The sequence below is a fragment of the Typopeltis vanoorti genome, chromosome 20 (assembly GCF_054136105.1).
Source record: "Typopeltis vanoorti isolate ZY-2024b chromosome 20, IOZ_Tvanoo_1.0, whole genome shotgun sequence".
In the NCBI taxonomy this organism is placed as follows: domain Eukaryota; kingdom Metazoa; phylum Arthropoda; class Arachnida; order Uropygi; family Thelyphonidae; genus Typopeltis; species Typopeltis vanoorti.
This window is the reverse complement of record NC_143568.1, coordinates 48,338,097-49,313,271: the sequence shown is the minus strand read 5'-3', so window position 1 is coordinate 49,313,271 and position 975,175 is coordinate 48,338,097. Positions and strand designations below refer to the sequence as shown.

At 36.1% G+C, this 975,175-nt stretch overlaps 3 protein-coding genes and 1 non-coding gene across 5 annotated transcripts; all 4 read right to left on the bottom strand.

Annotated features, from left to right (window-relative positions):
- Positions 1–4,395: 4,395 nt before the first annotated feature.
- LOC150095419 (pikachurin-like) lies at positions 4,396–501,894 on the bottom strand. The gene is made up of 14 exons (XM_090409767.1): positions 501,488–501,894; positions 384,388–384,504; positions 329,353–329,922; positions 274,651–274,852; positions 214,484–214,628; positions 190,629–190,818; positions 167,225–167,350; positions 156,378–156,615; positions 129,731–129,959; positions 102,376–102,556; positions 74,554–74,632; positions 62,081–62,311; positions 21,856–21,959; positions 4,396–4,927 (listed from the first exon to the last, which is right to left on the bottom strand). The coding sequence occupies exons 1-14, from the start codon at positions 501,651–501,653 to the stop codon at positions 4,779–4,781; spliced, it is 2,727 nt and encodes a 908-aa protein (XP_090265893.1). The 5' UTR covers positions 501,654–501,894; the 3' UTR covers positions 4,396–4,778.
- Positions 501,895–676,218: 174,324 nt separating this feature from the next.
- On the bottom strand, positions 676,219–894,398 carry LOC150095417 (ferric reductase 1-like). 2 transcript variants are annotated; one of them, XM_090410756.1, is made up of 17 exons: positions 894,098–894,398; positions 888,446–888,830; positions 844,102–844,330; positions 814,735–814,871; positions 814,049–814,140; positions 810,701–810,803; positions 800,264–800,464; positions 785,084–785,194; positions 761,049–761,232; positions 754,848–754,952; positions 750,932–751,047; positions 742,308–742,391; positions 728,997–729,053; positions 728,754–728,853; positions 721,008–721,148; positions 700,302–700,387; positions 676,219–686,774 (listed from the first exon to the last, which is right to left on the bottom strand). In XM_090410756.1, exons 3-17 carry the CDS (start codon positions 844,316–844,318, stop codon positions 686,685–686,687), a joined length of 1,824 nt encoding a protein of 607 aa, XP_090266882.1. In that variant the 5' UTR covers positions 844,319–844,330; positions 888,446–888,830; positions 894,098–894,398; the 3' UTR covers positions 676,219–686,684. The 2 variants fall into 2 exon arrangements, with proteins under 2 accessions (XP_090266882.1, XP_090266881.1); XM_090410755.1 differs by lacking the exon at positions 888,446–888,830.
- LOC150095418 (signal recognition particle RNA) lies at positions 687,297–687,592 on the bottom strand. The gene has a single exon (XR_016550107.1).
- Positions 894,399–933,868: 39,470 nt separating the features above from the next.
- Positions 933,869–945,317, bottom strand: LOC150095416 (elongin-C-like). Its single transcript, XM_090410812.1, has 2 exons — positions 945,234–945,317; positions 933,869–934,309 (listed from the first exon to the last, which is right to left on the bottom strand). The coding sequence occupies exons 1-2, from the start codon at positions 945,246–945,248 to the stop codon at positions 933,920–933,922; spliced, it is 405 nt and encodes a 134-aa protein (XP_090266938.1). The 5' UTR covers positions 945,249–945,317; the 3' UTR covers positions 933,869–933,919.
- Between the last annotated feature and the right edge of the window lie 29,858 nt (positions 945,318–975,175).

The following is a 975,175-nucleotide window of genomic DNA, read 5'->3' as shown; positions in this document are numbered from 1 at the left end:
CGAGGTTGATGTTGGGGAATAGTGCAGCAGAGTGAAGGAGAAGAGTAGTGATAATGAATGAGGTGATAGAAGGAATGTGTAAGAAGAGAGGCCTGGAATATGATAACAGAAGGATGCAGGCATTTGGAGAGAACGTTGTTTTCTGGGCAAGTAAGTGTGCTAGGGCTGGGCAACTCGAGTTGCAGGGCAGATTATAGCAGAGGTGGTCTTATGTGGGGATAGTGGCTTGAGAAATGAGAGGGTGGAGTATGCAAGAAGTAACAATAGCTATATGAATACTGGAAGTCTGCTGATTCTCTGTATACAAATGCCAAGAGCATTAGGAATAAAGGAAATGAGTTAGTGGTATTGATTGACTCTTTGCAAAGATTGTTAGTATCAGTGAAAGTTGGTTAACTAAGGAGGATGTTTTGACAGGGATAGAAAGGGAAGGTAAATGTGGTGTTGGAGTGTTACTCATGAGTTGAATTGTCTTTTCACAGTAGAGAATCAGAGCAGAAATGACACTGTCAGCTTTGAGAATATATGGTGCAAAATAGAAACTCAGAGGACAACGTATTTAGTGGAAATATAGATGGTGATTTGCAGGAAATTTCTAGGCAAATTAGTCTGCCAAGTAGGAGACTTCAACTATAGCAATATAAACTTCACAACATACAGTACTAAGAGAATTGAATTTTTGGACAACTGTCTTAGGCAGCATGTGGCGGATGGAACATGAGAAACAAGAGCTTTGGACTTGGTCATAGCATCAGAGGATCTGACTGTAGCTGAAATATTATACTTACCCCAGTTTGTGAGAGTAATCCTCCAAGGACTACATGGAGTTCATCCTCCCTGTGGTTTTTGAAGGATGAACAGGCAGGTAGAAATATGAAGGCAGAAGGAATTTATGTGGAATTATAAGACAGGTAACTATCATAGACTTTGAAATCAGATTGGAGCAGTACAATGGATGAAAGAATTTGAAGGAAGAGAGGTCAATAGTGTATGAGAAATACTTAAGAAAAAATTGTTTATGGCAGTGGCAGATTGTATACCATCTGTTAAGAATATAAAGCAATAAACGGACAACTAGAGACATGAAATAGGGATTATAGAAAGAACATAAAGAGAGAAATGGAGAAAAGTTGCATGAGGAATATAAGACTTAGGCTAGGGAGGAGACTAGTGTTATAATTCAATGAGAATCCTAAGAAATATTTTTTGCTATGTAGTCATCAGAAGGAAAAATGAATAACCTGCTGGATGAAAATTGGTAAGAACTCATCTACAGAATTGGCATATGAGAGTAATATTATTTATGCAGGTGTTACATGAAAAGTAGCACCTACCATGTCAAGAGGTTTTTAAGTTGCAACATGTGGATTGGTAACTGGCTTTCTGATAGATATCAGAGTTGTATATGGGGGAGTAGGAAGGTTCATAAGTAGAGTTCTGCAGTGTTCAGTACTCTGGCCATTGCTCTTCAATCTTTATTATTCATTGTATTGTCACTGGACTATAGGGAGATATTCGGTACTTCACAGATGATGCAAATTTTGGGAGGGTTACTAGTAATAGTGCTGATGAGGATTTGAATAAGATAGAGAAGTGGGCAAATGAATGGGAATATCAGTTTAATGCAAATAAAAGCAATGTTTTGAAATTTGAGATCCATAGATGGATGCTTCTTGCTCACTTAGTGGAGTTATACTGTATTGGAAGAAGTGGAAGAAGTAAGGGATCTTGGGATGATTGTAGATAGAAATCTGAAGTCGAGATGACATATGGAGAGGTTGTGAAAACAACTCAGAGAATTGCTGAAGTATTGAGGAGAACACTAACCACAACAGTTAAAAGGATCATGGGTCCATTGTATAGAGCTTTGATCAGGCTACATCTGGATATCTGTGCTCAGATCTAATCACTAGGATTTGAAGAGGATGAAATGAAATAACTTTGCAGAGATGGATAATGAAAATTATATCAGGACTGTGTTAGATAACTTTGATGAAATGAAATAACTTATTTAAATGAAATAACTTTGCAGAGATGGATAATGAAAATTATATCAGGACTGTGTTAGATAAGGGGATGGACTAAATGTATGCAAACTACAGAGTTTGTCGGATAGAAGATAAATGGGAGGGAATATGATTGAGACACTTAAATGGAAAAATGAGAGGAAAGAATAAGGAGACGGGGGGGGGGGGGCATTCCTAAAAGTTGCCAAAAGAAGTAGTAAGAAATGTTTTTTTTTGTATGGAGAACAGAATGCATTGCCTGAGATGGTGGAAGGAGTCCAATCATCAGAAGTGATGTGTGATGACTGTTAATGAATGAATATAAATTTCATTTAATTACCCTTACCCTAGTATTGATCTCCCACAGTGAGTCTTATGACACCACGGACGTCAAGAAAATAATAATAAACACTTACTGCATTTAAGCAGATATGGAATGTTATGTACTATTAGCTTTAGCAGGTTTATAGTTTCTTTTGCTGCAATAATGATGGCTTAATGAATGGGCTCTTTATCTGATATTTAAAATAAACTTGTGTGGATATATAAATAAACAACAGCTTATTTACAGTACTGAGAAGTGTTGGTACATAATTTCATTTTGTCACAAAAAAAACACTTTTGTATGAAAATTAACAATCTTAATTAACAGCCTTACTAAATTTTAACTGTTTAAGTGTCAATAAATGATAAGTAAGGAAATAAACTAGGAACATAGGGTGCATATTTATTCACACACTTTCTTTGTGTAACTGCTCCAGCAGTAGCTTATAACAATTTCACAAAATTCTCTACTGCACCTTACATTTATATCCTCTTGTAACTCTTATCTTCTTAGTGAATTACACTTGAAATATTCACTTCAAACAAAATTTCAATGAAGGATTTAATTTATCTGAAAATTTAACATATTTCAGCCACACTTTTAGAGATATCCTCATACCCATATCACTGATAATTCAAGGAAATTTTGTACATTTAGACATTGTATAGTCCATTCACTATGTGAATAATGTTAGGAATGATTTGAATGTTTAGGATGAAATAAATTGTACAACATATATTATATAGATTTAAAATCTGTGAAACCAATTAAACTGATATGATTCATGATTTAGAAACACTGTATTAGTTAAAAAGCAACTTGCTTTTATATATATAGATATATAATATATTGATAACACTACATATTAGGATTTTGGGAAATTTACACAACAGTATTAAAACTACTTTTGCATAGTTGTGTATAATGTTTGGGCAGTTACATTCAGTCAGATTTACACTCTGTGCTTGACATACACTTTACTTAAACTGTCTATTGTGCATGTACATACCTACATATGCACTTTTTATATGTATCGTTTTCTGGTGTTTAAACTTAACATACATTCTACTGCTAGACTAGAACTTCAAAGAAATTGTTGATGAGGGAAGAAGTAGAACTCAGTTGCACCATAATGTTCACTTATGATTTTTTTTTTTGTGATTTCACTTTTAGAGTTAGGTCATCTAAGACAAAATATAGTCAAAAAATGTCCATTGTACATTTTGAAATATTTTCAAATATTCTTCATTTGTTACAATATCTTTTCTAAAATTAATCATGGTCATTTTTGATTTGCCAGTTTTTTTTTTTTTTTTTTCTGTGTGTGTGTGTGTGTGTATACACATATATATTTGTGTAAAAGTTATACAAGTATTTGTATAGGAATGCTTTTATTACAACAAACTCTACATACAACCTGAATTACCACGACTCTCCAAGTCAAACTTTGATTTGAGTACCAAAATGTGTAAAACATTGGGAATTTGCTAGTAGAGTGCTCGGGTGGATAACAGCACAGTTTGCATTTAAGACTAGGAAAAGCATTTTTAATCAAATGAAAGTAAGAACATCAGAAATGAGTTAGCAAAAAAAAAGAAGTAGTAGTAATGGTTTCTGTCTCTCTTACTCCTCCCCTCTATCTTCCACTGTCCTCTACCTCCTGTTATCTCTGAAGCAACCTTATAATGTATTACAGATGAAAATATTTTAACAACAGTAAAATTATTGAGGTAGAAAATATGAGAGAAGTTTTCAGATTGTATGTGCAATATTTCAGCTTTTCTTTCTTTTTTTTTTTTTAACTATTTGAGCCTCGTTAATTAATTACTGCTATATATATTTAACATTTCCCAGAAATGAAAAGTAAACACTGAAAAGTTGCAAGCATGATGAGAGGGAGTAGGAGAAACAAAAAAAAGAAGTAAAAAAAAAGCCATGTTTAAGCTAGAGTGGCAAACAGTAAAATCATGCCAATATAGTCTGCTGTTATGTTTCTTCTCTTAATCACTTTTATGTTTTTAACTCTCCCTTTCTGACGGGTGCACAAAAAAAAATATCATTCTTGCATACCAAAGCTGCACTTTGCTTCATGGCAGGAAAGGGAATGACGGAATAAAGCAGGAAGAAGCACCAACTGAACATTTATTAACCTAGTGCGTCATCTTTTAGAAATGCATGAACTGATGTGATCACACAGAAGGCACTAACACAACATGTAGGGGAAGATAACAAAATTGAAGCCTGTAGAAAAGTTCTTCCATGGCACATGTGAAAATACAAACTACAACGATCTGATGCAGCTCAGGCTGTTCTAACAGTAAATATCATAGTGAACACCACCAAGTTTGTGCCTCAGCTGTGTACCAACAGTTTGTACATGGTTCTGCAGCTTGTACTGAGATCAGTACTATAGAAAACAGGTTCCTGACAGTTCGGATACACAATGTCTACAGGCATGGCTGAATATTGATCCCTGTTGATGCATGTGTGATTAGACGGATGTGATAGTCCGTTGAGAGAGTCACATTGGCCAGACAGCCCACTAGTCCTGTATGATATTTATTTAAACTCAGATGTACAATGTCTTCCATTCCACCTGTAAATAACAAAAATTATTAGTACATTTAAAATCAGTGGTATTATTAAACAAACATTCTGTCAAAATATTAGAAAGGTAATTAAATGAAATTTATATTCATTCATTAATTTATATTTATTAACAGAAAGTAAAGGGTGCAGGTGGAAAAACTAGATGTTTCTAAGGTATAGCAGTGAGAAGAAAAGTAATGTTGGCGATAAAATAGTGAATTTTTAGCAAACTATTTATGTGGTCCTTACAAGTTCTCTTTAGTGAAAATCAGCTATAAATGTTTCTGCACTGCTTGACAAAATTAACAGAATAAGATTCTTTTTCATTATTATTAACATCTGACTGCTGTGGTGTCAAAGGACTCGTTGTAGGAGGTCTATACTCTCTCTCTCATGCAAAAAGATCATTGAATTGTGTCTTAAACCCATTCACAATCTGAAGCAATGCATTCCACTCACCTATACAGCTTCCAGAGATAGTCTCTGTCTACAAAAAAAATCTCCACATTAACCTGGTAACAACCTCTCACTAACTTTGTCTCAATCATATTCCTTATCTTTCTTCTATTATTGGAAAGTTGCATTCTTTCAATCTTTTCTCATATCTGACATTCTATAGAACTGACACTGACTTAATAAACCTTCTCTTGACCTTCTTTGATATATTGCCTTGAAAAGCAGGCAACCAAATCTGTGTGCAGTAGTCCATATTTGGCATAATCAAAGCCTTATGCAAAGGAACCATAACCTCTTTGCTGCTGCATGTCAATGTTTTCCTCATTCTTGTCATAATCTGTTATGATGTTCTTATAATTTTAGCAGTGCTTCTCCTAAACTTCAAGTTTCTGTCCACCATGACTCCCAGAGCTCTCATCTCTTTCACTGCCTTCAAAATTTTCCCATTAATTGTATACTCTGCATCCCAACCTTGACTACCAAATTTCAAGACCTTGCACTTCACAACATTAAACTGATAACTCCACTCACTTGCCTATTTGCATAGTCTATTGAGATTCTCCTGCAAGGCCAGCACATCCCCAGGTGAGTCAGTCCCAATGTGCTTAACATACAAGTTAAACAGTAATGTCCCCAAAATGGATCGCTGTGGCACTACTAGTGATCTTTCTCTTTTAGGATACACTCTTTCATGCACAACCTGCTATCTAATCTCATCTGTTTCAATTTAGCTACCAGCTTATCATGTGGCACTCTATCAAAGGTCTTTGAAAAATCCAAGTAATCTAGTGAATTTGTCACCTTGTTGTAATATGTAAACAGAATGCTAAAGCGTGCCCCTCCTCAAACAAACCCATGCTAATCATCATCCCATTTCTGAATTCTAGTTTTCACCAACTTCTCTAATGCCTTAACAACAACTCCAGATACATAGATTGGCTTATAAATTGTGGCCTTGTCTTATCTACACGCTTTGTGAAGTGGAACAATTTTTCCCATCTTCCATTCCTTTGGGACTTGTCCTGTTGCTAGACCCATGTGAAACAAATGTGCCAAAGGTGCCATAAATCCCTAGAGCATTCCTTCAAGACACACGGTGATATGTTGTCAAGTCCTACTGCTTTATTAACATGAAGTTTATTTAATTCCTCATATACTTCCTGTTCATTCACTATCAGTCCTTCCTCCACCAATACCCTCTGCACTCCAGCTTCTCATGATGTCACCTTCACCAGAATGAAATACACTGATAAACTGCTCACTGAATACTTCAACTATATCCTCTGCATCAGTTAATAATCTATCAGTGTCGTCAATTAGCATCATTCTTCCACAGTCATTTTTTATTATACTTGCCACATATCGAAAGACCTCAATAGGATTTTTCTTAGCTTGATTGGCTAATTTCCTGAGATCTACTGCACTTTTGCTGCTGTTACGAACCAAGTCATCTTCCTGGCCTCTTCTTTGTCATGCAATTGATTTTTACCAACATTCATGTTGTGTTGACCCCACAGAGCCTTCTTCTTTCGGATTTCATGCTTAATTTCCTCATTCATCCATTTTACTCCTGCTATTAAATAGCTCTTGATGAATGCCCATGCAGCCTCTGTTTCCTTTCCATGCTATAGCTCCCAGTTGTCACTTAAGCCTTTTTATAATCACCAGCTTTGTAGTTCAACATATATCCCTTCTTCACAGTCGTTCTCTTGAAATAAACATTATATCACTTGGTGGTCACTCTCACCAACCCGGGAAGGGGAGGGGAAGATTAGACACTCCATTCATAATCACGTTCTTTGATGATATAACCAGATCTAAGACTCTTTCTTAATCCTTGTATAACCCTCCATTACATATTATCTAAGATTGTTGTCCCTTAGGAATCCGACAAAATTCATTCTCATTTCCTGACACTATAACTGAAATCACTTATAATGATCACCTTTGCTTGCTCACTATGCCAAGTTGCCTATGCATTTTTCTGTCTTCACTTCCACATTCCTTGGCCTGCAGCAACACTCAATCAAATATTTTATTCTATCAACTTTCACCTCACGCCATACTGCTTCAAAACCACTACCTCTGTTTTTTCCCCTTGGATTTCAACTTTTTTGCGGTATACTTTCCTTGCTATCATTAGCGGCACTCCTCCTTATCTGCATGAAAAACATCATTCTCATCCAACCATTTTCAAGCATACAAACTCGATCAGTGCAACAATTTCATCTCCCTTATTTTTGATGCTCCTGGCATTCAAAATAAGCATAACAATTCATTTCTTGTTATTAGACTCACAAGAATAAAGAATAATAATTTTTATTATTTCAAATATTTTGGGCTCAGAAATTAATGGGCCATCATCAGTATAAAGTAAAGCTAGAACAAAGAACATTTATCTTATTTACAGAGCTGAGCCATGCGCCAGAGTGCTGCCATATGGGGTGGTTACAAAATCAAATGAGATTATGATTAAAACTAAAATTAAATTATTAGACATACAAAAATTAACAAAGCTAAAGATAATTGAATGACACAGCATTATATATAAAATAAAAAAAATAAAAAAAAAAGATGTGAACACACATTGTTTGTCATTGCTATTTATAAGAATGAGACTCTTCCAAATCTTGGGAACAGATAGGCACTCATTCTGATTTAAGATTGGGTGGTGTAGAAGTGTTTCAGCACTATCTTTAAATAGCTTCTCAAACCTAAACTAGCACTAATCTAAAAGATGAGTATTAGATGAAAGGATATTGTAATCAGTATTCACCACATGCTGAGCAAGGCCAGATTTTTCAGATTTATTGCTGGTGATAATAAGATAGGTATTATTATTATTATTATTACACCCTCCATGGAGTCGGCAGACACATTGTGGGAGATTAATTCAACTGACAACATATTTATCAAACTGAATCTTAAAATCCTTAACACTCCCTTCATTAAAAACATATTCTGGTAATGCATTCCATTCACTCACAATTCTTCATGTAAAAAATGTACTCCTCGCATCCTTCTTCACCACACTTTTACATAACTTCTAGGGATGGCCTCTGGTTCTTCCCCCTCTTGCCTTCTACTCGTTTTATAATCCCCTATGAATTAATCTGATAAAATCCTCTCACTAACTTAAATGTCTGTATCTATCATATCAGCTCTTTTCCTTTTATCCACCAAATTCTGCAATCCACATTTCCTTCAACTTCTCTCTATAGCCAACATTCCAGAGACCTGATATTGTCTCTGGATCCTCTCCAATGTTTCCCATTGCAATAAAATCCAGGTGACCAGATCTGTGCACAATAGTCCAAGTGTGGTCTGACTAGTACTTTATACAGTGGCACAACCACCTCCTTATCCCTACATGTTAGTGTGCTTCTTATCATAGCACTACAATGTACAGTCTTTGCAACATGCTCTCTAAATTTCAGTCTACTGTCAACCATCACTCCCAAATCGCATCCTCTTATTGCAGTAGAGTACTATCAGTATAGCACACAGCCTTATATTTCTGCACTCCAAAACACAACACCTTGCACTTATTAATATTAAAACTACAATCCCACTCCTTTGTCCAAGTCAAAAATCTATTCAAATCTTCCTGAAGGGAATTAACAGAGCAGTGTTACTTATTATTCTCCCCAACTTTGCATCATCATCATTAGCAAACAGCTGAAGATCCCCAGTCAGTCCACATGATATATTATTTACAAACAAGTTAAACATTAGGAGGCCCAAGAACAGAACCATGAGGCATTGTGTGTGATGGAGCACCAGTGTGTTCCATCACACACACACACAACTTGCTGGTATTGTTCATAGAGCTAATCAGCAATCCATCTAACCAGTAGACTACTTTTCCCATTCTCTGCAGCTTGTACACCAACTTATAGTGTGGTAATCTATCAAATGCTTTTGCAAAGTTCAAAAATATCACTGTATATGATTCTCCCTTATCTAACACACTCATTACCTTATAAAGTGCAAGTAAATTGTTAAAACAAGATCTATTACAAATCGATGCTGATATTCACATCATAAAGAATACTATGTCCATCAACCCAAGCACCTTGACTACAACTGCAGTTATACAGACTGTCTAAAATTAGAAACGTGTGTCCTAGGAGCTATGCTTGATACTGTTTTGCCTTATTTTCACTCCTTGGGAATCTTATCCACTGCAAGATTTTCATTAAATAACCAGGTCAAGGGCATGAATTTCTTAAAAATATGTGGTGATATGTCATCCATCTTCCTAGTTGGAAGAAATGCCAATTAGATCTAGGTGATAGATGACTTTCATGCCCAGTGAAATGAAACACCACTAATGCTATATTTGGCCTCTAGAGCAGGAGTTCTGGACTTCACCCCCCCTTCTCTATGCAGTGTGAATGATACCCTTCAAGGGTATGACTTAGATATCCAGAACTGCATCTGGATATCTAAGTCATACCCTTAGAGATCTAGAACTGCATCCATTTCAAGGGTATCACAGTTAAAACAGGTAATGCAGGCTGGCCGCCAGATGGGCCCAAACCAGTTATTAACGAGTCAGGAGGCTTCCTGGTCAACTGGCACATACTCTTCCAGGTCGTGCCTGGTGAGGGAGTCCAAGTAGTGGTATGTGAGAAGAACTGTCAAGGCCATGGAACGGCAAGAGAACTGGTCGCTCTCTGTATGGGTGTCGTGTTCATGAGTCTATCTCCTCTACTGCATGTCCCCACTCTTGCCTTTCAAGTGATAACAAACTAAAAATGAAACAGACAAACAATGATGGCAACACTGCAAACATAATAAATCTCCCTCAGCAGTTAGTTTATCCAAACAATTCAAATCAAGCACAATATTCCAAATTTACTAAGATCCCTACCAAAAAAATCTTTTCTGCATCTATGGCATAAATTCCAACATAAACGACATTCATCACCACTTGCAGACATCAAAACCAGACCTACTCAGAAATCCAAATTACAACTACATCAACCACAGTTCACCTTCAATGCCTAAGTTATATTCTTCATGAATCATTTTGTTATAAAGTTGGCACCTGTGCCTTTGTATGTTCTAACGTTGCCTGCTAGAGAATGCCAAATCTAGAATCTCCCACTTTCCTACTCTGCCTGAAGGTTTCCTTGCCCCAATTAGTAACACACTACCTGCTGCATTTACTGGTTTCTAAACTCTGAAAGCCACGAAGACCTCTCCATGAAACTTGCATATCTACAATCTAGCAAAGTCATCATCCTAGGTGATTGAATATCCACAACTCCAACTGGCTCCCGTTTTCCTACACTACAGATCAAGGTGGACATGATGCAGAGGTTTTTGCCATAAGCAACAATCTAACGCAAATCATGCAGCTATCTACTCGAATTCCAGATAATCCTCATTCTTAACTAGTTCTCCTTCCAGATACTGTAGAAGTTACCTCTCCTCTCGGCAGCTTAGATCACGATCTAGTGCAAGTTTGTAGTCTCACAGAATGCCCCTCCTCTACCCACACCCAACCTCATGTCCTCTAGCACTACAACAGTACAAAGTGGGATGATCTCTGGAACTACTATTCTTTCCCATGGCATAACATTGCTTCCACTCTTCTGACTCAGACACCTGCACCAAGCCTGATTCAACAGAATATGCATGAAAGCAGTCAAAGAAAAAAAACTCAGCTTACTGCAGGTGCCTTGCATCAAGAACCCAAGCTTCACACTCAGCCTATACAGAAGCACATAATAAATGTAAATCACTTATTAGCAAATCTAAATCCAACTTCATAAAAGCCACTAGCAGAAAACTTGTCTCTTGTCCAGATGGTAGCCGTGCCTTCTGATGCCTCAAAAGCCATCGGATGCAACTTCTGCTCACCTCTCCCATCCAGATGGTACCACTGTTACAGCACAAAAAGAAACTGCTGACCTCCTTAGCATCACTTTTACTCTAACTCCTGCATAGATGATGAAGGCAAAATCACCTCCTTCCATACCAGCAATTGAGCACCATGAAAGACATAAGAAGAGTATTAAACAACCAGAACACTATTAAGTTGTATGGTCCTGACGGCATCTCTCCTATTGTACTCAAACTTTATACTCCAGAGTTAACCTGTCCTGTATCATCTCTTCAATCTTCTATACTTCGCTGGAAAATATCCCATCTCATGGAAACTAATATGCAACCTATTCCAAAAAAAAGGGAGACCAAAGTCTACCATCCAACTATGGACCAGTTGCCATCACTTCAGTCCTCTCCAATTATAATGGAGAAAGTTATCAATGGTCAACTTTTTCAATACCTACAAGCTCACCAGTATGGATTACATCCAATCCAGATCAAGCTGATATCTTAGCCTACATCATGCACCACAAACATGTGTCATGGAAAGGTTTGGAGAAACATGCACTGTTGTCCCTTGATATTTCCAAGGCTTTCGATCATGTTTGGCATCAAGGTCTGCTTTGCCAACTTTCTTCAGTATACCTGCCACCCTCTGTAACTCAATAGTAGCCAGCTTTCCTCTCTGGTCATTCACTGCATGTCATGGTGGACACTCTCTTTGAGCTTTGCCACCAGTGCAGGAGTACCTCAAGTCTCCATTCTCTCACCTACCCTCTTTCTCTTATACATAAATGATCTACTTTCAATCACTGCAAATCCTATGCATGAAAGCAGTCAAACATAATAAATCTCCTTCAACAATCAGTTTATCCAAACAATTCAAATCAAGCACAATATTCCAAATTTACTATGATCCTACCAAAAAAAAAAAAATCTTTTCTGCATCCATGGCATACATTCCAACATAAACGACATTCATCCCCACTTGCAGACATCAAAACCAGACCTCCTCAGAAACTCAAATGGCAACCACATCAACCACAATTCACATTCAATGCCCAAGTTATATTCTTCATGAATCATTTCGCTACAAAGTTGACACCTGTGCCAACGATAGCATTCTCCACCATCCTGCTTCTTTCACAAACCATAGTTCCCAGACATCAAGATCATCTGCAACCAGTGTCTTAAACATTGATCTCCATACCATCCTTCAGTAGGGCAAGGATAACCTAGTCTCCTTCAATGCTGCCAAAATGCAATCCTATCTCTTCTCTTGCAAATGGAATCTCAGCTCACCTTCCATCATACTCAGTAATATACACATCACCAGATAGGATGAACTCTCTATCTCCTTGGATGACATTTACCTCCCAACCTCTCTTGGCACAAACACATGACATCAATAGCTTCCTCAGCTTCTAAAAAACTAGGCATTCTTTTCTGTTCAAGAAGCTATTTGGTGGGCAACAATGGGATGCAAAGTACACTTGGTGGGGAAATTTTGTAGGAAGTTGAGGGAAGTTCAGAGGTCACATTGCACAAGTTGGCATCACATCGGATAATGACAATGATGCTGGGGACCTTAACGTGCAAAAATAGGTTCTGATTCCATTGTATAAGACCTTGATCAGGACTCATATGGATTTTTGAGCATAGATGATAGATGATAAGCGCCTCCGCAGTGCAATTGGAAGAATGACGGTACATTGCGCCCTTCGATTAGAAAAGGCCTAAGTTCGATTCTCGTCATGACGAGAGGAATCTTTATATGGACTTTTTCAATTGAAGGTGAGTTAGCCAATCTCATACAGAGGTAGCAGGGTTTTTTCTCCTGGAAACTCGAGTTTTCATCCCACATACAGACAAATCGGCCCTTCAGAACACACGCAATTTACAGACAAAAAATACTAGTGGTGGTGTGGGCAGTAGATGGCATTGATGTAGGTGATTGGTAGTAGAGATAAAGTACTTAAAATAAAAGAGCCAATAGGCTTCACTTCGGTGATGTAACATTATTTAAATTAAGGAGATATTAAATCCCACATTATTTCAAAGCCAAATAAGAAACTCAAAGATAGGAATCAAAGAGTTTCATGCCGAATATAGCAAACTATAAAAGTTTCGGCGAATTGTAGCGTAAGCTAAAGCACATAGTTCAACACTAGGGCAACTCATTGCAAAGGCGGGGAAAGTTCTGATCACTATTCTTAGTATTTCCTATAATGTAAAACACATCTCCTAGGAGATGTATGATGTTATACATTATGGTGGAAGGTCACTAACCAGACCAGTTTCAACCTTTGTATAGGTGAAGCAGGCTCTAAAAATTAGGCAATTCCGAAAGATCACCCATCACAGCGTTGTTCCACTCAGTGACAGGCTCACCCCATCACCGAGAAGAACTTCTCAGCATAGGCTCTACCCAGTGGCAGGCTCACCCCCACCACCAAGTAGAGCTATAATCTCAGCAGTGGCCCCACTCAGAGACAAGCAAAAACCTATCCCCAAGCAGACCCTCTCAGAATCCAAGCCCAACCTGCACCGGTTTCAACCCTCTTTGGGGTTTCATCAGTGAGTAGGTAGACCAGGTAATACTGAGATTATAGCGAAAATAACTTTCTTTGCTATACGAGTTGTCAAAAAGGTGCACTCATAAAAGAGCCAATAGGTTTCACTTCGGCGATGTAACATTATTTAAATTAAGGGGATATTAAATCCCACATTATTTCAAAGCCGAATAAGAAACTCAAAGATAGGAATCAAAGAGTTTCGTGCCAAATATAGCAAACTATAAAAGTTTCAGCAAATTGTAGCGTAAGCTAAACACATAGTTCAACACTAGGGCAACTCGTTGCAAAGGTGGAGAAAGTTCTGATCACTATTCTTAGTATTTCCCATAATGTAAAGCACATCTCCTAGGAGATGTATGATGGCTCATCTAATGTAAAACACTTACATTAGATGAGCCATTATGGCTCATCTAATGTAAAAGTTTTACATTATGGGAAATACTAAGAATTGTGATCAGAATTTTCTCCACCTTTGCAATGAGTTGCCCTAGTGTTGAACTATGTGCTTTGGCTTATGCTACAATTCGCAGAAACTTTCATAGTTTGCTATGTTCGGCATGAAACTCTTTGATTCCTATCTTTGAGTTTCTTATTCGGCTTGGAAATAATGTGGGATTTAATATCCCCTTAATTTAAATAGTGGAGGTCCTCCTGCGATGAGTCTTCAGACTCCTTGGAGGTGTCACGAATAATAATAATAATTTGGTTCCCCTAGTTTTCATGGTGATGAGGATATATTAGAAAATGTCCAGAGAAGACTAAGGTTGTAATTAGTCTTTGGGATGTGGGATATGAAGTCAGATTGAGGGAATGCAGTTTGCAAAGCCTTGTGAATAGGAGGAAGAGAGGGAATATGATTAAGACATTTAAGTTGGTAAAAAGTTGTTACTGGGTTAATGTGGAAGATATTTTTTTTGGAATGGGGAAAGGGGATAGAACAAGGGCCATCCCTGGAAACTGTATGAGGAGGACATGAGCCGAGGCATAAAGAGCAGGTTCTTTGCATGGAGAGTGGTTGGTGAATGGAATGTGTTGCCTGATATTGTAGTGAATGGAGATACATTGAATGAGTTTAAAACATGGTTTGATGGGCTTTGTGTGCAACAGTGTGTGCCTTCTGCAATGTGTCATTTGACCTCCATGGAGGTCTGGTGTTAATGATATTAATTAATCTACTGCCTCAAGACATTTATTCAACCTTTTGGAGAGTAGATGAATGTATACTTATCTACTCTCCAAGAAGGAACTGCAAAATTAATATTGGAGGATAGTACAATGTATCAAGAGATGTGGGATATGAAGTATTTGTATTCCAGTGAGAATTTTACATGCTCAATTGGGAAGCAAGTCACATAGGCTCCATGAAGCGAGATGGAATCTATAGTAAAGTTCTCTCTTTGGAAGTATCTTTGGAACTGCTCAGTTAAATGTACTCTTATTGTCACAGTGATTATCTTCATGTCCACTTCAGCAAATGAAGGGAAGATGCTTTTCATGAAACACGCTTGCTAAAAGAAGATATGTGGTGGTGATTTTTCCCTATCAGTTGTTTCTGACCCTAGGTAACTTTGTAGGCATTGCTCACAAGTGTTCTTGGGGAAATTTTTTACAGGGTAGTTCACCATTGCTTTTCCCAAATCCCCAATTTTATCTGGGCTCAGGACTGGCATATGGCTGGGACATATTCATGACTGTAATCTATGTATGTTCATGGGGGATGATTTGCCTGTTCTGGGGGGATGAAAAACCTGAGAGTTTCTGGATGACCTCCTATATGAGACTGGCTAACTCATCTTCCATAAAAAGAGACCAAATAAAGGTTCCTCTTGTCAACAACAGGAATCGAACTCAGGTCTTTCTGACCAAAGGGCTTTGTCTATACTGACTGAGCTGCAGAGGCTCAGAAGAAAATATATGTAGGCATAATAGTCAAGTTAGGACTTTTCTTCTTCTTTTCTCCACTCATGGCAGGTTGAGTTCCTCAAAGATGAATTTTTTGCCATTTCTTTCTGTCTGCTGTCTTTTTATGAAGTACTATTGTGGAGTTTAAGTGGGTTGTTTCTTTAATGTTGTCAATCCATTTCTTTCTTGGTCTTTCTCTGCTGGAACTGTCCTTCAATTCTACCATTTAATAATATGTTTGGTAGTCTTTCTGGGTTCATTCTTGAAACATGTCCAAACCAGCTTAGTTGGCTCTTTTTTAGTGCTGTAATTATTGTTTCTTTAAAGTTAAGTTCTTCTCTGACTTTTTCATTTGTTTTTCTTTCTGTCCAGTTTATTAATTTTTCTTAGGCATTTCATTTCAAAAGCATTGAGTTTATCTGTTTCTTTTTTGCTTAAGATCCAGCATTCTGAGCCATAGAGTACTGTGGGAAATATCATTGTTTTATACATCTTTCATTTGAGTTCTTTGCTTAATCTTTTATTGTTCCATATTTTTATGGAAAAGTCTGCCCATTGTTATCCATCCATTATTGATTCTGTGTTTGATGGTTTCGAAACAGTCTAGTTCTTCAGTGATCATTGATCCTAGGTAATTGAACTGCTTTACTTGTTCTATATTATTGTTTCCTATTTTCATTTGGATTGCTTCCCTTTTTCTTCCTATTACCATTAGTTTTGTTTTACTAAAATTGATTTTCATATCATTTGTTACTTGTTTGATGCAGCTTGATCAGGATATTTTCTAATTTTTTTAGGCTGTCTGCAGTAATAACTATGTCATCAGCATACTTAAAATGTGTTATATTTCTTCCATTTATAGTTATGCCTTCACACATCTGTAGTTCTTCGTCTACTGCTTCTTTTAGGTATAGGTTGAATAAATATGGTGACAATGGAGAGCCTTACATAACTCTTTTTGAATTGCTATTTGATCTGTTTCTACGTTTTTGTAATTCACTATTCCTTGTGTTTCTGAATAGTAATTCTTGATACAGTTTAATAGGTATTTGTCGAACCCTCTGTTTTCTAGAATTTTAATGAGTTTGTTTATTGAGTCAAAAGCTTGTTTGAAGTCGATAAAACAACAGAGTTTTTTTTATTTTTGTCTCTCATAAGATCTGCTAATCTGTTTAATGTTAAAATTTCATCTATTGTGCTTCTGCTATTTCTAAATCCCACTTGCTCTTCTTCCATCTGTTCTTCATAGGATTGTTTAACTCTGTTTTGAAGAATCCTGATGAATATTTTATAGCAATGGCTTAGAAGGGTGATAGGTCTATAGTTAGTGCAGGATATGACATCTCCTTTTTTTTTGTGGATGGGTATGATCTGGCCTGTTCTCCATTCTGTTGGTAAATTTTTTTTCTTTAGTATTTTGTTGAACAGTTCCCTTAGGTAATTTATTATGCTTTCTCCCCCTTTTTCTAGAAGTTCTTTTTGAATGTTGTCTATGCCTGGTGCTTTATTATTTTTTATTTGTTTGGTTACTCTATATATTTCTTCATTTAGTATGTCTTTTGTGGCAGAAGTTTCTTCTGGGTTGAAGACATCTTGATCTATGTTTTCTTCAGCTGCAAATGTTTCTTTAAAATGATTAGTCCATATTTCTTTTATTGTTTCACGGGGCTACTTGTTATGGTTCCATTTTTTTGCAATATTGAAACTGGGTTGGGTGAGTATGTTCTAGTTATCTCTTTAACTATTTTGTAAATGGTCTTGAGGACCTGAAAACCAAATCACAACAAGTGACACCAAACTGGACAGAATTGTTCGGACTCTCCTGGGACAGACAGAAGTGGAAAGAGTTCATTCGGCCTCATCGTCATCCATATAGATAATAGAAGAGAGAAGAAGAAGAAGAAATGGTCTTGGTTTTTTGTATGCTTCTTCACATATTCCTGCTTTTTCTTCTAAATGTGATTTTTGCTAATCTGCATTTTTTGTCTTCTTTTTTCAAATTGTTGTATACCATTCTATTTTCTTTATTATCTTCTTTTGAGAGGTAGTTTTGGATATTATTTTTTTTCTCCCATAAGTCCAAAATCTCTGGTGTAAGCCAATCTTTATATTTACTCTTGTCTGGTAGCCCAGGTGTTTTGTTGCTGTTTCTTTAATAATTTCTTTACCTTTTTTCCAAGACTCCGAGACTGTATCTAAAGCAGGATTATTTAATTTTTCTTTAATGTTCTCTGATAGTTAGATCTTGTCAAGCTATCATTGAGTTTTGAGATGTCTGTCTTCTTTTGTTTTTGGTGGTTTATTCTCTTCCTTTTGAAACTGATTTTTAGTTTGGCTGATAGTAGTTCATGGACTGTATCTATGTCAATCTTTTTTAATGTTTTGACATTTTGGAAGGAATGTTTCCATTTCTTATTAATGATTATATTATTATTATTATTATTTCGGGCGACTCCAGGAGTCCTTAGACTCATCGAGGGAGGCCCTAAACATCATGTCCACACAACTATGCGATTACATTCTCATAGTATCTATCATACCTTGCCTTGAACTCGTTCACCGTCATAGCACCCACAACAGACTCTGGCAGCTTATTCCACTCATTTACCACTCTAAAAGTAAAGAACCCAGCCCTAACACCCCTGCTAACCACACTCTTGCCCAGCTTCCATAGGTGTCCCCTAGTTCTCCCACCACCACCAGTCCTGATCTCAAAAATATCCTCTGAATTAATCCTATAGAATTCCTTTAACAATTTGAATGTCTCAATCATATCTCCCCTCCTCCGCCTATCAACTAGTTTCTGCAACCCACAAATCTTCAACCTGTTCTCATATGGTTCATTCCATAGACCTGTTATCATCTTAGTCACTCGCCTCTGGATTCTCTCCACCTCCTCCCCATCAAGAAGGAACCTAGGTGACCAAATCTGGGCACAGTAGTCGAGATGAGGTCTTATCAAGGCTTGGTACAGAGGTACAATAACTTGCTTGTCTCTGCTCGTCAAGGTATTTTTCAACAACCAAGTGAGTTGATGAGCTGATTTAGCTACTTTTGCAATGTGCCCCCTAAACTTCATCTCCCTATCCACCAACACTCCCAAGTCCCTGGCCTCATCAATCTCTTGGAGTACAGTTCCACCAATGTGGTATACTGCTGCTAATCTTTTCACCCCAAAATGCATAACCTTACATTTTGTCACATTAAATTGCCATCCATTCTCCTTAGCCCAGAACTCCAATCTATCTAAGTCATCCTGCAAGACTTTGACATCTTCTGCATTCACTATTGCCCTACCCAACTTTGCATCATCAGCAAACAAATGAATAGTTCCACTTAGATCCTTCCCTATATCGTTAATGAACAGATTAAACAGCAGTGGTCCAAGAACAGAACCCTGCGGCACACCACTAGTCACAGGCCGTCTTTTGGACTCTACTCCTGAATAAACTACTCTTTGATATCTCTCCATCAACCAACCACGTATCCATCTCACCAACCCTATATCCATTCCAAATTATATAGTCTATACAATTTTTGATTTCATTGTTTGGTGATGTCAGGTGTATTTGTGTTGTGGCCTGTGGTAGAATAAGGTATTTGTGATTAACAGTTGATTTATTTTGCAAAAATTAATTTTTGCAAAATAAATCTCCTCTCTCATTCATCTCTCCACGACCAAATTTGCCCATTACTTCTGCTTTATCTTCAGAGTACTGATTGATCTTTGCATTAAAATCTCCCATAATAATCAGGATATTTCCTGTACTTGTTCGCCTGATTTCTTCTTGAAGTTGTTCAAGAAATTGGCTATATTCTTCCTCTTCATATGACTGGTCTAGGGCATAAACTTCTATTCTTTTTATATATATTCCTTTTTCTTTTGCTTTGAATCTTACTGAGATAATTCTAGAGGAAATTGATCTTACATCAACTATTGAATTTAGGAGCTATTTTTTAATGATTAGTGCTACACCTTCTCTGTGATGGTTATCTTTCCTTCCTGAGAAAAATATGCTTGCATTTTTTATGTTGATTTTTCCCTTGCCTGTTCAGTGGATCGCTGCAACTCCCACCATTTCTCTCTATCAGTTTTAATTTGCCAGGTTTGTACAACATTCTAATTATTGTGATATAAGCAACTGAGCGGTAAGACAGATTGAAGGAATGAATGAGTAGAAATAAAGAGGACAGTGATGGAATAAATGCTACAAAGGAAATTACCATATAGTCAAGTTAAACTATAGAACTTTTAGCTGAATACTATATTCATTTTTTTGTATGGCATTTCATGCTACCTCGTGTAATTTTTAGAAATAGCTATATAGTTTTCTTTTGCGGGTAATAAGAATGTAGATATATAAAATATTAGAAATTATTTGCTAATTATACAAAAACGCTCAGATATTCTTAGAAAGATAAAGAGAATGAATGACTACTTTTGTAATTGTATCTCTTGTACCTATATAAATGTTTTTGTTTTTTTAATACTTTTAGCTTAATTCTTAAATTCAAATGTTGATATTTGAAATCAATGCACCATCACTGGCATCAGTCTGAAATATTCTAACCGACCAATAAACAAAATAAAAAATCATAACTATTTAGTTAACTTACTCTCCCATGACTGATTTTTAACCATATACCATAACCATATACTCTCAAAACCATTAGTGCCATTGTGCTTCAAATCCTCCACTCTGAGAGGACATCACTCATCATACATAATACTCCACCACTATGTTTGCCCTCCTATCCTGCTGAAAATTGTCATACCCTCTTAATTCTATTCCTGTCAGTATATCATCTTCCGTCAGCCATGTCTCACTGATCTCAAATAATCTTTGGATAGGCTAAGGTTATCAGTGCCACCAATTCATCACCTTTATTCTGGATTACCCTTCTCCCAAGTGACTCTATTCATACAAGAAACCACCCCTGCTGCCACCCACCCTGATAACTGTAGTTTTACTGCACCAACACTCACTTACTCAGAGAACTATGTTCTCTCCAGATGCCTATGTCCTTCCTCATTCAAATGTAGGTTGTTTCTCAAGTACAATTCTCTTCCATTCTCAAATGTGCTCCAGTGCTCCACTTAATGCAAGCCTCTTGTTTGACTCATTTCGACTATCATACCATTCATTATTGATGCTCTTCTCCTCAGCTATGCATTATCATACCTGGATAACACACTATTTTTGTCCTCTCTCTCTCTCTCTGTTCTGCTGTACAACCTCAAGAATTAATCTCAGATCTGGCACCTGATTCATACTGCCTCTCTGGTCATTTATACCCACCATCCCATCACAATCATCTCATCCACCTCACTTATTGCATAGGATACTAGGCAATAGAAGAATGAGGAGTAAAAATATAAGAATCATGTATGTAAGCAAGAGTTGATTTTTTTTTTTTTTTTTTTTTTTTTTTGTTCATGGAGTGAATGAGTAGAATGCATTGCTGCAATGAGATGGTAAGTGCACCAATGCTAAATGTGTTCTAGGAAAGGTGCATGTATATTGTGATTCTATGGAGGACTGGAAAAAGGTACTAATACCAATACTGTCTGGTACAGTGCTTGAGGATATCAACCAAAAAATTGTTAAAATGTGTTGTTTCATTATTGAGAATGTTTTTGTTCTTATTTTCAAGATTTTAGCATTATTCTTCTGCTGATTTTCATAATCAAAATTATCATAACTGATATTTAATTTAGTTAGTATGTTCTGAAGAGATGTAATGAATGTAGTTAAGACGATGCACAAAATAAACATTTAACATTCTGTTTTGATATTAAGTTTACTATTTATTTGTAGTCCATAACTTTTTCTGCCTTACATGTTATACTGTGTTAAACCCACTATGAACAGTTAACAATGAATGTTAATTCAAACCTTGAAAAAACAACAGAGACCTGTTTATAAATTTGCATATCAATATCACATTACCAGATTAATTTAATTTAAACACATTTGATTATAAGTGATTAAGTGCAAAAGTTCTCATTTAGAATTTCCTTCCAAGTTTTCTTCATAGAGGAAAGTTTTTAGTTATGCCATTCCAGCTGTTAAACATTTTAAGATGTTTTCATTAAAAGAGTATTAAAATACTTTCATTTGAAATGCTGACCTTCATATACAAATCCAATAAAAAATCTTACCTAAATATAAACCATTGTTGATATTTAACTGGTTTAATGTTCCAGGAGATACTCCTGTCATTGTTACTCCATTATCAACAGTTAATGATGATTCTTGTTCAATCCTAAAATAAATGTCAGAACTATTTTCAAATTTGCATTTGAAAGAATTTAAAGATGCAATTTATCATCACTGGTTTTAAAATAAAACTGTCTATATTAACTGCATATAATACACCTTCTGGCCACTGAATTAGAAATCTTTATGCAGATGTACATAATTGTCACTTACGCAGCATATGTACAAAACACTTGGTCATGTGCATCACCATGTTCTTGGTAACTATTTAAGAATGCTGCTTGTCAATAGTGTTGATCACAATGGGAAAAACAAAGTATCTTTCGGAGTTTGATAAAGGGCTTATCAAACAGTGGGTGCCTCTGGCTGGAGCCACGATTTTGAAAACAGCAGAACCTACTGTTTCTCAAAAGGTGAGATATCTTGAGGTGTAACTGTGGTCCTAAGATAGTCTGTTGGGAACAATATCAGCATTGTCTGAGAAGGCTTGTATGTTCTGTACAAATGTTAGGCAGAGAATTTGGCAGGAGCCCCCATGAAGTAATGAATTCAGCTTGGCTTGTAAACACAATTCAAGGTTCTGGAGATAGTGTCATGATGTGGGACATGTTCTGTTGGCATAGAATGGTCCCCTGATGTTGCCGGAAGGTTGGGTGCCCTCCAAGAAATATCTGAATCTTGTTGCCAATCAAGTCCATCCTGCAATGTTGACTTTTGATCTAGTAAGTGATGGTTGTTTCATGGATAACAATGCCACTGTCTATTGTGCAAGAATTGTTCAGCAGGGGTTCAAAGAGCATGACACATATTAGAAAAACAGATCTGGGAACAAAGTCCTCTTTCCATCAAATCTGAGCCAATTAACGGACTGCCTGGTATGTTTCAGGCAGAGATGCAATCCAACACCTCATGGAATCTATGCCAAACTGCATATGTGCTGTAATTCAGGCTAAAGGAGGTTCAACATGGTATTAAATAAGTTTCTAATTCAGTGGTTGGTATGTGTAGTAATCAACATGAAATGCTATTTACATTGATACATGACCCATCACGACTGAACAGTGAAAAAAGATGGAAGGAATCTCTATAGAATGAAGAGTAATTTGGATTTGAGTCAAGCTTCAGTTGTGTGAATAATGTTATATACCGGGAATGAAATTAAGAGGAAGTGTTTTGATTTGGAGATTGCTTCACATGATTTTCAATTGATCATAAGTACTTGGAATCCTGCTGGACATCACACCATAATTGTTCACTATTATGCTATGTGCTTTGTGAATGGTCTACTGGAAGAGTTGCTTTTAAGTCAAATGCTGTACAACTGGAATATGCAAGAATTATAGACAAAACCATCACATAAGGAGAATATGAATAGCTTTAATCAAACATTATTATTATTAACAGACCTTCATGAAGTAAGTACTCATTGCAGATGGTACTCATTCCTACTCACCCACTAACATGTCATTTGTACCCTAAATTCATTCATATTCTCACATTGTCATAACATCCTTCACTCTGTGGCAGTACGTTTTTGGACAGTACACAATGGTACGACATACCACTTTATTAAGTGATGTATGATATGATACATTTAGAAATTTGTAATATTCATTTACACATTGACCTAATATGCAAGTAAGTTATCTGTTAAAATATTTGCTATATAATTTTTTTATTACAATTATTGTATACATTTTACTTATTTTTTATATATTTGTACAATAAAGTTAATTTGCTATTCTTATTCCAAAAATGTTATCATACCATGAAGTAAAAATATCAGTAAATATATATATTTATAGTTTATTTTCATATCCTTTTAAGTTTCAATTTTTCTTGCTAGAGAAGAATTAGTACTAGCATGTATTATTTTACAAATAAACTGCTATCTGGTAATGTATTTATTCCACTCATTCATCACCTTGAGGTAAAAAATCGACTCCTTGCTCATTAAATTCTTCTACAACTTCCAGGAACAGTCTTTTGTTCTTTCTATCTCCCTCCATTCTCTGAATAATCCTTTCTGTATTAAGTTGACAGATATTTAAGCTCACCAACTTAAATATCTGTCATGTCACTTCATCTCCACTTTAGCTACCAAACTTTGCAATTTACAATTCCTCAGACTCTCCTTTGTAACCACCATTGAGAGTCTTGTTAGCACCTTGGTTTTATGTCATTTCCAATCATGAGACATTATCCTACAGCATGTTATTCTGTGGATAGGCTAAGTGTTAAATAATCCAAATACACCAATCTATAAGATCAAACATTATATTGTATAAGCCTCTTATACAAAGGGTGGTGATCCAACACTGGATGCTGATAATTATCTGCTTCTTAGAGATATTTTTATTATTAGAGATATTCACAAACAACCATACCTCCATGGGATATGAACCTACAGCCCCCATTTATTGGAGAGTGAAGATTTTATTCACTTGGCCAGATTTGTGTGGAATAGTCTAGATGTGGTGTGATGTTTGATATGTCAGTGTGAGATATCAATCTCGGATATTGAAATATCAATATCCGACGTTGCTCCAGGAATGGGGGAATGAATGTAGGAAGACAAGTAGTGTGATAGGAGAGAATGAAAAAAATATATATGTAAATGAGAAAATAATAGTTGATAGTGTGGAAGGTGTGAGTGACTGTGAAAGTTTAGGAGATGGTTTTGTTTGGGAGAGTGAATTTAGATTAAGAGTGACTGACCTGCAGAGGGAGATAGATGAGCTGAAAGAGGAGGTGGAATGTCTTGTGAATGAGAGCAGAAGTATGAAAGATAAGATTAGGAGAATGGAAGAGATAAATGCAAATTAATACCGAACTGTTTTAAAATCAAAAACAAGTTCCACTCGGCCAAAGCCCAACGCATCTATAAACGAGCGAGTGTAGCGCTTTTACGCGAACAAATTAACACCACTCGCCGGGAATTAGCACAAGCAAATACAACCATCAGCGCATTACGAGAATCACTGCATAATATTCTAAATACGGAACTTTGGCAGATCTTAGAGAACATCACCGACGCAACGGCAAAAAAAGAATTCGACAGAGTCAAAAACCGGCACCAAAAGAAGTTCGAAAATCTACAACAACGGAACACCATACAACGACCGCAATTACAACAAGACCTCGTCGTTGTGAATCTATCGTCACTCACCTTAAGCAAAGAAGCCACAACTGCTTTAAGTCGAGGGCACAACTTTGCCATAACTCCCAAGCAAGTTCCAAAAGCCGAAATAAGGGCGTCCATCGAACGAGGAATTTACGACCTGCCTCCAACAATAGCTAACAACATACGTTTAGATGTGGCCAACATCCTAATCAAGTCCAAGCCTCCAAAAAGTAATATCCCACATAAGGAATTCATGGCTATAAAAGAGCTACACAACAACAGCCAGATTACCATAACAAAAGCAGACAAAGGAAATGCAACCGTGGTGATGGACACAACTGAATATGAAAACAAAATGCACACACTATTACAAGATCAGTCAACATACAAAATTATAGATCGCAATCCCACCAACACACAAAAGAATAAGGCACGAAAATTATTAAAAAAAGTCACTTCCTGGCCCAAAGACACAGTTAACAAACTCAAACCCTTCCATGTTAGAACACCGAGGATCTATGGATCACCAAAAATTCACAAACCAGGCACACCCCTACGCCCAATTGTGGACAGTATAAATAGTCCCACATACAAACTGGCTAGACATTTAGCAAAGCTACTAGCCACTCTCACTAACAATTCTCCCTCCTTTATCAAAAATTCAGCACACCTAAAAAGCATCTTACAACACCTCACCCTAAAAAGCTCAGACTTAATAGTAAGCTTTGACATCACTTCACTATTCACAAATGTACCACTAATAGAAACCCTCAATCTACTGAAGTCACACTTCCCCCCTGATATATTTGAACTATTCAAATTCACAATACATGCAGGATATTTCACATGGAAAGGGAAAATATACAAACAAATTGATGGGACAGCCATGGGCTCCCCCCTTTCTCCCCCCCTAGCCAACTTTTACATAGAACACCTGGAAAAACAAGCAATCAATACAGCCACTTTCAAACCAACACTTTGGCTACGCTATGTTGATGATGTGCTTGCCATTTGGCCACATGGCCCTGAGACATTGAAAACATTCCTAGCACATTTAAATAGCCAACACCCAAAAATCCACTTTACTATGGAACCGGAAGCCAACAACTGTCTGCCCTTCCTGGATACACTCATTACACGTCTCCCAGATGGTTCCTTATCATTTTCAGTTTTCAGAAAACCCACACATACAGGCAGATACTTACACAAACAATCACACCATCATCCTTCTCAACAATATGGCATTTTAAAAACGCTAACCCATAGAGCGAGAGCAATCTGTTCAAATGACAAGGCTCTTACTGCTGAACTGACTCACTTACGCCACACCTTCTTGGCCAACGGCTACAATCCACAAAAAATAAACAAAATACTAAACACTCCTAAGAAACCCCTCCCACCATCCACCACAGAGAACTACAACAAAACAGTCACCATCCCTTACATTAAAGGCACATCCGAAAAGATCTCAAGAATTCTCATTAAACATAAACTACGCACTACATTCAGACCATGTAGCAAATTAGCCACCCTCATCCGCTCACCCAAGGACAGCATTCCTCCTTTATCACATCCAGGAGTCTACCAAGTACCCTGCTCATGCAATCAAGCCTACTACGGTCAAACAGGAAGAACTGTGAATATCCGCATCAGCGAACATAAACGATACGTCCGGAAATATCATGATGGGAAGTCGGGCCTAGCAGACCATGCTCTGGATACCCCTGCACACAGGATCAACTGGAAAAACACAAAAGTACTACACAGAAACCCATATAAATCAGAGAGATTGTTCTTATAGGCGACAGAAGCCCTAAAACACACCCCAAATCTCAACAAATATGGCTGTATTAACTTGCCGAAGATCTGGGAGACAGTCATATTAAGGAAAAACTAGCACTTTTCTAGGACTCTAGCAATATATGATAGCGTTTTTTTTTTTTTTTTTTTTTTTTCAGATAGAGGGCGCCAAAATCAGGACTAGTCTTTGTGTTGCTGCTACAATTTTGTTAATGTACACCATGTTGTTTTAGTCTCGCGTATTGTGACAAACAGTGTTTTTGTGCTCTGAAGATGCTGGTTATAATACCAGCGAAATATCAGCATCAAGTGAATAAATTAATTATTTACTTAGTTTCTGTGTTCTATTATACCGTTAAAATAATAAACAACGAGATAAATGCAAGGTGAATCAGAGTAGGGGAGAGAGAGAATTTTGGGAGTGTTAGAAGAGGAGAGAAAGGAAATAGTAAAAGAGAGGGAATGAGTGAGAGGTATGGGAATGCTAGCAGATGAAAGGATGGAAACAGTAGGAGAGATGGAATGAGAGAGATATGGAAGTGCTAGAAGAGGAGAGAATGGAAACGGTAGGAGAGATGGAATGAGAGAGAGGTATGGGAATGCTAGAAGACGAGAGGATGGAAACAGTAGTAGGAGAGAGAGGTATGGGAATGCTAGAAGAGAGAATAGCAGTAGAGGAGAGGGAATGAGAGAGACCTGTGGGAATGAAAGAAGAGGAGAGAATGGAAACAATAGGAGAGAGGGAATGGTAAGAGGTATAATGTATGGCAACTCAATGATCCGTGGTGTTCAAGATAGGATGTGTGAGGAGTGTTTGCCAGGAGCAACAATAGAAAGGGTAGCTATGGCAATTAAGAGAGGTGAAAGGGTGGATGAGATGATTGTGATGGTAGGAACAAATGACTTGAGTGGTAATGTAAGTCGGGCAGCGAGAGATATGAGATTTTTGCTTCAGGCTGTACAGAAGAAGACAGAGAGAGGAAAAATAGTGTGCGTGTTGCCTAGGTATGATAATGACGAACTGAGCAGAAGGGCAGCAATATTGAATGACATAATAGCTAGAATGTGTGACAAGAGAGGACTGGTATATGTGGATGCTTGGAGTGTGTTTGTGGAAAGAGAGGAATTGTATGCGAGAAACCATTTACATTTGAATGAGGAAGGACATAGGCATCTGGAGAGATTGCTGTTCTCTTGTGGGAATGGATACTTGGGAGAAGGGAGACGACATCAGGTAACACTGAGCCCAGTGGAGTCTAAAAGGGATAATGCTGGGTATAGAAACAATGGCATTTATATGCTTTATACTAATGCCAGAAGTATCCGGAATAAGGGAGAGGAATTGGTGGCACAGATAGCATCAGCCTGGCCAAAGATTATTGGGATCACTGAGACATGGTTGACAGAAGAGGATATAATAACAGGAATAGAAGTCGCTGGGTACAGCATTTTTTGGCAGGATAGGAGGGGAAAGCGTGGTGGTGGGGTACTGCTTATGATAAGTGACGACCTATGGAAGAGATATAAGGAGATAGGTGAAGAGAAGATGCATGAAGAATATAAGACACAGGCCAGAAGAGTGACTAGTGTGGTAAGGAAAGCGAAACTGGAATATGAGAGGAGATTGGCCCTAAGATCCAAAGAAAATCCTAGGGAATTTTTTAGCTATGTGGCCAGTAAGAGGAGAAATGACTGGAAGAATGATATTGTGGGATAAAAATGGGAATAGAGTGACTGATGCAGAGGACATAGTGGAATTGTTCAATGAACACTTTATTAGAGTATTTCATCCTAGAGGAGTCAGTTTTAATGCTAGAGGGATAGGGCAGGTTCGAGGTTTAGAGGTACAGGAGGAGAGTGTGTTTCAGATTCTGAGTACTCTGGATGTCAGTAAAGCTTTGGGACTGGATGGTATTTCACCATGAGTTTTGAGAGAATGTGCTAGGGAACTGACAGTGCCTTTAACTTAGCAGATCAATGAAACTCTGGCTGCAGGAAAGGTGTCTAGGGAATGGAAGGAAGGTAAGATAGTGTCATTGCATAAGGGTGGTAGCAGATTGGAAGTGTCTAATTATAGGCCAGTTTGTGTGTCATCAGTAGTTGTTAAGATCTTGGAGAAAGTAGTGAGGGACCGTATACAGCATTGGGCAGATGAGGGTAATGTTATCTGTGAGAGTCGACATGGATTTGTGAAAGGGCGTTCTTGTTTTAGCAATATGCTAGCCTTTTATAATAAAGTTACAAGAACATTAGATGAGGGAAAGGCATATACTGCAATTTTCTTAGACTTAGCAAAGGCATTTGACAGGGTGCCACAAGATAAGCTGATATTTAAGTTGCAGTACATGGGTATGGATGTCAGATTGGTCAACTGTATTCAGGATTGGCTCTCTGATAGGTATCAGAGAGTTGTGTATGGTGGAGCAGTTTCAAGGAGGCAGAGGGTTACAAGTGGGGTCCCGCAGTGCTCAGTACTAGGACCTATATTGTTTAACCTTTATATCAGTGACATTGCCAGTGGAGTGCAAGGGGATATTCAGTTGTTTGCAGATGATGTGAAGCTGGGAAGGATTATTAGTAATAGTGCAGATGTGGTAGCCCTGCAAGAGGATTTGAATAAGCTAGATAGATGTGAGCGAGTTGTTATGAAGGAGATAAAAGAGTTGGTAATGATCAGATGTATAAGAAATATAAAATATAGGCTAGAAAAGTGACAAAGTATTGTTAAAAAAAATTAAAAAATTAAAAAAAAAAAGGAATTAGCCAATCAGTCCAAAGAAAATACAAGGAATTTCTGTTATGTGGCAAAAGAAAGAAACTATAGAACACTGGTAAATAGTTATAATAGTTGGATGACTATGGCAAAGGATGTAGTAAAATATATGTATATTTTTTTTTTACATTGCCCTCACATATGAAAGGTCAGAAAGTGTGAACAGGTGTAGCAGATGGTAGATTTTTGAGAAGGCCTAGATGCTAAACACGATCAAATGCCTTAGAAATATCAAGAGAGACCACACGAGCTTCAAATTTTTTCATAGTCACTATCCAAAGATCGGTAAAGTTAGTGAGGAGTCCTCTGTAGAATGGTGGAATCAATATTGGTGGTGATGATTATTAATTGATGAGTCTCTAGGTAGTGAAGAAGCTGGTTGTTGATGACCTCCATCACTTTTGAGAGTACTGAGGTTTTGTTAAATTGTGATTAATAAAGTTCTTAAGAGAATTTATTCTTTCATATTTAACAAGCAATGACCCTATAAAGGAAAATTGCTTGCATCAAAGTGTGTAAATTATATATGTGAACAAAATTAGGATATTTTAAACAAAGAGAAGATAATTGTGAAAATGTATAAGAAAAGGTTGTTATCTCATTATATAAATAGGATACTTGAGCTAGTTGAATTTGGCTGTGAATTTTCTAGGAAAAGAACGTTAATGTATAATTGAAATAGTATAAAATTCCTAAAATTTAGATAGACAAAGCATAGCTAAATGACTCACATCATTTTGTTAGAGATGGCCAAAGCACAGGATTAAAAGAAGTTGCTGCAAGCATATTGTGTGCACATGGCACACGATGAATAAGCAAAAAAGGAAGAAAACCGCCACCAAAAGACACCACGTTGAGCACTGTCTATGCATCGAGGGGGTGGGGGAGAAGGTTATGGAAGGTGCCGATAGGGTGATGTGATTTTAGTTCTTTTCTTCGGTGTGTGGATGGAGGTATGGTTCCAGAATGGGAGAGGGAATCTCTGCCCCGATTCACGAGCAGAAGAGAACGGAAAGCGGCACGTATCTATAGGAAAGGTTATGTATCATGAACCAGAGGAGAATAACATTATTCTGGAAAAGACAAGGTAGTCTGTGAAAAAACTCAGAGTCTATGTAGAATGCTTCACGTTGAAGGAATTACTTTAGCCCAAGTATCTCCCTAGAAAAAAAAGGCATGACCTACAGGAAACGAGTAGGCCTATACATGATCGAGAAATTCCAGATACTTTCCCTAGCAAGAAGAAATCATTTCGAGGATCCAGAGAGTAAAGAAAGGAACAAGCGTAGGAACCCACTGTAAAATGGTATCGTGAAATTTTCGTGTTAATTAATGTGAATGAATGATATGTAATTCAAGATCTGAGGACTTAAACAGAGATAGAATAGGACTGTAGCATGTTATAAACTGTGAAAGGAAATGAGTGTAAATTTAAGAGTGTTATACTAAGTATGTGTGTCTATAAGGAGCTAATTCATGTTAACTAGATTTTATTAGAGAGGAATTTGAAGAATTTATGTGTGATATAGTTTGGAGCAGCAAAGTTGTCAACCCTATATGAGTTACATGATTTAATGCTCACATTTGCTGATAATATTTGCACAATATTTTGAAGTATTGAATTGAATTTTACCAAATTTCCATGCACTGTATAAATGTTAGTATGTTGAATAAACCTTTTGCTTCTTTTAATTCAGTTGTCTGTATGCACTATCCGATGCACCACTTATTAAATATACGAACCTAGGCGGGAGATTTACGTAGTGAATTTATGGTCGTGATTGCAAAGTTGTTAGTCATTGAGGTATATCTGAGTATCCTCTTCTTGTTTAAGATTTCCTCTTTTAAACTAATTGTCCTAAGTGGCACAGCGTTAAGAAATAAATGTCTTAGGACCTTAAGAGCAGAAGACCCTCAGAAGCTTTGTTGCATTTGGATTTTGGCTCAACCCCCCCGAGGGAATTCCTTTGCACTTAGACAGTACCACGTGACACAATAGGCTGAACATAATGTACAGAGCATAATTAACAAAGTAATTAACGAAAAAGGAACACAACAGTTTATCGTACTATAGGCTTATACTATAGGCTTACGTACTATAGGCTTACGCTGCATAATAAAATAGTTCCTTAAATTTTTTACGTTGTCACATCGTGTGGTACTTTGTATATAATTACTACGGGGACTACGCACCTATGGTGCCCAAGATTTTCTTCTGTTTGGGCTTGTTCTTGTAGCTATATGGATTGCAGATGGGTTCTCCACATTCTTGGAATGATTATCCATCATTTTTGTTCAGGTTTGGATAATATTTCAGCATTTCACAAGCTTCTTTGAATTGTCTTTCAAGAAAATACACAACACTTCATAAACAAAATTAGAAACACACTTAATGACGAAGATTTATTAGTCAGCTTCGACATAACTGCCCTTTTCACTAATGTCCCAATCAATGATACTATTTTTCTCATATAGAACATATTTCCACCTGACATCGCCACCCTCTTTCTTTGCCCACGTACTCCACTCCAGGTACTTCATGTGGCAAAATAATTTTTACCTACAAAAAGAAGGTGTTGCCATGGGCTCACCACTTCCCCCCAATAGCTAACTTTTATATGGAAGACTTAGAGCAACGTGCTCTAGATTCGGCCAGCCTAAGTCTGACTCAGATTTGTTGTTGATATTTTTGCTATTTGGCCCCACGGCCACAAAACATTAAATACATTCCTAAGCCACCTGAACAAATGTATCCAATTCACCCTCAAATTTAAAAACAACAACTCTCTTCCTTTTCTAGACACACACTCATCACACATCCTTCTTCTCTCATGCTGTCTCTCCTTCACAGTCTACCCAAAACCCACACACACACAGGCCAATACATATTAAAAATATTTATATTATATATAAAAATTATTTACCACCATTCAAAACAAAAACTAGTAGTCATCAGCACCCTCAAACACAGAGCCCTAACAATTTGCTCCAATGAACAAGCTCTGAACCAAGAATTTGAAATCATTAACCAAACATTTATAAAAAATGGCTACAATAAAAAAACAGCTCACAAGCTCCTCCATAAAAATGCCACTTAAAACAAAAAAGATTACAAGAATGCTATAGCCATACTCTACATTAGGGGCACTTCAGAAAAAAAATAGATAGAACACTATTTAAATTAAGGATATATCAAATCCCACATTGTTTTAAAACCGAATAAGGAACTCAAAGATCGGAATCAAAGAGTTTTACTGAAATACAACATTGACTACCTTCAAACCCCAGCAAAATTAAGAAATTTACTTAGCTCTTCCAAAGATTCTCTTCCATATCTGGCCCACCCAGGAGTTTACAAAATTCAATGTATCTGTAACCTACCTTACATAGGGGAAACAGGATGCACCATCCCAATCAGAAAAGATGAACACAAACTACACATTAAATATCTACACTATGGTAAAAACAGGCCTATCAGACCATGCACTCCAAACATGCCATAGAATTGACTGGAAAGGCACCAAGTCCCTACACAGCACCAAACCCTGGTTTGAAAGAAAATTCAAAGAAGCTTGTGAAATGCTGAAACATTATCCAAACCTGAACAAAAATAAAAATGTTTAATGTAGTTCTGTTATGTTATTTTTATATTTTTAGTTAAATTTTTTTTTTTAATGAAACTTTCATAGTTTCTATGAAACTATGAAATAGTTTCATAGAAATCATCCAGCATAGTCATCCAGCAATAATGCTGGATCTAATATCCACTTGATTTTCATAATTTCTGCATCGCCAAATTCAGACCTTTTTGCTCTTTATTTTAGTAAATTATTTTTTAATTTTTTTAATTATTTGTTTTATTTTATTTTTTCCTCAACAGGTCAGGCTAGGTTAAATGATTAACAAGCATTTAAATTCATCTTACTTTTGTATAGTGCAGTGTCATGTAGCTTGTATCTATGTATTTTTCCTGTTTATGACCTCAATACAGAGGTCATAAATGTTGAATGTTACTTTCCTAATGTTAAGTAAAGTAATTATTCCGTATAAGTTCCCCATAAATTCTTCATTATGAAGGGCAACTGAAAGAAGTCCTTAGACTCTTCGAGGAAGGCCCTAAACATCATGTCAAGAATTATCCAACGTTTGCACAGTATTTATCATACTTTGCTTGAATTCATTCACAGTCATGGTATCCACCAGGAGCGCTCCAAGAGTATTTGCCGCCTGGGCGCAAACTTTTATCAGCCGCCCCTTAAAAAAAATAACTAAAAGAAATTGCATGTAGCATTTACTACAATAAATAAAATATCAATGTCATTGGCTTTTTTACTCAAGGATTCTTAGGGCATTGTAGATATATGTTTACCAATAAATATGTGTAGCATAAAGGAAGAGAAATTTACACATACCTTTTTCTGGGTGTTGTGGCTTTTCTTCTTTTTGCAATGTCCAAACTACTGTGTGTGTGTGGGGGGGGGGGGAACTATGCAATGTGAGAGAATTAAATAGAAATGGAAAAAAAATGGGTTTTTGAATAATATATATATACATATATATTATATTATTAGGGATGGGCGGAGTGTTTTTTTATATTTATATAGGGTGGGAAAAGGCGAAGGGGTTGAAAAACAGCAACAGATTTTTAGAGGGGAGAAGGGGATTGACGGGGTGCAGTCCTTTTCGACTATGCTTGGTTGTCATCTGAACACATGGAGGAAGTGGATGCTATGTCAGGTCGGGTAGGTGCTTCTGCTTTTTGAAGTGTTTGTGACCTCAATTTTATGTTGTGAAGCTTCCAAACCTCGGAGATCATGTAGGGCCTGTGGATGTTGATAGAGTTCGTGTCACATTTTATGGCTATTGTTTCCGATATTCTAAGCATTGTTTCACTGTCTTGTCTGTCTACTATGATGGCCTTGTCGATCAGTGGGGGTATGTTTTTGTTCAAGGCGTGAAAGGTATTTCCGTTTTTCCTGTGTTTTGCATTTGATTTTTCTTTTTGATGTTGCGTTTTTTAGTGTTTAAATGTTCTGAAATAGGGATATTACAATTGCGGAAGTGTTCTTGTAGGGTTGCCCATAAAGACCTGATGGTGGAACCTGTGTAGGTGATATCACAGTCTTTTTGGCAGGGAAATTTATACACTACGTTGTGGTGTTCAAATATTTCTTTTTGTGTGTGAGATTTAGTGGGTTTTAGGAGATTTGACAATTTTTGGTTTGTGGTGAATACCAGTTTGTAGTCAGTATGTTTGAAGATGTATTTATAGGTTTATATTTGTATGTGTTTTGGGTGTATGGTAGTTTGATAATTTTTTGTGTTGGGAAGTTTGTTATGGTACTTGGATTGTTTTGGCGGTTTTTGGCCATCTTGTTTGAGTAATTTATTAGTTGTGTAGGATAGTCGCGATTTTTGAAGATCTGTGTTAGTTTTTTTATTTCTGTGTTTAGATTACTCTGATTGGTTGAAAATTTGTATGCATTTATGAATTGTGATAAGATGACCAATTTTTTAACAGAATATGGATGGTATGAGTGGAAATGGAGGTAGTTTCCGATATGCGAGGATTTGTGGTATACTTTCGTGGCTATTTTGTTGTATGTTCTGATTAATGTCAAGTTTAAGAAATTGATGGATTTGTTCTCTTTGGTTTCTATGGTGAATTTTAGTCTGTTGCTGTAACTGTTTAGGGACACTTTTAAGGTGGTGATGTGTGTAGGATTTCCAATGCACACAATATCGTCCAAGTATCTGCCATAAAAGGTGATGCTGGGGGGGGGAGGGGAAGTAGGAGTGATTCTATGTGTGCTAGGAAGGAATAATTCAGCTAGTTGTCTGCTGATGTTTTGGCCCATTAGGAGTCCAAAGATTTGAATGTACATGTTGTTGTTGAACTTGAAGAAGTTTGCCAAGATTATTAGTTTTATTAAGTTAATAATGTCATTGGGCGTTAGTTTAGTACGAGAGTGTAGGGTGTGGTCTTCTGTGAGTAGTGTGTGTACGATGTCTAAAGTTCTGGGGACGTCCACGTTGGTGTATAAAGAGGCTGCATCCAATGAAGTGAGGACGTCTTCCTGGGATAGGGTTAGTTTTTTTATTTTTTTGAAAAGGTCATCGGTGTTTTTTATCATCAAGTTAGAAGTTGAAATTAATGGTTTGAGAAGTTTCGCAACGAATTTTGATAAAGGTGCTGTGGTGGTATTTTTGTAGGAGACTGTTGGCCTCATCGGGTACCCATCTTTGGGGTTTTTATTTGTCCGAACATACAAGGGGTGTGTGTGGTGCGGGAGGTTGTGTTTTTCATTGTGGTTTTGTCTATTTTGTTTTCATTTCTTAGGGTGTGTAGGGTACTGTTGATTTGTTTAATGAGGTCAGGGTGGGGTCAATTTGGATTTTTTGGTAAGTGTGTTGGTCGGTTAAGATAGCTGTTATTTTGTTATGGTAATCGGTTTAGTTTGTGATGACTACTGTATCCCCTTTGTCAGCTTTATTGATAATGATGTTCGCATTCCTTTTTAGGGATAATAGGGCTTTTTTGTGAGTTGGGGGTGATGTTTGGTTTTATTATTATTTTACTGTTTATGATGTTGTTAATTTTGTGGAATATTGTTTCTTTGTTAGGGTCATACTCTAATTTTGCTTGAATTTTGGTAATGATGTCTCTGTTTTGTATGTATTTTGGGGATACGCTAAAGTTTAGTCCTTTGCTCAGGATGGCGATTTCGTCGGGTGTGGGGTTGTGGTGCGATAGATTGATGATGGAATTGTTTTTTGTGGGTTTTAAGACAGTAATATCCGAAGGGTTGGAAGCAGCGTGATTGTTGTATTGGGTGTTTGTTAGTGCATACCATTTCTTTGCGTGTCGAGCTTCTAATAATAGCATGTAGTCGTTGATGTGAGATTGGGTAATATCCCAAAAGACTGCCCATTTGTTTGGGGTCAGTAGCGTTTTCAGTTGGTTTTTTGTTTTGTGAATGTATGAATATGCTTGTTGCTTCTTTTTAAATCTGTTGTTTATGGCTTGTTTTATGAGAGCACGGGATGCGATGTCCAAACTACTGTGTGTGTGTGTGGGGGGGGGTTAGGCAATATATATATTATGTATATATCATACATCATATCATATATATCATGTATATAATATATATCAAAAAACCCGGGTTTTTCCATTTCTATTTAATTCTCCCACATTGCCTACCCCCCCCCACCCCACACACAGTAGTTTGGACATCACAGAAAGAAGAAAAGCCACAACACCCAGAAAAAAGGTATGTGTAAATTTCTCTTCCTTTATGCTACATATATTTATTGGTAAATATACATCTACAATGCCCTAAGAATCCGTGAGTAAAAAAGCCAATGACATTTAAACAGGGGCACTCCTAAACAGAAGCAGGCAAAATAGCTGTAAATATAATAGTTTGTTAAGATGAGTAACATGGGAGTTTTCCCAGAAATAATATCCATAAAATATCAATGTTGCCGCCTGGGTGTGGTGCACCCTTTGCACGCTCGGGTTGGTGTGGCCCTGGTACCCACAACAGATTCTGGCAACCTATTCCACTCATTCATTACTCTCCAAGCAAAAAAACTATTATAGTTCTAATACCCTTGCTAACTGCACTCTTACTCAGTTTCCATGGATGACCGCTAGGTTCTCCCACCACCACCACTCCTGTTCTGAAAAATTTCCTCTGAATTAATCTTGTAAAAACCCCTCAGATTTGTATGTCTCAATCATATCACCTCTTTTCCACCTATCAACCAGATTCTGTAACATAAATCTTCAATCTGTTCTAGTAAGGTTCATTCCCTAGACCTGCTACCATCTTGGTCACTTGCCTCTGGATCCTCTCCACCTCCTACTCATCACCAAGAAACCCTGGTGCCCAGATCTATGTGCAGTAGTCAAGATGGGGGTCTTATCAAGGCTCGATAAAGAGGAACAATAACCTGCTTGTCTCTGATCGTCAAAGTATTCTTCAATAACCAAGTGATCTGATGAGCTGCTTTTGCCACTTTTGCCATGTGCCCCCCTGAACTTTAACTCCCTATCCACTAACACTCGTTTCTATACTCAGTCTCTGACTTCGTCCTGGAGTACAGTTCTACCAATGTGGTATACAGCTGATAATCTTTTCACCCCAGAATGCATAACCTTACACTTTGCCACATTAAACTGACATCAATTCTACCCAAATCATCCTGCAAAATTTTAACATCATCTGTATTAACTATTGCTCTATCCAACTTTGCATCATCGGAAAATAACCGAACAGTACTTCTCAGATCCTTTCCTATATTATTAATGTACAAATTAAACAGTAGCAGTTCTAGAACAGAACCCTGAAGCATGCCACTAGTCACAGGTCTTCATTTGGACTCTACTCCACAACTCAGAGCACGCTGACCATGTGTGCGATGTACACAGGCGCCAGGATAGTAAAGGTGCCAAAGAGGAGGAAATATTTAAAAAAAAAAAACGTTTTTAAAGTGATTTTTTTATTGGAAGGGGGAGATAGGGGTGCCAACTAAGTTTTGTACACAGGCACCGGACACTACTGGCGTGCCCCTGCTCACAACCCTATATCCATCCTCATGTGCTACAGTTTACTGATTAGAATTCCATGTGGTATCCTGCCAAAGGCCTTTTCAAAGTCCAGCAGTCACTGTAAACCCGTTAACCTTATCCAATTCAGCTATCACTGTATTATAAAATGTGAGCAAGTTACTAAGGCATAACCATGCTTTTCCCCATACAGTATCCCATTTCCATCTACCCATTCCTATATTTTGCTCTTCACCCAATTTCTCCCATACTTCGACATCTCCTGATATGTTGATCGGTCAGTAATTTTCTACAATTTTCTACTGTCTTGGAGCCTCCTTTATGCATTGTAACTATTTTCCCCTCCTTCCACCACTTGTGACTAACCCAGAGCTGAGACTTAGATTAAACGATATGATCAAGGGCACTGACAATTCCCTCACCACCTCGTAAAACTCGAGCTGGTATACCATCCAATCCCAAAGCTGTATTCACATTAAGGTTCTGTAATTTGCTATGCACCTCCATTTCATTTACCTCAGTTCCCATATAAGCCTTTGGCTTTCTTGTTCCTGCAATATCATCACCTGGATGATGTACTCTTGCAAAGTGTTTGCTTTAGCTCTACTATTTCAACTGATTGAGTTACCTCCCTACCATCAGCATTCATTAAAATTATTCTGCCATATGCATTCTTTCTTTTACTTGCAGCATATCGAAAGAACTGTTTCAGATTATCTTTAGCCTGCATTGCTAACTTCCTTTCATACTCTGCTTTTGCCTTTTTTACCACACTAGTTACCTTTCTAGCCTGTGCCGCTTACTGTTCATGTGCTTGCTGGTCACCTTTCTCCTTAAATTTCCTCCACAATTGTTTCTTTTTTTGCAGCTCCAACTTAATGATGATATTCATCCATTTAAATCCCACTTGATTTACTCTCCTGACTCTAGGTATGCAGTTTGCCATTACCTCCCTCAAACACTCCTTTACCATTTCCCATGCACTATCAATCCTTGCAGTTTTACATGCCATGGCACCAATCCAAGCAATCTCTGAAAAATGAATACTCTCCTAAATTTCCTAATGAAAACATAATTATCTTGATAGTATAAACATCCAAAAATATTCTTAACTAGTAAAATTTTCTAGCATTGCTTTGCTTCCCTAGCTTAATCCTTTATCTATTTTAACAGTAGCAAATTCTTATAACAAACATTCCAACAAAATACCATCTTTATTCTGACATAAGAATCCTGAAGAACAGCAATACACAATTCATGTATTTATATCCTTTATATCTCCAGCCAAAAGGCGGCAGGTTCAAATCCCAGCATGAGCATGGATTTGCAATTGTCTGTGAAAATACTAGTGGTGCGCTGGGCAGTAGATGATGAGATTTGTTGTAGTTGGTGGATTGAGTGGTGGAGATGGAGAGTTGTAGAGTAGATGTCCTCCCTCAATGAGTCTTTGGACTCCTTGGAGGTGTCATATAATAATATATAACTTCAGAAAAGGATGCCAATTTGAAATGCATAATAAATTTTTTGAAATATATCTAAATTAAATTGCCAGCCTGGTTGATCAAGTGGTTAATCTGCTTTCCAACCGGCTTTAGGTGGAGGACCACTTCCCTGCTTACTTGGAGGTCTGAAGTTGTCTGAAAAATTTACTGTTTGGTCTCTATAGCAGGTTTCCAGATTTTGTCTATTTAAAATAAACAAATTTTGTCTATTTTTAAAATAAATTTAAAAAATGCAAGAAAAATATATAAAATTAAGAAAAAATCCTTAGTGTAATGTACTATAGATTTACAACTGTTTGTGGGTGGCAGTCACTTCATATAAACTTTTGGAACCTTTGGAACCCATTTTGTGAAGGCAGAATAATTTTAATAGTTTTCTTCTGATTTACCTGAAATTATTGTCTTGAAATACTATATTTCTTTCTTTCTTCCTAATTGAATTTGTTTTTTGCTAACTGTAAAAACATCTATTGCAAAGAAGTGAATCAAATATGTTTGCAAGAAAGCAGGAGGGTGGGTGAAATTTAGATGCACTTTACATGACTGACATTAATAATTAATGATATTGTTGCTACTGCTATTACAATACTGCTAGAATTTCGGGTAAATTCAAAAACAAATCACCAGGCATTGTCCACTTTGACTACTGCTTGGACTCAGGTGTATAGTGGTGGATCCAAGTTTCATCTACAGTCAAGAATTGACGCAAAAAATCCTGCAAATTGCGATTAAACACCACCAAACACTGCGTTGAAATATCTTTTTGCATTAAGTTGAACACATTTTTTTGGAAAAAATCACCTTTATTTCTCAACATAGTCTCCTTCAAGGTCTATGCATTTGGTCCAGTGAGTTTCCAATATTTTCAACCCATCTAAAAAGTAGAATTTGTCAAATTGTGCAAAATAATCATTGACAGCCTTGATGACATCCTCATTTGAAGAAAATTTTTTCCCACCGAGTCAAATTTTTTAAGTTTGAGAACAAGAAGTCACATGGGGCCAAGTCCAGAGAATACAGTGGATGTGGAACTATTTCGAACCTCAATTTGTGCAGTTTCGCCATTGCAATGGCTGATGTGCAGGACAGTGCATTATCTTAATGAAAGAGCACTTTTTCTTCAGTTCTTCTTTTAAACGGTCCAACAATGACACATAATAGATTTCCTGTTATTGTCTTACCCTTTTCCAAATAGTCTGTCATGATAATTCCTTGGGAATTCTAAAAAACAGCCATCACCTTCTCAGCTGACAAAACGGTCTTCGCTTTTTTCGGTGCTCTTTCACCAGGCATTGTCCACTTTGACTACACTTCTTGGACTCAGGTGTGTAGTGGTGGATCCAAGTTTCATCTACAGTCACGAATTGACGCAAAAAATTCCTGCAAATTGCGATTAACCACCACCAAACACTGCGTTGAAATATCTTTTCGCATGCGTTTTTGATTGACAGTCAACAATTGCTACATCCATCGCACACACAGCTTTTTCAAGTGCAATTTTTCGTGCAAGATATTATACACCTGTTCAATTGAGATGCATACAATCTCAGCAATTTCATGCACTTTCACTCGATGGTCTTCCATAACGATACCATGGATTTTGTCAATCATTTCCTTTGTAGTAACCTAAGTCGGATGTTCTGGAGCACACTTTATCTTCGATGGACTTACGATCACGTTTAAACTCATTTATCCAAAAATAAATAGTTTTTAATGCTGGTGCAGAATCCCCATTAACTGCATGTAACTCGGCTTTGATCTGCATGGCCATCCACTTCTTCAAATAAAAGTGTTTTATCACTGTACGAAACACTGTATGAAACTTTTTATGAAAAATGCGAACACAGTCATTTTAAATGCTTGCCAAATAATGAGAACTATGCTTCGCACGTGACTAAAATTTTGCCAGGCGTCATGAAAAAAATGATACGTGCCGGCATTGGTATGAACGAACGAACTGTGTTGCTGTGTATTGGAAATTTACCAAACTTTTCAAACAACCCTCGTATATCTATGATACTGTATTAATTTATCATACTGAGTATTTTGCAGGCTCTATAGCCCACTTCCTCAAGATAAAAGATTAAATGAAGAATATCCTTAAAAGCTTCTGGTAAAATGCTATATTTAGAGACTTCATATATATTATGTCTAATGTGAGCATCAGTGTTGATCTGGCTGATATTTTCCTTTTATATCCCATCATGTTAATTTAAAGTGTTTTGTGAGAGCAGATCATGGGTAGGCAAGTACAGACTCTTGGTTGTGATTGCATTGTATGAATAAGTCGTTACCGTCACTTCTTTGAACTTCTGGATGTCTAATATATACGAGACGTAAGACATTTTGGTTTGTTGCAAAATAGCATTATGTTTCTCTCTGGAAAACCAAACCAGATTTATGTGAAGCTTTGGTGATTGCAAAATGGTAGATACTTTGTTGAAATAAATAAATCACTGAGACCTCCAAGCAGAGCCAGCGCTAGGGTCTTTGCTGCCCACATGCAATGTCTATCTAAGCTCCCCCTGTAACGATCAGGACATGTGTGGTTCTTTTACGATAATAAAAATTTAAATTATTTGAAATTTCTTAAATAAATTTTGACAGAACAACCACACATTGGTTCGCTAAATGTAATGAACCGGGGGTGTTGACTACACAGGATAATTGTTAAAAACCCGAATATTCAAAAAATTCTCAAAAGTTAAAGCAAATTTTGATAAAGCCACTTTACTTTAATCGGTGAATATAATGATACAGGGATTATAGCCTTCTCACCGACCTGAATTGCTAACAAAATTAAAATGAATTTTAATTAAAGTTAAAATTTATTTGAACTAAAGTTTAAAAAATTCTTGCATTTTACAAGTTACTAAATTCTTAGTAACTTGTAAAATTTTTTAATAATTTTTATAAGTGGAACTATCTTGTAGGAAAATAAAAGAAACTCAAGATAGATGAGAAAATAAGAAAAGAATTCAGAAATAATTAGAACATTTAATATAAGTATTCAAAAAATAACATCTTTACAGAATAACAGAAAATAAATTAAATTACATAAATATACTTGAAATTTTTTAAATTAAAATTTTAGGATTTTTGATTTCATATTCACAAAATTAGAAATAATGGTCTTAACGTCTAATTCCGCACATATATAATTTTCAATAGCCATTAACGCCAAACTAACAAGCTTTTTTTTTGCGACATACTTGTTCTTAAGTAGGTTTTAAATTAAAACCTATTTTTAATCAATTTCAACTTGGAAAAGGAACGTTCACCACTCGCTACACTAACAGGTAAGGTTAATAGTATTCTTAAAGCAATTGAAAAGTTAGGGAAAGATAAATTATTGGACACAATAAAATTAAGATTATCGAAAGGGTTTTGAATATTTAAATTATCCTTCCGAAAAATATCCCGGGAAGCACATAACTCGTCATATAGTTCTATTGCATTTATGTCTTATTGTCACTGTCCTTCAAGAGAATCTCTAAATCGTCACAATTTTTTCATAAATCTTCGTTATTAATTTGTAGTAATCTATACAAGAAATTGAAATTATCATAATATGTTTTTAGTTGTTCAAAACGTTCTATTAACGAACACATTGCAACGTCTAGAAGTATATAAAACACATTTGCTCTAAATTTATCTTCTGGCAAGTGTGGCGTTTCGTCATGATGCTCGTGGTCAAGTTGTCGTGTCTTCTCTCGTTGTCGGACTTCCGTACCAGTTTTAAATTCTTGTTCTCCGTCCACCTCTTCACTCAGTTCTTTTGCCGTTTTAGAACTTCTTTAAAATTTGTATCTGATCGATACTCTTGTAAGATTATTTTTAAGTTTTCAATAGATTCTAAAGCAAGTGTAATGTTCATATTTTTGTCTTGAAGCATTTTACTCACAGGGTTTATTCTGTTAAGTAAATCACGCCCAGTTATAAGAGAGCAAATAAATTTGGTCTTTTATTTTAGCACATAATGTTTGTGCTTCATGCTGGGTTTCTTTATTAAAATTTCAAAAAGTGCATCGTAAATTTCTCGTAACTGATATCGTAGAGGACGGATTGCATTAATTTTACTGTCCCATCGCATATCTGAATTTGCTATTATTCAAGAAATTGTATATTTCTTGAATAATAGCAAAGAAACTAATTGTATCTGCATTCACTTTGGCTGCATCGTTAATGATTAAATTTAGAATATGAGCAGCACATAGCATGTAAAAAGCTCGAGGATTTTTGTTCAAAAGCAAATTTTGGAGCCCATATTTTTTCCCTTTCAAATTTGCCCCATTGTCATAACCCTTGACCTCGCATGTCTTCAATGGGAATGTTCCATTTTTCCAGTTGTTCCATTATTGTTGCACATAAACCACGTCCTGTGGAATCTGATATATCTGCAAATCCTAAAAAGCTTTCCCTGATCTTGACAATTCCATTGTCACAGGAAACAAAGTGAATAATAATGGTAATTTGTTCTGTTTTACTTACATCAGGAACAAATGTTTTGTACAAAAATTCGTTTCTGCACATAAAAACTGTTCACCATTTCATTTTAGATGGACTGCAGTGGACACAACATTTTGCAGCGAGAGCACGCAAGCATTTAGCCTGCTCTCGTCTCGCTGCAAAATTGTAAACAGTCGGCTGATCAAAGAGGCAGCAATATACAATTTTTTAAAATTTTTATTTGATGTATCTGACCTTATTTATTTTAATATTGATCATTCTAAGAATTTTTTGTTTTCATGATAAAAATTTTGTTTCTTAAAAATGAACTTATGAACGGTGCCCCAGCGGCAGCGCCCCCTTCATAGCTGTGCCCGCATGCCCGCTTCCGCCGGCCCTGCCTCCAAGTCTCTAGCAGTTCCCAAATCCAGTACTCTAGGCACTAAATAGTATATACATGATAACCCACATTATGTGATACCTAACAATAAGAGGGCATGTATCACCACACATGTGGAATGCTGCTTTTTTTTGTTTCATAGAGGGGATCAAATAATTGTCCAAATTAGGAATATTTTAATATGCTGGTGTATATTGTAACGTAGCTTGTTTCTTCATGTTTGTACATGTGATCCAGATGACAATCTTCATATGAACACTGAGATGTTGAGTAAATAAACATTTAACATAAAACTTTATGTTAAATTTTTTATGTGGCCATGAAGGAAATGATCTAGCCATATTCCTGTGCTGATACTGTGGCATGTAGGTATCTTTCTGTGTTCATTTGGTTTCTGTATACTGAACATGTGTTTGTTTTGGCTGCTGGAGATTAATATGTTCAAAAATACAATTCTGTTGTCTTCTATTTTGAATTGGAAACTGTTTCTAGAATACATATTCTAAGTAGGAAGTAAATTCAGCAAACTGTTTCTTGGATCCTAGCTCCAGTGATCAGATATCATCAACATATTAATATTATCATCCGAGAAGTCAAGTGAGTCAAGGACTCATCGAGGAAGGCTATATATCACCCAAACCAGCTGTCATATCTTCTCTTAAACTCATTCACACTAGATGCACTTGCCACTTCAAAAGGCAAACTGTTCCACTCACTCACTGCTCTCTGAAAGAAAAGTTTAGCTCTCACCCCTTTCTTAACTGTAAACAAACAACTTTCATGGATGCTCCCATCTCTCTCTTTCTCCTCCTTCCACCATATAACGAAACATTTAATCAGCAATATCTTATAACATCCATTAAGACCTCTCTCATATCACCCCCCCCCCTCTTTCTCCTGTTACACAGTCTGTAATCCACATACTCAATCTGTTTTCATAACTATATTCTATAATCCTGATATAATCTTTAACTCTTTTTTTTGCACCATTTCCACATCTTTATGCTCTTGGAATTCAGCAGACCAAATCTGCATACAGTGGCCGAGGTACAGTCTTATCAAGGCCTTTTAAAGAAGAAAAATAACTTCCTTAATCTTACATGGCAAAGTTCATTTTGGCATCGCAATTATCCATGAGTTGTATTTGCAATTTTGGTTCTGTTATCTTTGAACTTCAAATTCCTATCCAGCATAATATCGAGATCCCCAGCCTCATCAGTTTCTTGTAGCATAACCCTGCTTATGTAATACATCATTGGAAATCTCATCATGCCAAAGTGCATAACTTTACACTTACTAACATTGAAATAATAGCCATTATTATTTGTAGCATATTATTTGTAGTTTCTTGTAGCATAACCCTGCTAATATAATTCATAATTGGAAATCTCATCATGCCAAAGTGCATAACTTTACACTTATTGTTGGAAGTTTTTTCTCACTTGGTTAGACTACAATAAATTTAGTTTCCTCCTTTATCCAAGTGTAAGCAAACTGCCTGAAGTATCTTCAGGACTGAGGCAACTCGTGGTAAAAGTGGACCAAGCTCTCATCACTACTTGTCTTAATATCTCCCATAATGCACAGCATATCTCCTTGTGGACATGTATAATGCTATGCATTAAGGGAAGGGCCACTACCCAGACTGGTTTTTGACCTTTATTGAGGTCTCGACACTGACGAGACCTCAATAAAGGTCTCGTGTACCGAAACCGGTACACGTGGACCTTTACCACGAGTTGCCTCAGTCCTGAAGATACTTCAGGTGCAAACTTTGTTTGCTTACACTTGGATAAAGGATTAAACTAAATTTATTATAAACTTTACAATTACTAACATAGAAATAATAGCCATTATTATTTGCCTAAATTTTGAGCCTATTCAAATCATTCTGTGAGTGCTGGATATCAATGGCATCCCTGATTGTCCTGCCAGTCTTTGCACCATCAGCAAACAAAGTGAACATCTCCTGTTTGCTCCTTCCTAATGTAATTAATGTGTAAATTGAAAAACAATGGTCTAAGGACTGATCTCTGGGGTACAGCAATAGTCTTAAGCTTTTCATGAACCACTGAGGTTCTTCAGCTGTGGACTTCACAACCGTGACTGTCTCGAGGATATGGTGGTTGTCCCTATGTCCGGGGCCAGTTTGTCTATTCTGGGGGAACGACCCCGTATGAGACTGACTAACTCACCTTTAGTCAAAAGAGAACCCACGTCTTTCTGACCAAAGGGCTTCGTCTATACTGACTGAGCTACAGAGGCTGGGGGTACACCACTGGTCACCTTAAATCTGGCAGATTCACATTCATCATATACAACTTTTTGATACCTATCTGTCAACCATTCACTTATCCAAGTCCAAAGTTTATATTCCAAACCCACATTGTCCAGTTTATGCAACAGTTTACACATGTTTTATAATGTTGCTATAAAACATGAGCAAATTGCTACAACATGACCTCCCATTAGTAAACCCATGGCATTCCTTAGTGAGTATAGCTTGTCTGTCAACACATTTCTGTCTGTGAGTTCTTACTAACTTCTCTAAAATATACACCACCATTACTGACTGGTCAGTAGTTAGACATACTGGTTTATGCACCACCTTTGTGCAATGGAACTATCATGCCTTCCCTGAGCGAAGACTAAAGTTATACAAACATGTCACAGGCTTTGTCAATTCGACTGAACATTCCTTTAGCATATGTGTTGATATTCTATCTGTCCAAGTTGCTGAATTCTCATCCAGGTTATGCAACAGCTCTTCGACCTCATTATCATGCACCTCAATCTCTTTACCCACTGTTGTTGTTGTAGTGCCGTGCACCATGTTATGTATATCTGGTTGATGTCTCTTAGCAAAGTGAGCACTCATTAATTGAACAATCTCATTGGATGATAAAAGAGTGCCCTCTACATTCATTCAGTAAAGTTATTCTTCTACATCCATTCTTTCTTTATCTTGAGATATAATGATGATTGCTTTTAGCCTGAAAAGCTAATTTCTTTTCATACTCCGATTTAGCTTTCCACACAATATTTGTAACTTTCCTGGCCTATGCGTTATATATTTCATAACTCCTCTCACTGTTATTCTCACAATATTCCTTCCACATCATCTTATGGATCTCTTGCTTAATAAAGTTGCACACACATTTCACTCTCACCCTATTTGTTTTTTGAACTCTAGGGATACACACAGACAGGGGCAGCTCGTGCATAGGCACTGCAGAACTGCAGCACCCCCAATTTTTCTTGATATATAAATATATTTATTAATTTATTTATATTTGCTTGTGATATTTAATTTTATCATCAACAATCCTATACAATTCTCTTATTTTGTATCAAAAATAATAAAAATTCATCTTGTAGTACTTAGGAGGGCGAAGGACTCTAGCGGCACTGTGTTTACCACAGTGTCATATTGCTACGCACACAAGCATATGCACGTCATAGTGAGATGCCAGCTGTTAATGTAATGTGGCACTTTTTTAAATAACGAAACCTGTAGTGTGTTCATAATTAGAAGAAACACACGTATAAACCACAGTGAAAATTATTTAATTGTAAATATTTCATCCTAAGTATCTTAGGACATCATCAGTACAGTATTTAAACAAAATTAGGAATAGCATACAGTTAGGGCGCATGATTACAATAGAATCTCATGAAAACGTGCATAACGTGCTAAAGTAGTACAAAAAAAAAAAAAAACACGTTAATTATTTAACACAATTTTGTATGATAATTTCCCATACTTTAGGAATAGTAAGAACGTCGTTGCGGTTTAGGTTTGGTCTGTATAGTAGGGCTTCAGAACTTTCTTTGTATAAACGTTCATGTTTAAATAAAGATCTATGTAAAAGTTTAGCCTTTTCCCAATGGATCCTATGGTTTGGATTTTCAATTCCGTGTTGAGAGAGGCCAGATTTCTGCGGTTTAAGAAGACAAATGTGGTCTTGATGTTCCGAGATGCGTTTCTGAACAGACCTACCTGTCTGTCCAAAGTAAGATAATTTGCATGAGCATGGAATCTCATAAACACCAGGTAACATCAAGGGTGAGAATTTGTCCTTAGGAGAAGGTAATAAGTTGTAAATTTGGTTGATAGGTTTGTAAGTAGTGGCAAAATTGTATTTCTTCATAATTTTAGAAAGACGTTCTGAGATGCCTTTAACGTAAGGTATGGGAATCCTATGCACTTCTTCCTGTCTGGTTTGATGTATGCAGAAGTGACTGATGATTTTTTGAGTTGTTTTGGGATTATATCCATTTAGGATGGCTGTATTTTTGATAACTTCTAATTCCTGGTTTAAAGATTCTTCAGAGGAGCAGAATTTGTGTGCTCTGGAAACTGGTGATTTAATAATTCCAGATTTCTGAGATGGATGATGAGCAGAAGAATTGTGAATGTAGCGACCTGAGAATGTAGGCTTGCAAAAGACGGACGTGGCGATGGAACCGTCTTCTTTTCTTTTGATGTGTAAATAAACGCATCTCGGAACATCAAGACCACATTTGTCTTCTTAAACCGCAGAAATCTGGCCTCTCTCAACACAGAATTGAAAATCCAAACCATAGGATCCATTGGGAAAAGGCATTGGGAAAAGGCAGTGTCTCAAAAAAAGAAGGATAACCAGTGGCATTCCCCAGGGTTCTGTTCTTGGGCCCCTGCTGTTTAACTTGTTTGTACACGATATATCATGTGGACTGACTGGGTATCTTCAGTTATTTGCTGATGATGCAAAGTTGGGAAGAATTATAAGTAGCACTGCTGATGCTGAATCCCTTCAGGAAGATTTAAATAGACTTTTTACTTGGACAAAAGAGTGGGGTTGTAGTTTTAATATCAATAAGTGTAAGGTGTTGCATTTTGGAGTGCAGAAATATAAGGCCATGTACTATATCGATGGTGCCATACTGCAGGAAGTGGATGAGATTAGAGACGTGATGGTTGACAGTAGACTGAAGTTTAGAGGACACATTACTAGTGTTGCAAAGGTTGCACATCGTAGTTCTACTATCATAAGAAGTACTCTAACATTCAAGTATAAAGAAGTGGTTGTGTCACTGTATAAGGCACTGGTCAGACCACACTTGGACTATTGTGCTCAGATCTGGTTTTCAATGTGATTTGGAGATATTGGAGAAGGTCCAGAGATGAGTGGCTAAGACAATATCAGGAGTTTGGAATGCTGGCTATGGAGAGAGGTTGAAGAGATGTGGACTGCAGAGTTTGGTGAATAGGAGGAAGAGAGGTGATATGATAGAGACGTTTAAGTTAGTGAGAGGATTTTATCAGATTAATCCAGAGGGGATTATGAAAATAGTAGAGGGTGAGATGGGAAGAACCAGAGGTCATTCCTGGAAGTTATGTAAAAGTGTGGTGAAGAAGGATGCGAGGAGTAGATTTTTTACATGGAGAATTGTCAGTGAATGGAATGCATTACCAGAATGTGTTGTTAATGCAAGGAATGTTAAGAACTTTAATATGATACATATGTTGTCAGTTGAATGAACCTCCCATGATGAGTCTGTCAACTCCATGGAGGGTGTAATAATAATATTTTATCCTATTAGCCTCCAGTTCACACCAGATATTATTAAACTCACTGCCACACATGTGACATTATTACCATTATTGCTTTCATGTGTTTCTACTCTAAACTGGACTCATATTGAATGTGTTGAAATTTTTCTCACATGGCCAAGATCCAGGGAGCAGTTTACAGAATTTGCCTCCTACTTTTATATTTTAATTTATATCCACGAATCAGTTCGATCTTGAAATAGGAGATAACAGAACATTCACTCCCTTTTTTTTCCTTTTTTTTTTGACATGTTAATTTCCATTCAGGTCATTAATCTCCATCTTAAGGGATGCTTAAGATGCATAAGTTAGAGTTATAACTGGGAGGAGACCTTCACATATTCCTTTTATGGAATACAAGAACCAGTCGGGAACTTCTGACCTAATGTCCAATCCTCACCTTTTCGTGAGGATTGGACATTAGGTCAGATCAGATCCAGATAAATACCCTGTTAGGTAATTGCCTGGATACAGAACAAATGAGGATAAGCTACCAATTGGGGATTTAGCTGAACACACTGTATTCTTATTGGCTTAAACCACATTGCAAAATGATGATACAACATGATAGAATTACATACTGCCTGGAGCTTCACCCTGTTAAACAAGGTCTTCATTGCTTTCGTCAGGAAACCTGGGCAAACAGTGCAAAGTCAGCTGCTGGAAGAAATCCTGGAACACATCCCAGTTCAACATTAACAGAGTTCAAGATTGGTACTATCAATGGAAAAGAAATGAAACTAGCAGAGAATTGGATAAGTACCAGATCGACATAATAGGCATGACAAGAAGACAAAAGCAGGCGAGATCTTTTTAAGCAACAAATACCAAATGTTATATTCAGGCAATAATAATCAGGGAAAAGGAGTAGCTATAGTATTCAACATTAAATATGAGGCTAATCATTCTTGAATGGCAAGCAATATCAAGTAGAGTGATGTGGGCAAATATCAGATAGGGGAACTGACATGTTTTACTAAGGAAGAAATGGAGGAATATTTTGAGGCATTAGAGAAAGCAGCTTATGCAATGAAAAAAGAAAAGTTGTTCCTTGTTGCCGATCTAAATAGCAGAGTAGGAAATTATTACCAAACATATAGAAATGTTTTGGGAAAATTTGGGAAGAAGAGCAAAGCTATAATAATAATGGTAAGTACTTGCTGAATTTCTGTTCAGATTAGTTATTACTAATACCATATTCCAACATAAAAAAAATGCGCAAATTCACATGGAGGAAATAAGATAGGTCTTATTGACTATGTTATTGTTGACAGTGATGTTTTTCCCCACTGATTTAGTACACAAGAGTATACAGAGGCTTTGAAATAGGAAATGATCATTATTTAGTGTTGAGCAGGATCAAATTGAATTTTGTATTGAAAAGAAGAGTGTATAAGAAATTTTTAGAATGAATCAAAGTTGAACACCTTTCAGAGTGTTCTATGCTAAAATACACAAACATCATTCAAGAAAAAATGAAAGAGTTTGAAAACACAAACCAAATCTTAGAGATTTGGTGACAAATGCTTAAGAAAACACTGATTGATTCAGCCAAAGAGGTATGGGATGAGATTGTCTGTAAGAACAGAAAAATCAGAACCCCATGGTGGACTCAGGAGGTTAAAGAGGAAGTCAAGAAAAAGAAGAAAACATATTAAAAGGTTCTGGTAAATAAGTCAGCTTACTGAATAAGCTGACTTACTTATTCTTAGAGAATGCAGAGAAAAATGTCAGAAAATGATGTAAAACTAATTAAACAAAAGTCATGGGAAGACTGGTAAGAACATAGAAAATAAATATCAGGAAGGTGGCAAAATATTATGGAGGCTATTCAAAAAGCTTAGAAATGGAGAAAAGAGTACTGTAAAAGGAGTCAGAGATGATAAAGGTGACATGAAAACTGAAGATAAAGATATTCTAGTTCTCTGGGGTACACTCAACAGGAATGCAGGCAGGAATAAATATATCCATACTTCAGGTAGAAAAAGCCATCATAAACCTTAAATGTGGAAAGGCAGCTGGAGTAGATGAAATCTGACCAGAAATGATCAAATATGGAGGTATAAAAGTTTTATAGTGGCTGCACTGCATAATTCAGAGGGTCAAATTCCAGATGTGTTGAGCTCTCATGGTACCAATCTATAAAAAGGTAAATAAAACTGAATACGAGAATTATAGAGATATTTTTCTACTGTGTTACTAGTAAGATTTATATAAGTATACTTCAGAAATGTTAAGAAAAATTGTGGAGGGGAAACTTGGTGAAGAATATAATAAATTTAGTTTAATCCTTTATCCAAGTGTAAGCAAACAAAGTTTGCACCTGAAGTATCTTCAGGACTCAGGCAACTCGTGGTAAAGGTGGACCAAGCTCTCATCACTCCTTGTCTTAGTATCTCCCGTAATGCAAAGCACATCTCCTTGCGAACATGTATAATGCTATGCATTAAGGGTAGGGCCACTACCCAGACCAGTTTCGACCTTTATTGAATGTTCAAGTACATGTCAAACTCCAAAAACTCAGTGTTGTTTCCCTCAGTAATAGGCTCAACCTACCACTGAGAACTCTGAGCGTTGGCTCTACCCCACCACTGAGCAGAGCCGCTCATTTGCTCATATGTATCTGAGGGGTAACAGCAACAGCCGTGCCTCAGTTAACTTCATGGGCTACAGCATTGACATTCATACCCCCCCCCCCCCCCCCAGGACCTGGGTGACAGCAACAGCCGAGCCTCAGTTAAAACTTCATGGGCTACAGCATTGCAATTCATCACCCAAGCTTCCAACCAGTTTTGACCTTTATTGAGGTCTCATCAGTGGGAGCCAGACCTCACCTTATTATTAAATTACTCTGGATTTAGAGAAAGATGTTGGAAGTTTTTTCCACTTGGTTAGACTATAATAAATTTTGTTTAATCCTTTATCCAAGTGTAAGCAAACAAAGTTTGCACCTAAAAGTATCTTCAGGTATATATAGGTAATGTATATATATAGGTAAATATGACTTCTCCATTGCTTCCACTTTAGTATCACCAACTCTGGGTCTGGCTCCCACTGATGAGACCTCAGTAAAGGTTGAAACCAGTCTGGGTAGTGGCCCTTCCCTTAATGCATAGCATTATATATGTCTGCGAGGAGATGTGCTTTGTATTATGGGAGATGCTAAGACAAGGAGTGATGAGAGATTGGTCCACCTTTACCACGAGTTGCCTCAGTCCTGAAGATACTTCACGCGCAAACTTTGTTTGCTTACACTTGGAAGGATTAAACTAAATTTATTATATGTTGAATTTGATTTAAACGGTATTGAATTGAACACAGATTGATAAGAAAATAACTAATTTATTAACTTAAAAGCTAATATTTCGCTGGTATTATATCCAGCATCTTCAGAGCACACAAACAAAGTTTGTTACAAATGCGAGACAACCACAATCCAGTGTAACTAGTATAAGTAATTGCAGCGTGCAACACAAGACTAACAAGGTGCCATCTAAGTTAAAAAAAAAAAAAAAAAAAAAATAGTAGTCCAAAGTTTGAAAAATTAAAATAAAAATAAATAAAAAACATTAATTTGGTCTCAGGATGACTACCTCCCAAATCTCTAGCAGATCCATACAGCTACCTGTTAAGACTTGGAGTATGTTTTAAGGCCCCCGTTGACTCCAGGAACAACCCCTCTGACCCATAGAAGCTTCTGTGCAGCACCTTTGCCCTTTTCCAACTGATCCCGTATGCCGGGGCACCCAAAGCATGGCCTGCCAGACCCGACATGCCATAGCGAATGTGTCGGATATATTTTTTGTGTTCACTGAGACAGATGTCCACAGTTCTTCCTGTCTGTCTGTCCGTAGTAAGCTTGATGACAGGAACAGAGCACTTCATAGACTCCTGGATGTGATAAAGGAATGAATCTGTCCTTAGGTGAATGGATGAGAGTTGCCAATTTCACATAAGGTTTAAATACGGTGCACAGTTGGTGTTTGTTAAGCACCTAGATATCTTTTCAGATGTGCCTTTAATGTATGGGATGGTGATAGTTGTAGTCTTCTGTGGTAGATAGTGGGGGGATTATCTACTACAGAAGACTATAGCAAAACTATCACCATCCCATACATTAAAGGCACATCTGAAAAGATATCTAGGGTATTTAACAAACACCAACTGTGCACCGTATTTAAACCTTATGTGAAATTGGCAACTCTCATCCGTTCACCTAAGGACAGATTCACTCCTTTATCACATCCAGGAGTCTATGAAGTGCCCTGTTCATGTCATCGAGCCTACTACAGACAGACAGGAAGAAATGTGGACATCTGCCTCAGTGAACACAAAAAATATATCAGGCACTTTCGCTATGGCTGGTTGGGTCTGGCAGACCATGCTTGTTGGAAAAGGGCAAAGTGCTGCACAGAAGCTTCTACAGGTCAATGGGGCCTTAAAACATACTCCAAGCCTTAACAGGTATGGCTGTATGGATCTGCCAGAGATTTGGGAGACAGTCTTCCTGAGACCAAATTAATATTTTTTATTTATTTTTATTCTATTTTTTCAAACTTTGGACTACTACTTTCTCAAAACTTTGAGCTACTGTTTTTTTTTTTTTTTTTTTTTAAACTTAGATGGTGCCTTATTAGGACTTTTGTCTTGTGTTGCAGGCTGCAATTACTTATACTAGCCCCACTGTTACACCGGATTGTGGTTATCTCGCATTTGTAACAAACTTTGTGTGCTCTGAAGATGCTGGATATAATACCAGCGAAATATTAGCTTTTAAGTTAATAAATTAGTTATTTTCTTATCAATCTGTGTTTGATTCAATAATAAACTTATCCATGTGTTTAAATTTATTATAGACTAACCAAGGTGAAAAAACTTCTAATATTGGTGAAGCTGGATTCAGGCAATATAGATTGTCAGGATCAGATTTAAGACAAATAATTGAGAAATCATGGGAATTTAACAAGGATTTGTATTTAAGTTTCATAGAGCTAGAAAAGGCATATGACAAGCTGCAAAGCTCTTCAAAGCACAACAGTTATACTGAATAGTGTAAATGGGACATTATATCAAGCAATACATAGTCTATTTAATCTGTTAGTCAGTAAAGTCAGCAGTAGAATTGAAGAGGATACAGGAAGATGGTTTGATGTTAAATCAGGTACACAACAGAAGTGCACATTATCTCCACTGTTCTTCATTATCTATATGGATCACATTATAAAGAAAAGTCGTATTAAACAGCTAAGATTAATATAGCCAACTTTGATATCAAAGTTGGCTATATTAATCTTAGCTCTTTACTTTATGCAGATGATGCTATACTTCTAAATAAATCCACTACAAGTCTGCAAGATTACCTTGAGTAAACTGAATAACTGTTGTAATAAATTTGGTATGAAAATCAGCAATAAAAAGACAGCAATGAAAATAGGCAGAAACATTGAAAACATCCACTGTATCCTGAATGAAGAACCATATAACAAGTAAATTATTTCAGCTATTTAGACACAATTTTTAGTGAAGATGGCAAATTAAATATTCAAATAGGCAACAAACAGAATTAGTAAAGCTGGGATGTAGAAAGTAACTGAATAAATTTATATGGAATAAGAAAGAAATTAGGCAAAACACTAAATTAGTTCTATACAAGGCAGTGTTCAAACCAATTTGAACTTATAGATCTGAGAGCTGGATTAGAAATAAAACACTTAATCAAAGACTGGAGACCACAGATATTACAGTTCTGAGAAAGCTGAGGGGAACAAACAGAGAGTATTAATGTCAGTATTATATTAAAAATCAGGATATTAGGATTGAACTTGCCATTGTTATTATTATTATTATGTGACACCTCCAGGCAGTCCAAAGACTCATCGAGGGAGAGTGTGCCAACAGCATCAAACGACTGCAATCCCTTCCAACTACTAACCGCACTCAAACTTGCTTAACTTTTTGCTGAGCCATTAGTAGCAGAGGCTCTATCAATCGACCAACCTTTGCTGGCAAAGGTTGGTGATTGGTAGTATTTAACAATATTGTTTTGTCAGCTACATCTTGACTACTGTGTACAGATTTGGTCAACTGGGATGAGAAAGTGGTGGAAAGTATTCAGAGATGAGTAACCATGTTAGTGACAGGTTTGTGGGATGCTCCCTGTGAGGAGATGTTGAAGGTGTGCGGGTTGTAAAGTTTAGTTGATAGGTAGAAAAGGGGGGGCATGATAGAAACTTTTTTAAGTTTCTTCTCTTATTATATATTATATGTTATACTCTACTATTTTTTTTAAAAATTTCCTTTGCATTATACTTACCTATAAGTATGATCAGTGGAGGCTCGTGACTTGAAATCATGGGGGTGCTGCAACTTTTGAAATATACATACACACTGTAAGTACAGTGTATACATGTTTGGATAAAATATCAAAATTATGGTAAAAATTTAAAAAAAAATGAAACAGGAAAAAATATTGTTTATTATTGATAAAATTATACAGTTTGGTATAATTCAAAATTACTTAAAAATAAAATATATTCTTCTTGTTTTGTTTCATGAAAAAATATTGTTTATTATCAATAAAATTATACAGTTTAGTATAATTCAAAATTACTTAAAAATAAAATCATTCCTTTTTAATTGCAATTAAAGGATTTAATTGTAATGTCCAAATATTTAAAGAGACGGAGTAAACATGATAAGCACTACGAACACTCTACTACTTGGGCAAACTGCATATAAACAACAGTGGAACTGCACGACAGACAGTGCCACATTATGCTAACAACTCGCATCTCACTATGATGTGCATATGCTTGCGTGCGTAGCAATATGACACTATGGTAAACACAGGGCTGCTAGTGTCCTTTGCCTTCCTAAGTGCTACATGATGGATTTTTATTATTTTTTATACAAAATAAGAGAATTGTATAGGATTGTTGATGATAAAATTAAATATTACAAGCAAATATAAATAAATTAATAAATTATTTATATATCGAGAAAAATTGGGGGTGCTGCAGTTCTGCAGTGCCTATGCAAGAGTATGATACAAAGAAAATTTTTCAATAGAATTTTACAAACAGATTTTTCAAAATTAGTTTGTACAATTATGCATCCAAGATTAACTGTGGCTAATATCATTAAAATATTGAAATATGATGGTGAAAAGAAACGAGAAGTCATGACTTATTTTTCACGGTATTAACAACACCACAAACACTTTTATCAACAAAGATGTTTTATTAACGCTAATATTTCGCTGATTTTCAACTCAGCATCATCAGAGCACAACACACATGTAAACGCGACAGTGAGTGAGTGAAACAATATCATTGCACAAGACAAAAGATCTAAAGTCCTATTTTTGGCACCCTCTAATGGGGGGGGGGGGGAAACCAGCAGTTATCCAGGAGATTTTCTTAGGATAACCGTCTCCCAAATTTTTGGCAAATTAATGAAACCATATTTGTTAAGGTTGGGAGAATTCTTCAAAGCCATTGCTGACTCAAAAAATAATCTTTCAGATCTATAACGACTCCTAAATAGCACATTCGTTTTCCTCCATCTAATCCTGTGTGAAGGAGTGTCCAAAGCGTGGTCTGCCAGTCCCGACTTGCCATAGTAATAGTAGCGAATGTATCTTTCATGTTCTTCCAGGCGGATGTTCACTAATCTTCCTGTTTGCCCATAATAGGCCAAGTCACAGTCACATGGAACTTCATACACTCCTGGGTGTGCTAAAGGGTGAAGTTTATCCTTTGGTGAGTGGATCAGAGTTGCCAGCTTGACATGAGGTTTGATGGTGGTGCGAAGGCCATGTTTCAACAATACTTTGGCTATCTTTTCCGATGTACCTCTGATATAGGGAATAGAAATGATGATGTTGTATTCTTGTGTATTAGGGGAGGGCAGAGTAATGGGCCTATGTAGTATTTTATCTATTTTGTAAGGATTGTAGCTGTTGGCTAAGAACGTATGGCGCAGGTACTGGAGTTCAGTGGTCAGAGCTGTATCGTTAGAACAAATGGCTCTGGCTCTGTGTGTAAGTGTTTTTAAAATGCTGTACTGTTGGACTGGATGATGATGTGATTGTTTATGTAGGTATCTTCCTGTGTGTGTAGGCTTTCTGTAAATAGAAAAAGATAGTGATCCATCTGAAAGGCGGGTGACTAATGTGTCAAGAAATGGTAAACAGTTATTTGATTCTTTTTCTACTGTGAAGTGAATTTTAGGGTGTTGGCTGTTTAGGTAGGTGACAAAAGCATCCAAAGTGTCTTGTCCATGGGGCCAGATGGCAAACACATCATCTACATAGTGCAACCACACTTGTGGTAAGTACTTTGTTTACAGAGTGTTCCATGTAAAAATTTGCTAACGGGGTAGAGAGGGGGGGGGAACCCATAGCAGTACCATTAATCTGTTTGTAGAATCCCCCCCCCCCATGTAAAGTAACCTGCATTCATGGTAAATTGAAATAATTCAAAAATATCTGGGGGAAATTTAGACTTGATTAAATCAAGAGTGTCTATAAGTGGTACATTGGTAAATAGGGAGGTGATATCGAAACTAACCATTATGTCTGAATTTATTAGGATTAGATTTTTAACCAGTGTTTTGAAATGGATTGAATTTTTTACAAAAGTAGAGGAGTTGCCAGTAAGAGGGGCAAGCGACTTAGCTAAATGCCGGGCCAGTTTATATGTGGGACTATCTATGCTATCAACTATGGGGCGTAGGGGAATATTAGTTTTGTGGATTTTTGGTAATCCATAAATACGGGGTGTTTTAACATGAATTGGTTTTATTTTCCTGATGATTTCTTTGGGCCATGATGTCACTTTTTTCAGTAATTTTCGGACTTTTTTCTTTTGCGACATTGTAGGGTCTCGATGTATAATTTGATATGTGGAACTGTCACATATGAGATCTTGCATTTTTCTGTTATACTCTTCTTTATTCATGATAACTGTTGCATTTCCTTTATCGGCTTTTGTAATAATAATATTTTTATTATTATATAATTTTTTAGGGCAGTTATTTGCTTACGTGGCATATTGCTTTTTGGAGGCTTAGCCTTGTTTATAATACTTGCTATGTCTAGTCGCACGTTATTGGCCATTGCTGGCAGAAGATCGTGGATACCCCGTTCTACTTTCATCATAATTTCGAGTTTAGGAATTTGTTTGGGCTCGACGGCAAAGTTATGTCCTAAACTGAGCTCTACACAGCTCTACAACAAGAACTAATAAACGTGTTAAATCCTGAAATATGGACTGTCCTACAGCAGATCTCCGAAGTTGCAGTAAAAAAAAAAAAAAAAAAAAAAAGAATTCACAAAAGTAAAAAGCAAACACCTAAAGAAATGTGAACTACTACAACAGCGGCAACATACGAAGTCCCGACCGCAACTTCGACAAGACCATGTGGTCGTAAACCTATCGTCGGAAACACTCACTGAAGAAGCCAAGAATGCTCTCAGTTTAGGACATAACTTTGCCATTGTGCCCAAACAAATTCCTAAACTCGAAATTATGATTAAAGTAGAACGGGGTGTCCACGATCTTCCGCCAGCAATGGCCAATAACATGCGACTAGACATAGCAAGTATTATAAACAAGGCTAAGCCTCCAAAAAGCAATATGCCACGTAAGCAAATAACTGCCCTAAAAAATTATATAATAATAAAAATATTATTATTGCAAAAGCCGATAAAGGAAATGCAACAGTTATCATGAATAAAGAAGAGTATAACAGAAAAATGCAAGATCTCATATGTGACAGTTCCACATATCAAATTATACATCGAGATCCTACGATGTCGCAAAAGAAAAAAGTCCGAAAATTACTGAAAAAAGTGACATCATGGCCCAAAGAAATCATCAGGAAAATAAAACCAATTCATGTTAAAACACCCCGTATTTATGGATTACCAAAAATCCACAAAACTAATATTCACCTACGCCCCATAGTTGATAGCATAGATAGTCCCACATATAAACTGGCCCAGCATTTAGCTAAGTCGCTTGCCCCTCTTACTGGCAACTCCTCTACTTTTGTAAAAAATTCAATCCATTTCAAAACACTGGTTAAAAATCTAATCCTAATAAATTCAGACATAATGGTTAGTTTCGATGTCACCTCCCTATTTACCAATGTACCACTTATAGACGCTTGATTTAATCAAGTCTAAATTTCCCCCAGATATTTTTGAATTATTTCAATTTACCATGAATGCAGGTTACTTTACATGGGGGGGGGGGAATTCTACAAACAGATTAATGGTACTGCTATGGGTTCCCCCCTCTCTCCCCCGTTAGCAAATTTTTACATGGAACACTCTGAAAACAAAGTACTTACCACAAGTGTGGTTGCACTATGTAGATGATGTGTTTGCCATCTGGCCCCATGGACAAGACACTTTGGATGCTTTTGTCACCTACCTAAACAGCCAACACCCTAAAATTCACTTCACAGTAGAAAAAGAATCAAATAACTGTTTACCATTTCTTGACACATTAGTCTCCCGCCTTTCAGATGGATCACTATCTTTTTCTATTTACAGAAAGCCTACACACACAGGAAGATACCTACATAAACAATCACATCATCATCCAGTCCAACAGTACAGCATTTTAAAAACACTTTAAAAACACACAGAGCCAGAGCCATTTGTTCTAACGATACAGCTCTGACCACTGAACTCCAGTACCTGCGCCATACGTTCTTAGCCAACGGCTACAATCCTTACAAAATAGATAAAATACTACATTGGCCCATTACTCTGCCCTCCCCTAATACACAAGAATACAACATCACCATTTCTATTCCCTATATCAGAGGTACATCGGAAAAGATAGCCAAAGTATTGTTGAAACATGGCCTTCGCACCACCTTCAAACCTCATGTCAAGCTGGCAACTCTGATCCGCTCACCAAAGGATAAACTTCACCCTTTAGCACACCCAGGAGTGTATGAAGTTCCATGTGAATGTGACTTGGCCTATTATGGGCAAACAGGAAGATCAGTGAACATCCGCCTGGAAGAACATGAAAGATACATTCGCTACTATTACTATGGCAAGTCGGGACTGGCAGACCACGCTTTGGACACTCCTTCACACAGGATTAGATGGAGGAAAACGAATGTGCTATTTAGGAGTCGTTATAGATCTGAAAGATTATTTTTTGAGTCAGCAATGGCTTTGAAGAATTCTTCCTGGATAACTGCTGGTTTTTTTTTTTTTTTTTTTTTTTTTTTTTTCCCATTAGAGGGTGCCAAAAATAGGACTTTAGATCTTTTGTCTTGTGCAATTATATTGTTTCACTCACTCACTGTCGCGTTTACATGTGTGTTGTGCTCTGATGATGCTGAGTTGAAAATCAGCGAAATATTAGTGTTAATAAAACATCTTTGTTGATAAAAGTGTTTGTGGTGTTGTTAATACCGTGAAAAATAAGTCATGAATAACCATCAACGCCTAAGCTTTTCTGTTAGAAATGAGAAGTATTTGGAGAAGCAGACTATGATAGCATCTTGCTGGAAGTGTATTATCTCTAAACTAGCATCCCATTTTTCTTGCATGCAATTAACAGTCATTGAGCAAGCATACTTTTATACTTTGTTATACCAAACGGTTTGAATATTTCTGCAAAACAGGTATAATTTTTGCAATATAATATGTGTGTGTGTGTGTGTGTGATAAAAAACATTGAAATATTTTATTTTTATGATACTTCTTCAGAATAAGTTATTAATAAGGTATAATTGCTGTCAGCTTTGGAAAACAACTCATAAAGCTATGCTTCTTATTATATTGCATAGCATTACATCACATGCATGGTAAATTTCTTTCTTAGCGAAAGTTGTTATTATATATCATTTCATATTGAGTAGAACTAATCTTGTTTCAGTATTTAAAAAAAAAAATTGTAAACATTTGAGTTACACATTACCTGATGGCCCGTACTATATGCCATTTCCCATCATCCATCCTTGAGGTATTATATACAACAACTGCTTCCCCTGATCCTAAATTATACTGCAGATGAAGGAAACCTTCTTTTAAACCAATAGAAAAGAAATCACTTGAAGGGGTCATGTCTCTTTTTCCTGACCACAGGATGAGGCCACCAGGTGCAAAAGAACGGAACCTTAGTTTTACATCAACTTTGTTACCTCGAATTCTGAAATACAGTAATTAAATAAACTAATTAAAATGCTATTAGTATAGGGCAGATATTTATCTCTGACAGACAAGATGGAAACAAAAGCATACGACATATGTCACATGATTTACATCACCAGAAGTGTTATTATTGGTTTCTTATCTTCATGAAGGTGTTTGTTTTTTGATGCTAGAAATGGTCTGTGAATTTTTTAAAAATGTTTTCTTTTTATCTTAGTTTTTAGTACTAGCATTTCCAGTATAGCATTTGTGATAGTACTGTGTGTGTTTTTGTGTCTGAAGGGATGATATGTTGATTTCAGTCATTATGTTTATGAGTGTTTGTTTTTTTGTGAATTTTCAGCATCAAGGCAGTGAGTGTTATTGTTCCCCCCCCCTTCTTTTTTTTGTACTAGTGCCTGTTTTACTGCTATGGATGCTTCCAAGGCCACAGGCCAAAAGTGTCTGATAATGAATTGGGATTCTTTGTTACAGCATTTCTTGTACTGGTATAATTGCTGTGGTCTTTCTTGTTCAGAAAGGTAATAAGTCCATTTCACTGGCTTCAAAAGGTTACTAACTTTTGAGAGCCACAAGTCAGAGATATCTGATAGTGTAGTGGTGGTTTTTGGTATCAGCAGCATTTCTGGCAGTATCACAAATACTGATACCAAAGCTATTTTCATAATCTTGCTTTTATAAATAGATGTGGTATTACTGGTGATGTTATTCCAGCATGTTTGATTTTTTGTTTGTGCCGCTATTATTATTATATAATTTTTATTATTGTTATATGTTTTATATCATTTGTGATGTGGTGTTTTTTATTGTTATTATTAATTATTATTATCATTAAAAATAAAAATTAAAATTATTTTTTGAAGCTTAATATTCTTATTGATGTGTGTGTTCAGTGACATTAGCCATGTGATGCATGTCATCATGTAGTTTTGCTGATGTTCTGTACTGATTGATACCTTCAAAACAAATATTTATTTAACTAGTAAATCTTTAAAGTAACAATTCTAAATATTTATTAGATGCAAGTTTTGGGATCCTTCCCTGAAAAGATCCTGAAAAAAATATAAAAAATACAGATTCAAGTAATATGCTGGTCTGGTTGGCTATGTCTTAACTTATCTGCTCCCCAACTAACAGACTGCCAGTTGAATCCTGCCAGTGGCATGGATGTTGGTGATTGTCTTTAGGTGGTAGATGAACTTCATTGCCTGGTGTTATAAATGTTGTTTCCTTAATTTATTAAGATTTATTAATATTAGAGGACATTCCTCTCTGGTTCCCCTTTATATGCCCAATCGATACTCAAACTACCTATCAATTCTGTGGTCGTCACTAAGATTACTCATGTGTGCGAATTCGATAAACAAAGAAACTGCCCCTGGATCGAGCAAATTCCTTTATTGAAAACCTGGAGCTGTCTCCTCGTTGGGTTCTGGAAAATTTGTTTGTTAATGCTGCACCATCCAGAACCCTTAAATCAGAAAAAGCTTCTTAATCAAGGAGTGAACTCTCAGAGTGACACACAGTTATACAATTTATATAATAACAGTTTCCAAGTTAGCTAAATCCCTTATTTTAAACTCTCATTGCAGTCGCGGTCTTCCCCAATTAATTAGTTCCGCTCAGGTTCTACTTGATGAGTGGTGCATTGGATTCATACATCAGGCAATTTGTTAGGTAAAAGAAAAAGGGTTTATTCATCAAACCCTTTTTGTCAATTTGTAAATTTTGTCAACTTGTAAATTTATATAACAATACAAATTTACAAGACTTGTCATATGACTAAAGTAAATCTTCCTCCTAAGTTAACAGACTTAACTATATAATACTTCAGTATTCCTAGTTGAATTCTACCACGAGACAATATTAATTCTGAATCAATTCACTGATTTCTAACAATCGGATCTACAATTTCTCTCAATGTTTAACTTATCAAACTTCAAGCATTACTAAACTATAACATACTATATACAAATTATCACCACACTCTATCAGAATTCACTCTCAGAGATAAAACACTCTGGTATCAGGCTAAGCCCTAAAGTCCTGTTTCATATTAGAAATATATACATGTTAGCACAAGAATAATGGAGAGGATCCATAGACGAGTGACCAAGATGGTGGCAGGTCTATGGAATGACCCTTATGAGAACAGATTGAAGATTTGTGGGTTGCAAAAATTGGTTGATAGGCGGAAAAGGGGTGATATGATTGAGACATTCAAATTACTGAAGGGTTTCTATAAGATTAATCCAGAAGATATTTTTGGGAATAGGGCTGGTTAGTGGGAGGACTAGGGGCCATACATGGAAGCTGAGCAAAAATGAGGTTAACAGGGGTGTTAGAGCTAGGTTCTTTACTTGGAGAGTGGTAAATGAGTGGAATAAGCTGCCAGAGTTTGTTGTGGGTGCTATGACCATGATTGAGTTTAAGGCAAGGTATGATAGATACTGTGTTAAAGACGAATAGTTGTTCTTGACATGATGTTAGGGCCTCTCTTGATGAATCTGTTGACTCATTGGAGTTGCCCATAATAATAATAATAATGTTTAATTTACCAAATATTTTGGTCTGAATATTACAGACCATCTTCAGTGGCTACATAGGAATAGTTTTAAAAAACAAAGTGGAATATGAACAATTGATCATTCATACATAGAACGTGCCGTGTGATGTCATATCGCTAAGTATTAGAAGAGTAAACATTTTAAAAAACATAATTAAAGATATTAATTCAGAAATTCATATAATGATCTTAAATAACATTATACTGATTAAAAAGAAAAAAAATTTAATGAGTTATCCTGATTAAACTTTCCCAAAATTTTTGATATAGATATATAGTCATTATGATTCAAGTTAGGACGTTGAAGTAAGGCCTCTACACTTTCTTTAAATAAACGTTCAAATTTGTAGCGACATTCGTAATGTCGCTACAAATTTGAGTAGCGACATTCTTGGACCAAAGGATGTTGTGGTTTGTTTCTAATCCATGCTGAGCTAATCAGATTTCTCAAGTTTGTTTTGTTGAATTGATGACTGATGCTCTTGAATTCTTTTTTCTATGGAATGTCCAGTTTGTCCAAAGTAAGAAAGATTACAATTACAAGGAATTTGATACACACCAGGTAGAGACAAGGTTGAGCGTTTATCTTTAGATGAAGGAAACTGGGTGGATAATTTGTTAATAGGTTTATAAGTGGCTGTTAGATCATATTTCTTTAGAATTCTTGAAATTGGTTCTGAAATCCCGGAAATGTAAGGAATTGGAACTCGACGTATTGAATCTTGGTTGTTCTGTGTTGGTTTGTAAGAATTGAAAAGATGTTGTGTACTCTTTCGGAGAAGCCATTTAGTTTCATGTGATGTTTGATAGTTGAAAGTTCCTTCTGTAATAAATGGGAAGTTGAACAGTTAGTTTTTGCTCGTCGGAGTCAACGTTTTGTGACTCCTATTTTTTTGACAAGGGTGATGAGCAGATTCTTTGAGAATATAATGACCTGTGAAAGTTGGTTTTCTAAACTGTTGTTGTAAGAATACCAGAAAGTGAACGGATGAGAAGGACATCTAAAAAGGATAACTTATTGTCTTTTTCAATTTCCATGGTAAACTTTATACGAGGATGTAAGGAATTGATACTGCTTAAAAAGGAAGGTAAGGAGTCTCTGTCGTGAGGCCATATAACAAAGATGTTGTCTATATATCTAACCCAAAAGGATGGTTGAGGGAATATAGATGAGAACAGGACTTTTTCTAGATGTTCTAAATAAAAGTTTGCAAGAGCAGGAGAGAGTGGACTTCCCATGGCTGTTCCTTCCACTTGGTTGTAAAATTTATTTTGACATAAGAAATATCCAGAGTGCATTACAAAATCAAACTCATTACTCAACTCTTCTGATTTCTTAAATAAATTAAAAAACTTCTCTTTACAACCTACAGATCTTATGGTTGCCTTTGATATAGAATCTTTATATATGAATGTACCTCTCAAAGAGACTTTGGAATTACTAGCTGACATCTTCCCACAAGATATTATAAAACTATTTGATTTCGTATATTTAAGTAACTTAATGGGTGCACCTTTTTGGACAACTCGTATAGCAGAGTATATAAGTTCTTTTCGCTATACCCTTTGGTATTAATAATTTGGTCTAGTTACTCACTGATGAAGCCTCAATAAAGGCTGAAACCGGTCTGGATAGTGACTTCCCTACCATAATGTCATAACAGCATACATTTCCTAGGAAATGGGTTTTTACATTATGGTAAAATACCAAAGACTAGTGATCAGAACTTTCTCCACCTTTGCAACGAGTTGCCCTTGTTTGTACTATGTTCTAGGACTACTTGCATTCAGCTCACGCTAGTATTCGCCGATACTTTTTTAGTTTTTTATACTATATTCAGCATGAAACTCTCTGATTCCAATCTTTGAGTTTCTTATTTGGTTTTAAAACAATGTGGGATCTAACATCCCCTTAATTTAATTAAAGAATAAAACTGATTTTGTGCATTGATTTATTACTGTGGATGAGACTTGCATTTACCATTACACACCAGAATCCAAACAGCAGTCAAAACAGTGGGCAGAAGCCCACTGTTTTGACTGCTGTTTGGATTCTGGAGTGGGCAGAAGCCCACTGTTTTGACTTGTTGTTCAGCGCCAAAGGAGACAAAGTCGGTTACATTCAGCAGGAAAGGTCATGGCATCGATGTTTTGGGATGCTAAAGGCATTTTATTTATTAATTATCTTGAAAAGGGTAAAACAATAACTGGTGAATATTATTCTGATCTTTCAACCAGACTAGACAAAAAAATTTGTGAGAAAAGACCTGGTTTGCAAGAGAAAAAATCATCTTTTTTGGCAAAAAATCAAGTGTTTTGGCAATGGAAAAATTAAGGGATCTGCACTATGAATTGTTGGAACATCCACCCTATTCCCTAGATTTGGCTCCCTCTCCCTCTGACTTCTATCTCTTCCCAAAACTAAAACTCTTCCTTTTTTCTTCGAATCAAGAGGTGATTGCATCTGTAGAGGGATATTTTGCAGATCTTACTGAGAACCACAACAGGGATGGGATAATGGCACTGGAGCATCGCTGGAATAAATGTATTAGTCTTAAGGGGAATTATGTTGAAAAATAAAAATAATTTTGAAATTATTAATTCGTTTTTTCATTAATGCCGAGAACTTTTCAGACCACCCTTGTAATTTCTTGTATATTATATTTCTACCTTTGTTGGTTGTATTCCTTCTGTTATTATCATTATCCCCATTTTATTATTTTTTTCTCTGTGTCTTATCTGAAAATACAATCCCTTTACATTCTCTCCCATTTTCTCTGTCATCCAGGTCTCAATGTTATAATTTTTGGCAAAGTCAAACTGACCAATGTCCAGAACTCTTCACCATTATTCTTGATCCTTTGGGCAGTAGTATACACGAATTGCAATATTCCCTGGTCCAGAGGTACCCATGCATCTTTTATTATTGTTATCATTGCATCCTTCATGGAATCAGCAGACCCATCGAGAGAGAGAGCTGAGTGACTACATTCAACATCATTCCAGCTCTCACTAACCACAAAAGTGTCCCCCCCCCCCACACACACACATGCTCACCTCTTTCCACCATAATAGCCTTAGTTTCTCCTGATTCTACACATCACTTCTTGCTTTAAGCTACACTTTCTCTGACTGCTATCCAATTAAAAATACATTTAAATGCAGTCCAACAAAATTAGTTCTTTTGTCTATATTAGTTGTTTTGTCCATCAATTTCACTCTGTACATCTATGAAATGTTTACCTTTCCTCTGATACAATCAGTTTACTAGAGTGAATCTTCTCAGTTCACTTTTATCAGAGGTCAACTTTGAGAGCTGGAACCAGTGGCAGACGGAACCGGGTGTCAGCTAGCCCGATGGCAAGTGAGCCCCTTAAACATTAGACAATATGGTAAAAATGTTAATGACCTTTTAGTAGCTTGAAAATATAATAGAAGTTCCAATATTATTACTGTATACAACTAAAATCTAAGTTGCATTACTATTTTAATAAAAAAATTTTAATGAAATCATTTTTCGAGGATACTTTATATTTAAGAATATAATAACTCTGAAAAAATAATTCTGATTCAGGTTATGTGAGGTCGACATATACGTTATATAGGCTCGGATCTTTAATATTGTGACTGTGCAATGAAGCTTAGCTGGGAATCCCAGCCTGGGATCATGACGTACAGCCAGAGTCGACTTTGTACCGAGCTATTGCATACATTGCAAAGACAGCAAATTTTTTCATTGCATCGGCCTTAGTTTGAGTGTGCTTCATCAGCTCTTCACCTCTTGCTTGCTGTGTTTTATAAATGGTATGTATTTAATTAACATATTATATTTTATAAAATTAATATTTTATATATACACTCTGGCCCTATGCCCTTTTATGTAAATATAATGTATTTTCTTTCATTTTATAAAAATACTAGATAATAAATATATTTAAGCTGCAGTCTCAAATAATAATATATACACATAATGCAAGTTCAATAAATAATGATACCTTTTATTTACTCTACAGTTAAAATTACTGTGATTGTTAAAATTGTTGTTGATAATAGATGCATCTATAAAGTATATTTCTATTGATGTGTTCTTGTGCCGTAATTGTAATTGTAGATGTTCAATTTTCCCAACGTGGATTATTTTTAATTAAGTTTAATTTCAGGTATATTACCCCTACTGGGATGGAAAAGAAAAAGCATAAATCTGGATCACTGAAATGCAAAGAGCAACAAGAAGCAGAAAGGCAGGAATCAGCCAAGCGATGGCGGTCTATTACAGATTTTATAATACCACCACCATCCACATCAATGTACGGTTCTACAACAAATAATCAAGAAGAAAGAAACAATACTCATGGTGATGATGCAATGACTTGTGAGTTACAACAGCAGGAAAGAGCTACTTTGAATGTAGAGACAAATACAATATCATCCTTTACCCACCAACCCAGGTCCAGTACTTCTTCTGGCTTCATTGTTCTGGTATCTTTACTACCTGTAGTTGCAACATCTGAACACATAACTTCAACTATTTACAGGGAATCAGATATACCTTCAAGGCATAAATGACTTGGTTTCTGAAGCACATCCTAGAAATGAATCTACACAAGAAAATGAAAGATCAACTGCTGGAATCTTCCAATATCCATCACGAGCAGCAAATCTGAAACAGTTTTTTTGCTGAACATCTATTTCAGCCACTTGATGATCTGCCATTTGATGCTCGTTTGTATGAGAGGAAAATTATGAATGACTCAGTCCCAAGAAAATGGCTAACATATAACAAAGAAAATAGGTGCTTATATTGCTCATACTGTTTGGCTTTTGAGTCTCCCAACACTTGTAATCCATCACCCTTTGTATGTGGCTTAGGTGATTACAGGCGTATTAGCCAGAGCTTGGCTTTGCATGAATCGACAACAACACATGTCAGAAATGTTCAGTAATTTATCAGTGTGTTTAATGATGGCACCTTAGATAATTTTTTTTTGCATCTTCACTAATTAAAAAGAAAGAAGTGTTGAAACAGAGGAGTATTGTCATGAGGATTATAGACATAATAAAAATGTTAGGCAAGCAAGCAATTCCTTTTTGAGGTCACAGAAATAAATTGACCTACACTCTGGATAATGAGATTCTGAAGCTACAGTGCAGTTGATTGCCAAATGTGACCCCATTATGGCAGCTCACGTTTCTACAGGACAAAATCGTTTGATTCTTTCTACAGAAAGAATCAAACGATTAGAACAACAAGGAAAGACTCAAAGTAAAGGCCATGGTGGAATTGTTACATACCTCATTAAAACAACTATTAACATGTTAATCCAAATTATGGAGAATATGATAAAAGAAAGAATTAGTCTTGAGGTTTCTCAAGCAAAATATTATTCTATTTAAGTTGATTCAACACAAGATAATTCATCCATCAATCAGTTTAGCATTATTATTCAGTATGTGCTTAAAGGTGTTATCTGTGAGTGATTACTTTCAGTTGTGCCAAGTAATGATGGTACAGGACAGGGACTTTTTGATCTATGACTGAAACATTACAGCATCTTAAAATTGATCCCAAAAAATGTTTATCTGATAGTACAGATGGAGTTGCAAGCTACCATGGCCAGCATAATGGTTTACAAAGTAAAATTACTGATGTAGCTGATCGACATGTTCATATATGGTGCTATGCAGTGGCAGACTCAGGATTTAATCTTGGGGGGGGGGGGGAGCACTCAAGATTTAATCCTGGGAGAGGGCCGAGTCGAGTAGACGATACGATTTGAGAATACACACTATGCATTGCATACGACCTATGACTGAGCATCTGCAGTGATCGCCAAAAATGATACCCGTGATCTGGCCCTGCTCAGACAAATGAAGTAGTGTCGGCCCAAGCACTACTTGATTCGCCTTGCATTCACAGCGGCCATGATTCCAGAGAGCTATAGGGTATTCCCACCTTATGTGATCGCTAATTCATAAGTAGTATAGAAATAGAAGACACAATAATTAAAAAAAATGAATTTTAATTAGGAAAAGATATTTGGAAATTTTTCTAGTGTTTTTTCCCTTTTTTGGGGGGGGGAGTCAGGGCCCCTTGGCCCATCCACTGTGCCACCCACGGGTGCTATGCCTATGTCTTGAATTTGGTGATAACTGAAACAACAAAATGTTGCGTGCTTGCAGTTTCTTTTTTCAATTTGCTCCAGAATTTAGCAACTTTTGTGAAAACATCATACATGAGAATGGCTGTATGGATAGAAGTTGTTGGAAAACACCTAGGACAAGAAAAAATGAAACGATTAAAGCTAATTGGTGAGACAAGATGGTCAGAGAATCCAATGCAGCAACAACTATATTTGGACATTTTGATGATGCCGCTATCAATACTTTTGTAAATCTATCGACATGCTTATCAATGATACAAGATTCAGATAAGTCTGATGCAAAAACAAAACAAGAAGCAAATGTTTTACATCGAAGTCTTCTAAAGTTTGAAACAATTTTGACAGCATTTACTTACCTGTATATATTTGAAACTATAGCCCCGTTATCAAGTTATTTACAAACAAGTGGTTTAGATATGTTTATTGCATGGAGTTTAATAGATTCAGCTATAACAAAGTTGAAGGAACAGACAAGAACATTTGATAATGTACACAGCAAGGCATTGGAATTTGTAAATAAATGTACTGACAAGATTTCACAGCTGAATATGGATGAAAATCAAACATTAGAAATTGACTCTTTGGAAAGAGCATTGCCAGTTAAGAGGCAGAGGAAGAAGAAAAGAATGGCAGATGAGCTTATGATGAGGGAAATTCCTCAGATTCTCTAGCTGATTTTTGAGTAAATGTGTTTAACCTAATAATGGATCGCATTGTCCAGTCACTAGATTGATGCTTTGTACAACGCAAAAAGTTGTATAAAGATTTATCCTGCTTGGACCCAGCAAAGGTTAAAACTATTGCAGAGAAGGGCCTTGAAGATGAAGCATTGGAAGGTATTATTAAGCTGTCTCCACAAATGAGCAAAGATCAAGTAATATCGGAATTGTTTTCTTTTGCTTTGAACTTTGATGTATTAAAGTTATTGCTTAATGATGGTGAGAATATGGATTCCAGTTGCAACAAGTGTAAAATTTGTAGCACTTGTCCATCTTGTGTACTAAAAATTCTGGCATCCAACAGACTTCATGACAAGGCATATGATAACTAACCTTTATGAACTTTAGAAAGTCGTCATCATCATCATCATCAAATTCCTGCCATGTACCCTCAAGGGGGTGTACAGGATATGATAGTACTACATGAAAAAAATTACATCATTACTTCCTATCTACAATTTTCCTCCAAATCAGTCTGTTACTTGTCAAGACTCCAACATTATCAGATCTTATATTTCTATCATCTAAGGCACTTTGTACCGTATCAATCCACCTATATCTTGGTTTTCCTCTGGGTCGTTTTGCTGCCAACCTGGCAGAGAACACTTGTTTTATATCAGTTACTGAAGTCCAATGTGAGAGGACATTTTCAAAGCTAAAGATCATAAGACAAGGCTAAGAAATTCACTGTCTGAGGAGAACTTGGAATCATACATGTTGCTATCCATTGAAAAGGAATTGTTAGATGAATTGGATGCAGAAGCAATTATTGACAGATTTGCACACTTATCTAGTGAATTCAAACGATTGCTCTTAATATAGTGAACTACATGAAATATGCTTTTGAACTACCTGTTAATGTGTAAAATGTTCAGTACAAGCAAACTATTTAAAACTATCCATCATTTATTTAAAATTAAAAAAAAAAAAGAATTTAAAAATTCATTTATAACAATCTGTATTTACATTTAGTATAATATTTAATATAATATGTAATCATATATTATACATATTTGTACTCTGTAATTACTAAAAAATATAAATTTATTTCGCAAAAATTTTAATTGTACCTTTTTTCCACTTATGTATTTTTGAAAATTTTATTTATTTCTTATAAAAATTAAATGATAGCCTTATAATTGTGGCTGGGCCCCCTTTCTCTCCTGGCAACCAATATTTTTAGACCCAGTCTGCCACTGGCTGGAACAGTTCACTTTTGTCATGTTATAACAACAATAACTCAAAACCTTCTTCACTTATTTTTTTGAGACCACTTGTTCACAATAACATCCTTTGACACAGTTATGAAACCTAAGACACTCAACTTTTGTGTATCCTCTGTTACATACTGTCTAAGGTGGCCCTCAAAATTCATTTTGAGGGTCAATCTTAGGCAGAAATTCATTTTCCTTCTTCCTAGATGTTCCATTCTGTAATATTGCAATATATATATATCCCCTTGGGTCCAGAGGTACCTATGCATCTTTTATTATTGTTATCATCGTATCCTTCATGAAGTCATCGAGAGAGAGAGTGACTACATTCAGCATCATTCCAGCTCTCCCTAACCACAAAAGTGATCATAAATAATTACCTGCCTCTTATTCACTAAGGCAATTTTCCTATACATTTTCTTGTTACCATCTTCTATGTTTCTACGTCCATAGCAACATTCCATTAGATATCTCATTCTGTCCACTTTACACATCACCTTTCACATTTTCAGGCATAAAGCAATGTTCCACTAATATCTCATCCTCCACTCAGGCCTGCAGTAACATCTTGCTAAATATCTCACCCACTTAAAACCACACCATGCTATTTTCCTCTTGAATATCTAAGTGCAGCAAAAACAATTCTTCTGCTATAACCAATAGCACCTCTCCACTTTCTTCTTGCCCTCTCTGTTCTCAAGAAAAATACCATACCCCCTTCATCTCTCTATTTTTATTAATATATTCTCATCCAAGCAAGTTTTAATTGTACCAGTAATTTTCCCCAGACATACAACTGAGTATCCTCATTACTAACATCCATATTTAACATTTCATAGTTAACACTCATAACACCACAGTAACTCATATATGGATCTATAACCAGTCCTCCCTATGATATCTCTCAGGTGCAGTGTTTCCATATCTGGCCTTGGCCTTTTCCTTTTATCATCAACTCTTGTATTTTTCTCTAAACAAACTGTTTTCCTTGGAGATCCCAGGCCAACCCTTCTAATGTTGACTGCTTACACACATTCACTACTACTTTACTTCTGGCATCCACTTTATGCTTCATCTTCTTGTTACCCTCTATTCATCTTGCATAATGTTATTTAATTCTCATACCACTCTCCTCTCCATTTACAAATACTTCTTCAGTCTTGCCTATCTCACTCTCCCATACCTTCACATTATGTACCACTTGACCATGTTTCCTGAATAGTAGGAAACCATATCGACTGTTCATCTCAGTCAGTAATTAGTTAATAACTAGCATGAGCAACGACTAATTGCTGGTAACATACAAATATATTTTTGAAGATAAAGATTGCAGATTTTAAAACTGAGGTTTGTGTAACTCAAAAGGAGGTCTAACCATTGTCTTATTCATGAGAATCTGCATGCCAGTAGGAACAGGTGTGTTGATAGCAAATAAGGTAGAAATTGTGTGTGTGTGTGTGTGTGTGTGTGTGTGTGTGTGTGTGTGTGTGTGTGTGTGTGTGTGTGTATGTACAGTTTTTTTAGTTAACATTTACAGTTGTAGAAAAAAGGACATTCAAAAAGCATTGTTTGGGTCATACCTTTTTACAATTTCTTCTCCTACATAATGAAGATAACTTGCACCAGAAAACATAGGTTCTGCAATCATCTCTGTTACTTCTGTAATTAGAAACAAAAGTGTACATTAGCTGAAACAGAGAAAGGGAATATTTAGATTCTTGAGGAATTCAGAAAAATAGCACAGATTTAATAAGCATTGATAGATTTTTTAGAATAATTTATTCCACCATGATATCGTAGACATAGATATCAGTGTAACAGACTTCAGATTAGCTGCAGTAGTGGTGTATCAGAAACAAATGAATGCCAGAAGAGAGAAATGAGTAGCATGATCAAAGATGAGGAAGACAAACATGGTAGGGGGATAGATATAACATTAGGGAGTGTAGTAGAATTGGAGGATGGTGATGATTGGGTAGGTGAATGTAGAGTGCTAGTAGGTTGCTTGGGGAGAGATAGAAGTACTGAGAGAAGATGAATGTATGAGTTCAGAGTCAGAAGCATGAAAGAAGAGATTAGGAGAGTGGTAAGCCTAATGTGAAACAAACAAGAGTAGGAGTGAGAGAGTTATTTGAACCACAGAGGGAGAAAGAATAGGAGAACCAGAAGAAAAGAGAGGGGGGGGGGGATGAGATGGTACAGGAGAAGGAATGGAGCGACGACAGGAAGGCAGGTAAGTGAGAGTACAGGGAGAGAAAGTGAGGGGTGCAGGTAAGCAAGGATGAATGGAGGCAGTGAGAGGTCTGATGTATGGAGAATCAATGATTTATGGAGTGCAAAAGAGACTGCTAAAGGAGTGCTTACCTGGTGGAATGATAGAGTGTAGCAATTAAGGGAGGTAAAAGTGTGGATGAGATGATGGTGGGTACAAATGACCCAAGAGTAGCATGAATTGAGTGTGGAGAGATCTCAAGTTAATCCTTGAGATTGCACAACAGAAGAGCGTGAGAGGAAAGATGGTGAGCATGTTACCCAGATATGATAATGCAGAGTTGAAGAGAAGAGCATCTGTAATGAAAGGCATCATAATGAGAATATATCAAAATGTGGCTTGGATAATGTGGATGACTGTAGTGCATTTGAGGATAAAAGAGAGCTCTATGCTAGAGATGGATTTGAACAAGAAGGAATATAGGCATCCTGAGAGAGAATTACCTACTAAGGCAATTAATGAGAAATCATTAGCCTCTGTTTTCGAGTAGCCTATTCATGAAGATACTCACACGTTCAAACTTTGTTTGCTTACACTTGGATAAAGGATTAAACAAGAATATAATTTCTTGGCAAGTTTAATTTATAACCAAGTGAAAAACTTTCTATACAATATTTAGTGGGATGTTCTATAATGGGATAGGAAACACAGAGGGTGAAGAGCAGGAGATGTTGAGGCACTTGAGCTTGGCATTTGCAAAATGATGATCATTATGGGAGATTTTAACTACAGCACTGGGAAGAGGGAAACAGCTTTTTTTAAAAAATCTGATCTACACATGAAAGGCCACAAGACCTACAGCACATAATGTACTGCGTGTGGGCAAGAGGAATAGAAGAAAGGAGGAATCTGTTCACATTTTGCTTGAAAAACTGAGGGATGTAATCTTTGAGGAAGGCAGAGTGGGGAAAATGTTCCAAAGGACAGAAGTAGATGCAATGAAAGAGGAGGCAGTGAAGTTGGCTCAGTTAGTTTCAAGATGGACTGTAACAGAGTGTTGGTTAGTAGTAGCTCTTGTTTTAATGATTTTGGAGGAATAATAGTGGCCAATTCAGTAGAGCACTGTCCATGAAAGTATTTGTAGAAGAGGCACAAGGCAGAAACTGAACATCCCTAAGAGAGGGATTGAAGTAGGTATGAGGGAGAAGGATCATTAATTAGAAGCAACATTAATATAGTAGTAAGGGAATGGAATTCTTGAAGGATAAATGCCTTAGGCAACATGTAGAAGGACTACAAGGTTCAAGAGTTTTGAATTTGGTCTTAGCATTAGAGGATCCAATTGTAACAGAGATGTCAACCCTGCACTTGGTTGGAGAAAGAGAGAATGTAGATTTGATGTTTTAAGGATACTTGTGGCATAAAGACTGAATAATATAAGCACGTAAACATAAGAAAGATATTTAATTAACCAAATATTGTGGTCTGGAAATAGCAGACCATCTTCAGTGGTACTACAAGAACAGTTTTAAAAAAAATACAAGGTGGAATGCTAACAATAGATATACATCATTTAAAAATAGAACATGCCGCATTATTTATGTTATTTAATATTAAATAACATAAAATTAATATGAATTAATGAGTTATCCTGATCAGACTTTCCCAGATTTTTTATGTAGACATACAGTCATTCCGATTCGGGTTAGGATGATGGAGTAAGGCCGCTACACTTTCTTTGAATAAACGTTCAAATTTATAACGGGATCTATGTAAGAGGCGAGTTTTTGACCAAAAGATGTTGTGGTTAGTTTCAATCCCATGCTGAGCCAATCCAGATTTTTCAGGTTTGTTGTGATGAATGGAGGATTGATGTGCTTGGATTCTTTTTTCAAGAGAACGTTAATTAAATATCTTTCTTGTGTTTACGTTGTGTTTGAAAGACTTAAAACTCATTTTGCAAGGCCTCCTAGATTTTATGCTCTTCCTAAAATACATAAGATTGACTTTCCTCTTCGTCCAATAGTAGATTGTATTGATTCTCCTACTTACCGTATAGCCAAATATTTAGCTAAATTATTGAAATCTCACATGGGCAACTCTAGTTCCTTTCTAAAAAACTCCTCAGATTTTTTAGAAAAATTGAAAAATGTCTCATTGCAACCTACAGATCTTATGGTGAGCTTTGATATAGAATCTTTATATACAAATGTACCTCTCAAGGAGACTTTAAAATTACTTGCTGACATCTTTCCAGAAGACATTATAAAACTATTCGATTTTGTAATACACTCTGGATATTTCTTATGTCAAAACAAATTTTACAGCCAAGTAGAAGGAACGGCCATGGGAAATCCTCTCTCTCCTGCTTTAGCCAACTTTTATTTAGAACATCTAGAAAAAGTCCTCTTCTCATCTATTTTCCCTCAACCATCCTTTTGGGTAAGATATATAGATGACATCTTTACTGTATGGCTGCACAACAAAGACTCCTTACCTTCTTTTTTAAACAGTATCAATTCCTTACATCATCGTATAAAGTTTGCTATGGAAATGGAAGAAAACAACCAGTTATCTTTTTTAGATGTTCTCCTCATCCGGTCACCTTCAAATACTCTTACAACTACAGTTTACAGGAAACCAATGTTCACAGGTATTTATATATTCTTAAAGAATCAGCCCATCATCCTTGTCAAAAAACAGGAATCATAAAATGTCTAATCAGAAGAGCCAAAACTAATTGTTCTACTTCTAATTTTCTACTATCCAACAACACATGAAACTCAATGGCTTTTCCGAAAAGAGTACTCAACATCTTCTTGATTCTTATAATCCACCACAAAACAACAAAGATTCAATACGTCGAGTTCCAATTCCATACATCTCCAGGATTTCAGAACCTACCGCAAGAATTCTGAAGAAATATGAGTTAACAGCTACGTATTCACCTATTAACAAATTATCTTCCCATTTTCCTTCTCCTAAAGAAAAATGCTCAACTATGTCTCTTCCTGGAGTTTATCAAATTCCCTGCAACTGTGATCTCTACTATTTTGGACAAACTAGACATTCTCTTGAAAAAAGAATCCAAGCACATCAATCCTCCATTCATCACAACAAACCTGAAAAATCTGGATTGGCTCAGCACGGGACTGAACTAACCACAACATCTTTTGGTCAAAAACTCGCCTCTTACATAGATCCCATTATAAATTTGAACGTTTATTCAAAGAAAGCGTAGCGGCCTTACTCCATCGTCCTAACCTGAATCGGAATGACTGAATATCTATATCAAAAATCTGGGAAAGTCTAATCAGGATAACTCATTAATTCATATTAATTTTATGTTATTTAATATTATTAATTAATATCTTTATTTCAATCATGTCTCTGCTTAAAAATATTCCCTTTAATACTTAGTGATATAACATCACGTGGCTTGTTCTATTTTTAAATGATCTATTGTTAATATTCCACCTTGTATTTTTTTTTTAAAGTGTTCTTGTAGTGCCACTGAAGATGGTCTGCTATTTCCAGACCGAAATATTTAGTTAATTAAATATCTTTCTTGTGTTTACGGGCTTATATTATTCAGAGAATGCAGATGTATCAAGGAGAAAGGAATTTATGTGGAATTATAAGGCAGGTGTGTGTCAAGTCTGCCTTTTCCCTAGTTGTCAAGACTGAGTGGTTAATATCACAGATTCGGATCCAAGATATTACTATAAGTTAAGAGATCGAGTGAGAGACAAAGAAAATTCAAAAAATCTTTTTTTTTTATACAAATAATTATTATTAATGTAGATTTATGGTACTGCCTTAATAACGTGTATAAAATGTTTGTTTTGCAAGCACTATATACAACTTTGGGTTATAAAAATGTAGCTCCTAAAGAGAAAAAGGGCCCCACAAACTTAACACAGTTAAAGAATACTAACATCAGGCAAGAATTTTTCTCTTCAAAATCGCAGAATTTGATGAGAATACACAAACTTTGAACTTATAAGACATAGTTTCTTCTACTCTTAATAATAGTCATTAAAATATAAATTACTCATACCTGTTTTTCTCATAGCTCATACTTGTTTTTCTTCTAAAACAAGAAAATAATTTGTGTGCAACTTTTCTTAAAAATGAGCACATTTCTTTCATATCTTCTCTGCAATCTCAGTTCCTTTCCAATTTCCTTCAAATATGAAGATAATTTTAAAGTTCCCTTTTTCCTTCTTCCTTATCCTTAAATACAAAAGGAATTCATATCTTTTGGGTTTACAATGCTTAACTAGAATATGTTTGCTGAACATAGTATCAAAAGGAACTGTCTGTAGTTTTGGAAGAAACTATATATCACTTTTATCTATGCAACAACTTTGCTTCATATAAAAGAAATTCATCCATTAATTTTGGATAACAGTCTGTTTCCATCATAATGCTCTTTTCCACTTTTTTGGCATAAGAATTCCTTGAGACTCTTTTTCTTCCCAAAAAACTTCCAACTTTTTTGAACATCATCGCTCTTCTAATCAACACAACAGCTGTTGTATTATTCTCTCTCACTCACTAATTCAACTTCCTCTTTGGAAGTACAATCCTCATGCAAGCACACTACTGCCTGATGTGGTAAGCAACATGGCAGTGAATTAAAAGTCATTTCTTGTAAACAAGGCTGCAGTTCTTCAACACTGTGAAAACGTTGTCAGAAAGTTCAATATTCAGGTTTATGTTACAGAAATAAAAAATTAAATTGGAAATGATTCCTTTTTGCAAATAAATATCACAATCATACAGTTTTTGAGGTTGTAAGCATACAAATGTATCTTATATAAATATTTCTAAATTACAATAAAGAATACCTTTTTTTCCCCCTATGCATTTAGGAAATGTTTACATACATGATAAAAGTTATCCTTTCCTTTTTATCATCATCATCAAATTCTTGACATGTACCCTCAAGTGATGTACAGGATATGATAGTACTACATGAAAAATTTACATCATTACTAACTTCCTATCTACAATTTTCCTCCAAATCAGTCTGTTACTTGTCAAGACTCCAACATTATCAGATCTTATATTTCTATCGTCTAAGGCACTTTGTACCGTATCAATCCACCTATATCTTGGTCTTCCTCTGGGTCGTTTTGCTGCCAACCTGGCAGAGAACACTTGTTTTGCTAATCTTTCCTCACACATTCTATTTAAGTGACCATACCACCTGAGATTAGTTCTGCTATTGCATTCCTGGATGCTGACAATGTAAAGTTCTTTCCTGATATCCTCGTTTTTAATATGATATTGCCATTGATGCCATCTGTTCACACCTCTAATCTTTCTCAGGACTCTAATATCTGCGGTCTCTAGTCTTTGGTCAAGTGTTACTTCTGACCCAGCTTTCAGATCCGTACGTTAAAACTGGTTTGAACACTGTCGTGTATACTGCTAATTTAGTGTTCTGACTAATTTCTCTCTTATTCCATATGAATTTATTCAGTTGACTTCCTACCATACCAGCTTTGTTGATTCTGTTGTCTATTTCCATATTTAACTTATCATCTTCACTAAAAATCGTGCCTAAGTAGATGAAATGTTTTACTTGTTCAATAAGTTCTCCATTCACAATGCAGTTGACATTTTCAATGTTTCTGCCTATTTTCATTGTCTTTGTCTTTTTATTGCTGTCCTTCATACCATATCTATTACAACAGTCATTCAATTTAGTCAGGGAATCTCGCAAACTTGTAGCAGATTTATTTAAAAGTATAACATCGTCCGCATAAAGCAAAGAGCTGACATTAACATCTCCAATTCTGATATCATGTTTAATACCACTTTCCTTCATAATATGATCCATATAGATAATGAATAACAAAGGTGATAATGTACATCTTTGTCTCCCACCAGATTTAACATTAAACCATCTTCCTGTACTTCCTTCAATTCTAACTGCTGACTTACAACGCAAATAAAGACTAAGTATTGCTTGATATAATGTTCCATTGACACCATATAACTGTAGCGTATTGACCAGCTTCTCTCTTGGCAGCTTGTCATATGCCTTTTCTAGATCGACAAAACTCAAATACAAATCTTTGTTATATTCCCATGATTTTTCAACCATTTGGCGTAAGGTAAAGATCTGATCCTGATAGCCACTATTTGGCCTGAATCCAACTTGTTCTTCAACAAGCTTTTCTTCCACAATTCTTCTCAACCGTTTCTCAAGTATACTTACATAGATCTTGCCAGGAACAGTCAGTAGGGAAATACCTCTGTAATTCTCACATTCAGTTTTATTTACCTTTTTATATATGGGTACTATCAGAGCTCAATTCCAATAATCGGGAATTCGTCCCTCTGTCCAGGTCATCTGAACTATGCAGTGCAGCCACTGTAAGACTTTTAAACCACCATACTTCAGCATTTCTGGTAGAATATCATCTACTCCTGCTGCCTTTCCACATTTTCTACTTCAAATATGGAAGTGTATTCCTGACTGTATGCCGGTTGAGTGCTTTTTACCACTGTGCTATTACGCACAGTGGTAAAAACTCTGCTTATTACTGCTTGTTTCATGTAGCAATTTTTCGAAGTATTTTTCAAGGATATCTTTTTCTCCCATTTTCATGTCACCTTCATCATCTCTAACTCCTTTTACAGCACTCTTTCCTTCATTTCTAAGCTTCTTCAACAACCTCCAGAATATCTTACCACCTTCTTGATATATGTTTTCTATGTTCTTGCCAAAGTCCTCCCATGACTTTTGTTTAGCTAGTTTTACACAGTGTTTCACTTTCTTACATTTGTCTCTGTATTCTCTATGAGCAAAAGCTGACTTATTTGTCAGGAACTTTTGATATGCTTTCTTCTTTTCCTTCACTGCCTCTTTAACTTCCTGTGTTCTGGTTTTCTGATTTCTGATCATGGAGTTCTGATTTTTCTATCTTTGCAGACTACCTCACCACGTGCCTCTCTGCCATGTGGCTGAATCCATCAGAGTTTTCTTCAAAGCTGTCCACTTAATCTCCAAGGTTTGGTTCCTGTTCTCAAACTCTTTCATTTTTTCTTCAATAATCTTTGTGTATTTTAGTCTACAGTTCACATCCGAGAGCTGCATAACTTTTATTTGCTTTAAAACTTTCTTACGTGTTCTTCTTTTCAATATGAAATTCAATTTTATCCTGCTCAAGACTAAATAGTGATCACTTCCAATTTCAAATCCTCTGTACACTCTGGTGTTTTGCACAAGGGAGAAAACATCACTATCAACAATAACATAGTCAATGAGACTTTTCTTATTCCTTGCTTCTTCTCTCCATGTGAATTTGTGCATATTTTTATGTTGGAACATGGTGTTAGTAATAACCAGTCCATGTCTTGAGGCAGAAATCCAACAGGGAATTGTCATTATTATTAGCTTTGCTCTTTTCTCCAAATTTTCCCAAAATATTTTTGTGTGTCTGACAATCATTTCCTACTCTGCTATTTTGATCTCCAACAAGGACCAACTTTTCCTTTTTCATTGTGCCATTTGCTTTTTCTAAAGCATTAAAAAATTCCTCCACTTCTACCTTAGTAGAACCTTCTGTGGGACCATAGGCACAAATAAGTCTCATTGTCCAATCTCCCATTCTGATATTAGCCCACATCACTGTACTTGAGACTGCCCGCCATTCAAGAAGATAAGCCTTGTATTTTGTGTTGAATACTATTACTACTCCTTCTTTTCCTTGTTTGTCATTTCCTGAATATAACATATTGTATTTATTGCTCAGAAAGATCTCACCATTCTTTGTCTTTTTTGTTTCAGTCACCCCTATTATGTCGATCTGGTACTTATCTAATTCTTCAGTTAGCTCCATTTCTTTGTCATTCAGGCTTCTTATGTTGATAGTACTGATCTCTAACTCTGGTGATGTTGAGTTTGGGGTGTGCTTTCAGATTTGTTCCAGTAGCTGACTTTTCGCTCTAGTTCCCTGGCAAAAACAACATGGGCCTTGTTTAACCAGGTGACGCTCCAGCCAGCATGAAATTTTATCATGTTGTATCGTCATTTTGTATATTGGTTTAAGCAAATAAGAATACAATTTGGTCAGGTAAATCTCAAATTGCCAGCCCAACCTCATTCGTTCAGTATCCAAGTAGATACCCAACAGGGTGCACCACGAGAAGATGAGGATTAGACATTAGGTCAGAAGCCCAGGTCAGTTCTCTGCATTCCTTTAAAGGCTATGTGGAGGTCTCCTCTCAGTTATACAGCTTTAACCCTTAAGCACCCCTTTCCTTTTTATTTATTTATTTAATCAAAATCGACTACTGCTAAAAAAAAAAAGAGTAAGATTCGAGGTTTAGTGGTGCAGGAGGAGAGTGTGTTCTAAATACTGAGTACTCTGGATGTCAGTAAAGCTGTGGGACTGAATGGTATTTCACCACCACGAGTTTTGAGAGAATGTGCTAGGGAACTGACAGTGCCTTTAACCTGGCTTTTCAATGAAAGTCTGGCTGTGGGAAAGGTGCCCATGGAACGGAATGAAGGTAAGATAGTGCCATTGCATAAGTGCAGTAGCAGACTGGAAGTGTCTAATTATAGGTCAGTTTGTGTGTCATCAGTAGTTAGTAAGATCTTGGAGAAAGTAGTGAGGGACCATATACAACGTTGGGCAGATGAGGGTAATGTTATCTGTGAGAGTCAACATGGATTTGTGAAGGGGTGCTCTTGTTTTAGCAATATGCTAGCCTTTTATAATAAAGTTACAAGAGCATTAGATGAGGGGAAAGGCATATACTGCCAATTTCCTAGACTTAGCAAAGGCATTTGACAGGGTACTACATGATAAGCTGATATTCAAGTTGCAGCACATGGGTCTGGATGTCAGATTTGTCAACGGTCAACTGGATTCAGGATTGGCTGTCTGATAGGTATCAGAGAGTTGTGTATGGTGGAGCAATATCAGAGAGGCAGAAGTTTACAAGTGGGGTTCCGCAGGGCTCAGTACCGGGACCTATATTGTTTAACCTTTATATCAATGACATTGTCCGTGGATTGCAAGGGGATATTCAGTTGTTTGCGGATGATGCGAAGCTGGGAAGGGTTATTAGTAATAGTGCGGATGTGGTAGCCCTGCAAGAGGATTTGAATAAGCTAAATAAATAGGCAAATGAATTGGGGTGTCAGTTTAATGCAGCAAAATGTAAGGTCTTGAGGTTTGGGACACATCGATGGGATGCTGCATACTCTATGGGAGGAGTTAAACTGGAGAAAGTAGGGGAGACAAGGGATCTGGGGTTGATGATTGATAGAAACCTGAAATTTAGGGGACATATTGCAAAGGTAGTGAAGGTAACACAGATGATTGCTGCAATAATGAGAAATACACTGACCTGCAGAGATAAAATGGTTATCATTCCGTTGTATAAGACTCTGATCAGACCACACTTAGACTACTGTTCTCAGATCTGGTCCCCAGGATTTGAAGGGGATAAATTAATTGTGGAAAGGGTACAGAGGCGGATAACAAAGATGGTTTCAGGACTGTACAATGTTAGTTATGAGGATTGGCTGATGGAATGTGGACTGCAGAGTTTGGTGGATAGAAGAAGGAGAGGTGATATGATTGAGACTTTTAAACTGTTGAGAGGTGGTTACAGGGTTGACACTGGGGAGTTCTTTTGCTTGGTTGAACAGCGGGAAGGAGTGATGACAAGGTGCCATCCCTGGAAGTTACGAAAGGAAACTGTGAGAAAGAGGTGAGGTGTGGTTTCTTTGCATGGAGGGTGGTTGAACCATGGAATGCATTGCCTGATGGAGTGTTGGGAGCGAGAACGGTCAATGCGTTTAAGGAGTGGTATGATAGACTTTGTGTTTCCTAGGAGGGGCCTCCCTTGATGAGTCTTTTGACTCCATGGAAGCTTGAATAATAATAATAATAATCTGATATCACTAAATAGCAGATATCCTACAGATGATTATAATAATCTCAGAAATCAGCTTGGGACAATTTCATGGATGGAGGAATTGAAAAAGCAAAATATTATCAGTGCAAGGGAACTAATGAAGTATTTATTAGCAGCAGTGGCAAGTTGTATTCCTTGAATGAAAAAGAGAACATCCTTTAGTGTCAAGTAGATGGCTAACAATAACAAATGGGAACTTCAGATGAAAAAGGGGTTAGGAAAATGAATAAATGAGAGGGGGTAGAGCGCAATTGCATAAAGACTCAGGCTAGGAAAGTGACCAGCATGGTAAAGAAACGAAAATACGAATATTAGGAGATAAGCCTTGAGATCAAAGGAAAATTCCAAGGAATTCTTTTGTTTGTGGCTTTTAGGAACAGAAATGACTCTGGAAGAATGACTGTTGCAGAAGACATAGTGCAGTTGTTTAATGGTTACTTTATTGAAATATTTCATCCTAGAAAAAGCAGGTTCTATTATAGAGTAGCTGGTCTCAAAAGTATGTCTGAGAGAAGCAATGATAAGAAGAGTGACTAAGGCTGTGGAGAGGAGAGGAAATGCAGAGGAGTTGATTGTGCTGGTCAGAACAAATGATTTATGATGAAGTTTGGGATCCGTCAATAGGATCTACATACTTTGTTCGAGGAAATGTACTAGAGGAAGTGGAGGAGGCAAGAGACCCTGGGATGTTGATTTATAGAAACTTGAAATTTATTGCAGGGGTGTGGAGTTGGTCCATAAAACCTTCAACTCTGACTCTTCAATTTATGGTACCTTTGACTCTGACTCCTATATTTATATATTAATATAGGAAATATATAATAAATATACTAATTATTTATTTCCTATATCGACTGAAAGCACTCAACATAAAGGCATTTCGTCAATGCCAACGTGGGCTACTTTTTAGAACTCTAACCTTTTTAAGTTTGAGCCTAAAGGCTATAACTATGCTATTGTGGCTTTTTAATTGTATTTATTAAAGAAAAATTACAATGATTCAGTAATTTTATGCAAAAATTAAATTTTAAACAAAAGACAAAGCTTAGAAAATGAAAACATTGGTCAACTGAGGTTATATTTTAATCAAAAGACTATAAATAATAAAGTAATAGGAATATAGGATATAAAATAAAGAAATTTTAAAAGAAAATAAGGAACATCTTTCTCTATGACTTCTCTTCCTTTTTGAGATTAAAGTGTTATTTGGATATGAAACATTACATTAAATGAAATAAAAATTATATATTGTAGAAGATTGAAAAATTGTTCCCTACAACATTTTTAAAGAAACTTAGCATCTAGTTGCAGAATAGATGTGAAATCAAAAATGAAATCCAAAATTTACTGACAAATTGTTCTTAGAAACAGAATTGCTTCCGTAAGATCCTCCCTCATGGAAGCCCTTAAATCTGATTTGACTATTTTCAATGCCAAAGCAGCTTTTCAACACTGACATGGGCGCATAAACAAGGATCATCATCATCACGAACCATGAGCTCACTGCCCGTTGGTGCCCGATGCCTCCTCACTATTTTCTTCCACCTTTCTTTGTCCAGTGCACAGTGTCACATTTTCTGTATACACTCATTCCACACCAGTCAGCATAAGCAAGGATGGCTTCTTCTATAGTCAGTTTTGATGAGCAGTCATACTTTTTCACTTCTTTTAATCCTTTTAAAAAAAATAAAGTAATGCTGAAATTACTTTATTTTGAACATTTTTTTGAACATTCCATTTTGTCCAAGTAGGCTTCAAAATCTAATTCTTCATTTGAACTCGAAGAGGAGATGATCCTGAGTTACCGATGCTTCTAGCTTCATCCAGTAGTTCAGGTGTTTCAGGTAGTACTTGTAACCCTTTCATGTGAAATGCTACTTCATAGAGTGCCTGTTTTCCTGTAGTAATTTGGTCATTGCTCAACAAAATATGGTTCATTGGATCAATGTAAATAGCAGCTAACAGGATTTAATTATCTAGCAAGAGATCCTCTGTTTTCTTCATTGAAGATACAATGCTATCAGCAATTAATTGTCCAGTTTTGTTCAGGTAATACATCAAGCTCTTCCACTACAAAAATTTAAAAGGTGTTAAATCCTCACATTGCAACTTCTTGGTTTCAGTAAAAGGGTGAGAAAGTATACTTTCTAACTCTGTAACTTGCACCCACTGGCTTTCAGTTAGTGAAACATTTATGTTGTCCATATCTTCAAGAAAGCCTTTTAGCACAAGTGCTTCCCCAGCATGTTGCCTGATCCAAATGGTTCCTTTTCCAGCACATCTCTGCAGATTAACATCTGTTTTAGGGGCCCTAGCTGCAACAGCTACTTGCCATAACTTGCAAATGACAGTAGCTGTATGATGATCTTTCAATCCATCTCTTATTGAAGGTTGCAAAGTATGAATAGCTAATTACAGTTCAGCATATGCTGAACTGTAATTAGCTTAGATGGTTCTTCAGTGATATTATCTAAAATTGCAGTGCTCTCTTCTGTTTGTGAATTACTTGCAGAAATGTTATCTTCACCTTCTAATATTTGTGTGATTTCTTTGTCAAATTTATTCATTTTCTCAATTGTACTTAACGTATTTGAAGTATTATCTGTTACAATACATAGAACTTGCTCCTTTTTAATTTCTAATTTCTCTAAAACCTCTTCCACTAACTTTTGAAGATGTTGTCCCTGGGTGTCCCTTACTCCCAATGTCTGAGTTATCATTTTATTGTTTTCATCAACAAATCAAACAATTGACTCTGTGACATGTACATTTTAATAAAGACAAAACATCCTTTCAAACTTTTTCAAAGTTCTCTTTCTTACATTTCATCATCATCATCAAATTCCTGATATATACCCTCAGGGAGTGTGATAGTACTACATGAAAAATTTACATCATTACTAACTTCCTATCTACAATTTTCCTCCAAATCAGTCTGTTAAATGTCAAGACTCCAATATTATCAGGTCTTATATTTCTGTCTTCTAAGGCACTTTTTATTGTATCAATCCACCTATATCTTGGTCTTCCTCTGGGTCTTTTTCCTCCCAACCTGGCAGAGAACACTTGTTTTGCTAATCTTTCCTCTCCTATTCTGCTTAAGTGATCATACCACCTGAGATTAGCTCTGCTAATGCATTCCTGGATGCTGACAATGTCAAGTTCTTTCCTAATATCCTCGTTTTTAATATGATACTGCCATTGATGCCATCTGTTCATGCCTATAATCTTTCTCAGGACTCTCATATCTGTGGTCTCTAGTCTTTGGTCAAGTGTTTTACTTCTGACCCAACTCTCAGATCCATAAGTTAAAACTGGTTTGAACAATGAGGTGACAAAATCAGATGTAATAGTCGAGTTACTGAGTGATCACTTTTCAAAAGTCTATCACCCAAGTGAGGATATCTCTATACCTACAGCAATACCTAATGTGAGAATTGAAGCTAAAGAATCAGAGGTATTAAATATATTGCAAAACTTAAATGCAAACACTGCGGTAGGCTTAGATGGAATATCAACTCGGGTGTTGCGTGAATGTGCAAATGAATTGTCAACCCCTCTCACCTGGATATTTAACTTAAGTTTGAACTCTGGTATGGTCCCTAGGGAGTGGAAGTTAGGCAAAGTGGTTCCTTTGCATAAGGGTGGCTCTAAAACTGCAGTATTGAATTACAGACCAATCACCATCTCAGGAGTAGTGGTAAAAGTATTGGAAAAGTTGGTTAAAGACAAAATTCAAGAATGGGTGGATCAGGATATGATACTCTATAGAGGCCAACATGGTTTTGTTAAAGGTAGATCCTGCCTTAGCAATCTATTAACTATTCATAATAGAATAACATCTGAGTTGGACAAAGGAACTGGCTACACAGTGGTACTTCTGGATTTTGCTAAGGCTTTTGACAGGATACCCCATAGAACACTGTTACGCAAATTGGAGCAGATGGGAATGGATATTAAATTGGTGATATGGATAGGAGAATGGCTCAGGGAGAGATACCATAAGGTGGTGTATGGAGGAGCCGAGTCCAGAATGAGGCAGGTGACCAGTGGTGTGCCTCAGGGCTCTGTGCTTGGGCCAATGTTGTTTAATTTGTATATAAATGATATAGGAAACGGCTTAAAGGGAGATATTCAGTTGTTTGTTGATGATGCAAAGTTGTGTAGTGCAATAAAAAATCAAGCTGATGTTGAAAGTTTGCAGGAGGATTTAAATAAGCTGGTAAAATGGGCAAAAGAAAATGGATGTCAGTTCAATGTGGAAAAGTGTAAAGTCATGCATTTTGGGATTAAAAGATTACCAGCTGTGTACTACATCGATGGAAAGGTACTCCAAGAGAGTGATGAGGCTAGGGACTTAGGGGTATTGGTAGATAGGGAGATGAAGTTCAGAGGACACATTGCTAAGGTGTCCAAGATTGCACATAGGATTACTTGGTTGTTGAGGAACACACTGACATCCAGAGATAAAGAGGTTATTATTCCCCTTTATAAAGCATTGATACTTCCACATTTGGATTACTGTGCTCAGGTCTGGTCACCTGGATTCCTTGGAGATGAGGAGGCTGTGGAGAGGGTTCAGAGAAGAGTGACCAAGTTGGTGAGTGATATAAAAAATGCTCCCTACATTGATAGATTGAGAGCTTGTGGATTGCAGAGATTGGTTGATAGGCAAAGAAGAGGGGATATGATAGAAACATTCAAATTACTAAAAGGTTTTTATAGGATTGATGCAGGGGAAATGTTTCAGCTGTGTGATAGTGATGGAAGAACAAGAGGTCATCTCTGGAAATTAAAGAAGAGTGTGGTTAACAAAGGTGTCAGAACAAGGTTTTTTGCCTGGAGGGTGGTGAATGAGTGGAATTCATTGCCTGACTTAGTTGTGAGCTCTTCGTCTGTAAATGAATTCAAGAAGAGATATGACAGATATTGTTTTGCTAGTTTGGGTCTCCCGCGATGAGTCTACTGACTCCATGGAGATACCCGTAATAATAATAATAATAATTTTTTCTTGAATAATATTTGTGTATTTTAGTCTACAGTTCACATCTGAGAACTGCTCAACTTTTATTCTCTCTAAAACTTTCTTACATATTCTTCTTTTCAATATGAAATTCAGTTTATCCTGCTCAAGACTAAATGGTGATCACTTCCAATTTCAAATCCTCTGTACACTCTGGTGTCCTTCACCAGTGGGAAAACATCGCTATCAACAATAACATAGTCAATGAGACTTTTCTTATTCCTTGCCTCTTCTCTCCATGTGAATTTGTGCACATTTGTATTATTATTATTATTTAGGCCTCTAAGAAGTCAAAAGACTCATCAATGGAGGTCCTTCCTAGGAAACACAAGTCTATCGAGACTCGTTGAGGGAGGTCCCTCTTAGGAAACACGAAGGCTATCATTTCACTCCTTAAATGCATTGACCGTTCTCGCTTTCACCACTCCATCAGGCAATGCATTCCATGATTCAACCACCCTCCATGCAAAGAAACCACTCCTCACCCTCTTTCTCACAGTTTCCTTTCATAACTTCCAGGGATGGCCCCTTATAATGACTCCTTCCCGTTGCTCAACAAAGCAAAAGAAATCCCCAGTGTCAACCCTGTAACCACCTTTCAATAGTTTAAAAGTCTGAATCATATCACCTCTCCTTCTTCTATCCACTAAATGCTGCAGTCCACATTCCCTCAGCCAATCCTCATAACTAACATTGTACAGTCCTGAAACTGTCTTTGTTATCCACCTCTGTACCCTTTCCACAGTTTATTTATCCCCTTCAAATCTTTGGGATCAAATCTGAGAACAATAGTCTAAGTGTGGTCTGATCAGGGTCTTATACAACGGAAAGATAACTCTTTTATCTCTGCAGGTCAGCGTCTTGCTCATTATTGCAGCAATCATCTGTGTTACCTTCACTACCTTTGCAATATGTCCCCTAAATTTCAGGTTTCTATCAATCATCAACCCCAGATCTCTTGTCTCCCCTACTTCCTCCAGTGTGTTAGTAATAACCAGTCTATGTCCTGAGCAGAAATCCAACAGATATTTGCCATTATTATTTGTTCTTTTCTCCAAATTTTCCCAAAATATTTTTCTATGTCTTACAGTCATTTCCTATTCTGTTATTTAGATCCTCAACAAGGACCAACATTTCCTTTTTCATTGTGTCAGTTGATTTCTCTAAAGTCTCAAAAAATTCCTCCACTTCTACCTTAGTAGAACTTTCTGTGGGACCATAGGCACAAATAAGTCTCATTGTCCAGTTTCCCATTCTCACATTTGCCCACATCACTCTACTTGAGACTATCATTCAAGAAGATTAGCCTCGTATTTTGTGTTGAATACTATGGCTACTCCTTCTTTTCCTTGATTGTCATTGCCTGAATATAACATTTCATATTTATTCCTCAGAAAGATCTCACCAGTTTTTGTCTTTTTTTGTTTCAGTCACCCCTATTATGTCAATCTGGTACTTATCCAATTCCTCAGCTAGCTCCATTTCTTTGCCATTCAGGCTTCTTATGTTGATAGTACCAATCTTGAACTCTAGTGATGTCGAGTTGGGGTAAGTTTTAGGATTTGTTCCAGTAGCTGACTTTTCGCTGTTTGCTGTGGTTCCCTGGCAAAAACAATGGGGGGGGCCTTGTTTAACCAGGCAATGCCCCAGCCGGCATGAAATTCTGTCATGTTGTACCATCATTTGAAATTTTGGTTTAAGCCAATAAGAATACAATTTGGTCGAATAAATCCCAAATTGCCAGTCCATTCTTGTCCGTTCAGTATCCAGGTAGATACCTAACAGAGTGCACTATGAGAAGGTGACGATTGGACATTAGGATAGAAGCTCTGGTCAGTTCTCTGCATTACTTTGAAGGCTATGTGGAGGTCTCCTCTCAGTTTAGTTTTGACCCTTAACCTCCCTACCGGCTAGGACGTCTATAGACGTCTAGATAAATCTGGATACGATTCAATACACCTGTTGAAAGAACATGGATAAGAAGTGCAATTCGGCCAGCATGTCCATTAGAAGGTGTGATAATCCCTCACGCTGAAGAGAGCACTTAATCAGATTATCTCAGGCTCATAGCTGTGTCTCAGTTACCTATAACAAGAAATGCACTTCCTTGTTCTATGCTGGGTAACTGAATTTTAGTTATATTGGATAAACTAAAAATATAGAAATTATTTTTATTTTCTCTTTTTATTGTAAAATACAATTTTAATGCCTGGACAAAATAAAGATCCTTGCCTAATTTCTTCACTTAAATATTGCGTTACATTCCAGAACCAATTTAGTTTTTAATTTTTTTGCTAATTTTTTTCTAATTGCTTACTCCACAAACCATTTTCTTTGCTCTCGAAGAAATTAATTCCCAATAATTATTTGAAATATTATTTAACAAAACCAGCTGCCGACGTTTGATATTATATTATATTTTTGTTCAAAATCATGATTCGAATTATACTTCCCAGATTTCCTGAAGGACATGCTTGAGCGACTTTGCTTTATAAAGAATAATGAAATTCTTTAAACATATCACTAATTTTTTTTCTTTATATTGTATTCTACTATTCTTTTCACTTTCACCTTCTTGGTTTCCCTGTATAATTGGTCATTACAAAATAAAATTAACGGTTATGATTGGTTATGAACGGTTAAATTGATATGTATATATTTTCTGCTAGTTCAGATATTATGCTCCAAATTTATAATAAGCAATACTTTTGCTTATATATGTATATATTTAAATTACAAAGTTTCAGCTTTGTAATTTAAATTTCCACTATAAAAGTTCGACAGAATCAACAATATTTTTGTCATATTTCTTTTTCTCATGTGGGAGGAAAATGGTAAAATGCCACTCTTGTAATTGTATCCGATGTTCTAATGGCAAAAATAGTAAGAAAAAAAAATCATTTGTACTTTCTTTTCAAAAACACAAAGAGAGAACATTGTAAATTCACCCAATGAAAAAGAAAATACTCCATATTTTTCTTGTGCTATCTGATTTTTTTCTTGTAGTACAAAGAAGAAATCACTGTGCATAAGATGGTAGAATACAAGAGGGCAGAAATCTATAGATTGATTACATTATAGCTGATAGAGAATTCATGCCAGAAAAATTATTTATGTAAGAGTTCTAACATCAGCAGATATAACGATATTTTCTTCTAGTTTAGATAGGTGACATTATTGAAGTAGCTAAATCTTTGCTACTATTTACACTAAAATGAATGGGCATGTTTCCCAAGTGATTTACGTTCAAAACAGTTGTCTTGCGAACGATTTATAAAATAAATTCTCTGAAATATATGCAAATTGAATAAGTCTTCAATATAACCTTCCTGCCCTCCCCAGAAAATAAGATTATGTGAAGTATATGCTCCTTTTCTTTTAAAATAATTCAAGTCCTCTTTTTCAAGATAATTATATGAAATAATTTATAATTTTTCGATAATAAAAATGAAACTGATCGTTATAAATTAAGAACTTATTTCAGCATAAATACTGTATCAACCTGTAAAAGAAATGTCTATATTTTCTTCTATGTTATATGTCTACTAATCAACAATTGAAAACAAAACACGACATTCTTGATGTATCTCGGACTATAGCTTGAGGCACTTTAGTATCCCTTCTAGCTAAGGGTTCTCAATTTTCTTCCTCAATAGCACTGAGAGTAATCTAAGCCTTTACCTTTCCCACCAGCTAAGAGGATTACTACAATTATTTCTAAGACGTAGATTACTTCAGATATAGCACCCAGAAGCATAAGTAAAAATATTTAGATTATTTTAAGAAAAAGAAACTAAAATAATACTACTGAACTTTCTTTTGTGTGGTATGCATATACCACAATATTATGAGGTGAAATATAAACAATTTTATGAGGTGAAAATATAGCATAGTATTTCTAAAATTTCAAATCATTTCAGCAGACAGTAGAACAGCTGGTTTTAGATTGCAAAGAAATAGTGCAGAATTAGAAGCTTCAGGGTACAACAATCTTATTGCCTTATTTCTTTTGTCGAAACGGTAAAAGAAGTAATAGATTTTGAATACTGTCTAGAAACGTTTTCTAACCTGTAGAAATTTAGAGTGGTTATGTAATTGAATTCCAGGAGAGGATGGGGAGGGGGTAAGCATTAGCAAATATTCAAAATGAGCATAAATGCTGAATTATTCTGTATATGATATCCTTCATATTATATTTTCAACATATCTACGGTGGTAACGCATTGGATATTATAGTAATGTGCATCCTACAAAAAAAAAAAAAAAAGGCTAAAAATCCCTGCTAAAACATCATTGGATATAAATTCTCGATACCAAAAAGATTCACAATCGGAAACCGAGTTATGCAATATAACATTGTTTGTTGTTCATAAAACAAAAAAAAAATCGTTTCTAGAACTGATGTGATAATCCATATAACGGTATTTTGCTAGGAAAGAAAGCAAAAGGTCATATTTATTTCAATAAATATTATTTAAAAATATAAATACGTTACATAATATGTTCCATGCAAACATCTGAAAAATTCGCGAAAAAAGTTGTTTCTATATTGGAACAACCAGTGCAACTGTTCCGTTGCAGTGATTTGAAGAATAAATTTAAAATACAGCAGAATTTGCTACTACTAAATAGATTCATTGCAAAAGCTGATCGATGGTCATTTCAGGATTGATTATTTTCGCACATGTGAAATTCGTTTCAAATTTTGCGAAGAAACACAATAAATCATTTTAGAGGCAAAAAAGTCAAATATTTTAGGACAGTAAAGAAAATTCCAAATAAAACAGTGTGTGTAAAGACAGGTGACACAAACTGTTAGTCAGACACTAACAGTTAATCCACGAATGGCTCTAAAATAACCATAAAGGGATTAACGGTGGAGGGAGGTAATGGCATGATGAAAGGGACAATGTCGATGAAGTTTTGATCCATGCAGAATGCTATGGTGGGGTGGATATTTCATCCACCTCAGCCGGTAGGGAGGTTAAGCATCCTTTCTTACATTTGGTCTCTTCAATTATCAGTCTCCTTATACTTTCTCATTCCGGAGAAACTCCAAATTTTCTAGCCATTTCTCCATGTAAGCCTAATAAGGCTGGTTGTGAAAAAAAGGATCGAGATGCACTATTCTTCACTGATATTTCAATGATGTGGTTTTTAAACTTCTCTGGCATCATTGTTATGGTACTTTGTTAGGTGTAAAGAATCTTGGTAGTGTGTCTTGCCTCTAGTAGATTTCTGATCTTTCTTTAGCCCTGAAGTAGAGGGAATGTTTTTATTGCTATCTTTCTCATTCACAGCCTCTAACACTTTAAGATGAAAATGCTGCAAGCATCTTTTTAAATTTGATGCTTTTGTAGGTGCATTTTTATCAGAACCACAAAAACTACTAATTTTTGCATCATATGCTTTTTTACAAATCATCATCATCTATAATACATTGATACACACAATATTTCCCATCTGTTGCTATTGTAGTGTTCAAAAACAGAGGACTTTGTTGACACTTTTTTTTTTTTTTTTTTTCCCACTGCCAATTTTTTCATGTGGTGTTGCTTTTGCTAATATAATATATAAATGATCATAAAATATGTTTCATTTTGAAATTTGCAAGGAACTTGAACTTAAAATATATCCTGAAAATATAACCTGAAAAAAAAAAATAGTTTGATCAAATTATTATCCGTGAAATAGAAATTTTTTTTGAAAATCGCTTCCGACCCCAAGCCAAGAATCGCTTCTGACTCCACAACTCTGGTTTAGGGAACATATTGCAAAGATGGTGAAGGTCAGCCAGAGGACTGCTGCAATACTGAGAAGGACACTGACCAGCAGAGAAAGAAAGAAAGAAAAGTGTGGATTCCTCTGTATAAAGCCTGATCAGGCCATATCTGGATTACTGTGCCCAGATTTGGTTGCTCACTGGGATTTGAAGAGGATTAATTAACCTTAGAGAGGGTACAAAGACAGAATACCAAAATGATATTAGAACTGTACAATGTTTGTTGTGGAGATAGACTGAGGGCATGAAGACTGCAAAGTTGGTGGTTAAAAGATGAAGAAGATGTGATATAATTGAGAGATTTACAGTTGAAAGGTAAAGGGTTGAGGGACGACACTCCAGTTTTTTCATATGGTAGAATAAGAGAAAGAGCAAGGACAAGTGGCCATCCCTGGAAGTTACAAATGACTTTATCATCTGTGGTAAATTTTGTTTCTTTCAAGTGTTAAGTTTCAAGTTTTAAATATTCTGGGAATAGGAAATAGTCAGATGGGACCTTGGATTTGTGAGCAGGACCATTTGTGAGAAAAATGCTATGGGAAAACAGAGCCTCTGCTCAGTTTTCCCATAGCATTTTCCCTTCAGTATCTCCTTCAGTTCCTTCAGGGCTGTTGAATAAACTGCTGCTGTAACAGTTCCACCTTTTTATTTTTGAGGTACTTGGTAAGGATTACACTATCCATATCCCAAAAGACAATGACAAGAAATCCTTCCCTGCTGTTTCGGTTCAAAACTTCTTTGGTTGTGGAGAACCTTTGTGTCTCCACTCCAATGACTGTTGTTTGGTCTCTGGCTCATAGTGATGAAGCCATGTTTCATCAACAGTCACAATACAAGCTAAAATTTTGCACTTGATTTCTCAAAATGACCCAAAATCCCTTGAGATGACTGCACACATTTTTTTTTTTCTCTCTCTCTCTCTTTTGGTCAGCATTCAAACATTTGGGGACCCACTTTGCTGAGAGCTTCTGCATGTTCAGATGTTAGTGGATAATGACCCCAACTCGTTCCCTGGATATCCCCCAGAGTCTTTGCAATGTTTTGTCTGGTATTCATTTATCATCAAGGAGCATGCACTGCATCAGTGTTTCAGGTGTGATCGCTGTGGAAGGTCTTTCTGACCTGGTGGTATCTGTTGTCTCAGGTTACCCAGTTTTAAACCCTGGTCACCGATCTGGCAACTGTTGGATATGCTAGGGCACAGTCCCCTAAAGTCGCACACAAAGTTTGATAAATCTCAGTTGTACACGTTTCTTGCAGCACAAAAAACTTGATGACAGCCCCCACCTCTGTGTCTTTGAATTTCTTCAAAACCTCTATCATGTCTTCTTAAATATCCTAAAAGAAAAGAAGACATGTCAGAAGTTTTAACCCATGTTTCACCAAATTATTACAATCTGATGAAACATGGGGTTTAAAGGGCTGTATGATATGTTCTTTCTTGTGGTCATATCAGTTGCTTTAATATAATTTTTGTTCTAGGTATTTATCAGAATTTTTCAGCCCCTCCATATTAAAAAAAACTCCCTAGGGTTTTTTTTGGCTTGATTAGCTAACTGCTGTTCATACTGCACATTTGCTAACCAATCACCCTCCTTGTCTGTTCTTTGTACTCCTAATGCAACTGATTATTACCACATCTTATGTTGCCTCCATAATGCCTTCTTCCTCTGCATGTCATGCTTAATCTCTTCATTCATACCATTTCACATCTACTTTATTTAACCTTCTGACCCTTGGAACACACAAGGGAAAAATACAGGAATGGATTGATGAAAATGGGATACTGTACAGAGGACAGCATGGCTTTGTGAAGGGTAGATCATGCCTCAGTAACTTGCTCAAGTTTTATAACAAGGTGACGGCTGAACTGGATAAGGGAAATGGGTTTACAGTGATACTGCTGGACCTGGCAAAGGCGTTTGACAGGATACCACATGGAATTCTAATCCGTAAACTACAACATATGGGAATGGATATAGGGTTGGTGAGATGGATAGCTGGGTGGTTGATGGAGAGATATCAAAGAGTAGTTTATTCAGGAGTAGAGTCCAAAAAACGGCCTGTGACTAGTGGTGTGCCACAGGGTTCTGTTCTTGGACCACTGCTGTTTAATCTGTTCATTAACGATATAGGGAATGGTCTAAGTGGGACAGTTCATTTGTTCGCTGATGATGCAAAGTTGGGTAGGGCGATAGTGAATGCAGAAGATGTCAAAGTCTTGCAAGATGACTTAGATAGATTGGAGTTCTGGACTAAGGAGAATGGATGTCAATTTAATGTGACAAAATGTAAGGTTATGCATTTCGGAGTGAAAAGATTAGCAGCAGTATACCACATTGGTGGAACTGTACTCCAAGAGATTGATGAGGCCAGGGACTTGGGAGTGTTGGTGGATAGGGAGATGAAGTTTAGGGGGCACATTGCGAAAGTAGCTAAATCAGCTCATCAACTCACTTGGTTGTTGAAAAATACCTTGACGAGCAGAGAAAAACAAGTTATTGTACCTCTGTACCGAGCCCTGATAAGACCTCATCTCGACTACTGTGCCCAGATTTGGTCACCTCTGTTCCTTCTTGATGGGGAGGAGGTTGAGAGGATCCAGAGGCGAGTGACTAAGATGATAGCAGGTCTATGGAATGAACCATATGAGAACAGGTTGAAGATTTGTGGGTTGCAGAAACTAGTTGATAGGCGAAAAAGGGGAGATATGATTGAGACATTCAAATTGCTAAAAGGATTCTATAGGATTAATTCAGATGATATTTTTGAGATCAGGACTGGTGGTTGGAGAACTAGGGGACACCCATGGAAGCTGGGCAAGAGCGTGGTTAGCAGGGGTGTTAGAGCTGGGTTCTTTACTTTTAGAGTGGTAAATGAGTGGAATAAGCTGCCAGAGTCTGTTGTGGGTGCTATGACAGTGAGCGAGTTCAAGGCAAGGTATGATAGATACTGTGAGAATGTTGAACAGCTGTGTGAACATGATGTTTAGGGCCTCCCTCAATGAGTCTAAGGACTCCTGGAGTAGCCCGTGGTAATAATAATAATAATAATTTAAACATTGCTTCTGCTAGATGGTTCTTAAATAGCACCTAAGCAGCACTGATCTCCTTTCCACCCGACTCCCCATTCCATGCTATGGCTGCAAGCTGTCCCCTGAACTTCTCATAATCACCAGCCTTGTAGTTCCACATATATGCTTTCCTAACAGAAGTCCTCATTTATCAGTAACTCACTTATCTGGTAATCACTTCATGATTACTTTCACCAACTGGAGAGAGAGAGATTTGAAATCTCATTTATAATGATATCCTCTGATGAGGTGATCAAATCCAACATTCCTGGGTACTCAAGTGCTCTCTGTTACATACTGCCTGAGGTTGTTATCCCTCAAAAACTCAAGAAATTCATCTTCTTTACTTCTGTTTGCTATCTCATCATCCCAGTCTTCTTCTTTTCAGCCTTTTTCTGTCCACTGCTAGATAAAGGCCTCCTCCAGTTCTTTCCACCTTTCTCTGTTCTTGGCAATGGTTGACCAATCTATATTAGTCAACCATTACCAAGCACAACCATTGCCAATCATCCCACTCTATAGTGCCATAATTAAAATCACACCCATAATGATCACTTTTTTTCTGTTTGCTTGAATTTGCTTATACATTTCATAGTCATTACCCTTCACATTGCCAGGTCTATAGCAATATCCAACTAAGTATTTCATTCTATTCACCATTATCTCACACCATACTACCTCAAAATCACTGTCATTATTACCCCCTCCCCACATCTCTGCATTGTATGGTAGAGATGCAAGAGAAGGCGGTTCTATCAATCAACAGCTCCACATCCCTTTTTTACCCTTTTTATCTTCATTAAAAACATCATACCTTACGTCTCTATTCAAGTGCCTTCACAGAAAAATTTTGTAAAAATGATAGAACATTGTGCTCTTTGACTGGAAAAAACCTGCATTTGATTCTTGTCATGATATGAATTTTTTTGATTGAAGGTGAGTTTGAATGATCTCATATGGATAAGATAGCAGTGTTTTTCCTCCTTGATGCTAACATTTTTCATCCTACATACAGGCAAACAGCCAGAGATATTACACAATTTACAGAGAAAAAATACTGTTGGTGGATGTAGATGGAAGATTAACTAGTGAAAACAATTAGGTTGTGTGAGATAGTGTCCTTTGACTCCTTGAAGTGTCGCATAATAATAATGTATTGTTTACACATTTTCATTGTCTTTTGGCATTACCTTTGCTTTTTAAAATTTCATTACAGTAATGACTGCTTTTCCTTTCAATTTTTAACTGACCCGAGGATATTTTTTCTACTTTTTATACAGCTTTATGTAGTTTATTATGGCTTCACAGGTTTGACACTGTCTCCTTGAAGAAATATATTTCAGTGTTCTATTGCAGTATTTCATATATTAATGAATTTGCAGTAAATCTTATCAACATGGGTTTCACATTTTATCCGTTTCCAGAAAATAGTATTTAATTCATATTTTAATTCTGTGATACTCTGTAATTTATTCTAGGGTATTGGACATTGCCATCTTCATTATCTTTAGGTGCTAATTGCAAATTAATTTTGATGGCTATTGGAAAGTGACCTGTGATTGGGTGATTTAACACTGCTGTCTGAATTTGATTTGCACTCTAGATCCTAACTATTCCATGATGTGCAGCCCTCAACTTCTTTTGTTGTAATATTTATGTATTGTTCAAGTCCATCCAAAAATGCAGAAATGGAAAATGGCAATTTTTCATTTCTGGTCCTTTGATTTTTTCAGTAAGTCCAGCTATGGTACAAAAGGAAAAAAAAAAAATCTTTTTGGTAGATACATATTCCACAGTATACTACTACTACTATGTATGTCAATTAGTCCAGTTTCTCTGGACTAATTGACTCATTTGCATCTGAGTGCTGGTCAACACAGGAATGTTAACTGCTGTGAGATAAAGGCTTTTTTTTGCTTCTTCCAGTAACTCTTTCATATTTCCTTTCATTCCACATTGTCACCTTTCATATTATTCATACTGCCAATACAACCAGTTCTCTCACTTTCCCTCACTGTATTCTAACAGTGTTACCACTAACATCCTGATCACTGCACTTGGACAACACAAGTTTTGTCACACTTGCATCAGGTACATCTCTTATTATAAAATAACCATGTGATACTCTTTCCATGCTTTCTAATTCTCATTTGGTCATATTCTTTTCTCTTTCCTTTAGCCTCTGCTTTCTTTCTCTTCTCTGCAGATATAGATTCTTTGGAGATCTTCAGTAGTGTGATATAAAGACACAACTTATATTAAGAACATTACCCAGCTATTTAATTTATACTTTGTGTTCAGAAAATGGATCTCTCAAATGTAATATATTTTTCTCCTAATTTTTTTGTTTTTGTGTAGCACAATATGCTTCTATACATGCCAATGAGGTTTTAGAATAATTGCGGTGCAGAAATAATTCTAACAAAAAGCAGGCTTTCAGCTGCAGTTGTCCTCCTTTTGCATAAGGTCATGTTAACTTGATTTTTTCAAATTTTTTTTTACTTATTATTTTTTGGACATGAATCCCACCCCAAGAAATATTGTAAACCTATGGTGCATAAGGGCATGGATGGGCTAAAGTTTAGATAATCCAGAAGCCCTGTTGTATAGACAAATGGAACTTTTTTCCCCAAGTCATTTATTTAATCCTCCATAATGTCCACAGTGTAACCACATTACACTGTAGACATTGTTCTTTACATTACACTGAACTGCCTATAACTTAAATAAAGGGAAATGCAAAAAGTAACTCAAAAATGGATGAAGCTGATATTTAAATAATATCCCAGAGATGGAAAGAGATCTTCAAGAAGACTAAATAGACAGTTGGAAGATGAGATGGCTGGAACTCAATGGATAGAAAAAGCTCAAAATAGGATAGAATGGACAGCAGTTGACAGAAAATGGCTGATGATGATGATGATGACTGTCATAAGATCTTATAAATCCCTGATATGTATAAGATGAAATATGATATTTCTCTGTTTCTGAAGAGTAGAACATCTTACTTTAAGAATGTTGTAATGAGTTTTGCTCTGTTAGAATCTGTAATGCCATCCCATAGCCAGAAGACATATATTGTCAGAATGAGCATATTTGCATGCAGCACTGAGCAGTCACCTCATTACCTCAAACATACTTAGGCATATGTTGAATGGATTAAACTTCCTAAATGAGAGCAAAAGGATTATGGTATTACAAGCAGTCTGTCCTTAGTGTAATGTCATTATATTGAATCGTAATACAATTTTTTAAATCTGTAGTAAAAAAGGTATAAGCAGTAAGATTGAGAATTCCAAACAAGGTGAAATTATATGGACATAAACGAAGTTTATATGACATACAATTAAACACAACTCACCATTTTCACAATTGTTTCCAGCAAAGCCCAACAGACAGTGGCATGTATAGAAGCCTAATTTAGGTTCACAACTACCTCCATTTTGACATGGTTTATCTACACAGGAATGCTGACAGTTGGCAACATTAACTCCAGAAAGAGCATCCTCTAACATTTTAAGGGGTTTATTGTTAATAATAACCTAAGTAAAACAAAAACAAAGTTCTTAATCTCGCAAATAAAATAATTAGATTTTTTAAAATTTTTTTTTTATTGTTCTTTCAAATATTTACATATGTACAATGATCATCTATTCAGTATATTATTTTACAAGGTTCAGCACTTTGTGCTACATATAATGAGATTTAAATAGTAATGATGATAACAGTTTTTTTTTTATAAAACAATCATAATAATAATTTACAATTATATTGTTCAGAGTTACATAAGTTGTATAATATTACATGTTGTGGTTTACTATTTTTTTTTTTTCAAGTTTGAAAAGGTGTGATTATACAACAGTATTTACACATATGCAATCTGAATATTATGTGTCCTTATTTTCACAAACATACGGTGTAAACTCATGATTTACTTTTAAAATAATTTTTTTTTTTTTTACATTGCATGCATTTGTTACAGTTATTATATACATTACATTCATTTGTTTACATATGATACATTACTTACATTTGTTTACATGTGATATTTACATTACGTACATTGGTTTACATATAATACATACATTGGTTTTCTTGCGATACGTACATTACATGCATTTGGTTACATATGATACATCTTAGATGAGAACTAATTTTTTTTCCTTTCATCCTCGAAGCTTAAATGTAAGCTTATCTGAGGATGACACCAGTTGGTTATTATGGGTTGTTTTTTTTTTTTTGCTGTGTTAGGATGCTACGGAATCTATGATTGAGAAATTCACACGCGCGCACTCACACGCACCCACACCCACCCACAAACACACACAATAAATTGGAATGTACTGATGCGTCGCTGAACTGGAAGCCTGAGCGAATATATTGTGTTTCATTAAGTTTGTATGGTATTTTGGGTGCGTATTTCTTGTTCGTAGTATGTCCTTAGAGCTCTTTTCAGGTTATTGTAGTTTGTAAGGTTTCTGTATTCAAAAGGTAATTTGTTTATCATGTCTGGGATGTAGAAGTTTCGCGTGGCCTTTCGATAGTGATTATTGTATTTATATGTGATATAATTAGTAGTCTGAGGTCTTGTTATACGGTATGTATTTCTAACTGTCCTGTAGTTGGCATCGAAATAATGTTTTAGCAAGGCTGCATAGTGACATAAATGTTTTGCTGTCAGTATTCTGTGTTCTGCCATTGCAATGTTTATAAGGTCGTGATTTTCTCTTTGTTCCCAAAAGATCAGTTTTGTCATTTTGTACTGTAGCGACATTAATCTATTTAATTTGTAGGGTGCACAGAAAGCATACGTTGTTATAGCGTATCTTAGTATATTTTGGAATAGTGCTTTGTATATTAGTGTTTTTAGTTATAATTTTCATATAAATAATAGTTGCATTTTGTTATTCTAGAGAAAAGAATTTCAAACTCAAAGTAGTTCATCAGATCAGCCACTGCATCTTTAGGACATAGATGCAGTGAGTAGGGTGTTCTCAACTTATTTTGCATTTTCTGCAGAGGGGGCTGGACCCATTACTTTTCTCCACCAAAAATTTACTTCTTGTTTTGGTTTCACTTTTCAGACCCAACAAATTTCATTTTTATCTATGACATCCTTATCTTGTTCAAGCCTCTCAACTAGATGGAAGCCTATTCTTAAATCTATATGACTTGATCAAAAATATTTAGATGAACTGAGTACTTAATATTTTCTTCAATGCACTATGTATATTCTACCATTGGCAGTTGGATTTTTAAAAACAGCACCCATGCATTATCATAAATAAAGCAGCACAAAAATATCATCAAAAATAGAGTTCTGTATTGAACTATTTCCAGTGGATAAACTGTGAAAATAGTTTCATGTATGTAAAAAAAAATAAATAAATAAAAAAACTATGGACTATGAAGATGAATGAAAACCATTAAAATATTAGGGTGTGTGAGATGTAAGATTATAGGCTGGAGCATTTGAACAAAGAATTTGAATAAACGCATGCACGCAAAAAAGTTGGAAATGTTAAAAATAAAAATGAGATGAAAGAACTTATGCAGGAAGTGGTGGTAATGTAGAGTGAAATGAGGTGTGTGTGGAAGATGAAATTAATTGTTTTAAGAAACAGTAGGCAGATGTGACTGAAAGGGAGGAGGTTTGTCAAATAACCCATTTTAGCCCACCTATGGTGCTGATGTAGTATAGATTTACAACCTTTTGTGAGTGGGACTCACAAAAAAAAAAAAAAAAAAAAATTAATTATTATCAGGAGTCAAAAGACTCATTGCAGGAGGTCCTTCCTAGGAAATACAAGTCTATCAAGACTCATCGTGGGAGGTCCCTCCTAGGAAACACAAAGTCTATCATACCACTCCATACATTAATTGACCCTTCTCGCTCTCACCACTCTATCAGGCAATACATTCCACGGTTCAACCAACCTCCATGCAAAGAAGCCACTCCTCACCCTCTTGCTCACAGTTTCCTTTTGTAACTTCCAGGGATGGCCCCCTTGTAATGACTCCTTCCCATTGTTCAACCAAGCGAAAGAACTCCGCAGTGTCAACCCTGTAACCACCTCTCAACAGAAAAGTCTTAATCATATCACCTCTCTTTCTTCTATCCACCAACCTCTGCAGTCCACACCCCATCAGCTGATCCTCATAACTAACATCGTACAATCCTGAAACTGTCTTTGTTATCCGCCTCTGTACCTTTTCCACAGTTTAATTTATCCCCTTCAAATCCTGTGGATCAAATCTGAGAACAATAGTCTAAGTGTGGTCTGATCAGGGTCTTATACAACAGAATGATAACTCTTTTATCTCTGCAGGTCAGCGTCCTTCTCATTATTGCAGCAATCCTTTGTGTTACCTTCACCACCATTGCAATATGTCCCTTAAATTTCAGGTTTCTATCAATCATCAACCCCAGATCTCTTGTCTCCCCTACTTCCTCCAGTTTAACTCCTCCCATAGAGTATGCAGCATCCCAAACCTCAAGACCTTACATTTTGCTGCATTAAACTGAAACTTCCATTCGTTTGCCCATCTGTCCGGCTTATTCAAATCCTCTTGCATGACTACCACATCTGCACTATTATTAATAACCCTTCCCAGCTTCACATCATCTGCAAACAACTGAATATCCCCCTGCAATCCACTGACAATGTCATTCATATAAAGGTTAAACAATACAGTTCCAAGTACTGAGCCCTGTGGGACCCCACTTGTAACTCTCTGCCTCCTTGAAACTGCCCCATCATACACAACTCTCTGATACCTATCGGATAGCTAATCCTGAATCCAGTTGACCAACCTGACATCCAAACCGATGTGCTGCAACTTAAATATCAGCTAATCATGTGGGACCCTGTCAAATACCTTCGCTAAATCAAAGAAAATGGCAGTATTTGCCTTCCCCTCATCTACTGCTCTTGTAACTTTATTATAAAAGGCTAGCATATTACTAAACAAAGAGTGCCCCCTAACAAATCCATGTTGTCTCTCACAGATAACATTATCCTCATCTGCCCAATGTTGTATATGGTCCCTAACTAATTTCTCCAAGATCTTAACAACTACTGATGACACACAAACTGGCCTATAATTAGACACTTCCAGTCTGCCCTTATGCAATGGCACTATCTTACCTTCCTTCCATTCCCTGGGCACCTTTCCCATAGCCAGACTTTCATTGAAAAGCCAGGTCAAAGGAGCTGCCAGTTCCTTGGCACATTCTCTCAAAACTCGTGGTGAAATACCATTCAGTCCCACAGCTTTATTGACATCCAGAGTACTCAGTATTTGGAACAAATTCTCCTCCTGCACCTCTAAACCTCGAACCTGCCCTATCCCTCTAGTATTAAAATTTACTCCTCAAGGATGAAATACGCCAATAAAGTGTTCATTGAACAATTCTACAATTCCTCTACATCAGTCACTCTATTCCCATTTTTATCCCACAATGTCATTCTTCCACAATCATTTCTCTTCCTACTGGCCACATAGCTAAAAAATTCCATAGGATTTTCTTTGGATCTTAGGGGAAATCTCTTCTCATATTCCAGTTTCGCCTTCCTTACCATACTAGTCACTCTCCTGGCCTGTGTCTTATATTCTTCATGCATCTGCTCTTCACCTGTCTCCTTATATCTCTTCCATAGCCTCTTTTTTGCATGTAACTCCTGTTTAATATTGTTTGTCATCCACTTTACTCCAAATTGTGTCCTCTTCTTCACTCGTGGAATACAGCTCACCATTGCTGCTAACAAATATTCCTTCACAATTTCCCAAGCACTAATAATATTCCGGACTTCCAATTCCTCCCTCCATGAAACTTCCCCAAGTTGACATCTAAGACTATTATAATCACCTGCTTTATAATATCATATATGTTCCCATCTCTTTGATACTCCTGCATGTCTATTCATTTTCCATGTCAAAACCACATGGTCACTCTCTCCAACTGGTGGGAGAGATGTCATCTCAGTTATTATCAGGTCTTCTGATGCTATAACCAAATCCAAAACTCTTGAACCTCTTGTTCCCTCTATTACATGTTGCCCAAGATTTTGTCCCTCAAGAATTCTAGAAATTCCATTCCCTTATTGCTACATGCATCTTTCTCTCCCGAATTTATACTGCTGTAGTTAAAATCTCCCATAACAATCATTCTTCTTGTACTTTCCAAGCTCAACTGTCTAAACATCTCCTGGTCCCCACCCTCTGTGCTCCTTGGTTTGTAGCAACACCCCACTAAATATCTCGTCTTGCCTATCTCTACTTCACACCATATGCTTTCAAAATCATTAGTGTCACAGCCTTCCAAAGCCTCCACTCTTAGAGGACATAAGTTGTTACTTATCATAAGCAGTACTCCACCACCATGCTTTCCCTTTCTATCCTGCCAAGGCAGAGAGTCATTATTGCAGATTATTGTGATCAAATGCATGATAATAAGAAACAGTGCTATTGGCAGGATGGTCTTGAAGAGAGTTGGATCAGTCATATCTGGAGGAGTATGGAAGTATAGTGATGGGAAGGGAAGGTTGGCAAAGACAAATGATGAGAGCTTAGTCCACCTTTACCACAAGTTGCCTCAGTCCTGAAGATACTTAAGGCACAAACTTTGTTTGCTTATGGATAAAGGATTAAACTAAATTTATTATGGTCTAACCAAGTGGAAAAAACTTCCAACAGCTTTCTCTAAATCCAGAGTAATTTAATAATAAGGTGAGACATCTTTTGGCAACTCGTATAGGTAAATATGACCTCCATTACTTCCACCTTAGTATCACCACCCCTGGATCATTCTGGCTCCCACTGACGAGACCTCAATAAAGATCAAAACTGGTCTGGGTAGTGGCCCTTCCCTTAATGCATAGCATTATACATGTCTGCAAGGAGATGTGCTTTGCATTATGGATGATATTAAGACAAGTGATGAAAGCTTAGTCCACCTTTACCACGAGTTGCCTCAGTCCTGAAGATACTTCAGGCACAAACTTTGTCTGCTTACACTTGGATAAAGGATTAAACTAAATTTATTAAAGTAGCAGACCATGGGATAGTACAGGTGAATAATGCTATTAGCATGGTTTATGGGACTTCACATGGATTGTAATGTTTGTATACTAATGCAAGGAGTAACAGAAATGAAAAAGATATACAGGCATTAATAGAAATAGAGAGATAGGAAGGAAAAGATAATAATTAGAGGAAGAATAATTACAGAAGTGATACTGATGAATTGTGATGGTAACAAAGTGCCAAAGGCTATAGGCGAATTATTTGTTAAGTACTATGTGTATATCCTACTTGTATAAATGATGCTGTGCTGTGTTAGAAATGAACACAGCAAAGGTATGTGAAGTATTGAGTTGCAGTTGTTAATAAGGCTGTAGAAATATGGACATATCACCACATCTGTTTTAGGGAATGTGCAAAAGTGTTGGCTTTGCCCTTGATTTAATTATGAGATGAGAATCTTGCAGCAGGGGAGGCTCCTCAAGAAATGGAAGAGGAATAAAATAGTACAACTATATGAGAATTTTTAAATAATTTTCACAGTTTATATAGAAGCTAATGACTTCGCATTGCTTGCCTTAGTATCCCATGATGCAAAGCACATATCCTTACAGACATGTATAATGCTATGCATTATGGGAAGTGACAAAAATTCAAAAACTCCAGTATATTACATCCATTGTTTGAAAAAAAATTCTATATATTTTTTGTTGCATGTGTAAGCTATAAAAGTTATTTAAATGTCTGGTCAAATTCAAAATGTCTATTTAAATGTCACACCTTATTATTAAAATTCTATGGATTAGAGATAGTTATTGAAAGTTTTTCCACTTGGTTATACTATAAATTGAAGATGCCAAGAATTAAGGATTAAACCAAGAATATAATTTCTTGTATAATTCTCTCTTGTATTTCTTGTATTTCTCTCTAATTTATAATATAACCAAATGGAAAAACTTCCAACAAGTATCTCTTATCCAAAGAATTTTAATAATAAAGAGTGAATCTTTTGGTTACTCATACATGAAAATATGACTTCTGCATTACTTCAACCTTGATATCACCTCTGGGTCTGGCTCTCACTGATGAGACCTCAATAAAGGTCGAAACCAGTCTGGGTAGTGACACTTCCCATAATGCATAGCATTATACATGTCTGTAAGGATATGTGCTTTGCATCATGGGATACTAAGGCAAGCAATGCAAAGTCATTAGCTTCTATATACCAGTTGCCCAGTCCTGAAAATACTTCAGGCATAAACTTTGTTTGCTTACATTTGGATAAAAGATTAAAAAGAATATAATTTCTTGTCATCTTTAATTTACACATATTCCATTAAAATTATTTGTTTATTATATGAGAATGGTGCCAGAAAATATGTTTCTATCACAGACCAGTCTGTATATTTGAAGTTGTACCTAATGTATTGGAGAAAAAACAGTTAGGAATAGAATATAAAATTGGATTGATTGATATACAGTTTTCTACTTGATATGATTAGTATTAGTTTGTAAAAGGCAGGTCTTGTTTTTGCACTCTACCTGCATTTTATGATAAAGTTAACAAGTGCAATCAGATAAAAGGCACTCATATACTGTGATGTACTTGAATTTTGCAAAGGCATCTGATAGATTATTGTAGGATAAACTGGTTAGCAAGCGGGAGGAAGGTAGGGATAAATAATAAGATGAACAGATGGCTGCCTGAATGATACCAGCAAGGATGTAGGAATGTATCCAGTTGCTTACAAGGGTTTCTGCTCATGAGCCCTACTGTTTAACTTATTTGTTGATGATATTTCATACAAACTGACATGAGACATTCAGTTATTTGCTGAGATGCAAAGTTCAGGAGAGATATAAGGAGTGATGCTGATATTGAATCCATTTAGGGAAATTTAAATCAGTGGTTGCCAATAATGGATTCTCAATCTGCAGCCAACTTCACCTATCGGATTTTTCCATTGCTTTTATCCATTCCTTTAGACCAGGGATCGGTAAATCGATGTAGCTATCCAAGGGGTCGATAAATGTCTAGGGATCAAAAGGGGGTCAATAAACACCTAAAACGATTTTGAGTAACACCTAGTAATATGCAATGCCAACTGGCTACTATTCATTAAACACATCCTTCTCATTAACTATTCCAAGTAAATCAATAAAATGTAAGTAAACTTTTAATGTTCTTTATAAATTTCTTTAAGTATTTTCTTTAAATTTCTTTAAATATTTCTTATCGAGAAGTAGTAATGAAGTAAAAGAGTGAAGGAATTATTATTTTTAAATTGAGAAATTATTATTGATAACATTTATTCATTTATTTAACATGATGGGGGTCGATGAGGGATCAAGGATTCCATGAAAAGGGTCAATGGTCTAAAAAGTTTGCCAACCCCTGTTTAAACAGAAGCAATGGAAAGATCTAGAGAAGCTAGTGTTCATTCTTGACATTTCTAAAGCATTCAACTGGGTTTAACCTGTAGTCCTTATAAAGCTACCAGCCTATCATTTGCCCTCAGGCAATTCATAGAGTCAACAGTTTCTTTCTGGATACTTGCTATGTATCATGGCAAATGACTTCTTTTCAGATTATTATTACTATTATTTCGGGCAACTCCAGGGAGTCATTGGACTCATCGAGGGAGGCCCCAAATCATATTCATCACAACTATTTGACATTCATACAGTATCTATCATACCTCGCCTTAAACTCATTCACTGTCACAGCATCCACCACAGACTCAGGGAGCGCATTCCACTCATTCACCACTCTAAAAGTAAAGAACCCAGCTCTAACACCTTTACTAACCACACTTTTGCCCAGTTTCCATGGATGTCCCCTAGTCCTCCCACAACCAGCCCTGTTCTCAAAAATATCTTCTGAATTAATTTTATAGAAACCCTTCAGTAAATTGAATGTCTCAATCATATCTCCCCTCCTCCGCCTATCAACCAATTTTTGCAACCCACAAATCCTCAACCTGTTCTCATACGGTTCATTCCACAGACCTGCTATCATCTTGGTCACTCGCCTCTGGATCCTCTCCACCTCCTCCCCATCAAGAAGAAACCTAGGTGACCAAATCTGAGCTCAGTAGTCTAGATGGGGTCTTATCAAGGCTCGATACAGAGGAACAATAACCTGCTTGTCTCTGCTTGTCAACATATTCTTCAGCAACCAAGTGATTTGATGAGCTGTTTTGGTCACTTTTGCAATGTGTCCCCTAAATTTCAATTCCTTATCTACCAACACTCCTAAATCTCGTGCCTCATCAATTTCCTGGAGCACGGTTCCACCAATGCAGTAAACTGCCGCCAATCTTTTCACCCCAAAATGCATAACCTTACATTTTGCCACATTAAACTGACATCCATTCTCCTTAGCCCAGACCTCCAATCTATCCAAATCATCCTGCAAAATTTTGACGTCATCTGCATTCACTATTGCCCTACCCAACTTCGCATCATCCGCAAACAAATGAACTGTTCCTCTCAGATCATTTCCTATATCATTTATGAACGAATTAAACAGCAGTGGTCCAAGAACAGATCCTTGTGGCACACCACTAGTCACAGGCCGTCTTGTGGACTCTACTCCTGAGTAAACCACTCTCTGATATCTCTCTGTCAACCACCCTCCTATCCATCTCAATTTTCCCTATTTCCCTAACTATATCTGAGTACTACCTCATGTTTCTGTACTTTCACTTATACTCTTCCTTCTACATATTACAAAGTTCGGCCATAAATACTGTTACAATTTCTGCACACCATCGCACTGCCCACAGAATTCTGTGAACCCAGTTCCATTAGTGGTACTGTGCATAGTCAACATTTGCGTTTTTATTTCTCTTTCTCTACTGAGAGAGTTGTCTAGCTGTATGGGTTAACATACAGTTGGAAGATTATGAGAACTGTGTAGCTATAATAGTACTTCACAAGGTGCAGCCACCTGTTATTTTTAACATACTAAAAACACTCAGGATCAGTAGGATGTTTATGTATATGGCTACCAAAGAACAGGCCAACTGCATTGTATTAGGATACAAGGTGTTGTGTCCTAATACAATGCAGACACAACACCTTGTGAGCGCTGGGAAGGCATGCCTCCACCATAATCCTGTGAGAATGCAGAAAGTGATGGCATGAGAGATGAACATTTATGGTGTTACACGTACTAACTGATGACCTGGGGGATGCGAGCCTATCATCATTCTACTGAACACTTCCTAATACCACAACTTATGTGGTAGAGAGTGATAAAATCAAAGGTAGTTCTCTGGCAGTACGAACAATAGACACAGAGATATCCTCTTTACAGATAAGATTTTTACCATTGAAGAGTCATTTAACCACTAAACCACTCAGGTATATGTCCTAAATGATCACACTGCATATGCTATAACACCCAGGATTCAGAGAGGTCATCACCCTGCATCAGTGATGGTTTGGTGGGATGATGTATCGGTATCTAAATTGCATTTCTGAGAGAAAGCAGTTAAAACTTTCACCAAAGTGCATCAAGATGCTGTACTGGAACCTGTGGTAGGGCCACTGAACATCACCTAGTTTCATGGTAGGCAATGGACCTTCCAACAGGACTCAGCCCCTGCACATGAGGCGAGGAAAACACAACAGTGACTGGAAGTGAATGTGCCTGACCACATATCACCATCTGATTGGTCCATCTGGGAGTCCCAATCTGAATCTGTTGGACTTCAAAATGTGGTCAGCTTGAGAGAGTAGCCTGCAAGAAATGACACTTGTGCATTGCTAGCCTGAAGGTAGATTTGAAGCGATCATTGGCAATGTTTCCATTGGGTATTGTGCATGTTGCCATTGATATGTGGCCTCACAGACTTCAGGCACACATGAAAGCAACAGGGGGACATTTTTTTTTCCTCTTTTTATTTGACAAAATGTATAGTGTTCAAATGATCCAAGCTTTAAAATTTTGCATAAGCAATGTTTTAAACAGTGATTTCCTTAACATTCTTCAATGGGTAAGAATAATATACTGAACTTCAATTCTACAAAAACACAGTTCTGTCCTGTTTCTTGTAAGAAAGATTGAATTTCAACTCCTTCTGTTTGAACTTTTGATAATATTCAGATCTTGAGTCAGGATCATATTTTGCTTATTAAATTGATTCACACTATCCTTTCCTGACACAAACACATTACATCCATAGCTTCCCAGCTTCCAAAAACTTGAAGTATAAATCCCAAATTTGGCAAACCTTAGAACACTGTTCTCACAATTTTGGAGTAATTCATCAAAAACCTTAGAAGAAGCCAATCTGCTTAATAGATGCTTCCCTGAAGATTTCCTTCACTCACTTCCTTATAAATGCTATGTTTCTGCATTATGCATTTTCATAGGTAGTTCATATGCACTGCTCCATCGAATCCACCACTTTCCTCTAAACATGAAAAAACATAAGCGTTTGCAGTTCACTATCAACTTTCATTTCATTCTGCAGGCATCCTCATGGAGTCAAAGACTCTTCATGACAGACTCCTCCAAATACTATATTTACTTAAATATAACTCACACTTTTTCTCAAAAAATTAAAGTTAAAAAAGTTAAAATCGTCATGTGAGATATATGCAGGGATTTTCGGAAACTAAAGCTTTTCAGGAAAAAACTAAATCAACATTTATAATTAAATCCTCAATATTCATTGTAATGTATAATTCCTCACATTGTTTATGAAAGGAACGCATTTAAATTTTAATTATCAGTTATTTACGTGATTGGCTGCTCACCTTCACCATGTGATATATTTGAATCTTTAGCAACAATGCTTCTGCAATTAAAATTAAAACAAACAGTCATCTACCAAAATAAAGTCATCTTCGCTTCCATCCAGGGCATTAGAGATGGCAGTTTTTATAAAAACTCTTGACAATTATTTCTGGAGAAATCATCCACTACGTATAGAAACTAAACCTCACCTCATTTACTGCTCCACAACTGCGCAAGCCAAGACTGAGTAGAAGTCAATGTCCTCACTCCCATATTTCTTCTACTGGTTACTTCCATCTCTATGCATATGATTGGTGTGATATTAACAAAAGATCACGTGACTCAATGACAAAGACAAGCTGACGACTGTTGAGTTGAAATGCCGATTCTCTTCAACCGAATTCCAAAATATCTGAAACTGCCATAACAACATTTATTATCTATTTCTTAAAGTTTTAAACTTTTTTCGTGTGCGAGGCATATCGGAAACGTTTTAATTTCTTTTTCATTAAGTAAAATCAAGGATGCGAGATATACGTGAGGGCGAGTTATATGCAAGTAAACACAGTAATACTTATCATACCTCCTTGAACTCATTCACCAACAAAGCACTAACAATTACTCATTCACCACCTTCCAAGCAAAAAACCTGGTCCTAACACCCTTGTTAACCAAACTCTTATACAATTTCCATGGGCACCCCTTGTACTCTCTTTCTGTCATGTACTAAGGAAAGTCTTTGGTAAAACTCTTTAATAACTTATATGCTTCTACCATGTCTCTTTTTAGTTGCCTGCTGCCTAGTTTTTGAAGCCCACAGGCCTTCAATTTAGCATTCTCGTTGGGAGCATTCCAGTGAACTAGCCATAATCTTCGTGACTCATCTCTAGATCCTCTCCACCACTTCATAATCCCCATGGAATCAAGGTGACCAGATCTACATACACCAGTCCAGGTGTGGCTTCATAAAATCCTATAAACAGAATAATAACCTCCTAATCTCTGCCTGTCGATGTTTTTCAGCAGCCATGTAATCTGATGTACAGTTTTTGCCAACTTTGCAATATATCCTCTAAACCTCAATTCCCTGTCTACAATAACCGCCAAATCCAACTTTGTGATGAAGAGGTCATAGTTCGTGATTTCTTTATCCCACAGTCTTACACTTGACCATGATAAACTGCCAACCATTTACTTTGCCCATTCTGCCAGTCTAGAAACTAAAAAGGAAGGTATATAAATAATATGTTTGTTCCAGGATAAACTGGATGTGACAGTCAACCCAGGAGAGAAAGTTGATCTTCAAAGGAAACTGGAATATTATCAAAAATGAGAGGAGATGAGGTAGGCTTTTACTTGCAGGTAATGAGACAGGCTTGAGTTTTTTTGGCACTGAAATTTACTAAGTTGTCTTCATCTCATTTGAGGATATTGAAGAAGTCAGCATTCAAGTCATTGGTTATGGAAGATCTTGAGATTAGGGTACAGGGTTTATTATTATTATTATTCAGGCCTCCATGGAGTCAAAAGACTCATCGTGGGCGGTCCTTTCTAAGAAACACAAGTCTATCAAGACTCAACGAGGGAGGTTCCTCCTATGAAACACAAAGTCTATCATACCACTCCTTAAACGTATTGACTGTTCTTGCTCCCACCACTCCATCAGGCAATGCATTCCATGGTTCAACCACCCTCCATGAAAAGAAACCACTCCTAACCCTCCTTCTCACAGTTTCCTTTCATAACTTCCAGGGATGGCCCCTTGTAATGATTCCTTTTCTCATATTCCAGTTTTGCCTTCCTCACCATACTAGTCACTCTGCTAGCCTGTGTCTTATATTCTTCATGCATCTTCTCTTCACCTGTCTCCTTATATCTCTTCCATAGCCTCTTTTTTGCATGTAACTCCTGTTTAATATTGTTTGTCATCCACTTTACTCCAAATTGTGTCCTCTTCTTCACTCGTGGAATACAGCTCACCATTGCTGCTAACAAATATTCCTTCACAATTTCCCAAGCACTAATAATATCCTGGACTTCCAATTCCTCCCTCCATGAAACTTCCCCAAGTTGACATCTAAGACTATTATAATCACCTGCTTTATAATATCACATACGTTCCCGTCTCTTTGATACTCCTGCATGTCTATTCATTTTCCATGTCAAAACCACATGGTCACTCTCTCCAACTGGTGGGAGAGATGTCATCTCGTTATTATTAACTCTTCTGATACTATGACCAAATCCAAAACTCTTGAACCTCCTGTTCTCTCTATTACATGTTGCCTAAGACATTTGTCCCTCAAGAATTCTAGAAATTCCATTCCCTTATTGTTACATGCATCTTCCTTTCCCCAATCTATACTGCTGTAGTTAAAATCTCCCATAACGATCGTTCTTCTTGCACTTGCCACACTCAACTATCTCAACATCTCCTGGTCCCCACCCTCTGTGCTCCTTGGTCTGCAGCAACATCCCACTAAATATCCTGTCTTGCCTACCTCCACCTCACACCATATGCTTTCAAAATCATTAGTGTCACAGCCTTCCAAAGCCTTCACTCTTAGAGGACATAGGTCGTCACTTATCGTAAGCAGTACCCAACCACCACGCTTTCCTATCCTGCAGAAAAATGCTGTACCCAGCAACTTCTATTCCTGTTAATATATCCTCTTCTGTCATCCCAATAATCTTTGGCCAGGCTGATGCTATCAGTGCCGCCAATTCCTCTCCCTTATTCTGAATACTCCTGGCATTGGTATAAAGCATAAAAATACCATTGTTTCTATACCCGGCATTATCCCCTCTAGACTCCACTGGGCTCAGCATTACCTTATGTCGTCCCCCTTCTCCCAAGTACCCATTCCCACAAGAGCCAACCCCTGCTACCATCCACACTGGGACACACTGACTCGTTCAGAACAGCAATCTCTCCAGATGCCTACGTCCTTCCTCATTCAAATGCAGATGGTTTCTCGCATACAATTGCTCTCTGCTCTCAAACGCATTCCAAGCATCCATATATTCTAATCCTCTCTTCTGACACATTCTTGCTATTATGCCATTCAATATCACCACTCTTCTGCTCAGCTCGACATTCTCATACCTAGGCAACACACACACACTATCTTTCCTCTCTGTGTCTTCTTTCATAAAGCCTCACGCAAGAATCTCATATCTCTCGCTGCCCTATTTACACCACCACTCAAGTCATTTGTTCCCACAATCATCTCATCCACCCTTTCACCTCTCTTAATTACATTAGCACACTTTCTATCATTCCTCCTGGCAAACACTCCTCACGCATCATATCTTGAACACCACCATTGAGTCCCCATACATTACACCTCTTACCACCATATTCCTCGATTGCTCACATGGATCTCTCACTCTCTCTCTTGTAACATTTTCTCTCTGTGCTCCCCTACTTACCTGCCTTCCTGACATCACTCTATCTCTAGTCCCTGTGCTCCCTTGCATTCCTCGCATTCCATCTCTCCTGCTGTTTCCATTCTTTCCTTTTCTATCATTCCTATATCTGACACTCATTCCCTCTCTTCCACTTATCCTATTCTCACCTCTTTTATCATTCATGCAACTCTCTCACATTCCCTCTCTTCTATCACTCTCATAACTCTCTCTCATTCCCTCTCTTATACTGTTCCTATTCCCTCTTCTTCTGCCATTCCCATAACTCTCTCTCACTCCTCTGATTCGCCTCACATTCGTCTCTTCCATTCGCTTAATTTCATCTTTCACACTTCTCATCTCATTCCCCAGACATTCCACCTGCTCTTTCAGCTCTCTCTGTAAGTCAGCCATTCTTGTTTGCCATTCATCCTCCCAATTGAGACTATCTCCTAAAACTTCAGAATCATTCAACTTTTCCATACACCCCACTCTTATTATTTTATTTATACTTCTCTCGCCCTCTATCATACCCGTCATCATTCTACGTGGAGAATCTCCTGTCTCTGACTCAATGAGGTCAGTTATGGTCATTTCTAAATCACCAAGTTCCTCCCATTGCCTGCATTTTGCATATATATGTTTTCACCCTTCTTTCTCCTGCCATATATAGAATCGCTGGGACCCATACATTCCGCAAGTCCTGCATGCTACCGCACAAAATGGAGTCCTTAAATTGGGGGGGGGGGGACTTGGCGATACACCATTTGTAATTTTAACTGCTGCTGCTGCCGCTGCCATTATTTAAAATAGTGTCGCTAATTAGTGTAAAAAATAATAAATGCTAAATAAGTACAAACAATTTCAAACAGAACATTTAAGTACACTAGATATAAATAAATAAATAAAATGAAATAACTAAATAATGAAAACTTATCCTTCGTCTTGTCTTCCACCGTTATGCATTCGATTCCGACCCCGTCTTCTCGGTAACCAAAATACACAATATCGCGACAACTAACTTCAAAAAAAACAATCACTGATGGACACTCGTATTCCAGAAAACAACTTAACACTACAAAAATGTAGAAAAAACGAACTATTCACCAATTAATAAGCACTTTCTTCAGTACAGCTCAAATTCCTCACCATGTGCTACGGGACTCTCTTCCCTCTGAATAAGGAGTTCTGTCTTTGTTTATTGAAGAGTACTGCCATCAACAAAACTATGAATAGAATTTGAAGTCAGAAAGGAGGTCACTAATGTAAAAGAGGAAGCATGTGGGTGAGAGCACAGAACTCTGGGGAACTCCAGCATTGATGGGGGAAATCTGATGAGAGGAAGCCATCCACCATGACACATAATGGACAGCCAGTGAGGAAGCTGGCAATCCATAAGATGGCTGTTTGTTAAGGCCTCAGTGCCAGACATGATCAAATGCCTTTGAAATAGCAAGCGCAATAACGAGTTTCTCCAAATTTACTATAAATCATTTCCTGTATCATCGATGTACCAATGTACCAAAGAACCCTGCAGTACTTGACTAGTTACTTGCCTTCTCCCTGACTCAGCTCTCCCATACACCATTATGTCCATCAGCCATCCTCTTATCCATATCACCAGCTTCATATCCATCCTTATATGCTTCAATTTATACAACAGAGTGTTTGTCCATTGTGTAAGATTGCAAAGTCTAGCCATAACACTAAGAAGTCATTTCCTTTATCCAACTTTATCTGTCACTTTATTGAAATATAGTAAGCAGATTACCAAGACCTATCCTTCACACAACCATGTTGCTCTAGTAAAAGGAAACAAACAAAGAAGCAAACAAAATGCTTACAGTATTGTAAAGCCTTAATGCAAACACACCCATGAATTAGATGGCATATTAGCCTGTGTATTGTGAGATTATGCAAGGGACCAAGCTGTTTAATTCGAGCCTTTGTTCAGAAGGTGCCAAGGGAAAACAGCAAAATAATACCTAAAGGAGGCTCTAAGATCCAAGTTTCATGTTATAGGCCAATCAGTATCTTGGGAATGGTGATTATAGTATTTCGAAGTTAGTTAAAGACAGAATTCAGGACTGGATGAACAGGAATATAAAGCATCATATTCCTGAGATACTGATTGGCCTATAATTTGAAACTTTGGTCTTAGAGCTTCCTTTATGTATTCGAACTATTTTGCTCTTTGCCTTTGGCACCTTCTGAACAAAGGCTCAAATTAAACAGCTTGGTCCCTTGCACAATTTCATAATACACAGGCTGAAATGCGATCTAATTCATGGATGTGTTTGCATTAAGGGTTTTACAATACTGTAAGCATTTTGTTTGCTTCTTTGTCTGTTTCCTTTTGCTTGCCACATAGCAAAAGAACTCTGTGGGATTTCTTTTGGCCTTGTCATTTTTTATTTTCATAATTAACTCAAGCTTTCATTATCATACAGTTCATCCTACTTGCTTGTGCCTTGTAGTGTTTATGGGCTTGCTTATCACCTTTTTCTTTATATTCCTTTCACAACTTTTTCTGTACCTCCTACTTAATGATGCTATCATCCATATAATTCTTACCTGATTTATCTTCCTAACTCTGGGAACAGTTTGATACCGCTTTCTTTAAATACTTCATATACTTCTTTCCTCATGCACTGCTAATATATCTTCATCCCCTCCAAATTGTTATGCCATGGCACTTCTCTAAACTGACTCCTCAGTTTGCCATAGTCACCTACTTTTTAATTCCATATAATATCCCTTACTAACAAAAAAAAATTCTGCAGGTCTGGCAATCTCCCAGGTCAAGACTACATGATTGCTTTCCCCAAATGAAAGAAGCATAGCTATATTGGTTATTGATAAGTTCTCTGAAGCTATGACCAGATCCCACACTCTCAAACCTTACATCCTGTCCATTACATATTGTTTCATATAATTATCTCTTATGAGCTATGTAAATTCCATTTCCTTCTCTCCATCTGACCATTCCTCCTTTTAATGTGGGCTTTTTCAGTTGAAGGTGAGTTAGCCGATCTCATATGGTGGTAGCAGGGTTTTTTCTCCCAGAAACTAATATTTTCATCCCACATACGGACAAATCGGCCTTCAGAACACATGCAATTTACAGACAAAAAGTACTGTTGTTGATGATGATTGGTGATAGATGGCATTGATGGTAGTAGTGTTGTAGTTGGGGATGATGAGATGTATTCAAGTAATAATGGATTCCTTTTTTCTCCCTGACTACTTAATCTTTATATGGTTGATATACAGAGTTTCTATAAAGTCCTTCTTGTGCAGTTTGAATTTTTAATAACCTCACTTCTATATAGGATATAAACATTCTGCAAAATGCAACAAAGAGGAAATTTCTTGAAGATTTAAATAAAATTATTATTGATTCATTTGTTCCAGTTTCTTTCTTTTATTTTTCAAGTAAAAATTTTTAAATGATGTTTTTCTCCATAGAGGGAAAATTCCGACCTTCAACAAAGTCTTGCTCTCTCTAAACAATCCTTGTGCTAGGATAACAAATGTTATTAATGCTATAACTCAAACATAACTGCAAAACTTGTTTGGAGCACACTTCAGAATTGTGCTATATATACTTCTAAATATATACTGGAGTGAGTATTGCTGCATTACGTTCATATCTTCCCTAACTACATAAAATGCCAGCTATGACTCTAGGTGGTAGATGTTATCATCTGGTGAAACATCACAGCTCTGCTTATTGGAGATGTGGTGGGCACTGCTATGTTTCATCTCAATAGTAGGGTCTCCAGTTTCAGCACCACTTCTCCCCTCCTTTTCATCTAACATGCCATGTAGATGATGGTCTTTCTGGGCATACTCAACACACTGCTATTAATGAATTAAGGAGCCAGCACACCTCCATTTGATTGGTATTGATTGGCTGATTGGTATTGCATGTGCTGGAGGCTTCCCAATCAGCTGATGATCTTGCCAAGTCATGTCTGGCAGGAGCAATGTGGAAGGGATACTGCAAAGCCATACTAGAATTGGAGACTAATTGTTCCCTGTATGGAAATTATGCACAATCTCTTTGCCTCAGCTGCATGCCCTGCTCTTAAGTTTCCTGCACCAACTCTGCCATGAAAGATAACTAAACAAATGTAAAAAAAAAAAAAAAAACCTCCCACAAAAAATATGAGAAATGCAATAAAAAAAATTGAAAAAAATCCAATAAAAAGCAAAATAACACCAGAATTTCATAAAATAAAAAATACTTCTACATTCATTTTGCCAACATCTGGGGAATCCATATGAACATTAATGATACACACTACCACTTAACAGGTGTGAAAGCCTTTGGTAAAAAGGGAGGAATGTGCTCTTTTGTCATATCTGACATTCCATGAGAAAGATTACCAAACCTGGAATCCCCAATTTTCGATCTTAACTGGAACAGGATTTTCTTACCTCCCTTTATACTTTCATTTGCTGCATTACCACTTTCTTAATTCAGAACCATACTGTCCTCTGAATGCTTATTTCTAAAAGTTGATTTCATGGGGTCTTCTTACCCAAATTATGAGATTATCTTCTTAGGAGACTTTAACATTCATAACACAAACTGGCTTCCCTTCTCAAACTTCACACATCAAATGAAAAAGGAAGCAGAATCATTTGTTATCAGTCATGATTTAACACAAATGATTAGCTTACTATCCAGAATACCAGACACTTCTCATTAGTTTTCCAACCCTCTCACTTTTTTTTTAACCAGTTTTCCCTCAATACATGTAGAGGTTTGTTCTCCTCTTGGATACTCTAATCAAATCTTATCCACTTCTACTTTTCTTCAGATCTTTCTACTCCCAGCCAATCTCAGACTTGTATCCCATGCCACTACAACAGTGCCAAATGGGATGACTTTCAGGATTTCTCCACTTCTTTTCTGTTTACAGAAACAGTAACCTTTTTCAGATTATTGTTTCTGTCCTCCTGATCCAAACATCTGCTCTGACCAAATAACAGAAATAATCCTTGCAGGAATGAAGACGTTCATTCTCCACTTCACTGCAAACCCTCTGCTTCTACCCAAGCCATATTATCTTTAAAAATATGTTTTACAGTACACAATTTTGTAGGCTAGATACAAGAAGAGTTTTTTTTTTTTTTTAGCATACTGCAGAAGAAAGAACAAGTGGCACATGTCTGGAAGGTTATAGTCAGCAAGGAAGTAAGGAAAAGACTTTTCCTGTGGTAATTGGCAATCAGTGTAAGGCACAGCTAAAGGGAATAGAATAAACTCAAATTAATTTAAGGAGAGGTAATGATAGGCACTGTTGAACTAGAGTATGACTAGAGCTTATGAATTCTGGGACAGCATTTAGTCACTCAAAAACAATAATGATAATTGATGAAAGAATCCATAGCTCATTTGGTACAGACAGTGCTCTTTAGTTGAAAAGATGTGAATTTGAATCCTATTTAGGACATGAAGGACCTTTATACAGGTTTTTCACCTAAAGGTTTTAGTTTCATATGAAGGAAGGATTTTTCCTCCTGGAAACTTGGGGTTTTTATCCTGAACCACCATGCCCCAGACAAAAAATAAAATACAATTACTACTCATCACTTCTCTTTCACAATTTTCAGGAATTCTCATTTATTCCCTTTTGAAAGAGCTTCCCCACTGTCCATCTAAATACCTTATACATCCTCAATCATATTATCCTTCCTCTTATCTGCCTAAACTCTGCAGATATCATCCATTTTAATCGATCCACCATAGTCAATGTATGACAGCTCTGACGTCACTGTTACCAGTCGTTGTACATTCTCTAAATTATCTTCATATTCTCAAATTTTATGGGTTACCAGATCTATTCAGAGTGGTGGTCAACATGCAATCTGATACCTTTATTAAAGGAATGGCCACTTTATATAAAGGATCCTTATCTCTGCTGGTCAATATCTACTATTATTCCAAGATCCCTGCCTCCTTCACTTCTTTCAGTATATCTGCACCAAGAGAATATCTACAAATGAATGTATCTCTCCCTCTACCTCTCACTGCATTCATTTTATATCACTGATGTAAAGATTGAATCATAAAGGTCTCATATTCTGTATCCGGAGAGTTCATCGAAAAGGCAATTCATCAAACGACAATTTGTTGAAAATGCAATTCATAGAAAAAACAGTTCACCGAAAATTTTAAATTTTTGAAAATGTTATAAGAAAATTGATCCATTTAGAACAAGAACTGAACCGTGCAGAGTGAGATAGTAATGCTACTTTAATAGGGAAAAATTATTGAATAATATGATTTCTTATAGTCTTTCTTGTCCGATAACTGTTTCATGTCTGTTCATGGAACTGATTTGCCTGTTTCTGGGAGAAAAAGCCCAGCCATCTCCATATTATGCCTGCTAACTTACCTTTAGATGAACAGGACTGATAAAAATTACGTGCGTCGTAAATGGGATCCCAACTACCCAGGTCTTTCTAACTAAACAGCTTCGTTTATACCGACTGAACTATGCAGGCTCCATTATTATTATTATTGTTGCTAGTAGTAATATGTGACTTCAATACAGCAATTATTATGGGATGAATTTTACTCAGATTCGCTATTTGAAACTGTTACAAGAAAATGTCGAACCGTTCCAGTTTTCAGTTCAGCTATATTCGGGGCGACAAAGAAATAACGTGTCCAAATTATGTACTGTATTACAAAATCTTTCTGACTTAACAGAATTAGTAGAAGTTGCCAGTACAAGAAGCTGTCTGCATGGTTCAGTTTTTGTTCTAAATGGATTACTTTTATCATAACATTATCGAAAATTTAAAAATTTCGGTGAATTGTTTTTCGATGAATTGCATTTTCAACAAATTGTCATTAAACAAATTGCCTATTCAATGAATTTTCATGTAACCCTCATATTCACCACTATAGAATAATCTAATTGCACCCTTCTTCTACCATGGTACTGCTCTCCCATATATAACTCTTTGATATCTATCAATCAGAGGTAGCCAGTTATCTAAACCCATTCATTTATTATTACATGGGAACCTCCATGTAGTCCAAAGGCTAATCATGGGAGGCCCACGCTAACCATTATTTATACAATCGCTATCATATCTCTTTAAATTTATGACCATCTCCGGCAATCCATTCTATTCATTCATCACTGTCCAAGCAAAATATCTAGTCTTCACATCCTTGTTAACTACAGTTTTATACAACTTCCAGGGATGACCCCTTGTTTTCTCTTATCCTATCATGCACTGGAACATTTTTTTCAGCAGTTATCCCACAAAACACTGTTAGTAACTTACAGGGAGCACTCCTTAGGCTAGTCATTTTGATCACTCACTTCCAAATCCTCTCCAACTCTTTAATATATTATTATACTATATGTTATTTGTTACTATATATTAACAAATAGTATGTTTCAGGATGTTATAGTAATAACAGTATTTACGACAATAGTGTAATATTTGTCTGACTACTGTACAGCATGTTTTTCATGTTCATGGACTTTTTTTTTTAATGAGAATGCTGTATAAACATCAAATGGAATTAGCCAGAATTAAAAGAAGAAGAAGAAGAAAAAAAAAGTGAAACTCCAATACAGTAAAGTCTCCTAAATATTCTAGAAAAATAATCTATTAGAATTGTTTAAACTGAACTTTTGACTGAATTATATTTATACAGAAATGGGTTGATAACAGCATGGATTTGTTAAACGAAGATCATGTTTTACTAACTTACTTATGTACTATAACAAGGTAGCAAATATCTTGAACTGGGGAGATTCATATACAGTGGTGTAGTTGGATTTTGCAAAACCTTTTGATAGACTGCCACACAACATGCTGTTAAATAAATTGAAACAGATCAGATTGGATAACATACTTCTGAGTTGGATCAGTGACTGGCTGTCAGATAGGTATCAGAAAGTTGTATATGGGGCTGCAGTATCCCGAAAGAGGAAAGTCACTAGTAGTGTCCTGTGGGTCAGTTTTGAGACTGTTGTTGTTGTTCAATTTGTATGTTAATGATATTGGGATGGATTTAACTAGTGTTATGCAGCTGTTTGCAGATGATGCAAAATTGGGAAGAACAATGCAGAGTCAAGCAGATGTTACAGGAGGACTTGAACAGATTGCATGAATGGGCAGGTAAGTGGAATGATCATTTCAATGTCGCAAAAGTGTAAGGTTTTGTAAAGTGTAAGTGTAAGGTAAACAACAATGAGATGCAAAGTTTCCTTGGTGGGGAAACTTTAAAGGAAGTAGAGGAGATAAGAGATCTGGACCTCAAATTCAGGGACCACATTGCACAAGTTGTGAAAATTTCATATCAGATAATGGCAATGATGCAGAAGACCCAGACAAGCAGAAATAAAAAGGTTATGATGCTATTGTATAGGGCCTTGATCAGGCCTCATATGGAATTATTGTGCACAGATTTGGTCATCGGGTTTTCATGGTGATGAGGATATGTTGTAAAGGGTCTCGAGAGAAGATTCACAAAGGTTGGAATGAATGTGAGTAAAGGGAGGGGGGGATATGATCGAGACATATAAGCTAGTCAGGGGTTGTTATCAGGTTGACATGGAAGAGATTTTTCATAGAATGGGAGAGGGGAGTAGAACAAGAGGCCATTGTTGGAAACTGTAAAGGAACTGGAAAAGAGGTTGTGAGTAGATGAGTGAGGAGTAGGTTCTTTGCATGGAGAGTGGTTGGTGAGTGGAGTGCATTACCTGAGAGTGTTGTGAATGTAGACGCATTGAATAAGTTTAAGGCACAGTTGGATGAGCATTATGTGCAATAGTGTATATCTCCAACGATGAGTCTCTGACTCCATGGAGGTCAGATGTTAATAATAATAATTTCAACTGAAATTATTAGGTTTCAGGGCATTCATTTACTTCTCAGAAAATCAGCAATATTATCAGTATACCAATATAAAAGGAGACTCACATAATTATAACTGCAAATGAACATTTAAAAAAAAAAAGGAAATTTCATCGGCTTTATTTTTAAAGTTAAAGCCAAAATCCTTCTGAAGTACTATGTAAGATTGAAATACACTTTGAAAAAGTAGTGAAAAGAAAAGAATTACAATTCACTTGAACTACTGTGCTCAAATTTATTCGTTCCATTTTCATTTGTGTTGTGGATACATTAAAAAGGATTCAGAGACAAGTGACCAAGACAATATCAGGGCATTTAGTGAGGGAGTTTTATTGGATTAATACAGAGGGGGTTATAAAAAAGATAGAAGGTGAGAAGGGAAGAGGCCATCCCTGGAAATTGTGTAAAGGTGAACAAGCATTTATGGTTAGGGGCTAATTTACAATTTGTTACACTTTAATGGAATAATTTACAGGACAGAGAGAAATAATTCAACAACAGTTTAATTAATATTTCATCTCAGTTACAAAGACCCTTCAGGAATACAATGTTAAAATTGTAATAACACACAAGAAACAATGAGTGGAAGAAATTAGATTATAATAATAATAATAAAACCAAGTAACAGAATTAGTAGGTGTTATGATTATTAATAAAGAATGCAAATTACAAATGCCAAGAAGTTTATTCTCGGTTTCATCCTTGATCCAAGTCTAAGCAAACAAAGTGTGCATGTGAAGTTATTTCAAGACTGGGATACTTGTATATAGAGGCTAATGACTTCATATCAGTTGCCTTAGCATCCCATAATGCAACCACATATCCTTACAGACATGCATAATGCTGTGCATTATGGGAAGGACTACAACCGAGATCGGTTTCAACCTTTATTGAGGTCTCATCAGTAGGAGCCAGACCCAGAAGTGATACCAAGGTTGAAGTAATGCAGAAAACATTTCCATATACAAGTAGCTAAAAGGTGCCACCTTATTACTAAAATAGAGATAGATGTTGAAAGTTTTTCCACTTGGTTATACTATAAATTACAGATGCCAAGAAGTTATATTCTTGGTTTCATCCTTTGTTGAAATACTCTAATCCATATTTTAGTAATAAGGTGTGATACCTTTTGGTTACTTGTATATGGAAATATGACTTCTGCATTACTTCAACCTTGGTATCACTTCTGGGTTTGGCTCCCACTGATGAGACCTCAATAAAGGTCAAAACCAGTCTGGGTAGTGACCCTTCTCATAATGCATAGCATTATACATATCCGTAAGGGTATGTGCATTGCATTATGGGATGCTAAGGCAGTCAATGCAAAGTCATTAGCCTCTATATAGAAGAAACCCAGTCATGAAAATACTTCAGGCACAAACTTTATTTGATACTTATACTTCGATAAGGGATGAAATCAAGAATATATAACTTGTAATATTTATATTCTTGATTTCATATATTATATTCAAGTAAATAGCATATTTAATTGAATATAACTCGCACTTTTTTCCTCCAAAATTAAAGTTAAAAAATCATAGTGAAAGATGTATGTGGGGATTTTTGGAAACTAAAGTTTTACACGAAAAAACCAAATTGACATTTATAATTAAATTCTCAGTATTCATTATAATTTATAATTGCTCACATTATTTATAAAATGAATGAATTTAAATTTTAATTATCAACGTTATTTACATGATAGGCCATTCATCTTCATCACGTGATATATTTGAATCTTTTGCGATAATGCTTGTTTTGTAATTAAATTAATTATTTCTGGCAAAATCATGTCCCAAGCTCTCAGAATCCATGAGGGTGAGTTATATTCGAGTAAATATGGTACTTATTTTTAGAGTAGTCTATAGACCTGGTAATGTGGAAGGCAGTGAGAAGGAAATGTTTAGACAAATTGATCTGCTAATAAGAAAAGATTGATTATTATGGACAATTTCAATTATGGTAATATAGACTGGAATGAAAAGACCACATCAGGAACCAAAGAGAAACTATTTCTTGAGTTTTTAAGTGATAACTACTTTAAGCAGTATGTAACAGAGACCACACAGAGCTCGAGGGTCTTGGATTTGATTATCTCATCAGAAGATATTGTTGTAAATGATGTGTCACATTTTTCACCAGTTAGTGAAAATGACCATGAAGTGATCATTTGGGTGATGGCCAGCCATATCAGGGCTTTTGTGAGAAAGAGTTATATATGGAACTATAAGGCAGGTGATTATGGCAAACTCAGTAGGCAGCTTACAGCGATATCATGGAATGAGGAATTGCATGGGAAGGAAATCAGTGCTGCTTGGTCTCTGCTCAGGAATTATCTGGCAGAGGCAATGACTGAGTGTATTCTAAAGATCAGGAGATTAAATAAGGTAGGTGTAAAATGGATGACTGAAGAGGAAAGCAACGATGGGATGCAGGTATAGGATTGATGGACATATTTTGGTGTACAGAGAGGATTGATTTGGTTTCTGATCTCTGGAATATGAAATATGAGGACAGATTGAGAGAATGCAAATTACAGAGCCTAGTGGATAGAAGAAAGAAGGGAGATATGATCGAAGCATATAAGTTGGTAAGGGGTAATTACCAGATTAGCATGGATGAGATTTTTCATAGAATATCTGGAGACAGGGGGAGAATGTGAAGCCATCCCTAGAAGCTGTATAAGATGGATGTGAATAAGGGGAATGAGGAGTAGATTTTTTGCATGGAGAATGGTGGGTGATTGGAATGCATTGCCTGAGAGTGTGGTAAGTGCAGGGACAGTGAATGCATTTAAAGTCGAGGTACAGGTGAGCTGTGCATATGAGAGTGAGACCTCTCATGATGAGTCTTTTGACTCTATGGAGATCTGTAATAATAATAATAATGTTCCACATTCTGTTCCATGTAATTTTGCTGTCAATTTCTCACCAAAATAAAACTGGTATTGATGTTTTCATCACCAGTAAATTCTCTATGAAGCATTACATGCATATTAGAGAATATATATTCTTAAATGTGGCAAAATAGATTAATTCTTCAAAAGAGGAGCATCTAAAAAAGGAGCATTCTAATGAAATCAAATACACATCTCTCTTGGGGGAGGAGCATCTAACAACAACCTTGAAAAATTTCTGAAATATTGAAGTTCTACCAATAATAAGTACCAATAAATTCCCTTCCCCTGTGAGAGAGAGAGAGAGAGACGGATTGCTTGGTATTTCCTGCATGATTGTTTACTTCATTTGAATGCTCATTATTAAACATTCAAATCAAATCAGTCAAAACCATGAAGTAGTTTTCATTGTGGTAATACAATTGTTACTTAATAGTTTTCATTGCGATTATGCAATTTTTACTTCATAGTTTTCATTGTGATTATACAATTTTTACTTCATAGTTTTCATTGTGGTTATTACTAAAATTATTGCTAAGAAAATTTATTTCTAAAAAAGAATTTGGAGAGTCACAGTTATTATGTGTAAGACCAAACAGAATACATATACTACTGCAATGTTCTTAATTGAAACTATTATTATCTGAGAATATCTTGTTATAAACAGATACTGAAAATATTATAAAAATAATTAGCCGAGAGAGGGAGAGAGAGATACGGTGACAAAAACAAGTAACTAACCTTCTGAATGCATCCATTAAAAGATGTTACAATTCCTGACTTCTTTGCAATATCATATATATCATGAATACCACCTATGTAAAGATTTAATGGAAGAGAAAGCTGTGTAAAAGCACCTGGTGACATGCCTTCCACTCGAAGCTGCTTATCCACTTCAAGAATGCCATCTCTGCCAGTTCGACTTATGAACACTGTGTGCCACTCATCCAGTGAAACTGGTTCTACACTTCTGTAATTTTGATACATAAATATATATCCATCACAACAACATGCCACATAATCAAATTATAAGGGATATCAAAAGACAACAAATCTTAATATTAAAAACTTCAAAATTTATATTTCAAAAGTTTGCAATATGATGGTCTGTTATCACAGTAGTTTACTTTTTCTACCCTAGTCTGATTATTATCATCCACGTATCTCCACATGTGGAAAAGCTTATCACAGAAAGCTCATGCCAACTATGCTATGCTTTTCAATCAATGCACATTAGGAACTCACTGTCTCCACATTCACTACAATCCTCTGGCAATGCATCCGACTCAGCTATAACTCTTCATGTAAAAAAATTCCTTCTTAGTCCAATACAGTATAATAAGTGATGCTTTATTTTCAAAGAAATGATGATAATAAGGATTTATTTATTTAATCAATGCAGAGTAACCCAAACAAAATTTAAAAAATATATTAAAATTTACTAAAATGAACTTGACATTTTGACTTGATATAAAATTTCCATACCTCTTGTCCTTCTCTCTTTCCTGCCATTTTGTGACAAATCCTCTCTTTATTAATCTGATGAGTTTCACTTATCAATTCACATTGTCTCTATTATATTGCCTACCTTTCTCTTCTATGTCAAATCTTCCAAAATACATTCCCTTAGTCTACTTTCCTAGAATCATCATATTAACTTAGCTACTCATCATTACAGCCTTTCCTGTCTGGCCTCAAAATCCAAGTGACTAAATTTGTATTCTATACAGTCTGGATTGATATGATCTGCCCAGTCTTGACAAGTACAGATTACTATAACAAGCACTGCAGGAATCTGCTGTGTTTGGAATGAAAACTTTAGGATGGCATTACAAACTTTTTTATTTTTTACTTTTTTTGTAATATAGTTCTGCCATAAGAATACATAGTGTTCCATCTATATTCTAAATTATAAAAGATACTGTGCTTTGTGACTTGATCATGTGGAAAGATGAATTGGTACTTCTACTTGTCTTTCTACATTGCGAACATACTTAAATATTCCTAAATAGGTACAGGGGAGTGAGGCAAGTCTAAGTCCACGTCGTGCTCCCTGGGACCTTCCGTAGGGTACACTCCCTACAAGGATGCTAACGGACCTCTGTGAAGAACAACGGACAAATCAGTGGAAGAGGATTCGTATCCCAAAAGTGAAATGTGTGGAAGAATCTTCAGAGGAGCAGACCTCTATAAACAACCTGGGCTGGCCCCTACCTATGATTACAAGGAAAAATAAAGGATTCAATCCTCTGACAAAGGGAAGCAGCTTTGTCAGTATTGACACAAAGTTGAAGTCTCATAATGACGGTAAAGCTTGTGATTAGAAAATTGCAGATGGCAATACAGTTTATTGTGTACGTCTGTAATACTGCAGAGCAGAAAGCAAATGGAGAAACTACTGCTCTATTCTCTCTCCAGACTAACCACCATGGCGAGCAAATCTACACAAATGGTCCTGAGTTACCAGCGTCCCTTAAATGGGACAGGGGTGTGAAGAATCCCCGGGCTCAACATGGTGTGCTCAGTAAAACCAGGAACCTGGAATGTCAGAACCCTGTATGAAGCAGGTAAGCTAAGAAATGCTATCCAAGAAATGAAAAGACTCGAAATTGGAATTTTAGGAATGAGTGAAGTTAGATGGCCAGGATCAGGCAAAACTCAAGTCAATGACATGACAATGTATCACTCTGGAAGTTGTGAAAACAACCATCAAAAGAGTTGGAATAATAATAAACAAAGATATCAATAAGTCACTGTCAAGCTGCATCCCTTACTCAGATAGGATGATGTTATTAAAACTGAAAGGACAACCACTAGATGTTAATATCTTATACAGGTCTATGCCCCTACTGCTGACAAGAGTGATACCTTGATTGAAGAATTTTATGATCAATTAAAAGAACTAATTAAAAACACAAAAAAGCATGATATTAACATAGTCATGGGTGATTTTAATGCTAAAGTTGGGAAAGGTAGAAGTGGAGATGTAGTTGGCGAACATGGACTGGGCACAAGAAATGAGAGAGATGACCATCTTTTTCAATTCTGCCAGGAAGAGGAGCTAATAATCATAAACACATGGTTTAAGCTACCATCTCGGAGATTGTATACTTGGTGATCACCACAGGATAATAATGGGAATATAGTCAGAAACCAAATTGATTACTTGCTAATTAATCAACAATTTCGAAGTTCTATAAAGAGTACAAAAACCTATCCTAGTGCAGATATTACTTCTGATCATAACCTACTGGTGGCAGAGTTACGACTTAGACTGAAAGCTATACTTAAGAAACATCAACAAAAAAGGTTTGATTTGGGAAAATTAAAAAACACAGAGATAAGAAGCAAATTGAGTCAGGATCTGAATCAAGAGCTAGCACTTATCAAGAATGATGACATCATGAGAGTTGATGAATCGGACAAATTGAAATCTGTCTTCATAGAGAAATGTACCAATACCTTATGTCCTAATAGAGCAGTAAAAAAGAAAGATTGGATGACTGATGAAATTCTTTCTCTCGTGGATCAACGCAGATCATATAAAAATCATAATCCAACAAAATATACAGAGGTTCAGAAAATTATTAAACACAAGATCAAAAAAGCAAAAGAAATCTGGATGAATGAAAAATGTAAAGAAATAGAAATTCTACAGGAAAAGCATGACAATTTTAATCTACACAAAAAGATGAAAGAGACCTCAGGTATATGTAAGAAAAAACAATTCTGTATCCTTCGAAACAAAAAGGGAGAAATTATATCCAAAAAGGATGACAAAATACAAGAATGGGTGAAATATATAGAAGAACTCTTTACTGATAACAGACAGAACCCAGAAAATACTTATGAACATATGGAAGGTCCATGCATTCTAAGATCAGAGGTAGAATGTGCACTAAACTCAGCTAAAAATGGTAAAACCCTAGGACCAGATAGAATACCAGCAGAAATAGTAAAGTTACTAGAAGGTGACAACATTAACATATTAGTAAAGCTATTTAATAAGATCTACGATACAGGCATAATCCCTCAAGACTGGTTACAGTTGACCTTCATCATGCTACTTAAAAAAGTAAATGCGAAAACTTGTAATGACTATAGAATGATCAACCTAATGAGTCACGTTCTCAAAATGTTTCTGAAAATAATTCAAAAAAGAATATGCAGAAAATGTGAAGACACCATCAGTGATACCCAATTCGGCTTTAGAAATGGCTTGGGAACAAGAGAGGCCCTTTTCTGTTCTCAGATCTTATTTCAAAAAGGTATTGACCAAAACAAGGAAATATTCATTTGCTTCATCGACTTCGAGAAAGCATTTGACAAAGTCCAACATGCTAAAATGATTGTACTATTAAAAAGAATTGGATTAGATGGTAAAGACATCAGGATCATTGAAAACTTATATTGGAACCAAAAGGCATCTGTTCAAGTTGATGACATTATTACAGACTCCGTTAACATCAAATGAGGAGTAAGGCAAGGATATGTGCTGTCACCTCTTCTTTTTAACATCTACTCAGAAGCCATATTTCAAAAAGTCTTGGAAGGAAGAAAGGAAGGGATTAGTGTAAATGGTGAAATCATCAGTAACATCTGATATGCCGATGATACAGCTCTTCTGGCTGACAATATTCAGGATCTTCAAAATCTTTTGGAACTAATAAATGAAGAGAGTAAAAAGAAATGGGATTAAAAATAAATATCACCAAAATAAGTAAGAAACCAATTCTTAATTTAGCACTTTCTTTAAATAGGAAACAAATAGAAAGAGTGGCAAAGTTTAAATATCTCGGATGCTGGTTAAATGAAGATTGTAATACAGAAATGGAAATAAAAGTTAGAATTGAAATGGCAAGAAAAAATTTTCTCTTGATGAAATCAACACTGTGTAACTGCAGTTTAAACTTAGAGAGCACGCATGGTTAAATGCTATGTATGGTCTGTACTGCTATATGGTGCAGAAACTTGGACCTTAAAAACAACATCAATAAAAAGACTTGAAGCCTTCGAGATGTGGTTATACAGACGAATGGTAAAAATCCCATGGACAGCAAAAACGTCCAATCAGGATGTACTGGAACAAATGGGGAAATCAAGTGAACTTTTAGATACCATAAAAAGAAGGAAAACTGCATATCTTGGTCACCTACTTCGTAATGAAAAATATAAGATACTTCAATTGATTATAAAAGGGAAGATAAATGGAAGAAGAGGACAAGGAAGACGAAGAAAATCTTGGCTGTGGCAGACATCAGACAGTGGACTGGTATGAATTCTGAGAGACTGCTCAGAGTAGCTGAGAATCGCTCAAAATTTGCCAAGGTGGTCGCTGACCTCCAATAGTAGATGGCACTCAAAGAAGAAATAGGTCCAACATACTTCACATGTTGGACCCATTATATGTCAGAAGGATATCTTTAATATCTTCAAATAATTTACAAGAACAGTTGGCCACGATTGATACAGTGAGCAATTGAAAATAGACTATATGATCCAATTTTAATGTTTATTACAAGTTAAAAGTGGTCTGAAAACATCAAGTAGTGTAGCATACCACTTGTTACCTTCCATTTTTGTAACACTACCTCTTCATATTTATCAGATATGTATCTACAGACATCTATTTAATCCACAGATTTACTATGCATTCATCATTATCATTTTTCAGAATGTACCACCATGGAATATGCAAAGGAAACTATGATGAACAACATCTCTAATCCATAATAGTTCTTCTATAATAAACTGTTATTGAAATTTGAATGGAGTAGAAAAATGTGACATCCCACATTAGAAATGTGGGATGTCACATTTCCCACCAGCTGGTGAAATGACCATGAGGTGATTATCTGGGTGGTGGCCAGGCATATGAAGACTTGTTAGGAAAGGATATATGTGAAACTAAACGCTTGTGGTGATTATTATTATTATTGTTCCGGGAAACTCCAAGGAGTCGACAGACTCATCGAGGGAGGCCCTAACATCATGTCAAGAACAACTATTCAACATTCACACAGTATCTATCATACCTTGCCTTGAACTCATTCACGGTCGTAGCACCCACAACAGACTCTGGAAGCTTATTCCACTCATTTACCACTCTCCAAGTAAAGAACCTAGCTCTAACACCCTTGTCAACCACGCTCTTGCCCAGCTTCCATGCATGGCCCCTAGTCCTCCCACCACCAGTCATATTTTCAAAAATATCTTCTGGATCAATCCTATAAAAACCCTTCAGTAATTTGAATGTCTCAATCATATCACCCCTCCTTCGCCTATTGTCCAATTTCTGCAACCCACAAATCTTCAACCTATTCTCATAAGGTTCATTCCACAGACCTGCTATCATCTTGGTCACTCGTCTCTGGACCCTCTCCACTTCCTCCCCATCACGAAGAAACCCTGGTGCCCATAGCTGGGCACAGAAGTCCAGATGGGGTCTTATCAAGGCTCATTATCAAGGCTTATTATGAGATGGCTTGGAACTATTGCATGGAATGAGGAGTTAAGCCGAAGGGAGAATGCTGCTTGGGAACTGACCAAGAGATATTGAACAACATCAGTGTGTGAATGTATTCCAAAGATCAAAAGGCTAAATCAGGTAAGGTGTCAAATGGATGAATGAAGAATTAAGCATGAAATTTGGAAGAAGAGGATCATGTGGAGACAGCACAAGATGTTAATCTTGTGCTGCCTCCAGTAATAGTAACAATCAATTGCATGAGGTGTATAAAGAGCAAAACAGAAAGGTGATTCACTTGGTAAGGACAGCAAGATTGCAGTATGATGAGAAATTAGCAAATTAGGCCAAGAAAAATCCTATGAAGTAGAAGGAAGAATGATTATGGTAAGATATTAATAGATGAAGGTTGTGGACTAATAACTGACACAGAGAACATAGTTGAGGTATTCGGTGGACAATTTATAAGGGTGTTTCATCCTCATCTGGATGAAATCATGAGAAGCTCAAGTGTAGAGGAAATATGAGAAGATGGCTTGATTGTGAGTGAGTGAGCAGGAAGTATATGAGGGATTAAATAAGTTTAATGACAACAGCACAGGTCAAAAGGGAGTGGAAAGAAGGTAAAATTGTTCCACTGCATAAAGGCGATAAAGGTGATAAAGCTGTGGCTACAAATCATAACCAATCTGTATATCTGGAGTTGTGGTTAAGGTATTGGTGAGATCAGTGAGAACTAACAGAAACTGGTTGATAATAGCAGTATTCTCTGTGATTATCAGTATAGGTTTGTTAAAGGGAGATCATGTTTTATTGACTTAGTACTATAACAAAGTGACAAATGTATTGGACAAGGGAGATGCAAAATACAGTAGTATAATTAGATTTTGCAAAACTTTTGATAGACTGCCACATGATAATCTGCTAAATAAATTCAAATAGATGAGATTGGATAACATAACTGTGAGTTGGATCAGTGACTGGCTGTCAGATAGGTATCAGAAAGCTGTATATGGGGGTGCAATATCCTGAAATAGAGGAAAGTCACTAGTGGTATGGCTGTGGCTCTGTATCAGCCACAGCCGTATACAGCTGTACACAGCCACAGAGATCTGTATCAGGGCCATTATTGTTCAGCTTGTATCTTAATAACATAAAGATAGGTTTAACTGGTGATATGCAACTATTTGAAGATTATGCAAAATTGGGGTAAACAATTAAGAGTCAAGCAGATATTGTAGCTTTACAGAAGGAATTGAATAGATTGTATGAATGGGCAGGTAAGTGGAACTGTCAGATGAATGTTGCGAATGCGATTTGCAAGGTTCTGAAATTTGGTAAGCAAAGATGGGATGCAAAGTATATACTTGGTGGGGAAACTTTGAAGGAGGTAGAGGAGATGAGAGATCTGAGAGTGGTGATGGAAAAGGACCTGAAGTTCAGGGATAACATCGCACAAGTTGTGAAGTCACCACACTGGATAATGGCAACAATGATGCAGAGGACCTTGGCATGGAGAAATAAAGAAGTTATGATTCCATTGATAAGGCTTTGATCATGTTTAATATGGATTATTGTGCACAGATTTGGTCACCTGGTTATCATAGTGATAAGGATAAGTTAGAATGGGTGCAGATTCACAAAGGTGGTAATTGGGCTTTGGAATGTGGGATGTGAAGACAGATTGAGGGAATGTAATTTGCAAAGTCTTGTGGATAGCAGAAGGAAAGAAAATATTTTTCATAGAATGGGAGAAGAAAGGTAGAAGAAGAGGCCATTCCTGTAAACTATATAAGGAGGTGAGGGGGGGGTGTGCAAAGGAATGAGGAGCAGGTTCTTTGAATGGAGAATGTGTAGGGAGTGGAATGCATTGCCTGAATATATTGTGAAGATAAACACAATGAATGAGTTTAAGGCATAGTTTGATGAGCTTTGTGTATGATAGTGTGTACCTCCCACAATAAGTCTCTGACTCCATGAAGGTCTAATGTTAATAATCATGTTTTTCCTTAGATTTTACCTTCCATTCAAAATTCTTTGCTTCTACATTTTGCAGCATCCCACTTAGCATATATTCTTTTGTTCAACCAAAGTGACTGACATTAGAAGTGGTTTTGGAGACAATTATTAGTAATGGAACTAACATAGTACTTCTTCAGGAGGATTGGATTATGTTCCTGCAGTGAGCAAATGAATAGAGCCACCTTCAGTGTCTCAAAGTACTTAGGAATTCATTTATGCACTTAGGAATCCACTAAGAGAGGGCTTTTCAGCCTTCTTACACCAAGGGCATAAAAATCATTTACCACCTAAGGACTTTCACAAACATCCTTGCCACAATAGAATTCAGACCTATGCACTATTGGCCAAAGCAGAGATGCTCAACATTCAGCCAACTAATGCAATGTAAGTGGTATGTAACTTGTATTTGTTAAGCACTGCATCTTTACCCCCCCCCCTTAATGAGAGTAGTCTGAAAAGTTCTCGGCCTAACAATGAAAAAACGAATTTATAATTTCAAAATTATTTTTATTTTCAACATAATCTCCCTTAAGACTAATACGTTTATTCTAGCGATGCTCCAGCACCATTATCCTGTCCCTGTAGTGGTTGTCAGTAAGATCTGCAAAATACTCCTCTACAGCTTCAAAAACCTCTTGATTCGAAGAAAAAATCTGACTAGCGAGGAAGAGTTTTAGTTTTGGGAAGAGATAGAAATCAGAGGGAGCCATATCTGGGGAATAGGGTGGATGTTCCAACAATTCATAGTGCAGATCCCTTAATTTTCCCATTGCCAAAACACTTTTGTGGGCAGATGCATTGTCCTGATGAAAGATGATTTTTTTTTTCTGCAAACCGTGTCTTTTGTCATGAATTTTTTCATCTAGTCTGGTTAAAAGATCAGAATAATATTCCCCCAGTTATTGTTTTGTCTTTTTCAAGATAATTAATAAACAAAATACCTTTATCATCCCAAAACACCGATGTCATGACCTTTCCTGCTGATGGAACTGACTTTTTTGGCGTTGAACAACCGGCTTCTGTCCACTGTTTGGATTATGGTGTGTAATGGTGAATCCAAGTCTCATCTATAGTAATAAATCAATGCACAAAATCAATTTTATTCTTGTTAAAACGCTCCAAGCATTGCTCAGAGATTTTCATGCGAGTGCATTTTTGATCTGCTGTGAGCGAGCGCAGCACCCATCTTGAGCAAACTTTTTCATATGCGATTCTTCATGCAAAATATATCCTACACATTCTTTTAAAATGCCTGTAGGCTCAGCAATTTCACGCACTTTGACTCGCCGGTCATCCAATACCATATCATGCACTTGATCAGTGATTTCTGTTGTTGTTATACTTTTTGGACGTCCTTCAGATGGATCACCTTCAAGGCTGGTATGGCCATGTTTAAACTTGGCAGACCTTTCTTAATTGTCGAAAATGAAGGAGAAGAGTGTCAATAAACTTTTGTGAACTTCAAATGAATTTCTTTTGGGGTTAAACCTTTTTTTACAAAGAATTTTATAACCACACAATACTCAATTTTATCCATTTCAAGTGGTCTTTTGCTTCAGACAGCTGTATAAAACAAACTACTTGATAGAATGACTTGCAATTTCACTTGGATGCTTATGACAGATGTACCAACTTAGAAAAAAAAAACTTGCCGATAATGTTGCCATCAATGGTCAAGGCCGAGAACTTTTCAGACCACCCATGTATGCCTTAAATACATGAAATTACTGCTGCTTTTGAATAGAAGAGTGTATAGCTTCCTTTTTTTTCCCCTTTTTTTTTGTAGGTTGGTTAGTTATATAAATAACTAATTCATCCCTTTTCACTCATTTAGAAGTTACAAGAGACTATCTTTAATGGCATTACAGATTTTCAAAATATAATATCAGCATTTTGAAAGTATATGTTGGAGAATATATTTTTCCATAGTACTTGATATAATATGCCTTTCCAAAAGTTTCAGAGCTTCTAGCTCTGTTTATTTCCATAATTTTCTAAAAAATTGTCTTTTAAAGCAAAGATGGCAATTGGCAATATTGGCACAATGGAAACAAATGATGGCAAGAAAGAGGTGTGAATAAAGATATGGTGGTTCTGAAGGAATGGTGTCAACTGTATTGGTGAATCTCAAGTGATAGTAGAATGTCTGATGAGAAAGAAATAATGAGAGAGGAAGTGGAAGGTATGAAAAATGAGTTGATTCATATAAACAGAAAGACTAGGAGACCTGAAAGGCTAACTGATCTGAGGCAAATAACAGTAGGTTAGAAAGTAGGTAGAGAGAAAGTTATGGGAATGTGAAAAGGAGAGGGAGAATGAGATATATTGTGGCAAAGAAAGTCAAGAAAGTACAGGAGCAGGGATATATATATATATATATATATATATATATATATATATATATAGAGAGAGAGAGAGAGAGAGAGAGAGAGAGAGAGATGAGAGTAAGGCAGATAAGAGAGAGAACAAGGAGGTAGAATGGAAGAGAGAGAGAAATAGATGCAATTGAGCAAGGAATATATAGATCTGTGAAAGAAGTGATGTATAGGGATTCAATGATTCATAGTGCACAGAACAGAATGTTAGAGGAGTGCTTGAATACAGTTACAACAGATTGTGGCTATGATAATAAAGTGAAATGAGAATGTGGATGAGAGGTTGTGATGGTTGGCATGAATGATGTGAGAGGTAGCATGAATTTGATGGCAAGAGATCTGTTGCAAAAAAGCATGTGAGGGAAGATAGCATACTGTGCAGATATGATAATGCAGAAACTGAAGAGGAGAGCAATAATAATGAATGACATGATAGAGAGCATGTAATGAAAGGGAGATCTGCAAGCTCTCTTTTGTTATATTCTTGCTATTATGTCATTTGTCTCTTCTATCTGCAAATATGTGGATGCTCCAAGCATTCCCATATTTGAAGATACAAGGAAGTGCTGAAAAGTTGATAATCACCATGTAACTTATACATTATTCTGCATATTCCCCATGAAGAGTTATACACTTCTTACAACACTGCTGCAGATATGACTTTATCATTTGTGGTAAATTTTGTTCCTTTCAAGTGTTTTTTTAAATATTCTGGGAATAGGAAATAGTCAGATAGGGCCAGGTCTGGTGAATAGGATGGGTGAGGCAGACATTGAAAGCCCAAGTTATGTATTGTCTGTTGGGTTTCGTGGGCAGGTGCGTTGTCCTGCAAAAGCAACACGCCTCTGCTCAGTTTCCTGCAGTGTTTTTCCCTCAGTATCTCTTTCAATTCCTTCAGAGCTGTTAAATAAACTGCTGCTGTAATGGTTTCACCTTTTTTGAGGTACTTGGTAAGAATTACACCATCCATATCCCAAATGACAATGGCAAGAACCCTTCCCTGCTGACTTTTGGGTTCAGAACCTCTTTGGCCATGAAGAATCTTTGTGCCTCCATTCCAATGACTGTTGTTTGGTCTCTGGGTCACAGTGATGAAGCCATATTTCATCAACAGTCACAATACTAGCCAAAAAATAAATGCCTGATTTCTCAAAATTACCCAAAATCCCTTGGGATGACAGCACACATTCTCTATTTTGATCGGCACTGAAACATTTGTGGGGACCCACTTTGCTGAGAGCCTCTGCATGTCCAGATGTTGGTAGACATGCATTCACATTCCTGCCCCCAGGTCAGGAAGATCTTTCTGACCTGGGGCATCTGTTGTGTCAGGATGCCTAGTTTTAAACTTAGCTACCCATCTGGTAGCTGTTGGATATGCTAGGGCACAGTCCCCTAAAGTCTTACACAAAGTTTGGTGAATCTCAGTTGTGGACTTTTCTTGCAGCACAAAAAACTCGACAACAGCCCACTTCTCTGTGTCTTTGAATTTCTTCAAATTCTCTGACAACATGTCTTCTTATATATCCTAAAAGAAAAAGAACAAATTATTGCAATTTGATGAAACATGGGTGGGGGAGTTTAAAGGGTTTTAAGATATGTTCTTATTTGTGGTTAAATCAGTTGCTTTAATATCCTTTTTTGTTCTAGGTGTTTATCAGAACTTTTCAGCCCCCCCCCCCTGCCAGAAGAGACTGTATGTAAAAAATGGACTGCATCTGAACATGGAGGCATATACAGGCAACTGAAGAGGTTGTTGTTGTCTGGCAAGTGAGAGTTATAAGTAGGACTTGAGTTGTCGAAGGAGATGTTAGCAGGAGATAGACTTTTATGGGAATAGTTGCTTAGGAAATGGGAGAATGTGTAGAAATATATAATAATAGGTATAGAAATAGTGACAATGCATTGCTGTTTCTTTATACAAATATCAGGAATATCAGGAACAATGGGGATGGCACTGATAGACTCAACTCATTCAAAGATTATAGTAATCAGTGAAACCTGGTTGATGGAAGATGATGTCCTGATGGGATTAGAAGTAGAAGGGCATATTTCAGCAGGAGAATTAGTAAATATAGTAAATGGGGTGGGAGTATTACTTATGATAAGTGATGAGTTGTGTCATCTTAGAATAGAGAATTTAGAAGAAAATGACAGTAATCATTTTGAGAGTATAAAGTGTGAGGTAAAGGTGGGAGGACAGGATATTCAATCTAATGTTGCTGTAAGCCAAGGAAAACAGAGGGTGATGAGCAGTAAATGTTATTATGATTATTATGTTTAGTCATAATAATAATAATAAGTCATAAAATAATAAGATAAGTTTGGCAAGTAAAAAGTGAATGATCATTATGAGAAATTTTAACTTTAGTAGCAGTATATATTTCACAGAGGACATAACATATGGTGGAATGGAATTTCAGGAATTCTTTAATGACAAATGTCTCAGGCTACAATATAGCAGAGTGAAAATGAGGATCAAACATTTTGGATTTGATTGTAATTGAGATATCATCCTTGTACCCAGTTAGTGAGATTAATCATGTAGTCTTGACTTCAAGGATTAAGAGACATGCAGAAGTATCAAGAGGAAAGAAATTTATGTGAATTATAAGTCAGGTAACTATAATAACCTTAGAAATCAGATAGGTGTAGTGGCATGGGCAGTAGTGAGATATATCAGCAATTCACGAGAACTAGTTAAGAAATGTTTGTCAGCAGCAATGGCAAATTGCATTCTTGAAGTGAAAAAAATAACAAGATTTGATATAAAGTTAATTACTAATGAAATCAAACAGGAGCTACAAAGGAAGAAGTGGTTATAAAAAAAAATATAAAGAGAAGAGTGGAGAGAGCAGTTGCATGAAGAATATAGAACTTAAGTCAGGAACTATAGAACTAGTCACAAGGAAGACAACAAATGGAACACAAGAAGAGACTAGTACTGCAATCCAAGGAGAATTCTTTCCTTATATGGACAGTAGGATGGAGGTTGGGTGACCAATGCAGGTGACATAAGCTGTTCAGTGAATATTTTATTTGAATGATTCATCCCAGAAAATCAGGTTTTATTCTTTTAGGGGAACGGGAAGAGTTCAAGGCGTAAAAGTGTGAGAAGAATGTATTTCGAACAGTAAGTTGGAAGTTTTTCCGCTTGGTTATACTATAAATTAAAGATGCCAAGAAATTATATTCTTGGTTTAATCCTTTATCCAAGTGTAAGCAAACAAAGTTTGTGCTTGTCAGGAGTGGGAACTCATATATATATATAGAGGCTAATGACCCCTTATTATTATTATTATTCAGGCCTCCATGAAGTCAAAAGACTCATCGTGGGAGGTCCCTCCTAGGAAACACAAAGTCTATCACACCACTCCTTAAACACATTGACTGTTCTCGATCCCACTACTCCATCAGGCAATGCATTCCATGATTCATATACGAGTTGCCCACTCCTGAAGTTACTTCAGGCACAGAATTTATTTGCTTACACTTGGATAAAGGATTAAACCAAGAATATAATTTCTTGGCATCTTTAATTTATTGAACAGTAAGTAATCAGAAGATCATAAGAGAGTGGGACTGGATGGGATTTTGCCATGTGTTTTAAGAAAATGTGCAAAGGAACTGACAGTTCCATTGACATGTCTATTCAGTGAAAGTTTAATTACTGGAGAAAGTGTTTTAATGGAGTTAAGAAACATAAGATGGTACCATTGCATAATCATTGTTGTTGAATGAAAGTGTCAAACTATAGATCAGTCCGTATTTCTTCTGTATTTGTTAAAATTTTGGAAAAATTAGTAAGAAATTGTATACAAAATTGAGCAAATTAAGGTAAAATTATCTCTAAGGTTCAACATGGATTTGTTACCGGGTGCTCTTGTTTCTGTAATCTGCTTACCTTTTATAGTAAAGTAACAAGAACAGTTGATGAGAGAAAGGTATATATCTGCCATTTTGTTTGACTGTGCAGAGGCATTTGACAGAGTGCTACATGATTAGCTGATATTTAAGTTGCAACATGTGGTACTCATGTTTGCAGTCTATAATATTGTCTGATGTCATATTATTATTATTATTACCACCCCAAGACCTCATGGAGTCAAAGACTCATCTGGAAGGTCCTTTTATCACACACACACACACACACACACACACACACACACACACACACACACACACACACACACACACACACACGCACACACACGCACACACACGCACACACACACACAGCTCATCATACCATGTTTTAAACACATTCAAACTCTTTGCAGACACCACATTCTCAGGCAAGGCATTCCAATCATTCACAACTCTGCACGAAAAAAACCTGCCTCTCACTCCCCTACTCACACCCTCTTTATACAGTTTCCAGGGATGACCTCTGGTTCTCCCCTGATCTCCCACTATTCTCTGTAAAACTTCTCCAGCATTGATCCTATTACAATCCCTTACCAACTTGTAGGTCTCTATCATATCTCCCCTCTTCCTCCTGTCCACCAGACTCTGCAAATTACATCTTCTCAATCTTTCCTCATACTCGACATTCCAGAGGTCAGAAACTACCTTAGTCAGTCTCCTTTCGACCCTTTCCAACATCTCTTCATCCTTCTGAAAACCTGGTGACCAAATCTGGGCACGATAGTCCATGTGTGGCCTAATCAAAGCCTTATACAACGGAACATGAATCTCCCTACTTCTACACGTCAGTGTCCTCCGCATCATTCCCAGAAGCCTTTGTGTTGTCTTCACAATTTTGATGATGTATCCCCTAAATTTTAGATCCTTATCCACTGTCACCCCAGATCTCTTATTTCCTCTACCTCCAACAATATATTCCCACCAAGCATAAATTCTGCATCCCATCTTTGTTTTCCAAATTTTAAAACCTTACATTTTGAAACATTGAATTCACATCCCCATTTCCGTGCCCAATCACTCAATCTATCCAAGTCTTTCCTATAAGGCCAGTGATACGGCATATCATTGTTGTAAAAGCAGTTTAATTATAATTAGACTCAAACTTGGAATCTTCTAATTGCAGGCTTGTACCTTGTCATAGACATAAGCAATATTTTAGTGCCTCCATAGTACAATTGAAAACAATGGGGCATGCACTCTTCAATTTGAAAATCCTTTGATTAGATTCTCATCATGATGAGAGAAATCTTTATATTGGCTTTTATAACTGAAGGCAAATTAGGGTCCTCATATAGAGGTAATAGGAATTCTTGTAGAAAGGCTTATACGTTGGTTATACATGATTACTAAATAACTTAAGGAATTCACAATATATACTAGAATATAAATTAAACTTTAATATATATTTCCAATACTTTGGCAACATCACGTTGCCATCTTTATGGGAACTTAAGATAAAGACATGTGCACGCAGACACTACAAACAGCAAATGAGGAACAAAGCGAGGAAGCTACTGTTTTTCCTAAAGTCCTGATGGTGTCCCCCTAGCAGGCTATATTAGGTATTCTTGGCCATTGGGCTGAAGTTCTCCTGATGTATGTCTCCCAAATTTGGGGCAGTCTAATGCATCCAAATTTGTTGAGATTTGGCATGTTTCTTGGGGCCGAGGCTTTCCACCGTATTCTGTGGCGTGTATCCAGAGCATGGTCTGCAAGCCCAGAGTGGTTGTTCTGGTGAAATCGGATGTAGTCCTTGTGTTCTGAGATTCTGATATTTGCTGTCCTGCCTGTTTGGCCAAAGTAGGACAATTTACAGCTGAAAGGGACCTGGTCTACACCAGGTAGGTCTAGGGGAAGTGGTTGGTCTTTAGTGGAGTGGATAAGGGATGCCAATTTTCTATATGGGTCTGTAACAAGAGGTCAAGTCATGTTTTTTTTAGGATTTTTGCAATTTTTTCCAAGGTGCCCCAGATGTAGGGAATGGTGATAGATTTAGAGTAATCTTTGTTGTGAATGGGGGGGGGGGGGGGTTGTGGTTTACTGGTTTTAATATTTTTTGGATTTTCTGGGGGGGGGGGGTAGCCATTGGCTGAGAAAGTGTTAAGGATGTGATTTAGTTCAGTGGATAGGGCATTGTCATTTGAACAGATTAGTTTAGCCCAGTTGTATAGTAGTGTCTTAATAACTCCACATTGTTGTGATGGGGGGGGGGAATTGTTGGTGAATGTATCTGCCTGTATGGGTGGGTTTTCTATAAACTGAGAAAACTATCAAAGTCGAAATAAAGTTCAATTCTATTGTGGAAATATGAAATTTCACATTTGATGCATGCACATATAAATATTTTGTATCAGAGAATATACGCAAAAGTATCGCTCACTTTAAAATTGGAGAAGGATATATAAACTAGCAGAAAATATATACATATCAATTTAAATAATAACCGTTTATTTCATTTTGTAAAGACCGATTATACAGGGAACCAACAAGGTGAAAGTGCAAAGAACAGTAGATTACGATATTTTGAAAAAACCTTAGTGATATGACATGACAAAATTAGCACAAAAATATTAAACATTGGTTCTCCAAGGTAACGGCAATATTTAAGTGAAGAAAGTATGCAAGGATTTATATTTTGTCCTGGAATTATAAACTGTACAATAAAAAGAGAAAATAAAAATAATTTCTATATTTTTAGCCTCTCTAATATAACTAACAGTCAAATTGCCCAGCATAAAACAAAGAACTGCTTTCCTTGTTATAGAGAACTGAGACTCAGCTTCGTGAGATAATCTGTTTAAGTGTTCTCTACGGTGTGAAGGATTATTGCACCTTCTAAAGGACAGAATAGTCAAACTGCACTTCTTATCCATGTTCTTTAAACAGGTGTATTGAATCGTATCCAGATTTAGCTGGACGTATATATACATCCTGGCCGGTTGGAGGGTTAAGCATGTTAAGAAGGAGAGGAGTGTATCAGAGTCATGTGGCCAAATAGCGAACACATCATCAACGTAGCAAAGCCATATGGTAGGTTTTTGTGGGGCAGAGTTTAAGGCTTTCTCTTCAAAAAGTCTCCATAAAGAAGTTGGCCAAGGGTGGGGAAAGTGGTGAACCCATGGCTGTCCCCTCTATCTGTTTGTAGAATTTTCCCTGCCAAACGAAATAGGGCTGAGATATCAGGAGGAAATTTAGCTTGGATTAGCTCTAAGATTTCCTTGAGTGGGACATTTGTGAATAAGGAGGAGACGTCAAAGCTGACCATTATGTCAGTATGTTGGAGTGTAACGGTTTCTACACTGGCTTTGAAGTGGGCTGAGTTTTTTATGTGTGATGGTGTGTTGCCAGTATAATGTGTGAGCGCTTTGGCTAAATGTTTAGCTAATTTGTACATTGGGGAATCAATGAAATCCACTATGGGACGTAACAGCACATTTTGTTTATGTATCTTTGGGAGCCCATATATAAGGGGGGGGGGTCTAGAATTAAATGGTTTTAGTTTGTTAATAACTTCCACAGGCCAAGAAGTGACCTTCTTAAGGAGCCTATGGAGGTTTCTAATTTGTGAGTTGGTGGGAATTGTATTCAATAGGGAGATAAGTAGCCCAATCTAATAACAAAGCATTACGCCTACCTGTGTAGTCAGTTTGGTTGAGTACCACGGTGGCATTCCCCTTATCCGCTATGGTGATTACTGTTTCTTTGTTTTTCTTCATTTCCTGTAGAGCCTTATATTCACTATTGGATATGTTGGTTTTTGGTGTTCTTGCTTTGGTGAGAACACAGGCTACATCCACTCTAATATTGTTAGCGATGTGGTTTGGAAGGTGGTGGATCCCACATTCAATCTGGATCATTATTTCCTCAGCCAGTATTTTTCTAGGAGCAATGCCGAAATTGTGGCCACGTGAAAGAGCGTTGAGTGCTTCAGGCTTCAAAATAACTGAAGAAAGGTTGACTACAGTGATGGTTGATAGTTTTGGTTTGGAAGGTGAGTTCTTTTTTAATTTATCAAATTTGTTGATATGTCGGCTCCGTATTTTCTCAAATTCTTTATCTGCCGCAGTGCACGAGACATCATGTAGAATTAACCAAAGTTCGTGATTTAGCGTGGTGGAAAGCTCTTCCTCTAGCACCAGAATAGCTTTGTTTGCATCAGCATTCTCCTAGCTGACGCAAACAAAGCTATTCTGGCACTAAAGTTATTTAGTAAAGAGGTAATAGGGTTCACCCCCTCCTCCCAAAACTTGGATTTTTTTCCCCTACTACAAAACAGGCAAACCAGAGGAGAACATATGCAAATAACACACAGAAATAGGACATGGTATAGATAGATTATGGATCATGTAGTGTAGAATAACTTTCAGTGATGAGTACTGGGATATCACAAAGACACATGTAATAATAATAATAATTGCTCACTATTTATTGTATTTTGCAAATCTGAAAGAGTGAAGACTGTTTTAAATTAATTTTAAACAAAATAAATTTGCTTTAAACATACTAAAACTACTTCAGAGAACTTTGAAATGTCACAAACAGCAATCATTATGAAAATTTGGCATCCAAAGAAAGACAGGCAAGTGAGGTTATGATGATCTTTTCATCGGAGTGTGAAGGAGATGGACAAAAGAATTTTGTTCCTACAATTCAAACTCTTAACTAACAGTTGCAGCAATTTTTTTTTCACTTGCTCAGACAGGAAGTTATATATGATAAGAAATTATATTCTTATTTTAGTTCTTTAACCAACTGTGAGCAAACAAATGTGGTGTGTGTGTGTGTGTGTGTGTGTGTGTGTGTGTGGTATCTTCACAACTGGGCTACTTGTGTATAGAAGCTGGTGATTTCACATCATATTATTACCTCAGTATCGCATAATACCCCTCTTTTGGATATGTATTTTTGTAGAAAGATTTTTCACTCAGTTATAAATTAAATTAAACCTCCCAAGAAATTAAATTCTTGTTTAATCCTTTAACCAAGTGTGAGAAAACAAAGTTTGTGTATGAAATATCTTCACGTTTGCTTATACTTGGATAAAGGATTAAACAAGAATTTAATTATTTGGGAAGTTATTTAAGTTAAGGGATATTACATCCCATATTGTTTCATAGCCGAATAAGAAACTCAAAGAGTTTCGTGCCGAATACAGGAACTATATAAAGTTCGGCGAGTCCAAGCGTAAGCAAATACCTGGATAGTCCATATGGTAGTGCAACATGGGGAAACTCATAGTAAGGGTGGAGCAAGCTCCAATCACTGTTCTTGGTATTTACTCATAATGTGTAAATTATGATGTGTAATTTATACATTATGAGTAAATACCAAGAACAGTGATTGGAGCTTGCTCCACCCTTACTATGAGTTTCCCCATGTTGCACTACCATATGGACTATCCAGGTATTTGCTTACGCACATTATGAGTAAATACCAAGAACAGTGATCGGAGCTTGCCCCACCCTTACTATGAGTTGCCCCATGTTGCACTACCATATGGATTATCCAGGTATTTGCTTACGCTTGGACTTGCCAAATTTTATATAGTTCCTATATTCGGCATGAAACTCTTTGAGTTTCTTATTCGGATATGAAACAATATGGGATGTAATATCTCTTAACTTAAATAATTTCACGTCACCGAATTGAAGCCTTTGGCTCTTCATATAATTAGTAATTTCTTGGGAAGTTTAATTTGACATGTGTTTTGCTATGTATGATGGAAAGAATTACAGTCACAGACTTTTGTTTGTCACACTTGGGTTAAGAACTGAAACAAGAATATAAGCTGTTGTCAACTATAACTTACTTTCTCATCAAGTGAAAAAATCTTGCTATAACTATCTCTCATCCAAAATATTTTAATAATACGATGACACACTGTTTTGGTACTTGATATATTGTTGTAAACTTGATTTGGTTCTTCCTCTGTGTAGCTCCAATTATTTTAATGGATTTTTTTTAAAAGTTGTTTGGGGGGGAGGGGGAAGATGTTTACCCAAAGAGCTGGTTTCTTCCAGCATGCATTATTATTATTATTATTACGTGACACCTCCAAGAAATCCAAAGACTCATCAACGATAAGAGGGCACCTACTCTACAACTTTCCATCTCAACCACTCAATTCAGCATTCTAGCAAACTGCAACTACCATCATCATTTACACCAACAGCATTAGCTGTCCACCACAACTAGTATTTTCACAGACAGTCGCAAACATCCATGCCCATGGTGAGATTCAAACCCACAGCCTTTTGGGAGAGTGGATACTCTAACCACTCGGCCAACCAGGCTGGGCTTAGTAACTTTCTAGGTATATATCTCTCAATGATTTAAAGTTGTTCAAGGGATACTTACCCAGAATGCAAAATAGTTTCTGCTAGCTAGTCATTCACTGGCTTGGGATTGGCTCCTGCATAGTTATGGGCTTGATCGTCCACTATTTTAGTCTAGTTTCAGCATGTGGTGGGTTTTCACCTGCTCTTAAGTAAGAATAGGTTCAGCATGTAACAGATTTTGCTTTATACTGCTTAAAGATAAGACTTAATACAGTGATGGGTCTTGCCTATGGCTGTGTAGTGCTGTTACTTGGCACAGTACTGTCAGGCTGTACATGGATCATGGAATGATTCAGGTTTAGGAGTATGTGAGAGTGATCTTTTTAGATCACTCAGTTTTTTCGAAACTCTCAAACACATTGAAGAAAATTATTAAAGATCAGAACATCTAGGTAGTGATCCTTCCCATAATGCATTGCAATATACACATTTTGTACATTATTGGATACTGAGGTAATTTCATATGAATTCATCAGCCTCTTTATACAAGTGGCTTAGATGTAAGGATACTTTGTGTGTAAAATTTTTTTTGCTTCTCTTTTATTTTAAAGGATAAAATAAATAAAATAAAGAATGAAATGTATGATCAAATTAGCCAAGCAAATAAGAAAAGAGTGATCATTATGGGCAATTTTAATTATGGCAATATACACTGGAATGATGAGATAGCAACTGGAAGTAAAGAAAATGAGTTTCTTGAGTTTTTGAGGGATAACTACCTCAGACAGTATGTAACAGAGGGCATATGAGGATTGAGGGTCTTAGATTTGGTCATCTCATCAGAGATTTAACACCTCATTTAATTATAAATGAGGTATTAAATCACCCACCAATTAGTGACAGTGACCATGAGTTGATTACCTGGGTGGTTGCCAGCAGTGTGAGGACCTCTGTGAGAAAGGGTATACGTGAAATTACAAAGGGGGGGGGGTGATTATGAAGAGCTCAGGAGACAGCTTGTGGGTGTAGCATGGAACGAGTTAGTTGGAAAAGAGATCAAGCAGCTTGGGGATGGGGGGTATTTACAAACTATCTAGTAGAAGCAATGTCTAGATGTATTCCAAGGGTTAGAAGTTAAATAAGGTAGGTGTGAAATGGATCGATGAAGAGATTAAGCATGCGATACAGAGAAAAAAGGCATTATGGAGGCAGCATAAGAGAAGTGGTAATAACCAATTCCATAAGGATTACAAAGACCAGGCAAGGCAGGTGACTTGGTTGGTAAGAGTAGCAAAAGTGAGGTATGAACAGCAGTTAGCTAATGAAGCCAAAAAGAATCCTAAGGAGTTCTTTCAATATGTAGCCAGCATAAGAAAGAATGATTATGGAAGGATGACATTGATTGGAGAAAATGGTATACAGACAGCTGTTAAAGAAGATGTGGTGGAGATATTTAATGATCAGTTCATAAAGGTATTTCAATCTTGTGAATGTGACTTCATGGAGAGATTGAGAGAGTAGTTGATGATAGGGAGGAGAGACTGACTGTAAGTGAGCAACAGGTGTATGGGGAGTTGAGCAAACTAGATGATAATAAGGCTGTTGGACTTAATAATATATCACCACGTATTCTGAAGGAATGTGCCAGGGAGTTGACACCAGCCTTGACATTTTTTTTTAATACGAGTCTTGCACTGGTTCCTAAGGAGTGGAAGGAGGGCAAGATTGTGCCACTTCATAAAGGAGGTGATCGAACTCAAGCATCAAACTATAGGCCTATCTGTGTGTCAGGTGTTGTGGTTAAGTTGTTGGAGAAGCTTGTGAGAACTAGGATGCAGAATTGGGTTGACAACAATGGTATTATCTTTGATGGACAGCATGGATTTGCAAAAGTGAGGTCATGTTTTAGTAATCTACTTACTTATTACAATAAGGTGACTGCTTCCTTGGACAGAGGAGAAGGGTTGGATATTAGATTAGTGCATTGGATTGGAGACTGGCTATCTGATAGGTATCAAGAGGTTGTGTATGGGGGAGCAATATCCAGGAAAAGGAAACTCACTAGTGGTGTGCCTCAGGGGGTCTGTTTTAGGGCCATTACTGTTTAACTTGTATATTAATGATATTGGTGAAGATTTGGATGGAGATATTCAGTTGTTTGCAGATGATGCAAAGTTGGGACAAACCATGAAGAGTAGAGAAGATGTTGTGGCCTTACAAGAAGACTTGAATAAATTGAGTGATTGGGCATGGGAATGGGGATGTGAGTTATTATTATTATTTAGCAAAGTTATTTAGTAAATTATTATTATTATTAAGATAATAATAATAATTATTATTAACTCCAGAGAGTCAGAGACTCATCAAGAAAGGCCACATACTACACACACCAGCTATCATATTTATTCTTGAATTCATTCACACTGCTTGCACTCATAACATCCAAAGGCAATCCATTACAATCATGCACCACTATCTGAGAGAAAAATCTGGCCCTCATACTCTTCTCGGCTGCCTTTATTCTCATCTTCCAAGGATGCCCTCTCATCCTTTCCCCACCCTCCATAAACTGAAAAATTCCATCAGTTGAAATCCTGTATGACCCTTTCAAAAGTTTGTAAGTCTCAATCATATCACCCCTCTTTCTTCTGTTTGCTAGTGTCTGCAGTCTACAGTTATCTTTTGAGTTGTATTTGCAATCTTTGCCACATGGCCCCTGAACTTCAACTTCCTATATATTAACACTCAAAGATCATTAGCCTCATCAGTTTCTTCTAGCCTAATCCCACCAATATAATATGACATTGGATATCTAATCCTGATGAAGTGAATGACATTTACTGACATTGAACTGACACCCATTTTCCCATGCGCACAATTCCAGCCTATTCAAATCATTCTGCAAGTACTGCATATCAGCAGCATTCCTGATTATCCTACCTATCTTTGCATCATCAGGAATGTCGCTTGTCAAATCCTTTCCAATATCATTAATGTACATATCGAATAACAGTTGACCAAGCACTGATCCTTGTGGTACACCACTTATTACCTTAAATCTTGCAGACTCAGATCCCCCCCGTATGTCACTTTTTGATATCTGTCAGTCAGCCATCCTCTTATTCATGCTAATATTGTATAACCCAAACCCATTTTCTCCAATTTATGCAACAGTTTTCAATGCTATATTCTGTCAAAAGCCTTAGCAAAATCCAAAAGTATCATGGTGTATCCATTCCCCTTGTCTAGTTCAATGATAACATTTTTATAGAATGTGAGCAAGTTGCTAAAACATGACCTTCCCTCAGTAAACCTATATTGTTCACTGAAAAAGTAGAGATTCACTGTCAACCCATTTCTGAATGCAGGCCCTAACCAATTTTTCCAAAATCTTCACCACCACTCCTGAGATACTGATTGGTAGATAGTTGGATACATCGGCCTTTGCACCACCCTTGTGTAATGGAATTACGATACATTCCTTCCATTCCTGCTGAATCTTCCCTGTTCTGCGACTCATTAAACATCCTGGCCAGTTCAGCTGAACACGCTTTCAGCACATGTGCTGATATACCACAGTCTCTATTGCTGAATTCTTATTCAATTTGTGCAAGAGTTCTAATACCTTGACCTCATGCACCTGTGTTTCTTCATTTAGTGATGAGGTAACAGTGAGCTCAATGTTGCATTCACCAGGTTGATAGCTTTTAAAAATGGGTACTCATTAATTGAACAACCTCTTCTACATCTGTAACCCTAATGCCATCTGGATTTAGAAGAGTTATTCTTTCATATTCATTCTTTCTTTTACTTGCAGCATATCGATAGAATTCTTGTGGGTTGTCTTTAGCATGCAGAGCCAGTTTCTTTTCATACTCAGACTTTGCTTTCCATACAACAGTTGTGACTATTCTAGCCTGCTGCTTGTAACGTTACGGACGTCATCCTTATTCAAACTGTATTCCCTCCACATTGTCCTTTTCTTACGAATCTCTTGCTTAATAGATTACACATCCATTTGACTCCTACTCTATTTATTCTTCGAACTCTCAGGACACATTCTGATATCGCATCATTTAAGTATTGTTTAAATGCTTCCCATGCACTGTCAATATTCTTTCCATCCAGCAACAGATCCCATTCCACTGAACTCAGTATACTCCTCAGTTGGTCATAATTTCCTGCTTTGTAATTCAGCATTTAACCTTTTCTGAATGAAACATTCAAAAACTTAGTCACTTCCTAAGTGAGTACCGCATAATCACTGTCAGCAACTGGAGGCAGAATAGTTACGTCTTTAACTGAAATGCCCTCTGACACTATCAAATTGATGGCTTCAAACTCACTGCCACATGAAATATTGTTAGTAGTATTACTACAATCATAGGTCTCAACTCTAACTGGATTTAAGTCATCTGATATCATTAGCGCTATGCCCCTTCCTCTCTATCCTTCCTAAAAATATTGTACCCATGACACTCGATACCAGTTAGTAGGTCTGATTCTGATAGCCAGGTCTCACTAATACCTACAATCTGAGGGCACAACATATTGACTAAGGCAGTGAACTATTCCTTTCTTTCTGATACTCCTAGCATTCGTGTACAGACATAATAATCTACCTGTTTGTTATTTTGTATTGTCTTGTCTGCAGTCTGTCTGACACAGTTGCAGATTTCTATTATTCTCTAATGCCTTACACATGTAGATGTCTTTGCACACATATGATTGGTCCGAACAGGATGAACACAAACCCGAAATCGTTCTCGCCTCGTCAACATTTCCATGATAAAGCCCATTCCCGTCATTAACACAGATATATAACATTGTCACTGTTACACTCACATTCACACCATTCCTCCCTTTATAATTTAGTTTCCCTAACTCTCTGTGTTAGGTCTCATACCAGTTATTAGTTTTTCTAGACTCCTGATACCAAATGCATTCAGGCGTAGGCCATTCCTCTTATACAAATCCAATCTTCTCTCAAACTCACTCCACACATCTAATAACTCACATCCATTCCTTCTACATAGTCTACGCATCGAATCGTTTGCCATCGTAGCCCTTCTTTTTAATTCATTTTTATCATAGCTAGTGTCTGCAGCCTACAAATTCTCAATCTGTCTTCATAATTAGTATTGCACAATCCTGATATCATTTTTAACCCTCTCCTTCGTACTCTCTCCAATATATCAGAATCACAACGGAAACCCAGAGACCAGACCTGCACACAATAGCCCAAGTGAGGTCTTATGCTTGGTGAGGATATAGTTTCGGAGGTGGAGGAAGTAGACTTTGGGTCTCTTAGTGGGTAAGTATAATAAAATTTTAAATGTAATAATTTTTGGGGTTGATAGTGGATAAGGATCTGAAATTTATCGGACACATAGCCAAAATTGTGAAGACAACACAAAGGCTTCTGGGAATGATGTGGAGGACACTGACATGTAGAAGTAGGGAGATTCTTGTTCTGTTGTATAAGGCCTTGATTAGGCCACACATGGACTATTGTGCCCAAATTTGGTCACCTGGTTTTCAGAAGGACGAAAAGATGTTGGAAAGGGTCCAGAGGCAACTGACTAGGGTAGTTTCTAACCTCTGGAATGTTGAGTATGAGGAAAGATTAAGATGCAATTTGCAGAGTCTGGTCTCTGGGTTGACAGGAGAAAGAGGGAAGATATGTTAGAGACCTACAAGTTAGTAAGGGGTTGTTATAGGATCAATGTTGGAGAGGTTCTACAGAAAATAGTAAGAGATTGAGGAGAACCAGAGGTCATACTTGGAAACTGTATGAAGAGGGTGTGAGAGGCAGCTTTTTTTCATGCAGAGTTGTGAACGAATGGTATGCCTTGCCTGAGAGTGTGGTGTCTGCAGAGAATTTGAGTGTGTTTAAAGCATGATATGAGCTGTGTATATGATAAAAGGACCTCCCAGATGAGTCTTTGACTCCATGGGGTCTTGGGTAATAATAATAATAAATTCTTTGTAAAGTATAATTTAGTATTCTCAACTAACAGGATTACTTGGTAATCCTTTGTTTAAAAAGGGATGTTTATTCAAATTGAGTAGAAGACTGAAAAACCAATTGCAATATTTGTTTTTCTGTCAGTCTGTATGAACACCAACTAGGTTAGAACAACTTCAGGTATCTAGGCCATAGCCATCCTAGACTTTGGTCTCTTAGTGGGTAAGTATAATAAAATTTTAAATGTAATCATTTTTGAACATTTTAAACTTATGTATTCTATAAACTTTATATTTGTTGCAAAATAGTATTAGTTTCCTAATTAACAGAAACAATTTCATATGATTCTTACCTTATTACAGATGCTCCTGTTCCAAGATCAAATCTAAAGTCTACGTAGCTGTTAACAAGGTTGATAGAAAGAAAGTCACCAGTGCCATCCATTTTATAGCCATTATAGAAGAGAACTCCATCAGGTTTATGTGGTTTAAAAACTATTAAGATTTCTAGAAAAGATAAAACTGAGTTTCCTAAACCTGGATATTGAAGGTAAGAAGATCCATTGAAGGAAGGAACTATGACTTCAAGTGCTAGAAAAAAATAATAATGAATAAAAATACATTACATGTGTATGTGATATTGACAAAAAACATACCTGGATATTCCTAAAAAAGGACAGATGATAACCATTTTTCATAAACTTCAGATTTAGTTTATTATTATTATTATTATATGACACCTCCAGGGAGTCCAAAGACTGATCGAGAGAGAGCACCTACTCTACAACTCTGTCTACTCTACAGCTCATTCTAACCACAACTACACCAATGCCATCTATCACCCACCACCACCACCACTAGTATTTCCGCAGACAATCACAAACATCCATGCCCATAGCGGGATTTCAAAGATATTAATTACTACTGAACTTATGCTAGGCCCAAAAATATCATAAAATTGAAAATGTTGTGGAAAGTGAAGAACAAAGAATTGCAAAGGGATGAATTTATATATATTTAAAACATAAATTAGTAAAAATATAATACAAAAAAAAAGTTTCAATATTGGAAAAAATTGCCACATAAGCAGAACACAAAAAAAATCCAGTAAAGCATTTTATTCCCTTATAGGGAATAAGCCAGGCTGTTTAGCCCTAACTTTTTTGGGGACTCAGGGGAGGAAGTTCAGTTTCCACTGGTAGTAAATCAGTGATAGCTGACCAACGACTATAACTAATTATAAACAACATTCGGTAAAGAGATAGCAAACAGCACAATAAATATATTGTATTATAATATTTATATTATTTGCATTATATATTTATTTTATAAACATATAACACAAATTTGTATTATATATTTATTGTATTATCTGCCAAAGATGGCAGATAATATAATAAATATATTGTATTAAGGTTAGGGACCATGAGATGGTTCCTAACCTTAATACAATATATTTATTTTGTCTGAAGTAGTGTGGGTTCTATGGTTGATTTTCTCGAGTTTAACCTGAATTTCTGGAAGAAAAAACCTGTTTGCACAAGGCAGAGATCAAATAACTCAGGAACTGGTCGAAGACAAGGTCAGAAAAAGTTCCTCTAGTGGGTGACTAGGTTTAAACTGAGAATGGCTTTCTTCGGTCACCCTATTGCAATGGGTGCAGATGCCACATTCACAGGGCTACACATGCCCTATAAGCAGAAAACATAATACAAAAATCAAATTACATAATAACAACATATGTTGGAAAATATTATTACTTAATAGCATCAGAATTTTCGGCCATATTTTGTGATCATTCTCAACAAATAGGAAAAGGAGATAAAACAAATAGAATTCCAGTTAAATTAAAATGTGCATTGCAATGCATCATATTAATTGCAAGTGAAAAGTGCCATCTATAAACTATTATAATTCACAGAAACAACATCAACAAAAAAAATTAACAAAAAATTAATGACTTAGGGAAAAAACGAGGAGAATTACTAAAGATAATTGCCAGCCTGCTGGTCGAGTGGTTAGTGTATCTGCTCTCCAGCCAAAATGCTGCGAATCCCACCATGGACCTGGATGTTTGTGATTGTCTGTGGAAATACCAGTGGTGGATGGTGTAGTTGCAGTCAGTTGGTGGAGACAGAGTTGTAAAGCAGGTGCCCTTCCTCGATGAGCCTATGGATTCCCTGGAGGTGTCAAATAATCATCATCATTACTCAAGGGGTGTACAGGATATGACAGTACTACATGAAAAAATTACATCATTACTAACTTCCTATCTACAATTTTCCTCCAAATCAGTCTGTTACTTGTCGACTCCAACACTATCAGATCTTATATTTCTATCGTCTAAGGCACTTTGTACCGTATCAATCCACCTATATCTTGGTCTTCCTCTGGGTCGTTTTCCTGCCAACCTGGCAGAGAACACTTGTTTTGCTAATCTTTCCTCTCCCATTCTATTTAAGTGGCCATACCACCTGAGATTAGCTCTGCTAATGCATTCCTGGATGCTGACAATGTCAAGTTCTTTCCTAATATCCTCATTTTTAATATGATATTGCCATTGATGCCATCTGTTCACGCCTATAATCTTTCTCAGGACTCTTATATCTGCGGGTCTAGTCTTTGGTCAAGTGTTTTACTTCTGACCCAGCTCTCAGATCCATAAGTTAAAACTGGTTTGAACACTGACTTGTATACAGCTAATTTAGTGTTCCGGCTAATTTCTCTCTTATTCCATATGAATTTATTCAATTGACTTCCCACCATACCAGCTTTGCTGATTCTCTATTTCTATATTTAATTTACCATCTTCAGTAAAAATTGTGCCTAAGTAGCTGAAATGTTTTACTTGTTCCACAGGTTCTCCATTCACAACACAGTTGACATTTTCAATGATTCTGCCTATTTTCATTGTCTTTGTCTTTTTATTGCTGACCTTCATACCATATCTATTACAACAGCTATTCAATTTAGTCAGAGAATCTTGCAGACTTGTAGCGGATTTATTTAGAAGTATAACATCATCCGCATAAAGCAAAGAGCTGACATTAACATCTCCAATTTTGATATCAGGTTTAATACCACTTTCCTTCATAATGTGATCCATATAGATAATGAATAACAGAGGGGATAATGTAGGTCCTTGTCTCACACCAGATTTAACATTAAACCATCTTCCTGTACTTCCTTCAATTCTAACTGCTGACTTACAACTCAAATAAAGACTAAGTATTGCTTGATATAATGCCCCATTGACACCATATAACTGCAGCATATTGAATAGCTTCTGTCTTGGCACCTTGTCATATGCCTTTTCCAAATCGACAAAACTTAAATACAGATCTTTATTATATTCCCATGCTTTCTCGACTATTTGTCGTAAAGTGAAGATCTGATCCTGACAGCCTCTATTTGGCCTGAATCCAGCTTGTTCTTCACCAAGCTTTTCTTCCACAATTCTTCTCAACTGTTTCTCAAGTATACTGGCATAGATCTTGCCAGGAACACTCAGTAGGGAAATACCTCTGTAATTCTCACATTCAGTTTTATTTCCCTTTTTATATATGGGTACTATGAGAGTTCTACTCCAATCATCGGGAATTCGTCCCTCTGTCCAGGCTTTCTGAACTATGCAGTGCAGCCACTGTAAGACTTTTATACCACCATACTTCAGCATTTCTGGTCGAATATCATCTACTCCTGCTGCCTTTCCACATTTCAAACCTTTGATGACTTTTTCTACTTCAAGTATGGATATGTATTCCTGACTGCATGCCTGGTTAATGTTTTTTATCACTGTGCTGTCATCACTGCTTGTTTCATTTAGCAGTTTTTCAAAGTAATTACTCCATACTTCAAGGATATCTTTTTCTCCTGTTTTCATGTCACCTTTATCATCTCTAACTCCTTTTACAGCACTCTTTCCTCCATTCCTAAGTTTCTTCAACAACCTGCAGAATATTTTGCCACCTTCTTGATATTTATTTTCTATATTCTTGCCAAAGTCCTCCCATGACTTTTGTTTAGCTAGTTTTACACACTGTTTAGCTTTCTTACATTTGCCTCTGTATTCTGTAAGAGTAAAAGCTGACTTATTTGCCAGGAACTTTTGATATGCTTTCTTCTTTTCCTTCACTGCCTCTTTAACTTCCTGTGTCCACCAGGGAGTTCTGATTTTTTTTATCCTTGCACACAACCTCACCACATGCCTCTCTGGCAGAATCAGCCAATGTTTTCTTCAGAGTTTGCCACTGAATCTCCAAGGTTTGATTCCTGTTCTCAAACTCTTTCATTTTCTTTTCAATAATCTTTCTGTATTTTAGTCTACAGTTCACATCTGAGAGCTGCTCAACTTTTATTCGCTTTAAAACTTTCTTACATGTTATTCTTTTCAATATGAAATTCAATTTTATCCTACTCAAGACTAAATAGTGATCACTTCCAATTTCAAATCCTCTGTACACTCTGGTGTCCTGCACCAGGGAGAAGACATCACTATCAACAATAACATAGTCAATGAGACTTTTCTTATGCCTAGCCTCTTCTCTCCATGTGAATTTGTGCACATTTTTATGTTGGAACATGGTGTTAGTAATAACCAGTCCCTGTCCTGAGCAGAAATCCAACAGATATTTGCCATTATTATTAGCTTTGCTCTTTTGTCAAATAATAATAATAATAATAATAATAATATAATAATAATAATCTCCCAAACTTGGGAAGCCTCATATTCATTTTTGTTAAGATTTGATACTTTGAAAATAGGGCTATTTTCGAAGTATTTTAGTGATGATATTTTCTTGCGCTGCCAGTAGAGCAGATTTTCTTTCTAAACTCATCATTTGTTAGGTGTGAGCGGTATATTCTAAAGTTTTCTACAGTACTTCATCTAAGCTTATTCTTATCTGCCTTAAGCAATGTTCAAGATAAATTCATTATTTGTTATGTGTGATGTGTGTGTGTGGTATCTTCAAAAGTTTTCTACAGCACTTCATCTAGAAGGCCAAGATCTTATTCTTATCTGCCTTTAGCAATGTCTCTCACATCCTTATAGTCAGATAGAGTTAACAAGAATGCCAACAAGTTAGTCTTGTAGTTATTATTATTCCCAGACCTCCACCCCCATGGAATCATCATGGTAGATAACTATATCACATACACACAGACATACCATGTCTTAAATACATTCAAATTCTCTGCAGACACCACACTCTAGGGATGCATTCCAATCATTAACCACTCTCCACACAAAAAACTTGCTTCTCACTTCCTTCTGGAGGGGAATTTCAAGAAGAATGCATCTTCCTTTTGCATCCTAAACTTTTTCTATGGGACTGAGATCTAGAAGAGCATGCTGGCCACTCGATTTGATTAATATCCTTGGTCTCCAGAAGTATCTCCACTGCTCATGCATGATGTGGATTGCCATTGTCACCCATAAAAAGGAATTCTTTGCCTACAGTGCCATGGAACAATTGAACATGATGTTGAAGAACTTCATTGCAATATAGTTCATCAGTCATAGTCCCTTTTTCCAGCACTTGTAGCTCAGTGTGTCCATTAAGAAGAATGGCTCCCCACACCATCATCCCAGCACTGCCATATCTATCCCTTTCAAGAACATTCTCACGATGGTAAGAAGTATCTTTTCATGGATCAAGTGTCATCTAGAATCGGAGGAAAGACTAAAATGACTCTAAAGAGTCATTTGAGTCCATTGGTGTACATTAGCCCACTGGTGTCTTGTCCAATTTTTATGGATATAACACCACTGATAATGTGCTCTACAATGAGAGCTGTGGATAAAGGAATGCAGACTACAGGCCTTCGGGCATAATAGGCCTACTTGTCACAGATGCATTGCCACAGTTTGTCGAGATATCTGCATACTTGTGTGTGAATGGAGCCAACTTGCAAGCTGACCTGCCATGGTGCATAGATTACGTTTTGCTGTTATAACCAAAAATCTGTCTTCATGCTCCATTGAAGAGTGAAAAAGACTTCTTAACAAATGTCTAGAACACATTCCATTGGTTTGAAATGCTGACCAGAGTCTGAATACAATGTGATGTGAGATTCCAAACTCTGGCAATATCAGTAATTCTCTGGCCTTCTTCAAGCTTTCCAATAATTGTTTCCTACACGAAATCGTCTATATAATGTCTTTGAGACATTACATTTCATCTGAATTTGCAGTTGTAATCCTCAGAAATAGTGTTCATCCTTAGGTTTGGACACCAGTGTAGTTCTTCCCAACTTTGTATCATATGCAAACAACTGAATATCCCTATTCAAATCTTCCCCAATATCATTAACATACAGGTTAAACAGTAATAGCCCAAAAACAGAAGAACACCACTATTGACTTTCTTCTGGGATATTGCCCCCCCATACACAATTTGCTGATACCTATCAGATATCAATTAGTGCATTAGATCTCCTATCTAATGCACTGATCTAATATCTAACCCCATCCTCTCTAGTTTGACTATCAACTTGTCATGTGGTAATCTATCAAAAGCCATTCCAAAATCTAAGTATCCTATGTGTATTCATCTCCCCCTCATCAAATTCTGCTCTCACTTTATTGTAATAAGTAAGCAGATTATCAAAACATGACCTCCCCTTAGCAAATCTGTGTTGTCCTCCAAAGATAATACCACGGTTGTCAACCTGGTCCTCACTAACCTCTCCAACACTCTAACTACAATACTTGACACACACACACACACACACACACACATTGGCCTATAATTTAAAGCATGGGTTCTGTCATCTCCCTTATGAAGCAGTACAATCTTACCTTTCTTCCGCTCTCTTGGAACTAGACCAAATATAAGACTCATATTAAATAAGTATGCCAAGGCTCCCTGGCACATTTGATCAAAATATGTGGTGATATATCCCACAGCTTTATTAACTTCAAGTTTACTCAATTCTATATATACCTCTTGTTCACTCACAGTCAGTCTCTACTCATACAACTCCACTACTCTCAAATGCTGTATGCTGTCACATTCACAAGGATGTAAGATCTTTATGAACTGCTCACTTACTACTCATGACTTATTTTTAACGGTATTAACACAACCAAATGAACTGTTTTATAAAAATGTTTTTTTAACTTGCTTATATTTCAGCAAATTTCAAATCAGCATAATCAGAGCACAACACAGCATGTATATGTGACAGTGAGTAAGTGAAACAATACAATTGTAACTGACTTTAGATCTTTTGTCCATTACAATTGTATTGTTTCACTTACTCACTGTTGCATATACATGCTGTGTTGTGCTCTGATGATGCTGATTTGAAATTCAAAAATATAAGCAAGTTCATAAAACATCCTTTTATGAAATAGTTCACTTGGTGTTGTTAATACTATCAACACCTAAGCTTATCTGTTAGATTGCTCTCTTAATATCTCATATCCTCCACAGCAGTTAGCCTTATACCATTTTTTTTTTTTTTTTTTTTTTGCTGGCTACATATCAAAAGAACTTCCTAGGTATTTTTTTTTTTCATTAGCTAAGTGCTGCTTATACTGTACTTTTTCTACTACTCTTACCAACCAAGTCACCCTTCTTGCCTGTTCTTTGTACTCTGCATGGAACTGATTATTACCATTCATCTTATGTTACTTCCGTAATGCCTTCTTCTTCCATTTCATGCTTAATCTCTTCATTCTTCCATTTCACACCTACCTTATTTAATTAGACTTTACTTCTACTAGATAGTTTTTGAATATTATCCAAGCAGCACTGACCTTCTTTCTACCCAATTCCTTATTCTATGCTACAGCTGTAAGCTGTCTTCTGAACTTCTCATAATCACCAGCCTTGTAATTCCATATATATCCTTTCCTGATATAAGTTGCCATGTGACAACTTTTCTGAGGAAAGGGAATATGTGTGGAACTGCAAAGCTGGTGATTACTTCATAGTCACTCTCACCACCTGTAAGAAGATTTGATACCTCATTTATAATGACATCCTCAGATGAGATGATCAAATCCAAGGTCCCTGAAAATGGATCAAGAAATTCATTTTTTTTACTTCTGATTGCTATCTCATCATCCCAATCTATATTGCCATAATTAAAATCATCCATAATAATCACCATTAATTAGACTTCAATTCTACCAAGCAGCACTGATCTTCTTTCCACCCAATTCCTTATTCTATGCTACAGCTGTAAGCTGTCTTCTGAACTTCTCATAATCACCAGTTGTAATTCCATATATATCCTTTCCTGATATAAGTTGCCAGCCATGATGAGTGCCAGCCTGGTTGGCCAAGTGGTTAGCGTATCTGCTCTCCAGTCAAAAGGACTGTGGGTTCAAATCCTGCCGTGGGCATGGATGTTTATGATTGTCTGTGAAAAATACTAGTGTGGGTGGTAGATGTAGTTGGTGGATTGAGTGGTGGAGACAGAGAGATGTAGAGTAGGTGTCCTCCCTCGATGAGTCTTCGGACTCCCTGGAGGTGTCACATAATAATAATAATAACCCTTTTCCTATTTTCTTGGCTAATTTGCTTATACATTTCATAGTCACTCTCCTCCACATTACCAGGTCTATAGCAACATCCAACTAAGTATTTCATTCTATTCACCTCTATCTCACACCATACTCCCTCAAAACCACTGCCACTATTTCACCCTCCCCCTTGCATCTCTATTATCAACAACACTCACCTCCCTTTTTACCATTTCCATCTTCATGGAAAACATCAAACCTTCCATCTCTATTCCTCTCAGGATGTCTCACTTATTCCAACAGTTTTTGGGTGAACAAACTTAAATAATGCATCAATTTCATTTCCATTGTTCTGATATATCTGGCATTCATATACAAACATAACAGTTCATTTCTGGACCTATAACAAGTTTCAGTGGTAACCACTTATTAGATGTGATTTCTCCACGTCTTCCTGTAGTTAGCTGTATTTTATTGTCCTTCCATAGGAGCTGTAACTGGTGAAGGGCAACCGTTGCTTTAGCGAGGCATGTTTTTATATGATGTTTATACAGCCATATCTGTATTGTACACTTCCCAAGTAAATGAATATTTCTACTTTTTCCAATTTTTCATCATTAACTGAAATTTTCATAGGCTTTTTTATCCACTGACATTGTTTTTGATTTGTGAATACTGAAATAAATTTTGGGTGAAATTATTATTATCCTTTCAAATCTATTTGCCAGTAAAAACAGTGATTATAATAAAAAGGGAAAAAATGTTATCACTATCATTTCAAACTGTTTTGCCAATCAAAACATAAATATAACAGAAAAAAATATTTTGTGAAGTAGTTCTCAAATCTTGCTATAGTCTAACAATGAAAGTACTCTTTTGGACTTTTTATGTAGGCCAATGAGCATTAGGAAAAGTGGACTCTTAACTGTTCACATCCAATACACACACAAACACACAATAAATACAACTGAATTTGTCCAGATAGGAATTTTGGAGTGTTTATGTTTTTTTTTTTTCATTGTTTTTTGAAAAAAGTTATTCTGATGTCTATAATATGTTATTATTGACACCATGTCTATAATAACTAACATGTCTATAATGAGGATGTCATTATCATTTTCATTCTTTATTTTTATTTTGGTCGTTCAACACAGTCAGTCCTCAACTTGTGATGGGGGTTCCATTCCAACAGTGCCGCCATTAGTTGAAGAAGTTTTAAGTCAGAAATCACTATATGAACCATAAGGATATGTTCACAGTTCACTTGCCTGAATGCTAAAATGTGTAGATCTGTTTTGTTACATTCTCTGACTAATTTTACTCTTTGTTTATAGTGAAATAATATAATGTAAAAATTATAACATAAAATTACTGTATACAGTGCAATACTGTAATAAATAACAAAACATGAGTGTACAGTTCTCTTATGGACTTACCAACAAAATGATTAGCTGAAACACATGGAGCAAAAATAATTCTTTAATGTGTCTGATTCATTGGAGGAGATAGGAGGGACTAGGTAATCAACAACAAATTCTTCAATAAAGAAATTGCAACAAAGCATTCTGAGGATGCTTCACCAAATGAATAGCTTGTAGAAGGTCTTACCCTCAAATTCAGGGGATGAGGTGATGGCAGGAGTGGAACTTCTTTAAATATTTGCACATGGTGTCCAACTTAGTTTGCACAGATTTCCTTTTTTTTTTTCTGTATAAATTTCTCTGTAGCAAGTAATTGCAACTAACATCATTCTGTCTAATTTGCTAATTATCCTCATCTTGGGATCTATTTCCTCAAACAACAACAATTTGCCTTATTAACAGGCCTTTGCCAATTTTCTCATTGTAAGCTTTTTTTTTTATTTTTGAAAACTTGGCTTCCTCTCCTTGTTCTGTTTTCTCTCTCTCTCTCTCTCTCTCTCTTCTTCTTCTTTTGCAACTTTTTGTGCTTCTATAAGATCTTCAACTTGAGAGCATTTCTTCCAAAGCTTCCAACAAATGCTCTATATCTTCATTGTTAACCATCAACTCTTTAGCTAGTAGCACTATCTTTTCATTGGTCTTTTGTGAGACTTCGTTTTTGTCAAATCCTGTGAATATATATTTTCAGCAGCTTCTTCCAACCATCATTCATACACTCTACTGTCGCCACACTTCGTGCAGCATCTTAAAGATATTATATTCCTTCCAAAAATCTCTGAGGGTTTCCTCATCCTCAGTAACAGCAATAGCCAATTTAAGTATTTCTTAAATAATATGCCTTGAAGACAGCAATAACACCCTGGTTTATGGGTTGCAGAAGAGAGGTGGTATTCAGAGATTATGTTAATGGGATGGGTAAATATGAGTGGCTGTAAGTTTCATACATTGTACATTGAGGACTGAGTATTTTTTACATCCTTTAAAATCCAGTCAAACCTGCACTGTCAACAATTTAATACTATGGAACTTTTCCTTATACTTAATTGTTAGTGCCCTCATTAATGTTGCAGTCATCCCCCTGAACATAAATTCCTCTTATTTCCTTTAACTTAAAGTCAGTTTGACTGTGTCTAATATTTCTAGGTCCTCCTTTCACATATATGCCAAACTAAAGGCTACTACAAATGCTTTTTTTTTTTTACATTAATAACTATTCCATGAGCAACTTCTTTTATCTAAGTGATGAAATAAGTTCTCTTTCTTAATTTTAATCCTGTTCAAGTAATTTTGAATTAATACGTACCTGTTTCACACTGGTTTCCAACAAATCCCAAAGGACACAGGCACACTCCATGATCAGGACTGGTTGCAACACACTGGCCACCATTTAAGCATGCCATTTTGCTGCATACATCTGCACTACATTCCTCTGAAAAATTCATACTTTTATGTGAGCCTGTTTTACTGCTCTTGAAAGTGATACACACACACACACATTCACCAACATAAAACTAATAATATCATATTCAGAAATATACAAAATCACTGTGGTAAGTTTGTCTGCTTGGATACAATGTATATCACTCGACAAAAAATTGTATTCTTGTTTTAATCTTATATGAAAGTGTAGCCATAAGTGTGAAGTAACTTCACATGACAGAGAAAAAAAAAAGAAGGGACATGACAGAAACTTATAAGTTATCAATAGGATTCTATATTGACAAAAAGAAAATTTTTCAATACATGATAAATAGAGAGAGAGAGAGAGAGAACTAGAGAAGAGAACAAGAGAACCCATAGAAGTTATGTAATTGTGTGGTTAGATTTTTTATTTGGAGAGTAGTAAATGATTGAAATGGATTGCCAGAATTAGTTGTGAGTGCCCTGACAAATGAATGAGTTTAGGGAGAGGTATGATAGGTATTGTGTGGCTGTGGCAGTTCGCTGTAGTTGGTGGATTAAGTGGCAGAGACAGAGAGTTGTATAGCACTTCGATGAGTCTTTTGACTCCTTGGAGGTGTCACGTAATAATAATAATAATAAAAATTAGTGTGGGTCTCTCTTGATAAGTTTTCTGACTCCATGGAGAATAACATTATAATAATAATACTTGACAAGAAATTATATTTGACCATCCTGGGTAGCGGCTCTTCCAATAATGTTTTCACATTATGTGATACTAAGGCATTTGGTGGGAAGCTAACTTCTATATACAAGTAGACTAGTTATTTATGAAATTACTTCATGCTTATGGTTATGATCCTGTACAATCCTATATGAGTATAGGATTAAAACAAGAATATAATTTCCTGTCAAGTATAACATATATTGTAACCAAGCAGAAAACATTCCACAACTCTTCTCTATATATGGAAAATGTATGATTTCTGTATCGATTTAGTCATTGCATCTTCTTTTCTTGGCTCCCTCTCATGAGGCCTCAATAAAGGTTGAAACCAGTCTGGATAGTAACTCTTCCCATGCAGTTTATTACACTAATAATACATTATTATTAGTGTAATATTATTATTAATATTACAGTTTTATTAATAATAAAACATATTTAAAAATTTTTATGATTAATGTACTGTCTGCTTATTTTAAGTTGTATTTCAAAAATAATTTAAAATATTAGCTTTATTTCTAGCAGATTTTATTTTTGTGAATGTTTGCTTGTTTTTAAGTATTTGCATATATATAGTATTTATAAAAAAATCTGTGTACTTATATTGTATTTCCTTACTTAATTTGGCATTACTGCGTAACAGAACAATGGAGTGGTTTATCGTGAAGGATTTTGTTCCAACATGTGAGAGATGTATTCATCACAAAGGGTAAAATTTGTAGAAGGAAAGCAAGACTGGTGAGTGAATGTGTAGGAAGTATTTTGAAAGTGAGTGCAAGAAGTGTGGAGAGAGTAAAAAGCATAACAGCAAAGTGGGAAATGATAATATGGAAAAATGGTGAAGTGCCGGCAAGATTGTAAGTGCAGTACAATGGTGGAAGCAAGTGAAGGTGAACACTATGTGAGTGACAGCATGAAAGAAACAGTGGAAGATAAGGAGAATGACAAGGTGATAATTAGAGAGAGAGAGAGAGAGAGAGAGAGATTGCAATTATATGGAGTCCTTCACAGATGAATTCAAATGTGAAACAAATCTTGAGCTTGAAGGATTGGAGAAATGTCCAATAAGCAGTTGTGCAGGAAAGAAAAAGAAAGAAGAGGTGTAGAGGAAAAGAAAGCAGAGTACAGAAAGTAAAAAGAAGAGAAAGAATACAGTTTTGTATAGTGATTCCATGATAAGAGGAGTGCATTGTGAGAGCATGATGAAATCTCATTTCTCAGGTGCAAAGATTAAGGATTTTAGTGAGGATTTAAGTATGCAGATTGGGAAAGTGAAGGAGATAATTGTTTTGGTAGTACAAATGGATGGACAGATGACACTAACAAGCAGAGATAAAACCTCTTTATAAGGCCTTGATACATCCACATGTGGATTACTGTGCTCACTGGTCACCTGAGTTTCTTGGAGATGAGGAAATAGTGGTGAGGATCCACAGGCAAATGAGTAGGATAGTGAGTGCTTGGTGATGATAGACTGAGAGTTGTGGATTGTAAAAGTTGGTTAATAGGTGTAAAAGAGGGAATGTGATAGAAACATTTAAGTTACTAAAATAGTTTTACAGAACTGATGCAGAGGAAATATTTCAACACTTAACTAGAGAGGGCAGAACATGAGTCATCCCCATAGAAATTGAGTAAGTCATGACAAGGGGCCATTCTTGGAAGTTACGAAAGGAAACTGTGAGAAAGAGGGTTAGGAGTGATTTCTTTGCACAGAGAGTGGTTGAACCATGGAATTAATTGCCTGATGGAGTAGTGAGAGCGAGAACGGTCAATGCATTTAAGGAGTGGTATGATAGGCTTTGTGTTTCCTAGGAGGGACCTCCCTTGATGAGTCTTGATAGACATGTTTCTTAGAAAGGACCTCCCACGATGAGTCTTTTGACTCCATGGAGGCCTGAATAATAATAATAATAATAATAAAAGTGTGGTTAACAAGGGTATGAGGACTAGATTTTTCTTTTGGTAAATGATTGTAATGGGTTGCCAGAGTCAGCTGTGAGTGCTTCATCTGGAGTTCAAAAAAGGTGCAATAGATATTGTGTGGATAGTTTGGTTCTCTTTCACCCCTAGTCTTCTCCATTACATGCTGTCTCAAGGAATTATATCCTAGCATCTGTATAAATTACATTTTCTTTCTTCCCCATAGCCATTTCTCCTTTCAACCTATGTCCCCCATGGTAGAAGCCTCTCATAATTTTTACCTGCACTCACTGTGCTAATTCAAAAAGAGCACAGGATTAGTTGATAAAGTATATTGATGGTTGTAGGCTCAAGGAGATTCTATGTATACTCATGACAGAAACATATGGAATTAAGGGATAGGAGCTTTTGGTTAGTTGGTTTGGACAACTTGAACTTGGTTAAAGTTGGCCAAACGTTTTGGAGTTAGTGAGATGTAATTAAATTCAAGAAGGACAGTGGGCACAGGAGAGAGGGATGACTTTTGCTAATGATAACAGAATAATTCAGGCCAAAAAGAATAGATTCAGGAGAAGGGTGGACATGCAGAAGGCTATGCATTTCAAGTTATCTGGTGTGAGGATGAAAAAAGACCAATAGGATGAAATATTTAGTTGGTTACTACTATGGGCCAGGCAGGAATTGGACCATAGTAGTAACCAACCAAGGAGTACAGTGAACAATGTGAATGGAATATATCTGCAAATTAGCACAGCAAGTGCATAGTGAGTAATTAATGCAGATGACTTTGGGAGTGGAAGACAGAATGATCACATGGAGGAAAGAAAATAAGATGTTTATAGCTGTTATGAGATAATTACTTGAGATGGCATGTAATAGAGGAATTCGGTTCAAGAGTGCTGTATCTAGCAATAACAGTAGAAGTTTTGTCACCCAAGCTAATCACAATATCTCTTATTGGAGTGAGTGATCATGCAATCTTGACTAGGAGGTTGCCAAATGTGGAATTTTCAGTTAAGAAGGGGGTATATACAAAACTACAGAACAGGCTAATATAACAAGCTGAGGGGGATAGCTTGAAGCAGTGCCAAAAAAGAATAAGAATTAGCAAGGCAGAGATACCAGGAATATATGGGACATGGTCAAGAGGTATTTGAAGTAAGCAGTGTGAGACTTTATACCCAGAGACTGGATAAATCAGGTAGGTGTTAGATAAATGGATAAGCAACATTATTAATCAGGAGCCTCCAAAAAAAAAAAAAAAAAGTAATACAAAAAAGAAGTAAAATAAATCAGTTCGTAAATAATACAAACAAAGGCAAGAAGGGTAACCAACATGGTAAGGAAGATAAAATCAGATTGTGAAATGGCACTAGCTGAGCATACCAAAGAAAATCCCAAAGCTCTTTCACTGTATAGTAAGTGAAAGGAAAAACAATTATAGAAAAATAACTTTAATGAGTGCTGATGGTAGGAAGGTAACAGAAGTGGATGAGTAGATGGATTACTGAGTGATCACTCTGCAAAAGTGTACCATCCAGGTGGAGATATTGCAGCACCATATGTCACAGGAACTGATGTGAGAACAGAGATAGATGAATTTGAGGTGCTTAGGATACTTCTTTTTATTATTATTATTAAGAGAGACTTCCAGGGAGTCAAGGACTCATCAAGGGAGGCTGCATGCTTTTCGCACCAGCTGTCATACTTGTTCTTGAATTCATTCACTACTTGCACACACAACATCAAATGACAATCCATTCCAGTCATGCACACTCTATGAAAGAAAAATCTAGCCCTCACCCACTTCTTACTGGCATTCGTTTTCAACTTCCAAGGAATGCCCTCTCATCCTTTCATTGCCCTCCAGAAAATGAAAAATTCCATCCACTGAAATCCTGTATGACCTTTTCAGATCTTCGTACGTCTCAATTATATCACCCTCTTTCTCCTCTTTGCTATTCTCAATTTGTAGACTCATCTTCATAATCAGTATTCCACAATCCTGATTATCAAGGTTTGTTTCAGCATTGCAAATATTCTCTGAGCTGTAATTGTAATCTTTGCTATATGGCCCTTGAACTTCAACTTACTGACAAACAACTAAAACTCCAAGACCCCTAGCCTGATCAGTTTCTTCTCACATAATCCTACCAATATAATACAACATTGGATATCTAATCACACTGAAGTGTATAACTTTACTGGCATTGAACTGGTAGCCATTTTCAAATGCCCATAGTTACAGTTTATTCAAATCATTCTGCAAGTACTGCATTCTGATGTCCTGCCAATCTTTGCATCATCATCAGCAAATAGCTGTATGTCACCTGTCAAATCCTTGCCAATGTCATTAATGTATAGACTGAATAAGAATGGACAAAAGATCCTTGATCATTGTGGTACACCACTGGTTACCTTAAATCTTACAGACTCACCCCCCCCCCCCTCCCAGTTAGTTATAGTTATAATGCATGTGATTAAGGGATATCAGCCCATGTATTTATGAGATTGTGCAAAGGAATTGCCAGTTTCTCTGCCCAAGCTGTTTAATTTAAGTCTCAGCTCTGATAAAGTTCAAAGATAGTGGGAAAAAGGGCAAATAAGGCAAAAGAGTTCATTGCTATATAATGGAGACTCCAAGACAGAGGTAACAAATTATGTACTATTCATATCTCATGAGTGATGCCTGATATATTAAAGAAGTTTTGTTAAAGGCAAAGTTCAGGAATACGCAAGAATGGGAATATATTATGGGAGGGGGGGTAATTTATTCACATTTTATAATAAAGTGACAGTTCAGTCGAATAACAGAAATGGCTACAAAAATTATACTGCTACTTTGCAAAGACGTTTTTGACAGGATACCATATGGAATGCTACTCTATAAATTGGAGGAAATAGGGATGGATATGAAGGTTGTGATATGGATAAGTGAGTGGCTAACAGTCCGTGCAGTTAGCCTAGTGGCTATGTGCTTTGCAACCATACGCCTGGGGAAGGAGTGTCCTAAGTTCGATTCCTGGATGACATGAGGAGCTTAAGGATCTTCCTCAGCCATAGCCAAGTTAGCCAGTCTTGGGCATGGACAGCAGGATTTCTCCCCCCAGTTTATCTGGAGTTTTTCATCCCACTAGTAGGCAAAGTGGCCTTGTGAACACACGGATACAGTCATGAATCACTCCTCTGAATCAGTTTGAATCCTGAATTTGAACTCTGAATCAGAATGAATCAGTTTGCCACTCCTCTGCTGCATCCATTAGGGGGATGCAGCAGAGGAGTGGTAAACTGGCTGCATTAATTCACCAGTAACCCCTCATTAGGAGGGAACTCAACCTGTCCTTGATGGATGAGAAGGATAGGATAGGACAGGTTGAGTTCCCTCAACCTGTCCTATCAAATACAAATTAAATAGCAGCAATCCAAGTACAGGACCTGAATCACAATTATAGTTATCCACTCTACTGGATTCAACCTCCCCCCACCTTTATTAGGATTGCTGCTATTTAATTTGTATATAAATGAAATAGGAAATAATTTAAGGTGAAATACCCAGTTTTTCTGATGATACAAAGCTGGGGAGAACAGTGGCTAAATAAAGATGATACAGAGAGCCTGTAAGATGTCAATACACTGGCAGTATCTGCAGGCCCTGTACTTAGGTCACTGCAATTTAATTTGTATATAAATGTTGTAGGAAATAGTTTAAGTAGAAATATTTACTAGTTTTTTGCTGAGAATGCAAGATAATACAGGATCTCTGTATTATCTTGCCTCTGCAAGATAATACAGAAATCCTGTAAGATGATATAGACTGGTGGTATAGACAAAGGCCAGCAGTTGCCAGTTTAATCAAGCAAAGTGCAAGGTTAATGATGAAATGATTACAAACTGTGTACTGCACAGATACAAGCAAAATGTAGGGATGAAGTTATGGGTTTGGTGTGATTGTGACATGGAGTTGAAGTTTAGAAGGCATGTTGCAAAAATGACCAAGGGTTACTGACGTTGGCAAGCATTGATAAGGAGGTTATTATCCCTTTTAATAAAAATGCATCAGGAGCACTTTGCACAGACCTGCTCATGTTGAAAGTTTTATAACTTGGTTATACTATAAATTAAAGATGCCAAGAAATTATATTCTTAATATAATCTTTTATCGAAGTGTAAGCAAACAGAGTTTGCACATGAAGTAACTTCACAACTGGGCAGCTTGTGTATAGAGACTAATGACTTCACATCACTTGCCTTAGTATCCCAAGAAATCAAAGCACATATGTGCTTTGCATTATGCTTCCCTCAGTATTCCATATTACTTGCATTATGGGATACTAAGGCAAGTGATGTAAAGTTACTAGTCTCTATATACAAGTTGCCCAGTCGGGAAGTTACTTCACGCACAAACTTTGTTTGCTTAAACTTTGATAAAGGATTAAACCAATAATATAATTTCTTGGCATCTTTAATTTATAAAAACTTTATAGAAAATTTATATAACCAAGTGGAAAAACTTTAAACATCTATCTCTAATCCAGAATATTTTAGTAGTAAGGTGTGACACCTTTTGGCTACTTGTATATGGATTCAAATATGACTTCGGCATTACTTCAAACTTGGTATAACTTCTGGGTCTGGCTCCCACTGATAAGACCTCAATTAAGATTGAAACTAATCTGGGTTGTGGTTCTTCCCATAATGCATAGCATTATACATGTCTGTAAGGATGTGTGCTTTGCATTATGGGATACTAAGGCAAGTAAAAGTCATTAGCTTCTATATAAGAGTTGCCCAGTCATGAAGTTACTTCATGTGCAAAGTTTGTTTGCTTACACTTGGATAAAAAATTAAGCCAAGAATTGCTAACCTGGTTGGCCGAGTGGTTAGCGTATCCACTCTCCAACCAAAAGGCTGCAGGTTCGAATCCCGCCATGGGCATGGATGTTTATTTGTGAAAATACTATTGGTGGTTGGTGGTAGATGGTGTTAGTGTAGATGATGAAGGTAGTTGCAGCTGGTGGAGACAGAGAGTTTAGAGAAGGTACCCTCCCTCAATGAGTCTTTGAACTCCCTGGAGGTGTTATGTAATAATAATAATAATAATATAATTTCTTGGCATCTTTAATTTACTGATCTGCTCAGTTGGAGTTATAAGAACTCCAACTGAGCAGATGAAGAAGTGGTACAGAGGATCCAAAGTTGAGTGACCAAGATTGTGTCAAGTCTTTGGAATGCTTCTCATGAAGATCGATGGCATGTGTGGGTTGTAAATCTGGATGTTAGATGTTAAAGAGGAGATGTTGTAGAATCATCCAAGTTATTAAAAGGCTTTTATAGGATTGACACAGAAGGCATTATACACTAAATAACAGGAAGGGAGAGAACCAAGGGTCACCCCTGGAAATTGCATATGAGTGTGGTTAGCAAAAGCATGAGAACTAGATATTGTGCTTAGATAGTTATAGGGTGGAATGGTTACTGAGTTGAAGGAGAAGTGGGACAGGCACTGTGTGAATAATGATTACTGTGGACACAATGAATCTTTGATGTCTTGGAGATGCCTGAGAAAATAATAATAATAGTATAAATATTTTAAAAAAGTAAGAGTATTTTTAAACTTTTTGCTTACAACAAAGTACTTGGCTATTTTTCTGACAATGTATATAAAATGAAATTAAACTGATATTCATTATAAATGCTTTGCTTTTTTTGCAGAAAAGTAACCATATCAATATAAAGTTTTTTTTATTATACTGCTTTGTTCTCCCAAAAAATAATCAAGTATAATTCATTTGATTCATAGAAAAATTCCTCAGCAGATCTCTTTATGATATCTACAAAGAGAAAGCAGAAAGTGGTCTTTTAGTAGAGAAACCATAGTAGAGACTGCTTTGGGATAACTTTGTAGAGATACCAAAACAGTTACACCAAATTGTACTCATTGAAATACATTACAAAATATAGAATGAGATTTTTAATTTAAAAAAAATTAAAACTATACCAAGAATAGCTCTGCAAGCCTCTTCTAATCTTTTGTCAAAAAGCCATCACACGAATCCTTAACAACTGGGATTCTAACAAGTCCAGATGATATCCCCACTCCCAGCTGTGCATGAAATATATTTCAGAATTAATGTCCATCCTATATTATCCTTATCATTTTTACACTCATCTGGCATCTTTCTGACAGCATGGAAACAAGCCTATATTTAGCCAATTTCAAAGAAGGGAGATAAAAGTCAGCCATCAAGTCATTGTCATCATCTCAGTCTTTCAAAAATAATGGGATAGGTCAATGAACAGCCAACTTTTTCACCACAGGGAAGCTCATCAATTAGCAACCATCGGTTAATAGTGAATATGGATTCCACTACTCTCATTCCACAGAGATCTCCAAGCCAATATTACCCACTTCAGAAGTTGTGAGAGAGTTTGGAGACATATTCAGATGACTATAACATTCTTGACATGAAGGAACTCATGGGGAAACAGTGTTAGATCTGATTATAGTGACAGAGGGGATTTGAATTAAAGATGTAACTATTCTGCCTCTGGGTGGTGATAGTGATACTCACTCACTTGGGAAGTGGCTAAGTTTATGAACATTCCATTCAGAAAAGGTTACATGCTGAACTACAAAGCAGGAAAATAATTTCCTGCTTTGTAGTTCAGCATGACCACCTGAGGCGTATGCTGGGTTCTGCACTATGGTATCAGTTGTTGGATGGGAAGGATATCCTAAAAATACCTAAATGATGGGATATCAGAATGTGTCCCTACAGTTCGAAGAATAAATGGAATACGAGTGAAATGGATGTGTAATCTAATTAAACAAGAGATTTATAAGAAAAAAGATATGGAAGGAATACTGTATGCATAAAGATGATGTCAGTTATGATGATTATAAGCAGTAGGACAGAAGAGTCACAACTATGGTATGGAAAGCTATGAAAAGAAACTGGCTCTGCAACTTAAGGACAACTCAGAAGAATTCTATCGTTATGCTGCAAGTAAAAGAAAGAATGAATTTGAAAGAATGCTGATGGTATGCAGGTGACTGATGCAGAAGTGATTGTTCAACTAATGAGTAGCCATTTTGCTAAAAGCTATCAACCTGGTATAATACAACATTGAACTCACCACTACCTCTTTACTGTATGAGGAAACTCATGTGTATGAGAAGGAAGTACTAGAACTGTTGCACAAAACAGAATAAAAATGCTGCAATAGGAACTGATGGGATATCAGCACAGATGCTAAACAAGCATTCAGCTGAACTGGTTATTCCTTTAACCAAGCTATATAATTTGAGTCTCAGAACAGGGAAAATTCCACAGGAGCTGAAAGAATGTATGGTAATTCCATTGCACAAGGGTGATGCAAAGACTGATGTATATAACTATCAACCAATAAGTATATCGGGAGTGGTAGGGAAGATTTTGGAAAAGATTTAGGACTCACATTCAGAAATTGGTTGACAGAGAATTCTATTTTGCAATGAACAGCATGAGTTTACTAAGTGAAGGTCATGTTTTAGCAACTTGCTCATATTCTATAATAAGGTTACCATTGAATTAGACAATGGGAAATGGATACATCATGATACTTTTCAATTTTGCTAAGGCTTTTGACAGAATACAGCATGGAAGACTGTTGCATAAATTGGAGAATATGGGTTTGAATTATAAAATATTAGTATGGATAAGAGGACGGTTGACTGACAGATACCAAAAAGTGGTATATGGGGGGTGTGAGTCTGCGAGATTTAAGGTAACTAGTGGTGTACCACAAGGATCAGTTTTTGGTCTACTGTTGGATGTTATTTCCACTTGGTAAGACTATAATAAATTTAGTTTAATCCTTTATCCAAGTGTAAGCAAACAAAGTTTGCACCTGAAGTATCTTCAGGACTGAGGCAACTCGTGGTAAAGGTGGACGAAGCTCTCATCACTCCTAGTCTTAGTATCTCCCATAATGCAAAGCACATCTCCTTATGGACATGTATAATGCTATGCATTAAGGGAACAGCCATTACCCAGACCTGTTTTGACTTTTATTGAGGTCTCGTCAATGGGAGCCAGACCCAGAGGTGGTGATACTAAGGCAGAAGCAGTGGAGAAGTCATATTTACCTATACAAGTTGCCAAAAGGTGTAATACCTTATTATTAAATTACTCTGGATTTAGCAAAACCTTAGTAATGTTTGCGCTTCAGGTGCAAACTTTGTTTGCTTACACTTGGATAAAGGATTAAACTAAATTTATTATAGTCTCACCAAGTGGGAAAAAACTTCCAGCATCTTTCTCTAAATCCAGAGTAATTTAATAATAAGGTAGTATACCTTTTGGCAATACGTATAGGTAAATATGACTTCTCCATTGCTTCTGCCTTACTATCACCACCTTTGGGTCTGGCTCCCACTGACGAGACCTAAATAAAGGTCAAAACCAGTCTGGGTAGTGACCCTTCCCTTAATGCATAGCATTATACATGTCCACAAGAAGATTTGCATTATGGGAGATACTAAGACTAGGAGTGATGAGAGCGTGGTCCACCTTTACCATGAGTTGCCTCAGTCCTGAAGATATTTCGTTTGCTTACACTTGGATAAAGGATTAAACTAAATTTATTAATTGGTCTAATGTTATTCAATCTGTACATTAATGACATTCAGAAGAATTTGACTGCCAACATATAGCTATTTGCTGATGATGTAAAGATAGGTAGAGTAATCAGTAACGTGGCTGATATTCAGTACTTGCAGAATGATTTGAATAGGCTGGAATTGTGAGCATGGGAAAATGGATATCAGTAATCACACCAGAGATTAGATATCACTGGATATCTAATCTCTGGCATAATTTGATATCCAATGTTGTATTAGGGGTGCTTAAGGGTCAAAGCTGTATAACTGAGAGGAGACCTCCACATAGCCTTTAAAGGAATGCAGAGAACCGACCAGGGCTTCTGACCAAATGTCCAATCCTCACCTTCTCGTGATGCACCCTGTTGAGTATCTACCTGGATACTGAACGAACGAGGATGGGCTGGAGATTTGGGATTTAGCTGACCAAATTGTAATTCTTATTGACTTAAACCAAATTACAAAATGATGGTACAACATGACAAAATTTCATGCCGGCTGGGGCGTCGCCTAGTTAAACAAGGCCCCCGTTGTTTTCACCAGAGAACCAGGGTGAACAGCGAAAAGTCAGCTACTGGAACAAATCTGAAAAAACACCCTAACTCAACATCACCAGAGGTAAAGATCTGTACTATCAACATAAGAAGCCTGAATGGCAAAGAAATAGAGCTAGCTGAGGAATTAGATAAGTACAAGATCGACATTATAGGGGTGACTGAAACAAAAAAGACAAAAACTGGTGAGATCTTTCTCAGCAATAAATACAAAATGTTATATTCAGGCAATGACAATCAAGGAAAAGAAGGAGTAGCCATTGTATTCAACACTAAATATGAGGCTAATCTTCTTGAATGGCAGGCAGTCTCAAGTAGAGTGATGTGGGCAAATATGAGAATGGGGAACTGGACAATGAGACTTATTTGTGCCTATGGTCCCACAGAAGGTTCTACTAAGGCAGAAGTGGAGGAATTTTATGAGGCTTTAGAGAAAGCATCTGACACAATGAAAAAGGAAAAGTTGGTCCTTGTTGGGGATCTAAATAGCAGAGTAGCAAATGATTGTCAGACATACAAAAATATTATTATTATTATTCCATGGAGTCAAAAGACTCATCGTGGGAGGTCCTGCCTAAGAAACACAAAGTCTATCAAGACTCGTCGAGGGGAGGTCCCCCCTAAGAAACACAAAGTCTATCATACCACTCCTTAAACTCATTGACCATTCTCGCTCTCACCACTCCATCAGGCAATGCATTCCATGGTTCAACCACCCTCCATGCATAGAAACAACTGCGCACCCTTGCTCACAGTTTCGTGTCATAATTTCCAGGGATGACCTCTTGTCATCACTCCTTCCCGCTGTTCAACCAAGTGAAAGAACTCCCCGGTGTCAACCCTGTAACCACCTCTTAACAGTTTAAAAGTCTCAATCATATCACCTCTCCTCCTTCTATCCATCAAATTCTGCGGTCCACATTCCCTCAGCCGATCCTCATAACTATTATTGTACAGTCCTGAAACCATCTTTGTTATCTGCCTTTGTAACCTTTCCACAGTTAATTTATCCCCTTCAAATCCTGGGGACCAAATCTGAGAACAATATTAGGAAAATTTGGAGAAAAGAGCAAAGCTAATAATAATGGCAAATATTTATTGGATTTCTGCTCAGGACATGGACTGGTTATTACTAAAACCATGTTCCAACATAAAAATGTGCACAAATTCACATGGAGAGAAGAGGCAAGAAATAAGAAAAGTCTCATTGACTATGTTATCGTTGATAGTGATGTTTTCTCCCTTGTGCAAGAAACCAGAGTGTACAGAGGATTTGAAATTGCAAGTGATCACTATTTAGTCTCTTGAGCAGGATAAAATTGAATTTCATATTGAAAAAAATAACATGTAAGAAAGTTTTAAAGCGAATAAAAGTTGAGCAGCTCTCAGGTATGAACTGTAGACTAAAATACACGAAGATTATTGAAGAAAAAATGAAAGGGTTTGAGAAGAGGAACCAAACTTGAGAGATTCAGTGGCAAGCCTTGAAGAAAACCTTGATTGATTCAGCCAGAGAGAAATGTGGTGAGGTTGTCTGCAAGTGTAGAAAAATCAGAACTCCATGGTGGACATAGGAAGTTAAAGAGGCAGTGAAGGAAAAGAAGAAAGCATATCTAAAGTTCCTGGCAAATAAGTCAGCTTGTGCTCTTAGAGAATACAGAGACAAATGTAAGAAAGCTAAATACTGTGTAAAACTGGCTAAACAAAAGTCATCGGAGGACTTTGGCAAGAACATAGAAAATGAATATCAAGAAGGTGGCAAAGTATTTTGGAGGTTGTTGAAGAAGCTTAGAAATGGAAGTAAGAGTACTGTAAAAGGAGTTAAAGATGATAAAGGTGAAATGAAAAACGGGAGAAAAAGATATCCTTGAAGTATGGAGTGATTATTTCAAAAAATTGCTAAATGAAACAAGCAGTGATAGCACAGTGGCAAAAAACACTCAACAGGCATACAGTCAGGAATACATATCCATACTTGAAGTAGAAAAAGCCATCAAAGGCTTAAAATGTGGAAAGGCAGCAGGAGTAGATGATATTCAACCAGAAATGCTGAAGTATGGTGGTATAAAAGTCTTGCAGTGGCTGCACTGCATAGTTCAGAAGGCCTGGAGAGAGGGATGAATTCCCGATGATTGGAGTAGAGCTCTCATAGTACCCATATATAAAAAGAGAAATAAAACTGAATGTGAGAATTACAGAGGTATTTCCCTACTGAGTGTTCCTGGCAATATCTATGCAAGTATACTTGAGAAACGGTTGAGAAGAATTGTGGAAGAAAAGCTTGGTGAAGAACAAGCTGGATTCAGGCCAAATAGAGGCTGTCAGGATCAGATCTTGCTTTAATAAGAAGATTTCTAAATAATAAAGTGTCATTTTTAATTCATTCAACATATGACAGATGTTGAATGTAGGAAGATGATGTCATAAGCATGGGTCATTGTTACAGGATTTAGCATACTTAGTCTCATAGCTAATTTATCAATATATAGACTCTTATGTATGCCATCCAAGTTGATTTAATATCAGATCTTGGTTTTTATTACACTTGGTTGGACATCGTATCATTTCATTACCCTCCTTAAATTTATGTACATAAGTATTAAATTCTATGTATGGTATTTTTGCGAGTTGCCAATTAACTTGATGGTTTTCGATAGTAGAGTGAAATGGCAATCCAGATTAATATGCCTGTTTTTTTTTTGTTTTTTTTTGACAAATTTCTCCAGAATGTCCCATCTGTCCAATGTAACAAACATCACGGTTACATTATTTTATAAACTCCTGGTCTCTTCATAGATTGATGGGATTAATTTGGTGATCTTAACATCATGGAGACTTTTTGTAGTCTTGTATGACTTTTGCTATTTGTCTGTGACATTTTTGATATAAGGTAAAGAAACTGCACTGTTGTAGTTCGGACTGTTGTCTTGGAGTGGGTTTATTCAAGATGTTATTAATAGGGGGACACTAGTGTTGCTAGTGAACGTGGCAGTCGTGTTGAGTTATCCTAGAAAACGTGTTTTTAAATTAAAGTATAGTGTGGGTTTTTGTCTCAAATTGTGCTGCTGTTGTGCTTCGGTTGGATACAAGTGTCCTTCAGTGGTGTTATTGTTTGAAACTCTGTTGTATATATTGTGTTTTCGCTGCTCTTTGTTTCACTACTTCAGCATCTAAAGATGGCGTCCAACAAGAGATGTATGTTGGAAGTTTATTTTGCACTTGGTTAAACTATAACTCTGGGTCTGCCTCCCACTGACAAGACCTCAATAAAGGTCGAAACTGTTCTGGGTACTGGCCCTTCCCTTAATGCTAGCAGTATACATGTCTGCAAGGAGTGATGACAGCTTGGTCCACTTTTGCTCCAAGTTGCCAAGGGATGTACCATCTTACTTCAGTCCTGAAGATATTTTAAGGTGCAAACTTTGTTTGCTTACACTTGGATAAAGGATTAAACAAAACTTATTAAAGAGATGTATGTCAGAGGCTCGGAGGACTTCTATATGTAAGTCTGGCTCTGCGTTGAATTTTTCGCAATGGATGCGTTACGGAGACTGCTATATGTATGCGCTGAAGAATATGAATGATCTGTAGACTGTTTGGCTAAATGAGAAGAATGAAAACATCAACATATGTGAGAAGTGTCGGGATAGGCTGGAGCGATTAGGAATGGAAGCAGACGTAATGCATCCATTGCGTTGACCGTAGCGGAAGAACTTCGGCAGAAGTTTGTGAAAATGAAAAGTGACCTTCATCTTCTGCAAGAGGAATTGGAAGTGAATTAATAATAAATGATATGATTGCAAGAATGTGCAAAAAACGAGGTCTGGAATTTGTTGATGTCCGGAGTGTGTTTGAAGGCAAAAGACAGCTGTATGCAAGAGATGGGTTGCATCTGAATGAATAAGGAGGTTCTGGAAATTAAAACTGAGTTAAATGTACTGAATAGAGAAATTAGGACTATGGAGATTACTTTACTGAGGTAACTAGAACAGGATTAAGTATGGGAGAGTCTTTGGTGATTGATGAAATAACAGAATGAAAGCATAAGAGGTCTAGAAGAAAAGAGATGTCGTGAGAGTGAGGGAGTAAGTAAAAGAGCGTTGAGTAATAAAACTGGTAGAGTCATGCTGAATAGCGTAGAAAATGAGGCCATGAGTGATGCTTGTTTGGACTTGAATGAAGTTATGAGTGGTAAAATATATGGTGATTCTATGATTAAGGGTATGGAGAGTGGTATGCCTGAGGAGTGCTCGGCTGGTCGAACAACAGAGAGCGCGGCTTTAGCAATCAAGAGAGGGCATGATGCAGAAAAGATGATAGCTATGGTGGGTACAAATAACCTGCGTGGTAGTATAAATAAGGTAGCAAAAGATTTAAGAACATTGTTAGATATCGTGAAGAAGAAAAGTGTCAATGGGAGGATGGTGTGTGTGCTGCTTCGTTTTGACAATTATGAGTTAAGTAGATGAGCGATGATAATGAATGATATGATTGCAAGAATGTGCAAAAAACGAGGTCTGGAATTTGTTGATGTCTGGAGTGTGTTTGAAGGTAAAAGACAGCTGTATGCAAGACATGGGTTGCATCTGAACATGGAAGGTCATAAGTGCTTGAAGAAGTTACTGTTTTCTGAACAAGTTGAAGTAATTGGGGAACTAAAATTGAAAAGGTTGAGTGTAAGAGGGAGAAACTTAAGCAGTGATTGTATATTTGTTGATCCTTATTCGTGGAATAAATTGCAGAATAGAGTGGATAAAAATTGGCATGGGACTAATGAATGATATTGAAATTAGTGACATGTATATCAGTTCTAAAGCTGGTACAAGAACTAAAGGGAATCTGCAATTTTTGTATACTAATGCAAGAAGCATTTGAAATAAGAGGGAAGAAATTTTGGCAGTAGTCAGTGCAATCTCACCAAAAGTTGTAGGCATTAGTGAAACTTGGCTGTCAGAAGAAGAAGATGTGGTCACTGGTGTTGTGTCCTAAATAAGCTATGAAATGTTTATTATAAAATATTCAGGTCATAACCTTAAATACAACTAAGGCAGAGAATAGGGAACGTTGGCAATAGGATAAGTGTAAGCTGTTTACAAGTACAAAACACTTAAAATTTAGGAATTTCATGAATTTGTATAATAAGCTTTTATATTTTATATATAATCTGTATTAAGTGTGAACCAGTTATAGAGATCCATGTAAGCTGGCAAATCCATTTGATAAAACCAGTCTCTAGTACTAAAGTAGCAAGGCCTATGAGTCAGGGTTCAAGGGTCACATTTGCCGTCCTGCATTATGGAAAAGAAGGGAGGGAGAGAAGTATTGGAAAAGGAAACCTAAGCGTCTTCCAAGAAAGGAAGGCAGACACATGTACGAAAAAAAATAGAGGGAGCTAAAGTGATCGACATTAGCACACGTGACCGCGTTGGCACGAATCGCGAAGTTCGAGATTTGCCGAGAGGAAAGAGTTAAACAAAAAGGCCTTGCAAGCACGATTCCAGATCTTTTTTCCTGGATTCCTGGTTCCTGATCTCTCGGAGAGTAGTCGCGCTCGTCGTCGTCGGGAGAAGTTCCTGGCTTATCGCGGAAGGCATTTGGATCGTCTGTCGTAGCGTTGGTATTGGGCCAAGCTATATTCATGCACTGGATAGCTGAGCGACGTCATGCGACGGACAAACCAAATTGATGCTGTTCCAATCAAGGCGATGTCACCTTGCCAACCCCCCCGGTTTCTCATGGAGATTCTACTCGCACAGATCTATGGAAGATATCCTCTAAAGCGACTATATTGAAGGCCTTGATGACCAGACAAGGCAGGAACAAGCTTTAAGAATTCAAGGACAGACATGGTAATGTAGACTTTTGAAATAATAATTCCAGTTATAGAAGAGTGTGAATTCCTTGTGAGGACATTTGTATTGGACTGAACTTAAGGGACTGTAAGAGTAGCCTACAACTAGGCATAGGTCCAAAACAGTGTTAAGATTTGTTAGCCCACGAGGCCGAGTAGATATCTGATTATGTTAAACTTAATGTGTAAATTGTGCTATTGTGTTAACTGATGGCCACGTGTATCAGAATGGCATGATGATGACCTATGAATTTTATACTTTATGATTGAATTAGTGTTATTTGCAATTTAGTATGTGTGATTAGTACAAATTAATTAGAGCCTTTGAACTAAATTGAGTGCTACCATATTAACCTGCTTGAATTGTATTATTATATATCACCTTAAAGCTCATTAAATTGTTTCATTCATGTACTTGCCTGATCTGCTTATGTTATATGAATTCAAAACTACTGCTCATAAAATCATCAATGAACTAAGTGGGATAAGATTAATCTTGATCAAATTATCATTGTCTCTCTGAAGGGGTCACCCTGAGCAAGAATCCTTTCTATCCCAGGTATTAGCTGGTGCAGCAAAAGAAATAAATGTGTTAATACTTATAGGGTGAACTCCATCAGATTGTTGTGTGATAAATTGACGTTTAGAGCATAGAGAGGCCAATAAGACTGCAGAGATCCTAAGAAATATATTAATTTGATAAGAGACAAAAGAGTTACGTACATGTGTGAGAGAGAAAGGAAAAGTAAGTAAAGATTAGTGGTGAGCTTGCTATAAGTATGAGGATAGGATATAAGGAATGTTATAACACTGGAATTGAATGTCATGGGTACAGTATTTTCAGGGAGGATAGAAAAGATAGAACGGGGGGGAGTACTATTCATGATAGCTGATGAGTTGCAGCCAAAGAAAGTAGTATATCAAGATGATAGACATGTGAATGATAGTTCATTTGAGGTGGTCTGGTGTGAAATAGTGACCAACGCAACCAAATATACAGTTGGTTGCTGCTATAGGCCAGGGGGTACAGGGGATGATATTGAATTCATGCATCAGCAAATTAGTGCAATGAGTACAGGGTTAGTGATTATTATGGGTGATTTTAATTATGGTGATATCAATTGGAAGGAGGAAATATCACGTGGCAAAAAGGAAATGGAATTCATACATCTTCTATGAGATAATTACTTGAAACAGCACATAACTGAAGGGACACGTCATGTGAGAGGGTTGGACCTGGTCACTAATTCAGAGGATATATGCATAAGTAAGGTGTCCTCGTTACCTCCAATTGTTGAGAGCGATCATATGGTATTGACTTGGGAGGGTGCAAAATTTGTGGATTTCTCTCTTAAGAAGGGGTATATACGGAACTGCAGGAGGCAATTATAACAAGCTTCGGAGTGAACTTGCAGCCATCCCATGGCAGAGCATATTGCAGGGGAAAGATGTTAGCAGTGCATGGGATAAAATCAGCAGGTATCTGAGGAAGACAATGTCAGATTGTGTCCCCATAGTCAGGAAGACAAACAAGGTAGGCTTTAGATGGATGAGTACAACTATCAAGCTTGATCTGCAAAAAAAAAATGTTATTGAGAATTTACAAGGAGTAAAGCGATCAGTACACCCATGAGCAGTACAAGGCTCAAGCAAGGAAGGTTAAGCAAGGAAGTAAGAAAAGCTAAATCAGATTATGAGAAGACCATAGCCAAGGAGATCAAAGGTAATCCCAAAGAGTTCTTCTGCAATGTGGCAAGTAAAAGGAAGAATGACTTCGGAAGGATAACTTTAGTGGGTGCTGATGGTATTGAGGTGACCAATTCAGATGTAATAGTAGAGTTACTGAGTGATCACTTTTTAAAAGTCTATAACCCAATGATATCTCTGTACCTGTAGCCATAACTAATGTGAGAATTGAAGTTCAGAAATCAGAGGTACTTAGTATATTGCAAAATTTAAATGCAAGCACTGCTGTAGGTTTAGATGGAATATCAACTCGGGTATTGCGTGAATGTGCAAAGGAATTGTCAATGCCTCTTACTTGGTTATTTAACTTAAGTTTGAACTCTGGCATGATTCCTAGGGAGTGGAAGGAAGGGAAAGTAGTTCCTTTGCAGACCAATTACAGTTTTCATTATTACAGACCACTCACCATCTCTGGAGTGGTGGTAAAATATTGGAAAAGTTGGTTAAAGAAAAAGTTCAAGAATGGTGGATCAGGATATGATACTCTATAGGGGCCAACATGGTTTTGTTAAAGATCGATCCTGCCTTAGCAATTTATTAACTTTTTATAATAGAATGACATCTGAGTTGGACAAAGGAAATGGCTACACAGTGGTACTTCTGGATTTTGCTAAAGTTTTTGGCAGGATACCCCATGGAATACTGTTTGGAGCAGATAGGGATGGTTAGTAAACTGGTGATATGGATAGCAGAATGGCTCAGGGAGAGATACTAGAATATGGTGTATGGAGGAGCAGAGTCCAGGATGAGGCAAGTGACCAATGGCATGCCTCAGAGCTCTGTGCTTGGGCCATTGTTGTTTAATTTGTACATAAATGATATAGTCATATAAAGTCATTTAGGCACTCCACTAGTGGAGTGCCTCAGGGGTCTGATTTGGGGGCATTACTGTTTAACTTGTATATTAACGATATAGGTGAAGATTTGGATGGAGATATTCAATAGTTTACAGATGATTCAAAGTTGGGATGAACCATATAGAGTAGTGAAGATGTTGTGGCCTTACAAGAAGACTTGAATAAATTGAGTGATTGGGCATGGAAATGGAGATATGAGTTCAATGTTACAAAATGTAAGGTTTTAAAATTTGGAAAACAAAGATGGGATGCAGAATTTATGCTTGGTGAGGATATATTGTTGGAGGTGGAAGAAATAAGAGATCTGGGGGTGATAGTGGATAACGATCTGAAATTTAGGGGACACATAGCCAAAATTCTGAAGACAACACAAAGGCTTCTAGGAATGATGCTGAGGACATTGACATGTGAAAGTAGGGAGATTCTTGTTCCGTTGTATAAGGCTTTGATTAGACCACACATGGACTATTGTGCCCAGATTTGGTCACCTGGTTTTCGGAAGGATGAAGAGATGTTGGAAATGGTCCAAAGGCGATTGACTAAGGTAGTTTTTGACCTCTGGAATGTCGAGTATGAGGAAAGATTGAGAAGATGCAACTTACAGAGTCTGGTGGAAAGGAGGAAGAAGAGAGATATGATAGAGAGCTACAAGTTATTAAGGGGTTGTTATAGGATCAATGCTGGAGAGGTTCTACAGAAAATAGTGGGAGATTTGGGGAGAACCAGAGGTCATCCCTGGAAACTGTATAAAGAGGGAGGTTTTTTTCGTGCAGAGTTGTGAATGATTCGAATGCCTTGCCTGAGAGTGTGCTATCTGCAAGGAGTTTGAATGTGTTCAAGGCACAGTATGATGAGCTGTGTGTGTGATAAAAGGACCTCCCAGATGAGTCTTTGACTCCATGAGGTCTTGGGGTAATAATAAATAATAATAGGAAATGGCTTAAAGGGAGATATTCAATTGTTTGCTGATGATGGAAAGTTGGGTAGCACCATAAAAAATCAGGCGGATGTTGAGTGTTTGCAGGATGATTTAAATAAGCTGGCTAAATGGGCAAAAGGAAATGGATGTCGGTTCAATGTGGAAAAGTGTAATGTTATGCATTTTGGGATTAAAAGATTACCAGCTGTGTACTACATTGATGGAACGGTACTCCAAGAGATTGATGAAGCTAATGACTTGAGGGTGTTGATGGATAGGGAGATGAAGTTCAGAGGACACATTGCTAAGGTGTCCAAGATTGCACATAGGATTACTTGGTTATTGAGGAACAGACTAACATCCAGAGATAAAGAGGTTATTATTCCCCTTTACAAAGTGTTGATGCTTCTGCATTTGGATTACTGTGCTCAGGTCACCTGGATTCCTTGGAGATAAGGAGGTCAGGGACGAATGCTGGTCTTGAAATTCATGCTTGCTCTTGTTATCATTTAGGGAGTGAGAAGTGTGATTGAAGTCTGATTAGCGGAATAATGAATTACTGATCATTTAAAATTATATATTTAGAAATTTATGTACAGGTAACCCTCGTATAATGCGGATGTTAGGTTCCACAGAAATGCCGCGTTATATAAATCGCGTTATACGAGACTTAGATCACATAGAAAAAGTAGAGTTAGGTTCTGAAATCATTTTTTTTTTAAATTATATAAACAATGACATATCCAACAAAAACAATATTTTTATTTAATTCAGGTAATTCCTGTAAGTTAAGAAAACAAACTATGAGACAAATACGTAGTATAAAATTAAAAAATTATAAATTGTACATAAATTTCATTGCACATAATGCATTAATGTTTTAGACACAATAAAATAAAGCGCATATTTTAATCGTCATCACTGTCTTCAGAAATTTTCAACAAAAATGTTCAGATGGGGGTAGAACAAGAAGCCATCCCTGGAAACTATATAAGGAGAGTGTGAGCAAGGAAGTAAGTTCTTTGCATGGAGAAGTTCTGCTGCCTGAGAGTGCAGTGAATTCAGACACAATGAATGAGTTTAAAGTATGGTTTGATGAACTTTGTGTGTAACAGCATGTATTTCCCACAACGAGTCTTTAGACTCCATGGAGGTCTGGCATCAATAATAATAGTCCAGCATTCATAAACAAAATTACTAATTAATTTTTTGGATCTATAACCAGCAGCCTGACTTATGTCATCTCTCAGCGATACCTGTTCTCACACACACAAACAGATTACTGTTTCAAGTATTCATATTTCCCTGTCTACCATGAATGTTCTGATTTTCATTTCATTCCAGTTGTTTCACATTGCTCTTCTCTTCCTGTCCGTTCACAACTTACCTTCATTCCCATCTTTCTTGGTCTCCTGCTCTTTCTTATCTCTGTTTACTTTGTCATATCTCTCATTCATCTTTAACTCTCTTTCTCCCAACATTAACTTCTCAGATATGACTCACTCAATTTCAGTCTATTACTGATACAGTTCCATTTCCCTCATATTCATTATATACATTCACAAACCATACTCCTCCCTTCTTTACACCACATTTCAGTTGATAATGATGATACTGTTTGAATGGAAGGACCTGGATTAAAATCCCACCCAGAATGCAAAGAACCTTTATAAGGGCTTGACAACTACAGGTAAGTTAGCAGAGAGCTTCACACAGAGGTGGAAGAGATGTTTGCCCCAGAAACTCAGGTTTTTTTGTCCCACAAAACAGGTTAACAAACAGAATACCACTGGTCTCATAGCATCAGTCACTTTCACCATAATTTCAAAAACCCAACTCTTCTCTTCACACTACTCTGCTAACATACCTTTGCTTACTGTCTCAACTTGTCACTCCTATACATGGAAAGTACACTAATCACTTTTCCTACTGTACTGTTATCTTTCATTTTCCACAATAACCTTCTAATATTTTTTTTTTAAATTTCTCTTTTGTGCTGTTATCTGTACCTTCCTTTTTTCCCTATTACTCATGTAACTGAGAAATTAATGTATTTTAATAGTTAGTTTAGAGAAACAGTCTGTTACTTACCAATATCTACACCTTCTAAAGCATTTCCTTTGCTTTTTGACCTAAAGTCATATACATGTCTATTAATTACTAATTGTCGTATGCACCCCTCAAAACTTTTATCTGACTGAGTTCTTTCTGACACCAGTGTAATATTAGGAGATCCTCCAAGGTATAAATTAAGCCTGAATGTAATTCTGGAAAACAGGCCCTAAGGGTAATGAGAAATATCAAATGTCTAGGATATAAAACTAATAAATGAGTATAACTTTTTAACAAATTGTAACAGATAATAATAATTTAACAAGAATGATGACTACTACCAAGAAGATATTAATTTTTAAATTATGGAGCACCCAATTCTAATCATGTTTGAAACAAATTCTGTTAATCTGCCTGAGCAGTGGTGTAACTATTGTTCTGCAAAATCCTGTAGTGCTGTATGGTAGGGGTGGGATAAGAGCATAATGTGTCAATTAAAGACACTCATGTGGCTATCTAAAGCTTTCAAGAGATCTGCTGAAAGCTTGTAGAAGAGAAAGCAGAAACAATAGCTATACCACTGTGTCTTAAAAATTTGTTATTTAAACAATAAACATTCAAAAAGAAATTTTGATTAGCAACTTTTTTTGTCTGAAGGGCAACACTGATTTTAATATAATTATTGATTACTGTATTATGTTTTTAATACTTTATAAATTCATAAATTTAAAGACATAGTCAGTCATTAAGAAATATTTGAATACTTAATAATAAGTGGTCTTCAAATATCTGATACTACAACATTTCAGTTATCCATCTTAAAAAAGATAAGCAAGATGAAAATGTATAATGTGCATAAATGTATATAACAGGAAAAAAAAAAAACTATTTCATTTAACTTCCTTTTCATTTCATTTAAAAACAAAAGTATATCTGCAATATGAAATTATTTTTAAAGTGGAGCAGCTGACTTTGTTCCCATTTTCTACAGTCTCTACATTTTTCTAGAGTGAAACGAGTGTTTTTATTGCATGATATATTTCTTTCTCCTCTGTTAACAAGTACTAATTTAGTTTATTTTCATTTAATCTGCCATTTCAGTTTCATTTAAAAGTAATCATCTTTTATTGTCTCTTTTACACGGTCCATGTTTTACAGAGAGCTCCAGATTACTACACAACATTTACTTGCTATTATTATTATTATCATTCAGGAATGCCATGGAGTCAGAAGCCTCATTGCGGAAGGACCATCCTAGACAACACAAAGTCTATCATACCACTCCTTGAACTCATTCATCATTCATGCTCTCACCACCCTATCAGGCAATGCATCACATGGTTCAAACCATCCTCCATGCAAAAAACCGCTCATCATTCTCTTGCTCACAACTTCTTTTGCAACTATGTCAGCCCTGTAACTGCCTCTTAACAGTTTAAATGTCTCTCTTTCTATACACCAAAGAATATGGTCCATATTCCCTCAGTCTTTCCCCATAACTAACATTGCTTAGTTAGTTATGGGGAAATACTGATACTATTTTTGTTATCTGCTTCTGTACACTTTTAAAGGTTAATTTATCCCCTACAAATCCTGGAGACCAAATCTGAGTATAACAGTCATGTGGTCTGATCAGAGCTTTATACAATGGAATCATAACTCTTTTATTTCTGCTGGTCAATGTCCTTCTCAGTATTGCATCAATCCAACAGGATTGATGCAATACTGAGAAGGACATTGACCAGCACTTTTGCAATAGATCTTCACCACTTTTGCAATAGATCCCCTGAACTTGAAGTCTGTATCAATCACCACTCCCTTGCCTCCCCCACTTCCCCCAGTACAGTTCCTCCAACAGATTAGGCAGTCTCCCAGTGATGTATCCCAATCTTCAAGAATACATTTATTTGAATTAAACTGATATTCTATTAATTTGTCCATCTGTCCAACTTATTCAAATCCTCCTGAAGGGTTACCATAACTGCAGTATTACTAATAATCCTTATCAACTTCACATCACCTGCAAATGCCGGTCTGGTTGGCTGAGTGATTAATGTACCCACTCTGTAACCAACAGGCGTTCGAATCCACGGATGGGCATGGATGTTTGTGATTGTCCTCAGGTGTTAGATCCCCTAAACTTGAAGTTTTTATCAATTGGTGATTTTCAGATGAACTTCATCACTTGGTGTGAGACCACTATCCCACTAACTGGAGGCCTGAAGTGATGATGCGAAGCTGGGAAAAGTTAGTAGCAATAGTGCAGATGTGGAAGCCCTGCAAGAGGATTTGAATAAGCTAGATAGATGGGCAAATGAATGGGGGTTGTCAGTTTAATGCAGCAAAATGTAAGGTCTCGAGCTTTGGGACACATCAATGGGATGCTGCATACTCTATGGGAGGAGCTAAACTGGAGGAAGTAGGGGAGACAAGAGATCTGGGGTTGATGATTGATAGAAACCTGAAATTTAGGGGACATATTGAAAGGTAGTGAAGGTAACACAGAGGATTCCTGCAATAATGAGAACGACACTGACCTGCAGAGATAAAAGGGTTATCATTCCGTTGTATAAGACTCTGATCAGATCACACTTAGACTATTGTTCTCATATCTGGTCCCCAGGATTTGAAGGGGATAAATTAACTGTGGAAAGGGTACAGAGGCAGATAATAAAGATGGTTTTAGGACTGTACAATGTTAGTTATGAGGATCAGCTGAAGGAGTGTGGACTGCAGAGTTTGGTGGATAGAAGAAGGAGAGGTGATATGATTGAGACTTTTAAACTGGGGAGTTCTTTCACTTGGTTGAACAGCGGAAAGGAGTCATGACAAGGGGCCATCCCTGGAAGTTATGAAAGGAAACTGTGAGAAAGAGGGTGGGGCATGGTTTCTTTGCATGGAGGGTGGTTGAACCATGGAATGCATTGCCTGATGGAGTGGTGAGAGTGAGAACGGTCAATGCATTTAAGGAGTGGTATGATAGACTTTGTGTTTCCTAGGAGGGACCTCCCTCAATGAGTCTTGATATACTTGTGTTTCTTAGAAAGGATCTCCCACGATGAGTCTTTTGACTCCATGGAGGCCTGAATAATAATAATAATAATATAGAAGAAGTAAAACATTTCAGCTACCTAGGCACAATTTTTAGTGAAGATTATTATTATTACAGGTATCTCCATGGAATCAGTATATTCATCGCAGGAGACCCAAACTATCAAAACAATATCTATCATATCTCTTCTTGAATTCATTTACAGACAAAGAACTCGCAACTAAGTCAGGCAATGCATTCCACTCATTCACCACCTTCCAGGCAAAAAACATTGTTCTCCCACCCTTGTTAACCACACTTTTCCTTAATTTCCAAGGTTGACCTCTTGTTTTTCCATCACTATCACACGGCTGAAACATTTCCCATGCATCAATCTTATAAAAGCCTTTAGTAATTTAAATGTTTCTATCATATCCCCTCTTCTCCGTCTATCAACCAACCTCTCAATCTATCAATGTAGGGAGCATTTTTTACATCACTTACCAACTTAGCCACTCTCCTCTGAACCCTCTCCACAATCTCCTCATCTCCAAGGAATCCAGGTGACCTGAACACAGTAATCCAAGTGTGTAAGTATCGACACCTTATAAAGGGGAATAATAACCTCTTTATCTCTGGATGTTAGTCTGTTCCTCAATAACCAAGTAATCCTATGTGCAATCTTGGACACCTTAGCAATGTGTCCTCTGAACTTCATCTCCCTATCCATCAACACCCTCAAGTCATTAGCTTCATCAATCTCTTGGAGTACCGTTCCATCAATGTAGTACACAGCTGGTAATCTTTTAATCCCAAAATGCATAACATTACACTTTTCCACATTGAACCGACATCCATTTCCTTTTGCCCATTTAGCCAGCTTATTTAAATCATCCTGCAAACACTCAACATCAGCCTGATTTTTTATGGTGCTACCCAACTTTGCATCATGCAAACAACTGAATATCTCCCTTTAAGCCATTTCCTATATCGTTTATGTACAAATTAAACAACAATGGCCCAAGCACAGAGCCCTGAGGCACACCACTGGTCACCTGCCTCATCCTGGACTCTGCTCCTCCATACACCACCTTCTGCTATCTCTCACTGAGCCATTCTCCTATCCATATCACCAGTTTAGTATCCCTATCTGCTCCAATTTGTGCAACCGTATTCCATGGGGTATCCTGTCATAAGCCTTAGAAAAATCCAGAAGTACCACTGTGTAGACATTTCCTTTGTCCAACTCAGATGTCATTCTATTATAAAAAGTTAATAAATTGCTAAGATCAATTTATTAACTTTTATAAATTTATTAGCTCAGGATTGACCTTTTACAAAACCATGTCGGCCCCTATACAATATCATATCCTGATCCACGGAAATTCTTGAATTTTGTCTTTAACCAACTTTTACAATACTTTTACCACCACTCCTGAGATGGTGATTGGTCTTTAATTAACTGCCACAGTTTTAGAGCCACCTTTATGCAAAGGAACTGCTTTGCCTTCCTTCCACTCCCTAGGGACCATACCAGAGTTCAAACTTACTTTAAATAACCAAGTAAGAGGCATTGATAATTCCTTTGCACATTCACGCAACACCCGAGCTGATATTCCATCTAAACCTACAGTTGTGTTTGCATTTAACTTTTGCAATATACTAAGTACCTCTGATTTCTTAACTTTAATTCTCGCATTAGTTATTGCTACAGGTACAAAGATATCCTCACTTGGGTGATAGACTTTTTGTAAAGTGATCACTCAGTAACTCTACTATTACATCTGAATTGGTCACCTCAATACCATCAGCACCCATTAAAGTTATCCTTCTGAAGTCATTCTTCCTTTTACCTGCCACATAGCGGAACAACTCTTTGGGATTACCCTTGATCTCCTTAAATCTGATTTAGCTTTTCTTACTATGCTGGTAACCTTCCTAGCTTGAGCCTTGTACTGCTCATGGGTGTACTGATCACCTTTCTCCTTGTAAATTCTCCATAACATTTTCTTTTTTTGCAGATCAAGCTTGATACTACTACTCATCCATCTAACACCTACCTTGTTTGTCTTCCTGACCATGGGGATACATTCTGATATTGCCTTCCTCAGATACCTGCTGATTTTATCCCATGCACTGCTAACATTTTCCCCCTGTAATATGTTCTGCCATGGGATGGCTGTAAGCTCACTCTGAAGCTTGTTATAATTACCTAACTTGTAGTTCCGTATATACCCTTTCTTAAGAGAAAAATCCACAAATTAGTAGTAATTTATTTATTTATTAGTATTAAGTTTATTTATTAGTAGTAAATTATTAGTAAAGATAGTAAATTAAATATGGAAATACATCAACAACACTGGCATGGTAGGAAGTCAACTAAATAAATTTATATGGAATAAGAGAGAAATTACTCAAAACACTAAATTAGGTGTATACAAAAGAAAATAGTGTTCAAACCAATTTTAAATTATGGATCTGAGAGCTAGGTTAGAAATAAAACACTTGACCAAAGACTAGAGACCACAGATATGAGAGTCCTGAGAAAGATTAGGGGCATGAACAGATGGCATCAGTGGCAATATCATATTAAGAAACAAGGATATTAGGAACAAACTTGACTTTGTTAGCAGAGCTAATCTCAGGTGGTATGATCACTTAAACAGAATGGGAGCAGAAAGATTGGCAAAACAAGTGTTCTTTGCCAGGATGGTGGGAAAAAGACCTAGAGGAAGACCAGGATGTAGGTGGATTGATACAGTAAAAAGTGCCTTAGAAGACAGAAATATAAGATCTGATAATGTTGGAGTCATGGCAGGTAGCACATTGATTTAACCACGCTACTGGCCAGGACGCATATATACATCCAAGTTATCATGGATGTGAAGTGCATATTAAAATTTTAATTACTTTGATATTACATTGAAATATATGATGGATACGAAGTGTATGAGGATGCGTATTTGATCCATAACGGCCGGTAAGGTGGTTAAAGGAAAATTGTAGATAGGCAGTTAGTAATGATGTAAGTTTTTCATGTAATACTATCATATCCTGTACATCCCCTTCAGGGTACATATCAGGAATTTGATGGTGATGATTATGATATACTAATGCATGAAGAGGACACTTTTAGATGTGTAAACATTGCATCAAATTCGCGTTAATAGCCCGGATGTGTATTCAAAATACATACACCTTTGAGTCCTTTGATCAGATGTACAGATGGCACAGCAGGTCAAATTCTTAGCATTCCAGTGGTTTTAAACCATCCAGAAGGCGAGGCAGGGTTAGCGCTGAGACAATAGCACATATAAATCAGTATCTGTTGATTGGTTATTGTGTCAACCAATCCAAATGAATGTTGTCATTTGTCATGAGTTGTTGTTTTTGTTTTCCAAGTTTCATCTGTTTTGCATGCATGAAGTGTGAACTGACATAGTAGGCAAGTTTATATAATATACACAAGTTGTTAATATATAATTTTCCATAAATTTATAACTTTTTTTGTCCATATTTACAATGGGAAACAATGTTCACAATCTGATGAACACCTGTTTTCTGCCAGAACTTTTGCAGATTGTATGACTGCAGTCGAGGGAGGTAAGCCTCATTTTCCTCTTCCAAATTTACTGAGCAAGCACAAAGATGCAAAAACTGAGTATATGAGACATGTCTCTATTTCACAATACAATTCAGTAGAATGGTTAACTGGATGTGAAGTGCAATCAAGACTTTTTTGTTGGCCGTGTTTATTATTCTTCAGAGAGAAAGGTGTTTAGAATAAGAATGGATATTCCGACCTTAATCATTTAACAGCAGCAGTGCAAAATCATGAGCGCTTCCAAACACGTGTTCAGTTATTTTAAATCTTAAGATGTTTGGAAAACAAAGAATGGAAACTTTGTTGACAAACAAAGAAAAATTGACCAATTATATATTTGGTTTAATCCTTTATCCAAGTGTATGCAAACAAAGTTTGTGCCTGAAGTATTTCCAGAACTGGGGTAACTCGTTGTAAAGGTGGTATAAGTTCTCATCACTTGCCTTAATATCTCCCATAATGCAAAGCACATCTCCTTGCAGACATATATAATGCTATGCATTAAGGGAAGGGCCACTATCCAGACTGGTTTCGACCTTTATTGAGGTCTCATCAGTGGGAGCCAGACCCAGAGGTAGTGATAATAAGCTGGAAGTAATAGAGAAGTCATATTTACCTATACCAGTTGCCAAAAGGTGTCACACCTTATTATTAAAATTATCTGGATTAGAGATAAGTCAATGGAAGTTTTTTCACTTGGCTATGCTATCAATTATATATTTGGTTTAATCCTTTATCCAAGTGTAAGCAAACAAAGTTTGCACCTGAAGTATTTTCAGGACTGGGGCAACTCATGGCAAAGGTGGTATAAGTTTTCATCACTTGCCTTAGTATCTCCCATAACAAAGTGATGGTGGAGACAGAGCTGTAGAGCAGGTGCCCTCCCTCGATGAGTCAAATAATAATAATAACTTATATCATCTTTACCACGAGTTGCCCCAGTCCCGAAAATACTTCAGTCGCAAACTTTGTTTGCTTACACTTGGATAAAGGATTAAACCAAAATATATAATTGGCAGCATAGCCAAGTGAAAAAAACTTTCATCAAAGAAAAATTGAAGTTACCATATTTTTTGCCTTATAACCTTGAAAATTAGGGTGCGTCCCATAAGCCGAATGCGTCTTATAGACTGACATGGTTTTTTTTTTTTTTTGTATGTACTTGTATGTGTGGTTACAATGCATTATCGCTAATGGTCACTAGTCATTATCATTATCATGCGTATCAAGGATTTAGGCCTAGCATGGCCTGTTCCGGCGTAGTAATCAATACATTATTATATTTCATTTTTTTTAAAACCCATGAATTCTACGATGCACAGACATAGCTATATGATTTCTAAGCACAGTGTGATTAAGTGTGCAAAAAATAATGGCAATAGGACAGCAGAGTGGCACTTTGGGCCTCTGCCTGCAGAAAAAAAAAACAGTACGAACTTGGAGGAAACAAGAGCAGCAATTAATAGAAGCAAATCCTAAAAAAAAAAAAAAAAATAAAAAAATAAATAAAAAAAAAAATCTCTGCAGAAAATCAGAAAAATGGCACAGAAATTGAAAATGAATTAAAGACTTGGATAATGGATCAAAGAAGATAGGGTTGGCGTATGTCTACAAAAATGATTATTCAACGAGCAAAATTATTAGCAACAGAAAGAAATATCATCGATTTTACAGGGTCATAATCATGGTGCTTTAGCTTTATGAAGAGAAATGATTTATGCATGTGTGCAAAAATGAAAATATCACAAAAAATGCCAAATGAATTTGAAAATAAATAATTGAGTTTCACAGAGTCATCATAAATGCTAGAAAACAAGACAATTTTGAACCTTCAAAGATGGCTAAAATGATTGAAATGCCTCTGACTTTTGATGTGCCCACAAATAAGACTGCTGACTTCAGAGGTAAAAAAAATATTATTGTTAAAACTTCTGTTAACGAAAAAACAAACTATATACTGTTATTTTGTCATGCTGTGTGGATGGAACAAAATTGCCACCTTTTTTAATTTTTAAAAGAAAAACTTCCTAGAGGAGTTTATATTCATATTCATCCAAAAGTATGGATGGGTCAGGAAGGGATGAAGTTATCGATTAAAGAAGTTTCTCCTGGATGTCCTAGCAGTTTACATCAGAAACCTGCTTTGTTAGTATGGGATCAGTTCAGATACCATAAAATTGAAGCTGTTAAGAAAGAACTTTGCAAAATGAACAAAAAAATTGCTGTAATCACAGGAGGTCTCTCCTCTGCGCTTCAACCATTAGATGTATCAATAAACAAACCATTTAAAGGATTTATACAAAATGGGTTGATTGGATGCAATCTTCAAATTTTGAGGAAACATGTACAGGTAGGAGAAAGAAAGCGACAATTTTGCCAGTGTGCACATGGATAAAAAGTTCATGGAATGAAGTGAAACCAGATATTATAAAATCTTTTCAAAAGTGTGGCATTAGTAATTCTCTTGATGGTACCTCTGATGACTTATCATTTCAAGACAGCGATTACTCTGTTTCTGTTGAAGAATCAAGTTCAGAAAATTTTGAGAGTGAAGATAAATAAAGATTTGAAAATAAGATTAATGAAATTTATAAAAATTATTTTTTTTATATTATTATATATATGTATATATTATTATATGTTAGATTTTTTAATGATTTGATGCTTTTTAAGAATAATTGTTTTTTTTATCCAATAAACAGATAATACTTCTATTAAAATTTTTTAAAAAAAATTAATATTTACATTGAATACTGGACACATAATTCTTGCATCTTATACTATGAGGAATTTTTTTTCCCAAAAAATTCAACATTTAAAATGTGATACGTCCAATACAATAGTGCAAATTAAAGATGCCAAGAAATTACATTCTTGGTTTAATCGACCAACCTTTGCCAGAAAAGGTTGGCTAATTGGTAGAACCTCTGCTACATGGCTCATGAAAAAAGTAAGCAAGTTTGAGCGCGGTTAGTAGTTGGAAGGGGTTCAATCATTCGATGTTATTAGCATACTCTCCCTCGATGAGGCTTTGGACTCCCATAATAATAATAGTGATTTCAAGGCACTTCTTCCACAGTTCAAAATGATATCATTAGCACTATATGGTTAAAGATGTTATATGGCATGTTAGTTGCACCTCTTATAGTAGAATTTTATTTCTAAAATTAGCATTTGTTAAGTGTCTGGATGATATTGAATATCTGAAATGCAATTCAAACTGATTTCAAGAGTGAGTAGCTAGACCCTATATATATATATATATATATATATATATATATTAGGGTTACCAAGTAATTTTATAAACTTGGTTATTTACTCCTAATCCCAAGTAAGCAAACAGTTAAGTTTGTGCCTGAAACATAGTTCAAGTCTAAAGGTGGTGCAACACCAGGGCAACTCATTGTAAAGGTGGGTAAAGTTCTGATCACTATTCTTAGTATTTTCCATAATGTAATGCTCATCTCACTAAGAGATGTATATACTGCAATACATTATGGGTGGGGTCACTACCCAGACCGGTTTCAACCTTTTTTGAGGTCTCCTCAGTGAGTAGCTAGACCCTAAATACCAAGGTTTTAGTAATACAGGTTGCTAAAAGGTGTTTTTATTTTGAATAATCTCTGGAGGAGATACAGATGTAAATAAATTTTTTACCTCAGGAATAATGTATATTAGGGTTACCAAGTAATTTTATAAACTTGGTTATTTACTCCTAATCCCAAGTAAGCAAACAGTTAAGTTTGCGCCTGAAACGCAGTTCAAGTCTAAAGGTGGTGCAACACTAGGGCAACTCATTGTAAAGGCAGGTAAAGCTCTGATCACTCATCTTAGTATTTTCCATAATGTAAAGCACATCTTGCTAAGAGATGTATACTACAATACATTATGGGTGGGGTCACTACCCAGACTGGTTTCAACCCTTTTTTTTTTTTTTTTTTTTTTGAGGTCTCCTCAGTGAGTAGCTAGACCCTAAATACCAAGGTTTTAGTAATACAGAGCCTTATCAACTTTACCTATGCAGGTTGCTAAAAGGTGTTTTTATTTTGAATAATCTCTGGAGGAGATATAGAGGTAAATAAGTTTTTTTACCTTGGGAATAATGTATATTAGGGTTACCAAGTAATTTTATAAACTTGGTTATTTACTCCTAATGATAAAGCTCTGTATTACTAAAACCTTGGTGTTTAGGGTCTAGCTACTCACTGAGGAGACCTCAAAAGAGGTTGAAACCGGTCTGGGTAGTGACCCCACCCATAATGTATTGCAGTATACATCTCTTAGTGAGATGTGCTTTACATTATGGAAAATACTAAGAATAGTGATCAGAGCTTTACCACCTTTACAATGAGTTGCTCTGGTTTATAAATCTCTTTCCCTCTCCTCGTAAGTTTTTTTTTTATTTTTAATTGTCATCATCACGCATAAGGCTCGTGTTGTTTACATTTTATTGTATTTACATTATATTTCCCGTTTTATTGACATATTAACATTTTATATTTTTATTCTATGTCTTTATATTTCATATACTTATTAATGTTTGATTTAAGTGTTAAATGTTTAAGTATTGTCATTTGTGTTTAAGTGTTGTTATTAGAATTCTATTTATTTGACGTATGTATAAACATTTATGTTATCTACATTAATAAATCAAATTCAAATTCAAATAAATATTTAACTGTTTTATTTTAAAATACATAAGTTAACGAATAAAATTTATTTCTCTTAACCTTTAATTCTACAAAATTTATTGTGTCCTGGTTTTTTTGTTTTCAAAAAATGGGATCTCTACACATATCACAAATGTTAATTATTAATAATTTGATTGCAAGTATTTCCACTCCCACTTATTCTTTCCTTTACATTTCCTGTTCTCAGATAGCTTGTAAACAGGGGGTGTAGTCGGGCCTTATTTAAAACTATCAAATTTTTAAATTTCAAAATGTTTAAATTCATTATAATAAATTATAATAATGAGACTTATAATGCATTTCATTCTTTCGTTCAAAAAATAGCAGCTTGCCGCTCTTGTCATTTTCGTTTCAGAAAACAAGGCAATCTCTGTGCAATATCGCCTTCGCAATAATAATTATTATTATTATTACTGCAACGTACTTTGTGCTCTGGATTTTTGTTTCCAAGGTGGAGCCCCTGCTTATAAATGATGGTTCGCTTATTTACACCTTTGAGTAATATTAAATGTTATTATTCCTGACACTTCCAAGGAGTCCGAAGACTCATCACGGGAGGACAGCTACAACTGTCTCAACCACTACACTGAACCTCTACTACGAATCGTCTCCATCAATGCCATCTACAACCCACCTCCACCACCACCACAACTGGTATTCTATGTCTGTAAATTGCGTGTGTCCTGAAGGTCCGATTTGTCTGTAGGCGGGATGAAAAACCAGAGTTTCGGGGGAAAAAATCCTGCTATATACCAACCAAATAGAGTGTTCTCCTTTATTATTGTTTTCTGATATATCTTAAAGCAAACACATTGTTTATTTGGTTGATAAACTGAAGTATTCAAAAATTACCATCATCATCATCATACCTATCAAGGATTTAGGCCTAGAGTGGCATGTTCCGGCCTTAGAAGTCATCGTTGAATCTTTTAAGAGGATGTCCTGGTTTTCTTTTTCCTAATGGCTTAAGGCTTGTTTTGGTAATCTTTCTGTTTTCGTTCTTTGAACATGTTCCATCCATTTATGTTTATATTTTTTAATTTTTTCTATTACTGATTCCTAGTTTAATTCTTTCATAATTTCTTAATTTCTTTTGTGATCAAATAGAGTATACTTTGCAGTTTTTCTCATAAACTTTCATTTCAGCTGTTATTAATATTTGTCTTTTTGTTTTATTGTCCAGATTTCACTTCCATACATTAGGACTGGTAGGGTCTAATGTATTGTATAATTTTAGTCTGGTTTGTTTTTGAACTAGGTTTGGTTTAAATATAGAGTTAATTACACCTGTTATTTTTAAATATTTTGCAATTTTTAGGTTTATATCTTTTTCATTTTCATATTTAATCATACAACCTATGTAATTAAATGAATTCATCTGTTCTAAAATCTTGTTATCTGTTACCATTTTAGTTCTTACTGGATCTTGTCCTTTAAAGGCCATAGTTTTTGATTTTTCTGTTGATATTATCATACCATAATCTTTGGCTATCCTATTTAGATTTAAAATAGCTTTCTGTAAGTTATCTTCAGAATTTGTAATTATTATTTGGTCATTGGCAAAAAGGAGAGTGTTTAAGTTCCATAATAGGAGCAAGTTTAATACCTTGATGGAAAATTTTATTCCATTTTATTATTATTTCATTCAGGTAAATATTAAAAAGAGTTGCTAAGAGGGGACATCCCTGTCGGACTCCTTGGTTTATCTCTCTCGTATATGATAGCTCATGATTTAATCTTATTTGTATTTGATTATTTTCATATTTACTTATGATAGCTTTTAGGATATTATTTGGTATTTGTCTTTCTTTTAATATGTTAAATAAAATGCTTCTTTTAACTATGTCAAATGCTTTTTCAAAGTCAATAAATGTAATATGTGTTTCTAAATTGTATTCTCTTCTTTTCTCTGTGATTAATTTTAGGCAAAAGGCTGGGTCTATACATGTTCGTCCTTTTCAAAATCCATTCTGTACTTCTAAAATAAAGTTTTCAGAATATTTTATTAGTTTGTTATTTAAAATTCTGCTATATATTTTGCAACAGGAATTTAGTATACTTATTATTATTATTACCCCAAGACCTCATGGAGTCAAAGACTGATCTGGGAGATCCTTTTATCACACACACATCTCATCATGCCATGTCTTAAACACACTCAAACTCCTTGCAGACACCACACTCTTAGGCAAGGCATTCCAATCATTCACAACTCTGCACGAAAAAAAACCTGCCTCTCACTCCCCTACTCACACCCTCTTTATACAGTTTCCAGGGATGAAATCTGGTTCTTCGCTGATCTCCCACTATTCTCTGTAGAACTTGTCCACCATTGATCTTATAACAACCCCTTACCAACTTGTAGGTCTCTATCATATCTTCCCTCTTCCTCCTTTCCACCAGACTCTGCAATTTACATCTTCTCAATCTTTCCTAATACTCAACATTCCAGAGGTCAGAAACTACCTTAGTCGCCTTTGGACCCTTTTCAACATCTCTTCATCCTTCTGAAAACCCAGTGACCAAAACTTATTCCTTTATAGTTTTTAGCATCATCTCTACTACCTTTTTTAAAGATAGGAATCACAATTGCTTTTTTCCATTCTATTGGGGTTTACAGTTGAATAGATTTTATTTAAAATTTAAAAATAATAGGAGCCTTTTTTTGAACCTTGTTCCTGCATATTTATATAGTTCTGAATCTAGTTTATCTTCTCCAAGTGATTTTCCATTTCTTGTTTCTTTCAGGCTGATTTCAAATTCTTCTTTAGTTATTTCCTTTTCATTTTAATTAAATTTTTGCCAGTTTTTTTAAATATTTCTCTCTCCATAATTCTGTATAGAAATTCTTCTAATTTCAATTTGGTGTTTAATTTTATGTTTACTTCAGTATCTGTACTTAAATGTTTCAAAATCTTAGGTACATTGGCTCTTATTATATATAAATCATGTTCTAAATTAGAAACAAATTTGTTCCATGATTCTCTTTTAGCAATGGCTCTTATTCTTTTATATTCTATTTCATCTTCTAATCTTTTACTGCTTAACCATTTATAATAGGCTTCTTTTTTATTTTTGATTATTTCTTTGATTGTATCATACCATATCTTCAGTTTTTTCTTTTCCTTGAATTTTTTGTTCTTTGCTGCTGTATTTAGTATCATTTTTATATTAAGCCATTCTATTTCTTCATTTTGTTTTATTTCATCTAAATATTGGTTAATTCTTGGTTCATACAGCCATTGTATATTTGTGTCATTTAATAATCTAGTTTTATAAACAAATGTTTTAAACATTTTTTGGAGTGCTTAAGGGTCAAAGCTGTATGACTGAGAGGAGACCTCCACATAGCCTTTAAAGGAATGTGGAGAACCGACCAGGGCTTCTGACCTAATGTCCAAATCTCACCTTCTTCTGGTGCACCCTGTTGGGTATCTACTTGGATACTGAACGAACGAGGATGGGCTGCCAATTTGGGATTTAGCTGACAAAATTGTATTCTTATTGGTTAAATCAAAATAAAAAATGATGACACAACATGACAAAATTTCGTGCCGGCTGGAGCGTCGTCCGGTTAAATAAGGTTACCATTGTTTTTGCCAGGGAACCAGGGTGAACAGCGAAAAGTCAGCTACTGGAACAAATCTGAAAACACACACCAACTCAACATCACCAGAGTTAAAGATCAGTACTATCAACATAAGAAGCCTGAATGGCAAAGAAATGGAGCTAGCTGAGGAATTAGATAAGTACAAGATCGACATTATAGGGGTAACTGAAACAAAAAAGACAAAAACTGGTGAGATCTTTCTGAGCAATGAATACAAAATGTTATATTCAGGCAATGACAATCAAGGAAAAGAAGGAGTAGCCATAGTATTCAACACAAAATACAAGGCTAATCTTCTTGAATGGCAGTCAGTCTCAAGTAGAGTAATGTGGGCAAATATGAGAATGGGGAACTGGACAATGAGACTTATTTGTGCCTATGGTCCCACAGAAGGTTCTACTAAGGCAGAAGTGGAGGAATTTTATGAGGATTTAGAGAAAGCATCTGACACAATGAAAAAGGAAAAGTTGGTCCTTGTTGGGGATCTAAATATCTGAGTAGGAAATGATTGTGAGACATACAAAAATATTTTGGGAAAAATATTTTGTATGTCTTTTGGAGAAAAGAGCAAAGTTAATAATAATGGCAAATATCTGTTGGATTTCTGCTCAGGACATGGACTGGTTATTACTAACACCATATTCCAACATAAAAATGTGCACAAATTCACATGGAGAGAAGAGGCAAAGAATAAGAAAAGTCTCATTAACTATGTTATTGTTGATAGTGATGTTTTCTCCGTGGTGCAGGACACCAGAGTGTACAGAGGATTTGAAATTGCAAGTGATCACTATTTAGTCTTGAGTAGGATAAAATTGAATTTCATATTGAAAAGAATGATATGTAAGAAAGTTTTAAAGCAAATAAAAGTTGAGCAGCTCTCAGATGTGAACTGTAGACTAAAATACACAAAGATTATTGAAGAAAAAATGAAAGAGTTTGAGAACAGGAATCAAACCATGGAGATTCAGCGGCAAGCCTTGAAGAAAGCCCTGATTGATTCAGCTAGAGAGGCATGTGGTGAAGTTGTCTGCAAGGATAAAAATATCAGAACTCCATGGTGGACACAGGAAGTTAAAGAGGCAGTGAAGGAAAAGAAGAAAGCATGTCAAAAGTTCCTGACAAATAAGTCAGCTTTTGCTCTTAGAGAATACAGAGACAAATGTAAGAAAGCTAAACAGTGTGTAAAACTAGCTAACAAAAGTCATGGGAAGACTTTGGCAAGAATATAGAAAATAAATATCAAGAAGGTGGCAAAATATTCTGCAGGTTGTTGAAGAAACTTAGGAATGGAGGAAAGAGTGCTGTAAAAGGAGTTAGAGATGATAAAGGTGACATGAAAATGGGAGAAAAAGATATCCTTGAAGAATGGAGTAATTACTTTTAAAAACTGCTAAATGAAACAAGCAGTGATGACAGCACAGTGGTAAAAAACACTGACCAGACATGCAGTCAGGAATACATATCCATACTTGAAGTAGAAAAAGCCATCAAAGGCTTGAAATGTGGAAAGGCAGCAGGAGTAGATGATATTTGACCAGAAATGCTGAAGTATGGTGGCATAAAAGTCTTACAGTTGCTGCACTGCATAGTTCAGAAAGCCTGGACAGAGGGATGAATTCCCAATGATTGGAGTAGAGCTCTCATAGTACCCATATATAAAAACGGAAATAAAAGTGAATGTGAGAATTACAGAGGTATTTCCCTACTGAGTGTTCCTGGCAAGATCTATGCCAGTATACTTGAGAAACAGTTGAGAAGAATTGTGGAAGAAAAGCTTGGTGAAGAACAAGCTGGATTCAGGCCAAATAGAGGCTGTCAAGATCAGATCTTCACTTTACGACAAATAGTCGAGAAAGCATGGGAATATAACAAAGAGATCTGTATTTAAGTTTTGTCGATCTGGAAAAGGCATATGACAAGGTGCCAAGAGAGAAGCTATTCAATACGTTACAGTTATATGGTGTCAATGGGGCATTATATCAAGCAATACTTAGTCTTTATTTGAGTTGTAAGTCAGCAGTTAGAATTGAAGTACAGGAAGATGGTTTAATGATAAATCTGGTGTGAGACAAGGATGTACATTATCTATATGGATCACATTATGAAGGAAAGTAGTATTAAACATGATATCAAAATTGGAGATGATAATCTCAGCACTTTGCTTTATGCAGATGATGTTATACTTCTAAATAAATCCGCTACAAGTCTGCAAGATTCTCTGACTAAACTGAATAACTGTTGTAATAGATATGGTATGAAGGTCAGAAAAAGACATTTGAAAATTGAAAATGTCAACTGTGTTGTGAATGGAGAACCTGTGGAACAAGTAAAACATTTCAGCTACTTAGGCACGATTTTTAGTGAAGATGGTAAATTAAATATAGATATAGACAACAGAATCAGCAAAGCTTGGTCAATTGAATAAATTCATATGAAATAAGAGAGAAATTAGTCGGAACACTAAATTAGCTGTATACAAGACAGTGTTTGTTCAAACCAGTTTTAACTTATGGATCTGAGAGGTGGGTCAGAAGTAAAACACTTGACCAAAGACTAGAGACCGCAGATATGAGAGACCTGAGAAAGATTATAGGCATGAACAAATGGCATCAATGGCAATATCTTATTAAAAACGAGGATATTAGGAAAGAACTTGACATTGTCAACATCCAGGAATGCTTTATCAGAGCTAATACATTCCTGGATGTTGTCACTTAAACAGAATAGGCGAAGAAAGATTAGCAAAAACATGTGTTCTCTGCCAGGTTGGCAGGAAAACGACCCAGAGGAAGACCAAGATATAGGTGGATTGATACGGTACAAAGTGCCTTAGACGATAGAAATGATGATGATGTTTTAAATTTTCTTTCTGTTCTTGTTATTTGTTGCCATTTAGGTGATAATCTTAATTTTATTTTTACAAAGAAGTGGTCACTACTTATTTCATATCCTCTGTGAACGCTAACATCTAAAGAGAACTTTGATGTCTTTTCATTTAAGATAAAATAATCTAATATTGATTTCCATCCTCTTGCTGCCTAAGCATATTTATGTATGTCTTTATGTTTACAAAGAATTCATTATTTTTAGGTTATTATAAACTACAAAGTCGATCAATTTTTTACCATTCCTGTTTAGAGTATGTTCTCCATATATTCCTATATTATTATTAAATTTCGTGTTTCCGGTTCTTGCATTTAAGTCTCCTGCTAATATTATATAATCATTTTTATGTATTTTATTATATATATTTTGTAACTGATTATAAAATTCAATATTATCCTGTTCTCTTCCTTCCTCTGGGGCATATAAACCGATTATTGTTAAATAACCTCTATCTATTTTTATTCTGGCTTTATTATTATTTCATTCCATAATTTATAATGTTTTAACTGTTTTGAAAGGGAGTTATGAATCCAAATCATAACCTGCTTGTGCTCTTTGGTCTCTGTCAACTCCACTATATATTACATTAAAATTTTCGGTTCTCATGGTTTCTTTTAATTTCTTTTTTGTTTCAGTGATTACTGCTATTTGAAAATGTCTTTCAATTAATATTTGGTCTAATTCTATTTCTTTATATGCTATTCCTCTTACGTTCCAGTTTGCTATATGTATTATATTTTATCGTTTCCATTTTCGTTTTACCTTTTCCATTCCAGGGTCGTTTTCCATAGATTCATTCTGATTACCTTTTTCTGTCAGCTTAAAAGTAGAATAATGTTCTTCATGTCAGGTGACTAGCCTGACGACGGATAGTCCAATGGCAGGGCTGCTAACTTAAGGCTTCTGAACTAGCCTTCTTCCAAATTTAAACCCATAGGCGGAATAGGGTATACTAAAGGGGAAAGAGTAGATTATAGTAGGATAGAGTAGAATTATGGTAGAGATTTATAGAGGGGACACACATATATAAGGCCAGAAATGAAAAGACCCCATGGCCCTCGAGTACTCTAATATAATAAGGGTCATAAAATAAGAAGCATTGGCTGATAAGGCCTTATAGGAAAGATTAAAGTGAGTGGATCTTCCTCAAAGTAGAGGATAGATCCAGCTAGGGGACCATGGGAGTGCCACTTCCATAACAATCAAGGTGATTGCTCCTTATGGTCTTTCTTTCTTGGTCTTTCAAAAATTTCTTGGTCTCAAAAATTATCATACAGTTAATTGCATTGGACCAATTAAGATGAGCACTGATGTGCTATGTACTCTTAAATCATTCATGCATCAATAAAAATGCATTCATACAGTCAAATTGACATAAATTTTGTAGTGTGGGTTGCATAAGCCACATGACAGCACATGCAACTGAAACGGGCATGCAACGCCACTGGTGCCACCAATTAATCTCCTTTATTCTGGATACTCCTGGCATTTGTATAAAGAAACATCAACACATTGATAGTGTTTCTATAACTTTGTTATTCCCTCCAAATTCCACTGGATTCTATATTACACTTGTGTTTCTCCCAATTGACTATTTCCACAAGAGGCCACTTATGCCACCATCCACCCTGATAATTCTAGTTTCCCTGCACTAACACTCTCACTTGTTCAGAGAACAACATTCTCTCCATATGCCTACACCAGTCCTCATTCAAATGCAAATTATCTTTTGCATATAGTTCTTTTCTGTCCTCAAATGCACCCTAGGCATCCACATAATCCAAGCTTCTGTTTCGACACATTCTGGCTATCATATCATTCTTCATTGAACTCTTCTCCTGAGCTCTGCATTATTATACCTGGGTAACACACTCACTGTCTTCTTCCATACAACTCGAGCATGAACATCAGATTTCACACCACCTAATTTGCACTGCTTCTCAAATCATTTGTAACCACCATCAGAATTTATCTCATCCACTCTTTCATCTTGCTTAATTGTCATAGTCACAGTGGCTGTTATTTCTACAGGCATACAATCCTCTAACATTCTATCTTGCATTCCATGGATCATTGAATTTTCATATATGACACCTCTTACCACTCTGTTCCTTCCTTGCTCACCTGCATCCATAGATTTCCTCACTCTCCTTCCTCTGACACTTTTTCTCCTTGTTTTTCCACTTACCTGCTTTCCTGTCATTTCTCCATCCCTATTCCAGAATGGTCTTGATTTCCTCCCATTCCCTCTCTTCCACTGGTTCTCCCATTCTCTTCCCTTCTATCATCCCTATAACTGTGTGTATCTCTCTCACTCCTATTCTCATTCACATGCTGCTCATCTCTCTTTCAGCATTCATTTCTGATGTAACACTGCTAAAATCCATTATGCTGATTTCTATATCACTGAGTTCTTCCCATTTTCTATATTTTAAGCAGGCATGCATTCCTCAGTCTCTCACTTGCCACATTTATAACTGCTGGGATGCAAACATGTTGCAAGTACTGCATACCACAAAATCCCGTCATATGTTGTGTAAAATGTAGTACTTAAATGGTGGAGGACTTGGTGGTAATGTATCGGCAAACACAATTGTGGCTGCCATAATTATTCAAACACTGCACAAAGAATACTAACATACTATACCAAAATATTACATTAAAGTACAAATTCAACAAGTGCTAACTATCTACAGACTATATGTACTATCTAGATCAGACTCCCCTTAAATTGAAAGCAAAAACCTGAAAACATTATAATGAAAACATCTTTTTTTTTCACTTCTACCTCATAAAACATCCAACTATAACCCCACCTCTGGTGGGCTCCAACCTTAAATAACATTTTTTGACCATTTAATAAACTATTATTATTATTATTATTATTTTTAATATCTGACATCTCCATGGAGCCTCTGTAGCTCAATTGGTATAGACAAAGCCCTTTGCTCTGAAAGACCTGGGTTCGATTCCTGTCCATGATGTGAGGAACCTTTATCTGATCTTTTTCAACTAAAGCCAGTCTCATATGGAGGTAAAGGGTTTTTTCGCCTGGAAACTCTGGTTTTTTTGTCCCTGAGAACAGGAAATCTCGCCCCATGAGCACACACAAATTTACAGCCATGAATACTTATGACAATATGTGGAAGAGATAGGGTCCTCACCACATGTCATTATGCCTGTAGTCACATCATTAGTCGCATTATGGTAGTCAACCTCCTAGATAGGAAACAGCAACATGAATGGGGATGGGACATCTCCATAGATTCCAAAGACTCATCATGGAGACTACTCTATGCTACACAATACTACATCAGCCACTATCTTCATTACATCTACCAACTTACCACATAGCATTTTATCTGCTAATATGTGCACGCGCGCGCGTGCTGTGGTGATTTGTCTGTTTACAGGATGAAAAACTCTACCACTTTGTATGAGGTCAGCTGCCTCAAATGCAGTCCATATATAAGGATTTCTCACAACATGATGAGAATCAAACTCTGGTCTTTTCCAATCAAAGAGTGAATAACCTGCTGTTCTTCCAACTAATACTATGGAGACACTAAAAAGATACTTTCATCAAGTGAGGCTAAATTATGAGAAGTACATCAAGTGTGTACTTCTCATAATCTTAGCATAACTCAAAAATCATCTTTCAAGTACCATGTGCTAACTGGTTATGCTATTGTGGAACCTCCATTGGGGGTAACACAATTAAGTACTCATGGTACAGTTTTTTTATGAGAAATTTTTTTTCAAGGCAAAGTTTTGCAGAAGAGGTTTATGAGAAGTTTTAGAAGTTTCTTAGCTTCTCTTTCTTCTTCTTCTTCAGAAACTTTTTCTGAGAAAATACCCTTGACTGAAATTCTGAAAAATTCAGTCAAAGAGAGTTTTCTAAACGGGTTCATTCCTGATTGTTTTTTTTTTTTTTTAATAAAAGTAATTTAATTCAAAATTCACTATACTTTGATACCCAGTTAATTTTATTATTATTATTATGATGATCCAGACCTCCATAGAGACAAAAGACTCATCATGGGAAGCCCCTCCTAGAAAACACAAAGTCTATCATACCACTCCTTGAACTCATTGACCATTTATGCTCTCACCACTCTATCAGGCTATGCATTCCGCAGTTCAACCACCCTCCATGCAAAGAAACCACTCCTCACCCTCTTGCTCACAGCTTCCTTTCGCAACTTCCAGGGATGGCCTCTTGTCCTCGCTCCTTCCTCCTGTTCCACCAAGCAAAAGAACTCATCAGTGTCAACCTAACTACTTCTCAAGAGTTTAAAAGTCTTGATCATATCACCTCTCCTTCTTCTATCTACCAAACTCTGCAGTCCACATCCTCTCAGTCTATCCTCATATGTATGAGCAGGCAACAGTATGGAACTATCAGTTCAATGTTGCAAAGTATAAGATTTTAAAATTTGGTAAGCAACGATGAGATGCAAATTATACACTAAAGTGGACAAGGACTTGAAATTCAGGGGCCACATTACACAAGTTCTGAAGTCATCACATCAGATAATGGCAATGATGCAGAAGACCTTGACCTACAGAAATAAAGAGGTTATGATTCCATTGTATAATGCCTCATAAGGATTATTGTGCACAGATTTGGTCACTGGGTTTTCATGATGATGATGAGGAAATGTTAGAAAAGAGAAGATTCACTAAGGTGATCAGTGGAATGTGGAGCATGAAGACAGATTGAAAGAATGTAAATAAACCTCGTGAACAGGAGGAGGAAGGGGGAATATGATCGAGACATATAAGTTAGTCAGAGGTTGTTATAAGGTTAACATGGAAGAAATTTTTCATTGTATGGCAGAGGAGGGGTAGAACAAGAGGCCATTCCTGGAAAACTGTATAACAAGGGTGTGAGCAGAAGAGTGAGTAGAAGATTCTTTGCATGGAGAGTAGTTGGTGAGTGGAATGCATTTCCTGAGGGTGTTGTGAATGTAGACACAATAAATAGTTTAATGAATAGTTGGATGAACTTTGTGTGTACTTCCCATGTTGAGTCTGTGATTCCATGGAGGTCAGATGCAATAATAATAATTTAATGTCTTTAACTGTCTTATGGGTTGAAGCTATGATTATGAGTTATTAGTAATAGTTATTTTGGGATAGGAAGAGGTAAAGTTGGGAATTATTTTCTCAGGCACCTAAATGGAGTCAAAAACTCAATGTGCATCTGTACTAATCATTATTCATATAATGCCTACCATACTTCTCCTTGAACTCATTCATCAACAAAGCACTCATAACCACTTCTGGCAACCCATTCCACCTGCTGCTGAAGTGCTATAAATGCCAGGAAGACTTAACAGGGGAAGAAAATCATATAACATGCAGGATCTGCCTAAGAAACATGCACTTTCTTTGTTCTATATTATTGGAAGCTACGTGGCAATGCAAAGCATGACAGGAAGTGCCTGTACTGTAGGGGAGAAAAAGCAGTGCAGCCAACAATAGCAGGGGAAATGCAGGACAAGGAGTCAATAACACAAATGCAGGTGAGTCCATTTGTTCAAGAACTATTTGAAAACCAGACTGAACACATTACAAAAAATATTTAACCAATACAAGGAATTTATCAAGTTTAATAATAATTCTGTAGAAGTATTGCTGACAGTCAGAGAAATTAAAAACATGAAAGTGCTGATGGAAAAACATCATAAATTAATTAAATAAACAATAGAATGACGGGGTGCTTAAGGGTCAAAGCTGTATAACTGAGAGGAGACCTCCACATAGCCTTTAAAGGAATGTGGAGAACCGAACAGGGCTTCTGACCTAATGTCCAATCCTCACCTTCTCGTGGTGCACCCTGTTGGGTATCTACCTGGATACTGAACGAATGAGGATGGGCTGCCAATTTGAGATTTAGCCAACCAAATTGTATTCTTATTGGCTTAAACCAATAAGATTATATATCTGAATTTTAAATGAAAAAATTGACTAATTTTGATTTCCAAATGTCTGTGTTATGATCACTTGGGCAGCATTGTGCTGATGCTTTATTTAGTTTAAACAAACAAAAAACACTAATTTTACCTTTGAGCGCCCTTGAACTTGTTTTCCATTATTTAACTGCATCCATGCATCCCACCTGTCTCTATAGATTGTCAATGTATTCCATGAATGGAGGACAACAGGTTGGTCACTTTGCAATGTTCCTTCACCCATGCCACAGTCAAATCTGTAAAATATTACAAATAACACCTGTTATTATATTATTTAGAAATGTAATACAAATTTACCATAATACATATGAACAAGCAAATATTTTTGTTTGCTTTTTCATATATATTATTGCAGTATATATGAAACATACATATATGTTACATAGGCAAAGTGGATATTAGATCCAACATTATTTCAAAGCCGAATGTTTGTGTTGTGGAGAAGGCCTAGATGAGTCTTTGACTCATCTAGGCCTTCTGATCTTGGGACCTTAGGATAATGATGATAATAAAGCTTGTTCATTCACTTGTCCCACAGATAGTCCATAGGCATATGGCCTATCTGTGGGACCACCATAGGGAATATCTCCTCTAATGGCAAGTGAAATTATTGGAATTGTTATTATCCCCCCCCCACACACACCCCAACCAGCCTATACATACACCATATCTTTACCCTACATCTAAGGTACAAAAGGATAAACTGGGCTCCATCCTAAATTAGCACAGAATTATACAAACCACTGAACAAAGTTTCCACCTGCCTGAGACAAATTAAAGATTTTCAGGATTCTCTCCTTCCTAGGATCCCCTGCCAGTGAGGAACTCAGTATGAGGAACCAAAAAGTGGAATAGCGCAATATGCCTTAGAGGAAGAAAGCCCATCTTCTTCACAAATCCCAGTTTAAATCAGAGAAACTGCTCCTGGAAGCAGCACAAGAACCTGGTTAACTGCAATAGTGTGTAATAGATTTTGGTGCACTACCCTATCTTCTCATCGACATTAATAACAGAAATTACCATGTAGAGTGCCACTGTTGACTTCCATGGACATGACTGTCTCCTTATTCTGGAGGTTATTTCATTACCTGTCATCACTGACCGTGTACTGCTAAAATGCCTCTGATAATGCTAGCTTGAGCTGGTAAAATTTCAATTTGTAAATGGATGATGTTTAGACAGTTGAGCTTGGCAAGTGCAAGAAGAATGATAGTTATGGGAGATTTTAACTACAGCAGTATAAATTGGGGACAGGAAGATGCATATAGCAATATGGGAATGGAATTTCTAGAATTCTTGAGGGACAAATATCTTAGGCAATATGTAATAGAGGGAACAAGAGGATCAAGAATTTTGGATTTGGTCATTGCATCAGAAGAGTTGATTGTAACTGAGATGATATCTCTTCCCCCAGTTGGAGAGAATGACCATGTGGTTTTGACTTGGAAGATGAATAGACATGCAGGAGTATCAAAGAGATGGGAACATATGTGGAATTATAAGGCAGGTGATTATAATTGTCTTAGACATCAACTTGGGAAAGTTTCATGGGGGGAGGAATTGGAAGGCCAGGATATCATTAGTGCTTGGGGAATTGTGAAGGAATATTTGTTAGCAGCAATAGTAAGCTGTATTCCATAAGTGAAGAAGAGGACACAATTTGGTGTAAAGTGGGTGACCAACAATATTAAACAGGAGTTGCATGTGAAAAAGAGGCTATGGAAGAGGAAGAAAGCCCATCTTCTTCACAAATCCCAGTTTAAATCAGAGAAAAAAAAGTTTAAAAAGAGATAAGGAGACAGGTGAAGAGCAGATGCATGAAGAATATAAGACACAGGCCAGGAGAATGATAGTATGGTAAGGAAGGCAAAACTGGAATATGAGAAGAGATTGGCCCTACGATCCAAAGAAAATCCTAGGGAATTTTTTGGCTATGTGGCCAGTAGGAGGAGAAATGATTGTGGAAGAATGACATTGTGGGATAAAAATGGGAATAGAGTGACTGATGCAGAGCAATTGTGGAATTGTTCAATGAACACTTTATTGGTGTATTTCATCCTGGAGGAGTAAATTTTAATACTAGAGGGATAGGGAAGGTTCAAGGTTTATAGGTGCAGGAGGAGAACGTGTTCCAAATACTGAGTACTCTAGATGTCAGTAAAACTGTGGGACTGGATGGTATTTCACCACGAGTTTTGAGAGAATGTGCTAAGGAACTAACAGCTCCTTATACCTGGCTTTTCAATGAAAGTCTGGTTATGGGAAAGGTGCCCAGGGAATGGAAGGAAGGTAAGATAGTGCCATTGCATAAGGGCAGTAGCAGACTGGAAGTATCTAATTATAGGCCAGTTTCTGTGTCATCAGTAGTTGTTAAGATCTTGGAGAAATTAGTTAGAGACCATATACAATATTGGGCAGGTGAGGATAATGTTATCTATGAGAGTCAACATGGATTTGTGAGGGGGCACTCTTATTTTAGTAATATGCTAGCCTTTTATAATAAAGTTACAAGAGCAGTAGATGAAGAAAAGGCATATACTGCCATTTTCTTGGATTTAGCGAAGGCATTTGACAGGGTGCCACAGATAAGCTGATATTTAAGTTGCAGCACATGGGTTTGGATATCAGGTTGGTCAACTGGATTCAGGATTGGCTGTCCAATAGGTATCAGAGAGTTGTGTCTGGATGGGCAGTTTCAAGGAGGCAGAGGTTTACAAGTGGGGTCCCACAGGGCTCAGTACTGGGACCTATATCGTTCAACATTTATATCAATGACATTGTCATTGTCAGAGGAGGATATTCAGTTGTTTGCAGATGATGTGAAGTTGGGAAGGGTTATTATTAATAGTGCAGATGTGGTAGCCCTGCAAGAGGATTTAAATAAGCTAGATAGATGGGAAAATGAATGGGGGTTGTCAGTTTAATGCAGCAAAATGTAAGGTCTCGAGGTTTGGGAAACATCGATGGGATGCTGCACACTCTATGGGAGGAGTTATATTGGAGGAAGTAGGGAGACAAGAGATCTGGGGTTGATGACTGATAAAAACCTGAAATTTAGGGGACATTTTGCAAAGGTGGTGAAAGTAACACAGAGGATTGCTGCAATTATGAGAAAGACACTGACCTGCAGAGATAAAAGGGTTATCATTCCGTTGTATAAGTCTCTGATCAGACCACACTTAGACTATTGTTCTCAGATTTGGTCCCCAGGATTTGAAGGGGATAAATTAACTGTGGAAAGGTTACAGAGGCGGATAACAAAGACAGTTTCAGGACTGTACAATGTTAGTTATGAGGATCAGCTGAGGGAATGTGGACTGCAGAGTTTGGTGGATAGAAGAAGGAGAGGTGATATGATTGAGACTTTTAAACTGTTGAGAGGTGGTTACAGGGTTGACACTGAGGAGTTCTTTCACTTGGTTGAACAGCAGGAAGGAGTGATGACAAGGGGCCATCCATGGAAGTTACAAAAGGAAACTGTAAGCAAGAGGGTGAGGAGTGGTTTCTTTGCATAGAGGGTGGTTGAACCATGGAATGCATTGCCTGATAGAGTGGTGAGAGCAAGAACAGTCAATGAGTTTAAGGAGTGGTATGACAGACTTTGTGTTTCCTAGGAGGAACCACCCATGATGAGTCTTGATAGACTTGTGTTTTCTAGGAAGGACCTCCTGCGATGAGTCTTTTTACTCCTTGGAGGCCTAAATAATAATAATAATAATAATTAATTTTAGTAAGTAAATTACTTATCTGTATTCCAGTTTCCACATAGTTTTTTGTTCCAGAAACTTTGATAAGAATCATAGCAGAAAGTTTGTCCTATGTGCTACAAAATATCTTATAATCTGTCATATTTTATAATCATGCACTATCTGCATACGCAATCCCTTTCCATGCAGCCATCACTCAATACAAAAATCCACTTCTCACTTTCCTACATAACTTCCAGAGATGCATGTCTTCATTCCTTTATACTGCTCTTCCTCCTCCTATCTATCAAACTCTGTATATATTTCCTTAATTTATTCTAATAAACAATATTTAAAAGACATTATAATCTTTGTCATCTGCTTTTGTACCCTTCTGAGGTTTTCTCATTCTGTTGAAATCCAAATGACCAGATCACCAGTTGTGGTCAAGGGCATGTGCAACACTATTATTATTAATAGACTTTCATGGAATTATTATTATTATTAACAGACCTCCAAATTCCTTTTGGGGGTCTCATTCCAAGAGAAAGTTTTCATATAACAAGTGTGTTATAAAATTTTAAACGTTCACATTCTTAGCATTTACAATACACTCTGGCAATGCATTTGACTCACCCATTGACTGCTCTCAATGTAAAAAATCTACTTCCTTCTCACTACACAATTTCTAGAAATATCCTTGTTCTTTTTCCTCTCTTCTGCATGTCAAGAGGATATTGACACACAGAAATTATTAATACATAATAATCTTTCTGTATTATTATTATTGTGAAACTTCGGTCAAGAGAACCAGAAGGAACTTTCTGAATCATTTAACTATAGCTTCACAAACAACATCACACAACTCAGAAAAGATATGTTTCTCATTAGGCCCAATACAAAACTATTAGCCCAAAGTCAACAGCAAACTATGTACTTTCCTCCTGTATCCAAATCGGAACCGAAAGAAGCTCTCTCATAACTAAAGCAAAAGACGAGCCCAGAATTGACAAAATCACATTCACAGATCTCTTAACACATTTTGAACAACTAAATCCGGTACTTTTAAACTTGGGAATATGATATTCAGCACTGGTGCTACACAAATAAAAACCACGATAGTTACATCTATTTACAAACAAGGAAAAAAGAAATGACTTTCAGAACAACATACTATAGCTAATTTGCATGTCATCTCTCAAGTTCTTGAAAAACTAATACACACAAGCCTTCAAAACTACTTACAGAAATATAACATCATCTCACAAAAGCCATGCTATTAGAAGGCATTAGAAATGAACTAAATAATGCTCTTGATAAAAACAAATTTGTCCTCATACTTACTGACTTAACAAGCATTTACCATACTCGACTATAAAATACTGCCTCACCAAACTGCACTCAGTCAAAATAAGAGGGACACTGCATACCTGGTTTAGGAATTATCTCATAACAGAATGCATATGACAAAATGAAAAAATGTGAAAAAATACGCACACATCACAACCCGGGAATGCAGATACAGCACAGAGTTCCAGAGGAGCAATATTATCATCCACGCTATTCAATAAATGACATTCAAAACTTGGCCATACAAAGTCAATTATTATTATTATTATTATTGACAGAGGGCGGTGTGTAGGCATACAAATGGGCACACGGTGATATCGCTGCTCCTGTTTTTTATAGTTTTAAAGTGGATCCAACTCCTGGTTTTAGTTTGAAGTTCCCAAGTAACTCTACTTGTCATGCCAAAGAGAGTGATATAAAATTCACCAAAACCGGCTAAGAAGAAACCAAATTTTGAAGTGTTGAAAAGTGAACAGAGAGGACCGCGGTCTACAACGAGCGAAGAACAAAGGACGTCACCATGTTTACGATCACGCCACAGTTGCTCAAGGGAAGAAAGGTGAGTCATGAAATGTATCGATTGCCTGGAGGATTTATCATCCGACAAATATTAGCTAATATTTGTCCGACAATACTGCTAATATTAGCACCCAACTTATTTTCATAAATAAGCATTCTATGCATAAGATACACACTAAAAAATATAAACTGTATATATTAAACTGTATATTTAACACACACTAATATAATATAAACTGTACGAAATGTAGTAGGATTCTACACTTAAAATGTGCTGGCTTTTCAGAAACAACCTGGCAAAGTAAATCCAATGCAACACGCATGGAATGGAAATGCCTACTCTGCAGGAAAAACAAAGAAACACACCTAAGGCAGCCATCTACGATGCAGCCGATTATACTGGAGGAAAAATCAGATGATGAACTGAACAGATAAAAAACGCAGGTGAGTCCTATAATTTCAACTCTATAAATATACTAATAGAAAATGGTCTAGAGACTATAAAAGCCAGCTTAGTAGATCTTGTGCAAGCACTCTTTAACAAACAGAATGAACAAATAACAAAAAAATCTCGTGAATATTGGTCAAACATAATAATTTAGCAGTGATAGAAGTGTTGCAAATGGTAAAAGACATTAAAATCAGCATTAACGCACTAAATGACAGGCAACACAATTTGATGAAAGAGACATCTGAACTCCATCAAGAAGCTCATTCTCTGATAAAACTACAATGTGAAAGTTTAAATCAGCAACAACATAAAGATCTTGTCATAAATGGTCTTCCTGAAACTGCACCTATAGAAAACCTCAGGCCATGCAATTGATATCCCCCTCCAGCTTAACAACATTCAGACCATAAATCAGATTCCTAGGAAGAGCAAAAAGCAAGGCTTTCCATGACCTGCACCAGTCATGGTTCATCTTACAAGCAAGTCCACAAGAGACAATCTCATAAAAGCCAGCAGACAGAAAAAACCAGCTGCCAAGGACTTGAATGCATTACAAGACAATATACTTATCTTCCTATCCAAATATTTAACACCATTCAACCAGAATCTGTTGTAATAAGCAAGAAAAGCAAAAACAAAAAAATTACCAATTTTCGTGGATCAAAGATGCCGAGATATTTTTGAGGAAGTCACAAACTTCAAAGCCGGTACAAATTAAAAACTCAGAAGACATAGAAAGGCTGCCACAGTGAAAAAAAAGCCTCCTAATTAGTTCAAAAAGAAGACCACTATAAAAATGAATGTGAACCATCAATACAGATGCAATAACACCAGAATATATCAGCAATAATTTCACTTTGATCGGACCTTTCAGATCAGTCATTTGATCTTCCAAACATCAGCCTACTTCCAACACAGCAATCAAATCAATAAAAAATATATATATATATCTAACCAGTGTCATCCTCAGATATGCTTATTAAAAAGCTTCGAGGATGCAAGCAGAAACATTACATCTCAACCAAGATCAACAGAGGGGAAAAAAAAAAAAAAAAAAATTATTACATTGAAGTGCTGTAGTTACAGCACTTAAATACATTAAAAGCAAAAATTGTAAAATATATATAACTTATTGTTATCCTATAAATGCTGTTAAAAAAATTATTATTTAATTAATTAATCCTTTGATGTAAAGATTTCTTAGAATAATAATAACATAATAATAAAATATATAGGAATTAAAGAGTAAAAAAAAATATAAAAAAATATTATAAAAATATATTAAAAGCAAAAATTGTAAAATATAACATATTGTTATACTATAAATGCTGTTAAAAATGTAATCTTATTCAATTGCAAACTATAAATTACCATCTATAGTAACTGTTATTAACAAATAAAAAGGAAAATTTGTATGAAATTCATTGTAAAAAAAAAAAAAAAACTAGAACATGTTTTGCAAATACATAATATGCAATCATAATTTTAATAATAAAAATCATTGAATTAAAAAAAATACTATTATTATTATATGTATGTAATTTTTAGAATTTTTAAATTTTGTAATTTCTATAATTTTATGTAATTATTATATGTATGCAAGACAATAAAGTGTTAAAAAAATTATTATGTAACACCTCCAGGGAGTCCAAAGACTCATCGAGGGAGGGCACCTACTCTACAACGCTCTGTCTCCACCAACCACAACTACCTTCTTCATCTACACCAATGCCATCTACCACTGACAACTACCACTAGTATTTTCACAATCGCAAACATCCATGTTCACAGTGGGATTCGAACCTGCAGCCTTTTGGCTGGAGAGCAGATATGGTAACCACTCGGCCAACCAGGTCAGCACTTATATCAATATGCAGATGATACAGCACTACTAACAGTCCACACAGACATTAACACTGCTCTCTCCAAAGCACAACATGACCTAAACCAAATAGCCACTTACTTCTACCACAATTCAATGATAGTAGATAACATTAAAATGCAAATGCTAATCATAAAGAAATGAAGAATCATGCATCCTACACCACTAATGATATATAGTCACACATACCACTGCACTATTTATGGCAAGACTGTGTATAATTTGGTTTGTTAATGAGTTGTATTATTATTATATGACATCTCCAAAGAGTCCAAAGCTCATTGAGGGAGGGCACCTACTTCTCCAACTCTCTGCTTCCACCACGATTACCAACCATACTGAACCACCACTATCATCATCTACACCCGTGGTCGCCAAAGTGGTCGATATAACATTGTTAGGGGTCGATTCGGGCTCAGGGGTCAATAGAAAAATATAAGACATCATTGTATGGGTAATATTTAATTCGGTTAACTTGGATTACCTCCATCCTGAATGACAACGCAATTAAGAGTGAATCGCGGGAACAGTGACATGAATAGGACCTGTAAGATGGAGCAAGGTCATGAAAATAGTTTGAATAAACGAATAAACAGAACCAATAAACGGATGTCCATGGTTCCCGCCCATGGTACATCCTATATACAGGGTGTTCGGGATAAATTTGACAGTTTCGTAAGGAAAAAGAAAATCTTCTTTGTATCTATTAAATTTAATGAATTGACAAAAAAAACATTACAGGCAGAGTTAATTACAATACTATCAACAAGATTTACTCAAAATAACCACCATTAGCATCGATCACAGCTTCAATTCTGCTTCGGAACCTCGAACAAGCTGATGCTACAGTCTCCCTGGGAAGGGCCGCAAAAACTGTTTTAATTTTATCCATTAACTGGGCTTTTGTATTACTGGAGGTGCGATTGGTGTCTTTTTCAACTGCGCCCCATACAAAATAATCCATGGGGTTAAGGTCTGGGGAGTTTGGAGGCCAAACATTTGGACTGGTGAAGTCGTAGAAATTTTCAGACAACCATTTTTGACTTTTCCCAGAGGTGTGGCAAGGGGCCGAATCCTGCTGCCATACATACGGCCTACCATTGGCTACCCTTGTTATCCAGGGCTTGACTACAGTTAGCAACTCCACGAACAAAGCCTGAATTCCAATGCCAGGGTTCTTCAACACCTGTTCCTGCAGATTTGCGAGGAATTCTGCTGTACGAACGCAATCAGATCGTCTGCTAGGGATCTTTCTTCTTGCTACATCCTCGTAGTCACCATTGCAAGTCTCTAGTTCATGCCTGATTGTTTTTACTGTATTCAGGGAGCATTGGGCAGCAGTCGTAATATCCTTATTTTGATGGCGGGCACGAATCATCATGATACAAGTTATTCTCTTCCATGATTCAGGTGGGTTCCAGCTATCCATCCTTTCTGACATCTTGTATATGAATGAAGAAGGGTCCAAACTTTTAAATGAAGAGAAGTGTGTGTTAATACATGTAACTTACGGAAAAATATAATTAATTATAAATATGTCAAATTTATCCCGAACACCCTGTATATACCTATAGGAAGATTGTATTATTATTATTTTGTTATCTAAATTAAATTTTATATTTTATATATTATTTATCCCTCCTATCAAATATGTAATGTTAATAAGGACGTCAAAAACAAAAATGTATACCTTTGATGTTAAGCCAATATAATAATATATACCATATTATACATACAAGAAACACTGTAACTATAAAATGAACAATCTAAAAACTCACATAATTTTTGCTTGTCCTGTCATAATTACGTAATAGTAAAACGTCTCGATAAAAAGTCAAGAAACTCTTGAAGGGGTCGACGGTCAAAGAAGTTTGGTGACCCCTGATCTACACCAATGCCATCTACTGCCCAACACCACCACCACTAGTATGTTTTTGATCAGCTAACTCACCTTCAACTGAAAAAGCCCATATAAAGATTTTTCTCATCACAAAGAGAATCGAACTCAGGCTTTTTACAATCAAAGGGTGCAACATACCATCGTTCTTCCAATTGCACTAGGGAGGCACTTAAAATTAATGCCAGCAGCACCCCTGGTTTCAGGTGATATATTAAATTATATATCATGTTCAGGTGGTATATTAAATTATATACTGTATATTTATAAAGTGAAGGTGAATCAACTGGTTTCATACTGAGTTGGAGAGTTTTATTACATTATTTTTTAATAATAAATAATGTTTTTATGACATTATATTTTCATATATTACATAGTAATATATGAAAATTACCTGGCTGGGTAAAAGAACACAATTTACAGTCTAGCCCAGAGTCAGCAACCAGCAGATGGCAGATTGCGTTGGCTCTCACTCAATTCTGTAGGCACCGCTGTAGCATGTGGAAGTTGTAAAAGTATTTATTGCAAGACTAGATTAGAATACCTTTAATAACAAACTATGCACTACTGCTGCAAAACTCTTCCAAGCGAAGATGATGCCAACCAACATAAAAAACTCACATATCATGAAATTTGTGAAACAATACTAAGGTACGGTATAACAGTCTGTGCAAACAGCAAAATCACATATCAAATTTAGGAAAGCTGCACTGAAGAATTGTTTCAATGGTGCTTTGGAGACCCAATACACCCAGATAATAACTAAACCTCTAATGGCAAAACACAAAATCCAGAGCATAAAGAATCGAAGACACTACATACTATCAGTAAGACACTATTGCAATAACGTCTACTATAATAACAGAGAAATGTATCACATAACAAGGCCAAACACAACCCTCTATGCAACCGGGAGCTATAATAATTTGTATACCGTGATAGGGCATCTTATACCCACATTAATCAATAATTTGCCATATAATGTTAAACATCTGAACAGTTACAGAACATTAAAATGCAAACTGTGGATATATATCAGTGCACTTAGTATTGCAAAAGTTGCCATGTGTATCACATAAAATGCAGTAACCAACACTAACAACAAAAATGTAAGTTAATCATTACTCCCACTGTATTCAGAAAAGCCAACTCTAGTTTCAAAGTCAGTGGGATTAATGTACCTCATCATCCTTTTACTGCTAATATTTGCAACCAACTTATTTTCATAAATAAGCATTCTATGCATAAGACACACACACACACACACACACACACACACACACACACACACACACACACACACACACACTAAAAAATACTTATTGAAACAGCATTCTTAATCTTTGTAATATATGAATATTACAATGTAAAATTAAACAATGTAACAACATTACTATGTAATATATAAATAACTCCGCCATGGGATCCTTAGGGGTCTCATGCCAGTCCCAAGCCTGGATAAAGGAGGAGGGTTGGTCAGATGAGTGTCGATGCTCTGACCATAAAGAAAAAAACACGATTGTTATCTGATGCCTATACAATCAACAGCTACAACATGCCGGCTCGGGCATCGCCTGGATAAACAAGGCCCGCAATACCAATCGAGCGATCGGGGTTGGATCGAAAAGTGGAATACCGAAAGGAAACAGAAACTGAAACGAACTGTTATCAGTAGGAACGTGGAATGTGTGGACACTCTGGATGTCAGGAAAATTAGAACTACTTCGTGAGGAAATGAAGAGATATTGGTGGGATATACTAGGATTGGCAGAGATGAGATGATATCATCTGGAGAGATCAATGGATGTGAAGTAATATGATCAGACATGACACCATGCACGAAGCAGGAGTTGGCTTCCTTCTTAGCAAAAGAGCTTGAGAGGCACTGTTAGGCTACAAACCAGTTAATGAACGAATCATGGTAGCAAGATTTCAGGCAAAGCCATTCAACATATCAATAGTCCAGATATATGCACCCACATCTGACAACACAGATGAGGATATTGACTTATTCTACAAAGATCTGACAGAGACAATAGAAACAATACCAAAGCAAGATGTGCTAATTATTGAAGGCGATTGGAATGCCAAGGTTGGAATAGATAATGATGATTGGGAAAGAGGCATGGGAAAATATGGTTTCAGAGAAAGAAATGAACGAGGTGAAAAATTATTAGAATTTACTGTGGATTACGAGATGATGATCTGTAACACAAGATTCTAACAAAAGGAGTGTAGAAAATGGATGTGGCAATCAAATGATGGGAAAACCAAAAACATGACTGATATGATTATGATTAAAAGAAGATGGATAACATCAGTACAGCAATGTCGAACTTTTCAAGAAGCGGATATAGACTCGGACCATAGTTTAGTGATTGCAAACATTAAGTTGAAATTAAAAAATAAATATAAACCCCAATATCAGAATAGAAGAGATACAGCATGAATAAATGAAGCAGAAATAGGAAGAAGGTACAGAACAGTGTTAGAAGAGGAAACTTAAAAGTGTGGAGAAAGAAAAAAACTCAAATTTAAGAGTGAAAAGAGTAATGAAGGCGATAGAAGATGCAGTTGAAGAAAATGAATACCAGAAGAAGAGAAGATCAAGAAGAAATGGATTACACAAGAAATACTGAAGTTAGTACAGGAGAAAAGAATGTTAAAGATAAGAAGGGATACATCAGAACAAATAGAAGAAAGTGTAATGAGGTGAAAAAAGCAGTCAGAATGGATAAGATGAAATGGTTAGAAGCCAAATGCAACAATATAGAACAGTACTATGGAGAACATAAAACAAGGGAGGTATACAAAATGATCAGAACCATTAATAGAAAGTGGAAACCAAAACAGACCACAATTAAAGATGAAAAAGGCAAAGTATTGATGAATAAAGAAAAAATTGTACAGCGGTGGACAAGATACTGTAGTGAGTTATATGAAGAAAAACTAGATTCAGATAGTGCTGGGAAACTGACTGAAGAACTGAAGCAGATATCACTACCAGGTAATGAGCATGATATGGACATTTTAAGAGGAGAGGTAGAAAAAGCAATAGGACGGCTAAAACACAAAAAGAGTCCTGGTAACGATAACATTACTGGAGAAATGATTAAATATGGTGGTGAAAGTATGGTTACAGAAATGCACCAACTATGTAATATGGTATGGAAAGAAGGGAAAATGCCAGGAGTGGGTTAAATCAATATTAGTAACATTATACAAGAAAGGAAATAAGCTAGAATGTAAAAATCATAGAACAATTGCCTTGATAAGTCACCTTGGTAAAGTGATGATGATCATATTGACAGAAAGATTGAGAACACAATTAGAAGCATACCTTGCAGACAAGCAAGCAGGATTTAGGAAGGATAGAACTACAATTCAACATATTTTGACAATGAGGTTAATAGCAGAGAAAGCTATGAGAAAAAACAAAAACATATATACTTGCTTTGTTGATTTTCAGAAAGCATTTGACAGTAATATAATAAATTTAGTTTAATCCTTTATCCAAGTGTGGGCAAACAAAGTTTGCACCTGAAAGTATCTTCAGGACTGGGGTAATCTGGTACAACACCAGGCAACTCGTTGCAAAGGTGGAGCAAGCTAACATCACTCCTATCTCAGTATCTCCCATAATGCAAAACACATCTTCTTGCGGATATGTATAATGTTATGCATCAAGGGAAGGGCCACTACCCAGACTAGTTTCGACCTTTATTGAGGTCTCTTCAGTGGGAGCCAGGCCCAAGTGGAGATACCAGGCAGAAGCATTAGCAAGGTCATCTCTACCTATAGGAGTTGCCAAACGGTGTGCCACCTTTTTATTAAATTACTCTGGATTTAGAGAAAGATGTTGAAAGTTTATTTTTCACTTGGTTAGACTATAATAAAAATAGTTTAATCCTTTATCCAATAAATAAATAAACTTTCAGCATTTGACAGTATTGACCAGAAAGTAACAGTAGCAGTTCTGGAATCCTATGGAATTGATAAAAAACTAATAGCTATATTAAATGATGTTTATCAGAATGCAGTTGAATAGGTGATGATTTGGGGAAATGGTTTAAAACAAGCAGAGGTACTAGACAGGGAGACCCAATATCACCAAGCATTTTCATTGCACATTTAGAAAGAGCAATGGACAAATTGAAGGAAGATGGCAAAGGAATATCTGTACACGGAATGAGAATTAACAATCTGAGATTTGCAGATGACATTGTTATTATTGAAGAAGACGAAAGAGAACTACAAAAAACACTGAAACTGTTAAATGAGGAAGGGAAGAGATTTGGATTTGTTATGAACTTGGAAAAAACAAAGACAATGGTATTTGGTGAGAAGAACATGAAACAAAAGATACAAGTGGATGGAACTGATATAGAAAATGTAGAACAATTCACATATTTGGGAAGTAAACTGACATATGACTTGGACTGTAAAAAAAAGAAATAAAGATCAGGATTGCAAAGGGAAGAACAAATCTGAAGGCCATGGATAACATCTGGAAAAGTAAAGTGATCAGCCTGCAAACAAAACTAAGAGTACTGGAAACATGCATCTTCAGCAGTGTACTGTACAGATCTGAAACGTGGGTAATAAATAAGAATCAAGAAAAAGAATTTTGACATTTGAAAGAACTTGTTACAGGAAGATTCTATGAATAGGATGGGTACAGAAAATCACCAATGAAGAGCTCTATCAGAAGATACAACCAAAACAGAATTTAATGCAGAAGATTATAAAATGGAAACTGCAATTATTTGGACACATCTGTAGAATGAGTGAGGACCGGAAGATAAAGACATTTGTGTTTGGTATTTGGATGGTTTAAACAGAAGAGGTAGACCATACAGAGAATGGATAGACTATATAAAAGATTGGTGTGGAATGGGTGTACAAAAACTGCGACACTGTGCACTGGACAAAGAAAGGCGAAAGAAGATAGTGAAACAGGCATCAAACATCAACGGGCAGTGAGCCCATGGTTCATGATGATGATGATGAATATATAAATATTATTATGTAAAATGTAGTGATATAATAACAGTATGATGTAACATATGAAAATATAATAACAGTGATGATATTACTATGTAATATATGAAAATATAATGTAATAAAAATGTTATTATTATAAAAATATTAATATATAAAAATACTATTGGGGACCCTGTAATCTCTACAGAGTGTGTCCCCTAGGTGGTGGATAGGGGAGCCACCAGATATGGTGGAGTAGTCTGAATATATTGAATAAGGACTCGTGGACCAACAGGGCCATAAGGGACAATCATCTTGATTGCAAGGGAAATGGCACACCCATGGTCCCCTAGCTGGATCTATCCTCTTCTTCTACTACTTTGAGAAAGATCAGCTCCCTTTAACCTTTCCTATAAGGCCTTATCAGCCAACTCTTCTTATTTTATGACACTTATGCTGTTAGAGTACTCAAGGACTATAGGGTCTTTCCATTTCTGGTCTATATTTATGTTCCCTGGTTGGTTGATTGGTAGAGCCTCTACTACTAATGGCTCGCAAAAAAGTTAAGCAAGTTTGAGACCAGTTAGTACTTGGAAAGGATCAACTGTTCGATGCTGTTGGCACACGCTCCCTCGATGAGTCTTTGGACTCCCTGGAGGTGTCACATAATAATAATAATAAATCTCTTTTCTCTTCAACATACTCTATTCCTCCTACGGATTTAAATTTGGAAGAAGGCAAGTTCAGAAACCTTTAGGTAGCAGCCCTACCACTGGACTATCAATTGCCAGGCTAGTAACCTGACATGGAGAATACTAAATGACCTTTAAGCCAACAGAGAAAGGTATTCAAAATGAATTTATGGAAAATGACCTGGAAAGACAAAGGTAAAACAAAAATGGAAACGACAAAATATAATACACATGGCAAACTGGAATGCAAGAGGAATAGCATATAAAGAAATAGAAATAGATTTATATTAAACAAAAGAAATTTTCAAATAGCAGTAATCACTAAAGCAAAAAAGAAATAAAAAGGAACCATGAGAACTGAAAATTTTAATGTAATATATAGTGGAGTCAACAAAGATCAAAGAGCACATACAGATGTTATGATTTGGATTTATAATTCCCTTTCAAAACAATTAACATATAAACTATGAATGAATGAATAATAGAAGCTAGAATAAAAATATACAGAGGTTATTTAACAATAATCAGTTTATATCAACCCATAAAAAGAAACAAAATATGATAATATTGAATTTTATAATCAATTACAAAATATATATAAGAAAAAATATAAAAATGATTGTATATTAGCAGAAGACTAAAATACAAGAATTGGAAAAACTAAAATTAATAATAATATAGGAATACATGGAGAACATATTTTAAACAGGAATTGTGAAAAATTGCTTGACTTTGTAGTTTATAATAATTTTAAAATAATGAATTTTTTCTATAAACATAAAGACATACATAAATATACTTGGGCAGCAAGAGGATGGAAATCAATATATTAGATTAATTTATCTTAAATGAAAAGACATCAAAGTTTTCTACAGATGTTAGAGTCCACAGAGGATATGAAATAAGTAGTGATCATTTCCTCGTTAAAATAAAATTAAGATTACCATAACAATGGCTACAAATAACAAGAACAGAAGGAAAATTTAAAGCATTCTTATATAAAACTAGAATATTAAATGACACAAATATAAAATGGCTATGTGAACAAAGACTTAACCAATATTTTGATAAAATAAAATGAAGTGAAGAAATAGAATGGCTTAACATAAAAAGATACTAAATACAGTAGCAAATGAAAGCTTAGGAAAGACAAAAATAATTCAATAAAAAGAAAACTGCAGATATGGGATGAAACAATCAAAGAATAATTAAAATGAAAAATGAAGCATATCATAAATAGTTATTATTATTATTATTCAGGCCTCCATGGAGTCAATATATCATACCACTCCTTGAACTCATTCACTGTTCTTGCTCTTACCACTCTATCAGTCAATGCATTCCACGGTTCAACCATCCTCCAAAGAAACCACTCCTCACTCTCTTGTTCATAACTTTCTTTCGTAACTACTAGAGATGGCTCCTTTGTCATCACTCCTTCCTGCTATTTCACAGCAAACAACTCCCCAGTGTCAACCCTGTAACTGCCTCTCAAAAGTTTAAAATCTCTATCTACCAAACTCTGCAGTCCACATTCCCTCAGCCGAACTTCATAACTAACAATGTACGGTCCTGTCTCTGTACTCTTTCCACAGTTAATTTATCCCCTTCAAATCCTGGGGACCAAATTTGAGAACAATAATCCAAGTGTGGTGTGATCAGAGTCTTATACAATGCAATGATAACTCATTTATCTCTGCATGTCAGTATCCTTCTCATTATTGAAGAAATCCTCTGAGTTACCTTCACCAGCTTTGCAATATGTTCCCTGAATTTCAAGTTTCTATTAATCATCACCTCCAGATCTCTTGTCTCCCCTGCTTCCTCCAATCAAGTATGCAGCCTCCCATCGATGTATTCTCTTCAAGACTTTACATTTTGCTGCATTAAGCTGACCCCCCCCCCCATTCATTTTCCAATCTGTCTAGTTCATTCAAATCCTCTTGCAAGGCTACCACATCTGCACTATTACTAATAACCCTTCCCAGCTTGACATCATCTGTAAACAACTGAATATCCTTTTGCAATCCATTCACAATGTCATTGATATAAAGGTTACACAATATCATGTCCCAGTACTGAGCCCTGTGGGACCCCACTTGTAACCTTCTCCCTCCTTGATATTTCCCCACCATATACAATTGTCTGATACCTATCAGACAACCAATCCTGAATCCAGTTGACTAACCTGACATCTAAACCCATGTGCTGGAACTTAGATATCAGCTTATCATGTGGCACTCTGTCAAATGCCTTTGCAAAATCCAGAAAATATGCAAAGTCCAGTATATGCCTTTGCAAAATCCAGTATATGCCTTTCCCCCAACCGCTGTTGTCACTTTATTATAAAAGTCAATCATATTACTAAATCAAGAGCGCCCCTTAACAGATCCATGTTGACTCTCACAGATAACATTATTCTCATCTGCTCAATGCTGTATATGGTCCCTCACTAATTTCCTCCAAGATCTTAACAGCTACTGATGAAACATAAACTGGCCTATAATTAAACAATTCCAGTCTGCTACCGCCCTCATGCAATGGCATTGTCTTACCCTCCTTCCATTCCTTGGGTACCTTTCCCATAGCCAGATTTTCATTGAAAAGTCAGTTCAACAGAGCTGTCGGTTTTTTAGCACATTCTCTCAAAATCCATGGTGAAATACCATCTAGTCCCACTACTTTACTGACATCCAGAGTACTCAGTATTTAGAACACACTGTCCTATTACATCTCTAAACCTCGAACCTGTCCTATCTCTCTAGTATTAAAACCTGCTTCTCCAGGATGACATACACCAATAAAGTGTTCATTGAACAACTCCAGTATGTCCTCTGCATCAGTAACTCTATTCCCATTTTTATACCATAATGTCATTCTTCCACAATTATTTCTCCTCCTATTGGCGACATAACTAAAAAATTCCCAAGTTTTTTTTTATTTTTATTTTTTTTTAGGGCCAATCTTCCAATATTCCAGTTTTGCCTTACCATATTAGTCACTCTCCTGGCCTGAGTCTTATATTTTTCATGTATCTGCTCTCCACCTCTCAACTTATATCTCTTCCATAACTCTTTTTCACCTGCAGTTCCTGTTTGATATTGTTTGTCATCCACTTTATATCAAATTGTGTCCTCTTCTTCACTTGTGGAATACAGCTTACTATTATTGATTACTGTGGATTACTGCTGACAAATATTCTATCACAATTTCCCAAGCACTAATGATATCTCGGCCTTCCAATTCCGCCCTCCATGAAACCATCCAAGTTGATATCTAAGACAATTATAATTACCTGCCTAATAATTCCACATACATTCCCTTTTCTTTAATACTCCTGCATGTCTGTTCATTTTCCAAGTCAAAACCACATGGTAATTCTCTCCAACTGGGAGAAGAGATATCATCTCAGTTACAATCACCTCTTCTGATGCTATGACCAAATCCAAAATTCTTGATCCTGTTGTTCCCTCTATTACATGTTATCTAAGACATTTGTTCCTCAAGAATTCTAGAAATTCCATTCCATTATTACTACATGCATTTTCCTCTTCCCAATTTATACTGGTGTAGTTAAAATCTTCCATAACAATCATTCTTCTTGCACTTGCCAAGCTCAACTGCCTAAACATCTCTTGCTCCTCATTCTCTGTGCTCCTTGGTTTATAGCAACACTCCACTAAATATCCTGTCTTGCCCACCTTAACCTCACACCATATGCTTTCAAAACCATTAGTGTCACTGCCTTCCAAACCACCCACTTGTAGAGGACATAAGCAGTACTCCACCACCAGGTTTTCCCCTTCTATCCTTTTGAAAAATCCTGTACCCTGCTACTTCTATTCCTGTTATTATATCATCTTCTGTCAACCATGTCTCAGAGATTCCAATAATCTTTGGCCAGGTTGATGCTATTAGCACCACCAATTCATCTCTTTATCCTGGATACTCCTGGCATTAGTATAAAGCATAAAAATATCACTGTTTCTATACCTATCATTATCCCCTTCAGACTGCACTGGACTCAGTGTTACCTGATGTCTTTCCCCCTTATCCCAAGCACCCATTCCCACAAGAGGCCACCCCTGCTACCATCCACCCTGGGAATTCTAGTTTCCCTGCATTGACATACTAACTCTTTCAGAAAACAGCAATCTCTCCAGATGCCTATATCCTTCCTTATTGAAATGCAAGCAGTCTCTCACATACAGTTACTTTCTGTCCTCAAATGCCCTCCAAGCATCCATGTATTCCAATCCTCTCTGACACATTCTACCTATCATTACAGCTCTTCTACTCAGCTCGTCATTATCATACCTGGCCAACACACACTATCTTTCCTCTCTGTGAAAGCAGTAAGCAAAATATTAGAAGATAGCAATATATTAGAAATAGAGTATGAAAAAATAAGAGCCATAGCTACAAGCAAATTCATAAAAAGACACAGAATCATGGAACAAATTAGTTTCTAATTTAGAACATGATTTATATAAAATAAGACCCAATGTATATAAGATTTTGAAACATTTAAGTACAGATACTGAAGTAAACATAAAATTAAACACCAAATTGAAATTAGAAGAATTTTTAAATTTCTATACAGAATTGTGGAGAGAAAAATATTTTAAAAAACTAAAAAAAATTTAATTAAAATGAAAAGGAAATAACTAAAGAAGAATTAGAAATCAGCCTGAAAGAAACAAGAAATGGAAAATCACCAGGAGATGATAAATTATGTTTAGAATTATATAAATATGCAGGAATAAGGTTTAAAGAAAGATTTATTATTTTTAAATAAAATCTATTCAACAAGTAACCATCTAACAGAATGGAAAAGAGCAATAGTGATTCCTATTTTTAAAAAAGGTAATAGAGATTACCCTAAAAACTATAGAGGTATAAGTATTCTAAATTCCTGTTATATAGCAGAATTTTAAAATAAAATATTCTGAAAACTTTATTTTAGGAGTGCAAAATGAATTTAGAAAAGGAAGACCCAGCCTTTTGCCTAAAACTGATAGTAGAGAAAAGCAGAGAATACAATTTACAAACACATATTACACTTATTGACTTTGAAAAAGAATTTGATAAAGTTAGAAGTATTTTATTTAACATATTAAAAGAAAGATAAATACCAAATAATATTCTAAAAGCTATCATAAGTATGTGTAAATAATCAAATACAAATAAGATTAAATTATGAACTATCATATCCGAGAGAGATAAATCAAGAAGTCCGACAAGGATGTCCCCTTTCAGCAACTCCTTTTAATATTGATGAGGGTGGTCTGAAAGGTTCTCGGCCTAACAATGAAAAAACTAGGATGGATGTTCCAACAATTCATAATGCAGATCCCTTAATTTTTCCATTGCCAAAACACTTTTATGGGCAGGTGCATTGTCCTGATGAAAGATGATTTTTTTCTTCTGCAAACCGGGTCTTTTCTCAAGAATTTTTTCGTTAATCTGGTAAAAAGACTGGAATAATATTCTCTGGTTATTGTTTTACCCTTTTCAAGATAATTAATAAACAAAATGCCTTTGGCATCCCAAAACTCTGATATCATGACCTTTCCTGCTGATGGAACCTACTTTGTCATCTTTGGTGCTGAACAACCGACTTCTGTCCACTGTTTTGACTGCTGTTTGGATTCTGGTGTGTAACGGTGAATCCAAGTCTCGTCCATAATAATAAATCGACACACGAAATCAGTTTTATTCTTCTTAAAATGCTCCAAGCACTATTCAGAGATTTCCATGCAAGTGCGTTTTTGATCTGCTGTGACAAAGCGCAGCACTCATCTTGCGCAAAGCTTTTTCATTTGCAATTCTTCATGAAAAATATATCCTACATGCTCTTTTGAAATGCCCATAGTCTCAACAATTTCACACACTTTGACTTGCCGTCATCCAATACCATATCATGCACTTGATCAGTGATTTCTGGCGTTACACTTTTTGGACATCCTTCACGTGGATCATCTTCAAGGCTGGTATGGCCACGTTTAAAACTCGGCAGCCCATTTCTTAATTGTCGAAAACGAAGGAGAAGAGTTTCCATAAACTTTTATGAACTTTGAATGAATTTCTTTGGGCTTTAAACCTTCTTTTACAAAGAATATTAAAACCGCATGATATTCAATTTTATCCATTTCAAGGGATACAGACAACACTTCTGCTTCAGACAGCTGTAAAAAACAAACTACTTGATAGAATGACTTGCAATTTCACATGGATTCTTATGGCAGATGTACCAACTCAGGAAAAAAAACTCCTGCCGATAGTGTTGCCATCTATGGTCGAGGTCCAGAACTTTTCAGACCACCCTCATATTTAAATGAAGTAATAATAAAATGGAATAAAAATTCCCATGCAGTGCGTTTTTGGGATTAAGGGATTAAACTTTATCCTACTGAAACACTCTCCTTTTTTGCTGATGATTAAATAATAATTACAAATTCTGAACATCATTATTATTTTTATTATGTGACAACTCCAGGGAGTCCAAGGACTCATTGAGTGAGGGCACCTACTCTATGATTCTCTGTATCCACCAACTACAACGAACTGCAATTACCATCATCATCTACATCAATGCCTTCTACCACGCACCACCACTAGTATTTTCACAATCACAAACCCAAGTTCACAAATGACATCCCTGCCCACGGTGGGATTTGACCCTACAGCCTTTTTGGCTGGAGAGCAGATACGCTAATCACTTGGCCAGCCGGGCCGGCATAACTTACAGAAAGATATTTTAAATTTAAATGAAACAGCTAAAGATTATGGAATGATAACATCAACAGAAAAATAAAAAACGATTTCATTTAAAGGACAAGATCCAATAACAATAAATACTAATAGATAACAAGATTTTAGAACAGGTGAATTCATTTCACTATCTAGCATATACGATTACATATGAGAATGAAAAAGATATAAACCTAAAAATTAAGAAATAATTAAAAATAACGGTTGTATTAACTCTGTATTTAAACCTAATCTAGTTCAAAAACAAACTTAAAATTATATAATACATTAGCCCTACCAATCCTATTGTATGGAAGTGAAATCTGGACAATAAACAAAAAGACGAACAAAGATTAATAAAAGCTGAAATGAATTTTATGAGATGAGAAAAACTGTAAAATATACTCTATTCGATCATAAAAGAAATGAAGAAATTATGAAACTAAACCAGGAATCGGTAATAGAAAAAATAAAGAAATATAAACATAAATGGAATACCTTGAAAGAATGAAAACAAAAAAGATTACCAAACAAGTATTAAATTACAAATCTATTGTTGGTTCTTCTCTCATCCAACCTTATATTTGATAGCAGTTGGTTGACCCCACATTCAAATATAAAGAAAATTTTTTATTATACTGTGCCACTCTGTGTTTGAAATCACACAATTATTGTGAAGGAATCAAGTATAAAATAGCACAACAGCAATGTGAATTTACTACATGCCGAAAATTTCTTACTTATACATAGGGTTTCCCCGCAAGATTCGTATTTTAATGAGCAGTGCAATGAAACTGAGATTAGGCAAGCAGAAGAATCAAGTTAAACAAGATATTTAATTCTCTCACAAAATTATTCTTACATAAGAAACAAGAACTCTATTAAGATCAATACAATTAGAAAATAATTTATACATTCAATAAAGTATTAAGATTCTAATAGGCTTCATTTCGGCGATGTAAAACATTATTTAAATTAAAGGGATATTAAATCCCACATTGTTTTAAAACCGAAAAAGAAACTCAAAGATCGGAATCAAAGAGTTTCATGCCGAATTAGTAACTATAAACGTATCGGCAACTACTAGCCTAAGCTAAAGCACATAGTTCAAGTACGTACTTGAACTATGTGCTTTGTTTGTACTACGTACTTGAACTACGTGCTTTAGCTTAGGCTAGTAGTCACCGATACGTTTTATACAACGGAACAAGAATCTCCCTACTTCTACACGTCAGTATCCTCTGCATCATTCCCAGAAGCCTTTGTGTTGTCTTCACAATTTTGGCGATGTGTCCCCTAAATTTTAGATCCTTATCCACAATCACCCCCCAGATCTCTTATTTCCTCTACCTCCAACAATATATTCTCACCAAGCATAAATTCTGCATCCCATCTTTGTTTACCAAATTTTAAAACCTTACATTTTGCAACATGGAACTCACATCCCCATTTCCGTGTCCAATCACTCAATTTATTCAAGTCTTCTTGCAAGGCCACAACATCTTCACTGCTCTTTATGGTTCGTCCCAACTTTGCATCATCTGCAAACAACTGAATATCTCCATCCAAATTTTCGCCAATATCATTAATATACAAGTTAAACAGTAATGGCCCTAAAACAGACCCCTGAGGCACTCCACTAGTGACTTTCCTTTTCCTGGATATCGCACCCCCCATACACAACTTGTTGATACCTATCAGATAGCCAGTCTCCAATCCAATGCACTAATCTAATATCCAACACCATCTGCTCTAGTTTGACTGTCAACTTATCATGAGGTACTCTATCAAAAGCCTTTGCGAAATCCAAGTATATTACTGTGCATCCTTCTCCTCTGTCCAAGGAAGCAGTTACTTTATTGTAATAAGTAAGTAGATTACTAAAACATGACCTCCCTTTAGCAAATCCATGCTGTCCATTCCATCAAAGACGATCATTGTTGTCAACCCAACTCTGGATCCTAGTTCTCACAGACTTCTCCAACAACTTAACCACAACACCCGACACACAGATAGGCCTATAGTTTGATGCTTGAGTTCGATCGCCCCCTTTACGAAGTGGCACAATCTTGCTCTCCTTCCACTCCTTAGGAACTTGGCCAAGTGCAAGACTCGTATTAAAAACATATGTCAAGGCAGGGGTCAACTCCCTGGCACATTCCTTCAGAATATGCGGTGATATATTATCAAGTCCCACAGCCTTATTTACATCTAGTTTACTCAACTCCCCAAACATCTCTTGCTCACTTACAGTCAGTCTCTCCTCCCCATCATCAACTGATCTCAATCTCTCCATGACGTCATATTCACAAGATTGAAAGATCTTTATGAACTGCTCATTAAGTATCTCGACCACACATTCTGCATCAGCTGTCTTTATACTATTTCTCCAATCAATGTCATCCTTCCATAATCATTCTTTATTTTGCTGGCTACATATCGAAAGAACTCCTTAGGATTCTTTTTGGCTTTGTTAGCTAACTGCTGTTCATACCTCTCTTTTGCTACTCTCACCAACCAAGGCACCCTCCTTGCCTGGTCTTTGTAGACCTCATGAAATTGGTTATTTCCACTTCTCTTATGCTGCCTCCACAATGCCCTTTTTCTCTGTATCGCATGCTTAATCTCTTTATTCATCCATCTCACACCTACCTTATTTAACCTTCTCACCCTTGGACATTGCATCTACTAGACAGTTTTTGAAAATCCCCCAAGCTGCATTGATCTCTTTTCCAGCTAACTCCTCATTCCACGCTACACCCGCAAGCTGTCTCCTGAGCTCTTCATGATCACCCCCCCCCCCGTAGTTCCACATATACCCTTTTCTCACAGGGGTCTTCGCACTGCTGGCAACCACCCATGTAATCACCTCATGGTCACCCTCACCAATTGGTGGATGATTTGACACCTCATTTATAATTACATCCTCTGATGAGCCTCGTGTGCCCTCTGTTACATACTGTCTGAGGTAGTTATCCCTCAAATACTCAAGAAACTCATTTTCTTTATTTTCAGTTGCTATCTCATCATTCTAGTCTATATTGCCATAATTAAGATCACCCATAATGATCACCCTTTTCTTATTTGCTTGGCTAATTTGACTATACATTTGACTATCACCACCATCCACATTACCTGGTCTATAACAACATCCCACCAAGTATTTGATTCCATTCACCTTTATATCATACCATACTGCCTCAAAACCACTGGCACTATTTCCCTCTTGTATCTCCACTTTATATGGACATAACTCTTTCTCTATCATCAATAGCACTCCCCTCCCTTTTTACCCCCTCTGTCCTCACGAAACGCATCATACCCTTCCATCTCTATTCCTGTCAAGATGTCGTCCTCTTCCAACCATGTCTCACTTATTCCGACAATCTTTGGGTGAAGCCTTTGTGTTGTCTTCACAATTTTGGCGATGTGTCCCCTAAATTTTAGATCCTTATCCACAATCACCCCCTAGATCTCTTATTTCTTCTACCTCCAACAATATATTCTCACCAAGCATAAATTCTGCATCCCATCTTTGTTTACCAAATTTTAAAACCTTACATTTTGCAACATGGAACTCACATCCCCATTTCCGTGTCCAATCACTCAATTTATTCAAGTCTTCTTGCAAGGCCACAAGACGCAAATTTTAGACGCAATTAGTGCAACCATTTCATCTGCCTTGTTTCTTATACTATTAGCATTGGTATACAAACACAACAGCTCATTTCTGGATCTACAGCTAGTTCCACTGATACCACTCACTCGATGTGATCTCTCCATGCTAGACTTGGGCCATAACCCTTTTCAATTCCAACTGTTTCCTCTTGATCCCTGGTCATCCTATTCCTTTCCTGCCTACACATGCTCTCACCTCCTCTTGGAGCATCCACCTTTCTCATGCTGTGTACCCCTGTCCACCCTGAACCTCCCCGTTTCTCTGCTCCTCTTGCAGTTATGTTAATGTTATTATAATAATATAATAACATTATGATATATAATGTATGTATATAATAAATATGTACAACATATGTAAAATGATGTAATATATATATATATAAAATATTATTCACAATTCAATTATAGTAAACAAAACGAGAATGCTAATAATAAAGAATTAGAATTATGCACGCAGAAAACACAGAACGTTACTGGTTTGATGGGTGAAGCATATATGCTTTTCATACTCCTCTTTGTCTGAGAGGGAAGTTCTTTGAGTGGAGAGTTATTGAGCTTTAAGCTCGCCCTGGAAGGGCTGTGTTAAGCTGAGCATAGAATTTGACTTGGGACTTTTGTATTTGTAGAATTCTGTTTCACTGTAGTCTGAAGCTTGCTTGATCGGCGGGTTTTGATGATAGCTTGTCTTGTTGAAGAACTTTTCTGCTAGATCATGAAGGAGGGATGTGATGTAGAGAATGTTGACTTCCCTGTGAATCTGGGAGTTTCTAATGAACCATGGGGCATCCAGAATCATTCTCAGACATTTATTCTGTATCCTCTGCAGTTTTTGAATGTTTGTATCCGAGGTATGGCTCCATACAGGAGATACGTAAGTGATGACTGGGCGTATTATCATCCTGTATATATGAGTAGTTTGTTTCGAGTATCCAGTTTGCTTCTTCTGTTGATCATGGGGTAGAGTTGCGCAATGTTTACTTTGGATGTCTTCGAGCTTATGTGTTTTATATGACTGGTGAATTGGAGTTTTTTGTCTAGCATCACGCCGAGATATTTGACTTCAGTCTACCATGAAATCTTGACTCCTAGCAGGTGTATGTCCTCCTTAGTCTGGACCTTCTTTTTGGAGAACAGTATGGCTGAACTCTTCCGAGGGTTCGCTTGGATCCTCCAGTCCATCAGCCACTTCTCCAGTGTATGAATACTGCTTTGGAGTCTTCCGATAGCCAGTTTGGGGCTGAGAGATCTTGCTAATAAAGCAGTATCACTGCATATAATGCAGTGATTTGAGGTATGTGTCAATTATTTTTATTGGATTAATTGGTGTATTGAATTTGATGAGTCTGTAGAGAAGAACCTTATGCCACACCTTATCAAAAGCCTTCGCAGCATCTATAAAGACCGCAGCTGTGTGGAGATTCCAGTTGAAACCTTTTGTGATAAATTCGACCAGTCAGTGTATTTGTTGTACAGTGGTATGGTTTTTTTCTGGATCCGAACTGCTCGTTTGGAATAATACCTAATTTATCCATTGCTGATTGAAGTCTTGTAAGGATGACTTTTTCCGCAACCTTTCCAAGGCTGGATAGAAGACTGATAGGTCTGTAGCTTTCGGGGAGTTGAGAGTTCTTTCCAATCTTTTTGATTGGCATGATATCCACCATCTTCCAAGTTATGGGAAAATGCTTGAATCTGAGGATGGCATTGATTATGTTGACTAGATGTGCAATGGCTTTTCTGGGGAGCAGTTTGATTATTCTGTTTGTGATTCCATCTGGACCTGGAGCCTTGTTGTTGTTCAAATGGGTTATGATATTTGTAACTTCTGCTGGAGAAGTGGGTCTGATAGGTTCTGAGTTATCCTTTTGTTGTCTTAAGACCTGCTTGACTCAGCGGCGAATCTTGTAGATAAGATTGATGTTCAGATTTTCATAAGAGGGGGTTACATTGAGTTTCCAAGCTGTCAACTAGAGCTTTGTCAGTGTGGGCTATTCCCTTCTTGGTGTGAATTGGGGGTATAAGTTGCCTTTTAGTGCAGAGGGTTCTCAAGAATTTCCAGATGGAGTTGTCCTCTGGGTTTAGATTATTCAGTTTGGTTTCCCAATCTAGGTTTCAATGTTTTTGCAGAGCTTCACGGACTTGTCTATTTAAATTATTCAGAGCTGTTTTATCTTGTGGGGCTCTTGTATTATGGTACCTCTTTCTGGCTTTGTTTTTTAATCTGATTAGGTCCATGATTTCTTCGGAGATCCGACTGATCAGCTGAAAGACTGTAGTTTGGGTGACTGACTTTATTGCTTTTTTTATTTGACTGGTTAGGTTGTTTACAACAAAGTCTATCTCCTCTTTATTGTGAATATCAGGGGCTGGGCCGATGTGCTCTGAGAATTTTAGAGAGTTTGTCCCAAGGTATAAATGAGTGCGGTGGAGTGAGTTGCTTGAGTGTACCGAGCTTAAGTAGGATGGAGTTGTGGTCGGAAGACAGTTCATTTAGTGTTTCCAGTTGATACTGGTATCTAATGTTGCTGAGGATGACTATGTCAAGTACATCTGGGCTTCCAGCTGGGCTGTGATGAGTGGGCTCTGTAGGTCCAGCTATAACTATTGAGTTTTGGGTTGAGTAATAGTATAGGATACGACTTTTGTCATTGACTGTGGAGCTGAACCAAGCTGTATGCTTGGCATTAAAGTCTCCAGCCATAATAATGGAGTCAGTAGAGCCAAGAATGGAATCCAAATCAGCTGCAAACAGTGGAATGTCGGGTGGGTTGTATGCGGCATAGATTTTGATGCTGCTGGTATTGTTAGTATGAACTTCAATACTTGTTATCTCAAGGTTCTTGTTTGTGGGTTGGTCAGAACGTTGTGGCTTAAATAATTTTTGATGTATACGGCTGAGCCTCCTCCACCAGCGGTAAGTCTGTCTGTTTTGTACATCGTGAAGCCCCGTAATTTAGGGCTATTAGCTGGCCTAAGGTGCGTTTCATTAACTAAGACTATATCAGGATTGTATCTGTGAGTGAACTCTTGAGGTTCAAAGATTTTCTTTAACAGACCATTAGCATTCCATGCTATTATTGTGAATGAGTTTGGTTTGAATTTTTTATACATTGTATAGTGCTGCCAGTATGGATTGGGTTTCTAAATAGAATCTTTTTCTGGAAGATGGTGAGGAGCTTGCTTTGCTGAATTCCTGCAGCATGGTGGCAAGAGAATCAGTTAGAACTGATATTAAGTTGGAGTTTGCTTGCTCACGTGATGAAGGAACCTGAGTTCGAGCCGCCTCTGTATATGTTTTGGTCATGGATGAAGATCGTGTGCCTTCCTGTGCTGCTGAAGGTGAGGTATTTCAAACAGGAGGGCAACCTGTTTGGTTGTTTATGGTGTCATTACGTGGAGGAGCAGAGTTCACTCTTGCTGACCCATGATTTTTTGGGTGGAAAAGGCACCCCTTGTAGTTTTCAGGGTGAAGTCCTCTACAATTGGCACAACAAGCTGATGTAGTCCTTGGCTTGGTGCAGGAGCTGGTGTCCTTCAACACATTTTAGACATCTGTAGGCTGCTGTGCACAAATTTTGGGCATGCCCAAATTTTTGGCATCTATGGTATTGGCCTGCTGATGCCCTTTTCCTTAGAGGCTCAGTAGTAATTTTGAGCCTGCAGATACCTGTCACTTTGTATATCCTTTTCTGGGTGTTGCTGATTTCTACTAAAGGCATTTTCCTTTTGTCAGATCTCAGCATTCTGCTAACTTTGATTGGGGTAAGTCCTTGACTGATGAGGTCGGCAGTGACCTCATCTGTTGTGATGCCCTCGGAAACTCCTCTGAGGACCACTTTAAGATTTTTCTTGCTTACTAGTGCGAAGGTGTGGAAGGGCAATTTGGAATTATCCAGCATTTTTGTCATTTTGCGATAATCTGAGACAGTAGTGGGATGAATCTTAACTCCCCCATCTTTGCTTCTGGCCCTGGAGAAGTTGATGTTTTGTTCATCAATGGTCCTTGAAACTGATTTCCACTTTTCTTTGTCTCGGAGAATCAGCAGTGGGACTTTTTCTTTTTTGTCTTCTGAAGCTTGTGGTGTTAGATCTTCTTCCATATGGTCTTCAGAGGTCCTCCGTCTTTTGATTGCCTGTGCACCCTGGAAGTTGATCTGTTGAAGGTTCTTGGGCAATGTGAATTCGCCTTCTGTATCCTCATTCTCTCCTTCTTGATCATTGACCTGGGCGTATATGTTTATAAATCCCGGGAATTCTTTATCAAACCTTTTTAATATCTTCTTGAACAGGTCAAGCAACTGCTCTTTGCCTTGAACAATATCGTCCGTGATGTTCATACTAGGATAAAGAGCGCCTTGGTAGATATACCTCTTGTTCGGTTATGCCTGTTTTGGCAATCCTGTAGGCTAATAGCCTACTATTAGGTCCTGTAGACTCATGCGGGAGTCTACTATCTAAGTAAAGCAAGTTTGTAATGCATGCCCTACTAAAAGGGAAAAGGAGTGTCAAGAACTCACATGGTCACAGAGTGAAAACATGCCTCCCTAAAATACCATAAATCCACGACTGGTCCTCGTTTCGGGTGGGACCTACACGGCCTTTAGACCTCATGCATTTTTCATGCAGATGGGGAGACAGTAGGAATCATACTGTGTCAGCACCAGTGCAATGTGAGATTCCTGAAAAACCTTGTATGAAATCTAATCAGGCTCAATCTAAAATAATATGTCTGTTCTCGTCAAAAGTCCAAGCGAAAACTTTTGCCTCTAGAATTCTGCACCCTAGACCACTAACAATATATAGTCACACATACCATTGCATTCACCATGGAAGCTGCCACTGTTCCAAAATCCCACCCATAACACATGCTAAATACCTCGGTTTCGCATTGACAACACCTTTAATGGACTAAACACATAGAATACCTTTATAATAATATATGCACTGCAAAATTCTTCAAGAAAAAGATATGATGCCAACCAAAGTAAAAAAATCATATATCATGGAATTTGGGGTGAAACAATACTAAGGTATGGTATAACTGTCTAAGGAAACACAGCAAACAGTCACTTCTCAAATTTAGAAAAACTTCACTGAATACTTGTTGCAACGGTGCTTCAGAGACCCAATGCACGTCAGGAAATAATGAACCCCTAATGGCAAAACACAAACTCTTGAGTATCAAGAATCTAAGACACTACATAATGTTACTAAGACACTATTTCAACAACGCTTTCTGCAATAACAGAGAAACGTACTGCATAACCAGACCAAACATAACCCTCACAACCAGGTGTCATAGAAATATGTATGGAGAAGCCACAAGGGAGCATCTTATACCCACATTACTCAACAACATGCTATATAAGGTAAAACATCTGAACAGTTACAGAACATTAAAAGCTGAACTATGGAAATTGTATGAGCACACTTAGAGCTGCAACAGTTACCATACATTTCACATAAAACATATTAACCAGTAACAAACGCTAAGAAAAATAAAAAAAAAAAGTTTAATTAAACATTAATCCCACTGGCTTCAGAAAAGCTAACTCAAGCTTCGAAGTCAGTGGATTACTCTGCCTCATCCATTTACTGTGAATATTAGCATCGAACTCATCTTCATAAATATATCATTTCCATTCCATAAATCACATTACCCTATTATGCATGTAATCTAATCTAAAATTATTATTGGAGCAAAGTGGAGGGAAAGCATATTCATTAATATATCATTTCCATTCCTTTACTTTAAGTAAGATACACACACATACTCAAACATATTTAATTACTCAAATAATTTTCTTAGTCTTTTATAAACCTTATTTTAAATAAACCAAAAAATGAAAGAGCCTGTGTAGCTCAGTGGATGTGGCGTTTGCATACCACAGCGCTTGGCCTCACGAAGGAAGACTTGGTTTCGAGTCTAGTCGGCAACTAGAGGAAATTTTTCTAAGCCTTTTTTCGACCGGTTCCCGAGTTAGTCGATCTTTGCACGGGCAAGTGGGTTTTTCCTGCCGGAAACTCGGGTTTTTCGTCCCGGAAACTCAAGAAAATCGACCGTAGAACCCACATTATTTTCAGTCATTAAATATATTGTGTTAGGGACCACGAGATGGCGGCACATTTGAGCCATCTCTCTTCACTGTGTACTGCTTAATTACTGATAGCCTTGGACTATCTATCTCTGATTGGTACCAGTGGAGATTGAACTGCCCACTCAGTCTCCAAAAGTTAGATAGGGCTAAATGGCCTCGCCTACTCCCCGTATACGGGAATAAAAAGGCATTAGCTGATTTAGCTGATAGCAAAAAAATGAAACGTTTATTGAATAAAACATAATCAAATTAATACTAATATTAAAATTACTAAATGTAATAATATTATTTGGTAAAATATTACTATTACTTATAATTACTAATAATTACTATTACTATATATAGTGTAATAATGTTATTATATAATATATCAATATTTTTATGCATTATGCCTGTCTGGTTGGCCAAATGGTTAGTGTATCTGCTCTCCAGCCAAAAGGCTGTGGGTTCGAATCTCGTCATCCTGGGCATGGATGTTTGTGATTGTCTGTCAAAACACTAGTAGTGGTGGTAGCCAGCAGATAATGTTGATGTAGTTGCCGTTTGTTGTGGGTGGTGGATTGAGTGGATAGAGTTGTAGAGTAGGCGCCCTCCCTCGATGAGTCTTTGGACTCCTTGGAGGTATCAAGTAATAATAATGTAATAATTCCTAAGTAATATATGAAAATAGGATGTAATAAAACATTAATATTACTAAAAATGTTTAAATAATGACTTTACTTTGTATTGTATGAAATAGTAGAATATATATTTTTTAATTGTAAATGTAAATACAGTGTATAATCACACTTTTTCAAATTTTGAAGAAAAAAATGTGAACTGCAATGTATGTTATTAACTTATGTAACCGTGAATTATATATGACAAATTATCACTGTGATTATTATTTTTAATAATAGTAATACATAGATGATTATACCAATTGGATGTTATGCAAATTATAAAGATAGTATTTAAACTTTGTACTGAACCACAAGTAGTAAAATCTAGTATTGTCGTCAAAAAAATGTATTGATTTTACTTACTGTAAAAGAAAAGTACTCAGCAATGAAACTTTTTTATCAAGATATTTAAAAAAAAGTGTAACTACTCTGGAAGACCAATAAGATTATTATTGATATTGCTATTAAAATTATTATAGCTATTCATTTATATATATCAATTATACCTATTGTAAAAAAAAATGTCTGTATTACAGTGTTAATTTTGTTTATATACCTTTGTGAACATGTAATTTCTTTGAAAGCGAATATTAAAAAAAAAATTGAAATATAAATACAAATGATAAAATGCAGATAAAAATTATGTATATTTATTATCATTATTATTATTAGTGCACCCTCCGTGGAGGCGGCAGATTTGCTGTGGGAGGCTCATTCAACTGACAACATATTTATCATACCCAATCTTAAAATCCTTAATGCTCCTTGCATTAATAACACATTCTGGTAATGCATTCCATTCACTAACAATTCTCGATATAAAAAATATACTCCTCACCCTCCTCTTCACCACACTCTTACATAACTTCCAGGGATGTCTAATAAAATTCTCTCACTAACTTAAATGTCTCTATCACATCATCCCTTTTCCTCCTCTCCACTAAACTCTGCAATCCACATTTTTTCAACCTCTCTCCATAGTCAGCAGTCCAAAATCCTGATATTATCTTAGTCACTTGCCTCTGAACCCTCTCCAGTGTCTCCACATCACAACGAAAACCAGGTGACCAGAGTTGAGCACAATAGTCCAAATGTGGTCTGACCAGTGCCACAATCACTTCCTTATCCCTACATGTTAATAGTACTTCTTATCATAGCAGCACTATGATATACAGCCTTTTTGCAACACTAACAATATGACCTCTAAACATCAGTCTACTGTCAACCTTCACTCCCAAATTTCTAATCTCATCCATTTCCTACATTATGGCACTGTGGATATACTACACAATCTTATATTTCTGCAGTCCAAAATGCAACACCTTGCACTTATTTTATATTAAAACTACAATCCCACTCCTTTGTTTAAGTCAAAATTCTATTCAAATTCTCCCAAAAGAAATTAACATCAGTGTTACTTATAATTCTTCTCAACTTTGCATCATCAGCATCACATCAACAACTGAAGATCGCAGTCAGTCGACATGATATATTCTTTACAAACAAATTAATCCATCATACACAACTTGCTGGTATAGTTCAGAGAGCCAATCTTCAATCCATCTAACCAATATACTATCTGTTCCCATTGTGTAATAGCTTGTACACCAACTTATCATGTGATAATCTATCAAACGCTTTTGCAAAGTCCAAGAAGCACTGTATATGATTCTCCCTTATCTAACACACCCATTACCTTATCATAAAATGATTAGGTAATGGGTGTGTTTTACAGTGTAGTTTTCAACTACACTGTAAAATGTTATGTCTGTTTCAAGAGTAGGAAGACCAGCTTCAGATGTACAAGTGCCTCTCCTCATATAGCTCTAAAATGAACTCAGAGATGGCATAAAACCCACTTAAAATTGGTTCAAGAGTAGAGGTATTAGGAAAGGATGTGAAAGGGCGAGTAGCATACTATGGTAATAGCCAGTTTTCTCTTGGTAAATGGGTTGGAGTTATACTAGATGAAGCAAAAAGCAAGAACAATGGTACAGTGCAAGCAAGAGTTATTTCCAGCGTGCAGAAAACTGTGGGATATTGTGCATCCAGTTCAATTGAGTCATAGAAACCGATAGGCCTCAAGTTAAAGAAACAACTCCTTCACCAGGCTGTACTGAAAATATTGCAACTCCTTCTGAAGGTAAAAGGAGAAAACATTCTCCTCCAAGTCAAAATGAAAAAGAACAAGACAAAAAGGCAACAGAAAAAGGAAGAGAGCCTAGTATTTCATCATCTTCTCAGTCCCCACTCTCCACTTCAATTGAGGTTCTGACAAAACCTCAACTGAAGCTGAGGTATCTATGTAACAATGTCAATTTCTTCAGTGGGAACAGCAGCAGCTGCACTAGAAGATAAAGTGCTCTCCTCCAGAAAGATCAAGAAATTAAAACATTAAAAAGTGAAATAAAGGATTTGAAAGAGAAATTATTAACATTACAAATTAAACGTTTCTGAAGACAAAATAAAATTAAAATAATTTGAGAAAACAAGGATTCAGTTACAAAAACTGTTGGAATTTAAAAGTAGAATAACAGAATCATGCAGAACTTCATGCTCAAGCCTGAAAGGAAGCCAAAAGAAACTTTAGAAGAGAAAGAGAGACATGCCAATGAAATGTCTGATTTGGAAGAAGCAGTTGAAATAGCAACTTTGGAAAAGAAATAACTGAAGAAAAGTGTGAAACTCTTGAAGCTGAACTGGAACAAATGAAGGAGAAAATGGAAGTATTGCAATTAGACTTGGAAATTATAAAAACTGAAATTACTGAGAAAGGTACTGAGGGTACAGCTACAAGTTATCAGTTGAAACAGTTTTAGCAACAGAATGAAAGACTGAAAGAAGCTTTAGTGAAGTTAAGAGATTTATCAGCACATGAGTAGCAGGAACAACATAGACTATAAAAAGAATTTCATTGCCAGACATCAAAGATAGTCACACTAAGGAAAAATTAAGTTCATTAGTAGAAGACTATGAACAACAGTTTGGTGAGCTACAGGAACAGGTTGATGCTGCATGGTGCTAAAGAAATGGTTGAACAGCTGACAGAACAACATTTAACTTTAGAATAAAGAGTTAGAAAACTGCAAGAAACTGTTGATGATTTGGAAAGATTGCAAGATGTGAATGGTTGCTATAAGCCAAGGAGCACAGAGGATGAGGAGCAGAAGATGTTTAGGCCGTTGAGCTTGGCAAGTGCAAGAAGAATGATTGTTATGGGAGATTTTAACTACAGCAGTATAAATTGGGAAGAGGAAAATGCATGTAGTAATAATGGAAAGGAATTTCTAAAATTCTTGAGGGACAAATGTCTTAGATGACATGTAATAGAGGAAACAAGAGGTTCAAGAATTTTGGATTTGGTCAAAGCATCAGAAGAGCTGATTATAACTGAGATGACATCTCTTCCCCCAGTTGGAGAGAGTGACCATGTGGTTTTGACTTGGAAGATGAAGATACATGCAGGAGTATCAAAGAAAAGGGAATGTATGTGGAATTATAAAGCAGGTAATTATAACAGTCTTAGATATCAACTTGGGGCAGTTTCATGGGGGCAGAATTGGAAGGCCAAGATATCATTAGTGCTTGGGAAATTGTGATGGAATATTTGTCAGCAGCAATAGTAAGCTGTATTCCATAAGTGAAGAAGAGGACACAATTTGGTGTAAAGTGGATGACCAATAATATTAAACAGGAACTGCAGGTGAAAAAGAGGTTATGGAAGAGATATAAGGAGAGAGGTGGAGTCTTCTATTCTTCATGCAGATGCATGAAGAATAGAAGACTCAGGCCAGGAGATTAGTATGGTAAGGAAAGCGAAACTGGAATATGATAAGAGATTGGCACTAAGATCAAAAAAAAAAAAAAAAACTAGGGAATTTTTTAGCTATGTGGCCAATAGGAGGAGAAATGATTGTGGGTAAAAATGGGAATAGAGTAACTGATCCAGAGGACATAGTGGAGTTGTTCAATGAACACTTTATTGGAGTATTTCATTCTGGAGAAGTAGGTTTTAATACTAGAGGAATAGATCAGGTTCAAGGTTTAGAGGTGCAAGAGGACAGTGTGTTCGAAATACTGAGTACTCTGGATGTCAGTAAAGCTGTGGGACTGGATGGTATTTCGCCACGGGTTTTGAGAGAATGTGCTAAATAACTGACAGCTCTGTTGACCTGGCTTTTCAATGAAAGTGTGGCTATGGGAAAGGTACCCAAGGAATGGAGGGAGGGTAAGACAGTGCCATTGCATGAGGGTGGTAGCAGACTGGAAGTGTTTAATTATAGGCCAGTTTGTGTTTCATCAGTAGCTGTTAAGATCTTGGAGAAATTAACGAGGGACCATATACAGCATTGAGCAGATGAGAATAACGTTATCTGTGAGAGTCAACATGGATCTGTTAAGGGACGCTCTTGATTTAGTGATATGATTGCCTTTTATAATAAAGTGACAACAGCGGTTGGGGGAAAGGCATATACTGGATTTTGCAAAGGCATATACTGGACTTTGCATATTTTCTGGATTTTGCAAAGGCATTTGACAGAGTGCCACATGATAAGCTGATATCTAAGTTCCAGCACATGGGTTTAGATGTCAGGTTAGTCAACTGGATTCAGGATTGGCTGTGTGATATGTATCAGAGCGTTGTGTATGGTGGGGCAATATCAAGGAGGGAGAAGGTTACAAGTGGTGTCACACAGGACTCAGAACTGGGACATGTATTGTTTAAACTTTATATCAATGACATTGTCAGTTGATTGCAGGGGGATATTCAGTTATTTGCAGATGATGTTGAAGCTGGGAAGGGTTATTAGTAATAGTGCAGATGAGGCAACTCTGCAAGAGGATATTGATATAAACTAGACAGATTGGGAAATGAATGGGGGTATTGGTTTAATGCAGCAAAGTTTTGAAGACGCTACATCAATGGGAGGCTGCATACTTGATTGGAGGAGCTATACCGGAGGAAGTAGGGGGAGACAAGAGATCATGATTGATAGAAACCTGAAATTTAGGGAACATATTGCAAAGGTGATGAAGGTAACTCAGAGGATTTCATGAATAATGAGAAGGACACTGACCTGCAGAGAGAAAAGAGTTATCGTTCCATTGTATAAGACCCTGATCAGGCCACACTTGGACTATTGTTCTCAAATTTGATCCCTCAGGATTTGAAGGGGATAAATTAACTGTGGAGATGGTACATAGGCAGATAACAAAGATGGTTTCAGGGCTGTGCATTGTTAGTTATGAGGATCGGCTGAGGGAATGTGGACTAGATAGAAGAAGAAGAGGTGATATGATTGAGAGGCAGTTAAAGGGTTGACAATTAGGAGTTGTGTCGCTTGGTGGAACAGCAGGAAGGACTGATGACAAGGGGCCATTCCTGGAAGTTATGAAATGAAGCTGTGAGTAAGAGGGTGAGGAGTGGTTTCTTTGTATAGAGGATAGTTGAACTGTGGAATGCATTGCCTAATAGAGTGGTGAGAGCACAAATGGTCAATGAGTTCAAGGAGTGGCATAACAGACTTTGTGTTTCCTAAAAAGGACCTCCCACAATGAGTCTTTTGACTCTGTGGAAGCCTGAATAATAATAAAGAATGCTATGTCCATTAACCCAATCCTGTATTCTATTCCTAACCAATCTATCCAACACCTTGACTAGACTGGTCTACAACTGGAAACGTTTGTCCTAGAACCATGCTTGTGAAGTGATACTATTTGGCCTTCTTTCCAGTCTTAGGAACCTTACCCACTGCAAGACTTTCATTAAATAACCAGGTCAAGGGCATAGCCAACTGTAGAGCACCTTCCTTAAGAATACATGTCATCCAATCTCACAGCCTTATTAACATTTAACCCAACTAATACCTGACACACCTCTGATTCTTTCGCTTCCAATTCTACTAATAATTGCCTCTCTTCTGTATATTGCACCACATCATTTACACTCATACGATATATGCTAATAAATTGCTTGTTCAATAATTCCACTATATCCTTTGCAACTGTTATTCTGATGCCATGACAATCCACCAGTGTCAATCTACCATAATTATTCTTTCTCATGCTTGCCAAATAGCAGAAAAATTCTCTTAAGTTAACCTTGGGGCCTGACCAGCCGATTTCCTCTCCTACTGCACCTTTTCTTTCTTAACTATACTCATCACCTTTCCAGCAAGCACATTATACCCTTCATGGATCCAATCACCACCAACTATCTTGTACCTCCTTCATAGCATTTTCTTTTCCAGCACAAGTTACTTGATTTCACTTTTCCTCCATTCTGTTTACTTGCTTAATCCTTGGTATGTAGTTATACATTTCTTGTGTCCATTACTGCCTTGTGAATTTCCTTGCACTTTCAACATCTTTCCTACTCAGCTCATCTACCCAACATACTGATGCTAACTGACTACAGAGCTTCCTATAATCACCTGCTTTATACATTCACATATATCCATTTTTGGCAGTAACCCTTTCTTGTTTCAACACTTCCCAAACAAGCACCTCATGATCAATCACCAACCAGTGGCAGTGTCAATACCTCATTAACAACTACATCTTGTGAGGTTATCACTAAATCTAAAACATTAAGCCTCTAGTTGCTTCAGTCATGTGCTTAAGATATTTATCTCTCAGAAATTCAAAAAACTCGCTCTCCTTGTTCCCGTACACTATCTCCTCCTTCCATTCTATATTCCTATAATTAAAATCTCCCATCACCTTCTTTTTACATGCCCAACTAATTTACCTAAACATTTCACAATCAGTATTCTCTGAATTCCCTGGCCTAGCACAGTATCCTATCAGATATACTAACCTGTTTGTTTCAACAGAGTATGGAAGTTGCACTATCAACTTCCATACACTGTGGACACAATTGCTCTGCAATCATTAAAGCACTCCCCCTCCTCTTTTCACATTTCTGTCCTTTCAGACACATCCTACTCAGACAACCAAGTTTCACTTATGCCAATTATCTTTGGGCATACTGACTCAATCAATGCAACAAACTGAGCTCTCTTGTTTCAAATACTCCTTACATTTATGTACAAACATAAATCCACATGTTTTTGAGGCCATTCTATCAGCACCAACATTCCCCTATTCTAGCTGCTATACCACACCTCTCTTTGGTTTGACCACTCCTGTTTTGCCTCATCCTGAGTGATTTCCATTCTTACCTGCCTCATCCCTTTATTCATTCCATTACCTTTTGCTGCTGCAACCACATCTCCGATCTCATATCCATCTTCCTTTGTCATACAATCTGCCTGGTTGTGCTATCTTGTTTCACAATTAGTTCTTGGCATTTACTACATTAACTTCTTGACTCTGTCACTTCTCAGAAAACACTTTGGTGTTGGGCATTGGAAAGGCCCAACATCAAACCCATTCAAATACAATCCATCAACTTTAAACCATTCCAACTTTCCTTCAAATTCACTCCACAGATTTACAAATTTAACCCCCTTTGCCACACACAACTCAGCCATCTTTCTATTCATTATCTCTGCTCTCCTTCTCAATCCACTGTTGTCATATCTGAGCAACATGCCAATGATTTTTCCAACAATGCTATTTTTCTTTAGCTGCCTCAACAACTTCCTCAATTCTCTATCAACATTCTTTTTCCCCCCAACTAAGTCATTTGTGCCCACTATTATACCTCATTTTGATGCCCGGTCTTTCCTTTTTCTGACGTATCAGTTATTTGCTTCATTGTTCCACCAGGAAAGCATGTTTTTTGCACTTTATTAGTCATCACACTTCTAATGATCAAGTCCCCATACAATGATATATGACTATCCTTTGACTCTTTCTTCATAATACTAACTTTCTCCTTCTCATTCTAATCAGCCAATCTTTTCTTTAGATGTTTAATATCCTCTTCCAGATGTTTCATTTTGCTTTTCATTTTCACTAAGTCTTGCCTAAATGGGCCCGACACTTGCTCCAATTTCTAATTGCTCTAATCTATCAAGACACTTTTCACATGTAAATGCTTTCCTTCTTCTCATTCACCCAAAAGTCCACAAATTTTTCACATTGTTCGATGCATACATATAGCATTTTCGCAATGCATCCACTGCAAAAAATCCTTTGTACCAAAGCCTTCTGTGCTGCTGATATGCATTATATAAAATTATTCCATAATCAATATCATTAAAATGAAATGGATCTCTCTTAGCACATGAAATGAATCACTATAAATATGTGGGAAAAAAAATTTAAAATACATTGTTATCATTAATATTTATGCATATTTATATAACATTATTTACTCATGTCCTGAATATATATGTAATGAACAGAAAATGTAATAGTAATACTTCAATTGTATATTAATAACTATTATGTATATATGATGAGAATATACTTTGTCATTATTTAAAAAAATATTCTAATAAACTTCTATGGAGTCAACAGACTTATTGTGGGAGGTCTCATTCAGTGAGCAACAGATTTTATCACATTGATCATTTACTTACCCACAGTCCTAGCATTCACAGAATATTGCAACAATGTATTCTGCTTATCCATCATTCTGAATGTAAAAAATCTACTTCTCCCCAGTTCATCACATCTTTACATAACCCACAGTGATGGCCTTTCGTTGTAATGTATAATTCACTCTATATAAATCTCATAAAACACCCTTACTACTTTAAAAGTATCTATCCCATCATACTTATTTTCTCTATCCAATGAACTCAGCAATTTAAATTTTCTCAGCTTTCCTCCTTAATCACATTCTAATCTTGATATTGCCAAAGTTACCTGACTCCGAATTGTCTACAGAGATTCTGTCACAATGGAAACTAAGTGATGAAATTGCACATCTTATTAAGACTTTGTACACTGCCACAACCATCTCTTCACCACTTCTCTGCTTGTTAGCATCATCCTTATCATGACAACAATGCTATTAAAAAAATTAAATATTAAAAATATGTGACAATGCTGCATGGTTCATCCTCGGCAATGCTCAGAAGTGGAAAGATTTTTGTTATATGACAAACTAAAAAGTGCCATTTTAGTTAGAAAATTCAGGAGAAATCTGCAAACATTGGAGTGATTTTACAAGTATTCATCAAAAAAGCATATATTGACATCCAATATATGCTTTTGGATCCAATCCCAGATAGTGGAATAAAACAGTGTAGTCATTTCACAATTTGGCCCATTAATATCATGACATTCTGTCAAGAAGGGCATATGTGGAACTACAAGGCAGGTGATTGTGACAAGCTTAGGGGGAAGCTTAAATCTGTGCCATGCATAAATAATGCAAGGGAAGGATGCTAGCAGTGCATGGAAGATAGTTAAGAGTCATCTAGAGGAAGCAATATCAAATTGTATACCTATGGTAAGGAAGGTTAATCAGGTAGGAGTTAGATGGATGAGTAATATCATTAAGCATGAGCTGTAAAAGAAGAAAATTCTGTGGAGGGTATACAAGGAGAAAGGTGACCAGAGACTCATGAACAGTACGAGGCTCAGACAAGAAAAATAACCACAGCATGGCAAGGAAGGCAAAATCAGATTATGAGAAGAATCTAGCCGAGCAGACCAAAGGCAATCCCAAAGAGATCTTTTGTTGTGTGGCAAGCAAGAGAAAGAATGCCTATGGAAAATTAACCTTAATGAGTGATGATGGTCATGAGGTGGCAAAAGCAGATAAAATAGTTGAATTACTGAGTGACCATTTTGCAAGGGTATATCATCCAAGTGAGGCTACTGCTGTAACATATGTGATAGACACTAATGTGGGAGCAGAGTGGATGAGTTGGAGGTTCTTAGGATATTGAGGAATCTCAATATAAATACAGCTGTGAGATTAAATGGGATATCAGCTTGGGTTTTGCAAGAATGTGCAAGGGAACTGACAATGTCTCTGACTAGGCTCATTAAGTCTCAGCTCTGGTAGTTTCAAGGGAGTGGAAAGAGGGCAAAATAATTCCAGTGTATAAAGGAGGTTCTAAGACTGCAGTAGCAAACTATAGACCAATCAGTATCTCAGGATTGGTAGTAAAAGTGCTGAAAAAATTAGTCAGTAGGAGAATTCAAGAATGGATGGATATATGTGTATGAGGGGCAACATGGCTTTGTTGAAGGGTGAGTCATGGCTTAGTATTTTACTAACTTTTCATAATAGAGTAACAGCTGAGTTGGATAAAGGAAATGGCTAAACGATGATTCTGCTGGATTTTGCAAAGGCATTTGACAGAATATCACATGGAACTCTGTTACACAAATTAGAACAAATGGGGGATGGATATGACACTAGTTATATAGATAAGAGGATGGCTGCTGGATAGTTATATAGATAAGAGGATAACAGATATCAAAGTGGTATATGGAGGAGCAAAATCAATGTGAAAAAAGGGGACTAGTGGTGTTCAATGCTGGAACCACTACTGCATAATTTGTACATAAATGATATAGGAAATAACCTGAAAGGAGATATTCAGTTGTTTGCTGATGATACGAATTTGGGTATGGTAATAGTTCATCAAGTTGACGTAGAGCTTGCAAGGCAATTTAAATGGGCTCTCAGTATGGGCAAAAGATAATGGGTATCAGTTAAATGTGAAAAAATGTAAGGTTATGCATTTTGGGATAAATAGATTACAAGCTATGTACCACATTGATGGATGTACTCCAGGAAATAGATGAAGCTAGAGATTTAGGGGTGATGGTAGACAGAGAGTTAAAGTTAAGAAGATATATTGCTAAGGTTGCTCAGGTAGCCCATAAGATTATTTGGCTATTGAAGAGAGCACACTAACAAGTAGAAGAAGTTGTTATTCCTCTTTATAAGGCCTTTGTAAAAATATTTATGTAGCTCCAAAAAAGTCTAAATATTTTTACATAAATTTTAGCAAGGTCAAGCCCAGTAAGAATTGTAACTTGTACATAGACGTTTGTTTAAATGTAAATAATCGCAATGGGAATTGTATATGCTCTCTACCAACTATAAGGGAATATTCTAGAAGGTGTAGTATTAAGGCAATACCTGCCACTAGTAAACAGTATATTTTTAGCTCTTTGTAAAGATGTCAAATTTTGTGTGTGTTCTACATGGAAATGCTCAAGGTCAGTTCTAGGTGGACCAACAAAAGCTTCAAACGAATGTCCGCTGCCAGAACGAATAGGATTTAGGGAATGTTAGAGAAAAACAAAGGAAGGGTCAGTCTGAGAAATGGATCAAGGGATTTCACCGAAATGTTCGAGGGTCACATATCTCTGTGCAAGGATTCGTAAGTGACTGAATAAAAGGCATTGGCGAAAAGATCGCATCATCGGTTCCAGAAATTTTCGTCAGTGATCCAGAGGTCGTAGGTCAGTCGTCAAGAAGTCATTGGTAGTTATCCATCAGATGTTCGTCATTGGGAACGCGACTTCAGGAGAAATCATGCCAGTGATCTAAAAGAAAGATGATGAGGAGGCGATCTGCCAGGCAAAGCAGATATTTGATGATGAATTGACAAGTCTTCGCCGGGAGCTGTTAACCAGAGGAAAGAAATTGCTCCGTTGGTCCAACGCGCATGCAAGCATTCCACAAGCCGATAATCTTCGTCCGAAGAGCAGCGAGTATAGCATCCCAAAAGCATCAGTAAATCTATCGCCGGCGTAAAGAGGGAGAGAAAAACCTGACACGGAAGAAAAAAAGGAACAGAAGTCCAGTTTGAAGCCAAGTGCACAGTGGGTAGCAGCTATAAAGTGAGTTGACCCGTTTGTTAAATTTTCTTGAGCTTTTAAGAGAACTTTTATTAGCAGGATGTAAAGCAGAGGCTGATCTAAATAGTCATATTTAACAGTTGAAGATTATAATAAAGTAATTAATTGTCAGGAATTTATAGTTGAAATAAGTCATAGTGTAACTGTTTGCTGAATTGTTGAAACTTGCCTATAGAATATTCCCAGCATAGAAAGGAAGGAGCAATTGTGTGTAAAAGATATTGTCTATATGTTCGATGAATGAGAGTTAACAATTAAGTATTAAGCACCATTGCTCAGTATAAATGATTTATGTTATATTAAGAAAATTAGTTAAATATGTGATATGATTTGTGTGAGTAAAATGCAGGAACTTAACTAATTTATTTATGCAGATTTGAATTGAGATGTTTTTTCCTATTATTGCAAATGCAGTGTAAAAATGTCTTATGTGAATTAAAATTTTGTTGTTTAAATATTAAGTGTCACCTGATTCTTAATTATTTGATACACTGTTCCGAAAAAATATTAGAGCCTATTAGCAGGAACCCAAGAGAAAGGATAGTAAAGAATGGATAGTAGACCACGACTGCAGATACTAGTTAAATTAGAGATATTCTGAGGATAAATAGAAAACTACTGGACGCATGTTACACTTCTTGTTAATAGAAAACGAACATCAGTGGTGCAGCTTTTAAACAAATAAATTTTCTGGTGTTCGAAGAATAAGAAGGCAAGTGTGGAAGGCAGTTTAGCGTAAGGAGATATGTACAAGATTAAAGAGTGATAAGGAAAGCGAATTAATGCATAAAAAAAGGGAGAGATATATAATAATTGAATAAAGATAATAAAGAGAACACTCCCTCTTTCTCCAGAAGGTAGAATAGTAGGATAATAGGATACAGTATGATAATAAAGACATTTTTTTCTCCTAAACATTACACCTTGATACATTCATCTGGATTATTGTGCTCAGGTCTGGTCTCCTGGGTTTCTGTAAATGAAAAGAAGTTACAGAAAAATTACAAAGAGAGAGAGAGAAAGTGGGATGGAGAGCAATTGCATGAAAAATATGGTATGGTGCAAAAAAAAAAACATTACTGAACTTCAACACCCCCTTCAGTACAAGTGCTATGAGATATGCCGTTCGACTGCATGCATGTTAATAGAAGAGCAATTGCAGTCTGCACCATTACATTTAGCTGTAGCAATGGTGTTGAGGTTGGAAGAAAACACTTTTATTGTTGAGCATTATATTCATTCGCACGGAGTTTATAGAGCATATGTTCCAAGCTTATGACATGCTTGTGAGCAGTTTGGTCATTGTTTCTGTAAGCATGCCTCATGCAATAGTGTCATCATTGCCTTAATCAAGAGGTTAAGATGTACTGGGAATGTTCTGCCATAATGCAAATGGCATTCAGGGAGACCATGAACTGTTAACACAAATGAGAAGTGTGCTGGAGCAAGTGTTACAGTCTCTGAAACGCAGTCAACACTGAACATCAGTAAAAACTTGGGATACCGAAGCGTTCACTACAGAGAATCCTTAAGGAGCTGAGTGCCTTTTCTTATGTCATTCATATGGGTCAGTGTTTAACAGCAATGGATTATGTTGCATGGTGGGAATACTGGGCATGTGTGTTGACCAATGTCTAAAAAATCTGTCCTTCCTCCATAATGTCTGGTTCTCGGATGAAGTACATTTCCATCTAAGCAGTGATGCAAACAAATGATACTACAGCTTTTTGGTTTCTCAAGACCTGAATTTGTCCAACAGAAACATTTCACAGCGAGAAGGTTAATTCTTGCATGGTGTGTAGTTTCCGGCCATGGCATAATTGGGTTCCTACTTCATTTGAAGAGGGTGGTGTAGCTGTGACCTTGAATAGCAAATGTTACATTGAGAATGTGTTGGTTCCATTCGCCCAGGATTTTCATAGGATGTGTTGTGCAAAAATCATTTTATTTTGTGCACAAGTATTCCAACAGGACAGAGCAACCTGCCATACATCACGTGGTTCTAGGGCATATTTATCAGAACACTTCCCTCGGAGGCTCATTTCGTGGTTCAGAGAATTCCCATACCATTCACATTCTCCTGAGCTCATATCACTTGATGCCTTTGTTTGGGGTATGTTGAAAGAATGGGTATTCCACCATGCCCCGCTTCAAACATTGATGAACTAAGGGATTTTTTACATGATATTTCCAGCAGATGTTCTAACTCTTATACTCCAAGATGACAGAGAACTTTTGCAGGCACTACAAAACCTGTCTTGAAAGACAAGGTGTCATTCAAGCATGTACTCTACCGTCACTAATGCCTTTATTTATTCTAATAATGAAACAACTTTAAATCATTTAACTTTTTAATATATAAACAGAATATACACCGATAGTTGTGAATGTACATATCATCATGTGTAAACATATATTTCTTTGTTAATAAATCCACTGCTCCGTAACATATATCATTGTAGTTATTCAGTACTGTTTTTTTTTTTTTTTCTGCCATACTGTATGACTTCACAAACAAACCACAGTATAACGGCATGGTTATCGGCATGAGAATAAAACCTTTATCACCAACTTAGTGGTTCATAAAAGCAACAGTGCATGTTGTTTCTTTCCTACAAGATAGAATGTAGTTCAGAAATGAAACATACTGAAATTAGATGGCTGTCATATGGCAAAGTTCTTGTCATACTGTTTAAAATTACAAGAAGAGTTCGCCATAATTTCACACAATGACAAATTTCTATTATTATAGAATCACATGTATGCCACAGTTAATAACCTTTTTTATTATATAAATATATTTCATCTTACGTATCATAAGACATCATCAATACAATTATCGAACAACAATAGGAAGTGAATTCCAAAAATAGCAGCATACACTTTCAAATCGGAATCCCTCTACATATACAGTCACATGTTCATGGATTAAACCTAATGGGCTGAAATTAAAACTAATTAAATTTAAATTAAAATATAACAGATAAGTTTATTTAATCCAATTGAGGATAACAATTTCCCAAACTTTTGGAATAGCAAGACAGTCATTCCAATTAAGATTAGGCCTATGAAGTAAGGCTTCAGCACTTTTTTTATATAAGCGTTCATGTTTATGTATGAGTCTACATATCAGTTTAGCGTTTTGCCATACTGTGGTTAGCATTTTCGATTCCATGTTGTGCAAGGTCAGATTTGTGAGGTTTGATAAGACGGATGTGGTCTTGATGTTCAGAGATATGTTTATTTATAGATCTTCCTGTTTGTCCATAGTAAGACAAGTCACATGAATATGGTACTTCATATATGCCAGGCAGCATCATTGGTGAGAGTTGTCTTTCATAGAATTTAGCAAGTTGTGAATATGGTTCAGGGATTTATAGGTAGCAATGATTTGAAAATTTTTCATAATTTTTGCCACTTGTTCAGAGATGCCTTTAATATATGGTATAGGAGTTGTAGGGGCTTCTTCTTGTCTGAGACGATTTGTAGGAGGGTGGTTAATTATTTTTTGGGTTAGTGGATTATATCCATTTCGTAAGGCTGTTTCTTTGATAATTTCTAGTTCTTGTTTTAGAGATTCTTCAGAAGAACAAATCTTGTGTGCCCTGCATACTAAAGATTTTATGATCCCATATTTTTGAGATGGATGGTGAGCTAATGTATTGGACATAATGACCTGAAAAAGTTGGTTTTCTGTAGAAAGAAGTGGCCTGCTTGGCTAGATTCTTCTCATAATCTGATTTTTCCTTCCTTGCTATGCTTTTCACCTTTCTTGTCTGAGCCTTGCACTGTTCATGAGTTTGCTGGCATCTTTCTCTTTATATACCTTCCACAGCATTTTCTTGTGTGCTCTGCTTAATGATATTACTCATCCATCCAACTCCTACTTGATTAACCCTCCTTACCCAAGGTATACAATTTAATACTGCTTCCTCTAGATGACGCTTAACTATATCCCATGCACTACTAACATCCTTCCTTACCCTGCAGTGTTTTATGCCATGGTAGAGATTTAATCTTCTTCCTAAGCATGTCATAATCACCTGCCTTGTAGTTCCACAAATGTCTCTTCTTGATAGAATATTCCTCATGGTCACGTTCACCAATTGGAAGCAATGTTGTCAACTTGGTTATGGATAACTCTTCTGATCCTATGACCAGGTTCAATACTCTCCCACCCACCCCCTAGTCCCCTCCATCACATGGTGCCTTAAGTAATTATCTCTCAGCAGGTGTGTAAATTCTATTTCCGTTCTGCCATGTGATCTTTCTTCTTTCCAGGACTTCAACTATGGAGATCCCCCCCCCATAATAATCATGCGACCTGTACTCATTGTACTAATTTGACAATGCATGTATTCTAGATCATCTGTAGAAATCTCTGGCCTATAGCAACCAACTATATATTTTGTCTTATTGGTCTTAATCGCACACCAGATTGCTTCAAATGAACGGCCACCCTCCTGCCTGTCTCCCATTCTTTTTGGTTGCAATTCATTTGCTATCATCAACAGTACTCCCCCCCCCCATCCTATCTTCTCTAGCTTCCCTGAAAATACTAAACCCTTCACATTCAATCAATCCCTGTAACTACATCTGCTGTCAGCCAAGTCTCGCTAATGCCTGTAACTTTTGGCGAGGTTGCACTAATCAATGCCAAAAACTCGTCCCTCTTGTTGACACTTCTGGCATTAGTATATAAAAATGGCAACATCCCTTTATTCCCCCCCACCTTTACTTTCTGAATTGACTAACCTATTCAATATTTTAGCTCGAGAGACTAAATCCTCACTTGGTCATTCTCACACTCACTCGCTTCATGGTTACCTTCACTGAACAAAGCTCTTTCCAGACCTCTAACACCATTCAGATGTAGTCAATCTGCATTTGTACAAATCCTTCTTTCTGTCAAACAGAAACCACAGATCCACAAATTCTACATCATTTCTTTTGCACAGTTTACGTACAGACTCATTGGCTATCAATGCCCTCCTCCTCAGTTGGCCTCCATCATAGCGTGATTAGGAGATTTACAGTCTTCACCTTCTTGCTCTTCAGTTTTGCCTCTTCTAGCAACTCCTTTACATCCTCCCTCATAGAATACTTCTTGTCTCTCAAATCATTGGTGCCAACTAAGACAATCATTTCCTTCGATTTACTTTTTTGCATCCGGATGATGTGACTAATATCATGAATTTTGGCATCAAAAAGCCCTGTGTCTTTGTATGAGACTGGCTAACTTGCCTTCTGATGTTGTAATCGTAAACGCATCCAGTGCAAGTCTCGAGGATTCTCTAACTAACTATCTCTAACTGAATAATAGTTGTAATGAATTTGGAATAAAAATCAGCCCATAAAAAAAGACCAAAACTATGAAAAGAGGTTGGAACATAGCAGCTGGATTTTCAATGGAGAACCTACAGAACAAGTAAAATATTTCAGTTATTTAGTCACGGTTTTTAGTGAAGATGCCAAATTATATATGGAAATAGAAAACAGAATAAGTAAAACTGGTATTGTTGAGAGCAAGTTCAAGAAATTTATATGGAATAAGAGAAATTAGCCAAAAGAGTAAACTAGCAGTATACAAGACAGTGTTCAAACCAGTTTTAAGTTTTGGATCTGAGAGTTGGGTTAGACATAAAACAATTGATCAAAGATTGGAGACAACAGATATGAGAGTTATGGGTAAAATTTAATGGAGTGAACAGATGGCATCAGTAGCAGAATGATATTAAAAATGAAGACATTAGGAAGGAGTTTAATATTGTTATTGTTTGAGAATGTGTGAGCAGCACTAATCTAAAGTAGCATGGCCACTTAAACAGAACAGAAGAGGAAAGGTTAGGAAAACAGGTATTTGATGCCAAGATAGCAAAATAAAAAGACCAAGAACCAAGATCCAGGTGGATGGATTCAGTCAGAGGTGTCTTAGAAGATTGAAATGTTACATACGACAATATTAGAGTGCTGATAAGTAATAGACTAATTTAGAGGGAAAATTGTTGCCAGTAGATTAGTAATAATGTAAACTTAATCATGCAGCACTGTCATAGTAGCCTGTACTTCTCTTGAGGGTACATATTTAGGCAAGTAATGATTATGGTGATGGCAATCTCTAGAAAATAACAAATTAGTGAAATATTAATCTGGAAACAGAAAACAAAACTTAACTTACTTAGAAAATAAATCTATCTTTCAGATCTAGAATGGTACCTGGAATGAAGAGAAAGCTCAGCCATCCTAAAAATACATTCTGAAGATCAACTCTAATAGAATGTCAGAAGGATTTCGCTGAGTTAAGAAGACCAATATTGAGGATAGGAAACTGGTGGAAAGCATTCACTGATTCCTGATGTTTGTGATGGAGTTAGGAAAAGGAGAAGAAATTGTTCAACTCGTACATTAATGATATTATTATTATTATTATCTGAGACCTCTAGGGAGTCAAGGACTCATCGAGGGAGGCTGTAAATTAACTTCATTTACATTAGATGCACTCACCACCCCTAAGGGCAAATTATTCCACTCACTCACTGCTCTCTGGGAGAAAAACCTAGCTCTTATTCCTTTCTTGACTGAGAACAACCTTAACTTCCATGGATGCCCCCGTGTTCTCTTCCCACCTTCCATATAACGAAAAATTTCATCATTTGAAATGCTATTTCAAAGGTTTATAGACCTCTATCATATCACCCCTCTTTCTCCTGTTAACCAGAGTCTGCAATCTACATACTCACAATCTGTCCTCATAATCTAAATCCCATAATCCAGATATAATCTTTGTAACTCTTCTTTGCACCCTTTCCACAGCTTCTTTATCCCCTTGGAACCTGGGAGACCAAATTTGCACACAGTAATCCAGGTGTGGTCTTATCAAAGCCTTATAAAGGGGCAAAATTACTTCCTTATCACATGTCAAGGTTCGCTTCAACATAGCAATTATCCTCTGAGTTGTATTTGCAACTTTTGCTATGTGACCTTTGAACTTTAAATTCTTATCCACCAATACACCAAAATCCCTTGCCTCTTCAGGTTCTTGTGGCATAACCCCGCTAATATAATATGCCGCTGGAACTCTAAACATGCCAAAGTGCATAACTTTACACTTACTAACATTAAACTGATAGCCATTTTCATTTGCCCAGATTTCCAGTCTATTCAAATCATTTTGTAATTGCTGAATATCAGTAGCATCCCTGATTGCTCTGCCTATCTTCGCATCATCAGATGTGAAGATGGGCAGTTGCACATCTGATGATAGACCCTACTTGATGTCATTAATGTATAGATTGAAAAATAATGGCCCAAGGACTGAACCCTGAGGTATACCACTGGTTACCTTAAATCTGGCAGATTCACACCCACTGTATACCCTTTTTGATATCTGTCTGTCAACCATCCCCTGATCCAAGTCAATAGACTATATTCCAATCCCATATTCTCCAGTTTACTCAACAGCCCGTTATGTAATATCCTATCAAATGCCTTAGAAAAATCCAATATTATCATAGTGTATCCATTCCCTTTATCCAACTCGGCCGTAACATTGTTATAAAATATGAGCAAATTGCTAAAACATGACCTTTCTCTAGTAAACCTATTGTTACACCTGATATCTTGAGAATATAGTATTCTCAGTTATCATGGTGTAACATGAAAAATAAATAACATAAATAAAAACCCCTGCATAAGAAGGATAATTTAATTAATAAAATATTCTTGCATCCAGTATAAATTGAGTAAAATGTAAAGGTCTATTGTTTAGTTAAGATAACAAAAGAAAAGAATGTATTAAGATGTATTATGACTAAACAAGGAATTTGTATTAAATAAGTAGCTAACTAAGAATTAATATAGTAATGTGATTAAGAATGAAAGAGTTAAGTGCATAAGTATAAAAGAATGAGCCATGAAATACGTTATGTAAGAGGCTACAGATTAAGCATTAAGTAGAATTCTGAGAAAAGGTTTAAAAGGGGGTTAAGATAGAGGCTAACAAGAGAAATAACGGAATATCGCTTAGGGCCTATACCCGGATAGAAACTTCGTTATGAGTTGCCGATCAAAATGACGTATGGCGACCAAATGCTACCCAATTGGTAGACAGATGGAAAACAAGTAGGAGGCGGGAAAAAGAAGTAAGAAAGAGCGCCGTTAGGGGAGCAGCTATAAAAGGGTTGGTAACCCCCCCCCCCTGTGACTTTTTTCAAGGAGTAGGCTCTCTTGGGTTTTGGGGAAGACGTTTAGATAGTCAAGGAGACTTGAGGCCTTTTTGCCTTTTGCCAGAGGAGAAGAAACGTTTGGATAGTCGCGGTGGTTTTAGTTTGGTTTCTAGTGGATTTCACGGTGTTCCTGAGTGGAGAGATATGGCTTATATCCTCATGCCACAACAAGGAATCGAAGGTGAGCGGGAAAGCTATTCCCGTATTCCTATGTAGAAATCGAAATATACCATAGAGTCATAGGAAGTTGTGAAAATATCGATGTCCTCGTTTCGAATAATACAGCCGACGGCGCAGATGTTTATATAGCCCTGAATTGCAAGAAGTTATGCAAGCAAGTTCGTTCAGTAGAAGGTAAAGGCCCGTAAGTGAAGCTAAAGAAAGGTATTGTGAATTTTGTCTTATGTTAACTAGAAGTTGTTTGTGATAGGTACCATTGTCATAATACGGAACTGTTAAAGTGATTAGGGAGAAATTATAATAGGACTTTAGAATTTGATAGAGAGTGTTAAAAGTAAGCTAGCTAGTGTTGATAATTTGTGAATAATTAATTATCCTAAGAATCTTGAGTGCCTACTACATTGTAAAAGGAAAGTTAATGACATCGTTGTGTGTTAATGAAGTAAATGGTCTTGTTAATATTGAGTTAGATTAGTGTGAATTGAGTAATCAAGTAGCCTGAGGAATTTGAATGCCTAGTGTGATGTGTAGAGAATCGGAATTGTCATAAGTATGTGCTAGAGTAGTTAATGATTTTGTTAGTGTACTTGAAGTTGAATAATCTAATAATGTGTGGTGATCTAATTTTTCCATGTTAAGTGAATTCATGTTTTGTATGAAATTTTGTGGCAGCATGATCGTAGTAACCTTTGTCGAATCATAGCCCAACTACTTGTATTAAGCTAATTTTAATGTGTAAGTAATTTAGTTGAGTATTTTGATATGTACCATGTTTAGAGAAATAATAAACCTTTTGTTTAATGATAAAAAAAAGTTGTCTGATATTGCTAATCCACTGCACCGCTTAGAAACATTCGAGCCTAACCACGCGGGGAATTAATGTTAAGAAACGGGAAGTTTAGGGAATTAATGATGAGCAACAAGAAATAGTATCACGACTGCAATAGATACACTTTCAGATATTTGAGTTCCTTTTCTCTGTTTATGTATAAAATATCTTAAACTAAATATCCCAAAGGGTGCAGTTAAAATACAAATACTAGGGATACTACGGGGAACAATAGCTCAGATATTAGTAGAAACTTTGGTGATGTTTTGAAAGTAGAAGTTAGGAGAATATAGACAAAGGAAGTTTGTAAGACAAAAAAAAAAAAAATCGTAACCAAGGGACATAACACTATGCTGTTCTGTGCAGAGTATAGAATGCTTGTCTACCCATTTCTGTATGCGAGTTCTTACCAACTTCTCTAAAATCTTCACTAACACACCAGAGATACTAATAGGTTGGTAGTTAGACCCCATCAGTTTTTTCACCACCCTTGTGCAATGGAACTATCATACATTCCTTCCATTCCTGTGGTATCATTTCTGAGCTGAGACTCAAGTTATACAAATGTGTGAAAGGCCTAGCCAATTCAGCTGAACATTCCTTTAGCAGATGGGCTGATATTCCATCTGTCTCTATTGGCAAATTCTTATCCAGGTTATGTAAGAGCTCTTCAACCTCATTTTCATGAACCTCTAACTTTTCATCCAACGCACTGAGATAGAGCAGCACTGTGTACCATGCTACATACACCTGGTTGATATATCTTAGCAAAGTGAGCACTCATTTACTGAACAATCTCCTTAGCTTCTGACACTCGTGTACCATCCGCATTCAATAAAGTTATTCTTCCACATTCATTCTTTCTTTTGCTTGGGGCATAATGATAAAATTCTTTTGGATTGATTTTAAGCTTGCATGGCCAATTTCTTTTCATATCCGTTTTAGCTTTTCTCACAATACTCGTTACTTTGCTGGCCTGAGCTTTATATATTTCATAACTCCTCTCACTCTTATTCTCATGATATTCTTTCCACATCTTTTTCTTGTGGATCTCTTGCTTAATAAGGCTGCACACCCATTTCACTCGCAACCTATTTATTCTTCTAACACTAGGAATATATTGAGATACCACCTCATTCAAGCACTTTTTTCAAAGATTCCCATGCATTGCTGACATTTTTTCCATTCAGTAACTGATACCATGGGACCAAAGATAGTATCCTTCTAAGTTGATTTCCAAAGATAATTTTCTGCGTTGCAGTTCAGCATGTAACCTGTTTTAATCGGAGCTTCAATACAAGTAGATACTTCCCAAGAAAGAATCGCATGATCACTGTCACCAATTGGTGGTAAATTAGCCATATTCATGACAGAGATCCCTTCTGATGCTATGAGCAAATCCAACACTCTTTGACCTCGAGTTCCTTCTTTCACATGCTGCTTGAGAAAGTTATCTCGCAACAATTTGATAAATTCCTGTTCTTTCTTTCTTATCATGAGATTTCTCTTCCACCCAATCAATGTTTGGAAAATTAAAGTCACCCATAATGATCATTCACTTGGTACCCATAAGGCTAAATTGGCGATGCATTTCTTTGTCCCCTACAATTGAGCTGCCAGGTCTGTAGCAATACCCCACCATATATTTCATTCTGGTAACCTCCACTTCACCAGATAGACTCAAACTCATCGCTACATGGGACATTGTTACCATCATTGTTTTCTTGTATTTCTACCCTAACCGGACTTAAGTCATCTGATATCATTAGTAGCACTCCTCCTCCTCTCCTATCTCTTCTGTCATTCCTAAAAATAGTATATCTGTTACACTCAATCCCTTACCATATCTGATTCTGATAGCCAGGTTTCACTAATGCCAACAATTTTAGGCCACATCGTATTCAATAAAGCAACAAACTCAAACCCTTTGTTTTTAATGCTCGTGGCATTTGTGTACAGACATAACAAATTATGATCTAGCCTATTCTTATAATTAGATATGCAATCTATTTGGTCTTGTTCTAGAATTTTCACTTTTCCTTCCCTAGACACACTTAAAAGGTCCAAACCCAAAGCATACTTTTCCACTCCTTCACCACATACATAACCATGTTCAAAGGCATTCATATTTTTATCACGTTTGTATACCATAGCTGAACTTTCACACACATTTTTCCTATTCATCCCTTGATGATCTAGTTTCTCTGACTCTCTGCATTGGGTTCATACCAAGAAGTAATTTCTCCAGGTTTCAGATGCCAAATGAATTCAAGTGCAGGCCATCATTCTTATACAAATCTTTTCTGCAATCAAACACACTCCACACATCTAAAAACTCACATCCATATCTTCTACATAGCCTGCATGTGAAATCATTCGCTATCATCGTCCTCCTTAACTCAGTCTTATCATATCTAGGTAGTAATCCTACAATTTTTTCTCTCTCAGATTTCTTTCTCGCTTCTTCCAACAGACATTTCATATCTTCTCTCAGACTATGTTTGTCACCACTTAAATTATTAGTACCTACCAGCACTACCATTTCTTTTACATTTCTTTTTTGGTTTTCAATTACGTTTGTCATATTTTTAATTTTTGCTCCCGGGAAACTAGAAGTGATGACTCCCTCAGCAAGCGCAATTTTTAAAATTGAGTCACCATACCATATTACCTGTTTTTTCTTAGATATTAACTGACTTACCTTGTTGTTATTAATATTTTGGTTTCCATGTTCAGTATTTTCCTGCCTGTTTTTGTTCTCATTATTAAAGTTTGTTTGAATTAGAAGTTGTTTGAATGACACAAAGTTGGGAGAAGCTATGAGGAAAGAAACAGTTGTTGTGGCTTTATAAGAGGATTCAAAGAGATTGGCTGTGTGAACTCATGGGGCTTCTATTTCAGTTGCAAAGCATAAGGCAAGGACAGGATAGGATGGGATGGAATGTGATGTGATGGGATAGGATTGAGGTCTCATCAGTGGGAGACAGACCCAGCTCCCACTGATGAGACCTCAGTAAAGGTCAAAACCACTCTGGGTAGTGGCCCTTCCCATAATACATAGCATTATACACACCTGAAAGGATGTTGCTTTGCATTATGGGATACTAAGGCAATTGATGTGAAGTTACAAGCCTCAATATACAAGTAGCCTAGTTGTGAAGATACTTCACATGCATACTTTGTGTGCTTACATTTATTTTATTATTATTATTATTCGGCCTCCATGGAGTCAAAAGACTCATCATGGGAGGTCCTTCCTAAGAACATAAAGTCTGTCAAGACTCATCGATGGGAGGTCCCCCCCTAAGAAACACAAAATCTATCATACCACGCCTTAAACTCATTGACCGTTCTCGCCCTCACCACTCCATCAGGCAATGCATTCCACGGTTCAAACACCCTCCATGCAAAGAAACCACTCCTCACCTTCTTGCTCACAGTTTCCTTTCATAACTTCCAGGGATGGCCTCTTGTCATCACTCCTTCCTGCTGTTCAACCAAGTGAAAGAACTCCCTAGTGTCAACCCTGTAACCACCTCTCAACAGTTTAAAAGTCTCAATCATATCACCTCTCCTTCTTCTATCCACCAAACTCTGCAGTCCACATTCCCTCAGCCGATCCTCATAACTATCTTTGTACAGTCCTGAAACCATCTTTGTCATCCGTCTTTGTATCCTTTCCACAGTTAATTTATCCCCTTCAAATCCTGGGGACCAAATCTGAGAACAATAGTCCAAGTGTGGTTTGATTAGAGACTTATAAAACGGAATGATAACCCTCTTATCTCTGCAGGTCAGTGTCCTTCTCATAATTGCAGCAATCCTCTGTGTTACCTTCACCACCTTTGCAATATGTCCCGTAAACTTCAGGTTTCTATCAATCATCAACCCCAGATCTCTTGCCTCCCCCACTTCCTCCAGTATAACTCCTCCCATAGAGTGTGCAGCATCCCATCGATGTTTCCCAAACCTCAAGCCCTTACATTTTTCTGCATTAAACTGACATCCCCATTCATTTGCCCATCTATCTAGCTTATTCAAATCCTCTTGCAGGGTTACCACATCTGCACTATTACTAATAATCCTTCCCAGCTTCGCATCATCCGCAAACAACTGAATATCCCCTTGCAATGTCATTGATATAAAGGTTAAACAATATAGGTCCTAGTACTTTGTTTAATACTTTATCCAGTAAGCACTCTTGTTTAATCCTTTATCCAAATGTGCTTACATTTGGATAAAGGATTAAATAAGAGGATAATTTATTAACACCTTTAATTTAACTACTAACAAAAAAAAAACAATTTAAGATGATCATGACATATGACCTAAACTGCCATGCGAAGCTTAACATTAACATGCAATACAGAAGCTTAACATGCAATACAGAAAAAAAAAGGCATTGTGGAGACAGCATAAGAGAAGTGGAAGTAACCAATTTCATGAGGTCTACAAAGACCAGGCAAGGAGGGTGACTTGGTTGGTGAGAGTAGCTAAAGAGAGGAATTAACAGCAGTTAGCTAATGAAGCCAAAAAGAATCCTAGGGAGTTCTTTCGATATGTAGCCAGCAAAAGAAAGAATGATTATGGAAGGATGACATTGATTGGAGGAAATGGTATAAAGACAGCTGTTGCAGAATGTGTGGTGGAGATACTTAATGAGCAGTTCATAAAGATCTTTCAATCTTGTGAATGTGACTTCATGGAGAGATTAAGAGCAGTTGATGATGGGGAGGAGAGACTGACTGTAAGTGAGCAAGAGGTGTTTGGGGAGTTGAGTAAACTAGATGTAAATAAGGCTGTGGGACTTGATAATATATCACCGCATATTCTGAAGGAATGTGCCAGAGTGTTGACACCTGCCTTGACATATTTTTTTAATACGAGTCTTGCACTTGGTCAAGTCCCTAAAGAGTGGAAGGAGGGCAAGATTGTGCCACTTCATAAAGGAGGTGATCGAACTCAAGCATCAAACTATAGGCCTATCTGTGTGTCAGGTGTTGTGGTTAAGTTGTTGGAGAAGCTTGTGAGAACTAGGATCCAGAGTTGGGTTGACAACAATGGTATAATCTTTGATGGACAGCATGGATTTGCTAAAGGGAGGTCGTGTTTTAGTAATCTACTTACTTATTACAATAAAGTGACTGCTTCCTTGGACAGAGGAGAAGGATACACAGTAATATACTTGGATTTCGCAAAGGCTTTTGATAGAGTACCTCATGATAAGTTGGCAGTCAAACTAGAGCAGATGGGGTTGGATATTAGATTAGTGCATTGGATTGGAGACTGGCTATCTGATAGGTATCAACAAGTTGTGTATGGGGGTGCAATATCCAGGAAAAGGAAAGTCACTAGTGGAGTGCCTCAGGGGTCTGTTTTAGGGCCATTACTATTTAACTTATATATTAATGATATTGGTGAAGATTTGGATGGAGATATTCAGTTGTTTGCAGATGATGCAAAGTTGGGACGAACCATAAAGAGTAGTGAAGATGTTGTGGCCTTGCAAGAAGACTTGAATAAATTGAGTGATTGGGCAAGCAAATGGGGATGTGAGTTCAATGTTGCAAAATGTAAAGTTTTAAAATTTGGAAAACAAAGATGGGATGCAGAATTTATGCTTGGTGAGAATATATTGTTGGAAGTAGAGGAAATAAGAGATCTGGGGGTGATAGTGGATAAGGATCTAAAATTTAGGGGACACATCGCCAAAATTGTGAAGACAACACAAAGACTTCTGGGAATGATGCGGAGGACACTGACATGTAGAAGTAGGGAGATACTTGTTCCAATGTATAAGGCTTTGATTAGGCCACACTTGGACTATTGTGCCCAGATTTGGTCACCGGGTTTTCAGAAGGATGAAGAGATGTTGGAAAGGGTCCAAAGGCGACTGACTAAGGTAGTTTCTGACCTCTGGAATGTTGAGTATGAGGAAAGATTGAAAAGATGTAATTTGCAGAGTCTCGTGGAGAGAAGGAAGAGGGGAGATATGATAGAGACCTACAAGTTGGTAAGGGGTTGTTATAGGATCAATGGTGGAGAAGTTCTACAGAGAATAGTGGGAGATCAGGGGAGAACCAGAGGTCATCCCTGGAAACTGTATAAGGAGGGTGTGAGTAAGGGAGTGAGAGGCAGGTTTTTTTCTTGCAGAGTTGTGAGTGATTGGAATGCCTTGCCTGAGAGCGTGGTGTCTGCAAGTAGTTTGAATGTGTTTAAGACACGGTATGATGAGATGTGTGTGTAAGATAAAAGGACCTCCTAGATGAGTCTTTGACTCCATGAGGTCTTGTTTAATAATAATAATAATAATAATAATAATTATAGAACTAAATCCTGGACAGAAGACTGGAAGATCAGGACCATATGGAAAACATATAGAAAATTCAATAAGACTAGTTCTAGTTTTTTTTCCCTTTTATTGCATTATGTGTGTTTTGTTTACTGCCTTATTACCATTCATTGCAACTTTAATGCTAAGAATAATTAGATTTAGATTATTTTAAACTGATCTTTAACTTTTTCTCTTTTTGTCATTTTTCTTTTCACTCTTATGAAATTCTCATTACATGAATAAAAAAAAAAAGTTTGAATTGCTGTTAATTCTACAGATCACTCTAAAGCTAACCTGAATTCAATAAAACCTTTATTAAGCACAATGGCAATAAAGTCTCCTTGAAGATCCAGCTTTTCTCCACTGTACAAAAGAATACCATCATTTACTTCAGGGCGAAATTCCAAAGTTAATTGTAAAAACTTGTGTGCATCTCTCAAGATGGGAAGGGCTAAATAAGACCCTTGCTGGAATCTTGGATATCTGGCTTCCAGGGCTGAAAATTGGAACTTACTTTAGGATAAATAAACATCCCAGGATAATTATATCTCTAAGCAAAAAAAACAAATTATAAATATGCAATAAATAATATTTTATGATATCATTATACATAATCAAAACAATACTTTTTTTTATTATACAAGGTAAGCAATAAAACATATACAAATATTAATACCATATATTTGAAATATTAAAAGAGTCCCTTTTCCCCCCCCCTCCGATTGATGATTTTTCCCCATTTGAATTTAAAAAATTCAAACTCACCCTCCTTTTTTGCCCTTCTTGTTCTCACAAGAAATTTTAAAAAATTTGCTTTAACTATGCCAAGAAAAAATCACGAAAGCTATATTGGCTAAACTTACAGGTTAGCCAACATATTATTATTATTATTATTACATGACACCTCCAGGGAGTCCAAAGACTCATCGAAGGAGGGCACCTACTCTTCAACTCTCTGTCTCCACACTCAATCCACCAACTACAATAAACCGCAACTACACCAACGGCATCTACCGTCAACCACCACAACCACTAGTATTTTTTACAGACAATCAGAAACATCCATGGCCACGGCAGGATTCGAACCCGCAGCCTTTAGGCTGGAGAGCGGATAGGCTAACCAACCAGGCCAGCTAATATCATTGGAGAAAGGTGAGAAGAATAGGACATAGTTTGCTCATGTGCACGTGACACATTAAAGAGTTGGATGGAACTGTATACAAGTAAGAAGTTGCATTTAAATGGATTTGGCATTAGAGAACTAAAGACTGTTGATGGAAGGGAGTGCAATGAATAATGCAAACAAGAAATGATGTGAAAGAGCAGGCAAGAGACTGCTTATGAGTGGAGAAAGGAGCAGAAGTGTAAAAGAAGAGGAATGCAAGATGGATAAGGAAATAGGGGTGAATCTAGGCATGCAGAGAAACACAGTATAAAGAGTGTATACTGGAATCAGTAGCGAATGTGTGTGTGGGGGGGAGAGTAGAACTAGTTATAGGCCTAAAAATAAATTTCTGTGTTTATTTATGAATGCCAGGGATATCGGAATTAAAGAAAACAAAATGGTTGCACTGATTGGTTGGACAAGGATAACGTCCTGATAGGGATAGAAATGGAAGGCTACAATGTTTTTCATGATGAGAGGAAAGGATGGAGGGTAGCCGGTATTGATAGTAGGGGAATTATGTCTACACTTGGTAGAGAAGTGAGGGGGAGATAGTGAAGGAATTTCTGAGAGCAATATGGTATAAGGGAGGGGGAAGAATCTGATAGGAAGAGATATTTAGCAGGATGTTGCTATAGGCAAAGAATGTGGAAAGTAGCAACAAAGAGTAGGAAAATGGGCTTAGTGAACAAGTGAAGGACAATCATTATGGGTAATTTTAATTATGGTAATACAGACTGGAATGAAATGATGGCATATGGGAATAAGAAAAACTAATTTGAGTTATTCAGGGGCAGCTATCTCAGGCAGCATGTAACAGAGGACTGGGTTGTGTTTTTAAAAATCATTCTGCTTTTTTTTAAAAAATGCTTTGGTTATTCCAACCCTGATTTATGTGTGGAATTTGATTATCGCTTCGTTACCACCTTCTGGAGTGACAAATCACAGCATTACAGCCATGCCTACAAGTATTACGTGAGCATGAAGCATTCTTTTAACTGAGAGCATGGGTGAATATATTTGTAATAAATTAGAATATTATTATTATGTGACACCTCCAAGGTGTCACATAATAATAATGTGAAATGATGCTCAGTCATACAACCTATAAATTAGAATATTATTATTATTATTATGTGACACCTCCAAGGTGTCACATAATATGTGGAGAAAGGAGCAGAAGTGTGAAATGATGCTCAGTCATACAACCTATGACTGAGCATCTGCAATGATGGCTAATTAATAAGTAGTATAGAAATAGAGGACACAACACAACATAAATAAAAAAAATGAATTTTAATTAGAAAAAAGATTTTTGAAAAATTTTCTAGTTTTTTTTTTCCGTTTTCTTTGGGGGCCAGTTCCCCCCCCACACACACACCTCTGGGTGAGCCACTGTCATCGTCTCCTCTACTGCTAATTCTCCCACTACACAAAACTATCATGAACGCCATCTACCGCCCAATGCAACCAACAACAGCATTTTTTGTCTATAACTGCCTGTGTTCTGATGGCCGATTCCCTATGCGCATGGCTGAAAAACTAGTTTCCTGAAGAAAAACTCGCTACCTTCATATGATATCGGCTACCTCATATTCAATTGAAAAAGATTCATATAAAGATTCCTCTCGTCACCATGAGAATCCAACTTGCGCCTTTTCCAATCGAAGAGCAAAATGTACCGCCGTACTTCCAATTGCCGTATGGAGGCGCTTCATATTATTATTATTATTATTATTAGACACCCCCAGGGAGTCCACAAACTCATCGAGGGAGGATACCTGCTTTACAACTTCCTGTCTCCGCCATATCATTAACATTATTTTTTATTGATTATTTTAGCTTAGAATTAGACTACAGAATCTGTTTATATGAAGATATATATTTACTAAAATAAAGAGCCAAAAGGCTTCAGTTCGGCGATGCAAAATTATAAAAATCAAGTGGATATTAGATTAGATCCAACATTATTTCAAAGCTGAATGTAGAACCTATGGAAGTTTCGTAAAAGTAAGTTGACCAGAGAGCTGAATATATGGACGCCTGGACAGCGTTCACATTTGACATCCGTAGACGCCGTATGGTCACTGCCGTACCTCACATGGTTTTGGCAATGATGTCTTCTGCTAGAATAAGTGGTAGGGTCGCAGATTCCCTTTCCACACAAAGTTTATAGGACAATCACAAACATCCATGCCCACGGTGGGATTCGAACCCGCAGCCTCTTGGCTGAAGAGCGGACACGCTAACCACTCGGCCAGCTAGGCCGACAGCGTTCTTGTTTTCTAAATGGTCCGCGCTAGGGCAACTCGTAAATGCCGGCGGCCCGTAAGCTCTCTGGTCAACTTATTTTTACGAAACTTTCATAGTTTCTATATTCGGCTTTGAAATAATGCTGGATCTAATCTAACATCCACTTGATTTTTATAATGAAGATATATATATATATATATATATATATATATATATACATATACATAAAACTGAGGATTCCTCGGTGTATGGAAAAATATTTTAAGGTTTCCGCCATTGTAAAAAAAAAAAAATGTCTGTGTCTGGGAATCACTGATCTATAGAAAAGGCATAATATGGAAATAGTGCCTACGGGAAAGTAACTGAATGGAGTGCGTAAGAGAGGGGTCACCTATTAAGTGGATCATCGTCTTCTTCTCTTATATCAAAAATTCTTAGGGAATTTTGATATAAGATATTGGGTGAACTACCTCAAATGTGAGAACGACAATTAAAAGTCGGTCGTATCTCAGACTTATAAAGTGTTGGGAGTTGAGCAGAAGAGAAGCTTTGAGTGAAAAAGAACACTAAGTTTTTTATAAGCTAAGGAGTCTATTGATATAATATGTTTGTGCCAAGTTATGCTGCATGTGATAGTCAGCCCAAGAAGGGAAAACTGATCTTGAAAGGATATCGGAACATTATCAAAAGTAAGTGGGAGTGAAGATTTTTCTTGTGGGTAATAAGATAGAACTAAGTTTTAATAGCATTAAAATTCATTCAGTTGTCTTCACTCCACTTCGGAATGGTTAGGGGATCAGTATTTCAGTTTGGTTGTGGAAATTCATGAGATTTCATTTGAGTACTGCAGGGTTTCTCAAACGAAGAAGAGGAATGGACAGTACTGTAATAAACAAACCTATGATAGGATTTGAAGTTACAGAGAGAGAGAGAAGGTTGTTGATGTATAGAAGGGAGAATGTGATGTATAGGAGAGAGAACTGAAACCTGGAGGTACTCCAGCATTGATAAAGAAATCTGATGCGAGGAAGTTATCCGCCATGATACGAAACGAACGACTAGTGAAAGAGCCGGTAATCTGGTCATAAAGGGCAGGAGAGAGAGCATAAGATGGTAACTTGTTCAGAATGCCCGAATGCCACATAATTTTGCCTAAATTGTATGTAAGGCAAAAATAGTTCTTTGAAAATATTATTTCCTAAAAATCTGATTGATATCAATTTGATTTATTTTCAGAATAACAAGTAAACAGGAAATAAAATCATCAAAATTAAGAACAGCAACTAAAAGTTGTTCTGAAGGTAATTTCAAAACACTCCATAACAGGTGGAAATTTTTCTTAAAAGAATTTATTCCATATTGCTTTGATTTATATTACATCAAAATTTCCGATTTTTGCTAGTTATGCAGTTTATTTGTAATAATGACTGCGGTAAAGGAAATATTAATAAAAATTCAAGAAAATGTCTGCAAATAGCTTCCCAAACTATTCTTGTATTACTAATAAAAACTGATTGTTTTCATATCATTGGAGCGAATTAACGAGTTTTCGAAAAATGGATGAAAAGGACAACTTATGCTTTTTAAGTATCAAGAATTTTTTTTTTTTTTTTTTTTTTCCCTCCCAGAATAACGAATGACTATATGATCATTAACCTTTCTGGTTGCTTTACCTAAGATCTCTAAGTCTCTCTAACCAGCCATGTCTAGGGCGGGACTTTTCTCTTGTTCGTTATTCACAAATGCGCGTGCACTTTGAGTGATTTATTGGAATGAGGCGGTTGTCGAAATGAGACGCTCCGCTATTTGGCCCATTACTTTTATTGTCTTTGTCGACTCAGTGGGTGATGTGAGTCCTGAAATTCTATTCGTGGCAGAAGCATCAGTAGTTTCAGCTAGTATTTTACTTCTGCAAGGATGCCAAATGGTCGGAAATTTAACAAAGTATCTGACTCAGTCTGATCTCCGAGGACAAGCTTTCGGGGCTGCTATGCGCATAAAAGTGATCCGGCTAAGGAGAGATTTTAAACTCCTTCCATCCCGTGACGAAAATTTTGTGTGTATGTGTTAGATGGGGGGGATCCCCCACGATCTTCTTAACATGAAAAACACTTTACTAGGTACTAAAGTTGCATAGCTTGAACTGATTTCAGAATTTTCGCATATCATGGATTACTTATTCCATTTATCATCTTTGCTCTTTCTCATTTATCTTCTGATTAATGAATAGAAGCTTCCATAGCTCAGTTATAAGTGCGTAATGATCACGACTGCTCTTCATTATAGAGGCTCCCCCCCCACCACCACCACCACCACCAAGAAATGCGAGTTAGGTAGACTGATACAGAGATGGAAGACTTTTTTTTTTTTCTCCCGATAACATTTGTTCTTCCTCCCTCTAGTACGCAAATTCCCCGCGAGCACTCCCCCTCCTTAGAATATGCAATGGTGGAACGACAAGATGGTTGCATTAAATGCCTGTGAACCCCATAACCAGAAGACGCAATCCATCATAGGATGGAAGCGATGAAGAACATTCTTGCTTAAGGGAAACTCTGGACAAAGATTCAATAAAAATAAATTTGAAAAATAAAAATAAATAAATTACTGAATGTTAGATCTTTCTTTTTAGATCTTTCTCTGCACTAGGCAATTGCTGTATAATTATGTGACGTATTATATTTCCAACTGGATGCTGAAAACGTTTTATGTAGTTATTTTTACTACCTAATTTTTATTACTGTAAATTTCACTGAAATGGTGCTGCTATCTGACCAGAAAATTGCAAACATTGCTTCGGTATCATAAGATCGTATCATAACTTCAGTTTTCCTTGCACCAGATATGAACGTTCTGGCTCGAATTTCTGACAAAAACATTTTTTTCGAATGAGCATGTACTCATAAAAATAGTCTTCTTCTTCTTCTTCACGCATTAGATGTAGTATCTGTTGCGACCAAGATTTCATCTTCTTTAATAGTATCTTTTAATCTTTTTCTAGGTATTCCTGTTTCTTCTCTTATTCTTTGGTTTCCAACTATAGACTTGTTTTATTATTCTATCTTCACTTCTTCTTCATGTGTTCAATCCATTTTATTCTTCGTTATTTTTTTCATTATTATTCTTTATTATTATTATTTATTGCGTGTATTTCACATTGTTTTCTTATATCTGTATTTTTATTTTATCTAATCTAGTTTTATTTACTATATTTTCTTAATATATTCATTCCACCTGTGTTTAACATTTGTCTTGTTTTCCTAGTGTTCTTGTTTCTGCATTATATGTCATAATAGGCCTGATTACTGCTTTATAAATTCTGGTTTTTCTCTCTATTCTAAGATGTTCATTTTTCCATATTGTTTCGTTCAAGCATCCTGATATTCTTGCAGCTTTTGCAACTTGTTCTCTGACTTCTATGTGGCCTTCCTTCCCAGTTCAGCTATATACCAAAATAGTTGTAATTCGTTTTAAATAACGAATAAAAATAGTAATAAATAAATTAAACGTTTCGATGTAATTCATAGTAATATGTGCGCCGTAAGCAGATTCACTTCTTTAATAAGTTCATTAATATGTCCGCCTTTCGAAATCCGTGATTTTTCAATGTGAGGATACGTATTTAAATCATTATAAAAATTACACTTTTATATCTTCCTTTTTTTTTTTTTTTCTTCTGGTTTTCCCTCTTGCTATTGAGCACAAAAGTTTTCGATTCAAATTAAAACCCGAAAATGTGTCGCTATATACTCGCAGAGCATGTATTCGTAATTTCACTGCAATCGTTTGCGCACATGCTATATTAGAGTGCTATCACAAGGTAATTTGGAACCATTCTCGTAATGAAAATTCCTCTTAGTCCATCTTCGATAAAGGGTATAAACCCACACTAGAGAGCTGTATGGACCAGGCACAAAGTCTTGGGCATTCAATCTGACTCGAATCATCGATTGCCTTCGGGGGAAAAAAAGGGGGGGATTATATAATTTCGGTTGCACATTTACAAATTATATGTGCAGCTTCGAGCTTAAACAAAGCACTATGTGGCGTTTGCACACCACGAAGGAAGACCTTGGTTTGGAATCTAGTCGGCGACTAGAATAAATTTTTCGAAGCCATTTTTCGACCGGTTCCCTGGTTAGTCGATCTCTGGCACGGGCAAGAGGGTTTTTTCTCCCAGAAACTCGGGTTTTTCGTCCCGTAAACTCAAGAAAGTCGACCGCAGAACCCACATTATTTCAGACATTAAATACGAGTGTTAGGGTTAGGGACCACGAGATGGCGGCACTTGTTGAGCCGTCTCTGTTCGCTGCACTTAATTAGTGATAGCATTGGGCCAGCTATCTCTGATTGAGTACCAGTGGAGATTGAACTACCCACTCGGTCTCCAAAAGTTAGATAGGGATAAAACGACCTCGCCTACTCCCTATATACGGGAATAAAAAGGCGTTAGATGATTTTTTTTTTTTTTACAAATACACACTTTGAGAGGACTAAAGTGACCATTTTTTAATAGTACAATTTGGTTTCTTATCCAGTTGTATATTAAATTATGTTCTGTATATTTATAAGATAATTCGCGTAAGGCTTTCCTTACTCAGCAAGAACTCAACTGGTTTCATGCCGAGTTGAGGAGTTTTTCTTCCAGTAAAACAGGCCAACCAGCTAAAAGAACTCAATTTACATTCTAGCCCAGAGTCGGGAACTCACGGATCTTAAGTTGCATTGGCTCTTTGGAGAGACTTTTGAGAAATTTTTACGGCTCTTCAGAGATTAGTTTGATTCTTTTTTAATGAAAAGAATTGGAGGACAGCCTGTTCTTATTTTTTTATTATTATTTTCTGTTTTTATTAAATAAAACTTTTATTTCAAGGTAAACATGCAAAATTAATTTAAATCAGAAATATCACAGCTTTTTATTATTATTATTACTATTATTGTTATTATTATTATTGCGGATTTTGTTATTATGCGTGTCAAAATATTCGATTGAATGAATGCCATTTTGATTAAAATGGCTTTTCAGCTACAACGAAGCTTTTCGATCTCTGCCCTAGCCGAATGGTTAGCGAATCCGCTCTCCAACTAACAGACTGCGGATTCGAATCCCGCAGTGGAAATGAATGTTTGCGATTGTCTTTAGGCGGAAGATGAATTTCATTAATCGTGTGAGACCAGCAATGAAATTCATCTCCGCGCTTATTGGATAACTGAAGTGACTTGAAAAAGTTCCATGTTTAGTCTCTAGAGTTGGGTTTCCTGGCTATGGAAAATTAAATAAAACCTAAAATAAAATAGAAAAAAAAAAAACACTCTTAGCCCCCCCCCTCCGACGGTACGAATGTACTGTAGGTTTACAATAAACCTTTCTTGAGTCTAAGATTTAGCTACATTTTGTATGCAAATTTTAGCAGCTACGAAATTTTGCAACGAAACGGAAGACATCAATTGCTGACAGGTGTTTGAAAAAGATTTGCGAGTTTGAAAATGTAAACGCTTATTAATCCAAGACCATTATCTATCTTTTATCAAATAATACACTTTAAAAGTACAGGTAAACCTCGTTTAACGCGATAAATCAATCCATCAATTAATGCAGGCTAAGCGAAATCGCGTTAAGCAAATACAATAAACAATAGGAATAATTATAATTCATCCATCAGTTAGCGTAAATTTGGGGGGAAAATATAGTATAAGTTATATTAGAGGACAAAATCACCAAAGTTAATAAAAATTAATTGCTTAAATTTTTATTTAATGTCTAAACATTTAATTGAGCTACTTTTTTTACAGAAAAAAAAATAAGTAAAGATGTTTGAATCATGCTCGACTTTTTCATCTTGTCATGCAATTTGCGATAGTCGGCGATTGCTTTATCAAGATTTCGGCCAACTTAGTTTCATATCAGAATCTTCGTTTCATTTCAGCATCAAACAAAATTTCCTTAGCATACTCAATCTTACTTAGTGTGTGTGTGTGTGTGTGTGTGTGTGTGTGTGTGTGTGTGTGTGTGTGTGTGTGTGTGTGTGTGTGTGTGTGTGTGTGTGTGTGAGAGAGAGAGAGATAAGCATACTTATCATACACACAATGTGATTGAAAACTAGCTCAAGTTCTTGTGCAGTTACCTTCTTAGTAGTAACATTCTCTTGTTGTTCGCAATCCTTATCTTCTTCTTCTTCATATGCACGCTGTTCTTCTAGTTGAAGGAGATCATTCTCGCTTAACTGTTCTGAATGGGAATCGAGCAAAATTCTCACATCTTCATTATCCAGTTCATTAAATCCAAGTTCTTTTCAAATTGTGCCGATTTCGTCAATAATGTTAGATCTTGGATTTTGCGCACAGTAAACTAACATAGGCTAGAGTTTAAAGTCGCCTTCTGCACTGCTTCCTAATAAAAGCGTAAGACGCTTTTCAGATACTTTGTATCCTGGTTGAGATACTTCAGTTTCAGCTAGGAAAGTTTTTGTTGGCATAAACTCAATTTCGTCGACGTTGAAAATTTGGCGATAGTCATAATGTCAAACTATCCTATACTCGCAGTCAAGTTTTCACATTCTTTTGGAAATTTAGTCTCTTTGAATGAGGAAAATACTGAGAGCTTTTGCCTGAATATTCCCTGTACTAAGAAGTATTCTTTTTTGGTTATAATCCTTAATCCAGAGTGAAAGAAGACGCTCCATCTCGATCATTAAATGGCTTCTATTTCGGGTGATCTGCATGCTTAAAGAAGCAGTAGCAACTTTTCCTTGTTCTTTGTATGCTCTCTTATTTAATACAGTCCAAACTGTATAATCGCTCTATCCCAGGTCTCGCACAATCACTGTATTACTAGCGAGACTCATGTCTCTTAATGACTTCCAGCTTTTCCGTTTGCTGCAGATTGGCTACAAAAAATTTCGCGTAACGTAAAAAAATCACGTTAACTGATTAATATCACTCGCTTAAAGCGGGAAATAGTACTATTTTACTCAATCGTGCATATCGAATTCGCGTTAAGCGAGGTTTTCCTGTATATTGCGCAACTTGTTGTTGTTGTTTGGTATTACGATAGATCAATCATGAATCATAGCATATGGATTTCCCATATATTTCTGGTCGGTTTGTCCTGTTTTTGAGGTGAAGAATGCTAACTACCACATCCACACTGATAACTCATCTTCAGTTGAGTAAACTTATAAAAATTGCTCTCGTCCTAGAGGGAATTCCAATCTTATAAATTTGCAACAAAGAGGCAGGGGATGGTTCTTTTGAGCACATTAGGAAGACGCTTTGAACATTATAGTACCTCTAACAATTTTTCACGAGATACGAAACCATTTCAGCGTGTCTGTTTCTTGGAAGGATGTGAGATTCGAATACCTTCTAGAGATTAAAAACAAAAAAATGAGACGAAATAAACAAATATCTAGGTACTCAGATTATCTAGATTCTGATTTCGATTGAAAATTTAGCGAATGTTGCAAAAATCAAGTTTTCACTATTCTCGTTTTGGCTACAAAGATATTTCTCCCCTTGCATTCTTGGAACAAGTGAATAGAACTGTAATAGCAGATTAAATTACGAAGGGGCCAAATCTGAATACGAAAATACAGATTGCATTCAATTGTATCTTACCATGGCAGCAAAGCTATTTTATTTCTATCTCACTGCTATGTATTTATTCATTTTATTTAATGAGTTAATTTTTATTATATACATGTGGACAAAAATATTTGGACACCTTACTTGTCACATTTCGGTTCCTACCCCATGCATATATTGAGAGAATGTCTGCGTAAGTCGGTAATAAAAGTTAGAATGTGCTGCATGTTTTGCACTGTAATCGATGTCAAGATGTCACGTTCAGCTGAGCTGACAAACTTCCAATGTGGGTATTAGTTGGGTGTCACATCAGTGGTTTTTTCTGTCCGTGACATTGATACCCGTCTCGGTATACCGAACTCCAGCGTTAATTATGTCATTTGTAGATGGAAAGTTGATGGCGCTATCACAATAGGAAAAAGCTCTGGGAGCCACCGATACTCACTCACTGAGATCGACGAGCTCTGTCTCGGAATGTTAACATCCCGCACGTCATCAGCGGTGGACCTCGCAGTCAACCTGGAAAATGCTGCAGGGACAATGGCAGCACTAGAATTGTCCGCAGAGAGTTATTACTATTATTACTATTACTATTATTACGGGCAACTCCAGGGAGTCATTGGACTCATCGAGGGAGGCCCCAAATCATATTCATCAACTATTTGACATTCATACAGTACCTATCATACCTCGCCTTAAACTCATTCACTGTCACAGCATCCACCACAGACTCAGGGAACGCATTCCACTCATTCACTACTCTAAAAGTAAAGAACCCAGCTCTAACACCTTTACTAACCACACTTTTGCCCAGTTTCCATGGATGTCCCCTAGTCCTCCCAAAACCAGCCCTGTTCTCAAAAATATCTTCTGAATTAATTTTATAGAAACCCTTCAGTAATTTAAATGTCTCAATCATATCTCCCCTCCTCCGCCTATCAACCAATTTTTGCAACCCACAAATCCTCAACCTGTTCTCATACGGTTCATTCCACAGACCTGCTATCATCTTGGTCACTCGCCTCTGTCATCTGGGTCACTCGCCTCTGGATCCTCTCCACCTCCTCCCCATCAAGAAGAAACCTAAGTGACCAAATCTGAGCTCAGTAGTCTAGATGGGGTCTTATCAAGGCTCGATACAGAGGAACAATAACCTGCTTGTCATCGTATTCTTCAGCAACCAAGTGATTTGATGAGCTGTTTTGGTCACTTTTGCAACGTGTCCCCTAAATTTCAATTCCTTATCTACCAACACTCCTAAATCTCGTGCCTCATCAATTTCCTGGAGCACGGTTCCACAAATGCAGTAAACTGCCGCCAATCTTTTCACCCCAAAATGCATAACCTTACATTTTGCCACATTAAACTGACATCCATTCTCCTTAGCCCAGACCTCCAATCTATCCAAATCATCCTGCAAAATTTTGACGTCATCTGCATTCACTATTGCCCTACCCAACTTCGCATCATCCGCAAACAAATGAACTGTTCCTCTCAGATCATTTCCTATATCATTTATGAACAAATTAAACAGCAGTGGTCCAAGAACAGATCCTTGTGGCACACCACTAGTCACAGGCCGTCTTGTGGACTCTACTCCCGAGTAAACCACTCTCTGATATCTCTCCGTCAACCACCCTCCTATCCATCTCACCAACCCTATGTCCATTCCCATATGCTGCAATTTACTGATTAGAATTCCATGTGGAATCCTGTCAAAGGCCTTGACAAGGTCCAGTAGAATCACCGTAAACCCATTACCCTTATCCAGTTCAGCCGTCACTGTGTTATAATACGTGAGCAAGTTACTGAGGCATGACCTACCCTTCACAAAACCATGCTGTCCCCGATACAGTATCCCATTTTCTTCTATCCAATCTTGTATTTTCCTCTTGACTATTTTCTCTAAGACCTTGACAATGATTCCTGATATGCTAATCGGTCGGTAATTTACAACAGCAGTCTTGGAACCACCTTTATGCAGTGGAACTATTTTCCCCTCTTTCCACCCGCTCGGGACTAACCCAGACTCGAGACTCAAATTAAACAAAATGGTCAAGGGTACTGACAATTCTTTAGCTGCTTCTCGTACAACATGAGCTGGTATACCATCCAATCCCACAGATGTATTGACATTGAGGTTATGCAATAGACTACTCACCTCCACTTCATTAACCACAATTCCCGTATAATCTACTGGTTTATTCGTTTCTGCAATGTCACCACCTGGATGATATACTTTTGCAAAGTGCTCACTCAGTAACTCAACTATCTCAACTGATTCAGTTACCTCCCTACCATCGGCATTCTTTAAAATCAATCTGCCATGTACATTTTTCCTTTTACTTGCTACATATCTAAAAAACTGTTTAGGATTCTCTTTAGCCTGCATGGCCAATGTTCTTTCGTAATCCTTTTTTGCTTTTCTTACCACACTCGTCACCCTTCTGGCCTGTGCTTTATACCGTTCATGTGCCTGCCGGTCACCCTTCTCCTTAAATTCCCTCCATAGTTGTTTCTTTTTTTGCAACTCAAGCTTAATGGTGTTATTCATCCATTTAACCCTTACTTGATTTATTATTCGGACTCTAGGTATACAGTCAGCCATTGCTTCATGCAAGCACTTCTTAACTACCTCCCATGCACTATCAACTTCTAGTCCTTGCAGTTGTACATGCCATGGCACTGAACCAATCAAACTCCTAAGCTTGTCATACTTTCCCGCCCGATAATTCCACATGTACCCTGTCTTAATTGAAAATTCTACACCTTTAGCCACCTCCCAAGTTAAGACCCTATGATCACTCTCACCGATTGGTGGCAATGTGGTCATATTTGTTACAGCCAAATCCTCAGATGTAATTACTAGGTCAAGCACTCTCTGACCCCTAGTATTTTCCATTACATGCTGTCGCAGATAGTTATCCCTTAATAACTGCATAAAATCCAGTTCCTTCCTCCCGTGTGTCCTCTCCTCACTCCAATCAATGCGACCATAGTTGAAATCTCCCATAATAATCACCCTCCTTCCACCCATTTCTTCTATTTGCTTGTGCATACTGTCACCACCATCTTTTCCATCACCTGGTCTATAGCAGCACCCAATTGTATATTTAGTTCTGCTAGCCACAATCTCACACCAAATGGCCTCAAATGTGCTCTTTTCTCTATCCTGCAATTCAACTTCTATTCTCCTTGGCTGGAGCTCATCAGCTATCATCAACAATACTCCTCCCCCCATTTTATTCTCTCTGTCATTCCTGAACACACTATACCCATCACATTCAATCCCACTAGTTATATCATCTACAGTCAGCCATGTTTCACTAATACCTATAACCTGTGGTCTGGAAGTGCCAACCATGGCCAAAAACTCTTCCTTCTTGTACCTAATACTCCTAGTATTAGTGTACATGAATTTAAGACCCCCATTAGCCCCAACCCTACCTTGATGCCTTATATTAACTATCCCACTCAGATTTGTTGTCCTTATTTGCTCTGGCATATTATATTCATTCTTACATTCAACTGCCTCCATAAGGACTGTATCTCTACTCCCCCCCCTTAACAAATCTAGTTTCCCTGAATTTGCACATCCACTACATTCAGCAACACTTTCTCAAGTCTTCTTACACCGTAACCATTCAAATGCAAGCCATCCATCTTATATAGATCCTTTCGCCCATCAAACTCACTCCACACATCCACAAATTCCACACCACTCGTCATACATAACCCACGCATAAAGTCATTTGCAATTATAGCCCTCCTTTTAAACATTTCACTGTCATACCGTGGCAAAAGACTAATCATTCTAACTCTCTCACTCTTTTCTTTTGCTACCTCAAACAATTCATTCAGGTCTTCTATCATTTCCATTTTATCTCCTTTCAAATCATTCGTACCTGCCACAACAATCATTTCTTTCACCCTTTCCTTTTGCTCTCTAATAGACGCAGTTACGTCCTTTATGGTCGCACCAGGTTGGTACGATTTTGTCAAATCCTCTACTAACACACCTCGTACTAACGAGTCTCCATACAGCACTCTATCCTTCATTTTGTTCATGTTCACATTCATACGTCTATTTTTCCTGTCATACCTTTTATTATTGGTTGGTTCATTCAGTCTACTTTTGTTCATGCACTCTAGCTGCTGTTTTGCTCTTTCTATCGCACTATTCAACAACGCGATCTCACTCAATGCATCTATCTCATCTTTTTTGTTCTCTGAGAAACCATTTATACTATCATTCACACTTTCTACATTCACACTCTCACAATTTTCATGTACAACCTTGCCGTTTCTTGTCATATCCCTATTTCCTTCATTCTGAAGGTTGACAAAAATATCACACTCACGATCCGAAATACACTTCAATTCCGCATTCTCCCTACATTTTCTACACACATTCAATCCTTTATTATCATCTAACCACACTCCGCAAAGCGTACATTTCACAGCTAGTACACTGACTCATTTCTTTTATGCTACCGTTCTTTGATAACGATGGTGAACCTTCATTACTGGCCGCCATTTTCCTTCGCACAGGTGCCATTACTTATCTGTGACGTGTTTTGTCAAATTATACCCTAATCTTTAATAATTATTCAATTAATAAATAAGAGGAAAAAAAGTACAAACATCAGAACATTTAAGTACTAAATATAATTGTATATGAGTTGTGTGCCTTAGTACCACGGTAGGGCTGCTATAAACAAGCCATATATCTTCACCGCCCCCTCAATGCAAACAAATTTTTGCCGATTTTTTCACACCGTTCCTGAACCGTGTATGATTGGAAAAGCGTTCTGTGGAGCGATGAATCACGCGTCCAAGTGTTTCACTCTGATAGGCGTGTTTAGATCTGGATATTATCCTGGGAACTGTTCCGGCAGGACTGTATCATTCCAACTGTGAAGTTTTTCCGTTGTATGGGGCTAGGTTCATTGGTGGACGTGCAAAAAAACCATGACATCTGATGACTACCTAGACATCTTGGACAACTTCATGCTTCCGACGGTGTGGAAATCCTTCGGCAGTGACCCTGACATGATTCAGTACGATAGTGCCCTATGCATATTGCACTGGGTATCGGAGACTGGTTTCCACAAAACAACGTTCAAGTATTGGACTGGCCGGCTCAGAGTCGAACATCAGCATCAGCAATGGGGGGGGGGGAGTTTTGTGCGAGGAATAGAAGACTGTTCCTGTTGCTGATGAAGCAACAGGAACAGTCTTTTATTAAAGTGTCTGATTGGTTTCATGCTTGAAACCAATCAGAAATTGGTTTCAAGCATGCTCCGAAGGGTAGTTGCTGTCATTCAGGCCAAAGGTCTCCCACTCGGTACTACAAATGTAATTAAAACGCTTTTTTTTTACATCCAGGTGTCCAAATACTTTGGTCAATATAGTGTGTGTGTGTGTGTGTGTGTGTGTGTGTTTCTTCAATAAAAGGCATGAAATTTTAATTTGAAATGAATACATAAATGTTAAGTTCTTCATATAGAATAAATCGTTTGACTCCAAATAAATATATTTATAGTTTTATTACGCATAATGCTATATATACATTGTCGTGTTCAAGATGTCCCCCACCAAAAATCGAAACTGCACTGGAATATCCAAAAAGTGATTCTGAAGATATTTAGGAAAGAATTATTGTAGAAACTTTAAAAATACTGATAAATTCTAATTTGTTTTATACTGCAAGTTCTCACGTTTTTGCTCTTTTCGGAAATAACCGTTTGTGCGTTAAACCTAGTTGCATAAAATTCGACCAGAAAGCGAATTCAGGTGTTTGACAAACTTCAATTTTCAGAAACCGAAACTAAACCTATTTCTTTAACCATACTACTGAATGCAGCAGCATTCAAAATTCCAATTGAAATATTTTAATTAAGTAGATCTGATGACATCGACTACGCAGCTCCATACAATATACAGTACATATTTTTATCACATTGAGCGTGTGTGAGGCGGAGATTTCAGTAATCTAAATAACATTACTATCAATCAAAGCATTAGTTTATGAATGAAGTTCAAATGAAATCTAAAATCATTGTTGTCGTTTTAGTTGTGCAGTACATTGAAAAGGGATTCTGAAGGCCTAAATCGGCTATCGAAAATGCCTTGATGCGGGGGGGGGAAAGCATGGTAATATATTTCTAGTTGACTCGATGTCCTGCTCTGATAGCTACTTCGGGAGCTTTTCTATAAATGTTTTCTTTGCGGTGGTATACACCTTTATGGTGTTGCTTTCTTTCCTTCTTTCTTTTTTTTTCTTTTCTTTTTTTTTTTCCGGTGGTCCAATAGCTTTATTCAGCTTTATGGGGTGAAATGCATTCTAGATATTTATCTCAGGATCGCCATGATTTTGGTTTTTCCCTCTTTTTATGTGAATCCCACCCAAGAAGGTGCGTATACCTATCGCACATTGGTACCTTGGGTGGGTCGGGATTCCGGAAATCTGACTCTAGAGATGAACATGAAACTTTTCAAGCAACTTCGAACGTCCAATAAGCTAGACGGTGGTCTCATTCCAGAAGATGAAATTTATCTTCCTCGATATGAACTGGAGAATTATTTTTAACGCGTCTGTTCAGAGTTCAGATACGGTTCTTGCGAGGGTGATATTTAATCAATTAATTAATTTAATTCATGTTGTATAATTTATTCATGAAAATTTAGAAATCACAGAATTGGTTTCTACTTCAAAGAAATCTCCACGTTTTGAGTGAAATACATTGATTATATATTACTATTTGGCTCGAGAACTAAAATAACTTCTTAGTAACATTTTCCCCATTCAAAAGTTTTAGTCACCAAATTAAATTAAAATTAAACATCCTTTTAAATTAAAAATGTGAATTAAAACACCATTTAGAAATAGCGAACGTCTAAGGCTATTCTGGAATAATATTTTTCAATTTATGCAGTTTTATCTCCTAGAAGCTCGGTCTCGCCTCCTCAGAATACTGTGCAATCGATATTCAAGAAAAACTATATTTAGTGATAAATATTTCTGTACTCACTCTCTCTCACCATTATTAGCGAAATACGGGTTTTTCCAAGAAAAATTGAGGAAACCAATTAAGAAACATTCTAATAGGAATCAATATACCTACTCGTCCTAAATCAAGTTATATAAAGAATAATTCAAGAAACATTCAAGAAAAATTACAACTCCGCTAAAAAATGTAGTAGTGTGTGTGTGGGGGGGGGGGAGCTGACTACACTAATCAGATCACCGAAAATTCCCTTTCCTCATCCATTCGAGTACCACTGGTACTTCTACAAGATTTAGGGCACATGCGGAAGTCATGCATAAACCACATGGACCGATCCTTCGAGATCAGAAAGCCGAACACCAAGAAAGATACGCAAAAGAGAAGAAAAATTCGATTTATCTAAGCATACCATCCCAGTAAAATATCGAGCTGGTTGAAAAGCGCTTTTTTTTTCATGATTATTTATTTATTTATTTTTTGTTAAGAAGCTTCGTTTGAACGCCTAGTCTTTTAGCTCTTTCAATGGAAACTTAAAAGACTATGTTAGCTCTCCTGGTGTGTATAACTGTAAAAGAATGCGAAGTGAGATTTAGATGTGTCAGATGTCTACCTTGCAAATGTACACCACAATGGAAATATACCCACTGGACTCCAATTACGTGAAATTAGTAAAACTGAATTAGTAATTCACTTTTACTAAATTTTAGCGTTATATTTTTTCTTTAGGAAGTGAGAGGAACGAAAGCACACGAGAGGAGGATATAAGATAGTATTGTTATATAAAATTGTACTTCTCAAAGCAACTGGAAAATAATGCATACTGTGCATTATTCTGATGATTGTGATCATTAAAAATTACATCGAAGTAATGATGATGTGTTGACAAAGTAAACATATCGAATAAGAAAATTTTCAGTGAAATACATCAGAGGAATTCATAAACAATCTGAAATTAATTTTTTAGACGCGTGAAATTAAAAGACGGATAGTAGTAATTCATGCTACATTAACTAAAGTAAAATAATCATGATTTGCTTATTTTTGCTAAATTGTCGAAGTTTAAAATAGTCATTTCAAACCGGCTCGAAATATTCGGTCTGTGTTTAAGTGAGTAATGATCAGTGGCGGCTCGTGGCTTGAAATCGTGGGGGTGCTGCAATTTTCGAAATATACATACACACTGTAAGTACAGTGTGGATAAAATATCAAAATTACGTAAAAATTAAAAAAAAATTAAACATAAAAAAATTGTTTATTATCGATAAAATTATACAGTTTGGTATAATTCAAAATTACTTAAAAATAAAATATATTCTTCTTGTTTTGTTTCATGAAAAAATATTGTTTATTATCGATAAAATTATACAGTTTAGTATAATTCAAAATTACTTAAAATTACTATAACAAATGTTATGTCTTTAATTGTAATGTCCAAATATTTAAAGAGACGGAGTAAACACGATAAGCACTATGAACACTCTACTACTTGCGCAAACTGCATATAAACAACAGTGGAACTGCGCGACGGACAGTGCCGCATTACGCTAATAGCTCGCATCTCACTATGACGTGCAATGCTTGCGCGCGTAGCAATATGACACTGTGGTAAACACAGTGCTGCTAGCGTCCTTCGCCCTCCTGAGTGCTACAAGATGGATTTTTATTATTTTTTTATACAAAATAAGAGAATTGTATAGGATTGTTGATGATACAATCAAATATTACAAGCAAATATAAATAAATTAATAAATATATTTATATATCGAGAAAAATTGGGGGTGCTGCAGTTCCGTAGTGCCTATGCACGAGCCGCCCCTGGTAATGATGATTATTAAAAGGTACTATTTGTGATTTCTGTGAAGGAAATTTGAGCATGCTATTCTCTAAGACCAGTGATACTTCAAACTAAGAAAATCTCTTGATATCACAAAACCATATGTTATCAAGAGATCATACGGAGCACCACCCAGTGATCCAAATGCTGCGAAACTTTCAGGGATACATTATTCGTTATGCGGAAGCAATATCTGAGGGGGGAAGTAGTTCCAATATTCACCACCAGGAGGCGCTATATACCGTACCGAATGTAGATGTACTGATTTTTCTGTGTGTGTAAGAAGAAAACCGACACAATCATGAAAGACACATTTTTATTCATTTCCATTATGCATTCACGGGCTGTATAGTTCAATGTGCTGACCTTCCCAGTATGCCACAAATTGCATCCTTTGCCTGCATCTGATAGATGGGTACAGATAATGTAATTACAGTATTACATCCCCTAGGGACTGTGTTTTTACATTATGAGAAAATATCAAGGATAGTGAGGGAGTTTGCTCCACCTTTGATACAAGTTGCCTTGGTGTGGTACTACCAAGTGGTTACTTACACTTGGATTTGCCGATAGTTTTTCGGTATGAAACTTATAGATCTTAGTCCTAGTTCTTAGAGTTTCGCTTACTGGCAGATAAACATCAAAGGATTTGTATCCCCTTCATTATCTTGTGTGTTGTTTCTGACATATCCTATGTGCTCCTTCTGTCTCGTTTCGAAGCTTCTAGAGGTCAGACCAACGTAACTAACATACCAGGAGCAAGGTATATTATATACTCCAGAGTACTTGTAGAATGGATGAGGGTCTTTCGGTGATCTTAAAAATCTCCGAATAGTATTGACCGGCTTGAATGCTACTCTAATATTGTATGGTTTTAGAAGGATAGCCACTTTTTTGGAAATGCTGCTGACAAATGGAATAGTTATAGTACTGATGTATTGGGTGTCATCACATTGTCTTTGTGGTATATCCGAAAAGAGAATCTTGTTGCAGAGTCTTTTTGGATAACCATTTAAGGATAGCTCTCTGGATATTGTAGTTAATTCTTTTTGTATGTCATCTTGGTCTGTTGTGTAATGTATAGTTCTTTTCTTAAGCATATGGATAATGCTAAGTTTCTGGAATATATGATGTGACGAGTTGAAATGGAGGTAACGTCCAGTATTCGTAGGTTTTCTATACACAGACAGGTTGATACTGTTATTGATTTGTTTCTTTATTAGGATGTCTAGGAATGGAAGTTTTTCATCTTTTTCAATTTCTAATGTGAATTTGATGGTATGGTGGAAACTATTGATTTGGTTGAGATAATCCAGTAGGTCTTCTTTCGTATGATTCCAAATGATAAAGCTGTCATCAACATATCTGTACCAAGTTTTCGGTTTTGGGGTAATTTGAGATAAGATTTTATCCTCTAGGTCTTCCATGAATAAGTTAGCACAAGAAGGAGAGAGGGGGCTACCCATGGCTAATCCGGTAAGTTGTTTGTAGACTGTTTTTTGCCAAATGAAATAGTTTGAAGTTAAACAATAATTGAACAAAGTAGTGATGTTTCTTGGGAACAAGTTGTCTAAGATGTTGATGACTTCCGCAACTGGAATGTATGTAAATAGAGATGTGACGTCAAGGCTTGCTAGTATATCATCTTCAGAGATAGTGATGTTTTTTTAATTGTTCAATAAAATGTTGCGAGTTTTTAATATAAGTATCCGAGTTGTGAATGTGTTGTTGTAAAATCTTGGCTAGATATTTAGACAGTTGGTAAGTAGGAGAATAGATTCCATCAACTATTGGATGCAATGGTGTGCCTTCTTTATGTATTTTATGAACGCCATACAATCTTGGAGTCAACGGGTGCATGGATTTTAGCTTTCTTATTAAGCCTAGGCCAGTTAGTCATTCCACGTAATAGTTCATTGGTGTCGTTATGGTTTTTTTTGCGTAGGATCTGTACTGAGAACGTCATAGACAGACGTGTCTGATAATAGATTTTTAATTTTTTCTTCATAATCTTTTGTATTTAAGATAACAGTATTGTTGCCTTTGTCAGCTTTAAGTATGATGATATCTTTATTATTCTTTAATTTGAGTAAAGTTCTTCTTTCCATTTGGTTAGAGTTGGTGTTAGGTCTTGACGGAGCGGAAAGGATTATGCTGCTTTTTAATCTTAAGTCATTAGCTATTGGGTGTGGTAGGAATGCGATGGCTTTTTCTAAGTTGCAGATGAACTCTATTATAGGAATGGCAGTGGGTTTTAAGGCAAAATTGAATCCTTTTTTGAGAATTGAGATCTCAGGTTTTGTTAAAATGCGTTTAGATAGGTTTATTATCACTTGGTTATCTGGTATGGACGGTTTAGAGTTAATGTGATTATCATACAGCAAATTGAATTTATCAATTTGCGTCTTTTTGCTGTAACTAAAGGTTTTGGCATAACTGTTGCTAATCATATTGTCTAAAAGTTGCCAGGTCTCTACTTCAAGGTTATTAGAGATGTCTATGAACAAGTCATAGCATTGTGAGTCTATTTGGCTGAGCAAGATTCTCGTATGGCAAATTCTTTCTCGGAGAAGGACAAATGAAGTTTGGTGGTAAATAATATTAGCTTTTTTTTTGTTTTAAAATGTTGTTTGAGACGAAGAAATTTTGGGATAACGTTATTGTCTCGACATCTTTTTAAAAAAGTCAGATAGTTTAAACACCTAGCCTTTTTGCATTTTAAACCTTCAAGATTGCGTACCTTTCGTTTAGTGATCTCGTCGATCCTGTTCATAGTGTGATTTTCTTGACTCACTTGACTAACATTCAAAAAAAGTGTTATAGTTATTAGTTTTTGTTACTCAATCTTTTATTGGAAGACAAGTGCTGCCACAGTTACAATAACTTCGTTGATGGCTTTTCTACAGAAATCGATAGATTCAAGAACAATTAAGAACTGGCTTTTATAAATGGATCAGGGCAGATTTCCTGTATGTAAAATATTATATCTAATCATATCTTTATGTGAAAATTTATTAACACCTATTACGAAGTTTTAAAGGACTCTTCCCTCGGATTTGGTTTTTTGTAAACGCTTACAACTTATTATGCTACTAAAAGGATCCGAATTGCACCCCGCATTTTTCCGAGGCCAAAACTGCGTAAAATGATAAGCAGTTCAAGAAGCGACAGGTCACGTGCCAAGGTTATTTTTCAGATAAGACAGTAAAGGCTGTCTATATGTATATTTATTCAAATATCTTTCTATTTGTTTTTTGGTATAAGGTTTACCTTTATGTATATTAGATTATGTAATTTTATTAAAGTATATAGTTTACCTAATATTACGTAGTGAGTGAGAAACTATTATTCGAATAAGCACAGATCTCGGGTTAATATGCCTTAAGCCAGGGATTCTCAACTTATGGTACGCGTACCACTGGTGGTACGTGAGCCACTGCCTTACTGGTACATCTAATATCTTGAATTAAATATAGTGGTACGCCACTGGAAAAGGTTGAGAACCCCCGCCTTAAGCAATTAATTATAACGATGATTATTTGTAATCTTTTTACAAATATATAAGCATTCATTATTCAAATCAGAAGACGCCAGATTCTTACAAATCGATCGGCCTGGCTTGTTCCGCTTCCTTTATATTATTAACACCCCCACCCCCACTACTTCCATGGCTGACACACTGATAATCGTATGATGGAAAAGGCAATCTTTAGCTTTACTAGTTTTTCTTATTCAATGGTTTATCTCTCTAACTGATCAATGAGCAGAACTTAAGCTTCCCTTTATCGATTTTCTGTTTGTGTGCGTGTTACATGCCATGCATCCTTTTATGATATTCAGCTTTGCGGGGAACTTGAAAACTTTGCTGCATTCATTTTAATACATTTTACTCTGTTCGTCCTTTTGGACTTCATTGCTGTTCATCTTTAACACCGACTGGGTCGCTTTTCCTTCTCCTTCCTCTCCACAAACTATCATTTTTATATACTTTTCGTGTTTTAAACAAAAGTTCTACCATTCTTTGGCTAATGTAGATATGCCATAAAGATCATGATAAGCTCTCTCAAAAGACCGCATATATCAATTAGAAAACAAAAACATCAGAATAATTAAAAATTGAACTCTGAATTTGGAATTCTACTGGATGTAAACAATTAGGTGCTTCCTAAGCCTAATATATATTTGATCATATTATGCAATGAATTAATTTTTGTTATTTGTCAATCCTAGATTTGACTTATGTGAATCCAATGCGCGAAAGACTGTAAACCTATAGTACAGTTAGTATTATGGTTTGGCAGGAGATTGGATTATCCAGTATCTCTGCTCTAGAAAACAAACAAGGTAGTTTTAGAAGCGACTTCGCGTCTCCATTCCCAGCGATGGGATTCCAACCCACCGCCTGTCAGATGGAGCGCGGACTCGTTATCCAGTAGCTTGGCTTTGATGAAAGATTACTTTTTTCGTTGTTCTTATGACTGCGTTTTTATTGGCAAAACTATTCTATAAGACTATGAAAGGATAATAACTTTTTTTTTTTTTTTTGAATGGATGGCATTTAATGTAATTTGGTGTTTACGTCACTTAAAATTTAATTTGGAAATTTTTAATTTCCAAATAAAAAAATTTCCAAGTGGAAATTTTTAATTTCAAAACAAAATGCTGACTTCAGTATATGTGTCACAGATTAAAGTGAATCATAAGAAAAAAAAATGTATGAAATACCGTACATGCGTTTCAAATGCTTATAAAGTATATTAGATATAAAGTTGATTAGATATTTTTCTAAATTATTTTCGTTTGATTTTTCCTTGAGTGTCACCTCCCATAACTGCAAAAAAAATTTAGGTTCTAATGGATGGATGGATTTATTCGAGTGTGTTTATAAATATGGTTAAACCATATACATTTCCCTTCAATATGGCAATATCTCAAACCTCTGTAGAATGCGTAAATCAAAATCACACATCAATCATAATAATGAAAATCTTTACGTTTTAGTTTATGTTTATTATGTTTATGTTTATTATGTTTATGTTTATGTTTATCAATGTTTATTTCTCACAATTACAAACAGTTTATTTCTTTGCAGTTAATTTCTCAAGGAATAAACGCTTATTCCCCTCAGTAATTGCTTTAATAATATGTTGTAGGGTAATATTTACTTACTCTTCTTCGATGCAACTAATATTTAAAGCATCTTGGTTTATGATAATTATTATTCGGAGATCGAGTTTAGGTGTCAATGCAGCAATATATTCGAAAACACGAATTCTCGACATTTAAATCTTGGACACGTTACTTGTAAATATTGTAGTCTCTCTACTTAATATAGCTAATTTTGAAATATTGATATGGTTAAGTGTGTTATTTCATACGAAGAATCTCTGAATATTTATCTTACCAAAATGGAAATATATTAAAAGGAGAAAAATCATTTATCATCTTTAAGCCTCTGTCAACATGTCACTTTACTAAAGTGAAAATGACGTTGTTCTTGTCAGTGTTGAAAGAGCTTTTGTTACTTTAAGAGAACGAAAATCCAGAGGTGTCTAGCTAAATAGAAGGTGCAAGGGATTCACGAAACGGTATCTTTAGGGGGTGGTTACGATTTTAGTTTACTAGTAATATGGTTAGACACTGGTATGAAAAAATGATCGCCAATCGGACGAGTCGCTCATGCAAAAATAGTTGACTTCAGATTGTCAAGTATATGTCAGATTGGTTGACCAAATGGACAGCGTTTCTGCTTTCTAACCCCACAGACTGTGGATTCGAATCCTCCTGCGGCATGGATGTTTTGTGAAACCCTTTAGGTGGTAGATAATTTTCATCCCTATTGTGAAACCACCATTATCCTTATTACCGACTTGGGTTAGGTTGATTTGAATTATGGCCAAAGCAATTAAGTCTACGAGGACAGCATATTATGTGTATGTATTAATTGTGTGTGTCCTTCTGGACAGTGGGCCTGTTTGTGAGGATGAAAAACACGAGTTTTAGCCAGGAAAATCCCTGTTATCCCCCGAATGATATCAGCTAACTCGTCTTCAACAGAAAAGTCCTGTTCTTTTCTTCCTAGACGGAATTCAAATTCAGGCCGTTGATAACCACAGGGCGTCGTCGACATCGACTGAGCGATGAGGTTCCTTTATTAGGGGCCTAAAGTGGTTTGATGACCAGACATGGGACTTTGAATGAGATTCATTCCAGATGATGTAACTCTGATACCCACCCCTCCTCAACGCTTTATCATAAATACTAATATACTGTTGGTTTATTACTTTTCGTGAGGGGAATTCTCAAAAAAAAAAAAAAAATCAGAGATTACAAACAGATGATTAAGGCTAATTGCATCATATATCTGCAATCATTCCTCTGTTCAGTGGCAGTTCGATGACTTGTGGGGAGGATAAACATTAAATAATGAAAGACAAAATTGAATTTTGAAACCGATAAACAATTTCGCGTAAAGGTTACCACATAACTATATGTGTATGTACTTTTTTACAAATGAAACAAAGTGGCGCAACCTTACTAATGAAGATTGCGCCACTAGTTTCTTCTATTTTCGAAAAGTTCGGTTTCTTTTTGGACAGAGGGTGTATTTTCTAGAAAAAGTATTAAATTTCAGAAATACACGAGCATATTACATTTCACTGTTCAGTTCTCTATACCTCCCTTACTATTGTGTGGCATTGATCTGCAATTTTTTCCCCTCTAGATAGTTTTGGGTTTCGCATTCTTAAAGTATTAGTATTTAAAAAAAAAGGACGAGAGATTTCCTTTTGCTACCAGATTTAGATCTGGAGAACTAAGCAATTAGCTTTAAGTCATCTTATTTATTAATTATTATTATTTTTTTTTTTTATGAATGACGTGAGATCAATTTATTAGCTTTTTATTATGGATTGAGCTTCCATTTCTGCTTGTTTTTAGATATTAGTTTCGATAAAAGAAAAAAAAAGAGAACAGTAATTCATTATCAAATATGCATCCTCTATTGCAGCTGTTCGCATTTTTCTCCATATTGTCTTTTCACACAAGGTAAGCTGGAGGCCTGAAGTGGTAAACTGGAGGCCTGAACAGGCATGGTACTTTGTACCATGCCTGTTCTTTACAAGAGCAAAATACTTGGATTATCTCATCATGATATCCACGGTAATAGTTTTTCAGTTTTAGAATTTTATTCCCGGGTTTACTATGCATCGTTCCTGCTCCCCTATAAACACTTCACATTTTTTCAGGGCGCAAATCCATACTAAAGTACAACTACCCTCTTTAAAAAGAATAAAAATAATCGATTATCTATTCAAACATTTAAATATTTAGTTTTTTTTTTTTTTTTTGAAAAAATAATCTACAGCCGAAATATCATCTATTAAAAAAATCACTTGCGAAATTGCTATAAACTTATGATGTAGAATGAAATAAAATCTACTAATAAATTTTCACATTAAGCCATGGCAGGGTATAATAAGTTCTTATAACTATATTATCGTTCGAGGTTTTTTTTTTTAATGAAAATCTCACCTAATAAAGGTTAAGAACTTCGTGTATATGAATACTGCGGGTTGAATGCGTGAAAAACTTTGCTTTAAATATCAAATATAATACTTTTTTTCAAGCCAATTCATCCTCTTATGAACGTGGTAGTTTCACACAGACATGGGTTTGGAACATGGGTATTCAAAATACGCATGCTCCAGTGGATGACGAACTCGCATCTTGTCGGTTGCAAAGCAGGTCTCAGAAAGCATACGTTGACTGAGTTAAATAACACGTTTAGGAATACTACTTTACTGAATCGAGTGAACATAATAAAACGATAATATACTACAGAAAATTCCTCCATAAAGGGGAAAAAAAAAAAAAAAATATATATATATATATATATATATATATATATATATATATATATCCGTGCTAATCCGAGATTTATATTAATATTTCGATATATAAAATAATTTCTGGTAAATTCCACAGTACCTTCAGCTACGCTACTTCTCATGATAATTTCTGCTGAAGGAAAGATTGCGAATTTCATGTCTGTATATTTTAAAAATGGAAATCGTCGCAAGAAAGCAGATAATATCGCTGTGTAAGTTGAAAATGGACAGGAGAAACAGCCACACTTGACTATAATTAGCATAAAAGGGACATGGATATTAAAATAACTGCATGAACCATTAACTGCCAGGTCTGTTAAAAGAAAGTTCTCAACAAACTAACACGACAAGCTTCACTGACGATAACGCTACAATATTGGCAGTAATTACAGCACGTCATTAGGAAGCTTTGTTTGTATTTTAATTCGGTACACAAATTGTGTTGTTATTGTGAATATAATGAAACTGCCGTTATATTTTGTGGCAAACACAATTATGACTAACAGAATTAGTTGAGCAACGAAGTGCATTCTCTACACTTGCCCGCTACGCTCATAATGTTGTCAAGTGCTTACATTACGCCTCAAGAAAGCAAGATGTCTGGAAAAGGGATTGACGATATGAAGATTATTGCTGTTGTCTTGTAATAGAGACCATAAACAGAACAATAATAAGAAGAACATTAGTTGAATCAAAATAATTCTTACATTATATTGGTTATTTGCTACATGCTAAAATAAAAGAATCTTCATAGGATTCTTTTATGCTGTCCGGCTTATATTTGAATCGATCAATTATCTCCCTTTTTTTTTTCATCGCCATTTGGAGGTGGTTTCGATTTCTGTGTCAACCACGAAAACTATTACTACAACCAGAATAACAGTTGGAGTTCTATGACACATTATACTATTATAATTCTTTCACAGTTGTTTAACAGATTACTGTGAAAGAATCTTGAACCTGTGTTAATGCACTGATTCAACACTGTCCGCCGCATAGGAGAGTTCCCTAGCAGTTAATATTTCCCCTTCCCCCGATTAGTGCTTTATATTCAGCGCATGATACAAAGTCAGGAGGCTCATATTGGCCAATACGGCGCGATCTTCTGAAATCAATACAATACTGTTGGTCGTGATGTAAGCTTTGTGTGTAAATTACGCGTATTCTGCTAGCAAGCTTGCCTGGTTGCGAGACCAAAAAAACCTGAGTTCCTGAAAGGAAAAGACTCCTGCTTCCATACGAGACAACTAATTCACCTTAGGTTGAAAAGTCTTGTTAAAAATTCTTCGCGTCCTGGATGGGATTCGAAACCTAGGTCTTTCCAACCAAAATGGAATCGTCGAAACCGGAGGATCCGCAGATGAGTAACATTGTCATATAAAATTCAGCATATCAAAAAAGTATTATTTCTTAGCCAAAGGTTTGAAAATTGCAGTGATAACACACGAAACTATTCAAGTAGTGCTCAGACCTGGAATGATTTAACGAGTTTCTAGAATACTGTACTTTGTAAAATAAAGTAACAGAAAAGCCAATATCAAATGGAGGAATAAAACTAATTAAATAAAACTAAATTTATTCGATCATCTTAAAAGACGATCGAATAAATTATATTATTGGTTTGTGTGTTGGGTGCAGTTCCATTAACCTTTCAGGTTTATGAAAATTCACTAGCGCATTTATTGAAAATAAAAATAAACAATCTTCATTAAACTGTTAATGGCATATTAGAGTCGGAAGAATTATTCGGTACATATTTGAGTATTTGAGAATTATTCGGTACAAATATGCATCGACTAATCATCTACTGTACGTAATAACAAACTAAGCTACATTCCTAACTTAATCGGCTTATTAAACAGAGGCCTCTTGTGTCAGAAATCAACAGTCAATGAAAAATTAATTAACTGTTACTTTTTCCCTTTAATTTCAATTAACAGTGAAGGAAAGTTTCCTTTACTTGTGATTTTACAAGTTTTATGTGAAAAATTTGAGCAGAACATTTTAAATTGTTAAAGGCAACAGTTTAAGAGAAGTTAAAATATTTGTGGTTTCTCTTCTTCTCACAGAAATTCTTTGCACATCCCTTAGCAGTCATTCACCAACATAACTGTATACCGTAGAAACTAAAACCAATAACTGTTCTCTTCCTTGATATCCGCATCACTCAACATCACACAAGACGATAAAGATGCCTAATACCGCAAGCTCCAAACATTAGAAGGCCTTAAAAGCCGAAGAAACCGTAATGGTGATACATGAAACCATCCTCAAACAAACTCCACTTTCCCTCAAAATAACTATAAAAGGCGAAGAATTACGTCCTTCCAAAACTACCATTAATAAATTCAAGACAAATTACCATCCGCTATTTCCATAACCTTTAAAAATAACTGAAAATATTAAAATTTTCGTTTAATCGTTTTTAATATGGATTTTAGTATTGGAACTATTAACAAACAACATTGATTATCACACCAGATCCAAATGAGAGCTGTCTTTTCATGGGGATGTATGGGAATATACGCATCTATCATAAATTATTCAAGAGAGGTATAAACAACTTTTCCTTATTTTCAAGAGTGAATATTTAATATAAGGATGTCTCAAAAATCCAAACGTGGAAATTATCTCTTGAGTAAAATTTGAAAAATGGTTTGACACTTGACATTATCACTAGACGTGTTAGCTTTAATTATAAAATAATATAATCAAATAAGGAAATGACTGCAGACAATCATAAAAATATATTTCATAATAGCATTCGTGTTTGGTGATTCCATTCCTTGACGACAGTAGATGCAACAGATGAACCTCGAGACCGTTTCTGCTGTCAGAACAATTTCTTTTGTCTAATTGAAATGACAATTTTAAATAGCGATCCTTAATTAGAATTTTCATTAAATTCTATCAGTCCAGAAAATAATTATTATAATTTCAATTCGATTTGACAATAAAAATGGAATTATAACATTCTGGTTTATCAACAAAAATTACTGCTCCGCAGCACAATAATAATAATAAACATAAGGCTTACTAAGCGCTAATAAACTTTCACGATTATAAGATGTGTTTGAAATCGTCCGCAGTTAAAATTTGGAGTAGTGATATTTTCGTACTTCTATGAGAATTGTGATGTTTGACATATTTACATTATTTAATGAACTATCGAGTGGTGATACTCTTGCAGAGTTGTAGTCCATATCTAAGTCCGTGTTACTTAGCATTTCAAAAAGCTCTCGAACATGCTTGTTCGTATTTATTGCACTGACATGTTCAGCCACAGTACAGTACAGTACATGCAAACTACTTTGTGTTTTTTCTAAACCCGCTAATACTAATGCTCCTTCAGTGTGGTTTCAGTTGGTATTTAATATTTTCGGCACACATTTCACAACACTATTTGAAGCGTTCCTTTATCTCCACAAATAGTCCGATTGAAAACAAAAATTGAAGTCATTCAACAGTTTTTTGTAAACATTCCAAATACTAATTTAATAAAATTCGTCCAGCCAGAGTCGTGAAATTACTTGTGTAACTGTAACGATAGTGGGAAAAAAATCGTATAATTGCTTATATTTCAATTTGGAAAACAACCTAAAATAGACAACAGTATTGAGTTCATAAGAGTTTTTTTTTTTTTAATACGAAAACATAAACGTAAACATAAATGGTTATCCTTCTTCAAATGAATTTTATAAGTTCGTTTAGGGAACTTCAATCCAAAATTCTTTCATTCCAAATGGATGAATTTCTGCATTTATAAAAGTATCCCCCATTAAAAAAGTAGGACGGTTGACATTACTCTTCTGCATCATTTTCTGTTCATGCGTGCATACTTGCACGCACACAAAGAAATGAATTTTTAAGTGATGTCGGCATTTCCTTGCAGGTAATGGTATAAGCAATAGTGAAAACAATCAGCAATTGCTAAAAGAACGAATAGCTTTAAATTACCATTTCCAAATTCGCTGTTTAGTTCAGAATGCTCATAGGTAAAACTCCATTTACTACCAAATCCTTTCGTGGAAGCCGAACTACTTATATGGTCCAAGTTCTCTAAAGGCATCTGGAAATGACAGTACGGTAGAAAACTGCTGCCTTCTAGTGGTCTTTAAACTATATTCTGTATTGTCTGAGTTCTACGGTTCCTTATGTTGTTAAAAATTGGAGTTTTTTTTAAAAAAAAAACTTCAGAAAAACTCTGCTTTGCTTGCTAAAGATCAACTACCTCAGGAACCGGTTGAAAAAAGGCCTACAAAAAGTTCATGTAGTAAGTGACAAGAATCGAACTTGGAAAGGGCCTTCTTCTAGTGGATTAGCACTATGAAAGTAAAATAAAAAAATAAAATTAAAATAAATAAACAGTATTTCCAGATGGCTATACCTCATTAGAACAGGCTACCATATTAACCACCAATATTAACACCACTAATATGGTGTTCTGGGGAATGAAGCAATCTCAGAACACCCCATGTTTCTTCACTGCTGGCAGATTCTACATGGACCGTATTGTCATAAACGTATATACCACGCTAGCAGTTGGTTTCAAGCTGCCATATCCTTTCCTCCTTCCTGATGGCGCAGTGAATAGCTACTTACCATCTCTTAGCAATTACTGCTGACCACACCAACTAACCAGGCAGTACACGTCTGTTAAATTAAAGGTTTTGTCGTGTGCTAACGCATAGCTCTTTACCGATTCCACCCCGACTGTATATGAGTTAAACGACTCCCATCCAAAAAGTTGTAAATCCATAGTACGTAGGTCGCGTTATTTTTTTATTTTTTACATAACCCGGAACCTTTCTTAGAAATTAAACACAGAACTTTGTCAATTCACCTCAGGCTTCAAATAAGTGGAGCGGTGATCTCACAGACGGAATGTTTCGCCCGGTGTCAGAATTCAGAAACATCCATGTCAGCGGCGAACCAGGCTGGCAAACTTAACTGGACAACAATGCTATTGTCCAGATAAATATCCCACGACTTACTTGGCAGATGGGGGGAGTTTTAAATACTGTGGTAGAAGACGGTATTTATCCATCACTATTACGCTGTTGGTTTTGGTAAAATATTTTAAAATAATTTCTGGATTGGACACTTCCGCATTCATTTCTTTCTACAAGTCTTGTGTTTATTACTATTATCTCAAAAAAAAAAAAAAAGTCATCCACCTTATATGCAGAATATTTCTTTTCTTATGAGTAGATTTTAAAACAATAGATAAGCCACAATTTTTTTTTTGGTTTGTTTTTCTTTTAGCCGACGCCATTTTGTCGGCACGATGTGGTATTATGATCTCCAATCGAATCATGCTTCGTCGAAATAAAATAAAAAAAGACATTATTTTTTCTGCATTACTCTCAAACATTTTCTTTCCTACAGCGCATAACAACCCATCCTATTTCACTCCGTCCTTCATTAATCTTGTTGGGTCCAAGTGCCTGTCACAGTCATATAACTTGAATTTTCTAATTATTTCCACATCTGGCTGGTAAATCCTCATTTTTCAAAGGTAATCTCATCCAGGAGATTTTTCAACCTATCATACATTAGTACGGTGGATATTGCAGAAAGAAGAAGAACGAAGAAATGCGTTAACATTGGATTTGAAAACTTGTAGATTGCACTCTTTAGAAAACACGTAAGAACGAAAACTATTCCAAGAGACAACGGAAGGAATGAACGAAGAGGAAGAACAATTTGTTCTGTAAGTTTCGATTTGAATTATCGGGAAAAATAGGATATCTTATTTCTCTTTAATTTTCCATATTTGCATAAAAAAAACTGTAATGCAACTTGTGCAATGTTATTCCAACATAAACTCGAAAGACGATTAACAGCGGTATTCGGAATTACCAACATACGGCATACGAGAACTACGTCAGTAGACAGAGGGTATTAATGGTCATCATTTCACACTCACAATGAACGAAGTAGTTTGCAGAACACTTTAAATGGTCCTCATTCCTTAGTCATTGTCAAGTTTTTCATTTTAAAGCAGGTCTGTCACAACTGGACATTTCACGTCCTGTAGTTGCAATGGTTTGATTATTTACCGCAGCCACGAATTTGGCAATAATTAATAGGATATCCATTCATAAAGTAAATAAGAATAGAAAAAAAGAATGTGAAATATTGAATTAAAATGTGTTAAAATGAACTGTTCTTGAATGATTTTTGATTATAATATCAAATGAAAGATGAAATGTGCAAGAATGAAAGTAATACGCACAGTTTTATGGAAATTCCTTAAACACAATGTTTTGCATTCTTGTGCTTCCATTTACTAACTTCATTTGTGCATTTTAATTTTAAAAAATCTAACCGGGCAGGAACAGTTCTCAAGCGAATTAGATATAAACTTACCCAACATTTTACTTAGACCAGAAAATTATGGAAAGTTCACCAATGTTGTTAGACGGTCTGCTACCAGGCATATCCCAAGAGGTTGTAGAGCGCTATATTCCAGATTTTACAGAACATAACGTGGAAATTATTAGATTTACTGGCTGTAAAATAATAAGGGATTTTTATCCCCTTAATTTAATTAACTTCGCCAGAAAATATAGCCGTTTGGCTTTTCATCTTAATTATAATATAATATATATGGGCACACCACTCTGGCATTCGTATAGTAAAGGTATGTAAGTTCTTTTCGCTTAAACTTTGATATCATCCAGGTCTACCTATTCATTGATGAGACCTCAAAAAAAGGTTGAAACCGGTCTGGGTAGTGACCTCTCCTCATAATGTAAAGCAGTATTACATCTCCTAGGAGCTGTGTTTTCACATTATGAGAAAATATCAAGGATAGCGAGGGAGCTTGCTCCACCTTTGCATCGAGATGCCTTGGGGGTTGTACTACCAAGTGGTCACTTACGCTTGGATTCGCCGATAGTTCTTCGGCATGAAACTCGTAGATCGTAGTTTTCGATCTTAGAGTGTCGCATACTGGCTGTAAAATAATAAGGGATTTTTATCCCCTTAATTTAATAACGTGGAAATATATGAAAGATATTGTGACATATATGATAAAGATCTACGATCCACTTTCATCAGAAACAATTGACGCAGGAAAGGAACTTATAGCAGCACTGTCTGGATAAAGAAGTCGACAATGGGCAGAGAAAATTAAAAGCTTAGATATCAAACAAAATAGCAGGAAAGCCTGGCTGTTACTGAAAAAAATTATCTAGTGACCCCACAACAGCAGCAACCGAAGTTAATATAAATGCAAACAAAATTGGAACTCAGCTATCTCTGAATGGTAAACCGAGTACCGAAGGAAAAATACCTAAAGATTACATTAAAAAAGTTAGGGATTCAGAAAATAATCTGCTCAAAGCACCATTTATTAAGGCGGAACCTAGAAAATGCCATAAAAGCCTTACAACCAGGAAAAGCCGCGGTATAGATGATATTAGAAACAAGACCCTAAGGAATCTGGAAGAAAAGGCAATGATGAACGGCATCCTTTGTATGCACATGTTGCAGTACATAGGAGGCTAAGATCAAGGAAAAGTTTTACTCACTCATTGGAACTGGTTGGTTGATTCCATAAAAGCTACAAGGTCAACAATGTGGCAATAACAATCTCCAGAGGCTCTGAACTTAAACGAGTCTCTTCCTTCCGGCTTACATCTAGGCTAGCACAGATGGAAGACATTGAATAGACTTCGTTCCGGAATGAACATATCAAAACAGCATATGGTCAGATGGGGCTACACAGAGAATGACAGATTCATGTGGTGAAATACACCAGGATCATCTTCTGCAGTGCTGCCTAATAAGCATTAATAATACATGTACCCGAGAAGATTTAATGCAGTAATGAAACAGCTTTAAAGTATATTAGTCACTGGATATGTGAAATTTGACACTATATTTTTGCGTAATATTTTATGCAAGTAGCATTTTTTGTTACTCTTGTTTTTTTTTAATGTCTATTCTTTTAAACATATGCTTTTAATCATTTATAATAAATGCTCTTACGTTTTCATTAGTTCGCACACGAAATAAAAATTTGTGCATTTTGCAAAGATCTCAAACAGGACAGCGCTACACATAGCTGCCCTGCCTGAGATATACAAGGTGACCAAAATTAAAGTATTCCTGTTTAAGGCCTTGTAGAATTCTCTGTAAACTTTGCAAGAATACATTGTGCGTCTTACGGAACTATATCTGAGAGAGAGAGAGAGAGAGAGACGAAAAAGTAGTTTCGAAATTCGCTACCAGGTGGCACTGTGCAATGTACCGAATGTAGGTGTAGTAATTTTTTTGTGTGTAAGAAGGAGAAAAGCGAGACAAACAAACATACATAACACACCTTTTATTCCCTTCCATTATGCATTCACGGGCGGTACTGTTCCCCTTCCTGGTATGTCACAAACTTCACCCTTTGCAGGCGGGAAGATTGGGACTGATGTTGCGCAGATGCTGCATTATGCCGTCTTTCAGCATTGGAAATCAGGATGATCCCGAAATACCTGTCTTTGAGAAACACCAGAGCCAGAAGTCACGGAGAGGAGGGGCGTTATATCAGGTGAACGAGGCGGCCATGCAGTGGGAAACGCAAGGCTGATCACTCTGGTTTTTCCTCCTGTACGGATCGACCGATGTCCTGCATTAAAATGGCTGAATCCTTGCAAAGCCTGCTGTAGTTATGGCACAATAAAACTGTTTACCATATCATGATATATCTCTTGGCAGTAACTAATCAGGTAACAGGACCGACTGGCGAATGTCCTCAAAGAAGAAGAATGGTCTAATGATAAACAAAACTGCGAACCCGCACCAGACAGTAACTGTGAATGCAAAGGAATTTGTTGGATTGCATGCAGGTTTTGCTTAGCCCATACCTGACAATTGTGGGGTATTCACAGCTCCGTTCAGGTGAAAATGAACCTCAAACTTCCCACAATATCATCCACGGCTATGAAGCGTCCAACTCCACCTCGAGCAAGACATGTTAAAGCGAATAGCGGTCGACTTTCAAAATCCTGCCGGCGTAACTCCTATGTCTGGGTATCTTGAATGGGTAGAAATACAGAATCTTCCGTAGAATTTTCCAGACAGTTGTATAAGGCACACCCATGTGTGCTTTATACTACTGTCTGCAGCACGTGTACTGCAGGCAACAACGTCATGACCTGCTCCACAACGGCAGTAGCAACTTCATCACTTGTTGTGAATGAAGTTGGATGAAATTAGTTTGCGACGATCCCGTTTCTCCAAAACGACTAATCATTCTTCGCGGAGCACATGGAGAAAGTGAACCTCGTTGACTTTGTTCAGGCGACGAAATTCGCAGAGTGCAGCAACAGCATTGCAATTGTGTAGGTAGTACAGCTTCACGAGCAAAGTACGTTTGGGTAATGTTAGTGCCATCACAGTGGATGGTATTAACAACCTGAATGAAGAGAAAAATACCATGTCCATCTTTTTTAAACTCTCCTGGCACCTGACGAGTTGCGTGATATGTAAATTCCATGCATTTGGTGTTTACAGTGTCCCTGGTGGTGAATGTTGTAACTACTTTTTTTGCTCTTAGATAGCGCTTTCGCATGACGAACAATACATACCTGCAAAGTTTCGCAGCATTTGGATCACTGGATGGTGCTTCACAAGGCCTTAAACAGGGATACAAAAATATATTTCAATTATGCAATTTTTAGCTGTTCTGCCCGACTTGTGAGTACGTGCGATGGAAAACATGCCATATTCTAAAATGCCTTTTTTTAAATAAAATGGCAGGATGAAAAGGAAAACTGATGACAGACGGAGTTATGTCTATTCTTGGCAGCAATACTCGGATTACCTTCTTCCCACGTTGTCACAGATTACCTTCAAAACCGGATGATGTTCCTACATACTTTTAACGATAAGCCTACTTTCATTCATTAGTATGTCGACCAAGTTGATATTCCTTAGTAACATGACAAAGCACCGACTTCAAGAGAGAATTCGCAAAGAGGCATTACGATGAAACGTTTCTCACCATGACCACGATAACGTCCTTCTGTATAAACACCGCCCTCGCTTATATCACTGTAATTAATTGACATTTACTGTCCATCCATGTCGGAACCTACTCACTACTGAAATTATTGACAGCTTATGATTTGAAGCTCTTATGGGAAAAATACACTGCATTGAACTGAACTTCCTGCAAAGTTTGGATTAAAACGTTTATAATTTTGTGAACACTTAGGCCGCTTTGGCTTTCAAATAAATCATAGTCATCTAAGCGAATCTCTTGTAACAGAAACAAAGTTCTAAAAGTACATATCAGATATATACACCTATGTTGAAATTAGTATTGAGACAGTACTGTATTTCAGAGAAACCTAAATTGCACACTCCTCAATATCATGTGAACCCTCCTTTGGCCCTTACCACATTTTACAACTTTATAGGCTTTTCACTATTGTGATAATACGTCAGTTATTTTGGACTTTTTTTCCCCTTGAACATGACCACCAATTTATATATTGTGTTAAACACATGGCTGGTCCACACAACTTTCCATCACAAACATATTCTGTTGAACTGAGATGACTTTGAAAGTCATCTCAGTATGTGGAAAGTCAGTCAAAGCTTTCCACATACTTTTCTCAAACCTGGTGCAATTGGACCTGAGATATTAGATGGTATATTGTTGTGTAAAAAGAAGTTGTTCCCTAAAACTTCCAAGCTGCATTGCATTGTCGAAAAGTGTTACACATGAACTTCCTGCAAACTTCCTACCATGCGAGTTCATCTTCCAAGCACTACAACCAAAGATCAGTATCCATTTTATATATATATATATATATATATATATTACACTTGTGGATGGACAATTACACTCTGGATGGACAATTACACTTGTCCATCCAGGGCTTTTACTCTAGTCTTCAAGCAGCGACTTTTTTTTTACTAATCTGAACTCCTAGCTGATCGTTTCCACATTTAGGAGTTCATCACTCACCGCCCTTTAGTTTTCCTTAGCGTTAGCTTCTTGTGAATAGTCAATGCGGTAGAATCACATTTCCACTGGACGATGATGTTTCCTACAGGTGACTCTCGGCAATTAAATATTTTGGAGGAATAGTTGATACGCTTTCCTTCCAACCAGTAGAATGCATGTTCGAATCCCCTCGTAGGCATAGATGTTTGTAACTGTCTTTAAATGGGGGGGGGGGGAATGAATGTTATTGCTCTGTGTGAGACCGCTTGTTCATCGGAGGCCTGAAGCGGCTTGAAAATCCTATGTTTGGATTCTATAATATATATATAACCAGGAGTAATATTTTACTGTTTTATTTCTGAATTTTAATCACACGGATATATCGATATTGGAACATAAGGCTGAGCTATTATTAATAGTTCCGGATAGTTGAATAAATACAGATATATGTATATCAGAATATAAAACAGATGTCTTCCTTAAAACTGCAACTACTATATAAATAGTAATTAAGGTACTATCATCGATCATCATAAAATTCCTGACATATATCCTCAGGGGGTGTACAGGATAATATGATAGTACTACATGAAAAGTTACATCATTACTAACTTCCTATCAACAATTTTCCTCCAGATTAGCCTGTTATCTATCAAAACTCCATTATTTGATTATTATATTTCTGTATTCTAAGGCACTTTACTGTATCAATCTGCCTACATTTTGGTCGTCCTCTGGGTCTTTTTCCTGCCAACCTGGCAAAGAACATTTGTTTTGCTACACCTGAGATTAGCTCTGTTAACACATTCCTGGATGCTAACAACGTCAAGTTCTTTTCTAATATCCTCATTTTTAATATGATATTGTCATTGATGCCATCTGTTAAGCCTCTTAATCATCTTCCTCAGAACTCTCATATCTGTGGTCTCCAGTCTTGGAGCAAGTGTTTTATTTCTAATCCAGCTATCAGATTCGTAAGTTAAAACTGGTTGGAGCACTGTCCGTATACAGCTAGCTTAGTGATTAGACTAATTTCTCTCTTATTCCATATAAATTTATTTAGCTGACTTCCCACCATACCAGCTTTGCTAATTCTGCTGTCTATTTCCAAATTTAATTTGTCATCCTCACTAAATATTGTGCCTAAATAGCTGAAATGTTTTATTTGTTCTATAGGTTCTCCATTCAGGATGCAGTTGATGTTTTCAATGCCTATTTTAGCTGTCTTTGCCTTTTTAATGCTGATTTTCATAACAGTTAGGTACTAGTTTATTAAAATATTATATTTATACCAACTTAATAAACAAAGCTACTCAGAGATAGTCTGGCAATGAAAAAAAAAAAAACCTGCTTGCAGTTACAAGTCAACTTCAGTGTGAAATCTGAATTGGATACTACTGCACAAAATACTGTATGAGCAGAGACCAAATCATCTCAGTGATGGTGTTGTTGAATGATTGTAATTTTACGTAGAGAGAAGACAAAATTCGAATAATAAAATTCATTTTTATCATACGCTCAGCGTACGATTAAAAAAAAAAAAAAGAGAGAAAAGAAAAAATATACCTTTACTTTTCAGAAGAGGAAGGATATCAGGATTTTAATCACATTTAAAAGAAAATACCGAAAAACAACTTCATGACGAATCAATATAGAAAATAAATGAAGCGATGCAGGTTATAACTCGGCATACGAAATTCTTCTGATCTCAATAATATATTTTCTTTCTTTGCTTGTTCTTAGTTCGGTAAGGAAAAGAATCCCTACTGAGCCTTTTATGTATTTATGTATTTTAATCCACAATGAACGAAGAGGTGCACATAATTTGCATAGCATGCATTATGCACAAGGCGGTAATTAATGATAAATTCCACATTTAATTCAAACCACGAAGGGAATGCGCGTTACTTACATTTTGAATAAGTGAAATGGTATAAAGATATTCCAAGAAATTACTTTTAGTACTCAGTACATGTTCTAAGATCAAATGCCTGAATTATTAAATAACGAATGTCATAATTAAATATACTTTTAGTACATTTCCATTAATTCAGACTTTTTTAGCGTCAGTATAAAATATGGCGTTCGTGTAAAAATGGAATACATGTAAATATTGCATGCAGCTGATAAAATTATTAATATTCGTATGAAATAGTGATAATCTTTTCCCTTTCTGTAAATTTCAGAATGTTTATTAAACTGTTCGCCTGCACAGATTGTTTTATTTGTTTTAAAAGCGATAGTGTAATAATTTCCAACTGCGCATGTGCTATTACGTAACTACTGAATAAATGACAACAATAAAAAAAGAACTGAATATATCGCACATACAAAAGCTATTCTTTGGTTTTGGTATTTATTAATTTAAATAATATCAATGCATTAGCAGCAGATAAAGAAAGAAAAACAAAAAAGGATGACAGTAGATGATTTGAAAGCTTAATTCTCTAAAGGAATGTCATGTCATCGATAAATTTCATTAAGATACATTGGTAAAATGAAGACCGCAAAAAAAGGGAGATTTTTTCTCTTTCTTTCTTTCTTACTTACTTACCATTCGCAATTTAAACATTTCTCGAGGCATAACGCTCTGTAGAATGCCACATAAGATAAAAACTCATACTGTAACCTTTACTAAATCAACTTAATCTTCTTAAATGAATGAAGAGAATCACTGCCATTAAAATAGCCTCAGAAATACATAAACATGTGCAATTGTAATATCGAGAACAGACTTTCAATCCGGTGACTAATTACTTCCCCCCCCCCTTTTTTTTTTGCAGTCATAAAACACTACAGAGTGAAAAAGACAATATCATCCATTCTTCTTCTTTCATTGATAAGAAAATGGGATATCATGCTTATTCCCCCTCCCCCGCGACATGAACACAAATCATAGTAAAACCGGAACTAAAATGATTTGTTATTTCGCTTTGAAAAAAAACAAAAAAAGTAATTTCCTGGATTGGGCGCAATATTTTATGACGGATGATACGTTTAAATCATCCATTTCTCTTGAATAACAGTGTTAGAATCTTTTCAACTGAAATGTCAGTTTCAGCGATTGTTTTCCTATATAAGAAATAAATAATTTACTGATTGCATCTTTTGGATAATCGTTCTGACCGTAGAATAAAAATGTCTGCATTAAATAATTCTGATATTATGCAGAAAACTATACTATCGAGAAAATTTATGAATACAGTATAGAACAAGTACAATAATGAAGATAACTTGAATGCAGTACTTGCAATAGTAATAATATTTTTTGCGTATATTTATTTACGCAAAATTATTGCGTAAATAATTACATTTATTATTTACGCAATTAAATACGCAATTTATTATTCACGTAGAAATTTTTATATTTATGTATATGAATGTGCTTTTATACGCATTTTACATTAATATATTTGGTTAGAAAATTAAACAATATAAAAAATAATATGGTATCGTATATTCTGAATTTTTATAACGAACATAACAGATTTTAGACTGTCTCTAAAAATGTATAAAAAATATGTTAGTTCAAGATGAATTTTCGGAGAGAATATTGCCGATTATCGATAGTGAATGCAAATAGAGAAGCTGAAATTTCCAATATGAGTGACTCATACTTATATCCGTGCATCCTTTATCATGTACAATGCATTCGCAATGCATTTATTTGATGATGGTTTGATTCCCATTATCTAGCATAGATAATAAATGGATAAGCGAATGAAGAACGTTGTTTTTTTTGTTTTTTTTTACAGTAAATTTTGTAACTAAAGAAACGTATTTTTACAGTGTAATTTTATATCTTAAAAGGAGTTTAATAAAACATGAATATCGGATTGAAACATATTGGCCCTTAAGGATATGCTTTTTATTAAGGTTTCTTATCATAGTTTAAATAGTAATATTTTGAATTAATATTCTCAGTAGTATGTTAGCTCATCATCAACATAATTTATTAAAAATGTTTAGGTATATTTTCTTTTACGGTCGAACCATGAACTTACTCCAAAATATTTGGTATTGTTGAAGAGCTTAGAATTTGGGAAGTATGTAGCAGATTCAATTCAAAAAAAAAAAAAGCATGTTGTTCACATTTTCGACATTTCTGAGAATTGTGTCGGAAATAGGACAGATACTTCACGGAGTAACTGCGCAAGCAAACCATTGCTCCAAATGTGTCTCAGATATGTCGAGAAACAAACTGTTCCTGTATAATGAGAAAATATGAGTGCTGTTTCACTTTATAAAATTAAAAAGCGAAACAAATTCAAAAGTTTTTATTGCAATTTTACTGCAGAGAAACATGTATTTATATGTTTCTCTGTGTTTTCAGTTCGTTAAATAATCCTGCATTTTTTTTAAATTGAGTAATGCCATAAAAACTGCGTTAACCTTAAAATGCCAGAGAGAGAGAGAGAGAGAGCTATTAAAAATATAATTACAGACTGAATAATAATGGAAAAATCTGCAAATGCGGCTGGAAACAGACGAGCAGAGAGTCAAAAGGTTATCTGGTTTGTAATTACAGTTTTTTTTTCCTTCTTGCGAGTTTGGAAACGATAGCTACAAAAGTAATATAGTTAATAGCTGTACGGAATAATTAGCATGATGAGAAAAAATAATATGCACTTGTGATAAATAGAGTTGCCAAGCCGGTTTATAACCCAGTTTGAGTTAAATCCTTATAATACACTAGCATCACAATTGGCAACATTAGTGACCTTGAATCTGCTAGTGCTACTTGAGATCGAAATGTCTGTCCATAATGGAATCTATTGCTAGCTGGAGTGTGAAGTATCAAACAGTGACGTCACAGGTTCTATTTTTTCGACGTCTCTGATAAATGTTGCCGTTGTTCGGAGTTACAGCTGAAGCAACCTAGACTCTCAAAGCCAGTATATTATGTCTGCTGACGGCGTGTGTATATTGACCTCATAGTGTTTGCGGGGACCGTAATTCCAATGAACCGGCAGTAGTTCACTGCGTCTAATTATTTCTTTTCTGATTAAACTAAGAGTAGAAGTGGGGTAATAAGAAGCACTGAAAATACATTTTAAAGTAACTAGATACTTTGATAAGCATTATTTCTAGTGAGATTCGTAGCTTTCTCTATATAAATGTTTCATTCAGAGATATTTGCTAAATTTAAGAGCACCCTCGCGATTGGCCTAGTGGCTTTGCGCCTCGCAATCATATGCCTGCGAAAGGAGTATCCTGGGTTCGATTCCCGTCGCCGAAAAGAGAAACTTGGGGATCTTTCTCAGACACAACGAAGTTAGCCGGTCTTGGGCGTGGACAGCAGAATTTTTCTCTCCAGTTTATCTGGGATTTTTCCTCCCGCAAGCAGGTAAACCGGCCCTGTGAACACACGAGATACAGTCATAGATATATCGGGAAGCATAGGGCTAGTCACCTTATCCTCGGGACGGGTACCACTTACAAGAGCTCAAGTCAGCTCTGTAACAGGCAGTAAGCCATATAGGAGGGAGAAAAAGAAATTTAAGAGCAATTTTGCAAGTGATAAGTAATTAATTCTCTGAATGCTAAGTAATATTTGTGCGATATGAAAATACACACAAAATTATATTTTTTTGGTGAGATAAATGTGCGATTTATTGCGTTCAAGAGTAATACTAATTATTTTCACTTTATATGTCTACCAAAAAGTCGACTTATTTTTTTTTAAGTACCCGAAACGGAAAACTTAATTTAGTGGGGATTTATTTGGCATTTGGGTAATAAGGAAAAGTTTTTCTACGTTTAGCGAAAGAGCATTTTTATTCCAATAAAAACGAGGTCGATCTCTATCCTCTTTGTTCCCTAGATCTAGCTTCCAGCATATTTTTCCCTCTTTTTCTAACTCAAGCTGAACCGAAGGTTTGTTGGTCAGGTTACAGCCGAAGCAACTAAGGCTATGAAGTCGGAGTGGCGTGTCTGTTAATTTCGTGTGTTCGTATGGCCGATTTTGTGGAATAAAATTTCCAAGAGGAAAAATCCTTCCACATCCGTATGAGACCGACTTATTCATCTTCATCAAAGGAAAGAAAATTGATGACATCATCATTAAAAAAAAAACATCCTGATACGAGAATTAAGGTATTTATATCTACTTCGTTTTTTTTTTTTTTTTTTTTTTTTTGTTGTTGTGCCTGAACGAATACTATTTAGGTAAAGATTGTCTATTTCTAAAATTTTAATAGACAAAAAATACAAAGCGAACTGATAAGCTAACATTTCTATGGAAAATAGGCGACAATGCATTTAAAAGATTATGCTTACGAGCATTTTATGCTGAAAAAATTATTTATTTATAATTCATTATATTTTTTTAAAAAACATAAATATGATAAATACTTATGAAACTAAAAGTAGCATTACTATAGGCAGCAGTAAGTAAGAAGCGATAATATTGTTGAAGAATGAATAAGATATTTACTCTGCTAAAAAAATTAACGATTTTTTAATAGAAAAAAATGACTAAGATTTTTTTTTCTATTATGATATTCCTTTATACTAACATATTCTTGGAATGATCACGTGCCGTGAAAAAGAGCAAAAACTTCAACCTTTTTTTTTTTCCCAAATAAACGACACTCTTCGTCATGTTTGTTATGCAGTATCTGCTAAAAGATCAAAAAGAGCGCAATTGGAGAGGAAAAAAATCAAGAAAAATATCTGATAAAGGAGAGCCATGCATACAGTAAACTATTTTTTAAATCATATTTTTGTATGCGAACTTTTGGAGATGTTCCCATTACGCAACCTGACTTCAATCGAAAACACAAAAAATCTTACATTCCTCTAGTCTAAATCTCTGTTTACAAAGTTCCTTCGTTTTCATTTAAAAACAAAGAGAATGTTTTTTTTTTATCAACAAACACATGAAAAGAACATTCACTGAACTTCAGCATTTCAACGAGGCACTAAAGACAAATAAGTTGTCTATTTTAATTTATACTTTCGGAGTGAAAAGAAATACGATTACGTATAAAAACAGGAAAAAATGTATATAGAAAATACACATTTTAAAAAAAGGCGTGCAAATTTTTAAAAATTTATAGATGAAAAATTTATTTGAGAGCTTTTTTCTGATGAACAATTTTTAAGAAAATTTGCATATTAAAACGTGCAAGTCAATTCAGAGCAGAAAATAAGCATAAAGTTGAATATATGCTCTTTTTAGCTATTATTAGCTTTGTGTATATGTTTTGATGACGATTTGTTTGTGAGCAAACAGATCAAAGACTCGGAAAGAAAAATTTCCTTATTCGTAAAGTCTTCAGATACGCTGAATCAAAACGAATTACGGACTTCGTCATTCAATTTCTTTTTTTTTTTTCTGTCTCTTACTTCAGTGAAATTCCCCTGCTTCCTAATTATCTTCTCTTTCATCGCTTTTATTATTTTTATTTTTTTTCAAAAAGGCGGCCACCGTTTCGATTAAATTGCTGGTTATGTGAACACTCTAAGGAAACAGAAAACAATGTTTTGAATTATGGAGTTGATCTTTAGAAAAAATTTTAATGTACGTTTCACAGAATTATTCTCTTCAGTATATTAAAATAGCCTTTGGGATGTCATTCATGGAAGAAGCTCAAGCTTCTCTCATTCCCTTATTACCATCTAGTTTAAGAGAAAAAGAAAGACTAACTGTATACCAATGCTATGCAGAAATATTTCATTTATATTCGATTGAGCAACAACAACAACAAAAAAAAAATACCCTAAAATAACATAAAGTGATACTGTTCTTTATAGTAAGCATTCCGAGGCCTTGAAATTGATGGTTGTTGTCATTGACATATTTGTATAAACACTGATAAAACTTTTCACCAAGTACCTTTTCGCAACTAAAACTTTGTACACCAATGCACTGCGGAACTAAGGAACAAAAGTTGTATGACATATAATTCAACATGTTTTCGAAATATAGATATTTTACAGATATAACAGTATGTAGATATCAAAGCATACCCCCAAGAACTTATAATCTTAATTCTTTTTCCAAGTGTAGGCAAATAAAGTTTCTATATGAAATATCTTCACATGGCTACTTATATATAGAGGCTGATGACTTCACATCAATTGCCCCAGTATCCCATAATTCAAGGGCAAACCTCCTTTCAGAAGTGCATAATGTATGTATTAAGAAAGGGGTCGCTACCCAAACCGGCTTCGACCTTTAGTAAGGTCTCATCAGTTGGAGCCAAACCAGAATACACTAAGGTTGAACCAATGCAGATAACCTCCGTATTGATTACATTTTTTACATGCTTTTTTCGGTTCCTAAAACTGAGGGGTAGGTTATAAACAAGCGCAGTTTTCAATTCGAGTTCTTGGAAAATTAATTCTTTTTCCTTTCAGATTTAACAAAGACTAGTTCGTCCGTGAAAGTTAGTGATCTTGTAGCTCTCCACGTGTCTTGGAAATTTCTAGCAGCTCACATCGCAAAAATAAATTCTTTTAGATATGACAGCGGGATGAAGTTATCTTCTCAAAGAGCGTCGGCTTCTATTAATCATTTTGGGTCTACCTGATCGTGTCAGTGTCATCAGCGGATCTTTATTTCTTCAGAAGTTTGGGAAAAAAAAATCTAATTTGCTTTGCAATGCACGTGCAATTATTCCAAATTAATAATGCAAGATTAGTTTAATGACGGAGTGAAAAGTGTGATTGAAGTCTGATTAGCGGAATAATGAATTACTGACCATTTAAAACTATATATTTAGAAATTTATGTACATTTAATCATACAAATACAACATCTATTTTACAAATGATATTCTATCTTTTTCAATTTAGCTACTTGAATACAAATTCTACCCTACGGTTCTTCTTTATGAACTGGTCAATAACATCGTCATAAAAGGTTGGCTGTATCTTAATTTTCCCAAGCAACACGCACACTTGTAAAGGCTGGCTGAAGCTCACAGGCTAGAGCTACGTTGACTGCATATGGCCTGTGTTTAAGCAACAGAGTTAGACGACGTGAAATGGTTATGCGCGCGCATGAAATCACAGTGCTGCTGCGAGGACCAGGAAGCTCCTACAACCGAGCAAGCCAAGGTAGCTTTGACTAGACGAGCAAGCATCGGCCTTCGATACACAACGCAAAGCTCAATTATTGCCGCGCAAGCTTAAGACGTCTTCTGTTTACAAAAATAAAAGCCTAAATGGAATGCTTATAAATGCATGCATTTATTCACAAATAAATATTACTTCTTTCTGAATTAATGAGCTTGCGCAGCAAGCATAGCAAGCATGAAGAATTTGCCCCTGGTAGGATATTTTGATCTGAAAATAACAGATCATCATCAGTGGAGAGTGACTACTTCAAAAATAATAAACAATTGATTTAAAATAAAGAGCCAATAGACCTATTGGCTCTTTATTTTAAATAATTTATGGGTGCACCTTTTTGAGAACTCGTATAGCAGAGTATATAAGTTCTTTTCGCTATACCCTTAGTATTATATTTGGTCTAGCTACTCACTGGCGAGATCTCAATAAAGATCGAACCCGTCTGGGTAGTGACCTCCCACCATAATGTATAATATCATACATCTCCTAGGACCTAGGAGATGGGTTTTACATTATGTAAAATACTAAGAATAGCGATCAGAACTTTCCCCACCTTTGCTACGAGTTGCCCTAGTCTGTACTACGTACTTGAACTACGTGCTTTAGCTTACGCTAGTAGTCGCCGATACTTTTATAGTTACTATATTCGGCATGAACCTCTTTGATTCCGATCTTTGAGTTTCTTATTCGGTTTTAAAATAATGTGGGATTTAATTTAATTTATCCTCTTAATTTAAATAAACAATTGATTTTACATTCATAGTGCAAAGATCGAACTAGAAATATATAATACTACTAAAATTAGTGCCCTATATAAATATTCCTTATCTCTAGTTCCTACCCAACATTGAACGCAAACGCTCTCTCTCTCTCTCTCTCTCTCTCTCTCTCTCTCTCTCTCTCTCTCAAGAAAAGAATCTAACAAACTATGTTTCGAAGTTGCAATTGTATCTCGTAGCTTAACTCCTTCCGTCCAATTTGTCTACTTCTGAATTTAATGCCTTAAAATCCTTGAAATGGATTAGTCATTTGACCATTAGCAATAAAGGAAGAGCAGTAATCATCATGGATTTCGTTGAATGCAATAGCCAGCGAAGTGGCATTTTTCTTAAGTAAGAGTAGTTACCAAGAGATCGACCCCACTCTCTCAGAAAACTAAAATCAAGAAACTAAATTTATTTCTGGATGAAGTCGTCAGCTACAACAATGATACCATACATAAATTGAGAATATATTTCGATGAAAAATTCGCTTCTGTGGTCTCCCACAATATTCCTTTGATATGTTTCAATATAACCAAGACGTAAATTGCATGCGTTCTCCTATCATATTGCGAAGTTCCTTTCAAGTCTCTTCAGTATTCATAAAATACTGAGTCATGTCATGATATTATGAATCGCTATTTACAAAATATTTCGTTGGCCGAAAGTCTTCAGTTAATATCACAAGATTTTCCTTGATATATTAAAGATATCTGATTTTGTTATGCACTCGAAATACTTCAGCTGGAAAAACAAAATCTAAAGGCATATGGAGGACACCGCCATGTGGCGCTTCCTCACCTCACTCTTGGCCCATTACATCTAAAAGTCTTCTTATGCTTCTCCATACGCTTCCAGTCTTCATTTTAGACATTCATGTTTAAAGCAAACTTTTGCGATCTGCTCACATAATTCAACCTAGCACAATTCAACACCCTGCAATCCCTTATTGAATTCACCATGGAACAATAATTAGTCTCCCTTAATTAATATTATGCTCTCCCAGTCTCCCTCGGACATTCTATCCAGTTTTTTGGATATATCTAGTCGATGTATCCAAAACATTCTGCATATTACTCTTCTTAGAAAACAGCCATATTCAAAACTGTACTCCACAGAGCTCACGTCATTTGCTCCAATGCCTATGACCTACAACAAAAAATGGACACCGTCAAAAGGATCGTGTCACTGCTATACAAAAAAAAAAAAGGTCAAAATCAGTAGTAATGTCCTATTATGATTTATAGCTTGCGGACTGACGTCATGAATGTGATGCGAGTTCTAAGTCCATTGTATTGTTGGTTTTACGTTCTAAACTCGCCACTCTTCCCTGGTGATGATCTGTTATTTTCAAATCGAAATAACGAATGTATTTTTGGTAATTATTACTAATTTTGTTTTATTTGTATCAAATTATTAATCTATACCCATAAATGTCTCTAAAACTAAAACGCATTAAACTTTTTCCATTGATCCAATCTTCAGCAGACAGGATCGAAATGATCCTCTCTGCTGAAGATTGGATCAATGGAAAAATAATGAAAATTGGATCAATGAACTTAATAACTTTCGAGCGACTTGGTATCCTTTATGTGGTACAAAATCTTTATATTACATAGTGTCATCCCTTTTTTTCTGGAAATGAATGTGTCCTAGACTTTTGGTAGGACAGTGTATATAGCGACAACAGGAAATAAAGGGGGGGTGTATTCCTATATAATGATTATACTTGCTAGATTTCTTTCATGAAACTGCTCCTATAATGCAAGCTCAAGATGAGAATATTGAAAGAAAGAAAAACGCGAAAGAAATTGACACGTAATTTTTGTTCTTTCGAACTACTGTTAAAGATATAAATCACTACTATGCAGTGTTAACTATAACAGCAAAGAAATGTTAATTGTTTCACATTAGGTATAATAAATAGGTCGCCCCTTATCACTAGATTTTATATAATTCACAGTAAAAGCAACATACATTTTTATCTGACGTTATTGTCCAAAAATGAATAAAACCGAACGTATTAATGAAAATTGAAACTGAATAACTATTAAATTTTTAACATAAAACGTCAAGTTGATTAGCCACAGCTAACTATACTTTTATTTATTTTGCTTTGTAGTTTTAGAATAAACATAACTAGCCATTACTACGTCACGGTCCCTCTCCCCCCCCCCCTCTTAAATTACTCGACGGATTTTGATGAGTTTTGATATATTTTAATCCTATTATCCCGCACAAGCTGAAGTTTAATACAATAAATGGTCAATTTAATATTAGGTATAGCCATCGTCCAAGAAATCTACCTTTCCATCAGAGACAGTGTCACGTGTCAATTCCGCGCTATATAAAGCAAAGCAGGTGTGCTGGAATTGTGTATGTGTGTTACGCACCACTGAACACACGAACATTCAATTCGATACCATAATCGACGAATTCAGGTAACTTTGAGCCCAGTATCGCGAAACTACCGCCCTACTGGAATGTACATTCACAACGGTTCCCTAGACTAGAGCACACTGCGCATGGCGCAGCAATGAGAAAGGCATTGACTTTCAAGGGCCTAAAATTAGAAATATAATTGTTATTCTAAGTAAAGCAACTATTAAAATAAACCCAGAACTGCTATGAATGAAATCATTTAATTTTTATTCACTGAAGTCAAAAAAAAGTGACGAATCTGAACGTGTTTGTCAAATAAATTAATTTAAATATTAAAACATTTGCTTCCGAGATTTTTCCAAAGCAGAATCGCAGCAGTTTATCATTTGAAAGTGAAACCTTCAAATGATGTGATACGTCACTTTTGATTTAAGTAACCTTTAGGGCAGATGGCGCTTCTTGAAGCTCTGTTATCCGCTATTAATTCTTGGAGTAGTTTAATCACGAAAACAATTCTTCGTTATTTAAAAAAAAATTGTATTGTTTCTTCACACATGGAAGAAAATGCTACATTTGTAAACTTTTTTTGTCTTAGCCTTATCTTCTTTACTTTATCATCCAATTCTGATAAAACAAACTAATTTCATTTCTGGGTGCCTAATACGGTAGGTGAGATGGAGATACGATGTGCAGTTCCAAAGGAATGGGGGGGGGGGCGACGTTTACCATTAAATGTGTGAACTAGTCAACAAGTTACATGTTGATTCTTTATCAAAAAAGCAGTTGCCCATTGTTAACTATAATTGTATGTTTTAGTTAACAAACATAATTAGAATATGAATGATAACTTTCACTTCGCCTGTTCGTCTCCCTTTGATTTATAAGTTATTTGGAAAATTTTATAAATGTGTTTTGAGAAGTTAAATAGTAATTATTCATATGGTAGAATATCATTTTGTGTGAGTAATTATCGGTTTATGATAATCGTTGATAAAAACCAAAATTCTGTTGAAAAACAAGTATAGTAATCCTCTCCCCCCAACTAACTATGCTTCGCTTTACAATCTGCTCATACGACAATTTTCAATTATGATCGACGTCCATTTATACAACTCTGTATTTGCTCATACAATGGTTTTAGCGACGTTACGCGACCGTGAATCAACCAATGTGCAATGAACATTATTACTTACGACATTGTTGCTAAGTTTTTTATTTTTATTTTTGTGTGTGGGTGCTTGCCGTGATATTAACTATTTATAATTATTTGTTGTTAGTAATGGCAGATAAAATGCAAAGTGCTGTTGCTTTCAGTGGGAAAAAAAAGAACACGTATAAACCTATTACATTAAGACATTAAGGTTCAATTTATTAAATGTATTGACGATGGTGTATCGAACACTGAGATAGGCCGCAGGACAAACTTACCTCGCACTGCGGTTGTTGCAGTTGTTTAAAACAAGATAAAGTTCTGAAAAGTGCTACACTAGTTAAAAATACAGTTATCGGGAAAGGTGCAGTCTTATTGCAGAATCGGTAAAACTTTTAATGGTGTCGATTGATGACCAAATTGGGCCAAGATATTCAGGACAACTTTTTTGTCTGCGAAATTTTTCTAAATTTTTCGTTTGCGTAAATAAAGCGTTTATTTATCATTTACGCACATATAATGACTGCTTTAAAATGTGCTAAACCATTATACGCGTCTTATAAGTGACGGGGAAAAACAAAAGACAAGTGATTGCAATACGACGAAATTTGCTATATGCCGGTGGCCTGGAATATAGTGTCGTATTAACAGGACATGTCTGTATTCGCCTAGAACACTTGATTGTTTGCTCTGCATTCTTAATTGTAAAGATATTGTAGCGCAATCGGTTTCACTGTGTAATTTAAAAATTCGACGTTTTTTTTTCCGAGTCAGTTCGTCGATTCTTTGCATAGATTAAAAAAAAATATGTCAACTGCAAATACGCAGGTTACTTCTATCGCTTAAATTAGAAATTAGCGGCTTATAATTGTAAATAGATATTTATTTGGTATAAATTTTAAAAGGTTATATCCATTTAATATATTTCACTAATTCTAGAATCAGAGCTGAAAAAAAATAGTTGCAAAGATAATGGTAATTTTTTTAGTTCATTAATTAACATAGTGAAGAGTTTGTTTAGTTGCAGTTTATCAAACTATTTATCAATTGACTTACTAAGGAAAGTATCCTTGCATATTATTCACTTATCGTTTAAAGTAAGCTTTGTAAGAATTTAAATGTTTTAATTAGCAGGCGACGAATATCACATTCAAATACTATGCAAGCGAATATCATTTATGAAAATTACAGCGAAACCGTATTAACTGTAAATACAGGCAAATCCTTAAAGTAGAATAAAGATTTTATTTAATTTAAGCTTTTAAAAATAAAAGCTATGATATCAAGACTAGCTATTCTTTACATTTAAGAAATCTTTAAATTTAATTTGGTTTGAATTTACTTAGAGAGTTTTTTTTAAACTCTACTAACTTTAAAATTCTTTAAATGAAATGCTTTTTTTTAAAAAAAATTAGTACAACAGAGTACATTAAAATAATGCCTTTTGGTGTTTGAAAGTGATAACAATATGCAAACACATTACTGTTCTGTGCAGCAAACTGTATAAAACTTAGTGGCCAGAGCATTCCTCGAAAATAACTGTGCTGTCATAGTGAATAAAGTAGAAGTACTTGCAGTACCCGCTTTATTTACTAATAGGGCAAAAATTCGTCCAAAGAAATAGGTCTCATCTTATCTTCCTTATAACGCGCTAAGCTCGATGGCTTTTCACTGCCATAACTTGGTTTCGTATAAATCAAGTTAATGGTTTGGTATGGAGTTAATCACATCTCCACAGTCTTTCTTGTGAGAGACAATTCATTTGCTTTGCGTCTTCAGCTGAAGCTCTTCTAAAAGGTTCCTCACCTCCCAGTCAGGGATTCGAACCATCTTTCCAACTGAAGGGCATCGTTGATATAGACGGAAGCACTTCAAAAGCATTCTGTTTCAAAGTCCAAGAGTAATTTATAATTTAATTATAATTTATAATTACAATGGGAAGATTAATAATTTAATTGAATGAAAAATATAATTAATAATTGCAAATATCCTTCATTCTGCATTTGCATCTTTCCTATATTCGTAAGCATATGAGTCAAAAAACCAACAATATTAAAAAATTAGTGAAATAATTCTGATATTAGTCAGTCTTTCATAATTTCTTTCGTTTCTTTGTGACAACCAAGCCGTGACTTAAAGCAACTGTACCTTCCTTTTAACTAATTATTTTATCATTACTAAAACTATCCATCTTCAATCAAATTTTCAACAACTAAAGCACCAGTTTTCAATTGCACAGTGCTACGACAGAACATCTGCAACCATTATATTTAGTTATTTATTTATTTAAAATGTGAAGATTTTAATTTAAACAAACTATGCACTAAATATTTCATTGAAGTTGTTTTTACGAATGAATATTTTATTTCAGCTATATTTATAACGTATTATCTGAAGTATTTTCACCGTTCAAGAACAATTCAGATGATCAAAAATGAATCTTCAGTACTGAAGAGAAAATTTAAATCAATCTGTGATAGTGCCTTTTACAATTCTAATTTTTAATCTCTTAATTTTAGAGTTAATAACTGTATCCTATCCGATCAAATCAACTATCTCTCTGATTCCAATTTTTTTCCCTTTAGTTCGGATGAGTTTCTTGTCAAAAGGCGGTGTGTTTGGTGTTCCATCGACATGACAAAGACTAATATAATTAATCTTTAACTTTCTGAACTGTGGACAGAAATCGAACAATTGCGTTAATTCGCTATGTAAGAGATAAAAGAAAGAATTCATACAAAAACCATCTCTCTCTCACTCACATACACACGTTATTTTAAGTTAATTACATACTTTTTTCCGTACCTGTGAGCATGATTACCAGCGACTATGACACAACTTTAATCACACCGACTAATAAAAGGTTCTTCTAAAGTAAATTTCCATTTAAATGAAGCTTTTTCATTGCTAACACTTGCACTGTAATTACCTTACCTTGTTCGCAATAAACACCGCTTCTCCCAAGAGGACATCTGCATCGCACGCTATCTAACGTTGCGCGAGGCACACAAATTCCTCCCGACTCACACTTGAGAAGGTCGCAAGAGTGAAACACCTGATGAATCGACGGGGTCGTCACAACTACTGTATTCATCGGCTGGAACATATCTCCCGGCAGAGAATCGGGATGTGGAGTTGTTTTGGAGAGGATGTTTTCCGCAGCCGCTACGGACGACAAAGAGCGTCCACCAGCAGCATTTTGTCTGGAATCGGGATCATGCTCGTAAAATAGCGCTTTATGTAACCGTTTCTTCGTCTGGTGAACTCGGGATCCCTCTACGTGGCTTGTGTCTAATTCTAGCAATCCGTTGGAGATGCCGTTCATATGGGTTTCCTTGTGGTAGGCTAGTGCTTCCGGATAAAACTGTTCCGCTCCGTCACTATGAAAAGATTCTAGAAGGTCTTGAATGTCAGATGTGTTGGTCCTCGTTCCATTTTCGTCTTCTGAAGTTTGTACAGCTGTGGAATTCAATAAATTCTTCTTCTCGTCTAGTTTGGCATTATCTGAAATAAAAAAGCAAATTATCAAAAATATTGCCAAAGTTTTGTAACCTGAAAACAAACACATTCCTATAAACATATTCTTCAAACCTCTTCTAGTGGATGGTTTGTATCAGCATAGGCACGAGATTCTTTTATTATAATAAGAATGCTACAGTAAGAAGAACGTCACATCATTATGATTATCAGAGCTGGGAGAACGTTGACATGATGTATTATGGCAATTACCAACATACTTGTCACCGTAATCCGTTGCTAGCGAACAGCCAACCAACAAGCTACAGATAAAAGGATTTGGGAAGATTAGTACCCTAATTGCCAGAGCTCTGCCATTCTCATCCATATATTTTGGGGACACACGGGTAATCAGTTTAGCTTTACAAAGATGCATGGTATTAAATCTCGTACTCTTTCAGAGTTCAAATTAACGCTGGTGATTTTAAAAGAATTTTTGTAGGTGAAAGAGAGAAGAGAAAGTTGATTTTTACGCCCAACAACGAAGGAATCACTCCAGATTTTTATTTTTAAGCGCTAAGATGCACAGTAACCGTTGACTAGATGAGCATCATCACATTACTCGCCTTTTGTGATTATGCAGGACATTCATTCATCGCTAATATAAGAAGTTTCAAAAAATCTTATTATGATTCAGAAAGTTCAGTTGATTTAATGTTTAATAAGGAAGTGGCTGAGTTGCGCGAAAGGTACTGAAATAAACAAAACTAAACAAACAAAAAAAGTGACACATCAGCTGACCATCGCTAAAAATTAAGTTTCTTAGCACCATTTCTTTCTTCAAAAATTTCTTTGATTTTAACATATGGTCAAATAAAATCTGAACTGTCCAAACTCTTTTTGCTCTTGACATTGATGGGGTTCCGGCAGTGAAGCAAATAGACATAACCGACCTCTAAAAGGATGCTCGGGAGAGTGCTTTCACCTCTGGAAACAGCTCACAGTTTATACAACCGGTAAATTATAAACGTGTATATCGGTGATAGGAATTTCAGTCATAACATGAAGATTTTATGATTGCATAAATGTAGGTGAGAATTGCTAGAAAGAAAACATTTCTTAATGAACTTCTCCGATCTCAAAACCACTCAACACTCGAATGAGCAAGGAAGAAAACCTTGAAATATTCCATTCAAGAAGTTGAACGGGAATCAAACCGTTACCCTCTTTTTAGGGATGAAGCGAAAGAATATTCGCATATTATAATAAACGAAGCGGATAAAACCTCGTAACTAAATCTAAGATGTAGCTTGATTAATTCGCACCTGGTTTAGTACTTTTTTCTTCTTCCTCTTTTTTTTTTTTTTTTTGACACACTTCTTCGAGAGATCTTTTAGATAATTAAATGACAAAATCATATCTTACAACCATCATAATTACAACCATTACAACAATTATATAATGATGCAATGATTTTTTACATAGAAAAGTGTTCCTTAAAATATTCATGAATCTGCTTGCAACGGTATCAGAGTTAGAATGCAATTCCAATGAAGTGCACAAAATGATAAGCGAAATTAGTACATAAATGACGAAATAATACAATTTTATCTTGGAATTATTAAAACTAAAATAAAAATTGATTTATAAGAAACCTTATAGTTCGCTTCTTGTACACAGACTTGCAGTAATTCCATGTTCCCTGATTTCCTAAACACTAATATAAACATTGATAAGTAAGAATTTCTTGTTCCCCATACATTATCTTTTAGTTTTTTAATTGAGCCTTATAAAATTTTCATGGAAAAATGCCCAATTTAATTTTAATACCATTTACTCACTGTAGCAGTTATGAATCAGAAATCTTATGACAATAATTTCAATTTATAATGAAACTGTGATTCATAACTCGCCAGAATGATTTATAGTCACATTTTTTCATCAAGCAAATTAATAATTCTAAGGCAGCAAGTCAAGTCAAGTCGCAGAATATCTTGGCTTTGCTATAAAGAATACGAAGAGTATGAAGCGTATGTATTGTTTAGCTATCCTTAAGACCAATTGTGTCAATGTAAGACGCACTCAACTCATGACTCAAAGTCGCAAGTTTTAGCAGGGAAACTGTCAATAAATAATTGCTCCTTCAATTTTTTTTTTTTTTACTAAAACGATTTGTCTTATAACAAAAATACATCCCCCGTGAATAATATTATTGCTATTGGGGGAAAATCAATATACGTAACCCCTTTTAGGAAACAGTACTGTCGTGTAATACAACATACTGTTTCCCAGACGGAAACATGTAAATCGAATGAGGGAATTACAGTGTTTCAATATAATCATTTTAAACCCTTAATTCCTCTATCACATCTAATTCCACCATTATGACCCGATTTTTAAAAATATCTGCATGTAATATATTGAGAAGAAACTGATCGGTCATAACCTTTCACACGCATGCGTGGCCAAAAGACAGAAAATTTCGAAATATATGTATGTGTTCTAATAAAGATTACAAAAAGCGTTTCATATTATTATTATTATTCGTGACACCTCCAAGGAGTCCGAGGACTCATCGCGGGAGGACATCCACTATACAACTGTCTACACCTCTACTACCAATCATCTCCATCAACGCCATCTACCGCCCACCACAACTAGTATTTTTTGTCTGTAAATTGCGTGTGTTCTGAACGGTTGTTTTACAAAGAAGAATAAATTAACGCATTTGCGAATAATAAGATAAAATGTAATGCTTCTATGAGTGGAATTAATATTAGACTTCAAGGAGCTGGGCGTATAGTAAAAATTAATTAAACTCATCTTTTACATGCAGATATCATCATAGAAATGTGCTTTCTGTGGAAAGTATATGGGTTTTCTGCGTAATTGAAGGTGAAGCAAAAATTCTTACGTTCAAGTAGCGGCCATACCAAATCAAGCTACTTTATTTATTAATGTTAATCGTGTGGTTAACATTAATAAATAAAATTAATAGATGGTGCGGCTATAATAAGATATATGAAACTTAATGAGCAAAACAGTATTTACATAAATACTGTATTGTCGATTCTGATAATAATGCAATAAATGAGCATTAAAATTAAAATAGGATATTAAAAGTACTTGTAATTATAACTATGAAAATGTTAAAAGGATGTTTATTGTCTTTTCTAGTACTTTCATAGTAAATACAGAATCTATGTCATGCCAGTTGATACGAACATGTTAAAACCTGTCCCTATTTTGAATGCTCGATGAAGCATTCTTATTCAAGACCAGCGATTCTATTTCTGCAAGTTAAGATCAAAATAACAACACAATAAACTGGATGCCATAAAATGACGACATTCTTTATCATCATAAAGAATGTCGTCATCATATACACTCTTAAAGTTTTTGTGGAAAAAATACTGGCTTGCGAAAAATAAAAGCACGTCCATCTTACACGCACAGGAATAGCCTGCATGCTTATATGTCTGCTTCTTTAAAACCGGGAAAGATTAGGTTGGCACGAGACTTAAGGCGCCGCCCGGTCGTCAAAGCGAACATCGTCATCTCAGTGGCGATTAACATACGAGACGGAGTTGAGGAAAGAGCGTTCCGGACCATGAGTAGACAGACGACCCAAGAAGCGAAACTGAAGACAGAAATGAAGGAAATTTGAGTCTTGTAGTTCCGGAATAATGCCCGTACGTGCAACTCAAGAGCCTCGCCCGGATAATGGGGGCACTAAAGTGGAAATAAGTGGCATTAAATTTACACTTAAAACGTCATCTGGTGGAGACAGAGGAAAACATAAAACATTAAGTACTTGCTAGTTAGAAGCACTTGACTAAAATCCTTTTATGCAGCAAACGACAAAAGTTGGGCAAATTAAACAATAAAAAAGACGACCTCTAATCGGTGACAAATAGCTGCTTTTTTTGACTTGTTGTCTCGTTAACCTAATGCTGAAACATTACAAAAAATGGCTTTTCTGCAGACGATTAAGATTATCTCCATAGTAGTTTATACGTATACTCCGCTAAACATATTTCTTCTTCTTGTCAAACGCTATGCTATACGAAATCAGGGTTACCTAAACATAATTCAGATAGCATTTTATTTCAGAAAATAAAAAGGATACAATATATTTTTATACTAAACATAACAACAACAGCAATAAAAATGTTATTGTCATGCATTGCACGGACTTAACATAGTGACTGTAACTAATTTACTATTCCTTTATCGCGTCCATTTCTTTGTGGCAAAAGCTTTCTCTCGTTCTCTTTCCTAGCTAGTCTTCTAAATTTTGTATGTATGTGTGCGCGCCTGCACGTCACTCATATCGAGGAAAAAACTTACATTTCACACTCGGCCATACTGTAGTTTGAAATATTTGAAAAAAAAAAAAAAATTCGACTTTTAAAGGACCAACTACAGAAAATTTGTCTCCTGATTAAATGCCAGTCGACTAGTCTAAAGTAAAGTATCTTCCACTTTACCATGAAGACTTCATTGCATGCAACTAAACAAGTCTGGTCTCGGGGCGTTTCATCAATTGTGATGAAACTATGTACTACGAAATCACTGTTTATTCTATATTGCCTTTAAGATCGTTCATACCCATCTAGAATCTATCCGCCCTCCTCCCTATACGTATATTAGGCCCTAGTGTCCTGTTTCGTTCGTATTAGGTATGGCCTATTACAATTCGAAACCCCGACCGCCTCGAGGATAAGGTGGTTATCCCTATGCCTCCAGGTGTGTCCTATGTCTGTAGATGAGTGTGTTCATGGGGCCGGTTTGCCTGTTCTGGGGGATGAGAAACCCGGGTGAACAAACTTCCTACCTCCGTATGAAACCAGCTAACTCACCTTTAGTCGAAAGAGACCAGATAAAGGTTCCTCGTGTCTTGGACGGGAATTAAACACAGGTCTTTCCGACCAAAGGGCTTCGTCTATACCGACTGATCTACGGAGGCTCGCAGCATCTCTCCTAATTGTATGGAAAACAAGCCTCTATTCAATCCATTCCAAAGAAAGGAGATAAAATTAGCCACTAAGCCATCATCTAAATTGTCTTAAGTTCTCTCTAAAATAATGGAGATGATCATCAAGCAGCTTCCTCGGCATCTGTAAGCTCACCAACTAATTAATGACTCAATACAGATTATGCCATACTCGATTAACAGCAAATTTTGTAGCCGGCATTACTAACTTTTAGTCATAAGCAATGGAGAAAGTTTTGAAAAACTCATATGGTTGCTTTTAACATTTCTAGGGCATTTGATCGGGTTTGGCAGAAAGACGTACTTACGAACTACTATCTTAGGCTTCGACTTTCAGCATTTGCAATTGAGTACTCTAGTCTGGTTCGTTTACTTCGTGTATGACAGATAGTTTCTTCGAATTTTCCCACTAATGTCGAAGTTCCCTTACGATCCTTTACTTCACTCACTCACAACATTGAACAGCTGATGGTAGTAATTCCTTCAAGGAATTACTACCATCAGCTGTTCAATGTTGATTTGCTTTGTTTGGAATTAGGAATTCCAAACAAAGTAAATCAACCTTGAACCTTCAATTTGGATTTAGGATTTGCTTTGTTTGGAATTAATGTCGTGAGAGGTATGACATCTGGTAATTGAATGAGTTCTTCTGACTGTCTTGTCCGTTCTGCACAATACAAAAAAATGCGAATTTCTGGGGAGGAAAAAACCTTTCCACTTAAGTATGAGAACGTTAACTCTCCTTGAGTCGAAAACCCTCCACTGTTTTTTCAAGAAAAATACGAACAGATTCCTTCTTTCTCTTTAGCCCGTTTAGTTGTTTGCATACGCCACTCGTGTGCTGCAAGTTTTGCTGCAACCTCTTGTGTGAATGATATATTGCATATCATGCACATGTTTATATGTATATAACCATATACTCCTTTCCCCGTCTCTCTAGTTCTTAACATTAAGCAAAATAAGTTTCCTGTTTTTTTTTTTTTTTTAATCTTCTTTGTTCTAAGTCTCTGCTGTTAAAGTAAGCATATTTATCTTATATAACCTCTTCTTAATTTACTTAATTCTTTATCTCAGTTAATTCCTTGTTAACCTTCCCAATTTTCCATTGAACACGCTTTTCTCCCAATAATTCAATTTCTCCATTTTTATTAATTTTACTTCTTATATTTCTTTTTTTAGTTGTTCCCACCATATTTTTATTAATTAATTTTAGATATATGATATTTAATAGTATAGTTGATTTAATATCTGCATTTCGCATGTCTGTTTTTTTTCCCCATTCCTGCACAATATTAACATGAATATTAGCATTAACAAGAGTTGGATTTTAACTCTTGTTAAAATCCGCGCTGCATCACACCCTGTGTATTGCTGAGGCATTTTGCTCATAAAGCTCTGCAAACCTCACAACACACACACACACACACACACACACACACACACACACACACACACACACACACACACACAGAGAGAGAGAGAGAGAGAGAGAGAGAGAGAGAGAGAGAGAGAGAGAGAGAGATCGTAGTATTCCGATATTGGGTTGTTATATTAAAATAATGTTGGATTTCTTGAGCAAAGTGATTTAAGTGTTAACAAGTGTTGATATACTTCTGGACTAAACACGTTCATTTTTAAGTGCATTTAGCCAAATACATAAGTGCAGATTCGTTTTGTTTATCGGTCCACACAAATATTATTCATTGGTTCTGGTTGGATGGGTTTTTATATGAATTCAGTATTTCGCATGCTTACAAAACTTTATCGACGCTGGCAATTTAGTTGCAATAATTTTATAAAATTATACAAAGCAATTAACTCTTCTAGTTAAATGAAATTTAATAAAATTTGGTATTTGGGATGTGCACAATACAACTACACTCAATCCAGGTTTGGTTTTAATCGAATTATTTGGTTATTGGCAAAACGATTCGAAATAAGTCAGACTCATACTCGGACGGAAGGTTAATGGATAGGAATTTGACGAAATTTGGTGTTTAGAAAGTTATATTAAAATTCTTTTCCAGCTTTAACTATTTTAAAGGTAAAATTAGGTAATATAAATGGATATGTCTACAATTATATGCGGTCCAATTGTTGTGATGATGAACGAAATGAAGTCATTATACGAGAATGCTATTGCCAAACCCCACCTTTTTTACGATGGTGTACAATAATTTCCACGCTGGTTTCCAAGAATTCGATTAAGCATTTTATTATAACAACGCAAAACTATTAACAGGATTATTTTTGGGATTCAATAAAAGGACACAGCTTTAGGTGACTGCCTTTAACGAGACGCCGTCTGCGAAAGGAATCTCAAAGCGAATCCGTGCAGAGCTGGACAGGAAATCATTTCATCTTGAAGCGCGAGCCATTCTCTTTCCTGCTTGGATGCCCGAGGGCTGCATCTTGTTGGTACATGGGATACACTGAATGCACGTGCATGATATTTGTGCTTCTCGCTCGGCTATCTTGTTGGCCGGAGGTGATATTTTGCGGAGATGCTGAGCGCCAGTAGCATTTCCTCCGTGACATCACTGTGCAGCGCGTGCTGATAATGCATCCTCGTCGAACACACTGTAGGAAGGGAAACCGTTATGTTCGGTCAATAGAGCGTCCACGAGGCCCTTTACAGGCAAAGATAAGGTGACACCTGGCGGCTTGGAAAAGAAAGTGAACTTCAACATAACCAAGATAGAAGCTGTTCTGTTTGCTTTGCGATAACGCGTGGACCGCCGGGAATACAGAGGATTAATGGACACGAACATGCTCGGCTACCCTTCTCTCTCTCTAGCAATGTTTGTTTGCTTTTCGGTGAGATTGCATCGCTCACCTGTCTAACAGCCAGGAAGAAGCACGATTGCAGAAGCAATGCTTAAGCTCTGGACGGTGACTGCTCCATGCCATTTTATCCAAAACTGCATACCTCACCACACAAAAAGAGGAAGTAATATTGCACCTGTCTGTCAAGGAATATCACGTTGTTAATATGACGCGCGCAGAAAGTTAATCGCTAGAATAACCACTTTAGCATAACTCTATTTTGATCGCTTCTACAGTTATTCCTGTATAAATAATATGGATTTTCTTCCATTGTGGATACCCTCTGTATAGATGAAATGGAGATTATCTCGAGGAAGAGGAGCATGAAGTCTCAGAGGTGTCAAGTGCTACTCCTCTGAAACGTTTCGTCCATGCAACTGGAAGAGATTCCATCTTTCAATAAACACGAAGAATCTGTTTTATTGTGAACTTGTTTATCAGAACCAAATATTAGGAACATGGTTAAATTATTTCAGCTTACGAGAGATAATTACAAATCAAAAATACGCGAGTTGAATTTTTAGTCGTTCCGAATTAAGTTGCGAGTCACAACGCGGAAGATGTGATCAGTGACGTCAGCAAGTGAAAGAAGCGGTCATCTTTCCGTAAAGCACAAAACTTAATAGAAACATCTTCCTTATTAATATGACACCTTTAGGTCTATGCGCTACATTTCGACATCAGGTATCAAAGATTACCCTCCTGTTTGGCGTCAACAAGAATAACCGCACGAGTGCTTAAGTTAAAGAGTAATCGAAGTTCGAAATGGTGATTCTCTTAAAAATGTGGTAAGAAGTGTGTAGTGGCATTTTATGGGCAAACCATATAGAGGAAAGTTGATACCTAAAAAAGTGTGCAATAAAACGAAAAATATATATACGTTTATTTATACGTTCGTTATAATGTGGCCATCTAATACTTATTAACGTTTGCGTCCGTTACTACAAAAAACGAAACATGTAAATCATTATTTCACTCCTACAGAAGCGAACCACGGAACAGAACCTCAGAAAAGTTCCCCCAGCAACACAATTTCTTTACAGAGAGCGCTCTTCGCTGCAAATAAAAAGAGGATATGTTCAGAGGATATCCGAGCAGTGGTGCTTCTGACCGTTAGTGGCCTTCAACAATTGATGCTGCTACAATAATGGACTGTATTACAACGTGCATTAATACATACTGAAAATGTTACAATTTATTACTTGACACTTTGAATCTCTTTGGAAGACATAAGTGCTACGTGGCCATGGTTTATTCTCGAAGAAGCGACATGCCGCTCGCTTCTATTTGACATGCGGTCGTCTTTGTCTATATTTTCGAGATACGGACTACTGCGTTGTGACAATCTAAAGCGACACGATATGGTTCATTAATATCGGTTCAACAGCTCTTTTGGAACCATAAAGACTCAACAGCGTTAAAAGAAGGCTAAAGACAACGAACTTTTCAAAATTTTAATGGCAGTTCTCATGCTGTACTATTGTCTTCATCCTTCTCATGAATATAAGAATTTTAAAAAAATGACTATTCCATATAAAAAGGTTTAAATAAAACCCCTTTAAATGTAGAATTTCGCCTCTGCATCTCTGGTGTTTGGTAATTTAATATTAACTTACAAAAATATTTTGGACCAGTAAAAAGTTTTAAATTCGCGTTTGTTATAACGGAACTTTATTATGGATGAATATTTCATTCTTTAAATTTCCTTGTGCTGTATTTATGGACTATAAATTAGTTTTAGATAGCACGTGTTCGACTTTGGTTAAATTATACGAAGTTAAGATGAGCTCAACTTCATGAATTAGTCAACAACAAACAAAACACAGATGTTGTGAAGTAGCCAATTTATTGGGTCTCACTTTTCTTTTGTGTTGGGAACGAGATAATTCACAAGTGCAGTTAATTGGTAAACTTACACATTAAATTAGAGGAAGCACATATATTTATATATATATAAAAAAAAAAAGAAATAATCACTCAACTGAAACAACATATTCTGTTGATTGCGAAAAAGCTGATGAAAAAGAATATACAAGTTTAGATTTCTGCTATTGGAATAAGCAAGTGAACGCTGTTCTTTAATAGCCAAATTCCCAATACGTAACTTCTCTCCTTTCAACCAACGTAGACCAAACCGTTGTGTATTTAAAATATATTTCAGTGTGACGATGAATGCATGTGGCGTTTCCGGACTCCTTGTCTCTCCCTCCTAATGTGAAATGACCTTTTCCTCTAGAAAGGAAGAGGTTTCGTCGTGTTACGCCTATGACGTGACGCCTATTACGACTACAGTTGATAGATTGCGTGCTGTTTGACGTCATCATGACGTCCCATCATCCTTCAAGCTGCCGCCCCCCGCTGGAAATGAGTCTTCCCCCATTGTTACAGTTGCACAGAGAGTAGTCGAAGGATAAATTGATTTTTTTCCCTCGACATCTTCAAGACAATAACAGTGTCTGGTGAAAGAAGGGTTAGGGTGGATATCTGTCGCACGAGGTTTTCGTAGATAAATGGTTAAAAGTGTCGGCCGACTTTCCTTTAGTTTGGTAGCAAACAGTTGGAAAAGAAAGGATCTTTTATGTCTAGCTGGAGATGAAAACAAATATAATTTGACAAGTGGGATAAGTGGGTAGGAGAAAAAAAAGTTCATTTTCATTTGATTGTTCACAGCTTAAGATATATTCTTAAGGAGTTGAAAAGATGAATTGAACTATCTTGTACCGAGGAATTATGGTAAATAGAGCTTACGCGATATGTTTTATTCTAACACAATTGCTCTACTTCTATTGGGGTTATCAAAGCAGAATCAGGAACATGCATTAAGATAAAACGCAAAGAAAACCGATGTACCATTTTTTAATCTGAGCGTCAGATCAAAAAAAAAAAAAGAATGTCAGTCCATTAAAGCAAGTGAAATCACCCCATCTAATTAGTAGATATACTCAAAAAAAGTATCCGAATCGATGTGACTGTGCAAAGAATTTATTTTGGCAAGTCGATTCTGCAGCGACACACTTGTCCATTCTTTCGGCCACTCTTAGAAACATTTATCGAAATCTATTTTCAGAATGTCCAAAAGTATCTTCGTATAATGGATCTTAACGTCGTCGTCATCAAATGTATGACCTTTCAAAAATATTGTTGAACTTCAAGACAAGTTGCAACTAGAATGCGCTTCATCAACGTTTAGTTTGGTTGATTTGACTTATGGCTGAAGGAACCAAAGCTATGAGACCGGCGTATTAGGTTTGTTCTTTTGACTTATTTGCCAGTTTTGTACGATGAAACACCCGAGATAAGATATGAAAATTCATCTTCAGTAGAAAAATCTTGAAAAGGTTTCTGGCGTCCTAGACGGTCAACTACAAATCTTTCCAGCCAAACAGCATCGTCGTTGCTGACTTTATGGAGGCTTCCGTTTCAGACCAGATGGTAACTGTTGAGTCACGAGTCTATAGAATTTGCAGCCGCTGTTACTATTTTGCGTAAAGTTGACTGTCGATCTAAATTGCACTTTTTTCATAGTTCATTTTTTCTTGAGATTGACGGTCAACAGCGCGAACTATTTTCAACCAAGGTCCTTCTAAACAGAACCACTTATGTACTCTTATAGACTTGTGTGCATTCTGTAGTAGCAGCTCAGTATGTTATTTTCAGTAAATCCTATCCCCCCGTTTTTATGTATTTATTTTTTTCAGTTTAAGAACAAAATTTAATACAAGTCTATTACTCCTGTTTTCTGATGCAAAAATAGTTACGAAACAAAATACTGTATGTTAACTTTATTGCTTACCCTGTGTCATTATCTTTGAAATGGATCTTGCATTGCGACTGTATGTAATCATATATTTATCTGCGTGCATGTGTTAAAAATATTAATAAGAATTATTATAAACTTAATCAATATTTAAAAGTATAAATGAAATAATATGGTTGAGAAATCACTACTCCTAAATTTTGTAAGAACGTCTGTGATTCGTACAGCGATGTCCTTTGGTTGCGAAGATTGGGTTCGATGCTGGTCTAGGATGCAAGAAACCGTTAGTAGAAATTTTCTGCTGAAAGTGAGTTATCCTATTTCATATAATGAAACCAAATACAGAAGAATTCATGCAACTGACATACAAACATGGCAGAGTATGCAAACGGGATTAACTGTCTGATATGAATATTAATTAGGTTTCAATGATGCAAGTTACTTGGCTGTCAGGCTAGGGCCTAACATGGAAGAATGAGAAAAAGATACACACACACACACAAAATAATAAAATTATCTTTTTCTTCTCGTTGTATACTGCTAAAATTAAATAATCTTAACAATAACGCTAAGGGTGTCCTTTTCCTAATACAATGAACATTCTCAGTTATTCAAAGAATTTTGTTGAAATAAATCGAAAGTTTACGAGCTAGACGTAAAAAAAATAAAATAAAATAAATAATCAGTTTTGCTTAATTTTGCTATTACAAATAACCTCATCGATACTTGAATTGAAAAACGGGACTGATTTAATTGGAGATCCTAAATTCTCACTTTTATTAAATTCCATCGCACCAGTGTACATTTGTATTTTTTTTTTCAAAATTTATGAAATTATACAGTTTTTGTAATTTGAGGCTATTGCTAAACATTGATATACCCAACTGAATCGTATCAATTGTAAATAATCAGGAAGATTGGCCGAATGGAATTTAGCATTTTAAATATTTACTATGCTTTAAGTGATTGAGAATTTCAAATGTTAACAGAAACACAAGACGAAAGCAACATCTGATGCGCGCGCACCAAACATTTCTACTATTCACACAATATTTCGGTCCATATTTGACACAAGTTGTCATGGTAACGGTGGAATCCGTACGTCTGTCAACAATGCATGTTTGCATCTCTCTCTCATCCATATACCTATGGTCCGTGTTTGTGCGTGGACGTTTCGTTCAAAGTCAAAGCCTTGCGGTTAGTAAGTTATTGCTGCAGATCAAAGGCCAATAAACTAATGGTAGTTAGAAATTAAACTCGCAGAAACACTTCAAAATCTTGAACTTTGAGCTCGGTATTAGGTAGCTGCATTATGGATAGAAAGACAAAAGGGAAGGATTACAGAGCAAGCACAGGAGACCATAGCAACTGAAGTGTTTGAAGATCTCTTACATTTCATACAGAAAAATGGAGACTAAAGCAATTAAGTATTTCCTGGGTGTCATCCCAGGATAATTAAGCGCTAGCGAATTTTATTTTATTTTATTTGTTATTTCCTGCGGATCTGAACGTTTGCAGCAAAAAATAATTTTCGACCTTGATATCAAAGATGAAACTAATTATTAATCCCCGCGTTGATCACTACTTTTTCTTTTTCTGTGAAATATTCACAGTTCTTCCCTCTTCTGGATTAAGTAAGAAAAATCAGAACGACAAATAAAAACGAGACTTCAGTATATAAAGATTTATTGCAAGCAATTTAAAAGTTATTCTTTACGAAATGAAGCAAAATATTTCTAAATTAAAAGACAAAATAGAAAATTGAAACAGATGACAGTCTTTGTCATCGTACTGTTCTAATCTTATAAAATGCTAATCGCCTTGTGTTCTTAGAATATCTGAATTCGTCCTTTATCCAGCATCTATTAGAAGAAAACTAATAATTCAAAACAAAAATGGAAATGAAATCAAACGGATATGAAAATCTCAGAAAGAACCCTGTGTTAGGAGGTACGTAAGATGAAACCGTATCTCTCACCGTAAAACTTTATTATCTTTCTCTCTCTCTCAGTGAGAAATTGGATTTTAAATCCAAACCGTTTGCTCAATACTATTTGCTGAGATTACTCAATTTCCATCAGTAAGAACTTTTTTTGAATTCTAAAGAAAGAACTCATGCATTTAATTCATCGATTCTTTCTAGAATTCGAAATCTAAAATTGGAATCCTTTTGGAGACGAAATTTTTACGATTTCCTTTTCAATCTATACACGGTATTATCTTGTTGGGCTCCGTTTCATTAATTATTTCAGACAGAGAAGTACGCAAATTTTGATATCCACCCGTGCATAAAAATATTCGTTTTTTATGCATTGGATGAAATGCGGACTGCGAGTGTGCTGTAATCAGGTTTATAAAGAACTCATCCATTTAACGCACTTGACAATAAGCAAAGGCGCCCAAAATTTCATCACTACGAGAATCGATTTAAAGTATGAAGTGGTTAGGTATCTTAAAAATACCGAAAGTATTTCTACTTATAATATAGTGATATATTGCGTCTATAATCATACGTTCTTAGAATATATCGAGTTTCCACTATGCGCTTACAAGCGTAAAGGGCAACGGAACGGCTTGACATTCACGAAGTGCTGACGCTGCATAACTTAAAAATAAAGGATTTCTGGAGAATTTGTACATTCACACTATATCAGTACTTTACTAGAGTTCCAATAACCTCATACAAGAGATCTGTTTCGTACCTGGCGTTTCTCTTCAGATTTTTAGAAACAAGTAGGAACATGATATTTGCAAGCATCACACACCAAGAGTTTTATAAAAGATCATAGCTAGGAAAGAGCATAGTTGAAGTATGTGCAGCATCATTCCGGTTTTTTTAAGGGAAAGATACTTAATACTAAAATAGCTAAACCACATTACGTATATTATATTCTTGGTGTCTCTCTCTCTCTCTCTCTCTCTGTGTGTGTGTGTGTGTGTGTGTGTGTGTGTGTGTGTGTGTGTGTGTGTGTGTGTGTGTGTGTGTGTGTGTGCGCGCGCGCGCGCGCGTATTCCATATTATAATTACACATTAAGAAAAAAAGATTATTATCTAGGTTCTTGAAGACTGAATTACAAACATACAGCAATGTAATAACCTCACAAATAGTATAAACTGAAACACGATCTTCATTAAATTAGCTACATACCAATTTTCACTATATTACCAAGATTCGCTAAATTCTCTACGTGCCAATTTTTGACAATCTTTTGATAAACACATTGAAATTGGTTCATATGAATAACCTTTGATTCCTTTATATTAATATATTTTGAATTCATATATTTACTAATGAATAAATTTTCCATCTCTTCCTGAGGTTGGCTGAATTTTCTGTGTATTATTGCCTAATTATCCAGAATGGCTTCAACAGTAAATGGAATTAATGCTGAAAAAAAAAATTTTAAATTTCGATAATCATGCTTTTATTCCTCCAACCGCTACAGTATCGGAAACGATAATGTATGGAAAAAAAAAAAAAAAAAAACTTTATTTTCTTCATTTCAGAAACACCAACCTTATGTCTTAGGTTTTATCAATTTCTCTTTAATGCGTTTTTGGATTTAAGGAAAAAAGTGTTGGATATTAGACTGGGATACACATCTTGAGAAAAACACATTAAATTGATTCCGATTTCCTGCACAACCAGATCGTAAGAAGCTGTCAGGATGAAAAGTGGGACCCACGACGTCCAGGGGCCGAGAGTCATACAAGAAAAAAACGTGATGTTAATTACGACACTGATCGTTGACAACGACAGATGGCCCCAGAGAGTCTCCCGTCATCTAACAGGCTGTATAATGGAGCAGTAAGAGACTTCCTAGCGTCAACGAGCAAGTACTGGAGACATAAGATATTAAATTTCTAATGACGGTAATAAAGGGAAGCAACCGTTTACGAAAAATGACGGGAAAATAACAAAAAAGTTCCATTTCTGTGTTTCAGATTTCGATATATATGATGCATTCTGCACGGTGAAAGAGAGGATGCAATCGCCATATATGTGCGCTCTCTTCATTTGGAGAAAATATTTTAGAAACTAGCGAAAGAAAAGAATAAACTGTAGATATACGCAACAGAAATTATTGAAGAGCATGAAGAAGTCCTCCGGCACATTTTGCTTCAAGTTTTGTTATAGCGAGAGAACATGCAATAAAATAGTATGGGGAAGGGTGACTTACTTATCCAACTCCATCAAACTACTTAGATGTTTATCATTCCATTCACTTATAAACAGTCAAAAGCTAACGGACATAAAAAGACAATAAAAACAACAGTCTGAAAGAATTATAATGTGAAGCGTTTTCCAATAGCATTCTTGCAAGGAAGGTGACGTCATTTATTATCACACCGTTTGGAAACAAGATGGTTTTCGTTTATGTACCGCAAACAGTTTATTATTGCAATTTGTAGGATATTACAAATCCATCTAATTCCTCTTTCGCTGTTTAAATCAAAATTAAAATAAATCGAGAAATTTTAGTAAACATTCCATATGGCAAATTTCATTAAAATCCTTTCTACCAAAGCGCGGATTTTTTAATTCTAATTATTTAGAATTAAGGCAAAAGTAGTTAAGGTTATGAAGTCAGTCGATTATATTCGTAAATTGCAAGTGCTGTTATGGCCATTGGCTTATTCTGCGGGATGAAAAACCCTAAGTTTCCGAATGGGGAAAAAACCTTTCGTGTCCGTAGGAGACCGGCCAGCTCATCTTCACCAAAGCGGTGTTATTGCATTCATACTAATAGATGGGTTAAAGGAATGTAACAGGTATGTACTAGTATTTGTAAGAAAACATGCTTAAAAGAACACATTTTTATAACTTTTTGTTGAATCTTAATAAATGAACTTAAAATAGGGCTTCAATAAGAGGTGATGTTTCCTAATTCTGTATGCCAGGATATGAACTCTCTCTCTCTCTCTCCTTAAGCTTCTTCCTGAAGGGAACTCGACTCGAATCACGTGAAAAAAAAAAGCCTAGAAAAAGCTTCTTTTTTTTTTTTTTTTTTTAAGATTCAGATCTAACGTCATGGATGCTGATACATTTAGATAAACAGGCAACTTTTTTCGAACAAAATTGTTTTCAGTCTTAGAAATTGAAATTCAAAACTATAGAATAAGGAATTAGTCGGAGACGAAAATGAAATGACTCATTTCGTGATAGTATGTGCATGAAATAGCATTCATTATCACAAAAATTAAACCGTTTAGCCTTGTGTAAATAGTTTAATTACTGTTATTCGTAACAAAATTTTGATTTCGTTTCGGATCATTTGGTCAAATTTTGTTAATTCAAACTAAAACTAAGATGATTCGAAACATTTTCGGGTTTCGAATCATTCTGCCAAATTTTGCTGCTGAAATGGTCTAAATCAGGAGTCGGCAACCGGCAGCCCAAACTTGCATTTTTGGCAGCCCATAAAAGGTTGACCATACTTATATGGCATGTGCCCGCATGTTAAAGTATTCAGTGATGTATTCAGTATGATGAATTCATCAGTTTTGCAAAGAAGACGATAGTCGCATTTGGAAGCACATACATATGCGAACAAGTATTTTCTGTGATGAGGTTTAGAAAAATAAATTTTCTTCTCGACTGACTGATGAATATTTGCATGCTTAGATTCGAATTTGTACCTCAGGTTATAAAGTGGATCTAGATAATTTGGCTAAGGGAAAACAATCACAAAAGTCACATTAAGCAGATAGACACACACACATCGTGATGCATAAACTATATTACTTTGTTTTACGTGATAATAATTTTTCATTGAGTTTCATTTTCATGCTTGTTTCATATCTGCACTATAAATATTCTGTGTTTTTTAAAATTGATATAATAAAAATTTATAATTTAAGTATTTTTTCACTCACTATTTTCTCTTAAGTAAACGTTTGCGGCCCGATTATTAAAAATAAAAGTTGAATGTTGCCGACCCCTGGTCTAAATGAATGCAAAATCGAAATGGCATAACCGAGTTTCAGATTACGGACTCCATATAGTATATTTAAATAAAATCTCTCCCGGTAGATCAGACGGACAGAAAACATTCTATGGGATGCTTATGCATTTTGCGAAAGACAACTAAAAAAATAAAAATGAATGGAAAATTACATAAATCCGGTTTCGTTTAATGTAACTTACTTTCATGTTTATCTTCTTAACCCGGATTATGTATACTGCTTTAATAATACCCAATTAGTATTATTATATCTGTTCCTAATAGGTTTCTCTTTTCATTGCGAAATAGGCCACATCAACTCGAATTCCACATCGTTTTACGACATTTATCAAATATTAATTATTAGATAAATGTTTATTTATAAATTGTAAACTATTTAGGGAGTAAATTCAATCACAAAATTCTCAACATACAAATCATTTCGATATCGATAGACAGTGATAATAATCTATCACAGAAATAGCGGAAAAGGCGTAAGTAATGATGTTGGTACCTTCATGAAGCATTCTGAAGAAAGATGGCATCCGCTCTTTTGTTCGAATCGTATCGTCACACGAGGAAGGAGTTTCATCCGCAAACTGATCTGAGAACAGGCAGTTGATAGGCGAATGCGCATTTAATGGACAGAATGAGAGTCAGTGAATGATGAACTTCCAGGACTCCATGAAACGTGAAGTAATACTAACAACGATCAAAACAGCAGCCAAAAGCTCGGCAATTTGGATTCTACTTATGCATAGTTTTTGTTTTGTTTTGTTTGACAAAAAGGTGTCAGGCTTCCGTATTCCTTCAGAAATATTCGTTCTGCTTTCATGTATTAAGTCAGATTATTCGGTATATGTTTCGGATATCAGCAATCTGAGATCGATGTGATGTTTCCATGACAACAGGATTTCTGCTTGCATTCGTCAATAAAATGAAGCAAGACTGATGATATTTCAGTATGCTACTAAAGTGAAACACTAAGCGAACTCCAGTTATATATTATATGATAAGTCCATTCACGAAAGCCAGTAAACTTGTAGCACATTTAGTGTCGGAGTGGGAGGCTAGATCGAGAATCCCAATCTAGAGACCAAAAGGAACCTTTTAAACGTCACTTCAGTAAGCAGGGGGACAGTCTAGAAATAATGTAATACATTTGTCAGACTGTTTATCTACATAATTTTATTTTTTTAAAGAAGCAAAAAATGCTTATTGGACTCAAATGATCTTACTTTTCTGTAAGATATCGAACATTTACTGTAAATATTCAATTTGAGTACCATTTAATTAACTATTTACCCGTTAATTAATTTATTTTTTGCTATAAGATGCAGTCATTGCTGCTAGAATATTCCGATAAGCACACGATTAAAAAGTTAAATACTTTTTTTTTTTACTAATTTCTCCATTCATTTTCTAGATACCTTCTGATAATTACTAGCTAAGTAACTTCACCAATAACATCGTACCCATTTTGGGTACGATGTTATTGATAAAGTTAATTTGCAAAAACACTAACGTTTCTCCTAAAATGTCATTTAATAAGGATATAAAGAAATTTCTATATAAATTAAGAGTCCAATCATCATCATAACAAACAAGAAGAATAGCGGGGGAAGGGAGGGAGGGAGGGGAACAATGGCAGATAAACGAGACACCAAATAGACAGATATCGCCTAAGCAGTCAAAGAAGAAGAAGCACAGAAATTCATCATATCGATTACAAAAGGCTGCGATCTCAAATAAGGTTGAATTAATGCTTTTCCCAAGAATAAAGCAAATAAGCTTTATGATAATTCAAAATCGAGATGATTTAAAAATTTAACTGGCTATGCAAACCTGGAGATGAATTATAGGTGTCTGTATGGATATTAAAGTATTCCCATTGGTTTACATGCATTCTTTGTCTACCCCCCCCCCATCCGATATGATTCACGTCTAGTTCTCGGTATCTGAAATTTGTTTACAAGCGTTACAAGTTACGGAGTAGAGCCACTTAAGCTGTGATTACAGCGAAGTCACCCTGCCACTTCACCCATTAAAGTGCGGGTTTGTAACCTTCATTTGCATAAGGCAGGGAGTTTATTGTGCTTCGAAGTCAGAGGTGGAAAACGTGCATGAAAAAAACATGAAGCACAGCGAATGAATCTGAAGAAGATCTTACTTCAAATGCAGGGTGAAAGGACAATAGACTGAGGAAGAGAGAGTTTAATTTCGATCGGAGGAATTTATTTTCATCGAGCAATGGATGAAATTCAAAATTAACTGTTTACTAAATTATACGAAATATATTTGTTACCCTAGTGGTTTAGCGTATCCACTCTCCAACCAAGAAGCTGCTGGTTCGAATCCTATCGTGAACATGGACGTTTGTAATTGTCTTTTATTACGAGTAGGTGGGATATGAATTTCATCTCCCTGTGTGAGGTCATCACTCTGCTTATGGGAGTCCTGAAGTGGCTTGAAAAAGTTTCGTGTCTGGTTAGGTTATGCCGTGAACTGACATTATTACCCTCACTAAAGATTTTATCCGCTTAGACTGACAGAAATCTTAGGCGTTAAAATTCCTTAACTACATTTAGGTAATAGGGGTTTGGTGAGAATGAGATATCATTAGTCTTCTTCTTCTTCCTAACATGGATTATAGGCCATGTGGCCTGTTCCGGCGTCATGCCATCTCTTTCTTGGTCTTCCGATTCTTCGTTTTCCACTTATTTTGTATCTGTATAATATTTTTGGCAGTGTCTGCTGTTGTCCATTCGATTTAAATGTTCTAGCCATTTTTGTTTATACTGTCTTATATAGTAATTAATTGGTTTTATTTTTAGAGATTGTAAGATTTCTTCATTTGTTTTGTGGTCCCACTTGGTATATCCAGCTCTTTTTCTGAGGAACTTCATTTCTGCTGTTTCAATTCGTTTTTCATCTTTCCTTTTCATGGTCCATGTTTCGCTTCCGTATAGTAGAGTTGGTTTTGACAAGATATTATATAGTCTGATTCTAGTGTGTTTTTGTACCAGGGATGGCTTAAATATATTATTTATTATGCCATTTACTTTGACAAAGTTTGATATTTTAGTGTCTATGTCTTTTTCTTCTTCGTATGATAGATCACATCCCAAGTAGCTTAAAGTGTTTACTTGTTCTAGTATTTTATTATCTATCACTATTTTACTTCTTATTGGGTTTTCTCCTTTGAAGATATCATTAGTGGGAGACGGAATTCATTGATCCGCATTCTATAGTGATACGAATCTAAAGTAAGTGCATTATTTATCAGCACTGCTACTTAAAATTGCTTTAAGAGGACAAGAGCACATATTAACACTAATCATAAATGTTGAAATTTTTTATTATTGAGAGTAATAAACTAGTAAAAAAGTTTATTCGAAAAGTGAATTTTGCTTGTTCAAGTATTAGAAAATTATTCCCAAATAAACTTAACTTTTTTTTTTCCAGAACGCGTTATAAGCGAAATTCTCGTAGCTTTTTTATGATAAATGTTTTCAGTAAGCAGCAGCAATGCACTGAATCATGCATGAATTGTCCATACTCAATCTCTTCATCAGTTATCGAAGTAATTCTCAACCCCCCCACTTTGTTTTTAACTAATGACATTCGGAAATTCTCATGGCATGTTCGCAATCCCTCCTCCTCTTCCCATCCTTCCATAAAAGGAAAAACATCCTCCATCCATATAAAGAGAAGCTACTCGATCTCCAAAAAGTGAATAGCAAACAATACTAATACTGTATTTATTGGAATTACCAGAGGTAACCAAAGTTTGGCTACCTGCGCAGGGAACTCCGCTGATAAGATTCTTCGTTCAAGAAACATTCTGACTTTGATGTTTCCAGAAGAAAGGCGCATGTTGCATCATCTTATCACTACAGAGGTCATGCAACTGAATAAACATTAATGTAATTTCACTTGATAGGAATATCCAACCCTTTATCCTCACCCACGGTGCAAATAAATAAAAATAAAATATAATATAAAAGTAAATAACTAAAACAAAATTTAAGTAAATAAATAAATAAAATAAATAATTTAATTAAATAAAAATTAAAAGCACGATAAGTTTAGAACCTTTCTTGGGGTGAGATTCGCAAAAACAGAATAAAACTACCCCGGATAACAACAATAGCTTCAAACATGCCAACATCCCACCAGCATCGTGTAAGAGTCTCTACATAAAATGATCAACGTGTTATTTCTTACAAATTATTATTATTAATGAATTAAGAACGTTTCTATCTTCTTCAGTAGGTATTTGAGTTAGTTAAAAACATAAAAGCGCTTCCGTTTCTTTTTCTTTCTTTCCCTTCTTTTCAATCCCATATTTCAATAATACTATCGCTTTGGTTATGAAGGAAAAATCTCTCTCTCTACTCCTGAGAGACTTTCCCGATACACTAATGTGTCACGACACTCATTTTGAGAACGACTGAGTTATCGTGCAACGTAGTGGGGGAGAAAAAGCGAATTATAAACAAGAACCTTCCTGTTTTTTTTTTTTTTTTTTTTTTTTTTTTTAATGCAGCGGTACGATGATTGGTTGGTGTGAAATTATGTGGACTTTGCATTAAGGGATTACATTCTTGTCATTTGCATGTGGATTATTAACGGTATTGAAAGGAAATTTGTGACAGAAATTGCTACGAAGGAAAGAAAAAAAACATTCTTTGCTACACAGACTATTTTTTTTAATTATCTATCCACAGGGAAAGATCAAAAGCTGAAATTAATATTCTTAAATAATCGGTAGTAGAATATTAATACATAATAAACCGTTACATTGCCACTTCGCGAAGATATAGGGTTCTCAAGTAACTGCATATGTTCGCTTCAACATCAGGATTTAAAATAAAAAAAGTTCAAAATCCTGAGAATCTGAATGAAGAAATCGTACCAATGAATTTTAATTATTAGTAAATCGGTATTTAGATATTAATTATTTGAAGAGTTGAAAGAAGGTTCATTTAAAGGTATAAATCTACTTTCAATTCGCAAAGTTAGGTATGTAATATCAACAAAGCTCAGTTCAGTCTTTTATGAAGTAGAATATTTTAGTAAGCAGGCAGAAACTTTGAAAGTTACTCCCTTTGCGCAAAGTGGTAAATAAAACATGAGCTGAACTTTGTTTACTTTTCCGATAGGAAATAAACGGAAGTTCTTGGAATAAAAAAGGGTAAAAATAATTTCAGTAGGTCACTGAAACTTTATCTAAAACTTTACTGATTCTTAACTTCTTAATGTCGTTCTAATAATCAAAAACATGTGGTGTGAAACGATTCGTAGGTATCAGACCAGACAGACAACTCGAAATGCTATTTAGCGAGTTTAAATAAACTTTTTTTTTTTTTTTTTTTTTTTTTTTTTGCACATATTCTGAGCATCGTTTTCTCTCAGCTCGCCCCAAGACGAATTTTTACTTTTATCACATCATTTGCCTAATGATGCAGCTGCAAAATATCATTTGCAGCTGACTCATTAGGCGGGTATTCTGCTGTTATTTACGCGTGCATTTAACACTTTAATTCAACTTAAATATTATTAAACTATATTTAATGTAACGATTAATACTGGAACCTCCATCTCTCTCTCTCTCTCTCTCTCTCTCTCTCTCTATCTTTATGAAATCAGATCGCCGCATGCACAACTGCTACCATCGTCTGTAAGAGTAAAGAGTCCTTATTACTGTTTGTATGGGTAATCTGATGTCATATTTCCTTGAGATTCATTTTGCCTGCTTCATTGACTAATCTTTGACATCTGAAGTGTACCTCATCTCTAACAATCTGCCTTTGCCCACCGCCCTTTCATTCACACCACATCAATTAGTCTGAGTACTGCTTTTTGAACATAACTATATAGTACCCAATTATTGTTCCTTTCTAGAACTTCTGTAGTTTTACTCTATGCTACCAGCCCATACTCACACGTTTCTTCCCCGACATTATTTTCGTTTACACACTCCACAACCTCCGTGGACAATTGCTAATTATTAAATTGGAAGAGTATGATGCTCCCGAGTAAGCTAAGCACTTCGCCTGGTTGGCCGAGTGCTTAGCGTATCCGCTCTCCAACTAACAGGTTGGGGGTTTAAATCCCACCATGGGCATGGATGCTTGTCTATAGGAGAAAGATGAATTTCATCACCTGGTGTGAGACCACCATCCCCACTTATTGGAGATCTGAAGTGGCTGAAAAAGTTCCATGATTGCTCTCTAGAGCAGTGTTTCCACACCAAGTAAAAATAAATAAAAAGTACAAAAAATTGATAAAAATGAAAAAAAAATCCTTAACCCCCCATGGTACAAATGTGCTATATGTTTCTTAATAACCTTTCGAGGTGGGAACACCAAAAAAAAAAAAAAAACGCCTGTCATAACACAACTGCAACGGTAATTTTATTACAGTGAGCACACTGAGTGGAAAAAAGTAATTCCCTATGGACAAAATGCATCGTGCCATGTAACAAGTCACGTGTTTGTAGCCGGTATAAATTGGAGGAATACGATGCTCCCAAGTCAGTGCAACTGTGTCCGGGTGAAATGGATGCGAGAAGGGAACTGACAGAGTTTGAAACACGCGTTGTGATAGGATGCCATGTTGCAGGCCATTCTAGGTCAATTCTGGTCGGCAAATTGGGCCATTCTAGGTCAACAATCACTAATACCATACTGAGATGGAAGCGCAGGGAAAGGGCTACCCGCAGTGGACGACCCATCACACTCGCCGAATGGTGACTATTGGGTTCTACGAAGAATAATATGTAAAACAGCCATTCGTCGCTGGCACGTTGAACGCGGAGTTCCGAGCATCGACTTGAACACGGATATGCACATAAACATTCAGAACCGAGGTTCACAACATGGGTTTACATGGTAGGACCGTAATATGTAAACAAGTACCCGAACCAACATCTTCTTGAGTAATGCAAAGCGCATGTACAGTGGAAGCCTCGAACTGTGTTAGGGAGCAACGAATCACGATACACCCTCTACCGAGCATATGGGGGGGGGGGGGGGTATGGCGAATGTCCGATGAGCATCTCTTAGTAGAATGCCCAACTATGAAATCGAATTCCAAGAGGTAGCTGAATATTCTGGACAATGCAATGCCTTCTACTTGTGGCGTTTCTACGGAACTGACCATTGTCTCTTTCAGCAAGACAATAACACCGTGTCATAAAGCTGCTGCTGTAACTGCGTGACTTGTGGACATGAACGTCACCACACTCGACTGTCCTCCACAAAGCCCTGATCTCAACCCTATTGAACATCATTGATATGAACTGGGGCGTCGGGTGAGGTCAAGGGACGTCCGTCACAAACAGTCAGGGCCTCGTTACATGCCTAAAGGAAAAATGATCCAAAATTCCCATTGGTTGCTATCGTACGCTTATGAAAAGTATGCCCTGTAGGATTGCTGCAGTCATCGCAGCGAAAGGACACTCTACATCTTATTAAGGTGGGCACCATGGCTGTTTGTTCCTCACACTATGGTGTTCTTTGATTTCTTTCCAAGCAGAGTACTTCTACGGTTCATGATTTTGACGAACATAATAATAAAGTTATATTAAAAAAATATAATATTAAAGTTAAAATAACGAGGGATGCATTATTCCCTTAAACATAATAATAAAGTTGTTCAAAAGTACAATGGATTCTTTAAGTGACCACAGGTTTATTTAAGTATACATTACAGGACACCACCAGTCATAAAATAGTTTGATTTAATGTTTAGATATAACAGCAAAGCAACCGCGTTTGTTTGCTTACAGCATATTAGTGAATGTTAACATTCGCGCCTTTGTAAGCGCAGTTGCGGGATCGATTTTCATTGGTGATGTAAGTAAAAAATTATTTTAAATAAAAAGGATTTTTCAAGTAAAGATGAGTTGGCGAATCTCATACTGTGAGCAACAGGATTTTTCCTTTTGGACACAGACAGACAGACTAAGAACATACAGAGAAATTCACTGAAAAACCTTATGGTATATGATGGATCCTCAAGAGGATTGAGTGCAAAATAGCTTTTTCTAGAAGGTTACTTACTAGAGAACTTCGATATGGAAACTGAAAAAAATCGGGAACCTGATCTAATCTATCCCTTAACATTGGAAATTTGAACTAAAGAGTCATAAAACATCGGAATATTGCAATAGGAAGGTGGCCAACAAATGAGCCACCTCTATATTCTGTCTATTACTGATGTGTGTTCTGCGACTGGTTTAATGAGAAAACAAAACAAAATCGAAGTTTCCTTCAAACCTTTTGACTCAGTCCGCCGGAAGTGAGTCTATGATTATAATCTGTAGCTACAGGATTATTTCTCACATAACAGCCTGCAGAACGGTGTCTGATGGTTCGCAAACATCGACATGGAGTCGATGCGCGCAGGCCGCACCTTATACCTAATGTAGAGCACGCGTACAACACACAGACCAAATTGGAAGTCGGGCATAAATGGTTCACACGCCAACTAGATATTCGCTAATTACACATGTATATTACCCATTACCAGGTAGTGCACACAAAGTACTTAATTAGCCTTTCAAATATCCAAAATGAAAAGACTTGGGGATAATCTAATTTTGCAGTTGTCAACTTTTTTAACGTGTTAATCATACCCGGAGACTACTAATGAACGTTGACACATTTTCTAGCTTATATGCTGAACTGGATACGCCTAGCTTTAACTAGCTTTTTTTTTTTGCTGCTCTAATTAGTAGCTAACACGTCAGTTTAATGTGATTGTACTACCCATTATGTACTTTAATATTTATTCAACTGCATATCGTTAACTATCAGTGATTAAAGGCGAGTGTTTCTAAAGATGATTTGGAATATGTTTTGTCTTGAGATTTTAAATTAACCTTATCTTTGCAATCGGTTTTGGAGATGAATCATACAGGTCTTATCCCCCACAAAAATAAAATAAAATTAAAATAAAAATAAATTTAATTTAATTTTAAAAAAATTACAGAATCATATTCTTTTATCTCCGAAAATGTAACTATAACTTTTAAGCGGATTATTCTAGTGGGATTCATTTTAAAATATTAATGATTTTACCAATTTAAAGTAACTATTTTAATATTGCATTTGGTATTTACAATTCAACGAAGTCCTTAATTCAGCAAAGAATACGATGTGTGAAAATGCCTTACAGAAAAGAGAAACAGAGAACGAGAGAATACGATGCAGATTTTTAATTGCAGAAAATATTTAAAAAAAAAAACAACAAAGAAACAGTCATACATGCTGATATCAGTCTTCTTACAAGGAGTCTTGAAGACAGTCTTAAGACATTGGTATTGGTTGGAATTATGTCCGTGTTTGAAAGACGTATACTGGATATATTAGGTCTTGTTGTCTGCGTCTGCTCTTTTGACCAGTCTGCAGAAAAGAAGAAGACGTTCCGGAAGAAATGTAGACAAGGAGAAACACTATTCGCACTGTCAATAAAGAGTGCAAATAGTGTAGAGACAAAGAGTCCCTCTCGTGAAACCATAAGACGCTGGTAAATTGTTAAGTATGAAAACGACGTTAAGCCTTATTCTTCAAGCAGGGGGATTTTATTTAATATTTCAGCAAAGAAAATAAGCTGTCTCAAAGTACTGTAATTTGATATTCTAAAACTCATAGTACGTTTTTCACATACGATCAACTGAAAAGGAGACAAACTTTTGCAAAACGTGAAAAATCTATGAGGTGGAGTGAAAATTCTCACCTGTGCCTTGCTAACAGGTTAGAACTCTTGTTGATTTGTCTTGTCAAACAGGTTAACCAAATCAGTATTGTTCGCAGATCACAGAATCAGTTATAGGTTTACTGACAGTACCATAGATAATATGCAGGTATTTGTTAATTTTCCTGCAGCCGGTATTATCGTGGTGTATGTTCGGTTTGCACGAAAAATAGTATACCCTCATAATTACTTAAGTGGTAATATTACAGTGTTAGAACGCGAGATGATACAATATACGTTAATATTCCTATTTCTTAAGCAAACAACAGTGTTCATTTCGTCTCCAAAAATGCCTAAGGAACATCTCAGAGACCTTTCGAAGCTTAAGATTTTTTTTTATGCAGTGGTGATGGAACCTACTTATTTTTCAGTGTTAAAAGTAAATGAAGATATGGATTTTGAATTTTAACAACCGATTTTGATAAGAATGATTTTTCACATATGAATTATTAAAATCAATTCAAAACTTAAAAATGATAAAACAAAGTATTGACTGTTATAGTTTATCAAAAGCTCTCAGACAAGTATTTCAGCATAGCAGGAAAGCATTTCCTGCTATGCTGGTCACATAAAATGAACTCGATGCAGTGGGTTGCTTACCATTGCTCCAGATAATTGACTACAGTATTACCGCTAAGATTATCTTTTGACAGTCTTGCCGACGGTGCATTTGCCTGACAGTGCGCACTTACTACTTGATGTCTGTCAAAGAGTAGTGCTTTCTGTCGACTATGAAGTTCACTCCAGATGACAACAAAAACAGCGCCATCTGCGAAAAGTGATGAATGATCAATCATCTATTCCATACAAAAGGGAAATTCATCTCGGATAAAAATTTGAGCGCTACTTATGACCCAAGATATTTATCAAATATGCCAACTTATATGAATAGATAAAATCTAAATGGTCTCAGACAAAAAAAAAAAAAAAAATCTGTGGATCATACGCCGAGGACCATACTTTTTTCTTACTCATGTACATAAAGATAATGAAAATAAGGGGGAAATAGTAATGACATTGTATGATGTCTAATGATTTAGAATTATGAAAAGGAAAGTGAGGAAGCTTTTATTCGCGTGAGTGCGTGTGCCGATATAAGCTTAAAAGTAATTTTAAGTCATGGTAATGACTTAAAATTATTTTTAAAATCATGACAAATATATTTATACCAGTTAATAACCTACTACCAATATACAGTATTTGTCATGATTCATGACCATGACTTAAAATTGTTTTTAAGCCTATACGGCGCAACTCATATTGCAATTAGTATACAAAGACCAACAGCCAACTATGTATTCTTTTTTTTGTAGACTTCATAAAAATATAAAGCGCCACTTTTGTAGACTTCATAAAGAACTTTATGAAGTCTACAAAAGAGGCTTTATATTATAAATTAAAGATATTAAAGCTACCAGGAAGTTATATTATATACTTGGTTTAATCCATTTTCCAAGTTTATAAAATGTAATTTCTTGGTGTCTTTAATATCTTTAATTTATAACCAAGGGAAAAAAAAAACTTTCAACGGAACCGAGGCTTTATTATTGCCATACAATATAAGGAACATTGTATCTTAATAGTTCCGGTGCATTTGCTATACAACTTTGAATTAATTCGGTCATCAGTTCATCGGAAAACAGAGCGAATAATTCATATACGTTGATGTCATATGCTATAACAGCAACTGAATATTTGCAGTTACCATAAATGCCTTAGAGTTTAGAATAACACCGAAGCCTCAGATTTATAATTTCGTATCAACTCCTGTCATTTTGTATAATTGAGGTATTAAAAGTTAGCCCAAAATTGAAACGGATCACAAAGTTCAGTGCAAATCTGAAATACCAAATTTCATCCAGGCAGAGCAGCTTTGCCATACTCGTGCACGTACAGGAGACGGAGGGATAAAGCTATGCTAACAGGTGCTTATACACGGTTGTGAAATTGGCTTATTAGCACCTAAACAGGCAAGCTTGTTAGTAGCCTCTAGGTAGGAGCGAACGATACGAGATTAGAGAAAAGGCCTTGTCCTTGTGGAACAAGGCAATACTAGGTGATTGATACTTTTCACCGCCTCGTGTAACGCCACAGCCTAGAGGATGAAATAGGCAAAACTATGTTGGGAACGTTTTGTCCTATTAAATCCTTAAAGGAATGAAAATATTCCATGTCACTTCTTTAAAAATTCCGAAACTTGTCCTACAATTTAACTTTTCATTGTTACCAGGCTTGCTGATAATATCTTTAGCAGTGACATGAATTTCATCGCCTGGTGTGGCTACTAACCTGCTTATCAGAGGCCAGATGAGACGCGGAGGCGGGGTTCCATGTTTGGCCTCTAGAAACAGAGTTGCTAGATTATCTAAACCTTAGTCCACTCAAGGTACTAATGTACAATAGGTTTACAACATTTCAAGAGTGAGGTGAGCCTAAAAAAAATATTTACTTGTGCGACATTATTCGTTCTAATGTAATTAAATTGTTGTTCACGGAAAAAAAAAAAACTCGACATTCAATAAGTGATTTTAAACTTTGGTAAATCGAGGATGCTGTAACAAAATTTGCTTATGATTATCTTCAGAATATTTCATTTATCTAAATTATTCGAATTTACGATTAGGTTTTATAACAACCAATGCATGAAATAAAGCCACGGCATAAAGAGATAAAACCCTAATAAATAAATAAATAATGGCGCCATGAATAACTTATACATCATATTCAATGCACTGCGCATTGCTAATAATTTAATAAACGTTTGAAAATATTGAAATATTTACGATACCGTGGCTTTTTTCTCCAATGTAAAGTAGTTTCTTACATTTCGGGGTTTTCCTAACTTGCAAATTCAAGCATGAGGCAATGGAATTAAACGCTCTTCAAATGGTGTGAGCTGAAGTCATTACTTGGACGTAATTTCTAGTTCTCTTTGTCACAGAGTAGTCGGGAAAAACACTGCTGTGACAGATGGTACTCAAAGCATTTTTCTATTAAGACTGAAGCAGCTAAATGGCTTAGTATTGATACAATTACATAATCGCTTGGGATGAACGAATTTAAAAAAAAAATTCTATAAAAATTAAGCCTCTATTAAGTTCTAACTGGTCAGAGAAAATGTTGATTATGTCATAAATGGGAATGTTTAACTATGAACTACTACATGAAAACTAGTTGCCTGCTAAGAAAAGTAATAAAAGATAAAGTAATATTAGTGTACTGTTTGTGTTATATTATCTGATCAACTCCAATGAGGCTAATTTCATATAATCAATGATATTTTTTTTTTAATTATAATTTTCTAGTATGATAAAAAATAAATTCTCTTTTCATTTCTCAGTCCTTTGGAACTCGGCAAGCAGCCGGTCTTCACCAATCGCTGCAGATGCGCACACTTTTGTGGCATGCCAGACAAGAAGCAAACGGCATTACGACAGACAACGGCTGCCATCTCTTGTTCCTAAGACATTTGGCATTTATTATATTCATTTATACCAGTTAATAAAATAAAGTGGGGTAAATATGATGTGGGGCAAATATAAAGCCTCCTTTAAACCTGTGTTTCTTCCGGGAGGATAGAAAATTTATTTGCTTTCTCCAAAGATTTCTTCTATAGACTTTGCCTCATGAATTATCTCCAGGATCATGCATCTTATTATATAATCTGCTGTATTATAAAACTTTACTAGCCAACACACACACCTGCCTAGCCATAAAAACTAGGACATTGTATTATGTTAAAGAAAGAATTCTTGTTCATGGCTGGATGAGACAGTAGTGTAGCTAGAGCTATTGCCTCCCCTCTCAATACACACCAAAAAAACTACAAAAAGTCAAAACGACGTATTGGGAAATAAATTAAAACACTATGTTTATATTTGAAGTAAAACTTTAATTTCAACATTCCAATGTTATTTTTCTTGCTTTTCTGTTAGCAAAATCGTCGACGATTGGCGAAGTCTATTTCATAATAATGTAGGTAATTAATTCTTAATCAATTTTATTTAGAAAAACTCCTCTCACAACTAGAAACACTTACAGCAATTGTGAGGAAAAATCGCAGTAGTATTACAATATTTGGAAATGAGTTCTCGAGACTGTATTTAGAATTAACTGCAAAAGTTCAAAACGGTTCAAAGTGTCGCCCGGGGCGGACCTCCCCCTCCGCCCCTCCCTAGCTACGCCTCTGGGATGAGAGGTTAATTAAAATCCGTGTATACGATTACTTAATTTAACAATGTGTTTGTGTAAATTATCTATGTAAAAACAATAACTACACCTTTAAAAAATATAAAGGATGTGAGATCGAATGTCAAAGTCAACTTATTAATGGGAGGTTAATCTTGGGTTAGCGTATCGGTTGCCTCACTAATGATTACTCAGACCAACAAAGGTTCGTCGATTGGTAGAGCCTCTGCTACTCACCCAAAATGTTAAGCAAGTTTGAGCGCGGATAGTAGTTGGAAGGAGACAATCGTTCGATGCTGTTGGCACACTCTTCCTCGATTAGTCTTTGGACTCCCTGGAGGTGTCACATAATTATTATAATAATATAGCTTACTGTTCTTTTTTGTTTGTTTAATAAATGACGCGGTTTGGGACTGTGGGATTGGTTTCCCATCGGTCCTTGTTTTTATCACAAACATAAAACCGACCTCAAACACATTTGACAGTTATTACATATTCAGTTATAAATATAAATTTCAGTAGTGAGAACTAGATGGATCGAAAATAATAATAAATCAAATCAACGGATTTCGATAAACTTAATAGTTGATTCGTCGTCGTCCGGTAGCATCCTCTAGCAAGAGGGTTGCAGCAGATGAGCAGATCTTCTCCATTTCTCTCTGTCTGTCGCTTCCATCATTCTTAAACCAGTCCATTCCACGATGTCATTAAACCACTCTCTAGTTGGTCTTCCACGTCTTCCTTCTCCTCAACTTTCCCTTAGTAGCAGTTGATTACTATTTATTAATCAAGTCAACAGCTTTACAAAAGACAGTTGAGTGTTTCACTGTCTTGTTTTTGTTTTTTTTTCTTACGTGTTCTGGTAAAAATATTTTCAGAAATTCGGCATATTTATTGACGGAAATATGTTGCTGAAAGACTGCTGTAGCACAGTTTGATGTGTATCGGTTCCTCCTCCTATGAAGAGATACGATAAAAGTATCAAGATATTTTTTAGAACCGTAGATTTGTAGAAGCATTATACCTAGGGCCAGAATTTCTATCCGTGTCTTAATCCTTTAGCTTACCCAAGCATAAGCAAACAAGTTTTCGCATGAATTATCTTCAAGAGCAGGCTATTTGTATATAGAGTCTGTTGACTGCACACGAATTGCCTCAGTATCCGATAATGAAAGCACACTGAATTTCGGGCATGTATTTAAGACTAGAATATAATTTCTTGTTCAGTATAATGTAATTTCTAACTAAGAACTCTCTACATATTTGCATGTGTACAGAATGTTTTATATTGTTGTCATGTTTACATCTTTATCTCTCTCTCTCTCTCTCCATATGTGTGTACTCCCATATGTTGAAAATATGTGAGCATCAAAATGATTTAACAATTATACATTATTTTCATATTACACGAACACTAAGTGGTGAAATCACCACAGAGAAATTATAAGATATATATTTAAAACATATTTTAAAAAAATAAGTCTTCTAACGTGTTTTTATTTCCAGAAAGGAGTAGCCAGACATCTTTTTAGTTCTAACTTTTAGAAACCGGTGGGCAGTCGGTCTTCACCCTAAGCGATCGCTGATAGCTGCACTCTGATAATATTAATGCATCGGGAAGAGTGTAGCAAACAAATGTCGCCATCTTGCGATCCTAAACTCTAACTTGTATTATTGTTCAAATTAGTGCGACTTTTACAGTAGATTTTTCTGAGTTATGGGATTAAAAACCCCAAGTTTCCTGAAAAAAATCTATTTGTGTGCTGAGAAGTCTAGCATCATTATGGAACTAAAATCGTTGCTACAAGGATACACAAGAACCAAAATATAGTAATCTCAAATATGAACGCTTCACTTGGATCGTGATACAATATAAATTTCAACACTATATATTATAAAACATTTATAGATATAATGGTTAAATATCCATTATTCTCATATTATTATCAGGTTATATTGAAATGATAGTTTTAATGCCACAGTCAAGAATTGCTGACGACTCTCAATAATAATCAAATGAGCATATTCTCAAGTGGTTTGCTAAATGCCATGCTATATGACAACGAAGCGCAATAAATGGATTAATATAAATAAGCAATTGATTGGATCGAGCAAAGCACAAACTGCATTAAGAAACCATATAACAGCTTGAAGACACATACATCCGTGTTCATTTAAGCGTCTCCTCCCTCCACTTGTACGAAATGGATTACAGCAACCTTCTTCTTCTTCGGTACGCCACCGAATCTTTCGAAGTTCTTTATTTGTTCTGGTTTCGTGAATCTCGTGCGAGTTCTAATCGATATTGGGATAAGTGAAGCTCCTGGCAACATTTTTTTTGTTATCAGAGAAGGGAAGTAGCAAAGCAGCATGGGATACAATTCTTTACTATCTTCCAATATTACACGTGATGGTTGCTAAATTTATGTTTTCGTATTTTAAAATGTTAATTTCTTCATTGTCGAGCAATCGATTCTAAGACACACATATACAGTAGATAAAGAAATTAGTTATGATTCTAAAGGTCTTCCCGAATGAGCTCTTTCTTTCCTTTTTTGAACAGTATTAAATATTGAGAAAGAGACGTTATGTCTTTATGAAGTAGACTTATTAAAAGATTGGCTTTTATAGAAGACTCTGATTGAAGGTAGATTTAGTAAAGGCTTGTAAATGATAATTAAAAACCTCTATTATTTGCACAGAAATACTTAGCATTATATTATTTCACTAATTATGCAGTTAAAACGGACATCACTTTTAAAATAGTCAATGTTTCAAAATCTGGTATATCAAAAGTCTCATGAAATTTTAATTATTATTATTTTTTACTTCGTGTTATCGTTGAGCATATTCTACATTGGATAGTCATATGAATTTCGGGTGCGGAAGGATAAAAGCCTAATTTAGCGTTCTGTGAGTGATGTCCATTTAAAAAGTATTAATTAAGAATGCAGGAACCGTTCTTCTGAGGTGAGGTGAAACTCAATTTTTTATTTTACACGGTATATGTACATCCTTGAAATGTGAACATTTTTGAAAGACAGCACCGTGTTCCTTAACATTTATAGATAACAGACAACATCAGTGAATTTGACAAGATTTGGCGCAGCTCGTGAAATGCAGTACATCCCATTCGTTATCATCGCTTGCACATTTATTTCTCCTGCTAAATCATCTATAGATGGTGCTTCCCATCCCATTTTCACCTATGTGCGCACGCGTACTACACCTCTGTGTTTGAAATATAACGCTCTAGGGATACGCCACTAATTGATTCTGAGGGGAACCACTCTTTGCACCGGAAACTTTTTCAGTTGAAGTATGTCGAGGAAAACTCAATAACTGCTTATCAAAATCAAAAACTTCAATTACTGCAAAACAATTCTAGTTTCTTTGCCATCGTTTCTCACAATCAAAATGGTTGGGTTCTGTTATGTAACAACACAAAATTGAAAAATAAGGTCAGCACTTCACAGAAAGAAAATTTTTTACTAAACTACAAGCTTATCAGCCCAATAATGCATCGAACATATTGAAATCAGTGTCGCCGAATACGAACACTTAAAAACTATTCTTCACAAGACTCTTTTTCTCACTTTTCTCCCTTTTCTGCATTAAATAATTATTCTTGATAAAGGGGGCGCCTTATCTTTATTTTGTGGTATACCGATAATGAAATTCCACTGTGCCAATAGGAATTTTTGCTAATATTTACATGCCATTCTATCTCAAATCCTAGCATCCATTCCAATAAAAAATGGCTTTTCTTTAAGGTTCAATAACTTCGAGCTTGTGGATGACAACTCCGTGTAGTATCCTTAATCCACCCACACGCACGACACTCCAACTTCGATAATCCCAGGCCGAAAGAAAATCTCACATCTCCGCATCCTTCGAGAAGCAACAATGGCACATCTGGATCTGAAAGTGGTGATTGACAAGGGGAGAATTCCTTTCTTAGGGAGACAAAGATATCGATTTGTCTACTGATTGATTGCAGTGCCTGCCACACACAAACGCCGATACAAAATTGCGAAATAAAATAAACTTCTCTAGTGTTTGCTGCGGTTCAGTACAGTTATTCACAGACTTGATCCGAGCCATTTTCTCCTCCCTGTGTGGTTATTTTCACCGAACTGCCGGCAATTGGATTGTTCCGAAATTTGAATTCCATCCGTTTGGAAATTGGATCCATTTATAATCATATCAACCTTTGAAATTATCGTTCAAATAGCAAATATATGTTATTTTCTAAGGAACTAAAAATCAATACACAGTCTGTGCGATAAACAGCCATCCAGCCAATATTCAAATATTTCATCTTCTGGGAGGTTGTACTTAAACTCGCCTTTCTAATGTAAGAATAGTAATCTGATATATGTAACTGTCAGTAAATTGCCTGGATTTTAAAGTCAGTTTATCTATCTGTGAGGAAGAAATCCAGACTAACAGAAATATATCACTGAGATTGCATCCTACTGAGTCGATTAAGAAAAATATTTTTAAATTCTCCGATCAAATTACAAGCTTCGTTCTTCGCTCTCAGCAAAACCTGTTTCGGAATACCAGGCCATATATTCTATCTCCTCGAAATACTTTGAAGTTCTATTAGCAACTCGCACAAAAAATGAACGTTCTTAAATTGAATTACACCCTGAAAGCACTGCTTTCCTTTTTATTGTATCTCATCTAAGGATATTGCCATAATCAAATAAGATATTTCTTTATTTTCAGGAATGCAAGCGGCTCATTTGTTCAGGTCCAACGAACAATCCTTGAATAATAATGAATTAATTTCGTGGTGGAGAATTTATTCATGGTCACTTTTCAATTTAACAGACAAACGATGTTATCCAACTAATCTATTGCCTACGTCTATTCGTTCCCTCTCTGTCCTATTAATTCTAATTTTCAACTCCATTTTGCTATGTTCTGCATTATAGAAATATATTACATTTCCTTGTTTGTTTTATCTTCTCATTTATATTTAATTAAATTTAACTCAATTAAATGTATAGAATATTTATTTTTCTTGTACCTTAATATTTTATTCTCAGGACAAAGTTTTACTTAAGCACATGCTTAAGTAAATACTTCAACATACTTATATACTCGTGAGTATAAACATAAATATTGTACTTATGTATATCATACTTATACTTGCATGGATATACAATACCCATAGAAGCCTCAAAATTATTCTCTGTTTGATCAGAAGTATTCGAGTGGTCCCTAATATTTATGACCAAATACTTATATATTTTTTACTCAAATACTTTTTAACTTAAAAAACTTAAAATGAGTCTTAAACTATCGCCACTGGTTTTAGGAAGTTTGTACAATGATTTCTTCACTATCAGTGTGGAATTAAATTCAAATCACTGATTTGAGTTTAATAGTTCAAACATGTAACGTTTTGAAACCACTTCAAACCTCCGGTCTGAAGTGGTTTCAAACCGCTTTGTAGGGTTATGATCTCGTTCTGGACGACAAAAATCATCTCCCACATAAAGACATTCACAGACATCTATAACAGTGGGATTCGAATCTGCAGCCTCTTGGTTGGAGAGAGGACACGCTATCCACTCGGCCAACCAGGCCGCATCTGCCATCTAATTCATTGTTGAAAAGCATACTATGGTGTTTTATTCTGGGGATTTGTGGGGGGGGGGGGGTGAAACCCGGAATAACTCTAAAAAAGAAACAGCGCTTAGGTTGAGGCAAACAAAAAAGAAAAGTTAGCCAAAGCAACAACTGGATCTGAACCTTAATATTTTTCAGTAAACTATAGCACTGTACTGAAGAATTATTGTTAGTCTTTGACAAGGATGTCTTCATACCATTTTCATTCATTATCACAGTGAACGCACTGATTTGGCAGTGAATATTCTGCAAAATAAAATATCCATCTAAATCATTATGCGTGGGAAATCACACTTTGCATAGAGAAATCTTTTGTAGCTAATTTTCAGTTAAATAATTTCGTTGTATTATTAACAGCAATGCAAGAGAGTGAAATAAATCTATTCTCATTGTATATTTTGTTCTCATTCACTTTAGAACTATTATTTACGAAGTGCGTAGGTAAATCATGTCTAGGGAATAAACAACGTAGTGAGGAGAAGGAATAAGTTATAATGCCAGCAAGATTAGCATGGGGAAAATACAATAAACGAATACTTAGATGTATAATTCCTCTTTCCTTAGGGAAATAATTCTCATTTCCTCAAATCAGTTCGATTTCTAGAGCAGTCTGGACCAAGGTGGTGATTTAATTCTAATGATATCTCGTCGTTCCTTCCCATCGGAATGGAATTGCCTCCCGTGCCGCTCACTATCTCATTATATACACGTCCGAGCATCTTACTAATACTCTGCTTAAGCCTTAACCTCATTTCCATTAAATCTTTACGAGTAGGAGAATGCTTAGCTACCCATACCGCGGTTCTCTCTCTCTCTCTCTCACACACTATAAATGTAGTACTATACTTTAGCAATGCAATTATCAAATGACTCATCGTATAGCAAAATAAACAGAGTCACACAAATGTACTGCAACCGCTTCAATCTGTTTTCCTCATTACGCTTTCAAATTAAACGTTCGTTTATTGTGAGAATTTCTCTGGTGATACACCTGCACGATGAGAATAATTAAGTGACATAGGATAAAATCTACTGTTTTTTGACAACAGCAATGTTATGCGTTTCATGCTAGTAAACATTAGAATATAATTCAATGGAAGAAACATAACAAAGAATAAGGATAATGGTGGGAACAAGTAAACTAGTATAGGCATATCAAACTATCTGGACAGCGTGTAGACACCTAAAGAGTATTAATGATGTCGAAACAAACAAGAAAACATTCTTTCCAAATATGAAAGGGCAACAATATTCGCTCCTTCCACTAGTTGAATCCCGTAGGCATAAGACGTGAACAAAACCCTCAGGGGAGAGGATTTCACTTTCAAGCAAGACCCTCAATTCTATTCCCATCATATTCAAACTCTGTCACTGGAAGATTTTTAAGCTCACGGGCATGATAACGAACGTGAGATTTACGGCCAGCATTTATAGTTGGTTTCGAGAAGGAAATGATAAGGGAGACGCGAAGAAGGTCAAGGCGATGGACGATTATCCGGTCATATTTCATGACGCTTGACGTGATCGGATGGAAGTGAAATATGAAGACCGTCCATCAACTATGACATCGTCATCACCTCCCTCGTTCTAAAGTATAAACGAAAATTAGTTGTGCTGGCCTCTGGGGAAGAACCACGTGCACACTGAAAGGATGGCTAACGAGACAGGAAGTAAGAAAAATCAAACAGGTGAAAGGGTATTTACTTACATCCGTTTATATTAACACTCGGTAGCAAAACAAGTAACAGTTTCTATTCATCAAAAGACCTTGTCAGAGCGGAAAAGGTAACATGAATTCATATTACTCAAGATGGAGTCAAAAGAATAAGAATTATCGCCGGAGATGCTAACTGAAATAGCTCATAAATAAGTTACAAGAGGTCATCATATCTCAGAAATAATGAAATTATATCTTAAAATTAAAACTGATATTAACAACAAAAAATATTATTATTTATTTTTTATTTATTTATTTTTTGCACATATACAAGAATAGGCTGAAAAGTAACATGTTTTGAATAAAATAAGAATATGTAAGATACGTAAATTTCATATACTGATATTAGAAGATAATTGGTTATTTGCACTGCACTCGTTTCTATTGAATGATTTTACTGATTCAGACTATTTTTCTAACGTTGATTAACAATTTTTTGCAAGACTATTATTATTGAACAGATAACTCCATGGAGTGGAGTCCCAACTATTCACACAATATTAATCGTATCTTTTTTGAACTCATTGACTCTGTCAATGAGTTCAAAAAACAGACGAAGCACTCATAACAGCTCTGGAGACCCACCCGTTCCACTCATTTATCACTCTCCAAGCGAAAAATTGAGTCCTTACACCTTTCCCAACCAATTTTATACTCAACTTCCAGGGATGACCCACTTGTTTTGCTCTACTTGCAGCTGAACATGGACTATAGCTGGACGTGGAAAGTTTCTCCCACCGAACTTGGAAATTTCATGTACACCTGATGCAAAGGATCTATTTCAGCACTTCACTATAAGATCTAGCATTATTTTAGATATGGAATCAGCACTAAAACACTTAAATTTTGCAGACTCAAATGTTTAGTATTTCACAAGACAACAGAGCATTGCTTTACACCCTATCATTGTATGTAGTACAAAAGCAGTTTATCAAATTTTGCTCAGTTTTATTACATTTAAAATAACCGTTATATGTATGGATTTGTAACTGAAATTAAAACATGCCATCTTTGTTCAATAAAAAAAAAACGGCTTAATGTCTAATTTTCCGATATCTATATTTTTATAGAGATCTTAAAGCCCCCCTTCCCCCCCAAAAAAAACATCTATTTTTTATGACATTCACTGATTTCGGCTTCATCATTATGCCATCAACGATTGGAATGATAATAAACACCATTCTTTCACCCATGGAGGGATATTTAAAAAATTATCTTTGTGAAAATACAAATTTAGTGCTGCAGTGCATTTAAGTAATTTTACTCGCTTTTTATTTTGAATAAAATTACTTGAATGCAAGATTAAAAACCGAGAAATTTTAACATTCACCTTCATATCAGTTTCATCTGTTGCATCTTTAGTAAATCCAACCACCGAGCAACACTTGCTAACTTCTAGTTCATACGTAGATGGTATAATTTTTTTTTATCTGCTGGCATTGAAATTTCCTTACGCTGCACTTCAATTTATAAGCTCTGATTTCTAAGTTTTAGCTTGCCCTGCTATTGATATGTAAATTTAGTCCTGCTTGTCTTTCTTTGGGTAACTTAGTGCTAAGAATGCATACGACATTTTCACAAGACTACGCAGACACTTGAATAGCATGTATCTATTAAGAAATGGCGCAGAAATCCATTATAAGCAATGATTGTATAACTGAGGTTGACTATAATGGATTTCAAAGAATCGTTAAGGACAATTACGTCTAAATACGCAGGTTTCAAGAAGTTTTGAGTTCGTGCTAGGGAGAATGAATGGAATACGCAGAGGGGCTGAAGCAATGATTCACAAGAAGGCAGAGAAATGTCAATAACCGAAAGCACTCCATAGCAGTCGCACACTTAAAAGAATGTTCACGAATCTGATGACCACTGCGCTACTCCTTTGTTCTGGGAATGCAATCGTTCATAAATATGTGACAAGAGCGGATCTTCCTCGAATATGACTATTGAAAGCCTTCAATCTTGCTCCATTAAGCATCTCACCTCATTTTAGTCACGTGTTCCTATAAATGACCTTCTGCTATAGTGCACGACATTCCACGCAGTAATTAAAGCCCAGAACAGACCTGCAGGAGAAGGGAAGAATGAACCCACACTTAATTAACCTCGGGATTATTACGGCAAACTCGACATTACTGGGTAGGCACTGCTGCTCAACCTCCGTTGCTTTCTGCGATTTCTCTTGCACGGAGTCTAATGAACTATCAAGCACACATGCAGCTTCGTCTGATGATAATTAGAGGCTGAAATTGCACCCCCGACTCCTCTTTCGCCGAACGTCACAAGGAGAAAAATGGCGAATGTAATCATGTTGGAAGTCTCGAGCGCCTCATAAATGCAACAGGAATCTCTTGACTGCAGAAATGAGTGAAGACCATCAGCCATATCAGAACACCTGAAGGAAACTTTTACATGACCAGCATCTTCCCCTACAACTGCTGGCTTTCGGGTGGTTACGTAGGCTTAGAGAACGATAAAATATATGCAGCATTTTGTAGAAAGCTAATGGATTGCCGGAAACAACAAAATTGTGCATTATTATTATATTTTGTATGGAAAAAGAATGCATAAAATTAACGTAATTAGTATGCAAATTAATGCACTCGTCATTTCGTTTTCACTGAAATGTTTTTAACTCTGGTAATGTGCAAATGACAAAATAAGCCTTTCATGAGCAATATTGAATTTTAAAAAAAGTGAATTAAAAACCGACTTAAAGCAACAAAGCTTGCTACAATACCAAATTAAATTGTATTCGAAAGGACTTGCAACTTGAAAGACTTTGATTTGAATCGATCTAGAAACCTTTATAAGAGTTTTTAAAATGAAGATGAATGGGTGCAGTGCGAAAGATCTGAGCTGAGGTGTCATATTTCAAATTACGGACGAAGAAACTAAGACTATAAAGTCGTGCATCATATCTGTCAATTAGGTGTTTTTCTTGTCGGTTTGATTGTTTTAAAGGATAAAAAACATTTACAGATGACTACAGTGCTGCGCATGAGCGAGGAGAAGGAAACTCCGAAACTCCTCTACCACCTGCATGCGTTTCTCACCTTCAACAGAAAAGTCGAGAGGTTCCTTGCATAAAATTTCATAGCAACTACACGGAATTCGAACCTAGGTGTCTACAACCGAACGGCATCGTCGATGTCGACTAAGCAACAGAGTGTCTATGCGAAGACTGCCTAGATTTTTTCCTCCTTCAAATCAGCAAAACGGCCATAGAGTACACAGTGCACAGAAGTAAAGTGGGAAAGAGGATTACTGCCCGATCGAAAATCAGGTTGATAAAAAGTCAAGTTGGTTGTCCATAACAGTACATCTGGACGTTAACAGAAGATGACATTAAAATATACTGAGGACACTCAATAGAGATATGACATATAACCGTGAGCCGGTCTGGTTGGTCAAGTAGTTAGCGTATCTCCTCTCCAGCCAAAAGGCTGCGGGTTCGAATCCCTCCTAGTGCATGGATTGTTGTGGTTGCCCTTCCCCTTCATGCATACATCCATAGCACACTTTCCCCTAGGTGATCTTGGAAAAGGCCTTCACTACAACGGGGAAGACAGGCTGAATATCATCACTATATAACTATGTTATTGTCTAAGTCCGCGGTTAGCCTAGTGGCTTTGCGCTTCGCAACCATATGCCTGGGGAAGGAGTATCCCAGGTTCGATTCCCGTCGAATAAGGGAGGAACTTGAGGACCTTCCTCAGGCATAGCCAAGTTAGCTGGTCTTGAGCGCGGGCAGTAGGGTTTTTTCCCCAGTTTATCTGGCGTTTTTCATCCCGCAGGCAGGCAAACCGGTCCCGTGAACATACGCTTCTACAGCCAAAAATATACCTCCCTACCCGCAGCGGCAGACTAGGCGACAGGTCGGTTGGGAGTGGTACCAACAAGTAGTCGCATTTAAGTAACACGCGGACTCTGCATAGGAAGCGGGAATAACGCGTAGTGAAAGAAAGAAGATAACTATGTTATTGCCTAGAGAGGGGGGGGTTGATATTCCTAGTTTTCCCAGCTAATCTATGTAGCCATTCATTCACAAATTCAGGCTTCAATCATACTGGTTGGCCGAACGGTTAGCACACCGCTGTTCACCCAGTGTGTTCGAATCCACTATGGGCATAGATGTATGCGACTGTCTTTACGTGGGAGATGAATTTGAGCTCCCGATGCGTGAGAAAAAGGACTATTATTGTGCTTATTGGTGGTTTGAGAAGTCCATGTTTGGTCTCTAGAACGGGGTTTCCTAGGTAAAAGGTAAAAACGACTAGGTAAAAAATACAAAAAACTAACAATATGTAAAACATTTCCTAGTTTGCCCAAGGCACTAACACCATAGGTGAACTAAAGTGGGAATTAGATTAAAAATATGTGATCATCGCATTTCGTAGAACAGCCACCAAAGAAAAAGACAACCAAAAGAACAAAGGCTAAATTAAATATTCTCTTCGTAATAGGATTTCACGTGAAGGGAATAAACATCTTCATTATACATGCGAGGGAAGAGGTTTTAAGGCGATTATTATACTCTTTCAGGTGTGCAGCAGACTGAGTTTACTGCGGGAATAGTTGCTTTTGTGTGTGATGCGGCATATGTTGTAATCGAACTAAGGCGAAGTGAAGAAGATCCGTAAGGGAAGCGGGGAGGGGGGGGGTAGATTCTACCGCTTTCCAGATTCAATGAGTGTCAATCCTTCCTTTCATCGCAGGACGTGAGAGGAAGTAGGACCGAATCCCTTCACGAATATCCGTCCAATTGTTAGTGGGCATTCGGTACAACCCAATTGGGCAGCCTGCGTGTGTGTGTGTGTGTGTGTGTGTGGCTGTGCTAGAACTGTAATCATGCGGCTGATTTATTCGCACCTCACGGCGACTAAAGACACGTGCAAAGAATGTCCGGAGCACGTGCTAGTAATGAAGCACGAGTGGCGAGAGCAGCGAGTGTTCGTACAGTTCATTAGCGAAAATAATCGAAGCGTAAAACTGAAACGCTAAGCGTGAAAAGGTTTGCGAAAATCGCGTCTCTGCGGAGGGACGAGAAATGCGGTGTTTACGAAAGGGAATTGCTAATTCTTCTGTTACTGGGGTAACACAAGCATTACCACTGATAAGTATCATTAGTTGGGATGATGGAGTTCATTGCGAATGTCATCTCTTTTCGCTTTCAGTAAGTGCGACGAGAAATGTCTTTCGTACACTTTTTGGTCGAACTCAACAGGTCTCAAGCTGCATCAAGGAATTTATGGGTGAATAAATTATGTTTTGGGTTTGCCAGTTTATCTCATGGCATGTCCAAACAATCATTTATGTTGGCTTGTGTTGATTTGGCTGCAGCGACTCGTGTATACGTGTTTCGAGGAAAAAACAACGTGTGTCCATTAAAATTGATGTGAAACTGATAAAACAAATGCGAAGACTTCAACTGCTTTAAAACAGCTAAAGTAGATCATTCTATTCATTTATTCGCTTGTCTGTTATATAAATATTCACCAACTTTTTCAATGTTTATATCGGGCAAGCCTTTTCGTGGCTTTCTAAATTTCAATGACCAAGAAGATGTTAAAATGGTCCGTCGTGCGGTTAATACGGTGGTTAAAGTTTCAGGAAAAAAATCGAAGTAAAACCGATGCCTCTGATTAGAAACAGCAGAAGGCCTCAGACGCATTTGGTGTGGTATTCATCAGCTGATTTATAGATGAAGCAAGTGTCAGCAAATTTTTTTCGACGATTCTCTCTGAAGATCAGAAAGAAATTCGTTGGCGGCGATCTCACAGACGTTTTCAAAGACCAACTTCTTATTTCAAAAGTTAAAGATTCCCCTTGAGAGGAACAGGCTTGGAAATCATTGATTGGATTAAAGCAAATGTAACGCGAGAAATTGAACGCCATCCCAAAAGAAGACCTCGCGACTTTCTTCGCAAATCAAAGAGGCCAATGGAATCAGAGTAAAGCCTCCCAAGAATACTCGAATATGAGAAACATTAGTAGGTTGTTTCACCCTGTTTCCTTTTGCTGTCATTTGAGAACCTTCTGATCACTATGGCAACAGATACCGAGAAGTAGTTAACCTACCATGGAAACAAGTGCTTTAATTCTTTGTTCAGCACTTTTCCACCTTTTAAGCTTTCTAATAGATATGCCTATTTCTCAATAATTATTTCAGCTATTGCCATTTCCCGGGGAGAGGGTTCCAACGTCGTTATAATTTTTCCATCAAACGGCAATTTATCACCCAGCGAAGTGTGTTATTATTAGAAGCTCGTAAGCTGTGATTCTGTTCTTAATTGTCCGAATGATAAGCAATACATCAGCGTTTGCAAATTGCAAACACGTCCATCCTCTTCCCCAAGCAAAGAGCATGTAATGTGCAGTGATGACATGTCTACGAATTACGACTTCTCAGCTAGACCTCGGCGGGATGTCTCGTAAACACAATCCTCCGTACTTTCCATGGCTGAACAGCGACCTTTGTTCTGCGGGGCCCCCTAATTAAATTACTTGGGCGGTAGAAGAGACAGTTATTGCTTGTAAATCTCCCCCTCCCCTCAATGAAGGGAAAATTCCGTCACGGAGGGGTGATTTACTTTGCGCGATGAGGCCTTCGTGCCGCTGGAACCGTTCCCGAGTTATAATGGGACCATTACGTCGCGAATATTAATGCGCAGAGTTTGACACTTTCCTCGTGGCGCCGTTTTCCCTCACACAAGTTCCACACTTCAGGCAGTACCTGAAGTGTGGAAGAAATATTAGCAGTACGAAGTTTCCGTCTTTCTGTGACTCTTAGAAGGAGATCGTGTGATGCTCATAAAATGGTTCAAACGTTCTCTGTAAGGTAAGAAAGCAACCTTGTGATGTACACAGAATGATGAAAATTACTAAGGGCTATCTTTAAAGTGAGATGCATTCAGAATTCAGCACGCAGATTCTTGATGAAAGATTCAACCGAAATAATAGTTACGCTAGTGATGCCATCCGCTGCTTCACACCATCTTCATTGGGAGTATTATCAGAAAATAGAGATATATAAGGCTTCGATCATATGGAAGAGTTTACAGTTGCTAGATTCATGGCTTTTTGTTCTTCCTCCAAATCTTGTAACAATAAAAAATTCCGATCACAAAGCTACATGTATGAAAATGCAGCTTAACCTCGACATCTTGTTAATGGTTTATAAAATGTAAAACATTTTACTAAATATTGCTTTGGCATCGAAATTATGAATAAGACAGAAAAGCTAAAGCCAATCCTGACATAAAATAATTATTTTTAGCCTTTGATTTTACACATTAATATAGGAGGAATACAAAATGTGGATATGAAATAGTGATAACTGGTTTTATTGAGCGATTTGTGGTGTGATTTGAAACATGTTCTGACATGCGCCTGAATGTTAAGTTTGTTCGGCAGTCTACTACTACTTATGATCATAGTGAAAAAGGACTGCGTGCTATACCTGTCTCGAGACGATGATCGCTACTTTGAACCAAAAACGAAGCATTACATTTTTATCCAAGTAAAAAAAAACAAGTCATGAATGTTATGATATCCAAACGATGCTAAATTTTATTTCCTAGTTTGTAATGAATCTCATTCATTAAAGGTTGTAAATCTCTACCGTATTTACCATAGGTAGACTAAATATTAAGTTTTTTTCAAGCCACTTCAGACTTCCAATGAGCAGACTAGTGGTCTATCTATTGGACTGCCGATTAATTTGAATTGCTACAGTCATGTGATCAATTTGAACATCTACTGTAATTCATTATGTGCCACAAACTATTGCTTTATACACCCAAAGATATCTTTTTCCGAGGGTTGTTTTTCTTTCTGTAAATCTAGTGTACTTTAAGATCCCATTCCATTTATGTTCGTTTTTGCTTTCGCCTTTTGAAGGTGTAACAAAAAATTATTTTTTTCTCATTTGTATCTCAAACTTTTACTTCTGTTTTTTTCATCCCTTTTGTCTTTATTAAAGTGCAAATGATCAAGATTTGTTATTCCTAAGAAATAAAACCAATAATTTGATCAAGTGATAATGATGTCAGTCTGGATCATTCCTACGTTTTTCAATCTAATCTCGAATCGATCATAATTTTAGGTATCTGGTCAGAAGCAAGAGAAGACGAAAGGAAAAGAACATGAAAAAATTCATATAAACAATAAAACGAATAAAAATAACAAGAGAGTTTGAAGAATTAAGGTACAACCTTAATGCTCAAGCTCAAAACTTTCTTGGTATGTTATTTTTAACTTTATCATTAGATTCTATTTTCATGTATATTTTTAGATTTCCAAATGAATTCCAGAAAGCTGCTATTATTACAGTTTGTATGAAAATGAAACTTGCTAATTATTTGGCATAAAAATTATCAGATAATACAAAGAGAGAAAAATAGATAGTTAAAGCGATCTACACACAGACTGTGTGGATTTAAAAAACCAGTCGTGCAAGGAAACCCTTACGCCATCATAATGAGAATTCCTATGAGGATTTTTAATCTCGTATAGGATATATAGTCAATATATTGTACATCCAACATAAAGGAAATTTCCTGCGTTTGAATTAATTTTAGACAAATCTTTTCTTATTTACTGAACACCGTTCCCTTTTTACCCAATTAAAACCAGGAAAAGATTCATTAAATCTGGTTTCTCCATTCAACTTCCTTATGTTTGTCTAAAGCAGTGACCCAGTTGGATGTAAGTGGAACAGGCTGCGTGTAATTGGTTTAATCAACAGCCTAAGGAATTCTTCAAACAAAGTGATAATCAATGAAATGGGTGTCTCAAAGCTTTCGGCGACTTTTGCGACTTCAATATAAACAGTTCCTGGATTATATTGCATCATCCACATAGTTTAATGGAGTGATGTGATGAGCAAATATAATTAATATTTATAGTTTATAATATAAATTATTTGTGATTACAATTACAAAGGTAAGCGAAATTAAAACAAGTATTCATAATACAGTCCTGAGCAGAACTGACGAGTCGTATAAAATGTAACCTAGAAAGCGACCTCTAGTGGCAATGAACATTTAGACTTAACGTTGCAAGTCTCCGTGGAAATTTTCAATAAAACAGATTCTGTCATAGACTTACTACAAGCTTAAAAATAAAAATAAAAAACAGAAAAACTCCGAAGATTAAAGGAAGTGATAGAAAAGATCCACCACGCATATCTTCCTTTTTTCCTTTTTCATTTCGCGAAGCTAGATTCCCCGCTCGACTCGAGTGATGAATGTTTGTGTCCAGGTATTGCTTCCATCTTATTTCACGCTCCAGTAGCGACATACGTATCACGTATCTTTAAACTACCTCCCTCTCTCTTTCCTCTACCAGCCGAACTCAAATAATACAACAGGGAAAGACGAGACAGAATATCAGGACGATCGGGAAAGGGGCATTTACGGTTGCCGTAACTGAATACGCAGATCAATCCAGTAAAGATTTGTAAGCCACGTTCACTCCGATTAGGGGAAATGCGAGGGATGGCGTGGATGCATTTATTGGACGTGTTGTGTGCCACCTGGCGAACCAAAGAAATTTTTGTTAAGTGGAGCTACAGCAGCGAACTGAACTGTGATTGCAAATTGAATAGCTACGTCGATGCCGAGAACGAGCTCTACAGTTATTATTTCCCCACTCCGTGTGTCATTTTTGCAAATTTCTTATCGTTTCAGAACAGAAGCTTACAATGTTTTGCCACTTCTCTGGCTGCTTAAATTTTGTAACTTTCTGTATAGTTTTTCCAAAACAGAACTCGTGTTTCGTATGGCTTGCTATGAGTTATTATATTTCTTTTTGAAACCTAAATTGCAAATTTCTACGTAAATTAGGCACTTCATTCACGTCATTATTGGTTATAACTACCAATATTGGTTGTTATAATCAATAATGACGCTCTCGATCCTGATGTTATTCTGGAAAGCTACGTACCGTATCAGTAATTTGAAGAGAACATGATTACAGAAATGCAGAAGGCATGTAAATAGTTCTAAATAGTGTTTGCGAATTGCTTATCACTAGATGGCGTGGTATTGCATACTATGAGTTGAGCTCCTTTATGAAATGCAGATGTAAACTCACTATCCTGTACGGTGAGTTGTTTCTGTGTGTACAACTGAGATTTGCAATATCAATCCAGTGCTGTAATGTGTGAAACTTTGCTATCACAATAGCAGTAACGAAGCTTGGCACAATATCATTCCCGTCACGATGATAAACCGAAGGCTGTTGAAAGCCAGCGAGGCCGCGTAAGGTCTGTAACGATGAAGGAATTTGCAGAAATGGATTCACTGAATATTCTCCCTCAAGATGAGAAGAGGACGCTTCAGTGGCTTTATTATGCCTATTTCAGGCATGACACACACTCAGAAAGAGATAGCAGCGGATGAAAAGAACCCTCCTGTGTACAGATTATCCACCCTATAAGAAAAAAAAACGTATTTCCATAAATGGTTAAGTCTATGCATAAGGCCGAATGTGTAAATTCTTCAGCACCTAACAGGAGTTACAAAAAAAGCGTGACTAAGAAAATAAACGAAAAGGAAGAAATACTAAAGATCGACAGGATTCATGAACAGAAGCATACTACAGAGATCGCATAGCAATTACTAGCACATGAGCAATCGCACATAATGCATCTTTAATTCAATAATTAGATATTGGATATTCAGAAAGATACTAGTTACCTTTCTGAATATCCAATAATCAAGAAAGTCTTGGCTGTTACTTCTATGTTCACAAATTGGTCTATTCTTCGAGAAATATAGCTTGTCTTTCCGTAACCAGAAAAGTCAAATAACTGTATAGCTATTTAATGCATGATAAGAATAACATGTCTATTTTGGTTCTTGGAAGCTACTATTGATATTATTATTGGCAGAATTCGGATGACCAAAGATGCCAAGTTGAAATCGTTCAGCCTGGATTCAAATTCCCTATAGGATGGGATGAAGATGTATAATAGATTTTTAACTGAAAGAGAGTTAGATGGTCTTATGCTGGGTTAGCAGGCTTCTTCCCTCACGTGAAACAGAAAAAATCTTTTAAAATATGAAAACAACGGGGAACAATATTATAAATGCAACCTCAACTGCAAGAAATGTTTATGGTATTTATTTTTACATTTTTCAAAAATGGAAATGAAGAAAACTAAGCATATACCAAGAAAAACTATCTTTTGCAATAGATAGTTTAAGATATGTTAGAAGAGGCGAATTTCTGTAGTTTAGCTTTTTCAAACATCTGCAGTGAAATTTTGAAATACAATCTAATGTTCCATCATTTGCAGTCGCAATCTGCAGCAGAAAGTTAGTGAAAAATATTTCATATAAATATCGCTTCGCAAGTGTTTGATGGAAAGTCCGGCTTTCTGTCAAAGGTACAGTGCGACATCTAGCGACTTTGTCAACATGTGATTTACTAGAAAGTAAGGGGTGGAGGAAAAGAGGAGGCTACAGAGAATTACCGATATCAAACTTCGAGGAAGTGGAGAAGCCGTCGACCAGACCATACTAAGTGCAAAATCGATAACCATCACTGCTAGGGTGTTGACCATGCTCGTATGGGTAGCGATGCGTGTCCCCTGTAGTTGGTGAAACTTGTGAAGGAGAAAGGTGACATCGGTAACCATACGGACTTCACGACTTGGGATTTTTGTGCTTTTACCGGCAAAGTAAGACTTATCTTTAACACGTATTTCTACGTGCACTTTTTTTGATCGATCAGATTCGCTATTCGCTTTTTAATTCGCACCGTCATAAAAATATTTTTTAAAATTAATTTCTGTTTTCAAGTGAAGAGGGCTCTTTGACGACGAAAGATGAACACAGCCAGAAACGATAAACTGTCATCATTTTATCTAAATTCTATGATTAACTACGCTATCTTTCTTCGTGTTACCTTTGGAGCAATGTTCTCAAAAATCTTGACATCAAATGGTTTCTGCACTATTTACAATTTGAATCATTCAACTAATCTTTGCAATAAATAAACATTTATTTTTTACCTCGCTGGCCAAGTGACTAGCGTATCACCTCTTCAAACAGCAGAATCTCTCGAATCTCACTAAGACATGGCTGTTTGTGAGTGTCTTTAGGTGGCGTGGCGATTTTTTACTTCCCAGTGCGAGACCACTACAATACTATTGGTTGAAACAGCTTAAAAGAATTCAAACTTTGGTCAAGCACGATGCTACATTAAAATTGTGGACTGAGGATTAAATAATGTGATACAGGTTTACAACCTATTTTGAGCAGGATTGACATAAAATAATTTTTGATTTCGCTTCTGTATACAATCTCTCCTTTTAACATCTCTTCATAAAATAGACGAATATTTATTGTCTGAAATCAAGTCACCAATATAATTTTATTCCAAATTAATGTTATGCTATTGTGCAATTCTCATAACTTACATAAAGTGTTTTTGAAAATTCCCTAGCGTAAAATAAATTACGTGCTCCAATATAACTCGTGATACACCTTCCTCTTGTTTATGCGCCATATATTCTTATTTTCCAAGGGATTCAAAAGAGTTAAACAGTATTATTTCTATTAGAGCTAAGTTGGTTGGAATTAAAGCTGAAGTGACTATCGCTATGAGGCCCTTGAATGTATTTCCTTGTCCATTTTCTTGTGTTGTATATGGAAAAATTCTACTATCTTTCACAAAGACCAACGAAAATAACAGTTAATCTTCAGTGGAAAGCCCTTCAAAGTTAATTGCATCCAAAACGGGATTCTAATCCAAATCTTCTCTAACAAAGTACAAATATCACGTTGTCCTAGCGACTTCAACCATGAAAGCGCTACTTTGAAAGAAAGTTACAAAAAATGCCCCATTGGCTTTGAATATAAGCCATCTATAGCAGTAGAAGATTGCCATAAAGCATTAGTAATCATAAAAACCTTCCGGTGGGTTAGGTAAGTCAGTTGAATGGAAAAGAATGGCTAATATTACGCAGTTCAATGACAAAAATCAAATTATGTTTTGAGAGGGGAAATGAAGAAAATAGTTCTTTGCATGAATTTTATCCGCTTTCCTATATCTAAACTATAGCAAAAAGGAAATCTTTCCTTTACTAATACTAGTTAATAAGAATTCATTGGTCAGCATAACTTTATCATATCATTCTTATGCCTTCTGAGACAGTTCAAAACGAACTATATGTCTTAGAAGTGTAATAACATTTCTTTAGCGAATAGAAATTAGCGTAATAACATTTTCACTGCATAGCCATTCTTGAGAAGCCACCATAAAATTGTTCCGATTCATATCCACTGGTAATGAAACATTTCAGCAGCAAACTAGCGGTTGCCAAAGACAAGCAACAGCTAAGGGACACGAATGGTTTACAGAAAATATTGAAGTCATTCCTTGATTACTTTTTCCAAGTCCGTTTCTATGACTACAGTGCTGCGCATGAGCAATGAACTGTAGCAGTAGAAGATTGCCATAAAACATTAGTAATTATAAAAACTTTCCGGTGGGTTAGGTAAGTCAGTTGAATGGAAAAGACTGGCTAATATTACGCAGTTCAATGACAAAAATCAAATTATGTTTTGAGAGGGAAAATGAAGAAAATAGTTCTTTGCATGGATTTTATCCGCTTTTCTATATCTAAACTATAGTAAATGAAAATCTTTCCTTTTATCATCACACTTTCGATGAACCTAGCAAATCGAAACGACATGTTTGATAAAGTCCGTATTTTAATCATTTGAAGCTCTTCATTCAGAATGGACAACTATTTGATAGTTGAGCTATCCTTCATCTCACTGCCAGATTCAAATGCAGTATTGATATCAAAATGAGAAAACACACAGCTTTATCTAAACTACATAAATTTCTTTCTTCCTTTTTTTTCGGCTTGATTTAAACCTCACACATTGAAATATCGATTAAATTGGCCTATTTATAGATGGAGTACAGTTTCTCGGTTTATGCTAACACGAAGTGTAATCAATACCAGATTAGAAAGATTAGAAAGATTAGAAAGCAATTAGCTTTCTTTTTCTTTGATCTTTTATAATAAGGCGGTGCATGAAGTGGTCATTAGCCATGAGGAGTAGAAGGAAGGATCATTAAAAGGCAAACAGAGACTCATCTAACTTTCAAGATACTGAGAAGATGTTCATCCATGAGAGAACACAAACAAATTTGCGATGCATGCTAATGGAGAAATTGTGTTTCAGGCATCTTTTCATAGCACACATTCATCGAAATCTTTCAGATATAATTAAAGCTATTCTTGCGAATGTCTAAAGTATATACAGATGACTAAAACTGGAAAATATCTAATAGTGCAAAAATAACGACATAATTGTTTAGGTTACATTTTAGGAATATTAAAATGGTATAAGGTAGCCCAAAATAGTTATCTATTTAAGTTCCGAGTGAGCTTTTAGATTTTTTTCAGCGTTATAAAACAAGAGTAAAATTTGATCCATTTGTACATTTATTATTATATTCGAAAAAAAATTACGAATAAATATTTCTATTTCGCGAAGATAACTACATAGGGAATATATTTTATTAAAAATAAATAAAAGACAAGCTAGAAAACATTTAGCGTAGATGGAAAATGAATCTACTGAGCTTTTGTAGATCTTAGAGCAAAGAATGCGCTGGTGAATGATCCATTTTTACAGCTATAAAGAAATGAAAGAAGCCGCCTCTTTTAATTATTTTTTCCTTGGTAAATGTTAACAATAAATAAATATTACAATGGGTGAAAGGTTTCGAAACTATTTGCTATGAATAAATAAACAAAGCATTCGTTTATCTTCTTAAATAATATTTAAATTGCATCAACAAAACAAAAAGCTTTTTTTTTCTTAAATGCTCGCATTTCTAACAGACAGCAAAATAACTAGTTTCAGATCATCACTCATGTAGGAATTGTGGCCACAATTATCACCGACTCTGCTCCGACAAAACGTGTGACAAATGAGCTTCTACCATTCCAAGCCTTTGAAGGAAGAAAAAATATAATGGCAGATGGCAAGCCTATTTAATTACATCCAGGTCTAATAGATGTGTTTGGAGCCTGGTATTTTACGTTTATCTCCCAATGACGCTATTCGTATTGTTAGTGGTGTGAAATATTGCACCCTCCTGCAGTGGAAAGCTCTTAAGTAGTAGAAATACCATCGGACGTGTAATTAAGATAGTAGCATTTTTTATGCCATGCCTTCGTGTCACCCAAGAACGTGAGAGTGCGGCTTCGTAAGACAGCTCTGTTTGTTTCAGCAGCAGCGAAAACAAATCTATTATCAGATAAAACGGAATAGAGACGTTTCTTCAAAATGCTTCGACACCTCTCGGATGGCTTCCTTGCACTACTGCGTGTAATGCAGTGAAAGCTGTCATACAGGTGACAATGATTTAATGGATGATTTATAATTAATTTAGGAATGGTTATTACAAAATTTATTTAATAATAACCATTTCTAAGTAAATTTTAGGAACAGTTATTCATAAAGTCGTATTTTCAAATAATTGACGCATTAATTTATTGTTACCCTAAAACAAAATTAAAAAAAAGAATTAATTAAAACATTTTTCCCCAGAATAGTGTGCACATTCTATGAACCATTAATTAATTATTACAAATTTAATTACTAAATACTGTATAATATATTACTACAGACTCACCTATGCAGCTATACCCGTTATCAGCCAATGTGAATCCTGCTCTACATGCACATTCAAATGTTCCATCATGAAGATCGTAACAATACTGCTGACATGGACTGTCTTCCCGGCATTCCCCTTAAAGAACAAACAATTTCTTATTAGGATGATATTCTCTACAAGTTGCATCACTAGTTAAAATATTGGATTTTTAATGAATTACATGAGCATTAGAAGTAGGGGTGCTAAAAATTATCACAGATGGGCATTGGAAATCACTGTTCCCCCTGAAGGAGTGATTATAAAAATTATATTGTTGCAATTATTCATATTGCCTTTTACACTGTACAAAGCAATTAGCACATTTAATACTCAGTCGTATTTCCAAACATTTTATTTGTTAATTAAATAAAGGTGAAACAATCTCAAACAACTACTACCGTATTTAATCATAATTTGTTAATTCTTCTGAAATATGATTCTATCTATTTGACTTCTGCTAACGATAAACAATTGAATCCAGTTTTACAATACAAAATTCTTGGTGCTTTCTCTTTGCGTGTTTGAACATATCAAAATCCTGTTTGTTTGTTTTTTAATTTCTTCAAACGCAAGCTACTACTGCCAAACGCATTAACGACAAATGATTTCATGAGTTCCTTTTTCATTCATAGCTGCATGTAGAGTAAAGGTGAGATCCGGACGTATTTAAACAGGAAAAGGTTGGCACAATGGTGGATAATTCACTAAAAGGTAATTGATTGCATTAAGATTTTTGCCGCATAAATCTCGTTGCTATCCGCGGCATAACAACGAGAAGAGGCGAAATTTGTGGAGACAAGTTCTGGCGGTCAAAAGAACAGCAGGTGGAAATATCTGAATTAAAATTCCATATAAGACAGAAGGAACATCTACAGTGCATGAGAGGGTGGATTTTCGACTAAATTGTATTAGCCAATCTGATTTTTTTTTTCAGAAACTCGAGTTTCCCCTTTCTGTGAAAAATGACAAACCAACCAGAGACCACAGGACCCAATTGACCGTGGCTTCTCCTAAACAACAATCGCACTGCTCGTCCTTAGTTGAAAAAGTTCTTCTCTTTTGTATAAAGATCTAAAATTATTATTTTATTATTGATTATTTTCAAAACGTTCAAAGTACGGTTAACAACATAACTCTGAATAAAGTTTCTTTAGTCAAAATCCACTCTTTAACGTTATCGTCACCTCATCCTTTTCTTTCTCGCCCAATGTCTTAAAGAAATCATCTTCTGATTCACTGTTCTATCTAATATCAAAATTCGATTATCACGTGTGAAATTCATGGAGGAAAATAGTTACTATGTTTAATTACAAGTTGTAACTTATATATAATTTATATAACAACTGCAAACGATAGCGAACTTAAGTTTTTTATGTATATATTTAAGATATTAATTAATTAGATTCCTAAAAGGAAAAATTTAAAGGATGTTCTGGCTATCCTTATTCGTTTGAAAACGAGATAATTTTTTTAAATTTAAATATAAATTAAAATATAGTAATTTAAGGTATCTTTCTTGGTTTGTTCAATTTTCTAGTTTAATCATACTAGCCAAGTTTCGCTACTGCGCTTTCTTTTATTTCTTTCCAAGAAGCAATTTTTCATGCTTGTGCTTCTCCCACAGAAATGAATGCGTTGCAGTTATTTGTTTACAATGCACATGTCAGGGATTTATATTGTGGCAAAAGTGATATATGAGAGGGAGGAAAGGAAAGAGACAGAAGGGGGGGAACGGCGAAAAGGAGAGAAAGCGAAGAAATCAGAGAAGTAAAAATGACATAAAGATGAGGAGAGAAAACGAGAAAGGAAAAGACAAAGGAAAAGAAAAGTAAAAATGGCATAAACAGAAAAGGGAGAGAGAGAGAGAGATGGAGAGAAAAAACAAGAAAGGAAAAAATACATAAGGAGTAGAAAGAGAGAACAAGCACAGAAATTGAAAATTACATGGTGAGAGAGAGAAGAATATAGAAAAGAAGAAATGGAGAGGAATGTAGAGGAAGAGAGAGAGAGGGGGGGAGAAGTATATAAAAAGGCGAGCTAGAGAGAGAGAGAGAGAGGAAAGACACAAGCATAAAGAGGAAGGACGAAAAGAATACAGAAAAGTAGAAAGCCATAGAAGTCTGTTTCCAAAGTGGAGTCTTAACCAGATAAACCGTGTCCAGCACCAGCACGTCAGCACATTCTCACTTTTTCCAGTGAGGATCTCACCTAACGACTTTCCTCTACAGCTAGTCAGCCAAAAGTCGGTAATCAAACGAAAGAAAAAAGGACAAACACGTACGCCCTTGCCCAATTCCCCAACCATTTAGAAAGAACTTGAAGTTGATAGCGATGAAGAGAACCGTTCACGACCCGCAGAGCAAGGGAAGGGCAGGTCATGAGAGAAAACCACGGGAGTTTAGATAATTGGACTTTATTACCGACCCAGCAAGGAAAAAAGAATGAAAAATTAATGATGGTTTTAGTGCCCGTTGATTTTCCGGATCATGAAAAGAAAGGTAACTAAGTTACCTCATCATCCCTGGAGAGCTTTGCGGCCATGGATGTCAGAAGAGAAACAAGCTTGGGGAGACTGAACTCGAAATTTTTATAAACCAAAAAGCTCTTCAGATAGGGTAGGGAAGAAGTAAAAAACATGATGCAGAAAGAAAAACATTATATTCAACACTTCCCAGAATGCATTTTCCCTTCATTTCTTCATAGAATATCTAAGTCATAAATGCGTTTAGGAACGAGCAACTACATTTTTCTTAATTCTTGTGCAATTTAATTCGTTTTAATAAGACTCCTTAATTACAGGCGTCAACAAATGTGTTAATTTGTCGCGATGATTTTAATTTCAGATCCTACAAAACGTGGTAATGAAAACAAACTGCGTGTTAAAAGAGTCTTAGATTACACACACACTTCTAAAAATTGGATGTATCTTGTCCACCGCCTCTGTCTAACTGCAGTATATCGGCTCTGCTGATGGGAAAGGAGCAGGTGTCGAGGATGGTGTTAAGATGCTATCCACTATAAGAAGCTGCGAAGACAAGTCTCGTGCTGCGTGAGATGCTCGGTGTGAAAAAAATAACAGCTGCCAGCAAAACTGTGGAAAATGTTGCTACATCAGTGACAGGTGGAGACTGGAAAACTTATAGAATGTAAGAAGTTTGCAGAGGCTTGTTGTGAGACAAAGAATTCCTGTAGAAAACTGCCGACGCGACAAGTCAATTTTTCCAGAGAAAGATATTAATGTTTCGATATTTTTTGTACTGCACAATATACAAGGAATATGTTTAAAAGGATATCTGATCACTAAAGAGAGACTTACTTTTCCATGATTTCTATATACGACAATACTAATCTCGTGTACTGAATTCTAAATATGGAATACACCAAACCGAAGAGGAGAAGCATCATTTACAGGGGAGGAACATAGAAACTGACCATGTGTGGTTTCTCAAAGCCAAATCTGTTGATTTATTCATCGCCCTCCCTTCCCAACTCATCGCTTCTAGTCTCGGTTCTCATTAACTCCCCAGTAGAATGAATGCTGCCACCACTCCTTGCCCACAGGATAATTCGGTCTGCTGCAGGTCGCGATCAATTCTAGTTACGCTAATTATGGGTACCTGTGGAGTTGTCGAAAGGCAGAACAAGGTTAATTATCACACTTGTTTTAACTAACCATCATAGCAAGTTGTATTAGACGCGTATAATTACTGGCTATCCTAACAGTCGAGAGAAAAGGTCAGCAGTGAACATTTAGGGTTAAAGAGTAAAGCACGCGAAATTATATTGCCAGACTAGTAGAGTGAGAATAATTTCAAAATATAACTCGGAAATTAGTAGGAGGAGATCCAAAAATGCGCGAATGACATACCTGCTTTCTTTCATTTTTTTATTTTATTTGCTTTTTTTTTCGTATATGATTTTAGAATTTTGGGTGTTCATATGCATTGAGTTTTTTTCCAATTTTGTGCTTAAAAATATCAATAATTTGAAAACCTCATAGATTTTTGAAGATCCTATCAGGTTTTCAAATTATTGATATATTTTGAAATTCAAGAAAGAATCATGAAGTGGAAGCTAATCTTATATTTAACAATAAATATGATCTTGTAATGAATATGATGAAGTAATGAGTAAAATTGATTGTAGTAGTTTTCAATGTAATTTAATCAGTAAATAAATCAATACAGACTGTAGTGGCAAACATTAAATATGTGTATCATCTTATGATGATACACATATTTAGTTGTGGCTATCCCTGCTAAGCAACTTCATATCAAGGTTCGGTGATAAAAAATAATTCCGTAAAATTAAGATAATGATCGACAGCAGTCAATTCTTAGAGCAGTCGGGATAAATCATTATTTAGGAAACTAATGTATATTATCGAGCCATTAGTTTCAGAAGCGTTCACGGAAAATTCCACAGATATCGATAAAGTTGTATATTCAACGTTTCAAAAGACAACATACAAAAAGAAATTAAAATTCTCCTAAAATATTCCTTCAACTGAATCAAAAAATCTTCTGGTTCAAAATCTGCGGAAGATTTTCTAACAAACGTTACATAAAAATGTCCAAATTTTATGTTGTCGTTTTTCATTTCCTTGGTACCCTACCATTCGCCCTTTTCGCAAAAGAACGAGGGGAGGGGGGGTGAACGGAAGATAGGCGTCAAAACGATTTTAGTTTCCATCATTATTCTTACTTAGGGAACAGTTCTATTATGAAGGACCCTATAATGGCAAAGCACTGACAGGATGATGATAACGTCATGAAATTATTTTTCTGGTGGTTCCTCCGACTTTAACATCCCCCCTCCTTCCAACAGAAAAAAAATTTATTGCAATTTATCAGAGTTACCTTAGAGCAGACGGACACCTAACAGGCATCAATACCAGGACAGAGACAGAACACCATCTATAAAACATGGCAGCTTGTCTGGCCCCGAGGAATGATATATGAAGCCAATTTGTGGCCTCTTTACTTTCGTGGGGGTCGCGCGGCCAGCGAGTCAAGCCTACCGTGCGATATTTCATTCATAAAAAACAGCGAGAAACGCGACAGCTACACAGTGAATAACGCCACACCGATATAACTCCAGGCTGTTTTATTAAAACCCACACCAAGGAAATATTTTAAATCCTGACAGCAGGGAGGGAGGTTATTTGTGTTGATAAACTCGGAGACATATCTCCACGGCCAATTCTGGCCAACATGAGATAAGTATAGGTTAACTGAGCATGCGCGAACAGATGGTTCTATGAAATAACTTAATGAGATTGTGTTCGTTGGTAGTAAATAAATGGCGACTCGTTCCAAACTCCAGCTGTCCACCGAGAAGGCTTTTGTAGCTTGGGATTAAGTGTCGAATGATTGCAGTTGTGTCCACCACGAGATGAAATTCTTGGTTTTCTCAAGTAAATATACGAAAAGGAACTTTGCCAAAGATTTCAGTCTCAGCTGTGAGGAGTTGTGGCTATCGAAGTAATTAATTACCTCAAATGTAAAAAAAAAATGACCTCATTTTTTCAAGTGGACATATCGAACGACATTTTCTTTAACCGAGTCATTAATATGAATGCATTTTATAAAAACGAGGGGATAATTAAGACTAATTAGGGCTAATTACAGACAATTAACGATTGATAATGCGTGATCGTTAATTGGGAGGCTAAGTGCAGCCTTGTTTGCATAAAGCGACAGATTTTGCTAAAGATATCTCTCTGGTAGTGCCAGAGGGTCATGCAGGAAAGTGACATTTACAGGGGTATTTTTTATATTGCCCATACGCAAGAACCATTAATTGCAGCTTTTACTAACCGATATATGAGTTCTAAATCGAGTGCTGTAATGCCACTTTATACGCAGTTTGGAATTTTCGTCATGAGTCATCTTCACGAGGGACATAAAATAGGGAGAACAGTTGCTGACACAACAGCAGCCAGCCCCCTTCTTCCTAAAACTCTTAATGAAACTTTTCTTTCATTGTGTGCCTGTTTGAGGCTTAGCTAAAAGCACAAAGCAAAGTGGGAAGCTCGCGGCATATCTGTGCATTCTTATGTATTCTCCGGGGTAATTCATTATTCTGGAGTTAACACTTCTAGCGTGCAGCATTTTTCATAACAAAGACCACTTCGCAGGTTCAGACTAATTATACGAATTAAAATATAATTATTAATGCTTGCCTCCTTTCTTGGAACAAGATTTCAAATAAGACTGCTGTAAGTATCTCCATAGTAACAATCCAAATACTCCACGGTAGCTCTCATCTGTTTATCCTGTATTTCTTCCTGCTTATCACATTCCGAGTACACGAGTTGTAGGGGCAATACTAGCTTGCATGCCGTAGGAATTAACAAGTTGTTTGTTATTTACGCTATCAAAATACCAGAAATTAAAACTAATGTCCAAAATAATTCTTCAGTGAAAATGTATCACGGTAGCACGTAGTTCTCCGCCAACCTATACCCCCACTGAGATTTCAACACACATGACCCATCACTCGGGAACTTCTACCTTTACTGCCAAACAGTTACGCTATGTCGCCAACGTCTACGAATACCGTACCCTGTCAGAAAACATGAAGATGTAAATTATGTGGATTGACGTCCTAGGAAGATACGTTTATAAGGAAGACATCTGTAGGCAGCACGTTTATCTTGAACTAAAATGGCAGCGGAGTAGAGGTTAAGAACGTGTACAGACTGTCGGATGTCATACTGCAGGGCTGAGCACAAGATGAATTGCTGAGACCTTAAACTTACCTAACACAGCACTGTGGAACAGAGCGAAATACTAAAAGAGGAATTTCTGTCTAGAATTTGAGAAATTTGTCAATTTATCTAAAAAGTGCAGCATGTATTGTCAAAATATTAAAGAGAGAGAGAAGGAGAAGAAAGAAAGCTGTAGTGAAATTATTCAACAGCGAGTACCAGTGAGTGAAGAATGCAAATGGCATTTCACATACACACTTGGATTTCATATATAGAAATTGTTGTAACCACCCCCATGATAAAAGTGCTAAGTAACATTTGTAGTAGTACTTAAACTGCAAAAACTGGAACTCTGGGACAACCAGAAAGGTGATGTGGGGCTCGCTACAGTTTGTTTTCATCAGAATGGTAAAACCAAGATTTTGCGGCAGCCTGACAATTCTACGGGAATCGTTACATCACCCCAGTTATAGAGCACTGTGGTGTAAATGTGATGCTATAATGGCTTTTTTATATCATGAAATTAGTCGACTGGTTTCTATTGATACTACTCTGAAAGGAGAGTAAATGTAATTTCATATAGTGGATAAATCTGTACTTTCCGTTGAATTCTACAGGGAAAGGTCATACCTATTCCAACAAGGCTGTGCACCCCTCGTTACACAACAAAGTCATGTGGCTTGGTTTGGAGAAAGTAAAGTCTTTCGAGATTAACACTCAACCGTAATGAATAATACCTGTGGGTTGAAGTGAAATAATATGAGAGTAATCGGTCCTAAAAGCCAACATTATTAGTAGAATTCAAGACAATCCTGCACGACGAAGAATACAGGTTAATTTCCCTGTTACCTGTTAGAAGTAGGTAAAAATCGTTTCTACGTAAACTAAATGCTGTAATACAGAACAAAGTTGGGCCTACACGTTATTAAAAAATATTAAGATTTTCATTTTTATCTGTATTTCTTGTGTCGCAATATTTTGACAATGTATGTATAATATTGCCAAAAGCATACGCACATTTTTAAGATTTGATACATTTTTATGCAGTAAGCATAAAAATGTGCTTTCAACACAGAGATTTCAACACACATGTGGTCGTATACAACCTATAACGTAAACAATGCTTTGTGGGCCAGTGGTGATGGTAAAAGAAGAACCTCTTGATGCGTATTGCGTACAGCTGAGATCTTCGGTAAAAACCATATGAGGAAAGTTGTTTCAAAAAACCGAAGTAGGTGGAATGAAAAGAGGATTAAAAGTTCATTAGGTAATTTTTAAGCTAAGCCGTGTACGGATGTTAACAAGCATGTGTGTCTGCTCTTACGTGCTCAAAGTGAAGTGGAGGAATGGTCGCAGCCAATGCGGTGGAGCGGCATCCATGAAAATACCCGTAGAAGACTATGAAAAGTGGATGCAATAACTCACTGAAAGTAACTGTAGAATCTATTACTATCGCTTATGGTATCAACTTACGACATCGTAAGTTGATTTATGATACCGTCAAAAAATAGTTTATAACAAGAAGTCATAACTGATAAGTGTAGTGGCTTCCTAATTTTGGTTCCAAATATTCTCCCCATTATTGAGCTCGAAAATTTATGGAGATTTTCTTGTAATATTTTGTATTGCAAGCTTTTTTTTATACGAAAAATAATAAGTTTGTTTAAAGAAATTTTAATTATTAATGCAATGTTTGGCATACTAAATATAAAATAATAAGCTGCCGAAGTAAACAGCTAATATTTTACTTTCTTGCTAATTTGACTGAATTTTCAAGCTGAGTTTTTTGGAAAATATATATTTTATATTCTTCTTTTTTATTGTTTTGCTTACCACCAGCCATATTCATTACATCATTTCTTTCACTCTCACTTATTCCAGTGTCATCTCTGTGTTATCAAGGTAATCTTCTATATCATCTTCCTCATTTGATTCATCTTATAACGACTTTATATTTTCTGCGGTGTTCTTCCGAAGACTACGTAGATGCCATTCTATGACATCAGTAACGTCAACCGCCAAGTTAACCCCTACAAGTACTCACCAGTCATTTCTTTATTGGTACGGATTCTGAATTTCATCCGTGACTCACCTTTAATCTACCTTATAAACAGTAATGTAAATGAAGGAACAAGAGAACACTCAACAGTGCAGTTATCAATTTAAAAAAAAGTTAATTTTAGTTGAAAAATTATAAGGAAAATATCAGAAATCTAAAGGCAATTTGAGTATCAGAATAAAACAGTATGTCAGAATACAATTTTAACGCCTTCACACTATCTAGTTAAACAAGTTTAACCTTACACAGTGGCGGCTCTTGGCTTAAAATCGTGGGGGTGCTGCAACTTTCGAAATATACATACACACTGTAAGTCCTAGTGTATACGTGTTTGGATAAAATATCAAAATTATGGTAAAAATTAAACATGAAAAAATACTGTTTATTATCGATAAAATTATACAGTTTAGTATAATTCAAAATTACTTAAAAATAAAATCCATTCCTTTAATTGTAATTAATGGAATGGATTTGCAATTTTTGGACATTACAATTAAAGGATTTAATTGTAATGTCCAAATATTTAAAGAGACTGAGTAAACACGATAAGCACTACGAACGCTATTGGCGCAAACTGCATATAAACAAAAGTAGAACTGCGCGACGGACAGTCCCGCATTACGCTAATAGCTCGTATCTCACTATGACGTGTATATGTTTGCTCGCGTAGCAATATGACACTGTGGTAAACATAGTGTTGCTAGAATCATTTGCCCTCCTAAGTGCTACAAGATGGATTTTTATTATTTTTTATACAAAATAAGAGAATTGTATAGGAATGTTGATGATAAAATTAAATATTACAAGCAAATATAAATAAATTAATAAATATATTTATATATCGAGAAAAATGGGGGGGGGGGGACTGCAGTTTCGTAGTGCCTATGCACGAACCTCCCCTGATCTTACAGCACAGACGCTCATCAAAGCAGTAATCTTCTTCTTAGTCCTCTAAAAAAAAAACATTTTTCAGATGATGAAATGAGAATCAGCGCATACTTGGCTGAAGGAATTGAAAACCTTTTTCTCAGATGAAACACTTGCAGTCATTTTAAATGCTCGGAAAATGAATGAAATTTAGTGCATTGCCTAAAGGTTGTGCATTTTATCTTTCTAGATTTAATGAAAAATAATAAATCGTCTTAATTTTTTTTATTATTTGTCCCAGTATTAATATCATTAGGTTAAAACGTAACACACAGTATTCTGGTGTCCTAAGCTAGTTATCAGCGCCATCTTTATGTATGGATACGCTAGATTACTCATACATAAACATTGCTATTCCTGATATTTTGTTTCTAATAATCTGCACCAGCGATCAGGTCTGCTTTCCCACACGATTGCTATTATACTAATTTCAGGATTTTTTTCAGTTAACCATACGTCAAACTTTACGAATCCTATTGTTTATCGGAATTAATAATAAAGATTCATCTGTAGGAGAAAAAACATTAAATAGTCTGGCAAGAAAACTTTCGAATATTTTCCAAAGAACTCACAAATAACATTTCTTTGTTTTGCTACTGTTTGAAAAAGAGATCAAACTTTGTTATTTAAGCGCTTTCTATTAAAATTTTAATCTTCTGAAAAAATCAAAGTTCCCAATGACTGACTAACAATTAATCTTGCTGTCCTTGTCACACTTGGGTTATTTCCAAGTCAGTGTAGTTTCTAGTAGTGTGTAAGTTCTCGACATAAACAATAGGGGAGGGCGAGGTAAGTACAGTTGAAAGTTGTTTTTTTCTTTCTTGGTCTTTTTTTTTTTTTTTTTTGGCTATTGCCATCAACTTTTGGCAGCATAAGCAAACTAATGGATGAGAACATTTAAGTCCCACTAAAATTAATTACTACATTTTAAAACATTTCAATCAGTGCCAAAAATATTTTTTTTATCTTCCTGCTTAATGCTATTTCAAGAATGGAGAAACTTTGCGTCAAGGCTGATTGGCATCTAGATGTGTAATAATTTGCAGTCCTCGAATGTAAACGTATGACATTAAATGAAATGACACTCTGAAAAATTCTTATCCCTGAAGGGACAAGGAAACGAAATTGGCTCTGTGTTGTCCCTGAAGAGGCAGATGTTTGCATCCCATTCACCTAAGTGCAAAATACGATTCGGGATGTAAGATGTAATTTTGAGAGCAAAAACAGCGAACATTATCCAAGTTAAGAAGGTCCGATAAAGTTCGTGTGCCAATCACACTACCTGTCTAGAGCTTCTCTTGTCCTGTCAAAACGTATTCTGCAGTACGCTTCAAAAAAGGATCGTGCTGTCATGACAACCAAAGGTGTAGCTGCTCTTGCATTTTTGATGACTGACAGGAGATAACAGAGGGTAGCACCACTACAGAACGATGCATTTCGGCGAATGCACAGTGTTCTTTAACAGCGAAGAAAATTATTAAACTGTCTGAAGGGAGACTATTTTTAGAAAAGGCGGAGAGAGAGAGAAACGTGAAACCCAACTATGCACCTGGGCAATACGAGCAGCCATTAGTGCATCCGCAGAGCTGCTGTCTAAGTGACGCACATCTCGATCTGTACGGTCCGTTGGAAGGGCTTAGTAAATGCACGTGGGTATTTGCTCAATCTCAGATATGCTATCAGAGCAATTCTATGTGCACTTTGTAACAGAAGTTATGTGTCGCACGTGCTTATTGTGCGTTGCGGGATTCGCAAACAAAATAACCAAGTAGTTTATTTTGAATGTCGCCAGATGTCGCTGCATGGTGATCAGAATTGTACTGCGATAATGGAAAAGTTTAAAGAAATACGCTATAAAAGAGAACTTCGTGGCCGTCCGCAATTATTGCAGGATAGGGTTATCGTGGGTGTGATTATGAGTCCCACCATAAGATGGCGTTGCAACACGAAGATGTATTTTAAGGAATATTTTTTGCAATAGGAGTATTTTATTGCTTCACGTTCTGAAATATTTTTACACTATAAGGAATTTAAAGAAAAGTATGACTTCTACACAGATAAGAATTTTCTGAACTGTTAAAAGAATAAGGCAATATTATAAACCAGTCAGAAAACTATTAGTGATTTAGCATTTTTATCAATTAACTGAAAGCGTTACGCAAATAATAACATCGCTAAAAAAAAATTTAGATTTTTAATAATACATATTATAATTACTGGAATAAATCCCAGTAATTATAATAAAAACGTGGGCACTTTTATTAAAGCATATACAGGGTACGCTAAGCATATCCTTCAAGTTATGATCCCCTAATCATATAGTGGGTCCTTCCATTGCTCAATGCAGCTCTGAAAGACCTAATTGGGAATGATCTGTACCAGCATTATCGTTTTTCATCCACTTTTCTCGACTTCTTGAAATCCTTATAAGGCGTTTTCAATCCGTGGAAAAGAAAGAAGTTCCAGGACACTGAAGACCGGGAAAATAATCAGATGCTACAAAACTATTCGTGGCAATTACCGACAAACATTAATCCCCAAGCATTTGAGAATGCTCCATAGACAGCCTAATTCATAAGGAAGTAATGTCTGGTCATCCGGGGCTCTGAGTCAAAGAAGGCGATCAGCATTGCCTTCACTGGAGTGACCTCTCTCGCTTCGGTAGAGGTGCTTTCTGCTAATATTAAGATCCCAATGGTTTCTGTAGTCCTCTTATCATGTTCTGACCAGAAATTAATGCAGTCATTGTTCACTGAGCACATCCATCCCACAATCTGATAAAGCTGAAGATGATGCGATCTTCTTTTCCGGTAGGTAGTGTCAGGAGGTGTTGCTAATAATCATACATGGTTGTCACTCACTTGAATGCTGTTAGTTTTTGTTTTTCCCCTGAAACTATATGTTTCCAATCGATGTTAAATACTGACTCAAATATCGTCCTTGTTTGACTTCCTTGTTCATCTTCTCGTAATACTTATACTTCTGAGAATGTTTTAATATTATTTAATTGAAACAGTTGAATTATGTTCAATAAGTTGTTCATTATAATAAACAAAACAATATGTATAATGCAAAGAGGCCTATTTTTCATCCGCAAAACAGGTCAAATAGGCCATAAGAATAATACACAATACAAAAGAAGAATACATACAATTAACAGGATACATAAGATTATGTATCTTGTTAATTGCAGCCGGCCTGGTTAGCCGAGTGGTCAGCAGTGGCGTCGCGTATACCGCTTTCGGTTGTGTGTGCTGTCTTGTGGGTTATGCAACCCGCGCTACAAATTTCACGTCAGTTTGACCATATGCATGAGCGTGTGTCAGCAGAAAATTTTCCAGGGGATGGGGGCAAGCAAAGATTGGAGAGAAATAATTACATCAATAAATTTTTATAATTATTGATTTAATTAAATAATTACATCAACAACCGTCTTTTGACATTTTTGACAATTATTTGTCGATGTAAACTATAAATACATTATTTTCATTTTACATCGATTTTAATGATCTTTAATTCTTGCAGGGGAAAAGTATTCGGAATTAATACAGTTTTTAGCACAATTTCGTATATAAAAAAATTGACCGGCATATTTTATTAAAAATCAACTAATTAATTTATCCCAAAACGTTAAATTAAATTATTTCAGTTTAAAAGCAAAAAAAATCATAAAACTAACAAGTAAAATAATATTAAATTACATACACTTACCTTTTAAAAATGTATTTTTTGTTTAAATTTGTTTCACTATAAATTTACAATTCACACTTCACTCATTAGATACAGAGGGCAAACGAACTGGTCTCTGTTCACAACACTAATGAACATTTTTTTCACAAATCAGAAAAAGATGAACCAAAAAGAGGAACACGTGTTTTATTGCTGCAATAAAATACTTGTTCTATGGCTACCCAACACATAATAAAACTTTCAGACAAAGCATCCCAGGGTCGAGGTGTAAGATTACATATCTCAATCAATTTTACGATAATTTGTGGAATTTTTAATCGATCCGGGGGAAATCCCCCCCCCCCCTCTGCGGACGCCCATGACCGTGTGATTGCATTTTTATCGATGTATGCAAGTTTTGAGAGTGCATATCGCATCAGCGCTCATCTTAATTGGTCCAATGCAATTAATTGCAGGATAACTATCTATTTTAGATAACTCCAATCTATTTTAGATTGTTCCCCCAATCTAAAATAGATTGGGGGAACAATCTGTTTTAGATCTCATTAGGAAACAACAATGGAGGTGAATGCTATATTTGGTTGGTAATATGTGAACCATCATTTATAAGACATGTAAGAATAGGAAAGAATAAGTGTGAGCAGAAACACTTTCATTAATGGTAAAGAATAATTAATAATTATCATTTGTGATATGTGTGTCCTATATGATGCTGGGTAGAGCGAATAGCACGATCCTATAAATTCTAAACATGAATAATCATTATCGGAATTATCTACACTTTCGGAAATCCTACATTCATTAGTTTGTTGTTGTTTTAGTATCAGTGGTTCTTCTGCCTTATCAATTAACATATGCTAGTATTTTGTTGTAGATCAACAACGTCTTATAATACACAGAATATTCATTTTTATTCAGGAATAGATATTTTTTACAGTCTGTTGTTTTAGAAGACTAGAATAAAAATATCTCTATACTGTTAAAAAACTTTGCAACCTCAACAGATGCTATACTGCACAAGCAAAAGAAAAAACAATTAGTATTTTTCTCCTAATTTTCAGTTATTGAAAACATGTGTAACAGCTGTTTGTAATACAGCCATCGGATACAGAAAGCGCTCAACTCATGACAAGTGACAATATTCAATTGAATTGGTTGACACAATAACCAATCATAGCCAATAGGTGCTGGGTGAGCTCAAAATGTTAACTAACCCAGCCTCGTCTTCTCAGCGGTTTAAAAATACTAAAACGCTAAGAATTTGATCCACTGTGCCCTCTTTACATCTTTTCGAAGGGCTCAAAGGTGTATGCATTTTGAAAGCACACCCGGGCTATTAACACGAATGTGACGCAATGTTTACGCGTCAAAAGTGCCCTCTTCATGAAGTACTAATGCTTCATTATCCTCGTGAAGAGGGCAATGAAGCATTAGTATACCGTGTTTAATTTTAGGAATAACGCAAAGTCTGCAAACAATTAGGGGAGTCTTTAACGGAAATAAATGCAAAAATATAATATCGGTGATACTGATATTTCGTGGATGAGCACCGCACACCCAAAATATTCGCCCCTGCTGGTCAGCATATCCGCTCTCCAGCCAAAAGGCTGCAGGTTCGAATTCCACCGTGGGCATGGATGTTTGTGATTGTTCTGAGGAAATACTAGTGGTGGTGGGCGGTAGATGACGTTGGTGTAGTTACAGTTGGTGGTAAAGATGGAGAATTGCAGAGTGGGTGCCCTCCCTCGATGAGTCCTTGGACTCCCTGGAGGTGTCACATAATAATTATTATTAACATAAGATACACTAGTTCATGATACTTGGGTGCAGTTGCAAACAAAAAACAGTGTCTAATACAAAAATATAGAGCATAGAAGACTTCAATTTGGTAAGATATTAAATTTAGATGAGGAATACATCCGTCATTATTTGTACACCAAATGAATGAAACAAAGGTTTCGAATGTTACAAGAGATTTTCTTAGAATTAACCTTCGGCTTAGTAATACTTTGACTTGCACTATTTAAAAGACATGGACTCCCCCCATGAGTCCATAAATTCTAATTCACAATAACAACGCTTATATTAACTTTCTTTGCACAGAAAGGAGAGTAAAAATTTAAAATTTCTCGCCAGCTAGCAAGTTATTAGCGTTTCTCAATTACCTAAATTGAGAAACGCTAATAACACACACACACACACACACACACACACACACACACACACACACACACACACACACACACAGACACACACACACACACAGAGTGGAACAGTTTGTGAACAGAGTGGAACTGTTCCATGTATTTTTGCTTTGATATTTTTGATTAAGAAAATTATAAATAAATGCATCAGCATGAATTAAATACAAAAATAAACTCCACGTTTTCTTCACTACAAGGGAAAACGTACCACATACTGCTCTCCAAACACACTGATATTTCAACGATATACAGAAGAACATTAAATGCTTGTTCAACATAAACACTCATTTTGTGGGCCATAATGAAGTACCAAAATCCAGACTTAGACAAACATTAAAATGAAACTCTAAAACGGTTTAAATTAACGTAGCTTGGTACTCAATCTATTTAGAAAGACATTACCCTGTGACACTACATTACAAATGAGAGTAATAAATTTTACAGTGCGCGCATTCGGTAATAATTCTTGGAAGTTTGCTGTACAGTCTTGTGCTAATTTAAAAGCGTCTTTCACTCGAGTAGCAGTCACTTGTGTAAACGGTAGACATCTGACGTATACATGTACATATATGAATATGAAAAACATATCTTAGCAGGAGTCTAAGAATTGTCTAAACAATGATAGCAATATACGAAAAAGAAATTACTTGGACAACTTTCTGGAAATAAAAAAAATAGAAATAAATAAATTCGAAAAATCAAAAAATATAGAAATCAGCTTACAAGAAAAATGCTAGAGCGAATTCTCCAGGTCAGACCATCCTTACTATGTATTAAACAAGTCCAAACTTCTCTTTCCAGTAGTTGATAATTAAGTTTCCAGTAAAGATCATATTTCTCTTTTTCGGACTTCTAGCTTTTCCCGATCACAAACAATTTTGGCTCTTTATTTAAGTAAATATACAAACGCTTTGTGATTTTTCGTGTTCGATCTAGAATGCTTCACCTGCAAAAAAAAAAAAAAAATCACTGGCTTAAGATGAAGAGCCCCATCCTCCTTTAAAGCTTATACCCAGTCCCGAAATAAATGCAAAAAAAAAAAAAAAACAATCAATGCTTCCAAAACAGAGTTCGAAAGAGCAAAAAGCAGGAAATTAGCAGCCTGTCCAAATGGCAGCCGAGCCTTTTGGTCTCTCACCAAAGCAATAGGCCGTAACTTTTGCCCAACACTATTTCCACCTCTATCATATCCAGATCGCTCCATTGCATCATCTCCTACAAAAAAGGCTAATCTCCTGGACTCACACTTTGCCTCCAATGCACGCACAATCGACAATGGCAAACGTCCCCCAACCATTCCAGATGCCGAACATATAATGCCCCTATATCATTTTGCCAGAAAGAGATCAGCAAAACACTTCTAAATTAGACACAAAAAAGTCTCCTGGTCCTGATGCATTCCTCCGATTGTCCTGAAGGTTTGCGCACCAGAACTGTCTCCTGTCCTATGTCGCTAATATACTGTCTTACTCCACTGGTATCTATCACTCAGCCTGGAAATTGGCCTATGTTCAACCCATTCCCAAAAAGGGTGGTATCACTGCCGTCCAACTACCGCCCCATCTCGCTCACCTCAGTCCTGTCTAAAGTAATGGAAAAAATCATCAATTCCCAACTCCTACACTACCTTGAAGCTACTTGTCTAATAAATGACCGCCGATTCCGGCACTGCCGATCAACAGGAGATCTGCTTACATATGTCACCCACTCTGATCAAATGCCATGGAGAAGTTTGGCGAATCTCAAGCGGCTGGACTTGATATTTCCAAGACGTTTGACCGGGTCTGGCACAAGGGCTTACTAAGCAAGCTACCACCGTTTGGTCTATCTCAAGACCTCTGTAATTGGACTGCCAGCTTTCTGTCTGGACGCTCACTATGTGTGGTAGTGGATGGCTCCTTATCCTCTCGCCATTCAACTAATGCTGGGGTTCCTCAAGGTTCTGTCCTCTCACCAACCCTCTTCCTACTATATATCAATGACCTACTTCAGCTTACCTCTAACCCAATACACAGTTTTGCAGATGATAGCACATTGCTCTCCTCCCTTTCTTTTGATAAACCTTACTCCACACACCTCAACCTACAGATCAGCAACCACCACTGCCCTTAATTCAGACCTCCAAGCCATCCTCCAATGGGGTTCAGATAACCTAGTAAGTTCAATGCAAATAAAACCCAGTACTGTCTCATTTTTCATAAAAAAAAGAACGATTTTCTTCGACTATTATTTTTGACAAAAATTTCCAGACAATCTGAGATTTCTCTTCTTGGAATTACCCTGACATCAAGCCTCTCCTGGCATAAACACATCACAACCACTGCATCCTCAGCTTCTAAAAAACTAGGATTTCTCGTTAGCTCAAGATGTTACTTCACCCCTGAACAGCTATTAACCTTCTCCCAACCATCGAATACTGCTCCCACATATGGGGTAGACCCCTAAAAGCTCCCTCAAATTGTTCGACTCCATACAGAGGAGAGCAATCAGGCTTATTAATGACCCATCTCTTACCAACTCATCCCCCCCCCCATTTTCACACAGGCGATTGGCCTCTGCACTGTGTGTTTTCTATAAATATTTTCATGGAAAATGTTCATCCGAAATAGCATCACTAATTCCCCCACTTAGTACCAAGCTTTGGAACACGTGCAGCTGCTGCTCAACATCCCTACACAGTGCACCTTGAAACCCACAGAACAAGTTTCTTCTCCTCCGTTCCTGCAACCGCTATACAATGGAACAGTCTTCCCTAGGGAATACAATCTACAGTCATTTAAATCTAATGTGAACAAGTACCTTCTTTCCCAATCCATACACGGTACTAATATACTATAGATTGATCTACCAACCTCTCGTGTATGGGCTCAACATAAAAATAAAAGCTGATAACACTATACAACCCCTCCACTACCACTCAAATATGAGTACCACTCAGAAGAACGAAAAATTCTTGATAATACTCACTAATAGTAAACTATTTGTGGCTGTTACCGAACTCTATAGAGCTTAAATCATGGGAAAAATTTCTGATGAAATGATAATTGATGACTCCTCTCACAGACACACTTCCCTTTAAGCCTGTATAAACAAACCTAATAAACTAACTTCTCGTTTGCTGTCATTTAACTACTTCTATCGTTTAAAACAGCTCCTGGATTACGATCTACAGCTGTTCAAGAAAATCATTAGTAGATCTCTTCTTTCTACTTAATCCCTTCTTTAGTATGCAGAAATTATTTTTCAACGCCTTGTAGCTTGCAAACTCGGTGCACTTCATCCAATAGGGCGTTATTAACGTTTTGCATCTTTTTATATTAAAATCGCCAGTGTTTCAAAATATTTTTTGTAGTACACATGGACGTCAATGGAGAAGTCGGAATGCCCGTAGATGGAAAAAAACCTATACAGTATTAGAATCTCTTAAAAAACCTAGAAACCTTTCTCGTTCCTACGCGAAAAGGGAGAACGGGTTTTCTCTCTGGAAATTAAGTTTTCTTTCACACAAACAGGTTCAAGAAGAAAGAAAACTGACAGGCATGTTTCGAAATCCTGGGAGAGACAGCAGGATGTATGTCACTTCCAGGACATACAAACAGCGAGTATGAGACCCTTACTAAGGCTGTTCTTACTACTGTGATACTGTGAGTGAGGCCTAATATCTTAAACTGCTACAGATTGATGGTCTCTTTGTAACACTATCGGTATTGCATAAGAAAATAAAATACATTTAACACACATGCATCCACATACAGGAGACATTAACTGAACATTTTCATCTACCTTAAAGGACAAACGAGAAATACGTAAAATAATGCAACTTCCTAACAAACTAAACCTTATTCTGCAGAAACTAAAAACACATCTTCCCTTTTTGTCTCAACACATTAAATTTGTATATTAGCACGTTTACTTCAGGGTTTGTTCCTCTAATGTTAACCATAATCGAATTACACTGGTATATACGCATAACATAAACTTTTTTTATATTTTGACTCATTCTAGACCACCGTCATACCCAATAAATCAATAACCTCCATGGTAACAAGTCACGGAAGGCCTTATCGCAGTAACAGACACCAAATCTATTAGTAACATCCAAAGAAATAAAAATTAACACTAACAACTTAGAGTTCCACCTAGCAAGTCTTGAATTAGTTAAGTTAATTGGCTTCTCGCTTTGTTTTAATACGTTAAAATGCTTTGATACGAAGAAAGATAGAGAGACTTTATGAAAGTCTCTCTCTCAAAAACAAGTCCAAGTAAGCCCTTGCATACTTCCATTGCGATAACCTTGACAAGCCAACAGGTAACTCATTTTCGCTGTTATAAAACAATACAGTTTTCATTTTTCCAGTAGTTCACACTGGCCCTTAGGGCAAGTGTGAACTACTTTGCAATCTTAGTAACCAATAGCATTCAGTTTTAGAGTTAATGTTTAAAAAATTATATACATGTAATATAGGAGAGAGAGAGAGAGAGATATTATATTCCGTTAAGGACAAAATTTCATGTCATATTTCATTATTTCTTATTTGATATCCGAAGAATTCCTATAGAGATATATAATTTAATACTCTATCACAAAATCGATAAAACTGTAAGATGCAAAATTCTTGAATCTTGTACAATAGCGATTGAAAGACTAGTGTTGCAGCGCTTTTATGCTGGACGAAAAGATGTAGATCTCAGTACTCAATATTTAAATCTGAAATGAGATGTTTCTCATTTCAGAAACGCTGTATTATTAGGACACGCATAATACTCTGGATCATCATGGCCTTAGTTGCCTGCAGCTGAATTTTAAACAGCTTACACCAAAACAGATAATTGTTCTTGTAAATTTTTGGATACTGAAGATAAATTTTATAGTTGGTGTTTAAAGCCGCATTCCCAGATTAATCTAGCCGTCAACTTAACCCAGGTACTCATGCTGCATAGAGTTGAAATCTTTCTTGGGCGGAGCCATATTAAAGTTGAATGCATTCGAAAATAACACGTAGACATTTGAAATGCAAATTATATTCTGCTATAAATTTAAAAATTGAGGAATTAATATTGAAGAGGATATGCAAGATACGCACTTGTTGTTGACAATCTTTTGAATCCAAGTAAACACCTCGAGGCTAATTTTTTTGCTGTTTATCCATGATTGCATGCAAATACTAACGTTCGGCTGAACGATTTATAATGGAATGCTGTTTTATCCATCAAATGAGCTATTTCTAGTCTTAGGAAATATCTGCATTTTTATGTTTGTGTTAATTTGTAATGTTTTATTAAATAAAATATCATGAAGTATTAATTTGCAAAAAGGTTTTTTTTCTGCATCGCACACAATTTTCTAGGTCAGCAAAGGCTTCAATGGCTTCCTACTAAAGTGTACTCCAGGAATGGAAAGTTTATACGAATCATGTTTTGGTCGAAGTAAAGAACTTCATTAAAACGTCTGGCATATTATTCAGAAATAAAAAATAAAAAAATCGCCCAGCAATTAAACTGCTTAGGCGCATGCGTAAAATAAGCTGCGCTGAGTCAATGATTTTCAAAATGTTAGTTGTGAATTGGGGCAGCTCCTAAAATCTAAAAACCGAGGAAGCTGAGGGAATTGTGGATGCAAAGGTTGGTTACTCTTTTCTGCCATGAATGTTTGTTTTTAACAGCCGCTATTGGCCATTGAAAAACTCGATTTACTCATGAAGTGTCCTATGCGATTAAAAGGTCAGCATGTGCAGTGTGTTTATCTCTGTAAAGGGGATTATAAGGCTTGTTTTTCTTAGAACCAGTAAACTTCGCGAAGTGTGCCAAGTTGATTCTTCTATGATCATTTGATACGCGGCTTACAGACGAAGGTTGTATGGATTACGCAACAAAGCGCGCTCGCACTATGTTGCACAATCCGTATAATCTATATAAGGTGCGGATTATAAGAATGAAAATAATCACCCATACTGGAAAGTGCGTTTATAGGAAAAAAACTAGAAGTTGCAGAAGAGAAGTCTCGGCAACTTTCAGGATTTCTCCTCTGTAACTTCTAGTTTCCATTGGCAACTTTCACCGTTGAATGCTAAACATTCTGCAGTTATAGCAGGTTGGGGGGGGGGGGCTTTTTAAACTGACAGTAGGTATGGTTTAACCGAGTATTGATAAGATGGCTTTGGAAGTCTTAATTTTTAGAAGGCTAAATGATGTCATCAGGGCTTTCCTCTTGAAATATTTTTATAGATTAGCTAATCCATTCTTGTATGTGTCTTTTATTATTATGTAACTAGATTGCGATTTCGCAAATATAACTCAGTTTTATTTCGCACGTAATTCTTCCTTTGTCTTGCACGACAGGTCACTGCATATTAAATGGTGTAATGAAGGCAGAAAATAGCATCTGGTTATCACGTGATTTATCTCAAGCGTTACCACGTCTTCAAGCTAACTAGGGAGAAAATATTAGCTTAATCGAAGAAAACTGAGAGCGATCTGCGATTTTTTTTTGACACGCCTTCGTAGTGACTTCTTGTAAGATGAAAGCAAATCGTTTATATTGATCTTCCTGAAGGAGACGTTCTACACGATGTTCTTTTCCTAACGAATTTCTAGAACAGAGAAAGTTCCCCCTCTGCGTGTCACTTTCCTTAAGGCACGATTTCACTTCTGCTACAACCAATAGAAAAAAATAAATAAAAAAAGTCGCGTACCACCTTACGCTCGTTTCTTAAATAATCATACGATCTGATTTTTGTACAACCCCACCTCTTTCCTGTGCTGTTGTTATACACAGGTTCAATATTGGGTTCATAACAATTCGTTTTGTCTTTCTATTAAGTGTGTACAGCAGATGAAATATTCTTTGTGGTGCTGCTTCACTTCACTGCTGATGAACTGTTACATTCTATTCAAATTCGCTCATTCAACGCATTCATATCATTCTTGTTCGATTTCTAAAAGGTCGCCAAGTTGCTGGAATGTCGTTCTCTGCAAGCCACGTCAGGGTTAGACATGATTACTTAGTTTGACAATGCCTTTTCGTTTTAAAGTTGGTGGTTCGAATCCTGTCTAGGACGAGAAGAATCCTTTATATAAGATGACTTTTTAACTGAAAGTGACTGTTGGTCTCAAACTGCGAATGTAGGGGCCCCTCTCCGAAACTCCGCTTTTTCATCCTGTAAAACAGGCAAACCAGACAGGCAATGAAGTTTCGGAGAAGCCAAGTTACCTGGCGTTTGGTCACTGAACATAACAGATAATGGAAAATGGAAAATTATGATTACTTTCATTTTATAAATGAAAAAAATGTTTTTATTACTGAATATGCTGAATCTAAATGCTTACTTTTTTTCACTCTTTTACTTTCCATGAAGCACATTTAGAAAATACAGAAAAGAAAAATAAAACTGCTACACCACACCACTGCTTATTGAAGGCCTGAAGTAGATTGCAGTTTACGGATTATCTTACTCTTGGGACGGACACACACACACGCACGATTCTTATCCTCTGTAGCAAGAGTTCGCAAATGGCAAGAGGGGAAAAAATGGAATACAAAGGGAATACTCTTCATAGCAACTACAGTACTTAAATTTATTTCATATCATCATTTATGCTGCAATAAGTTTAATTCAGTTTATACATGCTGTATTTAATCGTACTACTGAAACATTGTTACGATCGGTGCAATTTACACTCTTTACACGAATTTAACAACTGCGCGAATGAGCATACGTATAACACTCGAAGGCAATGGGATAATATTATGAAGCGTAAGCGGAAATAAACAGTTTAGTGAATGTGATTGGCCACAAGTGCAATTAAATGACCATTCAGAACCAGAAAAAAAAAAGATTATGTTAATATTTAATCAACAATCACGATTGCAATCTGTATCAAGACAATTGGCTGGCAAATAGCTGCTTTATCCATTCCACGTGCCGATTCCTGCATGAATTATCATCGTACAGGTGTGTAACCAGATGAACTCAGTTCTATTTAAATACTGTTCGGTCGTATCAAAGACATAAATCTCCAGTGGCCATTAAAATGACAGTTGTCACTGCAAAGATGTCGTAATATGAACAACAGCAGCCAGGTGCAGTTTCACGCAATTACAGAAAACGAATAAAAAGCACTTCATTTTAATTAGTTATTGAGTCAATGTGATAATATTTAATATAATAACTCTGAGTTGCATAGAAAGGCATATACTTAAAAATAGATATGCAAAACTCACTACATCGGATTCTATCGAATATACCTTTATTTTTTTTATTTTAATTTTTATAAAATTAAAATTCATAACAGAAGTCATTCTGACCACCAGTTTTGAATAAAAAGTACGTGGAGTGAATGTTCATCATTGCATTTTATTTTCAGTTAATTAAGTGAATTTTAAAAATTAATTTATTTGTTCACCTGAAACTAATTTTAAAAGGCACCTATTAATTGTATAATAATAATAATGCTAAATTTATTATTATTGTATCGTATCAAAAGGTTACTTTGTTTTGCGCAATACTCATTCTCACTGCATTCCTTTAACTCTCAGCCGCGACACTAGTGCCCTCTAGTTGAACGAACGTAATATTGAAAATGGCTTTAAAGCACTTTTATAGATTTTTTATATTTTCGGTTTACATGCGTTCTCATTATTAAGTTACCAAACACGGAAGATATTGTAGATAAAATTTATGGAATCATTTTTTTAACCAACTAATGGCTCATTCTCACTGCAGATCGGGTCTTTTAAGTCATCAGTGAGATACATATGGGAGTCATAACGATAGCAGTGAAGTCTCCATGCGCCAAGATACCTTCCGAGAGGGATCAAAAACAAAAGCACATTGGTACTTTAAGTGGAGCTATTAACTGGGGATTTGGGAATAAATTTGCAGCAGGCAGCTGTTAAGTGAAAAGATTGATGAAACAGTTGGATATACGAGACATTGAGTTCGGCGAAAAGTTCAAATATCGGTCATGCGTATAGCTTTACGAATTCTCCAACGTATCTCAAGGCATCGAAAAAGTCATTTAGGAATTCAACTCGGTGCTATAAATAACTTAAACGCAGTGTTTATGCAAGGAAATAAAACCTGTGTTTTAAACATAACGGACCAGATACGGTGATTTGTTTTCAAGTGTTTGAAATCCTATTAAAATAACGAAGAGGGAAATAAGTGCATTTTAAAGCGAGGCGATTAAGATTTTAAATGCACGAATACGAGATACCTGATTTTTTGAATAATCACAGAGAGTAATAAATAATTATTATTTTGTGTCATCCATGTGTGTTACTCTATGACACGTGGAAAGAAGGGGGTGATCCGAAAATCCGGAACAAAGGCAGCATTACAATCGGTCATTTGTTACTGGCAAAGAATTTCAGACACGAAATTAAAAAGACGTGCACGCCCCATCTTGCTGTTATTTTTGTGATTCACCATCGAAAAATAAATGCACAATCCTGCATGACGAAACGGATTCTTAGAATTGCTAGCATTACCGGCACAGCAAACGAGGTTATCCAACATGCAAATATTAATGCCTAATACATTCTTTCTTGCAATGCGATTGCCAGCTAATTTAATACATTCCACCACAAAAACAGACACAATGCAAAATGATTGCTGCCAAGGATTCGAAGTTATTGTTGAAATGGTAATACAACTTCAGAGTAACCTTATTTTATTATTCTTATTTTTATTTCATTTATTTAATAATAGCAAAATTTTAATTAATAATATTTATTCACGTAAGTTGGACTCGAACACAAAACATTTGGAAATAGTATTATGCATATTTAACAGATAAACCTAGTGTTGTCATGGTAACATTGTGCATCATCAGTTTGCTTTCTCATACGAAAATTATTATTATTATGCAGAAAGATTACTGCTTATTGGATTACGGTCCGTCTGTGAAATATTATTCAGAAACACACCGGGACCATTCTAAATGAGTCTCATTTTAAGTTTTACTTTTTATTAAATGGTTTTATTTCTTTCCTTGAACGCATTAAGCAATATGTATGAAAAATCCTTTGATGGAATCTTGAATAAAGATTCACTTAATTTGTATGGGGTAAAATGCGGAAAAATTATCATTTGGTACTGTCTAGACTCGGAACCAAATAAAAACGGGCACAAAAGATAAAACAGCGGAGACTTAATTCTTATAATAATTTAAAGTTATAAATTATGGCTGGCTTTGTTAGTAATTTCTATAATAATTTGTCAAAGTCCACTGACAACAACTTTTTTATAACGTAAATAATGTAGCATCTATTTGTTGAGGACTATGTTGAAGTAATTTTATCCTATCATATAACTATATTATGACTTTTATAAGGATTTATATATAAATTTTGTATAAGTTTTTCTTTTTTCATCCGAAGGGGAGTTAGGCCGATTTCATACGGAGGTGGAGTGTTTTTTTTTTTCAGAAGGGTTTTTCTTTCCTCAAAACAGACAAACCGGCACCGCGATCACAAGCAGTTCAACAGACGGAAAAACTGGCCTTCATGGCCTTAGCCGCTTTTGGCATAAATCCTAAAACAACCGGGCAGCTGTCCAGTCGGTTTCTGTTTTAAGAAAATCGGAGTTTCTGGGAGAAGAAAGTCTTCCACTGCCGTATGAAACCATCTAAATTACCTTCAGTCGCAAAGCTCATTTGAGATAAGATTCGCGTTGTCTTTCCAACTAAAGGACAGTGTTGTTGTTACGATGACGCTATGAAAGTATGATGTAGTATCAGGCAATAATTAATTGAATTCAGGTAATTTTCATCTATAGATTATTAATAATCTTGAGTAATAATTTCTATCCTTGGTCTTAATATAATAACTTTAAAAAAAATCTCAAATGCCAATCCCATCGTTTCTTGGGCCTTAATTCTAAAATACAACACTGGCAATCATTCCATAACTCTTATAAAGAACTGATATCCATCCCTTTAACAATCACTGTACCGAGGAATGCATCGAAGTGCCATGCCCATCGTATATCCAGTAGATTCCACAAAGAGTTATTAAGTGTCATGAATGGCATTTAAATAATGTACTTACCGCTGACATACTCTACTATATTTCACGTAGTGTGTCTCTTATGCAATAAGCTCCACATACATTACTTCACTTAATGGATCTCTTCTGTCATGTCCCTTTACACTTCATACCAGCGCATGTTGCAAACATTTTCATTGCACGAAGCAGACATCCGGCCATACATTGCAATTCTCGACTTTTGTGTTGTTTGCAACCTCTGTTGCATCTCTACGGATATCCTTTAGTAATTTTTCTGTAGCACAGGTTGTAAATAGGTTGTTTCTCTTAATAGAAGTACGCAGCCATGACGCATGTGCAGTAAATACGTTCTCTTTCACCTGACAAATGTACGTTGCCAAATTCAACATCTGCCGAGCTTCTCTTTCACAGTACATTGATCCGATGGCTTCCGAGACAAACAGTAAAAGCAATTTACATCACACCAGGAAAGTATTAAGCCAAATGGCCCCGAAAATGTGAGGAAATGAGAAGCCTTTTCCAGCTACCTTGGCTCGCTGGTGAAATGAATCACAGGCGTGCATGTAACAGCCAATGAAGGACGCACAGGAAAATGCTATAAACGGGGTTTTACTCTGCCATAAAGAGAGATGCCAGCCTAAAGATGGCAGCCACAAGTGGTCTCAAGATGCCCATAAAACAGCACTGCCATTTGACCGAGCACCAACCTAACGAACCAAAAGAATGAAACATCACACGCTAAAACTGCAGCCTTATCCATGACCGTTATTGTACCTAGATCTATTTATGTGTTTCTTTAATTATTTCGGATTCAGAAATGGGATTCTTTCTCCTAGTGTTAATTGCATTCTTGCTTCTGAAAACGAAGCCACAAATGCAATAAAAAAACTTTATAGTAATGGCCAGAAAGCACTAATTTCATTAGAAAGAGGAGTTTATTTGACATACAAAGCACAACAGTAGTAAGAGAAACACGTGTTCTAACATGTGATTTCTATGTAATTTTAGAGAGTTATCCATGTTTTAGGTGAATTTCGCCCAAGAGAGGTTATAATTCTATCACATTAGAACTATGGATGGCTAAGTACTGAGATATAAAACAGTCCACTTTGTTGGATTCACCAAATCGAATGTCATTTAATGTTTCCATGGCAACAATAGGTTTAACTTGCGCCAGACATCGTGGCATAGTGGAAAGGTGTTTACCACTACTTCCAAATTTTCTGCTTACGCCACATATATGAATGTTACATCTTCAAGCTTGTTAGTTATAAGAGTGAATGGAGAAATAAAAATTGGAAATGAGTCTCAGTGAATTCAGTTGTTGTGAATTGAAAAACAAATGAAGTAGTCAGCATTTTGGCACAATATGCATTCCAAAGGACTAGCAAAAGATAGAAAAGAATATTTCTCTTTGGCTACATGTACAATAGCACTGATAAAGCTTCCAACTTGCTTTAATTGTCGCCTCGCTTACCACATGATCAGATCATGATTCGGTTCTCCTCCATATGTTGGCATCCCTACCTGACGTTTTTTGCAAAATGAAAATCAAGCATGGATATTCGAAGAAAAACGGATTCAAATAACTTGGAACAGTGATGTTAGGCACATTTTCTACAATATTCTCTCTCTCTACACACACACACACGCTCCATTCTTAATCGTTTTCCACGATATCAACAAGCCTCAACCATATCCCACCGATGATCTGAACGATCTCAGTTTTCAACTAGGCATACTGGAAATAGTCTTCACTTGGATGAGTAGATATTAACTTCATCTCGCATGCTGTGTTCAGTCTACCATTAGTCTCTTTGCAATTTCATTCTCCATAGAAATCAGAGCAACCGGAGGACGAGTGCATAATTTTTTAAGGCTAAGACTGATCTTTTACTCTTCGCGGACGTTCGGTTTCATTTCCACGTGTCTTATTTCTTTGTTTATTGTAGGATCACTTTAAATGCATGATAGCAGTATATGTTACTGTTAAAGAAAATAAAATATTTTGCCTAAACTGACTGGAGGGGGACAATTTTTTTATGGACGAGATGGAACAATGAAGGAATGGACAAATAACGCACACAGTTACATCACAGATATTACGTCACTCGGGGATGTAGCTACTGAGTAAAAAATGCACGTCTCCCCTACTTCTATACAACAAACTTTCGTTTGTCCTTCTGACTGCTATCATCTGGCTCTTCTCGTTTGCATTTCAGAATTTCCTTGTATAGAAGTTATATTATTGCTTTAGGAACATACTCAGGCGAATCTTCCCTTCGAAACTTCGTTGGCCAATATGCTGTTTGCACCACTACTCTAAAAGCATCCTCCTCCTACTGCACACCGAACACCGTGAATTTAATATTTAACCAGAAATCTAATAAAGCTTCTGTTCCGAGATTGGCGTGATGATTTGCCAACGGATTAAAGTCAATGGAAAGCAATGTTTCTTGATGATTTTTCTTCAATTAACTTTTAATTTAAAGTTCTAATTAACTTCAGCAGGTCCGGCAATAAGTTCGAAGGCAGTAAATATTGGCCAACGAAGTTTCGAAGGAAAGATTCGCCTGATTATGTTCCTGAAGACGAAGCGGTCGATACACGAAAATCCGCTGGAGTGGAAATGTCTTAAAGTCACCGTGCAGTAATTAGTAGTGTGGTTCAGCCTTTCACTCACCAGCTAATGACCATCATCGCCTGCCGAGTGGAAAACTGAGAGATCAATTGTGATGGGATCTTTCACACACACACATAAAAAAAGAAAGAAAAAACAAGAAAGCTAATTGACCGAAATTAATGAATTTGAACTTAATTGACCAGAACGCTTTTCGAGACGAGTGTAGGATTCTTTCGCGGTAAAAGGCCCAATGAAGTTTCTGAAAGGATTCCTTTTCCAAAAACAAAGCCCGATTTATCCAATTTTCTCCTTTTTTTTATTCTATACGTGAAATGCGAGCCGCAGGAATTATGGTGCAAGAGCGCCAGAAAAGGCTCCCGATTTGCTGAAGAAACGTCAACAAGATTAATGCCTTTTTCATCCAATCAGATATCTGCAAGTGTGGAATTATGGCTTTGAAAAATAGAAAAACAAAAACGAAAAAGCATGTCCGTTCTTAAAAGGAATGGCGTGGAACCCATTATTACAAAGAAAAATGCACGAGTGTTATGTTCTCTCTTAAACTTTTTAATCTTCGATCAGAAAAACTGTATTTACTTCTCTTTAAGAAAGCAACGAAATTCAAAATAATAATATAAAAATCATTACATAAACTTTCGCAGTTCATCAACGGATAGTATGGCAAGTTCTTCTAGGGACAATGTATTTTATAATAATGTCCAACGTGGCAGTTTTTGTTTTTTTTATTCTAATTATTGTGAAGGATTATCAGTATATAGAGATGAATAAAAAACAGAAAACGAATGGCCATATTTAAAAGAGAATATTTATCGAATCGTTACTGATTCGATAAATATTATGACCATAAAGATTTTATATTGATGTGGTAAATGAATTATTTCTTCATGGCCGTGATGTTAGCAGGGAAAAAAAAAACTGACCATGTGAATATACGAAAATTTCTTCGAGCCGACAGAGTGCACTCAAACGTTTGCCTTGGCCAAGTATTATCGTGAGGAAAGTACTTGGCCAAGTATTATCTTTATTAAGTTGAATCTCAGAGACACAACTTCTGAAGACTTCATAGTTTACTTTATTCTTTACGGTTGATTTCACATTGTTACACTTGCTTCGTTCTCTATAACTTGAATGACATCAATCTGATCGCAACATAATCTTTTCCATCAGACGACGTCATGGCAAACATATTTCCATTAGACTAGAGCAATTCCAGCTTACACGACCCGAAATTCATAGCCTGCTTTGAATCTTTGAATTGCTAGTTGAAAAGTACATTGATGCACCAATTATAGGTTTCACGGATATTTTAATGAGATTAAAATATCTTTGAAATTGATGTGAAATTTTAATGATGTGATACGGTTAATTTTTTGTTGAACCACAGCTCACAACTAGAAGACCCCCATAATGGGATAAGTACTCTTCAGTAACAACTACGATTTAAGAGCAATAGACGAAATCTTCCTAAAATAAAAATAAAAAAAGACTGCACTTGCCTTAATCACATACTTGCATCACTATGCGAAAAAAAACTTGCCTACAAGAAATAATAAATAGGAAGAGATCGCAAAAGTTGGCAGAAATCCAAATAGCTATTTTGATACGTTTGACATTTTCCGGCTGCGGTCCAGATGGGGGTGGGGGTTATTATCCAAATTAATCCGGCTGCATTCTCAAGAGTATTATCTTCTGCTCACATAGTATAGAAATTGCAACAAAAGGAAGGTAACAAGAATATAAATCACCATACCCATGGTTAAAAAATTAAAAAAAAATCAAGAGAAAGATTTTCATGACGAAACACAAATAATTAGAAAATACACGGCAAGACTAGCATTAACTAATTAATAATCATTACAGTTATCGCTCACAATGTGACAAAATTGCTGGGCGAAATCCTCATATCAAAGCATGTTATCTGTCTTCAAATGGACTCGTATACATCTACACCCTCTGTCCAAAAAGAAACCGAACTTTCCAAAAATAGAAGAAACCAGTGGCGCCACCTGATGTATCTTTTTGTTGTCGAAAGCGGCAACCTTCATTAGTGTTGTATCAATTGTTCGTGACATTTGTTTCATTAGAAGCCGAGTTATAGTGCCAAGAGTGACAGTGTGTTTTGACGAGCGGTCGGAAAAATGAGTTTCAAACAGAGAGCTGCGATTGACTTTTGTGTTAAACTTGGTAAGTTTAACACAAAGTGATTTCAAAGTGATCGTGAGACGCTTAAGGACGACGAAAAGCAGGGCAGTCCGAAAACTGGACTGAGCGAAGTTAACATTCAAATAGTGCGTGATTTCATCAAAGAAAACCCGAAATCCTCCGTGAGATTGATTGAAGATCAATTGGGGATTCCAAACTCAACTGTGCAAAACATTTTGACCGAGAGTTTGGGCCTTCGTAAATTGAATTCGCGATTTGTTCCCCACAAGTTGACCGACGACCAAAACATGTATCGAATTGAACATTACAAGGACCTCATTAAAACCTCATTTTTGAGTAGGAGACCGAAACAAAGCGCTGAGTGGAGACCACCAGAAGAGGGGCATCAGAAAAAAAAGTCGCTTGGAGAAGTCAAAAGTAAAGACAATGCTGATTTATTTCTACGATTCCAAAGGCATTATCCACAAAGAATTCGTTCCTCCTAACCAAACGGTCAATGGTAAGTTTTATCTCGAAGTTCTGATAGCGAGAATTCGCGTACGTCATGAATATCGTGACGAACGATCGTTCCTCAAAACACACTGTCACTCTTGGCACTATAACTCGGCTTCTAATGAAACAAATGTCATAAACAGTTAACACAACACTAATGAAGGTTGCCGCTTTCGACAACAAAAAGAATACAACAGGTATTCTTTTTGTTGTCGAAAATACAATAGCGCCACTAGCTTCTTCTATTTTCGAAAAGTTCGGTTTTTTTTTTGGGGGGGGGGGGGGCAGAGGGTGTATATAATGCATACGAGTACTGCTTGCACTACTGTATTGCAGATATTCCTTCCTGTTTGACGTTTATGACGTAGAGCATGCAAGCTTTCGAAACAAGATCAGAAGGAACAGGGTAGTTACTCTTTCTCCCTGTGGTATCCTATGTCTTTAAATTGCGCGTGTTCTTCAGAGCGGTTTGCCTGTTTTGCGAGATAAAAAAAAACAAAAAAACTCGGTTTTCCGGAGGAGGGAACCTTTCACATCTGTATGAGGCCGGAAAAGCCCTGTTAAAGTTTCTTCGCGTCCTACATGGGATTCGATCCCAGCTCTTTCCAACTAAAGGACTTCGTCGAAACCGACTGAGCTGCGAAGGCTCATTTGAAATATTACATGATTTAATACCGTCATTTGTTGTTTAAACACCGGGATCTTTAAATTTCCGTCGATTCATTTATTAGTTTGAAAAGAAGAACCTGTGTGAAAGTCGATAGACTCCTCAAATGTGATCTTTTTTTTTTCCATTCTGAATGATAAATGCTCGTCTTTGATGACACAGGTTTCTTTCTGATATCACTCTGGTATTCGGATCGTTGCCGTATACAGAAAGTGACACCCATGTGTCGCATCTTTACATTGGACCCACGGATTTAGTCCTGCTAACCATAAGCGAAACGTTAATCTCGACGATGGCGCCATCGAGAGTCATCTCTAACAAGTGAAGGTGGCGAGGATCGCTGCCTGTGAGGATATCTTTCTGCATCCACTGAAGAGGATGTCAGTGCAAAGATCCCATGCTGATACTCTTTGACCCAATCCATAAATTAAACTGTGTTTCATATATATGTTGGACGTTCTCCATTGTGCTTTATGCAAAACATTCATGAGGATATATAACCGATGGAAACGAGAAAAAATAAAACATCAAACCTGAGTTTTCCGATTTTCTTGGAAAACTTGCCGCAGATTTATCAACACGACTTTGAAGATGCACTGTTCAATTAGGAAAAAAAATTGTCTAGCTGTCCAGTGATTGTATCGAAAGAATATAAATTGTAAGTATATGAAAATAAATAAAACCTTATCACTGCTATTTTTCTCAAACCTCAAAATAGCATCGTTATTTTTATGACATTGTTACATTAGAAACATAGCATATAAAGAAGAAAAATTAGATAAAATTTTAAATGACAAAAATATAAAAATTGCAGTTCTTACATAAACAAAAAAGAAACTTAAAGGAACAAAAGAAACAGCTAACTACAATATCATATATAGTGAAGTGGGCAAACAAATACATGCAAAAGCTGGTGTAATGATTTGGATCCATAAATCAATTAAAGCAAAAATAACGCATTATACATACTGGAATGAAAGAATATTAAAAGTACAATTAAAATTAAATAAAGAAAAGTTAACAGTTGTTGGAGTGTATGCCCCTGAAAAAGGAAAAGAAGAAGAAAATGATTACTTTTACAAAGAGTTACAAGGAATATATGAAAAATTAAATAAAACAGACCATATAATTATAGCCAGAGATCTTAATGCCAGAATAGGAATGATAAAAATTAACAACAATATACAAAAATTTGGAGAACTAACAGTAAACAAACATGGAAAGCGACTCATTGATTATACAATATATAAGAATTTAAAAATAATGAATGTATTTTACATTCATTCAATAACACATTTAATAATAGACTACTTTATAGCAAATGAAAAAGAAGCAAACCTCTTCCCAGACGTTAAAGTTTGTGATAGAAATCGATATTGATCACTATTTAGTACAGGCAAAACTAAGATTTCCACCAAACTGGCTACAAAAAATACAAAAAATAAATAAATAAATAAACAAACTAGAGAAACAAAATCTAATTATAAAGACTACTAAATGATTCAAGTATAAGAAATGTATACCAACAGAGGATTAATAACTACTTAGAAAAATACAAGAAAATAAAGACATTGAAAAATAATGGAATAATATAAAAGAACTTATCGCATCAGCAGCATATGAAAGTCTAGGAACACACAAAAATATCAAAAAAAAATTTTTTTAATTAATATATGGGACAATGAAATAAAAACAATAATTTAACATAAAAAGCTGGCTTTTAAAAAGTAAGTAGCAAAAAATAAGAAGATGAAATTGAATACAAAAGACGAGCAATAGCCAATAGAGAAACCAGAAAGAGACAAAGAGAAAGCTAGGAAAAATTGGCATCATATCTAAAAAATGACATGTACAAAATAAGACCCAATGCGTATAAAATACTAAAACACATGAATGCAGATATAAAAGAAACTGCAAATATAAATTGTGAAATAGATGTAAAAGAATTCTTGGATTACTTTACAGATCTTTGGACGGATAATACTGGAATCAAAAATAATTACAACAGAAACTTACAAAATACCTATTACTTAAATTAAGGGGATATTAAATCCCACATAGTTTTAAAACCGAATTTTGTTTATTGAAGCTTATTAGCTCTTTATACTTAAGTTACAAAATACCTTAAATGATATGATAACAATGAAAACAATGGAAACAAAGCAGGAGAAGATGAGATAAACTCCGAACTGTATAAATTTGCTGGAAAAAAATTTCATCAAAGATTACTAAAATTTTTAAATAAAATATATACAAATATCAATAGAATGGAATACAAGCATAGTAATACCTATATTTAAAAAAGGAAATAAAACAAAACCTGCTAACTACAAAAGGTATTAGTTTATTGCATACATGCTACAAAATATATAGCAGAATACGTAATGAAAAACTATAAATATACAGTGAAAAAATATTATTAGAATGTCAAAATGGATTTAGAAAAGGACGCTCTACAATGGATACAGCTTTCTGTTTAAAACTACTTATAGAAAAAAGATAATTTAATTTGGAAACTCATCTTTTGTTTATAGATTACGAAAAAGCATTTGACAAAGTAAAAAGATATATACTGTTTGATATATTACAAAGAACAAATATACCTAATATTTTACTACATGTAATATTGAATATATATAAAGACAATGAAATAAAAATAAAAAATAAATGAAAAGTTGTCTGAAAAACAATCTATAAACCAAGGAGTAAGACAGGGATGCCCTCTGTCTCCAATACTTTTCAATATTTACATTAATGAAATATTAATACAGTGGAACACCTTAAACAGTCAAGGTATAGAAATTTCCTGGAAATTTCAAAAATAAATACGCTATTATTTGCAGATGATCAGGTAATAATATCAAATATGGAAGACAATTTACAAAGAGCAATATATAATTTAAACATTATAGTAGAACAGTTTGGAGTGAAAATTTCCATAGATAAAACTAACACAGTGGCATTTTGTGGACAAACTCCAATTAGAAGCAAAATAGTTATTAATAATAAAATAATAGAACAGATAAAAACTTTCAGTTATCTTGGATGTGAAATATCATATGTAGGAGAAAAAGACAAAAAATTAAAACCTTAACATTTTTTACAGATTATAGGCCTGATAAATAGAACACTCAACCCAAATATAGTACAAAAAGAAACACACTTGAAAATATACAATACTTTAGCCCACATTATTATATGGCAGTGAAATTTGGACAGTAAACAAACAAGATAAACAAAGAATAAAAACAAGTGAAGTGGGATTTATGAGAAGAACTGCAAAATACACATTATTAGATCAAAAAAAGGAACGAAGACATTTAAAAGAACTAAAAACAAAATCAATAGAAGAAAAACTAAACAATTATAAACAAAATTATAAGCAAAAATGGATTGAACATGTAAACCGAATGGCCAACACCTGACATCCTAAACAAATACTAGAATATAAACCAATTGGAAAGAGATGGTAGGGTAGATCTCAAAAAAAAAAAAAAAAAAGGATATTTCCGGGGGTAATGAGATCGGAACAAACCAAACCAATATGGTCTATACCCGTAAATAGTGTTATGAATGATGTTATAAACTAAGAACAGCAAAATCAAATTACAAGACCGAGTCCATCACGCGATTTAGGAAAAGTAGACATATTTGCTTTCCAAAAAGCAAAATTTGTATCTCACTTGAACTCATATACTGTCCTTACTGGTACTTCATAAAATGAGTATTGCATCTTCTTAACTTGGAACAATTACAAATGTTTCTAACACACACTATCAAGGCAACAATAGAAATCGAGATGTATTGGCGGATCACTGGGATAAACATAACTCATCTCACTTCTGGTGAATGGACTATCTTCTGAAAGGTGAATAATTCATTTACTGAAAAGTAGTTTTTCTGTTGTGAATCTTGAACTTTTGCACCAAATGTCACAATCTGTGCTAGAGAAACTGCATGGCGCTGTCGATGTAATTTTATGCCGGGGGTAATTCTGCTTCTCGTGACATGTTGTGATGACTGTTTCCAAATTATAAATAGTGAAACTGATATGATGCCATCTGATTTTCTGGGAATAAAAGCGCAGTCGACATATGGATCTTTCCAATTAAGAATGGCCCGAGTTCAAATTTTAATTTGAGGAATATTCAAATATTCCTGTATAGGAGTTTTCTGTTGATAAGTAATCAGCCAATCTCGTACGAGAAAGTAGAGAATTTTTCCTGTAACAGGAAAAAACCTTGCCACCTAATGAGAATTTGAGGAAGAAAATTCTGCTACCAATACACAAGAAATGAGGATATTACCTGTATATTGGTGTTTTTGAATGGACAGCATTTACTGTCCAATCAAACTATTTTGACTATCATCCTACTAGTTAGTAGCATTTGCCAAAACTACCGCTACGCGGCATGCCATAGATTCCATAAGTCATTTGAACGTTGTAGAAGGTGAGCTGCACCATGTTGACAAGATTCGTGGGATGATTTGAATTCCATAGAACATCGCCAGGATTAAGCAGATAAAGAGAGATCTGGTGTTTGAATCCTCCATACTGCGCACTATATCTCTCTATCTGCTTAATCCCGGCGAATTTGCAGTCACGGTAACATCGGAAAGTCGCTATGATGTTCGATGACCCGGTCTAGAACGATACAGGCAACGTGATATGGCGAATTATAGTGTTGGAACAAACATGTGCCATCTGAAAAGGCAATCACCATGAATGGTGCTGATCAAGTGCACCTGATAAGCTGCAATGGATACGTACGTTGTAGCATTTATAGTATAGTCTACGGGTATATTCTCAGGAAATTATTCTTCATAACTCTGCTGCCTCCCTGCTTCTTTTCTTTTTGACCATGACATCAAGCCGATTCCTTTTCACCAATTTTCGCCTAATCTTCCACCTATCGTTCACACAGCATATCCCGAAAGAAACCTCGAAAGGATTCATCCAAAAAGGCAATTTTATTCCAGTCTTCAACAGTAAAAGTCTCAGATGCAACACTGTAGATGCAGTCGTCGATTATGTGTGAGCATGGGTAGTTCTCCACTGTACGTGCCTCCCAGTCAAGGTTACATTAGATTGTGTTCTGAGAAATGTTGGTTCTCTGGTTAAATTTCATGGTCAGCCATTCCACATCTTTTTTTGTCCATTGACTTGCACAAAGCAGGACAAGCTGTATTCATCACGAGTATGGATGAGGCGTGGGACAAGACCCACCACAGACTGTGGAACAGCAGTATTCTTCCACTCTTGGAACACGTTAACATAAGCGCTCCTCGAGCATCCTAAACTATTGGCAGTTTCCTGGATGCTGCTACTCCACTCTTCAACCGTTGCCCTACAATCATGTATTTTTTTTTTTTTCAAAGTCCGTCAGATTACGTCCCTTGCTCATGTCGATCAGCAACCTAGAGTGAACAGTACGTCATACGGTCTTTCACCGTGATACAAGCGCCATCTGGCATTGAATGGCTGATTGTGAAATAAAGGGGAAAGATTGTCATACTCTTTTGGCTGGACTGTGTGACCTTGTATACACTAGAATGCTGAACATATAAACCGGCGTGCTATTTTCAGTCACATTCATCTATCCCAAGTATAAGGTACGACTCTAAAATAAGCCATAAGTCCTTTTTAAAATAATTAGTAATACGTTGCAGTGACTACATGCTCACAGCATCAATTATTGATAGTGAACAATCATTTATAGGTTTGTAAGCGTGCAGTGTTTCGTATTTAATTTCATAGTATCACTTATATGAAATGCTGTAATTATTATTCACATTCACTTGGTAAGTACTGACAACTAAAATAACCTTGTGTGTGTGTGCGTGTGTGTGTGTAGATGGATGAGATTAAAAAAAAACGGAGATGTGGAGAGGAACTCTTTGCTATTCCCTGGATCTTCTTTTAAATTACTGTGCGTTTAAATAGCGTAGAGACGCATAGCATGATCACTAATACACACGGCACTAGATAATTACGGAAGGTCAAATGTTAATGATACTTCTACTACCACTCGCCTTGTTGCTGATCATGAGGTGACTTCATTTAACTGGAATATTCTACACTGAAAGTTTTGAATGGCCTAAGTTACACTACAATCGGTGCTAGCGTGACCACGAGCCTTTTCACACCCTACTAGGAACGTTGCCAGCAGACGGTCAAGGTTAGGTGTGCAGGTGCCAATTGTTCTAATGCCGTCGTTAATGTAACCGCGAAAAGCTATTTCTTACTCTGCAGGAAATAGGAGTAACTTCTCAATAAAGAAACATTGTTTTATCAAGGCTTATTTAAGCTGCAATTCTGAGAAATGAACGCGTCTGACCAGTTCATAAAAACCCACTATGCTGAATGCTGTTGTCAAGCAGAGCAACTAGCATGGGTGAATGCAAACGGAATACTCTAGTCTTTGTTTTCATTTCATTATTAAGTTCCTGTGGTAATGGAAGTTATATCTTAATATTTTCAATAAATCAGCATTATCTTTGTTTTTAATTTTGCATTATCAAATATCTAGCCATTTTGTGGCCATTTTCCATGTCAATCAATGCCATACAAAGTTTTTCCTTTTTTTTTTTTATCTACCCTAGTAATGACTAAAAGTAGAGAGAACGTACATTAATGGTACGGCTAATCGGTTGCAGGAGACTGGATCAATAGTCGTGCAACAAAAACGAACGGAAAGATACGAATCTGTGCCTAATGAATAAAGGAGGTTATCGCTTATGCGCCCTCTGTCGTTTTGTTGTGCATCAGAAAATTAATTAATTTACTATACAGTTTTAATTGTTGGCTGTCGTCTGCATGGATTTCGATTATATCAATTGGTGACATAAAGACAACTGTTTACCAGTACTGTAATTTCCGTCATTAATACCACAAATGAAAAATTATATAATGGGAAAAAAAAAGTACTTTCAGTCGTTCATCTGCTCAGGAAACTAACAATCACAACTGATCGTTTTATGGGAGTATTATTTCACTTGTACAGCATTAATCATTGGTAACTTTACACTCGTTGACCTAACGAGACATTACCAAATGCCTGATAAGATAATTCGTTCCAAGACGCATCTCAATAATGCATTCAGCAACTATTTGTTTACAGAAATCACGAAATAAAAATGAACAAATCTGCGATAATTGAAGCTAATAATGAATTATAAACAATCAATGTTTACTGGCCAAATAATATTCATATGACTAAAAATTTAATACTATAAACCGTAGTACTTCTAGATTTCTTTTACGAAGTACATAACTTAGTGATGAATATACTTTTGAATATTTTCTCTTTTGCATAAAGAGCTACTGCACTTTTTTCTACTGTTTTTATGAATATTCTTCTTATAAGAGATATTATATAAATTTTGTTTTGTCTTTTACACCTCCGAAATGTTCTTTCTGGAGAACTTCCAGGGATCTCCACTCAATACCGCATTCATGGGACTACGATATCAAAGCAATTTTAATTAAGTAAGAAAGATAACTTTTACTCATGTTAACCAAGAAGAGTAAATTATATTAAAAAAGTATTGCAATTAAATTACTGTTGTTTCATAATATTTTGCATAGACACTGAAAATTCTGAAATATTTTGTATACACAATATATGTTCTCAATGTTTTCTTTACGTGCAGAATTGTAGTGTCAACAAATTTATTTTCTACTGTTATTTAGGATTTAACACGACTGCAACTTCATGTTTGACTGGAAATTTATAACAGCATCTTTGTTACAAATTTATAGCATTTACTTATGTTGAACTTTATGTCAGTATGTAAGAGTTTATGATTGTGATTACTAAGAATTATTGTGCTTTATTTCTGTATGTTGTATTTCGGCATAAAGTCTAGAATCTACACTCTAGATTCATAAGACATCACGGTTCAGCGGTTTATCTGAGTTAAAGAGGTTATTAAAATTAATTTTAATAAATTCCTTTCATTAATATGCACGAAAGTATTTTAAAAATTTTGCGAAAATATTCGCTTTAAACAGATGCACTTAGCTAAAATGTTCGGTAGAAAATTAACACTTTATTCCTCGTTCTCTTTGTGATATTATGATAGAATATTGACTAATCTTGACTAGAAACAATATCTAAAAGAGAAATGGGATTAGTAATAATTACTACTAATTACTAATCGCCGTATTTCTATTTAGAATCTATATTTAAATTTATAACTCCTCCGGAACAAATGTCATACATACGATCCAAATGTTGTAATATACTATCGATCAACACACACAATGACTTTGTAGCCAAGTGAAAAAAAAAGAAGAAAAAAAAAACCAATAGTTTTCGTAGAGCAACTGCAATAAGCAGCTTAAAATATTATCTAACATTCCCCATTTCCTCCTAACGATATCGATTTTCGTAAGTAGGTCAGAGCTCATGTGACACACCCACCCCATTCAGCTCAGCAAGAGAAGTGGGGAATATTCAGTATAAGATATTGTCGTCTGCACATCGTCGAAGCGGCGTCGGAAGGGAGATTTCCTTAAAACTTAGTGAGTTTTAGAACTAGTGGGTATAATATTTATGAGCCAGACAGAACTAATGGATGAAAACAGTTTGAATATTCGAAAACTTCAGGACATTTCGTAAACTGCCACGTAATCTTCTTGAAGCCATAAATGTTGGAAACAGCCAATTAATCTCATATTAAAGTATGAGAAGATTATAGTGCGTTTGACGGAAGGAAAGAAAGACAGAATTAAGTCAAGAATATTATAAAATTATTCATACGTTTACGAAAGACTTTTCTACAGTAGAACCAAGTTCTTCTTATGGTGCCACTCAACTCACATTAACACGTGACGTGGTTGAGAGGTGAATTGTTATTTCTGTTCGTCCTTTTAAAATTAAATATCTATTCATCCCTGCATTGGTGACCAAGCTATTAGGAGGAAATTGAGCTCTTCTATTCCTAGAATTCAATCGTAAAACGCAAGGGAATTTTGTGTTTGATTTTTCTCTGTCATTGTAGTTCTTGTTTACATTACAACGAGGCAGTTAATACCGTGAGGCACGATAGCATATTATCTTCTGGTTATGGCGATGCTCTTCTTCTGCAGAGCAATATGTTTTCCCTCTCTGAAAATATACAAACTGGAAGGGAACACATACGCAGTTGGCATACATGATACTCTCGCTTTAAGAAGTTGTTAGTTGTTTAGGATTAAATAACGACTAAGTTACCATAGTAACTTAGTTGTTACTATGGTAACTTGTATTTGAATATACGTTGCCAAATGTCATCTACTGACTTTCTTTTCATATTTTATGTGTGTGCACGCATCAGCTTTCAATTCCAGTGAGCATAAAAACTTACAATACGCTGGAAAATTATTCTAAAATAGCAAAATTCTAAATAAGACTTTTATTAAGGAAAACCTCGACGCGGTATAAGAATTACATCAAAAGTCCTTCGCCGGGAAGGGTTTTGGAAACACCTCTCTCTTTTCGCTCGATATAATTTCGCATTTGAAATAAAAATCCGTGTGTTGTAGATATTAAACTTCGGGGTTTAATTTTCACTTCCTCTTCCAGATCTCCTCATTCTCTATCTACGACCGATATCAAAAGAGCGGCTTTATTGAAAGTAAGTTCCGATTCAATTTACCGTAAAATCTGAAAACCGTTAGAGCCAGACAGAGGAGTTTAGGCGGGGAAGGAGGAAGGTTAAGTGTCTGCGGAGTTCTTTATTCGTTACGGGAGACTTGCGATGGAGCTAGCCATAGTTGTTCCGAAAGACCGCATCAGATGCGAGTACGTCCACCTGGGAATTGGAGACGAGAGTAAATTTCTTAATTACTGCATTCAGATGGGAGGCCGATTGAATCTTACTAATGTGAAATAGTTCATCCAAGACTCTAAAACGGATATCTTACATTCATTCCCGTTGTTTGAACTTCATTATAGCGGTAAGTTTAATTTTAGCTGAAATCCATACTGTCGTTTTCTCGTGTCAATCTAAAACAATATTGTAAATTAGAATTCCTGCTTTGATATATCACTATTGACCGGTAAAGTGTGAATGGCAAATTATAACTTCAGTCAGTTACGGAAAAGTGGCTCAAGTTGGCAATTTTTTGCGATCCTTGGGTATAAATTTAGAAATTTAACTATCTTGTTGGCCAAGTGATTACCATATCTTCTCCAACCAACAGGTCATGGGAGGCGAATCCTGTAGTGAGCATGGATGTTTGTGATTGTCTTTAGGTTGGAGATGAACTTCATCGCCTGGTGTCAGTCCACCGCTCTGATTACTGGAGGCCTGAAGTGGCTTGAAAAATTCATGTTTGGTCTCTAGAGCAGGGTTTCCGGACCATGAAAGAAACATAAATGAATAAAAGCTAAAATGAACTTTCAGATGTAAAGATAAGGATATTGTTTGCCTCTTTACAAGGTCTTGATAAGACCTTACTTGGGCTATTGTGCACAGGTCTGGTCTCCTGGTTTCCATTGTGATTCTGATATATTAGAGAGAGTGCAAAGGAGAGTGTTAAATGATACTGGTTGAATACTGATTACGAAGATAGATTGAGAATTTGTAGACTGAAGAAAGAGGGGTGACATTATTTAGATTTACAAATTTCTGAAAGGGTCATACAGGATTTCAGGCGATGGAATTTTTCAATTTATGGAGGGTAAGGAAAGGACAAGAAGGCATCCTTGGAAGCTGAGAATGAATGCTGATAAGAAGGGGGGTGAGGACTAGATTTATCTCTCATAGGGTGGGATGGATTGCCATTGGATGTCGTGTGTGCAAGCAGTGTGAATGAATTCAAAAATAAATATGATATCTGGTGCGTGTAGTATGTGGCCTCCCTCGATGAGTCCCTGACTCCCTGGAGGTCTCTCTTAATAATGAAATCTAAATAAATTACAAAAATTAATAAAAAAAATAGCCTTATCCCACCTATGGTACGAATGTACTCGAGGTTTAAAAAAAACAATTCTTTCATAGGCGAGAGTCATTAAATAATCTGAAGAGAGAGAGAGAGAGAGAGAGAGAGTGTGTGTGTGTGTGTGTGTGTGTGTGTGTGTGTGTGTGTGTTTCAAATAATTTTTTCCCTTAATTTTTCTTTTTTTTTTCGAATTTTTTTCAGTCGATAAACAGATACATGTTGTATAGCAATATCACTTATAAAATCTTATTCTAAAATATATAATTAATTTTTTTGCCTAAAACTGATAATAATACTACGAATTTATGTGGTATTCATCTGCACAAATGTTAAAGAAAATATTCTATTAAGGATGGACGCATTTATTTAAATCTTAGAAAAAAAAACGCCAGTCAGTATAAATAAAGAGCCAAAATCCCTTACTATTTGATAAGGGATAATAGTAGTTTTAACAACATGGCAGCCTGCTCTTAAGCAGATGAAGGAAGATGAGATTTCTCAATGCATTGTGGCAATAACGTTTGTCATTTTAAAATTGTTTTTACAAAAGAACCTTATTGCATACTATAATTTTTATATAAAATCCTTTATATATTTTTTTAATTATGGCCAGACGTATATAACAGCTAAGTAGAGTCGACATTACAGGTTTTATTAAAAGCAGCAGTACAAAATTTTTCATGTTGAATATACTTCGAAACAGGTAGATTTCCAGCTTGTCTTCGGCTGTGACTTACTGATATGCGAAACTTGATTTTAATTTTCCATGCATGTAGAGGAACGGTTCTTGTCTGAATCCCCCCCCTTCTCCAATTCTCGAAAACGACTCCTTTTCCATCCAATCTTTTGCTGTTATATTTAGGGACGTGGTAAACAAGGAACTCTTCACGGCTAAAACTGTTACCAGTGGTGCTTCACCACAATAACTGCGGCACTTGGCGAAGTGTCTGCTTGCTCGAAGTTTGATTTTATGGCCGACACAGCATTTTAACATGGAAATTGGTAAGCCAAATTTAGTGGAACAAAACTGCAATGCCTTAGTAAATTTTCATTCATTTCAAAATTCACTGCTAGGTAAGGGATTCACTTATAAGCAAACTACTAGAATCTCCCCATTAAGGCATCATCATTTTTTAAATGTAAAGTGTGGTCAATTTCAAAAGAAATCATTTTTTTCCCGACGAGTATAAAACAAGTTCCGTTGCAGATGTTAGGTGACAATTTCAGTTTTTAGAAAACGTGTATTTGTTGCAAATTTCGGGAAATTTTGGATAAGAATGTTATTGTTTTCCATTCTCAAGAAGGCTTAAATCAAGTTGTTTTTCGTTAATTGAAATGTATTCGTAAGCTGAATGTTTGCAAGCTTCATTTATTTATTTTCCCTAAGATATATTGTTAGTCTTAATAATGCATCGGTGAACTCTGAGCATGCGCAAAATATTCGGAAGCGCAGGGTTCTGTGTTCGTTAAATGAATTGTGGTCGCAGTTGATTAACACATGCGGTGGTCGTAAGTACGGACGGTTCGTATATCGAATGTTCGTAAGAAGAGGTTCGCCCGTAACCGAAAAATAAGTTACAGAAAAGTATGTTATATTACGGTGAGCACATTTTTCCGCCTCAGACTTTTAATTGGATCCGTAAGCATGTAGAAGTCATAATTTTAGCCACATGTTTTACTGGGTGTATGTATAATGGATGCTTTTTATGCTGCAATAAGGTAAAGATTTTAAGGCGTTAAAATCTTTTTAGATTTTAACGCTTCCTATCATCCAATTCCTACTCTGCCTGCTAATCACATAAATAGTTTCCTTTCGCAATGTATTTGAGAAGAAAATGTCAGTTCCCATAATTCCTTGTAATCGGCCCAGCTAGTCTTTGAGACGAATTACAAGCGATGTTATCCCAACATTTCACGGCTACCGAGTGAAGAATGTCCTCATAAATATATTCCGTATCTAATCTGGAAATAAAGATTTGAGGCACGAGGCAGGCGGTAATCCCCCCCCCCCTTTCACCCTTTCGTCGAAGAACATCTACAAGCAGCAAGATGCCAAAATGATGGTACATGGAAGGAATTTTAATGATTTTTTTGCACGTTAAAGTCGCCTGTTTCTGATTTTCAGTGGGGAGAACTGATTTCTGCCACCTCCTCCGATGATAAGCGAGGCGTGCAATAATCGATGCAGAATATATGAAGGGTTGTCTGTCGTCCATTTGCAGTTGTCACGTACATAACGCGCTGCCAACAAATCCTGCTGATGGAAGGAGGATGCAGTTTCTTCTTGGAGAACAACCGGTTCGTCAGTTAATTTAATAAAAATGCAGTGTAATTTGAATCGTGCATAAGTTAGTTTTTCTTTCGTTGCTCTTTTGTATTGCGAAGTCAGAACTTCGAAAGACTTCCGATCTTGTGTAGAAGTTATTTCCAGTGCAGAAATCAGTCAGACCATTTTTGATCTTTACTAACTTTCTTTATAACCAGAAAGATCGATTATTTCTGATTGAACATTTCGTTAAAGATCGATTATTTCTGATTGAACATTTCGTTAAAGATCGATTATTTCTGATTGAACATTTCGTTAAAGATCTTTGTAATCAGAAATGTCATTACTAGGAAATCTAATTGCATAGAAAATATTATTTAAGATATTATGACTCGTGCTCATTGAAAATGACGTAGTTGCCTTCGTCATTCGGTCCGGTCTCCTGTTATTTCTCTAAATTCAAGATGCACAGTTCCTAAGAATATTTAGAGTACGAACAGAAAGTAGGGTTCTCGTCCTCCGAAAGATGTCCCACTGTCATCACCCTCAGTAGGGAAGAACGTAAACATAGATGTCATGCGGAGTGTAGTACGCAGGGGGCCAAGACCTTCTCGGATCTACACGACAAAGGCGGAGACTTGTGGCATTCATGTGAACTGACATCGTTTGGCAGAGATTTGAAACTTGGAAGATGTTGTCCTTTGGTTCGAGGCCTGGTGTCAGATTTCTGATGGACGCTCTCTCTCTCCCCTCCTACTTTTTATTTTTATTTTCTAAATTCTTATCCTTTTTTGCCTCTTATTGATTTCTCTGTGCCTTAAAAAGCACGTTTTACACATTATTCTTATTCCAATGGATTACATCTCTCTCTCTTCATTTATTCTCTAAGAATCGTTCCTTTTCAATATTCCATTGCCTGCCTTTAAGCAATGATTCACTTTCGTTCTCCACGGATTCTATTTTTAGACGTTCATTAAACTGCACCTGAATTTAATTGCCCATTTCCAATTTAAATTCCTTATCAAGAATTTTATCTCATTTATTTTTCATCCCGTTTCTACCTTTTTATAATCTCAACTATGTTTAGTCATTTCTCATCGCTACAAAATCTTTACTGTAGGGAATTGTCAATGAAAAGAAAAGCAAAAGATTCACCTCCGATTAAACCGTCGGCATGCTACTTACTGCAAAGAGAGTCAAGAGTAAGTAACTGTTACAATATCGACAATTAAATAGTATCAATCACAAATAGAAGCAATTCTATGTAACGCTATCGCTTCTTTTCCATTTTTATTTCTTTAAAAAGAGACAATATTGAAAGAAAGGCAGCCCCACCCATCATTACAACTTTAAAATACCATTTATTTAACATTATTATTTTACTGTATATGCCTACAAAAGAGAACCTGGATTCGAATACACACTGTTCCGATAGAAACTGTCAAGTCAGGTGGATCAAAGCTCTTCATTTCTTGCCATCCTCCCAAATTCTTCCTTCGTGAAAACTGTATCAGTTCAGGTTTCTTTTTCTAACATAGGCGGGAATAGGCTGGTTTTGGTATGTGGATTGTTCCCATAGACATTACTGAGTGTTCACATCCCTATTGAACACACCTCAACTGCTAATTCTTACCTGGGGATTGTTTTGGACGAGATATTGTCCTATATGGTGCAATGTGGGCCAATGGATTTGTCTTGCTGGAAGAGCCCAGCAAGACAATACTCTGTACCACAAGGCTCGCATTGCGGAAGCATAGTTTGATGAGCATATCGTGTGCTTCCCTGCTCGTCTAATTCTCGTGATTTGAATCTCATCAACATTTGCGGGGATCATGTAGACTCAGCATCATCTGCCGATCGACGCCAATGTCTCGTTCTGTCACTGAATGCTGGGACATTATTCGGTCTAGTTGGTCCGAAATACTTCAGAATACCTTCCTTGGTCTTAGCTAGTGGAGTCAATACCAAGACCGGTGCAAGTGATTATGCCGGCCAAAGGAGAAGACCCAACACGCTACTAGGTAAGTGGTCACAATGTTTTGTCTCATGACTATTTCGCTTTGTCTGAGACGCATTAACCTTCCTTCTCCTGTAAAAGGCCTAAAAGGGTTTCTGATGTGCCAGATGATGTTAGAAGTGAAAACTTTCTAAAAAAAAAAAAAGAAATTTATATATACCATAAATCGTAGTGTTGGAACCCTTTATACTTTACAACTAATAGAACCATTAGGCCTAGCGACGAAAATATATTTCTCACAAAAATTTCTCATCGAATTGCAAAAGAAACAGCTTTATGTGTCGATAAAAATAGTATACAAGCAATGTTATCACTAGACATTCTACAAAACAACATCGTCATCAAAACAGGTGATCATCCCCCCCGCCGCCACTGCTTCCAAATGCGCAGTACCGCACAAAGCAACATTAACTGAGAATAATTCTCTCCCGATATCGTCACAACTGCTGCTGTAGCAAACAGGAAAAACATCACAATAACGAAGAAGTGCAATAAACCAGTTCAGGTACTCGAGAATGATGAACATCAAAATTCGAACATAATTATTGGTTTCTCTTGTGCTTTCTCTTGTCGAGTTAATGTCAAACTCAGTGATAATATAAATAGGTATGAAGAGTATTCTCCCCCCCCTCCCCTCCTACTCATATCAAATTGGCAGTTTCACAAAATGCAGATATAATTCTAAAGAATATTCATGCACACAAATTACTTTTTTTATGAGAATTACTCGCTTTAGTTCTTCCGAAATGAAGTTATTTACTGATAAGAGTATTTGTGCATTTCTCTGCTTGTAAGTAAATGATTTATTACTAATCTTTTTAAACTTTTTAAATTTAAAAAAAGCCACAATTTTAAAAATGAAAACAATTTAAATTTGCTGTTTGAAACGGTTGAAGGAATGTCGGTTAAATTTAGAATCGTGTCGGTCGACACATACAGTAATTTAACAGGTACGAATATGATTTTATCCAAATAAATAAAAATATTTGAATTATTTAAATTATTGTAATATATTCTAACCTAGCCTGTTAACAGCTTGGTCCATCTTGCTATAGTGTCGTTGTGTTGTATTGCAAAACTCTTATTAATTCACGACTGCGTAGCACAGTTTTAAACCTGCGATCAATATAACTGTATACGTGGAATGCCAGGTTAAATCTGGAGATCGAGGTGGTTGCGGTCTTTCTCTCATTCTTGAGAGAGAGGTAGGGATATTGTCCAACCTACAAACACCGAAAACCATTGCATCTGACGACCTAACAGGCCCGATGCAACCTGCGAAACGCGGAATACCAGCATGCAATGTCGGAACGCGTGTAGATTCTAGTAATTCGCCCTCTAGGAAAAAAAAAGACGATCGAGAAGCTGGCTGTAAAGCATCACAACACTGTCGTGAGAGGAGCGAATAATTTGGATTCAAATACTTTAACGTGAAGATTCCTCCTTACAGGATAAAATGCATCTCTATCCTCGAAAATTCTTTTGAATGTCATTCGGGATTTCGCTGTGAAAAATTTGGATCCTGTAATGGAACGGATGAAGATTTCTGCGTAAGATTATTTCTTTGCTTCCGCGATGAAGGCGGTCAAGAAATACTCTTGTTGCAATGCGCTCCCTCCATATTGATTTTATTATTTCAATGACAGAACTGGTTTTTCAGAGGCGCTTGCGTATAGAATTTTTTAACCAGTCTTCGTATAGATGGATATGAATTTCTTCGGAATTCGTGCAAGCACGAGGGCTCTACAGACGCTGAAGTATGGATCTCTTCCGAGTTTCTAGATACGTCGCGATTCTTGCATGGCTGTTTTAGCATTGCATATCGCATGCATGATAATACTTGAGACATGAGGGCGGCTGTTTGTGAAATGATACGCCATTCGATCAGGGTATTTTGTTTTGCCATTTCTAATTATATGATGACACCCGTGATGAAAATTGCGCTTTTGCACTATCCGATTTCTTCTAATATTTTCAATTTATTTCATTTTTTTTATACGTGACTCCCTTCTCATGAAAGACGATTACCCTAAAGCACATTAGTAGTCGTATACTACGAGTGCAATAAGGATTAGATAACTGGAAAACCCTATTCTTGAAACAGTCTTTAGAAAAAATCTCACGGAACCTTTTTTTCAAGACACTTCATACTTCCACTAAGCCCACCTACTGGTCTCACACTGCTTGATGAAATTCATTTAAACACATTCACAAAGTATCCATGTTGATGGTGAGATTCGAACCCACAGTCGAATTTTGGTGAGAGCGACTGCGCTAACCATTCGGCCAATCACGCCGGTATCTACATCTCACAATTTGAGTGCAAGGCGATGCCATCTAACAAAAGTGAACACACATCAGGGCCCGAAGCCCCACCTAATAATATAATTAGTTCAAAGATGTATGTCTGGATTTTTTTAAGTCTTGCTTATATTAGTGAATAGAAACTGAAAGCATTAAGAATAAGACTATTTTTACATAATAGCGTGTTCCAGATTAGGAACCTTATGACCTCTTGAGTTTCTTCCACTCGGTCATAAACAAGCAACTACGAATAATCATGACTGCATTTTGATATACTCTGCAACGTGGTCTTCATTTTAAAATTATTGTTCCCTTTTTAATATCTTCTCATTTTTCTCTCCAGTGTTGCAGATGACTCTCCCAACCGAAGCTTCTGGCTCGCGTTGTAACTTGTATCATGTTAAATGCGAGTGACATTATCCAATGCATTTAATAGGTCCACTCCGGTACTCGTCTTATCTGCCTTTTTGACTTGAGACCCTTAATTATACTCTAGACACAACACTTCTGAATTTTGATATTTAAGCGCAGAATATGTTCGTCTCCTAAAAAAACGGAAGTCCGAACGTGTAAAAGCATCTATGGGTATGAATATTTGAAGGCTGCTTCTTGTAATGCATAAAGGTTGTTTGTTGAGGAATACGCAGAAGCAACTAAGGCTGTAAGGTGAATGTAATTATGTTGTCTGTTGACTGCGAGGTCTTTCTCACTCTCCACAGTTGTTTGTCTTTGAGGAACGGCTACCTCCTTATGTGGCCAAATATCTTATCTTCGGTTAAAACTGAAATGCACGATGAGACAGCAGAGAAAATGCGTGTTGTATTTTACATTACATATTTAATACTCACTGCAAGGCCTTTCAAATTCTTTTCAGAAGAATGATGGCTGTTTTTAGATGCCGCTGGATGATCTTGCTGCTTGGAACAATGATTTCGAAACCGATTGCCGATTAAAAGATCGTCTCCGTACAAAATAAGAAAAGTTTCCAAGTTTTCATTAGAATTTAAAATGAAAGCAACCAATGCTTCAAGGGTTAATTGGAAGATTTATTGTGTATGATAGGACTGCCATCTGGCGGCTGAAGAGATAAAAGGCTTATGTTTAGAGTTCAAGAAGGTGAGTCAACGAGCTTCCTTACATACGAGAAAGTAATAACTTCTGACACTTTAACTTATCTTTCTTGGCCTTATTTCCCGTTCTGCCTCCCCCCACACACCAACAAATCCCACAAGTGCATTTACCTCCAGCCTGATAAGACGAACGCACACAGAAACTCCTCACTTCGACTGATGGTTTATTCAGTAGACTCAAGAATAAAGAATCCGCTTTAATCCTCCTTTCTACGGCGATGTAACTGCATGTCCGCGAGGTCAAAAGGTATCTGCGCGCGCGCATTTTTACACAGAAAAGCTAGTGAAAGGAATGTTGAAGCTGAGCGTGACGAGGTGTGAACAAACACTCCATTATTTATGAGATATTCAGCGCTCACAAGGATGCTTCTGTCTTTGTTTCTTTCCGGTCCTCTCTCATCTTTGCTCATCCTTTTCTCAATCATCTTCTCTATGATTTGCATTTCTCATCTTCATCTCACCCATCATATTAGTTTGCATTTTATCACATTTCTCGCATTCTTCTTATCCCGTGGTTATCTGTCATTTTCTTATTCTCCAATTATTTTTTTATTATAATTTATTCGATTATCGCCTTTTTATGCATCTTTTAATTATTTGCATTTAATGAAAGAATTAAAAGTCCGTGTAATATGTGAACTGCTTTCACACAGAGAAGACGTCAGTCGTAGAGACAGGTAAATGCAAGCACGAAAAGAAAGTCTAACAACTTCTTCCTTCCCGAGGATTAGTCCACTAAAACCGCCGCCTGCCTTCCGCCTTGATGAATCCACACCGATCTAATGACCTAGAACGCGCCATTGTCATTCCTCTTGTAACCGCAGAACGTGATACGAGGCCAGTCACGTGATCACATAAAGTAAGGATGAGAGCTTGCTGAGGTGCTACTGTGTCGACCGTTCTTTTACGGACGCATGTTCGCGAGACGTCTATGAATACTAAAACCGGAGAACGGCACTTAAAGTTCTCGTATGCGAAGCTGGGCCGTTTGTATCGGACATCTTCTGACAACACGGACAGAGTAATAGCGGCGGCGAAGAGAACAGCGAAAGCTCCGCAATCCGATAAGTTCCCCAAGCGTGCCGCACAACAGTTTTCATGTTTACAACAGGCACTTAACCCTTAACACGGAGAACAATCCCTTCCGACCTGACCAACGGGAGAGATACTATTCGTACAAGCTGGAAGGATGCCCAGATCTAAGCGGTAGCAACAATTGATGAGGAAAGGGTAAAATAACGAAATGAAAACCACTCGAACCACAGCATTCGGAAAAAAGCAAACTCGAACCACAGCCATGTCTACTGACAGGAGGCTACATTTCTGTATACCTTCTCAGGTTTCCACTTGCACCTTTCATTTATATCCCCTCCAACGTCTTCAGAGTCTTTCGACAACAAATACATTCTTTCAGGAATTGTTTTGTTCTCCTCGACATAATGGAAACCTCTCCTCGTCACGCAAGGGAAAGAAGATGACCACGAGGCAACAGGCCACCCATCAGTTTCTGTCACACAGGTTCGCTTCTGTTTTCCAAGACTTGTGCGAGGCAAAGTACACTATCAACAACAACAGTTCACAAACCATCGATCATCGAGTAACGAACGGTAAAACCCAATCGATGCTAAGTGACGTGTTTTCCTAACAACAAGAACCACGAGCTACTCCATCGCATCCAAACGGCACGCAGAGTCGATGAGTCGGGACGTATGCTGATGGACATTAATCACGATAATGGACACTTTTAACCCTCAGGTCTGTTTTTTTTTTGTTTTTTTTTTTTCATTCTTCTTCCCTACTGTAGTGCTGATCTCTCAGTTCATCTACAAATAATGATCGCTGGATTCGTTTTGCCACATTTCCGGTATTTTAGTTCATCCATTCTCTTGTTGATGTTGGGCATCATTAGCTACACAGACAATAAGCATCCAGTGTTTTAGTTAAATGTGAACATTCCTGCTATTCAATCGAGATACTTGGTGATGTTTATGATTTTGTTTCGGTCAGAACTTCAACATACTGATTCACGATTATTCATACATAATTTATCGCCACCGCTTCTTACAAAGTCATCTGAATTCATGAGTTTATTTTCTTCAGAAATAAAAGCTTACAAAAACGTTCATTCCCGTACCTTTAATGCTAAGCATCATGTTTTATGCTGAATAGCATAAGTATGTTACAGATAAGAAGAACCTCTGTAGCTCAGTTAGTTTATAAACCAACTGAATCGTTAGGTTGGAAATACTGGGTTCGAATCCCGGAAAGTCTTTATCAGGGGTTTTCAATCAAAGGTGAGTTAGCGGTTTCGTACGGAGGTGAAGGAGTTTATCTCCTGGAAACTCTAGTTTTTGTGTGTCTCAAATGTCAGCCCCGTGAGCACGCATATCTACAGATATAGAACAGTAATGGACAAAGAAGACGATGGGAAACCACTTTTATCTAAAATTCCCTAGTAAAGTAGTATTGCTACCCTACCAACCATTGGGTTGAAGGAAAACAGAGATCAGATAAGAAACAACTTGTCCAATTCTGACAAGGGAATGGCACGGAATAGAAAAATAATAATACAAATTTGTATCATTTTCAAACCTGGTTTAGGTGTAAAAAGATCCGATACAGTTCTAAAAAGTAAACAAAGACTCGATCCTGCGTATTGAATAACGATTTATTATGAGGACAGACCAAGAACTGTGCCAGAAGCAAAAACTTTGCATCATGTAAGATCTTTTAAAGTAACATAGCCTACAGCGTGCTTGTTCTTTTGGAAACACAGTTTTATTTTTCCAGTTTGGAAAGTTCTGCATAATGACAGAGTCGCCTATCTGACGATGTCGTTGGTTTCCTTATTTAGCACGATATGAAAAAGTTAGATGAGCGATGATCAGGTGACCACTCGCATCCATTAAAATGTAAGTGCATTTTTGTCCTGGAGGAAAAATATTTCTCCATTGATATCACTGTAGAAACAAAATTTATCCTTACTTCCAACCACCTACAGTTTCGTCATTTTTCTTTTTCTACAGACTCCTAACGTCTTCTATCTTTTTCTGGTTGGTAAGAAAAAATATCATTCTAGCGTATGAATAAAATCTCTCCCTGAGGGAGCCAGACAGACAGAAATTCTTTATTCTGTCTCACCCAATAAAAGTTTCCCGTAAGCCCTTGTGTGCCCCATTAGTTTCATATCACTCGAATTCTGCGCCTGCACAAAAAAAGGGCTAAAGGCTCACTATTTTCGCCATTCAGTTTCGGCAAAATCCATCAAGGAACGTCACACTCCAGGAATGACCCATTACTGAAGATGTGCAAATTCCTCTTACCGACTCGCTGGGGAAGTCGTCGAGATCTGCAGTGAGAGGCGTCTTCAACCACTTCCGCACAACGCGGGTAAGCGGAAAGATGAAAAAAAAAGTTTTTTTGCCGCTGGGGGAAAGACGATGGAGACAGTTGTCACTACCGAAGAGGAAATCACTTTGTCCCATTCGCCCCGCTTCGACTACAGCGACTCCTATCGGCAAAACGAAATATCATCTCTTGGGTGGGAGGATGCAACAATAGCCACAGCGGATAGGCGGGATTATCGGAATTCATCGTACTCGAGCAACCCCCCGCCACTTTTCCCCGGCTTTCCGTATTGCAAGTGTCATTAATCAACGGACGACGTAAGATGGTGGAAAGCGGATGTACCTAAATGCAGCGGGAATTCATTTAATGAATACGAATGTCCACATCTGAGGAGTTTTCTCCTCTTACAACGACTAGTGGATTTTCCTTCATAATATCAAGTCGATGTTCCCTTCGGAAGCGAGAGGCGGGATTAAGCCGTAATATCTGCTAGCATCGAATGCCGGAAATCATACAAGCAATAAAGCTCACAGCGGAAGATACGTCCATCCTCTTTTCGCTTATCATCCTTTATCTCTCCGAGTGAAAAATGGGATAAACAATTCTTCCTTTAGAACCTAAACAAATGTTACATGGTTTCTGAAGGCCTGTTTGACCACATTATGAGATATCAATAAAAACTTAAATTTTACACATCAAACAATGTCAGTTTATATTCCTAGATGGAGCCACATGCACAAATAGGAAAATTTCTATTGGAATGCAAATAATAAAAGAAAACTTGTTTCAGCCGTGATCGACTAGCAACAACATTTCTCGAGAAGATATTCGCTTCATGCAGTGTCTGTCCGGTTGCACATAATAATGCCAATGACTGAATTTATTTTGATAAAATTTAGTATTCGTGATTACTAACAACATTTATCTATCAAATTCAATTATTATTTTTTTTATTGAAATAGTCGAGCAATGTTAAAGTAGCATTATAAGAAACAACATTTTTGTTAACCAGAACAAATATGGTAAAACGGCATCTTTGAAATGTTTTATCTACACTAATATCATTCTAAAGATTATAATAATATTTGCTACCCGACGAATTGAATGTTTATATAAAAAAGTAGGGGTAGTTTTTCATAAAGTCGAAACTCATGTCTTTTTCCTGTTTATATTACAAATAATCAATGGAAAAAGATAAACACACTCTGGGTTATCAATGGTGAAGACAAAGGCGTGACCAACAACTAAAGCCAATGGCCGCAGAATGTTGATACTGATGTTAATCATAAAAACTGTGCAAGTAATTTTACATAAAATTAAATAGTAGGCACTCAAAGGACTGGCATGTAGACTGTACAACATACAAGAACTGCATGGCAGCTTAATCAAGTACATGATTAAGGCGAGAAATAAACACATCCAGTGGTTATTTTTTTTACCACCTTTCTTATTAGAAACCTGAGAAGACTTGAAAGAATTTATAAATTATCTAACCCTTAACCCATCAATGATTAGATCATTTGTAAATTCTTTCAAGTCTTCTCAGACGTATCCACAGGCCTCATAACCTCAGTTGCTTCGTTTTTAATTCAGAAAACTACAACCACCACCCAGTTTGAGTGGTGGTTGTAGTTTTCTGAATTACAAACGAAGCAACTGAGGTTATGAGGCCTGTGGATACGTCTGTAAATTGCATGAGTTCTATTGTAGGCAAACCTGTTCTGTGAGATCACCGAGTTTGAGGAGAGTATTTGTTGTTGTACATTCGGTATTCAGATCAAGAGCAAATCCCCAAGGAAATGCGTATATTCAATGCAGGAATGCTATATGACATCTGGTGAATGGAACGGTCTCTATCAGGTACATTAATTGACGAGCCTCAGTACACGTGAGACTCTGGCCATATCGCCACCAGAATTCCGAGTGGCTGAATCCAGCAGTGAATACTTATGGCAGTTCTATATTCCGACAGATGGTGTTCCAATTCACAAAGTTCATGTGATTTCCGATCAGTTTTTGGCCTATAAAAATACCTGAAGTATTCGCTCATTCGACACATCTCAGTCATAGAGCATTTTTGGATTTTGTTGAAGAGTGACTCTCACAGTAGTTTCTGCTTCTGTCAAACCTCCGAAGATGGATGGGTTTCCGCACTTTGTTCACGCAACTGAAATAGAGGGTGCCAACAAAGGAAAGCAACATTCATGTATGTGATTGCTATTGTGCAGTTGTCCAACACAGGCTCCTTCTTGCTGATAGGTAAGCCATTAGTTACAGTACAGCAAAAGAATGCTCGGAACAGCAGTCGTGAATGCTTGTCTGTTTATACCCACAATCTGGACTGTGGAAGGATTATATGGATAGGAGAATGTTGTGATATTCCTATCGAAAACACAACCAGATCCTTGTCCATGTCACTGGATATTACGCATAAACGGAACATAAATACCTTCAATTTCTCACTTCCTTCCTGACATACACAGAATAACTTCAAACACTCATAAAAAGTCTCTTCAATTATTTCAAGAATTAAAAGAAAAATAGACATAAGTATTATTTACAAAATTATTCATATTTTATACATAATTTCATATGCATTTATTTACAGTCATTATACATACATTCATATTTCATAAATTATGAAACTCAGTTATAAGAGGAACTTAAATGTTAAATTCTGTACGTTACATGAAATTTAAAAATCAAACCATTGGCAAACTGTGTGTGTGTGTGTGTGCTGGTTGCATAAAGTTAGGAAAAAATTGTTAGCTAATTTACATGCAAGAAATTAGCACTAATTACACGTATCTTTTGCTATGTATAAAGCAACAAGATACGTGATAAAAGATAGAATTTTATTCGTGAAAAGAAGAAAAAGTGGAAAATATAAAGTAAATGGAATTTTGAACAGGGGAATGAATCACCACTTTCCATCAGGAAAGTGGTGATGAATATATCCTATAGGGGTGTAATAGGAACACAAAAACAGTTCCACATGATTAATATTACATTATTAATAATCTCCTATCGGCAACTTTCCTCCAAATTAGCCTGTTACTTGTAAGCACACCAATATTGTCGTATCTAATATTTCGATCTTCTAAGGCACTTCTGACCGAATCAATTCATCTAGATCTTGGTCTTCCTCTGGGTCTTTTTCCTGCCAACCTGGCAGAGAACACTTGTTTTGCTAACCTTTCATCGTACTTTCTATTTAAGTGACCATACCATCTTAGATTAGCTCTGCTGGCACATTTTTGAATGCTAATGAAGTCAAGTTCCTGATATCTTCATTTTTAATATGATTCTGCTATTGATGCCATCTGTTCACTAATTCTTCTCAGAACCTTCGTATCTGTAGTCTCTAATCAAGTGTTTTATTTCTAACTCAACTCTCAGATCTATCGCTTAAAACTGGTTTGAACACTGTCTTGTATACTTAAAGTTAAATATTTTTGGCTAATTTCTCTCTTATTCCGTATTTCAGTTGCCTCCCAACCATATGGGTTTAGCTAATTTTAGCTAATTCTCCTTCCTATTTCCATATTTAGTTTGCCATCTTTACTAAAAATTGTAAATAAATAGTAGAAATACTTTACTTGATTGTGCAGTCTTCATTGAGAATGTAGTTGATGTTTGCAATGTTTCTGCCTATTTTCATTGTCTTTTTATTGCTGATTTTCATATCGAATGTGCATGAAATTTGATATGAAATTAAGTCATTCGGTTTAGTTAACGAAGCCTGCAAACTAGTATTGAAATCATTTAAGAATATAACCTCATCTGCATAAATAAAAGAGCTGAGATTAACATATTTAATTTTGATATGCCACGTTCCTTTATAATACGATCTATGTTGATGGTGAAAACAGTGCAGACAGACGGAATTGCCCCGATTTCACGTTCTACGTGAAAACGTGGAACGTGATTTCCGCAATTTGGCCTCGGATATTGCTAACAACATTAGGCTAGACGTCGCTAACATTCTTACAAGAGCTTCTATCCCCAAAAGTAATCTCTATTCTATAAAACTCTGTGCCCTCAGGATAATATGGAAAACAGAAATGTAGTTACCACAAGAGCGGATAAGGCTACTCTAATCCTCAACACCAGAAAATATAATCATAAAATGGACGTTGTGCTTAGGTACGATCCTATTTATATCCTTTAGATCAGGGTTTCTTAAACTTTTTCTACGACAGAACACTTCACAAATCCTGAAATTTTCACGGAACACCTTGGTTATTTTGTAATGTATTAATTATAATTAATTGGTAATTTAGCTGATCTTTATTATTAATTGATAATTAATTATTAATTAATCAATTAAAGTTTAATTTAATTGATGTTTTAATTAATTTGATTGATTTAATTAAAGCGTCAATAAACCATCATTAAATTAATTTGTGCTGATTTTCATTGGCATATCCCATTCTGATCACCAAATATATTTATAATATTATTATAAGTACTTACAAGTGAATGCCGACTTTTTTTTCCTGTGCTGGTAGTTTTTCCCTCCTTTTGTACATCCTGAAGATCGCTTTGTAGGTTGGTGGTGGATGACTCACTATCTGTTCCGTCACAAACACTTTCAATAAGAGATTTCTTAATACCAAAATTAAACAAAGTGCCTTGTCTCTTATTCATATTAGAATTTAAATCTGTATTCCTATTACTTTTAAAAAAAAATCACGGTACTCCGGTTTCAGAACAAGCACTTACACACTGCAATACAAACTTGGAAGAAAGTATTCAGTAGTAATAGCTTTGAGAACCGGATACAGACTACCTTGATCTTCAATTTCAGTGGAAAAATTTTCTTTATACTTCCTTGCTGATTGGTCACTGACATTTGCAACACAGGTGTTATTTCGTTCAGTTTTGAGAACACGCTGCCCATTGTTGTAATCGGCTTGCAGCCAAGTTTTATGATCGGTCATAAACGGCGGTATTCTCTTTCCGGATTGTTGAAAGATTTCGATGTGTGAAAATTAACGATAATTCATGAATATTTCCATGTTTTAGCCGCTTGGTCACTGACATTTGCAACACAGGTGTTATTTCGTTCACGCTGCCCATTGTTGTAATCGGCTTGCAGGCAATTTTTATGACCGGTCATAAACAGCGGTATTCCCTTTCCCAAATGTTGAAAGGTTTCGATGTGTGAAAATTAACGATACACAGATGTTATTAGGCGTTCTGGGTCTGAGCTATTCGACATATTCACGAATATTATTCTCCTCAGAATATTTCTACTAGAAAATATATATTCATGAAAAATGTTTAGAAAACTAAAATGACAAATTCCAGAACTTCTCGCGGAACACCTATTCACCTTCCGCGGAACACTGGTGTTCCGCGGAATACAGTTTGAAAAACCCTGCTTTAGATCATCATTCGAACTAAATCTCAGATTAAGAGATTAAAAAGATAATCCAAAAAAGTACTTTCTGGACTCCTGAAATTTGCCTAAAATCCACAAATCTAATAATCCTCTCAGACAGATAGTAGATGATAATGATTTTCCGTCTTAGAGATTATCCAAACAATTAACTAAATATCTTATCCCCCCCCCCCTGTCATTAGGCATGCCACTTTTAAAAGTTCTGTCCATTTGAATGCTTTTGTCAAAAATTTAATTTTAAACGATTCTCATATTGTGGTCAGCTATACATCCTCTCGCTCTTCATGAATAGCCCCTCGAATGACACCTTGAAGACTATTTTCCCTCTATATATCACAGAATTCTTCTCATCTCTCACATAGTCTAGTTATTTCTCTTGGAAAAACAAGATTTACAAATGGATAGGTGTATCATAATGGGTTCCCCCTCTCACCCTCTTTGCCAATTTTTTTCATGAAAAGTTTGAAAGGCACGCTATTTGCTCATTCTCCCTCTTAAACCTTATGCGTCTAAGATGATGTATCCTTCATTTGGCCTCATGATCCAGACACAGACTATTTCCTCCTTTAGTGGTTAAAATCCAAGAATCCGTTTTACTATGGAAAACGAGACTAATAGTTAATCCTTTCTGGACACCTTGGTAACATCCCTTTCTATTCATTATAAAGACAATCTACTTATAAGGGCAAATATATTCGCAAACTTTTCCAACCCCCCCTCCCTTCCAACAGCATAGTATTATTAAAACTCTAACCCACCGAGCCAATTTTTCAGTGAGGCTTCCTTACAACTGTACTTAACCATATTAAGTAATTAGTGCATTGTTTTTGTGGTACTGATCGAATTTCAGAGTGTGAAATTTGTGTCCTCAACAATTAAAACAATAATGTCAGCCAAGAAGCCGCTTCCTTGCCCGGTGTGAGACCACCACCCTGTTTATTGTAGGCCTGAAGCGGCTTAGAAAAGTTCCGTGTTTTTTCTCCAGATCAGGATTTCTAGACTATGTAAAAATAAATACAATAAAATTAATTTTAAATATAAAACATCCTTAGTCATCCACGCTACTAATGTACTATAGGTTTACAACCTCGTGGGTGGGAGGCACATGAAAAGAATATAGAGAAGGCTTCAGATGCATTTCCAGCGCGGTTGCAAACAATCACAAAGAACCTCCCAGTGCAGGCTATTTTGAGCATCGAGGATCGCCAAGATCAATGTTGCCGTACAATAAAGATGAAGTTTACAAATACCAACCAGACTGTTGTTACAAGAGCTTGTCAAAAATTCGAGGAGATTGATGCCGTTCACTTGGCCACTCGTGATCGATGAAGTCTATTTTGATCTTGATGGTTTGCTCAATAAAACAAAATGTTCACGTTTTCCATAAGCGTAGTTTCATCCTGTTCACGTGATAAGTCGATGCGTGGTTATCCTTTAAAATGAACGACTAAAACCGAAATGAAGTTTTCCTCAATATCACCATCTCAACAGTATCAATCAAAATCAATGGAGAAAATTGGGAACGTTCAGAATATAAAAAGTAAAATAACATAATAATATTAAAATAAAAATAAAACAAAACAATCGAATTTTAGGTTAGGGTTTTTTTTTTTTAAAGATATTGGGATGAATTCTTTATACACGGTAAAAGCACAAATAGGAAACGCTGAGAGTTGACTTCATTTATCAACTTGACATAATTTATTATTAAAGATGTCGATACATGTTATTTCAGTAACTAACATTCTTTAAGATATTACGGACTACTAAATATTTTAACGGATTCTGAAAAAAAGTGAAGAAAATTAAGACGGCATTTTGGGTGAAAAATAACCATGGAAGCAACCACAGGGGGAAAATACAATGCAACCGAATTTAACCATTGAGAGTGAAGTCTTTAACCTACTTATTTTCTCTCTTATAAAAGAGAGATGAAAATGTATGAAGGAGAATTTTCAGATACCATGCCAAATGCTTAAAACAATATTCTGTGATAGTAATGTTCAATAGAAAAAAAAGTGTGGAAAAAATCAGAACGTAGTTTTCTAAAGAAGCTGTAGTTGTGCTACGTAGATACAGAATCAGGTGGAAGGTAAAAATTATTTCAAACAGAACATGAACACACAAAATTATTCACTCGAGGTCATTTTGATAGGTTTCATCCTATCAAATTAATTATTTTTAATCCAGCATAGCGTCAAAATGATAAGTAATATTGTCTGTATTTGCGAGATGGAAACCAAGCATTCTAAAACTTAAAAATACTGCCATCTTGACTGGACTAGTTATGGAGTAAAGGAGGTTGTTATAATTCATTGTTCGACTTCAGTGGTGTCTTTCTTCCTCTTCACTCAATATTCTTGCAGTCTAATCTTTCTGAATACGATACGTACATAAATATAAGAAGCTCACTGATTAAATTTTACTCTGTTATAATTACGTTCATGCACTAAAAACATACAAAAGTCAGAGAGGACCTCCGCAAATATGCTAGGAAAACAAAAGAAAACCCACGTAAATCATACAAATTCATTGATAAAAATTCAACTGTAATTCCATCTTCGTACCTTTAAACCTGTGTGCAGAAGAAGAGGACGAGGATGTCGATCCATTCAGTGATGGCATAGCAACGGTAAAGTTGAAGTTAGGCGATGAAAGGGCCCTTAATTCTGATGCACTGTCACGGATTAGCTGGTAATGTGATTTGGACGCTGATAGTCAACAGATTCATCATCAAAATCAAATCAGCCACGTCAGAACGCTACCGAAGACAAATATTTCTCGTGCAATTTCCCCACCCGTCATGTGCTGTACGATGAAGGGTGAGTCGTTTATTTTGTGTGTCGAATCTCATTATATGACGGGGGAAAGAAAGGGGGAAAGTTTTTATTTGCAAAGGGGTTAGCAACATCACCAGCGATATTGCCATCCCTCCCTTTTATGACCTGCCGTGATCTGACAAAGAATTCATTACGCGTGATGCCATTTTTATCACGTCCATCGTTTCTCAGTTGCATCAACGACGAAGCAACAAGAACAAGTTTGGCTTTTCCCCTTCATCATACCTTGGAACGGTATCGCGGGTGTCAAGAGACAAACCATATTTGACTTATTTAGCAATCAGTGTCTGTCCGCATCCAGCGCGTTGACAAGAGTGAGTGGCACCGAAGATATTTCCTTTTAAAATGCACATCTGAGAACAGAGTTCGTGAAAGTGTTCTGTTTATGCGTAAATTTCTTTTGATTTTTGGAGATGCAACTAGTAGTAAGACGAGTATATCTCCTGCAATAAAGATCAAACCTCCTTCCATTTATTCCTATACTTAAGAAAAAGTGGCACGATCTAAGGGATGCACAATCACTCAGTATTATTTATCTGATGAAATATCCCGAAAGAAGTATGACATTTTTCAATCTGTCATACTGGATTTAAAGTAAATCCAATAATCATTAAATGATGTACATCGGTCAATTTTCTTAGCATTACAAAACAGATAAACTTAAGAATGAGGGTTGAAAACTGGTTGGGGAAGATATGCATTAGGGGTGTTTTGAATTACCGTCGAAGCAACTGTCATCAGTGTAGTCAGTCTGTTAATTTCGTGTATTCTTCTGACCGGTTTGCCTGTTTTGTGGGAAGAAAAACTAACCCGAGTTTCCGGTAGGGAAAACCTCAGGACACTTTGGAAGCACAAATTACACGGTGGTGATCATTGATGCGTACATGATTGCGGCTCTTAATCGTGCTGTAATCTTCTTACATTCCAACATGATAGACAGTCTAATTATCTTTTACCACACTGCATATTTTAATTTCTTCGCAAATACTGCAGATTCTATTTTCTTCGCCAAGCGTTTGTTTTCAGCGTGACAGGAAGTTACATCATTCCAAATAGCATTTTTTATGTATAAGAATTTCTGTCCCCACAGTTATCTTTAATAATAAATATTACTCGATGACTATTTCGCTAAAAATAAAAAAAGAAAATAAATAAATAAAAATTCACATTTTTCCTTTATTTTTAGAACAATAAACTTAATGTTTTTGCATCTTAAATTGTTTGTGTTTCGATAAACAAAATTCCTGGAAAAGTGGTGATAATTAGCACTTATTGAGCATGTAAAGAATCAGTTTGTGTCCGTTCGAATTTGTCCTTCAATAACGGAGAGTTTACCGCCCAAAGCTACTATAAACAAAACTGGCTTTTTCTCGAAATTGTTTCGCTAATATTCACCTGCTTGCCTTGAGAAATAGAAACCGTATTGTTCGCATCAAATTGACTGAAAAGAAATTATGCAAGTTAGAGGATGTCCAATACGAATTAGTTCTTTCATAAACTATACATAAATAACGTTTCTTTGTACAATTATTTTGTGAATATCCCGTTGCTGCTTGCTCATGAAAGCGTAGACAGTGCGTTCTGCTTCAATTACCTTTCCGAGAGTGGGGTAAAGGTTCAGAAATACATTCAAAAATTATTTGCATGTACAAAATTATTCAAAAAATACAACAGTGTATGATGACTGTGTTTTGTAGAAGCTAACTGTATACAAATGAATTCGTGTTCAAAAACGGCCGAACAACCGTATTAGGAAAAGGTCAAAATGCCCATTCACATGAATGACTTAATAAAAATTTAAAATAAAATAAAATAAAAAACTGACACATTTGTCCCCAAACAGAAATATTGACCACCGATGAAGTAAGAAACAAGTTCAGATTAATCACAATCCTGGCACGTAGGCGAAATGCTTCATTTTGCACTGAGGAAGAGGTGGTCAGAAAATACCCACACTACTTTAGTTAACTTTTTTTTTTCTATCAATCCTGAAGCATTCGCAAATTTGAACGTAATACGGCATGATATCCAGTCGGATTTTTCTTTGCTACAAGCAAACAAAAACTTGCGCGCTGCTGCCTCAAGTATATTGAAATCCGGATTGGGGGGGGGGGGGGGGCTATAGTGCGTGCAAGTACTAGTACTTTGACTATATTTATTATCTAATTTTAATAACCGCTTTATATATACTTCTTGACTTATGTATAATGTTTTACCATAAATACGCATACAAGTGCATAAGCAATAAAACATCCGATAATAACTTCCTGCATTTCGTGAACCATTACCCAGTTAATCCATAGTTCCCAACTCATAGCAAACTAGTATTATTTGAACTGTATAAACTGTTGTACATCACGGAAATCAGAATAAATAAAGAACAAAATCGAATCATAGCGTACCAACGGCAATAAATAGCACATAAAATTATGTACAAGAGAATAGAACGATAAGCTATAAAGATTAGTATGAAATTCTACAACAGAAACTCCGCAATAACATCGGCAATAAACTGAAACACTTGCAAATATTTCTATATTTGCAAGTGTTTAGATATTACAGATCGACCACATAACAAAACAAAAAATCAGCGCGTGTTTTCCTAACACAAAATTATTTGTTGCCATTATAACGCAAGCTTTCATAACAATTGGATCAAATTATTTCCATTTATAAACATTACTTTTATAGCATAAAAACAAACAAAAAAGAATACAACCGCTGTGATTGTTCCTTATTTGTTTGTCTTAACAACAGTGATTATTCATATATTGAATAATGCAAATAGCCCGATGCAGCATAAGTAATCCGCTCTTTCATGAAATGGTTGCCGTAATAACCCAGAACACGCAACGTCAGACAAAATACAATATTTCAACTTAGCAATGCAGGCAATTGTATTAGTTTTATTGCAAAAGGAATGAATGTAGACGAACTACGTCGTTGTAAAAAGCAAAGACAATTACAACAAATATGGTGAATCTACAGAGTAGACAGCAAATATGTGTCATATTCCTACCAATTATCCATAGGAAACGTATAATAGTAAGATTATAATCTTTATAAAAAAAAAAACGATATATGTGCGCGCGCGCACACACACACACGCACGCATTATTCATAAATGTCCGGCTGTGATTTAGTAATATGATATGTATTCAATTTATATTACTTGTTCTGCCGTCAGATGGCTCTAAGTGTGCATCGCTTGACTCCTGTATGATTGCTATCAGTATTTCCAGTAATACAAACAATTCTTACGCGGCCCCAAATGACTACTGTAAACAGCGCTTGGCGACAATAAGTGTTTAACCTGCGCAATCTCAGTCCACATACACACTACCAGACGCAGACGAAAATAGCAGCCATGCAACGCACCGATAACCACCTTGTGACCTCGTTCGCCTTTGTCAGCGCGTGTGCCTTTACTATGTGCAACCCTAGTCAGTCGAGTATATGACGTTGGACAATCTCCCAGAAACTTAGCTGCCATAATAAGCACGTCACGCCTGCGCAGGTAACTAGAAGATTTCCTGCAGAGGAAACCTGATAACATACTCACTAACACCATAATGCAGAAGGCAAGAATGAACACCCTTCTGAGTAAACTGCGAATGCCCGTTAGTTCTGAGAATTGAAGAATTCCTTATACTCTGGAAAAATTGAATTTGTACTCGTTCACCTGTTCAAGCCATTTTTCTAATAGCGTTTCGTGCTCTGAGAGTGTCCGACTGGGAATGGTTAGATTATATTGATGCAACTACGGCCACAGGAAGAATGTAATATTTTCAGTGAAAGACCACCATGAAATGCCACAACAAAACCAATGTAATAACATTCGCAACAAACTGAAATCCTTGCAGCAGATATTTCTCACATTGTAAAACCACATTGTTCTCTGCTGCAAAATGTCGTACCGGATGTTCTCCTGCGAAACCGTTTGCCTGTTTCGCAGCAGGAAAAGCTCTGGAATTTCTTCCAATCTTGCCAGTCTTCATATGAGACTGATAAACTTTTTTTTTTTTAAGCTAAAATACCCTTTTGGTTGTTCCTTGATTGGATTCGGAATCGTTTTTCCAAGCAGAGGACATTGTTGTTCCTTTCTCATGGCGCTATTACGGAAGAGTCTGAAGGTATCTTTTATTCTTCAACTCGTTTCTAATCCGGGATTAATCACATCACAGAGAGAGAGATTCGGACAGCTAATCTATCGATGGAGCAACTCGCCTGTTAATGCATCGTCAGCCATTTTGCTGCGCGAGCTTATGGTATTCGGGATCTTGACCTAAAAGTTAAAAACATTTCTGAAACGGAAAAATGTTTTTATAATTTATTACTAATGGAATTTCTTTTTAGTATGTGGATACCTCAAACAAGTAGTGTTGGTCCCCTAAAATCTTCAGTACCATTGAGTGCACGATATACTGGAGTAACCGAAACTTGACTTAGAAAGAAACTACTGTTTCAAATTTCGGCAGTTGGATAACCAGCAGATGCTAACAAACATGCATTTGGGAAAGTTAAAATAAAGATAAATTCATCCAAGAAGGACAGCTACTTGTATTATGGACGTGCACTACCAACTGGAAGTGAGCGCTGGCAGCAAGCAGGGAAAAAATGCATCATCGGATACTTTGGATCGCTGAGGGCAGTAAAGCAGCACGCTGCATCAACCTTGCATTCTTCCCCAGACCATTTATGGTAAAATGCGCTCCACTTCCTTATGGAAATCTTTCTTTAATTCAGGGTTGTCCACCTAATTGGTTTTTTTTCATGCTTATCTATTTGTGAAATCATTTGGCATTCTCCCATTGGTTTAATGCTGCTTTTTCCAACACTGATTAGTATGGCTGCAGAAAACAGTCGTAAGTGGCGTTTGTATCGTAACTTGGCTTCGCTATTCTGTGAATTTCTTTCGAATCCTTCAGAAGACAATCAGATACTTATAATCCATGGAGTCAATCACAACTAGAGAGACGCAACATTTTTTGCGCTTCCTCATTTCGTAAATTGTGTATTGCAAGTGAACTGAAAAGTAAATTTTTAATATTATTAAAATTTAATAATAAAAACGTCGAGGTTTATTTAAAAAAACATTTCAGAAAAAAAAATTAGCCTTGGAACTATTGACTCGACAAAATCAGGTAGTGAAGGGACAACAGCGAGCACTCGTAGCATGTCGAGCTGTTCTTTTTTGGATGCGGAATACCTTTACAGACTTTAAAATTGTGCAGTAGTTAGGCCAAATACAGTCATGATCTGAAAATGAGTCGAGTAGTGCAATACCAAAGCAATTCGAGGCAGTGTACTCATAGATTATCAAAAAAAAAAAAAAAAACCTCATTATCAAAAACAATAACTCATTTCCGATAATGAAAGTAATTTGCTATAGTCGGTTAATTCAAACAGAACTCTTTAACCTTCAACAAAAGTCGATTTTTTAGTTTTTAAAAAAGCTGGATTTTTCTTAAATGTGAATCAGTATCCACAAAAGCTTTTAGTAAACCCACAATACATTAGTATCGTGAATGGGCTTAAGAGTTTTTTCTGTTTTTATTAATATTTTTTGTAATTCTTTTGCATCTTTTATTCATTTTTACTCGGACCGGAAACTGCTCTAGAGACCAATCACAACTTTTTCAACGCACTTCAGGCCTCCAATAAAGTGAGACAATCAGTGGGTGATAAAATTCATCCTCTGCCAACTAAAGACAATCACAGATATCCATGTCCACAGTCTGTTGGTCGTAGATACGACGAAGGAGACTGTGGATACGCTGACCACTCGGCCAACCAGGCCGATTTTATACGTTTATTATAATTGTCGTAATTTATGAATAATTTTTAACTTCCTAATGTATGACGTTTCAAAATTAAGCACTATGTTTGCTTGCTTTTTTTTTTTTTTTTCAGTACAAAAACAAAGTCTGGTTCTCTTCGTAGTAAGCTGCAATTTGTTTTTTAAAAAGCAGCGCACTCTATGAATTCCACGTTTAACTGGATAATCTCAAATAACTTCTAATTTAGATAAAGTCTGCTCACTTCAAGCAACAACGGGAAAGTCAACTGCAACAGTCGAGGAAGTTCATTTCGCAAAACAAATTGAACTTAAAGAAATATTTTAAAAAAAGTTCCCTAAAAATTATTTATCTCCCCCAGTTATATTTCGGCTTGGATGTTTTCGCCAGATGTAATCATTACCATACAAAGTTCACACTTTGCTGTAACATTGCTTGAATTAGTCTTGGATCCCGATGAACCCTCATATAAAACAAAAAAGTAAATCATATCGTACATTTTTAGTACCTTGGGTAAGCTATGGTCACATGGAATCCGGAAACCTTGCTCGGGAAACAGAACACGGAACTTTTTCAAGTCACTTCAAACCTCGGAGTTGGGCTCTCACATCGGACGATGAAAATCACTGAATAAACGAATGTTCTGTTTACTTAACGGGAAAAAAAATATATAAACACAGTTACCATGCCGAAAAAAAAATATATATAAAACTGAGTTTTGTCTATAACAAGATAAAACAAACTGCCCTGCGAGTTGTGTTGCTTTATTCTTTGCATGCGCTTTTATGAGAGATTGCAGCTAAGATTTTGGGAGATTCGTAATCCGTAGCTCATAATATGAATTTCTGACAGTAATATGTTTCTTATGTCTATTGCTGAATAGACTAGCTAGCATGCTGTTTATTTTTATCTGTTTTGGGGCATTATTACGTTATGAAAAGCAAATCAGATTAATTATGCGTGGCAATAGCGTGCATAACTGGTTTGCTTATTAGACGCAAAGCCGTGAGGGTTGTCAAAGTGATTGGCAAATTAGTTCCATCATTTACAACAACACGGAATTAACAAAAACGAATATAGAGAAAATGAAAGGGGATTAAAATGAACGAATCGATGTCTCGCGGCCTAATTACACAACAAAGTAGACGTTAGTGTTAACTATCAGAGTTAGGAGGAAAGTAATAAATCATTTGCTTCAGGAGGTTTCAAAAGTTGGGAAGATAACTCAGTTAAATCACTCGATCAAGCAATCATTGATAAGTCCATCAACGTCAGATGCATCAGAAGAGCAACTGTTTCTGCTCCGGGAACCGTCAATATTATGGATTACTGATAGTCGCGTTTTCATCGGCAACAAGCTTGTTTTTAACAATCATCAACAAGTGTAAGGAGTCCACTGAACTCTCTGATGACTTTCCAAGTATGGAAATATATGGATAATTTCAGAGTTGCAAATATGAGTTACGAAACATCTTTCTAGTTCGAATCATTGCACTAGAATCGCAACTACGATTATCGTTTCTACTACAGAGCAGTAACCTTTCCTTCAATTCCAATACAATTTCAGAGAATTGAAAGTCATTGCGTTTTTCTTTTAAATATGCGCACAAGAAAAGAAATATAATGTACGTTCTTTTGAGCAGATATTTCTCAAAGCATTTATTATATAAATAAATATTATTATTATTATACATAACAAGTCATTTATCTCAGTAATCGACAACCTAAGACAATTGCAATGAATGCACTTATGATGGAATAACAGGCAAAAAAGATTTAATTTTGATGGCAAAAGAAACTTCCATTAATTCGATCAGTAACTAAGCGACAAAGCCTCGACTGTCTCAGTGCATGACGTATAGTTCAATGCCAATGGAGTCACGCGCTCTCTGGTTAGGTTTAGTTGTTTTCGTCCGCAAAAGGCCCATATTCTGAGAGTGATGCAAAGTAGACAGCGTGCAGAATTGCATGGGGGGGGGGGATGTGAGCGTGCAGTGTTTTCTAGTACCAATAACAGAAGGTCCACTAAACCTGATTACCCAACTCACATTCGGCAGTGGCTCATCGTGAGTTCGTCACAACGAGAATGAAGCCAACCATGACTCCGTAATTAAAAATCGATGGGTGTCTTGGTGAAAGCAGCTGGGACCCTGGTTCTAGGCTATCTATCGTCACCGATGTAGCGGTAACTCGGGGAATATCAACGACCATCCCGATGTTTATCGATCGATAACACCATTGATTCCGCCAGAAGCTGTCATCCTTCCAGTGCACGAGGACAGTGACCTTGATGCACACGACAACCCTCCGCAGCAAGTGTACATACACACGGAAGTGGCTGAAGTGTAATACAAATTGCTAAGAGGGTAAGGTAGCTGTTTCCCTTGAAGGCAGTGGTCGTACTTGAACAGACCAGCAAAGCTGCTGAGAAACATTCTCCAGAGGACAAAACAAAATGTGCCATTCAACCAAGCAGAAGCATGTTAGTAGTACGATTCCGAGCTGCAACGAATCGCTATCCTCCTTTTCGTCTCACTAGATGGCAGGTCCATTACTTATCTTTGTGTGCTTCACAGCTTTGATACACACAGATGAGTTGTTTACATGTGCGTCTATAAATACACATCCACAAATGCATATATTTTCCCGTTAAAATAAATATATTAAAAAAACAACAAAAAAAACTTATCATTGAAATGTCTTATATCAATCGCAAAGGCTTAATTTTATTTGAATAATCATGTTTAATTTCAATCAGGTTTCGATTATCCGCAACGATTACACCACAACATTGTTTATTGGGCTGGTTAGGTTCACTCTTGACACTCAGTGAACCAAGCCAGATGATGCCTTGAGATTCTTTTCATTTCATTCATAATTCAAGTGAGAATCAATCAGATACAATTTGGAATATTTATCCTTCAAGTTGTATAGACAGAGGAAACATACTCTTTCTATCTATGTCATCATTTGACTTTGCTGACTAATATGACATAAGAATATTTCTGTGCTGTTATTCTATATTATGGACCCTAAAATATATGACTGGATTAAACAAAAAGTATATTTTGACCTCAAAATGAATTATATATTTAGCTTGTATTATAAGTAGTGCTAGTATAAAGTACTCTCTCTCTCTCTCTCGAAGAGCACACTAAAGTCAAAATGCCGCTTCTTTGGCCGAATAGCCCAAGCCTCTATTTTGCAACTAACAATTCTAGGTTTTGGATGTCTCTATGTCACAGCATGGTGAATGTCTTTACGGCGATTTCCATCTCTCGACCGCCATACTGCTTATTGGAAGCCTGAAGCAGATGATAAAAACAAGTCTGGTCACCAGAACACTGCTCGTGTTATCTAACCCATGGCGCACTCGTGGTGTGAATGTCCTACGGGTTCCCAAGTTTTCTTGGCGGAGAATTTAAACCTCATAAAAAGATGCCACTTTCAGCCAATCAGCATATTTCTGGAAAAACAGCAGCAGACGATGTGTAATCTTTCATGTACGCGTAATTCGTCATACTCTAGGAATCATTTGCCATTCTTAAGCGCACGCGCTAGCGACAATGCCTGGTTGGAAAGACCTGAATTGGTTAATTAGTCGTTTTTATACTAGAAGAATGATTTGGATTTCATATGTAGATTGGGTTTTCTTTCCTGAATCTTAAGTTTTTCGTTCTTCAATGCTTTCCCAATTCAGTTATAAAAGCGGTTAGTTGTCAGGCAGACGCAGGGTATGACAAAAATTTGGTTCTGAAATATACTTGATCTCTCTCTTCAGTTTGAATGTTTTTCAAAATGAAAAACACTTCGACCGTTAGAATGAGAATGGTTAACTCATCTTTGCTTAAAAAGTTCTTCATAAATGTTCCTATATGTACTACGGCAAGAATCGAACCCAGACTGTGCTACTGAGACGCTAATAACCAATCGGAGAATGCACGAAGTTTGCAAACATCACACACACACACACCTTAGCTTGTGTTATGTTTTGCAAAAAAAAACAAAACCAAAAAGGTAGAGAAAGTGGGGATTATGCAAGAAACTGCTTCATTATTTCCACCCTGCAGGAATATCATTTCCGTTCAACAAAAAGTTTGCGTTGCTAAATTGGTAAGGCAGAGTCCCGCCATCCGTTTCCGGATAGACTGACGAGCCTTTATTTGCATCAGAGATGCGAAATGCGAACCACTGAAAATTGCAGACTCTCTAAATCACGGGTAGGTGAGATTTAGAGAATTAGGAATTTGCAGTGGTGGCGCATGTTACGTTACCCAAAACTGAAGGACACTTTGAAGGTCGAGACTGCGAATACAACTGCAGAGCTGCGATAACTTATCACAGTGGTGTTCAACCTTTTTTACTACGCGAGCTACTTTTCTATAAAAAGTTATTCGGCGATCTACTCTCTTATCATATCATGTTCCCCCAACCTGATAACTGATTACGCACAAATAAACAACTAAAAATAAACAACTAAAAAAAATACACAACTAAAAACTTTGTGTATTTAAAAATTTATTTATCACTTTTAATTATTTTAATACAACGAATATTTTAATACAACAAAAATATATATATTGGAATAAAATATTTATTTCTCTATTTTGGAAAACCAAAGTTAGAAAAAACAACAGATTGATTACAAACTCACAAGTTAAATGAAATGCTGGTTGATTAAAAAAAAAAAAAAAAAGTTAATGTGAAATTTGGCATTGTTTGGCCCGCGCAATATTTTCATAGTCAAGTTGATATGAAGAAGTGGCCAATCGCAGACAATCATCCAAATAATCATTTGTAATTTGCTTTCTTAATTGACATACCTGTCGATCCGAAACACGACAGAATTTTTCGCGCAATATCAGTTAATATTTGGAATTTTTCGTGCGCATACTTCCAAATGACTTCATTGTTTATTGATTTTAAATGTAAACTATTCTGAATGTTTATTATCTCAAGTTCTACTTCAGCTTGGTTTATATCAAACAGCAGGGGCGCGCCAGCCATATGTGCAATGTATGCGACGCACACTGGCGCCAGGATAGTAAAGGCGCCAAAGAGGAGGAAATACTTAAAAAAAAACGTTTTTTTAAAGTGATTTTTTATTGGATTGGGGGGGGGGGGGGATTGAGGCGCCAACTAAAGTTTTGCACACAGGCGCGAGCCGGACACTACTCGCGTGCTACTAGGTATAGGGGCGCCAACTAAAGTTTTGCACACAGGCGCCGGACACTGCTGGCGCGCCCCTGTCAAACAGCCCACTAATTTATTTGAAATTTCTGTGATGTTCAAGTTTTCTTGAAATCGATTATTGATAAAAGATACAATCATTTCAGTTTTATTAAAATCTTTAAATCTTGAATTTATTTCTTCTTCAACTAATTCTATTTCACGAATAAATTCTTTTAAATCATAGCGAAGCATTTCTTGATTTTGTTCAAAAAAATTTAATAAATATGGGAGATGTCTAAATTCGCTGTCATTTATATTTTTCTTTAATAAAAGTAAGTACTGTTGGAAAGTTTTTATTGAACTTTACATGTCAATTAAATTTTTATCTCTACCTTGTAACTCCAAATTTAAATTGCTTAATTTCGTACAGAAATCTACTAAAAATGATGAGTGTAACAACTATCTTTTATCACTCAATTGTGGATAAATATCTCCTTTTTCATCAAGAAAAATTTTTATATCGTTAATTAATACGAAAAATCTTTCTAAAAATTGACTTCTGCTGAGCCAGCGAACATTATTGTACAACAGAAGTTCCCTATCATCATCTGCCTATAATTTAAATAACCGCCGTTGCAGGGCTTTTCCTCGAACAGAATTTACAATTTTAAATATAATATCCAAAACATCTTTTGTGTTTAATCTTTTACTACACAGTACTTGTTGGTGAATAATACAGTGGTACGTTAAAAAAAATCTAGATATTTGTCATCGTTTTTACATAATGTAATGAAGCCTGATTTATTACCTATCATTGCAGGAGCACCATCAGTAGTAATAGACACAAGTTTAAAAAGCGGAAGTTTGTGTTGTTTCACAAATTTATCAAATGCCGAAAAAATGTCTTCTCCCCTAGTCCTTCCCAATAATGGTATAATTTTCAAAAGTTCTTCTTTACTTGAATAATCTTGAAATACCATGCGAATAAATACCATTAACTGAGCAATATCAGTGAAGTCGTTTGATTCATCAAATTGTAATGAAAACGCAACATACTGGTGAATGTCTGACATTAATCTGGCCTGGAAACTTCTCTCCGGCAGTTGGAGCTCTTCCTTTCTGCAATTTGAAACCTTGTCTGCTGCCTAGAAGTAGTCTCTCTCTCTCTAGCGATGTCTCGAACCGAGAGGTTCCTTTCTGGAAGCGGGAAACTCCTCTCTCAAGCAACGTGGATCCGGGCAGTCTCTCTGACGGCGACTCTGGACCGGACGGCCTCCTCTCTGACAGCAATTCTGGAACCAGAACCCCTTCTGCTTGCTTCACTCCCTTTTTATTAGGCCTCCTCTGAGACCTCGCATGAAGTTTGGCAACCCCCAAAGAATCAGTATGAGTCTTTCATCTTAAGTTTCACGTTCGGCACGCCTTTTGTTCTCCTCCGCTTTCTTTTGATTGTAAGTTGCCGGCCATCGGAAAGTTGTTTGAACTCTTTTTGACTGACTTCGGAGATGTTTACACTTAGAGCCTGCAAGCCTTTCTCATACATACAAGTTTCAATAACAATCTTTCTAATGCCGCCATGTTTTGTCTGTAACATTTCTGATGTAAGGTAAGGAAGCTGCGCCTTTGAAGCCGTCAATTTCATGTCTTGGAGTATGAGATGGTTTACTCAAGATGTTGTAATAGTTTAAAAAAAAAAAAAAACAGAACCGCGCTTATGGTGTCCCATTCTTACGTTCTTATTTCTTACATTCTTACTTCATATCTCTTACATTCTTACTTCCCATTCTTATGGTGTCCCATTCTTACAAAGGCAATGTTTTGCCGCCGAAGGCGGCAAAAACATTGCCTTTGTTTTTAACACTCTAAGATATTCTTAGCTTCAAAAGAGTTATTTACAAAAACATCTAATATAAACTATACGAGACAAGCAAAGTTTATTTTTTTACAATATTCACATGGGACTTAACCCAAGTAAAATATCGATGTAATGTGCTTTGGAATATTTAATATTTAAGCCACAATCGAGTTTTTACACTTTGCTTATAATCGTATTCACTCAGCTCACTGTTTGACTTCCACTGATCCAAATTCATTCATTTACCCGGACTTATAAGAAAATTACTGATTTGACAATTTTAACGAAAAATAAATAAACAATAGCAATACACTTAAAGGGAATTAAAAATAATACAAAATAATGATAAATAAAATATTCTGTTTTCAGTTTTAATTAAATTTGTAAGTAAGGAGGAATACACAAGAGCTCAACCAAAAATCGCTCCGCGATCGACGGGTTGAACACCCCTGACTTATCACATTTCGTTTAAAGGGGGGGTTCCTTGACGTTGTGCGTTGGAAAATAAAATACTATCGCACTGAATAATATAATAGTGTGAGCAATCGTTAGGGTTGGAACAACCGGAAAGTCTGCTCCAGATACCAAACATGAATCTCTCTCACAAGCCATTTAGACTCAAAAGTTGAAATTCCATGGCTTGTTGAATCCAAATTTTTTTAAATTAATTGCTGTGAAAACCACGTAAAAATGTAAAAACACTTTAATAAAATGACTAATTTTCTACATCCTTACTGCGTACTTAAGATTGTAATATCCCCTTTGTGTTTTTCTCAAAGACATTGTGTAATCATAAACGATTTTATTTTTTTAACTCATTCAGAACATGCGACAGATGTTGAACGTAAGAATGGGACACCATAAGCGCGGTTCTTTTTTTTTTTTTTTTTAACTATTACAACATCTTGAGTAAACTATCTCATGCTCCAAGACATGAAATTGACGGCTTCAAAGGCGCAGTTTCCTTACCTTACATCAGAAATGTTACAGACAAAATAGCAAAAGTCCTACAAGAATATAACTTAAGATCGCCAAAACAACTGCATCAACCTATGATGAGACCAGGAGTTTGTAAAATCTATTGTAAGTGGGGTGTTTCTTATGTTGGACAGGCGGGAAGTTCTAGAGAAATTCGTCTAAAAGAACATGTCAGAGATGCGGAGTAGAAACGAGCCTATAAATCTGGACTAGCTTTCACACCACCAATGAAAACCATCAAGTCAATTGACAACTCACAGAAATGCCGTACATAGAATTCTGCTTAAGTTTAGCAACCACTTCACATCCTCTCCCCCACTTCACCTGGTATTAAGAGCAGTTTGCAACATGTCAGAAGCGTAGGTCCAACGCATCCGTTTCTTTAGATGTCTACCGGAAAAATAATACATCGCTTACGAGTATTCAATTCAGTTTTCTTTGATATTTCTGATTTCACTCAGCACTCCTGCACCAGGCATCAGCGAAAAGGGAATTAAAATGATTCAAGCAGTCCTAGAAGTGCTCTGGCAAACTGACATTTTGTTACTTTATGCAAGCATGTCGAATGAGAAAGCTTCGGAACAATTTGTTAAACGTAATATCGGGAAATCGGAGTCATTCATTGATCCACTCATTTTCTGTTTCTAGTAACTTCAAAGTCCTCGATTCGAGTGACATATAATCCAGTTGTTAAATCACGCGAAGGTAAATTAATTTGCCGCTTCATATTCAGAACTATTATTCATCAGGAATGGTGAATTTGCTCTGATTTAGACAATGTTGAAGTTAAATAATAACAGCTTCATAACAGCTAAATTCATGTTACAGGGTATTTTGTAAGTTTTGCAAATACAGTACAGTAATTTGCAATCAGTTTTCGTGTGTAATTTACCTGAGTCGGCTCAGATGAACTCTTATGTTATGAAAGTTGGTGCGATTTTTAACCCGAATACAAAAAGACCTATGTCGTCCTGTGGAAATGGCGTTTGCGTTCATAGCGTCACGCCTCCGAATAAAGACTGATCTAAGTTCCATTCGAATCGCCCACTAGAAGAATTTTTTCTGACCCTTTCTTGGATCGGTCTCCGAGCTAGTTGATCCGGCACGGACGAGCGAGTTTTTGTCACCCGAAAATTCGTTATTTTTTTTATTGTCCCATAAAAATCAAGAAAATCGACTGTAGAAGCCATACCATTTCAGACAATAATGCATTGTGTTAGAATTATGGACCAGGAAATGGCTGCACTTGTCTTCCGTACTCTCTTCACTGGATGCCGTTAAAATTAGGAATAATATTGATAGTGGGAATGGGCCAGCTATCTGTGATTGGCTAACAGTGGAAATTGACTAACCCTCAGTCAGTCTCCAAATCTCAGATTGGGCTAAAACGGTCTCGCCTACTCCCCACTGGGGAATAGAAAGCGTTAGTGGAAATTTTATATTCGATTTTTTATTCGTTTGTGAATTAAAATAACCATTTTCAAAACATTTATGTCAATAACAATAATCCTAACTAAAAACAAAGGTTTTTCAACATTGTTAATCTTTGAAATATATTATTATATTTCTTTTTATATTTATAATATATTGAAATATATAATTCGAAATACTTATTGAAATAGACTAAAATCCGAGAGCAGCTGATTGGCTTGGAAAAAGTAAAAGTATTGAATGATTGTATATTTCATATTTACATAGGATATTACTAATCAAGCAAAATGAATAATATTAGCGCATTCAAAAAAGTAAAGAAATCTGATAGTGTGTGAAAACGAAATAATTTTTCTTCAAGTTTTTTTAGTTTCAGATCGCCATACAAAAATGGACTGTGTTCTAGAAAATAGCTATTACATTTCTAATCTCGGTGATATTGTACAATGAGTATTGTATCACACACCAATCCTTTCTGCACCTCCTCCGCATAAAACGAAGATCAAACAGCGCATAAGAAGAAGAAAAAACAGACTGACATATCACGAACACTTGATAAGGCAGTCTTAAGCAACCTACTGAAGCCAGAGAAATTGTTGTACACGACCATACGAGCAATACATCAACGAACGATCGCACCTTTTGGCGTTGGTTTATGAGTACCAAAGATGTAATGAATACGAAAGTAGTTGCAGCATAAAGAGAGCGATCAGTCTTCATTTACGACAGCATTTCTTTGACATGAAGTGCACATTTTCAGAGATTGCCTTAGCAAAAGGAGCGTCAGTGGATGTGCTTTTGTTAAACACTGCTCACCTTACCTTTAAAGTGGGGTGGGGGGGGTCTAGCATACCCTTTCTCTTTTACACAAGGGTGAATGTCGTCCGTAGGAATTTAAAATATAAATGTGAAAATGATTAAAACAAAATAAAATTTTTATTAGCCCTTTAGCGCACAAAACACACGAAAAAGTGATTATTTGTTCTTTTATTCCCCCCCCGTCTTAATTCAAAAGAGTATTTGTACCGTAAGATAAACTCTAATAAGAATATTTGGAAATAGCAGCGTGTATCTTACTATTCCGCTGCTGAAAGCTTTTTTTTTTTTTTTTTTTTTTAGGAGACTCCATTTCAAAAGACGGCAAAAACATAAATTACAACAGCTTAGTTCAGCGGCTAATTGGATTCAAAATTATTATTGGGAAGGTCGTAACGAGTTCCAGTTTTTTAGTAATGCTCATACGCAAAAGCAATTCTGTTTGCAAATAACGTTTGATTAACTCGGCGAAATTAATTGCGGCAATCCCTTGATATACGCGGCAAGAGTTTTCATTAACACGCCTTTAACCCTGCGGAGCTCGCAGCTGATCTGACAGATGCATGCAAAATGTTTAATACAAATATTCTTACACAATTCAGTGTAGAGCTTGGAGGTCATGAGTAGCTGTGCATTCATATGTTACGAGTGATATTCCGCACTGTTTTTTGCTGTCATTTTGGTTTAACACATCTTATGTAAAGGTTTGTGATATTTGACAGTAAATTGTATCTGAGAGATACCGCGACCTCCGATGTCAGTATAGCATGGTTTGGTTTTTTTTTTTTTTTAATTCTTTGTTCAATAATTTCTAGATTGTAACTGAAAATAAATAAACCATCATGTATTACTGAAATAGAGAGCCAAAGGCTTATTTTATCATACATGTCCTCTAGGAAATGTGCTTTACATTTATGGAAAATACCGAGGACAGTGATCTGGAGCTTACGCCACCTTTACTACCAGTTGCCCATAAGGTTGCTTATGCTTGCATCCGCCGAAACTTTTAGTTTCTATATATTTGGCACGAAACTCTTGTAGTTTCTATATTCGGCTACGAAGTAATGTTGGATTCAATATCCACTTAATTTGTACCATCACGTATTATATTTGCAGTGTTTTTTCTTTATGTTTTATTGCTTGTTTGCCGAGGTCTGGAGAGTCATTTTGCTCGTTATCGTAGAATTTATGCCGATAAGGAAAAAACTAAAACTGTTCAAACGACTCTTGATAACTTCTTTTGATAAAAAAAAAATTGCAGTAAATAATATAGGTACAAGTATTTATTAAATATTTACCTTGCATTCATTTTTTATCTTTCCTAAAAAGAGTCCCATATCAAACGAATTATTAATACAGTAATCGATCATAGACGAATTGTAATTTTTACCATTGATTATTAGATTCGATTAACGCGATTTCTATATACGCGTAACACCGAGGGATCAATTAACCGCGTTAATCGAGGGATACTTCTACTGATATATATATATAATCATTGGATGATGGCGATCTACGTTGCATCGCTGTCATTGTTGCATTTACCTCATTATGTTTTGTTTTGGAATTAAAAATAGATATATATTCATAAAAATATACGGTCTGAAATTTAATGTATCACGCTTAATTATTATTCGGGGCTTTAAACTCCACTTAACGAAAAGTTATTCAAATTACTAAGCTAATTTTTTCTTCAGAAATCAGTCTTTTTTTTTTTCCAGTTATATTTAGTAAGAGGCCGTTGCCACGAGAAAGACAAAACTGGTTGCCATATTTGAAAAAGACCAATATTGACTAAGCACAAACTAACTAAATAAATAAACTGAAATCTGTCATTTCGGCAATTGGCACTCCGACTATGGACATCGGTTCTAAAAAACATCAATACAGTAATATGAAAAATATTTCAAAACTAAACCTGCGACTGCTACGCTAAAAACCGAAAGTAATAGAAATGTTTTGCTGTGAACAGTACAGGACATGAAAATAAGCAAATATACTAAGCATGGATAATGTCATAAAAACCAGCTGCCATAAAAGATTTATTCTGGTCCCAAAATAGACGTGTATTGTAAATGAGAATATCACACTTAAAAACAGGAATTTTTAAAAGGGACATCTAGTGATAATAAATAAAACAACTTTCTCTGGAAGGTCGAAGAATACAACAGCAAACTCATCATAGATTCATTGACCCGTGTTTGACGAGTATCTCCAGTATTTAAAAGACGGAAATTGCAACAGATTATTACATTTGTATATCTAAGAAAAAAGTGATTACAAATTAGGATTACTTCGAATGGACTTAAGACGACAGACGCAAGGGGAAATCAGCACAATGACCTGAAAAAACAGCATGCGTCTGAAAATATAATTATGAAAGGTTCTTACTTAAACTACCTCACTTTCGAATCACAAATGAAGAATGTTATGATTTCACTTGAAAAAATTTGCGAAAGTTACTGAACTGAAAATCTGCCAAAGCAATCAAATTGTTACTAAAGACATCGTAAGCAGAAAATGAGATGAAATATAATGTTAAGACTTTACACGTAAGACAGATAATTCAGGCAATTTGTTCTTATTTGTTCACTATATTATTATAACTATTATCTACCATTCAGTATCTGTGTAAGATGCTGAATATATGAATGATTAATCGGTTGAAATTCTACGCAAATTCTGTGTTTGTAGGAATTATTCTTCTAATTAGCTGGCGAGTTTACTGCATAATGTAAGAGCAATCGTGGATTTGTCTGTAAGAATGAAATGATTAGAACATTAAGAAAATTAGGTGAAAAGATCGAAATTACTCTACATGTCGATGTACAAGGCGACTACACGTATAAGACGACTCCCAAATTTATTTTCAAATTTTTATTTTGTTATAATCGCCGCATGAGACGACCACAAATTTTACACTTACCATTGACTGATTCTTACGCATCTTTAATATAATGTAGGCATAAATATCACGTCAGGTGTTTTCTTTACTGTAATGTATGATGTTTCCCCGTACGAAACGATCAGTAAAATCGTTTTACATTTATACCAGTCTTCGGTTTTGTATATTTCATTCATGTGATCACGCTATTAAGATTTCATTAGGATTTAATGAAAATAACTAATGCTTACCTTAATGAATCATCTAATTCTTTTCCGTCCAAGACGGGTTGGGTCCCATAATTAGGAAATTTTAAGCAATTAATGCAACCTGCTTGCCATTCTCTGCTGCATCCCCCTAAGGGCGAGTGTTTTATGTCTGTACATCTGTGTTCATGGGGTCCGTTTGCGTATTTCGATGGATGAAAAAAAAATCCTTCCACCTCCGTATGAGACCGTCTAACCCACTTTTAATGAAAAGCCGTAACAAAGGTTTCCCCTGTTATAGACGGGATTCGAACCCAGGTCTTTCCAACCAAAGGCATCGTCAAAACCGAGTCACAGAGGCTCTCTCTACCGAATAAATTTATAAATGCAAATATTTATATGTAAAATATATTAATTCACTAATATATCAGAATGTTAACATGCTAAGTAACATAATATAAAATCCAAAGCTTATTAGAAACATAGCATATGTCAGTAACATGATATTTGACAATGAAAAACATTGGTAAGCGATCGTGTAGCTCCTGCAGTATTGTACAGCGCAGCGTTGCAAAATATCGCTTGGCGATGTTTTCATGTCCAAATTCGAAGGTTTAGCTTTAATACCCGCAGTATAAGACGATCCGTTGTTTAACAAGTTTGTTCAACTTCAAACGGCGTCTTATACGCTGGCATATGCCGCAGTTCGTTGGAATTAACGAAATACGTCGTATCGACTTTCTCTTGTCTTGAATATCCTTCCTTCCTGAGAAAAGGGCTGAAATACTTTAACTCATCCCACCGCCTAAGAAAGACTGACGCAGCAAATGTCTGTCTTCTCACATGAATTTCCTGGAGTGCGAACGAAATTGGATGATTTTCTTGCCTGTTGCAGCTGACTCGTAAGGCATTTTCTTCGGTGAATGTAAACCACTTGTGGCCTTCGCTACCGTGAACTTCACGCATGTTTACTGTCTAGGCCGATGGACTTCACATTTTCATCGTGCGTGCGTTCATGCCTTATGTACGAAGCTTCGAAGCAGAATGAATTTTGTTTAATTAACTTATCGGGACAAAAAAGAGAGAATGCCAGATATTCCTTCTAATATTTGCAGCATAAATAAAATTCCAAATATGTAGAGACGGAATGAAATCTATTTAAATAAATGGCAAAAAGGAGTGTTGTTTTGACCACATCAAGAAAAGGAATAGATCTAATTAAAAATGCAGAAAATTTCGTTGAATTTTTTTGAAATCGCGTAACAAATTTGATTAAAATTAACTGAAGAAACTACAGACTGGACAAACTTGGAGCTCTTCTCCTGGTAAACGAAAATCATACTCTAACTCGGGATATATTGCACTGTCACTTCCAACTAGTTCGTACTTTTTAACAGATTAACATTTAAATGCATCCAACAATTTTCTCATCTGGCATTCCACACCTTTCTCCTCCTTGCCCTGTGCAAAGATCACCCGGTGATCAGCAAAAAGAAGGGAATGTAAGACTTGTTGTGCTATGGACACACCCATTCCATAGCATTTCCGTTTCGGTCTTCAAAGGCCGCATCTAAGTTGATATTAAACAACGCTGGTGACATTCAGTATCCCTGCGTGAGCTTCTTACTAACACTCAATTCCTCTGAAACTCTCACCAATCTTTATAGCAAATCTATAATCTCCTATAATCTGACACATTCGCCGCACTATCTCTACCATTCCTTCATCTACGCCTCTTTTCAAATGCTGCTACATTCTCCTCTTGGAAGCCGTTTCGTAAGCAGTCTCCAGATCCACAAAAATCAAATGGAACTTTTAGCAACAATTTTTCGAAAGGAAATTGTATTATCCGTACAATATCTTTTTGTTATAAAATTAGACTGTTCTTTCAACATTAAGGATCTCCTGAATGCAGTTCTATTTTCCCTCATTTCGACTAAATATTCTATTAAACGAACACAACACTTGTTTTCTATAATTCTTTAGATCTTCCTTACTTTACTTCTTATAGTTGGATGATATATGACAAACTCCACTCATAATGGATATCTTCTCTTGCAGTTACTTTGTTGAATATTATTTTCAGTGTCCGTAATGCTTATTACCACCACTAAAATAACTCCTATAAATCTACACTCATTCCGCTAGAACCAGCCATCTTTCCGTTCTTTGCATTCGCCTATTCTGCTGTCATTTCAAAAGTCCTTTCAATCTTAATATTCAACCCAATCCTAATACTGTACAATAAACCATCAGAATGCCTCTCTCTTAAAATCTCGAAGGGGAATGACATCGAGCCCTGCTGCTTGAAATCTATAAAGGATTCTTGCATGTCGCAAATGTAACGCGACAAACTCATACAGTATAATGATCTGTCCCACACTGTCTTGCCACTGTCATTCTCTCTTGTCTGGCTGTCACCAAACCCGTTATACCTCTAGTTGGTTGGATCCACGTGAACTTGTGAATATCTTCGGTATTGATAATAACCACTTAGCACTCGACATTTCTCATTGTCACACACTTGAAGTAACCCGCATCCGTTGCCATTAATATGATCTTCCCAATGACAATTACTTTCCTAGGGTAAAAATCCTATCACGTATGAGATAGGCTAACTCACATGCAGCTGAAAAACCCTTAGAAAGGTCCTTAGCGTCCTAGACAAGATTTGATTCCAGATCTTTCCAGGGAAATGGCAAAATCAATACTACCGACTAATAGAGGCTCGTGAAATTATGTGGACACGAGGTTTCGAGCAAAAGATAGTTGAACTAAGTTTAGCCTAGCAGATTCTCAACGATGTCGAAGTTGTACCATTTAATTAATATTCGCAATAATCGGTAACAGCAAAATATCATAGCAATGGTATTCCGGGGAGGAGAGGCTAAAATAAAAGACTTTCTTGTAAATAATTATTTTTGAAAGGATGAATTCATTAATTGAACATCAGTAACGATCGTGACGTCCATTTTTTTTTCGGATCTAGGATTTTCATTTGGACTGTAATGATTTGGTTGCACACCGATATTTTCTTCAAAAATCGTGTATTACGATAAAGTGTTAAGATATGTTTTATGTTAATCTCACCCACGAAATGTTGTAAACCTATCGTACGTTAGCTGATGGGTTAAGGCTTAGATAATTCACAATCCTGCTCAGCTCAAACATGAAACTTTATTTGAAGCTATTTCAGACTTTTATGCAGGACAGTGGACACCGAGAGAGGAAAATCATCCACGACTAATTAGTGGTAATGCGATATTAAAAATGGTTAACACTTTCATTGCCAAGCTGAAAATTGGAATTTCGTGTGGGGGCCAAATTTTTTTTATTTTTTTTATTTAGTTAGCGACGTCCACGCGATAACGCGTGATCGGCTGTTTGGTGAGGCCTCGCATCGTGCGATATCGCGTGTTTGGCAATGAACATGTTAATCTAATATTAACTCTGTGTACAAAAGGAAAGGCTACAAATTTTGGTAGATCAGAAACAGTGGTCTGCAATATCCAGTCGTAAGTTAAGATACATCAGAGAATCGTAATGTTAATTGACAACATCAGAGTCGGTGGGTATGTTATATTGCGTAAATTTGTCTAGTTGCTTTGAACTGGTGGAATAACGAGATGCTCTTCTAGCTCCAAATCAGTTATTTATATTACTATGTTGGAAAAGATTTGCAATTGCTTCAACTCATTGGAGAGAAAAAGTTTCATCTTTTTATTGACTCGCCATCAAAATCAACATTCAGTTCATGTGACGTTAACTCTGAAATTAAATACAAGGACACAAATGAAAAAAGAAATAAAAACATCACTTTTCACAACACCACGAACATTAGCTCAATCACCTATGTGGACTATAGTCACAATAAACTGTGTTGATGTGTACTCCTCTTTATAGCTTCAGCTAATGAAGGAAGTTACAAGAATAACAATGAAAGGATTAAAAAAAACACACCAGGAGTTCGTTGTTATATAAAGCTCATTTTGTAAATGGAGCTATTTCTAGTTTAAAAATGAGCCGGTAGCAGTCCCACTAACCTTTGTCTTTGAAATACGAGCTTAATATTCTTGCGCACTTTAGGAAGTTTCTTGTGTACGGTACGTGACATATTTGCATGTGCCGTCCCCGTAAAAGGCATGAAAGTAACAAAAAAAAAAAAAAAAAAATCCGGCCTTAGTGGGATGTTGGATGGCAAATGAGACATCCAACGTCGGACGACAAAGCAATCACAGGGAGTGGGTAATTGATTAGGCAATTCGGGGCCCCATGCACATAAAAACCACGAGTAAATTAACTCACTCAGGATGCTCAACAAGAAAAAACAGCCCCAGAATGGAGAGAAAGAAGGACTAAATATTCTTGTTACGAACGTGTAATTTAAGAGCAGAAACAAGACCATCCCTGTTGTCATAGCAACTTAAAATATATTTGAATCATGAAAGGAAAAGAGGGAAAGGTGAAAAGGAATTTAAAATAAATGAGCTGGGTGTGCTAAAATGGAATTTAAAAGAAATGTCGAGAGCGCTAAAGAAGGTAAACGGCATTTAATCGCAAGCATTACACGGTGTCAAACTGCTCAAGTCAAATAATCTCATTAGCATTTTAAGAAGCAGCTACTGGCATCTGTGTGGAAATGTCCAAATGCCATTTTGAGAAGTGAGTGTACACCCGGGAGTATTTACAACGTCTGGAAAAGTATGTCAAAGATAATAAATATGATCGGTAGCTTGAATTAAGTTCAGAAGCGATTTAATAGCTCTTCTTATCTGTATTTTTTTAGAGATTCTGACCCTGCAGAAACAATGAAACGGGAACAAATAAGAGAGCGGAAGTGAACGAATTTCCTCTCATGCCTTTGAATTTGTTATTTCATGACACTACAAGAACGCAAGTACTAAAATCGCAACGTCAAGATAAAACTGCCCAAATAAGAATATGTGGTTGAAATCGTGAGAAATGCCAAAAGAACCTTTACTATTAATGTTTATTGAAAAAGCTGAATATTGAAACGTGATAAAATATGACATTTTTAACACCAGTTGGAATTAATTTTCAGTTCTCACAAAATAAAAATTTCCACTTTTGCTCCAAATTTATAGTTTTTTCATTCTCGTATTACGAATTATAGGCCAATACAAATTATACAAAACGCACCTTAGTCTAATAGTGAAATAATAGGTAAGATTTAACAGGCAATCATTGAAACAATTTCCAGAATCCAGAGAATGCAAGTAAAAAATATAACCTAAAAAGAAAGATCCTTAAATTTTTGAATAGCAATAAATTCTCAGAGCTCAAAACGACTCATTTATTATTAGATACTGGTAAGGTCGGACAGTTACCTATGGCACACCCAACAACGCGTAACAATTCATGTCATTTTTCTGTTGCAATGCGGCCAGCATATACTTCAGGATAACTGTACGCTGGTAGTTAAACTGCATTTGTAGGTAATCCCGTTCAAAGAAAGTGTCCCCGCAGTTATTCATGTGGAACAGGACAATCTGTGTATAGAATTTTTAATTCTATAAGTCAATGTCCAAGGCTGTCTCATACAGTTTTGTATCAGCTGTGTTCTGCTTTCCCACACATCAGGACTGTTGCTCTGAAAAGGAAATCCCTGAAACATTTTATCATTTTCCAAATTTGTAGCTTCGTGATACGTGCATTTACTTTGCTGGTCTATTAATGGAAGAAAGTCTTTGTATTGCTTTTCTAGTATTAGGATAGATATAATGTTTGTCGCGTGACAAGGGACTGATTTTTGGATCTCCTAGAGGTTCTTTCTGGACGTGTCTAGGTTCCAAATTATGTTGTCCAACTGCAAGTCGTATGATAATGCCACTTTGAGAAGGGAATTTGTTGTTTACAGAATAAGAAACTCTTTTAGGTGGCAGACTCACCAAGTCCTCTCTCTTTCATCCTCGTATAAGACTGGGGTTATTCCTGATGGTTATACTTCGGCAGGCCCCTTAATGTCCATTGAAAGAACTACCACTTAGGCTTGTTGCTAATGTAACAACAGTTACATTAGCAACAAGCCTGTGTCTTCGATAATCGTACCAAATGTACATTTACCTGAAAATATGTTTATGACTTCAATAAATCGACTGCCAGACGCTGATTATTATAGCTACACTACCAATACCAAATAAGCTACACTGTGCCAGCCTGTTTGTTGGCATGTTTTCAATACAAGAGCAAAAACAGCCAACGACTGACAAGCTCATCGCTCATTTATACTCGGAGATTTTAAGTAGCACGTGTAAAATATTGACTTTACTATTGACCAATATTTATATTAGCTGACATCTTTTAGAATATATTTCAGCTTATGCACGCGCGTAGGAGCAATATTACCAATTTTAATATTAATTCAAATTTATAAGTCATAAATAATGAAATTACATCTTCGCAAGTGTTGAGAATATGCCTGGATAACTTTCAAGTGCCAGAGGCTAAATTATCGATTGGGAACTCCTGTTACAGACAAAACAATTACTGTAGTAAACATACTACAGACGGCACAAGTAATTCTAGCTCAAATATTTTTTCCTACGTGAAAATGATTGGAATTACAATTTCAATTGTGGCTTCAACCAACGCTAAGTAAGCAACAATGGCTGTCGATAAGGATGCGATATTATTGGAAATTGAAACAAAATTATTTGATAAGGACAGGGAAAACCTGTGTAATGATTGCCAATATTAGTACCGTGCCAGTGTGTGAAGTGAGCGCAGCGCTATTCTTGACCTGACCACTTTTCATCGATCGGCTAGTTCTTTGATGCATTCAGTTCATGTACGTACGTAGCTATTGTAAAAGTTTTTATTCAGTAGAAGTCGTAACCACTGCTGTATAAAACTACACTCGATTCATTCGTGAGGAGTAGTATACTAGCATCTACCAATAAAGAGAAAGTATTCGACGGTCGAGTGCACGATATTTACGACCGACTATAGTTTCAAATACCACAGAATATTATGTTTGGAAATTTATTACGATTATCTATTTCTGGAGAAAAATGGGAGAGAGAACCTGTGATAGATGATTTTCATCGTCGGGTGAGGGAAGGACGGTATTACGTCATCACAAATGGAAATAACATTTTATATGTTATTACAAGGAAAAAAAGAAAATAGATTACTTTACACTTAACAGGAGGAAGGGGGGGAATGTGGAGTAGAGACCTGGTAAGGGAACATTCGATGTATTTCAGTGAATCGAGAAATGTTGAACTGGATGGATTGAGTTGGATTGTTTTGAATTACCAGGTGAAAGGTCCTTATAAAAGGTTCTTCGCTTCCTAGACAGGATTACAACCTATATCTTTCAATCAAAAGACACCGTCGACACCCACTGAGCTACGGAGGGTCTCGAAGTGGAAGAAGAACAAAATATCATCCTCCAATAGAAAAGACAATGAATATACCTTCAAATGGGCTGATGTTAGTGGAAACCAGAGGAAATCAGTGTTCAATAATTTGCACATAGCATTAAAATGAGAATAGTAATTACCAGTGAGAAAGGAGATGAGGATTGAAAAAAGGATATCTTCACATTGGAAAAAGCCAGGTAATTAGCAACTCAAAATGTAAAATAACGCGCATGGTAGAAATCCAAGGTAGTACTCACTCCACAAGTAACCTTGTTGAGTGAGTACTCAACAAGTACCTTGTTGAGTACTTTGTTAGAAGTTTGTACTTTTTATTGTTAGGAGGTTGTACTTTTTATTGTTAGGAGGTTGTACTCACTCAACAAGGTTACTTGTTGAGCGAGTACAAACTCCTAACAATAAAGGTAATTTTTATCAAAAAAAAAAAAAGATCGCTTTTACAGCTGACAAAAGTTGGAAACCAGATTTTTATATGGCGAGCCATGATTAAGGTTTTAATGCTTAAAAGAGCAAATAAACTCATTTTTAAGGATGCTTTTCATTTCCAGGGAAGTGCGGACGAGGGTTTAAATTACAGAAGAATCTCTCTCTCTAAGGGTTATTAGATTTAATCGCGTTCTTTTATCGAAAAAAAAAAACAGTTAATCTTTGGAATAAATTGCTGCTCAGTCCTACCTCAAATAGCGACAAATTTTTCTTGACAAATATTTCGAATTTTAAATTTAGCGCTATTGATAAATCTTATGGTTGGTTAATATATTGCAATATTATCTTATGATCTGCTAATTTACCTTTAATTCATTACATCATAGTAGAAATCTCAGTCATCCCCACCGTACGGTGTACTACTGTGCCACACGTTTACGACCTCTCGTAGGAAATTGACAAAAAAAAAATTCTCAACCGAGATGGTTTTATGAAAATCGAGTTGGTGGTGTGATGGCGTTGTTGCATCAATTTTACTTCTTTCAGCTTCCGCAATGAATGCAGAGGAACAATGTTGAAAGTGGTAAGAAGTTCCATCAACAGAAAAACAGTAATCTCAAATGATACAGATTATTTTATCGTGAATTATTTGCGTTTCTGAAAGTACACACCAGAGTGCGTTACTAAACATTAAACCAAATGAATAAATAGCTTCTGTTCTTCAGAGATTGTCCATTATGTGCTGCTGAGAAAATGTAATATTTAAGTTAATAGTTACGTTTTGTTAATACGTAATTCATACAGTACCAGTTAGGGGGCTGCCTACGTGATCAGCGAACTCTCCAAATACCTCTGCAATGACTCCAAAAACAGCGCACATAAATGAATATCTTCGCCGTAGTTTAATGTTAAATGGCATATTTGGAAAGCGGCAATGCAAAAATCAGCGAATCGATGACAAGCAAGGAAGAGATTACCTTTCAATTATTTGTTTTTCAAGACACTTAATTTGGGTGTCTTCCAATTTAAAATTCTTTATCTATGGCCGCATCATTCTTTCAAAAAAACTTGGAAACTTCTGAAAGCTTTTTATCGAAATGGAGACATTCTCCGATGGCCCTTTAATCTTTTCGTTTGCCAATTTATCATCTTCTACCTCCGAGATGGTGTTTAAAAACTCCACAACTTTAAAAGATTGCGGTTTGCTGTTTTTCAATCAATCAATCTTTCTCGTTCTATTTGCGTTCGAGTAGTTATGCTATTAAGTCCCCATTGCCCCTTCAAATATTTCTCGCTCTTCTCCAACGACGATATTAGACATCCTCCAAACAGATGTTTTTAACTCTTAGCGCATGACGCTTTGTTTTTCACCCCAAGACATTTCGCCGTGTATTTTTTTCTTAGATTTTTTTTTATTCCCAAGCTATTTTTCTTTGTCTTAATTGCTAGAGGTTGTTTTTTTGTGGAGGGCCACTATTTCTTTCAAGAATTGGTTTCCATCAATGGTCCCGCCATCAATCTTTCTGCTTAATCTTCCCCCTACCATCGTGTTTCGGTAACATGTTTATCTATTTCTTATCTCCCGGCTGCTTGCTAGTTTGTTGGCTATTTAATCAAATTGCCGAACTTCACTTTAAGACTCCCTCACTCTCCGTACTGCTGGCAGTTTTTTCTTTCTTTCTCTCTTTCATCTACACGTGCGATCCTTTCTACTTTTTTCTGTTGCGGAGCTGAATAAATTATCTTTAATGCTGGTGATGAAATTGGTACGTAAAGAATAAGGAGCCATCTGTGAATTTTTTTTCTTCAGTTTATTGTGCGTCTTAGTGGGCCATTATTCAGCTTTACGTTTCTACACAACGCAAATTTCTTTACAGCAGTGGGAATTAATGGGGTTCTTGCATTAAGACTGAAAACGTAGTTTTGTAGAGACATTTTGCACATCCTATTTTGGAAAGTAAACTCGATTGATCAACGGATTTTATTAACTATTTTCGTTCCGTAACTAACTGAACCGCTACGGAAAAACTGTTCATTAATAGAAAACGCTTATTTTTAAACAAATCGATCGAGATGTCTTCGAACAATACGATTAATCTACCTTAATCTCATATAATAATAGGCTGCATCCAGTAACAAGATGACGTCATTTAGTAATGGCGACCTAAATGGGAGTAACTTCGCAACCACTGAGTAATCTCCTAGCTAGTAGGTGTATGCATGCCATGAGTTCCCCCCCCCCCTTTTCTCCTAGATGGAGTGAGACGGAGCTGATTCCTCTTATTCAGTAATGAATATAATAATGACGCACCAGTGAAAGTTGAGCCTTTTGTATTGTAAGCTCAATACTTTCCTTATTATACCCGAGTTTCTATTGTGGTAATAAAGGCCAAAATAAACATCCGAAGGAAATATGGCAAATTTAAATAATCAACAGATAAATAATACGAACATATTATAATAGTGACGTCATCTACAACAAGACGATATCAAAATAATGTTCACTTTTGATATCACCTTAGTCAAATGAAAAAATGAATATATTTCTGGTGTTGCTTAGTTATAGATGACGTCAACACCATATAATAAGGAAATGATTGAAGACAATCATAAAAACATGCCATTTCACAACTGAATTCTTGTACAGTGACATCATCCGTTATCATAGCAGTTGAACCTAGAGACGGTTACTAAAGGAACAATTTTCTTTTCCTAATGTTCAAGTGATCGAATTGAAATAACTCGATAAATATTAATAGTGAACCTAAATATCAAATTTTATTAAAATTCATTAATATCACTTCCAACCACTTCTATAACTTTCGCTAACTGAAATAGCATGCAGAAGATTCAGTTTAACATCCAGTGATACTGGATCGTGTGCGAGTGTGTTCTGCAGGTACTGACTGGAGAATTGATTTCACTGAAGACCCATAATTTACAAATGGTTCCACCAAAAAAAAAAATCGAGTTGGTTTTGTAATTCCAACTAATTTATCTGAATATAGGCAAATGAATTAAAATGTATGATGAGGTGAGGAGTAGTTTATCAAAACGACTCCTCCCCATCACTAAATCTTTGTAGTGAAGGGGAGTCTTATATTAAGAAAAGCCATTTATGAATTTTTGATGCTATTGGTGGTTTTTTAATTTTTACAAACTGAAAATTCATAAAAATAGAAATCCTCAATATCGCAAAAATAAGGTGGTAGCCTAAAATACATTAACAATGAGTACCGTGGGTGGAGTAAGTGTTCGATAATTCGCAAACATTGCCCTAGAGATTCAACATGGGATTTTTTCAAGCCACTCAAGCTTTCAATAAGCGAGATGGTGTTCTCACAACGGGCGATGAAATTCATCTTCCATCTGAAGACTTCCACAGACATCCATGTCTGTAACGGGACTCGAACCTACAACGTGTCCAACCAAATCCGCAATTGAAAACGATTGTTTTTAAGAAAAATGATACATTCAGGATCAAATAGCTGTTCATCAATATAAATAAACTGTTCCGATAAGTATACTTCCCACTACTAAAATACCTTGAGGACTAGCTGTAATAATAACATAAACGAAGAGGCGCTTTTAGCGACATTTAAAAATATCTTGAGACTGGTGGGATTTGAAATTTTGACTATGTTTACATTTTATCCTGGTGAACACCAGGTGTCGCTCTCAGACAGTTCTTTAATAATCCAAAACTTAAAATACTTTACTTAGCAACGGACTTAAATCACATTTCAGTTACTGTCTTATTAATAATCCTCAGGTTATGAGTACTGGTCGCACACTAACATCACTTTTACCAAGAAGTTATGTTCTAAATTATTTTATTATTCTTTAATATCGTGTGACTGGAGTTCGTTAGCTTTCTAAGCTGTCATTATCGTGCTATTACAGAGTCGAAGAATGGGATTTCACTTACAAAGTTTGCCTCTTTAGCGAGTTCCTCCAAAATTTCTCCCCCAGCTGGTATCCATTGGTTGTTTGCACGAACATCCACACTAATAAGTTATTTGGGTACTTTGAGAGGCCATTAGCTGCAATTGCATTACTCATCATTATCATGTTGGCATTACCATCCTTCACTGCGGCCTAATTGTCAGCTGTTGCAACAATGGAACGCAGGTTAAAGTGACTTGACAAGTCAGACCACCAAGAATATGACAACAGGATGTCTACCAATATGGCTTTATTAGAGCGATAATAACGACACAGCACAAGCCACCAAAAGGTTGCGTTCTGTCAAATAATGCAACACGTGCGCGATCCTAAATCAAGGCAGACAGTTTCTTAGCAACGAATGCAACTATGTTCTGGTGATTAAATTGCAAAGCTTTGTTGTATGTTGTACGGGAGCACAAAGGTGAATGCTTTCTATTTCCGTACAAGGGCAGGTCGTTTAACAAGTCTGAGTGACTTAAATGAATGGGATTAGTTAAAATCACAATGCATACTTATTTATTTCGGAATGCATTTATTTCTGCGCTACACAAATCTAACTGAAGGGATGGAGTTCAAAGAAATAAAAAGAGGAGACTAACAATAGTCTACAAAGATAGCGAAGTAGTCAATCAATCAATGGTTCTCTTCTACAAATGCATCTGGAGAAACAACCGCATATTGCAGATACGAAAAAAGCGAATGATGTTCAGTACAGTACAAAGGTGACTACAGAATAAATTTTGCTTTCAAACGGATCGATGTCATAAAACGTAGAGATAATATCAAATAAAAAGGATGGAAATCTTTAAAAGCACTGTCAATAGTTGCAGAGCCCAAAATAAACAGACATATAAGTTTTTTTTTTTAAGTTGGTTATTTTTTTATATAAAAGCAATGCATTGGTAATAATAGAGCAAGTCCACAAGTTGTCACTGAGAACTGCGTGCTAAAAAAAAAGAGAGAAGTAAAAATAAAACAAACCAAACAGCGCAGCTCATCTCTCAAATAATCACTTTTTTTTAAGAGCGCAAAACATTATAAAATTGAAATTTGGATAAGGATAGCACAACAGTGTCTTCTTTGGACTACGGAAGGACTTATGATCCATTATAGACGACACCAATTTTAATTTTCATAATGTCATTTGTACCGATGTAAGTCTCGCTTATCGGCTTTCTGATCAGTAGAAAATGAAATCAGATGTCACTATACATAGCATTTGGCTACGCATTATCAGCTAAATATCTCAGCAGAAATACCTTCTTTTAGACTGTTAGAGACACCTATGTGCTTTCATTATGTAAATAACATGATTTTGATCCGAATAAGAATAGGTTAAATGTTGATTTGTCAAAAAAAATTCTTTCTAAAGTTTATAAATGGCTTTCTTGACATTCAAGAGCAGTTTGTAACAAAAGAATTCTTACAGCAACAGTAATTCCACTACAAAGTTAAATTATTACATAAGTGTATTATTTCCTTCAACTTTTTTAAGAATGCCTGCAAAAATACAGAACACAGAAACTGGGTAGACGATAAGACATCGGTTAACACAAACACACAGAACACGCTTGCAGTTCTTATCTAATTATTTCTTGCCCACACACACAGCAGTGGCGTGTGTTATAAGGGCATGAGGCCTCTCGTGTGCGGAGTTGATTTAAAAAAAAATAATAAATATTGCATGTGTTTTATGCTATTATTAGCTATCTTCTCTTAAAAACATTCCCTCCTATTTTCACATTTATTTGCGATTTTTTTTGTGTGTGTGTGGGGGGGGGGGTTCATGTAAGTGAATTGAATGTAGCCTAAATCGAAGTATTTTTCTACCCATTTTTTTTAGATTTTATGAATAACGTTTTAGAATATGATTTTGAAGACAATAAAAAATATAAAGAAATAAAAAAGAACCAAAAACAAAAGATTTCTGATTTTTAAGCCAATAATGCATAAAACAGGCTTGAAGTTCAGGCCTGGACTGTTAGGTGAACTATCGCACGGGTGCATCACAGTCTGCAATTTCCTCATAGTCAAATTGGAGGAACTAAAAATTTGATAGTGTTCGGTTCAGCGGTGCAGATTTGTATGTCCTATGGGCATCCATTTTTATAAGTTGAATGAATAAAATGAAATTTTGCGAATAACTATTTGCACAATTTAAGTTGTTAAAATGTCTGAGGGTTGGCATACCGCAGTTGATAGCACTGAGTTATTGGATTTCGTTTCTGTCATTACACTGGTCTTTTCCATGCACTGCATATCATTCTCATTCATGAATGTTCACAAAGCTTTCTATTCTGGAAGCGTGAAAAATAAAACATTCTAACTCATGAAAAACAAACAGAACGTGACTAGTCTACGGGGCCTAGAAAGAGCACGTGCATTCTCATGGATTCCGCCATGCTGTTACTGCATTGACATTCAATGCTTGAACTTTGGAGGGGGGGGGGAGGGAACTTCTCGGGTTGTATGCGATGAACATGAAACAATTCGGAACAGGGGCAGTGCTGCCTGGTGTGTATGGGCTACATTTCTGAAGTTACGATAACAATCGGAGGGAGTGCTTGAAATATAACAGGACTTCGCGCTCCATGATAGTCATCAACGCTGTTATGGGGAATGCGAGCAGAGTACTGATTAGCTTAATATGTAGGAATTGCATGGAAGGACGACTTGGTTGCATTACGGAGTTGGAATTCCTGGATTTTTAATGCAAAGGCGTCGTACATTAAGGTCCCTTCCAGCACCGCTCTGGAGCCACGACAGCTAAACACACAGCGAGTCAATGAACTCGAATTACAGATGCTGGCGCCATCTACTACCGGGTAAACAGGATTCTATTAGCATATTAAATTCATGGAACAAAACTCGGATAATTCATTCAACGAAGATCGGGGACATTAACAATCGATCCAAAAAGGACTGTGTCGACGCACGCGACTCATAAGGCGAACTCAGAATGCCTTTTAGATTATGCGGCAAATGTATGTTAAAGCAATGACTGATGAGGTTTTAAGGAAGTGTAGGATAGGCAGCGTGTCGTGCGCGAAGGCTATAAATGTACCAGTTGCACATAAACACCACAGGTGTACTAATTGTGTTCACAGCTCTCGGTACATTGTGTAAATACCGCAAGTGCATTCCTGGCATCTCATTTAAATCCCACGCATTTCCTTTGCCTCGTCCAATGTTTACGACTAGAAGATTTTCTATTGGTCTACAAATGTTCACGGAGAGACGGAGGCCCACCTCGTGTTTATAAGCGTCTTTCATGAAAACTCACTCATACTCATTTCCTATTCGACGTAATGTTTTGAATGGTTTTAACTAAGTCATTCATGATAGAAGATGCGAAAGACGAGCCTTTTACTCGACGTTGAGTTCATTCTAAGTGTGATGAATGCATTCATTAGCCGCTGATGGAGACACTAAGTAGTGGTCATGATCATTCCTTGCATTGCTGCAGAAGAGAAACAAATGCACGTTTAAACAAAGCCATCTTGCACTTTTCATTCCATCCAACCGATTTAATCTCCAACCCTATTTCTTTTCGCTTGATATTTGTTTTGTGATTTAATATTTGCACAGAATTTTCTAATAACAGAAAGTTTATTCAGATGTTTATGAATTAGTTTTTGGTGTGCTTTGTTTAAAGAGAACTTTTTGAAACATCCAGGAACAAAATTGTGTAGGGACAATCTTAGAACGCCATCTACTGGGCAAAGGAATAGAGATGAGTGGTTAAGGACGGATTCAAATTGCAAATATCTTTTTGCATTTCATTTTGAATTGTGTGAATAGATGTGTGAAGGACGACCAATGCGGGTGCTTAAAAGTGCTGCTGAAAATTTGGTAAGATGCCACAGGAATATATGAAACGTTGATTCCAGCGGCGTAGCAGAAAAATAGGAATTATATCGATTAAAATAAAACTGATATCTTTTCCAATACAGAGATGTGATTGAGATAAATGAGCTTTTTACTTTATTAATTGATTCAACGTTGCATTTATGTTTGGAAAATGTCGATACATTATACTTAAATATAAATTTCAATATTCAATCAAGTATTATATATTTCATGCAATGAAATATATAATACTTGAAGTGTATAACAAAAATGTTTAATCTAAATTGATTTCTTTCAAAGTGGGTTCTTTTATCCATCAATATTCTAAAATTTGAGATCGGAGAGCAAATGCCACCTTAGTTTCGCGAATTTGGAAAATTTAAACTTAAAGAAATATAAGAGCACTTGGTTTGTAAAAAGAAATCTGCACACTATCATTTGCAAACCTAGGGTTGATTTGTTTTGTGAAGTATAAAGATCTGAATCACACAAATCGAAACCGATTTATTACAGCGACGTTGTTTCTGTTAGATTTTCTAAAAATGTTGGGAACTCTTTTTTGAGGTCTTTTGCACTGCGGGTCTTTCCTCTAAGCCACTGATTTGGGTCAACAAGCATTTAATTGCAGTTCCTGTTTTAAAATTCTTAAAGTAATACACACACAAATAGTGTTTCACAAATGATGCGGAATATTGAGTGCTTCACAAACCTCAACATGTCCCATCTTTCACCACAATTGCAGAAGCACTCTCCTGGACACTTTAACTAAATACCGAGCATATGTATTTTGGCCCATTCCGCAATCAAAATTGCAGTTAAGTTTTTGTAGCAATGTTGGACACGACTAACTCTTCCCAAAAGTGATCTGTAGGATACAAAACTGAATTGTTGTTGGCCACAGCCCTTGTAATATATATAATATGATGCATTATCGTGTTGATCAACTGAATTGTTTCCATAGGCAACTGAAGAATTGTCTAGAATATCAGCATATGCTGATATTCTCAAAATTCATAACTTAATGTCAAAATGTATGATTCAGTTCATTTTTCAAGACACCGTGACAAATGTGGATCATAGTCCGAATTCATTACCGCTGCCACATTTGACAAATGGGATGATGCACTCAGGCAAATGGCAATCTCCATACTCAAACATATCCAAATGATTCTGTCGTTCCATTATGATTCTTCACTTGATAGTTCCAGAGGTCTACTGTCCAATCACAACGAACATTGCACCACCCAAACTGAACATGAGCGTTGCTTGGTGGGATGTTTGGCTTGGATGCAGCAGACTTTTCATGTACAGAAAGTTTTCTGTCCCTTTAAGTGGTTTGTCCGACCGATTGTTTCTTGAATGTCATGTTCACGCATTCAGGACTTTTAATGACCTCAGTCACAATTGATCTCAGGTGCTTTGATTGTACCTCAATCGCACAAACCAAGTGATTGATAACTAATATGACAACACCTCGCTGGAAGTTTGTAAACTAATCGATGTCCTGTCTCAAGTACCATACAGATTTCAGCGAGTAGCAAGGTCTAAAGGCAAAGTTTGTCAATGTTTCATTGGTACGCAATATCCGAGAAAAATGAAGGTGTCCATATAGTTCTTATAACACGTAGGCGTTGTAAGAATATGCATTACTGCATATTCATAAATGAATGTAAGACAATTGTCGTTCAATTATCAAGTACCTAAAACATCTAAAATATTGTATATTCATATTTGGTTTAGGTTTTTATGTATTCGTTCTTCGGATTTAATTTAATATTTTAGAGCATTATCAGGTTTTCATTTCGCCGTCACGTCTGTCCGTTAATTTAGTCTAATATTAGGCATGCAGATGAGGTTGTATACGCATTGGAAACATGAATCAGAAATAATTCCAATGATGGGATAAACGTCTGTAATAAATGATATATTAGTTAATTCTGATCTGACAACGCTCATGATTCAAACTTTCTCGTGCTCATTTCATACAATGTCGTATCTGTTCCAACCTGTCGCAACTGATACCACCAAGAGGTGTGTTTTAAATTTCAAAGGAAATAAATTGTTGTAAACAGGATACCGACTGCCAAATATTTTTTTTTATTTCTCTGTATATGATTAGATTACATGTATTAATATACAGCTAACCTGAAAAGGTCCAGTTGAATAGCGATTCAACTATAAAGTTCTCTTTAGAGTTGTGTTATCCATCCGATCCTCAACTTCATTTGGTGCAACCAACCCGTTAGTAGGAATCAACATACGTACCAAAAGAATGAGGATGTCCTTGATTTGGAACTTATCTACCAATTTATTCTCTATTGGCTAAAATCTAGACATGCACCTCAAAAGATACTGCATTATCAAAAATTATACCACGTGAGGCATCGCCTGGCTAAACAAGTTCCCCCATTGTTTTCGTAAACAGTTAAGATTCAGCCATTGGAACAATGTTAGCGGAACTGAAAGTGGGTAACATCACTGCCGAAAGAAGTTGAGCTAGAAGAGGAATTATATGAATACCAAGTTGATAATAGCCTGGTGTTACAGAGATAAAAAATAAATAAATAAATAAAGCAAACCAAGTCAGATTCTACCATGTGAACTTCCTGAGTGGAAGGCAGGTTTAAATTAAAATTGGTCAACAAGTTATTTGAAGCGGTGGTAGATGCAGAGGGTAAAGATAGAATGGAAGATGGATTGAATTTTTTCAATCTCTTCAATAAATCACAACAAAAAATATTGTGAGCTTTCAGTTAACTTCTTTAAATTATGAAATAAGAGGACACGTAAGAAAAAATCTGGGTTTGGTTGAAACACTTCATTGAAATTGATACTCACAGGAATATTTTTGAAATATTTGAAGAAAAGACCTGATCAGAATGCTAAACCTGCTGTTGGACAGCAACTTATTACCTACATGACGTTCTAACATGAACAGTACCCGATAATTTGCAGAGGAAAAATACAAACAGGCGAAGTCGTTCTTATAACAGTATTATTATCCATGGTGATATCTTCAACTATGCCCAGGATACGAGATCTTGGGAGGAATCTGAAATAGGAAGTGATTATCATCAAGTTCTGCGCAGAATAAGAATGAGTTGCGCATGTAAGAAAGTTTTAAAGCAGATATGATCTGAGAAAACCTGAATTGCAAAATCTGAAGAAAACATTGATAGACTCGGCTAAAGAAGAAGAATGTGATGGACCTACCTCCAAACATATTGAAATAGGAATTCTCTGAAAAGATCAAGAATATTAAAGAAAGAAAACGAGGGAAGAGATCACATCGAAGTACACTGCAAGAAAATCAGAAAAAGCAGCCAAATAAAAATCGGCATTATTTAAAAAATAGTTTGAGTAAATCAAAAAGGAGTGACAAGTATTACAGTGCCTGCAAAATAATCATAAATAAAGTTATCACGTTTCTCAGTAGAATTCTTGTACAGTAACGTCAGTAATTGTCACAACAACAACTGAACCAATTTCTGACTTTTGTACTACACAGTTTATTACTTGTCATTTGCAATAATTGTATCGCTCTGCCTATTTCTGTTACAAAAAAAAAAAGGTAAAAAAAAAGTATACATTTTCACGGTGGATTTTATACTATATAATTTAGAAGGCTTTGTCATTAAACTTATCTGCATAGTTATTTATAATTATTTAGATCACATGATTAAAAAGTTCTGTATTAATTCCTGGAGTTGTTTATATTTTGCCACATGAAGACCTTCGCAACAAGGATAAAAATAATAACCGCATTAAATTATAGGGTAACGTAGTTGTTCTCTTCTCATTAGTCACACTGTGTGACTGTAGTAACAAACGTGTCATTTTCAAGGTTTGGTTTGGTTTAGCAATCTCAGAGCGAGCACTGGTTCGACTACGACCTTGCGAAATTTGAGGTACCCTATTCTATACAAGAAAACATGCCTCCCCACCCAGCCTTAGTTTGTTTATACCACCACAATCGTGTTTTATTCTGTCGTCTGTAAAGAGTACTCCGAATGTCCAGTTTGGCCTTCGTAAATATAAAGAAGCAGCCGGCGGTTCAAAGGGGAAACGGGCAATGTGATTGTCCATTCCTTTAGCTAGAAGGGCAATGTATTAGCGATGCCAAATAAGGTTCAATATGCCTGTAATATTAAAGATGGGTTTCAGATGTGAACTTAAGTAGCAAGACTAAAAGAGGAATTATTCCGGTTCCGCTTTTTACTGTCCATCTTAGCGACTGCAGATATTCTCGAAATTACAGATATCGATCTAATCAGAGTTTCTTATTCCCTGGATAACCCTGCTGGTGCTTGGAGATAATTTCGAGGAGTCGTATCATTAGCTCCTTTTTCTTTAACGAGCACTGCAAATTACAAACGTGATAACTAATGTAGAAACATTTAATTATATTCTTCATTAACTAACGGAAGAAAAATAATCCCATTTATTTGGAACAGCACTCAGCGAACTGAGAGAATAAAACTTAGTTGAGAGAAGTATAAGGAAAATGAAACAAACACGGACTAAGCCATTAGAAATAAATTGTACGAAAACATAATACCGAGTATCAGACCACTTAATACCATTAGAACAATCAACACTACTAATACAGCACTCAATTATAACGTTAATAAAAGTAGTTTATATCCCCCCCCCCCCAACTTTGGTTATCGCGTCCAGACAGGAAAGACCAGTGCTTATCCGTTAAATTATTAATTCAAGTCTCCTTTGTAATTAATATTGAATTATAAAATTACGTTGTTATAAAATGCATATTAAATTAATACATAAAAATGAGAAGAATGCATTAACACACACATTAACATATTCAGAATGGAGGATATTATGGATCCATCCATATTTTATAACTAATTATAGAAAGAAAGAAACTTAAAGTTTCAAAATTTTACCAGAGAGTTTATGGTTTGGATGCCTTGGTTTAGACTACTTAAAAGACACGGACTCTGCCCAGAGCCCGTATGTTGTTCTCCCTTTATTGATGGTTAAATTTTTGCTGGCCTGAGCAGTTTCAAACTGTTAGTTCTCAACAGAGACAAGACAGAAGCCTAAAATATCGATGAATCCATAATATCTTCCATTTCAATATCATATTTACACCACACGAAAGCCTTCCGGCTCTGTACTTTAGTGTTTATAAAATTAACAATTATTTTAAAAAACTGACTTACTCATTTAATATTTCGTTTTCTGAACAAAAAAAAAATTTCCCGTCAGTAAAACAGTATTAGTTATTCTAGTGAAGTTTATTCATAATATGATATTACAGGTGTTTCATGATTATTAATTCTATTGTGTTACTCTTGTTCTTGCTACTGCTTCAAACTTGCACATTTTGACAAGACTACTTACTCGCTTCATATACCGTAGTAGCACTCTTGTACAAAAGACTTTAATTTATTCAGAGATATATTTAAATCAAATATAGATACGTGTACGTGTAAAACATATACAGGAACAGACTGGCGTTACCTAGCAATATTAGCTGGCTGATGTCAACATCGACGATGCCATCTATACTGATTACCGAGTATATGCTAGGATTTGTTTTTAATATCCCATTTTATCATTAATATATCAACCAGACAGTCATATACATAAAATTAATTATTAATAAACTGGGTTTAATTCTGTGAAAAATAATAATGATAACTTAACGTCTTTTAAACTCCACAAGTCGATACACACAAATAAGATTCATTTTGCTCATTCGTTGACGTTTTACCGGGCTTCTTTATACAGAAAACAATAATAGCAATTCCCATTGCAGTAGTGGTAGACCGAAATGAAGATTGGTTTTTTTTCCTTTCAAGTATAATTTAATTTCGCCTTCTGGGTTTAATGATAACTTTCAAGTTTGGAGTGAGCTGAAAATAATCAGATCTACTTTCAAAGCTGAAGTTATTCTTTGGAAGCCACAAGTAAAAGGCGATCCCATGGGAGAAAAGAAAACTGAAGTCGAAAGAAACCAAAGAACTCGCCAGTAATACAAAGAATTACCTCGTTCTTTTCACATAAAATGAAAAAACAGTTTCGTGCAGCCCTTAAAGCTCCAAAACGTATTGAAACACTGATTCAGAGCTGAGATGGCCGCAATTTGAGGGCATTTAACAATACAATAAGAGATGGTTGAATAGCAATTGTATCGGGAACTTTAAATAACATCATTATATGCGCTTAGAAGGAGAGGATCATTTCGGTTACACCCAAAGAGCAAGAGTGGGATGTGAAATGAGTCATCTGGAAGTGTGGCAGACAAACGCTTCGGGGCAAAGCGTTAACCTATTCTCCTTAAGTCACTGCAAGAATGTCAGATCACAAGGAGCCAAGAACATGGCGTGTAGTTAGAAGCAGGACGAGCTCGTGTGATCTGCACGCGGGTTTAACTTCCCCTCTCTGTCTGCATGCAAATTGGAAAGTGCTTTTTTTTTTATTCATTCACAGAATCAGATGCACTTTGTGTTTTCGTTCATAAGTCTCTAGCAGCGCACTTAAGTAAACATAACACTTCACAGAAAGAGAGAGAGATAAGCAGACAATTACACTTAAGATCAAGGTACGAGCTAAAGAAGTTCGTTGAACTTCGGACCTACAAAGCTGTTTGTCAAAGTGGTTTTAGCTGCACTGCGAGGAAAGGCCGTAATGTGTTTCGTTAGTAAAGGGTTTTCAAGGCGAATTACACTAAATACGAGTAAATAAAAATGGAAAAAATCAGACTAATGGTTAATAACATAGCCAATGTCTATGTGACAAGCATGACAAAATGACTCCTTTGTCGTACGATAATGAACTGCGCATTTGAATTGCAGAAATAGATGCCAGAAATAGATCCGTCATATGAGTAGGAGAAACTTAAATACGTGTGATCAGCAGGTGTCACGAAATGTGATCGTATTGAGAATCATGAACACGAGCGCAACAATACAAACAAATCAATGAGTAAATGTATTTTCATACAGTTAACAGAAATTCTCGGTTTGGTTTTGTGATTGTCATACGTTCAAATATATTTAAAATATATCAATGAAATGTCACAGCTGTAAGGTTCTGTAAAAATAAGTAATTCATGATTTGTGAGTTTCTTCCGAAATATCTGGCACCATTCGCATGATGGATCGGTTATTACAAGTTTTATCTCCATATCCTTCAGTCCAAAACTGTCGGGAAAATACTGTAATCTGATGGATTTGAAATAATTGAAACACGGCTTCGCCTGTGATGTGTCTTTTGAAGATTAACAAAAGAAGTGTTTATTCTTTAAGGAGGATTATCCTTAAATATTGCGTCACTTTTTTCAAAAGTTTTAGATTCCTCTTTAAAATTTGTAAATCGATTTCTCTTTTCATAATTTCAGTAATTATTACAACACTGTCGTTAACGTTAATGATTTTTAAAATATTTTAAGCTACAATTTGCAACTAGAATATTCAATTAGAAATAAATCATGACCATCAAACAGAGAAACGACAGTAAACAGAGAACGATTCAGAATTTGTCTCGCATTTGGAAAGATCTGGGTTCGAATCCCCCCCTCCAAAAAAAAAAAAAAACACTCTAAGATGCGAGGAACGTTTTAAAGCATTCTAAAACCGAAGGTGAGGTTTCTGGAGGAAAGGGTTTTCCTTCAGAAACTAACTCCAGTTAAATAAAAACTAAAATAACTAAAAATGGCTTATATAACTTTAAAAAAAGGCAGCAAGGACTTTTAAACATTTTCAATAGCATGCAAATTTTTGAATTATATAATTAGACAGCTGAAGCAGAAAGCTTTTTTTTTATTTAATTTTTTTTTACGGAGAAAATATTGTTGCCAAGTCACATAAGTCAAAACAAATCTGCATGTTTGAAATCTGAAATTTGTCACAGAGCATAATTCCTTGTCGTTTTTGTGTTTTATAACTTGTCATCTTTTATATGATGCAAAATGGTAAAAAAAAAAAAAAATCGCAATGCAGTTCAAATTGGGGATAGATTAAGTAGAGAAATGAGTAATGAACTGTAACTGTTGAATAGAATAGGCAGACAAGCGCGTATTTCTCATTATCTCGCAGAGGAACTGGGATCAAAAATTTGAGAATTATCTCATCGATTTATTTAGAGAAAATCTACCCTCAAAAATAATCCTTATTGCAAAATAGGACGACCATAGCGACACGCAACATGAAACTTACTAAGAATGATTCAGAAGATCTAGATGATCTTCTGAACTCTATTTTATTCGAATGAAAGAGATTTTTGTTTATTTAATTTTTTTTTCTTTTGAAAAAAAAAATAATAAAATCGACGAACAGATCAAAGCAGCAATACTTTTTTCGACCAAAATCTTCGTAAGACAATCAGTTTACCCAGAAAGGCATTTCTCGTTGACATTCTACATGATTAACGTTTACGACAGAACGCATGTGCATTCAAACCTTGGAAACTAGATTGCTCGGGAACTGTGGGAATTATGGCAAGTAGCTCTCCCCCATTGACGTTATCAGTAGAAAGATTACTCAAAGTTTCTTTAGTTTGCTCAAGTTCTTGAAAACTTCCTCGAATAGGGAAGGTGGCGAACAGTGTTGTTGATTACTTCAGATTTTGTGCGAATGTACAAATACAGGGACAAAATTATTGAGGGGGGGGGGGATATTGACTTTCTCATGTGGATCCGCTGATATTTTCTCAAGACTGATAAGCACCGCCCGCTTTTCTATTGAAGTGATGATTAGAATTGTCAATTCATAATAACACAACATTCATGACAATTCTAGAGACTATACTTATGTGAATTGTCATCCGAAAAAAGGCAATGCATATGAAATACTGACAACAATCAACTGTTATTTTTTATATTAACTAAGAAGTTTTACAACTATGTATTGTGGAAACGAATCTTAGTATAAATGTATAATATCGTAAACAACGTGCTAGCCGCTATTAATTTTTAGGAAAAACTACTTACATCAAATTTCACAGACGAACAACAAAGGGGAGGGGTAATAAACATTCAGGAAATATTTGCGTGATAAGAACCTTTTGTTACAATGTTATAACTCATAACATCTGGGATTTGAAGATCTTTGTTGACAGCTTCGATTTGCTTAAACTTACAATTAAACTACTCATTCTTGTGTTAGTAAAACAGGTTCGTGTAAATCAGTCTTCGCAAGGCTTGTAGATCATTCATCGGGATGAACCTTTTAATCAAATGTTTCCATCCATCGAAGAAGCAGTTTTTTATTATTATTATTAACAGCATTCGTATTATCACATGTCTGAGTATTTACTTTCTTGTTGAACTTTAGAAAATAAGTCACAAGGAATATCGCCTTGGTAATAAGACGATTTCTATCTTTCTATCTTCTAAACATGGTATTGATGCCACGTTTAAAAGATAGAAAGCAACCAGTCATAAAACCTCAAATAGATTCTCTAGTATCCAAAATGCAAACGACGTTGTAAATTTGCAAAAATAAAAATTCGGTTTAACATTTAAGTCACGATTAGTTTTCTATTTCTTTGGATGCAACTATTAATAAAAACGGCACTGAAATTCATTAAGGAGGACTTCAATTGAATTTCCTCTCTGACGAATGAGTTCTTATTCCTTTTAAGGACAAACGCATTAAAATATTCTCCCTTAAACGCCACTTCCAAAAATTCAAATATAAAAATGTTGAGAGTGACACGCGAAGAGAAGTTTCTTCGATAGTGTCAACGAAAAAATTGATACATTAAAAAATTTCCCATGTTTCTTTGCATATTGGAAGATCATCATCAAATTCCTTATATATATCTTCAGAGGGTGTAGAGCAGCGCTTCCCAAACTGTGGGCCGTATGTTTTGTTGAGAGGGACCGTGAAATAATGAAAACAAAAAAAAATCTTTTAAGACTAAGTAGATTTTTTTATCTTAAAAGAAACTTATTTCTTATTATTTCTTTTTTGTTATTTTTTATATTTTAAATGGAAAAAAATCACACATTGGTGCGGGTTCACAAATTTTGCTTCCTGCATATTTTAGTAAAAATTACGTTTAATGAATATTAGTAAATGTATGCTTATTCATATAAGTTTCATTTCAAAGCAGAAATCTAAGAATTGCAGTTTCAAATATTTCACCTGATATTGACTTTTTGTGGAGCAGTATTGAAACACATCCATCACATTAAATTGTTATTAAACTTCTTTTATGTTTTTAATTCTTTCTTTATTACTAATCTTACGTTTCATGTGCTTGTACTGCAAATGTACAATAACAATATATCTATCTCTATAAAAATATGAAATAATGTGCCATGTCGAATGTGTATGTAAGATGCTAAAAATGTAATATTTGCATTTGATTTTTGCAATATTCGCTGTGTATGTTTTGTATTGAATATAAATACAATAAATACTATAATAATATATGTCTATATTACGATTTTTCCAGGGGGGGGGCAGTGAAATATTTAAATTTTTCCAAGGGGTGCCCTGACATCCAAAAGTTTGGGAAGCACTGGTTTAGAGGATATGATAGTACTACATGAAAAATTTACATCATTACTAACTTCCTATCTACAAATTTCCTCCAAATCAGTCTGTTAAATGTCAAGACTCCATTATTATCAGGTCTTATATTTCTATTGTCTAAGGCACTTTGTACAGTATCAATCCACCTATATCTTGGTCTTCCTCTGGGTTGTTTTCCTGCCAACCTGGCAGAGAACGCTTATTTCCTCGCCCATTCTGTTTAAGTGACCATACAACCTGAGATTAGCTCTGCCAACACATTCCTAGATGCCAACAATATCAAGTTCTTACCTAATATTCTCATTTTTAATATGATATTGGCATTGATTCCATCTGTTCATGATCCTAATCTTTCTCAGGACTCTCATATCTGCGGTCTCTAGTCTTTGGTCAAATGTTTTACTTCTAACCCAGCTCTCAGATCCGTAAGTAATTATTGATTTAAACACTGTCTTGTATACAGCTAATTTAGTGTTTTGGCTAATTTCTTTCATTTCCATATAAATTTATTCAGTTCACTTCCTACCATACCAGCTTTGTTTATGTTGTCTATTTCCATATTTAACTTACCATCTTCACTAAAAATCGTGCCTAAGTAGATGAAATGTTTTACTTGTTCCACAGGTTCTCCATTCACAACACAGTTGACATTTTCATTTTCAATGATTCTGCCTATTTTCTTTGTCTTTTTATTGCTGACCTTCATATCTATTACAACAGTTATTTAATTTAGTCAGAGAATCTTGCAGACTTGTAGTGGATTTATTTAGAAGTATAACATCATCCGCATAAAGCATAGAGATGAGATTAACACCTCTGATTTTGATATCATGTTTAATACCACTTTCCTTCATAATGTGATCCATATAGATAATGAATAAGAAAGGGAACAATGTACATCCTTGTCTGACACCAGATTTAACATTAAACCATCTTCCTGTAGTTCCTTCAGTTCTAACTGCTGACTTACAACTCAAATAAAGACTAAGTATTGCTTGATATAATGGCCCATTGACACCATATAACTGTAGCGTATTGAATAGCTTCTCTCTTGGCACCTTGTCATATGCCTTTTCCAAATCGACAAAACTTAAATATAGATCTTTGTTATATTTTAATGATTTCTCAACTATCTGTCGTAAAGTGAAAATCTGATCTATTTGGCCTGAATCCAGCTTGTTCTTCACCAAGCTTCTCTTCCATAATCCTTCTCAACCGTTTCTTGCATATATCGTACCAAGAACACTCAGTAATGAAATACCTCTGTAATTCTCACATTCAGTTTTATTTCCCTTTTTATATATGGGTACTATGAGAGCTCTACTCCAATCATCGGGAATTCGTTCCTATGTCCAGGCCTTCTGAACTATGCAGTGCAGCCACTGTATGACGTATGACTTTTATACTTCCATATTTGAGCATTTCTGGTCGAATATCATCTACTCCTTCTGCCTTTCCACATTTCAGACTTTTTATGGCTTTTTTTTACTTCAAGTATGGAATGTATTCCTGACTGCATGCCTGGTCAGTATTTTTTACCACTATGCTGTCATTACTACTTGTTTTATTTAGTAGATTTTCAAAGATTAATTACTCCATCCTTCAAGGATATCTTTTTCTCCTGTTTTCATGTCACCTTTATCATTTCTAATTCCCTTCACCGCACTTTTTCGTCATTTCTGAGTTTCTTCAACAGCCTCTATGTTCTTTCCAAAGTCCTCCCATGACTTTTGCTTAGCCAGTTTTACACAGTATTTAGCTCTTACATTTGTCTCTGTATCTCTAAGAGCACAAGCTGACTTATTTGCCAGGAACTTTTGATATGCTTTCTTGTTTTCCTTCACTGCCTCTTTAACTTCCTGTGTCCACCATGGAGTTCTGATTTTTCTATCCTTGCATACAACCTCACCAGATGCCTCTCTGGCTGAATCAATCAGGGTTTCTTCAAGGCTTGCCACTGAATCTCCAAGGTTTGGTTGCTGTTCTCAAACTCTTTCATTTTTCCTTCAATAATCTTTATGTATTTTAGTCTACAGTTCACATCTGAGAGCTGCTCAACTTTTATTCTCTTTAAAACTTTCTTACGTGTTCTTCTTTTCAATATGAAATTCAATTTTATCCTGCTCAAGACTAAATAGTGATCACTTCCAATTCCAAATCCTCTGTACACTCTGGTGTCCTGCACCAGGGAGAAAACATCCCTATCAACAATAACATAGTCAATGAGACTTTTCTTATTCCTTGCCTCTTCTCTCCATGTGAATTTGTGCACATTTTTATGTTGGAACATGGTGTTAGTAATAACCAGTCCATGTCCTGAGCAGAAATCCAACAGATATTTGAAATTTTATTAGCTTTGCTCTTTTCTCCAAATTTTCCCAAAATATTTTTGTATGTCTGACAATTATTTCCTACTCTGCTATTCAGATCTCCAACAAAGACCAACTTTTCCTTTTTCATTGTGTCAGTAGCTTTCTCTAGTCTCAAAAAATTCATCCACTTCTACCTTAGTAGAGCCTTCTGTGGGACCATAGGCACAAATAAGTCTCATTGCCCAGTTCCCCATTCTCATATTTGCCTACATCACTGTACTTGAGATTGCTTCCCATTCAAGAAGATTAGCCTCGTATTTTGTGTTGAATATTATGGCTACTCCTTCCTTTCCTTGATTGTCATTGCCTGAATATAACATTTTGTATTTATTGCTCAGAAAGATCTCACCAGTTTTTGTCTTTTTTGTTTCAGTCTCCCCTATTGTGTCGATCTGGTACTTATCTAGTTCCTCAGCTAGCTCCATTTCTTTGCCATTCAGGCTTCTTATGTTGATAGTACCGATCTTCTGGTGATGTTGAGTTGGGGTAAGTTTTACGATTTGTTTATTATTAGTTTTAGGATATTGGAAGATGCTGGACATTATTTGGCTTGCATTTCAAGACAATGCCCCCATTACTTGATTTTTTCAACTTGATTACTTGAACAAAGAATACTGAAAGCTAATGTATCCAGAATAAAAAAAAAAGTACGCACCTATTATGAACGGTTATTCTTTTTTACATACTCCTCCTCCTCCTTTAGCTGGATGGATTTTGTTTAAATATATTTGAATTTCCGTACCAAAATTTCTCAAGCCATCGTTCAGTTTCGGTTTAAATTTAGTCGTTTTAGTACTAAAATTAGGGAAAATTATATAACAATCAGAAGTGTCTTTCGCCTTTAAACTATTTTTTTGAAAATTGCCAGTTTCTTATAATCTCGCGAGACCTTTAAGATTCAAAACCAGTATGCATTAAGATTTTTTGACAATCAAAAAGTTCCTGTTTTGATAAAGTGAGTAACAGGTAATATCAGGGCTCAGAAAAAAAAATCTTATTGTAGAAAAAAGAAGAGCTTCTAGAAATACTCAACATCAGTACTAAACTACTTACGTACTTATTTGCAAATAACTTCAAAATATGATGTGAATTTTATCAAATCATCACACGAAGGGTCTCAATACCTGTAGCACATTAACGCTGTATATGTTCACAGTCTATTTTTTAGGAAGTTGTATTTATTTATAATAAAATAAAATAAAATAAAGATAAGAAGGTAACGAAATAAAATTAAAACAAAGCAAGTCTGTAATTTTTAATCTATTACATAAATGCTATTGCACCGCCCGCTTTTCTATTGAAGTGACGATTAGAATTGTCAATTCATAATAACGTAACATTCATAAAAATTCTAGAGACTATATTTAGTGGATTCATAATAATTGAGTTATGACTTCTATCAATCGTTTGTTTAGTTCCAGCCTGCTAATATGAATCTGCAATGCCGAACGTTAGGGCTAACACAATAACGTAGCCACACTGGAAAGCCTGTCTCTCTTCATACTTCACATGGAATAATAACTATTTTAAACATGGCACTTGAATTAAAATGACAATTTCTAGGATATGAAAACTAACATTTGATGATAATATTGAGCATTAATAATGATGCTGAGTTCGGATCCCGTCTAGGACGCAAAGATCCTTTATGAACGTTTCAACTGAAAGGGATTTAGCTGTCTCATACGTGATGGAATGTTTTTTTGTTTTTTCTTTCTCCCTTAAACTCCGGCTTTTCATCCCACGAAATAGGCAAACCGGCCAGAAACACACACGCAGTATACAGGCATAAGGATTAAACACTCTATTCCATCGAATCTCATTCCGAAATTTGTTTACTGCTCTAGCGACGTGAGTAACGCATGCAATGGAATTACTCTCGGCCGCCGAGGATTTCTACCGCTCTCAGTGAACATTATCATCACCCTCTCTGATTCCTTTTTAATTTTATTTTAATCACAGTCGTTTACATGGCATATCTTCATATCGCGCAGGAAAATGCAATGTCACCTTGTAATTACTTTCCTTACTTGTTAATACGCTTGTCAATAGTCTTTATACTGACCATATAAGTTTGGTTAACAATTAAAAATGCCCCTTCGGCGGCGTTAAGAAGTGCTTCATAACGATAATATTGCTACATACTCGTAGCTATCGCAATGTAAAAAATTAATGTACTACGAGCATTGAGCAATAATTGTAAAGGTTTCAAATGAGGGGTAAAAAAAAACACCAACTTTAATTCTGATTCTTGTGGTTAGCAGAAAAGTATGCCCGAATTAAAAATAGCAATCCTGGTCGGATGTTTAAATAGTTTACCAGGAACAGTTCACGGGCAAAACATGTTGACGTTGGACATGGGCGACTCATGCATAGGCACGGCGGAACTGCAGCACCCCCAATTTTTCTCGATATATAAATATATTTATTAATTTATCTATATTTGCTTGTATCATCAACAATCCTATACAATTCTATTATTTTGTATAAAAAAATGATAAAAATCCATCTTGTAGCACTTAGGAGAGCGAAGGACGCTAGCGGCACTGTGTTTTCCACAGTGTCATATTGCTACGCGCGCAAGCATTAGCACGTCATAGTGAGATGCGAGCTATTAGCGTAATGCAGCACTGTCCGTCGCGCAGTTCCACTGTTGTTTATATGCAATTTGCGCCAGTAGTAGAGTGTTCTTAGTGCTTATCGTGTTTACTCCGTCTGTTTAAATATTTGGACATTAATCAAATCCTTTAATTGTAATGTCCAAAAATTGTAAATCCATTCCTTTAATTACAATTAAAGGAATGGATTTTATTTTTAAATAATTTTTAATTATACCAACTATATAATTTATCGATAACAAACAACATTTTTCATGTTTAATTTTTACCATAATTTTGATATTTTATCAAAACAAGTATACACTGTACTTACAGTGTGCATGTATATTTCGAAAGTTGCAGCACCCCTCCCTCCCCCACGATTGCAAGCCATGAGCCACCACTGACGTTTGAGTCTTAAAAGAGGCCTCAGACATCAATATCTTTTGTTTGTTGCGGCTATAAACATACAAAATCGCCATGAACCACTTCTGTCGACACAAAATAGAAACCAGTCGCGCTGTCACTTGTACGTTGGGAAGATTCGATTAATCCAGATCGCTTCAGTTGATGGCGATGACCACAATACACCTGAAGCATTAAGAAAATATTGTCAGTTGGCATAGATGGTATAATGTTTGGGGAATGTTGTTCTGGGACACATTTTGCACCTTCCTAATCCACCATTCACATGACCACAGCGTCCATGTAAATGTAACTCTTCTTTCAATGGTTGCCCTTCAGCCAGATAACGTGTTAAGTCATAAAAGTGACACCATGCAGGAATGAATCCACGAACACGCGATTGACTTTTCTCTCCTTCACAGACCCTCGCTCTGAATCCTGTTAAACATTTCCCGAATAATGTAGAACGGAAATTCAGGTGCACTGATCCATTCAATCCCTTCCACCGTTGATGCTGTCCTGTCTTCTTGATCGTCTAGGATTCCTGCAAAATCTTCTATAGAATGAACGCTAGTTGTGGTGGTTTTACAAAGAGAGAAAGTACTCAGTCTTTGGCGAAGAGTCCTGAAGTAGATATCAGTGTATAAAGAAAATACGGAACGAAAGAAATATTGCCCAATTTTATTTTCCCCCCCCCTCCTTATCTCTTATAAACGAATGTCATGCCATTTACTAAGCAGCACAGTAAGAAATTTCACAGAAGAAAGAATTCATGCACGTCCTACTTGGAAGAAGCAATTGCAGACGGGAAAAGTAAGTCTACTAAACATGCCAAGACCGTGAATTCAGGCGAACACCTCTACACTCTCTCTCTCATTCTCGACCTCTTGCTCACAGTAAAGGGAGAGAGGGGGGGGGTGAAAAAGAGGTGAAGCGAGAGGCTATGGGCAAGTGCAGTACCGGAGCTCTTCGACAGGAATGCCAGGTGTCCTCCGTTTGACATGGCTTGGTAATCGCAAGGGGTAGTCACGCGCGAGGCCTACTTGGTGACCCCTGCGTGCTACAACCTTCGTGTTATCATGAAGAGCAGCTGACGGACATGAGTTCCGCCAGGCAGTTACTAATACTCGGTGGAAAGGAAAAAGGCACGATATCCAATTAAATCTCAACATAAAGGGTGTTCGACTTGTGTGTTATTACCCAAAGAAGGAGGGTTGGTGGAGTGTTTTAAATATCAAGAAATATTTCGACGGTGTATCTTTGTGGGAGTGTCGTAAATACAGAATGAAACAAAGTACCTCAAATAAGTCAGAAGATTCGACCAAAAGCGAATTATTATCAACAAGATTCCTTAGAAATTTCGTTGACTAAACAAAACTAACTGAAGAGTGCTTCAGAAATTCTCAGAAAGCTCCAGCCCACTCTACAGATAACAGAAAGTGCCACAATACCGTAATCTACGACGCATGAATGCCTTTTGTCTTGCTTATCGACAGGTGCACTTCCCCATAATGTAATTCTTCGACCACGCGGAATAGAAATAAAAAAAGAATAATTGAACCGCATTCTCCCGTGTCATTCGCGATGTAGACAGCTAAGCTAACCTTAACAACACATACTAGTAACCGTAAACCTCCGGCTCAGTGACTTCACGCCTACTTTGCAAATAACCGTCTTCCTCTCCTCCAGTTCAAGGTCGTAGACGAGTTATGCAAATAAAAACGCAGAAGGATTGTTCGAGAAACGCTTCGAGTCTAGTCGGAGGAAAATTCTACGGCGTCATCAAAAAAAGAAGAAAAAAAGGATTAACTGCGTTGTTCGATTTAGTGCTGCCAGACTAATACGTGTAAGCAATTACAAGCTCGTACTCCTGATGTACGACTGCAGTGAGGAACGGAAGGCTCATTTTTGCTTGCATCTGCCGAAATCTGATATCCGTTCAAACTTCTCCACCTGGAATTTGTCCCTTGGCGTCATAAGATCCCTGTATAATTTTTCCCCATTACATTTCGATCCCTTTTTCAAGATACCAAACTGCGTATCCACTGCATTTCAATGTTAGCCAGTCTTATATTCCCAGCAGTTACCTACACACATCATAGCAAGCTGCAAATATAAACAATTTTGGTCCATATTTGCGATACCGCTATTTATAAAGAATTAACAATATGAATAGTTTATGTAGTCAGCAATAATTTATAACTCAAAGTATAATTTAAGGATAAATTCCAATCGTAGCACAGTTTTGGTGATCTCTCTCTCACACACACAAAATATACACACATATAATCAAAACAGCAAATAATATATGCAGAAAGACTTCGTCACCAAACTTTAAAAAAAAATAGATTTCTTTGGATGTATTCATTTCAAAATATAATTTATTTCACTAGCTACATATTAATTTAATTTAATATCACTAGCTACATATTAGATCAATTCTAGAACGAACCAGAGAGAAGCTGTTGGGAGGATCAGTTCAATGAATTTACTTGAGTATTTTAATCGTCACTTTTAATGCAACTGTGATTTACTTTGAAAATATTTGCACGAAGTTGAATGAATATTAATTTAATTCGAAAATTTAAAGCATCTAATTAGCTGCTTTCCCAATACATAAAAATTGGAATGAATGACTGCTGGGTGACGGTTTAGTAGGTCACTCTACAGGAACGGCTTAACAAGACTGTGGTGGAATATATTTTGTTCCTGATATTTTCCGCTTATGTAGAACACAATCGGTGCTTTTTTAAGCTTTAAATAATTACATTCAGAGTGTAAATATCCAAACCTAAAAGTTTCCAACTAGAAGATTATTAACATATTCAAGTACGGTCGTAAAAACAAGTATTTCTATCAGACCGACAACACTGATTCAATTATAAAAACGTGCCATAGTTTAAAAGTGGAATTTCTCCTTCGCAAAGATGAACTCGTATTAAATACCAAATTCAAAATATACATTTTTCGGGTTGTATGCGAAGAAAGACAGCAGAAAAACACTAACAGATATAACGTGGTACATTTCTCCCCACCCCACTGTTAGTGTAGCTTTTGCAGAATTCATCGGGAATCAATGCAACTCAAACACCCCTTTTAATCCAGACAAGCGGAAGTCGGATATCTAAACTTCCCGGATTTCAAAATACGAATGAGGTTGACGGAGGACAAATTTTGTGGGTTAGTCTCTATATGGAATGACCCATTTCTTATACCGTGAGAAGTACGACGGGGTGGCGTTTGTCGGATACGATTAGCAACGCATACGCAATTTATTGTTTCGTCCTCCCAGAACACTTAGCAACCTTCTTTAACGCACAAGCACACACAGGCGTACGCACGAACGAACAAAATCGATCACGCAGTGCAAGCCACGACGGTGTCCACTGCAGCAATCAATGAGGGGAGTTGCGGAGTAGTTCTTTGACACCCAGCCAGGGTCAAGGACAAACTGCATTGGTTCTAGACTGTATAGCGGCTAGGGGGGGGGGGGGGGAAGCTTCTGAAACCGAGGTGAGTCCCTAAGTAGGTAGGAGGAAGAGGATGCAGCCCAACATCTTCATCTGTCAGAACGAAAACGGATGTACTCGATTTAGGCTTAGCAATGAAGCGCGACTTACCTTGGAAAGCAGCCTCGAATGTTTTCTCGGATCCTGCGAGCTGAAGGGTAGCCACGAGACACACCTTCACCACGACTAAAACGCGCACAAAGGTCTTATAGCGGGTCGGGGATGCCATGTTGCCTTCGCCGCATGCATCCGGTCGATAAGAGTGCCTGAGTAGCATTGTAGACGCTATTTCACCTGCTCTGCTTTCACTGCACACTTTCTAGAAGGGAGGGAAGTCTTCGCGAGGATCCCTCGCTCACAAATGGCCGAAAGACATGGATGACAGGTGGGAAACAGGATCCAAACGAGATCGGCTCTAGATCGGGTTCAGCACCGCAATCAATGTTACAAGTCGGCCAGCTCCCAGGCTCATCTCGCCATCACCTCCGTCGCTTGGCCTCGAGTCTAACACAAGCAGACGATGGGAGCGACGCTCATGCTACAGAGCATGCTCCGTAACGTTCTCGGTGACGGCTCAGTGTGCCGATGACTCATACAAAACGTCTCTTTCCGCTACGCGCCGAACATTCTGCGGCCGACGGTAAGGAAGGCGTGCTGGGAAAACAAAACATGGAAGTAGCGGGAACGGGCAGCTTGAACACCCTCCCCTCTCTCTCGTGCATATTGTCGGACATGAAACTTGCCGTGATGCGGGATGGGGGGAGTGCACTCACTTGCGCATGACTCAAATATCTGTTGCGTATTTTTACTTAAAAACTGTTTGGTTAAAAACAAGCCACCGCTCAAGTGCTGAGAGTCGCTGACGTATTTCTTACTCCGTCCACATATGAGAGCAGAAACTTAGCAGATTAGAATATTGATTGATCCGCTTTTAGGATGCTACTCCGTCGGAAATATATGAAAGCATTTTGTAATTATCAGGCTGCATTTGTGTCCGAAGTGCTAAGAAGAACTGGAAAGGCTGTGTATCTTCTGCTAGCAGCGGAATAACCGTATCAGTGAGCTCGTAGTCCATACTACAAATAGAATTCCACAGTCATTCTTAGGGGGGGGGGGGGTGCATATTTTCGCACTTTCCTGGTACAGGCAAATTTCCGAGCTCTTAACTTAAGCTTAATCACATCATTCTTAAATCTTATGTAAGTACAGTGAAACCTGTGGAGACAGACTTTCCTGGCTCTACAAACAAGCAATAACTTGTACAGATTTCACTACAGTAATAAGTTTATATTAGCTTCACCGGTTTTGCAATGACTTAGTCACGTGATTGTTGAGGTGGCGATTCTAATTGATTACATGAAATCACTAAAAGCGGCAGGAATGAATAGAGCATCATTATGTTACTCATAAATCCTATCTTCGTGCTGTAAAATTCTTCTGATCGACATGAACACACGGTATATCGCTCGTCGCCATCCGTAAATCTATAGTAATGAGCATTAGCAAGCTTTGACCATTAGTACCGCATAAAAAGCATTGATGTCTATTTGTAGTGATGCCGTGGGCTAAATGACTAGGTCATAAACCCCAAAGGTTCGTTTATAGCGAAGTTATTCAGACGTTCCCATAAAGGGCGGACCGTATGTTTCTGTGATTGCGTGGGCCCGAGCCAGCAGCTTACTGAACTGCGGTCACGCAAGTAACGACCTGTCTACGGCAGTCCAGTCGTGTAAGTGAAGTGTCTGCGTTTGCGGTCACTTGAATCAGTCTGGCGATCCTGGTTTCCATCTCTTAACATATCAGACATGGAAATAATCGCTGGGGGATATTTAACTATATGAGGGAGCAGTCATACGACAAATTCTTCAACGGTTTGCCATTGTCAGAGTTCGTCATCATGCAGATCGCCTTAATATGGCTCGCGTTGTTTTAAGGTCGCGAACTTCATCCTTGAGTTTCTCTGTAAGAATATGGGAATGCCTTTGGGGAGAAGTGTTCGAGTTACTTAAGGTTTCTGATATGGGACTGCTCCTCTGTACTCTTCGATAACATCCTTGGATTGAAAAGACGTTGGTTCGATCGTCGATGATTGTAAGAAACTTTTATTTGAATTGAAGGAAAACAGAAATTCGTTTCATGTAAAAGAAACAAACTGGCAGAGATGGGGGAAGACAGGATGAAGATAACTTGGCTAATTCTATCCGGCAACAATTACAGTTATGAAACTAAGTTTGTGTGATCTAATACGTAAATGATAAAAATGGGACAGACTCACTGTTAAAAGCACATAATTCGAAGTTCTTGCAGATTATTTAATTCTCTACAGTTCTTCTTTAGTTATCCATATAGCAATGAATATACAACATGATCAGGGCATCTTCTCTCTGGCAAACCCCAATCCCGTTAATATTGGTGATTAGCATCACTGACGTAACTTCTACATCATTGCCAAAAAATACACGAACTTCAATACATACGAAAAACATACGAGGGTGACTCAATTTAATTCTTTTTTTTTTTTTTTTTAAGCATTCAGGATCGCTGATACGACCTGCATTAGTTCCGAAACTATTAATTTTCAGAATGGAACTCGAGTTTAAAAAGAAAAGCAAATAATAGTTCCCCTAGAAAAAGATTTATTCCATATTATTGGTTTGGCCAAGTGGTAAGAGTACCCGCCCTGCAAAAAATAGGCTGCAGTTCGAATTTCACAATGGACATGGATGTTTGCGCCTGTTTTCATGAGAGAATTCCATCGCCCTACTTGTTGGAGGCCTAAGATGGCTTGGAAAATATCCATGTTTGGTTTCTTGTGCAGATTATGTAAAAAATAAATAAAAATAGGAAAAATTCTTAGCCCGCCATCTTACTAATGTACTACAATACTAATATGGACTAGATAATTCTCCTATTTATTTCATTAGAATCACTTTCTAGTGTATGACGTACTGTCAATGGGAGGGTGCATTCATATTTACGAATTAGAAACCAAACATGAAATTCTAGAACGTTAGTTCCAAACATGAACCAAACCATTTCAGGTCTTCAGTAATCTCACAAGTGAGCGATGAGATCTCTTAGAGAGCGGGGACATCAGCTAAAATAAAATATTAAATAATTATTAAAATGGAAAATTATTTTAAAAAATAAACATTCGTATCTGGGCAGGAATTTAACGAAAATGACAGATTTCGTTTATGGATTTGTCCACATTAAGATTTTAACTATGAAATAATCACCCTTTTTTGGCAGTAAGTGTACAACTGATGGCCACAAACCGATGGAAGCTTCGGAGTCTCTTTAATACAATCAACTTAACAATGCGCAGTTATTTTCTGCGCATTCTTTAAAATGTAGAAGTGTTCAGTGGTTATTCTATGAGTGAAAATAATTCCGCTCTTTGCAAAACAACAGACTGCCGCCTGCCTCCCCAGACAGTTCTAAATCATTAGTTTACAGAACATCTTTCTTATCTCAAGGTTATCCTAAAATGTGTCCTTATCAAAGTTATCCCAGAAACAGGCAAAAGAAAAATTCTAAGTGTCCACAACAGTTCTCTTAAAGACATTAAATATATACAAATGAAAGAATATTTGCTTGATTATTTAAACCCATTACAGTGGTTTTGTGGTCCGGCGTTTTCGCTTGAATAGCATCTTGTGTTGCTCGTATAGCTGAATGGCCAGGTCACAGATCAAAGGTTTTCACCGTTCCTAATTTAGAACTACTTACTAGAACAGCTGGTCAGCGGTTTTCTGCCGCCTAACGAATGGTAGTCAAGACCAGCTCTTTGTAGTTCAAACAGTATGGTTGGCTGATCGTCTGTTACAACGTACGCAACAGAGGGCGCTGCTAAAATAATGCATTAAAGTATAAAGTAATGTTGAAGAGAAGCAGTGATACATGCAATGTTTTAAATACATTCTTAATGAATGTTTCGTGAAATTTTAAGACTCCCCACATTTGTGGCGAAAAGCCTAGGACGGCGATATGAGCAGAGTGTAATGAAATTTGCTGAATGGCTCTGATTTGTAAAAATTTAATTTTTTTTTTTTTTTCAATTCAGTCTCTCTCTCTCAGGGTCCGTCTCTATTTCATTTTCCTTTTGTTTGTATTTCTTTAAGTCTATTTACTGGAATTGTATTCACACGGTGAATCCATTATTTCTATTAAAATTTCTGACATGTATTTTCACTATTTTTTTCGGAAATCCTTGTTTTTATCTCCTTTTTTACATCAATGTTTCGCTTTCATATAATAAAACGGGTTTAGTTAAAACACCGAATATTATTAGTCGTGTATTTTGTTGCATGAACCTTCTTATATAATATCATTAAACCTATCAATAATTGTTGTAAATTTATTAATTTTATATTTTGGATTTGTTTCTTCAGTGTTACAATCAGTCAAGAAAATTAAAATTCTTAAATTGGTTCCATTCTTTTAGTATTCAACCTTATTTTGCTGCTTATTAGTTATCTTTTGTTAAATATCGTCACTTTTGTGTTATCAGTAAAGATAAATTTTATCTATTATTTATATAAGATGATATCGTGGCACACAAAGTCCATTTAAGAAGAATTTCACAATCGCAGAGGCTTCAAAAGAATTTGAAGCAGTTCCAAAATTATATGAGGATAAACAGCCTAAAGAAATTATTAGTTATTGAATTAGGTAACTTACTTTCTACACAGTAACAAAAATGACTCGCATTTTATTATCCGACAAGGTAAAACAAGGTCCGTTAAATTAGGTTTTGCATTTAGGACGCAGAAGAAAAAATCGTGATCTTTTAGTATGTATATACGCAATAAGAACAGTGTCGTGTGGTAAATCTCTGAGCATCTCCTCTGGGAAAACAAACTCACCGTGTATCCATCTGGCATATGAAGTGTGTTTTTATGCCACCAAAAAGTCGAATGTGTTTATTATAGGATTTTATTCCCCAATTCTATTCTCGCACTTTAATTAGTAAATGAAAGGTGATTTAAAGAACATTGTGAGCAGTATTTGATTGCTATTTGCACCCGTAGCTCCTACTGACTTCACTGTTTATTCGACTAACAATTAGCTACTTGATTCCAATCGTTTCCCCAAACAAACTTATAGATTGAAGGTCACTAATGCTGCCAACCCTGACATTTCCACATTACAAATAGGTTTTACTCAGTTGTCCCGCTTATTAACCACCGGGCCACTTGCCACAAACACCCTAAATCATTATTCCTTAAGTCACTTTAAACCGCATTTAATCATATTCCACAAAGTTGTTGGGAAAAAATTGTCAGGTGTTACTTCATACCCAAACGGAAATCGATTCGTTGGAAATGCACCGAATTTACTTGCCATGCACCGAAAAGAAATATCAAACTCGGTCACTTAGAATAAGTGCTAATCCCACACCACTGTTACCGAATTCAGTTCATTTAACGGCGAAATCAAATCGCGTGAATATAAATCTATAATCACGACGTCTTAATCTGAACTCGTAACACTTTAGGACGCAGACATCTCAAACAAGTTTGTCGCAGACCTGCATGCTGCGATTATTCAATTGCAGCACGAGATGAGATTTTAATATTCATAGTGGTTACTGAAAAATGCAATCACGTGCGCACGAATGCCATCTGCACCAGATAATTCTCACTCAACTCATGCAGTAGCTTACGGTCCCTAAAAATACTATCTCCTATTAGACTGTACTCAGTAATTAATCAGCACAAAAAATATCATTGCGGAGACTTGAGTATAAAATTAAGTTTGCAGAATGCATAGATACGCATTAATACGCACGTGCCTCTCTCTCTCTCCTTTAACTCAGCGGGCAAAATATGACGACATCACTATGCTTCGAGTACATCAGAGCACAGACGAACAACATGTGGTAACAACATTAGTGATAAACAGGTGACAGGTGGTGGATTGCTTCTAGAAACAGGAAATGTGTTCGTGTGATGCGCGTGTGACGCACACGCAAATGAGGAATGATGGTAGGCTGGCTAGTAAAAATATCTTGGCAGCAGTTGCCATCATTCAACTGAAGATAGACTGAAAATAGTGTGATAAACAGAAAACATCGAGCTAGCTTTTGTCATATGCAAACAATTCGCCTCTGCGAGGAGTAGACAATGGATTAGTTCAATAGTTGTGAGATAATCAGTCTAAAGTCAGCAAGTTACTTCCAGGGAACTTGCAAAAGAATGTACTAAACACAACACATACATGCTTTGGACACGGTCCTGAATGCGGTAGAAGATCAGAAGACTATGTGATAACAGTAGAAGTGTTAATGACGAGAAATCGTCGATCGACCGTTGGTCATTAATGACGCCAATATTAACGAATTTAAAAGTTTTAAATCGAGGGCGTCAACGCCGCTGCCAAGCGATCAGGCCAACAGCATGAAATTTCACAAAAATGTAAACTGCTGGAAAATGTGATCAAAGGGGGAAAAAAAAGGGGGGGGAGGATTCTTCGGGTGAAGAGAAATCGTAAAAACTATAAATTATTACAAGGTCATGCAGAGATTAGCAGAGCCTTCAGATCGCATAAAAATATGTTGGAAATATGGCTTAATCGTCTGTTACTAGTTTCACTTGACAACACACTTCCGACCGATGACTAAACACACTGCTGCACGAGGGAAGCGTGAACAAATGTTTTATACAGAATGTAGAATCGGCAGTCATACAGCGGTGGTGGGGGGGGGGGGATTATGTAGCAGCAGCTGAACTTGCCGATTACAACACGGATTGTTGACTGACAAAGTTAACATGAAAAAAACTTACCGTTTCACCCGCAATATTCTCTTAATTGCACTCGCTGAGACCCACGTGCAAATATTACCCTGCTTTTGTTTTCGACGGTTCATTTGGTTTAATTCTTTTCATTTCGCGTTACAAAATTAATGTTATATAAACATCCTCGGAAGTGTTTTAACTGTTTCATTTCTCGAAGAACGCAGAATGAAAACTGACGGTAACGACATTTTTCCCTGCTGTTTGGATTCTTGTTATAAAAGAGCTGGATGTACACTAAAAATTTACTGTTTAAAAGATTTTTATCGCAGGTTTTTCTAATATGCAGAAGTAGAACTTTTGCTAATTCTCTCTCGCCCTTGTTCGCCGTTTATTCTTCATTCCAGTGAAGTATCACTTAGATCCATGTCGAGAAACTTCATTATGTATATTGCTACAATTAATATCGGCCTTTGTTATCATGATTTCGTTACTAGCTTATGCATTCTCCTATTTGCTGAAATAATGATATTGTATAACCTCGGTCCAATTAGCAATGATCCTTGAATTCAGTAATGAGGTCTACATGAATAGTTTTACTGATTTGTCCCACAATGTTTCGCCGTTGATTGCATCACTGCTATAACAACGTAATTTTCAACGTTCTATTGTGTAATCAATATGTTTTCACTCTAACTATGGTGAATATAAATATTGCACGATCTTATACAAGTTAGTTTGAGATTTTCCAAAACTGCATTTGCGAGTTACAGCATTAAATGTATTTGGATAAAGGCAATTAGAGATGAATAGAAAAAGCCTCGATGAATTCAAAAAAGAAAAAAAAGTCACATGGTTTCTGGAGTCAAACTTCATCTATACTTATCAATAATAATTGGATCTTTTAAGTATGCACCTCTGTGATTTCTTGTTATCTTTGCCTCTGTTGCGAAGTCGAGACCTGGATTCGAATCCTGTCTAGGAGGCAAAGAACGTTACATTTATAATACAAAAGTTCTTCTCCTACAAAGTAAGCCCATCGCAGTAGAAGGTGGCAAGTTTCTCATCCTTTAAAAGACGCAGGTGAACTATCTTCGGCACTAGCCTCATACCTTCGCTTGATTCGTACATCAATGCATGAGAAATAATTATCTAATCCCTATACTTCAAGAAAATATCTCTTAACTTTTAATTTTTATATAGACATAGTTTATTCAAACATAATACATTTGAAGCAAAATAACACACATAAAAAAAAAAAAATAATTCACTGCAGTTTTGCATGAAATACATATTTGATTTTGAACACGGCGGAGGGGATTCCTCGTTCGTTCCATCTTTGTAACGGCATTGAGTGTATGTACATCATGTGGACGCTTCCTGTGGAATTCGTTTTGGATTTGTCATTGCAATGAATCTTGTAGTTTTGGCTTGCTGTATGGCGACATATTAGTAATTTTTCAGTGGTAAAGTGTAATACTGTTTTACGAAGGTTATTTCAAAAGTTCTACACATCATAAATGAATGGCCAATGGAATGTTGCAGTAGTTCCCAATTTTATGTCAATTGTAAGTCAGATCCATTTTAAAAACATCGAATGCTCGTTTTCTGTTCTAGTGTTTTTTTTTTTTTTTTCCACGAAATAAGAATTCAAAACTCGAGGAGTAATCTGATTCAGGTCGGATATCGTGCAATGACCAGCCACGTGTTTCATGTGGGGTATCTGATCTTATGGAAAAGTATGGTGAGGGTACTTTTTTCATCCCGCACGAGCTCTTCAGAGTTCGATCTGTTTCCTGATTTGAAAGAACCATTTCGTGAGTAAATGCCATCATTACCAATGAAGCGCATTCAGCTGAAGTGACAACTTCATCAAGTACATAAACGAAAAAATAATTACATTTTTAGTTTATCAATAGGCATGCAGAGCTTTTAAAATCCTCGTATAATTCCTATGACAACAACCTCATGCTATTCAGTTTTTTTTTTTGTTGTTTTGTTTATTTTCTTTTTTCCATATGGAAGATTTATTTTCAAGGAATCTGAATTTTTTTTGTCACACTGAGGCTTGATATCACTCATTTTTCTTTTGATTTGAGGGACTTTAATGCTTTTCTGTGTGCTGTCATTGCAATGCATGTTTGTCGCTGTTTTCTTCTGATTCCGCCAAACACCGAAAGGTGTTTATTGTTATTGTGTATGTTGTTAAGATAAACAAATCAAGTGTAATTTTTATCTTAAATCATAGTTTAGATGCTAACTTCAAGTACTCTCTTTGTCCTAAATAGACATCAGTTAAATAAGCCATCTTACTTGAGCATTTTAATAAACTTTGCTTCTTTACTCCTCCAATATGCATAGGTGTGGATCACAATCCTTTATTGACTCGGCCATTATCTGTCTCTGTTCGAAACATCTTCAGATCCCAATTCTTTTAACATGAAATACGTTGCATTCGTCAAAACCAAAATCCATATAAAATCATAAGTTCGCATTAAAGATTTGAAGTTTAAGGTCTGTAGCTGAATTCCAGTTTTAAATTGTTCGTTCGCTATGTACACCGTGTATTAATTGCATGTGATATTTGATTGATTCTGTATTTATGTACCATAACTGGAAGACAACATGGTTCACGATTAAAGAAGCATTCCCAATGTTTCTTTAATCTTGTCCAGTCTAAAACTGAAGTCTGCATCTATCTCTGCATTGGATGCGCACAATGTGAACTGAATAATCGAAACAATTCCATTTTTGGGAGATGAAGGTGTGGAAGGTGCAAAAATTCAAAGACTTACACAGTATGTCGACAGTATTTCCCTACACCGAAGCATATAAGTGGATTCATGTGTTCAAAAAGTCGAACAAATATCACCGACGATCAAGGCTGTTCATCCACACAGACTTAACGAGAGCACACCGATAAAGTCTCCGTACACTCATTCTTAATAACATGACCACCCCTGCCGATTATGGCATCCACAATGTACTTCACTTCCCTAAGGCTTGAGCAAAATTCTAAAATCTCACGAAAGAGTATAAACAAAACCGTTTGGACCTCGTAATTGATTTTTAAATCGCTACTTTAGAAAAGAGACTCGTAGTTGTGGTCCACGCTTCATCATCAGTAAACGACGTCCGTCACGACATTTTGGCAACAGCCTGTTGCTAACTTATGATGGCATGTTCATGAAGACGAAAACATTCTTATAGGGATTTATTTCATATATTTGAACCACTTTAATAACCTAGCAAAGCATAAGCATTGCGTCAAAGTATGAGACAGTTCCTGTTATCTTTGCATTTGCTTTTATCATTCAGTCAGGTATTATCTTCATCCCATGTGATCCTTTGCTACTCTTTGATTATACTTTTCTGCTTCACATGAGCATAGATTGTGATCACGAGATGTTAATATTTTCCCTCTTGGTGGACGTCTTATAGCTTGCTGAATTTTTTGTGCATTGTTTTCGTATCTTTATGTCTGGCTTCGGGTTGTGTCCTATATTATGTAATACACGTGCTTGATTAGCTCACCTGGAGAATGTCAATTGTTTATAACGAAACCATCACTCCCGGAGTTTTCCAGTTGTGTGTCCATTTAATTATTTGAGTCGGTTACATCTGATATTATTGTTTGGTATGACCTCATGCTTTTGATTTTTTTTTCTTTTGCCTTCGATTGTCTTCAACTGGATTTGATTGTTGGACGAACAAAGTTTGGGAATTCATCTTTAACATCTATCTCACTATTATGTAAAGGAATATCTTAATTGATCAGATATTTACATACTTTTTTAATTTGTAATATTTCTGATTTTTTTAATTCGTTTCGGTTTCAACTGCTAATCTTTCTGTAAACAAATCTAAATCACTCTGTCCTGTATTAATTCCGGTGTTCGTGATTGTGCGTTCGAAATTTCCTAAATATTTATTTTACCTGAATCTGCGAGTGTGATTTAGACCTACTATTCTAGCCCTAAAATATATTCTAAAATATTTGGCAATTTCAATTATTTTTCCTCGTGAAAACATTTGATATTTATTACATAGGTAGTTTTATTCTTTCAGTTTCGTTATCTTGCTTTTATACCAAGCAAAATACTGTAATTTATTCACGTATTTGTGTTATCTATTGATAAGTTTCGAAGCAAACCTTTAGTGCTTGAGTGTTCATATATGGTAAGCAGAATGGGCTTGATTTCAGCTATTTATCTCGAGTATGCGTGGTTTCCTTGTAGAGCTTTAAGCTAGTAAGCTCTCTGGATATATACGAGACTGAAATACGTACGTGTTAAGTAGTGTGCTTAATATTCGCCACTTCTGACTAATACTATATCTCCAATCGTATCATTTAATAATAGCGACCTCGCCATTAGGGATATCATTGCTATCTTGAACCTCTAATTATACCTTCTGCACGTGCCACTCCATTCATGTTTGGTTGGATTGTTTCGGAATTTCGGCAGAAGCAATTAAAGCTATGAAGCAACGTATTATGTATGTTGGATTCGTAAAAAATAATAATAAAAGAACGGAGCTTGTACGCGAAATCATTCGACCACATTCTGCAGTCCATATGGACTTCAAGAATGTCGAAGAATAATCCACAGAGGGTTGGCCGACGTTCTAATTCTGTTTTGTCTCACGTGTTCTTCAAACAGATTTATTAGAAGCTTTGTACCTTTGTAAACTAAAAAGGTGTTAACTTTAAATCGAAGTCAATTTAATATCCCATCTTTCTCACCTTCGGTAAGTAATTGTAAATAGTTGTCAACGCAGAAAAGCCTGTTGTAGAAATTAAAATTGTGTATTTTGCTTCTTGTTTTATATTTATTATTTCATTAAAAGAATTCGAAGGACTTCATTTGGCGCTGGAAGGTCGACTGGATTCACTAGAAAAAATTTTCTCCCTTAATCTCCATTTTCATTGGTGGGTCAGAGTATACAATCAGGCGATCCTTCCAAGGTTCTGGAAGGGGTCATCACAACTACTGTAAGGGCCCAACGACCCACTTAATTTTCCGATGTGCAAAATATTTCCCGTCTACTTTTGATTGCTACCGCTTCCCACGCCGTGAAAGTTGGATTTGAGGTTTTTAAGGAAAGATTTCTTAAAATGAAGTAGCTGCAAGCTTGTTCAGATCATGATTTTCACAAATATTCGTGTCTTACTCAGGATTCCAACTCGCAGCGTTTGCGTGATACAATTAGTGGCTTTTACCGAATAAGCTAATGAGATAATTATCTTATGTATAAGGAGGAATATTTGTCTGTCTGCTATACAAAGTTGTCTAGCTAGATCTATTACCAGTTTCCCTGGCTCGGTCGTTTCGATGCCCTTTGGATAGAAAGAGGTTCAAATCCAGTTTGGGACGAGAAGAATCTTGGCTCATCATGGCTCTTCAGTTGAAGGCGAGTTAGTCAGTCTCATATGGACGAGTTTTCTCCAGGAAATTCTGTTTTTCTGCGTACGGCAACTTGGCCAGGGGAAACAATTTACAAAAATATATATATTTAGCCATAAAATCTTATTCTAAAATTATCTTCACTAAAGCCACGGATACTTGCAAGATTGTGGGCCTTAAGGGCCTTATGAGCTGCTTATTATTAATTATTAGACATACAACCGAACTCTGCATTACCACCCATGGCAAGGAAAGACCGTGAACTATGTTTGGATCCAAAACTTTCAATCCCATCACATTGCCTCCAGTTTTGTTCAGTTTTTGTTTGTTTGTTTATATCAGAGAATATGTAGTTTGATAATAAAGAATTTTTCCTTTTCTTTTTCGTGTTTAATTTTGTCGTTGGTAAGTGGATCGTTTATGAGATAGAATAATACAAAGATTCAATACGCCGCTGGAGAGCTCATTCAAAATCCAAGCCACGTTTAAAGAGCGCAACTATGTGAGACACGCACATACCAAGAGAGGTCCCGAAAGCGACACTTGCATGAAAACGGCTGATCGAGCGAACACACGCATTTTTCGTATAATATGTTCAGCGAATAGCGAGCACACACACACATGCATAAATCCTCAGATAATTTCACGAAGTCACCTTAATAACGCTATTTGCTGCAATGTTAGTAACATCTGATTATTGAAGAAGTAATGAAGTAGCCGTAATTCTAGGGGACGGAGGTCAAAATGCCAATTGATTGTTTATTGGATGAGCCATGTTTTATGCCACCTATTATTGCTTTAGACTACAATACGAATATTTTGCTATATTTATAGTATATCATAAAAATAAGAAAAGAAAGAAAGAAATATCTGGAAATATGCTGATTAGTATTACATCTCGAAGTGGTTTGGTTGAAAACCAAACATCTGGAAAGTTTTTGTTGAGAATAAAAGGCAATCATTAGCTGGGCGATAAAATGCGATGTTGGGACGGCACTATTCTTTATAAGTAATATTCAATATAGGTGAAGTGAGAAGTTAACAAGTGTGAAAAAGATCGACGACAATCATAAAAAGGGTTTATCTCATTTTTTTATCTCATTTTTTATTTTTTTAACTCATTCTTGTATATTAACGACTTTCCTGACCTGATCACTACAGTTGAACCGAGAGCTGCTTTTGGCATATGTATTGTAAACATAATCTTGTTTGTTCCTGATTTTGTTACTAAAACTACAGAATGACAAAATCGAGACGAAAACCTTTAATAAAGATTCCGAGTATCATTAAATTCCATCCCAGCTAGAAAATAATTATTTTTATCATTTCCAACTTTTTGCCAATAAAAATATCAAAAAATATTCAACCAACTGAACTTTTAAGCTGCATCTTAACAATTTTCATTAAATTCCATTTAGGCACAATGAATACAGTTATTAATTTGATAATTTTAAACGTAATGTAAAATTGTGTATCTGCAAATGGTTTGATGGAAAACATAATTGAGATAACTCTACAGATCATAAGAAGTATTAAAATACCAAATTCCAATAAAACTGTTCATCCAGAGGACTTAATGTTTTCGGTTTATAACTTAATGCCTTTTGGCTTCCTGTTCTATTTTATATTGTAACGAGATCACAGTAATCTTTCATTTTGTAAGCATATTCCTTATTCGTTTCGGTAAAGCCTAACGCGTAGGCAGAGATTATAAGACGATTCAGTTCATTTCAAATAAAGGGCACGTTTTTGCAACATCTCGATTTTATTTTAAAGCAATATTTGATTGATCATTACACAACGGCAGCTCCCTGAATAGATTCCACCCAATGCTATTCTTCTTACATTTAATAATTACATTTTCAGTTAGCGCAATATTCAGCTGCAAAATATTCTTTCACATCCGTGCTGATGGTACTACTACTCTTCACTCATTTCTTCTTAATACATTAACCACGTAATACACAAGGCGATAAGTCTATAGTCAATTCCATAAATGCGTAGTTTAATATATAATATGACCTATAAGTTCTAATTACTACAGGATTATTATATTAGCTGGTATATGGAAATAACGTATTATTATTATTATTAAAACAGGCAAGACTAATAAAACTCAAGGAGCTATCTCATCCAGAGCAGGCTTTTACAACTATCCATGCCAATAGGTTTTGGGTTCGAACCCACAAACTATTGGTTGGAGAGTAGACATGTTATCCTACTCAGCGCATGAAATGATTCTCTTCTTGGTAAAACGATTCATAGTTTTCAGTTTGTGTGCCGCCATGTTTCGAAATTCTAATATGAGGAGGTGATTAGTGAAGATATTCTTTATCAAAAATGAAGATTTTGGAAGCGACTACTACAATAAATTACACATTCATCACTGATGGAAGGCAACGTGCAGAATGTCTAGAACAAGTCTTCAAAAAGCTTGTCTTCTACCCTAACTTGATCACGAAAGTTGCAAACTTAGAATCGTACGATGAAAGCGCAGATCTTTCCGCGAACAGGCCCAGGGCTTTAGTTTCATATTCATAGTTATCCGAGCGTTTGTATATTGAATTCACCGGGGATCACTGAACTGGTAGTAAGACTGCGTCACTGATTTCGTTTCTTGTTTGTGATCTTCCCGAATGTGCAACATACAAAATAAAGGAATCTCCAAACAACTTTTTCCAAGTAAGGACTGTCGATTTCATGGAGTGTTCATATGAAAACACTTTTGAAACTCCCGAAACTATTATTTTAAATATTTTTCCAATCATAACTGAAGACATTGATTATTAACTTTCCTTCAGTTATAAAAAGGGATTTGATCCGCCATGTTATACACCTAAAGCCAACTCGACGATAAAAAGTATTTTTCATTACGCGAGCCTTTGCTTTAATTTTTATTATTAATTATTACTTAAGGTCTTAGTTTTATTTTCGTCTCATATTGTATTTCATTAATTTTTAATTAATAAAAGCATTAATCTCTGGTGTACCACAATGTAAAAAACAACTGAAAACAACTCTTCCCAAATATAATTAAACCCAATTCGCATTTTTTGCTCCTGATTTTTTTCACCGTCACGTTCCCCTGCCAGTCCCACAAAAACATAAACAACTCATTTTATGCAATATTTTCTGATTATTCGAAAATATTGCATTTCGGTTGCTCTGTTTTAAAAATGTCATTCCGCGTGTCTATGGTGTCATTCCAACTTTGATTACGAGTGTGTTCGATCCGTGGACTAATTAAAAGTAATATACCTGCGACGTTATTACGTCCTTTTTAGTTTTCCGGATTATTTTTAATTTTGTCGTTCAGATTCCATGACATTTTTCTCTTATTTACTAATCAAAAAGCATAATTCAATCAGATTTGACTAATTCAATTCAAATTCTCGTACTCTTTTTTTTTCGATTATTTTTCTTATTTTCAATATTCTCCACGTCAGGTTCATCGCACTTGAAGGAATTTTAATTTTCATAATGCTTCAATATTTTAATAATTAGTGCTGCTTCGTAGGATTAGTCAATTTTTTTTTTTAATTTTAGTTCTGCTTGCATTCGCGAACTTAATTAGAAAATCTGATTTTATTTTAGACTTCTTTATGCAATTTTCAACTACAATCTTTTATTCTCATGTGCGCGCTTTAACTCGTTGCTGTTTTATTCCTTCAACGCATGTTCTGACTTAAAAAAAAAAGGTTCACAATAAATAAGCAAATGAAAATGAATTCGAAACGATATGGAACGCACGCACACACACACATCTGTATGATCAAAAGCGCTGGTGTGGATCCTACAATAAAACTCAATATTCGAGTAGATGTAAAAGAAATACACCACCGAAATCTTAAAATGTTTCTTTAAATTCCATTTTAGGCTATCTTTGGTATTTTCTTAATGTTCTTGTAAAAGCTTAAATTTTTCTCGATTCTCTCCTCGTGATGAATTAAGTCATCAACAAAAGTTTCTCTGCTCCAATCCCGGAAATCAGACTTTTTTTTATTTTTAAATTTCGTGTGCAAAGGCGAAATTAACAGTCAGAGACATGCTTTGTGACGTCATTTCCTTTCAAACTGCGCAAATCCATCCGTTCATATTAACTGTTTTCCCAGTATATACACCATTCTTATATAAGTCTACAGCTGCACTAACTTTCTTAAGTAATTACTCTCTCAGAATCTCGCTTCCTTTTCAAGAAGTCTTTTCATTCATCCTCTCTAATATCTCCTTTCTTAAATAAAAAAAAATATTAATCTTTTAAGTATCAACTTTCTGCGTTATCCTCTCAAGCATAAGGAGCTGCAATAATTTTATCGCCTCCAAAGACAAAAATGTTCGGGGAAATAATTCGGGTAAAAGTAAAAGGTAGGTCTTTCCTTCGCCTTCCTCGAGTTATCGTAATGGACTTGGTATATATCGCTATTAAAAACAGTAATAATAAATACACGTGTAAATCAATAGTTTTCTTCCTAATTTATTCTGTTTGAAAGCTACAAACTTCTTTTATTAAGAAAACTAAAAGCCAAGCCTTTCGTTTTCATCAGGGACTTATTTTTCCTTCGTGAATTCATAAATAGCATAGGCTTACATTGTTGATGGGAATTGGAAAGGTTTGGCTACTATTTAGTAATTCAAGCACCTAACACGCTCGCGAGAGAACATTTGAGATAATCAAAACGAACTGTTGGTGTAAGTATAAAAATGGTCGAAACACTACTAGTTTGGCGTGAGTGTGTCTTCTGTTTGAAAGCAGTCCTTTGTTTGATTTTGAATTAAATTTTCAGTTACATATTATGTCATCAACAGCTTGTATAAATAGTCCAGACACATTGTTATATCTGTGATGTTTTAGTGGTGAAAAATGAGGAGGAAAATTCTGCTACAAAGCAGAATTTGTCAAAATACTGGCTAAACTACAGAAGCTCAAAAGAAGCCATGAGCACCAGTGGCACACTCAGGATTTAATCTTGAAGGGGGGGGGGGGGGAGTTGAGAAGACGATTCGAGAATACACACTACACATTGCATACGACCTATGACTGAGCAACTGCAGTGATCGCCAATACATGATACCGGTGATCTCCTCTGTCCCGGCTCGGGCAAACGAAGTAGACCTCGGTCCTCCCTAGCACTACTTCGTTCGCCTTGTGTTCACAGTAGCATTGATTCCCGAGAGCTATTGGGCGTTCCCACCTTATGTGACCGCTAATTCATAAGTAGTATAGAAATAGAAGACACGACACGATATAAATAAAATAAAAAAAAAGTGAATTTTAATTAGGAAAAGATTTTTGGAAAATTTTCTAGTGTTTTTTTTTTCCTTTTTCTTTTGGGGTGCAGGGTTCCCTTGTCCCCCCCCCCGGTTGCGTCACTGATGAACACCACGAACTTTGTCACATGTAACGACTTAGGAAATGGACCAACAGTAATAAAAAGCCCTTTCTTTTGCGATGCAAATATGAATAAAAGATGTTCCCTATTGGGAACAGAAACGTGGACAGAGAAGGGCATTCCCTATTGAAGTCAGTTTTAAGGTTTGCGAGTTCATTCACACCAAATTTACCTGCGAGTATATTCACCACTAGAATTGCTGAATAAAGATTTGATTAGGAATATGATGTCAATATAAGTGATGACCTTTCCAGCCGAAAGAGAGCCGTGTACCGCAACAATTCATTCAAAGCAAATTAGAGCTTTTACTCGGTGTATATTGCGGCGGCATTTCTGGACTTTCAACTAGTTCAGACACAAAAGTGTGTCACCAAAGCTAGTGGACGTTGTTCAAATAGAATCTCAACGGAGTTCTGCTACAAAACGGCAATATTTTCGCATCCGACCAAGTCTTTCAGATCTGAAGGCGCAGTAAGAAGTTTCAATTTGTAGCCCTGCGTAAACTAAGCGATTCTTATAACAAACCGTGATATTAGAAATACGCATTCTTCAAAAACAAACACGGCTACAATAATAAATGTTATGATACCAGTGCTAACTTGTGCTCACAGCTGTATGTACACTATGATTTAGAATTCATTGATTCATAGGCTACTATTTCAACAAATAAAAATTTTAAAACAAATTAAGTTTTATCTTCATTTATATAAATATTAATTTTCCTAATAAATATTACTCAACCTACAAAATGAGAAAGTATTTTAGAATTCTCGAAGATGCATCTAGAGTCTCCCATTTCCAGATTCTGATTTAAAAAAAAAAAACAACGCTGATGATATTCGCAGTTTTCCCAGTCAAGGCTCTCAACATTGCTTTGCAGCTTCTTGCATAAATCTTATTATTTGTTACTAAGCCTATTATTATAAGGAGTCCTTGGACGTGTCACGTAATACTAATAATCAAACCTGCATTTAGTTACGTTTCTTCTGCAAACTAACGAATATATATATATATATATATACAGGGTGTTCGGGATAAATTTGACAGTTTCGTAAGGAAAAAGAAAATCTTCTTTGTATCTATTAAATTTAATGAATTGACAAAAAAACATTACAGGCAGAGTTAATTACAATACTATCAACAAGATTTACTCAAAATAACCACCATTAGCATCGATCACAGCTTCAATTCTGCTTCGGAACCTCGAACAAGTTGATGCTACAGTCTCCCTGGGAAGGGCCGCAAAAACTGTTTTAATTTTATCCATTAACTGGGCTTTTGTATTACTGGAAGTGCGATTGGTGTCTTTTTCAACTGCGCCCCATACAAAATAATCCATGGGGTTAAGGTCTGGGGAGTTTGGAGGCCAAACATTTGGACTGGTGAAGTCGTAGAAATTTTCAGACAACCATTTTTGACTTTTCCCAGAGGTGTGGCAAGGGGCCGAATCCTGCTGCCATACATACGGCCTACCATTGGCTACCCTTGTTATCCAGGGCTTGACTACAGTTAGCAACTCCACGAACAAAGCCCGAATTCCAATGCCAGGGTTCTTCAACACCTGTTCCTGCAGATTTGCGAGGAATTCTGCTGTACGAACGCAATCAGATCGTCTGCTAGGGATCTTTCTTCTTGCTACATCCTCGTAGTCACCATTGCAAGTCTCTAGTTCATGCCTGATTGTTTTTACTGTATTCAGGGAGCATTGGGCAGCAGTCGTAATATCCTTATTTTGATGGCGGGCACGAATCATCATGATACAAGTTATTCTCTTCCATGATTCAGGTGGGTTCCAGCTATCCATCCTTTCTGACATCTTGTATATGAATGAAGAAGGGTCCAAACTTTTAAATGAAGAGAAGTGTGTGTTAATACATGTAACTTACGGAAAAATATAATTAATCATAAATATGTCAAATTTATCCCGAACACCCTGTATATATATATATATATATATATATATATATATATATATATATATATATTAATATTTGTTCTGTACTTGGAAATTTATGTAATCTAACTTTCTTTCCTTTATGTTCAATATAACAAATTTAAGGATCGCGTGTCTGCCTGTTCAAGGCTCATAAAGAATGACAATTTTCTTCTGTATTTCCCGTACTTTTCTTGGTTTCTGTTTCGCAATATAAATAACATTTGTAGTTCTTTTCCCATATGAACGCAGTGTTTTCTTAACATTCCACGGTGTGCTTTTCTGTTTATACAGCGGAGGTTTAAGAGACATTTTTCTTCTAGTCTGTTGGTAAAGTCTCCTTTTCCCATGAACACATTTCACAACTGGTCTACTTTCTTCTTCTTATCAATTCGATCACTAGTCCCGATGGTCCCCGCGCATGTCTTCTATTTCCCTTTATATATGTTTTATTTCCGCTTGTCCTATTTACTACATGCAATGTTTTTTTGTTTTTTTTTTAATCTAATTTTACTTATTCAGGAGCTTTTCAGAATTTCTTTTCTCTTTCTGTCTATCTCTCTCTTATTCTCATCCATAATTTGCGTATTTTTTTATTAATTTATCATCTTTTTTTTTAAATCAGTAATATTATATAAAGATATGGCCAAGATTCATGTTTATTCAATTGTCCTTTTCCTCCTCCTCTTTTCTACTAATTCAGTAATCCTCCCCCCCCGTTCTTTACTTGTGGTCCATTAACTCAAGGACAAGCCACGTAAAACTTAGGAAAGAGCTAATTCTTAAAGACCACTGGACTGCTTTGTGCTTATATGCACATCCACTGATTTATCTGTCACAGTATTATGCATTGGGAATGTCTCACCATTAAGGCCGTCGCCAGATTAGATCGCGCCCTGAGGCAAACAATTAAATATCGCCCCTGATGGATTATGAGATAAAAATATAAGAAAATCTCCAATTGCTATTTTGTTTTTATTACAAGAAAAACATTAATGCGAAACGATTACATAATAATATTAATTAAATGTTGCTTTACGGGGATATCGCACAATAAAACTGTTTATAAGCTCTTCTAAATTTAAATTATAAGCAATGTCCGCCTCTATCGATATAGTTGCTGGACCAACCAATCTTTCTTGGGTCATTGCTTCGCAAATAATTTTTAATCAGTTCAAGCTTGGAAAAACTTCTTTCCGCACTTGCTACGCTGACGGCGCCTACCGCAATATGGCTGAACTAGCGTCCTTATTAAGTCGCGCCGTGAGGCAGGTTTGCTACACCCTGTCGACGGTACTGCTCACCATTCCGTAACACTGAAGTTAAATTCAACCCAAACAAATCACAGTCATCTGACCTTCTGCATTACGGACTTCTTACCGATTTTAGAAATTCGCATATCTAGGGATGCCCAACATATTATTAGGGTTACTAAAACTAACAATAAGTTTGCAAAATTGAAGTGTTGCGAATAACAATAATAATAATAGATACATGTTCAGGAGATCGATTTGACTGCTTGCTTGCAGTATTGAAAACGCGGGTACTTCCGTTTTTAAGAGGGGATAACTCACCTTCATTTGAAGAGCCCTTATAAAAGTTCTTCACATTCAGGCCAAGGTTCGTTCTTCCAGACAAAGGACATCGTCATTACGGTTTAAGTTACGAAAGCTCATGAAATAAATTGCGTAATAGAAGAAAAAAAAAGAAGAAAGAATGATGATATAAGAGCCACAAACAAATAGCCAGAGGTTTCCAATCTCTTGCTGCTATATTGTTTTCTCTGTTCGTCTCATGCGCGTCTTTTATGGTGTGAAGTCCAATGTTCCTAGTGCGAGGAAACGCTTGGGGAGAATATGAGTAGTTTTATCGTTGCAGCTACACGTTCAGTGCAGTCAGGGTCGACACCAGGAGTTCGGAAATAAGTTTTGGAAGCCATTTCGATCATCATTCACAGTTGATGGGGGGGGGGGACACATAACGGTACATCGTACCGGCACCTTGATTATCAGTGATGTAGTATATTTAGAATTTTGTGGCATTCCGTAATAGCTTTCGCATTCACTTAGTATGCAAATAAGCTTAGTTATTTAATGAAATTTGCATTTTTCATTACGTCCATTGTTAAGATATTTGCTTTATAAAACTTATGTTTGCGATATAAATTTGTATTAAAATTATCTCATATGTTTTACTTATTGTTATATTATTTGTAAAATAAATTTATGCGTAATAAATTATGTGTTATATTCTTAACTCGCTGTTCTTATTCTGAAAACATTGTCATACTATAAGGCAAAAATATTATTATTATTATTTTAGTTTTATTTTCATATCGGTTTAATTTTCAAGTTTTCTGTTAGCAAAGAATGAGTACCGGTCCTAATTTTTACTGATCATTAACATCAAAGTAATTTAATAATAATTTTGTCAATTTCTTATTACTATTTTAAGATAAAGGAAAAACATTAAACAATGTTATCAAGAAAATGTAATATTATGGTATTAGCGAAGTTTCTTAATTTCAGATACCGATATCTGGAGAAATAATTTCCATTAAGAAATTCTAAGAATCAGATTTTGCCATTTATGTCTTAGAATCAGATTGTCTGTTGCATATACTGATTTCCGAAATTATGCATATTTCTAAATTCAAAGTATACTTTTAACAAAATCTTCTAAATCAAATAATTGTATTTAGTTAGCAAAGTGGCGGCCTCTTTGCAGAATAACCGAGTTCCCACTCTCCTACCAACAGGATGTGGATTCAATTCTCCCATGACAGACAGGGATGTTTTGTGAATGTCTTTATGTTGGAGGTTATCATCCTGCTTATCAGAGGTCAGAAGGTGGCTTGAAAAAGTCGTATGTTTTGGTCTGGAGCATCCAGCGTTGAGTCCATCCAAGGTAATGAACGTAAATGTACTATAGTACTAATGGTCTTGAGTACGTTATTTAAAATAAATAAATAAATACAACTCCATGCTCGGAAATCTTAAATTATATTTAATTTTAAAGTTTTTATATAAAATACTCAGACATTTCCAAATGTTAGAAGTTCAAAAATTATGGGCTTAAATATCTGGCATTCGTTAGTTTCATTTAGTCAATTTCCATTCCAGTGTTGAGCCAATTAACTGGAAATTGTACGATCCTCTACAATTTCCAGTTAACTGCAATCTTAAAAAAAAAATAATAAAAAATAAAAAATAAAAAAATAAAAAATAAAAAAATAAAAATCATTACACATCCATTTATTGCCACTTTCTACTATATGATTTTGCCATTGATGTTTTCCACCACATGAAAGTGAATGTTTTATTATCCCCGTCTATAATAACTTTCTCTCTCTCTCATTTTCCTCTTTGATGAGTATAATCTTAATACTTTGTTCCACAAGGGTTATTTTGTTGTACAAATCCTTCTTTATTTCAAAACCTTAATCGGCAAAATAGTTCAAAATTCATGATTTTAGAAGGAAAATAATTTATTACAGACTTCTCCTTTATCTTCAAAATCAATCTTCATCTTTATTTTCAAAATCAATGAGTAACATCATAATAATATAATATAAAACTATTTAAATTAAGGGATATATCCCATATTGTTTCACAGCCGAAAAAGAAACTCAAAGAGTTTCATGCCGAATATATAGAAACTATATAAAGTTCGGCGAGTCCATACTGTTTCACAGCCGAAAAAGAAACTACTCTGAGTTTCTTTTTAGGCTGTGAAACAATATGGGATGTAATATCCCTTAATTTAAATAATTTTATGTCGCCGAATTAAAGCCTTTGGCTCTTCATATATTTAGTAATAATCAAAAACCTTAAAATCAGTGTTAATTGCAACACTTTGTTTCTTGTTCCGTTTTTTTTTTTTTTAATTGCAATTTCATGGGAATCCATTTTCACTCTACGTCTTAGACCGCCGCGAAATCTGGACGAATAATGAATCACTTCCGCTCAATGTGGCAAGCGACAATAGAATAAGAATGAATGTGGGAGGGTGGAGAACAACATGAGTCAGATAACTCACCCACATGGACGCCAGTTATCGCTGTGTGCCCGAGGGACAGGGAACATCTGATGAGGACTAGATAACGAGGGGTTCTTCTGTGCTCTTGCCGCGTGGCCACTGAGTTCGATGCACGCTAACTATGCACTCTGGCCTGGATAATGGTTCCTGCTGGGAGAAACTGCGCGGGATATTCTCGGGAGAGGGAGAAAATACCCCTAATTTTGTAATGTAGAGCGTGGCTGAGTTGAGATTATCACCACATGTTTGCCTACATGCAGAAAAAGACAACTCCCATTCTTTCTTCAATGTCATTTATGCGAAATGGGATAAATGCATAACAACGTACCTTGGGAATATTGGAGAAATTCTAATAAAATTGCAACCAGGTGGCTTCATTGAAAATATAGACAACAAAATTTCACCACTTTTAAATTGATGGTCGGAACATGTAAATTTCAAAGTACGCATGTGTGTGTGTGCGATTTATTGTTTCGATACATATCTGTTATTTATGACGCAATTTTTCATCTCTTGAGGATTAAAAAAAAAAAGTTTAGAAGACAAATATGAGACGGAGTGAAAACAAGTCTGGAGATGTGACAATGTCCCGGAAGCCATTACTTAGCAAAATATCGAAAAGCAATTTGAATAATCGATTCCGTCTTTTGTTTAGAAACAAACCGAATACTTAACAGACAGCAAAGTCTCGGGCGGCGTCTCTGTTGCAGCTGCATATCGATCTGTTCTAATGCTCAACAATCCGTTAATCTTGAAACCAGAAAGTTAAAGGCCTTTCTAATTAGAACACGATATAATTCAAAATGGCGTCATGATAAGAAACACACGTCAAGTTTGACATTTTTAACAAAATTGGAAAAATAATATTAGATTTTGATGTGAATTCCGTGATTGCGTAACACTGAATTAGATATGGAACTCTCCTTTAGATATAATTGCATGTGTGTGTGTGCGCGCGCGCTCACGAATGAAAGAGAAAACGCGGACGTGCCAGTTAACTCAAAGTTATTTAAAGCCGTATCTGAAAGGAGCCGCTTTACCAATCTACAAGGACGTTATTACACGAGCTGCTGCTGTCACTGATATGCAACGCCGTCAGTGTAGTGGCATTTACAGTTGGAATATTATGCAAGCATTTAATAATTAATGTTGATAGCCTAACTGAGTACAAAAAGTGACAGGTGCTATGAATATTTCAGTATTTTCGGGTGTTCATAAGTGAGGAAAAAACAATAATTTCTTGTTGGCACAAGTCTCATTTTTGTTTTAATCGCACGATTTTGAAAATACTTCAAATAGATTTTTAAACAGTTCGTGTTGTTTCGCAAATACTATATTCATTTAATCAAATAAACACGGTATAAAAAGATGAAAATTAATCAATACTGAAAATGTTAATGCTTAGAATAGGGAAAAACGGCACGCATGCGTATTAAGTGGTACAAATGTGCAGCAACAGACAATGATCCAAGCATAAACAATACAAGGACGTCATATCTCGGCTTATCATGTTTACAGCTACTACAAGGAAACAGGATATATTTCACTCTATATTTAGTCGCGTTACATACGTCAACAAGTTTGATTGGATAGAAATAATTGGAAATGAAATTCAGTAATGGCGCTGCTTATTGAAAACAAGCAAATGTATGCAGTATTTCTATTCAGTTAGTCTGTTTTGTTTTTCTTTGGAAGGCAGAAACTGGGTTACTTGAAGCCTGCATTATAAGTCGTGTGTCGTTAACTAACACAGAAGAGCTCCTGTGAACAGTATACATCAAGCGTTTACTTTATAAGGTCACACTAGCCGGCCAGCTTTGCTACTGAGTATAGACGACCGGTTTTAACCTGTAATTAGAAGCTGATAGCCTCTGGCAAAAGTCAAGGAGCAGAAAGATGGGAGATGGTCGAGAGTTCGGCACAGCGAACATAAATCTCCATATGAAGTAAACCGAGAGATAGGTTGACATAGTAATCCCAGGCGGACAATTAGTGCATGTGACATCGCGCGCCAGCTTGCCAGACGTTCTTCATTCGTTGCCACATTCAAACTTGCTCGAGCCGTGAATCATTCTGATTGGACTGCAGCTCTGTTTACTTGTAAGCCTTGATGAATCCCATGTGTTACTTTAAAGTTATCGAACCACAGGGTGGACTAAATAGGCGTTCGCTTGTAGACAAATATTTGGAAAGCCACGGCTAAGTAGTTTCAGTCATAACAAATACAGCACAAATAAACGCCTGCTTTTTTTTTTTTAATTGACGTTCAAATATTGTTCAAACATTATGTTAAAATAGATTTTTCACTAATGAACCGAAAGGCTGAGGACTGCCTTTATCTCAACTCATAAAATTGCTGCCAGTACTAGATGTGCAGTGGATTTTTCTCCAATTTTTTTCTCTAAACTTTCTCCAATTCTTCTAGTTTTGAGTGGAAATATTGCATCTTGACATTTTGTCTATTTATAAATTATTCAAGAGCAGCATTTTGAAGCTCTCTGTTTGTTGTAAAGTATCCAAATAAATTGCATTTCGGATTTTCATTTTCTGTTTGTTGAATTTATTGAGCTTTTTAAGTGAAGAAAATGTTATGAAGTTCTGAGTAGCAAAGTTCAATACAGATTCGAATGAACTTCGTGGTATGAATTTGACACGATAACACATTGCCTTGTGTCCTCTAAAAGCTTTGAAAGCAATGAGTACAGTTCCCATATTCATCTTTAAACTTTGCTTTTTTGGGTTGTGTTGTTCAAAACAGAATTTATGGCTCCAGTCCAGGGTACTGCGTCGTATGTTGGGATAAAAACCGGGAAGAAAAGTTTCTACGAATTTCCGTATGAGACTGACCAACTTACTCTTCGATTTGTAAAATTTACTTTGAGACGTTATCAAAGCAATTTATAATTTCATCATCTGAAGAAATGTGTGCACAGATGTAAGAGGAATGAAAAACAATCCTGTCCGTGCAAATTGATGGTTTATTAAAAATGGGGCACTGTAATTAGAGTTAAAAAAAAAACATCAACTGTATTACTGATTTGAAACATTTGAATTCTGCTCAACTTCCAAATACATAAAGTATGCTTCATGATAACATCCTATTGAATTTGCTCTAAAACGCCATTTGAGTTATGATTTTGCACTTTCAAAATATTATTAGAATGAAGTCGCGACAAATATTGTACAACTCAGACTGTGTAATATATCAGTTTGTTTTGCTGGAAAGAAAACCTTCTCCCCCACCACCCCCTGCATGAGCGTTGCTAACACACCTTCAGCTGTAAAGTCCTTAAGTGTACCTCGATCCTAGACTGGATTCACACCCAAAGGCGCTGCCGTTCTTCCGACTGCGCTACGAAGGCGCTAACGCTGTCGTGTCACATTACATAACTGCGTATAAATGAGAAGTGCTCACACAGTGCTAGCGTCCGAGTGATGTCACAGAAGAATTGATAGTCGGCAAGTAACCGCGACACAATTCTGCTGCCTTATCCACGGCACAAGAGAAGTCTCTCAGGATAGATGGGATGGTCTCTTAGCGAGGAACTCATCTGTCAGCAAGATGGATGAGGAATACGAGAAATGAAAGGATGAGATTGCTCATAAAACGGTTACGAGAAAGAATGTCGCTGGACATAAATGCCGTATGAGTAAAACAGGAGACCAATAAAGGAAGGCCAATCTCGAAGATATAGTTCGGAAGACAGTGGATTTATGATTATACTGTGGATAGACAGATTAGATGACGACCACGGGTCTGTTTGGGAATAAGCTACGACGATTTTGAGAGACACGTTCTGATTTGGAAAACACAAAGGTGAGCAGTGTCGCAACAAAAACAGTCCACTGGCGTGAGTAGTGGATTGTTTATCGTGATGTCGCGTGAACAGACTTCTTTCCTTACTCCCCGAAGTATTTTTGTCATCAGGGTTGTGCACCTGTCAATATCTCTTTACCAGAGTCACGCAAGTTTACTGTCAGCGATGGGGGATACTTCGCGCGTGCGCAGGAGATGACAATAAATGGATAACATTACTGTTTGCATTTTCTAGCAACACAATGCTGGCTGGTTGATCGTAAAGACGAGATGTCGTTAACCCATGTGAAAGCGTTTACTAATGCTTCTGTGCTAAATTGAAATTTAATTTTATCTTAGAAATAACGAAGTTAAATCAGGGTATTTGCAATTATAGAAATCTTTGAAGCATTAACAATCAACCAGCATCGAGCTAAATGGGTTACTAGAGCAGTAATGGCAACGATAAGGGAGACTTCAACGAAGTCAACCTAACTTGGAGGAAACTAGAAAAGCACTCAGAATACAACCGCCATGATATAAGGAAATACATTTACTAAAGACGTAACATATTTAGTTATAAATAACAAAATAATAAAGAAAGAAAGTGCTTAAAAGTTAAATATTTTGCATTCTGTGTATGTGGGTATCCGAATTCAACTGAACCACATTATAATGATACTTTTTTTTGTGAAATAATTGAATTTAATTAACGAAATACCACCACCAGGACAACTTTCTACTGATATACGCTATTTCATGTTCTCTGAAGTAATTTCGTGATTATACGCAGGAGTTAAGGCGTTCATGGCCCTGTATTAAGCCACCAAAATAAACTTTCTGAAGTTAAAAGAGGAATTAATTTGTCCTTTACTTACTTTATGTATACTTAAGCATATTAGCAAATATGCGCTGATTGGAAAGAAATGCCTCCTGGTAATCCGTGTTTGATATTACTAAAATGTTTGATTAAAAATATTTTGTGTAAATCAGAGCAAATCCATTTCCCACACGATTCTTCCAACAGATTTTCGTATTTCAAAATAATAATAATAAATAAATAAAATGATTATGGCCTTTGCATCGGACATTTTAAGCAAGATCAAACCATTTGTTTTGATGAAACATAATGGCCTCAAGTTCCTAAACAGACTTTAAAAAAAATAAATAAATGTTTGTTATATGAATTTATAATGATTCATGGACGTAAGAAAATTCTAATTGATTGAGCCTTATTGGTGGATGTAAAGTGGTGGGATAAAGTGCGTCATCTGGTACTCCCTTAACTGCATTTATTTTTTTTTAAAGTGCTTTTTGATTCGGATTAATGATTAGGTTGCATGCGGATATTCAAAAATATTCAAATAAGGAGGGGAAAATTCTGAAGTTTTGCCCTCGTTTTTTCAACTTGAGTTGATTAGCCAGCAAATGTTTACAATATGATTAATGCCAATCACACATTTACATTGAACACGCAGTCTTAGAATGCCACCGTTTAGAATTTACAGGAATACTATTGCTTACATATTTTTATTTAACGCTCATTTACGCACAAAAATTATTGGGATTTACTGAAGTTTTACTCTCCAGGAATTAAAAGTACGTTTAATTGAAATAACATCACAAACTGCTTGCTTTATTTTGTACTCGCGTTAAAATGAATCAAAACATTAATAGATGCAACCACACGATAACGCAGTCTTTTAAAATTATAAAAGTTCTAATAATGATCTGCAGAGGTATAAAAATGAATAAATATTTCGATCGTATTATCAATCATTATTATTACTTTCACTATCATGGAGACCAAGAACTTCTCGCGGTAGGCCACTCCACACTATCCAGCTAATTTCATTCCGACCAACAGTTGTATTTTGATTTCTTAAAAACAGAGCTAGTTTGCTCTGTTTTTAAGAAATTTTTAAGAAATTAAGAAATTTCATATAATTAAATTAATGAATTTAATTATATGAAATTTCATTTCTGATGGCGTCATTATTCACTAATAAATAACAATTTTGGCCTACAGCGAATTAAAATACTTCAGTAAATCTAGGCAATTAAAACGGTAACTACGTTCAAAGCAAGCAGAAGATGATGTTGCTCCACATAATATTGAAAGCTTTCGATTAATTGAGGCCGCTAGGGTAACTCGAAACAAAAGCAAATATGTTAGTGTCAGTGACATTCGATCACGTAATAAATCATTTTGGAAACTCTACTTTAACACTAAAACAAGAAGTCTGAAACAAAGGAAGCGTAAACCAGTAGCCTACTTATTATTTTTAAGTGTAAAATATTGTTGACTAAAACAAAAGTTCATATCAAATATAATTTTTATTAACTTTAAATATTACATTCAATTTATGCTTGTATATCGCAGTTAGGATTATGTTTTTTGGCGTCTTACATATAAATCTTTCTATACTCTTCACTTTTGGGCTATAAAAGATGGATAAACATAAGATAATTAATACAGCCTTTTAGTTCAATAAAAACATAAAAATTACATTATCCATTGATGATATAGTACAAGCAGATCCACTAATAAACCAATAATTCTAGTGGATTCATGTATGAATTTTAAAGCTAAAAAGATTAATTTTAAAAAACGCACCATCAAGTGAAAGGATTAGAAGTGATGAAAGATACTTAATTTTTGTAATCCTACGTCAGTTAATTTCATTAATTATATGCTTTAATTATATTCCCGGCGTTAATCCATTTTACACATCACGAGATGTTTCAGGCAAAGCAGTTCGTGCACGATTAATACACGTTACAGTACCTTCGCCAATGAACAAATTTCCTGCTTTGAACTATGCTAATCGGTGTTGAACTTTGTATTATCATTCTTGATTGCAAGAAGTGGGGTAGGGTGAGGGAGGCTGCAAAACATTTTTGTGCTGCTTTCAGTCCAAGAATGCGTAAGGTCACGTGATGTGTGTAATATCCTCCCCAGGATGTTTTCATATTTCAGTTAGTAGTGCCATCTATATAGCCGAAATAATTTGCTTGGTAACCCATGAAAGACCTGTCCTATTCCCCCCCCTACTCCCCCTGTCTTACACCTAAAGACGGTCGTCAACCGACATCCTCTCTCACACTGATCCCTGCTTTAGTTCCCATCCCATCCACGCTACCGAATGCCATCCGGGTCTTTCCATTCTTGGTTGCCATAGTTACAAGAATGAGTCAGCAAAGTCGCGAGAGATCAGAATAGGACGGAGGGCGATTCAAACACAAGAGAATAAAAAAGGCGGAATGAAAACACCCAGGTGAATATACGAAGCTCGAGTCAGGGCCTCCTGACGCAGCAATTACCTAGACAATCAGAGCATAAGGGAGTTCACCGTCCCAGATTCACGGATGTCTGGATGAGTGATGTTAAATATCGGAATACTACGACCTTTGTAAAAGACGAAGAAAAAAACGGAACAAAAGAAAGGTGGTATTCAGAGGAAAGGTCTGAGATTTTTCTCCCCACTTCTGATAAAGAAGAAAATATTGAGCATAACATTGGTACGTAGGGGAAAGCCAGAAATTTCGCGCTAAGATTGCCTTTAAGGTGCTAAGAAGGTCACAATCAATCCGATTCTCACAGAGTCAGCTAGTTTCTATTATGTATTTGTATAGTATTAGCACGCGTTGGAAAAAAAACCGTAGGGAACAATGAACAGAGTGGAGTAAATTTGATTGAATGACACATCAAGGATTGTTGGTGCTTCGTCTGCGTAATGAAAGAGAAACAAATGAAAAAAAAGGAGAAAATCTGATTTTCCAACCAAGACTAAAGAAGCCTAAAATCAATTTGTTTCTAAGAAGCAAATTGATTTTAGGTTTCTGCCACGATCTGTACGTTCATTTAATAATTTTATTTATTCTACTAGCATTATTTGCGAGAACTATTATTATCAGCATTCCACCAGCAGACTTAAATCCACCTAAGCTGGCAAATGACATAACCCCATCCCCATGAATATCCCAGTTTATATCTGTATAGTGCATGTAACTGAAATACCAAATCTGTTCACAGTCGTTTGTTAGTGAAAATCCGGAGAATTGGGATTTCACCAACAAACGCAGTGCCCTGGACGGATTGATTCAGTCCGGAGAGGAGATGAGATTGACCAACAGGTGAAACTCCATACTACAATAATTACTGTAATTGCTACGTAACAGGAGATTGATTTGAATGCTAAAAGATGTTTTCCTTTCTATAAACTACGAAAATGCGTCGAAAGAAATAATTTTGTGGCTAAACTGCAGATTATCTTAAGCTTTTACAGGAACCATTGAGGTTCTTTAGAAGAACTTCAATGGTTCGTGAAATACAAGCGAGCACCTAAAGAACCTTGTATTTAGGCATGGCTTGTATCAGGCATGGTCTATTGCAATTCGAAACCGCGACCGTCTCGACGATAAGGTGGTTAGCCTTATGCTTCCCGGTGTGTCCTATATCTGTAGATGCGTGTGTTCACGGGGCCGGTTTGCCTATTCTAAGGAACAAAAAACCCGAGTTTCTGGGTGAAAAAACCCTACCTGCGTATGAGACTGGATAACTCACCTTTAGAGACCAGATAAATGTTCCTCACGTCTTGGACAGGAATCGAACCCAGGTCTTTCCGACCAAAGTTGTGGTGGTGTTGGAGGTGGGTGGTAGATGGCGTTGATTCGTAGTAGAGGTAAGGTGTAGAGACAGTTGAAGATGTCCTCCCGCGATGAGTCTTCGGACTCCTTGGAGGTATCAGGAATAATAATAATAATAATAAAGGGCTTCATCTATACCGACTGAGCTACGGAGGCTCTAAACTGCAGATTAATAATAACAATAATAATCTCTGTGCATTATAAAAATAAAGAAAAAATAAAACGGGGATATGTGAGGGTGGGGAATAGAGTAGCAATTTTCTTACTTTGATGGAAGGAGAAAAAACAGGATATAATCTGGCAGAGTGGGGGACACGCAGGAATATAAGTAAATAAACAGAAGCATAAAGAATGATGAAGAAAAAACATATAACGAAAGTTATAAAGCAAGTATTCCTTTACAACTTGGTTTATTATGTGAGTCCGTAAATGTATCGGTGTTCTTCCCAATAAGTTTCTTTGGCCCGTGAACCAGGTAGATTTTTTGAATCGTGGCAACAAGCGTTGGTTGCTTCCAGAGTGGAACTCGACAATCTGAGCTCCGCACTGCTCCCCCTTTTCATACATTGGGAAGTTGAGAGGTACAGAAGTTATTCGACCGATCAAAAGCCCTCTCAACGCTGTAGTCCATAAATTTCCCCCTGAACACATACACACGGTTGCCGGGAGAATTTATGAGGTGGGAAAAGTCAGCGCTAACTTTGCGCTTACAAGAGAAACAGTTACATATTGGCTTGTAAAAAACTTGAGACTCATTCTGCCCTCAAGAAATCTGAGCAAAATAACATTTGTCAGCTTGAAATAATAACAATAAAGCAACCTTTTCTTTAATTATCAACCAAATTTTTAAAAATATTTTGAAAAATCAAAATAAAATACATTAGCAATAAAACAAGAGCTGTTAAAAGTATCACATATACTCTCACTTCATGCATACAGGTTAGTAACTGGCAAATGAAATGTTTATTCCGTTTTCGGTGGGCCTAAAAAGTTTTACTCTTTAATGGAGCAACCGATAGAAACGAAAAATCTGAGTTTAAGAAGTTACAAATAAAAAGTTTTTCAACTGTGGAACTTCGCTAGTTGTTTATTAATAGCAGACGTGTTAACTAGACATTCAATATACGCGAAGGGACTCATGGGAGTTGTCACTCAGCAACGGGAAAACATGCTTTTGTCATGTGCGCTGTTGAAGAATAATATTTAGAAAATGGAATTACAGATTTATTTGTGTTCAACATAAACCTTGATGTTTTTAATTATTCTGAAGATTTGTTAATTCTTCTGGATTATTAATTACATTTTCTTTGACGAAGAAATCGTGCTTCAGCAAGTGGCAGTAAATCCGTTATTTACCGAAACATGAATTTAAAGAACCACGACACTGAAAGCTCTGTAAAGGAAAACTACGCATGCGTGAAACTATGATAGATATTTGAAACAAGGAATTATATACAGATATTGCTTCAAGAACTGACACTATTAGGCACATAACATGAGAAATTTTGAAATTATTAGTACTTCGAACATTCAGTGAAACTGTTAGCCCAACAATTCAATAGAAGTTGACATTTATTGAGTAAAATACGATCACAGAAAGAAAATCTTCAAAAAACTACGCCGTTAAAAAAGGAATTTCTCTGCACAGTGGCAGTAGGGTCAGGTGCCCTAATCTATTGTGAAGCAGGGCAAAAATTCTCAAGGTGGAGTTTACGTTTACAGCTGATTGATTGGATACGGGACGATGTCCTTTATTCAACTATGGACCGATGAAAGAATGTGATATCAAAAACGACAAAAATTCAAAAAATAAAATAAAATAAACAACTTCTTCGGAAGCACTCGCTGAAACAAGTTTTTATTCTTTATGTTTTTTTATACGCGGCAAATTGTTCGACAAAAAAAGCATGACGGACAGACAAAACTGCAAACAAGTATTAAACAGACGGCTGCCAGTCAAAGTTAAACTAATTTTCATTGTCGCATTGCGCTAAGCAAGCCGTTCATGTCATTCCACTTCATCCATCTATTAATACATTCGATATGATTGGCACCACATCTGATTTATTTAATTTTGCCAATATTTTGTCGACTCGCATTTTGCATTAATTCTACGTGCACGCACAAAGTCAGAAACTCCCAAACTCGGAAATATTAAATGTGCAAATTGACATTTGGACATTCAGAATTCACCTCGTAGCAAAGCCTAAGTCATTCGCGTAACCATAGCAACCGGTGGAATGTCGTAATTATCCCACATGCCACCATGGAAAGTCGTTAAATCTCATTTGTTTCCCATCATTCCCTGGTTTTAATCCCGGAACGTGGAGTGGAAGGAAATCTAAGAGAAACCACCCTCCTTTGAAGTCATCTTAATGGCTCTTTATGTAATTTATTAGCTAAATGTGTAAACGAATGTGGCGTAAAAGTTGCATGAAATCTGCTCCGTAATTTATTTATCCATTACGGCCGTACATCGTAGAAAAGCGAGGTGTCGGAACATGATAGTCAGAACAAATGGCCGCGTTATTTTCTTCAAGAGTAAACAAACAGCCTTGGATTGCATTAACAAGAATGTTACATTAAAACTAATTAAGGTGCTGGCTGCCGTCGAGCACACAAAACAGTCGCACATCGAGCGTTACAATTCGAGGCGGGCGCTAATAAATACACCTCGAGATACGTCAGCACGCAGCCCTCGAGAGAGCAGTTTCGAAACTGTTGAATGGATGGCTGCTGGAGAAAGAATCTTTTTCGTTCTTCTCGTCTTCTACAATTGAAAAAGTTGCCAGCGGGGATTCTCACTTGGAAACGTAACTATGGAGACAACATATGTGCACGCGTTGAACAATAAAAAACGAAGGGATTACAGGTGAGGATGTTCATCGGCCATGGCAACAGCGAACCACCAGCTGGGAGTTCGGCCATTCGTCAACATCTTTGACAAGTTTTTGTGAGCCACTTTTTTTTTTTATTAGTTAATTACGTACTTGAACATTTTTAGAAAGAAAGTGTTTGTTATTAGGGAGAAAAGACTGTCAGTGGATCTACGTTTTTTTCCCTTTTGCTTTTTTTAAAGCATGACAGCTTTTGGAGTTTCTAGTTAACCGGTCCTAATATGTAGTTATCGAACAAAGATCCAGGCATGCAAAATTTACACTCTTCTTTTTATAAAATTCTTTCTGTTCTTCTACTGAATGGATTTCCATAAGATAAGGTGGAAATTTTTCAGGGAAACGTATAAATGCGACAGAATTAATTTCCTTATCTGTAGTATAACAAAAATTCTCTTTAAGTTTTGCTTTTAACAATACAGCACACCACATTCTTATTAGGTCATGCATTTTGAAATATTTTCTAGCCTGTCACTTGCAGTGCCGCTAATACTGCAGGTTCCTGCCTGCCAGAGAGGCCAGGTAGATAATTCGGTATCGATGATACCCACTGGTTAGAAAGACCGCGGTTCGAATCCAGTCTAGAACTCGAATAATATTTATAAGAGCTTTTCATCTGAAGGTGAACCAGCAGTCTTATACGGAAAGATGTTGCCTCCCGGAAATTCGGGTTTTTCATCCAAATAAACATACCCAAGACTGTGCTAAGTAGCGAAGCCTTAAAACAAGAATATGCGGTATTACGACTACACACATGAAGAACTGGGAAAGCGTTTCTAATCCCAAAGTTGTCTATTTATCGCTACTTTATCTTATCCTTTTGTGTATAAGTAAAACGCGAAGAGCTTTCTATCTTTAGAAGATCGTACGATGCCAAATAAAATATCATAACATCATATTCTTCTTCTCCCTTCTATGTATTAGGCCTATTGGCCTGTTACAGAGCTATCTCAAGCCTTCTAAGTCGCACCCGTCCTGAGGATAAGGTGACTAGCCCTGTGCCTCCAGGTATATTCTATGGCTGTAGCTGAGTGTATTCACTGGGGCGGTTTGCTTGCTTGCGGGAGGAAAAACCCAAGATAAACTGGGGAGCAAAACCCTGCTGTTAGACCGGCTAACTTGGCTACGTCTGAAAAAGATCCTTAAGCTCCTCACGTCGGCGACTGGAATCGAACCCAGGACACTCCTTTCCCAGGCATATGGTTGCGAAGCGCATAGCCACTAAGCTAATCGCGCGGAAAACATATTCTTAATGTCCAATAAAAGTGCTGTTAAAACAAAAACTAATAAATAAATAAAAATAGAGAAAGTTGGTAATAAGTTCGGTAGCTTATTATGAAAAGCGAACATTAAATCTGTCAAAAATATCCATTACTATGGAGATTTAATGTGCACTGCGATAGATATGAAGTTCTGCCGGCCTAGTTGACAGAGAATCCGATTTTCAACCCTCAGGTTGTAGATTCGATCTCACTGTGGGCATGGATGTTTATGAAGCTCGTTAGGTGTCAGAGGTATTTCCTCTTTCGGTACAAACTATAATCACCCTTCTTATTTGGAGGCCTGAAAAAAAAATTCCAATTTCGGTCTCGAGCAGATTTCTGAATTTTCTGAGTCCACCTGCGATACTAAACATGTAAGATGGGTTTGCGATCTTTCATGATGGGATTCATATAAATTTAATATTTTTCCCCTGTGAACTTCAGAAGACGTGGTATGCGATAGACAATTCATGCACACGTTCGACAGCACGTGAAAAAAAAAAAAAAAATTTAAGGACTCTAAACAAATAAAAAAAAAATTTTTGTTAAACGGGTTTCGATATGGACCTCATGCTGAATAAAAGAAATCCGTTCAGCATTTGAAGCACATAACAGATGGAAATACCAAGTCTGTATGTGGTAACTTAGGCATACGGTGAAACAACTAAAGCTATGAAGACATGCTCAAATCCGTATCATCATTTAAACTTTGTCTATTCCCAAAGCAACTCATGCACCACGTGAGAGACCGGCTGACTCACCTTCAGTTGAAAGAAGTTGTGAGGAGTAAAACGTATTCAAATATATTCTGGTGAAATATTCGGTATTTTAGAGATTTACCTCCAATACTTACTGTTCAAACTAGCGAAAATTGAACTAGTTCTATAAGGATAAGAGGAATATAGTCTGCAGTCAAGTTTTGTACGCAACAAAATCAGTTATCAATTTTCATTAATATTAATGAAGTAATTACCGAAAACAGTACGGAGTTCTAACCAAAAAAAAACTCATTTTTTGTATCGATGTTGTCTAGCACGTGTATAAAATGATTCCATTGCAAGGGTGCTCAAATTCAATTAGCGTTGCTATCAAATACAATTAAGACAGTATAAGCAACGCACATCATTAGTACGGAAATTAAAAGCAAAGACACTTGATGGAGTGCAAGTTACCGAACATCTTACGCGTGCACGCCTTCATTCCTACACTGGGAAATAAGACGGCCATCAGACCAACCAAAAATTAAATATATGGAAGACAACTTCCATTTATATTTAATGGAAGTTGTCTTCTATTAAATATAAATATCGAGAATTAAGTTTTGGCATTCCAACAATTAAGTAATTTTTCATTGAGTTAATGGCGCCATTCATTTCTTGCTGCAAATCTTTTAAACAGCATTTTGACATTTATTAGAAAAATGTTCCGAACGTACTTCTTGTTATATTTTTATTAGTGCTGTGTGGATTGACACGTTCGGTTCTGTACCCGCTTTGCATACCAATAACGATATCACTCACACAAACCCATGTAAGGAGTGATAGCAATCTTCTTAATTCGTCACCAGGTCTCAGAGGAAACAGGAAATGCGGAGGGGAGAGTGGAACCCATTCACACACGAAGCGGCGCAGTCTGCAGGAGAATTCAAATCCATTTCAGCCTTCTGTGGGTTGCCCAAATAAGAAGCCTGCCGAGCAACAATCGGTCCTTAGTTCGGGATGCTAATCAGCAAGCAACAGGATGGAAAATTGAGCTTTGGCATTCAAAATGACGTTACGACGGGGGGTAAGTAAGGGGGGATGCACAGTGGGAGCACTTCACCGTGTTGTAGATAGGTAGCCTACACGCCCCGCAGGCTTCCGATTTTGTTGTTGATGATGCTGAACACTTGATAGTCTCGGAGTCATCATATCTCCCCGCCACTCGTCAGTAATGACCCCTATCTGCGGCACAAGTTACGCATTGATTTCCTGTTGCCAAGGCCACCAGGGTTCCGCTGCTCTTGTTGGAGGAAAGAAAGTTTGGCAAGTCAGCAAGCATTGTGTTATCGCTTCTTGCTTCGCTGATTGCAAAACACGCCACCACCGGTTTCATCAGGTGTGTGACGTCACGTTTGGGGAAAGATGGCAGCAGACGAATCACCACTCGAAGTGAAACTAGAAGTTTCCTTTTTAAAGATTCAGAATTTGAAGTGTTGTTTAGAAATTTACGCGTAGTGCCATCTAGGGCTAAAAATCATAACTAAATTGATATTAAAATCGAATACAGTGCAATTTTTTATGTACTTTTGTTTATTTTGAGTTAGCGTGTTTTGTATATCTTATCACGATCTTTATGGATTTCTTCCCTCTGCTCGTACTCGGGATTCGGAATGACTGCAAAGTTGTCAAAAATTGTATTTTCCTATTCTTTGTGTTCTGTGCCGTATCAGCTCTGCTTCCTGTTTCTAAAATCTCTTGCCGACTCAGCTGCGTTTGTTATACGGCAAGACGATTTTTTTTTTTTTTTTTTTTTTTGTATTCAATGGAAATAGTGGAGGTTCTTCTAACTTGCCAAGATTCTCATCGACGTTCCTGCTGGATTAACAGTGTCAGCATTTTCGCATAGTGGCAGGAAGAGAAAACAATGAGGAACCCCGGCGTGCGTGTGTCAAATTCGGAAAACATTCTTACAGAAAATAAGTAATAATTATAAACTTGCTTTCGGACGTGATTTTTTTATTATTATGATCTACGATAGATCAGGTGGTTGCCAATCAGATGAGCTAAAAATCGTCTTATACACGAAAAAAATGTTTTTTTTCGTGTATAAGACGATACTTTTTTCTAAAATTTTTAGACCAAAAAGTGGGGGTCGTCTTATACACACGGGGGTTCACTGGTTGAGAGACCTGCGGTTGCCGTGACGAAACTGCCGGTACCTTGTCTCCGCGAACCAGCTTCCGCCAATCACTAGCCTTTGTTAACTCTGTCGATTGACGTCATTAACGGCTGTTTCTGAATAAACCAATCAGAACTCTGAAAGCATTCATACGTCTGCAACTCATTGGCAGGGTAAGTTAATGCATTAATAATATTTTGAGCACTAGCTCATATATGTCCGGACATTAGTGAGCTCATAGCTCACTAATGTCCGAAAATAAAAAACGATTGTTATAATCTTCACAATTGAAGTTAAAAGTCATCAATTACGCAAAAGAATATGGAAATAAAGCTTCAGAGGGACAGTTTGGACCTCCTCCCACTGACTGTATGATTAGACAGTGGAGAAAAAAACAGGAGGAACAACTACTCAAGGTGCTTAAAAAAAAAAGAAGAGGGCCTTAAGAGGAAAACCAGCAATATGGCCAAACTTGGAGCAGAGGCTTAAGACTTGGATTATGGAGCAGCGCCAGAGTAGGATATGTGTGTCAACCAAGCTTATTCAATATGAGGCAAAAAGTTTTGCAAGAGAAATGAACTTTGTTGATTTCACAGGAGAAGCAAAATGGTGCTTGAACTTCATGAGAAGAGAACGGTTGGCCATGAGAACACGAACCAAGTTAGCCCAGAAAATGCCACCAACTTATGAGAATAAAATCCAACAGTTTTACTCCTATGCCATGAAACCTCGGAAAAAAATATGCTTTTGAACCAAGTCAGATTGCAAGCATGGATGAGGAGCCTCTCAATTCTGATGTGCCTTCCAACAGAACTGTTGATATGAAAGGGGTCAAAACAAGTGGTCATGAAAAGACACTATACTGCTGTCCTTTCATGCTGTGCAGATGGTACCAATCTACCTCCTATGCTCATTTATAAGAGGAAAACTTATCCTAAAGCATAGCATCTGGCGTTCTTGTCTAAATTCATTAGAACGGCTGGATGAATGAAGAGATCATGGTTATTTGGTGTGGAAAGATTTGGTCCAGAAGACTTCGAGGGCTCTCAAAGAGGCCATCTCTGCTCATGTTTCATCAGTTCAGAGCACATTTAACAGAAAAGAGAAAAAGGGTTGCAGCGGATTTGTGAACACAGCTAGCAGTTATTCCTGGTGGACTTCCAGGTCAGTCACAGCCACTAGATATTTCTGTCTACAAGCCCTTCCAAGCTCTGATGAAAGAAGAATGGAATAAATGGATGCAAAAAGCAGGCAATAACTTGACACCGACAGGAAGGGTGATAAAACCAACCATTACTGGGGTATGCAAATAGGTCCTAAACTTATGGAATGGAGTCAAGCAAGAGGTGGTTGTGAAGTCATTCAAGAAATGTGAATCAGCAATGCCATGGATGGAACTGAGGATGATCTCATATATATAGACAGTGATATAGCTATCTTCTGAGACAGCAGTGATGCAGCAGAGGTTGAAGAAAGTGATAAGTCTGGAAGTAATAGTGATGAAGAAAATGATATGCCCGAAACTGAGAGTGATGCATAATTTCTTAGTATGTATCTTAAAAATATTACCTGATTACTAAATATACTTTGAATATGTAAACAAACATCAAATTTGTTATGCTTTATGTTTAAAATATTGGTTTCTTAATTTTGGGTTCGTCTTATACACGGAAAAATAATTTCTGTCCAGTTGCCTTCAACCAGTGGCAGCTCGTGGCTTGAAATCGTGGGGGGCGCTGAAACTTTCGAAATATACATACGCACTGTAAGTACAGTGTATACGTGTTTGGATAAAATATCAAAATTATGGTAAAAATTAGAAATGAAAAAATATTGTTTATTATCGATAAAATTACTTAAAAATAAAATCCATGGATTTACAATTTTTGGACATTACAATTAAATCCTTTAATTGTAATGTCCAAATATTTAAAGAGACGGAGGAAGCACGATAAGCACTACGAACATCTACAACTGGCGCAAACTACATATAAACAACAGTGGAACTGCACGACGGACAGTGCCTCATCACGCTAATAGCTCGCATCTCACTATGATGTGCATATGTTTGTGCGCGTAGCAATATGACACTGTGGAAAACACAGTGCTGCTAGTGTCCTTCGCCCTCTTAAGTGCTACAAGATGGATTTTTAATATTTTTTTATACTAAATAAGATAATTGTATAGGATTGTTGATGATAAAATTAAATATTATAAGCAAATATAAATAAAATAATAAATATATTTATATAGCGAGAAAAATTGAGGGTGCTGCAGTGCCCATGCACGAGTCGCACCTGCCTTCAACTTTAAGTTCCTAGAAAGAAAAGCTATCAGTGATTTGGTAGGCAGTACCACACACTCGTAACATATCCGCCAGCCGAGAGTGCAGATGACACACGTGGCATTAACTGTATTTTAACTTAGTTAAAAGTTAAAAAATAATAATAAAGTGGAGAAAGCGAAGCTATTCTGAGCACTTACTGTTCTGAGGTCTCACCACTGTGAGACCTCATCGATAGGCTGAGGCATCCCCTCCACAAGGTTCGGGGATTACTTCACATGTATCCCAACCGGACACGAATTCCATCCGATTTGCTGGCCGTGGGTCCTTGTATTGGACATCTCTCTAATTCCACCGCATCCCAAACATGCTTAATGGGATTTAAATCTGGAGATTGAGGGGAGGAAGCAGTCCATTAAGATAATCCCCTCTTTATGTTATTAAACTATTTATGCTTAAATCTTTATCTCAGGTGAATGTACGGATATCTTCGTCTATATCTACTGAAGGTATCAACTGATGCTAAAAGTAGGCGAATTTAGTTTCAAACGTAGACCTCTTATTAAGTACATTATATTTGACAAGAAATTATATTCATGCTAATCCTTTGCACAGCCGGAGAAATTTGAGTGTAAAATATCTTCACGACTAGCCTATTTGTATATAACGGACGTTGACTTGACATCAAATTACCTCAAGTGTGATGCAAATCCCCCTAATGCAAAAATATAAAGGAAAGGTCACCACCCAGACCGGTATCTTCCTAGCTCCGACTGATGAGACTTCAGTAAAGGTCGAAACCGGTCTGGGTAGTGGCCCTTCCCATAATGTCTTTGCATTATGGGATACCTAGACAATTAATGAAATCAACAGTCTCTTTACAAGTAGACTAGTCGGGAATATACTTCTTCACTTGGATAAAGTGATTGAAACAGGAATATAATTTATTGTCAAGTATGATATACTTTGTAACCAACCAAAAATTTTTCTACAACCTCAATTGTTCCTCGGCTGTAACATACTATTTATTTATTTTGTATTTTGTTTCTTGCTAATCAACCACATTAGCTTCATATGCAATTGTGCGATAGTCGCGTTTTATAGCCCGATGACTTCGTAGAACTACTGTGTCTCTACCCCCTCCCCTCGGATAACAAGCAGAAAGAGTAGGGAAGTTTAAATTCAGTATAGCGAGTTACATACAATACGAATCAGCATAAATGTCGAGAACTTTGGCAGATTTTTTCATCAGTGATAAAAAGTAATATTTATTCCAGAATTTACATAATATACCTAATTTGGTATTTGTTTCAGAATTTCCATACATATCTACAACAGGGTCTCTACGATATCATATGCAATGGTTGGATTCAATACAAAAGGCAGCGAGTCCATGTATAACGCATGGATCTGTTGTATTAGTTTTGGTTTATGTAAAGTTGTAATTAAGATGTAAAAAAAAGGAGGGGGGTAAATATGTAGCTACCCACATTTTGCCTTAGACTGCATAATTTTCTAGTTAAAAGTGGAGCAAAGGGAATCTTATTTCCAAAGTCTCCCAAGAATATGTTCATGGACAGAACTGTCCGTAAATAAGATCCCTCTTCTTCGTCTATGATCTCTTGTGCTTTTAAGCGTTGAGATTTTGCCAAAGAGATTTCCATGCCGTCCTGTCCAAAGGTTGTTCTTTTGTTTCTTGCTAATTAATTACTTTCTTTTCCATTTTTTCTTTAATTTCCTTTGACCAACCTTTCCTGAGCCCGCATATGTTTCTTATTCCTATTTTCTGGCTTTCGTATACAGTTTTTGCTATTCTTCATTCTTCTTCGATTAAGATGTTCAAACCACCTCATTTGGGCTTGTGTTATGAATTGGTTCAGGGGCGCAACTTGAAGGCCGTCTCTTATAGTTTGATTTCTTATTCAGTCTAGCCTTGTTTTTTGTGCCACTTTCCTAAGATATTTCATTTCAATTGTTTGTAGTTTATTTGTGTTTCCTCTTGTTAAACACCAAGCTCGCAAATTTATATGTATGTTAATGTTGATAGAAACACTGAACGGTATACTGCTATTTTGATATTCTGGGTGACTTCTTTCTCATCTAGGAGTGGGCCTTTCATTGCATAGAATAGTTTTGCTCCCCCGGTTATCCTGCTGTTAATTTCTGTGTCTAGTCTACCATCTTCTTGTATATATGATCCCAAGTATTTAAAGGAATGGACTTGTTCCAGTTGATGGTTCACTATTTTTGTTATGTGTTTTGGTTGGTTTCTAGATATGATCATCATTTTAGTTTTATTTACATTTATTGTCATATTCCTTTTCTTTGTTTCTTCATACCAAATGTTGATGTTCTACTGCAGATCTTCAGCTGTATTTGCTAGAATCACTACATCATCTGCAAAAGCCATGTGTGAAATCCTCGTTTCTTTCAGTTTCCTGCATCCTAGGTGCAATTTTTTTGTTTTTGTTTGGCATGCCTTTTTAAACTTTCATCCATTATTATGATGAAGATAACAGGATACAGCCTTGTCTCACTCCTACATTTGTTTCAAATTCTTTCGATCTATTATTACAGGTTCTTACATAATTTCTGTTACTTTTGTAGAGGCTTTGTATGGCTGCTATTAAGTTGTCTTGTATTTTGTTTTTCTTTAATGTTTGCCATATTAAGTGTCTGGGAACTCGGTCAAAGGCCTTTTCGAAATCTATAAAACATGCATGTAGTTCTTTTCCATATTCCAATGTTTTCTTTGATATTTGTCTAAGACTGAAGATAAGATCCTGTGTGCTTCTATTTTTTCGAAAGCCATATTGCATTTCGTCCAGTGTATCCTCTATTTGGTTCCTGAGGCTCTCCTCTAAAATATGGGCATACAATTTTCCTGGAACGCTTAAAAGCGAAATTCCTCTATGGTTTTCACATTTACGGTTTTATCCTTTCTTAAATATAGGGATTATTATTGCTAAATAAGATCCTTAGTATGCGTGAAATCTTAAATTTTGGAGATAAGTAGTTAGAAGGATTCTCATTTCCTGGAAAATTCTACAATTATAAATAAATAAAAAAAATATGAAGATATAACGTATTTATTTTAATCACACAGTTATGTAACATTATATTATAAAGATATGATGAAAAACTTTCTTAGTCATGATTACGTAATGCTGAAGTATTTCTTGATTTAAAAAATAGATGAAAATTAGTGATATAAAAGTAAGTGGTTTTTTTTTTTCAAAAAGGCATTCAATAGTATTGCTGAATTTTGTACATCTTTCAAAGTAATACACAGTTTTGAAGGCGGGACATCTGTTGCTTAAGGGTCAAAGACAAATAACTGGGAGGAGATCTCTACATCGCCTTTCAGAAATGCGGAGAACCGACTGGGGCTTCTGACCTATGTCCAATCTCACCTTCACGTAGTGCGCCCTGTTAGCAGTTATCTACTGGGTAATGAACGAATGAGGATGGGCTGGCAATTTGGGACTTAGCCGACCAAATTGTACTCTCTCTCTCTCTCTCTCTCTCTCTCTCTCTCTATTGGCTTAAACCACAAATGCATATGATGAGATTTCATACCGGCTGGCGTCTCCCTGTTAAACAAAGCCCCCCCTGTTTTCGTCGGGAAACCAGGGCAAATAGTGAAGAGTCAGTTACTGGAACAAGTTCCAACTCAACATCTAGAAGAAGAAACAAAGCATCAGAAGAACTGAAGATAGGAACCATCGATATAAGGAGTATTAATGGAAAGGAAATCGAACTTGCAGAAGAATTAGAAAAGTAACACTTGGACATAATTTGCATTACTGAGACAAAGAAGACAAAAACAGGTGAGATTTTACTAAATAATGAGCACAGGATTCTATTTTCAGGCAATAATGATCAAGGAAAGGAAGAAGTAGCAATAGCATTCAACACCAAACATGAAACTTCTTCATTGGAAGGCAGTTTCAAGTAGAGTTATGTGGGCAAACTTCAAACTAGGGACACGAACAAAGAAACTTATTTGTGCCTATGGTCTCACAGAAGGTTCTCCCAAACAAGAAGTGGAGGAGTTTTTTTGAGTCATTAAAACAGGAAGCTGACATAAAGAAAATGGAAAAAGTGATCCTTGTTGGATATCTGAACAGCAGAGTAGGAACATTTGCACAGAAGATACAAGAGTGCACAGATAATTTGAAATTGGAGGTTATGATTACTTTGTACTAAGCAGGATAAAATGGATATCATATTGAAAACAACAGTATGTAAGAAAGTTTTAAAAAATAATTAAAGTTGAGCAGCTTTTATAAGTAAATTGCAGACTCAACTATACAAACATTATTGAAGGAAAAAAGTAAACAAACTGAAAACGAACCAAACCTTGGAGTCTCAGGGGCAAACTCTGAAGAAGCCAGTTGATTCAGCTAGGGAGGTATTTGGTGAAGTTGTCTTCAAGGATAGAAAAATAAGAACAAGAACACCATGGTGGAACCAAGAAGTTAAAGAAGCAGTCCTGGAAAAGAAGAAAGCATATCAAAAGTTCCTAGCAAATAAGTCGGCAGATGACCTAAAAGAATACAAAAAAAAAAAAATGTAAGAGAGCCAAACTGTGTTTAAAAGTAGCTAAACAAAAGTCATGGGAAGACTGGTAAGAATATAGAAAATAAATATCAGGAAGGTGGCAAAATATTCAGAAGACTATTGAAGAAGCTTGGAAATGGAGGAAAGAGTATTGTAAAAGGAATCAAAGATGATAAAAGTGACGTGAAAACTGAAGATAATGATATCCTAAATGTCTGGAGTAATTACTTTGAAAGGCTGTTAAACGAACCAAGCAGTGACAGTATCATACTAGAAAAGTTTCAAAAGGAATGATAAAAGGAGTACATATAAATAAGGTGAAAAAAAGCCACCTAGACTTGGTTCTTCTCAGAGGAAGACCAAGTCTAAGTGGATTGATTTGGTCAGAAGTGCCTTAGAAGCACGGAATATTGGATATGACAATATTGGGATGCTCACAAGTAATGGATTGATTTGGAGGAAAAATTGTTGATAGGAGGTTAATAATAATGTCGTACTGTCATAGTAACTTGAACACCCTTGGGGATACATATCAGAAAATGGATGATGATGATGACATTTGCCACGCACAAGCAATAACTTCAGTACTGAAGTTCATCGTTGAGATAATTATTGCAGTAACTTACTGTTTGAACACTGCTTTGTATTTGGAATAATCTCAGTCATCCATATACCCTCGAGGATTTTGGAAATTCGAATTGAGAAACGTAGCAGCGACGGGATTTTTTACTTTTTTTTTTAAACTTAAATTTACTATATTTTACTACGATGGAATCTGTATCTAATACGTTGGTTAAATAATTTAAATATCAACAATCCGTTCTATGCCAGATTATCTTATCCAATAGGCATATTCTTAAGGATCCTGCCCAGTAGGATGATTTTGCAAAAGTATTGATGAAAAAAAAGCTGCCTTAAAAGTTCGGTAAGTGTTTTTTCGTTTTTAACTATTATTAAAATTTAATAAATTTTAATAATTTATAAAATATTTTTAAAAAACTTTTTTCGAAAAATTTTCAAAAAAATATAAACATTTGAAAAACAATTTTTTTAAAAAATAACGGAAACAATTAAAAACTAAATCTCAATCTTATAAGTGACTACATTTATTATCCCTTAATCCGTTTGACTTCTTTTCGAACAACTCTTTCAATGTCCTCGTCGCTAGTTTAGCCTGAATCCAACAAAAGCTATTTTTCGGCCTTTTCAATCACTTACATTCCAGCGGAAGTTTGGCCAGTGTGACTAAACTTCCCATGACGCGAAGTAGAAATAGTTCACCAGAGCGTACTAAACATAATTTTGTTACTTTATAAAATTCGTGCCTGTGTATGTGTGTGGGTGCGTGCGGACAGCTCATACTGTTTGTCGGCTCTGCTTATCGTCAATTCGTGGAAGCAAATAGCCAACCGTCTTGCAGAAACCGGAAGATATTTCAGTTTTATTGACTTTGTTAGGTCTCGTGAGTGCTGGTGCGTCGGTCATTACAGTCTTCTGGTGCCGTATCAAACCACTTTGGTTAGTATTTGTAACTTCCGATTTCTTGCCATAACTGACGTCATCTCTGCCCACCTGCATCGGCGAGTGTGAGTAACGGTTAAGTTTGATGCCCAGAAGTGTTCTCGCCGTAACCTATGTTCCACTGTGTAGTTTGACATCGGAAAGCAATGATGATGGCGCAACTTGTAAAACTGTCATATCCCTCTTACTTTATTTCTGTTACGGCCTGTAATCTAATCATGGATCCCATGACAGTATATTGTTTTCTAAATGCGATATTTCTCCTACGTGAAAAGATCTTAAAAACACAATGCTTTGACAAAGTTGTTTAAAATATTTAATGAACTGCAAAATGCAAACCGCTCACCCTCCTCAGTAAATAACTAGCGAAAGTTATAATGTTCGTGTTGGGTTTTAATCAGGACTTATCACAAAAGGTTTAGAGACATGAAGCCAACCTACTAAAGATCTCGTAGCCGGGCCCTTTGTGAATTATTATTGATTGTGAAAAGTACCTCACTGTTATCGGCATCTGGAGTTTTTAGCGTATCGTTAACAATACAATTCTTTCATGTTTTGATATTTTCTCAACAAATTATAAATAACACTAAAAATGATCATGCTAAAAATACTGTGAATGCCTACGAAAAAAAAAAAACGTCATGAAAAGAGAACGTGAAACAAGAGAAAATAAAATGAATACTCGTGGTTTGTTTTATGAAACAGAACAGCTTACAGGATGCCCTGGGACATAATAGATAATAAGAAAACCCAGTAACTTGCTTACGTATAATCGAGGATGGGAAAGGAGACAAATGTGTTTGTACACAGCTAATAGGCTCGATAGCCGTCAGATTTGAAGAACTCCTAGGAGAATTGTATTTAAAAATATCGTGTTTATGTTTTGAAATTCTTAACGTTTTTTCCTAACTCTCGTGAACTACAAAAAAGTTCTCGAAATTATTAGAAATATGGGAAGTACCTGCAGTGATATAAAGTATCCTTTAGCTATTTTATCCTTCCACATTTAGTCGACTGGTTCCTTATTGATCTTCTCAGAAATAATGAAATGTCTGTAAAATGTTTCTATATTTTGTTGTTTTCGGCTACTCTACAAATAAGAGGCACGCTTGCAACCTCTAGAAAAAAGATACTAATGGCGTGAAGAAACATGTCATCGCGTTACAAGAATATTCTAGTTAAAAAGAAATGACGCTAACGGCTTCTTCATCAGCGTATTAATGTACGGTCTCGAAATTTCAGCGATGTTGTCTGGAAGAGGATGACCCATTCTCGACAAACTTCAGAGTTCCGTGAGTCTGCAGGAAGATATTGGCTGATACTCACGACATTGGATTCTTGGCATAATCGTTGGCAGATATTCCTGCGTCATCAGGAAGCTCCTTATGACGCAGGAATATCTACCAATGATCCTTTTCTTTCTAAAAAATGTGTAACATTTTGATTTGGATGTCAAAAAGATATCGAAATTGCCTTTTACAAACCATCCATTTGCAATTCAGCAGAGAGAGGAACAGAATGCATAAATAACCAAAATTCTCAACGTACCAGGTGCTAGTTAAAAATGTCATTAGACGCTTGAAAGACTTCCTCACCTGTATCCGTACGAGTTACTAAGTGTGTGCAGGAAATGTGACCTAAAAATTAAGCCAACGCGTGCCAATCGTTATTACTCACTTGGAATTACAGGATGTTAAATGAGTCGGTTGGATGCGTTCGCAAAATTCCCTAATAACCTTTATTGTATGCATTGAATACAGAAAATAACCAATAAATTCTCATTTATTTCTTGACAAAACACCGATTTTTTTAAGTTAAAACTATAAGAATCTGTGTGCTCTCAAAACAAAAAGCTATTGGGATGGTCTAAACTTCTCGTGTTTTCCTCATAAAATAGCGACCTTCATCTTCGTCGCTCATGGCTGAACTTCAAATCTGACTAATCTAGGAGACCCATAAGACAGTTGGCTATTCTTTTTTGTTATCTTCATTCCCTTTGTATTGCAATCTCGCATTTAATACTCCTAATCCATCTTGGTAGAGGTTCGGAGCGCTGGGAAAGAACCAGGTGTGTGTGTGTGTGTGTGTGTGTGTGCGCGCGCGCGCGTGTTTCGTCTTCTGTTCTGTGTATGGGTTTTTAGGACTACAGAGGAAGCGAAGAAGAGCTCTATTTACGATCTAGAACACAATTCGGGGGGGGGGGGGACGATGAAAAAAAAAAAGACATGAAGAAGACACGGAGAGCACTACCATGTAAAGATATCTTGTGCTGATTTCTTCATCGAATTCCAGTTTCTTGATTGAAAATAATTTAGGTTTGCGTTAAAAAAATTGCCAGACGTGCTCTATTTCTTTGCGTGGTAGCTTGTTTAAATTTTTACTTCATTATCACAAATAAAATATCGGCATTTCATTCGCAAACCATTTATTTAAAACAGTGCTTCCGCTAGTTGCTAATAACTCCGTTGTAAATCACCTTTCAAGCCTTTGGAAGCGACATAATTAGATTGAAAGCATGAAATTCTAACCAAAGTGCAACACTATTTACTGCTCGTTTTAGTCACTGTTTTGATCGTATTGAGGACGTATAAATGCACATTCGCCAAATCCTCATTTACAGCAGATTGCTTCAGTTAGTGGTTTACAAGGGGAGCACAAGCGATAATGCTGATGCGATGATTTATACATCGCAACTTGGTCAAGGATTTTCGCACTTTCTGACGTCTTGTTCATTAGTGGCCGAAGTTCCTAAATTAATGACCGAATTCTGCATTTACTTACACACATTAATGATCCGCTAGTGGATGATGTCCTCTTGTTCAAATGTTCGGTGAACCATACCGGTAGACCACATATTATCGCAGCTTGCGAGCATTAAAGCGAGTCGGAGCGAAGCGTAGGCGGGTATGGATGTTGTTCGTAGGTCTCTACATGACGAGTTGAAATGTCATCTTTAAATTATTGAATCGAGGAATGAATTTATGATACGAATGCAGTAAGAGTTACAGAATAAACCTGTTTGTCGATATCTGAGGAAAAGTCAACTGGAATAACCGAAACTTCATTGCATAATGTAATTATCAGATTTAATACTTTTAAGGTAGCAAATATTTTATTTTCAATTTCAATACTGGTTCATTACAGTAATAAATTACACATAAACATACCCATTAAGTATAAATACATAGATATTGTCTAAGTATTTATGTATTTACATGATCACTGGGTATTTAGTAGCTCAGTCGATTTCGACCATACTTTTTAGTTAGAAAGACCCGGTTCGAATTCCGTATAGACGCGAAGAATTCTTTATTACTGCTTTTCATCTGAATAGGAGTTAATCAGGGTTTTATTTCTTTTTCCCAAAATTCTGGTTTGTCATCCCGCAAAACAGAAACCGACCAGAATGCAATAAACATACACAGAAGACTACGGGAATAAGGATTAACCACCGTATCTCATCGGATCTGGTTTCGAAAACCTGTATGGCATTACCCTTACGTGAAGGTCTACACGTAAGGGTAAAACAAATGATCTCTGGTAAAGCAGTGGCTTCAGAGGGGGGGGGAAGAGAAGGCGGAAACGGCCAACAATCGGAAAGTAACATTGATAGTGTGAATTTTTAGTTAAATAAAAAAAAAGTAAACTTGCTCTACATTTTTTTTTATTTATTTAATCCTGCAAACCTGTTAAAGAGAGAGTTGGGCTAGCATTCAGATCCCATCCGTGTGTGGAGGTAATAAAATCATAATTACAGCAAAGCCGCCATAACGCAGTCACGACACCTTCGATTGAAAAGACCTAGGTTTAGAACCATCCAGAACACGAGGAATCTTTCTAGGGTTTCTTTCTAAATAATTGAAAATAACCTGGTGAGTTGTCCCTCCCTTGAGTATGAGTGGCTGTAATTCAAATTCAGTAAAAAAAAAAAAAAAAAAAAAAAAAAAAAAAAAAAAAAAAGGAGGGTGGATAATATATAGAGGAAAATAGTTGCAATTCAACTATATTATATTTTTGCTATATACTATTCTACCAAAATCTCTGGACATGTTTCCGACTGAAAAAAAATAGTTACGACTATGCACATCTTTTAGCCTATAATGGCACCCCCCACCCTCCCCAGAGAACCGATTTTTTTCCTACCCGCAGAACAAGCAAACCGGCTATTAGAACATCCCCAATTAACAGACATGAAATACTGATTCAAGTTGCTTCGTTCGTAATTCCCAAACAACGGGGTCAAAAGGAGATCTGCTCGGAAGTCAGTTAGAATTTGGATCTCCAACAGCTAGAAGACAGAAATTATAATACTCAGCGATTATTTGAAGAAAAGTGTCTATGGGTGCTGTCCCGTGGGATTAAACATTAATCCACAGTCGGGAATGTGCTAATAAATGAAGTCCAGGTGATAACACGTTAATTATTGTTATTATTATTACCTATTATCATACTATATAATACATATTATTATTAAATGTTGTCATATATAAATATGACAACATTTCCACCAACACCAACTTCACTTTCATCCACACAAACATAAGTATAAAAAAACACTGGCTTACATTGATAACACAGCTCAATTATACCATGATAAACATAGATGCGCTAATACTGACCGAAGTTGCAATAAACGACACATAAATTTACGCATACAACATAAATAATTATCAAACCTACAACTTATGTAGACCAAACAAAAGAGGAGGTGGCATTGTGGCATTTATCAAAGAAAAATACAATGTGACAGAAAAACAAACTCACTTCGAACATGCGGAAACACTAATTTTGGAACTCACAAATAGCCACAATAGTATCAAATACACAATAAATACAATATACAGACCTACAGATAATAATCCACTCAGTTTTCTTCAATAGTTAGAAACATGGCTAAGCGGCATCGAACCGCGTACAACACTCAGGCTCATCCTAATAGGAGATATTAACATAAATACTCTTGACCACGCTTCTCCAACCACTAACACATATCTTGATATACTAAGTCAGTACAACATAAACCCTACCATTAACTCCCCAACAAGAGAAGAAATACTCAACAACTCACTAACACAATCATGCATTGATCATATTAACATACGGGCTCCCATCCATACATATACATCATCAGTAATTAACATAAAAATTGCCGATCACTACTTTGTCTCAACTTTGTTCTATTACGTTTCCGACCCCCCATCCCACCACCACAAAAGTCGACAAAACTCGATCATACTAAAGAGCATTGTTGATAACCAAACCAAACCAAGTAAAAAATACACACTGGAATTCCCTACTTAAAATAAACGATCCTGTAACATTATACGAGAATTTTCAACTAAAGTTCACAGAAATATACAAAAAAAGCAAAAAAACCTACACAAACGAGGCGACAAACAGACAACAATCCATGGATAAATGACGACATACTAAATACTATTACTGTAAAAGAAAATCTATGGAAAAAACTTAAAGTCACCCAGTAACATACATTTACAAACCTTATACAAAAACACAAGAAATAAACTAACAACAAAAATTCGTAGGGCAAAAAGACGCTACTACTTCCAAAAATTCATGGAATATAACGACAACATTAAGCAAACATGGGCTACCCTCAACGAACTAGTAACCTGAAAAAAGAAAACTTCAGCACAAGATTTTATTGCAAAAAAGCTTCGGTCAGGACACAAACCAAGAGGAACTAGCAGACTCATTCAACTATGCTTTCACAAACAACATCACACAACTCAAAAAAGACAAACTACCAGCGATCATCAAAAAAACTACCGACACAAAGTCAACAACAAACGATGTATTTTCCACCCATAACAAAAGAAGAACTGAAAGAAGCAATCCTACAACTAAAACCAAAGACCACTCCAGGAATAGACAAAATAAGCCTCACAGGCCTTATAACACACTTTGAACAAATAAATCCAATACTTTTGAAACTCGTGAACATAATATTCGACACAGGCATTATTCCACAACAACTAAAAACTGCAGTAATTACGCCAATATACAAACACGGCAAAATAAACGATACTCAGAACTACAGACCAATAGCTACACTACCAGTCATCTCAAAAATTCTAGGAAAAATAACACAGACTACAGAACTATTTACAGAAGTACGACATCATCTCACAAAACCAATATGGTTTTCAGAAAAAGCATCATTATTTTATTAGAAGACATCACCGACACAATAAACAAAGCTCTCTACAAAAACAAGTACGCCGTCATTATACTGCTGGACCTAACCAAAGCATTTGACACACTTGAACATGACATACTACTCACCAAGCTATACTCAACAGGTATAAGAGGAACACTGCATACATGGTTCAAGAACTACCTCTCAAACAGAACACAACAAAAATAGGTACATGTCACAGTCGGAGTAGACAAGTAAAACACGGTGTACCTCAAGGTGCCATATTATCACCCATTCTATTCAACATATACTTTAACGATGTTCATAACATATCCATAAGAAATCAAATATTTCAATACGCAGATGACACAAGACCTAAACGAAATCACAACATACTTCCACCAAAACGCAATTCTAATCAACGGCACCAAAACACAGATGTTGATAATACACAACCCAAGAATCATACGCCCTGTATCACTATCGATACATTGTCACACATACCGCTGCATTAACAACAAAAATACCTGCCAATGTTCCGAAATCAAACCTGTAACACACGCAAAATACCTCGGTCTGTATATAGATTCCCACCTTAAATGGACAAAACATATAGAATACCTACACACCAAACTCCGGATCATCGCAGCAAAAAACTCTTCCAAGTTAAAGACATTATTCCACCCAACATAAAAAAAAACTCCTATATCACGGTACCTGCGAATCCCTACTCAGATACGGAATAACAGTTCTATGCAAACACATCAAACTGCCACCTAAAAAAATTAGAAACATTACACAGGAAAATCGTCTCAACGGTGATCTGGACACCTTATACGCAACAACTGATATCCGACAAGCACATGGCGATACACAGAATTCTGAGCATTAAAAACTTGAAATACTACATGACATTAACAAGAAATTACTTCAACATCGCCAATCAAAACTACAGAGACACATATCGTATAACACGACCTACAACAACTCTTTACATCCCCACACCCTTCAACAACTCATACGGTTCTTTTGTGAGATCACATCAGATACCCACGCAACTCAACAACCTACCAAGAAAATTAAAACACGTAGATCAGTGCTTCCCAAACTTCTGGATGTCAGGGCCCCCTTTGCAAAAATTAAAATATTTCACGGCCCCCCCCTCGAAAAAAAAATCGTAATAGAGATATATTATTATAATATTTATTGTATTTATATTCAATACAAAACATACACAGCGAATATTGCAAAAATCAAATGCATATATTACATTTTTTGCCTCTTACCGTTTGGTTCTGAAGACGATGCGGGCTGTTCTGGTAAAATATGAAATACTGTCCTTTTTTTTTAGTCTGTTTCTTCTTCTTTTGATTGTTTCGCGGGATTTTTTTTTTATTTTTTTATCAGTCACTTATTCATCTCAGGGTTAAATTTTTTAACGTAGAATAGATCAAATAACATCACCACTTACCGATACTGGCACACCACAGACTGATAACATGAAATTAGTGAATATTACGTGAATAAGGGAATGCCCCCCCCCCGGACCAGGAACATTTTTCACTTTTGTGACTTTTCTCCTTTTACGGTAATTAAGCCTAACGCGAAACAATCAGCAAAGGCAGTCTGTTTATTAAAACGTACATATGATTGGTGCGGTATTAACAAAAGATCGCGCAACCGAAAGATAAAAGCATAGCTGAAAATTGAGTTGAAATGCTAACTCTCTTCAACCGAATTCCATATGTGAAACTGCCATAACATTCATTATATATATATTACTTAGTTTTAACGCTTTTACGAATTTTAACACGTTCGGTTGAATTTTATTGCTGCCTTGGGAAATCGAACTCATACACATCTAATTAATAACAATAGTTTTTAGTTAGATACTGTGTTTGCCCATGCAGCATATGGTTTTGTTTCAGTCTATACAGTATAGTTTCTGTATAAGGGGACATGCAATTCATCAATTAGTGTGTTTTTATCCCAGTTGTCTCTAATTGCACTATTTGTTGAGAAATATATTACACAGACTCCTCATACCTTATTCACTGGCATAATAAAAGTACTTATTTTTATTGCCTCTGCAGTATAGTGGCTCTTAGGGAGGGCGTGTTGTTTACCACTGCAAGCAGTTACTATCTCCCCACATGAACTTGTTTAAGCTTTTTTTCATGTGTGAAGTACATGCGAAACTTTTATTGGTAACAGAAAACTAGCTCGGATGACAGTGATAATATAAAACGAGTTTTGATATGTATATGAAGTCAATATCAACAGTCCCTGATTACGAACGCGTTATGAAAGGGACAGAAAGATTTGGAACTTCCCTGGAGAGCATTCGAAGTAAATACAATTAACCACTGTTTTGAAATGAAACATGAATAAGTAATATTTACTAATATTCGTTAAGCACCGAAATACGCAGGAAGCAAAGTTTGTGAACCAAAACCAATGTGTGAATTTTTCCATTAAAATATAAAAAATAACAAAAAAGAAATAATAAAAGTTAAATACGTTTCTTTTAAAATAAAAAAATACACTTAGTCTTAAAACATTTGAAATTTGTTTTCATTATTTCACGGCCCCCTCAACAAAATACGGCCCCCAAGGGGGCCGCGGCCCACAGTTTGGGAAGCGCTGACGTAGATAACAACAGAACATTAAAAAACGAACTCTGGAAAATATACCAACAAAGTTAAGAAACCATTAACACTAATATGCACATCACAAATCACTGGCATCCAATGCCTACATCCCATACATAAACAGTAGCAACAACACAAATAGTGAAGGCTAAATCCAACTCTCTTCATAAAAGCTAACCCAAGCTTCGAAGTAGGTGGGATTAACTTGCCTCACTCATCTACAAGTGATCCTTATAAGCAAATGCAGAAATCTGCATGTATAATCACTCTTTCTCAAACTTTAAAAATAAAAAATTATACAAAAAATTCTGTATAATGTTCATTGTTAATATTAGAACATGTGTTGTAAATGCATAATATAAAGGCAAAAAAGTATTATTAAAAATTTTAATTGAAATCCAATGTAGGAATTGCAGCACTTAGTGCTGAACTCTGTAAAATTATAAGGTGCAATGTCACACAAGATGTTTATTGTATGTATAAATATTTTAGCAATAAAAAAAATTACCTGACATATCTGAAGGGAGTCCAAAGACTCATCGAGGGAGGGCAATCTATTCTACAATTCTCTGTCTCCACCACTCAATTCACCAACGAACCACAACTACACCGATGCCATCTACCGCCCACAATGATGATAATAACAGGTAAAATTAAAAGGACTATTGAGAGCCGACTACCCTTTAGAAACTGGTTATACCTCATTTTATTGTCAGATCCCAGTAAATTGATGTTTAGAGACGCAAATAAGTGTTTCTACAACGCGTAAATAGGCGCTTATCATGAACCACCGAAGTACTTGTTCACACCATTCGTCGATTCGGGATGAGCCAAGGCACAGAAACTGGACCTTGAAGTGATGGAAATCATTTGTGTGGAACAATGAGTCACGCTACATTCTCTCATTGTCTCTGATGGATGTGTTTGCGTATGCAAGATGTCTAAAGAACGTTTTTTCCCATATCATCGCCCTCCCCCAATCCCGAGTGCGTTATCCCTACAATGAAAAATGAAAGTGGCAACATAATGATGTGGGTTGCACTCGTGTTATGAGTTCGGTTCACCAGCCATAGTGAGTGAATTTACGATTCAGCTTCAACATAAATCATCTGGACAATTGTGTGTATCCTACTTTGGACATTTAATGGTATCTGCCCTTCCAACACGATAATACCCCCCCCCCCGTCACAAAGCAGCGACTGTCAACCACATGGATGTTAAAAGAATAACACCAGAACATCACAATGACCAGCACAGGATTACGATTGACTTATCAAAATATCTGCGGAATAAACTGGAAAGTGTAAAATGATGACACTTTTTTCTTAATTGGTGGAATTAGTGATATATTAAAGGTGGGGAGGAGCACGGGAAATGGGCAGCCAACTTTCTACTACAAATTAGCAGAAATTATTGTGATTGTAGAAATTATTACGTTAAAATTTTGCAGGACAACACGGTATTAATTCCTCTCAGTAAAGGAATGTTTTGTTTATAGCTGCAGGCATCCAGTCGCTTTTGGAAGGAAGGATAGTGTGAAATATATCGGTACTCTTAGAATACTAATATTTAATGTTGTTTGAGAACCCACTATCCTAATTTAAAATTTAAATATTAAATTTAAAACTTATTTTTTAGAATTAATTTTAAACTCTTTATACATCGTTGAAGTACGTGGGTGGTCTGAAAAGTTCTTGGCCTCGACCATGCAACACTATCGGCAAGAGTTTTTTTCTAAGTTGGTACTTCTGCCATAAGCATCCAAGTGAAATTGCAAGTCATTCTATCAAATAGTTTATTTTTTTAGCGCTGTCTGAAGCAAAAGTGTTGTCTGTATCCCTTGAAATCCAAAAGAAATTCATTCGAAGTTCATAAAAGTTTATGGACGCTCTTCTTCGTTTTTCGACAATTAAGAAATGGCTGCCAAGTTTTAAACGTGGCCGTACCAGCCTGGAAGATGATCCACGTGAAGGACGTCCAAAAAGTGTAACAACACTAGAAATCATTGATCGAGTGCACTATATGGTGTTGAATGACTGGCGAGTCAAAGTGCATGAAATTGCTGAGACTATAGGCATTTCAAAAGAACGTGTAGGATATATTTTGCATGAAGAATTGCATATTAAAATGTTTTGCGCAAGATGGGTGCCGCGCTTGCTCACATCAAAAACGCACTCCCATGGAAATCTCTGAACAGTGCTTGTAGCGTTTTAAAAGAATAAAACTGATTTTATGCATCGATTTATTGCTATGGATGAGACTTGCATTCACCATTACACGCCAGAATCCAAACAGTAGTCAAAACAGTGGACAGAAGCCGGTTGTTCAGCGCCAAAGAAGACAAAGTGTCGGTTCCATCAGCAGCAGGAAAGGTCACGGCATCGGTGTTTTGAGATGCTGAAGGCATTTTATTTATTAATTATCTTGAAAAGAGTAAAACAATAACCGGGGAATATTATTCCAATATTTTAACCAGACTAACGAAAAAAATCGTGAGAAAAGACCCGGTTTGCAGAAGAAAAAAATCATCTTCCATCAAGACAATGGACCTGCCCACAAAGGTGTTTTGGCAATGAGAAAATTAAGGGATCTGCACTATGAATTGTTGTAACATCCACCCTATTCCCAAGATTTGGCTCTCTCTGACTTCTGTCTCTTCCCAAAACTAAAACTCTTCCTCACTTGTCAGAGTTTTTCTTCGAATCAAGAGGTGATTGCAGCTGTAGAGGGGTATTTTGCAGATCTTACTGAGAAAAAATGTTGCATTACTTCTGCCTCCCCCTAGATAACTAAATTACATCCAGTTATACATATATGGAATTACTTTTAGCTAATTCTGTCCCTTTGCTTATGTATAATGGCTTAAGAATGCCACGTTTGAAATTTTAAAATAATAACTAACAACCAACTCGGTTAATTTAAAGTTATCTGTTTGTAAACCATTTGACAATAATATCTGCGATGTTACATGAGAGCACAGAAAGAGAACTGTTTACTAATTGCAGAATGATCTATGATTATCAGAAGCATGATAATTCATAATGATAGTAAAGGGTTACTCCATAATATGGTTCACGAAACCATCGCCTCACAAATTTTCTGTAAATAGAACGATTGCAACCTACTCATAGGTTGATGCAATTGTTTAAGACTGTATAACGTGCGACATGCGTAATCTCTTTGTCTGATCAGTTACATCGCAGAAAATCCTGAGCTATTGGACAGTTGTTGTAATCTTCTGAGATGATAAAGCCATAGTTATCTGTTTTACCATAAATCGATGAATATGACCGAGTTGATTACGCATCCTGACTACCAACCTCAAATTTTAATCTTAAAGCTGGTCAAAGTTCCTTCTAGAATTTCAGAGAAATTAATTCATTCTTGTAGCTTGCAGAAGTAGTCTGAAGGATAAGGAAACAAACGTGTGTGTCGAGGAACAGTAACAATATACTTATTCCAACATGTAGTGGAATACAGGAACTAGTACTTGCAGGCAGTAAAATTCTGCACTTCCAATCAGAAGGGCCATTCCTAATGACCTCATAGGTTAACACAATGATTTCCAACAGTACACTCTTTGAAGGAGAATTTGGAAAATGCTGTTTTTGTAATATTAATTAAAGAATCGTGAAGTATGGTAAATCGAAGAGTCTTTTGCTAACATTTGTGTTTTCTGTATTGGGGTATTATGAACATTTCTGAATGTAGAAATGAAAGATGAATCCTTAAAATATGTTTCCCAAATTTGTTTCACCATTTTTGATTATCATTGTTCTTATTCAACCCATCCGTCTTTGTCTTTTGGAATGGGTAGAGTCCCCTGATTAAGGGGGGGGTGAACGCAAATTAATGCAGGCGACATGTCACTACGCAGCTGCATCCCTTAAGGGCAAGTATTTATATCTATAGATCTGTATATTCGGTTTGCCCCGTTTTGAAGGACGAAAAACCCAAGTTTCCCAGATAAAACCCTTCGCTACCGTATGAGACTGGCTAACTCAGTTTTGACTGAAAAGGCCTGATAAAGGTTCCCACATCATACACGGGATTCGAATGCTAGTCTTTCCAACCAAAGTCCTCTGTCGAAACCAATTCAGCTACTGAGACTGACGACGATGACAAATTCTCCGGTAGTGTCCATGATCAAAATAATTTGTACTTTGTTACGTCAGACGATAAACAAGGATGGACCAATGTTCAAATTGCAAATCTTTCTGGCAAAGAACTAGAAAACTCAGGCACCGGTGTGATAACAAAGGAATCGACTCGACCGATTTCCGCCTGGGAATCGCATCAAAGCTGAATAATATCGCGACATACTCGTATTGCACATCCGAAAGAAACATTTTCTGCAGTATGAACACCTCTACTTCATGACAACGCCAGCCCACGTCAGGTTTTACTATTCCTAAAACTGTGTGTGGGAGTGGGTCTTCACTGCCCTCCTTATACCGGAGCCTCTGCCGATAAATATCAATGGTGTTATATTTATCGACAGATTATCTGGTGACACAAAAATCATCAAACACTTCGTTCTTCAGCTAGAGTGGACAAGGACAGGACGTATTTGGAATGGCCGCATCAAGTCTTTGATTTTCGTTGGTATATTTGAAAATAAGTTATGAAAGATGTTCATAACTTTTTTTTTTCAAATACTGGCAAACACTTTCTCGATTTACTCTGAAATATCAAATAATTTATTCGAACCAGACGGGTTCGAATAAATTATTTGATATTTCATAAAATGAAATGTGAAATTTGTATTGAAAATATATTCAACATCGTCGTCCGGAGCAGCAGATGAGCAGCTCTTCTCCATTTCTATCTGTCTGTCGCTTCCGTTATTCTTAAACCAGTCCAATCCACGATGTCATCAAACCACTCTCTAGGTGGTCTTCCACGTCTTCTCTTCCCCTCAACTTTCCCTCGTTTTTGTCAGGTGTACCGAAGAACCTCGCAGAAGATGTCCTGAAAAATCTGGTCTTTCTTTGCATAATATTCTGGAGAAGTGTTCTTTCCATCCCAACTCGTCTTAAAAACAGTAATATTCAACATAAAACCAGTAATTCTAATCCTACCCACGAAAGGCAATGCATGATACTGTGAGTCACTTACAGTACTGTTAGAGCTAATGGTTGAATAATTCGGAAGCGCTGATCCAGGTAACAAAACATGAAACTTTTTCCAAGCCGCCACTTCAGGCCTCCAGTAAGCATATTAGTGGTCTGACACTGGAAGATGAAATTCACATCTGCCTTACAAGTAGGATTCGAATATCCATAGACTGTTGACTGGCAAATTACACTATTCATTCATTTGACCATTCAGATGGCCAAGTAGTGAAAAGCAAAACAAATGCTTTTAATATTTCATTTAAAGAAAAACACGCCTTTAAACTATTATGAACTGATAATAACTTATCTGTGTATACAATAAGAAGAGTCTGGAAAAATCTGGAATTGAAGCAATAAGCTAACAGGAGTTAATAAAGCGTGATAGGCTAGAATTTGTAGCTCCCTTTTAACTTCTGGAGGAAGGAGAGAAAGCAAATGAGGTGAAGTCAAGTAATATCAAGTGACCTACAGTGATTCAGTGGATAACGGAGAGCGAAGTGAGAAAAATAAACCTGAAGACTTAGAGATGTCGCTTTTCTTTGTATTTCGAGCCAGCCAGGAAAGGCAAGCTGTTGAGCGCTTCCATTAAGGGTTTGATATTGTGCGCGTGTAGACAGAGACAAAGTGCAGTTGTAGCCTGCCGAAATATCCTGCAGAGATAACGGAGTAAAAACAACAGTCGCAGCTCGGATCTAAATCAAGCACTAAAGCTAGGAGGCACATGACGGCAGAAATTGCGGGATACATCACAAAAACGAGGGGTTGTACATCAGCAAGTGCAGTTGGCGAAACGACCTGAGGACACGAAACTTATGAGTCAGAGAAAGCCCAGAGAACCGGAAAGATAACATTCTAAAGATGAATGCATCTCAAGGTGGAGAATTTCCAAGAAAAATAAAAGGAACAAAAAAGAAATTGCGTCTCTCTCGTCTTCCTATTTAATCCTTTCTTCTTTTTTTTTTGCCGTGCTTTCAATTGCATCCTGTCTACCTCTTCGTTCTCTCTCTTTCCTCTTGAGACAGAATTTCCTACGATATCTTTCATATCAAAAATATATTATTCTTATTTGTGCCGTGACTAGACAGTCGGTCAACAGACGGTCCGCCTCAGCGTAGCACAGCTGTGCAGTACAAACTCTCCATTCTTCTTTTTTTTTCCTCCTGAAGTATTCAACTTTACGATGTGTAGTTCGGCCTCTTCTGCTGCTCAGTACAATTGCAACAGACGGTTGGCATTGGTGACGAAAGTATGACACAATGTAATGTCGCTCGTGAAAGATTGGCACGAGATTTTCCTTGTGTTGCTCACTTCTTTTGCCATCACTTTCATCGACATTTGAGCTTCACAAAAACATCTGCTTGTTGTTGGTCTGTATTAACGTGCCAATCGTATATATTAAAAAGTAGCTATTTATATAACATTTTTATACAAACTACTTAAGAAAGGAGGTCGAGTTTACATTGCCGAGATTTATAAGTCGAGATTATTTTATTTATGAACCTCTTCTTAGGTGGTTTATAAAATAATCTCGACAGTGTTTCCTCGAATATGAAGAATCTGTTTACGCATTACTTGAAGTAAGTCTCAGAAAAGGGAAATAGTATCTTAAGATAGATATAGACGGTGCTACGTCTGAATGGAAAGCAGCTAGAAACCGAAACCTTAATCTTGCAAAAATAAATAACTTTCGGAAATAAAAGAATTCAGAAATTCTAAAAATGTAAAACTAATCGGAAATTTAAAGTATCTCTCTTTTCAATAAAATAATCTTTTACACAGGTAGAGATTTTTCCCTACCTGTGTAGTGATCGGTTAACTCGGGAACCGGTCGAAAAATTCCTCAAGTAGTCGACTAGAATCGAATTTAGAACGGTCTTTCTTCGGGTGGCCTGCAGCTATAGTGTAAACGTCATTTCCATAGTGCTATTATTAATTAAATTATTCAATAATATTGAATAATCATAACTACCCCAATTCGTTGTGTTGTCAATTTTTGTTAGCGGAGAAGCAAGAATTTACATTCTGTAACCTCTTATCCCAGAAGGGAGTAATTTATTTTAGCAGTAAGTTTTTTGAAGTAGTTAGGTAGTCGATCCATCCTTAGTCGTCACCTAGAGTTGAGTTCAGATCTACTGATAATATTTAGATGCATCCGATGGAGACAGCAGCAAACAACTTCCGCCATCTTGTGATTCTAAACTCTAGCGCTTGCATTACTGTCTGAAATAGTATGGGTTCTGCTGTTAAGCTTTCTGAGATGTGTGGTTAACATACTTGATTCTGTGAGGGAAGAGCCCTATTTGCCTTTGCCAAAAAATCAAAACTAACTCGGTCGGAAGAGGCTGAAAAGAGAAGGGCTAGAAAATTTCCCTCTAGTTGCTAGTAGAATAGAATCTAGACATATCTTTCTTTTGATGGTATAACATTATGGAAGTTGCCGCTACACTGCACTCTACTACAGATAGACAAATTGAAAAATTAATGATCCTGTAGCAATATCGGAAGGTCATTGTTGGCCGAATAGTTAGCGTGTCCGCTCTCCAGCCAAGAGGCCGTGGGTTCGAATCCCGCCATGGATATTATCCTATAAACTTTGTGTGGAAAGGGAATCTGCGACCCTACCACTTATTCTAGCAGAAGATATCATTGCCAAAACTATGTTAGGTACGGTAGTGACCATACGGCGTCTACGGACGTCAAATGTGATTTTTTTTTTTCCATTGTGGGTATAACAGTAACTGTGCATAAGGAACTCTTCAGTGTCCTAAGAAGCATGCGAAAAGTAGGGAATATCAACAAATCTCTAGATCTATGGAGCCCACAAAATGTCGAGCAATGTCTCAGGAGAAGTGTCTTAATTGTTCGACTTGAGGGAAGACAGGGTGAGTTACATGAATTTTATCCAAAGAGAGAATGATGGAATCGTCGTCTTATTCCTGCAAATAAGCGAACGAAGGCAAAAGTTGGGGCCACAGATTTCATAAGTGTTTATTTCAACGAGAAAAGAAAAGCTGAACGAAACCATCAGACTGTGGGCTCTAATTCCGCTGCGGGCAGGGATGTTTGTGATTTATCTACACAGGAGGTGAATCTCATCTCTCAGTGTGAGACCACCACTCTGCTTGGTGGAGACCCTGAATTAGCTTGAAATATTTCCATGTTCGGTCACCGGAGAAGAGTCCTCTGAGTTTTTACCCTTATCACACTCATGGCAATAAGGTACTATAGGTTTACGACCTGCTGTGAGTGGAATTCACATAAAAAACGCCTACAGCGGTGTTAATTTTAGGCGCATATTTCAGATTGTGAACCAAAGAGGCAGAAAAAACGTACAAGGCATCCAAAATCTGGATTTTTTTTTCCGTTGCAGATGCTACTTTTCATCTGGAGAAATACTTATAAATAATAATCCTGCTATGAAATGCTTATCCAATGTCTGGAGAAAGGTCCTCAATCTTCTCACATTCAAACAAGTTGCAATCATATTAATAATCCTTCTTCTGTAAACTGTTTCACTCTACGATATGGAAAAGTGTTAGTCGTCTTTGATGTAAATTCAGATGAACATTACCCGAAGAATATTTGAAGATGAGACAGAGAAGAAATATTTCTGCACTAAATCTCCTCTAAATATTAAACCAGACCAACAACTGACATTTAAATTCCAGACTCATCGTACTTATTACTCATCCTGTCAAACAGAACAGACTTCCGGCCATATTAACTGACGTAAATACTCTGTCTCCGTAGTATTACTTGCTGCTGCCTTAATCTCAAATAACATCTTAACTTTGAACCGTCCGCAAGTATGATTGCTAAACGACTCTAAATTCCTGCTAATCAGCAATGATCTTAACTGTGAAGAATGGATAAGTCCAGCAACACATGCTAGATGAAGATCAATCTGGTGTCTAATCTATGATGATCTGAAGAACCTCAGTTGTTAGAGGTGCACTTCAGCTGTAACTTTACAAGCTTTCCTGGAAGATAGTGTAGTCTGTAATATAAGTAATAGTCTCCCAAGATAACGATAGCATTACCCGAGAAGCCGAAACGACACAACCCCACCATGAATTTCTGACTTGAATCCTATACAAAACATGTTCAATTTCTGGATAGACGTAAAACAAGAACAACTCCTAGCCTCGGTATCTTACTTACGAAATGTTGTCTGAACAGCGGTTCAGACAATACATCTTGAGGATGAAAGAGGACTTGGGGAAGCAAGATTAGCAGAAGCGGAACTGACATTGGCCAGCTGCTGCTCATGTTATTGCAGACCTAGAAGAAATGGGGAAGGGGAGGATGATGGAAGCCAGTCCATGGAAGTAACTGTAGAACAGGCACAAAGTCGAAGTAAACCGACTCTGAGACAGTGGCTGGAGTGAGTCTGCTAAAGTAAATGCGCTTTTTTGTTGCCTCAGGAATTTACGAACACACTCCATTTCGTGCACGCGTGTCTAGACATTGTACAAAGGAATCTTAATAAAAAAGACAATTAGATTAGTACTGAAGAAACAGACTACGCGGTGTTGTAGGTGTCTTTTTTATTTCATGGATAAGAGGGGAATCCATTTCTTTGTTAGTGAAAGGGAGGGGGGAATCGGGAGGAACCAGAAACAGGAGCCTTTGTTTCAGTTTAAATTTGTAGACGGAACTTAAAAAAAAAGTCACTTATAATTATTTGATCATTTACAAACTTCTAGTTGCATGTATTTTGCTTCTGGCATTTTTTATTTCTTTATCAGATAACATAATAGGTAAGAAGCCAAAGAATTGTATGCAACTTGGCAGCCGTAGGTTGTTGCCAGCGTCTGGATTGGGTAACAGTAGTCTGGTTAAAATTATACAAATCTCTTATAACGAAAATTCAAACAGCCGCTGCCATTATAGAATAAACACAGTTTTTTCCTCATTGTCAGTAGCAAGACAACGAAAAAAAAAAAAATCCATTGTAAAGAATAAGTACTGATCAAAATCATAAACATTCTTATTTATTGAACGTAGTTGATCGCATGTAATTAAAACAGTTCCGGAATGAATACAAAACTCTACGTTAGCTTAACCAATCAACAATCCTTTTGCAATTCCTGCCAAACAAATCAGTGACACAGTTTACATGTCCCTCCTTTCGCAACGAAGTATATTTTGGTTCTGATCACGATACTGATTCAAAGCATGAACAACTAAGCAACATTTCCAGTAGTTTTAAACAATCGGGAAAAAAACGAGAACTATCAGTGTGACGTAGTCTTACGTCACATTGGTAGAGATGCGATCTACTCAACCGCACCAAACGACCAAAAACTTGTTAACGAAAATAGCCCTATATTAACAGTCATAAAAACATTTTTTTCTAATATAACAGAGTTCTGGTTATAGTCAATACTTGTTATATCGGACTTTTTAGTGTACTATCAGCGAGTACAAATGCAAGTAATCTGTAAAATGAACACCGATGTCACAGTACGTGATCTTCGAAGTTTGGGTGAACAAACAACATCAACTAAATATTTCGAGAAATATAAAAAAAAAAAAAAACAGTTTTTGTAATAAATCCTATGGAAGGAGAGTGTTTTGAGACTTTCCGAAAGGCAGTATTTGGTGTAACATTCTTACAAAAGACAGAATAAATAGAAAAGGAGTTTTTTTTCTTAAGTATAAACAGAAATTCGTGTGCCAAATAGCCGTCCATTGATGGACTTTCGGAAATAAATTGCCAAAATAGGCAGTCAGTAGTTTATCAAAGTGTCGCAATCCAGCGAGGCCTTTGTAGTGAATGCTCGGAATGTGGCCGTCAATGAAACCCTTGCGCATCGAATTCTCATAAGAACGCATAAAGGCGACAACACCATGGAATCGTTATTGCATCGCAGAATATTTACAAACGCCTACTTTCCGGAGAATGGCAAAACACACAGGGTTTCTTGACCACAGAACATTTGTCACAATAGTTGACGGCACTTTGCAGGGAACGGGGAGAAAAAAAGTGATAAACGAAGTAATCAAACAAACAGAAAGGGGAAACTATTCTTAGAATGTACCAACATTATCGTATGGCGTAGATAAAATGTCTAATGCTATGGTTAGTCATAAAATGCATAGAAAGTGCAGTGTGGATAAATGTATGTTATCGTATAAGGGTGACGCACCACCATTTCTCTGTCGCTCATGTAAAAACCAAATTATTCAAAGAGTATTACTTATAATTAGTGAGATGCTCTTTTTTTTTTTTTTTTTTATAAACACGTAATAGACTGAGTGTAGTAGTTAAATCTGGGATAAAACTGATAGTTCAGAAATTTTTCATAAAAAATTTTTTTTATGAACTGAATAACTTTTTGGTAAAAAAAAATCGAATATTTCAAATAATTTAAAATACTATATTTGGCTGTTAATTGTGATAAAAGTAAATGATAAAGTCGTAGTGATTATCCTCTGAGTTAACTAAGGGATTAAGTCTATATACGATAATGTTTTATAAAGATGTCACCGATTACGCGTTTATATCTCCAATGTCTCTTTCTTATATCTCTTTAGAAGCAGCAACAAATAAAATATCTTTTCCAGAGAGAAGCAGTTTCCTACTAAAGTGACAGTTCTTCCAGCCATATATTTTCCTCGCATTCTTGTGTTGCGCAAAATGGTTAACTCCTCAAGAAAATACGAAATTCCTTAACCGCCAAGGCTTTCCAATCTTACTTCAAACTTTAGGTACGGAACGTCAAGAAACGCATTTGCATTTCACTCCTACGATGAACGCTTAATGAACTAAAAGAACGTATTCACATCGATGAAGGAGGGTGTAGCATAGGACTTAAAACAGAAAAATATCTGCCGTGTTACTAGGGGGTCAACGTACGGAATTATTGTCACAATGGCAGGAGCGCGCGGACCATATGTGCAATGTGTGCGACGCACACAGGTGCCAGGATAGTAAAGGCGCCAAAGAGGAGGAAATATTTAAAAAAAAAAACATTTTTTTAAACGATTTTTTTATTGGAGGGGGATAGGGGCCTGTGTGCAAAACTAAAGTTTTGCACACAGGCACCGGACACTACTGGCGCACCCCTGCACAATGAGACAAACAAAAATGGTACTTTTCTCTGCTGAATGTTTTTTGTTATTATTTAATATACCATAAAGTATTTTTCGAAAGAAGTCTTTAAAATCTGTCTTTTTTTTTTTTTTAATGAAAAACACCTTGTATTTAATGCCTAAGTAACATCCTGAATTGACTTTACTATGCACAACATTCTGCATGTCTCCTCGTGCCGAAATGATCAAAATTTGTGTCACGGCAAAGTTTAGGATCACGAGGAGAGTTTATCATGTCGGTCAGTTTTCGTGCTTCATCAACTCGATTTTTAGGAAGGATTGGTTTGGTTCGAATTCCTGCCGAAACTGCTCTAAGGGTTGAGGCCATTATATGAACCTGGAAGTCAACTTTGTCTGCTTTCTAAGTAATTTTCAGAATGAAAGTCCTGACTTTTGCCGAAGGAAAAAACCTGGACACTTTTATCATATCGGCTAATTCGGCTTCACTTTGGTGAAAAAAAAAAGAGTCTTAACCAAAGCTCACGTGTTCATTTATTCGACTGCTCAGTTGTTGAATGAATTACGCACATCATCACATTTGGCACTGCTGTATTACAGTGCCCGAAGGCACGCAAGGAAGATTACCGAATTCAGGTGGGAAGGGATTTGTTTGGACAAAATCCTTGATCGTTACTGACTTGAAACGATTCTTCTCCTGTAGCTGTGATCAGCGGAATTAAACTGGAGGAAAGGAGTGTGGCCTCATACACATTTAATTCTCTGGGGAAAATTGGTTTAGAAAGAAAAAAAAAAAAACTAGAGTCTGTAAAAACTGGAGATTTAAGAAAGGAAAAAAAATCAGGAAGTTTCGAGCAGCCTGTCGAAGTTCAGGGAAGAACGAGAGAAGCAGCACGGAAACGACAAAATGAAAGAAAAAAAAATCATAAAATTACTCTCTTTAAATCGGTGATGAAAATAATATTTTAAAAAAATCAAGGCTATTAACTTCTTCTCACTACTACTCTCATCCTTTTCACGGGCCGTGGAAGTGATAGACACGTTCGAATGATCCTCCAATTATTTCGTCTTTTTTTTTATTTATTTCTCACGACAGCTTGCTAATCGTCTTACCTTAGAATCATAACAAACATATAAACCGAAGGAGGAAGAGGAACTGTTAGACAACGCATAATGGCGCACCCCTCATTCAACGGGGTTACTCCGCATCAGCGTAACAGTTCCCGTTCAAGCTACGAATTCACGATGCGTTCATGACTTTAAAAAGCCATTGCAGTAACTCACGAGTTACTTTGTCGTCAGCTGTTTGACAAACCTGATTTGTGAGCCAACAATTTCCCCATCAAGAATACATATTGGAAATCGCTGTGGCTGGGAAGAAGAGAAGAGAAAAGGCGTACAATTTTCAAGCAGTTTCGGTGAAATTTATAGCCAGCTGTGATGTCCGCCACTAATCTTTCTTGAAAACACTTCTGCGGTCTCGGATTAAAGTGACAGGAATTCCGTGTTATCATTTTCGGCAACTATTTATTTGTTATGCATCAAGTTCCCTCGAAATAACGTGCGTCGCGATGAAAAGCAGGCGGTGGGATGCACAACTAAGAAATATTACTTTAATTTTACGGCCATTCTGAACCGATTGAAATCATTTCATAGATGACTTTTTGGTATCTCCGGAAACCACATATGGATAATCAAATTCGGAGGAAAGTAAAAGGATGATCCTCTCCCCCTTCCCCTAAAGAAATCAGAACAAAATGTAAATTTTCACCTAAATAACAAAAAAATAAAAAGTCGACTTTTTTTTTTTATAATTACATTTAAAATAAATTTAGATAAATTTACTGAAAATTAAAGTCATATTAATAAAATAAAAGTTAAAAAAATCAGAGTTTCCCAAATTGTGTTCAAGGAACACCAGTGTTCCGTGGAAAGTGATAAGTGTTCCGTGATGTCAGTGACCAAGCCGTGTATTTTTAAACATGGAAGTTGTTTATGACCGGTCATAAAAATTGCCTGCAAGCCGATTACTACAATGGGCGGCGTATCCTCTGTTCTCAAAACCGAACAAAATAACATCAGTGTTGCAAATGTTAGTGACCAAGCTGTGTATTTTTAAACATGGAAGTAATTCGGGAAAGGGAATACCGCTGTTCATGACCGGTCATAAAATTGCCTGCAAGCCGATTACTACAATGGGCGGCGTGTTCTCAAAACTGAAAGAAATAACATCTGTGTTGCAAATGTTAGTGACCAATCAGCAAGGAACTATAAAGAAAATTTTTCTACTGAAATTGAAGATCGAGGTAGTCTGTATCCGGTTCTCAAATCTAGTAATACTGAATACTTTCTTCGCAAGTTCGTATTGTAGGGTGAAAGTTTCGAAACCGTAGTGCCGTGATTTTTTTTAAAAGTAATAGGCCTACAGATTTAAAATTTGATATGAATAAGAGATAAGGGACTTTGTTTAATTTTGGTATTAAGAAATCTCTTATTGAAGGTGTTTGTGACGCAACAGATAGTGAGTCATCCACCACCAGCCTACAAAGCGATCTCCAAGATGTACAAAAGGAGGGGAAAACCACCAGCCCACAAGAAAAAAGTCTGCATTCACTCGTAAGTACTTATAATAATATTATACATTTTTGGTGATCAGAATGGGATATATCAATGAAAATCAGCACAAATTAATTTAATGATGTTTGTCTGAGGAAACTACAATATGCTACAAGATTTCATTAGTCCAGTGATTGACAACTGATTTAAATGTAATTTTATATTTTTCAACGTCACACCGTATACATAAGTGTACTAATACACTTTATGATTATGCCATAATTAATTATTAATACATTACAAAATAACCGAGGTGTTCCGTGAAAATTTCAGGATTTGCGAAGTGTTTCGTCGTAGGAAAAATCGGGGAAACGGTGACCTAGATGATCAAATGGTTAACGTTTGCAATCTCCAGCTAACCAATTGTGGGTTTGAATCCCACAGTGAGCATGTTTTGTGAATGCCTTTAGGTTGGAAATGACTGTCATTGTCCAGTGGGAGACCACCACCACCTTACTTAATAGAAGTTCTATGAAAATTTGTGGAGAGAAGGTTCCTATTTGTTACATAATTTGAAGGAGGGAGAGTTTTGGTGCGAAAGTTTTCGAAAGAAGCGACGGAAGATTCAACAAATCTACAAAAATAGCCTTAAGGACAACACTCTCGTAAATGAGTTAAGTGAAATCCAGTTCTTTTCAAATGAACAAAGAATAAGAGTTTATTTTGCATAATATGGTCGATAACACGTGACAGAAATGAATGACCAAATTTGTCTTAAAAAAAACGAGTACAACAATCACAACTAACCAACTGGCACTGAAAAATTTCGAGCCAACAATTATCACCATGACAATAAACTCGCCCTCATTTATTGAAAACACGTTTAACATATCGCGACTATCACGTGGTCTTTTAATTCAAACATCAAACGAATTGCACTGAATAACAGAGATGAAATGGTGGGATTATGAGATTGTTTCACGCTTCAGACCGATAAAACAATCTTAAAGAAACCAACGTATGTTCGTAGACAACACTAGAGCTGCATGATTAAGAATGAGGCGAGCGAACGCGATGGTAACAAACAAACAAAAAAATCATTTTCTTAAATCAGTACCGCGCACTTTCTAATATCCTGCGAAGTTTTAGCTGCATCGATCGAAGAACGCCACCGCGACATGTCGGGCGGGAGGCCAACGCTGCGAGGTAATCAAGCTGGCGGATTCATTAGAATACTTTATTAACGATAACTTGCTGCGGAAGTTGTCGGGTGAGCCGACATGGCGGAACTTTATTAGTGTCTCGGGATGCAGGCAAGTAAAAGGCGAGAGTGTTTACACAGAGCGAGCCAAGAGCATGGGTGTCATTTGAGCGCACGAGATGAAACATTTAAATATGATACGATAGCGATGACGTACTTTAAAGAGCTTGCACGCAGATCATAACCTTACATCTCGCGCCCCGTTCTCACCACCTTAAATCACTTAGCAAGCCTTTCTGCACCGCCGTAATTTAATATTCAATTCATACCTCGCTCCGTCATCGTAGCATCTTTCTTACAAACCACTTTTTCATTTCAAAGACCTTTTTTTCCTTCCTTCTTTACCGATCGGAGCTCTCCATTTTGACTTTTTTTATTTCTTCGAACCAAAAACAAATAGTCTGATTCGTCACAGATCAATTTAATAAGCATTTATTTTTTATCACTAGCAGTAATTATTGCAAGCAGTAGCAACATATGAATAGCATTACACTCATCAACTTTATTCGTTGTGACTGAGAAATGGCAGACAAGTAACTATGGAATAAAAATCCAGATGTTGGAAGACTTTACATAGTGATTGATGCAAGGGCAGTCGTAATAATTGCCAATTAAAATATCATTCATGACAATAATCGAAAACCGGTAATTTTTTTTAGTTATCAAAGTCTGACATAGGATCACTGATCTCAAGAAAAAACGTATTTCTTAAACTAATTACCACATGATAATCATATTCCTATTTGTGTCTCCAAGTCTCGTAATCTTTTGTTCTATCCAGAAGAGTCCGATCAAGAGAAATTTTAAGACGTTTGATGTGAGACCATTTCTGTGTGAGACAGTAGTGGAATGTTTCTTACCGAAATGTACTTGGAATTTTTCAAACTCCAACTTCGAAATACCACTTAAGAAGGTGATTTTATACTTGGAATCACAGTGTCGACAACATCCATGAGTTGCAAGTTTGCGATTCTAACATTAAAAGTCAATTTTCTATGTAAAGATTCCCCGTCCCTAATTCAAACGAATACTTATGGAGTTGACCTCAGTTGTCGAACATTTGGAAATAACAGAACGTATCTAACCACTATGCTGAGACACCTTGTCTACTGATGGCGAAACATCAATAATTGTTTTGCTTCGTAAGTAAAACCCGCTATTTCTCATTGAAGTAAAGTGTTATTACGATACGTCTAAGGACGACTCATCTTAGGAAGGCACTCCGCTCCGTATAACTCAACTTCTCTACTACTTAATCCTCCATCTACACACCATATTCCGCTCACCAAGAGTATATTTTGTCTGTAAATTGTTCGTGTTCTCTGGCCGATTTGCTTGTATGATATGCTGGATGAAAAACTCCTTTACTGCCATATGATTGGCTAACTCACCTTGAACTGAAAAAGCTAAGCCTTTTCTAATCAAAGGAGGGTGTCCAGTCGTTTTTCCAATTGCGCTAAGGAGGCAATTACATCGCAAAATTCTTATTTCTTGTATATTTTATGAAAGCATTACGTCACACCCTTTCTAAAGAAATATTTCGCAAATAAGATGTGAAAAATAACTTCAAGAAAGACCGTACTCGTGTATGTAATTGCTGCTGACTTTGAAATACTTTAGGAGGCCTTTCAATAGACCTCTTAAAGTATTTCGCGTGAGGCCTCGATGACCTGGTTTGGGCTTACATAAAGCTTTTCTAGATAATGTTAATTAATGATTATCTGTGACGGATTATAACCGCAGTTTGATTAGTAACGTATAACGCATTAGAATCAGAAAAGGCCATGTTATTCATAAGATTATACCATAATCTTCATATAATTTACCCACCCCCTCCCAGAAACCACTCACATTACAACCTGTGTGACGTTTCTGTGTAATTAATTTCTTGAGAACATAACTTAAGGATGTTGTTCCAATTTTTGTACATCACACAACGGGATGTAATGAAAGAATAGGAAAGCTTTCAATTTGGTTAATTGAATGGAGACCACTGAAAGAAAGTAAAGTTTTATTGGTTTATTTATGATAAGTTTTATTAAATTACCATCTAAAATATTCATGGATTTTCCTCCTCCCTCCGACTCACTAAGCATATTACAGATTAATGTGAAGTCTGCACCGTTATTATGTAATCAAGTTTTAAGCCGGACGTGATCCTAACTGCCGCTCGGACTTTACAACAATGAAAAATCCTACGTTGGTGAGGGGGGGGATAAAAACGCTTTTTTTTCCACTTCAATAGATCTTTTATTATTACTTTCTAAATAATGCATTAATTCATAATTAAATCCACTCTTTGGGTATTTCATGGAGGGATCGATTTTCCAAAACAAACTTATTACCGACTGAGAATTAGGAATAGCTTCCCGATTATTTTCTCTTCTACTCCTTTTTCTGTGCAAATTAATAGTTTTTCTATCGTCAATCTCGAAGCGTTTACACGCAGAAGTATAAAAAAAAATAGCTTACACTAATTTTACTCCTCTTTGTCACAAAACTTAGACTGCTCGTTTTAAATAAATAATGGGGTAAATACTTTTCGCTGAGGGCATTTACACTTGAGCTAAACTTCGTCGAAATAAACCACTCGCCGATAGCTTCCTATTGTTGTAAATCGTTCTCGGGACAACATTTAATTATTATGAAACATCACTGTTTGTCCGTTGAGCAAGCAATTTCGTTTTCTGGGAAACTGTCATAATAAGTGTTGCTGTTTCTTTCAGTCCACAAGAGTGAATAAAAATCAACACTAATCAGAATACAATAACCATTGATAGCAACTTCGTCGTGAACTCAACAACTTCCTCAAAATTCTTTTATGCCAGTCAAAACACTTCGTTTTAATTTCCATATCAACTTTTCCCAACATTCTTAGCGCGTACCAACGACTCAGTTCTAGTGCAGGCTTTCGTTACATGGCTCTTATTGCATAGCAAACCTCAGAAGGGTCCACAAGTCAGTACACACATAGTAATTAGCAACTCGGATACTTTAAAACTCAAAATACAGCTTCATTCAAAACATAATCAACCAACCAACCAACACAAACCTATCTACATTAGTGGGAGAAAAAAAAAAAAACTAGTGAAAGAGATGCTCAAATGAAGAACTATTGCATGTCACACAGAAACATCAAATTAACAGAGCAACATAATGATGAAGTGATTACGAGGGGCTTTTTTTCGTCTGCAAATTGCATGTGTTCTTTGACTGGTTTGTCTATATTGTAGAATAAAAATCTTGTATCTTCGTATGATACACAGCTCGTCTTCACTTGAAAAGGTTTCTTGCGTCCTAGACAATTTGAACTCGGGTCTTACCAACCAAACAACTGCGTTCTTCTGGTTGTGCTGATATGGTATGAACGACATGAATTACACACGCGGTGACACTGTCGTACGTTGCTAGAAAACTTTCTCTCTCTTTCTCTTCCTATTTTGTCAACAGGACGTCTACACACCCCCATGGAATGTATGTATATCAGCGCACCTAAACCTTTCTTCTTCCTTTAAAGCACACGTAAATACACGTCTTCAAACATGTATAATATTCCACGCCAAAATGTATATCCAACGTTATTGATTAATGCGAAGGCCCAAATTGGTGATGAAAACTCCCGAAACAGATACAAATTGCTCTTGCGTAAACGTCGGTTTCTGGAGTTTCATCACCAATTTGGGCATTGATCAATAACGTTGGATATACATTTCGGCGTGGAATATTATACATGTTTGAAGACGTGTATTTACGTGTGCGTTTAAAGAAAGAACGGTTTAGGTGACGATAATGAGAAGGCTAATTAGGGAGTGTTGCAATTAACTATTAGTCACGTGGATTACTAGACATGCATACTGAGTAGGAAATTTTAATACGAATATGACCTTAGGTTACGAATGCACTTTGATGAAGAGAATGGGGGAGAGAGAGAGAAATGCATTGATAACGTGTAACTTGGAGAATTACAAAAGATGAACGGTCACTCTCACCCCTCCCCAATACCTTGCCAACCTTTTCACTTAATAATAATAATATTATCATCATCATATAAGAGACCCCCGGGAAGTCAAGAAGTCATCGCGGAAGTATACACCACCCAAACCAGCTGTCATACCTTCCTTTAAATTCATTCACGCTAGATGCACTCACCTCCCCAAAAGGAAATTATTCCACTCACTCACTGCTCTCTCGGAGAAAACCTAGCTCTTACCCATTTCTTGACTGCAAATAAATTTAACTTCCATGGATGCCCCCCCGTGTTCGCTCCCCTCCTTCCATATAATGAAAAATTTCAACAGACGATATTATATAACACCCATTCAAAAGTTTATAGACCTCTATCATATCACCCCCTCTTTCTCCTGTTAATCAGAGTCTGTAATCCACATACTCGCAATCTGTCCTCATAATCTAAATCCTATAATCCGGATATAATTTTTGTAACTCTTCTTTGCACCCTTTCCACAGCTTCTTTATCCCCTTGGAACTCCGGGAGACCAAATCTGAAAATAACCTAGGTGTGGTCTTATCAAAGCCTTGTACAGAGGCAAAATGACTTCCACGTCTTTAAATGTCAATGTTTGTTTCAACATTGCAATTATCCTTTAGGCTGTATTTGCAAATTTTGCAGTGTGACCGTTAAAATTCAAATTCCTATTCACCAACACGCCAAGATCCCTTGCCTCCTCAGTTTCTTGTAGCCTAACCCCACTAATATAATATGCTGCTGGAAATCTTATCACGCCAAATTGCATGACTTTACACTTACTAACATTAAACTGATAGCCATTTTCGTTTGCCCAAATTTCCAGCCTTTTCAAAAATTTTGCAAGTACTGAATATCAGTAGCATCCCTGATTTCCTTGCCTATCTTTGTCATCAGCAAACCATTGCACATCTCCTGTTAGATCCTTCCTAATGTCATTAATGTATAGACTAAACAATAATGGCCCAAGAACTGAACCCTGAGGTACACCACTGGTTACCTTAAATCTGGCAGATTCACACCCACTGTATACCACTTTTTGATATCTGTCCGTTAACCATCCCCTGATCCAAGTCAAGAGATTATGTTCCAATCCCATATTCTCCAGTTTACGCAACAGCCTATCGTGTGGTATCCTATCAAATGCCTTAGAAAAATCCAACATTATCATGGTGTATCCATTCCCTTTATCCAACTCTGCCACTACATTGTTATAAAATATTGCTAAAACGAGACCTTCCTTTAGTAAATCCATGCCGTTCCTTGCAGAGTATAGCTTGTTTGTCTACCCATTTCTGCATGCGAGTTCTTGCCAACTTCTCTAAAATCTTCACTACCACACCAGAGATACTGATAGGTCGGGAGTTAGACGCATCGGTTTTATTGCACCACCATTTAATGGCGATTGTGTGATAGCGAGCAGGAACATCCTTTTTTTTTTCAATAAAAAGTAATACTATTCTTCGTTTGTTCCTTTCTAGGAGTTTTATGCTTATGAGTAGATCATGTAGGCTTTCGAAAGCAAAGCAAACGGAATAGGGTGCTTAATCCTTATTCCTGCATCTATAAATTGCGTGTGTCCTTCTGGCCAATTCGCTAGTTCTATAGGACGGAAAAACCGAAATTTCCGGGGCTAAGTTACCTTCAATTTAAAATTCCTATGAAGGTTCTTCGCGTCCTAGATGGGATTCGAACCTAGACCTTTCCAGCGAAAAGGCATCATCGAAACCGACTTTCGATGATGTTTCGACGAGTTTCTAAAATTTAGCGAATATTTCTAAATTATAGAAATGCTTTTAGCATGAATATATTTGATAATGTAAATGGAAATGATTTGTAAAAATAATACTATGGAGGGGGGGGATAATTAATCAATAAAGAAAACATACGAAGTAAAAATTATCATAAGCTGTGGTTTGTTTAAATACAAACAATTATCGTTACATAATATTTTCTGAGAAAATAAAATATCGTATAACTGATCAAATACTATTTAATTATGATTAACGTACATTGAAGTAACACCTTAAGTCAGTCATTAATTTACAGAAGCAAACAAAATAAAATGTTAACTATCAATATTAATACTCTGATGACTAATTTTACACAAAAAAAACATCCACAATTTTGGATCTTCTTTAATGTGTTAACCACGATCAGTTCATTTTTTTTTTACAAGAAATGTTCGATAAAATATTAGCTGCTGCCCATAAAAGAAGTTAAATAGAAAAAAGTGGTAAAATAACGCTGCTTTGCTGCTCTTCTTCCTCAGAGCCTTCGAATCGCTCGGTAATTATATAAAGCTGCTGCTGTGACTACAATTTCTTGAGGCTGGAGTAATTAGCCTTTATCCAAACATAGAATTAATTTGTAATTTGAATTGCAAATTATCTTTCTCAATTACAAGATTTTTTAATACGAAACTCGTTGTATAATTTCTTCAATAGAGACCACGTGCAATATCCATTATGTATAATAATTATGAAGAAAATTTCATTCCGAAGAAACATCGTCTTTTGTAACGGACATAAAAATAAGCGAACAGTCTTTTTTTTCCCCCGTGTCAATGTAGTTTGTTTCAATATTACTCTTTTTATTTCAATTTCTCCAAAACTAAGTTTTAAACTCAATTTTAAGAGATCGTGTTCGGTTTTTTCTTCAGTTGCAAACACTGCACATTGTTAGTTTTTAAAAATTTCCTTGAATAAAGTGCAGAACGAGGTTTCTGTGATTAACATCCAACTCAACAAGAGTTATTCGAGGAACGAACATCAGCAACATGAACGGCAAGACTTTTAGTTCATAGGAAAAAAATTAAAAAAATTCTTCCACTACAACTGGTAGCCACACTCGGTCCTAAGAGGAAGGATAATCATACAGACAGAATTTCAGATTTGTGCCATCTCACTGGCAAGACTTTTTTTTAATAACTAGCTTATATTTTATTCCAGACAGCCTTACAATATCTTCAAGGCTTTCAGCTTATCCAGAAAAAAAGTTTTACAAGCACTCAAAGAACGCCTAATAATGCTGCCAAATAAAAGAATCTTCCTCGTTTCCTTATCGCAGAGTAATGGTCTACCTTTAGAACTATCTGCTGAACACAAAAATAGCAATCCTAAGAAAAGGAAGAGGAGAAAAAAACAAAACAAAAAAAACTGGCCATTGCACTGTCCTCTGAGTTCAATGTTACGTCGAGAGAAGTCAAGTCTAAAACCCATCTACGGACGGATCACTTCTGCATCTGATTCTACACTCGGATTGTGTCCAACTGTTATTCTACACGCTTAAATATACTGTTCATCTTCTATGAACAACTGAATTAATAATAATAGTTAAAAAATTTTTTCCCATTTTGGTAGTCAGCAATTTTTATTATATAACGCTCATTTATAAGGATTTTTAGACTTAAAATTTAAAATGTTTAACACGAAAGTAATAATCTGCTGTACGTTAGTAAAATAATTTTTTTAAAAAATGAAAAAATATAAATAATTACGAAAACATTTATGTAATTATTTATTAAAAATTTTACAACTTTTATTAAAGTTTTTAAAAAAATCTTCACCGAAGATTTTTTTAAAAAAATGTGAAGAAATTATAAATACTGAAGTCCTCCCCACCCTCTGTTTACAGTGGATTAACATTTCTAAAATTCGAAGATCGGAAATTGTTGACTTTCTGTTCTTCGCATTCGTAATTTCCTTCAATATTGATTCCCTGACAAATTTCGGTATTTCTTCACTAACAGTTAAACAAGTTTAAAGGGAGATGGTAAATCCCGTTTTATTTTATAGCCGGGTACGAAACTCTGATCGAAATCCATCGAATCCATAGAGTTTCATGCCGAAAAAACTATCGGCGAGCCCAAGTGTAAGTGATCACTTGGGTAGTACAACACCAGGGCAACTCCAAACAAAGATGGAGCAAGCTCCGTCACTAACCTTAATATTCTCTCATAATGTAAAACACAGCTCCTAAGAGATGTATATATACTGTTTTACATTATGAGAAGAGGTCACTACCCAGACCGGTTTCAACCTTTTTTGAGGTCTCATCAGTGAGTAGGTAGACCTGGAATACTCACTGATGAGACCTCAAAAAAGGTTGAAACCGGTCTGGGTAGTGACCTCTTCTCATAATGTAAAACAGTATATATACATCTCTTAGGAGCTGTGTTTTACATTATGAGAGAATATTAAGGTTAGTGACGGAGCTTGCTCCATCTTTGTTTGGAGTTGCCCTGGTGTTGTACTACCCAAGTGATCACTTACACTTGGGCTCGCCGATAGATTTTTCGGCATGAAACTCTATGGATTCGATGGATTTCGATCAGAGTTTCGTACCCAGCTATAAAATAAAACGGGATTTACCCTCTCCCTTTAAACTTAACTTATGTCGCTGGTAAAATAGTCTTTTGGCTTATTATAGTAGTAACAGTTAAACATTTAGCAGCCACTATTTGGCTTTAAGTATTCACGTAGAATAAAAAAAAATAGTGAAATTACAAGCTCATTAATAGCCAGTATACTGAGGGGAACTCAGTATTAGAAAAAAAAATTAAATAAAACAATGTAAACTTCCTGTAGTTTACAAGTTGTGAAATATAAGAAAACGCTAAGTTAATATCTTCCCCCCCCCCACGAAGAACTGCCACTAAAAACTGTCATTTTTCTCTTTCTACAGAATGCGAAAGGTTTATAGAGAGAATTACGTGCTGATATATGTGGAAAATAGAATAGTACTAGTCAAGGCATTTTAGGTTTTAAAATGCTGAATGAAGTTAGGAACACACTCTAATTGGCAGACTGGGTCACATAACCTCGCAATCTTGTCATCCGTATAAAGGTCATTCATCTTTAACATCTACCATAATGATTCAACGATACTGAGTTTCATTTAAAGAGTAAAATGAACTAGAAATTTTTTCTAGGCACAATATGCGATATGCTTAATATGAAGAAGGTCCAGAGTGAATAAACAGCTGGTTTCTATTCGCTTGAGTGTCCTAGAACTAGCTGTTCAATCCCACTGCTTCTATAGTGATAGTAATGGTGACTTATAAGTCACCATTACTGTCATCTCGGATTTATCGGCGTTGTGGTATATAAATTAACAATAAGCTATGTACCACAATGCCGAGAAATACAGATAAATCTATATACCTTAACGCCGATAAATCTGCGATTCATTGTAATAAGCGTAAAAGAGAGCTTTATGTACGAAATCGCAACTAGTGCACGTAAACTTACCGAACGACCTAAATCACAAACTGTGAACATTTAAGAAAACTCAGAGAGATTCTATAACCGGGAAACCACTCACTTCGCTTTTGTTAGAAGAAACACAAGCTTAATTTCAGTCACGTGACTCGTCTCAGAGGTGTATGATGATGAGAGAAAAGTCTCCGAAGAAATTGCCACCTTTCCTAAAATGCGCTGAGTGTACGAAAAGTGATACCAGGGAACCTCCTTTCTCGTGTAACTCAAGTATACGAAGGAAAAAAGTTATCACAAAGCAAAAACTGAAAGAAACTTTAAACATGGCAAGTCTATAATAGGACTTTTTTTCTTTTTCTTTTATGAATTGGAAGGGTTCACATCAGGTCTCACTTTAACTGGGGTCGAAAGGTCAGCAACCCTGTGACGAAGGGTGGGTTGGGATTACATTACTCGATGCTTTCGCCGTCAAAGAGAAGACGAGTGAACGCCAAACAATCGTATTTATTTATTAAAAAATAAGCAAGATTTTTTAATAAGCATGCATTTATTAACAAATAAATATTACTTCTTTCTCAAGTAATGAGCTTGCATAGAAAGCATGGAGAAAGAAGTAATATTTATTTGTCAATAAATGAATGCATTTATAAGCATTCCATTTAGGCTTTTAATTTTGTAGACAGAAGACGTCTTAAGCTTGCGCGGCAATAATTTGCGTTGTGTATCGAAGGCCGATGCTTGCTCGTCTGGTCAAAGCTACCCTGGCTTGCTCGGTTGTCGGAGCTTCCAGGACCTCGCTGCAGCGTTGTGATTTCATGCGCGCGCTTAGCCATTTCCGCTCCCTTCACGTCGTCTTAAACACAGGCCATACGCAGTCAGAGTAGCTCTAGCCAGTGAGCTTCAGCAGCCTTTACAAGTGTGCATGTTGCTTGGGAAAATTAAGTTACAACCAACTGTTTGTGACGATGATATTGACCAGTTCAAAAACGAGAACCGTAGGGTAGAATTTGTATTCAAGTAGCTAAATTAAAAATGATAGAATATCATTTGTAAAATAAATGTTGCATTTGTATGATTAAATGTACATAAATTTCTAAATATATTGTTTTAAATGGTCAGTAATTCATTATTCCGCTAATCAGACTTCAATCACACCCTGAATGATAACAAGAGCAAGCGTGAATTCAAGACCAGCATTCGCCCCTAAATGTGTAATATATTCTTTTAAATCAACTCAATTAGCGAGAGGTAAAAATTACATCTTAATTAACTTTATTAATTCCGATGACCTCTTGGAAGTGTTGAGATCATCGTGTTTTTTTTTTTTTTCCTGCTTTTCAGCAAGTTTTTTTAGATCTAAAACTAGATCTTAATATTAAATGGCCAGTCGTCTGCTAACACTGTCTCCTCGTATACGAGTTAAAAATAGGGGGAAGTGTTGTTCGGGAGACTGCTCAGCGTTTTAGTTCCGCTCCCCCACTTCTTTCCATTCTAGGGGTAAAGACGCTGTTTCACCCACGAAGCTGGCAAACTGAATTGCGCTTACTTTCTGTGTAGGTCTGGTATCTCGTGCCATCCAGGAATGGAGGTTAGCCAGCGTTCAGGATGCCCTGGGGACAACGGGTAATCAAAAGGAGGATACAACAGGATTAGCGGAGGTAACTAGAGCAGAACTAAACGGACACTAGTCAGCGATATCGTTTGCTTTCTCTTTACATCTCTCTCTCTCTCTCGTCTTCCCTCTAGTGTTCTTTCTTTCTCGGTGTTAGTTAGAGCAGTTTCCCAAACTGTTTTCCTCGCAATGTGAACAGAACTTCCATAAGGAACTTTTGAAGCTGGTGATGTTCTCCACTATAATAATATGTCATGCTCCCCTTATGGAAAACGTGAGGTGATTGACCACCCAATCTACATATCCCTGGCAGACTACATACGCAGTTAATCCTATTTAGTCTGCTGTCTGTCAAAATGTATATTTTCTGGTCAGTTGGTCCTCATTGCGGGATGAAAAACCCGAGTTTCCGACAGAAGAAAAACCCTTCAGCTTCCGTATTAGAAGCTTCGAACTAACTTCATTTGAACAATCTAAAAGGCTTCATCTTCTTGAAGGGATTGAAACACGTCTTTCTAACCAAAGGAAAAGCTCGCCTCTGCCATATTACTGTAGATATTCGAGTATCTCTGAGTCTAAGAAAAATAACCTGATATCACCGACAGCTACCGAAAACTGTGAGCTAACGTTATGGTTCCTTGTATAATTAAGCGATGTACGGCTTTAAGGAAAATTTGTTTAGACAAATTCTTTGTCAACACTCAATTTTAAACGGAAACTTGAAATATATATGTTGAAAGTGCAAACTTCTTCATTGTACACTAACTTAAAAAAAAAAAGGGGGGGGGGAACTGATTGATAATAAAAATGAACAATGTGTCACTAGTGATATTACATTCCTTGAATATCAACAGTTCCAAGTCCGTTGAAGTAAAGTGTAGTAACGTATAGCAAACTAGTTTAGAAAGCAACCGCTAGAGAGCGCCTTTCATCTGCCCGCCTTACAGCTCTGAAGCTACATTGTAGTAAAACTGAATAAGTGAAATATTCAGTGAAATTAAAATAACACTGGTTTTGTTATTTAAAAAAATAAATTATATTTCTTAAGATTTTGTGAAATACTTAGATTGCAAGTACCCAATCCACTCAAAATGAAGCAGTCTTAGGCGTATCAGAAATAAACACTGAAGAAATTCTTTTCCCTACATTTTAGAATCCCCAATTCCCCCCCCCCTCCGTTGACATCCAAAAGTGCAATAATTATTTTTTTTTCTAAAAAATATTATATTAAATGTAGCGATAATTTTCCAAGAAATTTAAACTCATATTAATATTATTTTAATTATTTGTTTTTAACTGTATTTGAAATGAGAATAAAATATTATTTCACGAAACATTCACAATTCGATGTCTCTAGAACAGGGATTCCTAATCAATGCCCCTCAGCCCACCAATGCGCTCTTGATTTACAACTTTTCGTGGATGAGATTAACATAAAAAAAAAAAACAGAATCTCGTCGCATAAATCATTCCTGATATGTTCACACTTTAATACTCGTTTGTCACGTTTAAATTAATAGTAGAATTTCGATTTCAGCATTACTACGTCTGCGAAGCGAAGTTAAAACCCTCAAGTTTCTAGAAAACAAAAATCTTATCACATCCCTATGAGACGGACTGACGCAACTTCGACTGAAAAGGCCTTTTGAATATTCTCGTGTCCTGGATATGACTAGAGCTTAGACCATTCCAATAAAACTGCACTATGGTTACAACTGCTCTATGGTTACAGTACAGATATAAAAAAAAAAAAAAAACGACATGTTTTTGAAAAAGTAACTTGGGGGAAAAAAATCTTTCGACAACCTTCCATTGGTCTATCTTTATGGAATAGCCGCGTTTATTGGACAACAGATCATATGTTAGGGATAAACTTTCTTTATTTTAAGAAGTGTAAAAGTTAAAAGATATCTGAATCGTCAAGGATTTCTCTGTGAATTTGGAATATTTTAAAAGAGGGCAGATTTGATTTAAGCGATATTGTCGAATAATAACCGAAATAAAGATGAAATTATAAAACCAGCAAAACAAATTGAAAGGAAAAATCTCGTCATCAATCTAAATGAACGAAATCTGAATGGGAATTATACCGAACAAACGCCAATAAATATTTGTGCTATCCAGGAATCGCACGACAGAATCAAGCCGTGTTTATCACGCTCGGGATAACCTCCAGAGCGTGAAACATCAGCAGAAGCTAATTCCAGAAGATCATACGCACTCTGCAACACTCTTGTTATGGTAATCGTCGCGGGACTTGCAAATTGCCTCACATTCAAATTCAAGTTGCCTTTAACGCCAGCATCCCTTTCAACTTCAGTTACCGAAGTCTCGATATTCTTCTAGGATGCCGCCACCCAAAACTGCGTTCATTTCACAGATGGTAGCTGCTGGTTCGAGTTGTAAACTTCTTCAAGATCCCTTTCGTTTAGCGCCGTTAATATTCCGGACGCGAATTTTCGAGGAAATCCTTTAGCCCGTAATAAACAATATAAGCAAGCGGAGAGGAAACAGCAGAAAACAATAGAAGGAATGGTTTGCTGGGCTCGAGCCTGATAAGACGAACGCTGGGGGATTTCAGTTGCTTAAATCGCCTTGGCGAAATGAAACACCGAAGGCCTGATAGTCATTTTCTGGTCGGAAGATCGCGTCTCCATACGCACGTGAGTGACTTACTAAGCAGCTCTATCGGAAGCCTGCGAGGAATCGCAAAAATTCAAGAATGAGCTGAGAAAGAGCGCGAGCCGTGGAGACTTGGCAGTAGTCGGGGGGGGGGGGTGACTGCGATTAGCATAAGTAGATCAGACTCTCCACCTGTTCGTGATGCAAACCCGGATGTTGAGTCGGCATTTTTTCACCTTCACGATATTCGAAAAAGGTTTTAGTAGCGCGTGTCTTCTCTATAAAACAGTTCACCATACGGGGCCTACGACTGCCCTCAGTCAAAAGGTGAAAAATCTGCTAACATGGAATTTTTATCCCGTGAAGTAGCGGAGAGAATAAGCAACGACGTTAATTCATTGTAATACTTGAACTGAGTGACTGAGATTCACTTCGTCGGCTGCGGTTAATTGGATAAATAAGTTCGACCTATCAACCTTTGCAATCGGAAAGTGAGAATACCAAGGCCTGTGATAAATAAATTTTATTGTTAATACATAAAGTATATCAGTTGCACTTTATACAGATTTATCTGTTTTATTTTATTTTATTTTTATGTTTATTGTGCAAATCATGAAGCAATATGCTTTTAAAATATGAGCCAAACAATCACCTGTAGATATCAACGACATCACTAGCAAAGTCGAGAGAACTTGCCACATAAGCATTATTTGTGTATACTAGACGTTCCCAAACTAATAATTTGCGCTCCCGCCCCCCTCCCTTCCAGAATAAGTACGAATAAACCAGACCAGACAGGAAAATTAGCGATGAATGTGTGTGTGTGTGTGTGTGTGGAGGGGATCCCAGAATGTGCTAGCGCAGTCAGAAAATCGACATTTAAGTAGAAACAATTTATTAGCAGAACATAATAAATATGCAGTGCAATGTATGTGCAGCACATATACAACAAACAAAAATCAATTAAAATTAAAATAATAATAATACCGAATAATGAAATTATGACCATTGTTCCCGCAACTGCCCTATCACTCTCGAGTTGCCTTATATATGAACAAAAATTTTATGTTTGTTCGTAAGAACAAACATAAAATTTTCAAATATAAAGTAATGCTGCGAAGAGTTTGCTCCCCCCCCCCGTCCCCAGAAAACTATTCGAGCCTTAAAGGGCAGTTGCTTCTCGCAGTCTCATCAGATATTTTAATTTTCGTTTAAAAGGTTCAAAAACATTGGTTGGCATGAATGAGTCTCCTGCTTAACTCTAACAACAAAACTTATTGATTCATACGTTGCATTTTGTCTGTTACGAAAAATGTATGCAAAAGTAAGTTACTCGCTTGAATACATAATAAAGAATAATCATATAACTAAAATTAAGTATATAATTATATAATTCTAACAAGGGCACCGTGAATTAATTAATTCGCGTAACCTTCACGAGGTTTTCTGTAATCTATGAAGCACAGTGTAACAAGTAGTATGCTGCAGACAAGAAAGCTACTTACAAGGGTTTCATCAGAATATCGCCAGTAGGACAATTCCACTTGCTCAATATTTCTTTGATCTTAACGAACAATAAATGTTATATTCGATGAAGTTCTTTACAGTCAATCTGGAAGTAAAACGAACTCTGCAAATATTAACCTGAGAATCTTATTAACTTCCATAATACAGAATAACCAGGTTGCTTCTAGTTCCACCGAACTCTGGTGAAAAAAAAAAAAATCAAATGCCGCATTAAGGATAAATTAGTACTGAAAAATAATAAAGAATTATTTATAAACCACAACTAATATCGTTGGACTCCGCCGATTGCAACCAACTACGCATGTGACATTGACTACCAAGTCACAAGATCAACACTGTAGAACAGGAGTCGGCAACGCAGAGCCCGCAGTGAATTTTTAGTGCGCCCTCAGAGAAATTATTGTAAACTGCTTTATTTGTATCTATTAAGACGAGAGATCATAAGTAGTTTGAGTTGTTGACGTCATCTACAGTAATCCCTCGATTAGTGCGTCATTTCTTTTTTTCAATACCCAAATTCGATTAGTGCGCCAATATACATCTTAAAAATAAATGTTGTAAATTTTAAAAATTTTCTATCTATACATTTTTATGGCTAACTATTTAAAAAAATCACTCACCAGAATGAAATAATTTAGTTACCGATTTAAAACATTTTACAAAGTTATTTTTAATGGCATACTACACTATTTCCGTGTACACTATGTTCCAAATTTTTACCGCCAAAATTTATGTCGTCTGCTACAGTACGCCCTTCAAGACCCTTCGACACTTCTGCGCATGGTAGGAGAAGGCGAATCCATTCCGATAATAGGGTAATCAATCCGTCTTCTGGGATAAGTTGTTTATTATTACACATCGGAAAATTAACTTCTCTTTTATGATCATTGTAGTTTTTAAAGTGGTGACTATTTTGCTTGTATAACAGTTGGGAAATTTTATATATAAAGTACGTGATTTCGCGTGTTCGCAACCAATTCGTACGTCCTTCATTTCTTTCTCCCCTTCAATCAGTAGCGTAGCTAGGGGGTTGCGGAGGAGGAGGTCCGCCCCGGGCGACACTTTGAACCCTTTTTGAACTTTTGCAGTTAATTCTAAAATACAGTCTCGAGAACTCATTTCCAAATATTGTAATACTATTGCGAATTTTCCTCACAATTGCTGTGCGTGTTGCTAGTTGTGAGAGAAGTTTTTCTAAATAAAATTTGATTAAGAATTACCTACATTACTATGAAATAGACTTCGCCAATATCATCGACGATTTTGCTAACAGAAAAGCAAGAAAAATAACATTTTAGAACGTTGAAATTAAAGTTTTACTTCAAAAATAAACGTAGTGATTTAATTTATTTCCCGATACGTCGTTTTGACTTTTTGTAGTATTTTTGGTGTGTATTGAGAGGGGGGGGGGAACTCAGGGACTGCCCCGGCGGCAACAGCTCTAGCTACGCCACTGCCTTCAATGATAACGTCCAAGATTAAAATCTCATTCTGAAGAATTGAGTGATTCCGACCTGCTAAATTTAGATGCACAGCGGGAAGAGTCCGAAGAATATGAAGAAAATTTAACCACTGATAGTCAGCCCAAAGAGATTTCACAATCCTTTGGGCTGACTATCAGTGAAACAATTTGAAAATATTTTTCGTATACAATCGAAATTTGTAAACAGCAATGCTTTGAGGCTGACCCTGATGAAGAGAGAAGCAGTAAAATTTGTAGAAGAGGCAATAGGGCCATACCGTCGCTTGCATGAAAAAAAGAAACAAAATGCCCGCCAAACTACGTTAGCTCAATTCTTTGTTAAGAAGTAGAATAATACAATTTATATTCTGAATATGTTTTATTGTCTTTCAGCCTTCATGGTTTTTCTTTAACTAGGACTTGAGATATACCCTAATTCTTTTATAAAAAAAAAAAAAAAAAATTAAGGTTCAAAAAAGAAATTTGAGGAACGAATTATACTTTTTCCCATAGGTTGTTATATTCGATTAGTGCGTTTTCGATTAATGCGCCTGTTTTAAAGAACGCATTAGGCGCACTAATCGAGGGATTGCTGTAGTTATCAATGCGACCGCTCTCACTACCCTTCACACCACTTCTAAACGTTGTTAGAACCCTTTGTTCTTTAGTATGTGTGTTTGGTGAATCACTCCCGCTATCAGAGCAAATATAAAATGCTTTGTTTACAAAGATTTTTTAACCCTTTATAATGGATAAACGTGAAAGGAAAAGAACGTACTAGTTTAATGATGATTGGGAGGAAGAGTATTGCTTTATCAATCTTAATAGCAAATCTATTTGTTTATTATGCAATAATAGTGTAGCTATTTCTTAAAAAGTAATATAGAAAGACATTTCAGAACCATTCATGCCAGTTTTAATTTTGACTATCCAGTGAAATCCGAAATAAGAAAAAAAAAAAAATCTTTAAAAAGATCTTTAAAATCATCTATTACTATACAGCAAAGTTTTTTTACTAAACCGTTGCAACAGTCAAAAGCAGCAACAGTCGCATCTTTGAAATTTCGTATTTTCCAGCTAAGAAGAAAGAACCGTTTACAGATGGAGATTTAATCTGCAGCTATGTTAGAAGCTGCAGATTCACTTTTTTTGAAGATTTCAAAAATAAAACCGAAATAGTTTCGGCTATAAATACGTTGCTCTTATCAGCAAGAACTGTAACTAGAAGAACTGAATCAAATGCAGTTTATTTAGAAACAGAATTAACAAATGATATGGAAAAATGTGTTTTCTTTCGCTACAGCTGGATAGACATAACATAATCGATAGACATAACAGACACATCACACTTAGCAATTTCAGTGAAAATGGTATTTGATGATTTTTCTACAAAAGAAGAAATTCTTAAAATTCTTCCATTGAAGGGGCACGCTAGAGGAGAGAATATATTTTCCGTTTTTAAACATTTTGTACTATACAAAAAAAAATTACCAATTCACAAATAACTTCAATATGACGGTGCACGAGCAATGACTGATAAGGAAAATGGATTTATTGGCTTGTGCAGACAGGACTCTTTATTCATGCGGAGGTTTCTGTGGTTAAGAAGTTCAATCGAATTATTTCGGTTTTGTGACCACATTTTTATTAAAAAATACTGTTTTTAAAAACTAAACAAGTACTAAAAAACAAACCCGACAAGTTTCGTTAGTTTCTTATCGTTTGTGCTTTAAACTGTCAGTTATCTTGACGTCTGACGACTAGCGAAACTTGTCGGGTTTGTTTTTTAGTACTTGTTTAGTTTAGAAAAACAGTCTTTTTTTTAATAAAAATGTGGTCACAAAACCGAAATAATTCGATTGAGGACTATATACATATTTCCTAAATTTATTGCATATTATTGTCTTATTCATCAGGAAATGTTAAACGCTAAAACTGTCAATTATAAACATGTAATGTCAATCGTAACAAAAATTATTAATTCGATAAAATCAAAATCAACTCAACACAGGTTATTTAAATTACTTTTGAAAGATGAAAACGCTGAAAATGACGACCTACCATTACATACTGAAGTGAGGTGGTTGAGTATAAATACTTGAGCTAGTTATTATTTTGCCGCAAATAAAAGAATTTATTACATCAAAAGGCGATTTTTAAGAAGAATTAGAAAATAAAAATTGGTTAATAAATCTTGGATTTCTAACATATATAACGGTGAAGTTTAATGATTTAAATCTACAATTACAAAGGAAAATTTCCCGTATTGTTGATATTCCCATATTAGTGCTTGATATTTCCATATTCCCATATTAGTGCAGTCAATGCTTTCAAGTATAAGTTGGAACTATTGAAATCCCATCTGATGAAAAATTCGTTTTCACATTTTCAAAATGTAAAACATATCAATGAAAGTTTGAATAATGAAACATTTAGCACTACATCGTATATAAAAATCATAGACACACTTATTAGAAGAGTTTTCTTCCGGCTTTCAAGATTTTGCGACTTTAGAACCTGTTGTTAGATTTTTCCTAAATCCGTTTAACGTTACTGAAGATGATATACCTGCTCAAATTTCCAATTACTTCGAGCTAAGTAATACAGAAGACTTGGAAATGGAAATAATTAATTTACAAAACAACGTAATTTTAAAAGCTCATCATGATGACAAAATGTTCTGGAAGTTAGTAGATAAAAATACTTTTCCTATTCTGAGAAAATTCTCGGAATAGGAAAAATGTATTCATATTGTGCAACTACATACAACTGCGAGACCCTGTTTTCAAATATGGCATATTAGAAATCAAAATATCGATCTCAACTTACAGACTCATATCAGGTACTTCAAACTATATGCTTGATTATAAAAAATTAGCAGATGATGTACAAGGCCAGGTTTCTCATTAAATCCTATTGAATTTATTTTTATGGTATTTTATATTCATTCATATATGACAAAAATATGTCGTAAAGCCAGTTAAATAAAATAATCTTAAAATTTGAAATCTCATTTTTTCTTAAAAATAACTAATCATAGAATCTCTAAGCCTGAAATGAGAAAAAAAATGCCTGTGTCATGAGCCCTCCGTAATTTTCAAATTTTATATTGCGCTCTTCATATTAAAAAGGTTGCCGACCTCTGCTGTACACTACACTTCATTCTGTCACTAATAATAAATAAAATGTAGAAAAATGTAAACATCGTGTTACTGATATAAATCTCATATGTACGTAAAGAAAACAGACGGAAAAAATAATCACTTAAATTGCGATCATTTCACCAAAATCTCAAAAAACGTACGATATATTGCAATTACGTTTGTCCATTTTATGAGAACTGGATCCTGAGAAGGTGATAAAGGATTGCTTTTTAATTCGTGTTATCTGTTGGATCAATTTTGCTATTATCAACAATGTCATAAACAGTTTATAAGACGCCTGCTTAATGTCGTGGTAACTTCCATTGCAGTTACAGGTATTAAATGTAGTCACCGATTGGTTGAATTTTTCTAGATCATTTTTAGCGGACTCCATTGTCAGTCAACCATAAGCTCTGGCAAATAGAGTTTGTCTCTAGAAAAAAAGAAAAAAAAAAAGAAAGAAAAACCTAGCATTTTTAATTCCATAACTTAATAAAATCACCTGTAGATACAAGTGCATATAAATAAATACTAGTTAAGATGATCTCGATGAAGGTGCGAAGTGAAGAGAGCTGCCTACCGATTTCCAAAAAGAGGGATAAAAGAGTATCACTTACACTTTTGGAAGATTTATTTATTTTGTTTAGACAGATACTTCTTGTGATACACTATGGTCCTCCAGGAACTTTGCTTTAGAAACCAAACATGGTTTTATGCCATCTCATGCCACCAAAAAATTAGGGGGGGGGGACGTGCATAGCAGCAGATAAATACCACTTAATTATTTTTCCTATCCTGATAATTCATAATGATGAGTTGTGCAGTAACTCCGCTGTGTTTCTCACAGTCTGTTAGTGGCAAAGCGGAGTTGCCTACACAGCCACGAATGCAGATACAGAAAATGGTGCTCACAAAAAACAAACAACAAAAAAAAAAATTGAAAAACCTTTGTGTTCAAAGAAAGGAGATGGTGTGCACTCTAGCGAAAAGAGATGACAACACCAATTTTCTTCAGTGACAAAGTATAATACTGAGGTACAGCAAAACATTCTTCGGCAGTTTATTTCTCTTGACTGACTAAGATGAACGATAGTTTTAGCGGGACGAAGAGACTACACGATCGAACAACTATAGACTGCATGACAATTTCGACGTTTCATTACTTTTTTTTTTGCAGGGAATGCATTAAAGAGTGATGACTACATAATGTCTACCAGATTCTGAATGAGCAGAAATAGTACACTGAGAGCTATTTGTGCAGCAGAGAATCTCCTCTTTGAATTCACATGAATCATAACCAAAAGAGAATTCATTACAGAATTAATACATTTGAACACAAAGCAGCATATTCAATATCAGAGGTGTCCTATGACCAGAAAGACCTTGGTTGAAATCTTGTCTAGGACGTGAAAAGCATTTAAAAGAGCTTTCAACTGAAGGATAAGGTTTCGAATTACGCCGAGCGACCAAGGTTATGAGGTTAATATATTATATCTGTTAACTAGTATGTTTTTTGCAGAACAAAAAACCGTGTCACTTCACATGAGATCTGCTAACTCACCTTCACTGCAAACCCCTTATAACAGTTCTTCTCATCCTAGATGGGATTTGAACCGAGGTCTTTCCACGGAAAGGGCATCGTCCATACCGAGTGAGTCAAGGAGGTCCCTTTCAACTGAGAGTGAATGTGACACTTTCATGAAGCGAAAGTTTGTGAATCACGTGCTTTGGTGTTTCTACAACGGAAAATGCATTAATTAGATCCAACTCGCAACACAGAAAATTGTAAACGGTGAGTGAATCTCCCAAGCAAAATTAGGAATTAAAGTAGTCACAGGAAGGGGGTTGGGTAGAAAGGGGAAGTTGAACGAAGAAGTACACGTGCACTGTAATAATTTGCAGAGATCTGGAACGAGATTAATGCGATGTCCGAAGATTCGTGCATCACTCATTGAGACGGAATTCGATAGTTCATTAGAGATAACACGGCTTAAATTAGGTACGATGTCGTAAACGAAGTGCAAGCGTGTGCTGGTAATTGGAGAAAGAAGATAAGATGTGATGACCCGGCAGACAGGAAATTATTCATCGATTAATAGGCTGGCAGATAAGAGTCTATGAGATGGTCGTATTTACCTCACTTCTCTACGGACTTGAAACGAATCTTGACGCATTTAAGCAGATTAGAATTTTCTAATAGTGAGCCCATCCATGAAAGATTGTACTCCTATATCACATTAAAGCTGTGCATTTGCAAAATATTCCATCTCCTTGATCCGACAGACTTTCTACTTGGTTCAAGTCAAGGATCTATGATGGCCATTGCAATACTGGCCAACAAGAAAGCGAAGTGAAAGTAAAAACACAATGAATTGCTTATGATATGACATTTTGTTGAAAGGGGTAAGGGCCTGTACCATAAATTTGCTACAATGTAGGACACTCGTAGCTATACGGAAACATCACTGTTAGATTTATCAATCAATAATATGACCATATACTGTGCCCAGCAGACCTAATTCATACCATGAGAAGCAATCCCCCATGTAGTTACGCTACTAAACTATATGCTGTTGTTATTGTTTTTGTTTGAAAATATGGCCGAAACCGCTAAAGCTGGAGGTCATTGCATTATGTCTGTAAGTTGTCTGTTTTGGGGATGAAAAAACCCTTCCGTCTCCGTACGAAACCCACTAACAATCCTTTAGATGTTAAAGTAGTAATAATGGTTCCTTGTATCTTAGAAGGAATTCAAACTCAGATGTTTTCAACTCAAGGGACTACGCTGCTTATTCGATACAAGTTGAGTTATTCGGACTTCCACGTTACGTGCAACTTCCCCAATGCCAGTTGGCGATATTTATTTATTGTCAACTACAACTTTCAATGAAAATTCATGCCTTGCAAGTTTTTAAGTGTCGTGGAAACACAGGAGTTCTTGTAGCTCTTCGAATCTTTAAACTTAGATACTCTTAAGATCTTCCACGAGATTATATAACAGGCCTTCTTAAGGAGTGTCGTTGTCGTCTTCTTTCAACTAGTAATTTAGACTTAATTGAACACTAGAACAGTTACAGTTGACGACAACAGTATCCTTGTCATGCGTAAGTCTGCAAATAGAAATGTCTAAGAATATCCAAAATTAAGATTAAAAGACTTTGGGAATAAAATGATGCTACAAGATTTTTTGATTTAGTTTGTAAAATCTTACTTGGTAACTGATTTGATATATATATATATATAAGAGACTTTATAAAAGCATATAAAAGCACAAGCACTAGGCTAACCGCGCGGTTAGCCTAGTGGCTTTGCGCTTTGCAACCATATGCCTGGGGAAGGAGTGTCCTTGGTTCGATTCCCGTCGGTGACGTGAGGAGATGAAGGATTTTCCTCAGTCATGGCCAAGTTAGCCGGTCTTGGGCGCGGCTAATAGGTGTTTTTTTTTCCACCAGTTAATCTGGGGGTTTTCATCCTGCAAGCAGGCAAATCGGCCCCTGAACACAGTCTACAGTCACATACATAGTACGGCAAGGAAAGCAACAGGAAACCACTTTGCTCATAGTCTAGATGGTGGCGTATATATAGCCGCCCATAAAAAGGCTATAACCACCACAACAACAACAACAAGCTAGAGGCAGTCTGAATTCCAAAAATGAGAGCGAACCATTGGTTTCTAAGTCTACTGTAAATCTCATGTTGGCTGTTTCGACCTTATAGTCGAAATTACTCTCGACAAACTCCATATTAAGAAAACAGCAACGATGTAATGTACCTTTCTAGAATCTTTGTAAGAATATAGGTATTGATAGCTTTTTCTCTTTAAATGTTTCCATATAGATATTGACGAGCATCGGAAGAAAGGATGTTCTCCATTGCCCAGTCCGAGTTCTGTTTATAGATGCTGCCCTTAAAGTATCATCTATAAACAACCTGCAAATATTTATTTATTTATTTACTAAAACCATTTTTGGTAGCGAGCTGAATAGTGTTATATAAGAAAACTAATAAATATCTGTTTCTTTTGCCATTCTCTTTGCTATATTTATCGAAGATCGACTAAAATAAAAGCAGAAAGCCTGCAATCGATCATTTGGTGTCAAGCAAAGCCAGGAGCTCTGGTATTCAATGTTTCTATCTTTGTATTATGTACAAGAAGGTGCTGTTCAGAGAATTAAAACAGTCCAAGGTTTAGATGTCGTATTGCTTAATAATCGTGAGATCACCTTTAATTAGCCGTAATTTTGTTAGTTTTGAAAAATTATTTGTTTTCAAATAACCTTTATGGAGAAAGCTTTAGATCGGTCATTTTTTTTAGTGTTTGTAGAGCTCCCTTGGCATTTTCACTGCCCCATATAACCTGCGTATTTCACGATAGTATACTTCTGCGGTTATGGAACTGAAATCTGAGGGACTGCAACATGAAATTGATACTCCTGAAAATTATTGAAATATCGCTATCTCAAAACAACACTGGAATATTTTTAAAACCTCTATACTTAACTAATTAATATATGCTGATCTCTTTATTTCAAGTTAAAATCTCAACCCAAATCTTTACAGTTAGAGAAACTTCACATTTCTAATTATACAGACAATATCAACATAGAGAAACCGTGATTCTCAATAGATATTATTCATCATGGATAATAATTAGATATTGAGTGCAGTTATACGACTATATTCAATATTTTATTGATTCTTATTTTATTTATAAATTAAATTTATAAATGTTATAAATTAATTATTATTAATGATCGATAATTTATAAACGAAACCAAATTAATAATAAGTTAATTGATTTCTTAACAAAAGCAAAGATGATTTGATGATAAAACATTAAATGTTAAATCAGAAAAAGGCAGAAAATCAGTCAAAGGTAACAAAGAATTGTGGATTACTAATTTTGGCCAGATAAATAAGTTGTGTGTGTGTGGGGGGGGGGGGGGTGCGTGCGTGCGTGGACGTGCAGCGTGTCATGGTTTATATTTTTTAACTATAAACCTCAGTATAAGATTGCTTGGCACGTACGCGAAGTGGGACAAAAATGTCTATTGCGAAACAATATTATCGATTGTATTTATTTACAATATTGCAACACAGATTTTCAATTTCATTTATCCGCGGTCTTCCTTATAATTATTTAATACACGGTTATAGCTAAAATGCGTATTTATTGCTTTAATTAGAAAGAGCTGCTTTGGTTATGATCCAGAACATTTTATATAAGATTATATCTGGTTAATGATAAAAAAAAAAAAAAAAAATTATACTAAAATCATACCCAAAAGCACATGTTGATCTTAATACCCCCCCCCCCAAAAAAAAAAAAACTATAGGGAAGGTCGCCTCCCTCTATCTTTCTTGGCAGAAAATTGGAAGCGTAGAATCCATATAAGTTTTAAACTTTTTAAATCGTAAACGTAAAATCAGTAAATTAAAAAAAAATAAAAATCAAAGCTTTTGCTTTATTTTTAAAGTAAATTAATACGCGCTTTATGGTTAAATGTAATATACTTTTGTTTTATATATAATAACAATATAGATGGATAGATATTATCGCCAGTGTGTGTGTGTGTGTGTGTGTGTGTGTGTGGCCACCATCACCATGCTTACTGAAGGTCCGAAATGACATGCAGAAGTTTGGTGTTTGTTTTCAATAATCTAATCCTTAGCTCTCCAATGTATAATAAGTTTACAACCTTTGTTTGGGGAGATTCTCATAATATAATCAAACTGTATGTACATACTTAGTGGCGCACTCAGGATTTAATCTTGGAGGGGGCCGAGCACTCAGAATTTAATCTTGGGGGAGGGGGGGGTTGAGTAGACGACTTTTGAATACACACTAAGCATCGCATACGACCAATGACTGAGCATGTACAATGATCGCTAATTCATAAGTAGTATAGAAATAGAAGACACGACGCAACATAAATTAAAAAAAAATGAATTTTAATTTGGAAAAGATTTTTAGAAAATTTTCTAGTGTTTTTCCTTTTTCTTTTTTGGGGGGACCAGGGCCCCTTGGCCCCGCTCCCTGAGTGAACCACTGTACATACTTTTCTTCTGCATAATAAAAAAATGTACACCTAACTCATTACAACCGATCTTCTTGGCAATTACATCAACTGTATGTTAAGGACTTGCAGTACGGTTTGTTTTTAGTAGGAAGTTAATTTTTGTCTTGCTCACTAAATTAAAAAAAAAATGACAGAAATTATAATAAGTAGCTTCATTTAATAAAAATAAAAGAAAATGGAATTAAAACATTTCCTGAAATAAAAAAGCATAACTACAATCAAGTCGAAGGTCAACGAAAAGTAAGTGCAGCGTAATGATTATTAATTTTAAAGATAATTAATATTTTTCTATTCTTACTTTATTATCGATGTAAATCAGCTAAACCTAACGAAAAATGATGGTAGGACGTGATGTTCATGTAATGTGGAAATTAAAAGAAAAACTATAACTACACGCCAGCTATTTTGACTGCCGACCTTCTTGTATTGATTATAACTTGTCAAAAAAATGTTTAAAAAAAAAAAATACTGCACACGCAGAACGAATAAAAAATAAACTCGTAATTCTAAATCATTTGCCTAATGAAACAAAAAAATCCGAATACAGATAAGTAAGTGATGAAAGTCGATGAGTCCAATTAAAAAAGAAAACAAAACGGAACACACAAGCTAAAGAAACGAGACAATGACGCGGCTTATCACTGAGCTCAGCATAGACGAAGAGATAAACACCAAATGGAAACCCGCAGGAAATAGTGAAATCGTAGATCCACCTTTTTTTGTGTGTGTGGTAAGTTTTGATGGAATCCTTTACGTACAAAAGAGTTATTTGAATTATCTACGGCCCCAGGGCGAACAATAGGATAATTTCAACGGAATATAGGAATGCACGGAGATGTGCTAAAAAGCAATGTCTATCCTGTTTTGTTTTGTTTTATTCTTTAGTCGTTTGTACGCATGTGCAAAATCTCTTCCTGTTGTGTTGGGGGGGGGGGGGGGAGCTTTTGATTCAAAGCATTTTTTTCGGGGTTTCACCGTAGTGTCTGAGTGAATGATGGTGTCGTCAGGCAAGAATTCTGAATATTACACACCATCGACATCACCGAAAACAGAGCGACTTTTCCAACAGTGAAGGTATTCCATCAATTGTTTCTCACTTTCAGGCTCGAAATGATGCACGTGACTTTCATCTCTGGTGATGAATGTTACATAAAAATTCATCGTCATCTATTATTGTATCTATTACTGCAAGTAGAGCCTCCATAGCACAGTCAAAGCCCTCTGGTCGGAAAGACCTGGGTTCGATTCCCGTCCTGAACGTGAGGAATCTTTATCTGGTCTCTTTCGACTAAAGGCGAGTTAGCCGGTCACACACGGAGGTGAAGGGTTTTTTTCACCCGTTCGTCCCTCAGAACGGGCAAACCGGCCCGTGAACACACCGTGAATACACACTTTACATTCATAAAATACATACTTAATCCCTCACTAGGAGGGCTTAACCAGTCTTAAGGAACGGTCGAGGATGGGGGAGGGAGATCCCCACACGAATAAATAAAATAAACTGCGGGTGGACATTTGCTGTGATGCAAGCCACCACAGCTTTCGGTATCCGAAGTCATAAATAAAAACAGCATTCGATCACTCGTGTGAAATGCCAGTAATTTTCTTTGATTATTTCATTAAGACGATTGCAGGGAGTCACGTCGACTATTTGTGACCTCCAACTATTATCATTCAGATTCAAGATGGTGTGTTCGATGCTTGTTCTACAGACACGTACGTCAGAACTTCGACCAGTACTGTAGATATCAGTATGATATCTACAGTACTGATATCAGTATGATATCTACACACTCATTCCCATTAATGGAACAAAATAAAATAAAAACCTTCTCACTGATGAATGTCACTCGGAGGAAGTTACCACGCCCTACTTCATCCGCACTACGGTACAGTCCGCGAGGAAAACAGTGACATTCGACCTCTAGTTGTAAAGAACTCGGTTCGAACCCCGAAAATTAGCAAACTTTCTGTATAGTTGTATCTTTATAAGGAGTTTTCAACTGACGATGAATTAAATGATGTCACACGAATATGGTATTCCCCCCCCCCCGGAAGCTCGGATTGTTCTTTCTGAAAAACAAGCAAACACTCCGTAATACATGTTAAAAATACATTCGTTTTTATTCGTATCAGTAGTATTCGCTTTTTCTGTCTTAATTCTAATCAAAACAGGCTAATCATCAACACTGGCATCGTCTCCCGACTTGAGCCATTTTTACTGCTATCATTTAGACTTCTCGTATAGAACTTCAACTTCACAATGCAGGAAAGTCTAACTGAATGAGTGCAGCTTGGTTTTCAGCACGCAGTTTACTTTTCCTCATAAATCAATAAGAAACGCCAGCAGTATGAGAAAAACATAAAGGTTATAAAAGAACTGAAAATATTTATTCTTACATATTAACTTGCTTTTATAAAGAAATCGCAGTGGTCATTAGTGCATCTTATTAAGAATGGAATTGAGTTAACGGATTGGATGCCTTCACTATTGGTTACAACGGGTAAAAGTAAAAACTTCGGCAAGTTCTTTGGGAATCATAAAAGACGGTTTCAATTTGTCACATCTCCGATGCCACCTGTCGTCCTTAATATACGTGCAAAAATGGCAACCAATAAAAGCGCTGATGTGTCTGTTTATAGTTAAAGAAAGAAACTTACTGCATTCAAAATACATTTTATTTCGTCCATAATCCCCTAACAGATCGTCCGAGGAGGGACGATGGGGAAATAAAAATGTTTTATGTAAATACCGAAGGAAGAACTATCGCATGATGGCGGTAGCGAAACCGACCTTCATTGCTCATGCACCACGTATGGGTATAGTTGCAGAAGAATGCTGTCGGATCAAAAGTAATCCTTTACCCACATTTCACGAGGTTCTGATATGTACAAGAATGGATGTTTAGGAAGAAAGATTACGAAAACGGATGGCAATCTTAATCTTTGCAATGTCGTTCTTTAAGTAAATGTCCCTTTTAAAAACTTTGTTTTCTTTTTATCGAAGATAAAAGGTCAGGCATGAAAATGGGAGATTTTTACTAATTGTGATAGACGAGAGGTTTATCTTATTATTTAATGCCGCGAAGCCAAAAAAAAAAAAAAAAAACATAGAAAGGGTTCTACTAAAGTATTGAAAAATTCTAGTAAAGATTCTTCCTTACATTTTTATTTCTCGTTGCATTAAAACTGTCTTTCTAAGCGTAAATTATGCATCAACTAAACACTTTCCATTTAAACCTGATAGTCTGAAACAAAGTTAATAATCCTTAAGGGATTGTCTTTGTTTACTAAGCGCCAGAACTGAAAGTGTTAATCTGACTTAATCCTAAAAGAAAGCCGACAAAAGGCGATTGTTTTATGCAAGTCGATTAGCAGTGAGAAGAGAGAGAGAGAAAAAAAATCATCCCATACTTAAATTAAACACTTAGTAGCGATCAGAAGTTTTCTGTAACCCTCTCTCTCTCTCTCTCTCTCTTTATTTGTACATTTGGGTTGCGTTCAAATGGTTCTTTAACAGACAATTATAACAAATGGCTAGAAGTTAGTGCTAGCTTAAACAACAGACAAAACAAATGACGGAAAACGAAAATGTGTACACTCATGAGCCAAAACATTGTGACCACCTACCAAGTAGTTGAGCCTCATTTCGTACAGATAACAGTTTGCACACAGCTTGGAACTGACTACACTAGACCACAGAAAGTGTACTGAGGAATTCTGGACCAATTAGACAAAATAACATTCCGGAGGTCAGCGACCGAGAGAGGCACTGACGTCCACCAGCGAATACTGTTTTCATGATTCCACAAATGTCCATGGGATTCAAATCAGGAGAATTAGGCGCGCAGGGGAAAATACATGGAATGCTTGGATAGCTCTCAGAACCCTGCTGTACAATGCGAGCCTTGTAATACGATAAATTGTCTTGTGGAAGAGTCCAGATCCATCACACCGCATTGTCACCATTTCGACCGATATCTGGTCGGAAACACAAACGCATAGGCAAAGAATTAGCAGTCATTGGAGGTGAGAGGAGCAGCTAACGTCCATGGTTGGCTTATATATATATATATATATATATATATATACAGTATATATATATATATACAGTATATATATATATATACAGTATATATATATATATATATATATATATATATATATATATATATATATATATATATATATACAGTATATATATATATACAGTATATATATATATATATATATATATATATATATATATATATATATATATATATATATACAGTATATATATATATATATATATATATATATATTTTTTTTTTTTTTTTTTTTCCTACACACCGATGGGGAGAACGTCATTAAAATTCTGCGATGTTTGGAGATAGTGACACGTGAAACTGGAAATTAGTTCAGCACTAAAGATTGAAGAGCGGATCAGACGTGGCGACCGTAATCATAAAAGAATCCGAGGAGGAAATAACCGGTTAGCAGTTATTCCGAAGAATGTAGAAGGAAAGGGCAAAACAGAAAATTGGAAGAAAGTCTATTTACAATAACACGAATTCCCACACAGAGTACACCGGAAGTTTCAGTATTGTGTTCCAATTGATTCACATGGAGAGGAGTATAAAGAATATGCCACTGGGTCAATTGTCAAGGCAGTGATGATATTTTAACAGTTATCAAAATTGCCACACTGAAAAAAAAAAGTTCATAGGTACGAATTTGTCAAAGGTGACAGTAACCTGGCTCCGCCTCTGGTCACGTGTAAAATAAACAACAAGAGAATAGGATGAATATTAGAAATATCCTAAAACATGATGTCATTGTTGTAATGTAGGTCATTATATCCTGAATATTCACTCTAAACTATGTCGCTGACGCTGTGACCGCAGCTATCATTGCAATACCTTACAGATTTATGTCGCCAGACAGACAGGAGAAAGGCTATTATTCGACACGGACTGGAACATTTTCTGGGTCTTTTCCTTCCCCCACTGATAGTTCCAGAGTTAGTCGATCTGTTACTCAAAGGAAATGGGGTTTTCATCCTAGAAATGCGGAATGAAGCTCTACATCTCGTAAAAATCGACCGTAGAATTCAAAATATTTCAGAGAATAACACAAGTCATAGTTAGTAACACGATATGGTGGCGGTTTTTCAGTACTCTCATCGCCGTTAAGTCACTAAATGGTGACCCTGACTGCCCACCGATTTCCAACCCGGTTGGGTTGAAAGAGTTCCATCTACTCTCTTTGTGGAATGGGGGAAAAAAAAGGTATTAGAAGATTTACATTATTACAAATTAAACACTCTGGAATCGAGCATCTCTTGATGGATGAGAGAACACTCTTAACTAGCACAATACCTATCATACCGCATCTTAAACTTATTCACTGTGTATACACTTTCAACTTCTCTTTCAATGCACTTTTCGCTTACTGGCTATTCCATTAAAAAAAAAAAAACCTTCATCCACGTCGCTTTTATACATTTTTTAATGCCTGAATTTCAAATTATGAGATCCAGAATTCGAAATTCATCGATATTTTTTTAAATTAAGAAACCAGAATAGCAAACTTCATTGAAATTCAACCAGTTAAAGAAACTTAAAAGCTATACGCATATTATGACCACCAGGATTTTTGAGAAATGCATCAAAATATGATATTGTGGATCGATTGTGGATGCAATGAGAAACTGTTATTAACATCATCTGAATATCTATTGGCTGTGAATTTATGAAATACCGAAGCAGTTTGCTGTGTCATTTAGATGAAAGATGAAATCCTTTGGCACTGTTTGAAGGAGGGGTTAAAAAGATGCATTTATATAGGGCTTAATGATAAGTATAATTTCTCCAAACATACTCGATATCCTTCTTTGCGCCCATGTTACGTGTTATACAAATGATCAAAAATTCCACTTCTCCTGGAATTCAACATCTGACATTTCGGACACACTAATCTGAAAATAACTACGAGGAGGTGGGAGTCGGGAAAGTTCCGATAAACAGCTAGAACAAAAATTATATTAAAACAACTGATATAATCACAGGAAAGAAAAAGGACAAAATTATCACAGTTTAGTGAAACATGGGAGTTAAAGAGTTTTAAGGTATGTTCTTTATTGTTATATCAATTGCTTTAATTTCATTTTTGTTCTAGGTGTTTATCAGAACATTTCAGTCCCCCTCCCTCGTATATTAATGTGAGTGAGAAATATTCATTTCTGACTACGTGACGGTCAAAATATCAAGTAGCTTCTATCAAACTCCTTTGTTTTACCATTTGCTTGCCAAAGCCCTAATTTTAACAGAAGCTGATACTGATTGTATTTTTATATATCACTTTCTTTTTCACGTACTCTTCCTCCTATTATATATAAGAACACAGCCGTATATAAACAACAAAATAAAATAGCAAGCGAGGCTGTAATTTTAATGTTAAATTCGAATGACCCAAAAAGACATGAAATTTGGTAGAAAACTTCTATATCGTGTGATGGAGAAGATTTTTTTCAATAAATAAATAAAAATCTAATTAAAATTAACTTCATTTTTAGAGTTCGCCTACACTATAGAATTCTCAATGGACAAAAAAAAAAAAAAAAAGTAAAATGTGGAATATGACCTCCACATATTTCGTGCGATATCCGTAGTCCAGTTGGTTGCGGCAGCCACACAATTTGATTGTTAAGACATTGGTTCAAGGGAAGGAAAGGAAAAACATTTATAGGACTTTTCAACTCAAAGTGAGTTGGCTAGTCTTATACGTAATTAGCATCTTGCATAACATGCAATCCAACCAGAGAACAGGCTCCATTCAACAAACACAATACACTCGCCTCATAGCCCTAACCGCACTGGCACAGTATAAACAATAGCGACTGTCCAGCTTCCTCATACCGCTGTAAAGTTAGAAGGAAAGGCGGAAACCATGCGAACTTTAATGACCGACAGGACAAAAAAGCTCATGCTACCTTAATTTACCAGTTTAAAAAAAAAATCGCATATATCGTCTTCGATAATATCTTCAGAGAAGATCAGATTTCTCTGTTTAGAATGTTGTTCATTTCCGGCCAAGAAGACTGATATGAAGAACTGCAGACATTAAATTCTCTGTATTATAAAGCGCCTTTTTGACTTGCTTCTATTTTTTGCTGATGCACTTCACTTTTTTTCTTCCGAACTTGCTCAAATTCTAATCAATATCTATCACTGAATAAGCGACACACACACACACACACACACACACACACGTCTTGTTGAATTAGCTTCGTTCGCAAGGTTTCTGTGATTTTTTTTTTCCTTCTTGTACGATGTTTTATTTGTTTCAATCGTTTTTATTTTTGCTGCTACAAGTAATGACATTTGAAGTCTAGATTTCATAAGATTATTTCAACCTGGAATGTAATTAAAAAAGGGAATCAACGTAAATACCTCGAAATCTGTATCCAGAGAAAAACAAATTAAAGTAAAAAAACAACCGAGGTAAGCATTAAAAAATGCTTTATGAAAAGATTAAATGAACTTAAAAATGAAGTAAGATATTCATTTACTGACAGCAATCGTGGAATTACTTTCTTGGTCTTAGACGACAAGAGTGGAATTTCTATTTAATTTTTCATTTCCTTGCTTTTTTTTTTTTTTTTCCACTTGAAATTTCACAGACTTCTGCATGTTTGTTATTTCTGTTTTCTTCCACAGTCATTCTTTGTGAACCAGTTGAAAACGATGTCAAATCTTACCACTGAGCTGCTCACGCCTCGCCTATTTCATTCTTGAGAACACTGTAAGGACGCTGTGCTGTGCGCAAGATATTGTCACTGATAATTTATTGTTATTTTGCAGATAATTCGTTTACGGTGATTTTAATAATGATTTTAATAATAATTGTTATTTTGCAGATAATTCGTTTACGGTGATTTTAATAATGATTTTAATAATAATTGTTATTTTGCAGATAATTCGTTTACGGTGATTTTAATAATGATTTTAATAATAATTGTTATTTTGCAGATAATTCTTTTACGGTGATTTTAATAATGATCATGTTATTCGCATGGCTGATTAAGGCTGCTATTATGAAGAACTAATTACGTTAAGAAATGAATAAATAATGTATTAATTAAGATGCCTGAATATGATGAGCCCATCCAATTCGTAAAGAGGAAGAGAACAGAAAGAATATGCACACAAAAAAAATTAGAATGCTACAGATGACCTGTTATTTGTCCATCTCTCTTTCTCTCTCTCTCTCTTTCTCTCTCTCTCTCACTCCAATGATTCCATTATGTGGTTCATATTTGGTCCGTATGCCGCCCAAACTTGGTCTTTGGCTTTTAAAACATGAACAAAGAACATTTGAAAGAAGTCTTTTAAGAAGCAAAAAACAAAGTTAAAAATGCCACCATTAAACAAGTTACAAAAATTGTTGATGTTATCCACAAAATTCAGCAATTAAAGCCTTTACTACAATTTGGATTCTCAGAAAGAAACAGGATTTTATGACTTTGGCGGATTGATACATACAGAACAGTTACAGCATATAATGTGAAATGGAGTAATTAAAGAGGAAGGAAAATTTATAGAAAGCTAATTGATGGTGATAACTAAAAAATATTTTAGCTTTGCCGTTAATTTGTAAGCTAAAGCTCAATAAAGGAACCACTCCTCTTGCGACTCTTCAAGAGACGACAGTCGGTACTCTGACCAGGACGAAAGATCACGTGGCTAACACATAGCACTGAGGGTGTCGCTAGCTTCAGCTCACGGAACCAACAATGGTGCCTTCTTCCCGCAGTAACTGATATCATTTAATAAGCGGTGTTTCCTTGGCATCCGTTTAAACTTCACCTCACGCGACAAAGCCACCGTAAATAGTAGTTCACAAGAGCACAAACCACCAACCTCGTATCCAGCGAATTCAATCTGTGTTTCGCTTACTCTTCGCTAATGGAGTTCGTTCGTTCGTTCGACGAAAATACGCGCTGGAAAGCTGAGAACGTACTCCACTTTCGCGCCTCCCACATCAACACAAAAACGAGTTCCTAGTCATGGTTGCATCCAATAAATCTTCTAGCAACAAACGCTGTTTACAATCATGAGCTTCCAGTGAGTGCATTCTGAGAAGATGCTCATCAAGTGATGTGGTTACCGTTCCCTTAATTCACTTCGTGACCCCATGACAATGAAACCAATCTTCGCTATAATGAACTGAATACGGGAATAAATCCCAACTTTTATTTCCAACATCGACAGCTGCATGTAAACTGATTTCACACTACGTTAATTCTAATATTAATATTATTCGCTTTAGTATTCTTGATTCTTCCCAGACCGGTCGCATTTTCATCAGTGAAATAATTTGCGGTATATTTTAGCGTCGTAAATTTTATATAGAATTATATATTCCTCTCCTGCTACTTCATTTGACCTCATCTAGGTCATATTTATTAATTTAGCTTGACAATTATTAGCTTTCTACGTGAGTAACAACCATTATCGCAAAATTAATGCGCAGCTTTTTATAATTCCATAGTCGATTTGCACTTCCACTCTTTTCCTTCCCTCTAATATCCCAACATATTTTGAAAGTCGTGATACAAATATAAAAACCATGCAGCCACGTTTCAGTGCATTGCTAAGCAGACGATAAATTCTGTAATTTCAGACTGTTGTAAACTTGCGTGAATCCATTAAAAAATAAAGAAAGAAAGAAAGAAAGCTGGTATGAAAGAAATGCAATCATCACATAACGTTACCTTTCGCATCACGTTTTATAACAAGATTTGCTTCCATATTTAAATTTTTATTGAATTCTTTTACCTTGATTACAGATCGCGTCTACCATTACTGTTTTCTTTTCTTCCAATACGATCGTGAGTTCAGAAAAAGTATAAAAGAATTAGTCCAAGTTCAAAAACAATATTTTTTTTTACCCGATGTTTGGATTTCTTCAGCGTAAGATAAACTGACGCCCAACGAAGTACAGCGAGATAATGTTTTTATTTTATTATTATTATGTTTTACGAGGACATATATTATCATATTTTCTGTGAAATACTACAGAATGTCGTGCGTATTTCTTGCCCCCTATCGCAGAATTAATGTACTTTACTTTTCTGTTAGCCATCTGTGTAGAATCTGAGCAGATAATGCATACGTTTGGTTGCTTTAGTGGACCATCGCATTCTGCATTGGAGGAATAAAAAATGAATCGGTATTAGCGGTAAATACGAGAGAGATCACGTGAAGTTAGGCGGTTCATGCAAGATTTCCTTCCTCCCTTTTATTATCATATATGTTTATTGATTTTTTCAGATTGTTAATAATAAAATCATCTTATGATGATTTTATTCAAGAAGATTTTTATCATATTATCATAAGTTACATCTTACATTTCTTCCCTGATTATAATAAAATAAAGAAATAAATAAAAAGCTTTTACTTGACTCCTTGATGTATCACAACCGTTTCCCTTTAAGTGTATAAACTGAATCCATTGCCTTAACCTGATATTTTATCACAGTCGCATCCCACTTGTTTAGATGAGTTGGCAACAAAGGCCGTACGTGGTTTCTCGTCCCAGTTCTCGAATATTTAGAAAGAATACAATACGCAGTTGGGGTTAAAAATTAAAATGGAAATACAAAGAGGTAAAACTGAATAAAAGCCTATGCTATACAAATGGAGAATTTGTCCAGGATCCGAAATGGCTTATATTTTCCGTTATCCGGAATATCTGCCCTTCAACCAACAGGCCGAGAGTTCGAATTCCGCCATGGGAATCGATGTACATGTCTTTCGGTAGTACATGAATTTCACCTCCCTGTATAAGACATCTGCCGACTTTTGGGAACAGTTCAAAATGAATTAAAATACAAAAAAAAAATATTATTTAAAAATTAATAAATATAGGAAAAACTGTTTAGCCCACTCAGGATAACTAATGTACTATAAGTTTACAACCTTTCGCTAGTGGGAATCACTTAAACAAAACAAACAAACAAACAAAAGGAAGAAAGGTTCAGTACAACAGATTAGCGACGACCGTAATGCCTTGTACTGGATGCACAGCTTTGTTTAATGAAACTGTTGAGAAACTGAGACTCTCTCTCTCTCTCCCCGACGCTTTCGTTGAATCGCCGGAATTTTCTCCGGGCACCGCACATTCGCCAGACTCCCTTTTGTTCCCTCCCTCACTGTGGGGTTTAGTTTCTGATAATTCCGCCACTGCTTATAGCTACACACGTGAATCCCACCCATGAAAGGTATGTGTTGCTATGTCAACTGGATAGCGTGGCTAAAGGTTAAATAATCGGGCTCCTTGCTCTATAGACCAAATATGGAACTGTTTCAAGCCATTACGCTTCCATTAAGCAGGTTAATGGCCTAACACTACGATGCCATTCATCTACCCCCCCCCTAAAAAAAGCGCATTTATAAACATCCAAGCCCGTAGTGGTATTCGAACCAATAGCTTGTTCGCTTAAGAGCGGAGACAAACTCGCTAACTAGGCCGGTAATATTGGTTGACGTTTCAAACCCTCTGGCTGGCTGTTTATTACTTCTACGGTGAAAAAACGGCAAACCATTTCCGTGTGTAGGAATTTAAGTAATGCTAGTTCAATGCACAAGTGCAGTAACCACATTGCTCGGTACAAATGTATCCGCTTTATTTTTATTTTTACAAAAGAATTTTTTTTTTTAATCATTACTTATTGGAATGAAGGAATTTAGCATTTTAATGGACTTTAAAATAGAATTTTTTTTTTCTAATGTAATAAAAATTTTATTTTCTAGAAACTTTAACTTCTTGTCATACCCTACACATTCTTTCTTTTTTCCGGCCCAGTTTCTATTTTTGAACCATCTGAAAGTTAAATTAATGACCAACAGTAAAAATAACAAACGCATAACAGTTTGTCGGGAGTGCTTTCGAGATTCTCGCTAAGTAGATAGATTGATACATTATGTGACGTCCATAATGTATAGTTGTAATTTGGTTTTCTTTTTTTATAATTTTGTTTGTTTGTTCAGGACTAGTTAGATTTTTAAAGCATAAAATCAGTAAATCGGGAGAATATTTCTCTGGTCGGCATCGTACGGAATAGAATTAATTGCTCAAGATTCCGTAGGATGCGAACAACATCTGATTGCCTTCACTTGAAAAAAAAACTCTTGTAACGGTCGCTCCGCGGCTTGGTACCTCGGGTAGGTTAGAGATTGGGAAAAAATACTTTATTTTAACTTCAATAATAATTGCATTCTAAATATTTCTTGAATAACACAATTAAAATGTGTACTAGAGTTGATGAGGTTATTTATTCGCCATTGAAGGCTCGTGGGGAGATGCATCTAAACGCTGGTGGTAGACGATATTGAAACTTTGGCCGTTTGTTGTTCGAACACCGAAAGTTATGTCAAAAGGGAGAAAAAAAAATTATGGAAGTTCTATAATCAGCGAAATTCTGGATAGCGTCAATGAGAGAAGAGCCTCAAATGAATGAGCTGAAGAGTGGAATTTATAAAACTACTATGCCAATATACACATTAGGAATAATTCACAATCCGACATTTGGAAAGCCAACTGAAACCTACCCATAAAGCATCGCTTCTGTCCAAATAGAGCGGTTGCACTAATGGGCGATCGCTTACCGAATCACAAAGTGATATAAAAAATATATATAATAAAATATAAGTTTTAAATGCATTCTTACAGGGAGAGTGATTAAAAAATATAAATGCAGTAAAATAATCTTAAATTAAAAGGTGAAGCCTCGGCAGGGACAAAATGCAGAAAGCAATAATTACATTAGCAGTATGAAAATCGAACTCGATACATACCCGACAAAAGAGGTTAGAACTGCTTAAGATCAGTAGTGATCTTTGTGTTCGGTTGGATAGACGTGATTTGAATTACGTCAACGTCAGGGACTTTAATTACGATATTTTTCTGAAGGTCAGTTAACTGGTCTCATGTCATGGTGAAGGGTCCCCCCCCCCTCGGAAACATACAAGAACAATCAAACTGGTCAAAGAACACAGAATGGCAACAAAACGCCACTTCAGCCGCGCTATTGACACGATAATAACAGTTGTCCAAAGACGGTATTCTGGGGGTAGACCCACCATGTTCATACAATATGGTTCTGTTCGACTTTTCCCATGTCTTCGACTTAAAGGAATCTTGAAAAGCCAAAATATTTAAAACCCTCCACTGCCGCAGGAGACCAACTAACTCGACGAGAATCGAACGCAGGTCATTCTAACCAAAAGGTAGCATCGAAACCGACTGAGCTCCGGAAGCGCTACCTGAAAAGGTGAAAATGATTCTTAAAGAAAACTCACAAATAAAAATAATAATAAATTTATAAATAAAAAACAAGTTTATCCTATCTTAAATGCGCTAATTTTTAAAAGAAAACTACAAACAGAAAAATTCTCCTTATTTGTGAAATGAAAATTTTCTGTAGTTGCAAAATTGGAGAATGACACACAACAGGAAAGTTTGTTTCCAGTCCAAAAGCGATGTATAATGATATTGTAAAAGCTATATAATGATGGCAGTAAACAATGATGGCGATGTTATTTTAAAAACAAAAATAAATTAAATTCTATTACCAGTATTCGAAATAACAATAAATATTTTAAACTCTTCAGCAAATTCGCCGAACTGCAAACGCAGCAGAATTTCTAATAATTGTAAACTGATGAGAATTATAATTATTCTTCGTCATAATTAAATCGAATAATTATGATGACAACCATTAAATATGCATTTATCACTGGCAAGATAAGACTTTGTTAAATCATTAAAATTGGCGAAAATAAATGATTAAAATATGACTGAAATGAAACGAAGCCAGTTAGCTCCTCTGATCACGTGACTTATTAGAATTCCCCACTTGTCAGTTGCTTCTACGTAATCAATAAAGGTGATCTTTGTTGGCAGATGGGAAACACGAATTAATCTCCGCCGAATGGATGCCATGTGAAACACACGGGAGACGAGGGGGGGGGGGGGCATCGCTACCAACTCCTGCAAGTGACCCTACGTCATAAACTCCCATTTGCTTCGGGCCAAATGGTTTCGGTTTATTGTTCGCGTGTGTTCCGGTTTTGTGCTAATATGTGTGACTTACATGACGCTGCTGCACTGTATGTAATATTACCTCAGGACTTTCTCCGAGTTCATTATTAAACTGTGAACAAACAGAAGGGAGAAAAGCAGAACCGGTTGTCTTCCATTCACAGTCTGTGAGCCATTAAAAGCAAATTTAAAATTAAAGAAAAAATATATACTACGGATTTTAGCCTATTAATAGATGCTTTGAAAAATCTGAAGGGTGCCAGACATCGATTAAGGAAAATAATGCTTGCTAATAAAAAACAAATTAATGAAATCTTTCACGAGATTTGATCGTATACATCATCATCCCATTTTTTTTTTTTTTTTCGAACCAGCTTTACTCCAAGCAGAAGCTCAGTGTTTACTCTATGACGAGGAGGTCTCCAAGGAGGGGAGGAAGGAGGATTATCTCCAAGCACGCGCAGTGAGGAATGTCTCGATATAATAAATAATTAACCTAGAGGCACTTTACGGCCGTACACTCTAGGAACGAGACTACAGTCATTTATTATTAACAAAACAGAGAGCTCATGAACGACCGATTGCATTGGCACGCTAACAACGGTGAACACGTGCAAACCTCGCACACACACACACTAATGTATGACCTTAATTCGCCATCACCCTGAACTTGGGAGTAGAGTTGACAGGCTTCGGAAAATGTATCACAAGCAAGCACGCACGTGCAGCAAATCTCTTCTCCCACCCTCCGATACGATAAAGTTCCTCCCACCCACTGACATAACTCAGAAATTTCGTAAATGAACGGAAAATTAATGGAATGCCAGCTCATTTCTGGAGGGGCGGAGGCGATGTCTTTAAATACCCAAGCTGCTTTGTGTTCAGACTAATTTATCCTCTCTCTCTCTCTCTCTATTTAATCATTCTACTACAGCACGGAGAGGGGGAGGGAGACCTCCAAGAGTTTCTCTCGACATGCTTTATAGCCATATGACGTCATTTTAGGATTATTACGACGGTGCTATATCGAAGCTGATTTCACTCCTCATAAAAAATACACGCAGAATTTTTTTTTTAAATAAATACCTACTTTAAAATATTTTCGTGGTTTCTCCATGTAATCTTTGTTGTTGATGATTTTAAACTTTATGTTATAACTGTAGAATTTGCCTTTCAGGACTAAGAAGAATAGAAACGTTGAGGTATTAAGCCAAACTAATAACTGCAAAACGAAAGGTTCAGAATCTTCTTTCTAACCTGTTTTTTAAATACTTCATGTACTTTAAAAATCTTCTCAAAACAGCTGTGAGGACAGTGGGCCCCTAATTTAAGCACTAACAGAAAATGAACATGCGGGCTCCCAGGCAAAGCTTGTGTCTTTTAAGTAATGCATGGCAAGGTAACTCCGGTACCGAAAGTTATATTGTCATAAACTCTCTGGTAACTTTTCGAAACTTGAAGTTTATTTTTATATTTGGCTATAAAATATAACTGGATCCATAATATCCTCTCTATTTCTGTATCTTAATTATGCCAAAATGAACCCTTTCAGTTCTATGTTTTAGTAATCTTGTTCTTCTCCCAGTAACTCTGTTATGTCAACAATGTGCCTCTAGGGGAGAAAGTTTCTCAAATGAGTTAACTGTGGAAGATTTTAAACTAACTCAGTTATCGCTGTATAAAGCAGTTGTGTTATTTTTGCATCATATGGATGTGTTTTGTATTTAAAATAAAGTCTACTAAAAGTACAAGTATCAGGTGCACGCCTCTTTCTAAGTCGCGCGCCTTTATGAAAGAGCAGTTTCTCCGAAAAAGTATCCTAAATTTTGTTGCATACAATGTGAAAGAGTACGCACGAAATTAATTTCATCAATAAATAAATTACCGATTAAAACCGTTGAAATTTGTTAAAAATATAAGTACAGATATGGTTGGAGAGAGCAAAAAAAAAAAAAAAAGCAGTGTACCGTAGAAGAGTGTAGTTTTTCGCTTTTCATTAAATATTGTTCACAGTAGAATTTAAATGTTGTCGGTAATTAATAATTTAATACGAGGAAATAAAATTGCGCCCTAAAGAAGTATAAATACTGATCGGATGTTTTTATTAATTTTTGATTTTTTTTTTGAGTACTGAGGATCTGGCTCGCAATATGCCCCCTCCCACCCTCCCCTTGATGGGCTGAGAAGATAATTAATTGGTACGGAAGAACGTTCATTTGTGCACAGTGCTGACTCATATCCACGACCTCCCTGCAAATTTGTAATGTAATGCCAATGACACCAACTCAGGAGCAGGTTTTGGTTCATACATTTAATAGTTGGTCATAAGTTGGACATAAGATTAAAAAAAAAAAAAAAATTAATACCTTAAGACCGGGAAGAGAGGGAGATTAAAAGTTTAAGTGATTTTAAACACATCCGATTTTCTTTTGTTAGAAACAACAAACTGGTTCATAAAGACTTAAAAATGTTTATATTTTTTCTAATGCTATTGTCGAAGTAGTGACAAATCAAATGCCATGTGACAGATGAACGTGCAGCTTCCATTAACGCAGCAATTTTATTTAACTGGCGCTGTATTCCGTAACGCAACCAAAATGACTATTCTTCAAGAAAATGACGAATTTTCTGACCTCTGGAATCTACAGAGGTTACCCCCACTTAACGTCTTCGTGTAGAGGGATGTCATTAAACGTGTTTACATTCCACCCATCCCAGTCATTTTTAATGAGGTGAAAGAATGCATTTGAGAAGCCATCTCATCGGTTAAACGTGAATAGGTCACGTAGGACCTGGCAGAAGTTTGTATACATGCTGGATATTTGCCGTAGTACCAGGACTGTACATCCCTTGTAAATTGAAATGCCCAGAATGGAAACTTCGTATTTGTCTCTGCAATACGGTGTTAGATTGTTTGCTGATTATTCGTAACAAGTTTGCATTAAGAGAGGCACAGTAGAAAATAGTGGTTATACAAAAAAAAAAAAAATAATAATAATAATAAGTAAATAAAAAATCTTAGTAGATTAAAAAATATTTAAAAACTCAAATATTAATGCCATATTAGCAAAGGATGCTTTGCTAATAAAAGTATACAAAAATTACAGTAAACACCCAATTTAAAGGACAAAATTTCCGGTCCGTATGTCACATGTGAAAATTAACACCCTGTTAATTTTAAAATGCTTTCAACCAAGCTTTGCTTATAATTAACTTAACAGGCTATTTTTTGTTATTAATTTCCTGTTATTTTAAACAAATTTTGGCGAATAGGCCATCATATGTTGGAAAAACACTGTAGTAATTTTGCCGACATAATTGAGTCACCGCTCATAAAACATGTTCGCAAATGATTAGGACGTGATCACAATTATCGCGCTGCAATTGGTTCTTTTGTCGCGTGGCGTGACTTACTGTGGCAGTTTTATTACACACGTTGTTGTAATTTTAGGGAGTAAATTATAAAAAACACAGCAGAAATCAGAAGTTCAAAAAAAAAAAACAAAAAAAACTTGATAGTTTTTTCAAAACAGGATTACCTAAGCCAAGCACCTCAACATCGAACATTAACTAATCTAAAATTGTGTGCAAAACAAGTTTTTTTTTTCCTTATTAGAGTGCTAATATTGATGAAATTGCAGTACAATGTTACAGATATTTTTATTTTAAAAAATTCGCGATTTAACGGACTTTCGATTTATCGAACACCCCTTAGCCCCTATTAGTTCGTTAAATCGAGGGTTTATTGTATAAAGTTTTTATACATTTTATAAATATTAACAGAATTAACTTATAGAGATTTTCTGAATGTTTTGTAAATATAAAAAACAAAGAATCAAGACACAGACGGGGTCAGCGTAATATGGCCACTTACGGTAACTTTTAATCTTTTCAAAGAATACGTTCATATACGTAAAGTTCAATACGAAAATACGAAAGCCAAAATGGACATATTTTTATTATTATTGTTGTCCATAAACACCTAGTTTATTAAAAAGTATTTTGTAGAAATTTGTTGCCTAGAAGCCGATTTCAAAAACCATTAAGCCATCTCTATAAACATTTAAAATATTTTCCCACCCAAATGACTCCTGAAACAAAACAAAATATGCAAATAAATCCGAAGACAAATTATAATTTACGAAAGCCGTTGTAATCATGAGACTATAAATTATATCCCACTGTAAAGCCATTAACAATAAAACTCAGAACACTCATGCGTCAATTTTCTGTTTTTAGTTCACGCATGTGCGAGTGAGTTAAATGAAACGTACAATAATCACTCACGTGGACGCGATCACTTTACAGAGCAGAACGAGAGAATACGAAAATGATTAATAAATGGCAATTTAAACGATCAAAATTCTGTAAATTACTGTATTAGGCATATACCGTTTTCGACATAATTAACTAATCCTGGGATTTCGTAATAAAGTAAACACGCTTCTGCTCCAACAATACTCTGATTGCTATAGCAACAAGGAAACCATGGAGAGAGAAGCAGTAGAGTATGGAAGTGTGTGAGATCAGCAGAACCGAGGTCACAGTGTCCGTACAATTACTCCCACAGGGTGCAGCGTATTCTACGTATATATACTGTACAGGTGCTGCCAGAACGCTCCGGTTTGGTAATAACATGCGCATACGAGATTATCCAGTCGCAAGCGCGGCACGCGTCTCGACAGATGTTTAATAATACGGATTAGAAAGTCCCCTGAGGATTTTATACAGCGAATTCAAACAGATGGTACTGATCCTGGATTCTAGCTTAAAATTATACACCTGACGAGACTCCATTGCCGAAACTAGACTGATGTATTTCTTCCATCATCTTAAGGCGCCCACTCGAATGTTAAGCCTAATTAGAGTGTCCATGTTTTGACGGAGTAGTCCTTCAACCGTACACCCGAAGTTACACCGACATGACAGCGGATCAAAGACGCTCAGATGTGATGGATGACCATGTCGTTGTCTGCCTGAAGCATGTCAACGTGGCTGTTGTCGTTTGAGGAGAAATAAGGAGTCTAACAAGCGTGGGCTCTTCGCGTTTCTCTACGAATTCTCAACGCATAAAACAAAGAAATAAAAATCATAATAAACAGCCAGTTTGAGGCTGCTGCCGAGATGAGAAATAAACAAATAAATAAAATAACTGACGTAAATCGTAATATATACATTAACCAATGGAACACAGAGATTTTGAATTAGAAATAACTGATATGGTGTTTCGATCCAATCCAAGCCTTAATTTAGGGAGGCATCTCAACCACATCGTTTCCTCGAAATTACTTTTTTTTTTCTTTGTGAAGACGTCCACATCGCACTATTAATGCGCGAATTATGCCGAAGCTCTTTCTACTTACAGCATTTTTGTGCTGTTTTCTTGATAGTATGTAACTGACAGTCTTATTTTATCAAAAAGATACATCTTCATACAAAATGAATGAACACAGTAACAGTACGAGTATAATGTCCTGTTTTTATCTCAATCTAATTTGTCCGCCTGATTGGCGGAGAGGATAGCGTCCCTACTCTACAGCCAATTGGTCGTGGGTTGAATCCCACTGCAGCATGGAAGTTCGTGATTGTCTTCAGTAGGTGTGAGGTAAATTTCATTGCCTGGTGTGCACCCACTGTCCTGCATTTTGGAGACCTGAAGTGGGTTTGGAAAAGTTCCATGTTTGGTCTTTACATCAGGGTTTCCAGAGTATTTAATCCTTTTCTCACCGACGGTGCTAATGTACTATGAGTTTACAACCCAACCCTTCTCGTGAGTAGGATTCACATAAATAATAGTAAGAATGTACCAATGAGATGAGATGTCCTCTGGAGTAAAATGCTTTCTATAAAGAAATAAAAAATAAATGTTGAGTTTTAAAAAGCTATCCTGCAAATTTAATTGCACACACAAATTTTGATAGATAGAATCGGCCCTTGTCACTCATATTTGTAAAATTCAATTAAAATGGTTCGTTTTATCAAGAGATAGTACCAAAGTATTTTTTTATCAACAGTAATATGTTTCAGGCGCCTGTGTAGTTCTCTGAAAATGATATTTGCTTCCATAGCACTGGAGACCATCACAAGAGAGACTGTTCGATTCCAGTCGCCCACTAGAAAGATTTTTTTATAGTTTTTTTTTTTTCAGCCAATTCTCGAGTTAGTCGATCTCTGCCAAAGGCCAATGTTTTTTGTTTTGTTTTTTTCTCTCATAGAAACTCGGTTTTATTAACTCGCAACTCAAGAAAATCAACCACAGAAATGATATTATTTCAGAGAATAATATATAGTGTTAGGAACCATGAGATAGCGGAAGTTATGTGCAGTACTCCCCCCCCCCCTCTTTCCAATTCTTATGAATCATTGCTAGTCTTGAACCGGCTATCAGTGACCACTAAAGATGTAATTCGGCTGGCCATCGTCCTTTAAAAAGAAATTAGTTATGGCTAAAGAACTTGCATATTCCCTTTATGAATAAATGGCACTCGAGGATTTTAATCTTTAATATATTTCTAATTGGACCAATTAGAAATATAACAAATTGGGACTTTTTCTCAGTTCACTTATTTATTTGTTGCATTGCGATTTAAGAGCATAAATTGTGAACAACATCGTGTATGCAATATAGTCTGGGTCTGCTACTACTTATAGGAACTGACAAACTAAATAAATAAATAAAATCACTGAATCGCAGAGTTTATGTAAACAGTGCTTTTTTTTTTTTTTGAAAAAGGTTAAAGTAGCTTCATCTTAATATATATATATATATAATATATTGAAAACATTTTAAATAGCGATTTTTTTTTTTCATTGTCAATCCCTAATTAAGCCCCTAGTTCCCCTCGTTCCAGGTTGCATCGATCTCCTTTCCTTCCCCACCTGCTGTTCCACTAACAGTTGGTTCCAAGAACAAAAGAAAAACATTTGAAACACTCCAAATGATATTTTTTTCTTCCCTGTTTAAACAGGGATCTCTGTCTGATAACCCACAATAAATATTGCATTTATCAGCTTGCGAAAAAAAAAAAAAAAAAAAAAAAGAACGACTGAGCTGAATCACCTCAGTCGTTCAGTGGTATGAGTTCACCTTATCTCCAGATAAGGTGAACTCATACTACGGATGAACATTATATTTACTTAACTTGTGCCAGTTGGTTCATAATTTCAGATTGGGTGGTTTAAGAAATTATTTAGTCTAAAACGCGTAATTGGATTTAAACATAATCGATTATATATATACATATAAAGAAAAAATTACGATAATTACTATATGTGCCTGCGTACATAAGAGTTTAGAACTAAGGTCTATGGAAAAAAGAAAAAAAAACCACCTAGATTTAACAGAACACAGCACTCACTTATGCACTTATGCCAAAAATTATTCATCTAAAAAGACCATGACAGTATTAGATATGCATTTTATGTCGCTTTTTCCAATCAGCTTTGCTGAATAATTGTTTATTTCAGCTAATCTCCATGAGATTTCTTAACAACGCCATCCTGAGTCGATATAGCACTTTGTTCATCAGGAATTTTTTGTTCCTTTTTTATTATAACCATATAAAGTATAAAAAGTCTTTAAAATATATAAAAAAGTTTTATAACAATGAACTGATTGCAAAGAACGTTAAAAATTGTTGGCGAGTATGTCATCACTGAACTACATAACACCCTCATAAAATTCACTGCACATGCGCTAGTACAGTTTTAATTGCATAACAAACCAGTCTGAAGTTGTTAGGAGATGGCTTTTCAAATGTCGATATTTCTGTTATTTTTGCGAAGACTATCAAAATGACTACGATGAATTTACGTCATCACAGAGTATTATCGGTTGGCGATAGTCTTTTTGTAAGAATCAGATGAATGTCTCAAAAGTGATAGCGTGTTTATAATACGTAGACGGGTGTAGAGATTATGTTATTATATTATTATTATTATTATTATTATTTTTATTTTTATTATACGGGAATCTCCATGGAATCAGAAGACTCATCGCTTTGTTTAATTTTTCCACTCCAAGTGATCTGCCTGATATGAATACAGTACAGTAAACCCTTGATTTAACGGACTAATAGGGGCTAAGAGGTGTCCGTTACATTATACTGCAATTTTATCAATATTAGCACTGTAATAACAAAAAAATTGTTTTGCACACAATTTTAGATAAGTTAATGCGAAGTTAATATTCGATGTTGAGGCGCTTGGTTTAGGTAATCCTGCTTTGAAAAAATTATCAAGTGTTTTTTTTTTTAACTTCTGAATTCTGCTGAATTTTTTTTTATAATTAACTCCCTAAAATTACGACAATGTGTGTAATAAACTGCTGCAGTAAGTCACGCCACGCGACAAAAGAACCAATTACAGCGCGATAATTGTGATCACGTCCTAATCATTTGCGAACATGTTTTATGAGCGGTGACTCATTTATGTCGGCAAAATTACTACAGTGTTTTTCCAACATATGATGGCCTATTCGCCAAAATTTGTTAAAAATAACAGGAAATTAATAACAATAAATAGGCTGTTAAGTTAATTATAAGCAAATCTTGGTTGAAAGTATTTTAAAAGTATAACAGGGTGTTAATTTTCACATGTGACATACGGACCGGAAATTTTGTCCGTTAAATCGAGGGTTTACTGTATATTATTATTACCTGATATCTTCTTGCGTGTGGTCGCTTTACAATCCACTCAGCTGTTTGTTATGAGCTTGAGTCTTTAATATGATTCTGTTCTCCAACCAATTCACGAGTTCAAACTGAAATGTCAATGAGTGATATCCACTTCGGTGAAAGACCCAACTAATTCACCTTTAGTTAACAGTAAGAAATAAAAATAAAATGAAAAAAAAAAAACAGCGTGACGAATATTATAAATATTCGTCACGCGATATGACTGAAACGCAGATCTCTTTCAATGAAAATGTGCATGTTGCATCGTCTTTCTTACTCCGCTGTGGCCATTTTAATATCTTCCTTTTAGTTTTACGTCAGTTTATTTCGTAGCTATTCAATGAATATGATTTAGTGGAAAGGTAGAATCAGGTTCCTCAAAGCTACGAGTTCAATTTGGTGAGACCATTCTGCAGCTGAATGTTTTTCTTGAGCAATGGTTTGCCATCATTTCTTCAGCTGACGATTGCTATGGAATTGATTTCAGAAGAATGGGCGTATTATTTTAAGCAGTACACGGAAGAGTCCCTCATGTCTCTTGTTTTTAGTGAATTTTAAAGTGCGTTACGTGTATGTATTTCTCTCTGTTCTTAGTGTAAATATCTGTTGATATATTTTTAAGATACTTTCGATATTTTGGTTGTTTAATAACAAAGTAACAACAAAGCCTGAATTTTTTTTCATTGCACGACTTATTCTAAAAATTGAGTTAAAGTTTGATTTATCATGAAAGAAGGGAATGTTTGAAAATGAATAATTCGACTCTACATTTTATTCGTAAATAGAATTTAAAAATATAAAAATAAATCAACTAAAGAATTACAGTACTGCAAATAAAAAATAATAAATTAAAATAAGTTAATAATAAATTAAAATAAGTTAATAATAAAAATAATAAATTTAAATAAGTTAATAATAAAAATAATAAATTTAAATAAGTTAATAATAAAAATAATAAATCAAAAAGAATCAAATTTTATAGCGTGATACGTATTTAAGAACGAAGAAAGTTTCAACATGAAAATGTTGAACTTTTTTTGAAAATACTAATGGCGGTTGGCGGTAGATGGAGTTGGTGTGTGGTTGCGGTTCGTTGTAGTTGATCGACTGAGTGGTGGAGACAGAGAGCTGTAGAGTAGGTACCCTCCCTCGATGAGTCTTTGGACTCCCTGGAGGTGTCACGTAATAATAATGTTCCCATTTGCTCTTATCAGTGTTGAAGCATGTGTAGAATGCTTTCGGAAGTGCTTAAGTTTATGAGTTGAAAACAGAGGATGTCCATGGTGTGGATTTTAATACCTACGAATTTTTAGTTCAGTATTTTTATTATTAATTTATTTATTACATTAATTAATTTTACTATCGATCTATATTATAATTGATTTTCATTATTACTTTATTATTTTTAATTTTTTATATCTGTTTCAAATTTAATTTATAATTTAACTTTTTTTTTTATTTTAATCTAATTTATGATTTAAGCTTGGAATCTGGTTCCAAGTTGTAGTTATTAGTACAACTAAGAACCAGATTATTAAAAAAAAAATTCAGGTTTTGCTGTTACTTTCAGACTGTGAATCACTTTCTGAATGACTTTCAGCTCCCCCCCCCCTTATTTTATATTCAAGTTTTATTTGGAATTAATGTACATGATTTTAGACTAAAATATGAGTTTGCTAATACGCGTATTGAAAGCCAACCGTTGCAAATTCATAATAAACAAAGCTCGGGTGATGATTGTGAAAATTTAGATTAATCTATAATCAGCGAACATAAAGTAGTGTTATGTAATAATGCAGAGTAATCCCCTTCCCCAAATAGAGTTTCATTTTTGGTAGCAATACAAGAAATATTTCTTCAATGTAAAAAAAAAAAAAAAAAGTTGGGGGGGGGGGGGGGAAATAAATTTATTACTAAACATTTTAGGGTCCCACATCCTTATTGTTTCACGTATCACCAAACAACTCTCCCCCTCCTACTCTAAGAGCATTAAAACATCATACTTTTATTACAAATTTTTATAGTAAATAAGAAAGTATCCGAACACATATCAAAATTAAATTAACAATGACGCGACATTCAAGGCTAACAATGTATTATTATGTGATTGTTTCATACACAATGAAACAAAATATGGTAAATGAACGTGAAAACCCGTTTAAATATGGAGTTTTATTCGTGAACAACAATGAGATTTTTTCCTATTGTCGTTTACAAAGAAATTAACATCTTATTTTCACTTTTTATGTCTTTGAATTTATGTTGATTTCACTAGTATTATTATTTGTTGATCGTTCTTTGATATTGAATAATAATAACGAAATCGACATAAGTTGATTTCGTTATTATTATTTCGCTTATCGCTCTCAGTTATTTGCATTTATGTTGATTTCATTACCATTATTTAATAAAGGATTAAACTAAATTTATTAGTCTAACCAAGTGAAAAATAAACTTTCAACGTCTTTCTCTAAATCCAGAGTAATTTAATAAAAAGGTGGCACACCGTTTGGCAACTCCTATTGGTAGAGATGACCTTGCTAATGCTTCTGCCTGGTATCTCCACTTGGGCCTGGCTCCCACTGAAGAGACCTCAATAAAGGTCGAAACTAGCCCTTCCCTTAATGCATAACATTATACATATCCGCTGCAACGAGTTGCCCGGTGTTGTGCCACCTTACCCCAGTCCTGAAGATACTTTCAGGCGCAATCGCACTTGGATAAAGGATTAAACTAAATTTATTATAGTCTAACCAAGTGAAAAATAAACTTTCAATTACCATTATTTTGTTTATCCATCTAGAAGAATGGATAATAAATAAATCAATATATTTTGGTTATTTATTATATGTAAATAAATATAGGCGAATCCTTAACATTGCAGAGGCAGCCCATATAATAAACGTTTCTAGAGCCGCATTATGTTCTGCATAGTCGCTTCAAGAATATGGAAATTACTGCAACTCACTCAAGGGAACGATATCGCTTTGTGAGCTGCGCTATGCTATTCTGTATAAATCTCTACTCTCTCGACAAGGACGAGATGAGATTATTTGCTGGCATTTCTTTATTCCCTTCACAATCTTCCAGCATAAAAGACGTTACAGTTATCAAGACCCAGACAGAAACACGTTCAGAAAGAAAGCATTTTTATTGATATTTTTTCCGAACAAGTGCCTGCCTCTACGAACATTATATTTGTAAGTATGCATACTATTCAGACCAAAAGGACAGTTAGAGGAGTAAAACCCATGAAAAACGCTCGTGTTTTCTTTTCTCCTCCCTTTTTCTTTCTTAAGAGAGAAAAAAAAAAGGTTGCGTATGAAACGAGAATTCTTTGAGAAGTTGAAAGCGCCGCTGTTCGATGTGACAGTCAACAATGTTACCATGGCAACAAGTAGTCGCCATTGTTAAGTTTTCGACCCAATGCATTCTTGCGACTGTGTAGGTAATCAATACGTACCTTAGATTATTCACACGTGTAGCTTGCGGTACAAGAGGAATAATTAGCGAAACACCATTAGCCTTATTGAAACAAATGATGTATTCCGTGTCGAAAAAAATGGGGTGCATTTTCTGATAATAATTATAAGATAGGAACAAATGGGTGTGGACGCCTTCCTTTACTCTGACACGGAGAGTAATGATGTTATTAAGTAAAAACTGCCACCATTAGGATAGCAAAGCGGAAGTGTTTAATCGCACCGGATATTGCTTAAAGTTTCATTGTATCGCACAGTTTGTGATTTACAATCATAAATGGAAAGGGGGGGAGGCATACATCGAAATCTTTCATACTGATGTATTGATTAAAACGTTCGTGCATGTTCCATTCGAATTTATGAAAAATAAATCAACGGATTATCGTATTTTACACTATTTAAAGTGAATCCCTAACAAGCTTATGCAGTACATAATAACAAGATTATACACAGGTTGATTCAAAATATCCGTGCGGAATTTGTGCATGAAAATTACAAAAGAAATAAGTAAATAAATATATCTTTAGACAACTGCTGACGACACTGACTGAAAGAGAATTTGGCAGCTCAATAACCTCGAGTAAGTGCAGGCCTTCTTCTCTCTCAAAACTGATCACGTTCTGTAACGCGACGAGCTTGGTCCCTCAGGTATTTCTTCTTCCAAAACCATCCATGACTCAGACTGCAGAACATTCGTCAAACAACGGCTTTTCAAAATACCTTTTCATTGAGAAAAGCTCCATAAATGGTTGCTGCCGACATTTGGTTTCCACATCATTCTATTCGATCTTGAGTGTCTAGAAATTCGCAGTTAACATCCCTCGTGATTCCAGACTAAATTCGTTCCTCTCTTTCCGCTTCTTCGGGCTTAAAACCATTCTGAAAATGAAATCGTTCAGTAGTTCATGATTCAAGAGTGAATATGTCATGGCAACTCCAAACCATTCCAGGAACAGGAACACCACAGCTGAGATGAACGATGGAGGATAATTGCATACAACTAGGATGATCAACTTTCAAGGAGACAAATTCAATGCTCCTTGTATGTGCCTTGAATTCTTTAAAAATCGTCAGAATATTTTTGATCAGGCTTCATATTTGTTCTTTCAGCTCTTTCCTTGTCTTGACTCTCCTTGTTGGCAATATAGTAAAACCAGGTTTAAAATAGCTTGGTATCTTTAACATATATATAATTGACATTAAATCGCTGTGATTGTATTTAAAGCTGTTCTTTCGTTGTTTCTTTCAACGAAAGAACAGTTTTAAATACAACCACAGCGATTTAATGTCAATTATGTATAGAGACTCTCTATGTTCTTCATAGTGTATTTAAGCTTCAGTGTTTTAGTGTTTTTTCTTTTTTCTTTCTTTTATTATGTCACCAGATGAAGGCTGTTACAAGCCGAAACTAGTCGTGTTTTTATATTAAAACCTTTTTACTTAAATCTCGGTTCTAGTCATTCAATTCTTTATATATATATATATATATATAAAGAATTGAATATATATACACATACTAGGATCAATTCAACAGTTCTGCACACTGCTCTCCTGTTTTTAAAACACATATTTATTAAACCTGTTGCATTTATAGGCCTTCAATATAATTTCTATTCTGCCCAATGTTTGTGTAATTCTTGTATTCCCGTAAGAAAACCTTGTTGTTGTTCAATTCTATCAATTGAAATTCTGTATTTCATAATTTGGGTCATTTCAGCAGAAACTGGAGCAGATCGAAGTCTGGATGACTTATGTCGGGGGGAAATTATTATTATTATTATTATTATTATTATTATTATTATTATTATTATTATTACATGTTATTGTTATTAAGAGAGACCTCCAGGGAGTCAGAGACTCATCGAGGGAGGCCACAAACTACACACACCATCTATCACACTTATTCTTGAATTCATTCACATTGCTTGCACACACAACATCCAAAGGCAATCCATTCCGACCACACCCTTCTTGGCGGCCTTCATTCTCAGCTTCTAAGGATGCCCTCCTTTCATAAATTGAAAAATTCTATCAATTGAAATTCTGTATGACCCTTTCAAAAGTTTGTAAGTCTCAATCATATTACCCCTATTTCTACTGTTTGCTAGCGTCTGCAGTCTACAAATTCTCGATCTGCCTTCATAATTAGTATCCCACAATCCTGATATCATTTTAACACTCTCCTTTGTACTCTCTCCAATATATCAGAATCACAACGGAAACCAGACCTGCACACAAAAGTCCATGTGAGATCTTATCAAGGCCTTGTAAAGAGGCAAAATAACATCCTCATCTTTACATGTGAACGTTCGTTTCAGCATTGCAATTACGTTTTGATTGTATTTGCAATATTTGCCACGTAGCCCCTGAACTTCAACTTCCTATCTATTAACACTCCAAGATCCCTAGCCTCATCAGTTTCTTCTAGCCTAATCCCACCAATATAATACGACATCGGATATCTAATCATGCCGAAGTGAATGACTTTACTTTTACTGATATCCGTTACCCGTTTTCCCATGCCCTATTCAAATCATTCTGCAAAGACTGCATATCAGTGGCATTCCTGATTATCCTACCTATCTTTGCATCATCAGCAAATAACTGTATGTTGCTTGTCAAATCCTTCCCAATATCATTAATGTACAGATATTGAATAACAGTGGACCAAGCACTTATCCTTGTGATACACCACTTGTTACCTTGCAGACTCAGATTCTCCGTATACCACTTTTTGATATCTGAGATTTGTCAGATATCAAAAAGTGGTATATGTCAGAGCTGTCTTATCGTAGCATGGATAAGAGAGCCATCCTCTTATCCATGCTAATATTGTATAATCCAAATCCATTTTCTCCAATTTATGCAACAGTCTTCCATGCTGTATTTGACAGAATACAGCATGGAACCATTCCCCTTGTCTAGTTCCATGGTAGCATTGTTATAGAATGTGAGCAAGTGGCTAAAACATGACCTTCCCTTAGTAAACCATGTTGTTCATTGCAAAGTAGAGATTCGCTGTCAACCCATTTCTGAATGCTGTCACTTACCAATTTTTCCAAAATCTTCGCCATCACTCCTGAGATACTAACTGGTCGATAGTTGGATACATCGGTCTTTGCACCATCCTTATGCAAAGGAATTACCATACATTCCTTCCATTCCTGCAGAATCTTCCCTGTTCTGAGACTCATATTAAACATTCTGGTCAAAGGGATGGCCAGTTCAGATGAACACTCTTTTAGCACACGTGCTGATATTCCATCAGTCCCTATTGCTGAATTCTTATTCAATTTGTGCAACAGCTCTAATACCTCGACCTCACACACCTGCGTTTCTTCATCTAATGAAGAGGTAACAGTGAAACTCAATGTTGCGTTCATCAGGTTGATAGCTTTTAACGAAATGGGAACTCATTAACTGAACAACTTACATACTCATACTTTATCATTTTCATACTCAGATTTTGCTTTCCGTGCAACAGATGTGACTGTTCTAGCCTGCGGCTTATAATGTTCATAATGGACGTCATCCTTATGCAAACGGTATTCCTTCCACAACGTCCTTTTCTTACGAATCTCTTGCTTAATAAGATTACACATCCATTTGATTCCTACTCTATTTATTCTTCGAACTCTCGGTACACATTCTGATATCGCATAATTTAAGTATTGTTTAAATGCTTCCCATGCACTGTCAATATTCTTTCCATCCAGCAACCGATCCCATTTTACTGAACTCGGTATACTCCTCAGTTGGTCATAATTTCCTGCTTTGTAGTTCAACATGTAACCTTTTCTGAATGGAACATTCATAAACTTAGTCATTTCCCAAGTGAGTACCGCATGATCACTGTCACCAACTGGAGGCAGAATAGTTACGTCTTTAACTGAAACGCCCTCTGACACTATAATCAAATCTAGCACTCTTTGACCTCGAGTTCCTTAGGTCAAATGCTGCTTGAGGAAGTTGTCCCGCAACAGCTCAAGAAATGCATTTTCATTCTTCTCATGAGATTCAACTGCTACCCAATCAATATTTGGATAATTAAAGTCTCCCATTATGATTACTCTTTTCGTGCTCATCTTTTCTATTTGGCGATGCATTTCTTCATCTAGCAACCGATCCATCAGGTCTGTAACAGCACCCCACTATGTAATTTGTCTTGTTAGATTCCACCTGACACCAGATGGCTTCAAACTCACTGCCACATGAAATATTGTTGGTAGTATTACTACGATCAAAGGTCTCAACTCTAACTAGAATAGCAGTTTTAGTTATGAATACATTTTATACTAAATAAAATAATACACCTCATTTTTGCAAGGTGCACAAAAATATTTTATTTATTTATAATCTAAGCTTGTTTAATTCACACCACTAAAGTTCCATCCCCCCTCTCTCTCTAGTAATAAAAGATTGCATACAATGTATTTCATAAATGTTATTTATAGGTAAATTTGAGTTTTGTATTCTCAAATTTATTTTTCCTCTTTCCAGAGATCTTTAAGGGCAAAAATATCACGAGCATGAGTAGACCGAATATTTGCTTATCGCTTATCGATGCCTCTTCCTTCACTTGTAATGTGATCCACTTTCACACTACCAAGCACATGAGAATGTAGAAGATTCTCATGTGCTTGGTGAACTTTAACTTTATTTTGACACTACGACTAAGTGAAAGTCATACCTTGTCTGTTTGATTTTTTCCCTGGATACTGCATGAAACTTGACTACTACTTCACATGGCATATAACTAAAATTCATTTGAGATAAGATTTCCACATTAAAAAGTTGAAGAAAGATTCTCTTGATAAGGTTTAATTCTAGAAGGAGGGATTGGAGTGGAGGATATCTTTGACTCTATCTTAGTAAACGTTATCATGTGATACGTCGATGTGGGTGACTTGGCATGCTTAATATTTAATAATTTATTTAATAAAGTATTATTTAATAATCCTGGGGTCTAGGGTAATTATTGTAATTCCTTCCAGCTAATTCTTGCATTGATCTTTCTTGCATATATACATTCATCTTTCCTGTACTGCAATTATTATTCACTGGTATCAAAACGGAATGAAAAATAAACCAGTGATAACTAGCGATAATGCATTGTTGCAAGACGATGTATGTGATTATGGAAAATAATCAGACATGAAATAACATCAATACTCCATTAGCATACATATATATGTATGCATATACATATAGCATACGTAATTATGGAAAAATATCAAAACTGCTCCTACAGCGAAATATATCTCGCGTTACAACCGAAAAATATTCGTTACCATTATTACATTAACAGTGCACGTAACATTTTTACAAACAGACCTCTCGCCATAAATTTACCTGGTTACATTGGGCAATGCTGCGTATCCATATGCTCTGCTATTCCAGAAGGGAATATTTCCACTACACGCAGTGGAAATATTGTTTTGCGTGAATAATAATGTACAGGAACGATGTACAGATGTTTATGTATGCAATCAAGATCGATGCAAGAATTAGCTGGCCATGGACATTTTCTATGTTCCTCCAGAGGGATATTCGCTACTTTTAATGATACAAAGTAAGATAGTTTGCAGAGCAAGAAATGCTGTGGATAATGAAAAAAATGATTTGGTGATTCAAAAAAAGGTAGTTAATTCAGAAATTAGCTACCTTTTGATGCGCAGAAAACTCATTTTGGTCTGAATCACCAAAACATTTTGGTATAGTAACATGGAAATTGGTTTTTGTATTTTTTTTTTGTGATGAGGAATAGGCAGACTGGACCGATTTTGGTTTTCTGTGCAATACGGAGAAAACTCATTTTGAATTACTGCGCATGCTGCGCAATGGACAGCTTTTGCTCCTGCGAATGATGCGCAATGGACTGATTTTGGTGTTCTGCGAATGATGGGCAGTGGAGCGATTTTGGACTATGGCGCATGATGCGCAGAAAACTTAGTTTGATCTTTTGCGCATGATCCATAATGGACCGATTTTAATGTTCTGTGCATAATGCGCCGAACACTCATACTGGTCTACTGCGCATGATGCACAGAAAACTCATTTTGGTTTACTGGGCATCATGAGCAGCAGTCCTATTTTGTAGAATGTTAAACTGGGTTTAACATTCTACAAAATAAAAAATAGCCAGTCAACAGTTGTTATAAGCTTGCCCTTCATATTGTTAGATACTTAGGCTAGTATTAATAATTAAATAATAGTTCAGGACTAGTATTTAGTTCAAGACACTGTGAATATTGCGTACGAAATTGAACTTAACATTACTATCTACGAGAGAGTGTTACTCTAGTCCACTATTTCTCAACATTTCTTTGGTAAGGACATTTTTAGTCATTTTTGCTGTACAAAAGGCATCATTTAGGGATTACTGTTTCCCAGATGGTGGAACACCAAGAATTCCATGTTCATATAATCGAAACAAATGGAGATTTGTTTCGACCATTCTATGATCGAAATTCGGTGTTAGCTTTCTGAATCTTCCTGTGCATTTTTTAATTACTGAGGTGTATTTACATCAATTAATGATATTACTTACTAAAGTCACAAGTTGATAGATGATCTTCGAATTCCATACATTCTTTTCCACTTCCGACTCTAGCAACTGCATGTTGCTAGAGTCGACTTGCCCGAATTTGGTTAACATATCAACGTTCGACTCCGCGAATACACACAATGGTTTGTTTCATTTTAAAATGGGACTCGTGCTTACATCAACACTGTAGACTCTAAGAGTGTTGTTGTCGGTTACTGAACGACAACAACAACAGAAAAAAGCAATTAAGTGAGAATTGATGCTTTTCCATTGTCTTTGTTGATTTGTTTATATTCAGATAAATTTACCCATATATTTCGGGGGGGGGGAGGGAAAACGTGCTTCAAGAGTGTGTTGGTTTTCTAAGAATGCTTCTAATATTGAACGGTACATTGTACCTATAAGCGTCTTCAAATTCAGAGACAGGTTTAAAGAATAGAAGACTTGGATGTAGAAAGCTGAGAAAATATCGGGAGCCTTGATTTAGGCTCAAAATATCTGAATCTAGTCGTATATATAATCTGTAATGGCTTCTCTTCGCATGATAGATTAGTAAACTGAACTGAACACATAAAAAAATGAAACTACAAAATGCACTTCAGTGGGAATAGTTATATTCCTTTCTTCAAGATCTAAATGCAATCTTACGTCTATTCCGTGATGATTGAAAAGTCAGCTAACTATTTCTGGGTAGAAAAACTGCCGTAATTACTTAATGTAAGACCTGAAGGGAGTAATAGGATTAATTCGGAGACCCTAAGGACTCAGAATTCGCCTTGCTCCATACATAAACCCAATGGAGAAAGTGGGGATAACATATAATAATAGATAATATGACGTATGGGCTGCCCAATAAGATTATATTTTATAGACAATATAATTCCAAGAGAATATTTTTAAATAAATCATATTAAAGCATCAGTTTTTTGGTTCTTCCCTTTTCTAAATCATTGAAAACGCACATTTATGAAGTGAAATAATTTTGTTCTTTTAGTGTCCAAATACTTTGGATGAATAATGGCTGCAACATATTTAGAATTGAAACTTGGAGTTTGGAAGATATTAGAATAATTAAGGAATGAGTAACACGATGCCTATACACCACTGGAGAAAGTATTTATTAAAACTTCATACACGCAAGGAATGAACCTCAAATCAATTTGGTAGTTTATTTCGTACCATGCATATCTCTAGGTTTTGAGAAATATTTCTGATTTTTTTTAAAAAAATACTTTGGTCCTCATAAAGTTTTCATCATTTTTTTTGGAAAATATTTTCATATTTCAACCAACATGAACATTACCAGTCCCATATTTGCAGATGACTGTTTTTACTTCGTTCCCATCGAGTTCCAGTGTCGAATGGTTTAGTTGTGTTTAGTTTAGTTTAGTATGGAAAGTGTATTTATAAAAGTCCCACATGGACACTGAAAAACAGATCTATAAAGCATATATTTTTTATCTATTAAATATTGAGGAAAAAGCATGAGTTTCGTTATAAATAAACCTAACCCAGTATAACCGACATTATACGAATATTTGCATGATAATATACGATAGTTCAGTCCAATACGAAACAGATATTTAATAAATTTTTCATGTTTCAAATTTTAATTTAACAAGGAGGGGTGAGATCTAGATTTTTTACTCCCAACGGTCGTGAAAGAGTGGAGTATGTTTTCTGCAGTTGTGTTTATTTCTGCGTCAATGAATCGATTTAATGAGAGGTATGAAAGATGCTCTATGAATAATTGTTAGCATCTCCTTTAGTTTAATATTGGTTGGATTGTGAATGATATGACAGGTATATTGTGAACTATGTTGTGAGTAACCGTCACCATGGGTTTTTTTTACACCATGGAGATAATCTGCAAAGTGTCTCACACACTGTTTATGACCAATGCAAATACCAGTGAATATACTCAGACGGAAACCAACCCAGCAAGCTTTAGGAGCCACTGAACTTACGGAAAATACAACGGTGGAAAGTTCTAAACAACACGTAGAAAACAATGATATTAAAGCAACTAATATAACCAAAAGAAATAACAAAGTAGAGCATATAATACTACGAACATACTACATAAAATATAAGAAAAAAAGCGTAACTTATTTTTCTTATATTCGGTGTATATTTTACATCTTATATGTAAAATGATTTATTTTAATTCATTCATTCATTCAAGCTCATTGTGGAATAACATACTGAAAAATATTGATACACCAATTTCGAAGGATGTTGCTCTAAACAAATGCGGGATGCTGGTAAACGAAATTAGCAACTTTCACCACAATAAGATACCGTACAAAACAAAAGGGGAGGGGATGGGAAGCGGAATACAGATTACGTTAGTAATCTCTATTCCGACAAGCTAGCGTTAGAAATCTCTGCTAACGATAGTTAAAAAATACAAATATACTAGTTTCCAAAATCTAAGGACGAACACTATTTCTGAATATTACATATGTGTAATGTTCAGAAATAGTGTGTGTGAGTGTAATTTTGTAATATTATTTTGTAATTTTATTACATGTATATATAAAATAAATATATATAATTTTGGAAAATATCTTTCTATATTTTCCAAAATTAAATCAAGTAATATACTTGATTTGATTGCTACTCCATTCTCCTTTTTACTAGTAAACAGTATTGTACCGACTTTCTTGTCCTGAAGAAGCCAGACAGAATAGCTGAAGAAACATGTTGTTTAGATCTTTAATATTTATGGTCGAATAATAAAACAAAAGAATATAATTCAATTTTAATGTTAAGTAACCAAATTATTTACAATAATAATAATAATAATAATAATAATAATAATAATATATCTTTCGATTAGAAATGATTAACACATTCAAATTTTCAGAATGTTTAAATTTCAAAGAGGGCACGTTACTGCACGAAGCACGAAGCAAAAGGGGATGAAAAGCGAATTGCGTTCGAAGAAAGCTGATAGATGTTTGCAGTAGATGCATTCCATGATGTGCAGTAGAACAAAATTAGTTTTCGACACAATAGGCAAAAATCGGTCCATTCCACATCATGCACATATGGTGCATGATGCGCAGAGGACGTAAACACCAAAATCAAAAAATTGCTCATCATTCGCAAAATATTAAAATCTGTCAATTGTACAGATGACCAAAACAGATCGATTGCACATCGCAGTAGACCAAAATTAGTTTTCTGCGCATCGTGCGCAATAGACCAAAATAGATCGACTGCGCATGATGCACAGTAGACGGAAATGAGTTTTCTGCGCATCATGCCCACAACACGAAAATAGAACGACGGCGCATGATGCGCACTAGAACGAAATGAGTTTTCTGCGTATCATGCGCAAAAGACCAAAATAGATCGACTGCGCATGATGTGCAGTAGACGACAATGAGTTTTCTGCGCATCATGCGCAAAATACGAAAATAGATCGACTGAGCATGATGCACAGTTGACCGAAATTAGTTTTCTGCGCATCATGCGCAAAAGACCAAAATAGATCGATTGCGCATGATGCGCAGTAGACCGAAATGAGTTTTCTGCATATCATGTGCAAAAATCCAAAATAGATCGACTGCGCATGATGCACATTAGACAAAAATAAGTTTTCTGGGCGTCATGAGCAGACACGAAAATAGACTGCGCATGATGCGCAGTAGCCCAAAATGAGTTTTCTGCGCACCATGCGCAAAAGACCAAAATAGATCGATTGCGCATGATGCGCAAAAGAAGAAAATGAGTTTTCTGCGCATCATGCGCAAAACACGAAAATAGATCTACTGCGCATGATGCCCAGTAGACCGAAATGAGTTTTCTGTGCATCATGCTTAAAAGACCAAAATAGATCGACTGCGCATGATGCGCAGTAGACGAAAATGAGTTTTCTGCACATCATGCGCAAAACACGAAAATAGATCGACTGCACATGATGCGCAGCAGACGAAAATTAGTTTTCTGCACATCATGCGCAAAACACTAAATTAGATCGACTGCGCATGATGCGCAGTAGACCAAATGAGTTTTCTGCGCACCATGCGCAAAAGACCAAAATAGTTCGATCGATTCTATTTTGTAGAATGTTAAACTGGGTTTAACATTCTACAAAATACAAAATAGCCAGTCAACAGTTGTTATAAGCTTGCCCTTCATATTGTTAGATGCTTAGGCTAGTATTAATAATTAAATAATAGTTCAGGACTAGTATTTAGTTCAAGACACTGTGAATATTGGGTAGGAAATTGAACTTAATATTAATATCTACGAGAGAGTGTTACTCTAGTCCACTATTTCTCAACATTTCTTTGGTAACGACATATTTAGTAATTTTTGCTGTACAAAAGGCATCATTTAGGGATTACTGTTTCCCCATATGGTGGAACACCAAGAATTCCATGTTTATACAATCGAAACAAATGGAGATTTGTTTCGACCATTCTATGATCGAAATTCGGTGTTAGCTTTCTGAATCTTCCTGTGCATTTTTTAATTACTGAGGTGCATTTACATCAATTAATGATATTACTTACTAAAGTCACAAGTTGATAGATGATCTTCGAATTCCGTACATTCTTTTCCACTTCCGACTCTAGCAGCTGCATGTTGCTAGAATCGACTTGCACGAATTTGGTTAACATATCAACGGTCGACTCCGCGAATACACACAATGGTTTGTTTCATTTTAAAATGGGACTCATGCTTACATCAACACTGTAGACTCTAAGAGTGTTGTTGTCGGTTACTGACCGACAATAACAATAACAGAAAAAAGCAATTAAGTGAGAGTTGAGTGCTCTTCCATTGTCTTTGTTGATCTGTTTATATTCAGATCAAGTTACCTAAATATTTAGGTGGGGGGGGGGGGGAAAGGTGCCTCAAGAGGGTGTTGGTTTTCTAAGAATGCTTCTAATATTGAATGGTACATTTTACCTATAAGCGTCTTCAAATTCAGAGACAGGTTTAAAGAATAGAAGACTTGGATGTAGAAAGCTGAGAAAATATCGGGAGCCTTGATTTAGGCTCAAAATATCTGAATCTGGTCGTATATATAATCTGTAATGGCTTCTCTTCGCATGATAGATTAGTAAATTGAACTGAACACATAAACAAATAAAACTACAAAATGCACTTAAGTGGGAATAGTAATATTTCTTTCTTCAAGATCTAAATGCAATCTTACGTCTATTCCGTGATGATTGAAAAGTCAGCTAACTATTTCTGGGTAGAAAAACCGCCGTAATTACTTACTGTAAGACCTGAAGGGAGTAATAGGATGAATTCGGAGACCCTAAGGTCTCCGAATTCGCCTTGCTCCATATATAACCCCAATGGAAAAAGTGGGGATAATATATAATAATAGATAATATGACGTATGGGCTGCCCAATAAGATTATATTTTATTGACAATATAATTCCAGGAGAATATTTTTAAATAAATCATATTAAAGCATCAGTTTTTCGGTTCTTCCCTTTTCTAAATCATTGAAAACCCACATTTATGAAGTGAAATAATTTTGTTCTTTTAGTGTCCAAATACTTTAGCTGAATAATGGCTGCAACTTATTTAGAATTGAAACTTGGAGTTTGGAAGATATTAGAATAATTAAGGAATGAGTAACACAATGCCTATACTCCATTGGTGAAAGTATTTATTAAAATTTCATACAAGCAAGGAATGAACCTCAAATAAATTTGGTAGTTTATTTTGAGAAATAAAGGTTTTGAGAAATATTTCTGATTTTTTAAAAAAAATACTTTGCTCCTCATATAGTTTTCATCCTTTTTTTTAGAAAATATTTTCATATTTCAACCAACATGAACATTACCAGTCCCATATTTGCAGATGACTGTTTTTACTTCGTTCCCATCGACTTCCAGTGTCGAATGGTTTAGTTGTGTTTAGTTTAGTTTAGTATGGCAAGTGTATTTATAAAAGTCCCAGATGGACACTGAAAAACGTTTACCTCTATTTAATATTGATGCAAAAGCATGAGTTTCGTTATAAATAAACCTAACCCAGTATAACCGACATTATACGAATATTTGCATGATAATATACGATAGTTTAGTCCAATACGAAACAGATATTTAATAAATTTTTCATGTTTCAAATTTTAATTTAACAAAGAGGGGTGAGATCTAGATTTTTTACTCCCAACCGTCGTGAAAGAGTGGAGTGTGTTTTCTGCAGTTGTGTTTATTTCTGCGTCAATGAATCGATTTAATGAGAGGTATGAAAGATGCTCTATGAATAATTGTTAGCATCTCCTTTAGTTTAATATTGGTTGGATTGTGAATGATATGACAGGTATATTGTGAACTATGTTGTGAGTAACCGTCACCATGGGTTTTTTTTACACCATGGAGATAATCTGCAAAGTGTCTCACACACTGTTTATGACCAATGCAAATACCAGTGAATATACTCAGACGGAAACCAACCCAGCAAGCTTTACGAGCCACTGAACTTACGGAAAATACAACGGTGGAAAGTTCTAAACAACACGTAGAAAACAATGATATTAAAGCAACTAATATAACCAAAAGAAATAACAAAGTAGAGCATATAATACTACGAACATACTACATAAAATATAAGAAAAAAAGCGTAACTTATTTTTCTTATATTCGGTGTATATTTTACATCAAATATGTGAAATGATTCATTTTAATTCATTCATTCATTCAAACGCATTGTGGAATAACATACTGAAAAATATTGATATACCCATTTTGAAGGATGTTGCTCTAAACAAATACAGGATGCTGGCAAACGAAATTAGCAACTTTCACCACAATAAGATACCGTACAAAACAAAAGGGGGGGGGGGTTGGAAGCGGAATTACAGATTACGCCAGTAATCTCTATTCCGACACGCTAGCGTTAGAAATCTCTGGTAACGATAGTTAAAAAATACAAATATACTAGTTTCCAAAATCTAAGGACGAACACTATTTTTGAATATTACATATGTGTAATATTCAATAATATTCAGTAATATTCAGAAATAGTGTGTGTGTGTGTGTGTGTGTGTGTGTGTGTGTGTGTGTGTGTGTGTGTGTGTGTGTGTGTGTGTGTGTGTGTGTGTGTGTGTGTGTGTGTGTAATTTTGTAATATTATTACATGTATTTATATATATAATAAATATATGTAATTTTGGAAAATATCTTTCTATATTTTCCAAAATGAAATCAAGTAAAATACTTGACTTGATTAGGCTACTCCATTCTCCTTTTTACTAGTAAAAAGTATTGTACCGACTTTCTTGTCCTGAAGAAGCCAGACAGAATAGCTGAAGGAACATGTTGTTTATATCTTTTAATATTTATGGTCGACTAATAAACCAAAAGAATATAATTCAATTTTAATGTTAAGTGACCAAATTATTTACAATAATAATAATAATATTAATATTAATAATAAGAATATATCTTTAGATTAGAAATGAGTAACACATTCAAATTTTCAGAATGTTTAAATTTCAAAGAGGGCACGTTACTGCACGAAGCAAAAGGGGATGAGAAGCGAATTGTGTTCGAAGAAAGCTGATAGATGTTTTCAGTAGATGCATTCCATGATGTGCAGTAGAACAAAATTAGTTTTCGGCACAATAGACCAAAATCGGTCCATTCCACATCATGCACATATGGCGCATGATGCGCAGAGGACATAAACACTTCTTCTTCTTCTTCTGCAGCTTCTCCCACTTAAGTGGGGTCACTGTTTCTTATGAGTCTCCTCCACACCTTCCTGTCTTGGGCTGTCACCACATCCAAGTTCTTCATCTTCAAGTCCTCTTCTACCAGCTCCCTCCATCTCTTCTTTGGCCGCCCACGCTTCCGCCTTCCTTGCACATCCATCTGCATGACCCTTCTTCCCACATATTCGTCCTCCCTCCTCATCACATGACCAAACCATCTCAACCTTGCCTCCTGTATTTTCGCTCCTAAGTTCGTAACTTTCACTGTTCCCCTGACATAGTCATTTCTCAGATGATCCTTTCTGGTCACACCGCACATCCACCTAAGCATTCTCATCTCTGCTACTTCCATCCTGCTAATGTTATTTTTCCTCAGGGCCACAGTTTCTATAGCATATGTCATAGCTGGCCTCACTACTGTCCTATAAATTTTGCCTTTCAGATTGATCGGCACCCTCTTATCACATAACACTCCAGCCATCTCCCTCCAGTTCCTCAAACCTGCTTGTATCCTGCATCCCACTTCCTTCTCACCTCCTCCATCTTCTTCCACTGTCGAACCTAAGTATCTAAAGTCTCTCACCTTCCTGATGACATTTCCTTCCAGCTCCAGGTCTGTCTCCTGGCCACCGCCCACTGCGCAACACATATACTCTGTCTTACTTCTGCTCAGTCTCATACCTCTCTCTTCCAGTACTTTTCTCCATCTTTCCAGTTTAGTTTCCGCTTCTTCTCTTGAATCTACACACAGCAAGATGTCATCTGCATACAACATTGTCCAAGGTGCATCTTCTCTCACCTCCTCTGTTACCACCTCCATCACAATATTAAACAGAAACGGACTTAATGCTGACCCTTGATGCAAGCCAACTGTTACTTGAAAACTTTCTGTCTGTCCCAAACAGGTCCGAACACTTGTCTTCACATTTCTGTACATTTCCTGCACCAACCTGACATATTTCTCCGGCACCTTCTTCTCCCTCAGACACCTCCAGACTTCTTGCCTTGGCACTCTATCGTATGCTTTCTCCAGATCAATAAATACCAGATGTAGCTCCCTTTGTTTCTCTCGATATTTTTCTATCATCTGTCATAAACAGATGATAGAAAAATATCGAGGACATAAACATCCTTATCTATCAGAGGACATAAACACCAAAATCAAAAAATTGCGCATCATTCGCAAAAGATTAAAATCGGTCGATTGTACGGATGACCAAAACAGATCGATTGCACATCGCAATAGACCAAATTTAGTTTTCTGCGCATCGTGCGCAATAGACCAAAATAGATCGACTGCACATGAGGCGCAGTAGACGTAAATGAGTTTTCTGTACATCATTCCCACAACACGAAAATAGAACGACTGCTCATGATGCGCAGTAGACCGAAATGCGTTTTCTGCGCATCATGCGCAAAAGACCAAAATAGATCGATTGCGCATGATGCGCAGTAGACAAAAATAAGTTTTCTGGGCATCATGCGCAAAACACGAAAATACTTCGACTGCGCATGATGCCCAGTAGACCGAAATGAGTTTTCTGCGCATCATGCGCAAAAGACCAAAATAGATCGACTGCGCATGATGCGCAGTAGACGAAAATGAGTTTTCTGCGCATCATGCGCAAAATACGAATTGATCGACTGCGCATGATGCGCAGTAGACCGAAATGAGTTTTCTGCGCATCATGCGCAAAATACGAATTGATCGACTGCGCATGATGCGCAGTAGACCGAAATGAGTTTTCTGCGCATCATGCGCAAAACACGAAAATACTTTGACTGCGCATGAGACCGAAATGAGTTTTCTGCGCATCATGCGCAGAAAACCAAAATAGATCGATTGCGCACGATGTGCAGTAGACAAATGAGTTTTCTGCGCATCATGCGCAAAAGACCAAAATAGATCGATTGCGCATGATGCCCAGTAGACAAAAATAAGTTTTCTGCGCATCATGCGCAAAACACGAAAATGCTTCGACTGCGCATGATGCGCAGTTGACCGAAATGAGTTTTCTGCGCATCATTCGAAAAGACCAAAATAGATCGACTGCACATAATGCCTAGTAGACGAAAATGAGTTTTCTGCGCATCATGCGCAAAACACGAAAATAGATCGACTGCGCATGATGCCCAGTAGACCGAAATGAGTTTTCTGCGCATCATGCGCAAAAGACCAAAATAGATCGACTGCGCATGTTGCGCAGTAGACGAAAATTAGTTTTCTGCGCATCATGCGCAAAACACGAAAATAGATCGATTGCGCATGATGCGCAGTAGACCGAAATGAGTTTTCTGCGCATCATGCGCAAAGGACCAAAATAGATCGACTGCGCATAATGCGCAGTAGACGAAAATGAGTATTTTGAGCATCATGAGCAAAACACGAAAATAGTTTGCCTACGCATGATGCGCGGTATACCGAAATGAGTTTTCTGCGCTTCATGTGCAAAACACGAAAATAGATCGACTGTGCATGATGCGCAGTCGCAGTAGACTAAAATAAATTTTCTGCCCCATCATGTGCAGAAAACTTTACATTAAATCCGTCCACATGCGTATAATGTTCATTCGCAGAAGACCATGCCCTATTCATGTGCAGAAGACCAAAATCTCATTCTAGTCTTCTGCACATGATGTGCAGAATGCACGGATTAAAATGATGTGCAATGGACGGATTAAAATTTTTCCATTGCATCATCATGCATAGAAGATTAAAATCGGTCTACTGCGCATGATGTGTAGATGACCAAAATAGATCAACCTCTCATGAAGCATATTAGACCAAAATGAGTTTTCTGTGCATCATGAACAGTAGATTCAAATCGGTCCATTGCGCATCATGTACAGAAAACCAAAATCAGTTTTCTGCTCATCATGCTTAATTAGAGGGATGTCGAAAAAAAAGTCTTAGGCAATCAACAACTTGGGTATAAAACCTTGGTGCATGAGTCTATCCAACAGTTTGGAAATTCGCCCAGATTCCACCTAAAGAGAGAATCAGAAAATCGGAAAATCTACCTTCTAACCACTAAACGATTGCTTTTTACCCTCAGCACTTCTGTAATAAAATAATGGAAAAAGCCGCCATACCAAATTTTTTACTAATTAGACCGAAGTTTTCTACCTAATGCGTGATTGCCAATATAGATTAACCAATTATAGTTATAATAAAGGCGATCTTGTTTATGTTATTTACCCTTGTGGATTTTCTGTAAAACGTTTACTTTGTAGATTCTGCAGAAAGGTTCAGATTAAACCAGGTCACATTATTTTTCTAGTACGAGAACGTCAAAGTACGTGACTTCTACGTCTCCCAAATTCAGTCTTGTTCTTTCTCACAAAAATTGCACTTCGTTCATTTTGATTTTGGTAACTGAGATCTTTATTTTGAAAACAAAAACTTCTCATGAGATCTGCTTTAGCTACCAAAAAGTTGAACTTTCTCTGTAACTCAGGAAATGTCACCTCAACAACTGCTTTCTACCATCCCATCCCTTCCATAAAAGCAATATTTCAGGCACAGAAAGGTGTACTTGTATCACCCCCCTCCCAATTCTCTCTGTTCCAGAGAAAGCAATCAGACTGATTAATGCGCCCTCTTTTTCACTCTCTTTATTATCTTGCAAACAAAAACCGAGTTGCCGCCCTGTGTAAAGGGATACTTTCGTGTTATATTTTCTGAGCTTACGTCTGTAATTTCATCCTTATCTACTAAAGAGAACTTGACGTAGCAATCAATTAAATACTCATTCGTCATTCAACTTCAGACACACCTTTCCGACTCCTCTTCGTTCAAGAGAAGCAGAAGGAGTTGCTGTAATATTCGAAATGCATCAAATGGCGATATTTATTTTTAATATTACAGTCACATATTTTTCAGCTGAACTACTGAGTTGCTGGTGTTATAATTTCGTGTTATAATTTGGGTAACCCATAATTAAAATAGATAAATGTGCAACAATTTAATACGCGTCTTTAAAACTTTGTGCTCCCAAGTACTGTAGATTCTGTCCAAAATTATCAAATTTTTAATATAGAAGTCATATGAAGTTATTTCTATAACCACTTTAAATAAATTGTATTTGATGCAATCTACTTCTGATGGGAGCCGATTTTGGAAAACCGATCGATTCTCAAATCTCTACCAGGTCGAATATCTTCGTTCTTGCTTACTTTTCTTGTAAACATCAGATAATTCTAAGATTAGACAATTCGTTCCCCACTTCGTAGGCTAAACCTGGAACTTTTCCGAGCCTCTTGCCTGCATTAAGCAGAGTGACTCTTAGTGCGCGAAGAGAAATCATCTACCACCTAAAATCGTTCAAAAAAAAAAAAAAGAAGACAATCTTTTCCGTTCTCAAACCAGGTAGGTTTGAAATGAAAACTGAAATGGAATACATTTGCACAACAATCATAAAAGTTCCCTAAAATTTCATTCAGGTTGGTGTAGAAAGCAGGAACGGTTCAATTCACTATACGAGCTGATTAAAAACTGTTAACTTCATCGATCTAAGTTGGGTTAACGGTTTACGAATAATCAATTGAAAGCCATTTCTCTTTGATTTGTTTTGGTCCAATTAGCTAGGCAAAGTGTTATCAGTATTTAGAGCATACTGCACATGTATAGCAGTTAGTTCGACCATTTTACAATACGGGTATACTGGTCAGAACAACGCCTGTTAAGGTGTAAAAAGGGACAAATTAAATAATAACACTTTAAAATGATAAAAAAGGGAAAATGTTTTCTAGGGAAATAAAATAAAAGCAAATTCTTCACAATTCGAGTATTCCTTGTTCTTTTGTCTTTCCATGCATGAACGCCATAATGCACATGCGCTGACAGTTATCATTGACGAGCGTGGTAAACATGAAGTGAGAATGAATGCATTATTAACAACCGTGATTTCTATTTGTATTGTTATACGTGAATTAAACCGTGGTGTACAATAACTATGCATTAAGCACTAAGCATCTGTAATGTGAAAAAAAGTCAGTGGTGATGGTGAAAGCCTCCTAGAGAAAATGCGGAAAGAAGACACGCAAGTCTGTTACGTTCTATTTTACTTATATATATATTATCATATAAAGAGTCTTCTCCATTTAATTTGTGGAGCTAAAATAGATGATAAAGTTATTAATTCAGATGATCAAGTAATTAATTTTTTGTAGGCCAGGAACATCTCATTGACTTTCATTATATTTTTATGTCGCTTTCCTTTACGCGAGCATCTCCAAGCAATCTAACCTCGACCTAAACCGAGTCCCCCTCCCTCATTCAGCCTGTTGTTTATAACGACACTAAAGCGCTTAAAGCTATGAGGTCAATATCATATATGATAATTGAATATATTCTTCGTAGAGTTTATCTATTAACTCTGGAAATGCGGTTATAGTTGTTTAACTCGTACTCGCAGAATTCGAATCAGCTTTTTCAGTTAAACGGCATAAACGTGCGTCCGACTATGCTACAATGGCACAGCCAAAACAAACATGTTATAACTGCGTGAAGGCTAAAAAGTAATTACATAAGACAGTAGTGGCGATCATTCTAGTTTTGTGGCGATGATGAAAATTGTCTTCAATCTGGAAGCGCCATTTGTGGCGAGATTATGTAACCAGACAGTGATACACAGTGAATCATAACTCTGTACACGTAGTCAGCATGTAAATTTAGCTCACGAGAGAGAGAGAGAGTTGAGTATTTTAAACGAGTCCCGTGTATACAGTAAAACAATCTCCATTGCATACAAATAAGTTTCAAGGAGTGAGCGTGACAGAGAACTTAGTTCAGCAGCACAGTTTATTTTCATACTGACTGCTAAACAAATGAATTTTCTACACACACACGCGCGTGCGCGCGACACTGATATGTGCTCAGAAAATGCTAAAAACTTATGCTCAGAAAGGATCTTGAAAAAAATATATTAAAATTCCGTTTTCCGCTGGACAAGTTTCATAAAGCAATGAATGTCCAGAAATAGGGTTAGGACTAGTTGGAATTACTGACGAAGCAACAGGGTATAAGGCCAGTGCATTAAGTTTGTCAACTACGTGTGTTCTCCGGCCGGTTTATCTACTTTGAGCAGCGAAAAATATTTCATAGGAAAAAAATAATCAAATTATTAACATAACCGAAGAATCTTTTCTAACCGGATATATAGCCTGATATCTGAGTCCACCAAAAGAAGGCTTACATGTTTAATTCTAGTTACCGTCTAGAGAAGCTTTATCTGGCATTTTTTTTCCATCCAAAGCAAGTACGGTTTTATCTCGGAAGTAACTTTGATTATTAACTCCCGAAACGCAAGAAAATCGATAATAGGACACACATCCCATAATACATTCCGATAAATATTAGTTGGGATTGGGAACACGAGATGGCGGCAGTTCTCTTCCTTGTGCTCGTGTCATCTTTGCCAGCTAGAAACAACTCAGATTATTTTTCATTATTGAAAAATGAAGGCCAACTGCCTACGATTTCCAAAAAGAAGTGTTGCTATTCGATAAAAAATTAATTAATCCATTTGCATTTAGCAAACTTCCAGCAACAACTAAATAAAAATTATAATAATTTATCACCTATATCTTTTCGGTCAACAGTAGAAGATTGCACTGACTACTCTGGAAACAGTAGCTACTGATGCCATGGAAACGTGACGTCACATTCCTCTTAGTTAACAAACTAATCTAGTGTGTGATGGCTTAGATAAGATAGGAATCCTACATACTACCCTGGAGACCAAACATGGGTAATGCCACTAAAATCTTCCCATTTTAGAAATTCATTTCCTTAATGGGGAATTTCTAATTCTTCATTAAGGAACGAGCTGTCCAATACATGTTATCATCTCACACGAGGTAGAAATTATCTACCAATTTTTGCTTTTCTTTTTTTAAATGGGATTTGAACAGAAAGTCTACTGATAACTGATTTTCATATTAAAAGCATTACCCACTTTGTTATTTGTAATGTTATCTACGAGAACTATAAAACGTAAATGACAAATAGATTTTTTGTGCATCCCGGACGAGAAAGTTGTAAACCTGTCCTTCATGGTACAGTGGATATGCTAAGGGTCAGAGATAATACGGAAACTCTGCTCTGAAGTTAGTATTAAAAGCAGAACTCTCACAGACCTCTGAAAACCTTGTGACAGAACTCACACGATGTTTTTTCTACCTGAAAATTCTTCGGATTGTAACACAGAAACTCACAGAACTCTATTTACATACGCCAAACATTGAAGTTTTTAGAAACAGACGGGAAATAAATAAATGGCTTAAAAACCTTTTTTTCTACTAAAGTACTCATCACGAAGGTACCGAAATTAATCTCCTTATTATTAATTTATCGGAATCAGATTAAATTAATATTATTTTGTATCAAAGCTTTACATTTTTATTTTTCTGATACGCAGTGTCGGAATTGAGTAATATTACATGAATTAATCTGTTCTTATCAAAGAATTCACAGCAGATTATTATTTCATATAAACGAAATTAGCATTGAAACTTAACGTTTTCATTTTTGCACACATATTCTAGAACTTTTGTAACATTCTAAGTTACGATTATTATAAGCGATACTTTTATATATTTTCATTTAATGGCTTCATATGGTACTATTAATCAAAAATGTGATTAATCGTGGCATTTCTCATAACGTAGCGATCCCAAAATATCACTTTTTATGTAGTTCAGAAATATATGGGGACTAGGAGGGAGATTATTTAATTTTAACGTTCATAACAGTCGTTTTCCCAATGAGCACATTCCTGAAAAGAAAGGCCACATATCACGAGCTTCTAAAAGTCATCTTAATCGGAATACTTGAAGTTGGGTGACGATGTCGTATCAGCACGAGAGATATTAGAAGTCGCCCAAGGCACTGTAATAACTAAGCTGAGTCGAGCTGCGGAAAGAATAGAAAATAACTGTCGCAGTACGATAAATATGGAGACAACAATTTATCGAGGCATTCTACAGCTAATAATTTCTCAGAGGGATAAGTAAATGCGTTCGTGCTCTTTATACCAGGAATGTTCCCATAACTTTTGTCTCGATTAAACTAGGAGGCTGCCCGAAGGAAGATCACATGGTACGCGAGTAATAACAGACAAGAACTACACACACGAAAAAAAGTTTCATAACGTCTTGTAACCAGCGGCGAAGATATTAAATTTGATATTAAGTATAATATCAGGATTTCTATAAACAGAACTAGACAAAGCAAACGCATATTGTAATGTACTGTTGACATACTCAGTATTTGTAATTGCAATACAAAGTAAAAAGATGAATAGCAATTTCACTCGCATGCAGCTTTTGGTAAACAACAGTCGGCTGCTTCCTAAATTATTTGTTATCGCAAACAGCACGAACGCACTGACGTTCTTCGTTTCAATTTCGTTGCAGCGACATCTACCGTGAAAATTGCAATACAAGGGAAGCATGCTTATCAGATCACTGCAAGTGTTTATTCGAATAACTTTTGAACTACTGAACCGACCTTCATCACACTTTGTGTGAATATCAAGAGACTAGAGGTCATCACAACGATTATTCTTTCATACATGTTTTCCTTCAACAAGTCACACGGGAGATGAGTGAACTAGTACTTTATTTTTTCCCTTGCTTTCTTGTCTATAGTCACTTTATTTTTTCGTATGGGGGTTCCCCCCCCCGTCCCTTAGGACCGGTTGAGCCCTCCTATGAGGGATTAAGCAGAGGCGTAACTACGGAAGAACGTGTGTGTAGGGGGGGGGGAGTCCCTCCCCGGACGACACATTGAACCTTTTTGAACTTTTGCAGTTAATTCTAAAATAGTCTCGAGAACTCATTTCCAAATATTGTAATACCACTGCGAATTTTCTTCACAATTGCTGTAAGTGTCGATAGTTGTGAGAGGAGTTTTTCTAAATAAAATTGATTAAGAATTACCTACATTACTATGAAATAGACTTCGCCAATGTCATCGACGATTTTGCTAACAGAAAAGCAAGAAAAATAACATTTTGGAATGTTGAAATTAAAGTTTTACTTCAAAAATGAACACTGTGTTTTAATTTATTTCCCGATACGTCGTTTTGACTTTTTGTAGTATTTTTGGTGTGTATTGAGAGGGGCGGCAAAAGCTCTAGTTACACCACTGGGATTAAGTATGTATTTTATGACTGTAGATCCGTTGTGTTCAATGGGCCTGTTTGCTTGTACTGAGGGACGGACGAAAAACCCGAGTTTCTGGGTGAAAAAATCCTCTACCCCCCATATGAGACCGGCTAACTCACCTTTAGTCGAAAGCGACTAGATAAGGTTCCTCACGTCATGGACGGGAATCGAACCCAAGTCTTTCCGAATTCTTTATGTAGATTAAGCTCGATATATCTGTAAGAAAGACTGAAGCTTATTAATATTTATGAAATAAAATTTATATTTCATTAATTCGTAATATATCAAATTATATTATTTTTTTAAATGAACTTTGTAAATTCATATACCCGTCACACAGATTCATAATTAATTACGAATGAGATGCACCAGGCTAATTATAACTGTTTTTATCTTTGAGCTGAGGTAGTGTATTTGAAATATTTTAAAGCTCGGCTCGTACTCAGTGTTAGAATTAATATAAAAATAAGAACTAATAAATGCTTGTAAAACAATCATCTAAACCGACTGAGCTACGGAGGCTCTTCTGTGGTCATTAATAACGCAAAAGAAAACTGTTGTGATTATTAAACAACCACAAAATGCTGTCTTCTAGTCTAGTTTAGGCTGTTTCAGAAGTTTTAGTTTCCAGATATTAAATTCAATCATTATTATCATTATAATATTAACAATAATTATTGTGTGACACCAGAGTCTCCGTAGCTCAGTCAATATAGGCGAATCCCTTTGATCGGAAAGACTTGAGTTCGATTCCCGTCCATGACGTTTATCTGGTCTCCTTTGACTGAAGGTGAGTTAGCCGGTCTCATACGGAGATAGGTGGTTTTATCACCCGGAAACTCGGGTTTTTCGTTCCCCAGAACAGGCAAACCGGCCCATGAACACACGGATTTACACACATAGGACACACCTTATCCTCGAAGGGGAGTCGCGGTTTTAAATCGTAATGGTATGCTTAATACGAACGTAACGGGCCACTAGACCTAATATACGTAAGAGGAGGAGGATTGTGTGAACCTCCAAGGAGTCCAAAGATTCATCACTTAAGTGCATTCCACTCTACGCAACCCGACGCCTACACTTTAGAAATAACTCTACTGTCAACATTCTGCGCCGTAACGCAGCTACCGCCACAATAACATTTTTGTCTGTAAACAACCGCCAACTCACTCCACCAACTTAATATCCAAACCCATGTATTTCAGTTTAAATTTAGGTTTATCATGTGGCACCCTAGTGCCTTTGCAATTCATTTCCCTCATCAACCATGCTTGTTGCTTTATTCTAAAAGTTAACCAGATTACTGAAATAAGAGGACCACTTAACAAATCATGCTGACCTTCACAGATATTGTTTTCATCTGCCCATTTTTGTATACGAACTCTTACCGAACTGTCCAATAACTTAACCACAGAAGTAATATAAATTGGTCTATGATTTGATGCTTCCATTCTACCATCATTCTTATGCAGTGGCGCTATCTAACCCTCCTTCCACTCCCCAGGAACTTTCCGGGGGGGGGGGGGATGAAATATTCTGATAAAAACCTATACCACAAATTACATTAAAGCAATTGATATAACCACAAATCTTAAAACTTTCTAACCCATCTTTCATCAAACTGTAATAATTTGTTTGTCTTTTAGGATATAAACTGGCCCACTCGTATAAGAAGACCTCAATTCCTTCATTGTGATTATCACTTTTCAGCACACCTCGTAGTTGCAAGGTTTTCAATAAACAGCCAAGTCAAGGGAGCTGTTAGCTCTTTAGCGCCAAATATTTTTGTGAATAAAGATCAAGCAATTATGAACGAGGAGTTGCAAAAGGGAGGATTATAAAGAAGGATGGATATCGAAATTTTGAGGAGGGCTTCTAATATTCATGAGTAATGAATTAAATTGCTTGTTAAATGTCGAAAGAACGTCCGTTGTCTGTCAACATTTTCGTGGATTTTAGGATAGCGATTTCACTGCGAACAGTTCAACTAGTTATTTAATATTTGATGATATTTTTAATATTGTATATAACCATTCAGTCCATATTATTCTTCACTGCAGTCTGGCAGGATATCAGAGAAGCTAAACTGTTAATTGATTTCATGTTCGCTCACAATAGGAATGAAAGATTTGAATTTTATTCTTTTAATTTTTTCAGGAAAGAGAATTCTGGAGTGCTTTCATTATGTTCACTAAAAATTTGATGTTGATATTACGATTTGATATAAGAAAAAAACGTATTTGGTGTGTGTTTGATTTCATGTTTTTTTTTTTTTTTTTTAACTGGATAATTATTGATTTACGGGGCTTTGGATTTCGAGTGCTCTGCTCGCTAACAATCGCACGAATTGATTAATGACTCATGACAACTCCCAGTAACGCCACCTGGAATTTAGTTTTCATTCTCTTCCCTTTTATATCTTGCTGTTTCATGATTGGTCACTGATATTCAAGAAATGTCACACAAGAAAAGATCCAGATTAGTTTAGTGTTGTTGATTATATATATTCGCTTTTTTATGGTGTTTTTAATTCAGTTACTATAATTTACTACTCTATCCTTAATGACGTTTGTTTCAAAATTTCAGTTCGTATTATAATCAAAATATACTACTGTCCAAAAGCTAAGGACGAACTACATTTTTGCTGTATATGAAAAAAGTTTTCATGATTACAGCCAAATGTGGACATAAATTTATTGCCAGCATACTAATTAGATTACAATACGTTTTGGCAAAAGTTACAAATTTCCTAAGGACGTAATTAAAGAAGTAATGTACAGTGCTTACAGAAAACTATGCGGAGAGACATTTCAGTATCAATATGTCCATCCCGAACAGCGATGCAGCTCTCGCAAAACATGCTTAACACCAAGTGATTCAGGAGTTCTTGAGATAAACTGGCCCACTCCTCCTTCAGAACAATGATAAGACCTTGCTTGTTTTCTAGAGGGGAATTTCGAGCAGCATTGCCTCCCAAATGTGTTCTATGGGAGTTGAGATCTGGGGAGCGTGCTGGCTACGCGATTCTATTAATATCCTCTGTCTCCAGAAGTATCTCCACTGTCCATTTATGATGTGGTTTGGCATTGTCATCCATCAAAATGAATTCTTTGCCTACAGCACCAGGAACAATCGAACATGACGTTGAAGAACTTCTTTGCAATATCGTTCACCAATCACAGTCCCTTTTTCCAGCACTTGTAGCTCGGTGCGTCCATTAAGCATAATGCCTACTCACCTCATGACTCCAGCACCCCCGGTATCCATCCCTTTCAAGAACATTCACGCGATGGTAAGCAGTACCACTTTCACACCAGATCAAGTGTCATCTAGAATCAGAGAAAAGACTTTCATCTCTAAAGAGTACATTAGTCCCTTGGAGTCGTGTCCAATTGTTATGGATATAACATCACTAAAAAGGTACTCAACGATGAATTGTATATAAAAGGATGCAGACTACAGGCCTTCAGGCGTATAGGACTAATTGCCGCAGATATCTTGCCACAGTTTCTCGAGACACCGCGTATACTGTGATTGAATGGAGCCGACCTGTCGTGGTGCGTTGATTACATTTTGCTGTTATAACCAAAAGTCTGCCTTCATGCTCCGTGATAGAGCGAGAGCAACCTCTTAGAAAACATTCTGGAAACACATTCCTTTAGTTTAAAACACCGCCCAGAGCCTGAATACAACGCTATGTGAGATTCCAAACTCTCTGGCAATATCAGTAATTCTGCTACCTTCTTCAACCTTTTCAATAATTGTACTACCCCGCTTGAAATCATCTAGATGTCTTTGAGACTTTACAAGATCTCGAAGTTTGCACCTTTATTCCTTCCCGAAAAGCGCTTCCTTCAAATACAATTCGCTTAACGCAGCCTTTTGCATTTTATTCTGTTCAGTGCTACGATGTGACCCCTTTGCGCGCGATTCGAAAATGTGAATCTGATTCGTCTGAATTTGCAGTTGTAATCTTCAGAAATGTTCAGTCTTAGGTTTTGTGATATGAACTACATATCACAGAGGGAAGTGTTACCTTGTGGAAAACCAATAATAATATTTCTGTAGTATAAATAAAATACACAATAAGTTCTTCGTTCCTAGGTCTTTTCTAACTCAAATCTAAATTATTTGCCATTAATATCTGCATAATTTTGGAATCCGTATATATACCAAACTTTAAATGTATTAACTCTGAATGTTAATATTTTATTTCCTATCTACAATATGAAGAGTTGAATATTTGTAAATCTGATATTCAGTTGTTTTGGAATTACTGCCGAAGCAATTGTTATAATGCCAGTATATTAAATCTAAAACCAAACTTGTTCATGTCTTAACCCCTTAACGTACCAATTAAAAATCAGAAAGCGGTCATTTTTCTGCCAATTTTTTGGGTGAAGGTGATTTGCTGGATCAAATTCATCATTATTTGAAAAATAATGATGAATTTGTACAAACGCAAACGAAATAGCCGATACACGGCGTTGGCAACTTTTCTCGGCTGAAAGGAAATAGGCACAAGATTGTCTAGCGTCTATATTCGGTTGTATTTATATGTTGAAACCAAAATTCAAAATTAATTTTGGTGCAATAAAAAAAAGTCGTGTCACAGACGTCTTTGTATGTTAAGGGGTTAATCTTTCTGTTTCACTTTTAATCCTATTTATGAATATTTTACAGAAAAAATTTGCAAGCACTGAAGTAGACTAATTCTCATTTGGTGATATCTTCTTTCTTTGGGATTATATCATTGCTTCTTTACAGTGTTTAGGTATCTTTTCTGTCTCAAGCACATTGTTGAATATCAGTTACATTTTATCAGCAGCAGTTTCTTTAGAAACTGTTGCTAATGAATTGCAATTTTCATTGCCACATGTCTTTTCACTTTTCATCTTCATTATATTTTCATCATTTAATTTTTAGATATTAGTTCTAGTGTAATATATTTAAATCTGTGCTTATGAGGGGTTCTTCCATTATTGAACTTCCATAATGAAAACATGTCAGTTATATTGTTTTCTACATTTGAAATCCCATTAGTGTTCTTTCCACCTTCTAAAAAGCATATCTTCTTTAGTTAGACTAGCAGCTAACCATCTTTACCCTTTAGGGTAAAGATGGTTTGCTGCTAGTTTCTTGCATTTAATTACTTCTTTTCTTCAGAGCATATTTTGCTTGTCACCCTATACAGTTTTCCAATGTGTCCTGTTGCAGCCTTTTGTGTTTTTTCTGGTCAAACTCTCTACATAATTCCTTTTATCTTTTCTTGCAGATCATCTTTTAACTAACCTGTCTTTCTATAACTGACCAAATGCATTTCTTTAATTCTCCGAGATTTAGCATTTTCAAACATTTTAATTTTATGCCCGTCTTCTATGAATTTTCAGGTCTTGATAATAACCAATCTTTGTCCCCCCCCCCCTTTCTTAGCACCAAAACATACTCTTGCACCTCAGTATATACGATTAAAATATTTTCCATTGCTTTTCAATCGTCAGTTTTGGGCTTTCTTTTTAAATGGGGGTGCAATCCTAGCTCGCCTCCTCGCGGTGCACCCTGGATAACGCTAAAGAGCAAGAGCGACTTGGCAACCAGACTATCTTCTCGATCTCCTGGTTACAGCACACATGAACTCAAACACCCGAATTAGCTCTCTTAAGGACAAGATGACTAGGAATATTGGACCTGTTGTCTGAATTTGCCAAATTAACATTGAGGGTATATGTAGAGTAAAATGTGAATACCTCTCAAAGATTTTATATGACAACAATGTCGACGTTGTTCTTATTCAAGAGACTCACTGTAAGGATGAGGATCAGCTCTACCGAAGGGGCCAAATTCCTGGTTACATTATCACTGGAGCCACTTACCATCATGCACATGGTCTTACCACCTATGTAAGAAATACCCTAGAAGATTCCACCTCATTACAACCAGCATTGTCGGCGGCGTGCATCAGATAACAACTATGAGAGGGAACATACCATTACCAGCTCCCTGCCCTCTTGTAGCTTCCACAAGTTCTACCAGTGCACAACCACCCTGCGATGCATATAGGTGATTTTAACAGCCACCACACGCTACGGAAATATGCTTCTAACAATGAATGTGGAAAGTCTTCGACTGAATGGGCAGAAATTCACAACATGCACCTAATTTTCAATGCAAAAGATAGATCTTCTTTCAGGTCAGCAGCTTGGAACAGGGAGTACAAACGCCGACCTCTCCTTCGTCACTCAAGACAACAATGGACGACATTGTTGTCTTGAGTGACATCGAGAAGAGTTCTCTCCAACTTTCCCGGAAGCCAACATAGACCAATTATATTAGAGATAGGTCTGCACGTACCCCTTGTCAGATCCATCCAACGTCCCCGCTGGAACTTCCAGAAAGCCGACTGGAATACATTTGCTGCCTGTCTTGAAAAAAAATATCCGTTGGATCCCTCCAACAAGCAGTAATTACAAAAGATTCATGGGAGCTATCTTAGCTGTAGGTAAGAAGACCATACTAAGAGGATTCCGAAAGGAGTATATCCCTGGATGGGACGATGATAGTAATAAACTGTATCAAGAATATCTAGAGGGTGGCGATCCTGACATTGCAGATGAACTCATTCACAGCCTTGACATCTGCCGACAGAAGGAATGGACTGAAACAGTAGAAAGACTCGATTTTCGGCACTCCAGTAGCGAAGCATGGAGCCTTCTAAGAGAACTAGGCAGTGGCACCCTGACTGCCCGGGAACAATCAGCTATTTCTCCTAACCAATATGCATCACATATTGTCAACAGATATACCACCAAGGAAAAACACACTCTTCAAATAAAAAGAGAACTTACATATTTGAAAAATAACAGATCATCAGACCCTCTATATTCACGACCCTTCACTCTTGAAGATACTAACACCGATCTAATAGATATGAAACCAGGCTCCAGGTTTCAATGGAATTCATCCTGATTTCCTGTTGAAGACAGGCCAAAAAGCTCGACAGTGGTTGGCTTGCTTTTTCTCTGACATCCTCCAGACTGACAGACTTCCAAAAGAGTTTAAGAGGACAAAAATTATCCCCATCTTAAAACCAGAAATAACCAACAACAAACCAGAAAACTACCGACCAATCGCCCTGCTTAGCATTTGTTATAAGCGCCTAGAAAGGCTCATCCTTAATAGAATTGACCCTAAGATAATAGAACAAGTCCCAGTGGAACAGGCCGGATTCAGACATAAACGAAGCTGCTGTGATCAGGTTCTCTCACTCACCACACACATATAGAGTCAGGCTACCAACAAGGCCGGAAAACAGCTGTAGCTTTTGTAGATCTTACCTCAGCTTATTGATAGAGTCTGGAGGCATGGCGGTCTGCAAGTTGCTCCGTGCAGTCCCATGCAGAACAAGAGCAAAACTAATCGATAACATGCTAAGCAACCGCCTGTTTCAAGTGTGTATGGACGAGAACAAAAGTAAAGAACACTGGATAATGGACTACCAAATGGGTCAGTTCTGGCTCCCCTCCTTTTTAACTTATACATCGCAAATTAGCCTAATGCAGCTTCCAAGAAGTTTTGCTACGCTGATGACATTGCTCTAGCCACCAGATACCAATTTTACTACAGTGGAAGATACACTAACAAACGACCTTGCAGTCCTAGATGAATACTTCAGCAAATGGAGATTGCGCCCAAATGCTAGCAAAACAGAAGTTTCATGCTTCCACCTGAACAATAACCAGGCTAACAAAGAACTCATAGTCTACTTCAACGACAAACTGCTACGCTACAACAGATTCCCAAAATATCTGGACGTCACTCTGTATGGAACACTATCTTTTAAGCCGCATCTCATTAACACACAATCCAAGATAAAAACAAGAAACTATATACTGCAAAAACTATGTGGAACAACTTTGGGTGCCTCAGCAACAACGCTTCGCTGCACTGCTCTTTGCCTCGTTTACTCTATAGCTGAATACTGCTCACCCATATGGCTGAACACTATGCGCCTTATTTCTGGAACTGTAAAATCAACCACAACCTACTAGCTCCCAGTGCTAAGCAACATCCCGCCTCCGCACATCCGCAGATCCAACTTTCTTCTACATGAATACAGCAAAATCATGGAAATCCAAAATCTTCCAATCCATGAAGACATCATACCTCTAGAAATAAACAGGCTAAAGTCAAGGCACCCTCCAATCTTTACAGCAAAAAATCTTGCAGAGACAAGTTTTAACATGAAGGAGAAGTGGAAAGAGTCCTGGTGTAACACTTCGACAGGGATCTTCCACGAATTAGTGGACCCAACACAGATACCTTCGGGTTTTGACCTACCTCGGAAAACTTGGTCTGCCCTTAACCGAATTCGCACCAACCATGGCAGATGTGCTGACCACCTTTGCAAATGGGGCATGATTGCCTCACCCAGGTGCGACTGTGGATCACCCCGCCAGACCATTAATCATATCACAGCAGAATGTGGGCATACAGTGGAAACCTTTCAGACTTCATCCATGCTACACCTAGTGTAGTCGACTGGATAATCAACCTAGACATTCAGTTGTAGCCTATTCTTGATCCTTGAGCGTCTCTTTTATGACTGTATTATGTCTTATTATTGTACATATGTCTATTACTATGTCCATATATATATTAAGGATTAATGTAATGTAACTTTTATATGTGAGCCATACGCTAAATAAATAAAATACTTTTTAACTTTCTAGCTTCTCGTTCTCCAAAATGTGAAATCGATTTTTTTTTTTTATCATAACAGAAAAAGTTTCTATATTTCATTCATTTTTAATTTATAAATATATATTTTCTTTCCCTTTTGATTTCTATTTTTTTTACTCCTATGTAGTTTTAATTTAAGTTTGGCTGTCACTAAGTTAATCACCAGATCCTGCATCACTTCCTTGCCTCACTTGAACATTCAAGAGCGAACATTTAAAAACTTACCCTTGATCGCAATATTATCAATTTTGGTTTTAGTTTTTCCATCTGGTGATATCCAGGTCATTTCTGTGTATGTTTTTATGCTTAAATTTCCTCTTCTTACAAAATTATTAATTTCACAAAATGCCACCAGTAAGGCACTACCTCATTTCTTTGATCACATGCTATGGCAAATATGTGAGAATAACCATAAATGTATAAAGGAAGTAAAAGTTGGGTTATTGAACAGCAAATAATATATGAATGGTTTGAGATAAGAACTGGGGTGAGACAGGGTTGTTGAATGTGTGGTTTACTGTTTGACATAATAATTGGATTATGAGAAAAGCTACTGGTGTAAGAACAGGAATTAAATGTAATCCTATGTCACATTTGAAAGATCTAGATTATGCTAACGATATAGTTTCGATATTATCAACATACACTGGTATACAAGCGAAATCGGAAGCGTTATATAAAACAGCTTAAAAGGTTGTTCTTAGAATAAATATGACTGAAACAAAAGTGCTTAAACTAACAAAGAGATCAAAAAGTGCTACAAAGAGATCAAAATCAATCAACATGCAGTAGGAAACGTTAAGAATTTTACATATTTGGGAGCAAATGCGAATACGGAAGATGGAAATGACAGGGAAATAATTCAGACTGACAAAAGCTAATACTGCTTTCAGAAATTTAAATATTTGGAAATTATCCAAATATATCATAATAAAATCAAAATGAAGATCTTCAATAGCAATGTTAAGGCCCGTATTATTTTATAAATCAGAGATATGAAAACTGACCAAAAAAAAAAAAAAAAACAGGAAACTAAATTAAATACTTTGAAAAACCAAATGTCTGAGTAAAATATTTTGGCCCTGACGTATAGCAAACGACTTATAACTAACTGAGCAAAAAAGTAACACCAGAGGGAAATAATAATAAAAAAAAAAAAAAACGCAGACGGAAATGAATTGGACACGTACTGAGAATGAACAGCAGAGAGAGATTGCAAGATTAGCTTTGACATGGATTCCAAAGGGAAAAAGAAATGGGAAAGGTCTAAATTAACTTGGCGGAGAATGACAGAAAAGGGAAAAAATAGTTGGTTGAGATAGCTGGAGAGAAGCTGAATTAGGGGCACAAGACAGAGGTGTTCGGTAGAAAGAGATCTCAGCCTTATGTGCCATGAGGCCCGAAGATAAATAATTATGTCTAGTAATTGTGGATGTTCAGAGACAAATTTGTTTGCTTTGCGGTAGTAAAAACTCCAGTTACTGGGAAGGGAAACTTTGCCACAGACGTAGGAGGCCAACTAACTTACCTTCAGTTGAAAAAAATATTTATAAGAATTCTCAAGTCAGGAATTACAGCTGAAGCAACTATATGAGGTCAGTGTGTTGTGTCTGTTAATTGCATGTTTTTTTTTTTTTTCTGGCTGGTTAGTCTGTTACACAGGTTGAAAATCTGAGTTTCCAGGGGGTGGGGGATCTTTGCTGCCGTTATATGAGACTATTCTTTCAAAGGTTAAATGTGATGACATCATGGCGACTAGATTTAGTATGGATGAGTGGGAATTCATCTATGCTGACATATATAAGGTTTTTTCACTCTGGTCAGAGCAAGAGGAAAGTACTAGGTGGAGGAAATAAGAAATCTACAATGACCGAAGATTGAAATTTGGGGATGATACTGCAAAGAACAGTCAGAGTTATACTCTGAGAAGTGCTGTGATCAGTCACTGACAATCGATGTAACAAAATGATAGCACCGTTATAATGCAGCGTCAGGCCAAATCTGAAATACTGTGCGGAGATTTTTCACTTAGATATTTAGGGAGTCACGAAACGCTCTGCAGAAAGTATAAAAGAGGGTTACTAAAACTACAGCATGACTGTGAATATTGATGGAATATTTCTACAGCGCGGATGAATAATTTCACAGATTCATTCGACCTTATCAAGTAAGCACATCATAAAGTTTCTGTTTACTGAGTACTGCATTCAGTACAGTCTACGAGTGCATATTGATAAAACATATGCCTCGAACGACCATCCGGAAGGAACATGCTTTTAGTGGTATTATTATTGCCTTAAAACAATTCCGCGCTCTTCTGTAATCTTCCTTTGAGTTTGGGTTTAGTGCAGTAGAAATTGCAGCACATCCAAATTCAAACTCTTATAAAGTAAAAATTCTGAATGATACGACTTTTCTCCACTCATCCTGAAAAATTTGCAGCTTCCTCTCGGGTCCTAAGTGTTTCATGATGGATTGCAATCTCTCTCTCTCTCTCTCTCTCTCTCTCTGAGCTTCTACACCGATATAGCCGAACTTCACACTTCTCGTCTTTCTCTTATACATTAATGACCTCCTCTCAATAATAATAATCCTATCCACAGTTTTGTTGATAATAGCACATTCCATTCATCCTACCTATTCGGTAAACCATGCAGTGCCCAAACATCTCAAGCTTCATTATGTTCTACAACCAATGCTTTAAACATATCCGTACCATTGGAGAATGATATCTCCGTATCATTCTCCAATGGGAGAGGATAACCTAGTTGCACTCGATGCTACCAAAACGTGGCCTTGTCTTTTTTCTTGCAAAATGAATCTCAGCGTACCTCCCTTACCTTCCAAAACAATAACTTCCTTACCCTCTAAAAATAGACCTTATTTTCCGCTTCAGAGTTTACTTTTCACTCCCATTCAGTTACTCCGTACAAATCCCAAAACGTACATCACAAAAACTTTTGCATCTTATTCTTCCTTTCTATTATATTTTACTTTATTCTCCATACCTTGTAATTATTGTGCGCATAATCATTTATCTCAAACTAGGTGTTTGAGATACGTCAAGGGATCCCTCTCGGAGTCGTATCCGAAATTTGATAAAGGAAATTACAATTCGGCAGAGTCAAAAATTAATTCACAAAAGCAAAAAAGAAATTATACACTTATTTTTTAATTGCATTTATAGTTTTTGTTTTAAAGTTAAAAAAATCTCTTCCTAATGAGAAATGATTGGCGGACAAACAGTTATGGTAAATAAAATATAAAATAAAGGATTTTTTTATAATTCTGGTCTTTTTCTTGATACAGTAAAACCCCGTTTTTACGTTCCGGCAATTTACGTTTTCCTGCCATTCACGTCATTTTCCGTTGGTCCCGTCTTAAGGACTATTCTTATGATATATTGTTTTCCCACCATTAACAATTTGATGTGGATGTTATTTCCCGTGATTTGCGTTTTTTGTCTCGGGTGGCAATACTGATTTTCGAATCGATTTCTGCGGAAATCTGCGCATTTCTGTTCCCAGATGGCGTTGCTTTCGGCTGTAGTTTCGCTTCCGTCATGACGGTGACCTGCACGATTGCAGCAGTAATGTAGTGATGAACGATACCGTGATTTTTCAATCACAGTACGAATTGATATTGCAGAATTTCTGCTACGTAATTTAGCGTGTGAAAGTTGCTTTCAAGTTGCGGTGGTGGATTATTCATATTAGTAACATGGAGAAAAAAGGCAGAAAATGTATTTCGGTAGAAGAAAATATGGCAATTCTGCGTCGTGTAGATTGGCAAGCCGGAACACGTGTACATTTAGCAAAAGGTCTTGAACTTTCCGTGTCCAGTTTGAACACGACAGTAAAAAACAGGTCAAGCATTGAACTCAAGTCAAGCAATCTGGCACTATGTCAATAAATAAATAAATAAATAAAAAACGAAAAACAAAAACAATCAACAATTAAAGATTTTTTTTTTAAATAGATAAATGTAAGTACTGTAATTATAAATTCATTTATTTTCAGTTATTAAATTTTGTAATCAAGTAGGTAGACTCACATACTAGTAGAAAGTCATATTTTAGTCTTTTTTTAATGGTTTTTTTTTTTTTACATTTCCTCTAATATTCCTGCTATTTACACTTTTTTCCATCAGTCCCCCTGAAAAGTGTAAAAAAGGGGTTTTACTGTATGTTTATTAAGCACAATGGACGAAGGCTTACAAAGGAAATAATTTTAAATTGGAATTGCTAAATTTAAGTATTATCTGCATAATCATTTCGTAAAATTAAGATTTTATCTGCTACTAGGGGGCTCCTCCCCCTGGCGCCCCCCCCCCCCGAGTTCCGGACTGGTAGGCTGGTTCTTCTTGAATTCAGATAACTCGAATTTTGAAAACTCGAAAGGGGGTCCTCCCCCTGGTCCCCCCCCCCCCCGAGTTCCGGACTGGTAGGCCGATTCTCCTTGAATTCTGATGACTCGAATTTGAAGACTCGACACTCAGGCTAGCCCCTGAGTTTCAAAACGTTTCAAATAACTTGACAAAAAACGTGACACAAAAACGTTACAAAAAAAAGGCTTATCATTTTATATTATAGAGTAGATATATGATGTTATCCTTAATATGGTCTGCGTTTTTCCTTCAATCCTTTGCCATGGAATGAAAATTTGATGGGTAAAGTGGAGATCGATATACCGTATATATTTCATTAAAAGAGAAAAAATAAATAAACAAATAAAATACTATTAATGAAAATAATTAAAATAGTATTTTAATACAATTTAGCACATTATTCTACCAAACGTATTAAAAAAGCAGCACCAAAATGGAACCACCTTAGAAATATAGAATGTGAGTAGCACTCCCACTTCTCCCATACGAGTATGGCAAACCTTCATTCCTTAAAGGGGAGTGTTGTGTTGCTTGTTGAGCAGTGACGAAGAATTTGAGCTTTTTATTTATTAACTTCTCCCTACTATGAACTAATTCATAAATTGCTGATAATTAAATATTTTCTTTACCGTTGATTTTCTATTTTATTATGAGCATTATCATGACGATGCGAGTCCAATGGCCGCGTGGATTATCTGGTACAAATCATATTTGGGGGGGGGAGGGGAAGAAAAAGAAAAAAGTACTTGATCTCGAGGTGGTAAGTGAAGAAAACTGCGAGTTAAGAAAATTATGCATTGTTCAAAAGTCCTCTACTGGAGAATCTCCGAACCACTCACTTGCAGCTTCCTCGGTTGTTACACTGTACATGTTAAGGTCAAAGTGTTCATTGCCTTAAGAACTCAGGAATGAAATAAGTGAGTGAAAACATGTAAGTCCGTATGTTAGCATTATCGTTCAATAATCTTGCGTTGCGGCAAGACTCGACGTTTATAGAACAATAAAAACGGTCTGTCGGAGGAAAATACGCAGAGTGTTCCAGGTTCTCAGTAAGTTAAATTGCCTTTAAAAGAGAAGGTAATTAATTCAAATAAACAAGATGTCGCCAAGAAAGTCTTCTTTCAATAAAAAAGAGCATCAAAGAAAGGCAAAATTAAAGTATCCTGCCAGCCACTGCTGTTACCAATGAAGTAATTTGTATGCATCTTTTTTACTTCATCCTTCTTCACTTGCGTACGTTAATAAGATAAGACTCCAGAGAGAAGATTTAAAAAAATTCGCGCTAACAGCTGTGAAAAGATAGGACTGTTTCATACAATAACTAAATGAAAACGTGAAATAGAAGTTTGAAAGAATTTCATTGTTTTTTAAAGCTATCTCAGCTACGAAAGATAACTGTATTTGCTGAAATATATGAGCCTTTTCTGTGAAAGGAAACAGTTTAAATTATGAGCAAGAAAACCATTCTTAATAAAATCTCCTTCTCCTTCCTATAAAAAAAAAAAAAAATGTTTAAAAGTTTAATAAAATGTTTGCTAGTGAAAAATTATTACGTTTCACATAGTTCGGTAAACGATTCAAAAATTTTAAATTATTGATTCAAGGGGGAAAATTACAGTAATCACTCGATTTATGCGCTCCCGATTAGTGCGTTTTCGATTAGTAATTTTTTTCGATACCCAAATTCGATTAGTGTGCCTATATACATCTTATAAATAAATGTTACAGATTTTAAAAATTTTCTATCTGTACATTTTTATGGCTAACTATTTTAAAAAATTACTTACCAGAATGAAATAATTTAGTTACCGATTTAAAACATTTTACAAAGTTATTTTTAATGGCATACTACACTACTTCCATGTACACTATGTATACTATGTTCCAAATTTTTACCGCCAAAATTTATGTCGTCTGCTTTAGTACTCCCACAGATTCGAGACCCTTCGACACTTCTGCGCATGTCACAAAAAGGAGAATCCATTCCAATAATAGGATAATCAATCCGTCTTCTGGGATGAGTTTATGATCATTGTATCTCTTTTATGATCATTGTAGTTTTTAAAGTGGTAACTATTTTGCTTGTATAACAGTTGGGAAATTTTATCTATGAAGCACGTGATTTCGTGTGTTGGCGACCAATTCGTATGTCCTTCATTTTGTTCTCCCCTTCAATGATAACGTCCAAGAGTTAATTAAATCTCATTCTGAAGAATTAAGCGATTCTGACCTGCTAAATTTAGATTCTCAGCGGGCAAATCTCGAAGAATATGAAGAAAATTAACCACTGATAGTCAGCCAAAAGAGATTTCACAGAAACAATTTGAAAATATTTTTCGTACAATCGAAGTTTTTAAGCAGCAATGCTTCGAGGCTGACCCTGATGCAGAGAGCAGTAAAATTTGTAGAAGAGGCAATAGGGCCATACCGTCGCTTGCATGAAAAAAAGAAACAAAATGCCCGCCAAACTACGTTAGCTCGATTCTTTGTTAAGAAGTAGAATAATAAAATTTATATTCTGAATGTTTTATTATATTTCAGCTTCATGGTTTTCCTTTAACTAGGCCCTGAGACATAATTTTTTTATAAAAGAATTAAGGTTCAAAAAAGAAATTTGAGGAACGAATTATACTTTTTCCCATTGGTTATTATATTCGATTAGTGCGTTTTATATTAATGCGCTTGTTTTAAAAAATGCATTAAGCTCACTAATCGTGGGATTGCTGTATACTCGTTACGTGAGCGATGCACCTTTGCCCATGGAGGTGTCTGTTGACTTCTTATCAACTTGTAACTTCTGTAGCTTGATGGACCTCAATCCCATGGATTATTATCCCTTCATCGCTAGGAAATAGATTTGTGTTAAAGATTAACGAGCACTTGGCTCACCCTATTCAGGGCAGTGCGGAAGCGCCTGAACTGAAAAGCAGAGCAGCTTTCGGGTCCTGTAACACTACCACTGCTTAGGTGAATAAGTAGTGGTAGTGTTACGGAGCGACGAGGAAATATCTGGGATATCAGCAACAATGTGTAGGAGAGCATGTCACTTGTTGATCATGGAGAAGATGACTTGGGTATTCCTGAGGAATTTGTTGGTGTCGGCTTGGCTGCGGTTCATTTTGCTAAAGGCTGTTAGCATCTCCCCTAGTGAGGCAGCAAGAATCAGTACAGAGTTTTGGCTATAAGCTGCCGAGGCTCCGGGTGAAATTCGCAGAGAAACCATAGAAGCAAAAGTTTTATCGGCTGTAACACCCCTCGCTGTGAAATCTGGCGCAGGTTTCATGGCTTGATTCTGAGTGGGCGGGGCTAACGCCGCTCTTGTCTTCTGTAGGTTAGAAGGGTGAACTGAGCAGCCCTTATAGGTGGCTGGATGTGGGTCGCCACAATTCGCGCATTTAGCAGGTGTAGACCGTGGTTTTGTGCAAGTGTGTGAGGGATGGCTGTCACCGCACTTTACACACTTGTAATCTGCTTTAGATAACTTTTGTGCATGCCCAAATTTTTGGCAGCGATGACATTGACCGGCGGATGCCTTTCTTCTGAGTGGTTCGGTCTTGATGACTAAGCTGCAGACTATCTTAACACGTTCATTGCCAATCACACGATATCGCGCGGTGAGTTCTCACCAAACGGCCGATCACGCGTTATCGCGTTGGCGTCGCTAACTAAATAAAAAAATTAAAAAAATTTGGCCACCACACGAAATTCCAATTTTCAGCTTGGCAATGAAAGTGTTAAGGTCGTAAATTTCTCTGTGGTCTCTACTGATCACCACTAAGACCAGAGGCATGGGGCGCTTGTCTGCGCGGTACATGCGCGAGATCTTAATTGGTTCAAGGCCTTGTGATATGAGGTCAGTAGCTATTTCATCAGATGTAATGGTTTCAGCCAGACCTCTGACTACTTTTAGGCTTTTTTCACTCTTGAGTTGAAATGTGTAATATGGGACATTCAGTTCGTCCATGAGTCTGGTGATCCGACGGTAGTCCAATGCCCCTTCTGGTTGAATTCGGATTCCGTCATCTGTGTTCTTAGCTGATATAAATTTGATGTTGCTGTTCTTCATTGTCTCCGCGATTTTTCTTTCGATCTTAGAATAACGGAAGAATCCTCTCTTTGGGCTGTGTCCCTGAGTCCGTCACTCTTTCTTCAACATGTTGTGCTGCTGTGTCCATTGGAGCTGTACTTTCCAAGGGCTGGGGTATTATTTCAGTATCTGCTGCAGGGGACTTTTTCTTTCTCTTCTTCCTTCTGACCTCCTGAAAGCCACTGGAGTTTGAATTAGGGATGTCTTCAGTTGTTGTTGCTGGTTCGCTGGCGTTGTCATGTGAAGAGGGAGGAAGTTCAGAGGGCTGGAGGTCCTCTGTCTCCACTTCAAGAACCTGGTGATTTCCGATTTTATCGGGCCATTTTGTGTTTAGCATGTTGCCTAAATGCCTGAAAAGTGCCAATAGTTCTTTAAAACTGAGATCGTCAAAAGGCAAATCCATGTCAAGGCGAAAACTTTAATGTGTGTGGGGGGGGAGGGGGGCAAACACAAACACAAAGCAAACTCAGCAAATGCTCAACTCTACCCTCTACTCAAATGTAGAAGCAAAGTCAGCCCAGAAAACAAATTAAGAATATACAAAGCAATCATCAGACCCATACTGACTTATGGTTCACCAGCGTGGAGCCACACCTCTCCTAGCAACATCAAAAGATTACAAATAATCCAAACTAAATCCAAAAAAAAAAAAAAAGCCGGCGAAGGTTGGTCGATTGGTAGAGCCTCTGCTACTAATGGCTCAGTTAAGTAAGTTTGAGCGCGGTTAGTAGTTGGAAGGAGGCCAATCGTTCGATGCTGTCGGCACACTCTCCCTCGATGAGTCTTTGGACTCCCTGGAGGTGTCAAAAATAATAATAATAATAATAATAATAATAAAATACCTCCATCAAACACTGTCCTCCATCAAGATGGAAACCTGCCAGACATACCTACGTTTCTCCTCCAGATAGCAACCAAGTACTTTGCTCAGGCATCACTCCATCCCAACCTACTCATTCGTGAGTCATCAGATTACGATGAAAAAGACAGATGGAAACATAAACGCCCAAAGGCGGCCCTGATCACAGATTGAAATCTTTCAACACAGCCCTAATTAGGGCGAGCCAAGTGCTCAAAACTTTCTTCCTTTAAGCCAGGAATCATTCATAGCGATGAAGGGATCAGAATCCACGGGATTGATATCCATCAAGCCACATCAGTTATCAGTTTCCTTGAGTAAAAGACTAAACAGCCAGGTGATATATAGACAGGGCCGTCGCCAGATTAGATCGCGCCCTGAGGCAAACAATTAAATATCGCCCCTGATGGATTATAAGACAAAAATATAAGAAAATCTCAAATTGCTAGTTTGTTTTTATTACAAGAGAAACATTAATGCAAAATGATTACATAATATTAATTAAATGCCTCCGCTACTGGGATATCGCACAATAAAACTGTTTATAAGCTCTTCTAAATTTAAATTATAAGCTATGTCCGCCTCTATCGACATAGTTGCTAGACCAACCAATCTTTCTTGGGTCATTACTGTTCGCAAATTATTTTTAATCAGGTTAAGCTTGGAAAAACTTTTTTCTTTCAGTAGCTCGCTACGCTAACAGCAATTGTTAGCGTAGCGAGCGCCTACCGCAATATGGCTGAACTATAGAATAATTTTTAGCGTGGTTCAAAATATTAGAATAATGTGAAAATAAATGCATAAAAATTACAATCAAAGGGAAACATGACAATTAGTACTTTGTTGCATCCCCCTTAGCTTTTATGACCGTTCGTAAATGGTTGGCCATATTATTTACTAGAGATTCACAGTTTTTTTTTTTTTTTTTTTTTACCGAAACATGCCCATATTGTCTGCAGACTAGAAACGATAAAAGTTCATCTAGTCGTGGTCTTGGAAGTGACAAGAAGCTGAATCTTGCTGAAAAAGGAAATCATCACATAAATCTTCTGATGCCGGTAACAAAAATGCTCAAAATATTTCTTGGTGCACGTTGGAATCGACTCTTTCATACACACTACACAGCCGCCTACTTGGACCATACAAGCCCATATCATGACAGAGGTTGCAAATTTCACTGAAGGTTTCCTGCATTCTTTATCAAATGTTTCAAAATAAGACACCAAACACGTATCCCTTGATGATCATGGGACACACAAAAATTTAGTTTCGTCTCTAAAAAGTACCTTTTCGGGGTCCTCTTGACCCCACAACAGTCTTTGCTTACACAGTTGCATTCTAGTTGCTTTTTGCTTGGAAGTCATAAGCCGCTTCGTCTTAAGCACTGTGACACCGCAGCACGCCCAAAGAAAAAACGAAAAAATAATGTTTTGTTTGTGTTTATAAATAACTGCAATGCTTACATTATATAAATGCAATACGACATGTTAACAAGTTCATTGCCAATCACGCGATATCGCGCGATGCGAGTTCTCATCAAACGGCCGATCTCACGTTGACGTCGCTAACACGAAATTCCAATTTTCAGCTTGGCAAATGAACGTGTTAAAGGTTATGTTTTGACATTGCTTGAATAGTTAATAATCGGAATTGTTCTATTAACGCTTTAGATTACGAAACAAATGCACTGCGATCTAACGCAGTGTTGGAATTATTGTTATTGTTATTGTTCGGTTAGTTACGGCTAGACTCGCCGATATTCGTTGCACTTGTCACTGCACGTAACAAGTGAATCCGATACTGCTCGTTCAGCAGTGTCCCTACAATCAAACTATTAACTATTAACATTACTGGCTTAACGGGTGAAGCAAAAGCTTTTCATATTCCCGGCTATCTTAATAGAGACTGTGAGTTGAGAGAGTTTATGAGCTAATTGCCCGCCCTGAGTGGGCTAGGAGATTAATCCTCAGTGTTGGGGTTGAGGATGGCTTTAGGTCTTTTGTGCTTAGAATAGTCCATTGCATCATAGTCAACAGCCAGTTGGATCAGTCTGTTAGGGTGCACAGTTGCTTTTGAGAAGAATTTGGTTGTTATAGTCTGCATGAAAGTATAAATATAGGGAATCTCCTTGTCCCGGTGCAGTTGGACAGTTTGGATGAACCATGGAGCGCCCAGGATCATTCTAAGACACTTGTTCTGAATGCGTTGTAATTTGATAATATTCGAGTTTGAAGTATGGCTCCAGGCCGGTGAGGTGAGTGTTGTGACGTATTGGACGTAGGTGAGTATTGGACGAACCATCAGCTTGTATATGCGAAGTTTGATTCTGGTGCTCAGCTTGCTGTTTCTGTTAATTAACGGGTAGAACTGAGCTATGGTTTTTGATGTGTTTGCACAGAGAGTCTTGATATGGGAGTTGAAAGTCAGCTTTCTGTCCAGTACTACACCAAGATATTTGATCTCTGTTTTCCACTGAATTTTTGTGTTAAATAGGAGAATATCTTCTTTAGGAAGCACTGATCTTCTAGAGAAGAGGATGGTTACGCTTTTCAGAGGATTCAACAGGAGTCGTCATTTGGCAAAATATTGTTCAATTTGCAGTACGTTTTTTTGCATTTTCTTGATGGCTAGATGAGGCTTTAATGATCTGGCCAATATCGCTGTGTCATCAGTGTAAAGAGCTTTAATTGAAGATAATGAGTTGTGTGGTATATCATGCAAGTATAAGGAGAATTGGATTGGTGCTAGTAAGGACCCTTGTGGAACTCCAGCCAAGATGTGTTTCTGTGTAGAGACTGCTCCATTTAATCTCACTTGCATGCGCCTATCGTAGAGGTATGCCTTGATGAGTTGAATGATTCCGATTGGTACACCGGATGATATTAGTTTATATATATAGCAAACCATAATGCCAAACCTTGTCAAATGCACTGGCTAAGTCTAGGAAAACAGCCCCAGTGCATTGACGCCAGTTAAAACCTGTGATGATATGCTCCACCAATCTGTGTATTTGTTGTGTGGTGCTATGTAAATCTCGGAAGCCAAACTGCTCCTCAGGCAGGATATTTAATCGGAGTACTGAATCTTGAAGCCTAGTAAGAATTACCTTCTCGGCAATTTTTCCGAGATTAGAGATGAGACTGATTGGTTTGTAATTTTGAGGCAAAGTGGGATCTTTTCCAGGTTTATGAATTGGTATTATATTATATACGCCAATTTCCAGTACGAAGGGAAATATTTGTAGTGAAGGATGGAGTTGATTATATTTGCTAGATGAACAATAGCTTTACATGGTAGAAGTTTTATAACTTTGTTGGAGATACCATCGGGCCCAGGAGCCTTTTTATTCTTGAATTTCTGAATAATAGCATATATTTCAGCAGGTGAGGTGGGTGCAATTTGAGTGGAATGTGTGAGAGCTGAATTGAGCAAATATCTGACGTTACGGTGGATCTTGTAGATATGACTAATATCAAGGTGGTCGTATCCGGGTTTGCATTGTTTTTCAAGATGATTTGCTATTGCCTCAGCTTTATCAGCATCAGTGTGGATGAGACCTGAATCTGTTTGAAGGTGGGGGGGGGGGGGAAGAAGTTCATTTCTGTTTTTAATCTTTCGGATAAGATTCCATACAGAGTGATTGTCAGTGGAGATCAGTTTTTCTTCCCAGAGTTGAGTTCTATGAGCTGCGAATGCATCTCTCACTGCAGAATCGAACCTGTTTAAGATCCGCTTGTCTTGTGGCACCCTGGTGTTGTGGTATATTTTTCTAGCCTTATTTTTTTCTCTAATCAGATTCATAATATCTTCAGGCAAGTGGTTGGATTTGTGGGTAGTTACAGGGGTAGTAACTGCTGCATAGGTTGCTGTAATCTGTTCTGTTAGATTTTTGACAGCTGTTTCAATTTCCTCTTTTGATTTAATGATGGGAACAGGACCAATATATTTTGGAAGCACCTTGGAGAGCCTTTCCCCAGGAATAAATGAGTGAGTGGGTGGGGATAATTTTTCAAGATTTCCTAATTTTAACCGTATTGGGTTATGATCTGATGATAGATCATTGATTGTCATTAAATTGTATTGGAGTCTGAGTATTGTATTGTACTGGAGTCTGAGTGCTGCAGTATAGCTATGTCCAATACATCAGCCCTACCATAAGTGTTGTGATGGGGGGGATCAGCAGGACCGCCTACAATGAAGGTTGTTGAAATCAGCATAGTTCTGTAGTATCTGTCCATTTTTGTTGGTGGAATGGCTATTTCAGGTAGAATGCTTGGCATTTAAATCACCTGCCACAATGGTAGGCTCTTCAGTATCAAATAAGGCGTTCAAATCCGAAAATAATGAACGCCTGAGGGGGATGGTATGCTGCAAAAAAATTTAATTTGCTGACAGAACTCGTGAGAATTTCAATGCCAGTGACCTCAAAGATCGGAGGTAGGAGGGATGTTTGTGGAGTGATGAGAGATAAAATTCTTGATGAAAATTGCCGTGCCTCCACCGCTATGGGTTGATCTGTCAGTTCTGTACGATTGATATCCATAAATTTTGGGACTGTCTGCAGGTCTTACGTGCGTTTCATTTAGAAAGGACATCTGGCTGATGTCTGTGGACAAAATTTTGAAGTTCTAGGATCTTATTTCTCAAGCCGTTTGCATTCCAGGCTATTATCTCCAGAGAGTCTGGTTTTAATTTTTTTCTGTTCATTAGTGAGCGCTGAAATGATGACTTGGGTGTCTTTTAGAAATCTTTTAGGAACTTTGTGAAGGATTAGATCTGCTAAAATCTAATAGCATATTTGCCAAGGAAGCGCTAATGATAGCTGTCAAATTTGGGCATGATGCTGACTGTTCTAGGGATGTCTGTTTAGGGTGGGTTACATCCGCATATGTCCTAGACTGCTGTTTTTGAGTTGTTTTTTTTGGGGGGGGCCTCAGTTTTCAGCAGATGGGCTTCTGAGTCTTTATTCTGAACTTTAGGAGGCTGAGAAGTAGTCGCTGATGTAGGTGAGCTAATAGAAGAAGAGAATGTTCCTTCTTCAGATTTTCTATTACGTGGATTATGCAAACATCCTCTGTAGTTGGCAGTGCGAGGACCGCCACAGTTGGCCGGAGTAGATTTTGGCTTAGAGCACGTGTTCGTTGGGTGACCGACCCCACACTTCAAGCATTTAAATTCGGCCCTACAATTTTCTGGGCATGCCGAAACTTTTGACATCTATGGCATTGCCCCGTTGGGGCTCTCTTCCTTAACGGTTCTACCGAGATTTTAAATCCACAGATGGTCGTCAAGTCATATATGTGTTTATAGGTTTGACTGATCTCAATCAACACTAGTGGCATTGGGGTCTTGTCCCTCCTGATCATTCTGCTGACCTTTATTAGTGGTAAATCATTCAGCTGCAGATCTGTAGTGATTTCGTCTGTGGAGACATCCTCAGATATACCTCTGATCACTACCTTGATATTTTTTTCAGAACCAAGTGAGAATGTTGGATGCTTGCTGGCTTATTTCTGGGAGATATGAAACTTTTATTGGAGTGTGTTCGTGGTAAGGATGATATATTTTTGTTAAATCTTATTTTATTCTGTTAAAATAAAATTATAGATTTCACGAAAAACCCGGAAACTCGGTTTTTCATTCCCCAAAACAGGCAAACCGGCCCCGTGAATACACGCTTCCGCAGACATAGGACATCTACGGAATAAGGAGTAACCAATCTATTCCGTAGATTGCGGTTCTGAATACCTACATGGTAAAATGTGTGGGTCTATGCATGAGCGTAAATTAGGATATGATAGATATAAGGCGGAATTATGAGTGTCACCGTTGAAAATATGAAAAGAATTATATTTTCTCAATTATCGTTACACGAAACAAATGCACTGCGATCTAACGCAGCAGTATCGGAATTATCACGTTCGGTCAGTTTTGGCTAGACTTACCGATATTCGTTTGTGCTTGCCAATGCAAGTAACAAGTGAATCCAACTATATCTGTAGTTGGAATCCAATTTATCTGTAGCGACACTGTTGAACGAGCAGTGTCACTACAGATAAATTGTATGCTTGCATTCGTTATTTTTGGGAGATACTAAACTTTTATTATCGGTGTGTTTGTGGTGAGGGCGAAATATTTTTAATAAAGCAATTTTTAATAAGTAAATTTATTTATTAATAAATTGGGTTACTGATTAGGAAAGATTTTTTATTTTTATTTTGTATATGCAGCACCCCCAATTAAAATTTTCACCATGGAAGAAAACCAAAGTGCTACATAGAATTTACTAAAATAAAGAGCCAAAAGGCTTCAGTTCGGCTATGCAAAATTTATAAAAATTAAGTGGATATTAAATCCAACGTTATTTCAAAGCTAAACAGAGAAACTATAAAGTTTCATATGAAATTTGATCAGAGCTTACGGGAATACATTCACTGGCATTTACAAGTTGTCCTAGCTGTACCTAATAGGTTACGCCGACTGCTATCAAGCATTCGTATATTCGCCTCCTATTGGTCCATTTTGATAAGGTTTCACTGGCCTGACAGCTGTTTCAAACTTATTAGTTCATCCTCAGAGACCAGGCAGAAACCTTAAAGAACAAGAACTCTCCTACAATACTTTTTTTTGTTTTGGCTAGATGGGTGAAGAAAGAATGCTTTTCATATTCTCCGTTATCTATAGAAGAAAATGTATGGATAGGGTGTTATTGAGCTACAAGCTCTGATCATTGCAGCAGGGTAACAGAAATAGCTGAGCCTCAGTTAAAACTGAGGCTCAGCTATTGCTGCTACCCTCCTGCCATACTAAGGAACTTGAAACGGAGGTGTATTTCCTGTAAGCGAACTATCGATCGGTGCGTGGAAGTATTTACTAAAATAAAGAGCCAAAAGGCTTCGGTTTGGCTATGCAAAATTTATAAAAATTAAGTGGATATTAAATCCAACATTATTTCAAAGTCGAATACAGAAACTATAAAAGTTTCATATGAACATCTGGTCAAATTTCCATGGTTCCAGTCAGGACTGTTGTTAGAGTATATATCACCGGCACCACTATTTTACCACTCCTAAATTCAGTAAAATATGTAAAATTAAAAATATATAGTTAAGATACAATTGTTGCTGGTTTCTGCTGCCCTTCAAACATGCCACTCCAAGGCACTACTTTAGTTTTTTAATGGATTACAACAGCCCTGGTGATGCACAATGTACAGCCTTTCCCTTTCAAATCAACCCATTGCTTTCTTGCAGATGGCCTGTTTCTATAAAAGGGACTCTGGCAAACCCAGTGAGCATTCCCATTGCTAAAATATATCTTCTATGTATCAATTATATATATCAAGCTAGGTGGTGAGATACCACCACCTAGCTTGTTGGAGGCCTGAAGTGGTGAATGTTTAGTTCTGCAGAGGTGAATTCCAGTTTCTGTTCTTCCCCTTCTGCATTCAGCAATCCTTTAAAGGCATGTTATAGAGCTAAAATCTCTTCATACTTCAGTACCCTCAAAATGGAGTACCCATACAGGCCTGAACCCAATAGTAACTAGTCAGGAGGCTTCCCAGTGCAGTGGTGTAAAATCCTGCTGCCACATACTCTGCTGGGTTGTACTTGAAGAGGGAGTCCAAGTAGTGGTATGTGGAAAGCACTGGTGAGGTCATGTTACAGCTTGGAGACTGGTCACTCTGCATGGATATCAAACCCAAACATTTCTCCTCTAAATGCATATATCCCCTCTTCTTCAGCTGCTGTCTGGGGGCTTGTTCACATACACCTTTTCCTTCAGACAACCCCCATAGAACATTCTTGAAGAAATTAGGGCACTGAAGCCAGAAACATTGACCTTTATACACTTGGCAGGGAAATTTTGGAAGATACCATAGAAAGGGCCCATCTTTGGGAAGCCAGAAATGGAAGGCAGTTACATGTGATTTTTCATAACTAATTTAAAAAAATCTCCAGTTCTGTATTTCATTATAATAAAAAAGAATAAAAATTATTAAAGTTATATTTAAACCCTTCATGATATTATGGGCCACCCTGTACTGAAGAAGCCTATGACATTTAGGCAAAAATTTACAATAAATAAGTGTATGTTTCTGTTTTCATAGCTATTATGCTTATTCATGGTATTCCATTATTGAAATATATACAGTAAAAGCTATATAATTATTTTTTGATAACAAATATTTTAGATTAACCCAATCCATCTCAGTAATATAAAGTGAGTCAAACTTAATGAACAGTTGATCATGTGCTCTTACTTTGTTTCAAATTGGCATATATATTCTTTGAATTAGAAATCAACAAAAAATTAGTTTTTGTTATGCGTTTCAAATGTTATGCAAACTAATGATAATGCAAGCCTAAAGCCATGCCGCCCTCTGTAGAATTTCATTCTTATCTAACCACTGCTGGATACACTGACAATGTTTTCCTATTTTCATAGGAAATGATATAGCCTCCCACCATTTCACACAAGATTATCACAGCAGTTATTTGATTTGGCTAATCAGCTCGGTTAATGCCTTTTTATTCCCGTATAAGGAGTAGGTGAGGCCGTTTTTAGCCCTATCTAACTTTTGGAGACTGAGTGGGCAGTTCAATCTCCACTGGTACCCAATCAGAGATAGATGGCCCAAGGCTATCACTAATTAAGTGGCACACAGAGAAGAGAATGGCTCAACAAGTGCCACCATCTTGTGGTCCCTAACAAAACATTTAATGCCTGAAATAGTGTGGGTTCTAGTCGATTTTGAGTTTCCGGGAGAAAAACCTGCTTGACCATGCCAGAGATAGACTAAATCAGGAACTGGTCAAAAAAAGATTAGAAAAATTTCCTCTGGTTGCAGACTAGACTCGAAATTAAGTCTTCCTTCGTGCAGCCAAGCGCCATGGTGTGCAAACACCACATCCACTGAGCTACTCAGGCTCTTAAGCTACACAGGCTATTTGATTGAGATAGGGACTAATTTGCAGCAAATTTAAGAGGATCAAATATGTAAATATCCTACATCGAATACAAAATATGAATTATTCCTTTGGAAGGAAAATGAATAAAATAGTATTTTTCACTGTTAAAAGCTTCTAAAATTAGGATTACATAAATCATCACCTTTTATTCCACATATACTTCCATCTTTTTGAACCCTAACAGTACTGCTATTTAAAACAGTGCAAATTATATGGCTGATTTTTCAGAAAATTAGGTCTAGATTTAAAAATAACTGAAAAATATGTAGGCCAACTTTTATTTTTTATACTAATCCCATCCACAAAAATGCATTACTATGAAAATTAGCACAGAATTATATAAAAACCATTTTATTATGTAATATTAAGTACAATTTGGAATCTAACAATAACAAATGTCAGCAAACTCAAATCCAAATTTTACATTTTCAGGTCAGGAAATTACAGTAAACTACTGATGGTCAGTGGATACACCACTTTTTTTTTTTATTTATTTATCAACAATGCTTTTAAGTGGAGAAGGAGAATGACGAGGATGAAAGATGGTCTTAAGTTTTAAAGGTGCACTGTTACTTAGAATGTTAGAGACCATGTATACTAGTATACATGGTCTCTAACATTATATAGTGATGGTGGCAGGCGGTAGATGTCACTGTGCATTGATGATAGTGATGTCGTGTAGTTGAAGGATTATGTAAGGGAGACTGTTAGTTGTAGTGGAGTGGTGTGCCCTACCACAATGAGTCCTTGGAGGTGTCACATAATTATAATAATACATAAAATAGCAGAATACAAAAGTACAGCATGAAAGCATGCCTATGCATTATATATTATTATAACAATTCCTAGCCCTCCTATGTATCTCATCTCCCCTTGGAAGTATTGCGTTAACAATAAACAAATGTTATCCACTGACCATAATTAGCAATGGATTTCAAAAATTTCCTAATCTTATTCATAGTTCTGGTGCAAAAATGCTGATATTTCAGATACTGTATATCACTATATATATTAAAAAAAAAACTTTTTTTTTTATTAACTGCTTTAATTCTTATTCACATCATAATTGACAAATTAGTATCCCCCCCCCCAAAAAAAAAACATTTAAAATTAATTTCATGCTCTAAGCAAAAGGAGATTCAAACAAAGAAATGAAGGGAAGAAAAATATTCATCATTGATTTTTTAACGATACTTGTGACAATGATTAGAAATATATACACGTTAACACAAGAATAATATGTTAACATTACAAGAATAATGTGTTAACATTGACCATCTTCAGTGGCTACATAGGAATAGTTTTAAAAAAAAACAAAGTGGAATACGAACAATTGATCATTCACACATAGCGATATGGTATCACACTGCTCGTTCTAAGTATTAGAAGAGTAAACATTTTTAAAGTCATAATTAAAGATATTAATTCAGAAATTAATATAATAATCTTAAACAACATTAGACTAATATAGGAAATTTACAAAAAAAAAAATTTAATGTGTTATCCTGATTAAACTTTCCCAAATTTTTGATATAGTTATAGTCATTACAATTCAAGTTAGGAGGTTTAAGAAAGGTCTCCACACTTTCTTTAAATAAATGTTCAAATTTGTAGCAACATCTGTGTAGGAGGAAGGTCTTGGACCAAAGGATGTTGTGGCTTGTTTCTAATCCATGCTGAGCTAATCCAGCTTTCTCAGGTTTGTTGTGTTGAATTGATGACTGATGCTCTTGAATTCTTTTTTCTATAGAACGTCCAGTTCGTCCAAAGTAGGAAAGATTACAATTACAAGGAACTTGATACACAACAGGTAGAGACAAGGTTGAGCGTTTATCTTTAGATAAAGGAAAATAGGTGGATAATTTGTTAATAGGAGTATAAGTGGCTGTTAAATCATATTTCTTCAGAATTCTTGAAATTAGTTCTGAAATCTCGGAAATATAAGGAATTGGAATTCGGTGTATTGAATCTTTGCCGTTCTGTGTTAGATTGTAAGAATCTAAAAGATGTTGTGTACTCTTTTCGGAGAAGTCATTTAGTTTCATGTGATGTTTGATAGTCGAGAGTTCTTCCTGTAATAAATCAATTGTTCGTATTCCACTTTGTTTTTTTAAAACTATTCCTATGTAGCCACTGAAGATGGTCTGTAATATTCAGACTGAAATATTTGGCAAATTAAACATTATTCTTGTGTTAACGTGTATATATTTCTAATATTCATCATTGTTTTAGTTTTCTCAACCAGAATTCAACAAAAAAACAATATTACTCAACTAAAAACATTGACTGGATATTTAACTTTTACATTTAACAAAAATGTAATTATTGTATGTTGAACTATAAAGAAGCTATACTATTTTTAAATTATGTCAAATTTCATGAATAGGAATGAGTTTCTTCTCAAGAATGTTAATGGCAGATTAAAGTTTAATATTTAAAGTGTCACAATATATTAATATCTTAGTTTATTTATCTTAACTACATCTACCCTTTGCAATGCAAGTTCCTTTAACGATAGATCACATGTGAGTCTGAGATATTCAATTTTACAACACTTTGCTTTATGAAGCTACATTTTTCTTATTAAGGTACAAAAATGAATGATTGCCTTCCTTCGATTAATGCTAAATCTTCATTACATTATAAATATCCAGAGGATTTAGTTAATGTTACATATTACACAGAATAAAAAATTTGTAACAAAGATGTGAGGAATATATATATATACAGACACTTTGTATAAACTATAGTTCAAAGTTGTAGAATGCTGTTGATGAAGTAAGCAATCTCACTCCTCAAGAAACTGACATTTATGTTGGTCCATCTTAGTGATAAATTTACACATAATAATGATGCTGAATTAAATGAAATTGGCATGATTAAGGAACTCAAACAAATGAATTCAAGTCATCACTAATGAACTAGCACATTATGAAGTGGATGCACTCCTGTGTCAGAAGGCCACTTGTACTTTCAAAGGGAATTGCATTTCAACTCTCAACTAACCATCTAGTGTAGACTTTTGCTAATGGCATAAGAGTTTACATCAGTTGTTATCAAATCTTTCAAGCTGGAAGTACCCCATGAAATGACAAGTAATTCATTGGACATCCCAGCACTTCATTTCAAACACTACAACTTAACCACTATTACAACTTCTAATACCCCTTTTCACTAAATTACAAAATTTTACAAACATTAGTTTACAAAATCACTACAAGATGTTTAGCATATATTTAATTTAAAAATTATATTATACTGTATAATTGAAAACTGTACAATTTTGGCAAGTGCTTATTTCCAATGATCAATTCTTTTTCATTTAAATGTTTACTAAATTAAGTTTGCAATAAACTGTAGAGAAAAAAAAATTCTTAAAATTTATGGAATTAGTTTGCAAGACACTGGTCTACTCTCTTAAATTAAGTGCCATCCAGTGCAATTGTGTTGACATAACATGGAATAAACTATTTTATGTTTAAACATTTTCATATTAACAGGAACGACTATCAGAAAATACACTAATTCAATATATGTACAAAAACTGTGAATTTACACTTACATAAACACAATACAATAGCACCACTAAAATACCTAAAGAAAGCAACAAACTATTCAAGCCAAAGGCAGCATAAAAATACTAATAAAACAGGTTTTTTTTTTTTTTTTTTTTTTTTTTTTTAAATCCTGAGTGAAGTGTAACAGATCCACATAAGAATTTTGGATGAGTAAATTTGTACACTCTTAGAACTTTCCTTACATCCTTACTAAACAGAATTATACTCAAAGCAATGAATGTTCAAAATAAGCAATTTTATTAAAAAGATTAAAGGTTTGTTTCATTTTTTCCTTAGTGCATAAAATTAGGTTCAAAAGAAGTTCAAGAAATATAAATTCAGGAAGTTAAAGTCATGTTGATAATTTTAGGTCCTTTGACATTAGCAATACATGTAACTAGCTAAACTATTTCTTTATAGGACCATCTCCAGTATAATGATCTAATTTTACTTCACGACAAAATATGCCACACAATTTATAAAAAAATGTAATAATTTTGAACAGCAAACTATATCAGTACTAATATTAGAAGAGCATCATGGCAATCATATATGGGGCATCTCAAAAAGATGCATGTACAATTATTAAATGAATATTTATGCATATAGTTATGATGAAACAATTTTAATGTGTCACAAATTGTCTGCTTTGATTAGATGAATAGTGTATCTGCTCACCAGCAAATAGACTTAGGGGTTGGAATCCCACCATGGACATGGCAGTTTCTAAATGTCTTTAGATGGTTCTGTCCTGTGTGAGACCACTACCCTGCTCACTGAAGGCCTGAAGTTGATTGAAAAATTTGGTCTATGTAGCAGGTTTTCTAGAATATCTAATCTTTGCCCACTCTTGATACTAATATACAATAGGTTTATGATTTTTTCTTCTGTTAGCAGAATTTACATAAGAAGGAATTAACGCAGCATACATGTAACAGACATTAGTTGCCAAAACAAAAGCAAAATGATACTTGTGTTGGATGGTTGGAATCATGGCCAAAACATAGCCTACAAAGCTATAGCTTATGTCTGTTATTATGCTACATTATGTCTTAATTTGTATGTGTTCTCCATCTAGGTAGTTTGCTTCTTCTGTGTGATTGAGAAACCCAGCTGATGAATGGTTGGATAATTGAGGATATGGTTCAGTGAAGGTAAAAACTTCTGTACAAGAAGTATTTTCAAGAATTAGTTAATCAAGGATTTAGTTATCTGATGGTCAGAATTGAGAGATCACTATAGTTATTTTAATGTGGAAACTGTGCGATATTCTTTGTCAAATAGCAAACAATATTCATGCTGGTGCTTTGACTTTACTGTCATCAGTTGGGAAAACAACAACAATCTTTACTATAGTTTTATCTCTGTTAAGGTTGGCATCAAGTGAATATCTATATAGAATGAAATGCAAATACCGCCTAATGTGCAACTACAAAATCTAAATCTCTCATTCTCATATCATATTTTACCTCTAGGTGATCAAAACAAGACTTAAAAGGGTTTATCCTTCATTATTTCGTGACACCTCCAAGCAATCCAAAGATTCATCGAGGGAGGACACCTACTCTACAACTCTCCATCTCCACTGAACTGAACCTCTACTATCATCATCTATATCACTATCTCTGCCCACCACCATTAGTATTTTTTATCTGTAAATTATGTGTTCTGAAGGGCTGATTTGTCTGTATGTGGGATGAAAAACCAGAGTTTCCAGGAGAAAAAACCCTTCACTTCTCTTTTTATATATATATAATATATATATATATATATATATATATATATATGTAGAAAGTATTTTTACCTTGGGTAAAATTATGTTAAAGATACCAAGCAATTTTTAAACTTGGTTTTTACTCCATTTCCCAAGTAAGCAAACAGACAAAAAGTCAAGTTTGCACCTGCAATTGATGCAAGTCTAACTGATCCTACAGGTAGTGCAAGACCAGGGCAACTCGTGGTAAAGGTGGGGCAAGCTCCGATCACTAATCTTAATATTTACCCTTAATGCCAAAACACATCTCCAAGAAGGGGATGTATGATGTTTTGTATTAAAGGCAAGGGGCCACTACCCAGACCGGTTTCGACCTTTATTGAGGCCTCATCAGTGGGAGCTAGGCTAGAATACCAAGATTTAGTAATACAGAGCTTGTAAGTATTTTACCAAAACAAGTTACCATAAGGTGTTTTAACCTTATTAAACAAAAATCTCTGGAGGAGATATAAATGTAGAAAGTATTTTTACCTTGGGTAAAATTATGTTAAAGATACCAAGCAATTTTTAAACTTGGTTTTTACTCCATTTCCCAAGTAAGCAAACAGACAAAAAGTCTGTTTCTGGTTGGTCAAGTGGTAAGCATATCTGCTCTAACCAACAGGTTGAAGGTTCAAATCTCATAGGAATGAATGTTTCATGAAATTCATCTATACCTAAAAGTAACAGATGAATTTTATCACTCAGTGATAGACACCATCCTGCTTAATGGATTCCTGAAATGACTTAAAATTTCCATGTTTGGTCTCTAGAGCAGGGATCATATAGATTATCTAACACTTACCCCATCCATTACTAATGTACTATACACTAAAAACCTTATAAGGATGAAATTCACATTAAAATAAATAAATAAAACCGCATACCCAAGTTATGGATTACTAATTTGAAAATTATCTTGTTAATGTTAAGTTGGCTGGTTAATAATAGCTTCATAAGATTCCCTACACTTTGTCATGTTAGAATTTGGTTTTATGCATTACACAGGTGACTTTCCCATTTTATATATTGTACATGCAACTTACATTTATATAGGCCAAACTGGATTGAAATATTCAATTCAAATCAGAAAAAAAAACAAGAATGTCTGCAGTCTTATGTGTAACATAATATGGGAACATATGAGATTGGAAAGTAAAAATACAATCCGCTTATTGCAATCACAGATAATATTATCAATCAGCTATTGTTATCAAAATTGTTAGTAAAGCTGTGGGACTGGATGGTATTTCACCATGAGTTTTGAGAGAATGTGCTAGGGCCTTTGAACTGGCTTTTCAATGAAAGTCTAACTGCAGGAAAGGTGCCCATGGAATGGAAGGAAGATAAGATAGTGCTATTGCATAAGGGCAGTAGCACACTGGAAGTGTCTAATTATAGGCTAGTTTGTGTATCATCAGTAGTTAGTAAGATCTTGGAGAAAGTAGTGAAGGACCGTATACAGCATTGGGCAGATGAAGGTAATGTTATTTGCGAGAGTCAACATGAATTTGTGAAGGGGTGCTCTTGTTTTAGCAATATGCTAGTCTTTTATGATAAAGTTACAAGAGCATTAGATGAGGGAAAGCATTTGACAGGATGCTACATAAGCTGATATTTAAGTTGCAGCACAAGGGTCTGGATGTCAGATTGGTCAACTAGATTCAGGATTGGCTGTCCAAGTCCAATAGGTATCAGAGAGTTGTGTATGGTTAAGCAATTTCAAGGAGACAGAGGGTTACAAGTGGGGTCCCACATGGCTCAGTACTGGGAACTATATTGTTTAACCATTATATCGGTGACATTGTCAGTAGATTGCAAGGGGATATTCAGTTGTTTGCAGATGATGCGAAGCTGGGAAAGATTATTGGTAATAGTACAGATGTGGTAGCCTTGCAAGTGGATTTGAAGCAGCTAGATATATGGGCAAATGAATAGGGGTTGTCAGTTTAATGCGGCAAAATGTAAGATCTTGAGGTTTGGGACACATCGATGGGATGCTGCATACTCTATGGAAGGAGTTATACTGGAGGAAGTAGGGAAGACAAGAGATCTGGGGTTGATGATTGATAGAAACTGAAATTTAGGGGACATATTGCAAAGGTGGTGAAGGTAACACAGAGGATTGCTGCAATAATGAGAAGGACACTGGCCTGCAGAGATAAAAGGGTTATCATTCCATTGTATAAGACTCTGATCAGACCACACTTAGACTATTGTTCTCAGATTTGGTCCCCAGGATTTGAAGGAGATAAATTAACTGTGGAAAGGGTGGAAAGGTGGATAACAAAGATGGTTTCAGGACTGTACAATGTTAGTTATGAGGATCAGCTGAAGGAATGTGGACTGCAGAGTTTGGTGGATAGAAGAAGGAGAGGTGATATGATTGACACTTTTAAACTGTTGAAAGGTAGTTACAGGGTTGACACTGGGGAGTTCTTTCGCTTGGTTGAACAGTGGGAAGGAGTGATGACAAGGGGCCATCCCTGGAAGTTAAGAAAGGAAACTGTCAGCAAGAGGGTGAGGAGTGGCTTCTTTGCATGGAGGGCGATTAAACCATGGAAAGCACTGCCTGATGGAGTGGTGAGAGGGAGAACGGTCAATGAGTTTAAGGAATGGTATGATACTGTTTCTTGGGGGGGGGCTTCCCCTCGATGAGTCTCGATAGACTGTTTCTTAGGAAGGACCTCCCATGATGAGTCTTGACTCCATGGAGGCCTGGATAATAATAAAAATCAGTCAGTCCCAAAACACGTTTAAAATGAATTAAAAATAATCCCTCTATTATAATCATAGTTCTGGTTATTGTTATCAAAATCCTTGAATGTTCAGCCTTTTGCATCTCAGAATTCTAAAAAATAAGGGTTAATCAAGTGAAAATTTGACAAGGTATAAATAGTCTAATTGTGATTTTGAGTTTTTTTTGTGCTCTCTTTCAGTAAGTAAATTTGATTAAGTGCTCGTTAAAACAGCCCTTAGCATTATAGCAGAAGCAAGTAAAAACAAAGATTTATCTTTTCAAGAAAAGAAAAGAATTTTAGAGTGCTAATTTGTCCCCAATAAGTCAGTGTAGTGCAGCTGTATATTTAAAAATTTCACAATCACTATTGTTTAAGATCTTAAAAAAGATCAAACATTGAAACTTTTCACTATTCTCTTACTAATGAGAAAATGGATCAGAAGACAGCCTAATCTGGTAAGGATACTCAAGTTGAATCAGCATTAAAAATTTGGTTTAGTAATCTTCGTGAAAAGAATGCTTCAATTAATGGGCCTTCGATGAGTCAAAAAGGAACTTGCAAAACAATGGGCAAAGAAAATTTCACTGCAACTGAAGAATGGTTTAACAGGTGGAAAAAGCAAGAGAATATTGTGTACAAGCATATTCATGGTGAAAAAGTGCCGATTTTTTTTTTTTTTTTTTTAAATCAGCTGATGCACGGATTAAGATCGAGCAGCTAAAAATTATTGCTGAATATTCTGAGGATATTTACAGTGCAGACGAAACAAGACTACTTTCATGCAATGCCTGAGCATTGCTATTTGTTTAAAAATGAAAGTACTAAATGATTTAAATCTTCAAAAGAGTGAGTGACAGTTCTTTGTTGTGCTAATATGAAAGGTGAGAAATGAGAGCTCAGTGATTGCAAAAAGTAAAAATCCTTGGTGTTTTAAAGGTGTTAAAAGTTTGCCTGTTTTCTACTGTTCTAGTGCAAATGCTTGGATGACTAATGATATTTTCAACAATTGGTTAGTTAAGTGGGATCTTAAATTAAAGCAAATAATTGTCTTGTTAGTAGACTGCACTGCCCACACAAACAATTTATCATTAAAGAGCATCAAGTAATTTTCTTGCCTTTGAATACTACATCGTTAATTCAACCATGTAAACCAAAGCATCATACAAGCTATTAAAGCTTATTATTGCAGGGAAGTTCATGCAAGAATTATAGCTGGACTTGATCATATAAAAGACCAATCTGATGGAAGTGCAATTCCAAAAAAGATTTCACTTCTTGATGCAATGCATCAAGAAGTGAAATCTCTGAGACTTGCTTCTATGACATTTGGTAGCAATGTCATAGAAGCAAGTCTCAGAGAAGACTATTGAAAACTGCTTCCAAAAAGGTGGATTTCAAGACAAACTCTGAAACTACTTCTGAATAATTTGAATATCTTACAAATGAAATTTTTGATAAAACCCCAGATGGCATGTCAAAAGAATTTGAAAATTGGTTGGATATTGATAACAACGTTGAACTGGTGGCTACAGTGACAGTATCGGAAATATATCAAGCAGCTTCCGATAAGAACTTTAATCTAATAGAAGAAAGAACTTAATACAGGTATAGAGAACAAATTTTAGAAGCTCCTCCAACCAATGCCTAGATGCAAGAAGCTCTACGAATACTTCATCGTGGTGTGCAACATTGAGCGACAAACTTTGAAAGGTATGAGTATGAACAATTTATTCATGAACTACTATACTCAAAGACATGACAGACAACACTAGATAAGTTTAAAATAAATTTTATGTTGTTGGTTATTAAAAATTTATTTATAACAATAAATGATTAAATAATGTTCATAACAATAAATTGAAATAAATTATGCATTTTTTATATCCTTTGTTTAATGTTATCGAAAAGCGACTGTCCCAAAGTGATCGCAATAAGCGGAGTCTACTGTATTTATAAAAATAAACTTTACTTTCTGTCAGCAGAGTTTTGAGCCTTTTAGTATTTATTATATAGTGTCACTTGTTAATTTACTGCACAGACATATTCCATGTTGGAAGAAAAATATGCTGCAGATTAGATGAGATAAGTATTAAAAAAACAGTAATTTATCAAATATTAACATGAAAAAGTGCAAGTGCAATTCCATAGCTGGTAAAAGCAGAACGACTACTAAAATGCAAATAGGGTCAAAATTCTGCTGACAGAAATTAAAGTTTATTTTTATAAATGCTATTTTAAATCTGATTCACAGAACTTAATATTTCCAACATAAATGATCTCTCTCTCTTAGAAAAAAAAGTTTTAATATGAAAATTGATGGTGACTAGACAGACATCAAAATCATTCTAAAGCTATGTGATATACTTAAAACACTATAGGTTTATTCCTTTTATAACAGCAATAAATTAAATGAATAAGTAAATGAATATATAGTTTTGATATTTGTCATTCCTAATTTAATATATTAAAAATAGATTACTCTTTAATCTGAATAATAGTTTATTTGTAAAAATTTATAAAATGCAAATTTGAACTTCTAAAATTGCTTAAATAAACTTTAAAATTATTTCTTTAAATATTAATATAAATATTTATAAAGGACAGAAGAGTTAATATCAAATTGTTAAAGTATCTAACATTCTTAACACATTATCAAACTTCATGCCATAGCTTTTAAGTTTCACAGTTGAGATTTCTGTGTTTTTTTTCATGATTTGAAGGAGATGGTCACTTCTTGATGGAAATATAATTTAAGAACAAATGACTGCAACAAGGGCTATTACAAACACAGCAGCAATCACTCCATATACCACAATTACCATTTTCTTAAATCCACTTCCCTGTAACATAAGAAAAGTATCAAATATTTGTTAAATTTGCATAAAATGAAATGGGAAAAGAGCATTAAACAGTCAAACATTTAAATACAACTTAGAATGACTATTCAGATAAAGAATTAGTTATTATGCAACACCTCCATGGAGGTCTAAGGACTCATTGCAGGAGGTTACTCTACACAACTAACCATTCCCTCTCCTTAATCATCCAATTACTGCTACCATAACACTACCACCATCAACATGCACAATGCCATCTACTGCCTATTACCATCATCAATAGTATTTCTGTCTATAAAATACACATGTTCCCACGGCTGATTTGTCTGTATGCAGGATGAAAAATCCAAGTGTTCAAGAAATTAAAAACCGTGCTACCTGCATATGAGTGTGACTAACTCTTTACAACTTCAAATGAAAAAGCCCACATAGATTCCTCTCATGATGAGAATTGAACTCTGTTATTTTCCAACTGAAGTGCACAATGTCCTGTTGTTCTTCCAATTGCACTATGGGGCATGTAAAAAAGAACTGAGTCTGGTTATGTTGTCGTGGCTATCACTCAATGCCTATTCGCAGGTGTGATTCCACTACTACACAACACAGAATCTTCTGCCTGCTGTATTACTGTCCTCAGCCAGTTTGCTTCTTGTAATGAACACGGTGGCTCCAAACTCCCTCAAAGTTAATATATTAACATCATGCTTAGTATGGACATCTAATCAACAAAGGATCACTGAGAAACAGGATTCCAGTCTTCAAACCAGCCACCAATCCAAGCCTCTACAGCTGGATTACAAGAGACCATCACAAATCCCAGCAGGTTTTTTGCCCTGCAAAACAGGCAAACCAGTGTTTCTGGGAAATATAACTACACTAGCTATGTGAGAATGGTTGATTTAGCTTCAGCTGAAAAAAAGTTCTTTGCATCCTAGATGGGATTCAAACCTGCTTTTACATCCAAATAAGATATATTCTTAATAATTAAGAATATATCTTTATTAATAATTAAGTAATATTCTTCGGAATATTGAAGTGGTATGTAGAAATTTTAGAATGAAGCTTGTAAGAAAGGAAAAGAATGTGCATGTCATGACATCATGCTGAGAAGCAAGAAGAAATACTCAAAAATAACTAAGGGTTAGGCAATACTTTTTCTCACAGATGAAAATTCTCAGCCATATTTCTTAGTTATCTTTAGTGTCAATGTCAAAAAAAAGTTCCAAACAAGTAAAACAGAATAATCTCACAAAATTAAAATATTACAGCAATGATATGCATGTTTAAATGGAAACCCACATGGATTAATTTTTTTTTCTTTGCCTATATGCTCTCCATTCACATACAAGTAAGGGAATATCAAAGTTACAAGATAAAAAGTGGTCAGAATTTAGTTGAGAGTAGTTAAAAATGAAGCTGCAGACATTTAGGAGTCCATCACAGAATCCATGAAATTAAGCAATTAGTTGTGAAAGGTCTACTTCACAAGATGATTTCCTTTTGCATGGAAGTAAAAAGAGAACAAGAGAAAGATGACATTCATTAAGCATCAAGATGTTCCTTAGTACATTTCTTAAAAGCACATTCCTCAACACATTTAACTGGTGAAATTTCGTCCCAACACCTCACTACATTATAAATTACATATTTAGTTTAATCCTTTATCCAAGTGCAAGAAAACAAGTTTGTGCCTGAAGTATCTTCAGGACTGGGGCAACTCGTGGCAAAGGTGGACTGAGTTCTCATCACTTTCCTTGGTATCCCATAATGCAAAGCACATCTCCTTGTGGAGATGTATAATGCTATGCATTATAGGGAAGGTCACTACCCAGACCAGTTTCTTCAATGGGAGCCAGACCCAGAGGTGATACCAAAGTTGAAGCAATGCAGAAGTCATATTTCCATATGCCAGTTTCCAAAAGGTGTCAACCACCTTATTATTAAATTACTCTGGATTAGAGAAACATGTTGGAAGTTTTTTCCCACATAGTCTAACCAAGTGGCAAAAAACTTCAACATCTTTTTCTAATCCAGAGTAATTTAATAAGTTGTGACACCTTTTGGCAACTGGCATATGGAAATATGACTTCTGCATTGCTTCAACCTCAGTATAACCTCTGGGTCTGGCTCCCACTGAAGAGACCTCAATAAGGGTCAAAACTGGTTGGAAGCTTGGATGATGGATAGCAATGCTGTAGCCCATGAAGTTAACTGAGGCATGGCTGTTGCTGTTACCCCTCAGATGAAATATGAGTGGTTCTGGCTTACCTATCACTGAGAGGAACTCTCAGCGTTTGGCTCTATCCGGTGGAAGGCTCGCCCCACCACCGAGTAGAGCTAAACACTGAGAGTTCCTCTCAGTGACAGGGTGAGCCTGTTACTGAGAGGAACAATGCTGAGTTTTTGATCCTTTGGGTCACTCATTGTTGGGTGATCTGGAGGATCTCACGAGTTTTTGGAGAGGTAACCCTACACTTATTACAGAGAAACCGGTCTGGGTAGTGACCCTCCCCATAATACATAGTATTATACATGTCCACAAGGAGATGTGCTTTGCATTATGGGACACTAAGGAAAGTGATGAGAACTCAGCCCACCTTTGCCACAAGTGCCCCAGTCCTGAAGATACTTCAGGTGCAAACTTGTTTGCTTACACTTGGATAAAGGATTAAACTAAATATATAATTTATGGTCTAACCAAGTGGGAAAAACTTCCAAACTCACTACATTATTGACATGCAGAATAGTATTACTTGACACCGCAAAAGGAGTCCAAAGACTCATTGAGGGAGGGCACCTACTTCTACAACTCTGCTTCCACTGATTATCAACCATGCCAAACCACCACTATTGTCATCTACACCAATGCCATCTACTGCCCATCACCACTAGTTTTTTGTTTGCAATTTGCGTGTTCTCAAGACCAATTTGTCTGTATCCTGGATGAAAAACTCGAGTTTCCAGGAGGGGAAAAAACCTGCTACCCTGTATGAGATTGGCTACTTCACCTTCAACTGAAAAACTCCATATAAAGATTCTTCTCACGATGAAAATTGAACTCGGGCCTTTACCAATCAAAAGGTGCAATGTACTGTTTTTCTTCCGATTGCACTACAGAAGCACTTTTATTTTTTAAACAGTGCTTATGAGGAGGGGAAGCAAGAATTACTATTAATACATGGGCACCTCCATGGAGTCTGAAGACTCATCGTGGAAGACCATGATCTATTTACACAATCTATCATACCTGTCCTTGAACCCATTAACAGAAAAGCACTCAAAACCGACTCTGGCAACCCATTCACAACTCTCCAAGCAAAAAATCTAGTCCTCACACCCCTACCAATCACATCTTTATTCAACTTCCAGGGATGACCCTCTGTTCTGGTCCATGTAGCCAAGTGCTGAAATATTTCCCCTACATCTATCCTATAACCCTTTAACTCAAACGTTTATATCATATCCTCTCTTTTTCTCCTATCAACCAGCTTCTGCATTCCACACGCACCCTCAATCTATCCTCATAGGGAACATTCCACAGGCCACTCGCCTCTGAATCCTCTCCACTGCTTCTCATCTCCAAGAAACCCAGGGTACCAAACCAGACTTGATCACAGTAATCCAGATGTGGGGGGGGAGAAGGAAATCAAGGCCTATGGAGAGGAATAACAGCTTCCTTATCCCTACTTGTTAACATGTTCTTCAATAGCCAAGCCAAGTAATCTTATGGGCTACTTTAGCAATGTCTTCTAAACTTTAACTCTCCATCTATCACCAACTCCTAAATCTCTAGCTTTGTCTATTTACTGGAGTACAGTGCATCGATGATACATGGCATGTAATCTATTAATCCCAAAATGCATAACTTTACATTTCTCCACATTAAACTGACACCCATTATCTTTTTCCCACACTGAGAGTCTATTTAAATCATTCTGCAGTCACCTGATTTCACCTTGATTCTGTCCCCCATGTACCACTTTTCGATATCTGTCCAGCAGCCATCCTCTTAACCAGTGTCATATCCATCCCCATTTGTTCTAATTTGCTTAATAAAGTTCCTTGTAATATTCTGTCAAATGCCTTTGCAAAATCATTGTGTAGCCATTTCCTTTATCCAACTTATCTGTTATTCTATTATAAAACGTTAGTAAATTACAAAGTCAATAATTGGTGTATAATTTGCTATTGCAGTCTTAGAACCTCCTTTATGCAAGGGAATTATTTTGCTATCTTTCTAATCCTTTGGGACTCTACCAGAGCTGAGACTTAAAGAGCTTAGTCAAAGGCATTGCAGTTCCCTTGCACATTCTCGTTGATATCCCATTTAATCCCACAGCTGTATTTACATGGAGATTCTGCAATATCCTAAGAACTTCCAATTCGTCCACCTCTGTTCCCACATTAGTGTCTATCACATAGGTTAAAGCACTAGCCTCAACAAGGATGATATACTCTTGCAAAGTAGTCACTCAGCAACTCAACTATTTTATCTGCTTCTGTCTACTCTTGACCATTATCCCTCATTAAGGTTAATCTTCCATAGTCATTCTTCCTCTTACTTGCCACATAACGAAAGAATTCTGAGATGAGATTTCTTTTGGCCTGCTTGGCTAGATTCTTCTCAATCTGATTTTTCAAGGTCACTTGCCACCTACATGCCACCTACCTTGCCATGTAGGTCACTTTTCTTGCCTGAGCCTCCACAGTATTTTCTTCTTCTGCAGTTTGTGTTTAATGATATTTCTCATCCATCTAACTCCTACCTGATTAACCCTCCTTACAATTTAATACTGCTTCCTCTAGATGACCCTTAACTATATCCCATGCGCTACTAACATCCTTACCCTGCAGTGTTTTATGCCATGGTACAGATTTAAGTTTCTTCCTAAGCATGTCATAATCACCTGCTTTGTAGATGATTATGATATGATATGCTTGATAGAGTATTCATGTTTTACAATCTCCCAAGTCAAGACTGAATGGTCGCTTTAACCAACTAGATATACAATCTTTTGTAAGCAGATGAGCAAATCTCTGTAGTCAATATTCATTGCAGTTGTATGAATGATAGAAGAGGTAAGAATAGGATAAGGGGAAGAGAGGGAATGAGTATCAGATATAGGAATGATAAAAGAGGAAAGAATGGAAACAGCAGGAGAGATGGAATGAGAGGAATGCAAGGGAGCACAGGGACTAGGGATAGAGTGATGTCAGGAAGGCAGGCAGGTAAGTAGGTGAGCACAGAGAAACTGTTACAGGAGAGAGAGTGAGGGATGCATGTGAGCAATGGAGGAATAGGGTGGCAAGAGGTAAAAGGGTGGATGAGATGATTGTGATGGTGGGAACAAAATGACTTGAGTGGTGGTGTAAATAGGGCAGCGAGAAATATGAGATTCTTGCTTGAGGTTGTACGAAAGAAGACAGAGAGAGGAAAATAGTGTGTGTGTTGACTAGGTATGATGATAGTGACAAGCTGAGCAGAAGAGAGGTGATATTGAATGGCATAATAGCGAGAATGTGTCAGAAGAGAGGATTGGAATATGTGGATTCTTAGAGTGCGTTTGAGAGCATAGAGGAATTGTATGCGAGAGCCCACTTATATTTGAATGAGGAAGGACGTAGGCATCTGGAGAGATTGCTGTTCTGAATGAGTCAGTGTGTCCCAGTGTGGATGGTAGCAGGGGTGGCCTCTTTTGGGAATGGGTACTTGGGAAAAGGGGGACAACATCAGGTAATGCTGAGCCCAGTGGAGTCTAGAGGGGATAATGCTGGGTATAGAAACAATGGCATTTTCATGCTTTATACTAATGCCAAGCGTATTTGGAATAAGGGAGAGGAATTGGTGGCACTGATAGCATCAGCCTGGCCAAAGATTATTAGGATCACGAGACGAGGTTGACAGAAGAGGATATAATAACAGGAATGGAAGTAGCTTGGTACAGCATTTTTCAGCAGGATAGGAAGGGAAAGTGTGGTGGTGGAATACTGCTTATGATAAGTGACGACCTATATCCTCTAAGAGTGGAGGACTTGGAAGGCCGTGACACTAATGATTTTGAAAGCATATGGTGTGAGGTGGAGGTGCACAAGACAGGATATTTAGTGGGTGTTGCTACAGAGCAAGGAGCATAGAGGGTGGGGACCAGGAAATGTTGAGACAGTTGAGCATGGCAAGTGCAAGAAGAATGATTGTTATGAGATATTTTAACTACAGCAGTATAAATTGGGGTGAAGAAGATGCATGTAGCAATAAGGCAACGGAATTTCTAGAATTCTTGAGAGACAAATGTCTTAGGCAACATGTAACAGAGGGAACAAGAGGTTCAAGAGTTTTGGATTTGGTTATAGCACGAAGAGTTGATAATAGCTGAGATGACATCTCTCCCACCAGTTGGAGAGAGTAAGTATATGGTTTTGACTTGGAAAATTATTAGACATGTAGGAGTATCAAAGAGAGGGGAACATATATGGAATTATAAAGGAGGTGATTATAATAGTCTTAGATGTCAACTTTGGGGAAGTTTCGTGGAGGGAGGAATTGGAAGGCCGGAATATCATTAGTGCTTGGGAAATTGTGAAGGAATATTTGTTAGCAGCAATAGTAAGCTATATTCCACGAGTGAAGAAGAAAACACAATTTGGAGTAAAATGGATGACAAACAATATTAAATAGGAACTGCGTGTGAAAAAGAGCCTATGGGAGAGATTTAAAGAAACAGGTGAAGAGAAGATGCATGAAAAATATAAGCCACAGCCCAGGAGAGCAACGTATGGCAAGAAAGACAAAACTGGAATATGAGAAAAGATTGGCCCTTAGATCCAAGGAAAATCCTAGGGAATTTTTTAGCTATGTGGCCAGTAGGAGCAGAAAAATTGTGGAAGAATGACATTGCAGGATAAAAATGGGAATGGAGTGACTGATGCAGAGGACATAGTGGAATTGTTCAATGAACACTTTATTGGAGTATTTCATCCTAGAGGAGTCAATTTGAATACTAGAGGGATAGGGCAGGTTCGAGGTTTACAGGTACAGGAGGAGAGAGTGTTCCACATACTGAGTACTCTGGATGTCAGTAAAGCTGTGGGACTGGATGGTATTTCACCACGAGTTTTGAGAGAATGTGCTAAGGAACTGACTGTGCCATTGACCTGGCTTTTCAATGAAAGTCTGGCTGCAGGAAAGGTGCCAATGGAATGGAAGGAAAATAAGATAGTGCTATTGCATAAGGGCAGTAGCACACTGGAAGTGTCTAATTATAGGCTAGTTTGCGTATCATCAGTAGTTAGTAAGATCTTGGAGAAAGTAGTGAGGGACCATATACAGCATTGGGCAGATGAAGGTAATGTTATTTGTGAAGGGGTGCTCTTGTTTTAGCAATATGTTTGCCTTTTATGATAAAGTTACAAGATCATTAGATGAGGGAAAGGCATATACTGCCATTTTCCTAGACTTAGCAAAGGCATTTGACAGGGTGCCAAGCTGATATTCAAGTTGCAGCACATGGGTCTGGATGTCAGATTGGTCAACTGGATTCAGGATCGGCTGTCCGATAGATATCAGAGAGTTGTGTGTGGTGGAGCAATATCAAAGCGGCAGAAGGTTACAAGTGGGATTCCACAGGGCTCAGTACTGGGACCTATATTGTTCAACCTTTATATCAACGCTATTGTCCGTGGATTGCAAGGGGATATTCAGTTGTTCGTGGATGATGCGAAGCTGGGAAGGGTTATTAGTGATATTGCAGATGGGATAGTCCTGCAAGAGGATTTGAATAAGCTAGATAGATGGGTAAATGAATGGGGATTTCAGTTTAATGCAGCAAAATATAAGATCTTGAGATTTGGGACACATCGATGGGATACAGCATACTCTATGAGAAGAGTTAAACTGGAGCAAGTAGGGGAGACAAGAGATCTGGGGTTGATGATTGATAGAAACCTGAAATTTAGGGGACATATTACAAAGGTAGTGAAGGTAACACAGAGGATTGCTGCAATAATGAGAACACTGACCTGAAGAGATAAAATGGTTATCATTCCGTTGTATAAGACTCTGATCAGACAACACTTAGACTATCGTTCTCAGATCTGGTCCCCAGGATCTAAAGGAGATAAATTAACTGTGGAAAGGGTACAAAGGCAGATAACAAAGATGGTGTCAGGACTGTACAATGTTAGTTATGAGGATCAGCTGAGGGAGACAGACTGCAGAGTTTGGTGGATAGAAGCAGAGGTGATATGATTGAGACTTTTAAACTGTTGAGAGGTGGTTACAGGGTTGACACTGGGGAGTTCTTTCACTTGGTTGAACAGCAGGAAGGAGTCATGACAAGTCATTCCCTGGAAGTTATGAAAGGAAACTGAGAAAGAGGGTGAGGAGTGGTTTCTTTGCATGGAGGATGGTTGAACCATGGAATGCAATGACTGATAGAGTGGTGAAAGCAAGAACAGTCAATGCATTTAAGGAGTGATATGATAGACTGTGTTTCTTAGGAGGGACCTCCCTCGATGAGTCTTTTGACTCCATGGAGACACGAGTAATAATAATATCAAAAGTTCCTGGTAAATAAGTCAGCTTGTGCTCTTAGACAAGATGGAGACAAATGTAAGAAAGCTAAACACTGTAAAACTAGCTAAACAAAAGTTATGGGAGGACTGGTAAGAACATAGAAAATAAATATGAAGGTGGCGGCAAGATATTCTGGAGTTGTTGAAGAAGCTTAGCAATGGAGGAAAGAGTGCTATAAAAGGAATTAGGGATGATAAAGGTGACATGAAAACTGGAGAAAAAGATATCCTTGAAGTATGGAGTAATTACTTCATATTTCATACTACACTGACCAGGCATGCAATCAGGAATATATATTCATACTTGAAGTAGAAAAAGCCTGAAATGTGGAAGGGCAGCTGGAGTAGGTGATATTCAACCAGAAATGCTCAAGTATAGAGGTATAAAAGTCTTACACTGACTGCACTGCATAGTTCAGAAGGCCTGGACAGATGTATGAATTCCAGATAATTGGAGTAGAGCTCTAAAAAGGGAAATAAAACTGAATGTGAGAATTACAGAGGTATATCCCTATTGAGTGTTCCTGGGAAGATATATGCAAGTATACTTGACAAACAGTTGAGAAGAATTGTGGAAGAAAAGCTTGGTGAAGAACAAGCTGGATTCAGGCCAAATAGAGGCTGTCAAGATAAGATTTTCACTTGACAAATAGTTGAGAAATCATGGGAATATAACAAAGATCTGTATTTAAATTTTGTAGATCTGGAAAAAGCATATGACAAGGTGCCAAGAGAGAAGCTATTCAAAATGATACAGTTATATCGTGTCAGTGGGGTTATGTCAAGCAATACTAGTCTTTATTAGAGTTGTAATTCAGCAGTTAGAATTGAAGTACAGGAAGATGGTTTAATGTTAAATCTGATGTCAGACAAGGATGTACATTATCTATATGGATCACATTATGAAGGAAAGTGGTATTAAACCTGATATCAAAATTGGAGACGTTAATCTCAGCTCTTTGCTTTATGCAGATGTTATACTTCTAAATAAATTCACTATAAGTCTGCAAGATTCCTTGACTAAACTGAATAAGTGTTGTAATAGTTATGGTATGTAGGTCAGCAAGACAGGGTGTATACAAGACAGGAAATCTTGCAGACTTGTGGTGAGTTTATTTAGAGGTATAACATCATCCGCATAAAGCAAACAGCTGAGATTAACATCTCCAATTTTGATATCAGGTTTAATACAACTTTCCTTCATAATGTGATCCATATAGATATGGAATAACAGAGGGGATAATGTACATCTTATAATGGGTTAGAAGTAAAATACTTGATCAAAAACTAGAGACCACAGATATGGGAGTCTGAGAAAGATTAGAGGCATGAATAGATGGCATCAATGGCAATTGATGCCATCTATTCATGTTAAAAACATGAATATTAGGAAAGAACTTGACATTGTTAGCATCTAAAAATGTGTTAGCAGAGCTAATCTCAGGTGGTATGTCACTTAAACAGAATGGGAGAGGAAAGATTAGCAAAACAAGTGTTTTCTGCCAGGTAGGCAGGAAAAAGACCCAGAGGAAGACCAAGATATAGGTGGATTGATATGGTAAAAAGTGCCTTAGAAGATAGAAATATAAGATCTGATAATGTTGGAGTCTTGACAGGAAACAGATTGATTTTGAGGAAAATTGTAAATAGGAAATTAGTAACGATGTAACTTTTTCATATAGTACTATCATATCATATAGTACTATCATATACTACACCCCTTGAGGATACATGTCAAGAATTTGATGATGACGATATTTAGTCTTATGTATCATAAAACATCATCAGTATAATTATTGAACAATAGGAACTGAATTCAAAAAACATTAAACAAATTTATCAGTTATATTTTAATTTAATTAGTTTTAATTTCAGCTCATTAGGTTTAATCCATGAACACACGCTGTGTACATAGGACTCCGATTTAAGCATGCATGCTACTGTTTTTGGAATTAAATTCCTATTGTTGTTCGATAATTGTATTGATGATGCCTTATGATACATAAGATGAAATTTTTAGATAATAAAAAAGTTATTAACTGTGGCATATATGTGATTCTATAGTTGTGGATACTCTACAGGTTTCACTATATAAGAAAATATTACTCATAGATCTCCCTCTGTATCTCCAAAGCAAATCATACAAGAATTGTTAACAGAACTAAACAGAGAATTATGGCTTATCCATTAAGACATCTCCAAAGAGCTGCAGCAAAAAAAGAAAATTTGAAGGTTAAAACCTGTCATATTAAGTCCCTAGCATCCTACAATTTGCTGGCCACAGATCAATATATCTGTTGCATAATGAGTCATTAAAGTGCTCACTTGTTATAGCTACCTGTAATGACTCAGTAATGTTTTAGTATAGCATCTGCTTACTATAATTTAATTTTGTATGAAACTTAATAAAAAAAAAGGCTAACGATGCATGCAATGCTTAAGATAGTGTTGACAATGAATGTTTATGCAGAGAATGTGCTTTTGTAAGTATCAAGGTTTCCTATGATCTGCATTCCTGTCAACATGGTAGTTAATGTTTAAAAACAATTCAAATAGGACAGTGTCTCACTGATAAGAGAAATAGCAAAAGGCAACTGTGGGAGAGAAGGAGAATATGGAACTGCTAAGATTTTTTATAGATGATTAAGGGATGTGGCAAGTATCAGCAAATTTCCAAGAATTTTCTTATATAAAATCAAAAAGAAAATCCTATGCCTTGATCCAGGAACTTATTTTCAACAGGTAGAATGTGATCTATTGCTTAAAACTTCCAACTGCTAATATCACAAAAATTCTCTAAAAGGAATAAGATTTAAAACCAGTCATTCAACAGAGAAAAAAAAAAAGAAATAATCAGTATCTCAGAAAAAGACCTGGCAGCTTATGTCAGAAAATTGAATGTAATCAAAAGGTTCATCCAGTGCTATTACTAGTCAGAACTTTTGGATAACATCTTTTATATAATTCATGAAATGAGTAATGAAAATCTTGTATACATATACATTTTAGGAATTTATTAATTTTATTACTTAAGAAACATTTAGTCCTATTTTTAGCACAGCTATGCTGAGGAGTTTTCAAATGTTTTTAACTAGCATGTGCAATATATTTGCATTATTAATGGATGAATGTATTAAAGTAATTGCTCTAATAGTATAAATGTATTATGATGTCAAATGTGCAAGTATGACATGATCCAGTATTGTCTATTGATTAGGTATAATGTATCCTGTTTTTCTATTCATGATTGCAATCTGCTTGATTTTAACATTCCTTGGAATGTTTTTGTCCACAGAAATAATAATAATATTGCAATAGAAGCACAATTGGATTAGCACCAATTGTGTTTATTCTAGGTCTGAGATTTTTTTACTGAAGGAAGCAGAATTCCCTGTTTATCTAGTCTCATAACTCCCTTCTGATGTAGTTTAGGCTGCAGTTATGAGGTAACTGATGCCAGGCAGTTTCTCCCCCTCCCCAATACTATCCTCAGAAAACTTTAGAAGTATCTCTATAATAGCTATACTGCAGAATCCTAAAACTCATAAGAAAAAATTCAGTTTTATGCAGGCATTATGGTTTTCTGTATTTCTATTTATTATGTAGATAATCAAACTAGTTTGATTGATACAGTCAAACAAGAAAACATGACAAAAGGTACAATGCATAAAAAACACATGTGGGTAACTATAGTAAGTTGTGCATATGCTGTCACTAAAGTGACTAAGCCAAAATAATTTTTAGTGAAATGCTATTGTGTATAAAACTTACCTTTGAAGTGAAGAAAATTATATAAGAATGTTTATTGAATGGCTTATATTTCACTGGATTTCAAACTAGCATTCTCTCAGCAAAACAGCATATTACAGTTTACATGTATCATTGAGTAAATGAAACAGTTCAAATTGTAATGAATAAAAAAATCTGAAGTCCTAATTTGGCACCCTGTAATGGTGTATAAAAGAAGTATTATGTTGTGTAGGAGTTGATCTTAAGACGACTGTTCTCCCAATTTGGCAGATTAATGCAACTATACTTGTTAAGATTGCAGAATGATTCATAGACATTGCAGACTAAAATAAAATTTTAAATGTATTTGACTTGTAGGCCAAGTCTCAGTAGAACTTCATAAACTCTAAGATGTGCCAGAGGATGCCGCTAGTTTGACATGTGGTTTGAACATGGTATGAAAGTTAAATTTTATTAGTACTTTGGCTATCTTTTCAGATATACCTTGTATATATAGAATAACAATAATGTTTTGTTCTTGTTTTTGGAGGGAGAAGTAAGAGGGTGCTGTGTAGCATTTCATTTATACTGCAGGAACTGTAGCCATAGGTCAAGAAAGTATATCACTACCATTATTATGGAAAATTAGGATTGGCAGACCATGCTTTGAACACTCTTTCACACAGGATTAAATGAAAGAAAACCAATTTGCTATACTTTACAGGTCAGATTATTTTTAGAGGTCAATGGCTATGAAGCATTCCCCAACCTTAAGTATGGCTGCATTAATCTGCCATACAGTGATCTTAAGATCAATTCCTACATAACTGTAATGCATTTTTATTTATACATCATAAGACCAAATTAGGACTTTAGATCTTTTGTCTGCTAATTTGAATTGTTTCACTTACTCATCACGTGTAAACTAACATGTTTTGCTCTAAGGATGTTGGTTTGAAATCTAACAAAATATAAGTGAGTTAATAAACATTTTATAATTTAGTTTTTGTTTGGTGTTTTAATGTCATTAAAATAATTTTTTTCCTTGTTTTTTTTTCTTTTTTGAGTAAAGAAATGTAGAGAAGAAAGGACAAATGCACTATGAAATGGTGAGTGTGTAGATTACAACATTGTGTGAAAAAAGTAAAAGGTCATGATCATAACAATTAAATTCAAAAATCAACTTATATGGAATCATTTGACATTGGAAATAAGATACTATTAACTTGCCATTATTGTCCTAGATGTATCCTTATTGGATGCACGCTGTGATCCATTGTATGAACCCATTTCTGCCATCTTTATCTCATTGCTCTCTAGGTATAAACAAAAATGTACAATCAAACAACAGCAAATACCTCACTGATCGAATTCAAGTCATTTGATAAATAATCAAATTTACTCCTGCATGTTTTATTATTTTGAAAAATGATAAAAAAACAAAAAAATAATGTTTTTCCTTCCTTATCTTCACTAAAAATCGTGCCTAAGTAGCTGGAATGTTTTACTTGTTCCACAGGTTCTCCATTCGCAACAGTTGATATTTTCATTGTCTTCGTCTTTTCAATGCTCACCTTCATACCATATCTATTACAACAGTTATTCAATTTAGTCAGAGAATCTTACAGACTTGTAGTGGATTTATTTAGAAGTATAACATCATCTGCATAAAGCAAAGAGCTGACATTAACATCTCCAATTTTGATATCATGTTTAATAACACTTTCTTTCATAATGTGATCCATATAGATCATGAATAACAGAAGGGATAATGTACATCCTTGTCTCACACTAGATTTAACATTAAACCATCTTCCTGTACTTCCTTCAATTCTAGCTGCTGACTTAGAACTCAAATAAAGACTCAGTATTGCTTGATATAATGCCCCATTGACACCATATAATTGCAGCGTATTGAATAGCTTCTCTCTTGGCACCTTGTCATATGCCTTTTCCAAATTGACAAAACTTAAATATAGATCTTTGTTATATTCACATGATTTCTCCACTATCTGTCGTAAAGTGAAGATCTGATCCTGACAGCCTCTATTTGACCTGAATCCAGCTTGTTCTTCACCAAGCTTTTCTTCCACAATTCTTCTCAACTGTTTCTCAAGTATACTTGCATATATCTTACCAGGAACACTCAATAGGGATATACCTCTGTAATTCTCACATTCAGTTTTATATCCCTTTTTATATATAGGTACTATGAGAGCTCTACTCCAATCATTGGGAATTCGTCCCTCTGTCCAAGCTTTCTGAACTATGCAGTGCAGCCACTGTAAGACTTTTATACCACCATACTTCAGCATTTCTGGTCGAATATCATCTACTCTTGCTGCCTTTTCACATTTCAAGCCTTTGATGGCTTTTTCTACTTCATGTATGGATATGCATTCCTGGTCAGTGCTTTTTTTTTTTTTTTTAATCACTGTGCTGTCATCACTACTTGTTTCATTTAGCAAATTTTCAAAGTAATTACTCCATACTTCCAGGATATCTTTTCTCCCATTTTCATTTCACCTTTATCATCTCTAACTCCATTTACAGTACTCTTTCCTCCATTCCTAAGCTTCTTCAACAACCTCCAGAATATTTTACCACCTTCTTGATATTTATTTTCTATGTTCTTGCCAAAGTCCTCCCATGACTTTTGTTTAGCTAGTTTTACACAGTGTTTAGCATTCTTGCATTTGTCTCTGTATTCTCTAAGAGCACAAGCTGACTTATTTGCCAGGAACTTTTCATATGATTTCTTCTTTTCCTTCACTGCCTCTTTAACTTCCTGTGTCCACCATGGAGTCCTGATTTTTCTATCCTTGCAGACAACCACATGCCTCTCTGGCTGAATCAATCAGGGTTTTCTTCAAGGCTTGCCACTGAATCTCCAAGGTTTGGTTCCTGTTCTCAAACCTTTCATTTTTTCTTCAATAATCTTTGTGTATTTTAGTCTACAGTTCACACCTGAGAGCTGCTCAACTTTTATTCACTTTAAAAATTTCTTACATGTTATTCTTTTCAATATGAAATTCAATTTTATCCTGCTCAAGACTAAATAGTGATCACTTCCAATTTCAAATCCTCTGTACACTGTGGTGTCCTGCACCAGGGAGAAAACATCACTATCAACAATAACATAGTCAATGAGACTTTTCTTATTTCTTGCTTCTTCTCTCCATGTGAATTTGTGCACATTTTTATGTTGGAACATGGTGTTAGTAATAACCAGTCCATGTCCTGAGCAGAAATCCAACAGGTATTTGCCATTATTAGTTTTGCACTTTTCTCCAAATTTTCCCAAAACATTTTTGTATGTCTGACAATCACTTCCTATTCTGCTATTTAGAATCCCTAACAAGGACCAACTTTTCCTTTTTCATTGTGTCAGTAACTTTTTCTAGAGCCTCAAAAAATTCTTCCACTTCTACCTTAGTAGAACCTTCTGTGGGACCATAGGCACAAATAAGTCTCATTGTCCAGTTCCCCATTCTGATATTTGTCAAAATCACTCTACTTGACACTGCCTGCCATTCAAGAAAATTAGCCTCGTATTTTGTGTTGCATACTATGGCTACTCCTTTTCCTTGATTGTCATTGCCTGAATATAACATTTTGTATTTATTGCTTAGAAAGATCTCACCAGTTTGTCTTTTTTGTTTCAGTCACCCCTATTATGTCGATCTGGTGCTTATCTAATTCCTCCACTAGCTCCATTTCTTTGCCATTCAGGCTTCTTATGTTGATAGTACCAATCTTTAACTCTGGTGTTGTTGACTTTGGGTTTGTTTTCAGATTTGTTTCATTAGCTGACTTTTTGCTGTTCGTGCTGGTTCCCTGGTGAAAACAAAGGGGGCCTTGTTTAACCAGGCGACACCCCAGCCAGCATGAAATTTTGTCATGTTGTACCATCATTTTTTATTTTGGTTTAACCAAAATTTGGTCAGCTAAATCCCAAATTGCCAGCCCATCCTCGTTCGTTCAGTATCCAGGTAGATTCCCAACAGGGTGCACCACGAGAAGGTGAGGATTGGACATCAGGTCAGAAGCCCTGGTCGGTTCTCCGCATTCCTTTAAAGGTTATGTGGATGTTTCCTCTCAGTTATACTGCTTTGACCCTTAAGCACCCCATCATAAGAGTTAGACTAGCCAATACAAAGCCTATCATACCATTCAAACATACAGACCATTTGCACTTTCACTACCCTCTCAGGCAATGCATTATTTGTCACCTCCATGGAGTCCAAAGACTCATCGAGGGAGGGCATCCACTCTACAACTCTGCTTCTACTACTCACAATTCATGAACTGACCGCAACTACACCAACACCATCCTCTAATGCAGAAGGCACAAGAGGCCAATCCTGGAAGTTGAAAAAAGGAAGAGGTGAGTAAGAAGGTAACTCCTCCCTTCCCTTCATGAAGAATGGTTGCACCATGGAATGCAGTGCATGAGAAGGTAGTTTGTGAGCAGACAAGGAATGAATAAGGAATGGGATGACAGACTACATTGTCTGAGATGAATCTTCTATGCAAGTCTTAAGTCCTGGATAATGTCAGTTTGAATTCAAGTCATTTGATAAATAGACAAAAATAAAACATCTATTTTCTTGGCCACATTTCAGAAAGCAAGGAAAACGTTTTCATATAAATAATACAGACAGCTAAATTATTATTATTATTATTATTCAGGCCTCCATGGAGTCAAAAGACTCATCGTGGGAGGTCCTTCCTAAGAACATAAAGTCCGTCGAGACTCATCGAGGGGAGGTCCCCCCTAAGAAACACAAAGTCTATCATACCACTCCTTAAACTCATTGACCGTTCTCGCTCTCACCACTCCATCAGGCAATGCATTCGACGGTTCAACCACCCTCCACGCAAAGAAATCACTCCTCACCCTCTTGCTCAGTTTCTTTTCGTAACTTCCAGGGATATTATATTAAATAGCATTCAAAGTGCATATATATCAATGTATAACACTTAATATAATATTTCAGTAACTATACTTTTAATAGCATTCTCTCAACTGTACATATTCCAAAATTTGTAAGCAACACCATAGAAAGTAGCTATTATTGGCAGAGACTAATCATATTATTGGTACAGAACAATAGTTAGGCATTTACAAGGAAATTTTCATTGCTGCCATCTTCAGTTGAAGAAGGCCCAAATAAGCAACTGATGGGTGAAAGTTTTCAACAGAAGTTTCATCAAGACTTAAAAGCAAACTGTACAGTTGTCTGCTGCTCTTATAAAAACTAGATATATCATGCCTCAAGAGTAGACTATTCCCTCCAAGTAAGCCAAGACCATAACACCATTTGATGCTTATTTATGGGTACATAACTAAAGATGTGTGTTTGTAATCCACTGTTCTTTTGACACTGCTCATCTGAAAAACACTGACATGCTTTACAGTCAACATAATCCACTTGCATTTGATGAATATTTGATAATTCTCACCAATATGAAAAACTGTAATAACTTACTATATAGTTCATGTATTTCATATCAAAACAATATTATCCTTATTTTTTTAAGTTACATATAGACATAACACTTATATTAATTAGTGTTATGTCTATATGTAACTTAAAATATGAAATTTGATATTCTATAAAAACTAGATATATTTTGGTAAAGCATGAAATAAGTTATTTTACATGTTAACTAGGTATTTCTAGAATAACCATGAGGACTTCATTAAAGCATTTAATGAATACTTTTATTATTCACTTTAATTGGATAAGGTACATAAAACATTTTGTAACTGAAATTTACTCCCTGGCTAATGATAGAAAGTTGGTGAATGGTTTTTTCTTACATTTGTGCTGCCATCACTAACAACAGCTGATCCCCATTGATCATTTGATAGTACACATACCAGTCACTGAATTAGAAACCTTTATGCAGACATACGTAAACATCACTTACTCAGCATATATGCAAAATAATCGGTCACGTGTATCACCACATGTACTAGGCAACTATTTAAGAATGCTGCTGGTCAGTAATCATCAGCAGTGTTGATCACAATGGGGGGAAAAAAGGATCTTTGGAGTTCAATAAAGGACTTATTGTGGATGCCCATTTGGCTGACACGATTTTGAATACAGCAGAGCAACGGGTTTCTCAAAAGAAGTGTTTAATCAGTGGGAAAATAATCCACATTATTTATCTAAGAGGCATAGCTGTGGTTCTAAGACAGTCTGTCAGGAATGATTGCTGTCGTCTGAGAAGGCTTAACAGACAAACAGAACTTTCTGTGTGCAGCAATTGACCAAAGCATTTAATGAAGGCTGTTCACAACCCACATCTCAGGGAATTGAAAAGGATTGTTATTGGCAGCTACATGCAACCACTGATTTCTGCAAAGAACCAGAAAGTTCATCTACAGTGGAACACAGTGACCGGACATGAAGATTGGAAAAAAGTTGAGTGGTTAATGAGTGAAGGTACATGTTCTGTACTGACAGGAGGCAGAGTTTGGCATGAGCCCCATGAAGTAATGAACCTAACTTGTCTTGTAAACAAGAAGGTTCTGTAAGTGGCATCGTGGGATGCACAGGACATGTTCTGTTGCTATGGAATAGGTCCCCTGATATTGCTGGAAGGTCAGGTGTCCTCCAAGCAATATGTGAACATTGTTGCCAATCAAGTCATTATTGCAATGTTAATTTTTTATCCAACAGGTAATGGTGGTTTCATGGACAACAATACTACTATCCATCATACAAGAATTGTTCAGCAGTGGTTCAGCAAGCATGACAGCAACTGCAGCCAAAGAGAATAGAAGTTCTACTGCAGGATAGTGAAAATACCACATTTGAGGCTATCTAGTGTGAGATTGAGGCCAGCAGAACAAAACATACAATTGGGTGCTGCTATAGACCAGGCGATGAAATTAATGGAGATAATATGCATAGGCAAATAGACTCAATGAGTAGAGGACAGGTAATTATTATGGAGGATTTTAACTATGGTAATATTGATTGGAAGGAGGAGAGGACACATGGGAGGAAGGAAATGGATTTTATGCAGTTACTAAGGGTTAGCTACCTGAGACAGCATGTAATGGAATATACTAAGAGTTTGAGAATGCTTGATCTAGTAATTGCATCTGAGAATTTGACTATAATGACTATGACCATGTTGCCACCAACTGGTGAGAGTGATCATAAGGTCTTGACCTGGGAGATGGCTAAATGTGTGGAATTTTCAATTTAGACAGAGTACATGTGGAATTACCAGGCTGGTAAGTATGACAAGCTTAGAAGATTGCTTAGATCAGTGCCATGGTATGTAAAACTGCAAGGGCTGGATATTGATAGTGCATTGAAACAGGTAAAGGAGCATTTGAGGGAGGTAATGGCTGACTGCATATCTAGAGTCCAGAGAGTAAATCAAGTGCGAGTTAAATGGATGAATAACATCATTAAGCTTGAGCTGCAAAAAAAAGAAACAATTGTGGAGGGAATTTAAGAAGAAAGGTGATCTGCAGGCACATAAGCTAAAGAGAATCCGAAACATTTCTTTTGATATGCTGCGAATAAAAGAAAAAATTTATATGGCAGAATGATTTTAAAGAATGCCAATGGCAGGGAGATAGGGAGGTAACTGAATTAGTCGAAATAGTACAAAGCAAACTAAGCAAACACTTAGCAAGAGTACATCATCCAGGCAGTGATATTGCAGGAATGAGGGAACCAAAGGCTTATACGGGAATTGAGGTGAATGAAATGGAGGTGAATAGTATAATTACAGACCTTAATGTGAATACATCTGTGGGATTGGATGATATACCAGCTCGAGCCTTACATGAAGTGGCAAAAGAATTATCAGTGACCTTGACCATATTGTTTAGGTCTCAGCTCTGCAGTCCCTCTGGGGGTGGAAAGAAGGGAAAATAGTTCCACTGCATAAAGGAGGCTCCAAGACTGCTGTTGCAAATTACAAACTGATCGGCATATCAGGAGTCGTTATCAACATTTGGGAGAAATAAGTCGAGAACAAAATACAGGAATGGATAGATGGAAATGTGATACTCTATGGGGGGGGGGAGCAGCATAGTTTTGTGAAGGGTAAATCATGCCTCAGTAACTTGCTCACATTCTATAATACAGTGACAGCTTAACTGGATAAGGGTAATGAGTTTACAGTGATACTGCTGGACTTTGCTAAGGCCTTTGACAGGATACCACAGGAATTCTAATCAGTAAACTGCAGCACATGGGTATGAATATAGGGTTGGTGAGATGGACAGGAAGGTGGTTGATGGAGAGATATCAGAGTAGTTTATTCAGGAGTAGAGTCCAATAGAAGGCCTGTGACAAGTGGTGTGCTGCAGGGTTCTTCTTGGACCACTGTTATTTAATTTGTTCATTAATGATACAGGAAAGGATCTGAGAGTAACTGTTCATTTATTTGCCGATGATGCAAAGTTGGGTAGAGCAATAGGGACTACACATAATGTCAAAATTTTGCAAGATGATTTAGATAGATTGGCAGACTGGGCCAAAGAGAATGGATGTCAGTTTAATGTGGCAAAGTGTAAGGTTGTGCATTTTGGGGTGAAAAAATTAACAGAGGGAAACCACATTGGTGGAACCATACTCCAGGAAATTGATGAAGTCAGAGACTTGGGAGTGTTAGTAGATAAAAAGTTAAAGTTTAGAGGGCATAGCAAAAGTGGCTAGATCAGATCATCAGATCACTTGGTTACCGAAGAATACTTCGACGAGCAGAGACAAGCAGGTTATTGTTCCTCTTTATCGAGCCTTGATAAGACCCCATCTTGACTACTGCATGCAGATCTGGGCACCAGGATTTCTTGGTGATGAGTTAGGAGAGGATCCAGAGGCAAGTGACCAAGATGATAGCTGGTCTATAGAATGAACCTTATGAGAACAGATTGAAGATCTGTGGGTTACAGAAATTGGTTGATAGATGGAAAAGGATTGAAACATTCAAATTACTGAGGGGTTTTTACAAGATTAATTCAGAGGAAATTTTTCAGAACAGGTCTGGTGGTGGGAGAACTAGGGCCATCTATGGAAACTGAGCAAAAGTGTAGTAAGCAAGGGTGTTAAAACTAGGTTTTTTACTTGGAGAGTGGTGAATGAGTTAAATAAGCTGCCAGAGTCTGTTGTGGGTGCCATGACTATGAATGAGTTAAAAGCAAAGTATAATAGATACTGTGTGAATGCAGAATAGTTCTTGACATGATATTTAGGGCCTCCCTTGATAAGTCTAAGGACTCCTTGGAGCTGGCCATAATAATAATCTTTCCTGGCTACCAAAAACCCAGATCTGAACTCTATTGAGAATGTATGAGACATGTTAGAAAGAGATCAGGAAGCAAAGTCCTCTTTTGTCAAATCTGAGCCAGTTAAAGGACTATCTGATAGACATAGATACAATCCAATACCTTGTGAAATTGATGCCAAACTGCATATGCAATCTAATTTGAGTTAAAGCAGGCCCAACACTGTATTAAATAAAAGTTACTAATTCAGTGGTTGGTATGTGTATTTAGATGCAGATTAATAATAGAAAATTTGCAAGATATGTGGTCAGATCTGAAAATTATACTTCAAGTTATAGTTAAAGGCATAGTCAAAGTTAAGATTACTGTAGAAAGAGCAAAAATCAAGATACTGAAAATATATTGATAGCTTGAATGTAGGATAATATCATGAGTAAATTGAGTAAGGCACTGTCACATTTTGACAAATTCATGAAAAAACTAATATTATTCATGTTAAAAGAATGAAGCAATATCTGGTGCTGCACCAAAGTCAGGTTTATCTACTTCATTATTACCAAAAGATATATTTGGGAATAGAAAAGATGAAGATTAAGCAAAGCTTTGGAAACCATTCAAAATTAAAATGTTTCCTATAAAGAAAACAAAATAGTACAGTACTAAATTTCTCTATCGGATACAAATATAAATAAAAATGTAGATATTGAAGAAAGTTGCAACAAAATGAAATGTGTAGTAGGTTTTAAAGAATATATGCCAGGCACACATATTTACATTGGGTGCAAACTAGAATGTGGATTGGATGTAGACATGCCTGATGTGTTTGGCTCAAACATATTGTGTATTTTGTGCAATAGGAAGAAAACTAAAAGAACATGAATATACCAAAGATAATTTAAGTTTGCAAGCAAAAACAAATAATAATAAATAAAATAGTAAAATAAATAAAACAGTGGTACTCCCCTAAGCACAGTGACATGTATAAGAAGAGCTCCTGATTGGGATAAGTTTTCTAGGAATAATTAAATATATATGCGTAATTTTTTGAGTAAGAGAGACTATAAACATTGTGCACTACTGGTTTTATTAGTGTGGGGGATTTTTTTTTGCCAAAACTTAATTATGAAATCATTACCATTAGACTTAGTAACCTGCAAAAAATGGCGGCGGCATTGTCATTCCATGACTTTAATTTAGATTTCAGTCGTTTCGTTAAGTGTGAGGTCTGTTATATGTATTCTTTCGATTACATAAATGATTTGTGGATATTTCGTGAGGATGGAAGGAGGGTGTGTGTGAAGTGTGACCTGAATGAGGAATTGATGAATGCAAATATGAAATTGATGACAGAAAGTGTGTTAGTAGCGACATTGCTGGGGGGAAAATGGTTGCACATTTGAAAGAGAAGGATGGTAAGTAAGAGAGGTGAAAAAAGTTAAAAAAAAAAAATCAGTAAAAAAGAAAACGAGCAATTTGAAAACCATAACAGATATTAAAAGGGAACGAACGTGATGTGAGAGTGGCAGAAGGAAACGAAATTAAGAGAAAGAAAGAAACTAGAAATGGTGTGACACAGAAATCAAAAGTGAAAAAAATCTAAAGAATGGATGATAGTGAAAGTCCGACGCATTTTGGACTGAAAGAACAGAAACAAAGAAAGATGAATGAGTGTGAAAATGTGAAGAATGATAGCGAAAGTTGGATGAATCTTGGACCGAAAGTACGGAAACAAACAAGGATAAATGAGAGTGAAAGTGAGAAGAGGGGGTTGAGAGTTACAAAGATTGAATGATACAGAGAATGTGTCTTGAGATTCAGAAGTTGAATTGCATTGGATGATGCAAGATATGAAATGGATGCGGAATAACATTAAGAAAATTCAGGTAAAAACTATTAAAATAAATAATGATGGAATGAATGGCGACTCCATTATTAAAGGCATGCTGGAGGATAGAATGCACAAGGTATGTTTTTCCAGGCAGTAAAATGAGTAGAGTGATTGAGGCATTGGATATGAGGGAGGAGCGAGCAAAATAGTTACGAATGATTTCAGAGAGGGCAAACAGTGTGTCAGAATGGATATCAGGAGGCTGCTTAGAAGGATAAAAGAAAATATTGTGATAGGAAGGGTAGTTAGCATGTTGCCTAGGTATGACTGTGGTGAAATGAGGCGGAGAGCAAGGATTATGAATGATATGCTGGCTGAAATGTGTGAGGAGAAGGGAGTGTAGCCTGTTAATGTGTGGCATGAGTTTGAGGGACGAAGTGAGCTATATGGGAGCAATGGTCTGCATTTGAGTGGTAATGGTGTGAGTCGCTTGGAGAGACTGCTGCTGGAAGGTAGAGAAGTGAATAGAGAGAATGAATCAGATCAAGTGGGAAGTGATGTGGAAGAGTGTCAGAGTAAGACAGGAGAGATTGAAGTGGTGGTTATGAATGGGGAAGTGAGTGGTATGAGTATAGAAAATGAGAGAATGGATGTGCAAGAGCAGCAGGGAAACGGGTAGGCTCAGGGTGGATAGGGGTACACAGCATGAGAAAGGTGGATGCTCCAAGAGGAGGTGAGCATGTGTAGACACGAAAGGAATGAGATGACCAGGGATCAAGAGGAAACAGTTGGAATTGAAAAGGGTTTTAAAATGAAGAAGCAGAAAGGGAAATGGCCCCAGTCGAGCATGGAGAGATCACATCGAGTGAGTGGTAGTATCAGTGGAACCAGCTGTAGATCCAGAAATGAGTGCTGTTGTGTTTGTATACAAATGGTTGCACTAATTGCATCTGTGCACCCAAAGATTGTCGGAATAAGTGAGACATGGTTGGAAGAGGATGACATCCTGACAGGAATAGAGATGGAAGGGTATGATGTGTTTCTTGAGGAAAGAGGGTAAAAAGGGAGGGGGGAGAGCTATTGATGATAGAGAAAGAGTTGTGTCCATACAAAGTGGAGATGCAAGAGGGAAATAGTGCCAGTGGTTTTGAGGCAGTATGGTGTGAGATACAGGTGAATGGAATGAAATACTTGGTGGGATGTTGTTAGACCAGGTATTGTGGATGGTAGTGATAATGAAATGTACAATCAAATTAGCCAAGTAAATAAGAAAACGGCGATCATTATGGGTGATTTTAATTAGGACAATATAGACTGGAATGATGAGATAGCAACTGGAAGTAAAGTAAATGATATTCTTGAGTTTTTGAGGGATAACTACCTCAGACAGTATGTAACAGAGGGCACACGAGGATTGAGGGTCTTGGATTTGGTCATCTCATCAGAGAATGTAATTGTAAATGAGGTGTCAAATCATCCACCAATTGGTGAGAGTGACCATGAGGTGATTACTTGGGTGGTTACCAGCAGTGTGAGGACCTCTGTGAGAAAGAGGTATATGTGGAACTACAAGGGGGTGATTATGCAGAGCTCAGGAGACAGCCTGTGGGTGTAGCATGGAATGAGAAGTTAGCTAGAAAAGAGATCAATGCAGCTTGGGAGATTTTCAAAAACTGTTTAGTAGATGCAATGTCTAAATGTATTCCAAGGGTGAGAAGGTTAAATAAGGTGGGTGTGAGATGGATGAATAAAGAGATTAAGCATGCGATACAGAGAAAAAGGGCATTGTGGAGGCAGCATAAAAGAAGTGGAAATAACCAATTCCATGAGGTCTACAAAGACCAAGCAAGGAGGGTAACTTTGTTGGTGAGGGTAGCTAAAGAGAGGTATGAACAGCAGTAGGTTAATGAAGCCAAAAAGAATCTTAAGGAGTTCTTTCGATATGTAGCCAGCAAAAGAAAGAATAATTATGGAAGGATGACATTGATTGGAGAAAATGGTATAAAGACAGCTGATGCAGAATGTGTGGTCGAGATACTTAATGAGCAGTTCATAAAGATCTTTCAATCTTGTGAATGTGACTTCATGGAGGGATTGAGAACAGTTGATGATGGGGAGGAGAGACTGACTGTAAGTGAGCAAGAGGTGTATGGGGAGTTCAGTAAACTAGATGTTGATAAGGCTGTGAGACTTGATAATATATCACCACATATTCTGAAAGAATGTGCCAGGGAGTTGACATCTGCCTTGACATATTTTTTTAATATGAGTCTTGCACTTGGTCAAGTTCCTAAGGAGTGCAAGATTGTGCCACTTCATAAAGCAGGTGATCAAACTCGAGCATCCAACTATAGGCCTATCTGTGTGTCAGGTGTAGTGGTTAAGCTGTTGGAGAAGCTTGTGAGAACTAGGATCCAGAGTTGGGTTGATAACAATGGTATTATCTTTGATGGACAGCATGATTTGCTAAAGGGAGGTCATGTTTTAGTAATCTACTTACTTATTACAATAAAGTGACTGTTTCCTTGGACAGAGGAAAAGGATATACAGTAATATACTTGGATTTTGCAAAGGCTTTTGATAGAGTACCTCATGATAGGTTGACATTCAAACTAGAGCAGATGGGGTTGGATATTAGATTGGTGCATTGGATTGGAGACTGGCTATCTGATAGGTATCAACAAGTTGTGTATGAGGGAGCGATATCCAGGAAAAGGAAAGTCACTAGTGAAGTGCCTCAGGGGTCTGTTTTAGGTCCATTGCTGTTTAAATTGTATATTAATGATATAGGTAAAGATTTGGATGGAGATATTCAGTTGTTTGTAGATGATGCAAAGTTGGGATGAACCAGGAAGTGTAGTGACGATGTTGTGGCCTTACAGTAAGACTTGAATAGATGGAGTGATTGGGCACGGAAATGGGGATGCGAGTTCAATGTTGCAAAATGCAAGGTTTTAAAATTTGGAAAACAAAGATGGGATGCAGAATTTATGCTTGGTGAGAATATATTGTTGGAAGTAGATGATGTAATTTGCAGAGTCTGGTGGACAGGAGAAAGAGGGGAGATATGATAGAGACCTACAAGTTGGTAAGGGGTTGTTATAGGATCAATGCTGGAGAAGTTCTACAGAGAATAGTGGGAAATCAGGAGAGAACCAGAGGTCATCCCTAGAAACTGTATAAAGAGGGTGTGAGTAGGGGAGTGCGAGGCAGGTTTTTTTTGTGCAGAGTTGTGAATGACTGGAATGCCTTACCTGAGAATGTGGTGTCCGCAAAGAGTTTGAATGTGTTTAAAACACTGTATGATGAGCTGTGTGTGTGTGAGAAATAAAGGGACCTCCCAGATGAGTCTCACTCCAAGAGGTCTTGAGGTGGTAATAATAATGAAATAAATACTTCTGACACCAGACATCTTGAAGCTTGTATTAGTTCTACTGTGAGTATTAAAGTTCCTGAAGTAGATTGAGAAAAGATGATCATTCTGCATTAGCTGCTATACTTGAGAAAAAAAAAAAACTGAGGATGGGTTATATAAATTGGGAATGGAATAATAAAACATGCAATTATCATACCATTACCAACTATTATTATTGTACTATTAAAACCTACTGCCATAACACTAAAACAATGCCATTCAAAGTCTCTTTGAAGATCTACAGCACAATCAACTGATAAAAATTAGGATTTTGTAAAGCATGTAACCAAAATCATAGAGGTCAGGCAACACAATGTTTGTGTGAAAAGAAACATGTGCAGTTCAAAATGTCATAGTTCATCAAGTGCAATAAAACAAATGTCTCTTTTCACTCTCTTTGCATTAACATTATTTTTACTATTATATTCTTCACTTGTATTCATCAGCTTACAAATTATGGCAGTGAAAAACATTTTAGAAATATAACTGGAAATTGCAAAACTTTGCAAACCAATATTTATATATATATTTACCTAAAATTAGTTATTCTATAGAATAAATAAGTATTTCATAAATTACCTAGTAGAGTATGAAATAAGAATTTTATTTCATAACAAATACAATCCATTATTTTATAGAATAACTGAATTATATACTTTGATATATGACACAAACAATGATTCTGGTTCTTTCTTGGCAGATTTTTCAGTTGAAGGGTTAAAAATCCAAGTTTCTTTGAAGAGAAAACCCTATTTACCTGTGGCAAAGATTGACTAAGGAATCAAGTGAAAACTGACCTAGAAAAACTAAGCAAGAGAACAATCTTGATCTTTGCAAGCTGAAATGCACTATTTTGTAAATGCTGCACTTGTTTATTAATGATTTGAATACTTTCATAACACAATACTTTCTATTTCATAATAATTGTTTTAATAAGAAAAACTGACAAGGCATATCAAATAATCGCTGCATATCCCTATGGTCCCAAAACAAAAAGTAAAGTACATGAAAAAAAAAAAAAAAAAAAGGGGGAGGATTACTTATAGGTAATAAAGAGATGAAAAGAATATTTTAAAGACATAATGGGATTTTGGAAGTTTATTTTGCACTTGGTTAGACTATAATAAATTTAGTTTAATCCTTTATCCAAGTGTAAGCAAACAAAGTTTGTGCCTGAAAATATCTTCAGGACTGAAGAAGGTGGTGCAACTCTAAGCAAAGGTGGACCAAGCTCTCATCAATCCTTGTCTCAGTATCTCCCATAATGCAAAGCACATCTCCTCGCATATATGTATACTGCTATGCATTAAGGGAAGGGCCACTACCAGACCGGTTTCAACCTTCATTGAGGTCTTGTCAGTGGGAGGCAGACCCAAACGTGGCGATACTAAGAGGAAGCAATAGGGGAGGTCATATTTAACTATACGAGTTGCCAACAGGTGTATCACCTTATTATTGAATTATTCTGGATTTAGAGAAAGTTGTTGGAAGTTTATTTGACCTAACCAAGTGCAAAATAAACAAGCAAGCAATGAATTACCTAAAATAAGCTGATATTTAAGTTGCAGCACATGGGTCTGGATGTCAGATTGGTCAACTGGATTCAGGATTGGCTGTCCGACAGGTATCGGAGAGTTGTGTAACAGTTTCAAGGAAGCAGAGGGTTACAAGTGGTGTCCCACAGGGACCAGTACTGGGACCTATATTGTTTAACCTTTATATCAATAACATTGTCAGTAGATTGCAAGGGGATATTCGCTTGTTTGCAGATGATGCGAAGCTGGGAAGGATTATTAGTAATAGTGCAGATGCGACAGCCCTATAAGAGAATTTGAATAAGCTAGATAGATGGGCAAAAGAATGGGATGTCAGTTTAATGCAGCAAAATGTAATGTCTTGAGGTTTGGGAAACATTGATGGGACACTGCATACTCTATGGGAGGAGTTATACTGGCAGTAGTAGAGGAGACAAGAGATCTGGGGTTGATGATTGATAGAAACCTGAAATTTAGGGGACATATTGCAAAGGTGGTGAAGGTAACAGAGGATTGCTGCAATAATGAGAAGAACACTGACCTGCAGAGATAAAACAGTTATCATTCTGTTGTATAAGACCCTGATCAGACCACACTTGGACTATTGTTCTCAGATTTGGTCCCCAGGATTTGAAGGGGATAAATTAAGTGTGGAAAGGGTGGAAAGGTGGATAACAAAGATGGTTTCAGGACTGTACAATGATAGTTATGAGGATCAGCTGAGGGAATGTGGACTGCAGAGTTTGGTGGATAGAAGAAGGGGAGGTGATATGACTGAGACTTAAACTGTTGAGATGTGGTTACAGGGTTGACACTGGGGAGTTCTTTCGCTTGGTTGAACAACGGAAAGGAGTCATGACAAGAGGCCATCCCTGGAAGTTACGAAAGGAAACTGTGAGCAAGAGGGTAAGGAGTGGTTTCTTTGCACAGAGGGTGGTTGAACCGTGGAATGCATTGCCTGATGAGTGGTGAGAGTGAGAATGGTGAATGAGTGGTATGATAGACTGTGTCTCTTAGGGGAGGAAACCTCCCCTCGATGAGTCTTGATAGACTGTGTTTCTTAGGAAGGACCTCCCACGATGAGTCTTTCGACTTCATGGAGGCCTGAATATTATTATTAAATAATAATAACTGTTAAACTGCAAGAAAAGATGAAATATCAACTTTCAAAAAAATCTGAGAGACGTAGCAAAGAGAGCGCAGTTTAAAGCAATTGGGTCAATTTGTCAGGAAGTATGATTTCTATGACACTATGGCAGCAACCTAAATGAATCTCTGAAGCACAATTAAGCTTATTTGGTCATGCTTCAGAGATTAATTTAGGTAGAGACTAGTATGGATTTCAGAATGGAAAGAAACTAGAAAAGCAATACTAGCATTAAGAACAACAGACAGAAGAATGGGGGGAAAAATCTATATGCATTGTTTGCATAGATTTAGGAATGGCATACAATGTATAATGGAACAAGCTTTTGAAATAATGAAACTGACTGGAGAGATAGAAGACACTATGCTAATCAAAAAATGATATTAAAGCAGGAAAATAAAGCAACTGTAAAAGTAAAGGGGTAAGACAAGGTTGCAAACACTCTTTTCAAGATACAGTATAAAGAAAGTAGTAAGAGGAATGAAGGAATATACATAGTTGGAGTGCAGATACATATATGCTTTTATAGCTATATTAGCCAAGAATCAGCAGGATTTTAAACAGATTTAAGATGGAAGATACTTTAGTTGAATATATAGAATATAAATGCAACAAAAACTACAATAATGTCAGATTAAAAAGAACAAAAAATAGACCAAACAGTGATTAAGGAAGAACACTGAACAAACAAAATATTCATTATTTTGGAGGAACTGTTCAAGATGAAGGTTAGGAATATGAAGAATTTATGAATATATATTTTTATAATTATTATTATTCAGGCCTCCATGGAGTCCTGAATAATAATCGTGGGAGGTTCTTTCTAAGAAAGAAGTGTATCAAGACTCATCAAGGGAGGTCCCTCCTAGGAAACTCAAAGTCTATCACACCACTCCTTAAATGCATTGACTGTTTTCGCTCTCACCACTCCATCAGGCAATGCATTCCATGCAAAGAAACCATTCCTCACCCTCTTTCTCACGGTTTTCTTTTGTAACTTCCAGGAATGGCCCCTTGTCATGACTCCTTCCTGCTGTTCAACTAAATGAAAGAACTTCCAGTGTCAACCACCTCTCAACAGTTTAAAAAGTCTCAATCATATCACCTCTCCTATCTACCAAACTCTGCAGTCCACACTCCTTCAGCTGATCCTCATAACTAACATTGTAGAGTCCTGAGACCATCTTTGTTATCCACCTTTGTACCCTTCCTACAGTTAATTTATCCCCTTCAAGTCCTGGGTAAAGAAAAGAGATCATTTATTACAAAAAAGTAAAAAGATAAAGAAAAAGATTTATAAAACATTTATATGGAATGCATTCTTATGGTTATGAGACCAGCTGTTACACAGAAGATTGGAAAAGAACTGGAGTATTTGAATGTAATGTTGTAAAGCTGAGTTAATTGGCAGGGAAAAAAAAACGAATGAAGTTTTCCATGAAATAAGAGTTCCGAGTACTGAAGAAGACAATCATACGAAGTAAGATGAAATTTCAGAGAATGTATATGATGACATAATGGAGGTAAAGATAGCAGGGAAAAAGAGGATGACACAAATATACATTAGAGGACATACTTCAATTAACTGAAAGTTATTATTACCACCCCAAGACCTCATGGAGTCAAAGACTCATCTGCGAGGTTCTTTTATCACACACACACACAGCTCATCATACCAGGTTTTAAACACATTCAAACTCTTTGCAGACACCACATTCTCAGGCAAGGCATTCCAATCATTCATAACTCTGCACAAAAAAAAACCTGTCTCTCACTCCCCTACTCACACCCTCTTTATACGGTTTCCAGGGATGACCTCTGGTTCTCCCCCTGATCTCCCACTATTCTCTGTAAAACATGCATTGATCCTATAACAACCCCTTACCAAGTTGTAGGTCTCTATCATATCTCCCCCTCTTCCTCCTGTCCACCAGACTATGCAAATTACATCTTCTCAATCTTTCCTCATACTTGACATTCCAGAGGTCAGAAACTACCTTAGTCTCCTTTCGACCCTTTCCGACATCTTTTCACCTTTCTGAAAACCCAGTGACCAAATCTGGGCACAATAGTCCATGTGTGGCCTAATCAAAGCCTTATACAATGGAACAAGAATCTCCCCACTTCTACACATCAGTGTCCTCTGCATCATTCCCAGAAGGCTTTGTTTTAGATCCTTATCCACTATCACCCCCAGATCTCTTATTTCCTCTACCTCCAACAATATATTCTCAACAAGCATAAATTCTGCATCCCATCTTTGTTTTCCAAATTTTAAAACCTTACATTTTGCAACATTGAACTCGCATCCCCATTTCCGTGCCCAATCACTAAATCTATTCAAGTCTTCTTGTAAGGCCACAACATCTTCACAACACTTCATGGTTCATCCCAACTTTGCATCATCTGAATATCTCCATCCAAATCTTCACCTATATCATTAATATACAAGTTAAACAGCAATTGCCCTAAAACAGACCCCTGAGGTACTCCACTAGTGACTTTCCTTTTCCTGGACATTGCTCCCCCATACACAACTTGTTGATACCTATCAGATAGCCAGTCTCCAATCCAATGCACCAATCTAATATCCAACCCCATCTGCTCTAGTTTGACTGTCAACCTATCATGAGGAACTCTATCAAAAGCCTTTGCAAAATCCAAGTATATTACTGTGCATCCTTTTCCTCTGTCCAAGGAAACAGTCACTTTATTGTAATAAGTAAGTAGATTACTAAAACATGACCTCCCTTTAGCAAATCATGCTGTCCATCAAATATAATACCATTGTTATCAACCCAACTCTGGATCCTAGTTCTCACAAGCTTCTCCAACAACTTAACTACAACACCTGACATGCAGAGATAGGCCTATAGTTGGATGCTTGAGTTCAATCACCTCCTTTATGAAGTAGCACAATCTTGCACTCCTTCCACTCTTTAGGAACTTGACAAAGTGCAAGACTCATATTAAAAAAATATGTCAAGGCAGATGTCAACTCCCTGGCACATTCTTTCAGAATATGTGGCAATATATTATCAAGTCCCACAGCCTTATCAACATCTAGTTTACTGAACTCTCCATACACCTCTTGCTCACTTACAATCAGTCTCTCCTCCCCATCATCAACTGCTCTCAATCCCTCAATGAAGTCACATTCACAAGATTGAAAGATCTTTATGAACTGCTCATTAAGTATCTCGACCACACATTCTGCATCAGCTGTCTTTATACCATTTTCTCCAATCAATGTCATCCTTCCATAATTATTCTTTCTTTTGCTGGCTACATATCGAAAGAACTCCTTAAGATTCTTTTTGGCTTCATTAGCTAACTGCTGTTCATACCTCTCTTTAGCTACCCTCACCAAACAAGTCGCCCTCCTTGCTTGGTCTTTGTAGACCTCATGGAATTGGTTATTTCCAATTCTCTTATGCTGCCTCCACAATGTCCTTTTTCTCTGTATCGCATGCTTAATCTCTTTATTCATCCATCTCACACCCACCTTATTTAACCTTCTCACCCTTGGAATACATTTAGACATTGCATTTACTAAACAGTTTTTGAAAATCTCCCAAGCTGTACTGATCTCTTTTCCAGCTAACTCCTCATTATGATACCCATATCATGGAGGCAGAAGACTCATCACAGGAGACCACTAGCCAGTATTTAACACAATACCTATCATACCTCTCCTTAATTTCATTCACCAATCAAGCACTTGCACCCACCTCTGGCAACCCATCCATCACCCTCCAAGCTTAAAATTTAGTCCTAACATCCATGCTAACTACACTCTTGCACAATTTCCAAAGGTAACCCTTGATTCCTGCCATGTACTGAAAAGTCTTCAATGTCTATCCGATAAAACCTCTTTAATAACTTATATGCTCCTATCATGTCTCCTCTCTTTCAGCTATTAGCTAGTTTTTGAATTTCACAGACCTTTAATCTGTTATCAGATTATGACAGGTCTATGGAATGCTCCCTCTTCCTTGCCTCTGGATCCTCTCCACCACTTCACTCCACATAATCCAGATGACTAGATTTATGCACAGCATTCCAGATGCAGCCTTATTAAAGGCTTCATAAGGCAGGGATGGAGTGATTATTATTATTATCACCACCCTATCCCTGTTGTGATTAAGCTGAAAAGGTTAGTGAATGAATGGAGGATATCAGTTTTTTGCTGTTTCACTTGTTGCAGTATGACCACATTATGTTATGGCTAAAGTTTCAAGATGACCACATGTCTGTATCATAAGTTTATATTCAGGCCTACACTATACCCCACTGGGACATTGAAAGTCAAAAATAATGGAACAGGATGGTTATTTCTATTCACAGTCTTAATTTCTGCTTGTGCTCTGATTAGTTTGCATGCTAATTATGCAGGATAAAAAAATTACTAAAATTCCAGGTAGGAAAATCGTATCATGTCTATCTCACCATCAATTAGAAAATTCTGTACAAGTTCTTCATATTATGTATGGAATTCAAATCAGTCTTCCCAGCTAACAGGCAAATGTGATGTAACTGAGTTATGGTGGCATTTTATAATTGACATGTCCTAAACTACTAACTGTATATACTGTATGTGCAAAACATTGTAAGGGAATATATATGATCATTTAAGAGAAAAGTTATTAAATCCTGCTACTTAAATATCTTGAATATTATAATTTGGCAATAATTCAATAACAGGCCTTTAAAAAAAAAATAAGCCTAAAATTCTGTTCTTACTTTTCTTTTCTATGTACCATGTGTGAAGCTGCAGAACAAGATGAGCAACGCCATAAATTACAATGATGGTAGTCAACACCCAGTAGAATCCAGATGGCAAACCAGATGATGGCAATTGAACAGAATAGAAAATGGCAATAACTGAAAATAAGAAAGGTTTATTACCAAAATGCACTGCTATTCAAGTTATAAAGATACATGTAAAACTTGTAATGTCAAGAAAAAGTTAATTTTATTATTAATTATCTAAGCTCTGTAGAATTAGATTTAGAAGTCCCTTTAGCCATACCAATACTCAACAGGATTACCATACTTTGTCTTAATTTTAGAAATCAGCTTGGTACACTTGATTCCATGACAGTTAATCAGAAGACAGTCTACTGAATGGCAATTCATCGAACGACAAATCATTAAAGCAATTTGTTGAATAAACAATTAACTGAAATGACAATTTAACGAATGGCAGTTCATCGATTAAACAATTCATGAAATGACAATTTAACGAATGGCAGTTCATCGATTAAACAATTCATGAAATGACAGTTCATCACAAATGAAATTGATCGAAAAAACAATTCACTGATAATTTTTTGATGAATTTTCATATAATTCATCAATAGATGAATATTCTTGAAAACTATTGTTTTAAAGTGTTCGGTAAGAATATCTAATGTCACCCAAGATGTAGACAGCATGTAGGTGGTCATTGAGAGGTGATAATTATTGTTTTCTTACAACATTATTCTGTAAGCATATCTGCTACTTCATTGTGTAGACAGCGATTTATCACTAGATAAAAAGGTTCGTTCTACCTAATTTTTTCACTACAACAATGACTAGACTGAAATCAAAACTTACAATTTTTAATATAGATCATAACTATATAATTTTATTATATTTCATTCATCTAGAGCAGTATTATTAATATAATTTCTAGACTTCTTTACCAAAATTTCTAATAAAAGTGATCCTGTTGGAACTAAAACTGAACCACACAGACTTTTTGTATATTTTACAAATTCTGACTTTGGGAATTCCACTAAGTCAAAAAGTTAATGCAATATAAAATTTTGACGCATCCCTTTGAAGCCCCGAACATAATTGAACTGAAAATTGGAATGGCTCAACAAATTTTTGTAAAAGGTTCAAATATCAAATAGGAGTAAAATTCATCCCATGTAACTCATATATTTGGACGTCACATACTAATACCACTAATAATGGAGCTTTTCTAGTTCAGTTGGTATAAACAAAGCAGATTAGTTAGAAAGACCTGAATTATAATCCTGTGCATAACATGAAAAATATTTTATCAGTCCTCTTCAACTGAAGGAGAGTTATTTGGTCTCATATGGAGATGGCAGGGTTTTGACTCCTGGAAACTCAGGCATTTCATCCTGCAAACATGACCCAATGAACATACATATCTCTGGATATAAAACACTTACCAGATAAGGAAAACAAATAGAAAACCATCTTGTTCTCTAATTATTCCCTAGTAAAATAGCATTGTTACCCACCAGCCATTTGGCTGAGGAGAGAGGAAGATAAGGGTGGGGGAATAACAATTATAATACTAATTAAGATTTTTTGTATAATCTTTTGCAGATTGTGAGAAATACACATAAAATACATATACTGACTAAAAGGAATATCCCTCAAAAAAGCCAAACGTCTACATAATAAATATAAAGGGAATATCATACTATGCTTCAATTTACAAGTTAACCTATTAAAAACTGCAGTTCACGTGCCTTATAATTTTCTAGCAAACTATTCATTTGATGATTTGTAGTTTTGATGAACCAATTTTTCAATGAATTGTTGGTTTTTGATGAATTACTTTTTTTTTGAGGAATCATCAAATTCCTGACATGTACCCTCAATGGGTGTACAGGATATGATAGTACTACATGAAAAATTTACATCACTACTAACTTCCTATCTACAATTTTCCTCCAAATCAGTCTGTTACTTGTAAACTCCAACATTATCAGATCTTATATTTCTGTCATCTAAGGCACTTTGTACCGTATCAATCCACCTATATCTTGGTCTTCCTCTGGGTCGTTTTCCTGCCAACCTGGCAGAGAACACTTGTTTTGCTAATCTTTCCTTGCCCATTCTGTTTAAGTGACCATACCACCTGAGATTAGCTCTGCTAACACATTCCTGGATGCTGACAATGTCAAGTTCTTTCCTAATATCCTCGTTTTTAATATGATATTACCATTGATGCCATCTGTTCATGCCTCTAATCTTTTGCAAGACTCTCATATCTGCGGTCTCTAGTCTTTGGTCAAGTGTTTTACTTCTGATCCAGCTCTCAGATGCATAAGTTAAAACTGGTTTGAACACTCTTGTATACAGCTAATTTAGTGTTCCAACTAATTTCTCTCTTATTCCATATGAATTTATTCAATTGACTTCCTATCATACTAGCTTCGTTGATTCTGTTGTCTATTTCCATATTTAATTTACCATCTTCACTAAAAATCATGCCTAAGTAGTTGAAATGTTTTACTTGTTCCACAGGTTCTCCATTCACAGTCAACACAATGCAGTGTTGACATTTTCAACAAATCTACCTATTTTCATTGTCTGTCTTTTTAATGCTCACCTTCATACCATAGCTATTACAACAGTTATTCAATTTAATCAGGGAATCTTGCAAACTTGTAGCAGTTTTATTTAGAAGTATAACAATGTCCACATAAAGCAAAGAGCTGACATTAACATCTCCAATTCTGATATCATGTTTAATACCACTTTCTTTCATAATGTGATCCATATAGATAATGAATAACAGAGGGGATAATGTACATCCTTGTCTCACACCAGATTTAACATTAAACCATCTTCCTGTACTTCAATTCTAACTGCTGACTTACAACTCAAATAAAGACTCAGTATTGCTTGATATAATGCCCCATTGACACCATATAACTGTAGCGTATTGAATAGCTTCTCTCTTGGCACCTTATCATATGCCTTTTCCAGATCGACAAAACTTAAATACAGATCTACCTTTCAATTATTTCTTTTCCAATTAACTTTTGTTTGATTAATCATTTATTTGATTAATTGCCTTTTGGTAAATTGTCATTTGATAAACTGTCTTTCAATGAATTGTTTTCGGTGAATTTTCTGGATACCAGGACAGTTCTGTGGGCGGAAGAATTGGAAGGGTGAGATATCACCAGCGCATGGGTAGAAGAAATATTTATTAGCAGCAATGGCAAGTTGAATATATTGGGTGAAAATGAGAGCAAGACTTGGTGAAAAGTGGAAATGGAAACTGCAAGTGAAAGAGAGGTTATAGAAAAAATATAAGTGGAGGATGAAGAGTAGTTGCATGAGGAATATAGGACTCAGGCTAAAAAAGTGACTAGCATTGCAAGGAAGGCAAAACTTGAATATGAGAAGAGATTGTCCTGAAATCCAAGGAAAATTCAAAAGGAATTTTTTGTTATGATGCCCAGTAGGAGGAGAAATAATTGTGGAAGAATGACATTATTTGATGGAAATGGAGTCAACTGAGCAATGCAGAAAATAGTGGAGTTAATGATCACTTTACTGGGATCATTAACTCCATACAGCATTGAGGAGATGAAGATTATGTTATCTGTGAGTCAGCATGGATTTGTTATGGGCACTCTTGTTTTAGTGATCTAACTGCTTTTCATAATAAAGTAAAAAAGAGCAGGTGATGAGCGAAAAGCATTTGAAAGGGTGCCACGTAATAAGCCGATCCAATTCAGTTTGGTGAATTGGATTGCAGATTGGCTGTCTGATGGGTATTAGAGTTGTGTACAAGGGAGTGGTATCAAGGAAGCAGATAGTTACAAGTAGAGTCCCTCAGGACTTAGTATTGGAACTTGTATCATTCAACCTTAATGACTTTGGCAATGGATTGCAAGGAGATATCAGCTGCTTGCAGATGATGTAATGCTAATCTCAAATTGGTCATTATTAATGACCAATTTGAGATAGTTAAATTTTTCAATGACTACAAAGTCAAGTGATGTAAAGTCATTCACTGAAAACACATTTTGAAGAATCTCAAATTTTCTCAGCATTGTCAAGTAGTGTTAATTGAGCCTGATGAATGTTTTTGATATTTGAGAAAACTCAAATATCAAAAAATGGAAAGGCAGTAAGAGGCTAGATGAAATCCTTGTGCACTGACTGACTAATCAAACATTAATAATGAATGGCCCAAGGCAACAAGCATAAAATCAACAGCTAAATTTCAGCTAATTTGATATGCAGTTTTGAAAGATAGCATTATTAAACCTCTAGGTTAATGCAATTTTTTTTTTTTTTTTTTAATTCACTCAATTCACTGATGCTAGACAAATTTTGGATAACTTTCAAATCAGATTAAAAAAAAAAAAAAAAACTATAAAATTCATACATCCATCCATTTTTATGCATGCAGGCAGCAAATTTCTTTTTTGACAGTCAGCATTATTTAATGACCAATTTAATTACTTCAGTTATACTAAAAGGAAGCAATATATGCAAAATATGCTTAATTATGCATTTTTAATTTTCAAAATAATTTATCAATACATGAAAAAGGGTAGCAAATCTCAACCAAAAGTAAACTACCATACATTATCGCGTATAATGCAATCCACGTATAATGCGAACTAGAAATTTTGTTTGAAAACTAGCCCTAAAATGCCATGTCCACGTATAATGCGATCTGTTAATCTTGTTCCATAACATTATAAATAATACAATACGAATTAACAAAAGAAATATTTATTTTAAAACAAAATGTCAAAATCCTTTAAATTCTTCATCTTTTGAGTCATCAAACATTTCATTTATAAATTCATCTGTAGGGATTGCGTCATCAGTGTAGCAGTTGTCATCATCGTCTTCATGCTCTCCAATTTGTTGTGCGTCATCCTCGCTTTCGTATATGACGTGATCTTCAGATCCTTTCATTGAATTACTTATTCTACATTTAAGAAATGAGCGTTGAATCATTTCAGATGGTAGCGAATCCCATGCTTCTTTAACCCAGCTGGTGACTAGGGTGATCTCCGGCTTCTGAAAATTCCCACCCTTTGTCATCTTCACCAAACCAGATGACATCCATTCTCTCCATTTTTCATGTAAGTGATCTTTAAATGGCGTATTCAAGCTGACATCAAGTAGCTGCAAAACGGAAGTCAGACCACCCGGTATGACTGCTAGGTCTGTACATAGCTCATGTGCTTTCTCTTTGCTTGCCTCTGTTAAATGTGCCAGGAACATATCCCAGACTAGCATGCTTTGTTGACGTAACAAGGCTACCTGGACGTATGTTCCATACTTGATCCAGCCACAATTGTACACTTTCTTCATCCATCCAACCTTTCTGATTGGCACGAACAATTACACCTGGTGGAAATTTCATGTGCTTCGGAGTTTTCTTCCTTTTAAATATCACTGTTGGCCTAGCATGCATGCAGACGGTTTAGTTCCATCTGCCATGCATGCTAGAATGGTAAAATGCGTTTTTTCATGTCCTGTTGTTTTTATGAAGACACCTTTTTCACCAGCTGAATTTACTGCTCGATTCCCAGACATATCAAAGTACATGGGCATCTCATTCATATTGCCAATTTCAGAAAGTTCATATCCGTGATACTTCCGTAATTTTATGATAAATTTATGGAAGAACTGCACTTTTTCTTCAAGCTGCTTTGGTAACTTCTGCGCAATTTTTGTTCGGTGTCGTAATGTTAATGCTTTGCGTTCCATAAATCTGTTGCACCACCCAGGCGAAGCAAGAAAAGATGAAATACCTGGCGTGTCCTTGAATTTACCATTCTTGAGTTTTAGAGCTCGAAAACAAATTGCATTTCTTGTTACTATAATGCCATCGTGTCATTGCGTCAAAATCCATTCATTTAGCTCTTCTTCGAGTTCTGGAAAGGATGCTACACCTCCACGACAGGCACATTTCGTTTTGGGGATTTTTTTCAAGACTGTCTTTTTGCTTACGCCAAAGTCTAATTTTACTCTCTGCTACACCAAATTCTCTCATAGCAACACTATTATTATGTTCTTCTGCAAACTGCATGACACGTAATTTAAATCCTGCTTCAAAAGATGAACGTTTACGTTTCTGTTGGCTCATTTTCAGGCTAGGTTTGTTTAATGAATAATATTTAAAATGAACTGTGGTTAAACCGATATACCTAACTGTGCTCTATCTATCTATCTCACTGTGCTCTATCATTCGGCAATGGAGAGCACATGCGTAGATACGATGCACGCTCAGTCGCCGATTGCAAGTGGCTCAAGTAGATTTGGTTGCATAGGCATTAGGTAGTATATATTGTGTGTGCAAGTCTAATATTATTATTATTATTATTCCTGATACCTCCAAGGAGTCTGAAGACTCATCGCGGAAGGACACCTACAACTGTCTCAACCACTATACCGAACCTCTACTACGAATCGTCTCCATCAATGCCATCTACCGCCCACTTCCACCACAACTAGTATTTTTTTGTCTGTAAATTGCATGTGTTCTGAATGGCTGATTTGTCTGTATGTGGGATGAAAAACCCAAGTTTCCAGGAGAAAAAACCCTGCTACCTCACCTTCGATTGAAATCGTTCAGATAAAGATTCCTCCCGTCGTGACGAGAATCGAACTTAGGCCTATTCCAGTCGAAGGGCGCAATGTGCCGTCGTTCTTCCAATTGCACTACGGAGGTGCACAAATAATAAGATGTTATATTTTTTAGGATCTGCATATAATGCGAACCCCTAACTTTAAGTAGTATTTTTTACCATAAATTTTTCGCATTATATGCGATAATACACGGTAGTTAAAATTACCATTAAATTTTATCTTATAGGTGAAGATTCATATTATTTCAAAACTGGAGAGCAAAACCCCCAGTCCTTATCATTACTAATCAGTGGGAAGATCAACCCACAAGAATACTGAAAGTTAACTAAGTGCCAAAAATCATTTTTCAGTACAAAAAAATCAAAACAGTGCATCATTATATACTAAACACTAAGCCTGAGCTATAAGCAGCAATTCCAATGTGAAAATTAGGTTTAAGATTTATTTATATAGAAACAAAACACATTTCACAAGTCCTAAGCTTATTTTTAAAGTGGCATTAGTGATGATGCCAATTCAAAAATTAGTCTGTTTAGAACTTATCCATAGGTGACAGAAAACACTTTTTTTTTTTTTTTTTTTTTTAAATAGGCCTTCCATGTGGCTCCCATCCATGAAAATTGGGAACCTATACTACATTAGTACCATGGGTGTGCTGAGATTTTTTTTATTTTATAATTCAGAAATCCTGCTCTCAACCAAACATGGAGGTTTTTCAAGCCACTTCAGGTTTCTAATGAGCAGGGCAGCATACTAAGCAGTAAAATTCACCTCCCGCCTAAAGAGGATATTCACAAAACAATCCATGTACAGAGCAAAATTCAAACCTGGAGAACAGGTAAACTGCTCACTCCTCCACCCAAGACTGGCCAATTACTGTAGTAAGACTTCTCCCTCAAATTAATGCTACTGAGAGATGAACTGGGAAGTGTGGTGAAAAGATATGTTCACCACATATCTGTCAATCTAATCTTGTATTTCAGCCTAAAATAATCATGGCAGAACTGCTTATTAAAATCAAAACATCAATAACAGCACAAGCTCTGTATAAGAAATATTATAGTCTATTAAATTTTAAATACTTGATACAATTAGGTAACCAACCTGCAATAACATGAGAAATATTTCCCATTAACCAATGGAACCAGTTAAAGACTGGCCTTTTGGGGGAATCTGGAGCTGGACGGAAAAAGGCAATCAAAACCTGCACAATTATAAAACATGTTAGTGTAATGTACATATATACAGAAGCTCAAAACAAGTTTTCTGATGTGTGAGTTATGATTTAAATTATGCGAGTTGAATAGCGCTTATAAGTTAAAACCAATACAGACATGTGCTCCTTACCTGTATCAAAGCCAGTATGATGGAAACAAGTCCTAACACAGTATGATATGATCCTTCCTGAAAAATAAAATGAAAGTTTAATAAAAAGGTTATTAGTTATTAATGTCCCATGTAATTGGGACAGTAATTAATCAAGAGTATAGTATGATTTGAACCACTCTTGCATGTGCATTTATAAATGTCAAAAATTTTCAGCACACCTAACTACAAATATGAAATGATAAAAGTAAATTGTACATAAATTGTTCTTTAAATGGAATGATTAACTCTATAAATTTCTGGCCTAACCATAGGAAGATCCCTTATTCTCCCCACCATCACAGATCTATTATGGAAAGCTTTGGCACTAGATCCAAAGAAAATCCTAAGGAATTTTTTAGTATGTGGCCAGTAGGCAGAGAAACAATTGTGGAAGAACGACATTGCGGGATAAAAATGGGAATCGAGTGACTGATGTAGAGGACATAGTGGAATTGTTCAATGAGCACTTTATTGGAGTATTTCATTCTGGAGAAGGTTTTAATACTAGAGGGATAAGGCAGGTTCAGAGGTGCAAGAAGAGAGTGTGTTCCAAATACTGAGTACTCTGGATATCAGTAAAGCTGTTGGACTGGATGGTATTTCACCACGGGTTTTGAGAGAATGTGCTAAAGAACTGACAGCTCCGTTGACCTGGCTGCAGGAAAGGTACCCAGGGAATGGAAAGAAGGTAAGATAGGTCACTAGTGAGCCAGGCGCTGCAGACACGATTGGAAGAGCTCCTGATTCAGATAAGTATTATTAGGAATAATTAAGTATATCTGCATAATTGTTTGAGTAAGAGCGGCTGTAAACGTTGTATGCTACCGGTATTATTAGTGAGGGTGATTTTTCTTGTCTAAACTAAATTACGAAATCATTATTATTAGGCCTAGTAACCTGCAGAGAGAGAGAGAGAGAAAAAAAAAAAAAAAAGGCGGCGGCATTGTCATTCCATGATTTTAATTTAGATTTCAGTCATTTCGTTAAGTGTGAGGTCTGTTATATGCATTCCTTCGATTACATAAATGATTTGTGGATGTTTAGTGCAGATGGAAGAAGGGTGTGTGCGCGAAGTGTGACCTGAACGAGGAAATGATGAATGCAAATATGAAATTGATGACAGAAAGTGTAAGTACCGGTTGTGTCGTGAATGCACATTTTAAAGAGAAGGATGGTGAGAAAGAGAGGCGAAAAAATGTTAAAAAATTGGGAAAAAAAGAAAAAGAGCGATTTGAAAACCGTAACGGATGTTAAAAGGGACGAAAGTGAGGTGGAAAGAAACGAAATTGAGAGAACGAAAGTAGAAATGGCGTGATGCAGAAATCGCAAGTGAAAAAAATCGAAAGAATAAATGATAGTGAAAAAGGAATGAATGATGGTGAAAGTTGGACCGAAAGTACTGAAACAAAGAAAGATGAATGACAGTAAAAGTGAGAAGAATGATAGCGAAAGTTCGATGCGTGCTAGTCCGAAAGTATGGAAACAAAGATAGATAAATGAGAGTGAAAGTGAGAACAATGATAGTGAAAGTTGGATGTATGTTGGACCGAAAGTACGGAAACAAAGAAGGATGAATGAGAGGGAAAGTGAGAAGAGGGAATCGAGAGTTAGAAAGATTTAATAATAGAGAGAATGCATTGCGAGATTTGGAAGGTGAATTGGATTGGATGAGGCAAGAAATGAAACGGATGAAATTAAGAGAATTCAGGTCAAAACTATTAAAAAAAACCATGATGGCAAGAAAGAGTTAACGAAAGATGAGCGAGTGGCGTTGTATGGAGACTCCATTATTAAAGGTGTGCTAGAGGATAAAATGCACAATGTATGTTTTCCAGGCAGTAAAATGAGTAAAGTGATTGAGGCATTGGATATGAGGCAGGAGTGAGCAAAAGAGTTAATTGTATTAATTGATACAAATGATTTGAGAGAGAACAAAGAGCATGTCAAAATGAATGTCAGGAGACTGCTTGGAAAGATAAAAGAGAAGAGTGTGACAGGAAGGGTAGTCAGTGTGTTGCCTAGGTATGATTGTAGTGAAATGAGGTGGAGAGCAAGGATTATGAATGATATTCTGGCTGAAATGTGCGAGGAGATGGGAGTACAGTTTGTTAATGTGTGGAATGAGTTTGAGGGACGAAGTGAGCTGTATGGGAATGATGGACTGCATTTGAGTGGTTATGATGTGAGTCGGTTGGAGAGACTGCTACTGAAAGGTAGAGAAGTGAATAGAGAGAATAAATCAGATCGAGAAGGGAGTGATGTGGAAGAGCAGGAGAGTAAGACAGGAGAGATTGAAGTAGTGGAAATGAATGGGGAAGTGAGTGGTATGAGTATAGAAAATGAGAGAATGGGTGTGCAAGAGGAGCAGGGAAACTGAGAGGCTCAGGGTGTGCAAGGGTACACAGCGTGAGAAAGGTGGATGCTCCAAGAGGAGGTGAGAGCATGTGCAGGCAGGAAAGAAATGGGATGACCAAGAATCAAGAGGAAACAGATGGAATTGCAAAGGGTTCTGAAATGAAGAAACAGAAAGGGAAATAGACCCAGTCCTGCATGGAGAGATCACATCGAGTGAGTGGTATCAGTGGAACTAGCTGTAGATCCAGAAATGAGCTGTTGTGTTTGTATACCAATGCTAGGCATATAAGAAAAAAGGCAGATGAAATGGTTGCACTAATTGCATCTGTGCACCCAAAGATTGTCAGAATAAGTGAGACATGGTTAGATGAGGATGACATCCTGACAGGAATAGAGATGGAAAGGTATGATGTGTTTCCTGAGGATAGAAGGGGTAAAAAGGAAGGGGGAGTGCTATTGATGATAGAGAAAGAGTTATGTCCATACAAGGTAGAGATGCAAGAGGGAAATAGGGCCAGTGATTTTGAGGCAGTATGGTGCAAGATAGAGGTGAATAGAATCAAATACTTGGTGGGATGTTGTTATAGACCTGGTAATGTGGATGGTGGTGATAGTAAAATGTATAGTCAAATAAGCCATGCAAATAAGAAAAGGATGATCATTATGGGTGATTTTAATTATGGCAATATAGACTGGAATGAAGAGATAGCAACTGGAAGTAAAGAAAATGAGTTTCTTGAGTTTTTGAGGGATAACTACCTCAGACAGTATGTAACAGAGGGCACACGAGGATTAAGGGTCTTGGATTTGGTCATCTCATCGGAGGATATAATTATAAATGAGGTGTCAAATCATCCACCTATTGGTGAAAGTGACCATGAGGTGATTACCTGGGTGGCTGCCAGCAGTGCAAGGACCCCTGTAAAAAAAGGGTATATGTGGAACTACAAGGGGAGTGATTATGAAGAGCTCAGGAGACAGCCTACAGGTGTAGCATGGAAGGAGGAGTAGCTGGAAAAGAGATCAATGCAGCTTGGGGGATTTTCAAAAACTATTTAGTAGATGCAATGTCTAAATGTATACCACGGGTGAGAAGGTTAAATAAGGTAGGTGTGAGATGGATGAATAAAGAGATTAAGCATGTAATACACAGAAAAAGGGCATTGTGGAGGCAGCATAAGAGAAGTAGAAGTAACCAATTTCATGAGGTCTACAAAGTGCAGGCAAGGAGGGTGACTTGGTTGGTGAGAGTAGATAAAGAGAGGAATTAACAGCAGTTAGCTAATGAAGCTAAAAAGAATCCTAGGGAGTTCTTTCGATATGTAGCCAGCAAAAGAAAGAATGATTATGGAAGGATGACACTGATTGGAGGAAATGGTATAAAGACCGCTGATGCAGAATGTGTGGTCGAGATACTTAATGAGCAGTTCATAAATATCTTTCAATCTTGTGAATGTGACTTCATGGAGAGATTGAGAGCAGTTGATGATGGGGAGGAGAGACTGACTGTAAGTGAGCAAGAGGTGTTTGGGGAGTTGAGTAAACTAGATATAAATAAGGCTGTGGGACTTGATAATATATCACCGCGTATTCTGAAGGAATGTGCGAGAGAGTTGACACCTGCCTTGACATATTTTTTTAATACGAGTGTTGCACTTGGTCAAGTTCCTAAAGAGTGGAAGGAGGGCAAGATTGTGCCACTTCATAAAGGAGGTGATCGAACTCAAGCATCAAACTATAGGCCTATCTCTGTGTCAGGTGTAGTGGTTAAGTTGTTGGAGAAGCTTGTGAGAACTAGGATCCAGAGTTGGGTTGGCAACAATGGTATAATCTTTGATGGACAGCATGGATTTGCTAAAGGGAGGTCATGTTTTAGTAATCTACTTACTTATTACAATAAAGTGACTGCTTCCTTGGACAGAGGAGAAGGATACACAGTAATATACTTGGATTTTGCAAAAGCTTTTGATAGAGTATCTCATGATAAGTTGACAGTCAAACTAGAGCAGATGGGGTTGGATATTAGATTAGTGCATTGGATTGGAGACCGGCTATCTGATAGGTATCAACAAGTTGTGTATGGGGGTGCAATATCCAGGTAAATGAAAGTCACTAGTGGAGTGCCTCAGGGTTCTGTTTTAGGGCCATTACTATTTAACTTGTATATTAATGATATTGGCGAAGATTTGGATGGAGATATTCAGTTGTTTGCAGATGATGCAAAGTTGGGACGAACCATAAAGAGTAGTGAAGATGTTATGGCCTTGCATGAAGACGAATAAATTGAGTGATTGGGCAAGCAAATAGGGATGCGAGTTCAATGTTGCAAAATGTAAGGTTTTAAAATTTGGAAAACAAAGATGGGATGCAGAATTTATGCTTGGTGAGAATATATTGTTGGAAGTAGAGGAAATAAGAGATCTGGGGATGATAGTGGATAAGGATCTAAAATTTAGGGGATACATCACCGAAATTGTGAAGACAACACAAAGACTTCTGGGAATGATGCGGAGTACAATGACGTGCAGAAGTAGGGAGATTCTTGTTCCATTGTATAAGGCTTTGATTAGGCCACACATGGACTATTGTGCCCAGATTTGGTCACCAGGTTTTCAGAAGGATGAAGAGATGTTGGAAAGGGTCCAAAGGCGACTGAGGTAAGTAATAAGGTAGTTTCTGACCTCTGGAATGTTGAGTATGAGGAAAGATTGAGAAGATGTAATTTGCAGAGTCTAGTGGAGAGAATGAAGAGGGGAGATATGATGGAGACCTACAAGTTGGTAAGGGGTTGTTATAAGATCAGTGGTGGAGAAGTTCTACAGAGAATAGTGGGAGATCAGGGGAGAACCAGAGGTCATCCCTGGAAACTGTATAAAGACGGTGCGAGTAGGGGAGGAGTGAGAGGCAGGTTTTTTTCGTGCAGAGTTGTGAATGTTTGGAATGCCTTGCCTGAGAGTGTGGTGTCTAAAAGAAGTTTGAGTTTGTTTAAGGCTTGATATGATGAGATGTGTGTGTGATAAAAGGACCTCCCAGATGAGTCTTTGACTCCATGAGGTCTTGTTTAATAATAATGTCACTGCATAAGGGTAGCAGCAGACTGGAAGTGTCTAATTATAGGCCAGTTTGTGTGTCAGTAGTTGTTAAGGTCTTGGAGAAATTAGTGAGGAACTATATACAGCATTGGGCAGATGAGGGCAATGTTATCTGTGAGAACCAACATGGATTTGTTAAGGGGCCCTCTTGCTTTAGTGATATGATTGCCTTTTATAATAAAGTGAGAAGAGCAGTTGATGAGGGAAAGGCATATACTGCCAGTTTTTTGGATTTTGCAAAGGCATTTGACAGGGTGCCACATGACAAGTTGATATTTAAGTTAAAGCACATGGGTTTAAAATGAGCTGTGCAGAAAATATGCTGACAGTGCAGGGAAATTCGTACGGCAGTATTTGGCACAAGCAATGTATAATTGCATACCAAGGGTTAAGCAAGTAGAGTACGAGTGAAATTAATGAACCATGAAATCAAGCAAGCTGTGTTGGAAAAGAAAATGCTATGAAAGAGGTACAAGACAATTGGTGGCAATTGAATCACGAAGAGTATAAAGTGCAGGCCAGGAAGGTGATGAACATGGTAAAGGAAGAAAAGGTGCCATATGAGAGGAGATTGGCAGGTCAGGCCAAGATTAATTCAAGGGAATTCCTCTGCTATATAGCAAGCAAGAGAAAGAATAATTATGGCAGGTTGACACTGATGGATAGTCATGGCAACTGAGTGGATGTTTATAATGGAATTATTGAATGAGCACTTTTCAGCTTATACCATATTGGTGTAAATAATGCCATGCAATTTATAGAAGGGAGGCAAGTATTAGGAGAATTGGAAGTGAAAGAATTGGGTGTATCAGCTGTTGATTGTTTTAGATGTTAATAAGGCTGTGGGAATGGATGACATATCGCCACATATTCTTAAAGAATGTGCACAACAGTTAGCTATGCCCTTGACGTGGTTATTTAACTTGCAGTGGGTAGGGTTTCTAAGGAATGGAAAGAAGGCAAAATAGTACCACTCTACAAACATGGTTCTAGGACAAAAAGCTTCCAACAGGCCAATCTGTATAACTGCTGTTGTAGTCAAGGTGTTGGAGAAATTGATTAGGAATAGAATACAAGATTGGGTTGATGGACATAGTATTCTTTATGATGGTCAGCATGGATTTGTAAAGGGTAAGTCTTTGTTTTAGCAATTTACTTGCATTTTATGACAAGGTGTTAGATAAGGGAAAATCATACAGTGATAATATTGGATTTTGCAAAAGCATTTCATAGACTACCACATAAATGGGAATAGATAGTATATTGGTTAGATGAACCTGAAATTGGCTCTTTAAACAATACTAGCAAGTTATGTATGATGGAGAAGTGTCTCAAAGCAAGGAGGGTAAGCCAGTGACATGCCCCAGGGTTCTGTTCTTGGGGCCCCAGCTGTTTAACTTGTTTGTAAATGATATATCATGTGGACTGACTAGGAATCTTCAATTGTTTGCTGATGATAAAATATTGGGGAGAAGTAGCACTGCTGATACTAATTCCCTTAAGGAAGATTTGAATAGACTTTTGACTTGGAAGGAGTGGAGGTTATAGTTTTAATATTAGTAAGTGCAAGGTGTTGCATTTTGGAGGTGGCAGAAATTTAGGGCTGTGTACTATATTGATAGTGCTGTACTGCAGGAAATGGATGATATTCAAGATTTGGGAGTGAGGAAGCAGACTGAAGTTTAGAGGACAAACTGCAGGTATTGCAAAGACTGCATCTCATAATGCCATTATGATAGTAAGTACTCTGACATTTTTATGTGGTTCCCACCCACAAAAGGTTAAATCTTTAGTACATTTGTACTGGGGGTGGGCTAATGATTTTTTTTTTTCATTTCATATCAATTTTATATATATATGTATACATTTCTTTGTAATTTTTAAATAATACAGAAACCCTGCTGTAGAGACCAAACAAACTTTTTCAAGCCACCTCAAGCTTTCAATAAATGGGACAGTGGTCTCACACTGGAATATGAAATCCACCTAAATATGTAGGGATAAGGAGGTGGTTGTGCCACTGTATAAAGCACTGGTCAAATCACATTTGGACTATTGTGCTCAGATTTGGTTACCTGGTTTTCAATGTGATGTAGAAATATTGGAGAGTCCAGAGTAGAGTGACTAAGACAATAACAAGACTCTGGAATGCTGGCTATGGAGAGAGAGATGGAGAAGAATCTTCAATTCCCATTGTGACAAGAACAATATTTATATTGTTTTTAACTGAAAGTGAGTTAACTGATCACTTATGAAGGTGGTAGGATTTCCCCTCTCCTGGAAAATGTTTTTTTCAGCACTACATATAAGCAATTCAGCCAGAAAACATACAGCCACAATTAACAGAAACATACAATAGGTGGTAGATTGATCATGTAGTGTACTGATAGCAGTGTCAGATATCCTCGTGATGAATCCATGGACTCCATGAAGTGTTACGTAATAAAAAGTACAAATTATGTGCCTTACATGGAAAACAGTGAAAGACAATGTTAAAAAAAAATAAGAGAAGAAGTGTGAAGCTATAACATATATATTTTAAAGAATATATCATGGAGAGGAAAAATTTACTTGAGAGCTCATAAATGTAAATCCATTTCATAGTAATATTAAAGGAAAATTATAGTAATTATAATTAAATAAAAAGTAGAGAATGAGTATTTATGAAAGGAATTGCTATATTGCTACCTAAAACATTAAGCAAAAATCTGGACTAGCTGTAATACTAACTGACATACAGAAGTAAACTAGAAAAAAATTAAAAGATTGCAAGGATCTCTCATTATTACTACTCAAAGCCCACTGTTAAAGAAATGGAGGACTTTATCTCCTACCCTCCCAAAACTAGTTGAGTTCCCTGGTTGGGGAGTTAAATTTAATGTAGAATATTGATATTTCCAATGCCCAATTCACTATGATGATTCATTTTTGAAATTATGGATTCTACAACCATGTTAGAATAACTTTTTATTATCCTGATGTTTCGATCTTCATATCAAGATCATCATCTGGAGCAAACATAAATATACAAGACAAGTTGCATTACATTTCACACTGTAAGCTAGAGAAACAATGATTTGATCACATGCTACTCACTGGCATGACCTCTAGTGGAAAAAAAAAAAAATTTACATCAAGCTAATTTAATTTTTGATTACAGATGGTTTTCCTTCCGGTAACAGTGATGTCCTATTTCTATTATTACAATTGCTATTTTTGATTTGAAAAAAAATTTATAAATTACAACATAAATAAACTTTCTTATAGATTTTTTTTCTATAAGAAAAAAAAAGCTTTATATCAAGATAATCCAGATGATTATCTTGATATGAAGATCGAAACGTCGGGATAATAAAAAGTTCTTCTAACACGGTTGTAGAATCCATAATTTAAAAGATGAATGCCGATCACCGTGTAACACTAAAAGAAAGTGTTCACTGTGATTATTATTATTATCTGAGACCTCCAGGGAGTCAAGGACTAATCAAGGAAGGCTATAAATCACCCAAAACAGCTATCATACCTTACCTTAAATTCATTCATACTAGATGCACTCATTATCCCTACGGGCAAATTATTCCACTCACTCACTGCTCTCTGGGAGAAAAATCTAGCTCTTACTCCTTTCTTGACTGCAAATAAATTTAATTTCCATGGATGCCCCCTGTGTTCTCTCCCCACCTTCCATATAACGAAAAATTTCATCAGTTGATATCCTATAACACACATTCAAAAGTTTATAGACCTCTATCATATCACCACTCTTTCTCCTGTTAACCAGAGCTGCAATTCACATACTTGCAATCTGTCCTCATAATCTAAATCCCATAATCCAGATATAATCTTTGTAACTCTTCTTTGCACCCTTTCCACAGCTTCTTTATCCCCTTGGAAGCTGGGAGACCAAATCTACGCACAATAATCCAGGTGATCATGGTCTTATCAAAATCTTATAAAGATGCAAAATGACTTCCTTATTCTTCCATGTCAAGGTTCGCTTCAACATTGCAATTATCCTCTAAGTTGGATTTTTGCTATGTGACCTTTGAACTTTAAATTCCTATCCACCAATATGCCAAGATCCCTTACCTCTTCAGTTTCTTGTAGCATAACCCTGCTAATATAATATGCCGCTGGATTCTAATCATGCCAAAGTGCATAACTTTACACTTCTTTTCAGCCATTTTCTGTCCACTGCTGGATGAAGACCTCATTCAGTTCTTTCCACCTTTCTCTGTTCTTTGCAATGGTTGACCAATTTTCTCCCAACAAAATTTGACAATTCATCACTCCACCTCCTTTTGTGACATCCTCGGCCTCTTTTCCCTTCTTCTGGAATCCAGTTCATTAGTATGATGATCCATTGCTCATCTTCTCTTCTGGATAGATGTGCAGCCTATTTCCATTTTAGTCGCTTATGGTGAAAAATGATGTCAGTGATGTGAATCTGGCTTCTTATCCAGGTGTTTCACTTCTTATCTTTTAACATGATGCCTAACATCAACCTCTCCATTTTTCTTCAAGTTATTTTATTTGCCAGTGCTTTTGTTAGCGACCAAGTTTCACAATCATATGTGATGACTGGAAGCATACACTGGTTAAATGGCTTCCTTTTTAAACAGAGTGGGACATCATTGTTTTGAAAAATGATTTTCAATTTTCTGAATGCACTCCAGGCAAGTTGAACTCTATTTCCTTTTGGAGTCCACATTTTAGATCAATGAGATGACCTACGTATGTATATGAAGAGACTTTCCAAGAAATCGTTTTTTTTTTATTATGTTTTTGGTGTTACAAAATGATTAAACATGATTTTAGTTTTTTCTCTGTTTATTTTTAGACCGACTTTTCTGCTTTCATGATACAGGTCTTCTATCATTATATTAAGGTCTTCTGGAGTGTTTGCAAAAATTATGATATCACCTGCATATCTTAGGTGTGTTAAGTTTCTGTTATTAATTGTTATACCAAGTTTATATTATTAAATATTTCTTGAAGGACTGCTGTAAAGATTTTGGGTGATAGAGTCTCCTTGTTCAGACACCTTTTTCAACAGATATTTTATTGCTACTCGTGTGAAGTTGGATTGTTGCTGTTGCAGTGTGGTATATTTCCTGGAGGAGGTCCACATATTCTCCAGGAACTCCAATTCTGGAGTGCTTTGATTATTGCATTAATTTTAATGGAATCAAATGCTTTTTCATAATCAAAGCCTAAACAGAGAGGAAATTGGTTTTCTTCTGTTTTTCTATTATTTGTTTTACTGCATGAATATGATCAATTATGTTGAAGCCTTTATGGAATCCTGCTTGTTCTACTGGTTGATTTGAGTCTAGAAGAGAGGTTAACCTGTTTGTTATTACTTTACCCTTACTAACATTAAATTGACAGCTATTTTCATTTGCCCAAATTTCCAGTCTATTCAAATCATTTAGTAATTGCTGAATACCAGTAGCATCCCTGATTGTCCTGCCTACCTTCACATCATTGGCAAACGATTGTACATCTGATTAGATCATTCCTGATGTTGTTAATGTATAGACTGAATAGTAATGGACCAAGGACTGAACCCTGAGGTACACCACTGGTCACCTTAAATCTGGAAGATTCACACCCACCGTATACCACTTTTTGATGTCTGTCAACCATCCCCTGATCCAAGTCAAGAGTTTATATTCCAATAGGCGCCAGGGGGCAGAGCCTCCCTTTTGAAGACTCGACACTCAGGGGCTACCCTTAGTGTCGAGTCTTCAAAATTCTAGGAGAACCGGCCTACCAGTCTGGAAAATGGGAGGGGGGGCACCGTAGGCGGAGCCCCTAGTGTGTGTGTGTGTGTATATATGTTAAAGATATCAAGTTCTTTTAAACCTGGTTTTTACTCCATTTCCCAAGTAAGCAAACAGACAAATAATAAGTCAAGTTTCCACCTGCACGTAATGCAAGTCTAAGTGACCTGTAAAGTAGTACAAGTCGAGGCAACTCGTGCTAAACTTGGAATAAGTTCAGATCACTATTCTTAATATTTACCCTTAATGCAAAGCCCATCTCCTTGAGGAGATGTATGATGCTATGCATTAAAGGCAAGAGGCCACTACCTAGACCGGTTTCGACCTTTATTGAGGTCTCATCAGTGGGAGCCAGGCTTAGAAATATCAAGGTTAAGTAATACATAAGCTTATAAGCTCTGTATTACTTTAATCTTGGTATTTCTAAGCCTTGGTTAAGGCTTAGAAATACCAAGTGTTACTTACCAAGCTCTGCATTACTTACCAAGGTTAAGTAATACAGAGCTTATAAGCTCTGTATTACTTAACCTTGGTATTTCTAAACCTTGCTCCCATTGATGAGACCTCAATAAAGGTGAAAACCGGTCTAGGTAGTGGCCCCTTGCCTTTAATGCATAGCATCATACATCTCATCAAGGAGATGGGCTTTGCATTAAGGGTAAATATTAAGAATAGTGATCAGAGCTTATTCCAACTTTAGCACGAGTTGCCTCGACTTGTACTACTTTACGGGTCACTTAGACTTGCATTATGTGCAGGTGGAAACTTGACTTATTATTTGTCTGTTTGCTTACTTGGGAAATGGAGTAAAAACCAGGTTTAAAATAACTTGGTATCTTTAACATATGATATATCCAAGGTAAAAAACTTTCTACATTATATATATATATATATATATATATATAAAGCAATGAGATATACTTTGATTTCAATCACAGAAGAAAATTCAAAATCTTATTAATGCAGTATCTCACATTTCATATTAAATAGTCTCACAGCACGTCAGATTTCAAAATGCAGTTTCTGATTCCACCACTTTATCAAGTGATTTTCAAGACTTTTTTTTTTTTTTGGAAAGGTTTTTCTTCGAAAAAACTGAAAACTAAAAGAAGCTCTTATTTCATCTGGTAAAATATGAAGTTAGGAAGTTGTACTAGCTTTACTGCTACAATGAAACTTTTGTTTATCTCTGTGGTATTGGGGAAATACATTGTTCACTATACAGTCAGTTTCATTCTCATATTTTGACAGTAAATGTCTATATGAGTAAAAATTTATTTTTTTTTTTTAATTTCAGACTGTATAAAAATGCATTCAATGTTTTACAAAAGGAATTCTTCTCAAAATTACCTTAATTATCTTGTGCAGAGTGAAACATTAAAATTTAAATTAAAGATTTAATAGCCGACATTTTTCTAATGTAACACTAGCGTTAGAGCAAACAGTTAATGGACATTAAAATCAAAATTAGATAATTACTTTGGAAATGGAAAGTAAATCTCTGATTCGCTTCCATAAAGAAAAAAAAAATACATATCAATTTAACTACTAATCAATTAATCAGTTTAACTCAGTATAAAAGACATTTAATGATGATTAATTGTTCACCCTTTAGAATCAGCTTTATTCAGAGAGAATAAAGTTTAGAAAATGACAATCCTTGACTAATCCCACCCATTCAAAGAACTGCATGGAAGACATAACATAAAATACCATTTTCTACCATCTGAGATAGTGGGAAGTGGTTATGGCATGATCACTCAGTTCAAACATTGTTTTCAGAAACAGATGTAATCAACATGTTCATGTTTCAGCAGATATGTTAAATCAATTTTTTTTGTTTTTTTTTCCAGTAAATTTTGTTTGTCTTATTTCATTAAAATAATGGTATGGTAAAACATAAGATTAAAAGCATAGACATTCAAATAACTTGCATGTGATGACTTGATAGTGAAGCTGTATGCAGAATGAAACTCAAAACAAAATAGTAATTTTGTTTTGAGTTTCATTTCAAATAGGAATTTTAACTTTTAATAAGCAATTAAAATGATACTTACAAAAACACCATCTTTATAAATCAAAATGAGAATGAAGCCCAGAATAATACAAGTAATACTAGACAACATCAAAGCACGGTGAAACTAAAGTAAAAATGATTAAAATTACTTCATTATTTTACCAATGGATCAAGATCTCAAATTTAGCAATCAGACAAATTTAATTATCATATATTTAATTTTCAACTCAAAGTATTACTCCTTTAAACACTATCTTTACTTAAAAATTACCTACATTATTGAATTATCTGGAAAAAAAAATGCAGTTAACATCTATTAAGTATTCTAAAGAGAAATGTTTGAAAATGGATTGAAAACGGCTATAACTCCAAGCTGTCTCTTAAGCTTCTCAATCACCAACCTTCTATTTCCATATATCATTTCCTCACAGAAGTCTTCATTATGGCTGGCAAGTACCCAGGTGATTACCTGATGGTCACACACCAATTTGAGAAAGGGGATGGAGCATCCTCACTCCTTCGATGAAACAATTAAATTGAAAGAGGACTCTCAATTCTTGTGTGCCCTCCTTAACATGCTGCTTAAGACAGTTGTTTCTGAAAAACTCAGTTTGATTTTCCTTATGCCCAAAAAGCTATCTCTACATTCCAATCTATATTGCCATAATTAAAATCATCCATAATGATCACCATTCCCTTGTTCACTAACTTAAGTGTCTTATACATTTCTTCATCATAACCACCCACATTTTCTGGCTTATAGCAATATCTAACTGAATCTCTTCCTGTCAAAGTCCACCTCACACAATACAGACTCAATCATTGCAGCTATTTTCCTCTTGCATCTCCACTCTTCCCTCCCTTCTTGTCCTTTCTATCTTCACAAAAAAACATATCCTTCCATTTTATAATCTTCTATCAGAACATCCTTATTCAACCATATTTCACTTATTCCAACAACTTTGGAACTAATGTGTTTTTTTTTCCCCACCCATGAGAAGTTATTTGCTAACTTATAGTACATGTTGTACTGTGAGTGGGTTGAGGAATTTTTTTTTCTACTTTTTATCAATTTTGTGCATGCGTGTTTGTAGTAATGCTAAGAAGAACACTGCAGGCAAGAACAAGAAGGCTAGCCCCTGCTAATGAGGTTATTGGCATTGTGGAGATGGTTATTGAAAATGAATTAACCTCCAAAATAGCAAAATTAAAGCAGATCATCAGACAATGCAGGAATAACAAAAACATCAACAGGCATTTAAAAGAACATAGGGAGGAAAAGAAAATTAAGCAGCAAAATAAGAAACAACAAAGCACAGAAACAGGTAAGTCAGGAAGTAACGGAAATCAGGTAAGTGACGTTGTTTGTAAAAAGGATGTTATTTGGTATGGTGACTATAATAAAACATGCTATTGATGAGCGAGTTGTAACTTCAAGTTTTCCAAAAGCAAAAATTAAAAATATAAAGGAAGCAATTCAAAAACAGAAAAGAAAAGTAAACAAGATCGTAATTATAGTAGGTACTAATGACTTAACTAGTGATAAGTTCAGTATGAGAGAGGAGATGAAATGGTTGTTGGAAGAGATGAGAGTAAGAGTGAGAAAGTGAAAATCATCACTATTTTACCTCGACATGATAAAAATGAATTAAGAAGCAGAGTTATGATGGCAAACGATTAGATGTGTAGAAAGAATGAATGTGAGTTTTTGGATGTGTGGAGCGAGTTTGAGGGAAGATTAGATTTGTATAAGAGGGGCAGCCTACACCTGAATGCGCTTAGTATCACAATTCTTGAAAAACCAGTAACTAGTATGAAATCTAACACAGAATCAGGGAAACGAAATTATAAAGGAAGGAATAGTGAAAATGTGAGTGTAATAGCAAAAGGTATCAAGTAGAATACTTCTAGAATTTCTTCTTTTCCTTTCTGTGGTGTGACTACTGCTTCTGCTTTGAGTGAGTCACTGTAATTATCCATAGTGGCATGAAACCTTCATTTCCCATTCTTCTCAAAGATCTTGCCCACTTTCCAAGCCCTCACACTCAACAGAAAGAGTACTAAAGCAGTTGAAGAAAAAACCCAGCTTACCATAGGTAGCTTGCATCAAGAAACCCAGCTCACATACTCAGGCTATGCTGAAGCATGATAATCAGCAGTGCTCATGTGTCCCAAGAACTTTAATCAGTGCCTTAACCATTGATCTCCATACCATCCTTCAATAGGGAAAGAACAATCTTATAACTTTGCCTTTTCCCTCACAAAAAGAATCTCAGCTCATCTATCCTTACTCTTTGTAATATTCAAAATCAACAAACAGGATAAGATCTCTCTGCTTGGATGAGATTTACCTTCAGCCTCTTTTGGCACATAAAGACATCACAGTCACTTCCTCAGCATCTAAGAAACTAGGCATTATCTTCTGCCCAAGATTTTTCTCACCTACCCAACTACTAACTATACAAATAGCCAAACTACCCATCCTTACTCCTCATATGTTTGGGGTGATGCACCTACAACCACCCTAACATGTTTCTCTGAACTTTTATGAAGATTCAGAGATTGATTGGATCTGTCATCGTTTGATGTATCTGACTTTCTCTAATTGGATAGCCAGCTTTTTTTTTCTGGTTGTTCATATCATGGATAGCTCCATCTTGAGTTTTGCCAATTCAAGCGTGCCTGCACTGGTGGTAGCTCTGTTCTATACCAACCCTCTCTCTTCTATATATAAATGATCTGCTCTTATCACTAACAAAAGCGTAGTCTTATTCATAGCTTTGTGATGATAGTGTTCTCCATTTGTCCTACTCATTTGATAAGCCATGCAATGCTCAAGTGTCCCAAGAACTTCAACCAGTGCCTTAACCATTGATTTCCATATCCTCCTTCAATGGGTAAAGGAGGATCTCATAATAGGAACCTCAGCTTATCTATCCTTACTCTTTATAATATAAAAGATCAGCAGACAGGATAAGATCTCTGCTTGGATGAGATTTCCCTCCAGCCTCTCTCTCTCTTGGCACAAATACATCACATCAGTCACTTCCTCTTTCTCAACCCACTACCCATACATGGTACTTATATATTATAGGTTGATCAACCAACCTCTTGTGTATGGGCTCAACATAAAAATCTAAGAAACTAGTCATTACCTTCTGCTCAAAAGATTTTTCTCACCCACCTAACTACTAACTATACAAATCCCCAAATCACCCATCCTTTGAATACTCTTCAAATGTTTGGAGTGATGTACTTACCTCTCTAAAATTCTTTATGCTGTCCAGAGGAGAGAAATCTAGTTGTTCAGATGATACCTTTTTCTTGAAGATGTAATGTTTCAGTACTGTCTCTGCTCTATAAGCACTTCCATGGACACCACAGTCCATGGAAGTGCTTATAGAGCAGAGATCATTCTTGTATCTGTTGGGTCTAAAAAGAAAAGCAACTGCTCTGAATCCTTTTCATTGCAACCATTGGCATCAATCCTTGCCTGCACATCAAACATGCAGGACAGATGCACTTCATTGGTTCTATAATATCATATATGAGATATATCTGTGTGTGTGTGTGCATGCTTTACTTCCCCATTAAATGCATTTCATATCTATAAATCACATTTTTCTCTCCATATAACTACAGTCATGCTATTCATCATCACAGCAATCATAACCTCATTGGTAGCACACCAATTACATTTTCACTTATATTATATTATTATCCTTCGACATTCACAGTGACATCTAGACCCAGATTGTTTTGTATTCTCTTCCTTTCTTCCATTTTATACCCTATCCAACATTATCCTTATCTTTAGTTATTTTAATTCTCAGTTTATGCATTATCATTTGCTCTCCACTTAACCATTTCCAATTATTTGAAAATGTGAATGTTTTATTTTAAATCATGGTTCAATGATTTAAAATAGAGCTTGAGAATATAAATATATGAATCTCTTTGATATTGCTGTTTTGATGCTTTAGGTTGTTATATCTACTTTTACTTTATCTTAGTTATTTTTGTTTATAACTCTTCACTTTATGCTTTGGCTTTCTTACTATCACTCACACTGTAAATTAACAAATTTATTTGATTAACGACTGCATTAGTTAAATCATTCTTTGAATTTGGCGTTTGCAAGGAATATTAAATGAAGAGAAAGATATTATTCCCCTTTAACTTTGACAATTGCCTTGTAATTGTCAAAGTTAAAGGGGAATTTAAACATGTCATGGTTTAAACTTATTTAGCATAATATAAATACCTTGTCACTGATTTGTCAGATGCATGCAGGTTCATAGTTTTGGGATTAGTGCATTGACAAACCAGACAGGATAAGATGCCCATTTCACATACTAATTTAATCAAGCCAAGAAATCCATTTACAAATGTTCAATCCACATATGAGCATGGAAACAAAAGAATTTATCAGTGGCAGACTATTCCATTGAATACATATTGAACATAGTTCTCCTATAATCCTAATATTTCTATTTCATAACCTAAATAGAATTAAGCAAAATTTACTAGCCATTCCTATTCATTAAACATTTTAACTAGCCAAGTGTGAGCTCAATTAACAGTAACTTATGTTCACCACATACAGTAGTTTGCTTACTCTTATAAAAGATACTTATTCAAATCATCATGAATATTTACATTAGCACAACTGAATATTTGTTCAGAAGTATTTACACCCAAGCACAGCTAATTCTCTTTTTACATGGCTTTTTTTTAAACGATTTTGAAATAACACTGTTTAGAAAAAAAAGCAATTCTATTTTTACACTGTATATTTTGATTTAACATGGCTCAAATGCCACTTACTTTTAAAATTCATGTTTGAATTCAGTTCTGTTAAAAAAAGGTATTTCCATTATAATTATCATTTCCTAGTACATATGTATGTACTAGGAAATGAAATCATAGTGGGTTCCCTAAAATTTAAATTTTAGGGAACCCACTATGTTTTAAATATCAGGGATTACTCTATGATTACTCTATATCATTTGCCTATGCTACAGAGCATAGGCAAATGCTATAACTTATATAATGAAATCGCAAAAAAGTGTTGGTGGCTATAAAGCAGCTAAGGATTGTGCTTAGCTGCTTTATAATCGATTTTGCAGCAATGCTTCAGGAGATCATATATTAAAACTATTACTCATTAATTGATTTCTAATACCACAAGCAATGAAAGGTGTGTATTTTAACATTACCAGTGTGCACTGGAAGTCAAATAAAAAACGTTGGGTTACAAAAGAAGTTTTTAATGAATGGTTCCATCAATGTTTTGTTCCAGAATTTAAATACTATGTGATGGAAAAAAATCTGAACTTTTAAAGTTTTATTGATTATAGACAATGTGCCTATCCATCCTGTTTTAGAACACCCAACTGTGAAATTGTTTTCTGCCACCTAATACAACCACTAGACTAGGGTATGATTGCTACTTCAAAACTGACTACATAAGAACATTCCAATACATTTGGATAAACTAGATAAGGATAATTTACTGACAGTTATTGATGTAAGGAAGAATTTTTCTATTCTGGATTGCAAACTTGCTAAGTTGGCATTATCAGAATTGAAACCATCAACTTTAAATGCATGTTGGAAAGCTACTTGGCCAGAATGTGTGAAAAAGAAAAACCCTGTATCTTTGTGTTCAACTGAATATCCCAATACCATCAGATTAGCACACACAATTGGTGGAGAAGGATTTCATGATTTTTCGTTTGCAGATATTGAAGAATTGATGGTTGATAAGGCTGTTAGTGATGACAAAATAATAAAAGCTGTCCTTGAGAATCTGGATGAAAAAGAAAAAAGTGATGGTGATGAAGAGATTCTACTCACTGCAGGATTAAATAAAGGGCTTCAAATGGACTAGTAAATTGCAAAGTTATTTTTTTTTTAAACATGATCCAAATACTGAATGAGCTGAACAGTTCAAATGTGAACTGAAGTCATGTATGGTGCAATATGAAGAATTATACAAAGATCTAGTCAAAACAGGAATTCAATGATTAATTACAGAGTTCATGGTTTAAAAAATTTTTTTTTAAAAATTAACCTTCAGAATTATTAGAAATTAATGCTAATTCAGTTCCATTGCAGTACGAACAGGATGGCCAAAGTGTTTCAAGTGATGGAAGCGATTTAAGTCCAGTCTCACATAAAAGAATGTGGTTACTGTCAGAAAGTTGACGGCAAATAAAATTTAATAACCATGTGTGGATGTATTTGGACCTTTTCAAATTGTTTTATTAGTGACACTATTTTCTTTAAGAGATGCACATATTTGTTTGAAAATGACATGTTCATATAAGGTTTTCACATCTGGAACCATTCTTCTATTTTTTCTTATGCACTGTATTCTTTTTTACATGGTTTTCATTTAAACAATTTTTTCTGGAACCAATCTAATATGTAAATTGAGAACTGGGTGTACTTACGACTAGTTGAATTCCATATACCTCGTTCTTTCAAGAACGTCCTTATTCGATTCCTTTGTCTATGTAATAATGTTCCTTTTCTTCTGGCTGTATCCTTGTTTCTTTCCTGAAATTTTTATTTTTTTGTCTTTATCACTGCTTATGAATGAAATTCAGAGGATAAAGAAGACCAATGTGGCAACCTCAGCTGTTTGACAATTGCTTTCTCTATTGATCCCTTAGTAATGGCTTGTACTGATTTCTTCACACAAGATGCTCTGGCGACCAACAGTAGACTTCATATGGCGGTGGATCCATAGGAAAAGGATCAAAAGCCCCAAAATGCTCTCCTTTCTAATGCAAAAGCTTTTATAGCAAGTCTTCACATGGGAATCTTGAGAGATGTGTACTATCTCGAAGTTATGTTATTATTGGGACATGCTGACATCGCAACTCGTGATGCCAGTTCCAATAACACAATGTTTTTCATAAAGTTATTACAAAAAGAAATTTAGTATTTTACAAACAATGGCAATGCCATTTATATTTTTCATTCTAGCTAACAACTTGTAAAAGTGAACATGATACAACATTAATCATGTGAGATTTTACAAGGTCATGCCAAAACAAAAAGCTGTGCAGGAACAACTGAATGTGTTTGCAATCTGTTTTGAAGGAAAACTTTCCTAGTAAAATTTTTCCATCAGAGTAAACTCAATTATACAAAAGTGCCTACAGGTTTCCTTACATCCAATGGGATTCAAATCTAGATTTTTCCAAACTTAGAGTACTTTTTTTTTTTTTAATCTGATGCAAAGGCACTTATTTTACCTAAATCCTTTCTTCTTTGTATTCACTAACCATTTCATTCACCATCCATAAATTATTGGACATCAGATGTATAGTAACTCTGATCCTTGGTGATGTGCCACAGCAAATGCTGCCAGGTGGTCCTATTGCATGCTTTTATGGAGTGCATATCTATTCCCATTCTCAAATGGGAATGGATACAACATTAGTGACATAAGAGGGTAGCTGTCAAAGAGAAAATCAAGTAGGTAGGAGATGAGTGGTATAGTGCAAGACTCTACACATGGTCTGCTACTGTTTAATTTTTATATTAATGATATTAAAGATCATTTGAAGAGTAACATCCACATGTTTGGAGAAAGCAGCAGCAAAAAGACATTGCAGAATAAGGTTCAACATGTCAAATTGTAACACAGTCCAAGTGCACTTTGGGCTGAAGAGTTTGAAAGCTGTTCATGAAGGGACTGCATAGCAGCAAACTGATAATGATGCACAGATTTTGAGAGGTTGATAGATGGGATGAAGTTCAGAGGATATATTTTTTTGCAAAAGTGGAAACAATAATAAAAGATCATTTGGTATATGGAAAAACAGACACACTAACAGGGATAAGGAAATTATTCTTTTTAGATGCAACCACATCTGGGCTACTGAACTCTGATTTGGTGAGCTGGATTTCCTTGGGAATGGAGAAAGTGATGGAAAAAATCCAGAGGAGTAACCAAGATGATAATAAGTCTCTGAAATGCTTTGAATTATAAGAACATGTTAAAGGTCTGTGGGTTTACAAAAAAAAATATGACAGAAGAGAGGGGGAATATGATAGAAACCGAAGTTGCTAATTGGGCTTTATAGAATTGATGCAAGAGAAATTTTTCAATACACCTGGAGGGGAAAACAAGTATAAAGTTAGTAAGTAGGGATGTCATGACTAGATTTTTTGCTAAGAGTGGGGAATGAGTGGAATGGATTACCAGATGTGCTGCAAGTGCACTGTCATTGAATGTGTTTAAAGAGAGTATGATAAGTGATGAATATGACTGGTATGAGCAAAAGAAGTTAAAATTCAATGAAAATGCCTAGTTGTTGGAAACTTCTATAATGCAAGTCAGCCTAAATTCAAAGAATTAACAAGAATCAAAACAATTTTTTCCAAGGAATATCAATCAGTGCAGCATATTTATGATTATGGAATGGCTTCATTTGCTTTTTTTTTTTTTTCAGCAACTGAATTTAAAAAGTAATACAGACTAAATTGTGGAGATAAATCTGAAAATCCTACATGTTAAGATCAAGTATGGTGTTAACTCCTCTTCAACATATTACAGGAACACAGAAAATTATGTAATATTTTAAAAAAATGTAATTATTTAAAGTCATGATCATTTAAGATGTGGTTCTCAAAAATTATACATACAGCAAACCAGATTTTTACACCACATAGCATCCTTTCTTCCCACTCCTGTTTATAATAACGAGCAAACAGAATGGCAGCACTCACACACCCAATCCATGCAATTATCATCAAGGAACCTATGTACACAGAAATAAAATAAAATGTTCTGAGATTTAACCATTTAAATATTAAAATTTGAGTCATTTTAAGTTTATCTGATAAATATTAAATAAATTCTCATATCATAGCAATATCAGATACTTAGTTAACACCAAGATAGCTGTTGAAAGCTATCTTGGTTATATTATAAATTACAGATACAAAGAAATTATATACTTGGTTTAATTGTTTGCTTACACTTGGATAATAGATTAAACCAAGTATATAATTTCTTGGTTTCTTTAATTTACCAAGATGGCTGATTATCTCTATTTTTAAGTGAGTATTTGCAAATAAATTTAGAGTAGTGGAAGAGTTAAGTATAATTTCTGGGGAATTCCCATGCTACTCCTCTTAAACACTTAATATAATTAACGGCTATTTTAGCCTGTTTTTGTTTAGGAGTGTCCCTTATGTTTAATACATTGGCTAACATAACTCAAAAAGGGTATATATATATTTTAGGGCATTATGGGCGAGTATAGAAGGCAATTATGGCAGAATAAAAAATGTGGAAAAATTATGTACATGCCTTGTTTTTGGTTTAAAGATGGATACCCTTCCCCTTCTTTTCCTCCCCCCTCTCCCCACAACAAAATAATATATATATATATATATATATATATATATTAGTAACCCAGGTTCCCAAACTTATTTCCCGTGTCTCAAGTACATCCCCATGTTCCTCCCCCCCCCCATTCCCTACATCCGAGGTGCCTCGGATGTAGGGAATGGTGATAGATTTAGAGTAATCTTTTTTGTGAATGGGGGGAGGGGAAGGTGGGTTGTGGATAACTGGTTTAAGTATTTTTTGGATTCTTTTTTTTGGGGGGGGGGGGGGCTAGCCATTGGCTGAGAAAGTGTCATGGATGCGATTTAGTTCAGTAGTTCAGTGGTTAGGGCTTGTTCATTTGAACAGATTATTTTTGCCCTGTTGAATAGGGTCTTAATAACTCCATATTGTTGTGAGGGGGTGATGGGATTGTTGGTGAATGTGTCTGCCTGTATGGGTGGGTTTTCTATAAACTGAGAAAACCAAGGTTCCATCAGGTTGGTGGGTGACTAGTGTGTCTAGGAAGGGGAGGTTATTGTTTTCCTCTTTTTCCAGGGTGAACTTGATTCTAGGGTGTTGGTTATTTAAATGTGTTAGGAAGGAGAGGAGTGAATCCAGGCCATGTGGCCAAATAGCAAACACATCATCTACATAGCGAAGCCATATGGTAGGTTTTTATGGGGCTGAGTTTAAGGCTTTCTCTTCAAAAGTCTCCATAAAGAAGTTGGCCGAGGGTGGGGAAAGTGGTGAACCCAGGGCTGACCCCTCTATCTGTTTATAGAATTTTTCCTGCCAAATGAAATAGTCTGCGTTCATTGTAAACTGAAATAGGGCTGAGATATCGGGAGGAAATTTAGCTTGGATTAGCTCTAAGGTTTCTTTGAGGGGGACATTCGTGAATAAGGAGGAGACGTTAAAACTGACCATTATGTCATTATGTTGGAGTGTAAAGTTTTCTATACTGGCTTTGAAGTGGGCTGAGTTTTTTTTTTTATGTGTGATGGTGTGTTGCCATTATAGTGTGAGAGTGCTTTGGCTAAATGCTTGGCTAGTTTGTAAGTGGGAGAATCAATGCCATCCACTATGGGACGTAATGCACATTTCCTTTATGTATTTTCGGGAGCCCATATATGCGGGGGGGGGGGGGGTCTAGAGTTATATGGTTTCAGTCTGTTGGTAATCTCCACAGGCCAAGAAGTGACCTTCTTAAGGAGCCTATGGAGTTTTCTAATTTGAGAGTTGGTGGGATTGTATTCAATGGGGATGTAAGTGGAATGATCTAATAATAAAGCATTGAGCTTACCTGTGTAGTCATTAAGATTGAGTACCACAGTGGCGTTCCCCTTATCCGCTTTGGTGATCACTATTTCTTTGTTTTTCTTCAATTCTTGTAGTGACTTGTATTCACTAATGGATATGTTGGATTTTGGAGGTTTTGCTTTTTTGAGAACACAGGCTACATCCAATCTAATATCATTGCCGATGTGGTTTGGAAGGTGGCGAATCCCACGTTCAATCTGGATCATTAATTCCTCGGCTGGTAATTTCTTAGGAGCAATGGCGAAGTTGTGAGCACATGACAGAGCGTTGAGTGCTTCAGGCTTCAAGATAACTGAAGAAAAGTTGACTATAGTGTTGGTTTGTAGTTTAGGTTTGGACGCCGAGTTCTTTATTAATTTTTCAAACTTGTTGATATGTCGGCTCCGTATTCGTTCGAATTCTTTATTAGCCGCCTACACGAGACGTCATGTAGGACTGACCAAAGCTCGTGAGTAAGTGTATGTGAAAGCTCATTTTCTAGCGCTAAAATGGCTGTTTATGTCTGCTAGGGAACCGCGTGTACCGGTAATTTGCTCCCGAAGTAAAGCCTGGCTCGCCCGGTTGTAGATAGAGAGTTTTTTGTGAGACGAAGCGGTGTTTAAATTTTACACAGTTAGGGATGACTTGATTATCCCGCAGTGTTTTAGGAATGCCAGACGGTTAAGTTGTCTGGATAACTTTAGCTTCAGTTTGCCGTAATGGCGCTTCTCTACAATAAAGCCTCTCTACAAGAATCAGAACACAAGGACTACATCCAATTTCACCATTACAGCCACTCTGAGCTTGCAGACCATGCTTTGGATACTTTCCACAGAATAAGGTGGAAGAAAGCCACAGTAATACACCACAGCAAGTTCAAATATGAAAGACTATTCGTGGAATCAGCCTCAGCCCTTAGGAACATGCCAAACCTCAACAAATTTGGATGCATGAGGCTGCCCCAAATTTGGGAAACATATCAGAACTTCAGTCCAAAGGCCAAGAACACCTAATATAGCTCACCAGGTGCATCATCAGGACTTTAGGAAAACGGTGGCTTCCTCGCTTTGTTTCTCATTTGTTGTTATGTAGTACTTGCGTGCACGTTTTTATCTTAAGTTCCAATGAAGATGGCAATGTGATGTTGCTGAAATATCAGAAAGTATATATTAAAGTTGACTTAATTTATATTTCTAGTGTATGCTGTCAATTCCTTAAGTATTTAGTTATCATATTAATGAGTCAGTTAAAAGGTTATGTGGACATCTCTTCTCAGTTATCTAGCAATAACCCTTAAGCAACCCCATTTTTTGGGCATTTAGTCACTTTAATTCAAAATGGGCAAATGTAAATTTAGTATTACTATACCATAGTAGATATATTTTATCCATCCACAGCACTTATTTAGAATTATAGCTACAGCAACCAAGACTATGGTAACCACTTATTACATCTTAATTGCATGTGTTCTTCTAGCTGGCTGTGTTTTCCAGGATGCAAAACCTGAGTTTCCACGAGGAAAAAGCCAAGTTAGCCGGTCTTGGGAGTGGACTGCAGGATTTTTCTCCTCAGTTAATCTGGGGTTTTTCATCCCACAAGCAGGTAAACCAGCCTTGAGAACTCAATGCTTCTACAGACATAGGATACACCAGGAGGCATAGGGCTAACCACCTTATCCTCATATAATGGTTGCAGTTAAATGAATACAAAACCCTTGATGCCACAAGGTAAAAGAGGAGAAAAGGAAGAAAAAAAAAGAGAATGCAATGTGTAATTGTACATAACTTCAATGATTTTTCTATAATTTGGCATAGATAATAGTACAGTGACAGACTGCAGACAATACAAAGTTTTTGAAATTACACAAATTAAGTCATATTAAAAAAAAAGCACTAATATTTTAAATACACGTTGCAGAAAACTTACCATGAGCCATGATAAGAGGAGCAGTACCAAGTGCACCAAAGATATTGATCAATGTCAGATTAACTGGAGCAGAAGAAATTTCATAGTTATCATGTTTGGCTTTACCTAGAGAAGGGTTAAAAAAAAAACTCAATTACATTTAGACTAAAATTATACATTGGAATACTCAGTGCCGTAATGAGGGTGTGGCGAAAGAGGTGCCAGCCACGGGCGCAAAATGTAAAAAAGTAGATATAAAAGTCCGCTATTTTATATTGTATTTTTAAATTTCGGCAATACACCACTTTAAACACAAATTTTGCAACACACTGCAACTCATTCTGATGGGGCTAAATAGTAGGTATTTAGCATATTCATTTAGTAAAATTTAACTTGTTATATTTTTCAAAATTTTTGTCATTTTTGGGTTAGGAAGCATAAGTCTTTCATAAAAAATATATTTTCTAAGCTGATTGTCTTTAGGAAGAAGATGAATTTTATCAGTTGGGATCAGATTGCTACTATGCTTACAAAGAAGCCAGGAGTGGCTTGAAAAAATTCCATGTTTGTTCTTTGGAGCAAGGTTTTTGTACTACTCCTTAGTCCCCACCCCATTGGAAATACAATGATCACTGACAAGCTCAGTCTGGAAAAATAATTTTAGCACCACTACATTTTTTCCTCCCAGTTTTAATACACATCAATATTTTAATGGAATGATTAATATATTAAAACAAACTTTGCATTAATTTTATTAATACAGTGGTGCCTCGCAATTCAACACCTATCCATCGCCGAACTAATGTCGAATTGTGGGACAATATTTCCCAGATAAGTCTATGGAAAATAGATTAATTCATTTTATGACCTTTTTCTTGACTACTAGTATTAATAAATTAAAGACTTAATTCTGTATGTTAGTCAAGTAAATATTAGTTTAATATCCAACATTTCACTGACTGATATCTGTCAGTATTTTCAAAGGAATACACTGGTAAGGAATAGAAAGTAACAAAAACTAGGAAACTAACTGATAATTCTAACAATTATATAAAGTTATCACTGTGCGTGATACAATGATATAATACGCGTGTCGCAAGCACAACGTTTTATTTGTTGAGATATTTAATCTAATTTTCATGAAATTTCATTTCTTTTTGAAATGTTCTGGAATGGTAGTTGTCTTCTATGTAGGGCATATGACTCATATCCCATTCAATATTATGGTTGGTAGAGGCAAAGTGAAGAAAGGCCTGATATATCCTGTCTGTTATTCCTTACATAGCCTATGTGTTCTTTCTTGTATCAAAACTTCTAGATGTCTGTCCGATGTAATTAATACCGCAAGAATAAGATATGCTATAAACTCCAGAGTATTTGTAGAAAGGATCGCTACCTTTCGGTGATCTTATAAACTTTTGAATGGTCTCAATAGGTTTGACGGTTACTCTGATATTATATGGTTTTAGAAGAGCTAATTTTCTGGATATGGCACTAACAAATGGAATTGTTATAGAGCTGATGTATTGGGTTTCATCTCATTGTCTTTGCGGTATGTCACTGAAGAGAATCTTGTAGGGTAGCCATTTAGGGATAGATCTTTGGATATTTTCATTAATTCTTCTTGTAGGTTGCCAGGGTCTGTGGTACACTGTATAGCTCTTTTTTTGATCATATGGATAATGCCGAGTTTCTGGTATATGTGGCGAGACGAGTCGAAATGGAGTTATTGCTTACCAGTGTATTCCTTTGAAAATGCTGACAGATATCAGTCAGTGAAACGTTGGATATTAAACTAATATTTACTTGACTAACATACAGAATTAAGTCTTTAATTTATTAGATTAATTCATTGTTGGACCCCCATCCCATTCCTCCCCCTAATGGGGGAGTGGGAGAGAAACCATATTATTTACTTATATATTTTACTATTGTAAAACACACTAAATTACAAAATACACTATATACAGAATACATACAATCTATTGAGCCTTAGATGTTGGAAGGGAGTCTTCTTTATCCTATTCTACCTCTTCTCGTCTCCTCTTTGCTTGAGCAGGGATGGACTGTCTCTCCCTCTTTTTCAAGAGGGAAAGATAGTCCACATGGTTTTGAAGTGATGCACCATCATGCATCACTTCATGATTTTGAAGTGATGCATGATGGTGTTGTTGAACAAGTGTCATTCTACTCACATCAGCAGTGTTGGATTGCCATTCCAAACAGACTATACCTTCTCCTTCAATGGAAGAAAACTTCTTTAATAGGTTCAGGTGAAATTCCTCTTTCTTCTTTGTTTGCTGTTCGCTGAGTGCTCACAGTTCTTCCACTGTCAGTTCATCGTGATCCTCCACAAGCTCTTCTACATCAGCCTCAACCTCTTTCTATGTCGAGATTCTCTGCCGTCGAAATGATCTCTCACATGGCTGCAGCTGCTTGGTCTGCACTGTTGTCATCCTGAGAAAAATTAAGAACGAGTTTCTTCCACGATGCACAAAGGGTTCGCTGTGTCACTCCATCCCAGGCAGTTTTAATAAAGGAAATGGAGTGGAGAATGTTGAACTCTGTCTTTCAGAAGTCCTTCAGTGTCTTGTCCCAAGAGTGAGTCACGTTGAAAAGCCGTGAGAACAAAGCCTTGGTGTAAAGTTTAAAACATGCAATCACTTCTTGATCCATGAGTTGGATCGGTGACATTGTGTTTGGAGGCAAGAACTAGACTTTGATGAAGTCAGTCAATTTCAAGAATGTCCTCTAAGTCTTGAGGGTGGGCACTAGCATTGTCAAGGATCAGCAGTGCTTTCAAAGGCAAATTGTTGTCAGTGAGGAACATCTTCATGCTCGGGGAAAACACCACAAAAATCAAATCTTTGAAAACTTGGTCTACCCAGGCTTTTCCATTGGATTTCCACATCACTGGCAGTTTGGACTTTATTTTCTTCCCAAAGCACTGAGGATTTTCTGAGTGGTAGACCAGAAATAGCTTTAGTTTAGTCTCAGCTTGCATTTGCTGCAATAACAAGCTAAGCCTATCTTTCATAGGCTTATGTCCTGGGAGTTTCACTTCTTGCGTGATACAAGTTCGATTTAGCAAGCAGTTCCAAAATAACCTAGTTTTATCCCCGTTAAAAATTTGCTGTAGCAGGTAGCCTTCCTGATTAAATCTTGAAATTTTTTCACAAACTTTTCTGCAGCCTCTATCTGCACTAGCAGTTTCCCCGTCTGAGAACACTATGGAAGCCTGTTCTACCTTGGAATCTGTGAAACCGGCTTCAACTTGCTTTGAATTCCTCAGTCTGATCTGAGGTATATCATAGTTTTCTTCTGCAATTTTTCAAAAATTAACCTAGCCTTCTCACAGATTATTGCCTGAGTTACTGGATCTCCCTTCATCTGTCTTTCTCTAATCCAAGTGAAAAGCAGCTTTTCCATCTCTTCATTGATTGAAGATCTATTCTTGTCAGAAATCGTCATTGCACCAACAGACACCCTAGCACCCATAATCTTCTCTCTGTTGCCAAAAAGTTGCCACAGTTGACCTAGGAATGCCATACTCTTCAGCTACATCTGTAATTGTTCTACCTTTCTGCACTTTATCTACAATTTCTTTCTTCTTCTCTATGCTCAACAAAGTGTGCTTCTTTCCTGAATTATTCCTCTGTTCACTTCTCTTTGGACAAAGCTGCATTTTTCAGAAAGTAAAAATTTTGTGCAGATGCACAAAATTTTTACTTTCTGAAAAATGCAGAATTGAAAATTAGAACATGAGCAAACACCTATGCAGCCCAACAAGAAATGATAAATAACATTGCACAATTCCATGCACGCACATGTGCTGGCCCATGAAATTCAAGTGTCGAATTGTGGGACACCACTGTACCAAGTGAAATGTATTAATCTCATCAATAATATATTGATCAACTTTCTCCTTGCTCCTTTATTTCTGATATCACACTTAATCCACTTGGATAATACTGCCATTGGAAAAGGCACTGATGACTGGTACTTTTTGAAGTGGATGATATGATTTAGCTTGTGATCATCCTATGTGGGTTGGTCTGAGGTAAAGAATCAAAAAATAGTCAGATAGTACTGTTCACCTGAACTTCTAGGGTAGTTTTGAGTTTTTGTAAGCTGAGGTTTTTTTTTTTTAGAAACTATCATCAAATTCTTAATATGTACCCTCAAGAGGTGCACAACATACTATGAAAGTACTACATGAAAAGTTTACATTACTAAATTCCTATCAACAAATGTCCTCCAAATTAGTCTTCTATTAGGACTCCAATGTTATTAGATTATATGGCTTAGTCTTCTAAGGCTCTTCTTACTGTATCAATTCATCTAGATTTTAGTCTTCCTCTGGATATTTTTCCTGCCATTAAACTTATTTAGCTAAGTTTTCCTCTACCATTATATTTTAGTGACCATACACCTAAGAACAGCTCTGCACATAATTCCCTGAAAGCACTGAAGTGAAGCAGGTCAAGGTGAGCACTGTTTACTGTTCTTAAGAAATATCAGTGACTAGTATGAAGTGTATAGGAATATTCATGTAAGGAGCAGAGTTGGCTCCATTTTTTTTTTTTTTTTTTTTTATAGAAATAACTAGTTGTTTTGTCAAGTTAATTGAGACTCAGTACCTCAAACATGTATTAAGTAATACTTCTAGTTTGGACACATTCAGCACACCAGATGTGTTGGTACAGGGGAATTGAAAAATATTTTAGATTGTAAACTTCAATGTTTAGAACACTATCATTGCACTTAAAGTATTGCTTATTATGTTCAAATTGTTAATTTTCTTTTTTTTTTTTCATTGTTGTGAAATGCTGCTTTGGAGGTTTAACAGTTATGCAAACCAGTCTTATGTTTAGCTATTTCAGCTGAAATGGTCTTTCTCCTTAGATATGCATAATACATTTTTTAAAAAAATGTACTGCTGTTGAACTAAGATCCATGGAAGCCATTACTCAGTGCATACCAATTTGATAAATGCTTAAAGTCTGAGTAAACAAGTGTCACTCCTAGAATGATTATAAAGGTTTCTGTGGTTTAGGAGTTTTACAGTAAATTTTTGGTACTGAGACTATGTTTTTTGACATATAACCAATTTAATACAATAACATAACCCTGTAATTTTTGTAAAGTCATTGGACTTTATTAGTATAAATATATTATGTTTTTTTATTGTATACTTTTTTTATACAAAAAAAATTAGAAAAAATTAATTACACAGAGATGTTATCAAACTTCACAATTAGTATGTATAGGTTTGTATGTACTAATATGTTTGTATGTATGAAACTATATGACAAGTTGACACTGGTGAATAATCATGTTAAGTGAATTAAGGTTAGTGCATTTAAGTTGGGAGCCTTGTTCTAGAGTGGCATTTTTCAAACCATTTGTACTCTAATAAGCACAATGGTGTGATTTCACAGTAAGGTTAGAAACATCCAGTGCTATACAGTTCCACTATATAGTACTGGATGTTTGTAAGCATTCAAGGTGTTCATAGCCATAGCCTACTGTGAGATCACACCATTGTGATACACTGACAGGCTTTGCAATTAGTTCCACTGCAAAGCCTATCAGTGAATAAACAGAGGCATCTGTTTTGCCACCACTCTTCTCAAAAACACTTGGGCTAGCTAAGTCACTTGACTGTTCAAGCTGATCTTAAAATATTAATTTTTAACAATTAAGATTTTAAGGATTTTAATTAAGATTAAAATTTTCAGTTGTATAACAACTGAAATAATTAGGATATAATATCTAAGATCACACTGCATTTTATTATTCAAAATTAAAAAGTGAAATGAATTAAGTATACTATTAAATATTTTGCATATTTTAATAATTCATACCTAACATAACAAAAAAAAAATTAAAAATCATATTAAAGTGATGAGACACACTTTAATTTGAAAACATACAGAACAGGTAAACAGCAATGTGTAAGCAACTGCAATTTTGAGAGTATGCCTCTTTTTATCAACTATAGTAAAAAATGTTCTACTGCACATTTTTTACTATTCAAGGGCAGTAGAGCACTTGAATTCATGTATTCAGGTGCTATGTACTGTATTATTCCATTTCTGAATTTTATTTTAAAAAGAGCTAAACAATTTATTCATTTCTCAATTGCCCAAATCGTTTTAAGCTATTTGAAGTTCCAATTACAATTTTTAAAGAAATATAATACTTATATAAATTACTCACCTCCAGCCCATGGTCCTGCCTTTCCAACAGCCAGCAATAAATAATAAGTGCTATTTTGTAAATTAAAAACTACTGTATTTCCTCCATTTGGTGGAGTGACAACAGTGATAAACTGTCTCTTCCAGCTGCATGATAGGACTCCATTTTGATATTCTCTAGAAATATCAGTGATACCCTGCAAATCCTAGAGAGGAAAAAAAAAATGTCTAAAAAATTCCTTTAATAAAATGTTTAACATAAGATGGAAAAATGACTCTAGAATGGTTAGAATATCTAAGATAATAAAAGCATACTTCAAGTGCAAAAGGAAGATGATGAAAATGAACTGATCCTAAACTGACCATAATCCTCCAATATCCAAACTTATAGGAGGTTTGAGCTGATCTGTTGCAATGATTATCACACTTGGATTTCGCTCACCGTTCATCTTCAGCTTGCTACTACGCTCTATATTGATGTTTCAAATGATTTTGACAGAAAAAAAAAATTTAAGACAGATAGACTTCACTTAAACAGATACAGAAGTATGTGTATAATCCTCAACACTTGAATAATAAATAAAGAAGGCAGAATAGGATGATATAGATTATTACAGCGATGACCAAGTTCAATAATAGTATTATCTGACATGCTTATGCATAAAGTGTCAATATTATCCTCAGCAGGTCACATGATACAGGTGAAGAGGATTGTATGCTACTCTACTGTAAGCAAAATATTCCATCTTAAAGAATTTTTTTTTTAAATCAGCCCTGCATACAATTCTTGTAGAGAAAGTTATATATTGGTTATACATAGCTTTTAATTTTTTCAGGAAATGTTGTCATTTCCTGAAATATGAATGTTAATTAAAAACTTTAATCAATACCTTCCTATATTTTGACAAGGTTACATTACCATCTTCAGGGATCACAAAACAATGTTATGTGCACAGAGGCACTAACACTAAGCAAAAGGGGCTAAAGAAAGGCAACTGAAGTCTGTCCTAGAGTCCTAAAGGTGTCCCCTAGCAGGCGAAATTGGATTGTGTCCCCAAATTTGTTGGGCTGATGTTCTTAGAATACAAGTTTCCCAAATTTGGAGCAGTCTCATGCACCCATATTTATTATTACCACCCCAAAACCTCATGGAGTCAAAGACTCATCTGGGAAGTACTTTTATAACACACACACAGCTCATCATACCGTGTTTTAAACACATTCAAACTCTTTGCGGACACCACATACTCAGGCAAAGCATTCTAATCATTCACAATTCTGGATGAAAAAACCTGCCTCTCACTCCCCTACTCACACCCTCTTTATACAGTTTATAGGGATGACCTCTGGTTCTCCCACTATTCTCTCTAAAAATTCTCCAGCATTGATCTTATAACAACCCTTTACCAACTTGTAGGTCAATATCATATCTCCCCTCTTCCTCCTGTCCACCAGACTCTGCAAATTACATCTTCTCAATCTTTCCTCATACTCAATATTCCAGAGTATGAGGAAAGAAAATAAACTACCTTAGTCTCTTTTCGACCCTTTCCAACATCTCTTCATCCTTCTGAAAACCCGGTTACCAAATCTGGGCACAATAGTCCATGTGTGGCCTAATCAAAGCCTTATACAATGGAACAAGAATCTCCCTACTTCTACATGTCAGTGTCCTCCGCATCATTCCCATAAACCTTTTGTTGTCTTCACATTTTGGCGATGTGACCCCTAAATTTTAGATCCTTATCCACTATCACCCCAAGATTCTCATTTCCTCTACCTCCAACAATATATTCTCACCAAGCATAAATTCTGCATCCCATCTTTGTTTTCCAAATTTTAAAATCTTACATTTTGCAACATTGAATTCACATCCATTTCCATGCCCAATCACTCAATCTATTCAAGTCTTCCTGTAAGGCTACAACATCTTCACTACACTTCATGGTTCATCCCAATTTTGCATCATCTGCAAACAACTGAATATATCTCCATTCAAATCTTTACTTATATCATTAATATACAAGTTAAATAGTAATGGACCTAAAAACAGACCCCTGAGGCACTCCACTGGTGACTTTCCTTTTCCTGGATATCGCTCCCCCATACACAACTTGTTGATACCTATCAGATAGCCAGTCTCCAATCGAATGCACCAATCTAATATCCAACCCCATCTGCTCTAGTTTGACTGTCAACCTATCATGAGGTACTCTATCAAAAGCCTTTGCAAAATCCAAGTATATTACTGTGTATCCTTCTCCTCTGTCCAAGGAAGCAGTCACTTTATTGTAATAAGTAAGTAGATTACTAAAACATGACCTCCCTTTAGCAAATCCATGCTGACCATCAAAGATTATACCATTGTTGCCACCCCAACTCTGGATCCTAGTTCTCACAAGCTTCTCCAACAACTTAACCACAACACCTGACACAGAGATAGGCCTATAGTTTGATGCTTGAGTTCGATCACCTCCTTTATGAAGTGGCATAATCTTGCCCTCCTTCCACTCTTTAGGAACTTGACCAAGTGCAAGACTCGTATTAAAAAAAATATGTCAAGGCAGGTGTCAACTCTCTCGCACATTCCTTCAGAATACGCGGTGATATATTATCAAGTCCCACAGCCTTATTTATATCTAGTTTACTCAACTCCCCAAACACCTCTTGCTCACTTACAGTCAGTCTCTCCTCCCCATCATCAACTGCTCTCAATCTCTCCATGAAGTCACATTCACAAGACTGAAAGAGCTTTATGAACTGCTCATTAAGTATCTCGACCACACATTCTGCATCAGCTGTCTTTATACCATTTCCTCCAATCAATGTCATCCTTCCATACTCATTCTTTCTTTTGCTGGCTACATATCGAAAGAACTCCTTAAGATTCTTTTTGGTTTCATTAGCCAACTGCTGTTCATACCTCTCTTTAGCTACCCTCACCAACAAAGTCACCCTCCTCGCTTGGTCTTTGTAGACCTCATGGAATTGGTTATTTCCACTTCTTTTATGCTGCCTCCACAATGCCCTTTTTCTCTGTATCGCATGCTTAATCTCTTTATTCATCCATCTCACACCCACCTTATTTAACCTTCTCACTCTTGGAATACATTTAGACATTGCATCTACTAAACACTTTTTGAAAATCTCCCAAGCTGCATTGATCTCTTTTCCAGCTAACTCCTTATTCCACGCTACACCCACAAGCTGTCTCCTGAGCTCTTCATAATCATCCCCCTTGTAGTTCCACATATACCCTTTTCTCACAGAGGTCCTCACACTACTAGCAACTACCCAGGTAATCACCTCATAGTCACTCTCACCAATTGGTGGATGATTTGGCACCTCATTTATAATTACATCCTCTGATGAGATGACCAAATCCAAGACCCTCAATCCTCGTGTGCCTTCTGTCACATACTCTGAGGTAGTTATCCCTCAAACTCATTTTCTTTACTTCCAGTTGCTATCTCATCATTCCAGTCTATATTGCCATAATTAAAGTCACCCTTTTCTTATTTCCTTGGCTAATTTGATTGTACATTTAATTATCACCACCATCCATATATCCTGGTCTATAACAACATCCCACCAAGTATTTGATTCCATTCACCTCTATCTCACACCATACTACCTCAAAACCACTGGCACTATTTCCCCTCTTGCATCTCTACTTTATATGGACATAACTCTTTCTCTATCATCAATAGCACTCCCCCTCCCTTTTTACCCCTTCTGTCCTCATGAAACACATCATACCCTTCCATCTCTATTCCTGTCAGGATGTCATCCTCTTCCAACTATGTCTCGTCTCACTTATTCCGACAATTTTTGGGTGAACAGATGCAATTAGTGCAACCATTTCATCTGCCTTGTTTCTTATATGTCTAGCATTTGTATACAAACAAAACAGCTCATTTCTGGATCTACAGCTAGTTCCACTGATACCACTCACTCGATGTGATCTCTCCATGCTCGACTGCGGCCATTTCCCTTTCTGCTTCATTTTAAAACCCTTTTCAATTCCAACTGTTTCCTCTTGATCCCTGGTAATCCCATTCCTTTCGTGCCTACACATGCTCACCTCCACTTGGAGCATCCACCTTTCTCATACTGTGTACCCCTGTACACCCTGAGCCTCCCCATTTCTCTGCTCCTCTTGCACACCAATTTTCTCTCATTTTCTATACTCATACCACTCACTTCCCCATTCATAACCACCTCTTCAATCTCTCCTGCTCTTCCACATCACTTCCCACTCGATCTGATTCTTTCTCTCTATTTACTTCTCTACCTTCCAGCAGCAGTCTCTCCAAGTGACTCACACCATGACCACTAAAATGCAGTCCATCACTCCCATACAGCTCACTTCGTCCCTCAAACTCATTCCACACATTAACAAACTGTACTCCCGTCTCCTCACACATTTCAGCCAGTATATCATTCATAATCCTTGCTCTCTGCCTCATTTCACCACAGTCATACCTAGGCAACACACTAACTACCCTTCCTGTCACACTCTTCTCTTTTATCCTTCTAAGCAGCCTCCTGATATTTATTCTGACACACTCAATTTTGAGAGAGGACACTCTTTGTCCTCTCTCAAATCATTCATACCTATTAATACTATTGACTCTTTTGCTTGCTCCTGATTCATATCCAATGCCTCAATCACTCTACTCACTTTACTGCCTGGAAAACTGGAAAACATACCCTGGGCATCCTCTCATCCAACACACCTTTAATAATGGAGTCACCATACAATGCCACTCGCTCATCTTTCGTCAACTCTTTCATGCCATCATTATTTATTTTAATAGTTTTACCCAAATTTTCTTAATTTCATTCTGCATCCATTTCATTTCTTGCCTCATCCAATCCATAATAAATTTAGTTTAATCCTTTATCCAAGTGTGAGCAAACAAAGTTTGCACCTGAAAGTATCTTCAGGACTAGGGTAAGGTGGTACAACACTAGGGCGCTCCTCGCAAAGGTGGAGCAAGCTACTAACACTGCTATCTCAGTATCTCCCTAATGCAAAACACATCTCCTTGCAGATATGTCTAATGTTATGCATTAAGGGAAGAGCCACAACCCAGACTAGTTTCGACCTTTATTGAGGTCTCTTCAGTGGGAGCCAGGCCAGACTGGAGATACCAGTCAGAAGCATCAGCACGTCATCTCTACCTATAGGAGTTGCCAAATGGTTTGCCACCCTTTTTTTTATAAATTACTCTGGATTTAGAGAAAGATGTTGAAAGTTTATTTTTCACTTGGTTAGAGTATAATAAATTTAGTTTAATCCTTTATCCAAGTGTGAGCAAACAAAGTTTGCGCCTGAAAGTATCTTCGGGACTGGGGTAAGGTGGTACAACACCAGGACACTCCTTGCAAAGGTGGAGCAAGCTACCAACACTCCTATCTCAGTATCTCCCTAATGCAAAACATCTCCTTGCGGATAAAGGATTAAACTAAATTCAACACTTCTCATCATCCAATCCATTTCAACTTCTGAATTTCGCGACACATTCTCTCTATCGTTCAATCTTTCTAACTCTCAACCACCTCTTCTCACTTTCATTCATCCTTTTTTGTTTCCATACTTTCACTATCATTCTTCCCATTTTCACACTAGTCTTTCTTTGTTTCTGTACTTTCAGTCCAACATGCATCGAACTTTCGTTACGATTCATTCTTTTTTCGCTATTATCCATTCTTTTGATTTTTTTTTTTTTACTTTCGATTTCTGCATCACGCCATTTCTAGTTTCATTCATTCTCTCAATTTTGTTTCCTTCCAGCACTCTCACCTCACTTTCATCCCTTTTAACATCCGTTACGGTTTTCAAATCGCTGTTTTTCTTTTTTACTGATTTTTTAACATTTTTTTGCCTCTCTTTCTCACCATCCTTTTCTTTCAAACGTGTACTCATTTTCTCCACAACAATTTCGCTACTAACACTTTCTGTCATCAATTTCATATTTGCATTGATCAATTCCTTGTTCAGGTCACACTTCGCACACACCCTCCTTCCATCCTCACCAAATATCCACAAATCATTTATGTAATCAAAAGAATACATATAACAGACCTCACACTTAAGGAAATGACTGAAATCTAAATTAAAGTCATGGAATGACAATGCCACCACCATTTTTTGCAGGTTACTAAGTCTAATAATAACAATTTCATGATTAAGTTTTGGCAAAAAAAAATCCCCCACACTAATAAAACCAGTAGTGCACAACGTTTACATCCTCTCTTACTCAAACAATTACGCATATATATTTAATTAATTTCCTAGAAAACTTATCGCAATCAGGAGCTCTTCATTGAGGCTTGGGAAGTTTTTCCGAGCTGAGGCTGATCCAGGGAATAATCTTTCATATTTGTGTAATAAAGTGGCCTTCTTGCGGCATTCTAAAATGCGGAATTCTAAAAATTCCACTAACCTCAAACAAACCATCAGAGTATTCTGGGCTTCTGTCTAGTTCCATCTATTGCTGAGAACAAATGTCAATGAATTCATTAAATAAAAACTAATAAAAGGCAAAGAGGGCTCTTAACCACAGTTCATGTTTTTTTTTTAAGTGGACAATTCATATTGTCACATAAGCATTCAATTACTTTACAAGCTTTTAAATAGCTGTTTGCTTATATTATCTTCCAGCTATGAGGGCTGTTTGAAAAAGTTGGTAAATTTCCAATAGAAGGTGACACAGTTCGTTCATTCATACCAGTTTTGGCACATATCTTTTTCATGATCCCTGGCAAAATTTTAGCCATGTGCAATGCATAGTTCTCGTTTGGCAAACATTTAAAATGACTGTTTGCATTTTTCATAAAAATGGAGAAAAGCGAGTTTTGTGCAGTGATAAAACACTTATTTGAAAAAGTGGATGGCCTTGTGGATCAAAGTCAAGTTATATGCAGTTCATCAGGACTCTGCACCAGCATTAAAGACTATGTATTTTTGGATAAATGAGTTTAAACATGGTCATAAATCCATCAAAGATGAAGCATGCTCCGAAAGCCCAACTGAGGTCACTATGAAGGAAATGATTGACAAAATCCATAGTATCATTATGGAAGACCACGGAGTGAAAGTGCATGAGATTGTCAGCATCTCAACTGAAAGGGTGTATAAAATCTTGCACGAAAAATTGCACATGAAAAAGCTGTGCACATGATGGGTGCCACGATTGTTGATTGTCAATCAAAAACGCATGCAAAAGGATATTTCAATGCAGTGTTTGGCGATATTTAATCACAATTAGGCAGGATTTTTTGTGTTGATTCGTGACTGCAGACGAAACTTGGATCCACTACTACATGCCTTAGTCCAAGCAGCAGTCAAAATAGTGGACAATGCCCAGTGAAAAAACACCAAAAAAAAGCAAAGACCATTTTGTCAGCTGGGAAGATGATAGCCACTATTTTTTGGTATTCCCAAGGAATTATCATGATAGACTATTTGGAAAAGTGTAGGACAATAACAAGAGTCTATTACGCATCATTGTTGGACTGTTTAAAAGAATAAACTGAAGAAAAACCAGCCAAGATCGGCACACAAAAAAAAAAGTGCCCTTTCATCAAGACAATGCACCGTCCCACACATCGACCATCACAATAGCAAAACTGCATGAATTGAGGTTTGAATTGGTTCGTGCGACTTTTTTTCTTAACTTTAAAAATTCATCTTGGTGGGAAAAAAATTTCTTAGAACAAGGATGTCATCAAGGCCAATGACTATTTTGCACAATTTGACAAATCCTACTTTTTAGATGGGATGAAAAAATTGGAAACTCTGACAAAATGTGTAGACCTCAATGGAGACTATGCTGAGAAATAAAAATGCTTTTTTCCAAAAAAATGTGTAACCTATTTTTTTTTTTTTTACCAAACTTTTCAAACAATCCTTATAAATAGCTAGGAACTGACCAAAATCAGTCCCCATTCAGGACTAATATGCAATCCTATCCATTGCATGAAAGTCTTCCTTGGTCAATCTTTCACTAACAACAGTTGTGATCACATCTGTTTTCAGTAATTTTTTCTTCTATTCAGAAATGTTTGCCATTTTTTAATACTCACAGGTTTCAAGCAAAGTATTACCAATAAAGTACTTCACAATTTCAACCTCAACATTATTACATACTGTAAATAATTGTTTATATGATGCTTCATAATGATGGTAAGACATTATTCAGACCTCCATGCAGTAAAGAGACTGATTGTGGGAGGTCCCTTCTTAGGAAACACAGTCTATCATACAACTCCTTGAACTCATTGCCGTTCTTGCTTTCAACACTATCAGGCAATGCATTCCATGGTTCAACCACCCTCCATGCAAAGAAACTACTCCTCACCCTCTTGCTCACAGCTTCCTTTGGTAACTTCCAGGGATGGCCCCTTGTCATCGCTCCTTCCCGCTGTTCCACCAAGAGAAAGAACTCCCCAACAGTTTAAAAGTCTCGATCATATCACCTCTCCTATCAACCAAACTCTGCAGTCCACATTCCCTCAGCCGATCCTCATAACTAACACTGTACAGTCCTGAAACCATCTTTGTTATCTGACTCGTTCAGAACAGCAATCTCTCCAGATGCCTACATCCTTCCTCATTCAAATGAAAGCAGTCTCTCGCATACAATTCCTCTGTCCTCAAATGCCCTCCAAGCATTCACATATTCCAATCCACTCTTCTGACAAATTCTAGCTATTATGTTATTCCATATTACTGATCTTCTGCTCAGCTCGTCACTATCATACGTAGGCAACACGTACGCTATCTTTCCTCTCTGTGTGTTCTTTCTTACAATCTCAAGCAAGAATCTCATATCTCTCGCTGCCCAATTTACATTACCACTCAAGTCATTTGTTCCTACCATCACAATCATATCATCCACCCTTTCATCCCTCTTAATTGCCATAGCCACACTTTCTATCGTGCCTCCAGGTAAACACTCCTCATGCATCCTATGTTGAACACCACGGATCATTTAGTCCCCATACATTACACCTTTTACCACTGTAATCCTCGATTGCTTACATGCATCCCTGACTCTCTCTCTCTCTCTCTCTCTCTCCTCTAACACTTTCTCTCTGTGCTCCCCTACTTACCTGACATCACTATCCCTAGTTCCAATGCTCCCTTGTATACCTCTCATTCACTTTCTTCTATTTATCCTATTCCCTCTCTTCTACCATTCCCATAACTGTCTCTCTCATTCCCTCTCTTCTACCATTCCCATAACTCTCTCTCATTCCCTCTCTTCTACCATTCCTATTCTCTCCTCTTCTATCATTCCCATTGCTCTCTCTCTCCAACTGATTCGCCTTGCATTCGTCTCTTCCATTCGCCTCATCTCATCTTTCAACACCTCATCTATTCTCTCTCTCTCTCTCTCTCTCTCTGCAAGTCAACCACTCTTATTTGCTATTTATCCTCCCAATTGAGACCATCTCCTAAAATTTCACTATCATTCAACCTTTCCATACTCCCCACTCATTTTATTCATACTCCTCTCACCCTCTATCATACCACTCATCTCTCTACGTGAAGAATCTCCCATCTCTAACTTAACGAGGTCAGTTATTTTCATCTCTAACTCACAAAGTTCCTCCTATTGCCTGCATTTTGGCATATACGTTTTCCCTTTCTCTCACCTGCCATATATACAACTGCCGGGACGCATACATTCCGCAAGTCCCGCATGCTACAAAATCCTGTATAATATCACGCAAAATGGAGTCCTTAAATGGGGAGGACTTGGAGATACGCCATTTGCAATTTTAACTACTGCTACCGCCATTATTCAAAATAGTGTCACAACTAAACATGAATTAGTATAAGGGAGTATAACTAAATAAGTACAAACAATTATAAATAAAACACTTAAGTATACTAAATATAAATAAAATAAAACTAAATAATGAAAACTTATGCTAACTTTGTCTCGTCTTCCACCGTTATGAATCAGATTCCGACCGCGTCTTCTCGGTAACCAAAATACACAATATAGCGACAACAACTAACTTCAAAAACAACCACTGAAGAACACTCGTATTCCAGAAAACAACGTAACACTACAAAAACAGACTATTCACCAATTAAAAAAGCACAGCTCAAATTTCACTTTTATTTTAGCACAGCTCAAATTCCCCTGCCACATTCTCAGGCGACTCTAGCACCCTCCAAAAACCCTGCACTAAAACTGTTTCAAGAAAGCTTTTTTCATTAAAGAATAAAATTGCAAATTTGGGTGTTTTATAATATCTCAGAGACATCTAGATGATTTCATGCATGGAAGAATTATTAGAAAGTTTGAAGAAGGCTGTAGAATTACTGATATTGCCAGAGTGTGTAGAAGCCAGGCTCTGCACAGCATTTCAGACCAATCAAATGTGTTCCAGATGCCTGCTAAAGAGGTTGCCCTTGCTCTACCACAGAGCATTAAGACAGAATTTTGATTATAACAAAAATGCAATTGAAACACCATAGCATGCAAGTTGGCTCCATTCAAACACAGGTAGATGGATATCTTGACAAACTCTGGCAAGACATCTGGGACAAGTAGGCCTATACACCTGTAGTCTGCATAACTTTAACAACAGCTCATCAGCATGTTTTCAGTGGTGTTGTGTCATAAAAATAAGACAAGACACCAATGGGCTAATGTACTCTACAGATGACTCATTTTAGTCTTTCCTCCGATTTTAGATGACACTTGATCTGGTGTGAAAGTGGTACTGCTTACCATTGCAAGAATGTTCTTGAAAGGGATAGATACAGTGTTACTGGGATGGGAAGGCATTATACTTAATGGATGCTACAACTGCTGGAAAAAAGGAAGATGACTGGTAAACGGTACTGAAACAAAGTTCGTCAACATCATGTTAGATTGTTCCATGGTGCTATAGGCAAAGAATTCATTTTTATGGATGACAATGCCAAATCATCATACACGAGCAGTGGAGATACTTCTGGAGACCGAGGATATTAATCAAACTGAGTGACCTGCACATTCATCAGATCAATGCCAAAGAACACATTTGGGATGCAATAGGGAGATGCATTGCAGCTCAAAATTCTCCTCCAGAAAAAGTCTTATCCTTATTCTGAAGGAGTGGGCCAGTTTGCCTCAAGAACTCGCGAATCACTTGGTGCTAAGCATGGCGTGATGTTGTGAGATCTGCATCTTAGTTCAGGGCAGACATATTCCATACAGAAATGTCTCTCTGCATAGTTTTCTGTAAGCACTGTACATTAATTCCTTAACTACAACCTTAGGAAATAATTTGTAACTTTTGCCCAAAACATATTACAATTTAATTTGTATATAATTTATTTATTTAGTGTGGAAACTACAGAAAATGTAAGATTATACATAAATGATTAAAGCATAAATTTAAAGAAATACATTAAAGAATATGGATTAAAAGTATACATTAAGAGACAAAAATCCCACTTGCATAAAATATCACACAAAAACATAAAATGTCAAATTTCACTCATCCAGTGATTAATATACTTTAAAGCTGTTTTTTCATGACACTGCATTAAATTCTCTCTGATACATATATTATTAATGTTTATTAGGCAGCATTGCAGAAGATGATCCATGGTTTGTTTCACCACAGGAGCAGCTGTCATTGTCTGCATAGCGCCATCTAGCCATATTCTGCTTTGATCTGCCCATTCTGGAATGAAGTCTATTCGGTGTCTTCCATCTTTGCAGTCTAGATGTAAGCCAGATGGAAGAGATTTGTTTAGGTATATAATTTATTATTTCTTGCCAACAAATTCATTGCCAGCCTACTAATATAATAAATTAGTAGGCTGGCAATAAATTTATGACCACATTTGGCTGTAGTCATGAAATTTTTTCATATACAAGTAAAATGTCGTTTGTCCTTAGCTTTTGGGCACCAGTATATAAAGAGCAGGCCAGGAATACAACTCGACTGGTAAAGAAAGTAAAAGTGCAGTTGGAGTAGAAATTAGCAAATCATGCCAAGAAAAATCAAGTTTTTACAATAGGTGGCAAGTAGAAAGAAGACTGATTAAGGTAACATGATTGTTGTGGATGAAAATGGTAGGCTGGTAACTGTTGCAGAGGACACTGATGTATTCAGTGAACAATTAATCAAGGCATTTCACCTTCGTTGGCATGAAATAATGAGAAGCTAAAGTGTAGAGGAAATGGGAGAAGATGGCTTAATTTTCAACAAACTGGAGATATACAAGGAATTAAATATGCTTTATGTCAATAAGGTAACAGGATTAAATGACATGTCTTTAGGGAATATTCCAAGGAGTTTATGGTCCCCTTGGTATACCTTTTAATAAGTCTTGCAACAGCATAGTTCCCAAGGGAGGAAAAGAAGGTAAAATTGTTCCACTTCACAAAGGTGGTGATAAGGTTCTGACTTTGAATTATAGGCCAATCTGTATATCTGGAGTTGTGGTTAAGGTACTGGAAAGATTAGCAAAAGCTAGGATTCAGATATAGATTGATAAAAGCAGTGTTCTCTGCAACAACTTGGGTTTGTTAAAGTCATGTTTTACTAATTTCCTTATGTACTATAACAAGGTGACAGATGCACTGCACAGATGGGGGAGGGGGATACTTAATACAGTGGTATGCTTAGGTTTTTCAAAGACTTTTGATTGATTGCTACACACACTGCTAACTAAATTGAAATGTTTGGGATTGGATAACAGGCTAGTGAGATGATAGGTGACTGGCTGTCAGACAAGTATCAAGCACACTATATATGGGGATACAGTATCCAAAGAGAGGAAAGGCACTAGTGATGTGCTGCAGGGGGATGATTTTAGGCAACTGTGGTTCAGCTTATATATTAATCTTCTGGTTCCCATCTGCCATACGGCCGCGGGAGGGTAGCTAAATGCTACCATTCTAGGGAGAGATGATTATGAGCAAGGTGGTTTCTCGTTGCCTTCCTTGCCGTAAGTATTTATGACTGTAACCTGTGTGTTCACGGGGCCGGTTTGCCTGCTTGCGGGATGAAAAAACCCCAGATAAACTGGCGGAAAAAACCCTGCTGCCCACGCCCAAGACCGGCTAACTTGGCTATGGCTGAGAAAGATCCTTAAGCTCCTCACGTCGTGGACGGGAATCGAACCTAGGACACTCCTTCCCTAGGCATATGGTTGCGAAGCGCAAAGCCACTAGGCTAACCGCGCAGACTATATATTAATAATACTGAATAATACTGGGATAGGTTTAACTGAAGATGTGTAACTCTTTGCTGATAATGCAAATGAGGAGTGAAGCAGATGCTGTGGTCTTACAGGAGGACTAGAACAGACTGTACACAAATGAGTGGAACTGTCAGTCAATGCTGCAAAGTGCAATATTCTGAAATTTGGTAGCAATGATGGAATGTGAAGTATGTGTTTGGCAGGGGAATTTTGATGGAGGTAGAGGAGATGAGAAATCTTGTGATGGTGGACAATGACCTGACGTTCTAGGATCACATTGCACAAGTTTGAAATCATTGCATCGGATTATGGCAATGATGCATAAGGGACACTAATGCACAGAAATAAAGAGGTTTTGGTTCAATTTTATAAGTCCTTGATCAGTCCTCATATGAATTACTGTGCAAAAATTTGGTCACCTGGCCTGGTTTTCATAATGATGAGGATCTAGAGAAGATTCACGAAGATGGAAACTAGTCTTCGGGAAGCTGGTCTTCCACCAAAGGTAGAAGATATCAGCTTCCACCTTTGGTGTATGAAGATAGATTGAAGGAATGCAATTTGCAAATTCTTGCAAATAGGAGGAAGAGGAGATATGATTGAGATATGATTTGGTCAGAAGCTGTTACCAGGTTAATGTGGAAGACATTCTTCACAGAATGGGAGAATGAGTAGAATTAGAGGTCCTTCCTGGAAACTATAGGGGGGGGGGTAGAGACTCCATAGCTCAGTCGGTATAGATGAAACCCTTTTGGCGGAAAGACCTGGGTTTGATTCCCAGCTGTGCAGAACTTTATAACTTTATCTGGTCTCTTTTGACTAAAGGTGAGTTAGCCAGTCTCATACAAAGGTAGAGGGGTTTTTCCCACCCAGAAACTCAGGTTTTTCATCCCTCAGAACAGGCAAACTGGTCCCATGAACACACACAGATCTGCAATCATAAAAAATAAATATACTTGATCCCTCATTAGGAGGGCTCAACCCACCCAAACTGGTCCCATGAACACACACAGATCTACAATCATAAAAAATATATATACTTGATCCCTCATTAGGAGGGCTCAACCCACCCCCCAAAAGGAATAGAGAGAAAGGGGGAGATCCATATGAATATTATTATTATAAGGAGGGATGAGCAGAGTAGTTTCTTTGCATAGCATTGTTGAGTGGAATCTATTATCTGGAATGCAGACATATTGAATGAGTTTACGGCATGGTTTGATGAACTTTGTATGTGATAGTGTGTGTACCTCCTGCAATGAGTGACTACATGGAGGTCTGCTGTTAATCATTTTTGCATGTTCATGTTGGAACATGTTAGTCATGACTAAACAGAATCCAGCTGGTGCACTTATTAGCATTGCTTTTCTTCCTTGAATTTTCCCAACACATTTCTGTATTTCTGGTAATCCTTTCCAGAATCACTCAGATTTCTAACAAGGACCAACTTTTTCTTTGTGCCAACTGCTTTCCTAATGTCTTGAAAAATTCCTCCACTTCTTCCTTAGTTGAACCTTTTGTGGGACCATAGGCAGAAATGAGTCATTGTACAATTCTTCTTTCTGATATTTGTCCACATCACTATTTGATACTGCCTGCCATTCAAGAATATCCTCATAATTAGTGTTGAATACTATAGCTAACCCTTTCCTTGATCTGTATCACCTGAATATAGCTTCTTGCAATTGTTGCTTAGAAAGATCACCTATTTTTGTCTTTGTTTTGGTAACACTTATATCAATCTGGTACTTATCCAGTTCTTCTACTAATTCCATTTCTTTTCCATTGATACTTCTTATGTTGAGGGTGCTAATCTTGAACTCTGATGATATTGAGTTGCGATTTGTTTCGATAGCTGACTTTTCACTGTTCATCCAGGATCCCTGATGTAAACAACTGGGTCTTGTTTAACCAGGTGATGCTCCTGCCATCATAAAATTTGGTCATCATGTACCATTATGTTAGTTTAAGCCAATAAGAATACAATTTGGCCAGCTAAATTCCAAATTGCCATCCCATCCTTACTTGTTCATTATCCAGTTTGCTGTAGTACTAATAGGGCACACCACAAGAAGGTTAGGACTGAACAGAAACTCTGTTGGTCCTTGTTATCAACAAGAACATAGTTGATAGTAATGTCTTCCAACTTCTTCATAGTGAAAGATTTTTCTACTCTGATGTGTCTAACAAGATTCAGCTTTTCCTTGTGTCAGCTGCCTTCTCTAACAACTCCTTCACTACATCTATAGCAAAACCTATGAGACCACAGGTAACAGAAGAGTGATTGTACAAGTTCCTGTTTTTAAATTTTCCCACATCATTCTTAAACTGCTTGCTATCAGAAGTTTATCTTCATGTTTGATGTTGATTTCTATAGCTACTTCTTCCTTTCCCTGATCATTACTGATAAATACCTTGTAATTTAGAAAAATTGCCTGTTCTTTGTTTTGGCAACCCCAATTATGTTTTGTGGTTCTAATTCTCCCCACTCGCCCAGTTCCATTTCTAACAAGCACCTCTGTAGCACAATTGGAAGAATGACGGTATGTTGGGCCCTTCGATTAGAAAAGGCCTAAGTTTGATTCTCGTCATAATGGGAAGAATCTTTATATGGACTTTTTCAATTGAAGGTGAGTTAGCTGATCTCATACGGAGGTAGCAAGATTTTTTCTCCCGGAAACTCAGGTTTTCATCCCATATACAGACAAATCAGCCCTTCAGAACACACGCAATTTACAGACTAGGTGTGGTAGTGGTCAGTGATTGGTAGTAGAGGTTCTGTGTAGTAGTGGAGATGGAAGTTGTACAGTAGGTGTTCTCCTGCAATGAGTCTGACTCCTTGGAAGTGTCACGAACAATAATAATTATTTAATAAGGCACACTGCAAGAAGCCCTAATCAATTTTCCCTCATTCCTTATAGTATATGGCAATCTCTCAATTATCAGACCCACTGGGAGTGAAAAACTCAAGGGAGTCTACACAGCATCCAAAGCAGTTGTCATACCTTCTCAATTCACTAGATGCAATCACTACTTTAGCAGGCAAAGTGTTCCACTCACTCATGGTTCACCCTTCTTAATCACATACAAAGACTTCCATGGATGCTCACCCTGTCTGCTCCCCACCTTCCATATAATGAAAAATTTCATCTACCAATATCTTATAACATCCTTTCAGAAGTTTATAGTACTATTCCTCTTTCTCTTGTCTACCAGCATCCACAATCCACCATCTCAATCTGTCCTCATAATCTGTATTCCGTAATCCTGATATCATCCTTGTAATTCTTCTTTGCAGTCTTTCCACTGCTTCTTTATCCCTTCAGAATCCAGAGACCAAATCTTGCACAGTAATCCATGTGCAGTCATATTAAGCTCTGTAAAGTCTTTATATAACAATGTTCAGTTAACGTCAGAATTATCCTCTGAGTTGTATTCCAGTTTTTGCAGTTTCTCCAAGCATAATACTACTAGTATAATATGCCATTGGATATAACACCAAAGTCCATAATGTTACACATACTAAAACTGAATTGACAGCCATTATTGTTTTGGCTAAAATTCAGCTTACTCAAATAATTCTGTGAGTGCTGTATAGGAATAACATCTTATGAACAAAAAAATCCTCTATCTTATTTCCTGAATGGAAATAGCTTCTTTAGTCCTAATCAACTTCTGAAGATAAGTTGACAATCTTTCATATTTCACTGGTAGTGATCTTAAGCAATTAATAAACCAAGGCTTTCAAAGAGAGAGAGAGAAAATGAAAAACAACTGCCACCATCTAATGGTGCTACATTTTTTTAACATCCATATTACTGTCTATACAAGTTCTAGAAATGGTTTTTGAGAGGTGGGGTTAAAAACAAATTTCCAGGAGATGGAAAACCCTATTTGTCTATGCCAAAGATTAACTCAGTAACCAGCTACAGAAAGTTAAAGAGAGGCCTATAAAAGATTACTTTGGTCAGCAACTAGATTCAAACCTGCAGCAATCTTTCTTTAGGCAACATAGTGCTACAAAAACAAACCATTTCCACTGTGCCACACAAGCACCAATCCCAAAAACAAGTCTAAAATTTAAAAAAAAAAAAAGCATTTTTATTTTAAAACAGTGAGTTGTATTCAGGTAATTCTTTTAAGGTCACACTGTGGTCAACATTCATAGTGAAGAATTTATGGAGACACGTGTTAAAATAATTACTTAGCACTAGGAAAGTAACATTCAATGTTTCGACCTCTGTACTGAGGTCATCATCAGGAAAAATACACATGTATAAGATACAAGCTACATGACACTTCACTGTGCAAAGGTAAAATGAATCTGGATACTTGTTAATCTTTAAACCTAGCCTGACCTGTTGTGGGAAACAAAAAAAATAATAATAAAGTAAATAAAAAATTAAAACCGAACTATATTAAACATTTCTAAAGTCCTCTCGTATTGAAATTTTCTTCGTCATTTTTGTTTAGGTTTGGTAATGTTTTAGCATTTCATAAAGCGTCTTTGAATTTTCTCTCCAGATTTTGGTGCGGTGTAGGGATTTGGTGCCTTTCCATTCAATTCCCGCATGTTTGGAGTGCATGGTCTGATAGTCCTGTTTTACCATAGTGAAGATATTTAATGTGACATTTGTGTTCATCTTTTCTGATTGGAATAGTGTCCTGTTTCCCCTATATAAAGTAGGTTGCAGGTACATTGGATTTTTAAACCTGTGGGTTGGCCAGGTATGGAAGAGGATCTTTGGAAGAGCTAAGTAAATTTCTTAATTTTGTTGGAGGTTTGAAGGTATTCTTAATGTTACATTTAAATAGTGTTCTATTTTTTCTGAAATGCCTCTAATATAGGGTATGGCTATGTCATTTTTGTAATCTTTAGTTTTTAGTGGTACAGGTAACCCTCGTATAATGCAGTACTTATACAACGCGGTTTCGATATAACGTGGTCTACAAATTGTCATAACCCTTTATCTTTTGATATCTTCTCTTCACTGCACAACTTAAAAATCAAATTTTATCTTTGTAAAATTTGCATCTGCCCATATCGCAGATACAGTTATAAGTAGCCAATTTATATTAGGGGAAATACCCTTTAGCATGCATGTACGTCAATTGTTTTTATCATATAAAGCTTATTGTTTATATGTTTATCATATAAAGCTTATCATATAAAGCTTGGTTTCTGCCAGGAAAGCGCATTAAAAATCATAAGTGTTAATCTCAAGCTGAGCACTTTATTTCCTGGTGCATTACATACGATATACAATGCTTTTTTATGTAAAAAAATTATTTTTATATTAATGGCCACTTAGAAAGCTTTTGCAATATGGTTGAAAATGAAATTAGTGAATTAATTGATTGGGAAATAGATTTAAATGAGGAGGAACTGGTACAATTAATAGATGACATTACGTCGAACCAAATGGCAGGGAAAGTTCTTCTGAAGATTCTGATTGTGATGAATCCATTAAGAATTCAGTTTAAAGAATTAGCAGAAGAATTAGGCTTGACAAGAAAGTTATTTTATAGATAGTGATCCATCAATAGTGCTCCGGAAAATTCACGAGACAATTGGATATTTGTTTAGCTCCATATTATGAACTTAATAAAAAAAAATGCAGCATAGTGGTAAGCAAGGTCTTATTACTGACTTCTTGATAACTAAACTAGTCTAAGTATGCAATGATGCACATATTACTCATTGCATATAATGCATAAATGTTTTGCCTAAAACATTTATGCAGTATTCGTATGTGCAATGAAGTTTTCGTACAATTTGTAATTTTTATACTATGCATTTGTTTCATAGTTTATCTTTGTTTTCTTAACTTACACGAATCATCTGCATTAAATAAGAATTTTTTTTTTTGGATATATCACTGTTTATATAATTAAAAAAAATTTCAAAAAACGATTTCAGAAACTAACACTACTTTTTCTATGTGATCTGAGTCTCACATAATGCAATTTATATAATGAACCATTTCTATATAAAAAAATGGCTACAATTAAAAAAAAAATGGTTCACAAGATCCTCCATAAAAAATATAGGTTACCTTCATATAACGCAGATGTTAGGTTCCATAGAAATGGCTCATTATATAAATTGCGTTATGTTTGAGAGTGCCGATGACGCCTAGTTTTTGTGTTGGATGGTGGTATGAATTTTTATATATATATTAGCCCGTGTGTGTAGGTTTGCAGTAGACTGTGAAGGAGACAGAGCCTGAGGGAAGACATGTGACAAGTGCATCTAGAAAAGGAAGAGTTGTTTTTGATTTCGATGGTGAATTGGATACATTTGTATTGTTTGTTCAGGTGGCTTAGGAATGTATTTAATGTTTTGCAGCTGTGGGGCCAAATGGCAAAAATATCAACATATCTGAGCCAGACTTTGGGCGCTGGCTGAATCTAGATCTTGTTGCTCGAAGTTTTCCATGTAAAAGTTAGCAATTGAGGGGAAAGTGGCAAGTCCATGGCTGTACCTTCTTTTTTGTAGGTAAAAATTATTTTGCCACATGAAATACCTGGAGCAGAGTATGTGGGCAAAGAGGACCATGATGTTGGGAGGAAATATGTTTTGTAAGAGAATATTATTAGTATCATTGATAGGGACATTAGTGAAAAGGGCAATTATGTCAAAGCTGACTAATAAATCTTTGTTATCGAATGTAATGTTTCTAATCTTACTTATGAAGTGTTGTGTATTTTTTTTTTTTTTTTTTTTTTTTTTTTTTTATGTAGGAGGGAGAATAACCTACCCATCCCTTGAGTGGGCCACTAATTTCTTGGCTAAGTGATAATTAGGGCTGTCAATCCCTTTAACTATTGGTCATAGTGGTGTGTGTGTTTTGTGCAGGCCATAAATTCTGGGAGTGCGGGCACAATGCGGTATTAGTTTTTTGGTTGTTTCTTCTGGCCACGTGGTCACAGATTTGATTAATTCTGTTTTCTTTTTGATGTAGTTTGTAGGGTTGTAGTTCACCATTTGGTACGTGTTGTGATCGGATACCAAATGGGTAATTTTTTTCTAGGCATGTTATCTGATCGAAGACAACAGTAGCATGACCTTTATCTGCTTTTGTAATTACAATATCTTTGTTATTTTTTAAGGATTTAATGGCTAATTTTTCTGCTTTGGTTAGGTTGCAACTTAGTTGCTTATTACAGTTTAATATGTATAATGTTTCCATTCACATTTTGTCTGCTAAAATTGGAGGGGAGGGATCGTAGACCTCTTTCGATATGATAAATGAAATTAATTTGTTAACTGACCTTGGTGCAATGGCATAGTTCAGGCCTTTTTCCAGAAGTGCGAGTTCTACGTTAAGGTTGTAGTTGCATTTGTTAATAACTCGGTCATGGTCTGTTGGTGGTTGGTTGCTCCTGACTTCACTTGTAGGTGATTGGATGTTCCTTGGTTGGTTTGTAATTGGCTGTTCCTCTGGATATGGTGTCTGGATTGCCTATTGCTTTCTTATTGTTTAAGTGCTTGAAACTTTGCTATTAATTTTCCTTTGTTCTTAAGCAGCATGTGCTTGGCCAAGTCATCTGTAATCCTGTCTAGAATATCCCAAATATCAGGATTAATGTAACTTATAGCTCTAATTTTTTGTTGTAAAATGCTGGCTTTGATAACTGCTATGTTTTTGTGGGCCTCGTGGATCTGTTCTCTCAAAGCTCTTTCTAAACGGGCATACATACAGAGTGCATTAACTGAAGTAAACTTTTTTTTAACTTAATGCAGTTGGGTATTAAGTTTCTGCCTCTACATCATTTTAGAAAGGTTAGTCGATTAATTAACATAGAAACACATATTTTCATTTTACCATAGTGGCTGCATTGCTTGTGGGTCAAATCTCCATGGATTATGACAATTCTTTCTTTTAAGGTTACACGTGGTCAGCATTCATAGTGAAGAATTTATGGAGATACAACACACATTAGAATAATTACTTAACATTAGGAAAGTAACATTCAATGTACCTGCAACCTACCTTACATATGGGAAACAGGACACACTATTCCAATCTGAAAAAGACGAACACAAATAGCACATTAAATACCTCCACTATGGTAAAACAGGCCTATCAGATCATGCACTCCAAACATGCCACAAAATTGACTGGAAAGGCACTATGTCCCTACACTGCACCAAAGCTTCATTTTGAGAGAAAATTCAACGAAGCTTATGAAATGCTAAAGCATTATCCAAACCTGAACAAAAATGATGGATTAATCATTCTAAGAATGTGGAAGACCTAACTGCAACTCTTATAAACAACCAGAACAAGCCCAGAAGAAAATCTCAATACAAGGTCTTTAGAAATGTTTAATGTAGTTCGGTTTTAATTTTTTATTTTATTTATTTATTTATTTATTTTGGTTCATACAAGAAGTCAGACTAGATTAAAAGATTAACAAGTATCCAAATTCATTTTATCTTTGTATAGTGCAGTGTCATGTAGCTTGTATCTTATACATATGTACTTTTCCTGATAATGACCTCAATACAGAGGTCAAAATGTTGAATGTTTATTATTATTATATTATTAAGGCCTCCATGGAGTCAAAAGAATTCATCGTTGGAGGTCCTGCCTAAGAAGCACAAAGTCTATCAAGACTCGTCGAGGGGAGGTCCCCCCCCTAAGAAACACAAAGTCTATCATACCACTCCTTAAACTCATTGACCGTTCTCGCTCTCACCACTCCATCAGGCAATTGAGAGTTTATTTTTCACTTGGTTAGACTATAATAAGTTTAGTTTAATCCTTTATCCAAGCATGAGCAAACAAAGTTTGCACCTGAAAGTATCTTCAGGACTAGGGTAAGGTAGTGCAACCAGGCAACTCGTTGCAAAGGTGGAGAAAGCTCTCATCACTCCTATCTCAGTATCTCCCTTAATGCAAAGCACATCTTGCAGATATGTGTAATGCTATGCATTAAGGCAAGGGCCACTACCCATACCGGTTTCAACCTTTATTGAGGTCTCGTCAGTGGGAGCCAGGCCCAGTAGTGGAGATACAAAGGCAGAAGCAATGAGAGGTCATCCAATGAGGATGACCTCTCATTGCTTCTAAGAAAATGTCTAAGAAAATGGCAGTATATGCCTTTCCCTCATCTAATGCTCTTGTAACTTTATCATAAAAGACTAGCATATTGCTAAAACAAGAGCACCCTTTCACAAATCCATGTTGACTCTCACAGCTAACATTATCCTCTTCTGCCCAATGCTGTATATGGTCCTTCACTACTTTCTCCAAGATCTTACTAACTACTGATGACACACAAACTGGCCTATAATTAGACACTTCCAGTCTGCTACCACCCTTATGCAATGGCACTATCTTACCTTATTATCTTACCTTCCATTCCATTGTACCTTTCCTGCAGCCAGACTTTCATTGAAAAGCCAGGTTAAAGGCACTGTCAGTTCCCTAGTGCATTCTCTCAAAACTCATGGTGAAATACCATCCAGTCCCACTACTTTACTGACATCCAGAGTACTCAGTATTTGAAACACTCTCCTCCTGTACCTCTAAACCTCGAACCTGCCCAATCCCTCTGGCATTAAAACTGACTCCTCCAGGATGAAATACTCCAATAAAGTGTTCATTGAACAATTCCACTATATCCTCTGCATCAGTCACTATTTCCATTTTTATCCCACAATATCATTCTTCCAGTCATTTCTTCTCCTACTGGCCACATATCTAAAAAAATTCCCTAGGGTTTTCTTTCGATCTTAGGGCCAATCTCCTCTCATATTCCAGTTTAGTCTTCCTTACCATACTAGTCACTCTTCTGGCCTGTGTCTTATACTCTTTATGCATCTTCTCTTTGCCTGTCTCCTTATATCTCTTCCATGGCCTCTTTCTTTTATGAATTTTAGGAATGTTACTTTCCTAATGTTAAGTAATTATTCTAACACGTGTGTTGTGTCTCCAAAAATTCTTCACTATGAATGTATTGAGGTAAGTAAGGTCAATATGGGAAAGCCAAGTGAATAAATTTATATGGAATAAGGGAAATTGGCCAATATATCAAGACAGCAACAGACAATAGCGTGCAAGAATAGCATACAAGACACACAAGAAAATAATGAAACAAATGGATTGGAGAGATAAGTTTATAATGTAACAGTTGATCAAAGACTGGAAACCACAGCTTTGACATAGGAAATTAAGAGGTAGTATCAATTGCAGAACTGTATTAAAAACAAAATATCACAAAAGTCCATTATTAATATTCAAGAATGTGTAAGAAGAGCTGATTAAAGATTGGCATGGTAATTCAAACAGAATAAGAAATAAAAGTTTAGCAATTTTTTTTTTTTGTTTCAAAACAAGTGTTTGAAGCAAAAACAGTAGGAAAAAACTCAGAATAAGACCATAATATAGGTGGATTGCTGAGTTAGAATAATTAGTAAATCTAAAGTTAAGAGCTGATCAAATTAGAGAACTGACAAATAGCAGACCAAAAACTGCTTGTAAAATGTGTTATATTGTCATGCCTGGTATACCCCGATGAGGGTATGCACCAGAAAATGAATTATTGATATCTAACTTTTACATACATTAAACCATACCTTTTACATACTGGAAAAACTGTAATGCAGATGTAGACAAACCAGTGAAATTTTGCTTTCCATGAGTAGCATAATACTGAATTTATATTGTAATAAAAACTTATTGCTTTGTATAAAATATTTGCATTCAAGACATTTAATTATATATTTGTATCATCACCTGGGGCAACTAAATTGGCAGTTTAGCATTAAAAAAAATAAATTGTAACAATAACATCCTTTAATAATAAAAACTTACTGGATTTAGAGGACTATTTGTTTTCCATCCTTCAGCAGTAAAATGATTCCAAGAATTCTGAATCCTCACTTGCCCATTTGTAAGAATGCATTCTGTCACACTGTCATCACCCTGGCATAAAAAATAATTTGAATTTAATATTTACAAGGAAACCAACAAATGAAATGTAATAACTATAAAATCAAAAATTATCTTTTCACTGCCAGCAGTTTAGTCAACCCTAACAGTCAGTTTGTTCAATAATTATTGTAATATGCCAGAATTTGTTAACTGAGAATGATACATAAAGGAAAATAAAAATGGGATACAGACTCCTCTGGGAGGATAGAAAGGACAAAAGGAGGTCAATATAATGTTAATGCTTGCAACAGAATTATCATCCATTTGCGATAGAGGTGAAAAATAGCAACATGCAATAGCATTGAGAATATTGTGATTTTGAGATAAACAGAACAAAATATCTAACAGGATGTTAGATGTTTAAAAAATGAAGGACAACTACCACAAAATGTATACACAAATTGGATGAACAAGTAAAAAGTTGATCTTAATGAGTACAGTACAATGTTCATTATGGAAACAGGAATTGGAAAGAGCCATATGGAAGCAACACAAAGTTTAAAGCATTGCATATGATGATATGCCTCAGAAAATATGTATCTGTGAATGAGGTATCAATTGCCACTAGCTGGCAGTGATGAGATACTGGCTTAGTTGTGGGCAAGCAGAAGAAAGTTGTTGTGAAAGTTCAGCAGGATGCAAAGGGTACATTATTATTTTTTTTAGGAAGGATAATCAAGATAGCAGGGGAATATGGTGTTATCGATATCAAATGATTTGAGTCATTAGGGTAGAAAGCTATGATTGCAATATTAGCGATAATTTTCCAAGTAGCAATAAGTTTGAAGCTGTACATGGTGGGATGTTCAAGACCCAGTAGATCAGTTGTTGGTGACAAAGAAATGCATTGCCAAATCAACCTTATGAATGCTAAACAAATAATTACAGGGATTAATTATCCAAACATTGAGTGGGAAACAGTAAAAATCTCACAAGAAAAGTGAAGCCAAATTTATTGAGCCATTGCAAGACCAACCCCAAGTAGCATACAGACTAAATCAAAGTGTTAGGCCTGATTATAGTGTGCGTGTGGGGGGGGGGAGTCAAAGATGTGACTGTTCTGTTTCTGGTGTACTGACCTAGGAACAGGTCAAGTACATGGATGTTCCCTTAAAAAAAAAAAAAAAAAAGTTACATGCCAAACCTCAAAGCAGGAATACACACTGAGGAGAATACTAAGTTCAGTCCCATTATATTAGTTACTTGATGGAAAGGATGTTGGCAATGCATAGGAAGCATTAAAAAAGCATGTAAATGATGCAATATCAGAAGGTGTTCCTAGTATCCAAAGAACAAATATGCTAGGAGTGAAATAGATGTGCAATCTTGTTATGACATTCTTAAGAAAAAGATGACAGTGAACAAATACCATGTGCATAGGGAAGTCAGATATGAAAATTAAAAGGTACATGCCAAAGCAGTTCAAGCATTATAAGGAAAACTAAGTCTAGGTATGAAAAAGTTGAAAACCTGGCTCTGCAAGCCAAAGACAACTCAAAAGAATTTATTATCCTGCAAGTAAAAGAATGAATGTGTGAAGGAGTAAATACTAAATTCAAATAATATGCAGGTAGATGAAAAAAACTATTCAACTAATAAGTGTCCATTTTGCTAAGAGCTACCAGCCTTGTGTATGTAAAAATAAAACTCAAAGTTATCTCTATGCTAGATGAAGAATGCAGATATATGAGAGGGTAGTACTGGAGCTGAGGCATAAATGGAATAACTAATAACTGATGGGATATCAAGCACTGATGCTGAAAGTGTTCATGTATTAAAGCTTAAGTGCTGGGAGAAACTTTCGTGGGAGACTTAACGGAATGAAATGACACTGAGAAACAATTAAAAATTAATTCTTCTGATATTTTGTCAGCCACAGAGACAGCTACAGGGATTACAATGAGAGGTAACACAAACACGACACACAAAACTAAGTGAAACATGTGGATGAAAGGCTAGAGTCCTAATTAGGCAGGATTCCCCCCTCTGTGGGCAACCACAAAGAAAGAATTCTTAAAAATAAGCACACCAAAAAGTATGACAGTCTTTTGGATTCTAAACCCATGAATCAAATTAAACCTCTTCATGCCATAGCTAACCTTTCATCAAAAAAAAAAAAAAAAGCTTAACGAAACCACTGTCAGCTTCCTAAGTCACGCCCACAATGTTGCCTTTGTACCGAAACAAGTACTACCACTAGATTATGATCAACAGCGAATGCAGAAGCCATAACCTGGCTCCAGTAATTCTCAGTTTTCTCAGCTGTCCTGTGAAAGGGGACAGCTGAGAGAATATGAAAGAGATACCTTTGGCAAGTGAGAGCAAAAGAATCAAATTAAAAGGATTAGCTTTGCTGTCAAAAACTAACTTCTTCAACAATCTATCTAAAACACCAAATGGAATAGCATCTTACAATCTTATTCCTGAAGGCAACCAAGAATCAGCAGACTACAGGTAATATTTATGATCCCATCTTTGATACTGATGACTTAATTATTGTATGATGATACAACAGCCGTGAGTCCCCTTTACGGGGAGGTATGGCACCATCTCAGTCCCCCCAAATTTTATCCAGGCTCGGAACCGTCAAAACTGACGACAGACCTATGGCTGGGTCAGTATTCCTGACTGTAATCCATGTGTGCAGGATGAAAAACCCCAGATAAACGGGCAGAAAAACCCTGCTGTCCATGCCCAGGACTGGCTAACTTGGCTATGGCTGAGGAAGATCCTTAAGCTCCTCACGTCATCGACGGGAATTGAATCTAGGACACTCCTTCCCCAGGCACATGGTTGTGAAGTGCAATACCACCAGGCTAACAGTGAAGACACTGATGACTTAAATGTACATATTTACATCAAATTGGATACCATCTTTTGTAACATCCAAAGACAATCATTCATTGTTCTTGGTGACTTCAGTATGACCTAAGTCACAAACCAAGTCATACCAGCCTGCTGACCGAGTGGTTAGCGTATTCGCTCTCTAGCCAAAAGGCTGCAGGTTTGAATCCCGCCATGGGCATGGATGTTTGCGATCGTCTTTGGAAATACTAGTGGTGGTGTTCGGTGGTAGAGGGCGTTGGTGTAGTTGCGGTCAGTTGGTGGATTGAGCAGTAGAGGCAGAGTTGTGGAGCAGTGTCCTCCCTGAAGGAGTCTAATAATAATAAAAAAAAATAAATAAAAGTCACTGTCTAAACAGTAAACTACTAGAAAAGTAGTTAGGAAATAAGCTCAGTGCACTGAATATTATTCAGTCTCACTTTTAAGCCACAAGAGAAAAATTGAGATCACCCACTTGAATGCCAAGTTCTTTCAAGATTTTAATTCAAAAGACAATAAGAAAGTAACATTTATTTACTTTGATGCTGATATTTCACTGGTTTTATACCCAGCATCCTCAGAGTACAAACAGTTTGTCACAAAACGCAAACAGCAATAATTACTTAATAGTGGGAGCAGTTTAAAATTATAACCAACAACACAAAGAACAAAGTCCTAATTGCCACCATCTATTGTTGGATAAAGACTGAGGTTAACTAGCATTAATTCAATCTTAAAATGATTGCCTCCAAGATTTTTAGTAAATCGATACAACTGCACTTGTTGGAATGTTTTCAAGCTACTGCTGATTTCAAAACACTTCTGTTTTTGGAATCAGCAGCATCATCGTCTCATGATAATACCCAATGCCTTTCTTGGATCCTTCAAGGCATATATAAACAGATCCTGTCTGTCCATAATCAGCCAAGTTACTAGAATAGGGCACTTCATATACTGCTTTATGTGATAAATGAGAATGAGTACACATGAAGTTTATAGACAAAATAATACTTTTGGTGGTATTGGACAGTACATGACATTGATGGAAGTAGTAGTGCCATTTTGTGTAGTTGGAGTATTAAGCAGTGGGAGAAACAAGGTGTGTGTAGTGGAGTAATAATAATTATTTGACACCTCCAAGGACTTATCACAGGAGTCCTTGGATGTGTCACATAATTATTATCCCAAGACCTCATGGAGTCAAAGACTCATCTGGAAAGTCCTTTTATCACACACACACACAGCTCATCATACCGTGCCTTGAACACATTCAAACTCCTTGCAAACACCACACTTTCAGGCAAGGCATTCCAATCATTTACAACTCTGCACGAGAAAAACCTGCCTCTCACAACTTCTTTATACAGTTTCCAGGGATGACCTCTGGTTCTCCCCTGATGTCCTACTATTTTCTGTAGAACTTCTCCAGCATTGATCCTATAACAACCCCTTACCAACTTGTAGGTCTCTATCATATCTCCCCTCTTCCTCCTGTCCACCAGACTCTGCAAATTGCATCTTCTCAATCTTTCCTCATACTCGACATTCCAGAGGTCAGAAACTACCTTAGTCAGTCGCCTTTGGACCCTTTACATCTCTTCATCCTTCTGAAAACCAGGTGACCAAATCTGGGCACAATAATCCATGTGTGGCCTAATCAAAGCCTTATACAAAGGAACAAGAATCTCCCTATTTCTACATGTCAGTATCCTCTGCATCATTCCTAGAAGCCTTTGTGTTGTCTTCACAATTTTGGCTATGTGTCCCCTAAATTTCAGATCCTAATCCACTATCATCCCCAGATCTCTTATTTCTTCCACCTCCAACAATATATCCTCACCAAGCATAAATTCTGTGTCCTATCTTTGTTTTCCAAATTTTAAAACGTTACATTTTGCAACATTGAACTTGCATCCCCATTTCCATGCCCAATCACTCAATTTATTCAAGTCTTCTTGTAAGGCCACAACATCTTCACTACTCTTCATGGTTCAGCTCATCTTTGCATCATCTGCAAAGAACTGAATATCTCCATCCAAATCTTCACCTATATCATTAATATACAAGTTAAACAGTAATGTCCCAAAAACAGACCCGAGCACTCCACTAGTGACTTTCCTTTTCCTGGATATCGCTCCCCATATACAACTTGTTGATACCTATCAGGTGGCCATAATAAATTTAGTTTAATCCTTTATCCAAGTGTGAGCAAACAAAGTTTGCGCCTGAAAGTATCTTCAGGACTGGGTTAAGGTGGTACTACACCAGGGCAACTCGTTGCAAAGGTGGAGCAAGCTACCAACACTCCTATCCTAGTATCTCCCATAATGCAAAACACTCTAACCAATTATACTCTAACCAAGTGGAAAATAAACTTTCAACATCTTTCTCTAAATCCAGAGTAATTTATTAAAAAAGGGTGGCACACCAATTGGCAATTCCTATAGGTGGAGATGACCTGCTAATGCTTCTTCCTGATATCTCAACTTGGGCCTGGCTCCCACTGAAGAGACCTCAATAAAGGTCGAAACCGGTCTGGGTAGTGGCCCTTCCCTTAATGCATAACATTAGACATATCCGCAAGGAGATGTGTTTTGCATTATGGGAGATACTAGGATAGGAGTGTTGGTAGCTTGCTCCACCTTTGCAACGAGTTGCCCTGGTGTAGTACCACCTTAACCCAGTCCTGAAGATACTTTCAGGCGCAAACTTTGTTTGCTCACACTTGGATAAAGGATTAAACTAAATTTATTATACTCTAACCAAGTGGAAAATAAACTTTCAACATCTTTCTCTAAATCCAGAGTAATTTATTAAAAAAGGGTGGCACACCAATTGGCAATTCCTATAGGTGGAGATGACCTGCTAATGCTTCTTCCTGATATCTCAACTTGGGCCTGGCTCCCACTGAAGAGACCTCAATAAAGGTCGAAACCGGTCTGGGTAGTGGCCCTTCCCTTAATGCATAACATTAGACATATCCGCAAGGAGATGTGTTTTGCATTATGGGAGATACTAGGATAGGAGTGTTGGTAGCTTGCTCCACCTTTGCAACGAGTTGCCCTGGTGTAGTACCACCTTAACCCAGTCCTGAAGATACTTTCAGGCGCAAACTTTGTTTGCTCACACTTGGATAAAGGATTAAACTAAATTTATTATACTCTAACCAAGTGGAAAATAAACTTTCAACATCTTTCTCTAAATCCAGAGTAATTTATTAAAAAAGGGTGGCACACCAATTGGCAATTCCTATAGGTGGAGATGACCTGCTAATGCTTCTTCCTGATATCTCAACTTGGGCCTGGCTCCCACTGAAGAGACCTCAATAAAGGTCGAAACCGGTCTGGGTAGTGGCCCTTCCCTTAATGCATAACATTAGACATATCCGCAAGGAGATGTGTTTTGCATTATGGGAGATACTAGGATAGGAGTGTTGGTAGCTTGCTCCACCTTTGCAACGAGTTGCCCTGGTGTAGTACCACCTTAACCCAGTCCTGAAGATACTTTCAGGCGCAAACTTTGTTTGCTCACACTTGGATAAAGGATTAAACTAAATTTATTATACTCTAACCAAGTGGAAAATAAACTTTCAACATCTTTCTCTAAATCCAGAGTAATTTATTAAAAAAGGGTGGCACACCAATTGGCAATTCCTATAGGTGGAGATGACCTGCTAATGCTTCTTCCTGATATCTCAACTTGGGCCTGGCTCCCACTGAAGAGACCTCAATAAAGGTCGAAACCGGTCTGGGTAGTGGCCCTTCCCTTAATGCATAACATTAGACATATCCGCAAGGAGATGTGTTTTGCATTATGGGAGATACTAGGATAGGAGTGTTGGTAGCTTGCTCCACCTTTGCAACGAGTTGCCCTGGTGTAGTACCACCTTAACCCAGTCCTGAAGATACTTTCAGGCGCAAACTTTGTTTGCTCACACTTGGATAAAGGATTAAACTAAATTTATTATACTCTAACCAAGTGGAAAATAAACTTTCAACATCTTTCTCTAAATCCAGAGTAATTTATTAAAAAAGGGTGGCACACCAATTGGCAATTCCTATAGGTGGAGATGACCTGCTAATGCTTCTTCCTGATATCTCAACTTGGGCCTGGCTCCCACTGAAGAGACCTCAATAAAGGTCGAAACCGGTCTGGGTAGTGGCCCTTCCCTTAATGCATAACATTAGACATATCCGCAAGGAGAGTGTTTTGCATTATGGGAGATACTAGGATAGGAGTGTTGGTAGCTTGCTCCACCTTTGCAACGAGTTGCCCTGGTGTAGTACCACCTTAACCCAGTCCTGAAGATACTTTCAGGCGCAAACTTTGTTTGCTCACACTTGGATAAAGGATTAAACTAAATTTATTATACTCTAACCAAGTGGAAAATAAACTTTCAACATCTTTCTCTAAATCCAGAGTAATTTATTAAAAAAGGGTGGCACACCAATTGGCAATTCCTATAGGTGGAGATGACCTGCTAATGCTTCTTCCTGATATCTCAACTTGGGCCTGGCTCCCACTGAAGAGACCTCAATAAAGGTCGAAACCGGTCTGGGTAGTGGCCCTTCCCTTAATGCATAACATTAGACATATCCGCAAGGAGATGTGTTTTGCATTATGGGAGATACTAGGATAGGAGTGTTGGTAGCTTGCTCCACCTTTGCAACGAGTTGCCCTGGTGTAGTACCACCTTAACCCAGTCCTGAAGATACTTTCAGGCGCAAACTTTGTTTGCTCACACTTGGATAAAGGATTAAACTAAATTTATTATACTCTAACCAAGTGGAAAATAAACTTTCAACATCTTTCTCTAAATCCAGAGTAATTTATTAAAAAAGGGTGGCACACCAATTGGCAATTCCTATAGGTGGAGATGACCTGCTAATGCTTCTTCCTGATATCTCAACTTGGGCCTGGCTCCCACTGAAGAGACCTCAATAAAGGTCGAAACCGGTCTGGGTAGTGGCCCTTCCCTTAATGCATAACATTAGACATATCCGCAAGGAGATGTGTTTTGCATTATGGGAGATACTAGGATAGGAGTGTTGGTAGCTTGCTCCACCTTTGCAACGAGTTGCCCTGGTGTAGTACCACCTTAACCCAGTCCTGAAGATACTTTCAGGCGCAAACTTTGTTTGCTCACACTTGGATAAAGGATTAAACTAAATTTATTATACTCTAACCAAGTGGAAAATAAACTTTCAATATCAGGTGGCCAGTCTCCAATCCAATGCACTAATCTAATATCCAACCCCATCTGCTCTAGTTTGACTATCAATTTATCATGAGGTACTCTACCAAAAGCCTTTGCAAAATCTAAGCATATTACTGTGTATCCTTCTCCTCTGTCCAAGGAAGCAGTCACTTTATTGTAATAAGTAGATTACTAAAACATGACCATCTTTAATGACCATTACTAAAACAAATCATCTTTTCCATAAATATAATGTATGGAAAAGATGATTGCACTTTCCCATGGCCATCAAGATTACATATAATGGAAAAGTTTGTGATGTAAACCTAACAGACTCACTGCTGATTCCCTAAAAGATGCTGCAAAGCATAACTAGTTTCAGCAAAAAAAATTGTCCATTTTAAACATTTGACAATTAAAAAAAATGCAATGAAATTTCAATTTGAATTTCAATAAAGTTGTTTCTGAACATTCCAAGAGAGCTGAGCACACAGGAGCTACGATATGTCTAACCTTCTAGCAAGTACACTGACAAAATATTTGCTGTGCATTACATCTTCAGCTGATGTCACTCATATGCTATCAAGAACTAAAGTCAGTCCTCCAAACCTACCTTTATTCTATTAGCCACATCATTACACAATTCGATAGGATTTTGGACTGAAGCCTGAACATGCCAATTTCTCTTTCACTACATTTATTACTTCCCTAGAGAGTGTTTTATATTCCTCATGAAACTGACGAATACCTTTCTCTATACCTTATCCATTATACCCTCTTCCTGTACTGCTTCTACTAATTATAGTTCATCCATTTCACTCTCCACTAACTTTAAGAATGCAATGGCATTACAATCAGTAAAGATCTGAAATTATGGCTCAGACACCACTGATTTTCTAACTCTTCCACTGATATTCACAGTAGGTTATCGATTTGTTGCAGAAGTTGTTCATCTCCTACTCCATAGTTCCTCACATCAGCTGTCTGTAACAAAGAGAAATTTACATCTACTTAGCCACCTCTTATATCAAAATTGCATGATCACTATCACCATGTTGACTTTCATTATCACAGGAGATGAAAGATTTAATATCACGACCACCATATTTTGTGGATGGCAGTTCTTTTTCCTTAAAAAAAAAAAAAAGAATTCATTCTCCTTACACATTTTCAGATCCTAGTCATTACTTCTACAGTTAAGTGACAATTATCATCCCATTGTCACTTAGCGGAACCTCACTAAATATTTAACATTCCTACTCAATCTTGCACCAAACAGCCTCAAAGCTACGATCAATATTGCTTCTTTGAATCTCCAATTTGGAGAGGGGATAACTCAGATTTGTAATATTCTGGTCTCCTCTTATCCTTCCTTCCTTTTCAAAAAATACAGTATGTCCATTGTACTCATCCCATTCATATACATCCCACTGAGGCCATGCTTGTAGCCTTATCTTTCACCCATTCTGACACCTAAAACATCTGAGGTCTCAGAATGTGCATCTCCTGGACACATTTTTTACCCTTCAACAGCAACCTACTTAGTTTAACACTGCCCTCATTCAGTGATCTACAACAAACGTGTTTCTCATCCTCAAATTTACTTGTATATCCACAACATTTAATTGGTATCCTTTTCAGCTATCTACTATCATTCATCAGCAAAACTAACTACCTCTCTTTCTCTGACACTCAAATCTCAAGTGATCCCTCATTCACATTTACACACAAGATCTGTTCACACTAAAACAATCAATTCCTTTGCCTTTCCAATTCTCTCCCATGCCTGTCACTCTTCCTATTGTCATTTTTAAACACAGCATCACTATTTATTTTAACAGCTTTAACAATGAAATCCTCTCACAATGCTATACACACGATTTGTCCTTCTTTAACTATCCTACTTTACAAACTTCCACTCATATCATTTACCACCTTCAACTGCTATGCATCTTCATTCTTCCACTTTCAACAGACAATCTTCAATTACCCTATCTCATCTAATTTTGAACTTACCTTAATTCATTCCTCATCAGTTCACTCCTAAATAGACATCCTCATTCATTTCCACCATCTTTAATACCTTTCCACCCTTCAACTGTCATTTTCTTTTCTGCCTCTTTCTTACTGACTTTTTCTATATCAATGAATATGGTGTTGATGATGGTGAATTATGTTCCAAGTTCTCTCCATTTTGTTTATATCATAAAAACCCAAAAGCACTACTTTCTTGTCATATCATTTATTCACTACTTTTTTTTCTTCGAATGCTATTAATTTACATTCACTTTCTTACAACAAGCAAACTTTTCTTGATAATTCATGTTTGCTGCTGCACTCATTTTTACCACGCTGCCATTATTCTTACCTGTTACCTCTTCACACATACACACGATTATAGGACAACTTATGTAGTTTGGAGAATATAGGCAACAGACTTCAAAAAATTACAAATCAAAATTCATAGACAACTAACAAAGCAGCCACTCAAGCACTACTCAGTACAGAATCCCTATCCACAAGTAAAACAGCTGAAATACAAAACACATTACACAAACTATGAAAACTTATGTATACTCAGTACATAATATTGCAGCACAACAACACAAATGGACTACATCTGGAAACTGTGCAAGAGAGTAAAAAACAGGCTTTTTGCATGGAATAGCAAGTGTGTGGAATGCATCACCTGAGGTGGTAAGCATGCAAAACAGCTAATGAATAAGGTAGGTATGAACAACAAAAGTGGACTTCCCATGATGAGTGTGCTCGAAATGAGACGATTTTTTTTCTCTTCAGACAGCTTAAAAACTTATGCTTGCAGAACTTTTATAAAATCATAAGTCCCTACTAAATGTTCGCTAAGCCATAAAACAGACTATATCTTCACTGTTAATGTAATATAGGAAGCTAGCAGTTCAAATATTATACTGTAAAAAGCAATATGAAGTATTTCTTTACAGAAATCAATGGATTCTTTGCATCTAAATGATTTCTTTTAACCATGTGCACATAAAGATACTTAATGAGCAGTTCATAAAGATCTTTCAATCTTGTGAATGTGACTTCATGGAGAGATTAAGAGCAGTTGATGATGGGGAGGAGAGACTGACTGTAAGTGAGCAAGAAGTGTTTGGGGAGTTGAGTAAACTAGATGTAAATAAGGCTGTGGGACTTGATAATATATCGCCACATATTCTGAAGGAATGTGACAGAGAGTTGACACCTGCCTTGACATTTTTTTAATACAAGTCTTGCACTCGGTCAAGTCCCTAAAGAGTGGAAGGAGGGCAAGATTGTGCCACCTCATAAAGGAGGTGATCGAACTCAAGCATCAAACTATAGGCCTATCTCTGTGTCAGGTGTTGTGGTTAAGTTGTTGGAGAAGCTTGTGAGAACTAGGATCCACAGTTGGGTTGACAACAATGGTATAATCTTTGATGGACAGCATGGATTTGCTAAAGGGAGCTCGTGTTTTAGTAATCTACTTATTACAATAAAGTGACTGCTTCCTTGGACAGAGGAGAAGGATACACAGTAATATACTTGGATTTCGCAAAAGCTTTTGATAGAGTACCTCATGATAAGTTGACAGTCAAACTAGAGCAGATGGGGTTGGATATTAGATTAATGCATTGGATTGGAGACTGGCTATCTGATAGGTATCAACAAGTTGTGTATAGGGGTGCAATATCCAGGAAAAGGAAAGTCACTAGTGGAGTGCCTCAGGGATTTGTTTTAAGGCCATTACTGTTTAACTTGTATATTAATGATATTGGCAAAGATTTGGATGGAGATATTCAGTTGTTTGCAGATGATGCAAAGTTGGGACGAAATAAAGAGTAGTGAAGATGTTGTGGACTTGCAAGAAGACTTGAATAAATTGAGTGATTGGGCAAGCAAATGGGGATGCGAGTTCAATGTTGCAAAATGTAAGGTTTTAAAATTTGGAAAACAAAGATGGGATGCAGAATTTATGCTTGGTGAGAATATATTGTTGGAAGTAGAGGAAATAAGAGATCTGGGGGTGATAGTGGATAAGGATCTAAAATTTAGAGGGCACATCACCAAAATTGTGAAGACAACACAAAGACTTCTGGGAATGATGCGGAGTACAATGACGTGTAGAAGTAGGGAGATTCTTGTTCCATTGTATAAGGCATTGATTAGGCCACACATGGACTATTGTGCCCAGATTTGGTCACCTGGTTTTCAGAAGGATGAAGAGATGTTGGAAAGGGTCCAAAGGCGACTGACTAAGGTATTCTGACCTCTGGAATGTCAAGTATGAGGAAAGATTGAAAAGATGTAATCTGAAGAGTCTAGTGGAGAGAAGGAAGAGGGGAGATATGATAGAGACCTACAAGTTGGTAAGGGGTTGTTATAGGATCAATGGTAGAGAAGTTCTACAGAGAATAGTGGGAGATCAGGGGAGAACCAGAGGTCATCCCTGGAAACTGTATAAAGAGGGTGTGAGTAGGGGAGTGAGAGGCAGGTTTTTTTCGTGCAGAGTTGTGAGTGATTGGAATGCCTTGCCTGAGAGTGTGGTGTCTACAAGGAGTTTGAATGTGTTTAAGACACGGTATGATGAGATGTGTGTGAGATAAAAGGACCTCCTAGATGGGTCTTTGACTCCATGAGGTCTTGTTTAATAATAATAATAATTTTACTTATACAGCTCATTTCATAGCAGCTCATTAATTCATTCTAAAGAACTTAAGTTTATTTTACTTTATTCCTTCAAACTCTAGGACTCATTACTCTGGTATGTGTAACAGAGAAACTTAATATTTCTGCATTATTAAATTTAAAATAACTAAATTTTTTTTATTCTTTTAAGACGTAACCTTTAAATTTGCAAAGAAAAGGATACTTAATATCATAAGACCTTTATCAAGTCTATGCCAAAAAAAAAAATAATAAATGTTCTCGGCTATGATGACAAAACTGAGATGAGAAAATATACTAAATAGAATCTACTCAAATGACAAACATGTCCATTGACACCTGGATAGAGGGAAAAAATGCATTAGAAGTGACACATTGCTTTATTTATCCCATTTTCCTTTGTGTTAGGCTTAATAGCCTATCACAGTAGAGCAACTCAGCAGCCTTGAAACATTGAGGTGGTTAATCCTATCTGTAGCATTTTATGGCTGTCAATTACATATGTTTTTTCACCTCATTTGTCTGTTTTGTGGGCAGGGGTGAGACAGGTTTCTGGAAGGAAACCCCTGTTACTACCATATGAATCCAGCTAGCTCACCTTCAGTTGAAAAGCCCTGATAAAGGTTCATGACCTAAGCAGGATATAAACCCAGGCATTTCTGACAAAAGAGCTCAGTCAGTTTTGACAATGCCATGGAGGCAGTTTTATTTATATCACTCAATATATTATATCCTGACAATTGCAAGGGGTAGTAGAAAATTATTTTTTTTAACCTTTTGATTTAAGTGCAGCAGAAAGTAGTAGTCTAATTCTATCACAGTGAGTGGTGCTGCAGTAAATCATAATTGCAGCATACAAATAGTTCAAAATAGCAACTGTTTTAGCTGTTTTAGGATATTAAACCAAATATCCTAGAAGCAGAGAGTGGTGACTGAATTTCTTACTGCAGAATATGCAAGTCTGATGGAAATTCATATCTATCTGAAAAACAAGTATAGAGACAATGCTGCTGACATAAACATAGATGCTTAGGTCTTTCCTCTCCACAACAATACCAGACCCCACACTAGTTTGTGTACAAAGGACTGATTTTTCCCATTCTACCCATGGCTTTCAAAGGATGTCATTTTGCTGATTAAGAATGTTGAAACAAGCTGTTCACGAAGTATAGGATCAGCATGCGGCATCTCACTCAGCAGGGAGAAAAGTGCATAAAGCATAAAACTGCTGAAAAATGACTGAATACTCATGAAAGATGAAGGATTAATTCATGTAAAGACCATTCTTAAATTATATTTTCTGGAATAAAAAAAAGTATTACTTTGTACTGCTCATTCTTTCAGGAATGAAAGAAGTATTAAGTTATATCTTAATAAAAATATAACTGTTTTGAGGCTGCAGTCAAACATGAACAGTTGTAAGAAGTTTTCCCACTTGGTTATACTATAAACTAAAGATACCAAGAAATTATATACTTGTTTTAATCCTTTATCCAAGTGTAAGCAAACAAGTTGCCGCCTGAACTATTTTCAGGATTGGGGCAACTCGTATAAAGAAGCTAAGACTTCACATCACATGCCTTAGCATCCCATAATGCAAAGCACATTTCCCTGCAGACATGTATAATGTCTATGAATTATGGGAAGGGTCACTACCCAGACCGGTTTCGACCTTTATTGAGGTCTCTTCAGTGGAAGCCAGACCCAGAGGTGATACTAAGATTGAAGTAATGCAGAAGTCATATTTTCATATATGAGTTGTCCCAGTCCTGAAAATAGTTCAGGCACAAACTTGTGTGCTTACACTTGGATAAAGGATTAAACCAATTTCTTGGTATCTTTAATTTATAGTATAACCAAGTGGAAAAACTTCCAACAACTATCTCTAATCCAGAATAATTTAATAATATCGTGTGACAACTCATATATGAAAATATGAGTTCTGCATTACTTCAACCTTGGGATCACCTCTGGGTCTGGCTCCCACTAAAGAGACCACAATAAAGGTCGGAACTGATCTGGGTAGTGACCCTTCCCATAATGTATAGCATCACTACATACCCATAAGGATATGTGCTTTTCACAATGAGATAAGGCAAGTGATGTGAAGTCTTAGCTTCTTTATACGAGTTGTCCCAGTCCTAAAAATAGTTCAGGAGCAAACTTGTTTGCTTACACTTGAATAAAGGATTAAACCAAGTATATAATTTCTTGGTATCTTTAATTTATGAACAGTTGTATTAAACATCATTCAGATTGAATTTAAGAACCTAATAAATGCTTATTTTAGATAAAATTAAGCAATGACCATAAATGTTTGTAAAAGATTAGATGCATTGTTACTTGAAAATATATGAAATATTAAAACTTACCATTTTGTCATCAGTGGAAAGGCCTAGGCCTACCCAAACTTGATCTGGCCTAAGAGATGCAACAAGTTCAAATATAATTCCATCAGACATAGGAGTATACTTTACCAACATTTCACAATCTCCATTGCGAATGCAGTTTCCACCACCAAAACATCCTTTCGTAACACCACAATCACTGTACTGCATAGACCTGATTTTACTCTAAAAGGAGAGGAAAAAAGATAAATATCTTTTTATAAAAAAAAAACTTTTACTTATATAGACACACACACACACACGCATGAACACATAATATCAAAAGGTATATCAACCATTTTTTTTTCCTGTTGAGAAAGCACGTACACTAACTGAACATATGGTCTGAAAAGGGAGCGACAGATATTCTTCTAAAAATACAAGAAAGAATAAAAAATTAATATTCAATTCTTGTAACCAGTAGCTGAACCTTGGTCTCCAAAATAAATGATGTTTAAGTCAAAGATAGCTAAGTATATGCAGAACATTGGCCAACTCTAGCAGTTTATAACAACCAAATTGACTAGACCTTTGCATTAGCTAGTCTGTTGGTGGTTACTAAAAAGATATACAAACCAACTAATAAGAGTGAAATGATCATTAAGAATGAATTCATAGGAGAAAACAAGGTCAAAATATGATGCTTACACCTCTTAGAGAAAAGCCAAGCTTATGTGGCACTGCACCACTAGGTGGCAGACAATTTTCAGATAACTGGAACAGTGGTTAGCATATTGCCCAGCTTGAGAGGAAAAGCAAAATGCATACATACATCTTCAAGGCCCACCTTTCCTAATTGGGTTGTGGGAGCTGCAACTGCAAGAGGAACTTCCAATGGTCACAATCCTCTGCCACCAAGCTCAGATGTTCTGGTGGGACTCCCAAATGTGTCCACCCAAGGTTTTGGATATAATCTATCCAGTGAGTCCTTGGCCTTCCACGTGGCCTCCCACCCTCTGGCTTGGTAAAGAGGGCCTGCTGGGGGTGCCTTTCTTGTGGCATTCTGACCAGGTGCCTGTACCAGCATAACTGTGATCTCTCAACACGGAGAAGCAACGGTTGAGTATTGATGGTTTCCCAAATTGCAGAGCTTCTGACTCTTGTCAGCCTGCAACCCCTCGAAGGAACCTCATTTCAGCCGCTTGGATTCGTGTCTGCATTCTTTCAGTCATTTCCCAACTCTCATAACCATAGGTGAGAATGGGGACATACTGTATTGAAGACAGCTGGCTTTGCCTTCTGGCTTAACTCCCGCTTCAATACTACTGAATGGCCAAGCTCCCGCAACATTGCACTTGCTGAGCCAATCCAAGTATTTAACTCTACATCCCACTTTCCATCACTCGTGAATATGGATCCAAGGTATTTAAAACTTCTCCACCTGCCTCAGTGGGACTCCACTCACATGTAGAGTGCACTGGGATGGTTGTCTTGAGAACACAAATGTTTCAGTTTTGGCCACACTTATCTTCATTCCAGCTTCTACACAAACAGCTACAAACCTATCCAGGGTCTGTGGAAGTCATCTGTGGAAGAGCTAAGCAGAACTAGGTCATCTGCAAAAAACAGATGTCCAATGCTACATCTTCCAATTCTCCAATTCTGACACGTTCACTGCCTCGGCTGTGCCTATCAATCCAGTGCATAAATATTATGAAAATGAGGGGTGACAGAAACACACCCTTGGCAAAGGCCAATGGAGAGAGAGTTGAGAAGAGCAAAAATAATGGGGAAAAAAATTGTCGAGATATGATACAAAAAGTATGATTTATGGACTGTATGGACTGAATTTAGAGAGAAGTCCAAGTGGTTTAAAGTAGACTGAATATTTAAAGTATTTGAATTGGTTTGGGGTAGACATCTGGAACTGCAGTTTGAAAAGAGAAGAGAAAACAGAGGCAGAACAAAATATGTAGCAAAGGATTAGAGAGGAATGTGAGAAGCAAGTTGTAGAAAGAAATGTAGTACATGAATACAAGGGTGAGTGCAATTATGTTATGGCAAAGTGATGACAGAATGCACAAGAACAAGAGAAATGAAAGAAGAGCATATGTTTGTCGAGTGGAAGAAGCTTAGTGCAGCAACTAGAGCAAGGAGACTGTAGTTGGGATGGAACAGAGTTGTATCAGAGCATATCTGGAAGGGGTATGGAAGTAAAGTGATGATAAGGGTTTTCAAAGTGCCATGGACTGGTGAAGAAGTTAAGCAGAATAATGTAATGAGCATGATCCATGGCCTGTTATGTTTGCATAATAACAAAGAATATCAGAAATAAGGGAGCTAAATTTGTGGCTTTGAGTCAGTACTCAAGGATAAGTAGCATAAAATGATATATTGGTAAATTGAAATAGAGGGTTATAAAATCTTCCAGGAGGGTTGAGAGAGAACAGTGAGGAATATTGTTAATGAGAGAAGAAACATGACAAGGCAAAGGTGAAAAATAGCAGCACATGTGACAGCATTAAGGATATGAAAGTACATTTGAGAATATATCTAGTAGGATGTCATAAGTCTGGGAAGGCATGCAGAAGATAACTGCCAAATGTTTAGAGAAACTGATTTGTCAAGTAAGAGGAAGGGATCTAATGAAGGGTTTTAATCATAGGAATGTAGATTAAAAGGAGAGTATGGAAACAAACAATTTCTAGCTTGAAGGATAACTACCCTTAGGGAGCATATGATGGAAGCAAAATATTTAGTGTTGGTTTTGGTGATAGCTGGAGAGGATGTATCTATGAATGAAGTATCAATACTGTTGCCAGTTGGTGAGTGTTCATGATGTAATGATGAGGAAGGTTGTCAAGCAGAGGAATCCTATCAAGAAGAAGTACGTACAACTAAAAGGTGGATGTTATGTGATATGATATATCAGAAATAAAGGAGGAGTTTTTTTTAGCATTGGTCAGCTTGACCTGAAGAAACATTATTAGCATCAGTGAGACCTGGTTGACAGAGAAGGGTGTAATCACAGGGATGGAATGTAACAGATATTATACAGTATGGCACAAAAAAAAGTACTGAATAACTACAGTGATATATTTTATGGAGTAAACAGGTTTATTAACAAAGAAATATATGTTTACACCTGATGGTATGTACATCCACAACTATCAGTAGAATCTTGGTCAAAGCATTAACAATAATAGATTACATGCTCGAAATGGGCACCTTGTTTTTCAAGACCAGTTTTGAAGTGCATGTGAAGTTTCTCTTTCATCTTGAAGAACAATGGTTGGGAGATCTGCTGGACATAGTGTAATTTCATCTCCATTAGTTCATCAAGGTTTGAAGGCAGGTCATAGTGAAATACCCATTCCTTCAATATACCCCAAATGACAAGATCAAGCAATGAGAGATTAGAAGAACGTGAAGGGTATGGGCATTCTGTGAACCTTGAAATGAGTCTCCCAAGGAAGTGTTCTGATAAATAGTTCTAGAACCACATTATTTGCAACAGGTTGCTCTGTCCTGTTGAAGCATCTGTGCATGAAATGGAATGTTTTCTGCATGACACATCCTATGCAAATCCTGGGTGAATGGAACCAACATATTCTGGATGTAGCATTTGCTATTCAAGGTCACAGTTACACCACCCTCTTCAATGAAGTATGGCCCAATTATGCCATGGCTGGAAACTGCACATCATACAATGGCCTCTCTGTGAAGACCTGAATTTGTCCAAGAGACAAATTCAGGTCTCAAGAAACCAAGACACCTGTAGGTTCGTCTGTTTTATATGACCACTTAGATGGAAATGCACTTCATCCAAGAACCAGACATTTAGGATGGACAGCTCTTCATAGACATTGGCCAGCACGAGTGCAAAGTATTCCCATCGTGCAGCATAACTGTTGCTGTTAAACACTAACCCACCTTAATGACAACGAAAAGGCACCCAACTCCTTAAGGATTTTCTGTGGTGACTACCTCAGTATCACAAGTTTTATCACCATTTGATGTTAACTGCGTTTCAAAGACAGTATCACTTGCTCCAGCACATGGCCTTTATTCTCATTTGCGTTAACACTTTGTGGTTTTATGCTTTTGGCATTGAGGCTTAACACTCCCAGTACGTTGGAAACTCTCAATAAAGAAACTATTGCTTGGGACACACTTACGGAAATGACACACAAAATACTCAAACATATTGTAGACTTGGACCATTTGCTCTACCAACTCCATATGAATGAAAATAATGCTCAACAATACATGTCTTTTCTTCCGACATCAACGACATTTCTACAGCTAAATATAATGGCATAGACTACACATGCTCTTTATTAATGTCCATGCAGTCAAATGGCATATCTCATACCACATGTACTGAAGGGGATGTCAAAGTTCAGTGTTTTTTTTTAACCTTTTTTTCAGAGAAGATAGAGGAAATAGGGCAGGAAGAGGGGTGTTATTAACTGACAGCTGAAGTTAAAGAAGATTGCAGATCTGGGGGAACTGGTTCATTTGAGGCTGACTAGTGTGAGGTCAATGAGATAAAATATCTTGTTGGTTGCTGCTATAGAGCTGGGGATCCAGAAGATGTGGATATCATGCATCAGCAAATTAGCACAGGCAGAGCAATTATCATGGAGACTTCAACTATGGGGATACAGATTAGAAAGGCAAGGGCCCATGGCAAGATGGAAATGGAATTTATACAGTTAAGGGATAATTACCTGAAATAGTAAGTGATGAACAAGATCGAAGGCTTGAGTATTTGATCTCGTAATAGCATCAAAACAACTACAATAGCAACTCTACCTCTGATCAGGAAAAGTGACCATGTAGTCTTGTTTGGGGAGGGTTGCTCAACATGTGGAATTTTTGGTCAAGAAAAGGTTTATGTGGAACTACAAAGCTGGTGATTATCACAGGGCAACTAGGTGGCAATTTGGAGCAACTGCCATGAAATAATACTACATGAAACTAGTAGGATTGTTTGAGAAAAGCAGTATGGGACTGCATATTCAGGATTAAGAGGATAAACCGAAAAGGGATCAATTGGATGAGTAGCAATATAAAGCAAGAGTTGCAAAAAAAAAAAGTCTTATGGAAGGTATATAAACAAAAATGTGATCGACATAATCAACAACATACAACAAACAATGATCAACATACAAAGTAGAAACAAGAAGGGTAACCAGTAAGGTAAGGAAGGCTAAATCAGATTGAGAGAAAATTAGCTAAGCAAGCAAAAGTAAATCCAGAAGAGTTTTTTCATCATGTAGCAAGTAAGAGAAAGAATGATTATGGAAAGATAACTTGACTCAGTGCTGCTGACAGGAAAGCAACAGAAGCAGAAGAAATAGTTGAATCACTAAGTGATCACTATGCCAGGCTATATCATCCAGATGGTGATTTTGCAGCTATCTGATAGACTGAATTGGGGTAGATGTACCATGCAATATGCTGAGGAGGTACTCAACATATTGAAAAATATCAATGGAAATACAGAGATATGACTGAATGTGCAAAAGAAAAGTGGAGAATGTGCAAAAGAAAAGGCTGTGCCTTTGATGAAGTTGTTTAATCGAAGTCTCAGCTCTGCACAGTACCAAGGGAGTAGAAAGAGGGTAAAATAGTTCCATTATATAAAGGTGGCTCCAAGACAGAAGTAGCAAATTAACAGACCAATTAGTATCTCAGGAGTGGTGGTTAAAGGTAAAATTCAGGAATAGGTGGATAGGAACACGATACTCTATAGGGACAGCATGGCTTGTAAAAGGTAGGTCCTGCATTAATAATTTACTCATATTTTATAATAAGATGATAGCATGGCTACACCAGTGGTCGATATCGATCCCCAGGGGTCAATATAACATTGTTAGGGGTTGATAGAAAAATATAAGACATCATTGTACGGGTAATATTTAATTTGATTAATTTGGATTACCTCCATCCTAAATGACAACGCAATTAAGAGTGAATCATGGGAACAGTGACATGAATAAGACCTGTAAGATGGAGCAAGGTCATGAAAATAGTTATGGAGGCCAATCAAGTAGGCCAAAATGACGTATTTACCAATAAACGGATGATACATAATATTTTTCAACTATACAAAAGGCATTTGGGAAATTAACACTAGATGGGCTAGAGTAGAAAACTGGTCATTTACATACACTGCAAATTGTATTTATATGTGGTGCTAGAAAAGGATTATAACCAGTGAGATGACAGGGTTCTCTTCTTGGGCTCCTATTTTTTCTATGTTCTATTTTCAGTTTTTTGTTGCTGATGCAAAGTTGGATAGAACTATAAGGAGTGATACTGATAGTAAGTCTCTTTAGAAAGATTTTAAAAATCTTTTAGCTTGAACAAAACAGTGGAGATGTTGTAATGTTAAGCACAAGTTGTTGCACTTTGGAGTGAAAAGTGCATAGGAGCATAAAGGCTGGTACTATGTGGTTGCTGAATGCGTACTGGTGGGGATGTGGTTTCAGGAAGTACATGCGATTTGAAATCCAGGAGTGATGGTTGACAGAGACCTCAAGTTTAAAGGGCAAGTGCATTTCAAGCAATGTATTATGAAGATGAACACATTGATAAATGCTGTTAAGATAACTCATGTATGAAACTCAACCTTAGCAAGCCCAGATGTAAATGATTTAGGTTTGGCAAGGTTAAGATTATATCTTGATAGAGCTATGTTATTAAAGCCAAAGACCTCAGGAACCTAAGAAACAATACTGATAGTAATTCTTCCAGAAGATTTGTAAAGGGTGGGGGGAGGTTAAATTTCATCACTTAGTATAAGACCACTGCTCCACTTACTGGATGCATGGAGTGGCTTGAAAAAGCTCAAAGTTTGGTTTTTAAAGCAGGATGTCTGGCTTATGTAGAAAAAAAAATACATATAAAATAAATCTATAGCATTAATGCACTATAGGTTTACAACCTTTCATGTTAAGAGTCACAATGTCTTTGATGCTAAGGACCATGATAATAAAATTAGATAGCTTTTCTTAAATATACATCTACCCTAAATTCAAGCATGATCACACACTGCTTCCAAACCATCAATTTGATTTAGTTTTACTTCTGAATTCAGTGGTATTCTTAAGGAAATTGATGGTTTGGAAGCAGTGTGTGATCATGCTTGAATGATGACTACATTCATTCACTGATGGTAGTTCTAAAACTCACGAGGATAAACTTTTATGTTATACTTAATAAATTATATTCTTATTTAAATTCTTGACCAAGCATAAGCAAACAAAGTTTGCACATGAAGCAAAGCAACTGATACTGAAGCAATTGATGTGAAGTCAGTCTCTATATACAAGTAGCCTAATCATAAATCACCCACAACCTTTGTTTACTTATAATAAATTTAGTTTAATCCTTTATCCAAGTGTAAGCAAATAAAGTTTGCACCTGAAGTATCTTCAGGACTGAGGCAACTTGTGGTAAACGTGGACTAAGCTCTCATCACTTGTCTTAGTATCGCCATAATGCAAAGCACATGTTTGGGTAAAGGATTAAAGAATATAATTTCTTGTCAAGCATAATTGTTTTTATAAAGCATACTTGACAGACACAAACGCCTTCCCTTCTGCTCTTCAATATTGCAAATGCCAGAGTTCTACCTGCCTATGAGTTCTGTAATATATAAAATAAGCAATAATTACTTTTTACATGAATTTGAGGTGGTCATTTCTCTAATATGTTACAGTATAAAATAATTTCCAAATTCTCTTATATACATGCACAAAGAATTGATATCAATTCTTTAGTGCAGGTATATGAGAGATTGACATCAAGGCTGATGACTTCACATCAGTTGCCTCTGTATCAGCTGCTTTGCTTCATGTGCAAACTTTGTTTGCTTATGCTTGGTCAAGGATTCAAATAAGAATATAAGTTTTTTTCCTTTTATATTTTTGTTGTTGTATTGTCAACAGATAAGTGCACATTTATTCTACAATTCATTTCTTTAATAACCAAATCTAAAGGAAGTTTTAAACAAAATGCGTCTCTTGGCATGTATCAGATGACTTCTGTTAAGGCTGCATCAGGCTGACAGCACAATCTCATTCCAACTAATATAACTGGCATCAAATGACATTCTAAACTAAATATGACCAGAGTACATCAATATCATTTTGGCTACACGTTAAGAACAAATATCCAGTTTTGTCAGAAAAAGCTCTGAAGTATCTTCTTTCCCTAGTTCAAATCTTTATAACAGTTGGATTTTTTGCACTTGTGTACCTAAGAAGAGTCTTCTTGATGTAGTCATTACTGCTACAAATAACATACAACTGCATTTTATCAAACAGCTTTTTTTTTTCTTTTTTTTTTTAAACAACAGGAACAATTTCATTCGTCTCATTAAACTTTTTATTATTGAAAATTTAAATTTTATAATTTTTGTTTCTACTGTGTGTGGGATTTGTATAACTTTTTATGTATTCAATAATTAAAAACTTGTTTCACATGTTTGTAATTTATTATAATGCAAATGTTAAAATAATTATACCTAATAATTATCTGTGTGAAATATAACTACTCCAAAATTGCCTTTTCTTGAGAAAGGGTCATGCCAGTGTTGAAAGAGATATACAAGTACTGAAAGTTTGGGAAACACTGCTTTAAATACTTGACAAACAAAGAATGGCATGCAAAATGACAGTTATTTCCATTAGTTTTGAGGGAAAACAGACCTCATTAGACAAACATGAGTGTTTTGCAATTACAGAGCTAGCAGAACATTCTAGTAATGGATCACAAAATCACATCTATAAACTGAATATTCTTATTCTAGATGCAACTGGATTTACATCTATAACATCTGGTCAATAGTTATGTAATTAACATTAAGTGATGGCTTAATTTAGTTATAGCCTATTACATCAAAAAGAAAGAATCAAATTTATTTATGAGTATGTCTTAATATAATATATATTAAGACATACTCAAATAAATTTATGATATCTTATAAATTTAAATATCATGTAACCATGTATGTTTCCTGTTTTTTCAGGTCTACAATCCAATCACTTGCAACTCTAGAGTCTAATGTCATATCTTTCAAAGCAGTCTAATTCTCTTATTAAAAAAAAAAACTACCTTTCTTTGCCATATCAAACTTATCCTAAAATTCATATACTGAAAACCTATTATTATATTATAACCAACCTGTCATTAACACTTACTGTCCCTCTACTATTTTATCACTCTTTAGCACTATAATATTGAGTGCTTGGGCATGGAAATGCAAGTTCAATGTTTCAAAATGTAAGGCTTTAAAATTTGAAAAACAAAGATGGGATGCAGAATTAATGCTTTGCGAGGATATATTGTTGGAGGTGATAGTGAATAAGGATCTGAAATTTAGGGGACACATAGCCAAAATGGTGAAGACAACACCAAGGCTTCTGGGAATGATGTGGAGGACACTAAAGTGTAGAAGTAAAGATTCTTGTTCCGTTGTATAAGGCTTTGATTAGGTCACACATGGACTATTATGCCTAGATTTGGTCACCTGGTTTTCAGAAGGATGAAGAGATGTTGGAAAGGGTCCAAAAGCAATTGACTAAGATAGTTTCTGAACTCTGGAGTGTCGAGTATGAGGAAAGATTGAGAAGATGTAATTTGCAGAGTCTGGTGGATAGGAAGAAGAGGGGAGATATGATAGAGACCTACAAGTTGGTAAAAGGTTGTTATAGGATCAATACTGGAGAAGTTCTATAGAAAATAGTGGGAGATCAGGGGAGAATGAGAGGTTATCCCTGGAAACTGTATAAAGAGGGTGTGAGTAGGGGAATGAGAGGCAGGTTTTTTTCGTGCAGAGTTGTAAATGATTGGAATGCCTTGCCTGAGAGTGTGGTGTCTGCAAGGGGTTCAAATGTGTTCAAGGCATGGTATGATGAGCTGTGTGTGTGTGTGAGCTAAAAGAACCTCCCAGATGAGTCTGACTCCATGAGGTCTTGGGGTAATAATAATAATAATAATAATATTTTCTCCACTTCCTCCATTCTAACAAGGTTTTTTCATACCCACTTTTGTATCTTGCTTGTAACCATTTACATATGCTTTTATAGTAGATATAAGCTGTCTTTATTTCTGATGTGATTCCATCTACAAAATGTTTTAAACTCATTGCATTTAGTACTATGAGCAGGTTAAGAATTAGGTAATCCGGTAATCCAGCTCTTGAGACTAAACATGGTATTCTTATGGCTTCAGATAAGCCGTAGCCTCACACTGGGAACATAAATCTCACACCATGTAAAGATCTTCAAATAATATCAGAGTGGAATTTGAACCTGTGATGCTTTGGAGAGCAAAGACACTATCCACTTAAAATAATCACTCATTTGGTGAACTACCCCCCCCCCCCCATCTGCAGTCAAAAAATTACAAATGAATTGAGTACTGTATATGGATTCATTGAGATGCAATAATAAAATCAGTACTTACTTTTTCATTACTAGGAGAGGCACTTTTAAACTTTCCATTCAATTTCAATGGCTGAGAGACAACATCTGTCCAATAAATGGAATAATCCTTTAAAACTGTGGCTCTACAAAGGAGAAACAAGAAAAACAAAATTGTGGTTAATATTATTCTACTCTTATAGATGGAAATATGACTTCTGCCACTGAGTTAGCCATTATTATAAAACATATGAAAGTATAAACTTCAGAAATCATTTTACATATTAAAAGAAAATTATTGGAAATGTTTTATTTATATTTTTATTATATAATTTAACTGCAGTTTTTCACTAACGAGTTCATTAGAACAAAAAAAAAATAATATAAAAAATAAATTAATATAAAAAACTAAATATAATTACTTTAAAACACGATTATAAACATGGATCATTCCAGCATACTCAGCTTTGGTTCCTCCAAACATAACCTTAGCTCTAGTAGGTATTACTACAGTAAGCTCATCTGTATGAGCTACATCCAAGCAGATACTAAAAGCTAACTCAATGGCAAAAGTCATGTTTCCATCTATAAATAAGAAAACAATGTATCACCATATTATTACAACACTCCAGATTAGACATCTATGCCAAGTTTTTCCAGCTGGGAAGGAGAATACATTATACTCAACAAATTCCATCCATACTCAAGGAATTTCTGAATTCCTCGTTCAGAAAGAACTAGCTTCAAATTCTATCAAGTTTGCAAGCACTTTTATAAGGGATTTTAAACTGGTGGTAATTTAGCCGGTGACTGACAAATACAAAAGTGACAGGATTTTTCCCTGCATGGAAATTCATGTTTTCATCCTGCAAAATAACAATGTGGAAAAAAAAAGATGTAATTAAGGATACAAAATTTATAAATACCTAGAGCCGAAGCTCAATAAAGCTTCAGCTCTAGGTATCTCCACATCTCTAAATCTCACTGATTGATTTTTATTATTTTTTTTTTGTAACATATCTTGGGTTATGAAGACTGATTTTCCTACCAATGTTCCAGTTTCCTGTCACAAACAAAACCAACTTCCATGATCCAAGAGTTCTCCAGGTGGAAGGCTTATATTCCTTGCAGTGAATGCAAGTTTATAAAAGACTCATCCTAAGGTAAAATCATTTCAATGATAACTCATTTTTTGGCAAAAAGTAAGAAACATGAATATTAAACAAATCCTAAATACATAATCCATGACTATTTGTAATCAAAGAATGACAATATTAGTACTCTTTTCTCTAAGAATCCTTTCACATCCTCACACTTGACATTTTTTTTAAACTTTTCAAATCATTATTAACTAACAATCTTTCATTCATTCTTTATAACTGGTTGTTCAGAGACTCAATGAGTATCTCATATTTGTGCTATAAAATATACTTATTAGCATTGACTGCCATGGAGTCATAGGACATAATGGGAGGTCTATACTCATTCATGAAAAAAAGTTCAAACTGTGCCCTAAACCCATTCAATTTCTGCACTCACACTTTCCAGCAATGCATTCCACTCTCCATGCAAAGAACCTGCTCCCTCACTTCTCTGTTCATACCCTCCTTATATCCAGAGATGAGCTTCCAGAGATGGGCTCTAATTCTACCTTTGTCACCTTTCATTCTATAAAAAATCTTCTCTGCATTAATCTGGTCACATCCCCTCACCAACTTATGACTCAATCATATGCCCCCCCCCCCTTCTAGTCACAAGTCTCTGCAAGTTGCATTCCCTCAATCTCTCCTCATGTCTGACATTCCATAGACCTGAAACTGGCTAGGATCCGGAGAAGTAAACTTCTCTCCAATACATCCTTATCCCTTGGAAAACCAGGCAACTAAATTTACACAAGTAGTCCATATGTGGCCTAATCAAAGCCTAATACAAGGGAACCATAACCTCTTTGCTTCTGCATGTCAATCAATGTCCTCCTCATCACTGCCATAATCCATTGTGATATTCTTGCAATTTTAGCAACGTGATCACTAAATTTCAAGTCTATCCACTATCACTCCCAGATCTCTCATGTCTTCCACTTCTTTCAAAATTTCTCCATTGTGATATTTTTGCAATTTTAGCAACGTGATCACTAAATTTCAAGTCTATCCACTATCACTCCCAGATCTCTCATGTTTTCCACTTCTTTCAAAATTTCTCCATTAATTGCATACTCTGTATTCCAACCTTGCCTACCACATTTCAAGATCTTGCACTTTGCAACATTAAAGTGATAGCTTGATTCATTTGATAACTCACACAGTATGCACATTCTCCTGCAAGGCCACAACATCTGCTCTACTTCTCATAGTTCTTTTCAGCTTTGTATCATTGGTAAACAGGTGACTTTTACTCAACCATATGTTTAGAGAACTCTTACTATAATAGACTCATTTCCCTATAATGATGAAAACATATTTCATCATTACAAAGAAAGATTTTCTTTAAATTAGCACTGATAGCATGACTTTGGGTGGAACTCTTGGGTAACTACAGCCGAAATTTATAGTTTCATCTCATCCTCTCTTTATTTACTTGTGCAACAGACAAATTATTTCTCACTCCTCTCCAGCTTGTACTGTATTCTAAGTCAAACTTTCCAGTGATCATAAATTTGTCATTGCTATACTTCTCATTCACTGTTTTTTTTTTTCATTTTTATCTTTTAGACCAACTACTTTCACCTTCAGTTATCCTCACCTTCTCCATGCCACTGCTTTTTAACTCATCACTATGGTTCTGATTTTACTTAAACTGTTGCTCTCCTACAAGCACATTTTTCACAGTTTCAATTACTTTCATACTTATTTTAGTCTTAAGAACAGTATCTAAAAAAAATACTAAATTATCCTGTACAGCACTTTTTCAATCTAAAGATTAATTGAATTATCTAATTAATCAAATGATTAATTTGTTCTTTAAAAGATACTCTTTGGAAAAGTAAAACATTTCCAAACAGTCTCAAAACAAACTAACTTCATGTTGGTTTTCAGGGTTCAACTTCCACTGATAAACTACTTTTTAAACTTTGCTTGAAAAATATAATTAAATCATACATATTTCAAGTATTTTAAATAAAAACTGAATCAAGGATAAAAGTGACATGGTAAATCTTTCATTTTGATAATTTGTAAAATAAGAAAATTGATCTAATTTTAATCAAAACAATTTCAATTATAAAAATATTTATTAATGTGAAGTGTCACTAGTCTAACTGAAGATATTTCGCATGCAAACTGTTTACTTACACTTCGATAAAGAATTAAACAAAAATATAATTTCTTGGAATCTTTAATATTAAAATGTTAAGAAACGACTGACAAAGCCTATGAAGAAAAAGGTGACAAACCTGAATACAACTTCTTCAAAATTTTGAGTAGTTGGTACCCAGTTAGTCTGTATGCTTTGTTTATCTCCACTCTCTTTGTGTGTTAAAGTATCCTGGGGAAAAAAAAAATAATAATAATAACAACAATAATTGAAATAAATACTGATTTATCTAAACTTTAAAAAATATCAACTACTCTGAGGCAGATCAGATCAATAAAATTCATTATAATAAGAGTTCAAAAACAAGAGTAAAAACAGCTCTAGAATTAAATAGCAAAGACAGCAATTTATTTCATATTACCATAACATATTTTCATACCACAATTTACAAAGGCATATTTTTTCATATTTTTCTTGGGAATAATTCACAAGGACTGAAAAGTAATCTGTTTTTAAATAAAAGCATAAATGTTTAAATTTTATATACAAATATGATGTTTGCTGCATGCAAACATCAGCTGGATTGGCCATTGTTCATACAAGCAACAGATTTATTTTTCAATTTGCCTTGTACAATCAATTTGCAAAAGAAACATTTCTGTCAGTTTAATAACCACAGAAATTAAAACTTCAAGCATGTTGCAGTATGCTGAAACAATGTATAGATAACAGTGAAAAAAGATGTGTATATTATGAACAACTTGCATCTATTTAATTTATGTGCATAAATATTTTAAAAAATATTTAAAAAATAATATCACTTGCCTCATTTATTTTTCCACATTTCACAGTTTTCCCAGTATTATATGAATTAAATATTCCGTCTTTAATGAAATTGTTTCTTGTCCATGCCTGAAGAAAGAATCCTTTAAAATTTCCATTTTGCAATACTTGTATTGTCACTGAAAAAATAAATGTATACATTTATTAATTACTAATGCAACTTCATATTACTGGTCAATTTATACTTATCCAGGCATCGCTATAGTTCTTAAGACTCATTGTGAGAAGCTTACGCTAAACATTGACAATAACTACTGCAGCTCTCCTTAAGATCATTTACTGCCAATGCACTTATAAGTACTTTAAACTATTCCACTCATTCACTTCTATACAAAAGAAAAAAACCTAGTCCTAACATCACCACTAAACCACACCCTTACCTAAGATCTAGGAGCTCCCCTTTATCTCTTCCCTTCAATGTCATATATTAAAAAATTTCTTAATCTCAAAAATCTTTGCAACTCACATGCTACTGCATCTCCTCTTTTCTATATAGCAACTCAATTTTACATCCAAGAAACCTTCAATCTGCTCTCATATGAATCATTCCACAAACTAATCTTCCTTTAAATCTTCAGTGGTTCCTCATCCATGTAAAATCCAAATTTCAGCAGTCTAGAAATGATGGTCATATCAATGCTCTTAAAGAAGTACAATAATTTCCTTGCCCTACTTATCAGAGTGCTCTACCATCCAAGTATCCTTCTTTGTGCTGTTTTGTCCACTTTTGTTATATGTTCCTTGAATGCTGTATTCAATATTTTTTTTAGTATTTATTTTAGTTCTGTGCACTCATTGTGCACCTGAAAAACGAGGCAACCAGGTCTATGCAGAGTAATCTGGATAGTCAGATCAAGGTCTTATGAAAAGGAAGAATAACTATTTCTAGTCTTCCTTGTCCTTTAACACAGCAAGCATCCTTTGCACTATCTTCACCACCTTTGCAATGCTTCCTGAACTTCAATTTCTTGTCCACTACCACACATGGATTCCTTAGCTCTCCTGATCTTCTGAAGCATCATCTCACCAATGAGGTTAAAATATCTTCTCTAAAAGGCAAAATCTTACAGTCCACAACATTAAATTAACATATAATTGAACAGCGGGAAGGAGTGATGACAAGAGGCCATCCCTGGAAGTTACGAAAGTAAACTGTTTGCAAGAGGGTGAGGAGTGGTTTCTTTGCATGGAGGGTGGTTGAACCATGGAATGTATTGCCTGATGGAGTGGTGAGAGCGAGAACAGTCAATGAGTTTAAGGAGTGGAATAATAGACTGCATTTCTCAGGGAGGACCTCCCCTCGATGAGTCTTGATAGACTGTGTTTCTTAGGAAGGACCTCCCACGATGAGTCTTTTGAACTCCATGGAGGCCTGAATAATAATATCCTCTGTCCATAATACTAATATCTTTCAAGTCTGCTTACAATACTATGTCAGTCATTTGTTATTTGCACTTCCTAATTCTGCATCACCAATAAAAAACTGTATATTCTTGGTTTTAACTATGATGAGGAAACTAAGAGAATGCTGAGATGAATAAAGCAACATCAGGAATCTTGAATTAAATTAGGCAAGAAATGATATTCTTGTTTAATCCTTTATCCAAGCATAAGCAAGGAAAGTTTGCATGTGAAGTATCTTAACTAGGCTACTTGTATATAAAAGCTAATGACTTCACATTGTCAGTATGTTTCATTAACATTAGCCTCTATATACAAGTAGCCTCATCATAAAGATACTTCATGCATTAACTTTGCTTGCTTATACTTGGATAAAGGATTAAACAATATAAATTCTTAGTAATTCAATCAAGTGAAAAAACTTTCTACACCAGGAATCTTGGTTATGAAGACAGTGAGTAAATAAATTGAAGAATATGGAATCAGCAAAAAATATTTATCATGATTAAAGCTGGTGAGGTGATTTATATGGTTCAGGATTCATAACAGAAAGGTTTACAGAGGGAGGGTGAATAACAACAAAGGAGAATAAGATGGCCACCCTGGAAGTTGTATAAGGTTGCTGTGAAGAAGAGTGAAAAGTAATTTTAATTTTTAAACATGGAACGGTGGTCGATTTACTGTAGTGCTACTTTATTTATTCCTCATAACTCTTAGTACACAGCTGTACACTGCTTCTGTTAGAGGTATCATAATAAATTCCATACTCTTGTCAACTTTTCCACACAGCTGATCAGCCCAAGGTACTGCTGCTAGTAAATATGACGACTCCCATAATTATCTGCCCTATAATCTTCCTTGCTTGACTACCTGCAAAACCTCCCAGTACATCATGGTCATTACACACTTACTGATGGCAGATACTTAATCTTCAACCACATCCTGTGAGGATATAAAATCCAACACTCTAAAATCTCATTTTAGAGTGTTTAGTTTAATGTTGCTTCTATCACATAACTATCTCAAGTATTATCTCTCAAAATCAAGCAAATTCACTCTTCTTGTTTCCATAAAGTATTCCTTCCAATCCATATACTACCAAGATTACCTTTTTTCTACACAGGCAAGCAGTTTGCTTAAACGTTTTGGTCAGTACCTATCCTCTACACTCCTAGGCATAAAACATCTAATTAGATATGCATAGACATAGTTTTCCTTATACAATATATACTTTGTTTGGAAAGAAGTCAATGGACACCATAGTGTGAGGAACAAACAACCATGGCACACACTTTAAGATGTATGATCTCCTTTCACTGCGATGACTGCAGCACTCCTACAGAGCAATTAATGGGAATTTTAGACCATTCTTTGGACCTTGCCCATGTGGGTGTCCATTGACTTCTTTCCAAGCAGTGTATATATGCATTTCTATAATATAGATATGCAGAAAAATTCTGAAATGAAATGCAAGTTTCTTGAAAGTACATACACCTTTCCTTTTTGCAGAGAATAGTAATAACTATAGCTAGGTATTTTGCAAATACTGCAACTTTATTTAATATTGAACTTGGACCTTTTTGACATAGAAGAATATACTGGTATCCAAAAAGTAATTTTTATTCTCTTAGACAAAGGCACTAGCCCATATGAATTTTGAACTCATCTCAGTTTTTTGAACTAAATGTGAAAAACCCAAGCTATGTAGGTTATATATATTAGTCATAACATCATTGTAAATGTTTACAATTAATAAAAATTGTTGATTACACTAGATCTTGAGGCTTTGGTAATAATGACATTAGTATTATAGCATTATTTCTAATGCCTTCATGAAACCAGAAGACATTGCAGAAATCAAACTCTCAGACTACACACACATAAAAGGAGGGTCTGGAAAGTTCTGATAAACACCTAGACAAAAGTGGCATTAAAGCAACTGATATAACCACTAGAAAAAGCATACTAGCAGCAGAGTTATGAAGTTAACTTATGTTTTTATATTCTGATGTTTTTTTTTTTTTTTTGTGGTTATATCAATTGCTTTAATATAATAATTTTTGTTCTAGGCTTTTATCAGAACTGAACTTTCCAGACCCTCCCCACCTTGTACATTATACATTGCCCTGAAAACATCCGCTAGGTACTCTAGCAACTTATTCCATTCTTTCACAACTTGCCAGCACACACACACGCGATCTTTTCACTTCCATCTCACCAACTTAAATATGTGAGAAGAATCTATTAGATAAATATAGAGATTAGAGCCTATATTCTCAACTGTGGAGCCTATATCTTCAACATAACCTCTTCAATCTGCCAAACTCTACAGAAACATTCCCTTAATCTCTCCTCTCCTCTTACTAAAGATGCTAGCGGCTGAAACAGTTTCAGTTATGCATCTCTACATGCTCTAATGTTTCTTCATCACAGGTATTCAGATAACCAGATCTGCACACAGAAATCCAGATGTGGACTGATTAGTGTACCTTCTACAGTGAACTTATCTCCATTTGTCAGTGTCCTTCATTATGGAGGTTTTCTGTGTAATGCAACTAACTTTTGTAAGTTGTCCCCAAACTTCAGTTTCCTATCCACAAACACTCCCAGATCCCAATGCCTCTATAACCTGGAGAAAAGCTTTTCCAGTAGGGTAAATCTATTCCATTCACTCTCACTGAACACTGAACTAATATCCCCATTCACCTATCCAAAACACAAACCTATTGAAATACTCTTGTAACAGCCAAGCTTACCGAAATTGCTCATCCCAATTTAGTATCAGCAGAAAATAACTGAATATCTCCTGAACAACAGAAAATCCCAAATAGTACTGTGGGATACCCTGTAATTCCCTGCTGTGATATCCTGCTTGTCACTTTTCCCACTTTGAGACACTGTACCTCCATACACAACTCTGAGAACTATTGACCAACCATCCCTATAAAGAGATTACCCATCTCCATCCTACTGAATTTCATACTTTGTCATGTGGTATTTATCAAACATCTTTGCAAAATTAAGAAAAATTACCATACAAGTATCTGCTCTTTCCAACATATCACTTATTATTATAAAATATAAGTGGGTTGCTGAAACAAGACCTTCCTTTATTAAACCCATGCTGCTCTCTAGAAAGATCAATTCTTCTTGATCCAAGTTTGTTTTCTATCTCAAACTAGCCTCTACCACCACCCCAACTGATAAACAGCGAGATAAAACTGACTGATTCTTCTTCATGCAAGGGTACTATTTTTTCCCTCCTCTCACTCCTCTGGAACTGTTCCTGTTGCCAACCTCATGAAAGGAACAAAGGTCCTTTACCCATTTCTTTAATATCCATGGTGCTATCCCAGCACCACATATATCCATTCCTACAGCATTATTAACATCCAGCTTAAATTTTCCAACATTTCACATTTCTGTACCACTGGTATCCCTCTTTTTCCCCCCATTGTCATTCAGCACCTCCTCAATCAGCTTGAGATACACTGATGAAATACTTAACATTTCCACTATAACTTCAATGGAGGTAACCTATCAGGCGCTATCTCCAGCAACTGAAGTCAGTTTCCAATAAATCACTATTTCCATTAGCCACATAACTGTAGAATTCCGAGATTTTTGTTTAGCTGTCTCTCTTTCATATGCTAATTTCCTTGCCAATGCCATATACTCCTCACTCAGCTGTGACACAAGCGTACCCTGTTCTTTATATTCCCTCCATAAAATTCTTTCTTTCTTTCTTTGTAGCTCCTTCACAATTCCATGATTCATTCATTTCACTCAATGAGAAAAGAAAATCTGATATTGCAATTAGTGACTGATCATGAACAAGGTCTAGGCATTTGTGATGTCTCTGTCTTTCAAATGATCATACCATTATAGATCAACCTTTATTAATTTATAAAAGAGTCCTATTTTGCAACTGCATGATTTCTTTTCAGTGAAGCTTGAACCTAATCCCAATTTAGCATCAGCAGATGTTTATGTTAATTTAGCATCAGCAAATGTTTAGCTATTAAATCTAAGCTATGTCTCACATATTGCTCCACCACACTGTATAAGTTCCTTAAGCAGCAGGAATTCATTCTCCTTATATGTTTTTTGTTTTTTTTTTTGCCTCCAATAAATCAATGCTTCCATAGTTAGTCATTTATTATATGACAATGTCACTGACACCAGTGTTATCTAAATGAACATTTCAAAATCATCTCTCCACATTCCCTGATCTATAGCAACACTTTTCTTTTAACATTGTTACCACACAAGAGAGGCCATAAACCCTATAACAATTAATTCTGCTTACTGGCAGAGTTGAAGAGAAAGTGATCTGATGATATACTTTCTGAAGAGCTGGAAATTGTCTTTGGGAATACTTCATGGAGGTCATTCCACAGAACCAAGGTAGACTGGAATGAAGGCAGCAGATCAATTAAATCAGAAATTTAACTGTAAAAGAATGTTGACCAGTTGTTGCCTGTGTTATAGTAGGTTAACCAGAAATAAAGGACACGATGTCACTTCTGTTGAAGAGTGACCATATCTGCTGATGATACAAAGTTGGGGAGTTATATGGAGTGATGTTGTAACACCCAAAGATTGAATATTCAAATAGGCTTTTGCTTGGATAAATGAGAAGAGATGAAGTTTTAATAAGTGCAAAGGTATAAAATTGTGTGCTGTAGTGGTGAAACTGAAGAAGTGGACAAGGTTCAAGACTTTGTTATTTTGGGGGGGGGGGGACAGTATTAAGTTCATGAGGACAACTTGCAATAAGCAAAGCCCACCCACACAGACAGAGAGAGAGGGAGTGCTAAGATAAAAAACACACTGACAAGTAATTAGTTATACTGCTGTATAGCATATGGATCAGATCACACAGGGATTGTTGTGCTTAAATTTGGCCATTTCTGATATGGAAGCTCTGGAGAGTGCAGAGATAAGAACCAAGGCAACATCAAGACTAACATAACTAACATTTCAAGACTCTGAAATGTTAGTTATGGGGAGCAGTAAAGAAAATGTAAATTGCAGAAAAGAGGCAATGTGATAGACATTTAAGTTAGTGAGTAAGGAGAAAACAAAAGGCCATCATGGAAGTTATGTAAAGGGACAGAAGAAAGTGGTGGATGAGTGGAAAACCTAGAATGTGTTTCAGGTTCAATATGACATGTTACTCACTGAATAAGATCCCACCCCTTGAGAAAATTTTGACTCTGGTGGTTTGTTATAATAATATGTATTGAAAACTGTAACAAACATTCAAGCAGAGAATGTAAAAAAAAAAGTGCAATACTTCAAGAAAGGGAAACAGAATGCCACCCATATTGAACCTACTCCTGATGCCCCTGCTCACACTCTTATATGACTTCTAGGTATGTCCCCTTGTTTTACCCACTTCCTCCATTCTATGAAAAATTTCTTCCACATTAACCTTTGGTAACAAATCTTTGCCAACGTAAATATCTCAATCATATCCCTCTCTTCCTCCTATTCATAAGGGAACTGCATTCCCTCATCTGTCTCATATCCAACCTCCAAAAGACCAGTTATGACCTTAATCATTCTTCTCTGGATTTTTTCCAAAATATCCTCATCACCATGAAAACCAGGAACCATAATCTATTTCTACAAGTTAAGGTCCTCTGAATCATTGCCATAATCTGAATTTTGCATCCTTATTCACCACCACTCCAAAGTCTCATCTCAACTTCTCCAAAATTTACCTAACAAGTGTACACTTTTCATTCCATTGTTGCTTACCAAATTTCAGAATCTTACAGTTGGCAACATTGAATTGACAGTTCCATACTGTTGCCCACTCATACAATCTATTCAAATCCTCCTGTAAGGCCACAATGTTTGCTTGATTCCTCATCAATCTCCCTAGTTTTGCATCATCTGCAAATAGTTGTACATCTGCAGTTAAACATATCACAATATCATTAAAAATACAGATTAAATAACAATGGTCCCAAAACTGACCCTTGTGGCACACTACTAACAACTTTTCTCATTCAAGAGTGTCTCCACATACACAACTTGCTGATACCTGTCTGATAGCATTCACCTATCCAACTCACTAGTCCATCATCCAATTACATCTGATTCAGTTTAGTGAACAACTTGTGGTGTGGCAATCTATCAAAAGCCTTTGCAAAATCTAAGGCTACCTCTCTCTCTCAGATCTCCTCAAGTCTGAGGACTCGTGACCTTCCTCATGATGCTTTGCCATTTCTTTCTCTCCTGTGCCTCTCTTATTGCTTGTTCTAGTTTAAGTTCAGTGATTCTCGATATTTGGTCAAACCACCTGTTGGAGGGTTTTCCTCTTTCTTTTCCCACATGGTTTACCTTGAATGATTACTTTTTCTAGGCAGTTGCCTTCCCTTCTACATGTGTCCAAAATATTGTAGTATTTTCTTTTCAATAATGTTCAGTCTTGTGTGGATATTCAGTTCTACTAGAATACTGTTGTTTGTTCTCTTTTCTGTCCAAGACACTCTTAACAATCTTCTCCAGCACCAGAGCTCGAACACCCCAATTCTTCTTCTGTCATTGTCCAAGACTCAGAAGCATAGAAGAAAGATTGTAAAAACTAAGGTTTCTACAAGCTTAATTTTTGTCTTTTTGGAGATGTGCCTGTCTTTCCAGATCTTGGTTAAATCAATCATTGCTTTTTTTTTAGCTAGTGCTATTCTTCTTCTTATCTCTTTTTTACATCCATCTTTTTTTGTTATCATCACTCCAAGGTAGTTGAAATGGTCGACAATTTCAATTCCTTCTACATCTCTTTTGCATTGTTTAAAATCATTATTTTCATTTTACCTTGATTTATTCTTAAACCGTGGCTTAGGCTTTCCCATTCTAATTGATTCAGGATGGATTTTAATTCCTGTTTGCTTGTTGCTATTATCACTGTGTCATCTGCATATCGTAGGTTAGTGATTTTTCGGTCACCTAATTTAATGCCTCCATTCCACTTTTCTAGAGATCTTTTCATTATAGTTTTGCTGTAAAGGTTGAATAGTAATGGTTAGAGTATGCATCCTTGTCTTGATCCTTTTTCAAATTGGAATGAGTTTTCAATTCTTACTGTTGCTTGATTTCCTTGATATAAGTTCTTTAATGAGGGTTATTAGATGGTTTGGTATTCCTGATTCTTGCATGCTATCCCATAAGATATCGAACCTCATGCAATCCAAGGCCTTGGAGTAATCTAAAAAAGCATAGATAAAGGCTTAAGTTGAATTCCCTTACTTTTTCAATTATTTGTCTGATGTTAGATATCTCTAGTCCCTCAACCTTTTCCGAATCCTGCTCGTTCTTCTGAGATCTGATGGTCTATAAAACTTTGTAATCTCTCCTTAATAATGTGTAGTAAAATCTTCTAAGATAAGGCAATGGTGCAGTAGTTTTCAGAGTTGTTGTGATTGCCTTTTTTGTAGATTGGGATAATGGTGGAATTGGTCCAGTCATTCGGCCATCTTTCAGTCTTCCAGATTTTGTTGCATAAATCGTATATCCAGTTGACTGCATTCTCTCCAAGGTTTTTCAACATTTCATCTGGTATTGTGAAGGGGCACTCTTGTTTAAGCAATATGCTAGCCTTTTATAATAAAGTTAAAAGAGCATTATATGAGGGAAAGGCATATATTGCCATTTTCTTAGACTTAGCAAAGGCATTTGACAGGGTACCACATGATAAGCTGATATTTAAGTTGCAGCACATGGGGCTGGATGTCAGATTGGTCAACTGGATTCAGGATTGGCTGTCTGACAGGTATCAGAGAGTTGTGTATGGTGGGACAGTTTCAAGTAAGCAGAGGGTTACAAGTGGGGTCCCACAGCTCTCAGTACTGGGACCTATATTGTTTAACCTTTATATCAATGACATTGTCAGTGGATTGCAAGGGGATATTCAGTTGTTTGCAGATGATGTGAAGCTGGGAAGGATTATTAGTAATGGTGCAGATGTGGTAGCCCTGCAAGAGGATCTGAATAAGCTAGATAGATGGGCGAATGAATGGGATGTCAGTTTAATGCAACAAAATGTAAGGTCTTCAGGTTTGGGAAACATCGATGGGATGCTGCATACTATGGGAGGAGCTATACTGGAGGAAGTAGGGGAGACAAGAGATCTGGGGTTGATGATTGATAGAAACATGAAATTTAGGGGACATATTGCAAAGGTGGTGAAGGTAACACAGAGGATTGCTGCAATAATGAGAAGGACACTGCCCTGCAGAGATAAAAGGGTTATCATTCCGTTGTATAAGTCTCTGATCAGACCACACTTAGACTATTGTTCTCAGATTTGGTGCACAGGATTTGAAGGGGATAAATTAACTGTGGAAAGGATATAAAGGAGGATAACAAAGATGGTTTCAGGACTGTGGCATGTTAGTTATAAGGATTGGCTGATGGAATGTGGACTGCAGAGTTTGGTGGATAGGAGAGATGATATGATTGAGACTTTTAAACTGTTGAGAGGTGGTTACAGGCATGTTAGTTATAAGGATTGGCTGATGGAATGTGGACTGCAGAGTTTGGTGGATAGGAGAGATGATATGATTGAGACTTTTAAACTGTTGAGAGGTGGTTACAGGGTTGACACTAGGGAGTTCTTTCGCTTGGTTGAACAGCAGGAAGGAGTGATGACAAGAGGCCATCCCTGGAAGTTACAAAAGGAATCTGTGAGCAAGAGAGCAAGGAGTGGTTTCTTTGCCTGGAGGGGGGGGGGGTTGAACCATGGAATGCATTGCCTGATGGAGTGGTGAGAGCGAGAACGGTCAATGTTTAAGGAGTGGTATGATAGACTGTGTTTCTTAGGGGGGAAGGGCCTCCCCCTCGATGAGTCTTGATAGACTGAGGAAGGACCTCCCATGATGAGTCTTTTGACTCCATGGAGGCCTGAATAACAATACTAATAAATGAATCAGGACCTGGGGTTTGTTTTTCTTTAATTTTTTGATTGCTCTTTCTACTTATGAGGATCTCTGGCTCTATTTCCATGTTTTTCATAGCTCCTTCGTCTTCTTGTTGAATAGCTGGATCCTTGTAAAGCTCTGTGCAATACTCCTTCCATCTTCTGGCTATGTCATTAGTGTCATTTGAGATCTTGCCATTTTCCTCTGCAATTATATTAAGTTTTGGTTTGAATTTTTTGGTTATATCCTTAACCTTCTTGAATAAATCTGCTTTTTCATTAGAGTTGGCATGTCTGTATTTCTTTACAGATGTTTTGAATATAGCTATTTTTATCATTTTCACAAGATTTCTTAATAGCTTTATTCAGGTTCAGGTAATTTGGGTTTTGCCAAGTTATTTTAATTTGTTTCCTTTTTTCAATTAGTTCTAGGGTTTCCTTTGTAATCCATGGACAGCCATTTTTTTTTTTTTATTGGGATGTGTTTGGCTGCAGATTTTGCAATGGTTTGTTTTAGGTGTGTCCAATATGATTCAATACTTTGTTCCTGAGGTGTGCTTTTTTTTTTTTTTGTTTCTCAAGCTCTGACTCAATGTCCATTATAAATTTGTTGTCTATTTGTGAAAAGTCATCTTTTGTTGCTGTTATCTTATTTGCTTTCAGATGGATCTTTAAATTAGAGATTAATAATCGATGGTCTGATACACAATCTGCTCCTGGCAACGTTTTGGTGTATTTGATTAATGTCCTCCATCTTCTGTCAAATAAAATGTAGTCAATTTGATTCTTATATCGATTCCTAGGTGCTACCCATGTGTATAGTCTCCTCTTGTGCTGTTTGTACATTGTGTTAGTGATTGCTAATTCCCTTTCAATGCAGAACTCCAATAGTTTTTCTTCTCATTCGTTTCTAATTCCCAGTCCATATTTTATAATGATTCGATATAAGTGATCATCAATGTGCACTGAATCCCACCTTAGAATTGAAATAGTCTCCTAGAACTATTCAAATGTCCTTTCTTGGTAATTGCATCCATAGTTTTATTTAGGACTTTGTAGAATTTGTTACTTACTTTAACTTCTGCATTCGATGTGGTTGCATAAACTTGTATCAGAGTTGTTGGAATTGGGATGGTGAAAGGTGAATCAGTCTCATCCGGTAAAGTGAATGATTAGAGTCCTTGGGGCCAAAACAACCTCAACATATTCTCAAACTCTAAATGGGTCAGAAGTCCAGCTTGCTTGACTCGAAGGCTGGACGAAAGGATGCGAGTGCCCAGTGGGCCACGTTTGGTAAGCAGAACTGGTGCTGTGGGATGAACCAAATGCCGGGTTACGGCACCTGAAGTATTTCATCCTGGAGGAATCAGTTTTAATGCTAGAGGGATAGGGCTTGTTCGAGGTTTAGAGGTACAGGAGGAGAGTATGTTTCAAATACTGAGCACTCTGGATGTCAGTAAAACTGTCGGACTGGATGGTATTTCACCCAAGAGTTTTGAGAGAGTGTGCTAAGGAACTGGCACATTCTCTTAAAACCTGGCTCAGGACCTGGCTTTTCAATGAAAGTCTGGCTGCAGGAAAGGTGCCCACAGAATGGAAGGAAGGTAAGATAGTGCCATTGCGTAAGGGTGGTAGCAGACTGGAAGTGTCTAATTATAGGCCAGTTTGTGTGTCATCAGTAGTTAGTAAGATCTTGGAGAAAGTAGTGAAGGACCATGTACAGCATTGTGCAGATGAGGATAATGTTATCTGTGAGAGTGAACAAGGATTTGTGAAGGGGCGCTCTTGTTTTAGCAATATGCTAGCCTTGTATAATAAAGTTACAAGCGTAGTAGATAAGGGAAAGGCATATACTGCCATTTTCTTAGACTTAGCGAAGGCATTTGACAGGGTACCACATAAGCTGATATTTAAGTTGCAGCACATGGGTCTGGATATCAGATTGGTCAACTGGATTCAGGATTGGCTGTCCGATAGGTATCAGAGAGTTGTGTATGGTTGGGCAGTTTCAAGGAAGCAGAGGGTTACAAGTGGGGTCCCACAGGGACCAGTACTGAGACCTATATTGTTTAACCATTATATCAATGACATTTTCAGTAGATCGCAAAGGGATATTCAGTTGTTTGCAGATGATGCGAAGCTGGGAAGGATTATTAGTAATAGTGCAGATGCAGCAGCCCTACAAGAGAATTTGAATAAGCCAGATAGATGGGCAAATGAATGGGATGTCAGTTTAATGCAGCAAAATGTAAGGTCTTGAGGTTTGGGAAACATCGATGGGACACTGCATTCTCTATGGAAGGATTTATACTGGAGGAAATAGAGGATACAAGAGATCTGGGATTGATAGAAACCTGATATTTAGGGGACATATTGCAAAGGTGGTGAAAGCAACACAGGGGATTGCTGCAATAAATGGAAGGACACTGACCTGCAGAGATAAAACAGTTATCATTCCATTGTATAAGACCCTGATCAGACCACACTTAGACTATTGTTCTCAGATTTGGTGCACAGGATTTGAAGGGGATAAATTAACTGTGGAAAAGGTACAAAGGTGGATAACGAAGATGGTTTCAGGACTATACAATGATAGTTATAAGGATTGGCTGAGGGAATGTGGACTGCAGAGTTTGGTGGATAGAAGAAGAAGTGATATGATTGAGATTTAAACTGTTGAGAGGTGGTTACAGAGTTGACACTGGGGAGTTCTATCGCTTGGTTGAACAGCGGGAAGGAGTGATGACAAGGGGCCATCCCTGGAAGTTAAGAAAGGAAACTGTCAGCAAGAGGGTGAGGAGTGGTTTCTGTGCAAGGAGGGTGGTTGAACCATGGAATGCTTTGCCTGATGGAGTGGTGAGAGCGAGAATGGCCAATGAGTTCGAGGAGTGGTATGATAGACTGTACTTCTTAGGAAGGACCTCCCACGAGGAAGCCTGAATAATAATAATTCTGTCACTGACTGGGTTGTATCCTTTTACTGATTTAGTAATGTTTTTATTAACAATAATGGCAACTCCCTTTTCACTGTTATGGTTTGGACCAGAGAAAAACACCTTGTTTCCCTTATGTGTTGTAAAATGAACACGTTCTTTCCAGCGAGTTTCAGCCAACCCTAAGATTACTGTCTTATTGTCTTCCATTTCATTCTGTATTATGTCTAGTTTCCCAGTTTGCAGGAGTCCTCTGATGTTCCATGTTCCTATCTTGAAGGTCTTTATGAGAGCTATTTTATGATGATCTGATTGATGATTTTGTGGGCTAGGATTGTCCTCAGTCTTGTTGACATCATAGTATCTCGGCCTAGTTAAATTGGGTCTTTGTTGCACATTCCTTTCCCCTCCGTGCTTAGAGGTACCACCTTGGTGTGCCAGGCTGGCAGCTGCCCATCTGTTATAAGCCTGCATCATCATGAAGGTTATCATGGGATAATAAAGTGGTTTCTCGTTGCCTTCTCTACCGCAGTATCCTGGCCAGAGAGATGAACAGTTCGTCTTAGTCCAAGGTTATCATGTTTGAGCCAAGTCAGTCCTCTGGATCTCTGCATCATATAGCATGTATACTACAAGAGGTTACAACTAGTAGCGCTGCTGCCCACTACTAGGTATGTTAGTGGTTAGTTAGAAAATGAGGAACACCCCTAGCCCTCGAATACTCTAATAGCTTCAGGGAGAATGGAGGATCTCCTCCTGGGATTAGTAAGAGAGACAAGAGATAGAAAGCTTAAAGTAAAGAACCCTCGTTAGGAGGAATGTTAGCATGAGGGTAAAAGCAATGAGAAGAATAAGAGAAAAGTATGATCAGAAGTTTGAAATAGATCATACTTAGCTCTGGGACCCTGGGTTAACCATGCCTGCAAGCCCCATGGGAGAGATTGATTTCAATGTGGGTTTGTATAGGTCAAACTTATTTGAAAACTAAGTAAGAAAATACCGACAAGTTTTGCCAACTTAGCTGTTTGGCTTCTTCAGGGTAAAAATAGATGTAAAACAACTTAAACACTAAAACTGTTCATTAAAACTATTAATGAAGAAGAACCGAATACAATTGTATTTTTTTTTTTTTTTTTTTTTTTTTTTTTTTTTTTTTTTTTTTACAAAAAACAGAAGAATGCATACATCACAAGCATGGAGCGTGTATGATCTCACTTGTTATATAGGAACATTCTGTAATTAGCAGCAAGATTTAATTCTGGAATGCTTAAAGATCTCATGAGGCCAAATATCTGGCAGAATTAATCCTTGGTTTCTATTTAAGTTATGTTTAGACTGGATTACTGCTATGGCTTCTTTTATGATTTGGGAATAGAAATCCTCCTCTAAGTAGGGCACGGAGCTTTTGTCCCATTCTATGGTATGGTTTTTCCTGGAGAAATTAAATGCTAATCCCGAGTTGTCTTCTCTGTTATTGTTTACGTCTCCTACGTGTTCTTTTTTGTGATTTCAAAACTCCTAGAGGTCTGACCAATATAGTTTAATCTGCACGAACAGGGGATATTGTAGACCCCAGCATATTTGAAGAAAGGATGATTGTCTTTCGGAGATCTTAAGAATTGGCATATGGTCTTTGAAGGTTTAAAAGTAGGGTTTGTATACATCCCATATTTTATGGGATTGTCCCTTATGACGAGTTTGTGTCCTGGTGTCCCGATAAAACTCTTTGGGATGCAGAATTGTCCCGTAATTTGTGGATTTGTGTTTAACATTCCCATTCTTGAACATAAAACATGTAATTGCCAAGAAATCGAAATTAGTTATTGATCATAAAATTGTCTTATCAAATGACAATACTGACATGTTGCAAGAATAGTGCAACTAGCAGACATTGTAATAACTAAGCATGGCTTATTTGATATGACACAGATCTGTTATGAAACGTAATTAGTTTCATTATTTTATATGCCTTTAAAATACCGGAGAGAAAAAAAAGTTCTCACAGAAAAGCTAAGAACTGAATACCCTTTTATTACACCATGTAATTGCGATGGCAAAGTCAACGAGAAAGTGAAATGTATACAATGTAATGCAATATTCATACAATACGGCAGTCCATCAGACATCACTACAGAGAGACACAAATTAGCAGAAAATGTAAATGTAAGTAGTAAAGTGTCAGATTATTTTTCTAAAAAAACAATGGGTGAAATGGAAAGAAATCTTGCAGCTGATGAAGCTACATTTGCATATCATGTATGCATGCACAACCAGAGTTTCAGTTTGATGGACTGCACGTCGAAAATAATCCGGAAACTATATGACAAAAAGTTCACTTGCGGTCAAAAGAAGACTCAAGCTATAATTGTGAGTGTATTAGCACCTTATGCAATAGCTGTTTTCAGAAACGAACTTGAGAAAGCTAATTATGCGTCAATAATGATAGACAGTTCTAACCACGGTGCTTTGAAAATAGTTCCAGTTCGATACTTCATACCAGAAGAAGCCATCAAAACTATGGTTCTAGAGTTTTTAGATTTACTGTGTGAAACTGCAGACCAACTTACAGAATATGTATGGCAACTAGTGACAAAGTGGAATATTGAAAAGAAAGTTGTTGCCTTATTAGTATTATCTGCTGACAAGGCAACAACTTTTGGTGGAAGTTCCAGAAGAAGAAAGAACAATGTTTTTCATAAATTGAAATCAAAATTGAATCGTACATTGATAGGAGTTGGTTGTTCATCCCATATCATAAATAATGCTATAGAATGTGCAGCTGATATATTGCCCATGGACTTTCAAGCTGTCATTGAAAAATTATATCAGCATTTTTATATCTATACTGTTAGAGTGCATACACTCAAAAGGTTTTTGTGACTTTTTAAATACTGAGTATAAGACAGTGTTAGGGCACACAAAAACGCAATGGTCGTCTCTGTACCCTGCTCTCAAAAGGATGAAAGATGTATGAAGTTCTCAAATCGTAAGCTCTTTCACTTGATAAACCACCATTGCGTCTAAAAAATTTCTTTAGTAATCTAGTTTCAGAGCTAATAGCCACATTTCTAGAATGCCGATCTGAAATGTTTCATGTAACAATTTGTGCAATTGAAGGTGAGAAAAGTCACTCTTGCTGAAGCAAAATCCATTATTGAAAGCCTCTTAGAGAAACTTCAGAGATGAGAATGATTTTGCAACAAGGAAAGAACAGTCCTTACTGAAAGCATTAATTGAAGATGAACTCATCACTGAGAAGAATTATGGTAATTATAAAAATGAATTTTATAACACTTGTATAGAATACATCCAAGAATGGTCTTCTAACACTCTTACTTTTGAAAGTCTGTCTTGGATTTCATTGAAGAATCCAGAAGCCAGTCTCAGTTCGAAAAGTGTGCAGAAAAGTGTAACAACTATTGAAGAGGTCTGCCCAAACACAAAAATCAATGAAACTGAACTGTTTGATGAGGTGATGATCTTGAAAAAAGGCAATTACAGAGAAGAAAGAAGAAAATTAAAGCAAAATCTACAGGAGAAATTTGGTATGAATTATTCAACAGTGTTGGAGTAAATGAATTAATAAATTTGAAGAAGATTGAGTTCTGCTGCTGCATTCCTGGCACAAATGCTAGTATTGAAAGACTGTTTTCCCAGATGAACTCTTTATGGACAAACAAAAAGAAGAGGTTATCTGTAGAAACTGTGAAAGCTATGCTCATTGTTAAAAGTGTTTTTCAATAAGGACTGTATGGAATTTCATAACTTGGTAAAACAATCATTCTTTACTTGAGAAAATAGTCATCTGAGAAGTATATCACAGGCAAAGATCAATGGTTTAGTATTGTTTAAAGTTCAATTTTAAGATTGCTATAATTAATTAAATTCTTTTCCCTTTGCTGATGTTTGTAAGTAAGAAAAGCAAAAACATTTTGTTGGTTTATTCAAATCGAAAGTGTCTCATATTTTTTTTTTTTTCCAAAATATATGAAGCCTATTTAAAAGCCACTCATATTCCATGTGGCTTGAGGAGTGTAGCAATCTTATTGGAAACTATTCCTGTATACAGAATCACGATAGTGGAATTATAATTCATTTCTTCAGGCTGTTGTTGTTGTGGGGGGGGGGGGTCACAGAAAAGTATATCGTGGATCAATTTTCTTGGGTAACCATCATTTATGTTTTTTTTTTTATTATTTTTAATCAGGGATAGTTCATCTTTGAGGTCTTTATCTTCTGTAGTGATGAGAGAGGCTCTATTTTTTAGCATGTGTATGATGCTTAGTTTCTGAGAAATGTGGTGTGAAGAAGTGAAGTGCAAGTATCAACCTGTGTTGGTTGGTTTGCGATAGAGTGTAAAGCTGATGCATCCATCCATTTATTCCTTAATTAAAGTATCCAGAAATGGTAATTCTTTTTCTTTCTCAAGTTCTAATGTGAATTTAATTGTGATGGAAGGAGTTGATCTTGGTAAGAAAATCAAACAGATCCTTTTCTGTGTTTTTCCATACAATGAAAATGTCATCCACATATCTACAACACACTGTGGGTTTAGGGTCTAGTTGAGTTGATAAAATTTCACTTTCAAGTTTCTCCATAAATAGATCCACACAAGGGGGTAAAAGAGGGCTGCCCATAGGTAATGATCTCAGATTAAAAGCACTATCATTCTCTCTTCTTCAAGAGCTCCAAACAAAAATATCACTCCTCTAGAGAAAAGAGCTATGTTTAAGTTAAAGAAAAATAAAGAAATCATCTTAAAAGCCAATAAAGGGAATTCTACAGTGGTCTTAAACACCAGAGATTACAAAGAAAAGATCACAGACTTACTCTCTGATACCTCTACCTACTGTGTTTTAGATTCAGACCCCCACAATAAAGAATCAGAATGATACTAACAACTTGCTATGCAATATGGACAGCTGGCCAACAGACTTAAAACGAAAATTAAAGTCAATGCATCCACTAACGCTGAGACTATATGGTTCTCCCAAAGTTCACAAAAATGGAATACCGCTACACCCTATAGTTGATGGAATTAATTCTCCCACTTATTTATTAATTGAAACACCTCACAGGTCTCCTTAAGGCACACATCCGTAATTCGGATACCTACATAAGAAATTCACAACATTTCGTTGAAAAATTAAGTAACATCTCGATCTCCAATACAGACCTTCTTGCAAGCCTAGATGTTACATCATTATTTACAAATATTCCAGATTTTTAGAAACCTCTTCCCTCAAGACATTACTTCTCTTTTCCATCATTGCTTAAAATATAATTTCTTCCAATGGAATAAAACGATTTACCAACAATTAACAAGCCTTGTAATGGGCCTCTTTCACCCCCTTGTGCAGATCTCTTTATGGAGAAACTTGAAACTGAAATTTTATCTCAAAAACCTGCAGTGTGGGTGGAGATATGTGGATGACATTTCCATTGTATGGAAAAACACAGAAAAGGATCTGTTTGATTTTCTTACAAGATCAACTCCTTCCATCATAAAATTAAATTCACATTAGAACTTGAGAAAGAAAAACAATTACCATTTCTGGACACTTTAAGAAACAAATGGATGGATGCATCAGCCTTACAATCTATCATAAATCAACCAACACAGGTTGATACTTGCACTTCACTTCTTCACACCACATTTCTCAGAAACTAAGCATCGCACACATGCTAAAAAATAGAACATCTCACTCATCCCCACAGAAGATAAAGACCTCAAAGATGAACTATCCCTGATATCAAAAACCTTATAAACAATGGTTATCCAAGAAAAGTGATCTGCAATATACTTTTCTGTGACACCCCCCTCCCCACAACGACAGCCTGAAGAAATACATTATAATTCTTCCACTATTGCGATTCCATATACGGGGACAGTTTCCAATAAGATTGCTACACTCCTCAAGCCACATGGAATATGAGTGGCTTTTAAACCTTCAAAGACTATACACCAATTCTTAATATTTTCGAAAGACAGTCATCCTTTCTTCAAATATGCCAGAGTCTACAATATCTCCTGTTCATGCAGATTAAACTATATTCGTCAGACCTCTTAAAAGTTTTGAAATCAGAAAAAAGGAACACGTAGGAGTTCCTTTTTTCAATAACAGAGAAGACAACTCTCGGTTAGCATTTCATTGCTCCAGGACAAACCATGCCATAGAATGGGACAAAAGCTCCATGCCCTACTTAGGAGGATTTCCACTCTCAAATCATAAAAGAAGCCATAACAGTGATCCGGTCTAAACATAACTTAAATAGAAACCAAGTATTAATTCTGCCTGATATTTGGAAGACCCTCATAAGATCTTTAAGCATGCCAGAATTAAATCTTGCTGCTAATTACTGAACGTTCCTACATAACATCAAGTGAGATCATACACGCTCCATGGGTGTGATATACACATTCTTCTGTTTTTTGTAAAAAATACAACTGTATTCAGTTCTTCCTTCATTAATAGTTTTTATTATTATTATTCAGGCCTCCATGGAGTCAAAAGACTCATCGTGGGAGGTCCTTCCTAAGAAATACAAAATCTATCATACCACTCCTTAAACTCATCGATCATTCTCGCTCTCACAACTCCATCAGGCAATGCATTCCACGGTTCAACCACCCTCCACACAAAGAAACCACTCCTCACCCTCTTGCTCATTCTTTCCTTTCGTAACTTCCAGGGATGGCCGCTTGTCATCACTCCCTCCTGCTGTTCAACCAAGTGAAAGAACTTCCTAGTGTCAACCCTGTAACCACCTCTCAACAGTTTAAGTCTCAATCATATCACCTCTCTTCCTTCTGTCCACCAAACTCTGCAGTCCACATTCCCTCAGCCGTTCCTCATAACCAAAATTGTACAGTCCTGAAACCATCTTTGTCATCCGTCTCTGTACCCTTTCCACAGTTAATTTATCCCCTTCAAATCCTGGGGACCAAATCTGAGAACAATAGTCTAAGTGTGGTCTGATCAGAGACTTATACAATGGAATGATAACCCTTTTATCTCTGCAGGTCAGTGTCCTTCTCATAATTGCAGCAATCCTCTTGTTACCTTCACCACCTTTGCAATATGTCCCCTAAATTTCAGGTTTCTATCAATCGTCAACCCCCAGATCTCGTCTCCCCTACTTCCTCCAGTATAGCTCCTCCCATTGATGTTTCCCAAACCTCAAGAACTTACATTTTGCTGTTGCTATCTACCCCCATTCATTTGCCCATCTATGTAGCTTATTCAAATCTTCTTGCAGGGCTACCACATCTGCACTATTACTAATAATCCTCCCCAGCTTCACATCACCCACAAACAACTGAATATTCCCTTGCAATCCACTGGCAATGTCAATGATATAAAGGTTAAACAATATAGGTCCTAGTACTGAGCCCTGTGGGACCCTACTTTTAGTGAACAGTTTTAGCGTTTAAGTTGTTTTACATCTATTTTTACCCTGAAGAAGTCAAACAGCTAAGTTGGCAATATACTTGTCAGTATTTTCTTACTTAGTTTTCAAATAAATTTGACTTATATAAATCCAAATTGAAGTCGATCTCTCCCATAAGTATACCACTATATATGCATCTCCCGTGTCCAATTATTCAATTGATTGTGAGAATGTTTGGTCTCTCTCTTTTACTTTAAGATATGCCCTGGAATTTCAATAGTCTGATCAAATGTGCAGGAGCAGTTGCAAAGCAGTAGATAGGAAGTAAAATGCCAAGTAAAGCATAGCATTGCATTGTCCAACTTTTACATGACTTTTCTTGAGCTTAATAAGCTCTCAAATATCCCATTTTATAGTTTAGCTACGATAACTGCACCACAGGCAAGTATACTCAACTTCCCTACTACCATTCATCACATAGAAAAACTACTCTTTATTCTTGATACACTTACATGACTAAGAGATGACTTTTTACATTACTAAAACATAACATATTAAAAAATCTATCAAATATTGGCAGCAAATTTTTTTGTCCATTTTAATAACTGATAATATCAGAGTGCGAATTATTATTGTGCAATAATTTGCATCTGAGCAGCTGAATGGATAAGCTCCTACTTCAGTACCAAGCTACAAATCTGAATCCCATAACAGCAGAGATTCTTATGAAACTATAGGGAAGGAGAGAGGGGTAAGAGTAATAAACCTAATGGATAAATCATTTTCCAGAATCCAACTTATGTGCTCATAGCTAAATCAGTATCAATGATGCCCTTTGGCTGGAAAGACTGGCTAAGAACCATTTTGATGTAGTCTTTAAAGGACTTTTGAGTGCAAGTGAGCTAACCGGTCAGACACAGAGGTGGCAGAGTTTTCCTTCAAAGAAACGAATCTTGTAGAACATGAAAACTGGCCAGGAGAATACACTCACTTTAAACATGATGAAGTAACTAAGGAAGTTTAGTGCAACTAAACCTAAACTTCAAAACCTAACTTGTGTACTGAAGTAATAAAACATCACCTTAATCCACGATTTCTTACTCATTTGTAGTATGTACTACACATAAGTCACTTGACAACTGCATCTCAGAGCTGCCAGTAAGAGGAGAAAAATATAGCCTTTCAACTGCCCAAAAGAGAATACTCCTTTAGCATTTTTAATACTCTAAGTTTTGGAAACTGGTAGGCTTCTGCTAGGTCTCTGCCATTTACCATTGCAATAGCTAAGTGTACCTACCATATTGGTACGCTTAGCTATTGCAATGGTAAATGGTAGCCAAGTAGATCTATCCCCTTGAGAGGGATAGATCTACTTAGCATGTCCAAGACTCACTAATGTAGGAAGCAATTTAAAAGGAAAGTTCTAGAAAACATTCCTTTAGTAAGTCACCAGAATAGAAGAACTTGTCACTTATGCTAATTTAGCATTAGAGTTTTCACAAGGCTACACAGGCACAACACAAATGAAGTGTGCGAGACCAGTTTTATGTTTCAAAAGAGAAAACCATCCACAAAAGCAACTAACTAAGTTGGAAATAGAAACTATCAACAGTAAGTGAGCCATGTACCATCACCCCTGTTGTCTAAAAAAAAAAAAAAAAAACTGATGCATGTCATATGAATCCCACCCACAACTTAGAAGTTAGCTTGCACCTGTTTACACTAATAACTTCTCTTCCATTTACTCTTATTTTACAATTACTGCCTTGTCATTATTTTCCTGCACATTAATGCCAACAGCAATATGCTAATAATATAAATCAATCTCTTAATAATGAAAGGCTTGATAATTTTATTTTATTTTCAACATGTTGGGTTGCACAGCTTATCACTAGCAAGTAACTTCATACAAAAGCCTAATTAATACTACAACATAGTGATTAATTTCATCTATAATGAGCTTCCAGTGAGGAGACCTAAAACTTCAAGATCAATTGATAATGAATCTGCTATGTTCACTGGCATGTATTCTCTAGTTGTCTTGAAGAATGAAAAAACCCAAGTTTAGGAAAAGAAACTTTGCCCATTTTGGTATGGTAAAGACTAACCAATCATTAACTGAAACTCTCAAAAGGTTCTTTGTGTTCCAGATGGGATTCAAATTCAGGTCTTTCTGTTACCAACTGAGCTACAAGCTATTGTACTGACATCATTGCCAGTAATGAAGAATTTACTAAAAACAGTATCAATATGTGATAATATAAAATAAATGAAATAAGCAAATAATATTATTAAAAATATTCCATGAATGTTTTATTAACACAGAAACATGTTTGTACCTTTTTAATTTACCTATTAATTCATTAAATAATCACTTATTCAAAATTTACAATGATAATTCACAATCATAAGACCACATTAGAATGTAAGAAAAATATTCAACCATTTAAAGATTGAATGATATAGGCTATAGCAAAATATACCCTGTATTTTTTCTGAGAGAAATAAAAACACATTGTTAAACTGTCATTGTGATGTCTCAATTGCAAACCAAATATTAAAGCTGAAGAATTTTTATTGCTAAGAGTTTGTATGCTGCCTTTTGAAAAGTCTAACATTTAAAGATACTAATTTTAAATCTGTGCTAGACTAAGTTTCCCAAGTTGCTTATCTTAAGATTTTATGGACTTCAAAAAGCAGCAAACAATGACAACACTTGTTGCTCACAGCATAAAGATTAGTATAATACAAGTCACTATTTTTACTTATGTAAAGTACAAATGAAAAATAATTTGTGTCCTTAAAAGAAGTCTGCCCAAGAAACACCTGTATAAAGAGATACACTCATCACTTTGTGCAATTTAAGGAGCATTATTTCTCTCTTGCATAATAATCTATGATGCACATGTGCTGTAGTTCCATTAACTACTATTATTACATGACAGCTTCAAGGACTTATGAGAAGACACTACTAAACACAACTCACTATCTCTCCTACTTAATGAATATTCGAGGCTTAGGTTTCTGGTTTAAACTGAGTTTAGATTTAATGGAATGAATACAGCATAAAAAAGTAATTAAACACAAGTTTATTATTATTAAATGATACCTCAAGGAGTCCTTATGTTCATCATGGGAGGGCATACTACTCCACTACACAACTAACCATCTCCTCTATTAATTACACACTACTCAACACACAATGCCTTCTACCACCCACCACCAATACTTTTTTTTTTGTCTATAAACTGCATGCATTCTCTCTGTAGGTTGAAAAACCTGAGTTTTGGGAAGAAAAAACCCTGCTACCTCTATACAAGATCAACTAATTAACCTTCAGCTGAAAAAGTCCATATATAGATTCCTTTCATCAGAATTGCAATATTAATTAAAATTATAGAACTTATTAAAATTGATAAAACTTTAGTCTTCTAGCCTAACCTCACTTATCATGTGTGCTATTACAATTTTAATATTGTATCTCTAACAATGTCTCTGACAGACAAAATATATAGTAATGATATAGTATGTGTGAGATTGGCTCACTCCTCTTCACTTGAAACATATAGATTCCTATCATCATGAAAAGAATCTAACTCAAGTCCTTTCCAATCAAAGGGTACAGAAAAACAAACATTTTAAATATAAAATGAGCAACTAAAATTAAATACACATCTCAGATGCATACAGCAATATTCACTATCACATGAAATGTGAAAAAATAAATACAGGAAATTAAAAGTCTGATGATATTAACAGGGGTCAGCAACTTTTTCAGACTCGCAGGCCACATTCAACTTTTAATAATCGGGCCTCAAGAGTTTAATATAAAATAGTGAGTGAAAAAAATACTCAAGGTATCAATGTTTATTATATCAATCTTAAAAAAAAAACAGAAATATTTAAAGTACAAAATATGAAACAAGCATGAAAATGAAACTCAAAAATTATTATCACATAAAAACAAAGTAATATAGTTTTATGCATCACAATATGTGTGTCTCCCTGCTTAATGTGACTTTTGTGATTGTTTTCCCTTAACCAAATTATCTAGATACACTTTATAACCTGAGATGTAAATTCGAATCTAAGCATGCAAATGTTCATCAGTTAGATGAGAAGAAAATTTATTTTTTTTAAAACTCATGGTAGAAAATGCTTATTTGCAAATGTAGGTGATTCCAAATGAGACTATTATCTTCTTTGCAAAAATGATTAATCCTTCAAATTTTTTGGATATTTTCTAATGAAAATGTGTTCTTTAATATTTCATTGTGTTGCAATTCCAAAACTTCCATCAGTAGTCAGTTTGGTAGGTCATCAATGTCGACATTAAAAGGGTTCAATATCCATAAATCTTATTAAAAATTCCGTTTTGTAAATCTTCAATACCAACAAAAGTTTCCTTTTGTGTTTGCAATCCAACTGTAGATGCTGATTTGCAACATATATAATCATGCAGATTTTCTTGCATCATATTTTCTTCAACAGACATAGTTTGCCTTCAAAAGCATTTATGTCAGAAAACAGTTCTGATGGTAATTTACCATGGCCCTACAGTTTCAAATTAAGTTCATTTAGGTAGTTGTAATGTCTACCATAAATGGTAGACACTACAGAGACATAATCCATTTTTTTATCCAATAGTTGTGGAAGAGTATTTTCGTGTTCCATCATGAAAATATCTATTTCTTCACTTAAATTAAAAAATATTTTTAGCACAGCACCTTTACTTAACCATCTAGCACTTGACTAGTAGATAACGTCCTCTTGAAATGTTCATAACATCTTTTCTTGATAAAATTTTATGGGCCACATGCCATGTAAGTATGGTCAACCTTTTATTGGCTGCCAAAAATGCACGTTTGGGCCACCGATTGCTAACCCCTGATATTAGGATTATTAGGTGGTTCATTATAAGCTCTTTACAGGATTATCAAATGTTGTTGCCTGGAGAAACAGTAGAAAATAGTCATATGATCATAGTTATAATCCAAAATTCTTTTGAGCTGCGTTTAGCTTGCACAGTCAATTTCTTCTCATTCTATGGATTTAACTTTGCACACAATACTTCAGTTTTCTGGCCTGCATCTTATATACTTCATAAGTCCTCTCACTCTTATTCTCATGATTTTCCTTCGACATAGTCTTCTTATGGATCTCTTGCTTAAGAAGGTTGCACATCCATTTCACTCCCACACTACTTTGTGTGGGAGTGAAATGGATGGTTTATTATTAATCACCCAGGGATACACAAGATATTGCCTTATTTAAGCAGTTTTTCAAAGATTCCCCATGCATTGCTGATTTCTCATTCAATAACTTATACCATGGGGCAAAAAGATAACATTCTCCTGAGCTGGTTATAATTTCCAGCTATTTAGTTGAGCATGTAAACTGTCCTGATTGTAACATTTATATGATTATCTGAGCCTCTGTAGCTGTTGGTTCAGACAATCCTTTTGGTTTGGAAAGACCTGGTTTCTTACTCCATCTATGATGTGAGGAACCTTTAGGTATTTTTAATCAAAAGTGAGTTGACCTGACTCATACAGAGATGGAGTGATTTTTCTCCTGGAAACTCTGGTTTTCTATCCCTCAAAATAAACAAACTGACCAGAAGAACACACAAAATATGCAGACATAGGACACTACTGGAATGATGATTAACCACCCTATTCCATCAGATTTGGTTTTGAATGCCTGCAGTGTGGGGCCAATGAGCAAGTGTATATCAGAAAGGAACAATATAGTTAGCTACTTCCCAGGAAAATACAGCATGATTGCTATCACCAACTAGCGATAGCGATCATATTCTTAACTGAGACCCCCTTCTGATGCTATGATTAAATTTAACACTGACCTTGAGTACCTCAAGCAGCATGTGAAAGAAGGAAGTTCTCATGACAACTCAAATTCTCCTTCATGTTATGAGCTTCTCTACTATCCAATCAATATTCAGATAATTTAAGTCACCAATAATGATTACTACAGTACTTTGATGATGCATTTCATTACCCCTAGCAAACTAAACTGCTAGGTCCGTAACAAAACATATTTCAAAGTAAGCCTCTATTTCACACCAGACAGTCTTCAACTCACTGCTACATGAGACATTACCATTACTGCTTTCATGAGTTTCTACCTAACTGAACTCATGTCATCTGATATCATCAATAGTACTCCCTCTCTTCTCATTCCTAAAAATATCATATCTTACACTCGATAGCAGTTAAAACCTCAAACTCTGATAGTCAGGTTTCACTAATGTTAAAATCTTAGACCACAATGTATTTACCACAACAAACTCCACCCTTTGTTCCTGATGTACCTAGCATTTGTGTACAGGTATGACAAATTACCACCTGGTTTTTTCTTATACTTAAATCTATAGTCTGCTTGGCACAGTTAAACAAGTTTTTTCCTCCCTAGATACATTCAAAAAAAGTCCACACCCAATGGCCACATTTTGATCCCTTTGCCAGATACATAACTGCTCAAAGGACATTCATATCATTATCACATTTGCATACCACAGATGAACATACACATTCTAATGATTTTGCCCATGATGATCTAGTTTCCCTACATTAGATCTCACCCCAATAAATAAAATAAGCTCTTAATACCAAATCCATTCATCCATTTCAAGACAGCCTATGCATGGAATCAATTGTTGTTATAGCCAGTATCGTTGACAGGGTGTAGCATAGAGACAGCCTGCCTCACGGTGTGGCTTAATAAGGGCGCTCGCTCAGCCATATTGCGGTAGGTGCCGTCGCTACACTAACAATTCCGGTTAGCGTAGCAAGTGCAGAAAGAAGTTTTTCCAAGCTTAAACTGATTAAAAATTATTTGCAAACAGCAATGACCCAAGAAAGATTAGTTGGTCTAGCAACTATATCGATAGAGGTGGATGTAACTTATAATTTAAATTTAGAAGAGCTTATAAACAGTTTTATTGTGCAATATCGCCATAGAGCAAACATTTAATTATTACTATGTAATCATTTTGCATTAATGATTCTCTTTTAACAAAAAACAAAATAGCAATTGGAGATTTTCTTATATTTTTGTCTAATAATTCATCAGGAGCAATATTTAATTGTTTGCCTATCGCACGATCTAATCTGGCAATAGCCCTGGTCATAGCCCTCCTTAACTCTGTACTGTTGTATCCCAGTAGCAAACCAACTAATTTTACTCACTTCTCCCAACAGTCCTTTCATGTCTTCTCTCATACTATATTTGTCACTACTTAAATCATTAGTTCCAACAAGAACTATCATTTCTTACTTTTCTGCAATACAGTCCATTTTCCAAGATATGGGGTTGGAAACCATAGTTTCTGGAGGGGAAACCTTACTTTCTTGGACTAAAGACCAACTAACTTGGAGAGTAGCTTAAACAACTTGCCTAGAAAAAGTTTCTCTAGTCAGAGACTAAAATTTAATGCATAGTAGTCTTCTGGTACAGAAAACATTGTCATTATTCTAACAAGGAACTCTGATCGACAAAAAGCTTATGTATCATCGATCTCAGTGACATATTTTTGTACCTTCTAAAGGGTATTGTTGCTGTCACATTGTCAGCAACAATACCCTTTAGAAATACCTGGCTTCAAATTCAACTAGGATGCAAAGAATCTAAAATATTTTCAAATGAAGGCAAGTTGGTTGCATGTGAAAATATGCAAGGTTTTTTCCTTCCAAGAAATATGAAACCAGCCAGAAGAATCCCCACAATTAAGAAGTATATTGCACTGAACTGAACCATGTGACTTCAGCAGTAATTTCAAATCAAACTAGCATCTGGTGACGTTACATTGCAAAAATAAACTCATTATTAAAAATGTGAAGTAAATTAATAGAACCATCACTTAAAAGTGAAGAAGACCTGATCTGAGTAAACTGTCAACATGATTTAGGTTCTTGCAGTGCAAAAACAGGGAACGTTCTCACTCGTTAACATTAAAAACGTATTAACGAAAAATACAGTTTTCATTAATACATTTCTCCTGGAAACTTCAGTTATTCATCTTGCATACAGAAAATCAGCCATAAGAACACATGCAATTTATAGACAAAAAATAAAAAACTAGTGGTGGACAGTAGATGGCATTATGGGTAGGTGGTAGTGACGTTCTGTGTAGTTGATGGATTAAGTGGAGGAGATGATGCTATTAAAATCTGATTGGCTAATACAGAAGAAGTTAAGCTGATCTGGTCTATTCTGATGAGCTCAATTCATAAAGACATCAATAGATAAATATTCCACTAAGAATGGCTCCTCCAATGTCACAGTTTTGTGAAGTCCACATATGCATGCTATGTTGTACAATTTGTACCTTCTGGATTTGGGTGTAGCAACCTTTTAGAAATTGCATTCATTATAGCTAAAATGGCAATGCTTTACAATACTTTAGCCTGGTTCATTCACCTTTCGTGAGAGGAAATCCTAGTTTTAGTATCTCTCTTCCAAGATCAGCAATCTTAGTCAAAATTGTTTCAAAAAAAAAAAAAAAAAAAAAAAAATCAGTCTTTGAAGAGATGCAAATCAAGTTCTTCTATGCCACCTTCTTGCTACAGTCAATCAGGCAGGAAATAAGCACAATTAGAATAAAGCATACAATGCTTGTATTATGAAACATAGCAGGAAAAATAAGCTCATTTTACCTCCACATTCTGCTCTTACCTGTAATAGCATCACCAACTTGCTGAGCAGTTACTGAATATGGGGGAGTTGAATTTTGTGGTGGAAAATGCCGGGTGCTATCATCCCTATTTATTCTGTGATAAGGCCTCATGCTTTCACATGAACCTGATGGCCCTCCACTAGGATATCCAACACATAAAGGAAGAAGAACGATTAGAAGAAATAATGATGTCACTTTGATCTGCCTTTTATACATGTTGATACTGATCTGAAAAATAAATGCATATAATAATATAAAATAGATAAATCAGCACAAGAAAAACATGGATAAATCACAAGTTCATCAATATGAATAGTTGAGAAAAGGATTGTTTCTATAATCTACAATACAACATGCTGAGCTTTACTGAAAGTATGTCAAATTAACATTTTGTCAGGTTTTAATATACAGTAAAATTAATAAAATATAAATTGGTTGGAAAGAGAAGGCTGGGTAGACCTCAAAAGAAGATATTAGATGGATAATAAGACTGGAACAGACCAATATGGTCTACACTATGGTCCATAATTAGTGTTACGATGATGATTAATATACTGGTAATCAGTGCCAGCTTGAGGGTATGTGGTGCCCCTAGCCAGTTTTTAATCAATGCAGTGCAAGACAAGACAAGCATCATAAAATTCTTTATTATTAAAAGCAATTCATAGTTATTGCCAAAAAATTGCATATAGAGCATTTCAGGGGACACTGCTCATACCACCAACGCTTCGACTCTCTGGTCCTCTTTAATACTATTAGTTTTTTTTTTTTTACAATGTTGGCACCCCAAAAGCCATTGGGCCCCTAGGCCGGTGCCTCTTGTGCCTAAGCCAGAGCCAGCCCTGCTAGTAATTCGCTTATTGATGTGCTAAATAGGCCAGTTGCAAAAAGAGGAACATATTTGCAAGTGTTATTTATCATAAAGATGTGCAAAATATTCACTTTGTTGACCTCATTAAAAATGCAGCGAGTTGTTTGGCAAGCATGCAGGGACTACAAATATGCTGTTTGTGCTTTCAGTCTAGGAAATGCTTGAGTTACTATTCAATACAACTTTATAGCCCACACTGAGCAACCTTTGTGTAATATACAACTTTTATTCTCTGAATCAGTTTGAAATCATGTACAGTTACAGTCGTTCAATACTTGTCTTTTACTGTTCAACCAATGTTCTTAAAATCATTACAAGTAGCTAGCTTTGTAGTAGTTTGGAGTCTAGATCAATCATTTGCTTTATTACTAGTAAACTTTCATTCCTTTAATACAAAGTCATTTTTCTCTGACAATGAATTAATAAGATTTCATTTTAAAAATATTCTCTTTTTTCAGTTTTCTGCTGTACTGTCAGAGAATCACTTTGGTTTTCTTCTTGTGCCTTATTCCATCTATTTGGGGTCAACCTTGTGAGTCCTCTTTTTCCATTCTTTCCTATATTGTGCCATTTCTTCAGTTACTCCATACACTCTTCCATTTCTCTTCTCACTACTTCTCTCCATGTCTTTTTCGGTCTACCTCTTCCCTCCACATTCAGATTCATAATCCTATTTACACTTTCAGCTGCTGAGCTCCATTCAACATGTCCAAACCATCTTAACCTGTTTACCCCCATTTTTTCAACTATTGGTACAACTCCCAAACTACCTCTGATAAATTCATTTCTAATTTTATCCTTTCTTGTTATTCTGCACATCCACTTTAACATTCTCATCTCTGCCATTCATCCTTTGCTCATGTATTTTCTTTACATGCCCAACATTCTGAACCATACAACATTGCAGGCTTCACAACTGACTTATAGAACTTCCCCTTTAGACGAATCAGGACATTCTTGTCACACAAAACAGTGCTGGCCGTCTCCAATTTAACCATTCAGTGTTAATTCTACCAGTCACATCTTCATCAATCTCACCATCTCTCTGTAACACTGAACCTAAATACCTAAGCTTTTCTTTCCCCTCCAAAATAGAATTTTCAATCATTATTGAGGTATTCTCTTCATTTCTTTCACCACTAAAACAGCACTCCATATTCATTTACGAAATTATGCATTTTACAACCATGTTATAACTAACTCTTTATTATCCCGACGTTTCAATCTTCATATCAAGATCATCATCTGGAGCATACACAAATATACAAGACAAGCTGAGTTACATTACAAACCATAAGCTAGAGAAACAATGATTTGATCACATGTTATTCTACTGGCATGACCTCCAGTGGAAAAAAACATTTAACTAGTTTTAGTTAAATGCATTTAACATGCTGGATATCTGTTTCTCTAGCTTACGGTTTGTAATGTAACTCAGCTTGTCTTGTATATTTGTGTATGCTCCAGATGATGATCCTGATATGAAGATTGAAACGTCTGGATAATAAAAAACAGTTAATTATAACATGGTTGTAAAATCCATAATTTCAAAAATGAATGCCGATCACTGTGTAACACTAAAAGAAAGGAACAGCACTTTATATATTGTTTTTGTCCTACTCAATCTTAATCCATTACATTCCAAGGCTTTCCTCCACTCTTCCAATCTTGAATGAGCTCTCTCTCTCTCTTGCATGCTCAATCAAAACTACATAGTCTGAAAACATCATAGACCATGGCACTTCCCTTCACACCAATTCAGTAAGATCTAATATCAATGAAAACAAATATGGACTAAGGGCAGAGCCCTGGTGTAGCCCAACTCTCACTGAGAAATATTCAGTGTCACCACAGGAACTTCTTAAAGATATTACTGCCTCATTGTACATATCTTGAATGATGCAGATATAGTTAAATGGGAATGATTTTCATTGGTCTTTTCCGGAAGGAGTGCTCTGGAGAGCAATCCTTTGGAAGTCTATTGTATGCTTTCCCAATATCTATGAATATCATGTGCAAGTCTTTTCTTCATTCTCTATATTTCTTCATTAGTTGTATGCAAAAAAATGGTTCAGTTGTTGACCTTCCAGGCATAAAGCCAAACTAGTTTTTTCTGAAATTGAAGTTTCATCCTAATTCTTTTCTCTGACTTTCTCCCACGAGGTATCAAGCTCATGTCACTCATGTGGTTTGTACAATCTTGAATATCTCCTTTATTAAAGATTGTACAAACTACAGAGTTCAATTCCTGTCTTTCTCAATTATCTTCGAAACTTCTGCTGGGACTCCATCTGGCCCCAAAGACTTATGAGGTTTCATTTTCTTTTAAGAGTGCCTCTACTTCAAGTGCTGACACTGTTAATTACTCTCATTTGGTTTTTCATGTTCCACTTGTTCTCTTGGAAACTCCTCATTCAACAATCTATTAGAATACCTTCCCCACCTATTCTTTATATCATCCTCTCATGTAAGGGTTTTCTGGTTTCCATCTTTGATGCATTTAACATGCTGGATATCAGTCTTTCTTTCTCTTGCCAGTCCAGTACCCTCGACAGGGTGTAGCATAGAGGCAGCCTGCCTCATGGCACCGCTTAATTAAGGGCGCTCGTTCAGCCATATTGCAGTAGGTGCCATCATTACGTTAACAATTCCTGTTAGCATAGCAAGTGCAGAAAGAAGTTTTTCCAAGCTTAAATGGATTAAAAATTATTTGCGAATGACCCAAGAAAAATTGATTAGTCTAGCAACTATGTCGATATAGGTGGACATAACTTATAATTTAAATTTAGAAGTGCTTATAAACAGTTTTATTATGCGATATCCACTTGTAATCATTTTGCATTAATGTTTCTCTTGTAATAAAAAGAAAATAGCAATTGGAGATTTTCTTATATTTTTGTCTTATAATCTAGCAGGGATGATATTAATTATTTGTCTCAGGGCACGATCTAATCTGGCGACAGCCCTGTGTCAGTCTATATATATCCTTCTCAGGTTTATAGTCTATTATATAATTAATAGAACTTGTTAAACTTTGCTTCACTCGCAGCCTTTTGGAATTTCTTCTCAGCTATTTTATATCCTTCAAAATCTGTCTCATTTTTAGTTCTCTGCCATTGCTTGAAAGTACATCTTTTCTCTTTAATTGCTTCTTGAACAGCCTCACTCCACCACCACCACATTTTCCTTTGATGTCGTCTTTTCCCCTTTATTTCTCCGACAACCTCTTTTGCATACTCTAATATCCTTGACCATCTGTACCTATATTTCATTAATTTCCATATCCCAGTTCCACCTTACATTTGTTGACAGTTTCTATGTAAACTCAGTTTCTTTTGCCCCCTTTAATTTCTACCATTTTATTTTTGTCCTGGTTAAATGGTTTTATTATTTTGGCTTTTAAGCACTGGATCCATTACCAACAACCTATGCTGGGTTGCGAGACATGCTCCAGGTATTACTTTGCACTTTTTATAATCCTTTAATGCTTTTCTTCTAGTTAAGAACTCAATCTGTGATCTATTGTTTTTTCCCCTCTTGAACATTATCAGATGTTCCTCTCTTTTTCAGAAAAAGATGTCAACAATTGACAAATCATAGGTCATTGCCATTTCCAGAATCATTTTTCCCATCTTCATTTTCTTCTTCATAACAGAAACAACCATGGATTCTTTCAAACCCTTCATTGATCTTCCCCAGATGTCCATTTAGATCTCCACTCACAAATAGGAGTTCAGTCTCTAGTATTTTCTGCAATACTTCATCCAAATCTTCCCAGAATTCCAACTTTGTTATTTGATCTGGCGTTGATTATGGTGCATAGGCACTTACAATATTTATGACTTCTGTTTCTAACACCATCTTTATAGCCATCAACCAGTCACTTTTTCTTTGAACTTCCACCAGTTCTTCTTCATAACATTGTCCAGAACAATACCAACTCCATTTCTTGATGATGTCCAGCCTTTATAAAGCAACTTATATCCTTCTATCTCCTTTGATTTTTCACCACTCCACTTTGTTTCTTGAAGATAAGCTATGTTAATTCTTCTCTTCAATATATCAACCAGTTCTGAACTCTTTTCTGTTAAGGTTATTCCAATATTCCTGCTTGTCATTCTAATTTTCTGAACTAGTTTCATTACCCTTAGTCGTCCAAAATAACACAGGAACCTTTGTGCATTTCTCATAGGGTTGTCAGACGTTCCGATTTTAAGCCTCAAATCCCGATGTCCCGAATAGACCTTTCGGGGAGCTTCAAAATATTGGAAAGCTTTCGAAATCCGCTTTCGTCGAACTAAAGAAATTTTTAACTGTGTACAGAAATTTTTGGCAGTGTATTTGTGTATATTATTATGATTTAACCATGCGCCTGTCTCGAGTTGTATTATCTTTATAAAATAAGGAATCTCGTGACTGATATTTGGAGTTCATTTGTAGAAAGAAGATGGTTTTTTTTTTTTGTTGTTGTTGTCAAAATTTCGTCGATCCGCTCCTGTGTCCCGGTTTGACAACCCTAATTTCTCACGACAACTGAGCGACATTGTCGTGCGTCACCTACAGGGCATGCCATAGAATTCTTCGTAATAGATCGATACCTCTTCATTAGATTGATGTGGTAAAAGTTATCTAGCCGCAGTAGCGGATTATGTTCCTTTGAGGCCCTTTATGTAAAAAGTTGTGTGTTTATATATATATATATATATATATATATATATATATATATATATATATATATTAAAAAGACAAAATCTTCAAATAACAAGTTTTTTCTGACTGGCTTCATCAGGAAAACGGTACATGGAACTAACGTTTACTAGTAAAAAAAGAAGAACACAGTCAAATAAATTAAAACGCCACGTAACATCATAAACATGGAACGCGGTGTATCAGTCATTGTTTATTGAACGCGTTATATAGTTTTTGGCGAAATTAAATTCTGGTAAGCTGAGCGAAGTTACTAGGCTTTTCCAGATGCCTTTCAGAATCATTCCTTGATTTAAGCCTCAAATCCCGATGTCCCGAATAGATCTTTCGAGACGCTTCAAAATATTGGAAAGCTTTCGAAAATCTAAGAAAATCATTCTTAAATTTTCTCCAGAGCGGAGTATAACGGCAGGTTCTTTGAAGTTTCTACATCGAAAATCCTTTTTCTATATAGTGCATGAAGCTTTATCCCAATCGATGGTGTGGTTAGAGATCGAGAAGTGATGGGCTAATCCTGAAGTATCTGTTCATGTAGGAGGCGTGAACAGCAACAGAACAGATACTTCAGGTTTAGCCCATCACTTCTCGATCTCTAACCACACCATCGATTGGGATAAAGCTTCATGCACTATATAGAAAAAGGATTTTCGATGTAGAAACTTCAAAGAACCTGCCGTTATACTCCGCTCTGGGGAAAATCTAAACAGAAATCAAGGAATGATTCTGAAAGACATCTGAAAAAGCCTAATAAGTTCGCTCAGCTTACCAGAATTTCATTTCGCCAAAAACTATATACCACGCTCAATAAACAATAACTGATACATCACGTCCCATGCTTATGATGTTACGCGCCGTTTTAATTTATTTGACTGTGTTACTCCATTCTTTTTTGCTAGTAAACATTAGTTCCATGTACCGTTATACATGTCCTGAAGAAGCCAGACAGTAATGCTGGTGAGGCTTGTAGACAATTCTTATATATTTTACAAATATCTGGTCAACTAATAAAGCCAATATAAAATTTCAGTTCAAGTTTTTTCTTTATTTATAATTTTTTAATTTGTCTAGTTAGTATTACAGTACTTATATTAACTATCTAAAAATATATCAGAAAATAAATAATAAATATAAACGTTCACTAAAGTTAAGAGGCCCCTCGAGACGACGATGCCGCCCTAAGGGCGCGCCTAGTGTGACTTGCCTATTGGATAATCTGCCACTGTTCGGCCGGCTGCCGACCTGGCGCCAACCCTCCTCCTTTTTCATCGGGCTTGGGACCAGCATCGGCGGAAAGAATCACTTTGGTATGAGTCGCAAATTATCGGAGTCGATCAAAAACAAATGGCATCCTAAGCGAGAAGCTCCAATTGTCTTCAATCATGGTTCAAATGTACTGTGGATTTGCACAGTACATTTGAACAGCACAGTTCAAATGTACTGTTTACACAGTACATACCCACGAAAGGTAGGATTCACAAAAACACGCTTCTACTCGGTCAAACTGTAGTTAACCACGTAAAAAATACTTTGATACAGAAATGATTCGACAATCATCCAATGCGCGTTTGGTAGTTCCGTTTCGCTAGAATTATGGGCGAAGCAGCAAACGAGCTTTTATTATTATTCTATGTAACTCCCGCCTATCAAAGGTTGCGAACCTATAGTGCATTGGGTACCTGGGCTAAGGCGTTTTTTTTTTTTTTTTTTTTTTTTTTTTTTAATAATAACACACCTAAATATCTCTCACCTAAAGACAAATCACAAACATCCACAGAAGGATCTGAACTTGCAGCTATTTATTGAGAAGAATGCTAACTATTCTGGCAACATATTGTGTTGGTCACTGTTTGTACTAATAACAAACAAAAATGTACTTATGGAAATCAGAGTTCTTATTTATACGCGTACTGAAAATATGTCACTCAGTGAAAAGACCAGATACTGTAAAAGCGTTAACCGATAAGAATGAAGTATCGGGTGAACAACTTGCGACACAGTTGGCAAAACCAGACTAGATGAAATGAAGAATCAGAATATTCTGAAGCAATATACAATCAAAAGAATGCACAGAAATAGATAATTGAAAATGACTGGTAATAAGTGATAGGGGACTTCAATCCAAAGAGCAGAAGAGAGGGATGGAAAAAGAAAAAAACGATAGAAATAGACGCTCAAGTTGAAAATTTCTTGACGCTCTACGTAGGTCTATTGAAATGAAAGAAGGATCTGAAATACCAAATTTCAGTTAAATCCAGTGGCGCACTCAGGATTTAATCTTTTTTTTGGGGGGTGGGGGGGGGCACAAGATTTAATCTTAGGGGGGGTCGAGTTGAGTAGACGATTTACGAATACACACTACGCATTGCATACGACCTGTGACTGAGCATCTGCAGCGATCGCCAATACATGATAAGTAGTATAGAAATTTGAAATTTTTTCTAGTGTTTATTTCCCTTTTCTTTTTGTGGGGGGCCAGAACCCCTTGTCCCCCATCCCTGGGTGCTTCATTGGTTAAATCCATCCAGTCAGGAATAACATGGGCGTGTGCAGACTGGCACAAATAAGGCGCAGTTCATTTTGCGAAACCTAGAAAGGCTAATGAAAGCAAAACATGAAGGAAAATAGTAATTCTTTGAACGATTGTTCTATGACACCTTAGTTCTTAGGTGAAATCATTAGCTTTTGAATGGTTCTCAGAATAATCTACAGAAATGAAAGATAACGCCGACGCGTAACTATGAGAGAGAGCCAACTGCATTAAATAAAAACATTTTTGTGTGATTTGAAATTAATGCAAACTGAAGCAAAAATCCTGCGGCGGATTTGTTCATCTTTTCTTTCATTTCTATTAACATATGGAAAGTTAGTTAAAAAAGAAACAAAAAAATCGGTTCTCTGTATGTAAGGTTTACATTACGGAACTGAGGAATGGGGAGAATCGTAACCTACTTTCTACAACATGTGCGCTTCGTAGTATCCAGGAACAGTTGCCATAGCTGCAAAAGAATATTTACTAAAAACTCCACCCACGCATTTATGGGTAGCATTTAGAAGAGCTACCCATTTAGAATTTATTAATGCTGACATCATTACAGATAGCAGTTTTTCTAGTCCAATACAATTACTAGTTTATGTCAGCATATCGGAATAATGTATAACACGTATATATAATCAATTCATGTCTAGAACATGGGAAGTTTTGTTTGTTTTTTAATTGACTGGTAGCAATAATTGATACTTTTTGTCTGGTGTAAAAACGGAGTTATGGCACACTGCATTTTTTTTCCATTAAAAATAAAAATGTTAAAGTGTGAGGCTTAAATAAGGATATGCGTTTCGATCGAACTTAAACAGGCTCAAATGGATTGAAAATAATCTCATTCAGAACTTATGGTTCGTTAGTTATTAATCAGTGCCGGATTAAACCCTGTGGAGACCCCTAAGCAATCGAAATCTCGGGGTCCCCCCCTCGAAAATTCTAACACGTTTTTAAAATTTACCAACCAACAATTTTAATAAACCAATTTTATTATACAAAACAAACATTAGCAATTATTATTATTATTCCTGACACCTCCAAGGAGTGCGAAGACTCATCGCGGGAGGACACCTACAATTATCTCAACCACACACCGAACCTCTACTATGAATCGTCTCCATCAACGCCATCTACCGCCTATTTCCACCACCACTGGTATTCTATGTCTGTAAATTGCGTGTGTTCTGAAGGGCCGATTTGTCTGTATGCGGGATGAAAAACCCTGCTACCTCCGTATGAGATCGGCTAACTCACCTTCGATTAAAATCGTCCAGATAAAGATTCCTCCCGTCGCGACGAGAATCGAATTTAGGCCTATTCCAATCGAAGGGCGCAATGTACCATTAAATTATTAATGTTATTAAACAATATTACAATATTATTAAACAAAAAGTAAGGAATTTTTAATTTTAATAAACAAAACTTTAAACATTCACTTTGTTCAATTTTTTTGTAAAATCTTTCAGGATATCTTGGAAGTCCACCTTTTACAAGACGTCGAAATTTTTCACTAACTGACAGCTGACAGAAAATGAGCTTTTAAGAGAAACTGTATTGTGAACCTGATGTTTATGGTTTATATATTTTAAGTTGTTAATGGGCACATTACATTAATACAGTATTTTCTCTATAGTCTTTAATGTAAAGTTTATTTCTTTGAGTTGATTCATTTTTTCTATCTTTTGGAAACAATTTAAGAAAGCTTGACTGTAATTTTCTTTCAAGATCAAATCAATATTATTTTGATCGGTTGTAGCGGGCCCGTAAACGGTCTGGCGTCCATAAGTCGGTGTCTATTCTGCCTATTTGGTAATCCGGCACTGTCATTAATGACACTGTCGGAGAGTTCAACACGATGATAATTTTATCAAACAGTAGTACGATTTGGGGGCGAGATATCCGGTAATTACTGCTTCCGGGAAAAAAAAAAAAAAAAAAAAAAAAAAAAAACTATGGTATGTTACTGTCATTAAATGAATCTGTCACATAGAAAATAACTTTTCATTGTTAGGAAGTGACTTGAGATACAACTCGGCACCAAAGAAAGCATGAATATATCTTTCTGTTATACACACGGCCTGCCGTGTGTATAACAAATTTTTTGTTCTTTAGTTTCAAGCTCTTAAATTCATAGTTTATCTTTTTTTTTTTTTTTTTTACCCGTTATTGGCTTTATTCATGTTTTTCTTTTACCCGTTATTGGCTTTATTCATGTTTTTCTTTTGGCTATCTAAAGATAAACATGAATAAAGCCGAAACGAAAAAATAAACAAAAATCAAAAATAGCTTGGTTTTTTTTTTTAATCTAACATCAAATTTTAGGAGCATCGTGACTATCAGTTCAAGTATTAATATATTTTTTTTCTCTCCGAAATTCCATCGGAGTCTAGACGCTTTCTGTTGGTTCCTTATCCTGTTATTGGTCTTAGTTCAGCAAAACTCTTCTTGCATACAATTATAGCCGATCTCTTCCATAATAATATGCAAGAAGAGTAAGACATAAAATACTTATTCTTAGATGAATGAGACAGAAGAATGGCAAGTCAACTGCATTAAATTGTCTAAAACACACAATCAGTTGATTCAAACTCATCGTACACAGATTAGAAATGGATGAATGAATATTTGAAGTATACTCCTCAAACATCAGTTTAAAAATGTTTGTAGCTTTTTTTTTTTTTTTTTTTTTGTTCCCAACAACGTTTTCACAACTATACAAAAGAATGATTTCATACTATTATGCGACACTGACACTCCAAGAAGACTTATCACGGAAGGCACTCCACATCACACATCCTGCCATCTGTACTACACAGTCTCAGTCTTCCACAATTCACCATATGCCGCCCATGAATAGTATTTCGTCTGCCAAATGAGTGCGCTCTCTGACATTTGCCTGTGCAGGGCGAAAAACACGAATTTCCCGGGAGGGACTACTGCTACCTACGAGCCCAGATAACTTACCTTCAATTTAAAAAATCCATTAAGGATTCCTTATGTCATGAGGAATGAAAATCAAACTCGAATCTTCTTGCAGTCGAAATGAGTAATATCTAGTCGTTCTTCCAACTTTATTTTCCATATGCTGGTAAGTTTGGAGTATGCTTTTTGAATCCCTCTTTCAACATCATTAACTGCTCCTCTGTTTGCAAATAAGATGCTATCGAGGTACGTAAAAAACAAGTTTTGATTTCAATAATTTTTCACTTTTACTTGGTGCACATTAATGTGAAAAACAATTTTTGTTCTATTTCTTTATTATTCTTGGTTTAAAAATAAATACAGATTTAGTGATTATTCTTGAATATACTTTATTTTGGATATCTACATGTCTATAGTCTAGCAGACATCTGCAGAATCTAGGTCACCTTAGACTTATTTTCCCATGATAACCTTGTGGTATTTGTCATTTAACCATTTTTCAAACACCTATCACTAATATAAATAATGATGGAGATAATATAAATCCTTGTAGTATACTCCAGGTAGAGTTTGCAAAGGTAGTGCTGAATATCCATCATGGAAACCTAAATTTGAGTTTATATGACCTACGGTTTATTTTTTGTGGCATTCATTATTCTGAAGGGCAATTCACGCACGTTCTCTATCAATCGAATCGAAGACTACATCTTCCCATTCTCATATCTAAATTAACCATTCTTGAAATGTTAATTTTGTTAATAACACATAGCAGGTTTTTGCTCCTGTAGTTAGTACAATTTTCTAAACTTTCTTCGGGGATAATAGTGAAAATACCCAAATTTCAGGTATTTTCATTATTATCCCTGTATCTATAACAGGTCAGTTTTAAAAACCTATGCAGCAATGCCATCGCATCCTGCTACTTTCTCATTTCTTTAATAGCCTTTAAAGACATTCCGATTTAGATAAACTAAAATCAGTAATTCATCTTTATTTCCATTTGTGTTATATTAGTATTATTGCTTAATATTAGATTAAATTGCTGTCTATCTTTCAAGTGTTTTGCTGCTATTAGAATTTTTCTATTTCCTAAATTTTTATTTTATGAATCGCCGAGTTATTCTTTAGCACCGCTTCTAGAAAGTTCATACAATGTTAGGTAACTGTAGTATTATTCATGTCTACACCTTATGTCTCGATGCCAGCTCAAACCATTGTCTTATCTTTACAAGCATTTTATGTTTAAAGTAAAGTACGCAAGTTATTTTTCCTTCTAAGGGGATTTTTAACACACAATTTCAGCTTTCATCAAGTAGTCTTATTATTAATTAAAATGAATAACCTTCCTTGAAGCTATCAAATAAGTACACAGTTCTATTTTAACTTCATTTTAGAAGTCTTAAGAACTTCAGCATTTTGTAATGCTTTCCCTAATACATAAACGCACAGATCCAATTATTAAATAATGATTGATCCAATATCAGTATTCTTATTTCAAACGGGGGATCACTCGTGCATAGGCACTGCGGAAGTGCAGCACCCCCAAATTTTTCTCGATATACAAATATATTTATTAATATTTGCTTGTAATATTTAATTTTATCATCAACAATCCTATACAATTCTCTTATTTTGTATAAAAAATAATAAAAATCTAACCTGTTGCACTTAGGAGGGCGTAGGACACCAGCAGCACTGTGTTTACCACGGTGTTATATTGCTACGCGCGCAAACATATGCACGTCATAGTGAGATGAGAGCTACTAGCTTAATGCGACACTGTCTGTCGCGCAGTTCCACTGTTGTTTATATGCAGTTTGTGGCAGTAGTAGAGTGTTCGTACTGCTTATTGTGTTTACTCAGTCTCTTTAAATATTTAGACATTACAATTAAATCCTTTAATTGTAATGTCCAAAAATTATAAATCCATTCCTTTAATTACAATTAAAGGAATGGATTTTATTTTTAAGTAATTTTTAATTATACCAAACTATAATTTTATCGATAAAAACAATATTTTTTCATTTAATTTTTACCATAATTTTGATATTTTATCTAAACACGTATACACTGTATTTACAGTGCGTATGTATATTTCGAAAGTTGCAGCACCCCCACGATTTCAAGCAACGAGCCGCCACTGCTTATAACCTTTCGTGAGTGGGAATCAAAAATGCATACGCATAAAATTCCCTGTAAGGAAAGAATGAGAAGACAATGCGGTCTACTAGCTTGGATCGCATCTTTATTAAAGTAGTTAATTCATAACTAAAGTAATTTAAGAAAACAAATTAAATGGAATAAAAATGAGAGAATTAAACTTGGTTGGATAAGATGATAATACACGGCATTTTACTTGTTATAGTCTGCAAACTGAATGCGCTTGGAGAGAAAGAACTATAACCTAAAACTGTAAAGGGAAAATATTCGAAAATGTCAGTCCTTAATGTGAAACCTTATGACAGATGGCAGACAACTGGGAAAAGCGTTGCAAATAACGTAATCGGACATCTTGGACCTTGCAAAAACAAGGAGAGAAATAGAGTGGAAACTGTTCCATCATATTAGAGAATTAAATATGATAAAACAAGTATCAATATAAAGTGGGATTTTCTTAAACAGAAGTGAAAACCAAACATAATAAAATTTAAGGGATGTTCTGAACCCGTATTCTCTTTGAAAATTAAGATCTGAGGGTACAGTAAGGACTAATTCAGGCCTATGCACCATTAAGCTCTCAGTGATACTGAAGTAGATGACTTCTAGAAAATAAATGTTGCAATAAATTAAGGTAATCACACTCAAAGGCATCGATTGGACAGCATTTATTGCTTTGGATCTCCAACCCTCAGAAAAGTTTTACAAATAACAGCTGAAAGAAATTGTAGGTCGAAATGCAATAACTGTCCAAAAGAAAATTTTAACTTTAATACAGATTGCAGATTAGATAGCTGAACCATTCAAACATACCTCAAAGACAGAAATAAATGGTTCAATTTGAAAATGTGATCCGAAAGTAATTCAGAATATTAATGCAAAACGAAAATTACTGTTCGAAAAGAAATAACTTAACGAGAAATAAAATCGAATAGGCTCAAATGAGCAAACCAAAGAGATCGGAAAGGACATGCGGAATGCTAACACTGCTCTAATAAGCGATTCCTTAGAAAATAATAGCAGCTTAAAAATAGCAAAAGAGGGTGTCCACTGGCAAGATATGGAAACCAACTAAAAAGGAGAGACCGCAAAACAAAAGAAATCTTAAAATAGTAATTTCTATTTAAAAAAAGAAAAACTATTCTAGCTCCAACCAGCGTCCATGTGTCACCACAAGCCCAATACTGGATAATTGCAGAAAGTGTCCCAGAGATCAACAGCTTAAATATTGAGAAAGCCATACGGAGATAAAATGTGGAAGGATACTTGGCGAAGATGAAATAGAGGTATAACTGTTAAGAATTGCTCATTATTCTGGTGAAACTCTACAACGTTATTAGTGAGAATCTATTCCAAACTAATCGCCAAAAACAATGAATCTTTTTACACAACAAAATTGCTCTACAATTATTTATACTTGATTTTCAATCAAGTCTTATTTCCCAATAACTACAAGTTGTTCAGTTATTTAATTAATCTCTGGCCAGCCAGAAGCAAACTAGATATATAAGCAAGCAAGACTTAGAAACCTCTCTATAACAGATCATTTGTTACAATAAATCAAATTATTGTAAAATACTGTATATGAATATAACAAACCTGCTTTCGCTTGCATGCATCGCTTTCATCGACTATAATAATACAGTACTTGACTCCATAAGCGCATGCTGCTCTTTCATATGTTTTTATGGATATGGTAGTAAAAATCATGACTAATAGCTCAAAAGATTTCTCTTTGCTAGATGGCATCAATATTGAAAATGCGCCAGAGGATACTTATCTGGGACAAATATCCAATAATAGACAATAACTAGAAATACAATCTAGAGTAAATAAATCATGGAATAATTACTCGATATTTGGCCAGTAGATGACTTGAGTAAGCAAACGAGCAGAGAAGTATTTTCGGAATTAAAAAAAAAAGGAAAAATTTTGACATTAGGCAGGTAACAAAAATTATTCAAAAACTAAATTAAAGTAGAACTTTAATTTAGTTTTTAATTTAAAAATAAAGTGTAGCCAGCATGAAATGACAGGTGGGCAGTCCTTACTACAGTTTGCATTCCCAGAGAACAAGAGGAACATAAGGGATAAAGTAAAGATATGGGATCATAGGAATAACAAGAAACCACTGGATGAAAAATGGCCTAAGAGAGAAGAGATTTGGGAGAGGTCTTTGCTGATCAGTGGAATGCCACAGGCTGATACCACAAGATTACTTGATAGCATGATCTCCAAAAGGTAATTAAACTAAGATAGCGAACTGAAACGTCAAAAATACATTTAAATGAAGGGGAAGAATTTTTTTTTTTTTAAATGAAGATTTACGAATAATGTAAATAACCAAATGAATAAAACACAATGGAATATTCATATTGACAGAAAGCACAAAGTGTATAGGTTAAATTAGTAAGAAACCGGAAACAATACATAAAGATCAACTGGAAGAGATCACGAAGAAAGATGAACATACACTGAATTAATACAAACACAATAAAAGCTTAAAAGGAAAATAAAGTGAAGCAGTAGTAAAGAAAGCTGCGAAGGCAGGGTGGCATATCTGTCAATTACGTGTACCATCAGGGCGGGTTACCTGCATGCCTGCAAGTTTGGAATGAAAATAACTGAACCGTTTATCATAGGTAAAGCAAGCCTACCAAATCTTCAACATTAATTTTCTAGATCGTGAAGACGTGATACCTCTAATAAGCTTATGAAAAAAAAAAAATACTTCAGTTATCAAAAGAGAAATCTTGAAGTTTTAAAATTCTGACAATATTAAATGATAAGAGTAGAAGTTTGTTGTAGGACAGGATTGCTTTGTGGTAGCATCGAAGTTAAGGAGTAGTAGATTAAAGTTGCACAGGTGAATATTTCAGAAGTTTCGTTCACTTGTACAGTGTATATTAAAAAAAAATGAGCAATGTACAGTCATCATTAAAACTTAGATTTGAAGAGAGTCGTTGATATTTAGAGGGAAGACAGCATGTGAAAGAATAAAACAGGTGGTATTCCAAGCATCATTTGTCAAGTTTCAGAATAAAGAACCGCTCATCTTTGGACCGCAAGTACACAAGAGGAAAGGGGTACTATAAATGAATAACTTAAAAAAATATAAGATTTATTGATAAACTGACCATAGATTTTTAATTCGTACAATATTGCCTACCCGGTTTCGCTAGAAACTGACTAGCTTTTTCAAAACTTGCACAGTACAAAAATGACAGCAAAAAAAAAAAAAAAAAGTACAACAAAGTGTTGAGAATTTTTTTATGTAGGATTCTGTAGGACAGGATTGCTTTGTGGTAGCATCGAAGTTAAGGAGCAGTGGATTGTTGACAAACTCAAAAACGTGAAGATAACACAAAGAGACAATGGCCAGTCTAGACGTAGCATCCTTATTCACGAATGTACCAGTAGAAGTCATGAACATTATCAAAGATCTCTTTCCTGCTGATATTACAAAGATGTTCAAGCATTGCCTACAATCAAATTTCTTCAAAGTTAACAAGGTATACAAACAATTAGAAGGCCTAGCCATGGGCAGCCCTCTGTCACCACCATGTGCAGCAGACCTTTTCATGGAGAAATTTGAAAATGAAATCTTCACCAAATCTTTACTCCTAAACCATCAATATGGTGGAGATATGTGGATGATATGGCAGGACAACATAGAAAACCTACATATGTTTGTCAATAGAATCAACTCACTCCACAATAAAATCAAATTTACTCTAGAAGTAGAAAACAACGAACAACTACACTTCTTGGACATACTAGTTAAAAGACAAGATAATTTCAAACTGTCCATTTACAAAACACCTACGGACACTGGACGATATCTACATTACTCTTCAAACCATCATAGGTCACATAAACCGAGCATCATCCACATGTTGAGAAATCGAGCCAGAAACTTTATCTCCGATGATGAAGTTCAGACAGAACTGTCCCAAATCGCTATAACACTATCGCAAAATAGTTATCCTCGAAACATCATCAGCAAATTTCTATACAAAGATAACCAATAAGAAAGAACAGTCTCCCAGCAAATTTCAACAGCAGTCATCCCCTTTATGGGTTCAATTTCCATCAAAATTGCGAGATTATTAAAAGCCCATAACATCAGGGTTATATTTAAACAAACTACTAGCATCAGACAGGTTCTAAGATCTCCTAAAGACAGTGTTCCATTTTATAAATATCCAGGTATGTATAATATTCCACGCACGTGCGGTCTTTCCTATATTGGACAAACTTCGAGAAGCCTGGAAATAAGACAGAAAGAACATTTTGGCGATGTAAATCACAACAGAAAGATCGCCTCTGGGTTAGCACATCACTTTTCAACTTCGAACCACACTATAGACTGGGATAACAGCTCTATGCCCTACGTAGATGAAGATTACAGACATCGATTATTTAAAGAAGCAGTAGTGCTACGTACAGGCAGCAACCTAAACAGAAATCAAGGGGCCATACTGAACGATACTTGGAAAAATCTAATTAATTCCCTCAGTTCAAAGAACTACAGTACGTGAATAATCATATTACACGTTTGCGTGTAATGCGTGTTCATGATCTACTCAGTAGAAAGTCCCAGTGCATACAGACATGTCACGCGAACGTGTTACCTTAGTTACCTAACAGGTACTAAGGTTTTTTGTATTCTTAAACCTTTCGTGCATTTATCATTTTTTTTGTACTGTACAAGCCTTGAGAAAGCTAGTCAGTTACTAGCGAAACCGGTAGACAATATTGTACGAACATATGTACGAATTAAAAATCTATGGTCAGTTTATCAATAAGTCTTATATTTTTTAAGATTTTACAACCAAAAATATGTATAATTTAATTAGTCAAAATGAAAAACTTAATAGGTTTCGATGCCTGTAGGATCTGGGCAACGTTTCAAAACAATGGAATGGGTTTCAGACGTTTGCTAAGAGGTTGCAGTCGCTCTACCACGGAACATGCAGAGAGTTTTTAGTTATAACAGTAAAACATAATCGATGCACCACGGCAGGTCAGCAATTTAATTTGTACGAAATTTATAATACGCCTGTTTGTGTAATATAATTTACAAGTATGATGGCAATAAGTTTATATCCACGTTTAGCTGTAGTCTTGAATTTATATATATATATATATATATAGTTCGTCCTTAGCTATTGGACACCAGTGTATAAGCATAGCATGCACTTGTAGTGTTATGTAACTTTTAGTTCATGAGGCGGTTGGGGTAATATGTTAAGTAGTCTGGGAGAGTTTATGTGAGTTTGTGGCAAAGAGAACGAAGATTCTAAAAATAGTATTAGATAATTTATGGAAGCTTTTGATTAAATACGAGCTCTTACAGACAAGCTTTTAAGAGAACAAGTGTCTTTCGATTATGAAGTGGGTAATCAGAACTATTCCTTTACACTAAAACATGGTTGCTATATGTATCCAGCGAAAAAGTATTATCAGTTTTTTTTTTCCTAATCATTCAAAAGACAGTTGAGTTTTCCATGAAAAATTGTTTCACAAAGAATGTTTCGTTACATCGTGTGTTCATTCTCTATTGCAAATAAACACGCGACTCCCACAGCAACCGACGGCACAATAGCACTTTATTGAATCAGTAAGAAAAATAGGGGCAAGCTTAATGCACGCGATCCACCAAGTCAAATGTCGGAAACTCAATTTCTTCACTCAACAAAATGTCGGTACACACAAAAGAATAGTGGACATGTGAAAGATGTTCCACAAAAATTAGATTTCCAGTGATTGTAGCTAGTAGTTTTTTGCGATCTGAATCCGCGTTTTAATCCGATGGTTTACAAGATTTTTGGATTCAAAAAGCAGACTTTGATTTCAATGTTTAAATCAATCCGACGTCTACATAGCACAATCGCTAAGACTACGCGACGTTTGTCTTTCGATAGGAAAAACTAGGTTCAAATCAGCTCAAGGAATTTTGGATGGGGTGTCCGGTCAATTATTAGTAGATGTGTATATAACGTGCAATAATTTTCGAATTTCTGGTCTTACTCGGGAGGACGCTTTTTAACTTAATTTTATCCAAGGCAACTTCCCCTGTGTAAGTTTAATACGCGCTATCTCACTTATGATAGCAGCCCAGTATAGGAAACCCCTTGCATATTTCTTCACGGTCTTCGCAGTCCCTGAAGTAGAGTAATTTCTTATAACCTCGCTAAACAAGGAATTGATTTGATTGGGTTGACTGTAATTACAACCAATTATTACTAATGAAGCCCGGTATATTATCTGTCAATTAGTTTATTTCGCGGTATGAAAAATTAGAGTTTATGGACCAGGGGGGGGATGCAAACAATATTCCAAAAGGTCTATCGTTTGCAGGGCCGCGCCAACCCGAGGGTGCAAGGGGTGACCGCACCCGGGCGACATTTTATGTAGCTAATATATAATTTGGATTATACAATGCAGTATTAGGGACGACCGATAAAAGTTTGCACCCGGACTGCAAATACCCTTGCGTGCCCCTGATCGTTTGCATTCATTAGTTGCGTTAAACTGCATGACTACTTCTTAGATTGTCCGTAAGCATATCCTTCAACTCTATTTGGATGCATGTTAAAATTTAATATTAGAAATATTTACAAAATTTGACGGCCAGCGTTCTTCCCCCATTAAAACTACATTGGAAAGTAAAATGTTTCGAAATTATGAAAAGAAACTACTCAATGATTGAAATTCAATTAAGCTTGATATTTAGGATCTCGACTAAAATTTGCCTTGGGAAATTAAGTGGATTCAGTCCACTAATGGACAGTTAAAGCAAAAAAAAGGGGTCGGTTACTACAGCTGCAAGGATATATCTTTGTAGTTGGAATGTCAATTAGATGAGTATTACTAAGACCAAGAAAAACGTCACCCTATTTACTGGAGAACTGAAATGGCTATGTCATATTTGGTCTACAGAAAATAGTATCCGGATTATATTTCTCTTTTGATGAAATGTGAATGTACTCTAGAAGGGCATGTAAGTTTTGGGTTGCCACAGTATGTGTGGCAACATAAGATCTATATTCAAGGGTACAGTTGTAACTGCAGTTCAGTATGCAATAAGCGCCGATTCTAATGGTAACGCATCTTAGGCTTCCTGATCAGCAGACGCCTAATTCTGCTGTCACCTACTCTGCCAGGTCGAACCTAAAAGGAGTCAAATTAATGTGGTATGAGGTGGCCATGCTATGAGAGAGTATTCTCTGTACTCAATTATAAAAAGAAAACAAGTTAGCGTCACTGCGGTTAAAAAGAAATCTACTGGGGGGGGGGGGGGGGAATTATCTACTTTCATTAACATTCTCGGAAGAAAAATGTACGTCACTTACGGATATTCAAACTAGACCCGTGTGTGCAGCTGCTGTTTGGGGTACCATTTAAAATGGTACCCCAAACAGCAGCTACAGTAATCATGGAACATTACGAATGGGCGAAGTACCCTATGCTTTTTCCAGTCATAAGTGTCACATTCCTGCTTTTGATGGCTAATAATCTATGCCAAGTTTAGAATCTATTTTTTTTTTTTTTAATTCTGATTAGATTCATTGTCCCACTCTATTGACAATCATCGACCGTTATTACTGCTCTCTAAATTGTGAACAGCATCCCTCTGCAGTCCAATTTCCGAAGTCTTCCTTGGCGATTAGATAAAGTAACTTTGTAAAATGTTTTAAATCGGTAACTAAATTATTTCATCCTGGCCAGTGATGTTTTTTTTTTTTTTTTAAATAGTTAGCCATAAATGTACAGATGTAAAATTTTTTAAATCTATAACATTTTTAAGATGTATATTAGGGGCACTAATCGAATTTGGGCATAGAAAAAAAAAAAATGACGCACTAATCGAGGGATAATTGTATTTGATATAAGCAAGACTTAATGCAAATCACTGTGTGTATACACACAGTGATTTTTAACCATTTTTAACCTCATACTTTAGCGTACAACGATACCAGAGGTTGGATGACTCCCGAGACTTACGCTTCCTTTGTATGATCTGACTACCCTTTCCGCTCTCCTGATCTAAACTGTTTTTTTTTTTTTTTTAACTTCGTTGAAAACGAAAGTTTACTTCAGAGTTAGTCAAAACACAATTCCTCATAGCTGTGCTTTAACGAAACCTTTGACATATGTGAAACACGAAGTTTATCACATAAGCAATGCATACCACAATTTTTTACTTCAAAGCTACGATTCCCTTTATTAATACGATCTTCAGTTTCCAGTACTTTGAAATCGCAAGAAAAATCAATGAATGAAAAATCCTGTCGACCTGTAAGGATTCGAAAGGATTTTTGAATGCTTTTATAATTTAATTTTAAAATTTTATAGTCGTATATTTCTAATCTGAAATTTAGAATTCCTTTTAAGAAAATAGACTTCTTTGTGAAATGATATCCAAGTAGTTCTCATCCGTCCTAGAGTAATAGGTTTCCTAACTCTCTATCCTCTAAGAACATTTAAGGGTGGCTTAATCTCTATAGTACTGCATAATTCCTTTTCTAAACTCATAGAAGTGAATGGAACAATATTTTAAAATAAATTCCGAAGAGCTGGATCGGAAAGAAAGACAGTCTGATAAAATATTCACTATAGAATTATGTAAAAGAACTATTAGGGTTTTTGTCTTAGGATGAAATCAGCTCGATACCTTTCAGAAATTTGCAAACTTGAAACAAAGCGTCAAATTTATTATAATTTTAGTAAAGTGAGTATTGTATCATAGATTACTGAAATTTTATGAGATTTATCTGAATTGGCCACCAAAAATGTCATCTCAAATCGAACTGCCAATCTTTTGTACACGAATCAATTTCAACCCGTGTGGGGACACCTGTAACCAATGGTCAATTTTTTTCTCAAATTTGCGAGCCCTTTGTTTTTCTTGTTTCCTTTTTTTTTTCAAAAAAAAAATTTTTTTTTTGAAATATTAAGCGACAAACTCATACGGTAACCTAACAAAATTTCGGCACTGTATAGATTATTTGGAATTATTGTTTCAACTCCTCTAAGACGAATGCGCCTAAGTTTGAAAATAAAATTAGCACATGCGTACCCTTCGCCCTTCTGCTAGCCAATCATATGGTAAAACCAGTAGCCAATCAAATGTTTTATAAAAGATTTCATTCTTATTATATTTTGATAGTTAAAAAATGTTTTTCTTATATAAGATAAATTAACACAGCTGATTGTGTGCAAATATTTCATGTTTAGATCATGAAATATTTGTTTAAAAATGATAGCCTTTAGAGGTTGATTGTCCTCTTATACTTTTTGACTGGAATTTGTACACAAGCTGTATTAATAAAAGCTTGTGTGAAATACGGCTTTTTTTTTTTTTTTTTTTTTTTTGCTCGACGATGGGAGCCCTTTGTTAAAATTTCCATAGCTCACCACTGCCTGTAACCCCCATCGGGCGTGTCCCCTGGTGGCGGATCGGGGAATGCTCGTCATAGTTTACTATGACGGATAAGAGGGAAATAAAATACCTCCCACGGATCAACAGGATGACACTTCTCTCATAGGCCGGTCTGGGGGGCCCTCGAAGATGGCAGCTCCACCACCAGACTCGGGTGCTGAAGGCTAATCCCCCTACACACCTTAAAATTTCACCCATTAAAAGAAATAAAGAGATAGCTGAACTGTCTAAATGGTTAACGACAAAGCGAGGGGGAAAAGGTTTATGAGATACGGAACATGGAGCATTAAAGTTTACATGGAAAAGAAAACGAATTAATAGATGAATGCAAAAAATCGAGATTAGATCTGCTAGCAGTCACAGAAACAAAAAAAAAAAAAGTCAAGGTTGCCAGAAAATGAAAGATGTATATGTACTTTACTGGGGTAAACCCAAGAGAATGGGGAAAACAAGGGGGTAGCATGCATAATTAAACCAGATCGCAAAGAATATATATTACTGAATGACAACTAATAAATGAAAGGTTGTTGACAATCACTATAGATTTTAAATTATATAACCAAGTATTCACTGTAATTGTTGATGGCCCAAATGATAATGCTAATAAAGAAATTAAAGATGAATTCTTCGAACCCCCTACAAAAAACAATTGAAGTTCAAGGGCATATTATACTACCAAGGAGATCTTAATGAATGAGATCGTAAGGAATCAAGTAGATGAGGAAACAAATGTTGGGATCACAAGGAGAAATAACCCGGAATAATAATCGAGAAAGAACAATAAATCTTTGCCTTATAAATGATTTAGTAATAGCGAATACTATGTTCAAGCGTTAAGAAATACATAAGTTTACCAGAGAAGAGCCCAGTAGAAATGAAAAATCTATAATTGACTACGCCATCACAAGCAGATCGTACTGGAAGTATACAAAAAAATGCAAGAGTCTATAGAGGTCCTGAAATAGGCAGTGACCACTACTTATTAGTATTGGAAACGATCCAAAAAATAAAAGTTGAAAAATGTAGAAAAAGTAGCAAGGGAATAAATGTTAAGATAAAGAGCTGCAAACTAAAGAAAGAAGAAACAGCCATTGAGTATAAAAGTAAAACAGAAGAGAAGATGAAAGTAGAAAAGGAGATATATGAAGACGAAGATGTAGAAAACCTATGGTACACGTTCAAAACACTTCTAGAAACAAGCAAAGAAATTTGTGGTGTATCAATAAATAATAAACAGAAGAAACCTAAAACATCCTGGTGGACTGAAGAACTAAAAGAAGAAATTAAAAAGAAAAAGCAATTGTGGAAGAGATATATAACATCAAAGCTTCAGGTTGATAGAGAACTATACAACAACCAAAGAAATAAAGTTAAAACCTTAGTGAAAGAAGAGAAAAGAAAATGCTGGGAAGACGACATACTTTAGAACAAAATTTTAAAGGAAACCAAAAACTCTTCTATAATATAATGTTTTAAGAAGAATGAGGTCAGAAAAAGAATGCCCATAAAGTTTATCAAAAATAAGGATGGAAAGTTACTCGCAAATCCCGAAGACATCATGGAAAGGTGGAAACAGTACTTCCAAGAATTATTGGAAGATTCAGAACATGAAAAAAATAGACCCCTAAGAGCAAGACATGATAGCAAAATAGAAGATCAAATTGAGGAAATTCATGCAAATGAACTGTTAGCAGCAATAAATAAAATAAAGCTGGGCAAATCAACAGGCCATGACCAAATAGCACAAGAAATGGTAAAGAATTTAGGAACGAAAGCCATACAATTTATTTTACATCTATTCAATGTCGTATGGAAAAAGAAAATTATTCCCAATGACTGGGAAGTAGCAATAATAATCCTTATATTTAAGGAGATAACCGTAAATATGAAAACCATAGAGGGATTTCGCTTTTAAGCGTTCCAGGAAAATTGTATGCCCATATTTTAAAGGAGAGGCTCAGGAGCCAAATAGAGGATACACTGGATGAAATGCAATATGGCTTTCAAAAAAAATGAAAGCACACAGGATCTTATCTTCAGTCTTAGACAAATATCAGAGAAAACATTGGAATATGGAAAAGAACTACATGCATGTTTTATAGATTTCGAAAAGGCCTTTGACCGAGTTCCCAGACACTTAATATGGCAAACGTTAACGAAAAACAAGATAACCGAATAGTAGCCATACAAGGCCTCTAACCAAAGTAACAGAAATTATGTAAGAACCTGTAATAATAAATCAAAAGAATTTGAAACAAATGTAGGAGTGAGGTAAGGCTGTATCCTCAGCCCTCTTATCTTCATCATAGTAATGGATGAAATTTTAAAAGGCATGCCAAACAAAAAAAAAGTTCCACCTAGGATATAGGAAACTGAAAGAAACCAGGATTTCACACATGGCTTTTGCAGATGATGTAGCGATTCTAGCAAATACAGCTAAAAGATCTGCAGTACAACATCAACATTTGGTATGAAGAAACAAAGAAAAGGAATATGACCATAAATATAAATAAAACAATGATCATATCTAGAAACCAATCTAAACACACAAAAATAGAGAACCATCAACTGGAACAAGCTCACTCCTTTAAATACTTCGGATCATATATAAGAAGATGGTGGACTAGACACAGAAATTAACATAACTGAGAGAACAAAGCTATTCTATTCAATGAAATTTTGAAAGGCCCACTCCTAGATAAGAAAAGTTATCCAGAATACTAAAATGGCAGTGTGCCGTTCAATGTTTGTACCAACATTAACATACAGTTGCAAGTCTTGGTGCTTACAGGAAACACAAATAGACCACAAACAACTGAAATCTTAGGAAATGGCGCGAAAAACAAGACTAGAACGAATAAGGAACCAAACTATAAGAGACAACCTTCAAGTTGCACCTTTGAACCAATTCATAACAAGCCCAAATGAGGTGGTTTGGACATCTTAATCGAATGGAAGAATAGAAAAAACTGTATATGAAAGCCAGAAAATAGGAAAAATAAACATAGGCAGACCCAGGAAAGGCTGGCAAAAAGGAAATTAAAGAAAAATTGGAAAAGAAAGGAATTAACTGGAAAGAAGCAAAAGAACAAGCCTTGGATAGGACGGCATGGAAATCTCAGGCAAAATCTCGACGCTTAAAAGCACAAGAGATCATAGACGAAGAAGATCAATTTCAAACCAGAATTATGTATTGCCAAAAGAACCACTCAACTTAGGAATAAAAAAATAATTAAATAAAAGAAAAGAAAAAAATAAATTAAAGAATCGGATCACCGTTTTAGTTTTATATCAGATGAGTGAGACTAGTATTGAAAATAAAACATTTCAGTACTGTTTATTCAGATGACAGTTTTTTTTTTCCCTTCTTTCAATTTAGGATTACTGTCGTTCATATACTCGAAAAATGTTCTCAATTGATATTTAAAATATTTTGGACTTACTATGTAATAATCTGAAAAAAATATTGTGCTAACGACAGATAAAGCAAAGATGTGGACATAAAACTCGGTCCAAAAATTTACTCTGCCTTAATTATGCCATTCATTTAGCAGCTGACGCATTTTATAAAACTATAATAAATATATCTTAAAAAATATATAACCTTCACGAGCAAAATCAAATAGTTCCGGAGAATTCCAGAGACTTATGGGTGGAAAAAAAAAAAGTCTCGATACCCCCGAACAAACAAACAAAAAAAAAAAAAAAAGCCGAGACTAAGAAACCCTAGTATGTGTCATTCAAAAATCGACATCTCGATGTTTTGGGGGAAGTGGCGTAGCTAAGGGGGGGGGGGGGGCGGTCCGTCCCAAACAGCACTTTTCACATGAGAAAATTTTATTTTTAGACGATTCTTTTATGTTCATTTAGTAATTTTCACGAATTAATAATTAGTTTTTAACTATACTTACAACTAAAATAAACAATGTTTTAATTTCTTTCCCTATACGTCGTTTTGACTTTTTGTAGTTTTTGGTATGTATTGAGAGGGACGACAAAAGCAGGAACCGCACCAGGGCGGCAAAAGCTCTTAGCTACGCCGCTGTTAAGTGGGGCAATAACTGCTGCAGATTTTTCACCAGAGTTGCAGAAAATAAAATTAAATATAAGTATCGAAATACACGAACAGTAGCTTATATCTATGAATGAAAGGGTACTCTAGCGGAAAATTTTATCAATCAGGAATCAGTTTGGAAACGTTGACATCGACTTCCTGATATGTTATTCCCGTGATTATCACCTTTATCGAAACCCGAAGAGGCCTCTGATGTGTGATTCATAAACTGTCATCCGCTTTTAACGGATGAGGAAATCAGGCATGTTGCCACAGAATACTTGCAAACTTTTTTTTTCCTGTACAAAACAAGATTTGATAAATGTGATAACTGCGCAAATACATCAAGATTAAACAACTTAATTAGGGGAATCCAACTTGACGAGGGGAATCCTTATGGTTTTTTTCGGTTGAAGGCGAGTTAGCCGATCTCATACGGTGGCAGTAGGGTCTTCTTTCCCGGAAACTCGGGTTTTTCATCCCGCGTACGACAAATCGGCCTTCAGAACACATGCAATTTACACACAAAAATTACTGTTGTTGTTGGTGATAGATGGCGTTGATGGTAGTGTCTCTTGGTTGGAGAATTAAGTAGTAGTGGAAAGGATTAGATGTATTTAGCAAAGTAGAGTTGTGTGTACCCTCCCACGATGAGTCCTTGAACTCCCTGGAAGTGTTACGTAATAAGCGAGAATATCCTTAAAATTAAAATGAATTTCAAGAAAATTTCAAACTTTGGATATTTACAAACTAAAAAAATAAATAACAAGGTAAAAAATTCAACTTGCACAGCAAGAACTCTTAAAAGCCTCCATCGCGAAGTTAGAACAACGGGACATTGCGCCTTTTGATCGGAAAGACTTGAGTTCGATTCTCGCCGTGACAAAGGGAATTTTTATATGGGCTTTTTCAACTGAAAGAAGTTAGCCGATCTCATACGCTGGTAATAACAGGGTTTTCCCTCTCAGAAACTGATTTTTCATCCCTCATACAGACAAATTGGCTAGGAGAACACACAAGTTACAGACAAAAATACTATTGGTAGTGGGTAGATGGTGTTGTGTATTAATGGTGGTTGGAGGATTAAGTAGGAGAGACGATGAGTTATGTTTAGTGGAGTAGTGTGCCCTCTCACGGAGTCCTTAGAGTCGCATAAGAATAGTAATAAACCTCAGATAAGTCGACTTCTCTTAAAAGAAAAAATGGGGGAAAACGATCGTTAAAATGTGACAAGTGCGATATTTTAAAGTTGAAATGAATTTTAAATCTGATCATGCCCTGATGATCAGATTTTCGATTTAACCGTTAGTGTTTGGTATCCACTAAGGAAACATTTAATAAACTATTGAACTGCGATTCGAATGGCGGTTTGGCGATTTTGAATAAAATTCAAAAATGTATTATAAAGCTCTTACTTCTATAATGCCAAACAGTAAATACTGTTTTGTTTTTTGAACACTTTATTTCAAAAATGGTCAAAATTTCAAAATGTTTCCTTACCAAGAAAGTCTTAGAAACAGACTTTCTGGTTTTCATAAAATGAATTTGGAAATTTAAACAAGGGCAGATCCCTCTCTCTCTCTAAAAGGTAAGAATCTGAAACAGAAGTTTAATAATTTGGCCAGATTATCTAATCTTTTCGAAAACTTCGTATTTGCTGTATGCAAATTCATGCTACTTTCTTGCAGGCAGTCAAGAACCTGTCCTGAAAAATAGTGTCAGCGAAGAATAAAAAAAAAAAAAAGCTCTAAGAAATGTAATCATTTAACATTTGAAAATATTAAATGCAATCCTACTGCAAAGTTGATTTATTTTAAAGTAGATACCAGCCAATGCAAGCTTAAGATCCACTTTTCATTTGTAAATTTTACAGTCTTATTTCTACCACTTCTTGACAATACAATCTGAAGAGCAGTGAATTAATTAAATTCATAAAAGCAGCTTCGAGAAGTCACAAACTGCTAACTGTATTATACAGTTCAAATAATGTACAATAATTAAAGAAATTTTCTAGGATTACCGCGGTATCTCGACGAAGTAATTATTTGAAATATTCATCTGGAACTGACGAAAGAAACTCATTTATATTAAAAAAAAAAATTTCGTGTTTCCAGGAGTAAATTCTACTTCCATCGTCTAAAACACATGGAAGTTTGCATCGTTAAGAGCGGAACACTCACCACCACTTCAAACATCTTGCTTTTTTAGTCTAAATGTATAACAAACGTCTGAAATGAAAGTTTAAGAATGACAATGGTTCAGCGCATGTCGAAAGTATATGAACATTTAAACTTGTTCTGTAATACAAAAAGAAGTCACTTTATTAATAGCTTGATTTCTTGCAACTTATAGTCAGCTAGTTGCATGCTGGAACAAATATTAGTCCAAACAACGGATGTCAGTTATTGGCAGTTGGCTATGGTAATACGGAAGGAATTTCATAATTTGCTTGTGAAAAATCAATGTGTTGATATTTCCAATCAAATTCAAGCGATCAGTAAAATGCCTGAAATTATGCGGATCATTCGGTTTAATGCTAAGATGATTATTAAAGAAGAGAGAATCAAGGTCTATTTCGAAACCGTTTATAAGTTCGAGTTCGAACACTGATATACAGCTTCGGCTATTATTTGTTGCATTTTCCTAATAAAAAAATAAAGAATTCATCAGCGACTCTAGAGGAAAATTGTTTCGGATGGTCAAATTCAATCGATCCTGAGAACTTTTGTCAAGAACCGGTTTGTCACCAACAGCTCAGTTATCGGCCTAGCTAACTACACTAAGAGAATCTGTGCGGCAGAGTCGTTATTACGTTAATAAGTCAACAAAAGCCACTGAAATATTCTACACAAACTGACAACAGAGGAAGCTCAGTAACCATGAACATCGATTTCATTCTCAACTAGTGCGGGTGCATCTATTAAGTATGCTGGCGATTCTCTCACATGGCATTCAGGTCTGAACTGCATGCCATCATATCATTCGTTATCATCGATAATTTACTTCGTCCGCTGATCGCACCAGTGTTGAGCAGGTCGAGATTACAGGAGATGAGGATTTTTTTCCCCTCCAAAAACTGGGATCAGTATCGTAAAAGGTTCGAAGTACAACGGGGTCGATGGTGCAAGACCAGAGAACATAATCGCCGATTTAACGAATTTTATGCAGCATATCTGACATTTCTGAACAAGTTTTCTTGGTACAATTCGAAGCAGAGTATTAATGATTTGGATAGGAGACATGCCGAAGTTCCTCTTACACAAGCTCGAATAACTGCAATTTTCTTGTTCGTTAGTTTCTTTCGTGAATTAAACAGTAACTTCGCATAATGGGACTGATCCTGACCGTCTCTTACAAAGTTAAGTTATTGTGTCAGTATTGTGAACAAGCGATGAGCAAAATCAAATTGCCACTCGGAACAGAATTTAAAATTTCGATGTCCAGAAGGTACTTTTAGTGCGCAGTTTCTCATTTATGGCATAAGATATTAAGGTGGAGGCAGAGTTCGAGTCTTTAGTGCATACCAAGGCGATGCCGAAGGTTATATTCTCGGAAAAACTTAGAAAATTTTTCGGTTTCTATTTTTCACTATAAAATATGGATGGATCGATAATATCCTCCACTCTAATATTTAAATTTAATGACACTTTCAAAATTATATATATATATATATATATATATATATATTAGGTGCCTGTCTTAATTCGTATAGGCAGGTATCTAAAACGTAGATAACGAAAATGGTGTCAACTTTGGAAACCATATATTAAAATTCGATTTTAACCAGTAATATATTCTTAATATTAAACCCAGGCATATCGATATAGCATTTTATGAAAGGGCTGTTTAGATTATTACAACTGAATTCGGATAATTTGATATCAAAAATTTGTAATATTCACGTACATATACAATTTCGTGAACTTCTTCAATTTTGGCCACCAATTATTCTAATCAGAATTTGAAGCTGACAAACTAAATAATTCTTACTCCAGACTATTCCTTAAAAAATTGCTCCATTCCTCCAACTAATTCTTTCTAAAATAATACAATTTCTAAAAGAACTTCTATAATCTAAACGCTACCTGGAATCCCACAGTTATGAGTAACTAGTGATCGTTAATGCTATACAGTCGTTATCATTTAAACAAGGAAAACTTGCCGACATCTCCACATTTGGATACATGCCATGGTGGGACTCAAGGAAACTGAATAAGTTATTAGGTATTTCCACAGTATTTGATCGAGATTATTCAAAAGTCAAATATAAGCAACCTGTGATTTAACGGTTTTCTGCAACTGAATGACCAGTTTCAGTACCACGTGAAATGAATTGAAGGGAAAAAAAAAGATTTTTTCCAGACTAGTTTTTCTCCTCATCTTTAACTGAGATAATATGATCTCTGAAGATATAGTTTTCAATAATGCTCCTACGAAGGAGGAATATTTTTAGGGGAAAAAAATTAGGAGTCAGAACAACCTAAAAATATTCTGCCCCGTTGTCCCCATAAACTATTGAAGTGTAGAGGAAATGCTAATGTTCAGTAAAGTAACTGGTTGAACAAAGTCGGTAAACATTACAAAAAAAATATAAACAGTCGCAGACGACTGGAGACATCGCAAATTGCCCGCGACAACGCACACACAACTGTCGTTTGTATGTACTTTTGTAACCACGATGTTGTATGCGTGGGATGTGCAATGGTGACGAGTGACCACGAAGTATTTCTGGTTACCACGCGAATGGCGTGCTGCTACAAAATTGTAGCTACAAGGCAAAACTAATTTCGACAGCGACACTGAATATTTCATGCGATGTTATGTATATATATTTCATGATTTTGGGGACAGAAAATATCGTCATCATAGCGTATGATACAACTTAAAAATAAAAATATCATATGAAAGTCTCAGAACTGCAACCTTAATGCGCCGTTGGCACTATACATTATAAAATAGATTTTAAAAAAAATTAAATGTTCTCTCTGAAGTCCCTCGCGTAGATTGAATCTGCTCTACTACAGACCATCTTTGAATTTGGGTCAGTGCTCAACCTTAATCCTTCAGGGAAGAGCGCTTACAATCCTCATTCTTTCATTCCTTTATTCTTACTCTAATTATAATGAGGATAATATTTTATCCGCATACCAAAACTGTGGGTATTGTCATTTTATCATGGCGTACTTCTTAAAACGAGTTCAACGCGAGTGGCAGCCATCTGCCATCCTATCAAATTTGCTTCTCTTCATTCACCCTGCGTATACTTTCATGCCTTGTTTCTAAAGACTATTTAGAAAATAACCAAAAAAATATTTATAATCAAATATAAACGCATCTTTCTGATGCCTCTTCCAATATGGATTCGGGAAATGTAAGAGCTTAAAATCGTGCGATTGCAAACATGACCCGTAACGAAACTAAGAATGACGCTTACTATTTTCCTAAATACTTCATTTAAATTACATACAGAAACTTAAACCGTAGCTTGGGTCTTAATTCGTTTTTTTTTTTTTTTCTTTTCTCTCTCTCTACAAAACAAAAACTTACCGGTGAATACAACTGAAATTCATTGCTTCATAACCTTGCGTTGCTGATTGCAATTACGAAGTAATATTTTTTATTTTCGTGTGAGTCATCAACAGTCATCCTACGGATGGAGGAAATCACGTAACCATTACACATGTAAAGGCTGCGGAGAAATTTTCTTTGAATTACATTTGCTGCTTAAGATTTACTGACAAGGTGAGATTCTTCCGCTAACATTACCAGTTCACTAATTGCATGACAGCGTAGTTTCGTAGTGTGTCATCTAATGGTATAAATCTGCTGACAGCTATATATTTAGATTCGTCATCATTTTTAGCTCATGAATTAAGTTAATTACTCAGGTGGTTAACTGAGTCGCACTTTTTAAATATAAAACTTTTTTTTTTTTTTTTTTTTTTAAAAAAAAGGTATGAGGTTAATTTATTGAAGCGTGGATGAATGACTATAGAAGCCTTGGTTATAAAACTAGTTACTCTTTGGGAAGGAAGCGACTAGTAAATGCATTCTTCAGTCTTCCTGAGAATCATTTCACGAGTTTAGTTGTACGATGTTTTAAAAAGCAACATTACAAGTAATTCTTCTCTTTAAAAATCGGTTTTATTTGAAATGTTGTAATACATTTTTTTTTTTTTTTTTTTTAATCTCTACATAACTAATCCTGGTCAGCAGAAGATAATGGAAATAGTTCGCAACTGACTGCATAAACAGTTAACACAATCGAAATGAAATTAAAACGCAAACCACTTCTCAAAAATTTCACATTTTCTTTCGCAAACAATTTCATTGCATCCATGTGTAAATTTAACAAGAGTGCACATGCACACCAAACAACTAGCCAACCGACAGATTGTCGTTCAGGGCAAGTTGTTTGGTTATGTTGGATTTACGACAAAAGGAACTCGGGCTATGGGGTCAGTGTATGTCTGTAAAATGCGCGTGTTCTTATGAGCAGTTTGTCTATTTTGTAGGAGGAAACACCTTCCACCGCCTTAAATCGGTGGGCCCGAATTTGCGATGCCCTTAGGCTGGAGATGATTTGCATACTTATAGAATGTTTGATCTCTAAAACAGGGTTTCTGGATTATTTAAACTCATTAGTAACCGTGGTGGCTACATGTTTATGGCTTTTCGGGGAAGATTCACAATATCTGATGTAAAAGAATTGTTTATACAATGGGGGGGGGGGGGATGAGCAGAATTAAATTAGATGCCATCCTGTACTGAAGGAAGACTGAAAATTAGTTTGGACATTAACTATACAACAATTTATATTTTTAAGCGTGATGAATGAATAAATAAGAGAAGCTTAAGGTCTCCCACAATAAATTCCATCAAGTGCAGCAGAGCAAATGGAATGTTCAGCTTTTAAGTATTGACATATGGATTTCATTCAAATCCGGCAAGCAAAATTCAAACGCATGAAAATCTGTAGCAGAAAGTTAAGGTCATGGTCGTTCACAATGATAAAAAGGCACGTTTCACAATAACAGTTTTGTATAGAGAAAAGACCAATGTAGATATTTGTGGTACCCAGTAATCTTATTATTTTGTTTCCCCAGAACACAATCCGCAGTACTTACAGGTGCTTAAATTTAAGGTCATGACCTACCAAGTATTATTGGATTGCATAAACATAGAAATTTTGGTGATTCCAAACACCAAATTTCATTAAATTCCATATAGTTCAAATAATTATTTCGATCAGTCTGCCAATAAAAATGGTGTTGATCAATCTAATCTTTTTCCCCTGCAGGAAGCATTAAAATAGTTTTCAGATCTGAGGGAACCTTGCATAAAAAGTATTATCCGTATGTGTAAAATCACGATCTCTAGAGACATCATGCAGAACTCGGTTGGGAAACCTTGGTCTAAAACAGGAAATGGACTATTAAAATTAGTAACAAATCAATAAATACGACTAATACACATTATTCATTAGCATTTTCTAATTGTTTCTTTAATAGTCCAGTTTGATACTATTCAAAATCGAACCGTCGATATTACTGTTGTTTTAAGGGGCGGTGGAATTTCGTAAAAAATCGAACAAGTGTGAAAAGTAAGAGCAAGTGCATCGACTCGTGTAACGAATCTAATCGGCGCTTACAAAATGCGTAAGCACCGATCCGCCAGTACGCAAGTAATTCCTGGGCTCGGCAGGTTTATTCAAATTTCGAATCGCCACGAAAATTGTCCGGATCCCGATCAAAATCGGATTAAGCACAAAGGAGTAAAACATTAAAAATATATAGCAATAATTCCACTCGCTCAAAGTATTTAGAGTGAACACTGAAATATGTTCACGTGATTCAACGAAAACAAAATTTTAATGGACAGCAATATTGCCTCAGCCGACTGGAATAAAATAGCATTTCATATTTCGATTTTTTTCCAATTTCTGGAACCATACTGATTTTCGTTTTAAGCAGGTTTTGTGGTAAAAACAAAATCGATTGTTTATGGCAAAAACTAAGTTCAACTGTTAATATAATGAACGATATCGCTATACAAAAATGCTACTGAGAAATGCATGCTTGGGATTATTTTGGATTATTTGTTTACATGAAAATTACTATCAAATGACAGAGAGTGCTTAATAACAGAACTGAATACTTATTCATTGTCCTGTTTCCCTGATTACTGACTAAAATTCGGAAATTTTCCAAAATTATGAGGTTCAGGCAAGTAGAACCGTTCCACATTCGCTTTTCTCATGTTATAATTTCTCAAAATTCTAAGTGACCTTAATAAATCTTCATTCTAATTTTTGCTATCTAAGCTTCATACGCTAACATTTAAGAGGGCGGGAACTTCAATTTGTCCGTCTGAACTCATGGGAAGTCCCAACTTGTAAAATTATGCCTATTCTCATAACTTGAAAATAATTTCCACGAAAGTTCAGTTATATTCAGTGTCACTGCTTTAGCTAGAAATTTTCTGGCGTTTGGGCAGCTAAAATAGACGGATGACCGAAATCTAATATCAGCATTTCGTCTAGCAGGTCAAATCATTCAAGCAACTAATTCTGTTGCGATTAACTTGATGGTTACTGCAATGGTTTAGATATTTTTTAAAAATGCATTTCATACCTATACATAATATAATTTACGAAGGATTGCGTAAAAGTTCTTTAATTCATTTCTCTTCTTATTAGAAGTTAAAAAAAAACAAAAAAAAACACGGAGTATATGTACATAAAATAAACTTTTCTGCGATCTCTCACACACTATATATAAATGTATGAGCAACCTCTTAAATGACTACTTTGACGCAATGACTCTTTAAGTGACAAATACCGCGCTTTATTGCATTCTTAAAAAAACACACACACACAAAACATGAGCGTTGGTGCTTTACTCTGCGCGGCAAGGCTACAAAATGTCTGGATATACCAGTACACATACGGTACTTGAAAATTACTATTTGTATATTCAGGATGTTTGTACGTCATAGTTTTCTGGAATGAGACCCCGGATTTTACAATGCTGTTTCCCTCCCTCCCCCACCCAGAAAAAAAAAAGAATGGAGGATTTGAAGTATCCCATCTTCAAGGGCATTTCTAACAAAATGTAGCCGCATACCTTTATTAGATGGGTGGTAGGGCCGTCGTTCTTAATATGTTATTTCTCCACTCCAACTAGGATTGAACGTACAATTGTCATTCACTATACAATAAACGTTCTTGTATAGTGAAAGACATTGTATTGTAAAAAAAAAGGCATTGTAAAGAAAAACAATCACTATATAAAACGTCATTGCAACACTCGTCTTTCAACGATTGCCTCGCATTTCCTTGTTTTGTGTATTGTAAGATGCTTGATTCCAAAGATGAAATTGAAAGAAAACGATTAACGAAATAGTTAGGAATTTTTCTTTTTAGGTCAAACTGAATTGCCAAAGAATGGACAATTTTGATCCCCCCCCCCCCCCACGCCATACATGCACGTGCTTGATATAGCTTTTGTCGAGTTTTTCTTCTAATTTTGCAGTCATAATCACCCGGAACGGACCTCACATACTGTAGATTTTCGAAAAAATACAGTGGAAGGTTGCCAAAGAATAACAAGGCGATAAATAAGAAATAAAAATTTAGCTAAACGAGAATTAACAGTACGAGGTGGTGGCAATTGTTGATACACCGGTTTCAACAGGTTAAAAAGAAGGGGAATTTGCAGAACAAAGGTCGATCCAGCAACTGCCAATTACATTTTCTTTCCTGTGCAATCAAGATTTTTACAATATTTTTGGGAAATTATAGTTACACGTACAAAAATCAGTTTCATAATATAACAGGTGTGCGAGTCCCTGAAAGCTTCAAGAACTCTAGTACATTTTTTAAAAAATAATCAGATAAATTCTCCAGCGTCCTTCCTCCATCGCCAACTCATTACGTGGTTGTGGATCGCTGTTACAACCTATTCTTGAATAACGCACAATATTGCGTGCACAAAAAATGAATTTTATTCGAAGCATTATCTCCACAGAAAACTGTTGTAAATAATCTCAAATTGCATGAATAGCCGTATAATTTTTTTAAAGAAAAAGGTTAAAATAAAAAGATAAAGTGAGCATTTAAGCGGTATAATACATTAAATGAAAAATTATTTAAAATTCACAATCTCTGATTCGTACATCGATATGTGATTGCTATTTTTAAGGTAGCAAAAAGTGCATGTTCTCATTGGAGAAATATTGCGAGTTGTATTCTGCTTGAACAATACGTTGTGTTACTGCGTTCATTATCTCAAATTATATTAAGTAATAAATTATACATGGCATTACTTGAAAATATTCGTAGGTCACCATATAAGTCGCTAGGTCTTTTGCAACTACACGCAGAAGTGATTGTCAATATCAACGTTGCAATTTGCAAACAAGTTGCAGACATAAATATCGGTTTCCTCATCTGTTCGACGCAGCCATTCTCATTCCGTATTAAAATTCGGATTGTTCATGGCAGTAAACATGCCAACATTGTTGTTGACATACAATTCACAAATTTTCCTGCCAACCAAAACAAACAATGCATAGCAAACAACGGACAATTTTCCCGTGTTTCACTTATAGCTCATGTTAATAAGCTGGAAATGCGCTGCTCGGTCTGTGTTTGCGGGAGAATTAAACTCAATATTGTTTAAGAGTAATTCTGCATTTCTTTTATTAAAAATTACTATAAAGAAGTACCCTATACATTTCTTGAAGGACGGGGAAACAGCATTCGAAATACTGCTCGCAACAAACAGGAAATTTTATAAAGAAACTTATTTTTTTAATAGGCCTAGTATACAACAGCGCCTCCTTTTGTTTTGGATACTCAGTTAGGGACATATGATTTAGTTCTTCCACTAGGGTAATTGATGTATGATAATTTGATGCTTATTCCATAGATGATCTGAGGGTTCACTGTGAACCCTCAATTCCTTAGAACATTGATTATCCATACAGTGTCGCCGCGAGCAATGTAGTGTTTGCCTTGTGGCAATTCTGAATCATTCGCTGTTACTAACCATGAATCTTGCATTTAATACTTGCTAATAAAAATACGAGTGTATTCATTTTCAATATGAATTACTGCGAGTTTTGTTTAATGCAGTCAATGACGTCATAGCCAATTGAACCATACAACAGTAGCATCTGGTTTATATTTCAGTGACATCTGCTATGTCGGTCTCGTGAATTATCAGGAATAACTCACAAGAAAATCATACACGGTTCGTAGCAACTTTAAATTTCAAAATAGGACAGAAATCAAAAACTTCAAATTGTTACAAGTTAGTGAGATGTTTTAATGATGCAAAAGATAAAGTTGATAGGAACAAAAAAAAAAGTTTTTTTTTTTTTCTCTCTCTCGTATGCGTGTGCCATGCCCAGCCGGAGTTTAAGCGCTCTCCAAAACAAAAACATTCAAACGAAAATAATTTCATGATATAATGCGTGATAGGTATCCAAGTCATCATCGGATCTGAGAAATGGTTATGAATGCTTGTTGGCGACTGATGTCCCTGGCTTTGACGAATTTTCGTGAGAGAAGGGCAGTATTCAAATATGCTTAGAAATGTGATGCCTATTTTTAACTTATTTCGAGTATAATATTGTTTAATAAGAGCAGACACTGAAGTTTTCTTTTCAGTCTTAAGTCGCTGCATCTAACGCTGCTGTAACAACACCAGCGAGACAGAGATCAGTGGATCTGTTTCGTCCACGCTGAAATAAAAAGCAGACGCCCTGTTAGCTCTGCAAATGGAAGACATACATCTGCTAAGAGTTAAGATTCCATGGCAGAGCGAAGTCAAATATTATCGCACAGCTCTACCCCATGATCAACAGAAGAAGCAAACTGGATACTCGGAACAAACTACTCATATACAGGATGGCAATACGCCTAGTCATCACTTACGCATCTCCTTGCATGGAGCCATACCTCGAATACAAATATTGAAAAGCTGCAGAGAATACAGAATAAATGCCTGAGAATGATTCTACATGCCCCCATGGTTTATCAGAAACTCCCAGATTCACAGAGAACTCAACATTCCCTACATCACATCCCTTCTTTATGATCTAGCAGAAAAGTTCTTCACCAAGACAAACAATCATGCAAACCCGCTGATCAAGCAAGCTTCAGACTACAATGAAGCAGAATTCTGCAAATACAAAAGACCCAAGTCAATTCTATGCTCAGCTGAACACTAATCTCACCGCCCTTTCAGGGCGAGCTTAAAGCTCAATAATTCTCCATTCGAAGAACTTCCTTTTCAGACAAAGGGGAATATGAAAAGCATTTATGCTTCACCCATTCACGTCAGTATCGTTCTGCGAGCTCTGAAAATAAAGTGCTTCTGAGATCTTAGTGCATTCTGACGCTTGTAGGTTCAGATTATGCAAACAATCCCACCGTAAAAGGCAAGCTTTAGGATATTAGTTGTGCGTGTGAGGGAGCGTCAGAATTAGATAATCGAAACCCTTGCTCTAGTTTTTCAAGCTGTTTTAGGCCTTTCATTGCCAATTATAAAGCAGGGCGGTGATCTCATAATTAGCAACGAAAGTCAATGACACGCACAAACACCGTTCGTAGCAACTTTTATTTTTACAAATAAAAAAAAAAAATTAAGGTTATTGTCATTTATCACAAAATTAAAGGTTTTGTTGTTGTTCGAATTTATTAATAAATAAGTAATTGTTGCTATCTTTCCTGCATCCACTCCTAAAGCGTTCATACCATTTTTATTTGACGATGGCGAAATCTATATTAATATGCTATTACAGTATTTGTTGTTATTAGTAGTATTTATTACTGCAGAAGAAGGTTGCCAGTGGAACGTCTGCTGTTTTGAAAGAAAGCGACAGCAACGGTAAAGTAATTTAATGTAAAGGTTTAAGTTCAATTACAGTTTGCTGAATGTAAATGACATTTGTTGTTCTAGTAGGTGCTGGGTTCAAAAATCCAGAACCTATTAGTAGGTGCTGGGTTTTTACCTAATAATGTACAGTATGCCATAAGAGTTTCATAGCCCCTTCAAAACATGCCATTCTAGAGCAAATCATTTGCAGCAAAAATTCAAACTGGAGGGGGGGGGGGTAACACTGATGTGTTAGTTATGGAAGGAGGACCTAGATCATCGATGCAGGAAGTAATGTGCCAGGAGGTTGGCTTTACCGTCAGAAAATTTTGCATTAAAAACATTTGGATGACTGAAATGGAGAATTTAATGGTTTTTTTTTCCATATTCAAGACCTGTGTTCGTGTACTGACAATTTTACTAGTACGAATCCGTTTCCCCCCATCTCACCCGATGTGACACCCAATATTGAGTAGCTGGATGCTGCGTTTTCTTTTGAATTTAGTCGTACAGTTTTGTTTACAGTGAAATCAATATCATTCATATGTTAAGCACATTTGTTGGTTTAAATTTAGCTATAATTTCATAACATGCGAAACAAAAGCAATAAAAAAGGAGAGATGAAAAAAAAAAAAAACTTTTTTATGGAAATATACAACCTAAAATCAGTGCCAATATGTGGGAAAGAAATTTTCATCCTTAGTAGGTTGCATTTTTTTTTTTTTGAATTACGACAAGCAATTAGGACTACAAGAATTAAGCGCCATCTGTCCAAAAACGAATTATTTATTGGCACAAGTGATAATCATGTATTGTCAGGTCTCAATAAAGGAGAAGTTTCACTTTAACTCCATCCGCTGTCAGCGATTCACTGTCTTTTTGAAACATTTATTGATAGGTGCCAGGTAGTGCATGCACAGAACAATTACTCGCTCCAGTTGAAAATAGTTGTCAAAGTTGAGGAGGTCCCTTGTGAAACAAGTTGAAAGTTAGATCCTTTACATCGCAAGTAACAACAAACTTAATAAAATGTTCCTCTCAAGTCTGGCCAGTGTTTCATTAAACTAGGCATCACCTTGCTAAGGTAATGAAGGTGGGGTCGAATAAATTTCATGGAACAACTCATTTTAGCCAATAACCTATGATCTAGTCCTTGAATTCTAGTCGGCTTCAGCTTGATGTAGTGTCTCGAGATTGACAGCGTTCGCACGAAGAGCACTGCATTTGAACTAATCAAGTATAGTTCACAGCATTCTAGTTGTTCGCTTTAGATGAGTCAGTTTCAGAGGCAGCACTTGTTTGAGGAAACCCTCGCGTTCTAACTTGACAAACATTGTCACTCATTTTAAATAACAAATCATTCAAAATATTAAATATATATTTATTATTCGTATTTTTCTTGAAAACTTGGTATACAGAACAGATAATTCTTATCCTGAAAAAAATAAATAAAATAAAAAGCATCCTGCTAAACGTCGAGCGCACGTAGCCTTTTGAAAAATGTTCCGATTCTATAATGCTAGAAATTCAGAAAGACCACAGGGTTTTTTGTTTGTTTTTAATTTCGTTAAATTATTACAGTTGACAATTCTTCATTTTTGAAATTTGTGTTTTCTTCCACAAAACAAAATTTTTTATTCGATTGTTTTTAACCAATTTCACTCCAGTTAACCAAATTTGTTTTTATTGGCTCCATCAGCTTTCCTATTTTTATGTATTTCAGACATACAGAATAAGATTTTCGTTATCGAGGAAAAAATAACCGCAGTTCGTCTGGCAAAGAAATCCTTAACCTCGCGGAGGTCACGGCTGATCTGGCAGATGCAAACATTGTTTAATATAAATATTCTTACACATATCCAGTGTATAACTTGGAGGTCATGAGTAGCTGCGCATATATTACGAGTGATATTCCACATTGTTTATGCGTCAGTTTAACACGTGTTATGTAAAAGGTGTGCGGTAGTGCTTAGTAAATTGTATCCGAGAGATACCCCGACCTCCGATGTTTTAATTGTTTTTCTTTGTTCAATAATTTCTAGATTGTAACTGAAAATAAATAAACCATCACATATTATATTTGCAGTGTTTTTAAGTTTTATCGCTTAGCACATACTAGTAATGAATGCATCTCTCAGATTACACGCGACCTCCGCTGCAATTTTTTCAACCGCGACCTCCGCAGGGTTAAATACGATTGAAGTAATATAACATTTGAAATGAAGAGCGACTTGGAATCACCTGTTATTTCTCAGCACATTCTGAAATATCCATCGAAGATAACAGCGACTTTAATTGATCTTGGAACACAAATAATAAATTCTTATTTAGTACTATTTTATGACATTGATTATTTGGTTTTTCACTATTTCCTACATGCTGATAATATATGGTGATTATATTATTAATTTTATGTTTTCCGGAAATGTTTAAAGAAAAGGTTTAAGGTTTTCAGCCAATCACCCTTCTACAGAAGCTGGTTCAATTTTTGTGACATTTATATCTTCAGCTCCCCCTTTAATATTTTAATTTAAAAAATTAAATGAAGTTTGAAAAAGTTAGGGCTATCTCCGCCAATTCCCTCTGTGGAAAAGGAGTTGGAGGATTTATCTTTATAAATTGTTTTATAATTAAAAACTTACTTTTTGTCACTAACGTAATGTTTGAAGAGTTTTAACCGGAATTCAAAGTCTCTAATTTCAGAAATGTTTTATAGAAAAGATAAAGTTTCAGGTTTTAGGCGCATCACACATTCAAAACTTGTGAAATCGACAGTTTTGTTCGACCGTTTAAAGCCTGATTTTCGGATTTTTTTTCTTCTCTGTCGAAGTCGCAATAAAATGTATTTCAACTCCCAAAATGAGCTGACTCGCACAATGCTTAAAAAATGTCAACAGAAAGAAAGAATAGTGAAATATACAAGTTTTTTGCGTCGTTGAAATAATTAGACTGGAGAGTGAAGAAAAGATTAAAAAAAGAAGAAGTGATCACCATCACAACATTTAGCGGAAGCTGAAGTAGTACGGTACTTGAAAGAGTTGCGGAATTTCTGGATAGTAAGTATAGCACCATATGTGCTATAAGTTGTACAGTACCAACTTTTCAGTCAAGATTGACATAAAACTCTTGTCCACATTCTCTAAAGCCGCTAGTTTGTCCTAACTGATAGTACAAGACACGATGTGTAGTCCGAGGCAAAAAATCTGCATGAAACAATATACATTCAAAGTAGTTATCCCTCGATTTCAACGAGTTGTAACCGGATTGTTCCAAAATCTTACCTTTATATCTTAATATTCATCTGAAACATTTTCCCAGAAAAGGAAATAAAAGTAGAAGCGTATGTGAATGTTGCAGTTTTTAATGATAAATTAGATTTATCATTAAAAAAAATCGAGCTCCGCCTCCATTTAGCAAATCAAATTATGTATAGTTTAATAGTTCGCCTGAATAAGTTTCTTTTCCACACAAATAATAAATCAGTAATGTTAATTAACATCAGGGCACAAAAGAAAAATAAATAAAATGCCAAAAATATTTCGCCACTGCTGGCAATATTCTGATTGCACATCGTAGACAAAGTGTGTCAAGTATTCAATTGTGCTATCAGCCCACATCGCCCACTTCTGAAGTACCCACCACAAAATATAAGGACTATAGCACAACGCTCTTAAGTGATCATAAGCGTTAGCCAAACTTGTACCAAGCCCCCATGCACGCTTTTCTGCTAATCCTTGACCCACACCTGTAAAATAATAGAAACCAGGTCATGATAAGGTCACACCAAAATAATTGAACAAGTGGACACAAAAAGCATAATTGGCACATAAAGTCGGTTACAGTCGTATGTTTTTACTTGATGTGTGAAAAATATGAGTAAGTTATATAACTAATTACCATAGTAATAGCCAGGACAACTTAGAATATCCACCTAATTCGTCTCAGTATCTCACCAAGCCCAACGGCTATATTCTTGACCGTAATAGACGCCATTAGGAACTCTATTCGCTCTCTAATTAAAGGGCACAGAAAAAATGTTCCACCTATACAGTATCCTAATGATGAACAGATCTATCCTTCTACAGATAAAAGCGCAAACAGGTTATACTGCTTGATCGGTCATGAGCGAATCCTCGGAAATAACATTAATTCTCCCCCCCCCCCACTCACTTTTGTTCCAATGGAGACTATAAAAATAGGTAATGGACCTCAAAAATAGCTCTCATGATTACATATAAGAAGTTAATGGACTCAAATAATGTTCGAAGTTTACAGTTTACTCAAGATTTATAAATAGTTACTTGATCAACTAGTAATGGGAATCACAAGGTTGCTTGAAAAAAACTTTCGCTCCGATTGTCAGTAGCAAAACTGCCCTCTATATACATACGCCGTTTTTATTATCCCTCCAATCTGACAGCCACCGATTTGCTGGACCGCAGTTCCCAATGTTGACTAATATATCTCGGCAATACCTTAAAATCACAAATTATACTTTACAGATATCAAACACACCACATTTGGTTTTCTTTCGTCGAGCTTTCTCCATCTGTATTATTATTTACCATAAAAACAAATAAATAAGCACCTTCCCCATTCCCACCAACAAAGAAATGTGTTATCGCTAAAAAATTATATACACAAGTTTCTTGGAATGTAATATCAAAACATTACCTGAATTGATGCAGCAAAGTGCTACACAGTAGAAAAAAAAAAAAAAGTATTGTGAACATTTTTATATTCTCAACACAAAACTCTTACCTTATACGATGCACGAAAGAAAAATATCCAACGTGGCTCGCACAACTGTCACTATACTACCACAAGCAGGCTTCTACTGTCCTACTCTCTTTGTGACTTTCCCTGGAGGGTAACTGCGTTAGTAAGCGGCTCCTATCGAAACAACATTCCCGGAAAAGCGCTGATCTCACCAGAATTTGTTTTGTTGCACGCTAAACGACAGGATGTTGAGACACGACACAACACTACCTAGCCGTCTTCAAAATTCACGCGCTGAAATCTCCAAATAATTTTTCCACCAGGTAGCACTGTAAGTCATTAATACACCGTTTATCCTTGTGCTGTACAACTGAACATCAAACACAATAGTCAGAAAGTGTAGCTCCAAACATCGCTGGTGGCGCCCCTAGTGGAGAGAATGTGGAACTAATACGGTAGTTTACACACGTGTGACGCTAAATATGGGGGTAGCATACCCACAGAAGTGAAACTTTTGAATATCCGCTAGTCCATGCACTTAGAAAATGGGAAAGTGAAATTGTTGCTATGTGATGACGGATTCGTCAGCATTTTTAGGGAGAAAAAAATGCTTTTTATATTTGTCTTGTCTTGAAAAGACAAATATAAAAAGCATCATTTTTGAATTTTATATGATAAACATTATAAGTACCTTAATTAACGGACTACATCGTTCTTAGTTAAGTTGATATGACAGAGTAATTGAAAAAAGTTTAACATGTTATTTTAATAAGCTTAAATTATACATAAATTAAAACGTCCTGAGTTTCAGATATCCCTTCAAGTGCGATGCAGGACAGACGATATTCCATCCCGTCTGTAGACAGACAGCATGCGATGTCAATAAAACTAACAAATGCAGCTGTATTGTGACAGCTGCGTTCCTGTTATTTAAACCATTCGTTTATTATTTTTGAATTTTTATATGATAAGCATTATAAGTGCCTTAATTAAATAATGAATAGAAATATCAAAATTTTCAATTTCCTTCTAATCAATTAGGTTATTCAAAAGATCCATATACTGCTTTGCATTAATTTCTTAACTGTTATAACATTATTTATTTGAAGTATTATTATACCGATTAGGGCATAGAATCATGTTTTAAGTTAGTCCAGAGACGTATTAGAAGGTTTCTCAATGAAGTGAATGGTCTTAGAGGAGGAGGGGGGGGGGGATTTGGAAAACATGTGACAAAAGGTGTTGCACAAATTTCATGCTAAATGTGAAAGTTTATATCTTCGCATTCCAGGAAAAAAAAAAAAATCGGATTCAAATAAGGAAATACGAAGTGTATCGACTTCCTTGTACTTTATACATCACAGAGGTATGTTTCGTAAAGTTCAAATTTTGCAAACGGAAAACTAATCTAAGGCATTCTCCCTTTCTGTATGGAAGTGAATCCATTTTGAAATAAGACTAGATTAGGTAGGTGTAAACGTTTTTCATTACACGCAATTCAAATATAATTATTTGATGTATCATATTTTAATTGCATATTATTGGCGCAGCGGAAAATTCTCAATGACTTCCGTGAGTAATACATCGTCCAATCCCCCCCCCCCCTCCAATATAGAGATATGGTTGAGAAAGACATTTATGTTCTTAATGAATTCAATAGAGAACGTTATATGGGCAAAATAGCAATTAATTATAAACACATTTCCACATTATATAAATAATATTCATTGTACAATTAAATTTGGAAACGTTTATAACGTTCAGGTTATTTATTTGCAGAAAGTGCTTTCCTTTTATAATATGGTGGAAATGAAATAGTTCGACTACTCTTTTCTCGTGTTGAGTACAGAACTCTTCCCGAGTTGGACGCGGCCCGCTGTTGTGCTCCATTCCCGATTTTAACCAGATGCGTTCATGCCATCAGAGATCCACGTAACACAGACGAGTCATTTTGGACAAAAAAACAAACAAAAAAGAAGTTTTAAATGGAAATATTGTTTCTGCGATCACTGCGTTTTTTAAAATAAAATTTTAGGTTCGTTAAAGTTTTCTTTTCTTCCTTTTTACTGATTTCCTAAGAGAAAATTATGATCACCCTACCCTAAATTCAATTTTCAGACGAAGTAGATCTCTTGAGTGGACCAAGGCAGGAGAAACATTTTTGATTTACTTCAGTAAAAGGAAATGTTTTTTTTTTTTTTTCCGGTTTAATTACAGCTGAATTCCTTGTCATTCGAAATACCTCACCCTTTGTTCATATTTAGGTCGCTCTCATTTTACTCTTAATTGGAGTTTAGCGCATACCATAAGCCTCTTTAGAGAACGATTGAGGTCCATCTGCTGAACAGAAAGGTTAATATTCTTGTCAGGAAACTGTTCTTTCCAAAACTGAAGAAATATTTTCGGATATTAAAGACGATTCGGATATATCAGAATAGAATGAAATTGCATTTCAACGAATTAAGAGAAATTTATACATTTCTTCAGTTTTACTTTAAATTGCATTACATGTAATTCGGTAAATTTAGATTTACTTTTAACTTCAGCACTTCTTTTCTCTCACATTATTGGGTAGATCGATAGAACTTACGATGGTACATTTAGAAGACCACCTGGATTACTTTCGTTTCCGTGAATCAGAGAAATCATGTCATGCAGATCATACTATATCTTAAAGCATAGGGAACTAAAGTGCTGCATAAAAGACCGCTTTTTTTTTTAATAGAAAGACTGAATAAAAATATATGAAGCTCCGATTCATCAGCCTAATTTAAATAAGAACAATTGCACTTTGGGGGAAGCGATCTTGCTAAACACATCTCACCATTGCGGTTAATTCGTGTATATGTTACCGCTAAAGTGCAGAAATCAGTTATTCTGCAGATTATCTAGGTATTGTGCAGATTAACTACGGTGATCCGTTAATGTGCGGAAAATTGTTTCATTTCTCAAATTGCCTAGGTAATTTGCACATTACCTACGAGGCACTAGTTAAAGTGAAAATAAGATCTTTGCTGGAACAACAGCAACGTTTCTGTATGTTTAAATTAAGATAATGTTATTTATTTTTTGATATCTAAAGAATCAAGTTAATACAATCAAACAATCAACAAATTAGTTGATAGAATCAATCATCAATCAATTAATATAATACAAGGAATCAAACGGTTTAAAATATTATTACAATTAAGAAAAAAAACATATGATAAAATTATGTTTACTTATTAAAAAACCAAACTAAAAGTGGAGGGAGAGGGGGGAAGGAGTAGGGAAAGGAAATGAGAGAAACAAACTTTTGAACTTTAACGATACGGAAGCCGTTAATGTGCACATTACCTAGTTAAATGCGGAAAACTCTTGATTCCGCACGTTAACGGAGCAAATCAGTTAATCTGCAGATTAGCTAACGGTTTTCGCACTTTAGCGGTAACATATACGCTACGAATTAATTCTCACTTCGGTTTCTTAATGTTACAGAAATCGAATTCTTCTCATGTTTGTAATATTTTTCATATGTTGTCAGACGCTCTTTTCGTTATTTTTATTTATTATTAGTGTGTCATTTTAAACTATTCATTTGCATTACAAATGGTCATGAAACATGACCAAAAATTCTGTGATAATCATAAAAAATTATGTAATTTTTTTGTTTAGTTTTTAATTTGTAGGAAATGCATCAAAACATTATCAGAAAGCAATAATATTATTTTTTATATAATCCGGAAATCCTGCTCTAGAGCCCAAACATGGACGGCAAAATTCGCCACACCCATGGACGATCACAAACATCAAAATTGCAGCCTATTGGTTGGAAAACGGATATGCTAAGCACATCCGCCAACCAGGATAGCAATATAATGTTATTTTCTAAATACAGTATTTAGATTCCTTCCGTGTTTACTGAAACATTATGTAAGGAATAATAAACATTCCAAATAAACAAGTTTCGCAAAAGGAATACATATGATGTGTCCATGACGTCACATCTGCCTTGTTTAATTTTATAATATAAATTTATGAAATTAAGTATGTTTATTTTATGAACTTATCAGTAATTATCATTACTGATAAGTTCATATAACTTTTCATTGTATAATCAATGAAAAGTTATTGAGACAAACAGTAAATAAGTATTAAACAATACAAGCGAAAATAAAGCAGATACCATAAAAAACCAGTACGGTAAACTAAAATAAAAGCTACAAAGTCTTGATTTGATACGCCTAAAATTGGTGACGAGATCTTTGTTAAAAGATGTTACGCTTTAATTTAAAGCTTCGAGAATGTAATCACAAAGACCGCCATTATGGATAGGGGGATGTCTGACGGACAAACACCAGAGAATAGTATATGGTGGAGTGGAGTGGAGTCTAAGAGAATGAGTTTGACCAAAGGAGTACCTCAGGGTTCAGTACTAGGGCCACAACTCTTTAATGTGTATATCGATGATATACACGTTAAAGAATATTCAGTTGTTTCTGATGATGCAAAACTGGGGAGAGCAATAGTTGATAAAGGTGATGTAAATATCCTGCAGGATGATTTAAATCCTTTTTCATTAATAAAATATATCTGTTCTCACATAAAAGCACAAATTCGATCAGTCAGATCGTATTCAGCTGATAAATGCAATATAGTATATTAATATAATACTATTTGATGACGTCATTAAACATACAATGACGTGTGCAATATCGTATGAATAGAAACATCTAAATGCCTTATTTGCATTAAGCTCATAACATGCGTGCTTCCCGATTATGTGGACTGAATAGAATAAAGGATTTACGGAGATTATATCTTTGCATAGACTTTCTCAAATAAGTGTCTAAATAACAGTGATATATGTTGAAAATTAAAACGGCGATTAAAAATTCGGAATTCCAGTGAAAATATTTTTTCGGTGCCCGCGGCAAGGTCGGATCAGCTAATAATGGTACCACCGAGAAAAGCATAACCACGCACCAAGCCCCTATCGGGATCCTAGGCCTCAGTAATTTGTACCGGCTTTCCAACTCTCATCGTCCCTATTTATTATTATTATTGAAAAGTTTATTATCTGGTCATATTCGTGTGTTGATGAATACATAGCCATCCTCATGATATGTATGCTTTTGTAGCGGAACGATCATTATACCAAAATGAAGAACTCGAAATGATCGCTGTCTTTTTGCTTGTTTGTTTGTGTGTGTGTGTGTTTGTTTGTTTTGTGTTGCATTTTTTTATTAGTTGATATCATATTGATAATAGCAGAACTGCTGATTTAAGTATATGCTCCCTTGGGAAGATCAAACCGCGCGAACCCCCTCCCCCCCTCGGAGAAACGATGGGTTTTTATAGTACATCTGTTCTATATATTATACATTCGCTTCTATAGTACATCTGTAGTGAAGACACCATTTAGTTGAATAGACCAGCAAAAAGGCATAAACTAGCCTTCTGACTTTTTAATTATAATTATCTTCATACTCGTATTTCCCAAACCGCATGTCACACACTGAAGTCGTTCCTCATCACTAAACAAAATATCCATTCATTACTGTTACTCACTAAACAAATAAAAGGTCGCAGTTTACACTCCATCGCATTAAATGAAATAACTCTTTAATGCGCAATTAAATATTTAGTAAAGTGGAAAGAACAGTTAACACCTTTATGGGGCATATTCAAAAATAAAAAGGAAGTAATTATTACCGTTTTTATGTGTGGAAGTATTTGCATCGTTCTCCGTCCAAATTTTCTATTGTCCTTCACCAAATGAGTCATAAACTGACAGCGTATGTTAAGAGTTGTAGAGTAACAACGAAGAAAATATACACTGATGTTTTCCTCAGATTTCCGTGAATCACTGGAAACTAAGTAATTTAAATTCCAGTTTTTTGCGGGGGGGGGCTAATTTTTCATTAAGCATCAAAAATTTGCCACCGTTTCGAAAGTTCGAACATCGGGACACGTGTTATAAGGTTGCAATATGATTAATGGAAATCCTGAGGCACTTTCCTCACAATACTACCGGATTTTCGGAATCCTCGTGCCAGTGAGGATGCCCTCCAGTTAGCCTGCATGAACTGCAGGCTAACTGGAGGGCATCCTCACTGGAATTCCGTGGTAATAGCATTATGATATTCATCATTTCACATACAAAGTTATTTTGTTATCAATTTATCTGTTATTTATGTATCAAGAGTTTTAATGAGAACACAGCAGAAATTCCTACTAAAACATTCCTGTCATTATATAGAACTTCATTAAAAAAAAAAATGAAGTATAACTAATGAACATGCGCAGAGGTAAAATGGACAGTTTTGTATCCACAGTTACGTAGTCGTAATATCCAACACAACACAACACGCATCACACAGACTCGATACTAGTCTACCGATACAGAAATACCTTTTTAATTCGAAGAAATGAAAAGCTCGAACTAACTTCGTTCCTAATAAATTTGACTTCTTATGACTATAGTTGAAAGGGTAAATAAAAAAACATTTCTCTCACTCTCACAGTGCAAGATCACAAGGCGAACATTTTTCTGGGAAATGGAACACTTGGTAATCTTTTCTAGGAACATTTGGTAATCCGGATGTCCTTAAATGACGCGATGTAGGTGTATGGGTACCATACTTTTCCATTTTCCAATAGTTTGCAGTGCACTTTCTGTATAGCTTCCATCAAGAATATTTCCGTGCATCTGCGCTCACATATGGTTGCCTAGTAACCAACAAGTTAGCAGAAACATGTAACTTCATCGCTATTTTGAACTTTTGAAGTTTCTATGTTACCATAGAAACTTCAATTAAAAAATAATTTTGATATTAAATCAACATGACTATTATTAGCACTTCTGGAATGCATTTATAACAAGATTTTGTTTTTACATGTTTTGTTATTGTTTTATTCTATGTGCATATTGCATATCGGTGACTGATGCCACTATTTCAGCTGCTAACGCAGCAGTAGTCAGTCAGGCTTTCCCATTTCCTGTTAGGTAAGGCTCATGCAAGCAAGCCTCGGGCCAAAATATTCTTTGCTGTTGCATGCATGGGGAGCGGGGACTTCTTTGTACAGTTTTTCATGTACGGCACTTGGCCATGACCTGTTGCGTTGTAATGACAGGGTGGTACCTGTTCGAGTAGAATACTCTGTAAATTGCTGCCAGTGTATAATAATATTATGGTGGCATTCATCCGTGGATATCTCCAGCGTGTATATCATAACGTGTTGCAACGTTAAAAAATAATAGAACAGGTCGTCAGAGAAGTAAATACAAAAGAAGAGCTTTACTATTTTATTCTTAACTGTTACCATCGATCACTGTAGAGAAGGTTCATAAAATACGCATGAAAATGATACAGCAGTTGGCCTTATCTGTTTAATGATAAACGACTAAGATGTACTACTTGACTAATTTACTACGTGATGTCATATCCACTTTCCCCCCCTCTTTTTCCATCATGATACTGAATAGTTTATATATTTCACAACTGTTCATTCTGCTATCAGTGCATCTCAGATGCTCTGAGTTGACTATCGTTCATAATTCCGGAAGCTCTTTCAAGGAGCTTGCTCACTCATAATGGTATATTCGAAGTGTAACTAAATAGGTCAGTGCCAAACAACAAATGAAATGCTCAAGGTTTCCCTTCGCCCCCCCCCCCCCACTAAACAGGGACACTTACCTTTAAGAGGGAATTCCCACCTGCAGACAAAGAAACTAAAATCGTTCTCTGAAATATGGAAGCGTAAAATTAACCGTCAAAGATATTGTGAAGCTTTTAACAGCCTTGAAATCATGTCGCAGTTTAATTCACCGATTGTTTAAGACTCGGAAGACTAATTCCATTAATTTTAACAACTGAAGGATATCTTATAAAAGAGGCCCCCCTCTTAGTTTTTAAAGCCATACATGATAATATGTGGAATTGTTTTGATAAAGAAACTACGCCAAGCCATTGATCATCACTAGTTTCCATCGTGCAACACAAAACAAATACCTTGGATATGAAGGTACAGCAGTGACAACTTATTTCCACCTTTCTTGCATTTATAGCACTCTCAGTGGGTTGAAGTTTTGTGCACCGAACTCGTTTGAGTCTCTTTAATTGAGTTTACTGAATGATCCTGCTCCATATTCGCATGTTTCTTAGCAAAACATCCATATAATCCACACCAAGAACATGTCTGACTATAAATGAGAAAATTTGGGGGGAGGGGTTTAATATTTGTCTATAAAATAATCATAAAATAGCAAAAAAAAAAAGAAGGTTTCTTTAGCCTTTGCATTCTCATGAAGAATTTTGTACATCAATAAACTCAATACGATAATGTATGTATTTGTTTTAATTTGAACTGCATTTTATTCAAACAGCTGCTCTTGATTTCCAAGGCATTTTAATTCTAGTTTGACACAAAAATCGCGTATTTCCTAAAGACGAAAATGTACAGGTCTTGAAATCTAATATCTAATGTATTTATATGTTTTTTTAAAAAACATATATATAAACTGATGGATTTCAAAATCTACAAATAGACAACGGGATTGCTAAGATTAGATGAAATCTCGATAAAAAGCGACCCTTACCTTTTCCAATGTTTCATTTAAAGCATCTGCAGATATCTGGTTAATCAGTTTGATAATCTATTATGAACTCATAGTTCAAAGTTGTATCCAAGTGCACTGTTGAATTCTTCACATTGAGGACTGCTTCGAGTACTACACAGACGTCTTAAATCATTAAAATTTCGACTTTTGCTTTCTGATAATAAACAATTCCAGAAAACCAAATATGAATGAAATACTATCGAAAATTCTAAATTCTTTCTTTCTACCTATTACAGTGTCGAGGTATGCAACCGTACTCGAGGATACGGTGGTTAGCCCTATGCTGTCAGGTGTGTCCTATGTCTGTAGATGCATGTGTTCACGGGGCCGGTTTGCCTGTTCTGAGGGACGAAAAACCCGAGTTTCCGGGGGAAAAAACCATCTACCTTCGTATGGGACTGACTAACTCACCTTTAGTCGAAAGAGACACACGAGAGATCAGTGCCGTGTCTCAGCACGTGATTACAAGAGAAGGAAGGAATATGTTAATATTTTGTTGGGTGGGGGGGAGTCGTGTTCATTAAGGGAAAACAGTATGGACGTCTACCAGGAGCAACCCATGTTCGTACATGATTAGAGCCAAGTGCAGGAAAGGTGGTGGTCAGTTCAGTGCCGCGTCGTTCATGATGATGATACCTACAGAAAAGAAAGAACGCGGAAACACAGTGTCTGTGGGAAAGCTATTAGAGGAAGTCAGTGAGAGAAAGGTCATCTATTAAGCGAATAGTTCTCTTCTGAATACAAATAAGCATCCTGAGGGTGGTTTTTGAAGTGCCATACTAGATGGGAGAATAGTATTTCTAAAGCTGGACGTATTTGGGATTTATAGTGTTAGTAGTTGAGCAAAAAAGAAATGACGTTTAGAATGAACACCAAGATTTCTGGACAGTGAAGACGCTATAGATGTGATTTGTGCTTAGGTCTGGATCAGCCCAGGAAGAGAGAGAGAGGGCTAATCTTGGTGCTTAGTATTATCAAAAGTGAGGGATGTGAGACATGGTCTTTCTTCTGGGAAATAAAGCAGGAAGACGTTTTGGTATCATTAAAAATGAGAATGACTAAAAAGCTTGATGTTCAAGGCCATATAAAATCGTGAAGCTTGACTCATACGAGTACTACAAAGTTCTCTGAATAACAAAGAGGAAATGAAATGTACTGTCATCAGCAGTGTGGCGTTGCAAAATACTCTGATTATTCAGATAATGCCATAGAAATGAGTTTGTTTTTTTCTTCTTCTTTTGGCTCATGTTTTGTCGTACAACACCGTCTTGAAATGCCACCTCTTAACTCTTTTTAAAAAGGTATTTTTCCTGCATCGGATTTGAATATAATGCTAAGATAATTTTTATTTTGAATAATAAATATTAAAAAATAAAAGAAACATCACAGTTAAATGCGATGAATAAATAATTTCAGTATTAAATACTAAAAGGCTTCGATTTGTTCTGATTTGTTGAATGACCACCCTTGAAGGAAACAAAAAAAAAAAAAAAAACATTTCTATGTCATCGCATTATCTGAATAATCAGAGTATTTTGTGATTGATGACAGTACACTTCACTTCTTTCTGCAATTTCCTGGAACATACGCATTTTAGGGATTTCTCTCTCTCTCTCTCTCTCTCCTAGTTTAAGTCACTAGGTCGTGTAATTTATGGACCGATCCCCTTGTACATTTATCCGCATCAGGATTTCTTAAGATATATTGACTTCTCAGACTAATCGACATTTCGATTGTCCAAGACTATGCTAGAAAATGTCCACATTGGTAATTGCACTTACCGTGCACCATAACCGGTATGGACAGAGCATACACTGCATTAATAGGATGAAATCTTCTTGTTTACGCTCGCACGCAGTACTCCACAATTTTAGCATAGCGGTCAAAACCGCTATGCTAAAAATTACTCGCCCAAGATCCCTCTCGCCATTTTTTTAATGATGTGTCACAATAAGTTATTTAATAATTAATAAAACCGCCCTACAACCACTGTACAACAGTGGTTGTAGGGCGGTTTTTTAATTATTAAATAAGAAAATGTTTTTTTTTATTTAATAAAATTATTATTCGTGTATATACACACACGCGAATCGCAAGAAAGCCTCTGCGACACTATATATTAGGAGTGGCCACAACGTGGCTCGCATCCACGGGTCACTTCACGATCTACCAGGAAAAAATAAACAAAAAGAGAAGAGAAGACAACAAAAAACAGGAACAAAATAAAAAGAGAGAGAGAGAGAGGCTTAATAAAAATTACTGCAATAAAAAAGTTTAATTCGAAGCACATTAAATGAAGCTTACTTTCAACAATTAGAATAATTTTAAAGTCGAAACAATAATTTTAGTTACTTATTTACTAGTAAAGGCCTTCCTTGTATCAATTTTCTTGGTAAGCTCCTTAAAATTAGGTGTGCAATTAATCAAAGAAGTTCTTACATGCTTGTTACAACCTCGCCATGAGCACACTCACTCCCGTACCATCGCATTGGTCAAATATTGCGGTTCTTTTAAGTCTTACCCGAATTATTTTGGCTCCAAAAGAACGCGTAATTGGCCACCTCTGCTAAACACACACACACACACACAGAAAGAGAGAGTTGCAGATGGTTGTTTGCGGTTCCTATGCCGTCCATCATTCGTTTCCCTGTAATAGCTTAACGTGGAAAGATCTTGAAAAAAAACATTCCCGGTGCATTTCTTAGATAACAGCCAAGCTGAGTTTTCCTCCTCCATCTCAGCTTGGATATTAACATTAAATTATTTCCTAATTCTGATTGGTTGCGATTAGCACTTAGCTCATCTCTCTCTGCACGATTTCCAAGTTTTTTATCCGCTATCTCCTTCTCTAACCAACTAACTTATTGAAATTTTTTTCATCAACTTCACAGGATTCTAACGTCATTCTTGCTTACTAAGCGACACGTATAAAACAACTCCGCCTGCGTTTTCTTAAAATAACCGCACGTTCTTCGATAACATAAATTTCCAATGAAAAGCTTACGTTGGCTCTGCAGCTAGATTAGCCTAATTGTAAGCTGATGCTCGTGTTATTACAGTCTCCTAATTTTCTGATAACTGTTGAAGTATATTCTAGATAGTGTTTCTTCTTCGTTACTGTCCTAGCCTAATGTTAATATCTGCGTATTTCTATGATTTTTTTTTTCCTTGCTCGGATGCAGAATGCAATATGTTAGTACACCAAAGATTGCAAAATATTTTTCTACTGATCATTAAAACTATCTCTTGTTAAAAAAAACGTTTAATTTTCTTGACCAAAAAGCTCTGGAAAGACTTTTAATGGGATTATATTGATCAAGTGTATATAATAAACAACTAAGTTATACCAACTAGTTTCACCAACTAAGTCTGTTGGCATCTTCAGGGTACATAACTGATGTAAGGCACTAAAAAGTAAAAAACTGTTACAAACTATAATCAACCGATTCCAATTATATTAAACAAAGAACAGAGCGCGTACAATACATGCATGGAGCGTGCATGATATCACTTGTTGTTATTTAGAAACGTTCAATAGTTGGCACTATAATTCAGTTCTGGCGAGTTGAAGGATCTGATAAGGGTCTTCCAGATCACGGGCAAGATTAGTCCTTGGTTCCTGTTAAGGTTTTGTATACAGCGGGCAACTGTTGTGGTCTTCTTAAAAATTCGGGAGCGGAAGTCCTCCTCCTCCATGTAAGGAATTGTGCTTCTATCCCACTCTATGGTATGGTTCGTTCTTGAGAAATGAAAAGCTAACCCCGATTTTTCTTCTCTGTTATTATTGACGCCACCTATGTGTTCTTTTTGAACACACAGGTGGCGTCACTAATAGAGAACACTTATGTGTTCTTTTTGCCTAATTTCAAGGCTCCTTGAAGTTTGGCCGATGTAATTCAAGCCGCACGAGCAGGGTATGTTATAAACTCCAGCATATTTGGAGAAAAGATGGCTATCTTTTGGAGATCTTAAGAATTGTCTAATCGTTTCTGTGGGTTTAAAGGCCACTCTTATTTTATGTGGTCTAAGGAGTCTAGCAATCTTATTGGAAACTGTCCCTAAGTATGGAATGACGATGGTAGAAATATAACGTACATCATTTTGTTGTCTTTGTCGGGGTTCAGAGAAAAGTATCTTGTGGACGAGTCTTCGAGGAAATCCATTCATGGTAAGGTCTCTCCTTACAACAGATTAACAAGACCTCCAGGAAGAACTAGCCCTGATAGCCACCAACCTTACCATGAATGGATTTCCTCGAAGACTCGTCCACAAGATACTTTTCTCTGAACCCCGACAAAGACAACAAAATGATGTACGTTATATTTCTACCATCGTCATTCCATACTTAGGGACAGTTTCCAATAAGATTGCTAGACTCCTTAGACCACATAAAATAAGAGTGGCCTTTAAACCCACAGAAACGATTAGACAATTCTTAAGATCTCCAAAAGATAGCCATCTTTTCTCCAAATATGCTGGAGTTTATAACATACCCTGCTCGTGCGGCTTGAATTACATCGGCCAAACTTCAAGGAGCCTTGAAATTAGGCAAAAAGAACACATAAGTGTTCTCTATTAGTGACGCCACCTGTGTGTTCAAAAAGAACACATAGGTGGCGTCAATAATAACAGAGAAGAAAAATCGGGGTTAGCTTTTCATTTCTCAAGAACGAACCATACCATAGAGTGGGATAGAAGCACAATTCCTTACATGGAGGAGGAGGACTTCCGCTCCCGAATTTTTAAGAAGACCACAACAGTTGCCCGCTGTATACAAAACCTTAACAGGAACCAAGGACTAATCTTGCCCGTGATCTGGAAGACCCTTATCAGATCCTTCAACTCGCCAGAACTGAATTATAGTGCCAACTATTGAACGTTTCTAAATAACAACAAGTGATATCATGCACGCTCCATGCATGTATTGTACGCGCTCTGTTCTTTGTTTAATATAATTGGAATCGGTTGATTATAGTTTGTAACAGTTTTTTACTTTTTAGTGCTTTACATCAGTTATGTACCCTGAAGATGCCAACAGACTTAGTTGGTGAAACTAGTTGGTATAACTTAGTTGTTTATTATATACACTTGATCAATATAATCCCATTAAAAGTCTTTCTAAAACTATCTCTGTTGTTTGGAATCTCTCATTCTCCTTTCCCTAAATCAGATATGAGAACAGTGGAAATGAAACGTCCAGTTTGATGAACCGATTACCTTTTTAACAAAAACACTTACCGAATTGTTAAAAAATGATTTACATTTTGAAAAAAGAAATCATTCTTCAACAATTTAGCAACAGATAATAAGAGTTTGATAAATAAATGGTTGCCATCACCTCCAATATTACAAAAGAGGAAGATTACGATATCAGTAAAGGATCTCTGTGAAAATGATAATATTTGACTTAATCCACAGATTATCATTAAACCCAACTATCAAATGAAATCAGACCGAATTTATATTCTGTGTAATAAAAGATAAACACAGTTTCAACATACAGGAAAAGTTCAGCTAACATTTACACCAGGATCGTTAATCAATAAATATGCAACAGAAAGCAACAACTACACTTTAATCACTTGAATGAAATTTTTTTTTTTTCTTCTTCTTTCAAGTTGTGGGACTGAACTCGATTTCATCATAACATAATAACTTTCACTAAGATTACGTTATCAGCAATTGTTTCCCAATACTTTGGTATCGCATAATGTGCAATGATTACAATTACGAGGAGTTAATGCATTGTGAGAATACTAATAACAGACAGAAGTGAGCCACGATCATAATCAAATCAGATCACGTGGTCCCCTGACTGCAGGTTGCTAATTACTATGAGGAATTACGGCCAGTAATTGTTATGCCTACATCTCCGAGTTCAGCTTTCCATTAAAATAATTACAGTAAGGGAGCCACCCAAGTGCAGAATTCGGTCAGTCGGTCTGTGAACACGGAAGAATAATGTGGATTATTATTTGTTTTTTCCGATTTCCTCCAGTGTTTTCAGTAATGATCTCATTAACTTGTTTACGAACAGGTTCGCAGTTCTAAAATAAGGATCCTACGCTTTTAAAATCCGCCAAACAGTGTTGAGTAACCCTAGATTTAAAGACATTTGTGGATCATTCTAAAATGCAATGCGATTAGGCTATTATCTTTACGATATTTTTTTCAGAAATACAACGAATTTTGTACTCTGTTATAGCCGGTTATTATTACTCATTGTTCAGATCAGGCATGTCAAACACGCGGCCCGCCGACAAGTACCATCCGGCCCGCCAAACTTTGTAACCAATATGGTTATTTAACTTTTGAGAACACCGAATTAAATAAACATATTTAAAAAATTAAAATTTCCACTTGAGATTATTTTATATGCCAAACTACTCTGCAATTTCTAAAGGAAATAATGTTCTATTTGTCATTTCAAAAAATCTTGTTATACCACTGCATAAATATCGAATTTTATCGAGCAAGTCTACGTACGCGGCTACATCCGCTGACTACAGCAATCGGAGGCTAGCCGTTAGCAATTTTCAAGTCGTAAGAAAGTGTAGTGTTTTCTTTATAATTAATAAAGAATTTATAAATATAAAGTCGAAACCTTCAACTAGTATGAATAAAAAACGATTAATTGAAGAAGAACATCGTAGTTTTCAAGAAAATTGGAAGTTACAATATTTTTGTATTCAAGGGGGGGGGGGAAATTATACCTGATATGTAGAAACTCCATTGCAGTTGGCAAAGAATATATTAAAAGGCATTACGATACAAATCATAAAGGAAACTGTGACAAATATGTTGCGAAACTTCGTGAAGATAAATTGTCAGAATTAAAGTTGACTCTTCAAAATCAAAGTGTATTTACCAAACCTATTGAAGATAACAGAGCTACGGTAAAAACCAGTTAATTGTCGAAAGCAAGTAACCAGCAAGTCGAAACCATTTACTGAATGGGAATTTATTCGCGAATGTATTATTAAAGCAATTGAAGTGTTGTGTCCTGATCAATTAAAGAAATTTAAAAATGTAAGCTTATCTCGAAATACCATTGCTAGCAGAATTGATCAGATGTACGGGATATCGCTCAGCTGGCTGTTTTTATGCACGATATAGCCACTGGAGTTGATATTTTTGACGCCCTTATTTTATCGTTAAAAAGCTAGTTTGTATTGCAACTGATGTGCTCCTGTCATGACTGGTGTTGTTAAAGGAGCTGTTTCAAATTTAAAAGAAAAATGCAAAGAACAAGGTAATAATAATTTTCTAACATTTTCATTGCATTATTCATCAGCAAACACTATGCTTTTAAATATTGGACATGTCCTAAAAAATGTAAATAAGTGAAATTATTTAATGTAAAATTGTAAATTATATTCGCGCACGTGGACTTAATCATCGACAATTCAGTAACTTTCTAGAAGATATAGAAAGTAAATATAGCGATCTACTTATTATACAGAAATTAGATGGCTTTCCAGCCAAAGTTTTAAAGCGATTCTTCGAATTACTGGACGAAATTACCATTTTTTTTAGAATCGAAAAATTATGAATGTGAAATATTCAAAAATGATCAATGGATTAAAGACGTGGCTTTTTCAGTTGACATTACAAGTCACCTTACTCAACTTAATCTTAAGCTACAAGCAAAGATCAATTTTCTATAAAAGGCTGCGGGTTCGAATCCCACCGTGGACATGGATGTTTGTGATTACCATGTTACTTGACAATATTAACATTTTCAAACAGAAATTATTACTTTGGCAAAAACAAACTCAAAAAGAAAATTTATCCCATTTTGAATGTTGTCAATCATTATTACAAAAATCAACGAAATTGAAATTTTCAGAATATGCCAATCAAATTAAGTTATTAGAAATTGAATTCCAAAGATCTGAAAGTTCTTTAGATTTTTAGATTTTAAGAAATATGAAAATCAGTTTCACATATTTACTTCTCCTCTATCGATTGATGTTGAAACTGTTGATGACAATTTACAGTTGGAATTAATCGAAATTCAGTCTGATTCCGTATTGAAACAAAAATATATGGATGTTGGAATTCCAAAGTTCTATAAGTATTTATCAGTCAGTCGATACCCCAATGTGTTATGTGCAATTAAGCGTATTTTATCTATGTTCGGTAGCACATATTTATGCGAACAACACTGCTGTAAAAATTTTGGGCGATAGTCTCCTTCTCTGACACCTTTTTCAATTGATATTTTATTGGTACTCGTGTGAAGTTGGACTGTTGCAGTGTGGTATATTTCCTGGAGGAGGTCCATATATTCTCCAGGAGCTCCCTGATTCTGGAGTGCTTTGATTATTGCATTAGTTTTGATGGAATCAAATGCTTTTCATAATCAATAAAGGCTAAACAGAGAGGCAATTGGTTTTCTTCTGCGTTTTCTATTATTTGTTTTACTGCATGAACTGGGGGGGGGGAATTCTATATGTGATGGAGAAGAGTTATTTATATCTGATTTATCCATTGAAGGATCACTATATAGTTATTTATAAAATTCTTCTGTACTATACTAATAAGATACTATACTAATCTTCTGCAATTACAGAGAGAGAGAGAGAGAGAATTATGATAGTGTATATTGTTACAATGGTTATTGGCTACTCAAAGATGTTTATCAGTGTTTTGGCAAGTAGAATGATTTTTCTTCTCTGAAATGTGAGGAAATGTACAAAATGTATGTGCTTCAAAAGAAAATTCTGGCAACACACTTGAAGAATCTTAAATTTTTTTTTTTTTAAATGAGAAAAATTGCTGAATATGAATAAATTCATCATTGATAATTAAATTTATGATTTTTAACTATGGCAGTGGGATATTAACTGTATGTACAATTATCTTAAATTCATAGAAAAGTGAAATTCATCCATAAACTACATAATGTTTTCAATGAGGGAGTTTATACATTGTATATTGTACAATGCCTGAAGAAGGGAGGGTCTTAATTTGTATTGTCTTTGTTATTTCAATTTTCAACTAAATATAATAATTATCATTTTTTTTTCTGTTTTTCTAAAGAAAGATTTATTTTCACTGAGAATAGACAGCATTTATTTTAAACTTTATTTAGCCAGCAGATATATAGGACTCATTGATTTCCACAGTAACTCTCTTTGTAGGAGTTTTCTTACTTCAAGGTAACTGTAAAGATATTTAAATATCTTTATAAGATTTTGTTTATAAAAGATATTGTTAGTTTAGTTAATTAAATGTGAAATAAAAGATGTATAAAAATATCATTATATTGATAAAATTGATTTGTTAAATTAATATTCTGATTTAAGAAAAATATATCAGCAGTGTTTCTAGTTTTGTTATGAGTAATTGACTAGTGAAACTATTAAGCCTAACCATGCCTCATGGTTTTTGTCAATACTGGAATTATTTTTCAATTTAGCAGCAACACAAAGAATTTACAAGATGAACAGACCTTCCTACATCATTGCAATTAAAATACCTGTAGACATATTTTATACTGAATGCACGAAACAGTAATCAAGTGGGAAAGAAACTTCACCATACTGCCAACATATTCAGCTAGTCTATTACTGAACACATCTCTCTACTATCTGTGATTCCCTGCTGTGAATGATATCATTCATGTAATCATAAATGATATCATTGATGATTGTGTGAATACAGAGAGTACCATATGTGCTCTACTGATACAAAGTGGACAGCTGAGAAAGAGAATGCATGTAGATGGAAATATAAAGAAATGGAATGGATCGAAGAAGAAAAGGGAGAGTTGTAAATGATTCCCATAAGAATAAAGTAAATAAATATAAGGAACAAATAGTGATTTTCAGTTCCTTATTTGTTTATGTTTTTCCTGTTGCAAAGTTAATGCTATTATCTTCACTGAAGTGATTTCAATTGAATATCAGATAGAAAGCTCCTAGCTCAGTTGGTATAGACGAAGCCTTTTGGTCGGAAAGACCTGGATTCGATTCCCGTCAGTGATATGAGGAACCTTAATCTGGTCTCTTTCGACAAAAGGTGAGTTAGCTGGTCTCATGTGGAGGTAAGGGGGAGGGGGATTTCAACCAGAAACTCGAGTTTTTCAAACCGGCCCTGTGAGCACATGCATCTAGAGACATAGGACACACCGGGAGGCATAGGGCTAACCACCCTATCCTTGAATTACGGTTGTGAAGTCCAAGAATACTTGGAAAGGTCATGGGCGTTTGAGTACCACTGATAGAATAAAATAGATAGAAAGCTATTTTATGTGTTTATGGAACTGGCAGCTGTCACGTAAAGCACAGAATGTTCCAAACTAGTTTTTTTTGTGTCAATACTAGATACTTATGAGATAAACTATTCACGTTTTTGCCACTATTTAAAACTTCAGTATGAAGTTTTGAATAGATACTGAATATGCTTGAAGTAAGACATATGTTTGAAGACACAGATATGAGTTATTTTCTTGGGTAATTGTGTGCAAGGAAATTTTTTGCTGTTGTTTCCCTTAGAGAACTTAAGGATTGATTAGGAACATTTTTGGACTGTCAAGAACAAGATTAGCCAAGTTTTCTGTTGTGTCTGAGTCAGTGAAATACGTTAACTTCTGCTTTTGTAGATATTTTGTATTTAATGTCAGAAAAGATTTGACCCAGTATTTGATTTAAGGTCATGAATGTGTGTGTGATTTTGCATGTGTGCAAGTGTCCAAAAGGATCACTACAGTTTTTTTGTTTTTTTTAAAGAAAGTTTTCCAATACATAGCATTGTGAAATGCCAAATATACAGGTCTGGGGATAGAAGAATCTGTAAAATTAGTGGAAAAGAATAAATGGCTTAGTCCATAACAAGAAAGACATTGTAAAACTATTTAAAATGGCACGAGTCATCAGAATTATGAATATATAACAAATATGCTTACAAAACACTACCACTGTGTAGTGTTAATGTTGAGCATTCTTGCTCTATCAAAAAACTAAAATATTTGTTTTAGTTTTTTGATATTCACTTTGATTCTTCAAAGTGTTTTCCTGCAAACCAGCCTGGCTGGCCGAGTGGTTAGCGTATCCGCTCTCCAGCCAAAAGGCTGCGGGCTCGAATCCTGCCATGGACATGGATGTTTGTGATTGTCAGTGGAAATACTAGTGGTGGTGGTCGGCGGTAGATGGCGTTGGTGTAGTTGCGGTCAGTTGGTGGATTAAGTGGTGGAGGCAGAGTTGTAGAGCAATTGCCCTCCCTCGATGAGTCTTTGGCCTCCATGGAGGTGTCAAATAATAATAACAATAACTATTTTTCAACTTTAAAGAATAATAAAACTGCGGAAAGATCAAGATTAGCAGACCAGCATGTGCAAGCAATATTGAAAATAACTACAGCTCAACAAATTCAACCAAAATTTGAAGATTTCGTTAATGAAATCTTCAAATTTCATTAATTTCAAGATTTCGTTAATGTCAAGTTTCTTCAATAAAATGATATGTATAATTTTATTTAAATATGTAAACTTTATATTTTATATGTATTTTTGTAACATGGTTGTATTTTGTACTTATCTTCTTCTTCTTCATGTAGCTTCCTCAGTGAGAGGGTGCAGCACCATGTCCTTCCAGTTCTCTCTGTTAGTGGCTTTCCTTTTTGTTTCTGCATAGTCATGTGATCCTGTCCATGATCTTATATCTTCAAGCCATGGCCTTCGTTTTTTGCCTCTTGATCCTTTTCCCATAATTTTTCCTTCTAAAACTGTTAGTATCCTCTGTCCTGCTGAACCTCTCAGCACATGTCCTGCCAATCTCGTCTTTCTCTGGATCATTTTCTGTAATAAAGATCTCTGTGTTCTCATTCTCTGTAGGACATCTGTATTTGTCCCATGTTCTGTCCATGGGATTTTCAGAGCTCTCCTATAGCACCACATTTCAAAGGCCATTATCTGTTGCCTTACTCTCTTCTTGAATATCCAGGTCTCACTTCCATATGTGAAAATTGGCCACACTAATGTTCTTATCATTCTTTTCTTTGTCTCGATACTCACAGAACTTCTGAGCAGATCTTTATTTTTCCAGAATACATCTTTAGCTATGGCTGTTCTTATTTTTATTTTTTTATCTTGCTTTTCATCTGAAGTAAAGTAGGTGCCTAAATATTTGTATTCTGTTGTATATTCAATTTTCATATTGTTTATGAATATTTCTGGCTCGGATCTGCTTTCTTTTGAGATTTTCATAAATTTTGTTTTCTTTGCATTAATATTTAATCCAAATTCTTTACCTTCTTCAATTAGTAGCTGCAGTAATTTGATTAATTTGTTTCTGTTTTCTGCTATTAGAATGGTATCATCAGCATATCTAATATTGTTGTATTTTATACCATTGATACTAATTCCTGTTTTTTTGTTTTTCAATCTTTTTCATCATTGTCTCGCTATAGATATTAAATAGATTTGGTGAAAGGATACACCTTGTCTAACTCCTCTTTTTATTTTCACTTCAGAAGTCTCAGAGTTAAACAGCTGCATTTTCTGTTTGGAGTAAATCATTTTTATAATCTTAAGTACATGATCTTCTATGTCTAATTTATCTAATATATTGAATATTTTATTAGGTTTTACCCGGTCAAAAGCCTTCTGAAAATCTATGAAGCATATGAAAATGTTCCAATTTCTTTCAAGTGATTTTTCTATCAGTATTTTTAGTTCCAGGCCAGCATTAATGGTTCCCGTTCCTCTTCTGAAGCCTTTCTGTTGTTCACTCAATTCACTGCTTATGGCTCTTTCAATTTATTTGTTAACGAAGGTTAAAATAATTTTTGATGCATGTGACATTAGGCTCACAGTTTTGTAATCCTCACAATTTTGTGCATTATATTTCTTTGGAATTGGTATACAGATAGATGTTGTAAAAACTTCAGGTAATTCTATTGTTTTATAGATGTCCTGAATGGATTCTACTAAATAGTTATTATTGCCAGTCAAAGCTTTCAGCAGCTCAGCCGGAATATTATCACACCCAGGGGATTTATTATTAGGAAGATTCTTAATTATATGTTCTACCTCCTTTCTTGTGGGTAGAGTGGTATCTGTTGTTACGTTTAACTTAAGGTGTCGTGAATCATCCAACATGTTACCATTACCATCATCATACAGATCTGATAAGTACTCCACCCATCTTCCATTTAACTTTTCCTTATCAATGAGTATGTTTCCATCTTTGTCCTTGATGTTATTAGACTCTGTGCGTTTTGTTTTTCCATTAAGTTCTTTCACTTTCAGGAATGCTTCTCTGGTTTTGTTTCTATTTTGTAATTCTTCTATCTCGGTGCACTGCCTATTTATCCAGTTTTCTTTCAATCTTTTACATAACTGTTTGATTCTTTTATCCAAAGTTTTATATCTTAACCTTTCTTCTTCATCTGCTCCTCTTTTCCATGTTCTTCTTTCATCAATAAGGTTGATTACCTCTTGAGTTATCTATGATTTTTTCTTTCTTTCTTCTTGTTTATTGATGTGGTTTTTAGCAGATGTTATGATAGCTGTTTGTAGGCTATTCCAATGAGAGGGTTAGTTTTCGTTTTGCAACTGAAATATTTTCATTAAATTTTGATTTTATAATCGGATTTTGTACCATTTGCAGATCCCATTTTAGGGGTTGACTTCTTTTAAATTTTATTGTTTTCAGGCGAATATTCATCTTCATTAAGACCAGTCTATGATCAGATCCACAGTCAGCACTTGCATCACCTTTGAGTTTCGTATTCCATTGAAGTAACGTTTACTGACTACAATATAGTCTAATTGATTTTTGTATCTTCCATCCGGACTTTCCCATGTGTATCTTGCTGTTGGTTTTTGCTCAAAATAAGTGTTAGTTATGATGAGATTGTGCTTGTTACAGAAATCAATCAGCTTTTGTCCTCTCTCATTCCGAATTCCAAGTCCAAATGGACCCACGTGTGTAGATGTTCTCTCTGATCCAACTTTTGCATTCCAGTCACCCATAGCACAAATAACTCGATCTTTCTTGCCTCTGACTTCCTTTATACACCATTCTATTTCATCATACATGATATCTATTTCTGCTTCCTCATTCTGTTCTATTGGAGCATATATTTGGATGATCAGCATATCTCTAGGTTTAGATTTCACTAGAATCGCCATTACTCTATCTGATTTTTTGATTATATGGATAATGTTTTTATTATTAGATATATGAAGAGCCAAAGGCTTCAATTTGGCGACATATGACTTGTTTAAGTTAGCTTAAAGTTTAAGTCTAACTTAAACAAGTCATATGTCGCCGAATTGAAGCCTTTGGCTCTTCATATATTTAATAATTTATTAGGACACCTCTCGGCAACACTCATAGAAGGGTTGTAAGTTCTGTTCGCTACAAACTTGGTATTAACTAGGTCTACCTACTCACTGATGAGACCTCAATAAAGGTTGAAACCGGTCTGGGTAGTGACCTTCTCTCATAATGTAGAACAGTAATACAGCTCCTAGGAGCTAAGTTCACATTATGGGTAAATATCAAGAATAGTGATCGGAGCTTGCTCCACCTTAGACATGAGTTGCCTCAGCTTGCACTACCTTTAGGGTCAGTTGCTGCAGTATCCAGGTATTTGCTTACTCTTGGAATCGCCGAACTTTATATAGTTTCTACTATATTCGGCATGGAACTCTTTGAGTTTCTTATTTGGCTAAGAAAACGATATGGGATGTAATATCCCCTAACTTAAACAAATGTTTTTATTAGTTTTCTTCTCTACAATAAACTCTACGCCTCTTTTTGCTATTTCACCACCTGACGTATATATAGTATATATTTTACCATTTGGAAGTTTCGACTCAAAATCTGATTATCCTTTCCAAAAAGTTTCACTTATTCCTAGTATACTAATATTCAATCTCTCTCTCATCACATTAACCAATTTCTCGCATTTATTCAATCCTCTTACATTCCAAGTAGCAACATTCAAGCAATTTCTGCGTCGAGTTTCTTTATAGCAGTCACGGACTGACGATACCGCAGGGCCTGCTATATCACCCTGACACCACCGTTCCGGACATATTGAGACTCTATCCGGGTTTTAATTCTTTTCTATGTAGACACGATGCTTTACACAGCGGCATTTTTTACGGAATGGGCCGCCAGAACCATCCAACCCCCAATATGAATGGAGGACAGCAGCTGTCGTTGGTTAGCGGGTTCCATGGACCTAGCCGGGAGGCCTACAAAGTAGTGTCACTGATTATCCCGCTCATCCACCACCGAGGGGACGCCCCGATGCGCCGTGACAGCCCAGCGCCCGGTACTTATACTCTAATGTTAATATTAAAAAAACTCTTTCCTCTTTACTTAAATTAAGGGGATATTAAATCCCACATAGTTTTAAAACCGAATAAGAAACTCAAAGATTAGAATCAGAGAGTTTCTTGCCGAATGTAGTAAACTATAAAGTATCGGCGACACTAGCGTTAGCCAATGCAAGTGATCCTAGTACGTAGTACAATATCGGACGACTCGTTGCAAAGGTGGGGGAAGTTCAGATCGCTATTCTTAGGTATTTTCCATAATGTAAAAACACATTTCCTAGGAAATGTATGCTGTTATTACATTATGGAGGGAGGTCACTACCCAGACCGGTTTCAGCCTTTTTTGAGGCTTCATCAGTGAGTAGCTAGACCTAATACCAAAGTGTATAGCGAAGTATATACTTAATGTATATACGATGTATATACTTAAGTAACAGAAAAAAAACCTCCGAGATTTTTTTCTGTTGCGGCCCCCGGCATGATGTATAATTCTTAATTCAGCCCTTGGAGGTAAACGAGTTTGACATGCCTGGTTTAGATGTATATTGGAAGTTAGAAATGGCTTGGGAAAAAAGTTCCGTTTTATCTGTACACCAAGGGTTCCAGATTATCCAACGCTTATCTCACTCACAGAAATATTTACGGTAGGTTTACAATCTTTTTTTTTTTGTAGGTAGGGAAAAAACGCACAACGATATGATACCCACTCTAAAGAATAGGGATTATTAATCACTCTTCTCTTGTTTCCATCACAGAATCATTATGGGCATGCTTGAAGAATGAAAAAAGTGTACGTTCAAATCCAGATGATCGCACGAGAAATTCCCTTAAAGTTGATATTCATGATGCATCCTTATTGGGAGATGAATCAGCCATTTCCATATCGGTATCAAAGACGTGGCGTACACACACACACACACCAAAATTCATTCTATGCATAGTGTGTGTGTGAGTACTAGAACATGGGGGGGGGCAAGTAAATTTTTTAAAAAGAAGCAAAAATCTCTCACTTCCCCCTTATCATTAGCTCTGAAATTAGAAATATGATATTCACAAATCCAAGACATCAATTTTTTTTTATGGTTGTACACGCAAGCAGATGTTAAAGGTACAGGTGGGTGCAAATAAAAGTGGATGTAATGTTCTGGTTTTTTAAAATTAAAGCAACAACCACGCGAAATTTAGTATCTCGAAACCACAAGAAAACTTTTATTTTAATGCTAATTAATATTTTAATTATATGGGGAATAAAGACGAAGAAAATGGTTTTCGTGAGCATGCAGTCTGTTACCTTGACCGGTCGAATATATGAGGTGGTTTTATACGGAAAGCCATTAATTGGTATAATTTTATTGATAGTGCCTTATTCTTATTTTTAAAAAAAGGCAGTGGGATAGTGGTACTTCCAAATCACTCAGCGCCTATCTATCGATCGTTTTAGTAATAATATTAATATATATTAAATTAATATTAATATATTAATTTAGTAAGAATATTAATATTTATAAATGCATAACAATTGTTTTCTTGTATTCTGTTTAATATTTAAATTGATTCATCGGCGACAAGATTGTATATCTCTGGTAACGATTCTTATTTTCAGCTGATCTATTTAACTAAAAAAAAACTAATAAAAAAAATGAAATAAACAATAAGGGCCGTTATCATCTCTTGTTAATTTTATTTTTAAGTCGCAGTCGAAAGGTAGTCACAGATATTTAAACTCCGTGGGAATATTTCGGTTATATCTTGTCTCTTTATCAATTCCAACTTCTCTCCATGAGATAACAGAGGGACGTGGATTCTGCATTTAACTGGATCGAAGATAAGGTAATAGGAAGTCATAATGTAAACTGTCAAGATATAGATTCAGATATTGGTTTGTGAAACTTTGATTATATAATCAAAATGACGCTTCATTATGATTATAATGAAGTGTCATTTTATCAAATGATATGCTGAATGGCATGGGTCAGACTGATAAACTAAACACAAATTGCGTCTAAAAACCACGAGATTTTTGCAAGGTTTCGAGATTCTGCAGTTTCGTGTCGAGACTACTCTGAAATAAGGGGAAAAAATATATAAAAAAATAATTACCTATTTTAGATAGAGAGCGTTCACTTAAAAATGTCTGTGGTACAAAAGTTCAAGATCACATATTTTAAGGAAAGAGGGAATCGGAAAGAGTTTGGTTAAAGTGAGTGATGACAAAGAAAAGGCTATCTCCGTCTCAAATCAACTAACTTACTTGAAATTTTTTCATCAACTTCACAGGATTCTAACGTCATTCTTGCTTACTAAGCGACACGTATAAAACAACTCCGCCTGCGTTGTATATTCTTTAGGATCAGAAATTGGGATGGTGAATAGGAATAGTCATGTTTTGAAACATAACGATTTTCGTGTGGTGGACGAACGGTATCAATAAGTCCCTTGGTTGGATAAATCTGGCTTCGAACCTTCCATGGACGTGAAGAAAGTGTCAAAATCCTTACATGGCTTTTCAACTGGTAAACCTGTGAGAAGAACACACGCGATTAACAGACATCCTACCGCCCAGCCTTAGTAGCTTCGCTCGTACTTCCAACATCCCAGCCCACTTCGTCCCAATTAATTTCGAAGCTCAAAAATGCCTCTGAATACAATTTAAAAGGAATACAATAGCAATCAAACATCACTAAAATCTACTCTCGAAAATTCAATTTGTTTAGAGAAAAGCACTTTATTAAATAAGAAAGGTGTAGATTAGCAGCTAAACCCTCTGTAAACATATCTTAAACGGCTGTTATATTAGCCGTTTCAGTCAGACAAGTACTGACTGCTGCATTAAGCCATAAGTTCCCAACTTGTGGTTCGCAATGGTGTTCGCACTGAACTTTCTGTAATGGTGTCTGCTTAGATTTACATTGGTATAGTTTTGTAAACTACAAAAGAGTTTTAATATTAACTTATCTGATTCGGTTAAACTTTATATTTGGTTTGAGTCACGTGCCCTTATATAACGAGAATTGAGAGACAGGATTTTAGCTGAATGGAGGGAAATGAGAGACAGCGTGCCGATGTATATCACACCATTTTGATAAACTTCAGTCACGTGTCAGACAAACTCCAATATGGGTTACAGCTGCGTGGCTCTGCACTGGGTTGGATTTGAAAGTTATACAAAATTAAATTGTTTTACCGCGAATTCATAGTATTTTTACATTTTAAAAAACCATTATGGACCTTTGGTTCAAGACCGGAAGCATAAAAAAGAATGGTGAAATACAAGTCAATGAGAAGCATGAAAATCATTCCTTCAAATTCGTCCCAAGGCAACCTTTCAAAATATTTATTCGGCTGGTCAAAATTCGCAAATACTACATGAAGCTGTTCAAAAGAATGGCATGGATCAAAAACAGAATGCTCATCACTTACTGAAAAGCTGCGAAAATCCTCCTTCCATTTTCAACCACCTATATGTGCGAGAGTACTTTTTCAACTTGTAGCTAATTGAATTCGAAATACCGAAACAAACTAGGACTCTGTCTGTCTTGAGTGGAACCAAATATTGTTACCCTTTTTTCCCATTAAACGAAGATTTATTACATGCATTGCTTAAAATGCGTTAAATTTAAATTTAATTACTCCGTTAAATTTAACGGAGTAATTTATTTAATGTATTTTCAATGCTTTTTTTCCCTCACTATCAAAGACCATTATTACGTAGAGGTACTTAAATAATTTCATTTTATTAGGCAATATCGCTTGGTAGTGCTGGAAATATTTTATGATCAAAATTCTGACTATTCAATTTCAGAGAATATATGCTTCTTTGCGATAAAAAATATTATGTTGAAAGGGATTAGCGAGTCAAAAAAGGGTTCAGAAGAGCGATATTGTTTTCATTGCATTGCTTGTGTATAATACCTCGCCCAAAATTGGGGTATTAATTTGGCAAAGAAATAAAATATAGATTTTTGCAGTTTGAAAAATAAATAAACTCACGGAAATATGTGGGAAATATTTCGGTTTATCTTACTGCTTAAAAACTACACAAGTTTCTCTGCAAGTAATATAATATAATACCCAAAATAAAATTCAAGGGGAAATAAATAAATTATTTTAATTATTCCTTACAGAGGGGTCTGGAAAGTTTTGATAAACACTTCGAACAAAAATGTTTTTTCATAATTTTTTTTCTTATAAAATCTTTCATAAAAATGTTTCATATAATAAATGTTTTTTTTTTTTTTTTAGAAAATTTTTCTTTTAGGATTTCTAAATTAAATTAATTTATTTAAAGAATTTAATTGAATAAAGACATTAAATTAATTATTTGTTCTAGATGTTTATCAAAACTTTCCAGCCCCCCCCCTCGTATGTTTGTGCTTATATATGTGAGATGTTTGATTGATAAAATGTCATTAAAATCGTCAAAAACTTGATTTTTACAATTCTAAATTCTTATATTTTCTAATATATTAATTTGGATGATCATTAAGTATGATTTTGAGATTAGAATAAGGTACAAACTAGCACTAAAATTATTAAAATAAAGAACTACTTAAAATTATTTGTGGATTTGATAAACTCAAGTCAATGGAAGTCACTCAATATATTGTTTGCATAGAGTGAGAGCCTAAAATCCGTAAAACGGTGCGTGACTAGTGCTGGGATCTGACAAAATGGCTGATGCTGAAGCAATGCATTTACACTACTTCAATAATTTTTTCTTTTTATCAAAGAAAATGCTACGCAAGCTTTTAGTCAGGTTATGTTTTTTTTTTCTTCCATCTACTTAAAATGAATTCAATTTCGAATTCATTTTTGTTCTCGAAGGTTTCGAATATATGCTTCTTATATATGCTTAAGAAGCTGCTAACTCATTTTCAAATAGTTGTCTCACTCTTGAAACGATGCGAGGCCAGAAAAATGGATAGTATCAACAATTCCCTTTAGTTCAATCTTAATCATTAATGTACTTTTAGTTCATGATATTTTAGTTCAATCTTAATCATTAATGTACTTTTAAGTGTACATTAATAATGATTTAATACACTGAAATATCATGTTATGACAATAATATGGTTAATATATTCACTTTCTTATAAGTGTGGTTTAAAGTAGTCCACTGCACAGCTTTCTGACAACACTTTAAAACTATTCCCATAATTGCAGTTTAACGACCTGCACCACTTGTGATCCACCCTTGAGTGTATACTCTAACAAATGAACCACTTAACATTCAAAAAATATTTGGCACGCGCGAAAAACTATTCATGCACTGTCACTTGTAACACAATGTCAAACAAAATATTTTTAAAATGTTTTGATGCCCTACATAAATGGTATGTGGATCGTTTACCAAATCCGAGCTAAATTTAACGTTTCGCACTTACTCCTCCTCTCCGACTTCTTTGCCGCTGTGGGTACCTCATGTTTTGCCTGTTTTTCTGTGGCTTACTCTGTATCGCCATTCAAACAACCTTTGGCAGCATTCGTGCTGTTGAGGGCGGAATTACGACACATGACGGCTGTTTTCACTTTCAGCTGTGATTCAAGGTTATGATCGTAGAATAATGATAACTGCTTATTTGCGAGTCTAAGAACGCTTTCTGTTTAAGTCCACAAACAACCAAAGTGAAACAACTGGAGAAAAACTTCTTTAAATAAAAATAATAATCATTTTTGAATGGAAAATCACGTGCGATTACAGATCAGTGTTATATAATAAGGTCGCTCGCTTCAATGGAACGAAGGTCTACATGCAAACCAGACTATAACTTGGCCTTGTCGGTGACAGAAGAATTGTAATTATGGTTATGAACCAGCCCGGACTGGTACCAACGAAGTGAATATTCCTCCAGTAGATAGTCCTGTTTCCTTATTAAACATATGATTCAAACTCTTATGTATTTTTCTAGTAATTTTAAACTGCGGTAAAAACTGTGTCGATTTAATTGTGCTTACACTGTAGTCTTAGCCAGTATAAGCTCTATGTAACCTCACCGATGCAGGTTGCGTAACTTCCACTTCCTCCATACACACTTCCCGCCATCATAAAATACTGCAATCATTTCGCAGCAAAGTGGAACACACCACGAGGTGACGGTTCGAAAGAGAAAGCTGCTTTTCCATTGCCATGACATCGCAGATCCCTGCCTGCCCAGAGAACAATAGCCGTCCTATTTTCTTTAATTATTACACTTGTAAACCCAATTTTTTGGACTCGCTTGGCGTCTTTTTAAATTGTAGCTACGCAGTTTAATACGCTGCTTTTCAAACGGTATCTTATGATGGAAGGTTATAAAGAGCACTCGGAGAAAAGCAGTGATCAAATATCTTTAGCAGTAAATCATCCATTTTTATGCATTGACATGAATTGCGAGACAAGAAAGAATTGTCGATGTGCCCCATCTGACAGATTCAGAAAAGAAAGGGATAGTGCTATTCAAATTTACACGGACTTTTCAGCTATAGGCAAGTTAACTTGTTTACATGGAGGTGGCAGGGTTTTTCATCCCTTAAGACAAAGAAACCAGCCGGAGAATCCACAAAATCACACACAGTTGACAATGCAAACGACATTACTTATCCTATCATGAATTAAGCTTTCTACAAAGCCAGGATTTTTGATTGTGACAAGTTAGCCTAACACGTAAGGACAAGATGAGTTGAAATAATAGCCCAAACGGCGCCGCCATTTTGGGACATGACTGTATTTTCCAATAGATGTGAAAATTCAGAAAGTGTATGCAAAAAGAACTATAGCAAGTGAAATTTATCGATAGTTTGTCTATAGAGAAAATGTGATGCTGAAACAATTGCCACAAATAATAAACATGCAGATATGTTTTCCGTTGTTGATTCGTAGCTGTGACCGGCGACGAGACTTAAGTGAATCACCTTAGAAAGAGAATTTGATGATCCAGAAGCATGGTCGATTCCATGCAGCTAAAAATAAATAAGCAAAAGTCATATTAACTGCAACAAAAACCATGAGAAATGTCTTTTGGGGTCATCAAGGCATTATATATATATATATATATATATATATATATATATATATATACACACACACACACACACACACACATTACTCTGCATTCATCATACGGATACTCCTATTTTTCTCGAATTAGTGCGTATCAGTGATACGCCAGGGTACATGTTAAACGAGTGTACAATACAATGCTGGAAATGGGCATATTTCAGAGTTCACTAACTTTCTGTAAAATGCTATCAGAGACTGTCATATTAGTCATCAAATAGGTGGATATTGCAACACAATGACAGCATCCCAGAACAAATGTTAATGACATCAGCAAATTATGAAACGTGATAGCGTAAAGAAATTCGACGTAAAGGGAAAGCAGAGTGGTAGAAATAGTTTGCTTTCCTTCCGTCGCACTCAGCAAATTCCCTCAAGCAGAAGTTCAAGCTAACCACATCTATAGAACTTTGTACCAGAACATTACATGCTGAGCTCGATAGGCTCGGCTTCCATGGAAGAGCTGATTCATAAAAACTAAACATCGCCGTTGAAGTTGTGGCATTGAGTGATGACGATACGCACTGTTCGAATCAGATTGGAGTGTTGAATAGCATGCGGTTGCCAGGAGAACGTTAATAACCAGAACGTATCGTTCCATTTGCTAAATGTCAGTAGTGTTATCAGTGGCGGCTCGTCCATAAGGGCTGCTTTGAATGCAGCCCTTTTATGGACGAGCCGCCACTGAGTTAACGTTATGGAATGACTTTCTGTTTTCAACTAGAACCTGTTGTGGTACTCCAAAAAAGGAACATCGAACATCATGTTGGAGTTCTGGATAATTTTGTTACCTGCTCCGTAGTGGTTCTATGACGATTTGAAGAGATAGAAGAGAAACGTTAGCTGGTTAGTACCCACTTCTGGAAAAAATCGGATCGTTTGAGGGCGAGATCAACATGCTCATCAAAAACTGTCACTTTGATGGCCAAAATATCCATTTCCTTTAATCAATATTTAGTAGAAAGTCCATCCAGGAGAATGCCGACAAACAATGGAACACCGGTGCATCGTGTTTTATGGAATTACTTCACTTTGTAACGAATACTTGATATTGCTTCGCTTTATAATTTAAGAAAAAGAAGAAACAAAAACATAGCTCACATTAATAATTGAAACTATGATCTGACGTTTTTCTTTGCTATCATTGTTTCAATCCTCCACTATATCTGGTAACTCTAGACTATGATTCTTCTTCTTCTTCTGCAGCTTCTCCCACTTAAGTGGGGTCACTGTTGATGATGAGTCTCCTCCACATCCTCCTGTCTTGGGCTGTCACCACATCCAAGTTCTTCATCCTCAAGTCCTCTTCTACCTCTTTCTCCTTCCTTGCACTCTAGACTATGATTATTAGAAGTTAAACATTAAAAGTTAAATCAAAGAAGTTGAGTTTTGTGTGGCGTTTTCATATAATTATCTCGCTTTTGAATTAAGTTCGTATTACTGGTTATGTTAATTAATAAACAAGTTTATTTATTTTTTTTTTATTCTGAACAACTTAGCCTTGAACAATCGCAGGCATTAAAGTACAAAAACGATTGTTCAGGATTTAAACCTGTTCTGAATACTGTATAATGTTAAGGGGAAAAAACCATGAATGCCTCGTGCTAATATCTGCTGTACCGTATATTTTTTAAAGATATAAAAAACTAAAGAACACATGTGCAGTTTTTTTATCATTCCTGAAGAAAACTTCAAAAAGGATTCCTGTTAAATTTGCTTGATCGCAAACGTCTTGACGGAGAGGTGAGTGGGGGTGGAAAGGTTTCCTTCTTCCTTTTCAGAAATTCTGATTTTTCATCCGCCAATAAGCAAAGAAGAACGAATACTTCACTTCACAGCCTTAATTGCTTTGCAGTAATTCGCAAAAAACCGAACTCGCTATTTGAAGGTTTGTTTTTAAGGTGTAATCGCAATCTATCAGAGAATTAGTTCCTTACGCTTTAACTTCACGGTGCCACAAATGCGATTATCTGTTAGCTACCTAACATTTCAGAAGGAGCTTTAGTGAGGATATTTCGAGCCAGTCATGGTTATCAACAGCTACCTTTAGTAAATACTTCTTAATGTTCTCCTCTAGTAATTCCAGGTGCATACATACAGATCAGCAGACTTACATAAACACAACACAAAATCTGCCTTCGTCATGCTTATTTCTAACGCTTTAGAAATAAAAGTAAACTGAATGGTTAGCTTTTGCTGAAGTTCGTCATTGTCGCTATGTGGTCCAGTACTTCTCTTATTATGTACCCCCCCCTTTCTCCACGATGAAAAAAAAAAGTACAGTAATAATACTCTTAGTTTCTGTTAGATATTTTAAAGAAAGACCAATATACACATCTATACACATTCTTCCACACCTTCAGCAGTGGATGTTACTACTAAGACGTTCTCAAATGTTAACTTCCTTTTCATCTGCTATTTCTACAAAAACTACGACTACGCAGCGTAAGAACTGTTCTGTCATTTTGTCTCTCAAAAATGAACCGATACTTGCAGGTGTGTCTCACCAAATATGTTGACTTGTCATTTGTTATGCATACATGCCATTTTTTAATCACATTGCAAATATTGACTTACGTCACTTTGACAGGTCATGGACACATCGGCTAATTGAAGTGATCCGACAAAGGGATTTCTTATTCTTTTTCCGCATTTAACTTCTACCATATATAATATAATAGCACAAAGACAAACTGGAAGAATAAATGCTTGAAGGCTGTATTTTTTTTTTCCGGCAATTAATTTTGCCACTAAATTAGAGTTATGCGCTCTTTTTCATGTTAACTCCACCCACGAAAGGATGTTAAGCCTATTGCATATTAGTATCAGCACAGTGGATGAATTAAGGAAAAGATAATCCAAAAAACCCTGTTCTGAAGACCTTTCAACTCGAAAGGAGTCGAACCATGTTTGATTGTTTCCTCTAATACGCAGGGGGTGGGGGTTTCACGGAGAGATGAATTCGCCCCGTGTGATACCAGGCCAAATGAGTAACGTATCTGTTCTTCAACCAACACGTTGAGTTTTGCTGGCGTATAGTTAGTGGCAAATCTATATTTCGTGCTTCATTGAATTCCGACAGATAATTTCAGAAGTACCCACGAATTTAAAAGTCTTCTAAAGTAGATTGATTTTCCTGGAAAGGTGGGCAAAATTGTCTTTTAGCTTGCTTAGGATTCTCCTGTCATTTGCTATTTTTCAATCAAACTACAGATTAGTGTTAATCATCAGGAGTTTTCCTTTTTTTTTTTAACGAAATATTTTTCAGTCAAACTACAGATTAGTGTTAATCATCAGGAGTTTTCCTTTTTTTTTTTAACGAAATATAGCATTATTTTAATAAAGAATGATTCAAAAATCATGTTATTAATATTCCATTAATAACTAAATGAAAATAATTCAAACAAAATTATGTAATAATTTAAATTTTTTTGCCTTTTGCTAGAACAATTTTTTTAAATTTTTTTTTTTACACTTCCCCTTCAATATTACAATAAGGGAATATCTCAAAGCATAACTGCCTGATCAGGACCCAAAGTTATTAGTGATCCAGGGCCTATAGGTTCATGTCCTTTTTCAGAAAAGTACCGCCGTCTGTAAGTGTCGTGCGAGGTCATATGGGTTTTTCTTCCAGAAAACTCAAACACATTATATAAGAATAGGCGCAGTTTACAGATTTAGCAAACTGACTTAGTCCCAAACGTTAGCTGCTTCCCGTGTGTTTGAATTATTATTTATTATTTATTTTTTTTACTATAATACCCCAGGAAAGGTGATACTAACACATTAGAAGGATAAGTAGGTATATCTGAAATATATTGGGAATCCCCACGCTAGAGACTAAGCATAGGACATTCAGAAAACCACTTATGGTCTCTAATAAGCAGATTGGTGGTCTCACCTCAGATTTAACTTTTTACAAAGATCCATACTCCAGTGGAATGCAGGACTTATTAGAAACCAAACTAAGACCTTCTCGATCATTGACAGAACAAATGTTACCTCCTAAGGTAATTGTTTTTAAGTTGTCATGTGCTCTAAAAATCACTTCATCCCTCCATCTTTTGAGTATATTAATAGAGAATAAGGAAAAAGTATAAACCCCATTTTTAGTATATATTATTTGAGGAATAAATTTTTGTTAAAGGAAGAAACACATTCAGGGAAAAAAAAATTCAATTCTAATGAGATTTTTTAATTTTTCGGCCTCACAAATAAATAAATAAAAATATGTGAAATTGAAGAATTAGGTTTGTTATCCCAAGAATAGGACGCTGTTTACTGAATGTTTCTGTCCTAGATAAAAACTGTTAGTACAGATAAATCTGACTTCCGTGTGGCTTCGTAGTGTCACTCGATATCTAGAGAGATCGTTAGCAATATGCCACTTTTAAATTTTAAGCGAATAACATTTAAAAATCCGAATTTGCATTACAATTGTACTGCTAATTCATTTTAATTTCTAAGGAGGAGACGATTGTTCTATCCTCCCTTCAGATTCTCACCACAGACATCTTTTACCTACCGTGTTTTTGTGTATCGACCACCTTTTTTCCACGTGACTGCAAATCCAATCTGCAGTTCTAAGCCCTCTTCGGCCTATTTTCTGTCCTGCATTTACAATATGTGCTGGAATATTCACCTCTGGCGTACTTGGATTTCTGCAGTATTCTTTCAGCAGAGATCTGATAAACCTTCATGTTAGCATAATTCTGTGTTTCATTCTGAAACTCCCCCCCCTCTACTTTCTACAATATTAAAATATCTAGACAGCGAAGGGGAAACCATCTTTGACATACGTGTATGTATGTATACACACCTTCCTCAGCATCCATAAAACTGTTTTTCACAATCAATACCAACACGCACCACATCTGAGAAGGTAAACACAATCGTAAAAATACCTGGGGAAGTCACGTTTGATTAACAATCGCGACAATATTTCCTTCGGCGCACCTTTTGATTATTATTATTATTAGTGACTCTAATAAGTATGTTAAATTAGACATCCAAGGTAAGAACATCTTGTATATGAGGCAATTAAACTTATCGCTTCCTTTCTGTGCTGTTTTTAATACCATATTTAAAACCATTCAATGATTCGCAACTTTTCCGTTTCTATTTAAGATCCTAGACTGATGCATTTCTTAGGCGCCTATGTTATTACTTCATCGAACTAAGAGTATTACATCTTTCAAATGCTTCTGTCCTTGAAAAACTGCAGCGTAGTAGTAAAAGGAAGTTACACTGCTCTCTACAAATATGCAAGCCACATGCGAAGTGACTCACGTTCAACTATTTTGACGGACCTAAGAGTATCTTATTTGATGAGCAGCGAGTGTCCGCTTAAGCAGTTGCTTGCAAGATTAACGACAGCAAAACCACGCAGCAGTTTAACTTGTCTTTACTGCGTTAAGTTCTGTGGGGATTGTTTAAATTAGCGAATAGAAGTGAACTGTTCACTAATTTAAACAATCACAGTATGTATGCTTCGTCTATTTTGAGAGGCGAAGCTGTTCCACGTGATCCATCGACAATTTATACTTAATCAGGCCATCTGAGGGGGAAAAATCCAATGTAATGAAAGATTTTGAAACCTTTCATAATTTAGGTCTTTTACGGAGGTGGCAGGGTTTCCCCTCCCGGAAACTTATTTTTCAGGCTGCAACACACGCAATTAACAGATAATACATGTTGTAAATACAACACAATAGTTTGAAATCCAATCTGGTAATCTGAGATTTGAAAACAGTTACTTTACATGAGATTCAATCTTATTCATCCAATTCTACCTATGAAAATATCAGTTATCAGTTTCATTAATATATATAATAATGAAATAAAGTACATCGTTCATTTGATTCTGATCGGTTAGTTATCGATAGCTTGCTCACTATATGCTAATAAGTGATGTCATGTCAAAGAAAGAGGTCGACTAAAATGGCAGAAGCTGCTACTTACTATTCAGAGAGGATTTAAATGCTCTTAACTTTCAGTAACAAAAACAAACCGCTGATGCCAGTAAAGCCGCTCTTATGTCACTGTCAAGTTTTTCAATACCTGGCTTATTGCAAAGGTGGTGAAGGTAACACAGAGGATTGCTGCAATTATGAGAAGGACACTGACCTGCAGAGATAAAATGGTTATCATTCCGTTGTATAAGACTCTGATCAGACCACACTTAGACTATTGTTCTCAGATTTGGTCCCCAGGATTTGAAGGGGAAAAATTAACTGTGGAAAGGATACAAAGACGGATGACAAAGATGGTTTCAGGACTGTACAATTTTGGTTATGAGGGATCGACTGAGGGAATGTGGACTGCAGAGTTTGGTGGATAGAAGAAGGAGAGGTGATATGATTGAGATTTAAACTATTGAGAGGTGGTTACAGGGTTGACACTGGGGAGTTCTTTCGCTTGGTTGAACAGCGGGAAGGAGTGATGACAAGAAAAATGGAGATTCTGCAGATATAAACAGCATAAAACAAGAGCCTTCTCCGGTATTCAATTTCGAGAGCTCATTCTAGAAGATTGTAATTGATAGGAACTTCCGAAAGCGATAATCTCTACATTCGACAGCTAACATTGTGTAGTATGGCTGTATCAAAATCACATTGTTTCCTCCAAAAGTTAAGATACCCGTTTGAAATTAGTCCCATACACTTCGCAATCCTCTCTTCTTATCCGCTTGACCGAGTGGTTAGCATAGTTGCTCAACGATAAGCTATGGGTTCGAATTCCACCATTGACGTAGATGGAAGTGAATATCTTTAGGGGAGAAGAATTTCATTGCCTGCTGTGAAGATTATTTTTTTATGTAATGCAGGTTTTATTCTCAAAATTCGATATACGTATGGGAGCGGTTAATACATTGGTTCAAGCCAATCTTCGAAGTTTGAAATTATTCACCAGACGCTGTTGCTAAGTGACCAAATAGAATGCATTCTTAATCTTAACCCTAAGATTCAGGGAATAAGGTTTTGATGCATGGACAACTGTTTTGACGTTACACTAGAAAAAAAGAAAAAGAAAAGTTCAATGGCATTAAGAGTCGGGGAATTAGGTGGCCAAAAATATGCTGGCTGGATGCCTACCTTGGTGAAAGATGGTGCTATTTAAAAGACTTAACCTCTTCCAATGCAGGAAAGGAGAATGCCTACAGCATTGTAAGGCAAGATTATTCAACCTGAATTTTTGACTCTTGGAGAGAGCGAGAGAAAAAAAAAAAAAAAACGAAAATGCAGGACTTCCCGATGGCACACATAAAATTAGTCCAAATTCAAAAAAGTAATGCATAAAAACTTCAATATTTAAGCTGCTGAATGTAAATGTTTACTCTAAATTTGTAACAGTATACTTCTTAAAATTTAAACTGCATAAGGACTTTTGGGACACACTGCATATTAAAATTTAAAGTTAATTCTTAATGTTCTTAATATTAGGGATAAGTTTATTCCTGGGATGTTCATAAATAAAGATGACATTTATGAAAATGACAAAGTTACCTTCACTTAAATGCTTTCTGTTCACCGTAGTACAACGAAGCCAGTAATCTATCTAGAATTTTTACGGAAATGGGGAATCAGACTAGCGGAATAAGGAAGACGGAACTGAATAATTTAAAATACCAAAAATTTTGAAAGCCTAATGCTGACTGTAAAATGACTAGTATAGTTTCTGTTCTTTTTTTTTTTTAAAAAAAAAAAGAACAAAAACCTCGCATATGTTTTCTCGATGTCCCTCAAGTTACTTGCTTGCACATGCATCCCAAAGCCTTATTTAGCTTTACAACAGTGATGGGACTGCGTATGTCAATTTTTTCTTTTTTAGTGAAAAGTTTCCTGACAGTAAAGAAACTTATCTTCGTATGGAAGTGACACTTTGCGTTGGAAATTACTTAAAGTACAACGCTGACAAGTAAGCAATTGTAGAAGTTAATTGTTAATCCTACCGAGTTTCTAGATAGATTAGTTGCGAGGGGATTTTTAAGTAATTTCACGCTTCAATAATAGCTGGATTGTCACACACCGGAAAAAATTCATCTACCATCGTGAACGTCACCACCCCGAACTTTCAATTTTATCAAGACTAATTACAAATATCGATTATCTTTAATAGCATTCTCTAACAATATCAAGACTAGTTCAATTCCATCAACCTTAGAATTATCAAGGCCATTTCCACTAGCGATACAGTGCTTGTACGACTAAAGTACCAAATATTTTCCCTTTTTGCTACTTTTAATCCCGGTTTTTTCCTGTTTCATCATTCTAACGGCGAGTTGCACCTTGTGAATCAATATTCTAGTGCACTTCAGTTCACGCAATAGGAATTGCATTCGATTCTCAAAAACTTCCTTTCTAGGACTGCTGCTCTGTAGCCGAGTTCGGGGAAGTTGCTTGTGGGCTGTTCACGTGAATCTGTCAAGGTCACCCAAGAGGAAGTTGCGTATGGGTGGTGCTCTCAAGCTGAGTGTGACAGAATGGCCAATTTACCAGCTAGCTCCTGGAAATAAACAGAAGTACTCCGTTCGCGAGTGTTGAAGTGAAAAGAAAAAAAATATATATATTATTAGAGGTGGGCGTTTTGCGTCAAAGCCATTGAACTATGCAGAATGAGGTCAGACGAGAGTGCGTTATGTGGTAAGTGTAGTCTACCTGATGTTGCTACACACAAATACCTTCCTTCTGCACTTAACTCGTTTCGATAACAAATAGGGTAGACACATATGGTGAACCAAAACTATGTTGTGCTAGAATTGGAAGAATAAAGCATGATATTCCGTTCAATACAATCTGTTTGCACGTTTTGGTATTGTTGAAACTGCAAATATTCATATTTCGCAAATAGGGGAATAGGACAATTTCCTACTCATTTTAATTCATAACATCCAAACTGTTAGATGGAGAAGTCGCCTGCAGACTGAGTTTAAAAGGACATCAGTATTACTGCTTTATAGTAGCAGTCGGTTAAAAACATTTTCCCTAAGCATTTCTTGTCTTGCTGAGGTAAAAACATTTGATTTATGAAGTGTGTTATATTATATCCAGCATACGATCGATGTAACATTTGTCAGTAGCAGGTTACGCTGTCAGATACAAATGAATTAAATATGCTCATTCTTGCATGTTAACGTTCATTTCTAGATTATATAACTAGTCGAATGCAGTCTCAAAGCACACTTCCGAAAGCCGGAAGTGTGCTTTGTACAAATTTATACCAAGTGTTGTGAAGAATGATAAACCGATTGCTTGTTCACATTAATATGAATTAGATTTATTGAATGCGTTCAATTTGGTCACTGAAGTTAAGCAAAACTTGAGCACAGTTAGTACTTGGGGAGGGAGTACCACCTGGAAACCTTGGGTGCTGCTGGCATTAATTTTTGTCGGCCTGCTTAGCATACCTGCTCTCCACTCAAAAGGTTGCGAGTTCGAATCCTCCCTAGATGTTTGTGATTATTTGAATATGGTAGTGGTGTGAACTCCACTAGTATAGTTCCGAAACTGTGGGCCACCACGGTCCCCTTGGGAGCCGTTAGTTTCGTTGAGGGGCCCTGAAATCAAATTTAAAATGTTTTAAGACTAAGATTTCTTTTTATCTTAAAAGAAACGTATTTAATTTTTATATTTTATTTTAATGAAAAAAATGCCACATTGGTGTTGGTTCACAAATTTTGCTTCCTGCGTATTTCGGCTCTTGTTATTAGTAAATATATATATGCTTATCAGGGCGACTGCGCTGATAGCACAGATCACATGCATTAGAACTATAAATAAACGACGGGATAACTTTATTCACTAATGTCATCTTTTTAGTCCGTAGTGTGTCGATGGGGGCCGTGAGATATTTTAATTTTTTCCAAAGGCCTTTACATCCATAAGTTTGGGAAGCACTGGTGTAGCTGCGGTTCGCTGCTGTACAGTAGTCTCCCCTTATCCGCGGGGATAAGTTTCAAGACATCCCGCGGATAATAACGAACCATACACACACACACTTTTTTCCTATACATACCTAAAGTTTAATTTATAAATTAGGCACAGTAAGAGATTTGCGATAACTAATAATAAAATAGAATAATAACAGTGTAATAAGGGTTATCTGAATGTGAATGGAATCTTAGCAACCTCAGCATATGTTTTTTTTTTATTATTTTATTTTATAAAGTCGAGAACTTTCACCTTGATCATTTAAAATCAAGCACTTCACGGCTTCTCTTTGGCATATCCGAATTGCCAGCATCACTACTCTTGCGCTTTGGAGCCATTAAGTAAAAATACGGATTACTTAAACACAAAGCACTGCGCGACCGCGACAGTCGATCTGATAACCGAGAACTACTCAGAGCGGAGTGCAATTTAAAAATTTATGAATTGTCTATTACTAAAAGAAATAGGCGTACAATTTCATTTCGACGATGTAAAATTATCGGCAAAGTGGATAGATCCAACATTAATTTCAAAGTGAATAAACTATGAAAACTTTCGCAAGTTGACCTGAGCGCTTACAAAAATACAATCCTCGGCATCCCCGAGTTGTCTTAGCTACTCAAGTAGTGCAAACTAAGTGGTTCTTCCCTGAAAAACCACTACAGAATTAATAGCAGCATGCGTGCCAAGAATGATAAAGGGTGTCCCAAAATTCACGCAAGATTTCAATTTAGCGCCATTTTTGCGGTAAAGTGTTGCCAACGAGAAAAAAAAAGACAGTGTGACAGCTGACAGTTCAGGGTTATTAAAAATGGAGCGCTACACGAAAGAACAACGCATTTTCACTGTTGAGCAATATTTTAAAATAATGAAGATTTGGCAACTACTAGTTCGCAATTTTCGTACAAAATATGGTCGGAATAGTGATTTAATTTCAACTGTGAAAAGATTAATTAAAAAATTCAAGGAAACTGGATCAATTAGTGATCTTATACACTCTGGCCGTCCTTCAACAGAAAACATTGAAGCAGTTCGTGAGAGTGTTGCTTAGAGTCCAGGAACATCAATTCGGCATCGTGGTCTTGAATTGGGCATTTCGAGAAGCTCTCTACAGCGTATTCTCACGAAAGATTTGCATCTTTATGCTTACAAAGTTCAATTGACTCAAGAACTGAAGCCTACTGACCACACACAGCGAAGAGAGTTCGTTGAATGGATTATGGAACAAGTGGATGCTTATTTTGAGAACAAAATAATCTTCAGCGATGAGGCTCATTTTCATCTTGATGGCTTCGTTAATCGACAAAATTGTCGCATTTGGGGTTCAGAAAATCCACGCGTGATTGTTGAGAAACAAATGCATCCACAACGTGTCACTGTATGGTGCGGATTTTGGACTAGAGGCATCATCGGTCCATTCTTCTTCGAAAATGCGACTGGTAAGGCAATAACAGTTAATGGTGCTCGCTATCACGACATGATAATCCAGTTTTGTGCCTAAATTGCAAGATATGGACGACATGTGGTTTCAACAAGACGGCGCCATATGCCATACAGCCCGAGAATCAATTCAATTACTGCACGAGTCATTTCCTGGTCGTGTAATTTCCCGTTTTGGTGATCAGAATTGGCCAGCCAGATCATGTGACTCAACTCCGTTGGACTTTTTTCTTTGGGTTTTTTTTGAAGTCTAAGGTTTATGCCAACCAGCCCACGACCACCCACGCCTTGGAGGAAATTGAGCCACATTTATGCAAAACGGTCATGGAAAATTTCGACAAAAGAGTGCGTATGTGCCAGCAAAGCCGTGGAGGCCATTTACCCGATATGCTATTCCCTGCATAACCCTATACTGTATGAATCAATAAGAAATTACAATTTTTAATTAAAAACCTGTGTTTTCTATCAAAATTACTTCTTGCGTGAATTTTGGGACACCCTGTATTTCAGTCGCTTGAAATATCACTCGGGGATGCCGTGGAATGTATTTTCGTAAGCTCTCAGGTCAACTTGCGAAACTATCATAATTTTTATTTATATATAAACACTTTGAAATAACGTTGGATCTAATATCCACTTTGCAATTAAAATCTTAATTTTAAATTTCTGGAATTTTCCAATTAAGATTTTCGGACCGGAGGGGGGAATAAGGTAGTTGCATTGAGTGGTGGAGATATTCGTAGAGTAGGTGCCCGCCCTCCTTCAAGGCGTCTGAACTCCTTGAAAGTGTCGCGTAATGTGTTCATCTTATTTAACTGAGGCATCATGCTTGCCAAAGAAGTATTTTACTAAGGACGTCAAAAAAGATATTGGCAAGTTGCGCATCCTATAGTAGCCTTTATTTCAGATGAATGTTGTCACTTAGTTCCGGAATTTTAGCGATTCATTAATATATATATATATATATATATATATATATATATTGCGATAAGCGAAAGTTATGTTTGTAATGAAATAGATGTAATAGGTTGAAGAGAAATAAGCAAACAAGGCTGGGAGCAGTGTATTCTTAATTACTGCTTTCACTGCCCGTTTTACATACATTCCTGGAAACTATTAGATACCTTAACAAGTTTTGCGTTACTCCCACATGAGAAGTTCATAATGGAATACGATTTTTTTTTAAACTTATTCCGGAAACCCTGCTCTGGAGACCAAAACATGAAGCTTCAGGCCTTCAATAAGCCCGTTTATTGAAAAGAGGATACGCTGACCACTCTGCCGACGGCCGGTGTTCCTCGCATCTTAGACGGGATTTGATTCGAACCAGTTTAATAGGCTGAAAAGATGCGCTTGTTACGAGCCATTATGAAGTATCATGGCAAAATCTACAGCATATTGCGTGTAGATTTTGCCATCTTGTTCATGGGGTTGAACAAATTAAAAACCCGTTTTGCATCGCTTGTGAATGCTTAAACCCAAGAGTGAAATCTCACTAGTGCAGGTCAGAATGCATTTACAGCATCCCAGTTTTAGGGTTCTTATTAAAACTAAACTTAGCCTTTTAACTTTTTAACGAGCTGAGCTTTCCACTCAGTGTTTAAACCATAGGATAGATAATACTTTTTGCATGTTAACCAGGTTTAAGAAAAAATATTAAAGGACTGTTAAATTGACAACTTTGAAATAGAAAATTCCTGCTCCAACGGAAGGAACCAGCTTTCCCCATGTCAAAACATGGGATTAGTAGTTGCTTTAAATTTATATACGCTCTGTTTCGACAGGAACAATTCTACGAGGTCTTGCCCTAATCAGTATAGTTCAAATACTAGAGTACTTCGTTTCGACAAAATACTTTGTTTTGATGAGAACCACTACATAATAGCAGCATGCGTACCAAGAATGATATTTCAGTCGCTTGAAGTGAAGCCGCTTTTCATACACCCCCTGTCCAAAAAGAAACCGAATTTTTCGAAAATAGGAACTAGTAGACCACCTTTGTATCCTTGTCTTAAGCGGCAACTTTCATTAGTGTTGTGTCAACTGTTTATGACTTTTGTTTCATTAAAAGTAGATTTATATAGTGTCAAGAGCGAGTGTTTTGACGAACGGTCGGAAAATGGGTTTCAAAACAGAGCTGCAATTGACTTGTGTTAAACTTAGTACAAGTTTTACCGAAACGCATGAAATACTTCAAAAAGCATACGCTGATGAATACTTATCCCTTATTCAAATTTACAAGTGGTTTAAGCGATTTCAAAATGGTCGTGAGAAGCTTGAGGACGACGAAAAGCCGGGCAGTCCAAAAACTGGACTGAGCGAAGTTAACATCCAAAACGTGCGCGATTTCAAAGAAAACCCGAAATCGTCCGTGAGCTTGAAGATGAGTTGGGGATTCCAAAATCAACTCTGCAGAACGCAATAAAGGCTTAAAAAAATCTGAAAATGTTACCATCAAGTTGAGTCACTTGTTTCTTGAAAGCTTCGGATAACCCCCCCCCCCATGAAACAACTGCCAAGTGACTCAACGCTTGATAGTAACACTCAGATATTTTTTAAAGCCTTTATTGCTTTAAAATTTTGCATTTCAATGTATAAGCAAAAATTTATTACCTAACTGGCAAAATTTGACTTTATACATTGAAAGGAGTGAAATCTTTGCGCGAGCTAACGTTGGTCTTACTTTTTAAAGTAAGACCATGTCTTTTAGTACGAGTTTCATTTGTCTAAAACGACGTTTCATTTCCTTCGATAACATGCAGAAATCTATAGTAGTGAGCAGATTGCTCATTGATACTTACCATCCCTTTAAATTTACTGCTAACTAAAGCTTGTTACTTTGTCATTCGTTATTTTTTGAATAATTTTCAAAATCCCGTTTTGTTTTGTTTTTTGAAGCATTAAACTTTTGCTGCATGTTCATAAAATCTAGCTTTTAATGGAGCTATGTTAAGAAAAGTTTTTATAAGTTGAGGACAAAACCTGTTTTGAAAACGAATATATTCAAACTGCTGAGTGATCGAGTGCCAAAGATGTAAGCTTAATTTTCTGAAGTAAGACTACACATCTTATGATTACCAGCTTATGTCCCAATTAAAAATATTGGGAAGCATACAAAAGTTGTAAAGTATTGCCGTGTATGACACCTGAAGAACAAAAAAATGCTTGAAATGTTTATTTACATAAAAATCAAGGGAATACAAAAGTTAATTTAACACTGTAAATAATTGGCAGCAGCCAGTACTTCTACGACTACTTCGGGAGAAATATAGAACTCTGGAGCATGAAGAGCAGGATATGCTCTAGTTCTTTCGTCATATATGTATTTGTACACCAGATAGCGGGCGATTACATCCAACACCCTCGTTGTAAGATTAACATTAATTACTGCTTGTTGAATGGGGTCATCAGATCTGCTGGCTTCTTCCAGGAGATTTCTCAGGACAGGAGAAATGGCCAGGTACTGGCGTTTCACGACCACCGTTGTCAATCCATCGGAGGGTACCATCTTTACATAAAGCGAATTGGCACCGATGCATTGTTCGCCTTCACATCTGTCTGCTTCCTCACACCGAGCTGCTTCCATTGTATCTTTCCTAGGCTGAATAAAGAACAATGGAATAAAGGATAAATGAATATAATAAAGTAATGAGATCATCTTAGCAATTTTTAGATTATGTTCGAGTGTAGTAAAATGCTGTTGCAACAATGACCAGGAGCGAGCATGTACAGGAAAATTTTGAGTGCGCAACTGAAAGAGTATGCATAAGCATGCCCTTTTAGCTGCGTACTTATTTTCGTTGAAGTGAAACTGCAGATCAACTGCCATCTGAGTGATGGTCTGAAAGGTCACTGAAAGATTCAGAACAAAATCGAGGCAACAAAATAAAAATATACTGAATGAAGTGCAAATTGCAATAAGGAAAGTTGAACAGAATTTTTCGAGTCTAACCTGAACAGATGTTTAAGTTTAGGTGAATGAGATATATTATGAATACAGCACAGCAGAAGCATTCATAATGCTGGATCATGAAAAACAGTGCCGACACCGTTTTACATCCCATGAGCCCCTACAGACATCCATCCCATCACTTTCAAATACTATTTTCACTATCGCCGGCACAAACCTCTTATATTAAGATAAGTAGCTATTTTTAGTTCATAAGATGTTGCATACAGAAGTGTTCTGAACACGCAATTACTCAACATTCGTCCTGATACTTAAGGAATGGAAGAGTTAATGATAGCTATGAAAACAGCAATAAGATAATGCTGTTGCCTAAGTCTTTTGTAACCTCGTTAGTTGACCCAATTAATTTGCTATTAGTCATTCTGTCGTTATCTGCTTTAGCGGGACCTTGACAACCAACATGTTACTCAAAGTAGTCCTGTAAGTGGCTGTCATTAACAATGTATAAACAAGGTCTCCGTTGGCTATTGGTCATTTGAAGTTCCTGGCCAAATCAACCAAGGCTATGAGGACAGGTCCTGTATGCATATGTTCCGGTCAGTGTCGGTTTTTCGAATGAAAATCAGTGGCACAAAATCTGATAGTTTTAGATATTGTAGGAACACTTCACTGAAAACATGAATTACTGTTAAAAATGGCTGGTTCCATGTTGGAATTTTTAGGGGAGATTTAACTCCTCTAAAAAAGATGGTCACAAAAACGTCCATATTGAAGAATTACCTGAAGAATGAACAGTTCCATTTAGAAGTGCGAGGCTACTTCAAGTAGTTGAAGTTAAGTGAATTATCCGAAACCATGCAAATGGTCGAATGCGAACAATGGGGGAATTGATGTTGTTAGCTTTGGTGGACAAGGATATCAGGTAACCTCACTAGATCGAAGTTTGTAAGGAATACATCCGAACCCTGAAAAGGAGCAAGATCATTTATCGACTGGCTACAGGAGTTCTCATTATGTACGTTCGAATTCTTTAGGTGAAGAATATATTCAACTGAAGTAATGCACGAAGACTATTTCCGTACCTCTTAGAGGTGCGGAGAGACTGAAGATAGTTTATCCGGGAAGGGAAAAAAAAAAATGAAACATTACCGATCACACAGATGAAAAATGCAATATTATTAGTAGAAAGCGTAAACTTAAAGTTCAAAACTCAAATAAATACTGAGCTAGTGTTATGAAAGGAAATCAGACAGACGCTTTTAAATTAGCTATTAGATTACAATCTGCGTGCCACATTGATGGTACTGTACTCCAGGAAATAGATGAAGCTAGAGATTTAAGGGCGAAAGAATTCAGATTTAGGACATATTGCTAAAGTAGCTCATAAGATTGACTAATATTGAACACTAACAAGTAGATTAAGGAAGTAATTCCTCTTTATAAAGCCATGATAAATCCACATCTAAAATTACTGTACTGAGGGCTGGTCTCTTGGGGATGAGGAAGCGGTGGAGAAGATTCAGAGGCGAGTGGCCAAGATGGTAAGTGATCTGTGGAATGTTTCCTATGAGGATTGCAGAAGTTGGGGATATGATAGAAACATTTAAGTTACTTAAAAAAGGGTTTATAGGATTGATGCAGGGGAAAAATGTTTCACTTCGCTAGAGGGGGCGACAAGAGGTCAATCAACCATGGAAATTGACCAAAAGGCATGGTTAGTAGGGCTGCGAGGACTAGATTTTTTGCTTTGAGAGTTGTGAAGTGGAATGGATTGCTAGAGTAAGTTGCAAGTGCTTTATTAATGGGTTCAAATGGGTTTATCGAGAGGTAAGATTGTGCAAATAGTTCGAGTCTCTCGCAATGAATCTTTGGACTATGGAGGTGCTACTAGAATACTTCCAAGGGGATTACTGTGATTAACGACACGGTCTTGTAGAGACCATCTGTTCTGCTTATGAAGAAAGGCAATTTAAGCATATTTGAAACAAAGTAGTGGAGAAGCGCTATACGTTTGACGAGTATCAGCGTCGACTCCGGGTTGCACACAAAATGTAACGATGTATCGTACAATCGAAAGGGCTAACAAGACATTACGTAAGGGAATCATACTTTTCATCCGAAGTTAGATTCTAGAGGTCTCATTTGGTCATACTGAACATTTACTATTTCAGGCAAATGGCATGTTTAGCACTATTAAATGCTGTAATCTTAACAGACGCAACAGGAACTCGCATATTGAATTCAGGATTTACGTATGTAGTTGAATGAACAGTTAATTAGGGAACGATTCAATGAACTCTATTTAATAGATCAACCTTTGGCCTCGAAATTTTTGTAAAATTTCGATGTAGTAAATGGCACTGATGTATTTTAAAACAGCTAAAAGTGAATGTCATGCTAGAAAACCTGTAAAGATTCGAACATTAACCCTCGTGTCGGCAACGAGTTCGTTCTAGTACATTAGAACTTAACTCAGGTTTCGCTACCCGTCTGAAGCTGAAATCCAACCTGAACAAGTTGGCTATTTAGAAAAGGCAAGTAATGGCAACTATTTTAGAAAGGAGCAGTTCGAATGATATTAAACATTCGACTACTAATCGAAAGAGGGACCTTTCCGTTTCTAAGTGGTGTCAATCATGTAGTTTCCATAGGATTACCTATGCACTAGTCATGAAACTCTTACCAAAAATGGAACAAACATATCAAACAGCTTGCTGTCGAATTGCAAGACATTGAGAATTATGCTAAACAGGTAGACTGACGAAGTTCATCTGTCTGTGAATCGCTTGTGCAGTTTACTGCTCAAGGAAAAGTGCATATTGAAACGTATAGTCAGATGCCACAAAAAGGCATGTACTGGCAAGCTGCAGCACACACTGCATGTATGCTGCGGGTTGCCAGTACATGCCTTTTGTGGCATTTGATTATATACTTTTCAATATTAAACAACATTGTGCTCTCCAGAGTTAACACATGTCCCCTGTACAGTATTATATATATAACCAGTATTTATCTTCATGCGTTGAAGGAAGCAGATCACATTCAGCTTATTCAAAAGTGTTACACTACCGACCGATCACATCACCCGTCCTTTCCAAGAAGGAATGGCCAGTCATTGATTGTTAACTTCACTACTTAGTGACTCGCTAATTAACACATCTAGTGCCACTGATGCTTTAAAGTGGCAAACAGGTATTTGCTTATGTGCTGGTGCCACTAAGCGTTGTAAGGCCAAGAAGGTCGAATTTTGTGAATGTGTAGGCAGTGAGACAATGCAATTGTGAATGTCCTGAAGACAAAGTGTCAATCAGCGACGACCAGTATTGATTCCACCAAGATCCACAGTTGATCTAGTTTAGATCCACTGGACATGTGCTATGGAAAATTTTAGAAACTTGTGCTCTCACTCTTGAGATTCCCGTATCCGACAGAAGCCTGCTAAACAAATTTCCATTCCATCCTTTGATCTACCTGCTAACCTCTAATTGGATTGCTGGCTTCTTCTCTGGTCGTTTACTGCATTTCATAGTAGATGGCTTCTCTCTACGAGCTTTGCAAGAGGTAGCTCAGGGCTCTGTCTTAACACCTAAATTTTTCCTATACATAAAACTACCTACTCAGTAACTAGTAATCTTATGCAGAGTTTTACAGACAATAGTTCTCTCTCTCTCTCTCTCTCTCTCTCCCCCCTACTCCTTTGTCAAACCATACAGTGAAGATATTCGAACTGTCAAGATCTACCATGTTTTAAACATGGTTGCGTACTATCTATCAATGGGAAGAGTATAATCTACTCGCCTTCAACGCAGCTAAAATAGTTTTGCTTTCCCCTCGTAGAAAAGTATCGCACCTATCTTTACCCTCAAAAAAAAAAAAAAAATTAGAACTCTGCTTAAACTAATTTGTCTCCAGTTTCCTAGCATAAACTTCTTTATGCATCCAAAAAACAAGGCACTCCTTCGTTAGGTTTTCGTTGCTATTTTACGCTCAACCACCTCTTAGCTTTATACAAATATAAAATCTTTTTTTCATTTGGGGTGGTGCATCTAAAACTTAGAAAAATTCCTGGCGCTATCCAGATGATCCTCTTAACCTTTATCTCAGATGTAAATGATACGGCATTATTTTACAATTATTTCAACGGTCATTGCTCCACTGAACTGGCAATTAATCCTGCACTTTCCGTTGCACCTGTTAAAACAAGAGCAGCAGTTGCCCAGCAGCCTTTTACTGTTCAGCCGCAAAAACGAGTCTTCTCATCTTGTTCTTATTCCATCTATCCCCGTCCTCTGGAACACTTACTGCAAGAGGTATTCTTGCACAATACAATTAAGAACCATAAAACTTAGGTCCTTACTTGCACCGATGTGCTTATAGGTCCTTCGACCTCTTATGTACTCTGAATCGATATAAAGTCTCAAATTGAATCTTCCAGGATAATGCACTGTCCCACGCTATAAGATATTGGGTTTGTAGAACCCTGAAGATTGCATCTCGGAATGAGATCTGTGGTATGTTCTTGTACGTGCTGGGTGACACTGCAGCCTCTTCCATTTAGGGAATCAAATACATTTGGGTATGGGTTACATGTTTATAATTTCAAATGAGCTTGAAATATGCTGGATTATCTGTTGTAAACAAACTGAAAGCATTACGCAATTCGCAAGTTATCGGTTATGGAAATCTTAGCTTAAAGGATAGCATTAGGTAGTTTATTAATGCTTGGATTGTAATCTCCATTGTTTTTCTTAAAGTTCAATCGGCAGTTTTAAGGGGTTGTAAAACTATCACCTACTTCTGTTCATTCACGTGCTTCCACGGTGACGCCATCTATTGGCCAAGAAGATAATTTATTGCTACTTATTTTCATAAGACCAAGCGAAGCGAATCGATACCAGTTATCTCGCACAGGAAATCGAATTAAAATAGCAAATAAAAACCAAACTGTTTATAATCTTCAGTTAGTTTCTAAAGCAGATTGTTGCCAGAAGGTAAACCATATAACTGAAAAATGAGTTCGAAAATACTGGAAGGGAACAGCATTATGCTCACGAAAGACAGTTTTTGGAATTAGAGCCGAAGAAATTAAACTATTTTATGTTTATTATTATGCTTGTAAATGGCATGTTATGGTCTTTTGGTAAGATGAGTTTCTGATGACGTGGACAGAAACTATCTTGTACCAATACTTTCCCATCTGTAAAGATGGAAGTATGCATTATGAGAAATGCCTGTCGAAATTAAAACAATTCCGAAAGAATCTGGAAGATACAGAAAAAAATTGAAGATGGGTGTTAGGTGACGTAAAGTTTTCGTTATTAGTAAAAAAAATAGGCAAGAACGAATTCTGTTGATGTTGGAATTCCAAAGTTCTATAATAATTTATCAGTCGATCGATATTCCAATTGTTCTGTGCAATTAGGTGTATTTTATCTATGTTCGGTAGCACATTTATGTGAACAACTATTTTCAACTTTTATTATTCTTTAAACTGCGGAAAGATCAAGATTAACAGACCAGCATGTGCAAGAAATATTGCAAATAACTGCAGCTCAAATTCAACCAAATTTTGAAGATTTCGTTAATGAAAAACGTTGTCAAGTTTCTTCAAAAAATTATGTATAATTTTATTTAAATTACGTAAACTTATTTTATAAGTATTTTTGTAATATGGTTGTATTTTGCACTTATATACTCTAAAAAACCTGTTTCCTCTTTATTTCTATTGCGGCCCGCGGCTTGATGTAAAATTCTTAATTTGGCCCTTGGAGGTAAACGCGTTTGACAGGCCTGATTTAGAGTGAATCACGAAGACGAAATAGTACACTTAACGTTAATAGGTCATAACTAATATACATAGATTTGAATATTAAGTAGCCAATGTAAAAATGAGCCGTTGAGAGAGTACAAATTAAATAGCCATTTTATGCAAATCTAAAAATGTAGCAGATTTGTTAATTAGCACACTATAGATTCCATTTCGAGAACTATGAAAAGGTTATTGGTGAATAGAAAGAATACCAGAAACGAGAATTAGATTAAAAGAATGTCATGGTTGAGAAATTAATCCTAGCTACCTGGTAATTTAAGTGGTAAAGTAGGGGAGAAGAATAACAAATGGAAGTGGGACGAAGATTTTTGATTTAGTGAAATGCATTATGCAGGAAAGTTAACTTCTACACAACGTGCAGGAAAGTTAAGTGTTACGCAAACTAAAAATGACACGCTCTAATCATATCCCGACTACACGGTTTCTTTTTCTCAAAAATTAGTTGCACGGAAGCATTACGTACACGAGTACCAACAGATTCGGTGCTAGGGCAACACTTATCAAACACTAACTCAGCCTGGAATAGCAACCATGATGGTTTACATTTATCAAATGGCAACAGTATTTAGTTGAGCCCCGCTAGTTTTACAGGACAATACTGTTCTACTCTGTAGCAGTAGCGAATGCAAGCATCACATGCGAGTGAAAGAAAGCCCTGTTGCACTAAGGTAACTGATCTTATGAAAGAATGCTAATGTCATTAGAAATAACTAATTAGGTTAATATCACCATTGCAGGAACAAATAAGGCAGCCTCTCGAGTGGAAATAGTCCAGCGAATGCCGGAGACCACGAACTCGCTAATCGAACCTCAAGCTAAATTTTTTTCCTACAAGTGCATGAGAGATTGCCATGTTATTTTAGTGCGCAATTTGCTCATTTAATTCTTAGACTTCTATGCATCTAAATGCTAGAAGCAGGACGAATGTCAATTTTGTGAGATTAAGTTCCGTAGTGTCTAGCCGGTGCTTACTTTCGATGTATTAAGTTCGCTGCTATCAAAACTGGGTTGTGGTGCAATGTTATGCCACTCCTGAAATGTACCTCAGTTTCAGAAGTGGCATTGATATTCACGTTTTGTTCTTTGGGAAAATGGCAGATAGAATTTCACGGGAATTTCAGAGCAGACTTGCTCGGAAATTAGTTTGAAGGATGATCTGCCATCTTCAAGCTGAATAATTCAAGTATTAGCCAATAAAGTTAGCTTACGTTGTCAGATATTCAGGCGATCCCACTTCATCTGAAGATTTAGGCGAGTACGAGTTCTGCGAAAGTAGTACGGTAGAATAAGATACAAGCAGAAAAGTTCGAATTTACAAGTCTTTGGTCAACTTCATTTGGATGGTATGACCATTGATGTCTGGATAATCAGTCATAAGGAAAGGGAGAATAATTATATCAAACCGCTAAAAATAACAGTAAAATCCCTTAATGAACAAAAGCTATTATCTAAACGAGATATCTATTTTATGGAATATTAAAGCTTGCTTAAGGAATATCGATTCCAGAAAACTAGACAATTTCAAGAGCCGACATCAAGATAGAAGGGGATTTTTAAGGTCATGAGAAAGCGATAAGAAGAATTCTCGTGCAGATCGGAATAAGATGCATTACCAATCGGAGGAGAGTATCAATGCTGCACGAACTAGTGTGGTGTGAGACCACTGCCTTGCTTTTTGCTTTAAGTTTCACGTCCGACTCTGGAGCAGGGTTTCCATACTATAAAAAACGAATTCAAAACAAAAAGAAAAAAATGTAATATTGATAAATAGAAAAATCCTTAAACCACTCATTGGACAAAATGAGATAGGTTCGCAATAACCTTTCGTGGGTGAGAGTAAAGTATGGAGCGAGCTCGAGCCTACCCTGTAACACCAAGCAAGTACAGTAGCGAACAAATTAATCCGAACAAGCCGAATTTAAAATTTAAAGTTTCCAGTATTAGTTTGGTTTCATCTTGCTATTTTCGGTTGAGCGCTGCGTGTTTTAACTGTCTTTGCAATGCTTAATAATGTTGTGCGTTTTTATTAGTGTAAAGAAGTTGACATACTTAATGTCATTCATTTTGTGCAGACATCAATGAATACATCTCCAAGAAAGCGTTCAAAAATGTGCTTTCTCAGCACACATTCACGAATAAGAAATTATCCATGAGTGGCGTTGGTTTGGGTACTGTTAATGCAATTTTAAGAGGTTTAGAGAGACTGGTGCCTTTCTGACAAGAAGGAAACTACACTTACAAGACCGTTTAGTTAGGAAAAGTAAAATGAATCCTAGATGGTCTGCTGTAGACAGACTAATCAGATTAATGTTTCTTACATGAGTCCGTCGAAGATTGTTGGAAGCGGAAGGACATCTCAGATGAGCCGTTCGTTGGTGCAAGGAGAGCGAGTATTACACTATGTTTGCAAATCTCTGGCTGAGAAGATTTCTCCCGCCCAGCTAAAAAAAAATGTTCTGAGATTGTTTTACACATGACGGTCCAGGATGACTTGTGCCAGTCTATCTAATGATGAAAGTGACCAGTACATAAAAACATTTGAGAAAAGAATGGTCCCACAGATTCAGAACTCATCTTATAACAGGATCTCGCTCCAAGCCACGCTTCAAAGTAAGTATAAGTTCCTGAAAAAAAAATCACATCCAATTGCTTCAGATGTTAGATTAATGTCAGGAAAGACATTAATCTAATAGAAAATTAGTGGGCTATAGCGAAAGACTTGTAAATATACGTATCGCAATTTAATTTTCGGGATGCAGAAGTTAGGAAAAAGAAAAAAGTGTTCTACGTTGGTGGAGTCTATGCCTAAGCGAATTAACTTATTAGGAACAGAGTACAAATTATTAGATCCAGTTTCAGTTTAATTTTTGTGCTTATTTTTTTACGAAATAAAGTGCAGATTAACTTGTTCGCTGTTGTATGAGTCAAGGAAAGGGCAAATTCATTACCACAAGTACCGCCGAAGTTTGTTCTAAATGATCTTAAAATCAGATCACGTGACCTAATCAAGTTAACTGTTCCTTTTACGCATCTTTCGAAGAAAGACAACTATGGCTGCATATAGCAATGCTGTCAAATGCTATCATACATTACTGTCCGCGCTAATGAACCTTTCCCTCCCTGAAATTGAAGGACGCCAGAAACTAAAGACGAACCTGAGGAAACATTCTCTAATACTCTAATCTCATACCGATTGCTTCAAGGAGACCAAAGCGCCCTCGAAAACAGTAGGTACATGTGAATGTCATTGTACCTAGGGCTGTTTAAACATAAGAGGCGGGTAGGTTCAGATCAAGATATTTATGCGTAGGGTTTACACGCAACCGACAACTATTAGTCACGCTAACCTGCTGACATTCAGGTGACGGAATGTATTGACCTTTAAAAATGCAACTGATGCAATTTAACATTTGTTGGATATTAAAAGTTATCGGGAACGACTAAAGATGCCTTCTTTCGTCCGAAAAGGGCATTTTCACTTTCATGGGATTGAAAACAGTTACCAACCACACATCTAAACACAAAGCAACGTTAAGGCGTAATATGTTTATCTGGTGGAACCGAATAACAATTCAAAAAGGTTTGTTTGGATGCATAAACAATTATTCAAAATTCACTCGCCTTGAGGGTAAAACAAGTCGCGAACAAAAAAAATAAATATTCAAGAGTTAAAGTCCATGTTTTGATGGATGCATCTAAAATACGAAAATATTAGGCCACTAATTCAGTCATTAATAATCTTGGCAGGATGTGCGTGTCATTGCAAGGATTAAGTAGTAACACACTATTCAGAATTGTTTGTTTCGTACCATAGATGTTTTCATAACCCTTTTAATATATTGCGAATACACTTTTCTCACTGCACAGGAAATGATTGCGTTTTTGCGAGAAGCAAATTCAGGTGTAGCGTCGCTACTGGAGGCACGGCTTGATTTCGAACAATCTGGTGAAATAGATCTTTTAGCTAATAGTCCATCAGATTTAGTTCTGAAGTTCTGTATATGAAGTTTGCATCGTGCTTTTGTATATCTAACTATGGAATAGCAGTTTGGTTTCTCTTCCCGGCAGGGTATTGGTATGAAGAACGGTTTACAACTGCTTTAGAAAGTGTTAATAGCGATTGACAAACTTCCCTTTCGGATAACTTCCTACAACTTCCTCAACCACTGATTCAAATGAGCCGAGCAGTGAGGAAACAGGTTGCAATTTAGAAAGCCATTGATAATTTAGTATTTGTTTTTACTGATCTTACAAACATATGCTCGAATTTCATAGGGGCATGTATTATATTCAAAACATCTAAGCCGCTTCTAGAAACCAGCTTCAATTTAACGAGATTGATAAAATGCTCAAAAATTAGTTTGCGACACTAATCCCTTCCATTTAGTCAGATTTTACGTCGCATTTGTGAAGTCTTCAGCAAACGTCGAAACCTACGTTCATTACAATCTGTGAACAAATACATTAGGTGTCTGCAGAGGAGAAACGTTTTCGGTAGTTTAACTATCAGAAGAGTAGTTAAACTAAGTGAATTTGAAGCTTCAGGTTTTGAAGCGATTGTTCCCATGAATAAACCTGTGGAATAAAAGTGGCGGGCAATGTTATTCGACGTGGAACGGCAGTTACCGATCAGTTTTTGATTATGCTTGTAATAGTCCGACAGAACTCGTGAAAATTACTTCTAAACTCTTGAAAGGGATTTAACATTATCCACTTTATAAGAAACTTTAAAAGAATTGATAATAACTTACAATTTTTTTTTCAAGTCTTTGAACAATTACTTACTCTAAATGGTGCCATAGCTGCTTAAAAAAAATTGAGGCGAACTCGCACAACGCACTCTCAGGTGTACTTACACTGCCCTCTTTTTAAAAGTATGCTCATATTATAAAGGGTCACATGCCATAAGATTTGCCTATTTTTTTTCGATAGAGGGAGTTGGACAGGTGATGTTGTTATAAATAGCTAATATGTTTAAAGACTTATCGTGGATTTGCATATGCATATAATATCAGGAATATTTCATTCCTAAATATATAAAAATAAGATAAAAATGACTAGTTACGTAAAAAGAGAGATTTCTGACAAAATCTTAATGAGTCTTCATGTAATAATGAATTTGACAAAAGAGCAGCTACACATGGGTTTGTCGTTGATTTCATGTTGGATATGATTCACTACCTTCCCAATTCACAATCCACTCTTTTCAGCTCATAGACACACTATAAGAATGACCGAGGAAATAAGCTGTTTGTTTTCTACAAAGGTGTTGTCCCTTTTAACTCACTTTATTACAAAGCTTCAAGCATTTTCAGACTCTCGGGTCACATTTCTTTCTGTTGTTGAAAAACGCATGGAAAATATTATGTAAATACGCGAAGTTACAGGCACTACTCCCCCCCCCCACACACACACAAAAAAAAACAAACTCTGATTTAAAATACAAGCATTCAAAAATAAAGCAATAATTGAATGCTTGTATTTAAATCTGAGTTTTTTTTTTTTCCATTAGCTTTCATATACAAGTGTCGTAGTACTATTCTTTAAAAAATTAGTTTTGTGTTCCGCTCATTAGATTGATTTGGGTTCATATTAATATCTTAATTTTATCCTCTCGCCTCCAAACCACTGACAAGCGTAACGTAGTTTTGAAGGGCACACAAAAATCTTTTTGCTTTTTTGGATGAATTGAGTACCTAACAAATGAATATTCCCCCCCCCCCCCCCCCACCACCACCACACACGCACATCATTCAATCATTGATTCACACACATTTTCATAACAATATAAAACTATTTTCCTAAATTCTGTTTACACTTTAAATGGATACTATATCGATAGTAATTTGTGTTTCGAAAAGTCTATTGTTATATTATCAATCTGATGCATACAAGTAAGTATTCGCCCGAATTGTGGCGAGGGCCTGCCTAGGTTTCCTAGAGAGGATGCGAGTATATGGTGTCATGCGAACTCTTGTCAATGAGGCATGTGAGTTGGCAAAAAACGGTGTCTCAACGTGAGATGTACGTCAAGAAAAATAACCTTGACAGTACCTTCTCAAATTTAGAGGTTGCTTTAAGGATTTATCTAACGCTGCTAATTACAAACTATACAAATGGGAGACTATTAGTTCAGGAGAGGATAAAGTAATCTCGCTGGTTATTATATGCTCTGAAAAAGACATCGCTTCCAAAAAATGAATTTCTCAGAGTTGATTGATACCTTTGCATGTGCTAAACTGAGAAAGAAACCGGAGTTTTTTTTTTTAAAGTATATGTAAGATTTCGTAAAATAAATTGGACTAAAAAAATTATTTTTGAGAGAAAGAAGACGCTGACTCGCCTTAATCCAGGCATGAATTTTGGCTCTTAATATTCCTTTGACAATTATTTATTTTGGTAAGTTTTTTTACAATATTTAGCCAAGCTTATGTATTGGTATACTTCGTACAAAAAATCTTAATTTGCTGGGAGAGAAAGAAAAAAAAAAACACACTTCTTTTTAAATTGTAGGCCCTAAAATACAAAGAATCCGCCTACTGTGACTCGTGACAAAATTCTTTTGGCAGTGTAATTTACTTTATGTTAAGTTACAGGTGTTTTCCGGGCAGCTTGGCAGAGTGGTTAGCGTATTAGCATCCGGCAGCCTGCTGATTGGAAGATGAATGTTTGTGAATATTTTTATAGTGGCATGAATTTCATCTCCCGATCTGAGACCACCACGTTGCATATCGGAGATCTGAAGTGGCTTGAAAAGTTCCACGTTTGTTCTTTGGAAGAGGATTACGGGACTATATAAAAAAATAAATAAAATATAAAAAAAAAATCTCGTATCCCTCTCATGGTGCCAATTCTGTACTGTAGGTTTACTACCTTTCGTGGATGGGAGCAATAAAAAAATCTGATGATTTCATGGTGATATTCTTATAGATACTATATCAGGGTTACATCATTATACCGAGAAGTGTCTCGATATTACTTTATGCGAAAGGCTGGATTTTCCAGTATTTTTTTAAAGTTTTTTAGGTTGTGAAAAAAGACACCGTGTCGCTGGAAATGGGTTAACGCGACAGGTACTTTTTACTGAATTTTGTTGTTTAGCATTATGCAAAGACAAGCCACTAGCTAGTTAACATTTATAAATTGCATGTGCTCCCCATCCAGTTTTTTTCTGCTTCGTGAAGACCACAACCAATTTCTGGGAAGAAAAAAATCTACTAGGTCAACTTCAGTCGAAAAATTCCATGTTAATGTTTCTTGCGTTGTAGATTCCAACCCAAATGGCTTCAGCCATTCGACACGCGTTGTTCTCATTGTGAATAAAGGCGCCGCCGCATGCTTAGCTCAGCACTGCTCAATGGTCTGATTTATCCAGAACCGAAAGTTTTTTTTTGTCTTTGTTGTTTTTCTTGTTTGTAAAATTTTGTTTATCTTTTCCCATTCATCGCTTTTTTTTTTATGAAGCTGTTTATAATATCATCTTTTGTGAATTCTTTTTTCATCGTTATACTTTTGTCATAATTTGGTTTTAATTTGTACAGATGCAACGTGATGAAATAGAGACATTAAAATTAGCAACGGACATTTCATGATGAACTTATATACCCATGGAGCCTGTCTCGTTGGTCGAGGAGAAAGTGTACCCGTTCCTTAACTTGGAGTTCGAATCCCGGTATCGACATAAATGTTTTGTGAATGCCTTTAAGTGGTAGATGAATTTCATCGTCCGATGCGACACCACCATCTTGTTTACTGTAGATCAGAAGTGGCGTGGAAAAATTCCATGTTTGATCACTAGATCTAGCAGGATTTTCGGATTATCTAATCCTTAGCCCATCCGACTAATACTGAGTATTATAGGATAACGGCCTTCCTTGAGTGGCATCGAAATTTTAAAAAAAATGGGGGGGGGGACATAGCCAGTGTTTTTAAAAGAGGACGAAATTTTATCTGATATTTTTATGAAATGAGGCAATATACAGATAGAGCAACACAATAATAAAAACGTTACCTTATTTCAATAATCTTTGTGACCGAAAAGGCAATCGAGAATAAAAGAAGGCAGGGAAATGGAAGGGGGGGGGAGAAACTCGAATTGTGAATTCCCGCAGGCGATAAAAGAAAACAGTTCTACAGAAGTCGTTTTCATATCGAACAAGCAGTGACGTCCTTTGGGACATCGGAGCAATGACACTTCTTAGCAACCGCCTTCTCAACAGCTTCTACATACAATAACAAACATAGCAACACGATTGCACAAGCGATGTAGAGGGCGCAATAAGAACGCTACAGGATGATTGTTCTAAAACATTCGAGGATCCGCTGTGATGACCTTATTCTGCTAATACAAGGCACTTCTGTATGCTTCTTGCATAAATACATTCATGTCCGTATTTATCACAATACGAAGTTACAGTACTTGCTTAAATTAGCCGATAGCCGATCAGGTTGCATATAGCTTTAGCGGCACACAACTCTTGTCAAGTTGCGATATCAGCTTTACGGAAAGGTCATTTAAAGGTTCTATCATGCACTTCTTCGTGACAAAAAGAGAAAGCCATCACACTATCAAAAATAAATGTTTCGTAAGTAACAGTGTTTCGAAATGTGATGACGACAGGTCAGATGTTGTCTTTCATCTGATCATGCCCTAAAGCAATGACCCTCGGTACACTTGTTGCTTCGTGTCCGACAATAAGCTTCGGGTAATGTGAGGTCTGGCGAAAGTGTTTATCGGGAAAATGCAATGTTTTCTCAACAGTGTGGAACGACTGTATGTCCAAAGGTAAATTTCTAGCCTGATAAATCAGCTTCAGATCATGAGCAAAGAACAGATACATTTTTGTATATCTGGTTGTTACTTTTAACATTCGTTGGCCTGGAATGGTTATATTTATGGCTATGCGGTAACTAAGGCCAGTGTATTATGTCTGTTAATTGCATGTGTTCTCCCACCAGTTTACCTTTTGATGAAAAACTGAAATTTTCAGGAGGAGTAACTCCAATCTCTACATAAGACCGGCAAACTCATCAACTGAAAGGCTCTTATAAAAGTCGTTGCATCCTAAGACAGGATTCGAATTTTTTAAACATGACGTATGTTCTAATAGGGCATTTGCAAGATACACTATGACCCAGAAAATGATAACCAAAATGAAAACTATTTCAGAATGGTATTGCTTTTCATATGTAAAATGTACGCTAACTTATTACACAGTCATATGTTCAAGGTGCAAACCATCACGCTCAAGATATTCTTCACCTAGAAGATAGAGACTGTCAAACATTCCTTAGACGGAAATATAATGACACGATAGGTCAGATATTGTCTTTCATCTGATCATGTCATAAAGCAATGACTCTCGGTACATTTGTTCCTTCATGTCCAACAATAAGCGTCGGGTAATGAATGTGAGGTCTGGCGAATTCGAAGGGAAAGGAAAATGTTTGGTTGAAATAACGCGTCACGGAAAGTGTTTATCGGGAAACTGCAATGTTTTCCCAGAAGTGTATGTCGTTCCACACTGCTGGGTAAATTTCCAGCCTGATAAAAGCGTTTCAGATCATGAGCAGAATAATTTTTTGTATATCTGGTTGTTTGCTGATTCACGGTAGCACATTTATCCTGCTGGGCATAATCTATCAGATCTATCTCATTGGATCGTATATTGTTAGAGTGTGAAGAGTCCACGCAACCACTTAGCTGGTAGTCAGAAACAAAGGAGTCGTTTGCCTGTTTGAGAGACCAAAAGAGCTCTTGAATCGTGACTCAGTCTTTGAACAGATGTTTCATCCATATCAAATGCTTCTGCTATATAAACAACTATTTTTTTCCTGTGAGACCGCAAATTTCGTCGCACACTTCGCCTATATTTCTGAGGGTTCATTTTGTTCTAGAATGTTTGTGGAGTGACAAAACAGATTAGTTTATCTAACCCACTTTTTTTTTTTCCATTGGAAATCCGTTCTTGATTAAAAACAAATTTATTGCATATTCAAATATAAAATTAATGAAAGAATTTATAAGTGACTGAAAAGCAGTAAATCATGTCAAAGAATATATAAAGTTATAAACAGTATATACTGTATGTCATTATCTTCATACGTATACAAAAGAAAAAGTGCAGTGCATAAAGAGAAAGTTTTACTTACGGTGGTTAAAGATCTTTCATCACAACATTATATGTTATTTTTATAGTTATCCAATGATGCTAATTGTACGACAGGTTACCAATAATTTAAAAGAAAAAGTAACGAACGTTATTATTATATGAGTGTTATTATATAAACTGGTGGATCTTTAGGATGGAATGAACAAGAAGTTGAAATTGTATAAGCGATTTTTGGTAATTAATTATTTTGAATTTATTAGTTCATTTTAAACAAGGAATTATATTTTAGAACTGTTGTATTTTATATTATCAAAGTGGTGGTGGGGAGGGGGAGAAAGAGAAAACTCATAACAAAAAAGGCAATAAACTTTGACAATCTCCGCAGGGAGTAGTAAACTTTTTAGACGAAGGAGTTCTAGGTTCTAGACCAGTTGTTCCCGAATATGCGCAGTGACGAGTACTGGTGTTCCAGAAAAAGGAACCTCGGTTGGTTTTTTCTGCTGTTTCATTGATCAGACATTTTGCCACGTCTCCTTCAGAAGGCTTTATCAAGTTTTCTCGATTAAAAAAAATAATAAAAACAAGATGGATGATCTTTTCATCGTCCCACCGACAAAGGTTGATGACAGGGCTAGTTGGCTGAGTGGATACCTGCTGTCCAATCAACAGCCTCTGGCTTCGATCCCGATACGGATGTTTGTGTATCCTGGATTAGGTGACAGACAACTTTCACCGCCTAGCGTGAAATCGCTATCTGCTTAATTAGAAGCCAGAAGAAGTGGGGAAAAAAAGTATAATTTTAGTTCTACAAAAACGATTTCTGGATTATCTACCCTTGAGTCCATCCATGATGCTAATTGTACGATAGGTTACCAATCTATTTTGTAGGTGGGATAAAAATTAAAATAAATAAATAAATAAACATTAGTAAGTCAGTAACTAACCAAACACGACGTGTCGAAATTATTTCCACTGAATTTCTTTGAATTCATAAACGCAGACAGAATAATAATTTTCCTATTATCTTTCTTGCACTTGAAAAATTCCATAGACTTATGTCCTTTGACTCACCCTGACCCGATTCAAGATGAGGGAGTGAAAAAAATAAAATAAAGCTTCACGCAACCATATGCAGAGCTGTTTAGAAATAACATATGGACTTAGTAAGTCATACAAACGACATTAAACAAAAAAAAAGAAGTTACATTCATGCTTCCAGGAGATGGACAAAAATAGATACAAACCTCATGGTTAAAATTCATGACCTAAAATTACTAATATTACTTTTGGGCATCAGTCTGGATACGTGAATTTATGTCAAGTCATCTTACCTCAATGCTGGATTTATCAAAAGGTTTCAGGGAGAGAAGCCTTTGAAAGTATGAAACAACAACCGGTTACTTACTAGTAAGAATACAGTTGCATAATAAAGAACATTTGGTGGATTACTTTAACATTTATTATCAGTATTTCCCGTCCCACAGCATGTCACAAATACTACATTCTCAAGCGCTTATAACTGAAGCAGCACATTATCAATAACGATCTCGTAGAAGATACTTGTATCATAATCATCGCATGAGCATTGTTGTATTGATGTATAACTGCCAGATGAGCGCATAATATATATATTTTTTCCTTTCTTCATGAAGCGATGATCGATCAATGAATTCAATTCAATGATCAATGAATTCACAGAGACATCAGAGGGGACTCTTATAGGAAATACATGTCCCAAAGTGCGCTTCCCATTGGTAAAGTATTTTTTACTGACAAATGCGCAATATATTAATACAATGATCATTTGTTTAATGCATTCTACTGGTAGTGGATATTCACATTATGTTGAGGAGATTGAAGATAATTCGTTTCATATAATGATGTAGTCTGAAATCAAAAAATGAAGAATTGGCATTCATTGGCCAATCTTTGTTTCTCCAGTAAATTAGCATACTTATCGGGACATGCTAACCACTAGGGCAAATCTGGACATAATAACGACTCCAGTTAATCACCCGGAAAAATACAGAAAATGTACATTCTTCTCTAGTTTTTCGAGAAGTTCTGGATGTGTCATTCTATATATATATATATATATATAGACACACACACGTAAACTTGCAATCAAAATTGCATTTGAGATAATATTCTGTATTATTGAGACAGTTCATTAATACTTTTTATAAATAAAATTTAATCGAAAACATTGAAACTAGCATGCTGTATATATTTAAAACTTTGTAAAAAATAAAATAAAATAAAATAAAATAAACATAAACATAAAAATGTTTCTTCGTGAGTTTCCGCTTGACGAGACATGATGAATGTTGACATCGCCGCATCACGAACGTGATTTACTACTTCATCTGCAGTTTCATTTCCCTTTAATCCCTCATGGGGGATTGATTGGAAAATTATTTCGGAATCCTTATGTAGTTTGTTTATGTTTTTTGCTATGTCTCTAAGTTTTTCTTGATGGCTAGTGTAGCAGTTCTTAATAGCTTGAAGGGCTGCTAAAGAATCTGTGAAAAAATATAAATTCCTTTGGGTTTGTTTATACAAATGTTGCAGTGTTGTGTTAATGGCTATTAATTATGCATGGTATGAGTTGAATTCAATACTGTTAGTTATTTTTAGTTCTATATTTTGAGAGCCATAGGTGAGTACGCCACTCTCAGAATTGCCATTTGGATTTTTGGAGCCATCTGTGTAGATTTTTATTGAGTCATTGAGTCAGGTCCGTGTTCCATTATTTTTGAAAGAGCTAATCATCTCAAGATTTCAGGATTTTCTAGGCTTTTTTCTCATGTTTTCCTATTTCAAAATTGATAACTATATTTCTCCTGTCTTTATTTAGAGGAATTGCTGAGTAGTTGGCTATGGACAATCCAAGGGAATTTTATTTTCTATGATTTCATTCATTGTTGAGTTTTTCTTTATTCTGTTTGTTGGTTTCCAGTTTTTAAAAAGTTCACTTGTTCTACGATGTGCAAGGTTGGCTCTTTTTTCCTACAAATTTAGTAAGATTTTCTTGCCACTAATTTTTAAAGGAACAAGATTGGATTCGAATTCTGCTATTTTTCTAGGAGGTGTATTCCCTTGTCCACATATCATTCTAGCTGCATTTTCCCGAATTTTATAAGCTTGTCTAAACTGGTTTGTGATGTTTGCATCCAGATAGGCGAAGCATATTCTATTATGGGTCAGATAATAGACGTGTATGTGACTTTTAAGGTTTTAGCATCGGCACCCACTCTTTACCTGAGATAATTTTCATGATATTTAGTCTTCTTTTTGCTCTGATTGCAACATAGTTGATATGTTTATTGAAGCTTAGCGATGGATCCAGAGTAACTCCAAGGTATTTGGGGTTTTCATTAAATGTAATTAGTTGACTGTTTAGCTTAATCTTTAGTCTCCACTTTCTGAGGTGGTTATAAATAGTAAAAACACAGGTTTCTGATTTAGTAGGGTTAATTTTGATTTTTTTGGTTTTCACAGTATGTAGCTAAACTTTCAATGGCTTTGTTTAAGTGGCCTTCTGCTGTTTATAGGTTGTTGTGAGCTGAGAACAGGACAAAATCATTGGCAAACATAGCTATCTTTGTTTCTTTATTTATATTTTTATCTAAGTCATTTAAGTAGATGGAAAACAGGAGTGGGCTCAAAATGCTGCCTTGAGAGAGTTCATGTCTTATTTTCACTTTCTTGGAAAAGGTATTATTTATTCTAACTCGAATTGTTCTATTTCTTAGGAGGTCAAAAATCCAGTTTAGAACTTTCCCTCCTATTCCAATATGACAAAGTTTGGAAAAGAGTTTCTGCCTCCACACCTTGTCAAAGGCATTGCTAAAATCTAAAAAAGCCGCAATGGTGGATTTGGAAGGTTTAGTCTGGAAGTTATCTTGAATTGTCTGGGTTAAGTAGAAAAGTTGATCAGTTGTTGAGTGATTTCTTCTAAAGGTAGCCTGAAAATGTGGTAGTATACTTTTTTTGTTTAGATAATAATACAAACGTTGAAGTATTTTTTTCATCAATTTGCCTGGAATTGAAGTTAGTGAAATTGGTCTATGATTAGGCTTTATTATTGATCTTGATTAGGCTTTAAGATTGGTATGATTATGGCTGTCTTCCAGTCTTTTGGAGCTTTTCTTTGTTTTAGACTATTGTTGTATTGACGAAGTAACCAATCTAGGGCTAGGGAAGGAAGATGTTTGATCATAATTCCTTGTATGTTATCAGGTCCACATGACTTATTTATATCTAGTCTCTCCAAGGCATCTCTCAATTCAGAGATTGTAAATGGATCCCAGAATAATTTGTTTTTATATTTTGGGGAATTTGCAGCATTTTTCTGCTGTCGAGCCTGTTTTGATATTTGATGGTCTTTCCTAGTGTTCATCTCTAGTTTGCTTATATTTTGAAAATGAATGGCCAAGGTATTTGCGATCTCCCTGTCTCCAATTTTGAGATTTCCATCTGGATCTTTTAGCGGGTTAGTCTTATTTGTCTTTGGTAGGTCTCTTTGTAAATGAGCAGTCAGTTTCCAAAGTTTGGTATCTGAAGTGTTTGGATTTAAGTTGTGGCAAAATTGGTGCCACTTGGTTCTTTGTAATATATTATATGTTTGTTTAATTTCAGCATTTATCTTGTTGTACTCAATCCTGGTTTCTGGAGAGCTTCCAAATTTTAAGATGTTAAATAATTCATTTCGTTTAGTTATTTTACTGGCAGGTTCCTGGTGAACCTTTGTGTAATTTGAAATAACTTTTCTCCTGTAGCCCTTTGGAATACTTTTCTTTGCTGCATTTAGGATAGTATTCTTCCAAGTTATGTAGTCTTTGTCTGAGTCATCATGGTATATGTGATCTTTCAGTATTTTACTTACTTCATCCTTGTATTTCTCCCAATTTTCCTTCTGGAAGTTCCAACGATATTTTCATTTTTGGGTTGGTCTAGTCGTTTTTGGGTTCAGATTGATTAATATTGGGATTGATTAGTATTGGTTCCAAATCAGACCAAATAGCTTTGTCGTGAAGATCTGGAGACACCGCAGTAATATCTAGGGCATCTTTTGTACCGTAAAAATGAGACAGATGAGTGGTTTCTCGACTGTTGAGAGTTATTAGTCCTGTTTCATCTAAGAAATTACTCAGGTTTTCTCCTCTTGGGTTTATTTCCTCAGAAACCCATAACAGTTGTTTGCTAGTCATGTCTCCTAAGATAATGGAGTTTTCTTCAATTAAATTGGATAGGCTGGAAAGATTTGGGTCTAGGTTTGTCAGGAGGATGATAACAATTGAATATGTTGGCTTTTTACTTGGTTCCAGTATTTGATTCCTTGTATTTCAGTTCCTTTTGCTACTATGTCTAGCATAGCTTACTTCTTATTTTTGTTGTAGTTAATTAAAATTTTTTATAGCCTTAATAAATGTTTGCTGTATGCAGGAAGGACAAAGTAATGGAAATTCTAACCGAATATATCGAAACATAACGCCTTCAGTAACAGCCTGTTTTGAATACTCGAACTAGCTCACAGGCTTCGCTTGTCTGTCATTAATCGTTTCGTGAGAGTCAAACTGGTTTACTGTCTTACATAACTTCTGCTTAACCTCAAAAAGAGACAGTTACAATGAACACAGCGACAGGGTAGGGTGCATAACGTGCACTTATAGCTACACATTACTACATCATCAGGTAAATCAATCAACAAATTGGGTATTAAGTGAATCATAACTAACAGTAGTGATCAATTTAGTGACAATGCAGCTCAACAGGGATAATGTCCAAAAAAAAAGTTCATTAAATTCATAGAAAAAAAGCAAACATCTAAGTTCAAGCTACACATTTATTTGTAAACAATTCCATTTCGTTCCTTGGTAACTACTGTATGTTATGAAATAAAACAATTCTTATAGAAATGTCTCAAAATTAATTATTTTCATCCTCTGTGCCACTTCATACTTTTCAAGCTAAACTTCCAGAACCCATTGTACACCGTTCAGAAGTTAGAAAGCATCCAAGACACATAATTCTATAAGACAATGGTGAATGAAACAAAATTAAATATCAGAACTCTTTATTTTTTTAAATTAACTGTGGCGTACAATTCCAGCAGGAAAAATTCCCAGCAATCTGGCCGCTTTCAAAATACTTTCCGAGTTTCTCGGACATCCTGAAAGGCATGCATTGCTGCTACCTTGATCTCTGATTTGTTGGCATTGCTGATAAAACTCGTTGAATTAACTAAAATTTTTCTGGCCTCTGAGTTTTTTAAAAAAATAATTTCGTCCTTTTTAAATTAATGTTTTATAAATCGTGCCTTTTTAACATGGTGCATGACAGGGCCGCATGTATACGTTTGGAGGCCCGAGGCGCAACATCATTATGAGGCCCTCAAAAATTAGCATTTTTTTTTTTAGTTTATTGAAAATAAAAGTCAACATTTCGATAATAACTCATTTTAATAACACAATACAATTGGTATACATATATTTGTATTAAAAAAAGTATAAAAATAAATCAGTTCAAATTTAAATTAAAAAATTAATAACTAAAAGTTTTTTTTCTGGCTTTTGTTTTAGCAAATATATCTATAATTTCATCATAATTGATCGAGTCCATTACATCTGATCAATGCATAATAACGACAGGTCACTATTTTATTTTGGTGCAAGTCGCTTCTAAAATAATTTTTTATTCGTTTCAACACTGAAAATGAGCGTTCAGCACTTGCATTTGAAATAGGCATTGTCAAAAATATTTTTAAAATTGTTTCTACGTTCGGAAAAGTAGACCTTAACCCCTCGTTTATAAATTTGTACATATTTTTAATTGAACAATTTTCTTCCTTTATCATCATTAAAAATTGCTTAACTTCATCAGTAAATTTTTCTGGATCAATATCAGTCCCATAAGTTTGTAAAATTTAACAATACTAGTCTTGTACTTGTCTTGATCTATATCTTCCTTCAAAAAAATGACAAACATATCTAATATATCGAAATAGCTTTTTGTTCTTTCATTAATATCCAAAATTAGTTTATCGCAAATGATATTAAAAGTGTTCACAACGAAATTTTGTTTCCCATGTAATATAATCTCATTGTTAGATTGTGAAACTTCGTCACTCATTTTTTTTTCGTTTTTTAACTCTTTCCTTTTCATCTTTAAATTTTGTCTCATCTGTTGATAAATTCGCTTCTTCATTTACAGCAGCAAAACTATTTCTTATATCTAAAATAAAACCAACTAAAGAGTGTAACAAATTATTAGCTAAAAACAAATCCATAAAGGGATCTTGTAGAGATTTACTAGTAGCATTTATTCGTTGTAAAATTTTGCCCCACATAACTGTTAAAATTGCTGTTTCTGGTTTGTCAAAATGTTCAGCTAATGATGAGCTCTCTAATTTAGAAATAGGTTTTTCATGAAGAGAAATGGATAGTTCAAGTAATGCGTCTTTAATTTGTTTATATCCACGTTTCAAAGCCAATATAGCGTCAGCTCTTGCGGACCACGTCATTTCATTTAGTCTTTTAACTGTTAAGGATTTTTTTTCTAAATGTTTAAGGAGTATACCCCATCTTCTTGTTGAAGATGAAAAGTAATTATATACATTTTGAATAAAACAAAAATATTGCACTGCTTCCGGACAAGACTCCGCGGCATAGTTGCCAATTAAATTTAAGAAATGACTAGAGCACAGTATATAATGTGCAGAGGGACTACGTTTTTTCAGCCTAGCTTGTAAACCTGTATAGATACCTTTCATATTGGCAGCGTTATCATAGCTTTGCCCTCTGCACATTTTTATATCCAAAGATAATTCTTCTAATTTTTTTAATACTACCTCTTCTAAATATAAGGAATTGTGTTGTGTAATTCTGATGAACCCGATAAATGTTTCTCTAATGTCAGAATTTGCGGCAACATACCTAAATATCATAGCTAGTTGGTCATTATGGGCAATGTCTTGCGCTGAATCGAGTATTATTGCAAAATAAGCAGCTTCCTTAATTTCTGATATTAATATTTCTCTTGTTTTTTTAGCTATTAACGCTATGAATTCATCACAAGTATGGTAAGAAAGATAATTTGATCTGCCAGAACCACAGTTGGCGTACATTTTCATGTGATGTTTTAAAAATTCATCAAATTCACTTAAATAATGTAAACACGATAAATTATTTCCGCAAGAATCAGAAAAAATATCATTTGTATTTCCTCTAGTTTTCTCAGTAACTTAATGGTAGCTATTATTCTTTTTAAAACCTCTCTCCAATAATTTTCTTCAGATTGTATTTGTTTGATCAATTCAGAATCAATTCGACTATTTACAGAACTTGATTTTCTTTTGCGATATGTGCACATCGCTCGTATATGCTCAGTAGAATGCTCGTGTTCACATAAGGTTCGTGTTATATTTCCCCAGTCATTAAAACCCTTCCTTAAGCTATTATTTGACTTCGAAAACAATCTACAAATAAAACAGTAAATTCTTTGCTGGTTTCTGAAAAAATTAGCCACTCTCGTTTCTCCTTTGTTCCATTCGCCTTTTTACAGTAAAAATGTGATTCATTTACATTTCTGACATATATTCTATTGCGTTCTGTGTATTCTCTTTTTTAAATTTTCGATTTTACCAACATTCTGGGGCATATTTATTAAAATATGCTCGATAAACTGTTCATCAATAGTAAGTGGCCACACTGCTATATCGGTAGGATAAGAGATAGCTGGCTTGTTGGTAAGTACAGACTCCGATTGAAAATTTTCTTTAGAATCCTCTTGATTTGTTTCATTTACTTCTTTCTCTCCTATGTTTTCTACATCATTTTGATGTTCTTCATTTTCACTTCCATCTCCTCCTGATAATGATACCAATGTTTCGTTTTCATTCCGAGAACTGTGAAGTACAACTTCAGTTCTACGAAATTCTTCATTTTCAGAACGAAAGAAAGACAAAATTGTCTCCTTTTGACTATTTAGCTGTTTTTCATTTTCTCTAAGTCGTTTTCTTTTACTAGCTCCGGATTCAAATTTTCTTGGCATCATTATGTGAATTAATCTATCAAAAGCGAAATAAATATTTATTAAATCCAAAATAAACTATAAATAAAATAAATAATTACGTTAAAAGCTTAAAAAATACAAAAATAGAAACACTAGTATCTTGGTTTTGTTAAAATAAACGAGTATCAGTAAAATAAGATTAATAATTAATCGAATAATATATTCTTACCTTTATATTAATATATTCTTAAAAAATGAACTGAAAAATTAATTTAATTTATAAATAATAATAAACTTGAAATTCAAATGCTCTATTTATGTGATATAGAAATTGCTCTTACCCAAATAATTAATACAAATATCAGCAGCACACAAAAAAACCTCTGTTGTCACTGGAACGTGTTTCAAAATGCCTCCCAAACGGCCAGGAAGTCTATAGACGTCCAGCTAAATCTGGATATGATTCAGCCCACCTGTTGAAAGAACCGGGATAAGAAGTGCAATTTGACCGCCATGTCCATTAGAAGGTGCGATAAACCCTCACGCTGAAGAGAACGGTTAATCGGATTATCTCACTTTCGTAGCTGCCTCTCACTTGCCTATAACAAGAAACGCACTTCCAAGAAATGCACATTATACCGAATAGAGAAATCATGTCAGAACAATTATTCACCAAGATTCTAATATCAGCAGACATAATATTTTCTTCTAGATTAGATATCTAAAGTAACTGAACCTTTGCTACTATTTTACACTAAAATGAATGGGTATGTTCCCCAAGTGATTTACGTTTGTAACAGTTGTCTTGCGAACGACTTATGAAATAAATTCTCTGAAATATCCGCAGATTAATTAGGTCTATACCACCCCCCCAAAAAAAAAGAAGATTATGAAACGCATATGTACCTTTTCTTTGAAAATAATTCAAATCCCCTTTTTCAAGATAATTGTATGAAATAATTTCTAATTTTTCGATAATAAAAGTGATATTGATTATTATAAATTAAGAAATTATTTTGGCATAAATAATGTATAAGCATGTAAACGAAATGTCAGTATTTCTGTTAGGATATCTGTTAGGATATACATCAAGAAAACAAGACATTCTTGATGTATTCTGCACTACAGCTTGAGGCAATTTAGTGCGACTTTAGTGTTCTCCCCTTTCTTTCTCAATAGCTGAGAGTAATAATCCTTCAGCTTTTCCTCCAGCTAAGAGGATATTACCAAGTATTTATAAGACGTAGATTATTTCAGAAATAGCTTCCAGCAGCAGCAGAAGTAATATTTAGATTTTTTTAAAAGAAAAACAAACAAAAATAATACTACTGAACTTTCTTTTGTGTGGTATACATATAAACAATTTTGCATGGTGAAAATATAGCATATTATTTCTAAAATTTCACATAATTTCAGCAGACAATAGAACAGCTGGTTTTAGATTGCAAATAAATAGTACAGAATTAGAAGCTTCACGGTACAATCTGATTACCGTAGATTTTGAATACTGTCTAGAAAAGCTTACAAACCTGTAGAAATTTACAGTAGTTATGCAAATGAGTTCCAGGAGAGGATGGGGGGGGGGGCATTAGAAAGTCTTCAAAATGAGCAAAAAATTTGAATCATTCCGTATATGATATTTTTCATATTATATTTTCAATATATCTACGAGGATATGCACTGGATATTATCGTAATATGCATAATACAAATAAATAAAAGACGAAGAAGAAGAATCACTGCTAAAATATCATTGGATAAAAATTTTTGATACCAAAAAGACTAACAATCGGAAACCGAGTAATGCAATTTAGCATTTTAACATTTTTTTTTATTTTGTCTTTATGAATAACAAAAAATCGTTTCTAAAACTGAAATGTGGTGATCCATATAATGCTATTTGGCTAGAAACGAAAGCAAAAGGACATATTTATTTCAATAAATATTATTTAAAAATATAAATATTTGACATAATATTTTCGATAAACATTAAAGAAGTATAAACGGTTAATTTCCAAAGGGCTATTTACAAAAATATCTAATACAAAATATACAGAGACAAACAAGCTATTTTTTACAACATTCTTATGGGACTTGACCTATGTAAAAAAATTGATGTAATGTGCTTTGGAATATTTAAGCTACAATCGAGTTTTTACAATATTGATAAGAATAATAGTCTAAAAATCCAGGTAGTCCAGCGGAAACCATCTGTGACAAAATGAAACTAATTTATTTATTTAAAACCACAAAAATGCAAATTTATTAAGTATATCTTTATAGAGTTCATAATTAAAAGGACTCTAATAATAATAATAATAATAATAATAGATTTCTACAGATGTGTCTCATCTTGTTTGGTATTATCAAAATTATCAAGTTATTCTGAAGCATTATGAATTTTTAAATAATATTTATTGAAATAAATATGACATTTTGCTTCCTTTCCTTGCAAAATAAGATTATATGGGTCGCACATTTCAATTTTAGGAACGATTTTTTTAATTTTTTTTTATGAACAACAAATGGTGTTAAACTGCATTACTCTGGGTTTCCGATTGTGAGTCTTTTTAATTTATATCCAGTGGTATTTTATCAGAGATTCCACGCCTTTGTCTTTTGCTTAAAACTGCCACAGTATATTTAGGAAAAATAACGATTTCAAACAAAAAGAAAGTGCGCACATGTTATCTAGCAGTATTTGTGTGTGTGTGGTGATAATTTTGGGAGGGGGGGGGGTTGGAAATTCATTTTGGAAATAAAATTTCATTTTGATGCATGCACCTACACATGTTTCAAAAGATAAACTGTAGGGAAAATATCGCTACTTCAGAACTGCTGCATAATATCTAAATTAGCCGAAAATATGTACATAACAGTTGGCTTCATAACTGCCGTTTATTTTGATTTGTAGTGAGTGATTAGGGGGGGGGAACCAAGAAAGTTGAAATGCAAAAACCTACAGATTACGTTATAAAAATTATGCATTACATGATATGATTCAAGATTTACGTATGATAACTAACCTTCGAACTAAGATTATGAATAAAATAGAAAACTTAATTTGGAACAGATGGAGGTTGTATTCATTTTTAGATTCGGATTTTCATGAATTTATAAAATAATTGTTTGACAAAAATAATTATCTTCAATTGAGTTCTTGGAGAATTTTTAAATGTATTGGCGATTAAAATAATTAGCAACAAAATTCATAGTGACATTGATCTTCCAGAATGATACAATATGAAATGAAGAAAGTATGAAAGGATTTCTTATTTTACGCTGGCATTAAAAACTATAATTATACGATAAAAACAAGCAGCAAAATGAATATAACTCAGGTATTTAGTCTGATAACTTAAGATTCCCGTTACCGAGCAAACGGCAAGCGTTTCTTGCTGTAGGCCACAGAACATAGCTGCTACGTACGCCAGGTAATGTAGTTAAGTGTTCTTTTCAGCGTGAAGGATTATCGCACTTTCTAATGGACATGACGGTCAAACTACACTTCTTATCCATGTTCTTTCAGCAGGTGGACAGAATATTATTCAGACATCCAGCAAAGAAATGGTACGCTCACATACATGAATTTTATGGAATACAGGAGTTCCTGTTAGTTTTATATTCTGAGGAAAGAACAATGTATTTCAAATGGAAGCCTCACAATTTTTTCAGCAGCTTCTAGTTTTTATATTATGAATTTAATATTTAAAAATAAATTTTTTATTTTGCAACTATAACTACGCTGTTTTTTTATTGTTCTTTGTGAGGAGTGAGGTTTTAAAATGAGGCCCCCCTAGAGAGTGAGGCCCCATCTTGCGCCTCATGCGTCTAATGGTAAATACTGCCCTGGTGCATGAGACAAAACAGATCGCTCTCATCTGTGGTAAAATACATAGGATATTAACCGATTCACAATAAATATTTACTAATTTTACAACATGATAACAAAGTTTCAGGAAATCAATTATATTCTGGTGGTTTGATTTATTTGGATTTACAGCTGAAGCCATTAAGGATATGAGGCCAGTATATTAACTGTGTATTGATATGCAATTTAGTAACTATGTTTAGTAATTGCACGTCCTCCTTTCTGTATTCGTTCATGAAATACCCAAGATTCGGGGAGTGAAAAATCCTGCTATCACCGTATGAGATCGTCTAACTCACATTCACTTGGGAAGTCGTTATGGTGTAGACGGGATTCGAACCCAAATTTCCAACTGAAAGAAAAATGTCTCATTACTATGTTTTCGCGATACTGTGCTACGGAGGCTCTGCTGTCCTGATGTCTTACTTCTCTGTCCAGTCATTCTGAAAACAGATGCACAAGTGGCTGTCATTCACGTATGTTTTTCTTATGATGAGAAAAACTTTGGACTAAAATTTAACCTCTTGTCATTACGGATCCTTATATTGAATATTGGCAATCGCTGTGTTTATTGGATAGAAGTAATCAACACAATAAAGTGACACGCAAAATTTGAAGCATTTAAATCGATTCAGCAAAAGAACTAAAAACTTTTTTTAAAAAAATGAATAAATCTATTCAAAATCATCATTTTCTTTCTCTACTTGGGCAGATACGGATTTGCAGATCGCACCATTCAATCAATTTTGATCATATTTGGATTATAGCAATTTCTGACATTCAGAAATTCAGTTCAATGGAAGTGAAATGACATAGGAAAATTGTAGTTTTGAAGATGGAAAGGAGGATCAACTTCTTTTGGAAACACCTCTCGAAACAACCATTGTTTCGAGAAGTGTTTCGAAAGGTATAAAAACTTTACGATTTTGACAAATTTGGACTATAATTGTTTTTATACCTCTTAATTTCTGAAAATTTGAATAATTATTTCTTATGTTCTTTGATTCCTTGAGAATTTCATCACAAGTGGATGGATTTATTTACGTAATGTATGGCAAAATTAGTTAACACATTAGACATTATTTAATACATTCTTTTTCAAAAATTGTGTATGTAGTTCCTGTTTATAGTATTTTAAAAATATATTAGCACATCGTTCTTTTTATCCAAGTTTTGCTTGGATAGTCCCCCCCCCCCAAAAAAAAAATCATCAAGGATACTTTAAGGCTTATTTTGGTAATCTTTCTGTTTTCATTCTTTGAACGTGTTCCATCCATCTATGTTTATATTTTTTAATTTTTTCTATTACTGGTTCCTGGTTTAATTCTTTCATAATTTCTTCGTTTCTTTTGTGATCAAATAGGGTATACTTTGCAGTTTTTCTCATAAACTTCATTTCTGCTGTTGTTAATCTTTGTTTGTCTTTTTGTTTTATTGTCCAGATTTCGCTTCCATACATTAAGACCGGTAAGGCTAACGTATTGTATACCTTTAGTCTGGTTTGTTTTTGAACTAGGTTTGGTTTAAATATAGAGTTAATTACACATGTTATTTTTAAATATTTTGCAATTTTTACGTTTATATCTTTTTCATATGTGATCATACACCCTAGGTAGTTAAATGAATTCACCTGTTCTAAGATCTTGTTATCTATTACTATTTTAGTTCTTACTGGATCTTGTCCTTTAAAGGCCATAGTTTTTTTTATTTTTCTGTTGATATTATCATACCATAATCTTTGGGTATCTCATTTAGATCTTAAAATAAAATAAAATAAGAAATAAATAAAAATTAAAATAAATAATCTTTATGTGGGAAAGAGAATAGAATCTACAAAAAAGTATTCATTATATTGAATTTCTCAAATTTAATTTCATGGGTTTATTTGAAAGATTTGCTGTTATTTCATAACAGCAAATCTTTCTGCAAATGGAGTTATATTCATATGACTGACCATAAACCTAAGAGTCAGTTGTTTATTTTCTAATTAAAATTTATTTTAGAAAGAATACTGACTTGAATATCCTTAAATGTAAAGATGATAGCCATATTTGTAAAACTTTCAAAGTTTTTATCTTTATTTAAATTAAGGGGATATTAAATCCCACATTGTTTCAAAACCGAATAAGAAACTCAAAGATCGGAATCAAAGAGTTTCATGACGAATATAGTAAACTATAAAACTATCGGCGGATACTAGCGTGAGCCAAAGTACGTAGTACAAACTAGGGCAACTCGTAGCAAAGGTGGGTAAACCTCTGACCACTATTCTTAGTATTTCCCATAATGTAAAACACATCTCCTACGATATATATGATGTTATACATTATGGTAAAAGGTCACTATCCAGACCGGTTTCGACCTTTATTGAGTAGGTAAGATTTAATATGGGATTTAATACCCCCTTAATTTAAATAATGTTACATCACCGAAATGAAGCCTATTGGCTCTTTATTTAAGTAATTTAATGGGTGCACCTGTGTGACAACTCGTATAGCAGAGTATATAAGTTCTTTTTTGCTATACCCTCAGTATTAATTTGGTCTACCTACTCACTGATGAGACCTCATTAAAGGTCGAAATCGGTCTGGGTAGTGACCTTTTACCATAATGTATAACATCATACATCTTCAAGGAGATGTGTTTTACATTATGGGAAATACTAAGAATAGTGATCAGAGCTTTACCCACCTTTGCTACGAGTTGCCCTAGTTTGTACTACGTACTTTGGCTCACGCTAGTATCCGCCGATAGTTTTATAGTTTACTATATATTCGGCATGAAACTCTTTGATTCCGATCTTTGAGTTTCTTATTTGGTTTTGAAACAATGTGGGATTTAATAATATCCCCTTAATTTAAATAATGTTACATCGCCGAAATGAAGCCTATTGGCTCTTTATTTAAAATTTTTATCTTATTTTTTTTTAAAGTATTTAGTACTGAACTATCTGAACTAGAAGTACTGAACTAGAAACATCAAGATATGGCAGTATAGTATAAGATGGAAAATAATGAAGAACCAATCAATGTGCATAGGAATGTAAAATGGCAAGAACACACACACACACACACACACACACACACACACACACACACACACACACACACACACACACACACACACACACACACACACACACACACACACACACACACACACACACACACACACACAATAATAATAAATAACTATGAATTAAAAAAAAATTAAAAAACAACTAAGAACTAAAATATACTCTCTCTGATGACGAATTACTGAAATAGCCACTATACAATCATTCATGTATACCTGTTATACATACTGTTGTTTTTGTTTCTTATTTATTTATTGTTGTATATTTATAGTTTCTTCACTTCCACGTTATTATCGGTTCTTTACTATTTTTTCCCATTATTAAGTTCAGTGCTAAAAAAATAAAAATAAAACTCGTGAAGTATTTAATTCATTTGAAAGTTTCGGAAATACTGCTATCACTTTAACTTCACGAATGGTCATGTATGTTTTCTGGTCAGACAATCGATTTTTAGCCGGAGAGGTTGCTTATATGTGGGTATCTGTATTATATCAAGATTTTCTGTTACACATTAGAATCAGTAGTATACTGGTCACTATGAACAAGATCAAGATCAAGATAAGATAAGGTTTCGTGACATGATTGGCTGATAAGATTATTGCCATCATTGTGTGTGATTCGCTGTTTGACGTCATGAGTGTGGAATGTTTGCAATTTCTCTGGGGGAACGTGTCATTGACTTCACATCGTGTGTTTTTGTTCGCGTATGGTATTGTGGGTGATGTTTAGAGATAAATAGGTGTTTGTTAAGATCAGTGACGTCATTGTGTGTGATCTGGTGAGTGAAGTCCTGAGTATGGAATGTTTGGAATTTCTCTGGGGCTCCATCTGTCATTGACATCACGTAGTGTGTTTTTGTTCACATAAGGGATTGTGGGTGATGGTTAGAGATAAGATAGAGTATGGAATGTTTGGAATTCCCAGGGTGACACATCCGTTATTGATGTCACGTTGTGTCTTTGATTCGAGTGATGTTTAGAGTATGGAATTCTGAGGATATTTATTCAAGTGTTGGGGTTTTTGGTTCGATTGTGGAAATGTTGGAAAATATTTGTCTATAGGTGACAGCACGAATTTTCCAATATAAGTGTGTGGTATTTCGTTTCTGTTATTGACTATGGAATTTTTAGTTTAGAGTCAAGAGATGGCGTCAGCAATTAGACATTTTCTAAATAATTAATTACAGGTTATCATTGGTGTCCCCCCCCCTCAAACACATACTTTTTTTTGTTTCATGTTCACATTTTCTAAAATAATTAATTACTGGCTATCACTGGTGTCCTCCCTCAAACACACACACACACACACACACACATTTTTTTCTTTCCTGTTCACATTTTCTAAAATAATTAACTACTGGAATTTCAGTTTTACTGCTTTTTTATTTCACGTTTTTCTTGTCGATAAGTTGCAGTTAGACACTTTTAAAATAATTAATTACTGGAATCTCAGGGTCTTTGGTTCGATTGTGGAAGTGTTGGAAAATATGTCTACGAATTTTCCAATATAAGTGTGTAGTATTTCGTTCCTGTTATTGACTATAGGAATTTTTAGTTTAGTCAAGAGATGGCGTCAGCATTTAGACATATTCTTAACAATTATTTACAAGCTATCATTGGTGTCCCCTCATCCACCTCAAGCACACACACTTTTTTCCCCATATACATAACTCATCCTAATATTTATTTGTCTAAAATTTTAAGATCTTAAAGTTCACTACTTTTTTCTAATTAAATGTTATCTTTATTACAAAGTTTTTGGCTATTGGAATTTTTAGTTAAGAGTGAAGAGATAGCGTCAGCGTTTAGGCATATTCTTAACAATTATTTACAAGCTATCATTGGTGTCCCCTCACTCCCCTCCCTCAAGCACACACAACACTTGTTTTTTTCGTTGCAAAAACCACCTTATAACCATATATTAGTAACTTAGACATGAAAATTCGCTAATGTAGCCCCATGCTGAAAGTATCTAATGTATGTACCCTAATTAATCTTATGAAAAACTATTGAGTATTAGAATTAGAATTGCACTTACCAAAATCATGCGAGCAGTGGTCATTTGAAATTACAAATATCATATAAAGTAACTGCACTCATCAAATATTGTCTGTTTTGGGTGTATATGATAAAAAAAAATCTCAACTGATGTTAATATTTTCAAATGACCATTGCTATGTTTAAGCTACACAAAAGAAACATTAATTACTTTCTCTTCAGAATGGCTCTTCTTGGAACTTCTGAATGCAAATAGATATTCCAAAATAGTTGAATTATAACCATATATTCCCAGCACAACGCGCGCACGCACACACACACACACACACACACACACACACACACACACACACACACACACACACACACACACACACACACACACACACACACACACACACACACACACACACACACACACACACACACACACACACACACACACACACACACACAAAGACGATTAGAGGGATGAAAGAACGAATTGTAGTAAATAAAACTGAAAACGCACTCGATTATTGTTCCTTATAAGTTTTTCTGTCCAAAGTGACATTATAGAGTTGAAGTGGAAATGCGTTTTGTTGTGGTTATGTGTGACCTCCTGTGTTTGGAATTCTGGGTGATGGTTAGAGTATGGAATTCTGACAAGTGAAATGAAATTTTTTTCTTTTACTTTACGGGATACACAAAAGAGTACAGTACAACACACACATTTTTTTTCCTTTCATTTTCACATTTTCTAAAATAATTAACTACTGGAATCTCAGTTAGAAATTCTAAGCAGAATAAATATTCTTAAATATGGAGGACACATCAACTTAACCTTAATTGTTCATTTAAGTGTACAAATACACATTTATTTGACTGAAATATTATTTACAAGTATATTCACAATGAAAATTAGAACATATAATTACCCAGAAATATTTCATAAGATTTGCCTCCCTTGCTATTTTCTTGAAGAAAGAAAAATTCAAAAGAGTTTTGGGTTCGCTCATTTTTATAGGTTTTAGTTTTTTTTTTTACTTTACGGGATACACAAAACAGCACAGCACACACACACACACACACGCATACATAAGGCCTGAAAGAACGAATTGCCATAAATAACCTGAAAATGCAGTTGACTCATGTTCCTTAGCACAAAATCTTTGGTTATGTTTCCAATAACAATTATAAGAATTGCACGTTATTTTTCCATGTTTTGGGAACCAATATGATTTAAATCAAAAACAGGTTTGCCTATTAACTTGATAATGTTTTTGATTTTTCTCTTCCTTTAGCAAGCAATATTGTTGATGATAGCTGATGAGCTCCAGCCAAGGAGAATAGAAGTTGAATTGCAGGATAGAGAAAAGAGCACATTTGAGGCCATTTGGTGTGAGATTGTGGCTAGCAGAACTAAATATACAATTGGGTGCTGCTATAGACCAGGTGATGGAAAAGATGGTGGTGACAGTATGCACAAGCAAATAGAAGAAATGGGTGGAAGGAGGGTGATTATTATGGGAGATTTCAACTATGGTCGCATTGATTGGAGTGAGGAGAGGACACACGGGAGGAAGGAACTGGATTTTATGCGGTTATTAAGGGATAACTATCTGCGACAGCATGTAATGGAAAATACTAGGGGTCAGAGAGTGCTTGACCTAGTAATTACATCTGAGGATTTGGCTGTAACAAATATGACCACATTGCCACCAATCGGTGAGAGTGATCATAGGGTCTTAACTTGGGAGGTGGCTAAAGGTGTAGAATTTTCAATTAAGACAGGGTACATGTGGAATTATCGGGCTGGAAAGTATGACAAACTTAGGAGTTTGATTGGTTCAGTGCCATGGCATGTACAACTGCAAGGACTAGAAGTTGATAGTGCATGGGAGGTAGTTAAGAAGTGCTTGATGAAGCAATGGCTGACTGTATACCTAGAGTCCGAATAATAAATCAAGTAGGGGCTAAATGGATGAATAACACCATTAAGCTTGAGTTGCAAAAAAAGAAACAACTATGGAGGGAATTTAAGGAGAAGGGTGACCGGCAGGCACATGAACGGTATAAAGTGCAGGCCAGAAGGGTGACGAGTGTGGTAAGAAAAGCAAAAAAGGATTACGAAAGAACATTGGCCATGCAGGCTAAAGAGAATCCTAAACAGTTTTTTAGATATGTAGCAAGTAAAAGGAAAAATGTACATGGCAGATTGATTTTAAAGAATGCCAATGGTAGGGAGGTAACTGAATCAGTTGAGATAGTTGAGTTACTGAGTGAGCACTTTGCAAAAGTATATCATCCAGGTGGTGACATTGCAGAAACGAATAAACCAGTAGATTATACGGGAATTGTGGTTAATGAAGTGGAGGTGAGTAGTCTATTGCATAACCTCAATGTCAATACATCTGTGGGATTGGATGGTATACCAGCTCGTGTTGTACGAGAAGCAGCTAAAGAATTGTCAGTACCCTTGACCATTTTGTTTAATTTGAGTCTCGGGTCTGGGTTAGTCCCGAGCGGGTGGAAAGAGGGGAAAATTGTTCCACTGCATAAAGGTGGTTCCAAGACTGCTGTTGTAAATTACCGACCGATTAGCATATCAGGAATCATTGTCAAGGTCTTAGAGAAAATAGTCAAGAGGAAAATACAAGATTGGATAGAAGAAAATGGGATGCTGTATCGGGGACAGCATGGTTTTGTGAAGGGTAGGTCATGCCTCAGTAACTTGCTCACGTATTATAACACAGTGACAGCTGAACTGGATAAGGGTAATGGGTTTACAGTGATTCTACTGGACCTTGCCAAGGCCTTTGACAGGATTCCACATGGAATTCTAATCAGTAAATTGCAGTATATGGGAATGGACATAGGGTTGGTGAGATGGATAGGAGGGTGGTTGATAGAGAGATATCAGAGAGTGGTTTACTCAGGAGTAGAGTCCACAAGACGGCCTGTGACTAGTGGTGTGCCACAAGGATCTGTTCTTGGACCACTGCTGTTTAATTTGTTCATAAATGATATAGGAAATGATCTGAGAGGAACAGTTCATTTGTTTGCGGATGATGCGAAGTTGGGTAGGGCAATAGTGAATGCAGATGACGTCAAAATTTTGCAGGATGATTTGGATAGATTGGAGGTCTGGGCTAAGGAGAATGGATGTCAGTTTAATGTGGCAAAATGTAAGGTTATGCATTTTGGGGTGAAAAGATTGGCGGCAGTTTACTGCATTGGTGGAACCCTGCTCCAGGAAATTGATGAGGCACGAGATTTAGGAGTGTTGGTAGATAAGGAATTGAAATTTAGGGGACACATTGCAAAAGTGACCAAAACAGCTCATCAAATCACTTGGTTGCTGAAGAATACGTTGACAAGCAGAGACAAGCAGGTTATTGTTCCTCTGGATCGAGCCTTGATAAGACCCCATCTAGACTACTGTGCTCAGATTTGGTCACCTCGGTTTCTTCTTGATGGGGAGAAGGTGGAGAGGATTCAGAGGTGAGTGACCAAGATGATAGCAGGTCTGTGGAATGAACCGTATGAGAACAGGTTGAGGATTTGTGAGTTGCAAAAATTGGTTGATAGGCGGAGGAGGGGAGATATGATTGAGACATTCAAATTACTGAAGGGTTTCTATAAAATTAATTCAGAAGATATTTTTGAGAACAGGGCTGGTTGTGGGAGGACTAGGGGACATCCATGGAAACTGGGCAAAAGTGTGGTTAGTAAAGGTGTTAGAGCTGGGTTCTTTACTTTTAGAGTAGTGAATGAGTGGAATGCGCTCCCTGAGTCTGTGGTGGATGCTGTGACAGTGAATGAGTTTAAGGCGAGGTATGATAGATACTGTATGAATGTCAAATAGTTGTGATGAATATGATTTGGGGCCTCCCTCGATGAGTCTAATGACTCCCTGGAGTTGCCTGTATTAATAGTAATAGTAATAGTAATATTTGATATTTGTATGTTGATTCTATTATCTGTTCTCTTAGTTTGTCCAGAGATAGTGAACCATTGTCCCATTTCAGCTTATGATTATATTTAATTAACCATGAATTCTGCTTTTTAACTTTTTCAGGTAATTCTTGAATTACCTGAAAAAATGGTGTTGCTGTGAATGCATATCTTACAATAAACCTACCAGAAATACAAATTTCTTTAGGAAATGTACTTGAGGTTCATCCAAAAGAAATTGAGCATCAATAACACCAATGATATCTGAAACTTAGTATTTTTTCCTCCACTGTAGATTTATCATTTTCTTTTTCTTCATACTTACGGAGGAGCTGAGTCCAGGAAAAGGCAAGTGACTAGTGGTGTACCTCAGGGCTCAGTTCTTGGTCCTCTATTGTTTAATTTGTACATCAATGATATTGGAAATACCTTGAATGGAAATATCCACTTGTTTGCTGATGATGCAAAATTGGGAAGAGCGATAATCAATTCAAATGATGTGGATATTTTACAGGATGACTTAAATAGGCTGACGCTATGGACTGAGGTAAATGGCTGTCAGTTCAACGTGGCTAAGTGTAAGGTGATGCAATTCGGGAGGATGACATCGCATGCTGTTTACTATATTAACGGAACTGAACTGCAGGAAGTTGATGAGACAAGAGACTTGGGAGTTATTGTGGACAGAGAACTTAAGTTTAAAGGGCATATTGCTAAGATTGCCAAAACATCACATCAAATTACATGGTTGTTGAGGAACACACTAACAAGCAGGGATGGGGAAGTTATTATTCCACTCTATAAGGCATTAATAAGGCCGCATTTGGACTATTGTGCACAGATCTGGTCGCCAGGATTTCTTGGTGATGCGGAAGTGGTAGAGAGGATTCAGAGGCGGGTTACAAAGATTGTTGCAGGTCTGTGGGATGTTCCCTATGAGGATAGATTGATGATCTGTCGGCTCCAAAATCTAGCTGATAGATGTAGGAGAGGAGATATGATAGAGGTATTTAAATTGTTAAAGGGATTTTACAGGATTGATAATGATGATATTCTTAAGACCAATGCAGGATGTGAGAGAACAAGGGGCCATCCCTGGAGATTGTGTAAGAATATGGTTAACAAGGGTGTTAGGACTAGATTTTTTACTTGGAGGGTTGTGAATGGGTGTAATGCTTTGCCAGAACTGGTTGTGAATGCTTCAACTGTGAATGAATTTAAGGAGAGGTATGACAGGTATTGTGTAAATAATGGTTAGTGTGTCAATGTCGGATCTCCCGCGATGAGTCTTTTGACTCCATGGAGACACCGTTAAAATAATAATAATAATAATAATAATAATAATAATAATAATAATAATAATAATAATAATAATAATAATAATAATAATACTTCTTACGTTACTTCTTTTATCATCACAAATAAATAGTTATTTATTATTATTATTATTTCACTGAATATTAGCTCTGGTAGTATACTTTATGTTAACTTTCTGTTCAAAGTTCCAAACATTTAGAAATTTATGCTATAGTGTTATCTTTAATCATGACTCATATCCGCTCTTTTGAACTTTATGTGGCGGCCGTCTGTGTCGGGAATGACATTTTTTCTTTTATGTTCACATTTTCTAAAATAATTGACTATTTCTTTTGGTTTTTCTATTCTAATCTGTTGGGCACATCTAATATAGTAACCAAATTGTCACTATTAGTTCATTTTGTACTTTATCCATTAAAAAACTCACAATTACGTTATTTGCTAGGTTCCTTATAGGTTTCTGTTCAAAGTGACATCATTGAGTTGAAGTAGAAACGCGACATTTTTGTCGTATGTATGTGTAACTTCCTGTATTTGGAATTCTGGGTGATGGTTAGAATATGGAATTCTGACAAGTGAGATGAGTTTTTTTTTCCCCCGCATTCATAACTAAACAGAAATTAAGACTTTAAACTTAACAAGTGTCTGAAAGGAGGGTATATCGATCAAGAAATATGGTAATCCTACTTTCGGACAGTTGTTAAGTTTAAAGTCTTAACCGATTATTAGGTATAAAAATTATGGATTTATATATCAACTTCTAACAGTAAAAATTTCAATGCAGTGTAATTTAAATATGGAAAACATCCAAACAGAAATTACGACTTTAAACTTAACAAGATTTCCAATTTTATTGGTTCTTTTTCTCTAGTTTCCTTTAAAATTCAAAATATGCTTTTCGAAATCTAGTTTTTATGTCTCCTTCTTTGGCATACACAAACTTCTTTTGCTTGCAAAACTGTGGGTATGAACTGGTTGTCCTTCTCTGGCTATTAATTTTACCGTCAATACCTTGTGCTTCAAAGCTACTTCTGTAACTGAAATTTTATTTTATTTATTTATTTTTTCTTTAGCATTAGTAAGTTTGACTAAAGGAAATGAGACAAACAAGGTTTGGAACTCTCCGTTAGCAATTTCTTATTAGAATTTTTTTTTGCCAATACAAATAAATAGTTATCTCTTATTATTTCAAATGATTAGCTCTGTAGTATACTTTATTAATTTCTGTTACAAAGTTCCAAAAAAAAACTTTAGGCTATAGCGATATGTTTAAGTGAGCGTAAAACTCAATGTGTCTAATCATGACTCATACCTCACTTTTGATGTTTATGTGCAGTCCTTCTGTGGTCTAATGACAACAATATTCTATTTGAGATTATCAGTTCTGATTTTCGAGTATGTGAA

Coding starts and splice junctions, on each gene's coding strand:
- LOC150095417 (XM_090410755.1), bottom strand. CDS start 894,169: ATGACTCATTTGGTGAAGGACAATAGAAAATTTGGACGGAGAACGATG. Junction 810,804..814,048: donor TTTGAAGAAGTTGTATTCAG/GTTTGTCACCTT, acceptor TCTCCTTTGTAG/AGCCACAGTTTTAAAGGATT. Junction 729,054..742,307: donor TTTATAAAGATGGTGTTTTT/GTAAGTATCATT, acceptor TTTATTTTTCAG/GAAGGATCATATCATACTGT.
- LOC150095419 (XM_090409767.1), bottom strand. CDS start 501,653: ATGCTACTCAGGCACTCTTATCGACCGGATGCATGCGGCGAAGGCAAC. Junction 156,616..167,224: donor TGGAAACCAGTGTGAAACAG/GTACGTATTAAT, acceptor ATTTTTTTCTAG/CACTTGAAGTCATAGTTCCT. Junction 21,960..62,080: donor CATATAGTACGGGCCATCAG/GTAATGTGTAAC, acceptor CATTTATTTTAG/GATTGAACAAGAATCATCAT.